Source organism: Drosophila miranda, chromosome XR, assembly GCF_003369915.1.
Source record: "Drosophila miranda strain MSH22 chromosome XR, D.miranda_PacBio2.1, whole genome shotgun sequence".
NCBI classification, from domain to species: Eukaryota; Metazoa; Arthropoda; class Insecta; order Diptera; family Drosophilidae; genus Drosophila; species Drosophila miranda.
Genome location: NC_046674.1, coordinates 31,879,474 through 32,941,591, shown reverse-complemented (window position 1 = coordinate 32,941,591; position 1,062,118 = coordinate 31,879,474). Strand labels below are relative to the sequence as shown.

At 42.0% G+C, this 1,062,118-nt stretch overlaps 25 protein-coding genes, 6 long non-coding RNA genes and 1 pseudogene across 55 annotated transcripts; 15 read left to right on the top strand and 17 right to left on the bottom strand.

Annotated features, from left to right (window-relative positions):
* Positions 1–22,598: 22,598 nt before the first annotated feature.
* Positions 22,599–28,848, bottom strand: LOC117186566. Its single transcript, XM_033387514.1, has 2 exons — positions 24,965–28,848; positions 22,599–24,892 (listed from the first exon to the last, which is right to left on the bottom strand). Exons 1-2 carry the CDS (start codon positions 28,315–28,317, stop codon positions 23,059–23,061), a joined length of 5,187 nt encoding a protein of 1,728 aa, XP_033243405.1. The 5' UTR covers positions 28,318–28,848; the 3' UTR covers positions 22,599–23,058.
* Positions 28,849–102,995: 74,147 nt separating this feature from the next.
* On the bottom strand, positions 102,996–106,162 carry LOC117186277 (DDB1- and CUL4-associated factor 6-like). Of its 4 annotated transcripts, none has more exons than XM_033386810.1 (4): positions 105,609–106,161; positions 104,338–105,546; positions 103,888–104,261; positions 102,996–103,818 (listed from the first exon to the last, which is right to left on the bottom strand). In XM_033386810.1, exons 1-4 carry the CDS (start codon positions 105,718–105,720, stop codon positions 103,627–103,629), a joined length of 1,887 nt encoding a protein of 628 aa, XP_033242701.1. In that variant the 5' UTR covers positions 105,721–106,161; the 3' UTR covers positions 102,996–103,626. The 4 variants fall into 4 exon arrangements, with proteins under 4 accessions (XP_033242701.1, XP_033242700.1, XP_033242703.1 ...); XM_033386809.1 differs by having other exon boundaries at positions 103,888–104,279; positions 105,609–106,160; XM_033386812.1 differs by lacking the exon at positions 105,609–106,161 and having other exon boundaries at positions 103,888–104,158; positions 104,338–104,430.
* A 2,572-nt stretch (positions 106,163–108,734) lies between these two features.
* On the top strand, positions 108,735–110,299 carry LOC117186278 (abscission/NoCut checkpoint regulator). Of its 3 annotated transcripts, none has more exons than XM_033386815.1 (4): positions 108,735–108,986; positions 109,042–109,301; positions 109,357–109,831; positions 109,895–109,983. In XM_033386815.1, exons 1-4 carry the CDS (start codon positions 108,939–108,941, stop codon positions 109,907–109,909), a joined length of 798 nt encoding a protein of 265 aa, XP_033242706.1. In that variant the 5' UTR covers positions 108,735–108,938; the 3' UTR covers positions 109,910–109,983. The 3 variants fall into 3 exon arrangements, with proteins under 3 accessions (XP_033242706.1, XP_033242705.1, XP_033242704.1); XM_033386814.1 differs by having other exon boundaries at positions 108,743–108,986; positions 109,360–109,831; positions 109,885–110,299; XM_033386813.1 differs by having other exon boundaries at positions 108,756–108,986; positions 109,885–110,299.
* A 63,834-nt stretch (positions 110,300–174,133) lies between these two features.
* Positions 174,134–176,102, bottom strand: LOC117186229 (glycosyltransferase-like domain-containing protein 1-like). 3 transcript variants are annotated; one of them, XM_033386667.1, is made up of 4 exons: positions 176,001–176,102; positions 175,797–175,903; positions 175,456–175,738; positions 174,134–175,384 (listed from the first exon to the last, which is right to left on the bottom strand). In XM_033386667.1, exons 2-4 carry the CDS (start codon positions 175,879–175,881, stop codon positions 174,631–174,633), a joined length of 1,122 nt encoding a protein of 373 aa, XP_033242558.1. In that variant the 5' UTR covers positions 175,882–175,903; positions 176,001–176,102; the 3' UTR covers positions 174,134–174,630. The 3 variants fall into 3 exon arrangements, with proteins under 3 accessions (XP_033242558.1, XP_033242559.1, XP_033242557.1); XM_033386668.1 differs by having other exon boundaries at positions 175,973–176,036; XM_033386666.1 differs by having other exon boundaries at positions 175,797–176,021.
* A 364-nt stretch (positions 176,103–176,466) lies between these two features.
* On the top strand, positions 176,467–177,572 carry LOC117186231 (protein stunted). Of its 2 annotated transcripts, XM_033386674.1 has the most exons (4): positions 176,467–176,595; positions 176,709–176,839; positions 177,094–177,137; positions 177,418–177,572. In XM_033386674.1, exons 1-3 carry the CDS (start codon positions 176,564–176,566, stop codon positions 177,105–177,107), a joined length of 177 nt encoding a protein of 58 aa, XP_033242565.1. In that variant the 5' UTR covers positions 176,467–176,563; the 3' UTR covers positions 177,108–177,137; positions 177,418–177,572. The 2 variants fall into 2 exon arrangements, with proteins under 2 accessions (XP_033242565.1, XP_033242563.1); XM_033386672.1 differs by lacking the exon at positions 177,094–177,137.
* Positions 177,573–177,577: 5 nt separating this feature from the next.
* LOC117186230 (peptidoglycan-recognition protein LE) lies at positions 177,578–201,684 on the bottom strand. Of its 3 annotated transcripts, XM_033386669.1 has the most exons (5): positions 201,201–201,683; positions 200,805–201,095; positions 200,636–200,749; positions 187,206–187,270; positions 177,578–178,069 (listed from the first exon to the last, which is right to left on the bottom strand). In XM_033386669.1, exons 1-5 carry the CDS (start codon positions 201,430–201,432, stop codon positions 177,710–177,712), a joined length of 1,062 nt encoding a protein of 353 aa, XP_033242560.1. In that variant the 5' UTR covers positions 201,433–201,683; the 3' UTR covers positions 177,578–177,709. The 3 variants fall into 3 exon arrangements, with proteins under 3 accessions (XP_033242560.1, XP_033242561.1, XP_033242562.1); XM_033386670.1 differs by lacking the exon at positions 200,805–201,095 and having other exon boundaries at positions 201,201–201,684; XM_033386671.1 differs by lacking the exon at positions 187,206–187,270 and having other exon boundaries at positions 177,944–178,069.
* A 9,717-nt stretch (positions 201,685–211,401) lies between these two features.
* LOC117186324 (28S ribosomal protein S30, mitochondrial) lies at positions 211,402–214,150 on the top strand. Of its 2 annotated transcripts, XM_033386955.1 has the most exons (3): positions 211,402–211,599; positions 211,694–212,150; positions 212,210–214,150. In XM_033386955.1, exons 2-3 carry the CDS (start codon positions 211,714–211,716, stop codon positions 213,429–213,431), a joined length of 1,659 nt encoding a protein of 552 aa, XP_033242846.1. In that variant the 5' UTR covers positions 211,402–211,599; positions 211,694–211,713; the 3' UTR covers positions 213,432–214,150. The 2 variants fall into 2 exon arrangements, with proteins under 2 accessions (XP_033242846.1, XP_033242847.1); XM_033386956.1 differs by lacking the exon at positions 211,402–211,599 and having other exon boundaries at positions 211,666–212,150.
* A 7,848-nt stretch (positions 214,151–221,998) lies between these two features.
* On the top strand, positions 221,999–291,405 carry LOC117186227. Of its 4 annotated transcripts, none has more exons than XM_033386656.1 (3): positions 221,999–222,532; positions 248,036–249,758; positions 291,219–291,405. In XM_033386656.1, the coding sequence occupies exon 2, from the start codon at positions 248,309–248,311 to the stop codon at positions 249,344–249,346; it is 1,038 nt and encodes a 345-aa protein (XP_033242547.1). In that variant the 5' UTR covers positions 221,999–222,532; positions 248,036–248,308; the 3' UTR covers positions 249,347–249,758; positions 291,219–291,405. The 4 variants fall into 4 exon arrangements, 2 of the variants coding, with proteins under 2 accessions (XP_033242547.1, XP_033242548.1); XM_033386657.1 differs by lacking the exon at positions 291,219–291,405 and adding an exon at positions 265,867–265,886; XR_004471357.1 differs by lacking the exons at positions 248,036–249,758; positions 291,219–291,405 and adding an exon at positions 222,616–223,077 and having other exon boundaries at positions 222,002–222,532.
* On the bottom strand, positions 238,144–244,206 carry LOC117186228. Its single transcript, XM_033386658.1, has 2 exons — positions 244,178–244,206; positions 238,144–239,124 (listed from the first exon to the last, which is right to left on the bottom strand). The coding sequence occupies exon 2, from the start codon at positions 238,941–238,943 to the stop codon at positions 238,386–238,388; it is 558 nt and encodes a 185-aa protein (XP_033242549.1). The 5' UTR covers positions 238,944–239,124; positions 244,178–244,206; the 3' UTR covers positions 238,144–238,385.
* Positions 291,406–296,220: 4,815 nt separating the features above from the next.
* On the bottom strand, positions 296,221–674,402 carry LOC117186430 (neuronal acetylcholine receptor subunit alpha-7). Of its 2 annotated transcripts, XM_033387234.1 has the most exons (16): positions 673,891–674,402; positions 673,661–673,834; positions 649,168–650,280; positions 571,127–571,266; positions 509,147–509,191; positions 454,797–454,906; positions 450,244–450,424; positions 429,994–430,069; positions 429,629–429,823; positions 425,975–426,061; positions 400,838–400,947; positions 394,165–394,319; positions 393,939–394,055; positions 317,680–317,842; positions 296,830–296,973; positions 296,221–296,777 (listed from the first exon to the last, which is right to left on the bottom strand). In XM_033387234.1, exons 3-16 carry the CDS (start codon positions 649,259–649,261, stop codon positions 296,769–296,771), a joined length of 1,626 nt encoding a protein of 541 aa, XP_033243125.1. In that variant the 5' UTR covers positions 649,262–650,280; positions 673,661–673,834; positions 673,891–674,402; the 3' UTR covers positions 296,221–296,768. The 2 variants fall into 2 exon arrangements, with proteins under 2 accessions (XP_033243125.1, XP_033243126.1); XM_033387235.1 differs by lacking the exons at positions 296,221–296,777; positions 296,830–296,973; positions 317,680–317,842; positions 400,838–400,947 and having other exon boundaries at positions 393,963–394,055.
* Positions 321,001–325,513, top strand: LOC117186429. Its single transcript, XM_033387233.1, has 2 exons — positions 321,001–321,765; positions 321,843–325,513. Exons 1-2 carry the CDS (start codon positions 321,757–321,759, stop codon positions 325,473–325,475), a joined length of 3,642 nt encoding a protein of 1,213 aa, XP_033243124.1. The 5' UTR covers positions 321,001–321,756; the 3' UTR covers positions 325,476–325,513.
* LOC117186432 lies at positions 335,575–336,920 on the top strand. The gene is made up of 2 exons (XM_033387238.1): positions 335,575–336,626; positions 336,698–336,920. The coding sequence occupies exons 1-2, from the start codon at positions 335,607–335,609 to the stop codon at positions 336,725–336,727; spliced, it is 1,050 nt and encodes a 349-aa protein (XP_033243129.1). The 5' UTR covers positions 335,575–335,606; the 3' UTR covers positions 336,728–336,920.
* On the top strand, positions 398,941–401,543 carry LOC117186439. The gene is made up of 3 exons (XR_004471514.1): positions 398,941–399,206; positions 399,285–401,150; positions 401,233–401,543. It is a non-coding gene; the product is annotated as an uncharacterized LOC117186439 (long non-coding RNA).
* LOC117186438 lies at positions 403,624–404,463 on the top strand. The gene is made up of 3 exons (XR_004471513.1): positions 403,624–403,853; positions 403,915–404,179; positions 404,291–404,463. It is a non-coding gene; the product is annotated as an uncharacterized LOC117186438 (long non-coding RNA).
* Positions 464,080–464,643, top strand: LOC117186436. The gene is made up of 2 exons (XR_004471508.1): positions 464,080–464,191; positions 464,253–464,643. It is a non-coding gene; the product is annotated as an uncharacterized LOC117186436 (long non-coding RNA).
* LOC117186434 (translationally-controlled tumor protein homolog) lies at positions 481,515–482,469 on the bottom strand. The gene has a single exon (XM_033387240.1). The coding sequence runs from the start codon at positions 482,339–482,341 to the stop codon at positions 481,823–481,825; it is 519 nt and encodes a 172-aa protein (XP_033243131.1). The 5' UTR covers positions 482,342–482,469; the 3' UTR covers positions 481,515–481,822.
* Positions 524,225–525,181, bottom strand: LOC117186433 (2-methoxy-6-polyprenyl-1,4-benzoquinol methylase, mitochondrial). Its single transcript, XM_033387239.1, has one exon. It carries the CDS (start codon positions 525,169–525,171, stop codon positions 524,410–524,412), a length of 762 nt encoding a protein of 253 aa, XP_033243130.1. The 5' UTR covers positions 525,172–525,181; the 3' UTR covers positions 524,225–524,409.
* Positions 533,674–541,301, bottom strand: LOC117186435. The gene is made up of 2 exons (XM_033387241.1): positions 540,790–541,301; positions 533,674–533,755 (listed from the first exon to the last, which is right to left on the bottom strand). Exons 1-2 carry the CDS (start codon positions 541,113–541,115, stop codon positions 533,737–533,739), a joined length of 345 nt encoding a protein of 114 aa, XP_033243132.1. The 5' UTR covers positions 541,116–541,301; the 3' UTR covers positions 533,674–533,736.
* On the bottom strand, positions 538,543–539,112 carry LOC117186437. 4 transcript variants are annotated; one of them, XR_004471510.1, is made up of 3 exons: positions 538,992–539,112; positions 538,844–538,951; positions 538,543–538,785 (listed from the first exon to the last, which is right to left on the bottom strand). It is a non-coding gene; the product is annotated as an uncharacterized LOC117186437 (long non-coding RNA). The 4 variants fall into 4 exon arrangements; XR_004471511.1 differs by having other exon boundaries at positions 539,005–539,111; XR_004471512.1 differs by having other exon boundaries at positions 538,844–538,942; positions 539,005–539,111.
* LOC117186431 lies at positions 545,794–547,871 on the top strand. Its single transcript, XM_033387236.1, has 2 exons — positions 545,794–547,400; positions 547,465–547,871. Exon 1 carries the CDS (start codon positions 545,908–545,910, stop codon positions 547,258–547,260), a length of 1,353 nt encoding a protein of 450 aa, XP_033243127.1. The 5' UTR covers positions 545,794–545,907; the 3' UTR covers positions 547,261–547,400; positions 547,465–547,871.
* Positions 575,318–576,111, top strand: LOC117186440. Its single transcript, XR_004471515.1, has 2 exons — positions 575,318–575,868; positions 575,942–576,111. It is a non-coding gene; the product is annotated as an uncharacterized LOC117186440 (long non-coding RNA).
* Positions 674,403–731,752: 57,350 nt separating the features above from the next.
* LOC117186550 lies at positions 731,753–734,498 on the top strand. The gene is made up of 2 exons (XM_033387475.1): positions 731,753–732,096; positions 733,316–734,498. The coding sequence occupies exons 1-2, from the start codon at positions 731,964–731,966 to the stop codon at positions 733,840–733,842; spliced, it is 660 nt and encodes a 219-aa protein (XP_033243366.1). The 5' UTR covers positions 731,753–731,963; the 3' UTR covers positions 733,843–734,498.
* Positions 734,499–759,498: 25,000 nt separating this feature from the next.
* Positions 759,499–761,028, bottom strand: LOC117186490 (protein Exd1 homolog). Its single transcript, XM_033387369.1, has 3 exons — positions 760,854–761,028; positions 760,204–760,758; positions 759,499–760,143 (listed from the first exon to the last, which is right to left on the bottom strand). Exons 2-3 carry the CDS (start codon positions 760,750–760,752, stop codon positions 759,838–759,840), a joined length of 855 nt encoding a protein of 284 aa, XP_033243260.1. The 5' UTR covers positions 760,753–760,758; positions 760,854–761,028; the 3' UTR covers positions 759,499–759,837.
* An 11,265-nt stretch (positions 761,029–772,293) lies between these two features.
* On the bottom strand, positions 772,294–773,830 carry LOC117186485 (protein Exd1 homolog). Its single transcript, XM_033387364.1, has 3 exons — positions 773,653–773,830; positions 772,999–773,557; positions 772,294–772,938 (listed from the first exon to the last, which is right to left on the bottom strand). The coding sequence occupies exons 2-3, from the start codon at positions 773,404–773,406 to the stop codon at positions 772,633–772,635; spliced, it is 714 nt and encodes a 237-aa protein (XP_033243255.1). The 5' UTR covers positions 773,407–773,557; positions 773,653–773,830; the 3' UTR covers positions 772,294–772,632.
* Positions 773,831–780,324: 6,494 nt separating this feature from the next.
* Positions 780,325–799,497, bottom strand: LOC108164710 (protein Exd1 homolog). Its single transcript, XM_033386913.1, has 4 exons — positions 799,344–799,497; positions 798,690–799,248; positions 798,513–798,629; positions 780,325–780,852 (listed from the first exon to the last, which is right to left on the bottom strand). Exons 2-4 carry the CDS (start codon positions 799,095–799,097, stop codon positions 780,664–780,666), a joined length of 714 nt encoding a protein of 237 aa, XP_033242804.1. The 5' UTR covers positions 799,098–799,248; positions 799,344–799,497; the 3' UTR covers positions 780,325–780,663.
* Positions 799,498–803,256: 3,759 nt separating this feature from the next.
* LOC117186169 (protein Exd1 homolog) lies at positions 803,257–804,674 on the bottom strand. Its single transcript, XM_033386407.1, has 3 exons — positions 804,505–804,674; positions 803,855–804,409; positions 803,257–803,794 (listed from the first exon to the last, which is right to left on the bottom strand). The coding sequence occupies exons 2-3, from the start codon at positions 804,401–804,403 to the stop codon at positions 803,489–803,491; spliced, it is 855 nt and encodes a 284-aa protein (XP_033242298.1). The 5' UTR covers positions 804,404–804,409; positions 804,505–804,674; the 3' UTR covers positions 803,257–803,488.
* A 1,311-nt stretch (positions 804,675–805,985) lies between these two features.
* On the top strand, positions 805,986–856,175 carry LOC108163424. 5 transcript variants are annotated; one of them, XM_017298733.2, is made up of 7 exons: positions 806,002–806,540; positions 825,647–826,919; positions 843,210–843,336; positions 844,966–845,103; positions 852,303–852,562; positions 852,784–852,876; positions 855,130–855,333. In XM_017298733.2, exons 2-7 carry the CDS (start codon positions 825,846–825,848, stop codon positions 855,232–855,234), a joined length of 1,797 nt encoding a protein of 598 aa, XP_017154222.2. In that variant the 5' UTR covers positions 806,002–806,540; positions 825,647–825,845; the 3' UTR covers positions 855,235–855,333. The 5 variants fall into 5 exon arrangements, 3 of the variants coding, with proteins under 3 accessions (XP_033242297.1, XP_033242296.1, XP_017154222.2); XM_033386405.1 differs by lacking the exon at positions 844,966–845,103 and having other exon boundaries at positions 805,999–806,540; XM_033386406.1 differs by lacking the exons at positions 852,303–852,562; positions 852,784–852,876 and having other exon boundaries at positions 805,991–806,540; positions 855,130–856,175.
* LOC108158606 lies at positions 806,537–810,254 on the bottom strand. 2 transcript variants are annotated; one of them, XR_004471297.1, is made up of 3 exons: positions 809,996–810,254; positions 809,640–809,911; positions 806,537–809,574 (listed from the first exon to the last, which is right to left on the bottom strand). It is a non-coding gene; the product is annotated as an uncharacterized LOC108158606 (long non-coding RNA). The 2 variants fall into 2 exon arrangements; XR_001775260.2 differs by having other exon boundaries at positions 809,736–809,911.
* An 18,643-nt stretch (positions 856,176–874,818) lies between the features above and the next one.
* On the top strand, positions 874,819–958,372 carry LOC108163493. 2 transcript variants are annotated; one of them, XM_033387160.1, is made up of 5 exons: positions 874,819–875,476; positions 948,949–949,217; positions 950,051–951,053; positions 951,153–951,311; positions 953,631–958,372. In XM_033387160.1, the coding sequence occupies exons 1-5, from the start codon at positions 875,200–875,202 to the stop codon at positions 955,523–955,525; spliced, it is 3,603 nt and encodes a 1,200-aa protein (XP_033243051.1). In that variant the 5' UTR covers positions 874,819–875,199; the 3' UTR covers positions 955,526–958,372. The 2 variants fall into 2 exon arrangements, with proteins under 2 accessions (XP_033243051.1, XP_033243050.1); XM_033387159.1 differs by having other exon boundaries at positions 950,051–951,311.
* A 1,568-nt stretch (positions 958,373–959,940) lies between these two features.
* On the top strand, positions 959,941–960,977 carry LOC108163570 (annotated as a pseudogene).
* A 44,825-nt stretch (positions 960,978–1,005,802) lies between these two features.
* Positions 1,005,803–1,006,812, bottom strand: LOC117186574. The gene has a single exon (XM_033387532.1). The coding sequence runs from the start codon at positions 1,006,733–1,006,735 to the stop codon at positions 1,005,938–1,005,940; it is 798 nt and encodes a 265-aa protein (XP_033243423.1). The 5' UTR covers positions 1,006,736–1,006,812; the 3' UTR covers positions 1,005,803–1,005,937.
* A 2,364-nt stretch (positions 1,006,813–1,009,176) lies between these two features.
* On the bottom strand, positions 1,009,177–1,009,902 carry LOC117186086 (non-structural maintenance of chromosomes element 1 homolog). Its single transcript, XM_033386186.1, has one exon. It carries the CDS (start codon positions 1,009,900–1,009,902, stop codon positions 1,009,177–1,009,179), a length of 726 nt encoding a protein of 241 aa, XP_033242077.1.
* Between the last annotated feature and the right edge of the window lie 52,216 nt (positions 1,009,903–1,062,118).

The following is a 1,062,118-nucleotide window of genomic DNA, read 5'->3' as shown; positions in this document are numbered from 1 at the left end:
GGAAGCTCCACCCAACGCCCCAACGCCCTCCGCCAACGCGGTCCACCGTAGAGTTGGGAAGCTCCACCTAAAGCCCCAACGCCATCCACCACAGCGAGCCCTTCAGCAGTTCCCGAGCTTCAGCGCCGACAGAGAGCGGCCCCTCAGCCGTTTCCGAGCTTTAGCGCCGGCAGCAGCGAGCTCTTCGCCGCCCCAACGCGAGCCGTCGCGACCGAGAGTGGGCCATCCAGCCACCGGGCCAAGAGCCTTAAACAAAAAGTGCCAAGTGATCTTCCTTGCCAGGAATAACCAGACCCGTCCAAGGAAAAAGAGACCCTGACCCGAATTTTTTTTTGTCACCGTGCTTCGCCCTAACCTAAAAGCCAGATCATGACATGTGAAGGTTAAATGTATTAAATAAACCCCAACGGAACGGGCAGAACTCGTATGATCCTCTTGTGGCGCATTGTGCGTTTATTCCCAAAGAACTTATGTGCGCTTGTTAGGCCGTTGACCCCTTTGTGCATATAAAACGAAACCAGCTGCTTGGAGCTTTTTCCGTGCGCCCACACCTTGGTCTATGGATCAAGACCTACCCCAACGAATCTAAATAAACGAATAAATATTGAATAAAGTATAAAATATAGAAGTTAAAGATGGAATAATTTGATTTATGAACTATATATGCTCAAAAAAAAAAAGCCCTAAACAAAAAGAAAAAGAAGATCAAGATAATCTGGTGTTAGCCGTGGTCATGCGTGTGCATGTGTGTGTGCTCTCTCTCTAAAACTTACAGGTATTCCCCTCGCCGAAAGATCTTTTGGACGTGGCCGGAACATGAAAGTACGTAAGTGAACAAACTCCCAGTTAACGTTTATAAACTTTTAACATAAAGAGATAAAAGAAAAAACCATACATGAGCCCGGTCGCCCGTAGTCTTTGATTTTTCCCTAAATTATGTTGGAGCTTTTTTTTGTTGTAAAGAGGCCTTAAGCCCATGCAAAGCTCAAGAGCTTTGGAAGCTGTAAGCTTTAGCGCAGATCAGCGGCAGCAGGTGCTTCACACCTATGCGACGGTTATTAGTTACCCTTACTTCTGCATTAATACAAAAATACCGAAAATGAAGAAATCTTAAATTACAAAAGTTCCTACTTAAATATTCATTATTATTGTTATTATTCGTTAAATTATTCCCAGTACCCTACCACCTGTTTTTGAGATCATATATTTTATTCCTATTATTTAAAATTATTATTCCTATAGTTTTAATTCTCTTATTGCCCTAGCTTATACTCACCCCATAACTATCTATCATTTTCCTTCTACCCATGTATTTAGCTTTAGGCACTATCGATAAAAATAAATATTGTTAAAGATTTGGAAATGAATTGTTAGAAGATTTTTGTTTAGGAGCCATGCAGGGATCGATGAGGGAGAGTGAGGTATGAGCCCCGGCGAGAAAAGGGATCATCCATAAGCCATATTTTCTTCGGAATTAGGATGATCAAGGTTGGGAGGGCCATGGCTGTTGCATCCAACACCAGCACAGCTACCCGTCGGTTCGGATATGCAACGCGGAAGCCCACTTCCCTGTCCCCTTAATTCCTTTGTCCCTTCTAATTCCCCCAGCCTCCTCATCCTCCTTCCCCAACCCCCTAACACTAGTCATACGGTCATACGCAGGGTATCGCACGCGAAAAAAAAATAATAATAAGATAAGGTATCGACGCGAGCACGTATAGGAAAGGACCAGTATAGGAACCCCCCCATACTACCGATCATACAGCCGGAGCCAGCGCGTGCGCCAGTCCTGCCCGATACACCCCCGACCAGCTCGAGTGGCACCGCCACACACAACAATCGTGGGGCCCGATCCGGCTTGCCCCATTTAAAGAAATAACTTGGTCAAAAGTAACACCTGACTTTTATCCTTGCCAGACCGTTTTTTTTGTGGTTTTTTGCTCGTCTTTCCTCTGCAACTTATCCAGTGGATACTGTGGATCCGTGTAAGCTCATCATGGCCTACAGGGCCTAGTATCGTGCAGGGTATATTGGCGTGCAGTAGGTCCGATACACTGGAAGTGTTATAACTTATATTGGGTATAACTCCGTGGGTCGAGCTTAGCCTATCAACTAGTTGAAGATTGTTATAGGAGCTAAGCGAGAACACTACTGCAGGAAAGGAGAGCGCATTCCAAATCGTTTATGATGAAATTCTACGAAGATTGCCCCTAATTAACTGGGTTTTGGCTGTCCCGAGGAACCCCTGAGAAGATTACTGAGGTTGCAAGCCTCGGTAAGCCTAGGTGACATCGGACTCCCATACTACCTGATGATTAGTGGAACTAATCCAGCACCTTTCTCAGCCCCAATACTTCTGATCTGACCTTTTAGATTTCGCTGGATGAGGGATTATTTATCCTGCCACTTAACTTGTGAGGCAGATTTCAGTTATAAGTAGATTACCCCATTCCTGTCCCTTCCCTACCCGAAAACAATGCAATCCGCTTTACTCTATTCCTACCCAAAAAACGATTGCATGGCTCCTAAACTGTTTTGATATCTACATATATCTATATCTATTGACTGTGACTTTTTTTTGTATTATTTTTTTTGCATTTGCTATATATATCTAATATATTCATACTTGGTGGTGCCCAAACCGAATTGGTGGTGTCTCGTAGTACGGAGAATTTAGCCCTCTCAGAAGACACGGGGAAACATTGCCAAATTTGCTCCGAAGTAATCGTTTACCAGATACAACTATTGTCGGCCAGTTGTGGGCACACCTTCCACAGAGTGTGCTTCACCGCTAAAAGTGGTAACAAACGGAAGTGTCCCACTTGTCAGCAAGACCTGAACATCACATCGGCCTCAGCTGAGAATCTTAGTCCCATTGGTCCGTCTACGTCTAGAGCACGAATGCCATCTGTTACTCAGTCCCTTCAGACTAGAAGTCCAAGCAAAAGAGTTGAAGCGTTAAGCCCTCTTGAGATGGCTAACTCAGAGAATGCCAACAGGTCTCCAATCTCCGTCGACCCTCAACAGAATCAGGCCACTATGGCGGAAACTATACAGCAGTCCATAGTGGACGCGATTAGAGTAGCTATGGTAGAGCAAACCCGAATTTTGGCGACCAGCATGGCTGATCAAACTAACCGGCTAGTTCGAGCCATTTCCGATGGACTTCAAAGTACGGAATCTGTACCCTCCCCGAACATAAATGCAGCTCGGATGCAACCGGTAGCAGAACTAGAACAGCAAACGATCGAGCAACTTTTTCGGCTGTCCACTAGTGAACAGGTACCAGTGCCGGGGATTAATCAATTGGGAAATAGTTCGTCACCCTCGAATTTGGGGCAAACCCGTAATGTTGGCTCAGGAGTTTCCACAGGTTCCTCCGCTTCATCCCTTCGGGCAGATCGTGTTAGCCAGATAATGTCTAATTGGAAACTGCGGTTTACGGGAAAGGCTGGTATGTCGATTGAGGACTTCATTTACCGTATTGAAGCACTTACAAAGCAAACTTTGGACGGTAACTTTGAAATAACAGCTCGATACGCCAGTAACCTCTTTGATGGAAGCGCCAGCGAGTGGTTTTGGCGGTATCATAAAAGTGTCCCTGAAGTCCGTTGGGCAGATCTATGCCTAGCCTTGCGTGGCCAATTTAAAGACGATAGAACAGATAGGAATATCAGAACAGAGATCAATTTAAGGAAACAGCGACCAAACGAGTCCTTTGATGATTTTTATGGCGTAATTGCCGCATTGGCAGATAAACTGTCTGAGCCCATGTCTGAGGCAGCCTTGGTTGAGACACTGCGAGCAAACCTTTTGGCTGATATACAGCATGAAAATATGAGTCGGCTGCGACGGTGAAATCCTTACGTCACCTGGTCCGAACGCGAGAAATATTCATGCAGTCCGTAGCTAAAACCAAGCCTCCCCTGGCGGCCCCCGAACGATACCACGCCGCCAAGTCAATGCTATATTAGACGAATCTATTGCCCCAGATAGTGAAGAAGTAGGTGAAGAAGAAGATCTGGAAGTATCAGCCGTAGAGTTCGTCTGTTGGAATTGCGGTGGCAAAGGCCATCGATACCAAGAGTGCATGGCCGAACGTAGGGTATTTTGCTATGGTTGTGGCAGGGCCGATACTTATAAGCCTAGTTGCAGGAAGTGCAACCCCCACACGGCAAAAAACTCGTTGTCGCGTGCACCGCCGAAAAGTGCACGCAAACAACTGGTCAACCAAGCGACCAATACCGAGTGATCAATTCTTCTCCTTCCACTGACCTTATTATACCAGACGTGTCAAACAGCGTATACGCTGACCACCTTGCGAGCCCTCCAAATCGATCCCAGCGCCGAAGAAGCGATTTTAAGAAACATTGCAAACTTGAGAAAAGACTGCTCTTAGCTTCTGTAGTTGGAAAACCAAATGATTTACGACCCCATGCTCAGATTATGCTTTTTGGTAAACCAGTCATAGGACTAATGGATACTGGAGCTTCAGTTAGCTGCATAGGGGGAAGTTGCGCGTCCGACGTTATTCGGAATAAAGTCCAATATAAGCCGCTGTCCCTAAAAGTTAGAACTGCCGACGGAAAGAGCCAAAGTATAGTCGGCAAAATTTCCGCAAAAGTCACGTATAGAGGGGAATCCAAGGAACTTTGTTTTTATATTGTACCTTCCTTGACGGGTAATCTCTATTTAGGAATCGATTTTTGGACGGCTTTTGAACTTTTACCGTTGCACTTGATGACACAAAATTTACGTATTGAAACCTTAGAAGACCCCACAATGAGGGCGCTTCTGCCTTCACAGCAAGTATTACTACAGGAGGTAATAGCTCTCTTCCCATCTTACTCAAAGCAAGGTCTAGGAAAGACCTCTGTAATCACTCACACGATAGAGGTAGCCGACGCAAAGCCCATTAAACAACGCCACTATGCGGTGTCACCGGCAACGGAGAAGCTAATGTACGAGGAATTAGACCGAATGCTGAAGCTTGGGGTTATACAAGAATCGGTTAGTTCGTGGTCTTCGCCCGTAGTGCTGGTTAAAAAGCCTGGCAAGGTTAGATTGTGTATCGATTGTAGGAAAGTAAACTCGGTCACGGTAAAGGATGCATATCCCATACCCCTTATAGACGGAATCCTGAGTAGACTACCGAAAGCAGAGTTCATCACAAGCATCGATCTAAAGGACGCGTTTTGGCAAATCCCTCTCGATCAAAAATCTCGTGATAAGACAGCGTTTACCGTGCCTGGCCGTCCCTTATACGAGTTTGTCGTCATGCCATTCGGCTAAACCAACGCACCCTGTACCTTGTCGCGACTTATGGATAAAGTCATACCAGTCCATCTACGGAATGAAATATTCATATATCTTGACGACCTCTTAGTTATATCCGATAATTTTGAGCACCATCTGGAGGTGTTGTCCCTGGTCGCATCCCAACTTTCCAATGCCAATCTTACTATAAATGTGGAGAAAAGCAAATTTTGCCGGAAAGAAGTTAAATATTTAGGCCACGTGATTGGTGGTGGGAATATTCGCACTGATCCTGACAAAATAGCCGCCGTTAAGGACTTTCCAGCTCCCCAGTCGATCAAACAAGTTCGTCGATTTCTTGGAATGACAGGCTGGTACCACAAGTTCATCCACAATTATGCAGCTATTAGTTCACCCATATCAGATACTCTGAAATCTAAGCGCAAGTTTATTTGGACTGACGAGGCTCAGCTTGCTTTCGAGTCATTAAAGTCCCAAATGTGTTCCGCGCCAGTTCTACATAGCCCAAATTTCTCCATACCATTCTCAATACACTGTGACGCCAGTCATACCGGCGTAGGGGCAGTTCTAATGCAAGAAAACAACGAGGGCGCAGACGTACCAATTGCTTTTATGTCGAAAAAGCTTAACAAATGCCAGAGGCAGTACACTGTAACTGAAAAAGAGTGTTACGCTGCGGTTTTAGCCGTAAAAAAGTTCAGGGCATACATTGAGGGCCAAGAATTCACAATCATTACAGATCATGCCTCCTTAAAGTGGCTAATGTCGCAGGCTGATCTTAGCTCCCGATTGGCTCGCTGGTCCTTAAAGTTGCAGGGATTTGAATTTAAAATCTTACACCGAAAAGGGAGTGATAACATAGTCCCCGATGCCTTGTCCCGTACGCACTCAGAAGACTTGTCCTTCTTGGCAATTGATAGCATGTTGGTCGACCCTGATTCTCCTGAGTTCAAATCACCAGAATATCAGTCAATTAAAGAGAAGATTAGGTTGAACAGTTCCCGATTGCCTGATCTGAAAATCAAAGATGAACGCATCTTTCGGCGTGCGGAACATGCCGATGGAACCAAGATCACAGACGATTCCTGCTGGAAACTTTGGATACCCCCATCCCTTGTAAAACCCGTCCTCAAAGCTGCCCATGAGGATCCCTTGTGTGCCCACAGTGGGATAAATAAAACCCTTGAAAGACTCAGGCGATCTTATTATTGGCCAAACTTAGCGGTGGATGTCAAAGAACTCATAAATAATTGCCATATCTGTAAAACCACGAAGCATCCAAGTCAACCCTTAAAGCCACCAATGGGAAATACGGGCTTACCTTCTCGATTCTTTCAAAAATTATTTGTAGACTTTTTAGGACCTTATCCGAGAAGAAAGTCAGGAAATATTGGCATCTTTGTCGTGTTAGACCATCTGTCAAAATTTCCATTTTTGAAGCCCGTACGAAAATTTACAGCAGATTCCATAAAACGCTTCCTGGAAGAAGACCTGTTTCACTGTTTCGGGGTCCCCGAAACCATCGTAAGCGATAATGGGGTCCAATTTAAATCTCACACTTTTAACTCCTTGCTTGACAAATATAATATCTCTCATGTCTATACTGCCTTTTATTCTCCTCAAGCCAATGCTTCGGAGAGAGTAAATAGATCCGTTCTGGCGGCCATAAAAAGTTATGTTGACCCGGATCAACGTAATTGGGATGAGAAATTAAGCAGCATTTGCTGTGCACTTCGGTCTAGCCATCATTTAGCCATAAGCACTACCCCGTATCGGCTTGCTTTTGGACAGCATATGGTAACCGATGCCAGTAGCTATAAACTGATGCGTAACCTAGACATGTTAGAAGATCGCGGTGTCCAATTTTCGCGAGAAGATTCCTTCGACATAATTCGCAGCAAAGCAAAAGGCTCTATACAGGCCCAGCACTTCCGAAATGCCAGATCCTATAACTTACGAACGAGACAAATTTCCTATAGGGATGGACAGGAAGTATATAGACGTAACTTTCAGCAAAGCAATTTCGCTAAGGGCTTTAGCGCAAAGTTAGCACCAACCTTTATAAAGTCCCGAGTGCGCAGGAAGCTAGGAAACTGCTATTACGAACTTGAAGATCTTCAAGGCCGCCTTGTAGGCAAATTTCATACCAAGGATATAAAACCTTGACATGAATTGTTACAAGCGCGGATCCCACTTTGGGTGTCCCACCCCAAGCGTGATTTAAGTGGGGGGGATTATGTAGTGCGCTTGTTGTAAGAAAAAATTGTTTGCATCGACGTCTTAATTTTCCCTAAAATTATGCTACGCGAATAGGCTAAGTCTTCTGTTGGGTCCAAGAAAGCTAAGCTTTTAACACGCCATCTACTGGGTGCGCTTCGTCACCGTGGGCTGCCCATATTATTTTGTTTGGCTGACGTTTTAATCGGCCTCCTCCTCCCACTGTCATTTTGACAAATCGAAAAGAAAAAGGGAAGAACGAGGGGATGAGGCCTTGATTTCCGGGAGAAGCAGCTCGCTCTCTCCTCGTGGTATCCGAACAGTACGGACGTACTTATCCAGATCAAAAAAAAAAAAATTAATAAAAGGTAAAAATCAAATAAAAGTTCTTGGGAGATCAGCACGATCCGCCGGCCTTTCGGAAGAAAGACCCCATCCACCCAGACGAGAAACCAATCCCCGATCCACGGTGCAGAGGATGGTGCGAATTTTCTGACGATCGCCCCAAAGCGTGCCACCGTAGAGTTGGGAAGCTCCACCCAACGCCCCAACGCCCTCCGCCAACGCGGTCCACCGTAGAGTTGGGAAGCTCCACCTAAAGCCCCAACGCCATCCACCACAGCGAGCCCTTCAGCAGTTCCCGAGCTTCAGCGCCGACAGAGAGCGGCCCCTCAGCCGTTTCCGAGCTTTAGCGCCGGCAGCAGCGAGCTCTTCGCCGCCCCAACGCGAGCCGTCGCGACCGAGAGTGGGCCATCCAGCCACCGGGCCAAGAGCCTTAAACAAAAAGTGCCAAGTGAATAACCAGACCCGTCCAAGGAAAAAGAGACCCTGACCCGAATTTTTTTTGTCACCGTGCTTCGCCCTAACCTAAAAGCCAGATCATGACATGTGAAGGTTAAATGTATTAAATAAACCCCAACGGAACGGTCAGAACTCGTATGATCCTCTTGTGGCCCATTGTGCGTTTATTCCCAAAGAACTTATGTGCGCTTGTTAGGCCGTTGACCCCTTTGTGCATATAAAACGAAACCAGCTGCTTGGAGCTTTTTCCGTGCGCCCACACCTTGGTCTATGGATCAAGACCTACCCCAACGAATCTAAATAAACGAATAAATATTGAATAAAGTATAAAATATAGAAGTTAAAGATGGAATAATTTGATTTATGAACTATATATGCTCAAAAAAAAAAAGCCCTAAACAAAAAGAAAAAGAAGATCAAGATAATCTGGTGTTAGCCGTGGTCATGCGTGTGCATGTGTGTGTGCTCTCTCTCTAAAACTTACAGGTATTCCCCTCGCCGAAAGATCTTTTGGACGTGGCCGGAACATGAAAGTACGTAAGTGAACAAACTCCCAGTTAACGTTTATAAACTTTTAACATAAAGAGACAAAAGAAAAAACCATACATGAGCCCGGTCGCCCGTAGTCTTTGATTTTTCCCTAAATTATGTTGGAGCTTTTTTTTGTTGTAAAGAGGCCTTAAGCCCACGCAAAGCTCAAGAGCTTTGGAAGCTGTAAGCTTTAGCGCAGATCAGCGGCAGCAGGTGCTTCACACCTATGCGACGGTGATTAGTTACCCTTACTTCTGCATTAATACAAAAATACCGAAAATGAAGAAATCTTAAATTACAAAAGTTCCTACTTAAATATTCATTATTATTGTTATTATTCGTTAAATTATTCCCAGTACCCTACCACCTGTTTTTGAGATCATATATTTTATTCCTATTATTTAAAATTATTATTCCTATAGTTTTAATTCTCTTATTGCCCTAGCTTATACTCACCCCATAACTATCTATCATTTTCCTTCTACCCATGTATTTAGCTTTAGGCACTATCGATAAAAATAAATATTGTTAAAGATTTGGAAATGAATTGTTAGAAGATTTTTGTTTAGGAGCCATGCAGGGATCGATGAGGGAGAGTGAGGTATGAGCCCCGGCGAGAAAAGGGATCATCCATAAGCCATATTTTCTTCGGAATTAGGATGATCAAGGTTGGGAGGGCCATGGCTGTTGCATCCAACACCAGCACAGCTACCCGTCGGTTCGGATATGCAACGCGGAAGCCCACTTCCCTGTCCCCTTAATTCCTTTGTCCCTTCTAATTCCCCCAGCCTCCTCATCCTCCTTCCCCAACACTAGTCATACGGTCATACGCAGGGTATCGCACGCGAAAAAAAAATAATAATAAGATAAGGTATCGACGCGAGCACGTATAGGAAAGGACCAGTATAGGAACCCCCCCATACTACCGATCATACAGCCGGAGCCAGCGCGTGCACCAGTCCTGCCCGATACACCCCCGACCAGCTCGAGTGGCACCGCCACACACAACAATCGTTGTATGTGATATGCTACAGGGCTCCAAAGACGGGCAGATTCCTCGGGAAAAATGGCACCTCGTGGAAAATGAGCTCCAAGACCGCTTCCTCCAGGAGTTGTAGGAAAATGGAGGACCACCGCCCAAGTGTGAGGACGCCGGGTGGCACCAAGGCAGGGTGAAAGCCATCGCCTGCCAAGATGCTCGCTCGGCGGGCCTCTACACGAAGGCGGTAGCATCGCTCAAGGAGGTCTACCCAGGAGCCCAGCTGGAGGCCGTGAAGTGGGAGGACATCCCCAGCAAGCCGAGGGCCAGAGCGTGGGTCTCGGCGAAGCCTGCAGAGCCGGATAAGATTCTCCGGATTCTGCAGGTCTGCAACCCCCACCTTCCCACAGCCGATTGGAAGGTGGCCAAGGTAGAGGAGAGCAACGGGCAGAGGCGCCAAATCATCCTCGTCCTGAACGAGGAGTCGGTTAGACTTCTCCACGACACGGAGGGCGCTGTGGACTGCGGCTACAAGAAGGTAGTCGTAGTACCGTACAAGTCCGACTCCAAGGGCATGCAACCGACGGTCGAGCCAGACCTAGAGCCCCCGGAGATCCCTAGAACATGGAGAACAAGCCATGGAGAACAAGCCTGGGTCGGTATCGGACGTGACATCAGTGGTGTCGGATGACATCCTAGATGGTTATGTGTCAGACGTGAGCGATCTTACTAGGGATCTCAAGCACATCGGGGTCGGGGAGGAGCTGGACTCTTCGGAGAGCGACCACGACAAGACAATGGTGGAGGTGAACCTCAGGAATGTCACTGATACTCCTGCAGATAAACCTCCACCATTGTAAGGCAGCATGCGCTGCTCTCTTGCTCCACCTAGCCAAGGGTGGAGGGTGCTCCTCATTCAGGAGCCCTGGATCCTCGGAAAAAGAGGCTCTGGACTGAGGACTCCTGAATATAAGCTATACGTAGCTGATAACGCAGGTAAAACTCGCACCTGCATCCTTGCAAAAAGAGATTTGCACTTATTTTTGCTCCCAAATTTCAGCAGTGAAGACCAAACAGCAGTGAGCCTCGAAGGCCAGGGGTGCTCACTAAGAATCTGCTCCACGTACATGGGTCATGACCAACCAGGCCCCCCTCCACAGGCGCTCAGGGCGCTAATCACAGACTGCGAGGCCAAGGACACCGGCCTAATCGTAGGGTGCGACGCCAATGCACACCAATGCCAGTGGGGAAGTACTGACACCAACGAAAGGGGTGAGTACCTTTTCAACTATTTACTGACCACTCAGATGGTCCTATTAAATAGGGGGAGGGATCCCACCTTCATTATTAAAAACCGCAAGGAGTTCCTGGACCTCACACTTGCCTCTCATGAGTTACATGGAAACATCGTATCCTGGAGGGTCCTGGAAGAGCACTCCTTCTCAGACCACAGGTACGTGGAAACAGTATTTTCTTTTTCACTACCGAGACCAGCTCAATTCCGGAACCTTAAGCGAACAAACTGGGCTTGGTACTCAGACCACCTCTGTCGTGTTCTCCCTGAGACTCCACCTGAGGAGGAGATTTCCAGGGAAGCCACGACTCATCTTGCTAAACTATTTACCGACGCCTGCAATGAGGCGCTCGATAAATACTGCCCCTCTGGCAAGTGCAGAGGCCGGAAGAAACCTGAATGGTGGAATCCGAAACAGAGGGAACTCCGAAAAGCCTCCCGGAGACTCTTCAATAAAGCTAAGGCTGAAAACGTTGAGCAGAACTGAGCCGATTACAAGGCCAGTCTGTCAATTTACAATAAAGAACTGAGGAAAGCCAAACGCGCCTCTTGGCGTAAGTTCTGTAGCGACATTGAGAATAACTCAGAAGCCTCGTGCTTGCGCAAAGTTCTCTCGAAGACTACACCCACTGAAGAATGCTGACCAATCATGGATAACGTCCAGCAATGAGTCGCTAAATCTTCGCCTTAACACCCACTTTCCCGGCAGCGTTGAAAACAGACCACACTACATCGCGGCTCCTTCCGTTGCCTCAAGTGATATCATGAACCTGCTAAGCCAGGAGAACATTTCCTGGGCAATCAAAAGCTTCAAACCATACAAGTCGGCGGGACCAGATGGCATCATCCCTGCCCAACTGATTCACGCTGGACAAAAAGCCACTAATTGGCTCAAAAGGATATATGAGGTAATCTTCTCCCATGGATATATCCCGAAAACCTGGCTTCATACCAAAGTCGTTTTCATCCCCAAGGCAGGCAAGCCCTCGCACACTGCCCCCAAAGATTTCAGACCCATAAGTCTATCCTCCTTCCTTCTGAAGACGATGGAACGGCTTTTGGGGATGCATCTCACAGTAAATATTACGCCTAGTCTAATCTCAGACTCCCAGCATGCCTATCGGAAAGGAAGATCCACCAAAACGGCCCTACAATCGATCACATCGATCATAGGAGCTTTCCTCAACTGTAAGGAGTACACCTTGGTAGCCTTCCTCGACATAGAAGGCGCCTTTAATAACATCCTCCCGACCGCCATCACGGGTGCACTGACGGACCTGGGGGTTGACTCCCAGACGGTGAGCCTAATCGATCAGATGCTACAATGCAGTACGGTTGAGGCATCACTGGGGACGTCAACGTCCACCAGATTTGTCAGTAGAGGCACCCCCCAGGGCGGAGTCCTCTCACCCCTCCTATGGAACGTGGCAGTGAACGAACTGCTTCGGGAGATAGAGGGGGGTGGCTGCCGCGTGGTGGCGTATGCGGACGATGTTGCTATAGCATTCTCGGGTAAATTCCCGCAGACGCTGTGTGAGTGCCTGACAAGCACACTCATGAAGATGTCAAAATGGGCAGACAAATGCGGTCTAGGCGTCAACCCGTCTAAAACGGAACTGGTGCTCTTCACAAGGAAGTACAAAGTTCCGGCACTGATTTCCCCAAGACTATGTGGGGAAGCGCTAGTCTTCAGCAACAACGCCAAGTATCTTGGCCTAATCCTCGATAGAAAGCTCGACTGGAAATTGAGCATAGAGTATAGAGTAAAGAAGGCCACAGTGGCCCTCTATACTTGCAGGAAAGCCATCGGACTAAAATGGGGAATGACCCCCTGTATAGTTCGGTGGCTTTACACCGCCATCATACGACCGATCATGCTCTATGGAGTGGTGGTATGGTGGCCAGCCCTAGACAAAAGGACATGCCTCAATAAACTCAGCAGAGTTCAACGCATGGCAGAGCTATGCATAACTGGCGGGCTACGCACTACTCCAGGGGAAGCCCTGGATACTGTGCTGGACCTCCTCCCCATAGATCTCATGGGAAAGAAGGTGGCAACACTTTCCGCACTCAGAATGAGAGAGGCCAGACTGTGGAAAGCGTCCGCGGTTGGGCACTCGGGAATCCTGACGAGACTCCCGCAATTACCAGAAAGGACAGATTATTGTATCCCTAGTGATCACCTCTCAACGCCTTTCCAGGTATCAATCCCACCTAGGGAGGACTGGAATATGGGCGAACCAGGACCCGCTAATGCGGTTCACTTCTACACTGATGGCTCAAAGTTAGACGGCCGCGTGGGAGGCGGAGTCTACTGCAGCGAGCTGAACATCAGTCATTGCTTCAGGCTCCCGGACCACTGCAGTGTGTTCCAAGCGGAGGTTGTAGCCATCAAGGAGGCCATTTCCATCGTCTCCAAACTACTTCTAGACACGCATGTGCGTTTTCTCGGACAGCCAAGCAGCTATTAAAGCTTTAGGCTCAATATCGTCGAACTCAGCGACTGTAAATGACTGCTGCAGGTCTCTGCACGAGATCGCAGAGCAGTTAGACCTTTTCCTTATATGGGTCCCAGGCCACAGGGACATCGAGGGGAACGACGCCGCCGACGAGCTAGCAAGGCAGGGTACTACGAATCCTCTCCTATCGGAGAAGAAGCAGGTAGCGATGCCTCTGGCTACGTGCAGACTCCTCACGCACGAATTGTTCGAGCAAAATGCCAATAGGAGATGGCAGCAAACCGTTTCCTGTAAAATCTCAAGATTAATATGGCCATATCGATCGAAGAAGCGCTCAGCCGAGCCGAGTCTCAAAACACAGTGCTCTGCAGTTACTCGAGCCATTACGGGACACTGGCAGATCGGCACTCAAGCCTCTAGACTGTCAATCCCTCATAACGACTTCTGCAGGAGTTGTCGCGACGAGGAAGAGGAGGAATCGGTCCCCCACTTCTTCTGCCACTGCCTGGCCCTTGGAAATCGTCGTCTTCGTATTCTCGGGGCCGCTTTCCTCACTGACATTTCGGAACTGTCCGAAATCAAACCGGGGACCTTGTCCAGATTTATCCAAGCCTCCGGATGGGACTGCCCTTAATTTGCAACAGCCTGTTCTCCACGGTTTTTAGGCATTGGGAGGGGCACACGCCCATGCGGCATCACAACGGACCTTCTACAGGTCCAAGTAAGCTTGGGAGGGTTTCATCATTCCCCCAGGCTACCGCCTGAACCTAACCTAACCTTTGTTTAATTCGAAATAATTAGTCGGCCGATCGGGGATAGCAAAAATTATCTTTACATAAAAGTTGGTGACCATAGCCATAGCAAATTTTCGGCGTTTAAGCACAATTCGGTGCTAAAACATTCGTACATACACGCATTGCTGGCTATTCGTTTCCCTGTCGCGACAATTCGGTCAGTGCAGTGCAGTAATACAAAGCGGAATCGGACAGCTCGCACAGCCGCACAGCTAAACGCATCAGCTGTAATCCCTTTGCTCTTTCCCACGTTTATACGTATACAGGGTGTTTTTTTCGGTCGTGCTGAGTGACTATTTTAAAACATCAACATGGCAGCACCTGAGCCTACCAATGTCGCGAACGCAGCAATGCCAAATGATGTAGATCTACAAGCACAAGGCCGAGTCCATCGCGCGCCAACTAAAGGCCATGGATCGCTTTCTCACCAAGGAAGAGCTTGCCGAGTTAGATGAGGCAGAACTTCAAGCTCGCTTAGAGCAAATCGAGCGAATGAATGCGGATTTCGATGCCGCTCAAACGAGCCTTGAAAGGCTGGATTTCCTGCAGTTAGCCCATGATGCCCGGCTGGACTTTTCAAATGTTTATGTCAAGGTTAGGTCCAGGCTGTCGCGGGAGTTGATGGCTGCTCGCACGGTAAATGTTGCCAATTCAACGGCTCGGCATACTCTCGAGGGGAATTCGTCGTTGTTCGCCTATAATAGCATAGGCCGTTCTCGAATGCCCGAGTTGCAGCTTCCGCGATTCGGTGGGAACTACATGGATTGGCCAGAATTCCACTCGATGTTCTCGACAATGGTGCACAAAGACCATCGTATACCAATCATCGAAAAATTCCAATATCTTCGTGGATGTCTAGATGGTGCTGCGCTGGATACGATTCATTCCTTGGAACTTTCTGAGGAGAATTACGACAAGGCGTTGAATTTACTAATGTTGCGATTCGATAATAAACTGTTACATTTTCAGGCACACGTCAAGGCTATTTTCGGGCTGCAAGGGGTGGAGAAGGGCTCGGCTATCGGCTTGCGGCCGCTCAGCGACAAAAACAATTTGCACTTGCGTGCACTTCAGACCTTGGCGACCCCGCAGGAGATATCCGATGGGTTGCTGATCTTCATCATAGGCACGAAACTGGACCACAAAACAAAGGAGAAATGGGAAGAGAACTTGCCGACGTCAGGATTGCCTCGGTGGTCAAGCATGGCCTCATTTTTGGAAGCGAGATGTCGGATGCTGGAGAATTTGGGATCAGCCATGGCAACAAGTCCTAGTCAACAGGTGGGAGAAGACAAACCTGTCACCCTTATCACCTCCAGTAACGACCATCCTAACCCCATATGTAACCATTGCAATTCCTCCGAGCATTACATATCTAGATGTCAGGCATTCCTGAATCTCTCTGCGTTTGAACGATACAAAGAAGCAAAGAAGAGCCGCTTGTGTTTGAACTGCCTCAACAAAGGCCATGAATTGCAGAGGTGCAGGTCAGGACTTTGCAGGCATTGCCAGGCCAAACATCACACGCTACTCCACATTCCATCGGGAACTGGTGCTTCATCTTCCTCTTCACCGGCCGAGGAATCGATCCAGCAAGAGGCCGCGACTGTGCTTCTAGCAAGCGGGTGTTCTGGCCCTCCCCCCTCGATCCAGAAATCTCAGTCTAGCCAGAACGTGTTGCTACCTACTGCCCTCGTCCATGTAACAGATCGTTATGGAGCACTTATCCCATGTCGTGCCATTTTGGATTCTGCATCACAGGCAAACTTTGTAACATCTAGACTTGCTGATCAGTTGCAGTTGGATCATCGCTCGTCTTATGTTCACATCTCTGGAATCGGAGATTCCATTCTACCTTCGAGCAAGTCTGTACATATAGTTGTACAATCCCAGGACGCAAGCTATCGAGCTTCCTTCGCTGCAATTGTCACCAACTCAATTACGGAAATGCAGCCTAATTTCGGCGTAGACGCAAAGGATTGGCCAATGCCGAATAATCTAAAACTAGCTGATCCTAATTTCTCCAAGCCCCAACGTATCGATCTGTTGATAGGTTCTGGTTTGTTCTTCGATTTAATGTGCGTCGGACAGATTCGACTATCAGCCCAATTGCCAACATTGCAGGAGACAAAACTTGGTTGGATAGTATCAGGAAGCATTGATAGGTCGGAGAATAAGCGTGCAGCTTTAGCCGCTTTTGAAAATTCCTCGTGCATCTCTATTGACGATTTTCGACCCACAACGCTGGAGTACCAAAACTTAGAGCAGCAATGCAGGAAGCAGCTGCTCGAGTGCCAGGTGCAAGTGGAAAAACTGCGATCGGAGAATCAGGAACTGCAGCGCGAACTTTTCCATATGTTAAAAACCTACATATCCACGCTAAATGAAATTCAACCTTCAACAATTTCTACATTGCCAAATTTCCTGCCATTCTATACAATTACAGAGGTTCCCGATGATCAAGACGTAATCACGACAAGCCGCCTTCGTAAAGAAGCGCCGATTGCTGCGTTCGACGATCATCCCAGCGTAGCCGCCAGCTGCGCCCAAGCAAGCATCTTCAAGAGGGCCGTTGGAAAAATAGCGGTTCTGCCCCTTCAGGATGGATCTGTTGAAAGCCTTTGCCTTCCAACGGGGGGTGAATGTTCGGAGCAGAACCCAGCCGATTAGCTGCTTGCCAAATAGCACCTAATTCTTGGCCCTCAGCCGCTTATTTTGTTTGTTACTTATGTCTATGTCACTCATTTGTTTGTTAAAGCTTTGCGCTTGCTTGCCCTGCTAAACGCTCTCTGCCAGCTCGCTCTTCGCTATCTCCGCTTTGCGTCTGCCTACCGACGTCGGCCGAGCGAAGCTGCGCTTAGCGATCGGAGCCGCAATGTAAAGGGCAGGCAAGCCACACTTGCAATTTGGATGTCACGCATTAAAGAACATATCGTAATTTTATTTCTGCGCCGAGTTTTATTTAATTCGAAATAATTAGTCGGCCGATTGGGGATAAAAAACATTATCTCCACATAAAATTTGGTGACCCCGACGTGATCTCTGAGTTGCAGGGTCAATTAATAATCATTCGCGATCGACATTCGTTAGCCCTAGCAAATTTTCGGCGGTTAAGCACAATTCGGTGCTAAAACACACTTACATACACCTACATACACGCATTGCTGGCTATTAATTTCTCTGTCGCGACAATTCGGTCAGTGCAGTGCGGTAGGCAGTGCAGCGAACTCACTAATACACACAAGCGGAGTACAAAGCGGAATCGGACAGCTCGCACAGCCGCACAGCTAAAGGCATTAGCTGTAATCCGTTTGCTTTCGGTTCCCACGTTTATACGTATACAGGGTGTTTTTTTCGGTCGTGCTGAGTGACTATTTTAAAACATCAACATGGCAGCACCTGAGCCTACCAATGTCGCGAACGCAGCAATGCCGAGTGATGTAGATTTCTACAAGCACAAGGCCGAGTCCATCGCGTGTTAGCTAAGGGCCATGGATCAATTTCTTACCAAGGAAGAGCTTGCCGAGTTGGATAAGACAGAGCTCCAAGCTCGCTCAGAGCAGATCGAGCGAATGAATGCGGATTTCGATGCCGCTCAAACGAGCCCTGAAAGCCTGGATTTTCTGCAGCTAGCCCATGATGCCCGACTGGACTTTTCGAATGTGTATGTGAAGGTCAGGTCCAGGCTATCGCGTGAGTTGATGGCAGCTCGCACGGTTAATGCTGCCAATTCAACGGCTCGGCATACTCTCGAGGAAAATTCGTCGCTGTTCGCCTATGATAGTATAGGCCGTTCTCGAATGCCCGAGTTGCAGCTTCCGCGATTCGGTGGGAACTACATGGATTGGCCAGAATTCCACTCGATGTTCTCGACAATGGTGCACAAAGACCATCGTATACCAATCATCGAAAAATTCCAATATCTTCGTGGATGTCTAGATGGTGCTGCGCTGGATACGATTCGTTCCTTGGAGCTTTCTGAGGATAATTACGACAAGGCGTTGAATTTACTAATGTTGCGATTCGATAATAAACTGTTACATTTTCAGGCACACGTCAAGGCTATTTTTGGGCTGCAAGGGGTGGAGAAGGGCTCGGCTATCGGCTTGCGCGCGCTCTGCGACAAAATCAATTCGCACTTGCGTGCACTTCAGACCTGTAGGGGCCGAATTTAGGGAAAGAGTATGGAACATCACGGATAAGCACAGTTTTCTTTTGGTAATGCTTAAAAGTGCAGATACATAGTAACTCCGAAAGTGGATCGTAAGCTGCAAGCTTTCCGAAAAGCTTTCTAAAGAGAGTCGGCGCGCAGCGCACGCATTTAAGCGAAAGACGTCACGTTTACCTTGACCCAAGAGAGTAGCGTAGCGTAGGGAGAGCATAGATTAAAAGCTTGACCAAAATTTCGCTCAATTGGGCGAAAGATCATCCGATTATGCAGTTAAAGTTCCTAAGATCATCCGATTATGCAGTTAAAGTTTCCAAATATCATCCGATCTTCGAGCTTTTGGTTCGGTACCGCTTAGCTGAACTTGCAGAAGTTGGGCTGGAGTTATTGACTGAGAATCGATTGATTAAAGCGGACGTGTTTACTCGGGAATAAATAAATATATATATATATATAGTGACATATCTATAGTCCATGCTCCGCATACCTTTGTCTATGTCTATTACCCTGCACCCACAATACTATAAACAATACGACACCCTCAGCTTCGAACCCTCATAAACAATCTCACGCTCGAAATGGACCACGCGTAGCCGATTGCAGGCAATGTAAACAAACACCCTAAACTGGAAGTTGAACATAAAACAATAGATGCCGCACTAGAATCCAGCCGCACTAGAATCCAGCCGCACCAGAATCACGCCACTCTTCAGAGATCAATTACTAATCGATTCTCAAGAATCACACCATCCTAGCTGACCAATCAGAGGCCCTATTCTCAGCCACCCCCAAGTAATGCAACACCGCTAATACGCAGCGGAAGCCTTTCATCAAAAGCCGCCTTTCCCACATATCGATCGAGTCACGTACTCCATCTCCGAAGCCGAAGTCGAAGCCAACGCCTACGAATCCAAATCCGAATCCCAAACCGAGCATCATAATATAAATAGTCTACATCTAAGAAGCCAACTGAGTTCTGTTCAAGACAATCGTCAATCGCGACACCGTCGGAGAATTCAACCAAAGTTAATTCCGTTCAAGACATCAGACCTCAGTCATCGTCGGGGAAATAACTAACCAATGTACGCTAAGTTTAAGTGAAAGAATAAAACCTTTTTTAAAACTTAAACTGAAGTGTCGCATATTTAACTGGCGCAGTCGGTAGGATCTCAGTTAAAAGTGAATCCTTTTTTTAAGACGATCAATTGGCGTAGTGACAGTTACAGTGCGTAATAACCTACAGTGATCAGAGAAAAAGTAACGCTAATACTAAAGAGATCTACCAAAGAATCTACACACGATTGAAACTCAATTAATATTAGAAAAAATAAATAAATAAAAAGAAATCAACATGCCGCTAACAGAAATACACCGAACCAAGCCTTGAAGTCAATCAGGCAAATTCCACCATACGACGGATGCCAAGAACGCCTAAGCTCGTTCATAAGCAGGATTGAGTAAATCTCCGAATTGTACCCAACAGAAGACATCCGGCAACAAAGCATCATGTACGGAGCCACTGAGGGTCAACTGTGCGGACGAGCACAACTTTTATCACAAAGCCTTCAAACCAACACCTGGACCGATCTAAAAGCAGCCCTAATCAGCAAATTCAACAACCACACTCCATACGAAACGCTGCTACAACAATTACACGACACCAAATTCAATGGGAATATTCGTAAGTTCGTAGAGGAACTAGAAATTAAGTCAAATGTTATAGTAAGTAAACTAAATCTGGAGACTAGCCCAGAAAATAAGATAATCTTTAAAAACGCTCTGGCAAATGCTACCAGACATACCATAGAAGATGCTCTACCCAATAAACTGTTCATCATTTTAGCAAAGAAAGACATTTCTACTATGGCTAATCTAGAAAAATCAGCTCAAGAGTTAGGAATCTACGAAAATTTCGTAACTGATAACAAGAATCACGAACACTCAAGAAACGGAAATAACAATCGTAGGAATGTTGGAACTTATTACCCTCGCTATAGTAGTAACGATTATAACAATCAAAACCCAAGTACTTCCAGAAATAATCATGGATCGAATCGAAATAATTCAGGAAATAATGCCGTAAATAATAAAGGATTATTTAACGAATTTAGAAATTCCTTAAACCAGGGCAGAGTACAGAATCCCACAAACTATCAAATCAATCAGACTCAGGCAGGTAGCAGTGCACCAAATCAGCCAGTCAAACGATATAGGGAAAGCCAAAGCGGACAAATGAAATGGATGTAAATTTTTAGCAGAGTGCTTTGGAAGAAATCGAGGAAGACCATATATAGAAATAATCGTAAATAATAAAAAATTAAGAGGTATCGCGGACTCGGGATCGTCAATAAATATAATAAAAGAAAACTATACAGATTCCAAAGTCGATAGCGACAACCTCACCGTCCATACCATCAATGGACCCGTCCGTCTGACTCAGAGCATTACACGTAATGCAACCAAAAACTGTCCGACAAAACAAAAATGTTATATTCATAATTTTTCTGAAAATTATGACATACTCTTAGGCAGAGAATATTTGATGGCCAGCAAAGCCGTCATCGATTACCGAAATGAAACGGTAACGTTAGGAGAAAGGTCATACCCAATCATCCAAAGTGGAGAAGCAATTGCCGTCGGCAAGACCGCACACAAAGGTGTTAAGCCATCTTCAAAGGAAGATATAACTACACCTAAGTGCCTTGACCCATCTCCTGAAGGAGAGCAATACTACGCTTCCGCATTAGAGAATGAATTAAGGGAATGCAACCAGCTAAGGTTGGAACATTTAAATGACGAAGAAAAGGAGAAACTAAAGAAAGTTCTCTATGAATTTAAGGACGTGCAGTATAAAGAAGGTGACATTTTGACCTTCACTAGTACTATAAAGCACGAAATTAAAACCCATCACGAAGATCCTGTATATCGTCGACCATATAAATATGCCCAAATACACGATCAAGAAGTGACTCAACAAATCAAAGATATGATTAGACAGGGAATCATTCGTAAGTCGAATTCTCCCTATTGTGCACCCATCGCTATGATACCAAAGAAAATAGATGCTTCAGGAAAGCAGAAATATCGTATGGTAGTAGATTATAGAAGTCTAAACGAGGTGACAATCAAGGATAAATTTCCTGCACCCAGAATGGACGAAATACTAGATAAACTAGGTAGGTGCCAATATTTCACAACAATCGATTTAGCTAAGGGATTCCATCAAATTCTTATGGAACCTAGCTCAATCCCAAAAACAGCTTTCTCCACGAAGCATGGTCATTACGAGTTCACTCGTATGCCCTTTGGGCTAACCACTGCCCCCGCTACCTTCCAAAGATGTATGAACAATCTGCTAGAAGAGTTAATCTTCAAAGATTGCCTCGTATACTTAGACGACATCATTATATTTTCCACTTCATTGGAAGAACACCTGTTGTCACTAAGGAGAGTATTTGGAAAGTTGAGAGACGCCAACTTAAAGCTACAAATGGATAAGTGTGAATTCCTGAAGAAAGAAACGGAATTCCTAGGCCATGTAGTAACAACTAACGGCATAGTTCCTAATCCAAAGAAAATATCTGCCATAATAAACTTCCCAATACCCAATACAACCACAAAAATAAAATCATTCATAGGTTTATGTGGATTCTATAGGAAATTCATTCCCAACTTCGCTAATATAGCGAAACCTATGACACTCAAATTAAAGAAACGAGCAGTCATAGACCCAACAGAGGAAAAATACGTCGAGGCCTTCGAAAAATTGAAAGTACTTATCACCTCAGACCCCTCCTCGCATTCCCAGATTTCAACAGAATGTTCACGGTAACAACCGATGCAAGTAACATTGCATTAGAAGCAGTGTTGTCGCAAGACCACAAACCAATCTGCTATGCAAGTAGAACCTTAAACGAACACGAAATCAATTATTCAGCAATAGAAAAGGAATTACTAGCTATAGTTTGGGCAACTAAGTATTTCAGATCATACCTGTTTGGTAGAACGTTTGAGATATTGAGTGATCACAAACCCTTGATTTGGTTGAATAACCTTGGTTATGAATTAGTGGACTGTATAATCGGTTATATCTTGAGCTTATTTATTATTTATTGATTATTTAATATTGGTGGTTATAGTACAATTATATTACAAGAATAGCGGGGGGTTCGATTCTGCGGCGGTACAAACTATGTGTGCGGGCGGCTTCGTCTCGAAGTTTCTACTGCATCAACTCCGCGAAAAGAAGTCGAGCAAAAGGGAATTGAAAGATGACGCGATAAGACTCGACGCGACGGTTTCAATGCAAAACAACGGAACGCATCGCTGTGTGCGTGTGCAGCTGCGGGTCTGGCCATGCGTGTGAGAACATTACAGCTATGTTCTGGACCCGAGTAAACAACAACACAGCTATGCGCGTAAAAATAGTTACTTAGGCGGTGTACTACAATCATGAGCGTGTAAATAGGTCAATCGCAATATACATGTAAAAACTACGAGGCTCATTTCTCACCATACCGGCCCCCCTGAACGACTGTTCAGAACAAGGGAAGCACAGCAAGTTTGGTAATAGGCCTCTTGTACACTCCTCGGGCGGTTTTGACGGTGACCACTCGAACCCTCTCGTCTTGGCCAGGATGAACTTCGGTGATTCGCCCAAGCAGCCACTTGCTAGGCGGTTGATTTGGCTCCTTCAGTACCACAAGAGTGTCCACGGTTATGTCGTTGGACTCCTGCTGCCATTTCGTGCGAGGTTGCAAGGAAGTAAGGTATTCCAGATTCCAACGTTTCCAGAATCCTTGAACCTTGGCTTGCAGTTGTCTCCAACGCTGCAGTCTGTTAATGTTGACGTCTAACAAGGACGGCTCCGGCACCGACATGTGAGGTTGATCTGTAAGAAAATGAGCGGGGGTAAGGGGATCCAAGCTGTGATCGCTGGGCGCGCACAGTGGGCGAGAGTTGAGTAACCCTTCAATCTGAGTTAAAATTGTTGAATATTCCTCGAAGGTTAACGCACTGCTACCAATTACTCGGCGAAGGTGGAGTTTGATAGATCGTACGCCTGTTTCCCAAAGACCTCCAAAGTGCGGGGCAGATGGCGGAATGAAGTGCCAGTTGATGTCCTGACTCGTCAGAAAATTAGCAATTTCCTCGTCTTGACTTTGAGATACAGCTATCCGTTGCATCTCCGTTAGTTCCTTTCTGGCTCCATGGAATGTTGTGCCATTGTCCGAGTACAAGTCGGATATAGGGCCACGTCGAGACCAAAAACGTTTGAAAGCGGCGATAAATGCAGGAGTCGTCAAATCACTGACGAGCTCGATATGAATTGCTTTGGTGGACAGACAAACAAAGATGGCAAACCAAGCTTTGCCAAGCTTCGGTGTCCGACCTGCTGATGTCTTGATGGTAACTGGTCCAGCGTAATCCAATCCAGAATGTAGAAAGCAGCGGGTGGGCTGAACGCGAAAGGCGGGAAGATCAGCCATGAGTTGTGTACTCGTTCCTTTGCGCTGGAGGAAGCATATCTTGCAGTTGAATACAATTTTGCGGACTATGTTACGGGCTCCCAGGATCCAATACTTCTGTCTCAACGTGTGAAACATAAATTCGACTCCAGCGTGTAACGATGTGACGTTCTGGTGTCTAGCTATTAAAACAGCGACTGGTGATTCCTTTGGAAGAAGTATGGGATGTTTTGCGTCATAGGTTGTCATCGAGTTTCCAATGCGTCCTCCTACGCGCAGAATTCCTTGGTCGTCAACAAATGGAGTGTAGTGAATCAACTTGGACTTTTGAGAAAGGGCTTGTCCAGTGCTCAGCTGTCTGTACTCCACTTGGAAGAACTCCATCTGGACATGTTTGATTACCCTAGAGCGGGCATATTGAAGCTCCCATGACGATAAAAATGATGACAGGCGGTCCTTGCAACGAAGACGATGTACGAACCGAAAGCAATAGCTAAGTGTCCGCAAGAGATGTGACCAGGAGGAAGCTTTGTTGATCATACAGTTAAGATCATTTCCTTCATTGGAAATGTGTAGACTAACTTGGGGCTTGACCTTTACTTCCATCCGCTCAGCGTCCTCAGTCGACAGTGCGAACTTGGCCTTAACAGGTGGCCAAGTGCGATGTGATTGGGAAAGCCACGGTGGTCCATTCCACCACAGTTGATGTTCTACCAGATCCTTTGGTAAAAGTCCGCGTGATGCACAGTCCGCGGGATTGTCCTCAGTGCGAATGTGTTGCCAGCAGCTACGTGGGCAAGCTTCTAGAATCTCAGCCGTGCGATTACAAACATAAGTGTTCCAAGTCCGTGGGGGTGATGAGAGCCAATGTAGTACAATTTCGGAGTCTGACCAACACGAAGTACTTGAAATAGGAATAGTTAGAGTTTGCTTAACCAGAGACATCAATTTCGACAGAAGATGGGCGGCATTCAACTCGAGCCGTGGGATGGAGATAGGTTTGATGGGTGCCACCCGGGTTTTTGCGGCGATCAGTGTTACAGCGTAGTCATTATTGACTCTCACGCGACTGTAGATGACAGCGGCGTATGCATGAGATGACGCATCGGCGAATCCATGCAGCTCCGTTGCTTGAAGTGGCGAGGATAGATAGCGGGGTATGCGACAGCTTTCCAGTAAATGAACTTCAGCTACAAACTGTTGCCACCGTGCGCATAGCTGCGCGGGTAGTGGTTCGTTCCAGTCGACCGAGCTCAGCCAACTATCTTGAAAGAGAACCTTTAGAAATACAGTTGTGGGGGCAAGCAACCCCAGTGGATCGTAGATCTTGGCAAGCTCGGACAGCAAAATCCGTTTTGTCAGAACCCCTGTGGCGTCGGGAATGGTCAACTTGAAGGAAAGCTCGTCCACAGCCGGGTCCCAGCGTATTCCAAGAACCTTGACATATTGAGTTGGGCTCTTTCCCTCTAGGGCTTCAAGTGGATACTCACAAATGTCCTGTGGCAGCGATTTGAGTAGTGACCAACAGTTTGAACTCCATTTTCGAAGTTTAAATTGAGCTTGGCTCAATAGCAAAATTAATTCATCTTTGAGTGCAATGAGATCGTCGATACTATCGCAACCAGTAGGGATATCATCCACGTACGCGTCTCGTACAAGCACAGCAGCAGCCTTCGGATACAAATCGGCATGATCTTGCGCGATCTGCTTGAGGACTCGAACAGCCAAGAACGGCGAAGACGCTAAACCATACGTCACGGTCAGCAATCGATAATGATCGAGTGTAGCAGTCTCCTCCTTTCGCCAGACAATCCGTTGGTAATGCGTGTGATCTTCTGAAACCCGGATGCCTCTAAACATTTTCTCAATGTCCGTACAAAACACATAGCGATGCTGACGGAAACGTAGACATACTCCAAGTAAATCCCTTTGAATAGGTGGTCCGATGTGTAGTCGTGAATTAAGTGAAGATCCATTGCAGTCCTCCCCAGAGCCATCGAATACAACTCGGCATTTCGTGGTGGTGCTATCTGGTTTAAATACTGCGTGGTGTGCTAAGTAATTGTGATTGGCGGGACCGTTTTCTACGGTACTAGAAGGAATCACCTCCATGTGTCCTCGTTGTATATAATCCTCCATAAGCTCGACATACTGTTGTTTGAGCGCAGGAAATTTTCGAAATTTCCGCTCGAGAGAAGAAAAGCGTCGTAGTGCTTGTGGCAGTGTGGACCCCATCGGAGGGGCAGATTCCTTGAACGGGTATTGGACGATGTACACGCCATCGTTTCTGCGGGCGTGCGTATGAACGAAGTGTTGCTCAGCGGGATCACTAGCATCAATGGTAGCGTCACTTGGTTGAACTCGTTCCATGTCCATGAACGATCGAACCAAAGTGTCCAGATCCTCGTGCGCGTGATGTGCTAGTGCGTGGTTGTGAGCATCACTACTGAGATGGTAGCTGCCTGTAATGACCCAACCAAAATTAGTATGAAGTGCAATAGGATATTCAGAACCAAACTCTTTGCGTTGTCCAGTGTACAGGTTCCAAAGCTGATCAGCTCCTAAGATCACGTCGATTTCGCCTGGTTTACCAAATGTAGGGTCCGCTAAGGGTAGATCACGAATCCTTTTCCACATCGGTGTGTTAGACTCGATCCTCTGGGCTGGAATCGAGGATGTTAAAGTGTTCATAATCAGACCTGTTACCACCACTGAGGCCGAGCTTGTGCGGGAGAGCAGCGTGAATGTGGCGCGACCTCTAGTAACCCCAGCAGGATTTGCGCCTAGACCAACCACTGGTATACGAGCGTGGGTGCGCGGCAAACCAATTCGTTGAATAAATGATTCGGCGACCATCGTTATAGTCGAACCAGTATCCAACAGTATCCTGCAGGTGGTCTCGTTGCCCCAGGAGTCGACTATAGTGGCCAAAATCGTTGGCAATATGGCCTGACTCTTGGCCACGAATTTCCTCTCCAATGTATGATGGCTGACCACGGCAGGATCAGCGTCATCAGGGAAACTGGACGAGCGGACGGGTGAGTCAGCGGAGTTATTGACATCAGCGGAAGCCGTGACAGAGCGTATGTCCTCTGGATGAACAAGAGTGTGGTGCCTCAGCTTACACAGACGGCACGTGTTTGTGGAATTACACTCCTTGACTTGATGAGATCGGCTTAGACAATTGAAGCACAAATGACCATCCCTTGCGAACTTGCGGCGGTCCACAACATCCAGAGCCTTGAATTGAGTGCACGCATAAAGGCTGTGTTGCTCGTGACAATATACACAATCACGAGCAGACGTATTTGGCACGTCCACATGATGAGAAATTGCACGACGTTTATTCAGCACCGTGTGTGTATCCTGGATTAGCTTTGGATCTTGACAAGACTCAAGTGCATCGCAACGGGCGAAGACAAAGCCGAACAGGTCATTTATGGTCACATTTTCCTTGCACGATTCACTGGAGGTGGCCCACGCTTCCTTGCATTCCGGGTCTAACTTTGAGAGCAAGATATGGATTAGCCACACATCGCGGCTGTCGCAGCTCAGCGCATGTAGACCACGTATACTTTCGTCAGCGGTGTCGACTATCTTACGCAACTCGGCGATGTTTGAACCCTTTGCGGTTGGCAACGAAAGAAAGTTTTGAATGAACGAACGAGCAATCAGTGACTTCTTGTTGTAGCGATTTTCGAGCCTCTCCCATGCGTCCTGGTAATTGGCATCCGATACGGGAATATGTTTTATCAGAGACAACGCTTCACCATCCAGATAGGATTTCAAATAATGAAACTTTTGGCACTTGGACAGACTACTCTTCTTGTCGACTGAGCCTAAGAACAAGTCACTAAACTGACACCAATCCTCGTATCTGCCCGAAAACGTCGGAATGCGTATTTTCTCGAACTGCAGCTCTGTGGTTCCCGATGAGTCCCGAATCCTCTCCAGAAGTTGAGTTTGTCCCTCAAATAAGCGTTCCACAGTGGTCGATAGCAGTAGATTTGAGTTGTCGTGCTCAGTCTTGTGACTGCTCCGGTCACGTATGGCTTCAGTGAAGATACTATGCGCACTAAAGAACCTTTTCTCATATTCGGGGATGTCCAAACCCGGATCCACGTATTCCTCTTCATCATTATATTGGACCAGCTCTTCAGACAGCTCCATAAAGCGGTTGAAAGTTGCAACAAGTCGGTCCAACTTGTGCTCTAATGTTTGCACAGAAGTACATGACTGTACAAACTCTTGAGCCTCCGCAGCCACGCGAGTTAATTGGGATTTGCAGGCCCCACGTTGCTGAATTAGACGATGCACTAGGGCCTTCATGGCAAACAGCGGGTAACGGTATCACTCAATATGTATATGTATAAATAAACTCAAACGCGGAGATCCGGCTCGAAGGACCAATTTTTTGTTATGGTTATGAATTAGTGGACTGTATAATCGGTTATATCTTGAGCTTATTTATTATTTATTGATTATTTAATATTGGTGGTTATAGTACAATTATATTACAAGAATAGCGGGGGGTTCGATTCGGCGGCGGTACAAACTATGTGTGCGGGCGGCTTCGTCTCGAAGTTTCTACTGCATCAACTCCGCGAAAAGAAGTCGAGCAAAAGGGAATTGAAAGATCACGCGATAAGACTCGACGCGACGGTTTCAATGCAAAACAACGGAACGCATCGCTGTGTGCGTGTGCAGCTGCGGGTCTGGCCATGCGTGTGAGAACATTACAGCTATGTTCTGGACCCGAGTAAACAACAACACAGCTATGCGCGTAAAAATAGTTACTTAGGCGGTGTACTACAATCATGAGCGTGTAAATAGGTCAATCGCATATACATGTAAAAACTACGAGGCTCATTTCTCACCAAACCTCAAGGAACCAAATATGAAGCTACAACGATGGAAGATCAAATTAAATGAATTTGACTTCAAAATAAAATATTTACCCGGAAAGGAGAACCATGTAGCCGATGCGCTATCAAGAGTAAAGATTAACGAAAACCTACTCGGGGAAACCATTAATAGTGATTGTGCAACGGCCCATAGCGCGCAAGAAGATAATACAAATTATATTCCACTTACAGAGAGACCAATCAATTACTATAATAGGCAAATAGAACTGATTAAAGGTAATGAGGATAAGGTAGAAACATCCCACTATTTCCACAAGATACTGATAAAAATCACATATACTGAAATGACAGAGTCATTAGCAAAAGATATAATAAAGGAATATGTGTGTACCAAAAAGAGTGCACTATATTTCCATAACGAAGCGGACTTCCCACTGTTCCAAAGGGCATTCCTGGAGATAATCAGTCCAAATCACTTCACTAAACTGATTAAATCCAGTACCAAACTCATAAATATTCCGAACTACTCCGAATTCAAAGAACAAATATTGAAGAATCATAAAGAGCTACTTCACCCAGGTATCGAAAAGACCACTAATTGGTTTAAAGTAAAATTCTACTACCCCGATTATCAAAAGTTAATCCAAAATATTATCAATGTCCTACGTGCAACGTTGCTAAAACAGAGCATCGTAACACCAATTTAACCTTCGAAATCACCCCTGAAATACAAAATATCAGAGAAAAGTATGTCATGGATTTCTATTTGGTAGGCAATCAACAATTCCTATCATGCATTGATGTATATTCTAAATTCGCTACCCTTATAGAAGTTAAGAGTCGTGACTGGTTAGAAACCAAGAGAGCCATCATAAAAGTCTTTAACGAAATGGGCAAGCCACAGGGAATTAAAGCCGACAAAGATTCAGCCTTTATGTGCGCAGCATTGCAAGCATGGTTGAATGCGGAAAATGTGAAAATCGAAATCACTACCAGTAAAAACGGAGTTTCTGATGTAGAACGACTACATAAAACGATCAATGAAAAATTAAGAATCATTTCAAGTGAGGATAACATAGAAAACAAGCTCACAAAATTCGAGTTAATTCTATACACTTATAACCATAAAACGGTTCATAATACTACAAAAAGATCCCCAGCTGATATCTTCCTGTACGCCGGACTACCAGATTATAACACCCAACTGAATAAAGTTAGGAAGATCAATCATTTGAATAACGATAGAATCGACTTTGAAGTAGACACACGCTACAAGAATGCACCCCTAGTTAAAACAAAAACAACCAACCCGTTCAAAAGAACAGGGGAAATTAGGCAGGTAGACGAAAAGCACTTTGAAGAGAAAAATAGAGGGAGGAAAATCACCCACTATAAAACGAAATTCAAAAGAAAGAAAAAATCTAATAAAAGTAAATACGATAATTGCAGAGTACCCGAAGAGAGTACTGGGAATCCGGAGCTAAAACATGATTTAGATTATAATCTTACTAATGTTCACCGTCCTACAGTCTTCCGGACAGAATATAGAGATAGATCCCATCAATTCAAGGAATGGATATCTCATATTCAAAACAAATACCATTAACATACCCATTAATTATGAATACCATTATCTAACAATTAATATAACAAGAACAGATGAAACATATCAGAGTTTACTAGAACAGGCAACCCAATATAATAACGTAATCCAAGTTCAATATTTAATCGAGAAATTGCAACGTGAATTCAACGGCATCAAAATAGCCAAAAGAAACAAAAGAGGCCTTATAAATGCAGTAGGCACAGTATATAAATATCTATTTGGAACATTAGATCAAGATGATAAAGTCGAATTAGAAGGGAAAATAAACAATCTGGCTAGCCACAGTGTTCAAGCTAACGAATTAAACTTAGTAATTCAAGCAGTAAATTCTGGCATAGAAGTTGTCAATAAATTAAACAAGGATAATGATAGAAATAAGCAACTAGAGATATTAATATTTAACCTTCAACATTTTACAGAGTACATAGAGGATATTGAATTAGGCATGCAGCTAACAAGACTAGGGATCTTTAATCCAAAATTATTGAAGCAGGATTACCTGAAACACATCGATTCAGAGAAATTATTAAATATCAAAACATCTGCCTGGTTGAAAACAGACACTAACGAAATACTAATAATTTCCAACATCCCACGAGAGATCAGAAATATTCCTATACTTAAAATTGTCCCATATCCAGATGAAGATAATAACATCCTCACTGACCTAACGCACAACAATTATTACGTTCTAGAAAACGAGGTATATGAAAAAGAATCAAAACGAAAAATAAATGACGAATGTATTTCAGGAATAGTCAAACAAGTAGAAACAAAATGTCCATACACCAAAGCACACCAAAACTTTCAAATAAGTTTCATAGAACCCAATATATTGATAACTTGGAAATTACCAAAAACCATATTAAACCAAGATTGCCTAAACCAAGAAATAAAAGTAGAAGGTAACGCATTAATAAAAATACATAATTGCAGTGTAATAATATCCAACTCCATACCAGAATTTGCACAAAGCATCTACATCAACAATAACGTAACAAAAATTAAACCATTGTCTTATTTGCAAACCAAAGAAATCGTAATAGAAAATACGCGATTAAATAATGTATTACATGTAAGCTTAATACTACTATTTGTCATAATCATAATAGGATTAAGCTACAAATTGTTTAATCTAAGTAAAAGCAATAAGCCTAAAACCGACCCGCACATAGAAACACCCTTAGACGAAGACGAGGAATCCCCAGCAGGCACAGTTTTAGACGCACCTGAACTATATCCAAAGATAATCGCCTGAGGACAGGCTTAAATCTAACAATGGGGGAGTGACATATCTATAGTCCATGCTCCGCATACCCTTGTCTATGTCTATTACCCTGCACCCACAATACTATAAACAATACGACACCCTCAGCTTCGAACCCTCATAAACAATCTCACGCTCGAAATGGACCACGCGTAGCCGATTGCAGGCAATGTAAACAAACACCCTAAACTGGAAGTTGAACATAAAACAATAGATGCCGCACTAGAATCCAGCCGCACCAGAATCACGCCACTCTTCAGAGATCAATTACTAATCGATTCTCAAGAATCACACCATCCTAGCTGACCAATCAGAGGCCCTATTCTCAGCCACCCCCAAGTAATGCAACACCGCTCATACGCAGCGGAAGCCTTTCATCAAAAGCCGCCTTTCCCACATATCGATCGAGTCACGTACTCCATCTCCGAAGCCGAAGTCGAAGCCAACGCCTACGAATCCAAATCCGAATCCCAAACCGAGCATCATAATATAAATAGTCTACATCTAAGAAGCCAACTGAGTTCTGTTCAAGACAATCGTCAATCGCGACACCGTCGGAGAATTCAACCAAAGTTAATTCCGTTCAAGACATCAGACCTCAGTCATCGTCGGGGAAATAACTAACCAATGTACGCTAAGTTTAAGTGAAAGAATAAAACCTTTTTTAAAACTTAAACTGAAGTGTCGCATATTTAACTGGGGCAGTCGGTAGGATCTCAGTTAAAAGTGAATCCTTTTTTTAAGACGATCAATTGGCGTAGTGACAGTTACAGTGCGTAATAACCTACAGTGATCAGAGAAAAAGTAACGCTAATACTAAAGAGATCTACCAAAGAATCTACACACGATTGAAACTCAATTAATATTAGAAAAAATAAATAAATAAAAAGAAATCAACATGCCGCTAACAGAAATACACCGAACCAAGCCTTGAAGTCAATCAGGCAAATTCCACCATACGACGGATGCCAAGAACGCCTAAGCTCGTTCATAAGCAGGATTGAGTAAATCTCCGAATTGTACCCAACAGAAGACATCCGGCAACAAAGCATCATGTACGGAGCCACTGAGGGTCAACTGTGCGGACGAGCACAACTTTTATCACAAAGCCTTCAAACCAACACCTGGACCGATCTAAAAGCAGCCCTAATCAGCAAATTCAACAACCACACTCCATACGAAACGCTGCTACAACAATTACACGACACCAAATTCAATGGGAATATTCGTAAGTTCGTAGAGGAACTAGAAATTAAGTCAAATGTTATAGTAAGTAAACTAAATCTGGAGACTAGCCCAGAAAATAAGATAATCTTTAAAAACGCTCTGGCAAATGCTACCAGACATACCATAGAAGATGCTCTACCCAAAAAACTGTTCATCATTTTAGCAAAGAAAGACATTTCTACTATGGCTAATCTAGAAAAATCAGCTCAAGAGTTAGGAATCTACGAAAATTTCGTAACTGATAACAAGAATCACGAACACTCAAGAAACGGAAATAACAATCGTAGGAATGTTGGAACTTATTACCCTCGCTATAGTAGTAACGATTATAACAATCAAAACCCAAGTACTTCCAGAAATAATCATGGATCGAATCGAAATAATTCAGGAAATAATGCCGTAAATAATAAAGGATTATTTAACGAATTTAGAAATTCCTTAAACCAGGGCAGAGTACAGAATCCCACAAACTATCAAATCAATCAGACTCAGGCAGGTAGCAGTGCACCAAATCAGCCAGTCAAACGATCTAGGGAAAGCCAAAGCGGACAAATGAAATGGATGTAAATTTTTAGCAGAGTGCCTCGGAAGAAATCGAGGAAGACCATATATAGAAATAATCGTAAATAATAAAAAATTAAGAGGTATCGCGGACTCGGGATCGTCAATAAATATAATAAAAGAAAACTATACAGATTCCAAAGTCGATAGCGACAACCTCACCGTCCATACCATCAATGGACCCGTCCGTCTGACTCAGAGCATTACACGTAATGCAACCAAAAACTGTCCGACAAAACAAAAATGTTATATTCATAATTTTTCTGAAAATTATGACATACTCTTAGGCAGAGAATATTTGATGGCCAGCAAAGCCGTCATCGATTACCGAAATGAAACGGTAACGTTAGGAGAAAGGTCATACCCAATCATCCAAAGTGGAGAAGCAATTGCCGTCGGCAAGACCGCACACAAAGGTGTTAAGCCATCTTCAAAGGAAGATATAACTACACCTAAGTGCCTTGACCCATCTCCTGAAGGAGAGCAATACTACGCTTCCGCATTAGAGAATGAATTAAGGGAATGCAACCAGCTAAGGTTGGAACATTTAAATGACGAAGAAAAGGAGAAACTAAAGAAAGTTCTCTATGAATTTAAGGACGTGCAGTATAAAGAAGGTGACATTTTGACCTTCACTAGTACTATAAAGCACGAAATTAAAACCCATCACGAAGATCCTGTATATCGTCGACCATATAAATATGCCCAAATACACGATCAAGAAGTGACTCAACAAATCAAAGATATGATTAGACAGGGAATCATTCGTAAGTCGAATTCTCCCTATTGTGCACCCATCGCTATGATACCAAAGAAAATAGATGCTTCAGGAAAGCAGAAATATCGTATGGTAGTAGATTATAGAAGTCTAAACGAGGTGACAATCAAGGATAAATTTCCTGCACCCAGAATGGACGAAATACTAGATAAACTAGGTAGGTGCCAATATTTCACAACAATCGATTTAGCTAAGGGATTCCATCAAATTCTTATGGAACCTAGCTCAATCCCAAAAACAGCTTTCTCCACGAAGCATGGTCATTACGAGTTCACTCGTATGCCCTTTGGGCTAACCACTGCCCCCGCTACCTTCCAAAGATGTATGAACAATCTGCTAGAAGAGTTAATCTTCAAAGATTGCCTCGTATACTTAGACGACATCATTATATTTTCCACTTCATTGGAAGAACACCTGTTGTCACTAAGGAGAGTATTTGGAAAGTTGAGAGACGCCAACTTAAAGCTACAAATGGATAAGTGTGAATTCCTGAAGAAAGAAACGGAATTCCTAGGCCATGTAGTAACAACTAACGGCATAGTTCCTAATCCAAAGAAAATATCTGCCATAATAAACTTCCCAATACCCAATACAACCACAAAAATAAAATCATTCATAGGTTTATGTGGATTCTATAGGAAATTCATTCCCAACTTCGCTAATATAGCGAAACCTATGACACTCAAATTAAAGAAACGAGCAGTCATAGACCCAACAGAGGAAAAATACGTCGAGGCCTTCGAAAAATTGAAAGTACTTATCACCTCAGACCCCTCCTCGCATTCCCAGATTTCAACAGAATGTTCACGGTAACAACCGATGCAAGTAACATTGCATTAGAAGCAGTGTTGTCGCAAGACCACAAACCAATCTGCTATGCAAGTAGAACCTTAAACGAACACTAAATCAATTATTCAGCAATAGAAAAGGAATTACTAGCTATAGTTTGGGCAACTAAGTATTTCAGATCATACCTGTTTGGTAGAACGTTTGAGATATTGAGTGATCACAAACCATTGATTTGGTTGAATAACCTCAAGGAACCAAATATGAAGCTACAACGATGGAAGATCAAATTAAATGAATTTGACTTCAAAATAAAATATTTACCCGGAAAGGAGAACCATGTAGCCGATGCGCTATCAAGAGTAAAGATTAACGAAAACCTACTCGGGGAAACCATTAATAGTGATTGTGCAACGGCCCATAGCGCGCAAGAAGATAATACAAATTATATTCCACTTACAGAGAGACCAATCAATTACTATAATAGGCAAATAGAACTGATTAAAGGTAATGAGGATAAGGTAGAAACATCCCACTATTTCCACAAGATACTGATAAAAATCACATATACTGAAATGACAGAGTCATTAGCAAAAGATATAATAAAGGAATATGTGTGTACCAAAAAGAGTGCACTATATTTCCATAACGAAGCGGACTTCCCACTGTTCCAAAGGGCATTCCTGGAGATAATCAGTCCAAATCACTTCACTAAACTGATTAAATCCAGTACCAAACTCATAAATATTCCGAACTACTCCGAATTCAAAGAACAAATATTGAAGAATCATAAAGAGCTACTTCACCCAGGTATCGAAAAGACCACTAATTGGTTTAAAGTAAAATTCTACTACCCCGATTATCAAAAGTTAATCCAAAATATTATCAATGTCCTACGTGCAACGTTGCTAAAACAGAGCATCGTAACACCAATTTAACCTTCGAAATCACCCCTGAAATACAAAATATCAGAGAAAAGTATGTCATGGATTTCTATTTGGTAGGCAATCAACAATTCCTATCATGCATTGATGTATATTCTAAATTCGCTACCCTTATAGAAGTTAAGAGTCGTGACTGGTTAGAAACCAAGAGAGCCATCATAAAAGTCTTTAACGAAATGGGCAAGCCACAGGGAATTAAAGCCGACAAAGATTCAGCCTTTATGTGCGCAGCATTGCAAGCATGGTTGAATGCGGAAAATGTGAAAATCGAAATCACTACCAGTAAAAACGGAGTTTCTGATGTAGAACGACTACATAAAACGATCAATGAAAAATTAAGAATCATTTCAAGTGAGGATAACATAGAAAACAAGCTCACAAAATTCGAGTTAATTCTATACACTTATAACCATAAAACGGTTCATAATACTACAAAAAGATCCCCAGCTGATATCTTCCTGTACGCCGGACTACCAGATTATAACACCCAACTGAATAAAGTTAGGAAGATCAATCATTTGAATAACGATAGAATCGACTTTGAAGTAGACACACGCTACAAGAATGCACCCCTAGTTAAAACAAAAACAACCAACCCGTTCAAAAGAACAGGGGAAATTAGGCAGGTAGACGAAAAGCACTTTGAAGAGAAAAATAGAGGGAGGAAAATCACCCACTATAAAACGAAATTCAAAAGAAAGAAAAAATCTAATAAAAGTAAATACGATAATTGCAGAGTACCCGAAGAGAGTACTGGGAATCCGGAGCTAAAACATGATTTAGATTATAATCTTACTAATGTTCACCGTCCTACAGTCTTCCGGACAGAATATAGAGATAGATCCCATCAATTCAAGGAATGGATATCTCATATTCAAAACAAATACCATTAACATACCCATTAATTATGAAATACCATTATCTAACAATTAATATAACAAGAACAGATGAAACATATCAGAGTTTACTAGAACAGGCAACCCAATATAATAACGTAATCCAAGTTCAATATTTAATCGAGAAATTGCAACGTGAATTCAACGGCATCAAAATAGCCAAAAGAAACAAAAGAGGCCTTATAAATGCAGTAGGCACAGTATATAAATATCTATTTGGAACATTAGATCAAGATGATAAAGTCAAATTAGAAGGGAAAATAAACAATCTGGCTAGCCACAGTGTTCAAGCTAACGAATTAAACTTAGTAATTCAAGCAGTAAATTCTGGCATAGAAGTTGTCAATAAATTAAACAAGGATAATGATAGAAATAAGCAACTAGAGATATTAATATTTAACCTTCAACATTTTACAGAGTACATAGAGGATATTGAATTAGGCATGCAGCTAACAAGACTAGGGATCTTTAATCCAAAATTATTGAGGCAGGATTACCTGAAACACATCGATTCAGAGAAATTATTAAATATCAAAACATCTACCTGGTTGAAAACAGACACTAACGAAATACTAATAATTTCCAACATCCCACGAGAGATCAGAAATATTCCTATACTTAAAATTGTCCCATATCCAGATGAAGATAATAACATCCTCACTGACCTAACGCACAACAATTATTACGTTCTAGAAAACGAGGTATATGAAAAAGAATCAAAACGAAAAATAAATGACGAATGTATTTCAGGAATAGTCAAACAAGTAGAAACAAAATGTCCATACACCAAAGCACACCAAAACTTTCAAATAAGTTTCATAGAACCCAATATATTGATAACTTGGAAATTACCAAAAACCATATTAAACCAAGATTGCCTAAACCAAGAAATAAAAGTAGAAGGTAACGCATTAATAAAAATACATAATTGCAGTGTAATAATATCCAACTCCATACCAGAATTTGCACAAAGCATCTACATCAACAATAACGTAACAAAAATTAAACCATTGTCTTATTTGCAAACCAAAGAAATCGTAATAGAAAATACGCGATTAAATAATGTATTACATGTAAGCTTAATACTACTATTTGTCATAATCATAATAGGATTAAGCTACAAATTGTTTAATCTAAGTAAAAGCAATAAGCCTAAAACCGACCCGCACATAGAAACACCCTTAGACGAAGACGAGGAATCCCCAGCAGGCACAGTTTTAGACGCACCTGAACTATATCCAAAGATAATCGCCTGAGGACAGGCTTAAATCTAACAATGGGGGAGTGACATATCTATAGTCCATGCTCCGCATACCCTTGTCTATGTCTATTACCCTGCACCCACAATACTATAAACAATACGACACCCTCAGCTTCGAACCCTCATAAACAATCTCACGCTCGAAATGGACCACGCGTAGCCGATTGCAGGCAATGTAAACAAACACCCTAAACTGGAAGTTGAACATAAAACAATAGATGCCGCACTAGAATCCAGCCGCACTAGAATCCAGCCGCACCAGAATCACGCCACTCTTCAGAGATCAATTACTAATCGATTCTCAAGAATCACACCATCCTAGCTGACCAATCAGAGGCCCTATTCTCAGCCACCCCCAAGTAATGCAACACCGCTAATACGCAGCGGAAGCCTTTCATCAAAAGCCGCCTTTCCCACATATCGATCGAGTCACGTACTCCATCTCCGAAGCCGAAGTCGAAGCCAACGCCTACGAATCCAAATCCGAATCCCAAACCGAGCATCATAATATAAATAGTCTACATCTAAGAAGCCAACTGAGTTTTGTTCAAGACAATCGTCAATCGCGACACCGTCGGAGAATTCAACCAAAGTTAATTCCGTTCAAGACATCAGACCTCAGTCATCGTCGGGGAAATAACTAACCAATGTACGCTAAGTTTAAGTGAAAGAATAAAACCTTTTTTAAAGCTTAAACTGAAGTGTCGCATATTTAACTATATATATGTAAGAAGGAGTGGGCCAGCTGGCCTATTGAGGGGGCAGCGGAGATAAGCAACAGCAGTAATAACAGCAGCAGAGGAACAGCTGATTAGCAGCAACAGCAGTAGTAACAGCAGCAGCAACAGCAGTAGTAACAGCAGCAGATCAACAGCGGACAGAGAAGAAGAGGAACCGAGCGAAGCAGTGAGGAGGAGAGTACAGCAGCATACGGACGCGACTCAAGCAGCAGCAGAAAATCAGCAGAAATAAGCCGTAACATTAAGAACTTTTGTAAGCACACATAACAGGCCACCGCGATAATAATACGAATAAACAACACTCTAAATAATATTCTACATTTGGGGGCTCAACCAGTCGCGTACTGCCTGTGTAAAGTGGAAAAAATCAAAAATTGTGTGTCTCATGTCTCAGAAGCCGGCAGCAGACGAAGCGAGACGGAAAAGCAAAAATTCGGTGCAAAAAAACTGCTCATTAGACTCTCAGAAGCCGCAAGCAGAGGAAGCGAGACAGCGAGTGGGTGAAAAGAAGAACCGAGAAAAAAGGGTTGTTTCAAGCCGGCTGCCCACAAGAGTATTGCGCAGTAGAATTATAATGGAAAATACAAGTGGACCACCAGCCGGGAATATGCAGCAAAACGCGAACGAGGAAGCGATGAGGTCAACACTCCTAGAAGAAAACACACAGACGCTCCAACAGCTGGTTCAACTGCTCTCGATGAAAATAAATGCTGATGAAATAGACAAGAAAAATGATGCAAAGCTGGTAGTGGAAAATTTTTCCAAAATTATTCCAGAATTCAGCGGAGAAAATTTGTCGGTACAGCAGTGGTTTATTAACTTCGAGCTAAACGCTGAAGTATACGGACTAAATGACAAACAAAAATACGTGCAAGCCCGAGCAAAAATGACAGGTACAGCCGCTCTTTTTCTCGAGTCCACAGCAGTGTATGAGTACGGCCAATTGCGTCACCAACTTTTACAGGAGTTCGAGTGTGAGCGTTTATGCAGTGCGCAAATTCACAATCAATTGTCTATGCGAGTGAAGATTGCCGGCGAAAGTTTTCACAAATATATACTACAGATGAAACGCATTGCTGCACGTGGGACAACAGACGCGGAGTCGGTGATTCGATACATTGTCGACGGACTAAATTTAAAAACGGATAACAAGTACACCTTGTATGGATGCAGCTCATACACGCAGCTGCGAGAGAAGTACGAAATCTACGAAAGAACGCTCGCGGTTGATGGGGATTTGACCCCGAAACAAAAAGACTCACAGCCGTTCGGAAAGAAATCCAATTTCACCAAATATGAAAGGAAGCAACACTGCTACAATTGTGGATCCCAGGAGCATCTACGCAAGGATTGCCGAGCTGCATTAAAGTGTTTCCGCTGCAATCAGACTGGACACATGTCTAAGGATTGCCCGAGTGCTGCTGCCGTAAACGTTGCATACGAGGAAAAACGCCTGAAGTCTCTTAAAATTAACGACGTGCAAGTCAAGGGGCTCATAGACACCGGTGCAGATGTTTCCCTATTAAAGATGTCAGTGTTCGGCAAAATGCCAGTTCTGCAAGCCAGTTCGTCAACTTTGAGGGGACTTGGAAACAACATCACACGCTCCGCTGGGCAGTTTACGGCAGAAGTGGAGATCGACGGAATGCGACTGGCACACAAATTCCTTGTGGTGGCCGATCATGCCGTCGGATGCGAATTGTTGCTTGGACACGACTTTATATCCAAGTTCACAATGACATCAACGCCAGGAGGATATAAGTTTTCTCCCCTGCCGGGGGAGGAAACTGAGGACACCAAACAGATAAGTATTTGCAACGTGGTCGAAGCAAATACTGACATAAACATTCCATCGCAGTTCAGAGATGCCGTCCAATCAATGATTCAGGACTTTACTGAAAAGAAGCAGACTGCAGTGTGCCCGATCATGCTGAAGATCGTACCGGACGAGAAAATAGCGGCGTTTCGACATTCGCCAAGTCGAGTGGCCATCAGCGAAGCCGACGTTGTCAAGCAGCAGATCGATGAATGGGCCAACGCTGGGATAATACGACGCTCATCATCACATTTCGCCAGTCGGACTGTAATTGTCAAGAAAAAGGATGGGAGCAGCCGGGTCTGCGTGGAATATCGTCAGTTGAACAAGATGGTCTTGAAAGATTGCTTTCCCGTTCCAATCGTTGAAGAGGTGCTGGAAAAACTGGAAAATGCTAAGGTGTTCACCATCATGGACTTAGAAAATGGGTTTTTCCACGTTCCTGTGGAAGAAAGCAGCAAAAAATATACGGCGTTCATAACGAAGGAAGGCCTCTTTGAGTTCAACCGTGCGCCTTTCGGTTTTTGCAATTCGCCAGCAGTTTTCATCCGTTTTATAAGTTTTGTATTTCAAAACCTTATAAATGAAAACATTCTTGACCTGTACATGGACGATATCGTTATACACGCTGAAACCGCCGACGAATGCCTGGGAAAGCTGAAGAAGGTTTTTGATGCTGCAGCTGAATACGGGCTGAAGATGAAGTGGAAGAAGTGCCGATTTCTGCAGTCGACCATTACATTTTTGGGTCATCAAGTTGGAGGAGGGGAAATCAAGCCTGGATTGGAGAAAACCAAAGCCGTCAGCAAGTTCCCGATGCCGAAAAACATAAAGGCTGTGCAGTCGTTTTTAGGATTAGCTGGGTTTTTCCGTAAATTCATAAGAAACTATACGCTAATCGCCAAACCACTGACCAATCTGTTGCGAAAAGATGTCCCATTTAAAATGAGTCTGGAGGAGCAGCAGGCGTTCGCTACATTAAAGGAAGCATTGGTGAAAGAGCCGGTCTTGAAACTTTATCGCAGGAATGCAAAAACCGAGATACACAATGATGCGTCAAAGGACGGGTTTGCAGCGGCGTTGTTACAATGGCACGAAGGACAATTGCATCCGATCTTATTCTGGAGTAAGAAAACCTCGGAGTCTGAAGCACGACAGCATAGCTATATACAGGAAGCCAAAGCAATTTTCCTAGCGTGCAAAAAATTTCGTCAGTACATACTTGGAACCAACTTTAAGCTCGTAACGGATTGCGCTGCTTTCAAGCAAACGTTAAGCAAGAAGGACGTTCCGCGGGAGGTAGCCCAATGGGTCCTGTACTTGCAGGACTACGACTTTGAAGTGGAACACAGACTAGGAGAACGGCTGAAGCATGTGGATTGCCTGAGTAGGTACCCAATTGATGTCATGATGGTATCTTCGGAAGTCACAGCAAGAATTAAGAAAACCCAGCAGGAGGATACGACGATCAAAGCAGTTTCCGAAGTTTTGAAAAGTAAACCATATGAAAACTTTAAGTTGAAGGCTGGTCTCGTATACAAAGTGGTGCAAGGCACGGACTTGCTGGCAATACCGAAGTCATTAGAAAAAGAAATAATAACCGACGCTCACAACGCAGGACACTTTGCCGCTCAAAAAACAATGCATACCGTACAGCAGAGCTATTGGATTCCACATCTGGAAGGAAAAGTAATGCAGATCATAGGAAACTGTATGGAATGTATAATCTACAACAAAAAGCTTGGCAAAAAAGAGGGATTTCTGCATCAAATTGACAAAGGATCACAGCCGCTGTATACTATACACGTGGATCACCTTGGGCCTATGGATGCTACTTCAAAGCAGTACAAGTACATCTTCGCAATGGTTGATAGCTTCAGTAAGTTCGTATGGATGTATCCCACAAAAACAACAGGAGCAGACGAAGTTCTCAAGAAGTTAAGGGAGTGGTCTGATGTATTTGGTAATCCGGCACGCATAGTAAGCGATCGTGGAGCAGCATTTACATCTTCAAGCTTTGAGGAGTTTGTCAAGGAAAAGAACATCGAACACATATGGAGCACCACAGGGGTACCAAGAGGAAACGGACAAATTGAACGCGTAAACCGATCTATTCTGAGCATCATTTCCAAATTGTCGTCGGAGGAACCTGGAAGATGGTATAAGTTCGTACCGCGAGTTCAGAGGGCTATTAACAGCACTGTTCATGTGTCTACAAAGCGTTGTCCATTTGAGCTGATGATCGGGGTAAAAATGCGTTGTGGACCGGATAGCGACATACTTCAGCTAATAGAAAAAGAGATGGTTGATAATTTTGAAGACGAGAGGCAAAAGATGCGACAAGAGGCAAAAGAAAATATTCAGCAGGCCCAGGACAGATACAAGGAACAATTCGATAAAAAGCGGAAATGCGAATACGGATACAAGGTCGGAGATCTCGTAGCCATACGTAGAACACAATTTGTAACCGGAAGAAAGATGGCCAGCGAATTCTTAGGACCATACGAAATAACCAACGTGAAACGAGGCGGACGCTATAATGTTCGGAAGGCAGCAGACGTCGAAGGACCAAGCAATACGACCACAAGCAATGATAACATGAAACTATGGAGCTTTTCTGTAGAAAACGAGGACGCATAGTCATCAGGGACTGATGACTAATCAGGATGACCGAGTGTAAGAAGGAGTGGGCCAGCTGGCCTATTGAGGGGGCAGCGGAGATAAGCAACAGCAGTAATAACAGCAGCAGAGGAACAGCTGATTAGCAGCAACAGCAGTAGTAACAGCAGCAGCAACAGCAGTAGTAACAGCAGCAGATCAACAGCGGACAGAGAAGAAGAGGAACCGAGCGAAGCAGTGAGGAGGAGAGTACAGCAGCATACGGACGCGACTCAAGCAGCAGCAGAAAATCAGCAGAAATAAGCCGTAACATTAAGAACTTTTGTAAGCACACATACCAGGCCACCGCGATAATAATACGAATAAACAACACTCTAAATAATATCTTACATATATATATACATTTAGCCAACGAACAGTTCTGGCATCTACGCCATACCTCTTGAGTTGAGTTTCAATTAAGACCGAGAATCAGGAGATTTACCCAGGAAAGCAGTGTAAAGAAAAACCTAGCTGGTATGTCCGTGATTAGTTTGGAAAGTGTTCGTGGTAATATATATATATAAGAATTTGTGTTATAGGACGGCGGCCCGTAGCCACGGTACTGCTCGTGCGATCATCCGTTGCATAGGAGTGCATATACGGTGTGGTCTACGAGAGTTGTGGGGCGGATCGAAAAGACAAGTAGTGAACCCGCGGGAAAAACACCGAACAGCGAGACCTGCAGCTTGGCGTTGTCTGTCGAAAGCCTCAACAACCGTGTGGATGCACGGCGAAAACCAAGAGGCGCCTCCGGAACTTTTTTTTTGGCGTCATTGATGCCACCCGTTATCGAGCCTCCAATGAAAGTGTAGTCCGCAGACCGACGTCGAATCGGATCGGCAACCTGAAGTCAAGCTAAGGAGCTAATGTACCCCATCGTCAACTGATTTAGCGGCGCCAGCGACACCCAATAATGAACTCGAATTGATTGCATTATTGTTGGATACTTCCGGCGGCGCAGTCCTACTCAGCCTGGCTGACATGTCTCTCGGCCACGTCAATAGAGGATCGTAGTTACTCGTTGATGTAACACACGCCCCTTTTTATACCCGATACTCAAAATGAGTATTGGGGTATATTAGATTTGTGGTAAAAGTGAATGTGTGTAACGTCCAGAAGGAATCGTTTCCGACCCCATAAAGTATATATATTCTTGATCAGCATCAATAGCCGAGTCGATTGGGCCCTGTCTGTCTGTCCGTCTGTCCGTCCGTCCGTCTGTCCGTCCCCTTCAGCGCCTAGTGCTGTAAGACTATAAGAGCTAGAGCAACGATGTTTTGGATCCAGACTTCTGTGATATGTCACTGCTACAAAAATATTTCAAAACTTCGCCCCGCCCACTTCCGCCCCCACAAAGGACGAAAATCTGTGGCATCCACAATTTTAAAGATATGAGAAAACCAAAAACGTAGAATTGTAGAGAATGACCATATCTTTAAGACTGCGGAATCTGTATTGGATCGTATTATTATTATAGCCAGCATCAAGAAAACAATTTCATTTTTTCTCGCCCTGTCTCTCTCTAACACACACGTAGCATAGGCGGCTTTGCTTAGAGTAAAACATTAGCGCCTAGATCTCAGAGACTACAAAAGCTAGAGCAACCAAATTTGGTATCCACACTCCTAATATATCGGACCGAGACGAGTTTGTTTCAAAATTTCGCCACACCCCCTTCCGCCCCCGCAAAGGACGAAAATCTGGGGATATTCAAAAATCTCAGAGACTATTAAGGCTAGAGTAACCAAATTTGTTATCCGCACTCCTGTTAGATCTTTCTATAAAACGTGTATCTCAAAATTTCGCCCCACCCCCTTCCGCCCACACAAAGGACGAAAATCTGTTGCATCCACAATATTGCACATTTGAGAAAACTAAAAACGCAGAATCATAGATAATGACCATATCTAGCAGATTGCTGAATCTGGATCAGATCAGATCATTTTTATAGCCAATAGAAACAAATCAATTTGCAGTGGCTACGCAGCGCCCGACGTCACGCTCAGACTGATCTTCTGTCTCTCTCGCACGCACTCTTTGTCGTGTCGTTTAATATTAGCGGCGTCTGCCGGAGGAGAGCCATACTGACTAAGTATCGGGTATAAATGTAGAGTTGCGGTGTCCGTAGCAACTCACAACGTTCCCCCTCGTTTTTAATTTTTAAATGTGCACCCAAAACATTATGCGAGTGTGTGTCAGTATGTGATAGGAGAGAGTAGAACGAACCCCGACAATCCGGCCAGCTTAGTCAGAGCATAGCTAGAGGTGCACACGAAATCTCTTCATACTATTATGGGTAAACGACAGCTATCCCACACCTGCACGGTACATAATTGGCGCTCAATGTGGGGCCCGAAGGGACATGATCTCTCGTAAAGTTGGTACTTAACTTTAGTACCAGAGGCATGTCATTCTGGGGCTAGGCTCCACCATAGCTCTATATTCCATCCAAAACAATAATTCTCTGGTAACGCCATACTGATAGATCTCTCCGGGTGGGAGTACGACAGCTGTTGCCTACGGAATCTACGACTATTTTTCATGGTTGGAAAAGTCGACCTAGGTATAATCTGTTGTCTCTTACGCCGGATGGACTAGCTTATATAGGTAGTTACAATATGCTAATATCACGATATAGGACTCCACCAACGAGATAACTAAAGATGTTGACTTAGGGAACTGCGGGAGTTATTCAAAAGACGGATACCCCGACTCAAAGTTATATTCATTAAATTATCTCGAGCTTGGCTGTAGAGATTCCCTTATCAAATTCTAGTTTGTGTTAGGAAAAAGTCACAGATTTTAGGAATCACGATCGTCTATTTATGATTAGTAGAGACTGTCCATTATCCGGACTTATACCTTCGAAACTGGTAATAGAACTGGCCAACATACCCAACTTAATTACTCAACTATTCAAATGGAAACGTACAGTTAGTAGTAGACCACCTAGATCATGCCTGGAGAGGGCGAACATATTAATTATTTACCGACGGAAATAAGAAAAATTTCATATTCATTAACTCATATTTGCATATTAGTTTCATAATTTTATTTTCATTATTATTATTTTTTTTTATTTATTATTATTAAGAAATTCATACAAATCATGGCGGTCCACCGTAGTAATGAAAATTTAGCTTCGGCATTGATCAACCAAGACTCGTTTTTTGCATTATTTGCCAGGGAAATTTGCGGCAAGACCAGTTGATAGCTACCACGCCTTGTCACCACCGATTTCATAATACGTGCGTATGCGAACATTTGAAAAGCGAAAAGTCTTGTCCAGTGTGCAAGGCGGAATGCGAACGTGGTAGGCTGCGTTACGAAAATAATACTCTAGCAGCAGAATTACACCTAAGTTCAGGCTCCATACCACCTAATGTTCAGGGAAACGAAGCCAATGGGACGGTACAACTAGATCCAACCTTATTACGTAAAAAAGGAAGAACAAACAGCAGAGGTCGAGGCCGAGGAGCAACCCCTAAAAGAGGAATGCAAACAAGGTTTCAAGCTAGTTTAGATCAATATTTATCCGAGAGTCGACAGTCGGTTAGTAGCAACGGAAATAGTTCACCTAGTAACGCTCAACCTGAAAACCTTACGAATTACATCCATTCGGTCATGCAAAACCAGGAGAAATCTATGATGGAAAACCTTAGTTCGTTCATAAAAGCTTCCATCGAACAAACTACACAGGCCCAGTTTTCCAATATGAATTTAGCCACAACCGCTACTACGGGTAACGGAGGTCCCTCAGTGTCACACAGTAATGTTAGACGAGAGGTAGACAATGATAGTTACATGGTTAGAGGCGATTCCCAAAGAAGAACTCCTAGGAGTAGTCAAACAGCCGGAAATGTAGCACCGGCAAAGGCGGCAAATATCCTACTAAGCTGGCGTCTTAAATTTGATGGTTCTCGAGACGCAATGCACGTAGAAGAATTTCTATATCGCGTTCGTGCCCTTACGGGACAGACTCTGGGGAATGACGATCAGTTACTTTGCGACAATCTGCATCTGCTTTTCACAGGCAAGGCCAGCGATTGGTTCTGGGATTTTCATCGAAGAAACCACCAATACTCCTGGCCATCGTTCTGTACAGCGTTTAGACAAAGATTCGACGATCAGAAAGATGATTTTGACCTTTGGGAAATGATACGGAAACGTCAACAGAAGGACAACGAATCCTTCGAAGATTTTCAGTCAGCCATTGAAAAGTTAGTGGCACGACTTTCACATGAGATAAGCGAACTCAAGCTGATCGATATTCTTAAGCGGAATGCGAAAAGTGCTCTGCGATATGAGCTGTTGCATTTAAAAATACAGAATAGAAGTGAGTTGAGGGAGGAAGTTAAAAAGCATGAACACTTCTGTAAAGATGCTGGCAACTTTCTACAGAGAAACCGGGTAACTAGACCCCACGTATCAGAAATTCAGAGTGGGGAAGAAGAACTCGAAGAAGAGAGTATCTCCGAACTACGCCGCAAGCGGTTTGTTTGCTGGAATTGCGGCAAAACAGGCCATCGGTTTGAAGATTGCGTAGCAGAACGCCGAGTCTTCTGTTATGGCTGCGGGGCGAAAAATACTTTTAAGCCAAAGTGCGAAAAATGTAACCCATCGGAAAACCGAAAGCGGAATGCGCAAGCCAACACCATTCTGGCGCATCCGACAATGATGACAGAATGAAAGAGCAAACTTTCCAAGAAAACACCTCCAGCCCGGATTGTCCAAAAATCCGATCTAATAGGTCCCTGGTAGAGGCACAAACCCAGACGGAGGGGATAGATATAGATGGTGAAAGTTCCCAATCAGATAAGCTAGGATTAAAGTATCAACCAAAACGTTCGACCATACGATTATGGCAATTCTGGACCAAGGTAAAGAAGGTGCGAAAGAGACTTGTCGCGTCGGTCCTTTTGAGCTCCGATAACAGATTATATTAAAACTTCATGGCCTTGCTAGATTCGGGGGCGACGATAAGCTGTCTTGGAAGTGAAGCCGCTAAATCGTTCGCGCAACACGCCAAGGCAAAGAAATGCTCCGGAAATATTCGAACGGCCAATAATGAATCTTGTAAAGTCGTTGCGAATATTACAGTTCCCATAACTTTTCGCGATCATACTAAGGAGATAGAATTCTTCATAATACCAGCCTTAAAACAAAATGTGTATTTAGGAATTGATTTCTGGACAGAATTCGGTCTGGTAGCAAGGCTTTTAACGGATAGACCTGTGGTACAAGAATTAGACGTAGGAAATGAAACCAAGGCTTCGGAATCACCGCCAGTACATGATCTAAGCAAAGACCAAAAGGTTAGACTAGAATCCGTGATTCATTCGTTTCCTTCGTTTGAAAGGGAAGGATTAGGACGTACGAAAGCTATCCAACACACGATCGAAATGGTACCCGATAGACCAGTTAAACAACGCCATTGGCCGATTTCACCAGCGAAGGAAAAGTTAATGTTTGCCGAAGTGGAGAAAATGCTGGCCTTAGACGTGATCGAGGAATCGAATAGTTCCTGGAGTAGCAATTGCGTTTTAGTTAAGAAAGGTACGAAAAACCGATTATGTTTAGATTCCCGAGAACTTAATAAGAACACTCGCAAAGATGCCTACCCTTTACCACACATTGATGGCATTCTTAGTAGATTACCACCAGCCAAATACATAACGGGACTTGACATGAAACACGCATACTGGCAGATTCCTTTGGAAGAAAAATCTCGGCACTATACAGCTTTTACCATTCCCAATAGGCCGCTTTACCAGTATAAGGTAATGCCGTTTGGCCTAACTAATGCCGCTCAGACGTTGTGCCGACTTATGGATCAGGTGATACCTGCACACCTCAGGAATCGGGTTTTTGTCTATTTGGACGATTTACTGGTGCTCTCAGATGACTTCGATTCACACTTGGTGCTGTTACAAAAGGTAGCGATGCATTTGCGTAAGGCAAATCTCACGATTAATATAGCCAAGTCAAACTTTTGTATACGGGAGATTAAATATCTGGGGTTCATAATAGGTTATGGTCAGTTAAAGACAGATCCGGGGAAAATAAAATCCATAATGGAGTTCCCGATCCCAAAAACCGTGAAACAGATAAGGAGATTTCTAGGACTTTCTGGATGGTACAGACGCTTTGTCGATAACTATGCCACCGTCAGCTACCCCTTAACGGAACTACTAAAAAAGCATCAACCACTTAAGTGGAACGCATCAGCCGAAGAAGCTTTCAATAAACTCAAATCCTGCTTAACATCTGTGTGGAGATAATGTTTTTTATCCCCAATCGGCCGACTAATTATTTCGAATTAAATAAAACTCGGCGCAGAAATAAAATTACGATATGTTCTTTAATACGTGACATCCAAATTGCAAGTGTGGCTTGCCTGCCCTTTACATTGCGGCTCAGATCGCTAAGCGCAGCTTCGCTCGGCCGACGTCGGTAGGCAGACGCAAAGCGGAGATAGCGAAGAGCGAGCTGGCAGAGAGCGTTTAGCAGGGCAAGCAAGCGCAAAGCTTTAACAAACAAATGAGTGACATAGACATAAGTAACAAACAAAATAAGCGGCTGAGGGCCAAGAATTAGGTGCTATTTGGCAAGCAGCTAATCGGCTGGGTTCTGCTCCGAACATTCACCCCCCGTTGGAAGGCAAAGGCTTTCAACAGATCCATCCTGAAGGGGCAGAACCGCTATTTTTCCAACGGCCCTCTTGAAGATGCTTGCTTGGGCGCAGCTGGCGGCTACGCTGGGATGATCGTCGAACGCAGCAATCGGCGCTTGTCGTGATTACGTCTTGATCATCGGGAACCTCTGTAATTGTATAGAATGGCAGGAAATTTGGCAATGTGGAAATTGTTGAAGGTTGAATTACGTCGTGATTACGTCTTGATCATCGGGAACCTCTGTAATTGTATAGAATGGCAGGAAATTTGGCAATGTGGAAATTGTTGAAGGTTGAATTTCATTTAGCGTGGATATGTAGGTTTTTAACATATGGAAAAGTTCGCGCTGCAGTTCCTGATTCTCCGATCGCAGTTTTTCCACTTGCACCTGGCACTCGAGCAGCTGCTTCCTGCATTGCTGCTCTAAGTTTTGGCACTCCAGCGTTGTGGGTCGAAAATCGTCAATAGAGATGCACGAGGAATTTTCAAAAGCGGCTAAAGCTGCACGCTTATTCTCCGAGCTATCAATGCTTCCTGATACTATCCAACCAAGTTTTGTCTCCTGCAATGTTGGCAATTGGGCTGATAGTCGAATCTGTCCGACGCACATTAAACCGAAGAACAAACCAGAACCTATCAACAGATCGATACGTTGGGGCTTGGAGAAATTAGGATCAGCTAGTTTTAGATTATTCGGCATTGGCCAATCCTTTGCGTCTACGCCGAAATTAGGCTGCATTTCCGTAATTGAGTTGGTGACAATTGCAGCGAAAAAAGCTCGATAGCTTGCGTCCTGGGATTGTACAACTATATGTACAGACTTGCTCGAAGGTAGAATGGAATCTCCGATTCCAGAGATGTGAACATAAGACGAGCGATGATCCAACTGCAACTGATCAGCAAGTCTAGATGTTACAAAGTTTGCCTGTGATGCAGAATCCAAAATGGCACGACATGGGATAAGTGCTCCATAACGATCTGTTACATGGACGAGGGCAGTAGGTAGCAACACGTTCTGGCTAGACTGAGATTTCTGGATCGAGGGGGGAGGGCCAGAACACCCGCTTGCTAGAAGCACAGTCGCGGCCTCTTGCTGGATCGATTCCTCGGCCGGTGAAGAGGAAGATGAAGCACCAGTTCCCGATGGAATGGATGGAGATTCAGGAATGCCTGACATCTAGATATGTAATGCTCGGAGGAATTGCAATGGTTACATATGGGGTTAGGATGGTCGTTACTGGAGGTGATAAGGGTGACAGGTTTGTCTTCTCCCACCTGTTGACTAGGACTTGTTGCCATGGCTGATCCCAAATTCTCCAGCATCCGACATCTCGCTTCCAAAAATGAGGCCATGCTTGACCACCGAGGCAATCCTGACGTCGGCAAGTTCTCTTCCCATTTCTCCTTTGTTTTGTGGTCCAGTTTCGTGCCTATGATGAAGATCAGCAACCCATCGGATATCTCCTGCGGGGTCGCCAAGGTCTGAAGTGCACGCAAGTGCGAATTGATTTTGTCGCTGAGCGCGCGCAAGCCGATAGCCGAGCCCTTCTCCACCCCTTGCAGCCCGAAAATAGCCTTGACGTGTGCCTGAAAATGTAACAGTTTATTATCGAATCGCAACATTAGTAAATTCAACGCCTTGTCGTAATTCTCCTCAGGAAGTTCCAAGGAACGAATCGTATCCAGCGCAGCACCATCTAGACATCCACGAAGATATTGGAATTTTTCGATGATTGGTATACGATGGTCTTTGTGCACCATTGTCGAGAACATCGAGTTGAATTCTGGCCAATCCATGTAGTTCCCACCGAATCGCGGAAGCTGCAACTCGGGCATTCGAGAACGGCCTATACTATCATAGGCGAACAGCGACGAATTTTCCTCGAGAGTATGCCGAGCCGTTGAATTGGCAGCATTAACCGTGCGAGCAGCCATCAACTCCCGCGACAGCCTGGACCTAACCTTGACATAAACATTCGGCTGTGCGAGCTGTCCGATTCCGCTTTGTACTCCGCTTGTGTGTATTAGTGAGTTCGCTGCACTGCCTACCGCACTGCACTGACCGAATTGTCGCGACAGAGAAATTAATAGCCAGCAATGCGTGTATGTAGGTGTATGTAAGTGTGTTTTAGCACCGAATTGTGCTTAACCGCCGAAAATTTGCTAGGGCTAACGAATGTCGATCGCGAATGATTATTAATTGACCCTGCAACTCAGACATCACGTCGGGGTCACCAAATTTTATGTGGAGATAATGTTTTTTATCCCCAATCGGCCGACTAATTATTTCGAATTAAATAAAACTCGGCGCAGAAATAAAATTACGATATGTTCTTTAATACGTGACATCCAAATTGCAAGTGTGGCTTGCCTGCCCTTTACATTGCGGCTCAGATCGCTAAGCGCAGCTTCGCTCGGCCGACGTCGGTAGGCAGACGCAAAGCGGAGATAGCGAAGAGCGAGCTGGCAGAGAGCGTTTAGCAGGGCAAGCAAGCGCAAAGCTTTAACAAACAAATGAGTGACATAGACATAAGTAACAAACAAAATAAGCGGCTGAGGGCCAAGAATTAGGTGCTATTTGGCAAGCAGCTAATCGGCTGGGTTCTGCTCCGAACATTCACCCCCCGTTGGAAGGCAAAGGCTTTCAACAGATCCATCCTGAAGGGGCAGAACCGCTATTTTTCCAACGGCCCTCTTGAAGATGCTTGCTTGGGAGCAGCTGGCGGCTACGCTGGGATGATCGTCGAACGCAGCAATCGGCGCTTCTTTACGAAGGCGGCTTGTCGTGATTACGTCTTGATCATCGGGAACCTCTGTAATTGTATAGAATGGCAGGAAATTTGGCAATGTGGAAATTGTTGAAGGTTGAATTTCATTTAGCGTGGATATGTAGGTTTTTAACATATGGAAAAGTTCGCGCTGCAGTTCCTGATTCTCCGATCGCAGTTTTTCCACTTGCACCTGGCACTCGAGCAGCTGCTTCCTGCATTGCTGCTCTAAGTTTTGGTACTCCAGCGTTGTGGGTCGAAAGTCGTCAATAGAGATGCAAGAGGAATTTTCAAAAGCGGCTAAAGCTGCACGCTTATTCTCCGAGCTATCAATGCTTCCTGATACTATCCAACCAAGTTTTGTCTCCTGCAATGTTGGCAATTGGGCTGATAGTCGAATCTGTCCGACGCACATTAAATCGAAGAACAAACCAGAACCTATCAACAGATCGATACGTTGGGGCTTGGAGAAATTAGGATCAGCTAGTTTTAGATTATTCGGTATTGGCCAATCCTTTGCGTCTACGCCGAAATTAGGCTGCATTTCCGTAATTGAGTTGGTGACAATTGCAGCGAAGGAAGCTCGATAGCTTGCGTCCTGGGATTGTACAACTATATGTACAGACTTGCTCGAAGGTAGAATGGAATCTCCGATTCCAGAGATGTGAACATAAGACGAGCGATGATCCAACTGCAACTGATCAGCAAGTCTAGATGTTACAAAGTTTGCCTGTGATGCAGAATCCAAAATGGCACGACATGGGATAAGTGCTCCATAACGATCTGTTACATGGACGAGGGCAGTAGGTAGCAACACGTTCTGGCTAGACTGAGATTTCTGGATCGAGGGGGGAGGGCCAGAACACCCGCTTGCTAGAAGCACAGTCGCGGCCTCTTGCTGGATCGATTCCTCGGCCGGTGAAGAGGAAGATGAAGCACCAGTTCCCGATGGAATGGATGGAGATTCAGGAATGCCTGACATCTAGATATGTAATGCTCGGAGGAATTGCAATGGTTACATATGGGGTTAGGATGGTCGTTACTGGAGGTGATAAGGGTGACAGGTTTGTCTTCTCCCACCTGTTGACTAGGACTTGTTGCCATGGCTGATCCCAAATTCTCCAGCATCCGACATCTCGCTTCCAAAAATGAGGCCATGCTTGACCACCGAGGCAATCCTGACGTCGGCAAGTTCTCTTCCCATTTCTCCTTTGTTTTGTGGTCCAGTTTCGTGCCTATGATGAAGATCAGCAACCCATCGGATATCTCCTGCGGGGTCGCCAAGGTCTGAAGTGCACGCAAGTGCGAATTGATTTTGTCGCTGAGCGCGCGCAAGCCGATAGCCGAGCCCTTCTCCACCCCTTGCAGCCCGAAAATAGCCTTGACGTGTGCCTGAAAATGTAACAGTTTATTATCGAATCGCAACATTAGTAAATTCAACGCCTTGTCGTAATTCTCCTCAGAAAGTTCCAAGGAACGAATCGTATCCAGCGCAGCACCATCTAGACATCCACGAAGATATTGGAATTTTTCGATGATTGGTATACGATGGTCTTTGTGCACCATTGTCGAGAACATCGAGTGGAATTCTGGCCAATCCATGTAGTTCCCACCGAATCGCGGAAGCTGCAACTCGGGCATTCGAGAACGGCCTATACTATCATAGGCGAACAGCGACGAATTTTCCTCGAGAGTATGCCGAGCCGTTGAATTGGCAGCATTAACCGTGCGAGCAGCCATCAACTCCCGCGACAGCCTGGACCTAACCTTGACATAAACATTCGAAAAGTCCAGCCGGGCATCATGGGCTAACTGCAGGAAATCCAGCCTTTCAAGGCTCGTTTGAGCGGCATCGAAATCCGCATTCATTCGCTCGATTTGCTCTAAGCGAGCTTGAAGTTCTGCCTCATCTAACTCGGCAAGCTCTTCCTTGGTGAGAAAGCGATCCATGGCCTTTAGTTGGCGCGCGATGGACTCGGCCTTGTGCTTGTAGATCTACATCATTTGGCATTGCTGCGTTCGCGACATTGGTAGGCTCAGGTGCTGCCATGTTGATGTTTTAAAATAGTCACTCAGCACGACCGAAAAAAACACCCTGTATACGTATAAACGTGGGAACCGAAAGCAAACGGATTACAGCTAATGCCTTTAGCTATGCGGCTGTGCGAGCTGTCCGATTCCGCTTTGTACTCCGCTTGTGTGTATTAGTGAGTTCGCTGCACTGCCTACCGCACTGCACTGACCGAATTGTCGCGACAGAGAAATTAATAGCCAGCAATGCGTATATGTAGGTGTATGTAAGTGTGTTTTAGCACCGAATTGTGCTTAACCGCCGAAAATTTGCTAGGGCTAACGAATGTCGATCGCGAATGATTATTAATTGACCCTGCAACTCAGAGATCACGTCGGGGTCACCAAATTTTATGTGGAGATAATGTTTTTTATCCCCAATCGGCCGACTAATTATTTCGAATTAAATAAAACTTGGCGCAGAAATAAAATTACGATATGTTCTTTAATGCGTGACATCCAAATTGCAAGTGTGGCTTGCCTGCCCTTTACATTGCGGCTCAGATCGCTAAGCGCAGCTTCGCTCGGCCGACGTCGGTAGGCAGACGCAAAGCGGAGATAGCGAAGAGCGAGCTGGCAGAGAGCGTTTAGCAGGGCAAGCAAGCGCAAAGCTTTAACAAACAAATGAGTGACATAGACATAAGTAACAAACAAAATAAGCGGCTGAGGGCCAAGAATTAGGTGCTATTTGGCAAGCAGCTAATCGGCTGGGTTCTGCTCCAAACAATCTGCTCCAATCCTAGCCACCCCCGATTTTAAGAAACCCTTTTTGTTAATATGTGACGCAAGCACTTTTGGTTTGGGCTGCGTACTAGCTCAATTAAACGAGGAAGGGATAGAGTTACCTATAGCCTTTATGTCCGAGAAACTTTCCAAGGCGCAACGAAACTATTCGGTCACCGAACTCGAATGCTTGGCAGTGATTAAAGGAATAAAGAAGTTTAGAGCTTACGTAGAAGGACAGGATTTCCAAGTTATAACGCACCATGCGTCCCTACAATGGCTTATGAGGCAAAAAGATTTGTCAGGTCGCTTGGCCCGCTGGGCTATAAAATTACAGGGATTTAATTTTCAAATATCACATCGTAAAGGGTCCGAAAACGTAGTGGCCGACGCGTTGTCACGCCAAGATGAGCCCGAGGTACGAGAGTTGAACGGCAACGGACCCATAGTCGACCTTACTTCTACAGAGTTTAAATCGAAAGAATACATGGATCTAATAGAACACATAAGGCTTAACCAACTTAAGTTACCCGATTTGAAGGTTGACGATAATTTGGTGTATAAAAGAACCGAACCATCCTCAGGGGACGCGATAGCAGATAAACAAACTTGGAAGCTTTAGATTCCATCAGGTCTTACCAGCGATATAATTTCCAGGGCTCATGACCCCCAGACGCTTCCCACAGTGGTATTGGGAAAACCGTTGAAAAAGTGAAAAGGTACTTGTTTTGGCCAAAAATGGTTACACAAATACGAGCCTATGTATCACAATGCGACGTTTGTCGCCAGACCAAAAGTGCTAATGTCGTCTTAAGACCACCAATGGGTAAGCCAATGAATTCAGAAAGACCTTTTCAAAAGCTTTATCTGGATTTGTTGGGCCCGTATCCGCGTTCCAAGCAAGGGAATATTGGTATCTTAGTAATCGTAGATCACAACACCAAATTTAATTTCTTATGTCCGCTCAAGAAGTTTACCTCAAGTAAGGTGTGTGACTTCCTAGAAAATATGTTATTTAGTACTTTCGGGGTCCCTGAGACTATACTCACCGATAATGGTTCGCAGTTTGTCTCTGGGAATTTCAAGTCATTTCTTACCAGATTCGGGGTAACTCACCGTTGCACTGCAATATACTCACCGCAAGCCAATGCCAGTGAACGGTTAAACCGATCCGTGTTAGCGGCTATAAGAGCGTACGTCGGCAAAGATCATACTAATTGGGACAACAAGTTGCCTGAAATTAGTGCGGCGTTACGAGCCAATATCCATAGAAGCACAGGGTATTCGCCGTATTTTCTTGCATTTGGGCAGAATATAATTCTTAACGGAAAGGATTATGAACTACTCAGACGACTAAATCTCCTATCGGATGACACCAGAGTCGAATATCCAGATGTAGTACAAGTATGTCGACAAACCGCTCAGCAAAAGGTAGCTGAATCACACGAGCAGAATGCGAGGACATACAACTTACGTAGCCGGGTCCGTCAACTTAAAGTTGGAGACGTCGTGTATGCCCGGAATTTTTGTCAGAGCAACGCTTTAAAAAAGTTCAGCGCTAAACTGGCGCCTGTGTTTATATCAGCCAAGGTTACTCGCCGAGTGGGGACAATGTATTACCAATTAGCTAGCGAAGATAAGAAAAACTTAGGAGTCTATCACTTAAAAGATATTCAGCTTAAACCTTAGTAAATGGCCTTCTTCAGTTTAAGTCTCATTGTAAGAACAATTACGTCCAACTGTGATGTAGGGGCCGAATTTAGGGAAAGAGTATGGAACATCACGGATAAGCACAGTTTTCTTTTGGTAATGCTTAAAAGTGCAGATACATAGTAACTCCGAAAGTGGATCGTAAGCTGCAAGCTTTCCGAAAAGCTTTCTAAAGAGATTCGGCGCGCAGCGCACGCATTTAAGCGAAAGACCTCACGTTTACCTTGACCCAAGAGAGTAGCGTAGCGTAGGGAGAGCATAGATTAAAAGCTTGACCAAAATTTCGCTCAATTGGGCGAAAGATCATCCGATTATGCAGTTAAAGTTCCTAAGATCATCCGATTATGCAGTTAAAGTTTCCAAATATCATCCGATCTTCGAGCTTTTGGTTCGGTACCGCTTAGCTGAACTTGCAGAAGTTGGGCTGGAGTTATTGACTGAGAATCGATTGATTAAAGCGGACGTGTTTACTCGGGAATAAATAAATATATATATATATATATATATATTTAGCCAACGAACAGTTCTGGCATCTACGCCATACCTCTTGAGTTGAGTTTCAATTAAGACCGAGAATCAGGAGATTTACCCAGGAAAGCAGTGTAAAGAAAAACCTAGCTGGTATGTCCGTGATTAGTTTGGAAAGTGTTCGTGGTAATATATATATATAAGAATTTGTGTTATAGGACGGCGGCCCGTAGCCACGGTACTGCTCGTGCGATCATCCGTTGCATAGGAGTGCATATACGGTGTGGTCTACGAGAGTTGTGGGGCGGATCGAAAAGACAAGTAGTGAACCCGCGGGAAAAACACCGAACAGCGAGACCTGCAGCTTGGCGTTGTCTGTCGAAAGCCTCAACAACCGTGTGGATGCACGGCGAAAACCAAGAGGCGCCTCCGGAACTTTATTTTTGGCGTCATTGATGCCACCCGTTATCGAGCCTCCAATGAAAGTGTAGTCCGCAGACCGACGTCGAATCGGATCGGCAACCTGAAGTCAAGCTAAGGAGCTAATGTACCCCATCGTCAACTGATTTAGCGGCGCCAGCGACACCCAATAATGAACTCGAATTGATTGCATTATTGTTGGATACTTCCGGCGGCGCAGTCCTACTCAGCCTGGCTGACATGTCTCTCGACCACGTCAATAGAGGATCGTAGTTACTCGTTGATGTAACACACGCCCCTTTTTCCTCTAGATTTCATGTGCCAGGCTAAAACCATTCTCTTTCGTCACACGATGTATACAGTTTTGTAGTTAGTTATGTAACCCAGCCAACATAATGGTTTTTGGAAACTAATGGGTATAAGAGCAACATTAATTTTTCTTGAGATTACAAAGCAGTACACTCTAGTACGCTCACGTGCATATATACTCGTATTAAATATCTTTTCTTTTCCTTAGAAGTATACACCAACGTCATCATTGAGCTCAACGATCACGGATGGAATAAACGGTACTAGCCTACCAAAAGCGCTGTGAGTTTGTAAATAAGAACAAGTACATATATGCACTGAATTGGGAAGTAACATGCGTGTTACATATATTTTTCTATTGATATCAACTTTATATATCCGTAACCATAATTTATTGGTACCTCTCACCCCTTTAGAATCTGTTACCCATATATGATGGTCATTTTTAAATCTTTATTTTTCCTAATATTTCTTCTCAATTCTTTACATATACATATATTAAGCTATCGAGACACAGCAAAAAAATGAATTTAATTATAAGTTAAGAAAACCCCCCTCCAAGAATTTAATTATATGATTAGGGATTTATTGAAATATATATATAATGATATTGATTTTGAAGTACAACCATAATATGTTCTAAATTCAGGAGTCCGTCCTCAGAAAGGCATGATCATGGCTGCGTTACGAAAATAATACTCTAGCAGCAGAATTACACCTAAGTTCAGGCTCCATACCACCTAATGTTCAGGGAAACGAAGCCAATGGGACGGTACAACTAGATCCAACCTTATTACGTAAAAAAGGGAGAACAAACAGCAGAGGTCGAGGCCGAGGAGCAACCCCTAAAAGAGGAATGCAAACAAGGTTTCAAGCTAGTTTAGATCAATATTTATCCGAGAGTCGACAGTCGGTTAGTAGCAACGGAAATAGTTCACCTAGTAACGCTCAACCTGAAAACCTTACGAATTACATCCATTCGGTCATGCAAAACCAGGAGAAATCTATGATGGAAAACCTTAGTTCGTTCATAAAAGCTTCCATCGAACAAACTACACAGGCCCAGTTTTCCAATATGAATTTAGCCACAACCGCTACTACGGGTAACGGAGGTCCCTCAGTGGCACACAGTAATGTTAGACGAGAGGTAGACAATGATAGTTACATGGTTAGAGGCGATTCCCAAGGAAGAACTCCTAGGAGTAGTCAAACAGCCGGAAATGTAGCACCGGCAAAGGCGGAAAATATCCTACTAAGCTGGCGTCTTAAATTTGATGGTTCTCGAGACGCAATGCACGTAGAAGAATTTCTATATCGCGTTCGTACCCTTACGGGACAGACTCTGGGGAATGACGATCAGTTACTTTGCGACAATCTGCATCTGCTTTTCACAGGCAAGGCCAGCGATTGGTTCTGGGATTTTCATCGAAGAAACCACCAATACTCCTGGCCATCGTTCTGTACAGCGTTTAGACAAAGATTCGACGATCAGAAAGATGATTTTGACCTTTGGGAAATGATACGGAAACGTCAACAGAAGGACAACGAATCCTTCGAAGATTTTCAGTCAGCCATTGAAAAGTTAGTGGCACGACTTTCACATGAGATAAGCGAACTCAAGCTGATCGATATTCTTAAGCGGAATGCGAAAAGTGCTCTGCGATATGAGCTGTTGCATTTAAAAATACAGAATAGAAGTGAGTTGAGGGAGGAAGTTAAAAAGCATGAACACTTCTGTAAAGATGCTGGCAACTTTCTACAGAGAAACCGGGTAACTAGACCCCACGTATCAGAAATTCAGAGTGGGGAAGAAGAACTCGAAGAAGAGAGTATCTCCGAACTACGCCGCAAGCGGTTTGTTTGCTGGAATTGCGACAAAACAGGCCATCGGTTTGAAGATTGCGTAGCAGAACGCCGAGTCTTCTGTTATGGCTGCGGGGCGAAAAATACTTTTAAGCCAAAGTGCGAAAAATGTAACCCATCGGAAAACCGAAAGCGGAATGCGCAAGCCAACACCATTCTGGCGCATCCGACAATGATGACAGAATGAAAGAGCAAACTTTCCAAGAAAACACCTCCAACCCGGATTGTCCAAAAATCCGATCTAATAGGTCCCTGGTAGAGGCACAAACCCAGACGGAGGGGATAGATATAGATGGTGAAAGTTCCCAATCAGATAAGCTAGGATTAAAGTATCAACCAAAACGTTCGACCATACGATTAAGGCAATTCTGGACCAAGGTAAAGAAGGTGCGAAAGAGACTTGTCGCGTCGGTCCTTTTGAGCTCCGATAACAGATTATATTAAAACTTCATGGCCTTGCTAGATTCGGGGGCGACGATAAGCTGTCTTGGAAGTGAAGCCGCTAAATCGTTCGCGCAACACGCCAAGGCAAAGAAATGCTCCGAAAATATTCGAACGGCCAATAATGAATCTTGTAAAGTCGTTGCGAAAATTACAGTTCCCATAACTTTTCGCGATCATACTAAGGAGATAGAATTCTTCATAATACCAGCCTTGAAACAAAATGTGTATTTAGGAATTGATTTCTGGACAGAATTCGGTCTGGTAGCAAGGCTTTTAACGGATAGACCTGTGGTACAAGAATTAGACGTAGGAAATGAAACCAAGGCTTCGGAATCACCGCCAGTACATGATCTAAGCAAAGACCAAAAGGTTAGACAAGAATCCGTGATTCATTCGTTTCCTTCGTTTGAAAGGGAAGGATTAGGACGTACGAAAGCTATCCAACACACGATCGAAATGGTACCCGATAGACCAGTTAAACAACGCCATTGGCCGATTTCACCAGCGAAGGAAAAGTTAATGTTTGCCGAAGTGGAGAAAATGCTGGCCTTAGACGTGATCGAGGAATCGAATAGTTCCTGGAGTAGCAATTGCGTTTTAGTTAAGAAAGGTACGAAAAACCGATTATGTTTAGATTCCCGAGAACTTAATAAGAACACTCGCAAAGATGCCTACCCTTTACCACACATTGATGGCATTCTTAGTAGATTACCACCAGCCAAATACATAACGGGACTTGACATGAAACACGCATACTGGCAGATTCCTTTGGAAGAAAAATCTCGGCACTATACAGCTTTTACCATTCCCAATAGGCCGCTTTACCAGTATAAGGTAATGCCGTTTGGCCTAACTAATGCCGCTCAGACGTTGTGCCGACTTATGGATCAGGTGATACCTGCACACCTCAGGAATCGGGTTTTTGTCTATTTGGACGATTTACTGGTGCTCTCAGATCACTTCGATTCACACTTGGTGCTGTTACAAGAGGTAGCGATGCATTTGCGTAAGGCAAATCTCACGATTAATATAGCCAAGTCAAACTTTTGTATACGGGAGATTAAATATCTGGGGTTCATAATAGGTTATGGTCAGTTAAAGACAGATCCGGGGAAAATAAAATCCATAATGGAGTTCCCGATCCCAAAAACCGTGAAACAGATAAGGAGATTTCTAGGACTTTCTGGATGGTACAGACGCTTTGTCGATAACTATGCCACCGTCAGCTACCCCTTAACGGAACTACTAAAAAAGCATCAACCACTTAAGTGGAACGCATCAGCCGAAGAAGCTTTCAATAAACTCAAATCCTGCTTAACATCTGCTCCAATCCTAGCCACCCCCGATTTTAAGAAACCCTTTTTGTTAATATGTGACGCAAGCACTTTTGGTTTGGGCTGCGTACTAGCTCAATTAAACGAGGAAGGGATAGAGTTACCTATAGCTTTTATGTCCGAGAAACTTTCCAAGGCGCAACGAAACTATTCGGTCACCGAACTCGAATGCTTGGCAGTGATTAAAGGAATAAAGAAGTTTAGAGCTTACGTAGAAGGACAGGATTTCCAAGTTATAACGGACCATGCGTCCCTACAATGGCTTATGAGGCAAAAAGATTTGTCAGGTCGCTTGGCCCGCTGGGCTATAAAATTACAGGGATTTAATTTTCAAATATCACATCGTAAAGGGTCCGAAAACGTAGTGGCCGACGCGTTGTCACGCCAAGATGAGCCCGAGGTACGAGAGTTGAACGGAAACGGACCCATAGTCGACCTTACTTCTACAGAGTTTAAATTGAAAGAATACATGGATCTAATAGAACACATAAGGCTTAACCAACTTAAGTTACCCGATTTGAAGGTTGACGATAATTTGGTGTATAAAAGAACCGAACCATCCTCAGGGGACGCGATATCAGATAAACAAACTTGGAAGCTTTAGATTCCATCAGGTCTTACCAGCGATATAATTTCCAGGGCTCATGACCCCCCAGACGCTTCCCACAGTGGTATTGGGAAAACCGTTGAAAAAGTGAAAAGGTACTTGTTTTGGCCAAAAATGGTTACACAAATACGAGCCTATGTATCACAATGCGACGTTTGTCGCCAGACCAAAAGTGCTAGTGTCGTCTTAAGACCACCAATGGGTAAGCCAATGAATTCAGAAAGACCTTTTCAAAAGCTTTATCTGGATTTGTTGGGCCCGTATCCACGTTCCAAGCAAGGGAATATTGGTATCTTAGTAATCGTAGATCACAACACCAAATTTAATTTCTTATGTCCGCTCAAGAAGTTTACCTCAAGTAAGGTGTGTGACTTCCTAGAAAATATGTTATTTAGTACTTTCGGGGTCCCTGAGACTATACTCACCGATAATGGTTCGCAGTTTGTCTCTGGGAATTTCAAGTCATTTCTTACCAGATTCGGGGTAACTCACCGTTGCACTGCAATATACTCACCGCAAGCCAATGCCAGTGAACGGTTAAACCGATCCGTGTTAGCGGCTATAAGAGCGTACGTCGGCAAAGATCATACTAATTGGGACAACAAGTTACCTGAAATTAGTGCGGCGTTACGAGCCAATATCCATAGAAGCACAGGGTATTCGCCGTATTTTCTTGCATTTGGGCAGAATATAATTCTTAACGGAAAGGATTATGAACTACTCAGACAACTAAATCTCCTATCGGATGACACCAGAGTCGAATATCCAGATGTAGTACAAGTATGTCGACAAACCGCTCAGCAAAAGGTAGCTGAATCACACGAGCAGAATGCGAGGACATACAACTTACGTAGCCGGGTCCGTCAACTTAAAGTTGGAGACGTCGTGTATGCCCGGAATTTTTGTCAGAGCAACGCTTTAAAAAAGTTCAGCGCTAAACTGGCGCCTGTGTTTATATCAGCCAAGGTTATTCGCCGAGTGGGGACAATGTATTACCAATTAGCTAGCGAAGATAAGAAAAACTTAGGAGTCTATCACTTAAAAGATATTCAGCTAAAACCTTAGTAAATGGCCTTCTTCAGTTTAAGTCTCATTGTAAGAACAATTACGTCATCAACTGTGATGTAGGGGCCTGGAAAGAGTATGGAACATCACGGATAAGCACAGTTTTCTTTTGGTAATGCTTAAAAGTGCAGATACATAGTAACTCCGAAAGTGGATCGTAAGCTGCAAGCTTTCCGAAAAGCTTTCTAAAGAGAGTCGGCGCGCAGCGCACGCATTTAAGCGAAAGACGTCACGTTTACCTTGACCCAAGAGAGTAGCGTAGCGTAGGGAGAGCATAGATTAAAAGCTTGACCAAAATTTCGCTCAATTGGGCGAAAGATCATCCGATTATGCAGTTAAAGTTCCTAAGATCATCCGATTATGCAGTTAAAGTTTCCAAATATCATCCGATCTTCGAGCTTTTGGTTCGGTACCGCTTAGCTGAACTTGCAGAAGTTGGGCTGGAGTTATTGACTGAGAATCGATTGATTAAAGCGGACGTGTTTACTCGGGAATAAATAAATATATATATATATATATATATATATTTAGCCAACGAACAGTTCTGGCATCTACGCCATACCTCTTGAGTTGAGTTTCAATTAAGACCGAGAATCAGGAGATTTACCCAGGAAAGCAGTGTAAAGAAAAACCTAGCTGGTATGTCCGTGATTAGTTTGGAAAGTGTTCGTGGTAATATATATATATAAGAATTTGTGTTATAGGACGGCGGCCCGTAGCCACGGTACTGCTCGTGCGATCATCCGTTGCATAGGAGTGCATATACGGTGTGGTCTACGAGAGTTGTGGGGCGGATCGAAAAGACAAGTAGTGAACCCGCGGGAAAAACACCGAACAGCGAGACCTGCAGCTTGGCGTTGTCTGTCGAAAGCCTCAACAACCGTGTGGATGCACGGCGAAAACCAAGAGGCGCCTCCGGAACTTTATTTTTGGCGTCATTGATGCCACCCGTTATCGAGCCTCCAATGAAAGTGTAGTCCGCAGACCGACGTCGAATCGGATCGGCAACCTGAAGTCAAGCTAAGGAGCTAATGTACCCCATCGTCAACTGATTTAGCGGCGCCAGCGACACCCAATAATGAACTCGAATTGATTGCATTATTGTTGGATACTTCCGGCGGCGCAGTCCTACTCAGCCTGGCTGACATGTCTCTCGACCACGTCAATAGAGGATCGTAGTTACTCGTTGATGTAACACACGCCCCTTTTTCCTCTAGATTTCATGTGCCAGGCTAAAACCATTCTCTTTCGTCACACGATGTATACAGTTTTGTAGTTAGTTATGTAACCCAGCCAACATAATGGTTTTTGGAAACTAATGGGTATGAGAGCAACATTAATTTTTCTTGAGATTACAAAGCAGTACACTCTAGTACGCTCACGTGCATATATACTCGTATTAAATATCTTTTCTTTTCCTTAGAAGTATACACCAACGTCATCATTGAGCTCAACGATCACGGATGGAATAAACGGTACTAGCCTACCAAAAGCGCTGTGAGTTTGTAAATAAGAACAAGTACATATATGCACTGAATTGGGAAGTAACATGCGTGTTACATATATTTTTCTATTGATATCAACTTTATATATCCGTAACCATAATTTATTGGTACCTCTCACCCCTTTAGAATCTGTTACCCATATATGATGGTCATTTTTAAATCTTTATTTTTGTCTATTTGGACGATTTACTGGTGCTCTCAGATCACTTCGATTCACACTTGGTGCTGTTACAAGAGGTAGCGATGCATTTGCGTAAGGCAAATCTCACGATTAATATAGCCAAGTCAAAGTTTTGTATACGGGAGATTAAATATCTGGGGTTCATAATAGGTTATGGTCAGTTAAAGACAGATCCGGGGAAAATAAAATCCATAATGGAGTTCCCGATCCCAAAAACCGTGAAACAGATAAGGAGATTTCTAGGACTTTCTGGATGGTACAGACGCTTTGTCGATAACTATGCCACCGTCAGCTACCCCTTAACGGAACTACTAAAAAAGCATCAACCACTTAAGTGGAACGCATCAGCCGAAGAAGCTTTCAATAAACTCAAATCCTGCTTAACATCTGCTCCAATCCTAGCCACCCCCGATTTTAAGAAACCCTTTTTGTTAATATGTGACGCAAGCACTTTTGGTTTGGGCTGCGTACTAGCTCAATTAAACGAGGAAGGGATAGAGTTACCTATAGCTTTTATGTCCGAGAAACTTTCCAAGGCGCAACGAAACTATTCGGTCACCGAACTCGAATGCTTGGCAGTGATTAAAGGAATAAAGAAGTTTAGAGCTTACGTAGAAGGACAGGATTTCCAAGTCATAACGGACCATGCGTCCCTACAATGGCTTATGAGGCAAAAAGATTTGTCAGGTCGCTTGGCCTGCTGGGCTATAAAATTACAGGGATTTAATTTTCAAATATCACATCGTAAAGGGTCCGAAAACGTAGTGGCCGACGCGTTGTCACGCCAAGATGAGCCCGAGGTACGAGAGTTGAACGGAAACGGACCCATAGTCGACCTTACTTCTACAGAGTTTAAATTGAAAGAATACATGGATCTAATAGAACACATAAGGCTTAACCAACTTAAGTTACCCGATTTGAAGGTTGACGATAATTTGGTGTATAAAAGAACCGAACCATCCTCAGGGGACGCGATAGCAGATAAACAAACTTGGAAGCTTTAGATTCCATCAGGTCTTACCAGCGATATAATTTCCAGGGCTCATGACCCCCAGACGCTTCCCACAGTGGTATTGGGAAAACCGTTGAAAAAGTGAAAAGGTACTTGTTTGGCCAAAAATGGTTACACAAATACGAGCCTATGTATCACAATGCGACGTTTGTCGCCAGACCAAAAGTGCTAGTGTCGTCTTAAGACCACCAATGGGTAAGCCAATGAATTCAGAAAGACCTTTTCAAAAGCTTTATCTGGATTTGTTGGGCCCGTATCCGCGTTCCAAGCAAGGGAATATTGGTATCTTAGTAATCGTAGATCACAACACCAAATTTAATTTCTTATGTCCGCTCAAGAAGTTTACCTCAAGTAAGGTGTGTGACTTCCTAGAAAATATGTTATTTAGTACTTTCGGGGTCCCTGAGACTATACTCACCGATAATGGTTCGCAGTTTGTCTCTGGGAATTTCAAGTCATTTCTTACCAGATTCGCGGTAACTCACCGTTGCACTGCAATATACTCACCGCAAGCCAATGCCAGTGAACGGTTAAACCGATCCGTGTTAGCGGCTATAAGAGCGTACGTCGGCAAAGATCATACTAATTGGGACAACAAGTTACCTGAAATTAGTGCGGCGTTACGAGCCAATATCCATAGAAGCACAGGGTATTCGCCGTATTTTCTTGCATTTGGGCAGAATATAATTCTTAACGGAAAGGATTATGAACTACTCAGACGACTAAATCTCCTATCGGATGACACCAGAGTCGAATATCCAGATGTAGTACAAGTATGTCGACAAACCGCTCAGCAAAAGGTAGCTGAATCACACGAGCAGAATGCGAGGACATACAACTTACGTAGCCGGGTCCGTCAACTTAAAGTTGGAGACGTCGTGTATGCCCGGAATTTTTGTCAGAGCAACGCTTTAAAAAAGTTCAGCGCTAAACTGGCGCCTGTGTTTATATCAGCCAAGGTTATTCGCCGAGTGGGGACAATGTATTACCAATTAGCTAGCGAAGATAAGAAAAACTTAGGAGTCTATCACTTAAAAGATATTCAGCTTAAACCTTAGTAAATGGCCTTCTTCAGTTTAAGTCTCATTGTAAGAACAATTACGTCATCAACTGTGATGTAGGGGCCTGGAAAGAGTATGGAACATCACGGATAAGCACAGTTTTCTTTTGGTAATGCTTAAAAGTGCAGATACATAGTAACTCCGAAAGTGGATCGTAAGCTGCAAGCTTTCCGAAAAGCTTTCTAAAGAGAGTCGGCGCGCAGCGCACGCATTTAAGCGAAAGACGTCACGTTTACCTTGACCCAAGAGAGTAGCGTAGCGTAGGGAGAGCATAGATTAAAAGCTTGACCAAAATTTCGCTCAATTGGGCGAAAGATCATCCGATTATGCAGTTAAAGTTCCTAAGATCATCCGATTATGCAGTTAAAGTTTCCAAATATCATCCGATCTTCGAGCTTTTGGTTCGGTACCGCTTAGCTGAACTTGCAGAAGTTGGGCTGGAGTTATTGACTGAGAATCGATTGATTAAAGCGGACGTGTTTACTCGGGAATAAATAAATATATATATATATATATATATATATATTTAGCCAACGAACAGTTCTGGCATCTACGCCATACCTCTTGAGTTGAGTTTCAATTAAGACCGAGAATCAGGAGATTTACCCAGGAAAGCAGTGTAAAGAAAAACCTAGCTGGTATGTCCGTGATTAGTTTGGAAAGTGTTCGTGGTAATATATATATATAAGAATTTGTGTTATAGGACGGCGGCCCGTAGCCACGGTACTGCTCGTGCGATCATCCGTTGCATAGGAGTGCATATACGGTGTGGTCTACGAGAGTTGTGGGGCGGATCGAAAAGACAAGTAGTGAACCCGCGGGAAAAACACCGAACAGCGAGACCTGCAGCTTGGCGTTGTCTGTCGAAAGCCTCAACAACCGTGTGGATGCACGGCGAAAACCAAGAGGCGCCTCCGGAACTTTATTTTTGGCGTCATTGATGCCACCCGTTATCGAGCCTCCAATGAAAGTGTAGTCCGCAGACCGACGTCGAATCGGATCGGCAACCTGAAGTCAAGCTAAGGAGCTAATGTACCCCATCGTCAACTGATTTAGCGGCGCCAGCGACACCCAATAATGAACTCGAATTGATTGCATTATTGTTGGATACTTCCGGCGGCGCAGTCCTACTCAGCCTGGCTGACATGTCTCTCGACCACGTCAATAGAGGATCGTAGTTACTCGTTGATGTAACACACGCCCCTTTTTCCTCTAGATTTCATGTGCCAGGCTAAAACCATTCTCTTTCGTCACACGATGTATACAGTTTTGTAGTTAGTTATGTAACCCAGCCAACATAATGGTTTTTGGAAACTAATGGGTATGAGAGCAACATTAATTTTTCTTGAGATTACAAAGCAGTACACTCTAGTACGCTCACGTGCATATATACTCGTATTAAATATCTTTTCTTTTCCTTAGAAGTATACACCAACGTCATCATTGAGCTCAACGATCACGGATGGAATAAACGGTACTAGCCTACCAAAAGCGCTGTGAGTTTGTAAATAAGTACAAGTACATATATGCACTGAATTGGGAAGTAACATGCGTGTTACATATATTTTTCTATTGATATCAACTTTATATATCCGTAACCATAATTTATTGGTACCTCTCACCCCTTTAGAATCTGTTACCCATATATGATGGTCATTTTTAAATCTTTATTTTTCCTAATATTTCTTCTCAATTCTTTACATATACATATATTAAGCTATCGAGACACAGCAAAAAAATGAATTTAATTATAAGTTAAGAAAACCCCCCTCCAAGAATTTAATTATATGATTAGGGATTTATTGAAATATATATATAATGATATTGATTTTGAAGTACAACCATAATATGTTCTAAATTCAGGAGTCCGTCCTCAGAAAGGCATGATCAAGGTGGTGGGATGATAACTGTTTAACGATATTCAAGGGTCTATACGGTCAGGTTACCTGTATAGCATAGGTTGGGAGGGTAGAGAAGATAGAGATTCTCACTAACACCGGAGTTTCTCATCATTTGAGTAGAGTAATTGATAAGTATGTCCACACTTTCCACAACCAACTTGTTAGTCCCATAACCAATTTCTTGCTCCGGTTAAACCTGGATTCTGTTGTTAGTTTTATGTTTGGTTCTTCTTTTTTTTTTTTAATTTTTAAATGTGCACCTAAAACATTATGCGAGTGTGTGTCAGTATGTGATAGGAGAGAGTAGAACGAACCCCGACAATCCGGCGAGCTTAGTCAGAGCATAGCTAGAGGTGCACACGAAATCTCTTCATACTAGTATGGGTAAACGACAGCTATCCCACACCTGCACGCTACATAATTGGCGCCCAACGTGGGGCCCGAAGGGACATGATCTCTCGTAAAGTTGGTACTTAACTTTAGTACCAGAGGCATGTCATTCTGGGGCTAGGCTCCACCATAGCTCTATATTCCATCCAAAACAATAATTCTCTGGTAACGCCATACTGATAGATCTCTCCGGGTGGGAGTATGACAGCTGTTGCCTACGGAATCTACGACTATTTTTCATGGTTGGAAAAGTCGACTTAGGTATAATCTGTTGTCTCTTACGCCGGATGGACTAGCTTATATAGGTAGTTACAATATGCTAATATCACGATATAGGACTCCACCAACGAGATAACTAAATATGTTGACTTAGGGAACTGCGGGAGTTATTCAAAAGACGGATACCCCGACTCAAAGTTATATTCATTAAATTATCTCGAGCTTGGCTGTAGAGATTCCCTTATCAAATTCTAGTTTGTGTTAGGACAAAGTCACAGATTTTAGGAATCACGATCGTCTATTTATGATAAGTAGAGACTGTCCATTATCCGCACTTATACCTTCGAAACTGGTAATAGAACTGGCCAACATACCCAACTTAATTACTCAACTATTCAAATGGAAACGTACAGTTAGTAGTAGACCACCTAGATCATGCCTGGAGAGGGCGAACATATTAATTATTTACCGACGGAAATAAGAAAAATTTCATATTCATTAACTCATATTTGCATATTAGTTTCATAATTTTATTTTCATTATTATTATTTTTTTTTATTTTTTATTATTAAGAAATTCATACAAATCATGGCAGTCCACCGTAGTAATGAAAATTTAGCTTCGGCATTGATCAACCAAGACTCGTTTTGCATTATTTGCCAGGGAAATTTGCGGCAAGACCAGTTGATAGTCATAATACGTGCGTATGCGAACATTTGAAAAGCGAAAAGTCTTGTCCAGTGTGCAAGGCGGAATGCGAACCTGGTAGGCTGCGTTACGAAAATAATACTCTAGCAGCAGAATTACACCTAAGTTCAGGCTCCATACCACCTAATGTTCAGGGAAACGAAGCCAATGGGACGGTACAACTAGATCCAACCTTATTACGTAAAAAAGGGAGAACAAACAGCAGAGGTCGAGGCCGAGGAGCAACCCCTAAAAGAGGAATGCAAACAAGGTATCAAGCTAGTTTAGATCAATATTTATCCGAGAGTCGACAGTCGGTTAGTAGCAACGGAAATAGGTCACCTAGTAACGCTCAACCTGAAAACCTTACGAATTACATCCATTCGGTCATGCAAAACCAGGAGAAATCTATGATGGAAAACCTTAGTTCGTTCATAAAAGCTTCCATCGAACAAACTACACAGGCCCAGTTTTCCAATATGAATTTAGCCACAACCGCTACTACGGGTAACGGAGGTCCCTCAGTGTCACACAGTAATGTTAGACGAGAGGTAGACAATGATAGTTACATGGTTAGAGGCGATTCCCAAAGAAGAACTCCTAGGAGTAGTCAAACAGCCGGAAATGTAGCACCGGCAAAGGCGGCAAATATCCTACTAAGCTGGCGTCTTAAATTTGATGGTTCTCGAGACGCAATGCACGTAGAAGAATTTCTATATCGCGTTCGTACCCTTACGGGACAGACTCTGGGGAATGACGATCAGTTACTTTGCGACAATCTGCATCTGCTTTTCACAGGCAAGGCCAGCGATTGGTTCTGGGATTTTCATCGAAGAAACCACCAATACTCCTGGCCATCGTTCTGTACAGCGTTTAGACAAAGATTCGACAATCAGAAAGATGATTTTGACCTTTGGGAAATGATACGGAAACGTCAACAGAAGGACAACGAATCCTTCGAAGATTTTCAGTCAGCCATTGAAAAGTTAGTGGCACGACTTTCACATGAGATAAGCGAACTCAAGCTGATCGATATTCTTAAGCGGAATGCGAAAAGTGCTCTGCGATATGAGCTGTTGCATTTAAAAATACAGAATAGAAGTGAGTTGAGGGAGGAAGTTAAAAAGCATGAACACTTCTGTAAAGATGCTGGCAACTTTCTACAGAGAAACCGGGTAACTAGACCCCACGTATCAGAAATTCAGAGTGGGGAAGAAGAACTCGAAGAAGAGAGTATCTCCGAACTACGCCGCAAGCGGTTTGTTTGCTGGAATTGCGACAAAACAGGCCATCGGTTTGAAGATTGCGTAGCAGAACGCCGAGTCTTCTGTTATGGCTGCGGGGCGAAAAATACTTTTAAGCCAAAGTGCGAAAAATGTAACCCATCGGAAAACCGAAAGCGGAATGCGCAAGCCAACACCATTCTGGCGCATCCGACAATGATGACAGAATGAAAGAGCAAACTTTCCAAGAAAACACCTCCAACCCGGATTGTCCAAAAATCCGATCTAATAGGTCCCTGGTAGAGGCACAAACCCAGACGGAGGGGATAGATATAGATGGTGAAAGTTCCCAATCAGATAAGCTAGGATTAAAGTATCAACCAAAACGTTCGACCATACGATTAAGGCAATTCTGGACCAAGGTAAAGAAGGTGCGAAAGAGACTTGTCGCGTCGGTCCTTTTGAGCTCCGATAACAGATTATATTAAAACTTCATGGCCTTGCTAGATTCGGGGGCGACGATAAGCTGTCTTGGAAGTGAAGCCGCTAAATCGTTCGCGCAACACGCCAAGGCAAAGAAATGCTCCGGAAATATTCGAACGGCCAATAATGAATCTTGTAAAGTCGTTGCGAAAATTACAGTTCCCATAACTTTTCGCGATCATACTAAGGAGATAGAATTCTTCATAATACCAGCCTTAAAACAAAATGTGTATTTAGGAATTGATTTCTGGACAGAATTCGGTCTGGTAGCAAGGCTTTTAACGGATAGACCTGTGGTACAAGAATTAGACGTAGGAAATGAAACCAAGGCTTCGGAATCACCGCCAGTACATGATCTAAGCAAAGACCAAAAGGTTAGACAAGAATCCGTGATTCATTCGTTTCCTTCGTTTGAAAGGGAAGGATTAGGACGTACGAAAGCTATCCAACACACGATCGAAATGGTACCCGATAGACCAGTTAAACAACGCCATTGGCCGATTTCACCAGCGAAGGAAAAGTTAATGTTTGCCGAAGTGGAGAAAATGCTGCCCTTAGACGTGATCGAGGAATCGAATAGTTCCTGGAGTAGCAATTGCGTTTTAGTTAAGAAAGGTACGAAAAACCGATTATGTTTAGATTCCCGAGAACTTAATAAGAACACTCGCAAAGATGCCTACCCTTTACCACACATTGATGGCATTCTTAGTAGATTACCACCAGCCAAATACATAACGGGACTTGACATGAAACACGCATACTGGCAGATTCCTTTGGAAGAAAAATCTCGGCACTATACAGCTTTTACCATTCCTAATAGGCCGCTTTACCAGTATAAGGTAATGCCGTTTGGCCTAACTAATGCCGCTCAGACGTTGTGCCGACTTATGGATCAGGTGATACCTGCACACCTCAGGAATCGGGTTTTTGTCTATTTGGACGATTTACTGGTGCTCTCAGATCACTTCGATTCACACTTGGTGCTGTTACAAGAGGTAGCGATGCATTTGCGTAAGGCAAATCTCACGATTAATATAGCCAAGTCAAACTTTTGTATACGGGAGATTAAATATCTGGGGTTCATAATAGGTTATGGTCAGTTAAAGACAGATCCGGGGAAAATAAAATCCATAATGGAGTTCCCGATCCCAAAAACCGTGAAACAGATAAGGAGATTTCTAGGACTTTCTGGATGGTACAGACGCTTTGTCGATAACTATGCCACCGTCAATTTCGCTCAATTGGGCGAAAGATCATCCGATTATGCAGTTAAAGTTTCCAAATATCATCCGATCTTCGAGCTTTTGGTTCGGTACCGCTTAGCTGAACTTGCAGAAGTTGGGCTGGAGTTATTGACTGAGAATCGATTGATTAAAGCGGACGTGTTTACTCGGGAATAAATAAATATATATATATATATATATATATTTAGCCAACGAACAGTTCTGGCATCTACGCCATACCTCTTGAGTTGAGTTTCAATTAAGACCGAGAATCAGGAGATTTACCCAGGAAAGCAGTGTAAAGAAAAACCTAGCTGGTATGTCCGTGATTAGTTTGGAAAGTGTTCGTGGTAATATATATATATAAGAATTTGTGTTATAGGACGGCGGCCCGTAGCCACGGTACTGCTCGTGCGATCATCCGTTGCATAGGAGTGCATATACGGTGTGGTCTACGAGAGTTGTGGGGCGGATCGAAAAGACAAGTAGTGAACCCGCGGGAAAAACACCGAACAGCGAGACCTGCAGCTTGGCGTTGTCTGTCGAAAGCCTCAACAACCGTGTGGATGCACGGCGAAAACCAAGAGGCGCCTCCGGAACTTTATTTTTGGCGTCATTGATGCCACCCGTTATCGAGCCTCCAATGAAAGTGTAGTCCGCAGACCGACGTCGAATCGGATCGGCAACCTGAAGTCAAGCTAAGGAGCTAATGTACCCCATCGTCAACTGATTTAGCGGCGCCAGCGACACCCAATAATGAACTCGAATTGATTGCATTATTGTTGGATACTTCCGGCGGCGCAGTCCTACTCAGCCTGGCTGACATGTCTCTCGACCACGTCAATAGAGGATCGTAGTTACTCGTTGATGTAACACACGCCCCTTTTTCCTCTAGATTTCATGTGCCAGGCTAAAACCATTCTCTTTCGTCACACGATGTATACAGTTTTGTAGTTAGTTATGTAACCCAGCCAACATAATGGTTTTTGGAAACTAATGGGTATGAGAGCAACATTAATTTTTCTTGAGATTACAAAGCAGTACACTCTAGTACGCTCACGTGCATATATACTCGTATTAAATATCTTTTCTTTTCCTTAGAAGTATACACCAACGTCATCATTGAGCTCAACGATCACGGATGGAATAAACGGTACTAGCCTACCAAAAGCGCTGTGAGTTTGTAAATAAGAACAAGTACATATATGCACTGAATTGGGAAGTAACATGCGTGTTACATATATTTTTCTATTGATATCAACTTTATATATCCGTAACCATAATTTATTGGTACCTCTCACCCCTTTAGAATCTGTTACCCATATATGATGGTCATTTTTAAATCTTTATTTTTCCTAATATTTCTTCTCAATTCTTTACATATACATATATTAAGCTATCGAGACACAGCAAAAAAATGAATTTAATTATAAGTTAACAAAACCCCCCTCCAAGAATTTAATTATATGATTAGGGATTTATTGAAATATATATATAATGATATTGATTTTGAAGTACAACCATAATATGTTCTAAATTCAGGAGTCCGTCCTCAGAAAGGCATGATCAAGGTGGTGGGATGATAACTGTTTAACGATATTCAAGGGTCTATACGGTCAGGTTACCTGTATAGCATAGGTTGGGAGGGTAGAGAAGATAGAGATTCTCACTAACACCGGAGTTTCTCATCATTTGAGTAGAGTAATTGATAAGTATGTCCACACTTTCCACAACCAACTTGTTAGTCCCATAACCAATTTCTTGCTCCGGTTAAACCTGGATTCTGTTGTTAGTTTTATGTTTGGTTCTTCTTTTTTTTTTTAATTTTTAAATGTGCACCTAAAACATTATGCGAGTGTGTGTCAGTATGTGATAGGAGAGAGTAGAACGAACCCCGACAATCCGGCGAGCTTAGTCAGAGCATAGCTAGAGGTGCACACGAAATCTCTTCATACTAGTATGGGTAAACGACAGCTATCCCACACCTGCACGCTACATAATTGGCGCCCAACGTGGGGCCCGAAGGGACATGATCTCTCGTAAAGTTGGTACTTAACTTTAGTACCAGAGGCATGTCATTCTGGGGCTAGGCTCCACCATAGCTCTATATTCCATCCAAAACAATAATTCTCTGGTAACGCCATACTGATAGATCTCTCCGGGTGGGAGTATGACAGCTGTTGCCTACGGAATCTACGACTATTTTTCATGGTTGGAAAAGTCGACTTAGGTATAATCTGTTGTCTCTTACGCCGGATGGACTAGCTTATATAGGTAGTTACAATATGCTAATATCACGATATAGGACTCCACCAACGAGATAACTAAATATGTTGACTTAGGGAACTGCGGGAGTTATTCAAAAGACGGATACCCCGACTCAAAGTTATATTCATTAAATTATCTCGAGCTTGGCTGTAGAGATTCCCTTATCAAATTCTAGTTTGTGTTAGGAAAAAGTCACAGATTTTAGGAATCACGATCGTCTATTTATGATAAGTAGAGACTGTCCATTATCCGCACTTATACCTTCGAAACTGGTAATAGAACTGGCCAACATACCCAACTTAATTACTCAACTATTCAAATGGAAACGTACAGTTAGTAGTAGACCACCTAGATCATGCCTGGAGAGGGCGAACATATTAATTATTTACCGACGGAAATAAGAAAAATTTCATATTCATTAACTCATATTTGCATATTAGTTTCATAATTTTATTTTCATTATTATTATTTTTTTTTATTTTTTATTATTAAGAAATTCATACAAATCATGGCAGTCCACCGTAGTAATGAAAATTTAGCTTCGGCATTGATCAACCAAGACTCGTTTTGCATTATTTGCCAGGGAAATTTGCGGCAAGACCAGTTGATAGCTACCACGCCTTGTCACCACCGATTTCATAATACGTGCGTATGCGAACATTTGAAAAGCGAAAAGTCTTGTCCAGTGTGCAAGGCGGAATGCGAACCTGGTAGGCTGCGTTACGAAAATAATACTCTAGCAGCAGAATTACACCTAAGTTCAGGCTCCATACCACCTAATGTTCAGGGAAACGAAGCCAATGGGACGGTACAACTAGATCCAACCTTATTACGTAAAAAAGGGAGAACAAACAGCAGAGGTCGAGGCCGAGGAGCAACCCCTAAAAGAGGAATGCAAACAAGGTATCAAGCTAGTTTAGATCAATATTTATCCGAGAGTCGACAGTCGGTTAGTAGCAACGGAAATAGGTCACCTAGTAACGCTCAACCTGAAAACCTTACGAATTACATCCATTCGGTCATGCAAAACCAGGAGAAATCTATGATGGAAAACCTTAGTTCGTTCATAAAAGCTTCCATCGAACAAACTACACAGGCCCAGTTTTCCAATATGAATTTAGCCACAACCGCTACTACGGGTAACGGAGGTCCCTCAGTGTCACACAGTAATGTTAGACGAGAGGTAGACAATGATAGTTACATGGTTAGAGGCGATTCCCAAAGAAGAACTCCTAGGAGTAGTCAAACAGCCGGAAATGTAGCACCGGCAAAGGCGGCAAATATCCTACTAAGCTGGCGTCTTAAATTTGATGGTTCTCGAGACGCAATGCACGTAGAAGAATTTCTATATCGCGTTCGTACCCTTACGAGACAGACTCTGGGGAATGACGATCAGTTACTTTGCGACAATCTGCATCTGCTTTTCACAGGCAAGGCCAGCGATTGGTTCTGGGATTTTCATCGAAGAAACCACCAATACTCCTGGCCATCGTTCTGTACAGCGTTTAGACAAAGATTCGACAATCAGAAAGATGATTTTGACCTTTGGGAAATGATACGGAAACGTCAACAGAAGGACAACGAATCCTTCGAAGATTTTCAGTCAGCCATTGAAAAGTTAGTGGCACGACTTTCACATGAGATAAGCGAACTCAAGCTGATCGATATTCTTAAGCGGAATGCGAAAAGTGCTCTGCGATATGAGCTGTTGCATTTAAAAATACAGAATAGAAGTGAGTTGAGGGAGGAAGTTAAAAAGCATGAACACTTCTGTAAAGATGCTGGCAACTTTCTACAGAGAAACCGGGTAACTAGACCCCACGTATCAGAAATTCAGAGTGGGGAAGAAGAACTCGAAGAAGAGAGTATCTCCGAACTACGCCGCAAGCGGTTTGTTTGCTGGAATTGCGACAAAACAGGCCATCGGTTTGAAGATTGCGTAGCAGAACGCCGAGTCTTCTGTTATGGCTGCGGGGCGAAAAATACTTTTAAGCCAAAGTGCGAAAAATGTAACCCATCGGAAAACCGAAAGCGGAATGCGCAAGCCAACACCATTCTGGCGCATCCGACAATGATGACAGAATGAAAGAGCAAACTTTCCAAGAAAACACCTCCAACCCGGATTGTCCAAAAATCCGATCTAATAGGTCCCTGGTAGAGGCACAAACCCAGACGGAGGGGATAGATATAGATGGTGAAAGTTCCCAATCAGATAAGCTAGGATTAAAGTATCAACCAAAACGTTCGACCATACGATTAAGGCAATTCTGGACCAAGGTAAAGAAGGTGCGAAAGAGACTTGTCGCGTCGGTCCTTTTGAGCTCCGATAACAGATTATATTAAAACTTCATGGCCTTGCTAGATTCGGGGGCGACGATAAGCTGTCTTGGAAGTGAAGCCGCTAAATCGTTCGCGCAACACGCCAAGGCAAAGAAATGCTCCGGAAATATTCGAACGGCCAATAATGAATCTTGTAAAGTCGTTGCGAAAATTACAGTTCCCATAACTTTTCGCGATCATACTAAGGAGATAGAATTCTTCATAATACCAGCCTTAAAACAAAATGTGTATTTAGGAATTGATTTCTGGACAGAATTCGGTCTGGTAGCAAGGCTTTTAACGGATAGACCTGTGGTACAAGAATTAGACGTAGGAAATGAAACCAAGGCTTCGGAATCACCGCCAGTACATGATCTAAGCAAAGACCAAAAGGTTAGACAAGAATCCGTGATTCATTCGTTTCCTTCGTTTGAAAGGGAAGGATTAGGACGTACGAAAGCTATCCAACACACGATCGAAATGGTACCCGATAGACCAGTTAAACAACGCCATTGGCCGATTTCACCAGCGAAGGAAAAGTTAATGTTTGCCGAAGTGGAGAAAATGCTGCCCTTAGACGTGATCGAGGAATCGAATAGTTCCTGGAGTAGCAATTGCGTTTTAGTTAAGAAAGGTACGAAAAACCGATTATGTTTAGATTCCCGAGAACTTAATAAGAACACTCGCAAAGATGCCTACCCTTTACCACACATTGATGGCATTCTTAGTAGATTACCACCAGCCAAATACATAACGGGACTTGACATGAAACACGCATACTGGCAGATTCCTTTGGAAGAAAAATCTCGGCACTATACAGCTTTTACCATTCCTAATAGGCCGCTTTACCAGTATAAGGTAATGCCGTTTGGCCTAACTAATGCCGCTCAGACGTTGTGCCGACTTATGGATCAGGTGATACCTGCACACCTCAGGAATCGGGTTTTTGTCTATTTGGACGATTTACTGGTGCTCTCAGATCACTTCGATTCACACTTGGTGCTGTTACAAGAGGTAGCGATGCATTTGCGTAAGGCAAATCTCACGATTAATATAGCCAAGTCAAACTTTTGTATACGGGAGATTAAATATCTGGGGTTCATAATAGGTTATGGTCAGTTAAAGACAGATCCGGGGAAAATAAAATCCATAATGGAGTTCCCGATCCCAAAAACCGTGAAACAGATAAGGAGATTTCTAGGACTTTCTGGATGGTACAGACGCTTTGTCGATAACTATGCCACCGTCAATTTCGCTCAATTGGGCGAAAGATCATCCGATTATGCAGTTAAAGTTTCCAAATATCATCCGATCTTCGAGCTTTTGGTTCGGTACCGCTTAGCTGAACTTGCAGAAGTTGGGCTGGAGTTATTGACTGAGAATCGATTGATTAAAGCGGACGTGTTTACTCGGGAATAAATAAATATATATATATATATATATATATATTTAGCCAACGAACAGTTCTGGCATCTACGCCATACCTCTTGAGTTGAGTTTCAATTAAGACCGAGAATCAGGAGATTTACCCAGGAAAGCAGTGTAAAGAAAAACCTAGCTGGTATGTCCGTGATTAGTTTGGAAAGTGTTCGTGGTAATATATATATATAAGAATTTGTGTTATAGGACGGCGGCCCGTAGCCACGGTACTGCTCGTGCGATCATCCGTTGCATAGGAGTGCATATACGGTGTGGTCTACGAGAGTTGTGGGGCGGATCGAAAAGACAAGTAGTGAACCCGCGGGAAAAACACCGAACAGCGAGACCTGCAGCTTGGCGTTGTCTGTCGAAAGCCTCAACAACCGTGTGGATGCACGGCGAAAACCAAGAGGCGCCTCCGGAACTTTATTTTTGGCGTCATTGATGCCACCCGTTATCGAGCCTCCAATGAAAGTGTAGTCCGCAGACCGACGTCGAATCGGATCGGCAACCTGAAGTCAAGCTAAGGAGCTAATGTACCCCATCGTCAACTGATTTAGCGGCGCCAGCGACACCCAATAATGAACTCGAATTGATTGCATTATTGTTGGATACTTCCGGCGGCGCAGTCCTACTCAGCCTGGCTGACATGTCTCTCGACCACGTCAATAGAGGATCGTAGTTACTCGTTGATGTAACACACGCCCCTTTTTCCTCTAGATTTCATGTGCCAGGCTAAAACCATTCTCTTTCGTCACACGATGTATACAGTTTTGTAGTTAGTTATGTAACCCAGCCAACATAATGGTTTTTGGAAACTAATGGGTATAAGAGCAACATTAATTTTTCTTGAGATTACAAAGCAGTACACTCTAGTACGCTCACGTGTATATATACTCGTATTAAATATCTTTTCTTTTCCTTAGAAGTATACACCAACGTCATCATTGAGCTCAACGATCACGGATGGAATAAACGGTACTAGCCTACCAAAAGCGCTGTGAGTTTGTAAATAAGAACAAGTACATATATGCACTGAATTGGGAAGTAACATGCGTGTTACATATATTTTTCTATTGATATCAACTTTATATATCCGTAACCATAATTTATTGGTACCTCTCACCCCTTTAGAATCTGTTACCCATATATGATGGTCATTTTTAAATCTTTATTTTTCCTAATATTTCTTCTCAATTCTTTACATATACATATATTAAGCTATCGAGACACAGCAAAAAAATGAATTTAATTATAAGTTAAGAAAACCCCCCTCCAAGAATTTAATTATATGATTAGGGATTTATTGAAATATATATATAATGATATTGATTTTGAAGTACAACCATAATATGTTCTAAATTCAGGAGTCCGTCCTCAGAAAGGCATGATCATGGCTGCGTTACGAAAATAATACTCTAGCAGCAGAATTACACCTAAGTTCAGGCTCCATACCACCTAATGTTCAGGGAAACGAAGCCAATGGGACGGTACAACTAGATCCAACCTTATTACGTAAAAAAGGGAGAACAAACAGCAGAGGTCGAGGCCGAGGAGCAACCCCTAAAAGAGGAATGCAAACAAGGTTTCAAGCTAGTTTAGATCAATATTTATCCGAGAGTCGACAGTCGGTTAGTAGCAACGGAAATAGTTCACCTAGTAACGCTCAACCTGAAAACCTTACGAATTACATCCATTCGGTCATGCAAAACCAGGAGAAATCTATGATGGAAAACCTTAGTTCGTTCATAAAAGCTTCCATCGAACAAACTACACAGGCCCAGTTTTCCAATATGAATTTAGCCACAACCGCTACTACGGGTAACGGAGGTCCCTCAGTGTCACACAGTAATGTTAGACGAGAGGTAGACAATGATAGTTACATGGTTAGAGGCGATTCCCAAAGAAGAACTCCTAGGAGTAGTCAAACAGCCGGAAATGTAGCACCGGCAAAGGCGGCAAATATCCTACTAAGCTGGCGTCTTAAATTTGATGGTTCTCGAGACGCAATGCACGTAGAAGAATTTCTATATCGCGTTCGTACCCTTACGGGACAGACTCTGGGGAATGACGATCAGTTACTTTGCGACAATCTGCATCTGCTTTTCACAGGCAAGGCCAGCGATTGGTTCTGGGATTTTCATCGAAGAAACCACCAATACTCCTGGCCATCGTTCTGTACAGCGTTTAGACAAAGATTCGACAATCAGAAAGATGATTTTGACCTTTGGGAAATGATACGGAAACGTCAACAGAAGGACAACGAATCCTTCGAAGATTTTCAGTCAGCCATTGAAAAGTTAGTGGCACGACTTTCACATGAGATAAGCGAACTCAAGCTGATCGATATTCTTAAGCGGAATGCGAAAAGTGCTCTGCGATATGAGCTGTTGCATTTAAAAATACAGAATAGAAGTGAGTTGAGGGAGGAAGTTAAAAAGCATGAACACTTCTGTAAAGATGCTGGCAACTTTCTACAGAGAAACCGGGTAACTAGACCCCACGTATCAGAAATTCAGAGTGGGGAAGAAGAACTCGAAGAAGAGAGTATCTCCGAACTACGCCGCAAGCGGTTTGTTTGCTGGAATTGCGACAAAACAGGCCATCGGTTTGAAGATTGCGTAGCAGAACGCCGAGTCTTCTGTTATGGCTGCGGGGCGAAAAATACTTTTAAGCCAAAGTGCGAAAAATGTAACCCATCGGAAAACCGAAAGCGGAATGCGCAAGCCAACACCATTCTGGCGCATCCGACAATGATGACAGAATGAAAGAGCAAACTTTCCAAGAAAACACCTCCAACCCGGATTGTCCAAAAATCCGATCTAATAGGTCCCTGGTAGAGGCACAAACCCAGACGGAGGGGATAGATATAGATGGTGAAAGTTCCCAATCAGATAAGCTAGGATTAAAGTATCAACCAAAACGTTCGACCATACGATTAAGGCAATTCTGGACCAAGGTAAAGAAGGTGCGAAAGAGACTTGTCGCGTCGGTCCTTTTGAGCTCCGATAACAGATTATATTAAAACTTCATGGCCTTGCTAGATTCGGGGGCGACGATAAGCTGTCTTGGAAGTGAAGCCGCTAAATCGTTCGCGCAACACGCCAAGGCAAAGAAATGCTCCGGAAATATTCGAACGGCCAATAATGAATCTTGTAAAGTCGTTGCGAAAATTACAGTTCCCATAACTTTTCGCGATCATACTAAGGAGATAGAATTCTTCATAATACCAGCCTTAAAACAAAATGTGTATTTAGGAATTGATTTCTGGACAGAATTCGGTCTGGTAGCAAGGCTTTTAACGGATAGACCTGTGGTACAAGAATTAGACGTAGGAAATGAAACCAAGGCTTCGGAATCACCGCCAGTACATGATCTAAGCAAAGACCAAAAGGTTAGACAAGAATCCGTGATTCATTCGTTTCCTTCGTTTGAAAGGGAAGGATTAGGACGTACGAAAGCTATCCAACACACGATCGAAATGGTACCCGATAGACCAGTTAAACAACGCCATTGGCCGATTTCACCAGCGAAGGAAAAGTTAATGTTTGCCGAAGTGGAGAAAATGCTGCCCTTAGACGTGATCGAGGAATCGAATAGTTCCTGGAGTAGCAATTGCGTTTTAGTTAAGAAAGGTACGAAAAACCGATTATGTTTAGATTCCCGAGAACTTAATAAGAACACTCGCAAAGATGCCTACCCTTTACCACACATTGATGGCATTCTTAGTAGATTACCACCAGCCAAATACATAACGGGACTTGACATGAAACACGCATACTGGCAGATTCCTTTGGAAGAAAAATCTCGGCACTATACAGCTTTTACCATTCCTAATAGGCCGCTTTACCAGTATAAGGTAATGCCGTTTGGCCTAACTAATGCCGCTCAGACGTTGTGCCGACTTATGGATCAGGTGATACCTGCACACCTCAGGAATCGGGTTTTTGTCTATTTGGACGATTTACTGGTGCTCTCAGATCACTTCGATTCACACTTGGTGCTGTTACAAGAGGTAGCGATGCATTTGCGTAAGGCAAATCTCACGATTAATATAGCCAAGTCAAACTTTTGTATACGGGAGATTAAATATCTGGGGTTCATAATAGGTTATGGTCAGTTAAAGACAGATCCGGGGAAAATAAAATCCATAATGGAGTTCCCGATCCCAAAAACCGTGAAACAGATAAGGAGATTTCTAGGACTTTCTGGATGGTACAGACGCTTTGTCGATAACTATGCCACCGTCAGCTACCCCTTAACGGAACTACTAAAAAAGCATCAACCACTTAAGTGGAACGCATCAGCCGAAGAAGCTTTCAATAAACTCAAATCCTGCTTAACATCTGCTCCAATCCTAGCCACCCCGATTTTAAGAAACCCTTTTTGTTAATATGTGACGCAAGCACTTTTGGTTTGGGCTGCGTACTAGCTCAATTAAACGAGGAAGCGATAGAGTTACCTATAGCTTTTATGTCCGAGAAACTTTCCAAGTCGCAACGAAACTATTCGGTCTCCGAACTCGAGGGCTTGGCAGTGATTAAAGGAATAAAGAAGTTTAGAGCTTACGTAGAAGGACAGGATTTCCAAGCTATAACGGACCATGCGTCCCTACAATGGCTTATGAGGCAAAAAGATTTGTCAGGTCGCTTGGCCCGCTGGGCTATAAAATTACAGGGATTTAATTTTCAAATATCACATCGTAAAGGGTCCGAAAACGTAGTGGCCGACGCGTTGTCACGCCAAGATGAGCCCGAGGTACGAGAGTTGAACGGAAACGGACCCATAGTCGACCTTACTTCTACAGAGTTTAAATTGAAAGAATACATGGATCTAATAGAACACATAAGGCTTAACCAACTCAAGTTACCCGATTTGAAGGTTGACGATAATTTGGTGTATAAAAGAACCGAACCATCCTCAGGGGACGCGATAGCAGATAAACAAACTTGGAAGCTTTAGATTCCATCAGGTCTTACCAGCGATATAATTTCCAGGGCTCATGACCCCCCAGACGCTTCCCACAGTGGTATTGGGAAAACCGTTGAAAAAGTGAAAAGGTACTTGTTTTGGCCAAAAATGGTTACACAAATACGAGCCTATGTATCACAATGCGACGTTTGTCGCCAGACCAAAAGTGCTAATGTCGTCTTAAGACCACCAATGGGTAAGCCAATGAATTCAGAAAGACCTTTTCAAAAGCTTTATCTGGATTTGTTGGGCCCGTATCCGCCTTCCAAGCAAGGGAATATTGGTATCTTAGTAATCGTAGATCACAACACCAAATTTAATTTCTTATGTCCGCTCAAGAAGTTTACCTCAAGTAAGGTGTGTGACTTCCTAGAAAATATGTTATTTAGTACTTTCGGGGTCCCTGAGACTATACTCACCGATAATGGTTCGCAGTTTGTCTCTGGGAATTTCAAGTCATTTCTTACCAGATTCGGGGTAACTCACCGTTGCACTGCAATATACTCACCGCAAGCCAATGCCAGTGAACGGTTAAACCGATCCGTGCTAGCGGCTATAAGAGCGTACGTCGGCAAAGATCATACTAATTGGGACAACAAGTTACCTGAAATTAGTGCGGCGTTACGAGCCAATATCCATAGAAGCACAGGGTATTCACCGTATTTTCTTGCATTTGGGCAGAATATGATTCTTAACGGAAAGGATTATGAACTACTCAGACGACTAAATCTCCTATCGGATGACACCATATCGAATATCCAGATGTAGTACAAGTATGTCGACAAACCGCTCAGCAAAAGGTAGCTGAATCACACGAGCAGAATGCGAGGACATACAACTTACGTAGCCGGGTCCGTCAACTTAAAGTTGGAGACGTCGTGTATGCCCGGAATTTTTGTCAGAGCAACGCTTTAAAAAAGTTCAGCGCTAAACTGGCGCCTGTGTTTATATCAGCCAAGGTTATTCGCCGAGTGGGGACAATGTATTACCAATTAGCTAGCGAAGATAAGAAAAACTTAGGAGTCTATCACTTAAAAGATATTCAGCTTAAACCTTAGTAAATGGCCTTCTTCAGTTTAAGTCTCATTGTAAGAACAATTACGTCATCAACTGTGATGTAGGGGCCTGGAAAGAGTATGGAACATCACGGATAAGCACAGTTTTCTTTTGGTAATGCTTAAAAGTGCAGATACATAGTAACTCCGAAAGTGGATCGTAAGCTGCAAGCTTTCCGAAAAGCTTTCTAAAGAGAGTCGGCGCGCAGCGCACGCATTTAAGCGAAAGACCTCACGTTTACCTTGACCCAAGAGAGTAGCGTAGCGTAGGGAGAGCATAGATTAAAAGCTTGACCAAAATTTCGCTCAATTGGGCGAAAGATCATCCGATTATGCAGTTAAAGTTCCTAAGATCATCCGATTATGCAGTTAAAGTTTCCAAATATCATCCGATCTTCGAGCTTTTGGTTCGGTACCGCATAGCTGAACTTGCAGAAGTTGGGCTGGAGTTATTGACTGAGAATCGATTGATTAAAGCGGACGTGTTTACTCGGGAATAAATAAATATATATATATATATATATATATATTTAGCCAACGAACAGTTCTGGCATCTACGCCATACCTCTTGAGTTGAGTTTCAATTAAGACCGAGAATCAGGAGATTTACCCAGGAAAGCAGTGTAAAGAAAAACCTAGCTGGTATGTCCGTGATTAGTTTGGAAAGTGTTCGTGGTAATATATATATATAAGAATTTGTGTTATAGGACGGCGGCCCGTAGCCACGGTACTGCTCGTGCGATCATCCGTTGCATAGGAGTGCATATACGGTGTGGTCTACGAGAGTTGTGGGGCGGATCGAAAAGACAAGTAGTGAACCCGCGGGAAAAACACCGAACAGCGAGACCTGCAGCTTGGCGTTGTCTGTCGAAAGCCTCAACAACCGTGTGGATGCACGGCGAAAACCAAGAGGCGCCTCCGGAACTTTATTTTTGGCGTCATTGATGCCACCCGTTATCGAGCCTCCAATGAAAGTGTAGTCCGCAGACCGACGTCGAATCGGATCGGCAACCTGAAGTCAAGCTAAGGAGCTAATGTACCCCATCGTCAACTGATTTAGCGGCGCCAGCGACACCCAATAATGAACTCGAATTGATTGCATTATTGTTGGATACTTCCGGCGGCGCAGTCCTACTCAGCCTGGCTGACATGTCTCTCGACCACGTCAATAGAGGATCGTAGTTACTCGTTGATATAACACACGCCCCTTTTTCCTCTAGATTTCATGTGCCAGGCTAAAACCATTCTCTTTCGTCACACGATGTATACAGTTTTGTAGTTAGTTATGTAACCCAGCCAACATAATGGTTTTTGGAAACTAATGGGTATGAGAGCAACATTAATTTTTCTTGAGATTACAAAGCAGTACACTCTAGTACGCTCACGTGCATATATACTCGTATTAAATATCTTTTCTTTTCCTTAGAAGTATACACCAACGTCATCATTGAGCTCAACGATCACGGATGGAATAAACGGTACTAGCCTACCAAAAGCGCTGTGAGTTTGTAAATAAGAACAAGTACATATATGCACTGAATTGGGAAGTAACATGCGTGTTACATATATTTTTCTATTGATATCACCTTTATATATCCGTAACCATAATGTATTGGTACCTCTCACCCCTTCAGAATCTGTTACCCATATATGATGATCATTTTTAAATCTTTATTTTTCCTAATATTTCTTCTCAATTCTTTACATATACATATATTAAGCTATCGAGACACAGCAAAAAAATGAATTTAATTATAAGTTAAGAAAACCCCCCTCCAAGAATTTAATTATATGATTAGGGATTTATTGAAATATATATATAATGATATTGATTTTGAAGTACAACCATAATATGTTCTAAATTCAGGAGTCCGTCCTCAGAAAGGCATGATCAAGGTGGTGGGATGATAACTGTTTAACGATATTCAAGGGTCTATACGGTCAGGTTACCTGTATAGCATAGGTTGGGAGGGTAGAGAAGATAGAGATTCTCACTAACACCGGAGTTTCTCATCATTTGAGTAGAGTAATTGATAAGTATGTCCACACTTTCCACAACCAACTTGTTAGTCCCATAACCAATTCCTTGCTCCGGTTAAACCTGGATTCTGTTGTTAGTTTTATGTTTGGTTCTTCTTTTTTTTTTTAATTTTTAAATGTGCACATAAAACATTATGCGAGTGTGTGTCAGTATGTGATAGGAGAGAGTAGAACGAACTCCGACAATCCGGCGAGCTTAGTCAGAGCATAGCTAGAGGTGCACACGAAATCTCTTCATACTAGTATGGGTAAACGACAGCTATCCCACACCTGCACGCTACAGACCTTGACGACCCCGCAGGAGATTTCAAATGGGTTGCTGATCTATATCATAGGCACGAAACTGGACCACAAAACAAAGGAGAAATGGGAAGAGCACTTGCCGTCCTCAAGATTGCCTCAGTGGTCAAGCATGGCCTCATTCTAGGAAGCGAGATGTCAGATGCTGGAAAATTTGGGATCGGCTATGGTAACAATTCCTAGCCAGCAGGTGGGAGAAAATAAACCTAGCACCCTAATTACCTCCATTAATGATCATAATAGCTCCACATGCAAGTATTGCAAATCCTCCGATCACTACATATCCCGATGCCAGGTATTTCTAGATCTCCGTTTTTTCTCGATTCAAGGAGGTGAAAAAGCGTCATTTATGTCTAAACTGCCTCAACAAAGGCCATTCATTGCAACGCTGCAGGTCAGGGACATGTAGGAATTGCCAAGCCAAGCATCGCACACTGCTCTACATGCAGTCGAACGCTAATGCTCAGTTGCAGTCGCCGAGCACGGAATCGACCCAGCATGGCCCTGCGAGTGCCCTAGTAGCAAGCAAATATACTAGCCCTCCCCCCTCGAGTCAGAAATCTGTGCCTATCCAAAGCGTGCTGCTAGCTACCGCAATCGTATATGTCAGAGGCCGTTATGGATCGCTTATTCCATGTCGTGCCATTTTAAATTCCGCTTCTTAGGTTAACTTTATAACATCGAGACTCGCCAATAAGCTGCAGTTAGATCCTCATCCGTCTCACGTTCAAATCGCCGGTAGTGGAGGGTCAATTCTACCGTCCAGCAAGGCTGTAGACATCGTCCTGCAATCCCAAGACGAAAGCTATCGCGGTTTCCTCTTTGCAATTATCACTGCCTCAATCACAGGAATGCAGCCTAACTTTGGCCTAGACGCAAAGGACTGGCCAATGCCAAATAATCTAAAAATAGCTGATCCTAATTTCTCCAAGCCCCAGCGTGTCGATCTGTTGGTAGGTGCGCTAGCAGCTGTTGAAGATCCCCCTGTCATCTCCGCTGGCAAGACTAATTTGTGCGACATTGTAAGGCGGTTTTGGGAAGTAGATGGAGATTATTCGCCCTCATCAATCTCGGAGGAAGATGTTCATTGCGAACAGCATTTCGTCACAAACTGCGTTCGCCTAGAGTCCGGAGCTTACTCCGTGCGTTTGCCAACTAAATTCAGTCTAGAGGAATGAGGAGAATCGTATCAGCAGGCGCTACGCAGATTTCTCCATTTGGAGAGAAAGCTAGCAATAAATGCACAGCTTAGGCAAAATATATGGAATTCCTCCAGGAGTCTCATGATTTAGGGCACATGTCGCCAGCTTCGCGGCAGTCAGACCTCCCGCAGTACTTCTTGCCGCACCATTGCGTCCACAAACAGGATAGTACAATCACCAAATTACGCGTAGTGTTCGATGGATCTGTCAAAACAACGTTTGGAGTATCACTAAATGATGCGCTAGTGGCTGGACCCAGAATCCAACCTAAAATTCTGATAACTCATAAGGGCAAAACAGCAGCAACAATTCTCGGAAGAGATAAGGGCCCTCGCCAGCAAACAGGCCCTGCCGCCACTGGGCCTCACTGAACCCATATCTGGATAGCTTTGGATTGCTTCGGGTTGGGAGCCGCCTCCAAAATGCCGAATTGGACTACGACGCGAAGCACCCGATCCTGCTTCCTAAGGGACATCCTGTCACTGTCTCTATTATCATCTTCTTTCACGAAAGGTTTCTCCACGCAGGAGCTCGAGGATTCCTCGGATTGCTTCGGCAAAAATTCTGGCCTATTGGTGGACGAAAATATGTTGCGGGCATCATTCGCAAATGTCTTAGATGCTTTCATTTGAAGCCAGTGCTGAGGGAACATATCATGGGAAATTTGCCTGCGGATCGCGTAAGGACTAATCCAGCATTCCGCACAACGGGCGTTGATTTTTGCGGACCCTTTTATCACAAGTCGGAAGTCAGAAGCAGTCCTCCTATTAAATGTTACATCGCTGTCTTCGTATCCTTTAGCACCAAAGCAACTCATTTGGAAGTCGTTCGGGATTGTCTACAGAATTCTTTCTGGCAACATCAAGGCGTTTTTTAAGTCTGCGTCCCAAAACTCGAATCATTTGGTCAGACAACGCTACAAATTTTGTAGGAGCAAAAAATGAGCTTTTGGAACTTCGGTTTTATAAGTCTGCGTCCCAAAACTCGAATCATTTGGTCAGACAACGCTACAAATTTTGTAGGAGCAAAAAATTAGCTTTTGGTACTTCGGCAAATGTTCCTCAGCGATCCTTATACGTAGACTGTATCTCTGCGTTTCTAGTGGAATCGATTGGAAATTCATCCTCGCTCACCTCATTTTAGGGGTTTGTGGGAGGTGGCTGTTAAAGCAGCCAAATATCATTTTCATCGCATCGTCGGAACCTACATTTTTACTCTTGATGAAATTCGGACCTTGGCTTGTGAAATCTCTGCTTTGTTAAATTCCCGTCCGCTTTATGCAATTCCAGAAGGTCCCGATGATCTGGATGTGCTCACGCCAAACCACTTTCTCAATGGAGCCCCGAAAGCTGCATTCGACGAGCCAGACGTGACTCATCTCCGGGTCAACCTACTTAGTCGATGGCAGCGGCTGTGTCAAATGAAGCAGGCTTTCTGGAGAAAATGGAGTACGGCGTATCTTTCGATTCTTCAGGAGCGGAGCAAATGGCAGCCATCGTCTCCAAACATCAATGTAGGAGCGCTCGTCATGATCAAGGAGGAAACGCTGCCAACATTAAGGTGGCCGCTTGGCCGCATTGAGAGCGTCATCCCAGGAAAAGATGGAACCATCAGAGTAGCCGTCATCCGCACTCAAGGAGGCCTTTTCAAGAGGGCCATTGGAAAAATAGCGGTTCTGCCCCTTCAGGATGGATCTGTTGAAAGCCTTTGCCTTCCAACGGGGGGTGAATGTTCGGAGCAGAACCCAGCCGATTAGCTGCTTGCCAAACAGCACCTTATTCTTGGCCCTCAGTCGCTTATTTTGTTTGTTACTTATGTCTATGTCACTCATTTGTTTGTTAAAGCTTTGCGCTTGCTTGCCCTGCTAAACGCTCTCTGCCAGCTCGCTCTTCGCTATCTCCGCTTTGCGTCTGCCCACCGTTGTCTGCCGAGCGAAGCAGCGCTTAGCGATCGGAGCGGCAATGTAAAGGGCAGGCAAGCCTCACTTGCAATTTGGATGTCACGCCTTAAAGTACATATCCCCAATCGGGGATAAAAAACATTATCTCCACACAGTGTTTTTATAACATGTCGGGGGATCACCAATGTTTGAGATAACAAGCTTTTTTGGCACCTATTTGTTTCCAAAAAATAAAAAAGAGAATTTGGTGTAAACTTTATTATATGTATTTAATTTTGGTGGCTTAGCGGAAGACGATTGCTTGATAAATTTTATGAGAAGTCAATATGCAACCAATGCGCAGAGGGGTTAGCATAGAACTGAAAAAACGACGGCGGAAGATCAAAATGATTGCCGAAGTGGTGGCGGCAGATCAAGCTAATTGCCGAAGTGGCGGCAGAGAGCCCTTTTAGCGGGAGAGCGCAGCAGCTCTCCAGAAAGTCAACGTTTGCAAAACCTAGGCGCCTCACGCTACTCATACAGTAACAATAACAAAACCAATTCTTAAATTGACTTCCTAATTAATTCTTCGGCGTTTAAATGTCATCACTTTCTCCTTTCTCCATAACTGCTAAAAGCCTCAACTCACCCCCAGAGGGAGCCAATATCTTCCCCGTGCACAGTTTTAGAGCCCCTGACTCCAAGTTCACTGTAGTAGCTTCAAGCCGCGTCTGTCCGTCCATCTTGCTCGACGCCTAGGGCGCACACACTGAATCAAGTTTTTTTCAAACTTATGCCACGCCCTCAATTTCATCCCCAATATTTTGAGATACGAGAAAACGCAGAACCGTAGAGAATGACCATATCTTCCAGACTGCAATATCTGGATCCGATCGGATTATGAATATAGCTAGAAGGAACAAGTCAATTTGCAGTCGCTACGCAACGCCGTCCACTAGTAACTTCTTAAACTCATCTTCTTTTTATACTCGATACTCAAAATGAGTATAGGGGTATATTAGATTTGTGGTGGAAAATGGATGTGTTAGATCCTGTTAGATCTTACTGTTACAAGTTTATTTGAAAATTTCGACCCACCAGGCCACCAGAAACTAAGCGAGAGATACTCCGAAAAATTCAAGTACCAATTCCAAACCAACTTCCAAACTGAGCTGCTACAATAGCTAAATTATTCAATTCAATTCATTTAAAATTAAAAAAAAAAAGTATCATCAGCTGGTTTTTTGATGGTTGGTAGATGGTGGATTGTGCCAGTGGGAAGCAATGTTTCACATCTGTCGAAAAATCCCACCGTTCCCCGTAGTTGTACTGTGTGGGAAAAGACTATTAGAAACATCCCTGATGGATGGGTGTACTGTGTAGGAAAAGGCTATTAGAAACATCCCTGATGGATGGTGGAATAACTGGAAAATTTTCGGAGCAGCAAAACCTTACGGACCATCCCAGAAATGGATGGTTAATTATTAAATAGTTGACTTACTGATACAATTAGTTTAAAGTATTTTTTTATAGGATTATATGCATATTTTAATTTTTTCTCTCAACCATCATTTTTACGCATTCATTTTACGAATTGGATTAAATGGAAATGTCGTTAGACAAACCTCAGCATAGTTTTTGATGGGTCAGCAAAGACAAAAAATAATAAAAAATTTTATTGACAACATGTGGGTTGGACCAAGAGTCCAAAAGGATAGGTTAGGTTAGGTTTAGGGGGTAGCCCGGGAGCGATAAAACCCCCCAAGCTCACTTGGACCTGTAACAAGGTGATGCCGCATGGGCGTGTGCCCCTTCTCTATGCCTAAAACCGTGAAGGGCAAACTGTTGCAAATTAAGGGCAGTCCCATCCGAAGGCTTGGATGAATTTAGACAAGGTCTCAGGTTTGATTTCGGAAAGGTCCTAAATGTCTGTGAGGAAAGGGGCCCCGAGAAACCGAAGACGGCGATTTCCAAGGGCCGGGAAATGAAAGAAGAAGTGGGAGACCGATTCCTCCTCTTCCTCGTCGCGACAACTCCTGCAGAAATCATTGTGAGGGATTGACAACCTAGAAGCGTGAGTGCCTGTCTGCCAGTGTCCCGTGATTGCTCGGATAACTGCAGAGCATTGTACTCTACTGAGTCTTTATAGCTTCGCCGAGCGCTTTTTCGATCGATGAGGCCATATCGATCTCGAGACTTTACAGGAGATGGCTTGCACCGCTACCTGCTCCCTCTCCGATAAGAGAGGAATTGTAGTGCCCTGCCTGGCTAGCTCGTCGGCGGCATCTTTCCCCACGATGTCCCTATATCCGCGGACCCATGTAAGGAAGATATCTAGCTGCGGCAGTCGTTTACAGTCGTTGAATTTGACGATAGTGAGCCTAGCGCTTTTATAGCTGCTTGGTTGTCCGAGAAAATGCTCACCACGTGAGTATCTAGGGATAGTTTGGAGGCGATACAGATGGCCTCTTTGATTGCCTCAACCTCCGCTTGGAACACACTGCAGTGGTCCGGGAGCCTGAAGCAATGACTGATGTTCAGCTCGCTGCAGTAGACTCCGCCTCCCACGCGGCCGTCTAACTTTGAGCCATCAGTATAGAAGTGAACCGCATTAGCGGGTCCTGGTTCGCCCATCTCCCAGTCCTCCCTAGGTGGGATTGATACCTGGAAAGGCGTTGAGAGGTGATCACTAGGGATACAATAATCTGTCCTCTCTGGTAATTGCGGGAGTCTCGTCAGGATTCCCGAGTGCCCAACCGCGGACGCTTTCCACAGTCTGGCCTCTCTCATTCTGAGTGCGGAAAGTGTTGCCACCTTTTTTCCCATGAGATCTATGGGGGGGAGGTCCAGCACAGTATCCAGGGCTTCCCCTGGAGTAGTGCGTAGCCCGCCAGTTATGCATAGCTCTGCCATGCTGAGTTTATTGAGGCATGTCCTTTTGTCTGGGGCGGGCCACCATACCACCACTCCATAGAGCATGATCGGTCGTATGATGGCGGTGTAAAGCCACCGAACTATACAGGGGGTCATTCCCCATTTTAGTCCGATGGCTTTCCTGCAAGTATAGAGGGCCACTGTGGCCTTCTTTACTCTATCCTCTATGCTCAATTTCGAGCTTTCTATCGAGGATTAGGCCAATATACTTGGCGTTGTTGCTGAAGACTAGCGCTTCCCCACATAGTCTTGGGGGAATCAGTGCCGGAACTTTGTATTTCCTTGTGAAAAGCACCAGTTCCGTTTTAAACGGATTGACACATAAACCGCATTTGTCTGCCCATTTTGACATCTTCATGAGTGTGCAGCTTCTGCGGAAATTTACCGGAGAATGCTATGGCAACATCGTCCGCATACACCACCACGCGGCAGCCACCCCCGTCTATCTCCCGCAGCAGTTCGTTCACTGCCATTTTCCATAAGAGGGGCGGAGTACTCCGCCCTGAGGTTTGCCTCTGCTGATAAATCTGGTGGACTGCATCTGATCCTGCATTGTTGCATCAGGCTCACCGTCCGGGAGTCAATCCCCAGGTCCAGGTCAGTGCACCCGTGATGGCGGTCGGGAGGATGTTATTAAAGGCCCCTTCTATGTCGAGGAAGGCTACCAAGGTGTACTCCATACAGTTAAGGGACGCTTCTATGATCGATGTGATCTTCCGTTCCGATAGGCATGCTGGGAATCTGAGATTAGACTAGGCGGAAAACTTGCCGTGAGATGCATCCCCAGAAGCCGTTCCATCGTCTTCAAAAGGAAAGACGATAGACTTATGGGACTGAAATCTTTGGGGGCAGTATGCGAGGGCTTGCCTGCCTTAGGAATGAAGACGACTTTGATATGAAGCCAGGTTTCCGGGATATATCCATTCGACTGTGGGGAAAGGTATTCCCACACGCAGGGGGCGGTACAGGGTTAAGGGTAACGGCCGTTATCCGGTGATATCCGGATGATGCGAATTCCCGAAGGGAGCTCTCCCGGAGATCCAAGATGAGAGGAGAGGATCCCCGGAGAGAGAGCAGCGGGATGACGGGAACGGGCCGGCAGTGGCCCAGCGCATGACCAAATATGGTCATGAGATCACGCCACCAGCCAGGTCCCGTTGTAAAGCGAGCGGAGAAAGAGTGAGAGCGAACGCGTCAGGCACCGACTGAGAGGCGGATTTGGGCTTCGTGCCAAGAATCGCTGGCCCCAGTCGTTAGAGCCGGCGGTGCCACGCTTGGAGACGCCTTGGGGGGTCCAAAGTGGGTCACGCTCACCAAAAACGCAGAGGAGAACCAAGAGTAGAACCAGCACCGGAGTCAAAATAGCGTAAGATAGCTCTAAGATACCAATAAAGCGTAATTGTCATATCAGTACAAAACAACCCGTGCCTTCTTACTTGTCGTCGGGGCAACATATAAATATTGTTGCAGCGAGCCCACCGACCAATGAGCCAGCCCAGCTGAATCAGACGGAACAGAACGGTTCGTTACAGAAGATTCCCTCGTATATCCTTTTGGGCCAATTAGTGGCTTTTTGTGCAGCGTGAATCAGTTGGGCAGGGATAATGCCATCTGACCCCTCAGATTTTCATAGTTTAAAGCTTTTGATTGCCCTGGAAATGTTCTCCTGGCTTAGCAGGCTCGTGATATCACTTGAGGCAACGGAAGGAGCCGCGAATCAGTGTGGTCTATTTTCATCGCAGCCGGGGAAGTGGGTGTTGAGGAGAAAATGTAGCGACTCATTGCTGGACGTTGTCCACGATTGGTCGGCATTCTTCAGGTAGCCCAGGGTCGGTGTAGTCTTTGAGAGAACTTTGCGAAAGCGCGGGGCTTCTGAGTTATTCTCGATTTCGCTACAGAACTTACGCCATGAGGCGCGTTTGGCTTTCCCAAGTTCTTTATTATAAGTTGACAGACTGACCTTGTATTCGGCCCAGTTCCGCTCAACGTTCTCAGCCCTAGCTGTGTTAAAGAGTCTCCGGGAGGCTGTCGGGAGTTCCCCCAGTTTAGGAGTCCACCATTCAGGTGTCTTCCGGCCTCTGGTCTTGCCAGAGGGGCTGGATTTATCGAGCGCCTCATTGCAGGCGTCGTTAAATGTTTTAACGAGATGAGTCGTGGCCTGCCTGGAAAACTCCTCCTCAGGTGGAGTCTCAGGGAGAACACTACAGAGGTGGTCTGAGTACCGAGTCCAGTTTGTCCACCTGAGGTTCCGGAATTGTGCTGGTCTCGGTAGTGAAAAAGAGGATACGATTTCCATGTACCTGTGGTCCGAGAAGGAGTGCTCTTCCGGGACCCTCCAGGATACGATGTTCTCATGTATCTCATGAGAGGCAAGTGTGAGGACCAAGACCTCCTTGCGGTTTTTAATAATGAAGGTAGGATCACTCCCCCGATTTAATAGGACCATCTGGGTGGTCACCCCTTTCGTTACTGTCAGTGCTTCCCCACTGGCAGTGATGTGCGTTGGCGTCGCACCCTACGATTAGGCCGGTGTCATTGGCCTCGCTTTATCAGCTTTTCAGAATTGCAAAGTCCAATACAACCAGGCATAAGATACTTAAGTTATGTGAAAAAAGAAGCACTATCTCTGAAAAAACATTACCTGCTGAAAAACTATAGCACCGTTCATATGTATACAGCCCTATATGCTCCCCAGGCCAATGCGTCCGAATGAGTAAATCGATCGGTGCTGGTGGCCATCCAGGCTCATATAACCCCAAGTAGAAAGAGCTTGGATAAAAAGCTCAGCAACATATGCTGTGCACTTCGCTTTAGCCTGCATTTAGGTTTAAAAACCACCCCTTATAGGATGGTCTTTGGACAACATATGACAAACGATGGGAAAAGTTATCGAATATTGAGGGAACTAGATTTACTGGAGGACAGGACAGCTCCACTCGATAAAGACGATTCTTTGGAATCCTCATCCGTTAGTCAGCTCTAAGCTTTATGCAAATACAACGCCAGAGTAACGAGCGCGCAAATAACTTGCGCAGCAGAGTTGTTTCGTTTCGCCCAGGACAAAAGGGTTTTAGGCGTAATTTCCAGCACAGCAATTTTGGGAAGGGCGAAGACAAGGATTAGGTGCAATTCCATTTCATTGGTAAATACCCCTCCAAAGACCTGAAGCAATGACCGATGCCTGACAAGTCGTGATTTTCCATGGGTGAAGTCTCTTATCCTGAAGTGGAATCTTTGTTGGAAGGAAATTGTAGTACGGCTTGTCGGCCAAGAAGGCCCAAAAGCATGTGGGGGGAAAAGGGCGAACTTACAGATGATTTCACTAGGCAAGATTGAGTGAGAGATCTACGCACAGAAGAGCTCAGTTCTCCGCTTTGGTTCTCCTATTAACCAAAGTGAAAGTGGAAGTGTGTAACGTCCAGAAGGAATCGTTTCCGACCCCATAAAGTATATATATTATTGATCAGCATCAATAGCCGAATCGATTGAGCCCTGTCTGTCTGTCCGTCGCTATCAGCGCCTACTGCTCAAAGACTATAAGAGCTAGAGCAACGAAATTTTATATCCGGACTTCTGTGATGTGTCACTGTTACAAGTATATTTCAAAACTTCGCCCCGCCCACTTCCGCCTCACAAATGACGAAAATCTGTGGCATCCACAAATCGCAAAGACTATTAGAGCTAGGGCAAGCAAATTTTGTATCCATACTCCTGTTAAATTTCGCCCCACCCCCTTCCGCCTCCAGAAATGACGAAAATCTGTGGCATCCACAATATTAAAGATACGAGAAAATTAAAAACGCACAATCATAGAAACCATAGACCATATCTAACAGATTGCCGAATCTAGATCAGATTGGATAATATTTATAGCCAAAAGGAACAAATCACTTTGCAGTGACTTCGCAGCGCCCGACAAGATGTTCTGACTTATTTTCTGTCTCTCTCTAAGACACTCTTTGTCGTTCAATGTTAGCGCCGTCTGCCGAAAGAGAGCCATACTTACTAAGTATAGGGTATAAATTTAGAGTTGCGGTCGCAGTAGCACGGTGAAGCGCAAGCATAGCATCCGCTGCGGTGGGTGGGTGAGGGCGGGATAAAGGGGTTTTTGAGGGTAGAGGTATTGATTGATGGAGCTCAGTCCATATGGTGGGGTATGTCCAAAGGATGATATCTTTTCAGTAGACGGGTGGTGATGCAGGTTGATAGCGAGGGGGTTGATGTGCCTGTTCAGGTAGGCTATAGCCTGGCGATTTCCTGGTGTACCCAAGGGACTCAAAGCTCTATGTGTATGTCCTTGATGGTATGAAAAATGCTCGCGTTGTAAATTATTCTGAGTGCTCTGTTCTGGAACTTTTGGATAAGTTGCCGGTTTTAGTGTCTATCAGTGCCTCAGAGCGATATCCCATATGTCCAGATAGGCTTGAGAATGACCTTTTAGAGTCGGAGTTTGACGCGCATCGTCAGAATTGACCGTTTACCCAGTAGCCATAGATGCTTTTCAGCTTGACTTTAAACTGTTTTCTTTTGTTGTCCATGTGTGGTCCCCATGTGAGCCTTCTATCCAGCGTCAGGCCTAGGAATTTCGCTGTGACGCTGCTAGGGATGATTGAGCCATCCAGTTGCATCGGTGCGCAGACTTCTCTCCTGAGGGCAAATGTGATGGATTTTTCCGGATTGACCATTATGTTCCACCTTCTCAGTCAGGAGTTCAGGGTATTCAGCTGTTGTTGGAGAATATCCGAGGCAGTCTGTGGCGAGTCATCGTTGACTAGAAAAGCCGTGTGATCAGCGTAGGTGGCGGTTAGGAGTTTAGTTTCTGGATTGATGGGAATGTCGGCGGTGTAAAGTGTGTACAGCACTGGGCAAAGTACACTTCCCTGGAGCCAGCTGTGACCTCTTATCTCCGCACTTCACGTAGAAGTTTCTAACAAATATATATCAGCTTATAGTATGGTGTCCTCTGTTATTATTATTTTTAATCTGAGAATCTGAGCGATTCTTTATATATTTCCCATCATCCCTACTCTACCAAATTCGGAAGATGGATCCATCATGTGCATTCATGGCAGACACAGGCAGCCAGTCAGTATAGATGATATACTACAGGAATAAACAAAAGAGCTTGGTCAAGTATTTTTAATTTTTTATATAGAAAACACACGATGTTACTGCTTTTAGAGTTTGCTTAAAATAGACGTATCAGCAAAAAAAACCGTTACTTTCACCTTAACTTATATGTGTACTACACGCGAATTACACGCCAAGGATATTTTATGCTGTAGGCGTATCAATGAAACCTTAGATGTGAGGTGGAGCTTGTTGATGGAGGCGTAAGGGTGGATTCCAGTCGTATTTATTTATTAAAATAATTGTAATCATACCTACACGCCGCTTGAGAGAAGGCCCTAACACTCACAATGTGAGGGTGGCTTACTCAAGTTCCTTGCTGCTTTCCTCTCTCTCTCTCTCTGGTCCCCTTATCGTTTCCTGTCGTTGATTGTGGTTTTGTCAGAGATACTGGGCTTGTCAGAGGTGCTCCCCTTGATCACTGTTGTCCGTTTAAAGTATTGTACAGTATGTAGATGTACATATATGATACAAACATAAAAATGGGCCGAAAGTCTTTTTGTACAGAGTAAGAAGCCCGATTGGCCACGGCCAAATCAATGAAAAGATCTCATAATTTCGTTAAAATGCTTTAAAAAAAAACCTAGTCCGGAAACTCGTGGAAGGCCACTGAAAACAAGCATAACACTTGACCAATACATACTTTTCTTTGAGGAAAAAGGACCCATCTAAGCATTGCTCGCAAACAACGGTCACCACTTTTTCCCTTTGCTGTCTCGTCACTGACCAAACAGAAAAGACCACACGGTCTCTCACTGAGCAGAACACTTTTTGTCTTTTCGCTTGTGTTATGTGTTTCGTGTTTTCGGTTGAGCCCGATACACGATCGTGTCTCACAATAACAACTTAGAGAGACACTTTGGTCAAGCGCTCATAGAAAAAGTGTCTTTAGATGAGCTGAACCAAAAAAGTGTCTGAGTAAAGTGTTTTTATTTGCAAAATTGGCAAACGAACATTTTCGTTTTGCTTTTCACGATTCATTTTAAGCTCCAATAGTCAAACCGTATAGAATTCACAAAAATTGATCGTTGCCATAAGCATCACACGTTCAAGCACGCATACATACGCAAAAGACACTTTGTTCGTTCACTCGCGACAAGATGCTCAGTGAAAAACAGGAACAAAAGAGAAGTGAAGAAATCGGTCTTTGCTTGAGCGAAGAGCGAGTTGAGCAAAAACAGATTTGATCGGGTCTTTTCAGTCCCTTTTCTTAATGTGTCCGTCAATGAGAGGTTTTTATCAGACACGCCGAAAGTGTCAACCGTTATTTGCGAGGTCTGCATCTAAGTCGTCAAAGGCTATTGCACCAGAAAATTGACTTGAAGCTAGTGCTCCAACGATTCGTAGACCCCTACAACAAGCCAAACTTTTAAGGGAGAATAGAAAGAAATTTCCCACTTACGCATCAACAAAATATAGCCAGGTTTAAGAGGGAATGATTGAAAGCAATGTAGGAAGCACTAAAGGAAAGGAATTTGATTCATGTTTCACAAAAAAAAAGGTCAAACATGGAGTTGGTAATTCAAGATATGGGGCTGCTCATCCTGGTACGGCGTAGGACCACTTTTCCTGACAACGAACAGAATGAACGCTGAACAGTAAAAATTGATATTGGAGTGTGTTATGCTACCTTATGTACCTTACGCTTATGCTACCTTACTTAGAAAACATGACTTTCCATTGGGTATTTAAGCAAGATTACGACCCAAACCACACATCAAAGCTTTTGAGAAAATTTTTTGAGGGCCAAACAATTGACATTTTAAAGTGGCCTAGTCAATTTTCCGACTTCAATCCAATCGAAAACTTGTTGGAAGATTTACGAAACGAAATTAAGTTTCGTTTTCATTTTCAAATAATCAAAAATTATGGGAGGGCGTCCAAAAATTTTGGTATAACGCACCTGCCAGACGCTTATTAAAAGTATTCCAAAAATAATAAAAATCACTTAACAAACTTTTTTTATAACGATTCTTGATCATCCTCATTATTTCTCATCATCCTTATTTTGATCAGCCTCAAATTGACTTCGAAGAACAAATTAATCACTTTTTTTTTAACATTATTCTATAACATAATCAAGTTTATTTTGTTGAAACCACGTAGTGTTTATTAAGGAATAATTGAGAACTAGTTTTAAGTTTAAAATATTGAATAAAACCGTTTTATATCATGTTAACGTTTACGTAGATGTGTATACCTAATATTATGATCAGGTGTGCAAGCGTGCCGACCTCTGATATAAATCTATATATTTCCATCTAAACATTTTTCGCCACGATATACTCAATATGCAAGCGGGAAAACTTTACAAATGCGAAAAGAGCGTTTACATATGTTTGCATGTACCCACAACATACAATTTGAAATCAAAATCAGTTTCGGTAGATTTATTATGAAAAGCAATACCTCAAATATGTGCGTAAATTTTTTAACTTATGCATGTTGGAACGGTCGAAAATTCGTTTCCGCTTGAACCGCTGTAATATAAAAAATAGTTTTTGAATCAATACCCTGCAGTACCAGCAGTGAGCGATGACGAATGTCATCTTCAATGTCATCTAGGCGTTGACGCCTTTTGTTTCTTTCTTTTCCGCGAGTGCCGAACGTAATTCTTTATTCTTCTTTTATTCCCGAGCATAAGACAAGAATAAAGTCATGTGTATATTGTGAATGCAGCGAAACATTAATATAATTTGAATACAGTTTTTTCACAAATTTAAAATTTTATACAATTGAGATTTTCTTTATTTACCACGCGCACAACACATATTATTAATTATTTAAACACTGCACTTACCTGATAATAATAATAAAATCACAGCACTTATGTTCGCTTCGTTTGCGCACAATTTGACGATTGCAGATAGCAAATGTAAAGCGAACAAAGCAAGAGTTTTGACGACGCAAGCGCAAAAGAGGAGAAAAGAAAAAACGAAGTTCTCTTCTACGCACGGTCGGCAGAACCGAATTACCTTCGGCACTCGTGGAAAGGAAAGAAACAAAAAAAAAAAAAAAAAAAAGGGTTCGAATTGGCTGGCGTCAACACCTAGATGGCATTGTAGATGAATTCGCTAAGCGGAATATTCGTAGTATAGAATTAATTTTTGCAGAATATAGCATGTTCTGGAAGTAAATTCGATGTATAGAAAACTTCGTTGTATGGAAGTTCGCAATAGAGAAGTTCGACTGCATATATAAATACCAGATTTTTTATTAATTTTTATTTACATTCCCTTATGCTTTAATTGAAAAAATATATGCATGTCAATCAGAGGCCGGAAGCCTCCGAAGCAAACGGCTTCGTTATTTTGCTCGGTAGCCGCAACGGCAGGACATTAATCAGTTTGTTTCTGCAAAAATAAAATTGTAGACTGAACCAATTTTTCAGCATAATGTGAGAAGATTGTTTTTTCTTTTTTGAAAATATTGATTGCGGGGCGCAATGCCTGATTTTCCAACATATTTCAAGTCGATGCGCAATATTTTTATTAAGAGGCACTACAATATTAATGAAATTAAAATCTAAATTTTTTCCTAAAATATGTTGCACTCAGAATGTACAATTTACTATTGTATATATTGAACAGTATTTTAATATTTCCTCTGAATAATTTTTCTTTTGTTTGACGCAAAACGTTTTGGTTTTTCGGAAACGTGTCTGCCTTCGTGCGTGTTGTTTGCGCACATATTTATGTACATATGTACCTACTAATAAAACTATTAAATTTAAAATCGCCGCTCGAGTTTACTCCTGTAAAACTTTAATATTTTTTCATAAATATTTATGCACAAGATATATTCATAGTATAATAGTAACAAATTAAATATTAATATGAACAAGTAACACTGTGCGACAAAATGAAACCTTTTAAATGTACTTTCCAAAAGAGAAAAATAAGTTTATAGGCCAGGATGAGTAGATCACTGCCTCATACTTGGATTGCTAACGTACAAAAAATAACCTCAAAAAATTAAAAATTTTCTAATCGAAATCTCAATATTTTCAAGACCGATTTAAAGCATCATTTATCTGCTTTTAGAATTGGAAAGTTCAATACAACCTGATGTAAGATGCTTGTTAAGCACTACCTCTGAAAAAACAAAAACATTTAAGAAATAAACATTAAAAATAAAATTTAAAACTTCAAATCTATCAGAAAAAGTCGGTTTGGTTCGAAGTGTAAATAAAAAGTTCAATTTTGTTTGTCATACTTCGTCATACTTTTAATGCGATGTACATTAAACATATAATAACGTGTCGCTTTCTCTACCTCTTAGGCTGATAACTGCTGCACCTTGCCTTCGCATACGTTGGAGGAGGGAAAAACAGGGAAAGGAAAGGAGGAGTGGTTACTAGATCACGATTTAACTTATATATCACTATTAGGAGATTCTGCACCATTGCTAGATAGACCTTCTTGACTAGATCTGGCTTCGCTACCAGCTTCGTGCATCAGCCGGCGATACTGATGTAGGCTTGCCAAAATTCGTATCATTATCTGGGCAGGTACGGTTATAGTATCGCGAGTCTCCACTAACATAATCTCATTGCTTTTTATCAGCTGCAAAGAGTAAAAATTAAATGCGATTTTTACTGGCTTGTCGAAATCAGTGAAATAAACCACACTTACTCCGGCGGTTTCGGCCTCGTCGAAATGAGGATCAGAAGCGATTGGCGCCCACACCTTCACATTGTAGTCGATGCCGGAACTAAGAAGGTAGGGGAGCGTGGGATGTGGTTGAACACGATTGACGACACGATTATCTGCCAGAAGCGTCTTGACTACCTTTCCGGTCTGTCGATTCCAAACGAATATATGGCCACAGTCGGAACCCGACATAATAAAGTCGTCCCCCCAGAAACAAGCACCCTTCACCATTGTCCTTGAGTTACGGTGCCCACTGAAAGCCATTTTTACGTAATTAAAATTTCGAATAGGAAACTTTTCTCCATCTCCAGCTGCAATTGCATCCTTGTTCTCATTTTTAGTATCTTTTGTGTCCTCTGTGATCTCAAGACATCCTTTAATTCATATTTGAAACATATATAAGTTATGAGGGTTTAAGAACTTCATACTTACCAGATTTGACAGAAATGTTAGCCACATCCGATTCGTTGATCATATTTCCATAAATTGTGTTCTGCGCCCTGATAGGAAGAGAGCTATTTGAGTTGCGGTTTAATGTTGTATCTGTATTTGACTCGGTTGCTTGGGAAGTTTGACGCATTTGACGACTGGGCGAATTAAGCATGCGAAATATTTCGTCACTAAGCCGACTAAGTACTCCTGGTTCGAGGGGTGGTCGAGCTTGCCCCACATTGGGACGGTTAAAACCCTGCTCGGCAATGGCCTGGGAGTTGGGCCCAGTATCGGACCAATCGCCACGAAAGCGAAGACGAGGCATCTGCGGGTCTGGATCGTCTTCACGGCGCATTTTGGGCGTATAACAACCGCTTTTCAACAGACCTGCGTCATTATAGCCAGGGTGTTTCAGATCAAACAGATAAATCTGCTCCATAGAGTAACTGACCAGCAGCTCAGATTCGTTCATATTGAACTTTACGCAGGTGGGGCGATAGTGACGACGCGTGTATTCCATTGGTATGGGGTAAGCCTTAATCGGTATTGTTGAGCCCGACGACAAAGATGCAGAGCCTGTATTTGCCAGCATGCGCCTGTCGTATAGACGAATTATCGAGTCGGAACAGCCGATGGCCACATTGTTGTGATTAAAAGGAGCTACATCCATGGCTGTCACGGCACAGGGCGCCATTATAAGGATGTGATTTTGGCACATACTCTTGGAGCAACTACTGGATTGGCGAAGATCGAAACAGCGTACTGTTGCATCTTCTCCGCAACTAAGAAAGGACCGCGGTGCGTCAGGTATTGGCAAAACATCGAAGGTACTCCCAAATGTGTGACAATCAAAAACGTTCACGATTCGGCTGTCTTCTCCAACTATATAGTCTGTTGTCTTTGTACATTTTTCGGAGCTATATGGAATCAGGAACTCAGTATGGATCACTAGGCCTTCGCCAGAGCAAGAAACGACAGCCTGATCGTTGCTGTGTGGCATGAAACGTGCACTAAAAATATGACGCTTGTGTTGGGTCTTGCTCTTGAGTGCTACCCGACCGCTCTTAGCCTCAGTAATGACCAGATGGTTATCATCGGAGCCAGATACAATATGTGTTCCGCTTGCATTCCAGTTCACTGTGTTGACGCAACCATTATGGACGTATAGCGTTTGCAGTATATCTAAGCGCTGCACAAAGTTCAATGAATCTGAAATTTTATCGAGAAATGTTCATTTATGTGACCGGTAATATGTTAGCTTTTTGTCTCACTTTTGCAACTGGCCTGCAGAGTGGCCTGGGCACTGCTAGCCTCATTATATGGATAGTTTTCGATGCTCTGGTGTACACTGTGACGGAGTTGTGCAACCGTTTTTTTGTACATTGTCGATACTGGTTGTCACTAAAATTTAACGTCGCACATATTGTGCTAACATATTTACATATATGTACGTGTTTTGGTTTTTCAAGTTTGTATTAAAATTAACTTTCTTGTGCGCTAGACAAAGACAAAAAATAAACACAAAAGCGAAAAACAGACAAGCATTGCGCAATTGAATAACTACATACAACAAAACCATGAAAGAACGGATAGCTATTGCAGCCGAAGATTTTGATACCCTAGGCTTCAGCCACGCTCTGAGCGACGTCGTTAACAACAACTGAGCGACTAAGCGACGTCTCTCAGCAATTGATTCGGTTTTTATTTTTACTGCATAACTCAGAGCTCATAATATAAAATGCAAAAAATCTGTGCTGTCTGTTCAATTTCAAAAGGTTCGATATTCTTGAACAAATACTGCCAAAAACGAACCGTATAGTTGAAAATGTATACACACCAAATGATGGAGCTCGGCACAACACTCAAATCGATCACCCAAGCGACCTTCGCTCAGCAACTTACATACATATGTCCCTCAGCGTGTGGCCGAGGTCTAAGAGATTATTCCTGCGTATCATAAATATGTACATATGTATGTATGTATATTTTATATTATGGCCTATGATATAGCCATCCAATTTTTACAGATACAGACTAACATACTTGTTTTTCGATCAATCGCTTCAACGGCAGTTAGATGCATATTTACTTAAATAGGCAGACTCCGGTTTTCACTAACTTTTGCGTGTTATTTTTTTAAGTGATTAATTTTTCACAAATATTTGCAATCGACATGTTTCATTTTCTCATCGATTCTGGCAAACAAATATACAGTATGCCAAATAGCTGCGGGAAATAGCTGTCTTTACCCAGATGATCTGTTACGCCCTTGTTACGAGCACAGCTTCTGCTGGTATCACACGGGCCACTTGACGGTGCAGTAATTGCATGACAACGTACAATAATTTAAGCTGTTTCGCGCACATTTTTGCTATTCGCAAAAATATATTTTTTGCCAACATTCCGATAACCGAATCGGGCTGCGTTAGCTGTTTGCACGTACTCAATAAGTGATATTGGGTTATCAAAAAAATCTTTCTAAAGGAACAAGCTAACTTGCTTTGGTAATGCAATAATTAAAGTTCTATTTTTTAATTTTGCTGTTAAGACTCGTTTTGTTGTATAAAAAGCCTTTTACTTTTCATTTCAGGGAGGAAAATGTATCCGTTTTGAGAAGGGGAGCACCCACTTAAGTGATTCACAGAATTTTTGTGAAATTCGCGATTCAGTGCGCCAAAATTTACGATTTTGACTTAAATATGTATGTAAATTTGTATACCAATCTTTATGGTTGGCAACATGAGGCACAAAATAATAATACCCTCTGCAAGAGTATAAGCAAAATACAATTTACGCATACATAGATACATATATGCCTGAATTTTGTAAGGCCCGGGCCCCGATCGGGGTGCGATATGAGCATGCATGGAAAATCTGGGGTAGTACTTTCGAATAGGTATAATTATACATATGTAGATATGTACTATACAAATATGGTCACTTCCGCCGAATGGTCAACCAGGACCGATAATCATCATGTTGATAATTATCGGATTTTTGTACATATGTATGATTATAAGAAATGTACACAATTCTAAAAAAATAAAATAAAGGAATTTGTATATTTAATTTGGTATACATGAAAAAATACATACATGTGTATATAATGTTATCACTTTATCTACAAATTCTCTTTGTTGATTTATTTTTAATATTCAATAAAATTTGATATATTAGTCTATAATTTCGCTTCAGAATATTCCGATCCATTTCCCATATTTGATTGATATTGATTAATTCAAAGTCGACTTCTATGTTTTTCGCGTACGATTTCTGCAACCATAAAACTAATTTTCCGATACCAGGAGGATTTTGATGGAACGAATACTGCGGGGTATTCAGTGAACAATAACTACATTAATAGTCATTAACTAAATATGTTTGTTTTAAATTTTTATAACTCTAAGCACTACCACTGAAAAAAATATCAAAAAACTTACCATAGATACAAAAAACATCAAAAAAAGTCGGTTTTGATTTAAAGCGTAAATAAAAAGTTTCATTTAGTGCCTAGTGTTATAAATAGGCTTTCAGAGCTATATTTCTCTCACTCACACTGCAAGCTTATCCCATAAGGTTTTTCATCTGGTTTCACTGTCTTAGAACTATAGTTGAATACGACCATACGTTTCCAATACGAAAATCATCTCTTACTTATATTGTCTGAATTCTCCATTTATACATAATATGTCTGTATGTATGTTTTCTGCTCTGTCTTTAAAGTTTATTACTTTGATTTCGTGCAGATTATTTATAAGACCGTACAGTATTTGACTAGTGAGTACAATTCCACTAACTGCAATGTGCTAAGCGAGCCATTAAATTAACTGTAAAACTCAAAAAATGATAAAATTGATTACTGAGTTTTTTCCAGCAGTTTTTTAATATTCAGCCAGGCTCCGTTTTTCACATTCACAAAAGTTTTCCGATTTACTTTTGAATACACATAAATAGGGGCTCCCGTTTTCACATTCCGCAAGATTTAATCGTTTTCAAAACGAAAACATTTTCGTTGACGAAATGAAAAGTAAACGGCTGTTTATGCAACTAAACGACCCTCAATTGCAAAAGGGAAAAAATAGATGACTTATTAATAGGGTTATTTAACTTTTGATTTCTTTATAAATAATTTTATATTAACCCATCCTCAAATTTGGCTCGGAAAAAATTGGCCAGGGCAAGAACAATTTTCGTTTTGGTGTAAACAGCAAAAATATGTGAAAACTGGAGAACCTTAAAACGAAACGTTTTGGCAGAAAACGTAATCCGCAAAAGTAAATGAAAAACGGAGCCTGCATTAAAAGAAAATTAAAATAGCTTACGGGATATTCTTGTTTAGTTTTCGTTCTTTTTACAGCTGCGCTTAGGCTGGATATATGGTCACCGTGTGGCCCTTGTATGCAGCTGATCCACGAAGTTTAAAGGATGTAGAATTCATTTACAGGAATCCCCCCAACATGAATACCGTATATGCAGAAACTCGATAGCTCAGATTGATGACAAAATATAGCAAGAACTAAATCTAGTGAAAAAGCCTTTGTTTATATATTTTGTACTTTCAAATTTTATTTTGACTATATATTTTTTGTTTCCTCGCCATCATGAGCTGCTTCGGCTGCAGCCGCAAATATGGATTATTTAGCAAAGAGGCAAGAATAGAATATTTACTTTATATTCTATACTAATTTATCTTATTTTTTTTAGTATGGGTGTCCCAACTGCGGCTTCTCCTACTGCTCAAAGTGTCTGAAGAGGCCAATACCGGTACCTCGGTTCGCAGGGAAGGTGCTGAATGTCTGCTTAATTTGCTACGATAAACTGTCCAAGATACAGACCTGTATCAATCATGAAAATGTCATTGACTGCGATGCATTGCCCGGGGAACTTGGTACCAAACTGCGCCTACCACATCCTTTAAATAGCTCCACCCGGTTAGATCTCGAAAAGGCAGACGTACTTTTCAAGTAGGTACAGACACAGACGTATGACAACCCAATTGTAAGCTACCTTTCACTGCAGCAGTGTTTTGCCGTCTGAGGAACTGGCAGCAGTTCTGGCACCCATAAGGACCGCAGGGGACTCTACAAAAGAAGACATTGAAGAAAATTTGGATAGTGCAATAGCAAAACGATTGCAGAATCTTAAAGATGTCGATGCAACAGACGATGAAATTCGTACACGTCTCGCTAACATAAGTGGCCTTACCGATCAAAAGAACTACTACAAAAAGGATTTGCTGCTTTCCACGGATCAAAGAAGTGACCAGGAAAAAATTAAAGATTTGCTTGATCAGTTTATGGATGAAACCCAGCTGGATCAAAACGTGGAAACCCAACGTAACGATGCGATTTCCGACATTGAACGACGTTTGTGTGCACTACGGAATGACCCACTTGATAATGAGGCAGGTACGGGTGCAAAGCTATCGAAAACTTTCAGTACTCCCAGCGAAAACGAGGATGAACAAATGATCCTAAGAAATGTAATAAAAAAGGTTTGTTACTTTATACATTATATTAATACCAAAAGGTTTAACAAATCGAACAGTACGTTGCAGAATCAAGTTTACTAACTGGGCAAAGCAAACTAAATGATGGCGTTGAGGGTGAGCTGGCCAAAAATAGCATTACTGAGGAGCTGCCTTGGTGTAATATTTGTAATGAGGATGCCGTCTTTCGTTGCCGTGGATGCGATGGCGAATTATTCTGCTCCCAGTGCTATAGAGAGTATCACGACGATGATGAAGAGTATCGAGCGCATGTTAAGTTGGAGTACAGTTCTCCGCCTAAATTCACAGAAAATCACTTCTAGTTCAGTGTTTCGGCTCATTGTTTTTTATTTGTAAGCTTATTTTTCCTGCTAAGAATCAAAGATTCGTAATATACAATCAAACTAATTATTAGATAGATGGTTAACTTTTATTGCACCAACTAAGGTTTTCAATAAATTTACTAAACAGTCCGACGGAAGCGAATATTCTTGATCAGAACCTCGGAGTTACACTGGATGCACCTTGAACTTTCGACAGTCACACTCGTAGCGTGAGGAGCAAGTTGATAGGTAAGGCCCAGAAAATGTTCTGGATACTTAAACAAAGCAACAAGATCAACTTAAACGAGGGGGAATGTTGTGAGTTGCTGCGGAGACCGCAACTCTACACTTATACTCGATACTTAGTCAGTATGGCTCTCCTCCGGCAGACGCCGCTAATATTAAACGACACGACAAAGAGTGCGTGCGAGAGAGACAGAAAATCAGTCTGAGCGTGACGTCGGGCGTTGCGTAGCCACTGCAAATTGATTTGTTCCTTTTCGCTATAAAAATGATCCGATCTGATTCAGCGATTCAGATTCAGCAATCTGATAGATATGGTCACTCTCTATGATTGTGCGTTTTTAGTTTCCTCGAATCTTCAATATTATGGATGCCACAGATTTTCGTCCTTTGTGGGGACGGAAGGGGGTGGGGCGAAATTTTGAGATATACGTTTTATAGTGAGATCAAACAGGAGTGCGGATACCAAATTTGGTTGCTCTAGCCTTAATAGTTTCTGAGATTTGTGGATGCCTCAGATTTTCGTCCTTTGCGGGGGAAGGAAGGTCGAAATTTTTACACGAAACGGTCAAGGTCCGATATCACAGGAGTGTGGATACCAAATTTGGTTGCTCTAGCTCTTATAGTCTCTGAGATCCTTGAACTCACATTTTGCAATTGGCAAAACCGACCATGAAACCTGTATGTTAGAGAGAGACAGAGCGAGAAAGAATGAAATTTTTTTCTTGATTCTGGCTATAATAATAATACGATCTGTTTCATATTTTGCATTCTAGAAGATATAGTCATACTCTACGATTCTGCGTTTTCTGTTTTATCGTATCTTTAAAATTGTGGATGCCACAGATTTTCGCCCTTTGTGGGGGCGGAAGTGGGCGAAGCAAAGTTTTGAAATATACTTGTAACAGTGACATATCACAGAAGTTCAGGAAGGTGATTTTATGGCCTTGTATATCATGGCTTGGTTTTTATACCCGATACTCAAAATGAGTATAGGGGTATATTAGATTTGTGGTGAAAATGGATGTATGTAATGTCCAGAAGGAATCGTTTCCGACCCCATAAAGTATATGTATTCTTGATCAGCAACAATAGCCGAATCGATTGAGCCCTGTCTGTCTGTCTGTCCGTCTGTCCGTCCCTAGCAGCGCCTAGTGCTCAAAGACTATAAGAGCTAGTGCAACGAAATTTTATATCCGGACTTCTGTGATGTGTCACTGTTAAAAGTATATTTCAAAACATTGCCCAACCCACTTCCGCCCCCACAAAGGGCGAAAATCTGTGGCATCCACAATTTCAAAGATCCGACAAAACAGAAAACGCAATCGTAGAGGATAACTATATCTTCTAGAATGCAAATTCTGAACGAGATCGTATAATTATTATAGCCAGAATCAAGAAAACAATTTTATTCTTTCTCGCTCTGTCTCCTCTAACACACAGGTTTCATGGTCGGCTTTGCCTATTGCAAAATGTGAGTTCAAGGATCTCAGAGACTATAAGAGCTAGAGTCTCTGCCAAATTTGGTATCCACACTCCTGTGATATCGGACCTTGACCGATTTGTCTCAAAATTTCGCCACACCGCTTTCCACCTCCGCAAACTACGAAAATCTGGGGCATCCACAAATCTCAGAGACTATTAAGGCTAGAGCAACCAAAGTTGGTATCCACACTCCTGTTAGATCTCACTATAAAACGTATATCTCAAAATTTTGCCCCACCCCTTTCGCCACAACAAAGGACAAAAATCTGTGGCATCCATAATATTGAAGATTCGAGAAAACTAAAAACGCACAATCATAGAGAATGACCATATCTATCAGACTGCTGAATCTGGATCAGATCAGATTTTTATAGCCAAAAGGAACAAATCAATTTGCAGTGGCTACGCAACGCCCGACGTCACGCTCAGACTGATTTTCTGTCTCACTTGCACGCACTCTTTGTCGTGTCGTTTAATATTAGCAGCGTTTGCCGGAGGAGAGCCATACTGACTAAGTATCGGGTATAAAAGTAACAGCAAACAACAAATTTTATTATTATTTTATAATCCAAAACAAAGCCTTTACTATTTAAAAAAAAAAGCGCGATACAGCCCTTACTTTTTTTATGACAGCAGATTGTTGTTCACGTGTTTGGATTCATCTTAAAAGAAAAATTTTATAAATATTATGGGGCTAATGCTACTTCAGATTACAACCGTGAAATATTGGTTTCTTAATGGCAGCGGCAGGCCCTCCGATGCTGTTACACAGAACAATGTCAAAAAAATACATGAAATGGTGTTGGCTGATAGGAAAGTGAAGGTTCGCGAGTCAGCAGATACCAGCGCACACGACATACTTTGGGCGATGTCCATACGATGTACAATGACATACTTTCCCAGATGTCGAAAGGGACAGTCGTCCAGATTGCAAGTGGTAAAAACGTCAAAAAAAGGATTTTCAAAAGCAAAATTTTCTATATGAAGTAGCTCTTGATTAGCCTTATAATTGGTGCTAAGGTCGATTTTGGGGAACTATTCGTTTTCGAGAGTTTTGCAAAAAACCGAGGAACTCCCACGGAAGAAAAATATAAGTGGTTTTCGCGGCGATAACTTCAAACTCAGATTTCAGCGAAAGTGTAGGCAATACAATAAATTCCACTTTCTCTCTCTATGTTTCCCCCATTACCGTTGTGTCTTCACTCATGCAGTAACATCAGTGCAAGTAACATTGATAAAGATGCGAGGTCAGCTTTATCCATGCGTCCATCCATCCAAGGGGGACTCCGCGCATTAACCAACAAATCAATTCGTCCCTTTTGCGATACCCGGCGGCTTCGAACCAACAGTGTCTGGGTATTTTTATTATTTATTTTTCTGCATGTTTTGGGTTATATGTATTTTAGAAAGTCGTCACTCTATACTCCGTCAAGTAAAGACGAGCCAAGACCTAAGCAGCACTGAAGGCACCAAAATCCAACATACAAAACCTATTACAAAAACAAACAAGTGCGAATTCCCAAAAAAACCAAAAACAAACACACATAGTGAACAGTTACAAAATCAAGTGCAGTGGGCACTAGCCCCAGCCTACCTGAAATGTCGCGACCACCAGAAGCAGAATTATATGCACCGTGGGAAAAATTATCTTTTCTTGAACCGAAATATATTACAATAAACAGAACAGACAATAAAACCTTTGAAAACGTGTCCCCCCTCGTTATCAAAAAAGCCATTGACTTTTAATGTGGTGGTGACTATGACAAAACTCCTGAAAATCTAAAAAATCCACGATTTTTTTTTAAAAGCATTAGAACACAAAACCCTTGGCTCATCCAAAGGAGTCATCTACTCCAACGACTTGCGCAATATCGATATAGAACTTATTAAAAACGAACTTAAAACAAAAGATCATCGACACAATCAAAATTCTCTAACACAAGGACGACTTACTTCAAGAAACCGTACTTATCATTCTCACATTCGACACACCAACATTACCCCAGCATACAATGATAGGATATGAACGAGTAAACGTTCGCCTTCAAACACCCTGCCCCCTCAAATGCAATAATTGCCAGAAATTTGGTTACCCAGAATTATACTGCACAACCACCAAAATCTGTAAAAACTGCTCTGAAGGGCATCCCGCTGACGACGATCTATGCTCCAAGCGGAAATTCTGCAGCAATTGCAAATACAACACCAACATCTAAAATAAGCACAGCCCCCTAGACCCCAAATGCCCAGAATTTCTCAAGAAATAGCCATAATCAAATCAACCGAGAAAGTTAACTTCAAACATGCAAAAAAAAATATATTTTCAACGCAACACACACCAATCCACACCATTCGCCAATATAGCTGCATACCATCAACAGCAAAAACCACAAAACATTATAGCATCGATCCCCAATCACCCCTCATCATCAGAAAACACCCAGAACACACAGCAAAAAAGGCCAATTACTAACTACGCAGACATGCAGACTTAAACACACACCTTACCAAACCAACCCAACAACCCACCCAAGATGAAATGGCTAAGGACACAGACTCCGCAGAAATTACCAAAACAAAAAACACCAAAATAATCCCAGATTCTTACCGCAAGCTCCGAAGCCAAACTAAAGATAAAGCTAAACTTAACGTAGTCACCAGGCCCATCAAGGCTCTATACTGCAACAATAACCACACTAATGCATTCGGAGGCACAGCTAATCTCATACACAACTCCATATCCTACACCCAAATTCCTCTCAACTCCGACTTTGACGCAGTATGTGTCAACATCAAATCCAAAGTCTTTCCCAGACCATTCAAATTGTATTCTTTTAAATGACCCACTTCTCAACGCACAAAACATTCGCCCACATTGATCCACATTTCCACAGCATCAGCAACTACAGCTTCAGAGCTGCTCTGGGAAGTAATAGACGACCTCCACGGTAGCGACCACTTCCGCATACTAACTCACTCATTCCTCCCAAAATGTACCTCAAAACCGTCCTTAAAGCAAAAACTGCCAACTGGGATCATTACCAAAAACACATAATCAAATTCAACTCCACTACTCCAAAAAGCGACAACGTAAACAGGGAAGCCGCATTAATTAAAAAAATTATAATCCAAAGTGACCATCTTTCCATGCCTCAAAACACCATCTGTTCTCTCTCCTGCACCGTTCCCTGGTGGAACAAAGAGTTAACCGACCTTAAAAAAAAAAGTCACTAAATGGAATAAATTCAAACGAGATGTAACAACCAACCAAACTGAAATAGCCAACTCCTTCGACCACACGTGGTCAGAAACTCAAGATCGTAACTTCTCCCCAACTTTCCGTACGAACAATAGCCACATAGACCTGTTAACCCTATTAACTATACTCTACCTCCATCAGCACTAGAAATCGAAAAGGAATTATAGAATTCTCACCAGTCCTCCCGATTCTAAAAAAACCACAAACAGACATAGAATCCTATCCTATATCCCATCCTATCCTATATCACTGAATTCATGCCTAGCCAAAACGCTCGATAGGATAATGGCAGAAAGATTGTGGAGGCTTTTCTTAAATAACAAACTAATCCACAACAGCCAACTAGGATTCAAAAGAGTCAAATCGGTACTAGATAGTCTAATCTACGTAGACCACCTAGCCAGCAAAGCCATTGCGATAAAAAAACATCTAACCCTAATCTTATTTGACAAATAGGTCTTTCGACAAAATAGGTATCCACTCTGTCATCCAACAAATGGAAAGTAGGCCCACGCATGACGCACTATGTCAAATAATTCATGTCAAACATGAAAATCCTAGTGAAAAGTGGCACGAATCTTTCGAACTCCTCCCCTCAGCTATCCCTTTTCTGATACCGACATATTATCCCTTCACAAACAATTAAAATTCAGTGCACACGCCGACGACTTCCTCCTTATCATACAACACAGCAAAGGGAAAAGCCCCACAATCGACCTCCAAATAATCCTCAATCAAATAAATAAATGGTGTATTCACTCTGACTCAGTCCTCTCCAAAGACAAAAGCTATCTCCTACACATACATATATCGTAAACATAACTCCAAACCAAAATATCTTACTGGCAACACAACCATTCAACAAAACAGCTCACTCAGCGTACTAGGCCTGACACTCAATTCCAGATACAACTGGAATTCTCAAATTAATAAGCTTAAAATATTAAACACCTTGCATCCTTAAAATACAACTGCCACACCACAACACTTATGCAAATCCCCAAAACTCAAATAATATCCTAAATACATTTATGCATCCAAACACCAGCTAAATCGCCTAAAAACTATGATTAATGCAGCAATAAGAGGCCCCCCGGGTGCATTTCGTACCACACGCACTAACAACCTACTTTCTGAAGCCAACTTGTACACCTTAGAAAACAAGTGAGATTTTCTAACTGGCAAAATATTTAAAAACCTCATCCACGCTAAGGACCCACCTAAACACCCTTGCAAAAAAACTGAATAAAAAACACAGACTGCCAAGCAGGATTGACAGAGCCAAACAAATATCCCAGAATAACTTCATACCGTTCTCCCCAATGAAAACCGCCAATACTAATAAATTCAACATGACAACCATCCTAAAATCAACCAACATCACCCTATCCAAATACTACAAAACACCACCTCAGCAAAAATTACCTCCAAACAACCCCTCATATATACCCACAATCATAACTCAAACGACATCTCCCAATTCCTTAAGCAAATACTCCAATCAAAACAAACCGACCTCCTCACTATAACCTCCCCCTGATACCAACAAACTATCAATCTGTCTTCAACTCATCCTCCCCCCAAAAACCTAAACAACCTAAACAGAAGACACTAAGTTATAAATAGATTGAGACTTGGTCACACAAGGTTCACAAATGCCCACTATATGGATAAAACATCACCCAACGCATGCCCACTGTGCCACAACGCATCCATAGACTTAAGACACTTTATATACTCTTGCCCCGCACTCTCCCTATAAAGATCCTCAATATTCAACAACTCCGACCCCATGCAATACATCTCCAAGCCTACCAACAAAAACTCCAATATAATCCTCAAATTCCTAGATCACTCAAAAATCCTTCACAACATATAATCACGTATATAACTAACCCTTGTTACGAACCTTTGTTTTCTTCGGGGCAAGGCCGGCTAGCCAGTCATCCCAGGGCTGGCTAGCCGGCCTTGCCCCGAAGAAAACAAAGGTTCGTAACAATAATGGCGCCCAATCTGAGACAGGGAAGTGGACTCGCAGTTCTCCCTCTACCATCAAAGAGGGAGAGTACGGATGCGAATCACACAGACGTCGAAGAAAGTATAAATATCCAGCAGAGAAGATAGATCTCGAGTGGTATTTTGCAATCTGGGGTCCATCGGTGTTCCGGTGGCCTGTGAGGGACTCGACGAGTTGGCTCACAGAAGCACGGCGCTGAGGGATCTGAGGATGCAAAGAAAATCCACAAAGTAAAAAGTTTTTTTTTGGTGTTTGATGATTCGGCACTTATCTGACAACGGGAAGCAGGAAATCTCAAGAGGGGATTTGGTTTGGCACTGGCAGAGGAGAATCCACAAGCAAGTTAGCAACCGGCCCGGTGCCTGGTGTGCAAAATGAGAACCTGAAGAAGAAAAAAGAAATACCCGAAGTTAGGATATGGTCAGAAAGATTTCTGTTTTTCGCTTCCCCTGCTTACCGCTGGATGGAGTCGGGAGGGTAGATTCTCAATGAGATTTTTGTTCTGAGTGGCCCGTGGGGACATAAGTCGGCCACGCGTTGCACTCGGAGCAGCTACAACATCCCGTAACGAACATTCAGTAGGGAAGTAGGCGGAAACAGCGACTGTAGGGAAGTGAGCGCCCTTGACTCTTAATCTTCCAAGGAAGATAAGATTAGTCAACAGCGCTCGCGAAGTTTTAGACGTTGGACAGGAAAAGACGTGGAACACCATGTGCGGAGTTGGCCCTAGTAGTAGTTGTGGTTCCTTTCCCCCTTATTATTGTTTTGCCGTATTAAGTGTTTTTGTGCTGAAGATCAGTGAGTTAGCGTTATAGGTAGTGTTTAGGCGATTGTTCTGAAAGAAGAATAGATAAGTGTAGTGAATAAAAAGATAAATAGGATAGTTCGAGGTAGGGAAATATAGGGCCAAGTTGATGAGCGCGTACAACTTGCGGTCTAAACAGAAAATGACCCGCAGGACTCCTCCACCAGGTAACCTCCAAGGACAGATGCAAGGCGGTGACACACAGGGCGCTGAGGGGCGTGGAGACGACAGCTGGAATTTGCCAGGCCAATCGAACGCACTGCCCTCCGAGATTCTCTCAGGAGTAAATGTCGCCATAGCGCAAGCACAGGAGACGTGGAGAGGCAGCATGGCAGATACCCTGAGTAAGACGCTGCAGGAGGAGATCCATCGTGGCTTTATGGAGCTGATGGGGGCCATAACAGAGGTGATGGCGCCTCTGCGCCAGAACGAGGAATTGATCCAAGACCTGAGATTGGAAAGAGACCAGAATGAAATCAAGGATAATAATGGCGATCAGCAGCCTCTAGCTCACCTCAGGCAGAAGCCGAACACAGGGACCATTCCAAAAAGGTCCAAGGACGATGACGCATGGAATTCCCAGTCGGCTCCAAGGAAGCCGGCGAGGTTGAGCCAGAACTGGCGCCGAGGAATAGGCGATGCGGACCTGGATCCAGGTGCTGGAAGGCAGAGACGGGAGACATCAGGAGACGGCGGAGGTCCAACAGATCTGCCACCATTTGAAAGGAGAGATGATTGGAGAATGGGAAATCCACTTCGACGGAGACCCAAATAAGATGACGGTGCAGGACTTCGTGTTCAGGGTCGAGTTCCTCCGTAGGCAGAACCGACGGTTGTGGGACGAGGTCCTTGACAACTTTCACCATCTCGTCAAAGGACAAGCGGCGGAGTGGTATTGGCAATTTGTCCGAGAACGGCCTCCGGAAGTATGGGAGGACTTGAAGGACGAGGATTTGGTGTCCCGGTTCCGAGCAGTGGGTGGCGAGTTCGAGCGGCTACGCACCTTGCATGAGCGACGACAACAATCTGGCGAATCTGTGGAAGAGTACTTTAGAGCGATGCGCAGGCTGGCAGCTAGACTCACCACACCTTTGGTTGAGCCCGAAATGGTGCGAGTCTTGAACAAGGGACTCGATGACGAGATCGCCCGATACGTTTACTCGATCCGAGTCCGGAACGGGGAGCAGCTGAGAGAATATCCGGGGTGGGGGGTATGAACCGTCGCGGCAGTGTTTAGTGGGTTTTGAAGTCCTCGAGGATCGAGGTATTTTTCGCATAGGCCAGTAGTTGCTGTGGCGTCCTCTTGGAGGCATCTTCCAGTGATGCCAGCACTGGGGCGCCCAGGTACTTCCTCCTTGCCCTTAAGAGAGCAGGACAGTTGCAGATGAGATGTTCCAGGGTTTCGGTTGCCCCAGGTTCGTCACATTTCCTACAACTGTCTCTGTTTGTGATGCCTAGCTTTGTTGCATGCGCCGCAGCCAGGCAATGGCCCGTTAATATTCCCACTAATAATCTGCAGTCCTTCCGTGGTAGGTGCAGCAGGTAGTGGCTGAGTTTGTCATTGCGTTCCTTGCACATGATTTTCGAGGTTCTGCAGGCGGTGGTACTCCTCCACCTACATTCGGTTTGTGATCCGGCCTGCTTTTCTAGATCGCTTTGCAGCGTTCTGAGGGAGACAGGCACGTTCTCGGTTCTCGTATTCGCCAGCCCGACGCCTTCCTTAGCTAGTACGTCCGCCGTCTCGTTCCCTTCGATGCCCTGGTGGCTGGGAATCCAGTAGATCCGCACTGACTTTGTCGTGCTTAGGGTATCTAGTGCCTCCCTGCTCGCCAAGACATTTCTGGAACTGACTGCGGACGACTGCATGGATCTTATCGCCGCTTGGCTGTCGACGAATAGGTTGACCGCATCGTGTGCTCTTTCAGTGAGAAGAGCGACTTCCGCTGCTTTCCTGATGGCAAAAACCTCTGCCTGGAATATGCTACAATGGTCCGGTAGCTTATATGACAGCCTTATCTCAGGGTCTGTACAGTATAGGCCCGCTCCTACTCCTCCGTCCATCTTGGAGCCGTCCGTATATATATTGAGGTGCTCCGTTTGGTCTCTTCCGATTTTCCAGTCTTCAGGTCCCAAGGATGCAGTTGTTTTTACGTCGAGGCATGTTTGGGGGGTCATGTAATCAGTTGATCTGTTCATTTCCCTTCCAATTGAACTATGCCCGTATTCTTGTGGCGACATATTTCCTGAAGCGATGAGGCGTTGTACTGCCTTTCCTGCAGTCAGACGGGCGTGGATGTCTAGGGGTTCGATTCCAAGTAGGGTTTCGAGTGCTTTTGTTGGGGTTGACCTCAGCGCCCCTGTAATACAGAGCAAAGCCTGTCGCTGAGTCCTTTCCATAAGCTTATGATACGTTTTCTTTCCAGTAGCTTGCCACCACACTAAGACTCCATACAGCAGAGTTGGTCGCACCACCGAGATGTAAATCCAATGCATCAGAGCCGGAGATAGGCCCCATGTGCTGCTGAGCATCTTCTTGGATGCATAAAGCGCAATGGTGGCCTTCTTCACCCTTTCCAATACATTGGGTTTCCATGCCAGTTTACTATCCAGTACTGTGCCCAGGTATTTGACTTGTGTTTTTGGGGTTAGCCTAGTTTGATTGATCTTCGGGGGGGTCCATATCGGTACCTTGTACCTCTTGGTAAAGAGGATGAGGTCCGTCTTGTCCGCGTTGATACTGAGATGCTTTACTAAAGTCGGTGTAAATAACATCCGTCTGTAAGTTACCTTGAAAGTCTCTAAATCCATGCTGAGTTGGAGATATAAGTGACTTGCAGAGATGTTGCAAGTGCGGAGTTAAAACCTTCTCAAACATTTTAGGAATAGCGGATAACTTTGGAGAGGAATTATAAACGATTCCTTCCAGATCGGGGGGAAGCAAGAAGAATCAATGGACAGGGTGAATAGTTTAAGCAAAGGTCCACACAGAGCCTCGGCGCAGTACCTGAGTACAAAACCTGGAACCCCGTCTGGACCCGGTGAAAACACCGGCTTAACTAGTCGAAGATCATGAAGTAAAGAAAATTCATTTAACAAGGGACTGAAAATGCCGTTCGACCTCGGTAAACCGTATGGGTACGGATGACCATAGTAGCTTTCCTCAGAATAGGTTGTTTGGAAAAATTGGTCGAAAAGATCGGCAATTGCCTGATCATTATTTGCCGACGTATTACAAAATGATAGCGAGGATGGGTGTGCGGACGTTCTACGCTTACTGTTTACGAAGCTGTAAAACTGTTTAGGGTCCTGAGAAAAACGTATCCTGCATCGAGATAGGTAGTTCTTATAGCATTGAGCATTAAGAACTGAAAAGTTTGACCGAGCTAATACATAGCGAGAGTGAGAAGTAGGAGAACCCACTTCTTGAAATTTTTTATAAAGTCTTGATTTTAAGTTTTTTAGACTGGATAACTCTTTGGTAAACCATGGGGGTTTTCCAGATCTAGTCGGACAAGAAAGCGGGACACAAGAATCGAAAAATGTGCCAAGAGCATTGTAAAAAATGTTTGTGCCTTTTATGATATCAGTGCACAAGTACAAAGCGGACCAATCAAAATCCCTAATGAGGTTATTAAGCTTCGCAAACTCGGCTTTACGAAAGCAGCGGACACGTTCGGGCAGCCTACTCGACCGATCCAATACAGTTGGTCCTATATCTAGCGTCACCTCGAAAGTAGGGTGGTAGGCGTCTTCAGGTATAGTGAGCGGAAGGGCTCGGGTTAACAACACTATGGTCGGATCCGATACAAAGCACAGATCAAGCAATCGACCCAAGGAATTTTTCACATGGTTGACTTGAGACAGGGATAGGTCAAGCAAGCCGTCCACAAAGTCATGTCGTGACATGGGCACTAGGATACTAGACTCGTTTACCGAAGACCAAACAGTTCCTGGCAAGTTGAAGTCACCAAGAACTATCATACGATCTTTATCAGATAGCGAGGAAGAAACAGCGGTTAAAGCGGACAAGTGCTGCTCATAAATTGAAATATCCGAAGAAGGTGGGATATACGAGCAAGTAATGAATATAGCGAAAGCGGGAAGAATCAGTTTTACACACAGGAATTCCAGCTCCTGTTGAACTTGGACTGTGAAGTGTTCTGACGTGAAGTAAGAGTCCACTGCAATTAGAACCCCTCCTGCACGTCGAGACGAACGGTCCTTTCTAAAAGTTGTGTACCGACCTGCCAAAACCTCGGAACTAAGAATGTCCGGCTTTAACCAGGTTTCAGTAAACACAATAACGTGGGAAGCAAATGCAACACTATCCCGGAAAAGAATGCTGAGCTTACTACGCAAGCCTCCTACATTCTGATAGGTTACTAAAAGAGAAGTTAGTTTTTTGGAAAGGTGGAAGCAAGACGGGAAGTTGAGGAAGAGGAAGTTGAGGTTGAGGGTGGCACACTGGAAAGATTTGGAAGGGATATGGGGGGCCTATTCTTCTTCTTAGCCTTAAACTCCTTCACCACCAAATGCTCCGGCCAAAATTTGGCGGAGCAAATGGTGTCAAATTGAGTTGGGGAGATGCTTATCTTAAACGAGGCTATCTCCCTGGCATAAGAGAAGTTAAATTTCTACACCTTTAAGCCCAAGGCTTTTATTTTGCTTTGAATAAAAGCAATTACATCATTAGATTTGAGGTCAGGGGCCAGCCGTGAAACAAAAACTTGTCGTTTTGGTGGGACTCCCACCAGTGGTTTAGTCACCACAGGCCTAGTACCTGTGGTGGCAATATCCGGAGGTCCGGAACGTCTATTTACTGGTGGGATCGGGATAGACGGGACAACTAGCGAACTTGCGGACACCACGGACACGGACGCTGCAGACGTACTTGGCTGCACATTCTCCGAGGCGATGAATTCGGCTACCGAATCTGCATCGCCAGCAGCTGTCGTTGCCCTTGGAGTGGCAAACGAGATCAACTGCTGCACACTTGGAGTGGTCGGAGTCAGTTTTTCGGCGGCGCACGGCTGAGTGACGGTTGGCAATTGCAGATCCCGCGGAGTGACCTTTTTGCGCCTCGGAGACTCATTCAGCAGTTTTAAACCGCTAAACTGAGCCTCCATGGCTAGGAGCCGATCGTATTGGTTTTTAAAACCAACGGTCAGCTCCTTAAAGCCACTCCGCGTCTGCCTCATAAAAGCCACCATGTCTTTCTCCACCGCACGGCATGCCTCGCAACTGTAATGCAAGCCATTACGTTTGGCTATAGCATCACTCACGAGGCCAGAAAATCCAGCGCATTTTGCGTGCACTACGCTGTCGCAGAGCCAGCAGGGGACATTCGGCTGATCGTGGGTGATCTGCTTCTTACAGCTTTTTTTGGCACAGACCACAGCGTATTCCATTTTATTATTTATTTATTTACTATTATTTGCAAAACAAATTGGTATCAGACCAATGTGCCAGACAACGCTCAAAGCGGAATTGGTAAAAAAAGAGAGCAGAGTGGAGAGCGGTTATAGCGAGAGCTACTAAGCAGAGAGCGCTATTGCTCAGAAAGTTTAAAGAGCGAGAGAGAAAGAACAGTTATTGAAGTTGAGGTGATAGCGAGAGAGTGATAAAACAACAAAAGCTACCAGACGAGAGCGGACTGCAATGCAATGTAATGCGTACTCACTCACTGCAACAACACAAACACAAGCACAAGCACAAGCCGACGCCGAAAAATAAAAAGTTAAATAATGTTTTAACACAAATCAAAAGGCATGCACTCGCGTAATAGAATAGGTTTCCAGATTGTTGTCTGGTTAGAAAGTATAATTAGAATTTAGTTAGGAAAACACCGGCTGTTTATTCAAAACAAAAGGAAAAAATTCGGAGCGCAAAACAAAAACACGTCTGATCACTACGAAAGAGAATCGGATTGTGATTGAGAGAAGATTTCCGATCTCATCCCATTACGGAATCCCGAAGCCAACTCACCCATACCCCAAAGAAAAGAGAGCCGCCAGCAGCCCGAATCAGGCCATGCCCTTGAACCTAGTTTAAGGGCGATAGAAGAGAGAGCGATGGAGATCAGCGGCCCGGGAGCATTAAACAGAGCAGCTAAGCCAAGAGGGGGTTGAGAGAAAGAAATTCCCGCAACGGAGGAGCATGCGCGCCGGACATAGTGATCTAGTGATTTTTTTAGTTTTGAAAGAAAAAGTGAGTGGGATGAGGATGGAGTAGTGGCCATCACCCGATAAAAGATAAATAAATCTGTGATTCCAGGGGATCGAGATCAGTGAAACACCAGGAACTTTAGAGCTGACCAGCGGGACGGAAAGTAGACCCAAAAAGCACAAGAGTGAGTCCGCTCCAAAGGGGGAGTAAAGAAACCCCAAATTTATTCTTTTTGTTGGCAAATCCATAGGGAATATGTCACAGCTCCGCCATTCTGGCTTGGTTTTGCTGGTCTCGAAGAAACTATCCTGGCCACGTAGTGCGGGTCCCTCGCCCATTTAGGGAGAAAAAAAAAAATCATCAATTAACTTATTTACTCCCATTATTTATTTTTGTTAGACGTCTCCATTTATATGTATATGTTAATCCCCTAATTTAAGTCCGTCCATATTATATCAATATGTAACTTATTTATATTTATTATATTCATTATTTCTATTTATCTATTTATTTATTAACCGCCCGTAGTGATAAGATGAGGGGGGTATGAATAGGCAGGCTTAGTGTAGCGATGATACCGTGTAAAAGTAGGAAATTGAAGTGAAAATTATAACGAAAAAAATGAATTGCTAAGCGTTTCATATGGGGGGAAGAGGAGCCACAGCAACGAGAGGGTAAGGCTGCTGCACATGGCAGGGAGATCCAAAACGTTGTTATTCAGATCTCAGGTAGGGTGGGTACGTCAGGGGTAAAAACATCGACACCTCGACCTGGTCCACGTCTGTGTTGAAGGAAGTTACTGTAATGTTGTTTGTCGAGTAGAGTCCGTTTGCAGTTTTTTTTTGTCGGTTACTTTTGTTGTTTCAATTTGTTCGAGATGTCCAATTAGTTGGTATATTGTGCGACCTGAGGGCTTGGGAAGTACCCAGCCCTGGGATGACTGGCTAGCCGGTCTTGCCCCGAAGAAAACAAAGGTTCGTAACACCCTGTATACAGAGTATAATATATAAGTTTACTCTAGTAAGCTTAAGGCCTCAGAAGTTATCGCCCCATACTGTGTTAATACCTAGTTTTATTTATTTATTATCTTTATATAATAATAATATTTTTAGAGATTTGCAAAATTGTCTCCAATCTGAAGACAGATGATGAAGAAGAAATGTGATGATAATAAAGGTAATAATACCCGTTAGAAATTCAACTGCATTTTGCCCCATTAATATAGTATATATTGTCTGCACTGGCAAGTGATCGTTGACATAGGCACCACACTCACAAGGACGCATACATAGGCAAAAGATACTTTTGCCGTTTGCTTACATCAAAGAGACGTGTAAATATCGGTACCTGAGGAAAAACATATTTGGTCCGTACTTTTCTGTCTCTTTTCTCAATGTGTCGATAAAGAGTTGTTTTTATACCCGATACACAAAATGAGTATTGGGGTATATTAGATTTGTGGTGAAAATGGATGTGTGTAACGTCCAGAAGGAATCGTTTCCGACCCCATAAAGTATATATATTCTTGATCAGCATCAATAGCCGAGTCGATTGAGCCCTGTCTGTCTGTCCGTCTGTCCGTCCGTCCGTCTGTCCGTCGCTATTAGCGCCTAGTGCTCGCCCTGTCTCTCTCTAACACACACGTATCATAGCCGGCTTTGCTTAGCGCAAAACATTAGCGCCTAGATCTCAGAGACTATAAAAGCTAGAGCAACCAAATTTTTCATCCACACTCCTGTGATATCGGACCTTGACGAGTTTGTTTCAAAATTTCGCCACACCCCCTTCCGCCCCCGCAAAGGACGAAAATCTCAGAGACTATTAGAACTGACTGAGCTCTACAGTTAGTCACGGTTACAAAACTATTTGTAATTTTTCACTGCAGAGCTCACTGTTACAAATGTATTTCTTTTTGCTCACTGTAGAGAGCTCACTGCTACAAGTGTGTTTCAAAATTTCGCCCCACCCCCTTCCGACAACACAAAGGACGAAAATCTATGGCATCCACAATATTGAAGATACGAGAAAACTAAAAACGCACAGTGATAGTGATTGACCATATCTATCAGATTGCTGAATCTGGATCAGATCGAATTTTTATAGCCAAAGGGAACAAATCAAATCAATGACTGATTTTCTGTCTCTATCGCACGCACTCTTTGTCGTGTCGTTTAATATTAGCGGCGTCTGCCGGAGGAGAGCTATACTGACTAAGTATCGGGTATAAATGTACAGTTGCGGTCTCCGCAGCAACTCACAACGTTCCCCTTCGTTTTTCACTCCGAAAGTGTCAACCGTTATTTGCGAGGTCCGATTTTTTGCAAAGAAAAGTTTCATAAACATCGATTGAACCGTTCGGGAGATGTTAGGTTAGGTTAGGTTCAGGCGGTAGCCTGGGGGAGTGATGTTTATAAATCTAATTTGATCTGTTTCCATTTTTCTTTACATTTTTACATTTTACATATTGAGAGAGAAAGAGAGGGAATGAGCAAGCCCATGAAAGGCGTTGCGCAGCCACTGCAATAATATTAGTTCCTTCTAGCTAAAATAAGATCCCCTATATTTGGTAATTCTCAACGATTCTGTGTTTTCAATTTTCTCGTATCTCGTAAATTGTGGATTCCACAGATGGTCAATCTTTCGGCCCGGAAGGGGGCGAGGCGAAATACACTTGTAACAGTGTTACATATATCAAATAAGTGCGGGTAAAAAATTTGGTTGCTCTAGCTCTTATAGTCTCTGAGAACTAGGCGTCAAGCAAGACGGATAGACAGACAGAAATGGCTAAATCAACTCGGCTATTGATGCTGACCAAAAACATATAAACTTTTCTCCATACGCTTCCTACTGGGTGTTACACACATCCACTTTCACCACAAATTTAATATACCCCTATACTCTCGAGTACCGGGTGTAATCAAACGTTTCTTGGATGGTCTTAGTAATCAATAAGAAAAGATGGCCCTGCACTGCCCGCAACAATAAAAACTAAATACAGTGCCGCTCAACTGAATATTTTCAACAATTTTCAAAAGTCAAACCGCTATATCTTTTTAACAAACTTACCGATTTATATGCAATACATTTTTTTGTATAGATAGATTCATTTTTAATATAGCAAGAAAGTTTGTGATTTCCAGGACACGTTTTTAAAGGCTTTTTATTAATTTTATCAAAAAAATTACAAAAAATGCCTATTTTTTCTAGATCAACTGGATAGATTCAGGAATTTAAAAATTCAAAAAGCACATCTGTTGCTGATTTTAACATAAAAAAATAACTCCGAAGTATAAGTTAGCATTTGGTAGTCCCAACTTGGCTTGATATTACTTCATATATTCGATCTTTTAGGGACTTGTAGTAATTTTCGAGAACATTGATCGATATATATTCTTGATCAGCATCAACCAAAAACGCAGAATCGTAGAGAATGACTATATCTTCTAGACTGCAGAATCTGAACCAGATCGTATTATTATTGTAACCATGGCGCTCACAAAGTTCCCCCTCGTTTTTATTATCTTCGATCTCGTCAAACGTTTTGCACTCCGAATAATGCGTTTAAAAGTTGCCAAACGTGTATTTACACCGCATTCTTCCCTGATTTTGGCTGCTGAACGCTTGGAATTTGAAGAAGTTCTAATTATAAGACGTCTGTCTGCTGGTGTTGTCGTGTGCTGAGACCCTCCTTTCATATTTTTGCATACGTTGCTTCACTACGAATAAAGTTGCCAATTACACATTGGCTTCGTCCGACTGTTTTAGCGATTTCCCGCTGATTTAGGCCAGAATTTATATAACACTTTATTTGAACTTTTTCAAAGTCGTTTAAATGCTTTCCGCGACCAATTTTACAAAAAAAAACAAAAAACGAGGGGAAACGTTGTGAGTTGCTGCGGTGACCGCAACTCTACATTTATACCCGATACTTAGTCAGTATGGCTCTCCTCCGGCAGACGCCGCTAATATTAAACGATACGACAAAGAGTGCGTGCGAAAGAGACAGAAAATCAGTCTGAGCGTGACGTCGGGCGCTGCGTAGCCACTGCAAATTGATTTGTTCCTTTTCGCTATAAAAATGATCCGATCTGATTCAGCGATTCAGATTCAGCAATCTGATAGATATGGTCACTCTCTATGATTGTGCGTTTTTAGTTTTCTCGTATCTTCAATATTGTGGATGCCACAGATTTTCGTCTTTTGTGGGGGCGGAAGGTGTGGCGATATTTTGAAACTAACTCGTCAAGGTCCGATATCACAGGAGTGTGGATCAAAAATTTGGTTGCTCTAGCTTGTATAGTCTCTGAGATCCAGGAACTCATATTTTGCAATAGGAAAAGCCGACCATGAAACCTGTGTGTTAAAGAGAGACAGAGGGAGAAAGAATGAAATTGTTCTCTTGATTCTGGCTATAATAATTATACGATCTCGTTCAGATCTCGTTTGCATTCTAGAAGATATAGTCATCCTCTACGATTCGGCGTTTTCTGTTTTCTCATATCTTTAAAATTGTGGATGCCACAGATCTTCGCTCTTTGTGGGGGCGGAAGTGGGCGGGGCGAAGTTTTGAAATATTTTTGTAACAGTGACATATCACAGCAGTCCGGATATAAAATGTCGTTGCTCTAGCTCTTATAGTCTTTGAGCACTAGGCGCTAATAGCGACGGACAGACGGACGGACGGACAGACGGACAGACAGACAGGGCTCAATCGACTCGGCTATTGATGCTGATCAAGAATATATATTTTTTATGGGCTCGGAAACGTTTCCTTCTGGACGTTATTTTCACCACAAATCTAATATACCCGAATACTCATTTGTAAATGCCGTCATTTATTAAGCGATATAGACTTCAAAATGCAATAATGCAATTGAACCTATTCAGTTGAGCTAGAATAAAAAGGAATTTTTGGTATTGTTTTTGAAAGAATTAATAAATAGCCTTTAAAAACGTGTCCTGAAAACCACAAACTCTCTTGCTATATTAACAATGAATTAATCAATGCAAGAAAAATGTATTTAATATAAGTCGGTAAGGTGGTTAAAAATATATAACGGTTTGACTTTTGAAAATTGTTGAATCTACTCAGTTGAGCGGCTCTGTACAGAACATAGTAAATATACATGTATCCACATATGTAGTATAGCAACAGGGCATTTTAAAATTCTACAATTCAGCCATTTTCGCTTGATCGGTCTATAATATCGAAGGTTAGGTTGAGGCGGCTGCCGGGCTCGCTCGGAACCCGTCACACTTAGGCCGGATTTGGCCCGTTGTGATACCGCATAGGATCATCCTTCCTGCGTTGTGAGACTTCCTGTCAGCAATTATCCCATCCAGATGCTCTCACAAAGTTCGCTATCCTCCTGGGACATAGTTTGGACATCTCTGAGATGTCGTGTAGAAAGGCTGAGCCCAGGTGCTGTAGCCTTCTTCTGCTGAGAGCTGGGCAGGAGCAGAACAGATGTTCCACTGTCTCCTCCTCTTCCTCGTCTCTACAGCCCTATTAGCCAGTGTCCCGTGAGGGAACGTATGACTACGCTGCGCCTTTTCCTGCTTATCTTGAGGAGCTCGGAGGTGCGCTTCATGTCCATGGTCGGCCATGTTTGCCGAGTTGTGCGACATCGTGGCACTATTTGCCACATATCGTTCGTTAGTCGCTTGTATTGCTCTTTTATAATGAGCTTACAGGTGGCCATTGGCATACAGATATCCTCCTTGTCTTGGAGAAGGGGGATTGTAGTGCCGGATCTGGCCAGTTCGTCCGCTATACAGTTGCCCTCGATGTCCCGGTGGCCCGGGACCCAAATCAGGCTAATAGCAAAATGCTGAGCCATCTCGTGCAGAGATTTGCGGCAGTCTGCCACAGTGGCCGAGCTCGAGGAAATCGCACTTAGCGAATTTAATCGCAGCCTGGCTGTCGCTATAAATGTTTAGCTTGGTTGCCGTAATGGCAGCCGCTTGTAGGCAGTCTAGAGCCTCCCTGATTGCTATGACTTCCGCTTGAAAGACACTGCAATGATCTGGGAGCCTGAAGGAATGCCTTATGTTTAGCTGTTCAGAGTAAATTCCCCCTCCGACTCTGTCGTCCAGCTTTGATCCATCTGTGAAGATGTTAATGGCCCTATCTGGGCCTGGGAGTCCCTCGAGCCATTCGTCTCTGTGAGGGATGATTGTGTCGAAGGGAGTGACTGTGTACTCTCTTGGAACTTGGTAGTCTGTTTTTGAGAGGACGGTACTGCTATTATTTAATATGGCTGAGTGACCTATGCACTGTGTCACCCATTGATCTGAGTCTCTTAGACGTACTGCTGCTGCTTCTGCCCGTTCCTTTCCTGCGAGGTCAAGGCTCTGTAGGCATAGGATGGCATTTAGCGCATCATTTGGGGTGGTGCGAAGAGCTCCGCTGATACATAGGGCGGCATTCCGCTGGACTTTGCCCAGTTGCTTGGTGCTCGCCCTTTTTGATAGGGCCGGCCACCACACCGTAACTCCGTAGAGTAGTATTGGTCTAACTATAGCTTGATATATCCATTGGACTATGCTTGGGATCATACCCCATCTTAGCCCAATAGCTTTTTTGCATGTGTAGAGTGCAGTCATTGCCTTCTTCACTCTGTCTTTGACATTCAGGTTCCAGTTAAGCTTCTTGTCAATTACCAACCCTAAGTAACTGGCACTGTCGCTAAAGGAGAGCCTGCATCCTTGTAGTATTGGAGGGTTGAGGGGCGGGACCTTGTATTTATTTGTGAATAATACGAGTTCCGTTTTTGAGGCATTTACTCCCAGACCGCGCGATTCTGTCCAATCCGACAGTTGCGCTAGCTTTGCGGTCATTAAGTCGCACAGTGTTTGTGGGTATTTCCCCGAGAAGATAATAGCAACGTCGTCCGCATAGGCCACGACTTTGCAGCCCCCCCCTTCTAGGTCACATAGAATCTTGTTGACTGCTATGTTCCACAGAAGAGGAGACAGGACACCACCTTGCGGGGTGCCTCTGTTGACATACCTTGACTGGGCGGACGATCCCATCGATGATGTCACCGTCCTGCATGTGAGCAATTGATCAATGAGCATCACCAAGTGACGGTCCACCCCCAGGTCAGTCAGGGCTTCTGTAATGGCGCCCGGTACAACGTTGTTGAAAGCTCCCTCAATATCGAGAAAGGCTATGAGTGAGCACTCTTTGTGATGCAGAGATTTCTCTACCGCTGAGATCACTTCATGAAGAGCCGTTTCCGTGGATTTTCCTTTCCGGTAGGCATGCTGTGCGCCTGACAGCAACTGAGGGTGTATAGTTGTCCTCAGTTGCAGCCCAACGAGTCTCTCAAAGGTTTTGAGGAGGAAGGACGATAGGCTGATTGGTCTAAAGTCTTTTGCAGTTGAGTGCGAGGCTTTTCCTGCTTTGGGAATGAAGACTATCTTTGCATTAAGCCATGTTCGCGGGATTGTACCCACAGCCAGTATCTTCCTGAAGATACCTTGTAGCCAGTTGATGGCCGTATCCCCGGCCTTCTGAAGTTGGGCCGGGATTACCTGGTCTGGGCCTGGCGATTTGAACGGGTTGAAGCTGTTTATTGCCCAGCTTATTATGCCTATCGAGGTTACCGGTCCCTCTCCTGGGAGATGTACCGTCTCGATGGTTGTGCACCCTGGGAAATGCGTGTCTAGTAGAATGTGCAGGGACTCCTCACTGGAGTTAGTCCACGTGCCGTCATTCCTTTTAAGATACCCTACCGAGGGGTTAGTTTTTGAGAGAATCTTGCGAAGCCTTGCGGCCTCTGACGTTTCCTCAATTTCCGAGCAAAATTTTTTCCAAGAGGCCCTTTTTGCTTTCCTTATTTCCTTTTTATATAGTGACAGACTGATTTTGTAGTCTGCCCAGTGGCTATCCTCGTTCGCGCTTTTGGCCCTGTTGAAGAGGGTCCTGCAGCTTTTACATAGGATGTCTATTTGTTTTGACCACCAGGGGGGTTTCTTTTTCCCCCTAGGTTTGCTAGAGGGGCATGCTGCCGCGAAGGCTTTGTTGCATGCTTCTGTGAACCTGTACACTAAGCGATCTAGGTCGTCTTTTGTGTCCGGGCATGATGGTGCTTTGGAGGGGAGTAAGTCCTCCAGGGCTGAGCTATATTTTTCCCAGTTGGCTTTCCTGGGATTAATATAGTCCTTAGGTTTCGGACACTCGAGGGATAGTGTGGTCTCGATGTATCTGTGGTCAGAGAAAGAGTGGTCATCAAGGACTTGCCAACTCTTGACTATGTCTAGCAGGTTGGGAGACACTAAGGTGATGTCAATAACCTCCTGTCGATTTTTAATTATAAAAGTGGGGTCGTTGCCCCGATTACAAATAAAGAGATTTTAGTTAAGAATGAAGCTGAAAAGTGACTCACCCCTTACATTTGTGTTCTAGCTCCCCCATTGAGTGTGGTGAGCGTTGGCATCGCAACCTATTAATAGGTCTATGTCCGACCTCTCGCTGTCGCTGGCTAGTTTGCGAACAAGGTCGTTGGGAGGATCGTTTTCCTCATGGGCCATGTAGGACGACATCAGCCTTAGATGTGTCCCTTTCAGCTCTAGGCTTGCCGCCGTGTTGTCGCTATCGCTATAATTATGGAGCAGAAAGAAATTAAGGTGCTTTCTGGCGAGAATGCAGGTGCGGGTTTTACCTTCATGTTGAGCTACAATTATCTTGTACTCCTTCGACCCTAGTCCACAAACCTTGTCTCCGACTATCCAAGGTTCCTGGATCAGGGCTACGTCTGCTCCGCTCTCTTCGAGGCGGAGTATAAGAGCAGCGGATGCTGCTTTACAGTGGTGGAGATTGATCTGAAGGAGCCTCAAGGACATCCTTAGTGTTCTCCACCACTGTAATGTCGGCATCCGGATCGTCCTCGACTTCCTCGTGGCAACACATCGCCTCGAAGTCGCATCTCAGCGTGCCATCGGTGGAGTAGCCCTCTGGATCTGTCTCTGTGTGATCGTCGGGTGCTTCGATCTCCGAGGCAGCGTCCTGCTCGACTGGCTTGTCGACAGGACGTGCCCCGGCCGCTGCATCCGACGTGTAGACCTTTACGGTCACAGAGGTGAACCCAAAATTGAGCTCGCCTTTGGCAGCCTCAATCGGTGCCAGCGACTCTTTGTTGAGTACGACCACCGCCTGGTGTGTGGGGCCCTGTGTCGTCTCAACTTTGACCACCTTCCAGTCTGCTGTTGGGAGGTGGGGGTTGCATCTTTGCAACATTTTAAGGATGCGTTCCGGCTCCTTCATGGAGGCGGGCACCCAGACTCTTGCCCTTGGTCTACTGGGCACTTCGCTCTAGTCTACAGCGACGAGCTTCGCCCCTGGGTAGACTTCCCCGACTTGCGCTACCGATGCTTTGTACAGCTGTACGGAGCGCTCGTCTTCACAGGCTACGATTTTTATGCAGCCCTGGTACCAGCCCATGTCTTTGCGGACGGGGGGGGTCCAGGCTGCTTTTCCAGCAGCTCGAAGCAGCGGTCGGCCAGTGCCGCTTCCACCCACTTCCACTGGTTTCTAGGTACCCGGGAGTCCGCGCTGCCTTTGTCCAGGACGCCAATCAGCGTCCTTTCTCTGGCAATCTGCGCGAACGATGTGTTCGGCAGTACTCTGGAGCGCTTCGGTGTTGGCCCAGGAGTCTCTTGCGAGCGCTGCCTTTTTGGCTGAGGGGCTTCCTTCTTCGGTGCTTCCTTGCCAAAGTTCGGCAGCACCTTCGAGGCCCACTCAACCTTCTTTATCCATTTGTCCGTCGGGCTGGACATCTGGCTTGCGTTCTGCCGACGGAGTATATTGCCAGCACTCCTTCTATCGGCATATGTAAAAGATTTGGCTTGGACACTAGTAGATGGTGACTCATCACCCGCCACTTTACCAGCAGGCAGAGCAGCCGCAGGATTGCATAGCCACTCTGCCAAGGTATCGGTTTTGGGAGCCAATTCACCACCCACCCCGACACCGGGATGGGACCCCTTTGGGCTCTCCCTAGCATCTTCCGCCGCGCAGGTTTTCACTGCTGATTTGCGGGTTGGGCCAGGCCTTTGGGCCGCTGCCTTCCCCTGTTTGGGATTGCTCCCTGTTGGCATTTGGGGAGTGCCAGACTCATTTTGTTTGTTTTTCATATCTTCCATTCTTTTCCCACGAGCTGCAGAGAAGGGGTACGGTCCGTCCGGGCAGAGATCCACGTTGCCCGGATAAGGCATACTTAGAACAGGGGCTGCCAAGTCCCTGAGCTCTCCGTTAACGACTGGGCTAGTTTTATATACCGGGCCCCCAGCCAGGCTGACTCTCGGCACGGGTCGAATAACACTCTTAGTCCGGCCCGGTGTGAGCTGAATGTGGGGGTTGGGATGTGGGTAGGTAGTGTGTAGGGATAGGGGAGTGTGTGAGCTACTTATACGAGGCGGCACCACAAGCGCATCGTCAGTGTTGCTACTTCGCGAACACCCGCTGGCTGTCCGGGGCTGCTTATTTTCGGTACTCTCCCTAGGGATGTCCGCTTATTCGCAGCTGACCTACCTATATGACCTGTATATAGGTAGGTCGTTCGCTATCCGCAACCTGCGACCCGTCCGGTGGCCTCAGCTAGGCCCCCTTTGAGCCATCTCACGAGCTCATCAGACCAGAATAATATCGAAACAATAATCTACATTTGCAGGGTGCGCTAATTCTTATGTCGGTATGCAAATATTCAGGCAGGCACCGGTTTTCACTTACTTTTGCGTATTACGTTTTCAGCCAAAACGTTTCGTTTTTAGGTGCTCCCGTTTTCACACATTCTTGGCATAGATATGTTTAATTTTCTTATCGGTTTTGGCAAACAAATACAGCTGACTTGGTTGCTTCGTTATTATACAGCGTGATAAATATTCGTTTAATTTTTCAATTGCTTGTTTTAAAGCAAAACGAAGGCAGAAAATGAGCGAATTAAGAAGATCAAGAAATCTTAGATACAACACCTGGGTATTTAACAAGTCTGACGAACTGTGAGTAGAAGCATGTATGTATATTGAAAATTAAATTGCTAATTGTAAAAAAATTAATTTGTTGCACCTACATTTTGAATAAAATTTGGCGGAAAACAGCTGTCCTTACCCAGATGTTCTGTTACGCGCATTTTACGAGCACAGTGTGTGCTGTTACGAGCATATTTGTGTTGTTATTTATTTCTTGCCAACGTTCCGATAGCCAAATCGGACTGCGTCATGTGTGCACCAAAACAAAAAGTGTTGTTGCCATGACCTATTATGTATTATATTATATATTTTATATTATTATTATTATTATTATATTATTATATATATTAAATATATATGTATATATATTATATTATTATTATAATTATTTATAAAGAAAAACTAAGTACATTTGATTTGATATAGGTGTCAAGTTTATGTTAATGTATCGATAAGTCAACTATTTTTTTTCAACTAGGCGTCAAGCAAGACGGACGGACAGACAGAAATGGCTAAATCAACTCGGCTATTGATGCTGACCAAAAACATATAAACTTTTCTCCATACGCTTCCTACTGGGTGTTACACACATCCACTTTCACCACAAATTTAGTATACCCCTATACTCTCGAGTACCGGGTGTAATCAAACGTTTCTTGGATGGTCTTAGTAATCAATAAGAAAAGATGGCCCTGCACTGCCCGCAACAATAAAAACTACATACAGTGCCGCTCAACTGAATATTATTAACAATTTTCAAAAGTCAAACCGCTATATCTTTTTAACAAACTTACCGATTTATATGCAATACATTTTTATAGATAGATTCATTTTTACTATAGCAAGAAAGTTTGTGATTTCCAGGACACGTTTTTAAAGGCTTTTTATTAATTTTATCAAAAAAATTACAAAAAATGCCTATTTGTTCTAGATCAACTGAATAGATTCAGGAATTTAAAAATTCAAAAAGCACATCTGTTGCTGATTTTAACATAAAAAAATAACTCCGAAGTATAAGTTAGCATTTGGTAGTCCCAACTTGGCTTGATATTACTTCATATATTCGATCTTTTAGGGACTTGTAGTAATTTTCTAGAACATTGATCGATATAGTTGCGTAGACTGATTTAATGGCGTCAATTAGGGTCTCAGTGTCTTGAAATTTCCTTCCACCGTCATATACCCCAAAAAGTTTTCAATAATATTTAGGTCCGGGGAGTACGGCGGCCAGTCTAGCAATTTCACATTTTGTTGACTTATCCACTGTTTTACCACTCTAGCAGTATGAATGGGGGAATTGACGTGCTGGTATATCCACAAACTCGAATCAAAAATGTAGGAATGTCTTTTGTATGACAGTTTTCAACACATTTGCATTTATTTTCGATGAAAGAAACGGTAGCTCACAAGTCCCATAATAGGAAATCGCACCCCATACCATTATGCTTCCCGCGCAGCTGTGGTTTCGACTCAAAAACATTCCTCCTTTCGTAGGTCATGGTAGTAGTAAATATAGCCGTCCGGTCCATCCATGTTGAACTTTTTTGCATCGGAAAACACGACATTGTGTCATTCCTCGTTCCATGTCACCTGTTCCTTTTCAAAACGAGGTCGTTCAGCCTTACGCGCATCACTGAGAGGTGGTTCTTATACCCGATACTCAAAATGAGTATAGGCGTATATTAGATTTGTGGTGAAAATGGATGTGTGTAGCGTACAGAAGGAAATGTTTCCGACCCCATAAAGTATATATATTCTTGATCAGCATCAACCAAAAACGCAGAATCGTAGAGAATGACTATATCTTCTAGACTGCAGAATCTGAACCAGATCGTATTATTATTGTAACCATGGCGCTCTCGTTTTTATTATCTTCGATCTCGTCAAACGTTTTGCACTCCGAATAATGCGTTTAAAAGTTGCCAAACGTGTATTTACACCGCATTCTTCCCTGATTTTGGCTGCTGAACGCTTGGAATTTGAAGAAGTTCTAATTATAAGACGTCTGTCTGCTGGTGTTGTCGTGTGCTGAGACCCTCCTTTCATATTTTTGCATACGTTGCTTCACTACGAATAAAGTTGCCAATTACACATTGGCTTCGTCCGACTGTTTTAGCGATTTCCCGCTGATTTAGGCCAGAATTTATATAACACTTTATTTGAACTTTTTCAAAGTCGTTTAAATGCTTTCCGCGACCAATTTTACAAAAAAAAACAAAAAACGAGGGGAAACGTTGTGAGTTGCTGCGGTGACCGCAACTCTACATTTATACCCGATACTTAGTCAGTATGGCTCTCCTCCGGCAGACGCCGCTAATATTAAACGATACGACAAAGAGTGAGTGCGAAAGAGACAGAAAATCAGTCTGAGCGTGACGTCGGGCGCTGCGTAGCCACAGCAAATTGATTTGTTTCTTTTGGCTATAAAAATTCGATCTGATCCAGATTCAGAAATCTGATAGATATGGTCAATATCTATCATTGTGCGTTTTTAGTTTTCTCGTATCTTCAATATTGTGGATGCCACAGATTTTCGTCTTTTGTGGGGGCGGAAGGTGGGGCGATATTTTGAAACTAACTCGTCAAGGTCCGATATCACAGGAGTGTGAATCAAAAATTTGGTTGCTCTAGCTTTTATAGTCTCTGAGATCCAGGAACTCATATTTTGCAATAGGCAAAGCCGACCATGAAACCTGTGTGTTAAAGAGAGACAGAGGGAGAAAGAATGAAATTGTTTTCTTGATTCTGGCTATAATAATTATACGATCTGGTTCAGATCTCGTTTGCATTCTAGAAGATATAGTCATCCTCTACGATTCGGCGTTTTCTGTTTTCTCGTATCTTTAAAATTGTGGATGCCACAGATCTTCGCTCTTTGGGGGGGCGGAAGTGGGCGTGGCAAAGTTTTGAAATATACTTGTAACAGTGACATATCACAGCAGTCGGGATATAAAATGTCGTTGCTCTAGCTCTTATAGTCTTTGAGCACTAGGCGCTTATAGCGACGGACAGACGGACGGACGGACAGACGGACAGACAGACAGGGCTCAATTGACTCGGCTATTGATGCTGATCAAGAATATATATTTTTTATGGGCTCGGAAACGTTTCCTTCTGGACGTTATTTTCACCACAAATCTAATATACCCGAATACTCATTTGTAAATGCCGTCATTTATTAAGCGATATAGACTTCAAAATGCAATAATGCAATTGAACCTATTCAGTTGAGCTAGAATAAAAAGGAATTTTTGGTATTGTTTTTGAAAGAATTAATAAATAGCCTTTAAAAACGTGTCCTGAAAACCACAAACTCTCTTGCTATATTAACAATGAATTAATCAATGCAAGAAAAATGTATTTAATATAAGTCGGTAAGTTGGTTAAAAATATATAAAGGTTTGACTTTTGAAAATTGTTGAATCTACTCAGTTGAGCGGCTCTGTACAGAACATAGTAAATATACATGTATCCACATATGTAGTATAGCAACTGGGCATTTTAAAATTCTACAATTCAGCCATTTTCGCTTGATCGGTCTATAATATCGAAACAATAATCTACATTTGCAGGGTTCGCTAATTCTTATGTCGGTATGTAAATATTCAGGCAGGCACCGGTTTTCACTTACTTTTGCGTATTACGTTTTCAGCCAAAACGTTTCGTTTTTAGGTGCTCCCGAATTCACACATTCTTGGCATAGATATGTTTAATTTTCTTATCGGTTTTGGCAAACAAATACAGCTGACTTGGTTGCTTCGTTATTATACAGCGTGATAAATATTCGTTTAATTTTTCAATTGCTTGTTTTAAAGCAAAACGAAGGCAGAAAATGAGCGAATTAAGAAGATCAAGAAATCTTAGATACAACACCTGGGTATTTAACAAGTCTGACGAACTGTGAGTAGAAGCATGTATGTATATTGAAAATTAAATTGCTAATTGTAAAAAAATTAATTTGTTGCACCTACATTTTGAATAAAATTTGGCGGAAAACAGCTGTCCTTACCCAGATGTTCTGTTACGCGCATTTTACGAGCACAGTGTGTGCTGTTACGAGCATATTTGTGTTGTTATTTATTTCTTGCCAACGTTCCGATAGCCAAATCGGACTGCGTCATGTGTGCACCAAAACAAAAAGTGTTGTTGCCATGACCTATTATGTATTATATTATATATTTTATATTATTATTATTATTATTATATTATTATATATATTAAATATATATGTATATATATTATATTATTATTATAATTATTTATAAAGAAAAACTAAGTACATTTGATTTGATATAGGTGTCAAGTTTATGTTAATGTATCGATAAGTCAACTATTTTTTTTCAACTAGGCGTCAAGCAAGACGGACGGACAGACAGAAATGGCTAAATCAACTCGGCTATTGATGCTGACCAAAAACATATAAACTTTTCTCCATACGCTTCCTACAGGGTGTTACACACATCCACTTTCACCACAAATTTAGTATACCCCTATACACTCGAGTACTCGGTGTAATCAAACGTTTCTTGGATGGTCTTAGTTATCAATAAGAAAAGATGGCCCTGCACTGCCCGCAACAATAAAAACTACATACAGTGCCGCTCAACTGAATATTATCAACAATTTTCAAAAGTCAAACCGCTATATCTTTTTAACAAACTTACCGATTTATATGCAATACATTTTTATAGATAGATTCATTTTTACTATAGCAAGAAAGTTTGTGATTTCCAGGACACGTTTTTAAAGGTTTTTTATTAATTTTATCAAAAAAATTACAAAAAATGCCTATTTGTTCTAGATCAACTGAATAGATTCAGGAATTTAAAAATTCAAAAAGCACATCTGTTGCTGATTTTAACATAAAAAAATAACTCCGAAGTATAAGTTAGCATTTGGTAGTCCCAACTTGGCTTGATATTACTTCATATATTCGATCTTTTAGGGACTTGTAGTAATTTTCTAGAACATTGATCGATATAGTTGCGTAGACTGATTTAATGGCGTCAATTAGGGTCTCAGTGTCTTGAAATTTCCTTCCACCGTCATATACCCCAAAAAGTTTTCAATAATATTTAGGTCCGGGGAGTACGCCGGCCAGTCTAGCAATTTCACATTTTGTTGACTTATCCACTGTTTTACCACTCTAGCAGTATGAATGGGGGAATTGACGTGCTGGTATATCCACAAACTCGAATCAAAAATGTAGGAATGTCTTTTGTATGACAGTTTTCAACACATTTGCATTTATTTTCGATGAAAGAAACGGTAGCTCACAAGTCCCATAATAGGAAATCGCACCCCATACCATTATGCTTCCCGCGCAGCTGTGGTTTCGACTCAAAAACATTCCTCCTTTCGTAGGTCATGGTAGTAGTAAATATAGCCGTCCGGTCCATCCATGTTGAACTTTTTTGCATCGGAAAACACGACATTGTGTCATTCCTCGTTCCATGTCACCTGTTCCTTTTCAAAACGAGGTCGTTCAGCCTTACGCGCATCACTGAGAGGTGGTTCTTATACCCGATACTCAAAATGAGTATAGGCGTATATTAGATTTGTGGTGAAAATGGATGTGTGTAGCGTACAGAAGGAAATGTTTCCGACCCCATAAAGTATATATATTCTTGATCAGCATCAACCAAAAACGCAGAATCGTAGAGAATGACTATATCTTCTAGACTGCAGAATCTGAACCAGATCGTATTATTATTGTAACCATGGCGCTCTCGTTTTTATTATCTTCGATCTCGTCAAACGTTTTGCACTCCGAATAATGCGTTTAAAAGTTGCCAAACGTGTATTTACACCGCATTCTTCCCTGATTTTGGCTGCTGAACGCTTGGAATTTGAAGAAGTTCTAATTATAAGACGTCTGTCTGCTGGTGTTGTCGTGTGCTCAGACCCTCCTTTCATATTTTTGCATACGTTGCTTCACTACGAATAAAGTTGCCAATTACACATTGGCTTCGTCCGACTGTTTTAGCGATTTCCCGCTGATTTAGGCCAGAATTTATATAACACTTTATTTGAACTTTTTCAAAGTCGTTTAAATGCTTTCCGCGACCAATTTTACAAAAAAAAAAACAAAAAACGAGGGGAAACGTTGTGAGTTGCTGCGGTGACCGCAACTCTACATTTATACCCGATACTTAGTCAGTATGGCTCTCCTCCGGCAGACGCCGCTAATATTAAACGATACGACAAAGAGTGAGTGCGAAAGAGACAGAAAATCAGTCTGAGCGTGACGTCGGGCGCTGCGTAGCCACAGCAAATTTGTTACACTTGGCTTGTTTCCCAGAGGGCAATGCCGGCTAGCTGTCGACCCCAGGGCTGGGTAGTTCCCCTTGCCCGCCAAATGTAGACAAAAAAGGAGACATACTACTTCTCGGGACATCAAAACTAACAACAACCTAACAACAACAAAGAAAATCATAAACAGACGGCTATCAAGTGGGTGAAGCTTGGGTGTTATCACTTCGCGCGCCCGCCCTACCTGTGACCAAACACAATGTTCATTTTGGCCACCCTCTGCTGGAACGGTAACGGCTGGCCTAATCCATGGCTTACGCCACGCGTCCTCCCTCTGTTTTAAATTTAATGCATCATGCTTCAATATATATCCAAGCTTTAATAATCGTAAATTGACAATTTCATCTTTCTCATTAATAAATAGCTATACTCAAAATTATCACTAACCACTAAGAAACACCAAAACGTTCGACACAAAGGCAAACAAGGAAATAACTGCTGAAATTTCGTTCAACCAACAGGGATACCCTCACCCATACGTAATGGAATATGTGTAGATGAGTGGATCCAGTTTTACGGGAGTTAATTTAACTCGGGCCCCTACGGAGACTTAACCTACCAAGAGCTCTTGTTAAGGGTCCCCGGGACATAAACAATAAACAATATTTTTCCACAAATCGCTCGACCAAATACGGTGGACTGATGGGACCCCCGCGTCACCCACTAAGGGTTAATCTTCTGGCACTGAACAGCTGATCGCAGATTTAGGTGAAAGGTGTTGGTGTTTTTACATATTTTTTTTCAATGGCCAAGATTTTACGTTAAACGGTTTAAGCTAATACTAATTACTAAATAAAGGACAACACACGGAACAAAATAACATTTAATGTGGAACGGTATTTGGAGTGCGGATTATGTTTTTTTTCTTTAAGTTCAAACGACGTGGGCGATCGCTGGCCGTGGCCGGTCAGCCCTAAATTTATCTAGGTCCGTGTACACGTGTGCGCGTGTGTGTGTGTGTGAATAGGGTTTCGGGGTTTTTACTTGGTGAATGAGACCAAACGTGTGGCACGCACTGGAAGGCGATGCAACGATCGTGCGGTGTGGCTAGAATCGCCCTGGCAGCTAAATCGTCCTCTTTCACCCTCCCCCTTCACACGTCCCGCGCTACTTGGCTCACACACGCGCAACTGGAACGAACTCACTCAGGTTCCGTTGGGCAGTCTTCTTCTCTGCAGTCGACTTTCTCGAACTCCAGTGTCCCTCTCCAGGAAACCTTCTGGCCCGGTTCTGGTGGCTATATTCCTTGCCGGCTGTTAGTAAAATTTTCTGCATTACAACCTATTTTATCGCCCGCCTTTTCTGTACTCACTTCAAACTTTCTGTTTTAAGCACAAAATTTCAAATTTCGACGTTACTCCGTCCACGCTCCACGATTTCCATAATCCAATCCACGTTTTCTAATACTTTCACTCCTATTTATCCCTTTTTCCCTTACTAATACATAAACTTATCCTATTCTCTGCCTTATATCCCCAGTAACGGCTCCAGCTCCCCCCGATGTCTCCATACACCATCGAGCCTCCCTGGACTTCCGCTAGATGGCGCGTCGCCCTCAGCCCTGGCCACCTATCGTTCAGGTGCGACTGGAACACCACCACGAGTATGTCGTCAGTCCCAGGAGGGACAACATACGCGTGGGCATGCCCACCGGATTCCGGAACACTATTGAGCACACGCCGGCGTGCCCTGCATTCTTCTGCCGCGCCCAACGTAGGCCACACCCACACCTCACTACATTCTCAGGTATTTGGCGTGGTACACTCCTATGGGACGGCCGTTAAGGTCCTCCAGAGCATACGCGTTCTCTCCTACTGGCTTCACTACCCGGCATCGGATGAATTTGCGCGCGAACTTGGCATTAAAGCCTTTTCCGAAGTCACTAAGGACAAAATTTCGGCGGAATACCTCTTGTCCCGGCCTCGCGTAAAACACCCGAGCTCGCTGGTTGTATCTTACCCTACTACGATCGTATGCCTGATGTAAACTAGCGCGAATCCTCTCTTGGATGAGTTGTCGCTTGTCCTGACCCTCCAGCAGCGATATGTCATGCTCGCCGATTGACCGCAGTCGCTTTGCCAGCTTGTAGCATGACCCATGCAAATAAATTTGCTGCCCGAAGACTGCAAAGAATGGTGTTACGCCTATCGCCTCGTGAACCGAGTTCCTAATAGCCAGTTCTATCTCCGGCAGATGCACATCCCAGTCCCGGTGATCGTCTTCCAGATACGTCCGAATCGCGCTGAGTACTGTGCGATTCACGCGTTCGGCTGCGTTACTCTGCGGAGAATACACTGGCGTCCTCATATGAGTGACTCCGAATGCATCGGTCATCTCCTTAAAAGTTTTCGAGACGAACTGAGCCCCATTGTCCGAGTGAATCATCTCCGGCACTCCAAACTTGTAAAACACCTCGTGAACCAGGAATCTTACAACTTCCTTTGCTGTGGCCTTGGTCATGGTCTTTAGGAATGTGAACTTAGAGAACTGGTCAACTACAATAAATATCCACGCCTGACCGTTCTTTGACCGCGGATATTTGCCCAAAAAATCAATATAAAGTTTTTGGAACGGGCGCTCAGTGACCACTTCTTGCCCCATCCCGACCTGCATCCGATAATTCGGCGCTTTCGACTCCTTGCACACGGTGCACCGTCGGATATAATCCCGCACCTCTATCGCCATGTTCGGCCAGTAAAACTGCCTACGCAATAAGTGCAAGGTTTTCGCGATTCCTCCGTGCGCTGTCTTCTCTTCCGAATGTGCTTTGTCTATCAACGCGGCCGTCAGCGAACTCGGAACCCACAATTTCCAGACGGCGCCCTCCAGTTGATCATCCAATCGTTCAAAGCGCATGCGCTTGAATATCATGCCGTCAACAATCTGGAGATCAGGTAAGCGGTCTTGGTTCTCTGTTATTTCCTTCCTTAACTCCTGATATTCTCCAGATTCAAACTCCACCGTTTCAAAACCCAGGATACTACTCGGATCCACTTCCAGCTCTTCAATACTGCGTGACAATGTATCTGCCACTACATTGTCCGCTCCTTTCCGGTGTTCTATGCCGAAATCGAAGGCCTGCAGTTGAAGGGACCAACGAGCTAAGCGACCATCCAGGTTCTTCATGGTCATGAGCCATTTGAGACTGGCGTGGTCAGTTATGACTGTAAACGGCATAAGCTCTACGTACGGACGGAACTTAAGGATCGCCATGAGGGCTGCCAGACACTCCTTCTCTGTCACCGAGTAGTTTTTTTGGTGGCAATTCAGTTTGGCAGAGAAAAAAGCTATGGGCCTCTCGTTCTGCTCGTCATCCCTTTGGAAGAGTACGGCTCCTACTCCATAATGTGAGGCGTCGCACTGTATGTAGAAGTGCCGCTTGAAATCCGCGTGTACCAGGACTGGTGCCGAGGTGAGTGCAGCTTTTAGCTCCCCCATGGCTCGTTTTGCCTCCTCCGTCAATTTAAACTTTCCATTTCCCGACTTTTTCAGGGCGTCTGTGAGCGGACCGGCCATCTCAGCATAGTTTTTCATAAAGCGCCGGTACCAGCCCGCAGTTCCCAGGAAACTACGCAATTCTCGAACAGATCGCGGCTCGGGAATGCGCAAAATGGCCGACACACGATCCGGATCAATCTTCAGCGCTCCTCCTCCCACTATAAATCCCAGGTATTTAATGTTTTTATAGCAAAAATGAGATTTGCTCAGCCCTATCGTTAAATTTGCTTCTCGTAGACGCTCGGCAACCTGTCGCAGAATCTTCACGTGCGTTTGGAAGTCCTCAGCTATAATCAGCAAGTCGTCGAGATACGCATAGACGTTTGAACGCATCTCAACTGGAATCACCTTATCGACCAGTCTACATAGGCGTTGTGCGGCGTTGCAGAGGCCAAAGGGCATCATACGGAACTGGTACAGAGGCCGTCCCGGCACCGTGAACGCCGTATATGGTCGACTCTGCTCGTCCAGCTCGATTTGCCAAAAAGCGAATTTTAAGTCGACACTGGAGATATATATCGTCTGATCGAGACGCGACAAAATCCCCTCGATGCTAGGAAGTGGGTAAGCGTCCTTGATGGTTACTTTGTTGAGCTTTCGGGCATCGAGACAGAAACGATTTTTGCCCGTCCTTCGCACCACGGTGGTACGGTTGCTCCACGGACTATCACTGTACTCGATGACTCCCAAAGCCAACATTTTGTCCACCTCACCACACACCACTTCCTGCATCGCTGGCGACAGCGGGTAATGTCGATCCTTCACAGGCTCGGCCTTCTCCACCAACTGAATTGTGTGAGTCTCTCTCGACGTCCTCCCCAGGCCTACGGCTTCGAAAGTCAGAAACTCTGCCTTCACCTGCCTTCTCCTTCTCCGGGCCTTCCACATAGTGAGCGACTTGATCAGCCAGCACTTCTTCCACTAATCTGTGAGATGCCCCTACTGGACCTTCTCCCATCACCTCAGGAGCCAATGAGAATACCCGCCAAAAGTCTACCCCCAAGTAAATTTCCTGTTCCAAGAACGGGCATACGAAAAACGTTAATCTTTTTACCTCTCCCTTGTATTTCACCGGTAATTCTACTCGGCCAACGATTGCGCGATCTTCCCCATTCGCTACCTTCACTATAGAAGAATATCGACGAGCCTCCACGCCCAGCTTCTCCAGGAATTCCTGACCATTACACCCTAGCATGCTGTGTGTAGCGCCTGAATCCAACAGGCCTCGCACGGACTCGCCCATTATAGAGATTTCTGCGAAAACTCTCGGGTCTTTCTTGCACCAACGCTTTACTGAAGCAATCACCTGCCTCCTCATAGCTCGCCTTTGCTTAAAACGGGATCTCGCCTTTCTCACCCGCACCGACAGTGCTCGCATACCATCCACTCGTAGTTCAGAAAATATTCTATTTCTGGTTTCTAAATAATTTCTTAAGCGCTCTTCATATGATAAGTTCCTTAACCTAGCATGCAATTTACGTCTATCTAATTCATTTTTATTTTCTTCTACTTTCTCTGCGCAGGCCCCTTCTGTGAGCGTGATTCGCCTGCTTGGATCGCACCCCTCTTCACGTTTCCCGCGCAATTCGGACAGGTTGGACAATATGCATCGGGCTTTCCACACCGGTAGCAGAAAATTCGCCTCTCCGTTGCCATACAGTCCCTAAAGCCATGATCGGTCTGCCCGCAGTTCCAGCAAATCAACTTCTGTGGAACACGCTGTGTCACTTGCGCTTCCTCAATGACCTCTGCCTCTTCATCGCCAATCGACCGATCCTGCGCGACCTCGCTGACGTTCGCATTCGGCCCGCGACCATAGTTTGTGGCTTTGGGTGCTCCTCGCCACGAAGATCGAGCCCTCCTCTTCAGATGTGCCTCTATTTCCACGCACTCATCCCGCAGTTGATCTAAGGAATAAACCCGTAAGCCGTAGACGAAACTCGCTATCTCATCTGTGAGTGCCTTTTTGACGATTTTTACCATCTCCTTTTCAGGTGGTGGCATCTCCAACCTCGACGCGAGCTTTCTCATGACATGGAAAAAGTCTTCCACACTCTCGTTTGACCGCTGCATTCTTTCTCGCAGTTCTCTCATGCGGTCGAATTTGGACGCCGTGCCTCGGAAACGAGCAATTAAGTCGCCCCTTAGTTCCTGCCAAACACCACCGCCAGTACCATTCCCGCGCGTTTCCTGTAACCAGGTGATGAAATCCCTTTAGAACTTCATCCCACGGACAGCGGCATTGGGCTTGTAGGAATTCAATTCGGAACACAAAATCCTCGACTGTCATTTTGTTGCTGTCTCCGTCGAACGTCACGTCCCATTTTTCGACTCGGCCCCACCGTGGCCAAGGTCTATAACCCGGAGGATTTGGATGCGGATCTTCTCGAGGAATCCCACCAGCTCTCCTACCCTCGCCACGACCCTGACCCGAGTGTCTGAGTGCTATCGGGTTTCGCCAATTTCGCGCTTGATGCCCACCCCGTTGATGCTGCTCACGGGATGCGGTCGGTCCTACTCCTGAAGACGGTTCCGGACCAATACCACCTCGCCCCGAGCGAGCCAAAAATGGTTTTGGTGGCGGAATCGGCGCATCAGTCGTGCTAGACGGCTTCCTTTTCGGGATTGCTCCTCGATACTCCTGCTCGTGGTGAACCTCCTCCCGCTGCGGTTCCTTCTGCTGCTGCAGCTGTCTAACCGGCTGGAGTACCTCGTTGAGTTGGTGCATCATCTCGATAAACCCCTTACGCAACTCCTCCTGCAACACCCGACTAATCGAGTCAGTGTTCGCTGCCCTGTGTGTCGCATGAGCCTGAGCCAACGATACGTTGACTGCTGATGCCAGTTCGGAAGCAAGCGTGGGTGTAGGATCGGACATTGGCCATTCTTCTGACCTGGCCTGGACCGGTGTTCTTGGCAACCCACCCACAGCTCCAAGTTCCTCCCGATCTTGATCAAACATCGCCCCTGACACTTCTCCTATCTGGTCCACTGTTTTGTTTACGCGTGATCGCGTATGATACTGTCGACTACCTCCTTCTTGTGGCATCTGCACCGAGCAACACCAATATTACAAAAAAAAAGGGAAACTCCTAAACTAAGATAATATATATAAATAAAGAAATAAATACCCAAAGAAATAACTAATAAGAATAAATAACACCACGCTTCGGACCAATAAATACTCCGATAAATAAATAAATAAATACCGATATAAATATTGCGCCAACTAGCGCCGTTAACGAGATATATGCAATTAAATATTTTAATAAATAAATAATAACATACATGTATATTCGATCGACACCTAAGACACTCAAACTTCAAACACATTCAACACAACACAAAACCTAACAACAAAAATTCCTAACAGTTCTTCTTCTTCTTGCAAGATTCATTAAGAGGGGGACACGTGACTAGCCGGGACCAGCAACCGCTCCAGTTTCTGCGCTCCACTTGACAGTCGCCCTACGGATATCCTACAATTACGAACACCACCTTTGTGTGGCCTGTCATCTACTCTAGTCATCGCTCTAAGCGATGGCCGATAAACGAGAAGCCTCACGGTGCATGAGCTCACTTTGCTTATGATTTGTTCCTGTCATCCATCATACCGATCTGCCATGACAACAGATGCATCGCGGGTTGTCTTTACGACTCCCGGGCCACCTACTCCTCACCACCTCTCGGCAGACAGACAACAGGTTCAAAAGCACGAAAGCGGCTTTGTTTTAAACAAACAGGTGCGAAACTACAATGAACATTTACCTACATGACTTACTCTAACTTATTCCAATATCACATTCCATCACAGATTTATTCGATATCACAGTCCACCAGGCAATGTGTCCGTCGCAAACTCCCTGTCCATTTTTTTGTTGAACGGCAGTGACTTACGTTCACTTGCGACATCGAAAAGCGACAAAATGTTCAACTGTAATTCGTAAGTCCCTATCACATATTTTATATATCCGTTAACTGCCTCCGTCTATCCATCCCTAGCATCAATCACCCCGCGCCATTAAGGACCAGCTTTACGCTCACCTTAAGCCTGCAGCAGCGACTTCTGCCGGGACAGCTAAACTGCACTTCGCGAGCTGTCGTCTTCTCCACAACATTTATTTTTTTTTTTTCATTCCCCGCATCTGCCTTTACCAGCCCGAGTGACATTTGTTGTAATACCACCCGAACCTGCGTCAGTCCAGATGCATGCGAATTCGAAAATAAATTGGGCGCCTATCAACTTGCTCCTCACGCTACGAGTGTGACTGTCGAAAGTTCAAGGTGCATCCAGTGTAACTACGAGGTTCTGATCAAGAATATTCGCTTCCGTCGGACTGTTTAGTAAATTTATTGAAAACCTTAGTTGGTGCAATAAAAGTTAACGTGTATTTACACCGCATTCTTCCCTGATTTTGGCTGCTGAACGCTTGGAATTTGAAGAAGTTCTAATTATAAGACGTCTGTCTGCTGGTGTTGTCGTGTGCTGAGACCCTCCTTTCATATTTTTGCATACGTTGCTTCACTACGAATAAAGTTGCCAATTACACATTGGCTTCGTCCGACTGTTTTAGCGATTTCCCGCTGATTTAGGCCAGAATTTATATAACACTTTATTTGAACTTTTTCAAAGTCGTTTAAATGCTTTCCGCGACCAATTTTACAAAAAAAAAAACAAAAAACGAGGGGAAACGTTGTGAGTTGCTGCGGTGACCGCAACTCTACATTTATACCCGATACTTAGTCAGTATGGCTCTCCTCCGGCAGACGCCGCTAATATTAAACGATACGACAAAGAGTGAGTGCGAAAGAGACAGAAAATCAGTCTGAGCGTGACGTCGGGCGCTGCGTAGCCACAGCAAATTTGTTACACTTGGCTTGTTTCCCAGAGGGCAATGCCGGCTAGCTGTCGACCCCAGGGCTGGGTAGTTCCCCTTGCCCGCCAAATGTAGACAAAAAAGGAGACATACTACTTCTCGGGACATCAAAACTAACAACAACCTAACAACAACAAAGAAAATCATAAACAGACGGCTATCAAGTGGGTGAAGCTTGGGTGTTATCACTTCGCGCGCCCGCCCTACCTGTGACCAAACACAATGTTCATTTTGGCCACCCTCTGCTGGAACGGTAACGGCTGGCCTAATCCATGGCTTACGCCACGCGTCCTCCCTCTGTTTTAAATTTAATGCATCATGCTTCAATATATATCCAAGCTTTAATAATCGTAAATTGACAATTTCATCTTTCTCATTAATAAATAGCTATACTCAAAATTATCACTAACCACTAAGAAACACCAAAACGTTCGACACAAAGGCAAACAAGGAAATAACTGCTGAAATTTCGTTCAACCAACAGGGATACCCTCACCCATACGTAATGGAATATGTGTAGATGAGTGGATCCAGTTTTACGGGAGTTAATTTAACTCGGGCCCCTACGGAGACTTAACCTACCAAGAGCTCTTGTTAAGGGTCCCCGGGACATAAACAATAAACAATATTTTTCCACAAATCGCTCGACCAAATACGGTGGACTGATGGGACCCCCGCGTCACCCACTAAGGGTTAATCTTCTGGCACTGAACAGCTGATCGCAGATTTAGGTGAAAGGTGTTGGTGTTTTTACATATTTTTTTTCAATGGCCAAGATTTTACGTTAAACGGTTTAAGCTAATACTAATTACTAAATAAAGGACAACACACGGAACAAAATAACATTTAATGTGGAACGGTATTTGGAGTGCGGATTATGTTTTTTTTCTTTAAGTTCAAACGACGTGGGCGATCGCTGGCCGTGGCCGGTCAGCCCTAAATTTATCTAGGTCCGTGTACACGTGTGCGCGTGTGTGTGTGTGTGAATAGGGTTTCGGGGTTTTTACTTGGTGAATGAGACCAAACGTGTGGCACGCACTGGAAGGCGATGCAACGATCGTGCGGTGTGGCTAGAATCGCCCTGGCAGCTAAATCGTCCTCTTTCACCCTCCCCCTTCACACGTCCCGCGCTACTTGGCTCACACACGCGCAACTGGAACGAACTCACTCAGGTTCCGTTGGGCAGTCTTCTTCTCTGCAGTCGACTTTCTCGAACTCCAGTGTCCCTCTCCAGGAAACCTTCTGGCCCGGTTCTGGTGGCTATATTCCTTGCCGGCTGTTAGTAAAATTTTCTGCATTACAACCTATTTTATCGCCCGCCTTTTCTGTACTCACTTCAAACTTTCTGTTTTAAGCACAAAATTTCAAATTTCGACGTTACTCCGTCCACGCTCCACGATTTCCATAATCCAATCCACGTTTTCTAATACTTTCACTCCTATTTATCCCTTTTTCCCTTACTAATACATAAACTTATCCTATTCTCTGCCTTATATCCCCAGTAACGGCTCCAGCTCCCCCCGATGTCTCCATACACCATCGAGCCTCCCTGGACTTCCGCTAGATGGCGCGTCGCCCTCAGCCCTGGCCACCTATCGTTCAGATGGGACTGGAACACCACCACGAGTATGTCGTCAGTCCCAGGAGGGACAACATACGCGTGGGCATGCCCACCGGATTCCGGAACACTATTGAGCACACGCCGGCGTGCCCTGCATTCTTCTGCCGCGCCCAACGTAGGCCACACCCACACCTCACTACATTCTCAGGTCTTTGGCGTGGTACACTCCTATGGGACGGCCGTTAAGGTCCTCCAGAGCATACGCGTTCTCTCCTACTGGCTTCACTACCCGGCATCGGATGAATTTGCGCGCGAACTTGGCATTAAAGCCTTTTCCGAAGTCACTAAGGACAAAATTTCGGCGGAATACCTCTTGTCCCGGCCTCGCGTAAAACACCCGAGCTCGCTGGTTGTATCTTACCCTACTACGATCGTATGCCTGATGTAAACTAGCGCGAATCCTCTCTTGGATGAGTTGTCGCTTGTCCTGACCCTCCAGCAGCGATATGTCATGCTCGCCGATTGACCGCAGTCGCTTTGCCAGCTTGTAGCATGACCCATGCAAATAAATTTGCTGCCCGAAGACTGCAAAGAATGGTGTTACGCCTATCGCCTCGTGAACCGAGTTCCTAATAGCCAGTTCTATCTCCGGCAGATGCACATCCCAGTCCCGGTGATCGTCTTCCAGATACGTCCGAATCGCGCTGAGTACTGTGCGATTCACGCGTTCGGCTGCGTTACTCTGCGGAGAATACACTGGCGTCCTCATATGAGTGACTCCGAATGCATCGGTCATCTCCTTAAAAGTTTTCGAGACGAACTGAGCCCCATTGTCCGAGTGAATCATCTCCGGCACTCCAAACTTGTAAAACACCTCGTGAACCAGGAATCTTACAACTTCCTTTGCTGTGGCCTTGGTCATGGTCTTTAGGAATGTGAACTTAGAGAACTGGTCAACTACAATAAATATCCACGCCTGACCGTTCTTTGACCGCGGATATTTGCCCAAAAAATCAATATAAAGTTTTTGGAACGGGCGCTCAGTGACCACTTCTTGCCCCATCCCGACCTGCATCCGATAATTCGGCGCTTTCGACTCCTTGCACACGGTGCACCGTCGGATATAATCCCGCACCTCTATCGCCATGTTCGGCCAGTAAAACTGCCTACGCAATAAGTGCAAGGTTTTCGCGATTCCTCCGTGCGCTGTCTTCTCTTCCGAATGTGCTTTGTCTATCAACGCGGCCGTCAGCGAACTCGGAACCCACAATTTCCAGACGGCGCCCTCCAGTTGATCATCCAATCGTTCAAAGCGCATGCGCTTGAATATCATGCCGTCAACAATCTGGAGATACCTGATACCTGGAGATACCAAGCGGTCTTGGTTCTCTGTTATTTCCTTCCTTAACTCCTGATATTCTCCAGATTCAAACTCCACCGTTTCAAAACCCAGGATATTACTCGGATCCACTTCCAGCTCTTCAATACTGCGTGACAATGTATCTGCCACTACATTGTCCGCTCCTTTCCGGTGTTCTATGCCGAAATCGAAGGCCTGCAGTTGAAGGGACCAACGAGCTAAGCGACCATCCAGGTTCTTCATGGTCATGAGCCATTTGAGACTGGCGTGGTCAGTTATGACTGTAAACGGCATAAGCTCTACGTACGGACGGAACTTAAGGATCGCCATGAGGGCTGCCAGACACTCCTTCTCTGTCACCGAGTAGTTTTTTTGGTGGCAATTCAGTTTGGCAGAGAAAAAAGCTATGGGCCTCTCGTTCTGCTCGTCATCCCTTTGGAAGAGTACGGCTCCTACTCCATAATGTGAGGCGTCGCACTGTATGTAGAAGTGCCGCTTGAAATCCGCGTGTACCAGGACTGGTGCCGAGGTGAGTGCAGCTTTTAGCTCCCCCATGGCTCGTTTTGCCTCCTCCGTCAATTTAAACTTTCCATTTCCCGACTTTTTCAGGGCGTCTGTGAGCGGACCGGCCATCTCAGCATAGTTTTCCCAGGAAACTACGCAATTCTCGAACAGATCGCGGCTCGGGAATGCGCAAAATGGCCGACACACGATCCGGATCAATCTTCAGCGCTCCTCCTCCCACTATAAATCCCAGGTATTTAATGTTTTTATAGCAAAAATGAGATTTGCTCAGCCCTATCGTTAAATTTGCTTCTCGTAGACGCTCGGCAACCTGTCGCAGAATCTTCACGTGCGTTTGGAAGTCCTCAGCTATAATCAGCAAGTCGTCGAGATACGCATAGACGTTTGAACGCATCTCAACCGGAATCACCTTATCGACCAGTCTACATAGGCGTTGTGCGGCGTTGCAGAGGCCAAAGGGCATCATACGGAACTGGTACAGAGGCCGTCCCGGCACCGTGAACGCCGTATATGGTCGACTCTGCTCGTCCAGCTCGATTTGCCAAAAAGCGAATTTTAAGTCGACGCTGGAGATATATATCGTCTGATCGAGACGCGACAAAATCCCCTCGATGCTAGGAAGTGGGTAAGCGTCCTTGATGGTTACTTTGTTGAGCTTTCGGGCATCGAGACAGAAACGATTTTTGCCCGGCCTTCGCACCACGGTGGTACGGTTGCTCCACGGACTATCACTGTACTCGATGACTCCCAAAGCCAACATTTTGTCCACCTCACCACACACCACTTCCTGCATCGCTGGCGACAGCGGGTAATGTCGATCCTTCACAGGCTCGGCCTTCTCCACCAACTGAATTGTGTGAGTCTCTCTCGACGTCCTCCCCAGGCCTACGGCTTCGAAAGTCAGAAACTCTGCCTTCACCTGCCTTCTCCTTCTCCGGGCCTTCCACATAGTGAGCGACTTGATCAGCCAGCACTTCTTCCACTAATCTGTGAGATGCCCCTACTGGACCTTCTCCCATCACCTCAGGAGCCAATGAGAATACCCGCCAAAAGTCTACCCCCAAGTAAATTTCCTGTTCCAAGAACGGGCATACGAAAAACGTTAATCTTTTTACCTCTCCCTTGTATTTCACCGGTAATTCTACTCGGCCAACGATTGCGCGATCTTCCCCATTCGCTACCTTCACTATAGAAGAATATCGACGAGCCTCCACGCCCAGCTTCTCCAGGAATTCCTGACCATTACACCCTAGTATGCTGTGTGTAGCGCCTGAATCCAACAGGCCTCGCACGGACTCGCCCATTATAGAGATTTCTGCGAAAACTCTCGGGTCTTTCTTGCACCAACGCTGTACTGAAGCAATCACCTGCCTCCTCATAGCTCGCCTTTGCTTAAAACGGGATCTCGCCTTTCTCACCCGCACCGACAGTGCTCGCATACCATCCACTCGTAGTTCAGAAAATATTCTATTTCTGGTTTCTAAATAATTTCTTAAGCGCTCTTCATATGATAAGTTCCTTAACCTAGCATGCAATTTACGTCTATCTAATTCATTTTTATTTTCTTCCACTTTCTCTGCGCAGGCCCCTTCTGTGAGCGTGATTCGCCTGCTTGGATCGCACCCCTCTTCACGTTTCCCGCGCAATTCGGACAGGTTGGACAATATGCATCGGGCTTTCCACACCGGTAGCAGAAAATTCGCCTCTCCGTTGCCATACAGTCCCTAAAGCCATGATCCGTCTGCCCGCAGTTCCAGCAAATCAACTTCTGTGGAACACGCTGTGTCACTTGCGCTTCCTCAATGACCTCTGCCTCTTCATCGCCAATCGACCGATCCTGCGCGACCTCGCTGACGTTCGCATTCGGCCCGCGACCATAGTTTGTGGCTTTGGGTGCTCCTCGCCACGAAGATCGAGCCTTCCTCTTCAGATGTGCCTCTATTTCCACGCACTCATCCCGCAGTTGATCTAAGGAATAAACCCGTAAGCCGTAGACGAAACTCGCTATCTCATCTGTGAGTGCCTTTTTGACGATTTTTACCATCTCCTTTTCAGGTGGTGGCATCTCCAACCTCGACGCGAGCTTTCTCATGACATGGAAAAAGTCTTCCACACTCTCGTTTGACCGCTGCATTCTTTCTCGCAGTTCTCTCATGCGGTCGAATTTGGACGCCGTGCCTCGGAAACGAGCAATTAAGTCGCCCCTTAGTTCCTGCCAAACACCACCGCCAGTACCATTCCCGCGCGTTTCCTGTAACCAGGTGATGAAATCCCTTTAGAACTTCATCCCACGGACAGCGGCATTGGGCTTGTAGGAATTCAATTCGGAACACAAAATCCTCGACTGTCATTTTGTTGCTGTCTCCGTCGAACGTCACGTCCCATTTTTCGACTCGGCCCCACCGTGGCCAAGGTCTATAACCCGGAGGATTTGGATGCGGATCTTCTCGAGGAATCCCACCAGCTCTCCTACCCTCGCCACGACCCTGACCCGAGTGTCTGAGTGCTATCGGGTTTCGCCAATTTCGCGCTTGATGCCCACCCCGTTGATGCTGCTCACGGGATGCGGTCGGTCCTACTCCTGAAGACGGTTCCGGACCAATACCACCTCGCCCCGAGCGAGCCAAAAATGGTTTTGGTGGCGGAATCGGCGCATCAGTCGTGCTAGACGGCTTCCTTTTCGGGATTGCTCCTCGATACTCCTGCTCGTGGTGAACCTCCTCCCGCTGCGGTTCCTTCTGCTGCTGCAGCTGTCTAACCGGCTGGAGTACCTCGTTGAGTTGGTGCATCATCTCGATAAACCCCTTACGCAACTCCTCCTGCAACACCCGACTAATCGAGTCAGTGTTCGCTGCCCTGTGTGTCGCATGAGCCTGAGCCAACGATACGTTGACTGCTGATGCCAGTTCGGAAGCAAGCGTGGGTGTAGGATCGGACATTGGCCATTCTTCTGACCTGGCCTGGACCGGTGTTCTTGGCAACCCACCCACAGCTCCAAGTTCCTCCCGATCTTGATCAAACATCGCCCCTGACACTTCTCCTATCTGGTCCACTGTTTTGTTTACGCGTGATCGCGTATGATACTGTCGACTACCTCCTTCTTGTGGCATCTGCACCGAGCAACACCAATATTACAAAAAAAAAGGGAAACTCCTAAACTAAGATAATATATATAAATAAAGAAATAAATACTTTTTCCCTTACTAATACATATAACTAATCCTATTCTCTGCCTTATATCCCCAGTAACGGCTCCAGCTCCCCCCGATGTCTCCATACACCATCGAGCCTCCCTGGACTTCCGCTAGATGGCGCGTCGCCCTCAGCCCTGGCCACCTATCGTTCAGGTGGGACTGGAACAAATTGATTTGTTTCTTTTGGCTATAAAAATTCGATCTGATCCAGATTCAGCAATCTGATAGATATGGTCAATCTCTATCATTGTGCGTTTTTAGTTTTCTCGTATCTTCAATATTGTGGATGCCACAGATTTTCGTCTTTTGTGGGGGCGGAAGGTGGGGCGATATTTTGAAACTAACTCGTCAAGGTCCGATATCACAGGAGTGTGAATCAAAAATTTGGTTGCTCTAGCTTTTATAGTCTCTGAGATCCAGGAACTCATATTTTGCAATAGGCAAAGCCGACCATGAAACCTGTGTGTTAAAGAGAGACAGAGGGAGAAAGAATGAAATTGTTTTCTTGATTCTGGCTATAATAATTATACGATCTCGTTCAGATCTCGTTTGCATTCTAGAAGATATAGTCATCCTCTACGATTCGGCGTTTTCTGTTTTCTCGTATCTTTAAAATTGTGGATGCCACAGATCTTCGCTCTTTGGGGGGGCGGAAGTGGGCGTGGCAAAGTTTTGAAATATACTTGTAACAGTGACATATCACAGCAGTCGGGATATAAAATGTCGTTGCTCTAGCTCTTATAGTCTTTGAGCACTAGGCGCTAATAGCGACGGACAGACGGACAGACGGACAGACAGACAGGGCTCAATTGACTCGGCTATTGATGCTGATCAAGAATATATATTTTTTATGGGCTCGGAAACGTTTCCTTCTGGACGTTATTTTCACCACAAATCTAATATACCCCAATACTCATTTGTAAATGCCGTCATTTATTAAGCGATATAGACTTCAAAATGCAATAATGCAATTGAACCTATTCAGTTGAGCTAGAATAAAAAGGAATTTTTGGTATTGTTTTTAAAAGAATTAATAAATAGCCTTTAAAAACGTGTCCTGAAAACCACAAACTCTCTTGCTATATTAACAATGAATTAATCAATGCAAGAAAAATGTATTTAATATAAGTCGGTAAGTTGGTTAAAAATATATAACGGTTTGACTTTTGAAAATTGTTGAATTTACTCAGTTGAGCGGCTCTGTACAGAACATAGTAAATATACATGTATCCACATATGTAGTATAGCAACTGGGCATTTTAAAATTCTACAATTCAGCCATTTTCGCTTGATCGGTCTATAATATCGAAACAATAATCTACATTTGCAGGGTTCGCTAATTCTTATGTCGGTATGTAAATATTCAGGCAGGCACCGGTTTTCACTTACTTTTGCGTATTACGTTTTCAGCCAAAACGTTTCGTTTTTAGGTGCTCCCGATTTCACACATTCTTGGCATAGATATGTTTAATTTTCTTATCGGTTTTGGCAAACAAATACAGCTGACTTGGTTGCTTCGTTATTATACAGCGTGATAAATATTCGTTTAATTTTTCAATTGCTTGTTTTAAAGCAAAACGAAGGCAGAAAATTAGCGAATTAAGAAGATCAAGAAATCTTAGATACAACACCTGGGTATTTAACAAGTCTGACGAACTGTGAGTAGAAGCATGTATGTATATTGAAAACGAGGTGGAACGTTGTGAGTTGCTGCGGACACCGCAACTCTACAGTTATACCCGATACTAAGTCAGTATGGCTCTCCTGCGGCAGACGCCGCTAATATTGAACCACACGACAAAGAGTGCGTGCGAGAGAGACAGAAAATCAGTCTGAGCGTGACGTCGGGCGCTGCGTAGCCACTGAAAATTGATTTCTTGGTTTTGGCTACAAAAATGATCCGATCTGATCCAGATTCAGCAATCTGATAGATATGGTCATTATCTATGATTCTGCGTTTTTAGTTTTCTCGAATGTGCAATATTGTGGATGCAACAGATTTTCGTCTTTTGTGGGGGCGGAAGGGAGTGGGGCGAAATTCTGAGATATACGTTTTATAGTGAGATCTAACAGAATTGCGGATACCAAATTTGGTTACTCTAGCCTTAATAGTCTCTGAGATTTGTGGATGCCCCAGATTTTCGTCCTTTGCGGGGGCGGAAGGGGGTGTGGCGAAATTTGGACTCGAAACGGTCAAGGTCCGATATCACAGGAGTGTGGATGCCAAATTTGGTTGCTCTGGCTCTTATAGGTTCTGAGATCCTTGAACTCATATTTTGCAATTGACAAAACCGACCATGAAACCTGTGTGTTAGAGAGAGACAGAGCGAGAAAGAATGAAATTGTTTTCTTGATTCTGGCTATAATCATTATACGATCTGGTTCAGATTTTGCACTGTAGAAGATATGGTCATCCTCACCGATTCTGCGTTTTTGGTTTTATCGTATCTTTAAAAATGTGGATGCCACAGATTTTCGTCCTTTGTGGGGGCGGAAGTGGGCGGGGCGAAGTTTTGAAATATTTTTGTAGCAGTGACATATCACAGAAGTCTGGATCCAAAACATCGTTGCTCTAGCTCTTATAGTCTTTGAGCACTAGGCGCTGAAGGGGACGGACGGACGGACGGACGGACGGACGGACGGACGGACGGACGGACGGACGGACAGACGGACAGACAGACAGGGCTCAATCGACTCGGCTATTGATGCTGATCAAGAATATATATACTTTATGGGGTCGGAAACGATTCCTTCTGGACGTTACACACATCCACTTTTACCACAAATCTAATATACCCCAATACTCATTTTGAGTATCGGGTATAATTAAATGGCTAATTGTAAAAAAATTGTTCTGTTACGCGCATTTTACGAGCACAGTGTGTGCTGTTACGAGCATATTTGTGTTGTTATGCACAAACATTTATTTCTTGCCAACGTTCCGATAGCCAAATCGGACTGCGTCATGTGTGCACCAAAACAAAAAGTGTTGTTGCCATGACCTATTATGTATTATATTATATATTTTATATTATTATTATTATTTTATTATATATATTAAATATATATATATATATAGTTAAATATCCGCAACTCGAAATTTAGTTTTTAAAAAAGATTTTATTTTTAGTACTTAATTTCTTTATGTCACAAGATTGGTTGAATTCCCCGACTTAACTTTACGTCTGCTTGTCTCAAACGGAACTGATCTCTCTGCTGCTGGCTAGTTTCCATGAGCCCTTCTCTTGGAACTCCCGACTCTGGCTTCGGGCGTTGCTTTCCTCGGCTGCATCTTCGTGTCGGTGGCGTACGTGCCTGGATCGATATTTGGGGATGCGTCGGCTTTGATGAAAGGCATCCACTGCTGGCGATCGGTGTTGCATTACATGACGGAGCTAGGAATGTGATACTCCTTGGTTTTATGTCTAGCTTTGATTGGTCCTCACGAGTGGCGCGATTCTAAAGAATCGATTTCTCGAGAGTGGCGTGATTCTAATGTTGATGAAACAATGTGGTCCATTGTTTATATTATGGGGGGCCCTAGCTTGGAGTATGGGAAGAAACAGTTATTGATTCTTGAGTGGGGTCCTGTTACTTGTGTGGATGGGGTGGATGAATCGTACATAAACATAATGTGTATGGGATGTGGGGAATTATGGATATGTCACTCCCCCAACGTTTGTTATTAGCCTGTCCCTAGGCGATTACCCTCGGGTATAGTGACGGGGTGTCAAGTGCGGTGGCCGAGGTTGGTTCCTCTTCTGCTTCTATTATAGGGTTAATACATTTAACCGTGACTCTTTTAGAAGTTTTCTTAAATTTAACAGCTACATAACTTAGTAGTACTAATATAATTATGACAAATGAAATTAGTAGACTTATTTGTAATAGGTTACTATATTTGGTGTATTGCATAATTATTTCATTAGTTTGGACATACGACAGTGGTTTTATTTTAGTTATGTTGTTGTTGACATAAACATTCTGGGCAAAATCTAACGCTTACACAATTCTGGTTTAGCGTTGTTTTTGGAAGATTCCATGTGATTAGTATATTGGGTTCAATAAAGTTTATTTGAAAGTTTTGAAAAGTTTTGGAATATGGACATTTAGTGGGAATTTGCATTAAAATTCCTTTTATACAATTGTCATTGGTTTTCAATCTAGTTTCTTTAACAAATACTTCTTCATTTTTTATGTAGTACTTGTCGTATGTCATATCTGTTAACATGTTATTTGATTCGTCTGGATACGGAACGATTTTATAGATTGGTACTTTTGTAATGTCTTTGGGAATGTTGGAAATTATTAGAATTTCGTTGGTATCGGATTTTAGCCATGTGGAGGTTTTTATATTTAGTATTTTCTCAGAATTTATTTGTTCCAGGTAGTCTTGTTTTAATAATTTTGGATTAAATATACCGAGCCTAGTTAATTGCATACCTAGTTCTATATCTTCGATATATTCTGTGAAATGTTGTAGATTGAATATCAAAATTTCTATTTGTTGATTCCTGTATTTTTCTTCATTTAGTTTGTTTATAACGTTTATTCCGCTATTAACTGCATCTATTACCAAATTTAGTTCATTCATTTGAATGCTATGGCTGGCTAAATTTTCTATTTTTTGTTCCAAATCGACTTTATCTTCCTGATCTAGTGTTCCAAAGAGATATTTGTAGGCTGTTCCTACTATATTGATTAGGCCTCTTTTATTTCTTTTGGTTATTTTTAGCCCGTTCATTTCTCTTTGCAATTTGTCTACTAGATATTTTATTTGGATTATGTCCTGGAATTTAGTGGCTTGCGTTAATAAATTTTGGTATAGTTCTTCGGTTTTAGTTACATTAACAGTTAGATAATGGTATTCGTAATTGATAGGTATGTTAATCGATCCAGTTTTGAATATCATATATCCGTTTTGGGATTTTATAGGATTTATTTCTATGTTTTAGCCCTGTGCCATTACGATGGGTATTATGAGGAAGATGAGGATTTTAACTGTGTTGACGTTGGCCGGTTCCATTAACTTCCTCAGTTTCTCTGGAATTATTATATTTGCTTCTATTAGATTTCTTCTTTTTCTTGAATTTTGATTTATAATGAGTTATTTTCCTACCCCTATTCTTTTCTTCATAATGTTTTTCGTCTACCTGTCTAATTTCGCCCGTCCTTTTGAAAGGATTTGTTACCTTAGACTTAACTAGAGGTGATAGTTTATAGCGGGTATCTACTTCATACTCTATGCGGTTTTTATTTAATTGAGTGATTTTATTCACTTTATTTAGTTGGGTGTCATAATCAGGTGAGCCTGCATAAATGAATATATCAGCTGGTGTCCTATTTGTGGTATTATGTTTGGTTTTATGATTATAAGTATAAAGAATTAATTCAAACTTCGTGAATCTATCTTCTGGGTTATCCTCGCTAGATATTATTTTTAATTTTTCATTTACTGTTTTATGAAATCTCTTTACGTCAGATATTCCATTTTTGCTGGAAGTGATCTCTATTTTGACGTTTTCCGCATTCAGCCATGCTTGCAATGCTGTGCACATAAAAGCTGAATCTTTATCGGCTTTGATTTCAATTGGTTTGCCCATCTCGTTAAAAACTTTCATGATGGCTCTTTTTGCTTCTAACCAGTCACGACTTTTTACTTCTACAAGAGTGGCAAACTTCGAGTATACGTCAATACATGATAGGAACTATTGGTTTCCAACCATATAGAAATCTATGACGTATTTCTCTCTGATGTTCAGTATTTCCGGTGTAGTTTCGAATGCCAACTTCGTATTTCTATGCTCTGTTTTGGCAATATTACAAGTAGGACATTCGTTTATGATGTTTTGGATTAGTTTTTGATAATCCGGGTAATAGTATTTTCCCCTAAACCAATTGACGGTTTTCTCTATGCCTGGATGGAGTAAGCCTTTATGATTCTTTAATATGTTTTCTTTAAATTCAGCGTAATTCTGAATATCTAGGAGTTTCGTGCTTGATTTAATAGCTTTGGTTATATTGTTAGAATTAATGATTTCTAAATAGGCTTTTTGGAATGGAGGAAAATCTATTTCGTTATGGTAATATAATGCGCTCTTTTTGGTGCATAGATATTCCTTTATTATATCCTTCGCTAAGGTGTTAGTCATTTCCTTATACGTGATCTTGATAATTAGCTTGTGAAAATAACGAATTGTTTCTACCTTATCTTCATTGCCTGTTATTAGCTCAATTTGCCGATTGTAATAGTTAATTGGTCTTTCCGTGATAGCAATGTGATTTAGATTGTCTTCCTGTGCGCTATGTACAGTTGCACCAACGCTATTGGAAGCTTCTCCAAGGAGATTTTCATTAATCTTTACCCTTGATAAGGCATCAGCTACATGATTTTCTTTGCCTGGTAGATATTTCATTTTAAAATCAAACTCATTCAGTTTTATTTTCCACCTTTGTAATTTCATATTTGGCTCCTTGAGGTTGTTCAACCAAATCAAGGGTTTATGATCGCTTTGTATCTCGAATGTTCTACCGAACAGGTATGAACGGAAATACTTGGTTGCCCATACGATCGCTAATAATTCCTTTTCGATGGCTGAATAGTTTATTTCATGTTCATTTAGGGTTCTGCTAGCGTAGCAGATCGGTTTGTGTTCTTGTGACGAAACCGCTCCCAATGCTATGTTACTAGCGTCGGTTGTTACCGTGAACATTTTGTCAAAGTCTGGGAACGCAAGGATAGGGTCTGAGGTGATGAGTACTTTTAGTCTCTCAAATGCCTCGACGTACTTTTCTTCCTTGGGGTCTATGACAGCTCCTTTCTTTAGTTTGAGTGTCATAGGTTTTGCTATGTTTGCAAAATTAGGAATGAATTTCCTGTAGAACCCGCACAGACCTAAGAATGACTTTATTTGTTTAGTCGTTTCTGGTATTGGAAATTTGACAATGGCAGAGATTTTGCCTGGATTTGGTACTATTCCTTCAGTAGTGACTACATGACCTAGGAATTCAGTTTCCTTTTTCATGAATTCACATTTATCCATTTGTAGCTTCAAGTTGGCGTCTCTCAACTTTCCAAATACTCTCCTTAGTGACAACAAGTGTTCTTCCAATGAAGTGGAAAATATAATGATGTCATCTAAGTATACAAAGCAATCTTTGAAGATTAACTCTTCTAGCAGATTGTTCATACATCTTTGGAAGGTAGCTGGGGCAGTGGTTAGCCCAAAGGGCATACGAGTGAACTCGTAATGTCCATGCTTAGTGGAGAACGCAGTTTTGGGGATTGAGCTAGGTTCCATGGGTATTTGATGGAAACCTTTTGCTAAATCGATTGTCGTAAAATACTGACATTTACCTAGTTTGTCTAGGATTTCATCCATTCGTGGAGTTGGGAATTTGTCCTTAACTGTTATTTCATTTAGACTTCTATAGTCTACTACCATTCGATATTTTTGCTTTCCTGAAGCATCTATCTTCTTCGGAATCATAGATATGGGCGAGCAGTAAGGAGAATTCGACTTTCGAATTATTCCCTGCCTGATCATATCTTTGATTTGCTGGTTTACCTCCTGATCATGTATCTGGGCATATTTGTATGGTCGTCTGTAGACCGGGTCTTCATGTTGAGTTTTGATCTCGTGCTTGATTGTACTTGTGAAAGTCAAATTGTCACCTTCTCTGTACTGCACATCCTTAAACTCATATAAGACCTTCTTTAACTCTTCCCTCTCGTTTAAGTCTCGTCGTTTAAGTGTTCCAATCTTAATTGATTACATTCCCTTAATTCACTGTCTAGAGCGGAAGCGAAGTATTGATCTCCCTCTGGAGATGGGTCAAGGCACTTAGGTGCGATCTTCTCTTCTTTTGTAGAGGGATCAGTGCACTTCTGTGCGGTCTTGCCGGCTTCAATAGCTTCTCCACTCTGAATGATTGGGTACGACCTAGCTCCTAGTGTTACAGTGTCATTTCTGTAATCGATGACGGCTTTACTTGCCATCAAGTATTCTCTTCCTAATAAAATATCATAATTTTCGGAAAAGTTATGTATGTAGAACTTTTGTTCGGACGGACATGTTTTGTTCGCATTCCTCATTATACTCTTAGTTAAACGGACAGGTCCATTGATGGTATGGACCGTAAGGTTATCGTCTTTTATCTCGGAATCTGTATAATTTTCTATATGATGTTGATCGATGATCCCGAGTCAGCGATACACTTTAATATTCTTTTATTAATGGTAATGTTTATATAGGGTCCTCCTCGGTTTCTTCCGAGGCGGCTTGATGAAAATTTACGTCCATCTTCATTTGGCCACTCTGGCTCTCCCTCCCTCTTTTAGTAGGTTGGTTGGGTCCACTCCCACTAGCTTGGTTTTGAGATATTTGCTGATTGAATGGATTCTGAGCCCTACCTTGATTCAAGGAATTTTTGAACTCATTGTATAATCCAGGATTTTGGGAATTTTGATTTTGATTTGTTCGATTAGTCTGACCTGTTCCAGATGAACTCTGAGTTTGATTGTGATAGTTAGTAGTATTATAATTTGGATAATAGTTTCCAACATTCTTTCGATTTGATTGAGACGATTTCGATTGATCTTTATTTGTACCTGAATCTGTTGTACTAGCTTCGTACAATCCTTCTTCTTGTGCTGCCTTCTTAAGATTAGACAATGTGGTAATATCTTTTCTTGCTAAGGTCATGAACATTCTGTCAGGAAGTTTTCGAGTAATGACATCTTTAATTGTGTTGTTCAAAGCGTTTTTATAAATGACATTATTTTCTGGTATGTTTTCTAAGTTTAGCTTATTGTTTATTAATAATGCTTTTATCTCTAATTCTTCTATAAAGAGTAAGAGTTCTTCATATGGTGTGTGATTTTTGAACTCGTTGATCAGCGCCGTCTTCAGTTCGAGCCACGTGTTGGGTTGTATCATTTGCGATATGCGTTGTGCCTCTCCTGACAGTTGGATCTCGGTCGCTCCAAATAGGATCCTTTGTTGGCGAAGATCTTCAGTTGGATATAATCCGCATACATATTCGATTCGTTTGATAAATGAGCTTAGCTGTCCAGATGAACCGTCATAAGCAGGTATTTGTCTGATCGACAGCAGTGCCTGGTTCAAGTGGATTTCGCTCAATGATAGTGGTGGTAACGCCATGTTGTTGGTGTTGATTGGGTTTTGTTTTGTTTTCAGTAGTTTTTAACTTTATTTTGGTTCACTTGTAAGTTTTTTGATTTTGTATTTAGTGTTTCACTGTTCTTGGTGGATCACTATCTCCGCTTACTTCAGTTCACTTAATTTTAGTTTTGCAAATCGTATGTGCTCGTAACACATAGGTTCTTTGGCGGATTTCACAATTTTATTAACGATTCCGGGATTACGTGATCACAGTAATTAGAAATTACACAAGCTGACCATTACCGAAATATAGGAGTTAATTTTAAACGAAATCCTACCGACTGCGCCAGTTAAATATCCGCAACTCGAAATTTAGTTTTTAAAAAAGATTTTATTTTTAGTACTTAATTTCTTTATGTCACAAGATTGGTTGAATTCCCCGACTTAACTTTACGTCTGCTTGTCTCAAACGGAACTGATCTCTCTGCTGCTGGCTAGTTTCCATGAGCCCTTCTCTTGGAACTCCCGACTCTGGCTTCGGGCGTTGCTTTCCTCGGCTGCATCTTCGTGTCGGTGGCGTACGTGCCTGGATCGATATTTGGGGATGCGTCGGCTTTGATGAAAGGCATCCACTGCTGGCGATCGGTGTTGCATTACATGACGGAGCTAGGAATGTGATACTCCTTGGTTTTATGTCTAGCTTTGATTGGTCCTCATGAGTGGCGTGATTCTAAAGAATCGATTTCTCGAGAGTGGCGTGATTCTAATGTTGATGAAACAATGTGGTCCATTGTTTATATTATGGGGGGCCCTAGCTTGGAGTATGGGAAGAAACAGTTATTGATTCTTGAGTGGGGTCCTGTTACTTGTGTGGATGGGGTGGATGAATCGTACATAAACATAATGTGTATGGGATGTGGGGAATTATGGATATGTCACTATATATATATATTATATTATTATTATAATTATTTGTAGTGTATTGACACTCAGACTTAAGCACGCGTTGTCTTCAAGATTCTCTTTTATTCTATCTCCCTTGGATGGTGTGACCGTATATAGATATTAATATAATACCTAACACGCCTCTCCTTAGATGTTTAATATACATGTCATTTACAAATCTATTTTCTTATAACAATTTGATTTGTGTACTTAATCTAATTAGCGTATATAAAATTTATGTGATTTCGTATTTTTCTTTCTTCTTAATCTGTTTAGTATTTGTTTCAGTGTTTAATTTGTACATAATTTGATTTCATAATTCCTTTCTTTATATTATTCTATTGTTAAATACCCTTTACTACCTTCCCTGCCTCACGTGGTCTCAACTCTCTCCTGGTGGGTGTTGGTTGAGAAACTATTTGTTCATTGTTGGTTTTGGAATTGTCATCTACTGAACAATTGCTTTCGACATCAGGTGTTTTCGCATTAGGCGATGTATGATTGTTAGTGCTTTGGTTTCTAATTTGATCCAGGTGACGTTTTATTTCTCTGTTATTGTTCGCCAAAATACAACAATCCGAACGCGGGCCCAGTTGTTGTTTTACAGTTGCCTGAGTCCAGCTTGCTTTGTTAGGATTTTTGTAGTCCCTAACCATAACTTTTTGACCCTTTAAAAATTCTGTGCTTCGTCTACCTTTGTGATTTACAACACACTCAGTCTGTTTTTTATTTATTATGCTTTCGACCGTAGGTGGTTTTAACAACGAAAATCTTGTTTTTAGTGTACGACCAAAAAATAATTTAGCAGGAGATTCGCCCGTAGTACAATGAATCGTATTTCGGTAATCGATCAAAAATCTATTTAAAATTGTATTAAAATCTTGTCTTTCATTAGCCTTTATGTTTGCATATAGTGATTTCTTAACAGTCTTTACAAAATTTTCTGCTTGACCATTAGTCGCTGGATGTCCTGGAGCAGTAAAAATGTGATTAACACCATTGTTTTTCATAAACGTTTTAAAATCATCAGAAGTAAACTGTCGTCCATTGTCACTAACTAACACGTCTGGTAAACCATATCGACAAAATACTTCTCTAAGCTTGTTGATAGTAAACAATGAAGTTATTTCCTTCGTTTTGAATACTTCTGCCCATTTTGTATAAGAATCTATAATAACCAATAAATGAAAACCTCTAATTGGTCCTGCAAAGTCTATGTGTACTCGACTCCAAGCCTTTCCTGTGGATTTCCACGGTATTAACAGACTCTTTTCTGGACTTGATTGTAGTTCCTGACAAGGAATACAATCTCGAATTAATTTCTCAATTTCAGAATCCATGCAAGGCCACCACACATAAGAACGTGCTAACATTTTGGTTTTTACTATTCCCAAATGCGATGCATGAAATTCTGCTAAAATAGCTTGTCTCAGTTTGGTTGGAATTACTACTCTGTGTCCCCATAAGATACAATCATATTCCACTGAAAGTTCATTTGTTTTAGAGATGTAGGCAGAAAACTCGCTGCCTTTTAATCTTGTCTTCGAACCAGTGTTAATTGCCTCACAAACTTTTGATAATATTGGGTCACGTCGTGTTTCACGAGCTATTTCTTTGAAGCTAATTTTGAACACCTTTCCGGACTGTATAAAATGTATGTAATTATAGTCTTCGTTTGGTACAGCCGTTTCCCATTGAGGCATTCTTGAGAGTCCATCTGCTATATTTAAGGTCCCCTTTATGTGTTCAACTGTATATTGAAAACCTGACAAAGTCAGTGCCCATCTTTGCATTCGTGCAGAGGCCATCAATGGAAGTCCTTTCAGGTCTCCAAATATGCTTAGTAATGGTTTGTGATCTGTTCGAAGGATGAACTTGTTTCCTAAAAGATACTGTCTTAATTTACTCACACAGAACACTATAGCCAGGGCCTCTTTCTCGATTGTACTGTAATTATGCTCGCTTTTGGATAATGCTCTTGATACAAATGCTATTGGTTTGATATCTTCATTGCATTTATGTGATAAAACACCTGAAACTGCATGACTGCTAGCATCAGTCGTTAATACTAACGGTTGATCTGGGTTGTAGTGAACTAAAACTTGTTCAGAAGTTACTTCTTTCTTTACCTCTTCATATGCACTCTGACATTCGCGTGTCCAATTAAATTTTGTATTTTTCTTTAATAATGCATATAAAGGACTCATTATCTGAGCGAAATTATTGATAAACTTTGAATAATAATTTACCATGCCTATGAAAGCTCTAAGCTGTGATACGTTTTCCGGAGCCGGTGCAAACAATACACTCGCAACTCTATCATTGTTTTTGCTCAGTCCTATCCTGTCAATTGAAAATCCTAGGTAACAAATTTTGGATTTAAAGAACTCACATTTCTTGTCATTTAATTTAAGTCCAACTGATTTCAGTTTTCTAAGTACAGCTTTTAGGTTTGAAATATGTTCTTGAAGATCTCGTCCTGTAACTGTTATGTCATCTTGATAAACCACAACTCCTCGCATACCCTGAAACAACCCTTCCATTGTTTTTTGAAAAATAGCTGCTGCAGTTTTTATACCAAATGGTAAGCGTTTAACTTTCAATAGTCCAATATGTGTGCTCCAAGTACACAAATTTTGAGATTGCTCATCTAAATTTAGCTGATTGTAAGCATTTGACAGGTCAAGTTTTGAATACAGTGTACCCCCTTCAAGCGCTGCAAAAATGTCGTCTATTCGAGGTAGTGGATACTTTACGTCGACTAAAGACCGGTTTAATGTAACCTTATAGTCACCACAAATTCGTATGTCACCGTTTGGTTTTAAAATCGGTACCAAAGGTGTTGCCCATTCAGAACTAACAACTTGCTCTAAAATTCCATCATCTATGAATTTTCGTAACTGCACTTCAATCTTTTCTTTCCATGCTAATGGTACTGACCTAGGCTTGAAAAATATTGGTTTTGCATCTTCTTTTAATAGTAACGATATCGTATTCGTAGTATATGAACCTAAACGAGGCTCAAAAACTTCAGCAAACTCCGATTTAATCTGTTCTGTAATTACAGAATTTGGTTCATTTACGTACACATTGTTCACCTGCATTAACTCAAAATTAAAAGCTCTCAAAAATGTTCTACCTAGCAAAGGTGGACTCACTGCATTGGTTACAACAACAACAATTTGTTTTTTTAGACCTCGATATTCGATCGTTGCATCGTACTCACCAATAACTTTGATTGAATCTCCATTGTAATCTACATATGGAACTAGACATTTTCTAAGTGGTCTGCTGGTATTTAAGCTTTCGTAAAATGTTTTTGGAACCAATGTGCACGGTGCACCAGTGTCGCAAGCAATTTTCGTTATGTTTCCATCAATTTTTACAGGTAAATAATATACTCCATTAGTTGAGGTTGTATCAACGCTATAGATAGAAAAGTTATAATTATCATTATCAAAATTATTATCAGAATAGGTGTCATGTTTTGTTTGAGATACATAATTTACGGATTTTTTTGATTTATTTTTACAAATGCTCGCCAAGTGACCTATTTTTCCACAGCTGTGACATTTGCATGCCTTATACTTGCAATTGTTTGAGTTATGATTTCGCCAGCCACAGTGTGTGCATGGCTGCTGCTTCTTTTCTCTGCCAGCGTCGCAGTCGTTTTCGCCGTCGCCGTCACCGTCGCTTCTGCCGCCTCTGTAACTCACGTTTCGGTTGCCCTAGAAATGACTTCTGCCGTTGCTCTTTGCTTGATCTCTGTTCTCGCCTCTTTGCCTCTGCCATTGACTAGTCCCGTTCTTTTGATGCATGTAGTTGACGTTGTGTTCTGTCTTCCTTGTGCTGATCTTCGTCTCCATGATCATCGCCTTCTTGAGTGCATCAGCCAGAGTTAGATTTTCGTCTTCTTCACATATTCTTTCATATATAGGGTTGGGAAGGCTCATCACAAATTGGTTTAATACAAACGCTTCCAGATTTGAGCCAAATTTGCATTCCAATGCCAATTGTTTAACTCGAGCATACCACTCCGCTACAGTCTCATCTTCACTTTTTGTGGACATGTGAAATTTTTTTCTTTCTCTGAATATGAGTGTAGGTGGTGTGTAGTGTGTTTTTAAAATTTCACATAATTCTTTGTATGCTTTTGATACGGGTGATACCGGATTGCACAAACTATGTAGTACAGTGTAAGCCGCTGTACCGATCGACTTCAACAAAACTGCCTTTTTTGTGTTTTCCTCTTTCACATTCAATTCGCACAAATGTATGTCGAATTTTTCCTTCCAAATGCAGAACGTTTCTTGGTGTGGCGAAAACTCAGCCATTTGATAGAATGTTGGTGCTTCATTTTTCGTCATGTTGCTATTCATATATTATATGCACTTTTAACATGTGTATGTATATTAATACGTTTTATTTTATGCTCGTCGCCAATTATGTGGTGTATTGACACTCAGACTTAAGCACGCGTTGTCTTCAAGATTCTCTTTTATTCTATCTCCCTTGGATGGTGTGACCGTATATATATATTAATATAATACCTAACATTATTTATAAAGAAAAACTAAGTAAATTTGATTTGATATAGGTGTCAAGTTTATGTTAATGTATCGATAAGTCAACTATTTTTTTTCTTTTTGTTGTATAAAAAGCCTTTTACTTTTTATTACGTCGAGGAAAATGTTTTGGTTTTAAAAACGATGAAATCTTGCGGAATGTGAAAACGTGAGCACCAATTTATGTGATTTCAAAAGTATATCGGACATAAGCATAACTCTCCATACAGCAGAGTTGGTCGCACCACCGAGATGTAGATCCAGTGCCTTAGAGCAAGTGGCAGGCCCCATGTGCTGCTGAGCATTCAGAACTGTGCCCAGGAATTTTACTTGTGTTTTTGGGGTTAGCCTTGTTTGATCGGTCTTCGGGGGGGTCCGGTACCTTGTACCTCTTGGTAAAGAGGACGAGGTCCGTCTGGTCCGTGTTGATACTGAGTCCTACTTCTTCCGCCCACTCACGTATCTCCCTGAGTGTACGTTCCATTAAGGAGCTGAGGGTCGATAGACATATACCAGTAATAAGTATGCTTATGTCATCTGCATAAGCTGTTATTAGAAAGGAGGTAAGGCTTATCGGTCTGTAATCCTTGGGAATCACATGGCTGCACTTTACTGCCTTTGGGAGGAAGACAACTCTCGAGGTTCTCCATTGGATAGGGATATAGCCCGTACCTAGAAATGCTGAGTATATTGCGGAAAGCCATGGGGTAATAACCTTGTTGGTGACCTGCATCAAGGCTGGGAATACCCCATCCAGTACTGGTGCTTTTGTGTCCACAAAGGTTGCTGTCTGTCATCTAGCTTTAATTGAATGTGTACGGTGGGCTGCTTTGAGAGCAGCTTCCGAAGCCGTGCGGTTTCAGGTACTTTTTCGATGTTGGAGGGTCCTCCACGAATTCCGTTGTGCCTCGCGTATTTCCTTCTTGTAGCTCCTAAGTAAGAGTTCCTCTTCTTCGTTCTCGAGGGTTTACACGATGCGTCCAGTAGCTCATTGGATAGGGTCTCTAGGGACTTCTCTATATCATCCGCAAATTTCACTGAGCTCGGACTCGTGAGCTTCGAAGTAGCTGTATTGTTAAACTTTCCCAGTCTGTACTCCGGGGGTTTCTATAGACTGATATCTTCGAAGAGTGTTTGCATTCGCACTTAAACTGAATGTACTTATGATCTGAGAAGGATGGTCTTTCAAGGACTCTCTAGCCAGATACCAAAGTACTCTTTCCCGTTACAAGTGTTAGTTCTAGCAAGTGGAATGAGGTGGGACCTACGAAGCTGTTCTCCTCCCCAACGTTTGCTATGTCTAAATTAGTTGTTAGTATAGAGTCTAAGAGTGACTCACCTCTGTCATTGATGTTGGGGCTTCCCCACACATTGAGGTGGGCATTGGCATCCGTACCAATGATAATTTGGTGGTTTTTGGTGAAGAATGCGCTTTTCCTTACTTTCCAGCGTCACTACCGTCAGGTCATCCGTACTGGATTGAGACATAAGGCAAGCATGGATTCTATTTCGTACGAGTACGACGGTTCTGTTCCTGCTTACCTATGTTGAATAAAAAAAGTTGTGACTTGAGGACTTTAGTCCGGCCACTGAGTTGCCTGACGCAATCCAGGGCTCCTAGACTAAAACTATGTCGCCGAGACTTTGCTTCATGGCAATGAAAAGCTCCGCCGACGCTACCTTGCTTTTATGCAAATTGATCTGCAGCACTCTCAGCATCATGGGTGGTTGGCTCGATGGACTCGAGACTTAGGTCCTTTTCCACCTCGCCTGCCTGTAGGGTGTGTCTTCGGGGTGGCACTTTTTGAGGCGCAGGTAAATACTGCCCATGGCCCACGACATCTTCCCGAATCTGGGGTACAGCAGATCGTCTGCCTCCTAGTTGATTTGAAGGATCACACATTGGCACCTCTCGTTGGGTACTCATGTGGAGGATTCTCCAGTCCGCCGTTGGCACATCCGCGTTTTGCCGCTGAAAGAGCTTCAGCGCATGGTCCCCTTGGATTGTGATGGGGAAGAGTACCTTCGCCTTTGGTTTGGACGGGATTAGCTCCCTGTCCACGACCTCCAGCTTGGCCCCCTCCCACATCGCTTCCAGTTGTTTCTTGGCCACTTTCAGTGGAGGGGCTGCACTCTTAGGCTCGCGGGGCCGCTGCTCGGCTCAGGCTTGCTTGACATTCTCCTCCTGGGAGATGTCTGCCATACCTTGTAGTCGGCTCTGGATTTTACGGGCCGCTTTTTATTGAGCTTTAGCCTTCATCTCCTCATACGCAGTAATTACTTGCCTTTGGTATTAATATTCTCTTGGGTACTCATGTATGCGGATGATATTAAACTCTCTGTCCAGTATAAGGAAATTTCATTTAATTCTCGCTTGCAATGCGATTTAAATAGCTTTCAGTCATGGTGTTATGCAAACTTGTTACACCTTAATGCCTCAAAATGGAAAGTAATGACATTTCATCGTTCTAGCCCCTTTTTGGCTCACTATACCCTATGCGGTGGTTCTCTTGAGAGAATTACGCTGGTGGATGATCTTTGTGTTATATTAGACGCTAAGCTAAGGCTCTCTGAACACATTTCTACCATGCTAAATAAGGCAAAGGGCGTGCTTGGGTTTATAAAGAGGTGGTCAAAGGGATTTTACGACCCCTATATAACAAAGACTCTCTATACCTCGCTTCTTCGTCCGTTCTTAGAGTGCGGCTATAGTGTATGATGCCCTCAGTACAAAGTACACCAAGACCGTATTGAATCAGTCCAGAAAATCTTTTTTCATCTTACCCAAGTAGAATGTTTTTAATAGACCTTCCATCCTTAATCGTAGAAAAAAGCTTGGTGTGATTTTTGTGCACAACTTGATCGAGGGTGATGTAGATAGCTCTTACTTGTTGAGCCGAATAAACTTCAAAATTCCTACTAGATCCACTAGAAACTATTTATCGTTGACCCTTCCGTTTTGTAGATCGAATTATTTCTTGTATGAGCCGTTTAGGGTCTTATGCTCGGATATTCCCTCTACAAGATTATATCCACCACCAATTCCCTCTCCTTATTAAATTACTAATACTCACATACCTTTCTCGTAATTAGCAATTTTACTTGTTTTTGTATTTTGAATGCATGCTTAGTTCTTTTAGTAAGTTTAGTTTTAATTTTCCTCGCATATTAGTCTAAAAGCTTTCTTTCCTGCATTTTCGCGCTCGAGGGCTGCGTTTTGCCTGAGATCCGCGCGCAACAGCCTTCTGCTGGTTTCACACGGGCCACTTGATGGTGCAGTAATTGCATCGCCACTTGAAAGTTGCAGTCATTACATATAAACATCCAGCAAGATTTTTACACTGTAGGATGTGTATAACAACTTAAGCTTCATGATAGGTAGCCGCAGTAATACATAATTATACTCTAATCGCTCTTTTGAAAAATCAATTTTCAATCGGTGTCAATTTGGATTACGCATTACATATCTATTAATATAGATCTACCAACTTTTAAATAACATGTGTATGTAATAGATTCGATCCTTTCATTTAGCTTTCTCTATACTATGATTTAAATCAAAAGCTAAAAATCTAAGTCCCCATTTTATCGAGATACCGGGGCACTAAGTGCTTTGCAGAGTACTGATCAAACGAGAAGGACTGGAAGAATTTATCTCGGTTCCTACGGAAAGGTCCCGGATATCGACACCAATTGTAAAGCATTTTTATCAGAGAGTTAGGCGTGTTGTACAGGTTTACCTTGGGATAGATTTCTGGGTATACCAGCTTATTAGGGGCAATAGGGTAACAACCGCAGTATGTAGCTTCTAGCATAGACACGCCGTAGAACTCATGGTCTGCCGTCGAAATAACGATGTCTCCAGTGAGCAACGTCTTTATGTATTTTTCGCGCGATAAGCGGCCATAGTTAACGAGCTTGGCGCCCAGCTTTTCTTGTATTCCCTCAAAGGCTTCTGGCACTTTCGGGAACTTCTCGCCACAGATGGTAACCTTGAAGTTTACCTGCCGCTTGTTTAACTCGAGTAGCACTTCAACCAACAGAGTTGGGTTTTTGTCGTGCTCCCAACGATGGGGCCAAATCAAATGCAAGCACTCTTGCTCCAGGTTAGCAACATCAACATCAACTTCTACATTCACGATGCGACGCTTATTGGGGAACGCATGAAATTTAATGGGGAAGTACAGCACCTCACATTTTTTTTCTATTTTCTCGCGAATGTGCTTTAACTTGAAATCAGGCTGAATATTAAGAAAGGGCTGCACGTTGTCCAGGAATGAATTGCGATTGAAGTTTGAATTGAAGAGCACGATGTCTGCGGCAAAACTGAAAATTGAAATATAGTTATAATTACTGTATTAATGTATTACATACATACGTAGCCCCAATAAATTTACCAAGAGAGTATCTCGTTTAATCCGTACTGACAATCGCGTTTCTTCACCTCACGCACTGGATATACAAGCTGGTTTTCGTGAAAGTAGACAATTTTTCGACATGTGACTAAGTCGGGACGTACACCTATTAGCTCAGCCAAACTAAGAACTGAGCTCGTGAAGAGTACTTTGTAATTGTGCTCAGGCGGAATTAGCTGTGAAAAGTAAAGTGCAGAGGTGCGGGCTCGCCAGTGCCACTTATTTGCTGGCAGACTGAAAAGCTCATAGTCGGTTAGATTCAGGCCTGCGGGGGTTATGATAAATATCAGATAAAGGCTGTTAGATAAATCTATAAGACTTACTCTCGATCAAAGTATCTATTAGCTGCTTATGGCTTCCGCCATAGAATGGCTCTATAATTAATATCTGCGGCTTGACAGAAGACATGCCTCTTCAGCAGTCGGCACAACTACAAAAGCGCGCAAATTTAAAAATATGTGGGGTTAACTATTCGCCGGCACATTTACGATTTACATACTTAAAATTTAATTTAGATATGTACATACGTATTGTTGTTTCTATTTAGTTGTTTATACATATGTTAGTGATGAGAAAATATCGAGTTATCGATGGTTTCCATGTCGCAATAAAAATCGATGTTTTGTTTAAACAATTTGGTGGTCGCATTCCACTACACCTCAATTAAAGGCTGTGAGACCCAGATATAATACACTAATTTAAAAGCATTCAGTGTGACCGAGGTATGTAGCTTCTAGCATAGACATGCCGTAGAACTCATGGTCTGCCGTCGAAATAACGATGTCTCCAGTGAGCAACGTCTCTATGTATTTTTTCGCGCGATAAGCGGCCATAGTTAACGAGCTTGCTTTCGTTTAAATTTGAAATCAATTTACTGTACATCTGAATTCCACGATTTCCTGCTGTGGCAGGAATACCGTCAATATCATTTAAATTTCAAATCGCTTCGTGATAAAAGAAACTCGTCGTTGAGTGTATTAATTGTATCGATAGTTATTTATCGAGCATATTCCAAGTCTACCAGTCGCACGCTCTAAACAGCTAAAAATTTTTCTTCAAGAGAAAAATCTTACATACAAACTTGATCAAAATGACCAACGCCTGGAGAGCTGCTGGAATTACGTAAGGATTTTTAAGTTGCACGCTACAATGCAGATGCTTTTCAGTTGCGGCTATAATGCATTATATAAAAATTATAAATATTACGTAATTATTTGATATTTTTCCAATTGCAGCTACATCCAATACTCGAACATTGCAGCCCGAGTTCTGCGTGAAGCCTTGCGCACGGAGCTGCGTACAGATGCTGCCAAGCGTAATGCAAGCCATGTGAAATTTACTCCATGGGCCAACGGTAGGCCAGCTCGTAAGTATTCTACCTTATTCTCGGCTGTAAGATTTCAGATTTTCATCGGACCGTCTAAAACGGCTATTAGAATACATACATTACATAATGTAAATATATTCAGCAAAAGTCGCTTTTGCTAGGGTCTGTGAATAAGTGTTCGTCCCGAAGATCGCCCCAATAGACGCGTTATATCAGAAGGGCAGTCAATCAAACGTCATGGTGATTTCGTTTCGATCTGACACATTTTGTTGTATTTTTATATATTATTACAGACGAAAAGGCTTAAGTTCGAACAATTTTGGCTCTCGAAACAGGTGTGAGTCAACCCTGAAACCCATATACATATATTGTATTCTTGTTTAATTTGTAAACCATCTTACTAACACCAAAATTCAAACGCAATGTGTTAACTTCGAAATTTAAAATACCTTACCATATTGTTTTTGAGTGGCCAGCATTAATAATTAAAGTAACAAAATCCCTACCCATTTAACGGATGGAACTGTGATCTAACCATACAAGAGATTAGCTAACTGCTAATAAATATGACATTTTTCTGTTTATAATGCTTTAACTTAGTTTTTCTTTTCGTACAGCGCGCCAAACCCAGTCGGAATCCTAGACGCTTGTCTGGTCTTCAGAGACGATATTATCTGGAAGTACCGATTGTGAGAGCCGTTGGGATTCCATAATTCAATTTTAAAAATTACATCAAACCGAATGTGTTGAATTAAACTATTAAAAAAAAAAACGATGTTAGTTTCAATATTGATCTTTATTCAACTAAAAAATATTAAAATCCTAGAATATTTGTGCGAATCAATCAATCAATCAATTATGAATTAATATCGCAAGAGCAGCAATAACAGCTCTTTATATTCAGGAAGACTACTGTTCCTCCTTCTCAATATTATAGAAATGTGGCCAGGCCTGTATCTCCTCATACAACCTTCGGCCTGGACTTTCCGTTGAGTTGCATTGGCAGTGACAGATAAGTCGATAATCGGATGCAATGTGGCCATCCTCAACACCGCGCGCCAACAGATTGCGGCACATGTTCAAAGCATCCGTCGTGGGTAATTCTCGCATGAAGCAACCGATGAAACTGATGCCCAGTGCGATCTTGTTGTATCCCAGTGTGTGCGCTCCAACCGTACGCCAGCCGCGTCCCTCGTAGATGTTGCCATCACAACCAATTAGAAAATTATAAGCAATGTCATTCCATCTCCGTGATTCGATGTGAAAGCACTGAAAATGTGATCAAATTATTTAATGTGACTTAACGTTAAATTGCTCTAATATCCGTAGTGTTAAAAATATATGGATAAAACAATGTTTAGGCCTAAGAGCTCGTGCATACCATAGCTAAAAGTGTTGCCGAAAGCGGAGCCGAACTAAAGAAGCTTTCAAAATTTATATCTGAGTTTTTTAAGCCGGCATCAGCTTGGCTGTTTGCACACACTTTCGACTGAGTGGAAAGATTATCTGATAGCTATAAGTCCATTTGTTTCAATTAAATTGTTATTTGAGTTTAAAAACTATCTCAACGAAATTTGCATATACTTTTCTTTTCTGGCTTTGACAATCATTTGTAGGAATCGGGCGGATCGGACGTCTGTATCTACATACATAGTGGTGCTCATAGACTTAAGCCACAAGAATTAAACCAAGAATTTAAACGAAAGTCAAGAAAATTTTATATTTTACAGCTCCAGTATGCGGCGAAACAGCGATGATCGAAGCGCAACCATGTTTAACGGTCTTTGTGTATTTTGGATTTAATTATTTGTTGGGAGGACGTCGTACATATAGTTTACCATCACTTCTAAAGACATTAAACTTGGATTTTTCGATCCAAACAAAAATTTTTTCAAAATTGGGACCTTTGTGAATATGCTCTGTGGCGAATTGAAGGCGCTTTTTATAATTCTTGATGGACAGAAATGCGCTTAGGTCCCCTGGTGAAGATTCAAGGCATTATGAACGCCGAAATGTAGAGACATTCTGTGTAGAAATTTATCTAGAGAATATACCGATAATTTGCCACTTGCCTGGATATTTCAACAGGACAACGACCCGATACAATGCTGCAGGATAGTCAAATCGTGGCTTAACCAAGAGGGAATCAATGTTTTGCAATGTCCACCGCAGAGTCCCGACCTGAACCGTATAGAGAACTTGTGGGGAATTCTAAACCAAGTCGTTGCCCAAAAAACCAGCAATTAAAAATATTTGTGCCGAATTTCACAGGAACAATGGAAGAAAATCACCCCTCAACAGTGCGCACGTCTTGTAGATTCAATATGAAATACCAATACCAAAAATGGATGTGTGTAACGTCCAGAAGGAATCGTTTCCCACCCCATACAGTATATATAATCTTGATCAGCATTAATAGCCGAGTCGATTGATTGTCCGTCCCTATTAGCGCATAGTTCTCAAAGACTATAAGAGCTAGAGCAACGAAATTTTATATCCGGATTTCTGTGATATGTCACTGTTACAAGTGTATTTCAAAACTTTGCCCCGCCCACATTCGCCCCCACAAAGGGCGAAAATCTGTGGCATCCACAATTTCAAAGATACGAGAAAACCAAAAACGCAGAATCTCAGAGAATGATAATATCTTCTAGACTGCAGAATCTGAATTGCATCGTATCATTATTATAGCCAGAATCAAGAAAACAAATTCATTCTTTCTCGCCCTGTCTCTCTCTAACACACAGGTTTAATGGTCGGTTTTGCCTATTGCAATATATGAGTTCAAGGTTCTCAGAGACTATAAAAGCTAGAGCAACCAAATTTGGTATCCGCACTCCTGTGATATCGGACCTTGACATTTTTGTGTCAAAATTTCGCCACACCCCTTTCCGCCCCCACAAAGGACGAAAATCTGTTGCATCCACAATATTGCAGATTCGAGAAAACTAAAAACGCACAATCATAGAGAATGACCGTATCTATGAGATTGCTGAATCTGGATCAGATCGGATCATTTTTATAGCCAAAAGGAACAAATCTATTTGCAGTGGCTACGCAGCGCCCGTCGTCAAGCTCAGACTGATTTTCTTTCTCTCTCGCACGCACTCTTTGTCGTGTCGTTTCATATTAGCGGCGTCTGCCGGAGGAGAGCCATACTGACTAAGTATCGGGTATAAATGTAGAGTTGCGGTCACCGCAGCAACTCACAACGTTCTCCCTGGCTTTCGTTTAAATTCTTGGTGTAGTTCTTGTGGCTTAAGTCTATGAGCACCAAAAAAAATTTTATTTTCGTTTCTAAATGGTTTTTTTTTTCTTTTCTAAAAGATGAGGGAATAGAAAAGTAAAAAAAAACCCATTCCCATATACTTTTGCCCCAATTTTATTTTATGCATTTATTTTAATAACAAAAAATGCATTACTTTTATGTTAAAACAGCAAAAGTTCATTATTTAGGAGTTTAATAGTCTTGTTATATCCGATACTTAAAATGAGTATAGGGGTATATTAGATTTTTGGGGAAAGTGGATGTGCTTAACGTCCAGAAGGAAGCGTTTTCGACCCCATAAAATATATATATTCTTGATCAGTATCAATAGCCGAATCGATAGAGCCATGTCTGTCTGCCCGTCGGTCCTGAGTTTTGCGTGCATTAAGCGGAAAAAACTACAACGGCCAAGGCTAAGCTTGATAAATAGCATGGGAACTTTACATCATCAACTTAACTTAGCAACTTAGCACGACCAGTTTAGATCTTTACACCCGAATAGATGTGACGGTGTAGGCCGATAGGAGATTGAAAGTGCGATAGATTGTAAAGGCCTGAATGATGAGAGATATGAGAAAGCTTTTCGCCATATGATCTTTTTTCGTTTTTGCATTTACAGTATTATTTGGACGTTGACATGCAATGACTGCATCTTTCAAGAGGCGATGCAGTTACTGCACCGTCAAGTGGCCCGTGTGACACCAGCAGAAGGCTGTTACGCGCGGATCCCAGGCAAAACGCAGCCCTCCTCCCGCCCAACCGACCGAGGGGCGCTGCCGCATGACGCGCGGTGCGTAGCCGAACCAAACGCGAACATGCAAGAAAGATAGCTATTAGACTAACATTCGAGGAAAATTAGTACTAAACTTACTAAGAAACTAAGCATGCAATCAAAGTACAAATACCACTACAGTTACTAATTAATAGAAAGGTGTGTAAGGATTAGTTATTTAATAAGAGGAAGAGAATTAGTGGTGGATATAATATGGTAGAGGGAATTATAATTCGAGCATAAGACCCTAAACGGTTCATGCAAGGAATAACTCGATCTACAAAGTGGAAGGAACAACGGTATAAAATTTCTAGTCAGTCTGATAGGAATCGTGAAGTTTATGCGGCTCAACAGATCAGGGCTGTCTATGTCACCCCCGATCAAGTTGTGCATAAATATCACACCAAGCATTTTTCTACGGTTAACTAAGGATGGGAGGTTTACTAATAGTAGTCTACTAGAGTAAGATGGGAGTCTTACACCCGCATCCCAGTTAAGGCCCCGCAGAGCAAAGAGTAAAAAGTTTTTCTGTACTGATTCTATACGGTCCTGGTGTACTTTGTACTGAGGGCACCATATACAGGAGCCGTATTCTAAGATCGGACGAACAAGCGAGGTATAGAGAGTCTTTGTTATATAGGGGTCGTCAAATTCCTTTGACCACCTTTTTATAAACCCAAGCACGCCCATGGCCTTATTTACCATGGTAGAAATGTGTTCGGAAAACTTTAACTTGGGGTCTAACATAACACCCAGATCATCCACCAGGGTAATTCTCTCAAGAGAACCACCAAATAGGGTGTAGGGAGCCAACAAAGGGCTAGAACGATTAAATGTCATAACTTTGCATTTCGAGGCATTAAGGTGTAAACAAGTTTGCACAACACCATGACTGAAAGCTATTGAGATCGGATTGCAAGCGAGAATGAAATGAAATGTCCTTGTACTGGACACAGAGTTTAACATCATCCGCATACATAAGTACTCGAGAGTATGTTAATACTGAAGGCAAGTCATTAATAAAGAGTGTGAAGAGTAAGGGGCCTAGATGGCTGCCCTGTGGTACTCCCGAAGAAACCTTTACTGGTAAAGAGAGGGAGTTTTTGAAGAGGACTCTTTGAGACCTAGAACAAAGATAGCTAGAAATCCATCTCAGGAGGTTGGGCGGAAACCCTAAAAGGTCAAGTTTATGTGCTAAACGGGAATGGTTTACAGAGTCGAATGCTTTACTAAAGTCGGTGTAAATAACATCCGTCTGTAAGTTACCTTGAAAGCCTTTAATAATGAAAGAGGTAAACTCTAACAAGTTCGTGGTGGCTGATCGCCGCCTTATAAATCCATGCTGAGTTGGAGATATACTTATAATACTGCAGAGATGTTGCAAGTGCGGAGTTAAAACCTTCTCAAACAATTTGGGAATAGCGGATAACTTTGCTATACCTCTATAATTTTTTGCATCAGACTTGCTATCTTTTTTATGGAGAGGAATTATAAACGCGAATGGAGAGGAGAGCTTCTTGAAATTTTTTATTAAGTCTTGATTTTAAGTTTTTTAGACTGGATAGCTCTTTGGTAAACCAAGGGGGTTTTCCAGATCTAATCGGACAAGAAAGCGGAACACAAGAATCAAAAAATGTGCCAAGAGCATTGTAAAAAATGTTTGTGCCTTTTGTGACATCAGTGCACAAGTACAAAGCGGACCAATCAAAATCCCTAATTAGGTTATTAAGCTTCGCAAACTCGGCTTTACGAAAGCAGCGGACACGTTCAGGTAGTCTACTCGACCGATCCAATACAGTTGGTCCTATATCTAGCGACACCTCGAAAGTAGGGTGGTAGGCGTCTTCAGGTAAAGTGAGCGAAAGAGCTCGGGTTAACAACACTATGGTCGGATCCGATACAAAGCATAGATCAAGCAATCGACCCAAGGAATTTTTCACATGATTGACTTGAGACAGGGACAGGTCAAGCAAGCCGTCAACAAAGTCATGTCGTGACATGGGCACTAAGATACTAGACTCGTTTACCGAAGACCAAACAGTTCCTGGCAAGTTGAAGTCACCAAGAACTATCATACGATCTTTATCAGATAGCGAGGAAGAAACAGCGGTTAAAGCGGACAAGTGCTGCTCATAAATTGAAATATCCGAAGAAGGTGGGATATACGAGCAAGTAATGAATATAGCGAAAGCGGGAAGAATCAGTTTTACACACAGGAATTCCAGCTCCTGTTGAACTTGGACTGTGAAGTGTTCTGACGTGAAGTAAGAGTCCACTGCAATTAGAACCCCTCCTGCACGTCGAGACGAACGGTCCTTTCTAAAAGTTGTGTACCGACCTGCCAAAACCTCGGAACTAAGAATGTCCGGCTTTAACCAGGTTTCAGTAAACACAATAACGTGGGAAGCAAATGCAACACTATCCCGGAAAAGAATGCTGAGCTTACTACGCAAGCCTCCTACATTCTGATAGGTTACTAAAAGAGAAGTTAGTTTTTTGGAAAGGTGGAAGCAAGACGGGAAGTTGAGGAAGAGGAAGTTGAGGTTGAGGGTGGCACACTGGAAAGATTTGGAAGGGATATGGGGGGCCTATTCTTCTTTTTAGCCTTAAACTCCTTCACCACCAAATGCTCCGGCCAAAATTTGGCGGAGCAAATGGTGTCAAATTGAGTTGGGGAGATGCTTATCTTAAACGAGGCTATCTCCCTGGCATAAGAGAAGTTAAATTTCTCCACCTTTAAACCCACGGCTTTTATTTTGCTTTGAATAAAAGCAATTACATCATTAGATGTGAGGTCAGGGGCCAGCCGTGAAACAAAAACTTGTCGTTTTGCTGGTATCTTATCTTTCGCGTTGCTTAACAGCAGCCCCATGCTGCTCTAGCGCTCTCCTCTTTCGTTCTCTCGCTTGCATTAGGGCATGGGCAATTCGGTCTGCCTGTCTTAGTTTGTCTCCAGCTGCTCTTCATTTGTTCTTGTCGCAATCAGACTTACTTTCTATCGTCATGCACATACATGCATATATTCGGTCTTGAAATTTTAAAAATATGAATTGAACTCTATATACCTCATTACACAAGTACTTTTTACCGTTTTCGGAGAATATATCCCAATAAACTATATAAAGCGAAACAACAGTGACTTCGTATTAATTTAAATTCAACAGCTAGTGGAAAAGATATATAGGATGTATCGCGATCGCGCTTGCATATACAATACAACACACATTACTGTCAGCTTGCAGTTCATAGTCTTTTCCGTCTATCACGCGTGTTGCTCCTTTCGGTCAACCTTCCGCTAATAACGTTTGATTCGCGTGGTACTCTTTGCGATCATATTCTCGCCAGAAACGTTTGCTAACTCTGTTGTGGCTATGGAGAAGGATGATGGAAAGGACATTGCAGTGACCGTTGCTAAGAACATGGCAAATTTTCGGAGAATGAAACTACCGTCAATATTTAAAATATTGAAAAGGTTGAAGGCTGCTCGTTTTAATACTATAGAAGACCGAGAAACTGCAGGGCACATTTAAAAACCTGCACAGCGAGTCCGAGGAGTTGGACTTACTGGGATAACTTTGTTTATCTTTTCATGACGCTGAACGCTTCGGTTCGACGTTAAATCGCTAGTCATTTCCCTCACCTGCTTCTTTCTTATGAGGTTTCTGCGGGAGTTATTATTGCTAATATTGTTGGTTACCAGCTGCCAGTCTGCCTCATGTTTGCTTTGCATGCTGCCTGTTGATACAGAAATTCATCTCCGTGACGTGGACATAGATGTCTCGGAATCTGGCTGTCACTCTCAGGAAGACTTCTCAGGAAACTCAACTGGACTTTCATCTAAAGATAATTCCAATTGAGGCACCTAAACGAGCCTGCTGTGCTTGATGGAGCTCCGGCAGATTAAAAGGAATCTTATTAGAAGTTGGACAATGGCAGAGATCACCCCATACCGTTGGAACCAGCTTCGGAATCGACTACTCATTCTCCTATATTCTTGTTTTCGAACAATCATCACCTCGCTCTGCAGGCGATCAGTTCCTGGCAAATCAACACTTCGTTGATTTTTGCTGGCTGTCATCCAATCATCCTACTTAGGAAGCATCCAGCATTCACCACCAACTTTTCATCAATGCTCATAAGCAGAATCTTCGCGGTGGACCTCGAGCTTTTCCATCCCAATATTAGTCTATTGAAGAAATGGACGAAAAACTACTATCGTACCACTGAACACTCAGTTCGTCGATTGGATGCGCTGAGGAAGCTTTTTGTCCACATATTGCCCTTGACTACGAGTATTGATACACTTTTATTTTGAATTACAGAGAGCCCTAAAGATCTGGATGTGCTATTTCGAGCGCATTTGAACGGCGGCCCTTTTTCTTAGCCTAACGTTACCAGGTTGAGCTTCTATTGATCATATTTCAGGCAATGCGTCGATTACTTGCAGCATATCTAATGGTCGCGATGGAAAGATTGCATGTCGCTACAGCGCTCAATATTTAAATTAATTTCTGATTTTTATAATAAAAGGCGTAAATATGAATCGTAAAACACAAATATATATCACATATTGATAGACACCTCCCTGTTCAAAAGATATTTGCATTTTTATTTAAGCGAGGGGGAACATTGTGAGTGGCTGCTACGGCTGCGACACTACATTTATACCCGATACTCAAGTCAGTATGGCTCCTCTCCGCCAGAAGGCTCACACATTGTACTACGAAGAGAGTGTGAGAGAGATAGAATAAGTAAGCGCGTTGCTGGGTTTGCGTAGCAACTGAAAATTTATTTATTTTTTCTTGCTATAATAATGATTTTCTCGTATCATCAAAATTGTAGATGCTACAGATTTTCGTCCTTTGTGGGCGCGAAATTTTTAAATATACTTGTAACAGTAAGATCTAACAGGAACGTGGATACCGAATGTGGTTGTTTGGCCCTCATAGTCTCTAAGATCTAGGTGCTCGTAGGGACGGACAGACAAACATGGCTCCATCGACTCGGCTATTGATGCGGATCAAGAATATATGTACTTTATATAGTCGGAAACGCTTCCTTCTGGGCGTTACACACATATACTTCTCCCACAAATCTAATATACCCCTATAGTCTTTTTAACAACAAGACAAGGTGCAGAATCGTCCTGAAAAATGGGATCTTTTTTCTCACGAACTGATTCCATACTGGGCACAACTCCACTTACGGTGGCAATGCAACAATTTTCGGAATAGCGCTCCCCTCCTCTGGGGCGTACTATGCGGGAAACATCGCACAGTGGGTGAAACGGTGAATAAAAGTCAAATTTGAAATATAAAAAACTTCACTTTTTTTTGTTGGATTCGATTACCAACATACTATTTAGGCTTTCGATATTTTTCATGGAGTGAAGCTTTTGAAATTCACCTGGATTCAACTTCATTCTTTTTTTATTTGTGAATGTAATTAATTGTCTTTGTATTTTTTGTGGATTAGAATAGACCAGCAGACTCAGAATAATAAAGAAAAATTATTTGCAATATTCATATTTTAAATTGAAATAATATTATTATATTTGTACTGTCATCAAAGAATACATCAGATTTAAAAAAAATATATTTTTCAAAAAATTCCGTACATTATTATCATTTTCTGTCTCCGCCGTCAACCGGGGTAGTGCCATACTGACTAAGTATCGGGTATAATAGTGGAGATGCGGTCGCAGCAGCAACTCACAACGTTTCCCCTCTTTTTTTTGTGTATATATAAATGCGAGCAAATTTACTGGTCAGAGCAATTGTAGATAGCGAAAATTTAGGGGAATTCCATATTTGTGAATTTAAGGGGATTACATTTTTGCAATAGAAATTTGTTAGTATTTTGTAAACTATCAATGCAATCAGACGTGTTTGGTAAAGACATTTTTTTATACGCAAATTAGTTTTTTCAACGTTTCTTAATTTTTTCCCTAATTTTAATAGGTTGTAGAGACAAGGAACCAATCACTTAATTTTTCATACGATCAATGTCTTTTTTAAACAGTTTTTTAACATGGTTTTTTTACACGGTTTTTTCAGGAATCAATCTACCGTGTAAAAACTGAATTGCCTTTTTTATTGAATCCTTAAAAAAAACTCAGAGATACATATGTACATATGTATATACAAATATATAGCTGGTTTTGTAGAAACAGTTCAAAATATAATTTAATTAAATTTTAAATTTAAATTTGTATACTACAAATTGAAAATAATTTTTAATTTAAAAATTGCAAAATGATTTTTAGTTATAATTTGTAATTCTTTTTTTTCATACACTTAAGACACTTTATTCGACTTTGATTTTTAAAACTCAGGTTTTTTTCGTGATCTCTGCTTAGAACTCACCTGCATGTCACGGATAAGTCGCACATTTATGGCGCGCTTCTCGGAACTCTCGGTTGCCGTGTGTACTGTTAGGAATATATTAAAGTAAAAACAAGTAAGGTAGCTATCTTCGGCGTATCGAAGTTTATACATATATTTACAATAGAAGGTAAATTATTTCCTTACTATAGTAGCTACATAAGTACATACATAAACCGTCAGCTTTGTTATTATATTATTAGAATATTAGCATATTCTTTTACGACGATTAGCAACTTCAGAAACTCATAAATTTTTTGGTAAGTGTTTGCTTATAGTCTCGCATAAGTTTAACAGCACGTTCGGCTGTATTATATTCGGCGATGCAATTACTGCACCGTCAAGTGGCCGGAATTGTGAAAGGGTCTTCAAATTCCTTTGATCACCTCTTTATAAACCCAAGCACGCCCATGGCTTTATTTACCATGGTAGAAATGTGTTCAGAAAACTTAAGCTTGGCGTCTAATATAACACTTGCATAACTTTGCACTTCGATGTATTAAGGTGTAACAAGTTTGCACAACATCATGACTGAACGTTATTGAGATCGGATTGTAAGCGAGAATGAAATGAAATGTCCTTATAATGGACACAGAGTTTAACATCCGCATACTTAAGTACTCGAGAGTATGTTAATAGCTAGAAATCCATATCAGGAGGTTGGACGGAAACCCTTAAAGGTCAAGTTTATGTGCTAAACGGGAATGGTTTACAGAGTCGAATGCTTTACTAAAGTCGGTGTAAATAACATCCGTCTCTAAGTTATCTTGAAATCCTTTAATAAAAGAGGTAAATTCTAAGAAGTTAGTGGTGCTTGATCGCCGCCTTATAAATCCATGCTGAGTTGGAGATATACTTATAATACTGCAGAGATGTTGCAAGTGCGGAGTTAAAACCTTCTCAAACATTTTAGGAATAGCGGATAACTTTGCTATACCTTTATAATTTTTTGCATCAGACTTGCTACCTTTTTTATGGAGAGGAAATACAAACGATTCCTTCCAGATCTTGGGGAAGCAAGAAGAATCAATGGACACGGTGAATAGTTTAAGCAAGGGTCCACACAGAGCCTCGGCGCAGTACCTGAGTACAAAACCTGGAACCCCGTCTGGACCCGGTGAAAACACCGGCTTAACTAGTCGAAGATCATGAAGTAAAGAAAATTCATTTAACAAGGGACTGAAAATGCCGTTCGACCTCGGTAAACCGTATGGGTACGGATGACCATAGTAGCTTTCCTCAGAATAGGTTGTTTGGAAAAATTGGTCGAAAAGATCGGCAATTGCCTGATCATTATTTGCCGTCGTATTACGAAATGATAGCGAGGATGGGTGTACTTTTTACTAAGCTGTAAAACTGTTTTGGGTCCTGTGTAAAACTTATCTTGCATCGAGATAGGTAGTTCTTATAGCATTGAGCATGGAGAACTGAAAAATTTGACCGAGCTATTATATAGCGAGATTGAGAAGTAGGACCAACTTATTAAAATTTTTTATAAAATCTTGATTTTAAGTTCTTTAGACTGCATAACTCTTTGGTAAACCAAGGGGGTTTTCCAGATCTAATCGGACAAGAAAGCGAGACACAAGAATCAAAAATGTGCCAAGATGTGCAATCAGTGCACAAGTATAAAGCGGACCAATCAAAATCCCTAATGAGGTTATTAAGCTTCGCAAACTCGGCTTTTCGAAAGCAGTGGAAACGTTCAGGTAGCCTACTCTACCGATCCAATACAGTTGGTCCTTTATCTAGGGACACTTCGAAAGTAGGATGGTAGACGTCTTCAGGTATAGTGAGCGGAAGGGCTCGGGTTAACAACACTAAGGTCGGATCCAATACAAAGCACAGATCAAGCAATCGACCCAAGGAATTTTTCACATGATTGACTTGAGACAGGGACAGGTCAAGCAAGCCGTCAACAAAGTCATGTCGTGACATGGGCACTAAGATACTAGACTCGTTTACCGAAGACCAAACAGTTCCTGGCAAGTTGAAGACACCAAGAACCATCATATGATCTTTATCTGATAGCGTGGAAGAAACAGCGGTTAAAGCGGACTAGTGCTGCTCATAAATTGAGTTTTCCGAAGAAAGTCGAATATACGAGCATGTAATGAATATAGCGAAAGCGGGAAGAATCAGTTTTACACACAGGAATTCCAGTTCTTGTTGAACCTGGACTGTAAAGTGTTCCGACGTGAAGTTAGAGTCCACTGCAATCAGAGCCCCTCCTGCACGTCGAGACGAACGGTTTTTTCTAAAAGTTGTGTACCGACCTGCCAAAACCTCGGAACTAAGAATGTCCGGCACTAACCAGATTTCAGTAAACAAAATCATTTGGGAAGCAAATGCAACACTAACCCGGAAGAGAATGTTGAGCTTACCACGTAAGTTTCTAACATTCTGATAGGGTACTAAGAGGTTATTAAGAGAAGTTAATTTTTTGGAAGGGTGGAAGGGTGTCACAAAATTAGATAGTCTCTTTGTAAGAAAAAAAAGAAAATAATTTTGTTTAAAAATTTGGAGTTCTGTAGAAGTTCCGACATCATCGTAGTTAACTCAAAGTGTCAAGAGTTGCCTTGCCATTTCTCGTTTCTGCATGAAATTAACTTTATCGTCAAACAATGCAAGTGCGATATTTTCATCAGATAAACATCACAAATGGCTGCAAGTCCTTTTTAAAACGACGTTTGCAATTTTCGGATCAAATTCTTTATAGTTGTACATTTCGCATATAAATTGAAAGTGCAGATTTAAAGCTTCAACAGCTAATGTTGACCGAAACCAATAATTTATGTAAGAACGCACTATAAAAATAGAAACGTCGCGCAAGTATTTTTCTTTTCGAGTTGTCAACTCGCCTTATACATCCAGCGAGGATGGTGCATTGGTTCAGGGAGTCGGAAAAATGACCTTTCGTAACCAATCCTAAAAAAAAGTTGAGTTAACTCTAACAATTCTACGTAATCAGTACGCGTGTAAGTTTTCTCAATTCAACTTAGCAGAAGTTAATGTAAATGCTGTGCAACGTACTCATGAGTCACACCAAACTTAAACTTGATTTGTTCAATAGTCTTCCAGGAATCATTAAATCTGGCAAAGAGTGCAACGTTTGTACCTGATGTAGCTTCGGCACATGACTCAAATGCTGCCCGCAAATGTATTTCACTGGTGTGATGTCTGCATGGGAGGTATAAGAGTCTTTTGTCTAATAGTTTCTTTAGGAGGAATGTAGCGCCGTTAAGTTGTCCAGAGCCGAAAACAGTTGTATCAAAACAGGCCTTTTTAATTTGATCAACTACTCCCAATTTCATTCCCATTCCGAATGCATTTGTTGGGGTAGACGAGGGTGGCAATTTTATATTTTAATACTCTGCATGTGTAATTGCACATTAGTCTGAAAAGTTGAATGTTAACTATTTATTGTTGGCTTAAATATTAACAAGTCGAGCTGAAATTTTAATATTCTAAATCAGGAAAAAACTCAATCCGATCAGAGCGATATATAGTATAGCTGGCATAGGTACCATAGGCCAAATATCGTATTTTTTAACTTTGAAGTACATTCGCAACAAATTTTCTGATTTACTCTTGAAAACGCTAAAAAATGGTGCTCCTTTGGTGATCGTCGAAATTAAAAGGAATGGGATTTTTACAACAAAACGTATCTGAATTGCAAAAGAAAAACGAGGGGGAACGTCGTGAGTTGCTGCGGAGACCGCAACTCTACATTTATACCCGATACATAGTCAACAATGTGTGCGTGCGGGAGAGACAGAAAACGTGTCTGAACATGTCGTCGGGCGCTGCGTAGCAACTGCAAATTAATTTGTTCCTTTTGGCTATAAAAATGATCCGATCTGATTCAGATTCAGCAATCTCATAGATACGGTCATTCTCTATGATTTTGCGTTTTTAGTTTTCTCGTATCTTCAATATTGTGGATACCACAGGGGGTGGCGCGAAATTTGTAGATATACGTTTTATAGTGAGATCTAACAGGAGTGAGGATACCAAATTTGGTTAGTCTAGCCTTAATAGTCTCTGAGATTTGTGGATGCCCCAGATTTTTACCCTATCTATATTAGTAAAAAAAAAATCGACGGCAACTAACTGCATCGGAAAAAGTTCTGTCTTTGGTGCTTTTCGTTTAGAATACGCTGCCCGCCTTGTTCCGGTAATGATGAAATTATACAAGGTCATGGATTCCCTCTCTTTCGGGACTTCTTTTGCGCTCAGCGCTTTAACGCCATGTTTGATACGAAAGAGAAGACGGAGAAAGATATATAGGAGATGTTTTGTTTTTTTTGCTGTACTCTTAGCTTCATTGTGCTGCTGTAAAGTTTGTAAAACTTCCGAGGTCATAATTTCATTCAGACTCCGCTGCCTATTCTCTTGTGTGTCTAAAGCTAAGTGTCAGCTTGACAATATTTTGTCGACCAAATCAGAGATGTTATTCGTATGGAAACGATAAAAAAATCATTCCTCTTTTTTGATCCATCAAATATTTCGCGGATCCGCGAAAAATACCGATAATGATACTGAAATGCAACCGATCTTATATACTGTGCACGAGTGATGTATAGAAATATTCTATCTTTCGATGACCAATAGGCATGGCAGGCACAATAAAAATGGAAAGAAGCAATCGATCAAGTGCCAGCCGAATAGAAAAATGCAATAATGAAGACAAATTGAATCCAATCACGGCAATTTATGGATATTTAGCCAGGCTCCGGTTTTTACTTTCACAAAAGTTTTCTGATTTACTTTTGAAATCACATAAATTGGTGGTCTCTTTTTCACATTCCGCAAGATTTCTGTTTTAAAAACGAAAACATTTTCCTTGACGAAATGAAAATTAAACGGCTTTTTATAAAACTAAACGAATCTTAATTGCAAAAGGAAAAAATAGATGACCTTTGATGCATTAACATAAACTTGAAACCATTACCAGGGCAATTTTGCCTTTATAAATAAATAATTTTAGCTTAACCCGACCTCAAATTTGGGTCGGAAAAATTTGGTCACGACAAAAACATTTTTCGGATTCATGCAAACATCTGACGCAAGACATACATTTTTGCGCATAGCAGCACAAATGTGTTCGTAACAGCACAGACTGGGCTTGTAACATATTCGTAACAGTTCATCTGGGTAAGGACAGCTGTTTCCCGCCATATTTAATTCAAAATGTGGGTGCAACAAATTCATTTTTTGACAATTAGCAATATAATATAACAAACTGGGAAAAGTTTAAAAAGACCGTTACTTCGAAGCTCGCGAGTCCGGGCACAGTGAAATCCGCGGAGGACATAGACAGGTCTCTAGAGACCCTATCCAACGCGTTACTGGACGCCTACCACACATCGTGCAAACCCTCGAGGACGAAGAAGAGGTCCAAGCCACTCTGGTGGAGCCAGAATCTCTCTCTTCAAAGGGACAACCTCAAGGCATTCTTTAAGATCGCCAAACAAGCGAACGAAGGTATCGTCTATGAGGAATACAGACTCCTACTCAGGAGCTACAAGAAGGAAATACGCAAAGCACAACGGAACTCGTGGAGGACCTTCTGCTCCAACATCGAGAAAGTACCAGAAACCGCACGGCTACGGAAGCTGATCTCTAGGCAGCCTACCATACAAAGCCAATTAAAGCTAGATGACGGACAGTGGACAGAGGGCAGTGATGAAGCCCTAACAGCACTAATGGAGGAACATTTCCCTGGTTGCACCGAGGTCGCTGATGCCAAAGAGCACCAGGACCTAGCAACCGAGGATCAACACCCCCCAGCGAATCCACGAAACCCCCACTAAGCGAATCCACTGGACTTGACTGCAGTGACTGCACCAGGACTTGAAAGTGCAAAGGCAGGAAAGTGCAGCCATGCGAGTCCCAAGGACTATAGACCGATAAGCCTTGCCTCCTTTATATTAAAAACACTAGAAAAGCTGCTGGACTTACACATCAGGAATGAGGTAGGGGGACTGATGTCAACCAATCAGCATGCCTATACTAAAGGGAAAACGGTGGAGACCGCACTACACTCGGTAGCTACTACCGAGAAACTACTACCATTGAGAAAGCCCTTCAAAATAAAAAGTATGCACTGGGAGTATTCGTGTACATCTCCGGAGCATTTAACAACGTGGCTACGAAAGCAATAACAAATTGCCTGGTAGCGACTAATACACACCCAGCAATCAACCTGTGGATAAGGAACCTCCTAGGTTGCAGACGGGTGCAATCAGAGTGGGGCACCGCTTCCATGGTGAAAGAGGCACACCCCAGGGTGGAGTCCTGTCGCCCCTCCTGTGGAATCTGGTGGTCGACGACCTCATTAAGAGATACGAAAGGAAGGCCCCAATAATAACAGCTTATGCGGACGACATAAGCATACTTATTACTGGTATATGTCTATCGACCCTCAGCTCCTTAATGGAACGTACACTCAGGGAGATACGCGAGTGGGCGGAAGAAGTAGGACTCAGTATCAACGCGGACAAGAAGGACCTCATCCTCTTTACCAAGAGGTACAAGGTACCGATATGGACCCCCCCGAAGATCAATCAAACTAGGCTAACCCCAAAAACACAAGTCAAATACCTGGGCACAGTACTGGATAGTAAACTGGCATGGAAACCCAATGTATTGGAAAGGGTGAAGAAGGCCACCATTGCGCTTTACGCATCCAAGAAGATGCTCAGCAGCACATGGGGCCTGTCTCCGGCTCTGATGCATTGGATTTACATCTCGGTGGTGCGACCAACTCTGCTGTATGGAGTCTTAGTGTGGTGGCAAGCTACTGGAAAGAAAACGTATCATAAGCTTATGGAAAGGACTCAGCGACAGGCTCTGCTCTGTATTACAGGGGCGCTGAGGTCAACCCCAACAAAAGCACTCGAAACCCTACTTGGAATCGTACCCCTAAACATCCACGCTCGTCTGACTGCACTAGAGGCAGCACAACGCCTCATCGCTTCAGGAAATATGTGGCCACAAGGATACGGGCATAGTTCAATTGGAAGGGAAATGACCACATCAACTGATTACATGACCCCCCAAATATGCCTCGACGTAAAAACAACCGCATCTTTGGGACCTGAAGACTGGAAAATCGGAAGAGACCAAACTGAGCACCTCAATATATATACGGACGGCTCCAAGATGGACGGAGGAGTAGGAGCTGTACAGACCCTGAGATAAGGCTGTCATATAAGCTACCGGACCATTGCAGCATATTCCAGGCAGAGGTTTTTGCCATCAGGAAAGCAGCAGAGGTCGCTCTTCTCACTGAAAGAGCACACGGTGCAGTCAACCTATTCGTCGATAGCCAAGCGGCGATAAGATCCATGCGGGCGTCCGCGGTCAGTTCCAGAAGTGTCTTGGCGAGCAGGGAGGCACTAGCTACCCTAAGCACGACAAAGTCACTGCGGATCTACTGGATTCCCAGCCACCAGGCAATGAAAGGAAACGAGACGGCGGACGTACTAGCTAAGGAAGGCGTCGGGCTGGCGAATACGAGAACCGAAAACGTGCCTGTCTCCCTTAGAACGCTGCAAAGCGGTCTAGAAAAGCAGGCCGGATCACAAACCGAAAGTAGGTGGAGGAGTACCACCGCCTGCAGAACCTCGAAAATCATGTGCAAGGACCACTACCTGCTGCACCTACCACGGAAGGACTGCAGATTATTAGTGGCAATATTAACGGGCCATTGTCTGGCTGCGGCGCATGCAACAAAGCTAGGCATCACAAACAGAGACAGTTGTAGGAAATGTGACGAACCTGGGGCAACCGAAACCCTGGAATATCTCATCTGCAACTGTCCTGCTCTCTTAAGGGCAAGGAGGAAGTACCTGGGCGCGCCAGTGCTGGCATCACTGGAAGATGCCTCCAAGAGGACGCCACAGCAACTACTGGCCTATGCGAAAAAAATCAAACATATCGATACCAAAAATGTGAGCACCGAAAAACGTAACGTTTTGGCTGAAAGCCCGGTACTTATTTTATTAATTTATAAGGAGATAAAAAACACGTTGGCTGCATTTTTGCCCCGCAGAATGGATTTATTCAATAGCGCTGTGCTTTGTGCGCTCAAAAATAACACATTCCTGCTTGCTTCCATACAAAATTTGAATTAAAAAAGTTAATGAAAGGTTTTTCTCCGGCTAGGGTCGGTATTCTCTAAATGGGTCCTGAGCGCACCATTATTTTGTTGGCAATGGAACATGTCGGGCTATCAGCAGTAGTTGATGGCGTCGCTGCCCGGGCAACCACCATGAAGATGACAATGTTTCAAAGAGATACAAAACAAACAAAAAACACAAATATAATGATTTTATATTACGCGGAATTGGCGGCTCTTTCTGTGGCGGAGGAGTACAACATTCGAAGAAAGCACCGTCAATATTGAATATGTTTTTATCTCCATATAGATTATATTTGTCTTCATTATTATTATTATACCCGATACTCAAAATGAGTATTGGGGTATATTAGATTTGTGGTAAAAAAGGATGTGTGTAACGTCCAGAAGGAATCGTTTCCGACCCCATAAAGTATATATATGCTTGATCAGCATCAATAGCCGAGTCGATTGAGCCCTGTCTGTCTGTCCGTCCGTCCGTCTGTCCGTCTGTCCGTCCCCTTCAGCGCCTAGTGCTCAAAGACTATAAGAGCTAGAGCAACGATGTTTTGGATCCAGACTTCTGTGATATGTCACTGCTACAAAAATATTTCAAAACTTCGCCCCGCCCACTTCCGCTCCCACAAAGGACGAAAATCTGTGGCATCCACAATTTTAAAGATATGAGAAAACCAAACGTAGAATTGTAGAGAATGACCATATCTTTAAGACTGCGGAATCTGTATTGGATCGTATTATTATTATAGCCAGCATCAAGAAAACAATTTCATTTTTTCTCGCCCTGTCTCTCTCTAACACACACGTAGCATAGGCGGCTTTGCTTAGAGTAAAACATTAGCGCCTAGATCTCAGAGACTGCAAAAGCTAGAGCAACCAAATTTGGTATCCACACTCCTAATATATCGGACCGAGACGAGTTTGTTTCAAAATTTCGCCACACACCCTTCCGCCCCCGCAAAGGACGAAAATCTGGGGATATTCAAAAATCTCAGAGACTATTAACGCTGGAGTAATCAAATTTGTTATCCGCACTCCTGTTAGATCTTACTATAAAACGTGTATCTCAAAATTTCGCCCCACCCCCTTCCGCCCACACAAAGGACGAAAATCTGTTGCATCCACAATATTGCACATTCGAGAAAACTAAAAACGCAGAATCATAGATAATGACCATATCTATCAGATTGCTGAATCTGGATCAGATCAGATCATTTTTATAGCCAATAGGAACAAATCAATTTGCAGTGGCTACGCAGCGCCCGACGTCACGCTCAAACTGATTTTCTGTCTCTCTCGCACGCACTCTTTGTCGTGTCGTTTAATATTAGCGGCGTCTGCCGGAGGAGAGCCATACTGACTTAGTATCAGGTATAACTGTAGAGTTGCGGTGTCCGCAGCAACTCACAACGTTCTCCCTCGTTTTTTTCTAGTCGGCTTTCCCATTTTTTCTCTATTTTAAATGTGACGAATGTTCAGCTACTGAATATAGATATTAAATACTCCATTATTCTAAATATAATATTTATAATATAAAGATATAATATTGGCCATATATATATATCTATATATATATATATATATATATATATGATGCTAATCATACTACCTACCGACCTCTATTTAAATTAGGTTTCCCGGGACAAGCGGGCTGTGCCTCGGGTGACCAACCCATTCCCGCCTACTCGTGGGAACAACTATGGAAAATTACTCTTATATAAAAAACAACAACATCGCAAAGGAGCTCGGTACGACTTCTAAAGTACCGGAGGGACAAGACCATCACTTTACATCAATGCCTGGGGAACCAGGTCCAAAGAAGACGGGAAACGAGATTCAGTTGGTTCACGGTCCTTTCAAGTCGGGGGACTCCAAGGGCGAACCGGTTACCGGGGTGGCTGCTAAGCAGAGCGTAATCGCGGCTGGTAAGCGCACCAAGACCGGATAACCCATTGGAGCCCCGGCGGTCCACGTCTTAGCACCACGAAGAGAAAAGCCGTCGTACCAGGACTGGCGACGAGCTGCTTTCATACTGGCCAACAAGGACCCCAACTACAGGTCGTTAGCCGAGGAGATCGAGCAGAGGCTATGGGCCGCCTATATCCTGCCGGACTTCCAGCCAGCCAAAGCCGGAATGGGCGCAGCCAAGACCCCTAATAAGCGGCAACGCTCAGCGGAGGATCCCGCTACTTAGCCAGGCCAAGCCCAGCACAGTAAGCCAAGCTTGTCAAAACGCAGCTCATGAACCGCTCGTTTGCTGAGGGGGCGACGGGCAAGACCCTAAACGGCGTCCTGAACAGGGACGAAAAGGACGGCCATGTCCCACGTGAGAAATGGCAACAGGTTTAGAACGAGCTCCAGGACAGATTCTTACAGGAACTGGAGAAGAATGGCGAACCATCGCCCAATTGTGAGGACACAGGGTGGTATCAAGGTAAGGTGAAAGCCATCGCCTGCTAAGGTGGTCGCTCTGCGGCCCTTTACATGAATGCGATGGCTGCTCTCAAGGAGGTATATCCAGGGGCCAAACTAGAGGCCGTGAAGTGGGAAGATGTCCCCAGTAGACGTAGGGCCAGAGCATGGGTCTCGGCAAAGCCTGCAGAGCTTGAGAGCCTCAGGTTACTGCAACCTTCCTACAGCCGATTGGAAGGTGGCCAAGGCGGAGGATGTCACAAGGCAGGGGCGCCAGATCATCCTCGTTCTGAATGACGAGTTCCTTGAGCGCCTCGCACAAATGGACGTAGTTGTGGACCATGGCTACAAGAAGATAACACCATATCCCCCTACAAGTCCGACTGTAAGTGCAGGCAAGCGGAGGTCGAGCCAGACCTGACGCTGCCGGAGATCCCGAAGGGGGAGGCTTCGAATGTGGAGGACAACCCGCCGTCCGATGCGGCGTCCGTGGGGTCGGACGACCTTTTGGACGGCCACGTTTCCGACGAGAGCGAACAAGCCAGAAGTCTTAGCTACATCGATGTCGGGGAGGAGCTGGATTCCTGTAAAAAAAAAATTATGGAGGTGAACCTCAGAAATGTCACTGACGCTCTTGCAGATAAACCTCCACCATTGTAAGGCTGCATGCGCTGCTCTACTGCTCCACCTAGCCAAGGGTGGAGCCGACCTAGTCCTCATTTAGGAGCCCTGGATCCTCGGAAACAGGGTCTCCGGTCTGAGGACTCCAGACTATAAGCTATACGTAGCTGAAACCGAAGGTAAAATTCGCACCTGCATTCTTGCAAAAAGAGGGTTGCACTTATTTTTGCTCCCAAATTTCAGCAATGAAGACTACACCTCAGTGAGCCTCGAAGGCCAGGAGCGCTTACAGCGGATCTGCTCCGTATACATGAGTCACGACCAACCCGTCCCCCCTACACACGCTCCCCTCCGGGCGCTTATCGCAGACTGTGAGGCCAAGGACATCGTCCTAATTGTGGGGTGGGACGCCATCTTTGTCGTGTTCTCCATGAGTCTCCACCTAAGAAGGAAATTCCCAAGAAGGCCACGGCTCATCTTGTTACAATTTTCACCGACGCTCGCAGTGAGGCGCTCGATAAATCCTGCCCCTCTGGCAAAACAAGGGCGGAAGAAACCTGCATGGTGGACTCTGATACTGGGGGAGCTCCGAAGCTCTCGAAGAACGCCGACCAGTGTTGGACAACGCCCAACAATGAGTCGCAAATCTTCTCCTTAAGACCCACTTCCCAGGTTGCGATGAAAATAGACCCAACTACTTCGCACCTCCTCCTGTTGCCTCAAATGCTATCCTGAACCTGCTAAGCAAGGAGAAAATTACCTGGGCGATCAATAGCTTTAAACCCTACAAGTCTGCGAGACCAGGTGGCATCCCTGATTCACGCTCGACAAAAAGACATTAATTGGCTCTAAGTGATTTAGGAGGGAGTCTTTTCCCACGGGTATATCCCTGACACCTAGCTTCAGATCAATATCGTTTTTGTTCCCAAGGCAGGCAAGCCCTTGCACACTCCCTTTAAGAATTTCAGACCCATAGGTTTGTCGTTTTTCGTTTTGAAGATTAGATGCTATAATGCAGGACGGTTAAGGCATCACTGGGGACGTCAACGTCCACCAGATTTGTCAGAAGAGGTACACCGCAGGGCGGAGTCCTCTCGCCCCTCCTATGGAATGTCGCAGTGAACGAGCTGCTGCGGAAGATAGAAGGGGGTGGTTGCCGCGTGGTCGCGTATGCGGAGGATGTTTCTATAGAATTCTTCGGTAAAGTACAAAGTTCCGGCACTGACTTAGCGAGAATGCTAAGTATCTTGGCCTAATCCTCGAAAGAAAGCTCGATCGGAAACTGATCATAGAGGATAGAGTAAAGCAGGCCACAGTGGCCCTCTATATGCAGGAAAGCAATCGGACTAAAATGGGCTATAAATGGCTATACACCGCCATCATACGACCAATCATGCTCTATGGAGTGGTAGTATGGTGGCCAGCCCTAGATAAAAGTACTTGTCTCAACAGACTCAGTAGAGTTCAACGAATGTCAGAGCTATGCATAACTAGTGGATAGTGTGTTCGCGGAGGTGGAGGCCATCAAAGAGGCCATTTCCATTGTCTCCAAACTACCCCTAGACACGCATTTAGTATGTGTCTTCTCGGGCAGCCAAGCAGCTATTGAAGCTGTAGACTCTATATCGTCAAACTCAGCGACTGTAAACGACTGCCTCAGTTCTATCCCCCCTCCCCGGCCACCGCCATAACCTAACCTACCTAACCTATATACTATATAATATATATATACATATATGTATATGTCGGACATGTATGAGAATGATGTAAAGAGAAATTTATAGCAATAAGAAAGAACAGAAACTATGTAGTAGTGTTCTATTATGCCTTTAATTCGCAGTTTTGCTGAGCGAGAGAGCGTCGTCCCAGCCGTGGTGCTGTTGTATTTGAGAAAGCGAGATCAAAAAGGAATTGCGGAAGGATAGCAATTGATTGTGACAATGCTGTGTCGGGTAATGTGTGAGCTGAGAGAGGCTCGTACAATAATATGCTCGGCAATTTCTGCATAGAATTGAAAAGAGAGAGAGACAACGCCACGTCTCGAGGCCTTAATTAAAATGCAAGAAGGAGAGCCCCCTGTCCCTCTGCCTCCGACAGATATGTATATATATTTAAAATATTATATTCCTGCGAAATCAATGATAATTTGTGCAACGTGGAACAGGGTAACGCACTGTTTTCAATAATGTTGATGAAAATGTCTATGAATGGTTATGATAGCTCGTTGATTACTTACAAATGACCACATATTTAACGGGACGCTGTAGTACTTCTGGCTCCTCCATGGGGCTTTGGGCCAGCCAGGAATGTCGGGGAATAATGGAACACAGCTCCTTTGGTATTTTGAACTCTGAAAATGATATATGTAACTACGCTGAAGTGTGGAACTTGAAAACAAAGTCTACTTTGACTGTTAATAAATACATCGGAGCAAACTCGCTCTTCCGATTCGTCCTTGCTAAGTAAATTTGGTTCAATGTCCGGAGTTGGAACCTCAGTGAGTGAAGTTTTTCGACGATCGTGTCGAGCTCGACTCAAGCTGTTGGCTATGATCTGTATGTTTCCATTGATGTTGGTCACATTTCCAATATGCACATTTGTGGAATTACTGATGTTAACATTTCCCACAGTTTGAATGCTGTTGATAGAGTTCATCAGGTCTCGTAGAGTGTCACTGATTTTGGAACGCTTGTTCGCTGAAGTTGGATGATTTTTGTCACATAATTATATTTCGAGTGTGCGTACATATGTACATATGTGCCGAACCATCATTATAGTTGCTAATTTGAGAATCTACTCACTGATGGAAGTGCCCAATGGCATCGTACTAATTTCCTCTCCTGCGTTTTCGTTGTCTTCGTCATCATCATCCTGGGTGTATTCGCTGTATTCATAATCCAGGCTGTCCACCACCGATGATTCGGCAATTGATTCTGCCTCATCCTCATCTGGAGCAGTCTGTGCTTCCAGCCATTCCCGAGTTCGTTCCTCACTTATTGACCTAACCGCTGTCGATATAGGTACGTTGGACATAGCTCTAAGTTTTCCTTGTTTGTCTGTTAAATATGCACGAGTGACGTTGCTTTTTATTTTATCAATACTATGCTATGTGTTACAAATATATACGCTTCCTCGATAAGTTTCGACAGACGACCCGTGTCCGTTTTGTATGATAAGATAAGGGCCCACCTGGCCCTGTACACCATTATGTGGTATGTAATAATTAAATGTCGCACATGGATGATAGAGGAATTCCTATGTGAGCAGGCTGTAACTAAAAATTGCATGATGTGTATGGATAAATATTTGTATCGTAAACTTATTCGGCAAATTACATTTGCCATAATAATGGTATTCTAGAAAGTACTTTTGCTCTGAAATTAATTAATTTTGAATTAATAATTTAAATGCTTACAGCTGTTTTACACAAAACGTAAGACATTTATGCTGAATATTTATTTGGCATAATATAGTTCGAGGTAAATCAAATACAGTGTATGCGTTCTTATAAACATGTACAAAAACCCCATGGGCATATTTAGCCAGGCTCCGATTTTCACTTTCACAAAAGTTTTCCGATATACTACTGAAGTCACATAAATTAATGCTCCCGTTTTCACAAGCCGCAAGATTTCTCAGTTATTAAAACGAAAACATTTTCCTCGTCGAAACGAAAAGTAAATGGCTTTTTATACAACGAAACGAATCCTTATCGCAAAAGATAAGAAAATAATATATATTTGGTTTAATGATGTATTATCATACATTTGACACCATTACCAGGGCAATATTTTTATAAATAACCTTTTTATCCCAACCTGAAATTTGGCTCTGAATTAATAGTTCACGATAACAACACTTTTCGTTTTCGTGCTAACGGTTATCGGAACATTGACAAAAAATGAATTTTCCCGCATAGTATCACATATTTGCACGTAACAGCACAGCATTTGTCTGCCCATCTCGACATCTTAGTGAGAGTACTTGTCATGCACTCACACGACTGCGGAAATTTACCGGAGAAGGCTATAGCAACATCTTCCGCATACGCCATCACGCGGCAGTTAGAGGTCCGTGGCGAGAGGACTCCGCCCTGCGGTGTTGCTCTGCTGAAAAATCTGGTGGATGTTAACGTCCTCAGTAATGCCTCAACCGTCCTGCATTGTAGCGTCTGATCGATTAGGATCACCGTCCGAGAGTCAACACCCAGGTCCATCAGTGCGACCGTGATGGCGGCCGGAAGGATGTTATTAAAAGCGCCTTCTATGTCGAGGAAGACTACCAGGGTGTACTCCTTGAAGTTAAGGGACGCTTCGATGATCGATATGATCGAGTGTAGGGCCATTTCGGTGGCATATTCCCTTCCGATAGGCATGCTGGGAGTCTGAGATCAGACTGGGCGGAATACACATACAGAAAACACGATAGACTAATGAAATCTTTTGGGGCAATGTGCGAGGGTTTGCCTGCCTTGGCAATAAAAATGACTTTGGTCTGAAGCTAGGTGCCAGGGATGCACCCGTGGGAGAAGAGAGAGTCTTCTCGAAAATTATTTTTAGCCAATTAATGGCTTTTTTGTCCCGCGTGAATCAGTTGGGCAGGGATAATGCCGTCTGGCCCCGCAGACTTGTATGGTTTAAAGCTTTTGATTGCCGAAGAAATGTTCTTCTGGCTTAGCAGGTTCAGGATGGGTTTGAGACGACAGAAAGAGGTGCGAAGTAGTTGGGTCTGTTTTCATCGCAGCCAGGGAAGTGGGTATTAAGGAGAACATTTAGCGACTCGTCGCTGGACGTAGTCCAAGACTGGCCGGCGTTCTTCAAGTAGCTCATGGTGGGTGTTGTGTTCGAGAGAACTCTGAGTTCTGAGTTGTTCTAGATTTCGCTACAGAATTTAAGCCAAGAGGTGCGTTTGGCTTTCCTAAGTTCTTTGTTGTAGGTTGACAGACTGGCTTTATACTCGGCCGAGTTTCGCTCAACGTTTTTAGCCTTAGCTTTATTGAAGAGTCTCCGTGAGGCTTTCCGGAGATTCCCCAGTCTCGGATTACACCATTCAGGTTTCTTCCGGCCTTTGTTATTGCCAGAGGGGCAGGCTTTATCGAGCGCCTTATTGCAGGCGTCGGTGAAGATCTGATTAAGACGAGTCGTGGCCTCTCTGGAAAACTCCTCCTCAGGTGGGGACTTAGAGAGAACACGACAGAGGTAGTCGGAGTACCGAGTCCAGTTTGACCGCCTGAGGTTCCGGAATTGAACTGGCTTCGGTAATGAGAAGGAGAATACAGTTTCCACGTACCTGTGGTCTGAGTAGGAGTGTTCTTCCAGGACCCTCCAGGATACAATGTTCCTCTGTATCTCATGAGAGGCAAGCGTGAGGCCCAGGACCTCCTCGCGGTTTTTAATAATGAAGGTGGGGTCACTACCCCGGCTAAATAAGACCATCTGAGTGGTCAAAAGGTAACTGAAAAGGTACTCACCCCTTTCGTTTGTGACTGTGCTTCCCACTGGCAGCGATGTGCGTTGGTGTCGTACTCACAAGTACGCCGATGTCCTTGGCCGCACAGTCTGCGATCAAAGCCGGTTGGCCATGACCAATGTATGCGGAGCAGATCCTCAGTGAGTGCTCCTGGCCTTCGAGGCTCACTGCGGAATGGTCTTCATTGCTGAAATTTAGGAGCAATAATAAGTGCAAATCTCTTCTTGCAAGAATGCAGGGCTCAGACCGGAGACCCTGTTTCCGAGGATCCAGGGCTCCTGAATGAGGACTATGTCGGCTGCACCCTTGGCCAGATGGAGCAGTAGAGAAGCGCACGCTGCCGTACAATGGTGGAGGTTTATCTGCAGGAGCGTTAGTGACATTCCTGAGGCTCACCTCCACCATTGTTGTCTCTAGGTCGCTGTCGGGGGAATCCAGCTCCTCCTCGCCAGCGAGGCTAGGTCGCTCTCATCGAACGCGTAGTCATCCTGGATGTCGTCCGACATAATGGACACCGCATCCGACGCCGGGTTGCCCTCCTCACACGAGGCCCCCTCTTTCGGGATCTCCGGCAGCGATCCGACTTGTAGGTGGATATAGTGACCTTTTTATAGCCATAATCCACGACACGGATCTCTACGGACTCCTCATTTAGGACGAGGATGATCTGGCGCTTCTGTCCTTGGATATCCTCTACCTTGGCCACCTTCCAATCGGCTGTAGGAAGGTGGAGGTTGCAGACCTGCAGTAACCTAAGGATCTTTTCATGTTCTGCATTCTTAGCCGAGACCCGTGCTCGGGCTCTCGGACGGCTGGGGACATCTTCCTGCTTTACGGCCTCCAGTTTCGCCTCTGGATAGATCTCTTTGAGGGCAGCCTCCGCCTTCATGTAGAGGGCCGCAGAGCGAGCGTCTTGTCAGGCGATGGCTTTCACCTTGCCTGATGCCACCCTGCGTCCTCGCATATTGGCGGTGGTCCGCCGTTCTCCTCCAGTTGCTGTACCGGTCCTGGAGCTCGTTCTCCACCAGGTGCCACTTGTCGCGAGGGACATGGCCGTGCTCGGCGCCCCTGTCAAGACACCGATTAGGGTCTTTTCCCTCGCCACCTCAGCGAACGATCGGTTGTTGAGGTGGGTTTTCACCCGCTTGACTTGGAAGGACCCGACTGCCTTTTTGGGCCCCCCCTCGCTGCGTCTGCTGCTTGAAGACGGTGGACCGACTGAGTCTTTTCCCCCTTCTTCCTTGGACCTGGTTTCCCAGGCCTTGATGTAGAGGCATTGTCTTGTTCTTCCGGTACTTTAAAATAAGTATCGAGCTCCTTTGCGGTGTTATTGGTTACCCGGGTGTGTCACCCGAGGCATAGCCCGCTTGCCCCGGGAAGCCTGATTTAAACTGGAGGTCCCGGTACCGGCCTTGTATATCATGGCTTGGTTTTTATACCCGATACTCAAAATGAGTATAGGGGTATATTAGATTTGTGGTGAAAGTGGATGTTTGTAACGTCCAGAAAGAAACGTTTCCGACATATGTATATTCTTGATCAGCATCAATAGCCGAGTCGATTGAGCCATGTCTGTCTGTCCGTCCCTATGAGAGCCTAGTGCTCAGAGACTATAAGAACTAGCGCAACGACAATTTGTATCCCGTGTATGTCACTGTTACAAGTGTATTTCAAAATTTCACCCCACCCTCTTCCGCCCCACAAAGGACGAAAATTTGTGGCATCCACAATATTGAAGATACGAGAAAATTAAAAACGCACAATCATAGAAACCATAGACCATATCTACCAGATTGCCGAATCTAGATCTGATTGGATCATTTATATATTTGATATATATTTTATAGCCAAAAGGAACAAATCAATTTGCAGTGGCTACGCAGCGCCCGACGACACGTTCAGACACGTTTTCTGTCTCTCCCGCACGCACTCTTTGTCGCTCAATGTAGCCATACTGACTATTTTCGGTTATAAATGTAGAGTTGCGGTCGCAGCAGCAACTCACAAAGTTCCCCCTCGTTTTTTTTTTAATCAGTGCTATTTTTGTTTGTGACCTAATTTTTTAAGACATTTTTTTTTTAATTTAACATTTTTTAATTTTTAATTTACATCGCTTTTTTTTAATTGCTTATATTTTCAGCCTTTATCTAAACAAAAACCTTCAATACAGACACATAAGCCTCATAACCGTCACTAAAATCACAATGCGGCGTATTTTGAAAGATGATTTACATTTGTTTCCGGATAACACAACAATTTTGGCGACAATATTCCAAACAGGCCAACGAAAATTGCCAGTACGTCTGCTGTCAAAATGAGGCGATATTGATTAGCCACCCGTGGGGCCTTCTAAAAAGTATGGTTTACGCCAACAAGTCTCAGCGTATAGACCAGCTTAAGGCAAACATTCGTGGCGAAATCAACGCTATAACACCCGAGATGCTCGAAGAAGTAATGGCAAACGCAGAAAAAAGAGCGCAATTTGTAATTTCTAATAGATGCGTCCACCTAATTGATATTGATATATGTTTTATTCTGATGTATCAATAAGCAAATCAGCCTGCGACATCTGTTAAATTGTAACGAATGGAGGCTGACTATGGTTGTCATGCCGGATTAGATTAGAAATATCTAGTCTTGACTGAGAGTTTTTTGGAGCAACACGTAAAATCACAAATTCAATAAAGTTTCTCTGTATGCGGAATCTCGAGCGGAGGCCTCCCAGTAGCAGGAACGTCTCCAGTAAATCTCAGAGCAGCTCCAATCCAATCTGCAGGCATAACTATCTTCGTCGAGTAGCCTCCACATCAAGATGATGAAATTCAGCAAACAAATGGCCAGCAACGAGTAGGAGTTGACCATTAAGGCCTATGCCTGGGGCCAGATGATGCAGCAGAAGGAGCGCGAGATGCAGGATCTCCGCCAATAGCTGCACTCCAGTCAAGAAGCTCTAGCCAAGCTGAAAGGAGAATCGCTGCAAGGAGCGTTAAATCAGTCAGTCATGCATCTAAAGGAGGATCTGTCCAAGATCCAGTCGGACCAACAGCAATTGAGCAGCGGCACCCAGGAGACCATCAGGGAGCTGAAGGAGCGCCTAGAAATTACCAACACGGACCTCCAGCACAACGAGAAAATGGCCCTAAAAGATGCACAAAAGATCAGCGACCTAAAGACCCAGGTGGAGGCCATTCAGGTGGCCAATGCCAATGCCCATCTTCAAGCGGTTCGAGATAAAGGCGGACAATGAAGGGTTTCACAATGTTAATTTGGTGCTGTTTTATAATCCACAAAGCAAGAAAGGATTATCCCCGAAGCTACAGAAAAATTGTGAGGGCCCTTATAAAATCATAGAACGAATCAATGATGACACAACCGAAAAGCGAAACTAAAAGTGATACATCTCGAGAGACTGGAACCTTACCATGGAGGAGACTTGGAATATGTTCGGGACGAACAAGAACTGTAAACATTTCAGACTAAAACTCAAAGCATTAAGTTAGAGCTCATAGTCCAAATCGCGCCGCAAGTTGGCTTTATTAGTTTTAATTTTTCTCGAAACATCGTTTTCTGTATCGGTGATTGGTCTATTCAATCTATTAAACCGATTTCTTTCAAATTGTAAATACTGTTATACACATTAATCGTCCCTAGCAGAATCAATTACTTTTAATAATATTATCTTATTTTTAAAAAACAATTTCCAAGAAAAAATAATGAGAATATTGAACAATTTCTTCAAAAGTCCACCATTTTGTTATACCCGGTACTCGAAGAGTATAGGGATACATTAGATTTGTGGTGAAAGTGGATGTGTGTAAAACCGAGAAGGAAGCGTTTTGGATCCCATAAAGTATATATCTTCTTGATCAGCATCAATAGCCAAATCGATGTAGCCATGTCTGTCTGTGCGTCCCGATGAGCGCCTAGATCTCAGAGACTGTAAGAGATAGAAAAGTAGTTTTTTTTGTCCCGACTCCTATGATATCGCCCTGTTAAAAGTGTATTTCTAAATTTTCAACTGCTCCCACGAAGGACGAAAATCTGTGGCATTTCTTAAGATATGCGAAACCGCAGAATCGTAGGGAATACCCATATTTACTAGACTGCAGAATCTCAATCAAATCGAATCATTATTATAGCCAGAAGGAACAAATGAAATTGCAGTGACTTCGAGGGCGTAGCCACACGCTTAGAGGCTATTCACACTGACGACCATCCATCATCCAGTTGGGGGATGGTGCGTAATAGGCTAATCACATTGACGGCCATCCACAATCCGTAAGGTTTTTCCATTCCGTAAACTTCCCATTTATTCTACCATCCATCTGGGAAGTTCCTAAACCACACGGTTCTATGCGATATTCAGCAGTTCGAATTTTAAATCGTTGAAATTCTCTCCATAAAAATGATTGATTTGCGGGGGTCCCGGAATAGTTCTGTTAATGTCGACCGGGCAGATCAAACTGCGGCTCTAGTATTATTTCCGTAAACAAGGTGCCACACCAAAGTGGATTAAGCTGTGAAATCTTCTGGAGATTGCTTGATGTCCAGTAGGAGCAGCAGAAATTACAGGATGAGCACCAGGAAACAAAGCGAGAGGTACTTTACAAAACTGCGAGCAGCCAAGGCCAAATCAACGTGCAAACAGAGCTGCTGCAATTTTTAAGGGAGTCCAAAGAGTAACGTTTATTGTACATTTATGGATTGTTTTCTTAAAGTCATTAATATAGCCAATTTACTAATTTAAAATTGTGAACATTTCACAATTCAAACCAAAACTTTATATTTTTATGCTCATCAGCTACTTTGGCGGATGGTAGATGGTGCAAGTGTAAATCGGGGTTTCACATCCGACAAAAAGTCCCACCGCTCCCTCGGGGATGTGCTCAGTGTGCGGAGCCTACAATAGGCTATTTGCACTTGCTTGAGTTACCTATCGAGAGTTAAGTTAATGTGGGGGGATGTGAATCTACAGATGTGAAACCTTGATTCCCACCATCCACCATCTAACACCCATCAAAAAACAGTAACAACAGTAACAAAGTTTTTATCTGAATTGTGACAATTCACAAGTTGAAATTAATAAATTGGCGATTATAATAAAACTATACATAAAAGTACTCTATAACGTTACTCTTTGGGCTTCCTTAAGAATAGCAGCAGCTCTGTTTGGAAGTTAGTTTGGACTTGGCTGCTCGCAAATTACTGGAGTATCTGTCGCTTGGTTTTCTGGTGCTCCTCCTGTAATTTCTGCTGTTCCTTCTGGACTTCTAGCATTACGCAATCAATCTCCAGAGCGTTGTCCAGCTTTGTTGCTTTGATGGGGCGTCTTGGCCGCCAAAAAATTTCATGAGATCTGTCCTGACCGACATTAACTGAATTATTTCATGCTCCCCGCAAATCCCCAATGTTATCATGCCAAAAGTTTATAACAAAATTGTCCATCTCCGCTCCACTTTAACCTGCCTGTATTAGTTTTTTACATGGCTCCAAAATATGAAGACAAAAATAAAACAAATCCATGCTAATGTATTTCTGCTCTCTCCATTTTTAATTGTTTCTGGAGTATTTCCCTCTCTATCTTTTTTTGGTCTTGAACGATTTGAAATATGTCTAGGCGCGATCTACTAATTATCGTCATAAATTGTTGTTTGTAGGCTCTGCACACTGAGTCCATCCAGGGGAATCATCACACTGACACCATCCACCATCCGTCAAAAACTGTAGATGCCAATAACAAGTACATTAAATTTTCGCGGAAGACTTATTAATATTTTTATCTTATAATGGATGATGAAGACAGCAATTATTTCGGCATATAGCATTAATGGGAAATGGTCTTGATAGCCACCATATAAAAAATAATAGCGCCGTAATATTGTGCTGTTGCATTTCACACAATATATTAAATATGCACAACAGCGCGATTAATGAAAATTGGGAGCTTGCAACAAATGATCAGCGTGAACAGCTCGATAGCAGCAAGAGTTCTGCTGACTTTAATTAGTCAGCAGAACAGATACGATCTGCACTCGCAAAATATTGTGTAGACCGTAATACAAAATTAAATCCTTTTATATTTTTATTTTTTTAAACCTCTAACAAGTCGTTCTGGAATTTCGTTTGGGTGCTGATTAAGTTCTGCATCATCTTCTCCTGCCTAATGTCCTTTTTGGGTTTCTTTGGCTGATATTTTATTGTGTATTGTAGGGTATTTGTTTCTTTTGAATCCCGAGAGGTCGTATGTCTCTTTGTTTGCTAACATTTTTTGGGCAAGGGGAACTACCCAGCCCTGGTATCGCCAGTTATCCAGCGTTGCCCACCGGGAAACAAGCCAAAATATAACATTTTAAACAAAATCAGCATATAAAGCATATACAAATGAATAGTTATTCCGATGTTGTGGGGCAATCTTCTTCAAAAAGAAGTAGAAGCGAAAACGAAATAGTCCGCAAATCCTAAAGTTTGCATGCAGAATGTGAGAATGCGTGTGCACCCATACATTAGGTTAGCTTAAGTTATGGCGTTTGCCGGGGAGGGGCGATAAATCGCTCTCTTGGACCTGTTATAGTTCCATTGTGTTGACGCGTGGTCTTGTGCCCCTTTTCACTACCTAGACCGTAGAGAGCAAACTGTTGTAGATTAAGGGCCCATCCGGAGGCTAGGATAATTTTGTTTACAAAGTCCCTGGTTTGATTTTGGAAAGGTCCGAAATGTCTACGAGGAAAGGGACCCAGAGAGGACGAAGGCGACGAGTTCCATGGGGCGGGCAATAGCAGAAGAAGTGAGGGACTGATTCCTCTTCTTCCTCGTCATTACATAACTGGCACATCTATTTAAGGAATAGTTATTGGTTCTATCCCATTCATCTATAGAAAAAATATTGCATTTAAGTGATGATTTTACTTGTGTTTTCGCGCCAAACGCCACCAACGATGCGCCATTTTCACCGTTGGGTTGACCAGCTAATCAAATATTCAATAACAAAATATACAGACCTGATTTTTTGTTGTGATTCCTCCGCAGTTGAAAATTAGTATAGAACTCGAACCAAAAATATTTTAATTTCTATATTCTTAGCGCACACGACCTACACATCCACAAGCTAAGACACGGCTGTGTTTGTTTTTCATGTATAATATTGTTTCACTTGGATTTATCTTGAGCTAGTATGTGCATTAACATAAAAAATAATAATCTTACCGGAAACTTTAACCATACAGTATATAGATGTGCCAGTTCATATGATGAATATGTCGCACATCGAACACAGAAAACTGAAGCCCAGGGTCTTCGGCTCTGGCGTTCGGGTACCGGCGCGTCATCAAGAACCAGCCAGCAGAGCAACGCATTGAATGTGTTACACGCACAATATGTTTTCACAAAAAAGCTGAAGACAACATGGTTAGTGGTTTCATCAATATCAGGAGTACCATACATGTTTTCATTTATAGATATCAGACTAGTCGACAGTAAAGATTATCGATGTTCATCCACATCTATTTTTCGTATTCTACTACAATTCGATACCGGTATACTACGAAACACAAACACATAGATACATTTAGTGGTTTGATGTTTTCGTTCCTTTGTTGCTGCGATGCCAGATCGATTAAAAATATAAATTAAAGCGTATACCTAGAGTGCATGCTTTTCCTTAAGGTCATTATATATGGTGTCGCAAATTTTAATTGAATTGTAGTGGAATACGAACTTTAGCACTTGACATAGGTAAGTTACACATCGAGGAAAAAAAAACATCGCTATTCGATGTCATAACATAACCTCGATCCGCAGCATTCATTAATTATAAAAATTTTAAAAGAAAACTCGGTGCCTGCAAGCATGTTAAAGTTAACTCGTGTGAATCAGTTGCGTGCATCGTACATTCGATTTGTGGCCCAGGCAACGTCTGCTACAAGTAATGAATACTCATGCCAACCGGAGTATCCACCAATTCGGGACCTGACACACAAGGCGCTAAAGCGCAGAGAAGCTAATGATTGGCATGAAGAAATTCGTCAAGTGCCGACAGTAGAAGAAAAAATCATCAAAGTTAATATGCCTCGTTATTATGGATACAAAGTTGTCGACTTCAACGACAACAAAATTCCATACAACGCATTACCGGTCACGCAACATTACACGCGCACAGTACTAAAAGAGTTGCCGCTATTATCTGCTGATGAAAACGAGACGTCGGAATTTAGTTCAGATGCTTTTCTAAAGACGGCCCGCGATGATATAATTGACGCTCTGGAACTGGCACATGACTTCTACAAGTAAGTTTAATATATTAAATTCTTCTAAACTAATATGAGCTCCCAAAAATTCAATGTAGCCACCAAGCGACGCTGCCCGACGTTGCGCCTTCTGATTCTGTTAACCGCGAACGACAGCTGACTCAAATTATTGTAGAGCAGCTAAACAGAGCTTTACTGCAGATACTCAGCGCAGACTATCCGCATCTAAATGGTGTCGAGGTGGACTACAATCCACGCCACGAGGCCTTTTGGGCAGTTGGCGGCGTGGATCCTCCAAAAAATGTGGTAAAGTCGAAAAAAGGTCGGGACTGGCAAAAAGATGTAGCTAGTGAAAGCGTCGACCGATTGGTCCAATACACTGGGGCTCCTTACTTGTCGCTCCGTCATCGTCAGCAGCTGTGCCCGTGGATGACAGAAGGGGAAAGTAAAATTATGGACCCACACGCCCGACACCTACCACGCTTCAACCATGATGCCCGAACTTTGGGCTACAGAACCTCGTACCAGCATGCAGTCAATGTCCCCGGCTATTGGCCCAGTGCTAACGGGGCAAATTTTGGATTACTCTCTTTTCAATCGAGAGCATCCCTCCAGATGCGTCATAAGGCATATGGGGATCGCGACCTACAAGAAGCACTTCATGCACTGGCTATTAAGTCTTCATACGCATGGCTATTAGCGCAAGCCAATTACAACGGCTTCAATACCTATAACGACCTCACTTACCCTATGAACACCCAAACTGTGATCACAAATGGTCGAGAATGGAGTTTCTACGAGTACCAGTTAAACACGCTGCTTCTGCACAGCAACCAAGTGAACGAAAATCCCCGAGTGAATTTCTGTCGAGGTACACCGCCTCTTCCTCTTTACGCTGAGATATCAGAAAAAGGAAAGTGTGTGGACTTTAATGATGTTACACTGAAGCAGCTGCTCAGAGTGTATATGAACGTCCCCAAGGTCGAGCGAATAGGCAACGAGCTCCACCCGTATGTGACTGCTCGCACCTCTGACTATGAGAATAAACACCAGCGCGATTTTATTGACAAAACTTTCAAATACTTGTGTTCAAAGCGACCCCGTCACCTTGAGCTGCCCGAGATCTACTTGTGGGAAAAGTTATACAAGATCGACCATAAGACTCGCGCCATGGAGGCGAAACGACGATTCTTTGAGTTGGAATTAAACCCTTGGCGTCGAACGCTTGAAAAACACGACAAAGAATACCTGCCGAGGGCGGTGCGACTGGGTGGCCGCAAGAATCGTAAAGACCGCTTTAAGAAAACATTTTACCCCTAAGTGGTACTAGAAAATTGTTTACCTCTTTTAATAAAAAATAAAATGGTTCTTGTTACACCAGCCACGGAAATAGTCGCATTTAATAATTATGCCAAACATTGTTGATTAGCCGAGTCAAACATTCCGTCTCAATCTGACTGAATGTACGCTTACTACGTTTTAAGGATATATCTACGGCCCACGAGCGCAATCAGATTAATAGTACAATGGCAGTAAAAGAAGCAACAGAGGAAGACATCTTAACGTTAAAAATATTTCTGATTCTCAATAGTAGTCGTATGGCTTTTCCTAACAGTAGTATTTGTAAGAAAAATTCTGGTACATATTAAAGATTAATAAACGTAGGATATTTTAAATAGATGTACGGTGAGGCTTGTAGCTGCTGTAAGGAGGCCTAGGAATTTTGGGGTCCGCCGAAAATTAGGCACCGTCTAACGAGCGCCAAGAGAAAATTCTCTTTAATAGTTGGCAAAGAGGGCCAGGATCAGAGAGTGGGTCAGAGCCAGGACAAACTTCCTCATCGAAGGAGAGCGGGTTCGAAGTAGAAGTTCGACAAGAAAAGTTTTATATAGATGTCATTGGGACGCCATTGCAGCATTCCAAGCTTGGTCGACAGCGTTAAATGGTGTTCACCAAGTACCCTCTGAAGTGGCAGCCTGATTATAAAATTTAAAAAGAGAGAGAAACCCATTAAAACCAATAAAAATAAGTGAAATATATACCAGGCAGTGAGGCTTTAGTTCGTGATATACACACTTTCGACGCGGCACCCGTTTGGGTAAGTTGAGATAAAGAAGCTGAGCGAATGTGTATAAATGTGGGTTCCATGTGTGTGCAATTTGCCCTAGGTTGGAAATTGGAGGAGGCTCGTCCTCCGAGACAACCAGGTGGAGTTTAAAGAAATCGCCGGAGCTTTGGGTCGTCGCTTTGGAGCACTTTGGCGAGTAAGAAAGGAGAGGCCAACTAGTGCCCGGCAGACGGCAACCGCGTCGGTTTGATACATCGCTCCGCGTATGCGTCCATACCCCGTTCGTAGGGGAGGAGGCAAAGGGAAAAAAGTGTTCTGCAGATAGCGGCAATTAGTGGCAGATCAAAAGATAAATTTGTCACAGGAATCCAGCCTATTCCAATAGAAACAAAAAAAATAAGAAAAAAATAACATAACACAGTCATATGCTCTAAACATTTTCACCCGGGTCTTTTTTTTGTCCCCCTTCAGTTAGGCTTCTTTCTCTCTCTATCTCTTTCCTTCTTTCTCCACCTAACTTTGCCTCTGAGGGCGAGACCCTACACACCGGTGCTCGATAAGTACCGGTGATCCGAGAAGACGAATGCAAAACTGAGCGCAGAGGAATGTCAAGGGGCATGAGCGACGTGGAGAAAAGAGATAGAAAACTACAGCTAATCTTAGCTCGAACTGCCTGAGCCGCTTGGTTATCGTTTCATTTTTGTTGTGTGTGCTTAAGGCGAATTGTGTGTGTTCTTTTTTTTTAACTTTTCAGAAGCCCAAATCGGAAGCGCTTCGTCGATGTAGGTTCCTGTAAGTCGTTTTTAATTAAATAAATAAATTATCTGCCACCTTTTTTTTCGAATGCTCTGAAAGGATGTCACGGGCGCACACCAATTAGTGAGATGAGAAGAGAGGGTATCAAAAGGTCATACATGATTGCGCTCCTCTTGATTCTTTTCCCTACGTGTCTCGTGCATCACACCTTCTCTTTTAGTGGACCGCTATGCCCAGCTGATTCTTATATTAAATTTTTTTGCATTTTTTGCTTTTATTCAAGTTATCTGTTCTTATTCATATGTATCTAAACGTAAGCCTCTTACTTATTTACTTTACTTTACTCTACTTGTTTAAACTTAAGTCGTAGCCAATACTCGGGGAAGGAAAAAACTTATGAATACTCTAAATTACAGGGGACCCAAATTTTTAGTCATAAGCAATTAATAAACGTTTATAATGTGTGCATAGAAGCTTTAGTGTTTGATCTCCTGCAGCAAGCCCCTGTAGGTCTCTCATTATGAAAGGGATCTTGTAGCAAATCATGTGTTACCGGGCACAACAAGACCAAGGTTTGGTGGGCGAACATCGCTCCTCATGAACAGCTGAGGAATTATTTTCGTTGTCCGTTCCCAAGAGCAGTTATTGTCTTGTGCTTTTGGTCCGGTTTTAAATGGCTTATTGACACGCATACATTTAAGATAATAATAGGTTAGGCCTCAGCTTAGGAGGAAGAATAAAAGAACACCACACTCGTGGCCGACGAGCCAGTAGCCGGAAAATTGACAGCGTGCAGCGTAACACCGTGGTTGCACGTTACATTTATTATTATTTTTGGCGCTCAACGTGGGGCCTCACTGTTAGGTAGGAATGATTAAAATTCGTACTTAATGAAAAATGGCCCAAAACAAAACAAACACTTTTTATACCCGATACTCAAAATGAGTATTGGGGTATATTAGATTTGTGGTAAAAGTGGATGTGTGTAACGTCCAGAAGGAATCGTTTCCGACCCCATAAAGTATATATATTCTTGATCAGCATCAATAGCCGAGTCGATTGAGCCCTGTCTGTCTGTCCGTCCGTCCGTCTGTCCGTCTGTCCGTCCCCTTCAGCGCCTAGTGCTCAAAGACTATAAGAGCTAGAGCAACGATGTTTTGGATCCAGACTTCTGTGATATGTCACTGCTACAAAAATATTTCAAAACTTCGCCCCGCCCACTTCCGCCCCCACAAAGGACGAAAATCTGTGGCATCCACAATATTGCACATTCGAGAAAACTAAAAACGCAGAATCATAGATAATGACCATATATATCAGATTGCTGAATCTGGATCAGATCAGATCATTTTTATAGCCAATAGGAACAAATCAATTTGCAGTGGCTACGCAGCGCCCGACGTCACGCTCAGACTGATTTTCTGTCTCTCTCGCACGCACTCTTTGTCGTGTCGTTTAATATTAGCGGCGTCTGCCGGAGGAGAGCCATACTGACTTAGTATCGGGTATAACCGTAGAGTTGCGGTGTCCGCAGCAACTCACAACGTTCCCCCTCGTTTAATTTTCCTTGGCGTCTGTTCGTTTATCTTCAGGTAAGACTTGGAAACGGTTTGTTTTCCGATGTCTTCAATGAAGATGAAGAACCTCAAATCATCTACGCTGTCTTTCTGTTCTCATACGGATCTTTGGAACATCGATAGAAAACTAAGCCCCAGTGTATGTTTCCGGGCCACGAAGAGTTTTACTTATTTCTGTACAAATAGCCTCATTGTCATGATTTATAGGAAAACTACAGGAATGGCTTTAAGAAGCTGTCTGTTGTCCAAGTCATTTCAGTTTGCGCTGTAAGTACTACTCAACTTTATGCCTGAGAGACCAAAGGATAATTAAACCGCTTTGGATTCACTGGTGATGCATTTAGCTTAAGTGCACTCCTGACCACGGCTCATTTCATTAAGTGCCTTAGTTTGCATTGGCTTATCTTTATTTGGCAACTTGGATCACTGCTTCTATTAGCGCTGTCTAAGAATTACCACTGCCCAGGGCTTAGGTGCTCTAACTTGCCAGAAATTATTTTCCTCTTTAGCTGTATTTGGTGAATTAATCCGGGAGCCTCAGACTCTTTAAGCGTGGATTCATTTATATACCGTACATTTATGGCCCTTACTCTGTTTGAAAGGGACGGCATCTGACTTTTATTGGAGGTATCACAAGACAGCTCGCTCAGTGCGGTGGATAGATCTGTGTGAAGCGTTGAGGAAGCAGTTTAGAGATTCCCGGATAGACGTAGACATCAGACAGATGATTCGCGATAGGAAACAAAAAGAAAAAGAGACTTTTGAGGTTTTTTTGACGCAATCCAAAAGCTCACTGATAGTTTAGAGCAGCCTCTTTCTCATAAAACTCTGGTCATGATCGTTCGTCGAAACTTGCGGCCGGAAATACAGCATAAAATCCTGAATCAGAAAATAGATTCGATAGAATCCCTACGGGATATATGCCGGAGGCGAGAATGTTTTATGAAAGCAGTGCGTCGGACTCATGGTTATCAAAAACCTGCTCCATTTCGAAAGCAAATCTCGGAGAGATTTCATGGACTTTAAGATCTAAAACAGCCGAAATTTTTGTGTAGACGCCTGTCACACTAAATAAAGTTAGCTTCAAATTTTTGAGACGCCCCAAATTGCACAGTGGGTAAATCGGAAAATTACGCTTTTATTAAATGAAATTGTTGAATTCCGAATTATGTTTTTTTCAATTTGCCCGATTATACATCAAAACATCATGGACTTTATCAATATATTTTTTAAGCTCGCTATTTGTAGAGCTGTTAGCTCTCAAAGGCAACAATAAAATAAAAAGTTTCAGCCCGATTTGACAACGTTTAGAGGTACCGACTTGAGGTCAAAGTTAAAAAATACGGCCCCAAATTTAAGCTCGAATTGTTAATATTTAAGCCAACAATAAATAGTTAACATTCAATTTTCAGACTAATGTGCAATTAAAAGTGCAGAGTATTAAAATATCGAATTGCCACCCTCGTCTACCCAAAATGCATTCTGGACTTTATTCTGAAGCTTTATATTTTATTGTCTTATAACGCTTTTACACCCTGAGGCCTTTGAAAATTAAACATTTATAAACAAACGCAACCTTAAAGTACACATTTTAGGCGCCAATTTATACAAAGTGCATATTTTTACCACTGGGCAACAAAATAGCACAAATTTCTTGTAGATTGTGTATCACATGGGTCTGTATCCCAAATTTGGTTTGCTCTAGCTCTTGTAGACTCTGAGATCTAGGCACTAATCGAGACAGACGGAAAAACAGACATGACTATATCGACTCGGCCATTGATGCTGATCAAGAATATATATACTTTGGGGTCGAAAACTCTTCCTACTACGTGTAACACACTTCTACTTTCACCAAAAATCTAATATATCCCTATACTTCTTGAGCACCGGGCATAATATAAATAATAAATAACAGCCCAAAATCTGTTGCATAGTATAATTAAACCGATATGGTGATGAGTTGAGTCGTAAATGCGAACCGTTTTATTTTAAAAAATTTCAGTGAACACACTGTATAAATTAACTTAGTTATGTTGATATTTAATTTTATTCGCCTTAATAAAAGTGTGTTTTGTTGTAATGTTGGTTAGATAATGACGTTGGGCCGATGGACCTCATCCTATGATCGGAGCTTGAACCAGACTGAATGTAAGAATGAAATAGCTAAGAACCTATTTTCGAACTCGTCTAACCCCAAACTTTGCAGTGTTCCCTGTGGTTTTGCTGGTGTTAATTACTTCTGCTCCTTGCTACGAAGCGATTCTATTTTATACGCGATACTCAAAAAAAGTATAGTTGTATATTATATTTGTATTGAAAGCGGATGTGTGTAACACTCAGAAGGAAGCGTTTCCGACCCTATAAAGTATATATATTCTTGATCAGCATCAATAGCCGAGTCGGTATAGCCTGTCTGTTAGCCGTCCGTCCCGATGAGCACCTAGATTTCAGATAGTATAAGATCTAGAGTAACCAAACTGCATATACAGATCCTTGTGATATCACACTGTATCACAAGAATTTTTCGAAATTTTGCCCCGGCACCACTTTGTCTCCACAATGGAAGAGAATCTGTGGCATCCACAATTTTGAAAATATGAGAAAATAATTCCTTCTTTCTCACACACTGTGCATTAATTAATTTAATGAAATATACATTTTTAATTAATTAACTTTGGTTGGTTAACGCTTGTTTTGAATTCCCTGACTCTGACTTATCGTTCTTAGGTCGCAAACGGAACTGAATTCTGTTCTCCAGGCTAACTTCCAACATTACTTAATTGGAGTATGGGAAACGACTCATTTGTTCATAAGTGTATAAGGTATAAGGGTATTTGTTAGGTGTATAAAATGTGTACATAGTGTGTGTGGGTAAGTCGGCAATTATGGGTAAGTCACTCACCTCTGTTTTTAGCCTATCCTCAGGCGTTTACCCTGGGGTATAGTGACGGATTTTCATGTATAATAACTGCGGTGACTGATATTTCTTTTTCTTCTGTTGGTTTTATTCATACTTTTTTTGTTTTTTTTGTTTATTATGAGAAATCAGCTATACTTAAAATATTTAATAGTTTAATAGTTTGGTTTATATATACATTTTAATGATGTGTTATTTAGAAAATTTTTCTAATGGGTTTGTGACGTTTGAGTCTACGTGGGATTTGAGGGTGCAGTTATCCTCTAGCTGCTTCATTTGAGTGGTTAATGAGCCTATCGTTGTTTCGACTGCTGTGATGGTTAATTTGATCTCCAACTTTTGGGATGAGGAGATCTCTTTCCAGCATTGTGGTCCGAACAAACCACGGGGCACCTGTCATCGCCCTTAGAGCCTTCGCTTGCATGACTCTGATTTTATTCAGATGCGTCTTCGCTGCACAACCCCAGACTTGAATGGCATATTTCCATAAAGGGATTATCATGTGGACAGTCGACAGTGGACATCGAGGTAGCAGTGACTGTTCTTGCGCGGAATAATATTTCCGTGGAAGGTTAGGTCTGGGAAATGCTTGCTTCTTAAAGTAAAATTTACGTTAACTGACTTTGTTTCGTTTATTGTGATGTTCCATTTTTCGGCCTATTTTTCCACAGATTCGAGGTAAATTTGGAGTTGTCCAGCAACGGCTGGTGCAGGTGGATGATGAGAGAATAGCGGTACAGGATCATCAGGAAGTTGCTTGGGTTGACGTGTGGTAACGGCATGTCGCATGCAAATAATGTGCACAGGATTGGCCCAAAAACGCTGCCTTGTGGAACTCCAGCTCTGATAATTTTTATACCCGATACTCAAAATGAGTATTGGGGTATATTAGATTTGTGGTAAAAGTGGATGTGTGTAACGTCCAGAAGGAATCGTTTCCGACCCCATAAAGTATACATATTCTTGATCAGCATCAATAGCCGAGTCGATTGAGCCCTGTCTGTCTGTCCGTCCGTCCGTCTGTCCGTCTGTCCGTCCCCTTCAGCGCCTAGTGCTCAAAGACTATAAGAGCGAGAGCAACGATGTTTTGGATCCAGACTTCTGTGATATGTCACTGCTACAAGAATATTTCAAAACATTGCCCCGCCCACTTCCGCCCCCACAAAGGGCGAAAATCTGTGGCATCCACAATTTCGACGATACGAGAAAACTAAAGACGCAGAATCGTAGAAGATGACTATATCTTCTAGAGTGCAAAATCTGAACCAGATCGTATAATTATTATAGCCAAAATCAAGAAAACAATTTCATTCTTTCTCGCTCTGTCTCTCTCTAACACACAGGTTTTGCCAATTGCAAAATGTGAGTTCAAGGATATCAGAGACTATAAGAGCTAGAGCAACCAAATTTGGTATCCACACTCCTGTGATATCGGACCTTGACTTTTTCGTGTCAAAATTTCGCCACACCCCCTTCCGCCCCCGCAAAGGACGAAAATCTGGGGCATCCACAAATCTCAGAAACTATTAAGGCTAGAGCAACCAAATTTGGTATCCGCACTCCTGTTAGATCTTACTATAAAACGTATATTTCAGAATTTCGCCTTACCCCCTTCCGCCTCCACAAAGGGCGAAAATCTGTTGCATCCACAATATTGCACAACGTTCCCCCTCGTTTAATATCACTTTGCTTTTTTTTGGCCTTTTCATATCCTACATATATTTTAGGTATTTTTTAAGACAAATCGAACATTGTGGTGCATATTTTGGTGTATCGTGGTACTTTAGAATGTGTGCAATGTGTAAATTATGTAAAACGTGCCAAAAACAGTTTACAAATAAAACTTTCGAGACTCGTGGACCAACTTGGACGAATTTAAGGAGTGGCTGCGCAAGGTACCTGCGGATCAGTCAAAAGCTTACTGCTGCTATACAAATGCACATTTACCTTAGTAAAATGGCTATTTTCAATTTTTCTTAAAAAGTAATAGCTGCTTGTTTTATTTGACTATGCAGTTATTTTCTCTTATTGTTGTGCTCAGTTACGACAAATTTTCGTCTTCTTTGAACTCCATTTGTGGTACCGTTCGCTTAGATAGGAGATCAAGCTCGCGCTCTACGGAGCAAAAAGATATTTGTGCAATCATGTTTATTCATGTTTTGAGAGTCGCAGTGCTAGCATCTTTTCAGTAAATGTGATAAGCTGATTGATTTTGTACGTAAGAACTCATTATTGCATCAAACCAATAAGAATATTAAAGAAAATAGAATTTTTAGTTAAAAATGCCTCGTGGTTCAGAATTGTCTGAGGAAGAACAGGGAAGGATCAGGGGAATGAAGTTAGCCGGCATGAAAACTGGTCGAATCGCTTCGCTAATGAATCGATATCGTAATACAATTACGATCTTTTTGAAAGATCCAGACGGTAACCGCATAAATCCCCAATTTGTTTTGTATTTCCATGGGGATCAATGGACTTTTCAACAGCATAATGCGCCAATTCAAGTTGCCCGTGCTACAATAGGCTGTTTATGCCTTTTTGTTTTGTACTTATTAAAAGCTAACAAAATAAAAATATAAAATAAATCAAAAAAATACATGCTGACAAAAAACGTCATTCAAAGCAGTGCACATATGTACATATAGCCATTTTAGTAACTTTTCGACATACGCCCAAAAGAATAAAATAAGCTTCATAAAAAAAGCTTTGCAACAGAGGAGCATGAGGCGGCATTATGCCTTTATGTTGCCGAGCACTCGGCCATCGCTCCAATAGACCACCTTTCGCTTATGTGTATGCAACAGTTCAGCGACTGCAAAGCCGCCGTCGACATAAAATTCAAAAGGACTAAATGCACACGAATTATAAACAACGTTTTGGCTCTGCACTTCAATGAAGATCTGCGCACGGACATTGAATCGTCCAAATTTAGCCTTATGCTGGATGTGTTGGATGTGACAATACATCTGACAACTAAATAAAGAGTACCCCTGATATAAATGTACCACACATCTACTTGCAATGAACACCCTGTGTCATGAAGACCTTTTTCCATCCCAACAGGATGAGTCCACTGACATAAGCGTGACAAAATTACTTGGTAAATATAAAATAAGTTATATACATTGGTGTGGGCAGTATTTAGTAGTATAAATCTTTAGGTGCCGCAATAAATTATTACAGCATAAAAATTGAATTTAATTCCAACTATCTCCGGAGACGCAATTACTATCGCAGAAGCTGTTAAACTGGAGCTGCATAACTTACATCTAAGTATATCAAATATGATTGGGATTGGCACCGACAATAGAAGCGTCATGACATGGCCAAAAAGAGCGTGTACATAAAATTAAAAAAGAGTGTACCCTCTCTAATATTGTTGTGTTTGTTCGAGGCAATAAAAATTGTTAAATCTATTCGCGGGAAATATATGATATGTTCAGACTCTCTATCCTCTATTCAAGCCATATCAATCCCCGATATTTTCAACTATTATGAATCCAAAATTAGATCCCTTCTAATGTAACTATAAACAAAAATAAAACTACTCTGGATCCCAGGTCATAAAAACATAAAAAGAAATGAACTAGTAGACCAAAAAGCGAAATCAGCTTCAATAATGCCCCTTACATACACATGCAATAACAATATATCAGACATTAATAAACACCTCAAGACAAACATGCTTAAAGAAAAACTTATAAAACTTGAACTAACATCGAACTGGTATCAATTTATCAATCTCAACAAAATAACAGCCGACCAATTCACCAAAGATTGGACCAAAACACCACATCAAGAATAAATCAAACAATAATAATTAGACTAAGACTAGGGCATACAAGAATAACTCACCAACATTACCTAGATAGTATTAAAATAAATACTTGTACGAATTGCCAGAACAACGTCCCAATAACTATATAACTCACAACTCACAGACATACATTCGTTTCAAAATCTTCTCTAACAATAATCCGCTCACATTTCTTTCTAACCCAACTAAAACTGAAATCGACCGAATCATAGACTATTTAAAAGAAACAAATTTATACCAATTAATCTATTCCTATTTTAAAACCCATTTGATATATCTCATGTATAATAAGTACAACCTCGCTGTAAATAAATAAAAAAATATATATTTAAAATGAATACAGTGAAATTCATTGATACTACTTTCAAAAATTTAAGACGAACATTGCATTTAACAGTTTATACATTTAAATTGATTTGACGAACACGATTGGCAATGAAACTACACACAAACATATATGTATATTTCAGGCGGAAATTTTCGCCATCCGGAAAGCAGCAGAGGTCGCTCAGCTTATAGAGCGAGCACACGACGCGGTCAATCTTTTTTTATTTTTATACCCGATACTCAAAATGAGTATTGGGGTATATTAGATTTGTGGTAAAAGTGGATGTGCGTAACGTCCAGAAGGAATCGTTTCCGACCCCATACAGTATATATATTCCTGATCAGCATCAATAGCCGAGTCGATTGAGCCCTGTCTGTCTGTCCGTCTGTCCGTCCGTCCGTCCGTCCGTCCGTCCGTCCGTCCGTCCGTCCGTCCGTCCGTCCGTCCGTCTGTCCGTCCCCTTCAGCGCCTAGTGCTCAAAGACTATAAGAGCTAGAGCAACGATGTTTTGGATCCAGACTTCTGTGATATGTCACTGCTACAAGAATATTTCAAAACTTTGCCCCGCCCACTTCCGCCCCCACAAAGGACGAAAATCTGTGGCATCCAGATTTTTAAAGATACGATAAAACCAAAAACGCAGAATCGTAGAGGATGACTATATCTTCTGCAGTGCAACATCTGAACCAGATCGTATAATTATTAAAGCCAGAATCAAGAAAACAATTTCATTCTTTCTCGCTCTGTCTCTCTCTAACACACAGGTTTCATGGTCGGTTTTGCCAATTGCAAAATATGAGTTCAAGGATCTCAGAACCCATAAAAGCTAGAGCAAGCAAATTTGGTATCCACACTCCTGTGATATCGGACCTTGACCGTTTTGTGTCCAAATATCGCCACACTCCCTTCCGCCCACACAAAGGACGAAAATCTGTTGCATCCACAATATTGCAGATTCGAGAAAACTGAAAACGTAGAATCATAGATAACGACCATATCTATCAGATTGCTGAATCTGGATCAGATCAGATAATTTTTATAGCCAAAAGGAACAAATCAAATTGCACTGGCCACGCAGCGCCCGACGTCACGCTCAGACTGATTTCTGTCTCTCTCGCACGTACTCTTTGTCGTGTCGTTTAATATTAGCGGCGTCTGCCGGAGGAGAGCCATACTGACTTAATATCGGGTATAACTGTAGAGTTGCGGTGTCCGCAGCAACTCACAACGTTCCCCCTCGTTTATGTTCGATGGGTGGAAACGTTTGAGTCTGCGTGGGATTTGGGGGTGCAGTAATCCTCTAGCTGTTTCATTTGGATGGTTAATGGCCTATCGTTGTTTCGACTGCTGTGATGGTTAATTTGATCTCCAACTTTTGGGATGAGAAGATCTCTTTCCAGCATTGTGGTCCGAACAAACCACGGGGCACCTGTCATCGCTCTTAGAGCCTTCGCTTGCATGACTCTGATTTTATTCAGATGCGTCTTCGCTGCACATCCCCAGACTTGAATGGCGTATGTCCATATAGGGATTATCGTTGCCTTTTACAATAAGACTTTATTGCGTAGGGGAAGCTTACTTTTTGAGTTCATGAGCCAGTGCAACTTTTTGAGTTTGTTTTGACATTTGATGACTGTAGCTCTGATATGTGGTCCCCAAGTCAGGCTTTTATCGAAGTGGACACCGAGGTAGCAGTGATTGCTCTTGCGCGGAATTATATTTCCGTTGAAGATAAGGTCTGGTGGGTGCTTGCTTCTTAAAGTAAAATTTACGTTAACTGACTTTGTTTCGTTAATTGTGATGTTCCATTTTTTGACCATTTTTCCACGGATTCGAGGTAGACTTTAAGTTGTTCAGCAACGGCTCTGTAGCAGGTGGATGATGAAAGAATAGCAGTATCGTCAGCGTAAGTGGCGACCAGGAAGTTGCTTGGGTTGACGTGTGGTAACGGCATGTCGCATGTAAACAATGTGTACAGGATTGGCCCAAGAACGCTGCCTTGTGGAACTCCAGCTCTGATAATTTTTATGTCTGAAATAGCGTCCTTGATTGTGACAATAAACGTTCTTTCTCTCAAAAATTACTTTATGACTGAATACTGGGGGGCGGGTAGTAGAATCTTTAGTTTATATAAAAGTCCCTTGTGCCAGACTTTGTCGAAAGGTTGTTTCACGTCGAGAAACACCCCTGAACAGTATTGCTTAGTTTCATAAGCGTTGAGGATGTGTTGAGCCACTCTGTGTACTTGTTCCGGGGTCCCGTGCTGTCTTCTGAAACCGAATTGGTGCTGTGGAATAGCTTCCTTGACGCAGTTTTCTGCCACCATTCTGCTCAAGAATATTCTTTCGAATATCTTTGAGAAAACTGGCAGTAGGCTTATTGGTCTGTATGACTATAGGGCTGACGTTGGTTTACCTGGCTTTAGTATTATCACAATCAGTGCACACTTCCATTGGGTGGGGAAGTGGCCGATGCGAAGGATGGCGTTGTAAAGTGCAACAAGATACATAATTCCCTTGCGTGGAAGCAGTTTTGCGATGCGGGTATCTATTAAGTCGTGCCCAGTAGCTTTAGGGCTCGCGCACACCGTAGCTGAAATCGGAGCTGAAAGATAGCTTATTTATAAGGGCTCGCGCATACTGTAGCTGAAATCGGAGCTGAAAGCTGAGCTGATAGCTGATTTATAAGCTCTGAAAAAACAAACACACTGCAACGGTGCAAGTGCGCACATTGCAGACTGAGCTGAGCTGAAAGCTGAAAAAGCTTGCTGAAATCAGCTCAGCTTAGTTTGATCTATCAAGCATGTTTGTTTTTTTCAAGTTTTTTGTCAAGTGTATTCCTTCATAAGTGAACGAAAATGGGCTGCGAAACATTGTTAAGCGAAATTACGGTTAACCCAGCGCTGGGGAATAAGCGAGATTATTACAAATATTTGAATAATAGTGTTATTTCTATAATTTCTGGAAGGCGATAAATTGGGCAAAAAAGTTGTATGACTTACCATTTTTATACCCGATACTCAAAATGAGTATTGGGGTATATTAGATTTGTGGTAAAAGTGGATGTGTGTAACGTCCAGAAGGAATCGTTTCCTACCCCATAAAGTATATATATTCTTGATCAGCATCAATAGCCGAGTCGATTGAGCCATGTCTGTCTGTCCGTCCCTATTAGCGCCTAGTGCTCAAAGACTATAAGAGTTAGAGCAACGACATTTTACATCCGGACTTCTGTGATATGTCACTGCTACAAAAATATTTCAAAACTTCGCCCCGCCTACTTCCGCCCCCACAAAGGGCGAAAATCTGTGGCATCCACAATTTCGACGATACGAGAAAACTAAAAACGCAGAATCGTAGAGGATGACTATATCTTCTGCAGTGCAACAGCTGAACCAGATCGTATAATTATTATAGCCAGAATCAAGAAAACAATTTCATTCTTTCTCGCTCTGTCTCTCTCTAACACACAGGTTTCATGGTCGGTTTTGCCAATTGCAAAATATGAGTTCAAGGATCTCAGAACTTATAAGAGCCAGAGCAATCAAATTTGGTATCCACACTCCTGTGATATCGGACCTTGACCGTTTTGTGTCAAAATTTCGCCACACCCCTTTCCGCCCCCGCAATGGACGATAATCTGGGGCATCCACAAATCTCAGAGACTATTAAAGCTAGAGTAACCAAATTTGGTATCCGCACTCCTGTTAGATCTCACTATAAAACGTATATCTCAGAATCTCGCCCCACCCCCTTCCGCCCCCACAAAGGACGAAAATCTGTTGCATCCACAATATTGCTGATTCGAGAAAACTAAAAACGCACAATCATAGAGAATGACCATATATATCCGGTTGCGGAATCTGGATCAGATCGGATAATTTTTATAGCCAAAAGCAACAAATCAATTTGCAGTGGCTACGCAGCGTCCGACGTCACGCTCAGACTGATTTTCTGTCTCTCTCGCACGCAGTCTTTGTCGTGTCGTTCAATATTAGCGTCTGTCCGTCCCTATCAGCGCCTAGTGCTCAAAGACTATAAGAGCTAGAGCAACGACGTTTTATATCCGGACTTCTGTGATATGTCACTGCTACAAATATATTTCAAAACTTTGCCCCGCCCCCACAAAGGGCGAAAATCTGTGGCATCCACAATTTCAAAGATACAAGAAAACTGAAACAGCAGAATCGTAGATGATGACTATTTGTTCTAGAGTGCCAAATCTGAACCAGATCGTATAATTATTATAGCCAGAATCAAGAAAACAATTTCATTCTTTCTCGCTCTGTCTCTCTCTAACACACAGGTTTTATGGTCGGTTTTTCCAATTGCAAAATATGAGTTCAAGGATCTCAGAACGTATAAGAGCCAGAGCAATCAAATTTGGTATCCACACTCCTGTGATATCGGACTTTGACCGTTTTGTGTCAAAATTTCGCCAGACCCACTTCCGCCCCCGTAAAGGACGAAAATCTGGGGCATCCACAAATCTCAGAGACTATTAAGGCTAGAGTAACCAAATTTGTTATCCGCACTTCTGTTAGATCTCACTATAAAAAGTATATCTCAGAATTTCGCCCCACCCCCTTCCGCTCCCACAAAGGACGAAAATCTGTTGCATCCACAATATTGCAGATTCGAGAAAACTAAAAACGCAGAATCATAGATAACGACCATATCTATCTGATTGCTGAATCTGGATCAGATCAGATCATTTTTATAGCCAAAGGAAACAAATCAATTTGCAGTGGCTACGCAGCGCGTGACGTCACGCTCAGACTGATTTTCTGTCTCTCTCGCACGCAGTCTTTGTCGTGTCGTTTAATATTAGCGGCGTCTGCCGGAGGAGAGCCATACTGACTTAGTATCGGGTATAACTGTAGAGTTGCGGTGTCCGTAGCAACTCACAACGTTCCCCCTCGTTGTTGTTAGGGTTGGAGATGTATTGCATGGGGTCGGTGTTATGGAATATTGAGGATCTTTGAAGAGAGAGGGCGGGGCATGTGTATAGTATGTGTGTTATGTCTATGGTTGGGTTGTGGCACAGTGGGCATGCGTTGGAGGATGTTTTATCCATGTAGTGGGCATTGGTGAATCTTGTGTGCCCTAGTCTCAATCTATTTAGGATGACTTGGTGTCTTCTGTTAAGGTTGTTTAGGTTTTTGGGGGGAGGATGAGTGAAAGATAGGTTGATAACTTGTTGGTACCAGGGGGAAGTCTTAGTGAGGAGGTCTGTTTGTTTAGATATGAGGATTTTCTTAAGGAATAGTGAGATGTCGTTAGAATTATGATTGGGGGTATATATGAGGGGTAGTTTGGAGGTAGTTTTGGCTGCGGTGTCAGCAATTTCGTTCCCTTTTATGCCAATGTGGCTAGGTATCCATATAATTGTTATTTTTGGGAAAAGTTTGGTGACGAGGCTACGGATTGTGGTGGGGTAGAACGAGGAATTGTTGGGATTGGTAATTGCGGATATAGAGGAGAGTGAATCAGTGCAGATAGCGTATCTTCCGCGTTTGTTGCGGCTTAGTAAAATGGCTTCGTGGATTGCTATGATTTCGCTGGAAAGGACTGAGGAGTACTGTGGAAGTAGTCCGGATTTTATGGTTGATGTCTCATTGCAGATGCTATAGCTGGTAATGCCTGCTGCTTTGGACCCGTCTGTGTATAGGAAGGTGTGTTGGTGGAGGTTGGATTTAATGGAGTGGAAGAGTTGGTGGAAGACTATTGGGGGGGTGGTGTTTTTATCGTGTTTGGATAGGGTGATGTTGGTTGCTTTAAGGATGGTTGTCATGTTGAATTTATTGGTGTTGGAGGTTTTAATCGGGGAGAACGGTATGAGGTTATTCTGGGATATTTGTTTGGCTCTGTCAATCGTGCTAAGCAGTCTGTGTTTTTTTTTTTGGTTTTTTGGGAGTGAGTTTAGGGGGGTGTCTTTAGCGTGGATGAGGTTTTTAAATATTTTGCCAGTTAGAAAATCTCGCTTGTTTTCCAAGGTGTGTAGGTTGGCTTCGGATAGAAGGTTGTTAGTGGGTGTGGTGCGGAATGCACCCAGGGCGGCTCTTGTTGCTGCGTTAATCGTAGATTTCAGGCGGTTAAGCTGGCTTTTTGGTGCGTAACCGTATATGGGGAGGCAGAAGTCGACTTTGGATATGATTAGAGATTTGATAATTTGTACAAGTGATGAGGTGTGGCAGTTGTATTTTAAGGACGAGAGGTGTTTGATAATGCCCAGTGGCTTGGCAAGGTCTATTTTGAGTTTATTGATATGTGATTTCCAGTTGTATCTAGAGTTAAGTGTGAGGCCTAGTAGTCTGAGTAAGTTGTTTTGGTTGATGGATGTGTTGCCAGTAATGAATTTAGGTTTGCAGTTATGTTTGCGACATATGTGTAGAAGTTGGCTTTTGTCTTTGGATAGGTCTGCACCTGACTGAGTGCACCAGCTGTTTATTTGGTTGAGGATTGTTTGGATGTCGGTTGTGGGGCTTTTCCTTTTGCTGTGTTGGATGATAAGGAGGAAGTCGTCGGCGTATGCACTGAATTTGATCTGCTTGTGAGAGGATAAGATTTCGGAGAGGGGGTTGTACGCTAAAAGAAAAAGGATAACTGAGATGGGGGAGCCTTGGGGTATGCCGTTGGGGAGTGGGACGGTGTTCGAGAGGTTCGAGCCACTTTTCACCAGGATTTTCCTTTTTGACATGAAGTTTATGACGTATTGTAATATTCGTGGACCTACTTTCCATTTTTATACCCGATACTCAAAATGAGTATTGGGGTATATTAGATTTGTGGTAAAAGTGGATGTGTGTAACGTCCAGAAGGAATCGTTTCCGACCCCATAAAGTATATATATTCTTGATCAGCATCAATAGCCGAGTCGATTGAGCCCTGTCCGTCTGTCCGTCCCCTTCAGCGCCTAGTGCTCAAAGACTATAAGAGCTACAGCAACGATTTTTTGGATCCAGACTTCTGTGATATGTCACTGCTACAAAAATATTTCAAAGCTTCGCCCCGCCCACTTCCGCCCCCACAAAGGACGAAAATCTGTGGCATCCACAATTTTAAAGATATGAGAAAACCAAAAACGTAGGATTGTAGAGAATGACCATATCTTTAAGACTGCGGAATCTGAATTGGATCGGATTATTATTATAGCCAGCATCAAGAAAACAATTTCATTTTTTTCTCGCCCTGTCTCTCTCTAACACACACGTAGCATAGGCGGCTTTGCTTAGAGTAAAACATTAGCGCCTAGATCTCAGAGACTACAAAAGCTAGAGCAACCAAATTTGGTATCCACACTCCTAATATATCGGACCGAGACGAGTTTGTTTAAAAATTTCGCCACACCCCCTTCCGCCCCCGCAAAGGACGAAAATCTGGGGATATTCAAAAATCTCAGAGACTATTAAGGCTAGAGTAACCAAATTTGGTATCCGCACTCCTGTTAGATCTTACTATAAAACGTGTATCTCAAAATTTCGCCCCACCCCTTTCCGCCCACACAAAGAACGAAAATCTGTTGCATCCACAATATTGCACATTCGAGAAAACTAAAAACGCAGAATCATATATAATGACCATATCTATCAGATTGCTGAATCTGGATCAGATCAGATCATTTTTATAGCCAATAGGAACAAATCAATTTGCAGTGGCTACGCAGCGCCCGACGTCACGCTCAGACTGATTTTCTGTCTCTCTCGCACGCACTCTTTGTCGTGTCGTTTAATATTAGCGGCGTCTGCCGGAGGAGAGCCATACTGACTTAATATCGGGTATAACTGTAGAGTTGCGGTGTCCGCAGCAACTCACAACGTTCCCCCTCGTTTTAGTTGTTGGATGATGGAGTGGATTCCTATTTTGTCGAAAGCTTTGGTGAAGTCAAGGGATATTAAGGTGAGATGTTTTTTTAGGGCGATGGCTCTGGTAGCTAGGTGGTCTACGTAGAGTAGACTATATATTACCGATTTGCCTCTTTTAAAACCTAGTTGGCTGTTGTGAATTAATTTGTTGTTCAAAACAAACCACCACAACCTTTTTGCCACTATCTTATCGAGCGTTTTGGCTAGGCATGAATTAAGTGATATGGGTCTGTAGGATTTTATGTCTGTTAGCGGTTTTTGTGGTTTTAGGATCGGGAGGACTAGGCTGAGTTTGAGCGATGGGGTATCATGGGGTATGAGATTCGGTCGAGGCCGGGGGTGTGGCCTTTCAGGGAGTACAGAGCTGATGAGAATTCTATGAATGTAATGTCCTTTTCGATTTCTAGTGCTGATGGAGTTGGGGTATAGTTAATAAGAGAGTCTGTTTGGTATTTGTTCGAACGGAATGTTGGGGAGAAATTACGATCATGAGCTTCTTCTGACCACGTGTGGGCGAAGGAGTTGGCTATTTCGGTTTGGTTGGTTGTGTCTGTTTGGGTGTGGGGGTTAAAGATATTGTGAATGTTTTTGACAGGGTAAAGTCCGCATAGTCGTCTGATGTTAGACCATGTTGAGGATGTGTCTGAGGTAGGGTGTATTTTGGCTGTGAAATCAAGAATCGATTTCTGTTTAGCTTCCCTGATTGCTCTTTTGAATTTGGCATTTGCTTTTTATACCCGATACTCAAAATGAGTATTGGGGTATATTAGATTTGTGGTAAAAGTGGATGTGTGTAACGTCCAGAAGGAATCGTTTCCGACCCCATAAAGTATATATATTCTTGATCAGCATCAATAGCCGAGTCGATTGAGCCTTGTCTGTCTGTCCGTCTGTCCGTCTGTCCGTCCGTCCGTCCGTCCGTCCGTCCGTCCGTCCGTCCGTCCGTCCCCTTCAGCGCCTAGTGCTCAAAGACTATAAGAGCTAGAGCAACGATGTTTTGTATCCAGACTTCTGTGATATGTCACTGCTACAAAAATATTTCAAAACTTCGCCCCGCCCACTTCCGCCCCCACAAAGGACGAAAATCTGTGGCATCCACATTTTCAAAGATACGATAAAGCCAAAAACGCAGAATCGTAGAGGATGACTATATGTTCTAGAGTGTAAAATCTCAACCAGATCGTATAATTATTATAGCCAGAATCAAGAAAACAATTTCATTCTTTCTCGCTCTGTCTCTCTCTAACACACAGGTTTCATGGTCGGTTTTGCCAATTGCAAAATATGAGTTCAAGGATCTCAGAACGTATAAGAGCCAGAGCAATCAAATTTGGTATCCACACTCCTGTGATATCGGACCTTGACCGTTTCGTGTCCAAATTTCGCCACACCCCCTTCCGCCCCCGCAAAGGACGAAAATCTGGGGCATCCACAAATCTCAGAGACTATTAAGGCTAGAGTAACCAAATTTGGTATCCGCACTTCTGTTAGATCTCACTATAAAACGTATATCTCAGAATTTCGCCCCACCCCCTTCCGCCCACACAAAGGACGAAAATCTGTTGCATCCACAATATTGCACATTCGAGAAAACTAAAAACGCAGAATCATAGATAATGACTATATCTATCAGACTGCTGAATCTGGATCAGATCGGATCATTTTTTTAGCCAAAAGCAAGAAAGCAATTTGCAGTGGCCACGCAGCGCCCGACGTCACGCTCAGACTGATTTTCTGTCTCTCTCGCACGCACTCTTTGTCGTGTGGTTCAATATTAGCGGCGTCTGCCGCAGGAGAGCCATACTGACTTAGTATCGGGTATAACTGTAGAGTTGCGGTGTACGCAGCAACTCACAACGTTCCCCCTCGTTTATATTCTATGTAGGTGGTGTTTTTTATGTCTCGTTTGAGCTTTTTCCATTTAGTGATTTTTATACTTTTAAGGATTGCTAGTTCTTTGTTCCACCAGGGAACGGTACGGGGGAGGGAGGAAGTGGTGTTTTGGGGGATGGAAAGGTGGGCGCTTTTTATTTATTTATTTATTTATTAAATTAACAAATTATCTGGTAATAATGGTACTTCGTTACTAAAGGCGGAAAAGGATAAGTTAAAAGTTAGCTAAATTTAAATGATTATAAATATTGCATGCAATTAGTTTAAGAGACAGTTCAGGGGATAGGGTTTGACAGAGGGAGTTATAATTATGGCATAAAACCCTAAAAGGTTCATGATCAGCATAATTAGACCTACATATGGGTAGACGGATAGGCCTAAAAGTACGGGTAGGTCTGGATGGAACGGCCAAGTCAATCTGACCCAAGAGAGTTTGGGAGTCAACAGTCCCAAGAAGGAGCTTGTGCACGAACATTACGCCATTGCATATTCTGCGATGGTGCAACGACGGCAGGTCAATAAGATTTAGCCTAGACCGGTAGGGTGGCAAGATTCTACCCGAGTCCCAGTTAAAGTTCCGAAGGGCAAAAATTAAAAATTGCTTTTGCACGGATTCAATAACAGCCTGCTGCTCTTTATACTGCGGGCTCCACACACAAGAACAATACTCCAATATAGGACGTACTAACGAGATGTACAGTTGTTTCGTAACGTACGGGTCGTCAAACTCCTTGGACCAACGCTTGATGAACGCTAAAACACCCTTAGCTTTATTTACAGTTGCAGCTATATGGGTGTTGAAACACATCTTATGATCAAAAAGGACTCCGAGGTCATTTGAACTCGAAATTCGCTCAAGGACATGATTTCCTAGAACATATGAGACAAAATGAGGAGCGCGACGGTAAAATGTCATAAGTTTGCATTTGGAAAGGTTCAGAAAAAGAAGATTAGTTGAACACCACAATAGTAGTTCACTTAGATCAAGTTGAAGGCGTGTGTGCAAATACCAATCAGAGTAAGAAAGACAGATTTTGACATCATCAGCATACATTAGTGTAGTAGAGTATGTTATAACTTGAGGAAGGTCGTTCACAAATAAAATAAACAGAAGCGGGCCCAGATGACTTCCCTGTGGCACACCTGAAGTAACATTAACAGTATTTGACAACACGTTAGAAAACAAAACACGTTGAGTACGGTTAGAGAGATAGGACAAAATCCAATCTAGAAGATTCGTTGGGAACCCTAATAAAGAGAGCTTTTGAATAAGCAGAGCATGGTTCACAGAATCGAATGCCTTGCTGAAGTCCGTAAAAACTACATCCGTCTGCAAACCAATTTGAAAACCACGGTGGATTAGGTTAGAAAACTCAAGAAGGTTAGTCGATGTTGATGGATGGATGTTTGGATTATTATTTTTTTAATTAGAGCGTTTTCCCTGTTGACGTTGTCGCTTGTTTGGGTAGTGAAGTTGAGTTTATGGATGTGTTTTTGGTAGAGGTCCCAGTCGGCTCTTTTCAGTTTGAAGGACGGCTTAGAGGTAAAGTTTGGGAGGGATGGGTTGTTGAAGAGAGAGATTAGTATGGGGAAGTGGTCGCTACCGTGGAGGTCGTCTATTACTTCCCAGAGGAGTTCTGGAGCAATAGTTGCTGATGCTAGGGAGAGGTCAATGTGGGTGAATGTCTTGTGTGTTGATAAGTGGGTGGGGGATTTCTCGTTTAGGAGGATGTAGTTGGAATGGTCTAGGAAGGAGGCTAGAGTTTTCCCTCTTGGGTTGGCCTTAGGTGAGCCCCAGTAGGGGTGCCAGCTGTTAAAGTCTCCTAGGACTAGGGTGGGGTCGTTTGTGGTTAGGGTCAGGACGTTATGTAGATTGCGGGCGTTGAAGGGTTTGTTTGGGGAGATGTATGAGGATATGATGTTGAGTTTGGATTTGGATTTGATGTTGACACCTACTGCGTCAAAGTCGGAGTTGAGAGGGATTTGGGTGTGGGGTATGGAGTTGTGTATGAGGATGGCTGTGCCTCCAAAAGCACTAAGCTGGTTATAGCTGCAGTATATTGAATAGTTGGTTGGGATAGGGAGATAATTGGGGTTGGATATGCGGGTTTCTTGTAGGGCAACGATTAGGGGGTTATATGATTTCATGAGACTTTGTAATTCAATGTAGTTGTTTTTGTAGCCGTGTATGTTCCATTGCATAATTTTAAGTTGCATACTAGTGTTGGTGTTTTCTACTAAGGGGCTTAAAATGAATGTTAATACTATTGTTATTATTTAGAGTTCTTCTTCGTTGTATATTTGGCTAGGAAGGGTGTTGTTGGATAGTGACGCTAGGTTTGTAGTTTTTGTTTTTTCGGATTTATCTTTTGCCTTGAGTGGCTTGGTGACTAGGCTGAGTTTGTCCTTTTCTTTAGTCCAGCTTCGGAGTTTGCGGTCGGTATCTGGGATGGTTTTGGTGTTTTTGGTTTTAGTTGTTGCCTCGCGGTCTGTGTCCATGTCCATTTCTTCTTGGGTGGGTTGCTGTATTGGTTTGGATGGGTGTGTGTTTGAGTTTGAGATGTCTGCGTAGTTAGTAATTGGCCTTTGGTAGTGTGTGGTCTGAGTGTTGTATGATGATGAAGGGTGGTTGGGGGTCGATGTTACTGTTTGTGCTTTTGCAGCTATCTCGGCGTATGGTGTGGATTGGTGTGTGTTGCGTTGAAAATATATTTTTTTTGCGGTTAAGAAGTCTACTTTCTCGGAAGATTTGATAATTGCAATCTCTTTTTGCTTGAGAAATTCCGGACATTTGGGGTCTAGTGGGCTGTGGTTGTTTTGGATGTTGGTGTTATGTTTGCAGTTGCTGCAGAATTTGGGCTTGGAGCATAGATCGTCGTCGGCGGGGTGTACTTCGGAGCAGTTTTTGCAGATTTTGGTGGTTGTGCAGTATTTGGTTGGGTGACCGAATTTCTGGCAGTTATTGCATTTGAGGGGGCGAGGCGTTTGGGGGCGAACGTTTACTCGTTCGTATCCTATCATAATATGCTGTGGGAGTGTTGGTGTATCGAATGTGAGGATAATCAGTCCGGTTTCTTGGAGTAAGCCATCTTTCTGTTTGTGAATTTTAGTTGCGTCAATGACCTTTTGTGTTTTGAGTTCGCTTTTGATGATTTCTATTTCTATGTTGCGTAAATCGTTGGAGTAGATGACACCTTTGGAGGAGTTAAGGGTTTTGTGCTCTGAAGCTTTCACAGGAAAGTCGTGGAATTTTACGATTTTCAGGAGCTTTGTTGCCTGGGCTGTTCCTTTTGTTTTAATGAGAAGTGAACCGTCCCTGATTTTCTTGACTGAGTCAACTTCCCCTCCGCATTGGAAGTCAATGACTTTTTTGATAATGAAGGGGGACACGTTTTCGAAGGTTTTATTGTCTGTTCTGATTATTGTAATATATTTGGGTTCGAGAAACGATGATATGTCCCACGGTGCGTGGAATTTTGGGTCTGGTGGTCGCGACATTTCAGGTAGGTTAGGGCTGACGCCCGCTGCACTTAATTTTGTAACTGTTCGTTAGGTGTTTGTTTTTGGTTTTTTTGGGAGTTTGCTTTGTGCACTTGAATGTTTTTGTGTTAGGTTTTGTGTGTTGGATTTCGGTGCGCTCGCTGCTGCTTAGATTTGGCGCGTCTTTACTTGACGGAGTATAGACTGACACTTGGCAACGAGTAATATTTATTAATAAGCCAAGTTTTACAAGTGATGATATTTTCGATTATGCGCCGGTGTGTCTGATGCGTGGCTGAACCGAAAACAGAGTGATCTCCCTCTCTTGCCATCGGCTCCCTCAGAGAAAATTACTGCTCTACATAGACGACGCGACGAAAACACAACCGCTTCCTGTCTCTCTCTTTCCCTCGTTTTCTACATTCGGCTGTCCTGACGGACCATTCGCATAGCCAAGGTTTCATACACTTCAAACAGTGAGTTCTAACAAATGTATCACCAATCTTCTCGACCTCGTACCTCCCATGATTCTTTACCTTAACCACCTTATACGGCCCTAGATACTTTCCTTTTAGCTTTAATCCAGTACCAAACTGAGTACGCTTGATAACTACAAGTTCATTAGCCTCATACTGTCTATTTAGTTTCCTTTTTAAATCAAAACTCTTCTTGTTTTCCTGCTGTAACAGTGCGATGCTTTCAACTACTTCCTTTTTAATTTTTTCGCGCTCCCAACTCTTCGATAAGTGATTCTTCCAATATTTCCTTTATTTTCTGATCCATTCCATACGCATGTCTTGAAATGTCAATATCTTGAAAGTTGTTACCTTGGTAATTCGCGGCTCAACACTGTTGATCATTTGCTGTACTTTTCCTAGATGCTCATACCATCTACCGAAATTACTCTGACCCAATTTTGACATCATAGGCACCACTAACTTGTGCATCCTTTCGACTTGACCATTCCCCCGTGGAACGCCTGTGGCAATCATTAAATGCTGAATTTTCTGCTTCTCACAATACTCACGGAACAAATTGGACATAAATGCTGCACCTCTATCCGTCACTATTCTGTTCGGATTACCAAAACTAGTCCCCTGAGTTTCCAAACACTTTACGACCTCTTCAACCCCTGCACTACGAGAAAGATATAACCAAACAAACTTATAAAACCCATCAACGACAACCAGTATATAATTGTACTGTTTTTTGGTCATTTCCATTGTAACGGCCATTCACCCTTTGAAAAATTAGAAGAGTTATTAACCGAAAACTTTGGGTGGCTGTAATTGAATTATTTATTCGGCGGGGCGAAAATGGATACGGTCGATCTACTTCAATGTTAGCGAACAACTATATTTCCTTCACAATTCAAATCTCTTACTCTAGCTAACCTACGGTGGCAAAGCGGGGCGAATTCGCCAAGAGCGAGAGAGCGAGCTTTTATTGCGCTCCCGCTTTGCCCTAGCCTAACTTACAATAGACTTCATAATTAAGATCAAATAACTAATAATCGCCGCCATGGATGGAAGGTCACGCAACACCGGCCCCGGTGAACGCCTGCATCGGCTTCAACACATTGGGAGCGGCGCCAACTTGTGTATGGCCCGCCGAAAAACCGCTCCAGTGCTAGTCCTTATTTCGACGACCCTGACCATGCCGTCCTCTCCTTCGTGCGTGGCGATGACCCTCCCACCGAGCCACTCCTGAGGCGGCAGATTGTCCTCGGCCACGATGACGACGTCTACTTCCTCGAGGTTCGGTTGCCGCTGGTGCCATTTGCCCCGAATTTGCAGCCCCAGGACATATTCGCGGGACCATCGCTGCCAAAACGCTTGCCTGACTGACGAGACAAGTCGCCATCGCCGCAAGCAACTGAGACTCTCCTGGTCCGTAGTCCGCAGTGCTGGGGGGGCAATGAGCGACCCGCCTGTCAGCAGGTGCCCTGGTGTTAGGGCCTCGCCGTCGCTTGGATCTTGGCTGATGGCTCCCAGCGGCCTCGAGCTCATTATGGCCTCGATGCCGACGAGGACTGTGGCGAGCTCTTCGGCGGTTAGGAGCGCGCTGCCTACCGCCCGTAGGAGTAGGCTCTTGGCAGTTTTTACACCTGCCTCCCATAGCCCTCCCATGTGAGGAGCTCGCGGCGGTATGAACGCAAATTCGCATCCGTTTTTTGACGCGAAGTCGCGAATCGCGTCTCCCTGCTCCTTGAGCCTGATCCGCAGAGCGCTGAGATGGCGGCTCGCTCCGACGAAGTTCGTCCCGTTGTCGCAATGGACGACTTGGGGATATCCTCGGCGCCCGACGAACCTTTGGAAAGCCAACAAAAAACAGTCAGTGGTTAGATCGGAAACTATTTCTAGGTGAACCGCCTTGGAAGCAAAACAAACAAAAAGCGCAATGTATGACTTGTATGGGGGGCGAATTTTCAATGTCCTGTGCACTGGTCCACAAAAATGAACGCGACAAATTGAAAATGGGCGGAGGGCACGGAGTCGATCTGCGGGTAAATTCCCCATGAGTTGCGTCAACAATCGAGGCTTGCATTTAAAACAGCGCATACACGATCGAACGGTCTGACGGCAGACCTCCTCAGCGTTTACTATCCAAACGCTCTGTCGAAGGATGCTCACAAGTGCTCGTGGGCCGACATGAAAATTCGAATGGTGCAGATGACGAATATAGCTTCGCACGAATGGCGAGCGCTTAGTCAAAAGCAGAGGAAACTTGGCATCGTATGATGGCTTTGGCTAGTCGCCCCCCCACTCGCAACAACGAAATGTTGCACCAAGTCCCTGTGTCTTCATGGATGAATGGGTTCAACCGCTGAAGACTAGGACCAATTGTAGATCCTTTCCTAACCTTTTCGATTTCTCCTTGATACTCGTGATGCTGGACGATTTCGACAATTTTATAAAAGGCTTCATTGTATTCGGTCGGTGAGATAGTTTTTTCGAAATTAAGGCTTGGGTCTTTACATTTTCTTATAAAGCGGAACACATACACGAACGCTCTAAGCAGTTTGAGGTGTGACGAGAATTCCTCGATGACATCTAACAGCTCCGAACTTCGCACAGCCGCGGTCAGCCCGACCGCAGTCTTCCTTTTTTCCAGCTGAAGATCATCGGAGTGTTCGAAATGACCGTTCTTGGGCCAGTTTTCTTCTTCCTCTTTCAGAAATGATGGTCCTTCGAACCAAATTGACTGAACAATTTCGTCGACGTCACAACCTTTTGAGACAATATGTGCTGGGTTCTGTTTCGTGGGTACATGCCGCCACGTAGCATCATCTGACCACTCTTGAATCTCAGCCACTCTATTTGAAACGAAAGTCGACAACGACGATGGATGAGACCGGATCCAATGAAGAGTTACCTCTGAATCCGACCAATAAACAACTCGTTCAATGGGCACGTTTAATAGGGGCTTGATTCTGTGACAGAGATCTGCGAGAAGGTGAGCGGCACATAACTCAAGCCTTGGGAGCGTTTTGGTCTTGAGCGGCGCTACTTTGGATTTCGAAGTCAACAATGATATTTTTAAACCTTCTGCAGTTCTGCTACGTATATAGACGCACGCTCCATAGGCTCTCATGGAGGCGTCAGCAAAGGCATGTATTTGAACCGGTGACATCGGATCGGAATACACAAACCGAGATATGGATATGTCTTCCAATTGAGAGAGTGTATTTTTCAACTTATTCCACGCTGTTTCCAAATGCAGCGGGATCGACTCATCCCAATCTAGTTTTTTAAGCCAAAGCTCCTGCAATAGGATCTTGCCTTTTATGACGATAGGACTTAACAAACCAAGGGGGTCAAACAACTTTGATGTCACCGATAGTATGTTCCGTTTTGTCGCTCGGAGACCCATAACTGAATTGTTAATTTTGAACTTAAAGGCATCGTCAGTAGGTAACCATGAGATTCCTAGCGCCTTTGTCGACTCTGAATCCGAGATTGTTATAAGTTTGGCTGTGCTCTCAGATGCGGTGATCTCGGGTGAGTTTGAAAACCACTTAGTCAACTCAAACCCTGCGGTCTGAAGACCCTGAGACACTTCGGACTTAATTGCCCTTAGCTCCTCTACGCATGCAGCACCAGTCAACAAGTCATCGACGTAAAAGTCGGACCCAATAACGTTAGCAGCTCTAGGGGATGAGAGCTTCGCAGACTCACTCAACCTTTTCAAACACCGGATAGCTAAGAATGGGGCTGGTCCAGTCCCATAGGTTACAGTGTTGAGCTTGTATAATCTCAAGGATTCAGAAGGGTCTCTTCTCCACATTATGAGCTGAAACTGCCGATCCGCTTCGTTCACCATCACTTAGCGATACATCTTTTTAACATCAGCAGTCAGGGCAAACCTGTGCAGACGGAAACGGAGCAGTGTCGAGTATAATTCCTCTTGAATGGTAGGTCCCACCATCAGAATATCATTTAAGGCCACCTGTGTGGACGTCTTGGACGAAGCATCGAACACGACTCGGAGCTTGGTAGACGTACTTTGTGGCCTCAGAACACACTGATGAGGGATTACGTAGTGTGGAGTAGAAGGAATCGTATTGTCAGTAGGAGACATATGACCTAAGGAGAGGTACTCTTCCATGAATTCCAAGTACATTTTCTTCATCTCAGGGTCACGATGCAATCGTCTTTCAAGCGACAAAAACCGCCGTTTCGCAACCTCAAAGGAGTTGCCTAAACAATTTGGATCCGATTTAAACGGGAGCCTTACTTCGAACTGACCTGATGATAGTACCTGAGTCGTCTTACGATAGCACATAGCTTGTGCTCAGGTGTGGCAATTTTCTTGGTAGATGGCATTTCTTCCAGTGACCAAAACTTTTCAAGGTCCTATCGATGGATACTAGCAACTCTTCACTGCAACTCAAACTGTTTGTAATTTGAGGAGCAGAACTCCTGGAAACATATTTTCCCGACACAACCCAACCAAGAAGGGTTTTCTGAAGAGTTGGAAAGTCAGGACCTTGTTTAATTTGACCAACAGCTAATAATTCAAGGAACGATTCTGCTCCAATTAGCATATCTATTCTTTGTGGCTTGTAGAAATAAGGGTCTGCCAGTGGTAGGTTCTCTGGGATTCGCCAGTCAGTCACATTCACTGACTGGTCAGGGTGATAACCTGAAATTGATTTCAGGATCCAAAAATCAAAGGAGAACTCAGTACCATTTATTCGCGACTTCACCACTGTGTGTATTTTGTCCTTTACTTGAGAATTAGATTCACCAATTCCAAGCAAGTTAATACAGGACTCCTCTCTACGGATCTGTAAGCGATTAGCGAGGTCCTCGGTAATGAAATTTGTTTGGGATCCAGAGTCGAGCAGAGCTCTGGCCAGAATGTGTTCACCGCTCTTAGTTCGGACGCTTACGATCGACGTAGCCAGAATTACCCTGTCCAACGCTGTCGCATGCAGAACATGTGACGTGGAAGGTTGATTCTGATTTGATGGAGGAGAAGGACTCTCTTGGGGTGGTGGCAACGCGAGACTATTAGCCGACACTGTGTATCGATGCAATAATGTATGATGTTAGCGGCTTCACACTCGACATTTATTGGCTTTGCATTTTACAACAGCGTGGCCTTTTCGCAGACAGTTAAGTTATAACAGTTCGCAGACAGACAGTTAATGCATAAGGATGCCGACCTGGCAAACTCAAACCTTTGCATCACCGAGAGACGCGAAAATGGAGGGCAATTTGACACTACATGGTCTCCTGAATTGCAGTAGCTACAAGTTTGCTGAGTTCTACTGTTGGTGGAAGTGGAAGAACAAGCAAATGAACTGCGATTATGTTGCTTGCTTGGCATGACTTTGTCTTGCCTTGGCTTGGTCGATTCTTCAGCAGACAGATGCTGGTATCGACGATTCAAGACATTCTCAAAGTCGGACCAAAGCGGCAACTTCTCATAAGTAAGCTGTTCATCCCACTTTTGTTTCGTCACTGGGTCGACTCTGTTTAAAACGAGATGAATGAGCATTGCATTCGAAATTTTTGTATCATCTCCGATCGACAGTAACGATCCGTAAATCGACGAAACAGTATCGATTAGATTTCTTAGAGATGATGCAGATTGATGCGATATTCTCGGCAGATTGAACAATGTGGAAATATTATTCGTGAAAATCAAGTGGCACGAAATCAAATGATTAAATTTTTCGATCACCGCTATGCTGTTGTCGTATGGACTAGTCTCTCAAAAAGGCTAATTGAATTTTTGATCTCCGAGTGTTTACCACTAAATTTGGGTAATGCCAATTTCGGAAGTCTAGCATGAGTTGGGGCTGAAGAAGACACTGGCTTCGTCTCGCTTGCTGCATCAAAGGCGGCGATAAGCGACATTATCTTTCCCTTGGTGACAATCGTCAGCTCTTCCAACTCGGCTGCATATGCATCATCACCTGTTATGTCCTCGATTTGCTCCTGCAAATGGTTCGCCTTTTCAATTGAAGCATTCAAACAATCTAATCTACATTGTAATTCCGGTAATTGCAAAGGAATCGACCCTTGATCTAATCGATCCTCTAAGCGGCGAATGCTTTTCACTCGACTTTTGAGCTTCATCTTTAAGTCTTCAAGAGTGTATTTTCTGTTTTCTGCCATAATATTTGTGTATGTAGATTTTACGCAACAAACCACTATTATTTCTATTTATTTATTTATTATTATTATTTTTTAAATGTTTGAACGAGAACGATAATCGAAAACGAATTTTAATTCAAGGGAAGAGTAGTGGCAAGAGACGTTCGAAAACAATATACCCCTTAGATACAGGGTAGCGCGTCACTTGGCAAGTAACAGCCGAAAAGAATATACCCTTTAGATACAGGGTAGCGCGTCACTTGGCGCACCGTTAAGCTCAAGAGCGGCAACGAAAATTCTCCCAAAAAATACAACGCAAGCAGCAGTGGAGAAGCGAAAACGAAATAATGCACCGGTGCTGCTGCTTGTATGTATGTATGTGTGGATACTTTCTATACGCCGTGGCTTGGGTGAACGAACGAACAAACTTTCTTCTGAGGTTCTAACGACGAGAAAGGTAGAACAAAATAAAGGGGGGGGGGAGTGATTGCAGTAAACGATAGATGTATGTACATATAACTGTTGCGTTCAAATAGCGGTTCACATATGTCTGTATGTGTCGATATGTATGTATTTATGTGTGTTTAGTTATATTTATGCAATTACTAATAAAATGCATGCAATCAAGCTCTACTATATGTATATCATACGTCTGTGCCTAGAATTGAAGGCGATGTGCAATGTTTTCAGCACAAGACACCTCAAAGAGAGATCTGAATGTCTTTTGCTCAGCCTTCAATTTTCTGCACAAATACCTCTGATTCCTCTTTTGGATCTTTGAATCCAACTGCTACTTTCCTGGCTTTAGCGAACAACTATATTTCCTTCAGAATTCAAATCTCTTACTCTAGCTAACCTACGGTGGCGAAGCGGGGCGAATTCGCCAAGAGCGAGAGAGCGAGCTTTTATTGCGCTCCCGCTTTGCCCTAGCCTAACTTACACTAGACTTCATAATCAAGATCAAATAACTAATAATCGCCGCCATGGATGGAAGGTCACGCAACACTACTGGTTGCAAATAACCCTCACGTTTACCTGTCTTTTCATTGACGATGATACACTCGACACAACTATTAACTATGCGCCATACTTTGTCTTTTAACTTCAGAATGTAAGACGACTTTTCAATTATATCTTGTGTCTTTTTAACTGAAAAATGTCCTAGCTTATGTGCTAATCTCATTTTCTAACTGAGCTGGTACTACAATAAGTTCCTTATTCGGATCCTTAAACAAAATCTGATTCTAAATATAAGAATAGTATTATTATTATAATACTCATATTCCTTGTCCTCTACAATACCTTTAAAAGCCTTAACCCAATTGTCGGTTATGTAACAATTCAACGATATATTTCTATACGTCAGTAGGGGATGGATTGGAGGGGATGTCGAGGTCACTGCCGGTGGGGATTCTCTTGTTCCGTGCTCCTTCGGTAACTTGGGGGTGTTCGTTTGACCGCGTCTCGACTCCTACTACATAGACTTTAAAATTTTAGAATCCCGTAACTCTACAGGGAGCTAACTCCGAAAAACCACAATCTGCCTATTCCGAGCATAACCGAAATTAAATGGCACAATCATACATAGGTCGTACCCGAAAGTACTAGGGGCTTTCGTCGGTGTGTTCCAAAACTATCGCGGGTGTGAGGTCTTGAGATGGAAGTCGACGTACACGACTCTGTACCCACCCTTCCATGATTTCCAGTTGGGCGAAGGTTCTGGAAATCCCTATAATTCTCACCCTACCCCATTACATCACCATGTCACTAGGAAATTAGAAGTCTACTCCATATTCATGGCTGACAAAATTCAATATATTTCTCTGTACTTAATACTAGACATGTTGCTACATAATCAAAACCGAGCTAACCCAAGTTTCACTACCGAAAATAACACAAGTCTTTAATTACAACCAGTAGGCAAATCAAGGATACAAAAAAATTACTGGAATGGAAAAAAAAATATGAGGCTTAAACCCTAAAGGAGAAAGAGAAAAGTTATAGATACCTTAGTAAAATGGCTATATGTGCAAAATTTATTTTCCATTTTTCTTAAAAAGTAATAGATGCTTGTTGGGTTTGACTATGCAGTTCTTATCTCTTATTGTTGTGCTCAGTTATGACAAATTTTCGTCTTCTTTGAACTCCATTTGTGGTACCATTAGCTTAGATAAGAGATCAAGCTCGCGCTCTACGTAGAAAATAGATATATGTGCAATCATGTCTATTCATGTTTTGAGAGTCGCAGTGTTAGCATCTTTTCAGTAAAAGTGACAAGCTGATTGATTCTGTACGTAAGCACTCACTATTGCTTCAAAGCAATACAAATTTAAAAAAAAATTGCATTTTAGTTAAAAATGCCACATGGTAAATCATTTTCTGAGGAAGAACAGGAAAGGATCAAGAGAATGAAATTAGCCGGCATAAAAACTGGTCGAATAGCTTCGCTAATGTATCGACATCAAAATACTATTTCAAACATTTTCATAGATCCAGACGGTTACCGCATAAATCGTCGACTTGGCCCAGTATCAACCATAATAGAATTGACAAAACGGCACATGGGGCAGTTTGCAACTGAAGACCTAATGAGCTGCAACAAAATCAAGGCAGAACTCGGGTTAACAATCCCCAGGCAACGTGTGAGCCAACGCCAAATTTTAAACGAAAATTTTAACCTCACATATCAAAAACGAGGGGGAACGTTGTGAGTTGCTGCGGACACCGCAACTCTACAGTTATACCCGATACTAAGTCAGTATGGCTCTCCTCCGGCAGACGCCGCTAATATTAAACGACACGACAAAGACTGCGTGCGAGAGAGACAGAAAATCAGTCTGAGCGTGACGTCACGCGCTGCGTAGCCACTGCAAATTGATTTGTTTCCTTTGGCTATAAAAATGATCTGATCTGATCCAGATTCAGCAATCAGATAGATATGGTCGTTATCTATGATTCTGCGTTTTTAGTTTTCTCGAATCTGCAATATTGTGGATGCAACAGATTTTCGTCTTTTGTGGGGGCGGAAAGGGGTGGGGCGAAATTCTGAGATATACGTTTTATAGTGAGATCTAACAGAAGTGCGGATACCAAATTTGGTTACTCTAGCTTTAATAGTCTTTGAGATTTGTGGATGCCCCAGATTTTCGTCCTTTGCGGGGGCGGAAGGGGGTGTGGCGAAATTTGGACACGAAACGGTCAAGGTCCGATATCACAGGAGTGTGGATACCAAATTTGGTTGCTCTGGCTTTTAGGCTATAGGTTCTGAGATCCTTGAACTCATATTTTGCAATTGACAAAACCGACCATGAAACCTGTGTGTTAGAGAGAGACAGAGCGAGAAAGAATGAAATTGTTTTCTTGATTCTGGCTATAATAATTATACGATCTGGTTGAGATTTTACATTCTAGAACATATAGTCATCCTCTATGATTCTGCGTTTTTGGCTTTATCGTATCTTTAAAAATGTGGATGCCACAGATTTTCGTCGTTTGTGGGGGCGGAAGTGGGCGGGGCGAAGTTTTGAAATATTTTTGTAGCAGTGACATATCACAGAAGTCTGGATCCAAAACATCGTTTCTCTAGCTCTTATAGTCTTTGAGCACTAGGCGCTGAAGGGGACGGACGGACGGACGGACGGACGGACAGACGGACAGACAGACAGGGCTCAATCGACTCGGCTATTGATGCTGATCAAGAATATGTATACTTTATGGGGTCGGAAACGATTCCTTCTGGACGTTACACACATCCACTTTTACCACAAATCTAATATACCCCAATACTCATTTTGAGTATCGGGTATAAAAAGTGGGAAAACTCCTCTAAACTAAACGTCATAATGATGCGCGCATGTCCGTTTTGAAAAACACAAGTTCTGGGACCACGAATTAGAAAATTTAATTTTTAGTGATTAGAAAAATTGAATTTAGACGGTTCAGATGTCCATCATAAATATTGGAGAGACCCGCGTCATCCACGGGCAACTTGCTACAAGCCAAACCATGGTGATGGAACGCTTATGATATGGGCTGCCTTTAGTGCTAAAGGGAAGTCTCCAATATGCTTAATATCCAGAATTGATAGATAGTGAACCTTTTTCATTTGCTGAGCATTTCCATGGTGATCAATAGACATTTCAGCAGGATATTGCGCCAATTCATGTTTCCCGGGCCTCAATGGACTATTTTGAGACCCACAATAAACCGTTGATTAAGTGGGCTTCAATGAGTCCGGACTTAAATCCAATTGAGGATCTGTGGGGAATCCTTGCAGCAAAAGTCTATGCCTGTACAAGGCAGAACGATACATTGAAGCAATTAAAACAAGCGATAGTTGCAAAATGGAACAGGATAGAAATAACAACACTAAAAAACTTTGCGAACTCAATGCCCAGTAGGCTGCAAAAGCTTCAGGAGCATAAGTTTAACTCCATTAATTATTAAAAGAGTACATATTCCCATAAACTTGTTCCTTGGAAATTTTTTTCATACAAAATATTTTTTGCTGTTATACCCATTTTCTATGTGAAAAATGTACAATTTTTTTTTTTGTTATTAAAAAAATTGATATTGAATTTCTTTATGCCTTTTTGTTTTGTACTTATTAACAGCTACCCGGAGGGAAAAGGCCATCCCTCTGCAAACGCATCTGGGAAACCAGTGCCCAAAAAGACGGGGAAGGAGACTAAGTCGGTCCACCGTCTCGAGGCAGCAGGCGCTGTGAGGAGAGGACCGAAAAGCCAATCGGGCCAATCCACGTCGGGGGGCCCCAAGGGCGACCTGGTTACCTTGGGACCGGGAACCCCTTGACAACCCCGGCAGGCGGCGCCTCTGATTCGAAAGATAGGCCCAAGTTCCAAGACAAAAGACGTGCGGCCTTCATCATGGGCAACGACGACCCGGTGTTCCTGGCGTCTGCCCAGGGAATCGAATCGCGGCGATGGGCCAAGACAGTCCTGCCCGACTACCAGCCAGCCAAAGCTGGCAAGGCCACAGCCAAGGCCCCAAGGAAGCGGCAACGCTCGGCGGAGGACACCGCCACACAAGTCCAACAGGCCAAGAGGACGAAGACACTGAGCAACCGCTCGTTTGCCGAGGTGGCGAGGGGAAAAACCCTGATTGGAGTCCTAGACAGGGGCTCTAAAGACGGGCAGATCCCTAGGGACAAGTGGCACCTCGTGGAAAACGAGCTCCAAGACCGTTTCCTCCAGGAGTTGGAGGAGAATGGAGGACCACCGCCCAAGTGTGAGGACGCCGGAGGGCACCAAGGCAGGGTGAAAGCCATCGCCTGCCAAGATGCTCGCTCGGCGGCCCTCTACGCGAAGGCGGTAGCGTCGCTCAAGGAGGTCTACCCAGGAGCCCAGCTGGAGGTCGTGAAGTGGGAGGACATCCCCAGCAAGCCGAGGGCCAGAGCGTGGGTCTCGGCGAAGCCTGCAGAGCCGGATAAGATTCTCCGGATTCTGCAGGTCTGCAACCCCCACCTTCCCACAGCCGATTGGAAGGTGGCCAAGGTAGAGGAGAGCAACGGGCAGAGGCGCCAAATCATCCTCGTCCTGAACGAGGAGTCGGTCAGACTTCTCCACGACACGGAGGGCGCTGTGGACTACGGCTACAAGAAGGTAGTCGTAGTACCGTACAAGTCCGACTCCAAAGGCATGCAACCGACGGTCGAGCCAGACCTGGAGCCCCCGGAGATCCCTAGTATGGAGATCAAGCCTGCGGTGTCAGACGTGGCATCAGTGGTGTCGGATGACATCCTAGATGGTTACGTGTCAGACGTGAGCGATCTCACTAGGGATCTCAAGCACATCGGGGTCGCGGAGGAGTTGGACTCTTCGGAGACCGACCACGACAGGACAATGGTGGAGGTGAACCTCAGGAATGTCACTGATACTCCTGCAGATAAACCTCCACCATTGTAAGGCAGCATGCGTTGCTCTCTTGCTCCACCTAGCCAAGGGTGGAGCCGACATAGTCCTCATTCAGGAGCCCTGGATCCTCGGAAACAGTGTCTCTGGTCTGAGGACTCCTGACTATAAGCTATACGTAGCTGACTCCGCAGCTAAAACTCGCACCTGCATCCTTGCAAAAAGAGATTTGCACTTATTTTTGCTCCCAAATTTCAGCAATGAAGACCAAACAGCAGTGAGCCTCGAAGGCCAGGGGTGCTCACTGAGAATCTGCTCCACGTACATGGGTCACGACCAACCAGACCCCCTCCACAGGCGCTCAGGGCGCTAATCACAGACTGCGAGGCCAAGGACACACTAATCGTAGGGTGCGACGCCAATGCACACCACTGCCAGTGGGGAAGCACTGACACCAACGAAAGGGGTGAGTACCTTTTCAACTATTTACTGACCACTCAGATGGTCCTTTTAAATAGGGGGAGTGATCCCACCTTCATTATTAAAAACCGCAAGGAGGTCCTGGACCTCACACTTGCCTCTCATGAGTTACACGGGAACATCGTATCCTGGAGGGTCCTGGAAGAGCACTCCTTCTCGGACCACAGGTACGTGGAAACCGTATTCTCTTTTTCACTACCGAGACCAGCTCAATTTCGGAACCTTAGGCGGACAAACTGGGCTCGATACTCAGACCACCTCTGTCGTGTTCTCCCTGAGACTCCACCTGAGGAGGAGATCTCCAGGGAAGCCACGACTCATCTTGTTAAACTATTTACCGACGCCTGCAATGAGGCGCTCGATAAATCCTGCCCCTTTAGAAAGAGCAGAGGCCGGAAGAAACCTGAATGGTGGAATCCGAAACTGAGGGAACTCCGGAAAGCCTCCCGAAGACTCTTCAATAAAGCTAAGGCTGAAAACGCTGAGCAGAGCTGGGCCGATTACAAGGCCAGTCTGTCAGTTTACAATAAAGAACTGAGGAAAGCCAAACGCGCCTCATGGCGTAAGTTCTGTAGCGACATTGAGAATAACTCGGAAGCCTCGCGCTTGCGCAAAGTTCTCTCGAAGACTACACCCACTCTGGGCTACCTGAAGAACGCCGACCAATCATGGACAACGTCCAGCAATGAGTCGCTAAATCTTCTCCTTAACACCCACTTTCCCGGCTGCGATGAAAACAGACCACACTACATCGCGGCTCCCTCCGTTGCCTCAAGTGTTATCATGAACCTGCTAAGCCAGGAGAACATTTCCTGGGCAATAAAAAGCTTCAAACCATACAAATCCGCGGGACCAGATGGCATCATCCCTGTCCAACTGATTCACGCTGGACAAAAAGCCACTAATTGGCTCAAAAGGATATACGAGGGAATCTTCTCCCATGGATATATCCCGGAAACCTGGCTTCATACCAAAGTCGTCTTCATCCCCAAGGCAGGCAAGCCCTCGCACACTGCCCCCAAAGATTTCAGACCCATAAGTCTATCGTCCTTCCTTCTGAAGACGATGGAACGGCTTTTGGGGATGCATCTCACGGTAAATATTCCGCCTAGTCTATTCTCAGACTCCCAGCATGCCTATCGGAAAGGAAGATCCACCGAAACGGCCCTACACACGATCACATCGATCATAGAAGCGTCCCTCAACTGTAAGGAGTACACCCTGGTAGCCTTCCTCGACATAGAAGGCGCCTTTAATAACATCCTCCCGACCGCCATCACGGGTGCACTGACGGACCTGGGCGTTGACTCCAGGACGGTGAGCCTGATCGATCAGATGCTACAATGCAGGACGGTTGAGGCAGCAGAGGCACACCGCAGGGCGGAGTCCTCTCGCCCCTCCTATGGAACGTGGCAGTGAACACACTGCTGCGGGAGATAGAGGGGGGTGGCTGCCGTGTGGTGGCGTACGCGGACGATGTTGCCATAGCATTCTCGGGTAAATTCCCGCAGACGCTGTGTGAGTGCCTGACAAGCACTCTCATGAAGATGTCAAAATGGGCAGACAAATGCGGTCTAGGCGTCAACCCGTCTAAAACGGAACTGGTGCTCTTCACTAGGAAGTACAAAGTTCCGGTACTGATTCCCCCAAGACTATGTGGGGAAACGCTAGTCTTCAGCAACAACGCCAAGTATCTTGGCCTAATCCTCGATAGAAAGCTCGATTGGAAATTGAGCATAGAGGATAGAGTAAAGAAGGTCACAGTGGCCCTCTATACTTGCAGGAAAGCCATCGGACTAAAATGGGGAATGACCCCCTATATAGTTCGGTGGCTCTACATCGCCATCATACGACCAATCATGCTCTATGGAGTGGTGGTATGGTGGCCAGCCTTGGACAGAAGGACATGCCTCAATAAACTCAGCAGAGTTCAACGCATGGCAGAGCTATGCATAACTGGCGGGCTACGCACTACTCCAGGGGAAGCCCTGGATACTGTGCTGGACCTCCTCCCTGTGGATCTCATGGGAAAGAAGGTGGCAACACTTTCCGCCCTCAGAATGAGAGAAGCCAGACTGTGGAAAGCATCCGCGGTTGGGCACTCGGGAATCCTGATGAGACTCCCGCAATTACCAGAGAGGACAGATTACTGTATCCCCAGTGATCACCTCTCGACGCCCTTCCAGGTATCAATCCCATCTAGGGAGGACTGGGAGATGAGCGAACCAGGACCTGCATATGCGGTCCACTTCTACACTGATGGCTCAAAGCTAGACGGCCGCGTGGGAGGCGGAGTCTACTGCAGCGAGCTTAACATCAGTCATTGCTTCAGGCTCCCGGACCACTGCAGTGTGTTCCAAGCGGAGGTTGTAGCCATCAAGGAGGCCATTTCCATCGTCTCCAAACTACTTCTAGACACGCACTTAGTGTGCGTTTTTTCGGACAGCCAAGCAGCTATTAAAGCTCTAGGCTCAATATCGTCGAACTCAGCGACTGTAAATGACTGCCGCAGGTCTCTGCACGAGATCGCAGATCAGTTAGACCTCTTCCTTATATGGGTCCCAGGCCACAGGGACATCGAGGGGAACGACGCCGCCGACGAGCTAGCAAGGCAGGGTACTACAATTCCTCTCCTTATGGAGAGGGAGCAGGTAGCGATGCCTCTGGCTACGTGCAGGCTCCTCACGCACGAATTGTTCGAGCAAAATGCCAATAGGAGATGGCAGCAAACCGTTTCCTGTAAAATCTCAAGATTGATATGGCCATATCGATCGAAGAAGCGCTCAGCCGAGCTGTATAGGCTCAGCAGAGCACAGTGCTCTGCAGTAACTCGAGCCATTACGGGACACTGGCAGATTGGCACTCATGCCTCTAGACTGTCAATCCCTCATAACGACTTCTGCAGGAGTTGTCGCGACGAGGAAGAGGAGGAATCGGTCCCCACTTCTTCTGCCACTGCCCGGCCCTTGGAAATCGTCGTCTTCGTATTCTCGGGGCCGCTTTCCTCACAGACATTTCGGACCTGTCCGAAATCAAACCGGGGACCTTGTCCAGATTCATCCAAGCCTCCGGATGGGACTGCCCTTAATTTGCAACAGCCTGTTTCTCCACGGTTTTTAGGCACTGGGAAGGGGCACACGCCCATGCGGCACCACAACGGACCTTCTACAGGTCCAAGTGAGCTTGGGAGGGTTTCATCACTCCCCCAGGCTACCGCCTGAACCTAACCTAACCTAACAGCTACCCAAATAAAAATATAAAATAAATCAAGAAAACACGTGTTGAAAAAAAACGTCATTCAAAGCAATGCACATATAGCCATTTTACTAAGGTATATGTATATGTAAACGATAGAGTATATGAATATAATATATGATATTAGAAATAAGGAAATTACATATGTATAAAGAAAAAAAGAAAAAAAAAAAAAATTATCAAAAGCAGCGGGGGTCAGACCAGCGATCCGCCATGGTGAGCCAAAACGAAATTTGATTAAAAACTAGAAATTTTTTTTTTGTTGGTTTGAGGAGATTTAAAAAAATTTTTTTTGTTGCTTATTGTATTTGTCGGCTACGTTTCAATGCATTACAAAAATGCAGGGAACGCGAGCAATGCAAGCTTAAAGCAGAATTGGCAACGACGAGAACGAAAAGCTTCGAGCGTGGGGAACGCAAGCGTTGCGCTCTCTTATCAGCAGCGGCTGGCCGCTGCGCATGCCTTTTATATTTTCACGAATGCAGGCGCATCATATCTCTATGATTAAGTTTTTCTTTCTCCAAATGCAGTGGGAGGGGCATCCGGCTGGATCGGATGTAAGCGCTGGATCGAAGGCGGAAAGCAAGAGTTAGCTCGAATCAAATTATACGTTTGGAAAAGTAGGAGGCCACAAGCGTTGGCAGAATGAAGTATGGTTTAATTTAGAGCTAGAGCGAGAAATGAATACATACATATGTATGTATGTACATATGCCGCGGGAACTCGGACTGCGATGGAAAACTCGCATAAAATCACTGCACGGGTGTTGAACACAATCGAAGGGTTGTACTTATTTTGCATTTTGAGCGATCCGCCAATGCTGGCTGGGGTGAGCCAATGTCGAAGGACCAATGTTTGTAGGGGGGCGGATCGAGTCTCAATTATCCAACGACGAGATTAAAGGTCAAGTGAGACTCCTAGTAGTCGTGACAGGAGAGAAAGACCGATGGGTTTCGTGGTACATATGTGTAGTTGGTTGAAGCGGGCGTGCAAACGTAACTCAACTCTAAGCCTTATGATCTATGCCTTATGCTGCAGTGTGCGCCGTGTGGATCGCGGATTGTGTGCTGCTATCCTGAACAAATATCATAGCCCCTAGATTCCTTCTGGACGTTACACACATCCATTTTCATCACAAATCTAATATACCCCTATACTCATTTTGATTATCGGGTATAAATTGAAGGGAGTTCCAAACGACGTCGGAATTCATGATCATTGCAGAGGAATTCGAAAAGATATAGACGGAGGCAAGACTTTCCAAGGTTATCCATCCAACATGGCAGAGGACACAATATCGACAAGGGAAATGTCAAAGATGTGGAAACTACGGACACGAGACCCGAACATGCAGCAGGGAACCCGTACCGTACTGCTGGACCTGCAACAAACAAGGAGTAATCACACCACACAAATAATATTCAACAAGAACCAACTTTTAGGACAGGCCAGGATTGAATCACTACTGATGGACGTAATCATCGACACAGGGGCAACAAGAAGCATGATCAACGAAAAGGGGGCTGAAAAACTAAAAGAAGAAGGCATCGAAGGAGTGGAAAATAGATTAATCCGGCTCGCGGATGGAAGCACTCCGAGAACAGCACGCAGAATACAGACAACAGTAAAACTAGGGGAAAAAAAACCACACAATCATTCCTAATTATGACAGGAGTACCATACTAGGAATGGATTTTTTAAAAGACGCAGCCTTAACGTGCGGAGAAGCCACGGTAACCTTCAACGGAGAACCAAAACCTAATAGAGATGAGAAAAACGCAAGAAATTCGTTAACAGAGCCAACGGACGAGGAGTTTTAAAGATTGATTACAACGAAGGTACAGAAATTCAGCACTCTGGAAGGAGTGAGCAACATTACGACACACCGGATATTTCTAAAAGATGACAGAGCAGTCAAACAGTATTACCAAGGAACCCAGCGCAAATGGAAATCATCAACAAAGAGATCTGCAAACTCAAACGAGGAGGAACGTTGTGAGCCGCAGCAAAGGCCGCGGCTCTACTTTATACCCGTTTCTCAGTCAGTATATACGTGAGCTTATGATCTATGTAAGTTATAAAATAAATATATTTTATACGTAAACGCCGAATTAGCTCCCAATTGAATACATTCTATTGGTACCCACGGAACACCTCCTCATTTTTATTTCACCAGCACAATAAATTCAGTTTTGGGAACTTTCACTTTCACGGCTATCGAGGTATGACTGTGACGCAGAGTTAATGAAAGTTACACAGGCATATAAGGGCTCAGAATGAACCAAAGAAAATGACAATTAAAGCTACACTATGCTACAAAATCTGATTCCGGATCCGTACCGGCTTCTTTTAGGCCGTCGCAGAAAGCGAGTTAGCGGCGCCTACGGGGAGGGGGGTAATCTGTATGCCCTCTATGCGCGTACGGGCGGGATGGCGCAAGGGTTATGGCCGGTGGAGGTTATGTAGCCGGGCAGGTGGACTTTCCAACGATTTCCAAAGGAGAAAAAAAAATCTCGGCCCCACACCAAGGTCGACTCCCGTCAAGGGTGGGAGTTTCGTGTGGGGGGCAGAACTTTGGGAGAGCTGGGTGGGCTACCGCTCGTGGCCAGGGCCCTATGGGCGAAACAGAACAAAGCCACGAGGGCTAAGAAAAAATCAAATTTTTCCCTACAGGGCACTTCAACATACCATTTTTCTGACTTTTCCACGGAGACACGAGTGTTGTTCGCTCCTGGCAGAGCTGTGTGACGCACGGGTTGGCGACAAAAAAAAACTCTTGGGGGCGAGGCGAGGCAAATATGCACTTTACGCCAGGGTAGGTGCCTTGCCAGTTTTCTCGGTATTAATTTAGCCCGATTTTTGCGAGCGCACACCGCGTGTGATTTTCACCGATCCGTTTTATTCGGTTTCGGTTTGTCTTTGTGGGAAGTTATTTGAGTTTTTTTTTTTTCTGATTGCACGTGGTCGATTTAGATATATATTTGCTACCGACGCGGAGATAATCACCGGCTGCACAGATTCAAATTTTCAAAAGAGAACGCTCTGGTGCTTTTGCACTGCTTAAATAAGAGCTTACCGATCTTAATGATCGGCTTCGAAAGCTCCGTTGCGATGCGCTGCACAGCACTTACGGAAGCTTAGCTCAGCTGTTCCCTACTTCGAGCTTGCCTGCACCCACCCCAACTATGCTATGCCATGCAGCGATAATTGGCCCAAGGTTATTGCATGCGATATACCCGAGCGATAACCTACCCTGAATCGGTACTGTCCAACCGCAACCGTTACAGTTAGCTGAGCTTCTTTCAAACGATGAGCTATACTTCCGGACACCATGAAACAAGATAAACGACTCAACGCGTCAACGTGCCTCATCTTCGTCCCGGAGCGATGTTCTATAACATAATTAAAGTCTTGTAGGTACATGGCCCAACGTGCTACTCTCAAAGGAACACCTTTCTTTTTGATCGTCATTATAGATGCATTACAATCTGTGACAATTTTGAACTTTATACCCCAAACGTATACACGCCATTTCACTAAAGTTTCGATAATTGCCAGAACTTCGAGGTCATAAGCAGGATATTTCTCTTCACATGGCTTAGTCCTACGACTCATATATTGAACTGGATAGAATTGGCTGTCTTGCAAACTCTTTTGCAGTAACACAGCTCCATATCTCCATTTTGATACATCAGTGTGGATTTCTGTCTCCCATTTAGGTTTGTACATTTCTAGAATAGGTCTACTGATCAATGCTTCCTTTAGTTGTTCAAACACAACCTGATGTATCTCCTTAAATTCAAATTTAACATCCTTCCGCAACAGATCTGTCAATGGTTTTACAATAACAGCATAACACTCGATAAACTTTCGGAAATAAGAAGTCAATCCTATGAAACGCTGCACTGCCTTTTTATCAACTGGCACTGGGAACTTTTCAACTGCCCTCGTTTTCTCATCACTTGGTCTTATCGTATTCTTTTTAACTAAATTTTCTAGAAAAATAACCTTTTGTCGTAACAGCTGACACATTCTCCAATTAATACGTAGCCCATTTATTCTCGCTATCTTCAGTACTTTTCTCAGCATTAACAAATCACAGCATAGACTCTTGCTACCGTTCTTTTTGGGTACCAATACTACTGGTGATGCATACTCCGATGTACTTGGCTTTATAATCTTCTGAGCCAGCCACTCTTACACTTGCTTATTTACGATTTCCTGTTCACACAACGCTAATCGTCTTGGATGCTGGAAAACTGGCGCATCTACATTTCTCTGAGGTTGGTACTCTTCTACCATACTCCTAACCTCAATAGCACTGTGCTTCACTGAGATGCCCAACGTACACAGAAAACTCCTTCTCAACTTCCTCAATACTTGACATCCAAATGCCTTTAAATGCTTTAAACAATTCCACGCATGAAGGCGATGCTACCTGATAAAGTTTATTATCTTTATCCTCGCCACAAGCTCTACGAACAAATCTTGTTCCTGTCTTAGAAACTTGCATGTCATCATGATCCAGAATAGTCCTCTTCTGGAATGACATGAAATTCTGCCTCCATTTCCATCTCATCAATTTGCACTGGTATCGAAGAGCTACCAAAAGTTGCAACTTGACTATCTCCAATACCTGTTAAAAATAAAAACACATATTTAAAAACATAAATACCCCCCTGCGAATTAAACAAAAATCTGCTCTAGTATCAATCAAACCTTCGAATACCAAAATCGCGTACTTAACATCCTTTACTTCCAAACATGATGGAGTGAAAATACCTGACGGCCTATCATTATCTCGAATAATGTTCGTATTCGATCTCTTTTCTTGTCCGGCTTCGACCTTGACATTATAGCTTGCAGCCCGCTGCCCTGGTTGGCCACTTTTAAAACAACAAAAATAATTTTTTGGACAATCTTTCCTCCAATGCGATTTGTCTCCACACTCCACGACAGTTTGACACTAAACTCATCCAACAGAGCTGCCTTCAACGAATTCCAGTTACGAATATTGAACAGTAGCTGCGCATTCTTCTAATTCCTCTATCCATTGATTGATGTCGGGGTTATTACAACCAGACAATTTTTATACACTACCTTCCACGTCTTTTAGCGTAAACCAAGATTTATACTCTGCGTGTCGCGTACCTTGTTGAACTGCTATGGTATCATCGACTGCTGTTACTACGGACTCCTCCTCTGACTCTTCTTCATCCTCAACTGGATAACCGTGATTTATTAATAGTCTATTTTGTAAATCGCGCTTTCGTCTCGTCGTCTGCAACGCAAGCTCTCTTAAATTCTCTCGCAAATCTGCGACTCTCAGTGTCATTATCTCTTCAACTTGCATCGTGACGATTTAAATACAAATAATTGATATTAGCTTATATCTAAGAAAATCGTCCTTAAAGCCATCACTGCTAACGATCGCCTCTCTGTTAACGCTCACCTCACCTTATTAAGGGTTTACCCATGTTAACTCTCGCTTCTGCGCACAATGCTATAAGAACTGCACAGCGACTGATCTACTGTGTCTATCGTCTCGTACTCGCCAAAATTTTCCAAATACACGCACAATACACAAATCTCAGTTGCAAATGTTGTTGTCTTGGGCTTTTCCCGGACGAGTCCTCAATTTTTGGTCGTTTAAGTTGCTTGAAGGCAACGAGTAATATTTATTAATAAGCCAAGTTTTACAAGTGATGATATTTTCGATTATGCGCCGGTGTGTCTGTTGCGTGGCTGAACCGAAAACAGAGTGATCTCCCTCTTTTGCCATCGGCTCCCTCAGAGAAAATTACTGCTCTACATAGACGACGCGACGAAAACACAACCGCTTCCTGTCTCTCTCTTTCCCTCGTTTCCTACATGGATGCCACAGATTTTCGTCTTTTGCGTGGGCGGAAGGGGGTGGAGCGAAATTTTTGAAATACACTTGTGCAGGTTCGATATCATAGGAATGTGGATACCAAATTTGTCTGCTCTAGCTCTTACAGTCTCTGAGATCTACGCGCTCACTTTTAGCAATAGGCAAAGCCGACAATAAAACGTGTACAGAGCGAGAAATATTGAAATTGTTTTCATCATTCTGGCTATAATAATAAAACGATCTTGCTCAGATTGTGGATGCCACAGATTTTCGTCTTTTGTGGGGGCGGAGTTTTGAAATACACTTGCAACAGTGCAACATGTAACAGAAGTCTGGATACAAAATGTCGCTTTTATAATCTCTGAGCACTAGGCATGTTGACATCATTTACAAAGGCTGAGACAGTACCAAGATAGACAAGCCATAGGCATAGGTGCAGACAGATTTCTGATCAGAAGTGCAGAGTGGTTGGTATCTTGGCGGAGGTCTAGTGAGGGGTCCTTGAGACCTGTGAGTTGTAAGCCTTATATGGGGCCGAGTGTGCCAGTTGTGAGTAGCAGATAGCCTGTCCTGTGGCCTTGCGTGCCTTATGGATAGTAAAGAGAGCCTGGTTGTAAAGTGGTTTTACATATTAAATTCTGAGAATGGCTAAAAAGATGGATGTTTGGTTCAGCTTGTGTTGTCGAGTAAAATCGAGATAATAACGACTTCAGCAAGACTTTGATCCAACTTAGTGTTGTAGAGTAAAGTAATTTATTTATTTATTTATTAAATTAACAAATTATCTGTTAATAATGGTGCTTAGTTACTAAAGGCGGAAAAAGATGAGTTAAAAGTTAGCTAAATTTAAATGATTATAAATATTGCATGCAATTAGTTTAAGAGGCAGTTCAGGGGATAGGGTATGGCAGAGGGAGTTATAATTATGGCATAAAACCCTAAAAGGTTCATGATCAGCATAATTAGACCTACATATGGGTAGACGGATAGGCCTAAAAGTACGGGTAGGTCTAGATGGAACGGCCAAGTCAATCTGACCCAAGAGAGTTTGGGAGTCGACAGTCGCAAGAAGGAGCTTGTGCACGAACATTACGCCATTGCATATTCTGCGATGGTGCAAGGACGGCAGGTCAATAAGATTTAGCCTAGACCGGTAGGGTGGCAAGATTCTACCCGAGTCCCAGTTAAAGTTCCGAAGGGCAAAAATTAAAAATTGCTTTTGCACGGATTCAATAACAGCCTGCTGCTCTTTATACTGCGGGCTCCACACACAAGAACAATACTCCAATATAGGACGTACTAACGAGATGTACGTACGTACGAAACGTACGTTTCGTAACGTACGGGTCGTCAAACTCCTTGGACCAACGCTTGATGAACGCTAAAACACCCTTAGCTTTATTTACAGCTGCAGCTATATGGGTGTTGAAACACATCTTATGATCAAAAAGGACTCCGAGGTCATTTGAACTCGAAATTCGCTCAAGGACATGATTTCCTAGAACATATGAGACAAAATGAGGAGCGCGACGGTAAAATGTCATAAGTTTGCATTTGGAAAGGTTCAGAAAAAGAAGATTAGTTGAACACCACAATAGTAGTTCACTTAGATCAAGTTGAAGGCGTGTGTGCAAATACCAATCAGAGTAAGAAAGATAGATTTTGACATCATCAGCATACATTAGTGTAGTAGAGTATGTTATAACTTGAGGAAGGTCGTTCACAAATAAAATAAACAGAAGCGGGCCCAGATGACTTCCCTGTGGCACACCTGAAGTAACATTAACAGTATTTGACAACACGTTAGAAAACAAAACACGTTGAGTACGGTTAGAGAGATAGGACAAAATCCAATCAAGAAGATTCGTTGGGAACCCTAATAAAGAGAGCTTTTTGAATAAGCAGAGCATGGTTCACAGAATCGAATGCCTTGCTGAAGTCCGTAAAAACTACATCCGTCTGCAAACCAATTTGAAAACCACGGTGGATTAGGTTAGAAAACTCAAGAAGGTTAGTCGATGTTGAACGATGTCTGAAAAAACCGTGTTGCGACGGAGATATCAAGCTGCAACAAAGATGTTGCAGTTGCCGGGTGACCAGGAACTCAAGAAGCTTCGGGATGGCGGAAAGCTTTGCGATACCACGATAGTTTTCAATGTTTGATCTTGAACCTTTTTTGTGAAGCGGAATGATGTAGGACTCATTCCAAATTACTGGGAGACAAGACTGTTCCAAGGAGAGGTTGAAGAGAAAGGTCAAGGGTTTGCAAAGGGACTGGGCACAGTGTTTTAAGATGCAACTTGGTACCTTATCTGGACCCGCAGAAAACGATATGTCCATAGATGACAAACCTTCCAGAACAACGCTTTCCTCGAAAAAGGGCAGAAAAATGCTGTTAGCTTGAGGTAGCTGGTACGGATACGGAGTGGATGCGTTGTAAATATGAGACGAGTACGTTGTTTGGAAAAAGTTAGCGAATAAATTTGCAATACCAACAGTAGAAGCTTCTGTTTTGTTCTGGTAATGAAGGGACGGAAGAAAAACGTTTGACTTGCGCTTAGAGTTAACAAACGAATAGAATTTTTTAGGATCACTACGAAAGTTACTACTACATTGTGAAAGGTAATGATTATAACACTGACTATTGACGGCAAGGAACAGAGAGCGAGCGGAGGAGTATAGAGCTAAGGCCAACGTGGAGCCCGACTTCTGGTACTTTTTATAGAGCCGGGATTTATTATTTTTTAAGTATGACAAATACTTGGAGAACCAGGGAGGCTTGGACGATACAGGTACAGTGATATCTGGAACAAACGTATTAAGGGCGGAGTAAATAGAACTATAAAACGAGTTAACAGTTGCATCTATTTTCGGTAATGAATAAAGAAACGACCAATCAACACGCGAGAGATGTAGATCTAAATCGATAAAGTTTGTTTTGCGAAAACACTTTATGTGACAAGGAGCCATGGAACTGTCAGCACCTCCAGATTGTGTACACTCCAGTGATATCAACAAAGTTGGATGGTAAGGATCTTCAGGGAGAGATATTGGGCTTGCTCTAGATACCGTAGCAAGAGAACCATCGTTAACAAAAACGAGGTCAAGAAGTCTGTCCCTAATGTTTTTAACGGCATTAATTTGGACAAGGGAAATATCCGTTAGCCCATTGATAAAGTCATTATGGCAATTGGGAAACAACAGGTTAGCGTCATTACAAGGCAGCCAAGAAAGAAATGGGAGGTTAAAGTCCCCCATGACAATAATTCGATCATTGCACCCTAATGCAGAAACAACATTATTAATTGCTGAGAGGTGGTGTAAGTAAAGCTCAGCATCAGACCTGGGAGGAATGTAAGAGCAGGTTAAATAGAAAAATGCGGAGCCAACACGAACTTTGACTGCAACAAATTCAATTCCATGAATGTTATTGAATGGGAATAACTCAGATGAGAAAACAGATTTAACTGCAATCAGAACCCCACCTGCAAAAGATGGGCGGTCCATTCTATAAATAGTGTAACTATCAATGAAAATTTCATGATCATTGACAGAGGAGTTAAGCCAGGTTTCGGTAAACGCGATGGCATCGAAATCAAAGGACGCACTATTAGTATGAATTTGACGCAATTTTCCCAGCAAACTGCGGACGTTCTGATAGTGCATGGAAAAATAGTACATCAGTTTTTTGGAGCATGTTCGGTAATTCTTGGACTCGAGTTCGAATCTTTGAGAAGGAACTCATGCACAATTTATGCTCAGGCCATATTGACGGTTCTAGAGAACAGGATAGTAAAGAATCAGGGAGAAGAATTTTAAAGGATGATATGTTGCGCTTATGTTTAAATGTAAATTTAGTCACAACTATATCAACAGGCGAAGTGTTAAGTTTAGCTGCAAGATGTTGTTTAACATCCTCCGTTGTAGCCTCAGGAATAAGACGAGAAACAAATATTGCTTTCCGAGGGACCACTCTGCTCTAAGTTGAAGTCCCGAGCGAGATCGAGATGGTGGAGCCACTCCTAAAGGAGATCTCGGTCCAAGGGCAGAGGAATTGGCAGCAATGGCTGTAGCAGGAATTGGAGTAGGAATTGGAGCAGGAATTGGAGCAGGAATTGGAGCAGGAATTGGCAGGACGTCGTCAGCAACCAGCACACCCGCACTAGGAGCACTCACCGCGTCCGAAGTGACGGCCACAGAAACTGCAGGGATGGTATTGATGCTGTTGGGAAGTTGGGTGCTCGAAGGAAGCACATTGCTCGGTGTAAAGAACTCCGGAGCCACCGTTGGCGGATTTACAGACAACGGCGTGGCATGACTACACGGAAATGCTTCCGATGGATGAAAGCCTATACTCTCCCTCTCTGTGGACTTTTCTTTTGTGTCTCTGCTTTGGTGAGTTTACTGCTCGTTTCCTGCACTTCGTTGGATCATCTGCTCTGAATTATTGCCGCTGCTGCTGATTGTCGGGCTCGCTCTGCTGTGTGCTCTCTCGACTCTTGACTTTTATTATTCGTGCACAGTGATTCTACTTCTGTCAATAATGGCAATTGTTTGCAGTGCAAAGAAATGTGAATTCGGTGGTGTAATCATTGGTGATTCATTTGTGGCTCTCAATGAGAAATATCTAGCCCTTGAATCGCAGTTTCTTGGGCTCAAACTCTTGAGCGAATCGCTTAGACGAAAAACTGCTCATAATGATACCAATCTCTTGAAACCTAATCCGATTGGTACGCCTGCCTCCCACCTTCATCCATCGGAAGCATTTGTTACTCCGTGTGGTCATGCCTCGCCGTTATCTGTAAATCTGCCAACGGTGGCTCCGGTGTTCTTTACACCTAGCACTGTGCTTCCTCCAAGCATCCAAGTTCCCAACAACATCAATCCCATCCCTGCAGTTTCTGCTGCCATCACTTCTGACGTGGTGAGTTCTCCTAGTGCGGGTGTGTTGGTTGCTGGTGATGTCTTGCCAATTCCTTCTCCGGCCGTTGTTGCCAAGTCTTCTGCCCCAGGACCGAGATCTCTTTTAGGAGTGGCACCACCATTACGATCTCGCTCGGGACTTCAACTTAGCAATATTTGTTTCTCGTCTTATTCCTGAGGCTACAACGGAGGACGTTGAACAACATCTTTCCTCTAAACTTAACGCTTCGCCGGATGATATAGTTGTGAATAAATTTACTTTTAAACATAAGCGCAACATATCATCCTTTAAAATTCTTCTCCCTGATTCTTTACTATCAAAATCTCTCGAACCGTCAATATGGCCTGAGCATACAATTATGCATGAGTTCCTTCACAAAGATTCGAACCCGAGTCCCAGAATAACCGAACCTGCTGCTCCAAAAAACTGATGTACCATTTTTCTATTCACTATCAGAACGTGCGAAGTTTGTTGGGCAAAATTCCTTGTCCAAATTAATGCGGTTTAAAACATTAGGGACAGACTTCTTGACCTCATGTTTGTTAACGAAGCTTCTCTTGCTACGGTATCCAGAGCAAGCCCAATATCATTCCCTGAAGATCCTTACCATCCAACTTTGTCGATATCTCTTGAGTGAACCCGATCTGATTGTGCTGACAGTTCCATGGCGCCTTGCCACATAAAGTGTTTTCGCAAAACAAACTTTATCGATTTAGATCTACATCTCTCGCGTGTTGATTGGTCGTTTCTTTATTCATTACCGAACATAGATGCAACTGCTAACTCGTTTTAAAGTTATATTTACTCCGCCCTTAATACTTTTGTTCCAGATATCAGATATCGCTACCTTTTTCCAAACAAAGTACTCGTCTCATATTTACAACGCATCCGTACCTGCTACCTCAAGCTAACAGCATTTTTCTGCCCATTTTCGAGGAAAGCGTTGTTCTGGAAGGTTTTTCATCTATGGACATATTCTGCGTTTTCTGCGGGTCCAGATAAGGTACCAAGTTGCATTTTAAAACACTGTGCCCAGTCCCTTTGCAAACCCTTGACCTTTCTCTTCAACCTCTCTTTGGAACAGTCTTGTCTCCCAGTTATTTCGAATGAGTCCTACATCATTCCGCTTCACAAAAAAGTTTCAAGATCAAATATTGAAAAATATTGTGGTATCGCAAAGCTTTCCGCCATCCCGAAGCTTCTTGAGTTCCTGGTCACCCGGCAACTGCAACATCTTTATTGCAGCTTGATATCTCCGTCGCAACACGGTTTTTTCAGACATCGTTCAACATCGACTAACCTTCTTGGTTAGTTGAAAACCGTGGTTTTCAAATTGGCTTGCAGACGGATGTAGTTTTACGATTCTGTGAACCATGCTCTGCTTATTCACAAGCTCTCTATATTAGGGTTCCCAACGAATCTTCTAGATTGGATTTTGTCCTATCTCTCTAACCGTACTCAACGTGTTTTTTTTTTTTCTAACGTATTGTCAAATACTGTTTATGTTACTTCAGGTGTGCCACAGGGAAGTCATCTGGGCCCGCTTCTGTTTATTATACCCGATACTCAAAATGAGTATTGGGGTATACTAGATTTGTGGTAAAAGTGGATGTGTGTAACGTCCAGAAGGAATCGTTTCCGACCCCATAAAGTATATATATTCTTGATCAGCATCAATAGCCGAGTCGATTGAGCCATGTCTGTCTGTCCGTCTGTGCGTCCGTCCGTCTGTCCGTCCCCTTCAGCGCCTAGTGCTCAAAGACTATAAGAGCTAGAGCAACGATGTTTTGTATCCAGACTTCTGTGATATGTCACTGCTACAAAAATATTTCAAAACTTCGCCCCGCCCACTTCCGCCCCCACAAAGGACGAAAATCTGTGGCATCCACATTTTTAAAGATACGATAAAACCAAAAACGCAGAATCGTAGAGGATGACTATATGTTTTAGAATGTAAGATCTCAACCAGATCGTATAATTATTATAGCCAGAATCAAGAAAATAATTTCATTCTTTCTCGCTCTGTCTCTCTCTAACACACAGGTTTCATGGTCGGTTTTGCCAATTGCAAAATATGAGTTCAAGGATCTCAGAACCTATAAGAGCCAGAGCAACCAAATTTGGTATCCACACTCCTGTGATATCGGACCTTGACCGTTTGGTCTCAAAATTTCGCTACAAAGGACGAAAATCTGTTGCATCCACAATATTGCACATTCGAGAAAACTAAAAACACAGAATCATAGATAATGACCATATCTATCAGATTGCTGAATCTGGATCAGATCGGATCATTTTTGTAGCCAAAAGCAAGAAATCAATTTTCAGTGGCTACGCTGCGCCCGACGTCACGCTCAGACTGATTTTCTGTCTCTCTCGCACGCACTCTTTGTCGTGTCGTTTAAGATTAGCGGCGTCTGCCGGAGGAGAGCCATACTGACTTAGTATCGGGTATAACTGTAGAGTTGCGGTGTCCGCAGCAACTCACAACGTTCCACCTCGTTTTATTTGTGAATGACCTTCCTCAAGTTATAACATACTCTACTACACTAATGTATGCTGATGATGTCAAAATCTGTCTTTCTTACTCTGATTGGTATTTGCACACACGCCTTCAACTGGATCTAAGTGAACTACTATTGTGGTGTTCAACTAATCTATTTTTTCTGAACCTTTCCAAATGCAAACTTATGACACTTTACCGTCGCGCTCCACATTTTGTCTCATATGTTCTAGGAAATCATGTCCTCGAGCGAATTTCGAGTTCAAATGACCTCGGAGTCCTTTTTGATCATAAGATGTGTTTTAACAGCCATATAGCTGCAACTGTAAATAAAGCTAAGGGTGTTTTAGCGTTCATCAAGCGTTGGTCCAAGGAGTTTGACGACCCGTACGTTACGAAACAACTGTACATCTCGTTAGTACGTCCTATATTGGAGTATTGTTCTTGTGTGTGGAGCCCGCAGTAAAAAGAGCAGCAGGTTGTTATTGAATCCGTGGAAAAGCAATTTTTAATTTTTGCCCTTCGTAACTTTAACTGGGACTCGGGTAGAGTCTTGCCACCCTACCGGTCTAGGCTAAATCTTATCGACCTGCCGTCGTTGCACGATCGCAGAATATGCAATGGCGTTATGTTCGTGCACAAGCTCCTTCTTGGGACTGTTGACTCCCAAACTCTCTTGGGTCAGATTGACTTGGCCGTCCCATCTAGACTTACCCGTACTTTAAGGCCAATCCGCTTACCCATATGTAGGTCTAATTATGCCGAACATAAACCGTTTAATGTTATATGCCATAATTATAACTCCCTCTGCCATACCCTATCCCCTGAACTGTCTCTTAAACTAATTGCATGCAATATTTATAATCACTTAAATTTAGCTAACTTTTAACTTCTCTTTTTCCGCCTTTTGTAATTAAGTACCATTATTAACAGATAATTTGTTAATTTAATAAATAAATAAATAAAAAATTATAGACGTTTACTAAGTACACTCCCTGGAAGCTTTGGGCTAGGTGGTGATTTCAACAGTCGACACAGATTTTGGGGTTGTAGTCGTGCTAACACTTGGGGAACACTGGTACACTCTTATGTACCAGCTAGTTCTAGAAGTAAGTCCTCTACATTAGATATCTTTGTAACTAACAAATTCGATTAATGAGTGATACAACAGCAATCAATGGCCTTGGCTCAGATAATCTCCCAGTCCAAACTTTACTTCATTTAAGTTTCGATATAATAAAATGATTCTTTTACGATACCAACAATTAAATTTGGATACTGTTTGGTAAAGTTATAAACCGATTAGTACCAGACTGTGACCTCGTCCCCGCTGATACACAAGAGGACATAGACAAATTAATAGACGAGTTTAGCTTAATTCTCACAGCAAAGGATTGCAGTATCACAAAAAAGGAAATCCGCCTAACACCAAAAGCCCTGCCGCGCAACATAATTTCCTGGATTAAACTTAGAAATCGACACCAAATTGGTTGAGACACAGAAATAGAGCAGATCAAGTATTTGTGAAATGGCTCAGACAACTCATAAATACAAAATTATCCAAACTTATAAATGAAAATTGGAATAATTTTCTAAGTTCGCTTGACGACAATTCTTCTCTCTTTTGGAAGCTTACAAAAGTTATCAAGAAGAAAAATGTAAGCATACCAATTTTAAGGCAGAACCAAGAACAGTTCGCAACTGCAGTACAAAAGACCGAATTATTAGCATCAATGTTCGCATTAAATCATTCCCATTCAAGTAACCTTAATGATCTTAGTTATCTAGAAAAGGCTATTCGACTTTACTGAAGATAACGTTGTCCTTCCGCCACAACATTTTGGCTTGCGCTGTTCTACTAGACATTAAAGCTGCCTTTGATTCTGTATGGCATGAGGGGCTTGTCTACAAAATGAACCTTTTGTATTTTCTAATTCCAATTATAAAAATAGTTCAAAGCTTCCTGAGTAACCGGTCTTTTGTTGTTGAAGCTTAAAGCATTAAAGCTGCCTTTGCTTCTGTATGGCATGAGGGGCTTGTCTACAAAATGAACCTTTTGTATTTTCTAATTCCAATTATAAAAATAGTTCAAAGCTTCCTGAGTAACCGGTCTTTTGTTGTTCACATATGCGATGCTCACTCACGTGTAGTCAACATTAATGCAGGATGTCCGCAAGTATCCTGTCTTTTTCCAATCTCATACAATATATATACGTCAGATTTTCCTGAATTAAGTAGATGCACTGCATTAATTTTTGCGGACGAAACTGCAATCTTTTGTTCTGGAACACTTGCAGCCGATATCTCAGATTCTCTTCAAGAAGCCTTTTTAAAGGATTCCCTTTTATTAAAGGAAAACGTCAATATAACTCATTTCCAGACGCGTAATTTGGCTGACGCACAATTTTATACGACGAAGGATGTGCATATGCTACGACATTTTCGGACTATTCAACCAACTGGCTGAAGATTATGACCCAAAGGATTGGATGTTATTTGTTGACATCAGTCTTGGCTAGGAGTTGTTCGGAACAATACACAAATTCTTTTGGAAACAAAGTTTCCCTCTTTAAGTAGAAACTAACTCTCTGTCTCCGTTTTCAATCCGGAATACGAACTGTAAAAACGTAACAATATACAATGGTGTTCAATAAGTTTTGCGGTTTTGCACGGTGGCGATTTAGACGAAAAGAGGTGGTTAAAGTCGAAGATTTTTTGTATCGCTTCGGATAGAATAAATACACGGAGCTAATTGAAAATTTTCCAGAGCTTTTAAAAATCAAAATAATCGGACTTTTAGCTTATATTAAATGAGCAAATGATCAACATTTTTTAAAACTTTTATTCAAATACTGTATCTTTCAGTTGAGAAAAAAGTTAAACTATGCAACGTATGATTCTGTTTTTGGTATCTTTTATTAGTTGCACTAATTCTTAGGAAAACTTTTTTAAAATATGGTCAGCTACATAGGCACACCCATCTAAAATTTAGGGTGTTTTTCAACTTTGACTGGACTTTTAAAAAATATATCACAGGTCTTAAATTCCATACAAAATCATATTTTAACCGTTTTTCGTGCGAGGTTGTGGCAGGTAAATCGGTATAGAAGCTAAACGGCTCCGAAGCGTAGAAAGGGCTTTTAGACTTAGGTAAGAAATAGGAACATATACAATAAAAATCTCGGGAAAATTTAGGGATATATTTTGGTAAAGTGCAGTCAAAGTTGAAAATCTGCTCAAAAGTTAGGTACTACTGAATCCATATGCTCAGGTACACTCAATATTAGAATAATTTTCCATTTCGCGCTACCTCAATTATGTTGTATATGCAGGCTAGTATTTATACCTTTACCTATCTTTTTGACTATGTTTTGCATGCAAGAATGAGATGTATGGAGTTAATTTTAAAACTTGCATGTACCAATCCGAGAGAGGGAGAATCTTTTGACAACAGCCCGCCAGTCAAGGAAGTACAAAACACTAGGAAAAAAAATTATTCAAGAAAAATTCTTAGACAAACTATCACTGAAGGTGGACTGCCCCAAACAAGAATTTGGAAACACAAACGTTGGAAACTCATCACGGACAATCTTTGAGAATTGGATATTGGCATTATCAAAAGATTGGGTGTCATTTTATATATTCTAAACTTCAAGGGAAAAAAATAGCCGCAAGTTTAGTGAATATGCCGCGAAGACTGCAGAGCTGTTACTGGAAAAATATCCTGAAAAGAAGCTAACTCCCACGCTATATAAAATTCTGACACATGGTCAAATTTAAATTGAACATCAGAGCCTACCAATTGGAGAGATGTCTGAACAAGCCCAAGAAACGAGAAACAAAGTTTACAAAAAATACAGTAATATGAATACGTGCAAAACAACACGAATTAAGCAAAACAACATGTTGGCAGCCTTTTCAGATCCATATATTTCATCCATTAGATATGTGAGATCACAAAATAAATCGGCAGCAGTTATGATAAGTTTATTAGATATTCCTCCCACTAAGCAGGAAGTAGAGGATTATTTAACAAAAACAAAAAAGTTCAACCAACTTTCAGAATAAAAACATTTTTTTTTTAATTACAATTTTTTACAATTAGGTTAAGTTTAAAATTAAATAAAAAATATTATTTTATAGGAAAAAACAACATTAAAAGTATCTTATCGATCGAAAAAGAATACAAATTGAGCATTTTACATAGAAAAATATGCACCGGCAACAAAGTTCAACTTTAACCCATTATTGTTAAGTTTTTAGACATTTTAGCATAATGAACTTAAGCAGATTCAATTTTGATTTTTCTTTTAAATGCAGTTTGTTTCATGTAGATATCTTTATTTGTTCAGAAGTTATTATGTTATGTTATTGTTATGTTGGTACATCTTTTATATCAACGTATGTGAAATTTTATTTCAATCTGTCGATTCATTCTATTTTTAAAACTCATTTAGTATCTGTTAAGACCTTAAAAGAAAAGTCTACACAATTGCGAGTTGAGTTATTAAAAGCTCTAGAGTTCTTAAAATCAGAGCCATTTATGTGATTTTACAATGAGGTAGGAGGTACAATTTTGTATTGTATAATTATAGTTAGACCTACGAAAAGGATACATTTTACTGCGGGTGTTTATTTGAGTTCATGCTTACATTAGTTTTATTTTACGACTGCATTGGTTTAGTGTGTTCTCCACTTGAGTTTTTTTGTAGTATCTTTTAATGGGTTACAGATCTTTGTTTACACCCGAACAGTCATTACTTATCTGATTTATGTGATTTCTTTAGAGATCAGTTTTTTGGATACATGTGTAAATGTGTACAAAAATATGTTTATGTTTGAACAGTATCGACGTGTCATAGAACTCGCAGTTTTCTTGTATCTTCAATATTGTGGAAGCCACAGTAAAAGCATTATTATTATTAAATATTATTGCCCGACGACATGTTCAGACACGTTTTCTGTCTCTCCCGAACGCACACATTGTCGCTAAATGTAGCCATACTGACTATGTATGTATCGGGTATAAATGTAGAGTTGCGGTCGCAGCAGCAACTGCTGCAACTGTGCTGCTCTCTTCGTTACTCGTCATCTTCCTAGTGATGGGATCCTCATTGATCGTCGTTATTCTAGGGATCGTGTCTTCGTTGTCGCTCGTTGTGTCTAGGGATCTGATCATTATTTGGTTGGGAATACCAACCCACATTCGGCCATTCTGACTTAGCATTCGACCCGAAAGCGTCGTTGTCGTTGCTAATGGACCATGGCTTCATGTACTCCGCGCAAGATGAGATGCATCATATGCATTGTTATGTTTGATGCCAACAACTTTTTAGGGTCCCAAAAACTTTGCTTTTCATTTCAGGCCACTACCAAACTGTGTACGTTTAATGGCAACCAAGTCATCAATATTATATCGTCTTGCAGGTTTTAATCGTAGATTGAACGTCTTCTTTTTATACCCGATACTCAAAATGAGTATTGGGGTATATTAGATTTGTGGTAAAAGTGGATGTGTGTAACGTCCAGAAGGAATCGTTTCCGACCCCATAAAGTATATATATTCTTGATCAGCATCAATAGCCGAGTCGATTGAGCCCTGTCTGTCTGTCCGTCTGTCCGTCCGTCCGTCCGTCCGTCCGTCCGTCCGTCCCCTTCAGCGCCTAGTGCTCAAAGACTATAAGAGCTAGAGCAACGATGTTTTGTATCCAGACTTCTGTGATATGTCACTGCTACAGAAATATTTCAAAACTTCGCCCCGCCCACTTCCGCCCCCACAAAGGACGAAAATCTGTGGCATCCACATTTTTAAAGATACAATAAAGCCAAAAACGCAGAATCGTAGAGGATGACTATATGTTCTAGAGTGTAAAATCTCAACCAGATCGTATAATTATTAAAGCCAGAATCAAGAAAACAATTTCATTCTTTCTCGCTCTGTCTCTCTCTAACACACAGGTTTCAGGGTTGGCTTTGCCAATTGCAAAATATGAGTTCAAGGATCTCAGAACCTATAAGAGCCAGAGTAACCAAATTTGGTATCCGCACTTCTGTTAGATCTCACTATAAAACTTATATCTCAGAATTTCGCCCCACCCCCTTCCGCCCCCACAAAGGACGAAAATCTGTTGCATCCACAATATTGCACATTCGAGAAAACTAAAAACGCAGAATCATAGATAATGACTATATCTATCAGATTGCTGAATCTGGATCAGATCGGATCATTTTTGTAGCCAAAAGCAAGAAATCAATTTGCAGTGGCCACGCAGCGCCCGACGTCACGCTCAGACTGATTTTCTGTCTCTCTCGCACGCACTCTTTGTCGTGTGGTTCAATATTAGCGGCGTCTGCCGGAGGAGAGCCATACTGACTTAGTATCGGGTATAGCTGTAGAGTTGCGGTGTACGCAGCAACTCACAACGTTCCCCCTCGTTTTCGTTCTGTAGCTTCACAATTTGAGCCTTTGCCTTTGCTTCGTCGTTCAATATTGTTGCTGCTTCTTTATTGATCAATTGTCTTATCTCGAGGTCTTCTTTTGTCCGCATCTTAACTCCAACTAGCATTGCAAAGGGTGTAGTATCAATGCTCCTCGTAAATGTTGAATTTACTGCTTCTTGAACTTTGCTGATATACTTGTACCATTTAGTGGGGTCGTCGATACTCAGTTTTGAAAGCACTAAAGTTATGATTGCGTTCAGTCTGTCAACTTGACCATTTACCCTCGGTAGTCCTGTCGTCGTCTTCACCAGCTTAATCCCTTCGTCGTCACAATACATTACAAAGTCTTGCGAGGTGGAAGCGGAGCCCCTATCCGTGATTTTAAACGCTGGATTACCAAATGTAATACTTTGACTGCTAAGCTTCGCAGCAACTCATTTTGCAGTAGTCAATTTCGTGGGATATAATGGATATAGTGTATAATGGAACGTCTTTTTTCAGGAGTGGGTGTAGTATCCCTTCCTGCTTGCCTCGCTTTCGGCTCATCAAAATACATGGAATACAGCACTCAATACACTTCTTAATCTTCTCTTCAACATTTGGTATGTAGTATTCTCTGCAAATCAAAATCGTTCGTTTTTTTGCTGCAAAGTGATCTTTATCATGTGCACAACTAATAATTTGTTTCTACATGTCATTGGGTACCACAATAAGTTCCTCATCCTGTACAAGTTTATATAGCATACCAGTCTTTTTTTTTCAATTTGTACGTTGACATGCAATGACTGCATCTTTCAAGAGGCGATGCAATTACTGGACCGTCAAGTGGCCCGTGTGACACCAGCAGAAGGCTGTTACGTGAGCATGCAGGAAAGATAGCTGTTAGACTAATATTCGAGGAAGATTAGCTCTGAAGTTTCTAAGAGAACTAGGCATGCATTCAAAATAAAAATAAAAATACCACTACAATTACTAATTACAAGAAAGGTGTGTAAGGATTAGTAATTTAATAAGAAGAAGAGAATTAGTGGTGGATATAATATGGTAGAGGGAATTATAATCCGAGCATAAGACCCTAAACGGTTCATGCAAGGAATAATTCGATCTACAAAGTGGAAGGAACAACGGTATAAAATTTCTAGTCAGTCTAATAGGAATCGTGAAGTTTATGCGGCTCAACAGATCAGGGCTGTCTATGTCACCCCTGATCAAGTTGTGCATAAATATCACACCAAGCATTTTTCTACGGTTAACTAAGGATGGGAGGTTTACTAATAGTAGTCTACTAAAGTAAGATGGGAGTCTCACACCCGCATCCCAGTTAAGGCCCCGCAGAGCAAAGAGTAAAAAGTTTTCTGTACTGATTCTATACGGTCCTGGTGTACTTTGTACTGAGGGCACCATGCACAGGAGCCGTATTCTAAGATCGGACGAGCAAGCGAGCTATAGAGAGTCTTTGTTATATAGGGTCAAATTCCTTTGACCACCTCTTTATAAACCCAAGCACGCCCATGGCCTTATTTACCATGGTAGAAATGTGTTAGGAAAACTTTAACTTGGGGTCTAACATAACACCCAGATCATCCACCAGGGAAATTCTCTCAAGAGAACCACCAAATAGGGTATATGGAGCCAACAAGGGGTAGAACGGTGAAATGTCATAACTTTTGATTTCGAGTCATTAAGGTGTAACAAGTTAGCACAACACAATGACTGAAAGTTATTGAGATCGGATTGCAAGCGAGAATGAAATGAAATGTCCTTATACTGAACACAGTTTAACATCATCCGCATACATAAGTACTCGAGAGTATGCTAATACCGAAGGCAAGTCATTAATAAAGAGTGTGAAGAGTAAGGGGCCTAGGTGGCTGCCCTGTGGTACTCCCGAAGAAACCTTTACTGGTAAAGAGAGGGAGTTTTTGAAGAGGACTCTTTGAGACCTGGAACAAAGATAGCTAGAAATCCATCTCAGGAGGTTGGGCGGAAACCCTAAAAGGTCAATTTTATGCGCTAAAAGGGAATGGTTTACAGAGTCGAATGCTTTACTAAAGTCGGTGTAAATAACATCCGTCTGTAAGTTACCTTGAAAGCCTTTAATAATGAAAGAGGTAAACTCTAACAAGCTCGTGGTGGTTGATCGCCGCCTTATAAATCCATGCTGAGTTGGAGATATAAGTGACTTGCAGAGATGTTGCAAGTGCGGAGTTAAAACCTTCTCAAACATTTTAGGAATAGCGGATAACTTTGCTATACCTCTATAATTTTTTGCATCAGACTTGCTGCCTTTTTTATGGAGAGGAAATACAAACGATTCCTTCCAGATCGGGGGGAAGCAAGAAGAATCAATGGACAGGGTGAATAGTTTAAGCAAAGGTCCACACAGAGCCTCGGCGCAGTACCTGAATACACAACCTGGAACCCCGTCTGGACCCGGTGAAAACACCGGCTTAACTAGTCGAAGATCATGAAGTAGGGAACATTCATTTAACAAGGGACTGAAAATGCCGTTCGACCTCGTCAAACCGTATGGGTACGGATGACCATAGTAGCTTTCCTCAGAATAGGTGGTTTGGAAAAATTACGCTAAAGATCGGCAATTGCCTGATCATTATTTGCCGACGTATTACAAAATGATAGCGAGGATGGGTGTGCGGACGTTCTACGCTTACTGTTTACGAAGCTGTAAAACTTTTTAGGGTCCTGAGAAAAACGTATCCTGCATCGAGATAGGTAGTTCTTATAGCGTTGTGCATTAAGAACTGAAAAGTTTCACCGAGCTATTACATAGCGAGAGTGAGAAGTAGGAGAACCAACTTCTTGAAATTTTTTATAAAGTCTTGATTTAAAGTTTTTTAGGCTGGATAACTCTTTGGTAAACCAAGGGGGTTTTTCAGATCTAATCGGACAAGAAAGCGGGACACAAGAATCAAAAAATGTGCCAAGAGCATTGACAAAATGTTTGTGCCTTTTATGACATTAGTGCACAAGTACAAAGCGGACCAATCAAAATCCCTAATGAGGTTATTAAGCTTCGTAAACTCGGCTTTACGATAGTAACGGACACGTTCAGGTGGCATACTCGACCGATTCAATACAGTTGGTCCTATATCTAGCGACACTTGGAAAGTAGGATGGTAGGCGTCTTCAGGTATAGTGAGCGGAAAAGCTCGGGGTAACAACACTCAGGTCGGATCCAATACGAAGCACAGATCAAGCAATCGACCCAAGGCATTTTTCACATGGTTGACTTGAGACAGGGACGGGTCAAGCAAGCCGTCAACCAAGTCATGTCGTGACATGGGCACTAGGCTACTAGACTCGTTTACCGAAGTCCAAACAGTTCCTGGCAAGTTGAAGTCACCAAGAACTATCACATGATCTTTATCTGATAGCGACGAAGAAACAGCAGCTAAGGCGGACAAATGCTGCTCATAAATAGAGATATCCGAAGAAGGTGGAATATACGAGCAAGTAATGAAAATATCGAAAGCGGGAAGAATCAGTTTTACGCAGAGGAGTTCCAGTTCCGGTTGAACCTGGACTGTGAAGTATTCCGACATGACGTTAGAGCCCACTGCAATCAGAACCCCTCCTGCACGTCGAGACGAACGATCCTTTCTAAAAGATGTGTACCGACCTGCCACAACCTCGGAACTAAGAATGTCCGGCTTTAACCAAGTTTCAGTAAACACAATAACGTGGGAAGCAAAAGCAACATCACGGAAAAGAATGCTGAGCTTACTACGTAAGCCTCTAACATTCTGATAAGTTACTAAAATGCTCCGGCCAAAATTTGGCGGAGCAAATGGTGTCAAATTGAGTTGGGGAGATGCTTATCTTAAACGAGGCTATCTCCCTGGCATAAGAGAAGTTAAATTTCTCCACCTTTAAACCCACGTCTTTTATTTTGCTTTGAATAAAAGCAATTACATCATTAGATGTGAGGTCAGGGGCCAGCCGTGAAACGAAAACCCGGAGTAACCCGGAATGAATCTCCTAAAGTAAGAAAAAAGTCCTAAACATTTTTGGATATCTGCGGAATTAGTTGGTTTCGGAAGGTGCTTAATTGTCGTGATGTGATCATTATTTGGCTGGTGGAAACTACTTTTCAGATCCAGAAGGGAGAAATACTTATTACCTACCATTCTCTCTATGCAATCATTTATAAGTGGCAATGGGAACCCATCCCTTACTGTTATCTTATTCAATTGTCTATAAACAACGCACAGCCTTTTTTTACGTGATATTTTTGTACACCCGATACTCAAAATGAGTATTGGGGTATATTAGATTTGTGGTAAAAGTGGATGTGTGTAACGTCCAGAAGGAATCGTTTCCGACCCCATAAAGTATATATATTCTTGATCAGCATCAATAGCCGAGTCGATTGAGCCCTGTCTGTCTGTCCGTCCGTCCGTCTGTCCGTCCCTATCAGCGCCTAGTGCTCAAAGACTATAAGAGCTAGAGCAACGACGTTTTATATCCGGACTTCTGTGATATGTCACTATATATGACTATATGTTCTAGAGTCTAAAATTTGAACCAGATCGTATAATTATTATAGCCAGAATCAAGAAAACAATTTCATTCTTTCTCGCTCTGTCTCTCTCTAACACACAGGTTTCATGGTCGGTTTTGCCAATTGCAAAATATGAGTTCAAGGATCTCAGAACCTATAAGAGCCAGAGCAACCAAATTTGGTATCCACACTCCTGTGATATCGGACCTTGACCGTTTCGTGTCCAAATTTCGCCACACCCCCTTCCGCCCCCGCAAAGGACGAAAATCTGGGCCATCCACAAATCTCAGAGACTATTAAGGCTAGAGTAACCAAATTTGGTATCCGCACTTCTGTTAGATTTCACTATAAAACGTATATCTCAAAATTTCGTCCCACCCCCTTCCGCCCCCACAAAAGACGAAAATCTGTTGCATCCACAATATTGCAGATTCGAGAAAAATAAAAACGCACAATCATAGAGAATAACGATATCTATCCGGTTGCTGAATCAGATCGGATCATTTTTATAGCCAAAAGGAACAAATCAACTTGCAGTGGCTACGCAGCGCCCGACGTCACGCTCAGACTGATTTTCTGTCTCTCTCGCACGCACTCTTTGTCGTGTCGTTTTATATTCGCGGTGTCTGCCGGAGGAGAGCCATACTGACTAAGTATCGGGTATAAATGTAGAGTTGCGGTGTCCGCAGCAACTCACAACGTTCCCCCTCGTTTTATCAGTACAATTGCGGAGGTTGAAAAGGAATCACTCGGTCTGACATGGTCTTCAGCCAGCAATTCTTCAATAAATTTGTCAACTACTCGTTTGTCATGATATAAAATCTCTCTTGGTGTGGAATATATTGGGGCTTGTGACATAATTTGTATCTTCATTTCATACCTATGTTCAATGGCTGGTATGTTGGTCAGGTCTAAGTAATTTAATTCAATTAATGTTCGGATTTCACTTCGCGCGTTTTCACTAAGTTTGTAATCAATATTGTAGTCCTCAATGTCAATTTCGTTTATATTGTAATAATTCTGAATATCGGAAGTTTGCTCAATTACATCTAGAAGCGCATTACTTATCGGAAGTTCGCTGTTATTCGGAGGTTTTTTTAATGTTACCTGATGTTGTCTGATTCTCTATTTTGTCTAATCTATGGCCTAAAGTTTCTGAATTATCATCAATTGGTGTTTTCGATTTTTGAAAGGGTTCATAACTATTAGCAGTGTCAACCGGATGTGTGGGACTTAGTTGATCTAAGGCTATATCGTTGAAAGCAATCATGCTAGGCAAAATGGTATTTTTTCACTTAATTTGAAACTTAAATTTTCCATTTTATTTGTCTCGGGCTTATGATGTTCATAAAATGATAATTTTAACTTATACTTCTTCAAAAAGGGTCTACCCAATAGAAAATCTTCTGACATGTATTCATCTGGAATGATGTAAAACAAAATCATATTTTCAATGTCATGATGGTTATGGTTCATGGTTATCTGTAAGTACATTTTTTCATAAGTGAAAAGAAGTGAGCCGCTGACACTACGGATGTTCGATGGTAAAAGAGTGTATTTTTTGATGTTTTTGAATCGTAATGTTGAAGCTCTTACAATATTAACGGCGCTGCCCGTGTCGAGCATAGCGGAAAGAATATTTTGATAAGTTTTGCGTTTTTGTGGGGGCGATGAGAGCAGCAAGCGTAGTTGTGTAGCAGAGGTGCGAGAATGCATACAAATGCTTATGGTGGATCCCTTAGTAAAAACGCTGGTATCGTCCAGCCCATACACAAGTGCACACGATTGAGTTCTCCTAAGCTGAAACTGCTGGGCGAACTTGGATGTGACGAGATGCAGCTGCAATCCCGAATCAAAGATGGCACGACAAGGAACTAAAACGCCAGACCGATTCTTAACGAGAACCACGGCTGTAGCCAAAAGCATAACATCAGAGTGAAGACCTTGGGCAGCAAGGGAGGTAGAGGCGAGCTTCTAACAGAATTTTGAGCAACGGTAAGAGCTTCTGGTTGAATGGCCATATCGGGAGGAGTAATACCTGGGCAGCTTTGGGTTGTGGGCTGTATACTATCGAAGTGCAGCAAACTATGATGCCTACCGCCGCATACTCGACATTTTTCACTATTGCATGCGCGGGTCCGGTCCCCGTTTTTAGGCAATTGAAGCATAGGGAAAGCTTCTTCACTTCTTTGTGGCGCAGCAACGGTGAGAGATTTCCGAATATCTTGCACGAGTATATTCCATGGCCCGCTGAGTGGCAAAAGACGCATACAGACGGGTCGGCGGAAGAATTGGAAGCTACAAACGTTTTCTTAACCTGCGTATAGGAATGGTTTTTTCCCACCTGATCGCTACTAGCGTGTGTCGCTGTAGCGTATTCCCAACGCTCCATTTTTTGGCAGCATTGCTCCAAGAATTCGTAGAATTCCTCTGCGGTAGGTATAGCATCCGACGATGTGTGCTCCTCCCATTTGGTTTGCGTCTTCGAATCCAACATCTGCAGGAGCATGTTGATGACTATGATTCCTGAAATCTCCTTAGCAGTTTCAAATGTCTGCCACGCTCGCATGTGTAAATTTACTGCATCCGAAAACTTCCGAAGCCTTTTAGCAGAAGGCGAGACTACCCTCTTGAGCCCAAGAATAAGCGTTTATTAAGTATATCCAGAGCCGCACGGTAATTGGAACTGGAGAGCTCCAACGATTGAACCGAATCCAAAGCCGCATCAGCGAGGCAAGAGAGAAGGCGCTGGAATTTCTCGATGTCACTGAGATCCGCATCCGCTTCAATCACCGAATTAAACATTGCCATTAAATCCGAAAACTCTACGTATCCACCAGAAAACTTAGGCACCTTTAGCTCAGGAAGTCGCTGCTTGTGAGCCATGATGATGGTACTATGTCCGGAATGGTTTGGCAGAGTCGCAGAATGGGCAGAGGCGTGCGACTGGCCGTGAGAGCAGCCAGCAACTCAGCTTTCAATGATATGAACAGAGTATCAAAGTTGTCGCGCAGCTCACTACCAATCTCGTCTGGATCGAACGCCTTCAACTCATTATGGGCCTTATTGAACTTCTCTCGAATTTCTGCCAACACATCAAGGGGAACCTCAATTTCCACGGCGGTCAATTTATCGATTATCAGTCTGGAATCAGCCATCAAAATATTTCCGCCCGCGCCTGTATTTGGATCGTTGTCCATGTTAAACGTTGTGCAATTCGACACAGCAACGGAAAATGAAATACCGCTTAAGCGACGCGAGAGCGAGAATAGAAGACAAGAAAAATCAAGAACCGCGACTACAGCTGCTCAGAGAATGAGAGATTTGACGCTTAAAGTACAGGAGTATGTATACAAACATTCCAGACGCACTCTCACTGAATTTGCATTTTAAACTGTTTTTTAAGTGAACCAAAATGTATTTGTTGATAGCTAAACTACCCAACAACAAAATATTGTACAATTAATAAGTATTTTAAACGGAACGCAATAAAGCAATGTGTTCGGAGCAGAACCCAGCCGATTAGCTGCTTGCCAAACAGCACCTAATTCTTGGCCCTCAGCCGCTTATTTTGTTTGTTACTTATGTCTATGTCACACGAATTTTGTAAAAGCTTTGCGCTTGCTTGCCCTGCTAAACGCTCTCTGCCAGCTCGCTCTTCGCTATCTCTGCTTTGCGTCTGCCCACCGTTGTCTGCCGAGCGAAGCTGCGCATAGCGATCGGAGCGGCAATGTAAAGGGCAGGCAGGCCTCACTTGCAATTTGGATGTCACGCATTAAAGTACATATCGCAATTTTATTTCTGCGCCGAGTTTTGTTTAATTTGGCCGTCAGCCTTCGGGTGCTACAGGGGGATAAACGGATGTCGGTTCGGCTCGTCACAACTGTAGACTCGGAACGGGGCACAGGCGCCTCGGGTTCACGGCTTGCCCTGGATCCAAGGTGACTGTGCTCCGCGTTATAGGATACAGGTGGGTACGAGCGAACCGGCAACCGCCGTAACTGTACACACCGTCGGAAGTGCGACTATACTCTCCCCGTAAGGGCGGCTGGAAACAGGGTATAAAAACAATTAAAAAGTTTCAAAATGGATTTGCATCTTCCTCAAGAATATTTTTAAACACCATTGTTTGTAGGGAGGCGGATCGAGACGTAATTATCCAACGAAGAGGACGGTATTGTAGAAAAACTCCAAGCACTCGTCGTAAGAAGAAAGAAGCACACAGAACCGAGAGAGCGAGGCAGAGTGCGATGTAACTGGCTGTTAATGGAGCGCGGTACCCAGCAGCGAGAACAGGCTGTTAGCCTGCGGTGCTAACAGCGCGGTTGCCCCCAGTTCAAGGTAGTCCCTGAACAACCATAAAACCATTTTCAATGTTTTTTTTTGGTTCTTTACTATTAGGCTACGAATATACAAGACAGCCTTTAATATCCCTATACTCTTTTAGTTTCGGGTATGCAAATCAGTTTCGTTTGGGGTAAACAAAGAAGTTACATTTTCTTGTATAGTGCAATGCGTACCCAGGCATTAAAAATCCCGTGCGGTATCACATATGAAATATGGAGGCTATGTAAGCTCCGTGGCCCCTCTCACATAAATAAATTGCATAGGACTAAAAAACATCAATGACCGAGAAAGATTATTTTGATTTTCTTTTATTGAATTCAATATTATAATTATTATTTATATTATATACTATAATATAAAATTATATTCTAATTTTCACTGCTTAAAACATGATCAATATACATTATATATTGTTTCGGTTGTATTTACTGAGCTAACATTTATTTTCCGTTGAGTAGTTTTGAAATTTAAGAGTTCTTATCTGTTAGTTTTAGGTTTCACACTTTGCTCAATTATTTCTTTTTTAATTATTGTTTTTGTTTTGTGTGTGTAATTCTCCTGTTTTTCATGTTGACTCGCATTTTGCCATTTTCGATTTGCCATTTTAAGAATTTTTCGCTTGAATATATTTTGTTAAATGTTTAAATTAAGATATTCGTATTTCACATTTGTATGCTTTAGCTGGTATATTTTTTGTATATCCGTATATGTCTTTATTATCGTACAACCATTTCTTTTATGACTTCATCATTGTTCAGTATATTTAATTAATACAAAATTATTCGAGCGTTAATAAAAAATTATAATTATTATTAATTATATAAAAATTATAAGAATCGTTCGATTTTTAAGTTCAAAGCTAAGACCATGGATGTTAATTTATTGTCTTTCACCAGAAATTGCATATACCTGTATGTTAGTGATGTTAAAAACTCGTAAACTTTTAAAATATGTTCAATTGCATGCTGAAAAAAAAGAAATGACTCTATGCAGAAAGAAACAGAGTCGAATGAACCTTTATTTTTGTTCAAAATATATTATCTTCAAGTCTTGAGTAATATTATACGGAAATTTTAACTGAGTAAATTAAAGAACATTAAATTAAGTTCAAGCAAGTTTAAAAAACATCTCCGATCTTATGTACATACATATGTATGTATAAGAAAAAAGTATATTCAAATACCATAGCAGGTTAAGCTAGATTCCTCATCCTAACCCTACATAATTGTTACAAAACCATTACTTTAAATATTAAAAATATATTAACAGCAAACAAAAATCAGGTTTATTTTGCTTTCTGCCAAAAAATATGTATTTTTGTATGTACCCCCCAAAAACCACAGCGAAAACACCAACACATTTTCCAATCTGTTTCTTCTCCTTTCTGTTGTGTTCTTCAAAGTATACATATCCGCAAAAAGATTGTATATGAACGGAACCGACACATTAAATCGATAAATGATTATCCAAACGCAAGAATATTTCCACTTCAAATATTTTGACTTTCAAAAAGTTGCGAACGAAGCTCTTCTGATTTTTATTCGCAGTACGCGCACTCCTTTTTTTGTAATTCGGGTTGAAATGAGAGAGTTTCAGACTTTTCAGTTCCATCCTGTAATAACTCATAACTGCAAAAGGGTCATACGAATGCCATCAAATGTTCCCACCAGCAGATTAATATATACATCCCGTTATATTTTGAAAATCATTATACTATGTAAGAATATACAAATTTTTGTCTAATATTCATATTTCTGAATTTTTGTAGTCATCTAAGTGTGTTGTCTGTCTTATTTAAACAAATATATAATAATACGAATGTTCTTTAGAAACACCAGAACATAAAAAAAAAATCCTGACTGTAGTTAGGCTTTCTTTTAGTTTTTCTTCTTAGTCTGTCGGCAACCTTAGGCAGGATGTCTGACGATGCCCTACAAACGCATATATGTATTTATGTAGGTATGTACTATGCCTCTAAATTCCCCGCTGTTTGAGTGAATTCTAGTAATTGCTTTAATTTTATTTTCCTACTTGATCTACTGCTAGCAGTTACAATTTACTGGCATCCACATATACATACATAAGTATTTCTATGTACGCATGTGTGTATTGCTGTAACAAATATGTACATATTCCTTTCACGCACAATACTTCTGATATTATTACAGTTTTTAAGTAAAAGTAGATCCATACATATTTTCAAGGTGTGTGACAGTGTTTATCGCATTAAAGAAGTGTACGAATTCAATCGCTGTACTTTCCAAATTGGATTTATTTTGGGAAGAAAATTGTTTCGTTTTAGTTATGAGTTAAATGTCGCTGTGTCTGCGCTTTTTTTGGCTTGTCTTGTATGGATATGTATAAATTTCTGTTCTTCCTCAAAGATACAGTCTTTACAGTCGAAAGCCTTTTTGTTTACATATAACCTGTATAAATGAACATGAAAGTTTTTATAAGCGTTGGTATAAAGTTCATACCATAAACCAGGGGCCGGTAGCGTCCTATGCACAGTGCATAGCAGAGTGTTCTGCTGCTGCGCTGCCGCTCACATATGTATTTATGTACACGTGTATAACAGTGGCTGGCACCAATAAATTATTCAGTTTTGCAAGTTCTAAAATACGCATGCTGAACCCTAGTATAAACCTTTTCCGGAAATGAGATATTTTTGTCTGATGTTTGTAACGCACAGAAGGAAGCATACGAGTATTATCGCACCATCTAAGGTGTGCGAAAGATTTGAGCTTACAAACATAAAAACCTTTATAAAAATTCAAACTTCCAAGATTTTTTTGTTTTGTAATTTTTTTTTAAGTTGTACAAAGCTTCGTAACTTTTTTTAAAAATTTAATTAATATTTTACGGAATTAAATAAGTAAACTACTTAATAATTTTATAAATGCGCTATTTTCTTTAAATAAATATTCCTAAATGGACTTCAATTACTTAAATATGCCTTCTCTTGCTATTAAAATTCTTTGCCATACGTAATGTCATTTGATGTATTATCTTTTGAAATAAGGCTATATCCAATTTTGCTCACTCTTTTAGAGTAGTCTTCCTTAATTCTTGCGATGCAGTAAATCTTCTTCCGTGAATGTAAACTTTGCTGAAAAGCATGACCCAAAGGTTTTTTATTGGGTTGAGAACTGGATTTTTTATTAGCCACTTTAAAAAAGGGATTTATTTTTCTTCAAAAAATAGGTTTGAGTGCTTTCAGACATGGATTTGGATGGTCCTGGATCGGAGAATTGTCCTGTGAAACTAAAATATTTTTCCTAGTTCATTTTGTGAGTTACAAAGCATATTGGACTCTTTCCAGCATATCCAAATGCAGCCCACATCTTAAGCGAACCTCCTGGAAAATACTGTGACATTTTGACTTTATTTGAAGCATCCAATATCCCTATAATTATATTGATAGTTATCTGGACCCTTTTTTATCATCACTGAAGATGATATTTTTATGAGTTAAGGAAAATTTCATTTCATAATTCGATGAAAAATCCTTGTGGAATCCTTTTGTTTCTGAAGATCGCCAATTTATATATGTACAATGTACATACATTCATTTTCTTCATAATTCAGTTAAATACAAACAGATTACAGAACTTTTATTTAAAAAAAGTCATTGTGAACAAAATATTTTACTAATCCTCAAACCAAAAGTTCACTATGAGCATTCAATGGATGTAACTCAGTACATTTTTCTAAGAACTCGATTTTTGCATTATATAGCTGTCATAGTAAATACCACATTGTTCAGTACGTCGCTGATTTAACATGGAAAACACTTTTTTTTTTTTAATTTGAATTCAGTTCTATATTGACACGTGTAGTTCAACGTATCTTAGCTTTTCCACACCCTTGTGGTAAATGATGTACGCCACGAAAAAATGCGAAACACGCAGCAACATTATTTAATATTTTTGGCTAAAAGAATTTTCTTGACTTTTGGCAACTTTTAAAAGTAGCTTGGAGCTAAATCATATGAATGTGTTAGAAAAAAAATAATTCGAAATTAATTAAATTTAAATTTTAACCATTGTTGCCATGAACTTGGGACCGTGACTTGTGATTGGTCTCCGCTTTTTTTTGATCGGAGAAAATCTTTTTATGTACTTTTTTAATGCTTTCTGGTCAAGAGAACTAATTAATCATTGATTTTTTCACATAAAAAAAGAGTTTTAAGAAATATGAAAATTTTGTTTGTTATAGGAAATCACTATTACGCACAAACTTATATACATACATATATTCCAAATAAAATTAATCTTTTCAGTAAGTCTAACAAAAAGATGTACTTTTAAAGAAAAATAAAATTACTTCGGACCTAGTTCCATTTGGCTGACTGATCTGCGAATCATTGAATCATGTGAAATTAGTTAAACAAATTACTTTTTTACAAAAAGGTATTGTTTTGATGATATTCCCACCAGATTTAATTAATTATAGCCTAATATAATTTTAAACACCTTAGCCAAATTTTATAAAAACACTTCTTCAGAAAATCTGCGTTTGGAAACCAATAGATAAACTATATTTATTAACATTTAACTGTTAATTGCGTAGAACAACACTTAGTTTTTAAAGCAAATTAACGGCAAATAGTTATCGATTTGGTCAATGATTGCAGGAAGAGTCCTAAGAACAAATACAAATATATAAATCAATATGCTAATAACATCGAGCGAAAATTTAAATTTGAAATCTGAAATTTCATTTGTTCCTTTTGGCAATAACAATGCCATGATCTGATCCAGATTCAGATCTGGTAGATATGATTGTTCTCTACGATTCTGCGGACTCGGTTTTTTATATCTTCCAAATTAAAAAAAAAAACTTGATTCAGTGTGATATTACATATACACATACGACAGACAGACATACATAGCTATATCGACTCGACTATTGATACTGATCAAGAATATATATACCTTATGGGATCGTAAACGCTTCCTTCTGGATGTTACACAGATCCACTTCTCCCACAAATCTAATATACTTTTTGAGTATCGGGTATCGGTCTATGTGGGGGTATGCATTAAATAAATTAAGTGAAAAATGTTGAACGAGGGTTATTCGAAATTGCGCAAATTAACCTAGCTTGCATATACTTCGTTTCTTTCCGTGATGGCTAAATGATATACATACATAGATTTCCGGCGATTGTCTATTGGAGGCTTACTTGTACTTTACAATAAAAAAAACTGTTATTATTTTCAATAAGTGAAACTTTTAAAACACCGCCTCAAAAATGTATAAAAACTTAATAAAGTTGTCCCCTTTGCAATCTGTTGTACTATGTTGGGATACTTATGCGTACCTCTGATGTTAAATACATTAATTATTGTTTTCATCAGAAATATCTTGTGGATGAAACCATTTGCTTTATTAGTGCAAACTCACATTTTTTTCATTTTCTCGGTCAAAAAAATTTGTATCAAAACGTTATTTTTCTATAAATTTAATCAATGTATTTACTCTAAAACAATACGTCGTATAAACAACACAAATAATTGGCAATGATGAAATATTACCCTTCAGTTTAGAGGTTCTTGTTGTAATTTTTGTTTAGATATATCTCATAAGATTTTGAACTTTTTCATTTAAAATAATTTTTGTATTCTTTATTATATTTACTCAAATATCTTACGTAGTAAATTCGCTAATGCGGGATATGAAAAACATTAGCAGGCGTCGACTTAAGTATGCCAATTTATTACGTTTGGCTTATCATTACACTCAATTTAAGTGATTTTTTCAAAAATAGATTTGCGTACAAAAAGTTTTAAAACTTTTTACATTTTGTATGTAGTTCTTAAGTGCGTTGACCATGCAACAGCCAATTTAAAGCCGAAATATCTTAAGCAAGAGATAAGATACAGTACCTGACACAGCGAATCTCTTTGATTCGTTCTTAAAATATTTCACCAACAGGGATATTTGCCAACGATTTTACGTAAAAATTATAAAGGCAATAGGACTATGTAAGTAAATTTATGTGAACTTTAAAATCGAACACAGTTTACTGATAGACTTGTGAGTCTAAAAAATGATAATAAATTATAAATGTGTTATCTAAATTATTTTTGAAGCTTTAACTTACAAAATTAAAGGGAAGTTAAAATATACGAGGGTGTTTTATTTCGCGGTTCGATAAGAGTGGGCGTTACGACTACCCTAATTTGTGTTTGTTAGGTTGGTACATCTTTTATATGAACATATGTAAAATTTTATTTCAATCTGTCAAATCATTTTTTTTTTTTTTTTGTAATCATTTAGTATTGACGTCTCATAGAACTTTTTTACAATGTAAAAAATCAAGCACCGTGCAGCTCATGTTTTTACATTTTTTTGAAGGTTTAAAAGCCTTCAATTAATTTAATTCAATTAGTTTAAACGTGATCGTAAGAGCCTTGAAGACGATACACGTAAAAATCTGCAACAACACCCTGGAAGAATATCCTCGAATATAAGTCTAATAGCTATCTTTCCTGCATGCTCGACTAACAGCCTTCTGCTGGTTTCAGACGTGCCACTTGACGGTGCAGTAATTGCATCGCCTATTGCAAGATGCAGTCATTGCATGTCAACGTCCAAGATAAAAAGAGATTTAGTAAAAGCCCTAGGCATCTCATTGGGCAGTGTAAGAAATATTTTGACTGAAGTATTGGGTTTCCAAAAAATGTTTGGCCCTCGCTAAAAATTAAAAAAACGAGTTACTAAGCAACATTTAGAGCATTTTCGAAAGGATAAAGTGGATTTTGTGCGTCAAATTATGACTATGAATGAGACTTGGGCTTATCACCATGATTCTGAATGAAAAGAATCGGCTAAAGAGTGGTGTGAACCTAAATCGACCAAGAAGTTGTTAGTATCAGTTTTTTAGGATGCGAAAGGAAGTTTGTTTGTGGACTACTTGCAAACTGGTAAAACAATAAATTCTGAATTCCGAATTGCTGTATCGTTTTAGACCAGCTGAAGGAAAAAACTCGTAAGAAAACACCCAGCTTGCAGAAGAAAAAAGTAATTGTTGGAGCATTCACTGTATTCATGAGACTTGGCCCCTAGCGACTTCCAACTGTTTCCAAACCTAAAATTCAAGAGTGAAAAGCGTTTTTCATCAAATAATTAGATCATAACAGCTGTGGAAGCGTATTTTGAGGCCCTTCCGGACTCTAACTTCTGGGATGGAACTCATAAATTTAAATCTAGTTGAAACAAGTTTATTGATGTTCAGGAAGAATAAACTAAATAAGAAAGTGTATTGCAAACCATAAAATTGTGTTTTTCTTATCGAACCGCAAAACTTATTGAACAACCTTGTACCTATTAGTTTCTTGTTGGTTCTTTTATATGAATTAATTGAGAAGAGTTTAAGGTATCGTTTATTCAAATCTTGGTAACAGTGACAAAGCTCCAGGCATGTGACCAATCCTCCTTAATTTCACTTCACCGTTACATACCGTTTGGCACCTCTACCTCCTTATGTTCTTGAAAATACAACCATTATTTTTTTTTACCGAAAAATAGTACAAATCTTGTATTTCTTACAAAAAAATACTTGAAATGAGTAACAGAACCTCCATTTTCTTACAGAGTCATTCCTGAGTCGTTTTGGTTCATATTTATACATGAACTGGTGAAAAAAAACTTTTTCTTGCCAACATGACAAGTCAAGATTATTTTAATATCGTGCAAAATATAATCAAGAATCCGTTTCCTGCATTTCCTCCTAATTTTTCTTTTTTGGCCAACTAAAAATTAAAATCTATCAATCGACGATATCAATGTGATGTGTAGTCTTACAATCGAGCTCGAATGACATATTAAGACAGCCATGAAAATTCACCATTTTTAAATTACCAGAAACCTTAACAAACCCAATTTCATTTCTTATCTTGTAGTAGCATAAAAGCAATTTCTGATTGTTTTATTATTATTTTCATTGAAAGTGGTGTAATCGAGGTCTCAAAAATGAGCATCGAATAGCCATGTCTAGATTCAAAGTGGTCGGGTTGTGTGCTTTGGTTTAAAAGAGAGATACATATATAATGGACTAACGAATACATATGGTTATAAGATGAAACAACCTAATAAAATTGAGTCTTAAAATGTACTATGCCCTAAAATTCCTAACTTCTTCAAAAATGTCGCGAGAAATTTCAGAATATATAAAATTTGCTTAAACAACTTATATTCTTAGACAGTAAACATTAAACAAAAACAGAAGAAATAGTCTTAAGATAAAAAATTGTGGGTGCCGATTGATAGTTGAAATTATTATCTTTTCAGAATTGCAAAGTTCCTTAAAAAAACATTTCTGTAACCTACTCTCGTTATTGTTAAACAGCAAGCTTAGCTCTGAAAAAACTTGAAACAAAAATATAATTTTAAAATAGACTCTAACAAAATCAGGATTCATAACAAATCTATGGAAATCCAGGTATATCAGGAAAAATCGGTTTTGTTCCAGGTAAAAATTTAGATTTTTTACACACATACTCGTACTCGTATGTACATATGTAGTTTTGTATATATGTAATTGATCTAATCCAAGAATCTGATCTAAATTCAGCATATGATTCTACACTTTTTTAAAAGATCTGCATATGTTTGGGTCTTAAAAAAATATATGTATTTAGTAATTATAGGCAAAAGAAAAAAAAAACCACCCAGTCGGTGTAATACGATTTTTGGGAGGATTTTACTGTAGCTTCTTGTTAAATATTTGGTCAAATTGACAGTCATGAATGTATTCAACGAATTTATACGCTGCTAATGGACCTATTTGAATAATTTATTCCGAGTTTTGAGAGTATACCAAGACCACTAGCAGCGGCTGGAAGGCAGTCGACTGGATGTGCTTAGTCTTTGCAAATTATAAGTATATTCTTGCATTTTTTATTTACCAATAGTTAGTAGCCACTAAAATATTATTTAGTATCTGTTTCGAAAGATATATACTTGCCATATTTCTTAACTGATATGGAAATTCTGGAGATCTATTATTCTAAGTCATTTGAAAAGTGTATTTATTTGTGGAAATAATAATTGAATGAATTTATTTAATGGGATTATGTGGGGGAAGTTTGCTGGTTGTGAAAACGCTCTAGTTTTGGGCACTCGAACTTAAACTTGGACAGCAATCAGACTACTGATCTGTGTATTGGAAGTCATGTTTTTTTACAAAATGAAGTTTTTGTGCTGATAACGAAATAAAGATATGCATTTTTGTAGTAGCTGTGGGCATAATACAAAAATTTATCAACAAACAAAACCAAAAAGTAATTCTATTGTTTTGGAAGTGCGATCAATTGATTAATTGAATCAAAAAATGAATTTTAATGCGCTGTTGCAAGCCATTAAGTGCTGCCTAGCGGACAAGAAACCTGCCAAAGGGACTGTTAAAGCACACGGCATTCCTCGATACAGCTAAACGCTACATAAAGAAAATGAAAGTCAGTTTGACGAAATTTCATCAGTGGAAGACATTTTTTGTTAGAGTATTATTCGTCAGTAATTGCAGCCAACTTGGTACATTTAGTGTTTTCCTTATTTTTCACCTCGTTTTTCTAGGTGTTTGAAATTCGTCACGTTGCTGGCTTTGTCTCTCCGATCGATCCTTCAGATCTTCAGCGACTCTGACTTTGTTCAAACCGCTGAGAAGCTGTGTGTGAGGCTCGCGATGATGAAAAGGACCAGCGCCTAATCGTCTTGCTTAGTCAGATATTGGACGTCAGGAGGATGTCTTACTTTCAACATCGTGAGGTTCTTCGGCACCGTTAACATCAACAAAATCTTCATCAACTTTGAGCTGCCTATCACTTTTAGAAGAAATTGTTCCTCTGCAAGCGGTTACATCCCAGAAAAAGCGTGGACGGAAGGCAACACTACCGAAAACAAGGAACCTATTTAAGCGCACCAAGGAAACCATCGGGTAAACGCACCAAGGAGCAGGAGGCCAGTAAAGGCTCTGAAAATAAATAAATCTTAATTTTTTCTTTATTTTTGGTGTTTTGTTTTTTTAATGATAATTTCCCTTAATCCTTAATACAATTTTTTTATTTGAAGGAATCAATCTCGTTCCTTCACTGACAGTAATATGCACTTGGTCAAAAGATATGAGGAAAAAATAAAACGGTGACCACAGCCGGCACACTTCCCCTACTTTTAAAAAAAAAAATTTTTAACTATTTGGTAGCGTCAAAGCGTCCGGCTAATATATATTTATAAATATTATAAAATATTCATACATACATACATATGTGAACAGCATTATTTTGTACTCTTCCTTTATTCGCGGATGTTCAAGAATGATATTTTTAAACTCAAAAGTAATTTCTACAGTGTATCCGAGTCTCTAAGAAAGCGGTATGCTTTTGTCGGGATGTGAAAGCATTGGATGTCAATAAAACTTTCGGCGAAACGTTTTTTAGCGAAGCTTTATGAGTAACCGCTAGACGACGCTAAAAGCGTTGTTGATGCGACAGTTCTAACATCACGTAAAGGTAACGCCAACGGCAGCGTCTCTCCCATTTGGCCTACAAGCACTTAAAATTACAGGAATTGGATTTCAATTTGTTTTAATCGTTTATTTAATCATGCTAATTAGTAGTTGTTAGTTTTTTTTACCGAATTATATTTATGCTCTGGTATCTAAGTCTTTTTTTTATAATTAAGGAAGACTTTTGCTTGAAAGTTGCGACTTTCCTGAATAGCCAGTTCTGTACGAGTATGTAGTCGCGAGTGTCTATGGATGTACCAGTGCGTGGGTGCTTTCTTGGAGCACACTTTCGAATTTAATTTGCAACTATTCAATAGATTATAGATTATATGAATATACAAAAGCTCTAAGTACATACAATATGCCTTGATTTAGTTCATGGGTTTGATTTTTTATATATGTATGTATGTAGTTTTCACGACTATGCCTTCGCGTTTATTGTCGTACATACAAATATGTATATATGTATGTATGTATACGTATATATGCATGCTTAGAATGCAAGTAGTACCTACAAACACTAATAGCTTGTAAATATATACATACATATGTACACATACACATATGAATTGTAAATATACGTACGCTTCTCGCCGCCCACCTGTTGCATATGAAAATGCCTTTTCTGCTACACGCTAATGTTTTATATTGGTAAAAAGAAACATGTCAATGTGACACAATTAATGGTAACCCGTTTATAGCGCAATATTTTGATCGGTTGAATAGATCGCGGTGTTGCTATCGATATCATCATAAGATGAATGTGATCTTACAACGCCGCGTAAGGGAAAGCAATACTGGCATAATTACTCGTATTTTATATGCAAAGGCAATTTTTTGGCTGTTAATGTTGAAGTCGCAGACGCTTGGAAAAAATATTCCATCTAGTGTTACCTGTTTATTTTTCATTTAATAAAATTCGCGGATTTTTAGTTTCTTTAGTTTTACGCTACGCACGAATTTTTGTTAACTCTTTGCTGTTTTTAAGTTATTTTTCTTTTTGTTTTGTTTTAAAAATGGTTATGACTAACTGGTAATATATGTGTGTTTGTATGTATGTATTTAAGAGTGTTATATAAACATCTTTAATTCGTTTTTATATATTTTCGAGTATGTTTGTATGTATACTTTACTATCATTTTCTCTATATACGTGATTGACTAACACATATGTTCTTACATATGTATGTACACTTGTATATTTTGGTTTATGCTTGGGTTTTGGTTTAAGTAAACTTTACTCTCTATACCACGCTTTTTGTTGCCATTGCTTTTTTTAAATTTAAAAATAGTTAACTTTATACTTTGTTTTCAACACTTTCTTCTTTATGCTTTTCTTGCACATGAACGTTGTTTTTACATATTTTTAGTTTTGTTTCTTTCTCAGTTATTCTATCCCTTTTACATATGCTTAAAAACCTCTCAACTTTCAGGTTGTTATTTATCATCCGTTTTTTGTATCCAGTATAAGAATTGCCTCAATATATTTTCATTTTTGAAATGCCAGCAGTGCGTACAATATACGAGAGCCTATGTACATACTCGTATGTAAGCACATATTGTTGTAGGTTTTTTTCATGGGAATAGCAACGATTGATGTTCCCACTAATCGTATTCGCATAGTCGAATACTATGGCCAGATTGAAAATAAATAAGTATTTACAAGCATACATAAGTAAATACCCGTACCAGAAAGTTAAATTCATATGTATGCACGTCTTTATAAGTGTGTACGTACGAGAATATGAATGAATGCTCGTACGCATATTTTGTTTAGTTTGTCATATATTTTGATAATCGAGCTATTTCCCTCGCAGGTTTGATTTATCTTTTCATTGCATTTTTGCATATGGCTTTGACAGTATATTTTTAATTTCTAATTATTTTTACATTACTCATCGATGGAAGTATGAAAGTTTCACCAGCACCATCATCTTCTTTTTTTTTGTTCACTTTGAATTTATTGTGACTGGTTAACGTTTTTTTAATAAATTTTTCTATCACAGCAACATATTTGTATACACTATTTTATTTATAAAAATTCAAAGAAATACTCATATGGCCATAAGCATGAAAAAATACACAAATATCAAAAATGAAATTTTATATATTCAATTTCGAAACTGAGAGGAAGAAACAAGTTATCGTTAACAGAAATCAACATACGGGTATTTACAAATGTGCATGCACTGCCGATCAAAAGAATAGACTCAATGCATTTTTGGGTTTATACTTTGAATTAATCTTACGACGAAATTTTTGTTGTGTTTGTTACAGCAATAAAGTTGACAAAATAGGGTAATAAGAGTTGGCTCTAGAAATTGTACAGTTATGATTTCTTTCCATAATGCTTCATTCAATTAGCTTTTTAGGCGATTAGTGAACACGGTAAAATTTGCATTTAATTACCACTTGCACTTTTTAATATTTTTAATTTAGAAAAGGTGGTGGTAAAGCTCTAACAGCGAAAGAAAAAGCTAAAATATAGGCATATCGAGACAGCAACCTTACAACCAGGCAGATGGGTTAGAAGACAGTCTGTTGTGTCTATTTCTTAAGAAATTCATCAAATTATGGAAATAATATGAAAGCTCCCATCAGAAAAGAATTAACGCCATGCGAAAGACGAAGAACTCTGCGAGAAGACTCAAACTGAACATGCCCTGCGTCTAAAATCTATTAAATTTGGAAGTTAAAGTATAGCAACTGTGCTCCGAGTGATACGAAACGAAAAACATCTAAAAAGATTAAGCATATATAAAAAAGACCATCACTTACTGACGTTCGTAAAAATGCTCACTCTCTTTTACCTCGGGATCATATGACACGAAATTCGTAATCAGGGACCTCAAAGACTCCCGAGATACGAGTTTCAAGCAAATCCGATGAATTTTTCAAATGAGTTTTCACCATGTTTCGACCATATTGGTTTTTTGATGTTAGAAAAAAAGTCTGCCGTGATGGAGTAAGTCTGACCTTGGATTCGTGTTCAGGGCCCCAAAATACATAGGGATATGATACTCTGGTCTGCCTCGCACGACACTTTTTATACCCGATACTCAAAATGAGTATTGGGGTATATTAGATTTGTGGTAAAAGTGGATGTGTGTAACGTCCAGAAGGAATCATTTCCGACCCCATAAAGTATATATATTCTTGATCAGCATCAATAGCCGAGTCGATTGAGCCCGGTCTGTCTGTCCGTCTGTCCGTCCGTCCGTCTGTCCGTCCCCTTCAGCGCCTAGTGCTCAAAGACTATAAGAGCTAGAGCAACGATGTTTTGTATCCAGACTTCTGTGATATGTCACTGCTACAAAAATATTTCAAAACTTCGCCCCGCCCACTTCCGCCCCCACAAAGGACGAAAATCTGTGGCATCCACATTTTCAAAGATACGATAAAGCCAAAAACGCAGAATCGTAGAGGATGACTATATGTTCTAGAGTGTAATTTCTGAACCAGATCGTATAATTATTATAGCCAGAATCAAGAAAACAATTTCATTCTTTCTCGCTCTGTCTCTCTCTAACACACAGGTTTCATGGTCGGTTTTGTCAATTGAAAAATATGAGTTCAAGGATCTCAGAACCTATAAGAGCCAGAGCAACCAAATTTGGTATCCACACTCCTGTGATATCGGACCTTGACCGTTTCGTGTCCAAATTTCGCCACACCCCCTTCCGCCCCCGCAAAGGACGAAAATCTGGGCCATCCACAAATCTCAGAGACTATTAAGGCTAGAGTAACCAAATTTGGTATCCGCACTTCTGTTAGATCTCACTATAAAACGTATATCTCAGAATTTCGCCCCACAAAAGACGAAAATCTGTTGCATCCACAATATTGCACATTCGAGAAAACTAAAAACGCAGAGTCATAGATAATGACCATATCTATCAGATTGCTGAATCTGGATCAGATCGGATCATTTTTGTAGCCAAAAGCAAGAAATCAATTTTCAGTGGCTACGCAGCGCCCGACGTCACGCTCAGACTGATTTTCTGTCTCTCTCGCACGCACTCTTTGTCGTGTGGTTCAATATTAGCGGCGTCTGCCGGAGGAGAGCCATACTGACTTAGTATCGGGTATAACTGTAGAGTTGCGGTGTCCGCAGCAACTCACAACGTTCCACCTCGTTTAAATTAAATTTCCTATAGAAAATGCATTGAGTCTATTCTATTGATCGGCAGTGTAAGTGTGTATGTATATATTGTGCTGCACACATGCATACTTTTGTGCACATGGATGCAAATATGTATGTATTATTAGTTCATCTCGACTTTACTATCCATACAAAAAATGTACATCTGCATACACATACATATATGCATGAAAATATGCTTGTATATGTTATATGTTTCTGTTTTCACATTAAGAGCTGCCGATACATCTGTCGAAATTGGATGCCGAAAGAATGTCGGAATGAATGGTTTTCGCTTTTACACCTCGTTTTCGTAGGTTAATGCACAAATATGTATCTATGTTTTTGATTTTTCTCGCACATCTTACAAAATTAAATCTTTGAATGTTTGTCCGTAACACGCGAATTTGCCACTGTAGACAGTCCTGCTGTGCTTCAAACTGCATTTTCTTCCACCCATCCTCCTCATCCAGCGTCCGTTTTTATGGAAACTGCAATCAGGATCGTTACAGAGTATTCAAAAGGTGGCATTTTAACACTTACGATGAAATGTGGTGCTGAGAATAAAACCGCCAGGGTTGCAATAATAGTAAACAGCGTGAAAATAATAAGGCACAAACGATCAACGACCATAGCAGCGAATTTCCAGTCTCGTGTTATGTCGCCAGTCTCGTCCTCTTTTTTCAGCTAGTGGAAGAAAAAATTCATTGGGAAATGGAAAGTTATACAACATAAAAAAGAGTTAGGAATTTAATATACGACTTAGAAAATCAGTACAAATTGAATTTCTCTATCGCTCTGTTAACTGGTATTGCAAGTTTTCCTGTTTACTGTTTCATTGTTGAGGTTTAGATGGACATAATACATACATACATCCCGAACTCTTTCCCTTGGGGTCCATATTAAAGGCGACAAAAACAATTTTATTTCTCAGCTCAACTCTCGCTAAATGCATTCCTCAATAACTGTCCTAAATGATGATACAGGATATGACGGATTTCTGAACTTCATTCTGCTGCGCTGTCGTGGTCCTCCTGTGTTTGCTGTGGCTGGAGGTGGGCCTTGAAGGTTTACCTATGGTCCAGCATTACCGCTGGGTATTTTAAGGCAGGTTTGGTCACGATGGTTGTGCTGCCGATCGCACGCATGCCTAATCGACCCCCTTCCTGCTGCTAATTAGCACAAGTTCCGTCTTATTTTCCACTAGGGACAGCCAGTTCGTTTCGAGCCAGGATACTATATTTCCGACTGCTGCGCTGCATTTTCCTCTACGTCGTTGATGCGCTCGGCCATCGCGTTCCCGCAATGGCTTCTCTGGCCAGTTTAGTCAACATCTCGGTAGCGTCCGTAGTGCTCCTCTGCTTCCGAAACCCTTCCGAATAGAAGGTTGTAGAGACCGCGGTGCTCTGCCACTTCAGCCCATAGGCGATTGCATAAAAGCCTACCTTGCCCATGGTATTAGGCATGCAGATCCCGCTTCGCCGTCTGAGCTTTGCTGCCAGATCCCTTCATGTTTCCCCGTGTATGGCGCGGGGGATAGACGCTCGGCCTGACGACCAAGTAAGCTATCATATACGATATCGAGGAATTGAGAAATTGAAACAGAATCGGTCTCCGCAGCGTCAATCGCTCTCATTCTTTCTCTCTTCCCATCTGTAAATTTTTTTCTAGCACATTCCACCCTTAGCAACTGTCACATTTCATACTGTCTTTCTCTTAGTCTTATGGGACATGGACCCCGCTTCACACTGCTCTTCATAACCACAAACTAAGACCACGGGACGCCCTATATATGTTCATATTTCTCCTACTTCGCCAATTTTATGTACACATTAAAATCCACCCCTTACCGCTAAGTCACACTGCGAGAGAGAGGTTCCAACAGCCCCACGCTCCACGGAGTTATATGAAAGCTTTGTACATATTTATTTGTATGGCTGTTACGTTTATACTAATCGTAATTCCAGATTAGGGGATATAAAAGGTCGTTACTTTCACTACAAGCAAACGTTTTATGAAAATTGGTTAGTTCAATGTTGAGATCCTTCCTGACGGAATATTCACCTCGAATGGACCTGGCCACGGCTTCATATATTCCGACCCCGTTGATTTTTAAAAGGACCTTCCAACTCTTTCTACTTCATAACGCTCGTGTTCCTTAGTAGCAATCACCTTATACGGTCCTAAGAATTTTGCTTTAAGCCGTAGGTCCTCTCCATATTGGGTTTTCTTAATTGCAACTGATTCGTAAGCTTTATATTCTTTATCTTTTAAATCAAAAGCTCTCTCAATTTTTTCTTGCAGTCTCTTAATATTTCCTGGGACTTCGCTAGCTTATGTTAATGATAATGCATCTGTAAAAAGCTACATGAGTCTCGGCTTAACGCATCCCCATGCTTCATTTTCAACCCCGAACGGTGTTCTATCTTACAGTTGAAGTCCTGCAATTATAATGCCCAACGTGCTATTCTGACTGCAACTTCTTTCGTATTCATGGTCATCTTGAAAGCATTACAGTCCGTAACGATAGTAAAGCTAATATTTCCACTTAACAAAAGCTCTACGGGCTCGCGCACTGTAGCTGAAAGCGGAGCTGAAATCGGCGCTGAAATTGGAGCTGAAAGCTCAGCTGATCTGAGAGCTTTTTTCAGGCAGAATCAGCTTGCATGTTCGTACATTGTCGGCTGATCTGATTGCTGAAAGCTGAAAGCCATTGCCTCCCTTTGTCTATCTCCTCAAGTGGCATCAAAAGTTATCATTATAATTATACCCGATACTCAAAATGAGTATTGGGGTATATTAGATTTGTGGTAAAAGTGGATGTGTGTAACGTCCAGAAGGAATCGTTTCCGACCCCATAAAGTATATATATGCTTGATCAGCATCAATAGCCGAGTCGATTGAGCCATGTCTGTCTGTCCGTCCCTCCGTCCGTCCGTCTGTCCGTCTGTCCGTCCCCTTCAGCGCCTAGTGCTCAAAGACTATAAGAGCTAGAGCAACAATGCTTTGGATCCAGACTTCTGTGATATGTCACTGCTACAAAAATATTTCAAAACTTCGCCCCGCCCACTTCCGCCCCCACAAAGGACGAAAATCTGTGGCATCCACAATTTTAAAGATATGAGAAAACCAAAAACGTAGGATTGTAGAGAATGACCATATCTTTAAGACTGCGGAATCTGAATTGGATCGTATTATTATTATAGCCAGCATCAAGAAAACAATTTCATTTTTTCTCGCCCAGTCTCTCTCTAACACACACGTAGCATAGGCGGCTTTGCTTAGAGTAAAACATTAGCGCCTAGATCTCAGAGACTATAAAAGCTAGAGCAGCCAAATTTGGTATCCACACTCCTAATATATCGGACCGAGACGAGTTTGTTTCAAAATTTCGCCACACCCCCTTCCGCCCCCGCAAAGGACGAAAATCTAAGGATATTCAAAAATCTCAGAGACTATTGAGTTCTTTCCATACATTCGTCGAAGACGGACGTGTCGCGCATTGAAGTTTCTAAATAATCGCAAAGTGCATTCTTTGTGCTTATCTCGCACGAGAATCTATTTTTAGACACTGCGTAGCGGTGTCGGTAACACGAGAACAACAAAGAACAGTAAGCGAAGTAAGCTGTCGTACAGCGGGCAAGCTTTTTCCCTCGCCCTGCGCGCAGCCGCAAACGAAGGGCAACAAAAGCTCAACTTTTCTTAGCAGCAAGAGTTCTTGATGCTAGGCAATCACAAATTTGTAACAAGCAAATTTCGTGAAGTGCCAAAAAATGGACGTAGACTCACCTGATCATTCCCAGCTTAGTGATAAGCTTTCAGCGACTGATATGATGAGGAAAATAGCTGGTGCACCTGCGGAATTGCGTGCCAGCTTGGCTAAAGACCTATATAAGGCAATTGGAACGCCTAACTACAATAGTAGCTTGATCGCAGCGACTACAAGCACTATTACCACGAGCACACTATCTTTTTCAACAGGGAAATGTCCAGCGAATTACTCAATGGCAAATACCGTAACTGGCAGCATATGTTCAGTACCGAGCACCTCGAGAGCTGAGGCGTCTACTTCAAGCTTAGCCAAAAAAGTATCCCAAGGAAAAGATTGTACCTTTCAGATGCCGATGGTCTCTATTAGTAAAAAGCAAAAAAGAGCTGATAAAGTCTCAAAAACAATTCAAAAAACTACACACCCAGCTATTCCAAAAAATCATCCATTCAAGGGCCGCCAAAATTTTACACCTGTTACTACCCCTTCAGTAGCACTTCTAAATAATCGCTATGCAGCGCTATCTGAAGAAGCTGAATCTGTCATGGAACTGGACGAAGAAGAGCAACATGGGCTAGTAGCAAACGAAGCTAGCATTGAGCAGCAGCCAAGCATAGTGCCTAAGCCTCCAGCTATTTGCGTGCCGCAAGTGAATAAAATGGACAAACTCGAAGACGCCCTCAATTCTGTAATTCCAGCTGATGAGTATGACATTCGCACATCCAGATTTGGAGTTTCGCGTATATATGCAAAAAATTCCCAAGCTTTTCGAACAGTTATTGATATGCTGACTAAGCAAAACTGTGAATTCTGGCACCATCAGTTGAGAGAGGATACGCCGTACAGATTGATTATTCGAGATATCCATCCAAATGTACCAAAACACTTAATTGAGCACACGTTCACCGACAAGGGTTTCACAGTCATGAACATCTACTGCCCCAGGAAGCCAAACTGGCGTAATATTGAAATAAATTAAGAGGATGATCATGAAATAAATAACTTAAAAACAAGACAGAGTATGTTCTACGTGAACCTAAAGAAAACACCAAATATTGCAGAGGCACTTAAGATTACTCAAATTGGAAGGCACAGAGTAACAGTAATTAAGGCAAAGCACAGTAAAGAATTGGTGTAGTGCTTTAGATGCCAAGATTTTGGACATACGCGAAACTACTGCCTTAAAAAGCCAGTCTGTGGAAAATGCTCTGGCGACCACTATACTGGATCAAAATCGTGCGAACTAAGTCTTAGTAACAAATCCATTTGTGCAAACTGCGGCGAAGATCACCTATCTAGCTATAAAAGTTGTTCAGTTCGAATTGAACTGAGCAAGAAGCTTAAGCCGACAGCCAGACTACCAGAAGATGGAATGCCTGCCAGTAGCAAAAATAAAAATCACCCAGTGAGATCGCAAGTCATCTCAAATGCCAATGTGAGGAGTGGGTTCTCCTATGCAGACATAACAAGACCGCGTGCAGAGAAAAATATTAACGTGAACACATTACATGACAGCTCCCGGTTGTTTAATGGTGCTGAAGATCAACATTTTAGTAGCAAATTCTAAATATTAGAAAAAGCTATAAACGACCTTAATAGTAGAATGGATCAAATGTTAAAACTAAAACAGGATACGATGGAGGCAAACAAAGCCTTCCGCGACCTGGTACAGAAGCTTATTTCAAAATGAACAAGCTTCAATTAAAAATCGGATTATGGAATGCACGAGGGCTAGTCAAGAACATTGAAGAACTTAGACTTTTCCTTAATGCTAATAAAATCGATGTAATGTTGATAACAGAGACACATATGCGCCCTGGTCTGAGAGCATTCGTACCAGGATACGACCAATATTACGCTAATCATCACAGTGAAACATCGAAAAGTGGCTCTGCTCTGTTCATACGATCGTCCATTGCCCATACTCAGAACGAACCTACGTCCAGGATAAACATACAAGTTGCCAGCGTGAGTGTGCCGACTAATGTTGGATGCATCAAGATCTCCTCAATATACCTGCCACCCAACCAACCTTGGAGTACAACTGATTTTGAGCAACTTTTTCTTAGCCTGGGGAACAGATTCATCGCAGGCGGTTACTTTAACGCAAAGCACCCATGGTGGGGTAACGTCAGATCATGCTGTCGAGGGAAGCGATTGCAAGAGGCCATCGTCAGTAGCACATGCGAAATCCTTGCCACTGGCGAGGCAACTTTCTTCTCATACAACACTCGCCTTACACCTTCTGCTCTCGACTTTTTCATTGTCAACGGGATTGCGCAAAACAAGCTGTCAGTCGAAATTAAATATGAACTCTCCTCGGATCACCTGCCAATTGAAGCATCAGTGCATCATTCTCCTCAAATCAAAACTATGAAGCAACAAATTCTCCCTCGAGGCTCTTGCGTTGAAGTATTTCAAGCCGAACTAGATAGTAGAATCAACATCAACACGGAAATAAAAAGTCCCGATGATATAGAAGATGCAATCTCGATATTTATGAGAAACGTAATATTGGCTGCATCTTCTGCTGCGCCTGTAAACCAATGTTCACCAAGCCAACGACGACAAGATACTCTTCCCCCAAGTGCCGTAGCACTCCTGCGCCTGAAAAGAAGAGTAAGAAGAGAGTATGCGAGAACGGGTGATACTCGAGTTCATCAAATCTACTTGAGACTATCAAACCGTTTGCAAAAGGTTCTTGCAAAAGTCAAGCAGACGAGCATTGATAACATTTTAGAAAAAGCTGGCCCCGATGCATCTTTCAACTATACTCTCTGGAAGCTTACAAGCCGATTTAAAGGAGTAGTCATGCCTAAATCGCCAATTAAAAATCCAGCAGGCGGTTGGTGCTACTCCAGTCAGCAAAAGGCTGATATCTTCGCAGACAGTTTAGAGCAAAGATTTAAGCCATTTAATCTTACGTCTGCTGTTACACGAAGGGCCGTCGAGCTACAATTGGAAATGCCATTTCAAATGTCCTTGCCAGCAAGCCCAGTCACATTTCAAGAGGTGGTGCAGCAAATTAAGAAGCTGAAGGCCAAAAAATCCCCTGGTGAGGACCTGCTGGACAACAGGACTTTAAAACTTCTGCCTAAAAAAGCCCTGCTATTTATAGTGCTGCTCCTCAACAGCATTCTTAGGATAGGACACTTTCCTACCTGCTGGAAGATGGCGCTAATCTCCATGGTACCTAAGCCAGAAAAACAACACACAGAAGTCGATGGCTACAGACCAATTAGCCTGCTCTCAGCGCTAGGGAAGATGGCGGAAAGAATGATACTGAACCGCATCATGCAGCTTGAACCTGTAAAGCAAAGAATTCCAAAGTGGCAGTTTGGATTTAGACAAGGTCACGGCACGCCAGAACAACTTCATCGAGTGGTCAACTTCGCGCTTGATGCAATGGAGCAAAAAATGTTTTCGGTAGCTGTGTTTATGGACATTCAACAAGCGTTTGACAGGGTGTGGCATGATGGCCTCCTCTTTAAGCTGAGAAACATATTGTCGCCGCAGCTATTCCAGCTGGTGAGTAGCTTTCTAATGGACAGAAGTTTTAGAGTTGTTGTAAATGGAGCAAAATCATCGAAGCGCCCAATCTGTGCAGGCGTCCCACAAGGCAGCGTTCTTGGACCAACGTTATATACCCTATATACAGCCGATATGCCTTCCTCAAGGGTAATAACTGGGTTGGACGAGGACGATGTGTTGATAGCAACCTACGCGGTGCTGACCAGAAGTCCAAGCATAAATCTAGCTACGGAAGCTCTGCAACAATATGTGAGCAGCTTTGAGGTCTGGGCTCAGAAATGGAACATAGGCATCAACAGCAGCAAATGTGCTAATGTTACTTTTGCTACGAGAACACTTTCTTTCGGAGGCATTAATATGCTGGGCTCCACACTTACGCACAAGAGCTCGTACAAATACCTGGGTGTTGTACTCGACAGGTCACTAAATTTCAAAACCCATACTACCATGGTTCGACAGTCGGTGATGGCGAAAGCGGGAAAGATGGCGTGGCTACTTGCACCAAGAAATAAGCTGTCGCTGTACAGCAAAGTCACGATATACAAGTCCATCCTCAGCCCCATATGGAAATACGCACTTCAAGTTTACGGCATCGCGGCAAAAACCAACTTAAATAAAATAAGAGTTGCTCAGTCAAAAATTCTACGACGAATATGCAATGCTCCATGGTACATACGAAACAGCGACATCGAGAGGGACCTAAAGGTTCCCAAAGTGGGCGATGTTATACAATTACATGCAGCAAGGTACTTGCAACGACTTGGTGGTCACCCTAATGCGCTAGCCAGACGTCTAATTAACCCGCCAAGGAAAAGAAGACTCAAAAGGTGTCATCCACTGGATCTTCCTACTAGATCCCTCCTATAACATCTCATTAACTTTTTGTAATAATTGTAAATAATGTATGTACCTACTCCATATATGTAACATTAAGTTTATGTATGTATCTCCTGTGATCAATTGTTTTTCCCCTTAAATGTAAAACTAGATTAAGTTGATTAAGGTAGCAGTAAACTTGTTTACAATAAAATACAAATTTTCCACATGAAAAAAAAAAAAATCAGAGACTATTAAGGCTAGAGTAACCAAATTTGGTATCCGCACTTCTGTTAGATCTCACTATAAAACGTATATCTCAGAATTTCGCCCCACCCCCTTCCGCCCCCACAAAAGACGAAAATCTGTTGCATCCACAATATTGCACATTCGAGAAAACTAAAAACGCAGAATCATAGATAACGACCATATCTATCAGATTGCTGAATCTGGACCAGATCAGATAATTTTTATAGCCAAACGGAACAAATCAATTTGCACTGGCTACGTAGCGCCCGACGTCACGCTCAGACTGATTTTCTGTCTCTCTCGCACGCACTCTTTGTCGTGTCGTTTAATATTAGCGGCGTCTGCCGGAGGAGAGCATACTGACTTAGTATCGGGTATAACCGTAGAGTTGCGGTGTCCGCAGCAACTCACAGCGTTCCCCCTCGTTTTTTACTAGGACCAAGGCGGAAGCCTAAGGAGACTCACTATGACGGATTACTTTCTTTTTTAACAGATCATCTACTATTTCAGCTACTTTCTCTCTCTCATGGTAGGATAAACGACGCGGAGTACAATGAAATGGTGTTGTTTCTGTTACACGAATCTGCATCTGATATTTTGGTTGTGCTTTAAAGTCAAATTCTTTGTGTTAACATTGTGATATCTTTCAAGCGTTAACTGTACTTGGGGACATATTGTATTATATTTATTATTGACATATGAAAATGGTTAAATGGTTAATGGTTTAAATAATACAACTTTTTTGCCCAATCTATCGCCTTCCAAAAATTATAGAAATAAAACTATTATTCAAATATTTGTAATAATCCCGCTTATTCCCCAGCGCTGGCTTAACCGTAATTTCGCTTAACAATGTTTCGCAGCCCATTTTCGTTCACTTATGAAGGAATACACTTGACAAAAAACTTGAAAAAAACAAACATGCTTGATAGATCAAACTAAGCGGAGCTGATTTCAGCAAGCTTTTTCAGCTTACAGCTCAGCTCAGTCTGCAATGTGAGCACTTGCACCGGTGCAGTGTGTTTGTTTTTAAACTTATAAATAAGCTTATAAATAAACCTTGTTTCAGCTCCGATTTCAGCTACATTGTGCGCGAGCCCTAATGATCGATCGCTTATATTTTCAGCTCATAATATTCATACTGTTGACGCCCCTGAATATAATAGAGTATGTATTAAATTAGTTATAAATGTTAAAAGTTTGAATGTGTTAGATAAGAATATTAGTTTGTAAGATATGAATATTAGTTTAAGATTTACTCATCGACAAGTATCGATATGCCAATATTCATTCATTCGAAGACGACGAATAAAGAAGAACAAATAATAACGAGGGGGAACGTTGTGAGTTGCTGCGGAGACCGCAACTTTACATTGATACCCGATACTTAGTCAGTATGGCTCTCCTCCGGCAGACGCCGCGAATATTAAACGACACGACAAAGAGTGCGTGCGAGAGAGACAGAAAATCAGTCTGAGCGTGACGTCGGACGCTGCGTAGGTACTGCAAATTGATTTGTTCCTTTTGGCTACAAAAATGATCCGATCTGATTCAGATTCAGCAATATGATGGATATGGTCATTCTCTATGATTGTGCGTTTTAGATTTCTCGAATCTGCAATATTTTGGATGCAACAGATTTTCGTCCTTTGTGGGGGCGGAAGGGGGTGAGGCGAAATTTTGAGATATACGTTTTATAGTGAGATCTAACAGAAGTGCGAATACCAAATTTGGTTACTCTAGCCTTAATAGTCTCAGAGATTTGTGGATGCCCCAGATTTTCGTCCTTTGTAGCGAAATTTTGAGACCAAACGGTCAAGGTCCGATATCACAGGAGTGTGGATACCAAATTTGGTTGCTCTGGCTTTTAGGCTATAGGCTTGAGATCCTTGAACTCACGTTTTGCAATTGGCAAAACCGACTATGAAACCTGTGTGTTAGAGAGAGACAGAGCGAGAAAGAATGAAATTGTTTTCTTGATTCTGGCTATAATAATTATACGATCTGGTTCAGAAATTACACTCTAGAGCATATAGTCATCCTCTATGACTCTGCGTTTTCAGTTTTCTTGTGTCTTTGAAATTGTGGGTGCCACAGATTTTCGCTCTTTATTGTGGCGAAAGGGGGCGGGGCAAAGTTTTGAAATATCAGGTGTGGGGTTTGCCCAAAAAACTCTGCGATGAAATATGCAGACATAAGAGCGAAAGCCAAAAGTGAACTTAGCGACATATTGCGTAGGCAAAACGTATGTATATTTGATCAAGATGCCAACATACACCAATTACGTACAGCAGTGAAAAAAATCATGGAAGACACGAATGAGCAAGGAAATACGGCGCCAAGCGCAGACGAGACTATGCAGGCAGACATTTTTGCAGTCCCGGTTGAGCGCGAGATAGAGGGAGACAACCGTAGTGCACAACACGCAGCAGAGGCAGCGCCAGAAGAATATGATGAAAATGTGCAGAAGGCTCGATAAGCATTCATCCTGCGACAGGACAACGCTTGTTCGAAATTGACCATGCGATCAGATGAATACGAAGAAGAACCGCGCCGTTTGCAGCAGTTGGAACAATTGTACGTTTCTCGCAAGCGCTTAGCTGCTCTCAAATTAAGCGTATTGAAAACGGAGAAAGAGGCTATAGAGTTGGAAACGCCGAGATATTGCATCGACTTGACACATATTGAGGCGTTGATGCGTCCATTTTCTGGAGATGACGACCAGGCTGTAACCAATTGGATAAGTAACTTTGAGGACATTATGAATTTCCATGGTGTATCCGAGTCCAAATGCTGGATATTGGTGAAGCGGTTGCTAGGCGGATCGGCGAAGGCGTACATCGACCATGTGGCGCCACTGACTTGGCAGTTCAAGATGAGGAGCGACCGGGAGAGAAAAACAACGACAATTTAGCGGCTGTCCATTTAATCACTTTATGACTTCTGTTTGGTGAACAAAGAGGCGTCAGTAGTTTTAGTCTATTTGATACAGGTATCCCTGTAAGTTTTATTCATAAGTCTTTGATACCGAAGTCGGCTATAGTTGAATCCTATAATGAAGTCAGAAAATACTATGGACTAGGAGGACAACCAATTCACATATGGGGAAAATTTAAGTGCCATATTGAATTTTGCACAAAGAAATATGTATATCATTTTATTAAACATCGTAGATGATAACATGCTGCCTTTGCCGGTATTGTTGGGACGCGATGCCCTTAAAGTTATTGAAGTAAAATTAGTTCACAAGAAAAATATCAATGCGAAGCAACACACACCATTAAGTTCATAAAAGCAAAAAGCTATTATTTAATCTGCGCGTCTTTATTCACCGAGCGTAAAAATAATAGTAACAAAACACTATATGATACGTTAGATGGTAATCAATCAGAAAGAAGCGAGCTAAGCAAACGTTCTAATCCATTTCAAAATCAGACACAAGAAAACTCAAGGAATGTCAAAATGGCCAGCGAGAATATGAGATCGGTAGAGATTGATGAAGAAGAACATATTAACGTAGGTTTCGAATTTGGTCCCACTCTTGCAGAAAAGTTTAGGGAAGTTATTAAGCCATACTATTTACACAAAGAATTTGACTTTAAAGCACAACCAAAATATCAGATGCAGATTCGTGTAACAGAAACAACACCATTTCATTGTACTCCGCGTCGTTTATCCTACCATGAGAGAGAGAAAGTAGCTGAAATAGTAGATGATCTGTTAAAAAAGAAAGTAATCCGTCATAGTGAGTCTCCTTAGGCTTCCGCCTTGGTCCTAGTAAAAAACGAGGGGGAACGCTGTGAGTTGCTGCGGACACCGCAACTCTACGGTTATACCCGATACTAAGTCAGTATGCTCTCCTCCGGCAGACGCCGCTAATATTAAACGACACGACAAAGAGTGCGTGCGAGAGAGACAGAAAATCAGTCTGAGCGTGACGTCGGGCGCTGCGTAGCCAGTGCAAATTGATTTGTTCCGTTTGGCTATAAAAATTATCTGATCTGGTCCAGATTCAGCAATCTGATAGATATGGTCGTTATCTATGATTCTGCGTTTTTAGTTTTCTCGAATGTGCAATATTGTGGATGCAACAGATTTTCGTCCTTTGTGGGGGCGGAAGGGGGTGGGGCGAAATTCTGAGATATACGTTTTATAGTGAGATCTAACAGAAGTGCGGATACCAAATTTGGTTACTCTAGCGTTAATAGTCTTTGAGATTTGTGAATATCCCCAGATTTTCGTCCTTTGCGGGGGCAGATGGGGGTGTGGCGAAATTTTGAAACAAACTCGTCTCGGTACGATATATTAGGAGTCTGGATACCAAATTTGGTTGCTCTAGCTTTTATAGTCTCTGAGATCTAGGCGCTAATGTTTTACTCTAAGCAAAGCCGCCTATTCTACGTGTGTGTTAGAGAGAGACAGGGCGAGAAAAAATGAAATTGTTTTCTTAATGCTGGCTATAATAATAATACGATCCAATTCAGATTCTGCAGTCTAAAAGATATGGTCATTCTCTAAGATTCTACGTTTTTGGTTTTCTCATATCTTTAAAATTGTGGATGCCACAGATTTTCGTCCTTTGTGGGGGCGGAAGTGGGCGGGGCGAAGTTTTGAAATATTTTTGTAGCAGTGACATATCACAGAAGTCTGGATACAAAACATCGTTGCTCTAGCTCTTATAGTCTTTGAGCACTAGGCGCTGAAGGGGACGGACAGACGGACGGACGGACAGACGGACAGACAGACCGGGCTCAATCGACTCGGCTATTGATGCTGATCAAGAATATATATACTTTATGGGGTCGGAAACGATTCCTTCTGGACGTTACACACATCCACTTTTACCACAAATCTAATATACCCCAATACTCATTTTGAGTATCGGGTATAAAAACGAACGAGCAAGGAACTACATCGAGCGGATTGAGGATGGTCTAAAATTATAGACGGATTCCATTGCAAAGCTGTTGGAGGGACTTCGCTCGAACATTTGGCGCCCGAGCAGGGACCTTTGGAGAAGGTTCAATTACAGGATAGAGTTCACGACTCAATAACTATTTCACCCAGAGTCTGGCTGACGGCGAGTGCGACAGCGGCTTCGGTATCCAATTGTGAGTGTTAATTGCTTTGAGCATCTAATATTACTTGCAGGCATGTTTAATTCCAATTCGATGTGTGTGATTTTAAAATACAATTGTTTTAGTGTCAGGTAGTCGCGACTTTGAGACTTCTGCGCTTTAATTGTTCTGTAAGCGGGGTCTCGTGTGGAAGGCAGATCATAATTACAGTTATCTTTGAGTGCTTAGGTATCTGCATACACACATACAGCATATTGCATGCACTGCTATACGCTGAAGCAAGGCACATACATATGTATGCAGTTAAAAACCGCGCATAAAGAGAAGTAATTCCGTGACATTGATCTGACTTTGTAGTCGGTTCTTCTTTGCCTGCCGGTTCGTTGGGGCGCACGTACATTGTTTGATACAGTGGCGCACAGTGGTCAATTGTTGATCAATTATTGAATTGTGCAGGGTAGTGAGGAGGTTTATCCGAGTGGCTAAACTTGGAACCGTACTACTCAAGCCAATTAGAGTATTTTTTATTGTTAAATTTTCAAGGGTAACACTGGTGTAGAAAGGGTAAAGATGCGGAATTGCTCATTTCTCGAACGGCGTTAATGAATTCCGTAACAAGGGCTATATCGAAAATAATAGGGACTCCATGACGGCTGCGGAGCTGGAAGCCAGGTTAAGTCTGATTGAGACAAACTTTAATCAGTTCTGTAACATTCAGGCTAAAATTGAACACGATAGCGAGGAGGCCAGCGAATATGAAAGCCGCTATGAAGTTGAGGAGGTTTATTGCGAATTAAAGGCCAAGATACTAAGCTGTCTTGGAAATAGGGAACGGTGGCAGTCTAATGTAGGTGATCTTCTAAATAGCACACAGGTGTCTCGTTCGTCGAGAGGTTAACCTGAGTTCGCTCGAAGGTTAACGGAATGGAACAACTGGTACCTTTGATACTCTAATAGAATCAGACTCTAAATTGGATAAGTTGTCTAAATTTATTCATTTGAGATCATCGTTAGGAGCTGGACCGTTAAATACGATTGAGAGTTTGGAATTAACAAGGCCTATTTATCGCAAGGCACTACGATTATTGAAAGATCGCTATGAAATAAGGCAATTATTCTGCAATCACATGTACAGGAGCTATTAAACTTAAAGCGGCTAAAAAGACCCGATTCAGAGGAACAACACTCTCGTTGGTAGACAATGTGAATTCCCAATTAGTAGCACTCAAGTAGTTAAGCGACGAAAAGGAGATTCTGGATGCAGTCATTTTCCATCTAATTCGGAAAAAAATTTATTGAAGATAGAATGGATAGGTGGGAAGTTGAGTGGGATTGCCAGAAGTTACCGTCGTGGTCGCAGTTATCGCAGTTTCTGATAAATAGAGGTGTCAATATGGCAAATAGGGAAGTTCGACGAGGCAATGGGTCCCGACCCAGTGGTAGAGGTGAGATTAAAAATGCGACCTTAGCTGCAACAATAGGCAGCAATGGCTGCTACGTTTGTCCTGGGACCCATGGATTGAAACGGTGTCAAAAGATTAAAGAACTATCACCAGTACAACGTTACCATGAGGCGAAGAAGCATTCGCTGTGCTTGATTTGTTTTAGTAAGCGACTTACAACTAGAAACTATAATGGTACGCGTTGTAGGATTTGCAGCAAGCCGCACCATGAACTTCTGCATCGAGAGAAACCCATTGTTGTCAATGAGGCAGGGCTCAAAGGGCAGGAGTTGCAGGAGCCAAGGTCACAGAATAGCTCCCTATTGCCTAAATCATCCACTAACTTTCTTGCGACCGCTGTAGTTCAAGTCAAAGCTATAGACGGATGATATCGCAATTGCAGATGCGTACTAGATTCAGGTAGTACATTTAATTTTCTGACGGCTAGGATAGTCTCGGGCCTGGGCTTAGAAATGCGCGACTCAGTCATACAACTAAGATACAAGGCAAGATACAATGCAACATCTCTAGTTATGGGAGAGGTGCAAGCGACTGTTAAATCAAGAGTCACCAGATATATGACTACCGAGAACTTTTGTGTGCTGACGGAAATAACGCATTATAACCCAACAAGCTCAGGAATTTGTCCGGAGTGGGTGCCACCCAAGGGAGTTACGCTGCCCAACCCTACATTTCAGTCTGGGGAAGATATTGACATGTTAGTGGGAGTCGCATTGTTTTTCAAGCTTATTGTAGCAGGGCAAATAAAACTAGGAGCACACCTTCCAAGGCTTCAAAAGTCTCTGTTAGGCTGGGTCGTCGTAGGTGAATTCACAAAATCATCTGGAGTTGCACTGTTAGCATTGTTGACATTGAACAAAAGGGTTTCGAAAAAAGATCAGCTGCAAGAGCTCGTACAAAGGTTTTGGAAGTGTGAAGAAGTCCCTGAAACTGTAGAAAAGTTAAATGAGGAAGAAAAACAGTGCGAAGATTGTTTTCTGACGCATGTTAAGCAGGAGACCTCAGGACATTTAGTGGTAGCTCTGCCCTTCAAGAATCCTAAAGTTGAGTTAGGCGAAAATTATCAAATCGCACTTACCAGGTTCCTGAATTTAGAGAAAAGGTAAAATCGGAACCAAGCGCTGAAGGGACAATATGTTCAATTTATTGAAGAATATCGCCAGTTAGGGCATTTAGAGGCGATAGAGCCCGCCGGTCAAGAAAAGGTCGAATACTTTATGCCACACCATCCGGTTATTCGCCCAGAGAGTTTGACGACCAAATTACGAGTCGTATTTGATGTCTCATGTAGGTCTAGCAACGGCAGGTCACTGAACGACGCAACCATGGTTGGTCCAACGTTGCAGCCAGACCTGTTCGAGACATTGACCAGGTTCCGTTTCTATAGATACGCCCTTACGGCCGACATAAAGAAAATGTATCGGCAAATATTGGTGGCGGAACCACATAGAAACTATGAATGCATTCTATGGCTATGCAACGTTTCGGATCCTATCCAGGTGCTGCGCCTAAACACGGTCACTTATGGAACAAATTCTGCACCGTTCCTGGCAGTACCTTAATTACTTGGCCGATAAGTACGCGGAAAAATTCCCGTCAGCTGGAGAGGCGGTGAAGTGAAGTTTCTATATGGATGATATGCTGTGTGGAGCGGAAGCAGAAGAGGACCTGACGAGGTTAAAAGAACAAGTGACCGAATTATTAGGGTTAGGAAAGTTCGAGCTGCACAAATGGCGCATCAATTATGAAGGAATGGACATTAACACCAGCCTAGAGCCTTTGATGCTAAAAACAGAGGACGCAGCTAAAACTTTGGGGATATAGTGGTCAAGTCTAGAGGAAAAATTCCAATTCTGCTTTAACATCAAGGACTCCTCAATCGCCACGAAGCGATCAGTGCTGTCCGAATTGGCTCAGGTGTTTGATCCGTTAGAGTCCCTTGCTAATCTTGGGTAAGATCTTTGTTCAGGAACTTTGGCTTTTACAGGATATTGGTAACAGAATTGAGCAAGTCAAAGATGTGGTGGAAGGGTCCAGAATTTGTAATGGAAGCAGCAGATGACTGGGCCAAATTTAATTGGAGTGAGGAAGTACAAACAGTGCCGGAGGAGAGAAAATGTAAGTTTTCGCTGACAGTTGGTAAGGTAGAAGGCAATGAGAAGTTAGATGTTGTGGGGAGATGCAAATTTGCAAATGATTTCCTCAAGCTGCAGCGAGTTTTTAGCTATATTTTTCGCTGGCGTAGAATATCGTTGAGATCGAACTCAAATTAAATAGGCAACCTTACGGAATGCGCTATATTGTTTATAATGTGCAGCAGTTGAGCTTGCACGAGGAATTCATTAAGCTTAACGAGGGAAAGGTGATAAAATCAGCAAGAATTCAGAGTTTAAGCCCGTCTTTACAAGAGGAAGAGGGAATAACTATTATTCGAGTCGGCGGAAGGTTGTCCAATGCCGAATTGCCATTTGACACAAGGCATCCCATCTTAGTGCCGAGCAACCATAAAGTGGTAGAGGCGCTTGTTGAACTCACACATCGAAAGAATTTAAATGCCGGGGCACAATCGTTAACGCCTTTTAGCGACAGAGATATTGGGTAGTCAATTGCAGCAAACTTGCCCGCAGGGTGATCCGTGGCTGCATACCATGCTTTCGTTGTCGGCCGCTCGCTGCAACACAGCTTATGGGAGCGCTGCCAGCTAGCCGAGTGCGAGGCTATAACTACCCCTTCGAGCGCGCTGGACTGGACTTTGCAGGACCTATATGGATGCACGTTCACATGCGAGGAAAACGCTCAGTAAGGGTGTATCTGTGCATATTTGTATGCTTCGCGACAAAGGCCTGCCATATCGAGATCGTGTCGGACTTAAGCTCAAATGCGTTCATCGCGGGGCTAAAATGGTTCTTTGCAAGACGTGGATTGAGCTCTGACCTATTTTGCGACAACGCCACCAATTTTGAAGGTGCGTCACGACAGCTCAACAGAGCTTTCGACTCGCCAAGTCGACTCGCTCATTGACGACGAATGCCGCCAGCGAGGAGTCAGGTTTTATCCCCCCAAGCTCCCCTCACTTTGGAGGATTATGGGAGAGCGTCGTCAAGGTGGCCAAACAGCTGCTTGTTAAATGCACCAGCAGCATTGCACTAAACTACGAAGATCTTGCCACGGCCATCTTGTGTGATGAAGCGGTGATGAATTATAGACCTCTGCATCCCTTGTCTTCGGACTCGAATGACTTCGAAGCGCTAACTCCCGCTCATTTCTTGGTTGGCCGACACATCAACGCGTTAGTAAAACCAGTCGACGAAGCACTGTTGAAACTGTCCATGAGCAACCATTGGAAACGCATTCTGGTGGTACCCATCATGTTCTGCCGCCGCTGGTCGTCGGAATATTTGACGATGCTGCAGAAGCGGGCAAAGTGGAACACTGTAGCCAACAACATTCAACTTGGTACACTGGTCCTTATTGCTGAGGACAACGCTCCGCCCGGACAATGGCTGCTGGGGAGAGTTGCAGAGTTACACCCAGGAGCTGATGGTGCAGTTCAGGTTGTAACACTCAGGACCATGACTGGACTCTTTAAGCGCAACGTACATAAGCTCTGCCCACTGCCGACAGAGGCAGATGAACTTAATGTTGGAAGGAGCTTCCAAGGTGGGGAGTTCGCTCCTTAATATAATAGAGAATTAAATTAGTTAAAAATGTTAAAATTTTAATATTTTAATTAATATGTAAATACGGAAAGTATGTGAATTAATTTGATGTTGGCGCCTTACATTGTGTACAGATACAGCAGAGCAATCATTAATATCGATCCAAAAAGGTCTGATATATGATCATTAGATTTAAGAGATATATAAAATAAAAACGAACGAGCAAGGAACTACATCGAGCGGATTGAGGAAGGTCTAAAATTATAGACGGATTCCATTGCAAAGCTGTTGGAGGGACTTCGCTCGAACACATACTATAACTCATGTGGTGTTGTTTTCCGACACATATCAATATATAGGAGGGTGAACCATACTGACTTCAAGATCCTTTTGCAACAAGACTTATACCACCTCTCTAATCAATGCCAACTTCAGCTTTTCGAAAGCTACTCGTTGCATTTCTTCAAACAGGTACTTAAACTCGTTTCTCTGAAAATCTGACAAAGGCCACTAGCATATCCGTTTTTTAATTTAAAAAAAAAAAAAAAAACGAAGTCAATCCTAAAAATCGTCGTATTTGTTGTTGTATTGTTACAAAGTCTTTCACAGCCTGAATCTTTTCAGTCCCTGGTGTCAATAACACTGGAAATTAAATCTTCTCAGTCCCTGGTGTTATTGTCCCATTTTGAACAATGTAACACAGGTAGCACACTTTCCCCTGCAATATTTGTCATTTTCCCCAACAGATGCGCAAAACATTTCCAGCAGCTCCTCTAATACCCTTCCTAATCTTAAAAGTCCCTCCTCGTTATCTTGGCTTGGTATTATCATGTCATCTATGTAAATTGTTGTACCCGGTACTCAAAATAAGTATAGGGGTATATTAGATTTGTGGTGAAAATGGATGTGTGTAACGTCCAGAAGGAATCGTTTCCGACCCCATAAAGTATATATATTCGTAATCAGCATCAATAGACGGGTCCATTGAGCCCTGTCTGTCTGTCCGTCTGACCGTCTGACCGTCCCTATCAGTGCATAGTGCTCAAAGACTATAAGAGCTAGAGCAACGACATTTTATATCCGGACTTCTGTGATATGGTCACTGTTACAAATATCGCAGAATCGTAGAAAATGACTATATCTCTTAGAGTGCAGAATCTAAACCAGATCGTATTATTATTTTAGCCAGAATCAAGAAAACAGTTTCATTCTATCTCGCTCTTCTTTCATTAACACACAGGTTTTATGGTCGGCTTTGCATATCGCAAAAAGTGAGCACCTAGATCTCAGAGACTATAAAAGCTAGAGCAACAAAATTTGGTATCCACACTCCTGTGATATCGAACCTGCAAAAATGCAATTCAAAATTTCGCCCCACCCCTTTCCGCCCCCGCAAAGGACGAAAATCTTTGGCATCTACAAATCGCAGAGACTGTTAGAGCTCGAGCAACCAAATTTTGTATCCATATTCCTGTTAGATCTCTCTGTTACTCTGTTACACCCCCTTTCGACCCTTCAAAGAACGAAAATCTATGGGATCCACAATATTGAAGATACGAGAAAACTAAAGTCGCACAATCATAAAGAATAACCATATCTACCAGATTGCCGAATCTGGTTCCGAAAGCAACAAATGAATTATCAGTAGCTACGCAGCGCCCGACGACATTGTCGCTCAATGTAGGCATACCATGTATCGAGTATCAATGTTGAGTTGCGGTCGCAGCAGCAACTCACACCGTTTCCCCTATTCTACCTATTTTCGATTAAAGCTTTGTTCTGGAATGTTTGTCATCTATAGATATATCGTTCTCTGTGGGTCCAGATAATGTACCAAGTTGTATTTTAAAACACTGTGCCCAGTCCCTTTGTCAACCCTTGACCTGTCTCTGCAACCTCTCTTTGGAACAGTCTTGTCTCCCAGTAATTTGAAATGAGTCCTACATCATTCTACATCGCTTCTTAAAATTGGTTGAAGCTCAAACATTGAAAACTATCGTGGTATCGCAAAGCTTTCCGCCATCCCAAAGCTGATTGAGTTCCTGGTCCCGGCAACTCCAACATCTTTGCTGCAGCTTGATATGTCCGGTTTTTTCAGACATCGATCAACATCCACCACGGCTTTCAAATTTGTTTTGCGGATGTAGCTCTTACGGATTTTAGCAAGGCATTTGATTCTGTGAACTATGCTCTGCTAATTAAAAAGCTCTCTTTATTGGGTTCCCAACAAATCTTATAAATTCTAATCCTATCACTCTAAACGTACTCAACGTTTTATTTTCTTTTCTAATGTGTTGTCAAATACTGTTAATGTAACTTCAGGAGTGCCACAGAGAAGTCATCCGGGTCCGCTCCTGTTTGTTTTATTTGTGAATGACCTTCCTCAAGTTATAACATACTCTACTACACTAATGTATGCTGATGATGTTAAAATCTGCCAGCCTTACTCTGATTGGTGTTTGCACACACGCCTTCAACTGGATCTAAGTGAACTACTATTGTGGTGTTCAACTAATCTTCTTTTTCTGAACCTTTCTAAATGTAAACTTATGACATTTTACCGTCGAGCTGCACATTTGGTCTCATTTTGCTCTAGGAAATCATGTCCTCAGCTTCCTCAGGGATCAGCTAATAGATGCGTTTCGACAGAAGCAGTGCTGCTCTATCAGTTAAGAGGCGAGCTCTTTGAAAAGCCCTTGTGAGTCCAATCTATTTTTACTGTAATCTCTACCGGGGCTGCCCAGATTGTAATTCCAACTCAGCTGGAATTCAGCGGATTCTGTGGTACCCTCGTATATAACGTAACTCCTAGTCGAAGTCATTCTTACCTGATCGGTTATCCAGCGTAGCTCCTTCAGTATTAGCGCCAACTCGTATTCTGCCGATGAGCTAAGACAGGTATGAGAGATGGCTTCGTGTATACGGGCCTCGGCAACAGCGGCCACAGGTCCTACTGAACCCACGGGTCCAACGCTGCTGTCATCCCCTTGCCTGTTGGAGACGTTGTTGGAGAAATACATAAAAACCCATGAATATCCTTCTTAATTAAGAAACCCTCTACCTGAACATAAAGACTGCATTATCCCGGTATATAGGGTAATTATTTTCACTTTAATTCATATCCGAGTTAATGCAGTAGTAATATAAAATGTTTGTATCCGCCATATATTAGAATAGCATTATATAATAAACATCAAAACTAGTCGACACGTATTGAGTCGCAGCATTACTTATACCAGGTAGTCAGTTAGTACAAGCAACAACTATCATACCAAAGTATTGCATCAGGAACAAATTCCAGTTCAATTTTCTTCAATGTCTTTGGGCAGCTGAGTCGTCCAAGAATCCTACAATAAATACACAGTCCCCGTCTCGGAGAAAATATGCCTCGTCGTGCCCAAGACGTACGATTTGGTATTGTATTATTGAACATTCCGTTTTGAACCATTCGCATTTGCGAGGGCCTCGGCTTTATGCGTTGGAAAAGACTGTATTTGTTGCTGGAAAATTACCGGACCGAAAAGTACATCGTTTCTGCGGCTTTGTAATTTTTGCAGGATTCTGGGACCCAGACGAGCTGAACAGACGATGCCTAGCAGCCTATGTAAAAAGAGAACCCCAAGGCGCGCGGGCGTAACTAAAACACCACCATACACCAGCATTTTGGTTTCTCATGCAACTTGTTATTGTTATTGCTGTTGCATAGTCTTTAGTGTCAGTTAACGTGGCCCATCCGTGTTACGTTCAAAAGTACTCACTCGTGCACTTATACCATATATTCCTTCATAACATACATAGGTCAAGAGTCTCTTCCCCTTTGCATTCCTGGGGACTGCGACAGGTTATAATTTTAATAATTGTAATGAACAGTTTTGTCGAACGTAAAAATATAAAATGTAGTTAATAAACTACATGGGGAAATTGGACGTTTTGGCAATGACATGAGCGAGCAGAGGGTACGTTACACGTAACGTAAGAGGGGCAAGTGAAGAGAAAGACAGACGAATTGTCAAAAATTACATTACTCTCTCCTTCGCTCTCTCTCTCTCTCTTGCTAAGATCTTTTGGTAGCATAAAGCCAGGCAGAAGGCTGACCATCGTTCTTTTCCTTCCAAACCACTCCAATGTGCAGACATACAAACGCACAGCCCCAGGGAAATTGGTGCCACGTGGATTAAAAGAGCCCAAAACCTATCCGATCCTATTTCAACCATCCGCGGGCATTTTTAGTGGTAAAAAGGAAATAAATTCCAGTGAAACCAAGTAGAATCAGTGCCAATACATCTTTATAGGGTGAGTGCACAATTAGTGGAAAAAGTCAGGTTAAAATGTATGCACCTTTTCTAATGTAGGGCATTCGCTTTTTGCAAAGCTGGAATGTGGCCCAGATAATAGGAACCGGACTTACAGGGCAAGGGTCCCCGATTTAAGTGTGAAGAAAGCACCGAGAACGAGACACCAGCGAAAACGGAGGGTCAACGAACCTTGGCGACAGCGGTCCCACGGTTCTATCATAGTATTGGGCCTTATCTACTGCAGCGGCGTCTACGTCTGCTACTGCACAGCACGCATAGAAAGAAAACTCTTTGGACGAAAACCACATGTAAAAATACCCTAACATCATACGGCAAAAGGTTCTCAAGCAAGTGCCTCTTTAACCACACAACAACAAATCTTCCTGATCGACAGCAGCTGAGCAAACCCCGACTAGGAAATCTGAGGGTATCGAGAGTATCTACTGCACGGTTTGAGTGACTACGCGAAGAAAGAGTATTCCGTAGTCGACTCGACAACGGAGTTGTTCGGTCAAACTCCTTTAAGGAACAAGTATTCAAATGACCCTCGTAAAATAGAGAGCCTACGCTCACTTTTTGTATTTACTCACCATAATTGTACTAAATTCACCACTGTATTCTCTCTCTTATGCCCAGTACTCAAGCACTAAGATTTGTAATAAATAGTTATTCCCTAATACTCAACTGGATCGATCGACTTTTCTCTTTCTTGTATAGACTTTGATTCGTTTGCAGAAAAAACTAACACACCCCCATCCGTGAATTAACATTAATGCGGAAAACGCTCCGTGTACAAACATTTTGGCGCCCAACGTGGGGCATGTGTGTTATGTTAATTCTTCTGTGAACAATTAAACTAATCGCAATCTACAAAGGCAACAATTACAACATTCGCTCGTCTCGCAGCTGCAATCGAAAGTTCCGAAAACCGTATCAGAATTGTTCGTCTAGATCGCGGGATCGTTGTCCTCGCCTTGCTCTCGCCGTTCTCGCTTAATTTTATCATTCGCTTGTCACCCACAACGCATTCAACGGCGCTTGCATTCTCGGTACGTTCGCTTTGCAGCTACCTGCTTTGGTCCATCGATCAACGCATTCTTTCTATTGGAATTCCACCGCTTCACTTTCGTTTTGCTTTCGTTGCCGCTGCTGGAACTTTTGCTTTTGCTTTCACCGTTGGTTTTGTGCTCTAGCTGCTGCTGCTTGCTGCGTTTTTTTGTTGTTGTTATTTTTGGAAGCTCTAGTTCTGTGTCAGCGTAATTACACTACACAACAAAATGATGACGCTCGAAGACTTAAAACGCCAACGGAGCAATATAAAACGAAATATAACTCGGATCAAATCTGTGGTAGATGCTAAATCGGAAACCCCGATATGCAATGATGAGCTTCGCTATCGGTTGAACATCTTAGAAACGTATTTCAAGAATGTTTTAAATGTCCAAGCTAATATTGAAGACCTTAGTCCGAATGATAAAGGACGGGCAGATTTGGAGGATACATACATAGCAATCAAGCTAGCCATAAGGGAAAAAATGGGAGGAGATCTGAACGCCAGCATTGTTGCGCCGGACTACCACCCACCGCCAGTGAAGTCATCGTTACCAAGGTTGTCGCTACCCACTTTCGACGGAACATATGCAAACTATAAGAATTTTATTCACTCGTTCGAGCAAATTGTTGTGCGTGAGTCTGGATTGTCTAATATAGAAAAGTTTAATTATTTGCTGACCTGCCTCACGGGGCCGGCATTAGATACAATTCAGGCATTCCAGGTTACAAGCGAAAACTATCCGAAGGCCCTAGCAAAACTCAAAGGCCGTTTTGATAATCCTACTCTTATATTTTTAGAAGGTATTGTGGCATTGTTTGCACTACAACCTGTGGAAAGGTCAAACAGTCAGCAGCTTCACAGCCTAGTGGATAAGGCATCCGCTATATTAAGCTCGCTGGAGTCCATCGGCAAACCTGAGAATATTGTTCACGCTATGGTTATATATATTATAATGGAAAAGTGTGATCAGCAAACTCGGAACAAGTGGAAGGAATCGCAGGACTACAAAACTCTGCCAACCTGGCTAGCATGCACACAGCTTTTGGAACGCCACTGTCAGTTTCTCCATTCGTCTGGAAACTCGGCTGCTACTTCGTCACAACGAAAGGCTGAATCCAATAAGTCAAATCGTCATTCTAATCACCAAATAAACTCGTCGTTTGCTATCACTAATCCGTCTTGTACACTTTGTTCTAGTTCTGGCCATAAGATCTCTAATTGCGCTCAGTTCAAGGCTATGAACAGCAACCAACGGTACGACAATGCAAAACGCCTCGGTCTCTGCATCAATGGTCTTGGAAATGGTCATAGAGTGGCGCAATGTTCATCGACTCATCGTTGCCGATCCTGTAATCGGAATCATCATTCATCTTTGCATCACTCTCAGCCGCAACAGCCACCCCAATCATCAGCAGGACAATCTTCAACTACTGAACCGGTACTCCAACCAGCGCAACCCTCCTGGCAAACAGCTCATCAAGCTGCTTCACATTCTCATATGGAGATCGCAGCAGATGATCAAATTTTGTTGGCAACAGCTATGGTTTTGGTAAAGGATGCCACAGGTGAATACAAACTCGGTAGAGCGTTGCTTGATTCATGCTCTCAGGTTAATTTTGTAACCGAAACCTTTGCACAAAAGCTTCGCCTTCGTCGTGAAAAACACCACATTGGAATTCGCAGTATAGGAGACTCCCTTACTAGTTTGAAGGCTCGTACGACTACCTCTATTAAGTCACGTACTTCCGGCTATCAGCTCACTCTCCAGCTTGGAATCACATCCCATATTGCCTACCAGCCAGATAGTGAGATCGACATATCGAATTGGAACCTACCAGCTAACACTCCATTGGCTGACGAATCGTTCTATAGGACTAAACGTATTGATTTGTTACTGGGGACCGAAGCCTTCTATGGAGCTCTAGCTGTTGGCCAGATTCGCATTGGTCCAAATCTTCCCACTTTGCAGAAGACTCTTTTTGGTTGGGTTGTTGCTGGGAGGTACCAGCGGCAATATAACAGACAGCCACCATTGTGCTTGGCGACTGTAGAAGAGTCGATCGACAAGAATTTGCAGCAATTATGGAAAGTGGACTCATTTGTCGATCCAAGCGCTAGAATGCTCCCAAATCATCGTCGCTGTGAGGACCATTTTAGGGACACAACACATCAGGATGCCAGTGGGCGGATTGTCGTTCGCTTGCCATTTCAAGAAGATCCAAGTTGTCTTGGAAGTTCCTTCGATACAGCTCGAACTCGATTTTTTGCCATTGAGAGACGTCTCGCTCGTCTACCGGAAATTCGCTCGCAGTATATCTCGTTCATGCAGGAATATGAAAGTCTCGGCCATATGTCCCTCGTACTGAATCCTAACTTGGAAGAACCGCATTATTATATACCCCACCATTTCGTTCTGAAACCAAGCAGTACCTCGACGAAGCTCAGAGTTGTCTTTGACGCCTCTTGCCGTACAACATCTCAAAGGTCACTTAACGATCTACTTTTAGTCGGCCCTACCATTCAGGATGAGTTGTACTTGCAATTGCTGCGGTTCCGCATGCATAGGTTCGGCATCACAGCCGACGTCACAAAAATGTACAGGCAGGTACTTGTGAGTGAGAAGGATAGAAAATTCCAGTACATTTTGTGGCGAGCATCTCCAAATACGCATCTTCAAACCTACCAACTCAATACAGTGACATATGGGACTGCGTCTGCCCCATTTCTCGCAACTCGTAGTTTGCATTACTTGGCTGAGGATTGTAAGGATGCATGGCCATTAGGGGCTGCTGCTGTTAAAACTGCATTTTATGTTGATGACCTTTTGTGTGGGGCTGGTGATATAGATACACTCTTCAAACTAAAAACTGAAATCACATCAACTCTCGCTCGTGGTCAGTTTCCATTATGCAAGTGGCATTCAAATCATCCAGGCGTGATGGAAGACGAATCTACCAAGGAATTAAACATTTCAGAAAACTTAGTCAGCAGCACACTCGGCTTAACTTGGCATCAACGAAGAGATGCATTTAGTTTCACATTTAATCCAAAGGAAGTCTATCCCACTACCACAAAACGAACAATTTTGTCTACTGCGTCGTCGCTATTCGATCCAATCGGTCTGCTATCACCGTTAGTCATTGTCTCTAAGATCATTCTTCAGGAGTTGTGGCTTTTGAAACTCGACTGGGACGCGTCTGTCCCCCAGAATTTAAGCCACGCATGGAGCAAGTGTTTGGAATCGCTGAATTCACTGTCGTCACTAGCGGTACCTCGTTTTTGTTTGCAGCCTGATACTAGGAGCATTCAAATACATGGATTTTGCGACGCATCGATTCGGGCATACGGCTGCTGTGTTTATGTGCGCACGGAGAATTCGCTTGGACAGGTCACAGTGAAATTGTTCACTTCTAAGTCTAGAGTAGCACCAGTGAAGAAACAGTCTCTTCCGAAGCTTGAACTATGCGGCGCACATCTACTTTCTCAGTTGTATAACAAAGTCAAGGCCATATTCAGTAAACACACTATCACATCTTATTTTTGGAGCGACTCACAGCTCGTATTGCATTGGTTGCAACAACACTCAGTCACCTTATCGACCTTTGTTGGAAATCGAGTGTCCGATATTCAGGATTTAACGTCTGATGGAAAATGGCGCTATGTGCCAACACATCAAAACCCTGCTGATATTCTGTCGCGAGGCTGTAACGTGAGCGAGTTGATTAAGTCTCCATGGTTTTCGGGTCCTACGTTTCTAGTCGAAGATTCACTAAGCTGGCCCGCCACTGGTGGAAAACTTGATATTGACATGGACGTGGTTAACTCGGAGAATCGGAAAAGTTTGTTTGCTGCCGTACACGAGACAAATAATATCCTCAACATCGTCGATAATATCAGCTCGTACACTCACAGTCTGCGTCTCATTGCTTGGATGATTAGGTTCATAAGGAGATGTCGGAAGCAATCGACGTTTACCACAACCTCACCGACGCCAGATGAACTTCGTTTTGCTTCACATTGCCTTATTTGGAACATTCAACAAACTCATTTTGTAGAGGACATCCGTTTACTTCAGAAGCAAAAACCATTAAAAAGCAGCTTAAAGTTTCTTACTCCCTTTTTAGAAGTCGTGAATCAGTCCAAATTTGTATGGAACTATATTCGCCATTTGCATCTTCGGAACTATCACGCTGGACCTAAAGCCCTAGTCGCTCTCATTCGTTTGGAGTATTGGATCGTTAACGCCAGAGACTTGGCACGTAGAATTGTTCGCTCCTGTGTACACTGCGTTCGCTACAGACCGAAGCTGCTACAACAACTCATGGGCTCATTACCGCCTACGCGACTCGCTCCGGCTCGACCCTTTGAACGCTGTGGAGTTGACTTTTGTGGACCCATCAACACATATCTACGCATTCGAGGAAAGGGACCTACAAAAGCATACATAGCCGTGTTCGTTTGCCTTCTCACCAAGGCCGTTCACATCGAAGTAGTCTCTGATTTGTCAACAAAGGCGTTCTTAAACGCATTGAAACGGATGGGAGGTCGTCGCAAGCTGCAGACAGACATCTTCTGCGATAATGCCACTAACTTTGTAGGGGCATCAAATCAACTGCAGGAACTAAAAAAGTTTATGTTTTTAAAGCAGACCCAAGATGCAATCTATAAATTTTGCGCATCTGACTTTATTAATTTCCATTTTATTCCCCCCAGGGCACCTCATTTCGGAGGCCTTTGGGAAGCGGCAGTCAAGAGTGCAAAGGGGCTGTTAAATCGTACGCTGGCCAACACCAGGTTCACCTTCGAAGAGTTGAGCACTGTCGTCGTCGAGATAGAATCGATCCTCAACTCGCGCCCGCTATCGCCGCTTTCGTCAGACCCAAATGACTATAGCACTCTCACGGCTGGTCATCTCTTGGTTGGCGAATCATTGCGATCACTACCTGAAAGGTCCCTCGAGAATATCAAGCTGTCAAGTATGGACCGCTACGATGCGATTACGGCCGTCAAGCAACGGTTTTGGAAGCAATGGTCTGCTGACTATGTCAACGAATTACGATCGCGCACGAAGTGGACAGCACCCTCAACGAACCTCACCGAGGGCACGTTGGTCATCATCCATGAGGACAACCTGCCACCGCTACGCTGGAAACTAGGCCGAGTGCAGTCTACTGTGCTTGGGAAGGATGGACTTGTACGGGTGGTGCACCTCCGCACTGCAAATGGAACATGTTGCAGGCCAATACACAAGTTGGCAATTCTTCCGGTGGTTTAAAAGCAGTCCTTTCAACGGGGCCGGGATGTTCGGTCAAACTCCTTTAAGGAACAAGTATTCAAATGACCCTCGTAAAATAGAGAGCCTACGCTCACTTTTTGTATTTACTCACCATAATTGTACTAAATTCACCACTGTATTCTCTCTCTTATGCCCAGTACTCAAGCACTAAGATTTGTAATAAATAGTTATTCCCTAATACTCAACTGGATCGATCGACTTTTCTCTTTCTTGTATAGACTTTGATTCGTTTGCAGAAAAAACTAACACACCCCCATCCGTGAATTAACATTAATGCGGAAAACGCTCCGTGTACAAACAGGAGTCATTCTTGCATTTTTGGTTCTTCTCTTTTGTGTCTTGGCTAAGCAAGCGAAAGTAACGTAACGTAGAGAAATAAAGAAAAAGAAAAAGAAAAAGAAAAGAAGGGAAAGCAGCACGAAAAGAAGAAAATATAAACAAAAATAGGTTTAATCGCGCAAGTGGATTCAAATTTAGAACGATCAGTGGTGCTTCATACCTTAGTAAAATGGCTATATGTGCAAAATTTATTTTCAATTTTTCTATGCAGTTCTTATCTCTTATTGTTGTGCCCAGTTATGACAAATTTTCGTCTTCTTTGAACTCCATTTGTGGTACCATTAGCTTAGATAAGAGATCAAGCTCGCGCTCTACGTAGAAAATAGATATATGTGCAATCATGTCTATTCATGTTTTGAGAGTCGCAGTGTTAGCATCTTTTCAGTAAAAGTGACAAGCTCATTGATTCTGTACGCTAGCACTCATTATTGCTTCAAAGCAATACAAAATTTAAAAAAAAATTGCATTTTAGTTAAAAATGCCACATGGAAGAATCATTTTCTGAGGAAGAACAGGGAAGGATCAAGAGAATGAAATTAGCCGGCATAAAAACTGGTCGAATAGCTTCGCTAATGTATCGACATCAAAATACTATTTCAAACATTTTCATAGATCCAGACGGTTACCGCATAAATCGTCGACTTGGCCCAGTATCAACCATAATAGAATTGACAAAACGGCACATGGGGCAGTTTGCAACTGAAGACCTAATGAGCTGCAACAAAATCAAGGCAGAACTCGGGTTAACAATCCCCAGGCAACGTGTGAGACAAATTTTGAGCGAAAATTTTAACCTGACATATCAAAAGAAAGTGGGCAAACTCCTCTAAACTAAACGTCATAATGATGCGCGCATGTCATTTTTGAAAAACACAAGTTCTGGGACCCCAAATTAGAAAATTTCATTTTTAGTGATGAAAAAAAAATGAGTTTACACGGTTCAGATGTCCATCATAAATATTGGAGAGACCCGCGTCATCCACGGGCAACTTGCTACAAGCCAAACCATGGTGATGGATCGCTAATGATATGGGCTGCCTTTAGTGCTAAAGGGAGGTCTCCAATATGTTTAATATCCGGCCGGATGAATGCTCAAGCATAGATAGAATTGATAGATAGTGAACCTTTTTCATTTGCTGAGCATTTCCATGGTGATCAATAGACATTTCAGCAGGATAATGCGCCAATTCATGTTTCCCGGGCTTCAATGGACTATTTTGAGACCCACAATAAACCGTTGATTAAGTGGGCTTCAATGAGTCCGGACTTAAATCCAATTGAGGATCTGTGGGGAATCCTTGCAGCAAAAGTCTATGCCTGTACAAGGCAGAACGATACATTGAAGCAATTAAAACAAGCGATAGTTGCAAAATGGAACAGGATAGAAATAACAACACTAAAAAACTTTGCGAACCAATGCCCAGTAGGCTGCAAAAGCTTCAGGAGCATAAGTTTAACTCCATTAATTATTAAAAGAGTACATATTCTCATAAACTTGTTCCTTGGTAATTTTTTTCATACAAAATATTTTTTGCTGTTATACCCATTTTCTATGTGAAAAATTTACAATTATTTTTTTTTTGTTATTAAAAAAATTGATATTGAATTTCTTTATGCCTTTTTGTTTTGTACTTATTAACAGCTACCCAAATAAAAATATAAAATAAATCAAGAAAACACGTGTTGAAAAAAAACGTCATTCAAAGCAATGCACATTTAGCCATTTTACTAAGGTATAAATAATCAATTGTTTTTTTATTAGTGCCAAAACGGAGAAAGCATCGAACCTCATCGCAACGACGAAGGCCTTCGGCGGACATAAAGAGTGAGTGTTTATCAAAAACGCAGACATGTAAGGTATCTATTTGCCAAATTGTTTATTTGTATGATTGCACTGAACTTAAACTGATTGAAAATGAAACGTGAAAACAAACAGAAAAAAAAAAACAAAAACAAACGTAAAGATCACGAATAGAAGCTATGTAAAAAGAGTAAGAATAAGAGGAAGGATAAGAAGGAGATAAGAATTCAGAATTTGTACGAATAATCAGCACTGCAATGCCAGTAGGTTTTAATCAATTCCGTTTTCTGCGCACATTCGTATAAAGGCGATATAGCGTTTATGCTAGGCATAAGCAAAAGCAATAATTTGTGTTTGTTTTGATTTTCTTCTTTTAGCAGTGAATAGAATGTAGTTTTCGATGATGTGCATATGAATAGCACTTAGGAATCAAGATGTATGAAATATTGGAATTTATAATGTTAGAGTAAATAAATATTAAGAATGGAGTAATAACGTGTGTTAGGTTTTCCATGATGGGTTAGAAGAGGATAATTACCGTGTTGTAACCGCTTAGGGATTTTCCCATAATCATTGCCATTGGAAAATCATTGGTAGGGTGGGTATAGAGGCGAGAGCGTTACCATAACATCTAGGTAATTGCAAGCGGTCTGGGCAGAGTCCCCAGGTACTTTCTTCTTTTTTTAAGGTGTTATTGTCGTGCTGCATGTAGAGTCAGACAGGCTCTACGGGACTCTTGATAATATGTGCTGTAGGTGTGTTGGAACGGACGCGTCAAACCCCCACGGGAGAAATTAGGTTCCCTATTGTGGTATTTTGGGCAAAGGAAGCAAGGATGTTACATAACAAATGTAGTTCTGAGTCTAAACATGCGCACGGTGACCTGACCATAGAATTTGCGTTTATTACATGCTATATCCTATCGCTACAAGCGTAAATGTCACATAGAATTTATAATTTGTGTAGAAAGTTATTTTCTTTAATCCAATACTTAACATTAACATTTTAATTTTAGATTACATTACTGGTTACGTTAATTGTAATGTAAAGCCACTTTATATTTTGATATATGTATTTAAAAAAAAATGTTTATGTGCATTTTAGTGGAAATGTAAGTGATCTGAAAACCTATCAAAATAAGCAAAATTTGTTTTTTCGGTATTTTTATAGTCATGTTTTCCTTTTCCATTTACTCGTATAAGAAAGATGGCTCTTGATAAAAGTTTTCTCTCAAAGTCTCTCTTAAAAATCAACTTAGTTGTTTGTTAAGGAAATATAAAGTGATTTATGTATAAGAGAATGTGAGTTGATAAATTTGAAAAAATATACAGAAAAAACGTATATTTGCTTCCCGTACATTCGCCGGTACTTAATTCAATTTAAAAAACTCCAATAGGGATTACTTATTGTGTAAATACTCGATACAAACCTACATTAATCCTCTTTTATAATAAATTCACTACTTTAGAATATTCTGTTTCGTTTCGCAGATTAGATTTAGATTTCCTCTTTTTCTTTCTTTTCGTTTTCTTTTCTTCTCATTCTTTCCCTCTGCCGGAGAGACTGACATGTATCGGAATAAAAAACAAAAAAACGGCGAAATCAAATAAGTGGAAACATGTAAACTATTATAAAATTCGAATCAAATAGGTCATAAGGTGGAAAGGGAATAAACGAAGTGCAATAATTATCACTAGAACATAACTTGCGGTCGTGATTCTTCTATTCTTCTCTCAGTTTTGTCCATGACAAGTGCGATAAAAATGGTGAGAGATCCACCCTCCCTGCATTAACCAACCAATCAACTCGTCCCATTGGCTATCAGTGATACAAGAAGACAGAGGGAGAGAGAAAGAGAGACCGATTCCGGCGCTAATGTACAATTACGTAAAAAATATAATATTTACATAATACATAATCTCACATATATACTGACTGAGTGTCGGATATATGTAGAGCACCGCTCACAAAGTTTCCGCTCGTTAAATTCTATATACATATGTGTGTAATGGAAATGGTTTCATAGTCTAATCCCAATTAATTCCTATATATGACTATGATATATGCATAGGTCAGGAAAAGGTAAAATATAGAAAAATCTAATACTAAAACATATTATAACAGGTATTTCTAAAGTGTGCAAGCTAACGTACCCAATTCTATTGAGCTCTTATACGAGTTGTAAACAATCTTTGGCTTTCAAAGACGAAAACCATTTCAATTTTGGGCCTCCGCCTAATTGGTTTTTTGTTCAAGATATAAACAATCTCAATTTTTGGCTCCCACCACAATCTCAATCTTTGGCTTCCACCTAATTGATTTTTAAGATATACAATCTCAATCTTGGGCTCCCGGCACAATCCCAATATTTGACACTCGCCTAAATGGAAAAACAATCTTTGCCCACACCCGGTTTCTGATAAACAATCTTACACCCGGCTTTCTGCAGATTCTGCACTTTGAACATTTTACAGTTCACAATCTTTGGATGACGAAATCCAATTTTCAGGACGGCGAAATCAATCGGGACGTTTATAGAAAAATTATTTCCGAAAGGGATTGACGATGCAGAGATCAAAAAGTTCAATTCAGTCTTGATCCAGAAGCGAAACCGAAAAGTCGAGCTAAAAACTAAGATCGCAAAAACCCTTTCCCCGGAAACCTTTGTAACCCTCAACTTAAGTCTGTGAACTTAGAAGTTAAATAAGAACTTTTTAAAAACGCAATCCGCTACCGCAGTTATTTAATTGGCGCCCAACGTGGAGCGACGTTGTATGAAAAGCACCGAATAATAAAAGTGTTGCGTCGTGCAGCAACCCGAAGGATGGTATAAATCCTTCAATAAAAAACGCGGCGTGACTGTGAGATATGAGTCAAGAAAAAGTGAGATAATAAAAAAAAGGAAAAAACAGGAGCTTAGGGTGCGGGAAAAATAAAAAAGTTCAAGACACTTAAGAAAAAAACTAATGCTGCGGACACCGCAACTCTACGGTTATACCAGATACTAAGTCAGTATGGCTCTCCTCCGGCAGACGCCGCTAATATTAAACGACACGACAAAGAGTGCGTGCGAGAGAGACAGAAAATCAGTCTGAGCGTGACGTCGGGCGCTGCGTAGCCACTGAAAATTGATTTCTTGCTTTTGGCTACAAAAATGATCCGATCTGATCCAGATTCAGCAATCTGATAGATATGGTCATTATCTATGATTCTGCGTTTTTAGTTTTCTCGAATGTGCAATATTGTGGATGCAACAGATTTTCGTCCTTTGTGTGGGCGGAAGGGGGTGGGGCGAAATTTTGAGATACACGTTTTATAGTAAGATCTAACAGGAGTGCGGATACCAAATTTGGTTACTCTAGCCTTAATAGTCTCAGAGATTTTTGAATATGCCCAGATTTTCGTCCTTTGCGGGGGCGGAAGGGGGTGTGGCGAAATTTTGAAACAAACTCGTCTCGGTCCGATATATTAGGAGTGTGGATAATAAATTTGGTTGCTCTAGCTTTTGTAGTCTGAGATCTAGGCGCTAATGTTTTACTCTAAGCAAAGCCGCCTATGCTACGTGTGTGTTAGAGAGAGACAGGGCGAGAAAAAATGAAATTGTTTTCTTGATGCTGGCTATAATAATAATACGATCCAATTCAGATTCCGCTGTCTTAAAGATATGGTCATTCTCTACAATTCTACATTTTTGGTTTTCTCATATCTTTAAAATTGTGGATGCCACAGATTTTCGTCCTTTGTGGGGGCGGAAGTGGGCGGGGCGAAGTTTTGAAATATTTTTGTAGCAGTGACATATCACAGAAGTCTGGATCCAAAACATCGTTGCTCTAGCTCTTATAGTCTTTGAGCACTAGGCGCTGAAGGGGACGGACAGACGGACAGAAGGACAGACGGACGGACGGACAGACGGACAGACAGACATGGCTCAATCGACTCGGCTATTGATGCTGATCAAGAATATATATACTTTATGGGGTCGGAAACGATTCCTTCTGGACGTTACACACATCCACTTTTACCACAAATCTAATATACCCCAATACTCATTTTGAGTATCGGGTATAATTAGACAGAATGCCTTACACATTTTTATTACAGGCCTAAACGGCAACATTTCGGACATTTTATTCTCATTAAATCCCCCAGATTTACCGAATGCTTTGGCAAAGGTACAAGAATTGCAAGCGAATAGTAGACGTGCCCGATTTGCCTATCAATTCAGTAGCCCCAGAAATCCAGTGAATAACCATAACACGTTAAGATTTAACCAAAGTCAACCAAAGACGAACAATTAACCATTCGAGAAGAAAAACGATTTCCAAAAGCATAAAATGTCATGGGGACAACCCTATTTCTTTGGTAACAGACAACAAAATCAGGCCCCAGAACCAATCACGAATCAATAAAAATCCAGTACCGACAGAATAATAATAGATATTATCGGGAAAATAATAATGGTTATTATCAGAGAAATAATAACAATTATATACAAGCTCAGCGTTTTAGAGCAAACGTAGTACAGAACAATCAATCTAACGCAAATCCAGCACAAAAACGAAAACCAATTGAAACATCAAAACAACCGGCTAATAAAGCCATGCGGATAAGGTGAAGTAGGTCTGCCCTACTTAAAAAGAATAGATAGAAAACTAAACGAAAACTAAAAGTTTTAATAGATACGGGAGCAGCTTCCTGTTATATAAAATAGGGAATTTACGAAAATAAAAAAGAATTATTAATTTATAAGAAAGTTGCTACAGTAAATGGGTTTTCGATAATTAAATATTTCCATAATATAACTATTTTTAACACAAAACAAGCGTTTTACGAAATAAATGGAATGGATTCGGATTTACTAGTAGGATTTAACCTATTAAAGAAAATCGGAGCTGTTATTGATACAGGAAAGGGGACTTTAAGTTATAAAGATAATGAAGAGAATATAATATACGATGAGGTTCTTTCTTTAAACAAATTAACATTTACAGAAGGAACAACCATCCTTCCATTGAAGGAATCTATAATAAAAAAATATTTTGAAGAAGAAAAAGAAATGAGAAGTGATTCAGTAAAGGCAGAAGGCAGTTTATACAGCTTGGGATCAAAAAATCCTGAGCACGCCGACGAAAAATTATCCGTCAATAAAGAAATAAATAGTTTGGGATTCAAATATCCTGAACCCGCCGTCGTTGAATTATCCGACATCAAAAGCTTTAATAGTTTGGGATGAAAAAATCCTGAGCACGCCGTCTAGAAATATGCGACATACAAAAATATGCAAACTCTGAATCGAAAAAAATGAAATTGTATAACACAATAACATACAAAGAAGCTTTAATCGAAGAAGACCATGCCAATACAAATTTACAGTTACCCTTTAGAACGGATATAAAAGGAGAGATAAACACTGAACATGAGAGACCGGTATATGGTAAACAGTATCCATATGATTATTCGGTTAACGAACTCGTTAATAACGAAATAAGTAAAATGTTATGAAGTAATGAAGGATGAAGGAATAATCAGACCTAGTAAAAGCCCATATCATTTACCGGTAATAGTAGTACCAAAGAAGGGAGTAAATGAGGATGGAACTCCTAAACATAGATTAGTAATAGACTTTAAAAAACTTAATGAAAACACCATACCGGATAGATACCCTATGCAAGATCCTTCAGTAATTCTTTCCAATTTTGGTAAGGCAAAGTATTTCTCGGCCATTGATTTAGAGTCAGGTTTCTATCAGATTTTAGATTATCAGAGAGAATCAGATATAGAAAAAACATCTTTTTCCATAAATAATGGTAAATATGAATTTTTGAGAATGCAGATGGGATTGTCTAATGCTGCCATAATTTTTTAAAGGGCAAAGGACGACATACTTAGAGAACAAGTAAGGAAAACCTGTCACGTCTATATGGACGATATCATAATATTTTCAAAAACTATTGATCAACACTATAAAGATCTTAATACAGTAATACATATTTAGCACAACGCAAATATGAAAATTTCCCAAGAGAAGTCTAAATTATTTCAATTAGAACCCAAATTTCTGGGATACATTGTTTCCCAAATTCGAAAAATATCAGAGCCACGCAGCTTCTTAGGATTAGCAGGTTATTACAGAAAATTCGTCCGTAACTATGCCACAATTCCCAAACCACTAACAAAATGTCTAAGTGGATTAAATGGAAAAGTTTCACGAAGGGCATAAAAAAGCTTCAATACAATTAGATGAACCAGCAGTAGAAGCATTTAATAATTTCAAAGACAGTTTAATTGCACATATTGAATTGGTACAACCAGAATTATACAACAAGAATTATACCTTATCCAAAATAAGCTTAAGGAAAACTTCATAAATAAATTTCTCTTCACGAGAAAGTTCCTTCAAGATATAGTAAACGCAAAAGACAAAGCTATAATTATAGAAGAAACACATTGCAGAGCCCATAGAGGATAAGACGAAAATTACAAACAAATATCTAAGTTGTATTATTGGCCAAACCTACACAAAAAACTGAAAGAGTATATCAAAAATTGTGAGATCTGTAACAAAAACAAATATCACAGACACCCTGTAAAAATTCCAATTGGGGAAGCTCCCATTCCAGCAAAAGAAGGAGATCAATTACATTTAGACATATACTATGCCCAAAACCTAACATTCATAGCTTGTATAGATTCTTATTCCAAATACTTGGAGATCAAGGAAATCCAAAGTAAATTAAACATTTAAAATAAGGTAATGGAAATTTTGCAACACTTTCCGTTAGCAACATCATTAATGACTGACAACGAACCAAGTTTTACTTCAGCACAATTTAAATCATTCATACAAAGGAGTATCTTAACTATTTATTATGCTGATCCCAGCACCTCAAATGGACAGGTAGAAAGGGTACATTCCACAAAAACAGAAATAGCGCGGTGCATCAAGGATCAACGACCAATCAAACGCCGTATGACATTTTATATAACAAAATAGAGCACAAGAATAATCCATTCCTTAAGTAATCTTAAGGAAGCTCAGACAAAAATGCTTAAGGTACATAATGTAGCAAGGTAATAATTAGTAAGGCACTCAATTAGTATTTAAAATAGCATACAGCGCGCATTGGTATTTACCGCACCATCGATACACTCGGCGGGAAATACCAATAGTGAGATATCGGATAAGAAACATCGATAATAAAGTAACTTCACTTTGTAAATGGCGATCGAGAAAGACGGTTCAGAAGCGCAGCTAATAAAGAATTATCTCAAATCACCGGGCTTGTGTTTTCGTATATATACAGTTCACTTGCACACCAATATAAGTGACCACAATCCACGAGTTGGACAGCCTACAATTTCAGAAGTGGGATAGGATCAACCGCCGCCAGTGAAAAATAGCGAACATTTTTCTTTTCTCGTCCGTCGAAGGCTGAAAAAAACATGTCGGGCTTGGTCGGCACGGAGGAGTTCTCGGCCGCCCAGCTGCGCGAATGGCTGGAGCATGATGCAATTATACAAGGTGGTCTCGTCGGGAGCCGAGTTCGTTCGTGTTGTCCCTTATCGTCAGTGCATGCTTGCTTGTTGATGATGAAGGTTGTTCACGGACGAATTCTTTGATATATTCTTAACCCTTATGTCCCGACAACAACAAAATTATAAAAAGCATATAAAAAAAATACCACAAAATTAGAAGTAATCTTTATATATTATGTAAAAGAACATTTTAATATAACTAAAAATGTTGAAGAAAAATTATTAATGGCTGCATAAAATTTAAATATTAATATATCAGTAAAATCATTTTATTTTAAAATTTTAAAACCCACGGGCCTGTTAAGGGTTAATCAACATCAACATATACCGTCTCACTCACACTCACTATACTATGTGCTCTTCACTCGCACTTATTGCTAGCATACGTTAAGGGACTAACTTTTGCCGACGAGACAACCTTGTATAATTGCATCATGGGCTGGAGGCCCTCACTCTACCGAAAGGTGGAAGCAAAGCCGCCATGGCAGCGAGACAACGAAATACCAGTAGAGCTGCGGGGACAGGGACCACCGGCAGCCGAAACAAGCGAGAGCGAGAGGGAAGATGAGGCAGCCGCAGATCTAGACTCGACGAAGAGCGAACACAAAGAGAAGAACGAAAAAGCACCGCAAGCGCCTGGGCACAACAACAACCACGGCGAATATCGAGCAGAGGTTGAAATATTAAAATTGCAAATCGAGCTGCTGAAGCTGCATCGCGAGAGGGAGAAGGAAGGGAGAGTAGAGAACACAACACCGGCCGCCAACAATGACGCTGGCATCATGCTGCTAAATGCCGCCAAAGACATGTTGCCAACATATCATGGCAACATTTCTGGAAACAACGATGACGTCACAACTTGGATCGCGCAGTTTAAGGCCATCGCAAAAGTGAACAAATTGAAGGATGAGAAGCTACTAATGCCGCTAATGTCGAAGCTTAAGGACAAAGCATTGGTGTGGCTGCATTCGAGTCCGGAGCACATGTCGTTGCCAATCGATCAGTTGTTGAACGTCATGGAAGACACTTTCCATCCCAAGGAAAGCAAACTGTTGCTCCGCCGCAAGTTCGAGTCCCGTTCATGGGGACGTGACGAGGAGTTCTCAATGTACTTCAACGCCAAAGTGGCGCTGGCATCCCGCATAGTCATTGACGACGAGGAGTTTATCGAAGGTATCCCAGACGTAGGCCTGCGTAGGCAAGCCCACATGCAGTGCTTTGGTGCTCCATATCAACTACTCAAGGCGTTCGAGAAGATCATGCTGCCAAAGAAGTACGGTTCAACTGAGGGGGCAAACACTGGAGCCTCGCCAACACCCATTCGCTGCTACAACTGCAACTCTTTGGGCCACGTGGCAGGGGAGTGCCGCAAGCCCAAGCGCGAAAGAGGAGCGTGCTACGGATGCGGCAGCATGAGTCACCAGGTGTCACACTGTGACGAAAAGAAGAACAAGGTACATAACGATTACATATACAAATTTAATATATACATTAGCAATTACAATAAAAAAATCCTTGTCCTTAGATTGCCTCATCGACTCTGGGAGCCCAATAAGTTTTATAAAGTTATCATGTCTTGAGCACCAGTCGGAAAATAAACTAAATAATGCGGAAGAGCGCTCACGATTAAGTTCAAATGAAATCAAAGAAGATGATTTAAGTTTATATAAGTTTAACAAAGACAAGAAAAACAGAGAAATTGAATTTATTTTGAATAAAAATGCGGATTACGCTTATGTTGGACTAAACAATAGCAAACTTAACATCTTTGGTAAAATACCCAGTTTTGTAATTATTAACAAAAATCGAATAAACTTTGAATTACTAGTAGTGACAGACAAGTCGATGGGCTATGAGGCTGTGTTAGGTAGGGATTTTATAAATGTATGCAAATTTAAAATTGTAATTGACATTTGCAAGGAGAAGGAGAGTGGGACAAAAAACAAGTGCGAAATAGAAAATAATTGTATAGAAAGGAGCAAGCGTGAAACAGATAACGAAAAAGGAATAAAAAAAGAGTGTTTAGGTGAAAATGAGTGTTTAGAAGAAAATGAGTGTGAAATAAAAAATGAGTGCTTAGGAGAAAATGAGTGTTTAGAAGAAAATGAGTGTGAAATAAAAAATGAGTGTTTAGGAGAAGATGAGTGGTTAAAAGAAAGTGAGTGTGACATAAAAAATGAGTGTTTAGAAGAAAATGAGTGTGGAATAGAGAATGAGTGTTTAGGAAAAAATGAGTGCTTAGAAGAAAATGAGTGTGGAATAGAGAATGATTGTTTAGGAGAATATGAGTGTGAAGTAAAAGATGAGGGTGGTAAACAGAACGAGCATGAAGTAGAAAGTGAAGGCAAGGTAGAAAATGAGTGTTCTGCAATGGTTGAATGTCTGGAAGAAAGCGATACCTGCGAGAGCGTAAAAGCCAATTTCAACGAACTACCAAGCCAGTATCCAGACAAAGAAAACGATTGGGAGTTGAAAGTAGGGACAGAATGTAGCCAAGAACTCGCAGGACGACTTAAATACATGTTTAGGACAGCGCATGTAAACGCAGAAAGACCAAACTTACCACAAACCAAGTGGGAAATGAAGTTGAACTTCGAACACGAAAAACCGTTTCATTGCCCACCTAGAAGACTGTCGTACAGCGAAAAAGCCCAAGTACAGAAAATGATAGACGATTACACAGAAAAAGGTTACATCAGAACCAGTGAGTCAGAATACGTTTCGCCTATAGTACTGGTAAAAAAGAATTCGGGAGAGTTGAGACTGTGCGTCGATTATCGCACACTTAATAAAGGAATGATAAAGGACAATTACCCAATGCCTCTTATAGACGACCTACTAGATAAACTGTCAGGGAAAAGACTTTTCACCAAGTTAGACCTGAAGAATGGATACTTCCACGTATTTATGCATAAAGATTCAGTTAAATACACGTCGTTCACGACCCCAATGGGACAATACGAATGGTTGAGGATGCCGTTCGGGTTACGAAATGCATCTGCGGTGTTTCAAAGATTCACAAACAAAATTTTCGCAGACAAGGTAAAGGAAGACAAAGTTTTAATATACATGGACGATATTATGGTAGCAACAAAAGATAGTGCTAGTCACATGGAAATTTTACAAGAAGTGATGAGACGATTGGTAGAGAATAAACTTGAATTAAGGATTGATAAATGCGAATTCTTACAGTCAGAAGTCAGTTAAGTACCTGGGCTATTCCATATCGGGTAACGGAATTAAACCAGATACGAAGGGATTACAGGCAGTAAAAGGGTTCCCAGTCCCTACGAAAACGAATGAAGTGCAGATTTTCTTAGGGTTATGTTCTTACTTTAGACGGTTCGTAAAAGATTTTTCTACGAAAGCTAAGCCCCTTTATGATTTGGTCAAAAAAGACAGGAAGTTTGAATTCGGTATTGTAGAACTAGAATGTTTCGAACAACTCAAACGTAACTTGTTGGAAGCACCGATCTTGGCACTTTACAATCCCAGAGATACGACAGAATTACATTGCGATGCAAGTTCGTTGGGTTTCGGGTCAATTCTAATGCAGAAGAAGGGTGATGGCAGAATGCACCCAGTCTTCTATTTCTCCAAGCGAACAACAATTACCGAAGCCAAATACCACAGCTTTGAGCTGGAGACACTAGCGATAATTTATGCACTACAACGGTTTAGAGTATACGTGCAAGGCATACCCTTAAAAATAGTGACAGACTGCAACGCGCTAACTATGACTCTAAACAAAAAAGAACTCAATCCACGCATTGCCCGCTGGGCGTTAGAGTTACATAATTATGACTACAAATTAGAACACTGGTCAGGAAGCAGAATGCAACACGTAGATGCACTAAGCAGAGCCATTCAGATACTCACGGTAGACACAAACACCTTTGAAGAAAATTTAATTATATGCCAAAACAGAGATAACAAACTGATGGAGCTGAGAGAAACGTTACAGAAATCAGAGCACAAACATTATGAGATGAGAAACGGAATAATATACAGGAAAAAAGATAACAATACTATCCTATTCTGCGTACCCGAGGAAATGGAAGGCCACGTACTCTATAAGTACCACGATGAACTAGGGCACGTCGGGATAGACAAGATGACCGACGCTATATCGAAAAGCTACTGGATCTTAAACGTTAGGTATAAAGCCAAGCGACACATAGAAAACTGTCTAAAATGCATCGCGTACTCAGCAAAGCACGGAAAAGAGGAAGGGTTTTTACACAACATACCAAAAGGGTCGGGACCATTCAAGGTAGTACATATCGACCATTTCGGGCCAGTCGACAAAGGCAGGGCCAACAAACATGTTTTAGTAGTAATAGACGCGTTCACCAAATTCGTAAGACTTTATACGACCAAAACCACTAGCACAAAGGAAGCAGTAATTGCAATGAAAGATTATTTCCGAGCTTACAGTAGACCCAGATGCATTGTGTCAGACAGAGGAAGCTGTTTCACGTCAAAAGAGTTTGAAGAATTCTTGGAACAGAGCAATGTTAAACACGTAAAGATAGCAACAGGGTCCCCACAGGCCAACGGGCAGGTAGAACGGGTTAACAGAAGTTTGGGACCCATGATTGCAAAGCTTGTTGACCCGGAAAAAGGATTACACTGGGATATGGTAGTAGAAACAGTAGAACACGCGATGAACAACATAATTCAAAGAACAATTAATGAACACCCGAGTAGAATGTTGTTTGGGGTCGTACAAAAAGGAAAGGTTTCAGATTTACTAAAAGATCATCTAGAAGAACTAACCGAACAACGGGCAACAAGGGATCTAGAAAAGATTAGAACAGTAGCAGGCACTCATCAGGAAAAAATACAGTCTTATAACAAACAAGCAGCAGATTCAAAGCGAAGGGAGCCACACGTGTACGTAGATAATGATCTAGTTATGGTGAGAAATTTCGACACTCATATAGGGGTGTCTAAAAAGCTTATCCCGAAGTTCAAAGGACCTTATAAGATATCAAAGGTGCTAAAAAATGATAGGTATTTGCTAGAAGATGTAGAGGGGTTTCAACAATCAAGGATCCCGTATAAAGGAGTTTGGGCGGTGGCGAATATGAAGCCGTGGATAGAAAATTGTAATAATACAAATGTCACAGGGAATCAAAATGAAGAAAATGATTGTAATACGTAAACTTAAAATGTTAAGAGTAAACCACACCCAACAGTAATAAATCAATCTATCTAGAAACTACCTTAAATGTAAGGAGTTCGGGAGCACTCCGGTCAGGATGGCCGAATTGTAGCAAGGTAATAATTAGTAAGGCACTCAATTAGTATTTAAAATAGCATACAGCGCGCATTGGTATTTACCGCACCATCGATACACTCGGCGGGAAATACCAATAGTGAGATATCGGATAAGAAACATCGATAATAAAGTAACTTCACTTTGTAAATGGCGATCGAGAAAGACGGTTCAGAAGCGCAGCTAATAAAGAATTATCTCAAATCACCGGGGTTGTGTTTTCGTATATATACAGTTCACTTGCACACCAATATTAGTGACCACAATCCACGAGTTAAACAGCCTACAATAACAAAGATAGAAGAGAAAAAAAGTATAGAATAGAAGAAAAGAAATTCGGAGAAAGAAATAAACTTCAATCTCGACACAAAAAACATCTAGTTAAGGAACATCGACCGAATAAAATTATAATCAACAATAGAAACAGAATTATACATAAAGATAACATTAAATATTAAAGAAATTTTTTCCATTCTTCCAAAAACAATTTATAATAAATTCCAAATTTTTCAAAGAAATTGAATTGCTATCAAATTTATTAAAAAATGTCATCTTCAATGAAGAAACGATACTGACAAAGCATCGTTTACAATTAATAACTAGACTACTAAATTTAGTTGATACCATAACCCTCTTAAGATTAAACATTTTCAATACAACATTTTAAACAACGAGGGGTAACGTTGTGAGTTGCTGCGGAGACCGCAACTCTACATTTATACCCGATACATTGAGCGACAATGTGTGCGTGCGGGAGAGACAGAAAACGTGTCTGAACGTGTCGGGAGCTGCGTAGCCACTGAAAATTATATAAAAATGGCTATAATGGCTATACAAATTCTCTATGATTGTGCGTTTTTAGTTTTCTCGTATCTTCAATATTGTGGATGCCACCGATTTTCGTTCTTTGTGGGGGCGGAATGGGGTGGGGCAAAATTTTGAGATATACGTTTTATAGTGAGATCTAACAGGAGAGTGGATACCAAATTTGGTTTTTCTAGCCTTGATAGTCTCAGAGATTTGTGGATGCCCCAGATATTCGTCCTTTGCGTGGGCGGAAGGGGGTGTAGCGAAATTTTGAAACTAACTCGTCAAGGTCCGATATCACAGGAGTGTGGATAAAAGATTTGGTTGCTCTAGCTTTTATAGTCTCCGAGATCTAGGAACTCATATTTTGCAATAGGCAAAACCGACCATGCAACCTGTGTGTTATAGAGAGACAGAGCGAGAAAAAATGAAATTGTTTTATTGATTCTGGCTATGAAAATTATACGATCTGGTTCAGATTTTATACTCTAGAACATATAGTCATCCTCTACGATTCTGCGTTTTCAGTTTTCTCGTATTTTTGAATTTGTGGATGCCACAGATTTTCGCCTTTTGTGGGGGCGGAAGTGGGCGGGGCGAAGTTTTGAAATATTTTTGTAGCAGTGACATATCACAGAAGTCTGGATCCAAAACATCGTTGCTCTAGCTCGTATAGTCTTTGAGCACTAGGCGCTGAAGGGGACGGACAGACGGACAGACAGACAGGGCTCAATCGACTCGGCTATTGATGCTGATCAAGAATATATATACTTTATGGGGTCGGAAACGATTCCTTCTGGACGTTACACACATCCACTTTTACCACAAATCTAATATACCCCAATACTCATTTTGAGTATCGGGTATAAAAAAAACGAGGGGGAACGTTGTGAGTTGCTGCGGAGACCGCAACTCTACAGTTATACCCGATACTTAGTCAGTATGGCTCTCCTCCGGCAGACGCCGCTAATATTAAACGACACGACAAGGAGTGCGTGCGAGAGAGACAGAAAATCAGTCTGAGCGTGACGTCGGGCGCAGCGTAGCCACTGAAAATTGATTTGTTCCTTTGGGCTATAAAAATGATCTGATCTGATCCAGATTCAGCAATCTGATAGATATGGTCATTATCTATGATTCTGCGTTTTTAGTTTTCTCGAATCTGCAATATTGTGGATGCAACAGATTTTCGTCCTTTGTGGGGGCGGAAAAGGGTGGGGCGAAATTCTGAGATATACGTTTTATAGTGAGATCTAACAGAAGTGCGGATACCAAATTTGGTTACTCTAGCCTTAATAGTCTCTGAGATTTGTGGATGCCCCAGATTTTCGTCCTTTGCGGGGGCGGAAGGGGGTGTGGCGAAATTTGGACACGAAACGGTCAAGGTCCGATATCACAGGAGTGTGGATACCAAATGTGGTTGCTCTGGCTCTTATAGGTTCTGAGATCCTTGAACTCATATTTTGCAATTGGCAAAGCCGACCATGAAACCTGTGTGTTAGAGAGAAGCAGAGCGAGAAAGAATGAAATTGTTTTCTTGATTCTGGCTATAATAATTATACGATCTGGTTGAGATTTTACACTCTAGAACATATAGTCATCCTCTACGATTCTGCGTTTTTGGTTTTATCGTATCTTTAAAAATGTGGATGCCACAGATTTTCGTTCTTTGTGGGGGCGGAAGTGGGCGGGGTGACGTTTTGAAATATTTTTGTAGCAGTGACATATCACAGAAGTCTGGATCCAAAACATCGTTGCTCTAGATCTTATAGTCTTTGAGCACTAGGCGCTGGACGGACGGACAGACGGACAGACAGACAGGCCTCAATCGACTCGGCTATTGATGCTGATCAAGAATATAATATATACTTTATGGGGTCGGAAACGATTCCTTCCGAACGTTACACACATACATTTTCACCACAAATCTAATATACCCCAATACCCATTTTGAGTATTGGGTATAAAAACCAAGTGAGTGTCGTATTGAATATCTTGAATAGTGAAAATCACAAAAAAATTCATGAAAAAATCTACTTGGTGCAAGGATGAAAATTAAATAACTGCGGTAGCAGATTACGTTTTTAAAAAAGCTTTGTTTAACTTCTAAGTTCACAGATATAGACTTAAGTTGAGGGTTAGAAAGGTTTTCGGACAAAGGGTTTTTGAATTGAACCTTTTTGATCTCTGCATCGTCAATCCCTTTCGGGAATAATTTTTCTATAAACGTCCCGATTGATTTCGCCGTCCTGAAAATTGGATTTCGTCATCCAAAGATTGAGAACTGTAAAATGTTCAAAGTGCAGAATCTGCAGAAAGCCGGGTGTAAGATTGTTTATCAGAAACCGGGTGTGGGCAAAGATTGTTTTTCCATTTAGGCGAGTGTCAAATATTGGGATTGTGCCGGGAGCCCAAGATTGAGATTGTATATCTTAAAAATCAATTAGGTGGAAGCCAAAGATTGAGATTGTGGTGGGAGCCAAAAATTGAGATTGTTTATATCTTGAACAAAAAACCAATTAGGCGGAGGCCCAAGATTGAAATTTTTTTCGGCTTAGAAAGCCAAAGATTGTTTACAACTCGTATAAGAGCTCAATAGAATTGGGTACGTTAACTCCCCCCATTCTTAAATGTTTCGTCCCGATACATTTTGAAGTTCTGAAAGAACTCTAATTTCTTCTGATAGTATTTGAATGATATTTTCCACTATTTCTTCTGTGGGCATCCTTATTGATTTAATGAGTACAAATTTGGTTAATTTTTAGCCGAAGTAAAATAAAACGAGGGGGAACGTTGTGAGTTGCTGCAGCTACCGCAACTCTACATTTATACCCGATACTTAGTCAGTATGGCTCTCCTCAGGCAGATGGTGCTGCCATTGAACGACACGACAAAGATTGCGTGCAAGAGAGACAAAAAATCAGTTTGAACGTGTCGTCGGGCGATGCGTAGCCACTGCAAATTGATTTGTTTCTTTTGGCTGTACAAATGATCCGATCTGATCCAGATCCAGCAAGATATTAAGATAGATATGGTCATTCTCTATGACTGTGCGTTTTTAGTTTTTTCGTATCTTCAATATTGTGGATGCCACAGATTTTCGTAGTGAGATTAAACAGGAGTGTGGATATTACATTTGGTTACTCTAGCCTTAATAGTCTCTGAGATTTGTGGATTCCCCAGATTTTCGTCCTTTGCGGGGGCGGAAGGGGGTGAAATAAACTTGCACAGGTCCGATATCACAGGAGTGTGGATACCAAATTTGGTTGCTCTAGCTCTTATAGCTCTGAGATCTAGGCGCTCACTTTTAGCAATAGGCAAAGCCGACCATGAAACGTGTGTGTTAGAGAGAACATGAGAGAGAAATGAAATTATTTTCTTCATTTTGGCTATAATAATAATACGATTCAAATCAGATTCTGCAGTCTAAAAGATATGGTCATTCTCTACGATTCTGCGTTTTTGGTTTTCTCATTATTTATTTATTTATTTATTTTTCGTTGTTCTAGCTCTTATAGTCTCTGAGCACTAGGCGGTCATAGGGACGGACAGACGGACAGACAGACATGGCTCAATCGACTTGGCTATTGATGCTGATCAAGAATATATATACTTTATTGGGTCGGAAACGCTTCCTTCTGGACCTTGCACACATCCATTTTCACCACAAATCTAATATACCCCTATACTCATTTTGAGTATCGAGTATAAAAAATATTAAAGTACTTATTTTGAAAAAATTTAAATCTCTTGGGGAAAGGGATCTCTTTGATTTGAAACTACTGTTTTTTTTTTTTCTTTTTCACTAAACTATTAATGCTGCAGGTATTAATGCAGGTATTAATGCTGATTAAGATTATATGTATATACTTTATGGCGTCGGAAACGCTTCCCCTTGGGTGTTAAACACTTCCACTGCCACCAAAAATCGAATGTACCCATAATATATCGGGTATAACAAAATAAATAGTGTCTATCATAAGCAATATAGACGAAATGGTTTCATTATTGATAGCTTGACAAAAAATTTCTGCTACAAGTGTGCCGCAGAGAGTACTTGTGGCTATTTAGCGTTTTGTACATAAATAGCTTTTTTAATATTAGTACTCTATTTAAAGTGAATTTAATGGCGGAGTAAATACAATTGTCTGTCTTGTCCGTCTCTGGATCAAAAATTACCAAAATCACCAAAATTACTAAGATGTTTTATGACGCACAGAAAAGATGGCTGCTCATGTCAACTTTTGGGGCACGCGGGGTTTCAGTTCTGGTTTCGAAAAAAGCATAGACGAAAAGAGTTCCCTGGCGTTGCTCACAAAATTGAATGGTTTTTTTGTTTTCAGTGCAAAATTTAATATTTTATGGTCTTTGGTAGTAATCATTGCCTCCAGTTCAGAAACCGTGGATTCATTCAGAAAATAACCGTGATAACCGTGCTGAATACACCCTGCTTTTGTGGAACGAGGATCAATCACTCCAAAGGAACGACCTCAATTATCCAAGGAGCGTAACATCATTAACGAAGAGTATAAAACTCTACCTAGGAGCTACAAGAAAGAAATGCGAACGCACATCCATCGAGTGCTAAACGGGGAGCTGTACACTCGGAACAGGGCACAGGTGTTTCGGGCTCATGGCGTGCCTTGAATCCAGGTGGCGCTTCTGCCTATACAGATAGGACAAGACACGTGCGGCCTTCGTCATGGGCAACGATGACCCGGTGTTCCTGGCGTCTGCCCAAGGGGGAACTCCAGAAAGACCCCGGAGCTAAGGTTGAGAACGTTGAGCGGACCTGGGCCGAATACAAGGTCAGTCTGTCAATTTATAATAAAAAACTTATGAAAACCAAACGCGCCTCATAGCGTAAGTTCTGTAGCGAAATCAAGAATAGCTTAGAAGCCTCGCGCTTGCGTAGAGTTCTCTCGAAGACAACACCCTTTCTGGGCTATCTGAAGAATGCCGACCAGTCTTGGACAGCTTCCAGCAATGAGTCACTACATCTTCTCCTTAGAAACCCCCTTCCCTGGCTATGATGAGAGCAGACTTCGCGGCTCCTTCTGCAGCCTCAAGTGAAATCCCGAACCTGCTAATCCATGAGAACATTTCCTGGGCGATCAAAAGCTTTAAGCCACACAAATCTGCGGGGCCAGTTGGCATTATTCCTAGCCAACTGATTCACGCTCGACAAAAAGCCACTAATTGGCTTAAAAGGATATACTGCTTCCATGGATACATCCCGGACACCTGGCTTCAAATCAAAGTCGTCTTCATTCCCAAGGCAGGCAAGACCTCGCACACTGCCCGAAAGATTTCAGACCCATAATTCTACCTTCCTTCCTTCCGAAGACGATGGAACGGCTCCTGGGAACGCATCTCACGGCCAGTATTCCGCCTAGCCTCAACTCGCCGCCCAAGCAAGCAAGTCGTGTACAACATACAGAGGAACAAAATCGTGCAAAACTCGAAGGATACACTATTATTTATTAAACAGGGTTTTTTATTCACATCATAAACAGTGTCCGCATTGAAAGACAACAATTGACGGTGAAAAAAATTGAAGGTATCAGTGAAACGCCAATTTTAATAACATACAGTGGAATAATATTTGTTATTGGCTGTGTTGTGCAAGAAGAATATTTGTTATTGTTCTGAACCACTCTCAGTAAACCAGCATTTGATCATTTCGGAGTCACTGAAAAAATAATGAAGCCATACCCAATAAAAGGTTGAAAGCAGTGCAGTAAAGGAATCGGCAAAGCAGTATATCCATCCGTTAATAAAGCAGTATTTCAAAATAAGCAACGCAGTATAAAACTCTGTCAAGCAGTACCATAACGGAAAACGTTTAAACATGGCTCCAGTATCAAAACGTCTGAAGAACAATCTGTAACTGACCTCAAGGGTTCGAAGAGTTCTGAGGAAATACCAGATACTATACAGAAAGCCCTGGACAGAATCTTTGCTAAGCAGGCTGAACTAATCACGGCAAATACGCAAAAGTCTGAAGGTGTATTGCAGGCCATAGAGGAAAAGTTCACAGCTATGACCAATCAAATTCTTGGTATGGCAGAAGATGTGAAGAAACTTAGTAAACGTGTCCTGCAATTGGAAAAGGCGGGTGAGGTAATCCACGAAATGGAGCCGCAGATTATCAAACCTAACGAGGGGGAACGTTGTGAGTTGCTGCGGACACCGCAACTCTACGGTTATACCCGATACTAAGTCAGTATGGCTCTCCTCCGGCAGACGCCGCTAATATTAAACGACACGACAAAGAGTGCGTGCGAGAGAGACAGAAAATCAGTCTGAGCGTGACGTCGGGCGCTGCGTAGCCACTGCAAATTGATTTGTTCCTATTGGCTATAAAAATGATCTGATCTGATCCAGATTCAGCAATCTGATAGATATGGTCATTATCTATGATTCTGCGTTTTTAGTTTTCTCGAATGTGCAATATTGTGGATGCAACAGATTTTCGTTCTTTGTGGGGGCGGAAGGGGGTGGGGCGAAATTGAGATACACGTTTTATAGTAAAATCTAACAGGAGTGCGGATACCAAATTTGGTTACTCTAGCCTTAATAGTCTCTGAGATTTTTTAATATCCCCAGATTTTCGTCCTTTGCGGGGGCGGAAGGGGTTGTGGCGAAATTTTGAAACAAACTCGTCTCGGTCCGATATATTAGGAGTGTGGATACCAAATTTGGTTGCTCTAGCTTTTGTAGTCTCTGAGATCTAGGCGCTCATGTTTTACTCTAAGCAAAGCCGCCTATGCTACGTGTGTGTTAGAGAGAGACAGGGCGAGAAAAAATGAAATTGTTTTCTTGATGCTGGCTATAATAATAATACGATCCAATTCAGATTCCGCAGTCTTAAAGATATGGTCATTCTCTACAATCATACGTTTTTGGTTTTCTCATATCTTAAAAATTGTGGATGCCACAGATTTTCGTCCTTTGTGGGGGCGGAAGTGGGCGGGGCGAAGTTTTGAAATATTTTTGTAGCAGTGACATATCACAGAAGTCTGGATCCAAAACATCGTTGCTCTAGCTCTTATAGTCTTTGAGCACTAGGCGCTGAAGGGGACGGACAGACGGACAGACGGACGGACGGACAGACGGACAGACAGACATGGCTCAATCGACTCGGCTATTGATGCTGATCAAGAATATATATACTTTATGGGGTCGGAAACGATTCCTTCTGGACGTTACACACATCCACTTTTACCACAAATCTAATATACCCCAATACTCATTTTGAGTATCGGGTATAAAAATAAGGTACACGGTATGCAAGAAATATGTGCGCATGTGAGAGATCTAACCACACAATGTGTTGAACGCGCCCAAGCGGACATTGCGTGTGATCTCCGTTATCATGGAATATCCTTTGAAGAAGGTGAAAAGTTGAAGGTCCGATTCAACAAGATGGTCATTGCCCTTAACCAAACACCCCTCCCAAGGGTGAAAGACATCTTTAAGATCCGACAGAGAAATCACGGAACAGCTGTTGATCCAGTGATAATCCTGCGAATAGAAAGTGTGAGAGAGAAGGCGGCGTTGTTGCGAGCTGTTGGCAACTATCGCAGGGAATCGAAAAAACTGCTATAACTGGACCTAATGGAATTCGACTCGCAGGCAGCGTTTTATATAAAAGAGAATCTGGTTTTTTTCAAAGAGGCGATGAAAATGAAAAAAGGAAAAGCGTTATCGGCTGTTTTGTTAAGAAATATCCAGCTGGAGAAATTTTTAGAGTGGAGAAGATGCATGACCTACAAACATTGCGGGATACTTCCGAGGATGAGCTTGCACAGGTGATCCAGGTGCAGTTAACAGGCCAGTTGAGACAGACCAGAATAACCCTATAATGTTAAAGTTTAAGGTTTTATGTTTTTATAGAGTTAGAAGTGATTTGTGTATATTGCGTGTGCTGCTAATATGCTATTTAATATCTTTTAAACGGTCCATAATATGAATAGACTTCAAACGAATAGTAGGATATTGATTCGTACGCTGGCGAAACAAAAAGATGGCATATATGTATATTTGTCATATAAATGCTCAGAGTCTTTATGGTAAGATTGATGAGTTACGATATATGCTTGAAGAATCGAATGTTGATGTAGTTTGTGTTTCGGAAAAGTGGTTCATGCTGCATCTATGTGATACTGTCATTTTGTGTACCGGAATTGATCTATACCGATCTGATCGGGAAAGAAATGGTGGGGGTTTTGCTATATACACAAATAAGAAACTCAAATTCAAATTAATATGCAAACACCCTCCAGAAAGTGCAATAGAATAACTTTTATAGAATTATCGGCCTACAACCGTTCTCCTAAATTACTATTGGGCTGCCTGTACAGACCACATCGCAAAACAAACTACAACCAAGTAATTGACGTAATTTCAGACTTATCTTTAAGCTATACTGACGTAATTATAATCGGGGATCAAAACAGCAATATACTGAAGGAACGACATAGGGCGTCAGCGATGGCATCGTTAGGCTTGCATCAAGTCAATAATAGTAGAGCAACACATTTCTCAAACACTGCAAACACATTATTGGACCTTTGTTTTGTTAATGATAAAGAAAAAATGGTTCTATATAATGCATTATCTGTCCCAATATTTTCTAGACACGACCTACTTTTCCTGACTAATGATTTTAATTGTACAAAGATTGACGACGACATATGGTACCGAAATTTTAAGAGCATTGGCATTACCAAACTTAATGATGAATTTAATACATATGACTGGAATATAATATTTAAGATGGATGATGTTAATTCCCAAGTAGAACAACACGAGCTCACATAACATGTCTTTATGAGAAATTCGTACCGCTGCGTAAATTAAAGATTGCACCAAAGAAAAATCCATGGTTCAACCAATGTATTGCACACAATATATCATTAAGGGACAAAGCATATAACAAATGGAAACGCTACCAAACGTCTGTTCATTATCAAGAATTTAAAACTTTAAGGAAAAAATTCAACCAATTAATACTGACAGCTAAAAGGTCTTTTCATTCTGTAAGGTTTCAAACTGCAATATCAACAAGAAGGACATGGCGGGAGCTAAAAGACTTGGGAATAGGGAAGAGGACAAATAACACCAAAATTGATGTACACATAGATGAATTAAATATAAAGTTTGTGATAAACGGGGTACCTGAAGTAGCATTTAATCACTATCTTGACAATATACCGAATAGTTCCTGCGATAATAACTTTAGCTTCATGTGTGCCAGTCAGTGTGATGTCCTTGAATCTGTGCTTAAAATTAAGTCAAATGCAATGGGACTAGATGAAATACATCAAAAAATTTAAAAAAATCTTACTTCCGAAAATATTGCCTCATGTGACTTATATTTGCAACACTGTCTTAACAAAATCAATATTTCCAAGTACATGGAAGCTTGCGAAAATAACCCCGGTCCCTAAAGGAAAAAATGAATATAGACCAATATAAAATCTATCGTTTTTGTCAAAGGCCTTGAAAAATTAATTTCACAACAAATTTGAACTTTCCTAGGTAACAATGCACTACTAAGTGACAAACAGTCAGGTTACATAAGGCAAACAAGTTTTACTACGGCAATATTATATATAACGGAAGACATTAGATTAAAACAAGATGAAGGAAATGGGACGCTATTAGTACTACTTGACTTCAGTAAAGCATTTGACACGGTTGACCACGAAATCTTATTAAGTAAATTAGTCAACTTTTTCAATTTTAGTAATGTGAAAGAAGACAGGTAGTAGTAAGTGGAAGTATAATCTCTTCAATGATGAGCACTACAGGTGGTGTGCCTCAAGGTTCAGTTCTTGGACCGCTTTTGTTCTCATTATATGCGGATGCTGTCCAAATGTATGTTAGTCGTCCATTGAGTAAAATTGATGAGTCTATAAATGTGTGTAACAGTGATTTGTTCAATGTGAGTAGCTGGGCGAAGCGTAATGGTCTGGCACTTAATCCAGATAAATTTAAATGTGTAATAATATACAAGAAGCAACTAAATACGAATTCAAATTAATTACGTAGATCATGTGGAAAACTTAGGATTAACATTTAACAATACGCTTTCTTGGAGTAACCAGGTGGTGAAAGCTACTGGTAGAACATATAGTCTACTAAGACAGCTCGCACCAACATAAAATTACCAGATATACTCAAACTAATGATAGCTAAGACATATTTGACACCCACCTTATTCTATGGGATTGAAATATTTGGAAATTGTGACGCTGAATCTAAAAAAAAACTAAAGGGAACACTTAACAACATTGCCCGCTACATATATAATAAGAGACGAACCGATCATATCTCAATCTTAGCAAGACAAATATTCAAAACGGATTTAAAGACATGAATAGGGTACAGAACAATTATTTTTCTACATCGAATATCGTTCGTTCTCTTTCGTAGATCAGACGCGTTTTTGTTTTTTTGCGATAGCGTAGTGCACGCAAAATGCGCTGGGTTTACGGGCCTCGTGGGCGATGCCATATAAAAACGTAATGGTGGCTTTCATGAGGCAGACGCGGAAGGGCTTTAAGGAGCTGACCGTTGGCTTTAAAAAGCAGTACGATCGGCTCCTAGCCATGGAGTCTCAATTTGGCGGTCTGCAACTGCTGAATGAGTCTCCGAGGCGTAAAAAGGTCACTCCGCGGGATCTACAAGGGCCAACCGTCACTCAGCCGTGCGCCGCCGAAAAACTGACTCCGACCTCTCCAAGTGTGCAGCAGTTGATCTCGTTTGCCATTCCAAGGGCAACGACAGCTGCTGGCGATGCAGATTCGATAGCCGAATTCATCGCTTCGGAGAACGTGCAGCCAAGTACGTCTGCAGCGTCCGTGTCTGTGGTGTCCGCCAGCTCGCTAGCTGTCCCGTCTATTCCGACCCCACCAGTGATCAGAAGGTTCTGCGGATATTGCAACCACAGGTACTAGGCCTGTGGTGACTAAACCACTGGTGGGAGTCCCACCAAAACGACAAGTTCTTGTTTCACGGCTGGCCCCTGACCTCACATCTAATGATGTAATTGCTTTCATTCAAAGCAAAATAAAAGCCGTGGGTTTAAAGGTGGAGAAATTCAACTTCTCTTATGCCAGGGAGATAGCCTCGTTTAAGATAAGCATCTCCCCAACTCAATTTGACACCATTTGCTCCGCCAAATTTTGGCCGGAGCATTTGGTGGTGAAGGAGTTTAAGGCTAAGAAGAAGAATAGGCCCCCCATATCCCTTCCAAATCTTTCCAGTGTGCCACCCTCAACCTCAACTTCCCGTCTTGTTTCCACCTTTCCAAAAAACTAACTTCTCTTTTAGTAACCTATCAGAATGTAAGAGGCTTGCGTAGTAAGCTCAGCACTCTTTTCCGGGATAGTGTTGCATTTGCTTCCCACGTTATTGTGTTTACTGAAACCTGGTTAAAGCCGGACATTCTTAGTTCCGAGGTTTTGGCAGTACGGTACACAACTTTTAGAAAGGATCGTTCGTGTCGACGTGCAGGAGGGGTTCTGATTGCAGTGGACTCTAACTTCACGTTGGAACATTTCACAGTCCAGGTTCAACCGGAACTGGAATTCCTGTGTGTAAAACTGATTTTTCCCGCTTCCGCAATATTCATTACTTGCTTCTACATATATTCCACCTTCTTCGGATATCTCTATTTATGAGCAGCATTTGTCCGCCTTAACTGCTGTTTCTTCCTCGCTATCAGATAAAGATCATATGATGGTTCTTGATGACTTCAAATTGCCAAGGCTTTCAAGGTAACTGTTTGGTCTTCGGTAAACGAGTCTAGTATCCTAGTGCCCATGTCACGACATGACTTTGTTGACGGCTTGCTTGACCTGTCCCTGTCTCAAGTCAACCATGTGAAAAATTCCTTGGGTCGATTGCTTGATCTGTGCTTTGTATCGGATCCGACCATAGTGTTGTTAACCCGAGCCCTTCCGCTCACTATACCTGAAGACGCCTACCACCCTACTTTCGAAGTGTCGCTAGATATAGGACCAACTGTATTGAATCGGTCGAGTAGGCTACCTGAACGTGTTCGCTGCTTTCGTAAAGCCGAGTTTGCGAAGCTTAATAACCTCATTAGGGATTTTGATTGGTCCGCTTTGTACTTGTGTACTGATGTCATAAAAGGCACAAACATTTTTTTAATGCTCTTGGCACAATTTTTGGATTCTTGTGTCCCGATTTCTTGTCCGATTAGATCTGGAAAACCCCCATGGTTTACAAAAGAGTTATCCAGTCTAAAAAACTTAAAATCAAGACTTTATAAAAAATTCCAAGAAGTTGGTTCTCCTACTTCTCACTCTCGCTATGTTACAGCTCGGTCAAACTCGATGCAGGATACATTTTTCTCAGGACCCTAAACAGTTTTACTGCTTCGTAAACAGTAAGCGTAGAACGTCCGCACACCCATCCTCGCTATCATTGTGTAATACGTCGGCAAATAATGATCAGGCAATTGCCGATCTTTTTGCCCAATTTTTCCAAACCACCTATTCTGAGGAAAGCTACTCTGGTCATCCGTACCCATACGGTTTACCGAGGTCGAACGGCATTTTCAGTCCCTTGTTAAATGAATGTTCCCTTCTTCATTATCTTCGACTAGTTAAGCCGGTGTTTTCACCGGGTCCAGACGGGGTTCCAGGTTGTGTACTCAGGTACTGCGCCGAGGCTCTGTGTGGACCTTTGCTTAAACTATTCACCCTGTCCATCGATTCTTCTTGCTTCCCCCCGATCTGGAAGGAATCGTTTATAATTCCTCTCCATAAAAAGGTAGCAAGTCTGATGCAAAAAATTATAGAGGTATAGCAAAGTTATCCGCTATTCCTAAAATGTTTGAGAAGGTTTTAACTCCGCACTTGCAACATCTCTGCAAGTCACTTATGTCTGCAACTCAGCATGGATTTATAAGGCGGCGATCAACCACCACGAACTTGTTATTTATTTATTTATTAAATTAACAAATTAACTGTTAATAATGGTACTCAATTTCTAAAGGCGGAAAAAGAGAAGTTAAAAGTTAGCTTAATTTAAGTGATTATAAATATTGCATGCAATTAGTTTAAGAGACAATTCAGGGCATAGGGTTTGGGAGAGGGAGTTATAATTATGGCATAAAACCCTAAAAGGTTCATGATCAGCATAATTAGACCTACATATAGGTAAACGGATAGGTCTAAAAGTACGGGTAGGTCTAGATGGAACGGCCAAGTCAATCTGACCCAACAGAGTTTGGGAGTCAACAGCCCCGAGAAGGAGCTTGTGCACGAACATTACGCCATTGCATATTCTGCGATGGTGCAACGACGGCAGGTCAATAAGATTTAGCCTAGACAGGTAGGGTGTCAAGATTCTACCCGAGTCCCAGTTAAAGTTACGAAGGGCAAAAATTAAAAATTGCTTTTCCAACGAGATGTACAGTTGTTTCGTAACGTACGGGTCGTCAAACTCCTTGGACCAACGCTTGATGAACGCTAAAACACCCTTAGCTTTATTTACAGTTGCAGCTATATGGGTGTTGAAACACATCTTATGATCAAATGGGACTCCGAGGTCAGTTGAACTCGAAATTCGCTCGAGGACATGATTTCCTAGAACATATGAGACAAAATGTGGAGCGCGACGGTAAAATGTCATAAGTTTGCATTTAGAAAGGTTCAAAAAAAGAAGATTAGTTGAACACCACAATAGTAGTTCACTTAGATCCAGTTGAAGGCGTGTGTGCAAATACCAATCAGAGTAAGAAAGACAGATTTTAGCATCATCAGCATACATTAGTGTAGTAGAGTATGTTATAACTTGAGGAAGGTCATTCACAAATAAAATAAACAGAAGCGGGCCCAGATGAGTTCCCTGTGGCTCACCTGAAGTAACATAAACAGTATTTGACAATACGTTAGAAAAAAAAAACACGTTGAGTACGGTTAGAGAGATAGGACAAAATCCAATCTAGAAGATTCGTTGGGAACCCTAATATAGAGAGCTTTTGAATAAGCAGAGCATGGTTCACAGAATCGAATGCCTTGCTGAAGTCCGTAAAAACTACATCCGTCTGCAAACCAATTTGAAACCCACGGTTTTCAACTAACCAAGAAGGTTAGTCGATGTTGAACGATGTCTGAAAAAACCGTGTTGCGACGGAGATATCAAGCTGCAATAAAGATGTTGCAGTTGCCGGGTGACCAGGAACTCAAGAAGCTTCGGGATGGCGGAAAGCTTTGCGATACCACGATAGTTTTCAATATTTGATCTTGAAACTTTTTTGTGAAGCGGAATGATGTAGGACTCATTCGAAATTACTGGGAGACAAGACTGTTCCAAAGACAGGTTGAAGAGAAACCCGCAGAAAACGATATGTCCATAGATGACAAACCTTCCTGAAGAACGCTTTCCTCGAAAATGGGCAGAAAAATGCTGTTAGCTTGAGGTAGCTGGTACGGATACGGAGTGGATGCGTTGTAAATATGAGACGAGTACGTTGTTTGGAAAAAGGTAGCAAATAAATTTGCAATACCAACAGCAGAAGCTTCTGTTTTGTTCTGGTAACGAAGGGAAGGAGGAAAAGCGTTTGACTTACGCTTAGAGTTAACGAACGAATAGAATTTTTTAGGATCACTACGAAAGTTACTACTACATTATGAAAGGTAATGCTTATAACACTGACTATTAACAGCAAGGAACAGAGAGCGAGCGGAGGAGTATAGAGCTAAGGCCGACGTGGAGCCCGACTTCTGGTACTTTTATAGAACCTGGATTTATTATTTTTTAAGTATGACGAATACTTGTAGATCCAGAGAGGCTTGGACGATACGGGTACAGTGATATCTGGAACAAATGTATTAAGGGCGGATTAAATAGAGCTATAAAACGAGTTAAAAGTTGCATCTATGTTCGGTAATGAATAGAGAAACGACCAATCAACACGCGAGAGATGTAGATCTAAATCGATAAAGTTTGTTTTGCGAAAACACTTTATGTGACAAGGAGCCATGGAACTGTCAGCACCACCAGATCGTGTACACTCAAGGGATATCGACAAAGTTGGATGGTAAGGATCTTCAGGGTATGATATTGGGCTTGCTCTAGATACCGTAGCAAGAGAAGCATCGTTAACAAACACGAGGTCAAGAAGTCTGTCCCTAATGTTTTTTTTAGAGTTACCTCTTTCATTTTCAAAGGCTTTCAAGGTAACTTACAGACGGATGTTATTTACACCGACTTTAGAAAAGCATTCGACTCTGTAAACCAATCCCTTATAGCGCATAACCTTTAAGGGTTTCCGCCCAAACCTCCTGAGATGGATTTCTAGCTATCTTTGTTCCAGGTCTCAAAGAGTCCTCTTCAAAAACTCCCTCTCTTTACCAGTAAAGGTTTCTTTGGGAGTAGCACAGGGCATCCATCTAGGCCCCTTACTCTTCACACTCTTTATTAATGACTTGCCTTCAGTATTAACATACTCTCGAGTACTTATGTATGCGGATGATGTTAAACTCTGTGTCCAGTACGCGGACATTTCATTTCATTCTCGCTTGCAATCCGATCTCAATAACTTTCAGTCATGGTGTTGTGCAAACTTGTTACACCTTAATGCCTCGAAATGCAGAGTTATGACATTTCATCGTTCTAGCCCTTTGTTGGCTCCCTGTACCCTATTTGGTGGTTCTCTTGAGAGAATTACCCTGGTGGATGATCTGGGTGTTATGTTAGACCCCAAGTTAAAGTTTTCCGAACACATTTCTACCATGGTAAATAAGGCCATGGGCGTGCTTGGGTTTATAAAGAGGTGGTCAAAGGAATTTGACGACCCCTATATAACAAAGACTATGAATAGACTTCAAACGAATAGTAGGATATTGATTCGTACGCTGGCGAAACAAAAAGATGGCATATATGTATATTTGTCATATAAATGCTCAGAGTCTTTATGGTAAGATTGATGAGTTACGATATATGCTTGAAGAATCGAATGTTGATGTAGTTTGTGTTTCGGAAAAGTGGTTCATGCTGCATCTATGTGATACTGTCATTTTGTGTACCGGAATTGATCTATACCGATCTGATCGGGAAAGAAATGGTGGGGGTTTTGCTATATACACAAATAAGAAACTCAAATTCAAATTAATATGCAAACACCCTCCAGAAAGTGCAATAGAATAACTTTTATAGAATTATCGGCCTACAACCGTTCTCCTAAATTACTATTGGGCTGCCTGTACAGACCACATCGCAAAACAAACTACAACCAAGTAATTGACGTAATTTCAGACTTATCTTTAAGCTATACTGACGTAATTATAATCGGGGATCAAAACAGCAATATACTGAAGGAACGACATAGGGCGTCAGCGATGGCATCGTTAGGCTTGCATCAAGTCAATAATAGTAGAGCAACACATTTCTCAAACACTGCAAACACATTATTGGACCTTTGTTTTGTTAATGATAAAGAAAAAATGGTTCTATATAATGCATTATCTGTCCCAATATTTTCTAGACACGACCTACTTTTCCTGACTAATGATTTTAATTGTACAAAGATTGACGACGACATATGGTACCGAAATTTTAAGAGCATTGGCATTACCAAACTTAATGATGAATTTAATACATATGACTGGAATATAATATTTAAGATGGATGATGTTAATTCCCAAGTAGAACAACACGAGCTCACATAACATGTCTTTATGAGAAATTCGTACCGCTGCGTAAATTAAAGATTGCACCAAAGAAAAATCCATGGTTCAACCAATGTATTGCACACAATATATCATTAAGGGACAAAGCATATAACAAATGGAAACGCTACCAAACGTCTGTTCATTATCAAGAATTTAAAACTTTAAGGAAAAAATTCAACCAATTAATACTGACAGCTAAAAGGTCTTTTCATTCTGTAAGGTTTCAAACTGCAATATCAACAAGAAGGACATGGCGGGAGCTCAAAGACTTGGGAATAGGGAAGAGGACAAATAACACCAAAATTGATGTACACATAGATGAATTAAATATAAAGTTTGTGATAAACGGGGTACCTGAAGTAGCATTTAATCACTATCTTGACAATATACCGAATAGTTCCTGCGATAATAACTTTAGCTTCATGTGTGCCAGTCAGTGTGATGTCCTTGAATCTGTGCTTAAAATTAAGTCAAATGCAATGGGACTAGATGAAATACATCAAAAAATTTAAAAAAATCTTACTTCCGAAAATATTGCCTCATGTGACTTATATTTGCAACACTGTCTTAACAAAATCAATATTTCCAAGTACATGGAAGCTTGCGAAAATAACCCCGGTCCCTAAAGGAAAAAATGAATATAGACCAATATAAAATCTATCGTTTTTGTCAAAGGCCTTGAAAAATTAATTTCACAACAAATTTGAACTTTCCTAGGTAACAATGCACTACTAAGTGACAAACAGTCAGGTTACATAAGGCAAACAAGTTTTACTACGGCAATATTATATATAACGGAAGACATTAGATTAAAACAAGATGAAGGAAATGGGACGCTATTAGTACTACTTGACTTCAGTAAAGCATTTGACACGGTTGACCACGAAATCTTATTAAGTAAATTAGTCAACTTTTTCAATTTTAGTAATGTGAAAGAAGACAGGTAGTAGTAAGTGGAAGTATAATCTCTTCAATGATGAGCACTACAGGTGGTGTGCCTCAAGGTTCAGTTCTTGGACCGCTTTTGTTCTCATTATATGCGGATGCTGTCCAAATGTATGTTAGTCGTCCATTGAGTAAAATTGATGAGTCTATAAATGTGTGTAACAGTGATTTGTTCAATGTGAGTAGCTGGGCGAAGCGTAATGGTCTGGCACTTAATCCAGATAAATTTAAATGTGTAATAATATACAAGAAGCAACTAAATACGAATTCAAATTAATTACGTAGATCATGTGGAAAACTTAGGATTAACATTTAACAATACGCTTTCTTGGAGTAACCAGGTGGTGAAAGCTACTGGTAGAACATATAGTCTACTAAGACAGCTCGCACCAACATAAAATTACCAGATATACTCAAACTAATGATAGCTAAGACATATTTGACACCCACCTTATTCTATGGGATTGAAATATTTGGAAATTGTGACGCTGAATCTAAAAAAAAACTAAAGGGAACACTTAACAACATTGCCCGCTACATATATAATAAGAGACGAACCGATCATATCTCAATCTTAGCAAGACAAATATTCAAAACGGATTTAAAGACATGAATAGGGTACAGAACAATTATTTTTCTACATCGAATATCGTTCGTTCTCTTTCGTAGATCAGACGCGTTTTTGTTTTTTTGCGATAGCGTAGTGCACGCAAAATGCGCTGGGTTTACGGGCCTCGTGGGCGATGCCATATAAAAACGTAATGGTGGCTTTCATGAGGCAGACGCGGAAGGGCTTTAAGGAGCTGACCGTTGGCTTTAAAAAGCAGTACGATCGGCTCCTAGCCATGGAGTCTCAATTTGGCGGTCTGCAACTGCTGAATGAGTCTCCGAGGCGTAAAAAGGTCACTCCGCGGGATCTACAAGGGCCAACCGTCACTCAGCCGTGCGCCGCCGAAAAACTGACTCCGACCTCTCCAAGTGTGCAGCAGTTGATCTCGTTTGCCATTCCAAGGGCAACGACAGCTGCTGGCGATGCAGATTCGATAGCCGAATTCATCGCTTCGGAGAACGTGCAGCCAAGTACGTCTGCAGCGTCCGTGTCTGTGGTGTCCGCCAGCTCGCTAGCTGTCCCGTCTATTCCGACCCCACCAGTGATCAGAAGGTTCTGCGGATATTGCAACCACAGGTACTAGGCCTGTGGTGACTAAACCACTGGTGGGAGTCCCACCAAAACGACAAGTTCTTGTTTCACGGCTGGCCCCTGACCTCACATCTAATGATGTAATTGCTTTCATTCAAAGCAAAATAAAAGCCGTGGGTTTAAAGGTGGAGAAATTCAACTTCTCTTATGCCAGGGAGATAGCCTCGTTTAAGATAAGCATCTCCCCAACTCAATTTGACACCATTTGCTCCGCCAAATTTTGGCCGGAGCATTTGGTGGTGAAGGAGTTTAAGGCTAAGAAGAAGAATAGGCCCCCCATATCCCTTCCAAATCTTTCCAGTGTGCCACCCTCAACCTCAACTTCCCGTCTTGCTTCCACCTTTCCAAAAAACTAACTTCTCTTTTAGTAACCTATCAGAATGTAAGAGGCTTGCGTAGTAAGCTCAGCACTCTTTTCCGGGATAGTGTTGCATTTGCTTCCCACGTTATTGTGTTTACTGAAACCTGGTTAAAGCCGGACATTCTTAGTTCCGAGGTTTTGGCAGTACGGTACACAACTTTTAGAAAGGATCGTTCGTGTCGACGTGCAGGAGGGGTTCTGATTGCAGTGGACTCTAACTTCACGTTGGAACATTTCACAGTCCAGGTTCAACCGGAACTGGAATTCCTGTGTGTAAAACTGATTTTTCCCGCTTCCGCAATATTCATTACTTGCTTCTACATATATTCCACCTTCTTCGGATATCTCTATTTATGAGCAGCATTTGTCCGCCTTAACTGCTGTTTCTTCCTCGCTATCAGATAAAGATCATATGATGGTTCTTGATGACTTCAAATTGCCAAGGCTTTCAAGGTAACTGTTTGGTCTTCGGTAAACGAGTCTAGTATCCTAGTGCCCATGTCACGACATGACTTTGTTGACGGCTTGCTTGACCTGTCCCTGTCTCAAGTCAACCATGTGAAAAATTCCTTGGGTCGATTGCTTGATCTGTGCTTTGTATCGGATCCGACCATAGTGTTGTTAACCCGAGCCCTTCCGCTCACTATACCTGAAGACGCCTACCACCCTACTTTCGAAGTGTCGCTAGATATAGGACCAACTGTATTGAATCGGTCGAGTAGGCTACCTGAACGTGTTCGCTGCTTTCGTAAAGCCGAGTTTGCGAAGCTTAATAACCTCATTAGGGATTTTGATTGGTCCGCTTTGTACTTGTGTACTGATGTCATAAAAGGCACAAACATTTTTTTAATGCTCTTGGCACAATTTTTGGATTCTTGTGTCCCGATTTCTTGTCCGATTAGATCTGGAAAACCCCCTTGGTTTACAAAAGAGTTATCCAGTCTAAAAAACTTAAAATCAAGACTTTATAAAAAATTCCAAGAAGTTGGTTCTCCTACTTCTCACTCTCGCTATGTTACAGCTCGGTCAAACTCGATGCAGGATACATTTTTCTCAGGACCCTAAACAGTTTTACTGCTTCGTAAACAGTAAGCGTAGAACGTCCGCACACCCATCCTCGCTATCATTGTGTAATACGTCGGCAAATAATGATCAGGCAATTGCCGATCTTTTTGCCCAATTTTTCCAAACCACCTATTCTGAGGAAAGCTACTCTGGTCATCCGTACCCATACGGTTTACCGAGGTCGAACGGCATTTTCAGTCCCTTGTTAAATGAATGTTCCTTTCTTCATTATCTTCGACTAGTTAAGCCGGTGTTTTCACCGGGTCCAGACGGGGTTCCAGGTTGTGTACTCAGGTACTGCGCCGAGGCTCTGTGTGGACCTTTGCTTAAACTATTCACCCTGTCCATCGATTCTTCTTGCTTCCCCCGATCTGGAAGGAATCGTTTATAATTCCTCTCCATAAAAAGGTAGCAAGTCTGATGCAAAAAATTATAGAGGTATAGCAAAGTTATCCGCTATTCCTAAAATGTTTGAGAAGGTTTTAACTCCGCACTTGCAACATCTCTGCAAGTCACTTATATCTGCAACTCAGCATGGATTTATAAGGCGGCGATCAACCACCACGAACTTGTTATTTATTTATTTATTAAATTAACAAATTAACTGTTAATAATGGTACTCAATTTCTAGAGGCGGAAAAAGAGAAGTTAAAAGTTAGCTTAATTTAAGTGATTATAAATATTGCATGCAATTAGTTTAAGAGACAATTCAGGGCATAGGGTTTGGGAGAGGGAGTTATAATTATGGCATAAAACCCTAAAAGGTTCATGATCAGCATAATTAGACCTACATATAGGTAAACGGATAGGTCTAAAAGTACGGGTAGGTCTAGATGGAACGGCCAAGTCAATCTGACCCAACAGAGTTTGGGAGTCAACAGCCCCGAGAAGGAGCTTGTGCACGAACATTACGCCATTGCATATTCTGCGATGGTGCAACGACGGCAGGTCAATAAGATTTAGCCTAGACAGGTAGGGTGTCAAGATTCTACCCGAGTCCCAGTTAAAGTTACGAAGGGCAAAAATTAAAAATTGCTTTTCCAACGAGATGTACAGTTGTTTCGTAACGTACGGGTCGTCAAACTCCTTGGACCAACGCTTGATGAACGCTAAAACACCCTTAGCTTTATTTACAGTTGCAGCTATATGGGTGTTGAAACACATCTTATGATCAAAAGGGACTCCGAGGTCAGTTGAACTCGAAATTCGCTCGAGGACATGATTTCCTAGAACATATGAGACAAAATGTGGAGCGCGACGGTAAAATGTCATAAGTTTGCATTTAGAAAGGTTCAAAAAAAGAAGATTAGTTGAACACCACAATAGTAGTTCACTTAGATCCAGTTGAAGGCGTGTGTGCAAATACCAATCAGAGTAAGAAAGACAGATTTTAGCATCATCAGCATACATTAGTGTAGTAGAGTATGTTATAACTTGAGGAAGGTCATTCACAAATAAAATAAACAGAAGCGGGCCCAGATGACTTCCCTGTGGCTCACCTGAAGTAACATAAACAGTATTTGACAATACGTTAGAAAAAAAAAACACGTTGAGTACGGTTAGAGAGATAGGACAAAATCCAATCTAGAAGATTCGTTGGGAACCCTAATATAGAGAGCTTTTGAATAAGCAGAGCATGGTTCACAGAATCGAATGCCTTGCTGAAGTCCGTAAAAACTACATCCGTCTGCAAACCAATTTGAAACCCACGGTTTTCAACTAACCAAGAAGGTTAGTCGATGTTGAACGATGTCTGAAAAAACCGTGTTGCGACGGAGATATCAAGCTGCAATAAAGATGTTGCAGTTGCCGGGTGACCAGGAACTCAAGAAGCTTCGGGATGGCGGAAAGCTTTGCGATACCACGATAGTTTTCAATATTTGATCTTGAAACTTTTTTGTGAAGCGGAATGATGTAGGACTCATTCGAAATTACTGGGAGACAAGACTGTTCCAAAGACAGGTTGAAGAGAAACCCGCAGAAAACGATATGTCCATAGATGACAAACCTTCCTGAAGAACGCTTTCCTCGAAAATGGGCAGAAAAATGCTGTTAGCTTGAGGTAGCTGGTACGGATACGGAGTGGATGCGTTGTAAATATGAGACGAGTACGTTGTTTGGAAAAAGGTAGCAAATAAATTTGCAATACCAACAGCAGAAGCTTCTGTTTTGTTCTGGTAACGAAGGGAAGGAGGAAAAGCGTTTGACTTACGCTTAGAGTTAACGAACGAATAGAATTTTTTAGGATCACTACGAAAGTTACTACTACATTATGAAAGGTAATGCTTATAACACTGACTATTAACAGCAAGGAACAGAGAGCGAGCGGAGGAGTATAGAGCTAAGGCCGACGTGGAGCCCGACTTCTGGTACTTTTATAGAACCTGGATTTATTATTTTTTAAGTATGACGAATACTTGTAGATCCAGAGAGGCTTGGACGATACGGGTACAGTGATATCTGGAACAAATGTATTAAGGGCGGATTAAATAGAGCTATAAAACGAGTTAAAAGTTGCATCTATGTTCGGTAATGAATAGAGAAACGACCAATCAACACGCGAGAGATGTAGATCTAAATCGATAAATTTGTTTTGCGAAAACACTTTATGTGACAAGGAGCCATGGAACTGTCAGCACCACCAGATCGTGTACACTCAAGGGATATCGACAAAGTTGGATGGTAAGGATCTTCAGGGTATGATATTGGGCTTGCTCTAGATACCGTAGCAAGAGAAGCATCGTTAACAAACACGAGGTCAAGAAGTCTGTCCCTAATGTTTTTTTTAGAGTTACCTCTTTCATTTTCAAAGGCTTTCAAGGTAACTTACAGACGGATGTTATTTACACCGACTTTAGAAAAGCATTCGACTCTGTAAACCAATCCCTTATAGCGCATAACCTTTAAGGGTTTCCGCCCAAACCTCCTGAGATGGATTTCTAGCTATCTTTGTTCCAGGTCTCAAAGAGTCCTCTTCAAAAACTCCCTCTCTTTACCAGTAAAGGTTTCTTTGGGAGTAGCACAGGGCATCCATCTAGGCCCCTTACTCTTCACACTCTTTATTAATGACTTGCCTTCAGTATTAACATACTCTCGAGTACTTATGTATGCGGATGATGTTAAACTCTGTGTCCAGTACGCGGACATTTCATTTCATTCTCGCTTGCAATCCGATCTCAATAACTTTCAGTCATGGTGTTGTGCAAACTTGTTACACCTTAATGCCTCGAAATGCAAAGTTATGACATTTCATCGTTCTAGCCCTTTGTTGGCTCCCTGTACCCTATTTGGTGGTTCTCTTGAGAGAATTACCCTGGTGGATGATCTGGGTGTTATGTTAGACCCCAAGTTAAAGTTTTCCGAACACATTTCTACCATGGTAAATAAGGCCATGGGCGTGCTTGGGTTTATAAAGAGGTGGTCAAAGGAATTTGACGACCCCTATATAACAAAGACTCTCTATACCTCGCTTGTTCGTAAGATCTTAGAATACGGCTCCTGTATAGAATCCTCCTGTCCGTATAGAATCAGTACAGAAAAACTTCTTACTCTTAGCTCTGCGGGGCCTTAACTGGGATGAAGGTGTAAGACTCCCATCTTACTCTAGTAGACTGCTATTAGTAAACCTCCCATCCTTAGCTAACTGTAGAAAAATGCTTGGTGTGATTTTTATGCACAACTTGATCAGGGGTGACATAGACAGCCCTGATCTGTTGAGCCGCATAAACTTCACGATTCCTATTAGACTGACTAGAAATTTTACGTCGTTGTTCCTTCCACTTTGTAGATCGAATTATTCCTTGCATGAACCGTTTAGGGTCTTATGCTCGGATTATAATTCCCTCTACCATATTATATCCACCACAAATTCTCTTCCTCTTATTAAATTACTAATCCTTACACACCTTTCTAGTAATTAGTAATTGTAGTGGCATTCGTATTTGTATTTTGAATGTATGCCTAGTTCTCTTAGCAATTTTAGTGCTAATTTTCCTCGAATATTAGTCTAACAGCTATCTTTCCTGCATGCTCGCGTAACAGCCTTCTGCTGGTTTCAGACGGGCCACTTGACGGTGCAGTAACTGCATCGGCTCTTGCAAGATGCAGTCATTGCATGTCAACGTCCAAGATATATGATAAATTAACCTTTGCTTCATCAAATATAACGTTTAATCTGATAACCATAATGTAAAAACTTGCCAATTCCGGAAAACAATTTTTAACAGATGCTATTCGGGTATGGAACGAGTTATTACAAATATTAGTAGAGCAACGCAATTTAGGGAGAAATTAGAAAAACACTTGATAAATTCTTAATAAAAAAAATTTAAAAAAAAACAAAAATAAACAAACCAAAAAATAAATAATTAAAAATGTTAATAATAATAATATTAGAATTAATATTAGTATTAATACAAATATTGGTCATAATAATAAACAATATTAGTAATACTAAAAATGTTAAGAAAATCATTATGTTTAAAAGCACACAACTATGTGAACCCCATGTGACTAGCGCATTAACATAAAGTAGAAATACTGTCGCGTTAGGAATACATATATATAAATAAATAAAATATAGAGTATAAATTACAAAAATAAGTTTACATATGAGCACCGAGTATTAAAGTAGTATTCAAGTTTTTAAACGGCATTAATGTTTATAACTTTTGCGATATTGCTGATCTATCGCATTTCAACTTTTCTTTTCGCTTTCTTCTCCGTCTGGCCGTCAGCCATCGGGTGCTACAGGGGGACAAACGGATGACGGGTCGGCTCGCACAACTGTGAACTCGGAACTGAGGCGCAGCCGCTCCGGTTAGTAATACCCGGTGCGGTCTGCGTCTCACACCCCCCCTAGGACACAGAGGGTTGCGAGCGAACCGTCACCCGCCGTAACTGTGCACACCGGTGGAAGTGCGACTATACTCTCCCCGTGAGGGCGGCTGGAAACAGGTCCTAGCACGGTCATGTCTCTGCTAGGATGCTGGCGAATGGTAGTCGGGCGGAGAGAAGAAAACTCTCAGTGAAATTACCCCAATCCAAGGTGACACTGTTATATGCCGAGGGCTGCATGGCCGGGGGGTGCCCGGTCGCTAATATGCGGACTCTGGATACCTGCCGACCTCCAGTTTAAATCAGGCTTCCCGGGGCAAGCGGGCTATGCCTCGGGTGACCATCCCCTTCCCTCCTACTCGTGGGAACTACTATGCCAAATAATAAACATATAAAAACCAACAAAGCCGCAAAGGAGCTCGGTACTCCTCTTAAAGTACCGGAGGGACAAGCCAATCCCTCTGCACCAGCGCCTGGGAAACCGGGTCCAAAGAAGACGGGGAAGGAGACTGAGTCGGTCCACCGTCTTCAGGCAGCAGCCGCAGCGAGGGGGGGCCCGAAAAGCCAATCGGGTCCTTCCAAGTCGGGTGGCTCCAAGGGCGAAGCGGATACCGGGGTGGCTGCCAAGCAGAGCGTAATCGCGGCTGGTAAGCGCACCGGGACCGAAGAACCCATGGGAGCCCCGGCGGGCACGGTCTCTGCACCACGGGGAGGAAAGCCGTCGTACCAGGACAGGAGACGAGCGGCTTTCATCCTGTCCAACGAAGACCCGAACTTCAAGGCGTCAGCCGAAGGAAAGGAGCAGAGGCTGTGGGCCTGCTCAATCCTTCCACTGTTCCAGCCAGCCAAAGCCGGAAAGGGCGCAGCCAAGGCCCCCAACAAGCGGCAATGCTCAGCGGAGGACCCCGCAAATCAGCCAGGCCAAGCCCAGCAAGCCAAGCGGGTGAAGACCCACCTCACGAACCGGTCGTTCGCTGAGGTGGCGAGGGGCAAGACCCTGATCGGTGTCCTGGAAAGGGGCGCCGAGGACGGCCATGTCCCTCGCGATAAGTGGCACCTGGTGGAGAACGAGCTCCAGGACCGGTTCCTACTGGAACTGGAGGAGAACGGCGGACCACCGCCAAAGTGTGAGGACGCAGGGTGGCATCAAGGCAAGGTGAAAGCCATCGCCTGCCAAGACGCTCGCTCTGCGGCCCTCTACATGAAGGCGGTGGCGGCCCTAAAAGAGGTCTATCCAGGGGCGAAACTGGAGGCCGTGAAGTGGGAAGATGTCCCTAGTCGCCCGAGAGCCAGAGCGTGGGTCTCGGCTAAGCCTGCAGAGCCTGAGAAGATCCTCAGGTTACTGCAGGTCTGCAACCCCCACCTTCCTACAGCCGATTGGAAGGTGGCAAAGGTGGAGGATATCCAAGGGCAGAGGCGCCAGATTATCCTCGTCCTAAATGAGGAATCCATTGATCTCCTCGCAAAGTCGGACGGTGTAGTGGATTATGGCTACAAGAAGGTCACCATATCCACTTACAAGTCCGATCGCAAGGGCAGGCAAGCGGAGGTCGAGCCAGACCCGGAGCTGCCGGAGATCCCGAAAGAGGGGGCCTCGTGCGAGGAAGACAACCCGGCGTCGGATGCGGCGTCCATGATGTCGGACGACAACTTGGACGACTACGCGTTCGACGAGAGCGACCTAGCCAGAGGTCTCAGCCACATCGTTGTCGGGGAGGAGCCGGAGTCCCCTGACAGCGATCTAGAAGCAACAATGGTGGAGGCGAGCCTCAGGAATGTCGTTGACGCTCCTGCAGATAAACCTCCACCATTGTAAGGCAGCATGCGCTGCTCTACTGCTCCACCCGGCCAAGGGTGGAGCCGACATAGTCCTATCATTGTGTAATACGTCGGCAAATAATGATCAGGCAATTGCCGATCTTTTTGCCCAATTTTTCCAAACCACCTATTCTGAGGAAAGCTACTCTGGTCATCCGTACCCATACGGTTTACCGAGGTCGAACGGCATTTTCAGTCCCTTGTTAAATGAATGTTCCTTTCTTCATTATCTTCGACTAGTTAAGCCGGTGTTTTCACCGGGTCCAGACGGGGTTCCAGGTTGTGTACTCAGGTACTGCGCCGAGGCTCTGTGTGGACCTTTGCTTAAACTATTCACCCTGTCCATCGATTCTTCTTGCTTCCCCCCGATCTGGAAGGAATCGTTTATAATTCCTCTCCATAAAAAGGTAGCAAGTCTGATGCAAAAAATTATAGAGGTATAGCAAAGTTATCCGCTATTCCTAAAATGTTTGAGAAGGTTTTAACTCCGCACTTGCAACATCTCTGCAAGTCACTTATATCTGCAACTCAGCATGGATTTATAAGGCGGCGATCAACCACCACGAACTTGTTATTTATTTATTTATTAAATTAACAAATTAACTGTTAATAATGGTACTCAATTTCTAGAGGCGGAAAAAGAGAAGTTAAAAGTTAGCTTAATTTAAGTGATTATAAATATTGCATGCAATTAGTTTAAGAGACAATTCAGGGCATAGGGTTTGGGAGAGGGAGTTATAATTATGGCATAAAACCCTAAAAGGTTCATGATCAGCATAATTAGACCTACATATAGGTAAACGGATAGGTCTAAAAGTACGGGTAGGTCTAGATGGAACGGCCAAGTCAATCTGACCCAACAGAGTTTGGGAGTCAACAGCCCCGAGAAGGAGCTTGTGCACGAACATTACGCCATTGCATATTCTGCGATGGTGCAACGACGGCAGGTCAATAAGATTTAGCCTAGACAGGTAGGGTGTCAAGATTCTACCCGAGTCCCAGTTAAAGTTACGAAGGGCAAAAATTAAAAATTGCTTTTCCAACGAGATGTACAGTTGTTTCGTAACGTACGGGTCGTCAAACTCCTTGGACCAACGCTTGATGAACGCTAAAACACCCTTAGCTTTATTTACAGTTGCAGCTATATGGGTGTTGAAACACATCTTATGATCAAAAGGGACTCCGAGGTCAGTTGAACTCGAAATTCGCTCGAGGACATGATTTCCTAGAACATATGAGACAAAATGTGGAGCGCGACGGTAAAATGTCATAAGTTTGCATTTAGAAAGGTTCAAAAAAAGAAGATTAGTTGAACACCACAATAGTAGTTCACTTAGATCCAGTTGAAGGCGTGTGTGCAAATACCAATCAGAGTAAGAAAGACAGATTTTAGCATCATCAGCATACATTAGTGTAGTAGAGTATGTTATAACTTGAGGAAGGTCATTCACAAATAAAATAAACAGAAGCGGGCCCAGATGACTTCCCTGTGGCTCACCTGAAGTAACATAAACAGTATTTGACAATACGTTAGAAAAAAAAAACACGTTGAGTACGGTTAGAGAGATAGGACAAAATCCAATCTAGAAGATTCGTTGGGAACCCTAATATAGAGAGCTTTTGAATAAGCAGAGCATGGTTCACAGAATCGAATGCCTTGCTGAAGTCCGTAAAAACTACATCCGTCTGCAAACCAATTTGAAACCCACGGTTTTCAACTAACCAAGAAGGTTAGTCGATGTTGAACGATGTCTGAAAAAACCGTGTTGCGACGGAGATATCAAGCTGCAATAAAGATGTTGCAGTTGCCGGGTGACCAGGAACTCAAGAAGCTTCGGGATGGCGGAAAGCTTTGCGATACCACGATAGTTTTCAATATTTGATCTTGAAACTTTTTTGTGAAGCGGAATGATGTAGGACTCATTCGAAATTACTGGGAGACAAGACTGTTCCAAAGACAGGTTGAAGAGAAACCCGCAGAAAACGATATGTCCATAGATGACAAACCTTCCTGAAGAACGCTTTCCTCGAAAATGGGCAGAAAAATGCTGTTAGCTTGAGGTAGCTGGTACGGATACGGAGTGGATGCGTTGTAAATATGAGACGAGTACGTTGTTTGGAAAAAGGTAGCAAATAAATTTGCAATACCAACAGCAGAAGCTTCTGTTTTGTTCTGGTAACGAAGGGAAGGAGGAAAAGCGTTTGACTTACGCTTAGAGTTAACGAACGAATAGAATTTTTTAGGATCACTACGAAAGTTACTACTACATTATGAAAGGTAATGCTTATAACACTGACTATTAACAGCAAGGAACAGAGAGCGAGCGGAGGAGTATAGAGCTAAGGCCGACGTGGAGCCCGACTTCTGGTACTTTTATAGAACCTGGATTTATTATTTTTTAAGTATGACGAATACTTGTAGATCCAGAGAGGCTTGGACGATACGGGTACAGTGATATCTGGAACAAATGTATTAAGGGCGGATTAAATAGAGCTATAAAACGAGTTAAAAGTTGCATCTATGTTCGGTAATGAATAGAGAAACGACCAATCAACACGCGAGAGATGTAGATCTAAATCGATAAAGTTTGTTTTGCGAAAACACTTTATGTGACAAGGAGCCATGGAACTGTCAGCACCACCAGATCGTGTACACTCAAGGGATATCGACAAAGTTGGATGGTAAGGATCTTCAGGGTATGATATTGGGCTTGCTCTAGATACCGTAGCAAGAGAAGCATCGTTAACAAACACGAGGTCAAGAAGTCTGTCCCTAATGTTTTTTTTAGAGTTACCTCTTTCATTTTCAAAGGCTTTCAAGGTAACTTACAGACGGATGTTATTTACACCGACTTTAGAAAAGCATTCGACTCTGTAAACCAATCCCTTATAGCGCATAACCTTTAAGGGTTTCCGCCCAAACCTCCTGAGATGGATTTCTAGCTATCTTTGTTCCAGGTCTCAAAGAGTCCTCTTCAAAAACTCCCTCTCTTTACCAGTAAAGGTTTCTTTGGGAGTAGCACAGGGCATCCATCTAGGCCCCTTACTCTTCACACTCTTTATTAATGACTTGCCTTCAGTATTAACATACTCTCGAGTACTTATGTATGCGGATGATGTTAAACTCTGTGTCCAGTACGCGGACATTTCATTTCATTCTCGCTTGCAATCCGATCTCAATAACTTTCAGTCATGGTGTTGTGCAAACTTGTTACACCTTAATGCCTCGAAATGCAAAGTTATGACATTTCATCGTTCTAGCCCTTTGTTGGCTCCCTGTACCCTATTTGGTGGTTCTCTTGAGAGAATTACCCTGGTGGATGATCTGGGTGTTATGTTAGACCCCAAGTTAAAGTTTTCCGAACACATTTCTACCATGGTAAATAAGGCCATGGGCGTGCTTGGGTTTATAAAGAGGTGGTCAAAGGAATTTGACGACCCCTATATAACAAAGACTCTCTATACCTCGCTTGTTCGTAAGATCTTAGAATACGGCTCCTGTATAGAATCCTCCTGTCCGTATAGAATCAGTACAGAAAAACTTCTTACTCTTAGCTCTGCGGGGCCTTAACTGGGATGAAGGTGTAAGACTCCCATCTTACTCTAGTAGACTGCTATTAGTAAACCTCCCATCCTTAGCTAACTGTAGAAAAATGCTTGGTGTGATTTTTATGCACAACTTGATCAGGGGTGACATAGACAGCCCTGATCTGTTGAGCCGCATAAACTTCACGATTCCTATTAGACTGACTAGAAATTTTACGTCGTTGTTCCTTCCACTTTGTAGATCGAATTATTCCTTGCATGAACCGTTTAGGGTCTTATGCTCGGATTATAATTCCCTCTACCATATTATATCCACCACAAATTCTCTTCCTCTTATTAAATTACTAATCCTTACACACCTTTCTAGTAATTAGTAATTGTAGTGGCATTCGTATTTGTATTTTGAATGTATGCCTAGTTCTCTTAGCAATTTTAGTGCTAATTTTCCTCGAATATTAGTCTAACAGCTATCTTTCCTGCATGCTCGCGTAACAGCCTTCTGCTGGTTTCAGACGGGCCACTTGACGGTGCAGTAACTGCATCGGCTCTTGCAAGATGCAGTCATTGCATGTCAACGTCCAAGATATATGATAAATTAACCTTTGCTTCATCAAATATAACGTTTAATCTGATAACCATAATGTAAAAACTTGCCAATTCCGGAAAACAATTTTTAACAGATGCTATTCGGGTATGGAACGAGTTATTACAAATATTAGTAGAGCAACGCAATTTAGGGAGAAATTAGAAAAACACTTGATAAATTCTTAATAAAAAAAATTTAAAAAAAAACAAAAATAAACAAACCAAAAAATAAATAATTAAAAATGTTAATAATAATAATATTAGAATTAATATTAGTATTAATACAAATATTGGTCATAATAATAAACAATATTAGTAATACTAAAAATGTTAAGAAAATCATTATGTTTAAAAGCACACAACTATGTGAACCCCATGTGACTAGCGCATTAACATAAAGTAGAAATACTGTCGCGTTAGGAATACATATATATAAATAAATAAAATATAGAGTATAAATTACAAAAATAAGTTTACATATGAGCACCGAGTATTAAAGTAGTATTCAAGTTTTTAAACGGCATTAATGTTTATAACTTTTGCGATATTGCTGATCTATCGCATTTCAACTTTTCTTTTCGCTTTCTTCTCCGTCTGGCCGTCAGCCATCGGGTGCTACAGGGGGACAAACGGATGACGGGTCGGCTCGCACAACTGTGAACTCGGAACTGAGGCGCAGCCGCTCCGGTTAGTAATACCCGGTGCGGTCTGCGTCTCACACCCCCCTAGGACACAGAGGGTTGCGAGCGAACCGTCACCCGCCGTAACTGTGCACACCGGTGGAAGTGCGACTATACTCTCCCCGTGAGGGCGGCTGGAAACAGGTCCTAGCACGGTCATGTCTCTGCTAGGATGCTGGCGAATGGTAGTCGGGCGGAGAGAAGAAAACTCTCAGTGAAATTACCCCAATCCAAGGTGACACTGTTATATGCCGAGGGCTGCATGGCCGGGGGGTGCCCGGTCGCTAATATGCGGACTCTGGATACCTGCCGACCTCCAGTTTAAATCAGGCTTCCCGGGGCAAGCGGGCTATGCCTCGGGTGACCATCCCCTTCCCTCCTACTCGTGGGAACTACTATGCCAAATAATAAACATATAAAAACCAACAAAGCCGCAAAGGAGCTCGGTACTCCTCTTAAAGTACCGGAGGGACAAGCCAATCCCTCTGCACCAGCGCCTGGGAAACCGGGTCCAAAGAAGACGGGGAAGGAGACTGAGTCGGTCCACCGTCTTCAGGCAGCAGCCGCAGCGAGGGGGGCCCGAAAAGCCAATCGGGTCCTTCCAAGTCGGGTGGCTCCAAGGGCGAAGCGGATACCGGGGTGGCTGCCAAGCAGAGCGTAATCGCGGCTGGTAAGCGCACCGGGACCGAAGAACCCATGGGAGCCCCGGCGGGCACGGTCTCTGCACCACGGGGAGGAAAGCCGTCGTACCAGGACAGGAGACGAGCGGCTTTCATCCTGTCCAACGAAGACCCGAACTTCAAGGCGTCAGCCGAAGGAAAGGAGCAGAGGCTGTGGGCCTGCTCAATCCTTCCACTGTTCCAGCCAGCCAAAGCCGGAAAGGGCGCAGCCAAGGCCCCCAACAAGCGGCAATGCTCAGCGGAGGACCCCGCAAATCAGCCAGGCCAAGCCCAGCAAGCCAAGCGGGTGAAGACCCACCTCACGAACCGGTCGTTCGCTGAGGTGGCGAGGGGCAAGACCCTGATCGGTGTCCTGGAAAGGGGCGCCGAGGACGGCCATGTCCCTCGCGATAAGTGGCACCTGGTGGAGAACGAGCTCCAGGACCGGTTCCTACTGGAACTGGAGGAGAACGGCGGACCACCGCCAAAGTGTGAGGACGCAGGGTGGCATCAAGGCAAGGTGAAAGCCATCGCCTGCCAAGACGCTCGCTCTGCGGCCCTCTACATGAAGGCGGTGGCGGCCCTAAAAGAGGTCTATCCAGGGGCGAAACTGGAGGCCGTGAAGTGGGAAGATGTCCCTAGTCGCCCGAGAGCCAGAGCGTGGGTCTCGGCTAAGCCTGCAGAGCCTGAGAAGATCCTCAGGTTACTGCAGGTCTGCAACCCCCACCTTCCTACAGCCGATTGGAAGGTGGCAAAGGTGGAGGATATCCAAGGGCAGAGGCGCCAGATTATCCTCGTCCTAAATGAGGAATCCATTGATCTCCTCGCAAAGTCGGACGGTGTAGTGGATTATGGCTACAAGAAGGTCACCATATCCACTTACAAGTCCGATCGCAAGGGCAGGCAAGCGGAGGTCGAGCCAGACCCGGAGCTGCCGGAGATCCCGAAAGAGGGGGCCTCGTGCGAGGAAGACAACCCGGCGTCGGATGCGGCGTCCATGATGTCGGACGACAACTTGGACGACTACGCGTTCGACGAGAGCGACCTAGCCAGAGGTCTCAGCCACATCGTTGTCGGGGAGGAGCCGGAGTCCCCTGACAGCGATCTAGAAGCAACAATGGTGGAGGCGAGCCTCAGGAATGTCGTTGACGCTCCTGCAGATAAACCTCCACCATTGTAAGGCAGCATGCGCTGCTCTACTGCTCCACCCGGCCAAGGGTGGAGCCGACATAGTCCTCATTCAGGAGCCCTGGATCCTCGGAAACAGGGTCTCCGGTCTGAGGACTTCTGACTACAAGCTATATGTAGCTGAAACCGCAGGTAAAATTCATACCTGCATTCTTGCAAAAAGAGAGTTGCACTTATTTTTGCTCCCAAATTTCAGCAATGAAGACCACACCGCAGTGAGCCTCGAAGGCCAGGAGCGCTCACTGAGGATCTGCTCCGCATACATGGGGCATGAACAACCAGACCCCCCTCCACACGCGCCTCTCCGGGCTCTAATCGCAGACTGCTCTGCCAAGGACATCGGCCTAATTGTGGGGTGCGATGCCAATGCACATCACTGTCAGTGGGGAAGCACTGACACAAACGAAAGGGGTGAGTACCTTTTCAGTTACTTACTGACCACTCAGATGGTCTTACTAAACCGGGGTAGTGATCCCACCTTTATCATTAAAAACCGCAAGGAGGTCCTGGACCTCACGCTTTCCTCTCATGAGATACAGCGTAACATTGTATCCTGGAGGGTCCTGGAAGAGCACTCCTTCTCGGACCACAGGTACGTGGAAACTGTCTTCTCCTTCTCAGTACCGAAGCCAGTCCGATTCCGGAACATCAGGCGGACAAACTGGACTCGGTACTCTGATTACCTCTGTCGTGTTCTCCCTGAGCCCCCATCTGGGGAGGAGTTCTCCACGGAGGCCACGACTCGTCTTCTTAAGATCTTTACCGACGCCTGCAATAAGGCGCTCGACAAAGCATGCCCCTCTGGCAAGAACAGAGGCCGGAAGAAACCTGAATGGTGGAATCCGAAACTGGGTGAACTCCGGAAAGCCTCCCGGAGACTCTTCAATAAAGCTAAGGCTGAAAACGTTGAGCAAAACTGGGCCGAATACAAGGCCAGTCTGTCAACCTACAACAAAGAACTTAGAAAAGCCAAACGCGCCTCCTGGCGTAAGTTCTGCAGCGAAATCGAGAGTAACTCAGAAGCCTCACGCTTGCGCAGAGTTCTCTCGAAGACAACACCCACCCTGGGCTACTTGAAGAACACCGACCAGTCGTGGACTACGTCCAGCGAGGAGTCGCTAAATCTTCTCCTAAATACCCACTTCCCTGGCTGCGATGAAAACAGACCCAACTACCTCGCGCCTCCTTCTGTCGCCTCAAATGCCATCCTGAGACTGCTAAGCCAGGAGAACATTTCCTGGGCGATCAGAAGCTTTAAACCCTACAAGTCCGCGGGGCCAGACGGCATTTTCCCTGCCCAACTGATTCACGCGGGACATAAAGCCATTAACTGGCTCAAAATAATTTACGAGAGAATCTTCTCCCACGGGTGCATTCCTGACACCTGGCTTCAGACCAAAGTCGTATTCATACCCAAGGCAGGCAAGCCCTCGCACACTGCCCCAAAAGATTTCAGACCCATAAGTCTATCGTCTTTTCTTCTAAAGGCGATGGAGCGGCTCCTGGGGCTGCATCTAACGGCGTGCATTCCGTCCAGTCTGATCTCAGACTCCCAGCATGCCTATCGGAAGGGAAGATCCACCGAAACGGCCCTACACTCGATCACATCGATCATCGAAGCGTCCCTTAATTTTAAGGAGTACACCCTAGTAGCCTTCCTCGACATAGAAGGCGCCTTTAACAAAATCCTTCCGACCGCCATCACGGGCGCACTGACGGATCTGGGCGTTGACTCCAGGACGGTGAGCCTGATCGATCAGATGCTACAATGCAGGACGGTTGAGGCATCACTGGGGACGTCAACGTGTACCAGATTTGTCAGCAGAGGCACACCGCAGGGCGGAGTCCTCTCGCCCCTCCTATGGAACGTGGCAGTGAACACACTGCTGCGGGAGATAGAGGGGGGTGGCTGCCGTGTGGTGGCGTACGCGGACGATGTTGCCATAGCATTCTCGGGTAAATTCCCGCAGACGCTGTGTGAGTGCCTGACAAGCACTCTCATGAAGATGTCAAAATGGGCAGACAAATGCGGTCTAGGCGTCAACCCGTCTAAAACGGAACTGGTGCTCTTCACTAGGAAGTACAAAGTTCCGGTACTGATTCCCCCAAGACTATGTGGGGAAACGCTAGTCTTCAGCAACAACGCCAAGTATCTTGGCCTAATCCTCGATAGAAAGCTCGATTGGAAATTGAGCATAGAGGATAGAGTAAAGAAGGTCACAGTGGCCCTCTATACTTGCAGGAAAGCCATCGGACTAAAATGGGGAATGACCGCCTATATAGTTCGGTGGCTCTACATCGCCATCATACGACCAATCATGCTCTATGGAGTGGTGGTATGGTGGCCAGCCTTGGACAGAAGGACATGCCTCAATAAACTCAGCAGAGTTCAACGCATGGCAGAGCTATGCATAACTGGCGGGCTACGCACTACTCCAGGGGAAGCCCTGGATACTGTGCTGGACCTCCTCCCTGTGGATCTCATGGGAAAGAAGGTGGCAACACTTTCCGCCCTCAGAATGAGAGAAGCCAGACTGTGGAAAGCATCCGCGGTTGGGCACTCGGGAATCCTGATGAGACTCCCGCAATTACCAGAGAGGACAGATTACTGTATCCCCAGTGATCACCTCTCGACGCCCTTCCAGGTATCAATCCCATCTAGGGAGGACTGGGAGATGGGCGAACCAGGACCTGCAAATGCGGTCCACTTCTACACTGATGGCTCAAAGCTAGACGGCCGCGTGGGAGGCGGAGTCTACTGCAGCGAGCTTAACATCAGTCATTGCTTCAGGCTCCCGGATCACTGTAGTGTGCTCCAAGCGGAGGTTGAAGCCATCAAGGAGGCCATTTCGATCGTCTCCTTCTAGATACGCACTTAGTGTGCGTCTTCTCGGACAGCCAAGCAGCTATTAAAGCTCTAGGCTCAATATCGTCGAACTCAGCGACTGTAAATGACTGCCGCAGGTCTCTGCACGAGATCGCAGATCAGTTAGACCTCTTCCTTATATGGGTCCCAGGCCACAGGGACATCGAGGGGAACGACGCCGCCGACGAGCTAGCAAGGCAGGGTACTACAATTCCTCTCCTTATGGAGAGGGAGCAGGTAGCGATGCCTCTGGCTACGTGCAGGCTCCTCACGCACGAATTGTTCGAGCAAAATGCCAATAGGAGATGGCAGCAAACCGTTTCCTGTAAAGTCTCAAGATTGATATGGCCATATCGATCGAAGAAGCGCTCAGCAGAGCTGTATAAACTCAGCAGAGCACAGTGCTCTGCAGTTACTAGAGCCATTACGGGACACTGGCAGATCGGCACTCACGCCTCTAGACTGTCAATCCCTCTTAACGACTTCTGCAGGAGTTGTCGCGACGAGGAGGAGGAGGAATCGGTCCCCCACTTCTTCTGCCACTGCCCAGCCCTTGGAAATCGTCGTCTTCGTATTCTCGGGGCCGCTTTCCTCACGGACATTTCGGACCTGTCCGTAATCAAACCAGGGACCTTGTCCAAATACATCCAAGCCACCGGATGGGACTGCCCTTAACCTGCAGTAGTATGCTCTCACGGTTCGGGCAACGCGAAGGGGCACATGCCCATGCGGCAACACAACGGACCTTTTATATGTCCAAGTGAGCTTGGGGGCGGGAGGCTCTTATCCCCCCCCCTCCCGGCTACCGCCTTAACCTAACCTAACCTTCTTCTCCGTCTGCCGGGGTAGAGCCATACCGACTAAGTAGCGGGTATAAAAGTAGAGTTGCGGTCGCAGCAGCAACTCACAACGTTCGCCCTCCCCCTCGCCAGCAGCGGATGCCTTTGATCAAAAACCGACGCATCCCCAAACATCGGTCCAGGCACGTACGCCACCGACACGAAGATGCAGCCGAGGAAAGCAGCACCCGAAGCCAGAGTCGAGAGAAGGGCTCATGGAAACTAGCAAACAATAGAGAAGTCAGTTCCGTTTGAGACAAGCAGACGTAAAGTTAAGTCGGGGAATTCAACCAATCTTGTGACATAAAGAAATTAAGTACTAAAAATAAAATCTTTTTTAAAAACTTAATTTCGAGTTGCGGATATTTAACTGGCGCAGTCGGTAGGATTTCGTTGAAAATTAACTCCTATATTTCGGTAATGGTCAGCTTGTGTAATTTATAATTACTGTGATCACGTAATCCCGGAATAGTTAATAAAATTGTGAAATCCGCCAAAGAACCTATGTATGTGCTGCAAGCACATACGATTTGCAAAACTAAATTTAAGTGAACAGAAGTAAGCGGAGATAGTGAATCACCAAGGACAGTGAAACACTAAATACAAAATCAAAAAACTTACAAGTGAACCAAAATAAAGTTCAAAACTACAACAAAACAAAACCCAATCAACACCAACAAATACAACATGGCGTTACCATCACCAACATTGAGCGAAATCCACTTGAACCAGGCACTGCTGTCGATCCGACAAATACCTGCCTGTGATGGTTCATCTGGACAGTTGAGTTCGTTCATCAACAGAATCGAATACGTATGCAGTTTATCTGAAGATCTTCGACAAAAACGAGTTTAAAAATCACACACCATATGAAGAACTCTTACGACAACTATACACCACCAGATTCAACGGCAGTCGTCGTAAGTTTATAGAAGAATTAGAGATAAAAGCATTATTAATAAACAATAAGCTAAACTTAGAAAACATACCGGGAAATAATGTCGTTTATAAAAATGCTTTGAATAACAGAATGTTCATGACCTTAGCAAGAAAAGATATTACTACATTGTCTTATCTTAAGAAGGCAGCCCAAGAAGAAGGATTATACGAAACTAGTATAACAGATTCAGGTACAAATAAAGATCAATCGAAATCATCTCAATCGAATCGAAAAAATGTTGGAAATTATTATCCAAATTATAATACTACTAACTATCACAATCACACTCAGAATTCATCTGGAACAGGTCAGACTAATCGAGTAAATCAAAATCAAAATTCCCAAAATCCTGGATTATATAATGAGTTCAAAAATTCATTGAATCAAGGTAGGGCTCAGAATCCATTCAATCAGCAAATATCTCAAAACCAAGCTAGTGGGAGTGGACCCAACCAATCTACTAAAAGAGCGAGGGAGAGCCAAAGTGGCCAAATGAAGATGGACGTAAATTTTCATCAAGCCGCCTCGGAAGAAACCGAGGAGGACCCTATATAAACATTACCATTAATAAAAGAATATTAAGGTGTATCGCTGACTCGGGATCATCGATCAACATCATGAAAGAAAATTATACAGATTCCGAGATAAAAGACGATAACCTTACAGTCCATACCATCAATGGACCTGTCCGTTTACCAAAAGAATAATGAGGAATGCGAACAAAACATGTCCGTCCGAACAAAAGTTCTACATACATAACTTTTCCGAGAACTATAATATTTTATTAGGAAGAGAATACTTGATGGGAAGTAAAGCCGTCATAGATTACAGAAATGACACTGTAACATTAGGAGCTAGGTCGTACCCAATCATTCAGGGTGGAGAAGCTATTGAAGCCGGCAAGACCGCGGGGAAGTGCATAGATCCCTGTACAAAAGAAGAGAAGATCGCACATAAGTGCCTTGACCCATCTCCAGAGGGAGATGAATACTTCGCTTCCGCTCTAGACAGTGAATTAAGGGAATGTAATCAATTAAGATTAGATCATTTAAACGACGAAGAGAGGGAGGCATTAAAGAAGGTCTTATATGAGTTTAAAGATGTGCAGTACAGAGAAGGTGACAAATTGACTTTCACAAGTACAATCAAGCACGAGATCAAAACTCAACATGAAGACCCGGTCTACAGACGACCATACAAATATGCCCAGATACACGATCAGGAGGTAAACCAACAAATCAAAGATATGATCAGGCAGGGAATAATTCGAAAGTCGAATTCTCCTTACTGCTCGCCCATATCTATGATTCCGAAGAAGATAGATGCTTCAGGAAAGCAGAAATATCGAATGGTGGTAGACTATAGAAGTCTAAATGAAATAAAACAGTTAAGGACAAATTCCCAACTCCACGAATGGTTGAAATCCTAGACAAACTAGGTAAATGTCAGTATTTTACGACAATCGAATTAGCAAAGGGCCACTCGTATGCCCTTTGGGCTAACCACTGCCCCCGCTACCTTCCAAAGATGTATGAACAATCTGCTAGAAGAGTTAATCTTCAAAGATTGCTTTGTATACCTAGACGACATCATTATATTTTCCACTTCATTGGAAGAACACCTGTTGTCACCAAGGAGATTATTTGGAAAGTTGAGTGACGCCAACTTAAAGCTACAAATGGAAAATAAAACTGAATGAGTTCGACTTTAAAATAAAATATATACCAGGCAAAGAAAATCATGTAGCGGATGCCTTATCAAGGGTAAACATTAATGAAAATCTCCTTGGAGAAGCTTCCAATAGCGTTGGTGCAACTGTGCATAGCGCACAGGAAGACAATCTCAATCACATTGCCATCACGTAAAGACCGATTAACTATTACAATCGGAAAATTGAGTTAATAAAAGGCAATGAAGATAAGGTAGAAACAATTCGTTACTTTCACAAGCTAATCATCAAGATTACGTATAAAGAAATGACTAACACCTTAGCGAAGGATTTAATAATGGAATATCTATGCACCAAAAATAGCGCATTATATTTCCATAACGAAATAGATTTTCCTCCAATCCAAAAAGCCTATTTAGAAATCATTAATGCTAACAATATAACCAAAGCTGTCAAATCAAGCACGAAACTTCTAGATATTCAAAATTACGCTGAATTTAAAGAAACCATTTTAAAAAATCATAAAGGCTAACTCCACCCAGGGACAGAGAAAACCGTCAATTGGTTTAGGGGAAAATACTATTAACATCATACTAAACATCATACTAAACATCATACTAAAACATCTTAAACGAATGTCCTACTTGTAATATGGCCAAAACAGAGCATAGAAATACAAAGTTGGCATTCGAAACCACACCTGAAATACTGAACATCAGAGAGAAATACGTCATGGACTTCTATATGATTGGTAACCAACAGTTCCTATCATGTATTGACGTATACTCGAAGTTTGCCACTCTTGTAGAAGTAAAAAGTCGTGACTGGTTAGAAGCAATCAAAGCCGACAAGGATTCAGCTTTTATGTGCGCAGCATTGCAAGCATGGCTGAATGCGGAAAACGTCAAAACAGAGATCACTTCCAGCAAAAATGGAATATCCGACGTAGAAAGATTTCATAAAACAATAAATGAAAAATTACGAATAATATCTAGCGAGGATAACCCAGAAGATAAATTCACGAAATTTGAATTAATTCTTTACACTTATAATCATAAAAAAAAACATAATACCACAAACAGGACTCCAGCTGATATATTCTTTTATGCAGGCTCACCTGATTATGACACCCAACTAAATAAAGTGAATAAAATCACTCAATTAAATAAAAACCGCATAGAGTATGAAGTAGATACCCGCTATAAACTGTCTCCTCTAAAAGTCTAAGGTAACAAACCCTTTCAAAAGGACGGGCGAAATTAGACAGGTAGACGAAAAACATTATGAAGAAATGAATAGGGCTAGGAAAATAACTCATTATAAATCAAAGTTCAAGAAAAAGAAGAAATCTAATACAAGCAAATATAATAATTCCAGAGAAACTGAGGAAGTTAATGGAACCGGCCAACCTCAGCACAGTTAAAATCCTCATCTTCCTCATAATAACCATCGTAATGGCACAGGGCCAAAACATAGAAATAAATCCTATAAAATCCCAAAACGGATATATGATATTCAAAACTGGATCGATTAACATACCTATCAATTATGAATATAATTATCTACTGTTAATGTAACTAAAACTGAAGAACTATACCAAAATTTGTTATTGCAAGCCACTAAATTCCAGGACATAATCCAAATAAAATATCTAGTAGACAAATTGCAAAGAGAAATTAACGGGCTAAAAATAACCAAAAGAAATAAAAGAGGCCAAATCAATATAGTAGGAACAGCCTACAAATATCTTTTTGGAACACTAGATCAGGAAGATAAAGTCGATTTGGAATAAAAAATAGAAAATTTAGCCAGCCACAGCATTCAAATGAATCAACTAAATTTAGTAATAGATGCAGTAAATAGCGGAATAAAGGTCATAAACAAACTAAATGAAGAAAAAGACAGGAATCAACAAATAGAAATTTTGATATTCAATCTACAACATTTCACCGAATATATCGAAGATATAGAACTAGGTATGCAATTAACCAGGCTCGGTATATTTAATCCAAAATTATTAAAACAAGACTACCTGGAACAAATAAATTCTGAGGAAATACTAAATATAAAAACCTCTACATGGCTAAAAACCGATACTAACGAAATTTTAATAATTTCCAACATTCCTAAAGACATTACAAAAGTACCAATCTATAAAATCGTTCCGTATCCAGACGAATTAAATAACATGTTAACAGATATGACATACGACAAGTACTACATACAAAATGAAGAAGTATTTTTTAAAGAAACTAGATTGAAAACCAATGACAATTGTATAAAAGGAATTTTAATGCAAATTCCCACTAAATGTCCATATTCCAAAACTTTTCAAAACTTTCAAATAAACTTTATTGAACCCAATATACTAATCACATGGAATCTTCCAAAAACAACGCTAAACCAGAATTGTGTAAACCAAGAAATCATAGCGGAAGGAAATACCATTATAAAAATCTACAACTGTTCAATCCAATTAAATGAATTTACAATATCAAACACAATGTTAGATTTTGCCCAGAACGTTTATGTCAACATCAACATAACTAAAATAAAACCACTATCGTATGTCCAAACTAATGAAATAATTATGCAATACACCAAATATAGTAACCTATTACAAATAAGTGTACTAATTTAATTTGTCTTAATTATATTAGTACTACTAAGTTATTTATCTGTTAAATTTAAGAAAACTTCTAAAAGAGTCACGGTTAAATGTATTAAACCCATAATAGAAGCAGAAGAGGAACCAACCTCAGCCACCGCACTTGACACCCCGTCACTATACCCGAAGGTAATCGCCTAGGGACAGGCTAATAACAAACGTTGGGGGAGTGACATATCCATAATTCTCCACATCCCATACTCATTATGTTTATGTTCAATTCATCCACACAAGTACCCCATCCACACAAGTAACAGGACACCACTGAAGAATCAATAACTGATTCTTCCCACACTCCAGCTAGAGTCCACTAATCTAAACAATGGACCCTATTGATTCATCAACGCCAGAATCACGCCACGCCAATCGATCTGTTAGAATCATGCCACTCATGAGGACCAATCAGAGCTAGTCATGAAACCAAGGAGTATCACATTCCTAGCTCACTCATGTAATGCAACACCGATCGCCAGCAGCGGATGCCTTTGATCAAAAGCCGACGCATCCCCAAACATCGGTCCAGGCACGTACGCCACCGACACGAAGATGCAGCCGAGGAAAGCAGCACCCGAAGCCAGAGTCGAGAGAAGGGCTCATGGAAACTAGCAAACAATAGAGAAGTCAGTTCCGTTTGAGACAAGCAGACGTAAAGTTAAGTCGGGGAATTCAACCAATCTTGTGACATAAAGAAATTAAGTACTAAAAATAAAGTCTTTTTTAAAAACTAAATTTCGAGTTGCGGATATTTAACTATATACATATGTATGTAGGATATATAGTAATATTTTTAATTGACTAAGAAAAGCAGGAATATATTATACAAGTTGCATAAATCATTGAATGTATGTATATAATATACGGGGAAGAATAATGCTGCGAATCTCAACGATTCGACTGTTTCTAAATTTTATTTTTTATGGTATTTAAGATTTTACGTGATTGGTAAAGTTAGTTTCGAATTAAACAATTTACTGATAATTAAAATTGCTCTTATAATGACAAAGTTTTGTATTGTTTATTATTGTTGTATTGCTTTACATAATAAGCCAGGCTCCGTTTTTCACATTCACAAACCTAACCTAACCTACTTTTGAATACACATAAACTGGGGCTCCCGTGTTCACATTCCGCAAGTTTTATTCGTTTTCAAAACGAAAACATTTTCGTTAACAAAATGAAAACTAAACGGCTTTTTATACAACGAAACGAACCTTAATTGCAAAAGGAAAAAAATAGATGACTTATTGATGCATTAACATAAACTTGACATCTATATCAGGGTAATTTAACTCTTTCTTTCTTTATAAATAATTTTATTTTAACCCAGCCTCAAAATTGGCTCGGAAAAAAATTGCCAGGGCAACAACAACAACACCTTAAAACGAAAACGAAACGTTTTGGCTGAAAACGGAATCCGCAAAAGCAAATGAAAAACGGAGCCTGCCTGATTATACAGTTTCTGATAAGTTATGTTTGTTTTTACATTTTGCTAAACTAGATAAATCCAAATTTCTACAAGATTTCAATCATTCTTTCAGGAAACCAAGATCTCCGTTGTTCTTAATAATGGATCTAAATACCGCGAAAGTTAGACAGATTAGACGAATTCAGAGAAATTGAGATATATCGAGAATACCTGTACCCGATATTCAAAGAGTACATGTGTATATACATACATACATATATTAAAAACGAGGGGGAACGTTGTGAGTTGCTGCGGACACCGCAACTCTACAGTTACACCCGATACTAAGTCAGTATGGCTCTCCTCCGGCAGACGCCGCTAATATTAAACGACACGACAAAAATGCGTGCGAGAGAGACAGAAAATCAGTCTAAGCGTGACGGCGTGCGCTGCGTAGCCACTGCAAATTGATTGGCTATAAAAATGATCTGATCTGATCCAGATTCAGCAATCTGATAGATATGATCACTATCTATGATTCTGCGTTTTTAGTTTTCTCGAATCTGCAATATTGTGCATGCAACAGATTTTCGTTCTTTGTGTAGGCGGAAGGGGGTGGGGTGAAATTTTGAGATACACGTTTTATAGTAGGATCTAACAGGAGTGCGGATACCAAATTTGGTTACTCTAGCCTTAATAGTCTCTGAGATTTTTGAATATCCCCAGATTTTCGTCCTTTGCGGGGGCGGAAGGGGGTGTGGCGAAATTTTGAAACAAACTCGTCTCGGTCCGATATATTAGGAGTGTGGATACCAAATTTGGTTGCTCTAGCTTTTGTAGTCTCTGAGATCTAGGCGCTAATGTTTTACTCTAAGCAAAGCCGCCTATGCTACGTGTGTGTTAGAGAGAGACAGGGCGAGAAAAAATGAAATTGTTTTCTTGATGCTGGCTATAATAATAATACGATCCAATTCAAATTCTGCAGTCTAAAAGATATGGTCATTCTCTACGATTCTGCGTTTTTGGTTTTCTCATATCTTTAAAATTGTGGATGCCACAGATTTTCGTCCTTTGTGGGGGCGGAAGTGGGCGGGGCGAAGTTTTGACATATTTTTGTAGCAGTGACATATCACAGAAGTCTGGGTCCAAAACATCGTTGCTCTAGCTCTTATAGTCTTTGAGCACTAGGCGCTGAAGGGGACGGACAGACGGACGGACGGACAGACGGACACACAGACAGGGCTCAATCGACTCGGCTATTGATGCTGATCAAGAATATATATACTTTATGGGGTCGGAAACGATTCCTTCTGGACGTTACACACATCCACTTTTACCACAAATCTAATACACCCCAATACTCATTTTGAGTATCGGGTATAATTAATACATAGTAATAACTTTATTTTTATTGGGTGACGGAAAGCAATACATATAGAAAACTTAGTCCTGATTGATACAAATACATATGTAGGTATGGAACTGTGATATTCCGAAAAGCGTATGAGTGTAGCTATCACTCAGGCCTCAAAACTCTGCAGCTTAAGCTCACCGCGCCTATATGCATACAAAATAAACCGAGAAGAAACAAATTTATTTCGATTTTACCTCTTTTGAGTGACAATTGAAAAATTCATTCATTTTTAGAATTTAGAAGTTCTTTAAGACGAGTTGTAGCATACTCAAGCTATGTTGAAAAAATCAAGCTTACCTCAATCTTAAAACCTTAAAAATACATTAACATAAATTTAATTTGTTTCAAATAAAAAAGCCGCTATTTATAAACAAAATTATAGTTCATTGAACATGTTCGGGCGAAGCACGAGTGTTAATTTTATACCATCTTTCTATTGCCTATCAATTCACTTTCTTTTCCATTTTGCTCATTATACTAAACTAACGTAACGTAAGCGTAGCTTTATCTATGCTCGCTCAGCAACATGCTCTCATTTAATCATATATTCTTTATCTATGCTCGCTCTTGTTATCTCTTATTTCGTATGCCGTCGCTAAGCCGTCAGCAGCTGCGCGTGCTCTAGCAGTTACCGCTTGACATAGTTGGAGAACAGACCCTTTTTGTCCCCAAAAAAGCTCGTTGTCTCAACATTTGGTGACCCCGACGTGATCGTTAATAACAATTTGGAAATAAACAATTATAAACTGTGAAAATCCACTAAACATAACTGTTCGAACGCGAAGCGGTTAGTTCCCATTTCGTCGCGCGTTTGCTCACAAGCACTTGCATACCAAAAAAATCAAACGGTTGGTTCTTCAATTCTTCTTTGTGCTTTGCTCGCTGCTGCCTGACGAAAATGGATGAGTCCAATGACATGCCGGAAAACAGGGTGTCTTTTTACAAACGAAAGGCACTCTCAATATACAACAAAGCCGTTTCACTTCGAGATACGATATTGAGTGATGAAAACAACCCAATCAATGAAGATGCGCTAAGTGTTCATTTAAAATTATTGGAAAAAATGTCCAACTCATTTAATGTTACTCATTCTAATTTAGAAGAGCTTGATGTGAACGAATCTGGCAGCGACCTAAGCAACAATTTTGAGGATTTTGCTATGGAAATCGACGTTCGTATTCGCTCAGCACTCCGCAGGACTACCCAGAATATGCCGCATCACTCAACGATACGACCCGAGCTCAACGTTACTGCCTCTGGAAATGTACGGTCACGATATCATATTCCTGACATTAAACTTCCCACTTTCCGTGGAGGTTATACTGAGTGGGCAGACTTTCACTCGATGTTTAGCACAGTTATAGATCAGGAGCCTGTTCTATCAAAGATTGAGAAGTTCCATCATCTGCGCTCATGTTTGGATGGACCTGCCTTGGAGGCTGTTCGCTCTTTGGAAGTATCGGAGAGCAATTATGATATTGCATTGGACATTTTAAACAATTGTTTCAATAATAAACGCTTAATCTTTCAGGCACACGTCGCTGAGATTCTGAGGCATGAGAAGGTTGAAGATGGGTCAACTACAAAGCTACGTACTTTATCGGACAAGCTTCATTCTCACATGAGGGCGCTTAGGTCGATGGGTACCATGGAGGAAATAGCAGGAAGCATCATCGTTCACTCCACATACAAGTATCTCGACTCTGATACCAGGACCAAATGGGAGGAGCTTTCGCCCCCTAATGTCATACCAACATGGGACCATTTTTCTGTTTTTTTTGAGAGGAGATGTCAAGCCATGGAGACCATGGATCAAGCTATGTTGATTCAAACCCATAGCAGTCAGGTTGGAAAACATAAACGAATCACTCATTCAAACACAGTTTTGTTGCTACAAATACAATTGTATTGGAAAGCGTATTCTGTGATAATAAAGGGCATAACATTTAGACCTGCACTCGCTTTGGAAACCTTTCGCCTTCTTTGCGTCTTAGAGAGGCAAGGAAGCTTAGAGTTTGCTTCAACTCTTTGAAGAAGGGACATCGGAATACCTCTTGCAGTTCAGGCTCTTGTCGCACATGCGGTGAAAAACATTATGCCCTTTTACATATCAACAATCCGCTGCCTACGTCAGTTATCACAGAACCTACGAACGCTTCTATGTCTCCTATTCAGTTAGACTCATGCTCAGGCCCCAATCTTCCAAGTTCTCTTGTTGCCGCTTCATCATCTTGCTCGCCTCCTGCTCAGAATCTTAGCTCAGACGTAGTGCTTGTAGCCACGACAGTCATTATGATAAAGAGTCGATTTAGTGATCTTCTTCATTGCCGGGCTCTTCTGGATTCAGGTTCTCAGATTAATTTAATAACCTCTCGCTTTGCTCAGAGGCTTCAGCTGAAACGAGCCAAAGGGTCGGTATCAATATCCGGTATCGGTGCTGATTCTGCATTTCACACGGAAGGTTCAGTTAATTTGGTCATTCGATCCAGGACTTCCGATTACTTCACGAGTCTCACAGCTCTCGTTGCTCCACGTATTACAGGAAACCAGCCAGCTTCTTCATTTGATGTATCCAAATGGGAAATGCCATCCAATGTCAGCCTTGCTGACCCACACTTCAACAAATCTGAGAGGGGACTTCCTGTAGTACAAAAAACCCGTCTCTGCTGGGTTGTCACAGGTGTAGGTCATTACTCCCACAGCTCAGTGCTCCTAGCTGCCTCTAGTTCGACGGAATTGAGTCAAACGCCTACCGTTGGCTTGGATGAGCTAGTGCGAATGTCCTGGGAAGTGGAAAACTGCCACGGTCCCGCTACAGAAGCAACAAAGGAGGAAATTGCTTGCGAGGAAAATTTTAAAAAACATTGCGGTCGGTTTCCAGGCGGCGAATACTGCGTTCAATTGCCTGAGTGACAGTCTTTTTGGAGATTCATATCAACAAGCCTATCGCAGATTCCTCAATCTAGAGCGCAAGCTGGTTCGCAAACCACTTCTCAAGGCCCAATACGCCGCATTTATAAAGGAATACGTCGATTTGAATCACATGTCCCCTGTCAAAGGTGACTGAGTTAAACAATACAAATTTTGTCTTTCTCATCACTGCGTCTTAAGAGAAGACAAAACTACCACAAAACTCCGAGTATTTTTCGACGGATCCGCTTGTACATCTACAGGATATTCCCTCAACGATGTATTGATGTCAAGCCCAACAATTCAGCCGAAGATAGTTAAGACTCTTCTTCGATTTCGTACAGTTCGTATAGCATTGATTGGTGACATTTGTAAAATTTATAGATGCGTCCGTGTATCGCCGCAAAATAATTTTCTGCATTGCAGTGTGGCGTGACTCACCTCTCGAGGAGCTAAGAACATTCAAGCTGGATACCGTGACCTATGGAACGAAACCAGCCGAATTTCTGGCCGTCCGTTCTATGCACCAACTAGCGGCAGACGAGAGTTCTTCATATCCAATTGGCTCTGAAGTTGTGCTGCGGGACTTTTACGTGAATGATTTGCTAACGGGGGAAGATTCTACAAATGAGGTGCTAGAAATAATTCGCCAGGTGTCAGGACTCTTAGCCAAAGGAAATTTAAAGACCAGGAAATGGTGTTCCAACGATACATCTTTAGTCGATCAAACACCTAGTGAAGATAGGGAAACATTTGTTAAATTTACTGATGTCAGCGATGTAACCAAGACGCTAGGTTTAGCATGGTATCCCACTTCGGATGAGATATTATTTTCATTCTGTCCCAATCGAGTCCCTTCGAAACCAACTAAGCGAGTCGTATTGTCAACTATTGCACGATTTTATGATCCACTCGGACTTATAGGGCCAGTTACTACCAAAGCAAAAATATTTCTACAGAAGCTGTGGAAAGAAAAGCTTCATTGGGGTGAAAGTCTGCCAGTCCCCTTACGCACAACTTGGATCAACTTTATTCAGCAGTTTGACTCTATGCAACAAATTTCTTTCCCGCGCCTATCGTTCCTATGAAGCAGCAACCTTGAAATGCTGGTGTGACTCCACAGTCGTTTTGGCTTGGATCAAGAATCAACCATCCAACTTCAATGTATTTTTCGCTAATAGACTTTCTGTTATTCAGGAACTCACATCTGGAATGTCTTGGCTGCACGTGCCAACTGATCTCAACCCTGCCGATATGCTTTCTCGAGGATCATTACCAGCTGAGCTCATCAATTCTCATCTTTGGAAGTATGGACCTACATACTTGACAGCCAGTAAGGATCAATGGCCAAGTACGCCTGCTCTTCCAGAGCCGGTTTTGTAGTCACGAAAAACCATACTAATTACAAACTGAGCGTCAAGATATTTGGTGGAAGAATTAAAGTTTGTAAATTCCTTCCCCAAAATGCAACGAATTTTTGCGTATGTATGCAAATTCATTCATCGACGAAAGTATGGAATAACTGTGGAGGACTTGCGTTTGGGAACCGAACTGCTTCTTCGTCTTACTCAGCAATCTCGTCTATCTACTGAAATAAGAGCCCTGGACATCAAGGCTTCAAGCTCGATCGCCTCGCTTTCTCCATTTTTAGATTTTTAGATTTTAGTCTAAAAAACTCTACCTTGGACTTCGAAGCACGGCATCTCATAATATTGCCCTGGAATCATTCCATCACTTCTGCTCTGATACGGCACTTGCACGAAAAACACCTTCACGCTGGACCCCAGTCGCTATTAGCCATCATTCGTCAAACGTACTGGCCCATCGGTGGCCGAAAGACCGTAGCACACGTAATCCAAAAGTGTGTCAGATGCTTGAGAGTGATGCTTTACAACGTCTGCGTTCCTCTCTGCTCTTCGCCGTTTTATTTGCAACCGTGGAAGACCGATTCGTATTTGGTCAGATAATGCCACAAATTTTGTTGGAGCGCGGAACGAACCAGCGGAACTTAAGTCGCTATTCCTAAGCGACAGTCATCAAGAGGCCGTGCATCAAGCTTGTCTCAACGATTGCATCGATTGGCGTTTCACTCCTCCTAGATCGCCACATTTTGGAACATCATCTTCGACTTGCCCTTGGATCCTCGCTTCTTGGATTTGATGAGCTGCGCACTCTCGCGTGCAATATCTGTGCAATCATTAATTCAAGTCTATGGTTTCCTCTTTCAGAGAACCCTGCAGATCTCGATGTACTCACGCCCAGCCATTTTCCGGTTGGCGCCCCTATCACAACCTTCTTGGAGCCGTACTTGGTTCATTTAAACGTCGATCACTTGGACCGTTGGCAGAAGGTCACACAGCTTCAGCAAATCTTTTGGTCTCGCTGGCGCCAATCTTATTTAACCAGTCTTCAAGAAAGAACGAAGTGGCGCACCCGGAATCCTGAGCTTCAATGATGAACAATGATGTCGTTCTTGTTAAGGACGAGAACTTCCCTACTCTGAAGTGGCCTCTGGCGAGAATCCTCGAGCTCATCCCAGGAGCTGATGGCGTATCTCGAGTCGCCTTAATCAGGATGGCTACAGGTGTTAACCGAAGAGCACTTGCAAAATTATGTCTATTGCCTCTGCGAGTTGAGGTGAAAGGCATGGATCCTTCCACGGGGGGAGTATGTTCGGGCGAAGCCCGAGTGTAAATTTTGTACCATCGTTCTATTGCCTATCAATTCACTTTCCTTTCCATTTTGGTCATTATACTAAACTAAAGTAACGTAAGCGTAGCTTTATCTATGCTCGCTCAGCAACATGCTCTCATTTAATCATCTAGTCTTTATCTATGCTCGCTCTTGTTATCTCTTATTTCGTATGCCGTCGCTAAGCCGTCAGCAGCTGCGCCTGCTCTAGCAGTTACCGCTTGATATAGTTGTAGAACAGACCCTTTTTGTCCCCAATCTATTACTTTGGCTCGAGATCGGCTCGCTTGCCTCATCCAAGTGTATCACTCTCTAATACTATTGTAAAAGGCTCTGGCATCTTCGGCCACCCTCAACACACAAATAACCTATAATAAAATTTATAACGTTTCGGAAATCATTACTTTGTGAAATTCTTGAACAGTCAGCGAAAAAGCTCGTTGTCTCAACAGAACATTTCTTAAGCCCCAAGTCTATCAGAAAAAGTTGGTTTGATGCCTAGTGTAACAGTGTAATTGTATAACGAGGGGAAACGTTGTGAGTTGCTGCAGCGACCGCAACTCTACATTTATACCCGATACATAGTCAGTATGGCTCTCCTCAGGCAGACGGCATTGCCATTGAACGACACGACAAAGAGTGCGTGCGAGAGAGACAGAAAATCAGTCTGAGCGTGACGTCGGGCGCTGCGTAGCCAGTGCAAATTGATTTGTTCCTTTTGGCTATAAAAATTATCTGATCTGATCCAGATTCAGCAATCTGATAGATATGGTCGTTATCTATGATTCTGCGTTTTTAGTTTTCTCGAATCTGCAATATTGTGCATGCAACAGATTTTCGTCTTTTGTGTGGGCGGAAGGGGGTGGGGCGAAATTTCGAGATATACGATTAATAGTGAAATCTAACAGAAGTGGGGATACTAAATTTGGTTACTCTAGCGTTAATAATCTCTGAGATTTGTGGATGCCCCAGATTTTCGTCCTTTGCGGGGGCGGAAGGGGGTGTGGCGAAATTTGGACACAAAACGGTCAAGGTCCGATATCACAGGAGTGTGGATACCAAATTTGGTTGCTCTGGCTCTTATAGGTTCTGAGATCCTTGAACTCATATTTTGCAATTGGCAAAACCGACCATGAAACCTGTGTGTTAGAGAGAGACAGAGCGAGAAAGAATGAAATTGTTTTCTTGATTCTGGCTATAATAATTATACGGCTATATAATTATAATTATATATCTGGTTCAGATTTTGCACTCTAGAAGATATGGTAATCCTCTACGCATCTTTGAATTTGTGGATGCCACAGATTTTCGCTCTTTGTGGAGGCGGAAGTGGGCTGGGCAAAGTTTTGAAATCTTTTCGTAACAGTGACATATCACAGAAGTCCGGATATAAAACGTCGTTGCTCTAGCTCTTATAGTCTTTGAGCACTAGGCACTGATAGGGACGAACAGACGGACGGACGGACAGACAGACAGGGCTCAGTGGACTTGGCTATTGATGCTGATCAAGAATATACTTTATGAGGTCGGAAACGATTCCTTCTGGACGTTACACACATCCATTTTCACCACAAATCTAATATACCCCAATACTCATTTTGAGTATCGGGTATAAAAAGAACCAAAAACCAAATTTCTGGCACATCAATATTTGACCTGTTGGTCAGTACTCACCTGTACATTGTCCTGTAATATGTTGGCTGGTGCGGCAATGTGGAACTGGCACATCGATGATTACAGCGAAAATCATCGTCTATATCAAGGACATTTGCAAGCAGCGACTTTGAGGACCTACATTGGCGTTGAAACGACATAATTTAGTTAGGAACTGACAAAGAAGAAATATCAAAGTATCAAAGTGTGGGGACAAGGGGAAACACTAGAAACAGTCGTCGGTTACCTTTCCTTGAGCTCAACATTTTGTATTTGTTGCTTTTTGTCGCCTGCTGTCGACGAGCCCGCTGAGGAGGGCGGTGGCGGACATTCGTATCCAACCTGTCCGGGTCTTTGCATGCGCAATATGCAAGGTAACCAATAAAGGAATATTACTCTTATCTGTGTGTGCGAGTTCGACAGAGAGACGGAGTGTTTGGGTAATGCGGTTAAAAATAATAGCAATAAGTATTTCAAAGGGTTTTCCAATTTTATCGATTTGTTTGATTTGAATTGATTTTTAGTTTATGATTCAGATTAATGTTAATGTCAGTATATTTTTGGTTTGGCGAAGTTTTTTATTATTTTGTTTCCGTAATTTTTGTTGTTGTAAAGACACAGTAGTGACAGCAGTTTTCGTTCCAGTTTTCGTTGATACGCATGATATGGTATTGAATGGACAGAATGAGAGTCATTTCAGTTTAAAGTTTTTGGATTAGTAGTATTTGGTTAATTGTTTTAGTGTTTATTTCGTTACGGTTTGTAAATTTGATTTTTTTTAGTTAGTACATTTTTTAGCACATTGGTCGGATATGGGATATATGTATTTTGTAATAATATATATGTATGTACATATAGCGTGTCAGTGTGGAACAGGATGGAATGGTTGGAAGTGATTGGGTTTCGCGTTGTTGCATGTCATTTATGTTGTCGGTTTTTACGAATGTCATTGATTTTTGTAAGTTTTTGGTGTTTTTTATGCAGGAAGTTACAGGGATAGGGAGAGGGACAAATAGACGGAGAGCGTGAGAGAAAGAAAGAGATACACAGAAAGACAGTTGAGGAAGCAGTTAAGTTGAGTTGTTAGCGTTGAGAGTAGTTGAGTTGCCGGTTAGCGTAGTTGTTGGTGGTTGTATTTGTAGTAGTTGGCCAGAGTTTTTGTTAGAAAAATAAGAATTTTGTGAGATTATTGGTGGTGTTATTGTTTTAATCAGGTAGGTAATTACGAGTATATGAAATAATATGGGGAAAGTTATATGACGAGTAAATGCAATTAGAATAATAAATATGATCGAAATTATTCTGATTTAATAATATTGAAAGCAAATTTACTATTTATTACTATTAGGAGCACAAAATGGTATTGTTAGTAAATCTCGACAGTATACTTTACTTTATATATTATATTAATTTGTATTTTATTATTTAGATTTATTTAGAAGTTTCAAGTCACTTTGTGCGAAAGAGGAGACATGGTTTGTAGGTTAGGTGCTTAGGGAAATTTCTTATTTTGATTTATTCTCCATATCGAGAAATGAATAGAAAATATAAAAGATGTGCGTTTACGAGTAAAATTATATTCCATATATGTATTTACATCTCTGGCGTTTAATTCATATTATTTTGCATACTGCTTCTGACTGACTTGGCCTGGATCATCAAAATTAACAATTTTTTTTGTACATATATCTAAATAGGGAGAAATTAAATTTGAGTAGAAAGAAAGAAATGAGAAAAATCTCTATTCAATATATGTATGTATTGGCTTTCGATGATCGGGTTTTCTATCCCAGTACTCAGATCGACAAAATAAGATAACAATACAATATACATAGAACAGAAAAATTAGCTATTGAATTTTATAGTGTTCCCAAAAACGGCAAAAAAACCTCCTGCAGCATATTTTATGGGACTTGCACGATAAAAATCGTTATATTTAATTAATATTATTGGAAAACGTGCTTGGGAATGCAATTTTTGGCTGTTGCATGTCTGTAAAATTTCGCGAACTGTTGTCGTTCTAAGGATGGGATTCAAAAGTACATATATTACGAATTTTCACGGATAATCTTGACTTTTTTAATAGCAATTAAATATTTTGAGACAGATATAATACTTAAAAAACACAGCACAAAAAAAGTTAATTCTGTTAGCCTCTTCTCCTAAAGAATCCAGTCATTCAGTAGAGTTGTATGTTGCTATTATATGGAAATTAACTTTAACGGCCACAAGAGATACAAAAAATTTCAGTAAATTATTATTAGTATACCATTGTAAGCCAACATACATACATATGTACAGCTGCGGTCATAGTAAAAGCCCTCCACTAATGACAATATCTACAAATCACTCAAACTACATATGTATTTTGTTTTCCACAAACAATACCGGAAACTGTTTTAAAGGTTAATAGCTGCTCTTACTTTTATGTTGAAGAATGAGCCTTTATTGGATGATTCTGTGTGACAAATGTGATTATACTAAGCGTAAACAAAAATATTAAAGACTTCGCATAAAGGCAATTAACGGTATAGAAAATTAAATACAGAATTCACAGTATTTCCCCAGCATTCATAAGCGAATGCAAACATGTGAACTTCCTAAATTTTGGCCAGATGGTTTTTCATCAACCGTGCTTTCGCAGTATCCTACTCAGTTCCTTTTGTATCTGCCAAATCTAGCTTTTTAATAGCTCATATTTCCGGTAATTTCTATTTAAAAAATCGATCTTTTTTGTCTGCATCGAAACCAATTTTGTTTTTTGAAATGAGTATCTAAAAAGCTATAATGAATTTTGCTAATGATATTACCACACAAACCATTATGCTACTCGAGCTACACTGTGGCTTCTATTTAAACTACATTCCTCCTTTCGTATTTCAAAATATAAGTAGTTTTACTTTTTTCACTGGAAAACATAAAAGTTTTCAAATTATTGTCATCTATGTCATATATTTTTTGGCAAACCGAAGGCGTGTATCCGAGCATTATTGAAAGATGTTTTTTTTGTAACTCAATCTTTCGTAATAAGTCTTTTAACATTACATTCACTAGTACCTCATTCTTACCTAATTTTGCTGTAGAAGATCTAAGATCATTTGACCCTTTGCCGCGACCCATTTCACAGAAACAAGATAGAGAAACGGCCGCTTAGTTTAAATTATATGAGCACTCAAAATTAAAAATAGTTTCAGTGCGCCAAAATGTATTCAACTTTTATTCGCATACTGCATCTTTCAGGTGGAAAAACATGTCACTCATGTAAGTTATACCTTCTATGAGGTTTATTGTATGATTTTTGTGGTATCTTTTATTATACATATGTATTCATTTTTAGTAATACTCAGTATAAAAATGGTCCGTTGCATAGACCGTTCTAAAGATAAACTTATTTTCCAAACAATCTAATTTTTGGGCTGTTTTTTAACTTAGACTTGAATGTACAAAAATATATTCGGTATTTTTCCCGATATTTGTTTTTTGTATATGTTCTTTGAATATTTTTTTACCTAAGTTTTAACAAGAATTCTGCAATTTTGAGTTGTTATATTCTAGATCGATTTAAGGGACGCAAACCTGCACGAAAAACGGACCAAAAAGTGCTGTATAAAGGTATAAAATCCCATACAAAATCATATTTTTACCGATTTTCGTGCGAGGCTGTGTCAGTTTAAACGACCTAGAAGCGGGACGGCTTCTGGAAAATAAAGAAAATATGTTTGCAAAGACAAATAAATAAAAAAACTAATAAATGAGATCCATATACGAATACATCCATATATGTACATATTTCATATATTAGACATTTGAGACACAAAAATAAGTCGGCAAATAATTATTCGTTGGAGACATAAAGTTTATTAGATTTTATTTGCAAAGTGGGAAATACAAAAATATAAAATTGGACAATGTTTAATGTCCTAAAAATAGACATTTGCTTTTCTTCTGGTTTGGAAACAAGAAATAGTCACTCGGGACTAAATCCGGAGAATAGGGCGGGTGAGGGAGCGATTCGTAGCCTAATTCATGGAATTGAAACTGTTGCATTATCCTGCTGAAAAAGACCTTTCTTCATGGCGGATGTTTCTTTTTTAAATTCTCATTAAATCGACCTAATAAGATTCCATAATTGTTTTACCATTTCGAAGGTAGTCAATGTGAATAATATCGCTTGGCCTTCTTTGGCGCATAATTACCTTGAGAAACCCACTGTGTCGTGGTGGATCCATGTATCATCAACTGTTACGAAACGGCGGAAAATCAAATCGCCAAACACTACTGCGTAGTAGTCACAGGATTACGTTTGTGGTCGATCGTGAGCACACGTGGCACCCACATTGCGGAAAGCTTTCTCAAACCCAAGTGAACAATCAAAATGGAAACCACTGACCCCATTGGTTATGCCCACGACTATGGCTTCCACAATCTTCCGCAATTAGAATCTCCGATCGTGAATTATTTCAATATTTCTGGTTGTACGTTAGAAATTTTTCGTGCTTGAACGGCCACACCGAAATTCAGAAAAACCACTTTTGTATTGAAATTTTTGGATTGAATTCCCATAGTATTCCTCAAACTTAGCCTTGGTTACAGTGTTGGTTTTTTTCCACAAAAAATAATGCACACGAAATTCACTTCTTTTCCACCTTGTCTTCAAATAGCGAGGAAGTCTACTTCCTTCAATGGCTGTAATATACTAACGAAATAGTGCATCTTCTTCAAGTTTTGACAAAAATCAGCTGAAAAATGAATTTTTGCAGAAGCAGTGTTGTCCTATTAACCTACTTATTGAACTTCCCTCGTATTACACAAATACGTTTTCTGGAGACAAGAAATTGTCGTGTTTCATTAACAAATAATCAATATATAAAAACAAAATATTAAATCAAAATAGGCAAGTTATGTAAAAAGATATATGCAGCTATCTAATTAAAGAAAATCATGATCCTGTTCAGTTAAGCAGCAGTGTATATATTTTTTTGCACAGTTTTCCACAATTTTAAGAGCGAGAATAACGCTTTGAATTAACGGAACGGTGTTATTTAGGTCAGCTAAAATCCGAATTTATACGGAATGTTAATCCAGATTACACAATTTTACCCAAAGAGAAAACTTGTTAGGATTCCATTATAACTGCGATTATTTCGACCGCAACTGTACTCGGATGCATGTATGTATGTACATATGTCTAGTAAGCTACGTGTACGTGTGATTGTCGGCGAGCTTTTGCGTGCAGGTTTTGTACAATTCATACATACATACATATATGCATGCACATATGTGTGTAAGGTATAATTAATATATGTATTTACTTTTCGGAACGTCAATTTGTTATTAATGATCTTTTTCTTTCCTCAATGTGCGTAGATTGATTGTGTGCGGCTTCAATATATGTAAATACATACATATGTGTGTATATATGTAAGTATGTATGTACAATACATATTGGATATTTTGCTTTACTCGTCAGCGGGTGGAGTGCGTTGTAGTAGTGGAGAGGAGTGCAGTGTAGTGTAGTGGAATGGAGTTCGTATTTGTGCGGAGCTCTGCATGAACTAATCAACACTTTGACAATGGATACATAGCTAAAGAATGAAATCGTAGCTTCGGCGTGTAACTCTTCTCAGATAATTCATATTTCAGTTATCTAACATACATAAGTATATTCATAGCACAGGCTACCAGTGATTCTGCTGCAGGTTTGCACAGTACGGTAAATCTAAGTACCAAAGACTATACCTAAAATTCGTGTTTGTATTTTGAAACGATTAGGAGCTTAGGGAACTATCTTGTAGTACCGAATCTTGTCAAAAGACCCTCTTTTATATAAATATTCGTTCGCCCATGCTAAGAGAAAAAAAACGTAGTCTGCACACTCGAAAAATTGTCACTAATGTATGAATGGTCTCTTCTGAATACACACAAACAAAAATTAAAAAATTTTGATAATTGGGCAACGATTTTATTTTAAATATGTACAAATGGTGAATGTCTTCAATTCTGTAATTCTGTTAAGACCAACTAAAAAGGACCATTTTGATGTTCTAATAAATCTTCATAAAATTTAATTTTCCTTCAAAATTTTTTTAATGGAATTGCGCAAATACCACATCTATTCTTTAAAAACGTATTATGCAGTATGCATATCTTAGAAAAGCATATTAACATTAGAAATGTCAGTGTGGGCCTGTCCCAAAAAGGAAGTTTGATTTTTTGTAATATTAGATACGAGCATATGTGTGTACATATGGATGTGTAAGTATGTATGATGGTAGGCCGATGCTGAAAATTCATGTATATAAAATGTACATCAACAATTTAGAATCACAGTAGGTTCTTGTTTTGGCGCATCAGAACTTTAATTGATAATCTGATTATGAACATTTAATTTTTCCCGGAACGAAGCTAATTTCAGAACGAGCATATCTTGTTTCTAATTGAACTCTTAATGTAACAGAATACAAATTTGAAATGTTCGTTTGTAATCATAGTGACGTGAAAATATTCGGTAGGATTGGATCCATGCATGGCTCTAATTTGGACCATTTAAACAGATCACTGAAAAATATAAAAAAATATTTGCATACATATGCATGAAAATGAGTACACTCGTTCTGTGCCAAAAAATGTCGTTTCCTGTGCGTTCATGCAGAGCACATTATCGCAAAAATATTTACATGTGTATGTGTTTATATTGCTAATACATTGGAAAATTTATTGGACAAAAAAAGTGTATGAATCAAATGATAGATATAAATATGCATACATACTATATGTTTGTATGCATAAACCTCAGATGAATAAATGATATATAAAGTAATTAGTATTTCTCGAAAACTAAAACTCGACAATGGAACTTGATTTTTTTTTATAAAATAAGTAAGTAGTTAGTTTTGTTAATTTGAATATATAAACATTACCCATTCACTCATTTCATGCGTATCTGGATTTCTATGATGATAATTGAGGATAAGTATGGTTGACACAACTGATGAGGCCACCATAAACATAATGCAATTGAAATAAGTTCCTAGAAGGACACAAAAATTACACAAACATTGTGGTAATTGTTCGATTCGCTTTGTGATTTTTCTTCTTTTTTTCTTAGCCTAGTCCCCAATCGATATCGATGACTGGAGGATAACGGACTGTTCCTCCATTGCTTCCTAACCGCACCTGCTGATGCATGTATGTATGTACATATGTACATATGTAGTACAGTAATGCATACACGTAAGTACAGTAACATCTGCATTTACTTCTGCTGGTTGGTATCTGTCTGCGCTTTATTGTGTTAATGTATGTCTTTTTATAGGGTTTCAACAAAAATGAAGCACCCTCTTCTATCGTCCGGTATATGTAAGGTTATGGTATAAATTAATTTTCATAATTATGTATATTTTAGTTTATTGTAAAATTTGAAAGACACTGAAGTAATATAGTTACTAAATGGTTAGCCTTGCATGTTCATATGTGTGTGTTCGCGTAATTGTGTGTATACTCGGATTGTGTCTCAGTTTTTAAGAAAGTCCACTTGAGTGTGTTTTTGAGGAGGGTAGAAAAAAGGTAAGAAAAGGGTGCAATTCTGTTTTCTTGTTATAAAAGAGCACGAGTATAAGAGAAAGAGAGGAGAAAAACAATAAATTAAGTTAAGCTGTTAAGTAAGCGAATGTTTTGTTATTTTACAATATAATTCGCTTCAGTTTAATATACAATAATATTTGTAGCCCTAAGCTTAATGAGTCCAACATACAGTCCTACGGTCCACAGGCGGCCTTGCGCAATTCAAATTTGTGGCTCATTTCATAACGATCCCAGGTCCGCCGTTGGCGCTGGGGTGAAAGGTTTGGTTTTGAACTGAGCCGCGCATTTGGGTAGCTAGGTTTTTTGTCGTCCTCCCACTATTGAAAGCGTGAGGTGACGACACACCTCACCTTCTTAATTTCTAGACAATCGACTAGTTGTTTTACCTGCTTTTACGTCATTTGTTTTAGTGTACAACCAATTATCCGCAATCATCATTTTTGTTTAAAAATCGAGATCTAATCTAAAATTTTCTCCATTTTTGAGCAGTAAATTTTTTAAGACGTTTTCTATGGTGGTGTATAGAGGTTGTTTTGGTATCACAATGGTTATGTTTTTGTTGTGGGTTTTGATGTTTTTGTTCATTTAAGTTGAATTTGGATTTGAGAGGCTATTTTTAAAGGGTCGATCTTTTTAGAAAGTTTTTATTTTATTTGTTTGATTTAAGTGGCCTGGGTTGTTTATTGTTAATATTAAAGCTCATTTATTTATGATATGCACAGTGATGCAGAAAATGCTTTGCGTTTAAAAAATCAGGAAATCAAACCATTAAAGTATAATGGAAAACTATACACAGAGTTAAAGCTTTGGTAGGGATAGTAAAACTCGTCTCAGATCTTAAGGTGTTGACTTTCATCGAACATTAGGTTGGAAATTTGGTTTCAGAGATATTTATGCACTAAATACAACATATAAATATATGAATTTGATAAATGTATATATGCATATTAGTTTAAGTCAATTTGATGTTTAATGTATATCTTGATACTGAAAGAAGTCAACTGAATATCGTGATGAGCATATGGTATGAGTTTTTTTTTTGAATAACGAAATCAAATTCCTATCGGTATTTATCGCTTTAATGAGCTAAAGGTTTTTGTAACATCATTATTAACATATGCGTTGAAAAATAATGTGGACAAATTGATTTTTGATTGATAGTACTTTCGTTGTGAGAAGTATAAACCGAAAGATATGAATGTTTTGAGCAAGCAATTAAGTATGTCTATTTGTTTCAAACCCAAAATCACTGCGGTTAGTGTCATCCAGTGGGACAGTATCTTATTTTAAGTTTGTAAATGGCTCTACAAAATATGTTGCTTGGGGCACACACGCTAACCCTATCGCATTAGTTGCATGGAACACTCTAAGCCTTTTAAGTATGAATATTGGAGCTCTTCTGAGTACGGCCGCTAGTCTAACGCAAAAATGAATGCACTCGGAAGAGCAATACATGTTGTTTATAGTACCGATAGACTAGTGTATATACAAGAATGAATAGAGTTACGTTGGCTTACACATACATATATGTATGTACATATGTGGGTATGCATATCGTGTATTTTATTTACAAGTAAAGGAAACAAACAATAGTCTGCTACGTATAATTGCTAATCTGATGTACATACATTAGGTTTTGGTTCGGAGTACAAGTATGTAGGAAAAAATGGAAATGCCTGTAGTTGGTGGTTGGAACTTCAAAAACACGTCAAAAGTAGCAACAAAATAGTAATGCTAACAGTATATAAACTCTACCACACTACGTCGCGACTAAAAACGAAATCAGAAATATTTTGGGAAACGAAAATATAATGAATCATCTGAAACAGCATCATCCCAAAAGAAAGAACAAAAAAAAATCAATAATATGACTAATATCTATGTAAATTGATGTGCCCCTAAGTCTGTTGAGTGAAAACCTCGAATTCGAGTGAGAAATAGACCATCGTTTTTTTTTAGCTATTGACTAGTGTAAGTAGGTGTCTAGCTGAATCGCTATCCGTAATCATTCCTCTTAAAAAGTTGTTCGATATCTGGTAGTTTGAGGACCAATCCAATGTTTTATATTTTATTATTAAAGAATTTCATGTCAAATTTATTAAAACTAAAAAACGTACACTAGGTTAAAAAAGGGCACGCATTAATTTTGTAGTAGTTCAAAACAGAAAATAATTCGGTCCCGTCAATAAAAGAGTTTTCACTTCAGTTATGTATGTATATATCTTGCGACGACGACAGTAGAACGATATTTTTGTTCTGTATTGTGAGAAAGTTTGAAGATCAAAGGATCAAGCGTAATGTGTACTGTTAACTGGCGAATATCCATTTTATATTAAATGCAAAAAATTGAAAGTAAATAATAACGTTAACCGATCCCTAACTCCTAATTTTGATCGAACTTTTGATCCACCAGACTTCAAGTGACTGCAGGACGGAGATAGCATAATAAACCATGATAAATTTGTGTTTGCAGACTTATCCCCAGTGCCAGCAGTCAAAGAGCAGTGTCATTTATTTGTGGCAGAAACGATGTTTACCCAGTCTAGCTAAATTGTAATTTTAAAGTATAATTAATTTGTTCCTCTTCTCAAAGACCTCTTGCCAGTCGGAATTCGGATGCAAGTTTTACAATATGTATTGCGGGTGCCGGGTATTTCGCGCACTCGCTCACATATTTGGTATGCTGTGGTATTAACCAAGAAAATAGAAAATTTACATCTACAACTTAATACTTTTATATGTTGTTTGTTAGCATCTTTAATAAGTATCAAATTCTCTAATGATTTCAGCAATAATAAAAAGCCAATCCAAGCAGACCGACCTAAAATAAGAGCGACTGGCTTTTCCACGCAATTTCAAAAAATGTATGGGCGTCATTCATCACACTATTTTATTTTGTCTTTGGTATTACGTATGTGATGTGGGCCAAATACACAAATATAAACCTAATGTATTAAGGAAACCCTGATCGGCCGCGTTGCATGTGTAGCAGCTGAAAAATTATTTTATTTAGAAGGCAACAGATGGAACAGAAACGGAAGCCATTAGTGCCGCAAACTTTTACTTGAATTAATATTTACTAATTTTACTTTCTTTTTAATGTGGTACTTATGCAGATAACAATTCCGATATTGCTACATTTTTTCAACTTTGCTACTCTGCTCCTTTTAATAAAATGCCCTCTATTCTCGCGTCACTTATCGACTATTAAACTTTATGCGGATTTTCTTTGCGTGCATCTCTTAAAACTGTTCAACATCTCTCTCGAGCTTCGTGATTTCCCCACCGTCTGGAAAGAATCTTACATAATTCCTATTCATAAAAAGGGGTCTAAATGTCTCAAGCTACCGTTGTATCTTCAATTTATCAGCCATTCCTAAACTCTTCGAAACAATTATTACTTCTCAGCTCCAACACTTTTGTAGTTCCCTGTTATCAGAATCACAGCACGGATTTTTAAAAAGTAGCTCAGTTTCGTCTAACCTCCTTGAATTTTCCTCCTAAGTAACTGCCAGATTTTCAAAACAATGTCAAACTGACGTAGTTTATACTGATTTTAGTAAAGCTTTCGACTCAGTTAATCACAATTTCCTTCTTCTTCTTCTTCTGGACTAATACGTAACTTTGCAATCGTTCTCAGCGTGTCTTCTTCCAATCTTCTCTTTCTAAACCAGTTTTTCTCTCTTCGGGTGTGCCGTAAGGTAGCCATCTCGGGCCCTTATTATTTAACATCTTTATCAATGATCTTCCCCAAGTTTTAACTAATTCACGAGTCCTAATGTATGCTGATGTATGCTGATGGAAGCTATGTTTTTCCTACAGCGATCCGGTGTCCCCGTTATTTCTTCAATCGGATCTCGACGCTCTCAACAATTGGTCTTTAATTAACGCTCTTCCTCTTAACATTTCCAAATGTAACGTCAAGACCTTCCCTCGCAACAAGCCTACCTTTCTGACTTCACAATTAATAACATTTCCTTGGAACGCCTGTACAAAGTTAATGACTTAGGCATTATCTTCTTACATAACATATGTTTTAGTTCTCATATATCCGCTATTTCGAATAAAGCCAACTGAGTCCTTGGCTTTATCAAAAGAGGGTCGAAAGAATTTTCCATACCACTAAACTACTCTACGTTTCTCTTGTATGACCTATCTTGGAATATGGTTCCTGTATCTGGTCTCCCCATTACCAAAAATATCAAGATATGCTTGAGTCCGTTCAAAAACAATTCTTCGGTCTTAATTAGGACCCCTCTCGTCTTCCTTCTTATGAGAGTGTATGTAAATAAACAAAATGTATTTTTTTTTTTTTTTGATATGTGCATACATATGTATGTATATTTATCAGCCATTTTCTAGGAGCCGAGCTGCTTCCAGTTCGACTACAAACCCAAACTAGAGAATATATTTCTTTCCCTAAAACTGCCTGAATATAACCTATACCTGTACGATTTTTATATGTGGTCTCAACAACCTCATTTTTAGGTTAATTGAAGTCTGGTGGAACACGACCGTACATATGTATATCCATACTCTGTGCCGTGCATATGTTGAATGTCCATATCGATGAAGTTCGAGAAGGCATATCAACGCCAACAAACAGACGACTTAAAAAGTTTGTAGAGAAAGGAAGATAAAAATAGTAAAGATAGCAGAAAAAAAAAAAAAAACTAGGAGTATTTTCCCATAGTTCTACATAGGACACAGATGTATGAATGTTGTATAGATGTATGTGTATGTACATAATTATTTACATTGTTGTCTCCCCTCGCGTGTTTTACAGGGGTCGAGGGAATAGATTAATGAGATTGTATGAGTAGGGAGGAATGCAAGTGAAAAGTGTCGCTGAAGTCCAAAGATCCGGCAGGGCAGGTCTTGTCCACACGTCATGTTTCATAATCTGCATTCGTAATGCCATTCCCAATTGGGTAACCTACCGCTCTGCCATTTTTTATTAGACCAGGGTCACGCATTCGCGCTTGTTCAGTATGTAGGTGCCTGCGGTTCTGTTGAGTCTGAGGGTGTGTTGACTTTGTGGTGGGCGAGATCGGGTAGAATTGGTTTAATATTAATTCCAATTGCTATTCATCCTCATTTCGGAACGAAAGTGGCTACACTTTGTTTTATCATCATTACGTTTGAGTCGAACATCGAAATTTTTGTACAATGCAACAGCTGAAATTGAGAGTCAAGGCTGGATAATTATTCTAACCAGAATTGAACACCGTTGACTAAATATTTAGTATTAACCAGATTTTCCTTGAAACGTTTAATCAGCTGCTGGATACTGATAGGCCTAATTATTTAAGATACAAAACCGAAGTACGATTTTTGTATTATATGTTTTAGTTAAGAATTCTATATCACATGTGGCGAATTCCACTTGAATCATACCATCCTTCAAAATAATTTAACAACCTATCAACATCATTCATTCACTGAATAGGTCCTGGAACGAAGCAATAGGTCTTTCTGGATTTGTTAGGATGAATTTGACTCGAGGTGGGGGAAAGTAAGCTGGGTGATTCGGCACATTTGTGTTCCTGCATGCCAACAAGAACATTTTTTCTTTTACATTATGTGGTAGTGGTCCCTAGCAAAACCTCTCTGGCACAAGCGGAAACACCAAAGTCTCAAAACCAAAAATAAAAAAAAAAAATACTCGAAATATCACGAACGATTGTAAAACTAATAAATATAAATACAAAACATATACCAAAGAGTTTCAAGACCAAAAATAAAAAAAAATAAAAGCTTTATAGAAGATGTACGGAATTGACCATCTACGAGTACTCATATACGTATAGTAAGCTTACTCGTTTGCAGATGATCTCGTACTCGATAGATTAAGTTCAGCGGCCATACCAGTCCTCGTTACAAAAAAACATGTACATATATGGTACAACAAGTATAGTTTAAATACACTTAATTCACTTAGGATTTGTGTATGTTTTGGTGTTCCGGATGAATCAAAATAGATATGTATTCTTGTTGGTGTTCAGTGTAAACGTATTTTTGTATACATATAGTATGTGTCTATCTTATATACAAACATATGCGTACTAGAGATACATATTTAAGTACATAGTGAAATATGCTGGAGTTGAAAGTGTGCAGTGGGGGTAGCATGCAGTTGGTAGGAAGTATTTTCACGATATTGTGAAACAAAATAAATGTATAAGTGGGTATTATATATTTATATGAACGATTGTTTCCATAACTCAAAACAATGAATGCGAATACGAATGTAATCCGCTTTACCTTACTGAATCCTCATATGGTACGAGCTACCAACACCGCCAGTTCAATTAAAAGCCAACTCAAGATTAAGAAGTGATATACGAGGAAATAAAATAAATATTCCCATTGGCTTAATCCAGTTAAACTGGAAAAATAGTCACACCTGGGGACAAGTAAAGGCTATGGAATAGTTCTTCCATTTAATAAGTGGTACAATGAGTATCGTGTGCGATTAAAAACCACGAAAGGTTAACGGGGATATCACAAACAAGGGGTCGACAAGGCTCTATCTTACATACATTTGTACATAAATAAGTGCATAGAAAAGTGCTTTGCTGCTGAGCTGCCGCTTATATAGAACAGTTTACTACGTAGAACGTGAATATATGCGGACCGACCTCTGTCATAAACAAAAACAATGGGGATTTTGGTGCTGTGTAGACAAAGTACACATCAACTTATATTGTATCCTGGTTCCACTATGAAAAATTTCCATCTATGACAAGAACCTGGTTAGGTGGCTGTATGGAAGAAAATACGAGTTAAGGGAAACAAGTTAAAGTTAAAAAAGTGTACTGTTTGAAGGAATAAAATAAAGTAACTCAACTGATCGAAGAGTTTCGGTCACAGGACGAAAGTCACATCTCAGTGTCATATTTCACCAGAGAATACTTTGCTCTTGGAATCAAGGTATTAATGATAGATTCTCGTGTAGAAGTTGACACTTACGACACACTTGTTTATTTACACAGATACACATTTATATGTTTGTATTTTTGTACTGCATATGCAGTTCCGCTGGTGGAGTAACTCAATGACCATCATATATATGAAAGAAACCTGAAAGAGCGCTTTTGTCATCATTCCCGCTTTTCAGATTAATGTATTCTTCACTCAACAGGTAACCAGAAAGAAAGTACAGTTTCCATGCCGCAGAATTTGATACCCTTGCAGACGGCTCAACCATAACTAAGCAATATGATGTAATATAAATACGAGTAGGTATATATGACCAGACCGTTTAGGAATGCATGCATCAAGCCTTCAATACAACCCAGGGATGGTTTGCATTCAAACAGTTAACCATAAACCCAGTCAATTTCCATGTAGCTCCACAAAAGCGTACCCTGAATGGAATGAATATTGAGTTCCCAAGTAAAGTCGTGTGACTCCAAACTCACTTGGAACGCGCACCTACGAACGTCCATTGAAAACGAACCACCATTCAATACTGTCTTCAGACCAATCGTCACCTATGCTTTAATTGTGTGGTGGACAATGGTCTCTCAAAGCAAAGCAGTTACTGATCTAGGCGCACTGCAACGCATTATCTGTAGCAGAATCACCGGGGCAATTATAACATGTCCCACAGATGCTTAAGGAGTGTTTATAGGTAAGCCGCAGCGCCATTAGCCCTGAGGTCATAAACGATCAAATCAAAACTGGTCGGTGAATGCTTCCAATATCTCAACCAGCTTGATGCACACAACTCCCTCACGGTAGGGCGGGTTCCAAGACTTGGCAAATGCTCTCGCCAAGAAAGGTTTGAATCGGCCATGGGGCTTTTTAACGGGATATCTTACGGGAGATTTAAAAAAAAACTAAACCAAAATACCGAAGTTGGCAGCCAACTGAACTTTCAAGCCGAGCCGCTGAATACAAAAAAAAATATATATATACTTACTGATGCATATGTAAATAAGTTCCAAAAAATTAAAAATCAAGAATACATTTGCCCTAAAATCAGCAAATGTTAATTTTTTTGGTTTAACATTTCAAAATAAGTATAAATAGTTTGTAGATAAAATCAAAACCATTTTTATACGACATCAATGCAAAACAATCTTCGCATTCGCGCAAATCGGCAAATCGGTTTTGTGGGCAACGACAAAACCACTTTCTTTTGTCCCGTTTTTTGCGAATATCTTGAACCCATTATGGGGCTAATGAATACGTATAATTATACCCGATACTCAAAATGAGTATTGGGGTATATTAGATTTGTGGTAAAAGTGGATGTGTGTAACGTCCAGAAGGAATCGTTTCCGACCCCATAAAGTATATATATTCTTGATCAGCATCAATAGCCGAGTCGATTGAGCCCTGTCTGTCTGTCCGTCTGTCCGTCCGTCCGTCCGTCCGTCCGTCCGTCCCCTTCAGCGCCTAGTGCTCAAAGACTATAAGAGCTAGAGCAACGATGTTTTGGATCCAGACTTCTGTGATATGTCACTGCTACAAAAATATTTCAAAACTTCGCCCCGCCCACTTCCGCCCCCACAAAGGCCGAAAATCTGTGGCATCCACATTTTTAAAGATACGATAAAACCAAAAACGCAGAATCGGTGAGGATGACCATATCTTCTACAGTGCGAAATCTGAACCAGATCGTATAATTATTATAGCCAGAATCAAGAAAACAATTTCATTCTTTCTCGCTCTGTCTCTCTCTAACACACAGGTTTCATGGTCGGTTTTGTCAATTGCAAAATATGAGTTCAAGGATCTCACAACCTATAAGAGCCAGAGCAACCAAATTTGGTATCCACACTCCTGTGATATCGGACCTTGACCGTTTCGTGTCCAAATTTCGCCACACCCCCTTCCGCCCCCGCAAAGAACGAAAATCTGGGGCATCCACAAATCTCAGAGACTATTAAGGCTAGAGTAACCAAATTTGGTATCCGCTTTTCTGCTAGATCTCACTATAAAACGTATATCTCAGAATTTCGCCCCACCCCCTTCCGCCCCCACAAAAAACGAAAATCTGTTGCATCCACAATATTGCACATTCGAGAAAACTAAAAACGCAGAATCATAGATAATGACCATATCTATCAGATTGCTGAATCTGGATCAGATCAGATAATTTTTATAGCCAAAAGGAACAAATCAATTTTCTGTCTCTCTCGCACGCACTCTTTGTCGTGTCGTTTAATATTAGCGGCGTCTGCCGGAGGAGAGTATTACTGACTTAGTATCGGGTATAACCGTAGAGTTGCGGTGTCCGCAGCAACTCACAACGTTCCCCCTCGTTATTTATATATTTGTATATATTCCTAACGCGACAGTATTTCTACTTTATGTTAATGCGATAGTCACATGGGTTTCACATAGTTGTGTGCTTTTAAACATAATGATTTTCTTATTCTAATATTTTTAGTATGACTATTAATACTAATACTAATTATAATTTTATAATTTTATTATTATTATTATTTTTTATTTTATTTTTTTTTTTTTGTTATTCTGGTCTATTTTTATTTTTTTATTTCGAATTTATCAAGTGTTTTCTAATTTCTCCCTAAATTGCGTTGCTCTACTAATATTTGTAATATTGAAAGGTAAGTCGTTCCATACCCGAATGGCATTTGTTGAAAATCGTTTTCCTGAATTGGAAGTTTGTACATTATGGTTATTAGATTCAACGTTATATTTGATGAAGCAAAGGTTAATTTATCATATAAGTTGCTCGGCTGTCTGGTATAGATTATTCGATGTAGAAAAAGATTTGTTTTGTACCCTATCCATGTCTTTAAATCCGTTTTGAATATTTGTCTTGCTAAGATTGAGATATGATCGGTTCGTCTCTTATTATATATGTAGCGGGCAATGTTGTTAAGTGTTCCCTTTAGTTTTTTTTTAGATTCAGCGTCACAATTTCCAAATATTTCAATCCCATAGAATAAGGTGGGTGTCAAATATGTCTTAGCTATCATTAGTTTGAGTATATCTGGTAATTTTATGTTGGTGCGAGCTGTCTTAGTAGACTATATGTTCTACCAGTAGCTTTCACTACCTGGTTACTCCAAGAAAGCGTATTGTTAAATGTTAATCCTAAGTTTTCCACATGATCTACGTAATTAATTTGAATTCGTATTTAGTTGCTTCTTGTATATTATTACACATTTAAATTTATCTGGATTAAGTGCCAGACCATTACGCTTCGCCCAGCTACTCACATTGAACAAATCACTGTTACACACATTTATAGACTCATCAATTTTACTCAATGGACGACTAACATACATTTGGACAGCATCCGCATATAATGAGAACAAAAGCGGTCCAAGAACTGAACCTTGAGGCACACCACCTGTAGTGCTCATCATTGAAGAGATTCTACTTCCACTTACTACTACCTGTCTTCTTTCACATTACTAAAATTGAAAAAGTTGACTAATTTACTTAATAAGATTTCGTGGTCAACCGTGTCAAATGCTTTACTGAAGTCAAGTAGTACTAATAGCGTCCCATTTCCTTCATCTTGTTTTAATCTAATGTCTTCCGTTATATATAATATTGCCGTAGTAAAACTTGTTTGCCTTATGTAACCTGACTGTTTGTCACTTAGTAGTGCATTGTTACCTAGGAAAGTTCAAATTTGTTGTGAAATTAATTTTTCAAGGCCTTTGACAAAAACGATAGATTTTATATTGGTCTATATTCATTTTTTCCTTTAGGGACCGGGGTTATTTTCGCAAGCTTCCATGTACTTGGAAATATTGATTTTGTTAAGACAGTGTTGCAAATATAAGTCACATGAGGCAATATTTTCGGAAGTAAGATTTTTTTAAATTTTTTGATGTATTTCATCTAGTCCCATTGCATTTGACTTAATTTTAAGCACAGATTCAAGGACATCACACTGACTGGCACACATGAAGCTAAAGTTATTATCGCAGGAACTATTAGGTATATTGTCAAGATAGTGATTAAATGCTACTTCAGGTACCCCGTTTATCACAAACTTTCTATTTAATTCATCTATGTGTACATCAATTTTGGTGTTATTTGTCCTCTTCCCTATTCCCAAGTCTTTGAGCTCCCGCCATGTCCTTCTTGTTGATATTGCAGTTTGAAACCTTACAGAATGAAAAGACCTTTTAGCTGTCAGTATTAATTGGTTGAATTTTTTCCTTAAAGTTTTAAATTCTTGATAATGAACAGACGTTCGGTAGCGTTTCCATTTGTTATATGCTTTGTCCCTTAATGATATATTGTGTGCAATACATTGGTTGAACCATGGATTTTTCTTTGGTGCAATCTTTAATTTACGCAGCGGTACGAATTTCTCATAAAGACATGTTATGTGAGCTCGTGTTGTTCTACTTGGGAATTAACATCATCCATCTTAAATATTATATTCCAGTCATATGTATTAAATTCATCATTAAGTTTGGTAATGCCAATGCTCTTAAAATTTCGGTACCATATGTCGTCGTCAATCTTTGTACAATTAAAATCATTAGTCAGGAAAAGTAGGTCGTGTCTAGAAAATATTGGGACAGATAATGCATTATATAGAACCATTTTTTCTTTATCATTAACAAAACAAAGGTCCAATAATGTGTTTGCAGTGTTTGAGAAATGTGTTGCTCTACTATTATTGACTTGATGCAAGCCTAACGATGCCATCGCTGACGCCCTATGTCGTTCCTTCAGTATATTGCTGTTTTGATCCCCGATTATAATTACGTCAGTATAGCTTACAGATAAGTCTGAAATTACGTCAATTACTTGGTTGTAGTTTGTTTTGCGATGTGGTCTGTACAGGCAGCCCAATAGTAATTTAGGAGAACGGTTGTAGGCCGATAATTCTATAAAAGTTATTCTATTGCACTTTCTGGAGGGTGTTTGCATATTAATTTGAATTTGAGTTTCTTATTTGTGTATATAGCAAAACCCCCACCATTTCTTTCCCGATCAGATCGGTATAGATCAATTCCGGTACACAAAATGACAGTATCACATAGATGCAGCATGAAGCACTTTTCCGAAACACAAACTACATCAACATTCGATTCTTCAAGCATATATCGTAACTCATCAATCTTACCATAAAGACTCTGAGCATTTATATGACAAATATACATATATGCCATCTTTTTGTTTCGCCAGCGTACGAATCAATATCCTACTATTCGTTTGAAGTCTATTCATATTATGGACCGTTTAAAAGATATTAAATAGCATATTAGCAGCACACGCAATATACACAAATCACTTCTAACTCTATAAAAACATAAAACCTTAAACTTTAACATTATAGGGTTATTCTGGTCTGTCTCAACTGGCCTGTTAACTGCACCTGGATCACCTGTGCAAGCTCATCCTCGGAAGTATCCCGCAATGTTTGTAGGTCATGCATCTTCTCCACTCTAAAAATTTCTCCAGCTGGATATTTCTTAACAAAACAGCCGATAACGCTTTTCCTTTTTTCATTTTCATCGCCTCTTTGAAAAAAACCAGATTCTCTTTTATATAAAACGCTGCCTGCGAGTCGAATTCCATTAGGTCCAGTTATAGCAGTTTTTTCGATTCCCTGCGATAGTTGCCAACAGCTCGCAACAACGCCGCCTTCTCTCTCACACTTTCTATTCGCAGGATTATCACTGGATCAACAGCTGTTCCGTGATTTCTCTGTCGGATCTTAAAGATGTCTTTCACCCTTGGGAGGGGTGTTTGGTTAAGGGCAATGACCATCTTGTTGAATCGGACCTTCAACTTTTCACCTTCTTCAAAGGATATTCCATGATAACGGAGATCACACGCAATGTCCGCTTGGGCGCGTTCAACACATTGTGTGGTTAGATCTCTCACATGCGCACATATTTCTTGCATACCGTGTACCTTATTTTTAGGTTTGATAATCTGCGGCTCCATTTCGTGGATTACCTCACCCGCCTTTTCCAATTGCAGGACAAGTTTACTAAGTTTCTTCACATCTTCTGCCATACCAAGAATTTGATTGGTCATAGCTGTGAACTTTTCCTCTATGGCCTGAAATACACCTTCAGACTTTTGCGTAGTTGCCGTGATTAGTTTAGCCTGCTTAGCAAAGATTCTGTCCAGGGCTTTCTGTATAGTATCTGGTATTTCCTCAGAACTCTTCGAACCCTTGAGGTCAGTTACAGATTGTTCTTCAGACGTTTTGATACTGGAGCCATGTTTAAACGTTTTCCGTTATGGTACTGCTTGACAGAGTTTTATACTGCGTTGCTTACTTTGAAATACTGCTTTATTAACGGATGGATATACTGCTTTGCCGATTCCTTTACTGCACTGCTTGCAGCCTTTTATTGGGTATGGCTACGTTATTCACTCAGTGACTCCGAAATGATCAAATGCTGGTTTTCTGATTTGTTCAGAACAATAACAAATATTCTTCTTGCACAACACAGCCAATAACAAATATTATTCCACTGTATGTTATTCAAATTGGCTTTGTAGTGATAACTTCAATTATTTTCACTGTCAATTGTTGTCTTTCAATGCGGACACAGTTTATGATCTAAATAAAACACTCTGTTTAAAAAATAATAGTGTATCCTTCGAGTTTTTCACGATTTCGTTCCTCTGTATGTTGTGCACGACATGCTTGCATAAAAATTTGCAAACTATTCAATTCGCTTCTAGCTCTTGCTTAAGCCGGTTGTGTTTTTTTCTTGCTCCCGCATTCTCCGCCCTTTGCCAAAATATCATACAACATTGTTGTGACTTTGTTTTGATATATTATCGCATCTCTTTAATTTGATTCTACTTTGTGTTAACCACCAGTGTTTTGTTTGTAAACAAGTGTTTAATATAAATTCAATATTGCAACGTAACACATCGGACTCGTGCAGGCAATTTGTTATTGTTTTTTGCCCAGTCTGCTTTTCGTTATCGCTTCTTCGGTGTGCACTGTTCTCGCGCATCAGCGTTTGCATCGCCCACACTCTCTCGTGAGCATAAGCGGGCTGCTCGCATTGTTGCTCTCACTCTCTCTGGATTGCCTATACTCTCCCTCTCTGTGGACTTTTCTTTTGTGTCTCTGCTTTGGTGAGTTTACTGCTCGTTATCTGCACTTCGTTGGATCATCTGCTTTGAATTATTGCCGCTGCAGCTGATTGTCTGGCTCGCTCTGCTGTCTGCTCTCCTACTTTACCTGCGATCTCACTCCGTTCTTTTTTTTATTCGTGCACAGTGATTCTACTACTGTCCATAATGGCAATTGTTTGCAGTGCAAAGAAATGTGAATTCGGTGGTGTTATCATTGGTGATTCATTTCTTAGCTGCTGGCTGTGCGACAATTTTGCCCACATAAAATGTGCTGGTGGTGGAAATTTTGGCCGGCTGAATGATCTGATCTCGTTACGCATGGGCCTGTCTTGGTCATGTCTGGCTTGTCGGGAGATTGAGGCCGAAATGCGCACATTTATGAGACAGACTCGAACTGGGTTTCTGGATGTCCGGAAACAATTTGTGGCTCTCAACGAGAAATTTCTTGCCCTTGAATCACAGTTTCTTGGGCTCAAACTCAAAAATTCCGCATAATGATACCAATCTCTTGCAACCTAATCCGATTGGTACGCCTGCCTCCCACCTTCATCCATCGGAAGCATTTCCGTGTAGTCATGCCACGGCGTTGTCTGTAAATCCGCCAACGGTGGCTCCGGAGTTCTTTACACCGAGCAATGTGCTTCCTTCGAGCACCCAACTTCCCAACAGCATCAATCCCATCCCTGCAGTTTCTGTGGCCGTCACTTCTGACGCGGTGAGTGCTCCTTGTGCGGGTGTGCTGGTTGCTGACGACGTCTTGCCAATTCCTGCTCCAATTCCTGCTCCAATTCCTGCTCCAATTCCTACTCCAATTCCTGCTACAGCCATTGCTGCCAATTCCTCTGCCCTTGTACCGAGATCTCTTTTAGGAGTGGCTCCACCATCTCGTTCTCGCTCGGGACTTCAACTTAGAGCAGTGGTCCCTCGGAAAGCAATATTTGTTTCTCGTCTTATTCCTGAGGCTTCAACGGAGGATGTTAAACAACATCTTTCCTCTAAACTTAACACTTCGCCTGATGATATAGTTGTGACTAAATTTACATTTAAACATAAGCGCAACATATCATCCTTTAAAATTCTTCTCCCTGATTCTTTACTATCCAGTTCTCTTGAACCGTTCCTTCTCAAAGATTCGAACTCGAATCCTAGAATTACCAAACCTGCTCCAAAAAACTGATGTTCCATTTTTCCATGCACTATCAGAACGTTCGCAGTTTGTTGGGCAAATTGCGTCAAATTCATACTAATAGTGCGTCCTTTGATTTCGATGCCATCGCGTTTACCGAAACCTGGCTTAACTCCTCTGTCAATGATCATGAAATTTTCATTGATAGTTACACTATATATAGAATGGACCGCCCATCTTTTGCAGGTGGGGTTCTGATTGCAGTTAAATCTGTTTTCTCATCTGAGTTATTCCCATTCAATAACATCCATGGATTGAATTTGTTGCAGTCAAAGTTCGTGTTGGCTCGGCATTTTTCTATTTAACTTGCTCTTACATTCCTCCCAGGTCTGATGCTGAGCTTTACTTACACCACCTCTCAGCAATTAATACTGTCGTATCTGCATTAGGGTGCAATGATCGAATTATTGTCATGGGGGGACTTTAACCTCCCATTTCTGTCTTGGCTGCCTTGTGATGACGCTAACCTGTTGTTTCCCAATTGCCATAATGACTTTATCAATGGGCTAACGGATATTTCCCTTGTCCAAATTAATGCCGTTAAAAACATTAGGGACAGACTTCTTGACCTCGTTTTTGTTAACGATGGTTCTCTTGCTACGGTATCTAGAGCAAGCCCAATATCTCTCCCTGAAGATCCTTACCATCCAACTTTGTTGATATCACTGGAGTGTACACAATCTGGTGGTGCTGACAGTTCCATGGCTCCTTGTCACATAAAGTGTTTTCGCAAAACAAACTTTATCGATTTAGATCTACATCTCTCGCGTGTTGATTGGTCGTTTCTTTATTCATTACCGAACATAGATGCAACTGTTAACTCGTTTTATAGTTCTATTTACTCCGCCCTTAATACGTTTGTTCCAGATATCACTGTACCTGTATCGTCCAAGCCTCCCTGGTTCTCCAAGTATTTGTCATACTTAAAAAATAATAAATCCCGGCTCTATAAAAAGTACCAGAAGTCGGGCTCCACGTTGGTCTTAGCTCTATACTCCTCCGCTCGCTCTCTGTTCCTTGCCGTCAATAGTCAGTGTTATAATCATTACCTTTCACAATGTAGTAGTAACTTTCGTAGTGATCCTAAAAAATTCTATTCGTTCGTTAACTCTAAGCGCAAGTCAAACGTTTTTCCTCCGTCCCTTCATTACCAGAACAAAACAGAAGCTTCTGCTGTTGGTATTGCAAATTTATTCGCTAACTTTTTCCAAACAACGTACTCGTCTCATATTTACAACGCATCCACTCCGTATCCGTACCAGCTACCTCAAGCTAACAGCATTTTTCTGCCCTTTTTCGAGGAAAGCGTTGTTCTGGAAGGTTTGTCATCTATGGACATATCGTTTTCTGCGGGTCCAGATAAGGTACCAAGTTGCATCTTAAAACACTGTGCCCAGTCCCTTTGCAAACCCTTGACCTTTCTCTTCAACCTCTCCTTGGAACAGTCTTGTCTCCCAGTAATTTGGAATGAGTCCTACATCATTCCGCTTCACAAAAAAGGTTCAAGATCAAACATTGAAAACTATCGTGGTATCGCAAAGCTTTCCGCCATCCCGAAGCTTCTTGAGTTCCTGGTCACCCGGCAACTGCAACATCTTTGTTGCAGCTTGATATCTCCGTCGCAACACGGTTTTTTCAGACATCGTTCAACATCGACTAACCTTCTTGAGTTTTCTAACCTAATCCACCGTGGTTTTCAAATTGGTTTGCAGACGGATGTAGTTTTTACGGACTTCAGCAAGGCATTCGATTCTGTGAACCATGCTCTGCTTATTCAAAAGCTCTCTTTATTAGGGTTCCCAACGAATCTTCTTGATTGGATTTTGTCCTATCTCTCTAACCGTACTCAACGTGTTTTGTTTTCTAACGTGTTGTCAAATACTGTTAATGTTACTTCAGGTGTGCCACAGGGAAGTCATCTGGGCCCGCTTCTGTTTATTTTATTTGTGAACGACCTTCCTCAAGTTATAACATACTCTACTACACTAATGTATGCTGATGATGTCAAAATCTGTCTTTCTTACTCTGATTGGTATTTGCACACACGCCTTCAACTTGATCTAAGTGAACTACTATTGTGGTGTTCAACTAATCTTCTTTTTCTGAACCTTTCCAAATGCAAACTTATGACATTTTACCGTCGCGCTCCTCATTTTGTCTCATATGTTCTAGGAAATCATGTCCTTGAGCGAATTTCGAGTTTAAATGACCTCGGAGTCCTTTTTGATCATAAGATGTGTTTCAACACCCATATAGCTGCAACTGTAAATAAAGCTAAGGGTGTTTTAGCGTTCATCAAGCGTTGGTCCAAGGAGTTTGACGACCCGTACGTTACGAAACGTACGTTTCGTACGTACGTACATCTCGTTAGTACTTTTTTAATTTTACTTTTACTTTTTAATTTTTGCACTTCGTAACTTTAACTGGGACTCGGATAGAATCTTGCCACCCTACCGGTCTAGGCTAAATCTTATTGACCTGCCATCGTTGCACCATCGCAGAATATGCAATGGTGTAATGTTCGTGCACAAGCTCCTTCTTGCGACTGTTGACTCCCAAACTCTCTTGGGTCAGATTGACTTGGCCGTTCCATCTAGACCTACCCGTACTTTTAAGCCTATCCGTCTACCCATATGTAGGTCTAATTATGCTGATCATGAACCTTTTAGGGTTTTATGCCATAATTATAACTCCCTCTGTCAAACCCTATCCCCTGAACTGTCTCTTAAACTAATTGCATGCAATATTTATAATCATTTAAATTTAGCTAACTTTTAACTTATCTTTTTCCGCCTTTAGTAACTAAGCACCATTATTAACAGATAATTTGTTAATTTAATAAATAAATAAATAAATAAAATATATTGTTGGCCTATCGAGCACTATCGAACTGAAATTTTTTGGGCTTGATTATATATTAATATTCTAAATCATACAAAACATTCAATCAGATCAAAACGATTTATAGTATACCGGCATTGGCCAAAAATCGTATTCTTCAACTTTAAGCTTAAGTCGAAGAAACCTCCATACCGAATCAGGCTATAACTTTGTATTTTATTTTTTCGTACTAAACTTTGAAATTGTGGATACCACAGATTTTCGTTCTTTGAGGGAGCGGAAAGGGGAGGGGCGAAATTGTGAAGAACACTCATAACAGGCGTTTGGATGCAACATTTTGGTTGGTTTTGCTTTTATAGCCTCTGAGATCAAGGCGCTCATTGTACAGACAGACATGGTTATATCGACTCAGCTATTGATGCTGATCAAGAATATATATACTTTATGGGGTCGGAAGGCCTTCCATTTAGATGTTACACATATCCACTTCCACCATAAATTTAATATACCCCTATACTCTATGGGGTATAAACTTTGTCAGGGGTGCGTAGGTCCTGAATGGGGCTACCAATCGGACGGCATACGATTTCCAAACAAAAATACATAAGTTTACGCATACGTCCGTATTTATACAGAACATTTTTGCTTTTCTTTGACTTTGACACTACTAATTTAGTGGTGATTGTGGTGTTAAAAAAATAAGTTTTAAACAATTTTTCTTCAAACTTGTATGTATAAGTCAAGAAATACATAAACAGAACGTAGAAAAAAAAACAAATGTAAAACACATCTTATTTAATCCTAAAAAATTCACACTAGAATAAAAAGAAAAAAATCAATATGTGCGGTACAAAACGCTTACAAACAGCTTACGATTGTTTTAGTATTCTATTAACTCAAATTTATCGTTTTTCATAGTTCCTGTGTTCAGTGGTCGGATTGATACATTTATATTCATACTTTTATTGACTATCGATCCGCAAAGTATCATCACGATCACCATTAAAATCTGATTCGTGCAGTGTGAATTTTGGCTATCAGTAAGAGAAATTGCAATATCTACTGAGGGTCTTAACAATTTTTTTCAGTTTAGTGAGGAACCTCTTACCTTAAAAAACATGGTATACTTTGGGTTTTAATAAAAAAAATATAACTAATTTTTTTAATTAGAACTGTGGATTCACATTCAACGGTCATAGTACATGTAGTTTGACAAGATTCTTCAAAATTTTAAGCAGGGACCGTATATAATGATTGTTTTTGTATCTGAAAAAATGTTCTGAAAAAACCAATAGACTGCTCTAAGGATAATCTATGTTATTCTATAAAAAATGATGGGGAGCTGAAAAAAAATCTAATTTAATTAAATTAAATTAAAACTTATTTACTATTCACCTTAGCTCAATTAGTAAAGATATGTATACATTTCTTTCTAATTTTTTCAGCGTTGCGTCTTATTTTTGATCGAAAAAATACAAATCATGAAATAATAATTATATTTGAGATTAATTTTTTGTTGTTGCTTGAAAATAATTATTTTGAATAATTCATAATAATAACTACTAAAATAATAATTAATAAAAATAATTACTAATAATAATTAACAAAAATAATTATTATAATTCAAGATTATCCGTAAAAGTTAAAATTACATTTTTTATAAGTGATTTTTAAAACATATCATATTATGATTACGGTCCCCGCTTTTAAGTGGTTTTACAATGAAACAAAAAATTTCTGATAAAAACTCGCTTGAAACTTCTACTAAATCAAATAGCTTGAAAATATGGGCATGAGAATTTCGTCAGACCTTTCACCATCTGAATTGATTAAAAAGTGTGTGCAAGAGCCTTCGCATCTGGTACGATTAAGTTGTTTGACCACAGATTATTATATTATATATCACCGAGAGTGTTCCTTTTTTTATGGTCGTATTCCACTACAATTTAAGACTAGTCCTGCAGTTCCAGAAGTCAACGATGATCGATAAAGTCTTCACTTTTCTAATAGGCGTCGACGTCGCAAAGTGGTGATTCAGCCGAAAAGAGGCGGCGAAAGTTAATTTTTGAGTACGCGCTTCGGATATACTGAATATACGCATCTGATATGGAATTTTCCAGAGATTTCAAAAATGGAATTTTGTGTGTTTTATTCAGAAGATTTGAGCCTTCAAAGTTTTCAGTGAGCAGCAATTGACTCAATTTTTATGCACTCGCATCTTCAAGATAAAATAAAAGGTACACAATCAGCCAGGCTCCGGATTTAACTTTCACAAAAGTTTTCCGATTTACTTTTGAAATCATATATATAAATTGGTGCTCCAATTCACATTCCACAAGATTTCTTCGTTTCCAAAACGCAAACATTTTCCTTGGCAATATGAATAGTAAACGGCTTTTAATACAACAAAACGATTCTTAATTGCAAAGGGAACAAAAAGATGACTTATTGATAGATTAACATAAATCTGACATAAGTCAGCCAACAACACTTTTTGGATTTGTGCAAAAAGCTGACGCATTCCAATTTGGTTATCGGAACGTTGCGCGTAACAAAAAAAGCGGGGTAAGGACAGCTATTTCTTGCCACATTTAATTCAACATGTTTTTGCAAAAAAATAATTTTTTGACAATTAGAAATTTAATTTTCAATATGCATACTGTTACTCACAGCTCGCCCGACATGTTAAATACATCTAAGATTTGCATCTAAGATGTATTGATCTTCTTAAATAACGTACTTTCGGCCGTTGTTTTGCTTCAAAACAAGCAATTGAAAAAATAAAGTAATATTTCTCACGCTGTATATCTTCGACGAAATCAGGTCAGTTGTTTTGGTTTTCCAGAATCGATGAGAAAATGAAAAATATCGATACCGAAAATTTGGGAAACGAAACGTTTTGTTTCAAAACGTAATCCGCAGATGTAAGTGCAAACCTGCCTTTATGTATTTATTATTAATATTCATTAAAAACTGTTGTTGCACTGCCCGTCCTAAAGAAAAATATATTTTCCAAACCATTTTGTATTTGGCATATTCTTCAAATTTGACTTAACTTTCAGAAAAACTACCCCGAACTACCTGACTTTTTTTTAATGTTATTTAATCATTTATTTTTAAGAAAGGTTTTTATTGAATATCATTAGTCTAAATTAATGTGTTATGGCTGTTAAGATAATATGAAAGCTAATTTCCAGCATATAGCCAGCTTTAAGCAAAACTTATATTCTCTTGGCAATAAAGCAATCACTTTGTATTTGATCATGTTTTTACTTTAGCTGTTTTGCGATATTGTGCGATTTGCCGTCTTTATTTAGCGAATCTAAAGGAGTTTTTTTTTTTAGAATATAACATTGCAGTAAAATAAGTAACATAAAAATAACAGTAAACGTTCTTTATCAATTAAATACAAATTTAAATGGAGCTTTTATATGGGAAAAAACTGATTCGGACCACTCCAAATGTGCAGCAGTTAATTTCATTGGCCACTCGAACGGCAACGACAGCTGCTGATGGTGCAAATTCGGTAGCCGAATTTATCACCTCGGAGAATATGCAGCCAGAAACGACCGTCGAGTCCGCAAAATCACTATCTACCGCGTCCTTTCCGATCAAACCAGTAAATAGTCGTCGCGGACCACCGGATATTGCCATCACAGGTACCAGCCGTGTGCACAGTGGGCGAAACAGCAAATCTGGCGGAATTAAAGTCAAAGCTTCTAAAAAAAAAATATAGGCAGGACAGGAAAAATTTAATGATGAGGCTACGAAAACACATGTTACCTTTAAATGCTTACAGCTGACAAAATATCAACAAATCATTGTTTAAAAAATTATCGAAAGCCTAACTAGTGTATTGATAATCAAATACAATAACAAATTTGAAGCTTTTTATATGACTGACTTTAAATCCTCCAGATCAGCCGTTTCGCCCACTTTGCTGTGGTGCTAAAACTACTGGTGGGGTTCCCACAGTGCATTGAACTTTTAGAACATTATTGAACTTTTAGACACACACACATGCTTTTTTTTTTTAAATAATCATTGATTTTTTTTACATAATTACAATAATTACAACAATAATATTTCCCCAGAAACTGGTACTAGTTCTGGTATTTCTGAAAGTGACGAGTCGAATTCCGAAAATGAAAATTCATTTTCAATATAAAAAGATGTAGAAGAAGATAAATAATAAATTCATTGTAACTTAAAAAACTTAAACATTTATTCCCATCTAAGTATAAAGTTTAAATTTAAAAATATTAATTTTAAGATTTGAATAACATATTCTAGCATAACTACATATGTATGTATGTATGTACGTCCTGAAAATCAATATTAGTGAATCTGTTCTTTTATGAGCGTTAGGTGTGGGCGTGGTCGGATCGGTCAAAAACTAAGATATATGTATGTACACGTCGATTATATTTTGTGTACAAAGTTTGAAGTCTCTAGCTTTTTTATTTTAGCTTACGTCAAAAAATAGGTTCGTTAACCCACTGTGCAACTTTTATATAAAGCAAAAAAAGCCGTCGACTTTAATAAGAAGAAATTCAACTTCTCTAAACTCAATTCGATAATATTTGTTTTGCCAAATTTTGGCCAGAGAATTTTGTGCTGAAAGAGTTTAAAGCTACGAAGAGGAATATGCCCTTCATAGCTCTCCCGAATCCAAATCAGCCCAATGTATCGTCCTCATCTTTCTGTCCTTCTTCCACCCTTCCAAAAAACTAACTTATCTTGTAGTAACGTTTTTCACGACAGTGTCGCATTTTCATCCTACTTTATTGTGCTTACCAAGACCTTGTTAAAATAGGACTTTCTGAATTTCAAAGTTTTCCCAGGTCTGTACAAACTTTTTAAAAATAACGGTTCGTCTCGACGTGCAGGTAGGGTTTTAATTGCAACTTTACGTCAGAATAATCGAAAATCCATTTTCAACAAGAACTGGAGGTCATTTCAAAATAAGTACTGGGAACAAAGTTCAATTTTGACAATTTATTATAAAGCCAAAAGCCTCGAGCACACTACATTTTGGAAAATGTTCTCTTCAAAGAAGGTTTATTTTATGAAAATATATTTGTTCGTTCAAGCTTAAATGGTCGAAGCCCGACTGTGCGTGGGCAGAACCGAACCAGAACTGCTTTTCTTTACTTTCGTTTCTCGTCGGCAAAAATTATGTTTGTTTTTCATTTTACTACGACAATATTAAACTTTTTCGAGAAATTAAACGAAAAACTTCCTTGTTTTTTGGGATTTTTTGAAGAATACACAAGATTATTGTTATCAGGTAATTAAAAAGGATAAGAGAAAAATAAAGAATTATATTGTTGTCAGCTACGGTAGACACAAATTTTCAATTTGCGAGCAGTCAATTAAGAAAAGCAGAAAACCAACCAAATGCCAAGCCACAGTCATGTATTTTCTTTTCATATTTAGTTTTCAGCTCATGTATTCGTTACACTTCTGAAAAGCCAATCAAAACTCTAGCATCACCCACATTTTTAAATTTGTAATTAATTAGTTAATTTTTTACACTTTTTAATTCCAAAAGATCCTACTTTTGTAATTTTCTTTTCCTCGAAAAACAACTTTTTTTATAAATAAAAAATTATAAGTTTTTTATTTCTAAAATATCGAACGGAATTTAACGGTAAAATATGAATTTTTTAATTTTTCCATAAGGCTTACACAAGTTAAATGGAAAAGCAAAATTTCTGAAATAAAACCCAAACCATAAAAAAACCATAATTAATTACAAAAGTGTTGAATAAAAGAATAATAGAGTAGAATATTTAGAATAAAAAACAGCTTTCATATTTAACCCATGACTTTTTCGTAAAAGTCATCGATATTTTATCTATTCATTTTTCGTATGTCATCTATAACGTTTTCAACTATGAATTTTGCGGAAAAGTCAATGGTTCTCTTAAACGGTTTGTGTATCTGGTGTCACAGTCTTCATTAAAAGTGTAGTGGAATACGACCGTTAGCTTGCGTCTCTACATGTCAAGTGACTGGTAGGCAAGTAATTTTTGAATTATGTGAACGAATGTTGTAAGAATGACTGCAAATGTAAATCTGGGTGTGTGTGCCGAGCTTGGACTTTTTTTAATCTTATTAAATTCCTGTTATTCATTTGTTACTTGCAGTGCATTTAGATGTGTGTGCCCCAACTCACAAATCATAAACTCCGTACTCGAAAGACGATAAATAAAATATATTAAAACGTTTTATACAAACGTTACGACATCGTGGCTGCGCGAAAAATAAGAATCTTTGCTGATTAGTTTCTGAGTGAATTGAGATTGCGTAAAGAAGTTTAAGATAAATAGTTCTTCGTAGTGGGAATAGTAGGTTTCCCTTGCCATCTTGTACTTACCTAAAAGCGGCACGGCGTCAGAAGTCGCTGGCATTGTTTCTGCAACCATGTTGAGGAAGACTGTGAGCGATAGTAAAATAGTAACTCCTAGAAATACGCAAAGCTTAATTAAAATGGCAGTCGTTGATATGGTCTGAAGAAACACAAGCACATTAAGAGGGGATAAAGAGACAGAATGAAATCAAATGCAAATTGAGAAATTATTACATTTATACTTGTATTACTTGAGTAAACAGCTAAAATTCGAGCACAATTAAAATTAAGATACGAGAAACAGAACATTATTCAGAGGTTTTGGTCCGGCTGATCCCTCAGTTCCTGCTGCTGAGACTGCTGATACTTATGCATGAACGTACATATGGGGAGTGTGATGGTAATTGTGGTGTGTTGTTTTGTTCACTTTTGCTTTTGCCGCGTTCAATAAAAAACTACTACCATATTCTCTGCGCTGAACCTCACGGTCTGTAGGCGGTAGTCAGTCGATATGGTCTTTTGAGTTAATTTTTTGGTCGTTTGGAACTTACTGACATGGATTCCTCTTTTAGTGCGTTGAAAACAAAACTAGGTATGGTAGCTGACTAGTTTACTGTGACCCAGAATGAGGTATACAGCACCTATGACCATTTTATTGACTTCCAATGGCCAAAAATGGTTAATCTTATCATAGCTATGTAGGTAAAATCTTTCTATTTGCTCTTAGAATAGTCGACAAAGGTCTGTACAAGAAAGCCATTTAGCTGTCTCCAAAGTCCAATTATTCAGTTTAATTTGAAAGCTTTTGGCTGCTTAGCAGTTCTGCTATATGCAGAAGTTCTGGAAGTTTTGCATTATACATACAGTCACTACGGAGTATAGGTTGTAATTGATTTTTTTGAAACAAATTTAGCTGAATGCTTCTAATAGGAATATATCTTTGATCAAAATCAACAGCCTGTCTATAGGATAAGCATATGATATGGTCGAAAAATTGGTCTTTTCGAGAAATAACTCGCTTTTTAAACAAAAGTGCAATCTACATATACTATTCGTCTGTACGTACATGTGTATCTACATAATGTATATGTATATGCCAACGTACATACATATATGTATATTTATATGTTTATATATCTACAGGGTGCGCAATATTTTATCTTATTCAATAACTTTGAGATTTGTGAACCGATTGACTTGAGTATACCAGTGCTGGTAACTTCAATTCAGTAAAATTTTAAGTATGGATCGCTTTACACTGAATCAACTTGCTGAAATAGTAATGCTGTATACGGAAAATAGCCGCTTAGTTGTGTTAACTCAACGTGCATATCTTTGAAATGCGTGAATATTATCTGAGCAGTAACTGGTTTCAGCAAGATGCCATGCAAAACTGTAAATCAAACCATTCAGCTTTTACAACGAAAAATAAATGGAAATATTGATTGGCCATCCAAACCTCCGGATTTGACGCCTCCGAACTGACGAGCTCAAGGTAAATATTCGCGCCGAAATCACAGCTATACCCCTGAGATGCTCGATAAAGTGATGCAAAACGCAGCAAAAGGGGAAACTTTATTGTGTCCGATTAAAGCGGCCATTTTATAGATTTCGGTTTTTTTTCAAAGCTATTCAATGCTTAAATAGAATCATAAAACACGGCGCACCCTGTATCTGTATATATGCATATATGTATGTACATATTATTGGTGTTCAAACAATTCTGATAATTTTTTAGTTTGGCCGATCCTGTTTGAGCACATTCTGCGCTCTTTTGTTCACTGAGTTACCCAGTACCTACGTGAGACTGACTCGATTACTGACTGACGCGGAGCTGCTACATGATATTAGGGCTATGACAGAAGCCCATATATTCTTTGTATATCTGTATATAAAGATACAGTCAGCTTGTTATGTCCAACGACAGTATCATGTTTTCTTGTCTCCCTCTGCTGTATGCGTTTCTTGCATGTTTATTTCTATGATAGTTTCGGAACACAGTCAATACATAACTTATCCTTAGCCGTAAATGATAGAAATCGAACTACATGTATGTAGCTCTTATATGATTAAAGAGCCGAGTGGCCAGCAGCTTCGCACCTCTCATTTGTGCCTCCACGTTTAAATTCTGTCTGAATGGTTCTAACATGCGTTAAGCTTCATATTCCGATCGGAATGAGTTCATGCAGATCTCATAAAACCAAAATGGCATCAATCGACAGAAGATATATGTAAGATCTCAAGTTTTAACCTACGAATAGTAATTCGCCTCTCCGATTCATATGCCGCAGCCCAGCACAATAGTTTTTCCCTTTCTGTGCTTAACGGGCACTGAAGTCTTTCGATGGTGGTCTTGTTCATCAGAGAACGATACCCCCTACTCGAGTTAGCAGCCAAGCAATTCGCGGATACCTTGCTACCCCACAAAGTGCATCCCAATTTTATTCGGGCTTTTTCACTAATGTAATGAATCGTTGAAGCAATGCAACATTTGAATCTTACTTGGCCCAAAAGGATTTCTGTGGATTTATACAGTCGTACTGTACTAATACAGTAGAGCTACTATTATTTCGGTTTTTTCTATTTTGGGACGCACAAAGTAAAAAAGTACAGCCAACATTTGTTACTGATTTAATTTTTATTGTGATCAGGCTTTTGAAATATTAATTACAAGAAACTTACTTTAAGTGCTTTGGCCTGAGCGAATTTTTCGATAAATCAAAATGAGTAGCCTTTTCGTCAGCCAAAGAGTTTAATCTCTCTTGCGATACTACAGCTCAGGTACGTCTTGATTAACCTCAATTTGATAAACTTTAGTCTCCGATGGATGGCATAAGTTTCTAGCTACGTCAACCAAATTTTCAGAAAAACACAAACATTGGGAAGACAGTCGTTTATTCGACTTTCGGGGAGTAAAAGTATTTGAGACTCACATATTCTGTTAGTTTTGAATTTAATTTAATGTATTCAATCTTTTGCTTATGGCTGCTAACCTTGAATTGATGCTATTCTTCAGCTGGCTTGTCAGTTTCCAGGCTACCAAATTTTTTTTTCGTTAGAGATGCATTTTTTACACATTTTTAGCCTGTATAATTTATTTTTTTTCTTGACTGTGGTTTCATTAAAAAACTTAAAAAAAAAATAATTAATTGTTATAGTTTTTTCTAAATTTGTCTGTAAAAACCGATTAAGTTATATCAAATAATTTGGGAGCAAGTGACTTGTTCCTGTTGGATTGGCTATTTCCCCCACTATGAATTATCGGCAATTTGACGCCCTCCTTGCTCCCTCCGCCCTTAAAGCAGCCCTGAGGTCAAAGAGGAATCTTGATTCGCTTTGGCATAACAAGGCCCTCCATATATTGTACTTGCGCTTTTGACTTTTATAGTTTAAACGATAAAGGTTTGACTTTTTTGTGAAGCCTGAGTTGAAATAAATATATCTTAGTATTTTATAAGTTGAAATAGAACTATATGCACACATTCACAAAAATATGTGTACTGAGTACAGTCTACATAAGTTAAGTTATGCGTTCAGGTTATTTGCATTTAGTTGCCTAATTTGATCAGATTTTGATTCAGCCGAGCTCTAAGTTTTTCATTAATCTACTGATAGTGGGTGAAAAACAGAGAGAGAAAATGAGAAGGGGAGATAGAGTGTGTAAGACTGGGCAACACTTACCAAGTGAAAGCTTCTCACCAGAATCTGGCGGAAGTGTAAACCCTAGCAGTGCCATGGAGGCAATTAGTACGCACGGCACAATTAAATTGAAAAAATAATACAGGGTTTTACGTCGTATCAAAATGGCGAATGTTATGTCAATATAAGGTTCTGGGCAGCAATTATAGTAGATTTCATTTCGTTTGCCGGGCACACCTGGTTGTTTTTTTGAGATGGGAACGAATTTAATGACAGATGGTGAGTTAGATAAAGAAGAAAAGATTAAATATTAAGATATTACACTTAAATCGAATTGTGATGTTCAAATTTAGATTAATCTTACATCTCTCACCATGATATGTTCGGCTTCCGTCTTCTCAACTCACCTAGCAGATCCCACTCTCCGTTTGTTATGAAGCTAGAAATGTCTCCGCCAGCTTCATCCTGCAACTGCAGATCCAACTGTCAAACGGGAAAATTAAAAAAAATTAAATAAAATGTTAAACAACGAACAAATTTAGAAAAAGTTTCAATGTTTATCGTTAATGAAAATGGCATGTCCTATTTTATACACTTCAGTTCTTTGTTATGTTTTTGTATAGGGTATATAAGAGTATAGGGTTATAGGGGTATATTAGATTTGTGCGGAAAATGGATTTGTTAAACGTCCAAAAAGAAGCATTTCCAACCCCATAAAATATAAATATTCTTGATCAGCCTCAATAGCCGAGTCGATTTATCTATGTCTGTCTGTTTGTCCGTCTGTTCGTCTGTTTTGACGCCTAGTTCTCAGAGATTGTAAGAGCTAGAGCAACGAAATGTTGTATCCAGACTCCTGTGATATCGCACTGAGTTAAGTTTGTTTCAAAATTTCGCTCTTCCCTCTTCCGCACCCACAAAAGACAAAAATCTGTGGAATCTACAATTTTAAAGATACGAGAATATCTGTTCCAGATTTGGCAGTCTGCTAGATACATATATGGTACAACATTTGGTTGCACTAGCTCTTATAGTCTCTGAGAACTAGGCGTCAAACAATGCGGTCAGACAGACATGACTCATTCGTCTCGGCTATTTATGCTAAAAAGTAATATATACATATGTATATACACTCTTAAGCTTTCGACGAAATTTTTGTTGTGTTAGAGCAGTATAGTTGACAAAATAAGGGAATGAGAGTTGAATGCAGTAATTTTACAGCTATGATTTATTTTAATTTTGCTTTACCCTATGCCGAAAAATGAGCTTTTTAGGCGATCATTAGAATAGACTCAGAGGCTGCGGCTTCAGTTACTGATAAGCTGTACACGCCAAAAGTTGCATTTGCGTTTTTTCTGATGAAAAACGATTTAATTTGAATGGACCAGATGGGTTTAATTATTACTTTCATGAGAAAGAAAGAACATCATTTAACCCGTCGTCATAGTCGGGAGGGGGGTATAATGGTGTGGGGTGCCATCTCTTATTATGGCACATTTGAAATCCAGTTTGTTTCGTGTAAGATGAATGACATTCTCTACAAAGAGCTACTCCAAATGTGCCCCAATCCATACTGCTAGAGTGGTAAAGAAGTGGATTGAAGACCAAAATGTTGCATTAATGGAATGGCCACCTTACTCTCCTGATCTAAATATAATGGAGAACGTATGGGAATGGCAATCAAAAACGCCTGGTGCGAAATATCCCTGGACTATTTGAGGTCCCTGTATAATTCAATGCCAAAACGAATTTTCGAAGTCATTTCTAATAAAATATTAAATATTTAAATATCATAAAAAAACAATTTAATATTAAGATTCTGAAAAACTTTTTCATTTATATTAATTTTAAATAAAAAATACCTTTTGAATTATAACTCGAATTTTTTTTTTTTTTATTAAAGAATGGAATCTTGAGCATTAAAAAATATATTTTTCCCAATTTCATTCGTAACTTGATTTTTAAAATGAAAATTCGTACAGAAAATGCATTGAGTCTATTCTATTGATCGGCAGTTAGTACGCACAGTCGCCTATGTTTTGCAAGCGTTGACGTTCTGCAGAGTTGCTGCGCTCTCCCGCTAAAGGGGCTCTCTGCCGCCGCCACTTCGGCAATCACATTTGATCTGCCGCCTTCGTCTTTTAGTTCCATGCTGACCCCTCTGCGCATCGGTTGCATACCTCTTACCTATCTGGCCCTAGCAAGCAATCGGCTTCAGCTCAGCCACAAAATCAAATAAATATTATAAAGTTTAACCTAGTTCTCTCTTTATACCCGATACTCAAAATAAGTATTGGGGTATATTAGATTTGTGGTGAAAATGGATGTGTGTAACGTCCAGAAGTAATGGTTTCCGACCACATAAAGTACATATATATATTATTGATCAGCATCAATAGCCGAGTCGATTGATGTGGGTCCGTCCGTCTGTCCGTCCCTATAGCGCCTAGTGCTCAAGCACTATAAGAGCTAGAGCAACGACATTTTATATCCGGACTTCTGTGATATAAAACTGTTACGAGAATATTTCAAAACTTTGCCCCGCCCACTTCCGCCTCCACAAAAGGCGAAAATCTGTGGCATCCACAATATTGCAGATTCGAGAAAACTAAAAACGCACGATCATAGAGAATGACCATATCTATCCGGCTGTTGAATCTGAATCAGATCGGATAATTTTTTTAGCCAAAAGGAACAAATCAATTTGCAGTGGCTACGAAGCGCCCGACGTCACGCTCACAATGATTTTCTGTCTCTCTCGCACGCACCCTTTGTCGTGTCGCTTAATATTAGCGGCGTCTGCCGGAGGAGAGCCATACTGACTAAGTATGGGGTATAAATGTAGAGTTGCGGTCTCCCTTCCCCCTCGTTTATTTTGGAAACAAATAGGTGCCAAAAAAGCTTGTCATCTCAAACAATGGTGACCCCCCGACGTGATATAAAAACATTGCTTAATCGCGTTCCGTTAAAAACACTTTTTAATTAAACAATATTTTGTTGTTGGGTAGGTTAACTAACGCTTCCTTCTGGACGTTTCCCACATGCAAATGCCCGACAAATCTTTAAATATGGAACAAATAATAGATGATTAAGAGTAAGAGCTATAATTTTGAATCATTTAATTAATTTAAGTTTTGACACTGGAAATATCATTTTGTATTATTTTAAACTACTAAATTTAAATCAAACAACGGAGAACTCTTGCCGAAAAAACAACGCAGCTTCCAGTAGAGCTAGATCACGCCTTTTTGACAGTAGTACACAGTGTCGACAACGTTACATTTACTGACAAGTTTGAGAAATCTGGAGCGAACTCTGTTTATTTGGAAGCACCAAGATGCACAACGGACGTTTTCTTTTTTGCGTGTTGGTAGTTGTTTATTAAATACTCTATTACCATATGATGCGAATTTCCCAGAAATGATCGATTTGCCAAACTATATGTCGAACATCTTCACAGGTCCAATCATTATGCTGGCCCACGCATATCGCCAACGCATTTCAACTTTGTAGTGCGATCGCCAGTGCACGCTTTGCTTTAGATATAGGCTTCGACTGTTGTCATAAGTTATGGAATATCTATCCAAGGATTGTAAGTTAATGGAGTGCACTTCTAGGTCCGATTAGGGTTTCGCCTAAACAGCATGGCAAGCCAATAGTAAAAATGTATATTTAAGTTTTTGTGTGTTTTGACACCAAATCTGTCCATTTGTAAGTTGTCACACATTTGACTTCTAGGTCTTTTCTTATTTCCTTCCTTCATTTCCGTGAAGTCAGCGAAGCTCTTTTTGATTCGGGCCATCGCCAGCGCCATGGCATGGTATGGACCATCTCGATAGTGTTTTTGCGATTTTAAAGTCCTCGAGAATCGAGGTAGTTGCTGTGGCGTCCTCTTGGAGGCATCTTCCAGTGATACAAACACCGGTGCGCCCAGGTATTTTCTCCTTGCCCTTAAGAGAGCCGGACAAATTCAGATGAGATGTTCAAGGGTTTGAATTACCCCAGGTTCATCACATTTCCTACAGCTGTCTCGGTTGGTGATGCCTGGCTTTGCAGCGTGCGCCGCAGATAGGCAGTGAACTGTGAGTATTCCCACGAAAAATTTGCAGTCCTTCCGTGGTAGGTGCATTAGGTAGTGACTGAGTTTTAAAGTGCGTTCTTTGGACATAGTTTTCGTGATTCTGCAGACAGGCACATTCTTGGTTATCTCATTCGCCAGCCCGACGCCTTCATTAGCCAGGACGTCCGCCGCCTCGTTTCCTTCGATGCTTTGGTGGCTGGGAACCCAGTAGATCTGCACTGACTTTGTCGTGCTTAGGGTATCAAGTGCCTCCCAAGACAGGCCCGCCGAGACACTTCTGGATCTCACCGCGGACGACTGCATGGATCTTCACCGCATCGTGTGCTCGTTCTGCAAGCATGGCGACTTCAGCAGCTTTCCTGATGTCAAAAACTTCCGGCTGGAATATGCTGCATTGGTCCAGTAGCTTATATGACAGCCTTATCTCAGGCGTCATCTCATCTTGGAGCCGTCTGTGTATATGTTGAGGTGCTCGGTTTGTCCCAACCATTTTTCCAGTCTTCCGGTCCCAAATATGAGGTTGCTCTGACGTCGAGGCAAGTTTGGGGGGTCATCTAATCAGTGGATCTGATCAAGTCCCTGCCAATTGAACTATGCCCGTATGCTTGTGGCGATATGTTTCCTGATTCAATGAGGCGCTGTGCTGCCTTTCGTGCAGTCAGACGAGCGTGGATGTTTAGGGGTTCGATTACAAGTACGGTTTCGAGTGCTTTTGTTGGGCTGGACCTCAGCTTATGATACGTTTTCTTTTCGGTAGCTTGCCACCACACTAAGACTCCATACAGCAGTGTTGGTCGCACCACCGAGAGGTACAGCCAGTGCATTGGAGCCGGTGACAAGCCCCATGTGCTGTTGAGCATCTTCTTGGATGCGTAAAGCGCATTGGTGGCCTTCTTCACCATGAAATTAAAAAACCTAAAAATCTATATATAGTGACATATCCATAATTCCCCACATCCCATACACATTATGTTTATGTACAATTCATCCACCCCATCCACACAAGTAACAGGACCCCACTCAAGAATCAATAACTGTTTCTTCCCATACTCCAAGCTAGGGCCCCCCATAATATAAACAATGAACCACATTGTTTCATCAACATTAGAATCACGCCACTCTCGAGAAATCGATTCTTTAGAATCACGCCACTCATGAGGACCAATCAAAGCTAGACATAAAACCAAGGAGTATCACATTCCTAGCTCCGTTATGTAATGCAACACCGATCGCCAGCAGTGGATGCCTTTCATCAAAGCCGACGCATCCCCAAATATCGATCCAGGCACGTACGCCACCGACACGAAGATGCAGCCGAGGAAAGCAACGTCCGAAGCCAGAGTCGGGAGTTCCAAGAGAAGGGCTCATGGAAACTAGCCAGCAGCAGAGAGATCAGTTCCGTTTGAGACAAGCAGACGTAAAGTTAAGTCGGGGAATTCAACCAATCTTGTGACATAAAGAAATTAAGTACTAAAAATAAAATCTTTTTTAAAAGCTAAATTTCGAGTTGCAGATATTAAACTGGCGCAGTCGGTAGGATTTCGTTTAAAATTAACTCCTATATTTCGGTAATGGTCAGCTTGTGTAATTTCTAATTACTGTGATCACGTAATCCCGGAATCGTTAATAAAATTGTGAAATCCGCCAAAGAACCTATGTGTTACGAGCACATACGATTTGCAAACTAAAATTAAGTGAACTGAAGTAAGCGGAGATAGTGATCCACCAAGAACAGTGAAACACTGAATACAAAATCAAAAAACTTACAAGTGAACCAAAATAAAGTTAAAAACTACTGAAAAGAAAACAAAACCCAATCAACACCAACAACATGGCGTTACCACCACTATCATTGAGCGAAATCCACTTGAACCAGGCACTGCTGTCGATCAGACAAATACCTGCCTATGACGGTTCATCTGGACAGCTAAGCTCATTTATCAAACGAATCGAATATGTATGCGGATTATATCCAACTGAAGATCTTCGCCAACAAAGGATCCTATTTGGAGCGACCGAGATCCAACTGTCAGGAGAGGCACAACGCATATCGCAAATGATACAACCCAACACGTGGCTCGAACTGAAGACGGCGCTGATCAACGAGTTCAAAAATCACACACCATATGAAGAACTCTTACGACAACTATACACCACCAGATTCAACGGCAGTCTTCGTAAGTTTATAGAAGAATTAGAGATAAAAGCATTATTAATAAACAATAAGCTAAACTTAGAAAACATACCAGAAAATAATGTCATTTATAAAAACGCTTTGAACAACACAATTAAAGATGTCATTACTCGAAAACTTCCTGACAGAATGTTCATGACCTTAGCAAGAAAAGATATTACCACATTGTCTAATCTTAAGAAGGCAGCACAAGAAGAAGGATTGTACGAAGCTAGTACAACAGATTCAGGTACAAATAAAGATCAATCGAAATCGTCTCAATCAAATCGAAAGAATGTTGGAAACTATTATCCAAATTATAATACTACTAACTATCACAATCAAACTCAGAGTTAATCTGGAACAGGTCAGACTAATCGAACAAATCAAAATCAAAATTCCCAAAATCCTGGATTATACAATGAGTTCAAAAATTCCTTGAATCAAGATAGGGCTCAGAATCCATTCAATCAGCAAATATCTCAAAACCAAGCTAGTGGGAGTGGACCCAACCAACCTACTAAAAGAGGGAGGGAGAGCCAGAGTGGCCAAACGAAGATGGACGTAAATTTTCATCAAGCCGCCTCGGAAGAAACCGAGGAGGACCCTATATAAACATTACCATTAATAAAAGAATATTAAGGTGTATCGCTGACTCGGGATCATCGATCAACATCATGAAAGAAAATTATACAGATTCCGAGATAAAAGACGATAACCTTACGGTCCATACCATCAATGGACCTGTCCGTTTAACTAAGAGTATAATGAGGAATGCGAACAAAACATGTCCGTCCGAACAAAAGTTCTACATACATAACTTTTCCGAAAATTATGATATTTTATTAGGAAGAGAATACTTGATGGGAAGTAAAGCCGTCATAGATTACAGAAATGACACTGTAACATTAGGAGCTAGGTCGTACCCAATCATTCAGGGTGGAGAAGCTATTGAAGCCGGCAAGACCGCGGGGAAGTGCATAGATCCCTGTACAAAAGAAGAGAAGATCGCACATAAGTGCCTTGACCCATCTCCAGAGGGAGATCAATACTTCGCTTCCGCTCTAGACAGTGAATTGAGGGAATGTAATCAATTAAGATTGGAACACTTAAACGACGAAGAGAGGGAAGAGTTAAAGAAGGTCTTATATGAGTTTAAGGATGTGCAGTACAGAGAAGGTGACAATTTGACTTTCACAAGTACAATCAAGCACGAGATCAAAACTCAACATGAAGACCCGGTCTACAGACGACCATACAAATATGCCCAGATACATGATCAGGAGGTAAACCAGCAAATCAAAGATATGATCAGGCAGGGAATAATTCGAAAGTCGAATTCTCCTTACTGCTCGCCCATATCTATGATTCCGAAGAAGATAGATGCTTCAGGAAAGCAAAAATATCGAATGGTAGTAGACTATAGAAGTCTAAATGAAATAAAACAGTTAAGGACAAATTCCCAACTCCACGAATGGATGAAATCCTAGACAAACTAGGTAAATGTCAGTATTTTACGACAATCGATTTAGCAAAAGGTTTCCATCAAATACCCATGGAACCTAGCTCAATCCCCAAAACTGCGTTCTCCACTAAGCATGGACATTACGAGTTCACTCGTATGCCCTTTGGGCTAACCACTGCCCCAGCTACCTTCCAAAGATGTATGAACAATCTGCTAGAAGAGTTAATCTTCAAAGATTGCTTTGTATACTTAGATGACATCATTATATTTTCCACTTCATTGGAAGAACACTTGTTGTCACTAAGGAGAGTATTTGGAAAGTTGAGAGACGCCATCTTGAAGCTACAAATGGATAAATGTGAATTCATGAAAAAGGAAACTGAATTCCTAGATCATGTAGTCACTACTGAAGGAATAGTACCAAATCCAGGCAAAATCTCTGCCATTGTCAAATTTCCAATACCAGAAACGACTAAACAAATAAGGTCATTCTTAGGTCTGTGCGGGTTCTACAGGAAATTCATTCCTAATTTTGCAAACATAGCAAAACCCATGACGCTCAAACTAAAGAAAGGAGCTGTCATAGACCCCAAGGAAGAAAAGTACGTCGAGGCATTTGAGAGACTAAAAGTACTCATCACCTCAGACCCTATCCTTGCGTTCCCAGACTTTGACAAAATTTTCACGGTAACAACCGACGCTAGTGTTATAGCATTGGGAGCGGTTTTGTCACAAGAACACAAACCGATCTGCTAGGCTAGCAGAACCCTAAATGAACATGAAATAAACTATTCAGCCATCGAAAATTAATTATTAGCGATCGTATGGGCAACCAAGTATTTCCGTTCATACCTGTTCGGTAGAACATTCGAGATACAAAGCGATCATAAACCCTTGATTTGGTTGAACAACCTCAAGGAGCCAAATATGAACAAATATGAAATTACAAAGGTGGAAAATAAAACTGAATGAGTTTGATTTTAAAATGAAATATCTACCAGGCAAAGAAAATCATGTAGCTGATGCCTTATCAAGGGTAAAGACTAATGAAAATCTCCTTGGAGAAGCTTCCAATAGCGTTGGTGCAACTGTACATAGCGCACAGGAAGACAATCTAAATCACATTGCTATCACGGAAAGACCAATTAACTATTACAATCGGCAAATTGAGCTAATAACAGGCAATGAAGATAAGGTAGAAACAATTCGTTATTTTCACAAGCTAATTATCAAGATCACGTATAAGGAAATGACTAACACCTTAGCGAAGGATATAATAAAGGAATATCTATGCACCAAAAAGAGCGCATTATATTTCCATAACGAAATAGATTTTCCTCCATTCCAAAAAGCCTATTTAGAAATCATTAATTCTAACAATATAACCAAAGCTATTAAGTCAAGCACGAAACTCCTAGATATTCAGAATTACGTTGAATTTAAAGAAACCATATTAAAGAATCATAAAGGCTTACTCCATCCAGGGATAGAGAAAACCGTCAATTGGTTTAGGGGAAAATACTATTACCCGGATTATCAAAAACTAATCCAAAACATCATAAACGAATGTCCTACTTGTAATATTGCCAAAACAGAGCATAGAATGGTTGGTAACCAACAGTTCCTATCATGTATTGACGTATACTCGAAGTTTGCCACTCTTGTAGAAGTAAAAAGTCGTGACTGGTTAGAAGCAAAAAGAGCCATCATGAAAGTTTTTAACGAGATGGGCAAACCAATTGAAATCAAAGCCGATAAAGATTCAGCTTTTATGTGCACAGCATTGCAAGCATGGCTGAATGCGGAAAACGTCAAAATAGAGATCACTTCCAGCAAAAATGGAATATCTGACGTAGAAAGATTTCATAAAACAGTAAATGAAAAATTAAGAATAATATCTAATTCCTAATAATAATTCCTAGCTCACTCATGTAATGCAACACCGATCGCCAGCAGCGGATGCCTTTGATCAAAAGCCGACGCATCCCCAAACATCGGTCCAGGCACGTACGCCACTGACACGAAGATGCAGCCGAGGAAAGCAACGCCCGAAGCCAGAGTCGGGAGTTCCAAGAGAAGGGCTCATGGAAACTAGCCAGCAGCAGAGAGATCAGTTCCGTTTGAGACAAGCAGACCCAAAGTCAAGTCGGGGAATTCATTTAAATCTTGTGACATAAAGATATTTAAGTTGTAAAATAAAAGTCTTTTTTAAAAAACTTAAAATCGAGTTGCGGATATTTAACTATATATATAAGAAATTCGTGTTAGTTAAACTATTTATTGTTGTCCGTTACGTAATAGAAATTTTAGTAAATCGGCTAAGTGCAATGTTTTCACTAAACCCTGCTAGAGTCTAAATGTATTTAAACAAATAAAATGTTGCTGACTCCGGAAAATGTGTCAACTTATCATTAAAAAGAAATTGTCCTGGAGTGACCATGTATCCAAGGCTGCTGGAAAAACTGATGACTTACTAAGACAACTTTCGTTAACTCAGAAGTTTTAACATTAGATCTCGGAATCGGAATCGCGTTTATGAACCAACGAGTTGAGGAGCAAGCCATTCTCATTTCTACAAAACTGAATGAGGTAGAAAGGCGGTTGTTGAGCTTGTGAGATCCAGAATCTCACAAAGAGAGTTCAGTTTCTCGAGGACAAACTGGGTGAGAGTCAAAACCTTACACAAAAGGTAGAGAATATGGAAGCCCAGCTTAAGCTAAAGCTTGATGAACAGGCTAGCGCAAACCTCACAAGCCGCCTTAGGATCCATGGAGTTCCGTACGTGGAAGGGGGAAAACTAAAGCACTTCTTCAACAACATGTGCCTCAGCCTTAATTACACTCCAGCGCCTGCTATTAAGGAAATCTACGAATGAGGCTTAACAAAAATCTTTCCCACTCTATTGGAACTGGAACTGGTGCGCGATAAAGCGGATAAAGCGGATAAAGCGATTCTTATTCGCCAACGGAATCAAAAATCCTGATCTGGCTAGACTAACTTACTTCTAACTTAAGATATTATCAGAAAATAACAAGAATTAATTATGGTAAAGGAAGAGGTCTACAACCAACCGTCTGACGGCTTCCTTCCCCTGGCAAAAGTCAAAACGCATGCCAGCTGGCAGCGCATTGTGCTGTCGAAGCGCCCTACAAATGGGCTCATTAAAGCCCTAATTATACCCGATACTCAAAATGAGTATTGGGGTATATTAGATTTGTGGTAAAAGTGGATGTGTGTAACGTCCAGAAGGAATCGTTTCCGACCCCATAAAGTATATATATTCTTGATCAGCATCAATAGCCAAGTCGATTGAGCACTGTCTGTCTGTCTGTCTGTCCGTCTGTCCGTCTGTCCGTCTGTCCGTCCGTCCGTCGCTATTAGCGCCTAGTGCTCAAAGACTATAAGAGCTAGAGCAACGACATTTTATATCCGGACTGCTGTGATATGTCACTGTTACAAGTATATTTCAAAACTTTGCCACGCCCACTTCCGCCCCCACAAAGAGCGAAGATCTGTGGCATCCACAATTTTAAAGATACGAGAAAACAGAAAACGCCGAATCGTAGAGGATGACTATATCTTCTAGAATGCAAACGAGATCTGAACGAGATCGTATAATTATTATAGCCAGAATCAAGAAAACAATTTCATTCTTTCTCGCTCTGTCTCTCTCTAACACACAAGTTTCATGGTCTGTTTTGCCAATTGCAAAATATGAGTTCAAGGATCTCAGAACCTATAAGAGCCAGAGCAACCAAATTTGGTATCCACACTCCTGTGATATCGGACCTTGACCATTTCGTGTCCAAATTTCGCCACACCCCCTTCCGCCCCCGCAAAGGACGAAAATCTGGGGCATCCACAAATCTCAGAGACTATTAAGGCTAGAGTAACCAAATTTGGTATCCGCACTTCTGTTAGATCTCACTATAAAACGTATATCTCAGAATTTCGCCCCACCCCCTTCCGCCCCCACAAAGGACGAAAATCTGTTGCATCCACAATATTGCATATTCGAGAAAACTAAAAACGCAAAATCATAGATAATGACAATATCTATTAGATTGCTGAATCTGGATCAGATCGGATAATTTTTGTAGCCAAAAGCAAGAAATCAATTTGCAGTGGCTACGCAGCGTCCGACGTCACGCTCAGACTGATTTCTGTCTCTCTCGCACGCACTCTTTGTCGTGTAGTTTAATATTAGCGGCGTCTGCCGGAGGAGAGCCATACTGACTAAGTATCGGGTATAAATGTAGAGTTGCGGTCTCCGCAGCAACTCACAACGTTCCCCCTCGTTGGTCCTGCAAAGGGTGCATTCCAGACCATGAAAGCGTACTCTAGGCGCGAGCGAACAAGTAATGAGTACAAGCTCAACCTTGTATATGGGTCCCTGAACTGGGATGAATTGCGCTTAACAAAGCCAAACATAGCATAGGCTTTTGGCAATATAAAATTCAGATGCTCAGCAAAAAGAAATCTTGAGTCGAATAAGACCCGTCTTACCGTCTGCTTTAAGAGAGGATTGCCATCTATAGAGTATGAGGCCAGCACATTGAAGATACACTTGCTAAAGGAAACAAAGCAGCATTTGCTAACGTTGAGAGGGAGCGAATTAAGTCTGCACCAACGAGCAACTCTATCCAGGTCGCGCTCAAGAAGGATACTGTCTCCTAATGTTTTGATCGATCGGAATATTTTAAGATCATCTGCATAAAGCAGATGCTCAGAAGTTTGAATGCTGAGAGATATGTCGTTTATAAAAATTGAGAACAGAAGTGGACCAAGTATACTTCCCTGTGGAAGGCCGGAAGTAGCCAATAATGAGTCCGAAGGCTTTCCATTTACCAACACGACGTACTCTCACCGCTCAAGATTTGACCTAAACCAGCTGAGCCGGAAGGAATGAATTTCTAACCGATGCAGCTTGGCTATTAAGGCACAGTGGGAGACTTTGTCAAATTCCTTAGCAAAGTCAGTATACACAAAATCTACTTGACAGTGAATTTCAAAGACACGAGTGCAGAAATTACTGAAAGCGATGAGATAAGTGGTCATTGATCTACCCGGCATAAAACCATGCTGATTTCGGCTTATGTACGACTTCATGAGGAAAGTGATCTTTCTGGCACTGATTCGCTGTAGAAGTTTTGAAACATGGCTGAGCTCGGCAATTGGTCTATAATTGAAAATGAGATTTTTGTCGCCTTTCTTAAAAATTGGCGTAATCGTGGCAGCTTTCCACTTGCCAAAAAACCGACCCGTTAGCAGGGAATTTGTGAAGAGAATTTTAAGAGGTTCACAGAAGGTTCCCCATCACAGTTGCGAAGCAGGAAGGCAGAAATGCCATCACAGTCGGGTTTAGTAGAGTTATTGAATTCATCAATTGCCTCCAAAATATCCACATTAAAACTATGCTAATCTGCGTATGGCTCAAAATTTGAGCTAAAGAAATAAGCAAAAAGGTTTGCTATACCACTATCCGTATTAGCGCTCAAGCTGCCCAGGTTCATAGCTGAAGGAAAAGAGCTCGTCGACCTTTTGGAATTTATGAAATGCCAAAACGACCTGGGATTGATTTTAAGTCCCCTTTTAACCTCGGCAATATATTGGCTATACAAAAATTTGATTAAGAAATCAAACTCCCTCTTATGCTGCACTCTTACGCAGATTCTTATATTTCACAAGACCCTTTGTATACCACGGTGGCCTATAGCAGCCATGCACCCTTTTGGAAGCATTGTTAACAATAATACGACGGACCGTATGCAGGAAAACACTATAGGAAGTGTCAGCACTAGGATGCGAGAGAACAGAAGCCCAATTAACGTTTAACAAACTACCCCGAATAGCATTCAGGCTTAAAGTGGAAAATAAGTATTCATAATATGGTTCCGCCAAGGGCGAGTAAGAATGGAAATTAGCTGAGAATTCTAAAGGCATATGATGCATGTCACAATCCGCGATAGGCAGTTCGCAACATGTAACCTGGCCATATACATATATACGAACTAACCAAAATTAAGTCTAGAATCTTATTTGGCCTATTAAAAACATTATTTACTTGGGTTAAGACCATACTAAAACAATCATTTATCAAAAGAATCTCGTGCGGCAAATGCACATTACTTCGTATCATAGCTGAGGATTGCGGATCGCCGGACCATACCAACGAACCCAAATTGAAGTCGCCAAAAGACACAGAGGTGCTGACGGTCTCGCAGATTACCATATACATATTTCAGCAATGTTTTGCGTGTGCGCCTTGTAGATTTCATAGCAGCTACATATTCGATGGAATGTACGATGCGCTAACAAATAGCGTCTCCGACTGGCCAGCCACCGCCACACCAATATGATCCAGAACAGAGTCACTATTCAGGAGACAAATCGGATCACAGCGTAGGGTGCGTCTGACGGCCACAATGACCCCACCTCCTCGGCAGCGCTTCGTTTTGGCACAATCTCTGTCCTTACGAAATTCCTGGAAAAGGTTAGAATCGAAGTAAAATAACAATGTCGAAGTCACACGTATGTTAGAGGTAGCCAAGCTGACAGCCTGAGCCTTGGTGCGCATTACCGCTATATTTTGGAAAAAAATTCGTTTAGACTTGGCACCGTCAATCGGCACGGTCCTAGAAAGTGGCGCTGCCGTCCTGTTAGCGGCCACGGAAGATGGATCCAGAGGAGGGTCAGCCATATCCAACTGAGTCAGAGGAGCGAGGCCTATGCTTAGAACCTGCCTAAGCGTCGACGTCCGAATCAGTAGCACACCATCCTCGTCCAGAAAATAGGGCAGGGAAGCAGCCGGGAGAGCCAATCTAGGTGACGATGCTGAAGAGAGTGTTGAAGAGAGTGTTCCACATAAGAGCGCACGACGGGCTGCTGACTCTTCCCAAATGTCGAGAGCAGCGACGGCGCAAGCATAGCACACGAAGCAATGCAATAGCGTTAGTTGTTGTAATTATGACGTCAGAAGACCACGTAGTCGAGAGAGAGCGCTAGCAAAGCATCGTCATCTGATCGAGCAGCAGCCGAGCGAATATCGCACAAGGCGCAGGCCGAAAAAGCAATGTTTTGTCGTTGTGTCGAAGAAGATTGCCAAAAAGGAAACAACGGGCTGTTGCTCATAGCAAAAAGTCGAAAAAGCACAAGCAGAATATGTTGTGGAGAAGCGGCGATCGTAAAACCAGAGGCGACGCTGGGGTTTTTTTGAAGTGGATGGAACTGGAGCTTTCTGAGTCGGCGTGGACGTCCGCAATGGCACAGCTGCACACAGATTAACTGCCGTCAAATCAGCTTCCGGCCTCTGTCTATGCACAAAGCGGGAAACCCTTACCGATACTGGCCAGAATCTATCATCAAAGACCACGGGGAATAGGGGTTCAGGGACCCCAAGTTTGAAATTTGCGAACTTCAATGCAGATAAATCCGCATATCGCTTGACTAATTTCATACAAGAAATTTTCCCCTTCGGCACCTTGAGGTTATCGGCAAAAAATTTCACCACCGCCTCTGGCCCCATCGCGGTAGAAAATTTACCAATATGCAGGTATTTGCCGCTCTTCATCACACTCAGCTCTTCGCAGCTCGGAGCAACACCAACCAGACGTTTGGCATGTTTCTTCCGATTCATCTCTCTCTCTTCTGACTGTGACGAAGCCCTCCAAGGTGGGGAACAGCAGCTGATCGCAAGTCAATGACCTCAGTCGAGGTGGCGGCCACTAACCGTGGAGACATTAAGTCGGTCGCCGGCTTTGGCCTGTTGAAATGCTTCCTTGGAACAATCGGCTTCTCCCGCTCAAGTGAATTGTTCGAAAGGGCATTCTGAAAATCAGATTTAAGACCCCGATAGAGGCTTTCAAGCTTCAAAACCTTCCCATTAAGCTCGTCTATTTTCGAATGAGAGTCATTCGCAACAACACAATTATCACACTGCCATAACAAATAAGGCAGATTTGTTAAGAGTTTAACTGCATCTGCATGAAAATCGATGCACGTCAGATAAAACGCTCGGCGGCACAAAGAAGAACAGCGTACAGCCTCAAAGCAACGAAGCTGAGCGGCAGTGACGTCCGAATTGCATTCCGAGCAGTAATATAGCGACATTGCGAAAAAACGACCGAACGCAGTGAGAGCTGACTAATCACTACGTAATATCGGTATGTACAGGGGGAAACAAAACGAAGGAGAACGTTGTGAGTTGCTGCGGAGACCGCAACTCTACATTTCTTGGACGTTGACATGCAATGACTGCATCTTTCAAGAGGCGATGCAGTTACTGCACCGTCAAGTGGCCCGTGTGAAACCAGCAGAAGGCTGTTACGCGCGGATCCCAGTCAAACCGCAGCCCTCCTCCTGCCCAACCGACCGAGGGGCGCTGCCGCATGACGCACGGTGCGTAGCCGAACCGAACGGGAACATGCAAGAAAGATAGCTATTAGACTAACATTCGAGGAAAATTAGCACTAAACTTACTAAGAAACTAAGCATGCAATCAAAATACAAATACCACTACAATTACTAATTACTAGTAAGGTGTGTAAGGATTAGTAATTTAATAAGAGGAAGAGAATTAGTGGTGGATATAATATGGTAGAGGGAATTATAATCCGAGCATAAGACCCTAAACGGTTCATGCAAGGAATAATTCGATCTACAAAGTGGAAGGAACAACGGTATAAAATTTCTAGTCAGTCTAATAGGAATCGTGAAGTTTATGCGGCTCAACAGATCAGGGCTGTCTATGTCACCCCTGATCAAGTTGTGCATAAATATCACACCAAGCATTTTTCTACGGTTAACTAAGGATGGGAGGTTTACTAATAGTAGTCTACTAAAGTAAGATGGGAGTCTCACACCCGCATCCCAGTTAAGGCCCCGCAGAGCAAAGAGTAAAAAGTTTTCTGTACTGATTCTATACGGTCCTGGTGTACTTTGTACTGAGGGCACCATACACAGGAGCCGTATTCTAAGATCGGACGAACATGCGAGGTATAGAGAGTCTTTGTTATATAGGGGTCATCAAATTCCTTTGACCTCCTCTTTATAAACCCAAGCACGCCCATGGCCTTATTTACCATGGTAGAAATGTGTTCGGAAAACTTTAACTTGGGGTCCAACATAACACCCAGATCATCCACCAGGGTAATTCTCTCAAGAGAACCACCAAATAGGGTATAGGGAGCCAACAAAGGGCTAGAACGATGAAATGTCATAACTTTGCATTTCGAGGCATTAAGGTGTAACAAGTTTGCACAGCACCATGACTGAAAGTTATTGAGATCGGATTGCAAGCGAGAATGAAATGAAATGTCCGCGTACTGAACACAGAGTTTAACATCATCCGCATACATAAGTACTCGAGAGTATGTTAATACTCAAGTCAAGTCATTAATAAAGAGTGTGAAGAGTAAGGGGCCTAGGTGGCTGCCCTGTGGTACTCCCGAAGAAACCTTTACTGGTAAAGAGAGGGAGTTTTTGAAGAGGACTCTTTGAGACCTGGAACAAAGATAGCTAGAAATCCATCTCAGGAGGTTGGGCGGAAACCCTAAAAGGTCAAGTTTATGCGCTAAAAGGGAATGGTTTACAGAGTCGAATGCCTTACTAAAGTCGGTGTAAATAACATCCGTCTGTAAGTTACCTTGATAGCCTTTAATAATGAAAGAGGTAAACTCTAACAAGTTCGTGGTGGTTGATCGCCGCCTTATAAATCCATGCTGAGTTGGAGATATAAGTGACTTGCAGAGATGTTGCAAGTGCGGAGTTAAAACCTTCTCAAACATTTTAGGAATAGCGGATAACTTTGCTATACCTCTATAATTTTTTGCATCAGACTTGCTACCTTTTTATGGAGAGGAATTATAAACGATTCTTTCCAGATTGGGGGGAAGCAAGAGGAATCAATGGACAGGGTGAATAGTTTAAGCAATGGTCCACACAGAGCCTCGGCGCAGTACCTGAGTACACAACCTGGAACCCGTCTGGACCCGGTGAAAACACCGGCTTAACTAGTCGAAGATCATGAAGTAGGGAACATTCATTTAACAAGGGACTGAAAATGCCGTTCGACCTCGGTAAACCGTATGGGTACGGATGACCAGAGTAGCTTTCCTCAGAATAGGTGGTTTGGAAAAATTGGGCAAAAAGATCGGCAATTGCCTGATCATTATTTGCCGACGTATTACAAAATGATAGCGAGGATGGGTGTGCGGACGTTCTACGCTTACTGTTTACGAAGCAGTAAAACTGTTTGAGGTCCTGAGAAAAACGTATCCTGCATCGAGATAGGTAGTTCTTATAGCATTGAGCATTAAGAACTGAAAAGTTTGACCGAGCTTTTACTTAGCGAGAGTGAGAAGTAGGAGAACCCACTTCTTGAAATTTTTTATAAAGTCTTGATTTTAAGTTTTTTAGACTGGATAACTCTTTGGTAAACCAAGGGGGTTTTCCAGATCTAGTTGGACAAGAAAGCGGGACACAAGAATCGAAAAATGTGCCAAGAGCATTGTAAAAAATGTTTGTGCCTTTTATGACATCAGTGCACAAGTACAAAGCGGACCAATCAAAATCCCTAATGAGGTTATTAAGCTTCGAAAACTCGGCTTTACGAAAGCAGCGGACACGTTCGGGTAGCCTACTCGACCGATCCAATACAGTTGGTCCTATATCTAGCGACACCTCGAAAGTAGGGTGGTAGGCGTCTTCAGGTATAGTGAGCGGAAGGGCTCGGGCTAACAACACTATGGTCGGATCCGATACAAAGCATAGATCAAGCAATCGACCCAAGGAATTTTTCACATGGTTGACTTGAGACAGGGACAGGTCAAGCAAGCCGTCAACAAAGTCATGTCGTGACATGGGCACTAGGATACTAGACTCGTTTACCCAAGACCAAACAGTTCCTGGCAAGTTGAAGTCACCAAGAACTATCATACGATCTTTATCAGATAGCGAGGAAGAAACAGCGGTTAAAGCGGACAAGTGCTGCTCATAAATTTAAATATCCGAAGAAGGTGGGATATACGAGCAAGTAATGAATATAGCGAAAGCGGGAAGAATCAGTTTTACACACAGGAATTCCAGTTCCTGTTGAACTTGGACTTTGAAGTGTTCCGACGTGAAGTAAGAGTCCACTGCAATTAGAACCCTTCCTGCACGTCGAGACGAACGGTCCTTTCTAAAAGTTGTGTACCGACCTGCCAAAACCTCGGAACTAAGAATGTCCGGCTTTAACCAGGTTTCAGTAAACACAATAACGTGGGAAGCAAATGCAACACTATCCCGGAAAAGAATGCTGAGCTTACTACGCAAGCCTCTTACATTCTGATAGGTTACTAAAAGAGAAGTTAGTTTTTTGGAAAGGTGGAAGCAAGACGGGAAGTTGAGGAAGAGGAAGTTGAGGTTGAGGGTGGCACACTGGAAAGATTTGTATATGGGGGATATGGGGATATGGGGGGCCTATTCTTCTTCTTAGCCTTAAACTCCTTCACCACCAAATGCTCCGGACAAAATTTGGCGGCCAGCAGCTGTATTTATACCCGATACTTAGTCAGTGTGGCTCTCCTCCGGCAGACGCCGCTAATATTAAACGACACGACAAAGAGTGCGTGCGAGAGAGACAGAAAATCAGTCTGAGCGTGAAGTCGGGCGCTGCGAAGCCACTGCAAATTGATCTGTTCCTTTTGGCTATAAAGGTCGTCAAGGTCCGATATCTCAGGAGTGTGGATACCAAATTTGGTTGCTCTAGCTTTTATAGTCTCTGACATCTAGGCGCTAATGTTTTACGCTAAGCAAAGCCGGCTATGCTACGTGTGTGTTAGAGAGAGACAGGGCGAGAAAAAATGAAATTGTTTTCTTGATGCTGGCTATAATAATGATACGATCCAATTAAGATTCTGCATTCTAAAAGATATGGTCATTCTCTACGATTCTGCGTTTTTGGATGCGGATGACCATATCTTCTAGAGTGCAAAATCCGAACCAGATCGTTAAATTAATCTAGCCAGAATCAAGAAAACAATTTCATTCTATCTCGCTCTGTCTCTCTCTTACACACAGGTTTCATGGTCGGTTTTGCCAATTGCAAAATATGAGTTCAAGGATCTCAGAACCCATAAGAGCTAGAGCAACCAAATTTGGTATCCACACTTCTGTGATATCGGACCTTGACCGTTTTGTATCAAAATTTCGCCACACCTCCTTCCGCCCCCGCAAAGGACGAAAATCTGGGGCATCCACAAATCTCAGAGACTATTAAGGCTAGAGTAACTCAATTTGGTATCCGCACTCCTGTTAGATCTCACTATAAAACGTATATCTCAAAATCTCAACGTTCCCCTCGTTTTAATGTTGGTAGATTCTTGATTAACGTTTAAGCTTGCAGGGGGGATTTAGTGGTAGTGTAAAGATATAGAATTGAAAGAGGGGTATTTATTGGTATTGTAAAGAATTTTGAATTAGGATTCATCCATAGGTAAGAAAGGAATTCAGAGTTATCATTTTATAGTTTTTTGGTGTGTGGTGAATGGTGTAGATACCACGTGAGTTTCTTGAAGCACAATAGTATGTGGTCCATATTTTGCAACTACAGTGAAAAATGCTGTTGTCGGTCGCAAAATCCCATCAAAAATTTTCTTTTTGATTCTGATAAAAAAAAGAATGTATTTCATAAGCCCGTTATATTTGTCCCAAATCAAATCACGATATAATATAAGCGACATTGTAATGAAATATAGTTTTTAGGCTGTGTTGCGGGCGGAGGGGCATACTCGCAACAAACACCCTGTTTAAAAGACAGATTTGTTGGTCGACAAGCTTAGATGACAAATAAGTTTGGCTCCAGTAACCAGTAAATCACTGGTTAAGTGAAGACGCCAAAAAACGACGATCAAGCTATTAAAATTATGTACATTTTTTGTTTGCCACTTTTCACTCACCTGAAAGCCATCATATGTCCACGATCCAAATTTCATTTCACATCGCTGATCGTCAAATGGAAACCAGGTGATATCTATCTTGCACGTTGACTTAAAGATTCCCGGTGGAACGTACAAGCAGCTCCCGTTGTTGCGCACCACCACATTAGTAGCATAGGTGCCGTCGAAGCCCTCATCTGCACTGAAATATTAAAGTACTATTGATTAATCAAATTAAATTAAATTACGATTATACTAAATAATCAAATCTATTCAAAGAATGAAACATTTTATTCTAATAGACTTGTGGATCCGAAAAATGAAAAGGAAAGATGTTTATTTTTAAGTGCGGGGTTTTATATTGGGAATTTAAATACTAGAGGAGTGCATAAAAGTGCATGAGTGCCCCATTCTGCCACAACTCTCAAATTCAACATCCACTCCACAATTGCCTGCGATACCCTCTGGCTTTGAACTTACTGCAATATCGTCATCTATGTCGCTCTTACTTCAGAGTCACAGACGGGATGTCGTGTTGCTGGCCACTGCTGTAATGTACTCTGGTACATTGGTTCCTTGCCATGGCCTACTCGATTCTGGATCGCAGGTGCATCTCATCACTGCTAGTCTAGATCGAGAGTTATAGCTACAGGAGAGAGAATCGGAAATTTCAGTTTCCGGTCTCCGCGATTCGTGTGCCATGTTCGATAGATGCTGAATGAATATCCAACTGGAATCACGCGCGTCGAGCTATAGCGCGACCATTTCGAAATTAGTTGCTCGCACCATTACGAGCTACCCAACTGTACCATCGACATAAGTCGCTGGAACATGCCCTTCAACATACATCTGGCGGATCAGAAGTTCCATATAAATAGCACCCCCTTAACAGAAGTAAAAAGCGGCAACCACTCTTTAAGGTTGAACTCGAGTCAGACAACAGAACTTTGAAGAACGAAGTGCACCCAATCTACAAATTGCAATTCCTGTTGCACCGAATAATCACAGTAAGAGAATCACATAATCGCAATGGTCCAGTGAAATGCACATTTTTGCAGGCATATTGGTACGATCAGTCTGCGTAGCTTTTGGAGACTGCCACAAGTCAGTCTTTTGCACTGCTAATAAAGAAAAGAGTTTACAAGTTTACAGTTTACAAGGATTCGAAAAGTCGTATCCGCCGAGTAAGTACGGCACGCTCTCACAATACACCCAAAGAATTTGTAACTTCTCAATTTAACTTGACTTCGCAAGAGCAGCCAGGGCTTCATTTGGTCCCGCAAAGCACCATAAAGGGAGTATTTTTTGCTAGTGCTTTTTAGCAGGACTAGAAAAACACACCAAGCCGAAAATGGTAAACTCTTAGAAGCTAATGGATCATCCACGAAGTCCTTTATAAGTGGTAATATTTACTCTGCAGCATTTATGGGAACGACTATGGAAAATCTCATCAAAAATCCAAATACACTGATTCAGATGCTCGCATCTCTACAGACCAAATAACACTTGGCAACAAAATTTAAGTTTTTTGACGCTATGAACCAAACAGAGTTTTTATACCCGATACTCAAAATGAGTATTGGGGTATATTGGATTTGTGGTGAAAATGGATGTGTGTAACGAACAGAAGGAATCGTTTCCGACCCCATAAAGTATATATATTCTTGATCAGCATCAATAGCCGAGTCGATTAAGCCCTGTCTGTCTGTCCGTCTGTCCGTCCGTCCGTCCGTCCGTCCGTCCGTCCGTCCGTCCGTCCGTCTGTCCGTCCCCTTCAGCGCCTAGTGCTCAAAGACTATAAGAGCTAGAGCAACGATGTTTTGGATGCAGAATTCTGTGATATGTCACTGCTACAAAAATATTTCAAATCTTCGCCCTGCCCACTTCCGCCCCCACAAAGAACGAAAATCTGTGGCATCCACATTTTTGAAGATACGATAAAATCAAAAACGCAGAATCGTAGAAGATGACCATATGCTCTAGAGTGTAAAATCTCAACCAGATCGTATAATTATTATAGCCAGAATCAAGAAAACAATTTCATTCTTTCTCGCTCTGTCTCTCTCTAACACACAGGTTTCATGGTCGGTTTTGCCAATTGCAAAATATGAGTTCAAGGATCTCAGAACCTATAAGAGCCAGAGCAACCAAATTTGGTATCCACACTCCTGTGATATCGGACCTTGACCATTTTGTGTCAAAATTTCGCCTCACCCCCTTCCGCCCCCGCAAAGGACGAAAATCTGAGGCATCCACAAATCTCAGAGACTATTAAGGCTAGAGTAACCAAATTTGGTACACACACTCCTTTAAGATGTCACTATAAAATGAATATCTCAAAATTTCGCCCCACCCCCTTCCGCCCCCACAAAAGACGAAAATCTGTTGCATCCACAATATTGCACATTGGAGAAAACTAAAAACGCAGAATCATAGATAATGACCATATCTATCAGATTGCTGAATCTGGATCAGATCAGATCATTTTTATAGCCAAAAGGAACAAATCAATTTGCACTGGCTACGCAGCGCCCGACGTCACGCTCAGACTGATTTTCTGTCTCTCTCGCACGCACTCTTTGTCGTGTCGTTTAATATTAGCGGCATCTGCCGGAGGAGAGCCATACTGACTTAGTATCGGGTATAACTGTAGAGTTGCGGTCTCCGCAGCAACTCACAACGTACCCCCTCGTTTTTTATAGATTTGGGGATTTAAGAAATTCGCAATTTTGGAATTTGAAAGCTTAATATTTTCCAGTTACGGAATAACTCTTATTTGTAACTTTAATAGTACAAATAAAATATAATTCTTATTTTTTTTTTTTTATTGACATAATAAAAAGTATGTGTTATTTCTTATTTTTATTAAAAAAACTCAGAAATAAGTGTTATTTTTTTTCTTCCTGATTTTGAAAAATATGATTAAAATATGAATTTTTGTGTATTTTCCTTAACATATTGCCGTAACATATTTCCTTCACATTGATCTACTTAAATACAATTTCGCAAACGGTAAGCTGAAGCTATAAATTTTTTTGTTTGATATATAAAATTTAGCAGCAAACTTAAGTTATATGAAAAACAGACCACTATGTTACCTATAAAAAAAAGCCTGGCATAGAAAAAAAAACATTAAAAATATTTAAAGCTCTAAATCTATAAAAAAGTACGTATATCGATGCGCTAATCTATATATATAACACATAACCCAATATTTGGATTAAATCGTAAAAAGTAGTTTTGTTTAGCCCTATTCGAAAGTTCACAAAAGAAAATAATTTTGTGTGATGCTGTATAACGTTTTAATATTTAGACAATGTTGTAATTTCAATTGAAAATGCAATTCTTAATTTCCGTAATATACATTTAATATATCAAAACAAACTGCAGTGGGCGATATAGAACATAAAAAAAGCTATAAAAAAGCTTGGTTTTTTGAAAACGATATTCTTAATTAAACGAGGGGGAACGTTGTGAGTTTCTGCGGAGACCGCAACTCTACATTAATACCCGATACTTAGTCAGTATGGCTCTCCTCCGGCAGACGCCGCTAATATTAAACGACACGACAAAGAGTGCGTGCGAGAGAGACAGAAAATCAGTCTGAGCGTGAAGTCGGGCGCTGCGAAGCCACTGCAAATTGATCTGTTCCTTTTGGCTATAAAGGTCGTCAAAGTCCGATATCTCAGGAGTGTGGATACCAAATTTGGTTGCTCTAGCTTTTATAGTCTCTGAGATCCTTGAACTCACATTTTGCAATTGGCAAAACCGACCATGAAACCTATGTGTTAGAGAGAGACAGAGCGAGAAAGAATGAAATTGTTTTCTTGATTCTGTCTATATATTGATTATACGATCTGGTTCAGATTTTGAATTCTAGAAGATATGGTCGTCCTTTACGATTCTGCGTTTTCTGTTTTCTCGTATCTTTGAAATTGTGGGTGCCACAGATCTTCGCCTTTTGTGGAGGCGGAAGTGGGCGGGGCAAAGCTTTGAAATATTCTTGTAACAGTGACACAGAAGTCCGGATATAAAATGTCGTTGCTCTAGCTCGGACAGACGGACGGACGGACAGACAGACAGGGCTCAATCGGATCGGCTATTGATGCTGATCAAGAATATATATACTTTATGGGGTCGGAAACGATTCCTTCTGGACGTTACACACATCCATTTTCACCAAAAATCTAATATACCCCACTAATCATTTTGAGTATCGGGTATAAAAAGTTGTGAAATAAGTTTCACTCAGTGTGATACCACAGAAGTCTGTACACAATCCGGTTGCTCTAAGATCTGTAAGATCTACATACACACATCGAATCGAACTAAAACGTTATTTCTGATTATTTTTCGCCCACACAAATCAGCGCAACCCTAAGCACATATGTATGTAGGTGCTGATCAACACGGACGGATGGACAAAATCAATACACGCTAGCCTCAAAATGAATACACATTTAAACCAAAATAATATGAAAAGTGCGGCACATAGTCTTGTCATGGGACCCACCAAAGAAATTTATAAATGAAATTTTTTTTCGCGATAAGATTTTATCTATATCTAGACCCACCTGTTGTACATGAGCACATCCGGCTTCCATAAACGATGGGGCGGAATTCGCAAGTCCCGCACACCACCAAACTCACTGGAATTCCAGCGTAGATTCATATCATTCCATTCCTAGAATTAAACAAACAAAATTTACTAAACATATTTACATATATGTACATATGTTCGAATGTATATCTGAGTCAATATTTTTTTATTATATATATGTATATGTATGTATATTAGGCTTGCGCTTATTTATAAAATATAAACTTTCAGCCCGATTCTACAACGTTTAGAAGTGGCGACGTGAGGTCAAAGTTAAACAGTACGATATTTGGCCAGTGGTTCCTATGGCAGCTATACTATATATTGCTCTGATCGGATTGCATTTTTATACCCGATACTCAAAATGAGTATTGGGGTATATTAGATTTGTGGTAAAAGTGGATGAGTGTAACGTCCAGAAGGAATCGTTTCCGACCCCATAAAGTATATATATTCTTGATCAGCATCAATAGCCGAGTCGATTGAGCCCAGTCTGTCTGTCCGTCTGTCCGTCTGTCCGTCCGTCTGTCCGTCCGTCCGTCCGTCTGTCCGTCCCTATCAGCGCCTAGTGCTCAAAGACTATAAGAGCTAGAGCAACGACGTTTTATATCCGGACTTCTATGACATGTATGTCACTGCTACAAGAATATTTCAACACTTCCGCCCCCACAAAAGACGAAAATCTGTGGCATCCACAATTTTAACGATACGGGAAAACCAAAAACGCAGAATCGTAGAGAATGACCATATATTTTAGACTGCAGAATCTGATTTGGATCGTATCATTAATATAGCCAGCATCAAGAAAACAATTTCATTTTTTCTCGCCCTGTCTCTCTCTTTGCTAGCGGCTTCTGCCGGAGGAGAGCCATACTGACTAAGTTTCGGGTATAAATGTAGAGTTGCGGCCTCCGCAGCAATTCACAACGTTCCCCCTCGTTTTATTTACAGCGAGGTTAGAGTTAAAACTATTAATGATAATGATATTATTTAATAATAGCACTGGTTACTATGACCTTCGGCTATGTTATTATTATGTTACATTATGCTTATTCTATTATTTTTATTATATATGAGGTATATTACATGGGTTTTATATTAGAGTTAGATCAATGGATATAAATTGGTTTCTTTTAGATAATTTATGATTCGGTCGATTTCAATTTTAGTTGGGTTAGAAAGAAATGTAAGTGGATTATTGTTAGAGAAGATTTTGAAACGTATGTATGTCTGTGAGTTGTGAGGATGGGCAGTCTTTAAGTAAATTTTATATAGTTATTGGGACGTTGTTCTGGCAATTCGTACAAGTATTTATTTTAAGACGATCTAGGTAATGTTGGTGAGTTATTCTTGTATGCCCTAGCCTTAGTCTAATTATTATTGTTTGATTTATCCTTGATGTGGTGTTTTGGTCTAATCTTTGGTGAATTGGTCGGCTGTTATTTTGTTGGGATTGATAAATTGATACCAGTTCGATGTTTGTTCAAGTTTTATAAGTTTTTCTTTAAGCATGTTTGTCTTGAGGTTTTTATTAATGTCTGATATATATAGTTATTGTGTGTGTATGCGTTTTGCCTGGGATCCGCGCGTAACAGCCTTCTGCTGGTGTCACACGGGCCACTTGACGGTGCAGTAACTGCATCGCCTCTTGAAAGATGCAGTCATTGCATGTCAACGTCCACAATTATTATGTGAGGGGCATTATTGAAGCTGATTTCGCTTTTTGGTCTACTAGTTCCAGTGGGATCCAGAGTAGTATTATTTTTTTATACCCGATACTCAAAATGAGTATTGGGGTATATTAGATTTGTGGTAAAAGTGGATGTGTGTAACGTCCAGAAGGAATCGTTTCCGACCCCATAAAGTATATATATTCTTGATCAGCATCAATAGCCGAGTCGATTGAGCCATGTCTGTCTGTCCGTCTGTCCGTCCGTCCGTCCGTCTGTCCGTCTGACCGTCCGTCAGTCTGTCCGTCCCCTTCAGCGCCTAGTGCTCAAAGACTATAAGAGCTAGAGCAACGATGTTGTGGATCCAGACTTCTGTGATATGTCACTGCTACAAAAATATTTCAAAACTTCACCCCGCCCACTTTCGCCCCCACAAAGGACGAAAATCTGTGGCATCCAAAGTTTTAACGATACGAGAAAACCAAAAACGCAGAATCGTAGAGAATGACTATATCTTTTAGACTACAGAATCTGAATTGGATCGTATTTTTATTAGAGCCAGCATCAAGAAAACAATTTCATTTTTTCTCGCCCTGTCTCTCTCTAACACACACGTAGTATAGCCGGCTTTGCTTAGAGTAAAACATTAGCGCCTAGATCTCAGAGACTATAAAAGGTAGACCAACCAAATTTGGTATCCGCACTCCTGTTAGATCTCACTATAAAACATTTATCTCAGAATCTTGCCCCACCCCCCTTCCGCCCCCACAAAGGACGAAAATCTGTTGCATCCACAATATTGCAGATTCGAGAAAACTAAAAATGCACAATCATAGAGAATGATCATATATATCCGGTTGCGGAATCTGGATCAGATCGGATAATTTTTATAGCCAAAAGCAACAAATCAATTTTCAGTGGCTACGCAGCGTCCGACGTCACGCTCAGGCTGATTTTCTGTCTCTCTCGCACGCAGTCTTTGTCGTGTCGTTCAATATTAGCGGCGTCTGCCGGAGGAGAGCCATACTGACTAAGTATCGGGTATAAATGTAGAGTTGCGGTGTCCCAAGCAACTCACAACGTTCCCCCTCGTTGATGTTAAAAAAGTGTTGTTGGTATTAAGAGTCGTGTGTATTATTTTTGTCTATTATGTCAAGTTCAGTATTAATGGTATTTGCTTGGAATGTCCTGAAAGGTAGCTTAGTTTTTTTCTCGGGTTTTATGAAAAGGCTTGTTTTGTTTTGTGAAGGTATTTTGTTGTTGAAATAAGTTCTTTTGTGGAGGGATTTTTTGGTAGAGGTGAAGAGGTGAATTGTTTGGGAAAGAAAGGTTTTTTATTAGTTTGGCTTGTAGGAAATCACGTTTATCTTCAACTGTATTTATGTTTGCTTCCAATAAAAGATTTGCTATCGGGGTAGTTCTAAAAGCTCCCAAAGCTATCGTTATTGCACAGTTTAGGGTGGTTTGAATTTTTTTAAGCCAAGCTGTTGAGGAATTACCGTAGAATAGTAGTCCGTAGTCAATTTTAGAGACTATTGTTGCTTTTGTGATAGATAATAAACTATGTGTATTGTAATTGAACTGGTTATTGGAAAGGCATTAAAATATATTAATTTCACAGCCCCACAAAAAAAAAAGTGTCGTGCGCGGCTTTTCAATTCAATTTCATTCGTTCTCGCTCTGTCTCTCTCTAACACACAGGTTATGCCAATTGCAAAATGTGAGTTCAAGGATATCAGAGACTATAAGAGCTAGAGCAACCAAATTTGGTATCCACACTCCTGTGATATCGTACCTTGACTTTTTCGTGTCAAAATTTCGAAACACCCCCTTCCGCCCCCGCAAAGGACGAAAATCTGGGGCATCCACAAATCTCAGAAACTATTAAGGCTAGAGCAACCAAATTTGGTATCCGCACTCCTGTTAGATCTTACTATAAAACGTATATTTCAGAATATCGCCTTACCCCCTTCCGCCTCCACAAAGGACGAAAATCTGTTGCATCCACAATATTGCACAACGTTCCCCCTCGTTTAATATCACTTAGCTTTTTTTTTGCCTTTTATATCGCTGTAGACTGGAGCGAAGTGCCCAGTAGACCAAGGGCGAGAGTCTGGGTGCCCGCCTCCATGAAGGAGCCGGAGCGCATCCTAAAAAATGTTGCAAAGATGCAACCCCCACCTCCCAACAGCAGATTGGAAGGTGGTCAAAGTTGAGACGACACAGGGCCCCACAAACCAGGCGGTGGTCGTCCTCAACAAAGAGTCGCTGGCCCCGATTGAGGCTGCCAAAGGCGAGCTCAATTTTGGGTTCAGCTCTGTGACCGTAAAGGTCTACAAGTCGGATGCGGCGGCCGAGGCACGTCCTGTCGACAAGCCAGTTGAGCAGGACGCTGCCTCGGAGATCGAAGCACCCGACGATCACACAGAGATAGACCCAGAGGGCTACTCCACCGATGGCACGCTGAGATGCGACTTCGAGGCGATGTGTTGCCACGAGGAAGTCGAGGATGATCCGGATGCCGACATTACAGTGGTGGAGAACACTAAGGATGTCCCTGAGGCTCCTTCAGATCAATCTCCACCACTGTAAGGCAGCATCCGCTGCTCTTATACTCCGCCTCGAAGAGAGCGGAGCAGACGTAGCCCTGATCCAGGAACCTTGGATAGTGGGAGACAAGGTTTGTGGACTAGGGTCGAAGGAGTACAAGATAATTGTAGCTCAACATGAAGGTAAAACCCGCACCTGCATTCTCGCCAGAAAGCACCTTAATATCTTTCTGCTCCATAACTATAGCGATAGCGACAACACGGCGGCAAGCCTAGAGCTGAAAGGGACACATCTAAGGCTGATGTCGTCCTACATGGCCCATGAGGGAAACGATCCTCCCAACGACCTGGTTCGCAAACTAGCCAGCGACAGCGAGAGGTCGGACATAGACCTATTAATAGGTTGCGATGCCAACGCTCACCACACTCAATTGGGGAGCTCGAACACAAATGTAAGGGGTGAGTCACTTTTCAGCTTCATCCTCAACTCAAATCTATTTATTTGTAATCGGGGCAACGACCCCACTTTTATAATTAAAAATCGACAGGAGGTTATTGACATCACCCTAGTGTCTTCCAACCTGTTAGACATAGTCAAGAGTTGGCAAGTCCTTGATGACCACTCTTTCTCTGACCACAGATACATCGAGACCACACTATCCCTCGAGTGTCCGAAACCTAAGGACTATATTAATCCCAGGAAAGCCAACTGGGAAAAATATAGCTCAGCCCTGGAGGACTTACTCCCCTCCAAAGCACCATCATGCCCTGACACAAAAGACGACCTAGATCGCCTAGTGAACAGGTTCACAGAGGCATGCAACAAAGCCTTCGCGGCAGCGTGCCCCTCTAGCAAACCTAGGGGGAAAAAGAAACCCCCCTGGTGGTCAAAACAAATAGACATCCTACGTAAAAGCTGCAGGACCCTCTTCAACAGGGCCAAAAGCGCGAACGAGGAGAGCCACTGTGCAGACTACAAAATCAGTCTGTCACTATATAAAAAGGAAACAAGGAAAGCAAAAAGGGCCTCTTGGCAAAAATTTTGCTCGGAAATTGAGGAAACGTCAGAGGCCGCAAGGCTTCGCAAGATTCTCTCAAAAACTAACCCCTCGGTAGGGTATCTTAAAAGGAATGACGGCACGTGGACTAACTCCAGTGAGGAGTCCCTGCAGATTCTACTAGACACACATTTTCCAGGGTGCACAACCATCGAGACGGCACATCTTCCAGGAGAGGGACCGGTAACCTCGATGGATCACATCCTCACAAAAGGTAACATAAGCTGGGCAATAAACAGCTTCAACCCGTTCAAATCGCCAGGCCCAGACCAGGTAATCCCGGCCCAACTTCAGAAGGCCGGGGATACGGCCATCAACTGGCTACAAGGTATCTTCAGGAAGATACTGGCTGTGGGTACAATCCCGCGAACATGGCTTAAGGCAAAGATAGTCTTCATTCCCAAAGCTGGGAAAGCCTCGCACTCAGCTGCAAAAGACTTTAGACCAATCAGCCTATCGTCCTTCCTTCTCAAAACCTTTGAGAGACTCGTCGGGCTGCAACTGAGGACAACTATACACCCTCAGTTGCTGTCAGGCGCACAGCATGCCTACCGGAAAGGAAAATCCACGGAAACGGCTCTTCATGAAGTGATCTCAGCGGTAGAGAAATCTCTGCATCACAAAGAGTACTCACTCATAGCCTTTCTCGATATTGAGGGAGCTTTCAACAACGTTGTACCGGGCGCCATTACAGAAGCCCTGACTGACCTGGGGGTGGACCGTCACTTGGTGATGCTCATTGATCAATTGCTCACATGCAGGACGGTGACATCATCGATGGGATCGTCCGCCCAGTCAAGGTATGTCAACAGAGGCACCACGCAAGGTGGTGTCCTGTCTCCTCTTCTGTGGAACATAGCAGTCAACAAGATTCTATGTGACCTGGAAGGGGGGGCTGCAATGTCGTGGCCTATGCGGACGACGTTGCGATTATCTTCTCGGGGAAATACCCCCAAACACTGTGCGACTTAATGTCCACAAAGCTAGCGCAACTGTCGGATTGGACAGAATCGCGCGGTCTGGGAGTAAATCCCTCAAAAACGGAACTCGTACTATTCACAAATAAATACAAGGTCCCGCCCCTCAACCCTCCAATACTACAAGGATGCAGGCTCTCCTTTAGCGACAGTGCCAGTTACTTAGGGTTGGTAATTGACAAGAAGCTTAGCTGGAACCTGAATGTCAAAGACAGAGTGAAGAAGGCAATGACTGCACTCTACACATGCAAAAAAGCTATTGGGCTAAGATGGGGAATGATCCCAAGCATAGTCCAATGGATATATCAAGCTATAGTTAGACCAATACTACTCTACGGAGTTACGGTGTGGTGGCCGGCCCTATCAAAAAGGGCGATCACCAAGCAACTGGGCAAAGTCCAGCGGACTGCCGCCCTATGCATCAGCGGAGCTCTTCGCACCACCCCAAATGATGCGCTAAATGCCATCCTATGCCTACAGAGCCTTGACCTCGCAGGAAAGGAACGGGCAGAAGCAGCAGCAATACGTCTAAGAGACTCAGATCAATGGGTGACACAGTGCATAGGTCACTCAGCCATATTAAATAATAGCAGTACCGTCCCCTCAAAAACGGACTACCAAGTTCCAAGAGAGTACACAGACACTCCCTTCGACACAATCATCCCTCACAGAGACGAATGGCTCGAGGGACTCCCAGGCCCAGATGGGGCCATAAACATCTTCACAGATGGATCAAAGCTGGACGACAGAGTCGGAGGGGGAATCTACTCTGAACAGCTAAGCATAAGGCATTCCTTCAGACTCCCAGATCATTGCAGTGTCTTTCAAGCGGAAGTCATAGCAATCAGGGAGGCTCTAGACTGCCTACAAGCGGCTGCCGTCACGGCAACCAAGCTAAACATTTATAGCGACAGCCAGGCTGCGATCAAATCGCTGAGCGCGATTTCCTCGAACTCGGCCACCGTGGCAGACTGCCGCAAATCTCTGCACGAGATGGCTCAGCAATTTGCTATTAGCCTGATTTGGGTCCCGGGCCACCGGGACATCGAGGGCAACTGTATAGCGGACGAGCTGGCCAGATCTGGCACTACAATCCCCCTTCTCCAAGACAAGGAGGATATCTGTATGCCAATGGCCACCTGTAAGCTCATTATAAGGGAGCAATACAAGCGACTAAACAACGATATGTGGCAAACAGTGCCACGATGTCGCACAACTCGGCAAACATGGCCGACCATGGACATGAAGCGCACCTCCGAGCTCCTCAAGTTAAGCAGGAAAAGGTGCAGCGTGGTCACACGTTCCCTCACGGGACACTGGCTAATAGGCACCCACGCTAACAGGCTGGGGGCCCCACATAACGATTTTTGTCGCAGCTGTAGAGACGAGGAAGAGGAGGAGACAGTGGAACATCTGTTCTGCTCCTGCCCAGCTCTCAGCAGAAGAAGGCTACAGCACCTGGGCTCAGCCTTTCTACACGACATCTCAGAGATGTCCAAACTATGTCCCAGGAGGATAGCGAACTTTGTGAGAGCATCTGGCTGGGATAATTGCTGACAGGAAGTCTCACAACGCAGGAAGGAAATGATCCTATGCGGTATCACAACGGGCCGAAACCGGCCTAAGTGTGACGGGTTCCGAGCGAGCCCGGCAGCCGCCTCAACCTAACCTAACCTAACCTACATATATTTTTAGGTATTTTTTAAGACAAATCAAATAAAAAGTATAATTGTGGTGCATATTTTGGTGTATCGTGGTACTTTAGAATTCATTTATGGTTAAGTTTCGATCACACTACTATACAGTAACTTGCTTGGTGATCGTGTGCAATGTGTAAATTATGTAAAACGTGCCAAAAACAGTTTACAAATAAAACTTTCGAGACTCGTGGACCAACTTGGACGAATTTAAGGAGTGGCTGCGCAAGGTACCTGCGGATCAGTCAAAAGCTAGCTTACTGCTGCTATACAAATGCACATTTACCTTAGTAAAATGGCTATATGTATGTGCAAAAATTATTTTCAATTTTTCTTAAAAAGTAATAGCTGCTTGTTTTATTTGACTATGCAGTTATTTTCTCTTATTGTTGTGCTCAGTTACGACAAATTTTCGTCTTCTTTGAACTCCATTTGTGGTACCGTTCGCTTAGATAGGAGATCAAGCTCGCGCTCTACGGAGCAAAAAGATATTTGTGCAATCATGTTTATTCATGTTTTGAGAGTCGCAGTGCTAGCATCTTTTCAGTAAATGTGATAAGCTGATTGATTTTGTACGTAAGAACTCATTATTGCATCAAACCAATAAGAATATTAAAGAAAATAGAATTTTTAGTTAAAAATGCCTCGTGGTTCAGAATTGTCTGAGGAAGAACAGGGAAGGATCAGGGGAATGAAGTTAGCCGGCATGAAAACTGGTCGAATCGATTCGCTAATGAGTCGATATCGTAATACAATTACGATCTTTTTGAAAGATCCAGACGGTAACCGCATAAATCCCCAATTTGTTTTGTATTTCCATGGGGATCAATGGACTTTTCAACAGCATAATGCGCCAATTCAAGTTGCCCGTGCTACAATAGGCTGTTTATGCCTTTTTGTTTTGTACTTATTAAAAGCTAACAAAATAAAAATATAAAATAAATCAAAAAAATACATGCTGACAAAAAACGTCATTCAAAGCAGTGCACATATGTACATATAGCCATTTTACTAACTTTTCGACATACGCCCAAAAGAATAAAATAAGCTTCATAAAAAAAGCTTTGCAACAGAGGAGCATGAGGCGGCATTATGCCTTTATGTTGCCGAGCACTCGGCCATCGCTCCAATAGACCACCTTTCGCTTATGTGTATGCAACAGTTCAGCGACTGCAAAGCCGCCGTCGACATAAAATTCAAAAGGACTAAATGCACACGAATTATAAACAACGTTTTGGCTCTGCACTTAGCCTTATGCTGGATGTGTTGGATGTGACAATACATCTAACAACTAAATAAAGAGTACCCCTGATATAAATGTACCACACATCTACTTGCAATGAACACCCTGTGTCATGAAGACCTTTTTCCATCCCAACAGGATGAGTCCACTGACATAAGCGTGACAAAATTACTTGGTAAATATAAAATAAGTTATATACATTGGTGTGGGCAGTATTTAGTAGTATAAATCTTTAGGTGCCGCAATAAATTATTACAGCATAAAAATTGAATTTAATTCCAACTATCTCCGGAGACGCAATTACTATCGCAGAAGCTGTTAAACTGGAGCTGCATAACTTACATCTAAGTATATCAAATATGATTGGGATTGGCACCGACAATAGAAGCGTCATGACATGGCCAAAAAGAGCGTGTACATAAAATTAAAAAAGAGTGTACCCTCTCTAATATTGTTGTGTTTGTTCGAGGCAATAAAAATTGTTAAATCTATTCGCGGGAAATATATGATATGTTCAGACTCTCTATCCTCTATTCAAGCCATATCAATCCCCGATATTTTCAACTATTATGAATCCAAAATTAGATCCCTTCTAATGTAACTATAAACAAAAATAAAACTACTCTGGATCCCAGGTCATAAAAACATAAAAAGAAATGAACTAGTAGACCAAAAGGCGAAATCAGCTTCAATAATGCCCCTTACAAACACCTCAAGACAAACATGCTTAAAGAAAAACTTATAAAACTTGAACAAACATCGAACTGGTATCAATTTATCAATCCCAACAAAATAACAGCCGACCAATTCACCAAAGATTAGACCAAAACACCACATCAAGGATAAATCAAACAATAATAATTAGACTAAGGCTAGGGCATACAAGAATAACTCACCAACATTACCTAGATAGTATTAAAATAAATACTTGTACGAATTGCCAGAACAACGTCCCAATAACTATATAACTCACAACTCACAGACATACATTCGTTTCAAAATCTTCTTTAACAATAATCCGCTCACATTTCTTTCTAACCCAACTAAAACTGAAATCGACCGAATCATAGACTATTTAAAAGAAACAAATTTATACCAATTAATCTATTCCTATTTTAAAACCCATTTGATATATCTCATGTATAATAAGTACAACCTCGCTGTAAATAAATAAAAAAATATATATTTAAAATGAATACAGTGAAATTCATTGATACTACTTTCAAAAATTTAAGATGAACATTGCATTTAACAGTTTATACATTTACATTGATTTGACGAACACGATTGGCAATGAAACTACACACAAACATATATGTATATTTCAGGCGGAAGTTTTCGCCATCCGGAAAGCAGCAGAGGTCGCTCAGCTTATAGAGCGAGCACACGACGCGGTCAATCTTTTTTTATTTTTATACCCGATACTCAAAATGAGTATTGGGGTATATTAGATTTGTGGTGAAAGTGGATGTGTGTAACGTCCAGAAGGAATCGTTTCCGACCCCATAAAGTATATATATTCTTGATCAGCATCAATAGCCGAGTCGATTGAGCCCTGTCTGTCCGTCCGTCTGTCCGTCCCCTTCAGCGCCTAGTGCTCAAAGACTATAAAAGCTAGAGCAACGATGTTTTGGATCCAGACTTCTGTGATATGTCACTGCTACAAAACTATTTCAAAACTTCGCCCCGCCCACTTCCGCCCCCACAAAAGACGAAAATCTGTGGCATCCACATTTTTAAAGATACGATAAAACCAAAAACGCAGAATCGTAGAGAATAACCATATCTTTTAGACTGCAGAATCTGAATTGGATCGTATTATTATTATAGCCAGCATCAAGAAAACAATTTCATTTTACTGGAGCTGGAGCAGAGCCATACTGACTTAGTATCGGGTATAAATGTAGAGTTGCGGTGTCCGCAGCAACTCACAACGTTCCCCCTCGTTATACCCGATACTCAAAATGAGTATTGGGGTATATTAGATTTGTGGTAAAAGTGGATGTGTGTAACGTCCAGAAGGAATCGTTTCCGACCCCATAAAGTATATATATTCTTGATCAGCATCAATAGCCGAGTCGATTGAGCCATGTCTGTCTGTCCGTCTGTCCGTCTGTCCGTCCGTCCGTCTGTCCGTCCCTATTAGCGCCTAGTGCTCAAAGACTATAAGAGCTAGAGCAACGATGTTTTGGATCCAGACTTATGTGATATGTCACTGCTACAAAAATATTTCAAAACTTCGCCCTGCCTACTTGCGCCCCCACAAAGGACGAAAATCTGTGGCATCCACAATTTTAAAAATACGAGAAAACGAAAAACGCAGAATCGTAGAAGATGACTATATCTTCTAGAGTGCAAAATCTGAACCAGATCGTATAACTATTATAGCCAGAATCAAGAAAACAATTTCATTTTTTCTCGCCCTGTCTCTCTCTAACACACACGTAGCATAGCCGGCTTTGCTTAGAGTAAAACATTAGCGCCTAGATCTCAGAGACTATAAAAGCTAGAGCAACCAAATTTGGTATCCACACTTCTAATATATCGGACCGAGACGAGTTTGTTTCAAAATTTCGCCACACCCCTTCCGCCCCGCAAAGGATTAAAATCTGGGGATATTCACAAATCTCAGAGACTACTAAGGCTAGAGTAACCAAATTTGGTATCCGCACTCCTGTTAGATCTCACTATAAAACGTATATCTGAACATTTCACCCCACCCCCTTCCGCCCCCACAAAGGACGAAAATCTGTTGCATCCACAATATTGAGTATACGAGAAAACTAAAAACGCAGAATCATAGATAATGATCATATATATCAGATTGCTGAATCTGGATCAGATCAGATCATTTTTATAGCCAAAAGGAACAAATCAATTTGCACTGGCTACGCAGCACCCGACGTCACGCTCACGACTTAGTATCGGGTATAACTGTAGAGTTGCGGTCTCCGCAGCAACTCACAACGTTCCCCCTCGTTTTTATACCCGATACTCAAAATGAGTATTGGGGTATATTAGATGTGTGGTAAAAGTGGATGTGTGTAACGTCCAGAAGGAATCGTTTCCGACCCCATAAAGTGTATATATTCTTGATCAGCATCAATAGCCGAGTCGATTGAGCCCTGTCTGTCTGTCCGTCTGTCCGTCCCCTTCAGCGCCTAGTGCTCAAAGACTCTAAGAGCTAGAGCAACGATGTTTTGGATCCAGACTTCTGTGATATGTCACTGCTACAAAAATATTTCAAAACTTCGCCCTGCCCACTTGCGCCCCCACAAAGGACGAAAATCTGTGGCATCCACAATTTTAAAGATACGAGAAAACTAAAAACGCAGAATCGTAGAAGATGGCTTTATCTTCTAGAGTGCAAAATCTGAACCAGATCGTATAACTATTATAGCCAGAATCAAGAAAACAATTTCATTTTTTCTCGCCCTGTCTCTCTCTAACACACACGTAGCATAGCCGGCTTTGCTTAGAGTAAAACATTAGCGCCTAGATCTCAGAGACTATAAAAGCTAGAGCAACCAAATTTGGTATCCACACTTCTAATATATCGGACCGAGACGAGTTTGTTTCAAAATTTCGCCACACCCCCTTCCGCCCCCGCAAAGGATTAAAATCTGGGGATATTCACAAATCTCAGAGACTACTAAGGCTAGAGTAACCAAATTTGGTATCCGCACTCCTGTTAGATCTCACTATAAAACGTGTATCTCAAAATGTCGCCCCACCCCCTTCCGCCCACACAAAGAACGAAAATCTGTTGCATCCACAAACTTGCACTTTCGAGAAAACTAAAAACGCAGAATCATAGATAATGACCATATCTATCAGATTGCTGAATCTGGATCAGATCAGATCATTTTTATAGCCAATCAATTTGCAGTGGCTACGCAGCGCCCGACGTCACGCTTAGACTGATTTTCTGTCTCTCTCGCACGCATTTTTTGTCGTGTCGTTTAATATTAGCGGCGTCTGCCGGAGGAGAGCCATACTGACTTAGTATCGGGTGTAACTGTAGAGTTGCGGTGTCCGCAGCAACTCACAACGTTCCCCCTCGTTTATGTTCGATGGGTGGAGACGTTTGACTCTGCGTGGGATTTGGGGGTGCAGTAATCCTCTAGCTGTTTCAGTTGGATGGTTAATGAGCCTATCGTTGTTTCGACTGCTGTGATGGTTAATTTAATCTCCAACTTTTGGGATGAGGAGATCGCTTTCCAGCATTGTGGTCCGAACAAACCACGGGGCACCTGTCATCGCCCTTAGAGCCTTCGCTTGCATGACTCTGATTTTATTCAGATGCGTCTTCGCTGCACATCCCCAGACTTGAATGGCGTATGTCCATATAGGGATTATCGTTGCCTTTTACAATAAGACTTTATTGCGTAGGGGAAGCTTACTTTTTGAGTTCATGAGCCAGTGCAACTTTTTGAGTTTGTTTTGACATTTGATGACTGTAGCTCTGATATGTGGTCCCCAAGTCAGGCTTTTATCGAAGTGGACACCGAGGTAGCAGTGATTGCTCTTGCGCGGAATTATATTTCCGTTGAAGATTAGGTCTGGTGGGTGCTTGCTTCTTAAAGTAAAATTTACGTTAACTGACTTTGTTTCGTTAATTGTGATGTTCCATTTTTTGACCATTTTTCCACGGATTCGAGGTAGACTTTAAGTTGTTCAGCAACGGCTCTGTAGCAGGTGGATGATGAAAGAATAGCAGTATCGTCAGCGTAAGTGGCGACCAGGAAGTTGCTTGGGTTGACGTGTGGTAACGGCATGTCGCATGTAAACAATGTGTTCAGGATTGGCCCAAGAACGCTGCCTTGTGGAACTCCAGCTCTGATAATTTTTATGTCTGAAATAGCGTCCTTGATTGTGACAATAAACGTTCTTTCTCTCAAAAATGACTTTATGACTGAATACTGGGGGGCGGGTAGTAGAATCTTTAGTTTATATAAAAGTCCCTTGTGCCAGACTTTGTCGAAAGGTTGTTTCACGTCGAGAAACACCCCTGAACAGTATTGCTTAGTTTCATAAGCGTTGAGGATGTGTTGAGCCACTCTGTGTACTTGTTCCGGGGTCCCGTGCTGTCTTCTGAAACCGAATTGGTGCTGTGGAATAACTTCTTTTGAATATCTTGGAGAAAACTGGCAGTATGCTTATTGGTCTGTATGACTCTAAGGCTGACGTTGGTTTACCTGGCTTTAGTATCATCACAATCATTGCACACTTCCATTGGGTGGGGAAGTGGCCGATGCGAAGGATGGCGTTGTAAAGTGCAACTAAAAACATAACTCCCTTGCGTGGAAGCAGTTTTGCGATGCGGGCATCTATTAAATCGTGCCCAGAAGCTTTGTTGTTCACAAGAGCTTTTATTTCCGCTTGGACTTCAGCAGGCGAAACTGGCTTGGTTGGTATCGACATCTGTAGGGGCGCTTCTAAGTACCAGGAGAGAGCTCGCGTGTGATTTTGAGGTGCTACATCGGCTGGAGTGAATCTGGTGTCTAAATTTCTAGCGAACGCTTCTGCTTTTTCCAAGTCAGACTTGACCCAGGTACCGTTGTCGTTTCTTAATGGAAAGCTGCACAGTGGCTGCCTCTTGATGCCACGGGTGAGTTTCCAGAGATTGACCTTGCTACTTTCGGCTCTTTTTAGCATTTCGTCGAAGTGTTTGCTGCTTTTCTCAGCGAGGGCCTTTTTTAAGTTTCTGCCTGCTCTGTGCATCTGAGCTTTAGTGTCTGGTTCTGCGGAGAGAGCTGCTTCCTGGATGAGGCTATTAAGCGAGCGTACAGCCGCGTCAATGTCTTCTGGAGACTCGAATCTCTCGTTAAGTCGAATTTGATCTTTCAAATGGGTTTGAAAAATCTCAATGTTTGCTCGACTGTGCAGGAGCTTCTGTTTAGTAGGGTAGTCGACAGGGGATAAGTGCATTTCTATGAGAAGTATGTGCAGGAATCTATGGAGAACGCCCTTGTAGCGCGGTCAATCTATTCGTCGACAGTCAGGCGGCAATCAGATCCATGCGGGCGTCCGTGCTCAGTTCCAGAAGTGTCTTGGCGAGCAGGGAGGCACTAGATACCATAAGCACGACAAAGTCAGTGCGGATCTATTGGGTTCCCAGTCACCAAGGCATCGAAGGGAACGAGGCGGCGGACGTACTAGCTAAGGAAGGCGTCGGGCTGGAGAATAGGAGAACCGAGAATGTGCCTGTCTCCCTTAGAACGCTGCAAAGCGATCTAGAGAAGCAGGCTAGATCACAAACCGAAAGCAGGTGGAAGAGTACCACCACCTTGTAATGTGCCAGAAATTCATATTCGTAGAGGTGTGAGATTGTATGTACGGATGGAGGTTATACATACTTTTTTTGACGGTCAGACACCAATAGTATAGCAGGATTTCGGAACGTGTACCTCTAGCTATGCTCTAACTAGCTCGCCGGAATGTCGTGGGATCTTTCCTACTCTCCTATCTGCTATACGAACACATTCGCAAAGATGTTTTAGGTACACTTGATTTAATGTTCAAAAGGAACTCTACAAAAGAAATCCAAAAAGAAAAGAATGTGAATTTTAACTAACTGGTTAACCGACTACCGACAAATAGTCAGGCTATATTCCGTCGCTCTTGGGGAACTCAGATGACTTTGACCCCTTTTCTACCCTCCCTACCTTTGTATGCCGTTTAACCCTAATCGAGCGCATCTCTATTTGATCATCGGACTTCCTCAGGCTCTACTCAGGACAAACACGAAAGGTTTAATGTTCCATTATTATCTACTAATTATTATTTAATAATTCAAAATTTAAGTGTTTGGACTTCATGGTTTTCCAGATAAGTATAAACTTAGCATAAAGTAATTAAATAAAGAAGGAGGAAATAGTAGCAAGTTATACCTAGTTATATGTGTATATGTATATAGGACTTATGTGTAGAGAATATGGCGTAAAAGAAATTAAATTGGAAAGAAGAGAAAAATATGATATTTATATAACTAGAAGGCAAACGTGAAAGAAAAATTAGTAGCCGATCCGCTTTAAATTATGGCACGGATATAGTTGTTTTATATACCGGAATAGAAGTTTTATAAGACAGATATATATTTCGAAAATACTCGAGAATTCCGTTTGAGGAAGTTCGTAACTCACTCATACTTTATACGAATTATCCGGCGTGTCCGTTGAGCTCAAGGGGCGACGTAGGAACATATTCTGAGGAAGGGAGAAAAATTATGAATATACAGGTCTTCACTTCTAATTCGGATGAAACACCGATTTTCTTTCCATTTCCATACCCGTACGACGACGATTTGCCACTCAACGGCTGATCTTAAAAAAATGTGGTTTTCATTTACGCTAATTTCTAATTATGGGTGATTATATACATTATTGGTTTTTTTCTTTTTTAAATCTATACAATACAAAAATAGTTAGTGCGTAGCCTAATCTTTAATAAATGGAAAATCTTACGACGAGACTCAAAACTAATACTTTGGTACATTTTCACACGACGACTATTAAACGGCAGTGTGGATCGCCGCAGAATAATGTTTTATTTTCACAGTTTGAGAGCCACTCCACACATTGCGAAGAACTACATGCAAAAGCCTTAGCCGCGCGCTTAATTCATAAGCGAGAAGGGTGACGAGTGCGGCATATTAGTTTCTCCGAATTCGCAAGAAAACCATTCTTCTCGTCTTACTCCAAAATGTACTTCACCTCAAGTATGCCTCCACATAACTTCGGGTTTCACTCTAGTATATCTTCGGACGGCTCTTTCTGGTTTATTTGGTTGTAGTTATCGTTGGTTTATGTAGATGCTGGTTCCTGGGAAATCCGAGGTCTTTCCCAGATCTACTAAGAAACCGATGGACTTTGACGACCTCGTTCTTGGAGGGGGGGTCAATTGGTTTTTCTTTCCCAGTGTCGAACGTAGTAAGATTTCCCGCCCTATGATACGAGACTGTTTAAGCTGTGTCACTATTGTAAGGTCCAAATACCTTTTATTTTTCTTAATCCAAAAGGAATAATGTAGTCCACCAGAACTTCAATTTACTTGGCACGTGTTTGATTGCACAACGTTTTCAAATTCACTTGGATATATATATTTGTATAAAAAGACACATCCGAATTCGCACAGCTTCACTATAGTAATGATCTAGCCAGAAGTTCTATTACTTGCATTAGCCCTTACGATCGGAACTTTACCTTCCACAGCCAACGGAGTAATCGTACGATTTTAGACAAAGCTTACACCTTGCTTCCCTAGATAACGGAGTAATCGTACGATGCTAAGCAAAGCTTACACATAGCTTCCACGACTAACGGAGTAATCGTATGATTTCTAGTAAAGCTTTAAAACATAACTCCCACAGATCCACGCTGCTTCTCTAAATTAGACATTAAGCTCTTCAATGGAAGCTTTAACTACTGCTCTCTTGTAATTGATCTCTTATCTTGTTTTTGTAAAGAGCAGAGTTAATCTTAAACGCGAGGGCCGTACTTCCCAAGCTGTTCTCTGGAGTTTTAGAGTCACAACTGGCCACTACACTAAACTGGCGAAGCCTAAACGGAAAAAGGACAGTTGCCTAGTGTTTCACTTGTATGTCTTTGAGGTGAAATATTCCTAAGTTTTTACCCTGTTCGTTCTTCAGTTGATAATAGGATGAGCCAACTCGTCTAGATACCACGGCTGAAATAAAAACCGGCGCTTGCATTGAACTTTTTAATAGCATTGCTTTGGCAGAAATTGCGGGCAAGTACTGGCTCTCCAACCTTAAACTCTACTTTTCGACAGCGTAGATTATATCGCCTAGAATTTTGTTCATGTGACTCTTTCACCTTTTTCTTTGCCGATTCGCGAATAATTTGTAGTGCTTCCGGATAACTAATGCGGCTATCCTCCGATAAGAGTCTTAAGCGGCGAAGCAACTCATAGTCTTTGCCATTCAGAATCATATTTTGTCCAAAGGTTAGGAAATAGGGCGAGTACCCGGTGCTTTGGTGAATGTTGGATCTGAGAGCAGCACTGATTTCCGGTAATTTGGTATCCCAAGTGGAATGATCTCGGCTTATGTAAGCTCTTATAGCTGCTAACACCGATCTATTAAGTCTCTCACTGGCATTCGCCTGTGGTGAATATATCGCCGTACGAATATGTTGTATCCCAAAGCGGGTTAGAAAAGCCTGAAAGGCTCCAGAAACGAAATGAGATCCGTTATCTGTTAATATCACCTCGGGGACTCCAAATGTACAGAACAAATAATTTTCGAGGTAATCGCACACCCGATTGGAAGTAAACACCCTAAGGGGGCATAGGAAATGAAATTTTGTGAAGTGATCTACGATAATAAGTAAACCAATATGCCCTTTCTTGGATCGGGGATATGGACCCAGCAAATCCATATAAAGCTTTTGAAACGGACGATCAGACACCATTGGTTTTCCCATGGGTGGTTTCAACACGGTGTTCGGGTGTTTGGTGTGACGACACACTTCACAATGAGTTACATACTCACGTATTTGCTTGTTCATTTTTGGCCAAAACAAATATCTTTTAATCTTTTCGATGGTTTTCCCTACTCCACTGTGAGCGGCATTGGGCGGATCATGGGCCCGCGAGATTGCACCTTGGGTGAGTTCCCTAGGAATCCACAATTTCCAAGATAGATTATCTACACCATTATTTCCCTGATCAGGTTCGGTTCTTTTGTAGACAAAATCATTGAGAATCTTCAAGTCTGGTAATTTGTCTTGCTTAGCGCGAATATTATCAATTAAGGTCATATATTCTGGTGATTTAAATTCTGCGGCAGATAGATCAACTATCGGACCCTGCTCTTCCATTTCAGAAACAGTAATTTCCTCTTTACGCGATAGGGCATCCGCTACCACGTTTAGTGAGCCCTTCCGGTGCGTTATCTCAAAAGAGAATCCCTGTAGTTTTATGGCCCATCGAGCTAATCTACCAGACAACTCCTTCTGACGCATAAGCCATTGTAATGAGGCATGATCGGTTATCACCTCGAATGCCTGACCTTCTACATAAGCACGAAACTTTTTAATTCCCTTTATCAACGCTAAACATTCTAATTCCGTGACTGAGTAGTTTTTCTGAGCTTTAGATAGCTTCTCGGACATGAATGCTACGGGTAATTCTTCTCCTTCTTCGTTTTTCTGAGCTAACACACAACCAATTCCTACAGTACTAGCATCACATAACAGCAAAAAGGGTTTTGAGAAATCAGGAGTAGACAAAATGGGAGCTGACGTCAAGCACTGTTTAAGTTTTTCAAATGCCTGATTGGCCAAAGGGTTCCACGCATACGCTTTCGGTTTCTTTAATAGTTCTGTGAGGGCGCAACTTACCGTTGCATAATTGTCCGTAAGTATTTCTGCTACATTCGGTTTGCTGAATTTACCTCGTGGAAAAGGGTTATGGTTGTCTTTACAGAAGTTTTCATGCTTGCGAACTTCTTCTCTCAGGCCAGTTCGATCGCTGATTTTGAGATGCAAGAGTTCATATCTGAGGGCCGTTTTTGCGTTACGTTTTAAAATGTCTACTAACTTATTTTCGCTAACCTCGTGTGAGAGCCAGGACACTAATTCTTCGACGGCCGTCTGGTAATCGTCAAACGATTCACCCTCTCTCTGACGGCGTTTTCTAATCAACTCCCACAAGTCGAAATCATCTTTAGCATCATCGAATCGTTGTCTAAACGAGGCAGAAAAAGTTTGCCATGAAAACTGTGGGTTCTTTCTATGGAAGTTCCAAAACCAATCGCTGGCTTTAGACGAGAAAAGCAGATGCATATTGTCACAGAGTAATTCGTAATCGTTATTTAAAGTGGAGGATGTAAGTGAACGAACCCTGTACAGGAATTCGTCGACGTGCATAGCGTCTTTGGATCCGTCAAACTTTAGTCGCCAACTGGCTAAGATATCAGCGGCCTTCCCAGGAGCTATTACCCTGTTAGAGACATTTGGATGTGGTAATCCCCTTTCCCTTCCATTTTCTGAAGACAACGAGTTTCCTGTTATATTAGGCTCGTGATTTTGCCTTGTCGCTTGCACAGGCGTGCTATCTGAAGCTATAGTCATCCTACCTAATTGTCCGCGTAGATTTTCTTCGATCAAATTTTTAACGAAAGAACTTAGCTCCACCATCATATCTTTCTGCTCACCTTTTATCAGGGCTTGTATAACCTCAAGGGTTCTTTCCGGCATATCTCCTTCGCCCGACCTATGGCTGATACTGCCCAAAGAATTATCCCGAAATTGTTGAGACTGCAACCTAGTATGCATCCCTCTGCGCGATGTAGTTCCCCGTCCTTGTTTAGGCCTAGCCCCTCTTGACTTTTGATGTCCTCTCTCTGAAGCGTTTGACTCCGGGTTGGATCCCCCTTCTAACGGCACTATACCCGAACCCATGTCGGGTGGTAATTCGGCTGCTAGAGTATTCTCATCAAACGAAAGTTCCTCCGGATTCAACTCCGCCCTACATACGGGGCAATTTCTGTTATTTTTCACGAATTCTTTCATGCAAGTATCATGATACCGGTTCCCACAAGACGTAGTACATATTAGTTGACTTCTTCTTATGGCTTATTGACATATACCACAGATCTGGGCGTCCACGTCACCCGACGCCTTGCCCCCTGGGGTACGTTGTACTGGTGATATGTTAAGGTAACCCAGTAATACGAGTTCTGATCACTAAATGTGGAAATCCCTAATTATAGGACCAAAGCTTCAATAAATTCTACAAAATTTTCCTAAATACCCAATATTTGTCCTTTTCGAGCTTGACTCCGTCCGATATACGCTTTCTCTTGTCGCCGGAATATAACCTCAATGAAATCTAAATTGGTCTATAGTATGTTTATGTGGTCAGTAACCTTGGCAATGGCTAATTTCCAAATCTATATCTAGAAAATTAGACTTCCGAAAGCCATCGATACTCTTTCCTCATAAACTCTTTTGGGGTTATCCTATTATAATTTGGCCGACCTATCCGCCTTCGTGAATAGCTGTCGTATATTCGCAAATTAATTCTGGTAACAACAAAAAAAAATATCAGTTTCCATCCCTTGCTACCTGGCGGATTCTATTTGGTTAGGTATTCCGAAACTCAGAATCTTAAACCCAAAATTCCATCAATATCCTCCGTTACAGTAGTTGGACGGGAATTATTAATTTTAATGTGGAATTTAAAATTGCAACGAGCAAAGTTTTTGGGGGTTTTAACCAGTAGTAACTCGTACTCTGGCCCCACGTTGGGCGCCAATCTATGTAATGTGCCAGAAATTCCTATTCGTAGAGGTGTGAGATTGTATGTACGGATGGAGGTTATACATACTTTTTTTGACGGTCAGACACCAATAGTATAGCAGGATTTCGGAACGTGTACCTCTAGCTATGCTCTAACTAGCTCGCCGGAATGTCGTGGGATCTTTCCTACTCTCCTATCTGCTATACGAACACATTCGCAAAGATGTTTTAGGTACACTTGATTTAATGTTCAAAAGGAACTCTACAAAAGAAATCCAAAAAGAAAAGAATGTGAATTTTAACTAACTGGTTAGCCGACTACCGACAAATAGTCAGGCTATATTCCGTCGCTCTTGGGGAACTCAGATGACTTTGACCCCTTTTCTACCCTCCCTACCTTTGTATGCCGTTTAACCCTAATCGAGCGCATCTCTATTTGATCATCGGACTTCCTCAGGCTCTACTCAGGACAAACACGAAAGGTTTAATGTTCCATTATTATCTACTAATTATTATTTAATAATTCAAAATTTAAGTGTTTGGACTTCATGGTTTTCCAGATAAGTATAAACTTAGCATAAAGTAATTAAATAAAGAAGGAGGAAATAGTAGCAAGTTATACCTAGTTATATGTGTATATGTATATAGGACTTATGTGTAGAGAATATGGCGTAAAAGAAATTAAATTGGAAAGAAGAGAAAAATATGATATTTATATAACTAGAAGGCAAACGTGAAAGAAAAATTAGTAGCCGATCCGCTTTAAATTATGGCACGGATATAGTTGTTTTATATACCGGAATAGAAGTTTTATAAGACAGATATATATTTCGAAAATACTCGAGAATTCCGTTTGAGGAAGTTCGTAACTCACTCATACTTTATACGAATTATCCGGCGTGTCCGTTGAGCTCAAGGGGCGACGTAGGAACATATTCTGAGGAAGGGAGAAAAATTATGAATATACAGGTCTTCACTTCTAATTCGGATGAAACACCGATTTTCTTTCCATTTCCATACCCGTACGACGACGATTTGCCACTCAACGGCTGATCTTAAAAAAATGTGGTTTTCATTTACGCTAATTTCTAATTATGGGTGATTATATACATTATTGGTTTTTTTCTTTTTTAAATCTATACAATACAAAAATAGTTAGTGCGTAGCCTAATCTTTAATAAATGGAAAATCTTACGACGAGACTCAAAACTAATACTTTGGTACATTTTCACACGACGACTATTAAACGGCAGTGTGGATCGCCGCAGAATAATGTTTTATTTTCACAGTTTGAGAGCCACTCCACACATTGCGAAGAACTACATGCAAAAGCCTTAGCCGCGCGCTTAATTCATAAGCGAGAAGGGTGACGAGTGCGGCATATTAGTTTCTCCGAATTCGCAAGAAAACCATTCTTCTCGTCTTACTCCAAAATGTACTTCACCTCAAGTATGCCTCCACATAACTTCGGGTTTCACTCTAGTATATCTTCGGACGGCTCTTTCTGGTTTATTTGGTTGTAGTTATCGTTGGTTTATGTAGATGCTGGTTCCTGGGAAATCCGAGGTCTTTCCCAGATCTACTAAGAAACCGATGGACTTTGACGACCTCGTTCTTGGAGGGGGGGTCAATTGGTTTTTCTTTCCCAGTGTCGAACGTAGTAAGATTTCCCGCCCTATGATACGAGACTGTTTAAGCTGTGTCACTATTGTAAGGTCCAAATACCTTTTATTTTTCTTAATCCAAAAGGAATAATGTAGTCCACCAGAACTTCAATTTACTTGGCACGTGTTTGATTGCAACGTTGTGCAAATTCAAATTCACTTGGATATATATATTTGTATAAAAAGACACATCCGAATTCGCACAGCTTCACTATAGCAATGATCTAGCCAGAAGTTCTATTACTTGCATTAGCCCTTACGATCGGAACTTTACCTTCCACAACCAACGGGGTAATCGTACGATCTTAGACAAAGCTTACACCTTGCTTCCCTAGATAACGGAGTAATCGTACGATGCTAAGCAAAGCTTACACATAGCTTCCACGACTAACGGAGTAATCGTATGATTTCTAGTAAAGCTTTAAAACATAACTCCCACAGATCCACGCTGCTTCTCTAAATTAGACATTAAGCTCTTCAATGGAAGCTTTAACTACTGCTCTCTTGTAATTGATCTCTTATCTTGTTTTTGTAAAGAGCAGAGTTAATCTTAAACGCGAGGGCCGTACTTCCCAAGCTGTTCTCTGGAGTTTTAGAGTCACAACTGGCCACTACAACCTGCAGAACCTCGAAAATTATGTGCAAGGAACGCAATGAAAAACTAAGCCACTACCTACTGCAGCTACCACGAAAGAACTGTAGATTGTTAGTGGGAATACTAACAGGTCATTGCCTGGCAGCTGCACATGCAGCAAAGCTTGGCATCACCAACAGAGACAGTTGTAGGAAATGCGATGAACCTGGGGCTATCGAAACCCTGGAACATCTCATCTGCAACTGTCCGACTCTCTCAAGGGCTAGGAGGAGATACCTGGGCGCCCCAGGTATCTATAGGTAATACTATATATTAACAATATAGTTTAGTATTTTTGGTCCGATATTCCATTCTTGGAATTGCGTAGCTATTGCATGAGTCCAATTTTGTCAAAGGCTTTATTGAAGTCTAATGTTATTATTGATGTCTAGTGTTATGTTGTCTGTGGATAGTGCATTAGTTATCAGATGATCTAAGTACGCTAGATTGTCTGTAACTGATTTTCCACGCTTGAAACCTACTTGATTTGTGTGTAAATGTTTGTTTGTGGTAACAAACCACCATAAACTTTTGGCTATGATTTTATTTAGAGCTTTTGCGAAGCAAGAGTTTAGAGAAATCGGGCGGTATTGATGTTTTGATGCAACCGGGTTTAGCTATTGGTATGACAAGACCTATTTTGTAAGTTTGGGGTGTATACAGTTATAAAGTATATTATTGTAATGTTTTAAAATTCTATCTTTGACTTCTGGGGATGTATTTGAAATCATTGGGTAGGAGATTCGATCAATACCTGGTGTGTGACCCTTTTAGCTTCAGAGTGCGGAGGAAAGTTCAATTGAAGTGATATCTGATTCTATTATCTGAGTAGATTGTGATGGGGGCGAGTTTTGATATGTTGAAATTGCATATTTGTTATTAGTAAATATGGGCGAGAAGTTGGAATCTTTGGATTGATCGGACCAGTATTCAGCAAATGAATTGGCAATGGAGAGCGTCTTTTATTTTACCAAGTTTGACTTGTCTTTTTTTGTGGTTGGATTTCTGAAGTAAAAGAGGAAAGTGACTTATTTTTGGCTGACTAAAGCTCTTTTTCAATTTTGCCGCTGCTTTTCGAGAGTTAATGATGTTTGTAGTTGTAATATGTGTTTTTAGTTTGTTCTATGTTTGTTTTTTTTCGTTATTGAGAGTTTGCAGTCCATTGTTCCTCAAGGAAACGTTTCTGAAATGGTTTTTAATTGATGTTTGTGGGATGGTAAGATGGACGCTTTGTAGTTGAGTTTTATTTAGACATGATGATTCTTTATTAATATTGTTTAAGGGCGTATTTTTATACCCGATACTCAAAATGAGTATTGGGGTATATTAGATTTGTGGTGAAAATGGATGTGTGTAACGTCCAGAAGGAATCGTTTCCGACCCCATAAAGTATACATATTCTTGATCAGCACCAGTAGCCGAGTCGATTGAGCCCAGTCTGTCTGTCCAACTGTCTGTCCGTCCGTCCGTCTGTCCGTCCCCTTCAGCGCCTAGTGCTCAAAGACTATAAGAGCTAGAGCAACGATGTTTTGGATCCAGACTTCTGTGATATGTCACTGCTACAAGAATATTTCAAAACTTCGCCCTGCCTACTTGCGCCCCCACAAAGGACGAAAATCTGTGGCATCCACAATTTTAAAGATACGAGAAAACTAAAAACGCAGAATCGTAGAAGATGACTATATCTTCTAGAGTGCAAAATCTGAACCAGATCGTATAACTATTATAGCCAGAATCAAAAAAACAATTTCATTCTTTCTCGCTCTGTCTCTCTCTAACACACAGGTTTCATGGTCGGTTTTGCCAATTGCAAAATATGAGTTCAAGGATCTCAGAACCCATAAGAGCTAGAGCAACCAAATTTGGTATCCATACTCCTGTGATATCGGACCTTGACCGTTTTGTGTCAAAATTTCGACAAACCCCCTTCTGCCCCCGCAAAGGACGAAAATCTGAGGCATCCACAAATCTCAGAGACTATTAAGGCTAGAGTAACCAAATTTGGTATCCGCACTTCTGTTAGATCTCACTATAAAACGTATATCTTTCGCCCCACCCCCTTCAGCCCCCAAAAAGGACGAAAATCTGTTGCGTCCACAATATTGCAGATTCGAGAAAACTAAAAACGCAGAATCATAGATAATGACCATATCTATCAGATTGCTGAATCTTGATCAGATCGGATAATTTTTATAGCCAAAAGGAACAAATCAATTTGCAGTGGTTACGCAGCGCCCGACGTCACGCTCAGACTGATTTTCTGTCTCTCTCGCACGCACTCTTCGTCGTGTCGTTTAATATTTGCGGCGTCTGACGGAGGAGAGCCATACTGACTTAGTATCGGGTATAAATGTAGAGTTGCGGTGTCCGCAGCAACTCACAACGTTCCCCCTCGCTTGTATTAAAATAGTCTGTTTTTTCCTTAAAAAAGTGTAATGAGGATAGGGAAATGGTCACTTCCGTGAAGGTCGTCGATGATTTTCCAGTTAGTGTATTGAAATAGGTCTGGAGAGCAAAATGATAGGTCAATATGTGTGTATGTATTGTGTGTGGTAAAGTGTGTGGGGGATTTGTCGTTTAAGAGTACATATAAAGCTGGTATTATTTAGGAATTCGGAATTTGGAAATTGCCCCTAGCGTTATTTTTTGGTGAGCCCTAAAGTTTGCTCCAACTATTACAATCACCTAAAATAACTGAGCTTGAGTTATGGCTGAGACCATTGTGTAGGTTACTTTCGTTAAAATTTTGGCTTTACGATATGTATGCAGAAAAGATTTTGAATTTTTCTTCGATTCAACTTCAATAGCAGTTGCAACGGAGTCAGTTTGTAAATGTATTTCATTTGATTGTATTGAGTTATGTATGATGATAGCTGCACCCCCAAAGTTGAGTGAATAGTTTTTAGCATAAAGTGAGAAGTGGATGCGAATTGGTATAGAAAATTTTGTTGTACTTAATAAATCAAATAAAATCGCATCGCTCGGTACAGGGGATTCGTCAGCAGTGTAACATAAATTTAGGACTTTCAAAATTGTAACTAATTATCGGATAAATATATAGAAGGTATGCATGAGTATGTTCCTCTGGTTGGGCTGGGCGGGGGGCCGGTGATGATGCCCCATTCCTGTGCGTCTGCTGCATGGAGCGTTGCTTCTTTGTGGCCGTGGCTGAGGGCCTGAGGTTGGAGGTCTTCGATGGTCTCCCCATGCAGAAAAAAAATCTAGACACGCACACTCAGAGCTTAGCACTTCTCCTCCTCGAGACCGTGCTTGAAGAACATGAGCACTGGAATGCTCTGGCCATCGATTTCGCGGTACTCGACCAGGGCGACCATGCCGTCGCAGTCCATGGACTCGCCGGTGAAGAACTGCAGCTCCTTGAAGCGGCCCAAGATGTCCTTCATGGCTTTGTTCATGTTGGTCTTGAAGACATCGACCTGGTCGGGAGACTTCTCCGCCAGCTTGGCCAACACCTTCTTCATGTAGTCCTTCAGGTAGAGGGTGTACGATTTCTTGTCGCCGAATGCAAAGCATTCCACCAGACGATGATTCAGCACCACATCGACACCGGACTCAACGTTGGTATCTGTGCCTTCATCGGCCTCCTCGGCAGATGCATTGGCACCATCGAGTTTAATTTCGCTGCCCTCACGGCTGATCAGCTTGCCATACACCTCGTAGACTACGTCATCGACCAGCTTGATTTTGTAGGTGTCGGCGAACATCTCGTCCCCGGTGATGATATCCTTGAAGATTTTCATGATTGCTGGTGTTGGATTGGCGAAAAGATGGCGTTTAAACTCCTTGCAAATCTGCTATTATAACTGCACCGAACCGGGACCGCGGGAACAACGTGCCACGCGCTATTTCGAGCAAAAAGAAAGAGAGTATTGTGAGTATTAAATAAATATGTTTCTCGTAAAGCAATTATATGAGGTTGGTATTGTTTTATAACAATTTGTAATTCATTGTAGTAGTTTATGTAGCCTCGAAGGTTCCATTGGATTATTGTCAGAGTCATTTTTGTAAGTTTTTATCTTTTGAGTGCTGATCACTTGGAGTGTTTTTATTTGATCTGTTAGTTTTCGTCGGATTCTATTACCACTGAGTAGTTGTTGCTACTCAAGGCGTCAGTATTTGGCTTTTACTGTCTTGTTTTCTTGCTGCTTGAGCTTTTTAATTTGTCCGCAGCCTAAATTGCTGCTAATCTGCGTTTAGAGGTAGTTAGTGGTACGATTTTAACATTGTTAGAGGTTGTGTCTATGTTTTTATGGGAATTTGTTAGGGTGTTTATCTTACTGTCTATTTCTGAGTCAAGAGCAGAGTACGATACTGGTTGGCGTTTGAGTGCAGATGCTTGCTGGGGGTGATGCTGTTTTTGAGATGCTGTGTGTTGTTGTTGTGATATTGTGTGTTGTTGTTGTGATGTTGTGTGTTGTTGTTGTGATGCTGTGTGTGGCTGTGTTCCCTGTTCGAAGTATTGAGAGAGTTGTTTTCTTGTCGCATTTGTTTGTGGTTTTAATTGCTTGGAGTTCGTATTGCATGATAAAGATAGGACATTTTTTACTGGTGGAGTTATGTGGGTTCGAAGAGTGCTGGTCGTTATTGCAGTTAACGCAGTGTTGGGTTTTGTTGCATTTCTCTAGTGTCGTCGTGTCAATGTGGAAATCCTCTCCGTAGTTAAATCCCAGTTTTTTTTTACAACATTTTTGGAGATGTCCAAATTGGAAGCAGCTGTTGCATTTCATTGGAAGTGGTATATATTATTTTACTTGGGCTCTTTGATATCGAATCATTATGTACTCAGGTAGGGTTAGTAGGTTGAATGTTATTATGCATCCACCAGTCTCTTTAAGAGTTCCGTTTTCTCTTTTTTTTAAATTTTCTTCACTTCGGAGACCTGTTGGTGTGCAATTTTGACTTCACCTCCACAGGTATAGTCAGCTTGTTTTTTGATGAGAAAGGGGGATACCAAGTTGAGATCTTTATCGGGATCTGTTCTCGAGATGTTTAGGAATTTCGGTCCAGGTGTTTGTAGTAGGGTTTTATTTTGGGGAGAGAGTCTAGGCCCTCGACCTGGGGGGTCCCCCATTACGACGCCTCTGGTTTTGGTTCCGTTAAATTGTCACTCAATTGTATATTTGTTTTTGTGACAGTTATAGTTATAGCTGATGGTAGTTATTGGTGATTCTGCTTTGTGCTAGGTTTTCCGATAAGCTTTAGATAGCGTATGCACGTTCGATCTCTATGAGAGTAGTTTTGTGACTGTAGATTTTGAATTTAAAAAATGAAAATATTTTGTGTAAAGACTTTCTTGACAGTGTCAAAAATGAGTAATCATTGTTTTTGTTGTTTTGTAATTTACTTATTTATAGTTTTGTTATTTTTTTTTCACTAACTACTTTATAATTAGTCCCTGAATGGTTATGAATTAAAAAAATTTGATAAATTTGAACCAAAGGCCATTATTTTCTTATCCAAAGTCAAAAAATTTAATTTATTTTCAGTGTGTAAAGAGTTTCTTGACATACTGTATATACAAATATATACATATTTATATATATATTCGTATATCTCTTTCGTAGTGATCAGACGTGTTTTTGTTTTGCGCTCCGCATTTTTTCCTTTTTGTTTTGAATAAACAGCCGGTGTTTTCCTAAATAAACTTTAATTAACTTCCTAACCAGACAACAATCTGGAAACCTATTCATTTACGCGAGTGCATGCCTTTTGATTTGTGTTAAAAAATTATTTAACTTTTTATTTTTCGGCGTCGGCTTGTGCTTGTGCATGTGTTTGTGTTGTTGCAGTGAGTGAGTACGCATTACATTGCATTGCAGTCCGCTCTCGTCTGGTAGCTTTTGTTGTTTTATCACTCTCTCGCTATCACCTCAACTTCAATAACTGTTCTTTCTCTCTCGCTCTTTAAACTTTCTGAGCAATAGCGCACTCTGCTTAGTAGCTCTCGCTATAATCGCTCTCCACTCTGCTCTCTTTTTTTACCAATTCCGCTTTGAGCGTTGTCTGGCACATTGGTCTGATACCAATTTGTTTTTCAAATAATAGTAAATAACTAAATAATAAAATGGAATACGCTGTGGTCTGTGCCAAAAAAAGCTGTAAGAAGCAGATCACCCACGATCAGCCGAATGTCCCCTGCTGGCTCTGCGACAGCGTAGTGCACGCAAAATGTGCTGGATTTTCTAGCCTCGTGAGTGATGCTATGCCAAACGTAATGGCTTGCATTACAGTTGCGAGGCATGCCGTACGGTGGAGAAAGACATGGTGGCTTTTATGAGGCAGACGCGGAGTGGCTTTAAGGAGCTGACCGTTGGTTTTAAAAAGCAATACGATCGGCTCCTAGCCATGGAGGCTCAGTTTTGCGGTTTAAAACTGCTGAATGAGTCTCCGAGGCGCAAAAAGGTCACTCCGCGGGATCTGCAATTGCCAACCGTCACTCAGCCGTGCGCCGCCGAAAAACTGACTCCGACCAAGTGTGCAGCAGTTGATCTCGTTTGCCACTCCAAGGGCAACGACAGCTGCTGGCGATGCAGATTCGGTAGCCGAATTCATCGCCTCGGAGAATGTGCAGCCAAGTACGTCTGCAGCGTCCGTGTCCGTGGTGTACGCAAGTTCGCTAGTTGTCCCGTCTATCCCGAGCCCACCAGTAAATAGACGTTCCGGACCTCCGGATATTGCCACCACAGGTACTAGGCCTGTGGTGACTAAACCACTGGTGGGAGTCCCACCAAAACGACAAGTTTTTGTTTCACGGCTGGCCCCTGACCTCACATCTAATGATGTAATTGCTTTTATTCAAAGCAAAATAAAAGCCGTGGCTTTAAAGGTGGAGAAATTTAACTTCTCTTATGCCAGGGAGATAGCCTCGTTTAAGATAAGCATCTCCCCAACTCAATTTGACACCATTTGCTCCGCCAAATTTTGGACGGAGCATTTGGTGGTGAAGGAGTTTAAGGCTAAGAAGAAGAATAGGCCCCCCATATCCCTTACAAGTCTTTCCAGTGTGCCACCCTCAACCTCAACTTCATCTTCCTCAACTTCCCGTCTTGCTTCCACCTTTCCAAAAAACTAACTTCTCTTTTAGTAACCTATCAGAATGTAAGAGGCTTGCGTAGTAAGCTCAGCATTCTTTTCCGGGATAGTGTTGCATTTGCTTCCCACGTTATTGTGTTTACTGAAACCTGGTTAAAGCCGGACATTCTTAGTTCCGAGGTTTTGGCAGGTCGGTACACAACTTTTAGAAAGGACCGTTCGTCTCGACGTGCAGGAAGGGTTCTAATTGCAGTGGACTCTTACTTCACGTCGGAACACTTCAAAGTCCAAGTTCAACAGGAACTGGAATTCCTGTGTGTAAAACTGATTCTTCCCGCTTTCGCTATATTCATTACTTGCTCGTATATCCCACCTTCTTCGGATATTTCAATTTATGAGCAGCACTTGTCCGCTTTAACCGCTGTTTCTTCCTCGCTATCTGATAAAGATCGTATGATAGTTCTTGGTGACTTCAACTTGCCAGGAACTGTTTGGTCTTGGGTAAACGAGTCTAGTATCCTAGTGCCCATGTCACGACATGACTTTGTTGACGGCTTGCTTGACCTGTCCCTGTCTCAAGTCAACCATGTGAAAAATTCCTTGGGTCGATTGCTTGATCTATGCTTTGTATCGGATCCGACCATAGTGTTGTTAACCCGAGCCCTTCCGCTCACTATACCTGAAGACGCCTATCACCCTACTTTCGAAGTGTCGCTAGATATAGGACCAACTGTATTGAATCGGTCGAGTAGGCTACCTGAACGTGTTCGCTGCTTTCGTAAAGCCGAGTTTGCGAAGCTTAATAACCTCATTAGGGATTTTGATTGGTCCGCTTTGTACTTGTGCACTGATGTCATAAAAGGCACAAACATTTTTTACAATGCTCTTGGCACATTTTTCGATTCTTGTGTCCCGCTTTCTTGTCCGACTAGATCTGGAAAACCCCCTTGGTTTACCAAAGAGTTATCCAGTCTAAAAAACTTAAAATCAAGACTTTATACAAAATTTCAAGAAGTGGGTTCTCCTACTTCTCACTCTCGCTATGTAATAGCTCGGTCAAACTTTTCAGTTCTTAATGCTCAATTCTATAAGAACTACCTATCTCGATGCAGGATACGTTTTTCTCAGGACCCTCAGGACAGTTTTACTGCTTCGTAAACAGTAAGCGTAGAACGTCCGCACACCCATCCTCGCTATCATTTTGTAATACGTCGGCAAATAATGATCAGGCAATTGCCGATCTTTTTGCCCAATTTTTCCAAACCACCTATTCTGAGGAAAGCTACTCTGGTCATCCGTACCCATACGGTTTACCGAGGTCGAACGGCATTTTCAGTCCCTTGTTAAATGAATGTTCCCTACTTCATGATCTTTGACTAGTTAAGTCGGTGTTTTCACCGGGTCCAGACGGGGTTCCAGGTTGTGTACTCAGGTACTGCGCCGAGGCTCTGTGTGGACCTTTGCTTAAACTGTTAGAGTTTACCTCTTTCATTATTAAAGGCTTTCAAGGTAACTTACAGACGGATGTTATTTACACCGACTTTAGTAAAGCATTCGACTCTGTAAACCATTCCCTTTTAGCGCATAAACTTGACCTTTTAGGGTTTCCGCCCAACCTCCTGAGATGGATTTCTAGCTATCTTTGTTCCAGGTCTCAAAGAGTCCTCTTCAAAAACTCCCTCTCTTTACCAGTAAAGGTTTCTTCGGGAGTACCACAGGGCAGCCATCTAGGCCCCTTACTCTTCACACTCTTTATTAATGACTTGCCTTCAGTATTAACATACTCTCGAGTACTTATGTATGCGGATGATGTTAAACTCTGTGTCCACTACAAGGACATCTCATTTCATTCTCGCTTGCAATCCGATCTTAATAACTTTCAGTCATGGTGTTGTGCAAACCTGTTACACCTTAATGCCTCGAAATGCAAAGTTATGACATTTCATCGTTCTAGCTCTTTGTTGGCTCCCAATACCCTATTTGGTGGTTCTCTTGAAAGAATTACCCTGGTGGATGATCTGGGTGTTATGTTGGACCCCAAGTTAAAGTTTTCCGAACACATTTCTACCATGGTAAATAAGGCCATGGGCGTGCTTGGGTTTATAAAGAGGTGGTCAAAGGAATTTGACGACCCCTATATAACAAAGACTCTCTATACCTCGCTTGTTCGTCCGATCTTAGAATACGGCTTCTGTGTATGGTGCCCTCAGTACAAAGTACACCAGGACCGTATAGAATCAGTACAGAAAAACTTTTTACTCTTTGCTCTGCGGGGCCTTAACTGGGATGCGGGTCTAAGACTCCCATCTTACTCTAGTAGACTACTATTAGTAAACCTCCCATCCTTAGTTAACCGTAGAAAAATGCTTGGTGTGATATTTATGCACAACTTGATCAGGGGTGACATAGACAGCCCTGATCTGTTGAGCCGCATAAACTTCACGATTCCTATTAGACTGACTAGAAATTTTATACCGTTGTTCCTTCCACTTTGTAGATCGAATTATTCCTTGCATGAACCGTTTAGGGTCTTATGCTCGGATTATAATTCCCTCTACCATATTATATCCACCACTAATTCTCTTCCTCTTATTAAATTACTAATCCTTACACACCTTTCTAGTAATTAGTAATTGTAGTGGTATTTGTATTTTGATTGCATGCTTAGTTTCTTAGTAAGTTTAGTGCTAATTTTCCTCGAATGTTAGTCTAATAGCTATCTTTCTTGCATGTTCCCGTTCGGTTCGGCTACGCACTGTGCGTCATGCGGCAGCGCCCCTCGGTCGGCTGGGCGGGAGGAGGGCTGCGATTTGCCTGGGATCCGCGCGTAACAGCCTTCTGCTGGTTTCACACGGGCCACTTGACGGTGCAGTAACTGCATCGCCTCTTGAAAGATGCAGTCATTCCATGTCAACGTCCAAAAAAAAAAAAAAGTACAGAGTGTAATTTATAAATTGCCACGACATTACGCGATACAAGTGCGAGTTAATTCGGTGCAAAAGAGTGCAGAAATTAGCATTTTAATATTTGCTAATTTACCTCTGCAAAAGCCACGTGCAGACTTTAGTTCGACAACAAGTGCGAATAGTTCGTCTAAAGGTTCGAGCTCGAAGTTGGAGCTTGCGGCTCGTGTCCCCGCTAAAGCTTGCGGTGCTTGTCTCCACTAGTGCCGTAGTGTTGAGCTACGCCGATAGAGGGGGCTATATAGCGAATGGAAGTAGATACGGAGGCCGACGCCAGCGACACTAGCCTGGCTAGTGTAGGGGCGAGCTCGTCGTCGAGCGTTCCCGCCCGCAGGCTGGGCCGGCCGAAATCCACAGCCGCCAAAAAGGGAGCCAAGAAGATCGGGCTTGGGATTGGGCTAACCGGTGTAACGAAAGGGTTCGATACAATCCGTCCCCCGACCTATAATGAGCGCATCGCACCGCACCCCACAACCAACGCCCCCTCTCCGCACGCAACCACCGATCAACACGCGCCAACTCCATAGCGATGACCGAAGACATCAGGTCACGCGAACTTTCCCCCCTCCAGGCCAAGCCATCGGCCAAGTGCGGTCTTCCGGGTTCATCGACGGAGGAAAGTCGACGACGCGAAAATCTGCGACGATCACCAAGAACGGCAAAGTGCACCCCGAGGCGGAAGTGCATTTGTCAAACCCGCAGACCCAGCAATACGGGCCTATAAAAAGACGGCGACGAGAACCAAAGAGCAACTTACGCAGAGACCCGGTCCGGAGTACAGACGCGGTACCCGGAACTCACAAGAAGACATCGGCGACCAATTAAAATAAGTTCATTTAAACTGCTAAGAATTACAATAGAGTGTCGAATTATCAAATTAAAAACACCCCATTGCGTAAGTTCACCCTAATTAGTCGAGGCACCGACGCCACCCCACCCCGAGTCCACGCAGCCGCTTCGTATACACGACGAGCGGTGCCCATTCTAGCCCCGATTCACCTCTCTACGATAGGCCGCCCCCTGACGCCGGCCTTAAGGTTCCATCCCATCTCTACAAATTTCTTGTGGATTGACCCCTGGACGTGACTGAGCTTACCTCAGCCTGAAATAGTCCATCACACCGGAGAGCAGCCAATCCCAGCCGAGAGATCGCCGCCACCATCGGTCCCCTTTGAGGAGGCTGTTGCGACGCCAGGCACCTCTGCCGCTACTACCACCGCTGTCGGCGCCGCTGCAGCCACCGCTGCCGCTGCCACATGCCGATGTGGTAAACGAAGCAGTGCTCAAGGGGCTGATGCCGCCAGAGGCCTCCATGGCAATCCTCGTCGCTACCAACCGGTACGACGAGCTGGTCATGGCTCTGGCTGGGGAGAAGGTGCGACTGGAGGAGAGGGCAAGGGTGCCGCCTCCACCAAGACCCGCTGCTGCTGCCTACACGGGCACCACCGTCGTCACTTCCGCTGCGTATGCGACAGCTTTCCCAGGCCTGCCCGCACCGAGCGCCGTCGCTGCACCGATCCCAAAGCCTAGGGATACTTGGTCTGCTCTAATAAAGAGCAAGAACCCGGAGAAGACCAGCAAGGAGCTTGTGGAGCGAGTCAAGAAGACCGTGGTGCCAACACTTGGAGTCCGCGTCCACGAGGTTCGCGAGCTGAAGAGCGGAGGAGCGATTATTCGCACCCCTTCAGTGAGCGAACTGAAGAAGGTAGGGGCCGGCAGCAAGTTCACCGAAGTAGGATTGGAGGTAAAGAAGAGTCCGGAGACCAAGCCTCAGCTCGTGGTATATGATGTGCACACGTCCATCACGCCTGAGGAGTTTATGGAGTCACAAAGAACCTGGAAGACATCATGACTGCCGCGGAGTTAAAAAAGTCGGTTCACCTGGGCAGTAAACCCTGGTCGGTCACCGACGGCGCCACGATCAACGTGACGCTAGAGGTCGACGCGAAGGCACAGGAGGCATTGCACGAATGCGTGCACATCAAGTGGTTTAGATGCCGCTGCCACTCCTTGGTCCGAACATACGCCTGCCACAGGTGTGCAGGCTTTGACCACAAGGTGTCCCAATGCCACCGGTGTGGACAGAACGGCCGATTAATATTTGCTGATGTCTGAAGACATCAAAAGCACCCGTACAACCCGCAGAAGCCTTCCCAAACACCACCTTCAACTTTCAAGGAACCCAACACAAAGCCACATACAGTGGGGAGCAAAACTGAGCACATGTTCGAAGACTTTGCACATAAATGCCCACAGAATGAAAACGATCAAAGCAAAACAAACCATTTTTTTCAGTATTGCTTTATCAAATCAAAATGCATTTAAGTGAAAGAGAAAGAAAGAACAAAAGAATGGGGGAAAAGAAAACGAAAAAACAAAAACCACTCGCATGTACTCACTTTTGCACATTTATATTTTTATCTATGTAATCGCCGAATGAATCTTGATTTACAGCTATTAAGCAGCAAAATCATCGCAAAAAGAAAGAAATAAGTCATTTATTCTATTCTAGTCTCTTGGTCTCTAATTCAAATGCATGTCAACGTCCAATATATATATACATATATACATATATATACATATACATATACTTAGGCACCATTAAAAATTCAAAAAGTAAGCGATACGCGATGGCTATCTATTGAAAATGCTGTATGCAGAATCGAGGAGCAGTGGGATGAGCTTAAGGTGCACTTCGCCATAGCTACAACCGTCGAATGATGCCAAAAAGCAACAATTTTAAATGAACTGTTTTCTGACGATAAAAAAAGCTTTACCTCTTATTTTTGAAATCAATACTTAATAGTATGCAACATTTGAATAAGCTATTTCAAAGTGAGCAAGCTGAATCCTCAAAACTACTATCTGAGATAGTAACAAGCATCGATTTTCTCAAAAATAAAATAATTCCGCCTGATGCAAAGATTAATGTCTTGAAATATGACTTGGATGAATTTGCTGTGCCTTCATTATATGTATGGGATATTTATTTGAAAAGGAAATTAAATAGAAAAATTATAATAATGAAGTCAACAAAATCAGAGAGAGGTGCAAGGATTTTATAAGGCAGCTAATTATCCAACTCAGAGAAAGGTAAGCTTCAATAGGATTTGATGTTACAAATAAAATAATTATCTGCTGCTTAATTTCATACTTCCAGATAATTTTGAGACATTGCAATTCCAATGCATCGGAAAAACTGCAAGTTTTTGCAGCAGAAAATTTACTCAAACATAATAAAAATCCGAATGATCTCATTTAGATATTGGAATACATCAACTATAGCAATATAGATGGCATTCTTGCCCAATATGGCCAAATTCACTTAGTTCCTTGGCAAAGTACAGATGACATGATATAGTTTTGGTCAGAAGTACTGACTTATAAAGATGCTGGAATAAACAAGCCTTTTGAAGAAAACGCTTCATTTGCCATTGGAATTTTGACTCTACCTTGGTCGAATGCTGCCATTGAACGTGTATTCAGTCAAATGAATATCGTTACGACCAAGCTTAGGAACAAAATGACTGTTAAATCCTTAAACTCAATATTAAATATAAGGTTTTTTTTAGAAATATTTAATTGTTTGATATATACGACTAAAATTCTTTTGAATTTTATAGAAATGGATATATGCGCCGTCATGGCAAATGTGGCCACAACTCCCAATTACCGAATAAATATTTAAATTTAATACGTTCCAGCCATAAATATAGCGATTCGAGTAATAGCGAAATGGATGAAATAACACAATTATAAATTAATATATTAATATATGCGCCAGTTAGCGCCCCTAAAAAGAAGCTATAGCTATGTACATAGCGACTCTTCCGGTACCAATTGAAAGTATCCTGGTCGGGCATACAATCCCCCTTGGTGAGGGGCGAGGTGTATCTAACACGTCTTCCGATCTATGGGTCTCGGCACCCGGTTGAGATCGCAACTCCACGAGGAGCCTAGCGGCTCTCCCCGCGTAACGTTTGGGTATCAACCACAGCCACCACGATACTCCCACTAGGGGGCCGACCTCAATGTGCAGCCTTGGAACTGCACAACCCGTGGTACCGATCTTAAGGACTCAGCTCGATCCTCCCTTTTAGCCCCGACCGGCCTTGATAGGGAATCCACCCAGCCCGTGCGCCGCTTGCGCGTTCAGCAGCTGCTGTCGCCTGGAGAACGCCAGTCCGGCGAACCCGTCGAGAGTCCGCATTCTCTCCTGAGAAGCCGTCACATCGGAGAAGGTCCAGTCGGCGTCCGTGTACTGCACTCCAAGTCCATCGAGGTCTCGCAAGTCTGCATAGAGGGACAAGCACATAGGAAGTGCTGGCAATCCTCGCGTTCTGCGCCGCATAGACATGCTGGCGTGTCGCTAAGGCTTCTTCCATGCAGAAATGCATTGAGCGATCCGTGGCCCGTCAGCAGGAACCCAGCGCGCAGCGTGAAGCCAAACCTTCGTTCGCTGTAGACGAAGCCTGCGTTCGGGATGAAGCGTTGCGTCACCTGGGGAGTCACCATCATCCCATCTGCGTTGCCACTCGCACAACAGGCCTTCGTCTAGTCGCGCCATCTTCTGCTTCCAGCTAAGATTTGCCAAATCTTCGCCGTACAGCCAATCGCTCTCCTCCAGCGGGTAGTCACGCTTTAGTTTGAAGCTGATTGCCAGGCGTCTGGCAACCAGATCAAACGGGGGGCTCCAGCAACTACTATACCGGCAGGCATCTAATCAGGATAATCCTTTGACACGCAAGCAGATGCCTCCTGGCAACCACTTGTGTCGTCGCCACGACAGACCAAACCGAGGCACCATGAGTCCGGCATATATTGTCCGCTTTGTGCGGGGACTGAGACCCCAGTCGACCCGCAGTACGCGCGACATTGCCCCTACGACTCCAGTCAGCTTATCACGCAAGCCCGTGATGTGCGGGAGCAAATACTTGCCCTTGTATGGCAGGCTTTCTCCAGAAAACTGTACCACTGGTGGCCATCTAAGTATGCCTATGCGCAGCCTATGCGACTTCAACACCCCAAGCGCTTACGATGGACATTAACTCACCTCCTTTTTGCTCGAGTTCTGAACGGAAATTTCCCTCGATGAGGAGGAGCAAGTCGTCAGCATAGGCCGGAACAATGGCTACTCCATGCCTACTGACGATGCTCGCACTCCGGCCGGAGAAGAAACTTCGCCACAAGCCTGCTTCTCGGCATCCCAGCTCAAGGAGGCGGCGTAGTGCAGCATTCCATTCGACGTTGTCGAAGGCTCCCTTGAAGTCCAGAACGACTCCGAGCACATATTTCGACTGGCTGGCCGAAACAGTGCTCACGACGTGTTTCCGTGACCACAAGTTCCTCTGCTGCGTCGGTCTCGTGCCGACGAGCGTCCTGGAGCCTTCGCCTCAGTCTCCTGACCTCTCGGCGTTTGGAGTGTAGTTCGGCAGTCCACCAAACTACTTTTCACGCGGCTCTCGGTGTGCTGCGTCCCAGCATTCTGTCGCACACACTGTGCACTACAGAGCGCAGTGCAGGCACTTGGTTGTCCAACGGCGATTCGGCGATGTCTTCCGGCAATTCGGCTGTCTCCCTTACCACTTCCTCCTCAAGCAATCGCCAGCGCGCATTGGAAAGCTTCCAGGACGGCACAGGAGCAATGGGCTCAACTGCGTCGTCCGGGTCAGTCGTCACCACAACATGGGTCATGTTGTGATCGTTGGTGTCCCATTCCTTCACTTCCCAATCGTATGTGGCCCACATAGTCGCAGCTTGGTTGACGATTGTCACATCGATATCGCTTTGGCCTCTACGGTTATCGAATGTAAACACCCGACTGGCTTCATTGAGCACGCCGGCTCTCATCTCGGTTATCCACTCAGACAGCAGCTCACCCCGTGCATAGATAGTTTGCCGCCGATTGTGTCCGGAGAGCTTGCTAAACCACGCTGGGGATACTGCGTTCGCGTCGAGCCCAAAGATGACAGAAGTGCGGCTGCCCAGCAGCAGCACCGCATCTAAGTACCTGAGGTACGGCGCCAAGTCGGTGTCGAATTGGCAGTACACGGAGCATAGGAAGATTGAGCCGAATCTTCCCGTAACTCTGACGCATACTCCAAAATCCGTGGTAAGGGTCTCCATTGGCATGCAGATGGCGTCCGGTTCGTCGACGATGATAGCAGCTTTTCCTCGGCGGTCCTGGAATACTCGCATTCCAGAAGGAAGGCCGGTAATCCGCCCTGCTCCATCGACGTACGGCTCCTGGACCAGTGCGAACTGACGGCCAGAGCTGCGCATGATGGCTCCGAGTTCCATCACAGCTGCTCGGCCACGGCCACAATTAGCTTGGATGAAGCTAAACATTAATGTCTAGCTTGCACCCTCGGCAGTACCGCTGCGTAGATCGGGCACGCCGCTGACAGCATGGAATGTGCTGCAGGGTACCCCTTGAAGCGGCAGTTGCGGCAGTCCACGGGGTTGGGACACCATGCAACGTTGTGGCCGTTCTGTCCACACCGGTGGCACACGTTCTCCTTTAAGCGACATTGCGACACCTTGTGGTCGAAGCCTGCACATCTGTGGCAGGCGTATGTTCGGACCAAGGAGCGGCAGCGGCATCTAAACCACTTTATATACACGTATTCGTGCAACGCCTCCTGTGCCTTCGCGTCGACCTCTAGCGTCACGTTGATCGTGGCGCCGTCGGTGACCGACCAGGGTTAACTGCCCAGGTGAACCGACTTTTTTAATTCAGCGGCAGTCATGGTCTCCTCCAGGTTCTTCGTGAAGAGCTCCTCCATGAACTCTTCAGGTGTGATGGACGTGTCCACGTCATACACCACGACCTGAGGCTTGGTCTCCGGCCTCTTCTTAACCTCCAGTCCTGCTTCGGTGAATTTGCTGCTGGCCACTACCTTCCTCAGTTCGCTAACTGAAGGGGTGCGAATAATCGCTCCTACTCTCTTCAGCTCGCGAACCTCGTGGACGCGGACTCCAAGTGTCGGCACCACGGTCTTCTTGACTCGCTCCACAAGCTCCTTGCTGGTCTCCTCCGGGTTCTTGCTCTTTATTAGAGCAGACCAAGTTTCCCTAGGCTTTGGGATCGGTGCAGCGACGGCGCTCGGTGCGGCAGGCCTGGTAAAGCTGTCGCATACGCAGCGGTAGTGACGACGGTGGTGCCCGTGTGGGCAGCAGCAGCGGGTCTTGGTGGAGGCGGCATCCTTGCCCTCTCCTCCAGTCGCACCTTCTCCCCAGCCAGAGCCATGACCAGCTCGTCGTACCGGTTGGTAGCGACGAGGATTGCCATGGAGGCCTCTGGCGGCATCAGCCCCTTGAGTACCGCTTCATTTACTGCCATCCTTATGCCGAGTCGATTGAGCCATGTCTGTCTGTCCGTCCGTCCGTCTGTCCGTCCCCTTCAGCGCCTAGTGCTCAAAGACTATAAGAGCTAGAGCAACGATGTTTTGGATCCAGACTTCTGTGATATGTCACTGCTACAAGAATATTTCAAAACTTTGCCCCGCCCACTTCCGCCCCCACAAAGGGCGAAAATCTGTGGCATCCAGAATTTCGACGATACCTGAAAACTAACTACGCAGAATCGTAAAAGATGACTATATCTTCTAGAGTGCAAAATCCAGATCGTATAATTATTATAGCCAGAATCAAGAAAACAATTTCATTCTTTCTCGCTCTGTCTCTCTCTAACACACAGGTTTCATGGGCGGTTTTGCCAATTGCAAAATATGAGTTCAAGGATCTCAGAACCCATAAGAGCTAGAGCAACCAAATTTGGTATCCACACTCCTGTGATATCGGACCTTGACCATTTTGTGTCAAAATTTTGCCACACCCCCTTTCGCCCCCGCAAAGGACGAAAATCTGGGGCATCCACCCATCTCTGAGACTATTAAAGCTAGAGTAACCAAATTTGGTATCCGCACTCCTGTTAGATCTCACTATAAAACGTATATCTCAAAATTTCGCCCCACCCCCTTCCGCTCCCAAAAAGGACGAAAATCTGTTGCGTCCACAATATTGCAGATTCAAGAAAACTAAAAACGCAGAATCATAGATAATGACCATATCTATCAGATTGCTGAATCTGGTTTGCAGTGGCTACGCAACGCCCGACGTCACGCTCAGACTGATTTTCTGTCTCTCTCGCACGCACTCTTTGTCGTGTCGTTTAATATTAGCGGCATCTGCCGGAGGAGAGCCATACTGACTTAGTATCGGGTATAACTGTAGAGTTGCGGTCTCCGCAGCAACTCACAACGTACCCCCTCGTTTATACACGATACTCTAAATGAGAATAGGGGTATATTAGATTTGTGGGGAAAATGGTGTAACGTCCAGAAGGAATCGTTTCCGACCCCATAAGCTGTCCGTCCCTATGAGCGGCTAGTGACTAGTCTCTTCAGAGACTATAAGAGCTAGAGCAATGAAATTTTTATATCCAGACTTCTGTGATATGTAAATGTTACAAGTGCGAAATTTTGAGATAGTAGTACGATATCTTCTATCTTGTGGTAGGATAGCCCCTATCAGTCAGTCGCCATTGTAACCTACGAAATGTGCTACCCTTTTCCACTATTGAAACTGGACTTCTTCAATAACAAGTTGGCGGTGCTACTTTAATGACTCCCAAACTAAGCATATCATCGATTTCCCCAAGAATCCGTTTTTCAACAGTATTCCTTCCGTATTAAAATCTAAAAAAACAAAGCTGCAACCTTTGCTATGAAATGTTGTTGTTGTGCACATAACAATCCTGGCAATTCAGTCTTTTTTATTGAAAACGTTTTCACTAGTTTCTCCATCAGGCCAAAAGTACTACAAAAATGCATTCCCAGATATATGTAGATCTTGTTTCAATTCAAGAATTATATATAAGGTTAACAATCTTGCCTGATTCCTAAAAATTACTTCTGTTTCTACATAACCAAGAATGTTATATTTTTGGTCTCCGGCAGTTTTAACTTGCGACTTGCTTGCAATATAGGGAAATTCCTTTGCAGCTTCCCCACTGAGGCATGAAACTGGAATCTTATCACCGGAATCTTATCAATGATATTTATTTCTACAAATTTTTTTTTATACCAGATACTCAAAAAGAGTATAGCGGTATATTGGATTTGTGGGAAAAATCGATGTGTGCAACGCCCAGATAGAAGCGTTTCCGACACCATAAAGTATACATATATTCTTGATCAGCATTAATAGCCGAGTCGATGGAGCCATGCCTGTCTGTCCGTCGGTCCGTCCGTCTTGTTTGACGCCTAGCTCTCAGAGACTATAAGAGGTAGAGCAACGACATCTCGTATCCAGACTCCTGTGATATCACACTGACTCAAGTTTCTTTAAAAATTTTGCTACGCCCCTTTCCCCTCCGCAAAGAACGAAAATCTGTGGCATCCACAATACGAGAAAATCAAAAATCGCAGAACCGTAGAGTTAGCCACGCCCAACTCATTCTCTCTCTCTCACACGCACTCTTCGTGGTGAATGTTTGTGCGCTCTGGTGGAGAGGTTTGAGTTTCGGAGTTTTAAATCCCAAAAAAAATCTTTGGGCTTGAACAGACTTTGTAAGCGTGTTCATTATTTGTGGATGTGGTTGTATCCAAACTATGTCTTACGGCCATGGTGCACACACAAAAAATGGAATATATAAAGTTTAGGGCAATACATATTACACTATGTCTTGTTTCCAAAACATAATATTTTCCACACAAAATAATACAATTTTCATCTACCTAGTTCCTGGCACGCATATTTCGGACAGAATGGACTGTGAAAGAAAGAAAAAACACAACAAAACTCTATTTGCTGAGTAATAGCGAAATGGATGAAATAACACAATTATAAATTAATATATCTACATATATGTTGTTTTATTTTTAGCCAGTTTTTTACAGCTTGTTCTAGCTTGTATTTTTGTGAAATCTGGCTTATTTTGATGCTCAAAACCTGGCAACACTGGTGAATACAGTTGTATAAATCTTCACAAATGTGTTGTTTGTTTTTGTCTTATTGCCGGCACCGCACCACTATGGTCCGAACGACCACTTTTTTGGCCAAAACCTAATTTTTAAAAGTCAAAACTAAAACCTGCTTTTGATCACTCTGCATTAGAAAAAGCGTGACCATTAAAGCTGCGTACCAGAAATTTCCATAGATGGCGCCACATTCGCACAATCAACTGAGAAACCCAACCGTTTTTATCGTAAAACACGTGAAGTGAAAAAGTGCCATATTAATAACCATTTTAGATCACTCAAAAATTGAAAAACGCCAAGACCTGATTAAATTTTTTTGATTAATCTTAATCAGTCGGGTTCTTATTACGTGTTTTGAGTTTTTAACTGTATCTAGTAGTTGTGATGTCTTCGTAATTGAAGGTTAAAGTGAGGCCTTCAACATGTGCCAACTTGTAATGAAAACTAATTTTTGAAAAGGTGTACAAAGTGAGTCCTACCTAGTCCCACCCTGAAACCTTTTGGGTGTCGTAGATTAATAAATTCTTGTTGATATGTATATAGTAAGAAATGCCACTTTTCACCACAATTCTTGAAATTTGCATTAATAGATCATAACCTCAAATTCGAAAATGCAGAGTTGTTTGCCGTATGGAATTCAGAGAAGGGTAAAATTATCAATTATTTGAAAATGGCTCTTGGGGCGACATATCATATGAAATTAATAAAACTTTTGAAGATACCAGCAAGAAAATTTTTTATCGTTTGGCAACATAACGGAACAAATGCCGATCAAATTCAAAGATGTTTGAACAAAAATAAGTGGATTGGCCAAAAGCCTTAAAGTCAGTGGGACGCACTGTATTGTTAGATACCAAAAAAGGTCGCAGAGCACAAAGAAGGCAGGCTGCAGATCTTTGTGTATCAGAGGGAGGAAACATTATTTTTTGATTCAAGCGACAAGAATGGCTGCACGAAAACGAGGCAAATACGATCGCGCATTTATTTCAATACTTTTATCTTTATGCCCAGAGAATGCTAAATTAGTTCTTAAGGCTGTACAGGACCCTGTCGGAAAGCCGCACCTATCTCACCTAACGAGGCGTTAGCCTTATTCTAGACAAGGATCTCAGCAATAATTTACGGAAACCTTCAAACAATTTTATTTTTATTTAAATCAACATGTTTCTTTTAGGCGTGCAACGCCTACATTTTTTAATAAAAATGTTAAAAATATGTTCAATACTTGTTTTTCACCATAACTAATAATATAGATATGCATTATTAAAAAAAGGGCAGTGCCACACCCATTTTTTTTCTTAAATCCACTTCTTATTGATTATATAAATCCAATACAAAAAACTAAATAAAGAAATCTTGTTTCTTTCGGGAGTTATTAATTTTGGCCAACAAAAGTGGTCGTTCGGACCATAGTGCGCACGAAGCAGCACCCGTAGTTACGATGTATGCTATTTTTAGCACTCAAGAGAATGGTCCCCTAAAGCAGAATAGAGAAAACAACTTTGCACAAGCGCGACACAACCGATCTCTATGAAAGTTGATTGACTGCCAGTACAGATTACAGCTTTTTATACCCGATACTCAAAATGAGTATTGGGGTATATTAGATTTGTGGTGAAAATGGATGTGTGTAACGTCCAGAAGGAATCGTTTCCGACCCCATAAAGTATACAGTCAGCACAACATTTATTCGGACACCCGTCTATTTCCACTTTCTTTGTAAATAACTTGAAAAGTATTTAACTTTAATCGCAGTGCTCGTGAAATCGGAAGACTTATTGGCAAAGCGCATTCTACCGTACGCAGCGTAATTAAAAATTACATAAACACAGGAGATTTGGCTGCAAAGCACAAGTTCGCTAGAGGACCCAAAAATTTTAACACCTCGGGAAGAGCGAGAAGTCCTGTCGATAGATCAAAAAAATCCACGAATTTCGTCAACAGCACTTTTCCAATCCATTGAAGAAAGCAACCAACAAAAAGTTTCTGCTCAAACTGTTCGGTAACTGCCTACATAGGGCTGGATTACATGGCAGAGTTGCTCGCCGAAAATCATTCATTTCAGATGTGAAAAGAACTCCAAAAGATTGGAGCTCGCCAAACTTCACTTAATGTGGCAGAAGCTCTGACCACTGCTTTAGAGGATGCTGATACCGTTTCATTTATGGACACTAATGTTGAAAATGTGCAAAATATAGTACAATCTAAGTCTACCCGGCAAACCGTAAAAAGGCCTAGATCGCCATTGACAACTATTGAAGATTCTGGTGGCTTCAATGGTTTTGGTAAGCAAACATAATATGCGATATGTTAAACATGTGAGTAATTAATTTATGTATAGGTATTGAATCAATAACAAAGGAGCCGACTAAAATTATATGGCTAAGCAATGTATGCAGTTGAATGTCAACGACATAGCCTTTCGAGGAGATTCTTCGCTGCCAGCTGAAATAATGGAGCTCAAGACTCCATTACAGCTATTTTTATATTTTTTCGATTCAGAAATCTTGAATATGATCGTCGAGGAACAATGCGTGCGAATCGATTGCTGCTGGTCTGGTGGCATTTCAAACCAAAAACTATCCATGTCGTCCAATCAGTGGTTTCAACAATCGATCTTCACGAACAATCCATTCTCCATCCTGTCTGACAGAGCGGAGAATGCAGTCTCCACTCTCTCAGCGACCTTCAAAGCTAGTGCTCAAACTAGGTGAAAAATCGAAGCATCCAATATCGGACTTGCGGTTTGACCAGCTAAACCATTTTCCGGATTGGTAGGGTCGAGAAAGTGAAAGAAGATGGTGCAAGTTATGTTAAACTTCACAAACGCAGTGCGTTTGCACTAAATGCAATCTGCATTTATGTTGCTCAGCCAACAAAAATTGTTTTTCGGAGTATCATAAAAATAAATAAAACTAAGCTCGCAATTGGGAAATTACTTTTTTATACTCAGAGCCCCAAGAAAGCCTATAGGCACTTATTCACTTTTTCTCACCTTACAGGTAAACGAAAGCTTGTACACTCTTTTTAAGTACATATTTGAGTCCAGGAGCCGCAATTCACTATAGAAAAAATTATTTGAATTATTTTCTTCTATTATTTTATAAAATAGTCTTAGAGGGTTAAATAAGCCAGATTCTTTTTGGGAGAAAGTTATATTTAGTGATGAGTCTAAATATAATATATTCGGAGATGATGGACCATCCAAAGTATGGAGAAAGGAGAATCAAAGAGAAATGAAAGAGAAAAACCTCATCCCCACAGTGATGCATGGCGGTATAAATGTAATAGTTTGGGGTGTATAGCAGTAGCTGGACCTAGGTAAATGGTGTTTATTGAGGTCAAGATGGACAAAAACAGCTACAGGAATATTTTGAGTGACAATTAAATGCCGAGTGTCGAAAAATTTGGTCTTGATGCGAAGAATTTCTTGTTTCAACAAGACACGACCCCAAACATACCTCGTATTTGGATCAAGAATGGCTGTTGTATCACTTGGCAAGCAGTTCAAAACGCCGTTTGGGATTTGCTGGAAAAAAAATTGGGAAACATAAAATTTCCTCCAAGGAAACCCTTAAAACGGCGCTGATGACGGAATGGGAGAAAATTAATCCCAATGAAACCAATAATTTGGTAAAAAGGATGCCCCGACGTCTACAAGCTGTTATTGAAGCTGAGGGCGGCCCCACCAAATATTGAAAGCACAAAAATTGGGCACAATAAGTTTTTTTCGTACAAACTAAAATGTGTCCAAAAGTGTCCAAAAAGTGGTCTTTTTGATACTTTTAATTATTTTTTTTATATACCAAAGATGGTTTTTTTTTGGTTTTAGGTTTAAAATTAGTATAAGTAAGATCCATGTTCATAATGACATAGAACGAAAATCTTTGGCATCCACAATATTGAAGATACGAGATGTTTAAAAACGCACAATCATAGAAAATGACCATATCTACCAGATTGCCGAATCTGAATCAGATCGGATCATTTTTATAGCCAAAAGGAACAAATAAATTTGGCTACCCAGCGCCCGACGTCATGTTCAGACACGTTTTCTGTCTATCTCGCACGCACTCTTTGTCGTGTCGTTTAATATTAGCGGCGTCTGCCGGCGGAGAGCCATACTAACTATGTATCGGGTATAAATGTAGATTTTCGGTCGCAGCAGCAACTCATAGCGTTCCCCCTCGTTCTACCTATTTTCGATTAAAGCTTTGTTCTGGAAGGTTTGTCATCTATAGATATATCGTTCTCTGTGGGTCCAGATAATGTACCAAGTTGTATTTTAAAACACTGTGCCCAGTCCCTTTGCCAACCCTTGACCTTTCTCTTCAAACTCTCTTTGGAACAGTCTTGTCTCTCAGTAATTTGGAATGGGTCCTACATCATTCCGCTTCACAAAAAAAGTTCAAGATCAAATATTGAAAACTATCGTGGTATCGCAAAGCTTACCGCCATCCCAAAGCTGCTTGAGTTCCTGGTCCCGGCAAGTCCAACATCTTTGCTGCAGCTTGATATGTCCGGTTTTTTCAGACATCGATCAACATCGACTAAACTTCTTGAGTTTTCCCTACCTAATCCACCACGGCTTTCAAAGTTGTTTGCAGACGGATGTTGTTTTTACGGATTATAGCAAGGCATTTGATTGTGTGAACCGTGCTCTCCTAATTCACAAGCTCTCTTTATTCGGGTTTCCAAAAAATATTTTTATACCCGATACTCAAAATGAGTATTGGGGTATATTAGATTTGTGGTAAAAGTGGATGTGTGTAACGTCCAGAAGGAATCGTTTCCGACCCCATAAAGTATATATATTCTTGATCAGCATCAATAGCCGAGTCGATTGAGCCATGTCTGTCTGTCCGTCTGTCCGTCCGTCCGTCTGTCCGTCTGTCCGTCCCCTTCAGCGCCTAGTGCTCAAAGACTATAAGAGCTAGAGCAACGATGTTTTGGATCCAGAATTCTGTGATATGTCACTGCTACAAAAATATTTCAAATCTTCGCCCTGCCCACTTCCGCCCCCACAAAGAACGAAAATCTGTGGCATCCACATTTTTGAAGATACGATAAAACCAAAAACGCAAAATCGTAAAAGATGACTATATCTTCTAGAGTGCAAAATCTGAACCAGATCGTATAATTATTATAGCCAGAATCAAGAAAACAATTTCATTCTTACTCGCTCTGTCTCTCTCTAACACACAGGTTTCATGGTCGGTTTTGCCAATTGCAAAATATGAGTTCAAGGATCTCAGAACCTATAAGAGCCAGAGCAACCAAATTTGGTATCCACACTCCTGTGATATCGGACCTTGACCATTTTGTGTCAAAATTTCGCCACACCCCCTTCCGCCCCCGCAAAGGACGAAAATCTGAGGCATCCACAAATCTCAGAGACTATTAAGGCTAGAGTAACCAAATTTGGTACACAAACTCCTTTAAGATGTCACTATAAAACGTATATCTCAAAATTTCGCCCCACCCCTTTCCGCCCCCACAAAGGACGAAAATCTGTTGCATCCACAATATTGCAGATTCGAGAAAACTAAAAACGCAGAATCATAGATAATGACCATATCTATCAGATTGCTGAATCTGGATCAGATCAGATCATTTTTATAGCCAAAAGGAACAAATCAATTTGCACTGGCTACGCAGCCCCCGACGTCACGCTCAGACTGATTTTCTGTCTCTCTCGCACGCACTCTTTGTCGTGTCGTTTAATATTAGCGGCATCTGCCGGAGGAGAGCCATACTGACTTAGTATCGGGTATAACTGTAGAGTTGCGGTCTCCGCAGCAACTCACAACGTACCCCCTCGTTTATACACGATACTCTAAATGAGAATAGGGGTATATTAGATTTGTGGGGAAAATGGTGTAACGTCCAGAAGGAATCGTTTCCGACCCCATAAGCTGTCCGTCCCTATGAGCGGCTAGTGACTAGTCTCTTCAGAGACTATAAGAGCTAGAGCAATGAAATTTTTATATCCAGACTTCTGTGATATGTCAATGTTACAAGTGCAAAATTTTGAGATAGTAGTACGATATCTTCTATCTTGTGGTAGGATAGCCCCTATCAGTCAGTCGCCATTGTAACCTACGAAATGTGCTACCCTTTTCCACTATTGACACTGGACTTCTTCAATAACAAGTTGGCGGTGCTACTTTAATGACTCCCAAACTAAGCATATCATCGATTTCCCCAAGAATCCGTTCTTCAACAGTCGGCAACAATGAGAAATATCTTTGTTTCATTGGCTTTGCCGTTGGATTACGTCGATTGAATGCTGTAAAATGGATGTTTTCCCCAAACCTTCCGTATTAAAATCTAAAAAAACAAAGCTGCAACCTTTGCTATGAAATGTTGTTGTTGTGCACATAACAATCCTGGCAATTCAGTCTTTTTTATTGAAAACGTTTTCACTAGTTTCTCCATCAGGCCAAAAGTACTACAAAAATGCATTCCCAGATATATGTAGATCTTGTTTCAATTCAAGAATTATATATAAGGTTAACAATCTTGCCTGATTCCTAAAAATTACTTCTGTTTCTACATAACCAAGAATGTTATATTTTTGGTCTCCGGCAGTTTTAACTTGCGACTTGCTTGCAATATAGGGAAATTCCTTTGCAGCTTCCCCACTGAGGCATGAAACTGGAATCTTATCACCGGAATCTTATCAATGATATTTATTTCTACAAATTTGTTTGTATACCAGATACTCAAAAAGAGTATAGCGGTATATTGGATTTGTGGGAAAAATCGATGTGTGCAACGCCCAGATAGAAGCGTTTCCGACACCATAAAGTATACATATATTCTTGATCAGCATTAATAGCCGAGTCGATGGAGCCATGCCTGTCTGTCCGTCGGTCCGTCCGTCTTGTTTGACGCCTAGCTCTCAGAGACTATAAGAGGTAGAGCAACGACATCTCGTATCCAGACTCCTGTGATATCACACTGACTCAAGTTTCTTTAAAAATTTTGCTACGCCCCTTTCCCCTCCGCAAAGAACGAAAATCTGTGGCATCCACAATACGAGAAAATCAAAAATCGCAGAACCGTAGAGTTAGCCACGCCCAACTCATTCTCTCTCTCTCACACGCACTCTTCGTGGTGAATGTTTGTGCGCTCTGGTGGAGAGGTTTGAGTTTCGGAGTTTTAAATCCCAAAAAAAATCTTTGGGCTTGAACAGACTTTGTAAGCGTGTTCATTATTTGTGGATGTGGTTGTATCCAAACTATGTCTTACGGCCATGGTGCACACACAAAAAATGGAATATATAAAGTTTAGGGCAATACATATTACACTATGTCTTGTTTCCAAAACATAATATTTTCCACACAAAATAATACAATTTTCATCTACCTAGTTCCTGGCACGCATATTTCGGACAGAATGGACTGTGAAAGAAAGAAAAAACACAACAAAACTCTATTTTCTGACTATAACTGCACACAAAACTTTTGATATCGTTGGTATTGCATCATGCTCACGTTGGGCGCCACTTTTTTAATGTTTCCTGGTGCTCTGGTGTGGTGGTTGCTGTGACGCATACCAAAAGCTAGTCAACTTTTGCTAAGAGATCATGGTTAGCATGGGTGGATCTTTCGGCTAGGGCTCGTCGGATGGGTAGGGATCTTTCAGTTGTTCTAGTTGAACACATACAAGAGAATCTTAGTGCTAACGTGGCCGTTAGGTGTAAAAAAAAATCAATTCATAGCGTCATACGTATTGCCGTTTGGAGTCAGGTGTTACTAATCCGAGTTTACCCACCCAACCGTTTTAACAATGCCTCTTTCATTCTACCAACTACCTACTTTACTCCAGTTTCATCCTCAATTTCATCTAACATCAGTATACACAAACTTCCCTTGTGCGGCTGGAGTTCGATCTTCGATTAGCACAGTATATTTGAGCGTAAACTGAAGTAAAGCCGAGACTTTAATTGACTTGGTAAAACTTGGACCCCTTTGAAAACAACAAAATTTGATCAGCCACATTCAGCCAACTTCATTTGTATACCTGATACTCAAGAAGGAAGCGTTACCGACCCCATAAAGTATGTACATATTCTTGATCAGCCATGTCTGTCTGTCCGTCTATATTAGCGCCTAGTTCTCAGAGACTATAAGAGCTAAATCAACCAAATTCTGTATCCAGACTCCTATGATGTCGCAGAGTCCGAATCGGATTAGACCTTTATTATAGCCAGATGGAACAAATTAAATTTCCTTGGCTACGCAGCGTGCCCACACGGCTTACTCATTTTCGGTCTCACTCTCACACACATTCTGTCGGGTATTATGAGCGCCCTCTGGCGGAGGGGAGCCATACTGAATGATTATCGGGTATAAATGTAGAGTCGCGGCCGTAGCAAAAACTCACAGCGTTCCCCCTTGCTTTGTATTTGTTCTTTGAATATCCTTTATCTAAGTTTAAAAGCGCATTCTGCGATTTTTAGCCGTTCGGTTTCTAGGTCGACTTAACTGACGAAACCTCGCACGAGAAACGGTCAAAATATGATTTTTTATGGGATTTTATATTTTCGACAAACAGCGCAAAATTTAGCTTGGAAAATGTGATCAAATATTGCATTTGAAAGCCTTATATTTCCCAGACGGTTAGCTGAAGAAACAAAGGGACTTTCTAGTAGACTTGGGGTTTCAAAAATATTAATGAATTATGTTTTTGATACTCCCTCAAAGAGTAAAGAGATACATTAGATTCTGTTCATGTACATATGTATGTAACAGTTAGAAGGAAGCGTTCTTTATCAACATCAATAACCGAGTCGATATAGCTTTGTCCTTTAGACCGTCCGTTCTTTCGTCTTGATGAGCACCTCCATTTCAAAGACTGTAAAAGCTAGAGCAACAGGATTTTGTGTTTAAAATCCTCTGATATCACACTGTTACAAGTGTATTCCACATTTTGCCACGCTCCATATTGAGATACATACATATAATGGTCGGATGGGATTTCGTTGGTGGGCAGCTAGAATTTCGATTATAAGTAAAACCGCTATATCTTTTCCCGAGCCCTTCCGCTTACTATACCTGAAGACGCCTACCATCCTACTTTCGAAGTGTCGCTAGATATAGGACCAACTGTATTGGATCGGTCGAGTAGGTACCTGAACGTGTCCGCTGCTTTCGTAAAGGCGAGTTTACGAAGCTTAATAAACTCATTAGGGATTTTGCTTGGTCCGCTTTGTACTTGTGCACTGATGTCATAAAAAGCACAAACATTTTTTACAATGCTCTTGGCACATTTTTATACCCGATACTCAAAATGAGTATTGGGGTATATTAGATTTGTGGTAAAAGTGGATGTGTGTAACGTCCAGAAGGAATCGTTTCCGACCCCATAAAGTATATATATTCTTGATCACCATCAATAGCCGAGTCGATTGAGCCATGTCTGTCTGTCCGTCTGTCCGTCCCTATTAGCGCCTAGTGCTCAAAGACTATAAGAGCTAGAGCAACGATGTTTTGGATCCAGACTTCTGTGATATGTCACTGCTACAAAAATATTTCAAGACTTCGCCCCGCCCACTTCCGCCCCCACAAAGCACGAAAATCTGTGGCATCCACAATTTTAAAGATACGAGAAAACCAAAAACGCAGAATCGTAGAGAATGACCATATCTATTAGACTGCAGAATTTGAATTGGATCGTATTATTATTATAGCCAGCATCAAGAAAACAATTTCATTTTTTCTCGCCCTGTCTCTCTCTAACACACACGTAGCATAGCCGGCTTTGCTTAGAGTATAACATTAGCGCCTAGATCTCAGAGACTACAAAAGCTAGAGCAACCAAATTTGGTATCCACACTCCTAAAATATCGGACCGAGACGAGTTTGTTTCAAAATTTCGCCACACCCCCTTCCGCCCCCGCAAAGGACGAAAATCTAGGGATATTCACAAATCTCAAAGACTATTAACGCTAGAGTAACCAAATTTAGTATCCACACTCCTGTTAGATCTCACTTGAAAACGTATATCTCAAAATTTCGCCCCACCCTCTTCCGCCCCCACAAAGGACGAAAATCTGTTGCATCCACAATATTGAGGATACGAGAAAACTAAAAACGCAGAATCATAGACAATGACCATATCTATCAGATTGCTGAATCTGGATCAGATCAGATCATTTTTATAGCCAAAAGGAACAAATCAATTTGCACTGGCTACGCAGCGCCCGACGTCACGCTCAGACTGATTTTCTGTCTCTCTCGCACGCACTCTTTGTCGTGTCGTTCAAATTAGCGGCGTCTGCCGGAGTGGCACTCTCTCCTACTGACTTAGTATCGGGTATAACTGTAGAGTTGCGGTGTCCGCTGCAACTCACAACGTTCCCCCTCGTTTTTTTTCTATTTGAATGCGTCGCGCGTAGCAATTGGGCGAATTTGAAAATGGGCCAGTAAAGTGACTGAGCACCAAGTGGAAGAGTATATCGGCGGCGCTGCGGACAAAGTTTTATATTTTGTTCCAAAATACTATTTTTTTTTTACCTATACATTAAATTTACAAATCACATTATACACAGACAACTTACCAATTTAAGCCAAATATTAGTTATAAGCAACTGATTCTTTTCATCCTGCAAAGAAAGTAAATAAAAGTTAATTATATAGGTAGAACTCGTACATTTAATAATTTTAAGGAATAACTGCCTATTTAATATAATGCCTGTTCGGAGCAGAAGCCATTAAAAGCTCTTAAGTAACGTCAAGAACTTATGTCTTAAGTTTTCGATTATCGCGCTCATCACATGTACGCTCTCAGTGCATACACGCACACACATTTGTATGTATGTAACGTTCTTAGTTCTTATGACCCACTGCCTTGACCCTTCATTCGGTCAGTCCTCTTCAAGACAGTCGGTCAGTCCTCTTCATTGTCGAAGCGGCTTATACCTAAATCTAAGTTCACGGTCACGGCTTCTAACAAAAACACACAAGCAATATCGAACAATAAACGCCAAATTGTAACCTTAACACCGGACCAATTTATTAACACTAAGAAGTTCTTACTAAGAACTGTAAAAATAGTGGAGGTTACGTCCACCATAGAAAAAACGAGGGGGAACGTTGTGAGTTGCTACGGACACCGCAACTCTACAGTTATACCCGATACTAAGTCAGTATGGCTCCCCTCCGGCAGACGCCGCTAATATTAAACGACACGACAAAGAGTGCGTGCGAGAGAGACAGAAAATCAGTCTGAGCGTGACGTCGGGGGCTGCGTAGCCACTGCAAATTGATTTGTTCCTTTTGGCTATAAAAATTATCTGATCTGATCCAGATTCAGCAACCGGATAGATATGGTCATTCTCTATGATTCTGCGTTTTTAGTTTTCTCGAATCTGCAATATTGTGGATGCAACAGATTTTCGTCCTTTGTGGGAGCGGAAGGGGGTGGGGCGAAATTTTGAGATATACGTTTTATAGTGAGATCTAACAGGAGTGCGGATACTAAATTTGGTTACTCTAGCGTTAATAGTCTCTGAGATTTGTGGATGCCCCAGATTTTCGTCCTTTGCGGGGGCGGAAGGGGGTGTGGCGAAATTTTGACACAAAATGGTCAAGGTCCGATATCACAGGAGTGTGGATACCAAATTTGGTTGCTCTGGCTCTTATAAGTTCTGAGATCCTTGAACTCATATTTTGCAATTGGCAAAACCGACCATGAAACCTGTGTGTTAGAGAGAGACAGAGCGAGAAAGAATGAAATTGTTTTCTTGGTTCTGGCTATAATAATTATACGATCTGGTTCAGATTTTGCACTCTAAAAGATATAGTCATCTTTTACGATTCTGCGTTTTTAGTTTTCTCGTCGAAATTGTGGATGCCACAGATTTTCGCCCTTTGTGGGGGCGGAAGTGGGCGGGGCAAAGTTTTGAAATATTCTTGTAGCAGTGACATATCACAGAAGTCTGGATCCAAAACATCGTTGCTCTAGCTCTTATAGTCTTTGAGCACTAGGCGCTGAAGGGGACGGACAGACGGACGGACGGACGGACGGACAGACAGACATAGCTCAATCGACTCGGCTATTATGCTGATCAAGAATATATATACTTTATGGGGTCGGAAACGATTCCTTCTGGACGTTACACACATCCACTTTTACCACAAATCTAATGTACCCCAATACTCATTTTGAGTATCCGGTATAAAAAGGGGGAAAACGTTGTGAGTTGCTGCTGCGACCGCAACTCTAAATTATACCCGATACTTAGTTAGTACGGCTCTCCTCCATTGAACAACAAATAGAGCGTGCCAGAGCGACAGAAAATCAGACAGAAAGTGTCGTCGGGCGCTGCGTAGCGACCGAAAATTAATTGGTTCTATGATTGGTTCTCTATGATTGTGCGTTTTTCATTTTCTCGTATCTTTAAAATTATGTATGCCACAGATTTTCGCCTCTTATAGCCTCATCGAGCTCTTATAGTCTCTCAGATCTATGCACTCATCTTAAGCGAAAGGCAATGCCGACCATAAAACGTGTGTGTTAAGGAGAGACAGAGCGAGGGGGAATAAAATTGTTTTCTTAATTCTGGCTTTAATATTGATACGATCTGGTTCACATTCTCCAATCTAGAAGGTACAGTCATTCTCTATGATTCTGTGCTTTTGATTTTTCCCTGACTTTTGTGGAAGGGGGCGGGACGAAGTTTTGAAATACATTTGTAAAGCTAGGTACACACGATGCAAACAATTTGCAGCAAGTTGAAAATAATTTGCAGCAAAAGTTTGCACAAATGTTCACACCAATGCATGACAATTTCTTGCTTCAATCAATTTTTGTTTTGCACGCAAATTTGCATGGCTAAAGTGCAGTGCTTGCAAGTGACACTCATTTGCAAGTTCTGTTGTTTTGAGAAAGTCAAGGAATAACGACGTGTTTATATTATGTCGGTACTAAAATCGAGAGTTGCTGCTATTGCTATATTAGCAACTTTAAAGCTAGGTACACACGATGCAAACAATTTGCAGCAAGTTGAAAATAATTTGCAGCAAAAGTTTGCACAAATGTTCACACCAATGCAAATATTGCATGAAAATTTCTTGCTTCAATCAATTTTTGTTTTGCACGCAAACTTTTGCATGGCTATTTCGTGCAATATATTGCGTTAAACACGTGTTTCTTATACCCGATACTCAAAATGAGTATTGGGGTATATTAGATTTGTGGTAAAAGTGGATGTGTGTAACGTCCAGAAGGAATCGTTTCCGACCCCATAAAGTATATATATTCTTGATCAGCATCAATAGCCGAATCGATTGAGCACTGTCTGTCTGTCTGTCTGTCCGTCTGTCCGTCCGTCCCCTTCAGCGCCTAGTGCTCAATGATTATAAGAGCTAGAGCAACGATGTTTTGGATCCAGACTTCTGTGATATGTCACTGCTACAAAAATATGTCAAAACTTCGCCCCGCCCACTTCCGCCCTCACAAAGGACGAAAGTCTGTGGCATCCACATTTTTAAAGATACGATAAAACTAAAAACGCAGAATCGTAGAGGATGACTATATGTTCTAGAATGTAAGATCTCAACCAGATCGTATAATTATATAGCCAGAATCAAGAAAAAAATTTCATTCTTTCTCGCTCTGTCTCTCTCTAACACACAGGTTTCATGGTCGGTTTTGCCAATTGCAAAATATGAGTTCAAGGATCTCAGAACCCATAAGAGCTAGAGCAACCAAATTTGGTATCCGCACTCCTGTGATATCGGACCTTGACCATTTTGTGTCAAAATTTCGCCACACCCCCTTCCGCCCCCGCAAAGGACGTAAATCTGGGGCATCCACAAATCTCAGAGACTATTAAGGCTAGAGTAACCAAATTTGGTATCCGCACTTCTGTTAGATCTCACTATAAAACTTTTATCTCAGAATTTCGCCCCACCCCCTTCCGCTCCCACAAAGGACGAAAATCTGTTGCATCCACAATATTGCACATTCGAGAAAACTAAAAACGCAGAATCATAGATAACAACTATATCTATCAGACTGCTGAATCTGGATCAGATCAGATAATTTTTACAGCCAAAAGCAACAAATCAATTTGCACTGGCTACGCAGCGCCCGACGTCACGCTCAGACTGATTTTCTGTCTCTCTCGCACGCACTCTTTGTCGTGTCGTTTAATATTAGCGGCGTCTGCCGGAGGAGAGCCATACTGACTTAGTATCGGGTATAACCGTAGAGTTGCAGTCTCCGCAGCAACTCACAACGTTCCCCCTCGTTTTGCTTCACTCTGCGCACCTCTTGCAAAAATTGAGTGCGCAAATGAGGAATTTTTGTTTCTATTTCATCATCACTTTTGTCTAATTTTTCAGCAATTTCGCGATAAGCATTTTGCTATGTATGCTTATTTTTATAGTCTGCTGACATCCCATAAAACAGAATAATTCTCGTACAATTCAATTATTTTTATCGTTTTCTCGCGATCCCACATGTTGCTTTGCGTGCTGCAATATTGCGACTGAAAGCAAACAGCACCTGCAAAAAAGCAAGCAACTGACGCAACCAAGTTAACGGTACAATTCTGTATACAGACGACAAGCAAAAATAGTTGCCGCAAACAGTTATTGCAAATTTTTTGTTTGCAGCAAAATGTTTGCACTCGTGTTCAAACGTGCAAATTTGATTGCAGCAATCAACTTGCTGCAAATTGTTTGCATCGTGTGTACCTAGCTTAACAGTGACGTATCACAGAAGTCTGGACACAAAATTTCGTTGCTCTAGCTCTAGCTCTTATAGTCTGAGAACTGAGTTGATCTCTGACTGCTACCGAAGACAGACGTGTTTTTCAAGCGTTCCGTTCTGCTGTCGTGTTCAGAAAAACGTTCGTTATCTTTCGTAGTGATCAGACGCGTTTTTGATTTGCGCTCCGCATTTTTTTTTCCTTTTTTTTTGAATAAACAGCCGGTGTTTTCCTAAATAAACTTTAATTAACTTCCTAACCAGCCAACAATCTGGAAACCTATTCTATTCCGCGAGTGCATGCCTTTTGATTTGTGTTAAAACATTATTTAACTTTTTATTTTTCGGCGTCGGCTTGTCGTGTTTGTGTTGTTGCAGTGAGTGAGTAAGCAGTGAGTGAGTACGCATTACATTGCATTGCAGTCCGCTCTCGTCTGGTAGCTTTTGTTGTGTTATCACTCTCTCCCTATCACCTAAACTTAAATAACTGTTATTTTTCTCTCGCTCTCGTAACTTTCTGTTCAGTAGCTCTCTCTCTCTCATTAGCTGCTGCTGCAACTGTTCTCCTCTCCTCCTATTAGCGTTTGTCTGGCACACTGGCTTGATAGCCATTTGTTTTGAAATATTATTTGATTCTAATTTTGTTAAAATTTCTTATTATGGAGTTTTCTGTTGTATGTGCCAAAAAATCATGCAATAAGCAGATCACCCACGATCAGCCGATTATCCCCTGCTGGCTCTGCGACAGCGTAGTGCACGCAAAATGCGCTGGATTTTCTGGCCTTGTGAGTGATGCCATTTCAAAGCGTTTGAATGGTTTGAACTACAGTTGCGAGGCATGCCGTGCGGTGGAGAAAGACATGGTGGCTTTCATGGGGCAGACGCGTAAGGGCTTTAAGGAGCTGACCGTTGGCTTTAAAAAGCAATACGATCGGCTCCTAGCCATGGAGTCTCAATTTGGCAGTCTGCAACTGCTGAATGAGTCTCCGAGGCGTAAAAAGGTCACTCCGCGGGATCTGTAAGTGCCAACCGTCACTCAGCCGTGCGCCGCCGAAAAACTGACTCCGACCAAGTGTGCAGCAGTTGATCTCGTTTGCCACTCCAAGGGCAACGACAGCTGCTGGCGATGCAGATTCGGTAGCCGACTTCATCGCCTCGGAGAATGTGCAGCCAAGTACGTCTGCAGCGTTCGTGTCCGTGGTGTCCGCAAGTTCGCTAGTTGTCCCGTCCATCCCGATCCCACCAGTAAATAGACGTTCCGGACCTCCGGATATTGCCACCACAGGTACTAAGCCTCTGGTGCCCAAACCACTGGTGGGAGTCCCACCAAAACGACAAGTTTTTGTCTCACGGCTGGCCCCTGACCTCACATCTAATGATGTAATTGCTTTTATTCAAAGCAAAATAAAAGCCGTGGGTTTAAAGGTGGAGAAATTCAACTTCTCTTATGCCAGGGAGATAGCCTCGTTTAAGATAAGCATCTCCCCAACTCAATTTGACACCATTTGCTCCGCCAAATTTTGGCCGGAGCATTTGGTGGTGAAGGAGTTTAAGGCTAAGAAGAAGAATAGGCCCCCCATATCCCTTACAAATCTTTCCAGTGTGCCACCCTCAACCTCAACTTCATCTTCCTCAACTTCCCGTCTTGCTTCCACCTTTCCAAAAAACTAACTTCTCTCTTAGTAACCTATCAGAATGTAAGAGGCTTGCGTAGTAAGCTCAGCATTCTTTTCCGGGATAGTGTTGCATTTGCTTCCCACGTTATTGTGTTTACTGAAACCTGGTTAAAGCCGGACATTCTTAGTTCCGAGGTTTTGGCAGGTCGGTACACAACTTTTAGAAAGGACCGTTCGTCTCGACGTGCAGGGGGGGTTCTAATTGCAGTGGACTCTTACTTCACGTCGGAACACTTCACAGTCCAAGTTCAACAGGAGCTGGAATTCCTGTGTGTAAAACTGATTCTTCCCGCTTTCGCTATATTCATTACTTGTTCGTATATCCCACCTTCTTCGGATATTTCAATTTATGAGCAGCACTTGTCCGCTTTAACCGCTGTTTCTTCCTCGCTATCTGATAAAGATCGTATGATAGTTCTTGGTGACTTCAACTTGCCAGGAACTGTTTGGTCTTCGGTAAACGAGTCTAGTATCTTAGTGCCCATGTCACGACATGACTTTGTTGACGGCTTGCTTGACCTGTCCCTGTCTCAAGTCAATCATGTAAAAAATTCCTTGGGTCGATTGCTTGATCTATGCTTTGTATCGGATCCGACCATAGTGTTGTTAACCCGAGCCCTTCCGCTCACTATACCTGAAGACGCCTATCACCCTACTTTCGAAGTGTCGCTAGATATAGGACCAACTGTATTGAATCGGTCGAGTAGGCTACCTGAACGTGTTCGCTGCTTTCGTAAAGCCGAGTTTGCGAAGCTTAATAACCTCATTAGGGATTTTGATTGGTCCGCTTTGTACTTGTGCACTGATGTCATAAAAGGCACAAACATTTTTTACAATGCTCTTGGCACATTTTTCGATTCTTGTGTCCCGCTTTCTTGTCCGACTAGATCTGGAAAACCCCCTTGGTTTACCAATGAGTTATCCAGTCTAAAAAACTCGGTCAAACTTTTCAGTTCTTAATGCTCAATTCTATAAGAACTACCTATCTCGATGCAGGATACGTTTTTCTCAGGACCCTAAACAGTTTTACTGCTTCGTAAACAGTAAGCGTAGAACGTCCGCACACCCATCCTCGCTATCATTTTGCAATACGTCGGCAAATAATGAGCAGGCAATTGCCGATCTTTTTGCCCAATTTTTCCAAACCACCTATTCTGAGGAAAGCTACTCTGGTCATCCGTACCCATACGGTTTACCGAGGTCGAACGGCATTTTCAGTCCCTTGTTAAATGAATGTTCCCTACTTCATGATCTTTGACTAGTTAAGTCGGTGTTTTCACCGGGTCCAGACGGGGTTCCAGGTTGTGTACTCAGGTACTGCGCCGAGGCTCTGTGTGGACCTTTGCTTAAACTGTTAGAGTTTACCTCTTTCATTATTAAAGGCTTTCAAGGTAACTTACAGACGGATGTTATTTACACCGACTTTAGTAAAGCATTCGACTCTGTAAACCATTCCCTTTTAGCGCATAAACTTGACCTTTTAGGGTTTCCGCCCAACCTCCTGAGATGGTTTTCTAGCTATCTTTGTTCCAGGTCTCAAAGAGTCCTCTTCAAAAACTCCCTCTCTTTACCAGTAAAGGTTTCTTCGGGAGTACCACAGGGCAGCCATCTAGGCCCCTTACTCTTCACACTCTTTATTAATGACTTGCCTTCAGTATTAACATACTCTCGAGTACTTATGAATGCGGATGATGTTAAACTCTGTGTCCACTACAAGGACATCTCATTTCATTCTCGCTTGCAATCCGATCTTAATAACTTTCAGTCATGGTGTTGTGCAAACCTGTTACACCTTAATGCCTCGAAATGCAAAGTTATGACATTTCATCGTTCTAGCTCTTTGTTGGCTCCCAATACCCTATTTGGTGGTTCTCTTGAAAGAATTACCCTGGTGGATGATCTGGGTGTTATGTTGGACCCCAAGTTAAAGTTTTCCGAACACATTTCTACCATGGTAAATAAGGCCATGGGCGTGCTTGGGTTTATAAAGAGGTGGTCAAAGGAATTTGACGACCCCTATATAACAAAGACTCTCTATACCTCGCTTGTTCGTCCGATCTTAGAATACGGCTTCTGTGTATGGTGCCCTCAGTACAAAGTACACCAGGACCGTATAGAATCAGTACAGAAAAACTTTTTACTCTTTGCTCTGCGGGGCCTTAACTGGGATGCGGGTCTAAGACTCCCATCTTACTCTAGTAGACTACTATTAGTAAACCTCCCATCCTTAGTTAACCGTAGAAAAATGCTTGGTGTGATATTTATGCACAACTTGATCAGGGGTGACATAGACAGCCCTGATCTGTTGAGCCGCATAAACTTCACGATTCCTATTAGACTGACTAGAAATTTTATACCGTTGTTCCTTCCACTTTGTAGATCGAATTATTCCTTGCATGAACCGTTTAGGGTCTTATGCTCGGATTATAATTCCCTCTACCATATTATATCCACCACTAATTCTCTTCCTCTTATTAAATTACTAATCCTTACACACCTTTCTAGTAATTAGTAATTGTAGTGGTATTTGTATTTTGATTGCATGCTTAGTTTCTTAGTAAGTTTAGTGCTAATTTTCCTCGAATGTTAGTCTAATAGCTATCTTTCTTGCATGTTCCCGTTCGGTTCGGCTACGCACTGTGCGTCATGCGGCAGCGCCCCTCGGTCGGTTGGGCGGGAGGAGGGCTGCGATTTGCCTGGGATCCGCGCGTAACAGCCTTCTGCTGGTTTCACACGGGCCACTTGACGGTGCAGTAACTGCATCGCCTCTTGAAAGATGCAGTCATTCCATGTCAACGTCCAAAAAAAAAAAAAAGTACAGAGTGTAATTTATAAATTGCCACGACATTACGCGATACAAGTGCGAGTTAATTCGGTGCAAAAGAGTGCAGAAATTAGCATTTTAATATTTGCTAATTTACCTCTGCAAAAGCCACGTGCAGACTTTAGTTCGACAACAAGTGCGAATAGTTCGTCTAAAGGTTCGAGCTCGAAGTTGGAGCTTGCGGCTCGTGTCCCCGCTAAAGCTTGCGGTGCTTGTCTCCACTAGTGCCGTAGTGTTGAGCTACGCCGATAGAGGGGGCTATATAGCGAATGGAAGTAGATACGGAGGCCGACGCCAGCGACACTAGCCTGGCTAGTGTAGGGGCGAGCTCGTCGTCGAGCGTTCCCGCCCGCAGGCTGGGCCGGCCGAAATCCACAGCCGCCAAAAAGGGAGCCAAGAAGATCGGGCTTGGGATTGGGCTAACCGGTGTAACGAAAGGGTTCGATACAATCCGTCCCCCGACCTATAATGAGCGCATCGCACCGCACCCCACAACCAACGCCCCCTCTCCGCACGCAACCACCGATCAACACGCGCCAACTCCATAGCGATGACCGAAGACATCAGGTCACGCGAACTTTCCCCCCTCCAGGCCAAGCCAACGGCCAAGTGCGGTCTTCCGGGTTCATCGACGGAGGAAAGTCGACGCCGCGAAAATCTGCGACGATCACCAAGAACGGCAAAGTGCACCCCGAGGCGGAAGTGCATTTGTCAAACCCGCAGACCCAGCAATACGGGCCTATAAAAAGACGGCGACGAGAACCAAAGAGCAACTTACGCAGAGACCCGGTCCGGAGTACAGACGCGGTACCCGGAACTCACAAGAAGACATCGGCGACCAATTAAAATAAGTTCATTTAAACTGCTAAGAATTACAATAGAGTGTCGAATTATCAAAGTAAAAACACCCCATTGCGTAAGTTCACCCTAATTAGTCGAGGCACCGACGCCACCCCACCCCGAGTCCACGCAGCCGCTTCGTATACACGACGAGCGGTGCCCATTCTAGCCCCGATTCACCTCTCTACGATAGGCCGCCCCCTGACGCCGGCCTTAAGGTTCCATCCCATCTCTACAAATTTCTTGTGGATTGACCCCTGGACGTGACTGAGCTTACCTCAGCCTGAAATAGTCCATCACACCGGAGAGCAGCCAATCCCAGCCGAGAGATCGCCGCCACCATCGGTCCCCTTTGAGGAGGCTGTTGCGACGCCAGGCACCTCTGCCGCTACTACCACCGCTGTCGGCACCACTCGCATGTACTCACTTTTGCACATTTATATTTTTATCTATGTAATCGCCGAATGAATCTTGATTTACAGCTATTAAGCAGCAAAATCATCGCAAAAAGAAAGAAATAAGTCATTTATTCTATTCTAGTCTCTTGGTCTCTAATTCAAATGCATTATTATTTGAAGAGTTCCTAAAATTTAATAAAAATGAAAAAACTCCTTTTGAAGTTGAAAATAAAATCCAGTGCTTAACTGAAAACGGCTGCTCGTCTCGAAAAATTGCAAAAGCATTAAATATTAGCCAGTCGGTGGTAATTAGAGTGCAGAAAAGGCGTGGAGTTGCCTCTAAGAATATTTCTGGTGGACGCCCCCCACTGTTAAGAGATGGTGACGCAAGGCTAATAGTCACAAATCTTAAAAAAGACCCTCAAATAACACCAGAAGATGCTGCCACAGCTATTGGCAAAAATGTTAGTCGATGGACAACAAAAATGGACCCGATGGACCCTTCAAAAGAAAAAACCGGCGTTATCTAAAAAAATGTTGAGGCTCGTTTAAAATTTGCCAAAAAACACCGAGACTGGGCCATAGACGATTGGAAAAAAGTTATTTGGTCAAGCACGGAGGCGGCAATGTTATGGCGTGGGGTTTCTTTACGTGGTGGAAGCTCGGTCCCTTAGTAAAAATAGAAGGGATAATGAAAAAGGAGGACTACCTTAGCATTCTACAAACCCATCTTGCCAGCTTTGTGGATGTATGCTCATATCAGTCGGCTGAACTAACATTTCAGCAGGATGGAGACCCCAAGCATACAGCAAAGGTGGTTAAGGAATGGCTTTCGACTCAAAGTTTCCGGTTGGTGTTGGTCTATGTCGCGAAGGTTTAAGTTCGCTCCGAGGAGATTTGGTTGCGGAGGTTTACGTGCGCTCCGAGGAGAAGATTTGTTTGCGGTGGTTTAAGTTCGCTACGAGGAGATTTGGTTGCGGAGGTTTAAGTGCACTCCGAGAAGAAGATTTGGTTGCGGAGGTTTAAGTGCGCTCAGAGGAGAAGATTTGGTTGCGGAGGTTTAAGTGCGCTTCGAGGAGAAGATTTGGTTGCGGAGGCTTAAGGAAGGATTGAGGGAGCTGTTGGTGGTTACTGCCGATGGTTACCACTCCACTGGCCGGAGCCGAACTGATGAGCTCTGGCGGCGCCCGTTTTATTTCCGAAGGGCAGCTGTTGTGTATTTGCGTGTATGGAGGTGCTATGGGCGCACAGGTCTGGTCAGCTGTAGATGTGACCGTCGAGGGCTGTGCTATGGGCACATTGGTGATGATCATCTGCTTGTGATTTTATGTTTCGTTTGGTCACTAACCATACAGTATAAAGATGTGCCAGTTCATACTAGAATGTGTCACAAGCTGGGCTACCAGTTTTGGATCCCCAGAGACTTCGGCTCTGGCGTTCGGGTACTGACGCGTCATCATGAGAGAGCGCAGAAAGAACATCTTTGCAAGTGTTAGTACACACGCAATACCCAGCAGTACTGGGAACTAGTTCGGAGGTGGTGATATCACCACTCCCTAACAGACCAGGGGTCTTTACTAACCCTTAACAATGATTTTCATCATTTCCATTTTTACCCGCAATGTCCTACGACATGGGGACCAGCGACACCACATCGTTTACCCCCGAACTAGTTATATTGGTACTCGTCTAGTAGCTAGTGAAATGAGTACCCATGTAGTAGCTAGTGGAATGGGTACCCATGTAGTAGCTAGTGAAATGGGTACACATGTAGTAGCTAGTGAAATGGGTACCCATGAAGTAGGTTATCAATCTTCATTTATTTTCATATTTAAATTTTTATTTTATTATATGTTTCATTTAAGTTTTTAAATTTACTAATTAAGGTCTGCTGTTCGCGGTGGTACTGTTTTTGAAAAAACGTTTTTTTTGCAGCTGTAGGGCCTTCCTAATCTGGACTTCAGCTGATCCAGTCCCCGTATCTAAGTTATGGCATCTATAAATATAAAATACATATATAATAGGCATACAAAAAAACCAAAAGCATATAAGCTTACCAATCAAAACTCTAAAGAAGTTCTTTAAATTTTTCAGTGTCACTTTCCATTTGTTTCATTTTCGTCGATTGTCTCTCCAATTTCGCGGCCTACAACTTTTTCTATTTCACTGCACGACACTGTTTCTCCGCTAGCACGATTATGTTTGGCTGCATATTTGTCTTATATTTCTTTATTGAGCCTACGCAAATGCCGTTTGCTATACATTTGCTTTGACTTACTGTTTAAAATTGAATAATTATAATCACTTGGACAGCCGCACTGATTTGCACAAACGCCAAACGCAAAGAACATTCCAGCAATGAAATGACCGAAAACAGAAAAGGGAAAGGAGAAGAGCAGATCAGCATCATTTTTAGCTACCTGCTCTCTTCATTTTCCTCTCATGCTTTTTCGTTTCTTCGTCTACTGGTGAGACGTTGCATCCAAACCGAACTAGTTCGGAGGCTGGTGCGCGGTGGGTTGTAGAGTATACAGAGCAACATTTTTTGTCTCTTCTTTGAGTGGTTCGGCGTTCGTTTACCATAGGGTTAGTCCGGAAAGTACCCATGTAGGAACCAGCCAAATCAGTAGTTCGGGCATGGTCAATCGCCACCGCCAGTTGCTGGCCGCTCGAACTGAAATTTAAGTTTGGTTCTTGTATTGGGTCTTTTGATGAGCTGACCTACCGCCACAAAATAAATGAAGAATGGGCAGGGGTGGGGGTATGGTACACTAGGGCGCGGGAAATAAAAAAAAAGCTGTTATTTGTTTGACATGTATTACAAAATATAAAACATTACAATAATATAATTACACATTTATTTCCTTATTTTAAACAGGTTGATTAAATATTATAAAAATTATTTAAACGCCGTCGGCTCTCGACTTCTTTGTTTATCCCATATAAAAAAGTGATTTTAACTACAAAAATTATATATTTAAATATAAGATCTAAGAAAAAATATATAAATAATAAGATAAATACGCATACCTGTCACAACCTCGCGCGAAAAACGGTCAAAAACGGCTATCACAGCTCTTAAATCCCATACAAAATCATATTTTGACCGTTTTTCGTGCGAGGTTGTGACAGGTAAATCGGTATAGAAGCCAAACGGCTCCGAAGCGCAGAAAGGGCTTTTAGACTTAGGTAATAAATAGTTCAAGGAACATATACAAAAAAAATCTCTGGAAAATTTAGGTAAATATTTTTGTAAAGTCCAGTCAAAGTTGAAAAACTGCTCAAAATGTACTAATGAATCCATATGTTCAGGTACACTCAATATTAGAATAACTTTTCATTTCGCGCTACCTCAATTATGTTGTTGGTTATGAATGAATATACAGGCTAGTATTTCTACCATTACCTGTCTTTTTTAGCAGGTTTTGTAACCTGCTTTTTATAATGTCAAAGGGTGTTACCTACATATGTGTACATATTGAATTCATTTTTAGCGCAGCTCTATGGTCTTATTTTGACTTTTAAAGGATTCAGTTGCATATAAGCAAACATCAGTGAATATAATTTTTATATATAATTTAAGAATTAAATTTTCGTTAAAATGGCTATGAAAAATACCAAGTTGTTCGAGATATTTAGAAATTCAAGCACCTCAAACGAATTTGTGGAAACTGTTCTTAATGAATTAAATTTAGTATCGGACAGCCCAGAGCAGCATACAAGTATAAGAAAGAAAATTATGTGTATACATATTAGTATTAACGAGGGGGAACGTTGTGAGTTGCTGCGGACACCGCAACTCTACGGTTATACCCGATACTAAGTCAGTATGGCTCTCCTCCGGCAGACGTCGCTAATATTAAACGACACGACAAAGAGTGCGTGCGAGAGAGACAGAAAATCAGTCTGAGCGTGACGTCGGGCGCTGCGTAGCCACTGCAAATTGATTTGTTCCTATTGGCTATAAAAATGATCTGATCTGATCCAGATTCAGCAATCTGATAGATATGGTCATTATCTATGATTCTGCGTTTTTAGTTTTCTCGAATGTGCAATATTGTGGATGCAACAGATTTTCGTCCTTTGTGTGGGCGGAAGGGGGTTGGGCGAAATTTTGAGATACACGTTTTATAGTAAGATCTAACAGGAGTGCGGATACTAATTTTGGTTACTCTAGCCTTAATAGTCTCTGAGATTTTTGAATATCCCCAGATTTTCGTCCTTTTCGGGGGCGGAAGGGGGTGTGGCGAAATTTTGAAACAAACTCGTCTCGGTCCGATATATTAGGAGTGTGGATACCAAATTTGGTTGCTCTAGCTTTTGTAGTCTCTGAGATCTAGGCGCTAATGTTTTACTCTAAGCAAAGCCGCCTGTGCTACGTGTGTGTTAGAGAGAGACAGGGCGAGAAAAAATGAAATTGTTTTCTTGATGCTGGCCATAATAATAATACGATCCAATTCAGATTCCGCAATCTTAAAGATATGGTCATTCTCTACAATTCTACGTTTTTGGTTTTCTCATATCTTTAAAATTGTGGATGCCACAGATTTTCGTCCTTTGTGGGGGCGGAAGTGGGCGGGGCGAAGTTTTGAAATATTTTTGTAGCAGTGACATATCACAGAAGTCTGGATCCAAAACATCGTTGCTCTAGGTCTTATAGTCTTTGAGCACTAGGCGCTAATAGGGACGGACAGACGGACAGACGGACGGACGGACGGACGGACAGACAGACAGGGCTCAATCGACTCGGCTATTGATGCTGATCAAGAATATATATACTTTATGGGGTCGGAAACGATTCCTTCTGGACGTTACACACATCCACTTTTACCACAAATCTAATATACCCCAATACTCATTTTGAGTATCGGGTATAAAAATAAGTGGTTGACCTCACACCGTAAGGTAGAATCGTTTAATAGCAAATACGCAAGCTGGCTAATTGGAAACAGCTTGCTATATGATGGACCCTCCACGTCCACGGGACGAGCAATAGGAAGACCAACAAAAACCCTGGATAAGTGTTTAGATTATACTAGAAAGCGAAAACTTGTAGATGCAACATGTCATATAGATACGGATCATTTATCGGAGGCACTGTCAATTAAATATACGAACAACAAGGAAAACAAGAGGGCGCATATAATATTTGACAAAAAGCCACAAAAACTTTAATGTAAGCGCACGGTAGAAAAATAAAAAAAATCAACTCGTTCAATGCGATGCTTGACGGTGATGGTGATGACGGGATACACACAGCAGCGTCGCGGGAGTACGTGATCGGCATGGAAACAGAAAAACTCAACAGCTAAAATACCAACAAAGGGTTTCGTTTCTAAAACTACTACTAGATCCCATCCATACGTAATCACAGCTTGAAGCCGGAGTGTATGCTGACAATGCCAAAGGTTAGGTTCTCGTTGGACACCATGTCGAAGTCGGCCTGCTCGATCATCTGCTTGAAGGGCTCCTGCTTGGAGAAGCGTCGAATGCTCTCCACTAGATACTGGTAGGCCTGCCACTGTCCGACCAGCAGCTGGCCCATGGGCGGTATCACCTGGAACGAGTACTGGTCGTACAGCCACTGCATCGTATCGTTGGTCAGATGGCTGAACTCCAGGCACATAAATCGTCCGCCAGGCTGCAGCACCCGATACGCCTCGCTCAGCACCTTATCCACATGCGTGCATTTCCGTATGCCAAAGGCAATCGTGTAGGCATTGAAGCTTGCCTCCTCAAAGGGAAGCCGCTCGGCATCGGCGCACTGCCATGCAATCTTTGTGTTCGGCAACTGCTCTTCGGTCAGGCCGAGAGGGCGGGCCCGCTCCCTGCCAACATCGAGCATGTGCTGGTTGATGTCTGAGATGGTCACATGGCTGGGTCGCTGCTGGGGATTCGCCTGATTGGCCAGATACTTGAGATAGCGAAATGTGATGTCGCCGGTGCCACCGGCCATGTCCAGCAATCGCATGCCATGCGTCGGGCCCAGCCGCTCCACGAAGATGTCCTTCCACAAGCGATGTATGCCCATTGACATGGCATCGTTCATCATGTCGTAAGAGTTGGCCACCTGCTCGAACACCTCGTGGACCTTCTGTTCCTTTTCGACAAAAGCTAACAAAAGCTGCATCTAAGGCAAGCCCGGTGAGACTTGACAGGATAAAGAATAGCATCATCACGCCACCGAATTCACAACCGAAGTCGTGTACCGATGACGAGGCTTTGGCGTTGTTTTTAGACTTGGGAATGTCTAAGGAGAAGTATTTAATACTGCGGTATTCCTTACAGCAGCATCAAGTCTATGTTCTTCCTGAATACAAACATATTACAGATGCCAAATTGATAGCAAGGCCGGAAGAAAACTTAGTGACGGTTCAATCAGCAGTAGTAAAACTTCAAGACCTGGTGCAACATACTACGAAACGGCTCATTAAAAGCTTACCTCACCATCAAATTGAGAGTCTGCCACCAAAACTCACATTGATCAGCAAATGGGGCTGTGATGGATCTTCTGGGCAAAGTGAATATAAGCAAGCAATATCTACAGACGATAAAACTATTACAGATTCTAACATGTTTTTGGCTTCTCTTGTGCCACTGCGGCTTAAGTCGGATACATCGGAATATTGGAAAAATCCTCGACCTTCGTCTGCTCATTATTGCCGTCCTATATTATTCAAATACGCCAAGAAATCTTCGGAACTAATAAAATCCACTGTAGGTTATATTAAGAATCAGATTTCAAATATAAAACCGTTTGTACATAAAGTCAACGAAGAAAAATCCATTAGTGTTAATTTTGAATTTTTCCTTACTATGATTGATGGAAAAGTTCTTAACGAACTTACTAATACTAAATCGACCTTGAAATGCGCATTTTGCAAAAAAACACAGAAGGAATTTCAAAATTTTGATGATTCCATAATTGAAGAGGAAAATTTAGAATATGGCATTTCCCCATTACATGCAAGAATTAGATGTATGGAGTTTATTTTAAAGCTTGCATATACCATTCCGCGAGAGGGGGAATCTTTTGACAACAGCACGCCAGCCAACGAAATACAAAAGACTAGGAAAAAATTATTCAAGAGAAATTCTTAGACAAACTATCACTGAAGGTGGACTGCCCCAAACAAGGATTTGGAAACACAAACGATGGAAACTCTTCACGGACATTCTTTGAGAAAAACGAAATTACTGCAGAAATAACTGGGGTGGATATTGACATTATCAAAAGATTGGGTGTCATTTTAAATATTTTAAACTGCAAAGAAAAAATAAATACCCGCAAGTTTGGTGAATATGCCTCGAAGACTGCAGAGCTGTTACTGGAAAAATATCCTGAAAAGAAGCTAACTTCCACGCTTCATAAAATTCTGGCACATGGTCAAATTTTAATTGAACATCAGAGCCTACCAATTGGAGAGATGTCAGAGGAAGCCCAGGAAACAAGAAACAAAGACTATAAAAAATAGGGAAAATGAATACGTGCAAGACATCACGAATTAAGCAAAACCAAGACCTTTTCAACATGTTGGCAGCCTCTTCAAATCCATATATCCAATCCCATCAAATCCAGTATTGCTGCTGAATTGAGTGCATTGTCTTCGCTGTGGAGAAATGACCAACTTCATGCGATCCTTGAATGATTTCCCTTTCCATCAGCCTTGGAACCACCAATACGTCATTGCCATTTACAGATTTGAAGAGAAGACCTCCTTTTGGTTTGTAGTCTTGATATGGCTGCTGCTTCAGGATCTCAGCTGTGGCCTGGATGAAATCGTCATCCTGCTGTGCTTTCTTTATCCGAGCTGTTAACTCCGTCGTCACAAACATGCAAGTCTGCGGAAAGCGACTGAGACAGTCCACATGTTCCATTCTGTCCCCTGGGCGGCTTACTGCTTTGAATGTAAAGTCCTCCATGTACAGAATCCACTGGGAAACCTCTCTGGGTATATCTGTTTTCGTTGTTGTCTGCTCAAACGCCGCACAGTCAGTGGCAAGATCAAATTTGATCCCCAACAGGTAGTGACGAAACTTCTTGAGTGCGAGGTATGCAGCTTTGACCTCCAAATAGTAACTGTGACGTTTGGACTCAGCTTCTGTAGTCTTTTTACTCCAATAGTAAATCGGGTGGAAATTGCCATCAAACTGCTGCAACAAAACTGCTCCGAACCCTTCTTTGGATGCATCCGTGTGGAGTTCCGTTGGCGCTTCTCGTGAGTATAAATGTAAAACAGGTGCGATTACAAGCAGATTCTTTAAGGTTTGTAGCGACTGTTGCTCTGCTTCGCCAATGTTGAAAGCTGCTTCCTTCCTGAGTAGATTCGTGAGCGACCGGCCAACTTGTGCATAGCCTGGGATGAACTTTCTGAAAAAGCCTGTGAGTCCCAGAAATGCTTGAACTGCTTTAATGTCTTTAGGCGTAGCAAACCGACTGACAGCTGCTGTCTTCTCTTTGCCGGGCCAGATTCTCCCGTCCTCAATGATATGTCCAAGAAAGCTAATGCGTGGCTGAATGAAGCTACATTTATTCCATTTGATCTTTAAGCCAAACTGTGAAGCTGTCTCCAGAACCAACTTCGTCTTCCTCATGCATACCTCGGGCGACGCGGCGTAAACAATTATGTCGTCCATATAAAGCTGCATAATGTCAGAGTTGATTAATTCTTGAAAAATATAGCTTACGAACCGAATGAATGCAGCTGGGGAGTTCTTAAGTCCGAAAGGTGCTTTATTAAACTCAAATAATCCCTCCTTTGTGACGAAGGCCGTATACGACTTGCTTTGCTCTTCGATAGGCACGTGGAAAAATCCGTTTTCAAGGTCCATTATGGTAAACCACTTAGCCGACTGCAGCTTTTCCAAGACTTCCTCCATGATCGGGACTGGGAAGCAGTCCAGCAATACCATGCTATTTAACTTCCTATAGTCTACGAAAACTCTAGGTGTACCATCTTTTTTCTTCACGACGACAACGCTGCTTGCCACATTTGAAGACGACTTGCGCACGATTCCTTGCTCGATCCATTCTTCGACTTGCTTCTTTACGGCGTTGGCTTCGTCTGTTGCTAAACGACTCGGTGAGTGATGAAACGGCTTGATTACTCCGTCGGGAACTATCTTCAGATAGATTGGAGACTTCTTTGCAACTTCTGTAGGCATTTTGTAACTGTTTCTTATCATCTGTTCAACGTCTTTTCGATATTGCGGCGGAGCTACAAAGGATGACTCTTCAGTTAAATTATATATAAGAGCATACTCATCTGTTGGCACAGGATCTACTTCAATCTTCAAAAACATGTATCCTTGCATATCAGCGACGAAACGGAACTTTTTAATGAAATCATGCCCCAACAATGCGTCGAAATCAATCTGGCTACTAGGGACGACTAAAAACTTATGTTTGGTCTGCAACTTATCCACGGTAACTTCTGCATTAAAGTATCCAACAGGCTTTGTTGATATCTGACCCAGACCGCGCAACAAAGTTGTGCACTTAAAAAGTTTAATGTTTTTAATGGTCTTCAACATACTCTCTTTGATTATGGTTACATCTGACACTGTATCTACAAGACAGTCAACTACAATGCCGTTTATTTGAATTTGTTTCATACGACTGCGACCAGAAATGACGCGGACTTTATCAACTTTATCGGTTTTATAAGGACAGTTAGGCGAAATGTGACCATTCTGATTGCACTTAAAACACTTCGTTTCGGCTTTGCAGTCTTTGCGTTTATGTTCTCCTGATCCACAGTTATAGCAATATTCTTTTTTGCCGCTTAGCCCACTTTTCTGTTTGAAACTCGTTTTATGCTGTTCCTTATTGCCCTTCTTCTCCGATATGTTCAAACGATCATTGATATCGAACTCTTCTTTCAAGGCCCTGAAGGTCTTACAGCGATACATGGCATAGTTATATTCGTTTCTTATGTCCAGACCGTTCACAATATGGCTTATAACAGCTGCGTCTTCAACATGTCCGTTTGCTGCTATTTTTCTCATCTGCAGCAAGTACTCGTGCATCGACTCAATATTCTTCCTCTTTCTTTCATGCAGCAGCTGATGAATGTACGCACTGTTATAGCTACATGTGAATTCATCCAATAATACGTTCTTCAGTTCCCCATAGGTGCACACGCATTCAGCTTCAAGGAAAAGCTTAGCTGCACCGGTAATTTTTCCTCTGGCCTGCACATACTTTTGCTTTTCAGTAAGCTCATATGCGTCGACAGATGCGTTCGAAAATCTCGAACCATTTTTCTATGGGCACCGATTTTCCATCACAATCGCTCACAACTTTGTAAAATTATAAGGAGCGATCTTCATTTCTCGTTGCTCATCGCAAAGCACTTTCAAACTTAGCAACTTTATCATTTGATCAATCTTGTCATCAGTATTGTTTTCCGCATTTTCGAAATCTTCCATCTCGTTTGAACTCGGCAGCGATTTTCCTGGTACAGCTTCTTCCTTCTCTCTCTCTTTCCAGTGCAACGGCGGCGGCGTTTGCATCATTTTGCGGCGTTTTTTATACCCGATACTCAAAATGAGTATTGGGGTATATTAGATTTGTAAAAGTGGATGTGTGTAACGTCCAGAAGGCCGTCAGCCATCGGGTGCTACAGGGGGACAAACGGATGACGGGTCGGCTCGCACAACTGTGAACTCGGAACTGAGGCGCAGCCGCTCCGGTTAGTAATACCCGGTGCGGTCTGCGTCTCACACCCCCCCTAGGACACAGAGGGTTGTGAGCGAACCGTCACCCGCCGTAACTGTGCACACCGGTGGAAGTGCGACTATACTCTCCCCGTGAGGGCGGCTGGAAACAGGTCCTAGCACGGTCATGTCTCTGCTAGGATGCTGGCGAATGGTAGTCGGGCGGAGAGAAGAAAACTCTCAGTGAAATTACCCCAATCCAAGGTGACACTGTTATATGCCGAGGGATGCATGGCCGGGGGGGTGCCCGGTCGCTAATATGCGGACTCTGGATACCTGCCGACCTCCAGTTTAAATCAGGCTTCCCGGGACAAGCGGGCTATGCCTCGGGTGACCATCCCCTTCCCGCCTACTCGTGGGAACTACTATGCCAAATAATAAACATATAAAAACCAACAAAGCCGCAAAGGAGCTCGGTACTCCTCTTAAAGTACCGGAGGGACAAGCCAATCCCTCGGCACCAGCGCCTGGGAAACCGGGTCCAAAGAAGACGGGGAAGGAGACTGAGTCGGTCCACCGTCTTCAGGCAGCAGCCGCAGCGAGGGGGGGCCCGAAAAGCCAATCGGGTCCTTCCAAGTCGGGTGGCTCCAAGGGCGAAGCGGATACCGGGGTGGCTGCCAAGCAGAGCGTAATCGCGGCTGGTAAGCGCACCGGGACCGAAGAACCCAGGGGAGCCCCGGCGGGCAGCGTCTCTGCACCACGGGGAGGAAAGCCGTCGTACCAGGACAGGAGACGAGCGGCTTTCATCCTGTCCAACGAAGACCCGAACTTCAAGGCGTCAGCCGAAGGAAAGGAGCAGAGGCTGTGGGCCTGCTCAATCCTTCCACTGTTCCAGCCAGCCAAAGCCGGAAAGGGCGCAGCCAAGGCCCCCAACAAGCGGCAACGCTCAGCGGAGGACCCCGCAAATCAGCCAGGCCAAGCCCAGCAAGCCAAGCGGGTGAAGACCCACCTCACGAACCGGTCGTTCGCTGAGGTGGCGAGGGGCAAGACCCTGATCGGTGTCCTGGACAGGGGCGCCGAGGACGGCCATGTCCCTCGCGATAAGTGGTACCTGGTGGAGAACGAGCTCCAGGACCGGTTCCTACTGGAACTGGAGGAGAACGGCGGACCACCGCCAAAGTGTGAGGACGCAGGGTGGCATCAAGGCAAGGTGAAAGCCATCGCCTGCCAAGACGCTCGCTCTGCGGCCCTCTACATGAAGGCGGTGGCGGCCCTAAAAGAGGTCTATCCAGTGGCGAAACTGGAGGCCGTGAAGTGGGAAGATGTCCCTAGTCGCCCGAGAGCCAGAGCGTGGGTCTCGGCTAAGCCTGCAGAGCCTGAGAAGATCCTCAGGTTACTGCAGGTCTGCAACCCCCACCTTCCTACAGCCGATTGGAAGGTGGCAAAGGTGGAGGATATCCAAGGGCAGAGGCGCCAGATTATCCTCGTCCTAAATGAGGAATCCATTGATCTCCTCGCAAAGTCGGACGGTGTAGTGGATTATGGCTACAAGAAGGTCACCATAACCACTTACAAGTCCGATCGCAAGGGCAGGCAAGCGGAGGTCGGCCAGACCCGGAACTGCCGGAGATCCCGAAAGAGGGGCCTCGTGCAAGGAAGACAACCCGGCGTCGGATGCGGCGTCCATGATGTCGGACGATATCTTGGACGACTACGCGTTCGACGAGAGCGACCTAGCCAGAGGTCTCAGCCACATCGTTGTCGGGGAGGAGCCGGAGTCCCCTGACAGCGATCTAGAAGCAACAATGGTGGAGACGAGCCTCAGGAATGTCGTTGACGCTCCTGCAGATAAACCTCCACCATTGTAAGGCAGCATGCGCTGCTCTAGTGCTCCACCCGGCCAAGAGTGGAGCCGACATAGTCCTCATTCAGGAGCCCTGGATCCTCGGAAACAAGGTCTCCGGTCTGAGGACTTCTGACTACAAGCTATATGTAGCTGAAACCGCAGGTAAAATTCGTACCTGCATTCTTGCAAAAAGAGAGTTGCACTTATTTTTGCTCCCAAATTTCAGCAATGAAGACCACACCGCAGTGAGCCTCGAAGGCCAGGAGCGCTCACTGAGGATCTGCTCCGCATACATGGGGCATGAACAACCAGACCCCCCTCCACACGCGCCTCTCCGGGCTCTAATCGCAGACTGCTCGGCCAAGGACATCGGCCTAATTGTGGGGTGCGATGCCAATGCACATCACTGTCAGTGGGGAAGCACTGACACAAACGAAAGGGGTGAGTACCTTTTCAGTTACTTACTGACCACTCAGATGGTGGTGATCCCACCTTTATCATTAAAAACCGCAAGGAGGTCCTGGACCTCACGCTTGCCTCTCATGAGATACAGCGTAACATTGTATCCTGGAGGGTCCTGGAAGAGCACTCCTTTTCGGACCACAGGTACGTGGAAACTGTCTTCTCCTTCTCAGTACCGAAGCCAGTCCGATTCCGGAACATCAGGCGGACAAACTGAACTCGGTACTCTGATTACCTATGTCGTGTTCTCCCTGAGCCCCCATCTGAGGAGGAGTTCTCCACGGAGGCCACGACTCGTCTTCTTAAGATCTTTACCGACGCCTGCAATAAGGCGCTCGACAAAGCATGCCCCTCTGGCAAGAACAGAGGCCGGAAGCAACCTGAATGGTGGAATCCGAAACTGGGTGAACTCCGGAAAGCCTCCCGGAGACTCTTCAATAAAGCTAAGGCTGAAAACGTTGAGCAAAACTGGGCCGAATACAAGGCCAGTCTGTCAAGCTACAACAAAGAACTTAGAAAAGCCAAACGCGCCTCCTGGCGTAAGTTCTGCAGCGAAATCGAGAGTAACTCAGAAGCCTCACGCTTGCGCAGAGTTCTCTCGAAGACAACACCCACCCTGGGCTACTTGAAGAACACCGACCAGTCGTGGACTACGTCCAGCGAGGAGTCGCTAAATCTTCTCCTAAATACCCACTTCCCTGGCTGCGATGAAAACAGACCCAACTACCTCGCGCCTCCTTCTGTCGCCTCAAATGCCATCCTGAGACTGCTAAGCCAGGAGAACATTTCCTGGGCGATCAGAAGCTTTAAACCCTACAAGTCCGCGGGGCCAGACGGCATTTTCCCTGCCCAACTGATTCACGCGGGACATAAAGCCATTAACTGGCTCAAAATAATTTACGAGAGAATCTTCTCCCACGGGTGCATTCCTGACACCTGGCTTCAGACCAAAGTCGTATTCATACCCAAGGCAGGCAAGCCCTCGCACACTACCCCAAAAGATTTCAGACCCATAAGTCTATCGTCTTTTCTTCTAAAGGCGATGGAGCGGCTCCTGGGGCTGCATCTAACGGCGTGCATTCCGTCCAGTCTGATCTCAGACTCCCAGCATGCCTATCGGAAGGGAAGATCCACCGAAACGGCCCTACACTCGATCACATCGATCATCGAAGCGTCCCTTAATTTTAAGGAGTATATCTGACCCATTAGAGCTGCTAAAAAACCTGGGTACTCGGGCCAATGAGCTGGTCAAGAGGATGAACGACCAGCGGCATGTGGACAACGTGATGAAAGATTTAGCCCTGACAGTGGTAACCCTTCAGGCCCTGGTGGTCAACAATTTCGAGAAGCTGCACACCAGGACAATTGAGACCGCCACTACTGGTACCCAAACAGCTGCGAAGGCGCCGCACACCGGCTCAAAGAGGCTGCGCGGGTCGCCTCAAATGGCTGCGGAGCCCACAAAGAGGCAGAGAGGCACAAAGCTTCAACAAGCGTCGACCCAGCTCAAACCGCCGGCGCAGTCCCAGGATGAACTAACCCCCTCGGGTGCAGTGGACCAGCCGCTAAGAAACAGCTCAAGTGGCAGCAGGTGGGCCCTAGGGTAAGGAAAAAAAGGGAGCCCCGTGAGCGCGAGCCAAGGCCAGACGCAATAATCATTCAACCCCAGGGCGAGCTTAGCTATAGCGACATCCTCCGTATGGTCACCAGGCGCCAGGATGGCAAGCTTCAGGAGGTAGGGGATAATGTTAACAGGCAAAGGGCAAGCTGCTGCTCGAGCTCAACGGCGCGAGCAAAAGCAACACAGCTAAGCTCAAGGAGGATATCAGCGCGGCACTGGGACTGCAGACGGGCATCAGGGCGGTGTCAGAAGATCTCTGCGTGGAGGTCAGGGATCTCGACAGCCTGGTCGAGAAGGAGGACATCGCAGCAGCGATAGCTGCATCGATAGACGCCCCCAGCGTGGACACCAGCGCCATTAAAAGCCTGAGGCCATCGTTCGCTGGTACGCAACTGGCAGTTGTGTGCCTGCCGCCCGTGCAGGCAAGAGCCCTGCTCATGGTGGGGAAACTTAAAGTCGGATGGACAAGCTGTAGGATCCGGGAGCGGACAGCTCAACGACGATGCTACAGGTGTCTGGAGTTTGGGCATCTAGCAATCAGGTGCAAGAGCGCGGTGGATCGCACCGGATGCTGCCTCAGATGCGGCGTGAACGGGCACAAGGCGGCAACCTGTCAAAGCGATCCGCGGTCTTTCATCTGCACCTATAACAACAGCAATGAGACCAACCACTATGCGGGTAGCAGGAGATGTCCAGCAGCCAGGAGCGTGCCCAGCTTGCCGGCCCAATAATGAAGGTTATGCAGCTCAACCTCAACCACTGCGCTGCGGCTCAAGACCTGCTGAGCCAATCCATAAGAGAATTGGAAATTGACCTCGCCATCCTCAGCGAGCCATATCAAACTAGGGAGTCCCCTGGGTTCATCTTGGATGCCACCAAAAAGGCCGCGATATGGCTATGCGGGGCCACGCCATTGCAGCTTTCCCTCTCAAGCGCTGCTGCTGGGTTTGTGCGCGCCAAGGTCGGAGGTGTGTGGATATACAGCGTCTACCTTGCCCCAAGCCTGACGCTCTCCGAGTTCGCAGGTACTCTAGACAACCTAGCGGCTGATGCTAGAGGACGTCACCCAGTAGCCATTGGAGGGGACTTCAACGCGTGGGCTGAGGAGTGGGGAAGCGTGGCGACGAATGCGAGAGGTAGAGCTCTGCTGGAGATCATTGCGCCCCTGGACATCGCGCTCCTCAACGAGGGAAACCAGCATACCTTCTCCAGAGCAGGAATAGGATCGGTCATCGACCTTACATTTGTCAGCAGCTCACTTTTTAATTCATCGGGATGGAGCATCAGCAACATCTACACGTGGAGCGACCACAGGGCAATTATATGGGACACAGGCCAACAGACGTCTAGCGTAGAGACAGCTGCGCCCAGATGGAGATGCTATCGCGCCGAAACGCTCAATACGGCCCTGTTCATGGAGCTTATGTCCAACCTCACGGCGAATGGAAATGCTGAATGCATGGCCAACCATGTCATGGAGCATCTGGAGGCAGCATGCACTGCCACCATGGCGCAGAGGAAGCACTACGGTCGCCACCACCAACCTGTGTTCTGGTGGAACGAGGACATTGCCGCTCTACGCCGGGAATGCAACCAAGCTCGACGCCGCTACCAGCTACCAGCTTCAGACCAAAGTCGTATTCATACCCAAGGCAGGCAAGCCCTCGCACACTGCCCCAAAAGATTTCAGACCCATAAGTCTATCGTCTTTTCTTCTAAAGGCGATGGAGCGGCTCCTGGGGCTGCATCTAACGGCGTGCATTCCGTCCAGTCTGATCTCAGACTCCCAGCAAGCCTATCGGAAGGGAAGATCCACCGAAACGGCCCTACACTCGATCACATCGATCATCGAAGCGTCCCTTAATTTTAAGGAGTACACCCTAGTAGCCTTCCTCGACATAGAAGGCGCCTTTAACAAAATCCTTCCGACCGCCATCACGGGCGCACTGACGGATCTGGGCGTTGACTCCAGGACGGTGAGCCTGATCGATCAGATGCTACAATGCAGGACGGTTGAGGCATCACTGGGGACGTCAACGTGTACCAGATTTGTCAGCAGAGGCACACCGCAGGGCGAAGTCCTCTCGCCCCTCCTATGGAACGTGGCAGTGAACACACTGCTGCGGGAGATAGAGGGGGGTGGCTGCCGTGTGGTGGCGTACGCGGACGATGTTGCCATAGCATTCTCGGGTAAATTCCCGCAGACGCTGTGTGAGTGCCTGACAAGCACTCTCATGAAGATGTCAAAATGGGCAGACAAATGCGGTCTAGGCGTCAACCCGTCTAAAACGGAACTGGTGCTCTTCACTAGGAAGTACAAAGTTTCGGTACTGATTCCCCCAAGACTATGTGGGGAAACACTAGTCTTCAGCAACAACGCCAAGTATCTTGGCCTAATCCTCGATAGAAAGCTCGATTGGAAATTGAGCATAGAGGATAGAGTAAAGAAGGTCACAGTGGCCCTCTATACTTGCAGGAAAGCCATCGGACTAAAATGGGGAATGACCCCCTATATAGTTCGGTGGCTCTACACCGCCATCATACGACCAATCATGCTCTATGGAGTGGTGGTATGGTGGCCAGCCTTGGACAGAAGGACATGCCTCAATAAACTCAGCAGAGTTCAACGCATGGCAGAGCTATGCATAACTGGCGGGCTACGCACTACTCCAGGGGAAGCCCTGGATACTGTGCTGGACCTCCTCCCTGTGGATCTCATGGGAAAGAAGGTGGCAACACTTTCCGCCCTCAGAATGAGAGAAGCCAGACTGTGGAAAGCATCCGCGGTTGGGCACTCGGGAATCCTGATGAGACTCCCGCAATTACCAGAGAGGAAAGATTACTGTATCCCCAGTGATCACCTCTCGACGCCCTTCCAGGTATCAATCCCATCTAGGGAGGACTGGGAGATGGGCGAACCAGGACCTGCAAATGCGGTCCACTTCTACACTGATGGCTCAAAGCTAGACGGCCGCGTGGGAGGCGGAGTCTACTGCAGCGAGCTGAACATCAGTCATTGCTTCAGGCTCCCGGATCACTGTAGTGTGCTCCAAGCGGAGGTTGAAGCCATCAAGGAGGCCATTTCGATCGTCTCCAAACTACTTCTAGATACGCACTTAGTGTGCGTCTTCTCGGACAGCCAAGCAGCTATCAAAGCTCTAGGCTCAATATCGTCGAACTCAGCGACTGTAAATGACTGCCGCAGGTCTCTGCACGAGATCGCAGAGCAGTTAGATCTCTTCCTTATATGGGTCCCCGGCCACGGGGACATCGAGGGGAATGACGCCGCCGACGAGCTAGCCAGGCAGGGTACTACGATTCCTCTCATATCGGAGAGGGAGCAAGTAGCGATGCCCTTGGCTACGAGCAGGCTCCTAACGCACGAATTGTTCGAGCAAAATGCCAATAGGAAATGGCAGCAAACCGTTTCCTGTAAAGTCTCAAGATTGATATGGCCATATCAGCAGAGCTGTATAAACTCAGCAGAGCACAGTGCTCTGCAGTTACTAGAGCCATTACGGGACACTGGCAGATCGGCACTCACGCCTCTAGACTGTCAATCCCTCATAACGACTTCTGCAGGAGTTGTCGCGACGAGGAAGAGGAGGAATCGGTCCCCCACTTCTTCTGCCACTGCCCAGCCCTTGGAAATCGTCGTCTTCGTATTCTCGGGGCCGCTTTCCTCACGGACATTTCGGACCTGTCCGAAATCAAACCAGGGACCTTGTCCAAATACATCCAAGCCACCGGATGGGACTGCCCTTAACCTGCAGTAGTATGCTCTCACGGTTCTGGCAACGCGAAGGGGCACATGCCCATGCGGCAACACAACGGACCTTTTATAGGTCCAAGTGAGCTTGGGGGCGGGAGGCTCTTATCCCCCCTCCCGGCTACCGCCTTAACCTAACCTAACCTAACGTCCAGAAGGAATCGTTTCCGACCCCATAAAGTATATATATGCTTGATCAGCATCAATAGCCGAGTCGATTGAGCCCTGTCTGTCTGTCCGTCCGTCCGTCTGTCCGTCTGTCCGTCCGTCCGTCTGTCCGTCCCTATTAGCGCCTAGTGCTCAAAGACTATAAGAGCTAAAGCAACGATGTTTTGGATCCAGACTTCTGTGATATGTCACTGTTACAAGAATATTTCAAAACTTTGCCCCGCCCACTTCCGCTCCACAAAGAGCGAAAATCTGTGGCATCCACAATTTCAAAGATACGATAAAACAGAAACGCCGAATCATAGAGGATGACTATATCTTCTAGAATGCAAAATCTGAACCAGATCGTATTAATTTTAAAGCCAGAATGATGAAAACAAATGATGAAACACACACAGGTTTCATGGTCGGCTTTGCCTATTGCAAAAAGTGAGTTCCTAGATCTCGGAGACTATAAAAGCTAGAGCAACCAAATTTTTGATCCACACTCCTGTGATATCGGACCTTCACGAGTTTATTTCAAAATTTCTTCCCACCCCCTTCCGCCCCAACAAAGTACGAAATCTGTGGTACCACAATATTGAAGATACGAGAAAACTAAAAACGCACAATCATAGAGAATTACCATATCTATCAGAATATCTTGCTGAATCTGGATCAGATCGGATCATTTTTATAGCCAAAAAGAACAAAGCAATTTGCAGTGGCAATGCAGTATACGAAGACACGTTCAAACTGTTTTCTGTCTCTCTCGTACGCAATCTTTGTCGTGTCGTTCAATGTCAGCGGCGTCTGCCGGAGGAGAGCCATACCACTAACCAAACAGTATACTGTATGATTAGTGGCCATACTGACTAAGTATCGGGTATAAATGTAGAGTTGCGGTCGCCGCAGCAACTCACAACGTTCCCCTCGTTTTGTTTGTCAGTATGGCTTCCCTTCAGCAGAGAGCGCACATAATACACGACAGAGAGTGTGTGAGAGATAACACAGAGTGTGAAAAAACCCGGGTCGGTCGCGCGCCTCCGTTGCTCCTGTGTTTGCGCCGCGCTCTGTGTGTCTGCGGAGCCGCCGGGGGTGGAATAGGCCCTGGGCTGACGAGGTACCGTTCTGGCTATCAGGGCAGGTCGAGCTCCTCCTCGTTGTGCCCGCCTCCGATCCAGGCTGGCGGTTCTTTTCTTCCGCGTCGGCGGTAGCAGCCACTGAGTGAAGTGACTGGCTATAACTCAAAGAGAGAGTGATCAACGGTAAGCGAGCGTGCATCCACCCATACTTACCCTATGGGCGCGATGCCTACTGAGCTTTACTCTGGACTCCTGGCCCGAGCAGACCGTGTCCAAACCCAAGAAGGTCGTCAATCAGGATTTTAAAGCAATCTGCCATGGCTAAATTAATTTGGGGTTTGTCACTCAAACTCCAACTCACTCATAACACTCACGAAGCTCCCGGGGTGAGTTTCTCTCCTCCTCTCACCGGCCCAAGATGGATGGCGACGGAGTTGCCATGTCAGGCAACTGAGTTGCCTGCCCCGCGCGAGTATGCGTAGGTTGGCCGTTTTAAGGCCCGACATAATGCACCTGTTGCCTCAGCTTCTTTAGGATGAGCTCCACGTTTTTCTGTATGTCTATTTTCCTGATCAGAGCAACAGCTGCTGACCAGGGCTACAAGACGGCGATAGCCTACTCATCGCAGGCGTGTCCCACCGTCAGAGGGCGCTGCTACGTAGCACGTAGAGGAAGGCGGTCACCGGCAGATGGCGCGGCATCATACATCCTAGAAGTATACCACGACTTTTCGGCCCCCTCACCACGGGTCTATAGGATGTGGCATAGTGGAACTGATGGGGATATTTAGAGGCTCACACTGCACATCGGCGCTTTCTGAGGCCATCGGGTACACAACGGGTCCCGGAGCTGTCCTCCTGCCAACCGCAGCGCTACGGCGGCGTACTCTTTAACGGGGCGCTGGATACCGAGAAGGGGCGGTATAACCCCAGCGACTATCGTCTGGATGAAATTCCCGGCCATCGCGGGATGCCCAGGATAAGCCTTTATAGTGGACCCATCGGTGCCATAGGCGCCTTGGTAGGTACTATACCGCCCGTAACACCGAGACCAGTAAGGTGTTACGTACGACCCACTGGAACCCCCCTTACGTACATTAGACTGTGGGCTGACGGCGTCGGCATTCTATGACCTGAGTAGGCAGGCTGAACCCCTGTTGAAATGGCTCATAGGTTAATGTCTCCACCGCCCCCGTCTCGTTAAAACCTTGGCAGGCCTCGTTTAACGCTTCCTGGCCGTCCCACTATGGTGATTGCGTAGGCTTGGTTGATTCATATCCCAACTAGCACCGATCTGGCTTTGAACCCTGGTGCTCATAAGGCCCAGGGTCAACCCTCGCATGGACCTCACTCCACGGAAAGACACCCATGGGATCACCACGGTGACTACGTACTGCGGCCAGGAATAACGAACTCGAGTGGAGATTCTTTTTACATGGACAACACCCCCCACACACCAAACACACAGATAGAGAAGATGACTGAGGACGCAGTCTTTGGTAGGCGCAACGCCCTTACCAGATCCCCACCACCGTCAGCACCTGCGAAAGCTCAGGGCTCGAGCATGTTCAAGCCCGGCCCGGATGGCAAAGAGAAGGAGCGACCGCACTCTGACCCATTAGAGCTGCTAAAAAACCTGGGTACTCGGGCCAATGAGCTGGTCAAGAGGATGAACGACCAGCGGCATGTGGACAACGTGATGAAAGATTTAGCCCTGAGAGTGGTAACCCTTCAGGCCCTGGTGGTCAACAATTTCGAGAAGCTGCACACCAGGACAATTGAGACCGCCACTACTGGTACCCAAACAGCTGCGAAGGCGCCGCACACCGGCTCAAAGAGGCTGCGCGGGTCGCCTCAAATGGCTGCGGAGCCCACAAAGAGGCAGAGAGGCACAAAGCTTCAACAAGCGTCGACCCAGCTCAAACCGCCGGCGCAGTCCCAGGATGAACTAACCCCCTCGGGTGCAGTGGACCAGCCGCTAAGAAACAGCTCAAGTGGCAGCAGGTGGGCCCTAGGGTAAGGAAAAAAAGGGAGCCCCGTGAGCGCGAGCCAAGGCCAGACGCAATAATCATTCAACCCCAGGGCGAGCTTAGCTATAGCGACATCCTCCGTATGGTCACCAGGCGCCAGGATGGCAAGCTTCAGGAGGTAGGGGGTAATGTTAACAGAATCCGGAGGACGGCAAAGGGCGAGCTGCTGCTCGAGCTCAACGGCGCGAGCAAAAGCAACACAGCTAAGCTCAAGGAGGATATCAGCGCGGCACTGGGACTGCAGACGGGCATCAGGGCGGTGTCAGAAGAACTCTGCGTGGAGGTCAGGGATCTCGACAGCCTGGTCGAGAAGGAGGACATCGCAGCAGCGATAGCTGCATCGATAGACGCCCCCAGCGTGGACACCAGCGCCATTAAAAGCCTGAGGCCATCGTTCGCTGGTACGCAACTGGCAGTTGTGTGCCTGCCGCCCGTGCAGGCAAGAGCCCTGCTCATGGTGGGGAAACTTAAAGTCGGATGGACAAGCTGTAGGATCCGGGAGCGGACAGCTCAACGACGATGCTACAGGTGTCTGGAGTTTGGGCATCTAGCAATCAGGTGCAAGAGCGCGGTGGATCGCACCGGATGCTGCCTCAGATGCGGCGTGAACGGGCACAAGGCGGCAACCTGTCAAAGCGATCCGCGGTCTTTCATCTGCACCTATAACAACAGCAATGAGACCAACCACTATGCGGGTAGCAGGAGATGTCCAGCAGCCAGGAGCGTGCCCAGCTTGCCGGCCCAATAATGAAGGTTATGCAGCTCAACCTCAACCACTGCGCTGCGGCTCAAGACCTGCTGAGCCAATCCATAAGAGAATTGGCAATTGACCTCGCCATCCTCAGCGAGCCATATCAAACTAGGGAGTCCCCTGGGTTCATCTTGGATGCCACCAAAAAGGCCGCGATATGGCTATGCGGGGCCACGCCATTGCAGCTTTCCCTCTCAAGCGCTGCTGCTGGGTTTGTGCGCGCCAAGGTCGGAGGTGTGTGGATATACAGCGTCTACCTTGCCCCAAGCCTGACGCTCTCCGAGTTCGCAGGTACTCTAGACAACCTAGCGGCTGATGCTAGAGGACGTCACCCAGTAGCCATTGGAGGGGACTTCAACGCGTGGGCTGAGGAGTGGGGAAGCGTGGCGACGAATGCGAGAGGTAGAGCTCTGCTGGAGATCATTGCGCCCCTGGACATCGCGCTCCTCAACGAGGGAAACCAGCATACCTTCTCCAGAGCAGGAATAGGATCGGTCATCGACCTTACATTTGTCAGCAGCTCACTTTTTAATTCATCGGGATGGAGCATCAGCAACATCTACACGTGGAGCGACCACAGGGCAATTATATGGGACACAGGCCAACAGACGTCTAGCGTAGAGACAGCTGCGCCCAGATGGAGATGCTATCGCGCCGAAACGCTCAATACGGCCCTGTTCATGGAGCTTATGTCCAACCTCACGGCGAATGGAAATGCTGAATGCATGGCCAACCATGTCATGGAGCATCTGGAGGCAGCATGCACTGCCACCATGGCGCAGAGGAAGCACTACGGTCGCCACCACCAACCTGTGTTCTGGTGGAACGAGGACATTGCCGCGCTACGCCGGGAATGCAACCAAGCTCGACGCCGCTACCAGCGCTCGCGCGGAAGCACTGCCTTTCCGCAATGGCAATCCACGTTTAGGGACTGCAGAAGGGCCCTCAAGGCGGCCATTAGGGATAGCAAGCGCCAGTGCTTTCTCAAGCTATGCGACTCTGCGGAGCAGGACCCATGGGGAAGGGCGTGCAAGTTGGTGACGAAAAAACTTTGCGCCAAGAGGCAGGCACCCCCATCGGACCCCGACACGACAAGATCCATCGTGGAGGAACTCTTTCCGCACAGGGCTGACCACATCGGGGATGTCCGTTGCCTCACACTGCAACCGCACAGTCAGGCACACATCGAGGAGGTGTCACTCGAGGAAGTCGAACGCGCAGCCAGGAGCATCAGCCCGAACAAGGCTCCTGGGCCGGACTCTATCCCGAACAGAGCCCTCTTGCTCGCCCTCTCCACGCGTCCGGACATCTTTGCGAAGCTGCTAAATCAGTGCCTTCGGGAAGGAGTGTTCCCTGTGAGGTGGAAATTACAGAAGCTAGTGCTTATTCCCAAGCCAGGCAAGCCGCCGGTGACAGCGTCGTCGTATAGGCCTATCTGCCTGATCGACACCGCGGGTAAACTGCTTGAGAAGGTGGTCTGCGCGCGACTGGAACGCTCCATCGCGGAGGCTGGCGACCTCTCACCGCACCAATACGGCTTTCGCAAGGCCCGATCCACGATAGACGCCGTTCTTAAGGTGGTGGACATTGCCTCCGGTGCAATTGCCGGCACTCGGTGGAAAGGCGGCGGGAAAGAGTACTGCCTAGTAGTCACCCTAGACATTAAGAACGCGTTCAACACGGCGAGGAGGAGCTGCATCCTAAGGGCGCTGGAGAGTTTCGACACACCCAGGTACCTGCAGCGGATGGTACAAAGCTACTTTGAGAGAAGGCTGCTTTTGTACGACACGCAGGCTGGCACGGAGGAATACGAGGTATCGGCAGGCGTCCCGCAGGGTTCAGTGCTTGGCCCCACTCTGTGGAACGCAATGTATGACGGCATCCTGCGACTCAGCCTCCCCCACGGAGTACACATGGTGGGTTTTGCAGACGATGGGGCTGTCCTAGTGGTGGCAAAAGACCTGTCCGTCGTGGAAACGACCTGCAACCAAACGATAGCGAGCATTCAACAGTGGCTGGACCTGGTCGGGCTCGAACTCGCACCCAACAAAAAAGAGGCAGTGCTGGTATCCAGCCGGAAGAAAGTCGATACGGCCAACATCTCAGTGGCAGATACCCTGGTTTCGTCTAAGCGCGCTATCAAATACCTTGGTGTCCTGGTGGACACACGTCTCTGCTTTAGGGAGGGCACGAAGGCGGCGACCACCAACGGTGCGCTCTCGAGGCTAATGCTGAACACCCGAGGACCAAAGCAATGGCGGCGACAACTGCTAACGAGTGTCACGAGATCGGTGATGCTATATGCGGCGCCAATCTGGGCAAAGGCCCTTCGAACAGCGAGCTACGCACGGGGTCTGGCAGCCACGCACCGCCTCTCTTCGATTCAGATCACCAGTGCCTTCCGAACGGTCTCGGACGAGGCAGCACACGTGATCGCGGGCATAGCACCCCTGGAATTCCTGGCGGATGAACGGTCCACATACTACCAGGAAACACATGGCAGAGGAATGGACGCGGCGGCGAAAAGGCAGGTACGCATGGCGTGCAAACAGGAGAGTCTCAGAAGGTGGCAACAGAGCTGGGACACGACCACTAAGGGGCGTTGGACCCACCAGCTTATCCCGTCCATCGACGCGTGGGTAAGCAGGAAGCACGGGCAGGTCAACTTTTACCTGACTCAGCTTCTCAGTGGTCACGGCTGCTTCCGAAGCTACCTTCATCGCTTCGGGCACGCGGACTCCGCAGAATGCTCTTGGGGCGGGCACTACGTGGAAGAGGATGCCGAGCATGCAATATTTTCGTGTGGCAGGTTCGCAGCGCAGCGCCGGCGGCTAGAAGAAGCGCTGGGTGGAGCCGTAGTCAAGCAGAGCTTGGTGCCGTGCATGCTCCTGTCCCCGGAAAACTGGGAGGCGACGAGCTGCTTCGCGGCGACCATTATGAGGGAACTGCGCGCTGTTGAGCACCAGACAAGAGTCCAGTTAGTCTAAACGAAGCCTGCACATGTGTGAAGCATTGCTTCACGGCCGTACCACACATGTTGGGCTTGCATAGTCTAACCTTTAATATAGTTTGCTTTAAGTATAAAATAAGTTGTAAATACGAGCAATTAAATGGAATTAAAACGAGGGGGAACGTTGTGAGTTGCTGCGGACACCGCAACTCTACAGTTATACCCGATACTTAGTCAGTATGGCTCTCCTCCGGCAGACGCCGCTAATATTGAACGACACGACAAAGAGTGCGTGCGAGAGAGACAGAAAATCAGTCTGAGCGTGACGTCGGGCGCTGCGTAGCCAGTGCAAATTGATTTGTTCCTTTTGGGTATAAAAATAATCCGATCTGATTCAGATTCAGCAGTCTGATAGATATGGTCATTATCTATGATTCTGCGTTTTTAGTTTTCTCGAATCTGCAATATTGTGGATGCAACAGATTTTCGTCCTTTGTGGGGGCGGAAGGGGTGGGGCGAAATTCTGAGATATACGTTTTATAGTGAGATCTAACAGAAGTGCGGATACCAAATTTGGTTACTCTAGCCTTAATAGTCTCTGAGATTTGTGGATGCCCCAGATTTTCGTCCTTTGCGGGGGCGGAAGGGGGTGTGGCGAAATTTTGACACAAAACGGTTAAGGTCCGATATCACAGGAGTGTGGATACCAAATTTGGTTGCTCTGGCTCTTATAGGTTCTGAGATCCTTGAACTCATATTTTGCAATTGGCAAAACCGACCATGAAACCTGTGTGTTAAAGAGAGACAGAGCGAGAAAGAATGAAATTGTTTTCTTGATTCTGGCTATAATAATTATACGATCTGGTTGAGATTTTACACTCTAGAACATATAGTCATCCTCTACGATTCTGCGTTTTTGGTTTTATCGTATCTTTAAAAATGTGGATGCCACAGATTTTCGTCCTTTGTGGGGGCGGAAGTGGGCGGGGCGAAGTTTTGAAATATTTTTGTAGCAGTGACATATCACAGAAGTCTGGATCCAAAACATCGTTGCTCTAGCTTTTATAGTCTGGTCTGATGAGCTCGTGAGGTAGCTCAAAGGGGGCCTAGCTGAGGCCACCGGACGGGTCGCGGGTTGCGGATAGCGAACGGCCTACCTCGGTAGGTCAGCTGCGAATAAGCGGGCATCCCTCACGGGAGAGTACCGAAATAAGCAGTCCCGGACAGCCAGCGGGTGTCAGCTAGGTAGCAGCACTGACGATGCGCTTGTGGTGCCGCCTCAATAAGTAGCTCACACACTCCCATCCATACACAATACCTACCCACATCCCAACCCCCACACCCACCTCACACCGGGCCGGACTAAGTGTGCTACTCGACCCGTGCCGAGAGTCAGCCTGGGTGGGGGCCCGGTATAAAAACTAGCCCAGTCGCTAACGGAGGGCTCAGGGACTTGGCAGCCCCCTGTTCTAATGATGCCTTACCCGGGCAACGTGGATCTCTGCCCGGGCTGACCTTTCCCTTTCTCTGCATCTCGTGGGAACAGGATGTATAACAAGAACAAAAACCAAAAAACAAACAAAAAAACAAATGAGTGCGGCGCTCCCCAAATGCCAACTGGGAGCAATCCCAAGCTCGGAAAGGCAGCGGCCCAAAGGCCTGGCCCAACCGGCTCTATAGTAGGGAATACCTGCAAGGTGGAAGGTGCCTGTGCGAACCCGAGGGGGTCCCATCCCGAATCCGGTGTGGGTGGCAAGGTAACTTCCGAAGCTGACACCTTGGAAGGAAAGCTAAGCAATATTGCGGCTGCCCGACCTTCTGGTAAAGCGGAGGGGGTTGACTTGCCGTCGACAAGCGCCCAAGCCAGACGCTACACATATGCCGAAAAGAGGAGTGCAGGGCACATACTCCGTCGGCAACACGCCAGCAGTGAAGCCAGCCCATCAGCCGACTGGCTGAAGAAGGTGGAATGGGCTTCGGCCGTGCTCCCGGAGTTCACCTTGGAACAGAAAAAGGTGGCTCCCCAAGCCAAGAGGCAGCGCTCGCAGGAGACACCGGGACCGGTAGCAAAGCGCTCCAGAGTACTGCCAAATGTCTCCTTTGCGCAGATTGCCAAGGAGAGGACGCTAATTGGTGTCCTCGACAGAGGCAGCGCAGAGGGTAGAATCCCAAGGAGTCAGTGGAAGTGGGTGGAAGCGGCACTGGCCGACCGCTGCTTCGAACTCCTCGACAAAGACCCTGGACCTCCGCCAGTCTGCAAGGACATAGGGTGGTTCCAGGGCAATGTTAAGATAATTGCCTGCGAAGACAAGCGCTCTGTAAAGCTTTATAAAGCGGCGGTAGCGCAGGTCGGCGAGGTCTATGCTGCGCCGAAACACGTCGCAGTCGACTGGAGCGAGGTGCCCAGCAGACCGAGGGCCAGAATTTGGGTGCCGGCTACCTTTAAGGAGCCAGAACGCATCCTCAAGATGCTGCAGAGATGCAACCCAGGACTACCAACCTCAGATTGGAAGGTAGCCAAGGTTGAGACGACACAAGGGCCGACCAACCAGGCAGTGCTCGTTCTCAATAAAGAGTCGCTGGCCCCGATAGAGGCAGCAAAAGGAGAGCTAAACTTCGGCTTCAGCTCGGTCACCATCAAGGTGTACAAATCGGACGCGGCGGCCGCGGCGCTTCCTGTCGTCAACCGAGACGTGCAGGATGTCGCTGCGGAGATCGAAGCGCCTGACGACGAGCTGGAGCCAGACCAGGAAGGCTTCTCCGCAGAGACAGACCTGATGCTCGACTTTGAGTCAATGTGCCGAGAGAGAGTCTCTGATGACTCGGACGCGGACATCACGGTGGTGGAGAATCTTGAAGATGGTCCTAAGGATCCTTCAAATAAATCTCCACCACTGTAAAGCAGCATCGGCTGCTCTCATACTCCGCCTAGACGCAAGCGGAGCCGACGTAGTCCTGATCCAGGAGCCTTGGGTGGTAGGAGGCAAGGTCTGTGGATTGGGGACGAGGTAATACAAGATCATTGTATCCCAAAATGAAGGTAAAATTCGTACCTGCATACTTGCTAGAAAGCACCTTAATATCTTCCTGCTCCATAATTATAGCGATGGCGATAACACGGCGGTAAGCCTAGAACTAAAAGGGAATCATCTCAGGCTGGTGGCGTCCTATATGGCCCACGAGGAGGATGATCCTCCGAACGACCTTGTTCGCAAAATAGCCAGCGACAGCGAAAGGACGGACAAAGACCTACTTATAGGTTGCGATGCCAACGCCCACCACACCCAATGGGGGAGCACGGACACGAATGTAAGGGGTGAGTCACTGTTCAGCTTCATCCTGAACTCAAATTTATTCATATGCAATCGGGGTAACGACCCCACATTTATAATTAAAAATCGGCAGGAGGTCATTGACCTCACGCTAGTGTCAAGCAAACTGCTGGACACAATCAAGAGCTGGAGAGTCCTAGGAGACCACTCCTTCTCGGACCACAGGTATATCGAGACGATATTATCCTTCGATATTCCCAAACCAACCGTCTATATCAACCCCAGAAAAGCCAACTGGGAAAAATATAACACAACCCTGGAGGAGCTACTCCCTCCTAACGCCCCTAATTGCCCGAACACTGAAGACAACCTAAACCGTCTTGTGAACAGGTTTACGGATGCGTGCAACAAAGCCTTCAAGGCAGCATGCCCTTCTACCAGACCAAGGGGGAAGAAGAAACCCCCCTGGTGGTCTAAGCAACTAGACACCCTTCGTAGAACTTGTAGGACTCTATTCAATAGAGCCACAAGAACTAAGGAGGATACTCACTGGGCAGACTATAAAACCAGTCTAGCACTATACAAAAAGGAAACGAGGAAGGCTAAAAGAGCCTCCTGGCAAAAATATTGCTCCGAAATCGAGGAAACTTCGGAGGCCGCAAGACTCCGGAAAGTTCTCTCAAAAACTACCCCCTCGGTAGGTTACCTCAAAAAGAATGATGGCACGTGGACCAACTCTAGTGAGGAGTCCCTACACATAGAATCGATGGACCATATCCTTACAAAACGGAACATAAGTTGGGCAGTAAACAGCTTCAACCCGTTTAAATCGCCAGGCCCGGACCAGGTAATCCCGGCCCAACTTCAGAAGGCCGGGGAGACGGCCATCAACTGGCTACATAGTATCTTCAGGAAGATACTGGCGGTATGTACAATACCGCAAGCGTGGCTTAAGGCTAGGATAGTTTTCATCCCTAAAGCAGGCAAAGCCTCACACTCAACCCCGAAAGACTTTAGACCAATCAGTTTATCGTCTTTCCTACTCAAAACCTTTGAGAGACTTATCGGGTTACAATTACGGACTACCATAAGTCCCCAGCTGTACTCAAGTGCGCAGCATGCCTACCGGAAAGGAAAATCCACGGAAACGGCACTTCTCGAAGTGATCTCGAGTGTAGAAAAATCCCTGCATCTCAAAGAATACTCACTAATAGCTTTTCTCGATATCGAGGGAGCCTTCAACAACGTCACACCGGGCGCCATTACAGAAGCCCTGACTGACCTGGGGGTGGACCGTCACTTGGTGATGCTCATTGATCAATTGCTCATACGCAGGACGGTGACATCATCGATGGGATCGTCCACCCAGTCAAGGTATGTCAACAGAGGAACCCGCAAGGGGGAGTTCTGTCTCCTCTTCTATGGAACATTGCAGTCAATAAGATTCTATGCGACCTGGAAGAGGGGGGCTGTAAAGTAGTGGCATACGCGGATGACGTTGCAATTATCTTTGCGGGGAAATACCCCCAAACACTATGCGACCTAATGACCGCAAAGCTTGCTCGATTGTCAGAATGGACAGAATCGCGCGGATTGGGACTAAATCCCTCGAAAACGGAACTCGTGTTATTCACAAAAAAATACAAGGTCCCGCCCCTCAACCCCCCAACACTAAACGGATACAGGCTCTCCTTCAGCGACAGTGCCAGTTACTTAGGGTTGGTAATTGACAAAAAGCTTAGCTGGAACCTGAATGTCAAGGATAGAGTGAGGAAGGCAACGACAGCACTCTATACTTGCAAAAAAGCTATCGGCCTAAAGTGGGGCATGAACCCAAGCATAGTCCGATGGATATATCTGGCAATAGTCAGACCTATAATACTCTACGGAGTTACTGTCTGGTGGCCTGCCCTAACAAAAAGGACAATCACCAATCAGCTGGGCAAGGTTCAGCGAACAGCCGCCCTCTGCATCAGTGGAGCTCTTCGAACTACACCAAATGATGCGCTAAACGCCATGTTATGCCTTCAGAGCCTTGACTTTGCAGGAAAGGAGCGGGCAGAAATGGCAGCAATACGTCTTAGGGACTCCGAACAATGGGTACCCCAGAACATAGGTCACTCATCTATACTAAATAAAAACAACATGGTCCCAGCAAGAACGGACTATCAAGTTCCAATGGAGCACACGGAGACTCCATTCAGCATAATCATCCCTCATAGAGACGATTGGCTCGAGGGACTCCCCGGCCCAGACGGGGCCATAAGCATCTTCACGGATGGCTCAAAACTGGACGGCAGGGTTGGAGGAGGAATCTACTCTGAACAACTTAACATAAGGCAATCTTTCAGGCTTCCGGATCACTGTAGCGTCTTCCAAGCGGAAGTTACAGCAATCAGGGAGGCTCTGTACTGCCTTCACACGGTTACCACCACGGCAACCAATCTAAACATCTACCGCGACAGCCAAGCTGCGATCAGATCACTTAATGCGATCTCCTCGAACTCGGCTACTGTGGCGAAGTGCCGCAGATCTCTTCACGAGATGGCTCAGCAATTTGCTATCAGCCTTATATGGGTCCCGGGCCACCGGGATATCGAGGGCAACTGCATAGCGGACGAGCTGGCCAGATCTGGCACTACAACCCCCCTTCTCCAAGATAAGGAGGACATTTGTATGCCTATGGCCACCTGCAAGCTCATCATAAAGGAGCAGTACACGCGACTGATAGACAACAAGTGGCAAATAGGGCCACGTTGTCGCACAGCTCGGCAAACATGGCCGACCATAGATAAGAAGCGCACCTCAGAGCTCTGCAAACTAGGCAGGGAAAGGTGCAGCGCAGTCATACGCTCCCTCACAGGACACTGGCTAGTAGGCACCCACGCAAACAGGCTGGGTGCCCCATACAATGATTTCTGCCGCAGCTGCAGAGACGAGGACGAGGAGGAAACAGTGGAACACCTGTTCTGTTCCTGTCCAGCTCTCAGCAGAAGGAGGCTGCATCACTTGGGCTCTGCCTTTCTGAACGACATCTCGGAGATGTCCACGCTATGTTCCAGAAAGATCGTCAACTTTATAAGGGCATCTGGATGGGACAACTGTTGACATGAAGTCTCATCTGCAGGGAGGGAATGATCCCAAGCGGTATCACAACGGGCCGAAACCGGCCTAAGTGTGCTGGGCTCCGAGCGAGCTTGGCGGCCGTCTCTACCTAACCTAACCTAACCTAGCTCTTATAGTCTTTGAGCACTAGGCGCTGAAGGGGACGGACAGACGGACGGACGGACAGACGGACAGACAGACATGGCTCAATCGACTCGGCTATTGATGCTGATCAAGAATATATATACTTTATGGGGTCGGAAACGATTCCTTCTGGACGTTACACACATCCACTTTTACCACAAATCTAATATACCCCAATACTCATTTTGAGTATCGGGTATAAAAAAAACGAGGGGGAACGTTGTGAGTTGCTGCGGAGACCGCAACTCTACAGTTATACCCGATACTAAGTCAGTATGGCTCTCCTCCGGCAGACGCCGCTAATATTAAACGACACGACAAGGAGTGCGTGCGAGAGAGACAGAAAATCAGTCTGAGCGTGACGTCGGGGGCTGCGTAGCCAGTGCAAATTGATTTGTTCCTTTTGGCTATAAAAATGATCTGATCTGATCCAGATTCAGCAATCTGATAGATGTGGTCATTATCTATGATTCTGCGTTTTTAGTTTTCTCGAATCTGCAATATTGTGGATGCAACAGATTTTCGTCCTTTGTGGGGGCGGAAGGGGGTGGGGCGAAATTCTGAGATATACGTTTTATAGTGAGATCTAACAGAAGTGCGGATACCAAATTTGGTTACTCTAGGCTTAATAGTCTCTGAGATTTGTGGATGCCCCAGATTTTCGTCCTTTGCGGGGGCGGAAGGGGGTGTGGCGAAATTTGGACACGAAACGGTCAAGGTCCGATATCACAGGAGTGGGGATACCAAATTTGGTTGCTCTGGCTCTTATAGGTTCTGAGATCCTTGAACTCATATTTTGCAATTGGCAAAGCCGACCATGAAACCTGTGTGTTAGAGAGAGACAGAGCGAGAAAGAATGAAATTGTTTTCTTGATTCTGGCTATAATAATTATACGATCTGGTTGAGATTTTACACTCTAGAACATATAGTCATCCTCTACGATTCTGCGTTTTTGGTTTTATCGTATCTTTAAAAATGTGGATGCCACAGATTTTCGTCCTTTGTGGGGGCGGAAAAGGGCGGGGCGAAGTTTTGAAATATTTTTGTAGCAGTGACATATCACAGAAGTCTGGATCCAAAACATCGTTGCTCTAGCTCTTATAGTCTTTGAGCACTAGGCGATGAAGGGGACGGACAGACGGACAGACAGACAGACGGACAGACGGACAGACAGACATGGCTCAATCGACTCGGCTATTGATGCTGATCAAGAATATATATACTTTATGGGGTCGGAAACGATTCCATCTGGACGTTACACACATCCACTTTTACCACAAATCTAATTTACCCCAATACTCATTTTGAGTATCGGGTATAAAAAGAGAGTGTGTGAGAGAGTGACAGAAAATGATGAAGTGGCGTGGCCACGCTGCGTAGAAACTGAAATTAAAGTTCTTCAGTCTTTCTATATTAAAGATCTGGTCTGATTCAGATACGGCAGTCTGGCAGATATGGTCGTTCTCTATAATTCTCCGATATTTGGTTTTCTCGCATCTTCAATGTTGTGGATGCCACAGATTTTCGTCTTATGTGGTGCGGAAGAGGGCGAGGAAAAATTTTGAAACAAACTTGATTCACTGTGATATCACAGGTTACAAAAATTTGGTTGCTCTAGCTATTATAGTCTCTGAGAACTAGGCGTCGACTCAGCTGTTGATGCTGATCAAGAATATATAGTGACATATCCATAATTCCCCACATCCCATACACATTATGTTTATGTACAATTCATCCACCCCATCCACACAAGTAACAGGACCCCACTCAAGAATCAATAACTGTTTCTTCCCATACTCCAAGCTAGGGCCCCCCATAATATAAACAATGGACCACATTGTTTCATCAACATTAGAATCACGCCACTCTCGAGAAATCGATTCTTTAGAATCACGCCACTCATGAGGACCAATCAAAGCTAGACATAAAACCAAGGAGTATCACATTCCTAGCTCCGTCATGTAATGCAACACCGATCGCCAGCAGTGGATGCCTTTCATCAAAGCCGACGCATCCCCAAATATCGATCCAGGCACGTACGCCACCGACACGAAGATGCAGCCGAGGAAAGCAACGCCCGAAGCCAGAGTCGGGAGTTCCAAGAGAAGGGCTCATGGAAACTAGCCAGCAGCAGAGAGATCAGTTCCGTTTGAGACAAGCAGACCCAAAGTCAAGTCGGGGAATTCATTTAAATCTTGTGACATAAAGAAATTAAGTACTAAAAATAAAATCTTTTTTAAAAACTAAATTTCGAGTTGCGGATATTAAACTGGCGCAGTCGGTAGGATTTCGTTTAAAATTAACTCCTATATTTCGGTAATGGTCAGCTTGTGTAATTTCTAATTACTGTGATAACGTAATCCCGGAATCGTTAATAAAATTGTGAAATCCGCCAAAGAACCTATGTGTTACGAGCACATACGATTTGCAAAACAAAAATTAAGTGAACTGAAGTAAGCGGAGATAGTGATCCACCAAGAACAGTGAAACACTAAATACAAAATCAAAAAACTTACAAGTGAACCAAAATAAAGTTAAAAACTACTGAAAAGAAAACAAAACCCAATCAACACCAACAACATGGCGTTACCACCACTATCATTGAGCGAAATCCACTTGAACCAGGCACTGCTGTCGATCAGACAAATACCTGCCTATGACGGTTCATCTGGACAGCTAAGCTCATTTATCAAACGAATCGAATATGTATGCGGATTATATCCAACTGAAGATCTTCGCCAACAAAGGATCCTATTTGGAGCGACCGAGATCCAACTGTCAGGAGAGGCACAACGCATATCGCAAAGGAGAGTATTTGGAAAGTTGAGAGACGCCAACTTGAAGCTACAAATGGATAAATGTGAATTCATGAAAAAGGAAACTGAATTCCTAGGTCATGTAGTCACTACTGAAGGAATAGTACCAAATCCAGGCAAAATCTCTGCCATTGTCAAATTTCCAATACCAGAAACGACTAAACAAATAAGGTCATTCTTAGGTCTGTGCGGGTTCTACAGGAAATTCATTCCTAATTTTGCAAACATCGCAAAACCCATGACGCTCAAACTAAAGAAAGGAGCTGTCATAGACCCCAAGGAAGAAAAGTACGTCGAGGCATTTGAGAGACTAAAAGTACTCATCACCTCAGACCCTATCCTTGCGTTCCCAGACTTTGACAAAATGTTCACGGTAACAACCGACGCTAGTAACATAGCATTGGGAGCGGTTTCGTCACAAGAACACAAACCGATCTGCTACGCTAGCAGAACCCTAAATGAACATGAAATAAACTATTCAGCCATCGAAAAGGAATTATTAGCGATCGTATGGGCAACCAAGTATTTCCGTTCATACCTGTTCGGTAGAACATTCGAGATACAAAGCGATCATAAACCCTTGATTTGGTTGAACAACCTCAAGGAGCCAAATATGAAATTACAAAGGTGGAAAATAAAACTGAATGAGTTTGATTTTAAAATGAAATATCTACCAGGCAAAGAAAATCATGTAGCTGATGCCTTATCAAGGGTAAAGATTAATGAAAATCTCCTTGGAGAAGCTTCCAATAGCGTTGGTGCAACTGTACATAGCGCACAGGAAGACAATCTAAATCACATTGCTATCACGGAAAGACCAATTAACTATTACAATCGGCAAATTGAGCTAATAACAGGCAATGAAGATAAGGTAGAAACAATTCGTTATTTTCACAAGCTAATTATCAAGATCACGTATAAGGAAATGACTAACACCTTAGCGAAGGATATAATAAAGGAATATCTATGCACCAAAAAGAGCGCATTATATTACCATAACGAAATAGATTTTCCTCCATTCCAAAAAGCCTATTTAGAAATCATTAATTCTAACAATATAACCAAAGCTATTAAATCAAGCACGAAACTCCTAGATATTCAGAATTACGCTGAATTTAAAGAAAACATATTAAAGAATCATAAAGGCTTACTCCATCCAGGCATAGAGAAAACCGTCAATTGGTTTAGGGGAAAATACTATTACCCGGATTATCAAAAACTAATCCAAAACATCATAAACGAATGTCCTACTTGTAATATTGCCAAAACAGAGCATAGAAATACGAAGTTGGCATTCGAAACTACACCGGAAATACTGAACATCAGAGAGAAATACGTCATAGATTTCTATATGGTTGGAAACCAATAGTTCCTATCATGTATTGACGTATACTCGAAGTTTGCCACTCTTGTAGAAGTAAAAAGTCGTGACTGGTTAGAAGCAAAAAGAGCCATCATGAAAGTTTTTAACGAGATGGGCAAACCAATTGAAATCAAAGCCGATAAAGATTCAGCTTTTATGTGCACAGCATTGCAAGCATGGCTGAATGCGGAAAACGTCAAAATAGAGATCACTTCCAGCAAAAATGGAATATCTGACGTAAAGAGATTTCATAAAACAGTAAATGAAAAATTAAGAATAATATCTAGCGAGGATAACCCAGAAGATAGATTCACGAAGTTTGAATTAATTCTTTATACTTATAATCATAAAACCAAACATAATACCACAAATAGGACACCAGCTGATATATTCATTTATGCAGGCTCACCTGATTATGACACCCAACTAAATAAAGTGAATAAAATCACTCAATTAAATAAAAACCGCATAGAGTATGAAGTAGATACCCGCTATAAACTATCACCTCTAGTTAAGTCTAAGGTAACAAATCCTTTCAAAAGGACGGGCGAAATTAGACAGGTAGACGAAAAACATTATGAAGAAAAGAATAGGGGTAGGAAAATAACTCATTATAAATCAAAATTCAAGAAAAAGAAGAAATCTAATAGAAGCAAATATAATAATTCCAGAGAAACCGAGGAAGTTAATGGAATCGGCGAACTTCAACACAATTAAAATCCTCATCTTCCTCATAATTACCATCGTAATGGCACAGGGTCAAAACATAGAAATAAATCCTATAAAATCCCAAAACGGATATATGATATTCAAAACTGGATCGATTAACATACCTATCAATTACGAATACCATTATCTAACTGTTAATGTAACTAAAACCGAAGAACTATACCAAAATTTATTAATGCAAGCCACTAAATTCCAGGACATAATCCAAATAAAATATCTAGTAGACAAATTGCAAAGAGAAATGAACGGGCTAAAAATAACCAAAAGAAATAAAAGAGGCCTAATCAATATAGTAGGAACAGCCTACAAATATCTCTTTGGAACACTAGATCAGGAAGATAAAGTCGATTTGGAACAAAAAATAGAAAATTTAGCCAGCCATAGCATTCAAATGAATGAACTAAATTTGGTAATAGATGCAGTTAATAGCGAAATAAACGTTATAATCAAACTAAATGAAGAAAAAGACAGGAATCAACAAATAGAAATTTTGATATTCAATCTACAACATTTCACAGAATATATTTTGAAGATATAGAACTAGGTATGCAATTAACCAGGCTCGGTATATTTAATCCAAAATTATTAAAACAAGACTACCTGGAACAAATAAATTCTGAGAAAATACTAAATATAAAAACCTCCATGGCTAAAATCCGATACCAACGAAATTCTAATAATTTCCAACATTCCCAAAGACATTACAAAAGTACCAATCTATAAAATCGTTCCGTATCCAGACGAATTAAATAACATGTTAACAGATATGACATACGACAAGTACTACATAAAAAATGAAGAAGTATTTGTTAAAGAAACTAGATTGAAAACCAATGACAATTGTATAAAAGGAATTTTAATGCAAATTCCCACTAAATGTCCATATTCCAAAACTTTTCAAAACTTTCAAATAAACTTTATTGAACCCAATATACTAATCACATGGAATCTTCCAAAAACAACGCTAAACCAGAATTGTGTAAGCGGAAGGAAATACCATTATAAAAATCTACAACTGTTCAATCCAATTAAATGAATTTACAATATCAAACACAATGTTAGATTTTGCCCAGAATGTTTATGTCAACAACAACATAACTAAAACGAGGGGGAACGTTGTGAGTTGCTGCGGACACCGCAACTCTACAGTTATACCCGATACTAAGTCAGTATGGCTCTCCTCCGGCAGACGACGCTAATATTGAACGACACGACAAAGAGTGCGTGCGAGAGAGACAGAAAATCAGTCTGAGCGTGACGTCGGGCGCTGCGTAGCCAGTGCAAATTGATTTGTTCCTTTTGGCTATAATATATATATGATCTGATCTGATCCAGATTCAGCAATCTGATAGATATGGTCATTATCTATGATTCTGCGTTTTTAGTTTTCTCAAATCTGCAATATTGTGGATGCAACAGATTTTCGTCTTTTGTGTGGGCGGAAGGAGGTGGGGCGAAATTTTGAGATATACGTTATATAGTGAGATCTAACAGGAGTGCGGATACTAAATTTGGTTACTCTAGCGTTAATAGTCTCTGAGATTTGTGGATGCCCCAGATTTTCGTCCTTTGCGGGGGCGGAAGGGGGTGTGGCGAAATTTTGACACAAAACGGTTAAGGTCCGATATCACAGAAGTGTGGATACCAAATTTGGTTGCTATGGCTCTTATAGGTTCTGAGATCCTTGGACTCATATTTTGCAATTGGCAAAACCGACCATGAAACCTGTGTGTTAGAGAGAGACAGAGCGAGAAAGAATGCAATTTTTTTCTTGATTCTGGCTATAATAATTATACGATCTGGTTCAGATTTTGCACTCTAGAAGATATAGTCATCTTCTACGATTCTGCGTTTTTGGTTTTCTCGTATCGTCGAAATTGTGGATGCCACAGATTTTCGCCCTTTGTGGGGGCGGAAAAGGGCGGGGCAAAGTTTTGAAATTTTCTTGTAGCAGTGACATATCACAGAAGTCTGGATCCAAAACATCGTTGCTCTAGCTCTTATAGTCTTTGAGCACTAGGCGCTGAAGGGGACGGACAGACGGACAGACGGACGGACGGACAGACGGACAGACAGACATGGCTCAATCGACTCGGCTATTGATGCTGATCAAGAATATATATACTTTATGGGGTCGGAAACGATTCCTTCTGGAATCCACTTTTACCACAAATCTAATACACCAAAATACTCATTTTGAGTATCGGGTATAATAAAACCACTGTCGTATGTCCAAACTAATGAAATAATTATGCAATACACCAAATATAGTAACCTATTACAAATAAGTCTACTAATTTCATTTATCATAATTATATTAGTACTACTAAGTTATGTAGCTGTTAAATTTAAGAAAACTTATAAAAGAGTCACGGTTAAATGTATTAACCCTATAATAGAAGCTGAAGAGGAACCAACCTCAGCCACCGCACTTGACACCCCGTCACTATACCCGAGGGTAATCGCCTAGGGACAGGCTAATAACAAACGTTGGGGGAGTGACATATCCATAATTCCCCACATCCCATACACATTATGTTTATGTACAATTCATCCACCCCATCCACACAAGTAACAGGACCCCACTCAAGAATCAATAACTGTTTCTTCCCATACTCCAAGCTAGGGCCCCCCATAATATAAACAATGGACCACATTGTTTCATCAACATTAGAATCACGCCACTCTCGAGAAATCGATTCTTTTTTAAATACTAAATTTCGAGTTGCGGATATTTAACTATATATATTTTATGAGGTCGGAAACACTTCCTTATGTATTCAAATCTTCAAGGTCGTAGTCAGCGATCAGAAAATCCCCGGGCAACGAGTTTCAAGCAAATCCGATGAATTTTTCAGATAAGTTTCCACCATATTTCGACCATTTTGGTTTTTTGAGGTTAGAAAAAAGCCTGACGTGATAGAGAAAATATGACGTTGGATTCGTTTTCACATCCCTAACATACATAGGATATTATACTCTGATAAGCCGCTCACGACACTTTTTCTGTGGGGCTGGACAACAATCACAGTTATTATCAGGTGCGGAGGAAAGGTACGAGGGTACTTTTGAGCTCAAACGAGGGGGAACGTTGTTAGTTGCTGCGGCGATTGCAACTCTACATTTATACCCGATACTTAGTCAGTATGGCTCTCCTCCGGCAGACGCCGCGAATATTAAACGACACGACAAAGAGTGCGTGCGAGAGAGACAGAAAATCAGTCTGAGCGTGACGTCGGGCGCTGCGTAGCCACTGCAAATTGATTTGTTCCATTTGGCTATAAAAATCATCTGATCTGATCCAGATTCAGCAACCGGATAGATATGGTCATTCTCTATGATTCTGCGTTTTTAGTTTTCTCGAATCTGCAATATTGTGGATTCAACAGATTTTCGTCCTTTGTGGAGGCGGAAGGAGGTGGGGCGAAATTTTGAGATATATGTGTTATATGGTGATATCTAACAGGAGTGCGGATACTAAATTTGGTTACTCTAGCGTTAATAGTCTCTGAGATTTGTGTATGCCCCAGATTTTCGTCCTTTGCGGGGGCGGAAGGGGGTGTGGCGAAATTTTGACACAAAATGGTCAAGGTCCGATATCACAGGAGTGTGGATACCAAATTTGGTTGCTCTAGCTCTTATGGGTTCTGAGATCCTTGAACTCATATTTTGCAATTGGCATAACCGACCATGAAACCTGTGTGTTAGAGAGAGACAGAGCGAGAAAGAATGAAATTGTTTTCTTGATTCTGGCTATAATAATTATACGATCAGGTTCAGATTTTGCACTCTAGAAGATATAGTCATCTTATACGATTCTGCGCTTTTAGTTTTCTCGTATCGTCGAAATTGTGGATGCCACAGATTTTCGTCCTTTGTGGGAGCGGAAGTGGGCGGGGCAAAGTTTTGAAATATTCTTGTAGCAGTGACATATCACAGAAGTCTGGATCCAAAGCATCGTTGCTCTAGCTCTTATAGTCTTTGAGCACTAGGCGCTGAAGGGGACGGACAGACGGACAGACGGACGGACGGACAGACGGACAGACGGACAGCAGCAACTCACAACGTTCCCCCTCGTTTTGAAATTAGCAAGTTTGCGATACTGAATAGACAGGCTAAAAACATTTTGAAAGTATATTAAACGAGGGGGAACGTTGTGAGTTGCTGCGGACACCGCAACTCTACAGTTATACCCGATACTTAGTCAGTATGGCTCTCTTCCGGCAGACGCCGCTAATATTAAACGACACGACAAAGAGTGCGTGCGAGAGAGACAGAAAATCAGTCTGAGCGTGACGTCGGGCGCTGCGTAGCCACTGCAAATTGATTTGTTCCTATTGGCTATAAAAATGATCTGATCTGATCCAGATTCAGCAATCTGATAGATATGATCATTATCTATGATTCTGCGTTTTTAGTTTTCTCGAATGTGCAATATTGTGGATGCAACAGATTTTCGTCCTTTGTGTGGGCGGAAGGGGGTGGGGTGAAATTTTGAGATACACGTTTTATAGTAAGATCTAACAGGAGTGCGGATACCAAATTTGGTTACTCTAGCCTTAATAGTCTCTGAGATTTTTGAATATCCCCAGATTTTCGTCCTTTGCGGGGGCGGAAGGGGGTGTGACGAAATTTTGAAACAAACTCGTCTCGGTCCGATATATTAGGAGTGTGGATACCAAATTTGGTTGCTCTAGCTTTTGTAGTCTCTGAGATCTAGGCGCTAATGTTTTACTATAAGCAAAGCCGCCTATGCTACGTGTGTGTTAGAGAGAGACAGGGCGAGAAAAAATGAAATTGTTTTCTTGATGCTGGCTATAATAATAATACGATCAAATTCAAGTTCTGCAGTCTAAAAGATATGGTCATTCTCTACGATTCTGCGTTTTTGGTTTTCTCATATCTTTAAAATTGTGGATGCCACAGATTTTCGTCCGTTGTGGGGGCGGAAGTGGGCGGGCGAAGTTTTGAAATATTTTTGTAGCAGTGACATATCACAGAAGTCTGGATACAAAACATCGTTGCTCTAGCTCTTATAGTCTTTGAGCACTAGGCGCTAATAGGGACGGACAGACGGACAGACGGACGGACGGACAGACGGACAGACAGACATGGCTCAATCGACTCGGCTATTGATGCTGATCAAGAATATATATACTTTATGGGGTCGGAAACGATTCCTTCTGGACGTTACACACATCCACTTTTACCACAAATCTAATATACCCCAATACTCATTTTGAGTATCGGGTATAAAAAACCAAATATCTAGTTATAGTAATAGAATTTTTGAAGCCAACCGAGACAGCTTGCTGTGGCACCTAGAAAAACAGTTGGAACTCGGTTGCTTTGGCAATCTGTGGGGCCGCCGATTGACAGGCTTGTTCGGATACCGCTGATCGCCTGATTTACATCTGCAATGGTGAGTTTCTCACTGCCTTTGCTAAGAATGAATATACGTAATTTTAGCCAATTCTTAGAATAATAAAAGGAGCACCATGCTCAGGAATGCCCGGTACCAACTACTTAGTTGTCACAGCCCAATAACTTAAAAGCCAGCCAACTCAACACGTTCGTTTTAGCGCCAGTGCTCGAAAAAATTGTCCTCTGTGGTTTCATTTGCTTTTTTCCCCTCCTCTGATCCCGTCAGGCCTACTTGACTACGATTCATTCAAATCGCAAGTTGCTCGCTCACCTGCTACTCTCGTAATCAAAAACTGTTTGCATATCGGCAACGAAAAGGAAGTGGGCCTGTACATTTAATAAGCGCACTTCAGCCGAGCCTGAGTCTGTAACCAGCTCTTCTTTGTCTGGTCGACCGTGGCCCTCTTACATTATTTCCGTTTCTTCCAATTAAAGCTGTTTGTCAGTGTTTGCACTTTTCCGCTTTCGCCTCCACTACTGCTTTCAGCTTTTGAGTTCAGTAGACTGCCGTCGTCACTATTTAGTGCTGTAAAATAAATTTTAGACATGTGTTGCCAGACATTTCTCATCGCAGTGTCTCATAGTCATTTACCCTTCCGGATAGATCATACCGGCGAAGTTGAGGCAAAGTTTAAAGCGATATTTTAAGGATGTCTATACTCTGTTCATACAGGTCACCATTTATTTCTAGGTGGTCCCTATGTTTTTCCCGGCGGAAATATATTTGTGAATACTTTTTGTTTCTATTCGTATATAATTTAATCTCTTTCTCAATTTCCTTATGCCTTCAAATGTGTGATGGCGTTTTAAGAGGCCAGCGAGCTATCAAGAATGTGCAATTATTTGTTGCATTTTTTGCAGCAATTATTTATTATTAATTTATTTATTATTGGCCAACATCTATTTTTCATCACGATCAGACCAATCCTTCGGGTACCTCCCAAAGACCTATGTCCTTTTTTTTGGGATGTACCCGAAGGAGTGGTCTGATCGGGTCAAGATTTGGAATGCATAATTTTTTTACACGCCTTTATGTTTTGACAAAGTTTGATTCAGATTGATTAGTTTTAAGGCATAGCATGAATATACTGGATGCTTAAAATAACAGACGGACATTAAAAAGAAAGTCATTAAAATTCTAATGAAAAACGTTATTGAAGCTATCATTTTGAATGGAGAGTTTAAAGGCGAAAATGTGTTGCTGCCACGAATCCCTATGATTAATACAGATGTGTCAATTGAATTCAAACGCAATAAATTCCCAATTAGATTGCCATTCGCTATGACGATCAATAAGTCACAAGGACAGACATAGTCTGTATGTGGCTTAGATTTGGAAACACCAGGCTTTTCCCACAGATAACTACATATGTATGTGTGGCATGTTCTCGCGTGGGAAAACCATCCAGTTTTATTGTGTTGGCTAAAGACGGACTAATCAAGAATATTGTATACTTCTAGCAGTAAGGAGTATTAAATGTTGTCTGTTATATCAATAACGAGGGGGAACGTTGTTAGTTGCTGCGGACACCCTGCAACTCTACGGTTATACCCGATACTAAGTCAGTATGGCTCTCCTCCGGCAGACGCCGCTAATATTGAACGACACGACAAAGAGTGCGTGCGAGAGAGACAGAAAATCAGTCTGAGCGTGACGTCGGGCGCTGCGTAGCCACTGCAAATTGATTTGTTCCTATTGGCTATAAAAATGATCTGATCTAATTCAGCAATCTGATAGATATTGTCATTATCTATGATTCTGCGTTTTTAGTTTTCTCGAATGTGCAATATTGTGGATGCAACAGATTTTCGTCCTTTGTGTGGGCGGAAGGGGGTGGGGTGAAATTTTGAGATACACGTTTTATAGTAAGATCTAACAGGAGTGCGGATACCAAATTTGGTTACTCTAGCCTTAATAGTCTCTGAGATTTTTGAATATCCCCAGATTTTCGTCCTTTGCGGGGGCGGAAGGGGGTGTGGCGAAATTTTGAAACAAACTCGTCTCGGTCCGATATATTAGGAGTGTGGATACCAAATTTGGTTGCTCTAGCTTTTATAGTCTCTGAGATCTAGGCGCTAATGTTTTACTCTAAGCAAATCCGCCTATGCTACGTGTGTGTTAGAGAGAGACAGGGCGAGAAAAAATGAAATTGTTTTCTTGATGCTGGCTATAATAATAATACGATCCAATTCAGATTCTGCAGTCTTAAAGTTATGGTCATTCTCTACAATTCTACGTTTTTGGTTTTCTCATATCCTTAAAATTGTGGATGCCACAGATTTTCGTCCTTTGTGGGGGCGGAAGTGGGCGGGGCGAAGTTTTGAAATATTTTTGTAGCAGTGACATATCACAGAAGTCTGGATCCAAAACATCGTTGCTCTAGCTCTTATAGTCTTTGAGCACTAGGCGCTGAAGGGGACGGACAGACGGACGGACGGACAGACGGACAGACGGACAGACAGACAGACAGACAGGGCTCAATCGACTCGGCTATTGATGCTGATCAAGAATATATATACTTTGTGGGGTCGGAAACGATTCCTTCTGGACGTTACACACATCCACTTTTACCACAAATCTAATATACCCCAATACTCATTTTGAGTATCGGGTATAAAAATCCAATTCTTAGCATAGGACGCCTTCCCCATGGCTACGCCCTTCTATGGCCTCACTAAAAACCGGAAAAATTACGTTCTGAAATGCACCCGAAAAACTACATCCTCAAATGAACCCTGGCAAATATTGTACAGTGTACCCAACGTTCCCGTGTTTTTCAAAACATAAAATTATTTGGTTCAACACAGATACGAAACCATCTAAAAAGTCTTAAAATTGTTTTGAATTGAATTGAGCAAAAACGTGTACGTTTAAAAAATGTACGTGTTTTTTATTATTATTATTTTTTTTATACGAGAAAACCGCAAACTCGGAATAATACATAATGACCATATCTAGTAGATTGCCGATATTTGATCAGATTGTTTCATTGTTATAGCCAGATTGAGCAAATTGAATTGCAGTGGCTACGAAACGCCTTCCACGCGCTTACTCCTTCTCTCTTACACAATTTAGCTTGTTCAGTGTACGCGATCTGGCGGAAGGGAGCGAGATGAAACAGCTGTGGTGTTGGTTGGGTGGGGATCCCCCCCATCTGACGAGCCCTAGCCCTAACAACTACCACACCAGAGCATCTGGTGATTGATTCGTCCATTTATCTAACAGCTTCATCTCACCTCGTCTCATCTTGAAATCGAGATCACATTGCCCATCTCATAGTGAAGTCCGTGACAGTCCGTAACTATCTTCAACTTCTTCCCTAAGATGTACCTACGTCACCAAAGCTGCAATGACCGCAAGAAGTTCTAGTTCATAAGAATGATACTTCACCCCGCAAGGCTTGGTTTTACGACTGATGTAGAATACTGGGTGCCACAAATCTCGCCGGAATCTCGCTGAAGCATGACAGCTTCGAATCCGAATTTCTAAGCATCAATATGAATCTTTGTTTCAAGCAAAAGATCACAGTTATTTAGAACTAGTCCACTAATCAACGCTCCTTTCAACTTCTCGATTGCTGTTAAATATTTTTCCCGAAATTCAAACTTCACCTCTAGGCGCAATAAGTCTGACAACGTCCCTCCTTATAGTGTGAATACCTTACACCTCACTACCCTCAATACCTTACAATTACTCCAATTTATACGCAAGCCATTTCTCTATGAATCTTCTCTATAATCTCGTTTCAATTTGTAACATGCAAATAGTTTAAATTTAACTTCTCTTATGCCAGGGAGATAGCCTCGTTTAAGATAAGCATCTCCCCAACTCAATTTGACACCATTTGCTCCGCCAAATTTTGGCCGGAGCATTTGGTGGTGAAGGAGTTTAAGGCTAAGAAGAAGAATAGGCCCCCCATATCCCTTCCAAACCTTTCCAGTGTGCCACCCTCAACCTCAACCTCAACTTCCTCTTCCTCAACTTCCCGTCTTGCTTCCACCTTTCCAAAAAACTAACTTCTCTTTTAGTAACCTATCAGAATGTAAGAGGCTTGCGTAGTAAGCTCAGCATTCTTTTCCGGGATAGTGTTGCATTTGCTTCCCACGTTATTGTGTTTACTGAAACCTGGTTAAAGCCGGACATTCTTAGTTCCGAGGTTTTGGCAGGTCGGTACACAACTTTTAGAAAGGACCGTTCGTCTCGACGGGCAGGGGGGGTTCTAATTGCAGTGGACTCTTACTTCACGTCGGAACACTTCACAGTCCAATTTCAACAGGAACTGGAATTCCTGTGTGTAAAACTGATTCTTCCCGCTTTCGCTATATTCATTACTTGCTCGTATATCCCACCTTCTTCGGATATTTCAATTTATGAGCAGCACTTGTCCGCTTTAACCGCTGTTTCTTCCTCGCTATCTGATAAAGATCGTATGATAGTTCTTGGTGACTTCAACTTGCCAGGAACTGTTTGGTCTTCGGTAAACGAGTCTAGTATCCTAGTGCCCATGTCACGACATGACTTTGTTGACGGCTTGCTTGACCTATCCCTGTCTCAAGTCAACCATGTGAATAATTCCTTGGGTCGATTGCTTGATCTGTGCTTTGTATCGGATCCGACCATAGTGTTGTTAACCCGAGCCCTTCCGCTCACTATACCTGAAGACGCCTACCACCCTACTTTCGAGGTGTCGCTAGATATAGGACCAACTGTATTGGATCGGTCGAGTAGGCTGCCCGAACGTGTCCGCTGCTTTCGTAAAGCCGAGTTTGCGAAGCTTAATAACCTCATTAGGGATTTTGATTGGTCCGCTTTGTACTTGTGCACTGATATCATAAAAGGCACAAACATTTTTTACAATGCTCTTGGCACATTTTTCGATTCTTGTGTCCCGCTTTCTTGTCCGACTAGATCTGGAAAACCCCCTTGGTTTACCAAAGAGTTATCCAGTCTAAAAAACTTAAAATCAAGACTTTATAAAAAATTTCAAGAAGTGGGTTCTCCTACTTCTCACTCTCGCTATGTAATAGCTCGGTCAAACTTTTCAATTCTAAATGCTCAATGCTATAAGAACTACCTATCTCGATGCAGGATACGTTTTTCTCAGGACCCTAAACAGTTTTACAGCTTCGTAAACAGTAAGCGTAGAACGTCCGCACACCCATCCTCGCTATCATTTTGTAATACGTCGGCAAATAATGATCAGGCAATTGCCGATCTTTTTGCCCAATTCTTCCAAACCACCTATTCTGAGGAAAGCTACTCTGGTCATCCGTACCCATACGGTTTACCGAGGTCGAACGGCATTTTCAGTCCCTTGTTAAATGAATGTTCCCTACTTCATGATCTTCGACTAGTTAAGCCGGTGTTTTCACCGGGTCCAGACGGGGTTCCAGGTTGTGTACTCAGGTACTGCGCCGAGGCTCTGTGTGGACCTTTGCTCAAACTATTCACCCTGTCCATTGATTCTTCTTGCTTCCCCCCGATCTGGAAGGAATCGTTTATAATTCCTCTCCATAAAAAAGGTAGCAAGTCTGATGCAAAAAACTATAGAGGTATAGCAAGGTAATCCGCTATTCCTAAAATGCTTGAGAAGATTTTAACTCCGCACTTGAAACATCTCTGCAAGTCACTTATATCTCCAACTCAGCATGGATTTATAAGGCGGCGATCAACCACCACGAACTTGTTAGAGTTTACCTCTTTCATTATTAAAGGCTTTCAAGGTAACTTACAGACGGATGTTATTTACACCGACCTTAGTAAAGCATTCGACCCTGTAAACCATTCCCTTTTAGCGCATAAACTTGACCTTTTAGGGTTTCCGCCCAACCTCCTGAGATGGATTTCTAGCTATCTTTGTTCCAGGTCTCAAAGAGTCCTCTTCAAAAACTCCCTCTCTTTCCCAGTAAAGGTTTCTTCGGGAGTACCACAAGGCAGCCATCTAGGCCCCTTACTCTTCACACTCTTTATTAATGACTTACCTTCAGTATTAACATACTCTCGAGTACTTATGTATGCGGATGATGTTAAACTCTGTGTCCAGTACAAGGACATTTCATTTCATTCTCGCTTGCAATCCGATCTCAATAACTTTCAGTCATGGTGTTGTGCAAACTTGTTACACCTTAATGCCCTTATGACATTTCATCGTTCTAGCCCTTTGTTGGCTCCTTACACCCTATTTGGTGGTTCTCTTGAGAGAATTACCCTGGTGGATGATCTGGGTGTTATGTTAGACCCCAAGTTAAAGTTTTCCGAACACATTTCTACCATGGTAAATAAGGCCATGAGCGTGCTTGGGTTTATAAAGAGGTGGTCAAAGGAATTTGACGACCCCTATATAACAAAGACTCTCTATACCTCGCTTGTTCGTCCGATCTTAGAATACGGCTCCTGTGTATGGTGCCCTCAGTACAAAGTACACCAGGACCGTATAGAATCAGTACAGAAAAACTTTTTACTCTTTGCTCTGCGGGGCCTTAACTGGGATGCGGGTGTAAGACTCCCATCTTACTCTAGTAGACTACTATTAGTAAACCTCCCATCCTTAGTTAACCGTAGAAAAATGCTTGGTGTGATATTTATGCACAACTTGATCAGGGGTGACATAGACAGCCCTGATCTGTTGAGCCGCATAAACTTCACGATTCCTATTAGACTGACTAGAAATTTTATACCGTTGTTCCTTCCACTTTGTAGATCGAATTATTCCTTGCATGAACCGTTTAGGGTCTTATGCTCGGATTATAATTCCCTCTACCATATTATATCCAACACTAATTCTCTTCCTCTTATTAAATTATTAATCCTTACACATCTTTCTAGTAATTAGTAGTTGTAGTGGTATTTGTATTTTGATTGCATGCTTAGTTTCTTAGTAAGTTTAGTACTAATTTTCCTCGAATGTTAGTCTAATAGCTATCTTTCTTGCATGTTCGCGTTTGGTTCGGCTACGCACCGCGCGTCATGCGGCAGCGCCCCTCGGTCGGTTGGGCGGGAGGAGGGCTGCGTTTTGCCTGGGATCCGCGCGTAACAGCCTTCTGCTGGTGTCACACGGGCCACTTGACGGTGCAGTAACTGCATCGCCTCTTGAAAGATGCAGTCATTGCATGTCAACGTCCAACGTAAAAAAAAAAAAAAAAAAAAAAAAAATTAAACAGTCAAAGTAGAAAAACTGATTCATTAGTTACTAATGAATCCATATGTTCAGGTACACTCAATATAACAATAATTTTCCATTTCGCGCGACCTCAATTATGTTGTTGGTTATGAAGGCATATGCAGGCTAGTATTTCTACCTTTACCTTTATTTTTGACTATGTTTTGCATACAAGAATTAGATGTATGGAGTTAATTTTAAAACTTGCATGTACCAATCCGCGAGGGGGAGAATCTTTTTGACAACAGCTCGCCAGCCAAGGAAGTAAAAAAGACTATGGAAAAACGAGGTGGAACGTTGTGAGCTGCTGCGAAGACCGCAACTCTACATTTATACCCGATACTTAGTCAGTATGGCTCTCCTCCGGCAGACGCCGCTGACAAAGATTGCGTGCGAGAGAGACAGAAAATCAGTTTGAACGTGTCGTCGTGCGCTGCGTAGCCACTGCAAATTGATTTGTTCCTTTTGGCTATAAAAATGATCCGATCTAATTCAGATTCGGCAATCTGGTAGATATGGTTATTCTTTATGATTGTGCGTTTTTAATTTTCTCGTATCTTCAATATTGTTTTTGCCACAGATTTTCATCCTTTGTGGGGGCGGAAAGGGGTTGGGCGAAGTTTTGAAATACACTTGTGCAGGTTCGAATTTGGTTGCTCTAACTTTAATAGACTCTGAAATCTGTGGATGCCACAGATTTTTATATTTTCAAGGGGAGGAAAGAGGAGGTGCAAAATTTGAAAAAACACTTGTAATGGTGACATACCACAGAAGTCTGGATACAAAATTTCGTTGATCTACCTTTTATAGACTCTGTGCACTAGGCGCTCATAGCGACGGACAGATGGACAGACGGACAGACAGACACTGCGACTCGTCTATTGATGCTGATCAAGAATATACAGTCAAGGAAAAAAGTCAACATAAAGCACCAATTTTGCGATATTTTGGGTTTTCGTAATGAAAATTGGAAAAGTTGGTATGCCATTACTTGAGGTCTTAATTGATAAGTTTATTAAGAAAAAAATTGAATTTATAATTCTTTTTACAACAATAAGAACAAAAACATAACAAATTCATGGGAAAAAAGTCTACATACAGCCTCTATGCTTTTGTATTATAGCTTCAAAGTCATCTTAATATTAATACTTATTTTATTTTTAGTATTTAGTTCGTCCACCACTAGCATCTATTACAGCCTGCAGTCGTCGGGGCATCGATGCCACCAAATTTTCGGTTGTTGCGGGCGGAACTTCGGCCCAAGCTCGAATTTGGGCGGTTTGAGACTTTCCTGTCTGCTGATGTCATACTTCTGTACCAATCTTTCTAAAATGTCCCAAAGATGTTCGATTGGGCTAAGATCTGGCGATTGGAGTGGTAGACGAAGCTGTCTTGGGGCATAATACAGCAACCAATCCCTAAAAACATGTGCGGTGTGCTTTGGATCATTGTCCTGCTGGAAGATCTAACTGCTTCCCAGGCTCAATGTATCCACCGATGGTTTAAAATTATCTTCCAATATCTTCTTATACTGGAAGCGATCCATATTCCCTTCCACAAACACCAAGTTAACGACTCCAGACGCCACCATAGCGCCCCAAACCATTACACTACCGCCTCCATGCTTGACAGTTGGCATCAAGTTAATAGGGTCAAGAGCGGTGTTTATCCTTCTTCAAACTTTGGAACGGCCATCACTTCCGAAAATGTTGTATTTACTTTCATCAGTAAATGAAACGCTTTTCCAAAAGTATGGATCCTTATTTAAGTGCGCTTTGGCGAATTCCAGGCGCAAAATACGATTCTTCTCAGAAATCAATGGTTTCTTTCGTGGAACTGGGCTCTTGAAAAAATCCTTTTGCAAAAAAATGGCAATTGTTTTTGGGTGCACAATGACTTCTGAACACTTTTCGAAGTTTTCCGCCAATTTTGGTGCACTTATCTTCGGGTTTTTATTGACTTCCTTGAGGATGCTTCTCGTCGCGACTCGATAGCTTACTATTTGGCCTTCCTGATCTCTTCTTATTTTCCGTGGAATATATATGTATATGTATATATATACAAATATATGTATATGTATACTTTATAGGGTCGGAAACGCTTCCTTCTGGACGTTACATACATCATTTTCACCATATCTATCAGATTTCTGAATCTGGATCAGATCGGATCATTTTTATAGCCAAAAGGAACAAATCAATTTGCAGTGGCTACGCAGCGCCCGACGAAACGCTCAGACTGATTTTCTGTCTCTCTCGCACGCACTCTTTGTCGTGTCGATCAATGTCAGCGGCGTCTGCCGGAGGAGAGCCATACCACTAACCAAACAGTATACTGTATGGTTAGTGGCCATACTGACTAAGTATCGGGTATAAGTGTAGAGTTGCGGTCTCCGCAGCGCACAACGTTCCCCCTCGTTTATCAATATATATCTTCAAGTTTATGAAACCCAAAACAATTTCAAAGATTAATCAGTTTTTTGTCGCTGTAAAGCCAAATCTGTTAAGTCTAAAAAAGAGTAGGAAAATTGCACATTCGAAAACTTATGTTACTGCAATTCTTACAGCGATCGAAAACCGATCAATAATATCGATAACAAATTATCGAAAGCCTACATAGTGTGTTGGTAATCGATTCCAACAAAAAAATTAGAAGTTTTTTTTTTAATTTGATATTAAGAAACATGTTTCGGCTCAGCTATAAAACTACATGGAAACCGTTCTGAATCTATAATTCTTTTCTTTAAACTTACCACATCGATAATCTGCATAAGCGTTAGTCCGAAACTCAACTGCAATGGATCTGATTCATTTACCACGGGCCGTTCCAAGCTGTTGTAGTTGTCCAGTAGTGCATGCAGTAAGCGCTTCTCGTGCGGGCCAGCAAAGCAAGCTATGGAAAAATTAATATAAAACGAATAAAATTGCAGAATAAAACATGTCGGTACATTTTCAGTCGCGGCACACGTGACACTACTGATATTCGGTATTCAGTCAGTATATGTATATGTAATCTTATGATTAAAGAAATTTCTACGTACATTTTTTTACGTAAACGCCATGTTGAGCATTAGCATTGAATAACGAAATGAATTTCAATAAATGTACTCACTCTGATCGACCCCCATCAAGACTGTGTCTATCTCTAATTATAAGTAGCAAAATCAGCACTTGTATTAATTTCTTAATTCTAAAACTATTACAAATTCTTATATCCTAATTGAAATGATAAAACTGTGCAACACCACATTTGTGATCCAAGCCGACATTTTCTGATCGATTTTTATACCCGATACTCAAAATGAGTATTGGGGTATATTAGATTTGTGGTAAAAGTGGATGTGTGTAACGTCCAGAAGGAATCGTTTCCGACCCCATAAAGTATATATATTCTTGATCAGCATCAATAGCCGAGTCGATTGGGCCCTGTCTGTCTGTCTGTCTGTCCGTCTGTCCGTCTGTCCGTCCGTCCGTCTGTCCGTCCCCTTCAGCGCCTAGTGCTCAAAGACTATAAGAGCTAGAACAACGATGTTTTGGATCCAGACTTCTGTGATATGTCACTGCTACAAAATTATTTCAAAACTTCGCCCCGCCCACTTCCGCCCCCACAAAGGACGAAAATCTGTGGCATCCACAATTTTAAAGATATGAGAAAACCAAAATCGTAGAATTGTAGAGAATGACCATATCTTTAAGATTGCGGAATCTGAATTGGATCGTATTATTATTATGGCCAGCATCAAGAAAACAATTTCATTTTTTCTCGCCCTGTCTCTAACACACACGTAGCATAGGCGGCTTTGCTTAGAGTAAAACATTAGCGCCTAGATCTCAGAGACTACAAAAGCTAGAGCAACCAAATTTGGTATCCACACTCCTAATATATCGGACCGAGACGAGTTTGTTTCAAAATTTCGCCACACCCCCTTCCGCCCCCGCAAAGGACGAAAATCTGGGGATATTCAAAAATCTCAGAGACTATTAAGGCTAGAGTAACCAAATTTGGTATCCGCACTTCTGTTAGATCTTACTATAAAACGTGTATCTCAAAATTTCGTCCCACCATTTTCCGCCCACACAAAGGACGAAAATCTGTTGCATCCACAATATTGTACATTCGAGAAAACTAAAAACGCAGAATCATAGATAATGACCATATCTATCAGATTGCTGAATCTGGATCAGATCAGATCATTTTTATAGCCAATAGGAACAAATCAATTTGAAGTGGCTACGCAGCGCCCGACGTCACGCTCAGACTGATTTTCTGTCTCTCTCGCACGCACTCTTTGTCGTGTCGTTCAATATTAGCGGCGTCTGCCGGAGGAGAGCCATACTGACTAAGTATCGGGTATAACTGTAGAGTTGCGGTGTCCGCAGCAACTCACAACGTTCCCCCTCGTTATACCCGATACTCAAAATGAGTATTGGGGTATATTAGATTTGTGGTAAAAGTGGATGTGTGTAACGTCCAGAAGGAATCGTTTCCGACCCCATAAAGTATATATATTCTTGATCAGCATCAATAGCCGAGTCGATTGAGCCCTGTCTGTCTGTCCGTCCGTCCGTCCGTCCGTCTGTCCGTCTGTCCGTCCCTATTAGCGCCTAGTGCTCAAAGACTATAAGAGCTAGAGCAACGATGTTTTGGATCCAGACTTCTGTGATATGTCACTGCTACAAAAATATTTCAAAACTTCGCCCCGCCCACTTCCGCCCCCACAAAGGACGAAAAGCTGTGGCATCCACAATTTTAAAGATATGAGAAAACCAAAACTGTAGAATTGTAGAGAATGACCATATCTTTAAGACTGCGGAATCTGAATTAGATCGTATTATTATTATAGCCAGCATCAAGAAAACAATTTCATTTTTTCTCGCCCTGTCTCTAACACACACGTAGCATAGGCGGCTTTGCTTAGAGTAAAACATTAGGGCCTAGATCTCAGAGACTACAAAAGCTAGAGCAACCAAATTTGGTATCCACACTCCTAATATATCGGACCGAGACGAGTTTGTTTCAAAATTTCGTCACACCCCCTTCCGCCCCCGCAAAGGACGAAAATCTGGGGATATTCAAAAATCTCAGAGACTATTAAGGCTAGAGTAACCAAATTTGGTATCCGCACTTCTGTTAGATCTTACTATAAAACGTGTATCTCAAAATTTCGTCCCACCATTTTCCGCCCACACAAAGGACGAAAATCTGTTGCATCCACAATATTGTACATTCGAGAAAACTAAAAACGCAGAATCATAGATAATGACCATATCTATCAGATTGCTGAATCTGGATCAGATCAGATCATTTTTATAGCCAATAGGAACAAATCAATTTGAAGTGGCTACGCAGCGCCCGACGTCACGCTCAGACTGATTTTCTGTCTCTCTCGCACGCACTCTTTGTCGTGTCGTTTAATATTTGCGGCGTCTGCCGCAGGAGAGCCATACTGACTTAGTATCGGGTATAACCGTAGAGTTGCGGTGTCCGCAGCAACTCACAACGTTCCCCCTCGTTTATGTTCGATGGGTGGAGACGTTTGAGTCTGCGTGGGATTTGGGGGTGCAGTAATCCTCTAGCTGTTTCATTTGGATGGTTAATGGCCTATCGTTGTTTCGACTGCTGTGATGGTTAATTTGATCTCCAACTTTTGGGATGAGAAGATCTCTTTCCAGCATTGTGGTCCGAACAAACCACGGGGCACCTGTCATCGCTCTTAGAGCCTTCGCTTGCATGACTCTGATTTTATTCAGATGCGTCTTCGCTGCACATCCCCAGACTTGAATGGCGTATGTCCATATAGGGATTATCGTTGCCTTTTACAATAAGACTTTATTGCGTAGGGGAAGCTTACTTTTTGAGTTCATGAGCCAGTGCAACTTTTTGAGTTTGTTTTGACATTTGATGACTGTAGCTCTGATATGTGGTCCCCAAGTCAGGCTTTTATCGAAGTGGACACCGAGGTAGCAGTGATTGCTCTTGCGCGGAATTATATTTCCGTTGAAGATAAGGTCTGGTGAGTGCTTGCTTCTTAAAGTAAAATTTACGTTAACTGACTTTGTTTCGTTAATTGTGATGTTCCATTTTTTGACCATTTTTCCACGGATTCGAGGTAGACTTTAAGTTGTTCAGCAACGGCTCTGTAGCAGGTGGATGATGAAAGAATAGCAGTATCGTCAGCGTAAGTGGCGACCAGGAAGTTGCTTGGGTTGACGTGTGGTAACGGCATGTCGCATGTAAACAATGTGTACAGGATTGGCCCAAGAACGCTGCCTTGTGGAACTCCAGCTCTGATAATTTTTATGTCTGAAATAGCGTCCTTGATTGTGACAATAAACGTTCTTTCTCTCAAAAATGACTTTATGACTGAATACTGGGGGGCGGGTAGTAGAATCTTTAGTTTATATAAAAGTCCCTTGTGCCAGACTTTGTCGAAAGGTTGTTTCACGTCGAGAAACACCTCTGAACAGTATTGCTTAGTTTCATAAGCGTTGAGGATGTGTTGAGCCACTCTGTGTACTTGTTCCGGGGTCCCGTGCTGTCTTCTGAAACCGAATTGGTGCTGTGGAATAGCTTCCTTGACGCAGTTTTCTGCCACCATTCTGCTCAAGAATATTCTTTCGAATATCTTTGAGAAAACTGGCAGTAGGCTTATTGGTCTGTATGACTATAGGGCTGACGTTGGTTTACCTGGCTTTAGTATTATCACAATCAGTGCACACTTCCATTGGGTGGGGAAGTGGCCGATGCGAAGGATGGCGTTGTAAAGTGCAACAAGATACATAATTCCCTTGCGTGGAAGCAGTTTTGCGATGCGGGTATCTATTAAGTCGTGCCCAGTAGCTTTAGGGCTCGCGCACACCGTAGCTGAAATCGGAGCTGAAAGATAGCTTATTTATAAGGGCTCGCGCATACTGTAGCTAAATTCGGAGCTGAAAGCTGAGCTGATAGCTGATTTATAAGCTCTGAAAAAACAAACACACTGCACCGGTGCAAGTGCGCACATTGCAGACTGAGCTGAGCTGAAAGCTGAAAAAGCTCGCTGAAATCAGCTCAGCTTAGTTTGATCGATCAAGCATGTTTGTTTTTTCAGCAAGCTGATTGCTGATTTTGTTCAAGTGTATTGGTTCATAAGTGATCGAAAATGGGCTGCAAAACATTGTTAAGCGAAATTACGGTTAACCCAGAGCTGGGGAATAAGCGGGATTATTAAAAATATTTGAATCATAGTTTTATTTCTGGCAGGAGATAAATTGGGCAAAAAAGTTGTATTATTTACCATTTTCATATGTCAATAATAAATATAATATACTATGTCCCCAAGTACAGTAAACGCTAGGAAAACATCACAATGTTTATTATTATACAACATAATGAATAATTGAGAAATTTAATAATAACTCGTAAAATAAAAGTAATACGAATACAATACATAACGGAAATGTGGTTGAAATACACGGAATAAAAAAAAACGAAGAAAACTTCCGTCTGGCTACTGTACGTGCTGTGAAGTAATTAATTAACAATATAATAATAATAATTATAATGATAACTTTTGATGCCACTTGAGGAGACAAAGGGAGGAAATGGCTTTCAGCTTTCAGCAATCAGATCAGCCGACAATGTACGCACCTGCAAGCTGATTCTGCCTGGAAAAAGCTCTCAGATCAAGTGAGCTTTCAGCTCCAATTTCAGCGCCGATTTCAGCTCCGCTTTCAGCTATAGTGTGCGCGAGCCCTTTAGCAGCTCCACTGCCTTGACCATGTTTCGACCATTTTCCGTTGTATGGCTTATATTTGTTGCTTTGATATGCTGTCAATATAGACTTTATTTCAGTGCAGAGGCTTTGGGATGTGAGCGAGTGTTTTCAGCTTTATCAGAACCAAATTTTGTACACATATTGCACCGTGATCGATGAATTGGACATTAACACCAAGAATTTAGCGACTGAATCTTGTGGCCGTGCCCATTTGAAGGCAGAGGATTTTTTTTTTTGAGGGTTTTTAAATATTTTGACGTTACAGTGGGCATATCCAAGCTACTAAATATTTGAGCTGTTAGCGTCTTAAATCCTTCTGAGTCCAGTACACCCAGTTTAACTTTTGCAGTGGTCACCAATACTCCCGAAAACTTATTTTTCTTTTCAGGCACTTCGGTTTCTTTATTTTCGGCCACTTTATTCTATACGCCGTTGAGCCTCACTTCTAAGTGCCACTTTAGATTGCACACACTGTTTCCCCTCAAGCGCCAGTAAGTCTTCTCAGTCCCCCTTCAGGTACCATTATGAGTAACTATGACTATAAGTAACTAGCTTTCCTTATCTTTTATATATATTTATTTATATAACAGCAGGTGCTGATGGGAAGCTGTTATTTGTTATAACGTAGTTTCAATTAATAGAAATATGTTAATTTTATATTTTAAGCGATGGTATATATAATTAAATATAATATAAAAGTATTTTGAACGAAGGGGAAGGCAGCTACGGCCGCGACTCTACTTTTAATACCCGATACACAGTCAGTATGGTTCCCGTCCGCCAGAAGGCGCACAAAATTACCACGAAGAGTGTGTGACAGAGAAACAGAAAGGGGCGTGTCTCAAGCTCTTATAGCCTTTGAGAACTAGGCGTCAAACAAGACAGACGGACAGAATGGGCGGACGGACTGATGGCCAGACAAAACATGGCTCAATCAACAGTGCTATTGATGCTGATCAAGAATGTATATACTTTATGGGGTCGGAAGTGCTTCCTTCTGGGCGATACAAAAATCTAATATAACCCTTTCATCATTTTGAGGATCGGGTAGGAAAAGAAAATTTTAGCACGAGGGTATCTTTGTGGTCCCCCAACAAGGATATGCAATAATATTGGCGAACATTCTAACACAGAAGCCATAAATTCCTGTTGAATTTTGTTTTGAGCAAACAAAAAAATAAAAATCGTAAACAATCATTATTTTTGAGTTTTATCTCTTTTTTTTTAATCAAAAAGTCTAAGTTTTATTAAATTACTTAAAACTAATTATAATTATTATCATTGATGAAAAGCGTCATAAATTGATATATAATCATTACCAAGTAATTTTTATTATATATGTATTGGTTATGAATTAGTGGACTGTATAATCTTTTAATATATTGAGCTTATTTATTTACATATATTGAGTATTTAAGATTGGCGGTTATGTTACACATGTATATGAATAGCGGAGGGTGTCTATGATGCGGCGGTATAAACTATGCGTGCGGTTGGTTCCATCTAGAGATTTCGACTAACTTCCACTCCACAAAAGAAGTCGAGCCAAAAGGGAATTGAAAGATCAGGCGATGCGACGCTCCAATGCAAAACGGTACACATCGTTGTATGCGTGTGCAGCTGAGGGCTTTAGCTATACGTGTGAGAATATTACAGCTGTGTAACAACACAGCTATGCGCGTAAAAATAGTTACCTAAGCGGAGCAATACACTCATGAGCGTATGAATAGGGCAGCTGTAATATACATGAACATTGAACTAAAAACTACGAGGCTCATTTCTCAACATACCGGCCCCCCTGAACGACTGTTCAGAACAAGGGAAGCACAGCAAGTTTGGTAATAGGTCTCTTGTAAACTCTTCGGGCTGTTTTGACGGTGACCACTCGAACCCTCTCGTCTTGGCTCGGTGATTCGCCCAAGCAGCCACTTGCTAGGCGGTTGATTCGGCTCCTTCAGTACCACAAGAGTGTCCACGGTAAGGTATTCCAGACTCCAACGTTTCCAGAATCCTTGAACCTTGGCTTGCAGTTGTCTCCAACGCTGCAGTCTATTAATGTTGACGTCTAACAAGGACGGCTCTGGCACCGACATGTGAGGTTGACCTTCAATCTGAGTTAAAATTGTTGAATATTCCTTGAAAGTCAACGCACTGCTACCAATTACTCGGCGAAGGTGGAGTTTGATAGATCGTACGCCTGTCTCCCAAAGACCTCCAAAATGCGGGGAAGACGGCGGAATGAAGTGCCAGTTGATTTCCTGACTCGTCAGAAAATTAGCAATTTCCTCGTCCTGACTTTGAGATACAGCTATCCGTTGCATCTCCGTTAGTTCCTTTCTGGCTCCATGGAGTGTTGTGCCATTGTCTGAGTACAAATCGGATATGGGGCCACGTCAAGACCAAAACCGTTTGAAGGCGGCGATAAATGCAGGAGTCGTCAAATCACTAACGAGCTCGATATGAATTGCTTTGGTGGACAGACAAACAAAGATGGCAAACCAAGCTTTGCCAAACTTCGGTGTCCGACCTGCTGATGTCTTGATGGTAACTGGTCCAGCGTAATCCAATCCAGAATGTAGAAAGCAGCGGGTGGGCTGAACGCGAAAGGCGGGAAGTTCAGCCATGAGTTGTGTGCTCGTTCCTTTGCGCTGGAGGAAACATATCTTGCAGTTGAATACAATTTTGCGGACTATGTTACGGGCTTTAAGGATCCAATACTTCTGTCTCAACGTGTGGAACATAAATTCGACTCCAGCGTGTAACGATGTGACGTGCTGGTGTCTAGCTAATAAAACAGCGACTGGTGATTCCTTTGGAAGAAGTATGGGATGTTTTTCATCATAGGTTGCCATCGAGTTTCCAATGCGTCCTCCTACGCGCAGAATTCCTTGGTCGTCAACAAATGGAGTGTAGTGAATCAACTTGGATTTTTGAGAAAGGGCTTGTCCAGTGCTCAGCTGTTTGTACTCCACTTGGAAGAACTCCATCTGGACATGTTTGATTACCCTAGAGCGGGCATATTCAAGCTCCCATGACGATAAAAACGATGACAGGCGGTCCTTGCAACGAAGTCGATGTACAAAACGAAAGCAATAGCTTATCGTCCGCAAGAGATGTCACCAGGAGGAAGCCTTGTTGATCATACAATTAAGATAATTTCCTGCATCGGAAATGTGTAGATTAACTTGGGGCTTGATCTTTACTTCCATCCGCTCAGCGTCCTCAGTCGACAGTGCGAACTTTGTCTTAGCAGGTGGCCAAGTGCGATGTGATTGGGAAAGCCACGGTGGTCCATTCCACCACAGTTGATGTTCTACCAGCTCCTTTGGTAGAAGTCCGCGTGATGCACAGTCCGCGGGATTGTCCTCAGTGCGAATGTGTTGCCAGCAGCTACGTGGGCAAGCTTCCAGAATCTCCGCAGTGCGATTACAAACATAAGTGTTCAAAGTCCGTGGGGGTGATGAGAGCCAATGCAGTCCAATTTCTGAGTCGGACCAACACGAAATACTGGAAATAGCAAGTCCTTCATGGATCATATTAGGTTCCCTCGCGACTCCTTTCGAGTGTGATTTAACCTAAAATGTCTTATTCTCTTATTTCGGGCTTCTATCGCTTCATACGCACAAGCCATGGTGCCTATAAAAATAATTACATTTTTAAATGTGCTGTAATCCTTAAATCTAGTAATTCTGAAAAGAGAAAACGGATCTCTTAAAGAAACTGGTTTCTGCACAATCACGATCAACTTACTAAACTTTCCGGAGTACACAATGATTGGATATCAAAGAGTCGAAGTCAAAAATGATATAGCACTTCCAATGAAAGACCACAATTGTTTCCAGTTTGGGCATCTCCAGAAGTTTTTTAGAAACAAAAAACTTTTATTTAACTGCGGAGAGGATTTCCACATTGATAACACTTCTAATACTCCACTCATTCTCTTCAGTCACCAAAACCACACAGGCCTCTCCACAATAACAACAAAACCACACATCACCTCAACAACACTCCCAGTAAGCATCCACATCCAAACGCAAAAGTTTATCCTACTTTGATCTTGACTCAGAAATAGAAAGTAAGATAAACACCATAAAAAACTCCCATAAGCACTTAGATTAGCAGCAGTAAAGGCTGTAGATAAAAAAAAAAGCTAACGCAACAAGAACACAAGAAAAAGAACGCAAAACCGATGCCTTGAGTAGCAAAAACTGCTCAATGAAATTGAATCCGATTAAACTAACAGCTTAAATAAAAACATTCCAAGTGATCATTACTCAAGGGATAAAAACTTCCAAAAATTACTCTGACAATTACATTAAAAGAAACACTTTTATTTAATATTCACAACTAGCTAACCCGGCAGACGTTGTTCTGCCACGCAACAACAAAATGTTCTTAATTAAATGTGGTTAATATATAGCGAACAATTTTAAGAACAATATATAAGAACATTTTTGATTTGATCATATTAATATTTGTAATTTCACGATTCTTTAATGTGTTTTTTTTAACATTTTTAGGTTTTCTTTTTTTTTTTAGCCAAGCACCTTGTGATAAAAAAAATTTGTATACCCGATACTTAAAATTAGTATAGGGGTATATTAGCTTTGTGGTGAAAATGCAAGTGTGTAACGTCCAGAAGGAAGCGTTTCCGAATCCAAAAAGTATATATATATTCTTGAACAGCATCAATAGCCGAGTCGATTGAGCCCTGTCTGCCTGTCCGTCCGTCTGTCTGTCCGTCCCTATTAGCGCCTAGTGCTCAAAGAATATAAGAGCTAGAGCAACGACATTTTATATCCAGACTTCTGTGATATGTCACTGTTACAAAAATATTTCAAAACTTTGCCCCGCCCACTTCCGCCTCCACAAAAGGCCAAAATCTGTAGCATCTATAATAGAATGCAAAATCTGAACCAGACCGTATAATTATTATAGCCAGAATCAAGGAAACAATTATATTTTCTCTCGCTCTGTCTCTCTCTAACACATAGGTTTCATGGTCGGCTTTGCCTATTGCAAAATGTGAGTTCAAGGATCTCAGAGACTATAAGAGCTGGAGCAACCAAATTTGGTAACCACACTCCTGTGATATCGGACTTTGACAAGTTAGCTTCAAAATTTCGCCACACCCCCTTCCGCCCCCGCAAAGGACGAACATCTGGGGCATCCACAAATCTCAGAGACTATTAAGGCTAGAGTAACCAAATTTGGTATCCACACTGTTAGATCTCCTTATAAAACGTTTATTTCAAAATTTCGCCAAAAAGTGGCTAGAACCATTGACATGAGGAATATCTTACCAGTTCCACCAGGGGCATCCAGGAAATATAAGCCACCTTTCCACAAGCCACCATTTCCAAAAAAAACGAGGGGGAACGTTGTGAGTTGCTGCGGACACCGCAACTCTACAGTTATACCCGATACTAAGTCAGTATGGCTCTCCTCCGGCAGACGCCGCTAATATTAAACGACACGACAAAGAGTGCGTGCGAGAGAGACAGAAAATCAGTCTGAGCGTGACGTCGGGCGCTGCGTAGCCACTGCAAATTGATTTGTTCCTATTGGCTATAAAAATTATCTGATCTGATCCAGATTCAGCAATCTGATAGATATGTTTATTATCTATGATTCTGCGTTTTTAGTTTTCTCGAATGTGCAATATTGTGGATGCAACAGATTTTCGTCCTTTGTGGGGGCGGAAGGGGGTGGGGCGACATTTTGAGATATACGTTTTAAAGTGAGATCTAACAGGAGTGCGGATACCAAATTTGGTTACTCTAGGCTTAATAGTCTCTGAGATTTGTGAATATCCCCAGATTTTCATCCTTTGCGGGGGCGGTAGGGGGTGTGGCGAAATTTTGAAACAAACTCGTCTCGGTCCGATATATTAGGAGTGTGGATACCAAATTTGGTTGCTCTAGCTTTTGTAGTCTCTGAGATCTAGGCGCTAATGTTTTACTCTAAGCAAAGCCGCCTATGCTACGTGTGTTAGAGAGAGACAGGGCGAGAAAAAATGAAATTGTTTTCTTGATGCTGGCTATAATAATAATACGATCCAATTCAGATTCCGCAGTCTTAAAGATATGGTCATTCTCTACAATTCTACGTTTTTGGTTTTCTCATATCTTTAAAATTGTGGATGCCACAGATTTTCGTCCTTTGTGGGGGCGGAAGTGGGCGGGGCGAAGTTTTGAAATATTTTTGTAGCAGTGACATATCACAGAAGTCTGGATCCAAAACAACGTTGCTCTAGCTCTTATAGTCTTTGAGCACTAGGCGCTAATAGGGACGGACAGACGGACAGACGGACGGACGGACAGACGGACAGACAGACATGGCTCAATCGACTCGGCTATTGATGCTGATCAAGAATATATATACTTTATGGGGTCGGAAACGATTCCTTCTGGACGTTACACACATCAACTTTTACCACAAATCTAATATACCCCAATACTCATTTTGAGTATCGGGTATAAAAACCCAAACCGGTGCTTGTGACACACTGCCTACTGTGCTGACGTTTATGCCGTGTCATACGGGAACGCGATCGATGGGGATAAAAAGTATCCTACAGCCATCTCCTGATTCTAAGCTACCTCCCCACCAGCCAAATCAGTTTAGCCGTTCTTAAGTTATAAATAGTGTAACTAACACTAATTTCTTTTATGTGTATTCTCATTCTTTAATATTTTATATATTATATGTATTATACATACAGTAATAATAATAATAATAATCATAATAATAATATAATAATCTATTTATATTTAATAAAATAGATATACCCATTCGTAGCTCGTAACTTCTCAGTTTACGTTAAAAGCTACTCATTCAACTTTGGGGGGTGCAGAAATCATTATACACAACTCAATTCAATCAAATTAAACACAATTACAAATTGATTTCAATGCAACTGCTATTGAAGTTGAATCGAAGAATAAGTTTAAAATGAATGAATAATGAAAGTAATTTACACAATGTTCTAGTCCATAACTCAAACTCACTAATTTTGGGTGATTTGAATAGTTGGGGTAACCTTTGGGATGTCCAAATAAAACGCAAGAGGCAATACAGTAACCAAATTTCTAAATAAAAACAAAAACTTTATACTTTTAAGTGGCAAATCCTACACACATATTGAGCTATCATTTTGCTCTCCAGACCTATTCCAATACGCTAACTGGAAAATAATCAATCATCAATTTCACCAGACCAAGAGTCTTGACTCTCCTCCATCACAAGCTGTTCAGAGAATATAACCACATATAGCTTTAATAGAACTTTGCTGCTCGCTCTCTTACCCAATGCTTGAAAACACATCCTCGGCAGCTCAAAATAGAGTCTTAAATCATTACAATAATATACTTAATAGTTATATACCTCAAACTTATAAAACAGGTCTTATCATACCATAGCTAAGCCCGGATCCATCAAAACAACAATGTCCCCATAACGCCTGATTTCTCTAGCCTCTTGCTTCGCAAAAGTAAAATCATAGCGAAGAGGTTGTGGTGGTTTGCTACCACAAACAAATATATACATAATATATTATATATAAATAAAATTTAAATCTCGACAACCTATTCGAAACGAGGGGGCACGTTATGAGCTGCTGCGGAGACCACAACTCTACATTTATAACCGATACTTAGTCAGTATACAGTATACTGTATGTTTAGTAGTATGGCTCTTCTCCGGAAGACGCCGCTAATATTAAACGACACGACAAAGAGTGCGTGCGATAGAGACAGAAAATCAGTCTGAGAGTGACGTCGGGCGCTGCGTAGCCACTGCAAATAGATTTGTTCCTTTTGGCTATGAAAATTATCCGATCTGATCCAGATTCAGCAATCTGATAGATATGGTCATTTTTTACGATTCTGCGTTTTTGGTTTTCTCGTATCTTTAAAACTGTGGATGCCACAGATTTTCGTCCTTTGTGGGGGCGGAGAGGGGTGGCGCGAAATTTCGAGATATATGTTTTATAGTGAGTGTGGGAGTGTGCCCCAGATTTTTGTCTTTTGCGGGGGCGGAAGGGGGTGTGGCGAAATTTTGACACAAAACGGTCAAGGTCCGATATCACAGGAGTGTGGATACCAAATTTGGTTGCTCTGGCTCTTATAGGTTCTGAGATCCTTGAACTCATATCTTGCAATTGGCAAAACCGACCATGAAACCTGTGTGTTAGAGAGAGACAGAGCGAGAAAGAATGAAATTGTTTTCTTGATTCTGGCTATAATAATTATACGATCTGGTTGAGATTTTTACACTCTAGAACATATAGTCATCCTCTACGATTCTGCGTTTTTGGTTTTATCGTATCTTTAAAATTGTGGATGCCACAGATTTTCGTTCTTTGTGGGGGCGGAAGTGGGCGGGGCGAAGTTTTGAAATATTTTTGTAGCAGTGACATATCACAGAAGTCTGGATCCAAAACAACGTTGCTCTAGCTCTTATAGTCTTTGAGCACTAGGCGCTGAAGGGGACGGACAGACGGACGGACGGACAGACAGACAGGGCTCAGTCGACTCGGCTATTGATGCTGATCAAGAATATATATACTTTATGGGGTCGGAAACGATTCCTTCTGGACGTTACACACATCCACTTTTACCACAAATCTAATATACCCCAATACTCATTTTGAGTATCGGGTATAAAAATCTTAGTTTCACATTTATAAGACTTAAAGCTTAGGTTTACAGAGGTGTCGGGTTGCGCGATCTTAGTTTTTAGTTCAACTTTTGGGCTTGGCTTCTGGATCAAAACTGACTTGAACTTCTGAATATCTGCATCGTGCAACCCATTTGGTTTCCTTTCGAGAACAATTTTTCTATTAACAATACGATTGGATTTCGTCATCCCGAAAATTGAGAATTGCAGAATCTGCATAAAGCCGGGTGTGAAATTCTTTATTAGAAAGCCGAGTGTGGACCAATTTAGGCGGGAGCCAATGATTGAGATTGCTTACATATTGGAAACCCAATTAGGCGGAAGCAAACTGAGATTGTTTTCATATTGGAAATCAATTAGCCGGAAGCCAAAGATTGAGATTTTTCATCTTGGGAAACCAAAGGTTCTTTACAACTTGTTTAAGAGCTAAATAGAATTGGGTATGTTAACTTGCATGCATTCAAATTGCCAGCCGAAGTAACGATTTATCCTTTCCGTGGGTCTAGCAATAATAACAGAATACAGAAGTGTACCTCATACCCCATTGTTATATCATAGGTAAGGCTTGGATCTTAGGGAAAAAATTTAGTTCGAATTTACAACTCAACTCACAAATTTCTTTTCTTTTAAGGTCTTCAAAATTTGGATCTTCCGAGACTCTCCGTTGTTTCCCCCCGTTGTAAGAGAACGCAGTTAATTCAGCTCCTTAATGACTGCAGAAGTGTCTAGTACACCTACAGCTAAAGATAGCAAAATAAAGTTTCAATTAATCATTTTACATATGTTTGTATGTATTCGAGGCCGAAACATCGAAAGTGAACCAAAGTATTTCCCAACACCAAGCACTAAAGTGGTGGCCAACAATTAAGAAATAAGCAAGTAACGAAAAAAGTGTTGCTGACTGGGAAATAAAACAAAAAATACACAATTTTTTGTGTCGAAGCGGAAGACATCAGCAGCTGCAACAACAGCAAAAGACATCAGCGGCAGCAATAGCAGAAGCAGCAAATAGAACGAGGGGGAACGTTGTGAGTTGCAGCGGACACCGCAACTCTACAGTTATACCCGATACTAAGTCAGTATGGCTCTCCTCCGGCAGACGCCGCTAATATTGAACGACACGACAAAGAGTGCGTGCGAGAGAGACAGAAAATCAGTCTGAGCGTGACGTCGGGGGCTGCGTAGCCAGTGCAAATTGATTTGTTCCTTTTGGCTATAAAAATTATCTGATCTGATCCAGATTCAGCAATCTGATAGATATGATCAATATCTATGATTCTGCGTTTTTAGTTTTCTCGTATCCTCAATATTGTGGATGCAACAGATTTTCGTCCTTTGTGGGGGCGGAAGGGGGTGGGGCGACATTTTGAGATATACGTTTTAAAGTGAGATCTAACAGGAGTGCGGATACCAAATTTGGTTACTCTAGGCTTAATAGTCTCTGAGATTTGTGAATATCCCCAGATTTTCATCCTTTGCGGGGGCGGAAGGGGGTGTGGCGAAATTTTGAAACAATCTCGTCTCGGTCCGATATATTAGGAGTGTGGATACCAAATTTGGTTGCTCTAGCTTTAATAGTCTCTGAGATCTAGGCGCTAATGTTTTACTCTAAGCAAAGCCGCCTATGCTACGTGTGTGTTAGAGACAGGGCGAGAAAAAATGAAATTGTTTTCTTGATGCTGGCTATAATAATAATACGATCCAATTCAGATTCCGCAGTCTTAAAGATATGGTCATTCTCTACAATTCTACGTTTTTGGTTTTCTCATATCTTTAAAATTGTGGATGCCACAGATTTTCGTCCTTTGTGGGGGCGGAAGTGGGCGGGGCGAAGTTTTGAAATATTTTTGTAGCAGTGACATATCACAGAAGTCTGGATCCAAAACAACGTTGCTCTAGCTCTTATAGTCTTTGAGCACTAGGCGCTAATAGGGACGGACAGACGGACAGACGGACGGACGGACAGACGGACAGACAGACATGGCTCAATCGACTCGGCTATTGATGCTGATCAAGAATATATATACTTTATGGGGTCGGAAACGATTCCTTCTGGACGTTACACACATCCACTTTTACCACAAATCTAATATACCCCAATACTCAATTTGAGTATCGGTAATCCTCAGTTAAGATATTTTAAGCTAATTTTAACTTAATTAAGTACACTAAAATGTTGTCGGAAGAAATCATTAAGCTATGAGACACTCAGGCCGTGAAAGCAAAATAAATTAAAAAGATTGAAGCTGGTTATTCGACCAGTGACGTAATCCAACCGCTAGGAGAGCTTAAAATTGTTAGGGTTGCAGTTACTAATTCTATACTAATAACGTATGGAGTCTACTCTTCGAAAAATCAGCTTGAACAAATTATTAAACATATGGAGGACATATACAATATATGTATGTATGTACAAACATATGTATGTAAGTATAAAACATTTTCGACGCACACACCTCACAACATTTAGATCTCGCTTGCCTGTCGATGTCGCTGTTTCCGTCCTCTCATTGTTGCTTGCCTTGCTCTCGGTGTTCGCCGTTAACTCCTGGTCGCTTCCCGAATCGTCGCTGCTTCTCTTGGCACAGGCGCGCTCAAATTGTCGTCTCTTTGCCGCTTGCCTCTTCTTTTAGCTGCAGCCCCTCTCGGAACTATCCACAACAACAACAAAGAAGGTTTTTGGTTCTTGCTGTGTTTTCTGCCGTCTGCCGTTATGTCGTCGCTTCTGCATATCTACTCATGTATGTACGTCTTATTCGACAAGTATTGCCTAGTCTCTGTCGCACTTGTAGACCAGACTCCAATTTCGCACCGCAACTGATCTCCTGTCCACGCAGTCTTGTTTTCGGCAAATTTGGTTGAATACACGCACAAATCACATAAGCAGATGTTGTTGGCTTGGGATTATTTCTCGGACGAGCCCCCAATTTGTGGTATGTAGTTTAAATTGCTTGATGGCAATGATGAACATTTATTGAATAGGTATGTACATATGTGGAACTTAATATTTGTACAACTACAAGTTTAACATAGAATACAATTTTTGGCGGGCATCACACATTTAAAAGTCCACTTTTTCCGAGCTAGATGTGTCAAATCGCCTATTTTGGATAATAGGCATTATAAATCTGGTAAACACCATTGTATGTTTTTGGACATTGCCACTGTTCGAGTTTTTCTTTTTTGTGTGTCCCTCTTGTGTTGTCCCAAAGTCTTATTTTCAGTGCAAACAAGTTTCATTTAAGCTTTTTGCGGTTTTATGGGCAAACAGAAGAAGGGAGCAGCGGAAAGAGTAGCTGAATGTCATGGCGTTTCATTTTTAAGGCTACCTAACCAAACCCATTTGAATACTCAATTCATTTCCTCCTAAGGTTCAACACGCAGAAATTTCTACTAAATCTTGGTTTATGTAATGTCATATCCCAATGCTTTTAACGATGTGGTGCCATAACTCGCCAGCACAATTGGATTTCTATTCTGATTCGATTATTGGAATAAGTTTATCAGATCGTGTTTTGGAAGTTTAAGCATTATAGTATTATAATTTATACATAATATTATATTATGATTGTAGAATTAGTTAATATCCGTACCGATACCCACCAGAGCATGTAAGTGAAATTACCAAACCCGCATTTTTGATGCTACTGGCCAACAAAATGCAGGCTTAACAGGACGTATAGTCCAAAAAGTTCCCTTATTCCGAGTAAAAATTTGAAGATGAGGCAAAAAGTTGTTGAAAATCATTTGGCATGGTCTGGGTCAGATTGGTCTTAAAAATGGAATAATATATTATTGAGAGACGAAAAAAAAAAAATCTTATTGATAATGACTCCAGAAGATGTATACAACGACCCAAAGGCAAAGAATTCGACTTCCGGTACACAAAGAAAATTTATAAGAACGGAGGCCGATGTATAGGTATCTGAGGCTGTTTTTCTTGGCATGGCGTTGAGCCGGTACATCGCATAACTGATCCCTTGACTCAATTCGGGTATAAAAACATATTGACAGATATTATGCAACCTTATGCTGAGGAGAACCCTTGAGATGGTTCTTTCTACAGAAAAATTACCCAAAGCACACCGTCGCTTTGTAGAATTGATGTACTTATTATTTTGGCCAACCCTTGTTTATGTTTTTAAGGTTTAATGGAGCATAAAATATATATTTGAAATGAAAAATGCTTATGATAAATATTTGTATAGTCTACTGTAGGTTAGAAAACTAAAAGCAAATTTGATTTTTAATTATGTTTATTAGAAAAGATTTATAAGGCTTGAAAGAAATCTCATAAGCGTGAACTTATTATTTTGGCCAGTAGTGTATGTAATTTCACACACTTTTTTGACGGTATCCATTTAGAATTATTTTAGGAGTTATCAGTTTTTTTTTTAATATTTGTAATTAAAATTTTTGAGCAGTTATCGTTGTTACCGTCTTAAAGAATCGATTCGTATATTTTAAAATAGTAACCATTTAATTTGAATTAAGAATGAATGACTTGAATGACCCCCGCGTTAAAGACGATCTTACACTCATGGTTTTACTCTCTCTCACCATCATTAACATAAACTCATCACAATAGAGTCTCTCTTATGCTCAGTGCTCATACGCTAAGAACCCTAATAAATATTGCCTAATGCTCAAACGCATCCCCTTTTCTTTTGCACAGCTATCTCTTGCATCGTTTTTTATTCCTTTGCTGTTAATTATCATACCCCCATCCTGTAATAAATATTAACTCGGTAAACGGAGCGTTTACAAGGAGCTGTTCAAAGATTGCGGCGTTTAACAACAACAGCGACAACCGTTGCCCACTTTTTAGCCATTCCAGGTTACGGGCAAAAACTTTTCGAAGTTCAAACATACTAACCGATAAGATCAAGATGCCTGAGGCGGAAATTTATTGTACGAAGTTAGTCAAGCGAGATGCCAAGATCTGCGTTTAAGCTTTGAGTCCCTGAACCGCTATTCCCTACGGTATTTGATGACAAGTTCTGGCCAGTATCGGTAAGGGTTTCCCGCTTTGGGAATAGATAGATACCGGAAGCTGATTTGACGGCAATTAATCTGAGTGCAGTTGTGCCGTTGCGGACGTCCACGCCGCTCCAGTTCCATCCACTTTAAAAAACACCCGATGGGGGCGGATATGGTTTCATGATTGCTGCTTCTCGACAACATATGTATACTACTATACTGCTATCAGCAACCCGGCGTTCGCTCTTAAGTGAAACACTCTCTTCAACATAAGCACCTAAATTGGTTCTCCCTGCCGTTCCTCTGCCCAATCTCCTAAGCGAGGATGGCGTGCAGCTGATTCGAACTGTCTCTCGACCCTGTTGCTCAGTGGTATATAGCCTACTCAGCCTAGTCTTCCTCTGGATCCGCTAACCGAACGGCACCGCCACTTTCTGGGACCGTGCCGAAGGACGTGCTAGATCTATACGCATATTTTTTCACAATATAGCGGATATGCGCACCAAGCCTCAGACTGTTAACTTGGCAACTAAGTGCGATTTTGACTTTGTCATTTTGATTGAAACCTGGCTCAAATCAAACTTTTTCGACAACGAATACTTCGATCCCATTGTGGCCGTTAGACGCACCCTACGCTGTGATTCGGTTTGTCTGCTGGATGAAGACTCTATTTTGGATCAGATTGCTGTGTCGGTATGCCTCTGGCCAGTCGGAGACGCTATTTGAAAGTGATAGAATCTACAAGGCGCATACGAGACAGTCAGCACCTCTGCTTTGTTGGTGACTTCATTTTGGGTTCGCAGGTATGGTCCGCCGATCCACAGTCGCCGGCTATGGTGCCGAGTAATGTGAACTTCTTTTTCAAGACGAATGTTTTCGTATGGGCTTAACCCTAGTAACTAACTATTTTTTTCAATAGGTTAAATAAGATCTTATCTTATCTTATATGTGTTCGTGTTAGTTACACTAATTATAGCTCAAGAACGGTTGATCCGATTTGGCTGGTGGTGAGGTAGCTTAGATTCAGGAGATTGCTGTAGGATACTTTTTATCCCGTTCGACCGCGCCCCTGTGTCACATGACATAACGGTCAGCACAGTAGGCTGTGAGTCACAGGCACCGGCATGGCTGTGTTTTGCGCGTGCTTGCCCTGCTAATCGTTCTCTCAAAGCTCGCTCTTCGTTGTCTGCGCTCTGCCGAGCGACGCTGCGCTTAGCGATCAGAGAGGCAATGTAAAGGGCACTTGCAATTTGGATGTCGCGCACTAAAGTACAAATCGCAATTTTATATTTAATCGAAGTAATTAGTCGGCCGATCGGGGATAAAAACCATTATCTCCACAAAGTCAAACGTGTTTTTATACCCGATACTCAAAATGAGTATTGGGGTATATTAGATTTGTGGTGAAAATGGATGTGTGTAACGTCCAGAAGGAATCGTTTCCGACCCAATAAAGTATATATATTCTTGATCAGCATCAATAGCCGAGTCGATTGAGCCCTGTCTGTCTGTCCGTCCGTCCGTCTGTCCGTCTGACCGTCCCTATTAGCGCCTAGTGCTCAAAGACTATAAGAGCTAGGGCAACGATGTTTTGGATCCGGACTTCTGTGATATGTCACTGTTCAAGTATATTGCCCCGCCCACTTCCGCCCCCACAAAGGGCGAAAATCTGTGGCATCCACAATTTGAATGATACGAGAAAACAAAAAACGGAGAATCGTAGAGAATGACCATATCTTCTAGACTGCAGAATCTGAATTGGATCGTTTAATTATTATAGCCAGAATCAAGAAAACAATTTAATTTTTTCTTGCCCTGTCTCTCTCTAACACACACGTATCATAGGCGGCTTTGCTTAGCATAAAACATTAGCGCCTAGATCTCAGGGACTGTAAGAGCTAGTGCAACCAAATTTTTGATCCACTCTCCTGTGATATCGGACCTTGGCGAGTTTGTTTCAAAATTTCACCACACCCCCTTCCGCCCCCGCAAAGGACGAAAATCTGGGGTATCCACAAGTCTCAGAGACTATTAGAACTGACTGTAGAGATCTCACTGTTACAAAACTATTTGTAATTTTTCACTGCAGAACTCACTGTTACAAGTGTATTTCTTTATGCTGACTGTAGAGAGCTCACTGCTACAAGCGTGTTTCAAAATTTCGCCCCACCCCCTTCCGACAACACAAAAGACGAAAATCTGTGGCAACCACAATTTCGAAGATAGGAGAAAACTAAAAGCGCACAATCATAGGGAATGCCCATATTTACCAGATTGCCGAATCCGAATCAGATCGGATCATTTTTATAGCCAAAAGGAACAAATCAATTTGCAGTGACTACGCAGCGCCCGACGTCACGCTCAGACTGATTTTCTGTCTCTCTCGCACGCACTCTTTTTCGTGTCGCTTAATATTAGCGGCGTCTGCCGGAGGAGAGCCATACTGACTAAGTATCGGGTATAAATGTAGAGTTGCGGTCTCCGCAGCAACTCACAACGTTCCCCCTCGTTTTTTTAATTTAAGCTTTCCGGAGAACCTGTCGGATTGTACTGCCTTAGTGGAAAAATTAAATCGCCATTATTGACTCCACCACCTCTGCCATTTTAGCCATTGCTTTGTGGCGAAACGCCCGAATCAAGTCATTTTCTTTCAAATACATTGGTTGTTTCCAAAAATGGAACAAACATTATTAAAGAACAGGGACTCAAGATACAAGGACAGATTCACCATCGAATTGGACCTGCAAAAAATATCTGAAACACATCGTCCAAATGACACGTTGCAGTACCCGCTCATGTTTTGGCAAGGTGAAAATGGATATTATTTTTATATCAAAATGGTAAATCCATTGAATGGTGAAGAAACTACAAAGAAAGTTAGCTTAATGAATCCATGAAGGAAGCGTCCTTTCGACCCCATAAAGAATATACTATATGTGTATTCTTGATCAGCATCAATAGCTGAGTCGATAGAGCCGTGTCTGACTGTCCGTCCGTCCGTCCGTCTGTCCGTCCCTATGATCGCCTAGTGCTCAGAGACTATAAGAGCTAGAGCAACGACATTTTGTATTCAGACTTCTGTGATATGTCACTTGTACCGAGTATTTACACCAAAACTTTGGTATCCAAACTTTTAGATCTCACGGTTACAAGTGTATTTCCAAATTTCGCCCCACACCGCTCCGCCCCCACAAAAGACAAAAATCTGTGGGATCCACAATTTTGAAGATATAGAGAATGTCCATATTTACCAGAGTGCCTGTTGAAAAATGACCATCTCTAGCAATGCACGCATGTATTGACAGACATATGAATATGTAGACGTATGAGTGAGAGACGTAACGAAACGACGTTCTCTTATCTCCCTTTTTGTTCTCCCTTTCGTTCGGTCTGTATCTGCCTGCGAGCAGAGCATTTTTTAGTCACAAATAAACCAAAATAAATGGTTGCGTTTTTACTTTTCGGTACAAGAACTTCCCTTGCAACGGCAGCGAAATTCTGTCCAACAGGGCCGAATCTGGATCAGGTCAGAATATTATTATAGCCAAAAATAACAAATCAATTTGCAGGGGCTACGCAGCGCCCGAAGACACGTTTTGACTGATTTGAAGCCATACTGACTACGTATCGGGTATACATAAATGTAGCGTTTCTGTCGCACAATGTTCCCCGCGTTGTTTCATTTATCTATGTGATTATTTGTGCTATTATCTCTGTATTAGTTTTGACTTTAAATCACCGCTTAAGCGCCGCTTATTAATATTACACCTTTTCTCTTTTTTTTCATGTTATCATAATGAGTACGTGCTCTGCTAAATGCTGCCGCTCGGCCGCCAAACGTCAAACGCTCACCTTCTGCTGGTTGTGTGACACTGTTTGCGCTGACTTTGGCCAAATTGGTGGACGTGTAGTCGACCTGTTTGCTTTCGAAACTGTTTGCGTTTCTCGACTAATGCTATCGGCTACGGAGATCATAGTCCGAGACTTTATACTGTCAAAACAACATACATAGATAGTTCCGAGGGTCTTGTAGTTACTAAATTTAGCTTCAAGTTTAAGGGAAACATCTCCTCTTTCAAAATTCTCGTGCCGAATAAACATGTCCATAGTTGGCTTAACCCGTCTTTCCAGCTAAACATCGGTTGAAATTCTTGCAACTTCATCTCCGTCCGGTACACCTTCCGTAGCAAAAAAAAATAGTTTCTCCCAGTACGGTAAAGATTTCCTATCACAATTTTCGTGGTTTGGGCAGCAAGCTCAGCAAATTACAAACTGATAGTTTAGATAGATGCAACTTTTGAGGATCGTCCATCACGTGGGGGCGGTGTCCTGATTGATATCCGTTCTGACATAGCTTCCCAACTCTTTTCTGTCGAAGCGCGTAACACTATTGAAATAATAGTAGTTGAACTTCGACTCTGCTCGATAAATCTATATATATATCGTGCTCTTACATCCTCTGTTTTTTCAACTTACTTGCAGCTCACACAGCCCATATTCAATCTGTTTCGTTCCAACTTAATGAGTCCGATTGTCTTATCTTCCTTGGGGATTTTAATCTTCCAAATATTTCCTGGTCTCCATCCGAACACTCTAACCAGATGTTCCCATCCATGCAGCACGATTTCGTTGATTCTCTGTCCGACTCATCATTGGGTCAGGTAAACGGCATATGCAATATCATAGGTAGGATTTTAGACCTTCTCTTTACTACCGACTCAACGAACACTCTAGTCCACAGAGGTTCCCCTCTATCTTTTCCCGCAAACCTTTACCATCCCACCCTGGAAATGGATATCCAGCTGCCTTCTTCTGGTCCCACCAAATCCTGCATAAAGCCTGATTTTATCTCTTTGAATAGCGCACTTTCTCTGATAGCCCACCACTAATGCATTCTACAGCACTGTTTTTTCCATCTTCTTACCTTTTTTCCATTAGTTTCCCCTTTCAGAAATCTTTCTGGCCCTATTTGGCTCACTCCGCGGCTAATAAACCTAGGGAATATAAAATCTAGTTTATATAAGAAGTTTAAACTGTCTGGCTCGCAGTCAGATTTTTCAACTTTAAACGAGATCCTAAACAATTATTTAAATTTGTCAACTCTAAGCATAATTCCTCACAATATTGTTTGCCCTGCGCGGTCTTAATTGGGACCCTTTTCTTCATCTTCCTTTTTGTGAGAGTTGGGTGCGTCTTATTAACTTGCACTCTTTTGAAAGCCTTAGGATTTGTTATGGAATTCTCTTTCTCCATAAACTTTTGATAGTTGTGCTTCCAAAGTCAAATCTTCATTAATGAATAATTTAAGTTAACTTTCTTCTGTCTTGAATTGTATTGAATTCTGCCAGCGACGTATATAGGTAGTCCACGTCATAAGCATGAATATGCGCAAGGTGTAATGACATATGTATGTTCGTCATTACGTTCGGCCAGATCTCTTTATTACTTTTACCTGTAATCCAAAATGGATAGAAATTGTTAAATTGCTGCTTCCCGGACAAACATCAAGTGATCGACACGACATCACAGTACGTGTATTTAGGCAAAAAACTAGGTCCCTGATGAACGCGTCTTTGGAGATACTGGATGTATTCAATCGCATGACAAAAACGAGGCCTGCCACACGCACACATTCTTATTTGGTTAGTGGAAAGAAGTCAACCGGACCAAGTTGAGATATCATCTATGTACTGAGATTCCCGATCTCGAAGCCGATCCAGACCTACATGACGTCGCAATTACAAATATGATTCATGAACCGTGTGGCGCCATCAATCCCCAATTATCTTGCATGGTCGACGGTAAGTGTTTAAACTTGAAACTTTCAAACGATATAAACGGAAATTAACGGCGGTGACCATCACTGGAAGCAACGGTTATTCACTGTATCGGCGTCGATCGACCTGACGACAACGGTCGAACTATCGCAAAAAAGGGAAAAGTATGGATTTCGTTGTCGACAACAGTTGGATTGTTCCACATTCTCCACTTCCGAAACGTTCAAGACACATTGCAATTCTGTAAAGTCCATAAAATACATTTGCACATACATATGTCACGAAAGGAAGCGATATGGCGGGTTTTGGCATCCAATCGTACAATACCAACGATGAAATTGCGCGCTATTAAGTTGTGTGAACTGTAATAAAGCGATTTGGCGTACATTATCATTCCCTTTTCAAGAACGTCATCATACTGTTGTGCATTTGGCGGTGCATCTGGAGAATGGTCAAATGGTCAACGTGCAACACTTCCAGCGACAACATTGACCAGTTTCTTTGCGATCTGCCAAAGCGATTCATTTGCACGAAGTTTTCTTTACTTGGAGATGTCACACTATTACACTTGCAATGATTCATCGAAGAAATTTCAACGACGGAATTATAGCGATGCGATGCAGTTCCTGGTTATCCGGATGTGCCTTCTACTCATTCTCTTGGTAGTATGTTATCAGTTCATCCAAAGAATTATGAATGCGTCGGCCAACGTCATTTGAGTCACAACGCACTGTGAATGAAACAATATTCCCAATATATCGTGCTACATGTGAAGGACTCAATTTACTAGAAAACGATACACATTGGGATACGACAATCGAGGAAGCTTTTATGTATGCATTTCCAAGTCAGATACGCACATTATTTGATATCAGCATTTCGACATGCTCTCCATCGAACCAAAGACTATACAATACCAAGATGTCGCATGAGGAACAAATGCTTTTTATACCCGATACTCAAAATGAGTATTGGGGTATATTAGATTTGTGGTAAAAGTGGATGTGTGTAACGTCCAGAAGGAATCGTTTCCGACCCCATAAAGTATATATATTCTTGATCAGCATCAATAGCCGAGTCGATTGAGCCCTGTCTGTCCGTCTGTCCGTCCCCTTCAGCGCCTAGTGCTCAAAGACTATAAGAGCTAGAGCGACGATGTTTTGGATCCAGACTTCTGTGATATGTCACTGCTACAAAAATATTTCAAAACTTCGCCCCGCCCACTTCCGCCCCCACAAAGGACGAAAATCTGTGGCATCCACAATTTTAAAGATATGAGAAAACCAAAAACGTAGAATGGTAGAGAATGACCATATCTTTAAGACTGCGGAATCTGAATTGGATCGTATTATTAGTATAGCCAGCATCAAGAAAAAAAATTTCATTTTTTCTCGCCCTGTCTCTCTCTAACACACACGTAGCATAGGCGGCTTTGCTTAGAGTAAAACATTAGCGCCTAGATCTCAGAGACTTCAAAAGCTAGAGCAACCAAATTTGGTATCCACACTCCTAATATATCGGACCTTGACCATTTTGTGTCAAAATTTCGCCACACCCCCTTCCGCCCCCGCAAAGGACGAAAATCTGGGGCATACACAAATCTCAGAGACTATTAACGCTAGAGTAACCAAATTTAGTATCCGCACTCCTGTTAGATCTCACTATATAACGTATATCTCAAAATTTCGCCCCACCTCCTTCCGCCTCCACAAAGGACGAAAATCTGTTGAATCCACAATATTGCAGATTCGAGAAAACTAAAAACGCAGAATCATAGAGAATGACCATATCTATCCGGTTGCTGAATCTGGATCAGATCAGATGATTTTTATAGCCAAATGGAACAAATCAATTTGCAGTGGCTACGCAGCGCCCGACGTCACGCTCAGACTGATTTTCTGTCTCTCTCGCACGCACTCTTTGTCGTGTCGTTCAATGGCAATGCCGTCTGCCGGAGGAGAGCCATACTGACTTAGTATCGGGTATAACCGTAGAGTTGCGGTGTCCGCAGCAACTCACAACGTTCCCCCTCGTTCAATTTTCGTTTGACGCTTCAAGGTACGGCGCGCGGGGCTAGTACTTCAATTCTCTTTTACGCTACCTTCGCCTCCGAAGTGCTACTCGGCTTCGGTCAGCACGAGCTCGAGCCAGCCCAGAAATATGCTTGTAGTTGTGTATATGTGTGTATGTCCTAGGTCGGCACGGCCATAAGCCGGTTTCGCCCGCAGCATATACGGCTTTTAGCTTCACACACAAGCGCACTGAAAGCATGTCAGTGTCTGCGTGCCGAAACCGTAGGGCAGCGTGGTCGCTGATGTCTTTGGCGCGGCACAGTGGAGACTCAGCCGAAATAGTCAAAAAATTGTATGAGTGCTTTAGATAAATTTAATGTACGCATCTAATAGAGAATTTGCCAATCGAATTTTCAAGATAGTTTTAGTTTAGGAGATATAAGCACTCAAAGTTTAACATTTTTTCAGTGTGCAAATATTTATTGACTAACTAACTAATTTAGCAAGCTGAGACGGCCAAAGGTCCCACTGTGCCGCTCCAAAGACATCGGCGATCCGCGACCACCGCTTCGACGGTGAAGGCATTTCCGAACAGACGAAACCGATGGGCAGCGGGGTCGCGGTAGAGACGAAGTACAGGCGAAAAGGGAATTGAAACCCCGCGCGCTCCCTCGTGCCTTTTGGGTCCTAATGTTAGGACCCGCCATAGAACAGCTTTTTGGTCGCTCATGCAACATCTTGGTATTGTATAGTCTTTGATCGAACCCATCTAACCTTTGGCACAAATACAAGGATAATATGTCAGAAGATATTTTACATCAAAATCGTGTAGGTTCCAGAAATCTTGAAGTGAAAGAGGAGATACATAATCAACCTTTACTATTGATCGAAGACATGTGTTACATGCGGTAGCTTATTAGTATGACGCATTTAATCGAAAATTGGTACGGGAACGTGAATATGATCACCAGGAATAAAATTTAGCTGTTGAAAAAAATGTACCCCTGTTGAATCCCTAACAAAATACATTAATGAACGCAATTGATGATGGAAATGGTGGTTTATATTTCCTGGTTGCCCCTGGTGCTTCTCTCTCTCTTTTCTGCTACTGCTTCGATCTCACACCATTCTCACAACAGCACCCGCCGTTATATCTCGTTCCCTTCTGACAGGGTGCGAATACTGGAAGAGGAGAAAGAGAGAGAGAATGAATAAACGAGGGGGAACGTTGTGAGTTGCTGCGGACACCGCAACTCTACATTTATACCCGATACTAAGTCAGTATGGCTCTCCTCCGGCAGACGCCGCTAATATTAAACGACACGACAAAGAGTGCGTGCGAGAGAGACAGAAAATCAGTCTGAGCGTGACGTCGGGCGCTGCGTAGCCACTGCAAATTGATTTGTTCCTATTGGCTATAAAAATTATCTGATCTGATCCAGATTCAGCAATCTGATAGATATGGTCATTATCTATGATTCTGTGTTTTTAGTTTTCTTGTATCCTCAATATTGTGGATGCAACAGATTTTCGTCCTTTGTGTGGGCGGAAAGGGGTGGGGCGAAATTTTGAGATATACGTTTCATAGTGAGATCTAACAGAAGTGCGGATACCAAATTTGGTTACTCTAGCCGTAATAGTCTCTGAGATTTTTTGATGCCCCAGATTTTCGTCCTTTGCGGGGGCGGCAGGGGGTGTGGCGAAATTTTGACACAAAACGGTCAAGGTCCGATATCACAGGAGTGTGGATACCAAATTTAGTTGCTCTGGCTCTTACAGGTTCTGAGATCCTTGAACTCATATTTTGCAATTGGCAAAACCGACCATGAAACCTGTGTGTTAGAGAGAGACAGAGCGAGAAAGAATGAAATTGTTTTCTTGATTCTGGCTATAATAATTACACGATCTGGATTTTGCACTCTAGAAGATATAGTCATCCCCGATTCTGCGTTTTAAGTTTTCTCGTATCTTTGAATTTGTGGATGCCACAGATTTTCGCCCTTTGTGGGGGCGGAAGTGGGCGGGGCAAAGTTTTGAAATACACTTGTAGCAGTGACATATCACAGAAGTCCGGATATAAAACGTCGTTGCCCTAGCTTGTATAGTCTTTGAGCACTAGGCGTTGATAGGGACGGGCAGACGGACAGACGGACGGACGGACAGACAGACAGGGCTCAATCGACTCGGCTATTGATGCTGATCAAGAATATATATACTTTATGGGGTCGGAAACGATTCCTTTTGGACGTTACACACATCCACTTTTACCACAAATCTAATATACCCCAATACTCATTTTGAGTATCGGGTATAAAAATGAGGTACATGGTATGCAAGAAATACGTGCGCAAGTTAGAGATCTAAGCACACAATGTGTTGAGCGCGCCAAAGCGCACATTGCGTGTGATCTCCGTATTCATGGAATACCCTTTGAAGAAGGTGAAATGTTGAAGGTCCGATTCAACAAGATGTGCTTTGCCCTTAACCTAACACCCCTCCCAAGGGTGAAAGACATCTTTAGGATCCGACAGAGAACTCACGGAACAGCTGTTGATCCAGTGATAATCCTGCGACTAGAAAGTGTGAGAGAGAAGGCGGCGTTGTTGCGAGCTGTTGGCAGCTATCGCAGGGAATCGAAAAAACTGCTATCACTGGACCTAATGGAATTCGACTCGCAGGCTGCGTTTTATATTAATGAGCAGCTGTCTAAAGAGAATCTGGCTGTTTTCAAAGAGGCGATGAAAATGATAAAAGGAAAAGCTCTATCGGCTGTTTTCACTCGTCGGGCGATCGTGCATGTTAAGAAGCATCCAGCTGGAGAGATTTTTAGAGTGGATAACATGCATGACCTGCAAACATTGCGGGATACTTCCGAGGATGAGCTTGCAGCAGTTGATCCAGGTGCAGTTAACAGGCCAGTTGAGACAGACCAGAATAACCTTTTTCGTTAGTAAAACTTCCCTTAGCCATAGTAATATAATGTTGAATTTTAAGGTTTTATGTTTTTATATAGTTATAAGTGATTTGTGTATATTGCGTGTGCTGCTATATAGTATCTTTTAAATGGTCCATAATATGAATAGACTTCCAACGAATAGTAGGATATTGATTCGTACGCTGGCTAAACAAAAAGATGGCATAAATATTTGTCATATAAATGCTCAGAGTCTGTATGGTAAGATTGATGAGTTCCGATATATGTTTGAACAATCGAATGTTGATGTAGTTTGTGTTTCGGAAACGTGGTGATAATGTCATTTTGTGTACCGGATTTGATCTATGTATACCGATCTGATCGGGAAGGAAATGGTGGGGGTGTTGCTGTATACATAAACAAGAAACTCAAATCCAAATTAATATGCAAGCACCCTCCAGAAAGTGCAATAGAATACCTTTTTATAGAATTATCGGTCTCTAACAGTTCTCTTAAATTACTATTGGGCTGTCTGTACAGACCACACCGCAATACAATCTACCAACAAGTAATTGATGCAATTTCAGACCTATCTGTAAGCTATACTGACGTAATTATAATCGGGGATCTAAACAGCAATATACTGAAGGAACGACATATGGAGTCAGCGATGGCATCGTTAGGCTTGCATCTAGTCAATAATAGTAGACCAACACATTTCTTAAACACTGCAAGTACATTATTGGACCTTTGTTTTGTCAATGATAAAGAAAAAATCGTTCTTTATGATCAGTTATCTGTCCCAACATTTTCCAGACACGACCTACTTTTCCTGACTTATGATTTTAATTGTAAAAAGATTGACGACGACATATGGTACCGAAATTTTAAGAGCATTGACATTACCAAACTTAATGACGAATTCAATTCATATGACTGGAATATAATATTTAACATGGATGATGTTACTTCTCAAGTAGAACAACTACGAGCTCACATAACATGTCTTTATGAAAAATTCGTACCGCTGCGTAAATTAAAGATTGCACCAAAGAAAAATCCATGGTTCAATCAATGTATAGCACACAATATATCATTAAGGGACAAAGCATATAACAAATGGAAACGCTACAGAACGTCTGTTCAGTATCAAGAATTTAAAACTTTAAGGAAAAAAACCAACCTATTAATACTGACAGCTAAAAAGTCTTTTTATTCTGTAAGGTTTCAAACTGCAATATTAACAAGAAGGACATGGCGGGAGCTCAAAGACTTGGGAATAGGGAAGAGGACAAATAACACCAAAATTGATGTACACATAGATGAATTAAATAGAAAGTTTGTGATAAACGGGGTACCTGAAGTAGCATTTAATCACTATCTTGACAATATACCGAATAGTTCCTGTGATAATAACTTTAGTTTCATTTGTGCCAGTCAGTGTGATGTCCTTGAATCTGTGCTTAAAATTAAGTCAAATGCAATCGGACTGGATGAAATACATCCAAAATTTCTAAAAATCTTACTTCCGAAAATATTACCACATGTGACTTATATTTGCAATACTGTCTTAACAAAATCAATATTTCCAAGTACATGGAAGCTTGCGAAAATAACCCCGGTCCCTAAAGGAAAAAATGAATATAGACCAATATAAAATCTATCGTTTTTGTCAAAAGTTCTTGAACAATTAATGTCACAACAAATTCGAACTTTCCTAGATAACAATGCACTACTAAGTGACAAACAGTCAGGTTACAGAAGACAAAGAAGCTGTACTACGGCAATAATAAATATAACGGAAGACATTAGATTAACACAAGATGAAGGAAATGTGACGCTATTAGTACTACTTGACTTCAGTAAAGCATTTGACACGGTTAACCACGAAATCTTATTAAGTAAATTAGTTAACTTTTTCAATTTTAGTAAGGTAGCTATAAAGCTATTAAAATCGTATTTATCGGATAGAAGACAGGTAGTAGTAAGTGGAAGTAGAATTTCTTCAATGATGAGCACTACAGGTGGTGTGCCTCAAGGTTCAGTTCTTAGACCGCTTTTGTTCTCATTATATGCGGATGCTGTCCAAATGTATGTTAGTCGTCCATTGAGTAAAATTGATGAGTCTATAAATGTGTGTAACAGTGATTTGTTCAATGTGAGTAGCTGGGCGAAGCGTAATGGTCTGGCACTTAATACAGATAAATTTAAATGTGTAATAATATACAAGAAGCAACTAAATACGAATTCAAATTAATTACGTAGATCATGTGGAAAACTTAGGATTAACATTTAACAATACGCTTTCTTGGAGTAACCAGGTAGTGAAAGCTACAGGTAGAACATATAGTCTACTAAAACAGCTCGCACCAACATAAAATTACCAGATATACTCAAACTAATGATAGCTAAGACATATGTGACACCCACCTTATTCTATGGGATTGAAATATTTGGAAATTGTGACGCTGAATCTAAAAAAAAACTAAAGGGAACACTTAACAACATTGCCCGCTACATATATAATAAGAGACGAACCGATCATATCTCAATCTTAGCAAGACAAATATTCAAAACGGATTTAAAGACATGGATAGGGTACAAAACAAATCTTTTTCTACATCGAATAATCTATACCAGACAGCCGAGCAACTTATATGATAAATTAACCTTTGCTTCATCAAATATAACGTTGAATCTAATAACCATAATGTACAAACTTCCAATTCAGGAAAACGATTTTTAACAAATGCCATTCGGGTATGGAACGACTTACCTTTCAATATTACAAATATTAGTAGAGCAACGCAATTTAGGGAGAAATTAGAAAAACACTTGATAAATTCGAAATAAAAAAATAATAATAGACCAGAATAACAAAAAAAAAAAAATAAAATAAAAAATAATAATAATAATAAAATTATAAAATTATAATTAGTATTAGTTTTAATAGTCATACTAAAAATATTAGAATAAGAAAATCATTATGTTTAAAAGCACACAACTATGTGAAACCCATGTGACTATCGCATTAACATAAAGTAGAAATACTGTCGCGTTAGGAATATATACAAATATATAAATAACGAGGGGGAACGTTGTGAGTTGCTGCGGACACCGCAACTCTACGGTTATACCCGATACTAAGTCAGTATAACTCTCCTCCGGCAGACGCCGCTAATATTAAACGACACGACAAAGAGTGCGTGCGAGAGAGACAGAAAATTGATTTGTTCCTTTTGGCTATAAAAATTACCTGATCTGATCCAGATTCAGCAATCTGATAGATATGGTCATTATCTATGATTCTGCGTTTTTAGTTTTCTCGAATGTGCAATATTGTGGATGCAACAGATTTTCGTTCTTTGTGGGGGCGGAAGGGGTGGGGCGAAATTCTGAGATATACGTTTTATAGTGAGATCTAACAGAAAAGCGGATACCAAATTTGGTTACTCTAGCCTTAATAGTCTCTGAGATTTGTGGATGCCCCAGATTTTCGTTCTTTGCGGGGGCGGAAGGGGGTGTGGCGAAATTTGGACACGAAACGGTCAAGGTCCGATATCACAGGAGTGTGGATACCAAATTTGGTTGCTCTGGCTCTTATAGGTTCTGAGATCCTTGAACTCATATTTTGCAATTGACAAAACCGACCATGAAACCTGTGTGTTAGAGAGAGACAGAGCGAGAAAGAATGAAATTGTTTTCTTGATTCTGGCTATAATAATTATACGATCTGGTTGAGATTTTACACTCTAGAACATATAGTCATCCTCTACGATTCTGCATTTTTGATTTTATCGTATTTTTAAAATTGTGGATGCCACAGATTTTCGTCCTTTGTGGGGGCGGAAGTGGGCGGGGCGAAGTTTTGAAATATTTTTGTAGCAGTGACATATCACAGAAGTCTGGATCCAAAACAACGTTGCTCTAGCTCTTATAGTCTTTGAGCACTAGGCGCTGAAGGGGACGGACGGACGGACGGACGGACGGACGGACGGACGGACAGACGGACAGACAGACAGGGCTCAATCGACTCGGCTATTGATGCTGATCAAGAATATATATACTTTATGGGGTCGGAAACGATTCCTTCTGGACGTTACACACATCCACTTTTACCACAAATCGAATATACCCCAATACTCATTTTGAGTATCGGGTATAAAAATTAGAGACAATGCCTTACGCATTTTTGTCACTGGCCTAAACGGCGGCATTGCAGAAATCCTATTTTCATTGAATTCCCCTAGATTTACCGAATGCCTTGGCAAAGGTACAGGAATTGCAATCAAATAACATTCGGGCCCAATTTGCCTACCAATTCAGTGGCCCCAGAAATTCAGGAAATAATAATTACAATACATTAAGATTCAACCAACGACAACCAAGGACTAATAGTTCACCATTCGACCAAAAAAGGGATTTTCAGAGGAATAACATGTCATGGGGACAACCCTATTTCTTGGGTAATAGACAACAAAATCAGGCCCCAGAACCAATGGATGTAGACGAATCATTACAAATCCAGAACCGACAGAACAGCAATCAATTCAGGGGAAATAATAATAATAATAGATATTATCGGGAGAATACTAAGGAGAAATAATAACAATTATAACCAAGCTCAGCATTTTAGGGCAAACGTAGTACCGAATAATCAATCTAACGCAAATCAAGCGCAGAAACGTAAACCAAATGAAACGTCGGAACAACCGGCTAATAAAGCAATGCGGATAAATAACATTGAGGAGGAACATTTTTTAGATCAGCCCCCGAAGTAGGTCTGCCCTACTTAAAAAGAGTAGATAAAAAAATAAACAGAGAATTAAAAGTTTTGATAGATACGGGAGCAACTTCCTGTTATATAAAAAAGGGAATTTACGAAAATAAAAAAGAATTATCAATTTATAAGAAAGTTGCTACAGTAAATGGGTTTTCAATAATTAAATATTTCCATAATATAACTATTTTCAACACAAAACAAGTGTTTTACGAAATAGATGGAATGGAGGCAGATTTACTAATAGGATTTAACCTATTAAAGAAAATCGGAGCTGTTATTGATACAGGAAAGGGGACTTTAAGTTATAAAGACAATGAAGAGAAACTAATATATGACGAGGTCCTTTCTTTAAACAAATTAACCTTTATAGAAGGAAAAACCATCCTTCCATTGAAGGAATATATAATAAAAAAATATTTGGAAGAAGAAAAAGAAATGAAAAGTGATTCAGTAAAGGTAGAAGGAAGTTTATATAGCTTGGGATCAAAAAATCCTGAGCACGCCGACGAAGAATTATCCGTCAATAGTTTGGGATTCAAATATCCTGAACCCGCCGTCGTTGAATTATCCGACACTAAAAGTTTGAATAGTTTGGGATTAAAGAATCCTGAACACGCCGTCGTTGAATTATCCGACAATGAACAATTTAAAAGTTTGGGATGCAAAAATCCTGAACGCGCCGTCGTAGAAATATCCGACATACAAAGTTATGCAAATTCTGAATTGAAAAAAATGAAATTGTATAACACAATAACCTACAAAGAGGACAATTTAGAACATCTCAGAGAGAAAATGGTATCTATCATCGAAGAAGACCATGCCAATATAGATTTACAGTTACCGTTCAGAACGGATATAAAAGGAGAGATTAACACTGAACATAATAGACCGGTATATGGCAAACAGTATCCATACGCTTATTCGGTTAACGATTTCGTTAATAACGAAATAAGTAAAATGTTAGATGAAGGTATAATCAGACCTAGTAAAAGCCCATATAATTCACCGGTAATAGTAGTACCAAAGAAGGGAGTAAATGAGGACGGAACTCCTAAGCATAGATTAGTAATAGACTTTAAGAAACTTAATGAAAACACCATACCGGATAGATACCCTATGCAAGATCCTTCAGTAATCCTTGCCAATTTAGGTAAGGCAAAGTATTTCTCGGCCATTGATTTAGAGTCAGGTTTCTATCAGATTTTAATGAGTGAATCAGATATTGAAAAAACATCTTTTTCCATAAATAACGGCAAATATGAATTTCTAAGAATGCCAATGGGATTGACAAACGCTCCCAGGATTTTCCAAAGGGCAATGGACGATATACTTAGAGAACAAGTTGGGAAAACTTCTCACGTCTATATGGACGATATAATAATATTTTCAAAAACTATAGAACAACATTATAAAGATCTAATTCATATAATACAGATATTGCAAAACGCTAATATGAAAATTTCCCTAGAGAAGTCTAAATTCTTTCAATTGGAAACCAAATTTCTGGGATACATTGTTTCCCAAAATATCATTAAAACAGATCCAGACAAAATCTCCACAATACAAAACTATCCAATTCCTAAAAATATCAGAGAGCTACGTAGCTTCTTAGGACTAACAGGGTATTACAGAAAATTTGTCCGAAATTATGCCACAATTGCCAAACCATTAACAAAATATCTGAGTGGAGTAAATGGGAAAGTTTCACGAAGGGCATCCAAGAAAACATTAATACAGCTGAATGAACCAGCAATTGGAGCATTTAATAATTTAAAGGACAGTTTAATAGCACATATTGAATTAGTACAACAAGATTACAATAAAAAATGCACATTAACCACAGATGCATCGGACATAGCAATAGGTGCAGTTTTGTCGCAAGATGGGAATCCCATAACATTTATTTCTAAAACTTTAAGTAAAACCGAGCAATTATATGCTACTAATAAAAAGGAATTATTAGCTATTGAATGGGCATTAAAAAATTTGCGAAATTATTTATACAGAGTGAGTGGAATTGAAATACATACAGATCACCAACCTTTGTCCTTTGCAATGTCGCAAAAAAATCCAAATGTTGAAATGAAACGTTGGTATTACTTCATAGAAAGTTTCACACCAAAAATTATTTATAAGCTAGGCTCAACTAACGTAGTAGCGGACGCTTTATCTCGGATTAAAATAAATCATATGACAGATAGTGATGTCGACCAGACAGAATCAGAATCAGACATAAATACTCAGCATTCAGCAGAGAGTAGTTTTGAAAACGTCATTCAAGAGACTAGCAAGCCTCTAAACCAATTTAAACAGCAGCTACTATTAGCGCAAGGGAGATTCACAGTTCATGAGTTAGTAAAAGTTTATGAAAGTACCCGACATATTATTGAATTTGATACGGTTGACAATCTGCTAATCATTTTAAAAGAATTTATTCAGCCTCACTTAACCACAGGAATACACTGCACTTTAGAAGATTTATACCTTATCCAAAATAAGCTAAAGGAAAACTTCATAAATAAATTTCTCTTCACGAGAAAGTTCCTCCAAGATGTAGTAAATTCAGAAGATAAAGCTATAATTATAGAAGAAACACATTGCAGAGCCCATAGAGGACTAGACGAAAATTACAAACAAATAACTAAGCTGTATTATTGGCCAAACCTGCACAAAAAATTAAAAGAATATATAAAAAAATTGTGAGATCTGTAACAAAAACAAATATCACAGACACCCTGTAAAAATTCCAATTGGGGAAGCTCCCATTCCAGCAAAAGAAGGAGATCAATTACACTTAGACATATACTATGCCCAAAACCTAACATTCATAACTTGTATAGATTCTTATTCCAAATACTTGGTGGTCAAGGAAATTCAAAGTAAATTAAACATTGAAAATAAGGTAATGGAAATTTTGCAACACTTTCCGTTAGCAACATCTTTAATGACTGACAACGAACCAAGCTTTACTTCAGCACAATTTAGATCATTCATACAAAGAAGTAGCTTAACTATTTATTATGCTGATCCCAGACACAGCACCTCAAATGGTCAGGTAGAAAGGGTACATTCCACACTAACAGAAATAGCGCGGTGCATCAAGGATGAACTAAATCTAACAGATTATTCAGAAATAATAATAAGGGCGGCACTGAAATATAACCTGACGATACATTCAACGACCAATCAAATGCCATATGACATATTGTATAACAAAATAGAACACAAGCATAATCCAATATTACTTAAGGAAGCTCAGACCAAAATGCTTAAGCTACATAACAAAGATAGAAGAGAAAGAGATTATAAAATAGGAGAAGTAGTTTATGAAAAGAAATTCGGGGAAAGAAATAAACTTCAATCCCGATACAAAAAGCAGGTAGTTAAGGAAAATCGACCGAATAAAATTATAATCAACAATAGAAACAGAATTATACATAAAGATAACATTAAATATTAAATATTTTTTCCAGAAAATGTATGCGAATATACTTATACTGAATTTTGTTATATTGACGACTTCGGAAGTAATTGACTATACGCATAGTGACTATCTATTGCTCAAAGACGACAGAGACGTTTACACTTATGAAACATACGCTGAACTTTTCCATATTACTAATTTGAGTTTTTATAGAGAGATAATTGATAAAGAATCCAAATATGTCAACAAATCAATTAATTCAGACGATGAGTGGGAAATATCAATGGACTTAAGTCTATTAAAATTAATGATTTCAGAATTAGTTCCAAAACGGAATGAAAGGGGAATAAATGAATTTGGTACCATTTGGAAATGGATAGCAGGCAGCCCTGATCATGACGACTTTTTGAAAATACAAAATAAAGTAAATGAATTAACTGAAAATAATAATAAACAATTTGTAATAAATTCCAAATTTTTCAAAGAAATTGAATTGCTATCAAATTCATTAAAAAATGTCATCTTCAATGAAGAAACGATATTGAGAAAGCATCGTTTAAAATTAATAACTTTTGACCTACTAAATTTAGTTGATACCATAACCCTCTTAAAAGTAAACATTTTCAATACAAAAATTTTAAATAAAAACGAAATAGAGGACATTTATAAGCATGAAAAACATCCTGTTGAACTGTCTGATCTGCTGGACATTGCAACGGTTAAAATAATTGGAAATGCAGATTTAATAATCATTTACATTAAATATCCTCAAATTAAAGATATTTGCAAGTTTTACCATGCAAGAGCCATCTCACAAAATGATGGAATGTTAGTTATAAGTGAAAAAGTTTGTGAATGTAAGGAGAAATACTATTTAATGAATAAATTTAAAAGTGAAACTTTTAACAATTACGCACAAATAAATTTAAAGAAGACCTGTTTTACCAATTTACTTAATGGCTTTAAAGCCAACTGCACTAAAAAAGGGAAAAAAACAAAGAAATAGACATCATTCAGGATGGTGCCATATTAGTTTCAGGCAAAAATATCGTAGACAATACTACTTTGTTAGGTTCGTATCTCCTTATATTCAACAACACAATTTTAATAAATAATATAACCCACATAAATGATAAGGGTAAAATTCTAAGATGTATATCGCATCATAGATATAGCGATTTTGAATTAGTTGATTATATACAATCGAATGATAAGCAATTTTCTTTTGATAATGTTAATATTTTAAATCCCCTTATAACATTAAGTAATACGGCCTTACCATTAACAACATTATTTTTAATCATTTTGATATTGATAATGTTATTTTACTTCGGCTATATACTTCGACTAACCAAATTTGTACTTATTAAATCAATAAGAATACCGTCAGAAGAAATAGTGGAAAGCAGCATTCAAATACTGTCAGAAGAAATAAGAGCTCTATCAGAACTTCAAAATGTATCGGGACGAAACATTTAAGAATGGGGGGAGTTAACGTACCCAATTCTATTGAGCTCTTATACGAGCTGTAAACAATCTTTGGCTTTCCAAAACGAAAACAACTTCAATCTTGGGCCTCCGCCTAATTGATTTCTAAGATGTACAATCTCAATGGCTCCCGCCACAATCCCAATCTTTGACACTCGCCTAAATGGAAAACCAATGTTTGCCCACACCCGGCTTCTCATAAACAATCTCACACCCGGCTTTCTGCAGATCCTGCACTTTAGGCATTTTACAGTTCTCTCTTTGGATGACGAAATCCAACACTCGGGATGGCGAAATCAATTGAAATGTTTATAGAAAAACTATTCCCGAAAGGGATCGACGATGCAAAGATCAAAAAGTTCAAGTCAGTCTTGATCCAGAAGCGACACCGAAAAGTCGAGCTAAAAACTAAGATCGCGCAAACCCTTTGTCCGGAATCCTTTGTGACCCTCAACTTAAATCTATATCTGTAAACTTAGAAGTTAAATAAAATCTTTTTACAAACGCAATCCGCTACCGCAGTTATTTAATTTGTATGCGGATGACGTCCAAATGTATGTTAGTCGTCCATTGAGTAAAATTGATGAGTGTATAAGTGTGTGTAACAGTGATTTGTTCAATGTGAGTAGCTGGGCGAAGCGTAATGGTCTGGCACTTAATCCAGATAAATGTAAATGTGTAATTATATACAAGAAGCAACTAAATACGATGGCCTATCCAAAACTTGAAATCGAAGGAAAACAAATTAATTACGTAGATCATGTGGAAAACTTAGGATTAACATTTAACAATACGCTTTCTTGGAGTAACCAAGTAGTGAAAGCTACTGGTAGAACATATAGTCTACTAAGAAAACTCGCACCAACACAAAAATACCTACCAGATATACTCAAACTAATGATAGCTAAGACATATTTGACACCCACCTTATTCTATGGTATTGAAATATTTGGAAATTGTGACGCTGAATCTAAAAAAAAACTAAAAGTAACATTTAACAACATTGCCCGCTACATATACAACAAGAGACAAACCGATCATATCTCAATCTTAGCAAGACAAATATTCAAAATGGATTTAAAGACATGGATAGGGTACAGAACAATTATTTTTCTACATCGAATAATCTATACCAGACAGCCGAGCTACTTATATGATAAATTAACCTTTGCTTCATCAAATAGAACGTTGAATCAGGTAACCATAAGGTACCAACTTGCCAATTCAGGAAAACGATTTTTAACAAATGCTATTCGGTTATGGAATGAGTTACCTTTCAATATTAAAAATATTAGTAGACCAACGCAATTTAGGGAGAAATTAGAAAAGCACTTGATAAACCCATAAAAAAAAAAATAATAATAATAATAAATATAAATATAATAATAATAATATTAGTCATACTAAAAATGTTAGAATAAGAAAATCATTCTGCTTAAAAGCACACAACTATGTGAACTCCATGTGACTAGCGCATTAACATAAAGTAGAAATACTGTCGCGTTAGGAATATATATATACAAATAAAAATAAATAAAATCTAACGTTTTCGGTATTCTCATATCTTAAAAATTGTGGATGCCACAGATTTTCGACATTTGAGAGGGCGTTGCAAAATTTTGAAATAAGCTTGATCAGTGCGATATCACAAGAGCCTGGATACAAAATTTTTTTGCTCTAGTCTCTGAAAACTAGGCGAAAAACGAGGGGAAACGTGGTGAGTTGCTGCTGCGACCGCAACTCTATTATTATATCCGATACTTAGTCAGTATGGCTCTCCCCCGGCAGACGGCGCGTACATTGAGCGACAAAAAGTGACAGAAAATCAGTCTGAACGTGTCGTCGGGCGCTGCGTAGCAACCGAAAATTTATTTGGTATTTTGGCTATACAAATAATCCGACTCGGTTATTAAATGCGATTAAAAATGTATAAGTAATTAAAGGTACATTTTAAAAAAAAAATTAATTTTTTTGCTGCTGACAACATACTTTTAATAATCCGGTCCCAACAATTTTAGGTGGATTGGGAACAGAAAATATCAAACATTTTACATTTAATTCGGTTTTCTATAGGTCTTATGCAAGTAGTCCTAGAGATATGAACATAATACTGACTTGGCTTTAAGGCGACGAAAACATGGACATCAGTCTGTTAAAAAAATGCATTTTCATGCGTACAATAAGTCCTTGACCCTTTGCGTCTCTATACATAGCCAGAATACTCGTATGGTATACAAGTGCAAGTATACGTTTATTGTATGCAGGCTAAGGGTGTTCTTTGTTGGACAATTTCCTAGTTAGTCATTTTTTTAGTGGACCCCAAATTGGCGTGTTTATTAAGACGAAGGGTTTACGCAAACTAAAATTGGAAAGGCCGGCATGGCATTCCTTTATAAAAAGTGTTCAATATTTTCATTTAAAATTACAACATTTCCCAAAAATCAAAATTTGAACAGCCTTACAGGCTTGCCCGAAATTATTTTCCTTATTTTTCTACAATTTAAGCTATTCACCCAATATTGTTTTATTTTTAGAGTTTTTTTTTGTGCATTTTCAGAAGAATATGAGGGAAAATTAATTATACATATGTAAGTTGGTGGGATACCTTAAAAGAAGTGATACTCCTTGGAAAAACCATTGAGAATTTGTACACATTATATTAAATACCGAGCTCTCTGGGTGTATATCCATCGAGCCAACATACGCATTTCGCTAAAGAAGGCTGGATAATATCGATGGCACTCATCCTCACAAAACGGAATGTTAGGTGTTCCGTAAAAAGCTTCAAGCCGTTCAAATCGGCAGGTTCTCATAACATAATTTTGGCCCAACTACAAAGGGCCGAAGATATGGCTATCACCGGGCTGCAAGGTATCTTCACGAAGGTAAGGCAATCCGAAAAATCCATTCGATTGGCTTAAGGCAAAAATAGTTTTCAACACCTAGGCATGGAAGTCCTCTTTTTTCTCAAAAACCTATCAGAGACGACGTACTGCAACGGAGGACAACCATTAAAACACAGCTGCTGTCAGACGGTTCCTTCTGGATACTGTGCGGGATTGGCTATTGGTCATATGATATACCATGAAATAGGGACATCTTTGGGCATTAAAGTGACCCCAGTACATTCAAAATTGCATGAACCGATGGCCGCCAGGAAGAATTGTTCTCGTGAGATAAAGCATAATTTGACATTTTGCTTCCTAGATTTCAGAGACTAAAAGGCTATTATATCACACTGTTATAAGGGTATTTCAAAATTTTTCCCCCAAAAGAAAATAAAATGCTGTAGCCATCGGCTTCGATACCGATTCTGGCGCTTGGTGTAATTACTTATAAAATATATTGTATAAGTTACATCAATTTTAAGCTCACATGTATCTCTACTGACTAAGAACCGGAAAGAAAAATAAAGCATTGCCGCGGCTTAAAACGTTAAAATGTGTGTGTTGTTAAAATGTGTTTCTCTAATGCCAACAATTTTGTTTAGCCTATGTTTTCTTCACACAATACGGAAAATAAAGCTCGCCAGCTGAAAAATAGCATGAAGTCAAATATAACAGCCAAAAGGCAAACGATTGAATAAATTTTTTGTTCACAATAATAGCTGCTTGTTTTGTTTGCCTATGCAGCTCTCATCTCTTATTGTTGTGCCCGACTTAAATTAAGAGATTAATAATTATATATATAAATGGGGACATCCAACAATATATCGGTAAATAATTTAACTAATTCTATTGTAACGGAATCTAAAGGTAAAATGGCGGCACCTTATTCGATTATCCATAGATTAACAATCGATACCTTAATCGACGCCCAATTAATGTAACTATACAATAAAAACACAAGGAATGAAAAGTCAAAATTTCGAAAAAAAAATGTTTCAATTTTGAATTTGAGAGCTTAATATTTTCCAGACGATAAGCTTCAGCTACAAAATGTTCGACCAGATATTTAAGTTATATGAGAAAAAATAGCAGCACCTCTAAAAAAAACAGTAAAAAATTAACCAAATTGAATCAATTTTTTGTTCACAATAATAGCTGCTTGTTTGGTTTGCCTATGCAGCTCTCATCTCTTATTGTTGTGCCCGACTTAAATTAAGAGATTAACAATTATATATATAAATGGGGACATCTAACAAAATATGGGTAAATAATTTAACTAATTCAATTGTAACGAAATCTAAAGGTAAAATGGCGGCACCTTATTCGATTATCCATAGATTAACAATCGATACCTTAATCGACGCCCAATTAATGTAACTATACAATAAAAACACAAGGAATGAAAAGTCAAAATTTCGGAAAAAAATTTCTCAATTTTGAATTTGGGAGCTTAGTATTTTCCAGACGATAAGCTTCAGCTACAAAATGTTCGACCAGATGTAAGATATTTAAGTTATATGAGAAAAAATAGCACCACCTCTAAAAAAAACAGTAAAAAATTAACCAAATTTAAAAAATTTCTTAAAAATAACTAAAACTTGAAAACAAAAAATTGTTAAACAGTTTTAAGCTCTCCAATCCATAAAAAAAAGTCGATTTGGTTCACAGCATCAATGTGTTGCATAGTGTAATAAACCTCTGCTTACGAAAGAAAACTTAGGATACTCCCGTACTTTTGGAACCAGTAGTTCTAATTTCAGAGCCTATTTTTTTTATTTTTATTTTGCTGCTATTTCGTTGGTTTAAAAAAGAAGGTTTCCCTTATTTGTTTTGTGGCATATTCGCATGTGCGTACAAAGTACAGTTCAGTTCTGAAGAGCCAGTGTATGAGTCGGAAGTTGATGAAATCCAACTTTCTTCGGATGACGAAAGTGTTGATATTAAAGAACCAATTTCTTATAACCATGCTATTGAAAGGGCAAGCAACTTACTAAAATGGTGCAAAAAGACATACACAAATAAACATACATATATTTTATGTCTTCGCCCTTCGTAATGATATAGTGATGTATAATTTAAAGAGGCCCAAAAAACAATCCAGTATCTTAGATTATATGAAATAATACTGATGCACAGAAAATTGTATCATGTAAAATGAAAATAATTTAAAAAGAGTAGTTTTTCTATATTGTTTGAAAAAGAATCCGTCCACGTCATTTACAAAGTGGATCTAATATTCGAGCGTCTACTGTACTCATATGGCGTGGAGTAGAGACTGTCGCTATATAGTATTTTCAGAGGAAAAATCCTGCATTTTATAAGCGATGATTTTAGATAAAAAGTAATTGTTTGGTACAATATCATTATATATATTATTATTATTATATTATTATTATTATATTATTATTATAATATTATGCGGAGATTATAGCCAGTCTTATAGCCGCCCCATCAATCGAACGGCTTCTCGCTTCTGAAGTCAATCTCAATGTAGTATGTACATATCTAGTACATACATACATACATATGTACATGTACATACATTCACACTGGCAAAGTAGAGGCATATGCAGGAACAATGCTTTGATGCATTACGGAGAGACTGCACCTGCCCTCAACTCTTAAATTCATTATCGCTGCCACTCACGGCATTATAATCGGGCATATAAACGCCATTAGGGCATTAAGTGTTTTCCTCTTTCTGAATAATTGAGGCGAAGCTCAGAAAACGAGGGAAATCAAAGTCCACTAAGACACGAAGTACCACTGCGATGAGTGCTGAAGAGAACGCAGGTCAGGCTGGTCTATAATTTCTCGAGAGTAAATATTTAATTAGCAACTTCTGAGAAGAGCCAATTGTGATGTGATTTAAACAATGGAATGGATGCAACGAATAAAAACATCTTCATGAAATAAACTGGAAAATTACATTTTAGAATAACTTCAAAAATGTAGTCTCCATGAGCTCATGGTGCTACGATGTCTAAATGCTAAGAAATGCATACATATGGTATGTACAATGTACATACATTGTCAAAGTTGAAATTATTTGCTGGTGCATGTTTTCCAATGTAAAATACAAAATTCTTTTTTTTATCGATAAAGAATTTTTAATGGACAATTTCACTATACAAAATAATTTTAGCTTAATGTTTATTTTACAAAAATGAACAACCAAATTTGTCTTATTGTTTTATGTTTTATTATCAGAGTTGGTGTCATCATTTTTAGTCTGTGTTTTTCTTTTGTATACTAATGCCCTGCATAAACGCGCAACAGAATCGATTCGGTGGGCTTCGGGATTCGTTCGGTCCGTTAGAATAAGGTCCGCCGAATAAGGACTGAACAAAGCAGGTAATTATACCCGATACTCAAAATGAGTATTGGGGTATATTAGATTTATGGTAAAAGTGGATGTGTGTAACGTCCAGAAGGAATCGTTTCCGACCGCATAAAGTATATATATTCTTCATCCGAATCAATAGCCGAGTCGATTTAGCCCTGTCTGTCTGTCCGTCCGTCCGTCTGTCCGTCCCTATCAGCGCCTAGTGCTCAAAGACTATAAGAGCTAGAGCAACGACATTTTATATCCGGACTTCTGTGATGTCACTGCTACAAGTATATTTCAAAACTTTGCCCCGCCCACTTCCGCCCCCACAAAAGGCGAAGATCTGTGGCATCCACAATTTTAAAGATACAAGAAAACTGAAAACGCATAATCGTGGAGGATGACTATATGTTCTAGGGTGTAAAATCTAAGCCAGATCGTATAATTATTATAGCCAGAATCAAGAAAACAATTTCATTCTTTCTCGCTCTGTCTCTCTCTAACACACAGGTTTCATGGTCGGTTTTGCCAATTGTAAAATATGAGTTCAAGGATCTCAGAGCCTATAAGAGTCAGAGCCACCAAATTTGATATCCACACTCCTGTGATATCGGACCTTGACCGTTTAGTGTCAAAATTTCGCCACACCCCCTCCGCCCCCGCAAAGAACGAAAATCTGGGGCATCCACAAATCTCAGAGACTATTAAGGCTAGAGTAACCAAATTTGTTATCCGCACTCTTGTTAGATCTCACTATAAAACGTATATCTCAGAATTTCGCCCCACCCCTTCCGCCCCCACAAAGGACGAAAATCTGTTGCATCCACAATATTGCAGATTCGAGAAAACTAAAAACGCACAATCATAGAGAGTGACCATATCTATCCGGTTGCTGGATCAGATCGAATCATTTTTATAGCCAAAAGGAACAAATCTATTTGCAGTGGCTACGCAGCGCCCGACGTCACGCTCAGACTGATTTTCTGTCTCTCTCGCACGCACTCTTTGTCGTGTCTTTTAATATTAGCGGCGTCTGCCGGAGGAGAGCCACACTGACTAAGTATCGGGTATAAATGTAGAGTTGCGGTCTCCGCAGCAACTCACAACGTTCCCCCTCGTTTTTTCTCTTTCAGATCCAAAAAGATACGTTTTTCTCTCTCATTTTCCACTTGAGTTTCTGGTAGATAGAACGAGACACACAAACGAGACAACACACAAATTTTTTCCATCGCCATCTGCTGAAAATATTTTGTTGGTGCGTGTGCGTCACACAGCATACCAATTCTCCGTAGTATGTTTTGAGTCAATTCAGAGGCATGCGAACGAAACCTGCTGTTAATGGGGTAACGACATACATATGTATCTATCTCCTCTCATACAATTTTCAGTCAGAGATATGTCGCTACTCGCGGAAATATGACGCTAAACTCTGAACGAAGATACAGTGGATAACATTAATACTCGGTTTTTGTTTCAACTTCAAACGCGAATAAATTGTATAAAAATCAGTTGTATCTTGTATGTAAGTTAACGTACCCAAATCCATTGAGCTCTTATACGAGTTGTAAAAAATCTTTGGCTTTCTAAGACGAAAACAATTTCAATCTTGGGCCTCCGCCTAATTGGTTTTTTCCAAGATATAAACAATCTCAATCTTTGGCTCCCACCACAAGCTCAATCTTTGGCTTCCGCCTAATTGATTTTTAAGATATGCAATCTCAATCTTGGGCTCCCGCCACAATCCCAATCTTTGAAACTCGCCTAAATGGAAAAACAATCTTTGCCCACACTCGGCTTAAACAATCTCACACCCGGCTTTCTGCATATTCTGCACTTTGAGCATTTTACAGTTCTCAATCTTTGGATGACGAAATCCAATATTCAAGATGGCGAAATCAATCGGGATGTTTATAGAAAAATTATTCCCGAAGGAGATTGACGATGCAAAGATCAAAAAGTTCAATTCAGTCTTGATCCAGAAGCGAAACCGAAAAGTCGAGCTAAAAACTAAGATCGCGCAAACCCTTTGTGCGGAATCCATTGTGACCCTCAACTTAAGTCTATATCTGTAAACTTAGAAGTTAAATAAAAACTTTTTAAAAATCCGCTACCGCAGTTATTTAATTTGTATGCATGTATAACTAAAAAAACCTACTTAAACTAAAAAAACTAATTTAATATTTGGTATGATAACCATTCTTTTTTAATTGTGTCGCTTAGGTGCTTTGGCATATTTTTTATGATTTCTTGGGTACATTCATGGCCAATTTTGGCCCACTCTTCCTGAAGCCGTTTCCTTAACACGGATATGGACGATATTCGCGTTTTGTTTACACGGCGGTCCAACTAACTCACAAATTTTCAATAAGGCTTAGATCAGGCGATTGGGGTTGCGTTGCTATGATTTTCGGGCAGTTATTTAGCAGCCAAGACCTTACTTTATGAGACTTATGTTTCGGGTCATTGTCCTGATACAACTTGAACGTGTTGGCAATTTTCTCTGCCGACTGTCTTAAATTTTCTTTCAAAATTTTCATGTTATGGTCTTAGTTTCTCACTTCTTTTGCGGAAATGCAGCCCCAAATCATAACATCATAACGATCTTAAGTGATTCTTTTGCAGCTCAGTATTTGGTTTCCGCCAAAGCACAGTCTTACCGTTACTGCCCACAAGGTTAAACTTGTTAAAAATCCCTCCAGCATCAGTCCTTTTCGTAGTACTCCTAGGCAAACGTTTTTCTTAATTTTCGGTTTCACTCACAGAGCAATGTCCTTTTTCTTGGACGTTGACATGCAATGACTGCATCTTTCAAGAGGCGATGCAGTTACTGCACCGTCAAGTGGCCCGTGTGAAACCAGCAGAAGGCTGTTACGCGCGGATCCCAGGCAAAACGCAGCCCTCCTCCCGCCCAACCGACCGAGGGGCGCTGCCGCATGACGCACGGTGCGTAGCCGAACCGAACGGGAACATGCAAGAAAGATAGCTATTAGACTAACATTCGAGGAAAATTAGCACTAAACTTACTAAGAAACTAAGCATGCAATCAAAATACAAATACCACTACAATTACTAATTACTAAAAAGGTGTGTAAGGATTAGTGATTTAATAAGAGGAAGAGAATTAGTGGTGGATAAAATATGGTTCATGCCAAGGAATAATTGGATATACAAAGTGGAAGGAACAACGGTGTAAAATTTCTAGTAAGTCTAATAGGAATCGTGAAGTTTATGCGGCTTAACAGATCAGGGCTGTCTATGTCACCCCTGATCAAGTTGTGCAGAAAAATCACACCAAGCATTTTTCTACGCTTTACTAAGGATGGGAGGTTTCCTAATATCAGTCTACTAGAGTAAGATGGGAGTCTCACACCTTTATCCCAGTTAAGGCCCCGCAGAGCAAAGAGTGAAAAGTTTTTCTGTACTGATTCTATACGGTCCTGGTGTACTTTGTACTGAGGGCACCATACACAGGAGCCGTATTCTAAGATCGGACGAACAAGCGAGGTATAGAGAGTCTTTGTTATATAGGGGTCGTCAAATTCCTTTGACCACCTCTTTATAAACCCAAGCACGCCCATGGCCTTATTTGCCATGGTAGAAATGTGTTCGGAAAACTTTAACTTGGGGTCTAACATAACACCCAGATCATCCACCAGGGTAATTCTCTCAAGAGAACCACCAAATAGGGTGTAGGGAGCCAACAAAGGGCTAGAACGATGAAATGTCATAACTTTGCATTTCGAGGCATTAAGGTGTAACAAGTTTGCACAACACCATGACTGAAAGTTATTGAGATCGGATTGCAAGCGAGAATGAAATGAAATGTCCTTGTACTGGACACAGAGTTTAACATCATCCGCATACATAAGTACTCGAGAGTATGTTAATACTGAAGGCAAGTCATTAATAAAGAGTGTGAAGAGTAAGGGGCCTAGATGGCTGCCCTGTGGTACTCCCGAAGAAACCTTTACTGGTAAAGAGAGGGAGTTTTTGAAGAGGACTCTTTGAGACCTGGAACAAAGATAGCTAGAAATCCATCTCAGGAGGTTGGGCGGAAACCCTAAAAGGTCAAGTTTATGCGCTAAAAGGGAATGGTTTACAGAGTCGAATGCTTTACTAAAGTCGGTGTAAATAACATCCGTCTGTAAGTTACCTTGAAAGCCTTTAATAATGAAAGAGGTAAACTCTAACAAGTTCGTGGTGGTTGATCGCCGCCTTATAAATCCATGCTGAGTTGGAGATCAAAGTGACTTGCAGAGATGTTGCAAGTGCGGAGTTAAAACCCTCTCAAACATTTTAGGAATAGCGGATAACTTTGCTATACCTCTATAATTTTTTGCATCAGACTTGCTACCTTTTTTATGGAGAGGAATTATAAACGATTCCTTCCAGATCGGGGGGAAGCAAGAAGAATCAATGGATAGGGTGAATAGTTTAAGCAAAGGTCCACACAGAGCCTCGGCGCAGTACCTGAGTACACAACCTGGAACCCCGTCTGGACCCGGTGAAAACACCGGCTTAACTAGTCGAAGATCATGAAGTAGGGAACATTCATTTAACAAGGGACTGAAAATGCCGTTCGACCTCGGTAAACCGTATGGGTACGGATGACCAGAGTAGCTTTCCTCAGAATAGGTGGTTTGGAAGAATTGGGCAAAAAGATCGGCAATTGCCTGATCATTATTTGCCGACGTATTACAAAATGATAGCGAGGATGGGTGTGCGGACGTTCTACGCTTACTGTTTACGAAGCAGTAAAACTGTTTAGGGTCCTGAGAAAAACGTATCCTGCATCGAGATAGGTAGTTCTTATAGCATTGAGCATTAAGAACTGAACTGAACTGAACTATTACTTAGCGAGAGTGAGAAGTAGGAGAACCCACTTCTTGAAATTTTTTATAAAGTCTTGATTTTAAGTTTTTTAGACTGGATAACTCTTTGGTAAACCAAGGGGGTTTTCCAGATCTAGTCGGACAAGACAGCGGGACACAAGAATAAAAAAATGTGCCAAGAGCATTGTAATGTGCCAAGAGCATTGTAAGCTCGGCCGTTGTACCCTTGTTTTTGTGTGGTACGTCGAATGGTTTGGGATAAAACAGTCTTTCGTGGTCGGCAAAGAGTTCAGCCTTTAATTCCGGAAGTCAAACTTAAAAAAAAAAATACCGAATATTAATGTTATCCACTGTACGTCGTTTTAAAAACTCGAACCTGAGTGAAGGCAGGATTCGTAATGATCGAACGCATTAAAGGGGCATGAGTATACATAGCTGTGAATACTGTGGATTCATGCAAGGCTGTAATATGCCGCAACATGCTGCTCACTGAAACAATAGTCATTTTCGATTTTCATTGCGATTTTCTTAGTTTCCATTTTCGAAATCCTTAGAAAATTCTCTATCAGATGCCTATATTCAAATTATCCAAAGCGCTCACTCAGAATTTGACTTTTGCCAGCTCTTTTCGGCTTTCCACTGTTTGTCCGTTGTGAAGACGTAGGCTAATTGCGCTTGATGTGGCTGCGAATCAGTGCTGACAATGAACTATCTTAAGGCTATATTTAACATTTTTATACCCGATACTAAAAATGAGTATTGGGGTATATTCGATTTGTGGGAATAATTGGATGTGTGTAACGTCCAGAAGGAAGCGTTTCCGACCCCATAAAGTATATATATAGTCTTGATCAGCATCAATGGCCGAGTCAAATAAGCCATTTCCGTCTGTCCGTCCTTCCGTCCCTATGAGCGCTTAGTGCTCAGAGACTATGAGAAAAAGACCAACGACATTTTGTATCCTTTTGTGATATCTCACTGCTGCAATCTGAACTAGATCGTATCATTATTGTAGCAAGAAGGAACAAATAAACTGGCACTGGCTACGAAAACCCAGTCACGCGCTGACTTATTCTCTCTCTCTCTCTCTCTCTCTCACACACACACTCCTTGTTGTACAATGTGTGCACCCTCTGGCGGAGAGGAGCCATACTGACTGAGTATCGGGTATAAATGTAAAGTCGCGGCCGTAGCAGCGACTCACAACGTTCCCCCTTGTTTTGTTTCCAGCGGTTGAAATGTTTTTTTTGTTTTTAATTGCCCCACAATATCAGAAGAATTACATTATGTTGACATATTTGTCAAAACAAAAAGGGGTCCATTACCGAATCAAATTGACTGGCCACAACCGAATTTGAAAGTGATTTTTAATGTTAAAGAAAAAATGTAGGTTACGTACGTTGTGGTGGGAGTAGGCATTGAATCACAACATACAAACAACAAATTTATATACTGTATGGTTAGTAGTGGCAGGCAGTCTTTCGTTTCACGTTGCTGAGCTCAATAGATTGTTTGATTAATTGGTTGACAGATGGACACATTGTTAGTAGAAGATGTGCAAACAACTACTTGACATCGTTGTATTTCTGTGCAACTCTGCGAGTGAATGAAGAACAGACAATACGAGATTGCCGATTGGAGAAGAAGGGCGCATTTCAGGGCCCCAGACCGTTTCACGTTACGCTACAGAAAATTGTTCGCATGTGGATTTTTTGCCAATTAGTCGACTGTCACCAGTTAGCGACGACAGGGTACTACTTTTTAGTGTCAGAAGCGGCACAACCAGCAGCTTAAGCCGTTGTCATAGCCGTTGCATTAGGCTAGATAGTAATCTCCCGAGAGCTGAAAAGATTCGGAAAAAACCCTGAATACGAATGAAAGAAACCAAGAGGGTTGACTGCAAAACGATGGTTGTGGGCTGAGCAATTAATAGCTGTTAGAGACAGCCGCAACCACTTCCGTGACACTCAGAATGTACAATATCAAATAGACTTCAGAGAAGATAGTCAGGGATAAGAACGAGTCCCAGCACATTGTCTTAGAAAACGCTTTGACTTATAATAATAATATAATCCAAGCCTTGACCTTTTCACTTTCACTCTCTTCCCACCAACTGCAACTTGTAAAATAATAAAGATATACCTTTGAAATTTTGTTGGCCTTATGATAATAGTGCAAGGACTTTTATAAACATTTATTTTAAAATCAAAAGCTAAAAACAAATATTGTTTTATGTTTTTTGACTGTTTGTTTTATTTAAATTTATTTCATTTTTTGATGACTGTAAAAATATGAAAAAACGAGGGGGAACGTTGTGAGTTGCTGCTGCGACCGCAACTCTACATTTATACTCGATACATAGTAAGTATGGCTCTCCCCCGGCAGACGGCGCGTATATTGAGCGACAAGGAGTGTGTGCGAGAGAGACAGAAAATCAGTCTGAACGTGATGTCGGGCGCTGGGTAGCGCCCGAAATTTGTTACTTTTGGCCATAAGATTAATCCGATCTAATCAAAATTCGGCAATCTGGTACATATGGTCATTCTCTATGATTGTGCATTTTTAACTTTCTCGTATCTTCAAAATTGTGGATGCCACAGATTTTCCTTCTGTGTGGTGGCGGGGCGAAGTTCTGAAATACACTTGTAACAATGACATATCACAGAAGTCTGTATACAAAATGCCGTTGCTCTAGCTCTTATAGTCTCTGGATAGACGGATGGACATACGGCCATGGCTCAATCGACTTGGCTATTGATGCTGATATATATATTGACGTTCTGGACGTTACACCCATCCATTTTCACCACAAATTTAATATACCCATATACTCATTTTGAGTATCGGGTATAATTGCCATCTTGTTGGACACAATATATGAAGCATTTTTTACAAAGTGGCTTCCTTATTTAAGCGAAGGCCATTGGAATCCGAAACGAAAATTCCTTTCAGGTCAGTAGTACTGCACAGCCAGTTTTGTAATATCAATAATATAATATATAATAAAAGCTCCAAATCAATAAAAACGAGGGGGAACGTTGTGAGTTGCTGCGGACACCGCAACTCTACAGTTATACCCGATACTAAGTCAGTATGGCTCTCCTCCGGCAGACGCCGCTAATATTAAACGACACGACAAAGAGTGCGTGCGAGAGAGACAGAAAATCAGTCTGAGCGTGACGTCGGGCGCTGCGCGGCCACTGCAAATTGATTTCTTGCTTTTGGCTACAAAAATGATCCGATCTGATCCAGATTCAGCAATCTGATAGATATGGTCGTTATCTATGATTCTGCGTTTTTAGTTTTCTCGAATGTGCAATATTGTAGATGCAACAGATTTTCGTCCTTTGTGGGGGCGGAAGGGGGTGGGGCGAAATTTGGAGATATACGTTTTATAGTGAGATCTAACAGGAGTGCGGATACTAAATTTGGTTACTCTAGCGTTAATAGTCTTTGAGATTTGTGAATATCCCCAGATTTTCGTCCTTTGCGGGGGCGGAAGGGGGTGTGGCGAAATTTTGAAACAAACTCGTCTCGGTCCGATATATTAGGAGTGTGGATACCAAATTTGGTTGCTCTAGCTTTTGTAGTCTCTGAGATCTAGGCGCTAATGTTTTACGCTAAGCAAAGACGGCTATGATACGTGTGTGTTAGAGAGAGACAGAGCGAGAAAAAATGAAATTGTTTTCTTGATGCTGGCTATAATAATAACACGATCCAATTCAGATTCTAAAATCTAAAAGATATGGTCATTCTCTACGATTCTGCATTTTTGGTTTTCTCATATCTTTAAAATTGTGGATGCCACAGATTTTCGTCCTTTGTGGGGGCGGAAGTGGGCGGGGCGAAGTTTTGAAATATTTTTGTAGCAGTGACATATCACAGAAGTCTGGATCCAAAACATCGTTGCTCTAGCTCTTATAGTCTTTGAGCACTAGGCGATGAAGGGGACGGACAGACGGACAGACAGACATGGCTCAATCGACTCGGCTATTGATGCTGATCAAGAATATATATACTTTATGGGGTCGGAAACGATTACTTCTGGACGTTACACACATCCATTTTCACCACAAATCTAATATACCCCAATACTCATTTTGAGTATCGGGTATAAAAAAGTGCATACATTTTTTACATTTAATTCATTTGACAATAAATCAGTGTGTAAAGTATGCGGAGTAAAATTGGCTGGCTAACATTCTACAAATTTGAGACGCCAAAATAAACATGGTGAAATAATTAGAACGTGCGACAGCGAAGAGGAGGCCGAAATTGAAGTTGTAAAGAATACAAAATTAATTATGAAACAAGTGAAGAATCTATTGTAAATTCACTTATCAAAATTTTAACAACTGACATTTTTATTCTTGGACAGCGAGGGATTTAAAGAAATTCTTGATCCAATTTATAATGCCATTGGTATGAACCCAATTACATCGAGGAACTTTATGAGTTTCGTGTCCGTAAGAAATGAAAATTAATCAAAATATGTGACACAAGGTACCACTGTGCATAAAAAAAGACAACTTATTGAAAAGAAAGTTTGCGTTGACTTTTTCAGCCAATCGGTCTTTTAGTGAGTCTCTCTGTGCGAGCGTCACTCGTATCTCTCTTTGTGCGATGTTCGATAAGAAAGAGTCTCACGAACAGCTCAACGTAAAACGCTCAACGGTAAACCGAAACGAAAAGAAACGAAGTCTGCTGTTCATAGAGAGAACGAGGGTGCACGCTTTTATACCCGATACTCAAAATTAGTATAGTGGTATATCCCAGCAAACCAACAAACATGCCTTTTGCATGTGCGATATGGTTTTGTATCGCAAAACTCTCGCAAACGAGGTCGCAAGCGAGACGAAAATGAGCTCTACTTCTTGTGTCGCAAAACAATCGCAAATGAGCTCGCAAGCAGTGTTGCCATTTTAGCCTATTTAAGGCTAGAAAAATTATGAAAATGCTTATAGCCTTAAATCTAGCCTTTTTTAATTTCACTCTGTTTATGTTTGCCTTTTTATATCCTACATATATTTTTAGGCAAATCGAACAAAAAGTATATTTGTTGTACATATTTTGGTGTATCATGGTATTTTAGAATTCATTTAGGGTATATTTTCGTTGAAAAGTTTCGGTCACTACTACACAGAAACTTGGCGATCGTGTGAAATGTGTAATTGTGTAAAATTGAGGTGCAAGGATTTTATAAAGGAGCTTATTATCTAACTTCAATAGGATTTGATATTAAAAATAAATAATAATCTGCTGTTTAATTTCAGACATCCAGATAATTGTGAGACATTGGAAAAACTGCAAGTTTTTGCAGCAGAAAATGTACTCGAACATAATAAAAATCCTAATGATCTCATTTCCATATTGGAACACTTCAACTATAGCAATATAGATGGAATTATTGCCCAATATGGCAAAATTCGCTTAGTCCCTTGGCAAAGTACAGATGACACTATAAAGCTTTGGTCAGAAGTACTGACTTATAAAGATGCTGGCAAAAAAAAAACCTCTTGAAGAAATCGCTTTATTTGCACTTGAAATTTTAAGTCTACCGTGGTCAAATGCTGCCATTGAACGTGTAATCAGTCAAATAAATATCGTTAAGACCAAGCTTAGGAAGAAAATGACTGTTAAATCCTTAAACTCAATATTAACGAGGGGGAACGTTGTGAGTTGCTGCGGACACCGCAACTCTACGGTTATACCCGATACTAAGTCAGTATGGCTCTCCTCCGGCAGACGCCGCAAATATTAAACGACACGACAAAGAGTGCGTGCGAGAGAGACAGAAAATCAGTCTGAGCGTGACGTCGGGCGCTGCGTAGCCACTGCAAATTGATTTGTTCCTATTGGCTATAAAAATGATCTGATCTTATCCAGATTCAGCAATCTGATAGATATGGTCATTATCTATGATTCTGCGCTTTCAGTTTTCTCGAATGTGCAATATTGTGGATGTAACAGATTTTCGTCCTTTGTGTGGGCGGAAGGGGGTGGGGCGAAATTTTGAGATACACGTTTCATAGTAAAATCTAACAGGAGTGCGGATACCAAATTTGGTTACTCTAGCCTTAATAGTCTCTGAGATTTTTGAATATCCCCAGATTTTCGTCCTTTGCGGGGGCGGAAGGGGGTGTAGCGAAATTTTGAAACAAACTCGTCTCGGTCCGATATATTAGGAGTGTGGATACCAAATTTGGTTGCTCTAGCTTTTGTAGTCGTTGAGATCTAGGCGCTAATGTTTTACTCTAAGCAAAGCCGCCTATGCTACGTGTGTGTTAGAGAGAGACAGGGCGAGAAAAAATGAAATTGTTTTCTTGATGCTGGCTATAATAATAATACGATCCAATTCAGATTCCGCAGTCTTAAAGATATGGTCATTCTCTACAACTCTACGTTTTCGGTTTTCTCATATCTTTAAAATTGTGGATGCCACAGATTTTCGTCCTTTGTGGGGGCGGAAGTGGGCGGGGCGAAGTTTTGAAATATTTTTGGACGGACAGACGGACAGACGGACAGACGGACGGACGGACAGACAGACAGGGCTCAATCGACTCGGCTATTGATGCTGATCAAGAATATATATACTTTATGGGGTCGGAAACGATTCCTTCTGGACGTTACACACATCCACTTTTACCACAAATCTAATATACCCCAATACTCATTTTGAGTATCGGGTATAAAAATGCCACTTTCTGAAGACCCGTATTCAATTTCTTGGTTATATAATTGAAAACAGTAAGATTTATCCTTCAACAGAAAAAATAGATGCTGTGTCAAAGTTTAAAAGGCCACAATCACTCAAACAAGTAGAGAGTTTCTTGGGACTGACTGGGTATTTTAGAAAGTTTATCCCGAATTATGCAGGCATTGCTAGACCTTTAACGGAGTTGACAAAGAACAAGACAAAATTTAAATTTGATGTATATGAAGAGAATGCCGTTAATATCTTAAAAAAACTGCTGACGGAGAACCCAGTATTGAATATATATAATCAGACTTACGATACAGAAGTACACACAGATGCATCAATTGATGGTTTTGGTGCAGTTCTATTACAGAAATCGCCAGACGACGGACAGCTACACCCGGTCTATTATATGCACAGCGGAAATATAGCAGTCACGAATTAGAGATTTTGGCAGTAATAGAAGCGTTAACCAAGCTTAGAGTATATCTCTTAGGCATTCATTTTAAACTGATAACAGACTGCAATGCTTTTACAAAGACGCTGGAGAAACAAAACATATGCACTAGGGTGGCGCGATGGATTTTGTTTCTGCAGGAGTACGATTATGCTGTGGAACATCGGTCAGGAACTAGAATGAAGCATGTCGATGCTCTCAGCCGCTACCCAATCATGATGATAGCTGAAGACAGCATATTCATCGCTTTAAAAGATGCACAGTCGAAAGATGAAAAGATTAAGGCTATTAAACAAATTCTGAACGACGAACAGAAGACTTACGACGATTATTTCCTTAAGTCTGGTATGCTATATAGAGTTGTACAGGACGAAGAACTTGTGGTGGTACCCAATGACATGCAGAAACAAATTATTAGCCGTACACATGATAGAGGTCATTTTGCACCAAAAAAGACGAAGGATTTGATTTGCAGAGAATTCTACATACCAAATGTCGAAGAGAAGATTAAGAAATATATTGAGTGCTGTATTCCATGTATTTTGATGAACCGAAAGAGAGGCAAGCAGGAAGGGCTACTACACCCACTCCAGAAAGAAGACGTTCCATTATACACTTATCATATTGACTTTTTGGGACCTCTGGATTCGACCCACAAGGACTACAAACATATCTTTGCAGTTATAGACTCATTCACGAAGTATTGCTGGCTGTATCCCACGAAATCGACTACCGCAAATGAGGTCATTGCGAAGCTTAGCAGTCAAAGTATTACATTTGGTAATCCAGCGTTTATAATCTCGGATAAGGGCTCCGCTTTTACCTTGCAAGACTTTGTTAAGTATTGTGACGACGAAAGGATTAAGCTGGTGAAGACGACGACAGGACTACCGAGAGTAAATGGTCAAGTTGAGAGACTGAATGCAATCATAATTTCAGTGCTCTCAAAACTGAGTATCGACGACCCCACGAAATGGTACAGGCATGTCAGCAAAGTTCAACAAGCTGTAAATTCAACATTTACGAGAAGCATTGATACGACACCCTTTGAAATGCTAGTTGGAGTTAAGATGCGGACAAAAGAAGACCTCCACATACGACAATTGATCAACAAAGAAGCAGCAACAATATTTAACGACGAACGCAGCGATCTAAGCGCAAAGGCCAAGGCTCAAATTGTGAAGCTTCAGAACGAAAATAAGAAGACGTATAATCTACGAAGAAAACCTGCAAGACGATATAATATTGGTGACTTGGTTGCCATCAAACGTACACAGTTTGGTAGTGGCCTGAAATTAAAAGCAAAGTTTTTGGGACCCTACCAAGTTGTTGGAATCAAACATAACAATGCGTATGATGTTCAGAAAGCCGGAAACTGCGATGGCCCAAAGAATACCTCATCGTGCGCGGAGTAAATGAAGCCATGGTCCATTGGCAACGACGACGACGACGCATTCGGGTCGAATGCTTAATCAGAATGGCCGAATGTGGGTTAGTGTACCACACAAAATACCAAATGAAGATAAGATCCCTAGACGACGAGCAACGATGATCCCATCACTAAAAAGAACGACGAACAACGATTATGCCATCACGAAGAAGAAGACGAGCAACGATGATCCCATCACTAAAAAGAACGACGAACAATGATGAGGCCATCACGAAGAAGACGACGAGCAAGGAAGAGACAAGCAGAGAAATAAAACGAGGACGGTACCGAAAAGACGTAGAAACGACGACGGCCGCAGAAAAGAAGAATTAAACGACGCAAAATAAAGAATACATTTATCAAACATTATATACAAATTAATTATTACACCTAAAGTAAATAAAAACCCCACATACATATACATACATATATCCTCAATATTCATATTAAATTCATTTCATATTAAAAATTTAAAATATTTTTTATTGCGGAACAAAATGGTACTCTCGGAAAAACTATTTCTTGCGAGCCTTTTGCGATATCGTTTGCGGGTCTTTTGCGATATTATTTATGAGTCTTTTTATACCCGATACTCAAAATGAGTATTGGGGTATATTAGATTTGCGGTGAAAATGGATCCGACCCCATAAAGTATATATATTCTTGATCAGCATCAATAGCCGAGTCGATTGAGCCTTGTCTGTCTGTCCGTCCGTCCGTCCGTCCGTCCGTCCGTCCGTCCGTCCGTCCGTCCGTCCGTCCGTCCGTCCGTCCGTCCGTCTGTCCGTCTGTCCGTCCCTATCAGCGCCTAGTGCTCAAAGACTAAAAGAGCTAGAGCAACGACATTTTATATCCGGACTTCTGTGATATGTCACTGTTACGAGAATATTTCAAAACTTTGCCCCGCCCACTTCCGCCCCCGCAAAGGGCGAAGATCTGTGGCATCCACAATTTCAAAGATACAGGAAAACTGAAAGCACACAATCGTGGAGGACGACTATATCTTTTAGAATGCAAAATCTGAACCAGATCGTATAATTATTATAGCCAGTATTAAGAAAACAATTTCATTCTTTCTCGCTCTGTCTCTCTCTAACACACAGGTTTCATGGTCTTTTTTGCCAATTGCAAAATATGAGTTCAAGGATCTCAGAACCTATAAGAGCCAGAGCAACCAAATTTGGTATCCACACTTCTGCGATATTGGACCTTGACCGTTTGGTCTCAAAATTTCGCCCCACCCCCTTCCGCCCCCACAAAGGACGAAAATCTGCCGCATCCACAATACTGCAGATTCGAGAAATCTAAAAACGCGCAATCACAGAGAATGACCATATCTTCCATGTTGCTGAATCTGGATCAGATCGGATCATTTTTGTAGGCAAAAGGAACAAATCAATTTGCAGTGGCTACGCAGCGTCCGACGTCACGCTCAGACTGATTTTCTGTCTCTCTCGCACGCACTCTTTCTCGTGTCGTTTAATATTCGCGGCGTCTGCCGGAGGAGAGCCATACTGACTAAGTATCGGGTATAAATGGAGAGTTGCGGTCTCCGCAGCAACTCACAGCGTTCCCCCTCGTTGGGACTGACTTCAAGGGATTTTGTTTTATTTGGCAAACTATCTACCATGCATCGTTTTCAGTTAAGTTATTTTTTGCCTGAGCTCGGATTTTTGTTCGGGCTGCAGTGTTTGTTTTACTCCTTTTTATGATATACTGAATGGTACTTCGAGGTCTATTAAGGATTTCAGCTATCTCATTCTAACTTCTTCTATTAATTTGATGTAAAATCACCAGGTCGCGTTCCTCAGGAGATGTTTGCTTCATGGTTTTTAAATTAAGCTTTTAAATTATATAAAAATATCAGGAAATCACTAAAGAAACCTCCAGCTACAATCTCAGCTATGCCCAATTGGAAAAATCCCAGGAATCCCCGAAATATTCTCAATTAGACAGCTGTACAATTTTCAGTGATACCATATTTTCGTACATTTCGGAGCATTCCCACATTTTAGAAAAACTGGGAGTGGCAACACTGTTTTTATGAACATATTAGTAAATTATTTTACGTTACCTTTGCTTTAAGACATTATTGTGCAAAAAAATTGTTTAAATTTTGGGGTAGTTTCCGACCCCATAAAGTATATATATTCTTGATCAGCATCAATAGTCGAGTCGATTGAGCCCTGTCTGTCTGTCTGTCCGTCCGTCCTTCTGTCCGTTCCTATCAGCGCCTAGTGCTCAAAGACTATAAGAGCTAGAGCAACGATATTTTGGATCCAGACTTCTGTGATATGTCTCTGCTACAAGAATATTTCAAAACATCGCCCCGCCCACTTCCGTCCCCACAAAGGACGAAAATCTGTGGCATTCACAATTTTAAAGAAACGAGAAAACAAACGTAGAGTTATAGAGAGTGGCCGCATCTACCAGATTAACGAATCAGATCTGTTTATAGCCATTGTATTATATTATTATAGCCAGAATCTAGATCACATCCAATTACTATAATAAAAAAGAATTAACAAATCAATTTGCAGTTGCTACGCAAGCCCAGTCACGCGATAACTCCTTCTCTCTCTCTCTCACACACTCTCTGTAGTACAATGTGTGCGCCCTCTGGCGGAGAGTCGCGGCCGTAACAGCGACTCACAAAGTTCCCCTTCTTTTTTTTCTTGACGTTGATATGTAATGACAGCATCTTTGTAGTGGCGATGCAATTACTGCACCATCAAGTGGCCCGTGAGACACCAGCAGAAGATAGCTGTTAAACTATTATTCGGGGAAAATTTAAACTTGCTAAAAGAACTAAGCATGCATTCAAAACATAAATACTAATACTCACTACGAGAAAGATATGGTAATATTAGTGATTAAAGAAGAGGATGGGAATTAGATATAATAAGACCCTAAACGCTTCATGCAGGGAATAATTCAATCTACAAAATGGAAGTGTCAACGGTAAATAGATTCTAGTGGACCTAAAAGGAATCGTGAAGTTTATGCGGCTCAGCAACTCCGCCTCGATCAAGTTGTGCACAAAAATCGCACCATCAAAAAATGCAAATCTGATCCAGATTCGGCAATCTGGTAGATATGGTCATTCTTTATGATTGTGTTATTTTTAGTTATCTCGTATCTTCAATATTGTGGATGCCCCAGATTTTCGTCCTTTGCGGGGGCGGAAGGGGGTGGGGCGAAATTTTGACTTATGGCGTAAGCTCCGCATCAAAATCGAGAGCAAGTCAGAAGCTTCGCGCTTGCGTAGAGTGCTCTCGAAGACAACACCCACCCTGGGCTTTTTGAAAAACGTCGACCAGTCCTGGACAGTGTCCAGTAACGAGTCGTTAAACCTTCTTTTCAACACACATTTCCCAGGCTGCGATGAAAACAGGACAAACTCACCTCAAGCTCTACCTGGTAGTTAAACCTGGTAAGTATGTAAAATATTTCTTGGGCTTTGTTTGCAAACAAGTCGGCTGGAACAGATGGCATCATCCCTGCAAAACTGATCCTCGCTAGACAAAAAGCCATCAACAAGCTCAAAAGGATCTATAAGGGAGACCTCTTTCATCGTCCGACCAACATCTTCCCGTTTCTGGCAACAGACGTCTACCCGTTGATTCAGCCAGGATTCGTCGCAATCCACGAAGGGTTTCTGGTAGAGTGGACCACTGGTCGACCACTGTCTTTGCGTGGATCGTATCAGAAGCGCCCTATGTCCGAGCCTTATCTTACTTGTTGGTCCTGCAAAGAGGCGGGAGGTTTAAGGCAGCAGCTCTCTCCGGTTAATAGTTGTTAGGTACTCTGTTATGCAGACCCTGTTAACTGAAATGTAACGGAACACCAGCTTATCAGCAAAAGTTCCATTTTGCCACATAGTGTTATATGGAAGAGAAAAATCATTTTAATTCCATTGCTAATGTGAACTTAAGGCCCCTGAATAAAACAGAATATAAATAAAACATAACTAAATTATAATTACTGCAAAAAGTCCAAAGTTCTCCACAAATTTTTACCATACGTGCCCATTTTATTGAATTATCCATCACATTTGCGATAATTTCCGGCGATAGGCTCACGAATTCTTACAAATTATCTCTTTTAGCTCTTCAGTAGTGTCAAGATTGCTTAAAAACCAACTGTGAGTTTGAAAAACACCTTAAGAAGTCCGCAACAGATAACTCCGGTGATTTAGCTGACCAGTGAAAATTGCAAAATCGAAAGATCACACATTCAAAAATCATCAAATTTTCGGTGGTGGCTTGTTCAGCGGACAGTCCCATTTAATGCAATTTAATTTTCATCCAAAGTAAGCGGCCAATGTATCTAGCTGCTTAATACATTCAATAAATATGCAGGCAATATTCAGAAAGAACACCCTTATTGCCAAGCTTTGCATTCCACAGCATGGCGCACACAAGGATGCCATGCCCCCAAAATAATGAGGGCCGCACCGTATATCATGCAGATGCCCCTTCTGAAGGGATGCATTAATTTTTCAGCGGGAAAGTGACAAATAAAATAGAAAGAGATTTGGTTACTTCGCATAATTTATTAAATAACACATCAGCGTGGGGTCCGCAGAAAGGCCCTGGAATGTGCAGAAGCCGTGCAAGTCCAAAAATATATACGAATATATAATGTACATACATAAATACATGTGTATACATATGTATGTATGTAGATATGTGCATCCATACATATTTTATAAAGACAGGTTTGCCCAGTCTATACGAGTTTGCTCCTACACGAATATTACCCGATCCCTTTCAGCTACGTATTTACGTATGCTTGTACATATATGTTATTCCATATACATACATATACATATGAATATACATACACATGTACATATACATATATGTACATATAAATATACATAAAAATATATACACATACAAATACATCTACATATACATATCCACATACACATTCATATACATGCAGTGGTGCTCATACACTTAAGCCACAAAAACTACACCAAGAATTTAAACGAAAATCAAGAAAAGTTTTTGTTTTACAGCTCCCACTTTTTGTCTCAAATTAGTTCTATATGTCAGTGTTCTAAGACAACAATAACCAAGTTATAAAAATATATAGTCAGCGAAATAATTTAAAAATCTGAAAGTATAGTCAAGTCGTGGCTTAACCAAGAGGGAATCAATGTTTTGCAATGGCCACCGCAGAGTCCCGACCTGAACCATATAGAGAACTTGTGGGGAATTCTAAACCATGTCGTTGCAAAAAAAAAACCAGCAATAAAAAGGATTAGTGCCGAATTTTAAAGGAAGAATGGTAGAAAATCACCCCTCAACAGAACGCACGTCTTGTAGATTCAATACCAAATCGTTGCTCCACTGTTCTTAAGAAGAAAGGTCACCCTACTCAATATTAATGTAATTTTATTAAAAATACTAGGAATACTGGGCAAATTTAAATGTAGGTCACCCTACTCAATATTAATGTAATTTTATTAAAAATACTAGGAATACTGGGCAAATTTAAACTTTTCTAACCATTTTTTTCCAGGTGGCTTAAGTATATGAGCAGGACATTTTGGAGATGGTTTCAGATTTTTTAATTATTTCGCTGACTATATTTTTTTATAACTTGGTAATTGTTGTATTAGAACACCGACATATAGAACTAATTTAAAACAAAAAATGGGAGCTGTAAAATAAAAACTTTTCTTGAATTTCGTTTAAATTCTTGGTGTAGTTCTTGTAGCTTAAGTGTATGAGCACCACTGTATTTATATGTTGGTTCGTTAGTTGTGACTTATGCTAATGCGTTTTCATGCAAAGTCGTCTTGACACGCCCGCAGCCTGAGTAAAGTGTAAAAATGTAACCAAAAGCGAAACGGGCTAGACAACAATAAGCTTTTTATGCACACGAAACGCGCAGACCCCCATTTCCCACATACGCTCCACTCTCTATTCCATTCGATTCCCCATAATTCACGGATAGCTTCCCATTCTGCTGGGGAAGAAATCAAGCTGTACGTAACTTCCTCATTTGATGCTTAACCTCCTCCAAAGCTGCCAGACTTCCCTTCGCCGCAAACAAAGCTGCTCCAGCGAGAGACAAGCTGAGCCAAGTATGTTGGAGGAGTGTGCTTCCCTGGCATTGCCTACTTATGCAAATGTATAAAATACTTGGGAGTGCAATGACAGAGCTCATCATTGCAGGCAGACGGAAAACCGCAACAAGCTCTCGCCTCAATGGCAGCACAAATGAGTAGCGGTTTAATTCTAGAATAAAATCGTATTTATTCATATTTACATATACATATGTACATATTTACATATGTATGTCCAAACATGGATATGGTAACACAAATTAAGAAATATTTGTAACTAAAAAAAAAAAATTTTAAATCAAAGACTATTAAATAAGTCTTTTAGTTTTGATAATCGATTTTGTATCTCTACGCTTAAGAAACACATGTGCTCATATTCCCATGTGAAAAAGCTTTTAATAGACATTCGATAGCTGCAAAGCTTGCAAACGGTTCGGAGTCTTGAACATTTTTCTCTGGAACATCCTACTCGCTCAATCGGGTTCTGCTTTGTCTTTGCACGAACATCACAAGCACAAAGCCCATCGTGACCATCGAGAAACAGATGGGACAATAATCTTTGAGCGGTATACTTTCCAAGCTTGCAATTTTTATACCCGATACTCAAAATGAGTATTGGGGTATATTAGATTTGTGGTGAAAATGGATGTGTGTAACGTCCAGAAGGAATCGTTTCCGACCCCATAAAGTATATATATTCTTGATCAGCATCAATAGCCGAGTCGATTGAGCCCTGTCTGTCTGTCCGTCTGTCCGTCCTTATCAGCGCCTAGTGCTCAAAGACTATAAGAGCTAGAGCAACGACGTTTTATATCCGGACTTCTGTGATATGTCACTGCTACAAGTACATTTCAAAACTTTGCCCCGCCCACTTCCGCCCCCACAGAATCGTAGAGGATGACTATATCTTCCAGAGTGCAAAATCTGAACCAGATCGTGTAATTTTTATAGCCAGAATCAAGAAAACAATTTCATTCTTTCTCGCTCTGTCTCTCTCTAACACACAGGTTTCATGGTCTTTTTTGCCAATTGCAAAATATGAGTTCAAGGATCTCAGAACCTATAAGAGCCAGAGCAACCAAATTTGGTATCCACACTCCTGTGATATCGGACCTTGACCGTTTTGTGTCTAAATTTCGCCACACCCCCTTCCGCCCCCGCAAAGGACGAAAATCTGGGGCATCCACAATTCTCAGAGACTATTAAGGCTAGAGTAACCAAATTTGGTATCCGCACTCTTGTTAGATCTCACTATAAAACGTATATCTCAAAATTTCGCCCCACCCCCTTCCGCCCCCACAAAGGACGAAAATCTGTTGCATCCACAATATGGCAAACTCGAGAAAACTAAAAACGCAGAATCATAGATAACGACCATATCTATCAGATTGCTGAATCTGGATCAGATCAGATAATTGTTATAGCCAAAAGCAACAAATCAATTTGCAGTGGCTACGCAGCGCCCGACGTCACGCTCAGACTGATTTTCTGTCTCTCTCGCACGCACTCTTTGTCGTGTCGTTTAATATTAGCGGCGCCTGCCGGAGGAGAGCCATACTGACTTAGTATCGGGTATAAATGTAGAGCTGCGGTGTCCGCAGCAACTCACAACGTTCCCCCTCGTTTTTATTAAGTTCTAACAGAATACAAAGTCGGACCCTGTCGAAGCTACGATGACTAGCCAGTGGTGCCCACTGTGGTGGAACTCATGCTTTTCGATTGTACAGCTATAGCATCTATTTTTTCTCTCGCGCTCTGTTAATATTTCTATCATTCGTGCTCGGCTAAGCAGCAGTCCCGAGCTGCTCTGACGCTCTCCTTCTATCATCCACTATCACCCACTATCGCTCTCGTCTAATATTTTCTGCTAGGACACGGGCTATTCGTCCCGTCAGCTCTTGTAATTATTCTGCGCCGATCGCCATGCAACCAACATATGTACATACATATATACATACTCGATTTTCATTAAATCTCGAAAACCAATAAAAAGCTTAATAGCTTAAAATACTTTTTGCTTTGTTTCATAACAAAAATCGATTTTTGAAAAATGGCTGAATTTAAGGTAGCTCAAGAACATCCCAAATTATGCGGTCAATCGTGCGTAACATTTTAAAGGACAAAACTAAGTTATTATTTTAATTAATCTGCGCTAATCTGGTTACTTTTACTCCATGTAAATAAACAACTTTAAGGATACGATAGCCTAAGGAAACATTTTGTAAAAACAACAAAACAAATAAAATGAGGGGGGCCGTTGTGAGTCGCTGCTGCGACCGCAACTCTACATTTATACCCGATACTTAGTCAGTATGCCTCTCCCCCGGCAGACGGTGCGTACATTGAGCGACAAAAAGTGTGTGTGAGAGAGACAGAAAATCAGTCTGAGCATGTCGTCGGGCGCTGATTTGTTACTTTTGGCTATAATAATAATCCGATCTGATCTAAGTTCGGCAATCTGGTACATATGTATAGTCATTCTCTATGATTGTGCGTTTTTAATTTTTTCATACTATCTTCAAAATTGTGGATGCCATAGATTTTCGTTCTTTGCGGGGCGGCAGGGAGTGGGGCAAAATTTTGAAATGCACTTGTGCATGTTCGATATCACAGAAGTATAGATACCAAATCTGGTTGCTCCAGCACTTATAATCTTTGAGATCTGGGCTCTCACTTTTAGCAATAGGCAAAGTCGACCATGAAAAGTGTGTGTTAGAGAGAGATAGAGCGAGAGAAAATGAAATTGTTTTCTTCATTCTGGGTATAATAATGATACGATCTCGACAGACGGACGGACAGACATGGCTCAATCGACTCGGCTATTGATGCTAATCAAGAATATATATGTATACTTTATGGGGTCGGAAACGCCCAGCATTACTGGGAGCTAGTTCGGAGGTGGTGATATCAACACTCCCTAACTGACCAGGGGTTCTTTCTTTACTAACCCTTAGCAATGCTTTTCATCATTTCCATTTTTCCCGCAATGTCCTAGGACATGGGGACCAGCGACACCACATCGTTTAACCCCGAACTAGTGATATGGGTACTCGGCTAGTAGCTAGTGAAATGGGTACCCATCTAGTAGGTAGTGAAATGTAGTAGGTTTTCGATCTGCATTTCATTTCATATTTACATTTTTTTATTATTTATTTCATTTTAATTTTTAAATTTACTTAATTTAGGTTTTGCTATTCGCGGTGGTACTATTTCTTAAACAACTTTTTTTGGAAGTTGAAGGGTTTCCTAAGCTGGGTCAGCTGATCCAGTCCCTGTATCTACAGTTATGGCATCTAAAAATATAAAATGCAGATATAATAGGCATACAAAAAAAACCAAAGAGCAAATAATCCCACCAATCAAAACTCCAAAGAAGTTCTTTAAATTTTTCAGTGTCACTTTCCATTTTTTTAATTTTCTTCGATTGTCTCTCCTATTTCGCGGCCTTCAACTTTTTCTATTTCACTGCACGACACTGTTTCTCCGCTAGCACGATTATGTTTGGCTGCATATTTGTCTTATATTTCTTTATTGAGCCTACGCAAATGCCGTTTGCTATACATTTTTAATTTAATTGCTTTGCCTTACTGTTTAAATTTAAATTATTATAATCACTTGGTCAGCCGCACTGATACAAACGCCAAACGCAAAAGAACATTCCAGCAATGCAATGACCGCAAACAGAAAAGGGAAAGGGAAAGGAAAAGAGCAGGATAGAATCATTTTTAGCCACCTGTTCTCTTCATTTGTCTCTCATGCCTTTTCGTTTCTTATTTTTCTGGCGAGACGTTGACCACCGAACTAGTTCAGTGGCTGGTGCGCGCTGGGTTGTAAAGTATACAGAGCAACATTTTAGTTCAGGCATGGTCAATCGCCACCGCCATATCCATATCGATCCAGGCACGTGCGCCACCGACACGAAGATGCAGCCGAGAAAAGCAACGCCCGAAGCCAGAGTCGGGAGTTCCAAGAGAAGGGCTCATGGAAACTAGCCAGCAGCAGAGAGATCAGTTCCGTTTGAGACAAGCAGACGTAAAGTTAAGTCGGGGAATTCAACCAATCTTGTGACATAAAGAAATTAAGTACTAAAAATAAAATCTTTTTTAAAAACTAAATTTCGAGTTGCGGATATTAAACTGGCGCAGTCGGTAGGATTTCGTTTAAAATTAACTCCTATATTTCGGTAATGGTCAGCTTGTGTAATTTCTAATTAGACTACTGAACAATAACAAACTTTTTATACCCGCTCCCTTCCACCCCCAAAAAGGATGAAAGCCTATGGCATCTACAATTTTGAAGATACGAGAAAATCAAAAATGCAGAATCATAGAGAATAACTATATCTTCCAGACTAATGAATTAAATCAGAACGGATTATTATAGCCAGACGGAACAAATGACATTTCAGTGGCTTCGTAGCATGACCACGCCGCTTCCTCATTTTCTTTCTGTCTCTCACGCACTCTTTGTCGTGCATTATGTGCGCCCTCTGGCGGAGGGGAGTCATACTGACTAAGTTTCGGGTATAAGTATAGAGTCTCGGCCTTAGGAGCGACTCACACCATTCCCCCTCATTTTTAGACAAAACGTAATCTACCTTTTCTGATAGAATTGCATAGAATATTCGAGCTTTTTTTTTAAATATCGATTTTGTATTTGAAAGCTTATTACGTTCGAAACGGTAAGCGTAAGCCATAAAGGCCGAATGATAGCTGCATTCATTAGCAATGTGAAAGTTGCTAAGGTTCTTCAAATCTAGGTGAAAATTAGTAATATTGAAAAACGCAAGCTTAGCTCATTATTAGATAAAAACTTTTCTAAGACAAACAACTACTCCCGTTTTCACAAAACGCAAGATTTCTCCGTTTTCAAAATAAAAAGTAAACGGCTTTTTATACAACAAAACGAATCTTAATTGCAACAGGAAAAAAAGATGACTTGTTGATGCATTAACATAAATTTGACACCATTACCAGAGAAAATTAGCAACCTCTAATTTGGCTCTGAAATAATTTTTCACTGCAATAAAACTTTTCGTTTTCGTGCTGGGTAAAGACAGCTACTTCAAATTGAAACAAATTAGTTTTTTCACCATTAGAAATTAAATTTTAAATATGAATAATGTTACTCACAGCTAGTCAGCAATGTAAACTGCACAGGTGTTGTATTTAAGATCTCTCGATCTTCTTAAAATGCGCAGATTGGCTAGATTGGCTGCACATTTCACAAAGCGGATAAATAATTTGGAATGGTATACAAATTTTAAATCGGCAGTAAAAAGATATGCAAACAAAAGATATACCATGAATTGGATTCGTATAGCTCGTAGGGACCTCCCTTTGCCGAATAACTGCCCAATGAAAATTACAAATGGTGGAGTATGCAGGAAGACATACAGAATTTTTTATAAAATTGCCGAATCCAACACCTTCAAAAGTTCACACTAAATGAGGAGCAGCGTTGAATGGTAGTATGGGATAGATATATATAGTGACATATCCATAATTCCCCACATCCCATACACATTATGTTTATGTACAATTCATCCACCCCATCCACACAAGTAACAGGACCCCACTCAAGAATCAATAACTGTTTCTTCCCATACTCCAACCTAGGGCCCCCCATAATATAAACAATGGACCACATTGTTTCATCAACATTAGAATCACGCCACTCTCGAGAAATCGATTCTTTAGAATCACGCCACTCATGAGGACCAATCAAAGCTAGACATAAAACCAAGGAGTATCACATTCCTAGCTCCGTCATGTAATGCAACACCGATCGCCAGCAGTGGATGCCTTTCATCAAAGCCGACGCATCCCCAAATATCGATCCAGGCACGTACGCCACCGACACGAAGATGCAGCCGAGGAAAGCAACGCCCGAAGCCAGAGTCGGGAGTTCCAAGAGAAGGGCTCATGGAAACTAGCCAGCAGCAGAGAGATCAGTTCCGTTTGAGACAAGCAGACCCAAAGTCAAGTCGGGGAATTCATTTAAATCTTGTGACATAAAGAAATTAAGTACTAAAAATAAAATCTTTTTTAAAAACTAAATTTCGAGTTGCGGATATTAAACTGGCGCAGTCGGTAGGATTTCGTTTAAAATTAACTCCTATATTTCGGTAATGGTCAGCTTGTGTAATTTCTAATTACTGTGATCACGTAATCCCGGAATCGTTAATAAAATTGTGAAATCCGCCAAAGAACCTATGTGTTACGAGCACATACGATTTGCAAAACAAAAATTAAGTGAACTGAAGTAAGCGGAGATAGTGATCCACCAAGAACAGTGAAACACTAAATACAAAATCAAAAAACTTACAAGTGAACCAAAATAAAGTTAAAAACTACTGAAAACAAAACAAAACCCAATCAACACCAACAACATGGCGTTACCACCACTATCATTGAGCGAAATCCACTTGAACCAGGCACTGCTGTCGATCAGACAAATACCTGCCTATGACGGTTCATCTGGACAGCTAAGCTCATTTATCAAACGAATCGAATATGTATGCGGATTATATCCAACTGAAGATCTTCGCCAACAAAGGATCCTATTTGGAGCGACCGAGATCCAACTGTCAGGAGAGGCACAACGCATATCGCAAATGATACAACCCAACACGTGGCTCGAACTGAAGACGGCGCTGATCAACGAGTTCAAAAATCACACACCATATGAAGAACTCTTACGACAACTATACACCACCAGATTCAACGGCAGTCTTCGTAAGTTTATAGAAGAATTAGAAATAAAAGCATTATTAATAAACAATAAGCTAAACTTAGAAAACATACCAGAAAATAATGTCATTTATAAAAACGCTTTGAACAACACAATTAAAGATGTCATTACTCGAAAACTTCCTGACAGAATGTTCATGACCTTAGCAAGAAAAGATATTACCACATTGTCTAATCTTAAGAAGGCAGCACAAGAAGAAGGATTGTACGAAGCTAGTACAACAGATTCAGGTACAAATAAAGATCAATCGAAATCGTCTCAATCAAATCGAAAGAATGTTGGAAACTATTATCCAAATTATAATACTACTAACTATCACAATCAAACTCAGAGTTCATCTGGAACAGGTCAGACTAATCGAACAAATCAAAATCAAAATTCCCAAAATCCTGGATTATACAATGAGTTCAAAAATTCCTTGAATCAAGGTAGGGCTCAGAATCCATTCAATCAGCAAATATCTCAAAACCAAGCTAGTGGGAGTGGACCCAACCAACCTACTAAAAGAGGGAGGGAGAGCCAGAGTGGCCAAACGAAGATGGACGTAAATTTTCATCAAGCCGCCTCGGAAGAAACCGAGGAGGACCCTATGTAAACATTACCATTAATAAAAGAATATTAAAGTGTATCGCTGACTCGGGATCATCGATCAACATCATGAAAGAAAATTATACAGATTCCGAGATAAAAGACGATAACCTTACGGTCCATACCATCAATGGACCTGTCCGTTTAACTAAGAGTATAATGAGGAATGCGAACAAAACATGTCCGTCCGAACAAAAGTTCTACATACATAACTTTTCCGAAAATTATGATATTTTATTAGGAAGAGAATACTTGATGGCAAGTAAAGCCGTCATCGATTACAGAAATGACACTGTAACACTAGGAGCTAGGTCGTACCCAATCATTCAGAGTGGAGAAGCTATTGAAGCCGGCAAGACCGCACAGAAGTGCACTGATCCCTCTACAAAAGAAGAGAAGATCGCACCTAAGTGCCTTGACCCATCTCCAGAGGGAGATCAATACTTCGCTTCCGCTCTAGACAGTGAATTAAGGGAATGTAATCACTTAAGATTGGAACACTTAAACGACGAAGACAGGGAAGAGTTAAAGAAGGTCTTATATGAGTTTAAGGATGTGCAGTACAGAGAAGGTGACAATTTGACTTTCACAAGTACAATCAAGCACGAGATCAAAACTCAACATGAAGACCCGGTCTACAGACGACCATACAAATATGCCCAGATACATGATCAGGAGGTAAACCAGCAAATCAAAGATATGATCAGGCAGGGAATAATTCGAAAGTCGAATTCTCCTTACTGCTCGCCCATATCTATGATTCCGAAGAAGATAGATGCTTCAGGAAAGCAAAAATATCGAATGGTAGTAGACTATAGAAGTCTAAATGAAATAACAGTTAAGGACAAATTCCCAACTCCACGAATGGATGAAATCCTAGACAAACTAGGTAAATGTCAGTATTTTACGACAATCGATTTAGCAAAAGGTTTCCATCAAATACCCATGGAACCTAGCTCAATCCCCAAAACTGCGTTCTCCACTAAGCATGGACATTACGAGTTCACTCGTATGCCCTTTGGGCTAACCACTGCCCCAGCTACCTTCCAAAGATGTATGAACAATCTGCTAGAAGAGTTAATCTTCAAAGATTGCTTTGTATACTTAGATGACATCATTATATTTTCCACTTCATTGGAAGAACACTTGTTGTCACTAAGGAGAGTATTTGGAAAGTTGAGAGACGCCAACTTGAAGCTACAAATGGATAAATGTGAATTCATGAAAAAGGAAACTGAATTCCTAGGTCATGTAGTCACTACTGAAGGAATAGTACCAAATCCAGGCAAAATCTCTGCCATTGTCAAATTTCCAATACCAGAAACGACTAAACAAATAAAGTCATTCTTAGGTCTGAGCGGGTTCTACAGGAAATTCATTCCTAATTTTGCAAACATAGCAAAACCCATGACGCTCAAACTAAAGAAAGGAGCTGTCATAGACCCCAAGGAAGAAAAGTACGTCGAGGCATTTGAGAGACTAAAAGTACTCATCACCTCAGACCCTATCCTTGCGTTCCCAGACTTTGACAAAATGTTCACGGTAACAACCGACGCTAGTAACATAGCATTGGGAGCGGTTTCGTCACAAGAACACAAACCGATCTGCTACGCTAGCAGAACCCTAAATGAACATGAAATAAACTATTCAGCCATCGAAAAGGAATTATTAGCGATCGTATGGGCAACCAAGTATTTCCGTTCATACCTGTTCGGTAGAACATTCGAGATACAAAGCGATCATAAACCCTTGATTTGGTTGAACAACCTCAAGGAGCCAAATATGAAATTACAAAGGTGGAAAATAAAACTGAATGAGTTTGATTTTAAAATGAAATATCTACCAGGCAAAGAAAATCATGTAGCTGATGCCTTATCAAGGGTAAAGATTAATGAAAATCTCCTTGGAGAAGCTTCCAATAGCGTTGGTGCAACTGTACATAGCGCACAGGAAGACAATCTAAATCACATTGCTATCACGGAAAGACCAATTAACTATTACAATCGGCAAATTGAGCTAATAACAGGCAATGAAGATAAGGTAGAAACAATTCGTTATTTTCACAAGCTAATTATCAAGATCACGTATAAGGAAATGACTAACACCTTAGCGAAGGATATAATAAAGGAATATCTATGCACCAAAAAGAGCGCATTATATTACCATAACGAAATAGATTTTCCTCCATTCCAAAAAGCCTATTTAGAAATCATTAATTCTAACAATATAACCAAAGCTATTAAATCAAGCACGAAACTCCTAGATATTCAGAATTACGCTGAATTTAGAGAAACCATATTAAAGAATCATAAAGGCTTACTCCATCCAGGGATAGAGAAAACCGTCAATTGGTTTAGGGGAAAATACTATTACCCGGATTATCAAAAACTAATCCAAAACATCATAAACGAATGTCCTACTTGTAATATTGCCAAAACAGAGCATAGAAATACGAAGTTGGCATTCGAAACTACACCGGAAATACTGAACATCAGAGAGAAATACGTCATAGATTTCTATATGGTTGGTAACCAACAGTTCCTATCATGTATTGACGTATACTCGAAGTTTGCCACTCTTGTAGAAGTAAAAAGTCGTGACTGGTTAGAAGCAAAAAGAGCCATCATGAAAGTTTTTAACGAGATGGGCAAACCAATTGAAATCAAAGCCGATAAAGATTCAGCTTTTATGTGCACAGCATTGCAAGCATGGCTGAATGCGGAAAACGTCAAAATAGAGATCACTTCCAGCAAAAATGGAATATCTGACGTAGAAAGATTTCATAAAACAGTAAATGAAAAATTAAGAATAATATCTAGCGAGGATAACCCAGAAGATAGATTCACGAAGTTTGAATTAATTCTTTATACTTATAATCATAAAACCAAACATAATACCACAAATAGGACACCAGCTGATATATTCATTTATGCAGGCTCACCTGATTATGACACCCAACTAAATAAAGTGAATAAAATCACTCAATTAAATAAAAACCGCATAGAGTATGAAGTAGATACCCGCTATAAACTATCACCTCTAGTTAAGTCTAAGGTAACAAATCCTTTCAAAAGGACGGGCGAAATTAGACAGGTAGACGAAAAAAATTATGAAGAAAAGAATAGGGGTAGGAAAATAACTCATTATAAATCAAAATTCAAGAAAAAGAAAAAATCTAATAGAAGCAAATATAATAATTCCAGAGAAACCGAGGAAGTTAATGGAATCGGCGAACTTCAACACAATTAAAATCCTCATCTTCCTCATAATTACCATCGTAATGGCACAGGGTCAAAACATAGAAATAAATCCTATAAAATCCCAAAACGGATATATGATATTCAAAACTGGATCGATTAACATACCTATCAATTACGAATACCATTATCTAACTGTTAATGTAACTAAAACCGAAGAACTATACCAAAATTTATTAATGCAAGCCACTAAATTCCAGGACATAATCCAAATAAAATATCTAGTAGACAAATTGCAAAGAGAAATGAACGGGCTAAAAATAACCAAAAGAAATAAAAGAGGCCTAATCAATATAGTAGGAACAGCCTACAAATATCTCATTGGAACACTAGATCAGGAAGATAAAGTCGATTTGGAACAAAAAATAGAAAATTTAGCCAGCCATAGCATTCAAATGAATGAACTAAATTTGGTAATAGATGCAGTTAATAGCGGAATAAACGTTATAATCAAACTAAATGAAGAAAAAGACAGGAATCAACAAATAGAAATTTTGATATTCAATCTACAACATTTCACAGAATATATCGAAGATATAGAACTAGGTATGCAATTAACCAGGCTCGGTATATTTAATCCAAAATTATTAAAACAAGACTACCTGGAACAAATAAATTCTGAGAAAATACTAAATATAAAAACCTCCATGGCTAAAATCCGATACCAACGAAATTCTAATAATTTCCAACATTCCCAAAGACATTACAAAAGTACCAATCTATAAAATCGTTCCGTATCCAGACGAATTAAATAACATGTTAACAGATATGACATACGACAAGTACTACATAAAAAATGAAGAAGTATTTGTTAAAGAAACTAGATTGAAAACCAATGACAATTGTATAAAAGGAATTTTAATGCAAATTCCCACTAAATGTCCATATTCCAAAACTTTTCAAAACTTTCAAATAAACTTTATTGATCCCAATATACTAATCACATGGAATCTTCCAAGAACAACGCTAAACCAGAATTGTGTAAACCAAGAAATCATAGCGGAAGGAAATACCATTATAAAAATCTACAACTGTTCAATCCAATTAAATGAATTTACAATATCAAACACAATGTTAGATTTTGCCCAGAATGTTTATGTCAACAACAACATAACTAAAATAAAACCACTGTCGTATGTCCAAACTAATGAAATAATTATGCAATACACCAAATATAGTAACCTATTACAAATAAGTCTACTAATTTCATTTGTCATAATTATATTAGTACTACTAAGTTATGTAGCTGTTAAATTTAAGAAAACTTCTAAAAGAGTCACGGTTAAATGTATTAACCCTATAATAGAAGCAGAAGAGGAACCAACCTCAGCCACCGCACTTGACACCCCGTCACTATACCCGAGGGTAATCGCCTAGGGACAGGCTAATAACAAACGTTGGGGGAGTGACATATCCATAATTCCCCACATCCCATACACATTATGTTTATGTACGATTCATCCACCCCATCCACACAAGTAACAGGACCCCACTCAAGAATCAATAACTGTTTCTTCCCATACTCCAAGCTAGGGCCCCCCATAATATAAACAATGGACCACATTGTTTCATCAACATTAGAATCACGCCACTCTCGAGAAATCGATTCTTTAGAATCACGCCACTCATGAGGACCAATCAAAGCTAGACATAAAACCAAGGAGTATCACATTCCTAGCTCCGTCATGTAATGCAACACCGATCGCCAGCAGTGGATGCCTTTCATCAAAGCCGACGCATCCCCAAATATCGATCCAGGCACGTACGCCACCGACACGAAGATGCAGCCGAGGAAAGCAACGCCCGAAGCCAGAGTCGGGAGTTCCAAGAGAAGGGCTCATGGAAACTAGCCAGCAGCAGAGAGATCAGTTCCGTTTGAGACAAGCAGACGTAAAGTTAAGTCGGGGAATTCAACCAATCTTGTGACATAAAGTAATTAAGTACTAAAAATAAAATCTTTTTTAAAAACTAAATTTCGAGTTGCGGATATTTAACTATATATATATGTAGATAACAAAATGTTTGAAAAAATTTTTCAAAAATTGTTTTTTTTTTATTTATTGAAATTTATGCATTAGGATTGTAAAGCTGACGGTTATAAACCAAGCTTTGTAAAGTATATTAGTTTCTTGTAGTATGTTCCATTGGAGTTGAGTACAACTTAATTTATGAATCAAACAAAAAATGTAATAGCAACTCCTACTTTTCAAACATTTTTTGGAGGCCTCTACCTTTAAGCGTATCATATCGCTAGCGCATTTTTAGCAGGCATAATTTTCCGTATAGTACTCAGGGAAACTAAATTAAACACTATATACATACATATGTATTTATGTATAAAAATATTATATATTATGCTAGCTGGCTCCACCAAATTGCAGGGACGAAAAAGAAAACGACCAAGCCTCAAGTCTAGTTCTAAACAGGATATATTTATCGCAAGCGGCTACGGTTGCTTTTATAAATACTTTGACACAAGAAAAGTAAAAATTGCAAGTACAATTTAGTTTGCTGTTGTCTTGAATGTTATTATTACGTGTAATTTGTATACACTAATAGAGCAGGTAGTATGCAATCTGTTCTTATCTACAACCCGGACGTCCGGGTAAGTCATGAAAGCTGCTATGAAACCGATGTTGAAATTCACGAATATTTATGGAGGCACTCACCTGGAAACATAATGAGGAATCCCAGGCCATAAGCCAGCCATATGACGGCGTCAACGGCGGCTCTAGATGGTACGTATGGCTGCAAGAAACTCATTCTGTCCAATTCAATAGAGTTCAATAGATTGGTTGCCCGATTTATGGTTTGCTCGGTCTTATCACCCTATCGTATCACTCGAGCTGTGGCGGCAAAGTCTGCTAATTGGAAATGCAAATATTCATCGACAAAGTCGAGGATGCTACCAAAAGAAATGTCGGGTCGATTGGCGAAATCAATAAGCCAACCAAATTAGGACTTGGCCGATAGACGAGAAGACAGGCGCTAACAGTTCATCCCGGCAAGTATTTTTTTCTTAACTATTGCTACCCATTTTATATTATTGTAATTTCTTGATGCTCGAGCGATGGGTTGGGATAGGATTGGTGTGGTGCTGTTGTGCTGCCAAAAACTCTGCAGTTTGTATTGTTGTGAATTGTTATTGTTGTTAATTCGGCATACCTTACCTTCGACCCTGCAGGAAGAAGGCGGTCTTTAAATTTGAGGTGCCAATATTCAGGAAAAATTGTTCGCTGTAACCGTTTGGCTTGGAATTATGGCTTGATTCAGCTCTGGCCAGGGTCTGTGCCTGGATGTGGGGCGGCTCGGTGGTCTCTCGATCTCTGTCCTTTTTTCAGACTGTCATGACAACCCGACAAAGGATTTTTGTCGACATTTGTGGCAAGTGGCAAGTCGCAAGTCGCAAGTGGCAAGAACCAAGCTATTGCCCTAACTGCCTAGAGACCAAATTGGTACTTTTATTGTATTTAATTTTTCCTTGTGGCAGTTTGATTAGTGAGTAGATGCGCATCTGCAGTATATTACCGGAACTTATACAGAACTGTTGATTACTTTTTCCTGTCTTGGTCCGGATCAGTCGAGGGATATTATGTGAAATTGGTTTGATTGCTTTTAAAATCCAACAGTAAACTTATATCTTATCAATGCAGAGCCTTCCTAAGCAATGTCTTCCAGAGGTTATACTCAATAATTTCATTTTGTTTGTTTAACATTTTTCAAAATGTTCGCTCGATGAAACGTGTTGGCTGGTTAATCACAGTTGGCATTTGGTAGCAAAGCTGCAAGGGAAGTTGGAAGAATATTACAAACAACATACATATAGTATTTTAAAAAACAAATTCATCTTATGAGTAAAAAGTGCATCTATGTATGTAAATTCAGTCAGGGTATTAGTTCTGGTCATACCTGGGCATTCAACCGTTGCTAGGTACATACATATGTACATACATACATTTGGAATCCATTTTGGAATGTCTAATATACGAAAAACTGGCAAAAAGCCTAAGCTGGTTTTATTTGCAAGCTTCTGCAGAATAAACTAAACTCATCATATTGCGATTCCCATTTCCTCATTTCCTACAATTACAGACGCACAGTACTCGTACATACGCAGTGCTGTTGTGCTTAGAGTGTGGACTACTGATACTTTACGCCACAAAGCCTGTCCGCCATTTCTCACATTCTGTATTTTTCGGTATTTATATAATTTCCTTCTCGTTTGGTATTAACATTTGCAGCAAATACTTTGTATATTCAAGTATATAAGTATATATACATAAGTGTGCGCCAAGCACATTATTAAATATAAAATGCCCCAACAGGATCTCACTCCACTACATGATACAATCGCTCCTTTAAGTGCACACTGGGCCAGACAGCCGATATCTAGCAAAAACTCTAAAATTTAAGTTAGAGACTTGAAGTTGGGTATTTATTTTTGTGCTCAACTTGCTCCAGGCTGACTTGTTGAGCCGCATTAACTTCACGATTCCTTTTAGATCCACTAGAATCTATTTACGGTTGACTTGACCCTTCCGTGTTGTAGATCGAATTATTCCCTGCTTGAAACGTTTAGGGTCCTATTACAACTAAATCGCTTCCTCTAATCACTAGTATTAGCATACTTTTCCCATTGTGAGTATTAGCAGTTATATTTTGAATGCATGCTTAGTTCTTTTATTATTATACCCGATACTCAAAATGAGTATTGGGGTATATTAGATTTGTGGTAAAAGTGGATGTGTGTAACGTCCAGAAGGAATCGTTTCCGACCCTATAAAGTATATATATGTAAGATTAATAATAATGTATCGTTTATTAATAGTGTTTTTCGAAAAAGAGTACAAAGTGTATGATTTAAGATGTGCAATTAATGAGTCTGTTCTTCCGACTTTTTGTTCAACTTTCTGCTTCTACTTATCGGTTAGGTCTTTTAAACATCGGTTAAGTCTGGTTATATCGGTTAGGTCTTATCGATGGTATCTTAAGTTCAAATGTTAATTTAGATGGGATAGTGCTAACTGCTTGATACACTGTCCTTTACATTCGGCCCTCCTGCTCATCTTCATCTGTCCCAGATGATAATATATCATCGTTCTCTGAGACAATACGCCATAGCTTCATATTGTCACTGCTCGTTGCTGTGATATTTGGCCCCTCGACTTGAGCAACCTTTCTGACGTCGTAGCGACCGTTCCGCTTTACCTTGGTGACTTCATATGGGCCTAGATACTCGCTGGCCAACTTGCGTCCTGCGACGAACTGCGTCCTCTTGATCGCGACCATGTCTCCTAGTCTGTAGCCGTGCTCAGGTCGTCGTTTTATATCATAATTGCGCTTGTACACCTCTTGCGCCTTCTCAATGTTTTGTTTCGCTTGGTCACGCAGTTCTTGGCGCTCGTTGTTAAACTGCGTAACCAACTCCTCGTTGAGCACCTCCAATAGTCGACTTTCAGCTTGTCTGTGCATCTTTGTCCCAAACATGACCTCGAATGGCGACGACTTCAACGTAGAATGCACATGCGAATTAATCGCCATCTGGACCTGTGGCACATGCTTGTACCACTTCGTTGACTCCTGAGCTGAGAGCTTTGCGATGATACCCAAAATTGAACGGTTCACCCGCTCAATCTGACCGTTGCCTCTCGCCACACCTGTCGTTGTACACACATGTTCGACTTTGTTCTCGTTGAGAAACTCGCTGAATGCGTTGGATGTAAACGCTGCTCCTCTGTCGCTGACTATGCGCTTGGGAAAACCAAACACAAATGACCAGTCACTCAGCCTCTTCACAACTTCTTCGTGTCCTGTTGACTTAGTTGGTAATAGCCATACAAACTTTGAGAACGCATCTACCACAGCAAAAATGTATTTGTATTGCTTGGCTGTCGCATCCATTGGTCCCAAATGATCAACGTGCAGCGTGTATAGTGGTGTGTCACCCTTGTCAATGCAATGAAGATAGCCTTCTTGTTTGCCCAACTTTTTGCTGAAAATTATACAACTGATACAATTAGTAATCAACTTGTTTACTTTCCGTTCAAGGTGCGGAATCCAGTATTGCTGCTGAACTGAGTGCATTGTCTTCGCTGTGGAGAAATGACCGACTTCATGCGATCCTTGAATGATTTCCCTTTCCATCAGCCTTGGAACCACCAATACGTCATTGCCATTTACAGATTTGAAGAGAAGACCTCCTTTAAGCTTGTAGTCTTGATATGGGTGCTGCTTCAGGATCTCAACTGTGGCTTTGATGAAATCGTCATCCTGCTGTGCTTTCTTTATCCGAGCTGTTAGCTCCGTCGTCACGAACATGCATGTCTGCGGAAAACGACTGAGACAGTCCATGAGACACATGGAAAAATCCGTTTTCAAGGTCCATTATGGTAAACCACTTAGCCGACTGCAGCTTTTCCAAGACTTCCTCCATGATCGGGACTGGGAAGCAGTCCAGCAATACCATGCTGTTTAACTTCCTGTGATCTACGCAAACTCTAAGTGTACCATCTTTTTTCTTCACGACGACAACTCTGCTCGCTACATTTGAAGACGACTTGCGCACGATTCCTTGCTCGATCCATTCTGTTGATAAACGACTCGGTGAGTGATGAAACGGCTTGATTACTCCGTCGGGAACTATCTTCAGTTGGATTGGAGACTGCTTTGCAACTTCTGTGGGCATTTGGTAACTGTTTCTTATCATCTGTTCAACTTCTTTTCGATATTGCGGCGGAGCTACAAAGGATGACTCTTCAGTTACATTATATATAAGAGCATGCTCATCTGTTGGCACAGGATCTGCGTCATGCTTCAAAAACGTGTATCCTTGCATATCAGCGACGAAACGGAACTTTTTAATGAAATCATGCCCCAAAAGTGCGTCGAAATCAATCTGGCTACTGGGGACTACTAAAAACTTCTGTGTGGTCTGCAACTTATCCACGGTAACTTCTGCATTAATGTATCCAACAGGCTTTGTTGATATCTGACCCAGACCGCGCAACATAGATGTGCACTTCAAAAGTTTAACGTTTTTCATGGTCTTCAACATACTCTCTTTGATTATGGTTACATCTGACCCTGTATCCACAAGACACTCAACAACAATGCCGTTTATTTGAATTTTTTCATGCGACTGCGATCCAAAATGACGCGAACTTTATCAACTTTATCAGCTTCATAAGGACAGTTACGCGAAATGTGACCATTCTGATTGCACTTAAAACACTTTGTTTCGGCTTTGCAGTCTTTGCGTTTGTGTTCTCCTGATCCACAGTTATAGCAATATTCTTTTTTACCGCTTTGCCCACTTTGCTGCTTGAAACTCGTTTTATGCTGTTCGTTATTGCCCTTCTTCTCCGATATGTTCAAACGATCATAGATATCGAACTCTTCTTTCAAGGCCCTGAAGGTCTTACAGCGATACATGGCATACTTATACTCGTTTCTTATGTCCAGACCGTTCACAATATGGCTTATAACAGCCGCGTGTTCAACATGTCCGACTGCTGCTATTTTTCTCATCTGCGGTGCATCTCATCGTGCATCGACTCACTACTCTTCCTCTTTCTTTCTTGCAGCAGCTGATGAATGTCTGCACTGTTATAGCTACATGTGAATTCATCCAATAACACGTTCTTGAGTTCCTCATAGGTGCACACGCATTCAGCTTCAAGGAAAAGCTTAGCTGCACCGGTCATTTTTCCTCTGGCCTGCACATACTTTTGCTTTTCAGTAAGCTCATATGCGTCGGCATTTTTTTCGAATATCTCAAACCATTTTTCTATGGGAACCGATTTTCCATCACAATCGCTCACAACTTTTGTAAAATTATCTGGAGCGATCTTCATTTCTCGTTGCTCATCGCAAAGCAGTTTCAAACTTAGCAACTTTATCATTTGATCAATCTTGTCATCAGTATTGTTTTCTGCATTTTCTAAATCTTCCATCTCGTTTGCACTCGGGCGCGACGTTCCTGGTACAGCTTCTTCCTTCTCTCTCTCTTTCCAGTGCAACGGCGGCGGTGTTTGCATCATTTTGCGGCTCTTTTCGACTTGTGTCTGTGTACCCGACGAGTGCTTGTCTTTTCTGTTTATAAGTGTGTATCACACACAACGTGTCTGTGCGTGTTTTTTGTGCTTGTGTACGTACTGCGCACGGACAAGGCGACGCTGCGGCGCGACAATGAATTTCACAATTTTCCAACCGAATTAAACGAACGATCTTTTATTAAACTCCGTGTCTACTGTTAGGCTCACAGAATTTGGATTGTTCAACTTAATGTTTATAGCCACCAACAACAACTTTACAACTTTATGTAGCTACAAACAACAACTTTAACAACTTTTCAACAATCCTCTTCTTGCATCAGCTTCTGCTTTCTTTTGTTTTTCTTTTTCACACACTCCGAGCTCTGTATTCGACGCGGACGAGCCCCCAAATGTAAGATTAATAATAATGTATCGTTTATTAATAGTGTTTTTCGAAAAAGAGTACAAAGTGTATGATTTAAGATGTGCAATTAATGAGTCTGTTCTTCCGACTTTTTGTTCAACTTTCTGCTTCTACTTCCAACAACCGACTCCCGTATCGATAACCCCTTATCGGTTAGGTCTTTTAAACATCGGTTAAGTCTGGTTATATCGGTTAGGTCTTATCGATGGTATCTTAAGTTCAAATGTTAATTTAGATGGGATAGTGCTAACTGCTTGATACACTGTCCTTTACATATATTCTTGATCAGCATCAATAGCCGAGTCGATTGAGCCATGTCTGTCTCCGTCTGTCCGTCCGTCCGTCTGTCCGTCCCCTTCAGCGCCTAGTGCTCAAAGACTATAAAAGCTAGAGCAACGACGTTTTATATCCGGACTTCTGTGATATGTCACTGCTACAAGTATATTTCAAAACTTTGCCCCGCCCACTTCCGCCCCACAAAGGGCAAAAATCTGTGGCATCCACAATTTCGACGATACGAGAAAACTAACGAGGGGGAACGTTGTGAGTTGCTGCGGACACCGCAACTCTACAGTTATACCCGATACTAAGTCAGTATGGCTCTCCTCCGGCAGACGCCGTTAATATTAAACTACACGACAAAGAGTGCGTGCGAGAGAGACAGAAAATCAGTCTGAGCGTGACGTCGGGCGCTGCGTTGATTTTCGTCCTTTGTGGGGGCGGAAGGGAGTGGGGCGAAATTTTGAGATATACGTTTTATAGTGAGATCTAACAGAAGTGCGGATACCAATCTTGGTTGCTCTAGGCTTAATAGTCTCTGAGATTTGTGGATGCTCCAGATTTTCGTCCTTTGTGGGGGCGGAAGGGGGTGTGGCGAAATTTTGACACAAAACGGTCAAGGTCCGATATCACAAGAGTGTGGATACCAAATTTGGTTGCCCTAGCTTTTATAGGTTCTGAGATCCTTGAACTCATATTTTGCAATTGGCAAAACCGACCATGAAACCTGTGTGTTAGAGAGAGACAGAGCGAAAAAGAATGAAATTGTTTTCTAGATTCTGGCTACAATAATTATACGATCTGTTTCAGATTTTGCACACTAGAAGATATAGTCATCTTCTACGATTCTGCATTTTTATACCCGATACTCAAAATTAGTATTGGGGTATATTAGATTAGTGGTGAAAGTGGATTTGTGTAACGTCCAGAAGGAATCGTTTCCGACCCCATAAAGTATATATATTCTTGATCAGCATCAATAGCCGAGTCGATTGAGCCATGTCTGTCTGTCCGTCTGTTCGTCCGTCCGTCTGTCCGTCTGTCCGACTGTCCGTCCCCTTCAGCGCCTAGTGCTCAAAGACTATAAGAGCTAGAGCAACGATGTTTCGGATCCAGACTTTTGTGATATGTCACTGCTACAAAAATATTTCAAAATTTCGCCCCGCCCACTTCCGCCCCCACAAAAGACGATAAAACCAAAAATGCAGAATCTTAGAGGATGACTATATCTTCTAGAGTGCAAAATCTGAACCAGAGCATATAATTATTATAGCCAGAATCAAGAAAACAATTTCATTCTTTCTCGCTCTGTCTCTCTCTAACACACAGGTTTCATGGTCGGTTTTGCCAATTTCCAAATATGAGTTCAAGGATCTCAGAACCTATAAGAGCCAGAGCAACCAAATTTGGTATCCACACTCCTGTGATATCGGACCTTGACCCTTTCGTGTCCAAATTTCGCCACACCCCCTTCCGCCCCCGCAAAGGACGAAAATCTTGGGATATTCAAAAATCTCAGAGACTATTAAGGCTAGAGTAACCAAATTTGGTATCCGCACTCCTGTTAGATCTTACTATAAAACGTGTATCTCAAAATTTCGCCCCACCCCTTTCCGCCCACACAAACGACGAAAATCTGTTGCATCCACAATACTTCACATTCGAGAAAACTAAAAACGCAGAATCATAGATAACGACCATATCTATCAGATTGCTGAATCTGGATCAGATCAGATAATTTTATAGCCAAAAGGAACAAATCAATTTGCAGTGGCTACGCAGCGCCCGACGTCACGCTCAGACTGATTTTCTGTCTCTCTCGCACGCACTCTTTGTCGTGTCGTTTAATGTTAGCGGCGTCTGCCGGAGGAGAGCCTTACTGACTAAGTATCGGGTATAAATGTAGAGTTGCGGTGTCCGCAGCAACTCACAACGTTCCCCCTCGTTTTTCTTCTATAAAATTTAATTTGATTAGTCCTTTAATTGATGCTATGGCCACTATTCGTTTTCAAGATTTTTGCAAAAACCCAAGGAATTTGCACGGGACAAAAATATAACCGATAATATTACCGATCATTTTCAGTGGTTTGTTAGATAGTTCAATACGTTAGAAAAGACTTTGAGAAAAAATGTTTTCAAGAATCATCTTTCTAATTGGAGAAAATAATAAACGAAAACATGAGTATACAAACACCATTAGATAAAAGCTAATGAAATTATTATTATTATTATATAAAGCTAATAAATAGTTAAAACTAGGTATTAACAAAGTATGGGGCTGGTTATGAATTAGTGGACTGTATACTCTTTTGAATATTGAGCTTATTTATTTATATTGGTTATTTAATATTGGTGGTTATTACAAGGTGTTTTACATTTACATATGTATGTACATATATGAATAGCGGGGGTGTCGATGATGCGGCGCACAGTGGCGATTTCAACGAAAAGAGGTGGGAAAAGTCGGAGATTTTTTATTTTTGTCAAACCATCTAAAATTTAGGCTATTTTTCAACTTCGGATGGGCTTTTAAAAGATATATCCTTAAATTTTTCCGAGATTTTTTTTTGTATATGTTTCTTGAAGTATTTCATTTAGCAAGCTGAAACGGCGGAATTCTCCACTGTGGGGCGGTACAAGCTATGCGCGCGGTTGGTTTCATCTAGAACTTTCTACTTACTTCCACTCCACAAAAGAAGTCGAGCCAAAAGGGAATTGAAAGATCATGCGATGCGACGGTCCAATGCAAAACGGTACACATCGATGTACATATATGTATGTGTGCAGCTGGGGGCTTTAGCTATACGTGTGAGAACATTACAGATATGTTTTGGACACAAGAAATAACAACACAGCTATGCGCGTAAAAATAGTTACTTAAGCGGTGCACTACAATCATGACCATATGAATAGGGCAGTTGTAATATACAGAGGTGGTCAAAAGTATTTACACAAAGACCTTTTTTTTGCAAGTTCAAGTTTAGGAGTTGTTTTTGTTGTTGTTGAAATCAAAGTACAAAAAAAGCTTTACGGGCAAAAAGCTTGATCTACTAGGAATTGGTTGAAAGAAGAATTGGAAAAATAACTGTTAATGGGCAAAAAATAGAAGCATGTGAACTGTTGTCAAAAGTATTTACACAAATTTGCATTGCTTCAGAAGTATTTACACAATGCAAATTAGAGCTTATTCTTAGACTTGGTTTGACTTAGTGCAGTTGTTTTTTCGTTTATTGCAGTTGCAATAAGTAAATTTAATTTAAAATTTAAAATTAACTTAGTAAAATGGTGAAGACAAAGGAGTTGTCTGTTGAAACTCGATCCGAGATCGTTACAAAATTTAAAAGCGGGGTTTCAGCGTCGGAACTGGCCAAAACTTACAAAATTTGTAGAAAAACCGTTTATAATCTGGAAAAGAAAAAGGACACGAATGGAAACTTACAGAACTTAAAAAGAAGTGGAAGGAAACAAGCGATGGATGAACGGGAATGTAGACGTTTAATTGGCATAGTCGATAAAAATCCGTCGATAAGCCCAGTTAAATTGTCTGCAGATTCGCAACAATTGATTGGCAAAAAAGTCTGTGATGCTACAATACGTCGGAGATTGAAGAAGATCGACATACGAACGTATACAGTGCGAAAAATAATAGAAATTTCCGAGGCAAATAAAGCAAAACGCCTCTCATTCGCATTGGAATACGTTAAAAAACCAAAGGAGTTTTGGTACAATGTTTTATGGACAGATGAAGTAGCTTTCCAGTTCCAAGGCTCATTTTGTAAAAGAATTATGCATCTACGACAAGCAAAACAACAAAGTGCAGTGCAACCATTAAACAGATTTGGTGGAGGCACAGTGATGTTCTGGGGGTGCATGTCTTACTACGGATTTGGAGACTTTGTTCCAATAGAAGGCACTCTGAATCAGACCCGGTATCTCGTTATACTGAATGAACATGCTTTTGTGTCTGGTGACAGGCTATTTCCCATCTCCGACTGGATTTTACAGCAAGACAATGCTCCATGCCACAAGGGATCGGCACCTTCAAAATTTTTACGAGATCTCAATGTGGCTGTTCTTCCCTGGCCTGCGCAGAGCCCTGATCTCAATATCATAGAAAATGTTTGGTCGCTTATTAAAGAACAAAGAACAATTGATAAAAACCGAAAACGCGACGCTACCATCGAGGAAGTAAAGGAAATTTGGTCGAAATTGGAACTTGGATATGCTCGCCACTTAGTGGAATCAGTACCAGCCAGGTTGCAAGCAGTTATTGATGCCAAAGGTGGAATTACAAAATATTAATCATTATTATTATTATTCATCCAACAAATTTAAAAAAAAAAATCATTAAATCATAATAAAAAATTAGCTTAAAGTTTTGTGTAAATACTTCTGCAGCATTAAAAATGTGTGTAAATAATTTTGACAACTGATAAGCATCACTTAATTTGCTTCTCCTTATTCGCACAAACAGTTATCTTTTCCAATTCTTCTCTCATTCAATTGCTAGTAGATCAATCTTTTTGGCCTAAAAGTTTTTTTTTTATTTAGCTTTCAACAACCTCAGGAAAAGCTCCTGAAATTGAACATGCAAAAAAAAACTCGTTGTGTAAATACTTTTGACCACCCCTGTATGTACACGAACATTGAACTATTTTCTCAACAGGGGCTATAGCTACCAAGGCCTTCAGCTCACTAGAGCATTATTATCTATTATACTATTTGTGTATATGCATATGTACAGGGATGGTTGTACACTGTGCGTCATATGTTAGACGCACCAAATTTTTTTTTTCGATAATCTGTTTTATTCACTATTGTGAATGTATTAGATGTCGAAAATATTTTTCTTATCAAAAATCGAATCTTCTTAAAAAAAAATTGGCTCATTGTTCGTGGATTTGCGCTAACATAACAGTGCTTTCGAAATTTCTAGAAATTGCAGATATTCAAAAGATCCGAAATCATATGGAAAACATTTTAAAGGACGAAGAAAGGCACTTACTCCACGAGCTGAACGAGTACGAATCGCTTCCAATTCGACTAAGCAGCTAAAATTAAGGAATTAACCGGAGTAAAAGCAAACCTTTCAACTTTTCAGCGTACAATCAAAAGTGCTTAACATCTCAAGCATCTAAAAATTAAGAAAAAACCACCTCTAAATGCTATACACAAAGAAAAACGGCTTCAATATGCAAACGAACACATGACGTGGAATGTTGAAACTGACACTCGATGTAATGATTGGCGTTCGGTGGTCTTTACTGATGAAAAACGTTTCAATTTTGACGGACCTGATGGTTTTCAATATTATTTTCATAATTTGCGAAAGGATGAGCTGAGAAGCCGAGAAGGTGGAGTCATGGTGTGGGGTGCTATCACTTTTTATCGTACAATGGATTTGATTTTTAGAGATCAGAAAATGAACGGTGGGCGCTTCAAAACACATATTTCCAAAGTTAAATGATCTCTTCGGACCAATCCCATGGATTTTCCAACAAGATAACGCTCGAGTAGTGAAGTCGTTTATTGCCAGTCAAAACGTTAATATCATGACTTGGCCACCATATTCTCCAGATCTTAGCGTTATTGAAAATGTATGGGGCTGGCTTGTGCGGAAAGTATACGAAGGAGGAAAGCAATACGAAGATAAGGAAACACTAACTGCAGCAATTCAACGTGCCCGGAGCGAGATTTCCCCAATCTACGTAGACTTTCTGTACCATTCTATGATGGACCGAATATATGAAGTTATTTCGAAAAAGGAAGGCAGTACTGAAATTCTTTTTTTTTCTAATAAATCTAAGATTTACAATATCTAAAAATTAAATTTTAATATAAGTAACTTTTCTTCCCAAAAATTAATTAGTTTTTGTGCGTCTATTCTAGTGACCAAGAAAAAAGTACCTTATTTAACACAGCTTAAAGAAACTTTTTAAAAAACATTATTTTGCTAAATTTCTCTACTTTTTCGAATAACATACTTGAAGAATCATAAAATAATCAAGGTTTTTGCATATCAACTTTTTTTCAATTCTTTAAAAATGAAAAGCTATAATTCAAATTTTAATGCCAGAATGGGTGCGTCTAACCTATTGACGAGCAGTGTAGTTGAGGATTATTTTTGAATTTTTGTTGGTAGGGTTGGAGATGTATTGCATGGGGTCGGTGTTGTGGAATATTGAGGATCTTTGTAGAGAGAGGGCGGGCATGAGTATGTCTTAAGTCTATGGTTGAGGTTTTGCACAGTGGGCATGTGTTGGATGATGTTTTATCCATGTAGTGGAAATTGATGAACCTTGTATGACCTAGCCTCAATCTACATATGTAAGATTTGATTGGAGGATTTGCTTAAGGAATTGGGAGATGTCGTTTGAGTTATGATTGGGGGTAGTTAATGAAATTATATGTCAATTGGTTAATTTAGTTGAGTTAAATAAGTAAATAAAAGTCACTAGTTTAACATATTGACATAAAATGGAGTTAACTTTGATGTGAAAACATAGTCAAAAATTCAGCAAAATAAGTTAAATTTTTTAGTATTTTAGGTAATTTTTATAAACACGCTTCCTTGATGATTCTTAGCAAAAGTTGTTCCTTAAAGTATCTCTAAAAAATTAAATTACAAAAAAAAGGCGAAGAACATCTTAATATTCTCGGCTAACGGTATACTTTTAACATTTTCAGCCTAAAAATTTGATAACGTAACGTCAGTAACTTACATCAGATGCCTCCGCGGACTTATAAAAAAACGAGGGGGAACGTTGTGAGTTGCTGCGGACACCGCAACTCTACGGTTATACCCGATACTAAGTCAGTATGGCTCTCCTCCGGCAGACGCCGCTAATATTAAACGACACGACAAAGAGTGCGTGCGAGAGAGACAGAAAATCAGTCTGAGCGTGACGTCGGGCGCTGCGTAGCCACTGCAAATTGATTTGTTCCTATTGGCTATAAATGATCTGATCTGATCCAGATTCAGCAATCTGATAGATATGGTCATTATCTATGATTCTGCGTTTTTAGTTTTCTCGAATGTGCAATATTGTGGATGCAACAGATTTTCGTCCTTTGTGTGGGCGGAAGGGGGTGGGGCGAAATTTTGAGATACACGTTTTATAGTAAAATCTAACAGGAGTGCGGATACCAAATTTGGTTGCTCTAGCTTTTATAGTCTCTGAGATCTAGGCGTTAATGTTTTACTCCAAGCAAAGCCGCCTATGCTACGTGTGTGTTAGAGAGAGACAGGGCGAGAAAAAATGAAATTGTTTTCTTGATGCTGGCTATAATAATAATACGATCCAATTCAGTTTCCGCAGTCTTAAAGATATGGTCATTCTCTACAACTCTACGTTTTTGGTTTTCTCATATCTTTAAAATTGTGGATGCCACAGATTTTCGTCCTTTGTGGGGGCGGAAGTGGGCGGGGCGAAGTTTTGAAATATTTTTGTAGCAGTGACATATCACAGAAGTCTGGATCCAAAACATCGTTGCTCTAGCTCTTATAGTCTTTGAGCACTAGGCGCTGAAGGGGACGGACAGACGGACAGACGGACAGACGGACAGACAGACATGGCTCAATCGACTCGGCTATTGATGCTGATCAAGAATATTTATACTTTATAGGGTCGGAAACGATACCTTTTGGACGTTACACACATCCACTTTTACCACAAATCTAATATACCCCAATACTCATTTTGAGTATCGGGTATAATAACTTGGAAAATTAGCCAATTAGCCTACAGTGTCATTCTTCCCTCCTTCCGCCTTCGGGTTCGCTGGAGTTTCGAGATCGATACTTAAGAACACCCATATGCAATGGAACTTGCAACAAATGTGCTGATTCTATAAATTTGTATGTGTGCTCTTCTTTAAATACTTCTTGTACCGATACGGAACAAGATAGGACCATTTTATAGCACAGTGTTCGATGGAAAATGCGAGAGTTTCACAAGCTATTCACGCGTCACAATCTTCGCCCTCTTTCCGACGACTCCCGATAAATTCGCGATCATCAATCATTGTGTTAAGAAGTACACGCTCAAATGCGCAAACAGGAAATCAATATATCAACGCATGCCGATGGCCCCACTGTCGCAATCACCTCTTACACCAGCAAGTGATGGGTTTGGTTTTTGAGCCAACGATTAAGATTTGATTAAACGGGGCAACTCTAAAACTATTGCGGTGCCCTCTATCGTATGTAAGAGTAAGTATGTAAAATGTACTCTAACAGCCATCTAACAATCATTACGACAATTCATATAACTTATTTCTTTTCCATTTCGATTGATGCTCCGCAACTCAGAGGGGACTCAACTCAAACGGGGAGCAAAAACGTTTCCCTAATCCAAAAGGTCTTATGCGTGGAATGCCTGTGAAGTATATGCCTCATGTTGCAATGGGTTTTATTTGTCGCTGACTTGAGTATCGAGGGAAGCTTCCCATTTTTTGCTTCCTTTTTGCCCACTCGTGTTAAACCCTGCTTTTTTTTTATTCAAGCACAAAATAAAAATGAAAAGTAATGGAATTTATCAGAATTCTTTGCGGCCATGCTGCAAACTTTGCAAACCACGTAGAGTCGCCATTTTCCTACTATGGAATAGCCGCAGCTCAGTTTTAATTTCAGGTAATACTCATAAGTAAAGAGTTATTTATATTAGCATTATTGATATATTAAGAATATCATATCCAAAACCCATTCGGTCAATAGCGATACTTGAAGTTGAAGTTTTGAATGTCAAATTAGATTAATTAGAATTGATATACATATTCAGCCAGGCTCCGTTTTTCACATACACAAAAGTTTTCCGATTTACTTTTGAATACACAGAAATTAGGGCTCCTGTTTTCACATTCCGCAAGATTTATTCGTTTTCAAAACGAAATCATATTCGTTGACGAAATGAAAAGTAAATGGCATTTTATACATCGAAACGAACCTTAATTGGAAAAGAAAAAAAATAGATGACTTATTGAGGCATTAACATAAACTTGACATCTATATCAGGGTAATTTAATTTTTGCTTTCTTTATAAATAACGTAATCCGCCAAAGTAAGTGTAAAAACGGATCCTGCCTGATTATGTACATCTAGCTTGTAGATTGTACCTTTTTTAGACAAGAAATTTCTGTCCCGTGCGACAGAGGCTTAAATAAAATTTTAAACGAGGGGAACGTTGTGAGCTGTTGCTGCGACCGGAACTCTACATTTGTACCCGATACCTAGTCAGTATGGCTCTCCTCCCGCAGACGGCGCTAACAATGAACGACACGACAAAGAGTGCGTGCGAGAGAGACAGAAAATCAGTCAGAACGTGTCGTCGGGCACTGCGTGCCACTGCAAATTTTGTTGCTCCTTTTTGGTTTAATAATGATCCGATCTGATTCGGTAGATCTGGTAGACACGGTCATTCTTTATGATTGTGCTTTTTTAATTTTTTTGTATCTTTAAAACTGTGGAAGCCCAGACTTTCGTCCCACGTGGGGGCGGGTCGAAATTTTGAAATACACTTGTAACAGTGACATATTACATGACATGGCTCACTCGACTCGGCTATTGATGCTGATCTAGAATATATATACTTTATGGGGTCGGAAACGTTTCCTTCTGGACGTTTCACACATCCACTGCCACCACAAATCTAATATACCCATATGAAAAAAAATCACACCCATGAAAATGTAGCTCGCCTTGCAACTGAATTCACAAAAGTAAATTTTGAAGATATTTTAAGTTTTATACCAAAAAAAATATGAAGATTAATTATTGTCACTGTGGTCTGCACGCATGATACCCAATTTTTTATTTTTTACCAGCATCAATTTTTTTCGAATTTGTTTGTATTTTTGGTCACTTCATTTACTTTTAATAAAGACGGTTCCTAAAATATGTGCCTTTAATAGGAAAACATTTTTTATGTTTTTCTATGTTTTCTTTATACCATACCTAAAAGAAAGCTCGCCCAGAGACAGCAAAAGATTTTTTTTTTATTAATATTAACAATAAAAGAAACTAACAGATTATGTGACAGGTCAGTTTATCGATTCAATACGGCGTCTATTGAAGATTGGAGATCAATTGCACGCTGTGCGAGAAGTGAGTGAGAGCTAGATCAAGACTACTCAAAGCAGACGGGCCGAATTTCCCGTGCCCTAATGAAAGCGACGCTTCGCTTCGACTAAAAAAGTGTTCCGTGAACCTTTTGTTTGCAGGGCACAACTATCAAACTATGAAATTTTAGAGGAATACCAAAGAAAAAAGCAATTTTTATGTAATATTTTTGTATTACTAAAATCAATATAAGTACTCAATATGAAAAGAAAAAAAGTTTAGTTTTAGTTTTAATGTCCGATCACTCCATGATTTCATCCTGTTAGTCCGAGAATGGATTTCGTACCCAGTCCATAGGTTGCAGATTAAACTTCGCAATATACTAATTCATTTTTTCTGCTAATAGCTTTAATAAACTGCCCTATTTTCTGAATCGGCAGACATAACATTTGGAAACATAATATTTTTATACCCGATACTCAAAATGAGTATAGGGGTATATTAGATTTGTGGTGAAAATGGATGTGTGTAACGTCCAGAAAGAATCGCTTCCGACCCCATAAAGTATATATATTCTTGATCAGCATCAATAGCCGAGTCGATTGAGCCCTGTCTGTCTGTCCGTCCGTCCGTTTGTTCGTCCCTATTAGCGCCTAGTGCTCAAAGACTATAAGAGCTAGAGCAACGATGTTTTGGATCCAGACTTCTGTGATATGTCACTGCTACAAGAATATTTCAAAACTTCGCCCCGCCCACTTTCGCCCCTACAAAGGACGAAAATCTGTGGCATCCACAATTTTAAAGATACGAGAAAACATAAAACAGAAAGCAGAATCGTTGAGGATGACTATATGATGAAAACACTTTCATTTTCTCTCGCTCTATCTCTTTCTAACACACACGTTTCATGGTCGGCTTTGCCTATTGCAAAATATGAGTTCCTAGATCTCAGAGACTATAAAAGCTAGAGCAACCAAATTTGGTATCCACACTCCGGTATATTTCAAAATTTCGCCCCCACAAAGGACGAAAATCTTCGACATGTTCAGACACGTTTTCTGTCTCTCCCGGACGCACTCTTTGTCGCTCAATGTAGCCATACTGACTTTGTATCGGGTATAAAGGTAGAGTTGCGGTCGCGCAGCAACTCACAACGTTCCCCCTCGTTACCATTAACAGCGTGGTTGATCCATAACACCAACTTATCGCAAGAGCTGCCTTGCATTTTTCTGTTGAGCTCATTTAAATGAGCGAATATATCGGCCAAATATGCAAGCATTGCTACCCATTCTTCTTTTTTAACACAGAAGCAAAATCTGAATCCTGGACCCCTCAAAAAGCCTGGGACTCATTTGTATACCCGTTAATCGAAGAGTGTATTAGATTTGTGGTGAAAGTAGATGTGTGTACAACCCAGACGGAAGTGTGTGATGCCTAGTTCTCAGAGACTGTAATTTTATATCCAGACGCCTGTGATATCACACTGAATCAAGTTTATTTCAAAATTTTTCCCCACCCCCTTTCGCTCACCCTTCGCATATGCATACCCTTATATGTACATATGTATATGTCTGTGGATGATAGTGTGGTACAGTGGACTGTGCAAAAAACGAACAATAATAGGGACTTACTTTACTGCTGAACCACTGGTTATGACCTATGGATTAATGGCTAATTTCAGGCTGAATTGCCCAACAAATACTATCTGATAGTACATATGTATGTACAATACCAAAGATAAAATAGGCATTTGTTTGTGAGAAGACTTCATCGTTGGACCTAAATCTTTTTTCGCCGAGGCAGTTCTTAAGGTTTGAAAACAAGAAATAGTCACTCGCGGCTAAATCCGGAGAATAGGGCTGGTGAGGGAGCAATTTGTAGCCTAATTCATGAAATTTTTCCGTGGAAATTGTACATCTGTGCACCCTTTTAGTGTCCTGGTGGAAAATACCTTTTTTCTTGGCAAAATGCGGCCGATTCTTTTTTAAATCTTTATTAAGCCGATCCAATAAGTTGGCATAATGCTCGCCATTAATTTACATCACAAAAAACGGTCGCCAAGACTTTATTGACTGACAAACCCATCTTGGCTTTCTTTGGCGCAGAATCAGCCTGAGAAATGGACTGTATTGACTGCTGTTTGGTGTGTTGTGGTGGATCCACGTATCATCCACGGCTGCGAAACTACTTCCTGGCTTTCACAATCTCTTACACTTTCGATTTTTGATCGGGCAACAAAGGTCGTGAATTTACTTCCATACCGAAATTCAGTACCATTCACTTTTACCATTGGAATTGATGGTGACGACTTTCGACGGCGAATCGAAATATTAATATTTCCCAGACGGTAAGCTGAAGCTACAAAGTGATTCGACCCGATTTATAGCTGCATTTATGAGATTTTCAGAATAGCAAAGTTCAATACAACCAGAAGTAAGATACTTAAGTTATACGAAATAAGGAACAATCTCTGGACAATCTCTTTGCGGTTATACCCGATACTAAGTCAGTATGGCTCTCCTCCGGCAGGCGCCGCTAATATTAAACGACACGACAAAGAGTGCGTGCGAGAGAGACAGAAAATCAGTCTGAGCGTGACGTCGGGCGCTGCGTAGCCACTGAAAATTGATTTGTTCCTTTTGGCTATAAAAATGATCTGATCTGATCCAGATTCATCAATCTGATATATATGATCATTATCTATGATTCTGCGTTTTTAGTTTTCTCGAATGTGTAATATTGTGGATGCAACAGATTTTCGTCCTTTGTGTGGGCGGAAGGGGGTGGGGCAAAATTTTGAGATACACGTTTTATAGTAAAATCTAACAGGAGTGCGGATACCAAATTTGGTTACTCTAGCCTTAATAGTCTTTGAGATTTTTGAATATCCCCAGATTTTCGTCCTTTGCGGGGGCGGAAGGGGGTGTGGCGAAATTTTGAAACAAACTCGTCTCGGTCCGATATATTAGGAGTGTGGATACCAAATTTGGTTGCTCTAGCTTTTGTAGTCTCTGAGATCTAGGCGCTAATGTTTTACTCTAAGCAAAGCCGCCTATGCTACGTGTGTGTTAGAGAGAGACAGGGCGAGAAAAAATGAAATTGTTTTCTTGATGCTGGCTATAATAATAATACGATACAATTCAGATTCCGCAGTCTTAAAGATATGGTCATTCTCTACAATTCTACGTTTTTGGTTTTCTCATATCTTTAAAATTGGGGATGCCACAGATTTTCGTCCTTTGTGGGGGCGGAAGTGGGCGGGGCGAAGTTTTGAAATATTTTTGTAGCAGTGACATATCACAGAAGTCTGGATCCAAAACATCGTTGCTCTAGCTCTTATAGTCTTTGAGCACTAGGCGCTGAAGGGGACGGACAGACGGACAGACGGACGGACGGACAGACAGACAGGGCTCAATCGACTCGGCTATTGATGCTGATCAAGAATATATATACTTTATGGGGTCGGAAACGATTCCTTCTGGACGTTACACACATCCACTTTTACCACAAATCTAATATACCCCAATACTCATTTTGAGTATCGGGTATAAAAAAACATTTTCAACTACCTGAGTTCGTTTTCTTACAGTTAGACGATATACTTAAATAGCAGCCTACTTAACTGGTATTGTACCAAATCCATCAAAATCTAGTCCAACACACTTGTGGGGATCAAGATATATGTATATAAATCTTAAAGTTAAAGTTTCTGCATTTAAGGCATGCAAATCTATAAAAACAAAACAAAAGGTAAAAAAAAAGGATTAATTCCGATTTGTTCATTAGGATTGCACTGTTGATGTGTAGGTGTTCGTTGAAATTATTCAGCAATAGATTTTCAAATATATTTGATAGGCCCGGCAGGAGACTGATAGGTCTCTATGATGATGGCTGGGACTCGTCTTTTCCGGCTTTTTGGGTAATTCCCTCCATTGTTGAGGATAGTAGCCCCCATTTCATCATGCTGTTGAATATTATGGTGAGAAAAAATACTGCACAGCTCAGAATTGCCATTCTATGATCATTTTAGGGGGGGCAAAATCTTGACCCGGTGCTTTTTGCTTTGAGACTTGGCCCTAGATGACAATTGTAACTTCTCCTGCTTGGGAGAACATATTTGTATCTTTTAAAATAAAAATTTAAAATAATTCTTATTTTGCATTTTTATTGAAACAATAAAAACTAAGTGTTATTTCTCAGTTTCATTAACAAAATCAGAAATAAATGTTATTTTCGATTTTTTTTTAATACAAATTGGGAAATAATTGTTGGACTGCATTTTTTTTAAACTTGTAACAGTTAGGATCCCTAATTTCAATAAACAGAACCGACAATGAAAACTTTGAAAAAGTATCACCAATAAATAAGTTGTAGATCACACCTGCGACGGAACAGTCAAGTCTTGTAAAAACCAAGAAAAAGGGATATTTTTGATACCCTTTAGGGTAGAAGAACACAAAACCCTTACCACAACCAAAGGAATCATACTCCAACGACCTGCGTAACGTTAATGAGGAAGAAATACTACAAGTACTTAAAACACAACAGGTTCCAGATGAACGAAAAATTCTCACAAAACAGGATAGTTCATTAAATGAAACAGGATACAAAATCCATCTAATTAAAATTTGTTCAATACACATCGCACAACAATGAAAAACAGTACTATCTTACCTATGTATACACAAACCAAACTCCCCCAAAATATCGGTAAACTCATACCGACCGATATAGTTTAACCCGTGCAGGGCTAAGATTTTAGACAAGATCGTAGTAAGCCGACTATGGTGAGTATGTCGGGTATGTCGGTATCTGAATGACTAACCCTGTTAGACTATCAGAGTACTGCGGCACCGTCCACCAGAAGCCATCTATCTGTGACTAGACTTGATGATGACTATGATACACACCAATGGTGCATAGGTGGACAATGCTGAATAACGTTAAACATTTTCATCTTCACTAATCGTAAAATAAAACTTAAAGATAAAATCAATGGTATTCCGCAAGGTTCGCCATTATTAGTAATACTGTTCCTAATAGCCTACAATAAAGTTTGCCATACAATAGAACCCCACAAGGGCTTCCAATTCTTTTCTTACGCAGATGACATTACAATTGTTACACGGTGAACAGACATACTAAGCTGGTGCGATTATTCAGGATCACAACTATCAGTTAGTTAATCCCAACTACTACATTGTCGCATTTGCAGAAAAACAATATGTCACTTCACTATCAACTCACGCATACCCCGTACAGCAAACAAACACTCAAAAATGGAGACACATGAACTCTATCCAATACGCTGAATGCCCTCGTTATGTTCAAAAATACTATTGCCTGCCATTTTACCGGAACGGCCAACCCTCTAAAATGAGAAAACTTAAGTCCCTTTATCATGCTGATTTAAGGAGTGTTTTTGGTGCGTTCCGCACGACACCCATGAACAACTTCCCATTCGAAGTTGAACTGCCTATCGAGTACAGACTGCAGTTCACCACTGCACAGGTCTCAAAGTCTTTTATGCAAAAATGTATAAAAACTAAGAGTCCCCAGAATTCCTTCAATCATACACAAGACATACAAATTCCGCAACGATTACGGATTATCCTGGCCCCACCAACTAACTACCAAACTTAACCTATCGATATTCCACCAATGCAGCTCTCATGGTCTCTGAGATCTAGTCGCTCATTGGGACGGAGGACAGACGGACGGATGGACAGACAGACATGGCTATATCGACTCGGCTATTGATGCTGATTAATAATATATAGTTTATGGGTTCGGAAAAGCTCCCTTCTGCGCGTTACACACATCCACTGTCACCGCAAATCTTATATACTCCTATACTCTTTTTGCGTATAGGGTATAAACGAAGAACGCAGAAATTTGACGGTAAATGACGTTTATCTTGTTGTTATACGCTGTTGTTATGCCGCTGTTCTACGCTGCCAAGAAAGAAGTAACCGAAGACTCAAGGGAAGTTAGTCTATTCTTAAACATTTCCCACTTTTGCATTGTATCACAGCGAATCCAATGTATAAGTCTCAACCTGAGAAAACCAATCGCGTAAGATGAAATACATTTCATGGCAGACCTTTCCAAGTTTGATAATACCAGTAAAATGACAACGTGTTAAAATATGCCAACAGTTTCCTTCCTGAGAAAAAAAAGTCCGTTTATATATTTACTTGTAATCGTACACACGAACTCGCATTCCCCAAAGCAATTCCCTTGGGAATGGGGAGAACCCAAAACAGAATCGCTTCGTACTCCTAATAGTTTTTAGGGCAAGTGGAGAGTCCAAGCCAGGGCGTGGCTGCGAAAAGGGGATGCGGGTGCAGGATATTCTTAGGCTTGGCGCCATCCTAAATAAACAATTTAACAATTTGAAAATTCCATTTATTAACCTTTTCCCCTTAATAAACTTTCAGAATTACGCACTCTAGCACACATACACAAATTCCAAAATGCTGCTGATTCGAAAAACAGGCCAGGAGCAGGCCACAACGAATAAGGAGGCGAGAAATGCGAATGAATTGAAAGAAGAGAAGGAAAGAGAAAACAGAGAGAACGGAGAAATGTTATATAGCGGGTGATGTAGAGAAGAGAAGCGCAACACAGTAACTTGCTTGAGTGGATTAATAACAGAGTCAACAAGGATAACACGCTTTAATTATGTATGTAGAGGCGAGTCGTGAGATGCGATGTGTTTGCGGCTGAATGGCGTCAGCAGTCGAAAACATCTCCACCAACAAATGTGCAAACAAACGAGCAGACAGCTAGCAAGCTCTGAGGAAGTGCAAGGATGTGCAGCTCCGCGGCAAGGGCTGAACCCTACCTGGATTCATCCCACATAGAGGGAAACTCCAACTATGTACGTGTGGTGTCCTACAATTTGAAACTAACTCTTGATCTGGAAAATCCCATTTAAATTTTGATGTTTTCGTATTATTTGATTAATTACAAAGGCCGACAGGGATTTTACTGCAGGCCTACACAAAAGTTTAGTTACTAGTTTAAATATGCTGGAAGGAAGCTTAATCCAAGTCTTCCTAAAATGTGGGCTTATGGTCAAAGTTTAACGTAATATCAGTGCCTACCTATTGGAGTGAGCTGATAGAATCAAGAAAAAATAATTTTTTCCCGACATTGTTAAATCTCGGAAAATTCGAACAGCATGAAACGAAATCCAATAAGGCTGAAACTATATAGTTCTCAACCGAAAGCTAATTTAGACGATATGAAGAGCCCCTAAAATATGGCGAAAAATCAGAAAGTCAAAAAAATGCAAGGCATGGAACTATCGCAACACACAAGAACATGTCCATATACTAAATAACATGCAGCCGTGAGAAAAAATAGGAGACAGCTTCTTCATCTGCTCTCTAGACTCTGCTACTTTGATCAGTTCGAAGATGCTTGCATTTAAATCTTTGGTAAAATTAAGCCCACTCTCTCTCTCTTTGGGCTGCGTCTAGCAGTGAACCGTTTTCTGTCACATAAATACAAAAAATAACCTTTTAATTACTCCTCAACTGGTTGGCACCATAGATCCAGAACTTTTCCGTCCACCCGTCCACCAACTTTGGCGCAATGGTGTTTCACTTAAAATTCAAAATCACCGTTTTTACCCGGGTCGCAGACCAGGCGGTGTTTTTGGAAAAAAAGAAAACTAGTTTTTAATGAGTTTGCTAGTTGGTACTCTGTAAGTGTATATTTCTAGTTATATATTAACATATTTAAATTTCAGATGTATTGATAGAAAGGGAAATGAGGTAACGGTTCTATGAAGATTTTGACGTAAAGTCAAGCCAGTGTGGTTCCAAGTTTTTCAAGCTGGACTTTTTTTGCTGGAAGACAAACTTCAAAGAGGTCGGCGAAAATCCTTAACCAACGGGACAATAAGTAGCCTGGTATCTTTATACGTCAAGACGTCAAGATGACAAATGACATGATTGCTATGAAACTGTTCATAAATTCCATGCCTAAGTGTCTAATATGATATAATAGGAATTCTTAAATTTGATTTCAATATAGTTTAAACTTGTTTCGTTGCAGGTTATCACCAACATTTTTGGCCCATTCTAAAAAAACGCTCTCCTAAAAGATATACAGTACATGAGGACTATAAAAAATGCTAAGTGGCAGCGTGACTTGCTAAGTGCAAAACTATTGAGATTTAAAACCTTATTACTTATTCAAAAATGTACAAACATAGAAAGGACAGTCTAAAGATGGTATTTAGTATCCAAACAGCTTGAATCGAGAATCGTTCCAAAGGATTTTAAGTTTGTGTATTGTTTAACGGACTAAACTATTTGTTCTTATTTATCACACCCATGTGAATTGTTTTCACTTACCAGTCGCAATATTTTCCCGCTGTGGTTGTGAAACTGTCATTGACTGTTTGATTTGTGGTGTGGTTTGCATATATTTCCTTTGAGCATTTATATACTTTGAATCCAGGACGAATGACAATCGAATTGGAAGCAGTTGCAGGGAAAACGGAATCGTATGATTGGGATGACTAACAACTGAAAATAGCCATAATGACACAAATTCTTTAGAATCCCTCAGCTTTCATTTTTACTTTGCATGTCGCCCATTGCCTCTTGCAGCTGTAGTGTTGTGTGTTATTACGGAATCACGATGAAGGCGCTTAAAGGCCCAACAGTAACAAAAAAATGGCACGCCAAAAAAAAAAATGATCGCCTGATCTCTCGGGGATGTATTATTGCGCGTCGAGACTCGAAGTTGTCAATGTCTTTCCCCCACTTCTGCAATGCTCCACGTATACTGGCCGTTTGCTTCGCACGTGTCCGTATCCGACCGCTTTCGCAGGGTGTGGGTTCCTAGTGCTGCTGCCAAAAACTGAACTGCCTTCCTTCTCCTGCAGACTTCGACCTCGACCGTTTCGTGCAAGACCACGTACTCGACTGAGAAACGGAAAAAGCCTCGGAGATGCAGGCAGGCGATGCACGAGGCGACACGATGCCTAAACTACTGCGACAACAGCATTAAATGCGAAGCGACAGCTACAGCCCCCCAACGACGGGACGATAACCACGACTACGGAAAATGAACGACACACGATGTGCTCGACTACGCAGCCTCGACTAAAAGTGAACAGAGGCACGTGGCTCGGCAGTAGCTTCGTTCTGGTCCTAATAGTTTAACAGAAACGTTAGACCGTTTACAGTGAATGCTCGAATCCTGTTAAGATGAAGCCTGCCACTGTACACTGGGCTGTAGCTGTTCCTAGCTCTGTTAGAAAAAGTAAACAAATATAATTTAAAGCTGCCTTCTTCGTGGAAGCTTAAGCCGACACTCTCTGTGTTTTTATTGCCGTTTGTCGTCTTTCGGTGGCGACCACGTGGCCTCCCTGTTGGTTTTGTCTCTGTTACTCCAAGTCCCACCCATTGACGTTTGGTTCATGGTTATGGCTGAATTTTCCTCCGAGGCCCACCCGTACGTCGATGCCAATACCGATGCCGATGCATGTCCCGATTTTGATGTTACAGGAGAGGTTCCTAAGCGAGACAAAGAGACAACAATTAATGAAATACGCGTACGCATTTTCTGTTGCCTGTTGGCTGCTCTTTCGGGAACCTACAAAATGGAGAGTACAAATTTGAAAACTGCTTATCACAAGAACAGTTCAGAGTTTCTGAGGATAACATTACAAATCCAGTATGAGCCACGTGCTATGTCAGAATAATCCAAAATCTGTCACCCCTTCAAGTTTCCCCTTTGGTAATAAACATTGCTCTGTTATACTGAAATACGTACCACATTTGACTGGTTTCCCTTAAAACTGTTATACAAATTTTTCTCCAGCTGAATACATAAACTGAAGGAAGAAGGTACACATTTAGCCATGTAAAAGCAATGGAAGTGATGTGATATCCGCTTCCTTAGCTGTTTACTAAGAATTCTCAGTACCGTAAAATTCGTTAATATGTAGGTTTCTGTTTATGGAAAGGGCGTATTAGTCGAACGACTTGGAAGAACAGTGTATCCATTTTGATAGTAGGAAAGTAACAATAAACGGTACAATTGTTTACTACCTACCTACTACTATGTACTATGTACCTACATACAGTGCTTACCATAATAAAAGCTTTTAAAATGCACATACAGCGCCATAATTTAAGCTTTGAGTAAAAACCTTGTCCTGGGTTTTTATACCTTTTTGAGTCTTTAAATTATTCCAGAAGATGCATTTTTGGCGTAAATTGGACACGTGACTAAAACATTTACTTCATATTTATGGTAATCAAATGAATTTATAACGAAAACAGTTGTCCCAAAAAGCTCGTCCATTAACAATCTACATCTGGTTATAGATGGAAGGCAGGGCCGAAACTGTCCGTAAAGCTTTGGGGATATGATATTCCGATAGCTGAATAATCGAATTGAACAAATTACGGGGTATTTACCAGGAAAAAGTCCAGATCTGAATTTCATAGACAGCGCTTTAGTTTTAATAGTTAGACTATTTTCACGAATATCTCAGTAAATAAGAGATACATATGTAAATGTGTATCTCAAATTTACATAGTAATTAAGGGTTGATTGTAAAGTGATTCGTGTTTCATTAATCGATAATCCATACTCTTGAATGAATTTTTTTGCAATATTGCCGGGCTTCACAGCCCGATATTTAGTCGTCAAATCCCAAAATTATAGCCACCGTCCCACTTTCTTCGTTCCTACAGTTGCAGGATCTAAGCTGCCCTCACTCCTTATCTATCGTTCGTGCTCGGCCTAGCAGCAACCCCGAGCTGCTCAAACACCATCCTTCTATGTATTGTTGTATCGTTCTTGCAACCACATACTTTCGCTTTCCTCTAACTATAAATTGCAGGGAAAAATTTAGCTGAAAAAATCAATAGCATGGGGAGTTGAGAAAAACTTGATACATATCGTTAGGATTTGTAAGGATAGATGTAAATGTAGTCGATATTATTATTTGAATAAGAAAAAATAATCTAGCAACACAGTTTTGCATTCTACTCATAATGTACCTATGTACTCATATAGTCATATGTACATATGTATACTTGCTATCACTCTCAAATGAATGTTTAACCGAGCCACTACGTGTCTCTTCGTTGGCTCCGGTTTATACATGTATAACACATATGTACATACACTCCCCGACACTTGAATACGACATTTTAAAACGTACACTTTAGGCACCAATATTTCCGGCACAAGCCAAAGAAAACGGTGAATTTGAATTTTCCTCAAATCTCTATTTAATTTAGCATAAATTAAAAAAAAAATAATAGCAATATTAATCAAAGTAGATTGAGGAAAAAAATTTAATTGACATAACTCAAATTTCCGCTCTCAAAAAATGCGACACTTGAATACGACATTCACATTGAAAAATTTTTTATTTTGGATGTGGTCGCGACCAGACATTGAATAAATTCTCAAAAATCAATTAGGGTGTCCTTATTACGAGAAACAAATTTGGGTTGTGGTAAGTCCTTTTCAAAGGACGAAAACTCGACAATAAATGCCTCGAAGGAAGTAGGTCCATCAATAATGAAAATAAGTGATGAAATTGGTAAAACTAGGTGTGTTCTGAGTGATTTCATAAAGAACGGGTCAAATTATGGCAAAAACATAAAAAACCGCACCAAAATTGCTACTTCCGAGACCTCTATGAGATCTCATCTGCGAACCGCATCTAAAAAACACGACTAAAACTCGATTTAAACATCTAAAACTGTACTTTAAGCTAGTGCTAAAATAATAAAACATGTTTTTTCGAAGACTCCACACCATAAGGGAATGTAATTAATAAACGAGGTGGAACGTTGTGAGTTGCTGCGGAGACCGCAACTCTACAGTTATACCCGATACTAAGTCAGTATGGCTCTCCTCCGGCAGACGCCGCTAATATTAAGCGACACGACAAAGAGTGCGTGCGAGAGAGACAGAAAATCAGTCTGAGCGTGACGTCGGGCGCTGCGTAGCCACTGAAAATTGATTTCTTGCTTTTGGCTACAAAAATGATCCGATCTGATCCAGATTCAGCAATCTGATAGATATGGTCATTATCTATGATTCTGCGTTTTTAGTTTTCTCGAATGTGCAATATTGTGGATGCAACAAATTTTCGTTTTTTGTGGGGGCGGAAGGGGGTGGGGCGAAATTCTGAGATATACGTTTTATAGTGAGATCTAACAGAAGTGTGGATACCAAATTTGGTTACTCTAGCCTTAATAGTCTCTGAGATTTGTGGATGCCCCAGATTTTCGTCCTTTGCGGGGGCGGAAGGGGGTGTGGCGAAATTTGGACACGAAACGGTCAAGGTCCGATATCACAGGAGTGTGGATACCAAATTTGGTTGCTCTGACTCTTATAGGTTCTGAGATCCTTGAACTCATATTTTGCAATTGGCAAAGCCGACCATAAAACCTGTGTGTTAGAGAGAGACAGAGCGAGAAAGAATGAAATTGTTTTCTTGATTCTGGCTATAATAATTATACGATCTGGTTGAGATTTTACACGTTTCTGCGTTTTTGGTTTTATCGTATCTTTAAAAATGTAGATGCCACAGATTTTCGTCCTTTGTGGGGGCGGAAGTGGGCGGGGCGAAGTTTTGAAATATTTTTGTAGCAGTGACATATCACAGAAGTCTGGATCCAAAACATCGTTGCTCTAGCTCTTATAGTCTTTGAGCACTAGGCGCTGAAGGGGACGGACGGACGGACGGACGGACGGACGGACAGACGGACAGACAGACAGGGCTCAATCGACTCGGCTATTGATGCTGATCAAGAATATATATACTTTATGGGGTCGGAAACGATTCCTTCTGGACGTTACACACATCCACTTTTACCACAAATCTAATATACCCCAATACTCATTTTGAGTATCGGGTATAAAAACCCCTCAACTTTGTTGCATACTTGATAAACTCGACTTAATGAAAAATCAACTGGTCCACGCCGTTTTAGGATCTTGCTCACCACAGAATAATAGCGCTCACACTGCTGTGAAAACGATCCAATTATAATTCTTCTTTACTCCTCACTTCCTTTACTTCCTTGAGTCCTTATAAATATAAAAAAAACCCTTATGACCCTTAAAATTTAAATTTTTGTTCCTTTGAAAATGCTATATAGCGACAGTCTCTACTCCACGCCATATGAATATGCAAAAGTACGGAAGTATTCTAAGTTTTCGTCTGTTGGCTTAGGTTTTTTATTAATTACAGTCCCTTATGGTGTGGAGTCTTCGAAAAAACATGTTTTATTATTTTAGCACTAGCTTAAAGTACAGTTTTAGATTTTTAAATCGAGTTTTAGTCGTGTTTTTTAGATGCGGTTCGCAGATGAGATCTCATAGAGGTCTCGGAAGTAGCAGTTTTTGTGCGGTTTTTTATGTTTTTGCCATAATTTGACCCGTTCTTTATGAAATCACTCAGAACACACCTAGTTTTACCAATTTCATCACTTATTTTCATTATTGATGGACCTACTTCCTTCGAGGCATTTATTGTCGAGTTTTCGTCCTTTGAAAAGGACTTACCACAACCCAAATTTGTTTCTCGTAATAAGGACACCCTAATTGATTTTTGAGAATTTATTCAATGTCTGGTCGCGACCACATCCAAAATAAAAAATTTTTCAATGTGAATGTCGTATTCAAGTGTCGCATTTTTTGAGAGCGGAAATTTGAGTTATGTCAATTAAATTTTTTTCCTCAATCTACTTTGATTAATATTGCTATTATTTTTTTTTTAATTTATGCTAAATTGAATAGAGATTTGAGGAAAATTCAAATTCACCGTTTTCTTTGGCTTGTGCCGGAAATATTGGTGCCTAAAGTGTACGTTTTAGTGTGTGTCGGGGAGTGTATGTATAGAACGGTAAAACTCAACATTACTAACATTGGGTATGGGCCCAGAGTTCGTTGTTTCGGCTTTGTGCTACATACATATATTGTCAATAGTTAACATAATATGGTGCGCGTATTAACGCGGAATCAATTAAGATCGAAAAACGTGATGAGATCCATTACAACGTATGGCAAATGGCCTTACACTCATGGGATAAAGTGTGAGGAAAAAAGAGTGGCGAAGATGGCGCAGCAGTCCAGAAATTAGACGAGGGGGAACGTTGGGAGTCGTTGCGGCGACCGCAACTCTAAATTTATACCCGATATGGCTCAGTATGGCTCTCCTCTTGAACGACAAAGATTGCGTGCGAGAGAGACAGAAAACGTTTCTGAACATGTCATCGGTCGCTGCGTAGTAGTGTTGTGTTGCTCATGAGTGAGTGAACAAAAAAGAGTTCACTTAAGAGAGCAACTGCACATGTTCCTTCCAAGTTGTTCTTTTTTGTTCACTTGTTCTTTGTTGTTCACTTGTTCTTTTTTCCTCACTTGTTCTTTGTTGTTCACTTGTTCATTTTTACTCACTTGTTCTCTACTCACTTTTTGCGCAATTTTTCTCCTCAAAGGGCATTTTGCGATCTGGCAGCTTTGCTCATATTTGCGTTTACTTCACACTTTTTGTATTACCGGCAAAGCTGTTTACTCTTTCAAAAATTCACTATGTCGCTAATTCGGAAGTATAGTGAAATTTGGAACCATTTCGAGGAAGTTGGACGCCAGGAAGCCAAGTGCAAGTATTGCAAATCTATTTTGAGTTGCAAATCTCAAAGCAACTTAAGCCGCCATTTAAAGAGCAAGCACCCGGCGTCTATGGAGCCCGTTATACGGCAAAACACCGATGGCCCGATTGTTGTGCAAAGTGCGCAACCAAAAATAACAAGCTTTGCTGAAAGGCCTGTACCAGCGAGCAAAGCGCAGCAGATTGATCTGCAACTTGTACGGATGATCGCCAAGGGTCATCACGCCTTGCGCTTGGTCGATGAACCAGAATTTAAAAAATGTATTCACGATGTGTCGCACGCCCCAAACTATAAGCTTCCGACGAGGAAAACATTAACCAGCTCCTTGATTCCCAAAATTCGTGACGAGTACACTGGGACGATAATAGAAGAACTACGTGCGGCCACAGCGGTGTGCTTAACTACAGACGGTTGGACAGCTATAATCAACGAAAGTTATCTGGCTGTCACAGTACATTTTATCGATGAGGAATCAACGATGCTGACCTCCTATACAATTGCTTGTCAGGCCTTTGAAGCGTCGCACACTGCTGCGAATCTGTGCAGCTTTTTGGAAAAAATTGTGAATGAATGGGATCTCAAAAACAAAGTAGCAGCAATAGCATCCGATAATGCACACAACATTGCTCTTGCTATTAGAACCGGCAATTGGAGTCATATACGGTGTTTTGCTAATACCCTAAATCTAATTGTCCAAAAAGCTCTAGATAAAATGAGCAGTGTGCGCAGAAAAGCTAAAGCTATAAGCGAATATTTTCATCGCAGCTCATCAGGCTTAAAAAAGCTTAAAGATATGCAAGCGCTGCTTAAGTTGGCTGACCTCAAACTAACACAGGATGTGCCAACACGTTGGAACTCAACGTACAAAATGTTTGAACGGCTGTCTATCCTGAAGGAGGCAGTCGTGGCAGCTCTGTCAACAAGGACAGACTGTCATTGATGGAGTGCTTCCCGTATTAAAGCCATTTTATGAAAAAAACGTAACATTGTCAAAAATAATTGCTTTGACTGGATTACTTCAAAGAAAAATGGCTCAAATATATCCAACAGTTAAAAATAACCTGGTTGCCGAAGTAATCAATGAAATCATAAACGAGATGGACGGCAGGTTTAACGATTTCGAGGCAAATATTTTGTATGCGGAGAGCACTGTTCTGGATCCCAGGTTCAAAATACGCGCATTTAAATCTGCGGAGGCCTTTAAAAAGTCAGTAGCGGATATCAACAAAAAATTGGCTCAAACGATACGGTCACTCCCTGAACCTCCACAAGAAGCTATAAGCAACAAAAAACAAGAAGAGGACACAATATGGGCTGAGTTTGACACCAGCAAGTAAGCCAACCCATCAACAATACGGCAGCATCCATAAGAGAAATGGATAAGTACCTGGCTGAGGAGTACATCAGCCGCAAAGATGATCCATTGGTATGGTGGAATCAGCGGAAAGCGCAATACCCGCTACTTTATAACTATATGCTAAAGCGCCTCTGCTTAGTCGTCACCTCAGTGCCATGCGAGCGCATATTTTCAAGTGCAGGCGAAACCATACGCAAAAGGCGCTCCCTTTTAAAGTCAACAACCGTTGAAAATTTAATTTTTTTGCATAACAACATGTAAATCGGAAGTGAGTACAACCTAATTTGTACTTGATTGCTTGTTTGCTTGATGAACATTTTTTTCTCTTATAGCGCTGAAATGAAGAAAACGAAAAGTATAAGAATTCCTATGAAAGGATCTCCTTATTTTTAAGTTAGTATAAGTATTCCTATGAAAGGATCTCCTTATTTTTAAGTTAGTATAAGAATTCCTATGAAAGGATCTCCTTATTTTTAAGGTAGTATAAGAATTCCTATGAAAGGAAATAAAAAGTTTGTTTTTTTGTTATATACATTTTTTTTTTTTTTAGTTATAAATGTTTGATTAATATTGAAATGTAAGTCTGTGGTGCTTAGGGTTCTGTGCATGAATAGTGAACAACTGAGCAAGTGAGCAACTGAGCAAGTGAGTAACTGAGCAATCTAAGAGAGCAAGTGAGCAAGTGAGCAATATAAGTGAGTTGACTCACTTACTAAAAAAGAACAAGTGAACATGCTCAAAATGAGCAATGTTTACCCAACACTACTGCGTAGCCACAGCAAATTGTTTTGTTTCTTTTGGTTATAATAATGATCCGGCAATCTGGTAGATATGGTCATTTTCGTCCTTTGTGTTGTTGGAATGGGGTGGGGCGAAATTTGAAAATGCATTTGTACAGGTTCGATATCACAAGAGAGTGGATACCAAATTTGGTTGCTCTAGCTCTTAGTCTCTGAGATCTAGGCGCTCACTTTTTGCGATAGGCAACGCCGACCTTGAAACGGGTGTGTTAGAGAGAGACAGGGCGAGAGAAAATTAAATTGTTTTCTTCATTCTGGCTATAATAATAATACTATCCGGCTTAGATTCTAAAGTCTAAACGATATAGTCATTCTCTACAATACTGCGTTTTTGGTTTACTCGTATTTTTATACCCGATACTCAAAATGAGTATTGGGGTATATTAGATTTGTGGTAAAAGTGGATGTGTGTAACGTCCAGAAGGAATCGTTTCCGACCCCATAAAGTATATATATTCTTGATCAGCATCAATAGCCGAGTCGATTGAGCCCTGTCTGTCTGTCCGTCTGTCCGTCCGTCCGTCCGTCCGTCCGTCCGTCCCCTTCAGCGCCTAGTGCTCAAAGACTATAAGAGCTAGAGCAACGATGTTTTGGATCCAGACTTCTGTGATATGTCACTGCTACAAAAATATTTCAAAACTTCGCCCCGCCCACTTCCGCCCCCACAAAGGACGAAAATCTGTGGCATCTACATTTTTAAAGATACGATAAAACCAAAAACGCAGAATCGTAGAGGATGACTATATGTTCTAGAGTGTAAAATCTCAACCAGATCGTATAATTATTATAGCCAGAATCAAGAAAACAATTTCATTCTTTCTCGCTCTGTCTCTCTCTAACACACAGGTTTTATGGTCGGCTTTGCCAATTGCAAAATATGAGTTCAAGGATCTCAGAACCTATAAGAGCCAGAGCAACCAAATTTGGTATCCACACTCCTGTGATATCGGACCTTGACCGTTTCGTGTCCAAATTTCGCCACACCCCCTTCCGCCCCCGCAAAGGACGAAAATCTGGGGCATCCACAAATCTCAGAGACTATTAAGGCTAGAGTAACCAAATTTGGTATCCGCACTATCCGCTTCCGCCCCCACAAAGGACGAAAATCTGTTGCATCCACAATATTGCACATTCGAGAAAACTAAAACGCAGAATCATAGATAATGACCATATCTATCAGATTGCTGAATCTGGATCAGATCAGATCATTTTTATAGCCAAAAGCAAGAAATCAATTTGCACTGGCTACGCAGCACCCGACGTCACGCTCAGACTGATTTTCTGTCTCTCTCGCACGCACTCCTTGTCGTGTCGTTTAATATTAGCGGCGTCTGCCGGAGGAGAGCCATACTGACTTAGTATCGGGTATAACTGTAGAGTTGCGGTTTCCGCAGCAACTCACAACGTTCCCCCTCGTTTAAAATAAAACGGTTCGCATTTACGACTCAACTCATCACCATATCGGTTTAATTATACTATGCAACAGATTTTGGGCTGTTATTTATTATTTATATTATGCCCGGTGCTCAAGAAGTGTAGGGATATATTAGATTTTTGGTGAAAGTAGAAGTGTGTTACACGTAGTAGGAAGAGTTTCCGACCCCAAAGTATATATATTCTTGATCAGCATCAATGGCCGAGTCGATATAGTCATGTCTGTTTTTCCGTCTGTCTCGATTAGTGCCTAGATCTCAGAGTCTACAAGAGCTAGAGCAAACCAAATTTGGGATACAGACCCATGTGATACACAATCTACAAGAAATTTGTGCTATTTTGTTGCCCAGTGGTAAAAATATGCACTTTGTATAAATTGGCGCCTAAAATGTGTACTTTAAGGTTGCGTTTGTTTATAAATGTTTAATTTTCAAAGGTCTCAGGTTGTAAAAGTGTTATAAGACAATAAAATATAAAGCTTCAGAATAAAGTCCAGAATGCATTTTGGGTAGACGAGGGTGGCAATTCGATATTTTAATACTCTGCACTTTTAATTGCACATTAGTCTGAAAATTGAATGTTAACTATTTATTGTTGGCTTAAATATTAACAATTCGAGCTTAAATTTTGGGCCGTATTTTTTAACTTTGACCTCAAGTCGGTACCTCTAAACGTTGTCAAATCGGGCTGAAACTTTTTATTTTATTGTTGCCTTTGAGAGCTAACAGCTCTACAAATAGCGAGCTTAAAAAATATATTGATAAAGTCCATGATGTTTTGATGTATAATCGGGCAAATTGAAAAAAAAATAATTCGGAATTCAACAATTTCATTTAATAAAAGCGTAATTTTCCGATTTACCCACTGTGCAATTTGGGGCGTCTCAAAAATTTGAAGCTAACTTTATTTAGTGTGACAGGCGTCTACACAAAAATTTCGGCTGTTTTAGATCTTAAAGTCCATGAAATCTCTCCGAGATTTGCTTTCGAAATGGAGCAGGTTTTTGATAACCATGAGTCCGACGCACTGCTTTCATAAAACATTCTCGCCTCCGGCATATATCCCGTAGGGCTTCTATCGAATCTATTTTCTGATTCAGGATCTTATGCTGTATTTCCGGCCGCAAGTTTCAACGAACGATCTCGACCAGAGTTTTATGAGAAAGAGGCTGCTCTAAACTATCAGTGAGCTTTTGGATTGCGTCAAAAAAACCTCAAAAGTCTCTGTTTCTTTTTGTTTCCTATCGCGAATCATCTGTCTGATGTCGACGTCTATACGTCTATCTCTGAACTGCTTCCTCAACGCTTCACACAGATCTATCCACCGCACTGAGCGAGCTGTCTTGTGATACCTCCAATAAAAGTCAGATGCCGTCCCTTTCAAACAGAGTAAGGGCCATAAATGTACGGTATATAAATGAATCCACGCTTAAAGAGTCTGAGGCTCCCGGATTAATTCACCAAATACAGCTAAAGAGGAAAATAATTTCTGGCAAGTTAGAGCACCTAAGCCCTGGGCAGTGGTAATTCTTAGACAGCGCTAATAGAAGCAGTGATCCAAGTTGCCAAATAAAGATAAGCCAATGCAAACTAAGGCACTTAATGAAATGAGCCGTGGTCAGGAGTGCACTTAAGCTAAATGCATCACCAGTGAATCCAAAGCGGTTTAATTATCCTTTGGTCTCTCAGGCATAAAGTTGAGTAGTACTTACAGCGCAAACTGAAATGACTTGGACAACAGACAGCTTCTTAAAGCCATTCCTGTAGTTTTCCTATAAATCATGACAATGAGGCTATTTGTACAGAAATAAGTAAAACTCTTCGTGGCCCGGAAACATACACTGGGGCTTAGTTTTCTATCGATGTTCCAAAGATCCGTATGAGAACAGAAAGACAGCGTAGATGATTTGAGGTTCTTCATCTTCATTGAAGACATCGGAAAACAAACCGTTTCCAAGTCTTACCTGAAGATAAACGAACAGACGCCAAGGGAAATTAAACGAGGGGGAACGTTGTGAGTTGCTGCGGACACCGCAACTCTACGGTTATACCCGATACTAAGTCAGTATGGCTCTCCTCCGGCAGACGCCGCTAATATTAAACGACACGACAAAGAGTGCGTGCGAGAGAGACAGAAAATCAGTCTGAGCGTGACGTCGGGCGCTGCGTAGCCACTGCAAATTTATTTCTTGCTTTTGGCTACAAAAATGATCCGATCTGATCAGCAATCTGATAGATATGGTCATTATTTATGATTCTGCGTTTTTAGTTTTCTCGAATCTGCAATATTGTGGATGCAACAGATTTTCGTCCTTTGTGGGGGCGGAAGGGGATGGGGCGAAATTTTGAGATACACGATTTATAGTTAGATCTAACAGGAGTGCGGATACCAAATTTGGTTACTCTAGCCTTAATAGTCTCTGAGATTTTTGAATATCCCCAGATTTTCGTCCTTTGCGGGGGCGGAAGGGGGTGTGGCGAAATTTTGAAACAAACTCGTCTCGGTTCGATATATTAGGAGTGTGGATACCAAATTTGGTTGCTCTAGCTTTTGTAGTCTCTGAGATATAGGCGCTAATGTTTTACTCTAAGCAAAGCCGCCTATGCTACGTGTGTGTTAGAGAGACAGGGCGAGAAAAAATGAAATTGTTTTCTTGATGCTGGCTATAATAATAATACGATCCAATTCAGATTCCGCAGTCTTAAAGATATGGTCATTCTCTACAATTCTACGTTTTTGGTTTTCTCATATCTTTAAAATTGTGGATGCCACAGATTTTCGTCCTTTGTGGGGGCGGAAGTGGGCGGGGCGAAGTTTTGAAATATTTTTGTTGCAGTGACATATCACAGAAGTCTGGATCCAAAACATCGTTGCTCTAGCTCTTATAGTCTTTGAGCACTAGGCGCTGAAGGGGACGGACAGACGGACGGACGGACAGACGGACGGACGGACAGACGGACGGACGGACAGACGGACAGACAGACATGGCTCAATCGACTCGGCTATTGATGCTGATCAAGAATATATATACTTTATGGGGTCGGAAACGATTCCTTTTGGACGTTACACACATCCACTTTTACCACAAATCTAATATACCCCAATACTCATTTTGAGTATCGGGTATAAAAACGTTGTTTTCAACACTTAAAGCACGATAAAACTAATTATTAATGAAAAGCTTCAACGTGTACCTATTATTATGATCAGGTGTGTATATCACAGCAACGAATGGCTGATCTACCCAGCATTCGTGTCACACAAGCACTGCCATTTGTCAACACCGGTTGCGACTAAGCTGGGCCAATCCTTCTCAAGGATGGAAAGGTTCGCAATCCACGTATAAGCAAGGGCTACATAAGCATATTCGTTTGGAATACCACGGATCTCACCACTAAAACGTTCTTGGCTGCGCTGCGGCACAAATTCCATCGGACCGACACGCTCACTAGTTGAAATGCAAGCCCTACTGAGTCACAGCAACACACCAGCCTGGTTACTCATACCCTGGCGGATGAAGGCCTCCAATGGGTATCTCTTCCGCCTGGTTCAGCTCATTGGGGTGGAAACTGGTAATCGGCAGCTCGATCTGATAAACTGAACCTTCGACGAGTAGTCAGAGCCTCAACGCTTACAGTTGAGCAGATGCGTACCCTACTTGCAAAAGTCAGCGCAGTGGTCAACTCATGTCCTCTATGCTACACGCCGGATACTGAGGTCAACTCTTTATCGCAGGCTCACTTCTTAATTGGACGACCATTCACCACCATATCGGAGGCCGACTTGCGTGGATTAGGGTACTGGCAGAGTATCCTGTCCATTTAACAAGGTTTCTGGAAACAATGGCATCAAGAGTACCTGACCACTCTGCAGCGTCCAAAGTGGACCACGTCAATCCCTAACATCTCGGGGACGTTGCGCTTATTAAGGAGTCCAACAGCCCACCGGCTTCATGGCACATCGCACGAGTTATAGAAGCCTATCCAGGAGAGGCCGAACTGCTTCGAGCTACCAATTACTAGAATTGCGGTATTATCCCGTTCAGAACCCGTGTTTCAGGGCGGGCCGGCATGTTGAGGAACGCAGACGATATTCTTGACTTCCCATATTTAGAACTAGGTCCATCGCTAAGCGAAGAAGCAATCTCGAAAACGGAACAAAAAGATAATGGAAGAGACGCAAAATCTGTACACACATACATACATACCCTTTTCCCCGCTGCGACGGAATTTTCAGTATCAAATAAACATCGAACCGGACAAGAATAAAAAAAATACAGTCCACTAAACTCAAATCACTCGAACACATTATTCATTACCAATATGATTGCCACCGAAAGTGAACTGAAGCGTGAAAACAACAAAAACGAGGGGGAACGTTGTGATTTGCTGCTGCGACCGCCACTCTACATTTATACCCGTTACTTAGCCGGCATGGCTCTCCCCCGGCAGACGGCTCTGACATTGAACGACACGACAAAGATTGCGTGCGAGAGAGACAGAAAATCAGTTTGAACGTGTCGTCGGGCGCTGCGTAGCCACTGCAAATTGATTTGTTCCTTTTGGCTGTAAAAACGATCCGATCTGATCCAGATTCGACAATCTGGTAGATATGGTCATTATTTATGATTGTGCGTTTTTAGTTTTCTCGTATCTTCAATATTGTCGTTGCCACAGATTTTCGTCCTTTGTGGGCCGAAATTTTGAAATTTACGTTTTATAGTGAGATCTAAAAGTAGTGCGGATGCGAAATTTGGTTACTCTAGCCTTAATAGTCGCTAAGATTTGCGGATGTCACCGATTTTCGTCATTTGCGGGGGCGGAAGGGGGTGTGGCGAAATTTTGAAACAAACTTGTCAAGGTCCGATATCACAGGAGTGTGGTCACCAAATTTGAGCAACCAAAGCTTTTAAAGTCTCTGAGATCTAGGAACTCACATTGCAATAGGCAAAGCCTATTGTGTGTTAGAGTGAGACCGAGCGAGAAAGAACGAAATTGTTTTCATCATTCTGGCTATAATAATTATACGATCTGGTTTAGACTCTGCAGTCTCGCAGTCTCGCAGTCTCTCTTATATTCTCGCATCTTTGAAATTGTGGATGCCACAGATTTTCGCCCTTTGTGGGGGCGGAAGTGGGTGGGGCGAAGTTTTGAAAGATACTTGTAAGAGTGACATGTCACAGAAGTCTGGATATAAAATGTCGCTCTTACAGTTTTCGAGCACTAGGCGCTTATAGCGGTGGGGGTACAGTAAAGCGCGGGAAATAAAATAAAAGCTGTTATTCAGGCAGGCTCCTTTTTATACCCGATACTCAAAATGAGTATTGGGGTATATTCGATTTGTGGTAAAAGTGGATGTGTGTAACGTCCAAAAGGAATCGTTTCCGACCCCATAAAGTATATATATTCTTGATCAGCATCAATAGCCGAGTCGATTGAGCCATGTCTGTCTGTCCGTCTGTCCGTCCGTCCGTCCGTCCGTCCGTCTGTCCGTCTCCTTCAGCGCCTAGTGCTCAAAGACTATAAGAGCGAGAGCAATGATGTTTTGGATCCAGACTTCTGTGATATGTCACTGCTACAAGAATATTTCAAAACTTTGCCCCGCCCACTTCCGCCCCCACAAAGGGCGAAAATCTGTGGCATCCACAATTTCGACGATACGAGAAAACTAAAAACGCAGAATCGTAGAAGATGACTATATCTTCTAGAGTGCAAAATCTGATTTAGATCGTATAATTATTATAGCCAGCATCAAGAAAACAATTTCATTTTTTCTCGCCCTGTCTCTCTCTAACACACACGTAGCATAGGCGGCTTTGCTTAGAGTAAAACATTAGCGCCTAGATCTCAGAGACTACAAAAGCTAGAGCAACCAAATTTGGTATCCACACTCCTAATATATCGGACCGAGACGAGTTTGTTTCAAAATTTCGCCACACCCCCTTCCGCCCCCGCAAAGGATGAAAATCTGGGAATATTCACAAATCTCAGAGACTATTAAGGCTAGAGTAACCAAATTTGGTATCCGCACTCCTGTTAGATTTCACTATAAGACGTTTATCTCAAAATTTCGCCCCACCCCCTTCCGCCCCCACAAAGGACGAAAATCTGTTGCATCCACAATATTGAGGATACGAGAAAACTAAAAACGCAGAATCATAGATAATGATCATATATATCAGATTGATGAATCTGGATCAGATCAGATCATTTTTATAGCCAAAAGGAACAAATCAATTTGCACTGGCTACGCAGCACCCGACGTCACGCTCAGACTGATTTTCTGTCTCTCTCGCACGCACTCCTTGTCGTGTCGAGCCATACTGGCTTAGTATCGGGTATAACTGTAGAGTTGCGGTGTCCGCAGCAACTCACAACGTTCCCCCTCGTTTCATTTACTTTAGCGGATTACGTAAGACCACCATAAAAAACATTTGACGCAGTACATTTGGAAAGATTCTTCACAAACTTATTCCGTTGATGGACAGGCTGTTATGTGTAGAGTTAATTTCGTTGCAGATGAATAATCATTGGTACACAGGCACCAATTCCAGGCAATTTAAAGTTCCGATAGAAATATTCATATGATTGTTGCAATTGATGATTATTCATCTGGAACTCACATCAGAATACTAAAGCCTGTACAAAACCACTCCGTGTTCTATAATAGGAAAGGATTTTATAGCATGAATGCCATGGTGGTGTGTGACTACAACATGGAGATAATTGCTATTGATGCCACGCACACTGGTTCCTGCCATGACTCCTCCATTTGGAATCACTCCCGTGCTAGGGAATATTTATCCACGACCATCAATGGGTTTGTTTTGGCTGATTCGGGCTACGCTCTAGAGAGTTTTGTTCTGAGTCCTTAAAGGAGCGCGGAGATAGCCACAGCACAGATTCAACATCAAGCATGAAAGCACGAAATATTATCGAACGCACCATTGGAGTCCTTAAAAGCCGTTTCCGTTGCGTGCAACGCACTTTAAATTACCCACCAATATTTTGTTGACAAATTATAAATGTATGCTGTGCCCTGTATTTGTAGAAGACGTAATGTCTTAATCGAGGAGGATGCTCGATTTGACGACCCTCTGACACTGAAAATGAATTCGACGACACGAAAATAATGGATCATCTATACGCGATGACATAGCTCAGGCCATTCCTTATTAAAATGCAACATTTGTTATATGTTCTCTTCTTTATATCATTCGATATTCTTTCTATCTAAAAAAGCTAAGTTTCACAATAAACTAATAGTAGAAAACTAGTTTTTGCGAAAATTTGCTTTTTGGACCTCGAGCATCTCCTTCTCTAACGCTGCCATTCTTTCGAAATGTCTCGAAATTTCGGTGGACATTGTCGACACTTCATTCAGCTGAGCAGCGCAGAGATCGTTGAGGCCCATGGTCTGCGCTGGTCTAGTTCGACGGCGCTTTGGCATGGGCTCCTCATTCTCTGAGGGTTATTCCTTCTCTGAGGGTTCCTCCTCAATGGGGTCTTCCAACACGCACTTAACCCCTGTGTCGGCCTCCTTGGTCGTACGGGGGGGAAGTCCACACGCTGGCCCAACTACTCCTTCCACCATTTCATAGAGGCCACATGGCTTTGCCACTTCCTCCTCCAATTCCCCAAGCGATTGCTGTGCGTAGGGCCCTCCACCTGTAGCTCGAGTTTCCAATTATTTATAAAGAAAGCACAAGTTAAATTACCTTGATATAGGTGTCAAGTTTATGTTAATGCATCAATAAGTCATCTATTTTTTTCCTTTTGCAATTAAGGTTCGTTTTGTTGTATAAAAAGACGTTTACTTTTCATTTCGTCAACGAAAATGTTTTCGTTTTGAAACCGAAGAAATCTTGCGGAATGGGAAAACGGGAGCCCCAATTTATGTGATTTCAAAAGAACATCGGAAAACTTTTGTGAAAGTGAAAAACGGAGCCTGGCTGATTATTATTATTATTAATTAATGCTAATAGCTAGTTAAAACTAAAACAAGAAATGTTGGAGCTATAGCTACTGAGGCATTAAGCTCTAGGGTAATTGGGTCAGATTTTATACTTATATACAAAGATGTTGGGATGAGTATTTACAGTATGCTCGGTTATATTTTGTGAAGGAAATTTGCGGTTTCTAGGAATTTGAGTATAGTTTTGGAATTTGCGTTGGTGGGGTTTGAGATAAGTTGTATGGGGTCGTTGTTATTGAATGATAGCCTTTGTGGGGAGAGTAAGGGGCAGGTGTATAGTACGTGTCGTAAGTCTATGTTCGCGTTGCGGCACAATGGACATGTCTTGGGCAATGTTTTGTCAATGTAGTGGGCGTTGGTCAGCTTGGTGTGGCCCAGTCTCAGTCTATTAATTATGACCTGGTGCCTTCTATTAACGATATTGTTTTTTGGGGGTGTTGTTTGTAGCGAGGTTGCCAATTTGTTGGTACCATGTAGAGGTGTTTGTGAGGAGGTCGGTTTGCTAAGATTGGAGGACTTTTTTTAGGAAGTGTGCAATGTCGGTAGAGTTGTGGTTTGGGGTGTAAATGAGGGGAAATTTGCTGTTCATCTTGGCTGCAGAGTTTGCGAATTCGTTGCCTTTTATGCCTATGTGACTGGGTATCCAGATTATTAAGATCTTAGGGAAGTGGGTGGATAATAGATTTCTGATCGAGGAGGCGTAGTAGGATTGTTGTGGTTCCTAATTGCGGTGATAGAGGTGAGGGAGTCGGTGCAGATAGCATATTTTCCACGTTTCGCTGGAGAGAACGGATGAGTATGCTGGCAGCAATCCAGATTTTATTACTGATGACTCGTTTGTAATACTGTAGCTGGTAATGCCCCCAGCTTTGAAGCCGTCTGTGTAGAGGAAGTTGTGTTTGGGGAGAGCTGATTTAATAGAGTGGAAAAGTTGGTGGAAGACAATTGTAGGGGCAGTGTTTCTGTTGTGTTTGGAGAGGTTGATATTTGTTGATTTGTGGATGGTAAGGATGTTGAAGTTTTTGGATGTGGAGGTTCTGATTGGGGAAAAAGGGATGAGGTATTTTTGGGAAATTTGTATGGCTCTGTCTACCGTGCTGGGAAGTCGGTGTTTTCTTCTATAGCTTATGGTAAGGGGGGTGGATTTTCCGAGGATGAGGTTTTTGGAGATTTTCCCGGTTAGGTACTCTCGATTGCTTTCAATGGTGAATATGTTAGTTTCAGATAGCATATTATTTATGGGGGTGGTACGAAATGCACCAAGGGCGGCTCCTAATGCTGTATTTAGGCTGGTTTTTGGGCGGTTAAGTTGGGATTTGGGAGCAAATCCATATATGGGAAGGAAATCTATTTTGGAAATGATTATGGATTTTATGATTTGGACTAGTGATGAGGTGTGGCAGTTATATTTGAATGAAGACAGGTGTTTGATAATGCCTAGTGGCTTAGCAAGGTCAATTTTGAGTTTCCAATTGTATTTGGTGTTGATTGTGAGCCCTAGGATTCTGAGTGTGTCGGTAGCTTGGATGGTTGTGCCACCGGTGAGTACCTTGGGTTTGCAGTTGTGTTTGCGGCATATATGAAGGAGTTGGGATTTTTCCTTAGAGAGGATTGAGCCTGAGTGATTGCACCAGTCGTCTATTTGGTTAAATAAGGTTTGGATGTTCGTTGTGGGACTTTTTTGTTTGTTGTGATTGATGAGTAGGGGGAAGTCGTCGTCGTACGCGCAAAATTTAAATTGTTTGTGGAGGGAGATGATATCGGTGAGTGAGTTGAAAGCTATAAGGAAAAGGATAACGGAGATAGGGGAGCCTTGGCGAATGCCAGGGAAGATGCCAGAGGGAAGATTTTTGAGAGGCTTCTGCCAGGCTTGGAGAGGATTTTCCTATTGGACAAAAAGTTCCTAACAATTAAGTATTCGTGGCCCTACCTTCCATTTTTTTAGTTGGTTTATTACGGTGTGAATACCAATTTTGTCGAAGGCTTTGGTGAAGTCCAGCGAGAAGACTGTGAGGTTTTTTTTTAGGGCGATGGCTCTGGTAGCTGGGTGGTCTACATAAAATAGACTGTCTAGTATAGATTTGCCTCTTTTGAACCCTAGTTGGTTGTTTTGGATCAGGTTGTTATTTAAAACAAACCACCACAACATTTTTGCAACAATCTTGTCCAGAGTTTTGGCAAGGCATGAGTTTAGAGAGATGGGCCTGTATGATTTGATATCGGTTTGGGGATTTTGTGGTTTTAAGATAGGAAGGACTAAGCTGAGTTGTCCGCTTTAGCTGCTGTTTCTTCCTCGCTATCAGATAAAGATCATATGATAGTTCTTGGTGACTTCAACTTGCCAGGAACTGTTTGGTCATCGGTGAACGAGTCTAGTAACCTAGTGCCCATGTCACGACATGACTTTGTTGACGGCTTGTTTGTTGTCCGTGTCTCAAGTCAACCATGTGAAAAATTCCTTGGGTCGATTGCTTGATCTGTGCTTTGTATCGGATCCGACCTTAGTGTTGTTAACCCGAGCCCCTCCGCTCACCATACCTAAAGACGCCTACCATCCTACTTTCGAATTGTCGCTAGATATAGGACCAACTGTATTGGATCGGTCAAGTAAACTACCTAAACGTGTCCGCTGCTTTCGTAAAGCCGAGTTTGCGAAGCTTAATAACCTCATTAGGGATTTTGATTGGTCCGCTTTGTACTTGTGCACTGATGACATAAAAGGCACAAACATTTTTTACAATGCTCTTGGCACAATTTTTGATTCTTGTGTCCCGCTTTCTTGTCCGACTAGATCTGGAAAACCCCTTTGGTTTACCAAAGAGTTATCCAGTCTAAAAAACTAAAAATCAAGACTATAAAAAATTTCAAGAAGTGGGTTCTCCTACTTCTCACTCTCGCTATGTAATAGCTCGGTCAAACTTTTACAATTCTAAATGCTCAATGCTATAAGAACTACTTATCTCGATGCAGGATACGTTTTTCTCAGGACCCTAAACAGTTTTACAGCTTCGTAAACAGTAAGCGTAGAACGTCCGCACACCCATCCTCGCTATCATTTTGTAATACGTCGGCAAATAATGATCAGGCAATTGCCGATCTTTTTGCCCAGTTTTTCCAAACCACCTATTCTGAGGAAAGCTACTCTGGTCATCCGTACCCATACGGTTTACCGAGGTCGAACGGCATTTTCAGTCCCTTGTTAAATGAATGTTCCCTTCTTCATGATCTTCGACTAGTTAAGCCGGTGTTTTCACCGGGTCCAGACGGGGTTCCAGGTTGTGTACTCAGGTACTGCGCCGAGGCTCTGTGTGGACGTTTGCTCAAACTATTCACCCTGTCCATTGATTCTTCTTGCTTCCCCCCGATCTGGAAGGAATCGTTTATAATTCCTCTCCATAAAAAAGGTAGCAAGTCTGATACAAAAAACTATAGAGGTATAGCAAAGTTATCCGCTATTCCTAAAATGTTTGAGAAGGTTTTAACTCCGCACTTGCAATATCTCTGCAAGTCACTTATATCTCCAACTCAGCATGGATTTATAAGGCGGCGATCAACCACCACGAACTTGTTAGAGTTTACCTCTTTCATTATTAAAGGCTTTCAAGGTAACTTACAGACGGATGTTATTTACACCGACTTTAGTAAGGCATTCGACTCTGTAAACCATTCCCTTTTAGCGCATAAACTTGACCTTTTAGGGTTTCCGCCCAACCTCCTGAGATGGATTTCTAGCTATCTTTGTTCCAGGTCTCAAAGAGTCCTCTTCAAAAACTCCCTCTCTTTACCAGTAAAGGTTTCTTCGGGAGTACCACAGGGCAGCCACCTAGGCCCCTTACTCTTCACACTCTTTATTAATGACTTGCCTTCAGTATTAACATACTCTCGAGTACTTATGTATGCGGATGATGTTAAACTCTGTGTCCAGTACGCGGACATTTCATTTCATTCTCGCTTGCAATCCGATCTCAATAACTTTCAGTCATGGTGTTGTGCAAACTTGTTACACCTTAATGCCTCGAAATGCAAAGTTATGACATTTCATCGTTCTAGCCCTTTGTTGGCTCCCTATACCCTATTTGGTGGTTCTCTTGAGAGAATTACCCTGGTAGATGATCTGGGTGTTATTCCTTGCATGAACCATATTATATCCACCACTAATTCTCTTCCTCTTATTAAATCACTAATCCTTACACACCTTTCTAGTAATTAGTAATTGTAGTGGTATTGTATTTTCAATGCATGCCTAGTTCTCTCAGTAACTTTAATGCTTATTTTCCTCGAATATTAGTCTAACAGCTATCTTTCCTGCATGCTCGCGTAACAGCCTTCTGCTGGTTTCAGACGGGTCACTTGACGATGCAGTAATTGCATCGCCTCTTGAAAGATTCAGTCATTGCATGCCAACGTCCAGAATGAAGGGATTGTGGGATGGAGGAGTGGAGTAACTTGTTGTAGAGTGCTAGGATTCCGGTTTTGAGGGGGTAGGGTGAGTTCTTTAGCATAGAGTAAGAAATTCGGTCAAGACCAGGAGTGTTTCCTTTCAAGGTCGACAGTGCTGATGTTTATTAGGGCGGCTTCTCTATTGACATTGTTATTTGATTGGGTTGTGGAGATGATATATGAGATGATACATACACTCCCCGACACACACTAAAACGTACACTTTAGGCACCAATATTTCCGGCACAAGCCAAAGAAAACGGTGAATTTGAATTTTCCTCAAATCTCTATTCAATTTAGCATAAATTAAAAAAAAAATAATAGCAATATTAATCAAAGTAGATTGAGGAAAAAAATTTAATTGACATAACTCAAATTTCCGCTCTCAAAAAATGCGACACTTGAATACGACATTCACATTGAAAAATTTTTTATTTTGGATGTGGTCGCGACCAGACATTGAATAAATTCTCAAAAATCAATTAGGGTGTCCTTATTACGAGAAACAAATTTGGGTTGTGGTAAGTCCTTTTCAAAGGACGAAAACTCGACAATAAATGCCTCGAAGGAAGTAGGTCCATCAATAATGAAAATAAGTGATGAAATTGGTAAAACTAGGTGTGTTCTGAGTGATTTCATAAAGAACGGGTCAAATTATGGCAAAAACATAAAAAACCGCACAAAAACTGCTACTTCCGAGACCTCTATGAGATCTCATCTGCGAACCGCATCTAAAAAACACGACTAAAACTCGATTTAAAAATCTAAAACTGTACTTTAAGCTAGTGCTAAAATAATAAAACATGTTTTTTCGAAGACTCCACACCATAAGGGACTGTAATTAATAAAAAACCTAAGCCAACAGACGAAAACTTAGAATACTTCCGTACTTTTGCATATTCATATGGCGTGGAGTAGAGACTGTCGCTATATAGCATTTTCAAAGGAACAAAAATTTAAATTTTAAGGGTCATAAGGGTTTTTTTTATATTTATAAGGACTCAAGGAAGTAAAGGAAGTGAGGAGTAAAGAAGAATTATAATTGGATCGTTTTCACAGCAGTGTGAGCGCTATTATTCTGTGGTGAGCAAGATCCTAAAACGGCGTGGACCAGTTGATTTTTCATTAAGTCGAGTTTATCAAGTATGCAACAAAGTTGAGGGGTTTTTATACCCGATACTCAAAATGAGTATTGGGGTATATTAGATTTGTGGTAAAAGTGGATGTGTGTAACGTCCAGAAGGAATCGTTTCCGACCCCATAAAGTATATATATTCTTGATCAGCATCAATAGCCGAGTCGATTGAGCCCTGTCTGTCTGTCCGTCTGTCCGTCCGTCCGTCCGTCCGTCCGTCCGTCCGTCCGTCCGTCCGTCCCCTTCAGCGCCTAGTGCTCAAAGACTATAAGAGCTAGAGCAACGATGTTTTGGATCCAGACTTCTGTGATATGTCACTGCTACAAAAATATTTCAAAACTTCGCCCCGCCCACTTCCGCCCCCACAAAGGACGAAAATCTGTGGCATCTACATTTTTAAAGATACGATAAAACCAAAAACGCAGAATCGTAGAGGATGACTATATGTTCTAGAGTGTAAAATCTCAACCAGATCGTATAATTATTATAGCCAGAATCAAGAAAACAATTTCATTCTTTCTCGCTCTGTCTCTCTCTAACACACAGGTTTTATGGTCGGCTTTGCCAATTGCAAAATATGAGTTCAAGGATCTCAGAACCTATAAGAGCCAGAGCAACCAAATTTGGTATCCACACTCCTGTGATATCGGACCTTGACCGTTTCGTGTCCAAATTTCGCCACACCCCCTTCCGCCCCCGCAAAGGACGAAAATCTGGGGCATCCACAAATCTCAGAGACTATTAAGGCTAGAGTAACCAAATTTGGTATCCGCACTTCTGTTAGATCTCACTATAAAACGTATATCTCAGAATTTCGCCCCACCCCCTTCCGCCCCCACAAAGGACGAAAATCTGTTGCATCCACAATATTGCACATTCGAGAAAACTAAAACGCAGAATCATAGATAATGACCATATCTATCAGATTGCTGAATCTGGATCAGATCAGATCATTTTTATAGCCAAAAGCAAGAAATCAATTTGCACTGGCTACGCAGCACCCGACGTCACGCTCAGACTGATTTTCTGTCTCTCTCGCACGCACTCCTTGTCGTGTCGTTTAATATTAGCGGCGTCTGCCGGAGGAGAGCCATACTGACTTAGTATCGGGTATAACTGTAGAGTTGCGGTCTCCGCAGCAACTCACAACGTTCCCCCTCGTTTAAAATAAAACGGTTCGCATTTACGACTCAACTCATCACCATATCGGTTTAATTATACTATGCAACAGATTTTGGGCTGTTATTTATTATTTATATTATGCCCGGTGCTCAAGAAGTGTAGGGATATATTAGATTTTTGGTGAAAGTAGAAGTGTGTTACACGTAGTAGGAAGAGTTTCCGACCCCAAAGTATATATATTCTTGATCAGCATCAATGGCCGAGTCGATATAGTCATGTCTGTTTTTCCGTCTGTCTCGATTAGTGCCTAGATCTCAGAGTCTACAAGAGCTAGAGCAAACCAAATTTGGGATACAGACCCATGTGATACACAATCTACAAGAAATTTGTGCTATTTTGTTGCCCAGTGGTAAAAATATGCACTTTGTATAAATTGGCGCCTAAAATGTGTACTTTAAGGTTGCGTTTGTTTATAAATGTTTAATTTTCAAAGGTCTCAGGTTGTAAAAGTGTTATAAGACAATAAAATATAAAGCTTCAGAATAAAGTCCAGAATGCATTTTGGGTAGACGAGGGTGGCAATTCGATATTTTAATACTCTGCACTTTTAATTGCACATTAGTCTGAAAATTGAATGTTAACTATTTATTGTTGGCTTAAATATTAACAATTCGAGCTTAAATTTGGGGCCGTATTTTTTAACTTTGACCTCAAGTCGGTACCTCTAAACGTTGTCAAATCGGGCTGAAACTTTTTATTTTATTGTTGCCTTTGAGAGCTAACAGCTCTACAAATAGCGAGCTTAAAAAATATATTGATAAAGTCCATGATGTTTTGATGTATAATCGGGCAAATTGAAAAAAAAATAATTCGGAATTCAACAATTTCATTTAATAAAAGCGTAATTTTCCGATTTACCCACTGTGCAATTTGGGGCGTCTCAAAAATTTGAAGCTAACTTTATTTAGTGTGACAGGCGTCTACACAAAAATTTCGGCTGTTTTAGATCTTAAAGTCCATGAAATCTCTCCGAGATTTGCTTTCGAAATGGAGCAGGTTTTTGATAACCATGAGTCCGACGCACTGCTTTCATAAAACATTCTCGCCTCCGGCATATATCCCGTAGGGCTTCTATCGAATCTATTTTCTGATTCAGGATCTTATGCTGTATTTCCGGCCGCAAGTTTCAACGAACGATCTCGACCAGAGTTTTATGAGAAAGAGGCTGCTCTAAACTATCAGTGAGCTTTTGGATTGCGTCAAAAAAACCTCAAAAGTCTCTGTTTCTTTTTGTTTCCTATCGCGAATCATCTGTCTGATGTCGACGTCTATACGTCTATCTCTGAACTGCTTCCTCAACGCTTCACACAGATCTATCCACCGCACTGAGCGAGCTGTCTTGTGATACCTCCAATAAAAGTCAGATGCCGTCCCTTTCAAACAGAGTAAGGGCCATAAATGTACGGTATATAAATGAATCCACGCTTAAAGAGTCTGAGGCTCCCGGATTAATTCACCAAATACAGCTAAAGAGGAAAATAATTTCTGGCAAGTTAGAGCACCTAAGCCCTGGGCAGTGGTAATTCTTAGACAGCGCTAATAGAAGCAGTGATCCAAGTTGCCAAATAAAGATAAGCCAATGCAAACTAAGGCACTTAATGAAATGAGCCGTGGTCAGGAGTGCACTTAAGCTAAATGCATCACCAGTGAATCCAAAGCGGTTTAATTATCCTTTGGTCTCTCAGGCATAAAGTTGAGTAGTACTTACAGCGCAAACTGAAATGACTTGGACAACAGACAGCTTCTTAAAGCCATTCCTGTAGTTTTCCTATAAATCATGACAATGAGGCTATTTGTACAGAAATAAGTAAAACTCTTCGTGGCCCGGAAACATACACTGGGGCTTAGTTTTCTATCGATGTTCCAAAGATCCGTATGAGAACAGAAAGATGATGATTAGATGATTTGAGGTTCTTCATCTTCATTGAAGACATCGGAAAACAAACCGTTTCCAAGTCTTACCTGAAGATAAACGAACAGACGCCAAGGGAAATTAAACGAGGGGGAACGTTGTGAGTTGCTGCGGACACCGCAACTCTACGGTTATACCCGATACTAAGTCAGTATGGCTCTCCTCCGGCAGACGCCGCTAATATTAAACGACACGACAAAGAGTGCGTGCGAGAGAGACAGAAAATCAGTCTGAGCGTGACGTCGGGCGCTGCGTAGCCACTGCAAATTGATTTCTTGCTTTTGGCTACAAAAATGATCCGACCTGATCAGCAATCTGATAGATATGGTCATTATTTATGATTCTGCGTTTTTAGTTTTCTCGAATCTGCAATATTGTGGATGCAACAGATTTTCGTCCTTTGCGGGGGCGGAAGGGGGTGTGGCGAAATTTTGAAACAAACTCGTCTCGGTTCGATATATTAGGAGTGTGGATACCAAATTTGGTTGCTCTAGCTTTTGTAGTCTCTGAGATCTAGGCGCTAATGTTTTACTCTAAGCAAAGCCGCCTATGCTACGTGTGTGTTAGAGAGAGACAGGGCGAGAAAAAATGAAATTGTTTTCTTGATGCTGGCTATAATAATAATACGATCCAATTCAGATTCCGCAGTCTTAAAGATATGGTCATTCTCTACAATTCTACGTTTTTGGTTTTCTCATATCTTTAAAATTGTGGATGCCACAGATTTTCGTCCTTTGTGGGGGCGGAAGTGGGCGGGGCGAAGTTTTGAAATATTTTTGTTGCAGTGACATATCACAGAAGTCTGGATCCAAAACATCGTTGCTCTAGCTCTTATAGTCTTTGAGCACTAGGCGCTGAAGGGGACGGACAGACGGACGGACGGACAGACGGACGGACGGACAGACGGACGGACGGACAGACGGACAGACGGACAGACAGACATGGCTCAATCGACTCGGCTATTGATGCTGATCAAGAATATATATACTTTATGGGGTCGGAAACGATTCCTTTTGGACGTTACACACATCCACTTTTACCACAAATCTAATATACCCCAATACTCATTTTGAGTATCGGGTATAAAAACGTTGTTTTCAACACTTAAAGCACGATAAAACTAATTATTAATGAAAAGCTTCAACGTGTACCTATTATTATGATCAGGTGTGTATATCACAGCAACGAATGGCTGATCTACCCAGCATTCGTGTCACACAAGCACTGCCATTTGTCAACACCGGTTGCGACTAAGCTGGGCCAATCCTTCTCAAGGATGGAAAGGTTCGCAATCCACGTATAAGCAAGGGCTACATAAGCATATTCGTTTGGAATACCACGGATCTCACCACTAAAACGTTCTTGGCTGCGCTGCGGCACAAATTCCATCGGACCGACACGCTCACTAGTTGAAATGCAAGCCCTACTGAGTCACAGCAACACACCAGCCTGGTTACTCATACCCTGGCGGATGAAGGCCTCCAATGGGTATCTCTTCCGCCTGGTTCAGCTCATTGGGGTGGAAACTGGTAATCGGCAGCTCGATCTGATAAACTGAACCTTCGACGAGTAGTCAGAGCCTCAACGCTTACAGTTGAGCAGATGCGTACCCTACTTGCAAAAGTCAGCGCAGTGGTCAACTCATGTCCTCTATGCTACACGCCGGATACTGAGGTCAACTCTTTATCGCAGGCTCACTTCTTAATTGGACGACCATTCACCACCATATCGGAGGCCGACTTGCGTGGATTAGGGTACTGGCAGAGTATCCTGTCCATTTAACAAGGTTTCTGGAAACAATGGCATCAAGAGTACCTGACCACTCTGCAGCGTCCAAAGTGGACCACGTCAATCCCTAACATCTCGGGGACGTTGCGCTTATTAAGGAGTCCAACAGCCCACCGGCTTCATGGCACATCGCACGAGTTATAGAAGCCTATCCAGGAGAGGCCGAACTGCTTCGAGCTACCAATTACTAGAATTGCGGTATTATCCCGTTCAGAACCCGTGTTTCAGGGCGGGCCGGCATGTTGAGGAACGCAGACGATATTCTTGACTTCCCATATTTAGAACTAGGTCCATCGCTAAGCGAAGAAGCAATCTCGAAAACGGAACAAAAAGATAATGGAAGAGACGCAAAATCTGTACACACATACATACATACCCTTTTCCCCGCTGCGACGGAATTTTCAGTATCAAATAAACATCGAACCGGACAAGAATAAAAAAAATACAGTCCACTAAACTCAAATCACTCGAACACATTATTCATTACCAATATGATTGCCACCGAAAGTGAACTGAAGCGTGAAAACAACAAAAACGAGGGGGAACGTTGTGATTTGCTGCTGCGACCGCCACTCTACATTTATACCCGTTACTTAGCCGGCATGGCTCTCCCCCGGCAGACGGCTCTGACATTGAACGACACGACAAAGATTGCGTGCGAGAGAGACAGAAAATCAGTTTGAACGTGTCGTCGGGCGCTGCGTAGCCACTGCAAATTGATTTGTTCCTTTTGGCTGTAAAAACGATCCGATCTGATCCAGATTCGACAATCTGGTAGATATGGTCATTATTTATGATTGTGCGTTTTTAGTTTTCTCGTATCTTCAATATTGTCGTTGCCACAGATTTTCGTCCTTTGTGGGCCGAAATTTTGAAATTTACGTTTTATAGTGAGATCTAAAAGTAGTGCGGATGCGAAATTTGGTTACTCTAGCCTTAATAGTCGCTAAGATTTGCGGATGTCACCGATTTTCGTCATTTGCGGGGGCGGAAGGGGGTGTGGCGAAATTTTGAAACAAACTTGTCAAGGTCCGATATCACAGGAGTGTGGTCACCAAATTTGAGCAACCAAAGCTTTTAAAGTCTCTGAGATCTAGGAACTCACATTGCAATAGGCAAAGCCTATTGTGTGTTAGAGTGAGACCGAGCGAGAAAGAACGAAATTGTTTTCATCATTCTGGCTATAATAATTATACGATCTGGTTTAGACTCTGCAGTCTCGCAGTCTCGCAGTCTCTCTTATATTCTCGCATCTTTGAAATTGTGGATGCCACAGATTTTCGCCCTTTGTGGGGGCGGAAGTGGGTGGGGCGAAGTTTTGAAAGATACTTGTAAGAGTGACATGTCACAGAAGTCTGGATATAAAATGTCGCTCTTACAGTTTTCGAGCACTAGGCGCTTATAGCGGTGGGGGTACAGTAAAGCGCGGGAAATAAAATAAAAGCTGTTATTCAGGCAGGCTCCTTTTTATACCCGATACTCAAAATGAGTATTGGGGTATATTCGATTTGTGGTAAAAGTGGATGTGTGTAACGTCCAAAAGGAATCGTTTCCGACCCCATAAAGTATATATATTCTTGATCAGCATCAATAGCCGAGTCGATTGAGCCATGTCTGTCTGTCCGTCTGTCCGTCCGTCCGTCCGTCCGTCCGTCTGTCCGTCCCCTTCAGCGCCTAGTGCTCAAAGACTATAAGAGCGAGAGCAATGATGTTTTGGATCCAGACTTCTGTGATATGTCACTGCTACAAGAATATTTCAAAACTTTGCCCCGCCCATTTCCGCCCCCACAAAGGGCGAAAATCTGTGGCATCCACAATTTCGACGATACGAGAAAACTAAAAACGCAGAATCGTAGAAGATGACTATATCTTCTAGAGTGCAAAATCTGATTTAGATCGTATAATTATTATAGCCAGAATCAAGAAAACAATTTCATTTTTTCTCGCCCTGTCTCTCTCTAACACACACGTAGCATAGGCGGCTTTGCTTAGAGTAAAACATTAGCGCCTAGATCTCAGAGACTACAAAAGCTAGAGCAACCAAATTTGGTATCCACACTCCTAATATATCGGACCGAGACGAGTTTGTTTCAAAATTTCGCCACACCCCCTTCCGCCCCCGCAAAGGATGAAAATCTGGGAATATTCACAAATCTCAGAGACTATTAAGGCTAGAGTAACCAAATTTGGTATCCGCACTCCTGTTAGATTTCACTATAAAACGTTTATCTCAAAATTTCGCCCCACCCCCTTCCGCCCCCACAAAGGACGAAAATCTGTTGCATCCACAATATTGAGGATACGAGAAAACTAAAAACGCAGAATCATAGATAATGATCATATATATCAGATTGATGAATCTGGATCAGATCAGATCATTTTTATAGCCAAAAGGAACAAATCAATTTGCACTGGCTACGCAGCACCCGACGTCACGCTCAGACTGATTTTCTGTCTCTCTCGCACGCACTCCTTGTCGTGTCGAGCCATACTGACTTAGTATCGGGTATAACTGTAGAGTTGCGGTGTCCGCAGCAACTCACAACGTTCCCCCTCGTTTCATTTACTTTTGCGGATTACGTAAGACCACCATAAAAAACATTTGACGCAGTACATTTGGAAAGATTCTTCACAAACTTATTCCGTTGATGGACAGGCTGTTATGTGTAGAGTTAATTTCGTTGCAGATGAATAATCATTGGTACACAGGCACCAATTCCAGGCAATTTAAAGTTCCGATAGAAATATTCATATGATTGTTGCAATTGATGATTATTCATCTGGAACTCACATCAGAATACTAAAGCCTGTACAAAACCACTCCGTGTTCTATAATAGGAAAGGATTTTATAGCATGAATGCCATGGTGGTGTGTGACTACAACATGGAGATAATTGCTATTGATGCCACGCACACTGGTTCCTGCCATGACTCCTCCATTTGGAATCACTCCCGTGCTAGGGAATATTTATCCACGACCATCAATGGGTTTGTTTTGGCTGATTCGGGCTACGCTCTAGAGAGTTTTGTTCTGAGTCCTTAAAGGAGCGCGGAGATAGCCACAGCACAGATTCAACATCAAGCATGAAAGCACGAAATATTATCGAACGCACCATTGGAGTCCTTAAAAGCCGTTTCCGTTGCGTGCAACGCACTTTAAATTACCCACCAATATTTTGTTGACAAATTATAAATGTATGCTGTGCCCTGTATTTGTAGAAGACGTAATGTCTTAATCGAGGAGGATGCTCGATTTGACGACCCTCTGACACTGAAAATGAATTCGACGACACGAAAATAATGGATCATCTATACGCGATGACATAGCTCAGGCCATTCCTTATTAAAATGCAACATTTGTTATATGTTCTCTTCTTTATATCATTCGATATTCTTTCTATCTAAAAAAGCTAAGTTTCACAATAAACTAATAGTAGAAAACTAGTTTTTGCGAAAATTTGCTTTTTGGACCTCGAGCATCTCCTTCTCTAACGCTGCCATTCTTTCGAAATGTTCCGAAATTTCGGTGGACATTGTCGACACTTCATTCAGCTGAGCAGCGCAGAGATCGTTGAGGCCCATGGTCTGCGCTGGTCTAGTTCGACGGCGCTTTGGCATGGGCTCCTCATTCTCTGAGGGTTATTCCTTCTCTGAGGGTTCCTCCTCAATGGGGTCTTCCAACACGCACTTAACCCCTGTGTCGGCCTCCTTGGTCGTACGGGGGGAAGTCCACACGCTGGCCCAACTACTCCTTCCACCATTTCATAGAGGCCACATGGCTTTGCCACTTCCTCCTCCAATTCCCCAAGCGATTGCTGTGCGTAGGGCCCTCCACCTGTAGCTCGAGTTTCCAATTATTTATAAAGAAAGCACAAGTTAAATTACCTTGATATAGGTGTCAAGTTTATGTTAATGCATCAATAAGTCATCTATTTTTTTCCTTTTGCAATTAAGGTTCGTTTTGTTGTATAAAAAGACGTTTACTTTTCATTTCGTCAACGAAAATGTTTTCGTTTTGAAAACGAAGAAATCTTGCGGAATGGGAAAACGGGAGCCCCAATTTATGTGATTTCAAAAGAACATCGGAAAACTTTTGTGAAAGTGAAAAACGGAGCCTGGCTGATTATTATTATTATTAATTAATGCTAATAGCTAGGTAAAACTAAAACAAGAAATGTTGGAGCTATAGCTACTGAGGCATTAAGCTCTAGGGTAATTGGGTCAGATTTTATACTTATATACAAAGATGTTGGGATGAGTATTTACAGTATGCTCGGTTATATTTTGTGAAGGAAATTTGCGGTTTCTAGGAATTTGAGTATAGTTTTGGAATTTGCGTTGGTGGGGTTTGAGATAAGTTGTATGGGGTCGTTGTTATTGAATGATAGCCTTTGTAGGGAGAGTAAGGGGCAGGTGTATAGTACGTGTCGTAAGTCTATGTTCGCGTTGCGGCACAATGGACATGTCTTGGGCAATGTTTTGTCAATGTAGTGGGCGTTGGTCAGCTTGGTGTGGCCCAGTCTCAGTCTATTAATTATGACCTGGTGCCTTCTATTAACGATATTGTTTTTTGGGGGTGTTGTTTGTAGCGAGGTTGCCAATTTGTTGGTACCATGTAGAGGTGTTTGTGAGGAGGTCGGTTTGCTAAGATTGGAGGACTTTTTTTAGGAAGTGTGCAATGTCGGTAGAGTTGTGGTTTGGGGTGTAAATGAGGGGAAATTTGCTGTTCATCTTGGCTGCAGAGTTTGCGAATTCGTTGCCTTTTATGCCTATGTGACTGGGTATCCAGATTATTAAGATCTTAGGGAAGTGGGTGGATAATAGATTTCTGATCGAGGAGGCGTAGTAGGATTGTTGTGGTTCCTAATTGCGGTGATAGAGGTGAGGGAGTCGGTGCAGATAGCATATTTTCCACGTTTCGCTGGAGAGAACGGATGAGTATGCTGGCAGCAATCCAGATTTTATTACTGATGACTCGTTTGTAATACTGTAGCTGGTAATGCCCCAGCTTTGAAGCCGTCTGTGTAGAGGAAGTTGTGTTTGGGGAGAGCTGATTTAATAGAGTGGAAAAGTTGGTGGAAGACAATTGTAGGGGCAGTGTTTCTGTTGTGTTTGGAGAGGTTGATATTTGTTGATTTGTGGATGGTAAGGATGTTGAAGTTTTTGGATGTGGAGGTTCTGATTGGGGAAAAAGGGATGAGGTATTTTTGGGAAATTTGTATGGCTCTGTCTACCGTGCTGGGAAGTCGGTGTTTTCTTCTATAGCTTATGGTAAGGGGGGTGGATTTTCCGAGGATGAGGTTTTTGGAGATTTTCCCGGTTAGGTACTCTCGATTGCTTTCAATGGTGAATATGTTAGTTTCAGATAGCATATTATTTATGGGGGTGGTACGAAATGCACCAAGGGCGGCTCCTAATGCTGTATTTAGGCTGGTTTTTGGGCGGTTAAGTTGGGATTTGGGAGCAAATCCATATATGGGAAGGAAATCTATTTTGGAAATGATTATGGATTTTATGATTTGGACTAGTGATGAGGTGTGGCAGTTATATTTGAATGAAGACAGGTGTTTGATAATGCCTAGTGGCTTAGCAAGGTCAATTTTGAGTTTCCAATTGTATTTGGTGTTGATTGTGAGCCCTAGGATTCTGAGTGTGTCGGTAGCTTGGATGGTTGTGCCACCGGTGAGTACCTTGGGTTTGCAGTTGTGTTTGCGGCATATATGAAGGAGTTGGGATTTTTCCTTAGAGAGGATTGAGCCTGAGTGATTGCACCAGTCGTCTATTTGGTTAAATAAGGTTTGGATGTTCGTTGTGGGACTTTTTTGTTTGTTGTGATTGATGAGTAGGGGGAAGTCGTCGTCGTACGCGCAAAATTTAAATTGTTTGTGGAGGGAGATGATATCGGTGAGTGAGTTGAAAGCTATAAGGAAAAGGATAACGGAGATAGGGGAGCCTTGGCGAATGCCAGGGAAGATGCCAGAGGGAAGATTTTTGAGAGGCTTCTGCCAGGCTTGGAGAGGATTTTCCTATTGGACAAAAAGTTCCTAACAATTAAGTATTCGTGGCCCTACCTTCCATTTTTTTAGTTGGTTTATTACGGTGTGAATACCAATTTTGTCGAAGGCTTTGGTGAAGTCCAGCGAGAAGACTGTGAGGTTTTTTTTTAGGGCGATGGCTCTGGTAGCTGGGTGGTCTACATAAAATAGACTGTCTAGTATAGATTTGCCTCTTTTGAACCCTAGTTGGTTGTTTTGGATCAGGTTGTTATTTAAAACAAACCACCACAACATTTTTGCAACAATCTTGTCCAGAGTTTTGGCAAGGCATGAGTTTAGAGAGATGGGCCTGTATGATTTGATATCGGTTTGGGGATTTTGTGGTTTTAAGATAGGAAGGACTAAGCTGAGTTGTCCGCTTTAGCTGCTGTTTCTTCCTCGCTATCAGATAAAGATCATATGATAGTTCTTGGTGACTTCAACTTGCCAGGAACTGTTTGGTCATCGGTGAACGAGTCTAGTAACCTAGTGCCCATGTCACGACATGACTTTGTTGACGGCTTGTTTGTTGTCCGTGTCTCAAGTCAACCATGTGAAAAATTCCTTGGGTCGATTGCTTGATCTGTGCTTTGTATCGGATCCGACCTTAGTGTTGTTAACCCGAGCCCCTCCGCTCACTATACCTGAAGACGCCTACCATCCTACTTTCGAATTGTCGCTAGATATAGGACCAACTGTATTGGATCGGTCAAGTAAACTACCTAAACGTGTCCGCTGCTTTCGTAAAGCCGAGTTTGCGAAGCTTAATAACCTCATTAGGGATTTTGATTGGTCCGCTTTGTACTTGTGCACTGATGACATAAAAGGCACAAACATTTTTTACAATGCTCTTGGCACAATTTTTGATTCTTGTGTCCCGCTTTCTTGTCCGACTAGATCTGGAAAACCCCTTTGGTTTACCAAAGAGTTATCCAGTCTAAAAAACTAAAAATCAAGACTATAAAAAATTTCAAGAAGTGGGTTCTCCTACTTCTCACTCTCGCTATGTAATAGCTCGGTCAAACTTTTACAATTCTAAATGCTCAATGCTATAAGAACTACTTATCTCGATGCAGGATACGTTTTTCTCAGGACCCTAAACAGTTTTACAGCTTCGTAAACAGTAAGCGTAGAACGTCCGCACACCCATCCTCGCTATCATTTTGTAATACGTCGGCAAATAATGATCAGGCAATTGCCGATCTTTTTGCCCAGTTTTTCCAAACCACCTATTCTGAGGAAAGCTACTCTGGTCATCCGTACCCATACGGTTTACCGAGGTCGAACGGCATTTTCAGTCCCTTGTTAAATGAATGTTCCCTTCTTCATGATCTTCGACTAGTTAAGCCGGTGTTTTCACCGGGTCCAGACGGGGTTCCAGGTTGTGTACTCAGGTACTGCGCCGAGGCTCTGTGTGGACGTTTGCTCAAACTATTCACCCTGTCCATTGATTCTTCTTGCTTCCCCCCGATCTGGAAGGAATCGTTTATAATTCCTCTCCATAAAAAAGGTAGCAAGTCTGATGCAAAAAACTATAGAGGTATAGCAAAGTTATCCGCTATTCCTAAAATGTTTGAGAAGGTTTTAACTCCGCACTTGCAATATCTCTGCAAGTCACTTATATCTCCAACTCAGCATGGATTTATAAGGCGGCGATCAACCACCACGAACTTGTTTGAGTTTACCTCTTTCATTATTAAAGGCTTTCAAGGTAACTTACAGACGGATGTTATTTACACCGACTTTAGTAAAGCATTCGACTCTGTAAACCATTCCCTTTTAGCGCATAATCTTGACCTTTTAGGGTTTCCGCCCTACCTCCTGAGATGGATTTCTAGCTATCTTTGTTCCAGGTCTCAAAGAGTCCTCTTCAAAAACTCCCTCTCTTTACCAGTAAAGGTTTCTTCGGGAGTACCACAGGGCAGCCATCTAGGCCCTTACTCTTCACACTCTTTATTAATGACTTGCCTTCAGTATTAACATACTCTCGAGTACTTATGTATGCGGATGATGTTAAACTCTGTGTCCAGTACGCGGACATTTCATTTCATTCTCGCTTGCAATCCGATCTCAATAACTTTCAGTCATGGTGTTGTGCAAACTTGTTACACCTTAATGCCTCGAAATGCAAAGTTATGACATTTCATCGTTCTAGCCCTTTGTTGGCTCCCTATACCCTATTTGGTGGTTCTCTTGAGAGAATTACCCTGGTAGATGATCTGGGTGTTATTCCTTGCATGAACCATATTATATCCACCACTAATTCTCTTCCTCTTATTAAATCACTAATCCTTACACACCTTTCTAGTAATTAGTAATTGTAGTGGTATTGTATTTTCAATGCATGCCTAGTTCTCTCAGTAACTTTAATGCTAATTTTCCTCGAATATTAGTCTAACAGCTATCTTTCCTGCATGCTCGCGTAACAGCCTTCTGCTGGTTTCAGACGGGTCACTTGACGATGCAGTAATTGCATCGCCTCTTGAAAGATTCAGTCATTGCATGCCAACGTCCAGAATGAAGGGATTGTGGGATGGAGGAGTGGAGTAACTTGTTGTAGAGTGCTAGGATTCCGGTTTTGAGGGGGTAGGGTGAGTTCTTTAGCATAGAGTAAGAAATTCGGTCAAGACCAGGAGTGTTTCCTTTCAAGGTCGACAGTGCTGATGTTTATTAGGGCGGCTTCTCTATTGACATTGTTATTTGATTGGGTTGTGGAGATGATATATGAGATGATACATACACTCCCCGACACACACTAAAACGTACACCTTAGGCACCAATATTTCCGGCACAAGCCAAAGAAAACGGTGAATTTGAATTTTCCTCAAATCTCTATTCAATTTAGCATAAATTAAAAAAAAAATAATAGCAATATTAATCAAAGTAGATTGAGGAAAAAAATTTAATTGACATAACTCAAATTTCCGCTCTCAAAAAATGCGACACTTGAATACGACATTCACATTGAAAAATTTTTTATTTTGGATGTGGTCGCGACCAGACATTGAATAAATTCTCAAAAATCAATTAGGGTGTCCTTATTACGAGAAACAAATTTGGGTTGTGGTAAGTCCTTTTCAAAGGACGAAAACTCGACAATAAATGCCTCGAAGGAAGTAGGTCCATCAATAATGAAAATAAGTGATGAAATTGGTAAAACTAGGTGTGTTCTGAGTGATTTCATAAAGAACGGGTCAAATTATGGCAAAAACATAAAAAACCGCACAAAAACTGCTACTTCCGAGACCTCTATGAGATCTCATCTGCGAACCGCATCTAAAAAACACGACTAAAACTCGATTTAAAAATCTAAAACTGTACTTTAAGCTAGTGCTAAAATAATAAAACATGTTTTTTCGAAGACTCCACACCATAAGGGACTGTAATTAATAAAAAACCTAAGCCAACAGACGAAAACTTAGAATACTTCCGTACTTTTGCATATTCATATGGCGTGGAGTAGAGACTGTCGCTATATAGCATTTTCAAAGGAACAAAAATTTAAATTTTAAGGGTCATAAGGGTTTTTTTTATATTTATAAGGACTCAAGGAAGTAAAGGAAGTGAGGAGTAAAGAAGAATTATAATTGGATCGTTTTCACAGCAGTGTGAGCGCTATTATTCTGTGGTGAGCAAGATCCTAAAACGGCGTGGACCAGTTGATTTTTCATTAAGTCGAGTTTATCAAGTATGCAACAAAGTTGAGGGGTTTTTATACCCGATACTCAAAATGAGTATTGGGGTATATTAGATTTGTGGTAAAAGTGGATGTGTGTAACGTCCAGAAGGAATCGTTTCCGACCCCATAAAGTATATATATTCTTGATCAGCATCAATAGCCGAGTCGATTGAGCCCTGTCTGTCTGTCCGTCTGTCCGTCCGTCCGTCCGTCCGTCCGTCCGTCCGTCCGTCCCCTTCAGCGCCTAGTGCTCAAAGACTATAAGAGCTAGAGCAACGATGTTTTGGATCCAGACTTCTGTGATATGTCACTGCTACAAAAATATTTCAAAACTTCGCCCCGCCCACTTCCGCCCCCACAAAGGCCGAAAATCTGTGGCATCCACATTTTTAAAGATACGATAAAACCAAAAACGCAGAATCGGTGAGGATGACCATATCTTCTACAGTGCGAAATCTGAACCAGATCGTATAATTATTATAGCCAGAATCAAGAAAACAATTTCATTCTTTCTCGCTCTGTCTCTCTCTAACACACAGGTTTCATGGTCGGTTTTGTCAATTGCAAAATATGAGTTCAAGGATCTCACAACCTATAAGAGCCAGAGCAACCAAATTTGGTATCCACACTCCTGTGATATCGGACCTTGACCGTTTCGTGTCCAAATTTCGCCACACCCCCTTCCGCCCCCGCAAAGGACGAAAATCTGGGGCATCCACAAATCTCAGAGACTATTAAGGCTAGAGTAACCAAATTTGGTATCCGCACTTCTGTTAGATCTCACTATAAAACGTATATCTCAGAATTTCGCCCCACCCCCTTCCGCCCCACAAAGGACGAAAATCTGTTGCATCCACAATATTGCACATTCGAGAAAACTAAAACGCAGAATCATAGATAATGACCATATCTATCAGATTGCTGAATCTGGATCAGATCAGATCATTTTTATAGCCAAAAGCAAGAAATCAATTTGCACTGGCTACGCAGCACCCGACGTCACGCTCAGACTGATTTTCTGTCTCTCTCGCACGCACTCCTTGTCGTGTCGTTTAATATTAGCGGCGTCTGCCGGAGGAGAGCCATACTGACTTAGTATCGGGTATAACTGTAGAGTTGCGGTCTCCGCAGCAACTCACAACGTTCCCCCTCGTTTAAAATAAAACGGTTCGCATTTACGACTCAACTCATCACCATATCGGTTTAATTATACTATGCAACAGATTTTGGGCTGTTATTTATTATTTATATTAAGCCCGGTGCTCAAGAAGTGTAGGGATATATTAGATTTTTGGTGAAAGTAGAAGTGTGTTACACGTAGTAGGAAGAGTTTCCGACCCCAAAGTATATATATTCTTGATCAGCATCAATGGCCGAGTCGATATAGTCATGTCTGTTTTTCCGTCTGTCTCGATTAGTGCCTAGATCTCAGAGTCTACAAGAGCTAGAGCAAACCAAATTTGGGATACAGACCCATGTGATACACAATCTACAAGAAATTTGTGCTATTTTGTTGCCCAGTGGTAAAAATATGCACTTTGTATAAATTGGCGCCTAAAATGTGTACTTTAAGGTTGCGTTTGTTTATAAATGTTTAATTTTCAAAGGTCTCAGGTTGTAAAAGTGTTATAAGACAATAAAATATAAAGCTTCAGAATAAAGTCCAGAATGCATTTTGGGTAGACGAGGGTGGCAATTCGATATTTTAATACTCTGCACTTTTAATTGCACATTAGTCTGAAAATTGAATGTTAACTATTTATTGTTGGCTTAAATATTAACAATTCGAGCTTAAATTTGGGGCCGTATTTTTTAACTTTGACCTCAAGTCGGTACCTCTAAACGTTGTCAAATCGGGCTGAAACTTTTTATTTTATTGTTGCCTTTGAGAGCTAACAGCTCTACAAATAGCGAGCTTAAAAAATATATTGATAAAGTCCATGATGTTTTGATGTATAATCGGGCAAATTGAAAAAAAAATAATTCGGAATTCAACAATTTCATTTAATAAAAGCGTAATTTTCCGATTTACCCACTGTGCAATTTGGGGCGTCTCAAAAATTTGAAGCTAACTTTATTTAGTGTGACAGGCGTCTACACAAAAATTTCGGCTGTTTTAGATCTTAAAGTCCATGAAATCTCTCCGAGATTTGCTTTCGAAATGGAGCAGGTTTTTGATAACCATGAGTCCGACGCACTGCTTTCATAAAACATTCTCGCCTCCGGCATATATCCCGTAGGGCTTCTATCGAATCTATTTTCTGATTCAGGATCTTATGCTGTATTTCCGGCCGCAAGTTTCAACGAACGATCTCGACCAGAGTTTTATGAGAAAGAGGCTGCTCTAAACTATCAGTGAGCTTTTGGATTGCGTCAAAAAAACCTCAAAAGTCTCTGTTTCTTTTTGTTTCCTATCGCGAATCATCTGTCTGATGTCGACGTCTATACGTCTATCTCTGAACTGCTTCCTCAACGCTTCACACAGATCTATCCACCGCACTGAGCGAGCTGTCTTGTGATACCTCCAATAAAAGTCAGATGCCGTCCCTTTCAAACAGAGTAAGGGCCATAAATGTACGGTATATAAATGAATCCACGCTTAAAGAGTCTGAGGCTCCCGGATTAATTCACCAAATACAGCTAAAGAGGAAAATAATTTCTGGCAAGTTAGAGCACCTAAGCCCTGGGCAGTGGTAATTCTTAGACAGCGCTAATAGAAGCAGTGATCCAAGTTGCCAAATAAAGATAAGCCAATGCAAACTAAGGCACTTAATGAAATGAGCCGTGGTCAGGAGTGCACTTAAGCTAAATGCATCACCAGTGAATCCAAAGCGGTTTAATTATCCTTTGGTCTCTCAGGCATAAAGTTGAGTAGTACTTACAGCGCAAACTGAAATGACTTGGACAACAGACAGCTTCTTAAAGCCATTCCTGTAGTTTTCCTATAAATCATGACAATGAGGCTATTTGTACAGAAATAAGTAAAACTCTTCGTGGCCCGGAAACATACACTGGGGCTTAGTTTTCTATCGATGTTCCAAAGATCCGTATGAGATCAGAAAGACAGCGTAGATGATTTGAGGTTCTTCATCTTCATTGAAGACATCGGAAAACAAACCGTTTCCAAGTCTTACCTGAAGATAAACGAACAGACGCCAAGGGAAATTAAACGAGGGGGAACGTTGTGAGTTGCTGCGGACACCGCAACTCTACGGTTATACCCGATACTAAGTCAGTATGGCTCTCCTCCGGCAGACGCCGCTAATATTAAACGACACGACAAAGAGTGCGTGCGAGAGAGACAGAAAATCAGTCTGAGCGTGACGTCGGGCGCTGCGTAGCCACTGCAAATTGATTTCTTGCTTTTGGCTACAAAAATGATCCGATCTGATCAGCAATCTGATAGATATGGTCATTATTTATGATTCTGCGTTTTTAGTTTTCTCGAATCTGCAATATTGTGGATGCAACAGATTTTCGTCCTTTGTGGGGGCGGAAGGGGATGGGGCGAAATTTTGAGATACACGATTTATAGTTAGATCTAACAGGAGTGCGGATACCAAATTTGGTTACTCTAGCCTTAATAGTCTCTGAGATTTTTGAATATCCCCAGATTTTCGTCCTTTGCGGGGGCGGAAGGGGGTGTGGCGAAATTTTGAAACAAACTCGTCTCGGTCCGATATATTAGGAGTGTGGATACCAAATTTGGTTGCTCTAGCTTTTGTAGTCTCTGAGATCTAGGCGCTAATGTTTTACTCTAAGCAAAGCCGCCTATGCTACGTGTGTGTTAGAGAGAGACAGGGCGAGAAAAAATGAAATTGTTTTCTTGATGCTGGCTATAATAATAATACGATCCAATTCAGATTCCGCAGTCTTAAAGATATGGTCATTCTCTACAATTCTACGTTTTTGGTTTTCTCATATCTTTAAAATTGTGGATGCCACAGATTTTCGTCCTTTGTGGGGGCGGAAGTGGGCGGGGCGAAGTTTTGAAATATTTTTGTTGCAGTGACATATCACAGAAGTCTGGATCCAAAACATCGTTGCTTTAGCTCTTATAGTCTTTGAGCACTAGGCGCTGAAGGGGACGGACAGACGGACGGACGGACAGACGGACAGACGGACAGACAGACATGGCTCAATCGACTCGGCTATTGATGCTGATCAAGAATATATATACTTTATGGGGTCGGAAACGATTCCTTTTGGACGTTACACACATCCACTTTTACCACAAATCTAATATACCCCAATACTCATTTTGAGTATCGGGTATAAAAACGTTGTTTTCAACACTTAAAGCACGATAAAACTAATTATTAATGAAAAGCTTCAACGTGTACCTATTATTATGATCAGGTGTGTATATCACAGCAACGAATGGCTGATCTACCCAGCATTCGTGTCACACAAGCACTGCCATTTGTCAACACCGGTTGCGACTAAGCTGGGCCAATCCTTCTCAAGGATGGAAAGGTTCGCAATCCACGTATAAGCAAGGGCTACATAAGCATATTCGTTTGGAATACCACGGATCTCACCACTAAAACGTTCTTGGCTGCGCTGCGGCACAAATTCCATCGGACCGACACGCTCACTAGTTGAAATGCAAGCCCTACTGAGTCACAGCAACACACCAGCCTGGTTACTCATACCCTGGCGGATGAAGGCCTCCAATGGGTATCTCTTCCGCCTGGTTCAGCTCATTGGGGTGGAAACTGGTAATCGGCAGCTCGATCTGATAAACTGAACCTTCGACGAGTAGTCAGAGCCTCAACGCTTACAGTTGAGCAGATGCGTACCCTACTTGCAAAAGTCAGCGCAGTGGTCAACTCATGTCCTCTATGCTACACGCCGGATACTGAGGTCAACTCTTTATCGCAGGCTCACTTCTTAATTGGACGACCATTCACCACCATATCGGAGGCCGACTTGCGTGGATTAGGGTACTGGCAGAGTATCCTGTCCATTTAACAAGGTTTCTGGAAACAATGGCATCAAGAGTACCTGACCACTCTGCAGCGTCCAAAGTGGACCACGTCAATCCCTAACATCTCGGGGACGTTGCGCTTATTAAGGAGTCCAACAGCCCACCGGCTTCATGGCACATCGCACGAGTTATAGAAGCCTATCCAGGAGAGGCCGAACTGCTTCGAGCTACCAATTACTAGAATTGCGGTATTATCCCGTTCAGAACCCGTGTTTCAGGGCCGGCCGGCATGTTGAGGAACGCAGACGATATTCTTGACTTCCCATATTTAGAACTAGGCCCATCGCTAAGCGAAGAAGCAATCTCGAAAACGGAACAAAAAGATAATGGAAGAGACGCAAAATCTGTACACACATACATACATACCCTTTTCCCCGCTGCGACGGAATTTTCAGTATCAAATAAACATCGAACCGGACAAGAATAAAAAAAATACAGTCCACTAAACTCAAATCACTCGAACACATTATTCATTACCAATATGATTGCCACCGAAAGTGAACTGAAGCGTGAAAACAACAAAAACGAGGGGAACGTTGTGATTTGCTGCTGCGACCGCCACTCTACATTTATACCCGTTACTTAGCCGGCATGGCTCTCCCCGGCAGACGGCTCTGACATTGAACGACACGACAAAGATTGCGTGCGAGAGAGACAGAAAATCAGTTTGAACGTGTCGTCGGGCGCTGCGTAGCCACTGCAAATTGATTTGTTCCTTTTGGCTGTAAAAACGATCCGATCTGATCCAGATTCGACAATCTGGTAGATATGGTCATTATTTATGATTGTGCGTTTTTAGTTTTCTCGTATCTTCAATATTGTCGTTGCCACAGATTTTCGTCCTTTGTGGGCCGAAATTTTGAAATTTACGTTTTATAGTGAGATCTAAAAGTAGTGCGGATGCGAAATTTGGTTACTCTAGCCTTAATAGTCGCTAAGATTTGCGGATGTCACCGATTTTCGTCATTTGCGGGGGCGGAAGGGGGTGTGGCGAAATTTTGAAACAAACTTGTCAAGGTCCGATATCACAGGAGTGTGGTCACCAAATTTGAGCAACCAAAGCTTTTAAAGTCTCTGAGATCTAGGAACTCACATTGCAATAGGCAAAGCCTATTGTGTGTTAGAGTGAGACCGAGCGAGAAAGAACGAAATTGTTTTCATCATTCTGGCTATAATAATTATACGATCTGGTTTAGACTCTGCAGTCTCGCAGTCTCGCAGTCTCTCTTATATTCTCGCATCTTTGAAATTGTGGATGCCACAGATTTTCGCCCTTTGTGGGGGCGGAAGTGGGTGGGGCGAAGTTTTGAAAGATACTTGTAAGAGTGACATGTCACAGAAGTCTGGATATAAAATGTCGCTCTTACAGTTTTCGAGCACTAGGCGCTTATAGCGGTGGGGGTACAGTAAAGCGCGGGAAATAAAATAAAAGCTGTTATTCAGGCAGGCTCCTTTTTATACCCGATACTCAAAATGAGTATTGGGGTATATTCGATTTGTGGTAAAAGTGGATGTGTGTAACGTCCAAAAGGAATCGTTTCCGACCCCATAAAGTATATATATTCTTGATCAGCATCAATAGCCGAGTCGATTGAGCCATGTCTGTCTGTCCGTCTGTCCGTCCGTCCGTCCGTCCGTCTGTCCGTCTGTCCGTCCCCTTCAGCGCCTAGTGCTCAAAGACTATAAGAGCGAGAGCAATGATGTTTTGGATCCAGACTTCTGTGATATGTCACTGCTACAAGAATATTTCAAAACTTTGCCCCGCCCATTTCCGCCCCCACAAAGGGCGAAAATCTGTGGCATCCACAATTTCGACGATACGAGAAAACTAAAAACGCAGAATCGTAGAAGATGACTATATCTTCTAGAGTGCAAAATCTGATTTTGATCGTATAATTATTATAGCCAGCATCAAGAAAACAATTTCATTTTTTCTCGCCCTGTCTCTCTCTAACACACACGTAGCATAGGCGGCTTTGCTTAGAGTAAAACATTAGCGCCTAGATCTCAGAGACTACAAAAGCTAGAGCAACCAAATTTGGTATCCACACTCCTAATATATCGGACCGAGACGAGTTTGTTTCAAAATTTCGCCACACCCCCTTCCGCCCCCGCAAAGGATGAAAATCTGGGAATATTCACAAATCTCAGAGACTATTAAGGCTAGAGTAACCAAATTTGGTATCCGCACTCCTGTTAGATTTCACTATAAAACGTTTATCTCAAAATTTCGCCCCACCCCCTTCCGCCCCCACAAAGGACGAAAATCTGTTGCATCCACAATATTGAGGATACGAGAAAACTAAAAACGCAGAATCATAGATAATGATCATATATATCAGATTGATGAATCTGGATCAGATCAGATCATTTTTATAGCCAAAAGGAACAAATCAATTTGCACTGGCTACGCAGCACCCGACGTCACGCTCAGACTGATTTTCTGTCTCTCTCGCACGCACTCCTTGTCGTGTCGTTTAATATTAGCGGCGTCTGCCGGAGTAGAGCCATACTGACTTAGTATCGGGTATAACTGTAGAGTTGCGGTGTCCGCAGCAACTCACAACGTTCCCCCTCGTTTCATTTACTTTTGCGGATTACGTAAGACCACCATAAAAAACATTGGACGCAGTACATTTGGAAAGATTCTTCACAAACTTATTCCGTTGATGGACAGGCTGTTATGTGTAGAGTTAATTTCGTTGCAGATGAATAATCATTGGTACACAGGCACCAATTCGAGGCAATTTAAAGTTCCGATAGAAATATTCATATGATTGTTGCAATTGATGATTATTCATCTGGAACTCACATCAGAATACTAAAGCCTGTACAAAACCACTCCGTGTTCTATAATAGGAAAGGATTTTATAGCATGAATGCCATGGTGGTGTGTGACTACAACATGGAGATAATTGCTATTGATGCCACGCACACTGGTTCCTGCCATGACTCCTCCATTTGGAATCACTCCCGTGCTAGGGAATATTTATCCACGACCATCAATGGGTTTGTTTTGGCTGATTCGGGCTACGCTCTAGAGAGTTTTGTTCTGAGTCCTTAAAGGAGCGCGGAGATAGCCACAGCACAGATTCAACATCAAGCATGAAAGCACGAAATATTATCGAACGCACCATTGGAGTCCTTAAAAGCCGTTTCCGTTGCGTGCAACGCACTTTAAATTACCCACCAATATTTTGTTGACAAATTATAAATGTATGCTGTGCCCTGTATTTGTAGAAGACGTAATGTCTTAATCGAGGAGGATGCTCGATTTGACGACCCTCTGACACTGAAAATGAATTCGACGACACGAAAATAATGGATCATCTATACGCGATGACATAGCTCAGGCCATTCCTTATTAAAATGCAACATTTGTTATATGTTCTCTTCTTTATATCATTCGATATTCTTTATATCTAAAAAAGCTAAGTTTCACAATAAACTAATAGTAGAAAACTAGTTTTTGCGAAAATTTGCTTTTTGGACCTCGAGCATCTCCTTCTCTAACGCTGCCATTCTTTCGAAATGTTCCGAAATTTCGGTGGACATTGTCGACACTTCATTCAGCTGAGCAGCGCAGAGATCGTTGAGGCCCATGGTCTGCGCTGGTCTAGTTCGACGGCGCTTTGGCATGGGCTCCTCATTCTCTGAGGGTTATTCCTTCTCTGAGGGTTCCTCCTCAATGGGGTCTTCCAACACGCACTTAACCCCTGTGTCGGCCTCCTTGGTCGTACGGGGGGGAAGTCCACACGCTGGCCCAACTACTCCTTCCACCATTTCATAGAGGCCACATGGCTTTGCCACTTCCTCCTCCAATTCCCCAAGCGATTGCTGTGCGTAGGGCCCTCCACCTGTAGCTCGAGTTTCCAATTATTTATAAAGAAAGCACAAGTTAAATTACCTTGATATAGGTGTCAAGTTTATGTTAATGCATCAATAAGTCATCTATTTTTTTCCTTTTGCAATTAAGGTTCGTTTTGTTGTATAAAAAGACGTTTACTTTTCATTTCGTCAACGAAAATGTTTTCGTTTTGAAAACGAAGAAATCTTGCGGAATGGGAAAACGGGAGCCCCAATTTATGTGATTTCAAAAGAACATCGGAAAACTTTTGTGAAAGTGAAAAACGGAGCCTGGCTGATTATTATTATTATTAATTAATGCTAATAGCTAGGTAAAACTAAAACAAGAAATGTTGGAGCTATAGCTACTGAGGCATTAAGCTCTAGGGTAATTGGGTCAGATTTTATACTTATATACAAAGATGTTGGGATGAGTATTTACAGTATGCTCGGTTATATTTTGTGAAGGAAATTTGCGGTTTCTAGGAATTTGAGTATAGTTTTGGAATTTGCGTTGGTGGGGTTTGAGATAAGTTGTATGGGGTCGTTGTTATTGAATGATAGCCTTTGTGGGGAGAGTAAGGGGCAGGTGTATAGTACGTGTCGTAAGTCTATGTTCGCGTTGCGGCACAATGGACATGTCTTGGGCAATGTTTTGTCAATGTAGTGGGCGTTGGTCAGCTTGGTGTGGCCCAGTCTCAGTCTATTAATTATGACCTGGTGCCTTCTATTAACGATATTGTTTTTTGGGGGTGTTGTTTGTAGCGAGGTTGCCAATTTGTTGGTACCATGTAGAGGTGTTTGTGAGGAGGTCGGTTTGCTAAGATTGGAGGACTTTTTTTAGGAAGTGTGCAATGTCGGTAGAGTTGTGGTTTGGGGTGTAAATGAGGGGAAATTTGCTGTTCATCTTGGCTGCAGAGTTTGCGAATTCGTTGCCTTTTATGCCTATGTGACTGGGTATCCAGATTATTAAGATCTTAGGGAAGTGGGTGGATAATAGATTTCTGATCGAGGAGGCGTAGTAGGATTGTTGTGGTTCCTAATTGCGGTGATAGAGGTGAGGGAGTCGGTGCAGATAGCATATTTTCCACGTTTCGCTGGAGAGAACGGATGAGTATGCTGGCAGCAATCCAGATTTTATTACTGATGACTCGTTTGTAATACTGTAGCTGGTAATGCCCCCAGCTTTGAAGCCGTCTGTGTAGAGGAAGTTGTGTTTGGGGAGAGCTGATTTAATAGAGTGGAAAAGTTGGTGGAAGACAATTGTAGGGGCAGTGTTTCTGTTGTGTTTGGAGAGGTTGATATTTGTTGATTTGTGGATGGTAAGGATGTTGAAGTTTTTGGATGTGGAGGTTCTGATTGGGGAAAAAGGGATGAGGTATTTTTGGGAAATTTGTATGGCTCTGTCTACCGTGCTGGGAAGTCGGTGTTTTCTTCTATGGCTTATGGTAAGGGGGGTGGATTTTCCGAGGATGAGGTTTTTGGAGATTTTCCCGGTTAGGTACTCTCGATTGCTTTCAATGGTGAATATGTTAGTTTCAGATAGCATATTATTTATGGGGGTGGTACGAAATGCACCAAGGGCGGCTCCTAATGCTGTATTTAGGCTGGTTTTTGGGCGGTTAAGTTGGGATTTGGGAGCAAATCCATATATGGGAAGGAAATCTATTTTGGAAATGATTATGGATTTTATGATTTGGACTAGTGATGAGGTGTGGCAGTTATATTTGAATGAAGACAGGTGTTTGATAATGCCTAGTGGCTTAGCAAGGTCAATTTTGAGTTTCCAATTGTATTTGGTGTTGATTGTGAGCCCTAGGATTCTGAGTGTGTCGGTAGCTTGGATGGTTGTGCCACCGGTGAGTACCTTGGGTTTGCAGTTGTGTTTGCGGCATATATGAAGGAGTTGGGATTTTTCCTTAGAGAGGATTGAGCCTGAGTGATTGCACCAGTCGTCTATTTGGTTAAATAAGGTTTGGATGTTCGTTGTGGGACTTTTTTTTTTGTTGTGATTGATGAGTAGGTGGAAGTCGTCGTCGTACGCGCAAAATTTAAATTGTTTGTGGAGGGAGATGATATCGGTGAGTGAGTTGAAAGCTATAAGGAAAAGGATAACGGAGATAGGGGAGCCTTGGCGAATGCCATTACTAAGAGGGAAGATTTTTGAGAGGCTTCTGCCAGGCTTGGAGAGGATTTTCCTATTGGACAAAAAGTTCCTAACAATTAAGTATTCGTGGCCCTACCTTCCATTTTTTTAGTTGGTTTATTACGGTGTGAATACCAATTTTGTCGAAGGCTTTGGTGAAGTCCAGCGAGAAGACTGTGAGGTTTTTTTTTAGGGCGATGGCTCTGGTAGCTGGGTGGTCTACATAAAATAGACTGTCTAGTATAGATTTGCCTCTTTTGAACCCTAGTTGGTTGTTTTGGATCAGGTTGTTATTTAAAACAAACCACCACAACATTTTTGCAACAATCTTGTCCAGAGTTTTGGCAAGGCATGAGTTTAGAGAGATGGGCCTGTATGATTTGATATCGGTTTGGGGATTTTGTGGTTTTAAGTTAGGAAGGACTAAGCTGAGTTGTCCGCTTTAGCTGCTGTTTCTTCCTCGCTATCAGATAAAGATCATATGATAGTTCTTGGTGACTTCAACTTGCCAGGAACTGTTTGGTCATCGGTGAACGAGTCTAGTAACCTAGTGCCCATGTCACGACATGACTTTGTTGACGGCTTGTTTGTTGTCCGTGTCTCAAGTCAACCATGTGAAAAATTCCTTGGGTCGATTGCTTGATCTGTGCTTTGTATCGGATCCGACCTTAGTGTTGTTAACCCGAGCCCCTCCGCTCACCATACCTGAAGACGACTACCATCCTACTTTCGAATTGTCGCTAGATATAGGACCAACTGTATTGGATCGGTCAAGTAAACTACCTAAACGTGTCCGCTGCTTTCGTAAAGCCGAGTTTGCGAAGCTTAATAACCTCATTAGGGATTTTGATTGGTCCGCTTTGTACTTGTGCACTGATGACATAAAAGGCACAAACATTTTTTACAATGCTCTTGGCACAATTTTTGATTCTTGTGTCCCGCTTTCTTGTCCGACTAGATCTGGAAAACCCCTTTGGTTTACCAAAGAGTTATCCAGTCTAAAAAACTAAAAATCAAGACTTTATAAAAAATTTCAAGAAGTGGGTTCTCCTACTTCTCACTCTCGCTATGTAATAGCTCGGTCAAACTTTTCAATTCTAAATGCTCAATGCTATAAGAACTACTTATCTCGATGCAGGATACGTTTTTCTCAGGACCCTAAACAGTTTTACAGCTTCGTAAACAGTAAGCGTAGAACGTCCGCACACCCATCCTCGCTATCATTTTGTAATACGTCGGCAAATAATGATCAGGCAATTGCCGATCTTTTTGCCCAGTTTTTCCAAACCACCTATTCTGAGGAAAGCTACTCTGGTCATCCGTACCCATACGGTTTACCGAGGTCGAACGGCATTTTCAGTCCCTTGTTAAATGAATGTTCCCTTCTTCATGATCTTCGACTAGTTAAGCCGGTGTTTTCACCGGGTCCAGACGGGGTTCCAGGTTGTGTACTCAGGTACTGCGCCGAGGATCTGTGTGGACCTTTGCTCAAACTATTCACCCTGTCCATTGATTCTTCTTGCTTCCCCCGATCTGGAAGGAATCGTTTATAATTCCTCTCCATAAAAAAGGTAGCAAGTCTGATGCAAAAAACTATAGAGGTATAGCAAGGTAATCCGCTATTCCTAAAATGCTTGAGAAGATTTTAACTCCGCACTTGAAACATCTCTGCAAGTCACTTATATCTCCAACTCAGCATGGATTTATAAGGCGGCGATCAACCACCACGAACTTGTTTGAGTTTACCTCTTTCATTATTAAAGGCTTTCAAGGTAACTTACAGACGGATGTTATTTACACCGACTTTAGTAAAGCATTCGACTCTGTAAACCATTCCCTTTTAGCGCATAATCTTGACCTTTTAGGGTTTCCGCCCCACCTCCTGAGATGGATTTCTAGCTATCTTTGTTCCAGGTCTCAAAGAGTCCTCTTCAAAAACTCCCTCTCTTTACCAGTAAAGGTTTCTTCGGGAGTACCACAGGGCAGCCATCTAGGCCCCTTACTCTTCACACTCTTTATTAATGTCTTGCCTTCAGTATTAACATACTCTCGAGTACTTATGTATGCGGATGATGTTAAACTCTGTGTCCAGTACGCGGACATTTCATTTCATTCTCGCTTGCAATCCGATCTCAATAACTTTCAGTCATGGTGTTGTGCAAACTTGTTACACCTTAATGCCTCGAAATGCAAAGTTATGACATTTCATCGTTCTAGCCCTTTGTTGGCTCCCTATACCCTATTTGGTGGTTCTCTTGAGAGAATTACCCTGGTAGATGATCTGGGTGTTATTCCTTGCATGAACCATATTATATCCACCACTAATTCTCTTCCTCTTATTAAATCACTAATCCTTACACACCTTTCTAGTAATTAGTAATTGTAGTGGTATTGTATTTTCAATGCATGCCTAGTTCTCTCAGTAACTTTAATGCTAATTTTCCTCGAATATTAGTCTAACAGCTATCTTTCCTGCATGCTCGCGTAACAGCCTTCTGCTGGTTTCAGACGGGTCACTTGACGATGCAGTAATTGCATCGCCTCTTGAAAGATGCAGTCATTGCATGCCAACGTCCAGAATGAAGGGATTGTGGGATGGAGGAGTGGAGTAACTTGTTGTAGAGTGCTAGGATTCCGGTTTTGAGGGGGTAGGGTGAGTTCTTTAGCATAGAGTAAGAAATTCGGTCAAGACCAGGAGTGTTTCCTTTCAAGGTCGACAGTGCTGATGTTTATTAGGGCGGCTTCTCTATTGACATTGTTATTTGATTGGGTTGTGGAGATGAAGTGGGCTGTATGTTTCCTGAAGAGATCCCAGTCTGCGATTTTTAGATTGAAAGCCGGTTTAAGGGTGAAGTTTGGGGGAGAGAGCGTGTTGAATAGCGAAAGTAAGATGGGAAAGTGGTCAGAACCGTAAAGGTCGTCTATCACTTCCCAGAGGATCTCTGGAGCAATTCTGGCTGTTGCAAGTGATAGATCGATGTGGTGTGTTATATTGTGTGTTGAGAAGTGGGTCGGGGTCTTGTCATTTAGTAAGATAACGTTCGAGCGGTCTAGGAATAAGGCTATTGTTTTTCCTCTGTAGTTGTCCTTCGGTGAGCCATATTAAGGGTGCCAGCTGTTGAAGTCTCCTAGGAAAATGGTGTGGTCGTTTGTCGGGGTGAGACGTTTTCGAGGTTAGAGGTTTGAAGGATTTGTTAGGGGAGATGTAGGTGGATATGATATTGAGATTTGATTTGGACTTTATGGTGAGGACTATTGCGTCAAAGTCTGCGTTGAGTTGCATTTGGGTATGGGAGATAGAGTTGTGAATGAGGAGAGCTCTGCCACCGAAAGCATTTGTGGGGTTATTTTTGCAGTATAGGCTAAAGTTAATAGGGATTGGGAGTGAGATGGGGTAAGTTACTAGTTTGGGTTGATATTTAAAGATCGTCTTCGCTGTAAGTTTGGCTTGCTAATGCATTATTAGATAAAAGGGCTAGGTTTGCGTTTGGGGTTTTATTTTTTTCAGTTTTATCGTTGTCTTAGAGGTGTTTGGTTACCAGGTTAGATTTGTCTTTTTCCTTAGTCTGGCTTCTGAGTCTACGGTCAGATTCTTGGATAGTTTTCGAGTTTTTGTTATTTTTGGCGGTTTGCGTAGTATCGGTGTCCATATCCATTTCTTGTTGTTGACTGGGAGGGTGTTGTTGGGATGAAGTTAGCTTAGATTTGATTGGATGTGTGTTTGGAGTGATGTCTCCGTAGTCTTTGATTGGTCTTATTTGGTTGGTTTTGATTTTCATTGGTTAAAGGTGTGCGATGATGAGGTAGATGTTTCAGTGTTATGAGATTTTGGTTGTTGATGGCGGGCTACTTCAGCGTATGGTGTGGATTGATGGGGGGTTCCATTGGTGGTAAGTTTTCTTTGCGGTAGTGAAATCTACTTTTTCGATTGTTTTGATTATTGTGATTTCTTTTTGTTTGAGGAACTCTGGGCAATTTTTGTCTGTGGGGCTGTGGTTATTCTGAATGTCGGTGTTGAGCTTGCAGTTACTGCAAAACTTTGGCTTAGAGCATAGTTTATCGTCAGTAGGATGAACTTCCGAGCAGTATATACAGATCGTTGGGGGGGGGGGGGGGGGGGATCTGCAGTATTTAGAAGGGTGGCCGTATTTTTGGCAGTTGTGGCATTTAAGGGGGCGAGGTGTTTGTGCCCGTACGTTCACTCGTTCGTAACCGATCATTAAATGTTGGGGTAGAGTTGGTGTGTCGAATGTAACGATGATGAGTCCGGTTTCATGAAGTACGTTATCTTTCTGTTTAAGTATTTTGGTTGCGTCAATGACTTTTTGAGGTTTGAGTTCGTCAATATCAATTTTTCGCAAGTCGTTGGAGTAGATAACCCCTTTGGAGAAGTTTAGTGTTTTGTGTTCGGTTGCTATTACTTTAAAGTCGTGGAATTTGGTGATTTTCAAAAGTCTAGTAGCCTGGGCTGTTCCTTTTGTTTTGACTAGAAGTGATCCGTCTCTGATATTATTAACCGAGTCTACTTCACCGCACCACCTGGTCTATGACTTTTTATACCCGATACTCAAAATGAGTATTGGGGTATATTAGATTTGTGGTAAAAGTGGATGTGTGTAACGTCCAGAAGGAATCGTTTCCGACCCCATAAAGTATATATATTCTTGATCAGCATCAATAGCCGAGTCGATTGGGCCCTGTCTGTCTGTCTGTCTGTCCGTCTGTCCGTCTGTCCGTCCGTCCGTCTGTCCGTCCCCTTCAGCGCCTAGTGCTCAAAGACTATAAGAGCGAGAGCAACGATGTTTTGGATCCAGACTTCTGTGATATGTCAGTGCTACAAAAATATTTCAAAACTTCGCCCCGCCCACTTCCGCCCCCACAAAGGACGAAAATCTGTGGCATTCACAATTTTAAAGATATGAGAAAACCAAAAACGTAGAATTGTAGAGAATGACCATATCTTTAAGACTGCGGAATCTGAATTGGATCGTATTATTATTATAGCCAGCATCAAGAAAACAATTTCATTTTTTCTCGCCCTGTCTCTCTCTAACACACACGTAGCATAGCCGGCTTTGCTTAGAGTAAAACATTAGCGCCTAGATCTCAGAGACTATAAAAGCTAGAGCAACCAAATTTGGTATCCACACTCCTAATATATCGGACCGAGACGAGTTTGTTTCAAAATTTCGTCACACCCCCTTCCGCCCCCGCAAAGGACGAAAATCTGGGGATATTCAAAAATCTCAGAGACTATTAAGGCTAGAGTAACCAAATTTGGTATCCGCACTTCTGTTAGATCTTACTATAAAACGTGTATCTCAAAATTTCGCCCCACCCCCTTCCGCCCACACAAAGGACGAAAATCTGTTGCATCCACAATATTGCACATTCGAGAAAACTAAAAACGCAGATTCATAGATAATGACCATATCTATCAGATTGCTGAATCTGGATCAGATCAGATCATTTTTAAAACAAACCACCACAACATTTTTGCAACAATCTTGTCCAGAGTTTTGGCAAGGCATGAGTTTAGAGAGATGGGCCTGTATGATTTGATATCGGTTTGGGGATTTGGGGATCAAAAAGACAAGGGGATGTGTGTAACGTCCAGAAGGAATCGTTTCCGACGTCATAAAGTATATATATTCTGGATCAGCATCAATAGCCGAGTCGATTGAGTCCTGTCTGTCTGTCCGTCCGTCCGTCAGTCCGTCCCTATTAGCGCCTGGTGCTCAAAGACTATAAGAGCTAGAGCAACTATGTTTTGGATTCAGACTTCTGTGATATGTCACTGGTACAAGAATATTTCAAAACTTCGCGCCGCCCTCTTCCGCCCCACAAAGGACGAAAATCTGTGGCATCCACAATATTGAAGATACGAGAACACTACGCAAGGGCTTCGAAATAATGGCATATCCAGCAACAAATTTCCTGAAGTATCTGCTGAAGCCTTAAAACTGACGTACTTTGGTAACATTGCTCGTCGTCGGAAATGCCATTCGCCTTAATCTCTCCAGGACTGATGCCGGCTGCGTGTATCCGATGAACTAGGAATGTAATTGATTACTTTTACAATTCACATATATTCAGATTTAGGGTTAATCCGCACTCCTGCAGTAGCTGGAGGATTCGCTCAAGCTTCTCATACATCTCATCGAACGTTTGACTACCAATTAAGATGTCGTCCATGTAATGTATCATGTCGCCTTTCTGCAATTCTACCATGAGTCGATTGAAAACAGCACGTGCAGTCTTTAGCCCAAACGGCAGTCGCTTAAACTCATATAGTCCATCCGTGTTGATAAATGCAGTAAACTTTCTACTTTCCGGTGCTATCTCAATCTGATAATACCCGCTGTTGAGATCCAGGGAAGAAAAGTATTTAAACCGCTTTGCCTCCTGCAGACGCTCCTCAATATTTGGTACTGTGAAATTTTCCTTCTTTAATCAGCTTGTTTAGGCGGCGGTAATCAACACAGAGTTGATCACTACCATTTGGCTTCTTGATGAGTACAACCGGGCTGGCGAACTCAGATGTGGATGAAGTGATATCCTGATCCAACAGCTTGTCGAGCATTCTGTTTACAATTTCCTTCTTTGGCTCGGCATTTCGGTATGGCGACTGAGAAACCACCTGGCCACTCTCAACGATAATATTGGCTTGAACGATATTTGTTTTGCCTATGCCTTGCAATCCTGTATAAAAAACATTGGCAAACTTCTCTAGCAAACTGCGCATTTGGTCTCTTTCTTGATCGTTCTGCAAATTAAAAAGAAGTTGTTTAGTTATGTTGTCGTTTTCAAGAGCTACCGGCTGATGAACTGCACGCTTAAATTCCGTGTCGCCTGGCTCCGACTTAAGCGATAGATGAGCACTAATGATGACGTCCTGTCCCAGCAGGAAGTCCTCTTGCAACAGATCGTCGTCTTCTACATATACTTTGGCTGTAATGATTTTTTGATCGATGTCTATATCCACAACCATTACTTCGGTAAGGATACAAGAAGCCCCACAAATGCCTCGTATTTTGTATAGAGTACCTGTGGCAATCAGCGTTGATCTGTTGGGCAACTGACTGGCGCATGATACTAGCCTGACTTCCAGTATCAATGAAGCCGCTATAGCTGCACGACTTTATGTAGATTTGACTGGTGAATATGTTGTCTTGTTTCGAGGCGCCCAAGCGCAATACATTTTTAGCTTGGCCATTTTCATTGGGGGCATGCTGCTTTTGGTACAGCGCAACTTCTTCTTCACCTTTGGGCATGAATTAGCAAAATGCCCGACTTCTCCACAATTGTAGCACTTCTGAACTTCCTTCGGTTTTATTGGCTTTACATCGTTGCCCTGTTTTGTCTCGAAGTTGTTGCCTTTTGATAAGAATTCCTTTTCGTTCACAATTGGCAGACCTCTATTTACGAAATAAGAATCAGCTGTATCACGAAACTGCTTCATAGTCGAAAAGTGCATTGCTGTAAGACTGTCTTGCAATTCGCAGTGCTATAGGCCTGATCTAACATATCTTATGAGAGCTGCTTCACCAAGTTTGTACCGCACGCCAAGGGCGGACATCCGGAAACAGTACTCCTTCACTGTTTCCTTCGATCGTCTGGTTGCATTAGCCTTATTAAAGTGAACTTCTGCCTCGTCTGGGCTAGCTTCAAACTCGTCTTGTATAGCTGCAGCGAAGTTGTTCCATGTGGTGTGTAGAACCGGCGAAGAGTCGAGCCACAATTTGGCGGGGCCCTTAAGCCGTGTATAAATTGCTAGCAATAAAAATTTCTCGTCCCATTGGTAAGCATCAACTACTTTGTTGGTCAAACTCTGGCAAGGTGTTTGTTGTTTCTTTGACCGATGCTTGCCTAACGTTTTTGGTAGCCTGTCCACCAGGGCTACTGTCGTGGAAAATCTCTTGGGTATCCTCTTCTCTGATTTTCTGCTGCTGATTAGCTGTTGCTGCTGCCGCGGTTGCCTCTGCGCTAAGCATTTGCATGGTGACCAACTGAGCCATCATATTCTTCAGCTCCGTCATTTCGTGTTGTATATGTCGGAGATTATGAAATAATTCCAGTATTTTGAAATAAAATAAGTAATCGATTTACAATAAAATTAGTTACTACGATAGCTGTATCGATATATCTAGTTGATATTCAATGTTGCTGAGAGCATAGTCTGAGCGAGAGAGAGAGCGTCTCAGATGAGCATGTTGCTAGTGTTGTTGTTGAGAGTCAGTCGAGATTGGACCACTGAAATATCGCGACGCAAGTGACTTGCTGTGCGACAGCGGTGAATCAAGATGGCGGATGAGAATCAAGGGAACGATGTGCCGCATCAGAGTCTTCATGCTCCGACATACATATATGTGAAATCGCAGCTCCTTTCGGCATCTCTACGTCTTCAGATTTTTCAAACTCTATTAGTCGTTGTATTAATTCGGCTCTAGACCCAGAAAGCGCCAAGTTCCTTTCTCGTATCAGGAGCCTTAACTGGTCCCACTTAAGTTTCGCTATTTTCACCATTTTCCTTAATATGCTTGTCACTCAATGGCTTTGTCAGCTGCACGCACAGGCAATTCCTTTTGCAGTTACATATACACACAAGCTCTTTGTATGTACATATATAGACAGGCTCACACAGATTCCTGATGCAATTTCTCGAAACTCTTTTTCTCAGGTTCACTAAGATTCCTGATCGCTCAACTTTGAATCCGTCTGCCACGTAGAAAAGGATGACATCCGTAATTTGCAATCTGCTTTGTCACATACACCTTTGGGAACACATCCTATTGCAACCTTTCCGCTCTACACATAACCACTAACCATACAGTATATAGATGTGCCAGTTCATACCACGAAAGCGTCACACACTGGCTAGCGCGCTCAGTACCCCAAAGTACTGACGCGTCATCATGAGAGAGAACGCAGAGAGAACATCTTTGCATGTGTTAGTACAACACACAAGCTGGGGTTCTTAATGTCGACTCCCAGTCTTCTGAAAACAGCTCCATTATTTGAGCCCTGGTCGCAAATAACTGCTCGTACATTAAGCCCTAAGGGCTCGCGCACACTATAGCTGAAAGCGGAGCTGAAAGCAGAGCTGATAGCTGATTTATAAGCTCTGAAAAAACAAACACACTGCACCGGTGCAAGTGCGCACATTGCAGACTGAACTGAGCTGAAAGCTGAAAAAGCTTTCTAAAATCAGCTCAGCTTAGTTTGATCGATCAAGCATGTTTGTTTTTTCAGCAAGCTGATTGCTGATTTCAGTACTGAACGAAAATGGACTGTGAAATGTTATTGAGTGAAATTGCGGTGAACCCGGTCTTATGGAACAAGCGTGATAAAAATTATTCGAATCGTTTGATTTTCGAAAAAACCTGGCAGGCGATCGCAAATAAATTGGGAAAACCAGGTAAGTTTTATTATTGACCTTTTTTATGTGCATTTATCTGCATGTACATACATATGTATGTATATGCATATGTACATATGTATGTATATGTATGTACATATGCATGCAAACGTCTAATTGAGGAGAGAAAAAGATGAGCAAGAAGAAAAGAAGAATAGACAGTGGGGCAAAATGTATTTGAGTTCTTTTTATTTACGTATGATATTATATATGATATATATGATACATTTTTATAAAGTAAAGTTTACAATAATAGTGTGAAATAGAAGTGTTATTAATAATAATAATAAAAATTATACAAAATAATAATAATAACATGAGATTTATGTTTTATTTAGGAAAAATGACAATAATGATTCCCTAATCTCTTTAGCTTCATTTTTTGACCTATTATTGTTTTTGGAAAGGTCTTTGTTTGAGTTGTAAGTTGAAGTCTCGCCCTCAAAAGTATAAAAATAATCGTAAATGTTTTCAACATCAATTATTATATTGTGTAGAAGGCACATTGCTTTTATTAAAATAATGGCCGTTTTTGGAGTGACATCTATTTCTCTTTTCATCAAGCGCCACTTTTCTGTTAAAATGCCAAATGCGCATTCGACACAACGCCGGGCAGAGGAAAGTCTTTTATTAAAAACAGATCGTGGTTCAGTTAATGAACGTCTTGGGTAGGGCCTCATTAGATATTTAGTTAACGGATATGCTTCATCTCCAATAAAAACAAAGGGAGCTTTTATATCTGAATTTGGCAATACTTCTTCCGAAGGAATGTCCAATTCATTTCGAATGATGGCCTGCTGTAATCTTGATGCAGCAAATATTCCTCCATCACTTTGGCTACCTTTAAACCCCAACTCAATAAAAATAAATTTACAGTTAGAATCGGCAACGCCTTGAAGAACAATTGAGAAAATTTTTTTATAATTAAAATAATCCGAGCCAGAATTTTTTGGGCATTTTATTCGGCAATGTTTGCCATCAATAGCCCCAATGCAATTGGGAAATCTTGACTTTTCTTAAAAGTCATGCGCGATTTTTTTGTACTCTGTACAGTCTGGTGGGATCATGTGAGTCGAATTTAATTCTTCCCAAACCGCTGAGCATGTTTCTGGAATTATTTTCCGCAAAGTGCTTTCCGCTATTCGAAAGCTGAATGCAAGTGCTCTCATCGAAATACCAGTCGACAAATATCTGAAACATTTCATATTTTTATTTTCAGCGGAGCAGTGCAAAAAAAAGTTTAAGTATTTAAAAGACGAATACCGCAAGGCCCAGCGAAATGTGCCAAGACCCGCATCAGGAGCAGCAGCAGCAGAGCCTCACGTTTCCAAATTTAAATATTTTAATTTAATGCACTTTTTGAGGGATGATTTCGGTGGAGAAACCGACGGAAATATAGGAGGCACATACATCGAACTAATGGACGACACATCAATGCCATATAGTGCTGAACTGTACGACACTGAAATTGCCTTGACAAAAGATGACATCGAAAAGCCAGGACCGTCCAAACGACATAACAAACGACAAAAAGACATGGACAACGAACTAATAGAAATCGAACATAAAAAATTAAAACTCTTGGAAATGGACATTGAAAATAATACAAATAACAAAGACTCAGACGATTTATTATTTTTCAAAAGTTTAATACCTTTGCTGCCGAGCTCCCTGTCAGCAAGCCAAAAACTACGGATGAGGACAGACATTCAAAATGTCGTCCTCAAATATTTGGAGGAAGATTAATTTTATTTATTTTCATAATTTATATATTTTGTTAGTCATTTCTTTCTTTCTTTATTTATTATTATTTTTTATTATTTATTTTTGTTATTATTTTTATGTTACACACCTTACACACTTTTCATACATTATACCTTCATACATAGTCTAATTACACATACATACATCTAATTGCATACATACACATATACATATATATATACATACACATAACGAAAAATAAACAATAAAAATAAAAAAGCTTCCTTTACGAACCGCAATGTAACAAAAAGTCTTTCTTTGGGTCCAATTGGTTCTCGAAGGAATGTCTGCTGCTTTTGAATTCGCGATTCAATTTTATTTAAAATATAGTCAAAGGTCTCCACCTGCATTCTTGCGTATTCGGCAAATTTTATTGGGAACGTTCGAAGCTGCTCATACATATGGTGAAATTCCCCAAGTACCGGGCGATTCCGAAAAATTTCGTGCACCCAAATCTCTCTGCGTATTTTCCTTTCATTTAATAGTTTTTTCATTTGCACATTTTCGCACAGCAACAATTTACGCACGCGCGACGACAACATTTTGGTAACGTTTAAAGAGAGAGAGAGTCTATGGCTTTCAGCTTTCAGCAATCAGATCAGCCGACAATGTACGCACCTGCAAGCTGATTCTGCCTGAGAAAAGCTCTCAGATCAAGTGAGCTTTCAGCTCCGCTTTCAGCTCCGCTTTCAGCTCCGCTTTCAGCTATAGTGTGCGCGAGCCCTAAGATCAGTGTTGCTGAGGGGCTGCGATCCGGGCTGCCACAGTACTCCCCCTAGAAAAGTTACAAATCTTCAGTTTTGTCTTTTCTTCTCATATGTCCGTAATGGGACATTTGATAGCTGATCGTCAGAAGAGCTGGTCTCGGAATTCGCCATAAATGCTGGCTTGAGCCTGTCGATTGAAATAGCTGTCTCTTTTCGGATGCGGATAGTGAACACCCGGTCTGATGACTTGGATACAATCGGTTATGGTCCTGCGTACGGCGGCTCCAAGGGTTTTTTTACAGCATCAGTCCGGACAAAGACATGAGAACAATTGTGATGCGAAGCTGGATTTGGCCTCACCACCTGCATTCTTCTCCTGAACTGGCCTGCAAAGTCGAGTGGTTCCGACGGCACATCCACTTCGTAAAAGAATTCGTTGGGAAGACGTAACGTACACCCATATAGCATCTCTGCTGCTGATGCCTTAATGTCCTCCTTGAAGCACGTGCGGAGGCCCAGCATATCCGGTTGGCACATCAAGGAGGCTTTCATGGACCTGTGCCAACGCTCGATCATGCCATTTGACTGGGGGTGTTATGGCGTCGTGTGAATGTGATCGCTTCCCAGCATATTCGCTAGAGACTTAAAGAGTGCAGACTCGAATTGAGTACCTTGATCAGTTGTAATAGTCAATGGGCATCCAAAACGCGATATCCATCGCGACCATATTGCTTCACATATGGTCTCTGAAGTCATATTCTTCAGCGGCACAGCCTCCGGCCAGCGGGAAAAACGGTCAATCATTGTCAGACAATATCTGTATCCGTCAACCAAGGGCATCACAACAATGTCTAGATGTATGTGATCAAACCTGCCATCGGGGACGGTGATCTTTTCCGGAATCAGAGCGTTGTGCTTATGAATTTTGGCTCGTTGGCACGGAAGGCAATTCCTCAACCACTCCAGAACGTTCTTACGCATTGACGGCCAAACGTACTTCCGAGAGATTTGTTTGAGAGTTGTTGACCTGCCACTTGGGTGAGACAGTCCGTGTACGTTTGAAAATACATGGAATCGCAAAGATTGAGGAATATATGGTCGAGCCGTTCCCGTTGCCATGTCGCAATAGATGATGTCCTCGTCAACTGGAATTGCTTGTAGGTTTAAAGACGTGTATGCATTTAAAATGTCAGGCAATTCGATGTCCGTTGCCTGAGCAGTTTCAATAGCTTTAGTATCCAGAGTCGTTGGCATGGTGATGGCGTTAATCCTAGAGAGGGCATCGGCAACTACGTTGTCAGTGCCACTCACGTGCACGATTGCAGTGAAGTGTTGGGAAATAAAACCCAGCTGCCGCAGTTGTCTCTCCGACGCTTTTTCTGGCTTCTGGTTGAAGGCATATATCAGTGGCTTGTGATCAGTTTTGATCACAAAGATCCTAGCCTCTAACATGTGCTTGAAGTACTTTATAGCCTCGTAAATCGATAACAGCTCTCTATCATATGTGCTGTACCTTCTTTCAGTTGGACTGAGTTTCTTGGAGAAGAAACCGAGAGGATCCCAATTACCTTTTGTGTTTTGTTCAAGCACAGCTCCAATGGCAGTATCGGAAGCGTCACACGTGAGACTTAGTTCTTCATCAAGACTGGGGTGAGCGAGGGTTGCGGCGTTAGCTATACTATTTTTGCATTTTTTAAATGCTTTAATCGAGCTTGGCGTCCACTGCACTGGCCGTTTGTCGTTCTTCTTCATGTTACGTGTCAAGTCGTTGAGTGGCGCCTGTATTTCTGATGCATGAGGTATGCAGCGGCGGTAATAGTGAACAATACCGATAAAACGACCTAATTCGCAAATCGTTTGTGGCTGAGTGTACTCAGTAATTGACTTCACTCGATCCTCTGGAGGCATAATTCCGTTGCCGTTGACTACGTAGCTCAGGAATGTCACTTCAGGTTGTGGGAAACAGCACTTCTTCTCGTTGATGCAAAGTTTATGCGATTTTAAGATTTGCAACACATTATCCACGTGTTGTCTGTGCTCATCCATTGAGTTGGACATTATTAGAATGTCATCAATGTAGCAAAACACGTATTCCACCGCTTGGAAAATCTGATCCATGAAGCGCTGGAACGTTTGTGTCGCATTTTTAAGTCCAAATGGCATTTTTACAAATTCAATTAGCCCAAACGGTGTGCATACTGCTGTCTTTTCGATGTCCTCTTGGGCCATCGGTATTTGATAGTATGCTCGTTCGAGGTCTAGTGTAGTGAAAACGTTTTTGCCATATAGACGGTCAGCGAAATCATGAATGTGGGGAATCGGGAAACGATCTGGAACGGTAATCGCATTGAGCTTGCGATAATCACCGGAGGCGCGCCATCCACCACTGGCTTTCGCTTCCATGTGCAACGGGCTGGCCCATGGACTTTTGGAGTATATACAGATCTTGTTGTCGATTAGTTAATGTATCTGTTCTTTAGCTACAGACAGTTTCTCCCCCATCAGGCGCCTGGGTCGATCTGCTACGGGTGCTCCAGTTGTTGTTATGTAGTGGCGAACTGAAGTTCTGATGAGTTTGTGTTGGCGAGGGTGGAGTTATCGGTGTGTCGGTCCTTGCCTTGATGCGTTTTGTCGATATTTGGCGAAGCAAAATCCTGCGAGATTAGAGATATGCTTGTGCCGTTGGTGAGACGTTGTTTCTTGATGTCAATAAGCAAATGGAACTGTGCTAGGAAGTCAGCGCCAATAATTGCGGTTTGTACATAAGCGATGACAAATGACCATTTAAACGAACGATCCAGGCCCAGGTCGAGTTCGAGGTCCTGATTTCCAAAGGTTCGAATGGTAGTCTGGTTTGCGGCATACAATTTCAGTTTGTCATCGCTTAGTTTGCGTTGAGCCATAGTGCAAGGTATAACTGACACCACCGATCCGGAATCGATGAGAAAAGTCCGACTAGTTTTTTTATCTTGGATGTGCAGTCGGTGGTCGTGATTCACAGATAACTTGTCGCTGGTCGTTGAGATGCTACCGCCTACCAGCTGAGTTAGCGGTAGCATCTTTAGTTTAACTGCTGATAATATCGGCAGTCTGGCCGGCACTTGCGTGCGCGATCACCAAAAGTACTGTGGTGTAACACAGGGATGCCTTGTTGCTATTATCATCTACGCTCGTGCCATGGGAAACCTTGGGCTTTTTGGGGATGTTGTGTTGTAGCTTATCAACCTTCTGTGTAAGAATGTGCAAAGCAGCAGCAACGTCTTTCAAATTCGGACATTTGCTACTTACCGCATCGACGCTGTGCTGAATATGCTCAGCGGAATTGGGTTGAGTCGACATCCACTAGCGGGTGCCAAGCGACGCAAGTGAAGCAAGATTTCAGATGGTTTCTTCCCAGTCATGTCTCCATCCTCTGACTCGCCGAAGGTTTCGAGCAGCCGACGCTTCATTGCGTCGTACTTGTTGACAGACGGTGGGCGAGTAATAAGATCTTCGATTGCACGAACGGCGTCTCCCTCCAGTTGTATTGACACCAGGTCAAATTTGTGATCGTCGCGCACCACATTGTGAAAGTTAAGGAGACGCTCCAGTTGCGCGAACCAAAGCTGCGGATTGGATTTATTGAATTTTGGAATGATGATCTGAGCTAAATGTTGAGAGTTTGAAGCCACTTTGTGGCCACTTTGGCGCATTGGCCAATGTACGCTTGAGTTCTTATTATGGATCTTTATTAATTATTATTTAAACTGCATTTATTGTGCTTAGCGTCGAAGTAAGATATCAAGATGCCAGACCGCTTGTCCAAGTCGCCGGTGTTGCCACACCAGCTAACGACTCTAAGATCAGTGTTGCTGAGGGGCTGCGTTACGGGCTGCCACAGTACCATAGCATTCTCCGGTAAATTTCCGCAGACGCTGTGTGAGTGCTTGACAAGTACACTCACAAAGATGTCAAAAGGGCAGCCAAAGGCGGACTAGGTGTCTAAAACGGAACTTGTGCTTTATAATATCAAGTACAAAGTTCCGGCACTGACTCCGCCAAAACACTGTGGGGAAGCGCTAGCCGTTAGCAACAATGCCAAGTATCTTGACCTAATCCTCGACAAAAAGCTCGACTGGAAACTGAGCATAGAGGATAGAGAAAAGAAGGCCATGGTGGCCCTCTACACTTGAATAAAAAACCATCGGACTAAAATGCAGAATTACCCCTTACATAGTTCGGTAGACTTACACCGACATCATACGACCAATCATGCTCTATGGAGTAGTGGTATGGTGGCCAGCCTTAGGCAAAAGAACTTGTCTCAACAAACTCAGCAGATTTCAACGCATGGCAGAACTATGCATAATTAGCGGGCTACGCACTACCCCGGGTGAGGCCCTCGATACCATGCTGGACATTCTTCCCGTAGACCTCACGGGAAAAAAGGTTGCAAAACTTTCCGCCCTCAGAATGAGAGAAGCAAAACTGTGGAAAGCGTCCGCGGTTGGGCACTCGGGAATCCTGACAGGGCTCCCGCTATTACCGGAGAGGACAGATTATTGTATCCCTTGGGATCACCTCTCGACGCCTTTCCAGGTATCAATCCCACCTAGGAAGGACTGGGAGATGGGCGAACCAGGACCTGCAAATGCGGTCCACTTTTAAACTGATGGCTCAAAGTTAGAGCGCCGCGTGGGATGCGGAGCCTACTGTAGCGAGCTGAACATCAGTTATTGCTTCATTCTACCGGATCACTGTAGTTTGTTCCAAGCGGAGGTTCTGGCCATCAAGGAGGCCATTTCTATTGCCTTCAAACTACCCCTAGACATACACTTGGAGTTCGTCTTCTCGGGGGGGGGTAAAAAAACACGATTTTTACTTCGTCAAAATAATTGTGCGGACTAGTGCAGATTCCTAGATTCAGTTGCAGCAGCATATTGCGACTTCTTTACACAAAATGTTCAAAGCATCCAACGAAATGCGTTCCAGCAACTTTTCCGACGATTACTACGATGAATCTAAAATGGATTTATGTACATACATACATCGTTGGTTGCGGGAAATAAACCATGGAATTGTTGAACTTGTTAGAGTTTACCTCTTTCATTATTAAAGGCTTTCAATGTAACTTACAGACGGATGTTACTTACACCGACTTTAGTAAAGCATTCGACTCTGTAAACCATTCCCTTTTAGCGCATAAACTTGACCTTTTAGGGTTTCCGCCCAACCTCCTGAGATGGATTTCTAGCTATCTTTGTTCCAGGTCTCAAAGAGTCCTCTTCAAAAACTCCCTCTCTTTACCAGTAAAGGTTTCTTCGGGAGTACCACAGGGCAGCCATCTAGGTCCCTTACTCTTCACACTCTTTATTAATGACTTGCCTTCAGTATTAACATACTCTCGAGTACTTATGTATGCGGATGATGTTAAACTCTGTGTCCAGTACGCGGACATTTCATTTCATTCTCGCTTGCAATCCGATCTCAATAACTTTCAGTCATGGTGTTGTGCAAACTTGTTACACCTTAATGCCTCGAAATGCAAAGTTATGACATTTCATCGTTCTAGCCCTTTGTTGGCTCCCTACACCCTATTTGGTGGTTCTCTTGAGAGAATTACCCTGGTGGATGATCTGGGTGTTATGTTAGACCCCAAGTTAAAGTTTTCCGAACACATTTCTACCATGGTAAATAAGGCCATGGGCGTGCTTGGGTTTATAAAGAGGTGGTCAAAGGAATTTGACGACCCCTATATAACAAAGACTCTCTATACCTCGCTTGTTCGTCCGATCTTAGAATACGGCTCCTGTGTATGGTGCCCTCAGTACAAAGTACACCAGGACCGTATAGAATCAGTACAGAAAAACCTTTTACTCTTTGCTCTGCGGGGCCTTAACTGGGATGCGGGTCTAAGACTCCCATCTTACTCTAGTAGACTACTATTAGTAAACCTCCCATCCTTAGTTAACCGTAGAAAAATGCTTGGTGTGATATTTATGCACAACTTGATCAGGGGTGACATAGACAGCGCTGATCTGTTGAGCCGCATAAACTTCACGATTCCTATTAGACTGACTAGAAATTTTATACCGTTGTTCCTTCCACTTTGTAGATCGAATTATTCCTTGCATGAACCGTTTAGGGTCTTATGCTCGGATTATAATTCCCTCTACCATATTATATCCACCACTAATTCTCTTCCTCTTATTAAATTACTAATCCTTACACACCTTTCTAGTAATTAGTAATTGTAGTGGTATTTGTATTTTGATTGCATGCTTAGTTTCTTAGTAAGTTTAGTACTAATTTTCCTCGAATGTTAGTCTAATAGCTATCTTTCTTGCATGTTCGCGTTTGGTTCGGCTACGCACCGCGCGTCATGCGGCAGCGCCCCTCGGTCGGTTGGGCGGGAGGAGGGCTGCGTTTTGCCTGGGATCCGCACGTAACAGCCTTCTGCTGGTGTCACACGGGCCACTTGACGGTGCAGTAACTGCATCGCCTCTTGAAAGATGGAGTCATTGCATGTCAACGTCCAAAGAATGTGCTTAGCAATGCACTGTGGTTCCGCCAAAGGCCAAAAAAAAAAAAAAAAAATACGACAAAGTTTAAAAAATAATTTCAAGTAAATTGTCTCTAAAATTTTCAATCTTCGCAATGGCAAACTGGATTTTTCCGGAAACATAACGGGAATATAAAATATATAAAAATAGAACAAAAGGCATGAACACGTGTTCATTTTTAGAGCAAAGCCAAGCAAAAGCTATAACTTTCAACGAAAAAGTCAGCTTCAAGTCGTTTGCGTGTTCTTGTTATGATTACAATTTAAAAAGTTATCAATGTATTTTGAAGTTAAATGTGTTTATTTTATTTTTGTAAATAATTAAAAACTAATTTTTGTGTTAGACCTTTTAAAATTAATGTTTTATGTAACCTTTGTTTTTGTTCCTGTTTTGTGCATGATTTTTATGTTTACTTAAAGTTTTAGTTGTGTGAGTGAGTTAGCTCACACTCTCCCCTATCCCTACACACTACCTACCCACATCCCAACCCCCACATTCAGCTCACACCGGGCCGGACTAAGAGTGTTATTCGACCCGTGCCGAGAGTCAGCCTGGCTGGGGGCCCGGTATATAAAACTAGCCCAGTCGTTAACGGAGAGCTCAGGGACTTGGCAGCCCCTGTTCTAAGTATGCCTTATCCGGGCAACGTGGATCTCTGCCCGGACGAACCGTACCCCTTCTCTGCAGCTCGTGGGAAAAGAATGGAAGATATGAAAAACAAACAAAATGAGTCTGGCACTCCCCAAATGCCAACAGGGAGCAATCCCAAACAGGGGAAGGCAGCGGCCCCAAGGCATGGCCCAACCCGCAAATCAGCAGTGAAAACCTGCGCGGCGGAAGATGCTAGGGAGAGCCCAAAGGGGTCCCATCCCGGTGTCGGGGTGGGTGGTGAATTGGCTCCCAAAAGCGATACCTTGGCAGAGTGGCTATGCAATCCTGCGGCTGCTCTGCCTGCTGGTAAAGTGGCGGGTGATGAGTCACCATCTACTAGTGTCCAAGCCAAATCTTTTACATATGCCGATAGAAAGAGTGCTGGCAATATACTCCGTCGGCAGAACGCAAGCCAGATGTCCAGCCCGACGGACAAATGGATAAAGAAGGTTGAGTGGGCCTCGAAGGTGCTGCCGAACTTTGGCAAGGAAGCACCGAAGAAGGAAGCCCCTCAGCCAAAAAGGCAGCGCTCGCAAGAGACTCCTGGGCCAACACCGAAGCGCTCCAGAGTACTGCCTAACTCATCGTTCGCGCAGATTGCCAGAGAAAGGACGCTGACTGGCGTGGGAGTGGAAGTGGGTGGAAGCGGCACTGGCCGACCGCTGCTTCGAGCTGCTGGAAAAGCAGCCGATCCTCCCAACGACCTTGTTCGCAAACTAGCCAGCGACAGCGAGAGGTCGGACATAGACCTATAAATAGGTTGCGATGCCAACGCTCACCACACTCAAAGGGGGAGCTCGAACACAAATGTAAGGGGTGAGTCACTTTTCAGCTTCATCCTTAACTCAAATCTATTTATTTATAATCGGGGCAACGACCACACTTTTATAATTAAAAATCGACAGGAGGTTATTGACATCACCTTAGTGTCTCCCAACCTGCTAGACATAGTCAAGAGTTGGCAAGTCCTTGATGACCACTCTTTTTCTGACCACAGATACATCGAGACCACACTATCCCTCGAGTGTCCGAAACCTAAGGACTATATTAATCCCAGGAAAGCCAACTGGGAAAAATATAGCTCAGCCCTGGAGGACTTACTCCCCTCCAAAGCACCATCATGCCCGGAAGCAAAAGACGACCTAGATCGCCTAGTGTACAGGTTCACAGAAGCATGCAACAAAGCCTTCGCGGCAGCATGCCCCTCTAGCAAACCTAGGGGGAAAAAGAAACCCCCCTGGTGGTCAAAACAAATACACATCCTACGTAAAAGCTGCAGGACCCTCTTCAACAGGGCCGAAAGCGCGAACGAGGATAGCCACTGGGCAGACTACAAAATCAGTCTGTCACTATATAAAAAGGAAACAAGGAAAGCAAAAAGGGCCTCTTGGCAAAAATTTTGCTCGGAAATTGAGGAAACGTCAGAGGCCGCAAGGCTTCGCAAGATTCTCTCAAAAACTAACCCCTCGGTAGGGTATCTTAAAAGGAATGACGGCACGTGGACTAACTCCAGTGAGGAGTCCCTGCACATTCTACTAGACACGCATTTCCCAGGGTGCACAACCATCGAGACGGTACATCTCCCAGGAGAGGGACCGGTAACCTCGATGGATCACATCCTCACAAAACGTAACATAAGCTGGGCAATAAACAGCTTCAACCCGTTCAAATCGCCAGGCCCAGACCAGGTAATCCCGGCCCAACTTCAGAAGGCCGGGGATACGGCCATCAACTGGCTACAAGGTATCTTCAGGAAGATACTGGCTGTGGGTACAATCCCGCGAACATGGCTTAAGGCAAAGATAGTCTTCATTCCCAAAGCAGGAAAGGACTCGCACTCAACTGCAAAAGACTTTAGACCAATCAGCCTATCGTCCTTCCTCCTCAAAACCTTTGAGAGACTCGTCGGGCTGCAACTGAGGACAACTATACACCCTCAGTTGCTGTCAGGCGCACAGCATGCCTACCGGAAAGGAAAATCCACGGAAACGGCTCTTCATGAAGTGATCTCAGCGGTAGAGAAATCTCTGCATCACAAAGAGTGCTCACTCATAGCCTTTCTCGATATTGAGGGAGCTTTCAACAACGTTGTACCGGGCGCCATTACAGAAGCCCTGACTGACCTGGGGGTGGACCGTCACTTGGTGATGCTCATTGATCAATTGCTCACATGCAGGACGGTGACATCATCGATGGGATCGTCCGCCCAGTCAAGGTATGTCAACAGAGGCACCCCGCAAGGTGGTGTCCTGTCTCCTCTTCTGTGGAACATAGCAGTCAACAAGATTCTATGTGACCTAGAAGGGGGGGGGGGGCTGCAAAGTCGTGGCCTATGCGGACGACGTTGCGATTATCTTCTCGGGGAAATACCCACAAACACTGTGCGGCTTAATGACCGCAAAGCTAGCGCAACTGTCGGATTGGACAGAATCGCGCGGTCTGGGAGTAAATCCCTCAAAAACGGAACTCGTATTATTCACAAATAAATACAAGGTCCCGCCCCTCAACCCTCCAATACTACAAGGATGCAGGCTCTCCTTTAGCGACAGTGCCAGTTACTTAGGGTTGGTAATTGACAAGAAGCTTAACTGGAATCTCTACACTCTACACATGCAAAAAAGCTATTGGGCTAAGATGGGGTATGATCCCAAGCATAGTCCAATGGATATATCAAGCTATAGTTAGACCAATACTACTCTACGGAGTTACGGTGTGGTGGCCGGCCCTATCAAAAAGGGCGATCACCAAGCAACTGGGCAAAGTCCAGCGGACTGCCGCCCTATGTATCAGCGGAGCTCTTCGCACCACCCCAAATGATGCGCTAAATGCCATCCTATGCCTACAGAGCCTTGACCTCGCAGGAAAGGAACGGGCAGAAGCAGCAGCAGTACGTCTAAGAGACTCAGATCAATGGGTGACACAGTGCATAGGTCACTCAGCCATATTAAATAATAGCAGTACCGTCCCCTCAAAAACAGACTACCAAGTTCCAAGAGAGTACACAGTCACTCCCTTCGACACAATCATCCCTCACAGAGACGAATGGCTCGAGGGACTCCCATGCCCAGATGGGGCCATTAACATCTTCACAGATGGATCAAAGCTGGACGACAGAGTCGGAGGGGGAATCTACTCTGAACAGCTAAACATAAGGCATTCCTTCAGGCTCCCAGATCATTGCAGTGTCTTTCAAGCGGAAGTCATAGCAATCAGGGAGGCTCTAGACTGCCTACAAGCGGCTGCCATTACGGCAACCAAGCTAAACATTTATAGCGACAGCCAGGCTGCGATCAAATCGCTAAGTGCGATTTCCTCGAACTCGGCCACCGTGGCAGACTGCCGCAAATCTCTGCACGAGATGGCTCAGCAATTTGCTATTAGCCTGATTTGGGTCCCGGGCCACCGGGACATCGAGGGCAACTGTATAGCGGACGAGCTGGCCAGATCCGGCATTACAATCCCCCTTCTCCAAGACAAGGAGGATATCTGTATGCCAATGGCCACCTGTAAGCTCATTATAAAAGAGCAATACAAGCGACTAACAAACGATATGTGGCAAATAGTGCCACGATGTCGCACAACTCGGCAAACATGGCCGACCATGGACATGAAGCGCACCTCCGAGCTCCTCAAGTTAAGCAGGAAAAGGTGCAGCGTAGTCACACGTTCCCTCACGGGACACTGGCTAATAGGCACCCACGCTAACAGGCTGGGGGCCCCACATAACGATTTTTGTCGCAGCTGTAGAGACGAGGAAGTGGAGGAGACAGTGGAACATCTGTTCTGCTCCTGCCCAGCTCTCAGCAGAAGAAGGCTACAGCACCTGGGCTCAGCCTTTCTACACGACATCTCAGAGATGTCCAAACTATGTCCCAGGAGGATAGCGAACTTTGTGAGAGCATCTGGATGGGATAATTGCTGACAGGAAGTCTCACAACGCAGGAAGGATGATCCTATGCGGTATCACAACGGGCCGAAACCGGCCCAAGTGTGACGGGTTCCGAGCGAGCCCGGCAGCCGCCTCAACCTAACCTAACCTAATTGTGGTGTACAATTTGTATAAAAAAGCTCTTAATATTTAATATTATATTAATATTTTTTGTTTTTAACTTTTAATTTGATAGGCAACATAGTATGTATGTCAGTGTGTATTCGCACGCCTACATATTTTTAATTTATCGTGCTCAAAAAGGGCACAAACACTGAAAAAGTACGAGACGTTATTACTGCTGTACGACAGCAGTATGTATACATATGTATGTGATGCAAAGCCAACGGAGATGAACAATTTAAATGAATGTTTGGACAAAGTGGTTTTAAAAAAAAATATTTCGAATTTGGCTTATCTCCACTTCATGCAAAGATAAGATTCTTCGAATACTTTTTACACCTTTCGTATAAGTCGGACATTAAAATGTGGCAGGCTAGAGGACCCCAATAAAAATTCAAAAGGATTTTCGGAATAAAATGGGCTTAATAGTATACCAGCCTAGAGATGGAGGTAAGGAACCTCCAACGATGGCAATGAAGCAAGAACATTTTTTTCAAATCCACGGTTGGCTTCAGAAATTACAGGTCCTAATAAAAATCTGATCCATCGTTGTGCCACGTTACTTCAAGCTTTAGCATCGGGACACAAAATCAGTGTGGAAAAATTCAATGAATATGCGCTAGATACTGCCAAAGAGTGTATCAAGGAGTATCCCTGGTACTCTTTGCCGGCAACAGTCCATACGGTGCTCATTCATGGATCTGCTGTTATAGAGAACGCAATCGTAACAATTGGAGAACTTTCGGAGGAAGCTGCACAGGCGAAAAATAAAGAAATGAAGAAAAGCAGACTGAATCATACCCGCAAAATGTCACGAATATTAACAAATATGGATATACTAAATTACCTATATTTACGGTCCGACCCATATATTACTAGGCAGAGAAAGATTCCAAAAAAAGACAATTCAAAGTTATTTGATTAAGTTTATAGTTTGCTTGAGGAGCCATTGCACAATTTTGTATTATTTTGAAACTACAACCCTTGTAAATATTTTTCAGCATTTAAATTACTCATAAATTGTTATTGTTTATTTGTTTATTACATTTTATTAATTGAGGTTAATTGGTTGTCAGTTTTTTGCAAATAAAAATACTATTTAAGATGCTTGGTACATTTTTTTAGCTCTCTACTGCTATTAGAAGTATTTTTGGCCGCGCTTCCATACAAGCGGAACCACAGTGCAATGCTACTTTTCATAATTTTAAAGAAATACTCAGGGCAACAAATTCCTGATGAAAGTACTCTCAGAAAGAGCTACTTGGATAAATCCTATCAAAAATCAATCCGAAAAATTCTCGATGGTATCAAAATCGAAATCGTTTGGATAGCAGTGGACCAAACAACGGATAAGCAACAAGCAAACACACACTATGTCTCGAATTTGATTGTAGGAACATTGAGGGAAAAGGAATCTTATGCTCATTTGTATTATCTTGTAATGAATTTATTTCGACTTTACAAGAGTTTTCAAAGTCCAAATATTGAAAAAATTTACTTCAAAAAATGATGGCTAATGCTACAAAATGGATCCGCTTTATAGCTGCACTTATCAGCTTTTCAGAATGGCAAAATTCAGAAACACAAAAATTATTAACAATTTTAAAGTACCAAATCTATAAAAAACGAGGGGGAACGTTGTGAGTTGCTGCTACGACCGCAATTCTACACATATACACATAGCTCGCAAATATGTAACTGTTGACAGATTCGTGCGGTCCCGAAATAAGTTTTCTTCACTCACGCCTTGAGAAAAAAGTTTGAGGGCAAGCGATTGAATTGTTCGTATACAAATTTTGCTCGCGCTCAGACGACGAGCAGTTTTTTCGGTTCTCTTTTACTCTAATCATTCTCGGACCGTTTGCTCGTGAACGACGTTTCAAAAAGTCTTTTGCGCATGTATGTGTGTATGCGAAGTTTCGTGGGTTCTCAGCGTCACTTGGCTGTGTGAATTTCGCTTGTGAACATTGATCTAATTTATTTGCAAAATGGGACGTGAATGTAATAAAAAAGTACATACATTTTTTACATTTAATTCATTTGACAATGTGTAAAGTATGCGGAGTAAAATTAGCTGGCAATCATTCTACAAATTTGAAACGCCAAATTAACATGGTGAAATATTTAGAACATGCGACAGCGAAGAAATTGAAGTTGTAAAGAATACAAAATTACATATGAAACAAGTGAAGAATCTATTGTAAATTCACTTATCAAAATTTTGACAACTGACAGAAAGACATTTTTATTCTTGGACAGCGAGGGATTTAAAGAAATTGTTGATCCCATTTATAATGCCCTTGTTATGAACCCAAACACATCAAGGAACTTTATGAGTTTCGTATCCGTAAGAAAGGAAAATTAATCAAAATATGTGACACAAGGTACCACTGTGCATCAAAAAAAAGACAACTTATTGAAAAGATCGTTTGCGTTGACTTTTTCAGCCAATCGGTCTTTTAGTGAGTCTCTCTGTGCGAGCGTCACTCGTATCTCTCTTTGTGCGTGCAAGTTAATGTACCCAATTCTATTGAGCTCTTATACGGGTTGTAAACAATCTTTGGCTTTCCAAAACGAAAACAATTTCAATCTTGGGCCTCCGCCTAATTGATTTCTAAGATGTACAATCTCAATGGCTCCCGCCACAATCCCAATCTTTGACACTCGCCTAAATGGAAAACCAATGTTTGCCCACACCCGGCTTCTCATAAACAATCTCTCACCCGGCTTTCTGCAGATCCTGCACTTTAGGCATTTTACAGTTCTCTCTTTGGATGACGAAATCCAATACTCGGGATGGCGAAATCAATTGAAATGTTTATAGAAAAACTATTCCCGAAAGGGATCGACGATGCAAAGATCAAAAAGTTCAAGTCAGTCTTGATCCAGAAGCGACACCGAAAAGTCGAGCTAAAAACTAAGATCGCGCAAACCCTTTGTCCGGAATCCTTTGTGACCCTCAACTTAAATCTATATCTGTAAACTTAGAAGTTAAATAAAAACTTTTAAAAAACGCAATCCGCTACCGCAGTTATTTAATTGGCGCCCAACGTGGGGCGACGTTGTATAAAAAGCACCGAATAATAAAAGTGTTGCGTCGTGCCGAAACCCGAAGGACAATTAATTAATGGAATAAATCCTTCAATACAAAAACGCGGAGTGACTGTGAGATATTAGATAAGAAAAAGTGAGATAAAAAGGAAACAAACCGGAGCTTAGGGTGTGCAAAAATAAATACAAGAAAAGCTAATCAAGACAATTCAAAAATACAAAAAAACCAAAAAAAACACAATCTTTAAACAAAACCAATCAAAACAAAACACAAAGAAAGTGAAACTATCAGCTAAACCAAAGAAGGAAGACCCCCAGAAGACCCAGCTAAACAACAAAGAAATTTACGTAGGAAGACCCGTTCGAAGATCTGTCAGCCAAATCAAGAAGGAAGACCCGTTCGAAGACCTGTCAGCCAAACCAAGAAGGAAGGCCCTAAGAAGGACGACCCCTACCGGATAGTTCGTGAGCGAAAGTTGTAGTACTAAATATATAAGTTCAATTAGGTTTAAGCCCAGCGGTGGTCAAGAATATAAAAACAAACATATAAGAAAAATTTAAGGTGGATCAACTAACTTTAGAGTTTGGAAAACTAGCGAGGTGGAACGTTGTGAGTTGCTGCGGACACCGCAACTCTACAGTTATACCCGATACTAAGTCAGTATGGCTCTCTCCGGCAGACGCCGCTAATATTGAACGACACGACAAAGAGTGCGTGCGAGAGAGACAGAAAATCAATCTGAGCGTGACGTCGGGGGCTGCGTAGCCAGTGCAAATTGATTTGTTCCTTTTGGCTACAAAAATGATCCGATCTGATGCGGATTCAGCAATCTGATAGATATGGTCATTATCTATGATTCTGCGCTTTCAGTTTTCTCGAATGTGCAATATTGTGGATGCAACAGATTTTCGTCCTTTGTGTGGGCGGAAGGGGGTGGGGCGAAATTCTGAGATATACGTTTTGTAGTGAGATCTAACAGAAGTGCGGATACCAAATTTGGTTACTCTAGCCTTAATAGTCTCTGAGATTTGTGGATGCCCCAGATTTTCGTCCTTTGCGGGGGCGGAAGGGGGTGTGGCGAAATTTGAACACGAAACGGTCAAGGTACGATATCACAGGAGTGTGGATACCAAATTTGGTTGCTCTGGCTTTTATAGGTTCTGAGATCCTTGAACTCATATTTTGCAATTGGCAAAACCGACTATGAAACCTGTGTGTTAGAGAGAGACAGAGCGAGAAAGACTGAAATTGTTTTCTTGATTCTGGCTATAATAATTATACGATCTGGTTGAGATTTTACACTCTAAAACATATAGTCATCCTCTACGATTCTGCGTTTTTGGTTTTATCGTATCTTTAAAAATGTAGATGCCACAGATTTTCGTCTTTTGTGGGGGCGGAAGTGGGCGGGGCGAAATTTTGAAATATTTTTGTAGCAGTGACATATCACAGAAGTCTGGATCCAAAACAACGTTGCTCTAGCTCTTATAGTCTTTGAGCACTAGGCGCTGAAGGGGACGGACGGACGGACGGACGGACGGACGGACGGACGGACGGACGGACGGACAGACGGACAGACAGACAGGGCTCAATCGACTCGGCTATTGATGCTGATCAAGAATATATATACTTTATGGGGTCGGAAACGATTCCTTCTGGACGTTACACACATCCACTTTTACCACAAATCTAATATACCCCAATACTCATTTTGAGTATCGGATATAAAAATGATTAACTCACAAACAAGGACCGATCTCACTGCAGATCTGGTCAAACAATTGATAGCACTTCAAATTTCACAAGTACAGGAGCAAATAGTAAATTTGAAACAACAAATAGAAACTAAATCCGATCAGGTATTAGATTATCAGGCAGAAACAATAGACGAGACAATAAAAGATGACACCACATTAAAGGTAATAGAATCCCTACCAATTTTCAATGGTGGATTGAACCAATACGTAGGATGGAGGGAAGCTGCAGAAACTGCAGTGAAATTATATAAGAAAGGAAGTAAGCAATATTATATTGCCTTAACAATTTTAAGAAACAAAATAACAGGACCAGCACATGACGCACTGACCAACCACGGGACAGTTTTAAATTTTGATGCCATACTTTCACGACTTGACTTGGTTTACAGTGACAAGAGACCAATTTACATAATAGAACAGGAGTTAAGCGTTCTCCGACAAGGGAACCTTTCAATAATAGATTTCTATAACGAGGTTAACAAGAAAATTACCTTGTTAATAAATAAGACAATAATGACTCACGGAAAGGACAGTGAAATCACAAAAGAATCAAATAAAACGAGGGGGAACGTTGTGAGTTGCTGCGGAGACCGCAACTCTAAATTTATACCCGATACTAAGTCAGTACGGCTCTCCTCCGGCAGACGCCGCTAATATTAAGCGACACGACAAAGAGTGCGTGCGAGAGAGACAGAAAATCAGTCTGAGCGTGACGTCGGGGGCTGCGTAGCCAGTGCAAATTGATTTGTTCCTTTTGGCTATAAAAATGATCTGATCTGATCCAGATTCAGCAATAGATATGGTCATTATCTATGATTCTGCGTTTTTAGTTTTCTCGAATGTGCAATATTGTGGATGCAACAGATTTTCGTCCTTTGTGGGGGCGGAAGGGGGTGGGGCGAAATTCTGAGATATACGTTTTATAGTGAGATCTAACAGAAGTGCGGATACCAAATTTGGTTACTCTAGCCTTAATAGTCTCTGAGATTTGTGGATGCCCCAGATTTTCGTCCTTTGCGGGGGCGGAAGGGGGTGTGGCGAAATTTGGACACGAAACGGTCAAGGTCCGATATCACAGGAGTGTGGATACCAAATTTGGTTGCTCTGGCTCTTATAGGTTCTGAGATCCTTGAACTCATATCTTGCAATTGACAAAACCGACCATGAAACCTGTGTGTTAGAGAGTGACAGAGCGAGAAAGAATGAAATTGTTTTCTTGATTCTGGCTATAATCATTATTCGATCTGGTTCAGATTTTGCACTGTAGAAGATATGGTCATCCTCACCGATTCTGCGTTTTTGGTTTTATCGTATCTTTAAAAATGTGGATGCCACAGATTTTCGTCCTTTGTGGGGGCGGAAGTGGGCGGGGCGAAGTTTTGAAATATTTTTGTATGTATATATACTTTATGGGGTCGGAAACGATTCCTTCTGGACGTTACACACATCCACTTTTACCACAAATCGAATATACCCCAATACTCATTTTGAGTATCGGGTATAAAAATTAGAGACAATGCCTTACGCATTTTTGTCACTGGCCTAAACGGCGGTATTGCAGAAATCCTATTTTCATTGAATCCCCCAGATTTACCGAATGCCTTGGCAAAGGTACAGGAATTGCAATCAAATAACATTCGGGCCCAATTTGCCTACCAATTCAGTGGCCCCAGAAATTCAGGGAATAATAATTACAATACATTAAGATTCAACCAACGACAACCAAGGACTAATAGTTCACCATTCGACCAAAAAAGGGATTTTCAGAGGAATAACATGTCATGGGGACAACCCTTTTTCTTGGGTAATAGACAACAAAATCAGGCCCCAGAACCAATGGATGTAGACGAATCATTACAAATCCAGAACCGACAGAACAGCAATCAATTCAGGGGAAATAATAATAATAATAATAATAGATATTATCGGGAAAATACTAATGGTTATTATAGGAGAAATAATAACAATTATAACCAAGCTCAGCATTTTAGGGCAAACGTAGTACCGAATAATCAATCTAACGCAAATCAAGCGCAGAAACGTAAACCAAATGAAACGTCGGAACAACCGACTAATAAAGCAATGCGGATAAATAACATTGAGGAGGACCATTTTTTAGATCAGCCCCCGAAGTAGGTCTGCCCTACTTAAAAAGAGTAGATAAAAAAATAAACAGAGAATTAAAAGTTTTGATAGATACGGGAGCAACTTTCTGTTATATAAAAAAGGGAATTTACGAAAATAAAAAAGAATTATCAATTTATAAGAAAGTTGCTACAGTAAATGGGTTTTCAATAATTAAATATTTCCATAATATAACTATTTTCAACACAAAACAAGTGTTTTACGAAATAGATGGAATGGAGGCAGATTTACTAATAGGATTTAACCTATTAAAGAAAATCGGAGCTGTTATTGATACAGGAAAGGGGACTTTAAGTTATAAAGACAATGAAGAGAAACTAATATATGACGAGGTCCTTTCTTTAAACAAATTAACCTTTATAGAAGGAAAAACCATCCTTCCATTGAAGGAATATATAATAAAAAAATATTTGGAAGAAGAAAAAGAAATGAAAAGTGATTCAGTAAAGGTAGAAGGAAGTTTATATAGCTTGGGATCAAAAAATCCTGAGCACGCCGACGAAGAATTATCCGTCAATAGTTTGGGATTCAAATATCCTGAACCCGCCGTCGTTGAATTATCCGACACTAAAAGTTTGAATAGTTTGGGATTAAAGAATCCTGAACACGCCGTCGTTGAATTATCCGACAATGAACAATTTAAAAGTTTGGGATGCAAAAATCCTGAACGCGCCGTCGTAGAAATATCCGACATACAAAGTTATGCAAATTCTGAATTGAAAAAAATGAAATTTTATAACACAATAACCTACAAAGAGGACAATTTAGAACATCTCAGAGAGAAAATGGTATCTATCATCGAAGAAGACCATGCCAATATAGATTTACAGTTACCGTTCAGAACGGATATAAAAGGAGAGATTAACACTGAACATGATAGACCGGTATATGGCAAACAGTATCCATACGCTTATTCGGTTAACGATTTCGTTAATAACGAATGAAGTAAAATGTTAGATGAAGGTATAATCAGACCTAGTAAAAGCCCATATAATTCACCGGTAATAGTAGTACCAAAGAAGGGAGTAAATGAGGACGGAACTCCTAAGCTGAAAGGGGAATAAATGAATTAGGTACCATTTGGAAATGGATAGCAGGCAGCCCTGATCATGACGACTTTTTGAAAATACAAAATAAAGTAAATGAATTAACTGAAAATAATAATAAACAATTTGTAATAAATTCCAAATTTTTCAAAGAAATTGAATTGCTATCAAATTCATTAAAAAATGTCATCTTCAATGAAGAAACGATATTGAGAAAGCATCGTTTAAAATTAATAACTTTTGACCTACTAAATTTAGTTGATACCATAACCCTCTTAAAAGTAAACATTTTCAATACAAAAATTTTAAATAAAAACGAAATAGAGGACATTTATAAGCATGAAAAACATCCTGTTGAACTGTCTGATCTGCTGGACATTGCAACGGTTAAAATAATTGGAAATGCAGATTTAATAATCATTTATATAAAATATCCTCAAATTAAAGGTATTTGCAAGTTTTACCATGCAAGAGCCATCTCACAAAATGATGGAATGTTAGTTATAAGTGAAAAAGTTTGTGAATGTAAGGAGAAATACTATTTAATGAATAATTTTAAAAGTGAAACTTTTAACAATTACGCACAAATAAATTTAAAGAAGACCTGTTTCACCAATTTACTTAATGGCTTTAAAGCCAACTGCACTAAAAAAAGGGAAAAAAACAAAGAAATAGACATCATTCAGGATGGTGCCACATTAGTTTCGGGCAAAAATATCGTAGACAATACTACTTTGTTAGGTTCGTATCTCCTTATATTCAACAACACAATTTTAATAAATAATATAACCCACATAAATGATAAGGGTAAAATTCTAAGATGTATATCGCATCATAGATATAGCGATTTTGAATTAGTTGATTATATACAATCGAATGATAAGCAATTTTCTTTTGATAATGTTAATATTTTAAATCCCCTTATAACATTAGGTAATACGGCCTTACCATTAACAACATTATTTTTAATCATTTTGATATTGATAATGTTATTTTACTTCGGCTATAAACTAACCAAATTTGTACTTATTAAATCAATAAGAATACCGTCAGAAGAAATAGTGGAAAGCAGCATTCAAATACTGTCAGAAGAAATTAGAGCTCTATCAGAACTTCAAAATGTATCGGGACGAAACATTTAAGAATGGGGGGAGTTAACGTACCCAATTCTATTGAGCTCTTATACGAGATGTAAACAATCTTTGGCTTTCCAAAACGAAAACAATTTCAATCTTGGGCCTCCGCCTAATTGATTTCTAAGATGTACAATCTCAATGGCTCCCACCACAATCCCAATCTTTGACACTCGCCTAAATGGAAAACCAATGTTTGCCCACACCCGGCTTCTCATAAACAATCTCACACCCGGCTTTCTGCAGATCCTGCACTTTAGGCATTTTACAGATCTCTCTTTGGATGACGAAATCCAATACTCGGGATGGCGAAATCAATTGAAATGTTTATAGAAAAACTATTCCCGAAAGGGATCGACGATGCAAAGATCAAAAAGTTCAAGTCAGTCTTGATCCAGAAGCGACACCGAAAAGTCGAGCTAAAAACTAAGATCGCGCAAACCCTTTGTCCGGAATCCTTTGTGACCCTCAACTTAAATCTATATCTGTAAACTTAGAAGTTAAATAAAAACTTTTTAAAAACGCAATCCGCTACCGCAGTTATTTAATTTGCATTCTTTTTGTTCGGTTATTCTCGCGAGGAGACCGTAAGGAAAAAACAGTCAACAGATATTTGCGAGCTATGTACATATGTACATATGTTATGTTTATACAAGATACATAGTCAGTATGGCTCTCCCCCGGCAGACGGCGCGTACATTGAGCGACAAAAAGTGTCTGCGGGAGGGACGAAAAATTAATCAAAACTTTTCGTCGATTTGTTCCTTTTGGTTATAATAATGATAGGTCGGTCGGGTGGTGGGTGGGTCGAAATTTTGAAGTACACAGGAGTGTGGATACAAAATTTGTTTGCTCTAGCTCTTATAGTCTCTGAGATCTATGCACTCACTTTTTATACCCGATACTCAAAATGAGTATTGGGGTATATTAGATTTGTGGTAAAAGTGGATGTGTGTAACGTCCAGAAGGAATCGTTTCCGACCCCATAAAGTATATATATTCTTGATCAGCATCAATAGCCGAGTCGATTGAGCCATGTCTGTCTGTCCGTCTGTCCGTCCGTCCGTCTGTCCGTCCGTCTGTCCGTCCCCTTCAGCGCCTAGTGCTCAAAGACTATAAGAGCTAGAGCAACGATGTTTTGAACCCAGACTTCTGTGATATGTCACTGCTACAAAAATATTTCAAAACTTCGCCCCGCCCACTTCCGCCCCCACAAAGGACGAAAATCTGTGGCATCCACAATTTTTAAGATATGAGAAAACCAAAAACGTAGAATTGTAGAGAATGACCATATCTTTAAGACTGCGGAATCTGAATTGGATCGTATTATTATTATAGCCAGCATCAAGAAAACAATTTCATTTTTTCTCGCCCTGTCTCTCTCTAACACACACGTAGCATAGGCGGCTTTGCTTAGAGTAAAACATTAGCGCCTAGATCTCAGAGACTACAAAAGCTAGAGCAACCAAATTTGGTATCCACACTCCTAATATATCGGACCGAGTTTGTTTCAAAATTTCGCCACACCCCCTTCCGCCCCCGCAAAGGACGAAAATCTGGGGATATTCACAAATCTCAGAGACTATTAAGGCTAGAGTAACCAAATTTGGTATCCGCACTCCTGTTAGATCTCACTATAAAACGTTTATCTCAAAATATCGCCCCACCTCCTTCCGCCCCTACAAAGGACGAAAGTCTGTTGCATCCACAATATTGAGGATACTAAAAAACTAAAAACGCAGAATCATAGATAATGACCATATCTATCCGGTTGCTGAATCTGGATCAGATCGGATTATTTTTATAGCCAAAAGGAACAAATCTATTTGCAGTGGCTACGCAGCGCCCGACGTCACGCTCAGACTGATTTTCTGTCTCTCTCGCACGCACTCTTTGTCATGTCTTTTAATATTAGCGGCGTCTGCCGGAGGAGAGCCATACTGACTTAGTATCGGGTATAAATGTAGAGTTGCGGTGTCCGCAGCAACTCACAACGTTCCCCCTCGTTTTTTTTGATGCTGTGGTTTTTACTTACTTTTGGTTTTACTGAACTTTGCAATTCTGAAAAGCTGATGAATGCAACTATAAATCAGACCAAAACACTTTAAAGTTTCAGCCTACCGTCTGAAAATTATTAAGCGTTAAAAATTGATTATTTCCAAGGGTTTTTTTTTCCAAATTTAGATTTTTGAAACTCGGGAAAGTTGCAAAAGTGATTTTTCTGGGTAGCGTAACATCCACGTAACAAATGATTCGTTTTAGTTTTCATAGATTACTTCTCGGTATATGAATATGGAGTTAAAATTTTAATAGCATTTATGCATTATGCATTAATGCATTCGATAGCATTTTGATAGCTCTATGTTTAGTACAAAAGATGGGGCTCATCCAATTTTAAATTTTCATATTGATAGCAATAAACATGTGGTCGCGAACGTACGAGAACTAGAAGTCGACTTAGGCTTAATCTGGTCAAATCTAAAAATCTTCCAAACGGAACAGAAAATTCTAAAGCAATTAATTTATTTGAAAAGGGCATTAATGAAGGTTTCTATCCAGAAAATTGATCTTCTGCTAATAGACTTTCAGATCAGCGTTAATGCAATTATATGCCAATTGGTTAAACTAGTTCAGTTTCAATCAATAAAAAAAAAATAGTATCGGGACAAAATGATATGAAAATGTATTTTTATTGTCCCTTAAGTTTTTGGCCTTAGTTTTCATTTTCACGGAAATGCCCAGATACGTATATATTCTATTAAAATATATATATTAAGTGACATATAATGAAACGCTGAGCTATGAAGTTGGTCTTTGCAGATTGTCGGGTACAGATACTGCTTTCTGATGCGAATGCCAAAAAAGAATGAAACTGTACGTCGCACCTTGGAGACCCAAATAGACAATTCTTCTGCCATAATCAAACTGGAGTGTGATCTGGAGGGATAAGTCCAGACCTCCGTCCCGGGGACCCTCTGTTCAAGCCCTTAACTCACCATTTCGTAAAAAATAATATACCGACGCTTATCAAGAGGAATTAGTTAATATTTGACGTCCTCCACTGTGGTGAGGACCATGCACTTTTTCATCTCGCTCTCTCGGAATTTCAGTACCAGTTGCCCTATCAGGAATCCCAGCTGCTTTACTAGAAGGACGAAAGTGGTGCCACTCTGCATTAAATCTTCCCCTAAACTCAACGACCATAGAAAAACCTGTTTTCAATTTTAGCAGGCAAAACAGGAGTCTTCGGCCTTCGGAGATCTCCCTTACGTACGAAGAGGGTCAAAAGAAAAACGAAAATTTTGGAAAAGTGGCGATTTATTTCTCAACATAGTCTTCGTTTAGGTCGATGCATTTGACCCAGCTATGTTCCAACTCCTTTAACCCATAAGTTTTCTCGAGGTCTGCAAAGTAGGCCTCCGTTCCGGCGATGACCTCCTCAGTCGAATCAACTTTCTGTCCGGCGAGTGACTTGTCAGGAAATAAAAAAAGTCATACGGGGCCAAATCTGGATACAACGGTGGATGGGGCAGCAGTTAGTAATGCAATTCGACCGATTCGGCCATGGCGATAGCGGAGGTGTGAGATGGTGCGTTGTCATGGTGGAAGAGTTATTTTTTCTTCGCCAAATGGGGCCGATTTGTCGGTATATTATTTGGTACAGTAGAACGCTCTGATCGTTTCGCCCAGCTTTCTCATGTCCAAAATTTCATGCAGGATATGACCCACGCGTTCTTTTGAGATGCCTTGAGATCGGCGATCTGCCAATACGAGATCGTGGATTTTTGTTACGTTTTCCTCCGTGGTAGCCATTTTCGGGGCCCCTGGACGAGGCTCATCGCTAAACTCGCTAAACTAATTTTTGACGGTCGCCATCGAAGGAGAAGAGTCACCGTACACAGCATCCCAGCTTTCTTTGATTTCGCTGCGCGATTTCCAAAAATAAGTATCGAAACACCGACCGATATTGCTATTTTTCCATTTTTATAAAATCAGCAGACAAGCCCGCTTCCACACGTGGCAAAAAAAAAAAACTATGAGTTTGATTCGGCTAAAATTTTAGCAGTAGCCGTCTAAAAGAATGATGAAGAAGATGAAGAAGACCACCCTCGCATATACTGTATGGAGCAGATGACAGCCGTATGCTCTCTCTCTCTCTGTCTTTTGGTACCTCTGTAGAGGTAACAGAGCTCTGTTAGCAAAAGGCTCGATTTAATTTCTATACTTTAATTTATTTTTGCACTGCGTTTATCTCCTTTCTACCTACTGACTTTATGAAGTGTAATGGAACACGGGCAGTAGCATACTTTAGAAGTTACATGTTGTACTTATATTCTGAGAAATTATATGTAAGTCATCTTTCACCAGGTCTATTCACATCTTCAAGTCGATTTCCGCTTCTCTTAGAAGTAGCCGAATAGCTTCCAGTAACTATTTGTTATCTTGGTTCTAAAGTTCCATGAGTACATGTCACTCAAATTTTCCAGTCGAATCATCATCAATGGATTCCTCAGTATCAATCTTCTCTGAAATCGCCTTCAAAAGTCTTCCTGATTCCCGTTTTGACGATGGCCTGATCATTGCGGATGCCTTGTTTTATTTATTATTAATAATTATTTTAATGTACTATAATAATACAACTATTAAGGAAACAAAAGAAATTGTGTGAAACTAATGATAATTCGTAACTGCCTATGGCAGTTGTATTGTATTAATGATTTCATTCAACGGTCAAATTAGATCAATAAATCAAATTAGATCTATGTTCGGAAGGTATGATAACTATTTTACATGTATTTCATGGATGTATTTCTTAATGCTGAAATTCAGGTCTCTTCTTTCTCTTTTTCAGTTCAGGGATTCTATTTCTTCAATGAAAATTTGATTAATTGCTTATATTTCTGCATGATCACTTTCATAGGCCACCGGCAGAGAGCCTACGGATGAATTGTAGTACGCATCGATGTATTGGAAGCCAAATCGACTTTTGGGACCCATATAAGGTGCCACATCGTACCCATTTCGGAAACGGCAGAAGCTTTGACTAAATGTAGCAGACATGCGTTGCATCCCTGCACAAATGTGGCCAAAGGTCAGCCGGTCGTGCATTTGGTGCTGCAGTATGGCCATCCTGGCCAGAAAACGAAACTGGTCCCCGCTCAACGGGCGTGCTGTGAAAAGTTGGCGAGACTCACTTACCTGCAGTGAGGAATCGGATAATCAACGGATAACTAATTTCACTTTTGGTATGGCACTTACCCCGGTGACCTCGTCGCAGAGCAGTTCCCTTAGAGGAATATTAAGCACTGACGAAATCGCTTCTGGCAATGAGCAGGCACTTTTATCTTGCCGGGCTACGCACAGAGCCACAAATGTGTCGCTCAATCCAGTCAGTTTAATTTGGTGCTTATAGAACAGCTGATCGGTAATACGATGACTATAGTGCACCACTTTTCTCGGATATTTAGCCTCCAGCAGCTTTTTCAACTCGGGAAAAAAGGCGCCCAGTGCCTGGATATCGAACACATATGTCTGATTGGCCGTGGCCACCACTAGCACCGCTACGGGTCTGTGGCGTCCATATAAACTAGGCTCCGCAATCACTGATATGCTCAACTGATCTCGCATATCGTTAAGTGCTTTGTGATAAGCCGCGTCTGCCTGCTGTATGTATACGATTCGATTAAGCTTCCTTTCCAGCGAGCTCAACTCGTGGCTCATTAGAGGAAAAATTGTTTTCCCACGCGACGGGCTGATCTCCTCAGCCGTCTTAAAGGACGCTACACTATCATCATCGCTATCCGCCATTTTTTTCTAGGAATAATAAGGAAAGTTGTATGGAGTGTTTGAAGTCAAAAACGTGCATTTCTATTGCTGAAGTGTAAGAAAAATTATTTTTCCATGCTTACCAAAGATTGATATTATAGGTGAAAAAATAAGTTACTAGGCGTTTGTTTATGACATCTATTAGTATTGGTTACGAGTTAGTCCTTTATAGTTGTATGATAATGTTTTTATAGCAAAAGATTAAACACTTTGTGTACAAAGAAGTACATATGGCGCGATGGCCAAAAGATACCGCACACAGAACTAACCGCAGTGTCAAACGCATTAGGAAATTCAGTCACCGTTTAATCGATATATCGAGTCGGTATTTTGCATGGACCACCAACAGATGGAGCCGCCTTGGTAGGTGTAGAATTCATGTAAAAATCAGCTAAATAGCCTTACTTTGAAATCAAATTATACATAAATTTGTTGAAAACTAATAAATAGAAAAGTTAACTTTTGGGCGTCGTATCTTAAGCGCAGTATTTAGATCTGGAAACAGTTTTGCTAGCAAAACGTGCCATATATTTTGCTAGCGCAAGAGTGTGACCAGGTGCGCATGCCCTACGGTTACAATATTATGTACATGTATATGTATATGTACACCTAAAATACAAGCTTGAACATGCAACAAATTATAAAAAAAACACACTAAAAAATAGGCTACAAATAAAACAGCACATACATACATAGATATATAGATATTATAATTGTGTCCTTATTTCATCTCATTCGCTATCACTCGAATCCCAAGTTTTGTCTTAACGATATTCATTAGACTGAATACCCGTTCAATCACAGCATTTGACCACGGAAGACTTAAAATTACAATGGCAAATAAAGCGATTTCTTCAAAAGGTTTGTTTTTGCCAGCATCTTTATAAGTCAGTATGTACTTCTGACCAAAACTTTATAGTGTCATCTGTACTTTCCCAAGGGACTAAGTACAAGGGACAAGTAAAATTAAAAAAAGGCTAGCTTTAAGGCTATAAGAATTTGCATAATTTTTAAGCATATCCGCTTTCAAAAAAGCTAGATCTAGCCTTAAATAGGCTAAAACTTTGCGAAGAGGCCAGCCCATAAATATAACGACAACGGTGAACGAAAGACGAAAAAACCACGACGGGAACGCTAGAGTGTGTTCACAAAAAACTTAACGACGTAAAAGAAAAAAGACATATTTATCCCAAATTTACCAAACATTAAGTAAAAATTAGCTATTAAAACTCAAATAAATAAAGAAAGCCACATGATTTTGATTTTTCAACAGGCTTTAACATAATATCCAAATCTGACAATGAACTTGAAAAGCATGCAATGAATTTAGCGAGAAAATGCTACTGAACCAAGTCCAGGAAAAGTGTCAAGTAAAGTGCAAACAAAAAACTTTGAAAAAATTGATCATTTTGAAATTCTTTAATACATTCATAAAATTACAAAAATATCTAAATTGCTGAAAGGATATTTTTAACCATTCCTGTTACATCAGCAGAGCGTTCATTTAGCAATCTAAAGTTAGTTAGGAATTACTTATGATCTTCAATGGGATAGAGGAGACTTAACAGTCTCAATTTTTTGTCGAACGAGTTTTGTGTAACGGATTCTTTAATTATGGAACAAATCTATTTTTCCCTGGGTGCAAACTTTTCTCGACACGCCGCTGGATGTATGCACGGCATACCTGTACAGTGACCTGAGAAATACAGTGAACATGAAAAACCGCAGGTTTACATTGATGGAGCTCATCCAGCTAAAGCTTTGCTGCTGAGAAAGGAAATATGCGGATTGAAGCAGTCAGAAAGGGAATGGAATTCTAAACTCAATGGCGTCCTTATTTCTTTGGGCTTTGTTGCCTGTGATAACGCGCCTTGACTCTACCAGCAGATAGGCAACTTTTCGTTAAATCTGGTGTATGCCAGTCTTGAACGGACCCGCTCAGTATCAGTCGGCTATTCAAAACTTTGCCTTTAAAATCTAAGGAAAACAAAGTTGAAAGAAAAAAAACGAGGGGGAACGTTGTGAGTTGCTGCGGACACCGCAACTCTACAGTTATAACCGATACTAAGTCAGTATGGCTCTCCTCCGGCAGACGCCGCTAATATTAAACGACACGACAAGGAGTGCGTGCGAGAGAGACAGAAAATCAGTCTGAGCGTGACGTCGGACGCTGCGTAGCCACTGCAAATTGATTTGTTCCTATTGGCTATAAAAATTATCTGATCTGATCCAGATTCAGCAATCTGATATATATGATCATTATCTATGATTCTGCGTTTTTAGTTTTCTCAAATGTGCAATATTGTGGATGCAACAGATTTTCGTTCTTTGTGGGGGCGGAAGGGGGTGGGGCGAAATTCTGAGATATACGTTTTATAGTGAGATCTAACAGAAGTGCGGATACCAAATTTGGTTACTCTAGCCTTTATAGTCGCTGAGATTTGTGGATGCCCCAGATTTTCGTCCTTTGCGGGGGCGGAAGAGGGTGTGGCGAAATTTGGACACGAAACGGTCAAGGTCCGATATCACAGGAGTGTGGATACCAAATGTGGTTGCTCTGGCTCTTATAGGTTCTGAGATCCTTGAACTCATATTTTGCAATTGGCAAAACCGACCACGAAACCTGTGTGTTAGAGAGAGACAGCGAGAAAGAATGAAATTGTTTTCTTGATTCTGGCTATAATAATTATACGATCTGGTTGAGATTTTACATTCTAAAACATATAGGGTATAAAAAAACAAACGGTATTCCAAGGAAAATAAATGTGGTAAAATGTGAAAGCTCCAAAACTATCAGATAAAGTCGGTTTGGTAATCATTATTTTTATACCCGATACTCAAAATGAGTATTGGGGTATATTAGATTTGTGGTAAAAGTGGATGTGTGTAACGTCCAGAAGGAATCGTTTCCGACCCCATAAAGTATATATATTCTTGATCAGCATCAATAGCCGAGTCGATTGAGCCATGTCTGTCTGTCCGTCTGTCCGACCCCTTCAGCGCCTAGTGCTCAAAGACTATAAGAGCGAGAGCAACGATGTTTTGGATCCAGACTTCTGTGATATGTCACTGCTACAAGAATATTTCAAAACTTTGCCCCGCCCACTTCCGCCCCCACAAAGGGCGAAAATCTGTGGCATCCACAATTTCGACGATACGAGAAAACTAAAAACGCAGAATCGTAGAGAATGACCATAGCTTTTAGACTGCAGAATATGAATTGGATCGTATTACTATTATAGCCAGCATCAAGAGAACAATTTCATTTTGTCTCGCCCTGTCTCTCTTTAACACACACGTAGCATAGCCGGCTTTGCTTAGAGTAAAACATTAGCGCCTAGATCTCAGAGACTATAAAAGCTAGAGCAACCAAATTTGGTATCCACACTCCTAATATATCGGACCGAGTTTGTTTCAAAATTTCGCCACACCCCCTTCCGCCCCCGCAAAGGACGAAAATCTGGGGATATTCACAAATCTCAGAGACTATTAAGGCTAGAGTAACCAAATTTGGTATCCGCACTCCTGTTAGATGTTTAGTACAAAAGATGGGGCTCATCCAATTTTAAATTTTCATATTGATAGCAATAAACATGTGGTCGCGAACGTACGAGAACTAGAAGTCGACTTAGGCTTAATCTGGTAAAATCTAAAAATCTTCCAAACGGAACAGAAAATTCTAAAGCAATTAATTTATTTGAAAAGGGCATTAATGAAGGTTTCTATCCAGAAAATTTATCTTCTGCTAATAGACTTTCAGATCAGCGTTAATGCAATTATATGCCAATTGGTCAATCAAAAAAAAAAAATAGTATCGGGACAAAATGATATGAAAATGTATTTTTATTGTCCCTTAAGTTTTTGGCCTTAGTTTTCATTTTCATGGAAATGCCCAGATACGTATATATTCTATTAAAATATATATATTAAGTGACATATAATGAAACGCTGAGCTATGAAGTTGGTCTTTGCAGATTGTCGGGTACAGATACTGCTTTCTGATGCGAATGCCAAAAAAGAATGAAACTGTACGTCGCACCTTGGAGACCCAAATAGACAATTCTTCTGCCATAATCAAACTGGAGTGTGATCTGGAGGGATAAGTCCAGACCTCCGTCCCGGGGACCCTCTGTTCAAGCCCTTAACTCACCATTTCGTAAAAAATAATATACCGACGCTTATCAAGAGGAATTAGTTAATATTTGACGTCCTCCACTGTGGTGAGGACCATGCACTTTTTCATCTCGCTCTCTCGGAATTTCAGTACCAGTTGCCCTATCAGGAATCCCAGCTGCTTTACTAGAAGGACGAAAGTGGTGCCACTCTGCATTAAATCTTCCCCTAAACTCAACGACCATAGAAAAACCTGTTTTCAATTTTAGCAGGCAAAACAGGAGTCTTCGGCCTTCGGAGATCTCCCTTACGTACGAAGGGGGTCAAAAGAAAAACGAAAATTTTGGAAAAGTGGCGATTTATTTCTCAACATAGTCTTCGTTTAGGTCGATGCATTTGACCCAGCTATGTTCCAACTCCTTTAACCCATAAGTTTTCTCGAGGTCTGCAAAGTAGGCCTCCGTTCCGGCGATGACCTCCTCAGTCGAATCAACTTTCTGTCCGGCGAGTGACTTGTCAGGAAATTAAAAAAGTCATACGGGGCCAAATCTGGATACAACGGTGGATGGGGCAGCAGTTAGTAATGCAATTCGACCGATTCGGCCATGGCGATAGCGGAGGTGTGAGATGGTGCGTTGTCATGGTGGAAGAGTTATTTTTTCTTCGCCAAATGGGGCCGATTTGTCGGTATATTATTTGGTACAGTAGAACGCTCTGATCGTTTTGCCCAGCTTTCTCATGTCCAAAATTTCATGCAGGATATGACCCACGCGTTCTTTTGAGATGCCTTGAGATCGGCGATCTGCCAATACGAGATCGTGGATTTTTGTTACGTTTTCCTCCGTGGTAGCCATTTTCGGGGCCCCTGGACGAGGCTCATCGCTAAACTCGCTAAACTAATTTTTGACGGTCGCCATCGAAGGAGAAGAGTCACCGTACACAGCATCCCAGCTTTCTTTGATTTCGCTGCGCGATTTCCAAAAATAAGTATCGAAACACCGACCGATATTGCTATTTTTCCATTTTTATAAAATCAGCAGACAAGCCCGCTTCCACACGTGGTAAAAAAAAAAAACTATGAGTTTGATTCGGCTAAAATTTTAGCAGTAGCCGTCTAAAAGAATGATGAAGAACGGTGAGGCTATGTACCTATCAGACCACCCTCGCATATACTGTATGGAGCAGATGACAGCCGTATGCTCTCTCTCTCTCTCTGTCTTTTGGTACCTCTGTAGAGGTAACAGAGCTCTGTTAGCAAAAGGCTCGATTTAATTTCTATACTTTAATTTATTTTTGCACTGCGTTTATCTCCTTTCTACCTACTGACTTTATGAAGTGTAATGGAACACGGGCAGTAGCATACTTTAGAAGTTACATGTTGTACTTATATTCTGAGAAATTATATGTAAGTCATCTTTCACCAGGTCTATTCACATCTTCAAGTCGATTTCCGCTTCTCTTAGAAGTAGCCGAATAGCTTCCAGTAACTATTTGTTATCTTGGTTCTAAAGTTCCATGAGTACATGTCACTCAAATTTTCCAGTCGAATCATCATCAATGGATTCCTCAGTATCAATCTTCTCTGAAATCGCCTTCAAAAGTCTTCCTGATTCCCGTTTTGACGATGGCCTGATCATTGCGGATGCCTTGTTTTATTTATTATTAATAATTATTTTAATGTACTATAATAATACAACTATTAAGGAAACAAAAGAAATTGTGTGAAACTAATGATAATTCGTAACTGCCTATGGCAGTTGTATTGTATTAATGATTTCATTCAACGGTCAAATTAGATCAATAAATCAAATTAGATCTATGTTCGGAAGGTATGATAACTATTTTACATGTATTTCATGGATGTATTTCTTAATGCTGAAATTCAGGTCTCTTCTTTCTCTTTTTCAGTTCAGGGATTCTATTTCTTCAATGAAAATTTGATTAATTGCTTATATTTCTGCATGATCACTTTCATAGGCCACCGGCAGAGAGCCTACGGCTGAATTGTAGTACGCATCGATGTATTGGAAGCCAAATCGACTTTTGGGACCCATATAAGGTGCCACATCGTACCCATTTCGGAAACGGCAGAAGCTTTGACTAAATGTAGCAGACATGCGTTGCATCCCTGCACAAATGTGGCCAAAGGTCAGCCGGTCGTGCATTTGGTGCTGCAGTATGGCCATCCTGGCCAGAAAACGAAACTGGTCCCCGCTCAACGGGCGTGCTGTGAAAAGTTGGCGAGACTCACTTACCTGCAGTGAGGAATCGGATAATTAACGGATAACTAATTTCACTTTTGGTATGGCACTTACCCCGGTTACACTATTATGTACATGTATATGTATATGTACACCTAAAATACAAGCTTGAACATGCAACAAATTATAAAAAAAACACACTAAAAAATAGGCTACAAATAAAACAGCACATACATACATAGATATATAGATATTATAATTGTGTCCTTATTTCATCTCATTCGCTATCACTCGAATCCCAAGTTTTGTCTTAACGATATTCATTAGACTGAATACCCGTTCAATCACAGCATTTGACCACGGAAGACTTAAAATTACAATGGCAAATAAAGCGATTTCTTCAAAAGGTTTGTTTTTGCCAGCATCTTTATAAGTCAGTATGTACTTCTGACCAAAACTTTATAGTGTCATCTGTACTTTCCCAAGGGACTAAGTACAAGGGACAAGTAAAATTAAAAAAAGGCTAGCTTTAAGGCTATAAGAATTTGCATAATTTTTAAGCATATCCGCTTTCAAAAAAGCTAGATCTAGCCTTAAATAGGCTAAAACTTTGCGAAGAGGCCAGCCCATAAATATAACGACAACGGTGAACGAAAGACGAAAAAACCACGACGGGAACGCTAGAGTGTGTTCACAAAAAACTTAACGACGTAAAAGAAAAAAGACATATTTATCCCAAATTTACCAAACATTAAGTAAAAATTAGCTATTAAAACTCAAATAAATAAAGAAAGCCACATGATTTTGATTTTTCAACAGGCTTTAACATAATATCCAAATCTGACAATGAACTTGAAAAGCATGCAATGAATTTAGCGAGAAAATGCTACTGAACCAAGTCCAGGAAAAGTGTCAAGTAAAGTGCAAACAAAAAACTTTGAAAAAATTGATCATTTTGAAATTCTTTAATACATTCATAAAATTACAAAAATATCTAAATTGCTGAAAGGATATTTTTAACCATTCCTGTTACATCAGCAGAGCGTTCATTTAGCAATCTAAAGTTAGTTAGGAATTACTTATGATCTTCAATGGGATAGAGGAGACTTAACAGTCTCAATTTTTTGTCGAACGAGTTTTGTGTAACGGATTCTTTAATTATGGAACAAATCTATTTTTCCCTGGGTGCAAACTTTTCTCGACACGCCGCTGGATGTATGCACGGCATACCTGTACAGTGACCTGAGAAATACAGTGAACATGAAAAACCGCAGGTTTACATTGATGGAGCTCATCCAGCTAAAGCTTTGCTGCTGAGAAAGGAAATATGCGGATTGAAGCAGTCAGAAAGGGAATGGAATTCTAAACTCAATGGCGTCCTTATTTCTTTGGGCTTTGTTGCCTGTGATAACGCGCCTTGACTCTACCAGCAGATAGGCAACTTTTCGTTAAACCTGGTGTATGCCAGTCTTGAACGGACCCGCTCAGTATCAGTCGGCTATTCAAAACTTTGCCTTTAAAATCTAAGGAAAACAAAGTTGAAAGAAAAAAAACGAGGGGGAACGTTGTGAGTTGCTGCGGACACCGCAACTCTACAGTTATAACCGATACTAAGTCAGTATGGCTCTCCTCCGGCAGACGCCGCTAATATTAAACGACACGACAAGGAGTGCGTGCGAGAGAGACAGAAAATCAGTCTGAGCGTGACGTCGGGTGCTGCGTAGCCAGTGCAAATTGATTTGTTCCTTTTGGCTATAAAAATTATCTGATCTGATCCAGATTCAGCAATCTGATATATATGATCATTATCTATGATTCTGCGTTTTTAGTTTTCTCAAATGTGCAATATTGTGGATGCAACAGATTTTCGTCCTTTGTGGGGGCGGAAGGGGGTGGGGCGAAATTCTGAGATATACGTTTTATAGTGAGATCTAACAGAAGTGCGGATACCAAATTTGGTTACTCTAGCCTTAATAGTCGCTGAGATTTGTGGATGCCCCAGATTTTCGTCCTTTGCGGGGGCGGAAGAGGGTGTGGCGAAATTTGGACACGAAACGGTCAAGGTCCGATATCACAGGAGTGTGGATACCAAATGTGGTTGCTCTGGCTCTTATAGGTTCTGAAATCCTTGAACTCATATTTTGCAATTGGCAAAACCGACCACGAAACCTGTGTGTTAGAGAGAGACAGCGAGAAAGAATGAAATTGTTTTCTTGATTCTGGCTATAATAATTATACGATCTGGTTGAGATTTTACATTCTAAAACATATAGGGTATAAAAAAACAAACGGTATTCCAAGGAAAATAAATGTGGTAAAATGTGAAAGCTCCAAAACTATCAGATAAAGTCGGTTTGGTAATCATTATTTTTATACCCGATACTCAAAATGAGTATTGGGGTATATTAGATTTGTGGTAAAAGTGGATGTGTGTAACGTCCAGAAGGAATCGTTTCCGACCCCATAAAGTATATATATTCTTGATCAGCATCAATAGCCGAGTCGATTGAGCCATGTCTGTCTGTCCGTCTGTCCGTCTGTCCGTCCCCTTCAGCGCCTAGTGCTCAAAGACTATAAGAGCGAGAGCAACGATGTTTTGGATCCAGACTTCTGTGATATGTCACTGCTACAAGAATATTTCAAAACTTTGCCCCGCCCACTTCCGCCCCCACAAAGGGCGAAAATCTGTGGCATCCACAATTTCGACGATACGAGAAAACTAAAAACGCAGAATCGTAGAGAATGACCATAGCTTTTAGACTGCAGAATATGAATTGGATCGTATTACTATTATAGCCAGCATCAAGAGAACAATTTCATTTTGTCTCGCCCTGTCTCTCTTTAACACACACGTAGCATAGCCGGCTTTGCTTAGAGTAAAACATTAGCGCCTAGATCTCAGAGACTATAAAAGCTAGAGCAACCAAATTTGGTATCCACACTCCTAATATATCGGACCGAGTTTGTTTCAAAATTTCGCCACACCCCCTTCCGCCCCGCAAAGGACGAAAATCTGGGGATATTCACAAATCTCAGAGACTATTAAGGCTAGAGTAACCAAATTTGGTATCCGCACTCCTGTTAGATGTTTAGTACAAAAGATGGGGCTCATCCAATTTTAAATTTTCATATTGATAGCAATAAACATGTGGTCGCGAACGTACGAGAACTAGAAGTCGACTTAGGCTTAATCTGGTCAAATCTAAAAATCTTCCAAACGGAACAGAAAATTCTAAAGCAATTAATTTATTTGAAAAGGGCATTAATGAAGGTTTCTATCCAGAAAATTGATCTTCTGCTAATAGACTTTCAGATCAGCGTTAATGCAATTATATGCCAATTGGTTAAACTAGTTCAGTTTCAATCAATAAAAAAAAAATAGTATCGGGACAAAATGATATGAAAATGTATTTTTACTGTCCCTTAAGTTTTTGGCCTTAGTTTTCATTTTCACGGAAATGCCCAGATACGTATATATTCTATTAAAATATATATATTAAGTGACATATAATGAAACGCTGAGCTATGAAGTTGGTCTTTGCAGATTGTCGGGTACAGATACTGCTTTCTGATGCGAATGCCAAAAAAGAATGAAACTGTACGTCGCACCTTGGAGACCCAAATAGACAATTCTTCTGCCATAATCAAACTGGAGTGTGATCTGGAGGGATAAGTCCAGACCTCCGTCCCGGGGACCCTCTGTTCAAGCCCTTAACTCACCATTTCGTAAAAAATAATATACCGACGCTTATCAAGAGGAATTAGTTAATATTTGACGTCCTCCACTGTGGTGAGGACCATGCACTTTTTCATCTCGCTCTCTCGGAATTTCAGTACCAGTTGCCCTATCAGGAATCCCAGCTGCTTTACTAGAAGGACGAAAGTGGTGCCACTCTGCATTAAATCTTCCCCTAAACTCAACGACCATAGAAAAACCTGTTTTCAATTTTAGCAGGCAAAACAGGAGTCTTCGGCCTTCGAAGATCTCCCTTACGTACGAAGGGGGTCAAAAGAAAAACGAAAATTTTGGAAAAGTGGCGATTTATTTCTCAACATAGTCTTCGTTTAGGTCGATACATTTGACCCAGCTATGTTCCAACTCCTTTAACCCATAAGTTTTCTCGAGGTCTGCAAAGTAGGCCTCCGTTCCGGCGATGACCTCCTCAGTCGAATCAAATTTCTGTCCGGCGAGTGACTTGTCAGGAAATAAAAAAAGTCATACGGGGCCAAATCTGGATACAACGGTGGATGGGGCAGCAGTTAGTAATGCAATTCGACCGATTCGGCCATGGCGATAGCGGAGGTGTGAGATGGTGCGTTGTCATGGTGGAAGAGTTATTTTTTCTTCGCCAAATGGGGCCGATTTGTCGGTATATTATTTGGTACAGTAGAACGCTCTGATCGTTTTGCCCAGCTTTCTCATGTCCAAAATTTCATGCAGGATATGACCCACGCGTTCTTTTGAGATGCCTTGAGATCGGCGATCTGCCAATACGAGATCGTGGATTTTTGTTACGTTTTCCTCCGTGGTAGCCATTTTCGGGGCCCCTGGACGAGGCTCATCGCTAAACTCGCTAAACTAATTTTTGACGGTCGCCATCGAAGGAGAAGAGTCACCGTACACAGCATCCCAGCTTTCTTTGATTTCGCTGCGCGATTTCCAAAAATAAGTATCGAAACACCGACCGATATTGCTATTTTTCCATTTTTATAAAATCAGCAGACAAGCCCGCTTCCACACGTGGTAAAAAAAAAAAACTATGAGTTTGATTCGGCTAAAATTTTAGCAGTAGCCGTCTAAAAGAATGATGAAGAAGACCACCCTCGCATATACTGTATGGAGCAGATGACAGCCGTATGCTGTCAATTAATTTCTATACTTTAATTTATTTTTGCACTGCGTTTATCTCCTTTCTACCTACTGACTTTATGAAGTGTAATGGAACACGGGCAGTAGCATACTTTAGAAGTTACATGTTGTACTTATATTCTGAGAAATTATATGTAAGTCATCTTTCACCAGGTCTATTCACATCTTCAAGTCGATTTCCGCTTCTCTTAGAAGTAGCCGAATAGCTTCCAGTAACTATTTGTTATCTTGGTTCTAAAGTTCCATGAGTACATGTCACTCAAATTTTCCAGTCGAATCATCATCAATGGATTCCTCAGTATCAATCTTCTCTGAAATCGCCTTCAAAAGTCTTCCTGATTCCCGTTTTGACGATGGCCTGATCATTGCGGATGCCTTGTTTTATTTATTATTAATAATTATTTTAATGTACTATAATAATACAACTATTAAGGAAACAAAAGAAATTGTGTGAAACTAATGATAATTCGTAACTGCCTATGGCAGTTGTATTGTATTAATGATTTCATTCAACGGTCAAATTAGATCAATAAATCAAATTAGATCTATGTTCGGAAGGTATGATAACTATTTTACATGTATTTCATGGATGTATTTCTTAATGCTGAAATTCAGGTCTCTTCTTTCTCTTTTTCAGTTCAGGGATTCTATTTCTTCAATGAAAATTTGATTAATTGCTTATATTTCTGCATGATCACTTTCATAGGCCACCGGCAGAGAGCCTACGGCTGAATTGTAATACGCATCGATGTATTGGAAGCCAAATCGACTTTTGGGACCCATATAAGGTGCCACATCGTACCCATTTCGGAAACGGCAGAAGCTTTGACTAAATGTAGCAGACATGCGTTGCATCCCTGCACAAATGTGGCCAAAGGTCAGCCGGTCGTGCATTTGGTGCTGCAGTATGGCCATCCTGGCCAGAAAACGAAACTGGTCCCCGCTCAACGGGCGTGCTGTGAAAAGTTGGCGAGACTCACTTACCTGCAGTGAGGAATCGGATAATCAACGGATAACTAATTTCACTTTTGGTATGGCACTTACCCCGGTGACCTCGTCGCAGAGCAGTTCCCTTAGGGGAATATTAAGCACTGACGAAATCGCTTCTGGCAATGAGCAGGCACTTTTATCTTGCCGGGCTACGCACAGAGCCACAAATGTGTCGCTCAATCCAGTCAGTTTAATTTGGTGCTTATAGAACAGCTGATCGGTAATACGATGACTATAGTGCACCACTTTTCTCGGATATTTAGCCTCCAGCAGCTTTTTCAACTCGGGAAAAAAGGCGCCCAGTGCCTGGATATCGAACACATATGTCTGATTGGCCGTGGCCACCACTAGCACCGCTACGGGTCTGTGGCGTCCATATAAACTAGGCTCCGCAATCACTGATATGCTCAACTGATCTCGCATATCGTTAAGTGCTTTGTGATAAGCCGCGTCTGCCTGCATGCTGTATGTATACGATTCGATTAAGCTTCCTTTCCAGCGAGCTCAACTCGTGGCTCATTAGAGGAAAAATTGTTTTCCCACGCGACGGGCTGATCTCCTCAGCCGTCTTAAAGGACGCTACACTATCATCATCGCTATCCGCCATTTTTTTCTAGGAATAATAAGGAAAGTTGTATGGAGTGTTTGAAGTCAAAAACGTGCATTTCTATTGCTGAAGTGTAAGAAAAATTATTTTTCCATGCTTACCAAAGATTGATATTATAGGTGAAAAAATAAGTTACTAGGCGTTTGTCTATGACATCTATTAGTATTGGTTACGAGTTAGTCCTTTATAGTTGTATGATAATGTTTTTATAGCAAAAGATTAAACACTTTGTGTACAAAGAAGTACATATGGCGCGATGGCCAAAAGATACCGCACACAGAACTAACCGCAGTGTCAAACGCATTAGGAAATTCAGTCACCGTTTAATCGATATATCGAGTCGGTATTTTGCATGGACCACCAACAGATGGAGCCGCCTTGGTAGGTGTAGAATTCATGTAAAAATCAGCTAAATAGCCTTACTTTGAAATCAAATTATACATAAATTTGTTGAAAACTAATAAATAGAAAAGTTAACTTTTGGGCGTCGTATCTTAAGCGCAGTATTTAGATCTGGAAACAGTTTTGCTAGCAAAACGTGCCATATATTTTGCTAGCGCAAGAGTGTGACCAGGTGTGCATGCCCTACGGTTACACTATTATGTACATGTATATGTATATGTACACCTAAAATACAAGCTTGAACATGCAACAAATTATAAAAAAAACACACTAAAAAATAGGCTACAAATAAAACAGCACATACATACATAGATATATAGATATTATAATTGTGTCCTTATTTCATCTCATTCGCTATCACTCGAATCCCAAGTTTTGTCTTAACGATATTCATTAGAATGAATACCCGTTCAATCACAGCATTTGACCACGGAAGACTTAAAATTACAATGGCAAATAAAGCGATTTCTTCAAAAGGTTTGTTTTTGCCAGCATCTTTATAAGTCAGTATGTACTTCTGACCAAAACTTTATAGTGTCATCTGTACTTTCCCAAGGGACTAAGTACAAGGGACAAGTAAAATTAAAAAAAGGCTAGATTTAAGGATATAAGAATTTGCATAATTTTTAAGCATATCCGCTTTCAAAAAAGCTAGATCTAGCCTTAAATAGGCTAAAACTTTGCGAAGAGGCCAGCCCATAAATATACCGACAACGGTGAACGAAAGACGAAACGAGGTGGAACGTTGTGAGTTGCTGCGGACACCGCAACTCTACAGTTATACCCGATACTAAGTCAGTATGGCTCTCCTGCGGCAGACGCCGCTAATATTGAACCACACGACAAAGAGTGCGTGCGAGAGAGACAGAAAATCAGTCTGAGCGTGACGTCGGGCGCTGCGTAGCCACTGAAAATTGATTTCTTGCTTTTGGCTACAAAAATGATCCGATCTGATCCAGATTCAGCAATCTGATAGATATGGTCATTATCTATGATTCTGCGTTTTTAGTTTTCTCGAATGTGCAATATTGTGGATGCAACAGATTTTCGTCTTTTGTGGGGGCGGAAGGGGGTGGGGCGAAATTCTGAGATATACGTTTTATAGTGAGATCTAACAGAAGTGCGGATACCAAATTTGGTTACTCTAGCCTTTATAGTCGCTGAGATTTGTGGATGCCCCAGATTTTCGTCCTTTGCGGGGGCGGAAGAGGGTGTGGCGAAATTTGGACACGAAACGGTCAAGGTCCGATATCACAGGAGTGTGGATACCAAATTTGGTTGCTCTGGCTCTTATAGGTTCTGAGATCCTTGAACTCATATTTTGCAATTGGCAAAACCGACCACGAAACCTGTGTGTTAGAGAGAGACAGAGCGAGAAAGAATGAAATTGTTTTCTTGATTCTGGCTATAATAATTATACGATCTGGTTGAGATTTTACATTCTAAAACATATAGGGTATAAAAAAACAAACGGTATTCCAAGGAAAATAAATGTGGTAAAATGTGAAAGCTCCAAAACTATCAGATAAAGTCGGTTTGCTAATCATTATTTTTATACCCGATACTCAAAATGAGTATTGGGGTATATTAGATTTGTGGTAAAAGTGGATGTGTGTAACGTCCAGAAGGAATCGTTTCCGACCCCATAAAGTATATATATTCTTGATCAGCATCAATAGCCGAGTCGATTGAGCCATGTCTGTCTGTCCGTCTGTCCGTCTGTCCGTCCCCTTCAGCGCCTAGTGCTCAAAGACTATCAGAGCGAGAGCAACGATGTTTTGGATCCAGACTTCTGTGATATGTCACTGCTACAAGAATATTTCAAAACTTCGCCCCGCCCACTTCCGCCCCAACAAAGGACGAAAATCTTTGGCATCCACAATATTGCACATTCGAGAAAACTAAAAACGCAGAGTCATAGATAATGACCATATCTATCAGATTGCTGAATCTGGATCAGATCAGATAATTTTTATAGCCAATAGGAACAAATCAACTTGCAGTGGCTACGCAGCGCCCGACGTCACGCTCAGACTGATTTTCTGTCTCTCTCGCACGCACTCTTTGTCATGTCTTTTAATATTAGCGGCGTCTGCCGGAGGAGAGCCATACTGACTTAGTATCGGGTATAAATGTAGAGTTGCGGTGTCCGCAGCAACTCACTGTTCCACCTCGTTTTTTTTGATGCTGTGGTTTTTACTTACTTTTGGTTTTACTGAACTTTGCAATTCTGAAAAGCTGATAAATGCAACTATAAATCAGACCAAAACACTTTAAAGTTTCAGCCTACCGTCTGAAAATTATTAAGCGTTAAAAATTGATTATTTCCAAGGGTTTTTTTTTCCAAATTTAGATTTTTGAAGCTCGGGAAAGTTGCAAAAGTGATTTTTCTGGGTAGCGTAACATCCACGTAACAAATGATTCGTTTTAGTTTTCATAGATTACTTCTCGGTATATGAATATGGAGTTAAAATTTTAATAGCATTTATGCATTATGCATTAATGCATTCGATAGCATTTTGATAGCTCTATGTTTAGTACAAAAGATGGGGCTCATCCAATTTTAAATTTTCATATTGATAGCAATAAACATGTGGTCGCGAACGTACGAGAACTAGAAGTCGACTTAGGCTTAATCTGGTAAAATCTAAAAATCTTCCAAACGGAACAGAAAATTCTAAAGCAATTAATTTATTTGAAAAGGGCATTAATGAAGGTTTCTATCCAGAAAATTGATCTTCTGCTAATAGACTTTCAGATCAGCGTTAATGCAATTATATGCCAATTGGTTAAACTAGTTCAGTTTCAATCAATAAAAAAAAAATAGTATCGGGACAAAATGATATGAAAATGTATTTTTATTGTCCCTTAAGTTTTTGGCCTTAGTTTTCATTTTCACGGAAATGCCCAGATACGTATATATTCTATTAAAATATATATATTAAGTGACATATAATGAAACGCTAAGCTATGAAGTTGGTCTTTGCAGATTGTCGGGTACAGATACTGCTTTCTGATGCGAATGCCAAAAAAGAATGAAACTGTACGTCGCACCTTGGAGACCCAAATAGACAATTCTTCTGCCATAATCAAACTGGAGTGTGATCTGGAGGGATAAGTCCAGACCTCCGTCCCGGGGACCCTCTGTTCAAGCCCTTAACTCACCATTTCGTAAAAAATAATATACCGACGCTTATCAAGAGGAATTAGTTAATATTTGACGTCCTCCACTGTGGTGAGGACCATGCACTTTTTCATCTCGCTCTCTCGGAATTTCAGTACCAGTTGCCCTATCAGGAATCCCAGCTGCTTTACTAGAAGGACGAAAGTGGTGCCACTCTGCATTAAATCTTCCCCTAAACTCAACGACCATAGAAAAACCTGTTTTCAATTTTAGCAGGCAAAACAGGAGTCTTCGGCCTTCGGAGATCTCCCTTACGTACGAAGGGGGTCAAAAGAAAAACGAAAATTTTGGAAAAGTGGCGATTTATTTCTCAACATAGTCTTCGTTTAGGTCGATACATTTGACCCAGCTATGTTCCAACTCCTTTAACCCATAAGTTTTCTCGAGGTCTGCAAAGTAGGCCTCCGTTCCGGCGATGACCTCCTCAGTCGAATCAAATTTCTGTCCGGCGAGTGACTTGTCAGGAAATAAAAAAAGTCATACGGGGCCAAATCTGGATACAACGGTGGATGGGGCAGCAGTTAGTAATGCAATTCGACCGATTCGGCCATGGCGATAGCGGAGGTGTGAGATGGTGCGTTGTCATGGTGGAAGAGTTATTTTTTCTTCGCCAAATGGGGCCGATTTGTCGGTATATTATTTGGTACAGTAGAACGCTCTGATCGTTTTGCCCAGCTTTCTCATGTCCAAAATTTCATGCAGGATATGACCCACGCGTTCTTTTGAGATGCCTTGAGATCGGCGATCTGCCAATACGAGATCGTGGATTTTTGTTACGTTTTCCTCCGTGGTAGCCATTTTCGGGGCCCCTGGACGAGGCTCATCGCTAAACTCGCTAAACTAATTTTTGACGGTCGCCATCGAAGGAGAAGAGTCACCGTACACAGCATCCCAGCTTTCTTTGATTTCGCTGCGCGATTTCCAAAAATAAGTATCGAAACACCGACCGATATTGCTATTTTTCCATTTTTATAAAATCAGCAGACAAGCCCGCTTCCACACGTGGTAAAAAAAAAAAACTATGAGTTTGATTCGGCTAAAATTTTAGCAGTAGCCGTCTAAAAGAATGATGAAGAAGATGAAGAAGACCACCCTCGCATATACTGTATGGAGCAGATGACAGCCGTATGCTGTCAATTAATTTCTATACTTTAATTTATTTTTGCACTGCGTTTATCTCCTTTCTACCTACTGACTTTATGAAGTGTAATGGAACACGGGCAGTAGCATACTTTAGAAGTTACATGTTGTACTTATATTCTGAGAAATTATATGTAAGTCATCTTTCACCAGGTCTATTCACATCTTCAAGTCGATTTCCGCTTCTCTTAGAAGTAGCCGAATAGCTTCCAGTAACTATTTGTTATCTTGGTTCTAAAGTTCCATGAGTACATGTCACTCAAATTTTCCAGTCGAATCATCATCAATTTATTTATTTATTAAATTAACAAATTATCTGTTAATAATGGTACTTAGTTACTAAAGGCAGAAAAAGATAAGTTAAAAGTTAGCTAAATTTAAATGATTATAAATATTGCATGCAATTAGTTTAAGAGACAGTTCAGGGGATAGGGTTAGACAGAGGGAGTTATAATTATGGCATAAAACCCTAAAAGGTTCATGATCAGCATAATTAGACCTACATATGGGTAGACGGATAGGCCTAAAAGTACGGGTAGGTCTGGATGGAACGGCCAAGTCAATCTGACCCAAGAGAGTTTGGGAGTCAACAGTCCCAAGAAGGAGCTTGTGCACGAACATTACGCCATTGCATATTCTGCGATGGTGCAAGGACGGCAGGTCAATAAGATTTAGCCTAGACCGGTAGGGTGGCAAGATTCTACCCGAGTCCCAGTTAAAGTTCCGAAGGGCAAAAATTAAAAATTGCTTTTGCACGGATTCAATAACAGCCTGCTGCTCTTTATACTGCGGGCTCCACACACAAGAACAATACTCCAATATAGGACGTACTAACGAGATGTACAGTTGTTTCGTAACGTACGGGTCGTCAAACTCCTTGGACCAACGCTTGATGAACGCTAAAACACCCTTAGCTTTATTTACAGTTGCAGCTATATGGGTGTTGAAACACATCTTATGATCAAAAAGGACTCCGAGGTCATTTTAACTCGAAATTCGCTCAAGGACATGATTTCCTAGAACATATGAGACAAAATGAGGAGCGCGACGGTAAAATGTCATAAGTTTGCATTTGGAAAGGTTCAGAAAAAGAAGATTAGTTGAACACCACAATAGTAGTTCACTTAGATCAAGTTGAAGGCGTGTGTGCAAATACCAATCAGAGTAAGAAAGACAGATTTTGACATCATCAGCATACATTAGTGTAGTAGAGTATGTTATAACTTGAGGAAGGTCGTTCACAAATAAAATAAACAGAAGCGGGCCCAGATGACTTCCCTGTGGCACACCTGAAGTAACATTAACAGTATTTGACAACACGTTAGAAAACAAAACACGTTGAGTACGGTTAGAGAGATAGGACAAAATCCAATCTAAAAGATTCGTTGGGAACCCTAATAAGGAGAGCTTTTGAATAAGCAGAGCATGGTTCACAGAATCGAATGCCTTGCTGAAGTCCGTAAAAACTACATCCGTCTGCAAACCAATTTGAAAACCACGGTGGATTAGGTTAGAAAACTCAAGAAGGTTAGTCGATGTTGAACGATGTCTGAAAAAACCGTGTTGCGACGGAGATATCAAGCTGCAACAAAGATGTTGCAGTTGCCGGGTGACCAGGAACTCAAGAAGCTTCGGGATGGCGGAAAGCTTTGCGATACCACGATAGTTTTCAATGTTTGATCTTGAACCTTTTTTGTGAAGCGGAATGATGTAGGACTCATTCCAAATTACTGGGAGACAAGACTGTTCCAAGGAGAGGTTGAAGAGAAAGGTCAAGGGCTTGCAAAGGGACTGGGCACAGTGTTTTAAGATGCAACTTGGTACCTTATCTGGACCCGCAGAAAACGATATGTCCATAGATGACAAACCTTCAAGAACAACGCTTTCCTCGAAAAAGGGCAGAAAAATACTGTTAGCTTGAGGTAGCTGGTACGGATACGGAGTGGATGCGTTGTAAATATGAGACGAGTACGTTGTTTGGAAAAAGTTAGCGAATGGATTCCTCAGTATCAATCTTCTCTGAAATCGCCTTCAAAAGTCTTCCTGATTCCCGTTTTGACGATGGCCTGATCATTGCGGATGCCTTGTTTTATTTATTATTAATAATTATTTTAATGTACTATAATAATACAACTATTAAGGAAACTAAAGAAATTGTGTGAAACTAATGATAATTCGTAACTGCCTATGGCAGTTGTATTGTATTAATGATTTCATTCAACGGTCAAATTAGATCAATAAATCAAATTAGATCTATGTTCGGAAGGTATGATAACTATTTTACATGTATTTCATGGATGTATTTCTTAATGCTGAAATTCAGGTCGCTTCTTTCTCTTTTTCAGTTCAGGGATTCTATTTCTTCAATGAAAATTTGATTAATTGCTTATATTTCTGCATGATCACTTTCATAGGCCACCGGCAGAGAGCCTACGGCTGAATTGTAATACGCATCGATGTATTGGAAGCCAAATCGACTTTTGGGACCCATATAAGGTGCCACATCGTACCCATTTCGGAAACGGCAGAAGCTTTGACTAAATGTAGCAGACATGCGTTGCATCCCTGCACAAATGTGGCCAAAGGTCAGCCGGTCGTGCATTTGGTGCTGCAGTATGGCCATCCTGGCCAGAAAACGAAACTGGTCCCCGCTCAACGGGCGTGCTGTGAAAAGTTGGCGAGACTCACTTACCTGCAGTGAGGAATCGGATAATTAACGGATAACTAATTTCACTTTTGGTATGGCACTTACCCCGGTGACCTCGTCGCAGAGCAGTTCCCTTAGAGGAATATTAAGCACTGACGAAATCGCTTCTGGCAATGAGCAGGCACTTTTATCTTGCCGGGCTACGCACAGAGCCACAAATGTGTCGCTCAATCCAGTCAGTTTAATTTGGTGCTTATAGAACAGCTGATCGGTAATACGATGACTATAGTGCACCACTTTTCTCGGATATTTAGCCTCCAGCAGCTGTAACGAGTAACGAAGAGAATCTTCGCACGATGAAGCTGGTGGTCGGCTAACTGAGAAGGAGTACGCGCTCGCTTCCACGGCTGATCTCTGGTCGGAAATGGGGATGGGTTCTTTGGGGTAACCCTCCAGTTAGGTTGCTTCGCTCCTGCTGGTATTATTTTATTAAAATTCGCGTACTCTTTTTGGTAATGGGAGGGGGACAGACAAGGAAAGGATCGTTAGGGGTACGGAAAGTATAGTGGGGCAAAGATAGTGCAGAGAAGGAGTAGGGATCTACCACCGCGGCGGACATCTCTGTTTTGCGGGCACGGAGTCGTGCCACGCCCACCCTACCATGATCCTGAAAGAGCCAATAATAATATCAGGATCCCTGGAGTGTCCGGTATTGGTCATCCTATTTCGCTCACGAGCGGCATGGTTCCCCCAACTGCGGTAACGTCTAGCACATATTCATCTTAACAATCATTTTATTAGAAACTATATTCAGATACTATATTCATGTTACAAGAAAAAAGAAACACTAACCGAGAACTCCAAGACAAGGCTAAATGGACAAAAGGAGGAACGAAAAGCGTCACAAGAGATATAGCTATTATTACTAGGGAATATTTAGATAAATAAATACGATAAGTGTAAATAGTTATAAGTGCATATACGATATTTTATAGTGCGATATAAACTAATGATTTTTCCTTAGATAGAAAGATAATACTATAGCGCAATATAGGTACACATGTCCCAGCACATCGGCTTCAGGGAGTAGTTGGACATACTATTCGTTCTACCAAGCGTATTGTAAAGGCAGAAGGCCAATCAGCTGTGACTACTTTAAAAGGGTGAGGTCAACGACCGACAAACAGCTCTAGCAAAAAAGAACAAAGCTTTTGCCACGCTCGCGGAATTTTGGGAGGCAATAAAATTTAATGTTGTTGGTATATTATAAAGCTCACTCAGTTTTTGTTTGTGTTCCCGCGGCGAAAGATCTTTCGTAGCTGGGCGTGTGGCTGTGTGTGGGTGCATTAAACTTTTACCTGCAAACCAAAAACAAAATCGTACAGCGCGTGCTGCATGGCATAAGCTCGCGGAGGGGACCCGGACGAGCGGACGCTTTTAAGCTCAAACTTTTAAGCTTTTATCAAATGCATTTTCAAACTTTCCATGTGTTGGTGGGTTTTTTTTTCTGGTTTTTTTTTTTTCTGTTACAATTAACACTAAGTATATCCAACTAAACAAAAACAGACATATCAACGGACTGCGAGGTTCAAGGGAATGCGAGTCACGGTGGGATCTTACTGGCCTCAGTGGCTTTCAGTGGGCGGTGTATACATATGTATGTGAGCACATCTCTTACAGTTTTCATTCAGCCTACATAATGACACTAACGTGCACATAAGACAAACGCTGGCCTCCACTGCACTTTAAATAACCGTTTGGAACAGTAAGGCCGAATCACGAGAAGAACAAGAGAGGCGATACCACTAGGGGTCGCCGGGAGGTTATGTACACACGTGGTGCACTATTTTTTTCCCCCCGGTAGGAACATTTAAGCGGCTTCGGTCCTACGCTGACTGCAAGCACCGGTTTCCGTTTCTTGGCCCGGTTTTGAATGCGAAACGGTTACGCCACTTCGCCGCACTAAGCCCGTTCAGACGGCTGTCCTCGTCTCGCGCAGCCAAAGTTCACTGCCCGCGACTTGGTGGATCAGCTGGTTCGTAGTGTGGGGGCTTAAAGCTCGGGCTGCAGCTTTTGGATAATTCCCAAACTAAGTGCCGATTCTAATGTGGAATTTGAAAATACTGATCAGGCTACTTTTTCTAACAGTTACTCCATGCACATATTTACCCGGTTGGAACTGGCACTGCGAAAATAGGGGGATGGGGTTGAGGTGCTAATTCCTTCTTTCTCCAGGTGTTTTTTTTTTTTTTTGTGTTGGGGCTGCTCACCTCCAAGCGGAAACTACAGAGAAAGTCGGAAAATCTAACTTCGAGGCTCCTAGCACTGTCGAAGGCCGGTACTCACGTTTTCGATTATAGCCCAATCTGCTTTCTTGGGTTCTTTTTTTCCCGATCGAGTGCACTTTGGTTTCACACCACGGTTATTTACGGCGGTTTAATTTTATTTTTATTATTTTTTTTTTCTCACCGCGCAACTGAATGCTTGTACGGCCACGAGGAGAAAGAAAGATTTGGGCGGATCTACTGACCAACAAAAATTTTGTTCTCCGGATCTGCCTTTGCACGATCCTTCGCCATTCACCTTGAATGGTTATGGACATGGTGGGGAGATTTTTGTTCGTTTTTAAGCATATTCTTAATGTCAACCCTAGATGGCGCTAGCCCTCACACGACCAGGAACATTTAACATGTAACACCACAACAAGAAATTAAGCCAACCTAACTATACACTAACTATGGGGACTAAACTTAATAATTAATAAGTATCTCGGTGAGGTGTGATATATACTTGTATAAACAATATAATATATATAAATATATTTATATATATATTATGTACACAAATATATAAATTGTACAAATACCATCGGGCATACTTTCAGGCGAAGAACACAAATATGCTTTCCTATCCGCCCGACAAGCGACCACTACAAATCCCCCCGGCCAAGATCACACTTTGGTGTTAATCACATCAAAGGGTGATAGACGCTTGGAGGAAAACCGTTAACCTGTATTAGGATGGTCACTGCTTTATGTCTTTAGCGTGGTATTTTCCGATAAGTCTACCTTGGGGATCTTCCAACTCGTAATAACTGTGACCAAGCCTACGTTTTATTCTAGCTTTTACAAAAGTAGGAGCTAGTTTTGCGCTGAAACCTTTAACGAAATTGCTCTGCTGAAAGTTGCGTCTGTAGACCTCCTGGCCAACTTTGAACGCCACTTCACGACTTCGAAGGTTGTACTGCTGTTCGTTTCGTTGGTGTTGTTTTTGTATTGTTCGTTGGGCTGTTTTTCGAATCACATCAAACGAATCTTCCCGACCAAAACTCACGGTACGATCTTCTAAAACCTGCAAATTTCGTAAGAGCTGATAGGTGTCTCCATTGGTGATCATGTGCTGTCCAAATGCAACCCGATAGGGGCTGTCGTTTAGGGCTGAATGCAGACTAGATCGTAAGGCACAACTAATAGAACTAAGCTGCTCATCCCAATTAGTTTGATCTGGCTTGATGTAAGCTTTAATGGCGGCAATAACGGATCTGTTAACGCGTTCCGATGCGTTGGCTTGAGGTGCGTACACAGCCGTATAAAAATGCTGCACATTGTACTTTTTCAACAGCGAATTGAAGTGATGGGACTTAAATTGTACTCCATTGTCGGACACAACCACTTCGGGTACCCCGAAGCAATGGAATAGGTCCTCTTCCATGAATCGAGTTATCGCCTCCGCTGTAAATTTCTTTACGGGTTTTAAAAACGGATATTTTGAAAGATGGTCCAAAACAACGAAGATACCGATATTTCCGGATTTGCTTCGTGGATACGGACCCAGGAAATCCACAAACAACTTCTGAAACACTCGTTGAGTTTCCTTCACTGGAGCTAATGGGGGTCGTAACGAACGATTCGGGTACTTGGTGCACTTGCAGACCGAACAGCTGTTTATGAACGCTCTCACATCGGTTACTAAACTTGGCCAATAATAATAACGTCGAACTCTCTCCAACGTTTTATTAATGCCGCTATGAGCTGCTAGCGACTGTTCGTGACTCTGTTTTAGTACATCGGACACCAGCTCCGTTGGAACCCACAGCTTCCAACACAGGTCGTCAGCGATCTGATCAGCAGCCGCGTGTTCTGCTCGCCGATATATGAGATTATCGATCACCTTAATGTCTGGCATCTGTGTCTGGTTGCCTTTAATTTTTCGAATTAGTTCCAAATATTCTGCCGACTTGAAGCAATCAGACTGCAGGTCTACCAATCCATCGCAGCTGAATGCCGATAGATCTTCGGTGTGCACCCGCGACAGAGCATCTGGGACAACATTTTGGCTACCTTTGCGGTGGAAAATTTTGAAGTTGAACCCCTGCAATTTGAGAGCCCATCTTGCCAATCTAGAACTTAGGTCCGATTGTGACATTAGCCACTTCAATGATGCATGGTCGGTATGGATGGAGAACTCGTGTCCTTCCACATAAGCTCGAAACTTCTTCACACACATTATGGCTGCCAAACACTCTTTCTCCGTGACTGAATAGTTTCGCTGACACTGATTCAGCTTGCGAGACATGAATGCGATTGGGATGTCATTACCATCGCTATCCGTTTGCATTAACACGCCGCCAACTCCGGTGTGGCTGGCATCGCAATGAATGGCAAATGGAATGGTAAAGTCGGGGCTATGTAGGACTGGTGCCTCGCACATTTGGTCTTTTAAACTTTCAAACGCCCTTTGCGCTTCGTTGGTCCATACAAACGATCGACGTTGCTTTAGTGTATCTGATATTGGGGCAGCAATTCCGGCATAGTTTTTAATAAATTTATGGTACCATCCAGTGGTTCCCAAAAATCGTCGCACTTGCTTCACCGATCGTGGCACTGGAAACTCCCGAATAGCAGCAACTTTTTCGGGATCCGTTTGTATCATCCCATACCCTATCACGTGGCCCAGGTATTTCACTTCCTTCAGGCAAAATTTGCTCTTCTCTACGTTTATCGTCAGTCCAGCTTGAGACAGTCGGTCGGCCAGCGCTTTCAACACGGACATGTGCTTCTCGAAGGACTCCGAAATCACCAATAAGTCGTCGAGATAAATGAAAATCTCATTTCGCAAAGATGGTGGGATAACTTTATCCATCAGTTTGGACATGGTCTGTGGGGCATTGCATAAACCAAACGGCATCACCGTGAATTGATATAGCGGCCTCCCAGGCACAGCAAAAGCCGTCTTCTCCCGAGCCCTTGGAGTAAGCGGAATCTGCCAGTAAGCATCTTTAAGATCGATGCTTGAAATGAACTGCGCTTTTGGAATTCTACTTAAAATGCCATCAATGAGGGGCATAGGGTAAGCATTTTTGACTGTTACTCCGTTAACTTTCCGGCTATCAAGGCAAAGGCGAACCTTACCTGGCTTACGCACAATTACTACCGGGGAAGACCACGGGCTATCTGATTCTTCAATCACCCCAAGGCCTAACATTCGGTCCAACTCTTCGTATATACATTTTTCGACTGCAGGCGACACTGCGTAGTGGCGTTGTTTTATGGGCCGAGTCTCGGAAATTTCTATGTCATGTGTAAGCCAGTTTGTCTTTCCTAATCCTTTTTCGGCAAACGAAGGGAACATCTGTACTATCGCTACTAGTTCCTTCTGCTGTAATTCCGACAAAGGTATTTGCATCGGGTTGTCAAAGTTTATAGCCGCCAAACTGTTGTTATTCGCTTTGCTCATTAAGAAGAACGGCAGTAGATTAAAGCTTCTCCAAAAGTCTATTCCTAGATATAACTCCTGCGATAACGATGGTACAAGATAAAGGCATATTCGTTTGGAATTTCCACGAAAGCAAATGAGTGTGGAGATCCTACCTAGAATAACTTGCTTTTTCCCATCTGCGGTTCGCACGGCTGACTTCATCGGCTTGACCTCAGGGTTTGTTCGAGATAACTCTTCTGCAAATTTACCCCCAAGGCAGCTGATTGAGGCGCCTGTGTCCATTAATCCACTTATCGTCTTGCCAAACAGAGTGACATTGGCGTAGGGTCGTAGGTCAGTGATATTACTAATAACAGAGGCTAATAATGCTCTGCGCGCATTTTTACTCTGCGTGCGGAACAGCTTCCTACGCTTACGGTCTCAAGTTTTGCTAGGCGCAGGGGTCGTTTCCTGATCGTCGTCCTGTACTGGTATCATAGTGGTCGTTATCATGTCAGGAGGTAGGGGGAGTGAGCTTGACGTAGCCCCGGTTACTCCGTATTCGTTGCCTTCGACACTAACTTGCGTGCACTCGATATCGGTGCACGAGCCAACTCGTTTTTTGACGAGCTACATTTTCGGCACGATGGTTTATATGTGTCCCGCTTACCACATCCATAACAGAATACTTTCCGCTCTGCTTCGCACTCGCCACCGATAGCCTTGTTTATTGCAATTCCAGCAAGAAAGCGTCATCGCGTCGATATCAAAAGCGTCAGCTTCTTCCGAATCGGCTTCTGCCAGACCTTCTGTCTGGATGGACATTTCGTTCACCTGATTGCGAGGAACAAATCGTCGAGTAGCCGGGATTGGCTTAGCAGTATTTTCGATGAACCTTTCACGCTTGCGGACCACTTGTCGCAACTGCACAATGTTCGGTATGGGCACATATAAAATCTCATGTTGTATCTCATTGAGCAGATTTGCTCGCAACACCTCTAACAAGGACTGCTCGGTCATCGGCTGCACGAGCTTGTCTGCAAGCGCCACTATGGCCTCATAAAAACTGTCAAACGGTTCGTTGACTTTCTGCTTCCTCTGGGTGATCGCGGTTCTGATTTCTAAATCTGTTCTGCCGTCCGAAAACTGCGATCTCAGAGCAATACAGAGATCAATCCAGCGCACTCTTGGTACGCTTTTATGATACCTCCAGTACCATTCACCCGCGCTTCCTTCGAACAGGTTGCTCGCGTAGCGAGATAACAATTCAAAATTGCTATCTAATGTCTGGCTGGTCAGAGCTTCGACGCGATACAAAAAATCATCTATTGACATAGAGGAGCGCCCTGAGAATCTCAACTTCCAGTTCGCGATTATCTGGCTAATCCGATCCGCGCGCAACTGATGTGATTGCTGCGACTCGGGTGGGGCTGACAAGTTAGTCGGTCGCTCGGACGCTGAGTTTGGCAATGCTGCGTTTTCCCTGGCGGATAACCTAAAGAGTTGCTCAAAGGATTGATTTGACCTAACGGGAGAGGACTGCCTATGGGCTGGGTGTACCCTTTCCGTTGGAACTGGAGCTGCATTCTGGAGCGACAATCTTTGAAACCCCGCTTCAATCGCGTTAGCTAGCATTTGAGTGTGCTGTGCTAGTGCGGCTGTCACTGCGTCCGCAATGGTCTGTTGCAAGCTACCATCCGTGGCTGGCAGACCCGTTCGAGCTGCTGAAGCTGACACCACTGCTGCCGCAGAGTTTGGCGGTTGGCCTCTAGGACGATCTGGAGCGGCCATTGGACCGGACACACTAGGCCCTTCGGGTTGGCTAACACTTCGGACCCCACTCTGCATATTGGCAGCGGATAATTGGTTTTGCTGTGATTTAAGTGTTTTCGAACGGGATCTGGTCACTGCAACTGCCCCTGGTTGGCTGCCTGAGGCTTGAGCTGCTTCTAGTTCTTCTGCCAAATTAAGGGTCGATTTGCTCAGCGCAGTTCTGCACACTGGACAGACTTTCTTATTTCCTGAACGTGCACTAAAGCAGGTGTGATGGAAATAATGGTTACAGCTGGTAGCTAATAGTTGGCCTGGGTATTCGACTTCTTGCGTGCATACACAGCAAAAGGTTTCGCTCTCTTTTGGCTGAATCCTATAATCCGGGCTTCGGTCTACCGGCATTGTAAAGTTATCCTATATATTAACTAGCTTTAAGCACGTTCCTATAAATCTAGTTCAGACAAATATTAACAAAAAAAGAAACAATAATAACGGGGAAAGCAAAAAAAACGATCTTTGATAGAGAGATTTTGGGGGAAACCATGCAACCCTTTCCCTCCGAAAGGTTGCCAATAACTATGCGTGGTAGAGCGAAAAAGGGGGAAATAAAGAAAAGGTATCTTCGGCAATCGTGACCCAAGTAGTAGCTCTAGGCCCCTTCCTGTCTGCGGCGAACGCCTAAACATAGGGACGGACGACGTTCTTGCCCGCGTGCCCATACCAGGATCACGACGGTGTTCGTCGCCGCCCATCGAGGAAACATTACCGAAGCGGTTACGGGGAGTTTGTAATAGTCTCTGCGTGCTACGACCTATACCTTTTTCGCAGCCATTATCGGTCCGGGCCGGAAACGTAGCACGAGAAACGCACCCGCACCAGGGGTACCACGTTCGGCCGGCGATAACCTGCTGTATAAATCGGCGCACGAATAGACCAATCACTAGAAAGTAGAGAGAGAAACAAAAGACGGAGGCACCCTAATAACCCCGATTCGAGTTGAGCGGCAACAAAAAGAATAATTTTGATTCTTCTAGCTGACTCCGGCGACAACTGAACCAAAGCTACCCAAGGTACCTGTCAATTTCCAAGGGATACGGGCGAATGTATTCACTAATATGCTTCTGTATAGCGGCAGGTCGTAGATTTACTCCACTAATAACCCTGTGTCCAGCCAACTTCCACATACCAGTGAATCCATCTAGATTTCACTGCTATGGCATATACTGCTCGGCAATAAAGCTATGGTGAAGCTATTATCGATTCCAGAGCAGCTTACCATCGAGCAAGGGTTATGGATCATACTCCGATGCGAGCTAACCGTTATCGGAAACTAATAAGCATTCACCATCACAGGATCCAATTCCAGGAAAAAAGGAAGGCTTTAAGGAAGGGGGGTGGGAAACAGGGAACAAAAGTCTTAAGCCAGTGCATGACTATGCACTGCTCGCAGGTGTAATGGACTTTCTCAACAATTTTTCTGCTTCGGGGTCAAGTTTGGCTGGGGTCACACACAACCATATAAGTTAATGTAAATCCGCTTTGTAACGTTTACAATTACGTCAACCCTGACCTTCAGGCCTTTCGGCCCCACGTTGGGCGCCAAATAAAATAATCATTACTGTAACGAGTAACGAAGAGAATCTTCGCACGATGAAGCTGGTGGTCGGCTAACTGAGAAGGAGTACGCGCTCGCTTCCACGGCTGATCTCTGGTCGGAAATGGGGATGGGTTCTTTGGGGTAACCCTCCAGTTAGGTTGCTTCGCTCCTGCTGGTATTATTTTATTAAAATTCGCGTACTCTTTTTGGTAATGGGAGGGGGACAGACAAGGAAAGGATCGTTAGGGGTACGGAAAGTATAGTGGGGCAAAGATAGTGCAGAGAAGGAGTAGGGATCTACCACCGCGGCGGACATCTCTGTTTTGCGGGCACGGAGTCGTGCCACGCCCACCCTACCATGATCCTGAAAGAGCCAATAATAATATCAGGATCCCTGGAGTGTCCGGTATTGGTCATCCTATTTCGCTCACGAGCGGCATGGTTCCCCCAACTGCGGTAACGTCTAGCACATATTCATCTTAACAATCATTTTATTAGAAACTATATTCAGATACTATATTCATGTTACAAGAAAAAAGAAACACTAACCGAGAACTCCAAGACAAGGCTAAATGGACAAAAGGAGGAACGAAAAGCGTCACAAGAGATATAGCTATTATTACTAGGGAATATTTAGATAAATAAATACGATAAGTGTAAATAGTTATAAGTGCATATACGATATTTTATAGTGCGATATAAACTAATGATTTTTCCTTAGATAGAAAGATAATACTATAGCGCAATATAGGTACACATGTCCCAGCACATCGGCTTCAGGGAGTAGTTGGACATACTATTCGTTCTACCAAGCGTATTGTAAAGGCAGAAGGCCAATCAGCTGTGACTACTTTAAAAGGGTGAGGTCAACGACCGACAAACAGCTCTAGCAAAAAAGAACAAAGCTTTTGCCACGCTCGCGGAATTTTGGGAGGCAATAAAATTTAATGTTGTTGGTATATTATAAAGCTCACTCAGTTTTTGTTTGTGTTCCCGCGGCGAAAGATCTTTCGTAGCTGGGCGTGTGGCTGTGTGTGGGTGCATTAAACTTTTACCTGCAAACCAAAAACAAAATCGTACAGCGCGTGCTGCATGGCATAAGCTCGCGGAGGGGACCCGGACGAGCGGACGCTTTTAAGCTCAGACTTTTAAGCTTTTATCAAATGCATTTTCAAACTTTCCATGTGCTGGTGGGTTTTTTTTTCTGGTTTTTTTTTTTTCTGTTACAATTAACACTAAGTATATCCAACTAAACAAAAACAGACATATCAACGGACTGCGAGGTTCAAGGGAATGCGAGTCACGGTGGGATCTGACTGGCCTCAGTGGCTTTCAGTGGGCGGTGTATACATATGTATGTGAGCACATCTCTTACAGTTTTCATTCAGCCTACATAATGACACTAACGTGCACATAAGACAAACGCTGGCCTCCACTGCACTTTAAATAACCGTTTGGCTATACCACTAGGGGTCGCCGGGAGGTTATGTACACACGTGGTGCACTATTTTTTTCCCCCCCGGTAGGAACATTTAAGCGGCTTCGGTCCTACGCTGACTGCAAGCACCGGTTTCCGTTTCTTGGCCCGGTTTTGAATGCGAAACGGTTACGCCACTTCGCCGCACTAAGCCCGTTCAGACGGCTGTCCTCGTCTCGCGCAGCCAAAGTTCACTGCCCGCGACTTGGTGGATCAGCTGGTTCGTAGTGTGGGGGCTTAATTCTCGGGCTGCAGCTTTTGGATAATTCCCAAACTAAGTGCCGATTCTAATGTGGAATTTGAAAATACTGATCAGGCTACTTTTTCTAACAGTTACTCCATGCACATATTTACCCGGTTGGAACTGGCACTGCGAAAATAGGGGGATGGGGTTGAGGTGCTAATTCCTTCTTTCTCCAGGTGTTTTTTTTTTTTTTTGTGTTGGGGCTGCTCACCTCCAAGCGGAAACTACAGAGAAAGTCGGAAAATCTAACTTCGAGGCTCCTAGCACTGTCGAAGGCCGGTACTCACGTTTTCGATTATAGCCCAATCTGCTTTCTTGGGTTCTTTTTTTCCCGATCGAGTGCACTTTGGTTTCACACCACGGTTATTTACGGCGGTTTAATTTTATTTTTATTATTTTTTTTTTCTCACCGCGCAACTGAATGCTTGTACGGCCACGAGGAGAAAGAAAGATTTGGGCGGATCTACTGACCAACAAAAATTTTGTTCTCCGGATCTGCCTTTGCACGATCCTTCGCCATTCACCTTGAATGGTTATGGACATGGTGGGGAGATTTTTGTTCGTTTTTAAGCATATTCTTAATGTCAACCCTAGATGGCGCTAGCCCTCACACGACCAGGAACATTTAACATGTAACACCACAACAAGAAATTAAGCCAACCTAACTATACACTAACTATGGGGACTAAACTTAATAATTAATAAGTATCTCGGTGAGGTGTGATATATACTTGTATAAACAATATAATATATATAAATATATTTATATATATATTATGTACACAAATATATAAATTGTACAAATACCATCGGGCATACTTTCAGGCGAAGAACACAAATATGCTTTCCTATCCGCCCGACAAGCGACAACTACACAGCTTTTTCAACTCGGGAAAAAAGGCGCCCAGTGCCTGGATATCGAACACATATGTCTGATTGGCCGTGGCCACCACTAGCACCGCTACGGGTCTGTGGCGTCCATATAAACTAGGCTCCGCAATCACTGATATGCTCAACTGATCTCGCATATCGTTAAGTGCTTTGTGATAAGCCGCGTCTGCCTGCTGTATGTATACGATTCGATTAAGCTTCCTTTCCAGCGAGCTCAACTCGTGGCTCATTAGAGGAAAAATTGTTTTCCCACGCGACAGGCTGATCTCCTCAGCCGTCTTAAAGGACGCTACACTATCATCATCGCTATCCGCCATTTTTTTCTAGGAATAATAAGGAAAGTTGTATGGAGTGTTTGAAGTCAAAAACGTGCATTTCTATTGCTGAAGTGTAAGAAAAATTATTTTTCCATGCTTACCAAAGATTGATATTATAGGTGAAAAAATAAGTTACTAGGCGTTTGTCTATGACATCTATTAGTATTGGTTACGAGTTAGTCCTTTATAGTTGTATGATAATGTTTTTATAGCAAAAGATTAAACACTTTGTGTACAAAGAAGTAAATATGGCGCGAAGAGTGACCAAACTTTGATGGCCAAAAGATACCGCACACAGAACTAACCGCAGAGTCAAACGCATTAGGAAATTCAGTCACCGTTTAATCGATATATCGAGTCGGTATTTTGCATGGACCACCAACAGATGGAGCCGCCTTGGTAGGTGTAGAATGCATGTAAAAATCAGCTAAATAGCCTTACTTTGAAATCAAATTATACATAAATTTGTTGAAAACTAATAAATAGAAAAGTTAACTTTTGGGCGTCGTATCTTAAGCGCAGTATTTAGATCTGGAAACAGTTTTGCTAGCAAAACGTGCCATATATTTTGCTAGCGCAAGAGTGTGACCAGGTGTGCATGCCCTACGGTTACACTATTATGTACATGTATATGTATATGTACACCTAAAATACAAGCTTGAACATGCAACAAATTATAAAAAAAAACAGACTAAAAAATAGGCTACAAATAAAACAGCACATACATACATAGATATATAGATATTATAATTGTGTCCTTATTTCATCTCATTCGCTATCACTCGAATCCCAAGTTTTGTCTTAACGATATTCATTAGACTGAATACCCGTTCAATCACAGCATTTGACCACGGAAGACTTAAAATTACAATGGCAAATAAAGCGATTTCTTCAAAAGGTTTGTTTTTGCCAGCATCTTTATAAGTCAGTATGTACTTCTGACCAAAACTTTATAGTGTCATCTGTACTTTCCCAAGGGACTAAGTACAAGGGACAAGTAAAATTAAAAAAAGGCTAGATTTAAGGCTATAAGAATTTGCATAATTTTTAAGCATATCCGCTTTCAAAAAAGCTAGATCTAGCCTTAAATAGGCTAAAACTTTGCGAAGAGGCCAGCCCATAAATATAACGACAACGGTGAACGAAAGACGAAACGAGGTGGAACGTTGTGAGTTGCTGCGGACACCGCAACTCTACAGTTATACCCGATACTAAGTCAGTATGGCTCTCCTGCGGCAGACGCCGCTAATATTGAACCACACGACAAAGAGTGCGTGCGAGAGAGACAGAAAATCAGTCTGAGCGTGACGTCGGGCGCTGCGTAGCCACTGAAAATTGATTTCTTGCTTTTGGCTACAAAAATGATCCGATCTGATCCAGATTCAGCAATCTGATAGATATGGTCATTATCTATGATTCTGCGTTTTTAGTTTTCTCGAATGTGCAATATTGTGGATGCAACAGATTTTCGTCTTTTGTGGGGGCGGAAGGGGGTGGGGCGAAATTCTGAGACATACGTTTTATAGTGAGATCTAACAGAAGTGCGGATACCAAATTTGGTTACTCTAGCTTTAATAGTCGCTGAGATTTGTGGATGCCCCAGATTTTCGTCCTTTGCGGGGGCGGAAGAGGGTGTGGCGAAATTTGGACACGAAACGGTCAAGGTCCGATATCACAGGAGTGTGGATACCAAATTTGGTTGCTCTGGCTCTTATAGGTTCTGAGATCCTTGAACTCATATTTTGCAATTGGCAAAACCGACCACGAAACCTGTGTGTTAGAGAGAGACAGAGCGAGAAAGAATGAAATTGTTTTCTTGATTCTGGCTATAATAATTATACGATCTGGTTGAGATTTTACATTCTAAAACATATAGGGTATAAAAAAACAAACGGTATTCCAAGGAAAATAAATGTGGTAAAATGTGAAAGCTCCAAAACTATCAGATAAAGTCGGTTTGCTAATCATTATTTTTATACCCGATACTCAAAATGAGTATTGGGGTATATTAGATTTGTGGTAAAAGTGGATGTGTGTAACGTCCAGAAGGAATCGTTTCCGACCCCATAAAGTATATATATTCTTGATCAGCATCAATAGCCGAGTCGATTGAGCCATGTCTGTCTGTCCGTCTGCCCGTCCCCTTCAGCGCCTAGTGCTCAAAGACTATAAGAGCGAGAGCAACGATGTTTTGGATCCAGACTTCTGTGATATGTCACTGCTACAAGAATATTTCAAAACTTCGCCCCGCCCACTTCCGCCCCCACAAAGGACGAAAATCTTTGGCATCCACAATATTGCACATTCGAGAAAACTAAAAACGCAGAGTCATAGATAATGACCATATCTATCAGATTGCTGAATCTGGATCAGATCAGATAATTTTTATAGCCAATAGGAACAAATCAACTTGCAGTGGCTACGCAGCGCCCGACGTCACGCTCAGACTGATTTTCTGTCTCTCTCGCACGCACTCTTTGTCATGTCTTTTAATATTAGCGGCGTCTGCCGGAGGAGAGCCATACTGACTTAGTATCGGGTATAAATGTAGAGTTGCGGTGTCCGCAGCAACTCACTGTTCCACCTCGTTTTTTTTGATGCTGTGGTTTTTACTTACTTTTGGTTTTACTGAACTTTGCAATTCTGAAAAGCTGATAAATGCAACTATAAATCAGACCAAAACACTTTAAAGTTTCAGCCTACCGTCTGAAAATTATTAAGCGTTAAAAATTGATTATTTCCAAGGGTTTTTTTTCCAAATTTAGATTTTTGAAACTCGGGAAAGTTGCAAAAGTGATTTTTCTGGGTAGCGTAACATCCACGTAACAAATGATTCGTTTTAGTTTTCATAGATTACTTCTCGGTATATGAATATGGAGTTAAAATTTTAATAGCATTTATGCATTATGCATTAATGCATTCGATAGCATTTTAATAGCTCTATGTTTAGTACAAAAGATGGGGCTCATCCAATTTTAAATTTTCATATTGATAGCAATAAACATGTGGTCGCGAACGTACGAGAACTAGAAGTCGACTTAGGCTTAATCTGGTAAAATCTAAAAATCTTCCAAACGGAACAGAAAATTCTAAAGCAATTAATTTATTTGAAAAGGGCATTAATGAAGGTTTCTATCCAGAAAATTGATCTTCTGCTAATAGACTTTCAGATCAGCGTTAATGCAATTATATGCCAATTGGTTAAACTAGTTCAGTTTCAATCAATAAAAAAAAAATAGTATCGGGACAAAATGATATGAAAATGTATTTTTATTGTCCCTTAAGTTTTTGGCCTTAGTTTTCATTTTCACGGAAATGCCCAGATACGTATATATTCTATTAAAATATATATATTAAGTGACATATAATGAAACGCTGAGCTATGAAGTTGGTCTTTGCAGATTGTCGGGTACAGATACTGCTTTCTGATGCGAATGCCAAAAAAGAATGAAACTGTACGTCGCACCTTGGAGACCCAAATAGACAATTCTTCTGCCATAATCAAACTGGAGTGTGATCTGGAGGGATAAGTCCAGACCTCCGTCCCGGGGACCCTCTGTTCAAGCCCTTAACTCACCATTTCGTAAAAAATAATATACCGACGCTTATCAAGAGGAATTAGTTAATATTTGACGTCCTCCACTGTGGTGAGGACCATGCACTTTTTCATCTCGCTCTCTCGGAATTTCAGTACCAGTTGCCCTATCAGGAATCCCAGCTGCTTTACTAGAAGGACGAAAGTGGTGCCACTCTGCATTAAATCTTCCCCTAAACTCAACGACCATAGAAAAACCTGTTTTCAATTTTAGCAGGCAAAACAGGAGTCTTCGGAGATCTCCCTTACGTACGAAGGGGGTCAAAAGAAAAACGAAAATTTTGGAAAAGTGGCGATTTATTTCTCAACATAGTCTTCGTTTAGGTCGATACATTTGACCCAGCTATGTTCCAACTCCTTTAACCCATAAGTTTTCTCGAGGTCTGCAAAGTAGGCCTCCGTTCCGGCGATGACCTCCTCAGTCGAATCAAATTTCTGTCCGGCGAGTGACTTGTCAGGAAATAAAAAAAGTCATACGGGGCCAAATCTGGATACAACGGTGGATGGGGCAGCAGTTAGTAATGCAATTCGACCGATTCGGCCATGGCGATAGCGGAGGTGTGAGATGGTGCGTTGTCATGGTGGAAGAGTTATTTTTTCTTCGCCAAATGGGGCCGATTTGTCGGTATATTATTTGGTACAGTAGAACGCTCTGATCGTTTTGCCCAGCTTTCTCATGTCCAAAATTTCATGCAGGATATGACCCACGCGTTCTTTTGAGATGCCTTGAGATCGGCGATCTGCCAATACGAGATCGTGGATTTTTGTTACGTTTTCCTCCGTGGTAGCCATTTTCGGGGCCCCTGGACGAGGCTCATCGCTAAACTCGCTAAACTAATTTTTGACGGTCGCCATCGAAGGAGAAGAGTCACCGTACACAGCATCCCAGCTTTCTTTGATTTCGCTGCGCGATTTCCAAAAATAAGTATCGAAACACCGACCGATATTGCTATTTTTCCATTTTTATAAAATCAGCAGACAAGCCCGCTTCCACACGTGGTAAAAAAAAAAACTATGAGTTTGATTCGGCTAAAATTTTAGCAGTAGCCGTCTAAAAGAATGATGAAGAACGGTGAGGCTATGTACCTATCAGACCACCCTCGCATATACTGTATGGAGCAGATGACAGCCTTATGCTCTCTCTCTCTCTCTCTGTCTTTTGGTACCTCTGTAGAGGTAACAGAGCTCTGTTAGCAAAAGGCTCGATTTAATTTCTATACTTTAATTTATTTTTGCACTGCGTTTATCTCCTTTCTACCTACTGACTTTATGAAGTGTAATGGAACACGGGCAGTAGCATACTTTAGAAGTTACATGTTGTACTTATATTCTGAGAAATTATATGTAAGTCATCTTTCACCAGGTCTATTCACATCTTCAAGTCGATTTCCGCTTCTCTTAGAAGTAGCCGAATAGCTTCCAGTAACTATTTGTTATCTTGGTTCTAAAGTTCCATGAGTACATGTCACTCAAATTTTCCAGTCGAATCATCATCAATGGATTCCTCAGTATCAATCTTCTCTGAAATCGCCTTCAAAAGTCTTCCTGATTCCCGTTTTGACGATGGCCTGATCATTGCGGATGCCTTGTTTTATTTATTATTAATAATTATTTTAATGTACTATAATAATACAACTATTAAGGAAACAAAAGAAATTGTGTGAAACTAATGATAATTCGTAACTGCCTATGGCAGTTGTATTGTATTAATGATTTCATTCAACGGTCAAATTAGATCAATAAATCAAATTAGATCTATGTTCGGAAGGTATGATAACTATTTTACATGTATTTCATGGATGTATTTCTTAATGCTGAAATTCAGGTCGCTTCTTTCTCTTTTTCAGTTCAGGGATTCTATTTCTTCAATGAAAATTTGATTAATTGCTTATATTTCTGCATGATCACTTTCATAGGCCACCGGCAGAGAGCCTACGGCTGAATTGTAGTACGCATCGATGTATTGGAAGCCAAATCGACTTTTGGGACCCATAAATGTGGCCAAAGGTCAGCCGGTCGTGCATTTGGTGCTGCAGTATGGCCATCCTGGCCAGAAAACGAAACTGGTCCCCGCTCAACGGGCGTGCTGTGAAAAGTTGGCGAGACTCACTTACCTGCAGTGAGGAATCGGATAATCAACGGATAACTAATTTCACTTTTGGTATGGCACTTACCCCGGTGACCTCGTCGCAGAGCAGTTCCCTTAGAGGAATATTAAGCACTGACGAAATCGCTTCTGGCAATGAGCAGGCACTTTTATCTTGCCGGGCTACGCACAGAGCCACAAATGTGTCGCTCAATCCAGTCAGTTTAATTTGGTGCTTATAGAACAGCTGATCGGTAATACGATGACTATAGTGCACCACTTTTCTCGGATATTTAGCCTCCAGCAGCTTTTTCAACTCGGGAAAAAAGGCGCCCAGTGCCTGGATATCGAACACATATGTCTGATTGGCCGTGGCCACCACTAGCACCGCTACGGGTCTGTGGCGTCCATATAAACTAGGCTCCGCAATCACTGATATGCTCAACTGATCTCGCATATCGTTAAGTGCTTTGTGATAAGCCGCGTCTGCCTGCATGCTGTATGTATACGATTCGATTAAGCTTCCTTTCCAGCGAGCTCAACTCGTGGCTCATTAGAGGAAAAATTGTTTTCCCACGCGACGGGCTGATCTCCTCAGCCGTCTTAAAGGACGCTACACTATCATCATCGCTATCCGCCATTTTTTTCTAGGAATAATAAGGAAAGTTGTATGGAGTGTTTGAAGTCAAAAACGTGCATTTCTATTGCTGAAGTGTAAGAAAAATTATTTTTCCATGCTTACCAAAGATTGATATTATAGGTGAAAAAATAAGTTACTAGGCGTTTGTCTATGACATCTATTAGTATTGGTTACGAGTTAGTCCTTTATAGTTGTATGATAATGTTTTTATAGCAAAAGATTAAACACTTTGTGTACAAAGAAGTAAATATGGAGCGAAGAGTGACCAAACTTTGATGGCCAAAAGATACCGCACACAGAACTAACCGCAGAGTCAAACGCATTAGGAAATTCAGTCACCGTTTAATCGATATATCGAGTCGGTATTTTGCATGGACCACCAACAGAGGGAGCCGCCTTGGTAGGTGTAGAATTCATGTAAAAATCAGCTAAATAGCCTTACTTTGAAATCAAATTATACATAAATTTGTTGAAAACTAATAAATAGAAAAGTTAACTTTTTGGCGTCGTACCTTAAGCGCAGTATTTAGATCTGGAAACAGTTTTGCTAGCAAAACGTGCCATATATTTTGCTAGCGCAAGAGTGTGACCAGGTGTGCATGCCCTACGGTTACACTATTATGTACATGTATATGTATATGTACACCTAAAATACAAGCTTGAACATGCAACAAATTATAAAAAAAACAGACTAAAAAATAGGCTACAAATAAAACAGCACATACATACATAGATATATAGATATTATAATTGTGTCCTTATTTCATCTCATTCGCTATCACTCGAATCCCAAGTTTTGTCTTAACGATATTCATTAGACTGAATACCCGTTCAATCACAGCATTTGACCACGGAAGACTTAAAATTACAATGGCAAATAAAGCGATTTCTTCAAAAGGTTTGTTTTTGCCAGCATCTTTATAAGTCAGTATGTACTTCTGACCAAAACTTTATAGTGTCATCTGTACTTTCCCAAGGGACTAAGTACAAGGGACAAGTAAAATTAAAAAAAGGCTAGATTTAAGGCTATAAGAATTTGCATAATTTTTAAGCATATCCGCTTTCAAAAAAGCTAGATCTAGCCTTAAATAGGCTAAAACTTTGCGAAGAGGCCAGCCCATAAATATAACGACAACGGTGAACGAAAGACGAAACGAGGTGGAACGTTGTGAGTTACCCGATACTAAGTCAGTATGGCTCTCCTCCGGCAGACGCCGCTAATATTAAACGACATGACAAAGAGTGCGTGCGAGAGAGACAGAAAATCAGTCTGAGCGTGACGTCGGGCGCTGCGTAGCCACTGCAAGTTGATTTGTTCCTATTGGCTATAAAAATTATCTGATCTGATCCAGATTCAGCAATCTGATAGATATGGTCATTATCTATGACTCTGCGTTTTTAGTTTTCTCGAATGTGCAATATTGTGGATGCAACAGATTTTCGTCTTTTGTGGGGGCGGAAGGGGGCGGGGCGAAGTTTTGAAATATTCTTGTAGCAGTGACATATCACAGAAGTCTGGATCCAAAACATCGTTGCAACAAAGTTGCAAAAGTGATTTTTCTGGGTAGCGTAACATCCACGTAACAAATGATTCGTTTTAGTTTTCATAGATTACTTCTCGGTATATGAATATGGAGTTAAAATTGTAATATCATTTATGCATTATGCATTAATGCATTCGATAGCATTTTGATAGCTCTATGTTTAGTACAAAAGATGGGGCTCATCCAATTTTAAATTTTCATATTGATAGCAATAAACATGTGGTCGCGAACGTACGAGAACTAGAAGTCGACTTAGGCTTAATCTGGTAAAATCTAAAAATCTTCCAAACGGAACAGAAAATTCTAAAGCAATTAATTTATTTGAAAAGGGCATTAATGAAGGTTTCTATCCAGAAAATTGATCTTCTGCTAATAGACTTTCAGATCAGCGTTAATGCAATTATATGCCAATTGGTTAAACTAGTTCAGTTTCAATCAATAAAAAAAAAATAGTATCGGGACAAAATGATATGAAAATGTATTTTTATTGTCCCTTAAGTTTTTGGCCTTAGTTTTCATTTTCACGGAAATGCCCAGATACGTATATATTCTATTAAAATATATATATTAAGTGACATATAATGAAACGCTGAGCTATGAAGTTGGTCTTTGCAGATTGTCGGGTACAGATACTGCTTTCTGATGCGAATGCCAAAAAAGAATGAAACTGTACGTCGCACCTTGGAGACCCAAATAGACAATTCTTCTGCCATAATCAAACTGGAGTGTGATCTGGAGGGATAAGTCCAGACCTCCGTCCCGGGGACCCTCTGTTCAAGCCCTTAACTCACCATTTCGTAAAAAATAATATACCGACGCTTATCAAGAGGAATTAGTTAATATTTGACGTCCTCCACTGTGGTGAGGACCATGCACTTTTTCATCTCGCTCTCTCGGAATTTCAGTACCAGTTGCCCTATCAGGAATCCCAGCTGCTTTACTAGAAGGACGAAAGTGGTGCCACTCTGCATTAAATCTTCCCCTAAACTCAACGACCATAGAAAAACCTGTTTTCAATTTTAGCAGGCAAAACAGGAGTCTTCGGCCTTCGGAGATCTCCCTTACGTACGAAGGGGGTCAAAAGAAAAACGAAAATTTTGGAAAAGTGGCGATTTATTTCTCAACATAGTCTTCGTTTAGGTCGGTGCATTTGACCCAGCTATGTTCCAACTCCTTTAACCCATAAGTTTTCTCGAGGTCTGCAAAGTAGGCCTCCGTTCCGGCGATGACCTCCTCAGTCGAATCAAATTTCTGTCCGGCGAGTGACTTGTCAGGAAATAAAAAAAGTCATACGGGGCCAAATCTGGATACAACGGTGGATGGGGCAGCAGTTAGTAATGCAATTCGACCGATTCGGCCATGGCGATAGCGGAGGTGTGAGATGGTGCGTTGTCATGGTGGAAGAGTTATTTTTTCTTCGCCAAATGGGGCCGATTTGTCGGTATATTATTTGGTACAGTAGAACGCTCTGATCGTTTTGCCCAGCTTTCTCATGTCCAAAATTTCATGCAGGATATGACCCACGCGTTCTTTTGAGATGCCTTGAGATCGGCGATCTGCCAATACGAGATCGTGGATTTTTGTTACGTTTTCCTCCGTGGTAGCCATTTTCGGGGCCCCTGGACGAGGCTCATCGCTAAACTCGCTAAACTAATTTTTGACGGTCGCCATCGAAGGAGAAGAGTCACCGTACACAGCATCCCAGCTTTCTTTGATTTCGCTGCGCGATTTCCAAAAATAAGTATCGAAACACCGACCGATATTGCTATTTTTCCATTTTTATAAAATCAGCAGACAAGCCCGCTTCCACACGTGGTAAAAAAAAAAAACTATGAGTTTGATTCGGCTAAAATTTTAGCAGTAGCCGTCTAAAAGAATGATGAAGAACGGTGAGGCTATGTACCTATCAGACCACCCTCGCATATACTGTATGGAGCAGATGACAGCCGTATGCTCTCTCTCTCTCTCTGTCTTTTGGTACCTCTGTAGAGGTAACAGAGCTCTGTTAGCAAAAGGCTCGATTTAATTTCTATACTTTAATTTATTTTTGCACTGCGTTTATCTCCTTTCTACCTACTGACTTTATGAAGTGTAATGGAACACGGGCAGTAGCATACTTTAGAAGTTACATGTTGTACTTATATTCTGAGAAATTATATGTAAGTCATCTTTCACCAGGTCTATTCACATCTTCAAGTCGATTTCCGCTTCTCTTAGAAGTAGCCGAATAGCTTCCAGTAACTATTTGTTATCTTGGTTCTAAAGTTCCATGAGTACATGTCACTCAAATTTTCCAGTCGAATCATCATCAATGGATTCCTCAGTATCAATCTTCTCTGAAATCGCCTTCAAAAGTCTTCCTGATTCCCGTTTTGACGATGGCCTGATCATTGCGGATGCCTTGTTTTATTTATTATTAATAATTATTTTAATGTACTATAATAATACAACTATTAAGGAAACAAAAGAAATTGTGTGAAACTAATGATAATTCGTAACTGCCTATGGCAGTTGTATTGTATTAATGATTTCATTCAACGGTCAAATTAGATCAATAAATCAAATTAGATCTATGTTCGGAAGGTATGATAACTATTTTACATGTATTTCATGGATGTATTTCTTAATGCTGAAATTCAGGTCTCTTCTTTCTCTTTTTCAGTTCAGGGATTCTATTTCTTCAATGAAAATTTGATTAATTGCTTATATTTCTGCATGATCACTTTCATAGGCCACCGGCAGAGAGCCTACGGCTGAATTGTAGTACGCATCGATGTATTGGAAGCCAAATCGACTTTTGGGACCCATATAAGGTGCCACTTCGTACCCATTTCGGAAACGGCAGAAGCTTTGACTAAATGTAGCAGACATGCGTTGCATCCCTGCACAAATGTGGCCAAAGGTCAGCCGGTCGTGCATTTGGTGCTGCAGTATGGCCATCCTGGCCAGAAAACGAAACTGGTCCCCGCTCAACGGGCGTGCTGTGAAAAGTTGGCGAGACTCACTTACCTGCAGTGAGGAATCGGATAATCAACGGATAACTAATTTCACTTTTGGTATGGCACTTACCCCGGTGACCTCGTCGCAGAGCAGTTCCCTTAGAGGAATATTAAGCACTGACGAAATCGCTTCTGGCAATGAGCAGGCACTTTTATCTTGCCGGGCTACGCACAGAGCCACAAATGTGTCGCTCAATCCAGTCAGTTTAATTTGGTGCTTATAGAACAGCTGATCGGTAATACGATGACTATAGTGCACCACTTTTCTCGGATATTTAGCCTCCAGCAGCTTTTTCAACTCGGGAAAAAAGGCGCCCAGTGCCTGGATATCGAACACATATGTCTGATTGGCCGTGGCCACCACTAGCACCGCTACGGGTCTGTGGCGTCCATATAAACTAGGCTCCGCAATCACTGATATGCTCAACTGATCTCGCATATCGTTAAGTGCTTTGTGATAAGCCGCGTCTGCCTGCTGTATGTATACGATTCGATTAAGCTTCCTTTCCAGCGAGCTCAACTCGTGGCTCATTAGAGGAAGAATTGTTTTCCCACGCGACGGGCTGATCTCCTCAGCCGTCTTAAAGGACGCTACACTATCATCATCGCTATCCGCCATTTTTTTCTAGGAATAATAAGGAAAGTTGTATGGAGTGTTTGAAGTCAAAAACGTGCATTTCTATTGCTGAAGTGTAAGAAAAATTATTTTTCCATGCTTACCAAAGATTGATATTATAGGTGAAAAAATAAGTTACTAGGCGTTTGTCTATGACATCTATTAGTTTTGGTTACGAGTTAGTCCTTTATAGTTGTATGATAATGTCTTTATAGCAAAAGATGAAACACTTTGTGCACAAAGAATATGGCGCGAAGAGTGACCGAACTTTGATGGCCAAAAGAAACCGCACACAGAACTAACCGCAGAGTCAAACGCATTAGGAAATTCAGTCACCGTTTAATCAATATATCGAGTCGGTATTTTGCATGGACCACCAACAGAGGGAGCCGCCTTGGTAGGTGTAGAATTCATGTAAAAATCAGCTAAATAGCCTTACTTTGAAATCAAATTATACATAAATTTGTTGAAAACTAATAAATAGAAAAGTTAACTTTTTGGCGTCGTACCTTAAGCGCAGTATTTAGATCTGGAAACAGTTTTGCTAGCAAAACGTGCCATATATTTTGCTAGCGCAAGAGTGTGACCAGGTGTGCATGCCCTACGGTTACACTATTATGTACATGTATATGTATATGTACACCTAAAAACAGAATTAGGTGTATAACATTTCTATATTCCGCTCAAGCCTAGCAGGATACCAACAAATACCATCGGCTGCTTTTCTCGTAGTAATCGGTATTTTATGGAACCACTAACCATGCAGTATATAATTGTGCCAGTTCATAACCCGATCATGTCGCAAACGAATTTGCTGCGTACACTCCCAGCGTTCAGCCATGAGCCAGCCAGTCAGCAGCGAATTTGAATGAGTGTGTAACACACAGAATTTGTGATCTAGTTAGGATTGTATTCATTTTTTCATTGTGTTTATTGAGGCTCAAGGTATAAATGTATGTATGACACTTATTATGTGAACATAAATGTAAAGCTTGCCACACAATATCAGAAGAACTGTTATTTTGTGTATGGGTATTTCCATGGTAAGGTTTCCACAGACCAAATATCTAAAAGCTAAAATAAAAACATCTGCATATACCTTTGTTCTGATGCTATTTTCTAAATTGATTGAAAATTAATTAATTTAACCAAAAATTTTTCATTAGGCTATTCAAGGTGCGACGTAAAAACTAGAACATACTTAGATCAGCAAAATTTTCCACCGATCGAATCATGCATAATATTCGTATGGAAATGTATATGTAAATATGTTATATGTATCGAATTTTTCTCTATTCAGCTAAACTGCTGAGCTGATGGAAAATTTTGCTGTTTTTTTTGAGTACCAAGCTTATAGCTAAAATGTGTGAGAACCGGTTGCCACGCATAAATTCAAATGCATTGCTGAGTTCCACTAGACGCGGCTCGGGGCGAAGAGAGCTAAACTGAGAACTCCCAGAGCCGAATATCACTGGGAGCTGTCTCAGAATAATCTGTTGGAACATTCGATGGTATGAGATCCCGCTTATCGCACAAAAATATCGATAGTTTTTTTTCAACAGCCCTGTGAATCGATAAGACACATAATCAAAAGTCGCGGGTATATCTGAATAAGCCAGTGATCGTCGGGTTGTACAAAATTTCTACTAGAAATGATCCGTCTTGGCCGCCGTGGCAATGGAAACAGCAGAAAATAGGGTCGAATTTTTTAGAAATTTACAAAAGTGGTTTCTTTGATATTAAATATGATTGTTTCAATATGTTTCATATTGTCAAGCCCAGCTTATCGATCCGGTATTTTTTCTCAATATTTTGTGTGCTCTCTGCGTTGCATCTATTTCTTTTTTTTGTGTTATTTTTTTGTGATTAAATTGTGAGTTTCCCACACCCTCATACTTGAACACGCAACTTTATTGCGTGCCGTCACGCAGCAGCAGCACGTCTGTGCATGTTTCGGTTGCGCGCGTCGCTGCCAGCAGAAGACTGCAGGTGTTTTTTTATTTCATTGTTTATTGTGAAATTGTGCATATCGGGAAAAAGAATCGGAGTTGTTCGCAAATGTGGTTGTTACTTTTTAGACTGTCTGCAGTGCTGCCTCTCACAGAGGAAGTGCAACCAGGTTATGGATACCAGATCCAAGGTAAGTCTGATGTGCTTGGTGTTGAAAAGATCTTGCGGGTGGTTTCGTTGTGTATGGTATGGTCGTATGGTCGTACATATGACGACTTAACCGTTGTCACACGCGCCTTTCACAGGAACGATAACTTCCATTTGATCGGGTAAAAAGACCAGCCAGAAGATTTGGAATCTTCGAAAAATCCGCACTCTCTTGCGCTACCTGCTATTCACTGGAATTTCTCTTTCAGCATATTTTCGGAGGCATGAAAGCAGGTTTGCTGTTGTCGTCTCTTTACGCCAGGTAGTTATCGGAGAGCAACAGCTGCTTCACAACGTATGCACCCTTTTCCCTTGTTTGCCTTTTTCGTGTCTGCTTCGTCTATTCTTCCCATTCCGTTCCCTGATCTGTGCTGTGGTTACGGTTATGGGTGCAGTGGTTGAAGCCTGCTATCCACGCACACCAAAGCACTGCATGTTCATGTATGGGGGCCGACCACTGCTATAATACAAATCTGTCTGCCTGCAATGAGAACCCACTGTGCCTCGTCTACCCCTGCATCACACTCTGTACGTGTGCACCGTCTCTGGGGCCCACTCTGTGGGGCTTCACTGTGGCCGGCAACTTCTAGCCTATGCTGCACAGCCAAATACATTTCCATGGCCATACATACAGTGGCGAACAGTGAAATGTGGACAGTCAAAAAAAACTCATTAAATGAGAATAAATTTGTCTTCATTATTGCCATCTAGCCGGCTGGCACGTTCTCGCTTGCTTCCCTTTTCCAGTTCCGGATACCTTTCCAGTATTATCTTCTATTTATTTTGCTGAACTGCAAAATGCTGCAAAATTTCCCATCGAACGAAAAACAGGCATGCAACCCCATCGTTTCCATACGAATATCATCCCTGATTCGATCGATGCAAAATTTGTCTTTTCTGATTATTAGGCTAAAAGGTGATTTCTTTGATGCTCTACGTCCGCGACGGCCGTCCTTAAGCTCAAGGCTTAAATTTTGAGAGCGTGAAGCCAATATGGCCGTCATATCAGACTTCGTAATTTTCAAAATTTTTATGTTTTTTTGTTTGTTTACCCCTCTAACATTATGACATCAAAACATAAAGTTAATTAATAGCTTATGAATCTAATGAATGAATCTAAAAAAAAATTTCGTTTTTCGGACTATATACACATCCGTTTTTTAAATAGCCCCATCATTTTAAAGTTAGCTTGCAAGAGTGTCCATATTCTACTCTCCGCCACTGTATTACCATACATACATATATGTATACTGAGACTCAGGAATATAATAAAATAATATAGAATAATGTGAGAGCCGGTTTACTGGCATACAGCTGACTGACTCGACCCGAAAAGAGCGAAACGTGAGAGTTCCCAGCCGAAGAGTGCTTCGGCTCTGCGACCTCTCACGTGCCGACCGCTCCTCCACATGAATTCAATCATACGGGCTTATTTTTACTCATTGCTTTTCCACTCATGGTCAATACGCTCTGTTTTGCGGCACAGTTTGAGTGATTCAAAAGAAAAACAGCGATGATATGTGCTCAAGCCAGTGTGTATCCGTGGAAACGCTGAACTTTTTGGAATCACCCAATAGCTTCCCCTCGCACTGCGAGATTCTATGCTCGAATTGCATCAGAGCTCCACATTCTTTTGTATGTTATTGAGGTAAGGCGGCCTTTGGGTAAGGCGGAACACGCGGGCACAGGCTGTTTAGGTCGAGGTCTATCTTTGGCATGCATCAAGAAAAAATACATAAAAGATTAATATACATAGGTTACGTTACAAATGAAGGAAAGAAAAAAAACTAGTAAGAACTTTGTGCGCAGAGTCAAGGGCCTCGGCTCTAGTTTATACATGGTACTCAGTCAATACATATGCGAACCTATGATTTATGTAATTTATACAACATATTTTATATGTCGTTCGGTATCGCGGTTCGCAAAAGCACAGAACTGACTGTTCACAAAACAAAAATTTCCTGATTGTGAGATTGTGAGATATTTGTACATATTAGAGTTTTCAGCAGGCTCCCATTTTCACTAACTCTTTCGTTTTGCATGTCCAAAACGACGGCAGAAAGTGCGCGATTTAAGAATATCATTTAAACATTTAACATGTCTGAGAATAATTAAACTTCTATTGGTGAAAGTGAATATGTTGCACTTACATTTTGAATTAAATGTGGCGGGAATCAGCTGTCTTTACCTAACTGTTCTGTTATGCGCATGTTAAGAGCATAGTCTGCCCTGTTACGCGCGCATTTGTGCTGTTACGGGCAAATAATTTTTGTTGCCCTGACCAATTATTTTCGAGCCAAACTGGAGGTTGGGCCAAAAGCAAATATTTGTAAAGAAGGCAAAAGCTTATTTGCCCTGTTAATGGTGTCAAAATATATGTATATTCAGATTCGTTTTGTTGCATAAAAAGCGCTTTAATTTTTATTGAAACGGAAAATGTCTCCGTTTTTATACCCGATACTCAAAGTGAGTATAGGAGTATGAGTATGAGTATAGGTGTAACGTCCAGAAGGAAGCGTTTCCGACCCCATAATGTATATATGTACTATATTCTTGATCAGCATCAATAGCCGAGTCGATTGAGCCATGTCTGTCTGTCCGTCCGTAGTCAGAGACTTAACAGCTGTGATGTGTAACTGTTACAAGTGTATTTCAAAACTCCGCCCCGAACCGCATCATAGAAAATTAGCATATCTCCAAGATTGCTGAATCTGGATTAGGTCTGATCGTTATTATAACCAAAAGGAACACTGTTCCTGTGAAACCGGAAATGGGAATCCATTTCCGCTTATCATTTGAGTATGAAAAGCTTGAGACGTGTTGCTCTGCTGTGCTCTGATGTTCTGTAATATAGCGTAAAAACAGTACGGTCCATATATGATGCATTGCTTCTGGCCTACATATATCGGCATGACGGGTGAATTTATGGATGATAATCACAAATAATCGGCACAATCGTATGAAATCCGTCACTGAGCGTTTAGCAAGCTGTGCTTGAACGGCGAACGTCCCCAATGCTGAAAACGAATTGAGTAAATTTAAATTCTGCTCCAAAATGGTTTGAGTGAATAAGTGCGCTCACCTAAGACTCGGACAAGAGACACACAAAATTCAAAACGAAGAGCAAGTATTGAATTAGTAAAAATGAGGAGTTGTTTTCCAATTCAATGGAATCTACCTGATTTTGCATATAAAAGTACCGGACGGTAGGTCGTTGGTGCAAAGAGAGAGAGAGAGAGTGATAGAGAGAGAAACAAAGAGATCTCATATCTCAATCGGCTGATGTTGCTCTCGCTGTCGCTCCGGCTATTTGTCCCGCTTCAGGTGTTTAGTTTGCAGTGTACGAGCAGCAGTCTGCATGTGAGTGTACTTACTTTAGTACATGCATACATACATATGTACATATGTACATATGTGTATCTGTACAGATATACTCACATAAAAAGGGACATTTTTGTTGTTGTTGCTCGTTCGTTCGTAGCTCGTTACGCTTCACTTTTAACAACCACGCTTTATTGCATTTCAAAACTGATTTTCTATGGGCTATGGACCGGTTTCGGACCGGTATACTTCGGTATGGTATGCCAGCCCGATTTCTTTTCATCTGCTCTGTGGCTGCTGGCGCACCGATTTCCATGCATGCGCACCGTACCTCAGTCTGCCGACTCCGACTCCGACTCCGACTACGACTCCCGACTCTGACTCGAACGAAAAGTTGAAAAAAGCAATTCACTCTCATAATGTGTAAAAATAATAAACTTTCCATAATGACGTTAGTTAAACTATTGGTTGATTGGTTAAACTATTACAAATGGATTTTTTAGAGTGGTGCAGGGCGGAGCGGAGGGCAGTCGTGCTTTAATCAGTACAATAGTTCCTGCCTCGCTCTTCTCGGAATCTTAGTTCACAGTGTCCAAAAATTTTCACAAAGGTGCTTCGATTTTCTTTTGAAAACAGTATTTGGTGCTCCCGTTTTAACAATCCGCAAGATTTCTCTGTCTTCAAAACGGAAACATGAACATTCAAACGAAATGAAAAGCCGTTTATGTTTTTTATGCAACAAAACGAATCGTAATTAAAACAGAAACAAATTAAATGACTTATTGATGCATTAACATAAATTTGACACCCTTACCAGGGAAATTTAGCTTGGGTTTTAAATTTGTCTAAATTTGTCTCGAAAATATTTGGTCAGGCCGACAACATTTTTCGCTTTCGTGCGAACAGCTGACGCTGCCCGATTCGGTTATCGGAACACTGGCAAGAAATAAATGTTTGCGCGTAACAGCACTGACTGTACTCTAAACATGCGCGTAAAGGAACATCTGCACTTACATATACTTACATGTATGCCTGCCTGCATATGCCGCTCTGATCGGATTGAATTTTTTTTTATGATTTTTTGATGAATAATAAAATATTCGGCCGCGCTGAAAATTTCAGCTCGATTGGTTAATAATTGAGCCTGAATTTATACCCGATACTCAAAATGAGTATTAGGGTATATTAGATTTGTGGTGAAAATGAATGTGTGTAACGTCCAGAAGGAATCGTTTTCGACCCCATAAAGTATATATATTCTTGATCAGCATCAATAGCCGAGTCGATTGAGCCCTGTCTGTCTGTCCGTCCGTCCGTCTGTCCGTCTGTCCGTCCCCTTCAGCGCCTAGTGGTCAAAGACTATAAGAGCTACGGCAACGATGTTTTGGATCCAGACTTCTGTGATATGTCACTGCTACACGAATATTTCAAAACTTCGCCCCGCCCACTTCCGCCCCCACAAAGTGCGAAAATCTGTGCCATCCACAATTTCAAAGATACGAGAAAACAAAAAATCACAATCATAATGAATGACCATATCTACCAGATTACTGAAACTGGATCAGATCGGATCGGATCATTATTTATCGTATCTTATTCTGTTCAGGAGGTACTCATGTATCAAGCTGAAAAGGCCGAATGCGCACGATATTTTGCTCAGAAGTTTCAAATAGTTTCTGCACATTAATTCTTGGCATATCGCGGTCCATAAAAGACATTTTTTGTTGCTTTTGATACTTTCATCCGCGTAATGTTATAAGAAGTAGTTGCTAATATAAAAGTGACATTTGAGTCATAATCGAAGGTATTTTGTTGCTTGCCTCTTACGTCTGTGTATAAGTATTCTATTCTATTCCATTTTATTATTTTTAGAGACCAGATATGTGTACACTGTACATACATGCAAGTACATACATACATATGTATGAACATCAATAATTGCATTGCAGGAAGCAAATCAAATGAATTATATTATATTTTGCTATTCCTAGCCGATGAGAGTTGAAAAAGCAATCAGCTTCTGATAGTAGGAACTGTATTTTCCGTACTCTCAACTGTTAACACCGCAAACAAAGAGGAGAGGGGCGCGAGTACGTATGTATGTACACATACATACATATGTACATACATATACACTTAATTAACTTCCAGGCCTCTTTAATTGAAAGGCCACGCATTGCCGGCGCTGCGACAGCAAAAACTATAATTAATATTACTGAAGGAGAAAGGTTAACTTAAGCGTAAATTAAAAGACTCTATGTACGAGTGTGTATGTATGTGATTATCGTGGGGAAATGGCAATTGAAGGCTCCAAGCACAGGGGAAGTATCTCGGCGATTTTTTGTCCGGCCCTTTAATTGGATCAGATGAAATGCTAGACAAATTAGGGGGAGAGAGGCGGTAACAGACCATCGAAGGCTTCCTGCGACATTTCGAAGCATGGAATACCCTTTCGCAATCAAGCCTAATACACAATACCCAAGGAATGTGGAAATCCCTCAAGCTGAGACTGAGACGCATTAAGGTTATACGCAGAGATACCAGAGAGGCAGAGCGAAGAGCGAGCAGAACAGAGACAAATACATCAAAATTAAGGTAGAATGTTGGCCATGTGGCTTGGCTTTGCCCCAAGTCCTTGAATCGATGACAGGTTAAAAAGTTGTCATAGAAATAATTCGGGGAGTACCTAGGTCCATACAGCGAAAGCTGTTTACCCATTTGAAGCCACAACCACACCCGATTCAATATCCATCGATGTATCTATCCATAACACTACTCAACCTTGAGCGAACCTTTCTTTCGACGCTGTTGTATTGAACTTTACAATTCTGAAAAGCTGATAAACGCAGCCATAAATCCTACCCGAAGGACTGGGAAATATTAAGCTTTCAAACTCAAAATTTAGGAATTTTGTGTGGTGTATTATTTCAAAATTTTGACATTGAAAACTCGGGACTTTTGTGTTTTTGTTGCATAGCGTCGTTTAAGCTTGAAATACTGTAAATACTTGAAATACGACAGTTTTTAACGGTAAAATGGCATTTGGGAAGGAACGTAACGGTTGACAGCGTCGATGTCCCGTTGAGTAGTGTAATCAGGCAGGCTCCGGATTTCGCTGACTTTTGCGTTTTACGTTTTCGGCCAAAACGTTTCGTTTTCGCTTTGAGGTGCGCCAGTTTTCACAAAATTTCCGTTTTGAAGACGGTCTTGCGGATTGTGAAAACGGGAGCACCAATTCATGTCTTTTCAAAAGTAAATCGAAAAATTGTTGTGAAAGTGAAAACCGGAGCCTGCCTGAATGTCTTTTATGTTTAGGTTTTCGGTGTAAATAAGTGGAATTTGTTCCTTTAATATTGCTGTGTCCCTGGGTCCACAGAACTTTTATTTTGGGATTATGTGTTGTACGGATTGATCGGCGAGTCGGATTGCTCGGATTACAAACTTGCGTTTTTTTGTATACCCGATACCCGATACATATATATTTTTGATCAGCATCAATAGCCGAGTCGACAGAGCCATGTCCGTCTGTCCATACGTCCGCCTCTCCGTCCGTTAGTGTTCGGAGCCGTCTGGCGGCTATTAGTTGGATAGCTGGGCACTATTTGTGACAAAATTATGTTTTCCAATACACACAGTAGATCTAAAAAGTATAACAATCGATCATCTCTGCCGCAGCGCTGCTGCCAGCCAACTCGAAAGCCAAGCAGTCGCATATGATTCCCTCGCTCTCACTGCATGCTTTTCCAGTGAGGCTTTCCCTGCTTGTGCAAGTCTTTCTTTTCGGACACCACGTCATAGTCACAAAAGGCCCTTTCATTGTCGATGTTCCTACTTTATCCTGCTTCATTATACTAGTATTTGCACGGCACAAAGTTAACAAGCTCTATAAATACACCAGCTCCCCACCACGAATTGCCAACAACGCAAGCGCCACAACGACAAAAGTACAAAAAGTACAACAAGTTTACAAGTCGATAGTCAAAAAAATGTGTGCCGAAAGGGGCAGAATCGGCTTTCCTGAGAATCTCCCATCGTCGGAAAATGAAAAGGCTGACTGCGGATGCTGTTGATGCTGTTGATGGCTTTCCTGGTATCACGTTTTAAGCGATAAACGAGCAGGAACGTTGTGAGTCGCAGCTAGGGCCACGACTCAACATTTATATCCGGTACTCAGTTATTGTGGCTCGATTATATGACGATATATGCACGATGAGAGTGTGTGAAAGATAGAGAAAGAATGAGAAAGCTTGTGCCCAATGAAAATTAGTTTGTTCTTCTGGCTATACTAATAATCCGATCTAATAATCCAACCAACACCGAGAAGGTTTTTGTCCTCGGGCGCGCCAAAAGACAGTGGCCGAGTGGCAACGGAGATGGAACGGGTCCACGAAGGGTGGATGGACTGGTGGTACTCCCTCATCCCAGGCATGGAAGTATGCGAAGACACATGACACAGGTCCATGGCCGCTTTGAAGCGTATCCTTATCCTGGTTGCCGAGATGGATCAGCAGGGGATCCAGCGGAACTCACACTTCCCACCTGTAGGTGTGAGCAAGGTTCGCAGCAAAGAGGAGAATGATCGAAGAATTCTGTGGAAGAAGGCTGATTAAAGGACACATGCGCAGGTGGTATAACCTTGCGAGCGTAGTAAGCGAAAGCTCCGCGAGGATGAGCGGCTCAGAGGGGTCCCCTTTTACAGCTGGTCGGCTGTTCGAAGGATGCTGGAGAATATAGTAGCGGGGACTTTGACACTGGACTGGACACGGATCAATGAGGCTCTCGGGAGGACTGGAATGTCGGGTAGGGTACTGAGGTACGCGACGGAGGATGGACCAAAGCTCTGCAGGGTGACAGCCAGAGTTCCACAGGGGTCAGTCCTAGGATATCTTCTGTGAAACATAGTGTTTGACGCCGTCCTGAGAACCCAGCTTCCGCAGGAATGCACGTTTATCGGCTTCGCTGACGACCTAGCTCTGGTCAAGGCGGCCAAAGAGCTTCAGGATATAGAGGTGACGGGCAACAAGTATCCATCACGAGTCGGAAGAAGATTGAGTTTGCGACGATTCAGGTGGGTAATGCGACGATCAAGTCGCTGGAGTCAATCAGGTATCCACAAGGTTGTTCAATAAGTTCTGCGGCTCGATGAGAAAAACAGAATTTTAGGTTCGGAAACAGTTGGAAGTCGCTAGGGGCCAAATCTCGTGAATACAGTGAATGCTCCAACATTTTAGACATTGTCAAAATGCTCTTGTGATATGGCGGATTATCCTGATGAAAAATATTTGTTCTTCTGCAAACTGGGTCTTTTCTCACAAATTTTTTCCTTCAGCTGGGCCAAAAGGATACAGTCATTGGGAATTTATTATACCCGATACTCAAAATGAGTATTGGGGTATATAAGATTTGTGGTGAAAATGGATGTGTGTAAAGTCCAGAAAGAATCGTTTCCGACCCCATAAAGTATATATATTCTGGATCAGCATCAATAGCCGAGTCGATTGAGCCCTGTCTGTCCGTCCCTATCAGCGCCTAGTGCTCATAGACTATAAGAGCTAGAGCAACGATATTTTATTTTCAGACTTCTGTGATATGTCACTGTTACAAGTATATTTCAAAACTTTGCCCGCCCCCTTCCGCCCCCACAAAGGGCGAAAATCTGTGGCATCCAAAATTTCAAAGATACAAGAAAACTGAAAACGCAGAATCGTAGAGGATGACTATATGTTCTAGAGTGTAAAATTGAACCAGATCGTATAATTATTCTAGCCAGAATCAAGAAAACAATTTCATTCTTTCTCGCTCTGTCTCTCTCTGACACACAGGTTTCATGGTCGGTTTTGCCAATTGCAAAATGTGAGTTCAAGGATCTCAGAACCTATAAAAGCTAGAGCAACCAAATTTGGTATCCACACTCCTGTGATATCGGACCTTGACCGATTTATGTCAAAATTTCGCCACAGCCCTTTCCGCCACCACAAAGAACGAAAATCTGTTGCATCCACAATATTGCAGATTCGAGAAAACTAAAAACGCACAATCATAGAGAATGACCATATTTATTCGGTTGCTGAATCGGGATCAGATCGGATCATTTTTATAGCCAAAAGGAACAAATCTATTGGCAGTGGCTACACAGCGCCCGACGTCAAGCTCAGACTGATTTTCTGTCGTGTTGTTCAATAGTAGTGGCGTCTACCGGAGGAGGGCCATACTGACTTAGTATCGGGTATAAATGTAGAGTTGCGGTCTCCGTAGCAACTCACAACGTTCCCCCTCGTTTTTTATCACACAGGCACAGTGCCTGTGCAGGCACACAGCTTTCTGAAACCCAATACTTCAGTCAAAATATCGCAAAACTAATCGAACACCCTTGTATCTGCATACATATGTAGGTCTAATGCTGGACAACAGGTTGAGCTATCGTTCCCATATTGAGTACGTCAGCCTTGAGTACAAAGCCCAGCCAAAACTAGTTTTTGTGCACTTTGTAATGGGATGCTGCCCTCCTGATCATTTGTCCAATTGTCCATTTGTCCATTTGTCCATCCATTTATCCATAGACACTGTGCTAATGTGCAAATTTTGGAACATGTATTTTTATTGTGAATCAAGCAAAGGCAAAGTCACAAAACAGACAAGTTTTTGGAGGTAAATTGCAAATTGCAATTTAGTGGTACTCATTTCCTGTCTTTCTCTCGCATACACTCTCCTCGGTCTGTGGATCGGGTTTACATGAATGTAGAGTCACCTCACCACGATCCACCTCGCTTAAAACATTAAACATTGTAATCCTGTTCTGAGTTGTGTAGATATGGGTGCGCAGAAATGCCGAATGTGGCCATAAGCGCAATGTGCCATCGTAATGCTTACTTGTAATTCCAAAAGGCGCCAAGTTTCTCTGGTATTGCAGCAAAGGGCGGACACGATGGGATGTCGTAGTTGATGATGTTCTTCATTTATCGCTAATCTCTAAAGAAAAAAACTAAAACCACAAAATTTGTTGTTTTTGAGGTGTATTTAGTCTTGTAGCTTTTTCTTCGCTTCTAGCCACTTTCGGCCCATTTTTGCCTTGAATCTAGCTTATATTGCAGAGTTTGAGGTGTGATGGTGTGGGGATTTGTCCATTTAGTGCTCTTTCTGAATCCCTGTCGGGGATATATCAACATGACAATGGGCCTATCCATCCAGCCGGGGTGGTTAAGCTGGCTGCCCTGCTCAGCGGATTTGAATGGCATCGAAAATGTTTGGGGACACGTTGGCTGACACGTCAAGAGTATGGATCAGGCGAACAGTGTTAAACTATACCCGAAACAACCTGAGCCATGGAGTCATCTTGCAGCTCGATATCGCTAAATTATTTGGCCAGGTTGAATGCACCCTTCCGAGCCGGCTGTAGCAAGTTTTGTAGCAGAAAGGTTCAACAGGCTCCACACTCGATTGCATGTTTTTTATTTATTTTTTTTTTTTTGATACATTCCAATTAAGATATGTATATTTAATTGTTGTTTGTGTTCAAAATCATTAGAATTCTCTGAAATATTTTTGTTGGTTTGAGCGTTCTGTTCAACTGAACCCAAATGATGACCCCGAACCGCAAACCGCAAACCGCAAACCGCAAACCGCAAACCGCAAACCGCAAACCGCAAACCGCAAACCGCGAATTTATGTACATGAATACATTTATATTAGTTATGGAATTTCACGACTTTTGTATTGGAAAACCGCGTATTTCGTACAATTTTGGGTGCCATACTATGCCATTTTTCTCGGAATTTGTTCGGCTTGTGGCTTTGCTCTCTCTTTTTTCTCTGTCTTTTCTCTCTGTCTATTCCTCTCTTCTTTAGTTTCCCTGTTTTTATTTGATTGATGATACTACATTTTAAGTCACGTGTTGCAAGAGCCCGGTCTACCTCCCAGATCCTCTGCAGCGACTAGTCTGGCAGCAAGGAAAGCGCTTAATTGCTTTTGAATGCTTTCCGTAAGCTTCGTGTGCCGCCTGACTGCTGCTGACGGAGGTGGAGTGCGGTTATTTGTGTAAAAAATGGAAAATCATTAAGGCGCGTCAGCAGCCGCAGCAGCAGGCACAAAAGACCACTGAAGATGTTGCGCAGACTCTTCTTCTTCTCGACCACCCCCCACCGCCGCAGTATGTAGTTTCTTTACGGGGTGGGGCAGAGGGTGAAGAAGGGCCTGGAACAGTTTGGGAAGCACTGCAGTTGAATGCTTGTGTTGGAAAAACACTTGAGACCTACTTCTGGGACCTTTCTCTTTTGCTCGTTGCACAGAACGTAAAGAAATTGCAGCACGAAAATGGAGAAAACGCATCGGAAAATAGAAGTCAAGTACCTTCCGTGCAGGTGAAACCTTCTGTTCTCTCGATCGTACAGAACGCATTCGGGTAGACTTGACTTATAAGCTATAAACTCCTGCAGTGAGATTCTATCATAGGCTTGGTACTACTGAAGGAGTGGCTATGAGTACTGTGATTATACTAGTCCGCTGGCTTGCGAAGGCAACCGGAGATACACACATCTAGTTCTCAGGATGTCCGGATGTCCCAGATTCCAACATGGGCTGTGCATTTGAAGTGCATTGGCAGTGCTGAATGTGGACGCGGACTATTTGGAAAGACTCCTGGCTATCCAGCAGTAGTCTTGCCCTTCGTGGTGGCCGTGGAGCCGTGGACAACACAGCAAGTTCCCTTCACAGCCTGCAACATTTTCAGAGTTGAGGGAGCTGCAGTGTTGTTGGCTGTCGTTGTTGTTCCTGTTGCTGCTGCTGCCGGAATCGTGGCTCCCAAATTGTTAAGGGAACTTCCTGAAACGAAACCGATGTTTTCTCATAGATATTTTATATATGTTAAGCCCGAAATAAGTTTGTTTCTTGTGATTTATTTATTTATTTTTTCTCTTTTTTTTGTTAGCCTAATACTTGAGTGTCGAAGAACATTTACAATACCTACGAGAAAACAGAAAAAATGTCACTTCTTTTTACATTTAACGAGAACTACCTACTTATAAAGAGAAATCACCATTCATTGAATTTTTGAAGCCCCAAAGCCCACCAAGTCATCATTGTGTCTATGTATTTCTGTACGAAATTATTTTTTCGATGCGCGTGATTCGATAAAATTTCTACACCCATCTTCCGACGGCCTCCTACGGCCATCTCCGACCTCGGCTCCATCTCCAACCCGTCCCCGTCCCCCTCCCCGTCTCCTGCTCTCTATTTTCGATTCCCGGATTTGGACTCAGTGTGTGTTGCCTCGAGGTCGGTAGGGGCAAGCAGGTTTAAAGCGTACTCCGTAGATTCTTGTGCTGCAAATGAAATTTAATTGCTGCAGCAGCAACAGCAGCAGCAGCAGCAGCAGCCACCTTCAAAAGAGCAGAGACAGAAACATTTTGGTTCGAGAGCGATTCACTTTACACGCTCAGACGACCCGAAAAAAGTACAATACGGAGACAAGACAACTCTTCCAGATTTTGTATCTTTTGTGTGAAGCAGCTGCGCCAGAAGAATCTTATCATTTGACTGGCACAATGTTCGGCGAGGTGAGGAGCGTTGAGCAGGGGAGAGAAGAGGGAGGAAGTGGGAAAACAAGATAGTTTCGGAACAGCGACAGGGTTCAGTTCAGAGCTGCCTCTGAACAGCTTGTATCTGCATTTGTGTGAAGATGTTGCCTACCTGTGCCCCCGTGTGGAGGGGGGGTGGTTCCCTAACCTGACAATTGTTAGTGAAAGATTGCAAAATGAAAGGTTCCTGAAACCGGTTCCTGTTCTCGGTACGGATTTGTTCAGAACTTGCACCTGCCGTCAGCCCTGGAAATCGATGCACATGCATGTGCTGATTCAAATGCACCAGACACAAGACAGCAGACACAAGACATCAGACACAAGACATCAGACACAAGACAGGAGACAGCAGAGACAGCAGAGACAGCAGAGACAGCAGAGAGCAGGCACAAAATAGACACACAGATACACCATTGAGGAGGATACACGTTACGCTTACGGTCCCAAAAATACCGCAAAATTATTGCTTAAATGGCCATTACCCCTCGTGCAATGCAGCCAAATATCCCCAAACCAAACTTGCATCTCTAGGATCGCTATTAGTAGATAGTGGTAGCTATAGATTGTGTATCTGTATGTATGTGCATGCGTGTATGTGTGCGTATGTGTATTTGAATGCCCTCAAATTATTACATTTATTTTTGGGGGGCTCACAGCTTTCGGGCTGGGCAGAGATTTTTTATATGAAAATTGGGCTGTGGCATATCTATTGTTGCCTGCCAATCGATTCGGGAGGGGGACTTTCCGGTGCTGGTTTTTGCGCACTGCCCCCATCATTAACCATTCATCGATTGGGGTCATTACGAATGCTATAATACCAATGAATAAAATTTAAGGGCAATGCATTATGCATGCATATTTTTATGGCTGAAGAATGTTTCTTCGTGGCTCAATCGGGAACGGCAACAGCAACGGCAACGGCAACGGCAACGGCAACGGCAACGGCAACGGCAATAGTGGTGCCACGAAGGTTTCTCCAGGGCAGAGGAAAGAATGCCAGGTGCCAGGTTCCAGGATAGGGTCAGGTCTGTTAATGGCAAATTAATTCCAAGAATATTGAAGAGTATGCAATGAATTAGTGCGATATTTGTGTACTAGACTGCAGATCGTTGCGATCTTGTGTCATCAGCGTTGTGGCACACTTTTTCAATTATTTTCTTTCAATTCAGTGAAAGTTTTGGATCTCTGCTTTCACATGAAATCGTTCAAGCTCTGCTAAAGACTCTCGATCGAATTCACACTAGGACCATTTCCCGGCCAGTGCAGAGCCCCAATACCCACCATTGCAGTGACCAATCGTTCCTGGCGGCAAGGAGCAGAGTCGTCCTAGAAGATGAGGGCGTCCCAGGCCATCTTGCTGCCTCCTTGCCACACCGTTCGCTTAAGGCACTAATTTTGATAGCGTTCTGCGACAATCCGGCGATTGTCCGTCATATATTTTTCCAACCAAGCAGGTGGATCCAATTTTCGTACCTCCCGACTGAACGAACTCGCTTCTACTCGTAGTTTCTTTAGTCGCTGTCCCGGGACGCTCGATAGTCGATAGGAGGCAAGACTGCGGTATGCAGTTCCGATATTCCGCTCAATTCTAGGTTTAACTAAGAAAATCTATCTAACTCCCCATAGAATCATAGACTACGCACACTGCACTACATACATACATCACAGTGCATCCACGCACGCTTCCCTCATTGTTTGTTCCCTCATTTTTGCTGCAAGACCTGGCTATTTGTTGTTTCGGTGTCGAGGCGGCATATGATGTGTTAAGAGCCAGTCCCTGACATTTGTCAAGCGATATGCTTGCCCTCTCCATCTCCATCTCCTTCCCCTTCTCCATTGCTCTTCGCATGCTTCTTTGTCGCGTGCCCCGAAACCACTGTCTCCACCACGAACTGTTGCAAAGGCAATTATCACAGTGAAAACGAAGGAGAGACTGGGCAACAGAGAGACGGCGAGAAAGTGCAAAAGAGAGCACTGTGGGAGAGAGATCAAGTAAAATAGCCTGGCCAACTTTCATTATCCATTTCTGCATTCTGCATTCCGCACCCCACACCACAACACCACTACCACCGCATCTCCCCTTACTTTGACATATTTTGTTTCATTAACATTTGTGCCACACAATCAACTGCAGCCTCGGTGCCAGCAACCAGCAACCAGCCCCCAGCACCCAGCACCCAGCCCTGCTTCAGCAGCCCCTTGACTAGGACCCTTGATGATGTACGAGTGCACAGTGGGCCAAAGGCCCAAAGCATTTAGGGTAATTTCAATCTACGATTTAATCTCAAAGATGTGATTGTATTCCAACGGAATGAACATAGTACATCCACAATATGCCACAAGATTGCAGATCCGATGCAACATGCACAATGCAACAGCCAGCAAGCGGCAAGCATATACGCGGTACTCTATCAGTATATGCATATGAATATGTACATCTGTATGTATAGAAACTGATTACCGGCTTTCGCTTATATTGAGTTTATTTATTTTTCTCAGCAGTCTTTACGCGACATCCCCCAGTCGTATGCTGCAAGGGAAGGGAAGTGGTTTGTTAAGAGCTTAAGCAGAAGTCTAGACATGTCTGAGTTGAGATGGAAATTCAAACTGAATTTGATCCTAAATCCGAGCTGAAAACCGAGCCATATATCTGTTTTAACAGTGAGGTTTGAGGTACAATTTGGTTTTCTATAATCATCGCTAGACCCACGGAAAGGATACATCGTAGCTGCGGGTGCTAATCAGATTGCATGCATACGGTAAGTGGTATTTTGGTAGCTTTTCGATGACGATTCTGGGTCTACAATTCTCCGAATATCTGTGTGAATCCTATGGGTTGGCGACCCTTGGCTATTGCTATTGATCGAAGCGGTGTTTGTTTCCAAAAAGCCACCACTTTTGTAGCCAGTACATCGCTTCTTAGCTTCCTTTTCGCGTTTTAGATAGTTCTTCAGGGGGATTTGGGTCTCGGCGCACCTACGGCGCATATGCCAACATTCAATTCTGTTTTTTCAGACTTTTTCCCTCTTCTGCAATTTCAATTTTGTTTTTTGTCATGGCTGTTGTTTCCGTTGCTGTTTCTGTTGCTGTTGCTGTTGCTGTTGCAGCAGTTGTTTGACAAGCACCACGTACACCATGCTCCTTTTCCCGAGTGGAAGACGCAGAAGATGGACTGCTGTGCTGGAAACGGGCTCGGTTATGGGCAGGGGCTCGAAACCAGGAGGCAGAGTCCAAGCCGAGGACTGTGGCATGGCGCCCAGGCATGACCCAGGCAACGAAGTAAGCATACACAAATGGTAACAATTAAACGGATTGAGTGCAACAAAATAGGATACATACTCGCACACGAACACGCACACGCACACACACACACACACACACACACACACACACACACATACACACATACACACATACACACATGCATGTACATGTACAGTGCACAGTGCATACTTGTATGAGCCCTGCCGTACGGGCCTTCGATGACCCATCTGCTGACACGCCGATGACAGCGATGTCATTGTTGATGACCCGCCATACGCTGAGCTGTTGACATTAACATGGAGAGGTCCTCGGGTATAGTCGATGACATTGTCATCCAGCAGTGCGCAGAAATCATGCATTTACTAAGCGAATTATTTAAGCGAAGCATTTACTAAAAGAATAATTAGGACCTTTTATGTGAATGCAGCGGAACATTAGCATAATGTGAACACAGTTTTGTCACAATTTCACAAACTTAACACTTTATACAACTGACATTTTCTCTTATTAAAAACTGCACTTACCTGCACATAATAATATATAATATATGTATGTAACTATTTATCACTAAATCTCTGCAGTTTTGCTTCTCACAAGCGAACAAATGCAAAGCGAACAAAGCAAGAGAGTTCCGCCGACGCAGGCGCAAAAGAGCCGAAAGAAAAAATTAAGTGATCTTCTGTTGCCCACGATCGGCAGAACCGAACCCTGCTACGGAAAAAAAGAAACAAAGAGAAAACAAAGGGTTCGATTGGGCTGGCGACAACGCCGAGATGGCAGTGTAGATGTAGTTGTTGACACTCGTCATCGCTCACTGCTGGTACTGCAGGGGACTTACATATGGCGAAAATGGGTGGCGAAGATGGGTGGGGCGACAATTCAATTTTCGAATTTGAACTAAACTTCTTAATTTACGTTTTGATCAGTGGAGATTCCGATGCGATACTTGGGCACCATTATTGCTGCTATTATTCCTTGCGATTCCTTGCCAATATATCCTTTTGCACCTGTTTGGCAAGGAATCGACTGCTGATCGAATGTTTTGCTTGGTTGCAAGTAAATACGTGTCCATTGCTCGCAAAGACCCCGCAAACGCCTTTCGGGTTCCACTGTGGCCTTAACATTCGGGTTTCATATTCGGTGACTTTTCAGCGGCATTCGCCGTGCTCTCACCTCCGGAGGAATGCTTCCTCTCAGGTTCGCCGATGATGTGAGTCCTTTTCTTCATGATGATGCGATGTCTCTTAATAAAACTGCCTGACAAGTCGATTTCGTGCTTGTGAGTTCATTAAGGGCTTGGCCTTCGATCATATTCAAGGAACACTAGGATATCCCTTTCTTAAAGTCGAATCCAAGTGAGAAACAAACCAAAAATAGGTTTCCTTTCTTTATCGAAAAATCAGTGCACCAAACCAAAGCCAACGAATCAGTAGGCTGCACGGCCACGATCGGTCCCAGACGGTTCCTCCACTCGTTCGAATTTGAAGCCTGGCTCCTCTGGGGCCATGGGTCCGTTCCTTCGTCTACAGGGTTACAGAAGATCGTCAGCTAGCGAATTTTATTACTGCCAATTGTTGCTTCTCGTCCTTTTGTCGGGTCTCTTGTGGAGTCTGCTTTTGGCCGTACTTTCGTTCGTTAGCCGCGCACGGACATGCCCCCGTACCTACATACCGTACATACGTATATGTGTGTATGTGTTTATGTGCATGCTTCCCCACACTGCCATTGTCGTTTGTGCAGCCAGCAATATGACAAACTTCGCTGCAAGAAACCGCCACAGGGAAAACAATAAAAGACAAATTGGATCGCTCCAGCTGGCTGTTCCGACTGCCTGATGCCCACGGTTTGTAATTGTGTGACGTAGAAACTGGAGCCCAACGGACTCGAAGACCTGTAGGTCCCTGGGTGTTCGTAAGATTCCTGCTTAAATAGAACTCTGTACATGTTTCCCTTGCTTATACCTTGTACCTTGTATCTTCTACATTCTACCTTACCTTTTTTACCTCTTTTACTGCTACCCGTTCCCTGGGTGCTACCAACATGCGGTGCACATGTGTATGTATGTGTCCACGGGTGCAGTATGCACCGCGACTACGGGGTGTACTCTGGGGCGAAAGCACAGGAAGCAGTCTGTGCGAGTGGACGAGTGTTGAAGGGAGGAAGTAGCGGCAAAGGGTCCCCGCTCGGCGGGGAGTCGTTCAATGCACGCGAGGCTACCCTCTGGCGCCGCCCCTTCCTTTCTTCTCTCCCTTTTTTCAGTGCGCGTTCTCTAACAAGTTTCGTTGCAGCTTTTGCGCATTTTCTTTTCATGACATTTTATTATGACGTCAATGGGGGGGGAGACGTTTAATTGACAGCTGCTGCGGTAGATTCTCTTCCCCTCTCTCTCTCTCTCTCTCTCTCTCTCTCTCTCTCTCTCTCTCCTTCTCCTTGCCCCTCAGCACTCTTCCCATTTTATTGCTTTATTATTTTATTATAGGTTTTGTGTTATGGTAGCAGAGCTGCAGAACCGATATAAGAATTGACAGTTTTATTGCCATTCGATACATGAGCAAATTTTCCGATCCGCTGTTTAATGCGCTTTCCAGAATTCGTTCACTGGATTGCACTGGAGTTGTGGCAATAAGCTTTCCTGCATGTGCCAAGTACTATGTTGTTGCGAAGCCTGGAATCATGATTTTGATGAGAGGACCGGGAGAGGCATTTTTGGACCCCTATGTGTACTCGCATGTAGATTGAAGGCAAGGAACTTCTGTGCCTTAGAATGCTATAGGAACCCGACTTATCGTTCCCGCGTGCCGTCGCTGTAGGAGCTGTAGGCAGGAAATGGCACAAAATGAATCAAATATTATTATCTAAAACTGAAACATTACAAAGTGCAGAAAGCATGAATTTACTTTTAAAAATACCTTTCTTTTATCCTTTTTTCCAGATACGCCAGCTGTGTAAACTCTGGAAACTCTGTAAACTGTGGGACACAAAGACCTAAATTTCAACTGCAACTGCAACGGCAACTGCAACTGCAACGGCGACGGACAAAATTGTCCCCAAACTGTCATTGTCTTCGGCGTTGTGCAACGTTTTAATTGAAAAAGTTTTGCATACGCAATTCTGCATAGAGACACGCAAATATGACTGTCAAATTGGCCAAGCTCTTTGGAGGAGTTGGGGTTGGGGTAGTCGGAGTAGGAATGGGAGTGGGAGTGGGAGTGGGAGTGGGATTGGGAGCTGGTTCCGGCAGCAGTGTTCATGGCGAGAGCATCATGGATGGGAGCCACCAGCCGCTGGCACACGTGCAAACTCCAGCGGCGCAAAACCAACACCAGCACCAACAGGCACAGCAGCCGCCGCCTCTGCCACCAACAAATACAAATATGAAGAATCTCAAGTACTGCGAGCACCTGCAGGCCTCCTACGACTGCCACGATCTGATGCGGGACGAGGAGGACGATCAGGACAACTACGAGTACAGCATGTCCCTGAGCTCCGTCTGCATGCAGCGCAACCAACCGTTCAACAATTCTCAGCGGCCCCTGCTTGGGGAGCGGCGGCCCCAGCTCACCTTGACGGCTGTGGGCCAGAAAACTGTGGCCAAGTCCTTCCAGCAGCACGCCCTGCCTGGGCCTGCCCTGCCCCTGGCACCGCAGAGAGGACACGCGACCGCCGCGTACATATCGCCCTATGTGCACCAGCAGAAACGCGACAGCGCCAAGGGCCTGCACGGCTTCAACGACTTCGACGCCCTGTCCCAGCAGTACAACCAGCACCTGCAGAGTCCGCACATCGGCTACCCCTACGGGAGTCCGCCCTCGCCCACCGCCCACTCGCGCGACTTTTGCTTCGACCGCCAGTCGGGCCAGGCCACGTCCAGCAGTTCGTCCAACTGCAGCAGCTCGGTAACTACCTCCACCGCGTCGCCGACGAGCTACTACCAGGACACGGCGACGGCCCCAGTCTATCCGTCGCGGTTCGAAGACGACTTCTGTGTGCGTCGCCCGGCAGACTCGCCCCTTTCCCTATCCGTGTCCCAGGCCCCGCCACTGCCCCCCACAGCGGCGGCCGCCTCCACCACGGGTCCCTTCATCTTCGGCATCTCGCACGAACAGCAGCCTGCGCACTACGGCTGCACTCCGGTGACCCCAACAGCCTCGCGAAATGCACTCCAGCATCTGACAATTCCGTTCAGAAGGGACCACAAGCCTCTGGTAAGTCAAAATAAGGAAAACCTCTGCACATAGATACCCTCTAACGCCACGGACTACACGCACTAGAATCACGTTCCCCCTTGTTTTAATTTGGTGATAAATGGAAACTATGAGTTTGCAGAGTTTCGAAATGATTAGTTTTTTCAAAGTTTTCGCATAAAGCGGGAACTAATTTGCATGCATTTAGTACCTCACTTGACCTGGCTTGACCCCACTTATGGACTTTAACCGGCAACATACTTAATGGCTAAGTGCATTGCTCAGTTTTTTTTGTTCAGTGTTCAAATGTTCGATGAAGGGCTGAGAATCACCGTTTCGGCTGCTGGAACGAATGATGAATGATGTGCTCTAATTGTTAGAAAAAACTTTATTATTCGATATTTATCCGTCTCAGATAAGTTTTCACTTTCCCCAGCAGCCTGGTGTTCGAAACACGGATTGAGCACATTGATTGCGTCATTTCTGATTATACAGTATACCATTCCCAGCATCCAACTGATCTAGTTCTGAGTTACCTCGGGGTAGGCAAGGTCTCTATAATCTGCATTTACGGCGTGCTTTTTCTTGACAGGGGCTCAATGACAATACTCATTTTTCGCAATGGAACGGTCAAACTATTGGAGAGAATTAACCAAGCGCTCAGGAGAAACACAAACTAATTTTGTATAATGCCAGAAAGAAGAAGAAAGTAACTCTTGGCGTTGCACTAGGAGCCCGAGCCCCAACGAGATCCAAAGAATGTGACGGGAAAGGTACAAAGGTATTCCTTTGCAGCAATAAATAGTATTCCATTCTGCCATTCCTTCGCTAGTTCCTTGTTTTATGTGTTCCTTGTGGCTATACCTACAATCTTGTAGGTGTGGGCATTCTCTATAATTATACGTCTTTGTTTTTGTCGCATCTCCAGAAATTTTAACCAAGCTTGATTCAGTGCGATATCACAGAAGTCTGGATACAAGATTTGTTTGCTCTAGCTGGTAAAGTCTCTGAGATCTAGCCGCTCATCGGACAGTCAGACATGGCTCAATCGACTCGGGTATCCATTCTGACCACGAATATGTGTATTTCATGGGGTCGGAAACGCCGCCTTCTGGACGTAACGTACATCCACGTTCACCAAAAATTTAATACAATATACATCTTTTTGAGTATCGGGTATTAAAACAGACAACCTACCAATGGCAAGGCACGGCAAGGAAAGGCAAAGAATGTTGAACAACTAAATTGGAGGAAATTCACATTTCGTGAACTAATAGGAGATAAAGAAATTCTATAAACTCCACTGCCATTCCGGTACGGATGGCTGGCGCCTGAGAGGCGGATGAACGCAAAAGCTGCAGAGAGAGAAGGAGAGCGAGAGAAACACCGAAAGTAGAATGAAAGGAAAGAAGCGAGGAAGGAAAAATTCCCTAATTACACTTAAGTTTGTTAATTGCCGGACAGATATTCCCTCCCCTCATCCTGCGGAGGAAGCCACATTTCGACGATTTCATCCCTTGTATACCCTTGCTGAGGGCATGATAATTTTGTGCCAGCTTTCCACAGACTTCGGGGATAAGCCGAGGCCGCTACGCCACTTTCCCAGATTGCCAGTGTAAGCCAGTGCCGGCGCCGATTAGCAGAAAAAAGAGTTGGCTTCGCATGCAACAAAGGCTTTCTTGGCCGAGTGGGCCAGGGCGAGGGACTTGCGAGCACTTCCCCAGAGTAATGGTCGTATCGCCTCTCGCAGTCGTCGATCTACTACGCAGGTTATACTTTGGGATTCCTATTTACTGCCGTTTCTGATGATAAGAGCTGAGCAACTGAGGATATTTTGCACCTTGGCCTCTTTTTTTCCGTCTGAAATAAGCGTTTTGATTATTTCGCGCTTCTCCGCACTAGAGTGTGTTCCTCGCCCCTGATACCGTCACCCAATTACCAAAAACGATGCTAAAAATGTTTTATACTGTTGAATAAGCCGTTCAAGTATTTCTTAGCACCGAAAACCTTCAAAAAAATGGAGCAGATTTAATAATTTTTAGAAAGCACTACTATAACTTTGATGGTGGGTACCAAAGAAATACCGTAATAAAATGCAAAGAAAAAAGACTAGTCAATATAACTGTAAAAAGAAACAAGTTGGATCTCTGTAGGTACAGAACAAATTAACAATCAGGCAGGCTACGGTTTGCACTTTCCGATTTGGTGCTCCCGTTTCACGAAACGCAAGATTTGTCCGCTTTCAAAACGGAAACCTTTTCCTCGCCGAAATGAAAAAGCCGTGGAGGCTTTTTATACAACAAAACGAATCTTATTTGCAACAGGGAAAAATTTAATGACTTATTGATGCATTGACATAAATTTGACACCATTACCAGGGCAATTTACCTTGCGCCTTTATAAATAATTTTTTAGCCCAACCTCAACCTCAACCTCCTTGGCTGGGAAATAATTGGTCTGGGCAACAAAACTTTTCGTTTTCGTGCGAACAGCTGACGCTGCCCGATTCGGCTATCGGAACGCTGGCAAGAAGCGAATGTTTGCCCGTAACAGCACAGACTGTGCTCGTAACATGCGCGTAACAGAACATCTGGGCAAAGACAGCTGATTCCCGCCACATTTAATTCTAAATGGAAGTGCAACAGATTATTTTTTTGACCATTTGCTTCTCACAGTTCGCTAGATATGTTAAATGCGCAGGTGTTGCTTCTCAGGTGTCTTGATCGACAAATATATCGATCATAAAAATTTAGGAAAAAATAAAGTAAAAGTAAGTGTAGACCGGATCCTGCCTGAATATGGCCATGGCAACTCTATGTACACGTATGTACAGATGTTTGCACCATGAAGAGGGCATCGAACCAGCTCGCGAGGTTGCGGTTGAACGCGGCGTTGCCGCGAGCAGCCTCCATTCCGAGACACTGTACTGAAATCGAATGCAACTCAATCCGCGACGAGCAACCAAATCTAAACCAAATCTAAACCAAAGCAAACCTAACCAAGCCGAACCGAGACAAATTAAATTAAATTTCGAAAAGCATCAACAGCAACACGAGAAACGTCTTCGGTTACATGGCCAGGCATGCCACAAAGTAGCATAAAAGTGGCAGATACTCGTGTAGTGCTTTTGTTTTGGCGTTGCAAGCTCAATGAGCATGTGAAAGGTTGTGAGCGGCATTGAGTACAGGAGCCAGCAAAGCAGGCAGGACTCGCGTGGAAAGTATCTCGACTGAGAATATCCTCTTGTTATCGTAGCGCTCTCACAAGGGAAATGAGTGACCTTTTAGCTCGAAAAGGGAACCGCCAGATATATGTTGCAGAAAGTGATGAAAGGCACTCCCTCTTTGTAGGAAAATGCCAACTATTTCTCCGACATAAGCTGGTATCTGCGGCTGCTTTGACGCGCATCGTCGTATAGTTCCAGTGAGAAATATGTCACTTAAGATCAATTATCTTTCGAGACCAGAGCTGGTCTCCAAGGCAGTTACTCGTGCATACTCGTATAAGCTGAATTTTGTCAGTCTGCCGCTGGAAGGAGGGTAAATCCGTGCTGTTGCTGCTGCTGCTGCTTCTGCTGCTGCTGTGGTTGTGGCTGTCGATTTTGTTCCCGGAGTTGTTGTTGTCACAGCTGTTGCCACATAGTTAAGCTGTTCGCCCCGTGTCGTCGCAATGTCTGACAAAGTTGGGTCTGCACCTGGCGAAACCGACTAGAAGCTGACCAACCAAGCCGGTTCCAGCGACCATGAGCCAGTAGCGACACCGCACACACACCGCACACGCATTGCGGCACCACTTACCACTGCATCTCCAGGTGCTCGTCCCAGGCCCCCCATCCCGCCTGTTGCATTATTTGATTAGCCAAAACTGACTATAATTGTAGTTTTATGGTCTTATTTTCCTCCTATAGACGAGTGCATACGAGAGCCCTGATTGTGAGGAGAGGGAAAAGGTCTCGGGTGGGTCGCCAGTTAAAGCTGTCGCTGAAGCGCCGGACCTTGGGCCTGGGATCTGGTGCTGGATTGATCTAAAGCTCCATTTCTGCCAGCAACTTTTACCAGCAACTCGGTATTCGGTCTGGCTGCAGCTGGGAGAGCTAGAGCGAGTTCATTTAACTTAATGGCATAACTGCAGAGACACATGCCACATGCCACATGCCAAATGGAACATGGCACTCCCTCACTCTATCTCTCTCTCTCTCTCTCTCTCTCTCTCTCTCTCTCTCTCTCTCTCTCTCTATCTCTTTCTGTCTATCTGCTTGTGCCGCTTTAGCGCGACAGCTGCCACACTCACCTCGCCGTAAGTGGGCTGGCTGTGGCATTCAGTTGCTCCCTGTTAAGTGCGAAATTGGGGTCGCCATCTTCAGCGTGGCATCAATGCTGCCACAGAGAAGGAGAGAGGCATATAGCATATGTACATATGTACATACATATGTATGTACACATATGTATGCGTACATAAAGTGGGGCTGGAGAGACAGACAGACGGACAGGGAGAGATCCCTCTACATGGCTTTCATCGCTGTGTGTCGTTGCATGTGTAATTTGCTGAATTTTTAATTATGACACAGAGCAACACGAAACAAGAGGCAGATAGTCAGACCCAGCCAGGAGTCGGATATGTGCCTGTGTTTTTGTCTGTTAGTGGATTGCAGGTTAATCTGTCGCGTTGCATGTTGCAGTTGCCAGTTGCCAGTTGCCGGTTGCCGGTTGCCTGTTGCAAGTTTTCTAACTGTCAAGCGGGTCTGCAAAGCCGCTCTAAGCCCGTCGCCGCTCCCAAATGGCAAATCAATGTGAGGACCAGCTGCGACGGGACTGGTGGGGTGGTGTCGTGGTCGTGGTCGTGGTCCTGTGGTCCAAAGCATGGACTGATGGCGTGGGAAAAGGGCTTGACAGATGCGTATATAGGACTTGATGTGACATGGAATGCATTAGGACGGGAAGAGCTCTGAGCCCTTGGCCATGTTTGAAATTGTTACTGCGAATTTAGAGCTTATGCAGCCGTCATACTCGCCCATGTGCCAGCTCTGTGGGATGGGCCACCCACGAATACAGTGGCGGGTCGGGGAGTACGTTAGTTAGCGCCTAAGAGCCTGCGGGTGGACGTGCTTCCTAGAAGGCCTCACGCTAAATCAGATGCGAATTTGTGTCTCAATTGATAATTATCCTATCTCTTAACAATGCAAAGCGCCTTACGCAGCTGGGCAGCCTTTTTGTAGCTCGGAAAAGGAGTTAGTGGAGAAGCACAGACAGGTTTCCTCTCTAAACTTCGGTCTGAAAGTTACTCCCGAGCTCGCGAGGGGAAATGCTGAAGATCAAAATGCAGTTTGAATCCCACGGAGGAGGGTCAGCCCAGCTTTGGCGCGTATCTCTGCTTAACTGTCTCCCTGAGCGCTACTTGCCCCGCGATGACCAGCGTTGCTTCGTCCAAGATGGTCCTAAATGCGCCTGGAAAACAGCTCCTCACGCTTGCGGCTTCCGCGCCCTCTGCGACTGGATCGTGGACCCTCCAACCTGCACGCTGCCATTTCGACGATTTTCCGGCTTGAAACGAGGACAACCTCCGTTTCCTGAGCCGCCAGCTCTAGTCCCGCAACAGACAGCCACGCCTCAACGGCTTGGATCGGCGAATCCAACCAAATTGATGTTGTCTAGCCACCCTGTCATACATGGTGCTCTGGAGCAGGGGTCCCAGAACAGACAGAACGGAGCCTTGAGGGACTCCGTATGACCTGGAACCCAGACTCGTGTAGAGGTGTAAAGGTGTAAAGATGCGAAGGTGCGAAGGTGCAAAGGTAAGTAGCACTGTATTTAACAGGCAGCCAGATAGCAGATGTTGTATGCGCCCAGCACTTCGAGTTCTCTGGACGCAAAATGTGTGCGTCAGACAAGGATGCTGGCTGACATTGAATTGGCATTGACAATAAAGGAGGCGTCAGTGACGTCAATGGTTTCTCTGGATTTTTTTGGCTGCTGCTGCTGCTGTCAGTGCCAGTGCGCTTCAAATTGGCATTTGCGCAGGTTGGGTCGACTGCCGCCATAGCCGCATGTATGTCGATCAAATCCGGCAACACAGGGGCGAAACCATTCGAAAAACCATGCCCCGAAACAGCGCAATCCACAAGTGGAGGGTGTTGCTGTCTCTGTCGCCGCAGTCTTTCTATACCCGATACTCAAAATGAGTATATGTCACTGCTACAAAAATATTTCAAAACTTCGCCCGACTGGTCGACTTCCGCCCCCACAAAGGACGAAAATCTGTGGCATCCACATTTTCAAAGATACGATAAAACCAAAAACGCGGAATCGTAGAGGATGACTATATGTTCTAGAATGTAAAATCTCAACCAGATCGTATAATTATTATAGCCAGAATCAAGAAAACAATTTCATTCTTTCTCGCTCTGTCTCTCTCTAACACACAGGTTTCATGGTCGGTTTTGCCAATTGCAAAATATGAGTTCAAGGATCTCAGAACCTATAAGAGCCAGAGCAACCAAATTTGGTATCCACACTCCTGTGATATCGGACCTTGACCCTTTCATGTCCAAATTTTGCCACACCCCCTTCCGCCCCCGCAAAGGACGAAAATCTGGGGCATCCACAAATCTCAGCGACTATAAAGGCTAGAGTAACCAAATTTGGTATCCGCACTTCTGTTAGATCTCACTATAAAACGTATATCTCAGAATTTCGCCCCACCCCCTTCCGCCCCCACAAAGAACGAAAATCTGTTGCATCCACAATATTGCAGATTCGAGAAAACTAAAAACGCAGAATCATAGATAACGACCATATCTATCAGATTGCTGAATCTGGATCAGATCAGATAATTTTATAGCCAAAAGGAACAAATCAATTTGCAGTGGCTACGCAGCGCCCGACGTCACGCTCAGACTGATTTTCTGTCTCTCTCGCACGCACTCTTTGTCGTGTCGTTTAATATTAGCGGCGTCTGCCGGAGGAGAGCCATACTGACTTAGTATCGGGTATAACTGTAGAGTTGCGGTGTCCACAGCAACTCACAACGTTCAACCTCGTTTTTTTTGTGTATGGTGTTCATGGTGTTCACATGCCACAAGCCATATCGTGGCCTGCACGGGGGTGTCTTTCGGCTAGGGCTCGTCGGATGGGTTCATCTTTCAGTTGATTCTAGCTAGTCACATACATGGGCTCCCAGTGCTAACCCGGCCGTCGCAACCCCAGTTTGCCCACCCAACCATGTTACCTCTGATCTTTTCTTATGCCCTTCTATGTAGGTTCCTCTGCCAATACCCCGTTCATTTTATTATTATTATTATTATTATTATTATTATTATTATTATTATTATTATTGTTATTACTTCAGCTGCAGCATATTTCCAATGCATCAAATCATGCTTTCCAACTGGTACTATTAAGCCTCTTCAGGTCGCTGATCAGAAAGGCATATTGTATATGTGAATGATGATGTATGTACACACATGTATACGATATCAGCTGATAACGCTGCACGTTGGTTTTACCGCAATGGCCTACAAATTGTTTTAAAAGGACACCTTTGAATTAATGAATTGTCCATTCGTTGCTGCTTTCGAACTTTCGTAACATTCTTTTTCTCAATACTTTCACTCTGAAAATGATTGGAATTATTGCACTCTAACCGTTATGAGATTTACACTGATGCACGGCACTTTCAAAGAGTGTTTTCAGTACCTATCGAACATGCACGTGCTGGAGTTTACTCGTTCTCGTATGTACCAGCACAGAACTGACCTTGCCCAATTCAAAGGCATAGATCGAATGATCTGGAGCCTGGAGCCTAAGAATTGGTCTTCTCTTTGCACAAGGGCTAGATAGCACTCTCATAAAACGCTCACTCTACAGTTGTTTTGTCAGGTACGGGTCGTCAAACCCCTTGGACCAACGCTTGAGGAACGCTAAAAGACCCTTAGCTTTATTTACTGTTGCGGCTATATGGCTGTTCAGACACATCTTATGATCAATTAGGTCTCCGAGGTCATTTGAACTCGAATCTCGATCCAGGACTTGATTACCTAGAAAATGTCACAAGTTTGCATTTAGAAAGGTTCAGAAAAAGAACATTAGATAGTTCACTTAGATCCAGTTGAAGGCTGGGGTTCCAGTACCAATCAGAGCAAGGCAGACACATTAGTGTAGTGGAGTATGTTATAACTTGAGGAAGGTCATTCACAAATAAAACAAACAGAAGCGGGCCCAGGTGACTTCCCTGTGGCACTCGTAAAGTAACATTAACGATATTGGACAACACCTTAGAAAACAAAATACGTTGAGTACGGTTAGAGGGATAGGATTAGAGTTTGAAGATTCTTTGGTAACCCTAATAAAGGGAGCTTGTGAATTAGCAGAGTCAAATGCCCTTTTTCATATCTGCCCACTTGATGCCCCTTTCGTCCTTGATGCTTGCCCTCTGAAAGTGATTTCTGGCTCGTTTTCTTGAGCATTTATCCGCAAGCTTTTTCCGAATATGGAAATACATGAGTAGCGATTTGATGTCTGTAATTGGATGCGCTTCTTCCTGGTTGCGAATATTGACCCTTGAACATCAGTTCAAAAAAAGAGATTAAAGTATTAATCCTCTGCCATTCACGGATTTATTCAATTATGGTGAGACGCGCTGCATTTGGAACTTTTTTGAGAATTTTTGAAGAGTATGCCGCCGGACCCAAAGCAGGAATAAGAAAAATATTATTATATAATCTGTAATCTGTGGCTAACCAATCTCTATCCCGTCGTCCCGTCATCGGCTCATTTCATTTTTATACCCGATACTCAAAATGAGTATTGGGGTATATTAGATTTGTGGTAAAAGTGGATGTGTGTAACGTCCAGAAGGAATCGTTTCCGACCCCATAAAGTATATATATTCTTGATCAGCATCAATAGCCGAGTCGATCGAGCCATGTCTGTCTGTCCGTCTGTCCGTCCGTCCGTCCGTCCGTCCGTCCGTCCCCTTCAGCGCCTAGTGCTCAAAGACTATAAGAGCTAGAGCAACGTTGTTTTTTATCCAGACTTCTGTGATATGTCACTGCTACAAAAATATTTCAAAACTTCGCCCCGCCCACTTCCGCCCCCACAAAGGACGAAAATCTGTGGCATCCACAATTTTAAAGATAAGATAAAACCAAAAACGCAGAATCGTAGAGGATGACTATATGTTATAAAGTTCTAAAATCTCAACCATATCGTATAATTATTATAGCCATAATCAAGAAAGCAATTTCATTCTTTCTCGCTCTGTCTCTCTCTAACACACAGGTTTCATGGTCGGTTTTGCCAATTGCAAAATATGAGTTCAAGGATCTCAGAACCTATAAGAGCCAGAGCAACCAAATTTGGTATCCACACTCCTGTGATATCGGACCTTGACCGTTTCGTGTCCAAATTTCGCCACACCCCCTTCCGCCCCCGCAAAGGACGAAAATCTGGGGCATCCACAAATCTCAGAGACTATTAAAGCTAGAGTAACCAAATTTGGTATCCGCACTTCTGTTAGATCTCACTATAAAACGTATATCTCAGAATTTCGCCCCACCCTTTTCCGCCCCCACAAAGGACGAAAATCTGTTGCATCCACAATATTGCACATTCGAGAAAACTAAAAACGCAGAATCATAGATAATGACCATATCTATCAGATTGCTGAATCTGGATCAGATCAGATCATTTTTATAGCCAAAAGGAACAAATCAATTTCCACTGGCTACGCAGCGCCCGACGTCACGCTCAGACTGATTTTCTGTCTCTCTCGCACGCACTCCTTGTCGTGTCGTTTAATATTAGCGGCGTCTGCCGGAGGAGAGCCATACTGACTTAGTATCGGGTATAACTGTAGAGTTGCGGTGTCCGCAGCAACTCACAACGTTCCCCCTCGTTTGTTGTAAATTATGTAGTTTCAGGCCTTGTAAATTGCCTAAATATTAGTATTTTATATGCATACATACGATAGATGTCTTTAGAGCATTTCAGGGCATTTCTGGGCGGATTTTTCCAGGGAAGTTTTTTCCATACCATTTTCCAACTCATTTTTTCCCAGGGATCGGTCATACTTTTGTTAAGATATGAAAAAAGGTATGATTTCTGAGGGGGAAAATGATTGATACGGAAATATGTACAGTGTACGGTGTACAGTGTACACCCCCATTCTGCTCCCAGCCACACACTCTTTGAGGCAGCTGCTTCCGGCTCTGTCGTCTCTGTCTCTCATCGCCGGCATACATGCAGACTCTCTATAATATTAAACGAAAAGTATTGGGTTCCCCCTGACTGACTAGGATCTCATTTGTGAGGTGCATTCCTTATTCGAGCATGAATCCGCAAATGAATACAGTCTCGTAGATACATACATATGTACATATGTTGGTTCATTGTAAGGCTCGCCGTAGGATTAAATGTTTTCGAAAAAAACTCTAGGGATTGGATGCTCAGGACTAGTTGTGCCCTTGGCCTGTTTCCCTCTTAGTTTCCATGAATATATGCACATATGTATATGCTATTCACATTTACTCGATGTATATTTATGCGCTATACATATTCTTAAACTTTCTCGTAGGATATGCTTGTACTGGTACATTTGTAAGCCTTAAATTTGACTGTTGAGTAGAGAAACTTTTGACCCATTTTTCAAGTTTACTGCCTGCCTGCCTGCCTGCCTGCCTGCCTGCCTGAACGCCTGCCCGCCCACCCTTCTCTTGGACCTGTCACTGGGCCTTAAGCATGATTTACATGACTGCCACAACAAAAACTTTTAATGGCTGAACAGAAGCAGAAGCAGAAGCCGGCCCTGGCGCCGACGCCGAAGCCGAAGCCGAAGCCGAAGCCAACGATGACAACAGAAATTCCAAGTAAAAGGTCACTAGATCTGGAATCATTAGGGCTTTTTGGCTCGAGTTACCTGATTTGGAATATATACAATGTACATGCAGTACCTTAAGGATTTTTGCAGCAAAGCCTGCTTTTATGGGCAGAACTTAGTTTTGTAAAAGGTGCTCACTACACTACCAGATAGTGATAGTTGTACTGGATTTGATCGACACTTTTCGATCATGGATAGGGTGTAGGGTAGAGTATACGCACTAGATGTGTGTTAGATGTATGTAACAGGCAGATGAAACCGTTTCGGAGCCAAATATGGCCATGTCCGTCTGTTCGCAGACTGATACAATTTCCCCTTTCTACCAGATTGCAGAATACGAATCAGATCGGATATTTATTTTAGCCGTAATGAAAAAACACAATTCCCTTTTTCTCGCGGTCCCTCCCTCTCTCTCTAACAGAATGGGCGCTGCGGAAAGCACTTTCTTTGTGATTGAATGGAACGAGTACAGACAGATTAGACGGAAGGCTCTCTCCTTTCAAGGTTTCCAGCATTTCGATGAAGTGCACGATCACGGATGCTCCTATTTGAACTATCATTCAAGTATCGCAAAACTACTTCAAAATGAAAAGAAACGAAGGGGGACGCTGTGATTATATATAATTCATATATAATTCAATATAATTCATATAATATTCAGTCTCGACCGAAGAGAAAGATGGACGGAAGGAGGCGGGTAAGTAGGTAGCGGTGTGGATACGCGAGACTCAAGTTCTTCTGTTTTGATTTATTTGATTTGCATTTTTGCTTCATTCGAAAAGGTCTTCAGGTCGAAGAGGGCGTTTCCGAGAGTGTTTCGCCCAATGGGCGCCCAATGGCCGTTTGTGTCTCCGTCACACGGCACAGCCCGCTGGCAGGCAGTACCCTCGCCCCACAGCAATTCTTTGATTTACTTGGCAAAACTTTTTCCCCGTCCCGCCATCACGATGAAATATACCACGGCAGCCAAGTCGAGGGTTTGACGACAGACTTTTCAAGCAGTCCGCATTTCAAAAATGGGGTACAATCTTGAAATGTAGTTGTGCTAAAATTATAAGTAAATAAATATTTTTGCGAACCAAAATTATTATGAGAAAGTTGCATATTTACGATGACCGGAAGACCCAAGCAACAGAAGCAACATTTCCCCGTTCTGCCCTGGGCATCGCAAGCAGCTTCTTGGCATTCTCTGGTGTGGTGTGGTGCACTGTGGTCTGCTCTGGTCTGGCCTGGTCTCGTTGCGGAAGAGAATGGAAGGGTCTTACATACATGACGTACATACTTGCGAGGCATACCCACCCAACCACGTTCGTAGTTACGAGTACACTCACACTCACACTCCCACTCCCACTCCCACTCGTACTTCATCTCCCACTCGACGGCAAATGGAAGTTTTCAGATTTCTCCTTTTGCTCGGAAAAATTTGCTGGAAAGGACAAACTTGGCTTTGACTTTCGGTTTTCGTAACTTACCAAAAATGGGCAAAAAATAAAAGAAATATTTTCAGTCAGCAATTTTAAAGAATAAGGGAGGCGACACTTGAAATACACTTCTAACAGTGCGACATCACAGGAGTCTGGATAAAACATTTTGTTTCTCCTATAGCTCTTATAGTTTCTGAGTTCTAGGCTCTCTGGTGACGGACAGACAGACATGGCTACATCGACTAGGCTATTGTTGCTGATCAAGAATAGATAGACTTTATGGGGTCGGAAATGCTGCCCCTTTTCCCCACAAATCTAATATACACCGGTATAAAAATGGTATCAGCCCCCATGACCATCCCAATAATCTGCATCGCTGTGGGTTGGCTGATTAATGTTAGTGTTAGCTGTGTGTAGGAGTCTACATATGTACATATGTCCATACATATGTACGATTAGTCATATTTTAATCCTTAAATCAATAATATTATTGCATTATTGCAAACAATTTTCCCTTTGGTCGTACATGATTAGTACATGGAAGGAATATAAGTATTTCCCATAAATATCTGAATGATCCACAGCCAATCTCGTGTGATCTGTGCCGCAGAATTTGAGCTTGTTGTTCTCAATCTCAAAATACTTTGATATTTCAGAACTTATGTGAATACATACATATATTGAAATGAACATTTAAATTTAAGCTTTTAGTGCACTCAGCTTTAATCCAGTTCTAGTTCTGTACGTACACTTTTTATCCTCTTGCCCTGTTTCAAGTTTTATTTTCGCCTCGGGTCTGGCCACGCATCCTTCTTCCTTCCTTCACCTGCGCTGGCTGGTGGGAGAAAGATATTGTACGTATTATCGCCCAGCAAGCGGAAAATGGAAAGCGAGAGTGTATCGATGGGAATCGAAGTGCAGAAGGCGGAGCTGGAAACGGAACTGGAAACGGAGACGTGAGTGCTTCCACAGCTGAAAAGGAAAAAATTCAGAGCAATTTAGGAACTGATTTAGACAGCTTCTGGAAAACATGTTCTGCCTCTAACAGTAAAAGCAACAGCATCACCCGGAAGGAGTCGACATACAAGGCACTGCGGCAGTTGCTCTACCATCAGGGCACTGTGGGGTATCATGAGGGCGGAATCGATAAGTCGATAACTTGGCAGCTGGCGGTAATTGGCAGTTGTTTCTCGATTGATTCGCATTCGCGGCCGATGCAGCAGTTCTGGGCGACCTCTGAAGGATAAACGGAGGACTTGTCCTAGCCAAGTAGAAGGAGAGCCGTCGACTGCCCCACCGCAGAGGAATGGAATGAATATACATATTCAGGATCGGCGCTTTAAGCTGTGTCTGCAAGCTAGTCTTAGCGGCGTATGGCGTCAGACTTAGCTAACTTTGCTGCAAAGATAGAGATTAGTGTGGTTATCCGCATCTCTCTAGTCACGTCTCCCAGCTATTACTCGACGAGCTGAGGCACTATTTAAGACAGAAGGATGTTTTCCGAAACGCACAGCCACTTAGAATAGCAAACCCGGTCTTGAAGAGTGTAGCCATCGATTATCGCTGCCGCTGCTCTGCCACCAGCTCTCGCTCTTCTTGTCCCTTGATATGCCTATCGCCGCTGTCGAGAGCCATTCGATGCATGGGCTTCCATGATTTTTATACCCGATACTCAAAATGAGTATTGGGGTATATTAGATTTGTGGTAAAAGTGGATGTGTGTAACGTCCAGAAGGAATCGTTTCCGACCCCATAAAGTATATATATTCTGGATCAGCATCAATAGCCGAGTCGATTGAGCCCTGTCCGTCTGTCCGTCTGTCCGTCTGTCCGTCCGTCCGTCCGTCCGTCCGTCCGTCCGTCCGTCCGTCCGTCTGTCCGTCCCCTTCAGCGCCTAGTGCTCAAAGACTATAAGATCTCGAGCAACGATGTTTTAGATCAAGACTTCTGTGATATGTCACTGCTACAAAAATATTTCAAAACTTCGCCCCGCCCACTTCCGCCCCCACAAAGGACGAAAATCTGTGGCATCTACATTTTTAAAGATACAAGAAAACCAAAAACACAGAATCGTAGAGAATGACCATATCTTTTAGACTGCAGAATCTGAATTGGATCGTATAATTATTATAGCCAGAATCAAGAAAACAATTTCATTCTTTATCGCTCCGTTACACCCCCTTCCGCCCCCGCAAAGGATGCAAATCTGGGGATATTCACAAATCTCAGAGACTATTAAGGCTAGAGTAACCAAATTTAGTATCCGCACTCCTGTTAGATCTCACTATAAAACGTATATCTCAAAATTTCGCCCCACCCCCTTCCGCCCCCACAAAGGACGAAATTCTGTGGCATCCACAATTTTGAAGATACGAGAATCATAGATAATGATTATATCTATCAGGTTGCTGAATCTGGATCAGATCGGATCATTTTTATAGCCAAACGGAACAAATCAATTTGCAGTGGCTACGCAGCGCCCGACGTCACGCTCAGACTGATTTTCTGTCTCTCTCGCACGCACTCTTTGTCGTGTCGTTTAATATTAGCGGCGTCTGACGGAGGAGAGCCATACTGACTAAGTATCGGGTATAACTGTAGAGTTGCGGTGTCCGCTGCAACTCACAACGTTCCCCCTCGTTTTTTAATATCATTATAGTATGAATATAGTAGTATAACCATAGTTTTGTTAATAGCTTCGTACTTGGAAGAATTTGGTGAAAATCTGTGTAGCGATTTTATTAAAATAATATTACAGTAGTGCATAATATTTATTTTTTTCCTGAGTTTTCACATACCATACCAAATACCAGTGGGAACCAATTTCTCGAGTTTTTTTTGCTAAGGATTGCGACGCTTTGACCGATGATAAAAATATGGGGAGTATTCAGTTGTAAATTTTCAAAGATACTGTTAGGTGCTTTGATTTATTGTAAATTCTAAACAATACAAAATAAAAATTGTATTTATGCCAAAAAACTAAGTTTTTTCCCATAGTGCACAGTCTGTCCAATGAATAGATTAAAAAGGATATTTGTACACACTGACCCTGACCCTGACCGTCGCAATAGTAAAGGCTGGCAATGAAGCTACATATGTGTGATGGCGTGGCGTGGCTAAGATTAATCGATAGATAGTATCTACCTACAAGTGTACATACATATGTCTTACATCTTAGCTTTCCATAGAGAGGACCGCCGAGACGAACATAAAAAGCCAGTAAACTTAATAAAAACACATAAATTTATTGAAACATAGCTAACTGATTTTCATGAACTTTTATTGTATTGAAATCAGCGAAAGTTAATCTAGAGATTTTTGTTTGTTGCTAATTTTATACGTTGTTTTCCTCTCTTATGACCTCCAATCTCACTGTTACAAGTTTATTTTACAATTTTTCCACGCCTCTTTTCGCGCCCACAAAAGACGAAAATCTGTGCCATCCATCATTTCGAAGATACGAGATAACCAAAAACGCAGAATCGTAGAGAATGACCTTATCTGACCATTCGGAATCTGGATCAGATCGGATTGCAAAAGGGAACAAATCAATTCGCCACGGGCCTTTTCTCTCTCTTTCTTTCTCCCGCACTCTTCGTCGTACAATGTGCCGAAAAGGATGTGATCACTCAATGTGATCACTTCACGAGGCATCAAGAAATCGGAAAAGTCTGCCACTGCTGCTATTTGCGCGCTGCTGTGCCTGCTCCCTGGCAGTCCTCCTCTGGCGGCAGGGCGTCGTCCTAGCTAATTTAAACGTGAATATTGAATTATTCGAGCGAGGCAGAAGAGTCGAGCCTGGAATTATTTAATACTGTCTGTCTGTCTAAATGACACCCGCACAGACAATGTGAGCCATCTGGGTACCTTGTCCATTGCCAGCATACATATGCGCAATGCAGAACCAAATTTAGATGGGGCGCTAAATGCAACACTTAAAACTTTGTACATATACATATACTGCGCATATACATACATACATCTTTATCTGTTTCTATTCTCCATTCCTTGACAGCATTCCTGCGCTGCAAGCAGTAGTAAAGGATCCAAATTCTTGTTACGGAAGCGTAAATCGAAGAAGACAGCAGCACCAGCGACACCGAATGACGGATCAAAAACTGCCGCAAACGGTGGCACAAACGGTGAGTATGCTTTGTCTGGCATTGCCATTCGAGTATATCTCTAGAAGTGCTAAAGCCCAACCGTTAGTATTGAAATACAATTTGAACTCCCCTAATACAAATATGTGGGACAAAACTACATTGAGAGTAACTTGAACTTATTGCTAATTATTTCTAGACAGTGCCACGCCCTATGCTATAAAAAATAGCTAACAAAACTTAAATGCGATTTGCCATTTTGAAAAATGAGTTGCCACGCCCATGGACGATTTTAAAAACCTTCCTCTTGATATTATAAACTCGGGTTACCTTTCAGTCAAGGTGATTAGGGGCGGTATTAAATAGTTTGATTCGCTAGTTGTGCTTTTTTATGTAAGTGCTTGTGGTTAACATCATACGCATACATACACACCTGAGTACTCGAGAGCATGTTAAAACCGAAGGCAGGTCTTTAATAAAGAGTGTACAAAGTAAGAGCCTGCCCTGTGGTTCTGCAGAAGTAGCCTTCCGGAGGGTTTTCAAAGGCTTTTACGACAAAGAGAGTCAGAGCACTCTAGCTAAGATAACAAAGGGCTGAAAATGGCGTTCGACGGCAAGCCGAATAGGTACGGCTGAGCAGAGTAGCTTTCTTGAGAATAGGATGTTTGGAAAAATTGGGCAAAGAGATCGGCGATCGCTTGATCACTATCTGCCGACGTATTACGAAATGAAAGCGAGGATGGGTGTGCGGACGTTCTACGCTTTCTTCGAGCGACACTTCGAAAGTAGGCTGGTGGACGTCTTCAGGTAAACAACACTATGATAGGATCAGATACAAAGCACAGAGCAAGCAAGCTTCCACAGTATGCCATCATTAAATGGTGAGGTTGTAGGGCTGGTGACTGTCATTCCCGGAGCGATTTCCGCTTTTTCTGGACAAGTTTTTCTGGTCAATTGTTGAATTCATTCTCGTGGTTATCATCAGCTACTGACTCATTATCCAACGCTGGGCTAAGATCAATATGTATAGTGAGCTTCCGCATTTGTATACCCGATACTCAAAATGAGTATTGGGGTATGTTAGACTTGTGGTGAAAGTGGATGTGTGTAACGTGCAGAAGGAAGCGTTTCCGACCCCACAAAGTATATATATTCTTGATCCGCATCAATAGCCGAATCGGCAGTAAGTTAAAAGTAGATTAGTTAACTTTGAATACATTTTGATGTCCAGACAAAAATTTCCATGTGTAGCTTAATTTCTCTTCTGTTGGCCTTCTTGGGTGGAAAAATATGGTATGGCATAATTGTAGCGATTAGCTTGGGACTCACATTCATTCCGCGAATGTAGCTGTATATAGGAATGCCTCTGTTTAGCTTTCGTGTTTTTCGGGCCTTATTCTGCCCTACTAAGCTGTGCGTTGTTGGCGCTCGCAGTTCTCAGTCGTGATTCTCTCCCAGTCGTTTTTCCTGTGCGACTGCAGAGCATTGGACACGGCGATGTTGTTGCTGAGAAAGTACTTAGACTTGGTAGCCTGATACCAGATAATGTCCAACATGTCTACAACTGGTACAACCGATACAACCGATACAAGTTACACACATGTATATATTCGCATATATTCCCATAGACTAATTCTCTCTCTAAATATGTACTTCTGCCTCGCTTTCCAGCTGGCACCGCCACGCAGCCTTCAATTAAGTGCGTGCTCGTCGGAGACGGAGCTGTGGGCAAAACTAACTTGATACTGTCATATCTGGAGAACAGTTTTAATCCAGAGCACATCCCAACGGCCTCAGATATTTATAAAGGTAAGTTTTCGCCTATCTTAAAGGTGCCGGGTCTCTGAGTGAGGAAAGGGAGACCGGTGCTGACTGCACTTTTCAACAGGTTTATTCGCCCCCCCGCATTGATTAGTATGGGTGAGTCAAGGATCTTCTAGCTGGCGAGCCGAGCGCCCGCCCTGCTGCCTGCCACTCGTCTTTCTTGGCTTGCTTTTGGATTGGTTTTGGCTGGGCTGGCTGGCGCGTATATGAATTTTTCATTTTGTTGAAAATCAATTTGTGAACTCTTTCCTAGGTTTTCAGTGTGAGAGATGTGCACAGCTGAGCGAAGTAGGCAAGAAGGATGTTCAGCTGCTGCCGGCTGTGGGTGTGGGTGTGGGCCAGCCTCCTCGGGAACCGTCTTTTGACTTTCACTGCTTCCGCATTGTGAGACTCGTACATTGTATATATGCGTGCCCTTGTGTGCTTGTGTGTGCCCGAGCGTGCGTGTGTGTGTAAGTGTATTAGATTATTAAAGCTGCTATGTGTGCGTGGGGCTATTCACTGATTTTAATGAACAGAAAATTGAAATTTTCGGCATTTCAACTGAAGGACAGCGTGAAAAAAGTTGCCTTTGTCCTGGCTGGCGGCTGAATTCCCTTCTGCCGCCGCTGATGCCGCTTTTGGCAGCCAACAACAGTGTTGGCCAAAATTAATAACTCCCGAACGAAACAAAATTTCTTTATGTAGTTTTTTGTATTGGATTTATATAATCAATGAGAAGTGGATTTAAGAAAAAAAAATGGGTGTGGCACCTCCCTTTTTTTAATAATGCATATTTAAATTATTAGTCAAGTATTGAGCATATTTTTAGCATTTTTATTAAAAAACGAAGGGGAACGTTGTGAGTTGCTGCGGACACCGCAACTCTACAGTTATACCCGATACTAAGTCAGTATGGCTCTCCTCCGGCAGACGCCGCTAATATTAAACGACACGACAAAGAGTGCGTGCGAGAGAGACAGAAAATCAGTCTGAGCGTGACGTCGGGCGCTGCTTAGCCACTGCAAATTGATTTGATCCTTTTGGCTATAAAAATAATCCGATCTGATCCAGATTCAGCAATCTGATAGATATGGTCATTATCTATGATTCTGCGATTCAATATTGTGGATGCCACAGACTTTCGTCCTTTGTGGGTGCGGAAGGGGGTGGGGCGAAATTTTGAGATATACGTTTTATAGTGAGATCTAACAGAAGTGCGGATACCAAATTTGGGTACTCTAGCCCTATAGGTCTCTGAGATTTGTGAATATCCCCAGATTTTCATCCTTTGCGGGGGCGGAAGGGGGTGTGGCGAAATTTTGAAAGAAACTCGTCTCGGTCCGATATATTAGGAGTGTGGATACCAAATTTGGTTGCTCTAGCTCTTATAGTCTTTGAGCACTAGGCGCTGAAGGGGACGGACGGACAGGGCTCAATCGACTCGGCTATTGATGCTGATCCAGAATATATATACTTTATGGGGTCGGAAACGATTCTTTATGGACTTTACACACATCCATTTTCACCACAAATCTAATATACCCCAATACTCATTTTGAGTATCGGGTATAATAAAGGCGTTGCACGCCTAAAAGAAAAAAAAAAAATGTTGATTTAAATAAAAATAAAATTGTTTGAATGTTTCCGTAAATTATAGCTGAGATCCTTGTCTAGAAGCAGGGCTAACTCCTCGTTAGGTGAGATAGGTGCGGCTTTCCGACTGGGTCCTGTACAGCCTTAAGAACTAATTTAGCATTCTCTGGGCATAAAGATAAAAGTATTGAAATAAATGCGCGATCGTATTTGCCTCGTTTTCGTGCGGCCATGCTTGCCGCTTGAATCAATAAATTGATGTTTCCTCCCTCTGATACAACAAGATCTGCAGCCTGCCTTCTTTGTGATCTGAGACCTTTTTTGGTATATAACAATACAGGGCGTCCCACTAACTATAAGGCTTGTGGCCAATCCACTTATTTTGACCGGCATTTGTTCCGTTATGTTGCCAAAAAATAACAAATTTTCTTGCTGGTATCTTCAAAAGCTTTATTAATTTCATAAGATATGTCGCCTGAAGAGCCATTTTCAAATAATTGATAATTTTACCCTTCTCTGAATTCCATACGGCAAACAACTCTGCATTTTCGAATTTGAGGTTATGATCTATTAATGCAAATTTCAAGAATTGTGGTGAAAAAGTGGCATTTCTTACTATATACATATCAACAAGAATTCATTAATCTACGACACCCAAAAGGTTTCAGGGTGGGACTAGGTAGGACTCACTTTGTACACCTTTTCAAAAATTAGTTTTCATTACAAGTTGGCACATGTTGAAGGCCTCACTTTAACCTTCAATTACGAAGACATCACAACTACTAGATACAGTTAAAAACTCAAAACACGTAATAAGAACCCGACTGATTAAGATTAATCAAAAAAATTTAATCAGGTCTTGGCGTTTTTCAATTTTTGAGAGATTTAAAATGGTTATTAATATGGCAGGTTTTAGTTTTGACTTTTAAAAATTTGGTTTTGGCCAACAGAAGTGGTCGTTCGGACCATAGTGGAGTGGTCCGTCCACTCTGGCTGTTGTCCTTTCATCCCATCTCTGAAGTTTGATGCTAATAAAATGGTACATGAATTGCGCTTGCTTGGTCTTTTGTTTGGGGAAAATTAATAAACTTGCAGGAGCGATAAAGAATCAACAGATTCTTTATTTTCATGCAGAGAACAATTTTCGCGTTTTAGAAACAATGTGGAAGCCAAGTGTGAAGTTGCATTGTCGTCTTAGGCTCCAATTAGTTGTGGGTCACATTTTTAGAACGCCGCTCTCTCCATTCAGCCTCCCCAAAATTGATTTGCCTGCTTTTGCCATGTTCTCACATGGCATGACATTGTAAAGTGCCCTCGTATTTGGGCAGATTCAACTAAACTATTTCTGCAGCCTCAACTTTCTTTTATTTGAAGACAATTTCACATCAGTTGTGGGACGTGTGGCAACAACAGATTTCTCCACAAAATGGACTTCTACAGCTATAAAACCAACCGTTTTCAGTCAATTGTGAAGGGAAAAAGAACAGACAAACAGACAGACGGACAAAGGAAGAGAGGAAGATCGTCTCAGACTCAATTGGGCGTGAATAGTGCTGAGTCAGAAGCTTTTTCGGGCGTTGGATCTGGGGAAAGACCCTGAGGGGCCTACTGACTTTTGAGCCCATAATTACAGAGCTGCTCCCTTTCCATGGACACAGCCCCTCAGACATGGATCCAGTGACATCCAAGAAACCGCCAGCGATACTTTTCCTTTTGTCCAGGTCTGCTCCTCTTTTTTCTTTCTTCTTTTAGCTCGTTTTTTTTTCTTACCCTTGCAGAGGGTATTGAAATGAGGACACGACAACGCAAGGAGGTACTCCAAGCATTTCAGCACTTACGAATATGTGTATTATTATTCATATCCATGTGTATATTCTTGATCCATAGTAGTGATGTCTAGGTGATCTTGGTGACTAGAATAGCTAGAGCCATTACGAGCATTACTTTACTTTGCTCTGGCAAGAGATATCGAATGCGACCGGCTAACTATTCCAGCCATTGAAGGTAACAGAAAAGAAGTACTCGTATTGCTTTACTGCCATACCTTTCACGGCAAGCAGTATTCTACACTAAATTCGGATGTTTTCTGTATATTCGGCCATCGGGTATCTGCTAGTCTGAATCTCGACTACGGAGTTCTTAGTCCTAGCACTTGCCGCTCTCGCTACTAGCCACTCTATTATCCCCTCTTTGTTTGAGATGGCCTTCGCGAAATGCGATTTTCAGCTGAGATGGCAAACAATTCTCCTTTGTGGCAGTGGCTCAGTGCCTCAGTGAACGAGCGAGCAAGTGAGTGAGTGGGTAACGAGAAAACAGCATTCAATGCTTTGTGTGTGTTGTGAGGGTGCTCCGGCATTGATTTTCACTTTTACTTTTTGAAAATTATTTCACCTCGCGAAGGGGTGTTACGATTGGTGGCAGGACTTCAGCTACAAAGTACAAAGGAAAGAGAAGACGGATAGGACGGAACAGGACAGGACGGGACGGGACGGGACACAGCACAGCACAGCACAGCACAGCACAGCACAGCACAGCACTGCAAAGCAATCCCCATCAACATCAAGTCAAGTCGGGCGGAATAGGATGGAATGCTAAGGTTCGGTTCAGTTTGGTTCGGGTCGGTTCAGCTTGGTAATGGGAGTAGCCGTGGCAACCCGAAATGTATTCATGAGTTTTATGCGGCGCACAAATTAAATCTATTTTACATGAGCCCCAGTGTCATGGGTCTGGCGACCGGTGCTGCCTGGTGCTGCCTGATGTTCCTCCTGCTGCATGCAACATGCAGGATGCTGCTGAAAAAATCCCAGCGCAAGCCAGTCATCCAGCTTTATTTACACAGAGCAAGCAGTTGGAGGAGCTTTCAGCGACAGCAGTGGTAGTGGAGCAGCGTTGCAATGAATAAAAGGCTGCCATGATTATCTTTTAGATAGGACGAGGTCAAATTTTCCCGTCGGGGCGTGCCAAAACAATCCGAAACCACCACTCTCCACTCTCGCCACTCTTGCCACTCTTCAAACATACGTACTCGTACATACAAAATATGTATGTATGTACATACATATGTATGTACCAGCCCCCCGCTCAACTCATTTTCGCTAACGCTTAATCATGAATGTTCGTCCTACACATGAACGGTTGGAGGTAATCTCCAAATTTTTATGTTTTTCCCACCTGCTTATACACCCAAGACGCGACAGGCCCAGGCCACTCCCCCACTTGGTCAGAGGGATGGGTTGGCAAATGGCGTCGGAAGAAATTTGATCTGGAAGAATTTCTGCTGTGGTCTGCTTAAATCGGATTCTGTTCAAAATTACGGAAGCTTCGATAAAAACAACGCAAAACATGACCCTAAAAACTTTTTCGGATTTTTCGAAATTCTTTTCCGTTTTTATGTAAAATTGTTACAAAGTAGGAGTCGTTTTGCTAAAATTTTGTAAATATTGAAAATGATCTTCAGATTTTTGGAAGTACCAATCAATGCATTGACTGGGAAAAAATGCTCTCCAAATGGGGGGGAATCGGGGAGTTTTCGCCAAGAGGTCTCACTATGATAGAGCTGGCACGACATCGACCAGGACAACACTTTTGTAATACCCGATACTCAAAATTAGAATAGGATGTCCTTCCGTCCGTCTTGTGTGACGCCTACTCATTCTTTCTCTTTCTCTCTCACACGCACTCTTCGTAGTGCAATGTGTGCATTATTCATATTTAAATTGAAATAATTTTTTTAATTCTGCTACTGTCAACAAAAAATAAATCGAACATAAAAAAATATTTATGCTAAATAAAAATAAAAAAATTTAAAAAAAATAAAAAAATATATAAAAAATGTCCAACAAAATCCTTTGATTATTCCACCATTAAGCAACAATTGACTGTTTTTTGCCCACTGCGCATCGGTCCAAGACAGGGAGGAAGTCTTGACCAAAGCAGACCGGCTCCAGCTTGCACCAGCGGGACATGGTCCCAATGCGGCGCTGATTGACGCTTAAATTAATCCTGGTGCTTGGCACCGTGAGGAAAAGCCAATACATCAGGTGCTCACGTTAAAAGCACCGACTTTAATACGTCTGTACCCTTTGAGTATAGAAAAGTACTAGTGTGCAAAATGCATAGCAGTTCTCCGGAAAGTAAATTTACTCTAAAGAATATTTTTTTTACTTTAAGCAACGAGTATTCAGACATTTATAAATGAGTTAGCGAAGTAAAGGGTACTTTGGTTCTTTTTGTGATGCCAGTGGGAATTGTGCCGGCCCACAGTTCGAGCTGTCATTGTTTATACTCCTACATACTCGTACATATGTATGTACATACTTACTGTACGTATGCCACCGTGTTATTCCATGTGCGGCTGGAATACACTACTATGGTACTCGTACGAGTCAGTGCAGAGCATTTTGAGAGTCGAATTTTTCACTAAGAGCGAGCATTTGTAGTTTACCTAGCACCCATTGTTTGTTTTATTCACAGAGACCTCCGCAACAGTAAGCTCTGTCTAGAATTACAGGTAGCCCAGAGTCAATATTTTTGTTCAATACTGAGGACAAGGCATTGAAGATGCGAACTGTCCGCGGCTGCAACCTATATTAAGATCCCGTTTTGAGAATGGAAGGTGTGGCTGTGCACCATTACCGCTGAACTCTCGCCTTGAGTCGCGCCAAGAGTTACAAATGATTACAATTACAAGATAATCTTCAATCGTACTTAATGGGATTTATACTCGCAATTAAATCTTCATCTGATATATTAGTTGGTTCTGTGCTGGCAAACAGCCGTATGCTCCAAGGAGCTACTTAATATCTATACCAAAGCTAGGGAACAAAGGACATATCAGAGCCATAGAGGCATAGAGGCATAGAGGCACAGAGGCACAAAGGAGGTTGGGGGCAAATGAATTGGCAAATTTCTGGCATTTCCAATACTGATCTGTGTGTGTGTGTGCTGCGGGCGTGCGTGCGTGCATGCGAGCCTGCGTTTGGGGCAAAGAGCCACCTTGTGCGCGTCCGACCGTCTAAAATGGTATCCCAAAAATGTGCACTTCCGTGAAGGGTCAAAGGATGGATACGGACAGCCTTGGCCGAGCATAAGCATTTTAAAATAAATTAAATTCCAAACAGCAAAATTCAATCGGAGAGTTCGGGCAGAGGGGCAGCGGGCAGCGGGCAACGTTGCTGCCTGACGAGCAATTTACATATTTTGCAATTAAATTGAACCAGCAATGCGACTGAAACCCAACCAAACCAAACCGAAGTGGGCTCACACACTGATTGATTCATTTGGCAAATAAACAGGGAACAAAGCAGAAACAAATACGAATGCAGTGGTCTGCAGTGGACAGTTTGACCAGGCTCTGCTGACTTCTGCTCCCGTTGCTGGTGTAGAGTTTTTAGTGACAAAGAGCAATGATACGCAATGATACGCAATCATACGCAATGATACTCGCATTTGGTGAATCCAATGGAAATATGTAAATGTATATTTAATTGAAAGAGGTGTTCCATAGTGTATGTTATGCAAATCGCAGCGTATATTTTATTGATGCTGAGCAATATATTTAATTTAACACCTTGCTGTTGTTCAAAACCACACTCATTGTCTCCCTCTAGCCGATGTCAATGTGAACGAAAGTCCGGTGCACTTGACCCTCTGTGATACCGCCGGTCAGGACACGTTAGATCCGTTGCGCGAGCTTTGCTACCCGGACAGCGACGTCTTTCTGCTATGCTTTTCAGTAGTCAAGCCGGAAACGTTTCGGGCCATAAAATCGAAGTGGGCACCGAAGTTCGCCAAGGCCAAGGCGGCCCTGATTCTCGTGGGAACCCAAGCCGATCTACGCGGAAATCAGAGTGTCCTGAACAAACTTCAGGTGAGGTGTACTGCAGCTTTTTTCGGTTTTGATTTATTTTGTTATTCCGGTGTCGGTACCGGTGCTGTCCGTGTCTGAAGCAGAGCTTCTAGGTGTTTCATCATAATTTATCTGCCGCTCTGCGACTCAAATATTTATGAAAATCTTGTTTGATGTAATCTGATTCGAGCTAACGTTTTTTCCCCCTTTTTCTCGTCCTCCCTTTTAATTCCGCTTTGCAGACAAACGGTGAGAAAGCCATTTCATATGCAGACGCCTGGGATTTGGCAACAACAATTGGTGCAAAATACATTGAAACTTCGTCAGCCACACAGGTGAGTCCATCTCTCGCCATTTCCTGGGAAGCGGGCCAGAGAGGCACGTAAAAAGAACTTTGAAGAGGGGACTGGAGAGGAGAAAACATCATATAATACGAGTATACAGCCAAAAGACAGAAAAGTCATTGCTCTGGTTCTGGGTCCAACAACGACTCCATTGCGGCTCTCTCGTTTAAACACTTAAAAAATATGTCTTAATCAAATCGTGGAGTGTTTGAGCTAGCGGATACCCACTTTTCAATGAAGAGAACATAATAAAGGCGAGCAGTCTTTTTTGCGGTTCTGGGTTTCTGGGGTTCTGGGGTTTTCTAGCGACAAATAATCCCTCAAAGATCAAATGAAACATCCCAAAGATGTTGAAGCACTTACTCGTACTAGTATCGGGGATGGATCTGCGCTATGCGAGATTCGCAGGGTGTCATCCCTTTGAGTTGCCTCGTAACGTTGAGCGACCACATGCACACACCTAAACAATTATAACAATTGTGCGGTTTTCGGTGCGCGGAAAGAGCAGGGGGAGAGCTGTGATAAGAGAAAATTATATATGCGTGCTATATGGGGTCGGAAACGCTTCCTTCGGGCCCGGTATAAAAAGGCTCTGGTGACACCTTTGTTTGCCCCAGCACTTCCGAATGAATGACTTTGCCCACTGTCACTGCCCGCCGGACCTGGCAGCAGTGCATTGCACTCTTTGGCAAAGAATCTTTACATATTTCCCTAATGGTGGCAACACTTGGTTGCCCACACTTCGGGGGACTGACTCCGCACCGCTCACACCTCAAGAGCTGGCAAAGATGAATCGAACGCAAGAAATAATACGACATCTGCTATCAGATGTTGGCGATGATGATAATGATAATGATAATGTGGACCGCGACAGTTTCTTGCGAAAGAAAATAGATTGAAGATAAGACATATACTCGCATATGGGCATTTCCGTGGAAATGGCAATCGAGGACAACAAATTAAAAGTCAATAAAATCACATTTCCATATACTCTTGTCCCAATATTATTTTCCAAATTTTAATAATTCTAAACTCGACTTATTTAACCAATTGGTGTATAATTTTATTAACTCTTATCTGAAAACCTATTAAAATATGGTTAGCAGAAGATCACTTTTTCGGTACTTTTCCGTATATTTATAGTCATGTTTTCCTTTACTATTTTCTTCTAGAAGAGGGTTTATCCCTGATGAAAGGTTTTCCTCAAAGACTCTCTTAAAAGCCAATTAAGTAGTTTGTTAAGAAAATATGGAGTGATTTGTGGGAGAATGTTAGGTGATAAAGTAAACGAATGGCAAATCGTACGTTCGCGACCGGTACCTAATTCATATTTGAAAAACACCAGTACAGATAATTTATCGTGTTAATGCTCGGCAGAAACATACATTAATCCTCTTTTAAAATAAATTAACTTCTTTGGAATATTCAGTTCCGATTAAGCTAAAGTCGACTTCTATTCCGCGTACGTTCGCGACCACATGGTTATAGCTATCATTATGAAATCTAAAAAGTGGATGAAGCACATCGATGAAGCCCATCGAATCGACTAAAAGAACTAAAAGAACTACTTAAAAAAAAAACACACCACAAAAAAAAACCCATAATTAATTAAAAGCCCCAAAGCTATAAAAAAAGTCGGTTTGGTTCGAAGCGTACATATGCTGTTTGGTAAAGTAATTAAAAGCTATAAAACGATGGTATCAAGGTGGTTGGGATCACATTATGATGATCACCTTTACATGTGGACTATATGTAGACAAAGGAAGACTGCAAAGAAACTTAGACCATTTTTTAAACACGTTCATTAGTAACAATCAGAATTTATTGCAATAAAGAAAGCTCAAAAATTAAAAAGAACCTTACAAAATTACCATTTTTATATCCCGAGAGAGCAATAAAATTTTGTATGCAGAGGAGGGCTGCGCTCTTCTACGGATCCACTTCTCCTTGGTTTGGCTTGAGCCAGTTGATTCTACAGACAGTTCACGTCAACGCCCTAATAGAGCTATCAGAGGACTTGTCTGTGCATAAGACGATACGAAATGTACTTCTGAAGGCAGGAAATTTCAAGTGGCAGTTCTAACTATGTTCAACGTACTTAGGAGTATTCGAAAGCTTAATGAGAGACTTGGTATGGATTTTCATAACCGTTGTCATCTAAAAAATTGCCACAAAATCTCAAAATCATAACCAGACATTTTATTATTTGTATATGCTTTATTATTAATTTGTCCTCTTTCACAGGAGAAAGTCAAGGATGTGTTCGATACGGCCATTTGGGAGGGTCTTGTGCCCACCACGCTGCCGCCCACGCCTTCCTTTTGGCGAAAATTGTTCTGTTTGGCCTGAAAAAAGTAGATGGATTGAACACAGGATTGCTTGAAAGCTCTGCAGAGGAATACATTATTTTTATTTTTCCGCTAATACATAGGAGTAGTATATTATATACATATTAATAGTTATTTATAATTAGCATTATCTATCGTTTTTCGTTTAGCAGTGCTCTTTATGTTTTGAATGCACACAGACTGATCTACAAATAAATAAAAATTTATATGGAATATAAAATGAAATTTATTAAAAATCGTTGGACTTGGTAAAGTTATTGACTACATATGTATTTTTTAAAACTGAAACTCAGCTAATTTAACCAATTGGCATATAATTTTATTATCTTTGATTTGAAAACGTATTAAAATATTGTAAGCAGAAGATCACTTTTCCGGTACTTTTCCATATATTTATAGTCATGTTTTCCTTTACTATTTTCTTCTATTAGAAAGATGATTCCTGATAAAAGGTTTTCCCCAAAAGTCTCTTAAAAGCCAACTAAGTTGTTTGTTAAGAAAATATGGAGTGCTTTATGAGAGAATGTGAGGTGATAAAGTAAAAAAACACATGGAAAAATCGTACTTTCGCGACCATTACTTAATTCAATTTTCAAAACACCAGTAGAGATAATTTCTTGTGTAAATCATCAGCGGAAACCTACATTAATCCTCTTTTAAAATAAGTTAACTGCTTTAGATTAGATTAGGTTAAGCCAAAGTCAGCTTCTATTTCGCGTACGTTCTGTGGTAGTAAACATAGGACTAACAAAATTCTATCGAATCGACTAAAAAAAACCTGGGGAAAATATTTGTTTTCTATCTTTTTAGTCAATCAAAACATACGAACGTATCCGCGGAAATGCCCATTTATCATTTCATCCATTTAAGCATTCAAATTATAAGAATACATTAGAAATTTTGTATACTTAAAGTCACATAAAACGTTAAAAATGACAGAAATCCTCTAAGCTCGTATTTTTATGCACTTTTTGATCGAAAACATTAAAGTCCAGATAGGAATGGACGTTCTGTGCCCGGCTTATGAACCTTTCAGTATACCCGTAATTTGGTTGCCTAATGCCATAGGTGCCAGCAAAAATAATAATAAATACAGGGGTTGTATGTACAGTCCGAAGGGTAGGATGGCAGGGGGACAAACTGACGAACGCCACAAGAGCAAAATCAACAAAAACAACATTAGCGCTCCGGTGAAGTTTCGACTCTCGACTCCGTAAAGCAAACAGAGCCGCAGCACGCACACACACTCACACGCGCATGCAACAGCATCTGAAGGAAAAGTTGGAGGCAAACTGGTGGCATAACTTGTGAAGTTCCCATACCAAACACAAGCAGGGAGCAGGGGTACATGGAATACAGGTTTCCCCTTTGTCGCTGGGGACTACACTACTTATTTACTGGAATGGACAAAAACTTGGTACAAACATGTTCAATATAGCGAATTTTTCAGAAATAAACTATTAAAAAATTACTATGTATTTATAAAAAAAGATAATCTTTTGTGATCTCAACTAAGTGATACGGTGGTTACACGTCTATAGTACTTTTTTTAGTTTAAACCTTTGACAGACAAATGACCCGTCCGGACCCATGTCTTCATCTTAATCTTCAATATGCCCCGAAAAATTATTCATTCCACGAATAATTCATCACATTATTTAAATTTTCAACATTCGCCGACATTTCAATCTCTCCATTTTGATCATTCCAGTCAAAAACATTCCAAAGGTTACACCGCAAAATTTCAAACTTTTAATTGTCAAAACACATTTAACGCCTTCCTCATTACATTATATGACATAGAAGATTTTTGCGACCCTGATACTATGATAATTCAGCATCCATTTTCAGTGAGGAAATAATTCAGCGTGGCTCTGTCAATCTGATAAATTATTTTTTGAACCGATTTCATGATGTGATGATCATTAATCAGCTAAAAAAAAGTGTGTGTATTTCTGGTGATATCCTCATGGAATTTTAAGAAATCCTTTAAATACAAAACGAATGAAATTGACAGAGAAGCAAATATAGATCTTCGATTTTTGGTCATAAAGAGAATTTTTATAGTTAATTTACCCTCGCTTCACTTCACTTCGCTCGATCTCCAACCTCCCAATCCATGCCTTAGTACTAACTATTTCGTATGCGACTCAAATTTCAATGCTGTATTACTAACTACATTTAATAATATACCTTATATGTATATGAGTGAAATATTGGGCGACAACACAAACAATTTTTGTATTCCAAATGTTGGTCTATTGTAATCTGTATTCTTCTTATACCTGCCGCAGTCTTTTTTGTTTATTTGTTAGCCATTTTTTTTATTGAAGAAAGTCAACAATGAAAACATCTTAAAAAAAAAGCAGAAATATAAAAACTACGAAACAAGAATCATACGTTTCATATGTAGTTTAGCTACATTCGACTTTAAAGATGCAGGATGTGCGTAAATATTAGGTAAATTGCTGCTCAGTGAAAAAATTGTCAATTTTGAATGTTCATATCTCGTAAATTAAAACTCCAAAGTTTACGTTTTTAAAATCCTTGGATGATTCTCTACCATATCCGTATATTCAAAGTATCCAAAGCGCTAAACTAAGAAGTGACTATTGCCACCACTTTTCGGCAGAGGTATAAAATAAGATATTATTTAAGATATTAAAAAAGTTTGGCTGCGACCTATTGCCAGTATAATCTAAAACACACTCTTATGAGGCAGTTTGGTCTTATAAGGTTCTGTGTATGTACACTTATTTATTATTTAGCTCATAGTTACATAGCAGGAAAGTCATTAGTCACGAAAACTTAATTTCTTACTTACTTCTTAGCGGGAATGAGCTTTTTCAATAGATCTAGGGCTCCAAATGCATTTTTATACCCGATACTCAAAATGAGTATTGGGGTATATTAGATTAGACTATAAGAGCTAGAGCAACGATGTTTTGGATCCAGACTTCTGTGATATGTCACTGCTACAAGAATATTTCAAAACTTTGCCCCGCCCACTTCCGCCCCCACAAAGAATCGCAGAATCGTAGAAGATGACTATATCTTCTAGAGTGCAATCTGCATGCAAGTGCATCTGAACCAGATTGTATAATTATTATAGCCAGAATCAAGAAAACAATTTCATTCTTTCTCGCTCTGTCTCTCTCTAACACACAGATTTCATGGTCGGTTTTGCCAATTGCAAAATATGAGTTCAAGGATCTCAGAACCTATAAGAGCCAGAGCAACCAAATTTGGTATCCACACTCCTGTGATATCGGACCTTGACCGTTTCGTGTCCAAATTTCGCCACACCCCCTTCCGCCCCCGCAAAGGACGAAAATCTGGGGCATCCACAAATCTCAGAGACTATTAAGGCTAGAGTAACCAAATTTAGTATCCGCACTTCTGTTAGATCTCACTATAAAACGTATATCTCAGAATTTCGCCCCACCCCCTTCCGCCCCCACAAAGAACGAAAATCTGTTGCATCCACAATATTGCAGATTCGAGAAAACTAAAAACGCAGAATCATAGATAACGACCATATCTATCAGATTGCTGAATCTGGATCAGATCAGATTATTTTTATAGCCAAAAGGAACAAATCAATTTGCACTGGCTACGCAGCCCCCGACGTCACGCTCAGACTGATTTTCTGTCTCTCTCGCACGCACTCTTTGTCGTGTCGTTTAATATTAGCGGCGTCTGCCGGAGTAGAGCCATACTGACTTAGTATCGGGTATAACTGTAGAGTTGCGGTGTCCGCAGCAACTCACAACGTTCCCCATCGTTTTTAAATGAACTAGGGTGCTGGATATGGATAGTATTTTACTGTTCCTTTCAAAGGTAAGCTTTTGAAGTTTTGTAGTTACAAGCTACAAGCTTTGAAGATTAAATTTCTATCAGTACCACACGTGCAGACTAAAACTAATTTTATGAAAACAAAAATTACATATTTATTTGCACAATTAAAATTATTTGTTTGTTCAGAATTGTCTTATTTTTAATTTTACAATATATCAATACATATAATACACAAAGACGACCTAAGAGTACTTTGAAAAATTTGTACGGACTACCAACTTATATTTGTGTTATGGGTCAAAGTCAATTTGTTCAGAGTGGAAATATTGAGTAAAGTATTTAGTAAAAAGTTCAGGAGATTTGATCTTGCTTGCGATTGAATAAACACGGCATAAGAATATATAAAAATGCCAGTCAAGGAATGTTAAATAATTCGTTAATACAGATTTTGTAGTTAATGTAATTGTAACTAATTGTAAGTTTTTAACTGATGTTTGCCGTTACGAAAATTTCGCTATTATTCCACCATCTATCGGGGATGTTCGAAAGCCGCACGTTTCTATGCGATATTTATCTGATGGTAATCAAAGGCAACCCTAAAAAACAGTGAATGGCAATACAAAATAGTTCGCGGCTAGACATATTTCAAGCCGTAACTCGAATTTCAGATCGTTGAAAACTAAAACAAGAAAAAATACGACAGGCACAATACAAAATTGAGAAACCAAAAATTGGTGGTAATAAGTAAACATATATACATACATATGTAAATATGTATTTTATTTTTCATGATTTGGCAGCGATTAAATAAACAAACGATAAACGAATGTCGAAATGATGCACTCCATTTCCATTTGGCATTGATTATTTGTCTTGATAGTACTGCGGATTTTCGGGGGTCCCGAAATAATTCCGTTTATGTCGACGAGGATAGATCCAACTGAAGCTCTAACAGGAAAATCTTCTTGAGATTGTTCGGGAAATGTTTGAAGTCCAGAAAGAGCAGCAGAAATTACAGGAGGAACACCAGGAAACAAAGCGAAAGAAGCCCCAGCAAATTGTGAGCTGCCAAGGCCAAACGAACTTCCAAACAGAGCTACTGCAATTTTTAAGGGAGTCCAAGGAGTAAAGTTTTCTTTTACAATGTATTATAGCCAATTAAAGTCCTTAAATTTATAATGAATGAAAACAACAAAAAATAAAATTTTAAACTATAGACTATATGCACTGTGCGAAGCACAGTTGGAGCTTCAGCCTTTTTAGCTTGCAAAGTAATAACTTCTGCACGAATAACAAATATTTGCATAAAATAAGCTGTATTTGGAAGGAAGTTTGTCTTTCTATAAGCTTTTAAATACATTGTTAAATTTGAACTTTGCTGCCGGGTAATTGGAGAAAATATATCACGAAACATTCTTGTTGTTTATTTTTTTGGATCGATAAAGAACTTTTATTGGTACATTTCATTATACGTACAAACTAATTTTATATTTAATATTATATTTAATTTAATATTAAACCAAAAAAATAAAAAAGAAAACAATTTTTTTTGTATATAGTGTTGTTCTAAAAATTTTTTTTCTGTAAAACTTTTATCTACTAAAATAATAATAGATAAAATAAAATAACATTTTCTAAAGAATAACTACTTGTTAATAACTTTTGGATCTCATACATACATATGTACATATGTATGTCTAATGGATGAAATAAATGGATCTGAAGAGTGGGCCAACATGTTTACAATATCCTCGTTCTGCCTTGTTCGTAATATCTTGCACGTCTTGATATTTTGTATTTATTTAAATCTTTGTTTCTCGATTCTTGAGGTGGCTTTTACTTCAATTTGTAGGCATTAATTAAAATTTGACGATGTCACAAAATTGTATGAACCGTGGGAGTAAATTTCTTTACGGGATATTTGTTCACTATAGTTGTTATTTCGAAATATTCTAAATGATACCCACCTCGGTTTTTATTTTTATACCCGATACTCAAAATGAGTATTGGGGTATATTAGATTTGTGGTAAAAGTGGATGTGTGTAACGTCCAGAAGGAATCGTTTCCGACCCCATAAAGTATATATATTCTTGATCAGCATCAAAAGCCGAGTCGATTGAGCCCTGTCTGTCTGTCCGTCTGTCCGTCCGTCCGTCCGTCCGTCCGTCCGTCCGTCCGTCCGTCCGTCCGTCCGTCCCCTTCAGCGCCTAGTGCTCAAAGACTATAAGAGCTAGAGCAACGATGTTTTGGATCCAGACATCTGTGATATGTCACTGCTACAAAAATATTTCAAAACTTTGCCCCGCCCACTTCCGCCCCCACAAAGGACGAAAATCTGTGGCATCCACATTTTAAAAGATACGATAAAACCAAAAACGAATCGTAGAGGATGACTATATGTTCTAGAGTGTAAAATCTCAACCAGATCGTATAATTATTATAGCCAGAATCAAGAAAACAATTTCATTCTTTCTCGCTCTGTCTCTCTCTAACACACAGGTTTCATGGTCGGCTTTGCCAATTGCAAAATATGAGTTCAAGGATCTCAGAACCTATAAGAGCCAGAGCAACCAAATTTGGTATCCACACTCCTGTGATATCGGACCTTGACCGTTTCGTGTCCAAATTTCGCCACACCCCCTTCCGCCCCCGCAAAGGACGAAAATCTGGGGCATCCACAAATCTCAGAGACTATTAAGGCTAGAGTAACCAAATTTGGTATCCGCACTTCTGTTAGATCTCACTATAAAACGTATATCTCAGAATTTCGCCCCACCCCCTTCCGCCCCCACAAAGAACGAAAATCTGTTGCATCCACAATATTGCACATTCGAGAAAACTAAAAACGCAGAATCATAGATAATGACTATATCTATCAGATTGCTGAATCTGGATCAGATCGGATCATTTTTGTAGCCAAAAGCAAGAAATCAATTTGCAGTGGCCACGCAGCGCCCAACGTCACGCTCAGACTGATTTTCTGTCTCTCTCGCACGCACTCTTTGTCGTGTCGTTTAATATTAGCGGCGTCTGCCGGAGGAGAGCCATACTGACTAAGTATCGGGTATAACTGTAGAGTTGCGGTGTACGCAGCAACTCACAACGTTCCCCCTCGTTTTTTGTTAGTAATATCGATTTTCCCAGAGAATATCTGTAGTGTACAGCTTTGGGCAGTGAGTCAGCCATTGGATAATTGGTATTCCTGACCTAATGCTAATATGAAGCTAAGTTTATGAACTTAATCTTGCAATCTTGTTGCTTGTTGTCCAGCTCGTCGGATTGGTCGGGGTTCATAGTCAGTCTTGGCTCGAAGTTTTTTGGAAATAAAGTCTCTCTTTTCAAGTGGAAACTAACTCAATGCGGAATACGAACTGTATAAACGTAACAATATATATGTAGGAATTGGGATAGAGTCCACGGTACAGAGAGAGAGACTCGAAGTGGCCGCCAGTACTGAACAACACCCTTTTTGAGCAGCAGAGAGAGAGAGAGAGACATCACGACAGCAGGAGGTTTCTAGGGTTAAGTAGAGAGATCAAGAGAGCGGGAGTCAGCGAGAGCGAGAGTCAGTCGGTGCCAGAGTTTCGCGAGCTTCACACACAGCAGACAAATGATCCACATAACCCAAAGTTATACGCACATACAAATACATTGTTAATCATAATCTTAATCCATTTAAATACTTAATAAAAGTTCACATCTACAACTTAATAAACCGTCGTCTCGGGATTCAATCCATATCAGTGCAGAAACCCTGGGACCACACATATATATGAATCTAAACTGACCTACCTCTAAATTACATAGCGTATACACCGGAATGAATCAAAGTCATCTTGGGCCATCGATACACCGATGAGTATTTAATTAACTAATGTGAGTATAATTAGTGGCTGAAACCACAATATATATAATTCAAAGCAGGCTTAAATCTTTTACAATACATATACAAATACTGATTTGAAGCTTAATATTCCCCTCTAATTTTTTTGTACATAATGCAAAGATTTTTATTATCTATGTAATCTGTGTATCTATGTTAATCTTATTATTAGGGTTATTCAATTAAAATTATTTTGTAGTTATGAATATGCCTGCCTAAACTAATTATTATCTTTATTAAATTTATTTTAAAAGTGGATTAATGTAGGTTTCTATCGAGGAATAGCACAATAAATTACCCCTAGTGTTTTTTAAATTGAATTAAGTACCGGTCGTGAACGTACGGGTCTCGAAAGTACGATGTTCCCATGTGTGTGTTTTTTTTTAAATTAATCACATTCTCCTATAAAGCACTTTATGTGTTCGTAACTAAAAACTTAGTTGACTTTGAGAAACAACTTTTATCAAGACTCACCTTTCACCTTTTATGGGAGAGAATAGTAAAGGAAAACATGACTATAAAAATGCCGAAAAAGAGATCTGCTTATTTTAATGGTTTTCAGATCAAAGTTAAAGAAATTAAATGCCATTTGGTTAAGTTAGCTGAGTTTCAGTCAATTCAGAAAATAATATCGGGATATTGCTTTTTTTTGCCGAATGCTCATGTCAAGGTCGTTTTAGTGCCAGTTCATTAAGAACATTCCCATCGATCATTGTTTCGAATAATTCGTAATTCCCATACAATGTTTTTCCTTCCTTAATTTCAGTGAATTTGCGTGAGTCAAACTACTATTTACCATTCTTATTCTTATACCTGCGGCAGCGCTATTTTGACTGTTCTTACGTGCGAAGTTGCGACACTTATGTACATGCTCACACATACATACATATGTACATAAGTATGTACATCAATCTGTCCTAAACTAAAAATCCAATTTTCTTGAAGATTGAATTTCTGAATGCTATTAGCCTCATTTTGGCTAAGTCCCACTGTGCGACGCAGTCACTGCCAGAAGTAGCGTCAAATGCCCCAGGAGGTATGCAACAGGTTTTGGAGGAGCCGGACATAGAGCGGAAATTAGTATGATGGCCGTGCAGAGAAGGTGTTTTTGTGCTTGGTTTATTAGACCAACAGGGAAGGAGACCAGATGATACTAAAAAAATCATAATAAATCAATTGGGGAGAACAGCCAGCAGCAGAGGGCGATATCATGTTGGGGCTGTCATGATGGAATTTATGGCAACTTACAAGAAACGAACATGAAGTGTTCCTGTGTAAGTGTGAGCTATGGCAATAAATAAACAATTTATTAGACAAATATTGAGGACCGGAAAGGCAAGAAATCACGTATACACAGGCCCAACCTTCATTGCGTAGCGCATAGATTGTAGGTGGTACTTGCTAGCGTGCTAATGATGTGATGCATATCTTTAGGGGCTCTTCTGTGTGGTGTAAAATGAGAATGGTCTTGCCTGTCTAGACATCACATCATATTATGTATGCAATACAGAGGGAATCAATTAGGGAATTTCAAGGGGACCAACAAAAATTTATTTTGTGGAAAATTCTTAATATATAACTCGTAAAACTTGTTTTAAAATAATTCGTAAGTTTTGATTGCGTTTGATTTTTCCACTTTTCCCCTTTCAACAAAAACTTCAAGGACGTTAAGGGAAGAAAACACATTTTCAGGCAAATTATTTTGCATGTCCACATAGGTACGCAGTGCTTCAACTGCTGTTAAAGTTTGTTGAAATGTGGGTACCTCATAAACGATTAAAGCAACGTCTTGTTCATCCTCATTTGAATCTGGACCTGAAGAAATTATGTTCTGTATCACTGTTTATTATTGTTGAGATATTAGCCGCTTATTTGAGTTTTCTATAGTTCATAGTCATTCATATCATAACTTTCCCTATTCATATCACCATTGCTCATCATTGTGTGCTCCCTCTTAAGCACCTAGTTTTACGCGAAAAGTTGTGTTGTTATTGCTTATGTCCAAAACATAACTGAAAAGCTCTCACACGCATAGCCAAAACCCAAATGCCCTTTTTCTCGACTTCTTCTCGCAAAATGGAGTTAGTCGAAAGTTCCAGTTGGAACCAACCGCACGCATAGTTCGCTGTACCGCCGCATCAATAAGAGCACCGGTTATTTAGTTGAGCCACGTTGTAATATAACCTGTAAGTCCCCATTATTAAATAACCATGATCTGGGTGTTATGTTAGACCCCAAGTTAAAGTTTTCCGAACACATTTCTACCATGGTAAATAAGGCCATGAGCGTGCTTGGGTTTATAAAGAGGTGGTCAAAAGAATTTGACGACCCCTATATAACAAAGACTCTCTATACCTCGCTTGTTCGTCCGATCTTAGAATACGGCTCCTGTGTATGGTGCCCTCAGTACAAAGTACACCAGGACCGTATAGAATCAGTACAGAAAAACTTTTTAGTGTTTGCTCTGCGGGGCCTTAACTGGGATGCGGGTGTAAGACTCCCATCTTACTCTAGTAGACTACTATTAGTAAACCTCCCATCCTTAGTTAACCGTAGAAAAATGCTTGGTGTGATATTTATGCACAACTTGATCAGGGGTGACATAGACAGCCCTGATCTGTTGAGCCGCATAAACTTCACGATTCCTATTAGACTGACTAGAAATTTTATACCGTTGTTCCTTCCACTTTGTAGATCGAATTATTCCTTGCATGAACCGTTTAGGGTCTTATGCTCGGATTATAACTCCCTCTACCATATTATATCCACCACTAATTCTCTTCCTCTTATTAAATTATTAATCCTTACACACCTTTCTATTAATTAGTAACTGTAGTGGTATTTGTATTTTGATTGCATGCTTAGTTTCTTAGTAAGTTAAGTACTAATTTTTCTCGAATGTTAGTCTAATAGCTATCTTTCTTGCATGTTCGCGTTTGGTTCGGCTACGCACCGCGCGTCATGCGGCAGCGCCCCTCGGTCGGTTGGGCGGGAGGAGGGCTGCGTTTTGCCTGGGATCCGCGCGTAACAGCCTTCTGCTGGTGTCACACGGGCCACTTGACGGTGCTGTAACTGCATCGCCTCTTGAAAGATGCAGTCATTGCATGTCAACGTCCACAATATATTGTGAGCCGCAGCTCGACTCTACCTTTATACCCGATATTCCGTCAGTATGGCTCCCCTCCGAAGAGTGTGTGTGAGAGAGAGAGAGACGGAGGGAGAGAATGAGTAAGCACTTGGAAGACGTTGCGGTGCCACTTCAAATTGGTTTGTTCATTCTGGCCAGCTATACAAATAATAATCACATCTAATCCAGATTCGGCAATCGGGTAGATATGGCCATTCTCTATAGTTTAGCGTTTTTGGTTTTCTTGTATCCTCGAAATTGTGGATGCGAAAGATTTTCTTCCTTTGTGGAGGCTGAAAGGGGCTGGGCGAAATTTTGAAATATATTAAGTGATATCGTTGACCGCTTTTTTCAGGAATGACTACGTACCGCAACTAATTCGCACATCTACGGAGGCTCGAGAATTTGTACAGTCTGTGCAAACATTAGAGCACAAGTTGGACCGATTGGTTGCAACTTTTAACCGCTTTATGGAGCTCTCTGAGGTAGAAAATCAAAAATAATGCGGTAGATGAATTTGTGGATCCGTATTTGGATATCCCCGACTATGAGAGAAGGTTCTTTAGTGCCCATGCTATTTCACTGAAGCCATAAGGGACCGGATCAGTCGCATTAACTGAAGACACAATAATTTCCAGGACGCATACTACAGGCTCCAAATCCGTTAGAACAAACATCACTGATTGCTCGTTCGTTCATTCAAAAACTTCTTCATAACCATTTGTTTATCGATTTCTAACTTCAATTTTTTCCTTTTTTTAGGTAGGAATTTTTTAGGAATTCGTTATGAAGAGAGCAAATCATACTGAAAATTTAACAAAATTACTTTGCTGTTTGAAAGTTCGTAATGGAGAAGTTCGACTGTAATTGTTTCTTGAATTCGGAGGAGAAGTTCTTGGATTGCATTTTTTTTGGCAGACTCTGTCCTCATTGTCCTCACTTAACGCAAAATGAAATTCAATTCAACTTCTAAAATGAAAAATGTGGCACACAGCCTTCAACCGTGAAGCTGTTGAATGGCTGCGCCTTTTTTGGACACTCTATCGCTTTCCCCTATAGTGTTTTTCGGTACGTGCCAATAAAGTCTTGGCCGAAGCACGCGGCTTTTTATGTGGTCTATTCAGCCGCTCTTTCCTCCATGTGGGTGTATGTATAATTTACTTAGAAATATACACAGACACATACACGCTTAGTAGACACGCTACTTGGAGCCCTGATTGCGCCTGGCGAGGCTCTCCGGGTCCCTTGGTCTCTCGGTCTTTCGGTCTTTCGTTCTTTCGGTCTCTGGTGCGCTATGGCTTGTTCCAGCCATTGTTCGACTCCTCGCCGTAAGCAGAAAGCTCTTCCGAGGCTAAAACTTATAATCATGGCATCATCAACAAAATTATCGTTTTGCCACAGACAGCACATGTGGAAGGGAAGGGCCAGGTCTAAGGTGTGGGCTGTGAACGCGGGGTGTGTACACCCACAGAACACTCACCATTTAAGAGCATAAAAGCGAAACGTGCTTGAAATGTGAATTACTCTCGCCCTAAAACTCTCTCACACACGCAGACACATAAGGCAGAGAATACTCTTTGCACATTGTGCGCTCTTCAAGTAACGTGGCATGTGTGTGTTTGTGACTGCTTCACTGAGAGTGTGTGCAAGTTGATTTTGCTCTTTGGCTCCATTTTGTCTCATAACTTTAACTATTTTTCGCGATCCAAGGAAACTGTTCTCCACTTTCTCTTTTGTTTTGTTTTTTGTCTCTCCTCACCCTTATTTATCAGAGCATTACCATCTTGAAGAGCAGACGGCATTAAGAAAGCTCCTAAAACCTTTCATACTGTTTTCAAATTATCAAGCCACCCGAAAGACTCAGCAAAGCATTCGGCTTCTGCTTTCTTCTTAAGTACTGATACTCACGCATTTTTATTGACGGGTTCACGTTTGACTAAATGTGTAAATACAAGAATACAAGAATGTGTATTATTTAGGCACCGGGTAAGTCAAAATCTGCACGGACGCATTCCCGGGAAGAGCACATAACAAATACTCCGAAATTTTAGGAGGGGAGGAAAGAGAACGTGAGGAACAGTCAGAGGAGCGTACGACTACTCCCTTCTACCTTAGCTAAGCTAAGAAAATTACCGAAAAGGCGTATTGAAATTACACGAAATATTATTTGTATCATTATTAAAGCAGCCTTTAATTATAGCAGATCACACCTTTTCTTCTTGCGATACACATAGTAGTATATCAGTTTCAGTATCAATATGTAGACTCTTATGAGGAGCAAATATTTCTATGATCAATTCCTGTACATATGTATCTCTCCGTCTCTATCTCTCTCTCTCTCTCTCTCTCTCTCTCTCTCTCTCTCTCTCTCTCTCTCTCTCTCTCTCTCTCTCTCTATCTCTCTCTCTATCTCTCTCTCTCCAACACTTATACATATCCCATTTGGTCAACCTTCAATATGAACACAAAGAAAATGATACTCTAAAGCAGCTTCGATATCAGTAACAATCACAGGATTCGAAACAGAACTGTTTTCATTCTTCACTATGCTTTGCTTATCTAAGCTCTTGTCACAACCTCTGTTCTACTTCTGGTTCTGATTCCGATTCGATTTAAAGTCCTACAGTCCTGAAATCATACTGCAATATATGCTATTCTAAGCCCACTTCACCTTGTATAAAATAAAACAATGAACCAACTTAATTGCCAATTTCATTGGTAGATGACTGATGCGACAGATGAGTCAATCGATTCGGGGCCTGACATACCCTGGAACTTATTGTGAGCGAGTATTGGAGCGGCCCACGGTTTCACTATAAATATTATTAAGGTAATGTATCCTAAGAGCTTTCGGGAAGGAGAAGCCTTTCCAATTCAGCTGCTTTCCAATTCATCCTACCCCTCCATCCACAAAAAGATCAAAATGCAGGGAGATGTCAGGTATTCATATGCAAATTGGTTAGTTATATGTTTTCACTGTCCCTATTTAGTTTATTTGCGAGTACATGCATTTACATACGAGCACGTGGGGTGCGAGAGACCAATGTCGAGCGAGCTGATAAAGGTAATGCAAAGTGGAACGTTGAAACTGTACCTTATGCCCCCTTCCGCCACCCACCCGAGAGATTGACAGGCACACAGAGAAAAAACTGGAAAAAAAATCCCAGTCGCGTATTGGTAGCAGAGGAGTAGTGAGGTCAGGGCCCCCAGAAGTGGATGACCAAGCTAGGCACATATTGAAAAGTTATGAGCAGGAAATTAAGCGGAAGCTGACAACATTGCCTCACAGCAATGATGGTGATGGCGGATCTGGGATGGTGGTGCATACTTTGAGCAAAAACCAACCAGTCACCCGTTCGATTGTCTGTCCGTCCGTCCGTCTGTGCTCCCAAGCTGTTATTGTGAATCGCTGGCTTTCAGCTAGCTGGAAAACCTCTTGCACTTTCGAATCATAATTGGCAAAATATTTCGATGGTTCTTGTCGAAAACGGTTTTTATACGAGGTACTTAAAAAGGTACACCGTAGGTACATACATTAGATTCGTGTAGATCAGTGGTCGGTACCTAGACATTCACATATTTTTTTTTGTACTGTGTTTGGGCGAGTAAAACGGAACGAAACAGGTCGGAAAAATGTTATTGTTGTAGCGACACTTTCGGTCAGGATATGCTCGCCGTGCCGGGGCTCACAGAAATTTGCAGGTTTCTGTTTGTGGTATCTGAAAGATAGAGTCTCGTAGTTCAAAGTAAAATGTGGATTAAGTGGTACAAGAATAGAGTCTGTTTATTGATCTTAAATGTAGAGAGTTTATTAAGGAACGGGATCGTGATTGCGAGTCTTCCTTCTGGGTCGCTTGCGCTCCGAAAGTTGAACGATTATTCTCAACGGAGCGTACCTAAACCTCCGCAAAATTTCATCTCCTTGGAGCGCACTGCTGGAGGGAACAGAATGGAGGAATATCCTACGAATAGAGGTGGTAACGCAGCGCCCTACACGTTCTCACTGATTTTCTGTGTCTCTCGCACACACTATTTGTCGTTCAATGTCTGCCGGAGGAGAGCCATACTGATCGGGTATAAGTGTAGAGTTGTGGTCGCAGCAGCAACTCACAACGTTCACCCTCGCTTTTTTTTAGATAGTTCTTACTAGCCTAGCGCTCAAATCGAAAAAATTTGTGGCCTGCCAAAAGCACTGGTGATTTTTTCGATGAAATTTAATATTTGTACCTGCAAATAAGTATTCTTACTAAGTATCGGGCATTAGTACCCAACGCGAACCAACGTTTCGACTGGGTCTATCTGGGTCTCTAACGCCTCTGCCTCTAATTTGGCATTCAAGTCAGTAAAGGCTGCAGGAAGAGGATCCTGCACACACAGCACTCCACAGCACCCTTCCCACGGGCCACGATCTGCGCCATACTGAGCCCCATTGGCCCACATAAAATAACGTACATGATAAAATGTCCTAACGATCCTTCGTGCCTGGTATGCAATGCTAAACAAGGACCGCCGAGGAAAATTCTTCCCTAAGCCATACCACTTGCGTAGCCGTTATCTGGAGGACCTGAACCTAAGCCTCGTTGAACCAGGTTGAACCTTCCAACAGTCTATAGTCGTATGCAGAGTGCCAGTGCCTCAGGCTAAAAAGGCTATCAGAGTATCAATGTAACTCTCTCTCCATCATTCAGCGCATCTCTTTTCAGTACGACTTTCTCCAACTGTACTGGTTGCTGTTGGTGTTTGGTGCCGAGGTATTGACCATCGTCTGACCTGCCTGTGGGCAGCAAGGAATGCTTTGGCTTTCTGCTTTCTGGCTTTTCTCGTGCGAGTGTGTCCATTCGGCAGCGGAGAAGTGGGTACCTCGTGCGTAAGCCCCACTGAAACCTTCCCGATGTAAGAGTGTTAACTATAGTGTGTTAACTGCGCATGCAGTGTTAACTGCGCATGCTGCCGGACCACGAGTTAATTCTGCTCTTCCTGCGAGATTTTTCTGGTCGCCTACTATTCTCAGAATGGCTTCAGCTGAAGCCCAATAAAATGTATCCTTCTTAGCGTAAATAACCCAAAGCTTGAGTGCCAGTTTCAACTCTGTGCTGACCAAGAGGATACTGCGTCTACGCTGACCCGGATTTTATGCCTGCAAATCGTATTGGTTACCTAATCCCCTAGCCCGCAGTCTCAGTACCATCCAGATGAAGCATTACTGGCCTAAGCAAATTGCCCCATCATCACTCTAGAGTGAGCCAAATGGCTCGCACATCCTGCACACAAAGCTGATTATTGTTGCGGTTAGGGCAGGGCTCCTGTCCGATTGGATATGTGTACATATACTCTTTCGAAGAATATCATAATTTTGGCCAGCCGTTTGCAAACCACAAAGTGAATCTCTCACCTTATATAGCGTTCGTGTTCGTCCTCTTGAGTCGACAGTCACGTCCATATTTTCGCTTCTGCCTTAGATCATAAACAACGTGGCAAATCCTCTCTTGTTTTGTCTAATCGTTCGAGTAAGTTTCTGCGAAGATGACAGTCAGGTGTCAGATAGTTGGCTTAATCATACTAGGTATATATTTATTTATATAGCGAGTCAAAGTATGCATTATGAATAAATGCATAAGTAACATTTCATATCATGTTTTCTGACATGATATGAAGAAGACATCTCGTTACACGATTGATCGATATGCAAGTCTATTTAATGCGCCGACTCTTGTTGTGGGGCATCAGTCACGCTTTTCGCTTTCGGGGATAGCCTATTTGAGCGCTTTGCGGGCTTTTTTCAATCTCGTGCTGCAGTGCCGAGGTCGCCGGCAGTGAATTCAATTAGAGCCTTGTAGGTTGCACTGGAGAATGCCAGGGTCAAACGAGGGCGAGCGAACAGCAATTGCCTGAACTGGACCGGACCACAAAAAAAAAAAAGCTCGACAATTAGCTCAGTAAATATGCCACAATAACAATTACAGCCATAAGAGCATTGCTCAGCATAGCTCAGCCAGAGGGAAGTGTGATTAAAAAAAATCATGTATACGCGGATTCTGTTTTGCAGATACCACATTCATTCCTACTGCTGTCATAATAGCAATCATAATTGAAACACGACACTCTCCCACACATCAATACGACACACTAAAAAAATTACATTTACAGCGCAATCCAAAAAAAACGGTGAATTTGAATTTTCATCAAATTTGTATTCAACTTAGCATGTATTTTAGAAAAACAAATAGCAAAATTCACTAATGAAGACTGACATAACTCAAAGTTTCGTTCTTTACACTTACATTGTAAAATTTTTTTTATTGACTGTGGCAGCGAACGGACGTAGAACAAATTCTCAAGAATGCATTGAAGTGTCTTAATTATCATAATCATTATCATAATCATAATCATCAAAAAAAACGAGTAAAACTAAACCAAAACAGTTATTTCCGAGTCCGCTAAGCGATCTATTATGCGAGCCGCATCAAAAACATACAACTCAAATAATATAAAATATAAAATCTAAAATTGTCCTCTAAGCTAGTGCTAAATTAATAAAACATGTTTTTCCGAAGACTACACACCTTATGGGACTGTAATTAATTAAACAACTAAATAATCAAAAAGACCAGCTTTTTAGCATACTTGATAAACTTGATTTGATAAAAATTGCAGCTCGTCCACGCCGTAATAGGGTATTGCACACCACAGCATAATAGCGCTCACACAGCTGTGAAGACGATCCAAATGTACATAGCTCCTCTTTACTTCTCACTTCCTTAAATTTCTTTTCATGAATATGTGGCTTTTCTAAACTTCATCTGAAATAACTATATAGCGACAGTTTCTACTTCGCGCCATACATATATGTAAGTATGGCAAAAGTCCAAGAGTATTGTAAGTTTTCGTCCGTAAACGATAAAATGCGGCATAAGAAGGTTTGGTCAAACTACTGTACCTTAGCAGAAAGCAGAAAGCACAAAAACAATACAGTTTACAACTTTTCCTGAGTTTATAAAGTCAAGATTTAAATAACAAAATACCGCCAAAAAGGATCAATTTTAGCTTGAAAACTTAGTATTTTCCAAACGGTAAGCTGAAGCTACAAAGTGTTTGGGTCCGATTGTATTATTATAGCTAAATAAAGCTGTACTTAAATTTTTTAAATGCCAGAATACAGGCAGATGTAAGATGCTTAAGTTACTGAAAAAAAAGAAGCACTGCCCCTGAAAAAAACTTAAATAAATAAGCTTTTTTAAATTAATAAAAAACTACACCATGAAAAACAACCAATTAATTCATTGAATGTTTTGAAAGTCCAAATCTATCAGAAAATGTCGGTTCGGTTCGTAGCGTGATTAAAAAGTTTAATTTTGTTGCCTAGATTTATTGATCGAATCAATGATAGTTTTATAAAACATATTCTCGTGATAGCTGCGTATGTATATGCAGCATCATTTCATTTGTTTCTATTGTGGTATACTGTGTTGTTCCTTATAAATAATCATTTTTGTGAGTATTTAATACTGTGCTGTCCCGCTCTACCAGGCGTCGTTTCGAGTGCTATGTCGGTCTGGAAATTCACTCTCGAAAAGCACTTTTTCGTTGCTTTTCCGCTTGGATATTTACGGATGTTTACTGGGCTCAGATGAGCGATGAAAATGAACATATCAAAAATAACAAAAATTGCTTGGAGAACACGCTAAGAAAACTACCGCACGGCAGATAAAATCTACTGCAAAATGTTTTAACTAAGAGAGAGAGACCGAAATACAGGTGGAGTGGAGTTGAGTGGAGAGTATGGAAAGGAAGAGGCCACTAAATGCCGAAATGCCATTGCGCTGCCAATTCCAAGCCGGATGAACAGCCAGCAGACATTTGGAGTAAGGCAGCGGATGCAGCAGTGGCTGCAATTGGTACCAATTTCTTGTGATCTTCAACGAAACTGTAGCAAGGTGAATAAATGTAACAGAAACGAGCTCGAAACTACGATATCCATTAAATTCAGCCGAATGCATCCAAATACAATCTGTGATATCTACCTCTAGATTAAGATTGCTTATATTAATTTTTCCTCCGCAGTTATTTTGAGAAAAATTTACTTCGATATTTTATCCGTCTACGTTTCCGTAGGAACCCTAAAGGTTCAATGCAATAGCTAATTAGAATACCCTGTGTCATACCCTATCCCATGAAATATCCCATACAATTTGTGCATTATTGCAATGCTATTATCTGGAATAGTAAAATTTGTAAAACTGTTTGGTTTTTATACCCGATATTTTTCCCCAGCTCTCTCTTGGGTTCAATTTAATGTTAGAAAGATGGCGCACCCTGTATATTATTAAAGATGTATCCTGCTATCCAACCGTTGATGATCAACAAAAATACAGTCCTTTGCAGACTTTTTGACAACACTACCCGTAAAACAGTCCATCAAAACTACAGCCAGAAGCTCCGACGGCGCTTGCAAATCCGATTTCCCATTGCCCATCAGCCATTATCCATTATCCCACTTCCCGCCTTCCCCAGCCGAAACTCTCAGCACGTAGCCGAGCAAATGAACTGCAACTGGCTTCTGTCACACACTACCTCCCGCTGCCACGTACCCTGCAGCCCTTCAGCCCTCCAGCCCTCCTGCCCTGCAGGAGCTCCAGCTACTTCATGCTCCATCGTTGACTGTCTCAGGCGCAGGCGTCAGCCGAAGCAGCCGTCCATTCACCAAAACAGAAGTTCGGCTTCGGGGGCTATATGAGTGCTGGCTGAGGACTTCACTGCCTCAATTGGGCTTCGCAAGTTGGCCAGGTCGCACGCTCCCTGCCTAGCGCTCAGTTCAGAATCCTTGTTGCCGGCGTGGGAAACGCGTGTCCCAAGCAGCCAGAATACAGGAATCGAACCGTCGAAAACTCTAGTAAGGTTTATTAGCCTCTATCCTTCAACAATTTTGGCTGCGGGGCTTGAGTCAGTGTGTGTGGTATTTTTTTTTGCTGTTCTGGTGTGGCGTCCACCGCTTATTTTCTTCGGAGTCGCCCCAGACTGAGGCAGACCAGAGTACAGTAATCCATAAGTGAAACAAAAGGCGAGTCCTTTTCGTCGGGTGCCAATTTTTTGTGCTTCCGGGTTGCGTTCCGTGCTCCAAGTTACTTGCGTGCGATTTACAGTGAGCCTGCAGTCGAGCATGGCTATGGCGGCTATGGCGGCTATGGCGGCTATGGCGGCTAAGGAACGCCGACCCCACCACCTGCCGCTGGTTCTAGTACTGGCCCTGAGTGTGGCTCTGGATCTGGCACTGCCCGCCGGGGCAGCCGGAAATGATGTTATTTCCTCGATGAAAGCAGAGTCGGGGCACGGTCTGATGCAGCTCGACCAGGACATCGAAGATGCAGCGGATACCAGCGACCAGTCCCGCCAGTCGAGACCACACAAAAATATTGACTATGACGCCTACGCGAACGGTAAGTGCTTGTTGGGATGCGGATGGAATTGGCGATTTCAAGGGTACGTACCATTAGAGGAAAGAAGAAAGTGCAAGGTAAGAGCTCCTAAAACCGATATTTCACGAGTTGGAGACCAATCGCATTCTCAAATTATCTGGAGTACTTTTCGAAGCTTGAGTAAGATACATATTATTTGAGGTTTTTCGAGTACCAGTAACAAAATTGAGTGTCTGGTATTGTATACGTTGTTTTAAAACATATTCCACGAAATTGTTTGAGCAGATAACTGTCTGGAGCCTTTCTATTAATCTTAAACACGGCATAAACCCATTATGATGATCATTATATGAGAAATGCAGAGTGCTGGTTACCACAGGTCAGATTAGGTAATTCCCCAAATTAGCTTAAACTCGCTGAAGTGAAAAATCGAAAGCAACTAATAGTAACTACTTCGGAAGATCGTACATTGTAAAGTGTAAAACAATCTGCTATGTACTAGCAATTTCCAGACTAACATAATCTACTCGGCTAGGGTAGATTAACCTACAGGCTACAGTTAGCCTTGTCCTAGTTTAACTAATTTACTCACCCTTCTGTTAAATAAGCCAATCTGTCCAAATCATTCACAGTATTTCCTTATTTTACCGATCTTGAGTGTATCCAGCCTATCGTTGCAAACCCTTGAAAGCGTTACCTTTTATTTAATTATCTGACCATACTATAAATAAGACTATTAGGTACATGAACTGTTTGGTCTCATCTGAGCTTTGTTAACTTCTTAATTCTCAATCAACCTATTTCCGAGCTCTCGACAATATTACCATTACGCTGCTTAAGAACTTCTAGGAAGAAATTACTCTAGCAACTAGCGGGAACATCGTGAGCCGCGGTTCTGCAATTATACATGATACTCAGTCAGTATGTCTTCCCTCCGCCAGAGGGCGTACAATGCACTAAAGAGAGAGCACTAAGAGAAAGAGAGGGTTTTTGGTTGTTTTGTATCTTCAAAATTGTGGATGCCACAGAAATTCGTCCTTTGTAGGGTCAGAAAGGGGGCGGGGCGAAATTGTCTAAATCACAAGAATCTGGATACAAAATTTTGTTGCTCTGGCTCTTATTGACTCTGAGGACTAGGCGTCAAACGGAAAGACGGACAGACAGACATGGCTCAATCGACTCGGCTATTGATGCTGATCAAGAATATATATACTTAAGGTGGTCTGAAACGCTTTTTTCTGGGTGTTACTATTGCCGGCAGTGTTAAGAAGTGCAGTGTTAACAACTGCACCTGTGTCGAAATTATTAGTTTATTTGACTAGCCTAATAGCTCCTAACATAATCTTCAGCTAAAAGCACTATGTTTTTCGATTATGTACATATACACCAAAATACTTTTTTTTTCATTTTGTTCATTTAAGATAAATGAATGATATGCCATCTCCATTGCAGATAGAACGACAAAAATTTTAAACAGTATCTGTGTTTATGTGTGGGGGAAGGGGACTTGGCACTTAAAGGCTACATATACAAAAGTCACTCAAAGATGTTGGTGAAGAAAGATGCGGGCGGAAAAACTGACTAACCACACTGACAAAAATTTCGAATCGAAGCATTTGTTTATAGCGCGAATCACGAAATGTTTGCTATACACAAACGCGACATATACACACGCGGGAAAAACGGCAATCAATTGCATTACGGGAACGTAGTACAGAATGTATTCGAATTGAGTTGAATAAGTGCGAAGCACAGTGGGCCAAACGGCCAATATAGCTATAGCATGTGCTATTTCATATAATAATAACATAATTTTTGAAATCCGAAAATTTATTTTCTGTCTATTCGGATAATAATATAATGAAATGAATATCATCAATATATCAATATCAATATTTTTTTTATTTTTATTTTTGACACTGATCTGGTTAGGTTAGACGATCTTTAAAGAGAATACATCAATGAAGGCGCATCAACTAATTTTGGTGCCCCTTTGCACCCGGCGCAAAAAAGGTAGAGTTTTTACGAAATTAAGCAAAAATTGTTGAGCTAAATGGCTTTTGCATTTTTATACCCGATACTCAAAATAAGTATTGGCGTATATTAGATTTCTGGTGGAAGTGGATGTGTGTAACACACAGAAGGAACCCGTGTTCGACCCCATAAATTAAATATATTCTTTATCAGCATCAAGAGCCGAGTCGATTGAGCCATGTTGTTTATCTGTCCCGATTAACGCCTAAATCTCAGAGACTATAAGAGCTAGAAAATCCAAATGTTTTTTTTCAAACTCCTGTGATATCCCAATATTACAAGTGCCTTTCAAAATTTCACACCACCCAATTCTGCCTCCACAAAAGACGAAAATCTGTGGTATCCACGATTTTGAAGATATGCGAAAACCGAAAGCGCAGAATCATAGAGAATATCCATATCTCAGATATTCTGCAGATCGAAGCATTATTATAGCAAAAGGAACAAATGAAATTGCAGTGGCTTCGATAGCGTGGCCATATGCTTACTCATTTCCTGCCTCTGTTTAACACATTCTTCGTCGTGCATTGTGTGCACACTCTGAAGTAGGGGAGCCATAACGTTCCCCCTCGAACAAGATGGATGGTCCGTCAGGTTTTGCCGTTCCGAAAAATCCCTTTTTATACCCGATACTTAAAATGAGTATAGGGGTATATTAGATTTTTGGTGAAAGTGGATGCGTGTAACGTCCAGAAGAACATATATTCATTATCAGCATCAAAAGCCGAGTCAATTGAGCCATGTCTGTCTGTCCGTCTCTCCGTCTCTCCGTCCGTCCGTCTGTCCGTCCCTATTAGCGCCTAGTGCTCAAATACTATAAGAGCTAGAGCAACGACATTTTATATCCGGACTTCTGTGATATGTCACTATTACAAGTATATTTCAAAACTTTTCCCCGCTCACTTCCGCTCCCACAAAGGGCAATTTCACAATTTCAAAAATACGAGAAAACAAAAAAAGCCGAATCTTAGAGTATGACCATATCTTCAAGAATGCAAAATCTGAACCAGGTCGTATAATTATTATCGCCCGAATCAAGAAACCACTTTCATTTTTTCTCGCTCTGTCTCACTCTAACACACAGGTTGCATGGTCGGCTTTGCCTATTGCAAAATATGAGTTCCTAGATATCAGAGACTATAAAAGCTAAAGCAACCAAATTTTTGATCCACACTCCTGTGATATCGGACCTTGACGAGTTAGTTTTAAAATTTCGACACAACAAAATTATTAACAGTGGCTACGCAGCGCCCGATGACATGTTCAGACACGTTTTCTGTCCCTCCCGCACGCATTGTCGCTCAATGTAGCCATACCGACTATGTATCGGGTATAAATGTAGAGTTGCGGTCGCCGCAGCAACTCACAACGTTCCCCCTCGTTTTGCATTTGCACGTTTAAAGTTTTTAGAGTTCTTCCGTAGAGCTTATCTAGCCTAAAACTAGTGTCAGTTGGTAATTTGGTTAGTTCTGATTATAATGCAGTAAATTACTACTGTTCTTTGTTTGGGTTTTTTAATGCTTTTTTTAGCTTCTTTGTTTGCAGTAAAAAAATTCCCAGAACTAAAAAATGTTATGTATTTATGCATACTTATGCGTATCTGGATACGAACAGAATGTGATTGAAACAATATTTTATATATTTTTTTACTACTATGAGAAAACAATTTGAAGCATTACATTTTTCTTAATTCAAAAATAAAAAGTTATAAAAAACACAAAAGAATGTATGATTTCAACGAAGGAAAAAACGGGAAGACGATATGTTCGATATTAGTTTATTTAAGCAAGATTGCCCACTGTGCGACGCACACAATGAATTGAATTTGATCTTCTTTTCCTTACGCAAAGCAACCAGCATTGAGAGGCCATTGCTGACACTGTTACCAAATGAGCTATTTTATGTGTAGCTAGTACTGGCTATTTTTAAAGATCGATATCTATAAAAATTTGAAAAATATACACTCCCCGACACTTGAATACGACATACTTAAACGTACACTTTAGGCACCAATATTTCCGGCACAAGCCAAAGAAAACGGTGAATTTTAATTTTCCTCAAATCTCTATTCAATTTGGCATAAATTAAAAAAAAATAATAGCAATATTAATCAAAGTAGATTGAGGAAAAAAATTTTATTGACATAACTCAAATTTCCGCTCTCAAAAAATGCGACACTTGAATACGACATTCACATTGAAAAATTTTTTATTTTGGATGTGGTCGCGACCAGACATTGAATAAATTCTCAAAAATCAATTAGGGTGTCCTTATTACGAGAAAAAAATTTGGGTTATGGTAAGTCCTTTTCAAAGAACGAAAACTCCACAATAAAAGCCTCGAAGGAAGTAGGTCCATCAATAATGAAAATAAGTGATGAAATTGGTAAAACTAGGTGTGTTCTGAGTGATTTCATAAAGAACGGGTCAAATTATGGCAAAAACATAAAAAACCGCACCAAAATTGCTACTTCCGAGACCTCTATGAGATCTCATCTGCGAACCGCATCTAAAAAACACGACTAAAACTCGATTTAAAAATCTAAAACTGTACTTTAAGCTAGTGCTAAAATAATAAAACATGTTTTTTCGAAGACTTCACACCATAAGGGACTGTAATTAATAAAAAACCTAAGCCAACGGACGAAAACTTAGAATACTTCCGTACTTTTGCATATTCATATGGCGTGGAGTAGAGACTGTCGCTATATAGCATTTTCAAAGGAACAAAAATTTAAATTTTAAGGGTCATAAGGGTTTTTTTTATATTTATAAGGACTCAAGGAAGTAAAGGAAGTGAGGAGTAAAGAAGAATTATAATTGGATCGTTTTCACAGCAGTGTGAGCGCTATTATTCTGTGGTGAGCAAGATCCTAAAACGGCGTGGACCAGTTGATTTTTCATTAAGTCGAGTTTATCAAGTATGCAACAAAGTTGAGGGGTTTTTTATTAATTACAGTCCCTTATGGTGTGGAGTCTTCGAAAAAACATGTTTTATTATTTTAGCACTAGCTTAAAGTACAGTTTTAGATTTTTAAATCGAGTTTTAGTCGTGTTTTTTAGATGCGGTTCGCAGATGAGATCTCATAGAGGTCTCGGAAGTAGCAGTTTTTGTGCGGTTTTTTATGTTTTTGCCATAATTTGACCCGTTCTTTATGAAATCACTCAGAACACACCTAGTTTTACCAATTTCATCACTTATTTTCATTATTGATGGACCTACTTCCTTCGAGGCTTTTATTGTGGAGTTTTCGTTCTTTGAAAAGGACTTACCATAACCCAAATTTTTTTCTCGTAATAAGGACACCCTAATTGATTTTTGAGAATTTATTCAATGTCTGGTCGCGACCACATCCAAAATAAAAAATTTTTCAATGTGAATGTCGTATTCAAGTGTCGCATTTTTTGAGAGCGGAAATTTGAGTTATGTCAATTAAATTTTTTTCCTCAATCTACTTTGATTAATATTGCTATTATTTTTTTTTTAATTTATGCCAAATTGAATAGAGATTTGAGAAAAATTCAAATTCACCGTTTTCTTTGGCTTGTGCCGGATATATTGGTGCCTAAAGTGTACGTTTTAGTATGTCGTATTCAAGTGTCGGGGAGTGTATTTATCTCTGTTTTGCTATTTATTTTCTTGATTTCTAAAACTGTGTGCAAAACTTGATAAAAAAAAAACCTTTTTATAATTTACCACAGAAACAGCTATTTTGCTCCTCAAAAGTTGACCAAGGTGATTGCGGTCCAAATGTAGAAGCAAAAAAATAGAATGCATTTCGAATTTCGAAACAGACGCTCATTTAATTCATTCAATTTGTGACAAGTCGCATTGTTAATTCGAATGCTGCCTTTTGCCATTCATGCAGTGCTCTAATACGTACTTATTCGTGAGCGGAATGTCCCTATTTTTGCATGTCAATATACCTTGCTATTCATCCTGCTCTGGCTCTATCTGCTCTCTCCGACACATGTTCATTGATTAGAAAGCAATTAAATTCCGAAAACACTTCACATACAAAGACGAAAATAGACTCTGATGTCATGCAAGATTGATAATAATACAAAAATTGCACATTCAGTTGTCACTTTCAGTCTACTCTGTGGCGAGCGGGCGAGTGGGCTAGCGGGTGAAGAGATCGGTGAAGCCTGGAATTGTACTAGATTGACTTTTCAAAACATGCTCCTCGTTATGGGATCAGCAACCGCCGGCGAAACGATTATATTGTACCTTTAATGCCCGCCGGGAATCACTCTGCTGCTGCCTCCGATTGCCTGCTTGCCCATCGTAAGATATGGAAAAGTGCTACACAGCCCCCTAGTCTGTGTCCTATTTGGGTCTTATGTACATACATATGTAATACGTATGTACTACGTATGTATGTATGTGTATGTGCGCCAAGAGAAGAATCTAGTCCAGGCATGTTATAATTTTAAGCAATACCGTAAAACGCTTCGAAAATACATTGGTTGTACTGCGATTTTGAAGCAATGATCGGCTGAGCAGACATTCGTAGATGCGCCAGAAAATAGGCTGTGTTTGGAGAGCTTGCTGTGGCATCCAAAATTTCAAAGATACAAGAAAACTGAAAACGCAGAATCGTAGAAGATGACTATATGGTCTAGAATGTAAAATCTGAACCAGATCGTATAGCCAGAATCAGGAAAACAATTTCATTCTTTCTCGCTCTGTCTCTCTCTAACACACAGGTTTCATGGTCGGTTTTGCCAATTGCAAAATGTGAGTTCAAGGATCTCAGAACCTATAAGAGCAAACCGTTTGGTCTTAAAATTTCGCCACACCCCCTTCCGCCTCCACAAAGGACGAAAATCTGGGGCGTCCACAAATCGCAGAGACTATTACGGCTAGAGTAACCTAATTTGGTATCCGCACTTCTGTTAGATCTCACTATAAAACGTATATCTCAAAATTTCACCCCACCCCCTTCCGCCCCCACAAAAGTCGAAAATCTGTTGCATCCAAAATATTGCAGATTTGAGAAAACTAAAAACGCACAATCATAGAAAATGACCATATCTGTCCGGTTGCTGAATCTGGATCAGATCGGATCATTTTTATAGCCAAAAGGAACAAATCAATTTGCAGTGGCTACGCAGCGCCCGACGTCACGCTCAGACACGTTTTCTGTCTCTCTCGCACGCACTCTTTGTCGTGTCGTTTAATATTAGCGGCTTCTACCGGAAGAGAGCCATACTGACTAAGTATCGGGTATAAATGTAGAGTTGCGGTCTCCGCAGCAACTCACAACGTTCCCGCTCGTTTTCTCTAGCTCTTAAAGTCTCTGAGATCTAGCCGCTCATTTTTAGCGATAGGCAAAGCCGACTATGAAACGTGTGTCTTAGAGAGTGAGACAGAGAGAGAGAGAGAGAGAGAATGAAATTGTTTTCTTCATTCTGGCCATAATAATGACACGATCTGGTTCAAATTCTGCAGTCTAAAAAACATAGTAATTTTCTACGACTCCGCGTTTTTGGCTTTCTCTACATTTCACTATGAATCTAATATACTTTAATACTCATTTTGATTAACGGGTATAAAAACAAATGGAAAAATCGTACGTTCGCGGCAGGTAATTAATTCAATTTAAAAAACACCAATAGAGATAGTTGTATAAATACAACCTACATTAATCCTCTTTTAAAATACATTAACCGCTTTATGATATTCTGTTCGGTTTTGCAGGTTTTTCGATTTTACTAGATTAAGTCAAAGTCGACTTATATTTGGCGTACGGAAACGCCCATATGTAATTATACGTAGGCACCGGAATTGGTCTGGGAGTCGATGACTGCCGCATGCTCTCTATCTCCCTGTCTCTTGGTATCGCTGTTCGCAAAAGGGACTTATTGATTTGTTAGTTAGCGAAGCGATCTCTTTGAGATCTTTCTATATTTTTTTAGCACTTTTCATGAGGAATGGAAAAAACATAGAGAGAAATAGAGGAACCACGAGCAAAAGTTATGTTCCGAAGTTAATTCTTAAACATATTTTTCGCCTCTCCATCTTATCTGTTTCCATTTTTATACCCAGTACTTGAAGAGTATAAGGGAATATAAGATTTATGGCAAAATGTAACTTTTAACAATGTGATATCACACGAGCCTGGATACAACATTTGGTTGCTCTAGCCCATATAGGGTCTGAGATCTAGGTGCTCAGCGGGATGGACAGACGGACGGTCAGACGGACATAGCTATACTGAATCATATATTGGTGCTGATCAAGAATATATACACTTTATAGGGTCGGAAATGTTTCCTTATAGGTTTTACATACATAAACTTCCACTAAAAAACTAATCTACCCCTAAAATACATAGTTTCTTGTTGTTTTATATTTGATATTTACGTATAGAAGCGTTACCTAGGCGTCGCACAGTGGGGCATTCCGCCGTTTCAGCTTGCTAAATTAAAAACTTCTGAACAATTAAAGATATCTTCATGAAACAAACTGCATTTCACAATTTAATCTGCTTAAGTACATTATGCTACAGTGTCTAAAAGCTTCACAATAATGAATAAAGTTCAACTTTGCCGGTGCATATTTTCCTAATTAAAATGCTTAATGTTGTTCTTTTTATTTCTTTTAATGTTGTGTTTTTCCTATAAAATATTATTTTTAATTTAATTTTCAACTCAACCTCAAAAATTTTTTTTTTAATCTGAAATTTGTTTGAATTTTTTTGTTTCTGTAAAATAATCCTCCACTTCCTGTTTAGTGGGTGGAATATCTAATAAACTTATTATTTCTAAAGAATGACTGCTTGCCGATTTATTTTGTGATCTCACAAATCTAATGGATGAAATATATGGATCTGGATCGTTATGTCTTGCACGTACTCATATTCCTGTATTTTTTGTATTCTTTGTTTCTCGGTTCCTACGCTTCCTCTGACATCTCTCCAATTGGCAGGCCTTGGTGTTCAATTAAAATTTGACCATGTGCCAGAATTTTATGAAGCGTGGGAGCTAGCTTCTTTTCAGGATATTTTTCCAGTAACAGCTCTGCAGTCTTCGAGGCATATTCACCAAACTTGTGGGTATTTACTTTCTTTGCAGTTTAAAATATACAAAATGACACCCAATCTTTTCACAGAAGTCAATATCCACCCAGTTATTTCTGCAGTAATTTCGTTTTTCTCAAAGAATTGTGATGAGTTTCCATCGTTTGTGTTTCCAAATCCTTTTTTGGGGCGGTCCATTTTCAGTAATAGTTTGTCTAAAAATTTTTCTATATCCCTAAATTTTCCCGAGATTTTTTTTGTATATGTTTTTTGAACTATTTATTACCTAAGTCTAAAAGCCCTGCGCTTCGGAGCCGATTGGCTTCTATACCGATTTACTTGCCACAACCTCGCGCGAAAAACGGTGCCGTTTTGAACATTGCAATTCTTAAGTCTGATTAATACAGCGACAATTCGGACCAAATAACTTGTAGCTGCAGCTTGCCGTCTGGAAAACATAAAGCTTTCAAATTCAAAATTTATAATTTTTTTTTGAATATTTTTCCACAATTCTGAATTTGAAAACTAGGAAAAAGTCGAAATACATTCATTTTAATTTTAATTTTATAAGTCTCAAATCTATCAGAAAAGGTCGGTTTGGTATAGACCAGAAATGTTGAGTAGTGTAATTAACACCTGATCCTGTATCCCAGCAGCACCTTCCCTAAGCCATTTGCAACGGAAAACTTTTGTAAGCCATTGAATACCTTTCGCTCATTCGCTCAATGTGTTTGGGAGTGTGTCTAGGTAATTACTTAAGCGATTAAAAGGATTTGTGCTGAGAGTTTCTTTGCGTCGGCATCTGAGCATTTAATTAACGCTGAACACAGTTTGATTTAACAAATTAAGCATATCATTATATTACCCATTAGAAAATGAAAACAGAATCGGATCAGACGCCCTCTTACGTCTGCATATTAAATGCATATTCTGATACATCATTATCAGCTTTGGGCTTATTCTTAGTAGCCTTTACCCACGCAGTACATCTACGGGGAACGGTGGGATTTTTTACAGACGGAAACCTCGGGAATCGGGGCCCCATCCACCATTTACTATACATCAAAAAATCTGCTGTTGACAATAACAATACCAAAGTTTTTGTCTGAATTGTGATATTTAACAAGTTGAAATGAATAAAGTGGCGGTTTTATTGGCTATAATATACTATATACTATATATACAGTTTTATTATAGCCACTAGGCACTATGAGACGTTATTATACCCGATTCTCAAAATGAGTATTGGGGTATATTAGATTTGTGGTAAAAGTGGATGTGTGTAACGTCCAGAAGGAATCGTTGCCGACCCCATAAAGTATATATATTCTTGAGCATCAATAGCCGAGTCGATTGAGCCATGTCTGTCTGTCCGTCTGTCCGTCCGTCCGTCCGTCCGTCCGTCCGTCCGTCCGTCCGTTCGTCCGTCCGTCCGTCCGTCCGTTCCCTTCAGCGCCTAGTGCTCAAATACTATAAGATCTAGAGCAACGATGTTTTGGATCCAGACTTCTCTGATATGTCACTGCTACAAAAATATTTCAAAACTTCGCCCCGCCCACTTCCGCCCCCACAAAGGACGAAAATCTGTGGCATCCACATTTTTAAAGATACGATAAAACCAAAAACGCAGAATCGTAGAGGATGACTATATGTTCTAGAGTGTAAAATGTCAACCAGATCGTATAATTATTATAGCCAGAATCAAGAAAACAATTTCATTCTTTCTCGCTCTGTCTCTCTCTAACACACAGGTTTCATGGTCGGCTTTGCCAATTGCAAAATATGAGTTCAAGGATCTCAGAACCTTTTGAGTGCTTTTTGAGTTTTCTCGTATCTTCAATATTGTTGATGCCACAGATTTTCGTCCTTTGTGGGGGCGGAAGGGGGTGGGGCGAAATTTTGAAGTACATTTCTAACAGTGAGATCAAACAGGAGTATGGGTCCAAAATTTGGTTGCTCTAGCTCTAATAGTCTCTGAGATCTGTGAATGCCAAAAATGTTCGTCCTTTGTGGGAGCGGAAGTGAGCGGGGAAAAGTTTTGAAATATACTTGTAATAGTGACATATCACAGAAGTCCGGATATAAAATGTCGTTGCTCTAGCTCTTATAGTATTTGAGCACTAGGCGCTAATAGGGACGGACAGACGGACGGACGGAGAGACGGAGAGACGGACAGACAGACATGGCTCAATTGACTCGGCTTTTGATGCTGATAACGAATATGTGTCCTTCTGGACGTTACACACATCCACTTTCACCAAAAATCTAATATACCCCTATACTCATTTTAAGTATCGGGTATAAAAAGGGATTTTTCGGAACGGCAAAACCTGACGGACCATCCATCTTGTTCGAGGGGGAACGTTATGGCTCCCCTACTTCAGAGTGCGCACACAATGCACGACGAAGAATGTGTTAAACAGAGGCAGGAAATGAGTAAGCGTATGGCCACGCTATCGAAGCCACTGCAATTACATTTGTTCCTTTTGCTATAATAATGCTTCGATCTGCAGAATATCTGAGATATGGATATTCTCTATGATTCCAAATTGTGAATACCACAGATTTTCGTGTGGAGGCAGAATTGGGTAGTGTGAAATTTTGAAAGGCACTTGTAATAGTGCGATATCACAGGAGTTTGAAAAAAAACAATTGGATTTTCTAGCTCTTATAGTCTCTGAGATTTAGGCGTTAATCGGGACAGATAAACATATTCTGCTGATAAAGAATATATGTACTTTATGGGGTCGAGCACGGGTTCCTTCTGTGTGTTACACACATCCACTTCCACCACAAATCAAATATACTCCTATAGTCTTTGAGTACCGGGTATACTAATTTATTGACCAATTCTGAGCTCTATGGCTGCTATAACTGCTATAACACCACAAGTCAAACTATCGCCAATGCTATTTAATAGTTAAGCAAAATGATTGATTAATCAACCAATAACTTGTGTTTAAATTATTGTTTGCTACCGGAATTCACACTCCGGGCAAACTCGTGTTTATACTTTATTTTATTTTTGTCGCAATCTGGATTCTTAGTCCTGGCAGACTAAATTTTCTCCCAAAAATTAAAAATGCACGTGTTCGTATATGTTTGAATGGGATATATCTTTATACATATGAAGGTAAATAGTAGGTACATAGACGGCCTGTAATTGGCCTTCTGTAAGGTCTATTCAGTGTCCTGCGCCAGAAAATGTGTCGTATTTAAGCCTTTGCTTTACATAATCCCGACGGCCTGAGGCATGATGAACTGGGCATAAGATGTACGACACCTGAAACCTAAAAGGTAATCCCACATATTCGTAACGCAAAGTTCGTTGCGTTGTTGTGTGGCAACAACTCTCACACGCGTACGTACAAGCCATCCGTTCATATATGAAGTCCATTGAACAAAGGATATCATTGTGTTTGGCATCGTATTCCGACAAATGAAATCCGAGTCGAGATCCACTCATGTGCAATCTACCACATCGAAATCGAATGTAAAATGTCGTCTTGCTGGCGTCCGCTTAGTGGCTGTGCTTCGTTTTGTCCTCAGCCAATTTTCAACACTCAATCACTCTAATTATCCTTAAATGAATTTGATGTGCATCTGAATGCAGCTGAGGATGTAGTCCAATTGGCCAAGCCTATTCGATGGCAGGCGGCCCATTCAGTCAGCAGCCATTACGTGTTCAGAATGAAATTTTTATAGAACATCTGAAGACCAGAAGCAGTCCTGTGTGCCATTTAGCATAAAACCCCTTTCGTTTAGCCAGTGCTTTTATCGCTTCAGAATCTCCGCCCAGTGGCCTTCGTCTTTCCTGCATGCGTTAAGAGCTTACTCCAGGAAAAAATTGCTCCAAATGTCGTCGTGCTGCACTAAGCTAATGGCGGAAAGCAGGAAAGCGGGACGACAACGTAGAAGCGATGCTCCTCCAAAGTGCTGGTTGCTGTCTGCTGGCTGGCTATGCCTGGTACAATTTGGCACCCCGTTGCGTATGATTAACATAAATTTTTTGGACTTCATCCCCACCGCCCATCCCTCCTTGGGACACAGTGTGAGCGGAAGCGGAAGCAGCGGAGCGTATGGAGTGTGGGAGGGAGTCAGACTTAAATTTTCCAGCACTTAAAACAATTGCTGCTTGCACCGAACATAGAGTACAGTGCAGCCTCGCACTTGGGTGAATGTGCAATGAGGCTGGGCTGTTCTATCTCGGAATCGATTTATCCATAGATCAGACATGCCATTAATTTCTGCACTCACCGAACGTACTGCTTTCACGACTGCTGCGCCTGCTTAAGCCTGTTTAGCTATACGTCTCCATGTTGAGGTGGCATTTTTGTTGTTTCTTCTGCGTATGATACTACGGTGATATATGTACGTATTTTTGCTGCTGTTGGTACTGCTACATGCCATGGGCCTAAATGTCACATTACTGAAAGTACGACAGCGAGCCGAATGGCAGGGGACGGCATAGTCCACCAGCCATGATTGGGGTCTGGTGTGGCCAAATACTCTGAAATTTATTCTGTCGTAGCTTCTGCATGAGCCGTATCCGCATGGGCAGAAGGAGCAAAAGTGGCAGGACCACTCATACGTACCCCTCTCAACTTTGCTATCAGCTGTGGCCTTGGATGTGCTGCATTCCTCAGCCATGGTGGCAACATTGCCTCCAGTTTCCGTACAAGTCAATCTCCCAAAATAAGGAGGGAAAAGTTGGTGTACAAAAATTCACAAAGATCGCGTGAACGCTTTAGAACCGACGCGGTCTGTAATGAAAATAAAACTGGAAGCGAAAGAGGAAAAGTCTCTGGCCAAAAGAGATGAAAAAGAACCAGTCTAGGCGGTGGGCCTAGAGAAGAGGCTTAGTGAGTGGACAATTGATGCAGCAGCTTGTTTTAAATTTATAGTAGCACCTGACACAAAGGAACCAATGTAATCCTCGGGTATTTTTCACAGATAATGACAAAATAACAATACAAATAGTTACGCAATCTTTATTTTAACCAGAAACAGCAACAACAATACAACAAATAATCAATACAAAAAAAAACGAAAATGTTCAATGAAAATAAAAACAAAACAAAAAGTCAAGAAATTAGAGCCAAAGGTTCTAATAAAATAAAAACAAATAAAGAAACAATTTATAGAAATGAGAACCACAAGTTCTAATTTCACAGCGCCCAATAAATTAAAATTACCAGTTCTAATTTCTGGACAGCTCAAATTTGTGCGACTGTTAATTTGTGAGGTTGTACTGTACTGGCCTATCATACTTGTTAAGAATATTTGCCAGATTGCTGTGGCACTACTTTTTGTGATACATGATGAGAAACTAGGGAGACTCTGTTGGTTACAGAGGTCCAGATGCCAGGGGCGAGAATTTTTTTTATAGTGAAAGTTTTCTAAAAGGAACCGCATAGATTCAATTGTAGTTTTTTCTAATTTTCCCGCTGCACACAGTGGTAAATTTTACAAATCTATACAGAAATAATAAAAAGATAAGAGATTACAACATTTTTATTTACAAGTATATATACAATGTTTTTACAGGTTTTTACAATTTATACTAGTTACGAGGTCTTACAATTCACACCCCGCCTCTCAACGGCGGCTTTACTTGCATGTTGAATTCTTTCACCTATTGAAATGAAAAGATTTATAGAGGAGCGGGAACGTGGTGAGTCGCAGCTAGGGTCGTGACTCTACATTTATACCCGATACTCAATCAGTATGGCTATCCTCCGCCAGAGGGCGCACACTGCACAAAGAAGAGTGTGTGAAAGAGAAGGAATGAGTAAGCGCGTGGAAGGCGCTGCGTAGTTGCAGTTTCAGTTGTTCCTTCTGGCTATAATAATGATCCGATATGATTCAGATTCGTTAATCTGATAGATATGATCTTCTCTACGATTCTGTTTTCTTGGTTTTCTTGTATCTTCAAAATTCTGGATGCCTTATTGTGTGGGGTAAAATTTTGAAATACACTTGTAACAGTGTAATATTACTGGAATCTGGATACAAAAGTATTCTGCTCTACCACTTATAGTCTCTAAGAACTAGGTGCTCATGTACAGAACGAAATGGTTATATTGACTCGACTACTGATGCTGATCAAGAGTGTATGTAACATACATATATACTTAATCGGGTCGAAAACGCTTCATTCTGGGTGTCGCACACATTCAATTTCACCACAAATCTAATATACCCCTGTACTTTTCGAGCATCGGGTTTAAAAAGGTACAAATATCTGTCAGACAATCATCATCCATCATAGTGGGGAAAGTAGAATTGCTTGGTCACATGCGGTATTGAAGCGTCGTGCATGGGGCCGAAGTCACAAACAATCCACAAACACACATTCAAGCTAATTTTGCGAGAGGACCCACTGCATCGGTTCAACCTTTCCACTGCGCCACAAACTTCTCGTTACCGCGACAGCGATTCCAAAACACACAAAGTCCATTTACATAAATGTAAATGTTAATCCCCGGTTGCTGGCCCGCTCAAACACACGGGCCGACAGACATGTGTAGTACAGATACACGCACTTACGCATATACATATGTACGAATAAAATTCACCTTTGAACTTTGCCCCCATCAAACTTAATAAAAGGTTTGGAGCTGGCCCAGTGATATAGAAAGCAGTCCTCTGGGTAACACAATTCGAGCTCCCGTTATCCAACCCCACTTGAACCTGCCCGCAGTTAGTGGGATCCGCTCCCACTCCTTGGGAATATGGTAATGCCCACAAACAAGGACATGAATCGATGTTGGCGAAATTGTTTTGCTTCCAACCGCTTTTCCCATTAATATTTTACATTTCATATTCTCATTCGCAGTGGCAATGGCATTGAACCGGTTTCTGGTCATGCAATCTTTCTGGGTGTGTGGTCATATACCTGGCGGAAGCGACGCCTACGTCTGGCAGCCTGCACGGGCAGGGTCGGCTAGGGTGTTTTAATTGTGTTGACTTTGTAAATGATCCATTCATTATGCTACTCCAAGCCATCACACCTTCACCATCATTGTCGTGGCCTTTGTGGCACTGCCTCTGGTCCTTTGGACTGTTTTTAATGGCCGCATTTAAGCAGCGCTCCAATATGAGCGGCGCCAGCAACACAACCTGTACAAAAATCCGAACCGAATGAAACGGAACGAAAATCGATAATGAAATAATTTCCAAACACTAAAGGCAAATGGCGCCGACAAATTTATGACTGTGGGCAGACCCACATCATTGAACTGATGTAAAACTCGCCTGTCTGGCCAACCCGCTTTGACTCTGACTCTGACTCCAACTCCGACTCCCACTCTGTCCCTCTACTATTGCGGACAGCCTCATAGACAAAATTGCCCGATAAGCTTTCAGTCAGTCAACCGGGAAATAAAGGACACAAAATACGGGAGCTTTATGACTCACGAGTGCTGGTACCCAATTACACCAGTCAAGTCAAGTAACCAGTTTATGGGCTGCTTTTTATACTATATAGATATTTTTTATTTGAAAACTAAGAAAATAAATTAGATTATTGTTATCTTATATTTTATTCGTATAGGCACGTAATTGAGCCTCGCACAGTGGGTCCTCAGCCCAAAAGAGGGGACAAAAATCAAAGAATTTTATGAGCGCTTTAGATAAAATAAATACATTCGTCTTATAGGCAAACAAGCAAAAAAGGCCAGTCGCAGGTATAAAATCTTGACTGTTTTCGTGCGAGATTACATCAGTTAAATCGATCTATAGCCGATCGGCTCAAAATCGCAGAATGAGCATTTGAACTTAGATAAAATAATATTTAAAGAACATATACAAATTTCGCGAAAATTGTATGGTATATTTATATAAAGTCAAGTCACAGTTGAAACGAGGTGGAACGTTGTGAGTTGCTGCGGACACCGCAACTCTACAGTTATACCCGATACTAAGTCAGTATGGCTCTCCTGCGGCAGACGCCGCTAATATTGAACCACACGACAAAAAGTGCGTGCGAGAGAGACAGAAAATCAGTCTGAGCGTGACGTCGGGCGCTGCGTAGCCACTGAAAATTGATTTCTTGCTTTTGGCTATAAAAATAATCCGATCTGATCCAGATTCAGCAACCGGATAGATATGGTCGCTATCTATGATTCTGCGTTTTTAGTTTTCTCGAATGTGCAATATTGTGGATGCAACAGATTTTCGTCTTTTGTGGGGGCGGAAGGGGGTGGGGCGAAATTCTGAGATATACGTTTTATAGTGACATCTATCAGAAGTGCGGATATCAAATTTGGTTACTCTAGCTTTAATAGTCTCTGAGATTTGTGGATGCCCCAGATTTTCGTCCTTTGCGGGGGCGGAAGGGGGTGTGGCGAAATTTGGACACGAAACGGTCAAGGTCCGATATCACAGGAGTGTGGATACCAAATTTGGTTGCTCTGGCTCTTATAGGTTCTGAGATCCTTGAACTCATATTTTGCAATTGACAAAACCGACTATGAAACCTGTGTGTTAGAGAGAGACAGAGCAAGAAAGAATGAAATTGTTTTCTTGCTTCTGGCTATAATCATTATACGATCTGGTTCAGATTTTGCACTGTAGAAGATATGGTCATCCTCACCGATTCTGCGTTTTTGGTTTTATCGTATCTTTAAAAATGTGGATGCCACAAATTTTCGTCCTTTGTGGGGGCGGAAGTGGGCGGGGCGAAGTTTTGAAATATTTTTGTAGCAGTGACATATCACAGAAGTCTGGATCCAAAACATCGTTGCTCTAGCTCTTATAGTCTTTGAGCACTAGGCGCTGAAGGGGACGGACGGACGGACGGACGGACAGACGGACAGACAGACAGGGCTCAATCGACTCGGCTATTGATGCTGATCAAGAATATATATACTTTATGGGGTCGGAAACGATTCCTTCTGGACGTTACACACATCCACTTTTACCACAAATCTAATATACCCCAATACTCATTTTGAGTATCGGGTATAAAAAAACTAAAAAGGAAAAAAAATTCCACATACAAATAAATCCATATATTTCATACATATATACCAAAATAAATCTGATGATTATTATACAAAAATACAAAATTAGACAAATTTTTATAATTAAAATATTTCTTTTTAATTTTATTTGGTTATAAATTAAATATACAATTTTTGTATAGCAAAAAAATATGCAAATATGCACCGGAGCAAAGTTCAACATTGCGTGCGTTTAGGGTATCGCTTGTATTTGTCTATTTGTCTCAAAGATCACATATTATATGTACATATGTATTAGAGGTTTGCATGAATAGAAAAAACCGGCATTCGAATCAGCCATGCGCAAAATGAATTGAATGAATTCGAATGCTCGCCGATAGATTTCGAGTAAATGAGTGCGATGACGTACATATAACCCATCCAAAAACATTCAAATGAATTGGCACTATTTGAATGAGTTGAGTAAGCGGCTGAATTCGATTCCATTCGAATGCAGTCAATTTGTTTGCCTCTACATTTGGGCGGCGAACAGTGTGGTTAACTTTTGAGAAGAAAAATACATAGCTGATTTTGTGGTAAAATGAAACAATAGTTTGTTTTTTGGTGCGAGCTTTGCACAGTTTTAGAAAACATATAAATATATAGCAAAATATAGGTTAATAAATATTTTAAATAAACAGATTTCAGGCTTATACAAATTTAAAAATTTGTATAGATATGGAACTTAAAAAATAGCCCGAATTAGCCATCAAATAGCTGATTTTACAACAGGGTCAGCAATAGCCTCTCAATTGTTGTTGCTTTGCTGTGCGTAAGAAAACAAAGAAACAGAAGAACGAAAAGCCCAAGTATCGAACGAATACATAAAGTGCAAATGCAAAAATACGGGTAATTTGAATGTTTGAATACCTGAATACTCATCGGTACCTCTGCCTCGCAGGAACCTTTCCACGTTTTATAACCGTTTTATTGTTCGACCAAAAATACTAGAATTTTTTTCATGAACCGGACGGTGTCTAACGGTCAAATGTGATGAAATTTTGATTATTACGATGTATTAACATTTGATGTTTTCGAACTCGCATAAATAAAGGCTTTCATTTAGGCATGTAGTTATTACTTTGTCCGAGTCCGAGTCTCCCATAAAAAAATAGACAAAGTGATGAGCGCGTACAAGGAACTGCTGCGCCGAGATTCAATATCGGAGATATACCCTGAAAACAAAACCAAAATACATATCGTTTGTGGGTACCAAAGCTCATCGCTTTTCGACTCTAGTTTTACTACTAAAAGTGGTTTTTCGTTGTAAGAAAATTTTCAAATAAATATCTTTGTAAGTCATCGACTAGTTTGCAAATAAACTATTCGCCGAATCTCAATAAACCGGGTATTAGAAGAATGGGCGAGGTGAGCTTTTGAAAAAAATCAGTACATCTCTGTAAATATATGTACATCTATCTATCTATGTATATCTATGTATATTCGATAGAAGTTCCGAATTTGGAAATCGACTTCGCGCCCTTGAAAATACACTACCAATAAATCTGTATCTCTCAAACAGACTGCGAGCATTAACTTCCCCACGCAACGCACCCAATTATCTATATTTATATTTCGCTTGATAAGGTCCGTACTAAGCTGTGCACTCCATAACTAACTCCACTACTGGCCAAAAAAATAAATACATCGGTGTCGTGCTAGTTTGTTATGGTATAGCTCGAATTTTTCTAAATGTATGGATGCCAATTGTTTATATATGGAAAGGATACAGTCTTGCCAAATATTTAAATCAAAAATTAAAGTGGGGAACCATCTTTATAAAATTCTATGCTTCAATTTTTGGTGGATGGGCATTTTCGGTCTGGCCAAAATAATAAGTACACTGGCGTTATTTATAAATTTCAAAGGATTTGATAAGGATTTGGTCGAGGATTGTTGGTGTTTATTGAGTTCTTTCATATTTAAGAACAAGAGAGTTAAACAAAATTCTTTAGATGGGCCGAACTTCTGAAGAAAAGAAGTTTTCCATAAGTCTTCAAAAAGAAAGGAAAATTTTTCGGGAAATTGCGAAAAGTCCTGGACGCTCGGTATTTTTTGTTCAGAATGCTTTAATATTTAAAGTGCTTATTGAAAATCGAGGATGGAAGAAGAAATCTTTACAAACAACGGACACCCGCACCATCAGTCTTGCAAAAAAGGATCAGTTCATGTCTTCCAAGGCCAAATACGCTCAAATTGGCAAAGAAAAATCAGGTCTGATGGTTCGTCGGAGACTTCAATATACAGACATAACAGGACGTATAGTCCAAAAAGTTCCCTTACTCCGAGTAAAAAATTTGAAGATGAGGCAAAAAGTCGTTGAAAATCATTTGGCATGGTCTGGGTCAGATGGGTCTTAAAAGTGGAATAATATATTATTGAGAGACGAAACAAAAATTAATCCTTTTGATAATGACTCCAGAAGATGTATACAACGACCCAAAGGCAAAGAATTCGATTTCCGGTACACACAGAAAATGGTTAAGAACGGAGGCCGATGTATAGGTATCTGAGGCTATTTTTCTTGGCATGTCGTTGAGCCGGTACATCGCATAACTGATCATGTGATCCAATTCGGGTATAAAAACATATTGACAGACATTATACAACCTTATGCTGAGGAAAACATGACCTTGAGATGGGTCTTTCTACCGGAAAATGACCCAAAGCACACCTCAAAGGTGGTGAATGCTTGGTTTACGGGAAAAAATGTAAACGTTATGGCTTGGCTAAGTCAGTCTCCTGACTTAAACCCATTTGAAAACCTTTGGGGTGACTTGAAACGTCGAATTGGTAAAAATGCTTTTCAAAAAGAAAAAGAATTGTGGAGAATTTGTGCAAAAAACTTGGTATGAGATTCCAGTGCACTGTGGGCCAGCGACCCCATTTTTCGACGTTAATTCGAAAAAATGCATGTAAATGAAACTTAATTTTAATTTAACATTTAATTAGTATATACATTAATTAAAAAAAAAATCAAAAATCTTTTTTGTTTTAATGCATCCTTGGCCTTTTTGCAACGTTTTAAAGTCAGCTGTTTGATAAGCTGCAATCGATAGTAAAAAACGCGGGAAACTGTTTGTTTACTTTGAGAGCTTACCAAATTGAAACTAAGTTCAAATACTGAAATCAAAGTAATGGAAAAGAAAGGCCAGGGTATGAAGAGTTATTATATTAAACAAATTTGTGCTCATGTTTTTGAATATGTTTTTGTGTGTATTAATTTGTGTCGTCCAAAGGTAGAGAATACTTAACCAATGTGCCCGTCTCTTATGGTCAATAACTAATTTTTTGCGCAATTGTGCGAGAAAGTAATTATGTAATATTGTAGTGCAAGCTGTGTATAAAAAATTCCTAAAACTTGTTTTTGCGCCATTTTGCGCCGGTGTGCGCATTTTAATTTATTTGTAGGTGAGGTGGAGTTCACTTATGAAAAGCTGCTCAGTATTTACATTGAGAATAATCGAAACGCCGCAGCACTTTCGAGTTGGATTTTCGAAGAACTGAAGGCATACAAAATAAGCACGGAGAAAAAACTTTTTTGTCAGCGATCCAATGGTTTTTGACCAATTCTTTTCGCGACAACAATGGTTCCTCTCAAATTAATGGATGATAATGGAAATATATTTTGGCTAAATCGTACTCCTCAGTCTATTAGATTTTGTAGGCCAATCAAACTTGAATTTGTTAAAGAGACTAAAGACCATATTATCGAAGAAAAAAAAAATTTGGACGATCAAATTAAAGATTTATCTTCATATGTCTGCACATTTATAAATGGAAGAAACATAACAGTAAAATATAATCTGCATATGACACTTTTAGACGGGAAAGTTTTGAACATTTTGATTGAAACCACTGCAGTGGAGACTTGCCGCAAACTTATTGCTAGTATGCCAAGAAGAATGGCCGAGTCATCCAAAACGATGGGGAACGTTGTGAGTTGCTGCGGACACCGCAACTCTACAGTTATACCCGATACTAAGTCAGTATGGCTCTCCTCCGGCAGACGCCGCTAATATTAAACGACACGACAAAGAGTGCGTGCGAGAGAGACAGAAAATCAGTCTGAGCGTGACGTCGGGCGCTGCGTAGTCACTGCAAATTGATTTGTTCCTATTGGCTATAAAAATAATCCGATCTGATCCAGATTCAGCAACCAGATAGATATGGTTGCTATCTATGATTCTGCGTTTTTAGTTTTCTCGAATCTGCAATATTGTGGATGCAACAGATTTTCGTCCTTTGTGTAAGCGGAAGGGGGTGTGGCGAAATTTTGAGATATACGTTTTATAGTGAGATCTAACAGGAGTGCGGATACTAAATTTGGTTACTCTAGCGTTAATAGTCTCTGAGATTTGTGGATGCCCCAGATTTTCGTCCTTTGCGGGGGCGGAAGGGGGTGTGGCGAAATTTGGACACAAAACGGTCAAGGTCCGATATCACAGGAGTGTGGATACCAAATTTGGTTGCTCTAGCTCTTATGGGTTCTGAGATCCTTGAACTCATATTTTGCAATTGGCAAAACCGACCATGAAACCTGTGTGTTAGAGAGAGACAGAGCGAGAAAGAATGAAATTATTGTCTTGATTCTGGATACAATAATTATACGATCTGGTTCAGATTTTGCACTCTAGAAGATATAGTTATCTTCTACGATTCTGCGTTTTTAGTTTTCTCGTATCGTCGAAATTGTGGATGCCACAGATTTTTGCCCTTTGTGGGGGCGGAAGTGGGCGGGGCAAAGTTTTGAAATATTCTTGTAGCAGTGACATATCACAGAAGTCTGGATCCAAAACATCGTTGCTCTAGCTCTCATAGTCTTTGAGCACTAGGCGCTGAAGGGGACGGACAGACGGACGGACGGACGGACGGACAGACGGACAGACGGACAGACAGACATGGCTCAATCGACTCGGCTATTGATGCTGATCAAGAATATATATACTTTATGGGGTCGGAAACGATTCCTTCTGGACGTTACACACATCCACTTTTACCACAAATCGAATATACCCCAATACTCATTTTGAGTATCGGGTATAATAAGTGTTGCTATATAGGATACTAGTAAAAGATTATAAATTATAAGAAAAAAGTCGAAAAATTTTGATACGCTTTTAGTTTTTCGCTTTGGAGAATTGCTGTACTTATTATTTTGGCCAGCCCTTGTTTATGTTTTTAAGGTTTAATCGGTCATAAAACATATATTTGAAATGAAAAATGCTTATGATAAACATTTTTATAGTCTATTGTAGGTTAGAAAACTAAAAGTAAATTAGATTTTGTAATTATGTTTATATGAAAAGTTTTATAGGACGTGAAAGAAAGCTCATAAGCGTTTACTTATTATTTTGGCCAGTAGTGTATATGTGGTCGTTTAGTTGGAGTTTCTTTAGAAACTACCAGTTGGAATGTTATCTGTCGTATCAAGAGAGCATCGGAAGTATTAAGTATTCAGTTTGTTATATTTACTGAACTATTATCTCTATGAAAGAAATGGAATGATGTTAATTCTTGGATTGAAGGGAAATGGGCTGTATTACCAGTACGCGAGAAACAGAGAGGTGGTGCACAACAACATTGTGTATGTAAGTGCAACCGTATTTCTAACTGAAAGGGGGTGTAATGTACATATATTCTAAAGGGTATCCTGATTTGAAGGAACATATTATCTATGCATGTGCTGATCATTAAAAGTATCTGGAAAATATTTTGAATATTAATACGAACATATAATACCCCGTAGATACGTAGTTCATTGGTAGATTTAAGCTGCGTCCTTAAACCATTCTAGCAGAAACTACTCGTAGAGTGGTACTTCCAGGTAGGGACCAGACTTCCTTTGGTTATAATTTGATTTGATATAGATGCAGAGAGGACAACTATTAATTATGCTTGGTCGACTTTAATGATATTAGCTCCAGCTGGCTAAAAGTCAGCCTGTCAGATGCATTGAAATCGATGCGCACTAAAAGCTAATCGCAGCACTGGCATGTGGCTCAAAGGATTATCGTTCAATTTGCTAGCACTCGGTATCCAATTAAAGTCGAGTTTCTGCACTCAATAATACAGGAGTGTGTACCACGTAAGTACACAAGCACATACTATATACTATAGTATATATTTTTTTTGGGGATGTATAAGGGGGAAATAAAGTTCGTGTTTATGTACATATGTATGTATGTACATTTTAATATGTTTGGCTTTGTTTCCTTCCGGCCCTTTTTACGCCTTCTTAGCTCTTTTTTGAACATGCAATGCACCTGTAATTATACAAACGACTGACACAAATTACATGAACCACAGCACACTCACACACAGCCCCTGGGTATATTTATAAAGTACTTAAAGGTAAGCAAGACACCGTATAAGTAAGTTACACACTCAACTATCTATAAAAAAAAACCCAGAAAAGGTCCAATATCGGCTAACGGTGTATTTATACCCGATTCTCAAATAGTTTGGGAGTATATTCGATTTGTGGTGAAAGTGGATTTGTGTAACACCCAGAAGCAATTCCGATCCCATGGAGTATATAAGTGGGATTTGGTAGGAAGCCACAGAAAGCAACAGAGGCTGCAGAGATACTGAGCAAGTAACAGAGAAAGCAACAGAGAAAGTAACAGAGAAAGTCACAGAGAAAGTAACATAGCAAGTAACAGAGAGAGAGACTAGAAACGGCCGTCGAACCCAAGAGAGGAGAGCCTCAACGATCTACGCAAAGTAATTCGGTGCCAAAGTCTCACTCAAGCACACGCAAATTACTAGCGCAATTATTTGTACTTAATTATATAAAAGTTAAAGCACAGAGACCTTGGAAATTGTAATTGTAACGTTTCTAGTCTCTCTCTCTCTCTCTGTTACTTTCTGTGTACGCGCTCTGTTACTTTTTCTGTAACTTGCTTTGTTACTTTCTCAGTTATGTTTTATTTATAAAAAAAGACTAAATGCAATAAAACCTGGCGTTTTGGATCAAATTATAACTACGGAAAACCCGGGGCACATATGTTTGTATATATTCTTGATCAGCAGTTTCTTTTATTATAGTTTGACCATTTATTGATATACATATTGATATATAAATATATACATATGTGCATACATCTATGTATGTATGTGTGTTTGTAGTTTGTATTAGTATTTATAGTTTTCATGGAAGATGTTAATTATAATTAATGAAATCCCATCTGTTGAGAATATTATTAAAACCCACTCTATCCACAAGTTTCAGTATAGCATAAAATAAATAGGGACTAATGTATGTATAGGGTATCGACTATTGCTTTGATCATCACTTCTTCGACTCGAAAATGTTCCAGTTTTTATACCCGATACTCAAAATGAGTTTTGGGGTATATTAGATTTTTGGTGAAAATGGATGTGTGTAACGTCCAGAAGGAATCGTTTCCGACCCCATAAAGTATATATATTCTTGATCAGCATCAATAGCCGAGTCGATTGAGTCCTGTCTGTCTGTCCGTCTGTCCGTCCCTATCAGCGCCTAGTGCTCAAAGACTATAAAAGCTAGAGCAACGACGTTTTATATCCGGACTTCTGTGATATGTCACTGCTACAAGTATATTTCAAAACTTTGCCCCCCCCCCCCCCCCCCTTCCGACCCCAAAAAGGGCGAAAATCTGTGTCATCCACAAATTCAAAGATACGAGAAAACTAAAAACGCAGAATCGTAGAGGACGGCTATATCTATCCGCTTGCTGAATCTGGACCAGATCGGATTATTTGTATAGCCAATAGGAACAAATCAATTTGCAGTGGCTACGCAGCGTCCGACGTCACGCTCAGACTGATTTTCTGTCTCTCTCGCACGCACTCTTTGTCGTGTGGTTCAATATTAGCGGCGTCTGCCGGAGGAGAGCCATACTGACTAAGTATCGGGTATAAATTTAGAGTTGCGGTGTCCGCAGCAACTCACAACGTTCCCCCTCGTTTTCTTTGCATCTTTGTTTGACATGCAAATTTTGTAGATAAGTATATAATTATACCTGTACATTTTCGCATAAATATAGTACCATCTAGTATGTACATACATATGTACATGAGAAATGAGAGTCTCGCTAGGCACGCGAATTCTGTGGCAACATTTTGTTGTTTAATTTTTGTGTCCCGACTGCAAGTCGAAGAACTAGTCTTGAGACCTAGTCTTATTCCCAGTGCAAGTTTCAGGACGGACCCATTCAAAGTCGCGGTCTCATGCAGGGCTTGGACGATAGCAATATTCTGAGTACAAATCGCTGGAAAGGCTGCTGCTGCTGCTGTTGGCAGCCAAAAGAACTTTAAGTAGGTTACTTACTACACACAAATCCACACAGGCATGCAGTCATACGAATATACATACATAGAAAGTAGCTTTTGTGCATACTTAAGGCATCGGACCAGCCAAGTGGCTCCTTCCTTCCGCTCGCTGTCTATCCCGCTTCCCCCCATACCAATACCTCTACTGCTGTAATTGAGGCAACTTTGCAAAAAGGCAAAAGTTGCCGCATGTACGAATAGTTTGCTGCATAATGACAGGCGCGCCGGCATGCATATTTATGTCCATCTTCCACCACCCCCACTCAGCGCCAGGCCCGAAAACAGTTGCAGAGGCGTGGAAAGTCACGCTCTATCTGCATGCCCAATGTGGATATGCAAGCGAGTGGAAGATGCCCCATTTTCTACCATCAGGGTTCAGGATCTGCGATCAGGGCTTGAAACGCTGGGAGCTCACACGGATTAATTATTTAGCAATCATTTCAATAGAATTTGCTTGACTTCAAATGAAACCGCAATGAACGCGGCAGATGTAAGCCCGTCAGCTCTACTCAGCCTAATTCGAGAGAGAGGAGAAGACTGTATATAAGACTCAATATATATACTAGGTGACCCGGCGAATGTTAATTTACCATGTATATTATTTATATGAAACATTAATCTCTCAGCGCAATAGAGTGTACAATATTCTTGTTTGGTCCGTCTTTAGCCAACACAAACAAACTGGATGGTTTTCCCACGCGAGGACACGCCACATATAGTTGTCCGTGGGAAAAACATGGTGTTTCCAAATCTATGCCACATACAGATAATGTCTGGCCTTGTGACTTATTGATCGTCATAGCGAATGCCAATCTTATTGGGAATTGATTGCGTTTGAATTCAATTGACACATCTGAATTAATCATAGGGATTCGTGGCAGCAACACATTTTTGCTTTGAAACTTTCCATTCAAAATGATGGTTTCAATAACGTTTCTCATTAGTTTTTTAGTGACTAATTGTGTGCCATTACACAGCCGTGATGGGTTCAAGTTACGAAGCAGAATGATCGCAGATCCAACCTTCACTTGTAAATGGTATGCATGGTGGCATAAATGGTGGAATAAATGGTGGCATGCCTGGCAAATCGAATGAATTTAAAAACTCAATTGGATAATTCACAGTTTCGTTGGTATCGCGAACTGCATCGGGAAATATGTTATCGATGAGAGAATTTTGCGAGTCGATGATTGTGCAGAAGTCCGTCTATGTATCTGCGCGTTACTCTCCGTTCTAGTTGTAGTCTAGTCACGTAACTGCGCCGGCTCACCTGAAATTCGTACTCTTATATCTCGCATGGTTCTAGACTTGATCGTTTGACGACTCAAATTGGCCCCTCTGCGTCTTATTGGCATTGCTCAAATATATTAAATTCTGGGGCTACAATATTTGGCATTGAACTTCTCACACAAAATTTCAAAAAAATCGGCAGATCCATTTCGGAGGAGTTTAGCCACAAAGACCACCCAAAAAAAGGACATACATAGGTACCCGAAGAGTGGTCTGATCGGGATTTAAATGTTGGCCGATGCACACACCTAACACCGAACCTAAAGCACACAAAATTTCACGAAAATCGGTCGAGCCATTTCGGAGGAGTTTAGCAACAAAACTTGTGACACGAGAATTTTATATATTAGATATATAGGAATGTATGTACTAGGAGGCAAACCCCCCGCTCGTGCTAATATGAGTAAGATATCGGACGACCACGACAGAAAACTTTTTTATATAATATAGAGATATATCTCGCTTATTCAACTTTAACCCCTCATCTTGAGATAGATTAAGTCATGTTAAGAGCAAATGTTAGTTTTTGGTCAATGCATTTAATTCCAATAAAATGATCAGATTTGACTTAAACCAAAATTAAGAAATCCCAATTTTATAAAAGTTTAGCGCTCAAAGCTAATTCAAAAGTATTTGTTGATTGGTAGAGTTACTTTACCAACTGAACTTTGAGAAAATAGCTCAAGTGCATTGATTCAATTTAAAATGAAAGAGAAAATAATATTAAGCAAAGAGCAAAAGCAAAAAGCTAGATTTTCGCGATTTTCTCACCTCCCAAGAGGTTAATGATTATTACAACTTTTTCCAAATTTCACAAAACTCTTCATGCCAAGCACCAAACATATCGCTTCGCCCCTTGTATTTATGTAAAGTGTAATGATATTCCCTACTACAGTTTTTCATTTGCTCGTTTAGATTTAGCTTTTTAATGATCCGATAGAACTCAGAGAACGAAATGTGAGCTAATCCTCAATTTTAATCACATACCAGGTAGGAATCACATATCAGGAAGAAATAAAAAGAGTAGTTACCGATTATTTAGCAAGCTCGAAATTTTAATTTGTATATTATTATAGTTTTTCAAGTTCGTGACTTAAGTTTGTCATCTCACGTTCTACTAGTTAAAGAATGTTCATATGATTCTTAAAGCAAGGAAAAAATTCGAGCTAGAGGTTATCGTCCAGTTTATATACATATGGTTTATCATTTTATTGCTAGAAAGCCTAGACCTGAATCGGGATACAATTACACTCAAAAATCAGAGATAGAGGAACTAAAAACAAGAACAAGGAACAAGGACCGCGTATGTATTTATCCTCCGACAGGACTGGCTCAATGGAAAATATACAAATTAGTCTAAGAGGATACCGGTTGGCGGCCACAAAAAGAAAATGTAACTGCCACTTGGCGTATGATTAGGGGGCTTTGGCACGGAGTGTGTGGAGCTGAACAGATGCATAAAAATACCTCATGTGTATGTATGAATGTTTGTGTGTGTGTCGAGTGGAAGCAGCAAAAGAAAAAAAATTAATTTAAATTTTTATGATGCCATAAAAATAACGCATGGCATGTACATACATATGTGCCTCGGCAAATTGTGGCTAAAGCAGACGCAGAGAGAGAGGGAGAGCGCGTGAAACAGCAGAGAGGCTAAAAGACTTGAAAGGGAAAGGGAAGCTGCCGCATCGCCCACGACGGCGGCCATAGCGTTGGTGATGGCCCATCGCTGCCCCAATTAGCTTCCAACTGTGCCCCAGCATGTGAGATGCACGAGGCAGGAGTGAGGAGAGTGGTGGCGCAGGGGGTGCACACCCTAAGCAGCATGTCATTGGTCGCGCCTTCCAAACAAAGCCAGAACACACGGAAATGGGGAAATACTAATCAGAGTAATATAAAATGTCAGCATCTTCGCAATATCCGAGAAAAATATGCAGTAAAGTTGTCCTCCGGAGCAAAGAATTAAGACTCGACGACTGATACATGTACATATTTAATGTGACTAAGATACTTATTATGTTAGAGCCGGAATCGCAATCGCGTGCCAGATTTAATTCAAGCCAGACAAGATATACTTTTCCCCTTCTTCAAATTATAGTTTGAGAAATTACAAAGGCTTGTCAAAGTTTGTAGCTGAATAATTTATTAAACAGTTCCGAAAACAGAATAAATATACAATGATATTAAACGGTTTTTGCTTACTCTTGAAAATCTGATATCACTAGGTCATTAGGAGGGTTGGTCAACCAGCCTAGCCGATTCGTTTTATTAATTTATTTCGATGAAAAATACCGACCAAAATTTTCCATTTTGCTTTTGAAAGCTTCATATTTCCCGAAGGTAAGCTGAAGCTACAAAATTGTTAAGCCTCAAAAAATTTTGTATCCCCAAATCTATCAGAAACAGTCGGTTTGATCCAAGAGTATTTTTCAGGGACCGTAAATATTGATCATTTTGTATTTTTGCAGCCGAAAAAATCATCCTCTTAGAATAGCCGCACAGCAGAATTAAATGTACCAATATATTCCTATGACACATGGCAAAAAATCGAACGCTAATCGTTGACGCTACGAACCATATCAACTTTTTCAGATTTCTACAATTTTTGAATAAAGTATGTTTTTTTCTATGGCAACGTTTCTTAGACGGTGCTCAAAGAGTATAGTCCCTGCTTTACCGCATTTTACCGTTCAATTCCATTACTCGAAATACGACCGATTTTGTTAAAACATTTTTTATTTTCACAGTATTTAGCGTTAAAAAAATTATATTAGGGAAGGTACGTAACGGAATTCAATGGAAAAATGCGGATTTATAAGGTTTGATCAAACGGCTGCACCTTACCCGTATATCCATAGATTTTTTACAAACAAAACCTTAATTGACGCCACAACCTCTGAAAAAACACTTACAAAAAATACCGTCCTAAATACGGTTGCATAGTGCAATACAAAATTGTTGAAATAAATTTCTTTCGGTAATACAATAAAAATAGTTATTTACATGTTTACACATAATGTTTTTCTCGAAATAACAATGTTGAACCTATTCTTAAATTTGTTGTATGTTAACAGTTTTTAGCGATGTTCCGTGAGATTTATCTACAAATTTCTAGACTTGTCTACCCTAAAACTAGCTTTAGTTGGCAATTGGTCTGTTCTGATTATAAAATAGTAAAATACCATTGTTTTTTGTTTGCGTTTGTTTGCTTGCACCATACTCGAAGAGCAAAGGAATATATTTTATTTATGTGGAAAGTGGATGTGTGTATCATCCTGGAGAAAGGTTTTCGGCACTATAAAGTGTATATATTCTTGATCAGCATCAATAGCCGAGTCGATTGAGCCATGTCTGACTGTCCGTCCCTATGAGCGCCTAGTGCTCAGAGATAATAAGAGCAAGAGCAACAAAATTTTGTATTCAAAATTTCGCCCACCTCTTCCGCCCCAAAAGAACGAAAATCTGGCATTCACAATTTTGAAGATACGAGAAAACAAAAAACTCATAATTATAGAGAGAGAATAACGCCGTCCACGCACTTACTCATACTCTCTCTCTCTCCCTCTTTCTCACACACACTCTCAACATGCAGTGTGAGCCATCTAGCGGAGGGGAGTCATACTGAGTGAGTAACAGGTATAAAGTAGATCGGCGGCCTTTGCCGCGGGTCACAATGTTCCCTCTCTTTTTTAATGAATTAATTTCAAATAACAAATAATAAAAAAATTTTTTTATTTTCGCTGCTGTAAGGATAGAACTTTTCATTTCCGACTTATTGCTACGGAGCGCACTGTGCAGCGCACTGAGATATGACTAACTCACTCCTCCCAGGAGAAGAAAACATCGCCTTTATTTTAGCGATTCAGCGGATCAGTACGTAATCTTAATCACCTCGCCCTCGCGTAACCAACTATTTTAACACGATCTCGGTCTTACACTTACTCTTGTAAATTTGGTCTGTTCCCCCTTTGAACACGTTGAAAACCTCGTTCTTACACGATTGCAAAATATCAATATTTTTTTTTCGATTGATGCCTGAGACCTTTTCTGTGGGCATCAGACGCTTACAAAAAAATTAAATATGTTGTGGCAAGTGAAAAGGTGATGGATTAAATGAAAAAGGTTATCAATAAAATTTACAAAACGTTGTGAGTTTCTGCGGAGACCGAAACTCTAAATTTATACCCGATACTTAGTTAGTATGGCTCTCCTCCGGCAGACGCCGCTACTATTAAACGACACGACAAAAAGTGCGTGCGAGAGAGACAGAAAATCAGTCTGAGCGTGTCGTCGGACGCTACGTAGCCACTGCAAATTTATTTGTTCCTTTTGGTTTTAATAATGATTCGATCTGATCCGGCAATCTGATATGGTCATTCTCTATGATTGTGCGTTTTTAGTTTTCTCAAATCTGCAATATTGTGGATGCAACAGATTTTCGTCCTTTGTGTGGGCGGAAGGGGGTGGGGCGAAATTTTGAGGTATACGTTTCATAGTGAGATCTAACAGGAGTGTGGATACCAAATTTGGTCTAGCCTTAATAGTCTCTGAGATTTGTGGATGCCCCAGATTTTCGACGTTTGTGGGGGCAGTGTAACAGTGACATATCACAGAAGTCTGGATATAAAATTTCGTTGCTCCTGCTCTTATAGTCTTTGAGCACTAGGCGCTGATAGGGGCAGACAGACGGACGGACGGACCGACAAACAGACAGACAGGACTCAATCGACTCGACTATTGATGCTGATCAAGAATATATATACTTTATGGGGTCGGAAACGGTTCCTTTTGAACGTTACACACATCCATTTCCACCACAAATCTAAGATACCCCTATACTCATTTTGAGTATCGGGTATAAAAACAAAGCCCCTTTAAGGGTGCCACAATTTGAATTCCGTGAAATATTAGACGTTGCTCATTGTTGGGTAACGCAGCCCAATACCCCAATAAATTCATATATTATATCCAGTGGTGCCCACTATTCCACACTGTGACATACAAATGTATGTACATACATATATTACATGTACATACATTCATGTACATTTGTAGATACATATATATGCAAATATGCTCCCTCACGGCAGCAGCCTCTGCAGCCGTTCTCTCGCGTCCTTCTTCTCTCTTTCTCTCTTTCGCCTTATCTATCGCTCTCTCAATTTCAGCCACCTCACCTTGAATTCAGTCTGCACGTAGCAATCACTTCTTGCACATCTATAGCCGTTCAATCCGACACCGTCTTTAACCGACCCCCGTGTCTTTAATCTGACCCCGTCTTGAATCGAGCTAATCATCGAACAGACTCTTGTGGTAAACCTAAATAGAACCATCGCTAGCTCAACACTCAATTAATTGAAGGTGAAGGTTTCGAGGACATGACTGTAGATTATGTGCAAGAGTTCCTTGAAGATAGAAGCATTGATGACTAAATACCTTGAGATACCTGTGAATGAAGCAAGCAATGAAGCAGCAGCTCTGAAGAAACCGAACTTATAAATGGCTTAACGATAAAACAACTTTAAGAAGTGCATTGTATATTCTGATCCGCTCATCGAAGTCGTCTGACTTAAGTTTAAGAGAGCGTTAAAAAAATTGTTTAGCCCTATAAGGAGTGCTACAATGAAGCTTTAAAAGCCACTAAAACATTTATAATGACTGATTTTTTTGGTAATCAAGAGGAGACACTGCAAAAAAAAAACATGTTGAGTTCACAAAACGGCTTAGATTATAAATGTAAGGGTTACAAATTTTGTGTGTGTTTTTTTTTGGTAATGTTGCAATCTTAAAGATTAGAGTAACATAAATTAAAATATGGCGGCTATACGGTTTTAGCACTTCAATGGGCTCGAACGCAAAATTATGACTGTCTTCTTCGACGATTCGCAACGACTGACTTTACTCTCCACAGAGAGACAAGACGTGGGATCGAGACAATCGATCGATCGATAACGCTTATCGAGACTGTGACTCTGATGCTTTGTATGATGCAATACCTCACCAATTCATAAGCTTACTTGTCATCAGCTGGTCCATACTATTCCCTTGGTATACCATAATCCCACATAAATGCCATCAAATGGATTTCGAGTTTGATATCAATATGGTATAGCCCTTCTTAGTTTTGAAAATGTTTATCTTTTTAAAAAGTTTAATCTATTAATGGTCAATATGAATTATATATATAAAGTCACTTTTTGTTCATTTTTTAAATATTTATAATACATATATAATGTAATAATATAAATATAGATTAATAATAATTTAGGGCATAAAGTAACTTTTGGTTAATCTTAAAAATGTGTGTGAAACTTGAATAAAAACAGACCAAATTGAAACTATAAAACAATTTTTTTTTTGCCGATTTTACCCGATACTCAAAATGAGTATAGTATATTAGATTTGTGGTGAAAATGGATGTGTGTAACGTCCAAAAGGAATCGTTTCCGACTTCATAAAGTATATATATTCTTGATCAGCATCAATAGCCGAGTCGAAAGAGCCATGTCTGTCTGTCCATCTTTCCGTCCGTCTGTCTGTCCGTCTATATGAGGGTCTAGTGGTAGAGCAACAAAATTTTTTATCTAGACTTACGTGAAATGTTACTATTACAAGTGTATTTCAAAACATCGCCCCCTCCCCCTATCGCCTTCACAAAGGACGAAAGTCTAGGGTTTCATAGAGAATGACCATATCTACCAGATTGCCGAATCTGGATCAGATCGGATCATTATTAAAACCAAAAGGAACAAATCGATTTGCAGTGGATTCGCGGAGCCCGACGAAACGTTCTGACTGATTTTCTGTCTCTCTCGCACGCACTCTTTGTCGTGTCGTTCAATGTTAGCGCCGACTGGTGGAGGGTAGCCATGCTGAATATGTATCGGGTATAAGTGTAGAGTTTCGGTCTCCGCAGCAACTCACAACGTTCCCCCTCGTTTGAATTCTAGGAACGTAGCGTCTTATTTTGTATTGAATCCATGTCTCGCTTAACACGAGGTTTTCTAGTAATGTAACCCACGTGTTAAGCGAGGGCTAGGTGTACTCCCTTGTTTTCGTGTCCATAAATGACTCATTTATATTCATTGCTACGCCCCGTGGGTTCGTCGTAAGAAGGGACCTGATATCTATCATGGTGCGGCCTGTAGTGCTAATAGGAAGCAAAATTTTTTGTGTGTGGCCTTGGCACAGCTATGTATTTTTTTGCCTTTAGGCTTACCGGGTATAATTGAGTATATGCACTGGATTTCGGGCAAAGGATACCTAGCGTGCGCGAATCGGCGGCGGTCGTTCGGAACAGGTTAAGAGATACTTAAGCGAGGGTTAACGTTGTGAGTCGCAACTACGGCCGCAACTCTACTTTATACCCAGTGCTCAGTCAGTATGGTTCGATAGACAGAAAATGAGTCATCGCTTGGCCACGCCATTGAAGCCACTGCGACTTCATTTGATTCTTCTGGCTATAATAATAAACCTATCTTATTTAGATTCTCAAGTCTGGTAGATATGGGTATGCTCGATTCTGCGATTCTGAGTTTTCGGGTATACTCTTCCACCTCCGGGTATAAAAATTCCATCTTCCATCTATTATCGACTTATTAACATTGAATCAGCTCCGGCCAATCAATAACATTAGAAAATAGTCAAAAATCCCGGGTATCAGACCCACTTTATATACCCGATAGTCAGAAAAAGTATTTGGGCATGTTAGATTTGTGCTGAAAGTGGATGTGTGTAACACCCAGGATCATTATTATAGCCAGAACGAACATATGAAATTTAAGTGACTACGATAGCGTAGCCACTCGCTTATTCATTATATCACTTTCTCTCACACACACTCTATCTGCTGGCTGGTGTAGGCGTGAGAAAAGAGAAAGAGAAAAAAAGGCAAAAAAAAAATCGCGTCTTCAGCATTACCAAACGACATATAAATTCTATAAACTGCATATGTAAATCATAAGCTCACATATATGTATACTGACTGGGTACCGGGAACAAAGTAGAGCCGCGGCTTTGGCCGCGTCTCACAACATTACCCCTCGATTTTTATTAGAAAAGTACAAAAACTGATATCGAAATTTGGGCTATTCAGTTATATTTGTAGTACAGTAGTCGTGTTTGTAGTGTTACGAAATAAAAATAAAACTGTTTATCGAGTTTCTGTTTAATGTAAGATAGAAACTAAGCTTGATACTTGACTTCATTTTTCGTTTTGCTTTTTCCAAAATACTAATCTTGATGTAGAAATTAAATTAATATTACATCAATATTGCTCCATTATTTAATGTAGCTAAACTAAGACGGGATTTCCTGAAATCACATGCCAATACATACACATATGTACATATGTATATACAGACATACTCATTCTTGCTGTATTGGCATAGTAAGTCCCATAGCTGTATAATTATTATATGACCTTATTGGGGTCAATTGTGGAATCAAAAATAATACACAGAAACTAAGACAGTGACCTAAATATTTGCAAGTGCACAATATTTGCTGGTTCAAAAAGCACTGTTTTCAGGCCTTCCCAATGCTTAGAAAGTTAATTTTTTCTCATCAAATAATGGCACCTCATGACCCTATAATCCCTTAGCCCGTCTAGAGTTTACTTTGCTTTGGGTTAGTTAACCAAAAACTAAGGCGAACGTCGACTGTCGTCACTCAGAAACAACGCGTACTTCTCTATGCGTGCACAACAGCAACAGCAACTGCAACACTGCAAGCGAAAGCGGAGAGAGCACGCTCTCTCCCCTCCGATATTATACTCAAGCAGCACAAAGAGCCCGTCCCCCGACTCTTACTGTCTTACCAACGAACTGCTGATAATAACTACGACCAATACAATGCCCTCGCTTACAAATTACAACAACAACGGCAGTTTCTCAACGCCCGATATTTTCAGCTCATTGCCATAAGAAATGGCAATTGAACATCTATCAAATGAAAAGCTTTGTCCAATTGCTATCGATCGCGTGTGACATGGAATAGCAATACTTAATCGATAATTGAATAGAAAAAGCCTCCCCTCCTCCTCCCTCTGGATCCAGGCTTCGTTTGGAGCACCCTGTATGGAAGATTCTCCCTTCCCTCTCCCAACCGAAAAGTGCAGAAAACGCTAATACAGCCTGGGCTCGTTGGCTATGTGCAAATAAAAAGAAAATTGAGCCCTCAAACAACTAAGCAAATCTGCGCATCAAAAATAACCAAAACATTTGAAAACACTGTGCTTTTTTATAAGGCGCTAACAAAAAATAGATTCGCGATTCTTAGTGACCCAATAGCAGATGATGATAACGCTCAAACACCTAAGGCCAAGCAAGTAAGGCAACCACTTATTTATTGAATTACTGAATTAAAATGGTTAAAAAATAACTAATAAAATTGGCGAAAACAAAAAATGTCACGTCCATAAAAAGTGGTGACATAAATTAAATAAAAATACAAGTCAATGACGAACATTATTATCGATCAGGGGCCAAATATCTCGACGACTTGATTTTTTGTTTTCATTGTTCCTGCTTGGCCAAGGATGTATACTAACGAACCGATTCTCGATTTCCAAAATTTCCAGTTTGGAAAAAAGCTGCATTATGTCTGCCGTTCTGGTGGAATAAGTCGAGACTTCCGATCCGGGGGTCCTCTGTTCAAGGCCAGGACTGGCTTATCGTTTTCTACTTTCTGTTTTTCTTTGAAAATTTCTTTATTTTTCTTTTATGGTTATGCCCACAAACGCATTGTTTTGCTGTCCAAGACCGTAAAAATAGCATTTTAAAATTGATAGTTCGAACTCACTTTTAGCATTCGACTGCATTACCGACGCACTGCATCACCCACGCACTCGATAACATGTTGCCAACAGAAAGCATCTCGTCCGCACGAACAGCAATTCGTAGAAAATAGTATGACGACGCTGTTGAAGATGAATATTAAAGTAATTAAGTGACGTCGTCCGCCCTGGTGAGGACCATCTACTTTTTCAAAAAGACAAGCGCCAGAGAGGAACACCACTCTTTGTTGCTTGTTGTTTTCATGCACACTGACAAACGAATGATCCTCAAAAGAAAGCAGATGTGGTGATGACACCGTATAGAAAGGTTCAAGCATGTTTTGAGACCATAAACTCTACATTTATACCCGATACTAAGTCAGTAGAGCTCTCCTCCGCCAGACGCCGCTAATATTAAACGACACGACAAAGAGTGCGTGCGAGAGAGACAGAAAATCAAACTGAGCGTGACGTCGGGCGCTGCGTAGCCACTGCAAATTGATTTGTTCCTTTTGGCTATAAAAATTATCTGATCTGATCCAGATTCAGCAATCTGATAGATATGGTCGTTATCTATGATTCTGCGTTTTTAGTTTTCTCGAATCTGCAATATTGTGGATGCAACAGATTTTCGTCCTTTGTGTGGGTGGAAGAGGGTGGGGCGAAATTTTGCGATATATGTTTTATAGTGAGATCACAGGAGTGTGGATATCAAATTTGGTTGCTCTAGCTCTTATGGGTTCTGAGATCCTTGAACTCATATTTTGCAATTGGCAAAACCGACCATGAAACCTGTGTGTTAGAGAGAGACAGAGCGAGAAAAAATGAAATTGTTTTCTTGATTCTGGCTATAATAATTATACGATCTGGTTCAGATTTTGCACTCTAGAAGATATAGTCATCTTCTACGATTTTGCGTTTTTAGTTTTCTCGTATCATCGAAATTGTAGATGCCACAGATTTTCGCCTTTTGTGGGGGCGGAAGTGAGCGGGTCAAAGTTTTGAAATATCCTTGTAGCAGTGACATATCACAGAAGTCTGGATCCAAAACATCGTTGCTCTAGCTCTTATAGTCTTTGAGCACTAGGCGCTGAAGGGGACGACGGACGGACAGACGGACAGACAGACAGGGCTCAATCGACTCGGCTATTGATGCTGATCAAGAATATATATACTTTATGGGGTCGGAAACGATTCCTTCTGGACGTTACACACATCCATTTCCACCACAAATCTAAGATACCCCTATACTCATTTTGAGTATCGGGTATAAAAAAAGGTATAAAGTTCAAAACAATTCTCTCGGTACAAAGAAGAGAGTTCACTTAAAAGGTAATAAAGACGCAGAAGACGCTATTGGGCCCAGTTTCTGATGCCAATTTGTTATTATACCCGATACTCAAAATGAGTATTGGGGTATATTAGATTTGTGGTAAAAGTGGATGTGTGTCTCGTCTAGCACATAAGCTTGACCTTCTGTGATTTCTGGCTAACCTCCTTAGATGGACTTCTAGCTATCTTTTTTTCAGGTCTTAAACAGTCCTCAAAAACTCTCTCTCCTCACCAGTCAAAGTTTCTTCGGGAGTACCACAGGGCAGCCATCTAGGCCCCTTACTCTTCACACTCTTTATTAATGACTTTCCCTCGGTATTAACATACTCTCGAGTACGGATATATGCGGATGATGTTAAACTCTGATGATGCTAAACATTTTATTTCGTTCGCGCTCGCAAACCGATCTGAACCACTTTCAGTCAAGGTGTAATGACATGTAATGACATTTCATCGTTCTAGAACCTTGTTGGCTCCCTCTCCCTATGCGGTGGTTCTCTTGAGAGAATTACCCTGGTGGATGATCTTGGTGTTATATTAGACGCCAAGTTTATGTTTTCTGAACACATTTCTACCACACCATGGGTGTGCCTAGGTTTATAAAGTAGTGGTCAAAGGAATATGACGACCCAAAAAAGATTCTTTATATCTTGCTAGTTCGTCCGATTTTAGAATTCGGCTTTTGTGTATGGTGCCTTCAGTACAAAGCATACCAAGAACGTATTGAATCAGTCCAAAAAAACTTTTTACTTCTTGCTCTGCGCGGCCTTAGCTGGGATGCAAGTGGGAAACTGATATTTCACCCCAGTAGATGGCTTTTAATAGACCTTCCATCGTTAGTTAATCGTAGGAAAATGCTTGGTGTGATTTTTGTGCACAACTTGATCCAGGGTGACGTAGATAGCCCGATCTGTTGAGCCGCATAAACTTCACGATTCATATAGATCCGCTGGAAACTATTTACCGTTGACCCATCCGTTTTATAGATCGAATTATTCCTTGCATGAATCGTTTAGGTTCTAACCTTAAAATATCTTCAACTAATTCCCTTCCTCTTCTTAAATCACTAATATTAGCATACCTTTATCGTAGTTTGTATTAGTATTTATATTTTGAATGCATGTTCTAAGTTTAGTTTGCTGAATCATATCACAGAACACCTACACATGAACAGTGCAATCCCAACGCACCAATTTGGATTTCGCGAAAAGCATGGAACCATTGAACAAGTAAGCCAGACAACCTCTGAGATACGAAATGCATTCGAAAGACGAGAGTATGGCTCCGCTATCTTTCTGGATGTCGACCAAGCTTTCGACCGCTTTTGGCTGTATGGCTTAGTTTTCAAAATCAGAACATCCATAAAATATTGGAGTCAAACCTAGAGCAAAGTAAGATGCAGTAATATGATAAGATTTTATCTCTGATTATCATCCAATTGAAGCTGTTGTACATTATGGTATCGTCCTTGGATCGACCTTTTATATCATCTACACAGCATTATACCGACAAACAGTCTTACAACATCTTCGACATTCGCTGATAGGATCTGCACAATGAGCACATCCGGGGGAACGGTGGTATTTTTTGACAGATGTGAAATCCCGAATCACAATGGCACTATCGACCATCTTCTATCAAAAAGCAGCTGATGAGCATAAAACAACAAAGTTTTGGTCTGAATTGGTTAATTTCACAATTTTAAATTAGTAAATTGGCCATTTTATTTGCTATAATAGAACAATCCATATGTGTACATAAATCCCTTAAAAATTGCAGTAGCTCTGTTTGGAAGTTCGTTTGGCCTTGGCTGCTCACAAATTGCTGGGTTTTCTCTCGCTTTGCTTTCTGGTGCTCCTCCTGTAATTTCTGCTGCTTTTTCTAGACTTCAAGCATTTCCCGAACAATCTCAAGAAGATTTTCCTGTTTAATCCGCTTTGGTGCGGCGTCTTGGTTGCAGAAAGAATACTAGAGCTGCAGTAGGATCTATCCTCGTCGACATAAACGGAATTATTTCGGGACCCCCGAAAGTCCGCAGTACTATCAAAACAAATAATCAATGCCAAATGCACTCCATTTCGACATTCGTTTATTTAATTTCTGCCAAATACTAATAATAAACGAGGGGGAACGTTGTGAGTTGCTGCCGAGACCGCAACTCTACATTTATACCCGATACATAGTCAGTATGGCTACATTAAACGACAAAGAGTGCGTGCGAGAGAGACAGAAAATCAGTTGCGTAGCTACTGCAAATGAATTTGTTACTTTTGGCTATAATAATAATCCCATCTGATTCGGATTCGGCAAGATTCGGCAATCTGATAGATATGGCCATTCTCTATGATTGTGCGTTTTTAATTTTCTCCTATATTCAAAATTGTGGTTGCCCCAGACTTTCGTCCTTTCCGAGGGCGGAAGGGGGTGGGCGAAATTTTAAAACAAACTCGTCAAGGTCCGATATCACAGGAGTGTGGATCAAAAATTTGGTTGCTCTAGCTCTTATAGTCTCTGAGATCTATGAACTCATATTTTGCAATAGGCAAAGTCCACCATGAAACCTGTGTGTTAGAAAGAGAGAGCGAGAGAGAATTAAATTGTTTTCTTAATTCTGGCTTTAATAATTATACGATCTGGTTCAGATTTCGCATTCTAGTAGATATAGTCATCCTCTGTATGTATCTTTGAAATTGTGGATGCCACAGATTTTCGCCCTTTGTGGGCGCGGCGAAGTTTTGAAATATACTTTTTTTTTTTTTTTTTTTTTTCTTTGGACGTTGACATGCAATGACTGCATCTTTCAAGAGGCGATGCAGTTACTGCACCGTCAAGTGGCCCGTGTGACACCAGCAGAAGGCTGTTACGCGCGGATCCCAGGCAAAGCGCAGCCCTCCTCCCGCCCAACCGACCGAGGGGCGCTGCCGCATGACGCGCGGTGCGTAGCCGAACCAAACGCGAACATGCAAGAAAGATAGCTATTAGACTAACATTCGAGAAAAATTAGTACTTAACTTACTAAGAAACTAAGCATGCAATCAAAATACAAATACCACTACAGTTACTAATTAATAGAAAGGTGTGTAAGGATTAATAATTTAATAAGAGGAAGAGAATTAGTGGTGGATATAATATGGTAGAGGGAATTATAATCCGAGCATAAGACCCTAAACGGTTCATGCAAGGAATAATTCGATCTACAAAGTGGAAGGAACAACGGTATAAAATTTCTAGTCAGTCTAATAGGAATCGTGAAGTTTATGCGGCTCAACAGATCAGGGCTGTCTATGTCACCCCTGATCAAGTTGTGCATAAATATCACACCAAGCATTTTTCTACGGTTAACTAAGGATGGGAGGTTTACTAATAGTAGTCTACTAGAGTAAGATGGGAGTCTTACACCCGCATCCCAGTTAAGGCCCCGCAGAGCAAAGAGTAAAAAGTTTTTCTGTACTGATTCTATACGGTCCTGGTGTACTTTGTACTGAGGGCACCATACACAGGAGCCGTATTCTAAGATCGGACGAACAAGCGAGGTATAGAGAGTCTTTGTTATATAGGGGTCGTCAAATTCCTTTGACCACCTCTTTATAAACCCAAGCACGCCCATGGCCTTATTTACCATGGTAGAAATGTGTTCGGAAAACTTTAACTTGGGGTCTAACATAACACCCAGATCATCCACCAGGGTAATTCTCTCAAGAGAACCACCAAATAGGGTGTAGGGAGCCAACAAGGGGCTAGAACGATGACATGTCATAACTTTGCATTTCGAGGCATTAAGGTGTAACAAGTTTGCACAACACCATGACTGAAAGTTATTGAGATCGGATTGCAAGCGAGAATGAAATGAAATGTCCTTGTACTGGACACAGAGTTTAACATCATCCGCATACATAAGTACTCGAGAGTATGTTAATACTGAAGGTAAGTCATTAATAAAGAGTGTGAAGAGTAAGGGGCCTAGATGGCTGCCTTGTGGTACTCCCGAAGAAACCTTTACTGGTAAAGAGAGGGAGTTTTTGAAGAGGACTCTTTGAGACCTAGAACAAAGATAGCTAGAAATCCATCTCAGGAGGTTGGGCGGAAACCCTAAAAGGTCAAGTTTATGCGCTAAAAGGGAATGGTTTACAGAGTCGAATGCTTTACTAAAGTCGGTGTAAATAACATCCGTCTGTAAGTTACATTGAAAGCCTTTAATAATGAAAGAGGTAAACTTTAACAAGTTCGTGGTGGTTGATCGCCGCCTTATAAATCCATGCTGAGTTGGAGATATAAGTGACTTGCAGAGATGTTGCAAGTGCGGAGTTAAAACCTTCTCAAACATTTTAGGAATAGCGGATAACTTTGCTACACCTCTATAATTTTTTGCAACTGACTTGCTACCTTTTTTATGGAGAGGAATTATAAACGATTTTTTCCAGATCGGGGGGAAGCAAGAAGAATCAATGGACAGGTTGAATAGTTTAAGCAAAGGTCCACACAGAGCCTCGGCGCAGTACCTGAGTACACAACCTGGAACCCCGTCTGGACCCGGTGAAAACACCGGCTTAACTAGTCGAAGATCATGAAGTAGGGAACATTCATTTAACAAGGGACTGAAAATGCCGTTCGACCTCGGTAAACCGTATGGGTACGGATGACCAGAGTAGCTTTCCTCAGAATAGGTGGTTTGGAAGAATTGGGCAAAAAGATCGGCAATTGCCTGATCATTATTTGCCGACGTATTATAAAATGATAGCGAGGATGGGTGTGCGGACGTTCTACGCTGACTGTTTACGAAGCTGTAAAACTGTTTAGGGTCCTGAGAAAAACGTATCCTGCATCGAGATAGGTAGTTCTTATAGCATTGAGCATTAAGAACTGAAAAGTTTGACCGAGCTAATACATAGCGAGAGTGAGAAGTAGGAGAACCCACTTCTTGAAATTTTTTATAAAGTCTTGATTTTAAGTTTTTTAGACTGGATAACTCTTTGGTAAACCAAGGGGGTTTTCCAGATCTAATCGGACAAGAAAGCGGGACACAAGAATCGAAAAATGTGCCAAGAGCATTGTCAAAAATGTTTGTGCCTTTTATGATATCAGTGTACAAGTACAAAGCGGACCAATCAAAATCCCTAATGAGGTTATTAAGCTTCGCAAACTCGGCTTTACGAAAGCAGCGGACACGTTTAGGTAGTTTACTTGACCGATCCAATACAGTTGGTCCTATATCTAGCGACAATTCGAAAGTAGGATGGTAGGCGTCTTCAGGTATGGTGAGCGGAAGGGCTCGGGTTAACAACACTAAGGTCGGATCCGATACAAAGCACAGATCAAGCAATCGACCCAAGGAATTTTTCACATGGTTGACTTGAGACAGGGATAGGTCAAGTAAGCCGTCAACAAAGTCATGTCGTGACATGGGCACTAGGATACTAGACTCGTTTACCGAAGACCAAACAGTTCCTGGCAAGTTGAAGTCACCAAGAACTATCATACGATCTTTATCAGATAGCGAGGAAGAAACAGCGGTTAAAGCGGACAAGTGCTGCTCATAAATTGAAATATCCGAAGAAGGTGGGATATACGAGCAAGTAATGAATATAGCGAAAGCGGGAAGAATCAGTTTTACACACAGGAATTCCAGTTCCTGTTGAACTTGGACTGTGAAGTGTTCCGACGTGAAGTAAGAGTCCACTGCAATTAGAACCCCCCCTGCCCGTCGAGACGAACGGTCCTTTCTAAAAGTTGTGTACCGACCTGCCAAAACCTCGGAACTAAGAATGTCCGGCTTTAACCAGGTTTCAGTAAACACAATAACGTGGGAAGCAAATGCAACACTATCCCGGAAAAGAATGCTGAGCTTACTACGCAAGCCTCTTACATTCTGATAGGTTACTAAAAGAGAAGTTAGTTTTTTGGAAAGGTGGAAGCAAGACGGGAAGTTGAGGAAGAGGAAGTTGAGGTTGAGGGTGGCACACAGGAAAGATTTTGAAGGGATATGGGGGGCCTATTCTTCGTCTTAGCCTTAAACTCCTTCACCACCAAATGCTCCGGCCAAAATTTGGCGGAGCAAATGGTGTCAAATTGAGTTGGGGAGATGCTTATCTTAAACGAGGCTATCTCCCTGGCATAAGAGAAGTTAAATTTCTCCACCTTTAAAGCCACGGCTTTTATTTTGCTTTGAATAAAAGCAATTACATCATTAGATGTGAGGTCAGGGGCCAGCCGTGAAACAAAAACTTGTCGTTTTGGTGGGACTCCCACCAGTGGTTTAGTCACCACAGGCCTAGTACCTGTGGTGGCAATATCCGGAGGTCCGGAACGTCTATTTACTGGTGGGCTCGGGATAGACGGGACAACTAGCGAACTTGCGTATACCACGGACACGGACGCTGCAGACGTACTTGGCTGCACATTCTCCGAGGCGATGAATTCGGCTACCGAATCTGCATCGCCAGCAGCTGTCGTTGCCCTTGGAGTGGCAAACGAGATCAACTGCTGCACACTTGGAGTGGTCGGAGTCAGTTTTTCGGCGGCGCACGGCTGAGTGACGGTTGGCAATTGCAGATCCCGCGGAGTGACCTTTTTGCGCCTCGGAGACTCATTCAGCAGTTTTAAACCGCTAAACTGAGCCTCCATGGCTAGGAGCCGATCGTATTGGTTTTTAAAACCAACGGTCAGCTCCTTAAAGCCACTCCGCGTCTGCCTCATGAAAGATACCATGTCCTTCTCCACCGCACGGCATGCCTCGCAACTGTAATGCAAGCCATTACGTTTGGCTATAGCATCACTCACGAGGCCAGAAAATCCAGCGCATTTTGCGTGCACTACGCTGTCGCAGAGCCAGCAGGGGACATTCGGCTGATCGTGGGTGATCTGCTTCTTACAGCTTTTTATGGCACAGACCACAGCGTATTCCATTTTATTATTTATTTATTTACTATTATTTGCAAAACAAATTGGTATCAGACCAATGTGCCAGACAACGCTCAAAGCGGAATTGGTAAAAAAAGAGAGCAGAGTGGAGAGCGGTTATAGCGAGAGCACTAAGCAGAGAGCGCTATTGCTCAGAAAGTTTAAAGAGCGAGAGAGAAAGAACAGTTATTGAAGTTGAGGTGATAGCGAGAGAGTGATAAAACAACAAAAGCTACCAGACGAGAGCGCACTGCAATGCAATACTCACTCACTGCAACAACACAAACACAAGCCGACGCCGAAAAATAAAAAGTTAAATAATGTTTTAACACAAATCAAAAGGCATGCACTCGCGTAAATGAATAGGTTTCCAGATTGTTGTCTGGTTAGAAAGTATAATTAGAATTTAGTTAGGAAAACACCGGCTGTTTATTCAAAACAAAAGGAAACGAGGTGGAAAGTTGTGAGTTGCTGCGGACACCGCAACTCTACAGTTATACCCGATACTAAGTCAGTATGGCTCTCCTGCGGCAGACGCCGCTAATATTGAACCACACGACAAAGAGTGCGTGCGAGAGAGACAGAAAATCAGTCTGAGCGTGACGTCGGGCGCTGTGTAGCCACTGAAAATTGATTTCTTGCTTTTGGCTACAAAAATGATCCGATCTGATCCAGATTCAGCAATCTGATAGATATGGTCATTATCTTTGATTCTGCATTTTTAGTTTTCTCGAATGTGCAATATTGTGGATGCAACAGATTTTCGTCTTTTGTGGGGGCGGAAGGAGGTGGGGCGAAATTCTGAGATATACGTTTTATAGTGAGATCTAACAGAAGTGCGGATACCAAATTTGTTTACTCTAGCCTTAATAGTCTCTGAGATTTGTGGATGCCCCAGATTTTCGTCCTTTGCGGGGGCGGAAGGGGGTGTGGCGAAATTTGAACACAAAACGGTCAAGGTCCGATATCACAGGAGTGTGGATACCAAATTTGGTTGCTCTGGCTCTTATAGGTTCTGAGATCCTTGAACTCATATTTTGCAATTGACAAAACCGACCATGAAACCTGTGTGTTAGAGAGAGACAGAGCGAGAAAGAATGAAATTGTTTTCTTGATTCTGGCTATAATCATTATACGATCTTGTTCAGATTTTGCACTGTAGAAGATATGGTCATCCTCACCGATTCTGCGTTTTTGGTTTTATCGTATCTTTAAAAATGTGGATGCCACAGATTTTCGTCCTTTGTGGGGGCGGAAGTGGGCGGGGCGAAGTTTTGAAATATTTTTGTAGCAGTGACATATCACAGAAGTCTGGATCCAAAACATCGTTGCTCTAGCTCTTATAGTCTTTGAGCACTAGGCGCTGAAGGGGACGGACGGACGGACGGACGGTCGGACGGACGGACGGACGGACGGACGGACGGACGGACGGACAGACGGACGGACGGACGGACGGACGGACAGACGGACAGACAGACAGGGCTCAATCGACTCGGCTATTGATGCTGATCAAGAATATATATACTTTATGGGGTCGGAAACGATTCCTTCTGGACGTTACACACATCCACTTTTACCACAAATCTAATATACCCCAATACTCATTTTGAGCAGATTCATAGATAATGACCATATCTATCAGATTTCGGAATCTGGATTAGATCAGATAATTAGTATAGCCAAAAAGAACAAATCAATTTTCAGTGGCTACGCAGCGCCCGTCGTCACGCTTAGACTGATTTTCTGTCTCTCTCGTGTCTTTTAATATTAGCGGCGTCTGCCGGAGGAGAGCCATATCGACTAAGTATCGTCTATAAATGTAGAGTTGCGGTCTCCGGAGCAACTCACAACGTTCCCTCTCGTTTAGGGTTGCCTTTGATAACCATCAGATATCAACATCAACATTTCACGAGCAACCGAAGTAACATACCTTGGTGTCCATTTGGATAGAAGCTCACTTGGCGCAAACATATCGAAGCGAACAGAAATCCACTGAAATTTAGAGCCTTCAGTTATCTACATTGGCTTATAAACGTCTGTTCGTCACTAAAACTGGAGTAAAAAGTAATTTTGTACAATGCAGTTCTCAAACTAACTTGGACATATGGCTCCGAGCCATCTGGAAACGCTTGCATTCGTAATATAGAAATAATCCAGAGGGCTCAATCGAAGATACTGAGAACTATCACTGAGGGACCATGGTACATCGGAAGGAAACATTGATAGAGATTTAAATGTAGGATCTGTAAAAGATTAAATCGCCAAGGTGAAAGCAAAGTATCACGTCAAGCTTCTGGCCCATCCTAATCGCCTTGCGCAGTTTTTAGCTTGGCAAAGTAGCCATACACGACTCCGGCGAAGAGACCTCCACACACAGCAATAAGAGTTAGGGCCATACTGTAAATAATTAATTGTAATTCATTAAATAAATATTTTAGATTAAAATGTGCGTGCATAATAATAAAATAACAAAAATATACAAAACAAGCAGCTAAATCTTATTAAAGATATCAAATTATGGTTTTTTAACTGGGACTAAAAAATTTGTAACCAAATGTTGCTCAAATGTAGCACTTTTTCACTGGTAACCTACTCCGCGTTTTAACTTTCGCTTAACATTCCTTAGAACGGGATCATTATCACTAATCAGTGCCGTTCATCAGGAAAAATCATAGCAAAATGATCAGTGAGAAGGCGTTGCTGTTGTGGGTGGTTAGCACGAAAAAAAAGCTAAAACGAAATTCATAGAAATTAGCTGCGAGGAAGTCGGAGTTGAAATATGAAACAAAACTAATTATCGTTACAGCAAAAATTTTGTTCGTCTACTGCTATAAATTTAGTCTGCTCTCTGTCTCTCCCTCTGTGTTAGTATAAGTGTATGTGCAAAGATTGTTAGGGGTGGTGTCACACTCTTTGGGGATGGTGATGGTGCAAAAGAAAATGAAGCGGAGACGCCCATATTTATAATTACTGTTTGCACACTTAACGAAGACACTAAGAAGAACAAGAAGCCCTTCTACAAGAGCAGAGAATAAAAAAACAACATATAAGAAAAACCAGAAAAAAGCATGATGAAAGTAAAGAAGGAGCAGCTGACGGGGGTAGCGATACAAATTTTTGAAACTTCAGTTATTTTAGCTCATTTATCATGAAACAAAACTAAAATGGCGACATTGGGGGAGAATGATATTTATATATTTATTAAAAAAAAAAGGTGCTGGAGAGGTGAGGAAAGGAGTATGTGTATGTATGTATATTGGATGTTTGAATGTCTAACAATACGTTACCATTCCACCAAAGAGGGAGGAGATCATGGATTTGAAGTCTATTTGGAAAAGGAAAGGACTACGTTTTTTTTTACTTTTTTAAGAAAACCAAAAACACCTTGCAGTCTTGGGTCCTTGGGATTTGTGTGGAAAAGTATTGAAAAGTCTTCAATACCCTATGTTGAAAATCTTACAATTTTCGCATAAGGTCAAACTGTTCTCATTTTTTAAATTCAAAATTGATTTGTATAAAAAATGTTTAAAAATTTGTTGCTTAGAATCGACGCGCAGTTAAATTCAGCTTATTGAATGCAAACTAAGCTTGATCGACTTTCAGCATAATTTTGAGGGCTATGCACAAACATGTAATTATACTAGTTATCAAATCGGTATCTCTGCCTCTGTATAGCTCTCACATTCCACGGAAAACTACCTTTACCGTATTACTACGGCGATACTACTAGTTGTAAACGAGCGGGAGCACAGCATAGCTGTGCATAGAAACGCATTAGGGGAATTTTGCGATTTCAGCAGCCACTTTGTAGAAAATCTCAATGGTTTGCGGTTGTCCTTATGGCTTGGACTAAAAAATGGGATTCCCGTAAGATGGGAATGGAATCTGTGCATTAAAATGAAAGTGTATATTTCTGCTGGCAATCAATGATTAAAGTGATTAAAATGATTACACGTACTATTGATAAGTATACCAAGTATCCACACCAAAGACGTTTTCCTGGATTTTCAGTTGCTAAGGTCAGACCTTGCCAAGCGCGCACCGTTAAAGAACATAGAAGGTCAAAAATAAACGCAGAACTAAAGTTGGCTGATGTGCTTAATTTATGAGTAATGAAAGCCAATGAAAAAGTAGGGTAGTTTTCGCTGAGAGACAGTGGCACTCCCCCACTTTTTGTCGCTTCAGTACACTGTTAACTTTTCATGGCTGATCTTTGGCTGCTGTCATTGCATGTTCAAATCTGTACAATGTACATACAATATATTCGTATATGTATTATGTTGCTATATACACATATATTAACCATTATCTGCACATATCCAAGTAGTGTTTCCTAAATCACACCCAGACACTTTCAGACACACAAAAACGAAACAAAATCAGAAATTGTTTAGCCAAGCACACAACACAGCAAACAAGCAGGAAACGAAGGTAAATTCGAATGTATTTATATCCTGGGATAGTAATGGGAGAAATAGTTTTTGTCAATCTTCACAATACTCAATGATCAATTCTTTTAAATGCTTTAAAGAGTTTAAGTTGCGAAGTATATTTTTACCTTTCTATATTCTATATTCGGCCGGTAAATCCATTCTTTATAGCTATTCCTTTCAATCCTCTTCGTTCTGATAATCTTCCCCTTAGTTAGAAAATCAAATATAGGAACCAAACCATTGGGACATTGTCTGTCCCTTTTCCCCACACCACGCCATGGACATTCTTCCTCAGTTCCCGTCCTACATCTTGTGTTTGTATTTTTGTGGTTTCTTCTAGGGCTTTCAGCGGTCGCACGTAGCGAATTCCATTTACGTGTCCGTGAACTATGATTGATATTATTTGAGCCTTTCCGCCTCTCCTCCTCCTCTCCTTCTTTCTTTCTTATCCACACCAATTGCAAGCTAACTGGAACTGTAATAGAAATGAGAATGGGAATAGAATTAGGAATCGAATGAGAAATTAATAACCAATACGGCAGCCACAGAAAGGGAAAATGAAGCGGTCCAGAATTCGGCGAAGGGAAGTAATTTGTGTTGCCATTTCCTTGACGAGAGGTGTCTGAAGAGCTCTCAGTTGGGGCGGCTTAGCGTTGATTTGCTTTCGGCATTTGGGGCTCATAACTAATACGCATCCTGGGCTCTTCCAGGCCCTGTTCAAGGCTGACTGCGCGAAGGCGATGACTGCGAATGAAATAAATATTTTATTAAATCGATATGGTCTCAGTTGTTGCCGTTGATGGAGCGGCTGGAGCTGGTGGGGCAGCGATGACAACAGCTTGTAAAATACCAAAACCGCTGACAGCCCAGTGATTTATTTATGTACTGCGGCGCATAATCGCTCTCTGACTCCCAGTACTGTTCCCTGAGCCCTGAGCCCAGTGCCCTGACCCTGTCTGCTGTCTTTCTGTCTGTGCCTAGGCTGCGTCTGCTCCTGTTCCTGCTACCTCTCCGCACAGATTTTAATTATTTTGCCATTGAGACAGTATCTTAAAGCTCAATGAAAACTCGCATCCCGAGGCGCACCCCACAGTCACGCCTACAAATCCAGGAAAAACATCACCAGTAACAAGTTCGAGCAGCAGATGCAGCCACAGGATAATAACAAGGAAAGCAGTGCCATTTAGAAAAACAATCGTAGTTTGGTGCAAGACATAACCCTCCTGTCCTTTTCGAGCCTTTGAGTCCTTGCCGCTATCCGTTCGGCTCCACCACTCCAATGCAGTGCCCCAATGGTCTGCCATCAGAAGCTAGGTATGCGAGTCAAGTGATTTGGCTGGGGCTTTCCGCGGTCTAGGACTAAAATAACAGGACCAAGGACCCCTGCGGAGCCTTAAATCCTTATGAGTCGCAGTGTATGATAACTGAGCTGGGCTCAGATCCGAGTATGTCTTGGCACAGCGACCACCGCGCCATACTAATCGAGATCGCCCACCCGCCCAACAGGAGGAGCACGCGCAGATCGCCAAGGTCAGGGCCGACATCTGTGCCACCAGACGAAGAATCCAGAGATCTAGAGGCGATCACGCGTACTGACTCAACGAAGAGCACTTCAGATCGAAACGAAAGGCCTTAAAAGCGCCATCAAGAGGAGCAAGGCTAAATGCTTTCAGGTCCTATGTAAGCTCCGCGTACATAGTATTACTTCACGTAGGATGGAATACTGCGAGGACTCGAAACACACGATCTTCGCCTGCCCTCTATAGGCAGAAGATCGCGCTATCGTCGAGCAGACAACGAACAGCGCTATAGACAACGCCATCAGCTGTATGCTGGAAAGCGCGGATAAAAGGCAGGCAATCGCAAGAATGGGGTCGGAAATTCTTGCTTCTGACTGTTACACACATCTACCCAAAACTACCCTCTAGTACCAGGCAACTAGTTCCGCACCGGTGTCGCACTAGCTACCATTCTCCCCTCCCTGGTTCCAGATCGATTACCCGCAATGTATTTCAGCGGAGAATTTAACACATGCATGTCCTAGGGCGGAACCACCCCTGGTTCCCGCTCGATTACCCTTCGATAACCCGTAGCTAGTTGCTCAGGAGGTAGTTCCGAACTAGTTACCAGTAGAAAGCCAGCATCTAGTTCCCCACTCGACTACCCTTCGATTATCTGTAGCTAGCTCTGACCTAGTTACCAGTAACTAGCTCCGAACTAACTACTGGTAGTGGTCAATCTGGCAGTCTGGAATAATACAAAAATAAAAACACAATGTCTTTCAATATAAAAGAATAATTTTTAATTATATGCTGCTAAGCCTACTCCTGGGTTTTTGTGAGACACTTCTTTTTATACCCGATACTCAAAATGAGTTTTGGGGTATATTAGATTTGTGGTAAAAGTGGATGTGTAACGTCCAGAAGGAATCGTTTCCGACCCCATAAAGTATATATATTCTTGATCAGCATCAATAGCCGAGTCGATTGAGCCATGTCTGTCTGTCCGTCTGTCCGTCTGTCCGTCCGTCCGTCTGTCCGTCTGTCCGTCCCTATTAGCGCCTAGTGCTCAAGGACTATAAGAGCTAGAGCAACGATGTTTTGGATCCAGACTTCTGTGATATGTCACTGCTACAAAAATATTTCAAAACTTCGCCCCGCCCACTTCCGCCCCCACAAAGGACGAAAATCTGTGGCATCCACATTTTTTAAGATATGAGAAAACCAAAAACGCAGAATCGTAGAGAATAACCATATCTTTTAGACTGCAGAATCTGAATTGGATCGTATTATTATTATAGCCAGCATCAAGAAAACAATTTCATTTTTTCTCGCCCTGTCTCTCTCTAACACACGCGTAGCATAGGCGGCTTTGCTTAGAGTAAAACATTAGCGCCTAGATCTCAGAGACTACAAAAGCTAGAGCAACCAAATTTGGTATCCACACTCCTTATATATCGGACCGAGACGAGTTTGTTTCAAAATTTCGCCACACCCCCTTCCGCCTCCGCAAAGGATGAAAATCTGGGGATATTCACAAATCTCAGAGACTATTCAGGCTAGAGTAACCAAATTTGGTATCCGCACTTCTGTTAGATCTCACTTTAAAACGTATATCTCAAAATTTCGCCCCACCCCCTTCCGCCCCCACAAAAGACGAAAATCTGTTGCATCCACAATATTGAGGATACGAGAAAACTAAAAACGCAGAATCATAGATAATGACCATATCTATCAGATTGCTGAATCTGGATCAGATCAGATCATTTTTATAGCCAAAAGGAACAAATCAATTTGCACTGGCTACGCAGCGACCGACGTCACGCTCAGACTGATTTTCTGTCTCTCTCGCACGAACTCCTTGTCGTGTCGTTTAATATTAGCGGCGTCTGCCGGAGGAGAGCCATACTGACTTAGTATCGGGTATAACTGTTGAGTTGCGGTGTCCGCTGCAACTCACAACGTTCCCCCTCGTTAAATACTCTCTTCCTCATCCTCTGCATTGCCTTCCGTACAGTGCTTTCGGGGGGCTCATCGCCAGGCGGAATACATTCTGTAATTAATATTTGTCTTATTTAATATGAAAAATTTTTAAGTCTCTAGAAGTTTAAATGGTATTTTACCTAGCAACGCTGCAAAGAATTCTTTGTGGGTCCTAAGGGCCTTCTTCCCTTGGACCCATCGACATTATATGCTAGGACAATTTCTTCGCTCAGTACGAAGTGCAAGCTGCTCAAAACGCCAGCTGGCTAGAGTATTGATTTCATTGCTGTTATCTGTAAGTGAAACATTAAAATATAAAGAAAAGACAGAGAAAAAAGTCATAAAATTTAGAGTTTAGATTTACTTACATAAATTTCCCTATTTAATTTTAATTTTTCTTCCAATTCGATAAGGTCCTCCTCACGTTTTATTGCGAACTGTCCCCGAATGGAATTCAATTCCCCCTTCTCCTTGACCAGCTGCTTGATCAAAACGGTTTGATCCGCCAAAATTTGGACCACTGTTTTTAGTTGATCTAAAAACAATGTTGTTAATATTTTTTAATATTTTTCTATTAATCTTTATTAGTCTTACCACGAATAACTGCATTCTCCTGTTGCAGAGTTTCTAAAAGTATATAAATAGTTATTTAGATGTATTCATTCCACTATTCATTGGAAACAAAGATCCTATTTACCCGTCGTTTTTTTGAGCTCCTCTAAAACGTCGGAGCAGGTTTTACCTGCTTATTAAGAAATATTTTAAAATATACTTACCATTGCTCAAAAGCGTAAAACTTTTCGCGGTGATGCCATACTTCCGAAATAAGTAATTTATAATATTTTTGTCTAAAATCTGCACAGATATACATATATATATATATATATTTATTTTTTTTGGTTTTGCGGACCATGGTACATAGGTGAATCTTCTTAAAATACTCTTTAACGCCGACGCTAAAGGGCATGCCCGATTCACGTTGAAAAACAGGCCTACGGACTGAATATATTATAATATATGCCTTAACTCTTATAGTTGTGGGAATAAAACAAAACACACACACAAACACTATCCAACATCAAAACCAGATCTAAACCGATTGGACCTCACATACCGTCTCCTCCTCCTCGTGCATGTAGATTGTACATATGTAGTTGGCAGGCATCGCCCAGAAAGACTTCAGGAAAACATTATTTACAAGCCGATTAAACTTTCCAGAAAGGAAAAAGTTATTGTTTCATGGCTAGGCTTTTCATTCTTCCACAGCCCACAGCCACAGTCCCACAGTGTGCCAGAAAACTCGCTTAAATATAACAGGGCCTAAAGCTTTTTTGGGAATTATGCAAATTTACACAGATGTAACTACATATAGCTCTTGATGTTTCTTGTTTACATACATCGTTCCCGCTCACTTGGGTTTGGATGTTGGCTGAAAGCCTGCTGTTGGAGAAATTGTGGCATAGCTCTTATCTATTTTTCGGTATGTTGCAATCAGAAATAAGCGACACACAGATGTGTGGACTATTGAGCCATTTGTTCAGCTGGCACACAGTTGCTCAAGTTTCGCTGCTGTCCATATGACCAGTGCTGCCGATTACGCTTTTTTCCCGTCAGATCTGGGTTTTTTGAAGAGGAAAAGCGGGAAAAATTTGTGAACTGCGGGAATTCTGGAATTTTTATACCCGATACTCAAAATGAGTATTGGGGTATATTAGATTTGTGGTGAAAGTGGATGTGTAACGTCCAGAAGGAATCGTTTCCGACCCCATAAAGTACATATATCCTTGATCAGCATCAATAGCCAAGTCGATTGAGCCCTGTCTGTCTGTCCGTCCGTCCGTCCGTCCGTCTGTCCGTCCCTATTAGCGCCTAGTGCTCAAAGACTATAAGAGCTAGAGCAACGATGTTTTGGATCCAGACTTCTGTGATATGTCACTGCTACAAGAATATTTCAAAACTTTGCCCCGACCACTTCCGCCCCCACAAAGGGCGAAAATCTGTGGCATTCACAATTTCGACGATACGAGAAAACTAAAAACGCAGAATCGTAGAAGATGACTATATGTTCTAGAGTGTAAAATCTGAACCACATCGTATAATTATTATAGCCAGAATCAAGAAAACAATTTCATTCTTTCTCGCTCTGTCTCTCTCTAACACACAGGTTTCATGGTCGGTTTTGCCAATTGCAAAATATGAGTTCAAGGATCTCAGAACCTATAAGAGCCAGAGCAACCAAATTTGGTATCCACACTCCTGTGATATCGGACCTTAACCTTTTGTGTCAAAATTTCGCCACACCCCCTTCCGCCCCCGCAAAGGACGAAAATCTGGGGCATCCACAAATCTCAGAAACTATTAACGCTATTACTCTATAACCAAATTTGATACCCGCACTCCTGTTAGATCTCACTAAAAAATGCATATCTCAGAATTTCGTCCCACCCCCATCCGCCCACACAAAAAACGAAAATCTGTTGCATCCACAATATTGCAGATTCGAGAAAAATAAAAGCGCAGAATCATAGAGAATGACCAAATCTATCCGGTTGCTGAATCTGGCTCAGATCGGATAATTTGTATAGCCAATAGGAACAAATCAACTTGCAGTGGCTACGCAGCGCCCGACGTCACGCTCAGACTGATTTTCTGTCTCTCTCGCACGCAGTCTTTGTCGTGTCGTTCAATATTAGCGGCGCCTGCCGGAGGAGAGCCATACTGACTAAGTATCGGGTATAAATGTAGAGTTGCGGTATCCGCAGCAACTCACAACGTTCCCCCTCGTTTAGTAATGAGGAAGGATAGATCTATAAGGGGAATTCAAAAACAACATTACTTTAACTTAAGTTTTTCACCTGTTCAAAATACAAAGGTTTACTGTGGGTTTTAATTGAAAACCGCACAATCTTTTTAGACAGCTCCGAAAGTTTTTTATGCAACAGAAAAAAATTAAAGCACCTGACCACAAGCTAAGCCTAATGAAACTGTGTATTAAAATATGTACGTACTCAATGGCTCATTGGATGCTCCGAAGGTGCAATTTTTTATTTCAATAAGAAAGCTGCGTTTGGAATAATCGCAACCCATTAAATTCGCGGAGATAAGTTTGTATTTTTTGTAATTCAAATTACGAGCCGATCTATGAAGTGGAAAGAATAGATTATTTCCATGCCAGTCTCACAAGAGCCAATTCAGTTGCCAGTTTTGGTTTTTGGTTACCTGAATTTATTGGATTTAGCTTTGGAGTGCACGAAAGCAGGCAATACTCTGTATGTCTTTGCGTTCGTCTGCACTTGTGGGTGCGCACTCGATTTTATGAGCGCTCTGGGGCTGACTCCAGACCCGTTACTTGGCCTCAAATCGAAGACGGAGTCAGCTCAATTAATTGCACGTCTCGACCACGAAGCTGCTATGTGCAGGCTGTGTAAACAAGCAAGTTGTGTTTGTGCGAGTGACCATTTTGTTTGTCCCTCGTATTGGGCAAAACAGTCTCTGTCTCTTTGGGTATGAGGGCTCAGTGCCTCTGACTCGGTGTGTGCCAAAACGCTTAGCAGTTAACCATGTTCAGGAGCCAGAACATCGACAAGAGGGCTACAACGTCAGCCAGGAAGGGATGTCTCGGTTTGCTTTGGGACGAGAGGCGAAACGTACCCTTATAAACCTCTATAAGGCGTCATAAGACCGTAAAGTGAAAGTCGAATTGTTGGAAAAAAATAGCGCAACAAATTTTCAATTTCGAATTTAAAAGCTTTACATTTTCTAAACGGTAAGCTTAAGCTACAATGAGTTTGGGTTATAGTTACGTTAAAAAGGTGAAAGAATAAGCACAAATTCTGAAGAAAAAAACATTGAAAAGTATTAGTGCTTTTTTTAGTTTAAAAAAAAACACTTGTAAGATATGAATATTAGTTTATAAGATTTGAATATTAGTTTAAGATTTACTCATCGATAGTATTATAAGAAATACCAATGTACTCGATATATCGATACTTGTCCTCGACAAGTATCGATATGCCAACACACATTCATTCGAATACGCCGATCAAGAAAGAAGAACATATAATAAAACCGTGCTATTAAAAGTTTACATATCAGGTGTGGGGTTTGCCCAAAAAAAAAAAAAAACTGCGATGAACAATGCAGACATAAGAGCGAAAACCAAAAGTGAACTTAGCGACATATTACGTAGCGACATAACGTATATTTTGATCAAGATGCCAACATACACCAATTACGTACAGCAGTGAAAAAAATCATGGAAGACACGCATGAGCTAGGAAATACGGCGCCAAGCGCAGACGAGACTATGCAGGCAGACATTTTTGCAGTCCCGGTTGAGCGCGAGATAGATAGAGACAACCGTAGTGCACAACACGCAGTAAAAGCGGCGCCAGAAGAATATGGTGAAAATGTGCAGAAGGCTCGAGAAGCATTCATGCCGCGACAAGACAACGTTTGTTCGAAATTGACCATGCGATCAGATGAATACGAAGAAGAATCGCGCCGTTTGCAGCAGTTGGAACAATTGTACGTTTCTCGCAAGCGCTTAGCTGATCTCAAATTAAGCATATTGAAAACGGAGAAAGAGGCTATGGAGTTGGAAACGCCGAGAGATTGCATCGACTTGACACACATTGAGGCGTTGATGCGTCCATTTTCTGGAGATGACGACCAGGCTGTAACCAGTTGGATAAGTAACTTTGAGGACATTATGAATTTCCATGGTGTATCCGAGTCCAAATGCTGGATATTAGCGAAGCGGCTGCTAGGCGGATCGGCGAAGGCGTACATCGACCATGTGGCGCCTTTGACTTGGCAATTGATGCGAGCAGAATTGCTCAACGTCTTTGAGCAGAAAGTGACAGCGTGGGACATTGGAAAGCGACTGGAGGCACGGAAAATTGCAAATAATGAAAGCGCATTGCAATATTTCGTCGCAATGTGCAGCATAGCGTCGCAAGCAGACATGGCCACGAGCGATGTGGTCAAATTCATCGTAGAGGGACTGCAGGACAAGACGGGCATGGCAGCATCCATGCTATATTGCAGCACACTCAACGAGTTGCGTGACAAGATGGTCACCTATGATAAGGTCAGAAGAGCTCCTGGCGTCGTAGCAATTCGTAGCGAAGGTATGACAAAGGGAAAACTAAATGTGAGTATGGCAGTTGGGCAGCAGCAAGGTGGTGGCGCAATGCGTTGCTACAACTGTCGGCAATTTGGGCACGTTATGAAGGAATGCAGTCAGCCAAAGAGACCGGATGGGGCATGTTTTAACTGTTGGAGTACCAGCCACCTATATTCGCAGTGCCCGAAACGAAAGATGGCCACTAGGGTAGCTGCAGTTCAAGATGAGGAGCGACCAGGAGAAAAAAACAACGACGATTTAGCGGCTGTCCAGTTAATCACTTTATGACTTCGGTGGGGGGAGTAAAGTACATTAGTAGTAGGAATTCAGATAAAGAGAAAAAATGTGTTGAGGATACAGTAGAGAGGGACAAGTTAGAGTTTCAGGAGGAAAGATTACTAAAATCATTGATAGTTGGGGTAGTAGGTGCAACGCCAGAAGATGTTGATTTGATATTGCAAACAGAACAGATGCGAGACAAGGAAGTAGTTAGGATTCGAAAAATGCTAGAGGATGGAATTGAAGTAGATTTTGAAATGATAGATGGTATTGTTTACAAGAGGAGTTGTGAAAACAAACTATGTTTCTATGTACCAATGTGTATGGAAGAGCAGTTGATAAGGCGGTCACACGAAAAACTAGGACATCTGGCCGCAGAGAAGTGCGTGAGTGACCTTTTGAGGACCAACTGGTTTCCGTCAATGAGAAGTAAAGTGGCAAGTTTCATCAGAAACTGTCTACCGTGTATACTACACTCGATGCCTAAAACAATCCATAACAGAACGCTCCATAGTATCCCAAAGTCGTGTGTTCCTTTTCATACCCTACATGTTGATCATTTGGGTCCGTTGCCGCGTATTAGATCTAAGCGAAAACACCTCCTTGTGGTAATAGATGCATTCACTAAGTTTGTCAAATTGTTCCCGGTTAATAGTACCAGCACGCGGGAAGCGAAGGATGCCTTAAGTAAATATTTTGATTTCTATAGTCGCCCTACTAGGATAATATCAGATCGTGGGACCTGTTTCACCTCGTTAGAGTTCTCTAGTTTTCTGCAGGAGAGAGGGATAGAGCACATTAAGGTAGCTTCAGGTGCACCGCAGGCGAATGGCCAAGTGGAGCGGGTGAATCGTGTTCTTACTCCTATGTTAGGAAAACTGTCAGAGCTCCTTGAGCAAGCCGATTGGTATAGGTTGATGAGCAAGGTAGAGCACGCCATTAATAACTCCGTTAACAGCAGTACGAAAAAAACACCTAGCACATTGTTATTTGGAATACCCCAGAAAGGACCCGATGTAGATGAATTAACCGAATACCTAGAGGAGAAGTTAGCGTCAGAACTTAGAGAGTTGGAAACTATAAGAGAAATAGCAAGTGAGAACATACGGTTGTAGCAGAAAAGAAATGAGAAGATGTATGCCCATAAACATAGAGCCCCATTAAAGTATGAACCTGGTGACTATGTAGCAGTCCGGCATGTGGACACAACACCGGGGATCAATAAGAAGTTCGCACCAAAGTATCGAGGACCGTACAGGATCAATAGAGTATTGGATAATGATCGTTATGAGGTTGTCGACATTGAGGACTGTCAGTTGACGCAAATGCCATTCCGAAGTATATTAGAACCAGCAAGGCTTAAACCCTGGGTAGAGTGCAAGGATAAAACCATGGTCTCATGTTGTTAATCGATGAAATAGTATGTTAAGTAAGACAATACCGAATAAGAAATGTTTAACCAACTGTATGCCTTAGTGTGTAGATCGTGGGCGATCTGTAGTCAGGTTGCCCGAATGTAAGATATGAATATTAGTTTATAAGATTTGAATATTAGTTTAAGATTTACTCATCGATAGTATTATAAGAAATACCAATGTACTCGATATATCGATACTTGTCCTCGACAAGTATCGATATGCCAACACACATTCATTCGAATACGCCGATCAAGAAAGAAGAACATAATAAAACCGTGCTATTAAAAGTTTACACACTGGAAAAAAAATAAAAAATGCATTAAAGGTCTTAAAGCCCATATCTATCAGAAAAATTAGCTTTGGTTTACAGCGGAAATGTGGTGTTGCACAGTGTTATTGTTATAGCCTGAATGAACGAATAAATTTGCAGTGGCTACGCATTGCTAAAGTAGAGACGCGGCCATTGCTGCGGCTCACTACGTGCCCCCTCTCACCCATACCCATCCAATTCAGTTTCATGCTTGCAAGGCCATTGATTAATTTAGGCTTTAATTAATTTAATTATGAGCCGAAAGGCAACTGAAATTATTCACCTGTTGCCGAAAATTGGACGTGTTCAGTGAAGCTTAAACTTGTCTTTTACGATAGCAGAGATACATACATATGCATGTGTACCTACGGATGTATGTATATATGTACAGGGTGCGCCATCTTTTATGTCGGAAGGTAAACAGTAAAGACCTTGGAAAAAAAGGCAACCAATTTTCAAATATCTCCATATTTTTTTTTAACTTAGTCCGTTACAATTTATTCGGAGTAATTTTTGCAAAACATTATCAATCAAGTGGCCGCCTTTATTGGAAATTGTAAATGTGCCCGTTTGGTGCGTTTTCCATCACTTTTTTGCATCTGACGATCGGTTTGCTGGCGTAAACCTTTGCGTTTAAGCTTTTGATTTCAAGAAGTGCGGACTCGTCAAGTCTCGATCTCATACTGTCCCGTGCTCAACCAAATTTGACACCAAACGAGGAATAGTTGTCAGATGGTGCTTGTTTTCCACGATACTTTCAAGTTCATGTTTAAAATGTTACTGAATCGACGATTCCAACACTGGTCTACTCAAGTCAATTGGACTGGGACAAAAGTCAAAGGTATTCAATGTTTAAATACCGCCACAAAAGATGTCGCATCCTGTATATGTATGTAAAGTATGTGCTATTTGGCTTATTGGCCATACAAAGAATTGCAGAAGGGGTGATGCGCTCAAATGAAGTTAAATTAGAGGAATCGGCTTATCGTAAGTGAATCTCCCAGTTCCACTCTCTCACAGCCTCTTTCCTGTCCACCGTTGTGGTAAATTACTTTAAATAGCATTAAACGCTTCCACAATTCCACTGCTCTCGCTCGTTTTTTTCCATCCTGCCCCTTCATGTGGCATCCATACAAAGCATAATGCAGACAGAAGCAGAAGCCTAAAATCAGAAAAATCGGGGGGAACGTTGTGAGTCGCAGCTGTGGCCGCGACTTTACATGTAAGCCCGATACTCAGTCAGTCAGCCCTCCGCCAGAGGGCGCACACTGAAAGTTGAAAGTGTGTAAGATAGAGAGAGAGTGAGAGAGAGAGAGGGGGAGAGAGAGAGAGAGAGAGAGAGAGAGAGATAGTATGAGTAAGCGCGTGGAAGGCGTTGCATCACCACTTCTTATTGGTTTGTTCCATTTGGGTATAATAAAAATTCGATCTGATTCAGATTCGGCAATCTGCTAGATATGGCCATTCTCTAAAGTTGCGGATGCCACATTTTCCACTTTTGTGGTAGAGGAAGAGGGCGTAGCAAAATTAAAAAAAAAAATTGATTCAGTGTGATATCATAGGAGTCTGGATACCAAATATCGTTGCTCTAGCTCTTATAATATCTGAGAATTAGCCGTCAATCAGGCCGGACAGATAGACATGACTATATCGACTCGGTCATTGATCCTTATTATGAATATACGTATGTACTTTAGGGCCCTCTTTGATATCTACGAGGTTCGGTCGTAAGAAAATAAGAAAAGAGCGAATTTATTGTTTTGGAATTAAAGGTTATATCAATAAGTGTGTGAATTTTGCATTTAACTCTACAACTGGTTAAAACCCTAAACGTATTATTTATTTACTTACAGAGTCTGCTCTAGGTTAAACTGTAGTTACTTAAAATCACTTATGTCCTTAGGGACTATTTGACCATATTTATACATCGAACCAAATCAACTTTTTCTGGTAGATTTGGGGATTCACATTTTTTTTAAGAATTATTACTTTTTTGCAGTTTACCGTTTTGTAAAAAAAATGTTGGTCCAATTTATAGCTGCATATATCAGCTTTTCAGAATTGCAAATTCCAATACAACCTGATGTGGGATACTTACATAAAAAAAAGCATTAAAAAAAGTTGTTAAAGAGATCTGAAAAAAGTCTAAATTAGTACATGGTTCTTAGGGCAAGTTGAAATGGCCGAAGACCCCACTTTGCAAGGAAAAAGATATCTAGCTAAATCCCAACTTTTGTTTGGAAAATCACAGCTATTTTGAGGGTTTATTACGAATTGTAAAGATAGTCAAAAGATCCTTTATGACTTGAATTTAGTTTTGTGTAAAGCTCATTAAAAAGTGTTTCCTTTGTAGCAATGTGTAAGCAATCGAAAGTTTAAGCTTTGAGAGGGAAATATTTTCTTTGATACCAAATGAGCATTTTCGAATGTTAAAGTATCGTTCCAAATATTCATAATTCATAGGCTTTGCAGAGCAAAGAATACATCCAGATTATAAAATATGAGTGTTGGAAGGAGCGATAGAGATAAACAATAATCAAAACGCAAATGGCTTTCACAGTTTATATGGCATTTTTGTTGAAATGTATAATTCGAAGGTCACACTTTTTCCTCTTCTGCCCCTCACCAGCCATAGCCATATTTATCTCCTCTCCACCTTTACATTTCTTCTGCGCCCTCGGCCTTTGCCATTGAGTTTGACAAAACTGAAAAAGTTGGAATTTTTCGGGTTTTTTCGTTTGAAGATTATTTTTTAGCTGTCACTTTTCCCTTTTTACCGACACGACACATACATATACATATGTACATATATTTGCCCTTTTATACCCGATACTCAAAATGAGTATTGGGGTATATCAGATTTTTGGTGAAAATGGATGTGTGTAACGTCCACAAGGAATCGTTTCCGACCCCATACAGTATATACATATGTATATACTTTTTCAGCATCAATAGCCGAGTCCATTGAGCCCTGTTTGTCTATCCGTCCCTATTAGCGCCTAGCGCTCAAAACTATTAGAGCTAGAGCAACGACATTTTATATCCGGACTTCTGTGGTATGTCACTGTTACAAGTATATTTCGTAACTTTGCCCCGCCCACTACAAAACTACGCAAAATCATAGATAATGACCGTATCTATGTGATTGCTGAATGTGGATCAGATCGGATCATTTTTATGGACAAAAGGAACAAATCAATTTGCAGTGGCTACACAGCTCCCGACAGACACGTTTTCTGTCCTCCCGCACGCACACATTGTCGTTTAATGTAGCCATACTGACTATGTATCGGGTATAAATGTAGAGTTGCGGTCGCCGCAGCAACTCACAACGTTTCCTCTCGTTTTTACTATATGAATGTTTACATATATGTATGTATAACATTTTAAAATATTTGTTGATGCTGTGTCGTTGCCTTTTTGGAGCATTTTGCAATTTCAGCATCATAAAAATGCAAATGGATGTTCGGTATGGGCTTATGCCACACAAACAGCAAAAGGAAAATGAAGGGAGAGAGGGGGCAGCAGAAATAGAGGGAGGGGTGTAGTGCCAGAGAGAGAAAGGGAAATATTTAGAAGTCCGATTGAAATGGAAAGCTTATAAAATTTGCTAAGAAATGATATCCTAAGAAAAATCGAGAGAGGGCTACCTCCTTGTTGGGAATGGAGGGGTATCGTCAAACAGGGTAACAGGGCAGTTATTTGCTCTGAAATGGGTATTAAAAATGGTGTTGATTTTTTGAAAAATGTACAGTGAGTACAAATATCTTTTCGTGTGTTTAAAGTTCGAAAATCAATCAATCCAATTAAATCAATAACTTTATCAGCTTTGTAAGACTATGAAACAGGCAATGAAATTCTTTAAAGATTTTATTCTTTTAATGTTTTTTCAAAGGTTAGCTTGGAATGTTGCACATAACTTAAGTATGTTACAATTAGTTTTCAAGAACATTAAAAAGGTAATGGCTGCAGCGTCAAACGGCATGAAAAACATTGAATCTTAGGCTTACCGTTTCCAAAATATTGGGATTTCAAATTCAAAATTGATTCGTTTTTTGCAGTGTTCAGTTCAGGAAAAACTGAACTGTTGACTTTTAAAAATCAGTAAAATCTGCAGAAGCAACAAGACTGCAACCACGTCCTCACAATAAAACAAAAAAAAATTATAACATTATTTTATAAATTAGTATCAACAAAAGTGCAGGTTTGAGAAGCGTTATTTAGCCAATTTTGTTTATTTCATAAACAAATTTTTAAATATTATTCCTATAAGAATCTTTATTCGAAGAGAACATGCAAAAATATTAAAGCTACTGCCCAAATAATTTTCTATCATGGAATGGAGAGGGATATTTTTTACTGCGAATGTGAAGGTCCTCGGCTCTATAGTCCTTTCGAGCGTGAATCACTGGATGAAGAAATATAACGTTCTTAGCCGCATATAAAAGAGTGGAAAGTATTTTCGCCCTGGTGCCTTTAGCCAAAGTGTATGGAAGGCAAAAGCGACGACCCAACCTTCCATTATAGACTTCAAAGCAGCATTCGACACGATTGATAGATATATCCTATTTTTGAAACTCAGGCTGGTAAGGTTTAGGTATCCAAAATTATAAGGTATCCATTTTTAACATATTAAAATGTTTCTACAGGCCAACACGATAAATTATATATCTGTTTTTACACGGTCATTTTTAATCAAGAATCTATATACTTTGTGGGGTCAGAAGCTCTTCCTTCTGGACGTTACACACATCCACTTTCGCCACTAATACGCCCCTATACTAGTTTTGAGTACCGGGCATAAGACCCATAATTCTTTGAAAAATGTTGGAGTCTAACAAGAAGGTCGATTTCGGTAGAGACTTAAAAAATTTCTGTTGCCTAAGCTTTGACCAACAAAATTAAGAGGATCCGATGGAAGTATGCACGTTAAAGTTTTCCCTTTCTTTTTTGAATGTTAAGTTACTGCGGATGTTGCTTCTAAATGAATGCCGAGCAAAATGTTCAGAGGATGTAAAAAAATTGCTTAGTGGAATGGACAAATAGATCGTTGGATAATTATGCAAAAAGTCCTTCCAGCCAAAGGTGAAAGAGGAGGATCCGGCAAAATCAACAGGCCATAATGGGTTAATTAATTCTGTCAGGGAGAGGGGAAAAGCCAGGCCAGCTCAGCTCTGCATCATCTGTCCGCAGTCTGCAGTCCGACCTGTCCCTCTGTCTATTAATTATCCTAAAGTGGATGGCGGTGATTGCCGGGCAGAATGCCGGCGAAGCCGGGCGTGGGTTGACGATGGCATAGGCCTGCTAGAATATGCAAAATCCTCATTACAAGCATAATAATTAAACTCCAGAGTGACAGAAAGTTTAAATATTCACAGCGAGAGCGAGCGGCTCAGCTTGCTTACGCGATTTCAAATGGCATTTATATGTACACGTAGACATTGCCTACCACGACTGGGTGTGTGCGTGTGTTGCATGGATTTGCGGTATTTATGCTCCAAAGCTCCAAGAAAAACCAACAGTGCAAAGCAAAGCAACGAACAGAACGTGCCAGGCGACCCCATCGCCATCGCAAGAACACGTAACCCCTTGTGGACCAGGTTTGCGTGCAAATTAATGCGACATTTATTCATTATGGCATGAAACAGTCATAGAAGGTGAAGTAGAGCATGAGACGAAGGAAGAGTGTCCGCCGAAGGGCTAGGGTTAGGCCCACAGATAATGGCTGGATGAGAGGGCAGGCATATGAAAGAGTCTTCCATTCGACAACCGAGTAACGCAGTCGATGACACAAAACCCCACACTGCACATTGGGCCAGATTTTTTTTTTTTGGACAAAAGTTTAAAAATATAGCTAGAGAGCTGAATTTTGGTGGAATTGATCATATTAGCACTTGAAGTAGGTGAGACAAATCCGACCACGCCCACATATACCGCCCATACTAGGACCCATTGTTGAGGAGAAGATTTGTTATAATTATTTGATATATTAATATAAACGAGCTCAAAAAGGAATGCTTGAATTTAAAGAATCCGATGAATCCATTGATCGGTCAAGCACATCCGATAAATTGTATATAATAAACTTTCGTCTAGCGCCTATAAAGTTTATTTCGTGGCTCACGTGCATTTTACTGATGATGATATTAATTATTATCTGAGAGCCGCGAAATAAAACTTTGTGGACAGTTGCTGATATTGGATACCAAGAATACTTCTTCATATAATTTGACGCATTTCTTCGACAGAACTGGACAAATCGGAGCCCACAAATCATAAAAAATGCCCACATCTACCAGACTGCAGAATTTGAATCATCTCGGATCATTATTATTGCCAGAAAAAAAAATTCAATTTGCAGTGGTTACGCAACGCAGACCACACGCTTACTTATTTTCTCTCTGTCTCTCTCCCGTACACTCTTCGTCGTTCTGTGTGCCCCTCTGGCGGAGGGCAGCCATACTAGCTGATTGTCGGCTATAAATGTTATTTATTAAATGTAGAGTCGCGGCCTAGATCTTAAAATCTATTTTGAAAGCCGACTGGGAGAGCTAAATGTCTGATGAAAAGGTGATTGGTGAAGTGCATGGGCTGTCGGCAAAGGAGGCGTGAGTGCACACGTCAGCAGCGTAAATCTGGAGAGAGCAGTGCAGAGGAGCAGCAAGCCGTCGGCAAAGGGCCTAGGAAAAGTACGTCAGCGTAGGGCTTGAGTTTGCGTCGGAAGAGAACGTCAGCAGTCAATTACCTCTGGAGCAGAGGTAACGCTCTTCAAACCCTCCCACAATCGACTTCAGAGAGATTTCTAATCAGACTATTTGTACACAACTGGCGTCAGAGCAAAGTTAATATTTGTTGGGGTCAGATAGTGCTGCTTTTAGGTAATTCGCGAGTATTACGAGTTGTGGAATTTGGCAACAATTTGTGTACACTTTAGTTAGGAAGTCAATACAACACATTTTTTTAATCGCCATTCAAAGTTACTTTTACTACTTTTCTATTTTTGAAATGATGGAGAAACGTGATAAAAAGGAAAAAGTTAACGGCTTGTCTCTCAAAAAGTACTTAAGCTGTATTCTTTTTTTGAATTTAAAATATTAATTCATTCAAAAATTAATTTATTATTTATACGATTGAAGATTTTTCGCTTTTAGTGCATCGAACCACGGCATGTTGCGTGTCTGTTCTTAGCTGAAGTAATAATTTTAACTTTTTCCGAACTAATCTTCGACAATTTTCAAACTCTTATCACTTTAGGCGTATACATTGCTTCAATTTCAGCCAACTCCTTAACATGTTTTAATAAACTATCTTTTGTAAAGCTTTTATTTTTTATTTTCTATATTTTTTTAACCGCGCACTTCTTCTGATAAATTACAAATAGGAAGGCAGTGAAATTAAATTTTGGCTTGGCGAACTTCTTTTTGACTTTTGACCTTCTCCTGGGATTTTTTATATTTCATCGTCAAGGCGTTGAAAGATCGTCTATGACTTCCGCTCATAGCCTCTGTAAGTTTATCTTTTCTAGTAAATTATAAGCACTTGAGTAAATTTTCACTTCAGTCCTGCCTCTCAGGTGGGAATTTCTAGGCTTGCACGTATAAATGTACCTACTTCTTGAAATATAATTTTCTTGAACTCCAACCAAATAAGATTTGAGGGTTCGGGATTTATCAGATCCATCCCCTTTGAATTCACGATAGAGGGGATTTATTAATGTTTAATGCTTTACGAGGCTCCGATAACACTGCTTGTTGCAAAAATTTAAATCAATTGATAACACTATGCAACATCACATTTACTCCACGAACCAAAGCGAATTTTTCTTAAATAATTTATAATAGGTTTTTTTTTGTTTTTTGTTTATAATTTTCAGAAGTGGTACGTTGTTTTTAGAAGTAAGGCATCTTTTTTCACATAAGTTAAATATCTTACATCTGGTTGTATGTAATTGGACCTGAGCATTTTGTAGCTTCATTCCACATTCTACTTCTGGTCAATATTAATTTCAAATGCAAAATTGATTTTTTTTTTGCGGTATGTTGACTTTAAAATCTCTAGAAAAGTAGAAAAAAATGTATTGTGGTTGTATCTGTATCTGGTTGTAAACTTTATTTGTACAGGGTCATTTACTAGTCGTCGCATAAGGTACCGTTTATACAAATCTATAGATAAACGGCTAAGGGTAGGCTGTTTGACCAAACCTCCTAAAATGGAATTTTACAATTATGTATCGTTCGGTATTTATGGCTCAGTGTCGTTCTTACTTTCTTCGGAATTCGACAGCTTTTTTACAAAAAATAACAACAAATTGTGTATTTGTAACAGTTGTACACGGTAAAATGGTATTTGGTAAGGTATCGAACGGTATTTAATGGTATAATGCGGAAATTTCCGTTATCACGCTTATTCTTCTTTATTTTGTTGTTTTTGACCTGGGAACCAAATTATTTTTATATACTATTATATTATTATACTATTTGTACTGTGATTAGATTAACCCAAGCTCAATAGACACAAGCACACTAACAAACTTACGCGCGCCAGCACACACACACGCAAAATAAATAACTGCGGTATCGGATTGCGTTTTTAAAATTATTATTTAATTTTTGCTGCACAGATTAAGACTTAAAGTTGAGGTTTACGCGATCTTAGGTTTTAGTTCAACTTCAAAGTTTCATTTCTGGATCAAGACTGAACTTCTGAATTTCTGCATCGCGTTTGGTTGCCTTTGTAGAACAATTTTTCCATAAAAGATGCGATTGGAATTCGTCATCCCAATTATTGGATTTCGTCATCCAAAGGTTTGAAAATTGTAAAATACTCAACGTGCAGAATCTGCAGAGATCGTTTATCAGAATCCGGGTGTAGTCAAGGATTGTTTACCAAATTAGACGGGAGACAAAGATTGAGATTGTGGCGGAAGTCAAATATTGAGATTGATCACATCTTGGAGATTGTTTACAACTCGAGTAAGAGCTCAATATAATGGGGTACGTTCCGACTTTGAAGTTCTGATAGAACTAATTTCTTCTGCGGCTTGACAACGATCTTCAGTATGATCAGCAGCGGCAGTCTGCTTCACCTTAGTAAAGTCCTGAATCATCGATTGGACTGCATTTCTGTACTGCAAGGGAACGTCTATACCAGTATTTGCTTCGACCACATTGTAAATACTTATCTATTTGCTGTCTACAGTTTCCTCCCCCGGCAAGGTTACCTCATTGTGAACTAGGATAATGGATGTGTGTAACGCCCAGACGGAAGCGTTTCCGACCCCATAAAGGATATGAATTCTTGATTGCCATCATTGAGCCATCTCTGTCTGTCCGTCCGACCCGGACGGACAAATTTGGTATCCACACTCCTATGGTATCTCACTGTTACAAGTGTATTTCAAAATTTCGCCCCGCCCCTTTCCGCCCCCACAAAAAACGAAAGTCTGTGCCATCCATAATTTTAAATATACGAGAAAATCAAAAACGCTAAATCATAGAGAATAACCATATCTATCTAACCAGTTTCTTCGGATCCCCCTACACGTTCTGTCGGGTTTTCTGTCTCTCTATCGCACAGTCTTTGTCGTTCAATGTTAACGCTGTCTAGCGGAGAAGAGCCATACTGACTAAGTATCGGGTATAAATTTAAAGTTGCAGCCGTCGCAGCAACTCACAAAGTTCCCCCTCGTTTTGTGCTATTTTTTTCAGAGGTTGTGCTTCTTTATTTCACATAGCATCAGATACTTAATCTTACATTTGGTTGTATGGAACTTTAAAATTATAAAAAGCAGCTAAAAATCGCACAGTTTTTAGCTTCAGCTAACCGTCTGGAAAATATTATGCTTTTAAATTCAAAATTGTACATTTTTTTTGGTATATTATTAAAAAAAATTTGGCTTTAAAAACTCGAAAAAAAGTCGAAAACAATTACTTTCTTCTGCTTTAATAATTTTTCCGTAAAAATACATTAATGGGTATTGTTACATTTATGGATAAATGGCTAAGGCGCAGCCTTCTTACCACATATTTTAATGCCGCATTTTACGGTTTAATTTCAATACTGGAAAAACGACCGTTTTCTTTTAAATGCCACAATTTCGTATAGATAACAGTTTTTAACGGTAAAATTTCATTTAGGAACGAACTTAACTTAATTAATTTTAGGTAATTTTGTCTATTATTTTATTCTACTTTAATTTTGTTTTAAGAAGTTAATTTTTCTTATTCTAATGTAAGGTGTGCTCTTAACTGCTCTTTATTTCTCTTTATTTCTCTTTATCATGTGATGCTGAAGCTGATTCTATTTGCGAATGGCATTGACGAAGAAATGCCTCGCGGAATTCAGAGTTTTATGTCGAATGATAATATTATTTGTTCTGTCGGAATTAGTAAATCCAAGATTTTGGTGCATTTATTCGGGTTGTTTGGTGAATACTATCTAATGTAGTACGTTAGCATCTTATAGTCAATCCATTTGAATGGATATTTTGAATGGGAACGCTAAGATTCGATCATTTAGCCTTAATCCGAATATATATCTACCTATATTATAAAAGCACACGCTTAACTTTTGGGTAGGGTAGGCACAGTTACCAAATATCTCAATCCCATAAGTGAGGACAGGTACAAGGTATGCTTTTGCTATCCGCATACGAATGTTCAATGGTATAGTTCGTTTGGTAATGTTGAGTGATCTTAAGATCCAATACGTTTTCCCAGTCTTTACTCACGTGATCATCAAACCCTTTCTACGTAGCTCATGGGAGTATTTGAAAACTCCACGCATAGATAATCAAGCATTTTGCCTTGGTTGGATCTAGGCATAGACGATTGTTGGCTGCCCATGCACTAATCTTCTCGAGTACTTGATTGCTAATATTGATACACCAGCAGGTCAATTACATAAATAAAGAACAATAACGAACCAAGTACTGATCCGACATTTTAGCTTCAGCGACAACAGCCTGACTCCTATCTAGGAACTAAGACGATAGCAACGGTACTGCTGAGTCAGAGAAATTATATTATCTGCAAAGCCTTGCACTGAGGATACCATGGTCAAGTGAGTCAAAGCCAAAGTTCAAATGTATGCACTGTAAGAAAGCGCTTTGATAGGGTCAGTAGAATGGATATTGTTCTGTAATCTTGGGAGTTTGCTTTTGACCTAGTTCTACTTTTCAGGCAGCATTGACATAGTAATGGTTATGTTGAAAATGTGGGTAGCTTGCGCTATAGTTCGGGGGAGAATTATTCTCAGGAATTTAAGGCCAATCGGATTCGATTTAATCTTAAGAAGGGATTTATAGGACGTCACAAGGTCTAACACATCAGAAACTAAAGCTACGAAAAGTAGTTGAATAAGATACTGATTTCAAGTTCTGGGCTGGGGGAAAGTCAGGTACAACTAATTGCACAAAATTTGTAATTACTTCATTAACGTTCATGTCAAATTTAGAGTTTATTGTTAATTTTTCTATTCCAATATTTTTAATTATCTGCCATTTTTCCTTGAGGTATACAGCGTTGTTAAACTTTGACGTGTACGAGTAGAGGGCGGTCTTCGCAGGGTTGATTAGCTTTGTTACATTTGATCTTAACGCTTTGTACATATTAAAATGAATTTCAGTCCTGTACCTTTTAAACTTTTTGAAGGGTTCATTTCGTCTAATGATACCCATTTTTACCCGACAACTTGCCGACGGCATATAATAGACGGACATTTTCATGTCTTACTTAGTTTCATTTTTTTCTGAGATGAATACATATTTCGTTTATTGTTAAACTATATACATATAACCGTAACGACCGTACAAGAAAAAGTTAGCAGAATTATCTGGCCAGAAAATGCTACATTTTGAAATTGGAGAGGCAATTTTAGCCTGTCTAAAAGGGTGGTGTAATGTCGCGCCTAATTGTTCGCCTAATTTTAGACAAAATAATTTAATAAGAAGTCTGCGCAAAAAAATTTGCCAGTCTTAAAGAAAATGTATTAATTTACCGGATAAAACTGCGTATCTGTAAAAAATAAGGATGAACTTATGGGTATATAGTATGGGAGGTATACTGATACTGATTGGTATTTCCAGACCTATAACATGTTGTACGGCCGCATATGGTCTGCATGCTGTACGGTCTTACCACATCGCGGGTTTGCGAGTATGTCAACAGCACTTCCACGTGCGGCTCAAGCTGCCCAAACGGCAATTCAGTCAATGACAGAGCATAAAAGATACCTGTGCGTGTATGCGGTGAAGTAGTGGGCAGGGCCAGGGGCAATGGCAGGGGCCGGAAAGAAAATCTTCTCTATTCAACTATGAGTGAAACCTATTTTCCTGAGGTCATGCATGGTATCTGCATGCATACTCACATACCTTCCAGATACATATGTACATATGCATAGTATCTATATATGAATACATGTACAGGCATAAGAGTGTATGTATGCATATGTGCTATCACATACGAATAGATATATTCGCATTGAAAGAGACCCAAAGTGGAAGTCAATTCAACCAGCTTACCTTTATTTAAAGGAAAAAGAACAAACAGGCTCACACATATTTTTTGTTCGGAATGTACTTGAGCAGGGCCACCACTAGTCCATGCCCACTGCTCTGACCTTTTCTATGTTATTTTATTGTGGGGCATTCGTGTGTACGGAGGCCCCTTTTCTTGCAAACCACCTGAACAATTCCAATGGGGTACTTTCTGTCTCTTTCTCTTGCTTTTTTCTATACCGTACTTAATTCTTGCTTATTTTTCTTGCTTTTGCAGATTTCAATTTTAAAGAAGAGGCCTCCATACCGGAGGACATATTTGACCAGCACGATGGCGACATTGAAGTTACCGACTCCCAGCTGCATTATGCCTCAGCCGCCCAAGCTTCGCCAGCCACCACTGATGCAACCGCTGGCGACGATGATGAAGCCAGAGATGCTGAAGATGTGATCGAGGCTATGTGGAGCGATGTGGATGGTTCACCCCTATGGGATGAGGACCAGAACGAGGACGAGGAGAATGATGCATCCGAGGCAGCCGATATAGTAAGTATACACACCCATACATACCCGTATGTAAATAAAAATATAGTACATACCTACTTGTAAGTACATACACATAGAGTGCCTGAGGCCCGAGCCAAGTCCGTTGCGAATGAGGTCAGTTCTGTTGTACCAGTGTACCAGTCCACTGAAATGTCGCAAAATGTCGGCCAAGTCAAATTACTATCCTAACTAGGGGCGAACAGAAAGAGGGCTACGGCTACAATACTGAATATCTGCATTCAAATTCACTTGAGAAAAAATGAGTCGATACCAGCGCCATTCACTTCAAACCATTTTTGAGCCCAATATTTAGACACAGGCAGTAAGGAAGCTCACTTCAGAGACCCAAAGTTGATATATTAGATATAAATATGACGACCAGTAAGTCTAAATTCTTCAGTCTGTTATGCTTCATAGAATTAATACGAATAAAGGCCACAATACAGAGAAAGTAGCGCATTAAGATTAGCGAAGAATAGGCAAGAAAATGAATAGCTTAAAGTTTCGCTTCGCCTTTTTAATTAAAATTACACGTATGCTGTTCATCAGAAAAAAGGAAAAGGGGAAGACAAAATACGAAAGAGATTAAACAAATAAATGGAGCACCGGAGACAATAATTATAGCGCACGACCCTCCTAATCATTAAGCTAAACATCACGGTTTGCAGACACTTGAGGGAGTCGCAGCAAGAAATAGAGATATGTAGATATGGTCAAAGGAAATAAAACTATACGTAATTGTATTGTTAACTGCACGTGTGCTCGCTTCCATCTTTTTGCGGTTGTTTCCTGCATTTTTGTCTATGTAATATGTAATTTTCATATATTTGCAGATACTTGAATCGAAAAGGCCCACTACGAATAACTGTACTGCTTACCTAGACGCAAAAGAAATGTTCATAAAGTACCAGAATGGTAACAGCAAGAAGAAGTTTTCGGGACAGAAGCAAAATAAAGGTAACTACATATACAAATTGGTGAACAATAAGGAGAGCCAGCCGCCGAAAAGATTACCCGATGAAAATGAAGGGACAGCAAAGGAAGCCGTGGCCGGGACAGAAAGTGCAGGAAAATTTGTTTTCGCCAAGGAGGCAGTGACTGAGTCGAGCCAGAACAACGCTAACTTTGACAGGAAAAGTTTAAGGTATACAAAATTTAAGAAAATGCATGAGCAGGAAAATCAACAGCCGGAGAAGCAACACGAAGAACAGGACCCCAAGCCGCAGGACCGTCAGGAGCAGGCTCACGGTCCAGACAGGGCCAAGTGGCAAGGTGGTGAGATGGGGGAGAGGAGAGGCCGAGAGGAACAGCTGTTTGATTCTATAGAAATATTAAATGAACGAAAATTTAATAAACCATCAGGCCAATTAACATTGGAACCGGAGCTGGATAAAGAGCAGGAAAAACATAATCGAGACAACAAAAAAGGGAAAGAGATAGTAAAGATAGTGAAAGAGGATGAGGAAGCAATCGGCGACATTGAAAACAATTTTGATAACGATAAAATACTGGAGGACGAAGGCATCCAGTTTTCAATTGACATTGACGAATCATCCAAAAAGCTCGCACCAGTACCAACAACTTCCACAAAAATAGCACCCACAGCCAGCAGGGAGACTAGTAAGGACTGTGAAGCCACAATGTCACCGACCATAGCAATGATTGGTCGCAAAGAAAAGCGTGGATTTTTCCGCATGTATAGGCCAGATATCATGGCTAAATATTTTGAAAAGTTCGAGGAGGTTGACAATGCAAGGGAAAATGTTAAGACGAGTGCTGATGACGACGACATCCTTGGTTCCCCTGTTGGGGAGCTGCACTACTTCGACAACGGTGGTAAGCATCAGAAGCAACCAGCAGAAAAGGGATTGATGATGGACCCGACTCAGGTCCCATTACGGGCCAGTTACTTAAGTAGATCCTTTGGTCTGCCAGAAAATGGAAAGCAACAGCAGCCCGAATCAAGTTTCGCTGACGATCAGACCTCGGAGCAGCCCCCCCCTCTGGAACCACAGCAGGACAGTCTTGGAAGTCTGGAGATGAAAAGAAGCCAATCGGAAACTTATATGGAATCTGCATTGCAGCCGTTTCAGGGTAAGTCGAAAAATTTGGACAAACAACAAAAAAGCAAACCAGTTGAAACTTTTCAATTGTGACAGACACCTACCAAAAAAAGGTTTCAAATATGCTTAGACATATAAAAACAAAGATAAATGTTAATTTCATGGAGTACCTGATTTTACCTGTTTTTACTTAAATTTCAATACAAGTATAAAGAAAATCAGCAAAGCATCCCCATAGAGAGGGGGATAAGACTGTTGGCCGGGAAGTCTCTTTAAAAGGACTGAGAATGCTTGAGACGGGCTGCAAAGGAGGAGTTTTGGGTTCGGTACTTTCCTAATTAGTTTGTGCAAAAAGTTTCCGCAACATTTTTTTGCAGTTTCCTTTTGCTTTTTTTCTAAATAGGAAAGATGTCGCGGCTACGGCCGCGGCTTTATTTTATACCGGGAACTCAGTATGTGAGCTGATGATTTATTAAATTTATGCAATATGTTTTATACGTCGTTTTCAAATAAAATAAATTCATAAGTATCGGTTGATGCGTGTAAACGGTTAAAAAGACTTGGGATAACTTTGCGTTGTATTGACTCGGTTGTATTCAATAAAACCCGACAGCTTTCGCGAATACGCATTGGAAACCGTATTCTTAAACAAGAATATCGATGATTTTACATGCTCTGCTCTGTACACAAAATATGCATTCATGGAGCCGATATAATGATATAATAGAAAGTATACCACTTCCGACTAGAATGATGTCGGAAGAAGCATTGGGAGTAAGCTAGAAAAATTTACGCAATTTTCGGCTTAAACATACTCGAAAAAATTCGCGGCAAGGAAGCCCAAAATCTACTATCGGATTACCTCGAAGAATCAGAAGACTACGATTCGGCTTCCAAAAACTAAAATTTTGTTCTCAAATATGTAATGTAAAAAAAATTATTTAAAAAATTGTATATAAATTTAATTCAAAAAAAATTAGATGAATGTTGCTTCTTGAAGTGGTTTAATATACAAATTATCTTCTTGATTAAATGTTCCTCATTTTTTGAGTTATTAATTTTGTCAAGCAAGATTAGACACTAGACATTAGATTAGATAAGACACCCACTGTGCGTTTGGGAGATTTTTATATATTAGACTTTATCTGTTTCCATTTTTCCTTAAATTTTTGTTTTTACATCAGTATCTATTTTTCTATTCTCCTACCAAAATCAGCCGTTTTATCTCGCCAGAGGGTGCACACTGCTCGAGGAAGAGTGCGTGTGGAAGAAGAAAGAGGCTTTTTACAGCCACGGCAATTTAATTTCTTCCTTCTGGCTGTAATAATGATCCGATCTAATCCATATACGGCAATCCGGTATATAATGCCATTTTCCATGATTCCGCGCTTTAAGTTTTCTTGTATGTATATTTTGTGTATGCCTTTTGTGGGTGCGGGGTAAAATTATGGAAATATATGTACTTGTAACAGTGTGATGTCACAGAAGTCTGGATACAAAATTTTGTTGGTGTAGATCTTGTAGTTTCTGAGATCTAGGCGCTTATCAGGACGGACGGACAGACAGATTGGCTATATCGACTCAGCTTTTGATATTGATCATGAATAAATTTTCCCAATGGAGTTGGAAACGCTTCCTTCTGGGTGTTACACACATTCACTTTCATCACAAGTATAGAATATTGTCTCCTATGCCTCCTATAAAATACCATTATGTATTCACCACGCGACGCAATATGGGCATTCCCGCCAAAAAGTCCACCATGCCAAAAAACATTAAAAGTCAGTAAAAACAATTTCCCATATAGATTTTTCCAAAATTAATTTTTTAAATTTAACCAACTGACATATAATTTCCTTAACTTTGATCTGAAAAGCAAATAAAAGAAGACAAAGTTCACTTTTTTTTGTATATTTTGGTATTTTTATAGGCATGATTTCCTTTACTATTACATATATCCTACAAGAGAGATGATTCCTTATGAAATGTTTACCTCAAAGTCCTGCTAAAACATATATTGAAGTTTTTCGGACAACTATTATAAAGGTGAATACTTTTTCACTGACTTGAATATGCTTTTGAAAAAAAGGTTTTTGGTGTTTCTTTAGCTAATTTAATGGTTTACTTCGTTGAATAAGCTTTTTCTTGAAAAACATACCAAGATATTATAAAACATTTGTACATACGTATTTATGTAGGCAGTATCTATTTTGGGAATGTTTGAAACTTCTGGTCTGAATTTTGACCCCTATGTATGTGCATCGGAGAGTACAATAAGACATTGTACCATTCCTTAAAATAAAGAAATCTGCAGAAATCTAATAGTTTTCTTGTTTTTCTCCATTCACAGAGACGGTTCCGACCACAACCATAACGCCAACCTCTTCGACACCTTCCTCTGCTTTTGAGAGATTCAAGGCTTTGCGGCGCAGCCATCAGAAGACTGGCCACAAGAGCCACAAAAAGCGATACAAGGACTACCTAAAACGGCATCACCAGCCAGAACCAGGAACAGTAAAACAACCACCACCACCGAGTCTCGCACCCCGTCATGTCCAGAAGCTGCTCCACGAACAAGTGCGAGAGCGGGAGCGATCCCTCTCAGCTCCCATATTCGCCTTAGGTATGCGGCCCCGCTCATCTCTGTCCACTGATAAACCCTTCTATGAGGGACGCGTGCACTACTACGACCACCCCCGACTCGGCATGGTGCAGGACAAGGAGCAACAGCAGACCACAGAGATGGAGCGCCTAATAGCCCACGACAATGACAACTGGTACCGTCGTATAAGTCCCGTTCTCCGCAATGGCATCAAAGGTGGCCAGGGCGAGCAGCATCCGTATCAGCAAAAGCACCAGCATTACCAAAGTGTTAAAGGACATAATCAACACCATCATCATCAGCACCAGTACCAGCACCACCATCACAACAACCACAACAACCACAACAACCAAAACAACCAAAACAGGCAAAACCACCACCAGCACTCCTACCAAAAACCGGGTCAACTGCGTCAGAGGCTGAGCAGTCCCTACCAGCGCAAGGCACCAGCAGCGTCATGGGCAGGATCGGTGGAAGGTTCTCCAGTCAGTTCCCTACCTACTCCACCACTGCCACCGCCCACCCAGCAGCTAGGACACCAGATCACCGAACTGGAGCACCTCGAACGCTACTACGCCAAGTGGCCGCATCTGGCACGGGTCCAGTTCCAGCTGTACGATGAGCAACGCAAGTCTCAACAGCATCCACAGCTGTATGGCGACTACGAAGACGACTACGAGACTGCAGCCGAGCTGGAAGAGGCCCAGGAAGAGCAAGGCGAGGAGGCCAACCTTCCGCCGTATATCAAGAAGTACAATCGGCGCAACAAACAGTTGCTCAACCTGCTCGAGGGCACCCTACCACCACCATCGATTCCTACCGGTAACTCCGTTTGGAGCGGATCCGTGTCGAAGGCTGGGACACCTGTCACGACACCGGTGCGTCTGGACGATGAATATTTGAAGCAGAAGCGGCGACGCTACCATCAGCAGCACCGTTTCGAGGACTTGTTTGCCGAGCAGCGCAACGGCTTCATCGCCACAGAATCCCAAGAAACAACCACGATGACAGCCGCTACATCAGTCACAGAAGAAACATCAGCCACGTTAGCAGAGCTTCCCAGCAATCAGCTGCCTGACGACGACGGGTATGTGCACATCGATGGAAATCGGCAGAAGACGCGTCTAACCGCATCCGTTGACTTCTGGCAGAAGGAAATGGCCAACAAAGCACCTCGCCCTCGGCCTTCCTTCACTCCGCAATCAGCTGTGACTACTCCCAAGCCCGCCCTGTTTAAATTGCCCTCGTATCCAGCCATAGCAAGCAGTTTCCTGGGAGCTCCGAGAAGCCGCAGCCGAAGCACACAGTTCGTGGCCAATGTGGCGGGTCGTGGACAGAGCAGCAGTCTGTCACACCACGACACCTCCAATAAAATAGGCGAAGGAGCCAAGGGCACTGGTGAAGGAGTAGCGGAAGCTGCATCATCGCCGCTCAACTCCTTTGTATATCATCGCGTCGTCGATGGAATCGGCGGCAACTCGGTGCTATCCAGTGGTGTCGGCACCAGCGGCGCCAACAGTCACAAGCAGTCGCGGCTTCCCTTTGTAGCCATCACGGATCGGAGACTTGAGACGATGGTCAGCAAGAGGACGCTAGCAGAGCGACACAAAGACTTTGAGCAGAATCATTTTCCAATGCCTTAAGCCCCGACCTCAAAGTGAGAGCGTCGGAGTGGTTCAGGTGCGGAGGGAGAGCAAGAATAAGTAATGAAGGGCTGATGAGGGCTGGAAATGAGATGGGTATTGGGTCGATTAGGAAACACTAGCTTCAATTTTCTACTGTTTCAAGCCCGATTGAAATTTGTACGATTTAAACTATTTGCAACCACCTAAGTCCGGGTGCATACCCATAATAAAAACTATTTCAGTGTTTCGTGCTTACTGTAACGGTTTTCAATCACATAAAGATTTTAAAAATATTAATTTTTAAAGCAGCATTTTCAAGATCCAGCCAAGACCGATTTAGACAGATGTATTTCAGATTGAATGAACCGATTTAAGCCGATTGAGCAAAAAGACATCATTAAATATTTTTCGAGTACGATTCCACAGCTTTTTCGTGGGTCAAGTCCTCATATCCAGCCTTATTTTCAGCCATGGGTCGTAACATAAATATAGAACTATAATATTGTAGTCGCCGCTTTCGGATGATTTTTGTGTTTTATACTCACAAAATCACGGATACTCCATATTCTTGTACATGTGTCTGAAAGAGGAGAACCAGAGAATCAAAGGATTTAGAAATAATTGTCAGAGAACTTTTTGTGGTGGTAGATATATGAAAACAAGAAACCATAAATGTTATAGGAAGGTAAAAAATGAAAGTAAAAATTCTACAAAAATATGTAACTATATGTGAGCAAAGAATTTTTTTGGAAAAAATAGGAAATATCACCAAATTATTTAGACACATGCATATACACACACACACACTAAGAGCTGTTAGAAATCAAAAAGTGATATCCAAAATTTAATTTTTTTCAATGAACTGAACAAGAATCTTGAATAATTTGGTCGAAAACTCGCCTTTCCACGCACAACACTTACGCAAACACATGCAGAACGCTCCCTTCTCCCTCCTGCACGCAAACCATACAAATAGGTTTCAAAATTGAACAAAAAACAAAATTTGCATTAAAAATGGTGTTACACAGAATTTTAAAGATACGAGTACATATGTATTTTATTATCCAGAGAAAAGATAAATTTTAGAAGTCAATAGCAAGTCGAACGAAACAACACTGAAAACATATCACTACAAGGAATAGGCAGTTATTAATTATACATCAAGATTTTGCTTCGGATTAATAAATCGTTTTGAAAATAAATAAAGATTTTTCAAGATATAAGCAATTCTGGGAGGCGAGCAATATCAAGACCGATTTGGCAGGCTCGTTGTTAAATAGTTCCTGCATGGTACTGCCAGCCACCGATGCCATCAACGACGCGTAACTTTAAACTCTAACTAGGTTCAAATATTCATCAGTAATCGTTTTGTAAAACGTGTTCGTGCTAAAAATGTTTAACATAAGTAAGATCCGATTCAATCATCATCGCTCGAAGCATTGCATAACTTTCTTCGACGACAAACCAAACAAGAAATAACCTAACCAACTTAAATAGCGATATTGATTTGCTAATTTTATACTTCCTTCCATTTTCTGAAACCATTTAAACTGAAATTGTTGCGAAACGCATTGACATTGGTGTATCTGGTATTTGTCTACCGTCTCCCAACAATTTTAGCACCAAAATCGATTATGAATCGTTGAATCGGTTGAGGAGCCAAGCGGTAAAACCATTGTAGAGTATTTTGAGCAATACTCGCTTGAGAGTATTCGCTTCAATCGGAGTTTTAGTCGAAGAAATTTTTTTCGACGAAAAATAATGTATTTATCGGTCTGAAGCAAACATCTTACCATCACACTGTTAAGAAAACAAACAATAAATATTCAAACAGAACAATAACCCAAAATAAAATAAAACTAAAATATAAGAAAAGAAAATATAGTACGTTATTTTGCGTGGGGAAAAAAGTGAAAATCCATAGTGTGAACACATCCTAAAGACTTATCCGAGTTACGAGCTTACGCACACACAGAGACAGAAACAAAGTATGCGACCAGAAATAGAAATTGCATAGGCAAATACAAGAGTAGCGAGAGGAATGCCACGATTGGGATAGGCCAGGAGAGGATGATTAGACGGGAAGGTCAGGGCGAGGTCAGAGCTCAGAGGTGGGGTTGTGTAGTTAATTAACATATCAAGAGCGATGCGTGAGCAGAGTAATGACCGAAAGGGAAAAGCAAGCATAATTAAGATCACCTGCAAAACTTCACGGCATATACATAAATATTCTTTATGAATAATTTTATGTTATTTTGCTGTTCTTACATAGCTTGGGGAAAGGAGGAAGAGTTCCATTCTGATCAGTCATCTGGAGTACATACAGGCCTTATTGAAAATATGCATACTCGTTAAATAAGCTAGTTTCCCGTTTTAAGGCAGTTAAGCCCGAAAAACATCGTCTCGTCTATGATAGAATTTTATAAGAGGATATCAGAATAGCTCCTGAAATTTTATTCCAATACAGACAGCGAATAAAAGTGATTACTTTTAGGCGAAAAGCGTGTTTGAATAATGCGTAGTCAAGCCAGACTATAATCTCGATATGTTTGAGGCCTATTAAAAATTGAGAAAACGCCTTAAATTTGGAACTGTTGCCGTTTTTAATAAATGCTCTGTTCTTTCATATTTTCATATTTTATTGTAGTAAAAATTAGTTGAAAACTGATTTAGAGGAAAGAGAACAAAAATACCTTAAAAGGTTTAAGTATCAGAGAAAAAAGCATAGAATCAAAAAAACCTCTAGCACCTCCTTACCCCATCACCCACAACATACACATACACACACACACACATACACATTAAGTGGTAGCATTTTAATGGAATGAAATTTAATAAAGCAAACATGTATTATTTACGCATAAATATGGGTGGAGTTTTTCTTTTTCCTGAAGTAAACAGACCTTTAACGAGTGGCAGTCGCCGACCTTTGAGCACATAAATCATTCAGGAGTTGAATTTTGAAGCAGGAACGTCACAGACAATCAAACGCGCATTTAAAAAGCTATAATTGACCAGTCATTTTTATACCAGGTACTCGAAGAGTAATACTCCCATTCGTTAATAAGGGCTTAGCTCCTGGCTATTGACGGAACAGGATTGAAAAAATGGGCTTTGGGAGAGCGTATATATAGAATTTTCGGTACATCGCCTCAAAAGATCCAGCTCTACTGGTGCTGGAAGATTTCCCAAAATTTATTTCGCAAAGAGTTTTCATTATCGTCAAACTTTCCTCCCTGTGTTTGTTTGCAAAAGTGATGCGAAAGACGACGAAAAAAGAGTCCATGCAAAAGGTATGGTGTAAAGAATGGGGCTGTGAGTTGCGAACGTCTCAATGTATCGATAGCCACCACGAGCACGGAGCGGGACATGTTTCCAGTCGCACCAGAGCTCGGCGTTCAAACACTTTGTAGCACTGAGCAACTGCGGTAGTACCATAAGTTGTGCCGAGCAGGGTCACTTGTGACGCACTTTCAAAAAGTGTTCATTGTCGAGGTGAGCATGAAATACACCGACTTCATCAAATAATCATCAAGCGTACCCCTCAGTGTCTTGATGCCATTAGCTACTCCCTGTTTCTGAGTGAATCGCAGACGGACTTCATTTGGGTTGCATGCACCTTAAAGCTCCTGGCGCACGGCAGGATGTGAAGACGCGCTAAAGCAGTTCGCAACGATTGCTGGCAGGATTTAGATCTTCTAGGGCAGCTTCGCGGTCTTAGACTATTGTTCGTCTTACTGCTATACTGCAATTGCCCGAGAGATCGTATATACAATACAAAACGAGGGGGAACGATGTGGGTTGCTGCTGCGATCGCAACTATACATTTATCGGGTCCATTATCCGTATGGCTGCATTGAGCGGCAATGTGTGCGTGCGGGAGAGCGGGAGAAAACGGGTCTGAATATGTCGATCCGATGATCAAATGATCTGATCTGATCCAGACTCGGCAGTCTGGTAGATTTAGTCATTCTTTATGATTGTGCGTTTTTAGTTTTCTCGTATCTTCAATATTGTGGATGCCACAGATTTTCGTCCTTTGTGGGGGCGGAAGTGGGCGGACCGAAGTTTTGAAATATACTTGTAACAGTGTAATATCACATAAGTACGGATATAAAATGTCGTTGTCTAGCTCTTATAGTCGTTGAGCACTAGGCGCTCATAGTGACGGACTGACGGACTGACGGACGGACGGACAGACGGTTAGACAGACAGGGCTCAATCGACTCGGCTATTGATGCTTATCAAGAATATATATGTATACTGTATGGGGTCGGAAACGATTCCTTCTGGACGTTACACTTATCCATTTTCACCACAAATATAATATAAAGATAAACAAAATCAACCGTAACATTCGCTTTTTACACAAAAGCGGAAAGCATTCAATCCGAAGCTTTTGGGGGTAGAAATTAACCGTCTGACGCCCGTCAATGGTTCTCAACCACCACCAAAATGCCAGCGAAATGTCTGTTACTGGGTAACATAACATCAATCCGAACTTCGTCACCATGGAGTATGCTGTGCGTGCTCCTCTAGTGATAAGATCCGGTCCCGTGAAATCGAAAAGGAGTTTGAAAAGAAGGGTACAAAGAAGCCGTACGACCAGGTGATTCGGGCCATTATCATTCCCCAGCATACACTGTGCTCTGCCACCATAGCCGAGTATGGCATGGGCAAGCTGGACTACTATTTTGAGGAGGATTCCGGCTGGAGTCTGAGCCGCGAGGAGCTGAAGCGCTCCTTCGATGAGGCCAAGAAGTCGTGCAATACACGCGCTCTTGTCGTCATCAATCCGGGCAATCCCACCGGTCAAGTGCTAACCTGCGATAACAATGATAACGGGCTGATTCTGCTGGCCGATGAGGTGTACCAGGACAACGTTTACGACAAGAACTCCAAGTTCTACTCGTTCAAGAAGGTCGCCTACGAGATGGGTGAGCCCTACTGCAGCCAATATCTGGTCAGCTTCCTTTCCACATCAAAGGGTTTCCTCGGAGAGTGCGGCATTCGTGGCGGGTGAATGGGTGAACGGCTGCCCTCTGCAGCACCACCGCCGGTCAGGTGGCCGTCAGTGCTCTGGTTAATCCACCCAGGACCGGCGAGCCCTCCTACGATCTATTCCAAAAAGAGAAGAGCGCCACCCTGGCGGCCGTCAAAGAGCGCCCAGAGCTTGTCCACAAGACGCTCAGCAGTTTCGAGGGCTACAAGGTAAACCCCGTCCAGAGGCCAATGCACGTGTTTCCCCAGATCGAGATCCCACCCAAAATGATCCCGGTAGCCAAGGCCATGGGCATGGCTTCCAATGCTTTCTACGCATTCGAGGTCCTCGAGAGGAGCTGTATTTACATTGTTCCTGGTAGCGGATTCGGGCAAAAGCCGCAGCACGATCCTGCCACAGGCGGACAGGCTGAAACTGATGATGGAGTTCAGTGTATTCCACGCCAATTTTATGAAGAAGTACAAATAGATGGAGATGGACACACTGCTTGTAGCCCTTCCTTAGACCCTTGATCCGCCTGCCGCCTGCCTATGTTAAGAGTGGCTGCTCCCCCCACGCTAAGGATTATCTATTTATACCCGATACTCAAAATGAGTATTGGGGTATATTGATTTGTGGTGAAAATGTATGTGTGTAACGTCCAGAAGGAATCGTTTCCGACCCCATAAAGTATATATATATTCTTGATCAGCATCAATAGCCGAGGCGATTGAGCCCTGTCTGTCTGTCTGTCTGTCCGTCTGTTCGTCTGTCCGTCCCTATTAGCACCTAGTGCTCAAAGAGTATAAGAGCTAGAGCAACGACATTTTATATCAGGACTTCTGTGATATGTCACTGTTACAAGTATATTTCAAAACTTTGCCCCGCCCACTTCCGACCCCACATCTGTGGCATCCACGATTTCAAAGATACGAGAAAAAAAAAAACGCAGAATCGTAAAGAATGACCATATCTTCTAGACTGCAGAATCTGAATTGGATCGTATCATTATTATAGAATGAAGAAAAAAATTTCATTTTTTCTCGCCCTGTCTCTCTCTCTAATACACACGTATCATAGCCGGCTTTGCTTAGCGCAAAACATTAGCGCCTAGATCTCAGAGACTATAAGAGCTAGAGCAACCAAATTTTTGATCTACACTCCCGTGATATTGGACCTTGACGAGTTTGTTTCAAAATTTCGCCACACCCCCTTCCGCCCCCGCAAGGACGAAAATCTGCGGCAACCACAATTTTGAATATAGGAGAAAATTAAAAACGCACAATCATAGGGAATGGCCAAAACTACCAGATTGCCAAATCTTGCCAAACCCGAATAAGATCGGATTATTATTATAGCCAAAAGTAACAAATCCATTTGCGTTCTGACTGATTTTCTGTCTCTTTCGCACTCTCTGCGCAGTGTTGTAAGGGATCGATAACTAATTATCGTGGCGGCCACTTTGAGCAACAACAGTCAAGAGGAAAATGCGGCGGTTGACGATATATTTAAGCTATAGCTAGTAAAATAATATCAATAAAACCAAAAAATATTATATTTTTGGGGTGTATTTAGTTTTAGCTTATTTTTGTTCGGCTTTAGCCATTTTTAGCATAGATATCTAGCTTATATTGACTCTGAAAATCTGGCATCACTGGTTGTGAGCCGCGGCTAGAGCCTCGACTCAACATTTATACACGGTATCTTGTATATGTTAGCTTATGATTTATGTAGTTTATATAGTATCGCAGCAGATGACTGCCGTAGCTTTCGCTGTTCAAATTTACCTCGAGACGGTATAAAATTTGGACAAAAAATGGAGAATAACAATTAACGACAGCAGAATTGAGGCCGTTAATTTTACTTTAAAAAGTAAGCACTCACAAGATCTAACTTCAATGGAAATATTATTCCAAAAGAGTAAAAGAGTAATCACTGCTCCCTCAAAGTCCACTTCGATAGACACCTGACTTGGGGACTACACATCAAAGCAGCTGTCGTTAATGGTCAAAATAAGCTTAAAAGGTTTCATTGGATTTTTAACTAAAAACTAAACTAAAAGTTTCTCTCATGAACCAAAGGCAATGATAACGGCCATAGGCCACACGCCGTTCAAACCTGGGAATGTGCCGCGAAAACGCATCTCAGCAAAATAAGAATTTTACAAGCGAAGACCTTAAGGGCAAATACAGGTGGTGCTCCATTTTTTGTTAGGACCACTGTGTTAGAGAGATCTCTACAACCCTAAAGTGGGGATAAAATAAACCACCACAGTAGTCGCTATAATCATAGGTTGTATAATCACCCAAATGAATCAGTAAAGATTTACTTAGCCCTCACATCCCACGAAGACTACTACTAAAGCGATTAAAGCATTCAAGCAATAAAAAATATAGAAAAATTTGCGGGTGTATGAGGGAGTATGTGTGTGACAGAGCCATCTGTGTGGACCATTTGCGGTGAGGGAGAGACAATGAGGTCTTTTTTGACCGCAATTTCGAGTAAAAGAACTCTATCAAAAGCACATTTAAATGCACGATAGTCGAGATGAGAGATTCAAGCGATGCGGGAAAGAGGGAGTGACCGTGGGAGAGAAAGTGTCCAACAAACAAACAACGTAATTAATTTGTCAAAAATTCAGATGCTCACCGGCCTTGAAGAAAATGGGAGAGGGAGAAAAAAAAACTCAAAAGGAAAACAAACAAAATGCGACGGCAGCTCCTTTCTTAGCCGTTTCTCCGCTTCACCGTTTTGCTGACTACGTGCCTGGCTTACGGTTCTATTAAAATTTCAATTAAATATTTTTCAGCTCCCTCTTTTTATACCCGATACTCAAAATGAGTATTGGGGTATATTAGATTTGTGGTAAAAGTGGATGTGTGTAACGTCCAGAAGGAATCGTTTCCGACCCCATAAAGTATATATATTCTTGATCAGCATCAATAGCCGAGTCGATTGAGCCCTGTCTGTCTGTCCGTCTGTCCGTCTGTCCGTCCGTCCGTCCGTCCGTCCGTCCGTCCGACCGTCCGTCCGTCCGTCCGTCCCCTTCAGCGCCTAGTGCTCAAAGACTATAAGATCTAGAGCAACGATGTTTTGGATCCAGACTTCTGTGATATGTCACTGCTACAAAAATATTTCAAAACTTCGCCCCGCCCACTTCCGCCCCCACAAAGGACGAAAATCTGTGGCATCCACATTTTTAAAGATACGATAAAACCAAAAACGCAGAATCGGTGAGGATGACTATATGTTCTAGAGTGTAAAATCTCAACCAGATCGTATAATTATTATAGCCAGAATCAAGAAAACAATTTCATTCTTTCTCGCTCTGTCTCTCTCTAACACACAGGTTTCATGGTCGGCTTTGCCAATTGCAAAATATGAGTTCAAGGATCTCAGAACCTATAAGAGCCAGAGCAACCAAATTTGGTATCCACACTCCTGTGATATCGGACCTTGACCGTTTCGTGTCCAAATTTCGCCACACCCCCTTCCGCCCCCGCAAAGGACGAAAATCTGGGGCATCCACAAATCTCAGAGACTATTAAGGCTAAACCAAATTTGGTATCCGCACTTCTGTTAGATCTCACTATAAAACGTATATCTCAGAATTTCGCCCCACCCTTTTCCGCCCCCACAAAGGACGAAAATCTCTTGCATCCACAATATTGCACATTCGAGAAAACTCAAAACGCAGAATCATAGATAATGACCATATCTATCCGATTGCTGAATCTGGATTAGATCAGATTATTTTTATAGCCAAAAGGAACAAATCAATTTGCACTGGCTACGCAGCCCCCGACGTCACGCTCAGACTGATTTTCTGTCTCTCTCGCACGCACTCCTTGTCGTGTCGTTTAATATTAGCGGCGTCTGCCGGAGGAAAGCCATACTGACTTAGTATCGGGTATAACTGTAGAGTTGCGGTCTCCGCAGCAACTCACAACGTTCCCCCTCGTTCTTTCTCTTTTCTCGCTATCTCAGAAAGCCCCCCGACGGACTTGGCTATAGTACCTAAGTGCTTTAATTATTGCTTGTATAATTATTATAATTAAGATTTTGAGTGAGGCCCTCCAGGGAGTTAGAGGCCCCCCTTGCCCGGTTGTACTCTAGAAAGGTAGAGTGCGGGAAACTCACGCGGACATGTCGCACGCAAGTGCTTAAATTTTGAAAATACTTGCATGGTACCACGGATGCGTGTACGACAGGGGGCAGCAGAGGGGCCGGTTGCATGATTCCGCAAAAGATCCAGCAAAATATGCGAAATATACAAGATAGGCAGAAACAGCGACAGCAGCACAGACAAAGTCGAAGACTAGGACGGACAGAGGCAGAGACATACATGTATCACAAATCTATGTATGTACATATGGTGTATATGTAAGTATGTATAAACCTGTATGCACGGGTTCGGTGAGAACGACACTGCAGGCAACATTTGGTACGACACACGCTGACTCTGACTGCAATGACAAGTGCGCTGCAACTTTGCCAAGTGTTTGCCGCCAGCACGCTGCAGCGATTCGCGTCGCAAGCAACCACCTCATTGGTCGGCGCGTGCAGGCCGAAAAAATTCTTTAAGACGTTGCTGGCTGCTGCTCGCGCTCTCTATAAAACTCACTCTGCCTGTGGCTACAGTTGGTGCTGCTGTCGTTTTGCAATGTCTCTATTATCTGTCTGGTTCCAGCTAAACACATGCATATGTACTTACGTGTCTGCTTTAGTTTGAGCCGCTGCTCCTGAGGCGCTGATACCTTGCAACCGCATTATCAGGCTGCGAGCATGTGTGGTCTGCGATCGTAGCATGCTTTTTAGGGCTTTTCCCCGGCTCAACAGTATTTAGCGGGGATGCTTCCGCAAACTCTATACAAAACTTTGGTAAAAAGGACATCTGTATGCCCAGTACTATTTCGAATTGTCTGAGTCTGCTGCTGGTCTCGCAGCATCATTCTTGATCAGCATCAATAGCCGAGTCGCTGAGCCATGCCCGTCTGTCAGTCCGTCGGATCATTATTATAACCGAAGGGAACAAATCAATATGCAGTGGCTACGCAGCGCCCTACACGGTCTGATTGGACGACAAATTCTTTGTCTGTTCGATTTTTATACACGAAACTCAAAATGAGTATTGGGGTATATTAGATTTGTGGTAAAATTGGATGTGTGTGACGTCCAGAAGGAATCGTTTCCGACCCCATAAAGTATATATATTCTTGATCAGCATCAATAGCCGAGTCGATTGAGCCATGTCTGTCTGTCCGTCTGTCCGTCCGTCCGTCAGTCCGTCTGTCCGTCCCTATTAGCGCCTAGTGCTCAAAGACTATAAGAGCTAGAGCAACGATGTTTTGGCTCCAGACTTTTGTGATATGTCACTTCTACAAAAATATTTCAAAACTTCGCCCCGCCCACTTCCGCCCCCACAAAGGACGAAAATCTGTGGCATCCACAATTTTAAAGATACGAGAAAACCAAAAACCCAGAATCGTAGAGAATGACCATATCTTTTTGACTGCGGAATCTGAATTGGATCGTATTATTATTATAGCCAGCATCAAGAAAACAATTTCATTTTTTCTCGCTCTATCTCTCTCTAACACACACGTAGCATAGCCGGCTTTGCTTAGAGTAAAACATTAGCGCCTAGATCTCAGAGACTACAAAAGCTAGAGCAACCAAATTTGGTATCCACACTCCTAATATATCGGACCGAGAAGAGTTTGTTTCAAAATTTCGCCACACCTCCTTCCGCCCCCGCAAAGGATGAAAATCTGGGGATATTCACAAATCTCAGAGACTATTAAGGCTAGAGTAACCAAATTTGATATCCGCACTCCTGTTAGATCTCACTATAAAACGTTTATCTCAATATTTCGCCCGACCTTTTTCCGCCCCCACAAAGGACGAAAATCTGTTGCATCCACAATATTGCACATTCGAAAAAACTAAAAACGCAGAATCATAGATAACGACCATATCTATCAGAGTGTTGAATCTGGATCTGATCAGATCATTTTTATAGCCAAAAGGAACAAATCAATTTGCACTGGCTACGCAGCCCCCGACGTCACGCTCAGACTGATTTTCTGTCTCTCTCGCACGCACTCTTTGTCGTGTCGTTCAATATTAGCGGCGTCTGCCGGAGGAGAGCCATACTTACTTAGTATCGGGTATAACTGTAGAGTTGCGGTGTCCGCTGCAACTCACAACGTTCCCCCTCGTTGTTGTTGATTTTCTGTGTGGTTGTTGTTCAATGTTAGCGCTGTCTGGTGGAGGAGAGCCATGCTGACTCATATAACTCACAACGTTCCCCCTCGTTTTGTTTCTTCCTTCATATTCCAAGTTCCTCTCCAATTAAAGATTAATTCAAATTTTGCAAGTATATATGTGTATCTTTCTTTTCCGTTGAGGCTAAAACGTATTACAATATGATGTAAAAAGGCACTGCTCTTTCATTATTAAAATACTGAACCAAAGAATAAAACCGAAAAAACGTTGTGCTCAAAAATTAAAAGTTTCATTTTCTTTGGATTCATGCAGTTCCTTAGTACAGAAATATCATATGTATGTTTGTACAAATTTCCCACGTTTATATAATTGAAATGCAAAATATAGTTTCGAAGTTTTGAAATACACATTTTCAGATTCGATATCATAGGAATGTGGATAAAAAATGTGCTTTAGCTCAGTCTCTGAGATCTAGGCGCTAATGTTTTGCGCTAAGCAAAGCCGGCTATGATACGTGTGTGTTAGAGAGAGAGACAGGGCAAGAAAAAATTAAATTGTTTTCTTCATTCTATAATAATGATACGATCCAATTCAGATTCTGCAGTCTAAAAGATATGGTCATTCTCTACGATTCTGCGTTTTTTGTTTTCTCGTATCTTTGAAATCGTGGATGCCACAGATGTGGGGGCGGAAATGGGCGGGGCAAAGTTTTGAAATATACTTGTAACAGTGACATATCACAGAAGTCCGGATATAAAATGTCGTTGCTTTAGCTCTACTCTTTGAGCACAAGGCGCTAATAGAGACGCACAGACGAACAGACGGACAGACAGACAGACAGACAGGGCGCAATCGACTCGGCTATTGATGCTGATCAAGAATATATATATATTTTATGGGGTCGGAAACGATTCCTTCTGGACGTTACACACATCCATTTTCACCACAAATCAATATACCCCAATGCTCATTTTGAGTATCGGGTATAAAAACGGCATAGACTTATTGGTGTGTGTGTGTACATAGAAAAGGAAAAGAACAAGTTGAACAAATTCAACAGATATTCGCATTGTGTTTTTATACCCGATAATCAAAATGAGTATAGGGGTATACTAGATTTAGTTCATCCTTGATGCACCGCGCTATTTCTGTTAGTATGGAATGTACCCTTTCTACCTGTCCATTTAAGGTGCTGTGTCTGGGATCGGCATGATAAATAGTTAAGTTACTCCTTTGTATGAATGATCTAAATTGTGCTGATGTAAAACTTTGTTCGGTTCGGAAAGTGTTGCAAAATTTCCATTACCTTTTTTTCAATGTTTAATTTACTTTGGATTTCCTTGACCACCAAGTATTTGGAATAAGAATTGTAATATTCGACGCTTGTCGTGCCTTCTTGTATTTTAATTATCCACGGCTAACTCCCAAAATTACAGCCTAAAACTAGGCCGTAAAAAAATTCGAGTTGAAATTCTTTTGAGCTTTGATAAAGCTTATCAACAGCTGTTTTGCGACCAAGCGGAAACGCTTTGATATGCAATTTTTCTGCCGTGCACTATATTTTATTAAATATTGCTGTGTCTGGATTCTATATAACAGAAGAAGACCATAGAAAGTGTGGAAAAAACGTGGGTTGCTGTACTTAGTAGTCCCAGCCTCTTTCTTTTTCTCCTCGTGACCGTCAGAGTGACCGGCAGTGGAAAAAGAAGTCTTGTAGAGCTGACCCAGTTCTCTAAACCAAGGTCAAGCCAAAGTCAAAGCCTAGTGCAAGTGCCAAGTGCGGCTCAAAGTGATCATTTAATTTGAGTGGACGCGCCAGTTATATATCGCCAATACTGGGGCCGTTCGACCATTTGGAAAACGAGCGCCCACAGTTTACTAAAATTTTTCGAAACAGTGGTGCAATTCTGTTGAGGTAATTATCCACCCAGCTACAGCGACCCGTTGAAAAATTTTCTGTTCTTTCCGCGTAGGATTAGCACCACTAGTATCTACGTATTGAAACGCTGGTCTAAAAGTTACGGATTGGTTATTCCCGGAGACCTCTATTGGTCACGTGCCCGTCCCACCGGTTAAACCCCCACCGTGTGACATTCGCATGAGGCGGTAGCCGAGGGCATGGACTTGCTCCTCCAGTAAACCCGATCGGTGGGCTCTGCAAGCGTCGCCTGGACCCGTTCGACCCATGGGGATGATCTGACTGACTCTTCAAATACACCAGTCGCCCCACGAGCAATCAAGTGTGCGGGTGTACCTAACCTCACGCCGCAGATGGACCGCGGTCATTGACCCTTGGCATCGGAAGCAGCTGAAGTTACCTGCGCCCGGTACAATCGTGTGCCACCTTCAGACCTCGAGTAGGAACTTGGTCTCCATCTGGAAAGCATCGACCCCGCCTCGGATTTAGTTATATTTTCTATCTTTCTTTCGAAATTAGACCCGATATGCGAAACCCTGTTTTTTTATCCGCTTTCTGTTTAACTACGTCCTTTTGATACGGCCAAAAATGTGCAACAGCCAATTAAATCCGGTATAAACAAAAAGGGAATTCCTGTCTATGGGCTAAGTCGAACTTGAACAAATGAGTAGTGTATTAATACCGATTATTGTTACAGTTTTTGATTTTGTTTGCCACGCATTCATCTCATCATCTATACTCATCACAATCACACACATCATCATACTCATCCACCCATCAAATCACCTCATCCAACACACAACGAAAGATCTTTCTGCGTGGGAGTCAAAGCTATTAATCGTATCGTAAGTGATTATCCTGAACCAAGTAAGCCATCTGAAATAAATGAATGTGCGGTAACTATTCGTTGGTCTTCAGCCATGATCACGGTTTTATACACGTATTACTCATGACTTTAAGCGATTTTCCATATACCCGATTTTTGTCTGGTTTTGGCACTGACCAAGTTAACGTAATGAAGTTTGAAGTTTTCTTGTTCCTATGATGAACACATAACCTAGCTCGTGCATTTATATATACCTTTATATATACCTTCTACTAATCCATTTTATAGATTTAAGATCATTATACCCTACCTCGCCCCTATGATATTCTTTCCCCAGTATATGCAGTATAGTAATACCCTGTACATGTAAGACAATAACGAATAGCAGGCTTATATTATTTATTTATTTATTAAATTAACAAATTATCTGTTAATAATGGTACTTAGTTACTAAAGGCGGAAAAAGATAAGTTTAGGTTAGGTTAGGTTAGGTTAAAGCGGTAGCCGGGAGGGGGGGGATAAGAGCCTCCCGCCCCCAAGCTCACTTGGACCTATAAAAGGTCCGTTGTGTTGCCGCATGGGCATGTGCCCCTTCGCATTGCCCGAACCGTGAGAGCATACTACTGCAGGTTAAGGGCAGTCCCATCCGGTGGCTTGGATGTATTTGGACAAGGTCCCTGGTTTGATTACGGACAGGTCCGAAATGTCCGTGAGGAAAGCGGCCCCGAGAATACGAAGACGACGATTTCCAAGGGCTGGGCAGTGGCAGAAGAAGTGGGGGACCGATTCCTCCTCCTCCTCGTCGCGACAACTCCTGCAGAAGTCGTTATGAGGGATTGACAGTCTAGAGGCGTGAGTGCCGATCTGCCAGTGTCCCGTAATGGCTCTAGTAACTGCAGAGCACTGTGCTCTGCTGAGTTTATACAGCTCTGCTGAGCGCTTCTTCGATCGATATGGCCATATCAATCTTGAGACTTTACAGGAAACGGTTTGCTGCCATCTCCTATTGGCATTTTGCTCGAACAATTCGTGCGTTAGGAGCCTGCACGTAGCCAAGGGCATCGCTACTTGCTCCCTCTCCGATAGGAGAGGAATCGTAGTACCCTGCCTGGCTAGCTCGTCGGCGGCGTCATTCCCCTCGATGTCCCTGTGGCCGGGGACCCATATAAGGAAGAGATCTAACTGCTCTGCGATCCCGTGCAGAGACCTGCGGCAGTCATTTACAGTCGCTGAGTTCGACGATATTGAGCCTAGAGCTTTGATAGCTGCTTGGCTGTCCGAGAAGACGCACACTAAGTGCGTAGCTAGAAGTAATTTGGAGACGATCGAAATGGCCTCCTTGATGGCTACAACCTCCGCTTGGAACACACTACAGTGATCCGGGAGCCTGAAGCAATGACTGATGTTCAGCTCGCTGCAGTAGACTCCGCCTCCCACGCGGCCGTCTAGCTTTGAGCCATCAGTGTAGAAGTGGACCGCATTTGCAGGTCCTGGTTCGCCCATCTCCCAGTCCTCCCTAGATGGGATTGATACCTGGATGGGCGTCGAGAGGTGATCACTGGGGATACAGTAATCTGTCCTCTCTGGTAATTGCGGAAGTCTCATCAGGATTCCCGAGTGCCCAACCGCGGATGCTTTCCACAGTCTGGCTTCTCTCATTCTGAAGGCGGAAAGTGTTGCCACCTTCTTTCCCATGAGATCCACAGGGAGGAGGTCCAGCACAGTATCCAGGGCTTCCCCTGGAGTAGTGCGTAGCCCGCCAGTTATGCATAGCTCTGCCATGCGTTGAACTCTGCTGAGTTTATTGAGGCATGTCCTTCTGTCCAAGGCTGGCCACCATACCACCACTCCATAGAGCATGATTGGTCGTATGATGGCGGTGTAGAGCCACCGAACTATATAGGGGGTCATTCCCCATTTTAGTCCGATGGCTTTCCTGCAAGTATAGAGGGCCACTGTGGCCTTCTTTACTCTATCCTCTATGCTTAATTTCCAATCGAGCTTTCTATCGAGGATTAGGCCAAGATACTTGGCGTTGTTGCTGAAGACTAGCGTTTCCCCACATAGTCTTGGGGGAATCAGTACCGGAACTTTGTACTTCCTAGTGAAAAGCACCAGTTCCGTTTTAGACGGGTTGACGCCTAACCCGCATTTGTCTGTCCATTTCGACATTTTCGTGAGAGTACTTGTCATGCACTCACACAATGTCTGCAGAAATTTTCCGGAGAATGCTATGGCAACATCGTCCGCGTACGACACCACACGGCAGCCACCCCCCTCTATCTCCCGCAGCAGTGTGTTCACTGCCACGTTCCATAGGAGGGGCGAGAGGACTCCGCCCTGCGGTGTGCCTCTGCTGACAAATCTGGTACACGTTGACGTCCCCAGTGATGCCTCAACCGTCCTGCATTGTAGCATCTGATCGATCAGGCTCACCGTCCTGGAGTCAACGCCCAGATCCGTCAGTGCGCCCGTGATGGCGGTCGGAAGGATGTTGTTAAAGGCGCCTTCTATGTCGAGGAAGGCTACTAGGGTGTACTCCTTAAAATTAAGGGATGCTTCGATGATCGATGTGATCGAGTGTAGGGCCGTTTCGGTGGATCTTCCCTTCCGATAGGCATGCTGGGAGTCTGAGATCAGACTGGACGGAATGCACGCCGCAACACGTTAGAAAACAAAACACGTTGAGTACGGTTAGAGAGATAGGACAAAATCCAATCTAGAAGATTCGTTGGGAACCCTAATAAAGAGAGCTTGTGAATAAGCAGAGCATGGTTCACAGAATCGAATGCCTTGCTGAAGTCCGTAAAAACTACATCCGTCTGCAAACCAATTTGAAAACCACGGTGGATTAGGTTAGAAAACTCAAGGTTAGTCGATGTTGAACGATGTCTGAAAAAACCGTGTTGCGACGGAGATATCAAGCTGCAACAAAGATGTTGCAGTTGTCGGGTGACCAGGAACTCAAGAAGCTTCGGGATGGCGGAAAGCTTTGCGATACCACGATAGTTTTCAATGTTTGATCTTGAACCTTTTTTGTGAAGCGGAATGATGTAGGACTCATTCCAAATTAATGGGAGACAAGACTGTTCCAAGGAGAGGTTGAAGAGAAAGGTCAAGGGTTTGCAAAGGGACTGGGCACAGTGTTTTAAGATGCAACTTGGTACCTTATCTGGACCCGCAGAAAACGATATGTCCATAGATGACAAACCTTCCAGAACAACGCTTTCCTCGAAAAAGGGCAGAAAAATTCTGTTAGCTTGAGGTAGCTGGTACGGATACGGAGTGGATGCGTTGTAAATATGAGACGAGTACGTTGTTTGGAAAAAGTTAGCGAATAAATTTGCAATACCAACAGCAAAAGCTTCTGTTTTGTTCTGGTAATGAAGGGACGGAGGAAAAGCGTTTGACTTACGCTTAGAGTTAACGAACGAATAGAATTTTTTAGGATCACTACGAAAGTTACTACTACATTGTGAAAGGTAATGATTATAACACTGACTATTAACGGCAAGGAACAGAGAGCGAGCGGAGGAGTATAGAGCCGGGATTTATGGTTTTTTAAGTATGACAAATACTTGGAGAACCAGGGAGGCTTGGACGATACGGGACAGTGATATCAGGAACAAATGTATTAAGCGCGGAGTAAATAGAGCTATAAAACGAGTTAACAGTTGCATCTATGTTCGGTAATGAATAAAGAAACGACCAATCAACACGCTAGAGATGTAGATCTAAATCGATAAAGTTTGTTTTGCGAAAACACTTTATGTGACAAGGAGCCATGGAACTGTCAGCACCACCAGATTGTGTACACTCAAGGGATATCGACAAAGTTGGATGGTAAGGATCTTCAGGGAGTGATATTGGGCTTGCTCTAGATACCGTAGCAAGAGAAGCATCGTTAACAAACACGAGGTCAAGAAGTCTGTCCCTTATGTTTTTAACGGAATTAATTTGGACAAGGGAAACATCCGTTAGCCCATTGAAAAAGTCATTATGGCAATTGGGAAACAACAGGTTAGCGTCATCACAAGGCAGCCAAGAAAGAAATGGGAGGTTAAAGTCCCCCATGACAATAATTCGATCATTGCACCCTAATGCAGATACGACAGTATTACTTGCTTAGAGGTGGTGTAAGTAAAGCTCAGCATCAGACCTGGGAGGAATTTAAGAGCAGGTTAAATAGAAAAATGCCGAGCCAACACGAACTTTGACTGCAACAAATTCAATTCCATGGATGTTATTGAATGGGAATAACTCAGATGAGAAAACAGATTTAACAGCAATCAGAACCCCACCTGCAAAAGATGGGCGGTGCATTCTATAAATAGTGTAACTATCAATGAAAATTGCATGATCATTGACAGAGGAGTTAAGCCAGGTTTCGGTAAACGCGATGGCATCGAAATCAAAGGACGCGCTATTAGTATGAATTTGACACAATTTTCCCAGCAAACTGCGAACGTTCTGATAGTGCATGGAAAAATAGTACATCAGTTTTTTGGAGCATGTTCGGTAATTCTTGGATTCGAGTTCGAATCTTTGAGAAGGAACTCATGCACAATTGTATGCTCAGGCCATATTGACGGTTCTAGAGAACTGGATAGTAAAGAATCAGGGAGAAGAATTTTAAAGGATGATATGTTGCGCTTATTTTTAAATGTAAATTTAGTCACAACTATATCAACAGGCGAAGTGTTAAGTTTAGAGGAAAGATGTTGTTTAACATCCTCCGTTGTAGCCTCAGGAATAAGACGAGAAACAAATATTGCTTTCCGAGGGACCACTGCTCTAAGTTGAAGTCCCGAGCGAGATCGAGATGGTGGAGCCACTCCTAAAAGAGATCTCGGTCCAAGGGCAGAGGAATTGGCAGCAATGGCTGTAGCAGGAATTGGAGTAGGAATTGGAGCAGGAATTGGAGCAGGAATTGGAGCAGGAATTGGCAAGACGTCGTCAGCAACCAGCACACCCGCACTAGGAGCACTCACCGCGTCAGAAGTGACGGCCACAGAAACTGCAGGGATGGGATTGATGCTGTTGGGAAGTTGGGTGCTCGAAGGAAGCACATTGCTCGGTGTTAAGAACTCCGGAGCCACCGTTGGCGGATTTACAGACAACGGCGTGGCATGACTACACGGAAATGCTTCCGATGGATGAAGGTGGGAGGCAGGCGTACCAATCGGATTAGGTTGCAAGAGATTGGTATCATTATGCGGAATTTTCCGTCTAGGCGATTCGCTCAAGAGTTTGAGCCCAAGAAACTGTGATTCAAGGGCAAGAAATTTCTCGTTGAGAGCCACAAATTGTTTCCGGACATCCAGAAACCCAGTTCGAGTCTGTCTCATAAATGTGCGCATTTCGGCCTCAATCTCCCGACAAGCCAGACATGACCAAGACAGGCCCATGCGTTTCGAGATCAGATCATTCAGCCGGCCAAAATTTCCACCACCAGCACATTTTATGTGGGCAAAATTGTCGCACAGCCAGCAGCTAAGAAATGAATCACCAATGATAACACCACCGAATTCACATTTCTTTGCACTGCAAACAATTGCCATTATGGACAGTAGTAGAATCACTGTGCACGAATAAAAAAAGAACGGAGTGAGATCGCAGGTAAAGTAGGAGAGCAGACAGCAGAGCGAGCCAGACAATCAGCTGCAGCGGCAATAATTCAAAGCAGATGATCCAACGAAGTGCAGAAAACAGACTAGATTCTATTAGCGTTAGGTTTTATAGGAATTTAAATGAAGAACTATGAATTGCATAAATAAAGTTAGTTTGGAAATGAACCAAGGCTAAATATCTTATATCGGAACCATGCAACCTCGTCTGACGGAGATGTGACCCACCGCAGTCTTTGTTGGAGGGATCCTGACTGTTAATAGGTGGCCCTGAAGGATCATGGTAGGGTGGGCGTTCTCGCCAATGGGCGATACCGCAGCCGACAAAGATCTGACCGGTGATCTTCTTCGTTTACGTATCCATGCTGATCTGTCCCTTTGACCCCCTGTATCCCGTTTCCTAGTATCCTTTCCCTACTCGTACGCGATTTTTTGTATATAAATTCTTATCTCGACCATTTGCCAGAGCTCTAAATGGGTAGTAAAATATCCTCCATGCCCACACCCCGCCGATCAGAGACAAAAGCCGAAGCCAGCGCGTACTTCCTACTCCCGTTTAGTTATCATCAGCTCCTATAACCTGTACGTTGTATGCTACAGAATCTATACAAGTTATGAATGTTAGGTTTTGGGCATAGTATAGGTCTAAATGTAATTGATCTCCTTCTTTTGTTGGAATGGGAGCTTCCCCAATTGGAATATTTGCAGGATGTCTGTAATATTTGTTTTTGTTACAGATCTCACAATTTTTGATATACTCTTTCAGTTTTTTGTATAGGTTTGTCTAATAATACAACTTAGATATTTGTTTGTAATATTCGTCAAATCCTCTTTGGGCTCTGCAATGTGTTTCTTCTATAATTATAGCTTTGTCTATACTTGGAGGAACTTTCTCGTGAAGAGAAATTTATTTATGAAGTTTTCCTTTAGCTTATTTTGGATAAGGTATAATTCTTTTTGTAATCTGGTTGTACCAATCCAATATGGGAAATTCAACTGTCTTTGAAATTATTAAATTCTTCTACTGCTGGTTCATCTAACTGTATTAACGTTTTTTGGATGCCCTTCGTGAAACTTTTCCATTTAATCCACTCAGATATTTTGTTAGTGGTTTGGCAATTGTGGCATAATTACGGACGAATTTTCTGTAATAACCTGTTAATCCTAAGAAGCTGCGTGGCTCTCTGATATTTTTCGGAGCTGGGAAATAATGTATCCCAGAAATTTGGTTTCTAATTGAAAGAATTTAGACTTCTCTTGGGAAATTTTCATATTTGCGTTTTGCAAAATATGTATTATTTGAATAAGATCTTTATAGTGTTGATCAATAGTTTTTGAAAACATTATGATATCGTCCATATAGTCGTGACAAGTTTTCCCCACTTGTTCTCTAAGTATGTCGTCCATTGCCCTTTGGAAAATTCTGGTAGCGTTCGTGAATCCCATAGGCACTCTCAGAAGTTCATATTTACCGTTATTTATGGAAAAAGATGTTTTTTCAATATCTGATTCTCTCATTAAAATCTGATAAAAACCTGACTCTAAATCAATAGCCGAGAAATACTTTGCCTTACCTAAATTGGCAAGAATTACTGAAGGATCTTGCATAGGGTATCTATCCGGTATGGTGATTTCATTAAGTTTCTTAAAGTCTATTACTTATCTATGTTTAGGAGTCCCATCCTCATTTACTCCCTTCTTTGGTACTACTATTACCGGTGAATTATATGGGCTTTTACTAGGTCTGATTATTCCTTCACCTAACATTTTACTTATTTCGTTATTAACGAAATCGTAAACCGAATAAGCATATGGATACTGTTTGCCATATACCGGTCTATCATGTTAAGTGTTAATCTCTCCTTTTATATCCGCTCTAAAGGGTAACTGTAAATTTATATTCTTCGATTATAGCTATCCTTTTCTCTCTGAGGTTTTCTAAATTATCTTCTTTATATGTTATTGTGTTATACAATTTCATTTTTTTCGATTCAGAGTTTGCATATTTTTGAATGTGGATATTGGATATTTCTACGACGGCGTGTTCAGGATTTTTGCATCCCAAACTATTAAAACTTTTGGTGTCGGATAATTCAACGACGGCGTGTTCAGGATATTTTAATCCCGAACTATTTATTTCTTTATTGACGGATAATTCTTCGTCGGCGTGCTCAGGATTTTTTGATCCCAAGCTATATAAACTTCCTTCTACCTTTACTGAATCAGCTCTAATTTCTTTTTCTTCTTGAAAATATTTTTTTATTATAAATTCCTTCAATGGAAGGATGCTTGTTCCATCTGTAAATGTTAATTTGTTTAAAGAAAGAACCTCATCATATATTAGATTCTCTTCATTATCTTTATAACTTAAAGTCCCCTTTCCTGTATCAATAACAGCTCCGATTTTCTTTAATAGGTTAAATTCTATTAGGAAATCCGCCTCCATTCCATCTATTTCGTAAAACACTTGTTTTGTATTAAAAATAGTTCTATTATGGAAATATTTAACTATCGAAAACCCATTTACTGTAGCAACTTTCTTATAAATTGATAATTATACCCGATACTCAAAATGAGTATTGGGGTATATTAGATTTGTGGTAAAAGTGGATGTGTGTAACGTCCAGAAGGAATCGTTTCCGACCCCATAAAGTATATATATTCCTGATCAGCATCAATTGCCGAGTCGATTGAGCCCTGTCCGTCTGTCCGTTCGTCCGTCCGTCCGTCTGTCCGTCCGTCCGTCCCCTTCAGCGCCTAGTGCTCAAAGACTATAAGAGCTAGAGCAACGATGTTTTGGATCCAGACTTCTGTGATATGTCACTGCTACAAAAATATTTCAAAACTTCGCCCCGCCCACTTCTGCCCCCACAAAGGACGAAAATCTGTGGCATCCACATTTTTAAAGATACGAGAAAACCAAAAACGCAGAATCTTAGAGGATGACTATATGTTCTAGAGTGTAAAATCTCAACCAGATCGTATAATTATTATAGCCAGAATCAAGAAAACAATTTCATTCTTTCTCGCTCTGTCTCTCTCTAACACACAGGTTTCATGGTCGGCTTTGCCAATTGCAAAATATGAGTTCAAGGATCTCAGAACCTATAAGAGCCAGAGCAACCAAATTTGGTATCCACACTCCTGTGATATCGGACCTTGACCGTTTCGTGTCCAAATTTCGCCACACCCCCTTCCGCCCCGCAAAGGACGAAAATCTGGGGCATCCACAATATTGCACATTCGAGAAAACTAAAAACGCAGAATCATAGATAACGACCATATCTATCAGATTGCTGAATCTGGTTTAGATCAGATAATTTTTATAGCCAAAAGGAACAAATCAATTTGCAGTGGCTACGCAGCGCCCGACGTCACGCTCAGACTGATTTTCTGTCTCTCTCGCACGCACTCTTTGTCGTGTCGTTTAATATTAGCGGCGTCTGCCGGAGGAGAGCCATACTGACTTAGTATCGGGTATAACTGTAGAGTTGCGGTGTCCACAGCAACTCACAACGTTCCCCCTCGTTTGTGCTTGATTTGCGTTAGATTGATTGTTCGGTACTACGTTTGCTCTAAACTGCTGAGCTTGGTTATAATTGTTATTATTTCTCTGATAATAACCATTAGTATTTTCCCGATATTTTCTATTATTATTAATTTTAACCCTTTATTGATTGCCGTTCTGACGGTTCTGGATTTTTATTGATTCGTCTACATCCATTGGTTCTGAAGCCTGATTTTGTTGTCTGTTACCCAAGAAATAGGGTTGTCCCCATGACATTTTATTCCTTTGAGAATCGTTTTTTTGGTCGAATGGTGAACTATTTGTCCTTGGTTCCCATTGGTTGAATCTTAAAGTATTATTACTGAATAATACTCCACTGAATTTCTGAGGCCACTGAATTGGTATTGGTACTGAATTGGTAGGCAAATTGGACCCGTCTATTATTCGCTTGCAATTCTTGTACCTTTGCCAAAGGTACAGGTAATCTGGGGGATTTAATGAGAATAAAATTTCCGAAATGTTGCCGTTTAGGCCTGTGATAAAAATGCGTACGTCATTTTGTCTAATTATACCCGATACTCAAAATGAGTATTGGGGTATATTAGATTTGTGGTAAAAGTGGATGTGTGTAACGTCCAGAAGGAATCGTTTCCGACCCCATAAAGTATATATATTCTTGATCAGCATCAATAGCCGAGTCGATTGAGCCCTGTCTGTCTGTCCGTCTGTCCGTCCGTCCGTCCGTCCGTCCGTCCGTCCGTCCGTCCGTCCGTCCGTCCGTCCCCTTCAGCGCCTAGTGCTCAAAGACTATAAGAGCTAGAGCAACGATGTTTTGGATCCAGACTTCTGTGATATGTCACTGCTACAAAAATATTTCAAAACTTCGCCCCGCCCACTTCCGCCCCCACAAAGGACGAAAATCTGTGGCATCCACATTTTTAAAGATACGATAAAACCAAAAACGCAGAATCTTAGAGGATGACTATATGTTCTAGAGTGTAAAATCTCAACCAGATCGTATAATTATTATAGCCAGAATCAAGAAAACAATTTCATTCTTTCTCGCTCTGTCTCTCTCTAACACACAGGTTTCATGGTCGGTTTTGCCAATTGCAAAATATGAGTTCAAGGATCTCAGAACCTATAAGAGTCAGAGCAACCAAATTTGGTATCCACACTCCTGTGATATCGGACCTTGACCGTTTCATGTCCAAATTTCGCCACACCCCCTTCCGCCCCCGCAAAGGACGAAAATCTTGGGCATCCACAAATCTCAGAAACTGTTAAGGCTAGAGTAACCAAATTTGGTATCCGCACTTCTGTTAGATCTCACTATAAAACGTATAGCTCAAAATTTCGCCACACCCCCTTCCGCCCACACAAAGAACGAAAATCTGATGCATCCACAATATTGCACATTCGAGAAAACTAAAAACGCAGAATCATAGATAACGACCATATCTATCAGATTGCTGAATCTGGTTTAGATCAGATAATTTTTATAGCCAAAAGGAACAAATCAATTTGCAGTGGCTACGCAGCGCCCGACGTCACGCTCAGACTGATTTTCTGTCTCTCTCGCACGCACTCTTTGTCGTGTCGTTTAATATTAGCGGCGTCTGCCGGAGGAGAGCCATACTGACTTAGTATCGGGTATAACTGTAGAGTTGCGGTGTCCACAGCAACTCACAACGTTCCCCCTCGTTTGTGCTTGATTTGCGTTAGATTGATTGTTCGGTACTACGTTTGCTCTAAACTGCTGAGCTTGGTTATAATTGTTATTATTTCTCTGATAATAACCATTAGTATTTTCCCGATATTTTCTATTATTATTAATTTTAACCCTTTATTGATTGCCGTTCTGACGGTTCTGGATTTTTATTGATTCGTCTACATCCATTGGTTCTGAAGCCTGATTTTGTTGTCTGTTACCCAAGAAATAGGGTTGTCCCCATGACATTTTATTCCTTTGAGAATCGTTTTTTTGGTCGAATGGTGAACTATTTGTCCTTGGTTCCCATTGGTTGAATCTTAAAGTATTATTACTGAATAATACTCCACTGAATTTCTGAGGCCACTGAATTGGTATTGGTACTGAATTGGTAGGCAAATTGGACCCGTCTATTATTCGCTTGCAATTCTTGTACCTTTGCCAAAGGTACAGGTAATCTGGGGGATTTAATGAGAATAAAATTTCCGAAATGTTGCCGTTTAGGCCTGTGATAAAAATGCGTACGTCATTTTGTCTAATTATACCCGATACTCAAAATGAGTATTGGGGTATATTAGATTTGTGGTAAAAGTGGATGTGTGTAACGTACAGAAGGAATCGTTTCCGACCCCATAAAGTATATATATTCTTGATCAGCATCAATAGCCGAGTCGATTGAGCCCTGTCTGTCTGTCCGTCTGTCCGTCCGTCCGTCCGTCCGTCCGTCCGTCCGTCCGTCCGTCCGTCCCCTTCAGCGCCTAGTGCTCAAAGACTATAAGAGCTAGAGCAACGATGTTTTGGATCCAGACTTCTGTGATATGTCACTGCTACAAAAATATTTCAAAACTTCGCCCCGCCCACTTCCGCCCCCACAAAGGACGAAAATCTGTGGCATCCACATTTTTAAAGATACGATAAAACCAAAAACGCAGAATCTTAGAGGATGACTATATGTTCTAGAGTGTAAAATCTCAACCAGATCGTATAATTATTATAGCCAGAATCAAGAAAACAATTTCATTCTTTCTCGCTCTGTCTCTCTCTAACACACAGGTTTCATAGTCGGTTTTGCCAATTGCAAAATATGAGTTCAAGGATCTCAGAACCTATAAGAGCCAGAGCAACCAAATTTGGTATCCACACTCCTGTGATATCGGACCTTGACCGTTTCATGTCCAAATTTCGCCACACCCCCTTCCGCCCCCGCAAAGGACGAAAATCTGGGGCATCCACAAATCTCAGAAACTATTAAGGCTAGAGTAACCAAATTTGGTATCCGCACTTCTGTTAGATCTCACTATAAAACGTATAGCTCAAAATTTCGCCACACCCCCTTCCGCCCACACAAAGAACGAAAATCTGATGCATCCACAATATTGCACATTCGAGAAAACTAAAAACGCAGAATCATAGATAACGACCATATCTATCAGATTGCTGAATCTGGTTTAGATCAGATAATTTTTATAGCCAAAAGGAACAAATCAATTTGCAGTGGCTACGCAGCGCCCGACGTCACGCTCAGACTGATTTTCTGTCTCTCTCGCACGCACTCTTTGTCGTGTCGTTTAATATTAGCGGCGTCTGCCGGAGGAGAGCCATACTGACTTAGTATCGGGTATAACTGTAGAGTTGCGGTGTCCACAGCAACTCACAACGTTCCCCCTCGTTTGTGCTTGATTTGCGTTAGATTGATTGTTCGGTACTACGTTTGCTCTAAACTGCTGAGCTTGGTTATAATTGTTATTATTTCTCTGATAATAACCATTAGTATTTTCCCGATATTTTCTATTATTATTAATTTTAACCCTTTATTGATTGCCGTTCTGACGGTTCTGGATTTTTATTGATTCGTCTACATCCATTGGTTCTGAAGCCTGATTTTGTTGTCTGTTACCTAAGAAATAGGGTTGTCCCCATGACATTTTATTCCTTTGGGAATCGTTTTTTTGGTCGAATGGTGAACTATTTGTCCTTGGTTCCCATTGGTTGAATCTTAAAGTATTATTACTGAATAATACTCCACTGAATTTCTGAGGCCACTGAATTAGTATTGGTACTGAATTGGTAGGCAAATTGGACCCGTCTATTATTCGCTTGCAATTCTTGTACCTTTGCCAAAGGTACAGGTAATCTGGGGGATTTAATGAGAATAAAATTTCCGAAATGTTGCCGTTTAGGCCTGTGATAAAAATGCGTACGTCATTTTGTCTAATTATACCCGATACTCAAAATGAGTATTGGGGTATATTAGATTTGTGGTAAAAGTGGATGTGTGTAACGTCCAGAAGGAATCGTTTCCGACCCCATAAAGTATATATATTCTTGATCAGCATCAATAGCCGAGTCGATTGAGCCCTGTCTGTCTGTCCGTCTGTCCGTCCGTCCGTCCGTCCGTCCGTCCGTCCGTCCGTCCGTCCCCTTCAGCGCCTAGTGCTCAAAGACTATAAGAGCTAGAGCAACGATGTTTTGGATCCAGACTTCTGTGATATGTCACTGCTACAAAAATATTTCAAAACTTCGCCCCGCCCACTTCCGCCCCCACAAAGGACGAAAATCTGTGGCATCCACATTTTTAAAGATACGATAAAACCAAAAACGCAGAATCTTAGAGGATGACTATATGTTCTAGAGTGTAAAATCTCAACCAGATCGTATAATTATTATAGCCAGAATCAAGAAAACAATTTCATTCTTTCTCGCTCTGTCTCTCTCTAACACACACGTTTCATGGTCGGCTTTGCCAATTGCAAAATATGAGTTCAAGGATCTCAGAACCTATAAGAGCCAGAGCAACCAAATTTGGTATCCACACTCCTGTGATATCGGACCTTGACCGTTTCATGTCCAAATTTCGCCACACCCCCTTCCGCCCCGCAAAGGACGAAAATCTGGGGCATCCACAATATTGCACATTCGAGAAAACTCAAAACGCAGAATCATAGATAATGACCATATCTATCCGATTGCTGAATCTGGATTAGATCAGATTATTTTTATAGCCAAAAGGAACAAATCAATTTGCACTGGCTACGCAGCCCCCGACGTCACGCTCAGACTGATTTTCTGTCTCTCTCGCACGCACTCCTTGTCGTGTCGTTTAATATTAGCGGCGTCTGCCGGAGGAAAGCCATACTGACTTAGTGTCGGGTATAACTGTAGAGTTGCGGTCTCCGCAGCAACTCACAACGTTCCCCCTCGTTCTTTCTCTTTTCTCGCTATCTCAGAAAGCCCCCCGACGGACTTGGCTATAGTACCTAAGTGCTTTAATTATTGCTTGTATAATTATTATAATTAAGATTTTGAGTGAGGCCCTCCAGGGAGTTAGAGGCCCCCCTTGCCCGGTTGTACTCTAGAAAGGTAGAGTGCGGGAAACTCACGCGGACATGTCGCACGCAAGTGCTTAAATTTTGAAAATACTTGCATGGTACCACGGATGCGTGTACGACAGGGGGCAGCAGAGGGGCCGGTTGCATGATTCCGCAAAAGATCCAGCAAAATATGCGAAATATACAAGATAGGCAGAAACAGCGACAGCAGCACAGACAAAGTCGAAGACTAGGACGGACAGAGGCAGAGACATACATGTATCACAAATCTATGTATGTACATATGGTGTATATGTAAGTATGTATAAACCTGTATGCACGGGTTCGGTGAGAACGACACTGCAGGCAACATTTGGTACGACACACGCTGACTCTGACTGCAATGACAAGTGCGCTGCAACTTTGCCAAGTGTTTGCCGCCAGCACGCTGCAGCGATTCGCGTCGCAAGCAACCACCTCATTGGTCGGCGCGTGCAGGCCGAAAAAATTCTTTAAGACGTTGCTGGCTGCTGCTCGCGCTCTCTATAAAACTCACTCTGCCTGTGGCTACAGTTGGTGCTGCTGTCGTTTTGCAATGTCTCTATTATCTGTCTGGTTCCAGCTAAACACATGCATATGTACTTACGTGTCTGCTTTAGTTTGAGCCGCTGCTCCTGAGGCGCTGATACCTTGCAACCGCATTAGCAGGCTGCGAGCATGTGTGGTCTGCGATCGTAGCATGCTTTTTAGGGCTTTTCCCCGGCTCAACAGTATTTAGCGGGGATGCTTCCGCAAACTCTATACAAAACTTTGGTAAAAAGGACATCTGTATGCCCAGTACTATTTCGAATTGGCTGAGTCTGCTGCTGGTCTCGCAGCATCATTCTTGATCAGCATCAATAGCCGAGTCGCTGAGCCATGCCCGTCTGTCAGTCCGTCGGATCATTATTATAACCGAAGGGAACAAATCAATATGCAGTGGCTACGCAGCGCCCTACACGGTCTGATTGGACGACAAATTCTTTGTCTGTTCGATTTTTATACCCGATACTCAAAATGAGTATTGGGGTATATTAGATTTGTGGTAAAATTGGATGTGTGTAACGTCCAGAAGGAATCGTTTCCGACCCCATAAAGTATATATATATTTTTGATCAGCATCAATAGCCGAGTCGATTGAGCCATGTCTGTCTGTCCGTCTGTCCGTCCCTATTAGCGCCTAGTGCTCAAAGACTATAAGAGCTAGAGCAACGATGTTTTGGCTCCAGACTTCTGTGATATGTCACTTCTACAAAAATATTTCAAAACTTCGCCCCGCCCACTTCCGCCCCCACAAAGGACGAAAATCTGTGGCATCCACAATTTTAAAGATACGAGAAAACCAAAAACCCAGAATCGTAGAGAATGACCATATCTTTTAGACTGCAGAATCTGAATTGGATCGTATTTTTATTATAGCCAGCATCAAGAAAACAATTTCATTTTTTCTCGCCCTGTCTCTCTCTAACACACACGTAGCATAGCCGGCTTTGCTTAGAGTAAAACATTAGCGCCTAGATCTCAGAGACTATAAAAGCTAGAGCAACCAAATTTGGTATCCACACTCCTAATATATCGGACCGAGAAGGGTTTATTTCAAAATTTTGCCACACCTCCTTCCGCCCCCGCAAAGGATGAAAATCTGGGGATATTCACAAATCTCAGAGACTATTAAGGCTAGAGTAACCAAATTTGGTATCCGCACTCCTGTTAGATCTCACTATAAAACTTTTATCTCAATATTTCGCCCGACCTTTTTCCGCCCCCACAAAGGACGAAAATCTGTTGCATCCACAATATTGCACATTCGAAAAAACTTAAAACGCAGAATCATAGATAACGACCATATCTATCAGATTGCTGAATCTGGATCAGATCAGATCATTTTTATAGCCAATAGGAACAAATCAATTTGCACTGGCTACGCAGCCCCCGACGTCACGCTCAGACTGATTTTCTGTCTCTCTCGCACGCACTCTTTGTCGTGTCGTTCAATATTAGCAGCGTCTGCCGGAGGAGAGCCATACTGACTTAGTATCGGGTATAACTGTAGAGTTGCGGTGTCCGCTGCAACTCACAACGTTCCCCCTCGTTTTTATATAAATTCTTATCTCGACCATTTGCCAGAGCTCTAAATGGGTAGTAAAATATCCTCCATGCCCACACCCCGCCGACCAGAGACAAAAGCCGAAGCCAGCGCGTACTTCCTACTCCCGTTTAGTTATCATCAGCTTCTATAACCTGTACGTTGTATGCTACAGAATCTATACAAGTTATGAATGTTAGGTTTTGGGCATAGTATAGGTCTAAATGTAATTGATCTCCTTCTTTTGTTGGAATGGGAGCTTCCCCAATTGGAATATTTGCAGGATGTCTGTGATATTTGTTTTTGTTACAGATCTCACAATTTTTGATATACTCTTTCAGTTTTTTGTATAGGTTTGTCTAATAATACAACTTAGATATTTGTTTGCAATATTCGTCAAATCCTCTTTGGGCTCTGCAATGTGTTTCTTCTATAATTATAGCTTTGTCTATACCATATCTTGGAGGAACTTTCTCGTGAAGAGAAATTTATTTATGAAGTTTTCCTTTAGCTTATTTTGGATAAGGTATAATTCTTTTTGTAATCTGGTTGTACCAATCCAATATGGAAAATTCAACTGTCTTTGAAATTATTAAATTCTTCTACTGCTGGTTCATCTAACTGTATTAACGTTTTTTGGATGCCCTTCGTGAAACTTTTCCATTTAATCCACTCAGATATTTTGTTAGTGGCTTGGCAATTGTGGCATAATTACGGACGAATTTTCTGTAATAACCTGTTAATCCTAAGAAGCTGCGTGGCTCTCTGATATTTTTCGGAGCTGGGAAATAATGTATCCCAGAAATTTGGTTTCTAATTGAAAGAATTTAGACTTCTCTTGGGAAATTTTCATATTTGCGTTTTGCAAAATATGTATTATTTGAATAAGATCTTTATAGTGTTGATCAATAGTTTTTGAAAACATTATGATATCGTCCATATAGTCGTGACAAGTTTTCCCCACTTGTTCTCTAAGTATGTCGTCCATTGCCCTTTGGAAAATTCTGGTAGCGTTCGTGAATCCCATAGGCACTCTCAGAAGTTCATATTTACCGTTATTTATGGAAAAAGATGTTTTTTCAATATCTGATTCTCTCATTAAAATCTGATAAAAACCTGACTCTAAATCAATAGCCGAGAAATACTTTGCCTTACCTAAATTGGCAAGAATTACTGAAGGATCTTGCATAGGGTATCTATCCGGTATGGTGATTTCATTAAGTTTCTTAAAGTCTATTACTTATCTATGTTTAGGAGTCCCATCCTCATTTACTCCCTTCTTTGGTACTACTATTACCGGTGAATTATATGGGCTTTTACTAGGTCTGATTATTCCTTCACCTAACATTTTACTTATTTCGTTATTAACGAAATCGTAAACCGAATAAGCATATGGATACTGTTTGCCATATACCGGTCTATCATGTTAAGTGTTAATCTCTCCTTTTATATCCGCTCTAAAGGGTAACTGTAAATTTATATTCTTCGATTATAGCTATCCTTTTCTCTCTGAGGTTTTCTAAATTATCTTCTTTATATGTTATTGTGTTATACAATTTCATTTTTTTCGATTCAGAGTTTGCATATTTTTGAATGTGGATATTGGATATTTCTACGACGGCGTGTTCAGGATTTTTGCATCCCAAACTATTAAAACTTTTGGTGTCGGATAATTCAACGACGGCGTGTTCAGGATATTTTAATCCCGAACTATTTATTTCTTTATTGACGGATAATTCTTCGTCGGCGTGCTCAGGATTTTTTGATCCCAAGCTATATAAACTTCCTTCTACCTTTACTGAATCAGCTCTAATTTCTTTTTCTTCTTGAAAATATTTTTTTATTATAAATTCCTTCAATGGAAGGATGGTTGTTCCTTCTGTAAATGTTAATTTGTTTAAAGAAAGAACCTCATCATATATTAGATTCTCTTCATTATCTTTATAACTTAAAGTCCCCTTTCCTGTATCAATAACAGCTCCGATTTTCTTTAATAGGTTAAATTCTATTAGGAAATCCGCCTCCATTCCATCTATTTCGTAAAACACTTGTTTTGTATTAAAAATAGTTCTATTATGGAAATATTTAACTATCGAAAACCCATTTACTGTAGCAACTTTCTTATAAATTGATAATTATACCCGATACTCAAAATGAGTATTGGGGTATATTAGATTTGTGGTAAAAGTGGATGTGTGTAACGTCCAGAAGGAATCGTTTCCGACCCCATAAAGTATATATATTCCTGATCAGCATCAATTGCCGAGTCGATTGAGCCCTGTCCGTCTGTCCGTTCGTCCGTCCGTCCGTCTGTCCGTCCGTCCGTCCCCTTCAGCGCCTAGTGCTCAAAGACTATAAAAGCTAGAGCAACGATGTTTTGGATCCAGACTTCTGTGATATGTCACTGCTACAAAAATATTTCAAAACTTCGCCCCGCCCACTTCCGCCCCCACAAAGGACGAAAATCTGTGGCATCCACATTTTTAAAGATACGATAAAACCAAAAACGTAGAATCTTAGAGGATAACTATATGTTCTAGAGTGTAAAATCTCAACCAGATCGTATAATTATTATAGCCAGAATCAAGAAAACAATTTCATTCTTTCTCGCTCTGTCTCTCTCTAACACACAGGTTTCATGGTCGGTTTTGCCAATTGCAAAATATGAGTTCAAGGATCTCAGAACCTATAAGAGTCAGAGCAACCAAATTTGGTATCCACACTCCTGTGATATCGGACCTTGACCGTTTCATGTCCAAATTTCGCCACACCCCCTTCCGCCCCCGCAAAGGACGAAAATCTGGGGCATCCACAAATCTCAGAGACTATTAAGGCTAGAGTAACCAAATTTGGTATCCGCACTTCTGTTAGATCTCACTATAAAACGTATATCTCAAAATTTCGCCCCACCCCCTTCCGCCCCCACAAAAGACGAAAATCTGTTGCATTCACAATATTGCACATTCGAGAAAACTAAAAACGCAGAATCACAGATAATGACCATATATATCAGATTGCTGAATCTGGATCAGATCGGATCATTTTTGTAGCCAAAAGGAACAAATCAATTTGCAGTGGCTACGCAGCCCCCGACGTCACGCTCAGACTGATTTTCTGTCTCTCTCGCACGCACTCTTTGTCGTGTCGTTTAATATTAGCGGTGTCTGCCGGAGGAGAGCCATACTGACTAAGTATCGGGTATAACTGTAGAGTTGCGGTCTCCGCAGCAACTCACAACGTTCCCCCTCGTTCTTTTTTTATACCCGATACTCAAAATGAGTATTGGGGTATATTAGATTTGTGGTAAAAGTGGATGTGTGTAACGTCCAGAAGGAATCGTTTCCGACCCCATAAAGTATATATATTCTTGATCAGCATCAATAGCCGAGTCGATTGAGCCCTGTCTGTCCGTTCGTCCGTCCGTCCGTCTGTCCGTCCGTCTGTCCGTCCGTCCGTCCCTATTAGCGCCTAGTGCTCAAAGACTATAAGAGCTAGAGCAACGATGTTTTGGATCCAGACTTCTGTGATATGTCACTGCTACAAAAATATTTCAAAACTTCGCCTCGCCCACTTCCGCCCCCACAAAGGACGAAAATCTGTGGCATCCACATTTTTAAAGATACGATAAAACCAAAAACGCAGAATCGGTGAGGATGACCATATCTTCTACAGTGCAAAATCTGAACCAGATCGAATAATGATTATAGCCAGAATCAAGAAAACAATTTCATTCTTTCTCGCCCTGTCTCTCTCTAACACACAGGTTTCATGGTCGGTTTTGTCAATTGCAAAATATGAGTTCAAGGATCTCAGAACCTATAAGAGCCAGAGCAACCAAATTTGGTATCCACACTCCTGTGATATCGGACCTTGACCGTTTCGTGTCCAAATTTCGCCACACCCCCTTCCGCCCCCGCAAAGGACGAAAATCTGGGGCATCCACAAATCTCAGAAACTATTAACGCTAGAGTAACAAAATTTAATATCCGCACTCCTGTTAGATCTCACTATAAAACGTATAGCTCAAAATTTCGCCACACCCCCTTCCGCCCACACAAAGAACGAAAATCTGATGCATCCACAATATTGCACATTCGAGAAAACTAAAAACGCAGAATCATAGATAACGACCATATCTATCAGATTGCTGAATCTGGTTTAGATCAGATAATTTTTATAGCCAAAAGGAACAAATCAATTTGCAGTGGCTACGCAGCGCCCGACGTCACGCTCAGACTGATTTTCTGTCTCTCTCGCACGCACTCTTTGTCGTGTCGTTTAATATTAGCGGCGTCTGCCGGAGGAGAGCCATACTGACTTAGTACTACGTTTGCTCTAAACTGCTGAGCTTGGTTATAATTGTTATTATTTCTCTGATAATAACCATTAGTATTTTCCCGATATTTTCTATTATTATTAATTTTAACCCTTTATTGATTGCCGTTCTGACGGTTCTGGATTTTTATTGATTCGTCTACATCCATTGGTTCTGAAGCCTGATTTTGTTGTCTGTTACCTAAGAAATAGGGTTGTCCCCATGACATTTTATTCCTTTGAGAATCGTTTTTTTGGTCGAATGGTGAACTATTTTTCCTTGGTTCCCATTGGTTGAATCTTAAAGTATTATTACTGAATAATACTCCACTGAATTTCTGAGGCCACTGAATTGGTATTGGTACTGAATTGGTAGGCAAATTGGACCCGTCTATTATTCGCTTGCAATTCTTGTACCTTTGCCAAAGGTACAGGTAATCTGGGGGATTTAATGAGAATAAAATTTCCGAAATGTTGCCGTTTAGGCCTGTGATAAAAATGCGTACGTCATTCTGTCTAATTTTGTTATTAGATTCATTGGTAACTTCACTGTCCTTTCCATGAGTCATTATGGTCTTATTTATTAAAAAAGTCATCTTTTTGTTATCCTCATTGTAGACATCTACTATTGAAAGGTTCCCTTGTCGGAGAATGCTTAACTCTTGTCACTGTAAACAAAGTCAAGTCGTGATAGTATGGCATCAAAATTTAAAACTGTCCCGTGGTTGGTTAATGCGTCATGTGCTGGTCCTGTTATTTTGTTTCTTAAAATTGTCAAGGCAATATAATATTGCTTACTTCCTCTTTTATATAGTTTATCTGCAGTTTCTGCAGCTTCCCTCCATCCTACGTATCCTACGGTTTAATCCACCATTGAAAATTGGTAGGGATTCTATTACTTTTAAAGTGGTGTCATCTTTAATTGTCTAATCTATTGTTCCTGCCTGATAATCTGAAACCTGATCGGATTTAGATTCTATTTGTTGTTTCAAATTTACTATTTGCTCCTGTACTTGTGAAATTTGAAGTGCTATCAATTGTTTGACCAGATCTGCAGTGAGATCGGTCCTTGTCTGTGAATTAATCATTTTTAGTTTTCCAAACTCTAAAGTTAGTTGATCCACCTTGTATTTTGTTTATATGTTTGTTTTTATATTTTTGGATACCGCTGGGCTTAAACCTATTCCACAGGGACCGTAATCATTATAAGTTATATAATAAAAATTACTTGGTAATGAACATATTTCAATTTTTTACTGTATTAGAATGTTCGCCAATATTATTGCATATCCTTGCCAAAGGACCACAAAGCTTCACCCTGCGCTAAAATTTTCTTTTTGAAAATACATTAAAATGTTTTGTTATTTTTGGTTTTTTTGTCGGAAATACGTTTAATTAATAAGTATTATTTCTAACACAGAAGCCGAAAATTCCTGTTGAGTTTTATTTTAAGCGAAAAAAATAAAAATCATAGATAATCATTATTTTTGAGTTTTATATTTTTTGATCAAGAATAATGATTAAGTCTAAGTTGTATCAAATTACTCGAAAATAATGATAAGGATGTGAAGAAAATCGTAAAAAATCAAAAGTTTACAAATCATGGCGGCAATGCAGAGATTGTACAAAAATAAAGATTTTGGTGTAAATAGTGTTTTTCTAGGTCCATTCAAAGTAAGAGATTTTTTTACTAAAAAAAAAAAATAAAAAAAATGATTATTTACGGTCCCTGCTATTCCAACTTATATATTTAGTATTACTACTTTCGCTCACTAACTATCCGGTAGGGGTCGTCCTTCTTAGGGTCTTCCTTCTTGGTTTGGCTGACAAATCTTCGAACGGGTCTTCCATGGTAAGATTCTTTGTTGTTTAATCGTCCTTCTAGGGGTCTTCCTTCTTTGTTTTAGCTGGTTTAGCTGGTGGTTTTTACTTCTTTGTGTTTTGTTTAAACCTTTTCTTTTTATATTTTTTAAGTGTCTTGATTCCTTTTTTTTTGTATTTATTTTTCCCGCACCCTAAACTCCGGTTTGTTTCCTTTTTTTTATTATTTCACTTTTTCTTGTCTAATATCTCACAGTCACTCCGCGTTTTTTTATTGAAGGATTTACTCCATTAATTAATTGTCCTTCGAGTTTCGGCACGACGCAAAATTTTAATTATTCAGTGCTTTTTATACAACGTCGCCCCACGTTGGGCGCCAATTAAATAACTGCGGTAGCGAATTGCGTTTTTAAAAAGGTTTTATTTAACTTTTAAGATATAAACAGATATAGACTTAAGTTGAGGGTTACAAAGGATTCCGGACAAAGGGTTTGCGCGATCTTAGGTTTTAGCTCGACTATTCGGTTTCGCTTCTGGATCAAGACTGAATTGCACTTTTTATACCCGATACTCAAAATGAGTATTGGGGTATATTAGATTTGTGGTAAAAGTGGATGTGTGTAACGTCCAGAAGGAATCGTTTCCGACCCCATAAAGTATATATATTCTTGATCAGCATCAATAGCCGAGTCGATTGAGCCATGTCTGTCTGTCCGTCTGTCCGTCCGTCCGTCTGTCCGTCCCCTCCAGCGCCTAGTGCTCAAAGACTATAAGAGCGAGAGCAACGATGTCTTGGATCCAGACTTCTGTGATATGTCACTGCTACAAAAATATTTCAAAACTTCGCCCCGCCCACTTCCGCCCCCACAAAGAACGAAAATCTGTGGCATCCACAATTTTAAAGGTATGAGAAAACCAAAAACGTAGAATTGTAGAGAATGACCATATCTTTAAGACTGCGGAATCTGAATTGGATCGTATCATTATTATAGCCAGCATCAAGAAAACAATTTCATTATTTCTCGCCCTGTCTCTCTCTAACACACACGTAGCATAGGCGGCTTTGCTTAGAGTAAAACATTAGCGCCTAGATCTCAGAGACTACAAAAGCTAGAGCAACCAAATTTGGTATCCACACTCCTAATATATCGGACCGAGAAGAGTTTGTTTCAAAATTTCGCCACACCCCATTCCGCCCCCGCAAAGGATGAAAATCTGGGGATATTCACAAATCTCAGAGACTATTAAGGCTAGAGTAACCAAATTTGGTATCCGCACTCCTGTTAGATCTCACTATAAAACGTATATCTCAATATTTCGCCCGACCTTTTTCCGCCCCCACAAAGGACGAAAATCTGTTGCATCCACAATATTGCAGATTCGAGAAAACTAAAAACGCAGAATCATAGATAATGACCATATCTATCATATTGCTGAATCTGGATCAGATCAGATCATATAGCCAATAGGAACAAATCAATTTGCAGTGGCTACGCAGCGCCCGACGTCACGCTCAGACTGATTTTCTGTCTCTCTCGCACGCACTCTTTGTCGTGTCGTTTAATATTAGCGGCGTCTGCCGGAGGAGAGCCATACTGACTTAGTATCGGGTATAACCGTAGAGTTGCGGTGTCCGCAGCAACTCACAACGTTCCCCCTCGTTGATCTTTGCATCGTCAATCCCTTTCGGGAATAATTTTTCTATAAACATCCCGATTGATTTCGCCATCCTGAATATTGGATTTCGTCATCCAAAGATTGAGAACGGTAAAATGCTCAAAGTGCAGAATCTGCAGAAAGCCGGGTGTGAGATTGTTTATCAGAAGCCGGGTGTGGGCAAAGATTGTTTTTCCATTTAGGCGAGTGTCAAAGATTGGGATTGTGTCGGGAGCCCAAGATTGAGATTGTATTCCTAAAAATCAATTAGGCGGAAGCCAAAGATTGAGCTTGCGGTTCATTTCAATGTTGAGAAACTGGACGAAAACAATTATAGCACATGTGAGGTTTTGATGAGATGTGTTCTCATTCAAAATGATTTGTGGCCAATCGTCAGTGGCAAAATTGAGCTTAGTGAAAGCGCATCAAATAAGCAACGTGCAGCTTTTGAACTAAAGGATCGAAAGGCGTTGGCGGCAATTTTACTTTGTGTTAAATCGACCCAACTAAACAATATTAAAAATTGTGTATCGTCGTCCCAGGCATGGCAAAAGCTAAATAAAATTCACAGGCCAAGCGGACCAGCAAGGGTAGTGCTTTTAATTAAACAATTGTTGACGTTAAAAATGTCGGATGGTATAAGTGCACAGGAATATTTGCGGAAATTCCAGGTGGTACACGAGGCTTTAGCAGAGGTCAACATTAAGGTTGATGAAAAGATCTTATCAGTTGTGTTGCTAAATGGTTTGCCTAAATCGTATGAAAGTTTTGTTGTTGCGATTGAGACGCGAGATGATTTGCCGAGCTTGAGCATGCTAAAAATAAAAATTTCTGAAGAAGCGAATAGGCAGGAAGATAGCATTAGCATGGAAATTACAAGTAGCGCGGAACTACACGTCAGTTATGACAACAAAAATTTTAAGAAAAACTTTAAGAAGGGCAAAAAGTGTTTTAAGTGCGGAAAGGAAGGGCATTTTAAATCGGAATGACGTGCTAAAAGCAAGCAGGAAGGAGCAAACAACAAGGGCGCAAACAGTAAAAGCGGGGAAAGATTGGGTACAATGCTTTGCGTAACCGAATATGCCAGAACCAGAAAAATATGTACCAATCCTAAATTTAGCTAAGCCAAATGACCAGATGTTAAATGCATGGTGCATAGACAGTGGCGCAACGGCGCATCTATGTTGTGACAAGGAACGCTTTGTGTCGTTCACGGAAGATAATCAAAAAGTATTTTTAGCCGGCGGTAAATCACTTATTGCTGAAGGGCATGGAACTGTTCAAGTAAAGTTCGGTGATAGATCCGTTACGCTGGAAAATGTTATCTTGGTACCAGATTTGCAGTACAATTTTATATCGGTCACAAAACTATTAAAACATGGAAAAAAAATTGTGTTTGAGAAAAATCAAGCGATGATTTTTGAAAACGGAAAAATAGTTATAAAGGCACATCTGGAAAATGGATTGTTTATGGTTCAGGACAATCAGGAAAAGTGTATGAACATTGTAAATGTTGAGGCAGATGCATTCAAATGGCACAATAGGTTCGGCCATGTACATTTTGACGCATTAAAGGAAATGGTTAATAAGGAGATGGTATTAGGTCTCAAGGGCATATACAATCCAAAATAAGTGTGTGCAACATGCGCAAAAAGTAAAATTTGCGTGCAACCATTTCAATCGAGCACAAACAGGTCAAAGGGCGTACTAGACTTAATACATACTGATGTATGCGATCCAATGCAAAAGCAGTCAATGGGAGGCAATCGATATTTCACCACATTTATTGATGATTGTTCAAGATATGTATCAGTAAGTTTCCTAAAAACCAAAGATCAGGTTTTGGAGGCTTTTAAAGAATTTAAAAGTCAAGTTGAGTGCCAAACTGGGAGAAAAGTCAAGGTTTTACGAAAATACATATCCAACGTTTTTGACAATTACCTAAACCAAAATGGAATAAAGCGAAACTTAACAGTGCCATATACACCTCAACATAACGGATTTGCAGAAAGGGCCAACAGAACATTGGTAGAAATGGCAAGAAGTATGCTGCTGCATGCTGGGTTGAGTGAATGCTATTGGGCAGAAGCGATTCGAACTGCCACGTATTTGCGAAATAGAGTGGCAAGCAGCTGCTTGAGCGAGGTGACACCTTTTGAAAGCCAGTGGTATCGCATTTAAGAGTTTTTGGCTCAGTAGCGATTGCTCTAGATAAAACAAAGAAATCAAAGTTCGCACAGAAAGGCCACCTCGATATCGTATCTTTCGTAGTGATCAGACGTGTTTTTGTTTTGCGCTCCGCATTTTTTCCTTTTGTTTTGAATAAACAGCCGGTGTTTTCCTAACTAAATTCTAATTGTACTTCCTAACCAGACGACAATCTGGAAACCTGTTCTATTACGCGAGTGCATGCCTTTTGATTTGTGTTAAAACATTATTTAACTTTTTATTTTTCGGCGTCGGCTTGTGCTTGTGCTTGTGTTTGTGTTGTTGCAGTGAGTGAGTACGCATTACATTGCATTGCAGTCCGCTCTCGTCTGGTAGCTTTTGTTGTTTTATCACTCTCTCGCTATCACCTCAACTTCAATAACTGTTCTTTCTCTCTCGCTCTTTAAACTTTCTGAGCAATAGCGCTCTCTGCTTAGTAGCTCTCGCTATAACCGCTCTCCACTCTGCTCTCTTTTTTTTTACCAATTCCGCTTTGAGCGTTGTCTGGCACATTGGTCTGATACCAATTTGTTTTGCAAATAATAGTATATATATAAATAAATAATAAAACAAAATGGAATACGCTGTGGTCTGTGCCAAAAAAAGCTGTAAGAAGCAGATTACCCACGATCAGCCGAATGTCCCCTGCTGGCTCTGCGACAGCGTAGTGCACGCAAAATGCGCTGGATTTTCTGGCCTCGTGAGTGATGCTATAGCCAAACGTAATGGCTTGCATTACAGTTGCGAGGCATGCCGTGCGGTGGAGAAAGACATGGTGACATTTCATTTCATTCTCGCTTGCAATCCGATCTCAATAACTTTCAGTCATGGTGTTGTGCAAACTTGTTACACCTTAATGCCTCGAAATGCAAAGTTATGACATTTCATCGTTCTAGCCCTTTGTTGGCTCCCTACACCCTATTTGGTGGTTCTCTTGAGAGAATTACCCTGGTGGATGATCTGGGTGTTATGTTAGACCCCAAGTTAAAGTTTTCCGAACACATTTCTACCATGGTAAATAAGGCCATGGGCGTGCTTGGGTTTATAAAGAGGTGGTCAAAGGAATTTGACGACCCCTATATAACAAAGACTCTCTATACCTCGCTTGTTCGTCCGATCTTAGAATACGGCTCCTCAGTACAAAGTACACCAGGACCGTATAGAATCAGTACAGAAAAACTTTTTACTCTTTGCTTTGCGGGGCTTAACTGGGATGCGGGTGTAAGACTCCCATCTTACTCTAGTAGACTACTATTAGTAAACCTCCCATCCTTAGTTAACCGTAGAAAAATGCTTGGTGTGATATTTATGCACAACTTGATCAGGGGTGACATAGACAGCCCTGATCTGTTGAGCCGCATAAACTTCACGATTCCTATTAGACTGACTAGAAATTTTATACCGTTGTTCCTTCCACTTTGTAGATCGAATTATTCCTTGCATGAACCGTTTAGGGTCTTATGCTCGGATTATAATTCCCTCTACCATATTATATCCACCACTAATTCTCTTCCTCTTATTAAATTATTAATCCTTACACACCTTTCTATTAATTAGTAACTGTAGTGGTATTTGTACTTTGATTGCATGCTTAGTTTCTTAGTAAGTTTAGTACTAATTTTCCTCGAATGTTAGTCTAATAGCTATCTTTCTTGCATGTTCGCGTTTGGTTCGGCTACGCACCGCGCGTCATGCGGCAGCGCCCCTCGGTCGGTTGGGCGGGAGGAGGGCTGCGTTTTGCCTGGGATCCGCGCGTAACAGCCTTCTGCTGGTGTCACACGGGCCACTTGACGGTGCAGTAACTGCATCGCCTCTTGAAAGATGCAATAATTGCATGTCAACGTCCACACAAAAAAAAAATAAAAAAATAAAAAAATAATGGTGGGCTACTCCGATACGGCCAAAGCATACCGTTTGGTCAGTAAAGAAACCAGGAAACTCGTAGAGAGTAGGGATGTCATTTTTGTAGAACCTGAAGGGGGCAAACTAGATGCATCATGTTCCAATGACATGGCATCAATTGAGGTTCAACAAAACCAGGACTCTGAACCCGAAATGGATAGCGAGTAATTTAAAGATCCAGAAAATGAGCCAGAAAATCAGGAGGAGACTAGGTCTAGTAATGACATTCTTGTAATTCCAGAACCAATAAAAGGACCAGAACGCCCAACCATAGTACGGACGGGCAAACCAGGACGACCAAGGAAGCAGTATCATATGCTCAATGCGATACTGGCAGCAGACGTACAAGTTCCACGAAACTACGCACAAGCTGAACGGTCAATGAAGGACGAGTACGAATCTCTCGTGAAGAACGGCACGTGGTCGCTTACTAAATTGCTTAGCGGGAAAAAGTCCATTGGATGCAGATGGGTTTACGCAGTCAAGTCCAATCCGGATGGAAGCGTGAACAGGCTCAAATCACGTCTGGTGGCGAAAGGTTGTAGCCAACGCTACGGGATCGACTACAAGGAAACATTTGCACCAGTTGTACGTTGTACGTCTGAACTACGCCAAGGAGTTTATAACTAAGCCCAAAGATTTCTGGCAACAGGTGCTATTTTCCGATGAAAGTAAATTCAATATTTTCCGATCGGATGGATTCCAAACAGAAAGCCAAATACCGAGTTCGACAATCAAAACATAACTCCAACTGTTAAGCATGGTGGTGGAAGTGTCATGGTGTGGGGTTGCATGTCTGCTGCTGGTGTGGGTGAATTGGTATTTATAGACGGCATAATGGACAAAAATATCTATCTGAATATTTTGAAGGATAACCTAAAAAAAAGTGTCGAAAATCTAAATTTACCAAATTCCTTCACATTTCAGCAAGACAACGACCCCAAGCATTCGGCCCATATAGTCAAAATGTGGCTTACTTACAATACCGCCCATGTTCTGCCACACCCACCACAGTCCCCGGACCTCATTCCAATTGAACATTTGTGGGAGGAATTGGATAGGCGCATTAGAAAGCGGGCTATAAGGACAAAAGCCGACCTAAAACAAGCCTTAATGGAAGAATGGCAAAATATAGGGGAGGAAACTACTAAAAAATTAGTAGACTCGATGCCAGCACGCTTATCGGCCGTCATTAAGGCTAAGGGATTAAACACCAAATATTAAAAATTTTTTACATACGTACAATATCTTATTTTTAAGTTTTTCTTGGGGTGTGCCAATAATTTTGTTCATCGAAATATACCTTATTTTTTAGTTTTTTAATTTTTACTATTACTATGTTTAAGTTTTTGAAATAAGTTTTTTGTTTATGTATAATAAATACTTTAATCTCTTTGTTCAATATACTTTTTACGATTTATTTTCATTCCAAGGGTCACACGGTGGCCAGAAAGTTTAAAAAGCTTACTGTGCCAAAAATTTAGTTCGTCACTGTACATCAAATGGATGTTGTCACGGCGTATCTCAACGGCGAATTGGAAGATGAGGTTTTTATGAGACAACCTGAGGGCTTCATCAGCGAAGTTCACCCAAATCACGTTTTGAGGCTTCACAAAAGTATATATGGCCTAAAACATGATATTTCTGATATCAAGATAAAGATCGCAGCAGAATTTGATGTGGTTGACATCGGGCCTATGCAATACTTTTTAGGTATTGAGGTGAAACGTGAAGGCAGTACTGGTGCGATTTCAATCAGCCAACGAAAGTACATTAGAGAGTTACTCGAACAGTACAGTATGAAAGATTGTCGACAGACGTCCACGCCGCTGGAAGCTGGTTACCAGGTGGCATGCAACAAAGAGTACTGCCGCAAAGTCGACATCACATCGTTCCAGAAGCTAATTGGAGAGTTATCTTATCTTGCAGTTATGACTCGTCCGGACATTGCGCATTCGGTGAATAAATTAGCTCAACGTAACAAGGATCCGCATTCCGAGCATGAAGCGGCAGCCAAGCACATCTTTCGATATTTGGCAAAAACTATCGATTGGGAGATATGCTACACAAAGCAATTGAGTGTTTTGTTGATGCAGATTGGGCAAGTGATTTGACAAACCGGAAGTCATTCAGGTTATGTATGCATGTTGGCAGGAGGAGCAGTTTCTTGGCAGTCAAGAAAGCAATCGACGGTTGCGCTCAGTTCCACAGAGGCAGAGTACATAGCCTTATCATCTGCAGCAAAAGAGGCGATATACTTTCGCAGCTTACTCATTGACTTGAAGCTGATGTCCCAGGAGTCAGCTATTCAGATATACGGCGACAACCCCATGTTTCATGCACGTACAAATCACATCGACGTTAAGGTACATCATATTCGAGAGGTTCTCAAATGAGGCGAAGTCGACATTGCGCATCTACCAACCGATGAGATGATAGCAGATGTCCTCACAAAGAACTTAGTCAAAGTTAAGCACCATAAATTTGTATTCGCATTCGGTTTAAGAGATAATTTATAAGTTGCTTGATATGTTTTCGAATATTAGTTAAGTATGTTTAAAGTTTGTAAACATGCGTTGTGTTGAGGAGGAGTTTTCAACGTGACCGCCACGATAATTAGTTATCGATCCCTGACAACACTGCGCATGTGCCCTGCTGCATATCGAAGTTTCTTCTTTCGGCTCAGTATCTTGCGCACATTACTCGAAAGCAAATTTGTATAATTCTGTAAACTGATCTTTAGTTGCATTACCAAGTAAAATAACTTTAACAGTTGTAATATTTTTCGTTTTTTTATTGGCGATTCGATGGCGATTTTGCTTGTCTGCGCAACAGTGTTAAAATGTTTTCAAAAACTATTAACTTGAAAGAGAAACGTTTTTACATGCAAGCTGTTGCGCAATTTAGTCTTAAATATATTAATTTGAGTGAACACTCGTTCCACATCAGCATTTGGCCATGGGAGGGAGAGCATTTGAATAGCAAAAAGATCAAGTGATGTAATGCTTGGATCAGCCGAGAGATCTGGATCGCAGCGCAATCTAGTGGTCGGCACCGTAATGGCCGTGGCAGAGCAAACACCATCTATGGGCTAGGTCTGGGAGGTCACGACAAGGGGCATAGCAAAGGGTGATAGAGTTAGCAGCATGGATTGTCAACTTTCTCTGGCATTTCACCCTGTTCTTTGAGGGGGCCCGAGGGTTCTAGCTTTTGGCGTTTTGGCGCTCGACCCGAGTATTCGTCTTCTCCATAAGCGGAAAAATATTGTTTCTTGTGCGTCAAAAAGAGCAATCGCGGCGGGAGGAGACAAGCTGGAGTCACTCCGGCATTAGTTGTCCCAAGCTAGGTGAGATTGAGAAGGGAAAAGAATAATTTGGCAAATTAGTCAGACAGTTTCATCCGTATAGGACCATTGGCATACTGCCCAAAGAGGAACGCCGCGTCGCCGTATTTGCTTCTCAAAACCGGCCTGGATCGGCTTCGCAGATCCAAAGACGCCTAGGCGTCGAGGAGATCGAGCGTCCGAGTGACGCCAAAAGGGGTCCAGAGGAGAAGCAGAAGCAGCATAAAATGTTTACAGGCCCAAGTACACGGGCTCCAAAACTAACGGGAGTTGAGTGCTTTTTGGGGGAAAAGAAAGCTCAATCATCCAGTTCGAGAGCAAGCCAAGGAAGGGCTATATAGCGTAGCTAGAGCGCAGCTAGAGGCATCGCGAGTGATTCCATCGTCGGAAACAGTCCAATTGCAGAGGAGAGAAAAACTAAGGAGATCGGGAAGGCCGAAATCTGCAACAGTAATATGTTTTGGTGTTAAGTGTTCAGTGTTAATTTAAATAATTTTTTTAAAATTTTTTTTTGTGAAAAAGACAAGAAAAAACGAGGGGGAACGTTGTGAGTTGCTGCGGACACCGCAACTCAACGGTTATACCCGATACTAAGTCAGTATGGCTCTCCTCCGGCAGACGCCGCTAATATTGAACGACACGACAAAGAGTGCGTGCGAGAGAGACAGAAAATCAGTCTGAGCGTGACGTCGGGGGCTGCGTAGCCAGTGAAAATTGATTTGTTCCTTTTGGCTATAAAAATGATCTGATCTGATCCAGATTCAACAACACTAGATATGGTTGTTATCTATGATTCTGCGTTTTTAGTTTTCTCGAATGTGCAATATTGTGGATGCAACAGATTTTCGTCCTTTGTGTGGGCGGAAGGGGGTGGGGCGAAATTTTGAGATACACGTTTTATAGTGAGATCTAACAGGAGTGCGGATATTAAATTTTGTTACTCTAGCCTTATTAGTCTCTGAGATTTGTGGATGCCCCAGATTTTCGTCCTTTGCGGGGGCGGAAGGGGGTGTGGCGAAATTTTGAAACAAACTCTTCTCGGTCCGATATATTAGGAGTGTGGATACCAAATTTGGTTGCTCTAGCTTTTGTAGTCTCTGAGATCTAGGCGCTAATGTTTTACTCTAAGCAAAGCCGCCTATGCTACGTGTGTGTTAGAGAGAGACAGGGCGAGAAAAAATGAAATTCTTTTCTTGATGCTGGCTATAATAATGATACGATCCAATTCAGATTCCGCAGTCTTAAAGATATGGTCATTCTCTACAACTCTACGTTTTTGGTTTTCTCATATCTTTAAAATTGTGGATGCCACAGATTTTCGTCCTTTGTGGGGGCGGAAGTGGGCGGGGCGAAGTTTTGAAATATTTTTGTAGCAGTGACATATCACAGAAGTCTGGATCCAAAACAGACGGACAGACGGACGGACGGACAGACAGACAGGGCTCAATCGACTCGGCTATTGATGCTGATCAAGAATATATATACTTTATGGGGTCGGAAACAATTCCTTCTGGACGTTACACACATCCACTTTTACCACAAATCTAATATACCCCAATACTCATTTTGAGTATCGGGTATAAAAAAGAGGGCCGAGAAAGTGGTTTTTATACTCGAGCGGAATGAGTCTCGAAAAACAAAAGTGGAGAGAGGATAGAGTGGAATTTGTGAGTGAGTTTTTTGTGTGCTTTTGTGTTACTCCCGATCGGAGTTCTCTTTCCAGGTGCGAGTCTCCTCCGGGGAGCGCTTTCGTCGGTGGACATGCGGATCTGCGGATGAGTGAAAAAGAAAATGAAAAAAACTCAACCTAGACATTTCGACTCAAGTCCCACTCAAGACAGCAAAGAGGAGAGAGAGTCAAGTAATTTGTATACTTCCCCCCATTGTTTCTGTTTCTTCACCACCTTTCGGACTGGCCGTTAATTGCCTTTACATTTGAAATAATTGTTCGTTTTATTTATCGTTATTAGTAAGTCATTTTATTGATATTTTGAAATTCATTCTCTTTTATTATACCCGATACTCAAAATGAGTATTGGGGTATATTAGATTTGTGGTAAAAGTGGATGTGTGTAACGTCCAGAAGGAATTGTTTCCGACCCCATAAAGTATATATATTCTTGATCAGCATCAATAGCCGAGTCGATTGAGCCCTGTCTGTCTGTCCGTCCGTCCGTCTGTCCGTCTGTTTTGGATCCAGACTTCTGTGATATGTCACTGCTACAAAAATATTTCAAAACTTCGCCCCGCCCACTTCCGCCCCCACAAAGGACGAAAATCTGTGGCATCCACATTTTTAAAGATACGATAAAACCAAAAACGCAGAGTCGGTGAGGATGACCATATCTTCTACAGTGCAAAATCTGAACCAGATCGTATAATGATTTTAGCTAGAATCAAGAAAACAATTTCATTCTTTCTCGCTCTGTCTCTCTCTAACACACAGGTTTCATGGTCGGTTTTGTCGATTGCAAAATATGAGTTCAAGGATCTCAGAACCTATAAGAGCCAGAGCAACCAAATTTGGTATCCACACTCCTGTGATATCGGACCTTGACCGTTTCGTGTCCAAATCTCACCACACCCCCTTCCGCCCCCGCAAAGGACGAAAATCTGGGGCATCCACAAATCTCAGAGACTATTAAGGCTAGAGTAACCAAATTTGGTATCCGCACTTCTGTTAGATCTCACTATAAAACGTATATCTCAGAATTTCGCCCCACCCCCTTCCGCCCCCACAAAGGACGAAAATCTGTTGCATCCACAATATTGCACATTCGAGAAAACTAAAAACGCAGAATCATAGATAATGACCATATCTATTAGACTGCTGAATCTGGATCAGATCAGATAATTTTTATACCCAAAAGGAACAAATCAATTTGCACTGGCTACGCAGCACCCGACGTCACGCTCAGACTGATTTTCTGTCTCTCTCGCACGCACTCTTTGTCGTGTCGTTTAATATTAGCGGCGTCTGCCGGAGGAGAGCCGTACTGACTTAGTATCGGGTATAAATTTAGAGTTGCGGTCTCCGCAGCAACTCACAACGTTCCCCCTCGTTTGGGTTAGGTTTAGTTTTAATTTAGAAATTACTTAGTTTCTTTGGTCATGATTCAATAAATTTTATGATGTTTTAGACTACAGTTTTTTTTTCTTTCGGCTAGCCAAATGCCCCTGAGAATCCCATGAAAACGCTGAGGGGTCATCCCATACAAATTGCGACCTAGGAATGGCCAAAGGAAGGGAGGGTCAGTCCGCCCATCGAGACCTGAGGCGAGATTAAGCGTTCGGGGACTGGTCGGAGAAAGGGCCCATTACTTGTACATGCAAAATTGTAGGTCCACCTTAACTCTCGTCGCAGCACGCACAATTATAGCTTCATAATAATGAGGATAGCCATTAAGTGAGAGAAGGGCAAGATCACCCCCCCAATTAGCCGACGAGCATCCCAGCCGGGAATAACTGCGTGCCCCCTTCTCCCACTCCCCAACACCCAGCCTGGTTCGTTACAGTGACTCGAATAGGTTGTTTCTTCCCCCATCTTTGTGGGCCAGCAAAACTGCCCAAAACTTAATAGTATTATGGGTATTTTCCCATTTGATATACGATCAATGTCGGTGCTATATTCACAAATATTCACAATATCGTTGGTGTTTTGTGCCGCAGCACTTGGCCCACGGAAAGTACATTGAGTTTCTTAAGAACTAATATAGTCTATGGGGTAGCAAAACATAAAAAAGTTTCAGTTTACATTTAAAGCTAAAATAAGCTAATTTTTTGTTTTTAAATATGCTAAATAGTTTATAGCTAGTACACTTTTAAAAATGCTAGATTTAGCCTGAAATAGGCTAAACTGGCAGCACTGCTCACAACGTTCTTCGTCACAGCGTATGTTCTGTGAATATTTGTTTATCTCAGTTTAAAAGCGCATCCTGCGATTTCGAGCCGTTCGGCTTCTAGATCGATTTTAGTAAAGCAACATCGCACAGTCAAACGGTCAAAATATTTTTTTATATGAAATATCATTCTTGCGACATCCCTATTTGCTCGTTTTTCGTGCGAGGTTACCTGTTTTTGTAAAATCAAGTCAATGTTGAAAAACAACAAAAAAATTAGATGGTTTGGAAAATATTTTTTCTTTAGAACTGTCTATGCAACAGCCCAGGCTTTTCTTGAGCATTAACAACAATTAATACTCTTAATAAAGGCTTGAAGTCTCTCAATCAGATATATTCATATTATCCAAAGCTCTCAAAAATCGTTTGACTTTTTTCACCTCTTTTCGGCTGAAGCCCCACTGTGCGAGCTAAGGACATGCAGCTAAGTGCGTCTAAAGGCAGTATTGGGCACGCTCGCCACCAGCCACCAGGGATCACGGTCCAGATGCACTGGTCCTAGAGGCTTTCCAATGTTGCCGGTATTGCAAGGTAGAATGATCCTGCCGATAAGTATGAACTTCTCCACCACCTATGCTTTTATGTTTATGCTCCTGCAGCCCTCAAAGCTCAAGGCCGATGCATCCTTTTGTCTCCTTGCTGCCCAGCAAAAAATAAAAGAAGACGTTAAACGACGCAACAGAAAACCAACAAGAACGCAACGCAGCAGTGCAGATATATTAAAAAAAATAATTGAATCGGATTATATTCGTATCAGCACTTTAACTGGGAACAAATTGGCTTCTGCAAGCTTTTCTCTATGCTCTGTATATCAATGTACTACATATTCGTTCCATTCGTTCTCATTTTCGTCGATCGTTGGGACGAACATTAGTTTTAGCTCCCCATAGAATAAAGCGCAATATCCCAATTGTGAGTTTCGATTGTCTTTGCATAACAAGGTATCATAAAACATTGGCTCTTCTGAACAACCTTAGTAAACAATAAAAAACAATTTTGCATCAAAACTTAAATTTAGTCACAAAATTTACTCAGTTCTAACTGAAGTTGGTCAATCATGATGATTCTTCTTCCTTAACGCCAATCGGCGCGAGTGTAGCCTTGGGCATAAGATAAACAATGTCCCTCGCAAGACTCCAGAGCTCAAAGTGGGCCACCGTGATAATGGTGGCCAGAGATCCCAGCTTAAATAGTTTGATCTGATGTTCGCGCCACTCTCGTCGAGCGAACCCTGAGTTGAAGGCAAACCATTGACTGCAGATCGAACAAAAGAAACCCCAAAGCCCTAAAATACGGTGCGACCAGTGCAGAGAAACATTTCTGATCCCGAGCATGGCCAGGCCCGAAAAGAGACAGCCTAAAGTTAGGAGCAGACCCATCAGGCCGCAGAGTCCATGCTTGGTCAGACAGTGTTTAATACTGATGCACGACGTGTGTCCATGCCGTCGCTTCTGCTCGGACCATTGCCGCAACTTGGGTAGCACCCCAATGCATCCGCTCCAGAACCCCAGCAGGCCCAAAGTGCTGTGCATCAATTCCAGACTGGGCATCCCGATCATCCGAACCAGCCACCAGCTGTGTCTGATCAGCAGCGCCTCGCCAACGGCTAGAAATAATCCGAGGACGCAGTAAAATGCGTGCTCCGCTGTTCGGATAAGACCCCGTACGAGGCATTTCGTGGCTATGGCTACACCAATAGCAATAAGGAGAGTTTGAGCCACAATCTCTACAATAATGCTATATAACTCCCCGTCGAATATGGCGGCCATAAAGTCCCAGGTAAACTCATCGAGAATGATGTTGCCTAGGGTTGTATTTTCCATGAGGGAGGCCTCTTCCTGTCTCTCGGTCATATTGGATATCTGACTTTCGCACGATAATATGAGATTTTTGATTGATATTTCAAAGATTAGGGAGACGTTTGATATATGTCTCCTAGAGAGGTGCGGTTTTTTAGTCGAATTAAGTTCGTGTAAATGTATGTAAAAGCCTGAAGGACGCGTTTTCGACCACATACAACAAATATATTCTTGATCAGTATTAATAACCGCCAACAAATTTCAACTTTTAAATTGTATTGTAAAGATTCTAGACATTACCATGTACTCGTGATGAAAATATATATTTATGTATATTCGTTCAGAAGTTATTAATTTAGCGAGCTGAAATGGCTGAAGGCCCCACTGTGTGCCGTAGTTGTTTTAAGGCTTCATAAAGCTTCAATCCATAAATTTTAAATTGTAAATTGTGCGCATAAGAGTAAGAAGCGAAATGTATGGCCGTGTTTTAGTGAAAAACATCTAAATTATCTATTATTATCAGTTAAGTGCAGTGCTTAAATAAAAACATGCGTTGTGCGCGTATTAGATAATAATAATATATCAATTGTAAGCGCTCAAGTCCCCACATTTTGACAACAAAGAAGAAACTGAAACCAGTAATAACATTGACAAGCGTATGGCTTCCAAAATCACTAGCACTTTTACTTTCCGATCGGCCAACCCCATATCGTGTATTTTTTTAATTTTTTCGGGTGTAGAGACCGTTACTGGGTGTCCAGGACGTTCGGCATCGTTTGTGCTTGTACGGCCACAACGGAATTCAGGAAGCCAATTTTTAGCATTGATGTTCATGGTGCTGATTTCCTATAGTATTTATCAAGCTTAGTCTTGGTTGCAGTGGTTTTCGCAAAAAATACGAAATTCACTTTTTTCCATTTTACCTTTAAATGACGATGAAGACTGCTATCAATGGCTGTAAGCACAGCAAAAAACGAGGGGGAACGTTGTGAGTTGCTGCGGAGACCGCAACTCTACAGTTATACCCGATACTAAGTCAGTATGGCTCTCCTCCGGCAGACGCCGCTAATATTGAACCACACGACAAGGAGTGCGTGCGAGAGAGACAGAAAATCAGTCTGAGCGTGACGTCGGGGGCTGCGTAGCCAGTGCAAATTGATTTGTTCCTTTTGGCTATAAAAATGATCTGATCTGATCCAGATTCAGCAATCTGATAGATATGGTCATTATCTATGATTCTGCGTTTTTAGTTTTCTCGAATGTGCAATATTGTGGATGCAACAGATTTTCGTCCTTTGTGGGGGCGGAAGGGGGTGGGGCGAAATTCTGAGATATACGTTTTATAGTGAGATCTAACAGAAGTGCGGATACCAAATTTGGTTACTCTAGCCTTAATAGTCTCTGAGATTTGTGGATGCCCCAGATTTTCGTCCTTTGCGGGGGCGGAAGGGGGTGTGGCGAAATTTGGACACGAAACGGTCAAGGTCCGATATCACAGGAGTGTGGATACCAAATTTGGTTGCTCTGGCTCTTATAGGTTCTGAGATCCTTGAACTCATATTTTGCAATTGGCAAAGCCGACCATAAAACCTGTGTGTTAGAGAGAGACAGAGCGAGAAAGAATGAAATTGTTTTCTTGATTCTGGCTATAATAATTATACGATCTGGTTGAGATTTTACACTCTAGAACATATAGTCATCCTCTACGATTCTGCGTTTTGGTTTTATCGTATCTTTAAAAATGTGGATTCCACAGATTTTCGTCCTTTGTGGGGGCGGAAGTGGGCGGGGCGAAGTTTTGAAATATTTTTGTAGCAGTGACATATCACAGAAGTCTGGATCCAAAACATCGTTGCTCTAGCTCTTATAGTCTTTGAGCACTAGGCGCTGAAGGGGACGGACGGACGGACGGACGGACGGACGGACAGACAGACATGGCTCAATCGACTCGGCTATTGATGCTGATCAAGAATATATATACTTTATGGGGTCGGAAACGATTCCTTCTGGACGTTACACACATCCATTTTCACCACAAATCTAATATACCTCAATACTCATTTTGAGTATCGGGTATAAAAATGGTTTTGGGGGAGTGGCGACAGTGATTGCAGTAAAAGATAGATGTATGAATAACTTTTGCGTCCAAGTAGTGCTTCACGTATGTATGTTAAGGAATCTATGTCTGTATATGTCGAATTTTATTTAACAAAAATTGTAATACATTTCTCAGTCAGTTTTCAGATTTAAAAGCAATGATTTTTTAGACCGATCGATACCATATTTATGTGGCTTTGTGTTGGGTTCCTTGAAAGTTGAAGGTGGTGTTTGGGAAGGTTTCTGCGGGTTGTACGGATGCTTTTGATGTCATCAGACATCAGCAAATATTAATCGGCCGTTCTGTCCACACCGGTGGCATTGGGACACCTTATTTTTATTTTATTTTTTTTTTGCTAAACACTTCGTTTTATGTTTATTTTATTTGTACATATTATTTATGGCTGGGGTGTTACCGAGCGCCGCCCATCTGTGGACGCACGCAATGGAGTTTTCCACAGTTCGTTGCAGGACGGACAATCCGACCGCTTCTGCAAAAATTTGCGTATGCAGTCACGATGATACTGGATGTGGCAGGAATCACAGCGAATATCCCATAGCACCAGGTTAGAGCACAGCTTACAACTCTCTATGTTTTCCGCGTGATTGGAGCGCAAATAGAAACTAAGCTCCACAAGTGTTCGGGGTCCCAGGTAGATGTTGTCTTCAGCCTCCAGGAAGTATCCCATTTGGCACCACATCTTGAGCAGCTCCTGCATCCGGAGCTTCTTGGGCGGCTTTTCAATGCCCAGATCACTGTACGTCTGATTCCAGGCTATGCAGCAGTTTCCTTCGTCAGCTATTTTATCCAACAGCTTTTTAAAGTATTGGCATTCCTCTGTAACGAGACCAGTGTTTGCTATGGTGTCCGGCGTGGCTTCTGTCTTAGCGTACACCAAGTACTCCTCGTCCTCCAATGTATGTTTTATGAAAACCAGCGTCTGATCAAAAACACGAATGTAGCCATCAATTTCGACGACAAAAGCTTTCAGTGCCTCCTTGTTTGCCGGTTTGTCAACTTTATGGAGCTCGCACAGCGGTGATAATATCTGATCAATCAACCCATAGCTGAGGGTGCTGTGGTTCTTGCAGGCACGTAGAAATGCGCGCTTTACCAATACCATAAAGAATTTTTTTTTTTTGTACGTTTTAAGTTTAGTAACTTTAGTTAAGCATAGTTGCTATCCTTGATTGGCGTGGGATTTTTCGGTCGCTCGCCAAGGTGGAGATTGCCGAGTTAATTAATGGTCGAAGCCTACACATCTGTGGCAGGCGTATGTTCCGACCAAGGAGCGGCAGCGGCATCTAAACCACTTGCTGCTCAGGCGGACCGATTTCTTGAACTCCGTGGCGTTGTGTTTGATTCCTTAGTATTATTCTTGGAATCAGTTGTCGTTTAAGGTACTTGATGTTTATCGATCCAATTATCGATGCCCTCCTTCGGGTGGTGCCCGTTCTAGTTTGTGTTGGTGCTTCTTGTAGCTCGACATTTTCTTCCTCTTGGGTTTCTTCTCATTTTTGTCGTCGCAGCGCTTGAATTTATTTTTGATCCAGTTCCAAAGGCAATAAAATACCACAAGAAACTTTGGAAGCCGTATTTCGTATACTCCCTCATAGGCTTTATCGTTGAAGCTGACGTACGGACCATGCTGAAAAATGCTCCAAGTAAATCGAAAAGTTATGGCGAGAAACATTTTCGGTCCGTACTTTACAATTGCATTTAGGTGTACTTTTATAACCAATACTCAAAACGAGTATAGGGGTATATTTGGTCGGAAGAGTTTCCGACCCCATAAACTATACATATTCTTCTGTCCGTCCCTATCAGCCGCTTGTTCTCAGAGACTGATCTCTCAGCCTTATTTAACGTGGTGGTTCCACAGGTAGGGATTTCAACTACGGTGACATATGTGTGCGAATTGCGCTCGATAGCGCGATATAAATACCCCACCATCTCGGGCTATAGTGTGATAAAATACCCCACCATCGCGCGCTATAGTTCAATAAAAATACCCCACGTCGCTCGCAACCATTCACATTCACAAGAAGCTGGTACCATGCGCCACTTAACGCCCCAGAAAAGAAGCAATAGCAAATACATAGCGACTCTTCCGGTACCGATTGAAAGTATCCTGGTCGGGCATACAATCCCCCCTTGGTGAGGGGCCGGGTGTATCTAACACGTCTTCCGATCTATGGGTCTCGGTACCTGGTTAAGAGCGCAACGGCACGATGAGCCTTGAGGCTCTCTAACGTTTTAACGTAACGTTTGGGTACTAACCACAGCCACGATTCTCGCGTTCTGCGCTGCAATGACATGCAGGTGTGTCGCTAAGCCTTCTTTCGTGCAGAAATGCATTGAGCGATCCGTGGTCCGTCAGCAGGAACCCAGCACGCAGCGTGAAGCCAAACCTTCTCTCGCTGTAGACGAAGCCTGCGTTCGGGATGAAGCGGTGCGTCACCCGACCTGGGGAGTCACCATCATCCCATCTGCGTTGCCACTCGCACAACAGGCCTTCGTCTAGTCGCGCCATCTTCTGCTTCCAGCTAAGATTTGCCAAATCTTCGCCGTACAGCCAATCGCTCTCCTCCAGCGGGTAGTCACGCTTTAGTTTGAAGCTGATTGCTAGGCGTCTGGCGACCAGATCAAACGGGGGGTCTCCAGCATGTACTTGCAGTCCAACTGTTTGCCACTGTGGACACTGTTCGGCATACCGGCAGGCATCCAATCGGGATAATCCTTTGGATGCCTCCTGGCCACCACTTGTGTCGTCGTCACGACGGACCAAGCCGAGGCACCAAATAGTGCACAGTGGCACCATGAGTCCGGCATATAATGTCCGCTTTTCACGGGGACTGAGTCTTCAGTTGACCCGCAGTACGCGCGATAATGCCCCTACGACTCCGGTCAGCTTATCACGCAAGCCCGTGATGTGCGGGAGAAAACTCAACCGCTCGCCGACCGTGATGCCTAAGTACCGATACTTGCGCTTATACGGCAGGCTTGCTCCGGCAAACCGTACCACTGGCGGCCGTCTAAGTATGCCTTTGAGCAGCCTTTGAAACGGCAACGCCGCCTTCAACTCCCCAAGCGCCTACGATGGACATTAACTCACCTCCGTTTTGCTCGAGCTCTGATCGGGTATTTTCTTCAATAAGGAGGAGCAAGTAGTCAGCATACGCGCTGAGCGCACCAAGGGGCTCTAAACGCTGGAGCAACACGTCCATCAAGATTTTCCATATAAATGGACCCCTGCGGGCAACCTCTTTTCACCGGAACAGTGGCTACTCTACGCCTGCTGACGATGCTCGCACTCCGGCCGGAGAAGAAACTTCGCCAAAAGCTTGCTTCTCGGCATCCCAGCAGGAGACGGCGTAGTGCAGCATTCCACTCGACGTTGTCGAAGGCTCCCTTGAAGTCCACGAAGACTCCGAGCACGTATTTCGACTACTTCCGACTTGCTTGCAATTTAGGGCCTATTCTTGCTTGTAAACTCCTTTGCAGCTTCCCCACTTAGGCATGCAACTGATGCACTGGAATCTAATAATCCTCCATAGGTCTTACCAAATATATTTATTTCTACAAATGGTCTAAAATCTTTTTTCATATCTACAATCGAATCTAGACTTAGTGATATACCCCTCATTCTATCTTTAACTTTTCTTATAAAGTTACGAAAACGAACGGTATTCCTCTTCTTTCTCTGATCATTTCATACATTTGAAAATTGTAGATCGTTACATTTAGAAGCGAACTCAGTTTTACCAAGGAGACTCAGGGTCAGAGTCAAACTGCTGGAAACTTTTGGTACCATCAGAATTGACATAGTCTGTATTGTCTAATGCACACGCGCCTCCTCATAGTTCTCATGGTGGCATCGGGAAAACGTTGGAAAAGCTTCGTCCAAATCTTTTTTGGCCAAATATGATAAAAGACGTCAAAGAATTTACACAACAACTACCACACCAGAACATCGAGACACATTATACCACCGCCCGTAGGAGTAGGATATTGGCAGTTTTTACACCTGATTTTTATTGATGTCAGGATCCAAAAATCAAAGGAGAACTCACTACCATTTATTCGCGACTTCACAACTGTGTGTATTTTATCTTTTGATGAGCAAGATCCTCGGTAATAAGATTGGTTTGAGATCGAGAGTCAAGCAGAGCTCTGGCCAAAGCGTGTTCACCTGTCTAAGTTCGGACACTTAGGATCGACGTACCCTGTTCAACAATGTCGTATGCAGACCATGTGACGTGGAAGCTTGATCCTGATCTGACGGAGGAGAAGTTCTCTCTTGGGTGGGCGGCAACGCGAGACTATTAGCAGTCACTGTGTATCTATGCAAAATTGTATGTATTTATTGGCTTTGCATTGCAAACCTTTGCATAACCGAGAGACACAAAAATGGAGGACATATGGTCTTCTGAATTGCTGAGTTCTACTGTTGGTGGATGTGGAAGAACAAGCAAATGAACTGCGGTTACGTTGCTTGCTTGGCATGACCTTGTCCTGGTTTGGTCGATTAATCAGCAGACAGATCCTGGTATCGGCGATTCAAGACTTTCTCAAAGTCGGACCAAAGCGGTAACATCTCATAAGTAATCTGTTCATCCCACTTTTTTTCGACACTGGGTGGACTCTGTTCAAAACGAGATGAATGAGCATTGTTCAAAATTTTTTTATTGTCTCCGATCGACAGTAACGATCTATAAATCAACGCAACAGTATCGATTAGATTCCTTAGGGACGATGCGGACTGATGCGATATTCTCGGCAGATTGAACAATGCGGAGATATTATTCGTGAATATCAAATACTCGTCGTTTACTCCTTTTAGGCCCGCCATGGCCATTCCATAATTGGCCTCAGTGACTTGGAACGCCTTTATTGTTCGTAATGTTTCATCAGAGAGGCTTGAAATCAAATGATTAAATTTCTAGAAAAGGCTAATGAAATTTTTAAACTCCGAATAACTCCCACTAAATTTGGGTAATGCCACCAACTTCGGAAGTCTAGAACGAGTTGGGGCTGAGAAAGACACTGCAAGCTTCGTATCGATTGCTGCATCAAAAAGCCCATTAAGCCACATTATCTTTGCCTTAGTTACAATCGACAGCTCTTCCAACTCGGCTGCAGACATATGTCTGGAGAAAACCAAATACGGAGCTTGAGATGAAAAACTTAAAAGCCACAGTATAGTACATACATTTGATTTTCATTGGTAAGTTTGATGGTTTAGAAGTTCTGAAGTGCCTTGGTTCATTTAAGCTGTGAGCCACTGTACGTCTGATGGCTTTGCGAATATGATAAAAACGATGGGGAACGTTGTGAGTTGCTGCTGCGACCGCAACTCTACATATACACCCACTATTTAGTCAGAATGGCTCTCCCCCGGAAGATGGCGCGTACATTGAGCGACAATAGGTGTGTGCGAGAGAGATCTGATCAAAATTCGCCAATCTGGTATATATTTATGGTCATTCTCTATGATAGTGCGTTTTTAATTTTCCCGTATCTTCCAAATTAAGGATGCCACAGATTTTCCTTCTTTGTAGGGGCGGAAGGGGTGGGGCGAAATATCAAATTTGGTTACTCTAGGTCGTATAGTCTCTGAGATCTAGGCGTTCCCTTTTAGCGACAGGCAAAGCCGATCAAGAAACGTGTGTGTTAAAGAGAGACAGAGCGAGAGAAAATTAAATTGTTTTCTTCATTCTGGCTATAATAATGGCAAGATCTGGTTCAGATTCTACAGTCTCTACGATTCCGCGATGTTCGTCCTTGGTGGGGGCAGAAGGGGGCGCTGCGAAGTTCTGAAATACATTTGTTCAAACATGAACATATTACCGTTCTTGCAGAATGTTCAAACATAAACATATTATTGTACACATTCACTCATGTATCCAAAAAATGGATCTCTAAAGAAATCACATAAAGTTGATAAGTAATGACAGTTCGGGTGTAAACAAAGATCTGTAGCCCATCAAAAGATACTACAACAAAACACAAGTGGGGAAAACACTTAACCAATGCATTCTTAAAATAACACTAATGTAAGCATGCACTCAAATAGACACCCGCAGTAAAATGTATCCTTTGCGTAGGTCTAACGATAATTATAGAATACAAAATTGTACCTCCTACCTAATTGTCAAATCATATATAAGGCTCTGATTTTAAGAATACAATTTAGTTTGAACTTACAACTCAACTCGCAAATGTCTAGACTTTTCTTTTAAGGTCTAAAATAAATTAATGAAACGTAAGTTTCAATTAATTATTTGGAAAATACGAGCTGGACAGGCTGTAATTTTATAGATAACGAAAGATGTATATCTATTGTAATTGAAAAATAAAAATTTTCGCGACGGTGGCGTTTTCGAGGCCAGAACATCGAAAGAAAAAAAAAATAGTCCGAAACATCGAAAGTTCTTAATGGCTAGCAATTGAAAAAAAAGGTGGCAAATAACTGTGACTGTGAAAAAATAAAAAAAATAAATTGGTTTGTGTGTGAACACTGTGCCAGCAACAATAACTGCAGCGACATCGGCGACGGCGACTTCAGCAGCGACATCAGCGACAGCGACTTCAGCAGCATCGACATCAGCAGCAGTGACAATAGCTGCAGCGACATAAGCAGAGGCAACACCAGCAGCAGCGACAACGGTATCAGCAGCAGCGACTTCTGCAGCAGTAACAACAACAGCAGAAGCAGAATTAATCAGCTAAGTCAGATATTTTACATTTTTTTTAAGCCTTATTAAGTAACAAATTAATGTAAGATGTTATCGGAACAAATAATTAAGCTATTAGAGGCTCAAGCCGCGATAGCAAAGGAGATTAAGAAGATTGAAGGTTAGGTTAGGAGACCTTAAGAACAAAGTTACAGGCAATTATTCTGCACTGTTAGCATATGGAGTGGTTGATCATGACTACTATAAGAGACAGCAGTTCGAAAAAATGCGTTAAAATAGAGAGGACATACATAAAAAGTATGTAGAGTCCAAAAATAATGAAACCCCAATGAAAGGGAAGGTAGAAATAGAAAAGATACAATCAGTGGAGACTGGAACTTTGAAAGTAGGACAGAGAGCCCAAAATTGACAATAGCATAGAAAAAGTATCTGAAGAGATCGACAGAATAGTGGAAAACCTGAAGACGTATTTAGAGCAAACCATGCAGAGGTTTGATCAGGCTGAACTGGGAGAGTGTAGAATGAGAAAGGAAAAAATTGAGTTCCTCAGTAAAAGACTGAGCTCATAGCTATGAAACAAACGACAGCTTCAACGAGCAGAGCGGCGAGTTGGACTTTGATATTCAAAGCATGTTAAGCCACCTAGAAGTTAGGATGCAAGCCGTAGCTGAGGGAAACAGCATGGATACTAAAGGGGCAACGATAAAAAATAAGATATCGATTAGCCTGATCTTCCGAACAGTGAAGTACCCATATTCTCGGGCGAAGAAAAAGAGTGGGACGGCTTTTCACAAATATTTTGTGAATTAATTCATAACAGAGATAGTCTAAGTACATCTCTAAATTCAATTATTTGAAAATCGCGATAAAGGCTGAGGCACGGAGTATGGTAGCTCACCTTTTAACTGGTCCGCTGGAGAATTATAATGCCGCTTGGGAATTGCTGACCAAGCGGTATGAAAATAAACGAAAAATTTTTTCGGATCAGCTGAATCGTTTACTAGACTTACCAATGCTAGATCACGATTCAACGAAACACATTAAATGGTTTTCGGATTCTATAAATGACTCAATACATTTAATCAAATTAAAGTCACAATTAACAGAAGAAGTTGATGTGATTTTCGCGCACATAGTGTTGAAAAAATTCATCAAAGATACCTTACGATTATATGAAAGTCATATAAAAAGGACAAAAGAGATGCAAGCAATGCCAGATGTAATGGAATTTTTAGAACAACGGTACACTTCTCTTTACACGTCGCAGGATAAAGAGTGGAAACCGTTGAAAAAAGTAGTGCAATATGGTAAAATAAAAGAAAATTGTCCGCTATGTAAAATGGCAGGACATACCATAATTCACTGGTATAAGTTTAAGCACTAACCATACAGTATATACTGTTTTATCAAACGAACCGCCTTTGTAACCCCCGAAGGCCAGTATGAGTTCCTTGCTAGGCCATTTGGGCTGAAAAATGCCTCTTCGATTTTTCAGCAAGCCATAGCTCGAGCCCTGGGTGACTTGGCGTACTCATATGCAATTGTTTACATTGATAGTCGCGAGGTCGAAAGAGGAAGCATTTGAGAGATTAGAAATTGTGTTAAAGGCACTATCGGAAGCAGGATTTTCATTTAACATTAAAAAACGCGCATTTCTCAAAACTGAAATAGAATATCTTGGATACTTGGGCAAAGACGGTAGTATTGGACCAAATTTGCAAAAAATACAAGCATTACCTAGTTTACCTGAACCTTAGACTGTTACACAGTTGAGACAATTTATAGGTTTGGCGTCCTATTTTCGTAAGTTTGTCCCACAGTTCTCTGAGCGGATGAAGCCTTTATATCATTTGACTTCCAAGGTTAACAGTTTTGTCTGGAAGGGCGAGCACTAAAAAAATACGACAGAAGATTATCTCAGTGCTAACTCATGCTCCGGTTTTGATTATTTTTGATCCGCGATATCCCATTGAACTGCATACGGATGCAAGTGCATATGGCTATGGTGCCATACTCATGCACAAAATAGACAGTAAGCCTAGAGTGGTCGAATATTATAGCAAGTGTACATCGGCTTCAGAATCGAAATATCACGAACTGGATACCTTGTCTTGAGGCAACGCTGTACAATTTTTTAGACAATACCATAAGACATTGAAATACAATTTTTTTTTGTTTTGCTCTGACTGTTTCTGAAAGCAAACGTGTTTTTATAGCGTTCCGCTTCGCCATCGTTTTCAAGAGTTTAGAGTGTGCTTTTCCCGCGGGGAAAAAATTGCCGCGAGATTACGCACTGTTTGGCAGTGAAATCGCGAGTGAAATTGGTTAGGATACATCGGAGTTATTTGCAAATTAGTTTTTTGCAAAAATAACACAGAAAACAACCACAACAACAAGCAGGCCGACGCCAGCGATGCTAGCACTGGGGCAAGGTCGATGTCGAGTTTCCGGTAAAAAGTCTGCCAAGAAGATTGGACTGGGGATTGGGCTGAATGGCGAGTTGCCGATGCTAGCCATGTGATCGCCGCCACCATCGCTCCCCTTTGAGGAGGCTGCTGCGACGCCAGGCACCTCTGCCGCTGCCGCCACCACTGCTGCCGCTGCCACATGCCCGGCAACTGGCATTGTCGCGGCAGGCTACTCGGCCATCATCGCGGAGATGTCCGCGATAAGGATGTCGGTCAACGAAGCGGTACTCAAGGGGCTGATGCCGCCAGAGGCCTCCTTGGCGATCGTCGTCGCTACCAACCGGTACGACGAGCTGGTCATGGCCCTGGCTGGAGAGAAGATGCGCCTGGAGGAGAGGGCAAAGATACCGCCTCCACCAAGACCCGCTGCTGCTGCCCACACGGGCACCACCGCCGTTACCGTTACCGCCGTTACCGCCGCCAGCCTTTCCAGGCTTGCCGGCACCGAGCGCCATCGTGTACATAAAACCACACTGACCCCGAAGCAACGAGACACTTGGTCTGCTCTTATCCAGAGCAAAGACCCGGAGGAGACAAGCAAACAGCTTGTCGAGCGCGTCAAGAAGACCGTGGTGCCGACACTGGGAATTTGCGAGCTGAAGTGCGGACGAGCGATTATTCGCACCCCTTCAGTGAGCGAGCTGAGGAAGGTAGTGGCCAGCAGCAAATTCGCCGAAGCAGGATTGGAGGTTAAGAAGAGGCCGCAGACCAAGCCTCAGGTCGTGGTGTATGACGTGGACACGTCCATCAAACCTGAAGAGTTCATGGAGGAGCTCTTTACGAAGATCCTGGAGGAAACCATGACTGCCGCGGAGTTTGAAAAGTCGGTTCACCTGGGCAGTAAACCCTGGTCGGTGACGGCGCCACGATCAACGTGACGCTAGAGGTCGACGCGAAGGCACAGGAGGCGTTGCACGAATGCGTCTACATCAAGTGGTTTAGATGCCGCTGCCGCTCCTTGGTCCGAACATACGCCTGCCACAGGTGCGCAGGCTTTGACCACAAGGTGTCCAAATGCCACCGGTGTGGACAGAACGGCCGATTAATATTTGCTGATGTCTGAAGACATCAAAAGCACCCGTACAACCCGCAGAAGTTTTCCAAAACACCACTTTCAACTTTCAAGGAACCCAACACAAAGCCACATAAATATGGCATCGATCGGTCTAAAAAATCATTGCTTTTACATGTGAAAACTGACTGAGAAATGTATTACAATTTTTGTTAAATAAAATTCGACATATACAGAAATAGATTCCTTAACAAATCCTGCAGTACCAGCAGTGAGCGATGACGAATATAATCTACAATGTCATCTAGGCGTTGACGCCAGCCAAATCGAACCCTTTGTTTTTATACCCGGTACTCGAAGAGTATAGGGGTATATTAGATTTGTGGTGAAAATGGATGTGTGTAACGTCCAGAAGGAATCGTTTCCGACCCCATAAAGTATATATATTCTTGATCAGCATCAATAGCCGAGTCGATTGAGGCCTGTCTGTCTGTCCGTCTGTCCGTCCCTATTAGCGCTTAGTGCTCAAAGACTATAAGAGCTAGAGCAACGAAATTTTGTATCCAGACTTCTGTGATATGTCACTGCTACAAGTGTATTTCAAAACCTCGCCAAGCCCAATTCCGCCCCCACAAAGGGCGAAAATCTGTGGCATCCACAATTTCATCGATACGAGAAAACAGAAAACGCAGAACCGTAGAGGATGACTATATCTTCTAGACGCCCAGCACCAGGAAGACCAAGCGCCGGCGCCACAAACACCACAACAAAACATTAGAAACACCAAGAAGAAACCCTGAAGACTAATTATACTAGAAACACCAAGACAAGCCATGAAGACTAAACTATAAGTATTAGTAGAATAAGTAGAACATAAGAGACAATACATGAAGACCTGCCCTATAAGGAGAAAAGAAATAAACAGAAAAAGAACAAACAATAAGAAAAAACCGAAAGAAACATAAAACCAACCACAGCTGACCAGCCCAAGTGTGACCATACCCCAAACACCAACGGGCACACTATCAGCCGATCCGCACAAACGCGTTAGGGACACACCAGCACGAAATCAGCCGATCAGCACAACGCGCTAGGAACATGCCGTACGGATCAGCAGCGTTTCAGAAATAAAAGGGGCTCCGCCAGAGCGATCAGAGCAGTTCGGCTCCGGTCAGTGGAGAGGTAAGCAGTAGCAGCAGACACCAACCGCCCCGCAATCCTCCCATCCTCCTCGGAGCTCATTAAACCTCCGCCGCCTTTCCTTTCCTCGGAGCGCATTAAACCTCCGCAACATTTCTTCTCCGCGGAGCGCACTAACCCTCCGCAACATTACTTCTCCTCGGAGCGCCTTAAACCTCCGCAACAGTACTTCACCTCGGAGTGCATTAAACCTCCCCAACACCGGCCCGACGACCCCCCAGGACCTGCACGCAGCGATCCGCCACGTGCGGCCCAACCCTGAAGGACGACCCCGAAGCCGACCACGAAGGAAGAGCCAGAAGAGCGACCCGAACACCTACCAAACTGTGTATCTCTCAAGAACAATAAAAATACTCTATTTCTTTTACCGCTCAAGCCACGCCTTATTCTTGAACCCCGAGACTCTGTTTCAGCTACCACATCCAGAGATCAAACAAATTTCTGTAGACCCCGGCGCGACGAGCAAACCCCGGTCTAAGCGACGTCACAAGTGCAAAATCTAAACCAGATCGTATAACTATTATAGCCAGAATCAAGAAAACAATTTGATTCTCTCTCGCTCTGTCTCTCTCTAACACACTGGTTTCATGGTCGGCTTTGCCAATTGCAAAATATGAGTTCAAGGATCTCAGAACCTATAAGAGCCAGAGCAACCAAAATTTGGTATCCACACTCCTGTGATATCGGACCTTGACCGTTTCGTGTCAAAATTTCGCCACACCCCCTTCCGCCCCACAAAGCACGAAAATCTGGGGCATCCACAAATCTCAGAGACTATTAACGCTAGAGTAACGAAATTTAGTATCCGCACTCTTGTTAGATCTCACTATAAAACGAATATCTCAAAATTTCGCCCCACCCCCTGCCGTCCACACAAAGGACGAAAATCTGTTGCATCCACAATATTGAGGATACGAGAAAACTAAAAACGCAGAATCATAGATAATGATCATATTTATCAGATTGCTGAGTCTGGATAAGATCAGATCATTTTTATAGCCAAAAGGAACAAATCAATTTTCAGTGGCTACGCAGCTATGCGTTCGCCCTCTCTATCTCTCTGCCCTGCAAAAAATAGCAGCAATCCCCGGCAATGCAAGCCCTACACTAGCTGCTGGCAGGCGATGTCTTTTTCTTTGTTTTACCCTCAACAATCTGACCAATACCCCTTTATCCAAAAAAGAGGGATACCCGATGTCCCGATACCCCTTTCTCTTTAAACAAGCGTACCGCGTTGTCTGCTTGTCCATGTGTCAGTTCAATCACCGTCTCCCACATTAACAAATCAATCTGTCCCTTTGCCTACACAGAACTAAATAGAGAGAGACACACAGCACGCCCAGCAATATCACTTGTCCAAAGAGCAAGAGCAAGAGCAAGAGCAATGAACATAAATATGTAAATAAATAAATAAATAAACATTATATAGTATGTGTATATGCAGCTGTTTGAATGAGCCGTTATGGTTAGGGAGTGGATGGGGGACCAGCGAATGCAAGTGTGAAAGTGATATAAATGCCTATAGAAAGAATGAGAATTGTCTGTAAAAAAAACCGCGAACTCTAAACAACAGGGGCTCTCTCACTCTTTCCGCAATCCAAAAAGAGGGAGAGAGCATCACCCAGGCCCAAGGAATTGGTAAACAATTTGTTAACCGTTACAGTAAGGGGAGGAGGACACGCAAAGGTTTTCACTCAAAATATGCGTATGGAAGTAAAGAGTAAAAAAGTCGTTCCATTTGTTTGAGCTACTTGAGTTATTCTCTCAGTTCTCTGTCCTACACTAGTGTTGGGTCGTTCATGAACGAACGAACAAAAATGAACTATTCATGGAAGTGAACGAACTGAATAAGTTCATCTTATTCGTTCTCTTTCGTTCATCGTTCTTTTTTGTTCATCGTTCTTTTCCGTTCGTTCTTTGTTGTTCATCGTTCTTTTTTGTTCATCTGTCGTTCTTTTTTGTTCATCGTTCGTTTTCGTTCGCTTTTGTTCCTCATGTTCGCTATGTTTGAGCTGGTATGGCAGCTCCTTTTGTTTTGCTCATTTCGTTTTGTTCGCTATTTTTGAGCTGGTATGGCAGCTCCTTTTCACATTTTGTTGTGGCGGACTCTGGCAAGAAAGTTGAAAAGAAAAGAAAACTGTTTTGAAATGTCGCTTAAACGTAAATTTAGTGATTTATGGAATCACTTCGACGCTATAGATGACAAAAAGGCAAAGTGCAAGTACTGCAAGTCAGATTTGAGTATAGCCGGAGGTTTACAGAGCAATTTGACACGGCATTTGAAGTTGAAACACCCAGCTTCTCTCGATGCAATTGAACGACAAGGAAGTACTGATGCCAGTTATTCTGCCGCCACAACATCGCAGCAAAAAATAACTGCATTTGTTCAGAGGCCATCGACAGCGCGTAAAAGTGAGCAATTAGACAAACAGCTAGTGCGAATGATTTCCAAAGGTCATCATGCTCTCCGGATCGTGGAGGAGCCGGATTTTAAGAAGCTGATAGAGGACGTTTCAAATTGCCCTGGATATAGGTTGCCCACACGTAAAACGCTGTCTAATGTGCTACTTCCAAATACAAACAGTGAGTTAATTGCCAATGTGAAAGAGAAGATTGCATCTGCATCTGGAGTTTGTCTCACAACTGATGGATGGACATCGCTCACCAATGAGAGTTACATAGCTGTAACCGCACACTTCATAGACAAGACGAATATGGAACTATCTTCGCATATGCTAGCTTGTGAAGCGTTCGGTGAGAGGCACACAAGCCTCAATCTTTGCTCTTTTCTTCAGAGTGTTGCAGCTGATTGGAAAATTGAAGATAAAATTACTGCAATTGCATCAGACAATGCTGCCAATATCGTATCAGCGATAAAATTGGGAAATTGGCGCCATATTCCATGCTTTGCCCACACTTTGAACATCATTGTACAAAAAGCACTGGGACCAAGGGTCCCATTTTTCAATCGCAGCTCATCCGGATTCAAGAAGCTCAAAGAAATTAATAGCCAATTAAATCTTCCCGACCTTAAGCTGACACAAGATGTGCCTATACGTTGGAACTCAACATACAAAATGTTTCAGCGCTTGTCTATTTTAAAAGATGGAGTTTGTAGTGACGCTTGAACCAGCTACAAAAACATTACCACAACAGCAAAAAAAAAAACGAGGGGGAACGTTGTGAGTTGCTGCGGAGACCGCAACTCTACATTTATACCCGATACTTAGTCAGTATGGCTCTCCTCCGGCAGACGCCGCTAATATTAAACGACACGACAAGAAGTGCGTGCGAGAGAGACAGAAAATCAGTCTGAGCGTGACGTCGGGGGCTGCGTAGCCACTGCAAATTGATTTGTTCCTTTTGGAACTTATCCAGCTAACTCCGAAAACAACAATATGCCTACTCCGAGCATAAACGAAAACGAAACGGCACAATCATACCGAGGGCGTACCCGAAAGTTCTAGGGGCTTTCGTCTGTGTGTTCCAAAAATATCGCGGGCGTGAGATTGTAGTCGACCCACACAATTCTGTACCCACCCATGATTTCCAGTTGTGAGAAGGTTCTGGAGATCCCTATTATTCTCACCCTAACCCCATTACGTCACCATGTCACTGGGAAATTAGAAGTCTATTCCATATTCATTGCTAACAAAATTCAATATATTTCTCGGTACTTAAAACTAGATATTTTGCCACATTTTCAGAAAACCAGCAAACACAAGTATTTAATTGCGACCATTAGGCAAATCAAGGAGAGCATAAAAATTAATGGACTTAAAAAAAATGGGGCTTAATCCTAAAGGATAAAGAGGAAAGTTATATATCTATGTATATATAAACGAGAGGGTATATGAATATAATAAAGATATAAGGAAATTAATATTAATACATAGAAAAATCAAAATCCGACAAAATTATCGAAGCAGCGTACGTCAGACCAGCGATCCGCAATGAAAATCTAAAACTAAATTAAACTAAAACATTTTAACTGGTTTTGTTTTTTTTTTTCTTGTTGGTTAGTGTATTTTTCGGTAACGTTTCAATGCATTAGCATTCATAGAATGCGAGCAATGCAAGCTTAAAGCAGAATTGGCAACTACGAGAACGAAAAGCTTCGAGTGTGTGGAACTCAATCGTTGCGCTCTCTTATCAGCAGCGGCTGGCCGCTGCGCATGCCTTTTAGAATTTTACGAATACCGACGCAAAGGAGATAAGGGAAATTGGGTCACTTACAGTTTCAATACAGTGGTACCTCGCTGAAAGGCGCCTTTCGTTGTGGAGCTGTGGAAACAAGGTTAATGTGTGCCCAGTTCGAAGGGGAATTGGTAAAAAAGGGGGGATATTTGAAAGGTTAGGGGTATTTTTTTTTTCTAATTTTTTTGTTTGTGTTGTTACTATTATAAATTTTTTTTTTTTATATTTTCAACCAGCAAAATAAATTAAGTTTTGGGAACTTTCGCGTTCACGGCTATCGAGACTGGAGTGCCTCGGAGTTAATGAAAGTAACATAGGAATAGCAGGGCTCAGAAGGAACCAAAAAAGAAGGAAAATTAAAGCTACACTATGCTACAAAATATTGGTCCGGATCCGTAACGGCTTCTTCTAGTTAGTTAGCGGAGCATACGAAGGGTGGGGGGTGATCTCTATGCCCTCTATGCACCACACTGCAAGCCGCATGGGGCCTGCGCGTAGGTTATGTATGGCGCAAGGGTTATGGCCGGTCGAGGTTATGTGATGAGCTGTTCCAACGATTTCCACAGGAGACAAACAAAATCGGCCCCACACCAAGGTTGGCTCACGAAGAGTACTCCCGTCAAGGGTGGATACGAGCTTGCAGATCTTCACGCTCCGCTTCGAAAGCTCTGTTGCGATGCGCTGCACAGCACTTACGAAAGTTTTGATCAGCTGTGCCCTAAATCGAGCTTGCCTGCACCCACCCCAGCTATGCTATGACATGCATCGATAATTGGCACAAGGTTATTGCATGCGATATGCCCGAGCACCATAGCAATAACCTAACCTAGATCTGTACTGTCCAGCCGAAACCGTTACAATATGATAACGCACGCAGACAACTATGAATTGCTGAGGAGAATAGAAATGCTTAAAGAGGGCGAGAATATTTTGACTATAGAAAAATTGCAAATTGTTAGGAACAAAGTCATGGAAAACGTCAGTAAGGCATATCAAACCAATAAGAGTATGGTCTCTTACAATGATTTGCGCACAATGTATGTTACGTTCGAAAACGTCTTTAGGCGAAACTTTGCCCATCTGCAAGCAATGGAATAAATGGGAATAAAGAGAAAGCTTTTGACGGGAGAGCGAGCTTTGAGTTATCGTGGTGGGTTATCTAGGCCTTGTGCTTTAGAGCGTGCGGTTAGAATGGGATCAAGAGACAAAATCAAAGCTCAAGCGCTGGATCATTCGATCCATAGAACTGAATTGTGAAAGGGAAGTTTGGTGGAACGGCGAGATAAAAGAAAAGAAAAGGTTATACACGTGTTTAAAAAAACGAGGGGGAACGTTGTGAGTTGCTGCGTAGACTGCAACTCTACATTTATACCCGATACTTAGTCAGTATGGCTCTCCTCCGGCAGACGCCGCTAATATTGACCGACACGACAAAGAGTGCGTGCGAGAGAGACAGAAAATCAGTCTGAGCGTGTCGTCGGGCGCTGCGTAGCCACTGCAAATTGATTTGTTCCTTTTGGCTATAAAAATGATCCGATCTGATCCAGATTCAGGAATCTGATAGATATAGTCATTATCTATGATTTTGCGTAGTTTCTGTTTTCTCGTATCGACGAAATTGTGGATGCCACAGATTTTCGCCCTTTGTGGGGCGGAAGTGGGCGGGACAAAGTTTTGAAATATACTTGTAACAGTGACATATCACAGAAGTCCGGATATAAAATTTCGTTGCTCTAGCTCTTATACTCTTTGAGCATTAGGCGCTAATAGAGACGGACAGACGAACAGACGGACAGACAGACAGAGCTCAATCGACTCGGCTATTGATGCTGATCAAGAATATATATACTTTATGCGGTCGGAAACGATTCCTTCTGGACGTTACACACATCCACTTTCACCACAAATCTAATATACCCCAATACTCATTTTGAGTATCGGGTATAAAAATAAAAAAGCGATATCCATGAGCTGCAAACGACTAAAAAATACTCGATGTTACAGAAGAAAAGAAATTAATTTATTTTAAATTCGTTTTTGCTTAACATATGTACATACATATGTATACATAATTAATTAATATGACATTTTTGAGAATAAGCGGTGCGCGCTATTTTTATTTTCATTGAAAAAGCTAATAATAACTAGGCAAAAATAACTCACACGACAAACTTTCGCAATGAATAAAAAAACCAATATTGGAAAAAAATTTTATTTAATTTTATTTTACTGACTGTTGAACCAATCTCACGTAAACTACAAATTTGCGTCCACTCTTATCATTAAATGCAAATGTTTTGACAACGGTTACTTCGTGCTCTGTTGTCTCTCTTTGTTATTTTTACCGTAACTTCACTTATCTAATTACAATTAAAGAAGAGAAGCTCTACGGTAAGAGAACTCTAAATGAAGTAAATAATTTAACGAAATAAGCCTATAAAACGTGCCCATTGCAAGATACATACAAACTCAACTTCGCTTACAATTGTTTTTTACATATGAACTTTTATTCACTATTTTTACCCAAAAATATAAAATTGCAATACTTCTAAATAATATATAATCAAAAACAGCAAGATCTTCGGTAGTTTTTTTTTAACTCTTGGTTGACCTTTTCGCGGAAATGCCCATATGTTAGCTTGTGAAGCGCGTTTGGTGAGAGGCACACAAGCCTCAATCTTGGCTCTTTTCTTCAGAAGGTTGCAGCTCATTGGAAAATTTTAAATAAAAGTTTGGCTTTGTTTTCTGCGGTTTATATGCGTTGAAAATGATTATCCATAATTTTGTTTTAATATTTTGTAATTGTATAATTTGATGTGAATTTGCGTTTCTCTCCACCCATTGTTTCCTTTTTGGTTTTTGTCTTTTAAATTGGTTGAATTATTCATGTGCCGTATGAGTGATATTTGATTGCCCCTCCGATATACAAATATGTATAAATGTTTATATCTTTCTGTTTGCGTGTTTTGGGGTGTGGAGAACAAAGCCCGCAAAGGAGTTGAAGAATTTAAGTGAAACTTTGCACCAGTTGCACGTATGTCTTTTTTTCAATTTATTCTGTCGTTTGCAAATCAAAATGATTTGAAAAGGCATCATATGGATGTAAAGAAATTATTCCTTAATGGTAACCTTAAAGAGACAAATTTATATGAAGATTCCTCAAGGATTGACAAAGTCAAGTCTGTAAGCTAAATAAAGCTATTTATGGTCTAAAACAGGCTGCCAAGTGCTGGTTTGAAGTTTTTGAAAATGTCCTGAAAGAAATCGGCTCTGATAATTTAAGAGTTGATCGATGCATTTATATTATAGATAAAGAATCTCATTTCTTTAAACATATGTACATATATGTATGTGTCGGGGGCTGAGGGACAGGGGGCTCTTCTTGCATTTTTCTTAAGCCTCGAGCGCAGTGAGTCGTGGTGTTGTCTCTCTTTCTAAAGTCCATGAGCAACCTGCCGAGTACATTCTTGTCTCTGCCTCTCTCAGCTCTCGCATTGACCGACACAGCATTTTCAGATTTAATTGCTCTCCTTCCGCAATTCCTTTTTGATGTCGCTCTCTCAAATACAACAACACCGCGCCACACTCGGCGACTCTCTCTCGCTCTCAGCAAAAACACGAATTGTAAGCATAACAGACACAACTCCACAGCGTATTCTTTCTTTATTGTCACCATTTCTTAATGCTATACATCTCTTTCTCCTTCATTCTTATGCATCTCCGACACGGCCATCTTGACTTTCACACGTCCTCGTGTGCATACTGTATCACTAGGTTGGTATCATTCTTGCTTTAGTAATATTTTCTTTTTATCGTTCTTGTTTTCATATCTTATGACCATTGAGAAAAAAAAAAAAAACATAAACAAACTCAAACAGTACAAAACTTCATTTAATGATTCCTCGAATGTTGGTTTCGCAGGCTACCATATTCCAATTTACAAGATGTGCCTCATCCGTCTCGCAGAACCACGTCAACCGCGCCACACGCCATGTCTGCACACTGCTAGCACTTGTGCCTTCGGCTCGATCTCTTTCTCAGTATATCATACTCTTCTGCGCAAACCCATTCATTTGGCTATACACGATATCAACACACAGTCTCTAGGCTCTAATCATATACTTTAGCTTTATTTAACGTAGCTGTTCCACAGGGAGGAATTTCAACCAAGGCGTCTAATGTGTACGGCTTAGCCTCGATTAGTGCGATATATATATATCACGCCATCACCTACCACCGCGCACATACGCAGGAGCCTGATACAGATGCGCCAGTTAACGCCCCGAAAAGGAAGCTTTAGCACAGGCTTTTTGAGAGCACAACTCCACGAGGAGCATAGCGGCTCTCCCCGCGTAACGTTTGGGTATCAACCACAGCCAGCACGATACTCCCACTAGGGGGCCGACCTCAATGTGCAGCCTTGGAAGCTGCACAACCCGTGGTACCGATAGGTAATCCACCCAGCCCGTGCACCGCTAGCACGTTCAGCTGTTGCTGTCGCCTGGAGAACGGCAGTCCGGCGAACCTGTCGAGCATCCGCATTCTCTCCTAAGTAGCCGTCACTTCGGAGAAGGTCCATTCGCCATCCGTGTGCTGTACTCCAAGTCCATCGAGGTCTCGCAAGTCTGCATAGAGGGGACAAGCACATAGGAAGTGCTGCCAATCCTCGCGTTCTGCGGCGCATAGACATGCTGGCGTGTCGCTAAGGCTTCTTCCATGCAGAAATGCATTGAGCGATCCGTGGCCCGTCAGCAGGAACCCAGCGTGCAGCGTGAAGCCAAACCTTCGTTCGCTGTAGACGAAGCCTGCGTTCGGAATGAAGCGTTGCGTCACCTGGGGAGTCACCATCATCCCATCTGCGTTGCTACTCGCACAACAGGACTTCGTCTAGTCGCGCCATCTTCTGCTTCCAGCTAAGATTTGCCAAATCTTCGCCGTACAGCCAATCGCTCTCCTCCAGCGGGTAGTCACGCTTTAGTTTTAAGCTGATTGCCAGGCGTCTGGCAACCAGATCAAACGGAGGGGTTCCAGCAACTACTTGTAGTTCCATGGTGGACACTGTTCGGCATACCGGCAGACATCTAATCAGGATAATCCTTTGGCACGCAAGCAGATGCCTCCTGGCAACCACTTGTGTCGTCGCCACGACAGACCAAGCCGAGGCACCATGAGTCCGGCATATATTGTCCGCTTTGTGCGGGGACTGAGACCCCAGTCGACCCGCAGTACGCGCGACATTGCCCCTACGACTCCAGTCAGCTTATCACGCAAGCCCGTGATGTGCGGGAGCAAATACTTGCCCTTGTATGGCAGGCTTTCTCCAGCAAACTGTACCACTGGTGGCCGTCTAAGTATGCCTATGCGCAGCCTTTGAAACGGCAACGCCGACTTCAACACCCCAAGCGCTTACGATGGACATTAACTCACCTCCTTTTTGCTCGAGTTCTGAACGGGAATTTCCCTCGATGAGGAGGAGCAAGTCGTCAGCATAGGCCGGAACAATGGCTACTCCATGCCTACTGACGATGCTCGCACTCCGGCCGGAGAAGAAACTTCGCCACAAGCTTGCTTCTCGGCATCCCAGCTCAAGGAGGCGGCGTAGTGCAGCATTCCATTCGACGTTGTCGAAGGCTCCCTTGAAGACCACAAAGACTCCGAGCACATATTTCGACTGGCTGGCCGAAACAGTGCTCACGACGTGTTTCCAAGCATCCTCCACACAACGTCCTTGGCGAAAGCCAAATTGCCATCTGCAGCCATCCGGAATGGTGTCCTTCAGACGATTCACCATGATCCCCTCAAGCACTTTGCCCAGCACTGGCAACAGACAGATACCCCGATATGAGGTAGGATCGGTCCGGTCCTTATCGGGTCCCTTCAGGAGTGGAACCACCCTAGGATGCTTCCATTCCGTTGGGAAGTACCCTGTCTCCAGGCAGCGGGAGTGCATCGCTGTCATGTGCTGAGGGATGGCGCGCCACAATGCCTTGCAAATGGCACCTGTGATGCCGTCCATGTCGGGAGAGCGTCTGCTTTTCAACCTGGCGACGCATGCATCAACCTCGAAAGCTTCGAGGGCCGGTGGAGCCTGTAGACGTGCCTCCATGGACCATCTCTGTTCTCTCCTACGAAGCGTCGCCAGCTGTCTTCCTTCGTTCTCAGGATGAGCTTCTTGTACTGCGCTGAGGAGATCCTCAACGCGACCACAGGTTCCTCTGCTGCGTCGGTCTCGTGCCGACGAGCGTCCTGGAGCCTTCGCCTCAGTCTCCTGACCACTCGGCGCTTGGAGTGTAGTTCGGCAGTCCACCAAACTACTTTTCTCGCGGCTCTCGGTGTGCTGCGTCCCAGCACTCTGTCACACACACTGTGCACTACAGAGCGCAGTGCAGACACTTGGTTGTCCAACGGCGATTCGGCGATGTCTTCTGGCAATTCGGCTGTCTCCCTTACCACTTCCTCCTCAAACAATCGCCAGCGCGCATTGGAAAGCTTCCAGGATGGCACAGGAGCAATGGGCTCACCTGCGTCGTTCGGGTCAGTCGTCACCACAAAATGGGTCATGTTGTGATCGCTGGTGTCCCATTCCTTCACTTCCCAATCGTATGTGGCCCACATAGTCGCAGCTTGGTTGACGATTGTCACATCGATATCGCTTTGGCCTCTACGGTTATCGAATGTAAACACCCGACTGGCTTCATTGAGCACGCCGGCTCTCATATCGGTTATCCACTCAGACAGCAGCTCACCCCGCGCATAGTTAGCTTGCCCCCGATTGTGTCCGGAGAGCTTGCTAAACCACGCTGGGGATACTGCGTTCGCGTCGAGCCCAAAGATGACAGAAGTGCGGCTGCCCAGCAGCAGCACCGCATCTAAGTACCTGAGGTACGGCGCCAAGTCGGTGTCGAATTGGCAGTACACGGAGCATAGGAAGATTGAGCCGAATCTTCCCGTAACTCTGACGCATACTCCAAAATCCGTGGTAAGGGTCTCCATTGGCATGCAGATGGCGTCCGGTTCGTCGACGATGATAGCAGCTTTTCCTCGGCGGTCCTGGAATACTCGCATTCCAGAAGGAAGGCCGGTAATCCGCCCTGCTCCATCTACGTACGGCTCCTGGACCAGTGCGAACTGATGGTTAGAGCTGCGCATGATGGCTCCGAGTTCTATCACAGCTGCTCGGCCACGGCCACAATTAGCTTGGATGAAGCTAAACATTAATGTCTAGCTTGCACCCTCGCCAGTACCGCTGCGTAGATCGGGCACGCCGCTGACAGCATGGAATGTGCTGCAGGGTACCCCTTGAGGCGGCAGTTGCGGCAGTCCACGGGGTTGGGACACCGTGCAACGTTGTGGCCGTTCTGTCCACACCGGTGGCACACGTTCTCCTTTAGGCGACATTGCGACACCTTGTGGTCGAAGCCTGCACATCTGTGGCAGGCGTATGTTCGGACCAAGGAGCGGCAGCAGCATCTAAACCACTTTATATACACGTATTCGTGCAACGCCTCCTGTGCCTTCGCGTCGACCTCTAGCGTCACGTTGATCGTGGCGCCGTCGGTGACCGACCACGGTTTACTGCCCAGGTGAACCGACTTTTTGAATTCCGCGGCAGTCATGGTCTCCTCCAGGTTATTCGTGAAGAGCTCCTCCATGAACTCTTCAGGTGTGATGGACGTGTCCACGTCGTACACCACGACCTGAGGCTTGGTCTCCGGCCTCTTCTTAACCTCCAGTCCTGCTTCGGTAAATTTGCTGCTGGCCACTACCTTCCTCAGTTCGCTCACTGAAGGGGTGCGAATAATCGCTCCTCCGCTCTTCAGCTCGCGAACCTCGCGGACGCGGACTCCAAGTGTCGGCACCACGGTCTTCTTGACTCGCTCCACAAGCTCCTTGCTGGTCTCCTCCGGGTTCTTGCTCTTTATTAGAGCAGACCAAGTATCCCTAGGTTTTGGGATCGGTGCAGCGACGGCGCTCGGTGGGGCAGGCCTGGGAAGGCTGTCGCATACGCAGCGGTAGTGACGACGGTGGTGCCCGTGTGGGCAGCAGCAGCGGGTCTTCCTTGGGCATCCTTGCCCTCTCCTCCAGTCGCACCTTCTCCCCAGCCAGAGCCATGACCAGCTCGTCGTACCGGTTGGTAGCGACGAGGATTGCCGTGGGAAATTCCTCAAAGGGGAGCAATAGTGGAGGCGATCTCTTGGCTGGGATTGGCTGCTCTCCGGTTAGCCCAATCCCAAGCCAGATCTTCTTGGCTCCCTTTTTGGCGGCTGTGGATTTCGGCCAGCCTATGGGCGGGAACTCTCGACGACGAGCTCGCCCCTACACTAGCCAGGCAAGTGTCGCTGGCGTCGGCCTCCGTATCTACTTCCATTGTCTATGTGGCTCCTTCTATCGGCGTAAGTCCGGCGAACCTGTCGAGAGTCCGCATTCTCTCCTGAGAAGCCGTCACATCGGAGAAGGTCCAGTCGCCATCCGTGTACTGCACTCCAAGTCCATCGAGGTCTCGCAAGTCTGCATAGAGGGGACAAGCACATAGGAAGTGCTGGCAATCCTCGCGTTCTGCGCCGCATAGACATGCTGGCGTGTCGCTAAGGCTTCTTCCATGCAGAAATGCATTGAGCGATCCGTGGCCCGTCAGCAGCAACCCAGCGTGAAGCCAAACCTTCGTTCGCTGTAGAAGCCTGCGTTCGGAATGAAGCGTTGCGTCACCTGGGGAGTCACCATCATCCCATCTGCGTTGCCACTCGCACAACAGGACTTCGTCTAGTCGCGCCATCTTCTGCTTCCAGCTAAGATTTGCCAAATCTTCGCCGTACAGCCAATCGCTCTCCTCCAGCGGGTAGTCACGCTTTAGTTTGAAGCTGATTGCCAGGCGTCTGGCAACCAGATCAAACGGAGGGGTTCCAGCAACTACTTGTAGTTCCATGGTGGACACTGTTCGGCATACCGGCAGGCATCTAATCAGGATAATCCTTTGGCACGCAAGCAGATGCCTCCTGGCAACCACTTGTGTCGTCGCCACGACAGACCAAACCGAGGCACCATGAGTCCGGCATATATTGTCCGCTTTGTGCGGGGACTGAGACCCCAGTCGACCCGCAGTACGCGCGACATTGCCCCTACGACTCCAGTCAGCTTATCACGCAAGCCCGTGATCTGCGGGAGCAAATACTTGCCCTTATATGGCAGGCTTTCTCCAGCAAACTGTACCACTGGTGGCCGTCTAAGTATGCCTATGCGCAGCCTTTGAAACGGCAACGCCGACTTCAACACCCCAAGCGCTTACGATGGACATTAACTCACCTCCTTTTTGCTCGAGTTCTGAACGGGAATTTCCCTCGATGAGGAGGAGCAAGTCGTCAGCATAGGCCGGAACAATGGCTACTCCATGCCTACTGACGATGCTCGCACTCCGGCCGGAGAAGAAACTTCGCCACAAGCTTGCTTCTCGGCATCCCAGCTCAAGGAGGCGGCGTAGTGCAGCATTCCATTCGACGTTGTCGAAGGCTCCCTTGAAGTCCACGAAGACTCCGAGCACGTATTTCGACTGGCTGGCCGAAACAGTGCTCACGACGTGTATCCAAGCATCCTCCACACAACGTCCTTGGCGAAAGCCAATTTGCCATCTGCAGCCATCCGGAATGGTGTCCTTCAGACGATTCACCATGATCCCCTCAAGCACTTTGCCCAGCACTGGCAACAGACAGATACCCCGATATGAGGTAGGATCGGTCCGGTCCTTATCGGACCACTCCCTTCAGAAGTGGAACCACCCTAGGATGCTTCCATTCCGTTGGGAAGTACCCTGTCTCCAGGCAGCGGGAATACATCGCTGTCATGTGCTGAGGGATGGTGCGCCACAATGCCTTGCAAATGGCACCTGTGATGCCGTCCATGTCGGGAGAGCGTCTGCTTTTCAACCTGGCGACGCATGCATCAACCTCGAAAGCTTCGAGGGCCGGTGGAGCCTGTAGACGTGCCTCCATGGACCATCTCTGTTCTCTCCTACGAAGCGTCGCCAGTTGTCTTCCTTCGTTCTCAGGATGAGCTTCTTGTACTGCGCTGAGGAGATCCTCAACGCGACCACAGGTTCCTCTGCTGCGTCGGTCTCGTGCCGACGAGCGTCCTGGAGCCTTCGCCTCAGTCTCCTGACCTCTCGGCGCTGGGAGTGTAGTTCGGCAGTCCACCAAACTACTTTTATCGCGGCTCTCGGTGTGCTGCGTCCCAGAACTCTGTCGCACACACTGTGCACTACAGAGCGCAGTGTAGACACTTGGTTGTCCACCGGCGATTCGGCGATGTCTTCCGGCAATTCGGCTGTCTCCCTTACCACTTCCTCCTCAAAAAATCGCCAGCGCGCATTGGAAAGCTTCCAGGACGGCACAGGAGCAATGGGCTCAACTGCGTCGTTCGGGTCAGTCGTCACCACAACATGGGTCATGTTGTGATCGCTGGTGTCCCATTCCTTCACTTCCCAATCGTATGTGGCCCACATAGTCGCAGCTTGGTTGACGATTGTCACATCGATATCGCTTTGGCCTCTACGGTTATCGAATGTAAACACCCGACTGGCTTCATTGAGCACGCCGGCTCTCATATCGGTTATCCACTCAGACAGCAGCTCACCCCGTGCATAGTTAGCTTGCCCCCGATTGTGTCCGGAGATCTTGCTAAACCACGCTGGGGATACTGCGTTCGCGTCGAGCCCAAAGATGACAGAAGTGCGGCTGCCCAGCAGCAGCACCGCATCTAAGTACCTGAGGTACGGCGCCAAGTCGGTGTCGAATTGGCAGTACACGGAGCATAGGAAGATTGAGCCGAATCTTCCCGTAACTCTGACGCATACTCCAAAATCCGTGGTAAGGGTCTCCATTGGCATGCAGATGGCGTCCGGTTCGTCGACGATGATAGCAGCTTTTCCTCGGCGGTCCTGGAATACTCGCATTCCAGAAGGAAGGCCGGTAATCCGCCCTGCTCCATCGACGTACGGCTCCTGGACCAGTGCGAACTGATGGTTAGAGCTGCGCATGATGGCTCCGAGTTCTATCACAGCTGCTCGGCCACGGCCACAATTAGCTTGGATGAAGCTAAACATTAATGTCTAGCTTGCACCCTCGCCAGTACCGCTGCGTAGATCGGGCACGCCTCTGACAGCATGGAATGTGCTGCAGGGTACCCCTTGAGGGGGGAACGAGGAAGACAACCCGGCGTCGGATGCGGCGTCCATGATGTCGGACGATATCTTGGACGACTACGCGTTCGACGAGAGCGACCTAGCCAGAGGTCTCAGCCACATCGTTGTCGGGGAGGAGCCGGAGTCCCCTGACAGCGATCTAGAAGTAACAATGGTGGAGGCGAGCCTCAGGAATGTCGTTGACGCTCCTGCAGATAAACCTCCACCATTGTAAGGCAGCATGCGCTGCTCTACTGCTCCACCTGGCCAAGGGTGGAGCCGACATAGTCCTCATTCAGGAGCCCTGGATCCTCGGAAACAGGGTCTCCGGTCTGAGGACTTCTGACTACAAGCTATATGTAGCTGAAACCGCAGGTAAAATTCGTACCTGCATTCTTGCAAAAAGAGAGTTGCACCTATTTTTGCTCCCAAATTTCAGCAATGAAGACCACACCGCAGTGAGCCTCGAAGGCCAGGAGCGCTCACTGAGGATCTGCTCCGCATACATGGGGCATGAACAACCAGACCCCCCTCCACACGCGCCTCTCCGGGCTCTAATCGCAGACTGCTCGGCCAAGGACATCGGCCTAATTGTGGGGTGCGATGCCAATGCACATCACTGTCAGTGGGGAAGCACTGACACAAACGAAAGGGGTGAGTACCTTTTCAGTTACTTACTGACCACTCAGATGGTCTTACTAAACCGGGGTAGTGATCCCACCTTTATCATTAAAAACCGCAAGGAGGTCCTGGACCTCACGCTTGCCTCTCATGAGATACAGCGTAACATTGTATCCTGGAGGGTCCTGGAAGAGCACTCCTTCTCGGACCACAGGTACGTGGAAACTGTCTTCTCCTTCTCAGTACCGAAGCCAGTCCGATTCCGAAACATCAGGCGGACAAACTGGACTCGGTACTCTGATTACCTCTGTCGTGTTCTCCCTGAGCCCCCATCTGAGGAGGAGTTCTCCACGGAGGCCACGACTCGTCTTCTTAAGATCTTTACCGACGCCTGCAATAAGGCGCTCGACAAAGCATGCCCCTCTGGCAAGAACAGAGGCCGGAAGAAACCTGAATGGTGGAATCCGAAACTGGGTGAACTCCGGAAAGCCTCCCGGAGACTCTTCAATAAAGCTAAGGCTGAAAACGTTGAGCAAAACTGGGCCGAATACAAGGCCAGTCTGTCAACCTACAACAAAGAACTTAGAAAAGCCAAACGCGCCTCCTGGCGTAAGTTCTGCAGCGAAATCGAGAGTAACTCAGAAGCCTCACGCTTGCGCAGAGTTCTCTCGAAGACAACACCCACCCTGGGCTACTTGAAGAACACCGACCAGTCGTGGACTACGTCCAGCGAGGAGTCGCTAAATCTTCTCCTAAATACCCACTTCCCTGGCTGCGATGAAAACAGACCCAACTACCTCGCGCCTCCTTCTGTCGCCTCAAATGCCATCTTGGGACTGCTAAGCCAGGAGAACATTTCCTGGGCGATCAGAAGCTTTAAACCCTACAAGTCCGCGGGGCCAGACGGCATTTTCCCTGCCCAACTGATTCACGCGGGACATAAAGCCATTAACTGGCTCAAAATAATTTACGAGGGAATCTTCTCCCACGGGTGCATTCCTGACACCTGGCTTCAGACCAAAGTCGTATTCATACCCAAGGCAGGCAAGCCCTCGCACACTGCCCCAAAGGATTTCAGACCCATAAGTCTATCGTCTTTTCTTCTAAAGGCGATGGAGCGGCTCCTGGGGCTGCATCTAACGGCGTGCATTCCGTCCAGTCTGATCTCAGACTCCCAGCATGCCTATCGGAAGGGAAGATCCACCGAAACGGCCCTACACTCGATCACATCGATCATCGAAGCATCCCTTAATTTTAAGGAGTACACCCTAGTAGCCTTCCTCGACATAGAAGGCGCCTTTAACAACATCCTTCCGACCGCCATCACGGGCGCACTGACGGATCTGGGCGTTGACTCCAGGACGGTGAGCCTGATCGATCAGATGCTACAATGCAGGACGGTTGAGGCATCACTGGGGACGTCAACGTGTACCAGATTTGTCAGCAGAGGCACACCGCAGGGCGGAGTCCTCTCGCCCCTCCTATGGAACGTGGCAGTGAACACACTGCTGCGGGAGATAGAGGGGGGTGGCTGCCGTGTGGTGGCGTACGCGGACGATGTTGCCATAGCATTCTCCGGAAAATTTCCGCAGACATTGTGTGAGTGCATGACAAGTACTCTCACGAAAATGTCGAAATGGGCAGACAAATGCGGGTTAGGCGTCAACCCGTCTAAAACGGAACTGGTGCTTTTCACTAGGAAGTACAAAGTTCCGGTACTGATTCCCCCAAGACTATGTGGGGAAGCGCTAGTCTTCAGCAACAACGCCAAGTATCTTGGCCTAATCCTCGATAGAAAGCTCGATTGGAAATTGAGCATAGAGGATAGAGTAAAGAAGGCCACAGTGGCCCTCTATACTTGCAGGAAAGCCATCGGACTAAAATGGGGAATGACCCCCTATATAGTTCGGTGGCTCTACACCGCCATCATACGACCAATCATGCTCTATGGAGTGGTGGTATGGTGGCCAGCCTTGGACAGAAGGACATGCCTCAATAAACTCAGCAGAGTTCAACGCATGGCAGAGCTATGCATAACTGGCGGGCTACGCACTACTCCAGGGGAAGCCCTGGATACTGTGCTGGACCTCCTCCCTGTGGATCTCATGGGAAAGAAGGTGGCAACACTTTCCGCCCTCAGAATGAGAGAAGCCAGACTGTGGAAAGCATCCGCGGCTGGGCACTCGGGAATCCTGATGAGACTCCCGCAATTACCAGAGAGGACAGATTACTGTATCCCCAGTGATCACCTCTCGACGCCCTTCCAGGTATCAATCCCATCTAGGGAGGACTGGGAGAAGGGCGAACCAGGACCTGCAAATGCGGTCCACTTCTACACTGATGGCTCAAAGCTAGACGGCCGCGTGGGAGGCGGAGTCTACTGCAGCGAGCTGAACATCAGTCATTGCTTCAGGCTCCCGGATCACTGTAGTGTGTTCCAAGCGGAGGTTGAAGCCATCAAGGAGGCCACTTCGATCGTCTCCAAATTACTTCTAGATACGCACTTAGTGTGCGTCTTCTCGGACAGCCAAGCAGCTATCAAAGCTCTAGGCTCAATATCGTCGAACTCAGCGACTGTAAATGACTGCCGCAGGTCTCTGCACGAGATCGCAGATCAGTTAGATCTCTTCCTTATATGGGTCCCCGGCCACAGGGACATCGAGGGGAATGACGCCGCCGACGAGCTAGCCAGGCAGGGGACTACGATTCCCCTCCTACCGGAGAGGGAGCAAGTAGCGATGCCCTTGGCTACGTGCAGGCTCCTAACGCACGAATTGTTCGAGCAAAATGCCAATAGGAGATGGCAGCAAACCGTTTCCTGTAAAGTCTCAAGATTGATATGGCCATATCGATCGAAGAAGCGCTCAGCAGAGCTGTATAAACTCAGCAGAGCACAGTGCTCTGCAGTTACTAGAGCCATTACGGGACACTGGCAGATCGGCACTCACGCCTCTAGACTGTCAATCCCTCATAACGACTTCTGCAGGAGTTGTCGCGACGAGGAGGAGGAGGAATCGGTCCCCCACTTCTTCTGCCACTGCCCAGCCCTTGGAAATCGTCGTCTTCGAATTCTCGGGGCCGCTTTCCTCACGGACATTTCGGACCTGTCCGTAATCAAACCAGGGACCTTGTCCAAATACATCCAAGCCACCGGATGGGACTGCCCTTAACCTGCAGTAGTATGCTCTCACGGTTCGGGCAACGCGAAGGGGCACATGCCCATGCGGCAACACAACGGACCTTTTATAGGTCCAAGTGAGCTTGGGGGCGGGAGGCTCTTATCCCCCCCCTCCCGGCTGCCGCCTTAACCTAACCTAACCTAACCCCTTGAGGCGGCAGTTGCGGCAGTCCACGGGGTTGGGACACCGTGCAACGTTGTGGCCGTTCTGTCCACACCGGTGGCACACGTTCTCCTTTAGGCGACATTGCGACACCTTGTGGTCGAAGCCTGCACATCTGTGGCAGGCGTATGTTCGGACCAAGGAGCGGCAGCAGCATCTAAACCACTTTATATACACGTATTCGTGCAACGCCTCCTGTGCCTTCGCGTCGACCTCTAGCGTCACGTTGATCGTGGCGCCGTCGGTGACCGACCAGGGTTTACTGCCCAGGTGAACCGACTTTTTGAATTCCGCGGCAGTCATGGTCTCCTCCAGGTTATTCGTGAAGAGCTCCTCCATGAACTCTTCAGGTGTGATGGACTTGTCCACGTCGTACACCACGACCTGAGGCTTGGTCTCCGGCCTCTTCTTAACCTCCAGTCCTGCTTCGGTAAATTTGCTGCTGGCCACTACCTTCCTCAGTTCGCTCACTGAAGGGGTGCGAATAATCGCTCCTCCGCTCTTCAGCTCGCGAACCTCGCGGACGCGGACTCCAAGTGTCGGCACCACGGTCTTCTTGACTCGCTCCACAAGCTCCTTGCTGGTCTCCTCCGGGTTCTTGCTCTTTATTAGAGCAGACCAAGTATCCCTAGGTTTTGGGATCGGTGCAGCGACGGCGCTCGGTGGGGGCAGGCCTGGGAAGGCTGTCGCATACGCAGCGGTAGTGACGACGGTGGTGCCCGTGTGGGCAGCAGCAGCGGGTCTTCCTTGGGCATCCTTGCCCTCTCCTCCAGTCGCACCTTCTCCCCAGCCAGAGCCATGACCAGCTCGTCGTACCGGTTGGTAGCGACGAGGATTGCCGTGGGGAATTCCTCAAAGGGGAGCAATAGTGGAGGCGATCTCTTGGCTGGGATTGGCTCTCCGGTTAGCCCAATCCCAAGCCAGATCTTCTTGGCTCCCTTTTTGGCGGCTGTGGACTTCGGCCAGCCTATGGGCGGGAACTCTCGACGACGAGCTCGCCCCTACACTAGCCAGGTAAGTGTCGCTGGCGTCGGCCTCCGTATCTACTTCCATTGTCTATGTGGCTCCTTCTATCGGCGTAAGTCCGGCGAACCTGTCGAGAGTCCGCATTCTCTCCTGAGAAGCCGTCACATCGGAGAAGGTCCAGTCGCCATCCGTGTACTGCACTCCAAGTCCATCGAGGTCTCGCAAGTCTGCATAGAGGGGACAAGCACATAGGAAGTGCTGGCAATCCTCGCGTTCTGCGCCGCATAGACATGCTGGCGTGTCGCTAAGGCTTCTTCCATGCAGAAATGCATTGAGCGATCCGTGGCCCGTCAGCAGGAACCCAGCGTGAAGCCAAACCTTCGTTCGCTGTAGAAGCCTGCGTTCGGAATGAAGCGTTGCGTCACCTGGGGAGTCACCATCATCCCATCTGCGTTGCCACTCGCACAACAGGACTTCGTCTAGTCGCGCCATCTTCTGCTTCCAGCTAAGATTTGCCAAATCTTCGCCGTACAGCCAATCGCTCTCCTCCAGCGGGTAGTCACGCTTTAGTTTGAAGCTGATTGCCAGGCGTCTGGCAACCAGATCAAACGGAGGGGCTCCAGCAACTACTTGTAGTTCCATGGTGGACACTGTTCGGCATACCGGCAGGCATCTAATCAGGATAATCCTTTGGCACGCAAGCAGATGCCTCCTGGCAACCACTTGTGTCGTCGCCACGACAGACTAAACCGAAGCACCATGAGTCCGGCATATATTGTCCGCTTAGTGCGGGGACTGAGACCCCAGTCGACCCGCAGTATGCGCGACATTGCCCCTACGACTCCAGTCAGCTTATCACGCAAGCCCGTGATCTGCGGGAGCAAATACTTGCCCTTGTATGGCAGGCTTTCTCCAGCAAACTGTACCACTGGTGGCCGTCTAAGTATGCCTATGCGCAGCCTTTGAAACGGCAACGCCGACTTCAACACCCCAAGCGCTTACGATGGACATTAACTCACCTCCTTTTTGCTCGAGTTCTGAACGGGAATTTCCCTCGATGAGGAGGAGCAAGTCGTCAGCATAGGCCGGAACAATGGCTACTCCATGCCTACTGACGATGCTCGCACTCCGGCCGGAGAAGAAACTTCGCCACAAGCTTGCTTCTCGGCATCCCAGCTCAAGGAGGCGGCGTAGTGCAGCATTCCATTCGACGTTGTCGAAGGCTCCCTTGAAGACCACAAAGACTCCGAGCACATATTTCGACTGGCTGGCCGAAACAGTGCTCACGACGTGTTTCCAAGCATCCTCCACACAACGTCCTTGGCGAAAGCCAAATTGCCATCTGCAGCCATCCGGAATGGTGTCCTTCAGACGATTCACCATGATCCCCTCAAGCACTTTGCCCAGCACTGGCAACGGACAGATACCCCGATATGAGGTAGGATCGGTCCGGTCCTTATCGGACCACTCCCTTCAGAAGTGGAACCACCCTAGGATGCTTCCATTCCGTTGGGAAGTACCCTGTCTCCAGGCAGCGGGAATACATCGCTGTCATGTGCTGAGGGATGGCGCGCCACAATGCCTTGCAAATGGCACCTGTGATGCCGTCCATGTCGGGAGAGCGTCTGCTTTTCAACCTGGCGACGCATGCATCAACCTCGAAAGCTTCGAGGGCCGGTGGAGCCTGTAGACGTGCCTCCATGGATCATCTCTGTTCTCTCCTACGAATCGTCGCCAGTTGTCTTCCTTCGTTCTCAGGATGAGCTTCTTGTACTGCGCTGAGGAGATTCTCAACGCGACCACAAGTTCCTCTGCTGCGTCGGTCTCGTGCCGACGAGCGTCCTGGAGCCTCAGTCTCCTGACCTCTCGGCGTTTGGAGTGTAGTTCGGCAGTCCACCAAACTACTTTTCTCGCGGCTCTCGGTGTGCTGCGTCCCAGAACTCTGTCGCACACACTGTGCACTACAGAGCGCAGTGCAGACACTTGGTTGTCCACCGGCGATTCGGCGATGTCTTCTGGCAATTCGGCTGTCTCCCTTACCACTTCCTCCTCAAACAATCGCCAGCGCGCATTGGAAAGCTTCCAGGACGGCACAGGAGCAATGGGCTCAACTGCGTCGTTCGGGTCAGTCGTCACCGCAACATGGGTCATGTTGTGATCGCTGGTGTCCCATTCCTTCACTTCCCAATCGTATGTGGCCCACATAGTCGCAGCTTGGTTGACGATTGTCACATCGATATCGCTTTGGCCTCTACGGTTATCGAATGTAAACACCCGACTGGCTTCATTGAGCACGCCGGCTCTCATATCGGTTATCCACTCAGACAGCAGCTCACCCCGTGCATAGTTAGCTTGCCCCCGATTGTGTCCGGAGAGCTTGCTAAACCACGCTGGGGATACTGCGTTCGCGTCGAGCCCAAAGATGACAGAAGTGCGGCTGCCAAGCAGCAGCACCGCAACTAAGTACCTGAGGTACGGCGCCAAGTCGGTGTCGAATTGGCAGTACACGGAGCATAGGAAGATTGAGCCGAATCATCCCGTAACTCTGACGCATACTCCAAAATCCGTGGTAAGGGTCTCCATTGGCATGCAGATGGCGTCCGGTTCGTCGACGATGATAGCAGCTTTTCCTCGGCGGTCCTGGAATACTCGCATTCCAGAAGGAAGGCCGGTAATCCGCCCTGCTCCATCGACGTACGGCTTCTGGACCAGTGCGAACTGATGGTTAGAGCTGCGCATGATGGCTCCGAGTTCTATCACAGCTGCTCGGCCACGGCCACAATTAGCTTGGATGAAGCTAAACATTAATGTCTAGCTTGCACCCTCGCCAGTACCGCTGCGTAGATCGGGCACGCCGCTGACAGCATGGAATGTGCTGCAGGGTACCCCTTGAGGCGGCAGTTGCGGCAGTCCACGGGATTGGGACACCGTGCAACGTTGTGGCCGTTTTGTCCACACCGGTGGCACACGTTCTCCTTTAAGCGACATTGCGACACATTGTGGTCGAAGCCTGCACATCTGTGGCAGGCGTATGTTCGGACCAAGGAGCGGCAGCGGCATCTAAGCCACTTTATATACACGTATTCGTGCAACGCCTCCTGTGCCTTCGCGTCGACCTCTAGCGTCACGTTGATCGTGGCGCCGTCGGTGACCGACCAGGGTTTACTGCCCAGGTGAACCGACTTTTTGAATTCCGCGGCAGTCATGGTCTCCTCCAGGTTCTTTGTGAAGAGCTCCTCCATGAACTCTTCAGGTGTGAGGGACGTGTCCACGTCATACACCACTACCTGAGGCTTGGTCTCCGGCCTCTTCTTAACCTCCAGTCCTGCTTCGGTAAATTTGCTGCTGGCCACTACGTTCCTCAGTTCGCTCACTGAAGGGGTGCGAATAATCGCTCCTCCGCTCTTCAGCTCGCGAACCTCGTGGACGCGGACTCCAAGTGTCGGCACCACGGTCTTCTTGACTCGCTCCACAAGCTCCTTGCTGGTCTCCTCCGGGTTCTTGCTCTTTATTAGAGCAGACCAAGTATCCCTAGGCTTTGGGATCGGTGCAGCGACGGCGCTCGGTGCGGGCAGGCCTGGGAAAGCTGTCGCATACGCAGCGGTAGTGACGACGGTGGTGCCCGTGAGGGCAGCAGCAGCGGGTCTTGGTGGAGGCGGCATCCTTGCCCTCTCCTCCAGTCGCACCTTCTCCCCAGCCAGAGCCATGACCAGCTCGTCGTACCGGTTGGTAGCGACGAGGATTGCCATGGAGGCCTTTGGCGGCATCAGCCCCTTGAGCGCTGCTTCGTTTACCACATCGGCATGTGGCAGCGGCAGCGGTGGCGGTGGCGGCAGCGGCGGCGACAGCGGTGGTGACAGCAGTGGTGTCAGCGGTGGCGGCAGCGGTGGTAGTAGCGCCAGAGGTGCTGGCGTCGCAACAGCCTCCTCAAAGGGGAGCGATGGTGGCAGCGATCTCTCGGCTGGAATTGGTTTTTCTCCGGTTAGCCCAATGCCAAGCCCGATTTTCTTGGCTCCCTTTTTGGCAGCTGTGGATTTCGGCCGGCCCAGCCTGCGGGCGGGACCGCTCGACAACGAGCTCGCCCCTACACTAGCCAGGCTAGTGTCGCTGGCGTCGGCCTCCGTATCTACTTCCATTGTCTATGTGGCTCCCTCTATCGGCGTTAGTCCGGCGAACCTGTCGAGAGTCTGCATTCTCTCCTGAGAAGCCGTCACATCGGAGAAGGTCCAGTCGCCATCCGTGTACTGCACTCCAAGTCCATCGAGGTCTCGCAAGTCTGCATAGAGGGGACAAGCACATAGGAAGTGCTGCCAATCTTTGCTTTCTGTGCCGCATAGACATGCTGGCGTGTCGCTAAGCCTTCTTCCATGCAGAAATTCATTGAGCGATCCGTGGCCCGTCAGCAGGAAACCCGCGCGCAGCGTGAAGCCGAAGCTTCGCTCGCAGTAGACGAAGCCTGCGTTCGGGATGAAGCGGTGCGTCACCCGACCTGGGGAGACACCATCATCCCATCTGCGTTGCCACTCGCACAACAGGACTTCGTCTAGTCGCGCAATCTTCTGCTGCCAGCTAAGATTTGCCAAATCTTCGCCGTACAGCCAATCGCTCTCCTCCAGCGGGTAGTCACGCTTTAGTTTGAAGCTGATTGCCAGGCGTCTGGCAACCAGATCAAACGGAGGGGTTCCAGCAACTACTTGTAGTTCCATGGTGGACACTGTTCGGCATACCGGCAGGCATCTAATCAGGATAATCCTTTGGCACACAAGCAGATGCCTCCTGGCAACCACTTGTGTCGTCGCCACGACAGACCAAACCGAGGCACCATGAGTCCGGCATATATTGTCCGCTTTGTGCGGGGACTGAGACCCCAGTCGACCCGCAGTATGCGCGACATTGCCCCTACGACTCCAGTCAGCTGGAGCGCAGCCTTTGAAACGGCAACGCCGACTTCAACTCCCCAAGCGCTTACGATGGACATTAACTCACCTCCTGTTTGCTCGAGTTCTGAACGGGCATTTCCCTCGATGAGGAGGAGCAAGTCGTCAGCATAGGCCGGAACAGTGGCTACTCCATGCCTACTGACGATGCTCGCACTCCGGCCGGAGAAGAAACTTCGCCACAAGCTTGCTTCTCGGCATCCCAGCTCAAGGAGGCGGCGTAGTGCAGCATTCCATTCGACGTTGTCGAAGGCTCCCTTGAAGACCACAAAGACTCCGAGCACATATTTCGACTGGCTGGCCGAAACAGTGCTCACGACGTGTTTCCAAGCATCCTCCACACAACGTCCTTGGCGAAAGCCAAATTGCCATCTGCAGCCATCCGGAATGGTGTCCTTCAGACGATTCACCATGATCCCCTCAAGCACTTTGCCCAGCACTGGCAACAGACAGATACCCCGATATGAGGTAGGATCGGTCCGGTCCTTATCGGACCACTCCCTTCAGAAGTGGAACCACCCTAGGATGCTTCCATTCCGTTGGGAAGTACCCTGTCTCCAGGCAGCGGGAATACATCGCTGTCATGTGCTGAGGGATGGCGCGCCACAATGCCTTGCAAATGGCACCTGTGATGCCGTCCATGTCGGGAGAGCGTCTGCTTTTCAACCTGGCGACGCATGCATCAACCTCTAAAGCTTCGAGGGCCGGTGGAGCCTGTAGACGTGCCTCCATGGACAATCTCTGTTCTCTCCTACGAAGCGTCGCCAGTTGTCTTCCTTCGTTCTCAGGATGAGCTTCTTGTACTGCGCTGAGGAGATCCTCAACGCGACCACAAGTTCCTCTGCTGCGTCGGTCTCGTGCCGACGAGCGTCCTGGAGCGTCAGTCTCCTGACCTCTCGGCGTTTGGAGTGTAGTTCGGCAGTCCACCAAACTACTTTTCTCGCGGCTCTCGGTGTGCTGCGTCCCAGAACTCTGTCGCACACACTGTGCACTACAGAGCGCAGTGCAGACACTTGGTTGTCCAACGGCGATTCGGCGATGTCTTCTGGCAATTCGGCTGTCTCCCTTACCACTTCCTCCTCAAACAATCGCCAGCGCGCATTGGAAAGCTTCCAGGATGGCACAGGAGCAATGGGCTCACCTGCGTCGTTCGGGTCAGTCGTCACCACAAAATGGGTCATGTTGTGATCGCTGGTGTCCCATTCCTTCACTTCCCAATCGTATGTGGCCCACATAGTCGCAGCTTGGTTGACGATTGTCACATCGATATCGCTTTGGCCTCTACGGTTATCGAATGTAAACACCCGACTGGCTTCATTGAGCACGCCGGCTCTCATATCGGTTATCCACTCAGACAGCAGCTCACCCCGCGCATAGTTAGCTTGCCCCCGATTGTGTCCGGAGAGCTTGCTAAACCACGCTGGGGATACTGCGTTCGCGTCGAGCCCAAAGATGACAGAAGTGCGGCTGCCCAGCAGCAGCACCGCATCTAAGTACCTGAGGTACGGCGCCAAGTCGGTGTCGAATTGGCAGTACACGGAGCATAGGAAGATTGAGCCGAATCTTCCCGTAACTCTGACGCATACTCCAAAATCCGTGGTAAGGGTCTCCATTGGAATGCAGATGGCGTCCGGTTCGACGACGATGATAGCAGCTTTTCCTCGGCGGTCCTGGAATACTCGCATTCCAGAAGGAAGGCCGGTAATCCGCCCTGCTCCATCGACGTACGGCTCCTGGACCAGTGCGAACTGATGGTTAGAGCTGCGCATGATGGCGCCGAGTTCCATCACAACTGCTCGGCCACGGCCACACTTAGCTTGGATGAAGCTAAACATTAATGTCTAGCTTGCACCCTCGCCAGTACCGCTGCGTAGATCGGGCACGCCGCTGACAGCATGGAATGTGCTGCAGGGTACCCCTTGAGGCGGCAGTTGCGGCAGTCCACGGGGTTGGGACACCGTGCAACTTTGTGGCCGTTCTGTCCACACCGGTGGCATACGTTCTCCTTTAGGCGACATTGCGACACCTTGTGGTCGAAGCCTGCACATCTGTGGCAGGCGTATGTTCGGACCAAGGAGCGGCAGCGGCATCTAAGCCACTTTATATACACGTATTCGTGCAACGCCTCCTGTGCCTTCGCGTCGACCTCTAGCGTCACGTTGATCGTGGCGCCGTCGGTGACCGACCAGGGCTTACTGCCCAGGTGAACCGACTTTTTGAATTCCGCGGCAGTCATGGTCTCCTCCAGGTTATTCGTGAAGAGCTCCTCCATGAACTCTTCAGGTGTGATGGACGTGTCCACGTCGTACACCACGACCTGAGGCTTGGTCTCCGGCCTCTTCTTAACCTCCAGTCCTGCTTCGGTAAATTTGCTGCTGGCCACTACCTTCCTCAGTTCGCTCACTGAAGGGGTGCGAATAATCGCTCCTCCGCTCTTCAGCTCGCGAACCTCGCGGACGCGGACTCCAAGTGTCGGCACCACGGTCTTCTTGACTCGCTCCACAAGCTCCTTGCTGGTCTCCTCCGGGTTCTTGCTCTTTATTAGAGCAGACCAAGTATCCCTAGGCTTTGGGATCGGTGCAGCGACGGCGCTCGGTGGGGGCAGGCCTGGGAAGGCTGTCGCATACGCAGCGGTGGTGACGACGGTGGTGCCCGTGTGGGCAGCAGCAGCGGGTCTTCCTTGGGCATCCTTGCCCTCTCCTCCAGTCGCACCTTCTCCCCAGCCAGAGCCATGACCAGCTCGTCGTACCGGTCGGTAGCGACGAGGATTGCCGTGGGGAATTCCTCAAAGGGGAGCAATAGTGGAGGCGATCTCTTGGCTGGGATTGGCTGCTCTCCGGTTAGCCCAATCCCAAGCCAGATCTTCTTGGCTCCCTTTTTGGCGGCTGTGGATTTCGGCCAGCCTATGGGCGGGAACTCTCGACGACGAGCTCGCCCCTACACTAGCCAGGCAAGTGTCGCTGGCGTCGGCCTCCGTATCTACTTCCATTGTCTATGTGGCTCCTTCTATCGGCGTAAGTCCGGCGAACCTGTCGAGAGTCCGCATTCTCTCCTGAGAAGCCGTCACATCGGAGAAGGTCCAGTCGCCATCCGTGTACTGCACTCCAAGTCCATCGAGGTCTCGCAAGTCTGCATAGAGGGGACAAGCACATAGGAAGTGCTGGCAATCCTCGCGTTCTGCGCCGCATAGACATGCTGGCGTGTCGCTAAGGCTTCTTCCATGCAGAAATGCATTGAGCGATCCGTGGCCCGTCAGCAGGAACCCAGCGTGAAGCCAAACCTTCGTTCGCTGTAGAAGCCTGCGTTCGGAATGAAGCGTTGCGTCACCTGGGGAGTCACCATCATCCCATCTGTGTTGCCACTCGCACAACAGGACTTCGTCTAGTCGCGCCATCTTCTGCTTCCAGCTAAGATTTGCCAAATCTTCGCCGTACAGCCAATCGCTCTCCTCCAGCGGGTAGTCACGCTTTAGTTTGAAGCTGATTGCCAGGCGTCTGGCAACCAGATCAAACGGAGGGGTTCCAGCAACTACTTGTAGTTCCATGGTGGACACTGTTCGGCATACCGGCAGGCATCTAATCAGGATAATCCTTTGGCACGCAAGCAGATGCCTCCTGGCAACCACTTGTGTCGTCGCCACGACAGACCAAACCGAGGCACCATGAGTCCGGCATATATTGTCCGCTTTGTGCGGGGACTGAGACCCCAGTCGACCCGCAGTATGCGCGACATTGCCCCTACGACTCCAGTCAGCTGGAGCGCAGCCTTTGAAACGGCAACGCCGACTTCAACTCCCCAAGCGCTTACGATGGACATTAACTCACCTCCTGTTTGCTCGAGTTCTGAACGGGCATTTCCCTCGATGAGGAGGAGCAAGTCGTCAGCATAGGCCGGAACAGTGGCTACTCCATGCCTGCTGACGATGCTCGCACTCCGGCCTGAGAGGAAACTTCGGCAGAAGCTTGCTTCTCGGCATCCCAGCCTCAAAAGCTTCGAGGGCTGGCGGAGCCTCGATCGGGATGGAAATGTGTGCATTCTACAACATTCTACAAGCTACAACCTTTTATATGCGTTGTTGTTGTTCGGCATTTAGCAATTCTGGCAATTAAATTCAATCAAATTCAGATAGGTTAGGGTTATATATAAGGTGAACAATCTAGTCTGATTCCTAAAGCTTACTTGAGTTTCTACGTAACCAAGAATTTTGTATTTCTGTCCTCCAGCAGTTTCAACTTCCGACTTGCTTGCAATTTAGGACATATTCTTGCTTATAAATTCCTTTGCAGCTTCCCCACTAAGGCATGAATCTGATGCACCGGAATCTAATAATCCTCCATAGGTCTTACCAAATATATTTATTTCTACAAATGGTCTAATATCTTTTTATACCTGATACTCAAAATCAGTATTGGGGTATATTAGATTTTTGGTAAAAGTGGATGTGTGTAACGTCCAGAAGGAAGCGCTTCCGACCCCATAAAGTATATATATTCTTGATTAGCATCAATAGCCGAGTCGATTGAGCCCTGTCTGTCTGTCCCTATCAGCGCATAGTGCTCAAAGACTATAAGAGCTAGAGCAACGACATTTTATATCCGGACTTCTGTGATATGTCACTGTTACAAGTATATTTCAAGACTTTGTCCCGCCCACTTCCGCCCCACAAAGGGCGAAAATCTGTGGCATCCACAATTTCGTCGATACGAGAAAACAGAAACTACGCAAAATCATAGAGAATGACTATATCTATCAGATTCCTGAATCTGGATCAGATCGGATCATTTTTATAGCCAAAAGGAACAAATCAATTTGCAGTGGCTACGCAGCGCCCGACGACACGCTCAGACTGATTTTCTGTCTCTCTCGCACGCACTCTTTGTCGTGTCGGTCAATATTAGCGGCGTCTGCCGGAGGAGAGCCATACTGACTAAGTATCGGGTATAAATGTAGAGTTGCAGTCTACGCAGCAACTCACAACGTTCCCCCTCGTTTTTTTAAACACGTGTATAACCTTTTCTTTTATCTCGCCGTTCCACCAAACTTCCCTTCCACAATTCAGTTCTATGGATCGAATGATCCAGCGCTTGAGCTTTGATTTTGTCTCTTGATCCCAATCTAACCGCACGCTCTAAAGCACAAGGCCTAGATAACCCACCACGATAACTCAAAGCTCGCTCTCCCGTCAAAAGCTTTCTCTTTATTCCCATTTATTCCATTGCTTGCAGATAAGCTACAGCACTGTGCACAAAAATAAGTCAATCCAAATATGGGCCGTCACACCACATGTTATTTTTAAGCTGTTCTACTTGCTCAAAATAAGCTGGAAAACGGTCATCCTTTAAGTTACGCATTTCTGTAGGTCTTTGGCATGGAACTTTCCTATCAGTTGACCATCTTCTTCTAATTTATAACAGTGGTTACCAAACTTTCGAACTACAGTTGCCTTCAAGAATTTAGGAGCTAGTTTTGCATTAAATACATTGATCTTATTACTTTGGGCAAAGTTTAGCCTAAAGACGTTTTCGAACGTAACATACATTGTGCGCAAATCATTGTAAGAGACCATACTCTTATTGGTTTGATATGCCTTACTGACGTTTTCCATGACTTTGTTCCTAACAATTTGCAATTTTTCTATAGTCAAAATATTCTCGCCCTCTTTAAGCATTTCTATTCTCCTCAGCAATTCATAGTTGTCTGCGTGCGTTATCATATTGTAACGGTTTCGGCTGGACAGTACAGATCTAGGTTAGGTTATTGCTATGGTGCTCGGGCATATCGCATGCAATAACCTTGTGCCAATTATCGATGCATGTCATAGCATAGCTGGGGTGGGTGCAGGCAAGCTCGATTTAGGGCACAGCTGATCAAAACTTTCGTAAGTGCTGTGCAGCGCATCGCAACAGAGCTTTCGAAGCGGAGCGTGAAGATCTGCAAGCTCGTATCCACCCTTGACGGGAGTACTCTTCGTGAGCCAACCTTGGTGTGGGGCCGATTTTTTTTGTCTCCTGTGGAAATCGTTGGAACAGCTCATCACATAACCTCGACCGGCCATAACCCTTGCGCCATACATAACCTACGCGCAGGCCCCATGCGGCTTGCAGTGTGGTGCATAGAGGGCATAGAGATCACCCCCCACCCTTCGTATGCTCCGCTAACTAACTAGAAGAAGCCGTTACGGATCCGGACCAATATTTTGTAGCATAGTGTAGCTTTAATTTTCCTTCTTTTTTGGTTCCTTCTGAGCCCTGCTATTCCTATGTTACTTTCATTAACTCCGAGGCAGTCCAGTCTCGATAGCCGTGAACGCGAAAGTTCCCAAAACTTAATTTATTTTGCTGGTTGAAAATATAAAAAAAAAATATTTATAATAGTAACAACACAAACAAAAAAATTAGAAAAAAAAAAATACCCCTAACCTTTCAAATATCCCCCCCTTTTTTACCAATTCCCCTTCGAACTGGGCACACATTAACCTTGTTTCCACAGCTCCACAACGAAAGGCGCCTTTCAGCGAGGTACCACTGTACTGAAGCTGTAAGTGACCCAATTTCCCTTTTCTCCTTTGCGTCGGTATTCGTAAAATTCTAAAAGGCATGCGCAGCGGCCAGCCGCTGCTGATAAGAGAGCGCAACGATTGAGTTCCACACACTCGAAGCTTTTCGTTCTCGTAGTTGCCAATTCTGCTTTAAGCTTGCATTGCTCGCATTCTATGAATGCTAATGCATTGAAACGTTACCGAAAAATACACTAACCAACAAGAAAAAAAAAAAAACAAAACCAGTTAAAATGTTTTAGTTTAATTTCGTTTTAGATTTTCATTGCGGATCGCTGGTCTGACGTACGCTGCTTCGATAATTTTGTCGGATTTTGATTTTTCTATGTATTAATATTAATTTCCTTATATCTTTATTATATTCATATACCCTCTCGTTTATATATACATAGATATATAACTTTCCTCTTTATCCTTTAGGATTAAGCCCCATTTTTTTTAATTCCATTAATTTTTATGCTCTCCTTGATTTGCCTAATGGTCGCAATTAAATACTTGTGTTTGCTGGTTTTCTGAAAATGTGGCAAAATATCTAGTTTTAAGTACCGAGAAATATATTGAATTTTGTTAGCAATGAATATGGAATAGACTTCTAATTTCCCAGTGACATGGTGACGTAATGGGGTTAGGGTGAGAATAATAGGGATCTCCAGAACCTTCTCACAACTGGAAATCATGGGTGGGTACAGAATTGTGTGGGTCGACTACAATCTCACGCCCGCGATATTTTTGGAACACACAGACGAAAGCCCCTAGAACTTTCGGGTACGCCCTCGGTATGATTGTGCCGTTTCGTTTTCGTTTATGCTCGGAGTAGGCATATTGTTGTTTTCGGAGTTAGCTCCCTGTAGAGTTACGGGATTCTACATTTTTAAAGTTTATGTAGTAGGAGTCGAGACGCGGTCAAATTCGGCAAGATTCGGCAATCTGGTAGATATGGCCATTCTCTATGATTGTGCGTTTTTAATCTTCTCCTCTTTCCAAAATTGTGGTTGCCACAGATTTTCGTCCTTTGTGGTGTCGGAAGGGGGTGGGGCGAAATTTGAAAACATACTTGTAGCAGTGAGCTCTCTACAGCGAGCAAAAAGAAATACACTTGTAACAGTGAAACTCACTGTGAAATATTATAAATAGTTTTGTAACAGTGAGAGCTCTACAGTTCGGACTTATAGTCTCTGAGATCTGTGGATACCACAGATTTTCGTCCTTTGCGGGGCGGAAGAGGGTGGGGCCATGTTTTGAAATAGACTTGTGCAGTATCGATATCATAGGAATGCGGATAGCAAATTTGGTTGCTCTAGCTTTTTTAGTCTCTGAGATCTAGGCGCTAATGTTTCGCGCTTAGCAATGCCGGCTATAATACGTGTGTGTTAGAGAGAGACAGGGCGAGAAAAAATTAAATTGTTTTCTTCATTGTGGCTATAAAAATGATACGATCTGGTTCAGATTTGGCATTCTAGAAGATATAGTCATCCTCTACGATCCGGCGTAGTTTCTGTTTTCTCGTATCGATGAAATTGTGGATGCCACAGATTTTCGCTCTTTGTGGGGACGGAAGTGGGCGTGGCAAAGTTTTGAAATATACTTGTAACAGTGACATATCACAGAAGTCCGGATATAAAATGTCGTTGCTCTAGCTCTTATAGTCTTTGAGCACTATGCGCTGATAGGGACAGACAGACAGGGCTCAATCGACTCGGCTATTGATGCTAATCAAGAATATATATACTTTATGGGGTCGGAAGCGCTTCCTTCTGGACGTTACACACATCCACTTTTACCAAAAATCTAATATACCCCAATACTGATTTTAAGTATCAGGTATAAAAAGATATTAGACCATTTGTAGAAATAAATATATTTGGTAAGACCTATGGAGGATTATTAGATTCCGGTGCATCAGATTCATACCTTAGTGGGGAAGCTGCAAAGGAATTTATAAGCAAGAATATGTCCTAAATTGCAAGCAAGTCGGAAGTTGAAACTGCTGGAGGACAGAAATACAAAATTCTTGGTTACGTAGAAACTCAAGTAAGCTTTAGGAATCAGACTAGATTGTTCACCTTATATATAACCCTAACCTATCTGAATTTGATTGAATTGAATTGCCAGAAATGCTAAATGCCGAACAACAACAACGCATATAAAAGGTTGTAGCTTGTAGAATGTTGTAGAATGCACACATTTCCATCCCGATCGAGGCTCCGCCAGCCCTCGAAGCTTTTGAGGCTGGGATGCCGAGAAGCAAGCTTCTGCCGAAGTTTCCTCTCAGGCCGGAGTGCGAGCATCGTCAGCAGGCATGGAGTAGCCACTGTACCGGCCTATGCTGACGACTTGCTCCTTCTCATCGAAGGAAATGCCCGTTCAGAACTCGAGCAAACAGAAGGTGAGTTAATGTCCATCGTAAGCGCTTGGGGAGTTGAAGTCGGCGTTGCCGTTTCAAAGGCTGCGCTCCAGCTGACTGGAGTCGTAGGGGCAATGTCGCGCATACTGCGGGTCGACTGGGGTCTCAGTCCCCGCACAAAGCGGACAATATATGCCGGACTCATGGTGCCTCGGTTTGGTCTGTCGTGGCGACGACACAAGTGGTTGCCAGGAGGCATCTGCTTGTGTGCCAAAGGATTATCCTGATTAGATGCCTGCCGGTATGCCGAACAGTGTCCACCATGGAACTACAAGTAGTTGCTGGAGCCCCTCCGTTTGATCTGGTTGCCAGACGCCTGGCAATCAGCTTTAAACTAAAGCGCGCCTACCCGCTTGTGGAGAGCGATTGGCTGTACGGCGAAGATTTGGCAAATCTTAGCTGGCAGCAGAAGATTGCGCGACTAGACGAAGTCCTGTTGTGCGAGTGGCAACGCAGATGGGATGATGGTGTCTCCCCAGGTCGGGTGACGCACCGCTTCATCCCGAACGCAGGCTTCGTCTACTGCGAGCGAAGCTTCGGCTTCACGCTGCGCGCGGGGTTCCTGCTGACGGGCCACGGATCGCTCAATGAATTTCTGCATGGAAGAAGGCTTAGCGACACGCCAGCATGTCTATGCGGCACAGAAAGCGAGGATTGGCAGCACTTCCTATGTGCTTGTCCCCTCTATGCAGACTTGCGAGACCTCGATGGACTTGGAGTGCAGCACACGGATGGCGAATGGACCTTCTCCGAAGTGACGGCTACTCATTAGAGAGTTTCCAAGGCTGCACATTGAAGTCGGCCCCCTAGTGGGAGTATCGTGGTGGCTGTGGTTGATACCCAAACGTTACGCGGGGAGAGCCGCTAGGCTCCTGGTAGAGTTGCGCTCTCAACCGGGTGCCGAGACACATAGATTAGAAGACGTGTTAGATACACCTCGCCCCTCACCAAGGGGGATTGTATGCCCGACCAGGATACTTTCAATTGGGCGTTAACTGGCGTTTACCAGGTTCCTGCGTATGTGGCGGTGGTGCGTGATGGCGTGATATATGTATATATATCGCACTAATCGAGGCTAAGCCGTACACATTAGACGCCGTGGTTGAAATCCCTCCCTGTGGAACCGCCACGTAAAATAAAACTGAGAGATCAGACTAATTCTGTCCCTATCTACTCTCGTTGCTCTCCGACTGCTAACGAAAGCAGACGTGTTTTTATTGCGTTCCGCTTTGCCGTCATTTTCTTTAGTAAAGAGTGTAATTTTCCCGTGCGGAAAGTGTCCAGAAATTGCCGCGAGATGACGCGCTGTTCGCCAGTGAAATGGCGAGTTAATTTGGTGCAAAAACAGTGCAGCTATTGGCAAATTATTTTTTGCAAAATAAACGCCGAAAAACAGCCACGTCTAGAACTTTAGCTCGACAACAAGTGCGAATAGTTCGTCCACAAGTTCGAGTTCGAAGCTTCGGCTCGAAGCTGCCACTACCTTTGCCGCTGCCGCCGCCGCTGCCGCCACTGCTGCCACCAACGCTGCCGCTGCCACATGCCCGGCAACTGGCATTGTCGCTGCAGGCTACTCGGCCGTCATTGCGGAAATATCTGCAATAAGGATGGCAGTAAATGAAGCGGTACTCAAGGGGCTGATGCCGCCAGAGGCCTCCATGGCAATCCTCGTCGCTACCAACCGGTACGACGAGCTGGTCATGGCTCTGGCTGGGGAGAAGGTGCGACTGGAGGAGAGGGCAAGGATGCCGCCTCCACCAAGACCCGCTGCTGCTGCCCACACGGGCACCTCCGTCGTCACTACCGCTGCGTATGCGACAGCTTTCCCAGGCCTGCCCGCACCGAGCGCCGTCGCTGCACCGATCCCAAAGCCTAGGGATACTTGGTCTGCTCTAATAAAGAGCAAGAACCCGGAGGAGACCAGCAAGGAGCTTGTGGAGCGAGTCGGGAAGACCGTGGTGCCGACACTTGGAGTCCGCGTCCACGAGGTTCGCGAGCTGAAGAGCGGAGGAGCGATTATTCGCACCCCTTCAGTGAGCGAACTGAGGAAGGTAGTGGCCAGCAGCAAATTTACCGAAGCAGGACTGGAGGTTAAGAAGAGGTCGGAGACTAAGCCTCAGGTCGTGGTGTATGACGTGGACACGTCCATCACACCTGAAGAGTTAATGGAGGAGCTCTTCACGAAGAACCTGGAGGAGACCATGACTGCCGCTGAATTCAAAAAGTCGGTTCACCTGGGCAGTAAGCCCTGGTCGGTCACCGACAGCGCCACGATCAACGTGACGCTAGAGGTCGACGCGAAGGCACAGGAGGCGTTGCACGAATACGTGTATATAAAGTGGCTTAGATGCCGCTGCCGCTCCTTGGTCCGAACATACGCCTGCCACAGATGTGCAGGCTTCGACCACAATGTGTCGCAATGTCGCTTAAAGGAGAACGTGTGCCACCGGTGTGGACAAAACGGCCACAACGTTGCACGGTGTCCCAACCCCGTGGACTGCCGCAACTGCCGCTTCAAGGGGTACCCTGCAGCACATTCCATGCTGTCAGCGGCGTGCCCGATCTACGCAGCGGTACTGCCGAGGGTGCAAGCTAGACCTTAATGTTTAGCTTCATCCAAGCTAATTGTGGCCATCATGCGGAGCCATCATGCGCAGCTCTGGCCGTCAGTTCGCACTGGTCCAGGAGCCGTACGTCGATGGAGCAGGGCGGATTACCGGCCTTCCTTCTGGAATGCGAGTATTCCAGGACCGCCGAGGAAAAGCTGCTATCATCGTCGACGAACCGGACGCCATCTGCATGCCAATGGAGACCCTTACAACGGATTTTGGAGTATGCGTCAGAGTTACGGGAAGATTCGGCTCAATCTTCCTATGCTCCGTGTACTGCCAATTCGACACCGACTTGGCGCCGTACCTCAGCTACTTCGATGCGGTGCTGCTGCTGGGCAGCCGCACTTCTGTCATCTTTGGGCTCGACGCGAACGCAGTATCCCCAGCGTGGTTTAGCAAGCTCTCCGGACAAAATCGGGGGCAAGCTAACTATGCGCGGGGTGAGCTGCTGTCTGAGTGGATAACCGATATTAGAGCCGGCGTGCTCAATGAAGCCAGTCGGGTGTTTACATTCGATAACCGTAGAGGCCAAAGCGATATCGATGTGACAATCGTCAACCAAGCTGCGACTATGTGGGCCACATACGATTGGGAAGTGAAGGAATGGGACACCAGCGATCACAACATGACCCATGTTGTGGTGACGACTGACCCGAACGACGCAGTTGAGCCCATTGCTCCTGTGCCATCCTGGAAGTTTTCCAATGCGCGCTGGCGATTGTTTGAGGAGGAAGTGGTAAGGGAGACAGCCGAATTGCCGGAAGACATCGCCGAATCGCCGTTGGACAACCAAGTGTCTGCACTGCGCTCTGTAGTGCACAGTGTGTGCGACAGAGTGCTGGGACGCAGCACACCGAGAGCCGCGAGAAAAGTAGTTTGGTGGACTGCCGAACTACACTCCAAACGCCGAGAGGTCAGGAGACTGAGGCGAAGGCTCCAGGACGCTCGTCGGCACGAGACCGACGCAGCAGAGGAACTTGTGGTCGCGTTGAGGATCTCCTCAGCGCAGTACAAGAAGCTCATCCTGAGAACGAAGGAAGACAACTGGCGACGCTTCGTAGGAGAGAACAGAGATTGTCCATGGAGGCACGTCTACAGGCTCCACCGGCCCTCGAAGCTTTCGAGGTTGATGCATGCGTCGCCAGGTTGAAAAGCAGACGCTCTCCCGACATGGACGGCATCACAGGTGCCATTTGCAAGGCATTGTGGCGCGCCATCCCTCAGCACATGACAGCGATGTATTTCCGCTGCCTGGAGACAGGGTACTTCCCAACGGAATGGAAGCATCCTAGGGTGGTTCCACTCCTGAAGGGACCCGATAAGGACCGGACCGATCCTACCTCATATCGGGGTATCTGTCTGTTGCCAGTGCTGGGCAAAGTGCTTGAGGGGATCATGGTGAATCGTCTGAAGGACACCATTCCGGATGGCTGCAGATGGCAATTTGGCTTTCGCCAAGGACGTTGTGTGGAGGATGCTTGGAAACACGTCGTGAGCACTGTTTCGGCCAGCCAGTCGAAATACGTGCTCGGAGTCTTCGTGGACTTCAAGGGAGCCTTCGACAACGTCGAATGGAATGCTGCACTACGCCGCCTCCTTGAGCTGGGATGCCGAGAAGCAAGGTTGTGGCGAAGTTTCTTCTCCGGCCGGAGTGCGAGCATCGTCAGTAGGCATGGAGTAGCCATTGTTCCGGCCTATGCTGACGACTTGCTCCTCCTCATCGAGGGAAATTCCCGTTCAGAACTCGAGCAAAAAGGAGGTGAGTTAATGTCCATCGTAAGCGCGTGGGGAGTTGAAGTCGGCGTTGCCGTTTCAAAGGCTGCGCATAGGCATACTTAGACGGCCACTAGTGGTACAGTTTGCTGGAGAAAGCCTGCCATACAAGGGCAAGTATTTGCTCCCGCACATCACGGGCTTGCGTGATAAGCTGACTGGAGTCGTAGCGGCAATGTCGCGCGTACTGCGGGTCGACTGGGGTCTCAGTCCCCGCACAAAGCGGACAATATATGCCGGACTCATAGTGCTTCGGTTTAGTCTGTCGTGGCGACGACACAAGTGGTTGCCAGTAGGCATCTGCTTGCGTGCCAAAGGATTATTAGATGCCTGCCGGTATGCCGTACAGTGTCCACCATGGAACTACAAGTAGTTGCTGGAGCCCCTCCGTTTGATCTGGTTGCCAGACGCCTGGCAATCAGCTTCAAACTAAAGCGTGACTACCCGCTGGAGGAGATCGATTGGCTGTACGGCGAAGATTTGGCAAATCTTAGCTGGAAGCAGAAGATGGCGCGACTAGACGAAGTCCTGTTGTGCGAGTGGCAACGCAGATGGGATGATGGTGTCTCCCCAGGTCGGGTGACGCACCGCTTCATCCCGAACGCAGGCTTCGTCTACTGTGAGCGAAGCTTCGGCTTCACGCTGGGTTCCTGCTGACGGGCCACGGATCACTCAATGAATTTCTGCATGGAAGAAGGCTTAGCGACACGCCAGTATGTCTATGCGGCACAGAACGCGAGGATTGGCAGCACTTCCTATGTGCTTGTCCCCTCTATGCAGACTTGCGAGACCTCGATGGACTTGGAGTACAGCACACGGATGGCGAATGGACCTTCTCCGAAGTGACGGCTACTCAGGAGAGAATGCGGATGCTCGACAGGTTCGCCGGACTGCCGTTCTCCAGGCGACAGCAACAGCTGAACGTGCTAGCGGTGCACGGGCTGGGTGGATTACCTATCCAGGCCGGTCGGGGCTAAAGGGGACGATCGAGCTGAGTCCTTAAGATCGGTACCACGGGTTGTGCAGCTTCCAAGGCTGCACTTTGAGGTCGGCCCCCTAGTGGGAGTATCGTGCTGGCTGTGGTTGATACCCAAACGTTACGCGGGGAGAGCCGCTATGCTCCTCGTGGAGTTGTGCTCTCAAAAAGCCTGTGCTAAAGCTTCTTTTTCGGGGCGTTAACTGGCGCATCTGTATCAGGCTCCTGCGTATGTGCGCGGTGGTAGGTGATGGCGTGATATATATATATCGCACTAATCGAGGCTAAGCCGTACACATTAGACGCCTTGGTTGAAATTCCTCCCTGTGGAACAGCTACGTTAAATAAAGATAAGTATATGATTAGAGCCTAGAGACTGTGTGTTGATATCGTGTATAGCCAAATGAATGGGTTTGCGCAGAAGTGTATGATATACTGAGAAAGAGATCGAGCCGAAGGCACAAGTGCTAGCAGTGTGCAGACATGGCGTGTGGCGCGGTTGACGTGGTTGTGCGAGACGGATGAGGCACATCTTGTAAATTGGAATATGGTAGCCTGCGAAACCAACATTCGAGGAATCATTAAATGAAGTTTTGTACTGTTTGAGTTTGTTTATATTTTTTTTTTTTTCTCAATGGTCATAAGATATGAAAACAAGAACGATAAAAAGAAAATATTACTAAAGCAAGAATGATACCAACCTAGTGATACAGTATGCACACGAGGACGTGTGAAAGTCAAGATGGCCGTGTCGGAGGTGCATAAGAATGAAGGAGAAAGAGATGTATAGCATTAAGAAATGGTGACAATAAAGAAAGAATACGCTGTGGAGTTGTGTCTGTTATGTTTACAATTCGTGTTTTTGCTGAGAGCGAGAGAGAGTCGCCGAGTGTGGCGCGGTGTTGTTGTATTTGAGAGAGCGACATCAAAAAGGAATTGTGGAAGGAGAGCAATTAAATCTGAAAATGCTGTGTCGGTCAATGCGAGAGCTGAGAGAGGCGGAGACAAGAATGTACTCGGCAGGTTGCTCATGGACTTTAGAAAGAGAGACAACACCACGACTCACTGCGCTCGAGGCTTAAGAAAAATGCAAAAGAAGAGCCCCCTGTCCCTCAGCCACCGACACATACATATATGTACATATGTTTAAAGAAATGAGATTCTTTATCTATAATATAAATGCATCGATCAACTCTTAAATTATCAGAGCCGATTTCTTTCAGGACATTTTCAAAAACTTCAAACCAGCACTTGGCAGCCTGTTTTAGACCATAAATAGCTTTATTTAGCTTACAGACTTGACTTTGTCAATCCTTGAGGAATCTTCATATAAATTTGTCTCTTTAAGGTTACCATTAAGGAATAATTTCTTTACATCCATATGATGCCTTTTCAAATCATTTTGATTTGCAAACGACAGAATAAATTGAAAAAAAGGCATACGTGCAACTGGTGCAAAGTTTCACTTAAATTCTTCAACTCCTTTGCGGGCTTTGTTCTCCACACCCCAAAACACGCAAACAGAAAGATATAAACATTTATACATATTTGTATATCGGAGGGGCAATCAAATATCACTCATACGGCACATGAATAATTCAACCAATTTAAAAGACAAAAACCAAAAAGGAAACAATGGGTGGAGAGAAACGCAAATTCACATCAAATTATACAATTACAAAATATTAAAACAAAATTATGGATAATCATTTTCAACGCATATAAACCGCAGAAAACAAAGCCAAACTTTTATTTAAAATTTTCCAATCAGCTGCAACCTTCTGAAGAAAAGAGCCAAGATTGAGGCTTGTGTGCCTCTCACCAAACGCGCTTCACAAGCTAACATATGGGCATTTCCGCGAAAAGGTCAACCAAGAGTTAAAAAAAAACTACCGAAGATCTTGCTGTTTTTGATTATATATTTTTGAGAAGTATTGCAATTTTATATTTTTGGGTAAAAATAGTGAATAAAAGTTCATATGTAAAAAACAATTGTAAGCGAAGTTGAGTTTGTATGTATCTTGCAATGGGCACGTTTTATAGGCTTATTTCGTTAAATTATTTACTTCATTTAGAGTTCTCTTACCGTAGAGCTTCTCTTCTTTAATTGTAATTAGATAAGTGAAGTTACGGTAAAAATAACAAAGAGAGACAACAGAGCACGAAGTAACCGTTGTCAAAACATTTGCATTTAATGATAAGAGTGGACGCAAATTTGTAGTTTACGTGAAATTGGTTCAACAGTCAGTAAAATAAAATTAAATAAAATTTTTTTCCAATATTGGTTTTTTTATTCATTGCGAAAGTTTGTCGTGTGAGTTATTTTTGCCTAGTTATTATTAGCTTTTTCAATGAAAATAAAAATAGCGCGCACCGCTTATTCTCAAAAATGTCATATTAATTAATTA

Coding starts and splice junctions, on each gene's coding strand:
- LOC117186566 (XM_033387514.1), bottom strand. CDS start 28,317: ATGAAGGCCCTAGTGCATCGTCTAATTCAGCAACGTGGGGCCTGCAAA. Junction 24,893..24,964: donor ATCTCCATCCCACGGCTCGA/GTTGAATGCCGC, acceptor TCCTATTTCAAG/TACTTCGTGTTGGTCAGACT.
- LOC117186277 (XM_033386809.1), bottom strand. CDS start 105,720: ATGTACAAAAAAACGGTTGCACAACTCCGTCACAGTGTACACCAGAGC. Junction 105,547..105,608: donor TCTGCAGGCCAGTTGCAAAA/GTGAGACAAAAA, acceptor ATAAAATTTCAG/ATTCATTGAACTTTGTGCAG. Junction 103,819..103,887: donor ACGAGGCCGAAACCGCCGGA/GTAAGTGTGGTT, acceptor TACTCTTTGCAG/CTGATAAAAAGCAATGAGAT.
- LOC117186278 (XM_033386813.1), top strand. CDS start 108,939: ATGAGCTGCTTCGGCTGCAGCCGCAAATATGGATTATTTAGCAAAGAG. Junction 109,302..109,356: donor AAGGCAGACGTACTTTTCAA/GTAGGTACAGAC, acceptor CTTTCACTGCAG/CAGTGTTTTGCCGTCTGAGG. Junction 109,832..109,884: donor TAAGAAATGTAATAAAAAAG/GTTTGTTACTTT, acceptor CAAATCGAACAG/TACGTTGCAGAATCAAGTTT.
- LOC117186229 (XM_033386667.1), bottom strand. CDS start 175,881: ATGTCTTCTGTCAAGCCGCAGATATTAATTATAGAGCCATTCTATGGC. Junction 175,739..175,796: donor AATAGATACTTTGATCGAGA/GTAAGTCTTATA, acceptor TAACCCCCGCAG/GCCTGAATCTAACCGACTAT. Junction 175,385..175,455: donor TTAAACGAGATACTCTCTTG/GTAAATTTATTG, acceptor TTCAATTTTCAG/TTTTGCCGCAGACATCGTGC.
- LOC117186231 (XM_033386672.1), top strand. CDS start 176,564: ATGACCAACGCCTGGAGAGCTGCTGGAATTAC. Junction 176,596..176,708: donor TGGAGAGCTGCTGGAATTAC/GTAAGGATTTTT, acceptor TTCCAATTGCAG/CTACATCCAATACTCGAACA. Junction 176,840..177,417: donor GGCCAACGGTAGGCCAGCTC/GTAAGTATTCTA, acceptor CTTTTCGTACAG/CGCGCCAAACCCAGTCGGAA.
- LOC117186230 (XM_033386669.1), bottom strand. CDS start 201,432: ATGTCCAACGTACCTATATCGACAGCGGTTAGGTCAATAAGTGAGGAA. Junction 187,271..200,635: donor CGTTAAATATGTGGTCATTT/GTAAGTAATCAA, acceptor TATTCCTAACAG/TACACACGGCAACCGAGAGT. Junction 178,070..187,205: donor GACTTATCCGTGACATGCAG/GTGAGTTCTAAG, acceptor TCACATTTTCAG/TGCTTTCACATCGAATCACG.
- LOC117186324 (XM_033386955.1), top strand. CDS start 211,714: ATGTTAAAGTTAACTCGTGTGAATCAGTTGCGTGCATCGTACATTCGA. Junction 212,151..212,209: donor CTGGCACATGACTTCTACAA/GTAAGTTTAATA, acceptor AATTCAATGTAG/CCACCAAGCGACGCTGCCCG.
- LOC117186228 (XM_033386658.1), bottom strand. CDS start 238,943: ATGGGAGGGCTATGGGAGGCAGGTGTAAAAACTGCCAAGAGCCTACTC.
- LOC117186227 (XM_033386656.1), top strand. CDS start 248,309: ATGGGCAACGACGACCCGGTGTTCCTGGCGTCTGCCCAGGGAATCGAA.
- LOC117186432 (XM_033387238.1), top strand. CDS start 335,607: ATGGGCTGGAGGCCCTCACTCTACCGAAAGGTGGAAGCAAAGCCGCCA. Junction 336,627..336,697: donor GTGACGAAAAGAAGAACAAG/GTACATAACGAT, acceptor CCTTGTCCTTAG/ATTGCCTCATCGACTCTGGG.
- LOC117186434 (XM_033387240.1), bottom strand. CDS start 482,341: ATGAAAATCTTCAAGGATATCATCACCGGGGACGAGATGTTCGCCGAC.
- LOC117186433 (XM_033387239.1), bottom strand. CDS start 525,171: ATGCAGCTTTTGTTAGCTTTTGTCGAAAAGGAACAGAAGGTCCACGAG.
- LOC117186435 (XM_033387241.1), bottom strand. CDS start 541,115: ATGAGCAGGGCTCTTGCCTGCACGGGCGGCAGGCACACAACTGCCAGT.
- LOC117186431 (XM_033387236.1), top strand. CDS start 545,908: ATGTATAACAAGAACAAAAACCAAAAAACAAACAAAAAAACAAATGAG.
- LOC117186430 (XM_033387234.1), bottom strand. CDS start 649,261: ATGAGTTTCTTGCAGCCATACGTACCATCTAGAGCCGCCGTTGACGCC. Junction 454,907..509,146: donor CTAATATTTGGCTTAAATTG/GTAAGTTGTCTG, acceptor GTTTAATTCTAG/GAATGGAATGATATGAATCT. Junction 450,425..454,796: donor GATGTGCTCATGTACAACAG/GTGGGTCTAGAT, acceptor TTAATATTTCAG/TGCAGATGAGGGCTTCGACG.
- LOC117186550 (XM_033387475.1), top strand. CDS start 731,964: ATGGACTGTGAAATGTTATTGAGTGAAATTGCGGTGAACCCGGTCTTA. Junction 732,097..733,315: donor AAATAAATTGGGAAAACCAG/GTAAGTTTTATT, acceptor TTTTATTTTCAG/CGGAGCAGTGCAAAAAAAAG.
- LOC117186490 (XM_033387369.1), bottom strand. CDS start 760,752: ATGGCGGATAGCGATGATGATAGTGTAGCGTCCTTTAAGACGGCTGAG. Junction 760,144..760,203: donor TCTGCGACGAGGTCACCGGG/GTAAGTGCCATA, acceptor TCCTCACTGCAG/GTAAGTGAGTCTCGCCAACT.
- LOC117186485 (XM_033387364.1), bottom strand. CDS start 773,406: ATGCAGGCAGACGCGGCTTATCACAAAGCACTTAACGATATGCGAGAT. Junction 772,939..772,998: donor TCTGCGACGAGGTCACCGGG/GTAAGTGCCATA, acceptor TCCTCACTGCAG/GTAAGTGAGTCTCGCCAACT.
- LOC108164710 (XM_033386913.1), bottom strand. CDS start 799,097: ATGCAGGCAGACGCGGCTTATCACAAAGCACTTAACGATATGCGAGAT. Junction 798,630..798,689: donor TCTGCGACGAGGTCACCGGG/GTAAGTGCCATA, acceptor TCCTCACTGCAG/GTAAGTGAGTCTCGCCAACT. Junction 780,853..798,512: donor ACCGGCTGACCTTTGGCCAC/ATTTATGGGTCC, acceptor ACCTTTGGCCAC/ATTTGTGCAGGGATGCAACG.
- LOC117186169 (XM_033386407.1), bottom strand. CDS start 804,403: ATGGCGGATAGCGATGATGATAGTGTAGCGTCCTTTAAGACGGCTGAG. Junction 803,795..803,854: donor TCTGCGACGAGGTCACCGGG/GTAAGTGCCATA, acceptor TCCTCACTGCAG/GTAAGTGAGTCTCGCCAACT.
- LOC108163424 (XM_017298733.2), top strand. CDS start 825,846: ATGACTGTCAAATTGGCCAAGCTCTTTGGAGGAGTTGGGGTTGGGGTA. Junction 826,920..843,209: donor GAAGGGACCACAAGCCTCTG/GTAAGTCAAAAT, acceptor ATTCCTTGACAG/CATTCCTGCGCTGCAAGCAG. Junction 852,563..852,783: donor GTGTCCTGAACAAACTTCAG/GTGAGGTGTACT, acceptor TCCGCTTTGCAG/ACAAACGGTGAGAAAGCCAT.
- LOC108163493 (XM_033387159.1), top strand. CDS start 875,200: ATGGCTATGGCGGCTATGGCGGCTATGGCGGCTATGGCGGCTAAGGAA. Junction 875,477..948,948: donor CTATGACGCCTACGCGAACG/GTAAGTGCTTGT, acceptor TTGCTTTTGCAG/ATTTCAATTTTAAAGAAGAG. Junction 951,312..953,630: donor TGCATTGCAGCCGTTTCAGG/GTAAGTCGAAAA, acceptor CTCCATTCACAG/AGACGGTTCCGACCACAACC.
- LOC117186574 (XM_033387532.1), bottom strand. CDS start 1,006,735: ATGACCGAGAGACAGGAAGAGGCCTCCCTCATGGAAAATACAACCCTA.
- LOC117186086 (XM_033386186.1), bottom strand. CDS start 1,009,902: ATGGTATTGGTAAAGCGCGCATTTCTACGTGCCTGCAAGAACCACAGC.